The sequence below is a fragment of the Callospermophilus lateralis genome, chromosome 7 (assembly GCF_048772815.1).
Source record: "Callospermophilus lateralis isolate mCalLat2 chromosome 7, mCalLat2.hap1, whole genome shotgun sequence".
Classification (NCBI taxonomy): domain Eukaryota; kingdom Metazoa; phylum Chordata; class Mammalia; order Rodentia; family Sciuridae; genus Callospermophilus; species Callospermophilus lateralis.
The window spans coordinates 119,603,331-120,756,763 of NC_135311.1; the positions used below are offsets into that span (position 1 = coordinate 119,603,331).

At 46.9% G+C, this 1,153,433-nt stretch overlaps 14 protein-coding genes, 2 long non-coding RNA genes, 1 other non-coding gene and 3 pseudogenes across 39 annotated transcripts; 11 read left to right on the forward strand and 9 right to left on the reverse strand.

The window, feature by feature from the left end:
- Positions 1–19,336: 19,336 nt before the first annotated feature.
- On the reverse strand, positions 19,337–55,184 carry C7H1orf94 (chromosome 7 C1orf94 homolog). The gene is made up of 7 exons (XM_076863199.2): positions 54,856–55,184; positions 36,725–37,407; positions 33,273–33,521; positions 32,070–32,245; positions 27,755–27,832; positions 24,167–24,375; positions 19,337–19,412 (listed from the first exon to the last, which is right to left on the reverse strand). Exons 1-7 carry the CDS (start codon positions 55,182–55,184, stop codon positions 19,337–19,339), a joined length of 1,800 nt encoding a protein of 599 aa, XP_076719314.2.
- A 16,468-nt stretch (positions 55,185–71,652) lies between these two features.
- On the forward strand, positions 71,653–606,785 carry Csmd2 (CUB and Sushi multiple domains 2). Its single transcript, XM_076862996.2, has 70 exons — positions 71,653–71,839; positions 131,158–131,374; positions 175,822–175,934; positions 251,366–251,560; positions 262,049–262,256; positions 328,440–328,552; positions 341,793–341,870; positions 347,317–347,404; positions 348,091–348,215; positions 357,445–357,566; positions 373,657–373,760; positions 374,480–374,592; positions 390,649–390,831; positions 416,239–416,565; positions 420,444–420,638; positions 430,940–431,078; positions 431,989–432,176; positions 433,138–433,326; positions 433,512–433,628; positions 439,767–439,982; positions 441,417–441,605; positions 446,987–447,156; positions 456,949–457,105; positions 458,306–458,497; positions 462,931–463,057; positions 480,987–481,189; positions 486,529–486,720; positions 490,503–490,641; positions 493,866–494,053; positions 501,853–502,047; positions 503,229–503,345; positions 505,713–505,826; positions 512,517–512,612; positions 513,822–514,025; positions 514,447–514,571; positions 515,456–515,552; positions 516,653–516,757; positions 520,871–520,989; positions 521,511–521,580; positions 522,258–522,374; positions 525,519–525,728; positions 531,450–531,638; positions 534,438–534,615; positions 535,915–536,060; positions 546,101–546,181; positions 546,698–546,811; positions 553,598–553,786; positions 556,837–556,983; positions 559,679–559,867; positions 562,494–562,679; positions 563,497–563,691; positions 565,803–565,976; positions 567,466–567,639; positions 573,687–573,860; positions 575,214–575,402; positions 583,618–583,791; positions 583,998–584,180; positions 588,260–588,436; positions 589,628–589,807; positions 590,206–590,379; positions 592,724–592,897; positions 593,222–593,295; positions 596,045–596,156; positions 596,703–596,882; positions 599,768–599,830; positions 601,941–602,102; positions 603,507–603,619; positions 604,850–604,937; positions 606,249–606,387; positions 606,626–606,785. Exons 1-70 carry the CDS (start codon positions 71,653–71,655, stop codon positions 606,783–606,785), a joined length of 10,821 nt encoding a protein of 3,606 aa, XP_076719111.2.
- Positions 305,786–306,364, reverse strand: Hmgb4 (high mobility group box 4). Its single transcript, XM_076861511.1, has one exon. The coding sequence runs from the start codon at positions 306,362–306,364 to the stop codon at positions 305,786–305,788; it is 579 nt and encodes a 192-aa protein (XP_076717626.1).
- A 17,577-nt stretch (positions 606,786–624,362) lies between the features above and the next one.
- Zscan20 (zinc finger and SCAN domain containing 20) lies at positions 624,363–644,032 on the reverse strand. Of its 6 annotated transcripts, none has more exons than XM_076860793.2 (9): positions 643,995–644,028; positions 640,464–640,564; positions 636,284–636,807; positions 631,708–631,894; positions 631,178–631,254; positions 630,803–630,884; positions 628,778–629,464; positions 627,213–627,638; positions 624,363–626,493 (listed from the first exon to the last, which is right to left on the reverse strand). In XM_076860793.2, the coding sequence occupies exons 3-9, from the start codon at positions 636,692–636,694 to the stop codon at positions 625,220–625,222; spliced, it is 3,144 nt and encodes a 1,047-aa protein (XP_076716908.1). In that variant the 5' UTR covers positions 636,695–636,807; positions 640,464–640,564; positions 643,995–644,028; the 3' UTR covers positions 624,363–625,219. The 6 variants fall into 6 exon arrangements, with proteins under 6 accessions (XP_076716908.1, XP_076716903.1, XP_076716907.1 ...); XM_076860788.2 differs by having other exon boundaries at positions 627,213–627,641; XM_076860792.2 differs by lacking the exon at positions 640,464–640,564 and having other exon boundaries at positions 627,213–627,641; positions 644,011–644,032.
- A 3,294-nt stretch (positions 644,033–647,326) lies between these two features.
- Positions 647,327–660,894, reverse strand: LOC143404796 (toll-like receptor 12). 2 transcript variants are annotated; one of them, XM_076862997.2, is made up of 4 exons: positions 660,719–660,894; positions 659,570–659,740; positions 650,448–650,541; positions 647,327–650,332 (listed from the first exon to the last, which is right to left on the reverse strand). In XM_076862997.2, exons 3-4 carry the CDS (start codon positions 650,463–650,465, stop codon positions 647,588–647,590), a joined length of 2,763 nt encoding a protein of 920 aa, XP_076719112.2. In that variant the 5' UTR covers positions 650,466–650,541; positions 659,570–659,740; positions 660,719–660,894; the 3' UTR covers positions 647,327–647,587. The 2 variants fall into 2 exon arrangements, with proteins under 2 accessions (XP_076719112.2, XP_076719113.2); XM_076862998.2 differs by lacking the exon at positions 650,448–650,541.
- Positions 660,895–681,392: 20,498 nt separating this feature from the next.
- Phc2 (polyhomeotic homolog 2) lies at positions 681,393–785,935 on the forward strand. Of its 5 annotated transcripts, XM_076860794.1 has the most exons (15): positions 681,393–681,467; positions 733,324–733,551; positions 736,026–736,184; positions 737,383–737,460; positions 737,905–738,069; positions 739,921–740,007; positions 741,106–741,418; positions 754,074–754,477; positions 754,717–754,882; positions 774,957–775,159; positions 776,818–776,947; positions 777,783–777,897; positions 779,641–779,782; positions 780,911–781,187; positions 784,541–785,935. In XM_076860794.1, exons 2-15 carry the CDS (start codon positions 733,378–733,380, stop codon positions 784,693–784,695), a joined length of 2,568 nt encoding a protein of 855 aa, XP_076716909.1. In that variant the 5' UTR covers positions 681,393–681,467; positions 733,324–733,377; the 3' UTR covers positions 784,696–785,935. The 5 variants fall into 5 exon arrangements, with proteins under 5 accessions (XP_076716909.1, XP_076716910.1, XP_076716914.1 ...); XM_076860795.1 differs by lacking the exons at positions 681,393–681,467; positions 733,324–733,551; positions 736,026–736,184; ... (2 more) ...; positions 739,921–740,007; positions 741,106–741,418 and adding an exon at positions 745,889–745,913; XM_076860799.1 differs by lacking the exons at positions 681,393–681,467; positions 733,324–733,551; positions 736,026–736,184; ... (4 more) ...; positions 754,074–754,477; positions 754,717–754,882 and adding an exon at positions 759,662–759,917.
- LOC143403455 (large ribosomal subunit protein eL39-like) lies at positions 773,898–774,065 on the reverse strand (annotated as a pseudogene).
- A 2,080-nt stretch (positions 785,936–788,015) lies between the features above and the next one.
- Positions 788,016–798,497, forward strand: A3galt2 (alpha 1,3-galactosyltransferase 2). Its single transcript, XM_076862999.2, has 5 exons — positions 788,016–788,123; positions 794,731–794,817; positions 795,000–795,089; positions 795,376–795,513; positions 797,321–798,497. Exons 1-5 carry the CDS (start codon positions 788,101–788,103, stop codon positions 798,006–798,008), a joined length of 1,026 nt encoding a protein of 341 aa, XP_076719114.2. The 5' UTR covers positions 788,016–788,100; the 3' UTR covers positions 798,009–798,497.
- A 3,270-nt stretch (positions 798,498–801,767) lies between these two features.
- Positions 801,768–838,103, reverse strand: Znf362 (zinc finger protein 362). Of its 4 annotated transcripts, none has more exons than XM_076860800.2 (9): positions 837,935–838,103; positions 825,996–826,121; positions 820,903–820,966; positions 820,483–820,729; positions 816,637–816,964; positions 815,689–815,913; positions 806,955–807,033; positions 806,674–806,832; positions 801,768–803,517 (listed from the first exon to the last, which is right to left on the reverse strand). In XM_076860800.2, exons 2-9 carry the CDS (start codon positions 826,031–826,033, stop codon positions 803,401–803,403), a joined length of 1,257 nt encoding a protein of 418 aa, XP_076716915.1. In that variant the 5' UTR covers positions 826,034–826,121; positions 837,935–838,103; the 3' UTR covers positions 801,768–803,400. The 4 variants fall into 4 exon arrangements, with proteins under 4 accessions (XP_076716915.1, XP_076716918.1, XP_076716917.1 ...); XM_076860803.2 differs by lacking the exon at positions 837,935–838,103 and adding an exon at positions 837,736–837,821; XM_076860802.2 differs by lacking the exon at positions 837,935–838,103 and adding an exon at positions 826,576–830,269.
- A 62,765-nt stretch (positions 838,104–900,868) lies between these two features.
- Trim62 (tripartite motif containing 62) lies at positions 900,869–931,943 on the forward strand. Its single transcript, XM_076863021.2, has 5 exons — positions 900,869–901,885; positions 914,982–915,077; positions 919,490–919,746; positions 920,474–920,589; positions 929,638–931,943. Exons 1-5 carry the CDS (start codon positions 901,478–901,480, stop codon positions 930,186–930,188), a joined length of 1,428 nt encoding a protein of 475 aa, XP_076719136.2. The 5' UTR covers positions 900,869–901,477; the 3' UTR covers positions 930,189–931,943.
- A 20,657-nt stretch (positions 931,944–952,600) lies between these two features.
- On the forward strand, positions 952,601–972,497 carry LOC143403115 (uncharacterized). Of its 2 annotated transcripts, XR_013091834.2 has the most exons (6): positions 952,601–952,683; positions 952,786–952,972; positions 954,199–954,348; positions 957,395–957,515; positions 967,502–967,647; positions 972,168–972,497. It is a non-coding gene; the product is annotated as an uncharacterized LOC143403115 (long non-coding RNA). The 2 variants fall into 2 exon arrangements; XR_013091833.2 differs by lacking the exon at positions 957,395–957,515.
- Positions 957,278–989,328, reverse strand: Azin2 (antizyme inhibitor 2). 2 transcript variants are annotated; one of them, XM_076860805.2, is made up of 11 exons: positions 989,201–989,328; positions 988,987–989,107; positions 988,179–988,343; positions 986,512–986,685; positions 978,408–978,580; positions 977,321–977,455; positions 976,582–976,747; positions 974,938–975,100; positions 973,565–973,677; positions 960,950–961,161; positions 957,281–957,832 (listed from the first exon to the last, which is right to left on the reverse strand). In XM_076860805.2, exons 3-11 carry the CDS (start codon positions 988,281–988,283, stop codon positions 957,694–957,696), a joined length of 1,380 nt encoding a protein of 459 aa, XP_076716920.2. In that variant the 5' UTR covers positions 988,284–988,343; positions 988,987–989,107; positions 989,201–989,328; the 3' UTR covers positions 957,281–957,693. The 2 variants fall into 2 exon arrangements, with proteins under 2 accessions (XP_076716921.2, XP_076716920.2); XM_076860806.2 differs by lacking the exons at positions 988,179–988,343; positions 988,987–989,107; positions 989,201–989,328 and adding an exon at positions 986,775–986,860 and having other exon boundaries at positions 957,278–957,832.
- A 32,942-nt stretch (positions 989,329–1,022,270) lies between these two features.
- On the forward strand, positions 1,022,271–1,043,319 carry Ak2 (adenylate kinase 2). Of its 2 annotated transcripts, XM_076860808.1 has the most exons (7): positions 1,022,271–1,022,437; positions 1,031,584–1,031,709; positions 1,033,851–1,033,961; positions 1,034,089–1,034,183; positions 1,038,623–1,038,695; positions 1,039,816–1,040,011; positions 1,042,246–1,043,319. In XM_076860808.1, exons 1-7 carry the CDS (start codon positions 1,022,345–1,022,347, stop codon positions 1,042,248–1,042,250), a joined length of 699 nt encoding a protein of 232 aa, XP_076716923.1. In that variant the 5' UTR covers positions 1,022,271–1,022,344; the 3' UTR covers positions 1,042,251–1,043,319. The 2 variants fall into 2 exon arrangements, with proteins under 2 accessions (XP_076716923.1, XP_076716922.1); XM_076860807.2 differs by lacking the exon at positions 1,042,246–1,043,319 and having other exon boundaries at positions 1,039,816–1,042,239.
- A 12,499-nt stretch (positions 1,043,320–1,055,818) lies between these two features.
- LOC143403117 (uncharacterized) lies at positions 1,055,819–1,079,257 on the forward strand. Its single transcript, XR_013091835.2, has 3 exons — positions 1,055,819–1,055,903; positions 1,078,820–1,078,929; positions 1,079,197–1,079,257. It is a non-coding gene; the product is annotated as an uncharacterized LOC143403117 (long non-coding RNA).
- Positions 1,079,258–1,079,547: 290 nt separating this feature from the next.
- Positions 1,079,548–1,101,887, forward strand: Rnf19b (ring finger protein 19B). Of its 3 annotated transcripts, none has more exons than XM_076863022.2 (9): positions 1,079,548–1,080,292; positions 1,090,476–1,090,681; positions 1,092,643–1,092,787; positions 1,094,315–1,094,477; positions 1,094,926–1,095,040; positions 1,096,710–1,096,850; positions 1,097,760–1,097,967; positions 1,100,211–1,100,342; positions 1,101,033–1,101,887. In XM_076863022.2, the coding sequence occupies exons 1-9, from the start codon at positions 1,079,667–1,079,669 to the stop codon at positions 1,101,532–1,101,534; spliced, it is 2,238 nt and encodes a 745-aa protein (XP_076719137.2). In that variant the 5' UTR covers positions 1,079,548–1,079,666; the 3' UTR covers positions 1,101,535–1,101,887. The 3 variants fall into 3 exon arrangements, with proteins under 3 accessions (XP_076719137.2, XP_076719138.2, XP_076719139.2); XM_076863023.2 differs by having other exon boundaries at positions 1,092,646–1,092,787; XM_076863024.2 differs by having other exon boundaries at positions 1,092,646–1,092,787; positions 1,100,983–1,101,066.
- Positions 1,081,049–1,088,856, forward strand: LOC143403456 (large ribosomal subunit protein eL38 pseudogene; annotated as a pseudogene).
- A 10,352-nt stretch (positions 1,101,888–1,112,239) lies between the features above and the next one.
- Positions 1,112,240–1,113,128, forward strand: LOC143404509 (small ribosomal subunit protein eS7 pseudogene; annotated as a pseudogene).
- Positions 1,113,129–1,122,565: 9,437 nt separating this feature from the next.
- On the reverse strand, positions 1,122,566–1,122,633 carry Trnav-cac (transfer RNA valine (anticodon CAC)). The gene has a single exon. It is a non-coding gene; the product is annotated as a tRNA-Val (tRNA).
- Positions 1,122,634–1,129,749: 7,116 nt separating this feature from the next.
- On the forward strand, positions 1,129,750–1,135,180 carry Tmem54 (transmembrane protein 54). Of its 5 annotated transcripts, none has more exons than XM_076863025.1 (6): positions 1,129,750–1,129,765; positions 1,131,945–1,132,138; positions 1,134,114–1,134,173; positions 1,134,295–1,134,483; positions 1,134,584–1,134,718; positions 1,135,106–1,135,180. In XM_076863025.1, exons 1-6 carry the CDS (start codon positions 1,129,750–1,129,752, stop codon positions 1,135,178–1,135,180), a joined length of 669 nt encoding a protein of 222 aa, XP_076719140.1. The 5 variants fall into 5 exon arrangements, with proteins under 5 accessions (XP_076719140.1, XP_076719144.1, XP_076719142.1 ...); XM_076863029.1 differs by having other exon boundaries at positions 1,134,394–1,134,483; XM_076863027.1 differs by lacking the exon at positions 1,135,106–1,135,180 and adding an exon at positions 1,135,052–1,135,078.
- Positions 1,135,181–1,136,181: 1,001 nt separating this feature from the next.
- Hpca (hippocalcin) lies at positions 1,136,182–1,142,702 on the reverse strand. Its single transcript, XM_076863031.2, has 4 exons — positions 1,142,646–1,142,702; positions 1,140,763–1,141,161; positions 1,136,403–1,136,508; positions 1,136,182–1,136,279 (listed from the first exon to the last, which is right to left on the reverse strand). Exons 2-4 carry the CDS (start codon positions 1,141,138–1,141,140, stop codon positions 1,136,182–1,136,184), a joined length of 582 nt encoding a protein of 193 aa, XP_076719146.1. The 5' UTR covers positions 1,141,141–1,141,161; positions 1,142,646–1,142,702.
- Positions 1,142,703–1,153,433: the final 10,731 nt, after the last annotated feature.

Below are 1,153,433 nucleotides of genomic sequence, written 5' to 3' on the forward strand. Positions count from 1 at the left end.
AACAGTAAACTTCTGGACTCATCAGAGGATGTGACATCTGAAATGCGGCTAGAAAAAAAAATAGATGCTCCCAGGGGAGTGGAAGGTTCTGGTGTTCTCTGGTGAAACAAAAGGAGGTCCCCATGGCTGGAGCTTGGATCTATGTGGAAAGATGATGTTCAGAGAGGTTCTTTAAGAGTGCTGGGGGCTGGGGGGGGCAGGGGTGCAGTGGCACACGCCTTTAATCCCAGCGGCTCAGGAGGCTAAGGCAGGAGGATCTCGAGTTCAAAGTCAACCTTAGCAATGGTGAGGTGCTAAGCAACTCAGTGAGACCCTGTCTCTAAATAAAATACAAAATAGGGCTGGGGATGTGGCTCAGCCGTCGAGTGCCCTTGAGTTCAATCCCCAGTACCAAAAATAAAAAAGAGTGCTGGAAGGTACAAGAACTTTAGAGTTGAAGTTCTAGGTCAGTTTTCAGCCTGGGAGTCCCCAAAGAACTTGTCAGGACCACAAAGTCATTTAAAAGGAGTCCTCATATTTTTATGTGCACCAAACATTTCCCATTGAGTGAATAAATATTGCAAATACATATGCTGCTATTTTATCATATAAATAAATGTTGCAATGATTTCTAAAACCCAGAGGCATTTAAAAGTCAGTGCTTGCTGGCATCCTACATTTTCTCAGCTGACAGTTACTAAATGCATGGCTGCTATCATGGGTTCGCATTCAGAGAGGTGTCTAGCAACATTTGTGATAGGCGGGAGGTGGAGGGTGATGATCCTAATTGAAGTCTTTTCTCTGTGGCCATGAGGAAAATGAAACCGTTTTAAGAAGGATCAGGACATTATCATGTTTCTGTTTTGGAAAGGTCACATTGGCCACGAGGGAGCAAGATGGATTACAAAAGGAAAACCCCACCAGAGAAAGAGCCACCAGTCTGGGACTCCTGTGGTGACGGAAAGAGGTGGGTAGCCTGAGTTGGCAGGGGGTGGTGCCCCCTAGAGCAGAGAGAGAGAGGTATATACCCGGGAGGTAAAGTTGGTGGAACTTAGTTGACAGTTGCAGAGGTCTGTCATCGAGGGTTTCTGCACTACTTCCTGTGACCCTCACCCTGGGATCTGCCCCATTCTAGAGATGGCCTGGACCTTGACATTGGGAAATGCTAAGCTCTGCATTGAAAACAAACAGGTCAGGAAACCGGGACCACGTGTTTGAAGCCTAAAGAGGCAAAAGAATGAAGTCACAAAGTGTAGCTACTGATGAATTCTTCAGGGGAGCAGGGGCTGAGCGACAGGTGCCTCCATACTGGTGAGTCCTACTCATCTGGATCACTCGGAGCCTGGAAGTCACAAGCTTGCCTGTCAACGACTCTCATTTGCTCATGGAGTGATACACTGCTGGAGGGTGACAAGGAGGGTAATTTTGAAGCTATGGCTTAGATTAAATCAGTTGCACAAGGTTTAACAGCTGGTAAATGATAGAGGCAAAAATCAAATAATAATAAAACCTAGCATTTACAGAGCACTGGCCGGGTGTCAAAAACGTTCTCGGTTCATAACTCATATGAATTTATTTAATAAACCTCCTAGCTCCACACGGTAATAGAATTATCACTCCCATTTTACAGGTGAGAAAACAGAGGCCCACAAAGATTAAATGATCTATCCAAGAGAGCACAGATGGTACAGTGAAGACACCAGGAATTGGACCCCAGCAACCTGGCACCAAAGTCCGCTCTCTTAACCACCACTCAATACCCCAGGTCCATCTGCCTAACTCTAGAGATTGTGCTTACCTACTGAGCCACACTACCCTGACACAGGTGAGAAGCCAAGTATAAAGGGAGAGGGTAACCAGTTCCAGCCAAGGTAGTGGGGGATGGGGAGCTTCCTTTGTTCAGTGAGGTGGGTCTGGTGGGCCTCTGGGTCCAGGGGTCCTGGGGGTGGGGGGTGGGGAACAGCAGGATTGAGGCTTCCAGCCTGCTCAGAACAGAGGCAGGTGAGGATCAGAAAGACTGCAATATTCCGCTGGGGCCGAAGTCAAGGCACAGCAGTGGGAGGGGCTAGGAGACTGGGGGCACGAAGCTTGTTGGGATTCTACGGGGGCCCTTTACAAGAAGAGCCAGGCTTTTCTGGGTCTTGTGAAATTGATTTTATTTTTATGTCTTAAGTTTGTGCCGGGATGTTATTTCTCAGTTGAATTCCTTTGACTACTTCTATCTTCAAATTACACTCTCATCTTCCTCCTGCAGCCGCGCATTCATTCCCACTTGCAAACAGGAACTGCAAGCAGACCAGCCTTGTTTCCTGTAGGCTGAACACGGTGTCTGCCTGTTGGCCATGACCCAGAAAAGGAGCAGCGTTCTTCCGACTTCAGCAACCTGTGTTAAGTCAGACGTTCCCCTTAACTACTCACCGCCCTGACTTTTTTCTTTAATTTCCATTTGCCTCATTAACTCTTCACTCCAGAGTCCTGACTTTTTTTTTTTTTTTTTTTTAAACCATAGAAATTCAGTGATACCAGAGCATAAAAAGTTCTGGGAGCTTTCCCCTCTGCTCCCGGCCTCCGCCCCCAACCAGCAGGCCCTATCTGAACTTCAGGGCCTGGGGCAAGGCTCCGTCCTACTTAAGCCTACTTTCCCTGAGGCTCTGAGAAGCTGCTTCAGAGGGAAGCAGCCTTGGAACCTGCAGAGGGGAAGGGGGAGGGTGATGCACATTTATTGAGGTCTAATGCTGTATCCGGCAAATACTGGGCATTCGCCAATTTAAGACTCACATTTCCTAGCTGCCAAACTCCATGCCAAGTGATTCATCTACCAAAATGACTTTAAAAAATACTAATCTGGGCATGTCCTAGTAGAAAAATTCAGACTTTGCCCCTGCTCCTAGGATGGGGTTCCAACTGGAGTTCTTGCTGTGTGGTCAGGCCCCTGAGGACATCGGAGCCTCGGGGTAGCACCCTGGCCTCTTCCTTAATTCTCACATTCACCCTTTGGATCACAGTCCAAAGCCACAGTAGAAGGGAGGCGAGCGAGCAGGGGTTTCCTGCAGGGCCTCCAAGCCCCAAATGGGTTCAAACCTCGGCTCTGGACCTGATTGGCCCCCATTTGGATCAGGTGTCCATGCATAAGCCAATCACTGGCCAAAAATAATGGAACATGCTGATTGGTTTAGCCAGAGTCCCAGTGCTGCCCCCTAGAGCTCGGGAAGGAAGTCGACTTTGTGGCGGAGCGCGTTTGGGCAGAGAGAATTCACGAAAGCAAATCAGAAAGTGTTTCCCCAAGAAGGGAGCTCACCTCCGGGCTCCTCCTCCATGATACTCACCCCGTTCATGTACCAGGTGACTGTTATTTAATCAGCATTTGTCAAGTCTCCCTTTTTGTACTTAGATCTTCATTTTTAAATACATTTATTTGTAATACAACCGCAAATGAGAAACCAATATTACTTGCCACAAACAGAAGGTAATCTTAATTGTTTTTTTTTACAGTGAAAACAAAACCCTGTTATTAAATTTGTGCTGGAGAGGGGGGCCTGCTAAAAACATCCTGAGACTGTGGCCTTGTTCTCTCTTTGTTAAAAAGAAACATTATCAAGTGTTCGAGAGGTGTAAAGACATACTAACACCAAACTGAGCCTTTCTCCCCGATGTAATCAGAAGGCCTAAGAAAGAATTGAAAAGGAAATTACTTTCTCACTGTGTGATTCAATGTGATTTGAGGCCATATCCATACAGCATCGAGAAGCCGTTTTCCATGCCACTCCCATGCCACTGGTGCTACCTGCTCAGCGCTCTAAAGAACACAGTCTGACCAAGGCTTTGAACTTGGTCAAAATTGTTGAATGAATGAACAAAGACGGGGCGATGGAGGACCATTTTGGTTATTAGAGAGGATGGGGCAATACAGCCAGTACATTTTATTAATAGGAAATTCCCTCTTTGTCTAATTTCACCCTTTAAGTGAAGGAAAGCGGCTGAACTTATCTGATTTCTCTCCCTGCCTTCCTGCAGAGCTGGCCACCCCTGGGTCGGATACTGTTCTCAGATGGCACCTTCACCGGCTTCCAGGAGAATGAGCCCTCCTTCTACCCATGGAGAAACCCGAACTCTACCCTTGACATTTCCTTTTCATTCATCTCCTTCACCAGAGTGATTTTTTTCTGGCATATTCAGCCATTTCCACTCCTAAATGCTTTCTCTAATCTGTCCATTTCTGTTCCTCTCCCCTGCAATCACCATTACCTCCCTCCAGGGCTACTACAACTGCCTCCTAACTGTCATTCTGCTTCCCCTTTGCCCTAATTTCCCAGTCCACTCTCCACCTATCACCCAGAGTAACCTTTTTAGAAAGTGAGTGGGAGCTCCCTCGCCTCTGCATTAAGACTTCAGTGGTTCCGTGAGATTAGAATAAAGGCAGCAGCAAGGCCTGCCAGCCTGGGTCCTCCAGACCTACCTCGGGCTCACAGCTGAGCCCGTGTCACCCACCTCCTCCATTCCTGAGTAGGAGAAGGAGAAGGTCCTCTCCCAGCTCCAGGGTTCTCTCTGCACACTCTGATCCCCCGCCCCTCATCTGGCCCCTTCCTTCTCATTCTTATTCCAAATGTCACTCCTTCAATAATGTCTTCCCTGTCCCCCGATGCAAAGCATGTCCATTCCTCATGGGAACCCCCACTCTTTGCCTTTGTATATTTTAACTATATATTTGTATGTGTGGTTGTTTAATGCCATTCTTCCACATCAGACAAAAAGCTCCTTGGGAGGAGGAAAAATGTCTTTCTTATTCACTGATATATCCCCAACCGTTAGCCCAGACCTGGCATTCCCATTTGTGTTTGTTAAAAGGCATAAACAAATTCTTTCCATAAAGCAAATAATGTCCTTAATGTCTAAGTTGGATAAAAGGAAATATGTTGCTTTAGAAGAGAATTTGTAGGCTAAACATTAAGTGTATTTTGTAAGAAGTTTGGTAGTGGATAAGGTTTAATCATGTGGCTTAAATATGTTTAGGGATGATTAGTATTTTATGCTTAGTCAGTGGAAATAAAAAATCTTTTAAGTTGGGAAATTCAAGAAAACAAAGAGTTCATTCAGACATTGGAAGGAACAGGTAAAGTAACTCAAGGATGCTTTGTGTTCATCTTCTTGAAACCATAGGATTAAGGTGAACAATGGCCATGGCTGGATTTCAGTACATAAAAGGAGGACGCCATAAAGGCTGAATCACGTGACCACCACTCCACCTGCTTTGCTTCACCTGTTAATTATGCTGGAAATGGCAAACTCACCTACCAATAAAGCTGATGCAAAGTGGACTAAAGCTAGCTCCAACCCAGACAGGGCTGGGTGGACAGAGGAGGGGTTTGGAAAGACATTACACTGTGACATCATATGCAGGGGACACCGAGAGTGACGAATAGAATAAACTGAGACTGTGTGCTCTAGATCTTAAGCAAGTTACCTAACTGCACATCTCTCCTGCAGGCATGTGCAGCCAGTGTTCATCAGTTAAGGGTTCATGGGCCAGGTGTGGTGGCGCACGCCTGTAATCCCAGCAGCTCAGAGGCTGAGGCAGGAAGATTTCGAGTTCAAAGCCATCCTCAGACACAGTGAGGCACTAAGCAAGTCAAGTGAGACCCTGTCTCTAAATAAAATACAAAAAAAAAAAAAAAATAGTGCTGGGGATGTGGCTCAGTGGTGAGTGCCAACGAGTTCAATCCCCAGCATCCCCCTGCCAAAAAAAAAAAAAAAGAGTTTATGAATCCTTATTTCACTCCCTGTTCTGCTTACTATTATGGCTGCCCATGGAAAACCCTCAGGGAATAGGATAAGGAAAATCCCAGGTGGTCTCACCTGAGTTTTATAATTCAGGTATCTTCTCTGCATTACGTTGATACAGCCAATAAGGCCTGGAGATGTGATGGAAGATGAGCTGAGCTCCTGTGGGACCAATACATACACACGATTGTGTGTCTAAGTAAGGTAACTCTTCAACAGTGGATCAGTTAAACGTGTCAGGTGGAGATAAATGTGGGCCATCGGCACAAAGCCCCGACTAGATAAACCCTCAGTAGGCTAGAGCCAGCTTATCATGGCTTGCAAGAGTCCATTCTTAAATTTTCCAGAATTTTGTGAACTGTTTATTAAACACAGACATTGTTAGAAGTTAAATTTTCTAAACCCATAATTAAATAAATGTTATTAAAAACAAAGATAATAAGTACTCAGAACTCATCCTACTTATTTTACAGTTTGCTGCCGTCTAGGCTCTTGAGATTAGTTACACCTATTAGATTTGTGTGGTGAAATTCTGCATCGTGGCACGCTGCTGCCCATCTCCTCCCGACTCAGTGTGCAGTGACAGACATCACCTTGATGGCTTGAAATCAGCCACAGTGGGAGTGCTCACACCACAGAAATCCAAAAACATGCTACGAACCAGCATTTGCTTCATTATTTTGTGGATTGTTAAGAAAGTGATGGAGGAAATATTAATAATGCAGATGAAACTTAAAAGCCTGTCATGTCTGTAAATGTTACATGGTTAATGACACAAAAATTGAGGGAACATTCTTGCATTATTTGGGAAGAATTATCCAGTTCAGCAGAGTAGACACTTGCATCAGTGATGAACCCAATAGAGTCCCAGCTTCCATATCATCTTATTCATTGATGTAACCAGAAGATCTCAGCTGCCAATCATGTCAGAACTGTACTTATTCCCCAAGTGTTCCACAGGTTGAATATAGATATAAGAGTTCAGCAAAAATCAATGGAAGTGTTCTTTGAGAACCAACAAACTGTATAGAATTGACAATAAACAGTGATATTTTATGATTTGTGAATCGTGTGCTACAGGTTCGATCAGTGACATTTTAACAAACTTGGATACGTAGGTGCAGAATATACGTATCTTTTTGAGAGCTAATCTTTTGGAGAGTGCACAACTGGGTGCCTCCCATAACAAAACAGGGGATCTGAAGCGTTGCTGGGTTCTAATCAAAGACATTGGTAGTTTTGCAGGAAAAAAAAAAAATGTCAACGGGGAAACTGTACTTCATAAAGCCCTAGGAGGATCCAGGAAAGGGAAATTGCACTGTTTCTCCAAATGACAGACACACTGAGACAAGCAGTAATAAGAATTTAAGGAGTTGCTTTTTGTTGGGGAGAACGGAGTTTTCATTGAGTTTTGCTGTTGTCTAGATCACGGTTTCTCAGCCTTAGCTCTATTTTGGACCAGACCATTCTTTATTGAGAGGAGATATCCTGTGCATTTCAGGATGTTTGATAACATCCCTGGTCTTCACCCACCAGATGCTGGTAACACCAACCAGTTTTAGCAAGCAAAAATGTCTGAAGATATGGCCCCAGGTGAACAAAATCGCTGCTAGCCCAGATGCCACAGGACTTCACTTATCTCAACAGATATTATCACCTATGTGTGGAGGCACCCTTTCAGGTGATCAGAATGTACCTCAGTAAGCAAAACTGACAGAGGCCTGTTCTCAAGAGCTTCCATCTTGGATTGACCACTGAGTTGATTTTTCTACCAGAATGTGAGCTTCTGGTTTTTTAGTTTTTTGAGTTTTTTGGTCAGGGGCTGGGGGGGTCATGAAGGGAGAAGGTACTGGGGATTGCACTCAGGGCACTCCACCACTGAGCCGCACCCCCAGCCCTATTTTGTATTTTATTTAGAGACAGGGTCTCACTGAGCTGCTTAGTGCCTCGCATTTGCTGAGGCTGGCTTTGAACTCACCATCCTCCTGCTTCAGCCTCCCCAGTTGCTAGGATTACAGTTGTGCGCCACCATGCCCAGCAGAATGTGAGCTTCCTGAGAGCAGAAACTGGGTCTTATTAATCTCTGGGACTCCAGCCTCTCAGGGCACCAGGCCTTACACCAAGGTCCTCAGGGAACCTGTAGCACAGAACAGATCCAAACTCCATGCCCAGGTGAGGACACTGCTCGCCTCTGGCCGCGTCTCCCCTCCTTCTTCTGCTCCTCTCTTTCCCTGTGAGGCCTTTCTTACTGCTGTTCTCTGGGTGTGTCTGCTTTCTTTTGATGCACATCAAAGTAGTGTAAGCATAGCCCCTTAAAAACATAACTTGATCATCTCACGATTCCTCTAGGATCAGAAGTCCAGGCGCCTTCTGCCAGGGGTCTCTGCTCAGTGTTCATGATTCTGAAATCAAGGTGTCAGCTGGCTCCATTGACACCCAGAGCTCAGGGTCTCCTTCCGGACTCGCTCACATGGTTGGTAGGATTTGGTTTCTGGCTGGCTTTCCTGGGGACCACTTCCGCTCCTAGAGTCCACCCTCCTGTCCTTGTCACTTGAACACCGGAGGGCGTCCCATCCACCTCATCACCTTCATGCTTCATATCTCTCTGACTGGGAATCTCATTCTCTAGGAAAGACCTTGCCCATTTTATGGGCTCCTGGGATTAGGCCGTTTAAAGTGCAGTGTTGTCTCTTCCTATCCATAGATTCCTCCCCACTCGAGGTAGAGGGAGTTACTCAAAGGGGTGGGTCCTTGGAGACCATCTTACAATTCTGTCTGCCGCCCTTGGACTCCCCCATCCTCCTTCAGCCTCACTATCCTGGTTCTCCTGCCTTTTAAATCTCAGATGTTCCAACCTAATAAGTATTTAGTAATAGTTTACTTTTAGAGGACTGGGGTTGTGGCTCAGTGGTAGAGCGCTTGCCTGGCATGTGTGGGGCCCTGGGTTCGATCCTCAATACCACAATAAATAAACAAATAAAGTAAAAAATCCATTGACAACTAAAAAAAAAAAAAGATTTAAAAAAATAATGATGATAGTTTACTTTTATTATTTCCAAAAGCCAAGCACCATGCTTTATATATAATAGTGCATTTGCTTTTCTTAATAACCATATAAAGTAGATACAATTTTCTGCCTAGAACTCCCCCCCCCCGCCCCCATTAATCTCACGTGACCTCCCTCACTCTCTTTTGGTCTCCAGTCAAACGTCACCTTCTCAGAAAAGCCTTCCCAGATGACCCTACCTAAAACAAACAAACAAAAAAAAAAAGACTCATAGTAGAATGCCCGCCAATAAATTCAGAAGGGATAAGCATGACATTTAGAAATCACTATTGGGCAACTATTGTATTAGTAACTGATTCACACACCAAAAAAAATCATCAATGGATTCTAGAATGAGTGGGTAAAAGTTTGATAAAAGGGAAAAAAAATAGTGCCTCTGTGCTTAAGAGCTGACGAACACCACCTTAACCCAAAGCTTCAGAGTTCATGTCACCCATCAGGGGAGAAAGCCATCTCATGTGCATCCTGATAGGATGTGTTGAGTGAGAAGAACACATTTCTTCTGAGGTTTTCCTGTCACATAAGATATGACCAAATTGAGAGGTCACTCTGAAAAACAGGTAGACTGTACTTTTCAAAAATTTCAAAGTTATGAAAGGCAAAGAAAAGCTAAGCAACTGTTTCAGATTAAAGAGAGATGACAACAAATGGAACTTGGGTGGTTCCTGGACTAGGAGGGAGAGGGACTTTTTTTTTTTAAGGATTTTATTGGTACAATTGTTAAAATTTTAATGAGGTTTGTAGATTAGGTAATAGCATCAAGGTTAACTTTCTGGTTTTGATGGTTATACTCTGACTATGTAAAGAAAATGTCTTTGCTCTTAGGAAACACATCTTAAAGTCCTGAGGGGTTAAGGAGCATGATATCAGCAACTTACTGTCAAACAGTTCAGAAACTAATAATATTTTTAAAAGAAGGATAAAGCAAATACAGCAAAATGATAAGTTAGGAAACTTTGAGTGAAAGCTATATTGCATCTTTTCTGTGTATTTGAAATTATTTCAGAATGAAATTTACCCCAAGAAAAGAAACTCTCATAAGGAGAGCTCACCATTCTGTCCTTCTCCCTCACTCTGCTCTACTCTTCTGAGGGTCCTTATCACCCCTGGTTATAGGATTTATTTTATTTAACTGTCATAACCACCATGGGAAGTAGGTACTGTTATTATTCCTTGCATTTATAATTCCTGCCTGGAACACGCTTCTCCTCCAGGTACCTGTGATTAATCCACAGGTACCTGGAGGAGAAGGTACCTGTGTATCTTCAGAAAGACACCACTGATAACAGCAGCAATGATACTTTCTTTCTTACTAGATGGCAAACTCCATGAGGGCAGGAACTTGTTCATTGCTGATTCCTCAGCACTTTCCATAGCACCTACCAAATCAATAGTAGGTACTCAACAAATATGTGTTGAATGAAGCACCTCCACTGCAGAGGACAGAAAAACTCTAGGTTGTAGAACCAGGCTTTGAATACAGCCAAAATGATTCCAGAACCACTAACTACTGTGCTCTGCTTTCCCAGGAAGCCTCCGGGCTTGCCATCATTCATAACAAGACAACTATGGCAGACGACTTTTGACATGGCCCCAGTAACCTCCACCTCCTGGAAATCATGTGTTTGGATACTCCCCTCCCCCGAAGGTGGGCTAGACCTTGTAACTCACATCTAACAAATAGAATGTGGCAAAAGTGATGAACACCACTTCATGATTAGGTTCGTTCTGAAATGCCGTAACTTCCCCCTTCTAGAAGATGCTAGATGGCACTTTATCTTGCCTTGTTGTTTGATTGCTGCCAGGTTGTGAGTTGCTCTGTGGAGAGTCCCACATGGCAAGGAACCAAAGGAGGCTACCAGCCAGTGGAGTGTAAGGAATCGAATCTTGCTAACAAACATACCAGTACTCACCTTGGAAGCCCATCTTTCCAAGTCAAACCTTCTGATAAGACCATGACCTTAGCAGACATTGGATTGCAGCCTGCAAGAGAGCCTAATGCAAGAGGACATGTCCAAGTTCCTGATCCACAGAAACTGTGAGATAATAAACATGGTTGATTTAAGCCTCTGCATCTTGAAATCATTTGCTATGCAACACTGGACACCTGATACTAAAACCCTCTGCACCCCTGCAGCCCCTGCACTTCCCTCCATTAGTAGAAACCATATATATATATATACACCTGTGGTTCTCACCCTCCCCATTACCCTGTGGGCATAGACTGTGATTTTCTTACCATTTTATCAGAGCACATTTGCAGTCTCATGCTTGAAACTCAATAAATGCTTGTTGAAACCAATTGAGGAGTCCCTCATTAAAAATAAATTTATACATTAACCTATGAATTTAAGGACCTGGTAAAGTTCTTGAATCTTCAGGGCTTAGAAGCAAAACACGAACTGTGGGCACTTCACCATGGCTCTGTTCAACGTGAAGCCCCATCTGGGTGGCCAGCTGGTCCCCTAGACAATATCTCTATCTCAGCATCTTCAACATCATAATTCTTGAAAATAGTGTTTGTAATGCCAAACCACATGAGAGGACAAAGTGACCTGCCCATCCGCCGGTTCTAATTAATATACTTTTAAACCTTTCAAGGAAAACCATTTCTCCTCCTTCCTTTACACCACACAAAGATTTAGCTGTAAAATTTCAGCTTAGAGTAATCACATCCTGAATCAATGGCTTCTTTTTTTTGGAGTTTTTTTTTTTTTTTTAAATCCCTCTAACATGTTCATTTTAATTTAAAAAATGCTATTTTAAATGGTAGGGAGCCTTTTAATTCTCCACTCTGGGTTATAAAAAAATAATAGATAGGCAGAAATGTGTTATTAAAGCTATTTTTCTTGGCGTTCTGGTAATTTAATAAACTGCTGAAGCTAAGCCTTAAGACTTTATGATGCAGCAAGAAGAAGACTTGTCTGTTGATTAATAGTTTCTGATCGTCCCTCACCCAACAGCCCCCTCCGTTTCCTGGGGTGATTCCTGAAGGACAACAGGCAATTTCTGAAGAAGGAAGATTTGGGAAACGTTGTACAATAATATCACATCCGAGGGAGTTTTGTCTCCTTCTCGAAGACCTGAGGTCTACTGAGCTGGCTGAGGTGAGTTCCAGAAGGTCACATGGAGTGGTCACTCCCACACTGGACCACTCCAGAGCTCTTCACCAGCCTTAAAAGGTCTCTGTGTCCAGGTCACTGAAGGCCTTCTTTGTCTGCTCAGGCTGCCATAATAAAATACTATGGACTCGATCTTAAACAACAGAACTTTATTCCTCACCGTTCCGAAGGCTGAGAAGACCAAAGTCAAGGTGCCAGCGAGCAGATTCAGTCCCTAGCTGATAGGTGTCTACCATCTCATTCCATACCCACGTGAGCTCTTTGGGAAAGAGGGCCAAGCTCTCCAGTGTCTATTCTTATAAAGACATCCATCCCAGAACAAGAGCCACACTTTTAAGACCTCATTCAACCTAAATACCTCCCACTGGTAACTAGGCCCCACCTCCAAATACCTTCATACTTCTCCCTGTTAATTTGGGCAGAATACAAACATCCAATCCATAACAGAGGTTGTTCCAGTGACTAGACCTATTACTCGGCTCCAAATGATCCTGAAACTCTACAGACCATCTCTGCTTTGCCTACTGCATCTCTGTTAGTCTCCACCAATAAAGGGCACTAGAGGGGGAGACCCAGGGCTGGAGGATGAAGAGGAATTCTTTATTCCTGTTCTGTTCTGACTATTCAGGTCAATTTTTCCCCAATTGTTACCCTCATTTGGCCATTTTCCAAACACTTGCAAAACCAGTCTTCCTGCCTCCTTTGAACACCATCACCCCTAAGCAGGCATCTCCTACTCACAGGGATGGGCCCCTACCCCATGGAGCCCTCTGAGTCAAGACACTAAGACCCACCCCCCAAATTACCCTTTCCAAGATCCAGGTGTCTCATTTCCAGCTCTAACGGCTCCTCCTCCAGCCCTCTAGGTTTGTATAGTTCTTTGAGTGATAGATGCTTCCAGCCATTGTTCCTTCTGAGTCATCTTTGGGATTCTTTTTCTAACTTTTCAGTTTTTCAATACTGACTTCACGATTATTTATATTATCCTCTTTTAAAATAGCTGAAGTCACTTCTGTCCCCTGCCTGGGCCCTGACTGATTGTGGGAACCTGGCCGCATTCATTTGAAAGGAAGCCATAATCCCAGGAAATAAAGATAGGCCACCCTCCCATTCTCTAAGGCTGCTTTTCTTTTGGCAAAGTGAAGCAAACAGTAAATACATTTCATTTATGAGACTGACCCCACAAAGCCATTTTTTCTCCTTCTCATTTTGATAATGTCTGGGCAGTATAGTTGTAGTAAATAAAGTATTCCTTGTTGAAAAGTCTTCTTTCAGCTAGTTAGCTCTAGAAGAGCAGAATATATGATTGTCTGCTGTGCAACTGAACACCTAGCACAATGCTGGGTATAAGGGAGGTATTCAATAAATATCTAATAAGTAATTGAATGAGTATATGGAAAGATGGAACGATGGATGGATAGATGGATGGATGGATAGATAGAAAGATGTATGTATCATATATATATATATATATATATATATATATATATATATATATATATATATATGGTTATAACCTGATCTCAAGAACATCAGATAGTGGAAAGAAGAAACCTTTCTTGAAAATTTACATTACTTCATTTTAAATACATCAATTAGGATTGGGATTGGCGACATGTGAAACAAACCCAAATAACAGTGGTTTTAAAAGAGTTCACTGTCCTTTCTGTAAACAAAGCCCAAGGATGAGCACCCAGGGGTTGTCTGGCAACTCCAGAATCATAAAGGTTCTAAAAGGGTCAGCTACTTCCACCTCATTGCTCTGCCAGTTTCCTAATGCAGCTTCTACCTCCACAACTCACACGCCACACTCTTCCTACATCCTATTTGGCTAAAATTAAGTCCTATATTCTGGGTGGTCATGTGTCAGTTTGAAAACAGGATTCCATTACTAAGGAGAAATCGCGAAATGCATAGTTGGTACCAACGGGCAAACCCTATCATTCTGAGGCACAAAAAATACAACAGAGTTTGCCCTCCCAAAGAGGAGGGTCTGAGAGGAGAATATGAAGTTCTGGAGGAAGAGTTCAAAGGTTGAATTGGCTTCCTTCCTCTGGAAAGTGTTCCCTCCAGTCTTCAGCCCTGCCCCCACTCTTAGGGCTTAAAAATGGGGAATGATTTAGAAGTATTAGTTGTCTGAAAACTTAATAGCCATTAACCAGATGATGTACGTTCCAACAAAGATCTGTGCTATGTTACTGGAAAGAGGGAGGCAGGAGGAAAAGCCAGTGAGAATACTGAGTTTGAGTCACCAGGTGATCTTAAATAGGATAACTTAATCACTCTGAACCTTAGTTTCTGCATACACAATGTATATTTCACAGTTTATTACAAACATTAGATAATAAAGGTGATGTATGCAGTACTGGGCCTGCACCACTGTAAGTGCTCCATGATTAGTAGCTGTTCCTATTTAATGAAGAGTTTCTGAGAGTCACAAAAACACACTATTTCTCAGCTTTCTTGCTTGAACCACATAGGGCTAGCATTCGTTTTAAGATTTGCAAATAGAATTGTGTTAAGGAAGGAGACTGTGGAATTATGACTGGAAAACAGACCACAGGAGAGAGAATTAGATGCAGGGATCAGGAATGTTAAAAAAGAGTAGATGTCACTTGTCTGACTCTCTGAACAGGGTTGTTGGCCCTCATAGGTGTTCTCAGAGCTCCCAGGTATGTTCCCTTGAAAACCTCATCATCTTGCATAGTAACTCTAATTTAATGGCCATACTTAGGAAGTCATGGGGACACTGTATCTGTCTTGCCCAGATGTATCCCAGAAAATAAGTATTCAGGAATATATGCTGAATGAATGAGATAGGGGGTCAGGGATGGGTTGGTAGGAACACAGAGGAGCTTGGAGTTTGCGACCTCACCCGAATCTCATGATCCTGAATCAGGGAAAGTGCTCAGGGTGCCTCTTCCCACTACTTCCAGCTCTTTCTGAGATTCCTTGAGAGGTGAACAGAGTTGGAGAGTACAGTGTGTTGGAAAGGTGTTGGGCATTGACACCAGGCCCCCCTCTTAATGATTCCCTTCTAGAATTTTTTAAGAAAAGAAAAATACCATAGCAGTTTTAGAGAATCCAGTTCTCAGCCAGTCTGGGAGAAGGCCTGGGCCCTGGGCTCTGGCTGTGTCGGGGAAGTTCAATACAATTCAACAAGCATTTTTGACACCCACCATGTGCCAAGCATTTTGCTAGATATGTTCCACAGGCAATTTTTCTTTTTAAAATAAATGCTTATTTTTATTAAAGTAACACAGGCACATGGTTTAAAAGCCAAATAGTGGTAGAAGACCCACAAAGGAGGCAGCAAGCCCTGGACCATCATCCCCCCACAAACACATCCTGCTTCTCATAGGCAAACCCTTCAGCCCTCTTAGCTCTCTATTCTGGGGTTCACCTCCAGATTTCTAGATGATTATGCAAATTCCATTGTCTCTTGAATCATTCATTTCAGATTATTGCCTCCTGGCCTCCGGTGATAAATGAGGACATCAGCTCCATTCTCACCCTTCTTTCCACCTCCCTCTTCCCACCACGGTTATATCACCAATCTTGTTTAAGTCCACATTTGAGCTTCTCGTTATTATGGCTTGTAAATATTGTTCACCGCCGAGTTAATAACAATTGTTTCATTTTTTATTTGAATGTATAGCTAAATCTTTCCACTCCCACCAACTGCTGTAAATGGACTCTCAATACAATTTTCCAGAGTCAACTCTACCATTTTCCTTTTCTCCAGCCCCACACCAACATGCCTCTTTTCTAGAGGTGGTGAACTCCCCATTTCAATAAGTACTGAGGGTGGTGCTTGTCCCAAGGAGCTCTGCTTCATACCCCTTAAGCTAAGACCTTCCTTTTTCCTCCTCCTTACCCAGGAGTCTCCTGGTCTTCTCTCTTGCTTTGGATACCTCTTTACTGGACTCCATGTCTTTTTTCTTGGTTTACCCCCTCGTCTTCATAGAGCACACATTTCCTTAGCTTTCTGACAAAGGCACAAGAAGATACTTGTTTTGCGACTTTACATATCTGAAAACATCTTCATTTTGCCTTTATCATTAAGAGTTTGGGTTTAGAATTCTAGGTTGATGCCAAGAGTAGTGGCACCTTCCTGCAATTCCAGTAACTCTGGAGGTTGAGGATTCCAAGTTTGTAGCCACCCTTAACAACCTAGTGAGCCCTTGTCTGAAAATAAAAAGGGCTGTAAATGAGGCTCAGTGGTAGAGCACTCTCAGGTTCAATTCCGAATATTAAAAAACAAACAAACAAAAAAAACATTGAAATCATTTCCACTCAAATTCTTAAAGTTCTGACATGTTCATCCCAGGATCTTCTAGTTTCCAAAGTTACTGTTGATAGATCTGATACCATTCTAACTCTTGGGCATTTGCATGTTCAAGGTCTTTATGAAAATTGTAGAATCATGTCTTTGTCTCTGATATTCTGGAAGTTCTTATGGTCTTCTTCATTAATTTTGTTGAGCACTAGATTGAACCATTCAACTTGGGAACTTTCCTAGAAATTTTAATCAATATCCTCTTCTCTGTTTTCACTCTGCAGCCTAGAACTCCTATTAGATGTTGGATCTTCTTGATTTATTCTCCCTTTTTTGCTATCTTTTAGCTCCTATGATGCATCCTGTGTAATTTTTTATTCTTTTTCACAAGTTTCTTCAATGTCAACTTTCAGCCCATTCCTGAAAAAATTAAATCAATTATCACTGTTTTGATTTCCAAAAACTCTTTATTTTTAAACAATACACATATAGAACATTGTACTTCTATTTTAAACACTCTGTCTTCTATTATGCTTTCCTTAGTTCCTTTCGAGTTTTGCTTTAATCTCTTTCTTTCTTGTTGGAGACTGACCATTCTTGTTAAGCATCAGGTCCTGTAAAAGGTTGTTAGTTGTAGGTTAACTTCTGTTGGTCCCTTCAAGGTCATTGGGGCAACTCAATTTCTCCAGAGGACTCTCCAAACTCCTGCTCTTGATTAGAAAATAGATGTTGCCATTGGAGTATTTATATGCATGTTTCACTTAAACCCCATTTTTCATCTGGGCACTAATCTCCATAATCTTTATGCATAGTCAAAAAGTCTCTCTAGAAAAACTTCCTTCTGCTCTCTATGGAGCTTTCTGTGGCCCTTGACTTTGTGGGGTTAGGAGCTACTTATTAAGCAACCCTTTGCTTTCATTGTCTCCAGCCCCACCTCCCAGTTCCAGCACCTGCAACCTCCAGATCCTGAGACCTTCAGAGCTCTTCAGGGAACCTTGGCTTGCTTCTTGTTGATATTTCCTTTGGCAGACATTTTCACTTTCACTTGACCTTCCTCTGTTCTGCTCAGGCACTTACCATCCCTCCATTCCATTTCTGCCTTAGTATATGGGAAAGGATTGCTGACTTCTTCCGGGTTGAGGATGGAGTTTATACAGGTTGTCTTGTTCTCCTTCTTATTTGGGAGTGAGTTTCAAGAGAGGAAGGACAGAGCCATCTTTCCTTTCTTAAACACAAATCTGAATGAAGTAGACATCCAGTCGACACAGAGTCTGCAGTATCTTTTCGTCCTTGCAACTCTTGCATTGCCATGAACAGAACTGAGGTTCAGAGGGGTTAAGTTCTCTCCAAGGTCAAAATTGGAAAGTGAAACCAGATCTTGCCAAGGGCAAACCCGTGGTCTCACACTCTCCTGCCTCCTGACATGCTGAGATCAAGGGAGGGTGGCAAACTAGAGCCAGCCTGGATCAATACCTGGACATAGAATTTGAGGACACCCTAAGGGGCAGACTGTTAATCAAGGATATATAGAAAGAATTTCTAGAAGTAGTGGCTGGAGGGCTCATGGAGAATCCCAAACCTAGACCATGGAGAAAGGGAGAAGAATGTAGTCCTAGGGAACTTGGGAGAGAAATTGGTTCCCAGGGATCCAGAAAGAAAGGCCAGTGAAGACAATGGTACCACACCATGTGGTCAAGAGAAACACTGGGTGGGCACTGGCTTAGCTCAGCTCAAGAGACTGGCGCCCTCAGTTCCCCAGGCTCTCGCTGGCATTAGGACAAGAGCTCAGAACTGGCTCTCATTGTGGGGCTCGCTATCAGGGTTGTGCATCCTTACATCAACCCCTGTATCATTTCCTCTTGTTAGAGTTTGTGAAAGCACAACACATAGGCTTTATTTCAAGTCTGGTGAGTGATGGCTGCCTGGAACACCATGAGGAGGACAGATCTGTGGCTCTGTCCAGGCTCAGGAGAACAGAATGCCACCCTTGATTAGCGATGCCTGCCACGGGTATAGACTCAAGAGAGTTAAAGAACATGTGCCATCACCGATTCATTTTCCCTCCTCTGCCTGGATTGGTGACCTCCGCCAACATGATCAGGATGCCCTCAATATCATTTTTGAAGTCACGGATATGAGCTGGATAAGGTAAACTCCTTGGAGTGCCGTTAGGTATGGTGTGGAGATTAACCTGGAGGTTGGCACGGAAGTCCAATCATTGGATACAGTTTGTCATTTAGGACTTATTTCGACATTATTTTCCAGGACACATTTTCCCATCTTGTGTCCAAGAGAGACCATGAAGAAAGAGAGAGGCATTAGTTCTAAGGGAACTTGGAAGAGAAATTGGACATATTCCTTTTATGATGTCTGTCTATTCTTTTTGTTTGTTTGTTTGTTGTTTTTTTTTTAAAGAGAGAGAGAGAGAATTTAATATTTATTTTTTAGTTTTCGGCGGACACAACATCTTTGTTTGTATGTGGTGCTGAGGATCGAACCCGGGCCGCACGCATGCCAGGCGAGCGCGCTACCGCTTGAGCCATATCCCCAGCCCTGTCTATTCTTAAGATGCATAAACTGGGTTGTTGGGAAATGAGTGGGTCCCAGAGGAAAAGAGAGAAGCCCTCAAACTTGCCATCCCCGAGAGAGCAGCACTGGGAAGACTCCAGCCCCTGGTCTCTTTTCAGGTCTTGAAGAAATGTTGAGTCTTACGGGGAAAATGAGGGGTGAAGATTATGCAAATTGTCACAAAAATAAAGAGACACATGCCAATTCATGCAGCTTCATAGTTTTATCATAAAATACAAACTTTCTAAAATTAAGTATCTTACTTCTATTTTTTTACCAACAACAACAAAAACAAACAGAAAAAAATCACTCATGTTACCTAAATACGGGTGCATGTGTGGTTGAACAGGTATGAACAAGAGGGTGTGTGCTATGTGTGAGTGCTGGTCAGCAGATGCATCTGGTCTGGCTGTTTTCTGCCTGTGACCTGGTCGGAACCTTGGCTTTCCAAACTTCATACCAAGCGGTTGCAGAATCCAGAATTCCAGAGCCCTTAGCCCTGATCCAAGGGCTAAGCAGGGAAGAAGGAAAAGAGAAGGAAGTCTAAAAATTTATGCCATTCCCACTGGAGGAAAAATAGGGGCTGTTCATCAGGGGCCCACCAGACGTCGAGCCAAACCTGAAAGAGAGGAAGGATGGATTCCATGATGAGATTCCTGATGTTATTGGAGAGATTAGAAAAAAGAAAAGAACATATTAATTTTTTGGCTGTCAAAGACTGTGAAGACCGTGACAGACTTGCAGGCTGAAAGCTTTAGCATAATAATAATTAAAAAAAAAAAAAGTGTTGACTCTGGGGAAATAAAATATTAAAATGACATAATTAGAGGACAATAAAGAGCTTCTCCTGCCACAAACTTGGACCAGGAAGACCCTGGGAGCCTCTGAGGATTACTTCTACGGAGCCTACGCTCGTCCCATGCCAGGACCATGGAGCTGGGAATCCCTCTCTGAGCACCTTACCTGTATGTCTGTGACCACTCCACTGCCTTATGGGGCTAGCTCTGCTTTCAGGAAAAATCAGAAAAGACAGGGCAGGTTCCTAGCATTAGATCTCAGAGTCCAGACAATCCCAGCACAACATCCCTGCTCACTTCGCTGAGTTGGGCTGCTCCATTTCAAGACCAGTCTGAGAAGCAAGCCTTGCCAGGTGCCTGGGTCTTTACTAAGCCCTCAAGGAAGAGCACAGAAGCTGTGAGCCTCACCTGCTAAGAACAGGAACGCACACCCCTCTGCTTTCTCTCCAGACACACTCCTATTCGTACTTCAAAATAGGGCTCTAAAGCCCCCTCCTCTGGGAAGCTAGCTGGCCTCTCCAGATGGGAATGAGGTACTCATGCTTCTGGGATCTGACTGCAGTTTCTTTACCCATCTGCTAGGACACTTTGAATGATGGGAATAATGGGAACAGAGCTCACTGCAAATTGCAGCAGAGCAAATGGCTAGATTTAATCTAATCCAGGGATTCTCAACCACTTTCCAGTTGGGCAGATGCATATTTCAGATGAGATTCACATTCAAGGCACCCCTCCCATGAATTGATGTAACAATCGAAGGGGAGGTTGGGAGGGGAGGGAAGAAGCGATGGAGACAGACCACCGCATTAATTTATAATGCCTCTGCGGGTAAGGGCATCTGTTGCTCACTGTGAGCATCCGTGGGCCAGTCCGGCTTTGCTTCATACCCTTCTCACTCAAACAAGTTCCACGAAGAGGAATCTGGGCTGTTCACCTTGTATCCAGCACCCGGCACAAGGTAGGTGCCTAATGCATAATTAATACCAGTGGTGATCATACCTCTTTTCCTCTCTTTCAAAAATCATACTGGGGCATAATTAATTTAAAATGATATTATTTCAAGAATACCTTGGATTACACTCTGATTGATACAATGAAGGTTGTAACCCATAACGATGATCCGTAACCACAATCCTGACACATGTGGTCTCTGATTGCTACACCCCATGCATTTCACTTCTCCAGGTTCAGAACTTACAATCAGACAAACTGCCAAGGACTTGGGCTGGACAGGATGGATGCATGCTAGAGGGTCAGGAGGAGAGAACTATCAAGTAATGCTTCCTGGAGGAGGAGAAGGAGGAGGAGGAGGAGGAGCAGCAGCAGCAGCAGCAGCAGCAGCTGGCCTGGCTTCTCGAGTGTGGTTGATCCTGTGCCCTGGCTTGCCTGGGACAGCCTCTGCAATGGTGTTCCCACTGTAATAATTACTAATACCCCTTTAACTCTCAAGTTCATTACTGCTTGGAAAACCAACTGTGCGGTCATCCTGTCCTGATAAAAGTAGGCAAACTCTTCCTCCTTCCCTGACAACATGGAGGGCCCTTGCTCCTTCCTCTCCCACTTCCTACACTTTAGTCTCTTGTTTCCTGCGTTCCCTGTCCCCCAGACCCAACTCTCCAGTTAGGCCCTCACATCCTCTCTGCCTGGTGCAGCCCCACCTGGCTCTCCATTCACTCGGTACTGCTTGCTCAGAAGCCCCCAACGCCTCCTCGTGCTCTGCCTCAGGGATCCTGGGTTCCCTGGGATAGTGCCCCGTTTGGCTTTCCACCACCGAGATCCCACACTCTCCTCCAGGAAATGCTTCCTGCTTTCCTCCTACTCTTTCTCCCACCTCACTAGAGGATCCTTCTTAAATCCTCTGCTGGTTCTTCCAATCTCCAGCCTTTCCTCCACCTGCTGCGGGCTCAGTCCTTGGGTCTGAAGAGCTTCTCTACACACATACATTCCCTGGCCATCTCATCCCACCCCCTTTCATTCCATTCCATCCCATTCTTGAAATATCATCAATATGCTAATGACTCCCACATTTATTCCCAGCCCCAACCTGTCCCCTGAGCTCTAGACTCCTATATCCACCTGTTCATCAATTATCTAACAAGCATCTCCATGTTCACATGTCCAAGACCCAAGCTCTGCAGTACTGGGATTGAACCTAGAGTCTCACTCATGCCAGGAAAGTGCCCTACCAATGAGCTACATTCCTAGTACCCCACCACCTACCACCTCACGATTTTCCTTTCTCCCTCTCTTTTTAAAAATTTCAAGACAGGATCTTGCTAAGCTGACTCAGGCTGGACTCAGAATTAAGATCCTCCTGCCTCAGCCTCCCCAGTAGCCGGATCACACATGGGTGTCACAGCTCCCCGCTAAAGACCAAAGAGATCCTTGCTTTAGTCATGTTGGCCTCTGCATCTTGCGGTGGCCACTCATCCATGCACACAAGTCCAGAACCTAGAGATCATGCTGGATTCCTCCTTTCCATAGTCCACATCCAGCCATCAAATCCCATCAACTTTGCCAAGAAGATGAACATCCCAGATCTTTTCATTTGTCCTCTTTTCCTGTGGTCGCCACACACCAGAAAAAGGCTCCTAACCTGATCCCCTGCACCACTTCTCACCCTCAGAGTCCGTACGTTGGCTAATGTGTTCTGTTGTATACAGAAATTTAGAACATGTCCTCACCGTTTAAAAGTCTTCCTGGCTTCCCACTGAACGGCCCATGCCCACCACATCCTGTCCATCTGGCCCTGGCCTGCAGATTCCAATTCTACCCCCCGCCACCCCTTCCAGCTCTCACTGGGACCCAGCCACACGTTTCATCTGGGAGCCTTTGCACTCTATCCTTTCTGCTCCCCATATATATGCATGGCTCACTCATTCTCTCACTTAGATCTCAGCTCAAGAGACCTCCCTTGATTCTCCGTCCCCTCCTCCCCGGCACCTGACTTCACAGGTGTGTTTATCTCCTTGTTGTCTCTCTCCTCCCCTAGAATGTGAGCTCCTTGAGAGAAGAACACCTCGCGTCTTGTTCGCTGCGGTGCCAATTCACTGGGATGTGCACACATCTTCCATGGATCCTCAGGCCAAGCAGCCAAAAGCCTTTAATAATCCAACCCCAATCTCCCTTTTCTAATCCTGTTTTCCACCTTTTTCAGGAACAAATCTAATACTTCCACCAGCAGCAGCCCTTATCCTCAGGCCTTGGGCTTGCTCTGTTCCTTCCTGCCTGGGGTCTCTCTCTTCCAGCCTGGAATGCACCGGAACCTCCCATCCTGCAGGGCTCCTGCCTCTGGCCTCAGGCCACCTTGATGGTCTTCCCCAGTTGCCGGGGCACTGACGTCCTTGTGCTCAGGTCTCTGTTCTCAACTCTCTCAATCTCTCCTATTCCTGTGCAGGTCCCCTGCAGGCTAACTTCAAATTTACTCCAGAAATTAACACAGCACCGCACACGGGAGGTGTGTTGGGTGCAACCCACCAGGAGGTGCTCTACAAAAAGAAGGATGGGAAGTGGGGAGGGAGGGAGGGAGGAAGAGAGAAAGAAAGAGATAAAAGGGGCTGTGGATATCACGTTCAAACCACACTATCGACCACCTTCTTGAACATTTCCCATGCACCCTAGGAAATTAAATGATCTGAGAATTCCAACAGTTAAGAAATCTGTTTATCTTTGTTTCTCACAGCTTTCCCCAAACAGATCTGACTGCAGAAACCTCTTTCTAACATTTATCCCTTTTAAGGAGACATTCAGGGGAAATGCAGATGGAAAGAAGGGGGGTTGGGGAATGTGGAAGGGACACTACAGGGAAGGGTCTGTGAGGATGGGAATCAATGTCAGGTCACAGAGTCGGATTCTAATCCTATTAAGTGAATTTCTCAAACTGGGGCACAGATGCCCCATCGTGTGCCTGGGAGACCACGGGGATGACACGGCGCGGCCTGTCTCTTGGAGCGTCAATATCAGTTGAAGATTTGGTCGGTGCGACGAGTGGCTGGTCATTATTATATTAAAACAAACACAAATGTGTTACTCAACAGCATGTTAAATTTGAATGGAATTGTCAGCTCAAACATGGAGTTAGTGTTGGCTGTTTTCTGCTAAGCCCTCAGATTATCCCAGGAAATGAGTCTCTCTGCTGTTGGGGGCTGTGGTGGAAAAGCGTGATCAGTTCTGATAAGCAGGTGAAGGCCCTTCAGCAGGGCTGCCCGGAAGTCAATGGGATGTTCTGGGGGGATTAGGCTGGTGGGGGCTTAGGGTGTAGCCCAGGGAGGGACAGCCAGAGAATCACCTGGGCACGTCCTGTTTTTAAACTCAGCAAGTGGGTAGGGAATGTGGTCAAGCTCTCCACTTGCCTTCTGTGGGGCAGGGTGCCCACTGCCTTATGCCTGGACAATTGCCACTGGACTGTAGGGCCACACTCCCAAACAGAGGGGCCTCCCAGGATCTAGACTCTGCTCACCTCTCCACACCAGGTCCTCGCATACCAAGAAAGGCTCTGTGGAGCCCACCCCACTCGCCCCCATCCCAGCAGCTCCCTGGATACAAGCCCGACCCCCAGTGTGGGCTGAGGACTCACCCATATCCTTGGGGGAAGAGGTACTGCGGCCCGTCTCCTGCCATGGGGGAAGGGTCTCGGGGGTTGGTGGACAGCTTTTGAGGCGTCCTCTGCGGGTATGGATAGTTGGGCTGGACGAAGGGGATGTAGCTTAACAGGGGGGTGTAGGACGAGCGGAAGATCTGCTGTCCCATCTGCTGTCCCATCTGTGGGGGGTTGTATGGTGTCACCTGCAGGTCAGAGAGGAGAGAGGGGCAGGGTCACCATTTCTCAGCCCTAACCCAAACTCCAGTAAGTCACTGCAGGGTCCACAAAAGACAGTATGGTGGGGTGGGACAAGCCCCGAGCTGGGCAAGTTACCTAAGGTATCTGAGTCTTGGGTCCCGCATCTGTCAGATGGGCAGACACTCTCTACCTTGTGTGGAAATGGAGTCAGTTGATATAAGTAGAGACGGGCACAAAATAAATAGCAGTTAAATTGTATTTCCATTCTTTTCCCTGCCTTCCTACCTCAGTAACCATTCCCAAAGGTTCTTGTTCATTATTTAAGTTTTTATTCAAATCTTGGAATGTACACAATGCTGGCTTCTATCTTAGGATCTCAATAGACACCAAGTCCAAGACCGCCCACCCACTGGACACACTGGTGATGGCAGGCATGTTCCCTCTCTGTGCTGACCACTGTGGCAATCACCAGCCGCATATGGTTACTGAGCATTTGAAATCTGCCTGGTGTGAACAAGGAGGTGAATTTTGAATTTTTAAATTTTAATTCATTTAAGTAAGATTTTTTATTTAAATGTATTTAAGCTTAAAAAGCTACACAAAGCTAGTGGCTACCATATTGGTCAATGTGGGTAGAGGAGATAAGGCAAAAAAACGGGCAATGGGTTCAGGTCAAATCCAAGAGACAGGCAGGAACTCAGTGGGGTTTCTGAGACTACATGGAACAAGATCCCACCATCCCCCAGGGCTCCAGCTTTCCTGCTCCCAATAAGGGATCATCCATCTTACTTGCTGATATTGCTACGACTCCAAGACAGTGCCTGCCACTGTCCCATTTGGGGTGGGTTAGACGGTGGCTTCTCAGTAAATACATGCTGAATGAGCCAGGTGCAATGGCTCACGCCTGTAATCTCAGCTCCTCAAGAGACTGAGGCAGGAGAATCACAAGTTGGAGGCCAGCTTGGGCAACTTAGTAAGACCCCATCTCAAAATAAAAAATAAAAAGAGCTTGGATATAGCCCAGCAGGCGAGACCCTGGGCTCAGGCCCCCAGTATCCTCCCCACAACAAAAATGTTAAATGAATGCAATAAACAGGGGACTGGGGTGGTGGAAAGGGGGACCACTAGGCATCTGCTCACCTGAAGTGGTGGGAACCCACCGCAGCCTGAGCCCTCTGTTCTCTACTCACAGCTTCCAATGGGAGAGAACCTTTTCTCCTCTGACGCTGTGGCTCATCTGACCCCTGTGTGCTAAGGGGACTTTCAGTCAAGACGGGGGGAAGCTTCTTGATTTCCACTTCAACAGGAAGGCCTGGAGTCCCAGTGCCCCGGGACAGCCCTCTCTTGCCCTGCATGCCTTTGTCTGATAAACACCCACCAGGCTCACGCTCTCGGAGTTCCTAGGATGTGTGGGCCCTGCATACAGCCCTGGGAGGCAGCCATGATCATTCCCATTTTGGAGATGAGGAAACTGAGGTTCAGAGGAGTGAAGTGACTTGCTCAGTGAACGTCTCCAGTTCTGAGCTGGGGTCAGAAGCCCAGCAGGGAGAGCCCAGAGCCTGTGCCCTCCTCCAACATTGTTCTGCTATGTTCTCTCCAGAGGCAGAGCTCCTGCCCTGGTCCTTGCCATCACCCTCAGAGAAGAGATTCAGGGTCTGGTACAGACACAGGCACCAGAACCCCAAAGGTCCAGCATGCCAGGAGCTTCCAGAAAGGGCTCAGGAGAGCACCTCCCAGGCAGACCCTGTGGGGCACATGGAAGGAGATACCTCTGGTCCTCATGGCACGGGAAGGCCCTGAGCCTGGAAGAGATGAAGGGATGAAGCTGGTCCCAGGGCACACGCATGCTGTGTGCAGAAATGTACCCAGGATTCCACAGAACCAACCAAAGCCATCAAACAGGCTTTGTATGTTTCTCTGGAACCATCTCTAAATATACCCCTCACTGACAAAAGCAACAGATCAGTGTGCCCTGAATGCCACATTTGTATAAAAATGTTTATATAAATAGATGCCACTGGAAAGACACATAAGCAAGGATTGCCTCTAGGTGTTTAAATTCTTTTTTACCATGTTTTATATTACTTTTCTCAAATATACACATGCATACAATTGTCTACAGGACTGGAACCCCGTGGGAGATGCCACTGTTGCTAGGGTGGAGGTGATGGACCGGGAATTCCTGAAGGGGGTCTCTCTCATCCCCGCTTCATCTCAGGATGCAAAGAGCTCCTACTGCTGATCAAGCAGTCCTGACCCAAGGAATAAAGTGCCCTACACCCATGAATACTTCTCTACCTTCTGGAACATTCTAGCATATTCCAGGTCAGAGGTGCAGTTTGCAGAGAAAGTAGAGGGATCTTTGAGGAGGAAGGAGAGGCAGAAGAATCTGGAGTTGGGTGTGGGGTGCCCATCTGAGTGTGAGGTGCCAGGCCATGTGGCAGGCTGGACTCTGGTACCCTCTACACCCTCATCCTCAGCACCTTTCCTCACACTCCCACCCCTGCCCCAAGACCATCTGTGTGTGCACCTGTATGCACGGTCACTCAGGCAGCCTGGGGGCATATGTACGCCTGTATCTGTAAGTATACGTGCTCGGCGTGTGTGTTTGCATTGCTGTCTCTGTCTCTGTGTATGTGTATACAAGAGGCACTAAGGCAGGTGACTGGGCGCCTGGGACTGCAGAGGTCGAGCCCTAATTCTGCCACTCTGTGATTGTCCGACAGGTATTCATCCCAACCTACCTGTGGAAGTAACCTTGCCAGCTTTAACCAATAAGACTGCACACCCAGTGAAATTTGAATTTCAGGTAAACAATGAATAAGTTTTTAGCATAAGTATAGGATATGACTAAAATGTATTCATTGCTTATCTGAAATTCAAATTTCATTGGGTGTCCTGTATCTTAACGGTCAAGCCTACACGGCAGGGATGGGACTCCCCGCACACTGATGCAGGGCAGACTGTGATTGGCTTTGGTCAGTGGAAGGTGGGTGGCAGTCACCATGCACCAGCTCTGCACCTCCTGTGCTCCTGCCACCTAACACAGGATAAGCAACAACTCCCACAGCTTCAGCCCAGACCCAAAGGACGAACGAATGCAAGGAACAGGGCGGAACCTGATCCACAGCCCAGTTCAGCCAACCTGTCAACTCTGGAATGAGAAATCAACATTCAGAATTGATGTCTGTAGCTCCAATGACTCTGGAGGCTGAGGCAGGAAGGTCGCAAGTTCAAGACCAGCTTGAGCACCTTAGCATGGCCCTAAGCAATTTAGTGAGAAGCTGTCTCAAAATTGAAAAAAGAAGAAAAAAAAAAAAAAAAAGAGGGCTGGGATGTAGCTTAATGGTTAAGTGCCCCGGGCTCATCCATACTCATACTCACCTGTCGGGAGTAACACCCCAGCTGGGGGTGCACAGGCTGCTGATAGGGCGTCCTGGCTGAGCGCTGGGGGTGCAGGCCCTGGGGAGACAGGAAGAGAGGGGCTTGGTGTTTCTGGGCAAGGGCTACAGCCATGCCTGGCTCCCACACCAGCATCTGCAGACAGAAGTGAGCTGGTCCCATCACACTGCACCTGTCGCTGCCTGAGGCCACCTAGATTTAGGCCAAGATGAGCCCAACTCATGCTGCGGGGAAGCTCCACTTAGGCAGTCTTCATAATGTTTAAACTGCCTCCTGAATCCCAGATCTGCCCTGCAGTGGCTCTGTGACTGGGAGCAAGCTGCTTGGCCTCTCTGAGCCTTTTCCCTTGTCTACAGAATTATGTGTGTTCAGGCCTGCAAAGCCCATGAAGAAAGCCACGTTCTCTGTTGCTGTCTGCACACCTTTGCTAAGTGCTTTCCCCAGGTCCCATTCCTGCCCTAACACACGAGACATCCAGGTACATCCATGTAAGTGTGAGAGTGTGTGTGTGTGGGGGGGGATTAGTGTGGGGATAAATGAGTTAATGCATCTAAAGAGCTGAGAACAGTGCCCGGCACACAGTAAGGACTTGGTAAATGTTAGGTCTGTCCATCATCTCCCGCTGACCCCTCCCTTGAACAGGCTCTCTGGCAGCTTATGAAAATTTTATTCACAATTCTGTCAGGGTGTGGGTGCTTTGGGGTGTACATTTGTTCCCACACAGACACAAGATACACACACACACACTGAGCATGCAGCCCATGAGCCCTCCAGCCTCAGGTTCTGTCTGCCCACCTTACCTGCCCCCCCCACTAGGCTCAAAGCCCAGCCAGGACCTCCCCCACTAGCCTCTGCACTCTGAGGTGCTGCCTCCTTTCTGGGCTCAGTTTGTGCCAGTTACCAAAGGGGTGGGGGGCAAAACTCTGCCCTTGACTTTCCCAGGCTCCTCATGAAAAGCTGTGGAACCCCTGACCTGGTTCAGGGGGGAGTCCCTCAGCTCCTGCTGCCCCACCTTCTAGGTACCCAAGAAGACACATGCTCCCGGAGCCCCACCCCACTCTCTGTTCCCCAAGAACAAGACACACATTCCTATGGTGATCTCTTCCACGTCCACAAGCCAGCCCTTCACCACAAACCAGCTCTCCTCCTCTCCCCTGTACTCCAAGCCCTGAAGCTAGCAGCCTCACCTTTATGACCCAATGGGGTCCCTGTGACACCCACCTTGTCACGCAGAGCGAGTGGCCTCGCCCGTTCCCAGCCCTCAGTCTGCTGCTGCAAGGCCACTGAGCAGGTGGCTGAGTGTCCCTCCCCTGCCTCACCCCTCCCCCATGGACCCCTTTAGCACTTAACCCTGCCTTCCACAGCCACCTTGCCCAGCAGAGGACAGGTGGCCACCTCCACCCCACCCACCTCGGCCCCCGGACCTGGGAGGAGAGCAGCTGCCCACCCAGTCCTTGACTTCAGGACCCAAGGGCCACAGTCAACAGGATAAGAACACCATCTGACTTCAAGGACACTGGCGGTTGTTAGGACGGCACGTCTACAGTCGCGATTTTGTCAACTCGGGTAGGGTAACCGTACTTTCACTCTTGTTTGCTTGAGGCTGTGGCCTTCTGCTACCCAGCCTCCCTCTTCATCATCAGGAGCAGAGTTCTTTTATGCTAAGTACCCGGGGGAGCCGCTGGGCCTCCTCTATGCACGGGACTTCCTCCTCCTCACCTCTGGTCCCTCGACCAAGGAGCTCTGAGTAAATTCGATTTATTCCTAATGCCACGTGGGGAAGAAGCCGGAAGAGAGTAGACCCCATTTGTCATCTTCTGCCACTTCAAGGATTGTGGAGACCCCCGACCCCATTTTCTTGGAAGATCAGGGCTAAGTAATGACGACACCAAAATCCACTCCATCTCCCACTTCAGCTTTTACGGCCTGTTCCCATTCCTGGGCTCAATCCTTACCCCAGATCAATCTGTGCTGCTTCTGCTGCTGTTGCTATGATTACGATGAACCCATCTCACAAAGGAAGAAACTGGGACTCAGAGCAGCTAATTAACCTGCCCACGGCCACACAGTTTGGAAGCAGCAGGATCGTTCCATCCAAATCTACCCATTTTGAAATCTGCCTTCTATCATCTCGGACCCCTTGATCAGCTGTTTTGAAGCTACACAGCATTATGAGATCTTGAGAAGCTGCCGGAAGGTAAATTATGCTGTCTGTTGTTACTTCCTGGGAGGGTCAACTCTTTGCGTGGCCCCCTGCAGCTGTGTCCATTCAGTGTGTGAACTGCCTCACGGAACCCAGCAGGTCCTCAGAGCCAGAGAACCCCTTCCACTGCTCCTGCCCAGAAGCTGGGGAACCTTGTCAGAGTAAACCCTGCAATGCAAACCTCTGCCTCTCTGAAGACAGGGGAACGTCATGCTCAGACAATATGTCCATTTCTCGCCCACTCCGAAAGAGTCAAGGCGGAAGAAATCAACACCGCAGAGTGATGCCACCCAGACTTAGCACAGCCAACCATTGCAAATTAGCTTTCCATGGTGCGCTCCCCGGGCGCGTCTGAGAGTGGATGTGTGCGCGCCACCTACAACCCTGCGACTGTTCCTCCCTCGGAGGTGGAGGAGCATCAGCTGGTCTGTGATGTACTTCTTGGTCATCTTTGAGTCCTCTCACCTAGCCCAACACTCTGCTTATAAAAGCGTGGAGCAAAGGTTTTTTAAAATTCCTTAAGTGCATGAGTAAATAGAAATGGGTGAATCACTAAATAGTGAAATAAATAAACCATGAATAAGCAAGCCTCAAATGCAAGGGTAGAAGAACACTGGTGAAGGAATCCGTGAATCAAGGAGCGACACGTTTCTCTCAGGACCTGTGTAAAGACAGCGTGGCTGATGGGAGACGGGCAGGCTTTCATCTCCCCTTAGATCACCCTGCGCTGCAAGCCCTGGCCTCTCCGTGGCCACTTGTTCTCTTTAGCAAACAGACAAGCTTAAAAACAAAACAGAGGAACAGAGAAACAGAACCCTTTGGGATCCAGGAGCTAAGTCTGGTGGGTCAGCTAGGCGGGTCTTACCTAGAGTGGAAGAGACCCGCTTCTGCCCTGGACGTCTAAGCCTCAAGGTTGGTGCTCTCTTGCAAAGAAAGAAATGGCTCAGATGCCAAGGGGGTGGTGAGAGGGGAAGGGACGTGGAGGAAAGTAAACTGAATCCGAGTGTATTTCCTTCTGCTTTTCCTCTTTTCCCTTTCCAGGCTTTGCTGGGCCAGGAGGGTACAGCCGATGGCCAAACTCCTGGACATCCGAACCCCAAGGACCTGCACCTCCCCGCACAACTACGTGCTACTCTGGAGAGGAATGAGGAAGGGGAACCGAAGACAGAAATCTTAAATGCTGAGCATCTTTCCTAGGGGGAAAAACAAAACAACAAAAAAAACAACACCTGAGCACTACCTAGAGGGACTGTTTCAGTTATTGGATTGGACAAAGTCTTAAACTAGAGTGGACATTTATTTGATTCTTCCCTCCTTCTACTGAGTGGGCTGCAGCTCTTAAGGGATATTAAGTTAAATGGACAAAATAAAGAAACTACATTTTCCCTGCATAAATAAGTTCTGTGAGTGAAATTTCAAACCCTGCCACAAGGGCTTCGCCTTTCCTTTCTGTCTGGTCATAATTCCTTCTTAACGAGGAGCCTAAGACCAAGGATACACGTCCAGCCACCTTGGCTGGCACAAGCAAAGGCTGCCCAGATAAAGTTTAGATAAGATGGTCACCGTTTGACCTCCAAACCACAACACTGGGGAGTGAATGGGGATGTCATTAGTAATCATTCTGGGACCAAGTGCCTAAGCTGAGATGGTCCCAAGTCAACCAAGATGAAGGCCATCTAATTTTAAAGGAGTCGCAGGAGGTGGGTGGGAAATAAGGACTATGCCATCCTCCTGCTCTGGGGGACCAAGCACTTAACCAGCCAAGGCTGGCAAAGAGCTCTGGAATAATCAGCACCATGTGAACTGAAATTCAGGTGATAGAAAATTAGAACTATATATGCATACGTGTGTGTGTGTGTGTGTGTGTGTGTGTGTGTGTGGCAAGTGATCTGGTCACAATAAAAGATAGCAACAGATGAGGTAACAAGTTGATAGTGTCCTGTCATTCCCTGGGAGCCTCTGGGGTAAGGAAATGGCATTCACAGGGCGCCCAAGGATTCTTTGTGAAATAGGCTCCCTGCAAGCCACACCCCGTCATGGTGTGGAGCCCAGGTGGGATGACTGCAGGCAGAGTCCAGCCCCCCCCCCACTCACCTGATACTGCGGGAAGGTGGAGTGATTGGTGAACACCGGCGGAGGTGGGCAGTTCAGGTTGAGCCAGAAAGGCTGGTTCACTGTCGTGGAGGTCAGGGCTGTGGCAAAGCGTGGGGTGAAAACGTTCCCTGTGTACTTAAGGTTGTTCTTGTCGGCCATTGTTACTGGAGGGTTAACTGTAAGTCACAGGAGAGGTAAAGCCGTTCAGTGTTTGAGGCAGGGAGAGGCCAGGAGGCCTTCAGTCTCTTCCCCTCCCCAGAGATTCTCAGAGGTCAGGGGCTTTAAAGCTTCAAGAGGGTCCTTCAAAGTCCTGGTGAATTTCCAACCACAGGAAAACATCATCAGTTCACACCTTGCAGATCTGAAAGGGATCCCAGCAGGGTCTGGCTTGGAGCTTCTCTTTCCATCATTGGCTAGTCAAGGGGGCGGTTTAGCAAGGGATACGGCAACCCGCATTGCTATATGTCCCCAACTTAAAAAGCAAATTCTTCCAGGTGCTTTAGAAAAATCTAGCTATGTCATGCAAACAAGTGCTATGTCACTGGAATTCATTCAGATCAAACCCTTCAAACAGCCCCCCACCAGGTCCATGCGCTCAGCAGGGACTGTATCTCGGGTAGGTATTGTGTCTATCTGGGAATGACTTTTAAAATATTTTAAAACGGGATAATTCGTTGTGAAGTGACTCTAAATTAGTCCAGAAGAATGAGTTTTCTGGATATGAATTGCTTCCTGAGAAACATCTGTGTCCTGGGGGGCTTATGGGGTCAGAAATGGGCCCTCGGTTTCCCCTCCATCTGGCATCATTTTTAGAAAGGAGTTTTTGACTGAAATGACTGGAGAGGAGCACAAAGACAGAGCAGGGACTTGAAATATATCCACGTGAAAATGATTGAAAGCAGGGATTTTTTTTCCCCTTGGCTTGGGCATTTTGAGAAGCTAGGGTGTAATTCTGGGTTAGGGCTGTATTCAAAATCAACCACTGAAAATGCCCGTGTGAGCCCTGGAAGCCAACTACCTATCTCTATAATTTTATTTCCCACAAGGAACATATGGAAAAAGTCATTTCCCCGGTTCTACAATTTAAAGATCCTGACATCAAGGAAAGGCAGTGACTGGCCCTGGTTAAGACAGAGTCACACCTGGGTCTAAGAGGTCTCTGGGGTCCCTCCCCCGGGGTCCTTGCTGGCTAGGTCAGCTTACGTTTCAGCTCCAGCCCATCCACCTCCACTTTGCTGCGAAGCCTCAGCTGCCCGCTCGGGTTCTTGGTGGCACCAAAGAACTCATAAAGCAGGTTCTTCTCGGCCGGCCATGCAGGCTTCTTGGTGGACATGGTGCCCACTGGGTCAATGCAACCTTCCTCACTGCAGGTGTCCTTCCGGCTCTGGGGCCACTGGCTGAGGAAGAGGCTCTCTCGACCCTTGGCCAGCTCCTTGCTGCCAGGATTCCGTTCTGGAGCAGGAGAGAAACGGAGTCAATGCTCCCGGGGTACCAAGTGCTAGATGCAGGGAGCATCTTCTTATGTACCAGGTGACAGGTCTTCCATAGTACTCACCCGAGGCTCGGACTGGCCTGCAGACTCTCCCTCAGCCTAATGGAACCACAGTCTCTCTCTCAGGCTTTCCCTGACCACTGCCCCTTCTGGCCTTCCTGTCTCATGATCCAGATGTCTGTCCATCCATCCATTCATCCATCCATCCATCCTCATCTTCCCTCCTTCCTTCCTTCCACAGTGCCAGTCGGGGGATATAAGGATGACTTGGGCTCAGTTTTCGCCTTGAGGGGGGTGCACAGCTTGGGGCGGGGAGACACGCGTCCCTGCAGGACACGCGGTCTGAGCCCCACCGTTTGCTCCCTCACCATGGACTCCACCTCGGCTGTGTTGCTCACAGGCAGCTCGGCTCTCTTGTCAGTGCCAGGCCCTGCCCTGAGTACTGGGGACACAGGGATGAGTCAGAGCCAGACTCTGCCCTGCAGGAGCTCACAACAAGGAAGGAGAGAGAGACATGCCCAGAATAGCTCCAGGACAAGGCAGATGGGCACCACGAGGTGACAGAAGTACACAACGGGAGAAGACGGTGGCTGAGATCACTTCTATCTGAGAGGGTCCTTTTTATTCCCGGAAGGAAGTGGGGTGCAGCTAGGCTTTGCATGCAGGGGTACCTGAGAGGAGGGTGCGACAGGCCTGGGTGACTATGGACAGAGACTGGGAAGCATCAAAGAGATGCAGGAAGGACAACAATCAGAGCCAGACTCAGGACTCGCTCCAAATAGACCAAGCATCCATCCCCCCCGTGCAAGGACTGTCTGCAACACAGTGGGGGGCCCCCCACCGCGCTCTCAACCCCATGTCCTTTTAGCTTTGCAACTCTTTCTTCAAATGAAATTAAATGCATGTGTGTGGAACAGTGATGGAAAATGCTCTAAAAAAAAAATTGTATCTGGGGCTGGGGTTGTAGCTCAGTGGCAGAGCGCTTGCCTCACATACGTGAGGCACTGGGTTCGATCCTCAGCACCACATAAAAATAAATAAATAGATGAAAAAAAGATTGTGTCCATATATAACTAAAAAAAATGTTTAAAAAATTGTATCTGTACTGAACATGGGCAGACTTTTTTTTTTTTTTTTTTTGTCAATGATTCCTAAACAGCACAGTAGAGCAACAGAATAGCTAACATTTACATTCTATTAGGTATCGTAGATCCTCTAAAGATGGTGTGGAGTAGATAGGAGGGTGTGCACGAGTTAGATGCCATTTTAAATGAGGAACTTGAGCATCTGTAGATTTGGGCATCAAAAGAGAGCCCTGAAACCAACATTTGGAGGGACAACTGTATATATATATATATATATATATATATATATATATATATATATATATATATATATATGATCATATGTTTTTTAAAGCACTGCTGTGGTTGAAGCAGGGAAGAGGGTCTTTTCCTGCCAGCCCCTTCTTCCTTCCACCATCTGATGGTATCTGAAGCTCCCCAGAGATTGGCATGGGAACTTCCACCTGCCGACTAGATGGCAATGCTCTGTGCTGGACACACTGCAGGCACCTGGGGACTCTGGTCACAGAGGGATCAGAAGAAGTGGACCTGATCCCACCTGATTCTAGGACCTCCAACCCGGTGGCCTTGAGAGTTGAGCATGCGCCCAACTGGGTCTGCCTTCCCAGAACTGTCCCAGCAGAGGAGAGCTGCTCCAGCCTGGGCCAGTTTGGCAGCCAGTGGTGTTTTTAGTAAAATGCATGCCCAGAGTCTCTTCTAAGAGTTTCTCTTCTTGCTGTTTCGCCGCCAGCTAGTTTGCTGAAATAACACACCCACTAATAATAGCCCTTTCCTCAGAGAAAACACACACCTGCAGCCCCACACACACCTACGAGGGCCCCTCCTCCAAGACCTGGGTACACACAATGCTCACGTTCCTGCCTGTTTCTCCTCTGCCTCTCCCGCATGTACACAATTACACACAGGACAGACACATATGTTGACATGTACACGCAGACACAAACAGATTCACCCCCTCTGCATTTGCTCTAACAAACACACCTACACTGGCAAAGCTCTCTTTGGCACAATTTTGCCCATATATTTGTACATGCATCACAAATGGTCAGGAGGGTGGGTGGGCAGGACCACTTCCAATCCCACAGCCCCATCTGGTAAGAATGCATCCATGGGTGATTCCAGAAGGAGGGGGAGGAAGGCCCTTCCCCCTGCCAAGAGCTCAACCCTTCCCCGCCACAACCCCCAAAGCCCATCATCTCAAAGCTCTCTGGCTCTCCCAGGCCTTCCCAACACTGAATCCAGCTGGTGATCCCTGGCTCCATTGTTCTGGACTCCAGACAGTGCTCAGAATACAGAATGTTCTCAGGGGTGATTGTGTTCTTATTCTCTCAGGGAGATGAATGTGGGCCCTCGTGATACGGGCATCTCTGTTATCCACCCATGCTGACAGACTGGGGGTGATTCTTCTTTGGTTGGCATGAATATGATATATTCCCCTAGTAACTGCTCAATGTGGGCAAATGCCTCTGCCATCAGTCTGACTTCTTGGAACCAACCAGTCTGAATGGCTAGATCAGGACAAAAGACAGAATCTAAGGGGAGAGGGAAATGTGGGAAGTATCTGGGAAGCAGATCCCAGGACCAACAGGCTGAGCCATGAGAACTTATGCATCCACTTTCTGCCCCAGAGAGAGTGAGAACTAGACCTAATGGCCAGAACAAGTGCCTCCATCCCAAGCTAAGTGACCCCAGCTGCCAATCAAATTCCCCTCCAGCCATCTCCATGATGCAGCCTCAGCCTCACCGTGGACCCAGCTAGGGTAAATACTTTCTTCCTGGTGGAGTCAAAACATGGAGCCAGTTACTACATACATGGTACCGATCCCTCTTCCCAAAGTGGTCTGGATCAGGGTCTCTGCATTTGCTCACACAAGCTGTGCCCTGCCCACGGGCATCCAGCAGAGCAGGCCTGCAGGGACTGAGAGCAGCCTGCACCTGGGAGCCTGTGCCCACCCGAGAGGCTGCTTTGTCCTGCTTCACCCAATGATGCTTTATGTGTGTGCTGTGGCCCCGATGGCTTCCTAGGAGGCCGCCTCCACGCAGGCCCACTCTGTACCCCTGATCCCAGCCCCACTCACCCATCGAGTGGTGCCCCTCCAGGGTGGGGTCAGACTCGGCCTTGGAGCAGATCTTAGCAAACACGGGGAGCTGCCTCTTCTGAGCAGGGAGCTCCAAGAGTTTGTCAGGGGGTGCAGGAGGAGGTGGGGGTGGCAGCAGCAGGAATGGGCCCAGCCCTGCAGGCTCCCTGAAGCTCCCAGAGCCACTGAACATGCTGTTCTGCAGGAAGTCCTTGATGACCCGTGCCTCCTCCAGCACCATCTTGTTGTCAGGGGTCTTGGACATCTCCGTGGACTTCAGTGGAAACTGGGCCAGGAGCTTGCTGATCTCCGAGTTGGAGGCACCCAGGCTGCGGCCCCCATCCTCGGTCCCTTTGATCTTGGCAGCACGCAAGATGCCTGTCACCGTCGACAGGGCAGAATCGCAGTCCTGCCGGCTGCCAATCACAGACACGGCCACCTTCTGCTCCCGAAGGTTGTCACCAGCAACGATGGAGGCTCCAGGGCGCTCACTGCTGCCAGCCACCAAAGGAGGTGCGAGAATGCAAGGAACTGGTTCTCTGGTCCCTTGGGGAATGCCTCCGGGTGCTGCCAGGTCCCCTGAGCTCTCTTTGACCAGGATGAGGTGCTCTTTGGTGAGACTCAAGAACTCCTGCTCCACCAACAGGGAGATCTCATCCTTGCCGCTGCTGAGTTCCAGAGCTCTGCAAACAGGTCAGAGAGAGAGAGGCGGTGAGAGTGTCTGCTCACCAAGGGGTGGCTCTACAGCAGGACGCGGGCCCCAGGGAAAGGGGGCGGATGCGGCACTTGATGGAAATGTGTTTCCTGTTGAGGGAAGCCTATTGCTTTCTCAAGCAAAAAAAAAAAAAAAAGACTGACAGTCTGGCTTGGCCCCTAGACCCCAGATCTACACTGTAGCCCCGAGGCTACCTGAGTCCCTCCTTGCTGGCACTGTTCTGGCAAGATCCTGGACCCTGGACTGGCCTCACCTCAGTCATGGCTGGTGCCAGCAGTTGAGTGGTCCCTGCACTGATTCCTAAGATCTCCTGATGCCCAGCCACTGGCCTCCACCTGGAACTCAGACCTGGACACCTGCATAGACATTGCTGGCCAGCAGAAGCCCAATGGCCTCTGGTGGTCCCAGGGACACTAGGTTCCTGATGGCTGCCAGTCCTCAGCCCCACCTTCCTGCCATCATCCCTGGCAAGGGGCACCTTCTTTCCTGGCACTCTCAGGGGCACCAGGGGTACTGAGCTTACCACCATCTGTTCTCCTACTCGGTGGGCTCCTGTGAGGGCCGGGTGAGGTAGCCTACACCTCGAACACCTGAAAAACTGCTCAGCACGCTAGCCCTGGGGATACTGAGGAAAAAGATGATGAAAGGCAGACCCCATGAGAGGAGAGGGCACTGGTGTCCCCAAAACAGTGCCCATGGAGTGCCCCAGCAGGGGTCTTGCCTTCCTGGCAATGCTGTTTGTGTAGGGGTCTGCATGCGAGTACGCGTGCATGCACAGGCACACGTGCACATACACACAATGGACATACACATACTCGTGTGTGTGTTTGACGCACGCACACCTGGACAGGAGCAAAGAGGCACATGATTCATGTGTCAGCACACACAGCATCAGAGCAGTGGTCCCCGCATTGACCACCCACCAGAATGGGCGTCTGGTGTAGTCTAGAGGCTCCCTGCTGTCCCAGCACGAACCCTTTACCCTTTATAGTTACTGGGTCCTGCGGAGGCACAGGGGTCCTGAGGTAGGGAGTGGGGAGTCAGGGTGCTTGTGCCAAAAAATAGGTAGGGAGTGTGTATGAATCTTCTGAGCCCTGAGGCTCCCACCCTTTCAGCACCTCAGTGAGGCTAGGAGCAAGGCCCCTCCAGAAAACCGGACCTGGGTTTGAACCTGGTCACCATTCTTATTTCCTGCCAGACCCGGGAATCTCAGCATCCTCTCTGGTAAAATGACAGTGACGCTCTCCTCCTAGGATGGAGGGGAGGATGTGGAGGGGGAATCCACACTTGAGCTCACTCAGCACATGCAGGTAGAGCTGGACCGGCCACGCCCCCCAGAGGGCCATGAGGCTGCGTGATGGTGATGTGGGGCCAGTCCCTGCTCTGGATTTTCTCCTTCCTCTCCCTCTCCACTACCCCCTCACTTCTCCCCTTTCTTTTGCCTCCTTCTCATGTCTAGACTTAGGGCTATAAATAGGTCCCACTCTCACTGCTGTGCCCCTGGGAACAATCAGAATAAAGAGGTTGCCAATCTGTGGCCCCAAGTTTCAGATCTCCTTCCTCCTCCTCCTCCTCCTCCTCCTCCTCCTCTTCCTCCTCCTCCTCCTCCCAAAGCAAACAAGTGAGTCTCCATCCCCAGGAACGGGGCATTTGAAGGAATAGCATCTGCCTTCCCTCCCTGCCCCCACCCCCAGTACCTTGCAAAGCCAGCCATATGCCAATAGCTTTTCTGGATTTGACAGACTCATTTCAATTATGTTAATTTTTAAAAACTGTGATAATGGCATTGTGGTTCTACTTAAACAACAATAATGAAAAAAAAATGAGTACTTATCTCTCAGAGATACACAGGAAAGTATTTACAGATAAAATCATGTCTGGCATCGCCTTTAGATTAATCCAGCAGAGAAGGAGGGCCTGACAGATCAAACAAGATCGGTCTCACTTTGCATATGCTGATCACCACTAAAGCTGGGGAAGACACATGGGATCGCCACACGCAAGCCACTCTACTTTTGTCTACATTTAGTTTCTGTTGTTTTTATTTTTAATGAAAGTACACACACACACACACACACACACACACACCCCTCACTACTGAATCACAGAGCAGAAAAGCAGCTCCTAAAAGACCCTTGGAGTCCTGAGGTCTTTGTACCAAAACATTCCGGGCATGGTCCCTTTTTAGCACTTAAGTGGACACTCCCAGCCCACCCAACCCAGAAGCCAGGCAGCTAAAGAGGAACCAGGAAGCCTTGGGTGCGAATCCTGGTACTGCCCCTAGATAGCTGCCAGCTAAGCCTTTCTTTTTTTTTTTTTTATTTATTTTTTATTGGTTATTCAAAACATTACAAATATTGCAGAATTTTATTTTTCCTCTGTCAAGTGCCGATAACACCTACCTCTCAAGGTCAGACCATGTGACTGCTTAGAGATGAGTTATGCAAAACACTCAGCATGAGCCTGGTGATAGCAAGCCCTGGGGAAAGGTCTGTGGCGGCATTGCTATAATGCCATTACTCTCAGTGGTCAGTTCCCAGTTACAGTGCGCCAGGTGCACTGCTGCGGGTACCTGGAGCAACGGAGGAGAAGGCACCCTCTCCGTTTCTACTCTGCAGTCCTTGTGGTGTCTGAGAAGATACTCGCGTCCCTCCCAGCATCCAGACCCCACCCCTCCAGGTCATTCTCCTCTGGACACACCACAGGGACTCTTAGAACCTAAGTGGCATTCCTCGAAGGAGCAGCTGTGTGCCAAGAACAGGTGTCCACCCTGGTTGTACCCTGAAAGGCCACCCAAGGGCATCATTTGTCATGAGTTCACCAAAGGCCAGATGGGAAGCCAGGTGCCCACAGGTGGCTCACCAAGAATGTCTGAAAGGCCACAGATCTTGTCACTGGGAGAGGGAGGAGATGGTGTGGGGCGCTGTCTGGTCCAGCTGCCCTGGATCCCTCCTCCCGCCCCAGCCGGGGCTTCCTTTCCAGGGGGAGTTCTGCAGCCAGGTCTCCCCGGCTGGGTTTTTCTCCCAATCTGAATGCAATCAGGGACGTGGCTGCTCTCATCCCATCTCTCCAGCCGCGGGAGGATCATCACGCCGAATCTTGAGCCTGTCATCCGTGGCATTAGCTGTCCCTGACAGCTCCGTGTCAGCTGCATGTCTGATGAGCACATCTTCCGAGTCTTCCGCCAATTTACAGATAGAAATGTTGAACGGCAGAGAGCCCGGGGCCAGGCCGTGGGGACACTGCTGGAGACCCTCCTCCCAGCCTGACGGTAATCCTGGATCAACACTTCGGGGGAATAAATCAGTCCAATACTATCATCCCTGCTCCACTCCTCCATGAGAAGAGCCTTTATCAAGGAGCCCGCTGCAGTCAAGATTTGCCAGAGAGTTAGAAGTCCCTGGTCCCAGGGCCTCCCCAGCCTTGCGCCCTCCACACCCAAGACAATAAGATTCGCTTGTTCCTAGTTGTTCTGGGAAACTGCCTGCCCCACAGAGTGAGGACATTCTCAGAACACAGATCAAACCATTCCCCTGCTCAAAACCCTCTTGTGGGTTCTCATTACACACGGGATAAAATTCACCCTCCTTTCTGATCTCTAGGACACTACTCAGACTGCCCCCATCTCCCCCTTCTTCCAGCCACATGGGTCTTTTATCTCTTCCTTGAAATGCCAAATTCAATCCAGCCCCAGGGACTTTGCACTTCTTTTGGAATGCCCCACCCCCATTCTCCCTGAACTGGCTCCTCCCTCTTCCTTATTCAGGCCTGGGTTCAAGGGTCATGTTCTCAAAGTGGCCTTTCCTACCCATTTTTTGAAAAGCCCCTCCACCACTTACTAGGCACTCACTAGGCATCAACTTGCTTATTTTCTCCACAGTGTCTCTCACTGTCATATAGTATTATTTTTACATCTTCACTCTCCATAATTAAATGCATTCCTCAAAGGCAGGGCCTCTCTCTTGTTCAAGATGGGGGCCTCTGAGCCTAGAACAGAGCCTGACACAAAACTCCAGCTCCATAAGTACTTTTGAGTGATCGAATGAATGAACAGGCTCACTTACATTGACCCTTGCTGGCCCCTCAGAGCTCTTTAATTCCCTGGTGCACATACCTGGTTCCTTTCTCAGGCCAGAGGCCCCCAGCTTTCTCTACTGGTTTAGTTTGGGATTCTTTTTCTGCCCTTCTATCCCCTGTTCCACCTCTGGCCTGGCATCCCATGAGCTGATCAGATGACCCTGCTTGGCCCTCCCAACCTTTGCAAAAGCAGTCCCCTGCGCAACTGGCAGAGACTCAGAGCGATCACTTGGGGGCTCACGGGACCATACTGCACACTGTGCATGACTTTGCTGAGTTTGATGTTAAACCTTCATTTTCTGAAATCTATCTTTAAAAAGATTTTATTTTTTTCCTGAGAAGTTTTGCTGGTCCTGGCACCTCTCCTGTGCTGTTTGCTTTCTCCTTCAGATTGGTTAAAAAAAAAAAAAAAAAAAATCTATCAGACTCTATCCAGTGAATCATTCAGGGAGGGCAATCCAGCTCCTGGGCTCTTGACAAAGGAAGCTAGTTAGAATCTGTGCCGGGGCTCCAGGGCTTCAGCTCCACGCTGCCACCTCTGCTTCGCCCACCTCCAGAAATGATAGGTGTCTGATCGTGGCTCTGTACTCAAATGCTGTGCATTATTCCTGCATTTGCAGTGTGCAGAGTTGTATAAAAATAAAGGCTATTGACTGGCTGGCACCCCTTCCCAGAATAATGACTAAGCAAGCGTGCTGTTAGCTCCCTCAGCAACAGTTCTGTGTACATGATAACACAGAGCAAAGACGAAAACTGCTATTCATCCAAGCCAAACAACAGAAAATGCAAGCAGAAAATTGTCAGTGCTGGAGGAGACACCAAAACAAATATTTTCTTCCAGCTATGGCATTTTAGACTCACGACACATACAGTACCCAGGCCGGATGTCCTGGCCACATGACTGATTAAAGAGTGAAGCAGGTAGAAAGCTCTGGAGTCCCACGCAGACCTGGGCTTGGATTGTAATCTGACTGCAGACTGACCTCACAGCTGGGGGGAAGACTCCCACTTCTGTGTGTCTGTGTGAGTAGAAGAGCATTGCCGGGTGGTGAAGAGGTCAGTCTCCAGAGAGAGGCTGAAGCAGATCCTCTGTTTAAAGGAGGCCTGCCTTGAACAGGTCCTATTCTCATTTCACAAGATAATAGTCAGAGTTAGCCATCATCGTGTACTAACAAGCCACCATGTGTGTCTGAACACTTCACATGCAAAACGCTCTTCATCTTAATCTCCACCGGAGCCCTTCCTGTATCTAACCTCCCTTTGATAGTTGCCTCTGTTCTTGATTCAGTAAGAAGCAGAAGTTTGAAATGTGCCTGGGCACCTTGGCTTCGCCTCATTTCTCTTGGGACTAGGAACCTCTTTGCAGACAGGCCCAAGCTTCCTGCTGCAAGATGACGCGTCCTAGTCAGATGGAAGAAAATTCCAGGGTGCCTTGTCCAGCTGTGGGCCAGAGCTAGCTGATTGCAGATGCATGAATGAGCATGTGCCAGCTTCAGCTGAACTCAGTCCACAGAGACGCTCCCAGCTGAGCCCAGCCCAGTTACTTAACTATATAAATGGGGGCCAAGTGTCTAGTTGTAGTTTTGAGCCACTACATTTCTGAATGGTTTGTTATATCTCGGAAGTTAACTGAGCTGGGTGTTCTGGAGAATGCCTGTAATCCCAGTGACTCAGGAGGCTGAGGCAGGAGGATCACAAGTTCAAAACCAGACTCAGCAACTTAGCGAGGCCCTAAACAAATTAGTGAGAACGTGTCTCTAAATAAAAAATAAAAAGGGCTGGCGATGAACTCAGTGGTAAAGTACCTCTGGGTTCAATTCCCAGTACCAAAAAAAAAAAAAAAAAAGGCAACTGATTCAAATACATAACAATCATCCCAGTTTTTTAAATGAAAAAAATAAAGAAATTATGTAATTTTTCCAAGGTCACGGAATTAGGAAGGGACAATGCAGATGAACGGAGGCCATCTGGCTCAGTAGCCACTCTCCTAACCACTAGACTATCCTGTTCTGAAAACCAAGCGTGAAATGCTGTGTGTGAGATCACCAGTCACACACCTAAGTTAGGAGGGCAAGGAAGGCCTCTGTGAGAAGAGTCATTCAAACTGGGCCTAGAGGTTCCTGAGTACTTAGTTAAAGGACGTGAGGAAGAGGGTTCCAGATGCAGGGAGCAGCTGGGAAGGAGCTTGGCTTGAGTGGTAGGGCACACTGTTGGGACAGAGGGGAGTGGCAGGAGGCGGGTCAGAGAATAAGGCAGGAGTCCGAATCTGCCAGGCCCTGAGACGGTGCCAGGGAGTTTTATTCTAAACAGAAGCCACAGATGAGAGGTAAGCAGCAAGATGCAGGCTGCAGTTTCCATGAAGGCAGGCATCTCTCCCAGAGAGCAATTCAGAGGTGTGATGGCAGCCGAGGACAGAGGCCTGGGCCACTATCTGTGATGACTCAGCTCGGTGCCTGGTATTCCGTTTGTCACAGGCTCCCACCACAACATGAAGGACAGGAAGCATCTTCAATCCCAATTTGGAAGGAGGTAACTGAGGCTCAGGAAGGTGAAAGACTTGCTTGGTTGGCCCAAGAGGATCAGTGTGGAGTAGGGTAGATCCCAGGCCCAGGTGGCCCCAAACCTCCCCACGTGGCCACTTCCCTACAGTCCCTAAAGCAAGAGGGATACTCTGTGGGCAGCAGACCTAGGTTAACACCCCCTCTGTGCTTCCTGACAGAGTGACCTTCTGTGAGTCCCTTCCCTACCCTGAGCCTCGGTTGTAAGGAGGGCAGAGGCCTCTGGGGATCAGGAGGACAAGGTACCAGAAGACAGAACTCAGAGGACAGGCAGGTGTTCAGTGTAGAGACCCGAGGAGCCGCGGCAGTGTAGAGACAGGAGGAGCGCCAAAGGTCCCAGAAAAGAGGAGGCCCTCCTTGTGTTGGCAGAGGCTCTAGCGTCCTGTCTGTGTCTTCCCCAGGGGAGCCCCACCGGGCTCCAGCCCAGGCTGGTGGCTACTGCCAGGTCTTCCTGTCTGCGTGGTATCAGAGGCCCATCTTCCAGTCCCCTGGTGTATATGCCACAGCATTCAGGGTGACCCCTGCCCCATATGGAGGGAAGGGAGGCAGCCACCTCTGCCAAAGCTCCTTGTGTCCTTCTCCCTCTTCCCTCTGCTCCAAATCCAGGACTCACTGAACTGCCAGGGTCCCCTCTCCCCACAGACCCACACACACACGCACACACACACACATACACATGCACACATGCACACATATGCACACATATGCACACATATGCACACACATGGACACACCACAGCTATGCATACACATGTCCACTGCACCCACGTGCGTGCTCACACATGCACACATACCACCATGGCATCCTGCTTGGAAAACCAGCAGGAGGGAAAGAAAGCAGGGTAGGAGGTGGATTCCACCTCTCCAGCCACCTGAGAGGTCTGGACCACTCTCACTTTGGGGGGTGAAGGGGCCGTGGAGAGAAGCTGCAGGTGCGCCCGCTATCCGAGGTCTGTAGCCCGAACCCCAAAGCTACCTTGGATCTCTGGTCGGGGGCAAGGGGTACACAGATCCCCAGAGGTCTCTGCCCTCCCTACAACGGAAAGCTTCAGACACCCCACCCCCAGCCCTCTCCACTCTCGCAGACTCTGAGGATTAAGGGGAATGATGAACGGGAAAGCACTTGGTAAATTGTAAGGCGCGCTATGCAAATGTTAGCGTCTCGGACTGAGGCTGTGGCTCGGGAGAGCAGAGCCTGGCTGCCGGCCTTGGCCTTGGCGCTCCGCTGGCCCAGTTCACAGCCCAGAGTCCCACTTCCTAAAGGTGCAAAGTCGGGCAAGGCACTGAGACCTCGGTCTCTTCATCTGCTAAGCAGGAATGGGATGGTGACACTCACCCCAGGTTATAGGAGACAACACTATGAAATCCCTCGGCTCCCTTGAGGCCAAGCCCGGACTTTGTGTTCATCTAATTTGTTAGCAAAGGTCTTCACACGTAGTAGATTCATTTTTTTTTTTTTTAAATGGCATGCACTTAGAACTCACAAAAGGTCAATCTCCTTCCTTCTTTCCAGGCTTGTCTTTGAAATACTTCCTCCTCAAATTTGTGCCTCACTATTGATTTTGAAGCCTGGGGCTCCTCCTCTTTGGCCCCTAAAGTATCAGAGAAACTTCCCTACATGTACCTAAGAGAGGCCTGTGTGCTTGTTTCAAATGCACGTTCCTGGGCACCCCTGGAGGAAGGGCCATTCGGAGCTCTGGAAAGGGGTCCAGACATCTGCATTTTGAGCAGGTGTCCTTTCTCCACCCGCCCCCCTCCCCCACCTTCCATGGCCCCTCTGAGACTTTGCGGGTGTGACTTTCCCTCTACGCTGCAGCCATTTCTCTGCACGAGGGTCAGGGCGGGTGGGACAGCCTTGGAAGGCACATTGGCACATAGAGGTGAGATACCCCTTCCTGATTCTTCCCCCCGGGGGACAGACATTGAATTGGACCAAAGACTGAGAGTGTTGGGGGTGGTCAATGAGGGACTCAGTGAGCTGGGGAATGAGACAGGAAATACTGGGGAATAAATACAGCAATAAAGGAGCCTGGGCTGGGAACTACAGAGTGATTCTTATTGTTCAAATTATCTTTAAAACTTTTCATTTGAATCTGTTTAATAAGGGAAGGCTTACCCCAAGGAAGAGGTATTTTTTTAATGTGACTTGGGAGCTGAATTGGAAAGAATGTTGCAACAAAGATATTAAAAAGGGGATTAAACCAAACCACTGGTGGCCCATCTCTGCAGGCTCCCACAACCTGCGACACAGCTCCCGAAACCATAAAATTAAATTACAAAGGGGGACATGGGAAGTGGGACGTTAATCATGATTCATCTCCCTTCACTGCTCATGGCTCCTGGTGCTAAGCAGACGGGGAAGGAGATTCTAAAGGGCTCCTGGTGTTCCTTGGAGCGCAGGTCTCCCACAGGACTCTTTGCTCGGCTCCCTCCCAGCTGGGTGACCTTGGTCAAGTTGCCGTACCTTTCTGAGCCTCAACTTCCTTCTCTGTAAGATGGGAGTAATAGTGACTGTCTGCTGGGAAGGTTGCTAAGACAATTGAGAAGACAGAAAATTCAAATGTAGAGCCTGACACCTCCAACCTGCTACTTCTCCTTCTTTGTAGCTTATGGCACAAGGAGGGAAAAACCTGCCGTGTCTGGGCTTATTGATATTCTGTCCCTATGTTCCTGAGTGCCTTCTCTGATGGCCATGACCCTTTGCTTGGATCCTGGCCACCCCTGGGCCTCACCCTCCTTGGGGTGGCATTTTAATGGCTCATCCATCATTCACTTCCTCATTCATTCGTATACACTGCAGAGTCACCGAGTGCCAGGAACTTGGCCGGACACTGGGGAGACAAAGATGAGTAAGACTCAGCCCTTGCCCTTAAGGAGCCCATGGTCAAGTGGAGGAGGAGGGATTTGTTGCCACAAAGCAGGGTACACCATGTGCCAGATGACCACCACCTCATTAGACGTGCCACTCCAGAACCACACGGAGTGGTGTGCCGGGGCGCTGGGTTCCCTCCTCCAGCCAATGGGCAACACGGTGCTGGTTTCAGGCCAACTCTTCTGTTCCCTCGCCCTCATATAAAGACCCACACCATATGGTCCTCAGAGCCAGGGCAATGTTTGTCTCTGATGATGATCTCTTCAGCTTTCTCTCATTAGATAATGAGTTATGAAAAGCAGCTCTTATGTTCTCCCTTTTCGTCCTGGCTTGCCAAGAATCTCAGAGCAAAATGCTGTCCTCACCGAGTAGCTTCCTTTAGCCTAAGTCTTGTGATATGTAGAGTCTCCCCATATCATTTTTGTCTGGTCATTTTATCCTTGATAATAATAATGAAGACAGTGACAACGGTGATCGTGGTGGTGGTGATGATGATGGTGATGGTGGTGGTGGTGGTGATGATGATGATGATGGTGGTGGTGATGATGGTGGTGGTGATGGTGATCATGGTAGTAGTGATGGTGATGATGATGATGGTGATGGTGGTGGTGGTAATGGTGGTGGTGGTGGTAGTGATGGTGGTGGTGGTGATGGTGGTGATGATAATGGTGGTGTTGGTGATGGTGGTGATGGTGATCATGGTGGTGGTAGTGATGGTGGTGGTAGTGATGGTGGTGGTGGTGATAGTGATGGTGGTGATGATGATGGTGATGGTGGTGGTGGTAATGGTGGTGGTGGTGGTAGTGATGGTGGTGGTGGTGATGGTGGTGATGATAATGGTGGTGATGGTGATGGTGGTGATGGTGATCATGGTGGTGGTAGTGATGGTGGTGGTGGTGGTGATGGTGATGGTGGTGGTGATAGTGATGGTGGTAGTGATGATGATGATGGTGATGATGATGGTGGTGTGATGGTGATGGTGGTAGTGATGATGATGATGGTGATGATGATGGTGGTGTGATGGTGATGTTGGTGGTGGTGGTGATGATGATGGTGGTGATGGTGATGGTGGTGGTGATAGTGATGGTGGTAGTGATGATGATGATGGTGATGATGATGGTGGTGTGATGGTGATGGTGGTAGTGATGATGATGATGGTGATGATGATGGTGGTGTGATGGTGATGGTGGTAGTGATGACGATAATGATGGTGGTGGTGATGGTGGTGGTGGTGGTGGTGGTGGTGGTGATGATGATGGTGGTGGTGATGATGGTGGTGTGGTGGTGATGGTGGTAGTGATGATGATGATGGTGATGATGATGGTGATGACAATGGTGATGAACATGGGGTCCTTATCCTAATCCAGGTGCTGTGTAGGGTTTACATGGGTCTCGCTATGTGCTTCAGTTTCGCCCTATCACTTTCTATTTTTCAGATGAGCAAAGAAGGGCACAGACAGTTTGAAGAACTTGGTTACAGCTAGGAAGTTGTGCTGGGATTCTAACCCCCTGTCTCCTTATTTTTTGTTATATGAGATACCTTTAAGACTCTTAGGGAAGAGGTAGAATACTATTTTTTATTTAAATTAAAAAAGAGAAACAAGAAAAAAGAAGAAAAAATGTTGAATGGGATAAGTAGTAAAAAAATTCCCAGGCAGACACACTTACTCTAAGTCTTTAAAGACGGACAATAACTTGGAAGACAGACAGAGAGCAAGGCACTCCTGACAGTGGAGGCACTGAGCAAAGAAAGGCAGGGCCACGTGTGCCTGCTGGGAGCTCATCTTGGTTGACAGGGCATGTGAAGGAGAACAACAGGACTTGAACTTGGAGAAAAAAGCAGGCCCACTACAGAGACCCTAGAAGACCAGACTGAGGGACTGAAGGACAGTGGGGAGCCATGGAAGGAGTGTGGGCAGTGCTGTTGGTGTGCTTCAGGAGGATGGAGCTGGAGAGGTGGGGGACAGGGAGGCAACGGAACCCAGCGCAGCAAGATGAGATGAGGAGTGACAGAGAGGGAGAAGCAAGGAAGGAAAGGGTCAAAGACCTCGCTTAAGATAGACTGATGGGATGTGGAGGGAGCTGGACGAGAGAAGGGCCAGGGGCCTCGAGCCTCTGTCCCCCAGCCAGCACCATGTCACTTGCCAATCAAGGATGGGTGTGCCTAGACAGCAACAAGGCAGAGTGCTGAGTCCCAGTGCTGGGGGGTCAAAGGAGGGGGACACTTGCCTAAGCGCTGGGTCTCAGGGCAACGTGTTCCCCCTGCAACCCAGGGGACCCCCTGCAATCGTTCTCAAAATATTGGAGACTTGTCTCAGGCAGAAGGGCGTCCAGCAACCTTTCGCAGACTCTCAGAGAAGCACTGGACTCCTCAAAGAGAAGAGAGCACTGTCCTGGGGCTTTACACTCTGGAGACTTTCAGTGCTGGCTTCTGCTATGGGACATCAGCCCAAGTGAGGGTCTTGTTCTTTCCATTCCCATCACCAGGTCTCAAGTTTAAAATAATCATAGTGACGATGATGATGATGATAGAGGATATATATTCCCACAAAACAGGATCTATCCATTAGTTTAAATAATAATAGCACCAAGAAACTGATTTGTTGGGAGAGCAATTTGAATAAGGCTGAGACATGGGTTCCCGAGACTCACTGACTGCACCAGCGTGGCGGTCTGGCTGGCGGGAGCTGACACTGATCTAATAAGAAAGTGCCAAACAGCCTCTTCCTTCTTGTGACTATCCAGAAAGCTGCAAGCCAGGAATCATTTATGTTTTTTTTTTAATTGTTAAACAAATTTCTTCTTTCTGCAGATTTGTCTTCTTCCTTGGATCTGGCTCGAAATGATGCTCACCAAAACCTTTTGACTCTGCAAACCAAGTTCTGCCTGATTTGCATAGATGAGAAAATCTTGGGTACTTGTGCCAAAGACCTGGGAGCAACCAGGAAGGCTGACCACACCCAGATGGGCCAGGTGCAGCCCATATTTCCTCTCTCATGGCCCCTCGCACACGCTACATCCTGTCCTGCACCTGCATAAGTTTTCCCTTCTTTCTTATCAAGACCTAGCTCAGGGGAGGCCTTGGGTGAGGGAGACCTCCACAGTTACCAGGATCATGACCTCTTCTGCTCCCAGGAACATCTGTTATTACATTCACAGTTCAGAGATCATGTCTGCGGACCCTTCAGCTTGTTCTCCTCACCTTGTCCAGGAAGACTTCCCCAAGTCTCAAGCCTAAGTCAGTTCAAGTCCCCTTGATGTGCTGCATGGCCCTAGGATGTCTTCATCAGAACACTTATCATAATGCGTTACAAGATGCAGGCAGGAGGTCAGAGGTAACTCCATCTTTTCTGTTCTTGCATGTTTTTCCAACATGGGCAAATAGTAGGTGTACAATAATTGTTTACTGGATGTCACTGGGAGTTCTTTGACAGAGGACTTCTGTCCTACTTATCTCTCTATCCCTGGGATCCAGCCACAGGGCCCTGGCTGGGAAGAATTAACAAATTCCTTTCACAGTCAGAGCATGGAGTCAACAGAAAATCCAAAGGCCTCATTTGGAGGCTGTGAAATTTTGGGGATGAGAGGAATGAAAGAACAAGTAATCCTTGAATGTGAGTCAGGAAGTGGCTTGACACAATTCTCCAAGCTCAAACTTACAACTAATTAAAAAATAACTGAAAAAGATTCTGAAGTTTCATTGACACGAGGAAAAACCATTAATTTCTTGCCATAACTCATTTCTTGCCCTTTCTTCCCCTACAAATGGCACCATGGTCAACCTAGGCCTGAGCCAAAACCCAGGATCAGCCTCAATGCCTGCCGCAGGTCAGCAGCGGGTCCACTGGCTCCTCTGGTATGGGACTCTGAACCCTTACCTCCCAGCCATGTCTCTGCTGTCTTCACTCTGCTCCAGCCACCACCACTGACACCAGCCTCAACACACCCACAAGCTATCTCCACACATAAGCTGGATACATCTTAAAAATATATAATAATAATAATAATAATAATAATAATAATATTAATATTAATAATAATAATGAACCTGTGTTGCTCCCACATCCTGAAAGCCTCCAAACGTGACCCACCATATGCAGAATAAAACCTGAACTCCATCCAGTGATGCTCAGGCCTCTAGAACCTTGTCTGTTATTCTCTGAGATTGCCTACACCATGTCCCCATCCATCACTGCACTAGAAACCAGGCTGTGTCTCTCAGGGTCTTTCCGCTTGTCTTTCTTCTGCCGGAATGTTCTTACCAGAATTGCCACCCGACCCGTTCCTTCTCAGCATCCTGAATTCAGCTCAAGAGACCTGATCCTCCATCTAAAGGGTCTCTGACTATTACTTTATTCTATTTTATTTCTATCATTGCACTCATTGCTCTCTGAAATTATCTCATTTATTTTTATGTGCTGATCATTGGTCTCCTCCAAAGGAGAATACTAGTTCTTCGCACACTCCAACGTGATCACAGTTTTTATTTACTTCCTTTTTGGTTGCAGTATCTATCCCCCTAGCTCTATCCCCCAAGCTCTTAGCCCCCAGTGCCAGGCACGCGATTAATAAATATCTGTTGAAAGAATGAATGAAGTCAAAATGTGTCCACAGAACAGTCAGTGTGGAGGGACAAGAGCATGTGGTATTAATCACCATCATCACGGGGATACACACAGTAGCCAGGACTCCTTCTGCATGCACTGGACCACACCTGGAAGATTGCTGTACAACCAGACCGCCAAGGGTCCAGCCACGTGGATAGGAAACCAACCACACCGGCAGGTTAAGGGAACTTAGAAAACTAGAAGCATTAGCTTGTAGAGACCAGAGAGTCTAGGAGGAATATCGCTGCCATCTTTTATCATCTAAAGAGCTATTGAAGGAAGGGAGGATAGATTCGCCTTGGAGCCCTGAGGGCAGAATCCAGATCACTGGATATTCGTTTGACGGAGACAGATTTCAATTACTGGAAGAAAATGACCTTTCGAAAGAGTTCATAGCAAAGGAAGGGGCTGCCCTAGGAAAGGGCAGCTCCCCACCTAAGAAAGCATCTGAGTGGATAGCCACCTGGCAGGGATGTAGGGGAGGGGATTCAAACAGCACAGGGTCACCTTCAAGATCTCTATCAAACTTGAGACACCTGGGTTTCTATGACTTATAGGACCAGGGTCAAGAAAAAAATTCTGGCTAACAAGAGTTCTAGAATTCACTTACTTAGCTATCCCCAGTGGAAGAAAGTGTCACCCAAACCAAATCTACAAGTTACGCACAATGCAGAGCTGAGAGGTGTCTTGTGGACCTGAAAGCATCCCAGACCTGCCATAGACAGCACCCTGGGTTCCAAATCTATGTGGAATCAACTCAGAATATGCCTCCAAATATGAAGCATCTTTGGATAACCATCTAGGGGGAGACAGCCACCATTATCACATCATGGCTAAGAGGTCCCTGGGTTTCATTTCTGAGACTACCACTTCCTAAGTGTGTAGGATCCCCAGCAAAGAAATCAACCCATCCAAAGTTGGTTTGCCTCATCTGTAACAGAGTTTTATCTAAAAATGGGGCTAAGGGACCAATTAAGCCCAAATGGCACAATTTGATAATTATTGAAACTCAGCATTAGACATGTTACTATTCACTATACTACTTGATGTTTTGTTTTAAAATTACTATAATAAAAGTAAAAACGATAGAGTTTCAAATAATACCTACCTCGTGTAATAGTAATAGAAACATTTTCCATCATGGTTACGGGGACTTTCAGAAATCCTAATTATTATCAGGACAGTGGAAATTATCCTATTTAACCACCCCAACAGCCCTGCAAAATGCACAGTAATCATCTCCCACCTGGCAGATGAGGAGACCAAAGCTCAGATTAATTAAACAGCCTCAAATCCTGCCGCTGGCGTGAGGATAAAATGTGATCTGAAATCAGAGTTGTCCGACTCCAGCGGCACAGCTGCCTTTTATTTCAAGAATAGCTCATTGTGTTCTCCTTGGTTGATATCTACACAATTATGACATCGTTTATTCATCTAAGTCAGTGGCTCCCCGGCTTTTTTCTCAGTAGAACTCTTTTCAAATGTAACCTTCCTCAGAACTCCAGTAAGTAAAACCCATGAAAGCTGAACAGCTCCAGCTGAAGTGGGAATTAGGGCCCAGAAACAGACCACTTGATTCTGGGTGGCTGCAGAAGCACCCTGGGGTCTATGGAGCAGAGTGTGAAAACCCCAGATGGAAGCCGACCATGACAGCAGAAAGCCCCAGACTCTATGAATTACGTATCAAGGGCAGCCTCATTTGTCTAATGCATCTTTCATTTCCTTATCTCCCATCACATTTGATCCTCATTATCAACTCTAAGGTGGACAAGGCAGGCCATATCATCCTCAATTTGCAGATGAGCAAATCAAGGCCAAATGGAGTTAAGGAACTGGCCAAAGGTGCGCCAGTTCAATTTTTCGGCCAAGTGCAGACTGGAAGTCGAGTCTGTCTGCATTAATTCAGTGTGACCTGGCAGAGAGGATGCCATCTACTGGAAATTGCTACTGACCCTGGGTCCACAAAGTGGCCATTCAGCTCCTTGGCCATTGAGAGCTGAGCACAGCCCCAAGGCACCCCCTGCCAAGGCCCTGTCCCAGAGCAGATGGCCATGGGCAAGGGAAAACAGCTCAGTGCTACTGAAAAGCCTGATAGCAGGATTTTGGCTGTGGACAGGCCATTCCTGTCTGAGCCATGTCATGCTGAGCACAGGGCAGGGGAGGAAGGAACAGCCCAAGTGCCTTCCACCTTCATCTGCAGCAAGTATATAAGCCTGCAAAGGGACGGCAGGTAGTGCAGACCTGGGTTTCAGTTATACATCACTTTTGCTCTGAGCTCTTGCTTAGACATCCCTGAAACCAGTAGCAGCTAATAAATGCCTGACCTCCCTCACCCCCCACCCCCTGCCACTCCAGAGCATCGTCTCTGAACTGTGCTGGAGCATGTGTTGAAGCAGACAACACTTAAATTATCACTTAGTCTTTAATTAGCACTTAATTATTAACACTTAATCCATCTGTAAAATGGGGATACTAATACCTGCTTCATAGGGACTCTGGGAAGATTAATTAATGCTTGTGGCCCACTTTGAAGACGCAGAGCACTGAAGAAGTGCTCCACAACGGCATTAATAACCGCGGCAGATTTACTTCCTTTTCCTAATGAGGTTCCCCTTTTCCTCTTTGCCCCTTCCTCCCTTTGTAAATATCCATCCCCCCACAATATCCATCCAACTTTGCCCTGGGGGAGAAACATTTAGCTCTGTGTTTCCCAGACACAGGATTTCCCATCTAGGAAACAGGCTATTTACAGCCATCTTCCCGCACTTTAATTTTCTATTATGTCCTCTGAATATGTCAATGCCTTCCCAGTAAATATTTTGATGCACGCTCTTGCAGTAGCGTATGTGGAGGCTGAATGGGACAGCTGCTCCCCATATTAGGGAATTCCAGATGTGGTTTAAATCCACCAGTCTTATCTGCACGAATGCCCAGACTTAGCATGGGAGAAGGGAGGGATCTTTTAGTTGCCTCTGGGGATGATCAAGAGCTGTCCAACCCTCAACCTGGCTAAAGTGCTTTTCAAGGACTCCAGATCCACCTCGAGGTTGCCTATTTAGAATGAGCAATATCCCCTAAGCTGGCTGGTGACAAGACAGTCTGAAATACAACCTAGGTCAGGCTGTCTGCACAAGTAACTTCAGAACCTAGAACCATAGACATAGGACTATGGGAATGGAGGAAAGATATAGTGTGTTTAAGGTTCAACCAAACTGAACAGTAAGCCAGAACATTCTCCCAGGTCTCACTTCATCTCTTCCCTCCGCCTTTGCTGCCAACCAAATAGAGGGATGGATACTCACTCTTCTTGGAAGCTGAACCCATGGTCTCTTGGAGTTCCAGCCATAGGGGTAGAGAGCTGCTCCATCGAGGTCCTGGGCTGCAGGGCCTCAGGTAAGCCCTGAACTCTCTTCCAGATTTCATGGCAAGTCTTGTCTAGGCTGTCTTGGGGTGTGTCCTGGTGGATCCAGACGTATCTGGGGAATGGGCCCAGGGCAGAGGGGCGCTTGGCCACAAGGGCCGAGGATGAAGAGAGTCCATTCCCACTGGCCATCCTCCTCCTCTCTTTCTGGAAGCCCCTTTGTCCTCCCAGGGCTGGAAGACAGAGAGACCATCCACCACCGCCCCTCATTCACCAAGAAGGGCGCTGAGGGGGGAGCCTGGGAAGCAGGTCAGTCCTGTCCGGCTGTTGCTCCAGCCAGATGGTTATATAGGAAGGCCTTGGGTTTGTGTAGGGATGGTGGGTGGTGGACAGCTTTCTTTGGGGGAGAGGGGGCTTATTTTGACTTGTTTTTACTTGCTCGCTGCTGACTTTTGCCCCCCTCCCCTTCTCCCTTAGAAGAAAATATTTAAAAGTCAACAAAAACCAGTAGCTTAGTAACTGTGGAATCCCCGGGAGCTCAGGAACCAGGCGCCTGGGCGGGCAGAATGACATCTGGGAGCAGCTGTAGGGGGAGGACTGGCTCTCCCCACAGTCCCTGTCACTCCCCCGTTGCGACACCCCTGTGACTCCTTGCGGCACCTGGGGCTCAGCCCATTCTTGCCCGCTGAGCCACAGTGGATGGCTGGGCAAGGTCCGGGCACTGTGCTAGGTTCCTTGGGGGCAGGAGCTTGCCATGAGGTTCTCAGCGCGGGCCTTCCCAGGAACCCCGCGCACACCCAGCGCCAACGGCCCTGGCCCCCCTGGGAGTCGTGGCTGCCGCTGTCCCTGATCCCCGCTTCTGACCCCCTTTCCTGAGGATGCTCTGCTGCCTGGGAAATAAGTCCCCAACGTGCCAATGGGCCGGCAGCCCGCCCGGCCGCGGACCCCCAGCAGACACCTGCCACGCCCCCTGCGCAGGGCTGCGATCAGCACCCGGAAGGTTCCCAACCCTTTAAAAAGGCGCAGTGTCCGCAGGGCCGGCCGGGCCGGGCGGCTGTGGCCAATTTCCTCGCCAGTGGCTCCCACACCCTTGCCGTCGAGCGCTGGAATTCTTTCTGTGGGTTTCAAACGCAACGGCTTGGTGCGCGGGCACCTGCAGGTGGGGTGGGGGTGGGGTGGGGTTCGCAGGACCCCAGGACGCTTTTCCCATTAGACGTCATGGCCAAACCCCTGCCGCGCCACCCCACCACCCCCAGGGAACCTCAGAGCCTGTCTGGGTGTCCCTTTATCCTCCTGATTTGAACCCTAACCGCCCTTCTGGGGGCCTGACTGAGTGCCAGGCTCTGGAGTCTTATGAATCTTATTCAGGCTTATGAAATTAGTACCGTTTTTCACGATCGTTCTACACGGTGTGAGGAAACTGAGTCTCAAAAGTTATAAAGGGTGTGTCCAAGTCCCACGGAGAAATTGGGGAGCTGAGATTCAACCCCAGGATCCTGGGTCCAATCCTGTGCCCTTAGCCGTCAGAAAGACTCCCAGCCTTGGCTCCAGTAGGTCCTGGGGTTGGGGGACAGCGGAATGGAGAAGCAGCGAGAAGGGCTCTTTGCTGATCAGTACCCTCCTAATCTCAGTGAGGAGACTTCCTTAACCAGAACCGGCTCGGCACCTCTCCCCGCAGGCTCTCTGGCCCCCAAAGGCAGTGGTAGCTCGTCCAGCGGTCCCCCTGGGAAGGACCTGCAAGAGGCAGAGAAACAAGGGAGAAGAGAGGGCAGCCTGTAGCAGTAGGGCTGCCTTGGTCCTGTCACTGCCTCTCCTAGCCCTGCCACCCTGACAGTCTTCTTCCTTGGTTCCTCAATATCAGCGGAGCCCTGGCTCTGTGCCAGGTGAGCTGCTGGGCGTTGGAGAAGCAAGAGGGTGGACAAAACTGGCCTAGTCCCTGTGCTCCTGGAGTCCATATTCCAGTGGGGGGAGATAGATCACTAAAGGGCAAGCAAGTGAAGGAGAGGTAATAGAGGGTGAAACAAAGGCTCTGGTGGAAAGTGACCGACAAGATGAGGCAATGGGGAAGGAGGGGAGGCAGGTGGTCCAGCAGGGTCTTTGAGGAGGCAACATTTGAGATGAAATGGGGACGAAGGAAATCCTTTCCTGAAATAGTGCTAAATAATAAAAATAATAAAACTACTTTGAAGATCCCATTTCTGCCACATAGTAGGCCCTCAATAAATACATATTGGATAACCTAAAGGTGTTTATTACTATAAAACGTCTGGCATACCGTAGGTACCCCAAATACAACCTTGCTCCTTACAGAGGGGCTGAGTTCCTAGAAATGTTGACTCTTGAATTTTGAAATCCAAGCTTCGTTCCCTTTTTGATTTTCATTATAAAATTGAAGATGTTCTCCTTTGGGGAAAATTCCAAGGACCTAGACTGAATAAAATTATAGTTAAGAATGTAGAAAACCTTTTAAGATAGTGTATTTAAAGGGAAAGTGATCATTTCTGATGAAATATTAATAGTTCTGAAAATGTCACTCAGTGTTTGTGCTGCTTGCCATTTGATTGGCTAACACCCATGCTTAGCACAGAGCACCAACCACCCTGCGCTGCCCAGGCCACAGGATTCTCGAAAGCCAGCCAGCCGACCCCTTGCTCCCTTTAGCAGGAAACTAGGCAACAGGGGCTGAGGTGGAAAGGGTTGCAAGAAATACAGCAGGCAGAGGGAACAAGGATAGAAGCACGGTTCTCAGAGCACACACAAAAGGCTTCTAGAAGATTCTGCAAACACCTTAAGTTTTATGCCGTGAAACTGTATAAAGCTACATCTATTATGGTAGCCACATGGTTTTTGTTTTACATTTTAATTGTATTTTAATGTAAGTTAAAAAATTTTTTCAGTTTTTTTTTTTTTAATGCTAACCACATTTCAAATGTTCAGTAGCCACATGTGCCTAGTGGCTACCGTGATAAACTGTAGAGAGGACATTTCTATTATTGCAAAACACGTGGACTCTAGAATCAAAGTACTCAGGTTCAGATTCAGAGTTCATTAAATTCTGAGTTCCCTGGCAGTGTATATAGATCGAGGCAAGTTACTATGTACCTCGTTTGCTAGGGCTGCATTAAAACACACACACACACACACACACACACACACACACACACAATATGGATTTAAATAATAGAACTTTATTTCTTCACATTTCTTCCAGATACAAGTTCAAGATCGAAGTGTCAGGAGAGCTGGCTTCATTCTGAGGTCCCTTTCCTTGGTAGGTAGATGGCCATTTTCTCCCTGTCGTTTCCCGTGACCTCTGTGCAGGACACTTGTCTTGAGCACCAGGACTAGGGCTGTAGCTCAGTGGTGGGGCAGCACTTGCGAGCAAGCATGAGGCCCTGGGTATGATCCTCAGCATTGCATAGTTGATTAAGGCTGGCCCTAATGGCTTCATTTTATCTTAACATCCTCTTTAAAGACCTTCGGTCCAAATACTGCCATATTCTGAGAGATCAGAGGTTAGGACTTTAACATATGAATTTCGGAAGGAACAATCCTACCCATAACACTTGCTTTCCTCCTCTGTAAAATAGGACGATAATAAAGAACACTTGCTTTGTAGAATCATGGTAGATGTTCTATTACTAAGCAATTGCTTAACACATAGTAATTGCTAGAACAACACCTGGCACATAAGAGCCACATAAAAGCGCTATACATTGGTTTGCTTGTTGATTACATTGAAATGTATGCCTTTAGAGCTTCTGAACAACAGCTTTTGTGCTGTGCGTAGGGAGGGAGAATTTTAGTTGTGCTGGGGAAATTGTTGGATGGATTTAAATCATCAGATGAGCCTCTCCAGGTTGTTTGATTTTGAACAACTATCACAGGCCATGATTGTGCAAGGCAGAGATGGGCGATGAATAAGTCCTCTTCTGTTTTAATCAGCTGTTTCACGACAGTGACTGAAGGATCCAACAACTGTAGGGGAGGGAAAATTTATTTGGAGGCTTACAGTTTCAGAGGTCTCAGTCCATACAGAGCCAGATCCATTCCTTGGGGTTCAAGGTGAGGTTGAGCATCATGGTGGAAGAGTGTGGTGGAGGGAAACAGCTCACATGGTGATCAGAAAGCAGAAAGAGAGACTCCGTTCTCTAGATACAAATATATACCCCATAGCAACCCCCCTGCCCTCCGCCAATGAACCACTTCCTCCAGCCACACCCCACCTGCCTCCAGCCACACCCAGTTAATCCCATCAGGGATTGAATCACTGATTAGGTTAAAACTGTGACCCAATCATTTCTCCTACAAACCTTCTTGCATTGTCTCACACAGGAGCTTTTGGGGGCCACCACATCTAAACCATAATATCTACTCCAGCCAGAGCCATAGCCTAGCGAAGGGGAAAAATTTTTCCATGAGTTTCTGGTCTAGGGCAGTCATGGTATAAACAGAGCTTATTCCGGTCTCTATACAACAGGTAGTATGTCCCCCAGCACAAATGTTGAGGTGCCTGGCACTGTTGCAGGAGCTAAAGAAAGAGTGGTGGAGAAGACGGGCTTTGTCCTGCCTTGTTTTCGAGCTCAAAGTAAGTCATTTAATGGTCACAGATACCATTTCATCCATGAATTATTTTTAGCTTGGAAAAGTTCTTAAATTCCCCTTTATTACCCTGATAACCCTGGGCAAATTGTCCAGCCTCTTTGTGCTTCTGTTAGCTCCTTTCCAAAATAGACATAATAAAATACTGATCTCAGAGGGTTGTTTTGTGACAATTGAGATAATACACATAAAGAGCTCAGAAGTTAGTCTGGCACATATATAGAATTTCCACATTGAACAATTTCCCCAGCACAACTAAATTTCATTAGGTAGGACTTTGAGATCCTTGCTTTCCTCTTTGGAAGCAGGAAAGCCTCAGGCGGAGGCGATGCTCCCTACCTCTCCTCTAGCCAAGCCTCTACTCATCTCTGTTACATCTCTGACACAAACTTAGCCACACTGGAAAACTCAGCAAGAGGAGCATGCGCTGAGCTTGTTTATCTTCATAGGCCTGCACCACTTACTCTGCAGGCCCTATTCTTCACCTAGCATATTTTATTAAACACACCTTCCTCTCAGAATAAATACAACTTTTCAGCTATAAAAGAAAATTGCAAAGGGTTTTGCCATTTCGCTTTTGAAAGTCTTTGGCCGTGAGTAATTTATTTAATTTACGATTGGCTATGATTTCTCACCAATCTTGGTGACTACTGGGGAAACCGTGCACAGTGAGAAAACTCCAACCTACCAATCGCTATCAGATGTAATGAAATTTTTATGACTCCTAAATTCAACAGTTAATGAAGTTGACATAATGTTACACTTTGCATTTAATTAAATATTTACTGATTTCAATGTTGCAGCTTTCTTCTTTATATGGTGGGGCTAATAAGAAAATTTCCAGGCCTGAAACATTTTTGTAGTCCCCTAAAGATCCCAAAGACTCCTGTTCCCATGCTGGTAATGCCCAATAGGTCAAAATGCTCAGGGACAGGGCCCATGCACAGGGAGATCCCAGGAGAGTTTCTTGAGGAACACATCATCAGAGGTACAGGAAGGGAAAGTCACAGCCACGTTGCATGGAAATAAGTCCCTCTGGGTGTTGTCTCAGCAGCAGAACCGGGCTGCAGAGCAGCCCACCAGGACTTACTTTGAAAAGAAACCTGCAGTGTTCCGGAAGCAAAGCTGTGACTCAGTGGCCTCTCTCTGGGCACCACCATTGGCAATCTCTGTGATTTCCTAGGAGGAGCGTGGTTGTCCCTTGTTTCCCATATGTGAGGAGGTAGTTACGAGTGTGGACGGTGACAGCTGGCCCACTCGAATTAGAACTCTTGCTTGTTAGCGGGTGGCTTAATTTCTCTGGCATTTTTTTCATCTGAAAAGTGGTAAAAATGACAGGTTGGGGTAGGGAGAAGGTTGAAATAGGGAAATGCAAAGTCCTCAGCACTGTGCCTGGCTCATGGTGTATCCTCAAGGAAAGAAACCGATTATTATGGTTGGCTATTAGTATTAACAACCTGGTAATGCAAAAATGATAGCCTATGAGATCTCCACTGAAAGTTGGGGGAAAGGGAAGGCCATAGTTGTCAGAGGAAAAGAAAATGGCATGGCAGAGTTGGCCCTGTAAGGCAGCCACAGAGTTAGAACTCAGCTGCCCCATCACTCCCTGATTGAGTCCTTCTGCCAGACCCCCTTCATGGTGGTCATCCCGAGGTTCGTGCAGAGGCCTTGATGGGATCCCTCTCAACTAGATGCTCTGGGCTTTGCCCTTCCTTCCCCAACTTCCATTCTGGGTCTTTTGTCACCTATACATGTTTGTTGAAGGCTTCTACTGCTGAGGTGATTTGAGGCAGCTTTCCCAGATTAAAAAGTCCAAAATAGGGCATCAAAGAATAAAGCGAGATTTGATTCCACCTAAAGAAGACAGAAAGAGTTGCTACCTTTCGGCCCCTGCATTGGTCAGACGGCATGGAGGTAATCAGGTAATAAAACTGGGTATTCCTGTTTGTCAGCTACCGCAAAAATGGAAACACGTTGGACGGCAGAGTTTTTTATTTTCTGACAGCAGAAAATACACATCTTCATCTGCGGAGACAAAATGTTTCCTGGAAATAACCCCAAGCATGAATTTATCATGAGTCCTTGTATAAAGGACACTGAGTGACACAGTGGGCAATATATTCAATTCTGTTTTCATAAAAGACAGAAATGCTGTTAAGTTGGTCAGTTTCTCACATCAGGGTTCTCTGAAGACAGAAAGCATAACATTAAATCATAACCCAATGAAGGCGTTTCTTTAAGGAACTCAGATAATGAAGTCGAGGAGAGATACCTTTGGGTCCATTACAACTCAAGCCTCCATCAGTTCACCCACCTGCCCACCTATCTATCCACCCGTGCTCTGTCTGTGTACCCCGGTATCCATGCATCCATCCATCCAGGATTCACAGAATGTGCACCGTGTGTCAGGCACTCTGAATGGCACTAGTGAGGATTGTTGATAAGAGCTGACATCTGGGCTGAGTTTAAAGGGCAGAGAAGAAAGCCAGACAAAGGAGGAGGAGAGCATTTCAGGCACAGGAAGCAGCCTGCAAAAGCTTCCCCCACCCCTATGACTCCAGGATACGGGGAGAAGGCATGGGTCCTGGCAGGAGTGTGAGGACCTCAGGATGGCCAGAGCATGGGGGTTCAGGAGTAGGGAAACTGAGAGAGTCAGGCAGGGGCAGATAATAGAGTCTAGTGGGAATCCGAATTGTACTCTGTAAGCCATGGACAAAGTCCAGGAAGGCAAGGAAGCTGTGAAAACAAGTTAGTGTTTTAAAAAGGTCACTGATGGCAACAGGAAGACCTGCTACATGGGGCAAGAGCAGAGGTGAGCTGTTACTGTGCTGTTTGAGATGATGGGGGCTATGTTAGTTAGATTTTCATCACGGTGACCAAAATACCTGAAAGGAACAACTTAGTGGAAGAAACGTTTATTCTGGGCTCACAGTTTCAGAGGCACAGTCCATGGTGAGCTGACTACATCTTCTGAGCCTGAGGTGGGGCAGAACATCACAGCGGAAGGGCACGGAGGAGGACAGCTGCTCAGTTCATGGTAGCCAGAGAGAGTGAGCTCAAGCAGTCAGGGAAAAAAGATATAATCCCCAAGGCATGCCCCCAGTGGTCTAACTTCCTCCAGTCAACATCCAGTTAGTTCATTCAAATTCATCAAGTTGATTAACCCACTGATTCAGTTATAGTTCTCATAATTGAATAATTTTACCTCTTGCATTAATTAACACAGGAGATTTTGAGGGACACTTCATATCCAAACCGTAACACGCAGCCCCTGGTGTCCAAAATCTCCTGCCCATTTCACAATGCAAGACACATTTAAGTCCATTTCCAAGAGTCCCCACAGTCAACAGTTCCAGCATTGCCCAAAAAGCTAAGTCCAAAATCTCATCTCAGATTCAAGGCCATATCTTGGCTCTGAGTGCCTGTAAAAATCAGAATTGCAGATATTCAATGTAGAAAGGCATAGCATAAACATTTTTTTTTTATTCCAAAGGGGAAAGATAGAGGCATAGAAAGAAGGGATGGTGCCAAAAAAGATCAAAATCCACAAGCTCCATGTGTAGCAACTAGGGCACATGGTGGGTGATGTGATCTCCAAAGGGCTTGGGCAGCCCCACCCCATGGCCTTGCTGACTGCAGTCCCCTGGCCTTTCTCATAGGCTGGCTCTCTCTGTACCCAGCAGCTTCCCTTGGCAGACTTTTCATATTACTGGCATCTCTTAATCCTGGGTTCTCCACTGCAGCTGTGGCTTCTGTCCCACAGCTTTACACATCACCCTCTCACGGGCTAACTGCAGGGATTCTTACCCAGATATCCTTGGCCTGGCCACACAGGCCTTCCTTTGAAATCTCAGTGGAAGCTTTCATGACACTTTAATTATAGTATCTTGCATTCTTGCAGAACCATTACCATGTGGACAATGTCAAGGTCTTCCCGCAGCTCAGGCAGTAGTCAGGTCCCCTAGGACCACAGCTGCAGTGGCCTCTGAGTACGTGGGTGGCTGGGCACAGTGATTCTGGAGAAACAACTTCCTAGGTACCCCTGTACAAGCAAAGTGCCCCCAAGGTATTTTGTTTTAAAACCTTTATTTTATTTTTACGTGGTGCTGAGGATCAAACCCAGTACCTCACACATGCCAGGTGAGTGCTATACCTCTGAGCCACAACCCCAGCATGCTCAAGGTCTCCTATTGTAGATTTCACTTCCACAACCTAGAGCTTGCAGTGGGTGTGGTCTTGCTGATTCCTGAAATCCCCTGAAGGCATCTTTCCAATTATCTCTGTGCAAAGTACTTAGCTTCTCTTTAGTGACACTAATCTCCTCAGCAACCCCAACTTCTTGGCTCCAATATTACTTTTGCTTCCTCTCTGGTCAAACTGCATTTTTTCAAATATTTCATCTCTAGTTTTTGCTCCAGATTCTCACAGTAAACACGGCTAAAAACTGCCAGCAACACTTATACCACTGCCTGAATTCTGTGCTGCCTTGAAGTTTCCTCTTGCAAGATCAATTAGTTAATCACCTTTAAATTCAGCCTCACAGAAAAAAAAAAAAATGACATGAAAAAAAATGTAGACAAATTCTTTGCCAGAATATAAAATGGCCTCTAGTCCAGTTTTCAATAGAGTCCTCATTTCCTCTGAAACCTCATGAGCACAGTCTTGACTATCAGCATTCTGGTCTGAGCTCCCACAAGAATGGACCATTAGGCTCTGATTACAACATTCTATGGCCTTTTGAGTCTGCGTCTCCAAAGTTTTCCAAACTTCTCCCACAAACCAGTTCCAAAGATTTGTGAATCATATGGTCAGGTTAGTCACAGCAATGACCTCTTCTCAGTCCCAATTTCTGCATTTGTTAGTTTTCATTACTGTGACCAAAATACCTTACAAGTACAATTTAGAGGAGGAAAAGTTTATTCTGGTCCTCATGGTTTTAGAGATTCAGTCAATGGTTGTCCAACTCCATTGCTCTAGGCCCAAGATGAGGTAGAACATCATGGGGGTGGGGGTTGGGTTATGGCTCAGTGGTAGATCGCTTGCCTAGCATGTGTGAGGCACTGGGTTCGATTCTTAGCACCACATATAAACAAATAAATAAATAAAGTTCCATCAATAACTAATAATTTTTTTTAAAAAAGGCATGGGGGAGGAGTGCAGTTCATGGCAATCAATAAGGACAGGGTGGGGGGAGAGAAAGAGAGAGAGGGAGCATGCTCAGGGAATCAGGAACACAATATATAATCCCCAAAGCACATCCCCAGTGATCTAACTTCCTCTAGCCATGCCCAACCTGCCCACAGTCACCACCCAGTTAATCAATTCAAATTATTAATCCATCAAGTGGATTAATCCACTGATTAGTTTACAGCTCTCATAACCTAGTAATCTCACCTCCTGCATTAACACAGGAGTTTTGGGTGACTACCTCATATCCACATCCTAGCAGGGCCTGAGATCTGAGAGTTGTTAAGGATGCAGAATTTAGAGGACCCGGTGATAGTCTGGATGTGGGGCCCAAACAAGAGGGGAGTCTAGGAGGACTCAACAGCTTTCTGGCTCAGGAACATGAGTGGATGTGGAAACCATTTTCGGAGCCAGGGAACTGAGCAGAGCCTAGAAATGAGTGAGTTCAGTTCTGAGCAGGCTGGGGGCTTGGAACTCCTCTGGGTCATCTGAGGGAAGAGAGAACGGAGCACAATGTAGGCATTGGGGACTTGGGAGGTAAGAGTAGGTTTTTGCCATAAGGAGCTGCCGGTGTCCACTGGAGTGGGGTCAAATGAGAAAGTGGACAGTTACTGATACTAGAAGTCACAGAACAGAGGTCTAATTTCTCCTTGGGCCCTTCCTGGGTCCCTAGACTGCTGGGTGGCTGTGGATCATTCACATTAGGTCCAGCTTCCTCACACTGGCCTGTGTTTTCTTTCTGGAAAGTGCTTCTTTTCACCTACCTCTCTCTCTAGGCTGAACTGGAAACTCTTGTGTCGCTTTCTTTGAACCCTTTATCTCTCCAGGCATAATTAATCATGGTTTGCTATTCAACTCTTCTCAACAAGCTATCCAACCCCTGAAGGATTTCTCTTATTGTTCATACTTGTTTCCTTAGCACCTAGCACAGAGCCGATATGTAGATCAATCGTTGTGGCATGAGCCAATGAATGGAAGAGTGAGGAACAAGCGAATGACTGCCTAGGATACCACAGCAAAAAGGAGGAAGGATGCATAAAAGGGCATTGTTAGCTGCTGCAACAAGCCCCAATATTTCAATGGCTTAGCACCATCAAAGGGCATTTCCTTTTGATGAAGGCCATCTCTATATTGGTCCTTTGCAGGTGTTTCTGTTCAGTAGGTAACTTTCCTCCCATAGTGACTTCTTTCATCTTATGGTGCTGCCATCCCCTAAGATTCCAAATGGTATATTCCCACTCAGTAGATAGGGGAGTAGCCCTGGGAGGACTTTATGGTCTAAGGCTTGGAGTGACAGACACCTTATTTCATAACTACATACCTTATTTCATAACTGCACCCAACTGCAATGATGACTGGGAGGCTTAGTCCTGGCTGGGCATATTTCTTACTGACAGATCAGCGGTATTGACATTTTGGGCCAAATAATTCTTTGGGGGTAGAAGCAGCCTCCCTATGCATTGTAGGATGCTTAGAAGCAACCCTGGTCTATAGCTCCTAGGTGTTGGTAGCATCTGCCAGTTGTGACAACTAAAAAATGTCTGCAGATACTGCTAAGTGTCCCCTGGAGGGAAAAATGGTCTTCAGATGATAACTGCTGCTCTATACTACAGAAGGGGAAGCAAGAATCTGTGATGTCCAGCTAGCTGTCCATGCTGAAAGGGCCATCAAACGCAGCAGGGATGCAAGTGGGAAGGCTTTAGGGAAGGGCACCTGGGGAAGGTGACACTTGAGCTGAGTGGTGATTAGGAGTTAAGGAGAGAGAATGGCATTGCGGGCAGAAGAAACAGGTGAGTGGAGCAGGGAGGAGGTAGGGTGGCTGGCTGGAGGACCTTCAAGGAGGGTTGATAGCTGGAAAGCCCCTTGCCTGTGGGTTCTGGTCTTTGACGAACAGAATAAAGTACTGATCTGTTTGTTGTCACTGGTGTGAGCTCTGTCCCTTCCCTTTCCTCAATTCACAAAAGTATTTTCTAGAAGAATATCAGAACTTGGTGGCCTCAACATTTGGTGGCATTGGAGGAACAGACCCTACTGTGGCTCACCGGCTTGCTTCTCCCTCCCCGTTGTGGCGGTCCAATGGCTCGACCTGATTTGTCCTGGGTTACTCTTAGGAGCCCTTTCTGTTACCTTTCCTTGGGAAGCAGATTGCGGCCATCTCTACAGTGACAGCCTCAATCTTGGGAAATAAGTGCTTGTGTCTGACCACATGAGCATTTGGAGGACACCTCACAGGATTTAGAAATCCTCACCCCAACTCAGATCCCAGGCTTTCCCTCACTTTACCTGGACACACACTCAGTAGCCCTCCTCTGCAGTCCTGCTTGGCCCCCTGACCTCCATTCTCTCCTCAGATTGTTGGAGCATCCATTTTCATATTCTCTCTCTCTCTCTCTCTCTCTCTCTCTCTCTCTCTCTCTGGGCTTCAGAAGGTTCTTTGATTTTCTTCTTGGGTCAGAATGAAAATTTCAGGGCATTGAGTCTACAGTCCTTCCTTGAATCAGGCTGAGTTCTCCAGAGCACTGGGCTTTGTTTTCTTTCTAAAACAAATTCTGATCTTATCTGAATATGAGGCTTATCTTAGCAAGTCACTACATTGCATTTGGCTTTTTTGCAATGTGACTAGACCTTGACCCATGGCTGCTCTTGCTCATCTGGAGAAGGGAAGCGGCAGGCAGGGATCCAGTGTCAGCGGGCTGAGACCCCCACTTTCCTTGGTCCCTATTGCTCTTAGGGGGTTTCCAGGGTCCTCATCCCCGCCTTTGCCCATGTCACTCTGATTATTGCAGTCGCCTCCCAAGTAGTCATCTTTTTTTCTGTCCCTTCCCTTTCTCTCATTCCCCAGAGAGAAGCCAGAGTACATGCCAGGTTGTCAGAGTTGAGAACATATTTCCAAAGTATCTTCTGCTAAATCCGCCGTGGTATCCACAGTCTTCACACACAACTCCTGGCCTGTGTATTCTGTTTGCTTTCCTTCCTCCAACTCTTTTCCTGTTATGGGCTAGATTATGCCCTCCTCCACTTATATTTCCTAGTCCTAATCCCCAGCCTTCAGAATGTGACCCTATTTGGAGATGGGGGTCTTTAAAGAGGTAATTAAATTAAAATGAGATCATTAGGGGAATCCTAATCCAAAATGACTGGTGTTCTCATAAGAGGAAATTAGGGCCCAGACATGTACAGAGGGGAGATCCCAAGGGAGAAGATGGCCATCTATAAGCCAAGGAGAGAGGCCCCAGAAGGAACCAACCTTTGGTCACCTTGATCTTAAACCTCTAACCTCCAGCCATGTATTCCGTGGTGCTTTGCTATGTTAGCCCTAGCAAACCAATACAGGTCCTATTTCCCACTGCCTAGGAGTAAAAGCAAAACTCTTCACCCTCCTGTGTTTTAGTCAGCTTTTTCGCTGCTGTGACTAAAGGATCTGACCAGAACAACCATAGAGAAGGTAAAGGTTATTTGAGCGCTCATGATTTCAGAGGTCTTAGTCCATGGAAGGCCAGCTCCATTTCTCCAGGCTCCAGATAAGGCTGAACATCAATGGTGGGGGGTGTGGCAGAGGGAAGCAGCTCTCCTCACAGTGATCAAGAAGGGGGGGGGGGAATTGGAGAGAGAGAGACACTCCATTTTACAGATACAGATATATACACCAAAGCCACACTCTAATTCCCACCTCCACCAGCCACACCCTATTACTTCAGTTACATCAGTTAATCCCTACAGAGGATTAAATCACTGGTTGGGTTAAGACTCTTCCAACCCAATCATTTTTCCTCCAAACCGTAACACCTTGTGAGACCCTGCCCCACACTCCTTCCCTGGTCCCTTCCCTTGTTTAAGGTCTTGCCTGTGCTCTCTGTATACCCCAAACCCTTTTCCAACATTGCATGACTACCTTGCTTAATTTTAGATCCCACTGGTAAGACTGCCTTTCCCATCCGCCCTTTTATGGTACATCCCTACATTCTTCCTCCTTGCACTATGAACTTTTCCTTCAGAGAATCCTTAATTAGGAACTCTATGCATGTTTGTTTGTTGCCTGCCTTCCTCAAGCCAAGGACTGTTCACAGTGGTGTGTGTTTCTTATCTAACACAGCACCAGGGCACATAATGATGCTTAGTAAATATTTGTTGAGTAAATGAATCTTCACCTGGTTAAAATCTTTATCCAGGCATCAGGGTCCAGCTAGAATCCTACTTCTCTCCTTAAATTAACCTCTGATCTACGAGTCCAAGAAAAGCCTATTGTCATGATCCACCTCTTCTTCAGCCATGGTGAGTATCCCTGTCGGGCTGTGTCAGTTACATGGCGTTCCCACGTCTGCCCTGCCTCCTCCCAAACCAGGACCGCACACTGTGCATCTTCACATGGCTCACAGCACAGCTGCGCTCAAGGCCCGAGCAGGGAGGCGCTGGGTAAAGGTATGCGGACCCAAATAGATCAGAGGGAGCACCCACGGTGGGGAATGTGAGTAACTGGGTCTCCCACAAGGATTAAAAGGGTGCCCCTGCTCTCCACAGGCCCCAGGGAGAAGGAAGACAGATGCTCCTGTTGCGCGGGAGGGTTTAGGGTAAACCTCATTTGCCAGTTGCCGCCACGGAGCAAAGTTCTGGGGTGGGGGAAAGTCCAGTTGGCTTGGTGCCCCAGAATTAGAGAACAGCCCAGGCTCTTCTGCCCAGCTGTGGGGCTGCCTAGGAGGCCTGGACATCACTGCCAGCTCCTTTCTCTGGAGGAGAACTGGGTTCGCAAGAGAGCAGGGAGATCCTAGATGAGGAGCCAGAAGCCCACCCCAGGCAAGACCAGCCAACAGCCCCCAAGACCGCTACCCACTCACGACTGGGCCAGCCCCGCCCCCCTTTCTAGGGCTGGTGGGAAGGCCTGGCAGACCTCCTCTGGCTGAGCGCTCTTTCGGGGGCGAGGGCTGCGGGCTGCGTATGCACAATGGGAAGCGAAAAGCCCCCTCCCTGCTGCCCTGGGGACATAAAGCAGGCCTTTCACTGAGGAGTTCTGGCTGCTTTGGTTGGTTCTTGGCACCCAGCGAGGCGGCGTCGGGAGGGGCTGGAAAGCAGGAGTGTTGGGGGTGGGGATGGGGATGGGGCCGGCGATTCTGAGGAGGCTCGCCGGCCCAGGGCCACCGGGCTGGTTCCCCAGCTGTGAGATGAGCTCATGCAGGGAAACCGGAACAACTTGGGGTAAGGGGGGTTGGGAGGAAGACCGGCATCTAGCAGGCTGAGGAAGTATGGCTCTGGAGAGCAAGTTTTTGGTAGGGAATAAAGACAAGCCTCCACTCCTCCGGTCCTGCCCCCTCCCCTCCAACTTGGGTTCCTAACCAGGGTCGGTGGGTAACCCTCTGCATTCCCTTCCCTCAAAATTCCCAGTCCCATCGACTGCCTGCCTACCTGAGTCGCTACTCCCCACAACCCCACCTGGGTCGCCAACTCCAAAGTCCCTCTCTTCGCCTTTTCGGGGAAATCCGCGCCCGCCGCCCCCCCCCCCCCCCGCCCCAGTCCCCAGCCACTGTCCCCGGGGCCTCGAGAAGATGCCAGATCTCGAGACTGGCCAAATCACGCAGCTCCCTGGCTCCCTAAACAGAGTACAGCCTCTCTGGGTGCTTTTGGCAAATCGGTAGGAGTGCCCATCCGCAGGTGCCTTTCGGCTGCGCGCACCAACCCAGGGCCTCCTTCCCCATCTTTGCCCCTCCAGCCTTCCCCCACCTCCCTAAGCATCTCTTTCCTCTCGCCGAAGAGTTTGGCGTAGACAGCTAAAGAGCCATCGTGACTGGCGGAGGAGCCCAGGGTAGACCAGACAGGCAGCCCAGTCGGGGTGGGGGATGGGGTGGCGACCTAAGCTGAGCCCTTGGGGCTTGGAAACCGTGGCTACTGAGGAGAGGTGGGGAATGGCTCAGGGCTTTGGGAGAAACTCGCCTGCTTTGGGGCCATGGCTGGGAGGGGGAGGAGGAGAGAAAGAAAGGTCCGGTTATTTGAGAATAAATTGTACAAGTAACTTGCACCGTCCTTCCACCAACCTCAGTCCCCACCCCCATCCCCGCGCACACAGGCATCCTTCTTGCATCCTCAGATTTTGTTTTAAACCTAGGGTAGGACCGCGCAGAGTCAAATGAACGGGTAACCCACCCCAACCCCCCCAAACACATCCACCCTGTTCTATCAATTCTCCAATTATCAACCCTTCCTCTGCCTATGGACGCACGCCCTTCTCCTGGGATGGGGTAGGACGCTATTGTGAATGGGGCTCCGAAGCATCATCCCGGCCCAAGATTGCAAGTTGCAAAGCCACCACCCAAGATTAGCTCCAAAGAGCCACGACTTGGGAACCGCGTCCTTATTTGGTTACCTATTCCCAGACAGTATTCCAATTCTTAAACGTGGAAGAGGCGTGTGTGTATGTGCCTGTGTGTGTGAGTGCGTGTATGCCTGTGTCACTGTGTGTATGTGTGTACGTGTATGTATATGGGGGTACATTAACGGTAATCTCATAAATGCAAACCGGAGGACTGAACTTAAAAGAATCTGGTCAATTGTAAAACAAACAGAAATAAACAACCCTTTAGATGTAATTTGTGGTTTATCTGGAGGTGGAGGTGGCGCTGAAGAGGAACCCCCACCCCCCAATATTTTTTCCTTGGCTGCGCCTCCACCCCCAGCATTTGGAGCGGCGGAGAAGCGGCTCCGGAGTGATTAATCCGGGGATAATTCACCCCCCCCCGCCCCCCGGCGCGAACCCTGCGAAGCGGGATTGGAGCGAGTCATTTCCGAGAGCGCAGCGCGCCTCTCCCCGGCCGGGCGGACACTTGGTTCATTCCAGCCGCAGAAGCTCAGGGCTCCCGCGTACCGGGATTTTTTCCGAGCAGAAAAAAGCTCCAGAGCTCTCCTGACCTCCTTTCTCCTCGGCGGCGAGCGGAGCCTCTCCCTCGGCGCTGCCGGCCGCGCCATGCCGCGCTCGCGGGGACGGGAGCAGGGGCGCTGCGGGTGCCCCGCGGGGAGAGCTCGCGGCGAAGCCGGGATTTCGGCTCTGGTGCCGGGCGCCGGGAGCCGCTGGGGCCGCCCTCCGCCACCAACGCCGCCGCCGCTGCTGCTGCTGCTGGGCTGGGGGCTGCTCAGCGCCTCAGCCGCCGCTGGTAAGTCTGGCTGCGCCGGGGAGCCGGCGGCCACTGAACGCCCCACCCGAACCCGAGCCCACCCAGCCTCGACCCGGTCCCAGTGCCTTCCCCCGCCCCCACCCTGGTCTCAACCTCCCCCTCCCAATTGCCCACCTCCTTCTCATCTACGCCTCTGCCAGCCCCTGATCCTCCACCCAACCCTCCACCACATCCTCACCTCCACCCTCACCCTCATTGCTTTCCCCAACCTCAGCCGCAACTTGGCTGGATTCGGCCGGTGTGGGGGCCTGGGAGACAGACATCCCCGCCCGGGGGTTGCGGGGCACCAGGACCGTGGCTTCAGTTTCTCTAGCCTCCCAGCCCCCGAGGTGCCAGGCTTTTCGCGGATAAACTTTCCCGGAGCCCTACTCCCCCTGCTCCGGATTCTGCTTGGCACGCCTGTCCTGGGGGCTGGAGAGGAACGGCGCGCCCCTTCAGCGTATCCGCGTCTGCAGGGTCTGTCCTTCCCTGCCCCCGCCCATTTTTTTCTTCCGACTCAAACCCTTGCCCCCGCCGGAGCCGCCCGGAGACTGCGGCCGCCATCCCCCTCCCCAAGCGTCCCCTCCCTTCGCGCTTCCGATCTAGGAGGGGGGTGCAGGTGGGCGCGCGCCCACGTCGGGGGTCCGGCGCATTATTTGCAAGAGGGCTTAGCTGGGGGCTGGGGGGTGTGAATAACGGGAGGCGGGGGCGGGGGTTGTGCCCAGGGCGGGGGAGGAAGTGTCTCCTCCAGGCTCCGCGTCGCCACATTCCCCTCGGTTCCCACTCCGCGCCAAAGTGCCCTTTCCCGCGCCCTGCTGCAGCCGAGCGCCTGGGCTGCGGCAGCGCCGGCGCGGGCGGCGGGACCCGCTCCCGGCAACCGAGTCCGGGAGGGCGGCAGAGCTGGCGGGTGCGGAGAGTCCCGGAACTTCGCGATGTCTGGCTGCAGCTTGCAGCTCGTCCTAAGAGGCACTCGGACCTTCTAGGGAACCTAGTCCCCAGTGGAGCCTACTGGCCCCAACTGGTCCACTCCCACTTTAACCAAGGCACCTTCGAAGCTCAGCTGTAGCCACAACCTAGAAAGTTCCGTATGTCCTGATGGGGAGCATCCAAAAAGGGACGCCTGGAGCCCCATTTCATTTAGCCCCGAGGCTGACACCCACTGGGGAAGAAAACCCGAAACACCTGCTGCCAGGGGTGGGGGGGGGGGCCTGGATCCAAGGCACCTCCGGCCTAGTGTGTGTGTATTTGTGTGTGTGTGTGTGTGTGTGTGTGTGTGGTTGTTGTTGTTGTTTCAAAGCACTGATTGAATCTCTAAAGGTTTTGGCCTCCACCTTCCCCAAACCCCTGTGCCCCTTCTTAGAAAGTGTGCCCCTCTGCTAGCAGGACAGTGAGTGGTGGCTCCCTGGCCCACTGGCTCCAGCATCTTGTGAACTGTCTCCGCAAATTGTGTCGCCTTACCCTTGGCCGCGTTATATTGGGGTTCCAAGTCAGGAAGGGCGCCCCAAGCCAGTCCTGGATTATCATTTCTACTTGACCGGACTTTCTTAGGTTCTCCTAAGAGTCATAGCCACTGACACCCAGAGAGGGGCGCCCGTGATGCATGCGCTGGGCTGCTCTGGACTCGCGCAAGCACACCCACACCCACAGCAAGGATGCTCACACCGACGCTGCTGGTCGCACAGACTTGCCACAGGGATGGTGGTGGGTACAGCTGTTACGGACCAGTAGGATTCTAGGCTGTTTGTTCAGGCGAGTCCCCTCTATGATTTAGCTTACTGGAGAATTACTCCATATCTGGCTGGATTGTTTTTCTGGTTAGGTTTGTCCCTGCCCCTTGGGCATAGCATGCCCCTGGGGAGAGAATAAGGCCTACTCACCAGAGAGCTTGCCCATTGCCAGCGGCCCTGGAATCTGGCCTTATAGAGATCCATTTGCTTGCAGCTCTGTGGGTAGATAAGTTGGGGTTGTGGAGGGAATGAGGAGGGGTAGTAGCCCCTTCAGGCCCTGCCCTGGCTTCCAGTGCATTCATTTCTTATAAAACCTTTCCTACATTTAAATGCTCCGTCTGGCTTTACAGGCTGCAGAGATTGGAAATGGACTTGGTAACAGGAGATCCGCAGAATGTGGAACACATTCATTTTGTGTTTGCTTCACACTGTTGACTTTAAAAGATGCTTAGGACTCAGCCTGCTCCCTTCCTTGACTTAGGGATCAATGGCTGAAATAAGCATGAGGATTTGGGAAGCCCAGGCTCATTGCCCACCTTTGCCTGCTTCTTTCAACACCTCTGAGCCCTGCCTCCTTGAAACCTCCATCGGTTACCTGTTCTCCCACTCTCCATCAATAGCTCTCTCTCCTTGGAACACCTTTCTCATGGCTTCTAGACAGGTACATTTTAACATAAGACAAGACAGGGAGATTTCTTGGTGCCCCTAATCTCTTTTAACCACTATCCCACCCTTTCTGACTTTTACTGTCCGATCCCCTCAAAGATGTCTTCACTCACTTTCTCTACTACCCAGCACTCTCTATGGTCTGCTTTCTGTCCCCTAGGACTCCACTGGAACATTCTAGAAGAGAACCCTGATAACCACCAATATTGTCAAATCCATTGTACTTTTTCTGTTCTTTTTATGATATTTTAAAAAATTGTCGATGGACCCCTGTTTTCATTTATTTATATGCAGTGCTGAGAATCGAACCCTGTGCCTCACACATGCTAGGCAAGCACTGTACCACTGAGCTACAGCCCCAGCCCCACTTGGTCTGTTCTTATCTTCCTTTTTGTGACTTTAAACCTTTTGGGTCATTCCTTTTAAAATTTCTCTTTCTTGGGCTTCTGGACATTGTTATTTTCCACCTAACTCTTAGGTGTTCACCTCAGTGTCTAGTGCTAACACTATTCCCCTCCCTGAAGTATGGTGTCCTGCAGGATTCAATTCCTTTTCCCTTTTCCCTGGGTGAGCTCATCCATGCCCATTTCTTCCACTACACACTCTGCAGCTTCCAGACAGTTCTCTCCTGCCAAGACATCTCCTAATATATGTCTCTTGGCTTCTTGGTCCATGGAAACTCTGGATCCAGACAGCCCATACATCTAGTTGACTCCTGGACATCTCACCTCCACATTTCCCTTCCAAAACAAGCTCATTAGCCTCTCCACTAAGCCTCCAGAATTTCCCAGTTACCCAGCTCAGAACCTTAGAAATATCCTCAGCTCCTTGCTCACATTAGGTGGCTGCCACTTTCTGCCCATTTTATATCCTCGGTTATTCTCAACTGTAGCCACCTTTCTTTGAATGAAGAAGCTCTGAGCATTGGGAGGACTATGATGCAACCCATCCACTTAGTAAGTAATTAAAAATAGAAGTAATATTAAATTGCAAATATAAAGAGTTCCAACAAGTTCTGATTCCCCCCATGCCACTACCTTCATGGCTTAAGAACAATCGAACATCAAATTTGCATTTTAAACACGTCTCCTGCTTTTCTTGTCAGCTAAGGGTGTGCTTTTAGTCTGCCTCTTGCAAACAGGAGCATCAACTGTCCCAGTGTTCAATTACACTACAAACTGAATGGTTCTAAAATTATTTATATGTCTGCTTTACCTGTTAAACTGTGAGCTTCCTGAAGGCAGCACCTGGCATAGAATTAATGATTGATGGTTGGCTGTTAAATCAGTAACCTGATTTTGCTATTTTTTCCCCCTTCTTTGGACAGTTTTCCAGGGACCATTGAGGCTAAATCAGGAGTTTGGGGGGTCATGGAAATCAGCTGGTTTCTGAAGACAAAGACACTTGGTCCCCAGTTGCCTGATTTCCATGGATTGCTGAAATAGCTCCCTAGATTTTTGAACTGATGCAACAAGTCCTTGGCACCCACACCAGCATGCCAAGGAAAGGTAATTAACTGTAACTGCTCTGTCACCAATGTGTGTATGGAATTTCCATTTGCCATCGAATTGTGGGCTTATGGCTTGGGAAAAAACAAAACAAAACAAAACAAAAACCAAGCTGCCTATCATTCGGCAGACAGTGCTGGCCATATCGAGGGCTGGTGATCACGTGACCTTGTTGAAGGGGAGACTTTGAATCATGGGCAAGAGGACTGGAGAACCAGATTGCAGGGTATGGAATGCGGCAAGGTTTCCGTTGGTCCAGAGGAGTCCAGCAGGTGGCCTCAGCAGCACCACCTTGACTTGTGAGCCTGACCCGCCTGTGTCATCCTCACTGTCACGCCAGCAGGATTCAGGGAATCTGATTGCTCAGCAAAGCCACATGTTCCTTGTTGGAGACCTAGCTGATTGCCGGACGTCTCTAGGGCACAGGTTCTCCACCTGCAAGGGGACAAGTCTTTCCTGTTATGGGAAGGATTCTGAATCAGATGCAGAGGGCCCAGCCCCATACCTGCCTCATCCCATGTACCCATTAAATGGTAGGTGGGGCTCAACAGGACTTCATCCAGGAAGTCTGCGTGCCTTGAGCATGTCTTCCTCATGCCCTCCTTCTGCCTACTGTGCTCAGAAAGCCGTGCTGGGTGCCCAGGGGAGTGACCCTAATAGCTAATGCTTCTGACTGTCTCAAAATCACTTGCATGTATCAACTTAGTCCTCACCGCAACCCCGTGAGGCCAGAGGTATTATTGCCCTAGTTGACAGACGAGGAAACAGGTCCAGAGAGGTCACATGATTCATCCACACAGTAAGTGTCCTGGCCCTGGTTTCGCCCAGGTCTGCCTGACTGCAAATCCCTTACTTGGAACCACATTGCTATTTGACTTCTCAAGGGACTTAGTAGGTGCTGCTCCCTTGAGATCCTTCTGTCCCCGTCTCTTATGCTGGGCTTCTTCTTCTTTTTTTTTTTTTTTTTTCTTTTTGACACTGGAGGCCTGCATCCCAAACTTCCAATCTTTAAGCAGCCGTGGTCCATCCCTCTCTACCTATGCTCCGCCTGCAAGGGGACAAGTCTTTCCTGTTATGGGAAAGATTCTAAATCAGATGTAGAGGGCCCAGCCCCATACCTGCCTCATCCCATGTGCCCACTGGATGGCAGGTGGGGCAGAGCAGGACATCGGAGTCATCCAGGAACTCATCCAGGAAGTCCCTCTCTACCAAAGCTACAAAGTCACAGTTGTTTCTAGTCCCAAACACTCATCTTGGTGGAACTTGGATGTGGGCTCTCATGACTGTCCTCCTCCCTTTATTCACCGTCCTTCTGGGATTCTGCACTTTGGTCAGTCTCTTCCTTCCCTGAAGTATTTAGTATTTAGCCTTTGGTCCCACATGACAGGGGTCCTAAAATGCTGGAGGCTCCTGTCTTCTGCTTAAAGGGAGTCATTCTTCAACGAGAGGCTAGGAGTTCCTGTGTGGCTACCACCAGGAAACCTGTTAGGGACGTATACATTTGGCACCAGCCAGGAGGAGTATTAAGGCAGTTCATGTCAAGTCCAACATCAGAAAAAAGTGCTGTGCCTACCCTAGAGCTGCTGGGTGGCTGTACCCATGGGGAGCAGAGGCCTGGGTGGAGTGGGGTTCATGTCCATGACTCTGCTCTTTTGGAAAGCTTCCACACCAGAAATGGCCTTTTACTTTCTATGTATTTGTTTCTGTATTGTTGGAAAATTTTCAAGTGAATTGGTCTTGTAAGGGGATGTCAGTCCTGTCCTTGAAAGTCATTATAAGGAACTTGGGTGATGCTAAAAATAATGTATGTATAGTTAAATTACTGAGAGCATCAAACACCTCTTAGAAATTTACTTGAGAATCTTCAGTGTGGTCTAGAGCAGAAAAGAAAGGCTCACATTGGAGCACAAAATAAAGGCTCACATTGCAGCACAAATAGACTTTTTCCCTGCTACCGTCTCATTTATACTCAATTAGGTGCAATTATAATCCAGAAACTTCAAAAAAAAAAAAAAGTATGTGTCCATCTTCTAGGTTTTCAGATAGAAACAGAATCTAAGTTCCATTATTAAGTAGCTACATCTATTTATTGATTGAAAGTAAGCGAGTGTGACGGTTGCAACTTTAAAGGGAGGAAGCAGAGACTTTGAAATTTAGACCATTTGAGATACAAGTGTATTATCAGAATGCACCGGCATTTTGTGCAGAATGATTGATGGCTCTTCCTGAGATGAGCAAGTGTGGTAGAGTCGACTCAGTTCTCTGGAGATTCGCCTTCTGGTTGCTGCCTTGACTCCCAGCCCTTCCCCAACCCCAGCCTGAGTCCCACTGACTGCCCTCCAGTTGCACTCTCCATTGCAATTTCAGGAGTGGAGGTCAAGGATGGAGAGAGATTGGTGAAGCTGGGTGATGATGTGTGGGTGTCTGACACATTACTTGCCAATAAGAAGGAGGTGAAAGTTTAATGGTTTATTTTAAATCCATGTTAAAATGTTCTTAGTGTGAAAATAGCCATCTTGACGATAGCAGCCCTACCTCTGAGGGGCCTCCTGTCTCTTGTCATAGTGCAGACCCAGAAGGGTGAGCCCTAGAGTGGTCAGGAGGAAGGCATTTTTTAGCTAGGGAGTCAGCAAGCCAGTCTCCCAGCCTTGCGCATGCCCCTAACAACCTATGTGGCCATGAGCAAATCATTTCATCTTCCTGGGTCTGGGCACTGGGTAAAGGAGGGCTTGCTGAGTTTCCCAGCTCTGATCCATTCTTCTGCTCTGCAACCTGTGTGACTACTCCCCGTAACTCCAAAGGGAGGAAATGAGCCATCTCCTTCCCCAGCTTATAAGACATCCTGGCTGCACCCTCCTCCTGTGCTCCTTCCCAGGAGGCAGCACTGTGAGCTCAGCATGGGAGAAATGACTGCTTGGGCTTCACTTTCATGATCACAGCCATTGGAATGGGGTCGGGGCAAGAATTGACCTGAGACCCTTGAATTCTAACAGGATGAAATTTGCCTACTCTTAGGGACCAGTGGGATTCATATCTCCTATGACATTTTGTTCTAAGAAACATGGAAAGAGGAAAATATCACAGGGATAATCTTTCTGAGTCATGTGGAAGGCACAGTTGCTGTTCCTTGTCTTCTGTAAACCACCCCTCCCTCTCACAGGAGCGTAACACAGAATGACTCCCACCCCTTACTCTCAGTCCGTCACACTCTATGATCATCTGTCTTTGCAATAGCCTTTCTTATCTTATTTAAAAGTTTTCCTCCCTTCATCCCCGATCCTAAGGCTATTGCTTCTCTCCTCCAAAAGGTACTCAGTCTTGAAATATGCATGGATCCTTATAAAATATGTAGGGCTGTTTTTGTATGTATGTATATATGTGTACATATATATGTATAAATATGCCTTTTAAATTTCTATCACTGATATTGAGCTATAACATGTCATCTGGTTTCTTACTTTATTTGCTCAACACCCGATTTTGAAGATCTAGTTATGCTCTTTATGTGTGTCTAGTCTGGGGTTTCTAACTCCTGTGTTGATTGTAAGTTCTGCATCCATTGAATTTTATGTCTCCATTCCTGGGACAGATCCCTGGAAGAACTTGACAGCTCTTTCCCACCTTGCCTGAAGTTCTGAAGAATATCCTTGTATGTGCTCTCTTAGGATCCTGTTTGGAAATAACTTTGAGCTATGCAAATACAGGATTGGGATTCCTTAATTATGTTAATTCTGTATATTTGTTGTATAGTGTTTTCCAGAACTGCCATCGCAGGTTCCAGTTCTATTAAGAGTGAACAAGATGGCTGGAGTGGTAGCTCAGTGGTAGAGCTCTTGCCTAGCATGTGTGAGGTATTGGGTTCGAACCTCAGCACCACATTAAAAATAAATAAATAAATAAAGTAAAGGTATTGTGTCCATCTACAACTAAAAATATTTTTTAAAAAAGAGTGTACGAGAGTTTCTCTGAATTCCCATATCCTCATCAATACCTGATATTGTCCTCCTTTCTAATTTTACCATTTTAACAAGTTTAAAGTGCTGTTTTATTGTTTTAATTTTCATTGCTCTGGTTACTAGTAAGTTTGAATGCCTGCTATATGCTTGTTATCTCTTTGAGTTTCTCTTTGTGTGAACTGCTTATTCGTATTCTTTGCCCATTTTAAAATTGTATTTCCTGTCTTAATTTAAAAAAAATTGTTTTTGGTTAATTTGAAGAAGTTCTATTTATTTTCCAGATATTGTCATCTGTCAGTTTTAGAGGTTACAAAGAACTTCCTCAAATTTTTCATCTGTGTTGTTTGTGGGGTCCTTCTTTAAACAGAAAGACTTCATTTAGATGAAGTCAAATCATCCAGTGTTTTCGGGGAGGCAGAAGTAGAGAAATACATGAACGCTGATGAACTGGGGACAGCTAGGTCCCCAGGCCCAACTGCACCCTCTCTCTTGCAGGACTGGTCTCTGTGTGTGTGCTTTGAGGAACCCAGAGCCTTCCTGTCCCTCCTGGGCTTCCAGATCCTACAGAAGTTCTCTATTCTGGCTCAAGGTCCTGTGCTGTCTAAAGACCCCAATTAAAGTACAAATTAATTAATCATTGGATGCTACATTTAGAGAATGTGAGGAATTACTCAGTCCTTCAAATTTTATGTATATTTTGCCAGAATAAAAAATAAATGAAGAGGGGCTACTATCTAGATTCGGGGACGAGGGGACACATCTAGGAGAGCAATCTGTGGCGGATACACTTGAGAATCAGTAGTAGTGAGCAGATGGCGGGGAGGGGAGCGGGGGATGGGAAGAGCCCTGGGCTGGTGGGCTATCTGTGGAGGTGCTTGGTTGAGTAAGTTCAAGGACTGGGAGAGGTTCCTGCTACCTGAAAGGCAGCGTGAAGTCTGGGAGGTTTTGAGCAGAGCAGGGGACGGGCAGCTTGGGTTGGCTGGGAACTGCAGGTCTCTGAAGGAACAAGCAGACAAGAAGGGCCGGTGCTCTGGGGCAGGCAGGTCTTGGGGTGGGTACTTGGTGCATCATCCCAAGAGGGCAGCAGGCAGGATTGCAGGGAGTCCTGCCATGTACCCTCTGCTCTGTGCCCTGTCCTCTTGGAGCTCCTAGAACTGATAGAGTACGTGAAACCCACTCCATAAATCGTGGATCATTCTGCCTCAGCATGAACATCACAAAACTTTCAAGAAACAAAATAAAAATAGAAAACTTCCCTGCTTGGGGCTGAGGCGGCCTGACATTTCACCATTCTGTCTCCAGGGAGACCTATCGTATTCCACTGTGTTGGGGCCACAGGAGTGTGTGCCTCTCCCCAGCTTGATCTTTCTGCCTGTCTTCTTTTCCTTCCCTTCTCTACCAAACTCCTGTTCCCACTGCCTGCCCCCTCTCCTCCTCGGGTTCTCCTCTTCTCCTGTCTCACCACTTCCCTGGACTCCAAAGCTGTTCTCCTTCTTTGTAAAGTCATCCCGCTTCTCACCTTCAGCCTCACCATCAGTTACAGGCTCTTCCTGAACTTGACCTTCTTGCCTGCACCCCCACCCCACTCAGGACCCTCCCTTCCCCAGCCTGTCCTCATTCAAAAGCTTCTTCAAGTAGGAGCAGGAGTGTGGTTGCAGGAGGATGACGTGGACCAGGATGGCTTAGAGGGAGCAGCCCAGTGAAGGCTGAGAGCAGCAGGCCCTGTTTTTGGGGATTTGGAGTGATGTCAGGGTCCCTGCTCTTTAGCAGATTCTCTCTGCAGCCTGCATTGCCATCTGCAGTATATCTCAGGTTTCAGCTCCCCAGGACTGAAAGAAGCCCCTGCCCACCTGCGCTCCTCTGCTCCCCTACCCCCTTGATGACCCTGCCTAAGGAGGAGCAGAGGAAGGGCTCCAGTGGCTTTGGAGCTGAGGCTGCCTCCACCAACCTGTCAGCCCACACCTGGGCTGCTGGGTGCAGCAACCCTGCTTCCTTCTTCTCCCTCTGCCCCTCTTTGATTACCAGCCCCAGCACTGGTGGTACTGGGGACCTGTCCCCAGAGGCTGTAGCACTCTAGAGGTGGTCACCAGGATGACCAGGTTTGTGTTGATGAGATTAGGCAGCCCCCCAGAGGAGCCTGGAAAGCGTTAGCATTCCTAAACTGCTTAGTGCACTTCACAAAAGGCCAGTGGGTGGGGGAAGGACAGCTGGGAGCTCCTGAATCACTAAGTCCTTCCTCCAGCCCCGGATTTGTTAGGTGAGAAATCAGGACGCTCAGGGGAGTCTTAGCCTTAGCTTCCTCCGTGTGCTGATTCCCATTATTCTAGATTTAATACTCACGGAGGAGCGGACACAAAGCGCCAACATGCCACTTTCCCTGGGCCTGCTGTGAGGGGAGGCAACTGGTGGTTTAGGACTGAGGGGGCAGGCAGGTGGCGGTGGCCAGCCTCAGGGTGACAGGGGTCCAGGAGGAGGCGCTAGAGGAGGGCAGCCAAGAAGCTCAGATTCCAACCCTTGTCTCATCTTGGCGGGAGCAGGACCCAGTCCCGAGGGAGGAAGCTGCCAGGGTCACAGCGCCCTAGTCCAGGGAAGGGGCATTTAGAGAGCCTAGAGTCCCAGAGAGGAGCCAGGGACTCAGCAGGGAAACTGAGGCACATGGCCAGTTATGTAAATAGGAATGCTGCGGCAGGAAGTACAGAGACACTGGGTGGCCTGTGGATGGCACTGGTCCACCCAGCCATTCATTCCTTTATCCTTCCAGGAAGTGAGCTAGGGACTATTCAGTGAGTGCCTGGGGGAAGTGGGTTCCACTACCAGACAAGTTTGGGGAACAGTGGTCTGTGGTTTCCAGTGGTCCCAGGGTCTCTCCAGGAAGTTTCTTGGAAATGCCGTCTCCTAAGCCTTACCTCCTACCTATGGAAGCAGAATCTGTATTCTTAACACAATTCCCATGGATTTTTAACATGATTCGCGTGCGTTCTGTGAGCATGGACTTTGGAGGAAGGCCAACTGGGAGTGAATCGTGGTTCTGGTTCACTCTGGGCCTCAGTTGCCACAGTGTTCAGGTGGGACAAAAATCCTGCCCTTGAGGTCACGCGTGTAAAGGTCCATGCTTGCCAAGTGCCTGGCTCAGAGCTTGCCTCTCTCCTGTCCCTGGGTTCCAAGGTCTCCTTCATGCCCACTGAGGGAGAAGGTTTGACTCTTATTGTTCACTTGGTGTCCCTAGCGCCCAGGACAGGGCCTGCAGCCAGGTAGGCACATTGAGGATTGTGAATGAATGAATGATTGAAGAATGAATGAATGAATGCCCATCAAGCTGTTGTCAGCTCAGACTGAACACCCTGGATGCTGCTTTTGGGAGCCTCAAAGAACAGCGAGTTTCCCTTTCCCGTTCTCTGTTGCTGCACCCAGTCATGGCAGATTTCCTAAGGCGAAGGGTTGCCGAGAGGCTGGGTTAGGGGGTGGTGGAAATTTCTGATACAGAGCAATGAGCCAGCTGCTTTGTGTCAGCCTAGGCATCAGGAAGACTTGATTGCTGAAATCTTTGGTTTGACCATTTTTATAATTAAATATTATGGGGGATGTTAGCCATTAACACCTTAGTAAGCTTGAACTGGTAGGTTTGGAAAGAGTAGGGTTAGGTAGGGTGTTAAGAGGGTAGACCTGTGGGGATTTGGACCCCTCCAATATCCTTGGGCCTCAGATTTTGAAATCAGAAGTTAACCTGCACCTCTCTTTCCTCTTGCCTGGCTCTCATTGGCCCCTTTCACTAAGCTCCATCTCTGGTGTCTCTTGGCCACTCTGGACCCCAGGCTCCATTCTGGCCCTTTCTCATGTGTGGGGCAGCCCCCCACCCCCACTACTGAACAGCCTCCTCTCCTGATTCCCAGAAAGGTTGATGTTAAGGGCAACATCTGGGTGGAACTTGCTGCTGAATTTGTGCAGGGAAGTGGTGAGAATCTTGTACCCCATGTTCTCCGGGAATATCACTACTCTACTTGACATCCCTGCCCCAGCCCCATATCTCTAGCCCCACAATTTCCTTTAGTCCATGAACATACTTTATTTGCATCTTTAAAGTAAAATTAAAAAAAAAAAAACAACCTTCCGTGACTCTGCACCCCCTTTTGGCTCTCACCCTGTCTCTTTCCCATCCCACCACGCCTCCTGCAGGGTGTCTGCCAAGTGGTTTCTCCGTGCCTGTCATCTGGCTTCCACCCTCCCACTCCAGGGGAAGCGCTCCAGCCCAGGGCACCACCTGACTTCCTATTTACCAACTCCGAGAGTCTCTCTTGGCTTCTGGACCTTCACAGTCTGGCCCTCGCTGCCTCTTGACCTTCCCACTGTCCTTCTCCGCCTCCCCTGTTCAGCATCTGATGCTCTCAGCACTCCTTCCCACTTTTGCTTTCCTCTAATGCTGGTGCTGCCTGGCCTTTAGCCTTAGCCCTTTCTTTTTATTCTCTGTTTCATTCCCTCCTGTTGACACTGCTGTCCAAATGCTGATAATCTCCATATTTAGGTCTCCCAGGAAGACCTTGTTCTTGGATTCCAGACCTGCATACCACCAACTGGTCCACCAGCCCACGCTCAGTGTGCCACAAATGGAATTCTTCCTTCCCCTTGTCACCTATTTGACTCACTCCCACCACCAGCATTTTTACCATCCCAGACTCTTGTCACCCACCTCAATCAATTGCTTCAGTAGCCATGCATCTGCCTGAGCTAGGAATGAGGGATCATCCTTGAGTTTCACCCCACCAACCCCCTTTCGCTAGCCAAATCTTGTGAACCTTACCTTCCAAACAGTTCCTCAAGCTTCTCCTGCCTCTTTACTGGTGCTGCTCTGACTTGGAACTCATTCTTCTCCCAGATATGTGCAGCCTGCACTCTTGCAACTGTGACAGCAGATACAGTATGCTCTCCACATCTGTTTTGGGTTCCTCCAGCTGTTGGCCCACACATCCATCAGAGAGATACAGGGGGCAGGGGGGCTTTCCTCTCAGGGATGCAAGACAGAGCTCAAGGAGAAGTTGGGACCCCTTGAAGAAGTGGCAGAGAATCTGAAGCCTGTGGGATAAGGGTGGCCCTGGAAGGTATTTCACTGATAGACCACTGACGCCCCTTCCTTCTGGGGTTTCCAGAGATTGTGGTGGGTGCAAAGAACCTTAGCCAAATGGAAGGTGAAGTATTGATTCTTTCATTAATAGCTGGGCTTTTTTTGGATACCCCTCAAAACACAGGTCTTTGGGAGCATCGTATTGGAGAGCATGGCTCCCTGAGGTCACATGGTGCTTTCTCTTCTTCTCCCACGGGGAGTCTGATTGTAGGAACTGAGCACTCAGAACAGAATTAGGCAGGGTTAGCGCTAGGACTGGGTCTCCACTTGGGCCCACTTTCCCAGGTAGCCCTCAGCATGTAAAGGATGCTCTACCATCGCTCTACCCACCAGTTGCAGATAGGGCGGGGGCATTCGTGGGAGGACAAGAGAAAGAGGTGCACTGTGCACTGCCCAGGAGCCCCCCTGGGCATGGGTGGGGAGGAGGTCCATGGGGATGGGGACAGGGGCAAGACTCCTAGATGTCTCTCCTGTGCTGGACACACCCAACATTTTTATGGCTATGCCTGCTCTGCCGTCCTCTGAGTCCTTTCCAAGAACCCCGTGTTTCAAGGCACTCTGCACAGATGCAGATTCTTTCCCGCATTTTTATTCCCGTTTCCCAGCTCTGTTGGCATAGATCAGCTCTCCCTCCTGATCCCACTCACCCCGCAACAATTGCAGGGAGCCGCTGCCAGGGGGGCGGGGCCAGGGTTCATTAGAGTTCCCAGAGGTTGGTTGGGTTCACTGGAGACTGCACAAGGACACCGGCTGGTCCCAGCAAGGAAGGAACAGCCCGCAGTAGCCATGGGGCCCTTCCATCTGCCTTTCTGCTGTTCGGTTCCCGAGCTCCAGCTCCCTTTCTGGGTCCTCTGCCTTCTTCCATCCCCTGTGTATCGCGTGACTTGAGGCAGTGAATTGTTCCCTTTGCTGACTTGGGTGGTGCTGTTCTTTGGCCCTGGGAAAGGCACCTTCTTGGACCCTCATTCTTCTTCCCTTTATCTAATATTGAGGCACCCTCCATTCATTCCCCCCAACGTGCCTCATTTCCATTTCCCCTTTCAAAGCAGTGGGCAGCTTTGCCAAGGGGCTACAGTTTCTCATGCAGTCAAGCAGAGGGGCTCAGGGAAACCAACATCCCTTAATTGTCAAGCCTCTGGGGTCCCTGGAGGGCCATGGCTTAGACCCACCAATCAGAATGGACAAAGGGCAGTGTGACCTCACTGATTGGGAATTGTTCCAGCCCGAAGCAGACACTTGGCATTTATTTGGCCTGTGCATTTTGATCGCGGATAAATGCAGTTTCTGTTAGGCTCTTTGAAATATTGAAAATAGCTCGCAACTCTCGTTACTGCCTTTGAAGACCCTTAGGGGCCTGGGAACCCCAAGCAGGGAACGTGCACGTGTCCAAGTCCTTCTCTACACCCTCCCACCCCCATGCCTTTCTTTCCCTCCCAAGTTGGGAATCAAGTGAGTGAAAAACACAAGAGGAGTCAAATGGAGAGATCAAAATGCCAGCTTTCTAACCGATAAAGCCAACCGGAGAACGTGGCTTTGGGTATGCGGCCAAAGGAACCTCTTAATACATCACGCTCGAAGGAGAAACTTCTGTACCTATTCCCCAGTGAAGGGGTGGCCTGAGGTTTCCCTCATGGGGCAGGGGCTGCCGGACAGGTGCAGGGAGGTGCCAGGCAGGTCAGGGCTGAGCTAAGCATGCCAAGGTCTTTCCTCCAAGCCCTGTTTGCACAAGCCACTGCACCTTGGATGGGGAGAGAGGGGAGATCACAGAGAGACTGAAGAATGTGTGTGCTCCTAGCCCTTTGCCCTCCCCGACATGCAGTGGCCATCTCTCCCCTCTCTGGAAACAGGCTGGGATGCACATTCTCTCTTGACATTGCATGGTGGATTGGGGCCCATGGAGGTCACAGCACCTGCTGCAGAGGTTGGCCGGGCAGGCAGGCCCTCTCCCATGCGCTGGGGAAGAAACAAGGGCCTTAGGCTCTGCTGTCGATGCCAGCCAGCCCGGGAGGTTTCTCGAAGCCCTCAGGCAGACTAAGAGGAGATGTTGACTAAGATGTTCATCATCTGGCTCGCTTATCTCTGTGACATATTTAAATAAGAAAATAAATTGATCATTTTTCTTTTCCCCTTCATTGTCCCCTGGAAGAGTAAATGGAGAATGTGCTGCGTGCAAGTGAATTGCGAGGAGCGGGACCACTGTCTAGAAGACAGCGCGCTGGAGTCAGACCTGTAGAAACTGATGGTGGATCAGGGCCGGGCACCAGGCATTTGCTTTGCAGATGAAGGGACCAAGTCAGTGGAGTAGCAAGTCCAAGGCAAGAGGAGCCAGCTGGGGAGGACAGAGATTATTAGCACGAGGCTGCAGCCTCGCCAAGACCTTCCCCTTCTTTCTTCTCCCTTCCTTCCATCCCTCCCTCCCTTCTTTCTTTCCTTTCTTCTTCTCTCTTTCTTTCCTTGGATGCAGCCATCCATGTATCCATTTAGCCAAGTCATACTGGGCTCCCACTCGGTGCCGGGCATAGTCCTGGGAGACAGAGCTGATGGAATGCTGTGGCTGACCTCATCATCTACCTCTTCAGCTCTGGTCATTCTAATACACCGCCTCTGGGGTGGACAGACAGTTAAACAGACGATTTAATTTGCTGTGTGATGAGCACTGTGACCAGTCCTTGCATGGGACTAGGAGGGGGTCATGGGAGCAGAGAGGAAGAGCAGGAGTCCAGCTGAAGGATAGCAGAGATGACTTCCACAGGGTGGCCGTGTTTAATTGACACCTGGAGGCCCAGTGGGAGTTGCTCTGGGCAAGACAGAGAAGACCAAACCTCAGTATATTTCACTGGCATCCACTGTATGCCCCGAGAGACTGCTGCTCTAGGGTGACGTGTGCTGGGAACTCTAGGGCACCCGTCGGATTCTGACTGATGACCTTGAGCACATTGCTGTACCCAGCCACTGTGCTAGATGCTTAGGATGTGTTATTACACTCTGTGGTCCCCAGACCCTACTGAGTTAGGTAGTAGAATTGTCCCCATTTTATAGATATAGAAACTGAAGTTTGCACCCACAAAATGATTTGTCCAAAGGTCACATGGCAGGGAAGAGATGGAGCAGGGTCTAACGCTACCACCCAGCAGGGTCTCTCCCTGGTGTTTGCACCACAGTACAGAGCCCAGGATCTCTAGATGGAGTTCAGCACTGGTGCTAATCATATATGATTTCTCTAATAACAGCAGCAATTTTATTCATATATATACATACATATATATATGAAGTTCTTACTGTTAGCTCTGTGCCAAGCATTTCCTGTGCTAATATAAATCTTGTGAGGTCTGTTGGATAGACAGCATTATCATTCCTATTTTGCAAGTGGGAAAACTGAGACTCTGAGACTCAGTGACGTTTGGTATCAGCTCAGGGTCACACATGATGGGTAAATGTGGGAGCTGCCTGACTCCAAAGCCCCAGCTGCCCGGCACAGCCTTATCGACTTCCTCTTCGACAGCTTCACACAAGCACGAGGAGAGAAGGGGCCATTCTCACTCACGCCACCGCCACTGCCATCTCGTATTCTTGCCACTTTCGAGGCGGTTTTCTCGCCCGTGTGAAGGGGACAGGTGTTCTTGCCTGCCTTAAACAGGGGTGGGGGTGGCTCACCAGGGCTTGGCAGACACTGGATGCCACTGGGCTTGTGAGGCACTTGAAGCTGAAGCTGAGAATTGCTGTCTCCCCAGCGGTTTGGCAGCTGCCGTGTAACCGAGTTGTGCAGATCCTTCGTCCCTGGGAGGGACATGCCAGTTGCTCATGATGTGGAAAGATAAGAGCCCTTTTGTAGACTGAGGGAGGCCTTGAGGACAGGATGGCCTGTCTCTTCCCCAAAGGCCACGACAACTAAGGGAGGCTCAGGAAAGGTGCTCAGGGGCACCTCGTTTGCAGCCATCGTGAAGTCTATGGGCCTGGTGACAAAGGCACAGGGTTACCAAGGGATGGACACTGCCTGCCTCCAGGAGACATTCTGGGAAGACACATGTGGAAACGGCCACGTGCAGTGTGGTACCCAGGAGCCAGGCAGTCACCCCGGACACCTCTCTTTCTCTCCTTCCTCTCTCCCCATCGTGAGCAAATCCTGTTGGCTCTACCTTCAAAACATCAGGATCCCACCCACTCCCACCACCCGGCGCCTAAGCTGTCCCCTGCCTTTGCCCAACGCCCCCTGGGAGCCTCTTACTGGTTGCTTTCCTTCCACTTTCACCTCTTGCCATTTTGCCTCCACCCCAGCAGCTGGAGAGCTTTGAGCCACATCAGGGGGTCACGCATTCCTCTCCCTGACAGGGGCTGCCGCACGAGTCAAGGTCTGTCCCATGTTCTCATCACTGGGTTTCTTCCTGACTCCCCCTGTGCCCTACCCCAAGACTTGCCCCAGTTTGCTCTGCTCTGGCCAGGGGGGGCTTTGCCGCCGTTGCGCAGACACACTGGGCACGCTCTAATAGATCTGGGGCTTGCCATCCCGTGGGTAGTCCTTTGCTCCTATCAACCCTTATCTTGGTGGAGGTGACATCTTGTTTTGATGGATGTCACCTCCTCAGAAGCCCTGCTCGCCTCCGTTGTCTCCAGTAATGCCTTCCTTTTCTTCCTCTACCCTTGGTGACTTCATAGTCCTTTTAACCACCCAATAAATTTTCTATGCTTTTTTTTTTTTTCATTTAGTGTCTGTCTCCTCAAGTAAGTTCCATGAGATCAAGGACTTTGGCTGTCTTGCTGTCCATGGTGTGCCCAGCTCCTAGACAGGGCAGGAGCCACATGAATATTCACGGGGTGTTGAATGGAGAGACGGCCAAGGCTCATGGCAGCCCAGACAAGGAGCTTATGGGAATGGGGGGGGGTCATTGTTGGGTGCAGGGACATCAGAGGTGAGATTTAAATGTGCAGCAGGCAATTTTCAGGGGTAAAAAGGAACGAGGCTCCCAAGAGGAGCCTCCAAGGACCTGATATTTACAGGACTAGATGGGGGGGCCCCAGGAGTTGGAGTGGATCTTGTGTGTATGGCGGCTGGGGACAGGACATGAGTTTGAAGAGGGGAGTAGGTGGGAAAAGAGGGGGAGGATGTGGAAGCTCACTGAGAAGTGACTCGGAGCCCAGCCCTGCATGAGAGCTTCGTGAGTCTCCATTGGAAGTGGCTGAAAAATCATTGCCGAGGACCTCAAAGAAGAGTGTTAGACATCTTTTCTGAGGACAGGATGGGAGCATCAGAGGGGCTAGACTCACATCCCGTCCCTGCCTGGACCTGGCCTGCGTAAGAGACTCAATGCCCCCTTAGGCCTCAGTTCCCCATCTCTAAGCCAAGAGCAGCAATCCCTAATCCACAAAGCCTTTGCACGATGCAGAGACGATGTGCAGGGAGCACCTAGTCAGGCCTGGCCTGGTACTCGGTCATGGTTGCCAAGGTGACGGGGCCTGCTGAATTCAATGGAATCAGTGACACTGGGAGGAAACGTGTTTTTGAAGCTCTTGACAAGGCCTCAGTGCTCTTGGTCCTTATCTGCGAGGGGCCGTGCCTTTGCTCAGAGACTGCTCTCTCTACCTGCTGCCTTACTTCAGGCCCTCAGAGGACCACGCTCCCTCTTGCCTGTGCCTGGGCCTTTGCACATGCTGATTCCTCTGTCTGGAGGATTCTTGCCTCTTTTTGCTTCAAGAATCATGACTCAAGTTTGGTGTCCTCCAAGAAGCCCTCCTGGACTCCCCCGTCTAGTTCAACCTCACGGACTGTTCCTTGACCTTGGATGGCTTATCTCACTTGATGATTGGACACTGATCAAAGTCAAAAATAATTTTTTTTTTTCTGGTTCTGGGAATCCCTTGCGCCCCCACTCCCACCCCCAGCCCCAGGATAGGAGCTTGTGTACTGAACCACATCCCCAGTCCTTTCTGTTTTTTATTTGGAGACAGCATCTCACTAAGTTGTCCAGTCTGGCCTTGAACTTGTGATCCTCCTGCCTCAGCCTCCCAAGCAGCTGGGATTACAGGTGTGCGCCACCACACCTGGTGCAGTCATTATTTTATTGTGGACGAGATCTCCTCCACTGGACTGTACACTTCAGAGGGGGGCAGGGACTACGCGTGGCTTTGCTCACTGTCCTGTCTCTGGGACACAGATAATCCCTGACAAACAGTAGTTCCTTCATTTAATGTCAAGAAAGACTCGAGGAAGATAGAAATGACATGTGCAACTGTAGTGACCTTGTCTTGTCCTGTTCCAAACAAGACTGGGAGCCAGCCTAGCTGTGAACCTCACAGGTTTAGGAAGGGTGGCAGTTTTTTTTCTTTTTTTCCCCATAACAACAACAGCAATGATAAATAACACATCTTCAGCACTCCAGTCACTGTGCTAAGCACTCTGTAGACATTACTTCATTTAATTGAAACGTCATTATTATTGAGTGAGAAAAATCAAGATGCTGAGAAGTAAGTGTAATATGATCCAATTTTAAAAAGATAAACACCACCAAATTCTGACTATCTACATAAATGTGTCTATGCAGTAAGTTTATGTTTGCATATGATTTTAAGAACAAGAATAAAAATACAGAAAGATGCAACTAGATTTTAGGATGGGGTGCCTAGGAGTGTGTTAGTAAGTGATATGAGGAGGGGAGGTAGGAGGCGAGGGAGAGAATGCAAAGTGTAAAATAATAAAACAGAATGCAAAATGGCACTAGCATCCCAACACACATTAGAACATCATACTTCTGCATTTATGCAAGATTACCTATGAATGTGTACGTAGAAAGAAGCATAAAAATTTGTTCCAGAAAAAAAGGCTTTAGGCTGGCAAGTGGAGAGTGTGATGGGCACTTCCACTAACTGCCTGTAGGAGTGTAAATTGTTACAAACTTTCTGGAAAGCAAGTTGGCAATAGGCTTTAGAATATTCACATGTTTGGACTCAGTATTCCATTTCAAAGAATTTACCCTAAAGAAATAACCAGAGGAGAAGTCGACCATCTATGTATAAGTTGCATAGCATTCTTTTTTTTTTAAATATTTATTTTTTAGTATTTGGCGGACACAACATCTTTGTCTGTATGTGGTGCTGAGGATTGAACCCGGGCCGCACGCATGCCAGGCGAGCGCCCTACTGCTTGAGCCACATCCCCAGCCCTGCATAGCATTCTTTAGAGTAGAAGGAAACATGGGAATTAAATAGCCAGCCACTAGAGAATGGTTAAGGAAACTGTTATATCAACAAATAAATGGAAGTCTCATGACCATAGACCTGGGCACACTTATTATCTCTGTTTTGCAGATGGAAGAAACAGGCTCATGGAGGTGAAGTCAGTTGGCCATCGAAACACAACAGTTAAATGCAATAAAATTGGAACCTCTATATATTTTCTAAGAATCCCTATCCTACTGTTAAAGCTTGTGATCAGCGTACAGACTGTTGTTCAAGTTCCACCCCCAGGGAAAACTGCAAGCCCCAAAGTATAGGGTAGACGCCCCAAATCCTTGGAACCCTGATCTGGGACCAGCCCAACCATGGTGTGTGGAGGAATCCCCAGGAGGATCATCAGAATGATCTTGCTTCTTTTAAATGAAGTAATTTATAGAAAGCCTTTAGCCGACACTTTACACAGAGTTAACACTTAGTAAATACTATAATTTAGAATTCACATGATCATGATTTCTTGGCTAGAGAATCTGTTAGGAAAAACAGGGGTTTCCTTCTGTATCTTTCTGAGTTCTTCTTCCTGGGTTACCTTGGAAATTGCCCTCTTGCTCGTAGCTTGTTGGAGTGGAAAGAGTCAAATCTTTTGAGTCAGATCTGGGTTTGAATTCCCAGACTCTTTCAACAGCTGTGTGATCCTAAATGAATGACTTGATTTCTCCAAGCCCCAGTTTCTCCTCTGAGCCTCTCTGCCCAAGCCAGAGAGTGCAGTGAAGGAGCATTTGGATGTAGATGGAAAGCACCTAATATGGCTTCTGAGTTGTTGTAGGTGTTTTTTTTTTCCATTCCCAATTGGAAGGCACATTCTTTGGTTGAAGTCTTGTTGATTGGCACTCTGTTGTGAGAGGTTTTAGGCCAGGTTGGACCAGGCTGGACCAGCGTGTAGACTGGGCCAGGGCCACAGACATCTTGGCTAGAACTCCATGCCATGCTAGAGTTCAAGGTTAGCACTGGGGTGAAGGAAGGAAACGAATACCTGGGTCCAGAATGGACAGTGGAGGTTGCAGGCTAGTTCTGAGCCCAGTGTGTTTTCTCTTTTTGGTACCTCGATGTTTCAGCTGGTCAGAGAACAGTGTGAACATCTAGGCATGGAAGGAAGAAGGATGTGAAGTTTGGATAAAGACTTCTTGTTAAGAGTGCTCAGTTACATGTTACTTAAAAAGAGCTTAGTGGGCTTTGGAGAAAATGGCAGGATTTCAATCACTTTTTTCCTTACAAAGGCATTAGATCTTGGTTGCCCAGTTTCGCCACCTTCAGAGGCATAATCAAGTCCAGGTTATGGTATGGGATGAAGACATGCAGCTGTTGAATGGCTGGCTGGCTGGCTGGGTGGGTGGATGGGTGGATGGGTGGATGGATGGATGGGTGGATGGGTGAGTGGATGGATGGATGGGACAGAGAGGTAGTAGTGATGGAAGGAAGGATGGTGCATGAGATGAATAGCTAGGTAGGATTGATGGTTCTTGGGACAGAAGAACAAATGGATGGGCTGAGGGAGAATGAATGAAGTATGGGTGACTAGGATGGAAGGATGTAGTTGGCTGAAGAGCTGATTAAACTGGAAGGATTAATGGGACAAAGTAGGATGGATGAATGGAATTTGTGAATGAATGGGAAGGCAAGTGGAAGGATGAATGAACACATGGAAGAACTGACTCGATAAGAGACTCTAGAGATGAAATGGGATGGCTGGATGAAAAGATTACTGGAGCAGACAGTGAGTAGATTCATGGGATGGGTAGACGTATGGGTGTTTGGACAGACGAGTAGTTAGAAGAAAGGATTCATGAGTGGGTGGGTGGAGGGACAACTGGATAATGGGTAGATCCGTGTTTTCATAATTTTTTGCTCAAACAAGCTAATCTGAGGACTGGCTATCCAAAAGTGGGGTTAAGGCTGAACAGGAGAATAAAGTATATCACCTCCTTAAGGGGACTTCCTGAGATAGGAACCAGGATTTTAATGTATCATTCTCTTGTCAATTCCCACAATGTCCTTAATGAAAACTCTTGGGACACCAGGCCTGGAACACCAACACAGACCATGTTCACGTGACTCTGTGAAAACAGACTGTTTAATGCAGGAGCACAGTCTTAATGACTCAGACATGCAGATAGAGGAGGTGTCTGCACAGGTGTCCACACTCCAGGTTGTAAATCATTGAGACCCGTTTGCTCTCTGCTTGGGACCACATGAGCCTCAATGGCTAACAGCCCGCAGCCCACTCAGATGGGTGGGTACACCATCAGGAAAGAAAATCGGTGACTCCGGGGCTTTTGCCTTGTCTAAAGGATGTGGGTTTTTTTGTTTTTGTTTTTCACTTTGTGAGAAAAGTGATTTATTTTGAAAGTCACCAGTACAGTGAAATGGGTTTCAGTTTTTCTGCAGTAAAGTCACCTGAGTGACAGCAGATAAAATACAGAGGCGTCCGGGCTTCTCACTTGGGGCCTCGAAGCCTGCAGGTTGTGGTTCCCCAAATGACCTAATTTTCCTTCTCTTTGAGCCAGGCTTCTCTCTCTTTCTGGTTCCTTCTCTTTCCTGCAAGTTTAATTAGTTGTAACTACTTTTTAATTACGATGCATGCTCAGGGCAAAAATTCAGAAGAGGATATGGTGAAACAAAAATCCCATCTCCCCCGCAGACCTCCAGTTCCACTTACCAAAAGCTGCTTCTGAGTTACTCCGGAAATTTTCAAAGCCTGTAAGAAAGTAGAAATGTAACCTTTATTCTCTACATTTTACAAAATAGGATCCCTCTAGATATGTCATAATCCTATTTGATAACATGCTTTTTTTCTCTTAGCAGTTTCTCTTAAATACCTTTCTGGGTGGGCATGTATAGATTCATCTCATTCTTTTTAATTGCTGCATAATATTCATAAATTACCACAAATCAGTCAATCAATTCTTCATTATTTAGGTTTTTTCTAGTTTTTGGCTAGAAAACCCCAAACAGTACCATAACAAAATAATGTGTTTGTGTGGGGTGTGTGTGTGTGTGTGTGTGTGTGTGTGTGTGTGTGTGTTTTCAACAAAAACACATGTGCCTATAGAATGGATTTTTACCTCAAAATGAGTATACATTTATGCTGATGAAAAGCCAAATTACATTCATTTCAATACCATCGGTAGTAATCAGAGCTCTTGGTATATCTCTGCTTGAGTGCACAGAATCTCCTGGAAGACTTGTTAAAGTACGAGTTTCTGGGCTCACATGTCTCTGATTCAGTAGACCTGGGATTTAGTAGGTCTGCAGTCCAGTAGATTGGAATGGGATCTGAGAATTTGCATTTCTAATAAGTTCCCGAAGGATTCTGACTTGCTGGTCTAGGAACCACTGCTCTGTATCTTTCTAATAGCTTTTTAAACACTTGCCAATCTGATAGGTTTCAGAAAGCTATCTTATTACCTTGTTTCTTTAATTATATCTGAAATTAAGCATCTTTTCAAGTTTCTTGAGTCTTCTGTATCTTTTTTTGCCATTTTCTATGGCATTGTCCATATTTTTCTTCTTGATTTGTCAGAACTCTTTGCATTTGGAAGACATTAATTCTTTATGTGCAGTGATGTGGCAGATCTGTTTCCCAGTTTGGATGTTTTCTTTTGACTCGGTGGCATCTTTGTTTGTTTTTACACTTGTAGAGGCTCTATGTGTTTATACCATCAGATTTGTCAATATTGTGGCTTTCTGGTTTTGTGTCATGCTTGCAGAAAGATCTTTCTTACTTTAAGATTATATAAAAGTCAACAATGAACATGTCTTAATGCTTCTTTTTTATTTCTCAGCTGAAACAGAGCAGCAAATGTTAGCCTGGAAATACAGTAATTACTTAATTGAAAATGAAAATGTGGAGTTTTTATATTTCTGAGTTGACCTGAAGGGATCTCTGCAGCCTCTTTGTTCCTTGTGCTTCTAAGAGAGAAAAGAAACTCCCATTTGATGATTTCCTCTTCTTCAGGCTATTGCTGTGATGCATTGAGATTTAAAAAAAAAAAAAAAAAAAGTTTGACGTTTGAGGGCAAAGTGTGTAGGCTGTTCTTGGGCAAACAGATGTTCCCAAAGTGACAAAGCACAGAAAGAACCCTGGAAGCCCCAAGCAAGAGGTGGCGTGGGAGACAAAGCTGCCCCTCCCACCATGCGCCACTCACTTTCCGCAGGTCAGGCTGCTGGAGCGGCCTGGGCTTCATCCTCACGTTCCCTGTCCCCTGGCATCTGCTTCTTGATTATGCTGCAAGGCTTACCGTTGGAAAGGAGGCCCGGGCGTGGGAGCTGGGCCACACAGCCTTTTGCACAAGCCATTACGATGGGCGACTGAACTAATGGAACCACCGTGGTTTTGCAAGGCTTGCTTTTCTATGGGGCAGGAACTCTCTCCTACCCGTCATCTGTCTTAGGACCCAGCACAGGGCCCGACACTGGGGTGCTCAACCCACACAGGGTGGCTGAATGAGCGAGTTTCAGAGTCTGAATGAGTCAGGGTTCCCTGGAGAATTAGAACCAACAGGATGCGCAGTGCGTAGGCATGGGCATTGCCTTGGGAGGCTGAGAAGTCCCATGATCTGACCCCTGGCAAGCTGGAGCCCCAGGAAAGTGGGCGACACCATCCAGTCAGTCGGAAGACCTGAGAGTGGGGACATGGAGGCACAGGTGGGGACCACAATCTAAAGGCCCTGAGACTAGGAGCTCTGAGGTCCAAGGGCAGGAGAATGTTCCTGTTCGGGGAAGGAGCGTGAATTTGCCCCTCCTCTCCCTTTCTGTACGTGGGTCCTTGATGGGGGACGTGCGGCCAGCCCAGGTAGGTGAGGGAAGGGCTTCTTCCCTGGGCGTATCCAGTCAGTGCTGCCGTCTTCTGGACACACCCTCATGGCACACACCGCAATAATGCTCTCCTCTCTGGGCCTCCCCTAGCCCAGGCAAGTTGACCCACAAAACAAACCGTTACAGGGCTGAGAAGAGGGAGCAAGTCACTGTGGTGACAGAGCGGAGTGGGGATAAGCCTGGTGGCTGCCACCTGCGGCACATTAGGGCTTGGGGTGAATTCTGCAGTGTCATGTGGCAAGGGAGAAGGTGACAGTTGACACAGTGGGTGGGTGAGACGGGCTGCATGAGGTTCCCGTTCTCTCTCGTCTCCCAGGAGGGGCGGGCTGGGGCTGGGGACTCTGCCTGCCTTTCAGCAAAGGTGTGCATTCCAGATGATTCTCCTGCTCTTCTTCCTTCCCATCAGGCCTGTGAGCCAGCTGGTCACTAATGGGACTGCAAGCTGCTCAGACATGGGCTGTTTTTAGGAATAATCCAGAAGGTCTGCAGCCCTGCACCTGGGGGATTTGGGGTCCATGGGAAGCGGGAGTCCTCTTTCTCTCTTGGAAAGCTGAACTAAGGTGCCCTGGTCCCATCTAGCTCATGGCTCCGGCATCCCTGAGCCAACCTTCAGAGACAGACTTGGAGGACCCCGACCCTTCATCACAGTGGGGAAGGGACCTAGGGGCTGAGAAGGAGCTTATGCAAGGACTGAGAGGGTGTGGCCAAGGGGGAGATGGAACCCTCTAGTCAAGACACTGTGGTCTCGATTCATCTGAAAACCAGAAAGAAATTGTGTTCCTGGAAAGGAGCAAGCCACTGGAGATGGTGCCCAGGGAGCCCCACTCTGGGCCACTTCCCTGGGAGGAGAGCTGGCCCTGGCTGTGGCCTGGCTGTGGGCGGGGCCAGTGGGAGTCTGTGACTTCAGGCTCTCCTCCGCTTCTGCTGTTCATGGTCGGGGCAAGTCTCCTGGAGCTGGGTTCCTGGAGTGAGTGGAGCTGGGGGAGAAGGTGCAAGATGCTGAGACTGATCCGAGGCCAAGTTAGTGGCCTGGTCTGGCCCATGCACTCTCCCAGAGAGCACAGGACAGAGACATGCCCAGGCCAGGCCAGCCTGCATACAGGGCCTGCAAGGTATATTCATCTGCTTTTCTGCTGGGAAAAAAAATTAAGTCATGTCTCCGTCTCATCTTCCTGTGGAGCAGATGGAACTTGGGGGTTCGAGTCAGGGATATTTGGTTCTCATCTGGTTCTTCCAGTGGTAGCTGACTGTGCCACCCTGGGCAGGTTAATGAACCTCTCTGCATCTCACTTTCTCATCTGTAAAGTGGGGTGATAGTAGCCCCTTGTCTCCAAGGATAGTTGAGAAGATAAAAATGAGAACATTTTCTTGAAAGGACCCCGGGGCGTGGCTGGAACTTAGTAATGTCTAACAAAAATGTGGCGCTCACGGGTGAGGGTAAGGGAGATGGGGTGGGGAGAGGTGTGAAACCCGGGGCAGAAAAGGATGGGTGCCATAGGGAACATAAGTATTTATTGAGCACCTAGTGTGTGCTCTGTCTGGTGGATGTCATCTTTGTTCTTAAGCCCTGGGGGGAGGCAATGATTCAAACCAGGAGCCAGGTCCTGTAAACACGCAGAGCTGGGGCCAGGGAGGGTCTTCTGGGGAGGTGGGGAGCGAGTTCTGTGGTCTGAAATCCCCGGATGTTTCCTGGAGAGGAGGAGCCTGAGGATGGTAGCAGCGGGGAGGACACTGGGGTTGGGGCTGGGCAGGGTGAGGTTTAAAGGCCTCTTTGTCCTCCCAGCTGGTCTGCTGCCCTCACCAGCCCCTGCTCTCACCTGCGGTCGCCCTTCACACAGCGGCCAGAGAGGACCTGGAACACGTGGCTGTGACTCAGTCACCTGCGTGTGGACCATCCAGCTCTGATGTGACCTTGGCTGCCCGTCTCCCGCCTCTCCTGGCCTTTCCTCTGTCCCCAGCTGTGCTGGTCTTCTTGCTGTTACCTTGAACACAGAGCTTGTTTCCATTTCCAGCATGGTCTGCTCTCTTCTCTGCCGGGAATGCTCTCTCTCCAGATGGTCACATGGCTCACTCTTACCCTGTAGATCTGCTCAAGGTGGCATCCTCAAGGTCCCCAGGGTTGGTGGAGGAGCACCACACCGCCTTCTTCATAGTTCTGATCACGCTCACTAGAGTACTGCTTATCGCTCACTTGGGTGTGCCCGTCTTCCTCTCACTTCATGGGGCTGAGGATGGGGACTTTGTACACCTACTGCCCTTGGCAGCCTTGGCACCAGTTAGCACCCCATAAATATTTATCAATCATATGAAAGAAAGGCATAGGAGTGGGTGGAAGGGACAGAATGAGTGGTAATTAGTGTTCGTTGAGCTCCCTAGAGCCAGAACTTTCACATCCATAATTTTATTTAATCTTTCCAGCATGCCTGTGAGGGAGGTTTTATTATGCTTCCCTTACAGATGAGGGTGCTGGGGCTCAGAGTGGGTGAGCTGGGTGCCCAAGGTCACACAGCCAGCAAGTGGTGGTGAGGGACCATGAGTTCTGAGGTGGCCCCATCCTGCTGTGCTGGGGGATTCTGGGTGTGTGTGGGGGGACAGTGATCCAGTCGCAGGGGTTGATACCCTGGAATTTGTAGGTGTGTCTGGTAGCGAGGGGGTGGTGCAGGTGGGATCCCAGCTGTCATGGGCTCTTTCTTGCTCTCTCGTACTTGCACGTGTGTGTCGTGTCCTGTGAGCTAAACGTGTAAGCACATGTGGTCCTGCTTCTGTGCACGCCGCGTGTTCACACACACGCCATTCCCGCAGGGGCACGCTGCTGGGCCACTCCAGACACAGCAGCAGGTGGGAGGGATACCCAGAACTTCACCCAAATTCTTCCAGAAGGCTGCTGGGGTCCTGGAGGAGGGAGGGGAGCAGCATCCAGGCCCATCCAGGCTGGGAGCGCGGGGTGTGTGGCTGGAGGGCCGAGGGCGGGAGGGAGCACTGTGTGGGTGTGGGTGGGTCTTGGATGTGCAGTGGGCGCAGACACCTGTCTGTCACTGTCCCTGTGTGCCTGCAAGTGAATTCTGCTCGCTGGCATCAGCATCCAGCCAGCCTGGGTCTCGGCTCCAGCTGTGGCCTGGGGCGGGGGTGGGGTGTCAAGTTTTGACCTTTGGTGTTCCCCTCCCCAGTCCTAAGCTGGGAGTTCTAGGTCCAGGCCCCTCCAGGCCACCTCTAGGCTCTGTTGGGTCCAAGCCAAGGCCCTCCTGGGAACAAAAGCCAGGTCTGCTTATCCCCCCTTGTCCCCCACCCTAGGGCTGCTTTTTCCTGGCTCCTGGCAGCTTTCAGAAGACCCAAGATGCATGTCTGTGCTTGGCCACCACGTCTGGCAACAGCCAGGGCCAGCGAGGGCAGCAGCAGGCCCCGCTTCCTGGGCCCTTTACCCTTAGGAGTGGCAGCCTGGGCCCTGTGCTCAGCCGGCCAGGTCTGTGCCTCTGCTGACCCCGGGCTTTCCTGGACACCCTGGACATCCTGATGGCTCTCTGACAGCATGCCTGCTTGGAGTCCAAGCTGTCCTTGCTCTCTGGGGTAGAGGAGAGGTAGGGTCACACTCTCAGGCCCCAGCTAAGCATTCCTGGTAGGGGTGGGTGCAGTCTCTGAGCAGAGGGGCTTACCCTGAACTCCTGCAAGAGTCCCCAGAGTCGAGCCTCAGGGTCTGCACAGGGTCTTTCCAGGGCTTTGGGGAAGAGCCTTAGAGGTCTCCAGAGCTGGTGTGGGTGGGGCAGGCAGGCAGGGCCAGGCTGCCTGAACTTTGCTTTATTCCCTCTGGGCTGTTGGCTCCCAGTCTAGAGGAGAGGGACCCTCCAACCAGGGGCACACTGAGCTCAGGGTCCAGAGAGAAGGTGGGGACGGACGCCCATGCCCCGGCGTGGGGCCCACATGGAATCAGGGAGCAGTGGGGGCTAATGGCTGTGCAGGTGGAGGGGCTGCCACTTCCCACAAGAAATGGACCATGATTTGCAGCGCAGGGGCCAGCAGAGGTCATCCCCCTGGGCAGGGGATAGCCCGGGCCAGAAGGCACAAGAGCAGAACAGGATGGTCCTTGCGTGGGCCTTGGACCCTTCCTCTTGAGCAGCCCCTCCTGTCCCTGACATTCATTATCATGGCCAATCTCCACTGTCCACCCTTGAACAACTGTCCCGTCCCTCCAAGAAGGGACATTCCACTGCTAGTCCCTTTGCTGCTCCTGCTCTGTGCCCACTGGCCCCAGGTCTGTCCACAGCCAGTTCTTGGCCTACTACCTGGGCTGGAAATCCTGCTGCTGCTAGGCCTCCACTGTCCCCAACCTAAGCTCAGCACGGCTTAGCCATGTTTCTGTTGGCACCTCATTAACTGGCTACCTGTCATTCCAAGACACAAATCCCTGTTTTCGTCACAGAATGACCTCATGGATACCTCACTGAGGACACATGGACGGTCAGGAATGGGCTGCCGGGTGGGAGTGCAGCTCAGGGGCAGAGTGCTTGCCCTGCATGGGGCTTTTCCTCCTCTGGCTCCTGTGGTCCCTGCCTGAGGCTCCTCCTCTTCTTCTCTTCCAGGAAGAGGTGGATCCTTCCTACATCCTCAGTTCCCAGAGCCCCGCCCCCTCATCTCTGTCCCTCCCCTGGGATTTGGCTTTTCTTTGGCCTCTGCCCCTCCCATTTCACTTCCCTTCTCCAGTGTCTCCTGAAATTTAAAAAGTTCAGGGTAAAAAGTGGAGAGCTCTCTTTGGACCTTGAACTACCCGCTGGCCGCTGCCCTGTTCTTCCACTTAAAGGGAAGTGGAAAGTCGGAACTCAGTCTCCATTTCTTCCCAGATAACCCACGGGGGGGGGGGGGGGGGGGGCTCTGGGGTCTCAGGAGCCTTTGTCCCGGGCCTTGGGAAGCCTCCTGTCTTTCTGCCCCCGATGTGGTCTCCCTGCGTGGGGGCCTCTTTACCGTGTCTCTGTCACACTTTTGCCTCTTCTGTCCCCCCTCTCTCTGACAGTCTCTCTCCCTGTCTGCCTTTGTGTCTCGTTTTAAACATCTCTCTCACTGACTGTTCAATTTTTCTTTTGAGTCCCTGGTTTCCTCTGCCTTCAGCTCTTTGTCTCTGCACATCCCTGTCCCCGTGCTCCCCTCTCCTGCCCCTCTGGGTCCCCCTCTCCTGTGGCTTCCCCTCCTGCCCTGGCCAGCGCGTCCTTCCTTCACCTGACTGCCAAGCGGCCTCCTTGCCTTTGCTGATGGGGATGGTGATTCCCAGACAGTGAGAATGAGAGTCCCCGGCTCTTCTCCCTCCCTGCAGTGGACATGGCCTCCTCAGGAGTCCAGCTGCTGTTGCAATGGGTCAGAGCTCAGGACTCTTAGATACCCTACTGGGTGTAAGTGCTGAAGCAAGCACGTGCGTGGCCCCTTCTGTGGAAGGCAGTGGCTGGGCCCCTCCAGTGCCACAGTGTGAACCCCCCTTAACCTTGGCCTTAGAGGGTCATGGGGCTCTGCTCCCAGCCAGGCATCCTGGGGGTCCCCCTTGCCCAGCCAAGGGAGGTGGTTCTGTTCAGTGCTCTGCTGACAGCAGGAAGCCAGGCTGCGGGGCAGAGCTGGGCCTTATCTTCTAGGGAACACAGTGGGGCTCCTGGGGCAGGGGATTGTCGTGGGCTGGGTTTCTCTGTGCAGGGCCTCAGAGGAGGACTCCAGTGGCCTTGAGTGATTTAATTTTGAAGATTGTCCAGAAACCACCAGTTGAGGGACAGGGAAGGAAGGGCCGCTAGAAAAGTTTCTGAGTCACATAAGGACTATGGGCAACGGGAGCAGATGGACTCTTGGCCTTTGCACGTCTACGCCGTCTTTTGGGCTTTGTGAAGAGTTGGAGAAGGGGGCTGGGGCACCTTTCCCCTCTGAATGTCACTGGATGTCCACAGAGGGTGTGACTCAGGAGATCTCCTTGGATCCTGGGGATCCCCTTCGAGTGCCTCCGCTGGGACCTGGACAGAGCAGCATAAGCCTCCGTGTTCCGGGGCTGAGCACTGTGACCCCACCTGAGAAATGCCTTCTGGGCAGGCGGCAGCAGGGCAGGGGGAGAGTCCATCTCTGCGGATCCGCGGAGGTGGAGGTGCCGGAGCCGTGTGGGGCCCGGAGCGCCTCTAGTTAGTGTAATTACATTCCTCCTGCTGACAGTTCCCACCATGCTCTCAATTGGATGTGACATTCTTATTAAATAACTTCACCGGTAACTAGTAATAATAACACAGCCCTTACTTCCTGACCTAAATTGCTCGATGCTATTTTGGTGAGCAACGCGACGCTGTTGCAAGGCCTTCTGCAGAAAGACCCGCCAGATCACCAGTAGCGCGCCGGTGTGCGCATGCGCACACACCAAGCGTGCTGCCCAGACTGGTCTCTCTCCCACACGTGCACACGGGCACCGCTGAGGCTGATGGGAAATGCCCTTGCACTGCGCACAGCCCACCTGTGTGTGCCCTGAAGCACACCTGGGGGCTGCTTCTGCTCTCCAGTGCAGGACGGGTGGCTCAGCAAGCTTCTCCAGCGGCCACCAACCCTCCCAGCCTGGTTGTTGCACACAATGGAGATCTGACTTCCCAAGTCTCTCTTGCTCTGGGTCCCCTTGTCCACCAGCCTTGCTTCTCTGCGTTTGTACCCACTTCCCCTGGCTCTGTAGTTTCTTTCCCTTCCTTTTTTATTAGTGAAATTTTATTCGTCTTCAAGGCCCAGATGTGACCTCTGCCAGGAAGCCCTCCCGGATCCCAGCTGGGCAGGATTGATCACTCTGTGTTGCCTGCTGCTCTGTTGGTTCTGGTCTGGCGCTGTATTCTAATCTTGTTAGCTGGATGTAGGCTGGTTCAGGGCAAGGACCGGGCCATGATCATTTCCCACGATGCATTCTTGAGGGTCACTGTTGGACTCCCTCAGTGTTTACTGCATGGACGTGGACACAGATGTGTGAGGCGTTGGCATCCATAGACACCGAGACTCAGTGGTTGGGGGCTGGGGGATTTTTGAACAGGAATGAAGTACTTGCCAGGACCTTAGTCTCTTTGTTTTTATTTTCCATCTTGACAAAAACAACAACAAAAAAAGGTGAGATGCTCACTCTGGCAGAACAAATAGAACTGTGACTTCAGTTTCACAATTTACGTGGCTGATTTTGTCTGCTTTTGACAGTTTTGTCGTGTTCCTGACAGTCACAATTTGGTTTCTCTCCGGGACCTCAGGATGATGAGTTGGGATGCCAACCCTGCATTGATCCACTGGGGGAGCACAAAGCTCTGTCCTCTTTGTCCCTAAGCTGTGCTTATCAACTTGGATCAATGCAAGGGTATCTGATCCAGGTGTCCACTGAGGACAGAAGCAGTGCCCACCTGGAGTATCCCAGAGTGCCTCTTCACATCTGCTCAGTTTCCTGGAGGATACATGTTAACAGACCCCTATCCTGCTGTGCCCTGTGTCCTTCCCTTCCTCCTTAGTGCCCCCACCAGCCTGCAGTGTGTCCTCGGAGTTGACGTGAGCTCCCTAGCAGAGGGGTCATGGCTTGATTTCTCTCTGGATCTTCGCACCCAGCACAGGCTTGATCTACTAGAAGCTCCAGTGTTTGTTTGCAGCCTGCCATGATCAGTGGATGGGTGGACAGATGGAAGGATGGATGGAGCCATCTTCCAAAGTTTGTAGATTCTTTTCCTGAATTTCAAGTCTGTCTTGGATACGAACTCTGTCTCCACTACTCACTGCTGGAGTGATTTTGGAAGGTTTCTTTGCAGTTTCCTATCTATAAACCCAAGAACAGAATCCAAACCTGTCTGGGTGGTTGTCAATGTGCAATGCACAAGGGAACATGTCATATGATTGGCTCTGGACCCAGACTTCCTGGGTTCACACCTCACTCTACTGCTTATCACCTCTGTGACCTTGGACAGCTTACTTAGTCTCTGTGCCTCGGTCTGCTCACCTGGCTGTGGAGATAACCGCGGTACCTACCTCCCAGGGCTACTGGAAGGATTTTGTGAGAAATCCCTAAAATAGGCCTGGCACATAGCAAGTTCCCAGGATCTGTGTGATAGGGTGTCTTGGCTGAGCTTCGGAACCTCTCTGGTGCAATCTGGCAGTGAGTGGCCACACTCCTGATTTCCATGGGGTTCAGAAATTTCATGAGGAAGAGCTTGAAGCATAGATAGGGTTTGGAAACGTGTAGACATCTACTGGAGTGGCGGCGGAGGTGGTGGGGCGAGGCTCCGTGAAAATTAAAATGCAGAATGAGATCCAGAGAGGGAATTTGCCCACTCTGAATGAGTAGGAGAACTGGCCAGACTGGAAGACACCAGCCCCCTGCCTGAGGGTGGAGACAGGTTCCAGATGGAGCAGGAGGCCCTTCTGCCCCCTGCACCACAGAACCTCGGAGCCTTGAGAAGGGGAGGGAAACTTGGTAAAGGTGAAAAGGTGCCCCTAGCCCCTTTCTGTGGGACTCCCTTATACTACACAGTTTCTCAACCCTGGCCATTTGGGGCTGGACCCTTTGGTTGGACCTTGTGAGTTTACAAAGCCTCCCAGGTGCCCCAGGGTTGAGAATCAGCCACTCTAAGCAAGGTCTGGTAGCAGTGACACCAGGGAGCTGGTTAGAAATGGATTTCAGCCCCCACCCAGGCCTGCTGGATGCCCAGGTGGCTCTCACACACATTCAAGTTCAAGAAGCACTGACCTGGGGTGTAGGAAGTGGGGGATGTGTCTTCCTCATCCTTTGTGCTTCATGAGCTGTTCTGGTGGTCCCCGCAAGCTCATGGAAAGACACCGGCTCCTGCCAGTCCGTTACTTCTCTCCCACCCTCTCCTTGTCTCTATCAAGAAGGTGGAAGAATGCAGGAGAGAAGCCCCAGGCCCCGGGTGCCCCGCCAGCTCTCCTCACCTCCAGGCCAGCGCTTTCATTCATCAGATATTCCTTGTGCACCTACTAATGTCCACACACCCTTCTCGACTCTGGGAGTCAGCCATAAACAAGAAAGAAGTCAAATTCCTGTCCTCAGGAAGTTTGTGTGACTGGTTATTTGTAGTCAATAAGCAGATAAGTGAGTAAATATGTATGTTGGGTGGTGGAAAGTGCTCAGGAAGGCAAAGAAGTAGGGCCGAGTGATTGGAAAGCCCTTTGTGTGCATCTGGAAGGAGGGCAAGTTTTTCTCGAATTGGAAGAGGTGAGGTTAAAATTACCAGCTGATTATTTTTCCATTGTATTCGTTATATTGCTCTCTGTGTAATCTGACCTCGAATCCTAAGCCCCACCCTTTTTTTACTATTGAAGTAAAAAAAAAAAAAAAACCACAACATAAAAATTTACCATCTTCACTAATTAATTTTATAGCACAATGGTGTTAATTACATGCACCTTCTTGTGCTGACAGAACTTTTGCATCTTGCAAAACTGAAGCACTCTACACTGGGAACGAGGACTCTCCTTTGTCCCTTCCTTCATCCCCTGACAACCACCATTCGGCTCTCCATTGCTGAGTCTTGCCTGTGTTAGGTACCTCACGGCAGGGATGCAGTATTGTCTTTTTCTGACGGGTTAATTGCACTTAAGATAATATCCTCAAGGTTCATCCATGCTAACACATACGATAGGATCGCCTTCTTTTCAAAAGACTCGATGACATGCCATTTTATGTATATGCCACATTTTCTTTACCCCTTCATCCAGCGGTGGACATTTATGTTGCTTTCATCTCTGTGCTATTGTGAATAAGACTACAGTGAACCCCGGTGTGCAGGTATCTCTTGGATCTCCTGTTATCAATTCTTTTCCATGTAGAAGTAGGATTGCTGACTCAATTGGTAATCCTACTTCAAAAAAAAAAAAAAAAAAAAAGATTAAGGACTGTCCATGCTTTTTCTACAGCAGTTGCACCATTTTACATTGCCACCAACAGTGCACAAGGGTTCAGTTTCTCAACATCCTTATAAACTGTTGTTATTTTGTTTTCTGAGTGACGGTTCTCCTAACAGATGTGAAGGGAGATCTCACTGTGGCTTTGATTTGCATTTCCCTGATGATTAGAGATATTGAGTGTCTTTTCATATATGTGTGTGGGAGTGTGTGTGTGTGTGTGTGTGTGTGTGTGTATACACACATGTTGGCCATTTGTATTTCGTCTTTGGAGAAATGTCTATTCAAGTCCTTGGCCTCTTTTTAATCAGATCATTATTATTTTTTTTTTTTTGGCACTGAATTGTAGTTTGTTATGTATTGTGGATGTTAACCCTTTATCAGACATATGATTTGCAAATGTTTTTTTTCCACTGGACAGATTGTCCCTTCACCTTGTGAATTCCTTTGCTCAGCAGATTTCTCCCATTTGTTTATGGGAAGCTTAAATATAGTTTCATTTGTCCATGTTTTGCTTCTCTTGCCTATGCTTGCGATTTCCTACCCAGGAAACCATTGCCAAGTCCAATGTCATGTCTTCTTTGAGCAATAGTTTCAGGTCTTACCTCTAGGTCTTTAGTCCCTTTGGTTAATTTTCGAGTATGGGATAGATAAGGTAAAGGTTCAGCTTTTTTCTTTTCCAAATGGATATCCAGTTGTCCCACCATTTGTTGAAGAAACTATCCTTTCCCTATGGGGTCGCCTTGGTGCCTTTGTCCAAGGTCATTTACCCATGTATGTGAGGGTTTATTTGGGGGCTTTCTGTACTCTGTCACTGGTCTGTGTGTCTTTCCTTATTCTGGTATCATATGTTTTGATTATTAGTGTGCAATTAGTTTCAGAGTTGGAAATGTGAGGTCCAAAGTTTTGTTTTTCTTCTTTCAAATCGTTTTGTCTATTCAGGGTCCTTTGAAATTCCATATGAATATTAGGTTTGTTTTTCTATTTCTGAAAAATGTGCCTTTAGGATTTTGGCAGAGATTGCCTTGGATCTATAGATTGCTTTGGGCAATATGGACATTTTTACAACATTGGTGGTCTTCCAATCCATGACTATGGGATGTCTTTCTATTTATTTGTATTTTCTTTAATTTTTTTCCAATAGTGTCTTGTAGTTTTCAGCATATAAATCTTTTGTGTTCTTGGTTAAATTTATTTGTAGGTATTTGATTCTTATTGGTGCTATTGTAAATGGGATCATTTTCCTAATTCTCTTTTCAGATTGTTCATCATTAGTGTATAGAAACACGATTTTTATGTGTTGATTTTTGTATCTAGCAACCTTGTTAATTTAAGCCTAACCATTTTTTTCACCTGTGTATATGTGTGTGTGAGAGAAATCTTTAGGTTTTTTTTACATATAAGATTGTTTTTCCTTCAAACATAAAGAATGTTACATTTCCCCTTGAATTTAGAATACTTTTTTTTTTCCTTTTCTTTGTCCTCTGGCTAACACATCCACTGCTATATTAAATAGAAGTGGTGGGAGAGGACATCCATGCCTGTTCCTGATTTCAGTTTTTTGCCATCAAGTGTAATGTCAGCTGTGGTCTTTTCATGTTTGACCTTTATTTTATATATCAGTACAATATTTCACATGTTGAACTATCTTTGCATTCCAGGAATAAATCCCATTTGGTCATGATATATAATCTTTAAAAAATTTTTTAAAAAATTTGATCTGCTAGTATTTTGTGGAGGAATTTTTGGATCAATATTTACCAGGGACATTGATCTCCTTTTCTTTTAGTGTCTTTGTCTGATTTTGGTATCAAGGTGATGTCGGCTTCATTAAATGATTTTGGAAGGGCTCCATCCTCTTCAGTTTTGGGGAAGAGTTTGAAAAAGATTAGTGTTAATTCTTCTTTAAATGTTTGGTAGAATTCTCCAGTGAAGCCATCTGGCCTGGGATTTTCTTTATTGGGAGGTTTTGGGTTGCTGATTCAGTTTCCTTGGTAGTTATATTGACTGTTCAGATTTTTTTTTTTTATTTCTTCATGATTCATTTTCTGGGGATTTATCTATTTCTTCTAGGTTATTTATTTTGTGGACCTATAAGTGTTCATGGTGTCTCCCACTGTTATGGTTTAGATGTGCTGTTCCCCCAGAAGCTCACGTGTGAGAGAACGCAAGGTGGTTCAGAGGAGAATGACTGGGTTGTCAGAGTCAACCAATCAGTGAATGAATCGCCTGATAGGGCTTGACTGAGTGGTAACTGAAGTGATAGGGTGTGGCTGGAGGAGGTGGGAATTGCAGTGTAGCTTTGGGGCATATATATGTATCTGGCAAGGGGAGACCTCTCTCTCTGCTTCTGATCATCATGTGAACTGCTCTCTTCGCCACACACTTCTGTCATGATGTTCTGCTTCCCCTTGAGCCTGAGGTGTGGAGCCTGCCCTCTATGGATTGAGACCTCTAAAACTGTGAGCCCCCAAATAAACTTTTCCTCCTCTACAGTTGTGCTGGTTGGGTCCTTTAGTCACAGCAGCAAAAAGCTGACTAAAATACCTATGATCCCTTTTTTAAAATTTTTAATGTGCCATCTATTGTAATGTTTTTTCTTTCATTTCTTATTTTTATTTTATTTTATTTTTTAGCTACTCTAGCTAAGGGTTTGTCAATTTTGTTGATCCTTAAAAAAAAAAACTCTTAATTTCACTGTTGTTTTTTTTTCCTATTGTTCTGTATTTCTTTTCTTCTAATCTTGATTCCTTCCTTTGGCTAATTTTGAGTTTAGTTTGTTCTTCTTTTTCTAGTTCTTTGAGGAGTAAAGTTGAGATGTAGATGGTTATATTGAAATTTTTCTTCTTTTTTAATGGGTGTATGATGAACTGCTGTGTTGACTACATTCTATAAATTTTAGTCATGTTGTTTTTCATTTTTATTTGTTTCAATATATTTTATAATTTTCATTATGATTTGTTCTTTGAACCATCAACTCTTCAAGACTGTAGTATTTAATTTCCACATATTTTGAATTCTTCAGTTTCCTTCTGCTATTACTTTTAAGCTCATTGTAGTTGGAAATGATATTTGATATGATTTCAGTTCTTGGGTTTGTTAAGACTTGTTCTGTGGCCTAACCTGGGATCTGGACTGGACAATGTTCTGTATGCACTTGAGAAAAAAATGTATGCACTCTGGTTATGCAACTGACATTTACTTGTTGTCTCGTAGCTCCGTTTGGTCTACAATGTTCAAGTCCTCTGTTTTCTTACTCAGCTTCTGTCTAGTTGATCTTCCTGTTATTTAGAGTCGGCTATTGAAATCTCCTTTTATTATTGTGTAAGCATCTTTTTTCTCCCTTCAAATGTGTCAATATTTGTTTCATACCTTTGGATGCTCCACTGTTAGGAGCACATCTTTTCGTAATTGTTATTACTTCCTGGTTGAATTGACCCTTGTTTCATTATGTAATGTCCTTCTTTGTCTCTGATGACAGTTTCTGACTTAATGTCTATTTCGTCTAATGTACGTAGCCACCCTGTTCTCTTTTGCTGACCACTTAATGAAATATCTTTCCATCCTGTCACTTTTAGCCTGTGTAAGTCCTTATACTGAAAGTGAGTTTTTTTTGGAAATGGCATATCGTTGGGTATTTTTTTTTAAACTCATTTACGCATTCCATGTCTTTTGATTGCTGAGTTTAACCCATTTACAAAATAACACAAATAGAAAAGGATTTACTATTATCATTTTTCTGTTTTTTATGGGTCTTGTGTTATTTTGTTCCTTTTTTTCTTTCTTGCTGCTTTCCTTTGTGTTTTATAGCGACAGGCTTTTGATTCCTTTCTTGTTTTCTTGTAGGCCTCTTCTATAGGTGATTTCTTCATGGTTAAAAATGAAGATTACATAAAATATCTTTTAGTCAGAACGATCTATTTTAAACTGACAACAATTAAATGTCAGTTGCATAAAAATTTTACTCCTTTATATCCCCTACATTTTGTTATTGATGTTTCAAATTACATATCTCACATTTTTTCCTCAATTGACATAGTTTTATAGTTATATTATTTTTATGCTTTTATTTTAAAAATTCAATCTCAGAATTAAAAGTGATTTGTACACCACAATTACAGAATTACAGGATTCTGTATTTGTCTATATATCTGTCTTTTTCAGAGCATTCTAAATTTTCGTAATCTTTCATGTTACTATGTGGTGTGTTTTTTCATTTTAACTTGAAGGATTCTTTTTAGTGATTCTTAAAAGGCAGATATCATGGTGATGAACTGTTTCACTTTTGTTTATTTTGGAAGATCTTTATTTTCAGAATAGTGTAGCCAGATAGAGTATATTATTGGTTGGCAGTTCTTTCAGCATCTTGAATATATCATTCCCCTCTTTTTGGACCTATAATGTTTATGCTAAGAAATCTTATGATAGTCTTATGGGACCTTCCTTGTACAGGATGTTCACTTTTCTCTTGCTACTTTGCAGATTCTCTAGCCTTTGAGTTTTGATTATTGTGCATGTTAGTGTGGACATCCTCCTTGGGTTCATCCTAGTTGGAGTTCTTTAAGCTTCTCAAATTTGAATACACCACAATACTTGGAAGGGTTGCAGCCGTTGTTTCTTCAAATAAGTTCTTTATTCTACCTTTTCTTTCCTCTTCATCTAAGGCTTCCATAAGGCATACATGGGCCTTTTGGATGCTGTTCTTTAAGTGCCTTTATGCTTTACTCACTTTTCTTCATAATTTTTTTTTTCTATTTGTTATCTCTGTCTTTGATTTTAATGATTCTTCTGCTTGATCAAGTTTGCTTTTGAGCCCTTGTAATGATTTTTTTTATACTCAACTATTTTATCTTCCAGCTCCAAACCTTATGTTGATTCTTTTCAAAATATCTTTATTTAAAAATTTTATTTGTTCTTTTTAGTTATATATGAAAGTAGAGTTTATTTTTACATATTTATACAAACAGGGAGTATGTCTTATTCTAATTAGGATTCCAGAGTCTGGATGTATGTGATGCGGAGATTCATTGTGGTGTATTCATATATATATATACACAGGAAAGTCATCTGATATTCATTCCACTGTCTTTCCTTTTCCTATCATTGATATTCTCTTTTTTTGTTCAAGCATCATTTTCCTGATTTTTACTTAGTCATCTCTGAGCATTCTCTTGTAGAACATGCACTTCTTAAGATGGCCATTTTTATTTATTTTTTGTCAAGTAATTCATATATTCCTGTTTATTTAGGATTGATTTCTGGAGACTTATGTACTTTCTTTAATTGGCTCATGTTGCTTTTTTTTTTCCTGTCATTCATGCATTTGATAAAAAAGCAGTGCTGTCTCCCAGTCCTTTTGGGATACTGTTGTACAACAGAAGACTTTCAACTGTGATACTATGACTTCTTGTTCTTGTATTTCTCATGAAGGTTTGTGGACCACATATTATTAAGTCAGTGTCTCTGTGGGATAATGAGGTCTTCAGCTTCTTATTCTGCCACCTTGCTGATGTCATTCCCAGGCCCCTTTGTAATGGAGCCTCTTCCAGGCACCTTCCCCCACCGTCCCTCAGTCAGGCCACTAGACTACAAGAGTTACTCTTGCTACAGCCTCAGTTCCTATCATGGTGTAAATGCTCCCATTTGGGAATGTGATTTCAGCCTGGGGTGAAATGCCCATGAGCCTCTGCTGTTCCTGAAATACAAGGTGACTACAGGTTTGGGGCAATGACTAGAGATTTGCAGGCATCACTCCAGGGGTCTGGTGGTTGAGTGTCCCTGCAAATCTCGAGTGTATCTTAGCTATTTTTATCTCAGTGACTTCAGTCTTGAAGCGGGACAAGATATGTTAGGTAATTTTAGGGCTAATAAACCTGTGTTACACTCCTTAAGTGATTAACATGCCTATGTGCAGAGTTAACAGGAATCTGACCCAAAGTTTAAAGTAATAAAGGAGACAGATACAAAATGAAGGCAGAGATGCCAAGCTTTATTCTTTTAGTGAGCCATTGGACATCTGCAGGCTTAAGGAAAGAGTCACTGCTTTTAGTGAAAGCAGTTTCCAATTCTCTGTGATAGTGTCGTTAGGAGAGAATGAGGGAAATCAGGGCCATAACACATTTCCCAGTGTAAGTTGAGCTGTCTGAGCTATGGGGTGGCTCAGCCAGGAGCAGAACTTATCTTGGAGCATTGGGGAGAAAACTGGGTCCCACAACTCCCCCATGTCCCTCTTTTTCTCTTGTGTATAAATTCCCTGCCCTTCTCCATTATACACCCACTTACCAGCTGCCTCTCAGTCATAAGCATTGCCACGGCAGCGTTAGACAGCCTTATAACAGGCCCTAGGAAGCAGCCACTGACTTGGCTTGAATTCTTTCTTCCCATAGTCTTGTGTGCTCCTCAATCCAACAAGTTTCTTGCCAGAAATCTCCAATGTCGGGATCATCTAGATTTTAGAGGCCCCAGCTCGACTTTCCTTTTATAGATTCTCCTGTTGGAAGGCCCGTTCATCCACTCAACCAGTAAATACTTTTGATTTTTCCCAAGGCCACTCAGTAGATAGCCCTGAGAATTTCTGCCCCAGTCTCTCATAGTGGCTGTGTCAGTCAGATTTTCATCACTGTGACCAAAATACCTGAAAAAGCAGCATGGTGGAGGAAAAGTTTATTCTGACTCTCAGTTCCAGAGGTTTAAGTCCATGGTTGGCGGTGTCCATTACTCTGGGTGCAAGCTGAGGTAGAACCTAATGGCGGCAGGATGTGGTAGAGGAGTGCTACTCCGTTTGTGGCAGCCAGGAAGCAGAGAGAGGAAGAGGGAAGGAGCCATAGGAAGATGCACCCTTCTAGTGCGTGCCCCCAGTGATCCACCTCCTTCAGCTGTGCCCCACCTGCTCACAGTTCCTACCCATTCAAACCAGGATGGACCAATGAGGTTCTAGCTCTCATAATCTCATCATATCACCTCTGACTATTCCTGCATGAACACAAGAGGTTTTGAGGGTCACCTCATGTCTGTAACAGTGACATTAACGTGATATTCCCACAAAAGATGGTGTCTAGCCTTGGAACACCTCCATCCTCTGCAGAGTAGTCTGCTGGGAGCCCCTTGGAGTTACCTTATGGCCAGGACGCCTGTGGACGGACCTCTGTGTTAGAGCATGAAGCTCTGGGACAGCATTGTATAGACAGGGGTTGCAGTTGATGAATTTGGGGACATGCAGGATGCCCAAAGGCCATTGAGGGCAAAACTGGGTGCCAGAGGAGATGGCCATGGAAAGGGATGTCTTTTAGGCACAAGTCTGGGTCACCAACATCAGGTCTGAACCAGATGCTCCCACACACCCAGCCTAATTGTGCATGTCTATGAGGAGGGGGCAAAATGGAGCTGTTAGGGTTTCCTCTAATAGAGATTTTAAGAGGAAATACATTTTTCCACTACTCCTGACACAATTTTTAGATTATCTATCCACCCACTCAGATATATTTTCCCCTCAGTTCATTTTAGTTGTGTGTATGTGTGTGTGTGTGTGTGTGTGTGTGTGTGAGAGAGAGAGAGAGAGAGAGAGAGAAACAGAGACACACTGAGAGACAGTTTAAAGGAATTTACTGAAATAAAGTCACTTCACTTCCAGGCCAAGTACATCATCTCTATTTTCTGGAGGGAAGGGACAGAGGGATGCGGCTAAGATGGGGGCCATCATGTCTGGCCCAGAGGAGAAGCTCCTTAGCTCTGGCCAGCTCCTGAGTGTGTGGTCAGCCCTGCCCTCCCCCCTTTCCCTCCCCCTTGTCACCCCACAGAGGTGGTAGGGTGTATATGTTAAGATTTCAGTCTCAGCAGTTAGACTAATCTGTGTTTGAACCTTGGCTTTGCCAACTGTTATTCTGTGTGTGATCTTGGGTGAGTCATTTACCCTCAACCTCATTTGTTAAAAAGGGCCAAGAAAAATACCTACTTCTCTGGGATATTACAAGTTTTGAAAGAAATAATGCACGTAAGGAGCTCAGTGTTGTGTGGGGCTCAAGGTGTTTGATAAATGCTGCCTGGAATTCCTTCAAACTCCTGCTTACTGACCTGTGCAACCTGTGTTGAGCCCTTGAGGATATGGTGGTGCAAGAGGCAGGCCATGCTCTGTGACCTCAAGGAACTCAATCTGGTGGGGAGATGGGCAGTTGTCCCACAGGTTCCCCTTTCCAGTTCTAGTTCCACTGAGGCTGATTTATCCATTTAAAACTGCTTTCAGGTGGAGCCAAATCAACTGCTTTGGCTTCCTGGGTATTCAGAAAGCTGGGTTCACATGTGTTGTGCTCTTATAAGTGCACCAGATTGTGGTGTGTTCACTCATTTAACAAAGGATTACCTGGTGCCTACTCTGTGCCAGGCACTGTTCTAGGTGCTTGGGATGCATCAGTGAATGAAACAAACACCTTGTTCTTATGAAGTGAATATTCTAGCAGGAGGAATCAAACAATAAACACACTATATAAGTAAATTACATAGTGTACTGTAGGGCAGGACATGCTATCAAAGAAATAAGACAGAGCAGTTAAGGAGGATTGGAGGTGCCAGAGATAGGAATAAGGACGGATTAACGCTTTACAAGGGGATCGTTGGATGGATGGACCTGGTACAGGAGGCTATGCTGAGCAGACCCGATGGAAGAGAGTTTGCCTTATCAGGAGGAAAGATCTTTGTGAGAAGAAAGGAAAACAGGTACAAAGTCCTTGGGGAGAGATGTGGCCCATGTTCTAGAGGAGCAGGAAGGAGGTGAATGTGGCTGGAGAGGAGTGAGCAAGGGAGGGAGGCATGGGAAAGCAGAGCCTGTGTCTGTGCTGTGGTGCCTCGCATGTGTGGAAGCCCAGAGAATGTCCACTGTGTGCAGAATCTTTGCTGGCATCTAGGCTGGTCTGAGCTGAACCAGGCTGGGTCTGACCACACTGCTAATTAGCTTGAGTTTCCCTTTTGATAGGAGCAATTTCCAGATCACCAACAGCTCATATAAAACTCAAATGTGCAGTTGGGGGCATGGAAACACAAAGCCCTTTCCTTTGCACGTAAAAAGAGCAATACATCTGCTGAATGTCACGTTCCTCATGACTAAAACACTCAGGGTCACTCCGGATGAACTGGGCTGCATGAAATAAGCACATAAGAGACAGAGATACCTTTTTCTTTGGGTTCTGTAATGGCTCCTCTGACCTTAGGGGAGAGAGAGAGAGAGGAGAGAGGAGAGAGGAGAGAGAGAGAGAGAGAGAGAGGGGGAATGTGCTGAACCCTTTTATTGAGGAGAAGCCATTCAAATGAGGCAAGGGGTCTTGTTTCAGTGGGTTGAGTCTAGCTTCATGATGTCTGCTGTCAGCAGGTTGACTGACATCTAGGAAGGCCACATCCAAGGGCAGAGCAAGAGAAGGGGACACACAAAGGGCATTTCCATGGAACATTCTATCCCAAACAGGGCAAAGGGGTAGTATTACAAAGGAACAGGTGAGTGTAGCTCCTGAAGACACGCCTTCTACTTCCTGGGCCGGGATAATGCCCAAGTCACCACAAAATGTAGAAATGTAGTGATCAGTCGAGCCTCTTGCTTCAGGGTGGAGGCGTGGGTCATTCAGAGTGGCTCCCCACAGCTGAAGACTGGGAAACACGTGGAATTTCAGAGGACCTTCGAATGGCTTCATGGAAAGAAAAGTCTGGCCTGGGCTTGCCCCGTAGCTGCTATGAATGTCTCCATGAGTAGACCTTTTGTATTTCCAGGTGTTTAGTCTGAAGCTGCTGGGAAATGAGGGGGTTAGGCCACCATGGAGGGAGGAGAAGCTGCACCCAGAAGCTGGTGACCACATGCCGTACCCGTCTTGACTCTGGTCCTCATGTTGTCTGATTTGAGTCTCCTCATCTCTAATTTCCAGAGAGGTAAACCTCCCGCCTGCCCCCGTCCCTGTCATAGTCTTCTGCTGAGAAGTGTCAGGAATAGCACAGAAAAACCTCTGAGGGACCACCCAGACCTCCTTTGGCAAACCATCTGCAGTGTTACCCCTGGTTCCATGTGGCCCAGGGACCAAGGACAGTGTCCCAGGGCCTTGAGTGGAATCCTGAAATCCAGTGCTCTCTGTTCTCACCTGCACTCCATCAGTGTGTATGTGTGTGTGGGGGGGGTGTGTGTGCACGCGTGTGCAAGTCTCTTTAATTTCTCACTTGGTGCAAAATATCCTGGGAAAGGTTGGACAGGCATCCCCAGTGACCTGGGGTCAGGAGAAACAACCACCCTGAATGAAGGCATCGATGGTTCAGCACCATGGACAGCGGTCTCGCTCCAGGTGGCCATGGACGGACTATTCACTTGGGTCAGTTGTCTCAGAGTGTTTATGGAAAGGTGCCATTTTATAGATGGAGGAGCTCTGGGGGACTTGGCCATACCTCTAGCCAGTAAGTACCAAAGCAGAATCAAGAGCCCTGGTTTTCCTATCCTTTCCCTCTGCATGTGTTAGGGTTTCTTGTTATTGCGGTGCTGGTTTGTTTGTTTAATTGATTTCCAAATGCAGGTCACATGAGGGCAGAGGGCTTGAAGTTGTTCATTTGCCTCAGAGATGAGAACGATTCTACTGTCTGTTTTGTCTGTCTGTATCAGACAAAACAGCGGCATGTGTTTTTAATGGATAGAATAACAAATGAAAAGCCAAAATAAATAAATAAAGGCACAGATGACAACCACAGTTTTGATTTATTTATTCAACAAATATTAGCTGAACATTCTGGAAATGCCAAGCCCTCTGCTGGAGAGTCATTAGTGCATTGGGGGTGGTTCTTGTCATCATGAGGTCCTCGGATTGGTGACAGAGACAGAGACGCAGACTTGGTTTAATGCTTTTTTTTTTTTTTTTTTTTGACAATTCACTTTTGTTCCCAAAGTTGTTATTATTACTCCCCCTGGAATGCGCAGGCTTCTCCGCGTGGTGTTGCTGTGTCAACTGATGCAACTGATGCAAGTGAATTGTTGGTGGCTTCCAGGAGCAAGACCGCTGTCCATGGTGCTGAACCATTAATGCCTTCATTCAGGGTGATTGTTTCTCCTGGCCCCAGGTCACCGGGAATGCCTGTTAAACCTCTCCCAGGATGTTTTGCACCAGGTGGGAAATTAAAGAGTCAGACACAGCGCTCTCTCTCTCTCATCATAGTGGATTTATCCCCCAAGTGGTTGGCAATTGGGCAGAAACCTAGGAGTTTGAGCTGAGATGATTGACACTTGAGGAAGGGGGTACCTGAAACAAAGTTGTTTTTACCCCTATGAGAGTACTCTAGAAAGAGGTATGGTTTACTACACTGGCCAAAACAAGCAGCTCTCTACTCTTCCCCTTCTCCATCCATCCACCCATTTATCCATTCATGAGAGTAGTGTGTTAAGAAGACAGAATTTGGCAGATGGTTGCTTGGTTGTTTCCAGTGGACAGAATATGTAGTTTTCTTGGACCCCAGTTTTCTTATCTGTAAAATGAAAAGAATAATAATGCCTATCTAATAAAACCTTGAGGATGGAATGAATTGGTACATGTGAAGTGCCTATGACAGTGGCACTTGGCACAGAAAACGTGTTTAATTTTCTATTTTTATTAGAATGTCAGCTTCATGAGGGCATGGTGTGTGGACAGAGTGGGTGCACAGTAATGTTTTTTAAGTGGGTAAATGAATGAATCAAGCATTTACTAAGCCTTGTCATTCAAGCCCTAAATTTTCAGTGGCTCTGATCAGCCACTGTCCCCTGGAACAAAGCCACAGCTTAGTTATCTTCTCAGGTGGAGAAAACTCAATGATTAGTTCCTGTTTTCATTCTAAAAATCCCCTACAGGAGCAGAACCAGCCTGGCAAAGACAATTGTCCCCAGATATCCTGGCCCCTTCTCTTGGGGCCGATCCAAGGATGTGGCACAACTCAATGAGATGAGAGTCTCTGTCATCAGCAGAGCAGAGATGCCTGTGCAGGTCCAGGATTCCCCATCAACACGGTGAACAACCCCTAGCTGGTGTTGGCTCGAGATGATGAAAAATGAGCTTCATCTGTATTGCCAGGCAAGGAAAATCATATTTGGTCCACAGTGGTGGCTTCTGTGTGCAGCATGCCCAGGAGAATCAGGGAGCCTGGAGGTAGAATTAGGAACCAGAGCAGTATGGGATTATTCCCACAGAGCAATTAGATATGGTGCAGGAGAGGCTTGCTGCACCCCCCTCCCCGCCATGCATTGTTCTGTGCCTTTGTTGCCTGTACCCCCAGCTTGAGAGAATGAAGGAAACCTTGTTTGTTTCCATGTCCCTGAGGCACAGTGACTGTGCTAAGCTCTTTTCAGTAAATCCCAGGCTCTGACCCTGGGCACTAGGTGCGGAGTGGAACCAGGACTGTAGCTTTGGGAGTGTGTCCCCAGATGGCATGTGAAGCCTTTGCAGCCTGGCAGAGGGAGAGGCTGTGGGAATGGAGATCCTGAGCTTTGCCTTCACACAGATCTGGGTCTGAATCCCTGCTCTTCCACGGCTACCTGTTTAACCTTGATGCTGTTTTTAGACATCAAGGTGCTTTGGTGTCTTCACCCATAAAGTGATAAGGGCGTTGTTGTAACAGCTATTTCAAAGGGGAGTATTAGGGAGAGATGTTGGTGAAGTCACTGGATAAATGTTAGTCTCTTTCTTAGACCTACAGAGAAGCGCCAGTTTTCCTAGGTAGTTTGTATGTGCTCCCTTTCATTCCCTTGAGGTCTAACAATGTGGTCTTCCTGAGCCCCTCACCAAGAGGAGACACACTTAGTAAGATGGGCCAGGATCGTGAGTCCCCCACACTTTACAATGAACTCCCTGAGGGCATGGACCTCTCTCGCCCCTGCCCAACATATGTGCAGAGTTTAGACCTAACCCCAACTGCTGAATAAAATTTGTAAAACTGGGCTTGGATCTCCGGGGTTCTTGTTGGAATCCAGGGAGTCCTTAACTTGGATGGGGAAAATTACATGTTTTCTTGAAGTTAGCATTTCTATCAATCGTGAATATAGGCAGCAAAGCACAGTAGTATTAGCAGTACCTGGGAATCTGTCACTGATAAGATCATGGGGTATTACCATAGAACATTACGATTGTTACCGCCATCTCTATTGTAGCATTTATGCTTTGAGCTATAGTATTTATCAGGCCTGCTGCTGCATCTTGGTTATAATGCATTGATAAAGGAGTACCTAGATTACTTTATGATAAAATTTCAAAATATTTTGAAAGCCATATTTCAGTATAATTGGTTTCCTTTGAAATGCTGTGCACTTTGTTGTGCACATTTAAAGACATCGTTTGAAAAAGAGGTCATAGGGCTGTCAAAGGGGGCCATGGCACAAAAAAACGTAGAGCAACTTCAGCCTGAAATGTGCGGAAACTGTGAGAAGTTAGGTTCCTAGGTGCATTATTCTGGAGAGAGAATTTCCAGCTTTCATTAGGAATTCCAAAATGGTTAGTGGTTTTTATCTGGAGGTGACTCCCCTCCACCCAGAGGACATTTGACAATGTCTGGAGAGATTTTTATTTTTATTTTATTTTATTTTTTTTTTAGTTATCACGTCTATGAGTTGCTATTGGCATCCGGTAGATAGAGGCTAGGGAGACTCCTATGCATCCTCTGTGTGCAGGACGGCACCCTACAGCCAAGAACCACCTCTCCTTAACTGTCAGTTGTGTCAGGCTGGGAAAGCTGGCTAGCCTCTTAGCCGTTAATAGAACTCTCTCTGCTCATTAAAGCCTACAGGGTAAAAAGTCAGTGCACAGTTTTATTAGAAACCCCTGTCTCATTCCACACCTACTGCATATCCACAATGCATACCAGGCCATGGACGGGGCACTAGGATTACAGAGAGGTGCCGGATCGTGGGGGAGCCCCAGGTCTGCCATTCAGTGGGCTGTGTGACCTTGCAGAGTTATGTGCAAGGTGCTGCCCTTGACAGCTCTCCCAGGGTGGCCACTGGACTTCAGACCATGTTCTGGGCTCATCATATTTTCCTCTTATTTTGGCCTTGAGGTCTCCAAGGGAGGGTGGCTGTGAACTTAGCCCTTCTCTGGTAGTCAAGGATGGGGTCTGTGTCCCTGTCACAGGGTACCTCTTTATCCTGGCAGACGGAAGAATACCTGCGTGTCCAACCCGTGAGGTTGTTTATCCTGGCACATGCCTTTGTGTCTGCTATCTGAAAGGTGTCTAGTTTATTCCTCCTAAGATAGCCACATGGCAGAGTTGTGACCAGGAGAGCTAGGTTTGGGTGTGGCAGTCAGGGGAGGTACATTGGAGACAACTCAACAGAACACTTGAAATAGCAGCAGCAGTTTTAATTGCTTCAGGTCTCACAAAGAAGAGGGCCACACACCTGCAGGGCTGTTTGGAAGTGGGGAGCCGTCTGGGACATGCTCAACTAGTGGGAAGTAGGACAAAGGGTTGAGGCATTTATGGGGGTCCAGAGATTTATCCAAGTGTTGGAATTGGAGGGTTTAGAACAAGAGGCATACGTTCCAGGAGGTCACATTGTGACTAAGGAGGGTCACCATGGCACATCTACATAGCACACAAGGGATATGGGACAAGTTGGTGGATAAGTCAAATAGGCACTATCTAGCTGTCTTATGGGAGGAGGTCACCTGGAAGCAATTGCATAGAGCAGTTATCTGGATGATCACATTAGAGAATCACAAGGAGATGGTGAACTGGAGACAGTCCAGGGTGACAAATCCCCACTTCTGGTATGAGAAAGGTAAGCCTATATTCCTCCTGGAGGCCAAGCCAATGTGAAATACTAATTTCCTGTATGGGGGATCTGTGTGGGACAGAATGTGGGCTCTACCTGTATGGAATCCACATCTCAGACACTAAACAATGTGGTGACATGTGGTCCATGAGCCAGTGTAGAACACAGAGTGCGGTATGTGATGAAGGAGAGGAATACAGCTTAGGGTAGTAGCCAGAAAGATCTCCTGGGGCCAGTGAAATTTAAGCTGTGACCCTCTGTGACCTAGAGGATGAGTAGAATGGATGAGAGCAGGAGATAAAGGATGCTTCATCAGAGGGAGCAGCAAGACTCAGAGTGGGCGTCAGTACTGAGCTTTAGGGACCCTAGGGAGCCTACTCCGGCTGGAGAGTTCCCTAAGGGAAGGCAGCTCACAGGGAAGGGCCAGCTCACAGCCCCATATTTAGGATTTGGGGCTTTATCCACAGGAGCCATTGAAGGGTTTTAAGCAAGAGTGGCAAACTGTCTTTGTTTTTTTGAAAGACACAGATGAGAGAGAATAGGTCTGGAGTTGGGTGGATGGTCACCCCTGTGGGGTCATGGGGGTGGAGAGAGAGAGAGAGAGAGAGAGAGAGAGAGAGCCAGAGACAGAAACAGAGAGACAGAGATAGAGACAGATCTGCCTGGGAAATGAGGGAGGCCCTCTGAGGAGGTGCTGTGTGAACTGAATCTGAAAGAGTGAGCAAGATTCGCTAGGTAGAGGCAGCAGGGAGGAGCATTCTGGGCAAAGGGCCAAACACGGTGAAGGCCTGAAAGGACCTGGGGTGTTTGCAGCTGATGAGCTATTTGGGATGACCACAGTACACAAGCTGCAGCGGGAGAGGGGCTCAGATGAGGCTGGATGCCAGCACCCCTGACGGCCAGGTACTTGGTCCTCTTCTGTGGGGTCATTGTTGAGGGCCAGTGATACTGCTTGACCCCTGCCTCTCCCATCTGCAGACAAGGTGGTCCTGCCAGGAAGCACACATGCAGGTGGCCCAGAGGCCAACTGTGGTCTTGACGTGTCCAGTGGTGTTCCATGTGGCAGCTGAGTCACCTGCAGGGCAGTGACGACTTGCCCCGCACCAGCAGCTCTCCTCTGTGCTCCTTGGAGGGCAGCTTCATTAGTGGCATGGCCGTGACAGAGCCATATCTCCAGCCCAGATTGCACCCCCAAACACCGGTCTACAGCCTAATTACCTTCTGGCCATCTTTATAGGATGTCCCACTGGCATCTCCAACTGAATCTATCCCAAATTGACCTTATCAGTTAATAAATATTTGCAGAACCCAATTGAATTTTTCTGCCAAACTTCTCAAAAGAGTTATCTCCTTGAAATTATCATTATTTGTAGACAACATGATTGTGTACCTAAAATGCCCACGGGAATCAACTGAGAAATCTTGAGAATGAATAAGAGTTCAAAAACCTGGTTGGATGTGAGATGCATATATAAAAATCAATAAAAATTCCTGTATATCAGTAATAACCAGTTAGGAAAAAATGTCATTTACTAGAGTAACAAAAATGTACATAAAATATACTGGAATAACCTTAACAAGATGTGACTGGGACCTACATCAATAAAATTACAAATCTTTACTAAAAGATTAGCTAGTACTTATTGATCGCTGACAGTGCATACCAGGTACTGTTCTGGGTAGTTAGTAATTTAGCAGGCAGTATCACGTTCATCCATGCAGCCGTTCTAGAAACAAGTTTAATTTTAAAGATGTTGAAACTAGGGTTTAAAGAGTTTCAAGAAATGGCCCACATGGAATTAAGTGACAAACCTGAAATTTGAACCTGAGGCTTTTGCTTCCAAAACCTATACTTCTAAGCTTTTCACGAAGTCACCTCCCAAGCAAGCCATAAAAATAGGGACAAATGAAGTTGGCAGGTGTTGTTTGGAAATTATACACCATTAGTTCAAAAACTACGTACCAAGTGTCTGTTGAGGACAGGTGCTGAGCTAGGTGCTGAAGAAAAATATGTGACTAAAAATTGAGGAATCTACTGATGAAGATGTTCACAGCAGCATGGTGTGACCACTGGCGAGGGCAGTGGTGTGCATTGTGAATGATGGGGAGGGAGTGGGAGGATGCTGGAAAGTTCTGAGAAGGCTTCTGGAAGAGGTAATGAGTCTCGAACTGCTTGGAGTGAGCTGGCTGCCACACAGAGAGCTGGGTGGGCCGTTGATGGGTATGCGTCCACTCAGCCCATCACTCTTCAGTGAGCATCTACTAAGTGCCAGGTGCAGCCCTGGGGGCTGGAGGTAGAGCAGAGGACGGAACCACCGTGCTCCTAGTGTCATGGAGGGGTGCATTCTAGTGGAGGTGACAGTGCAGAAAATAACAAGAAAATACACACCAGAGGTGCTGGTGCTGTGGAGGAAACAAGCAGGGACCCGGAGCACCTGTCTGAGAGGAGAATGGCTTGGGGTTTACTCAGGGTGATCTCTGAGCGTGTGATGGACACCTGAGGGAGCAGGTCACGCAGCTCCTGTGGGAGGAGTTTTCTGGGCTGAAGGACCAGCAAGAGTGAGGGTCCCTAGGAGAGTGTATAGCTCAGGGAACAGCTAGGAGGCAGAGCAGCCAGATCACAGGGACAAAGGACAGGGGACAAGGGACACCTGTAAACTTGGGTCTCTGGGGGCCACAGCAAAGACTTTGACTTTTCTGTTTGGTGAGATGAGAATCCAACCAATCTTCGAGAAAAGACTTTCTCAGTGTAAATGAAGGGACAGTATCACCAAGAAAGAGGGAAAGAGGCTGCCTCTGAGCTGTGAGCGCTGGACGTTTAATCCACGGGAGGCCTCCAAACAACACAGAAAGCACACACCAGGCAGAAATCAATATTGACAACAAACACCACAGAAGACCAGAACCCCGATTCTATACAGAGTTGGCATGAATTGACAAGAAAACTGTCAAGACCTTCTATAGGATCTGAGTACATAAAAGGTAGAGACCTCTCTATATCAAATATAATAAAAATAAATAGCTAATACAACTAAAAAACATACATGTAGCATGTATTTATTCAACAAATATTAATTCAGCAGCCATGTAATGCCACGGATGCATAGAGGATTTACTTCTATTAGATGATATACGGATATGTAGTTCAATAAGAAAAATCAATGCCACGATGATAAATGACCCAAAGGTTTCATCAGTTAGTTCCCAAAGAGAGAAATTAAATTTTTTAACTTGAAAGATGTAGAATCTGAGCCATAAAAAAAATGCTAACTAAAACATCATGCCTTTTTTTTTTTTTTTTTCTTTTTTCCAGGCAAAAACTTCTCAATAAGATAACCCACAGTGTTGGCACAATGCTTGACCTAGGTGTTCCTAGACATGGCTGTTGGGAACGTAAAAAGGTGCATGCTTTCTAGAAAGGCTTTTGGTGACCGAAAGCCAAAGACTCAGAAGTGTTTATGCCCTTTGACCCAGAAGCCTGCACTTTTGGAAACCTGTGCTAGGGAATTTGTCCAAAAAAAAAAAAAAGGAATGAAAACCAGCCCCAAGAATCCAGTTCTCTGAGGTTGTTCTTGAGCCATAGCCTTGGTCTTGGCCTCCTTTAGTAGCTACATTACCAGAGGCTAAGGGCATGGGTGAGAGTGGGCAGGTCACATGATACTGGGAGAGAAATGGAGGCCCCTCTCCATTCAAGTCAGCAGCAGCCCTTCCCTGTGTGGGGCAGAATGTCAGTGAATGGACGTGAAGAGCAAGTTGCTTTTACTTGGAAGAAATTCTTTTTTCATGGACATTAAAAGGACACATGGCCATTTTGCATGGACTCATTCCATCAGCATTTCAGCCTGGAGTCCGGGCACTGGGTCAAACTTTCCCAACTCGGGAACATCCATTTGGATTCAGGAGACTTCCATACAAGTCAGGCTCTATGCCCCTTTGTAGTCATCCCTGACAGCGCCTGCCACAGACGTCAGCCCGCCTCACAAGGACAGAACCCCACCAGAAAGCAAAGCTGGACACAATGACCACACGAAGTGAACATTCATTCTGGGACTCTGGGCATGGAAAATCATTTTCCACTGCACTGGCCAGCATCCTGTCCCCAGACTCGCTGAGGGTCCAGGTCTTATAACAGAATATATATATTAAAAAAAATCCAGAAACAATTTAAATGTTTGACAATAGGAGAATAGTTGAGTAAATTCTAGTATAAACATACATTGGGATGCTGTGGATCCATTTGAAATGCAGTTTTATGAACAGATTCAACTCTTGGGAGAAGACTCACGTTATAATGTTTACTGAATTGTTACAAAAGGAAACCAAGAAATGACCCAAATGGCCAGCAGCAGAGGAGTGGTTGAATAAATTGAGATATACCCATGCCAGGGAATATTGCACATTGATATAAAAAAAAATCAGTTAGATCTGTATCTACTGACCTGGAAGGTGTCCCCAACGTATTGTTAAGTGAGAAAGCATGCTGCAGAGAAATGCACTGAACTGCAATCTCACTTTTAAAGCAATGTAATAAAAATTCTCCCAAAACGTGTCCATATGTTTGCATGAGCAAGGGCGGAGTGGGGAGGGGATCAGGCCTGGCCGCTAACTTCAGTAACTTTAGGTAGGGCGTAAGGGAGGGAGGCTGGAGATGAATTTTTCTTTATACTCGTGTTGCATTCACCCTGTATCTGTGTGTATTACAAGTGCCTTTTGTGATTTAAGATTTAAGAATAATTTACTGTAAAAAGAGCTCCCCAAATTGTATGTGCAATATTATCTCAACAATATGAAATATGCATGGAAAATTATAGAAAAAAAGATGAAAATATTAATAGCAGTTGCCTCTGGAAGGAAAGTGAGATTCCATTTCCTTTTTTACAGTCTGGATGTATTTTTCACATTTTCTACAATGAGCAATGTGTACGTTTTTGTTTAAAATATAATGGCCTTGCAAGGTGCACCAGCCAATCCTGCCTCTGCATCTTACAAACCTGCCTCTATGCACCTCATCCCCTCCCACCTGCCTTTGTTGAAATGGATGTGTCCACTGAGCAGATAATTATTGAATTCTAGGCCCTGAAGACCCGCCAAAGACCAGAACAAAGCTCCCACTTTCCGTGTTCTTATCACCAGAGGGACCATTCAGACGTCAAACCAAGTGACCTCATCCAAGACCCTCATCTTAGTCTCTCAGTGGTGGTCACCACCTGGAGTCACCTTCTCCTAATGGAACTTCTCCCCAGATCTCCTCTTCCTATTGTAACTGTCTCCTGCTTCCTCCTCTTTTTATCTTTTCCATCCCATGGAAAATGTCCTGAGCACCCTTCACCTCTTGCTCTAGATACTTCTCGCAGAGACACCATTCATACCCAGGTTCCGAGTCAGAATCTCTAGACCAGGGCAGGGCTGAGCTGAGGCAGCTGTCCAGGGTGCAGGGGTTGGTGGTGAATGCTGGTATCAACAGCTGTCCGCGAATGAAGGAGGGTGGCCCATAGGAGGCAGCCCTTGTGAGGTCCTCAGAGCCACTCTCGGTGACCCTTAGCACAGTCCGTCCCCATGGATGGATGGATTCACTTGTGTCCACTCTGTGATCTGGGCCCCCTGGCTTTATCCTAGGGTCTAACCTAAAGGAGTGAATGAATGAGTGAATGACACGAAGCAGCAATATACCAAGGAGGTTTTAGGGGCATAGAGATCCGGTGCCTGTGAGGTGTCCCCAGGGCCCCTTTAAAAGTTTTGGAGGAGGAAGTTTTATTTCAGTATCTCATTTGGGTATATTTCTGGTTCCCTGGCCACTCAGGTCTTCTCTTGGAGCCCAATCTTTTTTTAGATATAGGGCTTGCTCTTTTAAAAATTATTATTAGTAATAACTCTTTATTAAGGATGTTACTTTTCTATCATTTTTGTAAGCATTTTGATTTTGTTTCCATTTTGACAGTTTTTAGATAAAACTATCTATCTTGCAGTCTCTTCCACAACTTTTCTGTTCAGAAAACCACAGTCAGATAATTATCTAAATTTTCTTTTAATATATATATTAATATATATATATATATTATATATTAAATATATTAAGTATATATATATATTTAACTTTTAACTCTTTACTCCATCTGGAACTTACTTTGGTCTATGGCATGAGTTGAGGAGACAACTCAATTTTTTCTCTGAACAGTAGTTGTACCTGCAAATATCTTTTTATTTTCTCATGAATTTTTTTGAGGTACTGTGGATAAAACCCAGAGCCTCACAAATACCAAGCAAGTACTCCTCCCCTGAGCACCACCCCAGTCCTTTCTTCTGTTATTTTGAGACAGGGTCTCACTAAGTTGCCCTGGCTGGCCTTGAAATTGTGATCCTCCTGCCTCAGCCTCCTCGGTAGCTGAGATTACAGGTGTGTACCATTGTGCCCTGCCTCCTTGATTTTTAAAATATTTCCTTATATGTATTATTATGTTAAGACTATTCTTATATTACTGTTTCAGATTCTATCCGTCACTCTGGTACTACCCCCACATCATTTTCAGTGGTCATGTGTGACTCCACTTAGTATCTTATAATGTGAAACTACTAAATTTACTACCATTTTTTAAAAAAAATGCACTGTCCATAATAACCTATTTTTCCAGTTAAAAACTTAGGTGTCATTTTACCATATTTAAAACAGGTCATTGGGCTTTTGATCAGAATTGTATTAAGCTTATAAATTAACTTCTCAATAATTTTCCAAGAGGTCAATATTATAAATTAACCTTTCAGTAGTTAGTCCTTCCACTCAAGATTGTATTGTCTCTCCCATTATTTAAAAATATTTAATCCTCTGCACAAAATTATTTTCATGTACTGCTTCTACATTTCCTACTAAGTTTATTTCTATGTATTATATGCACTTTGTAGTTACCATAAGCAAGAACTTTAGTCTGATATTTTCTCTGTTCTCTGGCGTATAGGGTTGTTATTGATTTTTTATGTGTTTTTGCATTTGGCTACTGTACTGAAATTTCTTATTAGAGTTTTAACCACTTTATGATTGATTCTCCTGGACTCTCTAAGTATATTAATATATCATTTGCAAGCCATCTTTTTGCTTCTTCCTAACTCATTTCTTTCTCTTGTGTCGCATGGGTTAGCTCTTCCAATAAGGCATGGAGTCCCCGGGGGGGGGGGGGGGGGAGATGGCATCTCTGTCTTGTTCTTGATCCTAATCAGATGTTTCACCAAAAGTACGATGTAGGGTATTGTTCAAAAATGGATGCTTTATCATGGAAAGGAAATATTCTCTTTCCTAGTTCTGAATACTTATTTTAATCAGTTACATGTCTAATTTTATTAAATGCCTCTTTAGAGTTTATTCAGAAGCCCTTAACTTTTTTTCTCCTTTAATGGGATAGTTTGTATTAAGAGATTTCTTAATATTAAAGTCATTTTAGAGATTAAGTGCCCTTTGTCAGTTAATCCCTAAAGTGGCTTTAAAAAAAAAAAAGTGTTGAGACAATTTATCAGTATCACGGTAAAGAAAGTGGCCGACTTTTGTTTAAATCCCACCTCTGAGTAACAGCGGCTCAGGCCCCCTTCCGTAATTTCTCTCTGCCCTAGTTCTGCATGGGTACAACGGGGACGATGTGAATAGTGCCGATCCCAGGGCTGTGGTAACTGATCAGCAGACCAGTGTAGGTCAAGGATTAGGAGAGCGTCTAGGCAGATACTGAGTAAATGCAAGAGAGCTTTAATGAATTATTGGGAGGTTACCCTGTGCCTGCTGCTGAGCTGGAGGGTGGAGTCGCAGATGGAAGACTCACTCGTGTGGTCTCTGGTCTAACAGACTCACGGCCTGGTGAGACGGTGCTCGTGAAACCATCACACGGAGGCCTGGAGACTTGCTCCTGTGCTGAGTGCGGCCAAGGAGAGGTTGTGACAGAAGATAATGGGGGTGGGGGCTTGACCTAATCAAGGAGGAACACCAGACTGAGGTCTGAAAGACAGGGCAGGAGAGAAGGAAGAGTGTTCTAGGCAGAGGGAACAGCAGGTGCACAGGGCTCATGGCTGTGCCGTCGGAGGGCAGGTGCGCAGGGCTGTGGAGGGCAGGTGTTTGGCTGGAAAGCCGGTAGGTGTGGGGCAAGAGGTCACTAAAACTAAAAAATAATTTTTTTTTTTAAAAGAGGTCACTAAGGGCCAGCCCATGAAGAGACCCTTGTAGACCTTCCGTGTTTTTGTCCTTATTGAAGAGCAATGAGGAGTCACTGAAGGCTTGGGGCAGATGGGTGGGGGATGCCTGATGAGACTTCTATTTTGAAATGATGCTCTCAGTTGCAGGGTAAAGAATGAGGCGTCCAGGGCCAGAGTAAAAGGGACTCACCAGATGGGAGTTATGGGAGGCCAGCAAAGAGCTTGGTGTGGGGTGGGGGAGATGAAATTGACACAGGGTGACCCACTGACCAGAGGGTCATGAAGGAGAGGGAGTGGTTCACCTTCAAGGGTCTCTCTACACCAAGAGTGGAGGTGCTAGTCCATCCCCAGAGAGAGGGAGCGTCAGAAGAGCACAGAGTGGCCGGCGGTGTCAAGAGCCTCCCAAAGGAGACCTCGGCCTTGAAGGGAGTGGCCCGCACCTGGTCTGGACTGGGCCCTTGTGTGTCATCAGGTGCACACACAGGAAGTCCTCCAGGCCTGGGACAGAGGAGGAGAGGCCCTGACATGGAGCCGGAAAAGGACAGAGAGGAGGGCAGTGGAGGGAAGCCCAGGGGGAGGTCGCTCACAGTGTGGCCCCCAAGCCTCTGCTCAGCACACCCCCAGGAAGCAGGAGGAAATGCAGACTCGGCCCCGCCCACCTGCTGTCCATCAGCTGCTCTCCTGAGCCAGATCCAAGGGTGGGGCGCGCACCCCAGGTCACAGATGCTCTGGCCTGGGGAGGGCTGGGAACAGCATTAGCAGCAGCAAGAGGCCAGTGAACCCGGAGGTGAAACACCAGGGGGCCACCGGTGGCCTCCCTAGGTCTGTTGGGGTGGATCCACGGGACCAGAAGGCGGAGCCGACAGGGTTGGAGGCAGTGGACAGGGTCGGAGGGGAAGTGAGGACGTGGAGACCGGATGTGTCTTCTAGAACTCTGGCTGTGGAGGGGGGAGCCAAGGCCGGGGAGGCGTGGAGGGCTGGGATGGGAGTCTTGGGTCGATTCACAACGGGAAGTTTCCAGTGGAGAGAGGATGGAACAGGTTTGAGAGAAGCAGGTTCTCGGACAGTAGGGAAGGATGGAAGGAACTGGCCTGTGGGGAGCGTGACATGGCCATGGAGAGGGGGTCCCTCTGAAGGAGGAGTGAGGACAGCTAGAAGGGCTAACTTTGAGACGAGGGGGAATCCGTTGATGGCTTCTCTTTTCTGTGCAGGGTGGGAGGGCATTAGCTGAGAGTCAGGCCACAGGGAGGAGGTTCGAATGGCCCTGGGGCACTTTAGCCTCCGTGTCCTACCCCACAGACTTGTTCTAAGGCTTGACTAGAGCAATGCACAACCGACCACCTGGTCACAGGCCCCTCTGGTCTCCCATCTTCCGTTCCTCTGGGGCAAGCACACGGTTGGTCCCTAGGAAGCACCTGGAAAAGTGGGTCGGTGATTCTTGAACACATTGCTCCCTTCTTTCTAGAAGCTTCTGTAAGTTCTTCTGGCCACACTGACTGCTTCCTTTATTTCTCCCAGGCCAGAACTGCACGTTCCAACTGCAGGGTCCCAACGGGACGGTGGAGAGCCCAGGGTTCCCGTATGGCTACCCCAATTATGCCAACTGCACGTGGACCATCACCGCCGAGGACCAGCACAGGATCCAACTCGTGTTCCAGTCCTTCGCCCTGGAGGAGGACTTTGATGTCCTGTCAGTATTCGATGGCCCACCCCAGCCAGAGAACCTGCGAACCAGGTACCACCCTCTCTGCCCTCCCCATGGCACCCAGTTGGGTCCTCGGCCAAGCTGCAGGGAGGAGGAGGTCACTGGATAGGGCTGAAAGGCTCATGGTCATCAGCACTGGCTTCTGTTTTTATGGGGCTTTCCTTCCACTCCTCTGCTTTCTTGAGGCTCCTAATTTCCTTCCCCTACTTCAAAGTATCCAATCAGCAAGACTGATGAGTAGGGAAAATCACACGGAAAACATAAAAGGAGTATGGAGAAATGCAGATCTTTCTATTGAAACTGGCTTTGCACGTATGTGTGGGCATCTGTTGGTATCTATTCTTTGCACAGACAGAAGTATTTATTTTTTTCCCCTTTGGACCCCACAGATGTGGGGAATGCAGGCTGTGGGTGATGAGTATCTCTTGCATGGTGCATTCAAAACCACGAACACTTTGCTGAAATTTGCCTTGCATTTGGGTGGCCTTGACTCTGAGTGTAGAATTGGGAGCTTGGCAGAGGAACGGACAAAGAAAATGTGGTATCTATACACCGTGGAGCTTCACTCAGCCACAAAGGAGAATGAGCTGTGGCATGTGCTAGTAACTGGTGGCACTGGAGAACATCCTGGTAAGGGACATAAGCCAGAAATGTTTCTTTCCTAGGGGAAGGTTAGACAATAAGTGAAAAAGTATTAGAGGGGCCCCCATGAAAAGAGTAGGGAGATGGGCAGAGGAGAGGAAGGAAAGTGAGGGGGAAGAAGGAGGGAGAGGAAAAGGGGGACTGCAGAATGAAATCGAGCAAATTATGCTCCGTAGGTATATGAACATACCACAGCGATTCCACTTTCCTGCTTATCTATAAAGCACCAACTATGAAACATAAACCTGTAGAAGGAAGACCAGCAGAGTGGAAGAAGGGGAGCAGGGGCAGGCGGAAGAGGGGGGAGGAGGACGTACTGGGAACCTGCACGTCTGTCGAGATGAACCTGCTGCGGTGGGTAACGGTGATGCGCTAGTAAAGGCACTTTTAGAAATTGGGAGTTTGGGTGAGTTCTCACCCTCTCGATGCCATGCCAGCAGATAAAAGACGTGGAGCAGGTGAGGTGGCTGTCCTGTGCCCCTGAACGGCGTCCCAAGGAGGAAAGCTGACACACCAAGAGGGAGACAGGGTGCCAGGGCTTCCACCCTCTGCAGGAAGGGCAGGCATTTGGGGGTGAAGGCAAAGGCCCCAGAGTGGTAGCTCTGCAAGTGCCATTGAGCTGGGGGCCCGCCTGCTCCACCACAAGCCTTGCCCTGTCCCATAGCCAGGCTTCCCGGCTCCTCAGGAGCCAGGGGGTTAATGACTTTGGAGTCAAGGGAAGCCTAATCGCCTCCAGTGGCTGGTGCGTTAATGAGCTTTCCCAGCCCTGGGTCTCATCTCCAGGCTTTGTTCAAGATGCTTCTGAGCCCGGCCTCTGGGTTTCCAGAGTGGGGTCACATCACATCTTCAGGTGGACCCCACCCTCTTCTCTCCCTCTCCCTGCCCTCTCGGGGCAGTGCACAAGTGAGATGGGAGGGCTGCAGCATCTTCCCTGGAGATGATGGGCAGAGTGAGGCACTCGCTAGGTGTTCAGTGAAACTTCGTTAAAGGGACAAGAGCAGCCCTCGTTTTAGCCAGGTGTTCTGCCACTGTGACTAAAAGACCTGACCAGAACAACTGTACAGGAGGAAGGGTTCATTTAGGGGCGCACAGTTTCAGAGGTCTCAATCCACAGACAGCAGGCTCCAGTCCCCGGGGCTCACGGTGAGGCAGCACATCATGGCGGAACAGTGTGGTGGAGGGAAGCGGCCCCATGATGATCAGAAAGCAGAGAGAGAAAGCCTCCACTCACCAGATACAAAATATATACCCGATAGCCCCTAATGAACCACTTCCTCCAGCCACATCCCACCTGCCTCCCATTACCCTCCAGTTAACCCCATCAGGGATTAAATCACTGATTAGGTTAAGGCTATAACCCAGTCATTTCTCCTCCAAACCTGGCATTGTCTCACACATGAGCTTTTGGGGGATACCTCACATCCAAACCACAACAGTCCTCTTTGCTCATTTGTTCCATAAATGTTTCACAAGCACCTACTATGTCCTGGCACTGTCTGAGCACTATAAACACAGCAGTGAGCAAAACGAAGCCCCTGCCTTCACGGAGTGTATGTGCTAATGGGTAGTTAGGCATGCACACACCCTGCCCATCAGACTAGGGAGACCAAGCATGCACGCGGGGTCTAGGAGCGATGTTGGGGTTCTCTAGGGCACTGGGGGAAGGCCTTTCTCAGGGGAAGACAGCAGAATCATGGAGGTGTCATGCATGGCATCTCTGTCTGGGCATCTGGGGAATGCTTTCACGCTCTGGGTACAGGGAGTATAAAGGCCTTTAGGAGGGTGGTTCTGCCCTGGCACAGCCCAACAGCCTACCCTGGCCAGCCAGCCCAGTTTGAGAAGGAGGATCTGGGGTTCTTTGCCTTCACCCTGCTTAGCTAGATTCCTCACCTGGTCTGCTCATTTCAGTTCATTTCAGTAGTAGCCAAGGGCGTGCAGGGTTTGCCCAGGGGAAGGCCCAGAGGATACTCTGAATAACATTGGAATATGCTGTCCTTGGGTGTTGGAGTGGGGCTTCTCTGGGGGTGTGGACCTTTGGATGGTTGTGGACATTTTTCTTTTTCCTTAGTTATTAGTCTACTTAGGTTTTCTTCTTCCTCATGAATCAGTTCTTGTCTGCATGTTTGTCTAGGGACTCACTCATCCTTACTAAGAACCCGGCACCGTACCTGTCCATCTTTCCAGTGTCTGGGCTGCCTCCCTTCCGCCATCTTCTCCTTGGCCTGGTGTTTCCTTTCTTTTATTCCATTAGTCTTTCCAGGACTTTGCCTATTTTATTGGCCTTTTTAAAGTCCCAGAGCTAGGGCTATCAATTTCATTCCTCCTCTATTATCTCACATATTGATTTCTACTTTTATCTTTATCCATTCTTTTCTCCCACTTACCTTAGGCCGATGTTGCTCTTATGCTGATTTCGTGAATTGAATTAGTTCCATTATTTCTTGTTTGATAATAAAAACATTAAGAGGCATTTTCCCCTAAGTACAACTTTGACCATATCCCATCAATTTTGATGGGTAGTTGTTATTTCAGAAAGAGTTTCTAATTGCAGTTTTGTTCTCTCTTTGACTCTAGGGGTTTTTTTTCCCCCTCAAATTTTCAAGTAATATTTGCTTATACTCAAAAAATATTACCTAGCTTTATTGCATTAAGATCGCATTATGATTTCTACTTTGGAGAATTTGTTGACTTCCCCCTCCTTTGTATAAGATCATTTTTTGGGTAAATGTTCTATGACTATTGGGAAAGGACAGATATTCTGCAGTCATGTTATTCATGACATACAGTTGCTCTAATTTCTTCTTTGTGGCCTAATTGGTATTTGTCAAGACCAATATATTGGTCTCACATTTTAACTGTTTTTTGATTTTTCAATTTCTTCTGTTATTTCTAAGTTTTAATTTATAGATTCGGATGCTATATCTTTGGCCCCTTAATATTTGTAAACATCCTATTTTCACAGTGAGTTTTATATTTTTCCAACATACAAGTCATCTTTATCCTTCAAGTTTTTTTGTTTTTTTTTTTTTAACCTCCAATTCTGCTTGGAATCGAATATTGCCATGTTCCTCTTCCCATTTTCTTTTCCTTTTTGATTTATTGAGTCCATCTTTGCCTGTTCCTCTCTCTTTCATACATCTGTCATTGTCTAGGGATAGAAAAATAGAGTTGGAGTTTTTTTAAAAAAAAAATTCTCACAGAAAATCTTTATTCTTTAACAGGAAAGTTTAGTCCCCTCACCTTTTTTTTGGTGACAACTGATATATGTGCTTCTCTATGATATTTAGTGCTTTCTATTTTTAAGCTTTCTTGCTGTTACTTCCCTTTCCCTGTCTTCAAGTACCAAGTTTTCTGTGATTTCTATACTACAAGTGCTTCAAGTCACTTCTTTAGAACCTATTTTAAGCTGCATTTCTCTGTCAACATCCTGCCTTGCTAACCTTCTTAATGGAATCTCACTGGCTTTGCATCTTGGAGAAGTGCCTTGGCATTCCGTGGCACATTGGTATCTTGTCTCTTTTTCTTAGTTTCCAAGGTGGACGTAGATATGCTGCTGTCTGTACATCTCAGGTCACTTTCTTGAGAATCTTGGGGTCAGGTGGAATGGGAGTTTGACATGGAGTCTTGGCTCTCCATCTTGAGCTAGAAATTCCTCTTATAAAAGCTTTTACTGTTTTGATGCCGCTGTGAGTAGAATACTTTTAAAAATCTGATTTGTGGACTAGTCAGGGCTGATAAATAGAAATGCAGTTGATTTTTGTATATTCACTCACATCCTATGATCATGCTGAATTCATTATTAGTTCAAATAATATTGTTTGTATCTGTGAATAGTAGCAATTTTTGTTCCTCTCTTCTAGTGTGGATGCCTTTTCTTTTTCTTTTTCCTTTTTTTTTTTTTTATGACTGCATTGATTGCATCCTCCTTTGAACTGCATCGAAGCGGTCAGAGCAGAACCTTTGTCTTGTTACTGATTGTAGTGGGGGAAATATTTAGTTTTCCACCGTGAAGTATATGTTATCAGTAGATATTTTGTCAATACCCGTCTAATAAAAGTTTTCAGGCAGAGGGTTTGGGCCTGGTCTGGCTGCAGTGTGGAAGTCACCTCGGGGGTGGGGAAGAACGGCAGCAGTCAGGCCGGGCAGGAGATGGTGGCCGCCTGGGCTAGAGCAATGGAGAAGGAAGACATGTGGATTTGTGCGAAGTTAAGGGAAAGGGTCGTCTTTGGAGTCAGGAGTGGACCTGTGGGGACTGTGAGGAGAGAACAAAGGAAAGGAAGGCATGGGGGACTGTGCCCTCTAGCTGGGCAACAGAAGATAGACCAGACCCAGCCTGTGGTGAACTCCTGTCCCCAGGACAACGTGTCCTTCTGGTCTACCATTTGTCACACTGAGGCTTTTCCTCTCTCGGCTAGCAGAACAGGTGGGCCACTTCTTACCTTACTTTCCTATGGATTGGCAGGGTATAGTAGATGGGGACAGACCTAGACGTGCACCTAGTAAAGCTCGGTATTTACTTATTCACTTTATTTTTTTATTTTTTGCAGTGCTGGGGCTGCCTCCCAGGGCCCCTCCATGCTAGGCAAGCTCCCCACCTTGGAGCTACATCTCCAAGCCCTAAGGCCCTGCATTTATTAAAATTTTGAACTCATGCAAGGTTTGGTCTTCCCCAAGCCTTATCTGTGAAATGGGGGGGACAGTGACCCATCTGCCGGGGTGGTTATAAGGGATCCCTCAGCTGCAGATCCTTAAGTGGTTCTTAAACGTCATTTGCATCTCTTTCTGTCCTGTGTGTAGGATCTAGTACTCAGTCCTTTCTCGGGGCCCTGGGGGCCTGTCTGATTCTCCATCTGTGTCCTCCCTGCAGACTTTTGAGATCGGAGAACTTTGGGCATGATAGAAAGACCGCGAAGAAAGCCCTGGATTCGGGGAGCCATTCATTTTGCATGCAAGGAGCCATGCATATGCATGTAAAGTGTATTATGTATCACATGCATGCATGTAAGGAGTACATGTGCCATGCTTCATGGGTATGCATGTAACATCTGTGTATGCATCATGTGTATGCATATTGTGTTTGTACACCATGTTTATGTAAAATGCACATGCGTGTGTGTGCATGGAGTATGCGTGTGATGTATCGGCGCATTACTGATTCCTCCATAGCCCTCTGCCCGCCATCTCCTCCCAGGCAGATGGTGGGACAGGATCACCAAGAGGCCTGCAGCAGGTTTCTCTCTGCTTGTGTCACCTGGGAGCTTTCTGTACTTATTCTCTGAAACTCAACAGGCACATGGTTAGCAGTTGCTGTTCTCACTGCATTCTTAATGCGTCTCTCTTTTCTCCCCTTCCGCCCAACACTCTTGTCTTCTTACCTTATTTATGGATGTTGAAGAGTCACCTCCCGCCCTTTGAAGCCCACCATTCTCCTGCAGCTTGTTCCTGGGCTGCCTTGTGAGCAGTGAGCTCCCCCTTATAGGAACTAAGCCCGGAGCTGGAGCTGAGCTTCCTGCTGTGTTCTCTGCCCTGTGGAGCCTCAGTGGTGGAGCCTCACTGCTCTTGCCCATGCATTCAGCATCTCCCAGCCGGGAGGGGTCAGCAGGTTGTTTGTGCTCTTACCCTCGGTGCCTCATCTGTAAAGTGGGTGTATCAGGATGTACCTCATTGCTGGTTGGTGAGAATTAAATAAAGTGTGTAAACTACAGTAAGACATAAATAAAAGAACATGCATATGTTCGTAGAAAACAAAACTCGAAAATGTGATTAAGCAAAGACAGAAACCTCCCATAAATTTGAAATTCATAAGGTAGAACAGCCATTCTCCACTGAAGGCAGTCTTGCCTGCCTTGACTGTGTTGAGGGACACTTGGCAGTGTTGGTGGACACTTTGGGTTGCCACAGAACTGTACAAGTGCAAGGGTGCTAATGGCATCTAATAGGCTGAGGCCCAGGGTACTGTTGAACACCCCACATGTACAGGACTGTGGCCCATGGCAAAGACCTAGCTGGTTCCCAACGCAGTGGTGCTGAGCCCGAGGACCCGAGTTTGGTCCATTTGAGGAGTTACACCTTAACTTCAGACGTGCCTGTATTCTAATCCTCTCTCTATGTCAGTGACCTTGGGCAACCCAGTTAACCCACTGAGCCTCAGTTTCCCCCTCTGCAAAGTGGGGCAACCTCAGCGATGCTGTGTCCTGACAGCCTCACCTGGCGTTGCCGATGAAGAGGTGCCAGTAGGCACAGTGCACGCAGCTTGTGCCATATGCAGATGCCATTCATCTCCCAGCGCCTCCCTTTTTCCATCAGGAGTTCAGAGCCATCTCCTTGAAAGCGTCTCACATTTCATCTAGTGCTATTCACAGGCAGCCACATCCCAGGGTGCCAGAAGGCAGCGTCTGGCTGCTTGAAATTAAATTTACAATAGAAGCTGATCAGATCCTTCTCAGAATGGATCAGGGTGGGGAACAGGGGGTAGGAGTGCGTCCTGAAGGGTGGGAAGCCTGTAGGAGTTTGGAAATTAGCAAGAAAAGAACAAAGAGCCTTCTGGATAATGCAGAGTCAGCCCTGCCCGGAGGAATTACTGAAACAATCCCCACGTCTCTGCTTTGGCACAATTAGATGGCCTTTCCGAGCTGGCACACATCCGATTGCATTGCAGTTTAATGTGGGATAAAGTTTTTCTAATGGAACACGAGCAAACAGAATCTATGGAGGCGCTGCTAATAAACCGCATCGCCGTGTATCGGAGGGTTTATAGGGTGCTAGTGATGACGGCGCCCGTTAAGCACAGCTAAGCATCCCTTAATTTAGACGTTTGGGCTCAAGTTATGGGAAACACTATGACTCGTTCCCCTGCTTCCTGGCAATACACATTCTGTCATCAGCCTAAGGTGGAATGCAGTTTCTGTCATTTGGAGCTGGTTGCAGATTTTGCTCAACTGGCGTTAGACACCTGTTTGGAAGTTGTAAAAATTCACAAATTTGCCAGATTTACTGTCAACTTATGAATATGTATCACAGCAGAGGCCCCCAAAGGACCTGCCTGATGGATGCCTTGCACATCAATAGGGTTGTCCTTGGAGGGTCCTCTGCCCAGAGTCCTTCAGGAATGTGCTCTAGTGGACAGGAGGTGACCAAGAGGACCCAGGGAATGAGGGGAACGTCTTTGTTTAGGACTGAAACAGAGCAGAGACGCCCTAGAGGGCGAGGAAGACATGGTGACACTGAACACCCATCATGTGCCTGCCACACATGCGTTGATTCACTCGTCATGGATTTGACATTCATCGAATGCCTACTGGGAGTGCCAGGTGTTGGAGACACAACAGTTAACAAGACAGCTTCTGCCTTCAAGGAACTTGCAGGATCTTGAGGGAGACAGATGCGGGAGCAGGCAGACAGTGGAGCTTGATCAGCTCGGGGACCCAGGAAGCTGAGGCTTGTCTGTAGGTCTGTGATGCCCTCGCTCTGGCTGCCCCCTGTATTTGTTTATCTCTGACTGACCCTTCAGGTCTCAGCTCAGTGGTCACTTCCTCACCCAGGGAATCCTTCTTGGACACACCTTTCCCACCTCCTGGCCTAACCATCCTGGAATACCTGCTCAGATGGCCCCACATCCATCCTTTGTGGTTTCCCGTGTTCATGGTTTTTCAACGCATGTCCATCTCCCATCAAGACAACAAGCTCCATATTTACAGGAACTCCTCTTTTACTTTCCACTGTGACTCCAGGAACTAACACAGTGCCTGGCACATAGTAGATGGCTCAACAAATATTTCTAAAGGGAGTGAATCAATGAATGTTCTCAGAAGGAAGGAATCCCCGATAGGGCATAGAGGGAGGGGTAGAGGTAGAGGAAGTGTTTCAAACCGAGAAAAGAGCATGCATGCACACAGGTCCAGGAAAAAATCCACAGGAAGGTGACCTGCAGATTGACAGGTTAATGAAGGTTGATTCCCTGTGGCAGTAGTGTAGTGGGAAAGTGGGAGAATGGCCAGGCCCAGATGACCAGGGGCCTTGTGGGAGCCTGACACACATCCCAAGAGAGGTGGGGACATGCAGTAAGATTTTAACTTGGCATTATGCATGTCATCTAATCATTCAGCAACATGCTCCTAAAGTAGTGGGTAGTTACTAAACCCGTTAAGTAAGCATCCAAGGTCTCTAATCTGCTAAGTGACTAGAGGAGGTGGGAACTATGGTCTCTTAGAGCCAGAAACCAGGCTTTTGCCCACCCAAGATGCTTTCTTACTCTCTGGTTTCATTGCATGGATTCCATTTCCCAACCCATTTTCCTTTCTCAGCAGTTTCTCTGAAATAGTCAAAGTCATGGGCACTCGCCACTTTGGAAAAGTCAAGCAGCACACAGTGCACAGAGGGAAACATTCCCAGTGCCTCCTCTTCCAGGCCCTAGTCCCAGCCCCATTCCCCAGAGGTAACACCACTGTTAACAGTTTGGTAGGTGTCCAATTTCTTTTTAAATAAAGATTCATTAGACTGCCCATGAGGCTTATTGGGACATCCATCAGCCCTTTAAAAATTGTTCTGATGAATTAAGTGTAAACTAATTAGAAACACGGATTCAATTACCCTCGAAACACACAAGGGTTTAATAATTAATAGGAAGAGGGCTTGAGGCCAAAGACATTATGGATTTTATCAAACCCCTAACATCAGAAAAGTAAATATGTCTGATTCACCCTAAACGCTGGCAAATTTGCATCCAGAGGCAAACCCTGTGGTGGGAGCTGTGTATTTCATCAGGGCAGTTATCTGTGATGAATAAGGAGGCGGCTGAGGTGGGCTTTCAAGGTCAAAGTCAGCTTTACTGCTAGACAGAGCTTCATGGGACAGAGTAGCAGCCCACGGAGCAGGGTCACTACCATCAGCTTTCTTTTGGATCCTTCACCAGGCCAGCCCTGGAGTGGGAGGATACCTGCTAAGGTCCTCAGCAAGGTCACCACCCCCAACCGTGGGCCTGGAGCATCTGGGACATACTACAGGGCCAAGGAGACAAGATGGGGCTTTTAGGGGCAACCCTCAGTTTATCCCTTAAGCTGTGAACTCTGATGATTCAGATGATCTTAGAAGAGGGTCAGGAAGTTGGAGTGAAAATTTACTTACAGCATGCCACGTGCTTTTGATGCTAAATTTCCATCTTCACGATCTTCCTAGAAGTAAAAATTATGACCTCCATTTTAATGACTAAGGAAACGGAGGCCTGGAGAGGCTGGATGCATTGTGGCACCATATTCCAACTCCCAGATCTGCTTCACACCCAAGTTCACACAAGTCAGCTGATGGGGATTTGGAAGAGGAGGGAGTGGGGTCTTCCAGGCTTGGGGTTCTGGAAAGCAATTGCAGTGACCATGGGGTACCATGTGCTCCCTCATCTACTGCCAAAGTGGGGGTCTGGGCGGACGTGGTAGGGGGAGTGGTTGGTAGCAGGTGATTTACAAAGCCAGGTGGGCAGCAGTGTCGGGGTCCTGAGCAATCTTTTCATTCACAGTAGGAACCTGTGGTTCAAGGTCAAAGTCAATTTGTAGCAAAGACTCACCTTGTTCATTTGCCAAGCCTGCTATTCAGTAACAGGCAAGATATAGGGTCCTGTGGAGCCCACGGCTCAGGCCCAAAGCCTGAGCTGCCTGCGCCCCTCCTCAGGAATGCCCTGACCACGGTGCCTTGTTGGTCAGAGATTCAGCATTCCCTCGAATGGAGCTAGCCACCTCCAGGCTCTCACCTGCACTTCTTTGCAAGTGGCTGCCCACTGGGCCATGCTGAGCTAGGACAGCGTCCTCTTCTTGATCCTTAACTCTTATTTCCTGAATGTTTGGGGCAACAGAAATTGCTGTGCCAAGGACCCAGAGAACCCAGGGATGTTGTCCTCAGGGTAGAGGCGGGTTTGGACTTGTAATTAATTATAGCCTTACCTTCGTTTCTGGCAGAAATGGTACCCAAATAAGCAGATGCCCAAGTGTTGATTTCTTTGTCTCTAGGAAAGACAGTTAAACCTAAAGGAAAACCGACTGTTATCCTTTAAGTGAACCAAGGGCCAAATTATTGCACTCTCAGGTGGGTGAGCTGCCTTGTGGTACCAAGAGCCAGGACTGGGCCTGGAGACCAGACCACTGGTTTCTGTATGATTGTCACTCATTCCTGTCCCTTTTCAAGGCCAGCTGTGTCCTTTTGACTTACAAGATGTGGATCAAAGTCCAGAAGAGTGGCACAGCCACCTCCAGTCCTGAAATTGTGTGACCAAGAACACCAGGGATGTGTGAAGGTGGGCTATACGGTGCCCCCATGGTCTGGGGTTGTTTCTGTCCACTCAGGCCCTGCTCTTGACTCCTTTAACAAAGCCACCCTGTGTGTTTGGCATGAGGGCCCATTTTCCCATTCCAAGTTAAGCCGTGTGGCAGGGAGGTGAAGAGCCACCAGCAGTCTTGCTCCTCTTCCATGATGCAGACCCGTCAGGGGAAGCAGATGCCCAGCCAGAGGCAATAGTTCCTAGCCCCACTAGGCGGGGCTACCTGACTTAGTGGTCAGGAGAAAGTAGACAGAAGCAACATGCACCCCTCCAGACCTCACCCCTCCAGAGCCTCAGGAAAGCTCCCTGTAGGCTCTACTCTCTCTCCTCCCCTCCAGTCAGAAGCCAGGAGAATCCTGGATGCTGAATGACTCCATGGAGCAGAACTGACCCCTTCCCACCTGCTGCTGATTGACAGGGTTTTACGCAAGTGAGAAACCAGCTTGCCCATGGATTTAGCCCTCTGGGAGTCCAGGGTTTATCTGTCACTGCAGCTGGAGTTTCCTTAGCCATGGGCAGCTCTGAGTCCTGGCATTTAGAAATGCCATGTAGGTGGGGATTCAGGACAGCAGGTCCATTCGCTTTGCAGAACTGACACGTGGCCATATTTGCTTCCGGGGAGATGAAGCTCTTGGATGGTCTCACCTTTGTGCCTAAGCATTAGGCCATTGAACTGTAAGGTGTGATTTATTTTTAAGCAAATTTTGTGCTCCTGACATGTTCTGGATTCTTCTTGGTATTGATATATGGTTCTGGTGATCCCTAGCCCACATCCTGGAGGGTGGGGGTTATATTTAGAACCAGTCTACCTGGGTTCAAGTCCCTGCTCTGCCTCTCGCTGGCAGCATGACTTTGAGAAAGCCACTTTGTCTCAATTTCTACATCTGCATTTGTGGAGATTCGAACCTCCCAGGTTTTACATACCCAGAAAATTCTGGACAAATGGCAAGCGCTCAGTAAATGATATCATATTATAATTATTGTTCTATTCAGAAGTTTGTCTCTTTCAACTACCTTCTCTTTGCCACCCTGGCCCAGCATCATCTCTTGCCTTGGTGACAGAACAGCCTTGTCTTGGTCTTCCCGATACTGCCTGCATTCCCTCCAGTATGGCCTCATACTGCAGCTCGAGGAGCCTTGCATTTATTTATTTATTACTTTTCTAAAGAATAATCTTTCAATCAAATTAAAAACAAAAATAGCTTTAATTTATGGGAAAGTTATGAAGATAATGCAGGGAAGCCCCATGTCCCCCACCCCAGCTCTTTCCCTTATTGATATCTTATGCTCATATGGTACCTTTGTCACAATAATGACCCAATATTATTAATCGGCACGACACCACCCTATTTTTTTTTCTTTTGGGAGTAATGATTCCCTCTGTATGGTGTTTTAGATACAGTTAACTCCAGTTATCCATAGGTTCAACCAACTGTGGACCAAAAGTATACAGAAAGAAAACCTGTATCGGTAATCAACGTGTACAGATTTTTCTTGTTACTATTCCCTAAACAGTGCAGTATAACGATTATTTACATAGCAATTACATTGTATTAGCTACTATGAGTCATCTACAAGTGATTTAAAGTATATAGGGAGATGACAGTAGATGCAAATACTACTAATCACTTTTTTGGAGGGAGCGGGGATTGAACTCAGGGGCACTTGGCCACTGAGCTACATCCCCAGCCCTATTTTGTATTTTATTTAGAGACAGGGTCTCATTGAGTTGCTTAGTGCCTCACCATGGCTGAGGCTGGCTTTGAACTCTCGATCCTCCTGTCTCAGCCTCCCCAGTCGCTGGGATTATAGGCGTGGGCCATGCGCCCAGCCCTACTCATCACTGATAGGAAGGGCTTGAGCATCTGAGGGTTTGGGCATCTGTGGGGGGTCCTGGAACCAACCTCCTGTGGCTAAGGGAGGATGACTGAATTTAATGTCATCCTGGGGTAGACCTCAGGCTGGTGTCCATACCGTATCCTCAGCAAGAGTCGCACGCCTGGCACATTCTAGGCCTTCGGACACTCACTGTGTTCCTGAGGGGCTTTGGGTGGCGACGTGGTAAAGGGTGAAGGGGGTGAGTGGGACCCACCCCTGCCCGCTCTTCCCAGCCTTTGGACCCCAGTCCCTGGCCTTATCTCACTACTCCTCTCCTCTCATAAGAATTTAACAAAGACTTCATCCCACCAGTATATCTTGAACGTCTGCTGTCATAGAATTCTTTCCTCGGCTCTAATATTATGGAGAGGAACAGGAACCCAAAGCCCACGCCCTCACGGCCCTCACATTCGGATGGGTCAGATAGACCAAAGCAAAACAAAACCTCTGGGTCAGCGCTCTGGTGAGTTCATGCCCAGGAAGAGGGAGTAAGGTTATGAAGGTGCTAGTTAATAGGTGGCCAAGGAAGTTGTCACAGGAGAGGTGACTCTTGAGTTATAACCTGGAGTAAGAGTCAGTGTCCCCACCTATCTCCAGGTGGCTCCAGAGAGACCTGTTGTGTCAGATGGTGGGGCGCATGGGGTTTCCATTCTCAGGAAGGGCCCGGCAAGTTTTATGAAGGAAATTTAAAGGTAACTTCTGGTGGCAGGATGGACACTTGGGCGTACACCATGGCACTGATCCTGCCTGGAGCTGCTTCAGGGGGGGTTCCCGGGGTGACACGGCAAAGGTAATGCAGACAGCAAAGCCTAGTCACGCTGGTGGTCATCAAAGTGACTTCTGACCCCATCAGGATCCTGAGCTTCTTGGAGGCCAGCAATTCGGTGTCTTCGGTTCAGCCCCAAAACAGAAAATGTTCTCCTGCGCTGACAGGGGCCATCCCCTCTGCACCTGGAAGCGTGTGTCACTGTGCCCTCCAGATTCAGTCTCCCCATCACTACTGCCACCTTTATCCCGTGATTAAGCAGTGACAGCCCTGTCAAAGGGCAGAAGGGAGGAAGCTTATACCTTTGGTTCTGCTGTCCCACTGTCATTATTTGGCACCAAAGGGCTTTTAACTAGTGATCTGACCAATTCGTGATGCTCAGGCCAACTGGTGGAAGTATATCCAACCTCCTCCTTGTCCAAAATTCTACAGCCACATATCACACGCAAGGCACATCTCAGACTTAGGTAAACCCTACAAAGCCAAGGAAACAGCCACAGATCCCAGCTCCGATAATCCAGCTGAGCTTCAATCATAACAGGACTTCACCAGTGTCCAGAGATAAAGAAATTCAGAAAGGTAGGAAGCCGTCAAAGCCCAGGGTGGATGGGGGATGGAGACACAAAGACTTTCTGCAGACGGAGACAGGCCTGAAAACATGCACCGACCACAAAGCTCCTCCTTTTAAGTGCCCGGTATTGATTATTGTTCCCCGGTTCTGTTTGATTGTTGAAGTTTCCCAGACACAGTACTTTATTTACTCCTCTCAACAATCCAATAAGCATTGTCTTCATATCATTTTGCAGAGAAAAAATGCTGAGGGTCAGAATGGCTAATAAGCCCTATGCTAATAAGATGGTGAGTTGTCAGCACCTTGCCCCTGCTCTGAGCAGTGCCCTCCAGCCTCTTAGGGGATCCGTCTCGTGGGGGAGAAAGGAGAAAGCTTCAGGAGAGCTGGCAGCCTGAACAAGCTTCCGTCCATGGGGAGCCGGTCAGAGATAGGATTCTTTTTCGCCAGCCCCATCTCCCTCCATATTGAAATGTACTTGAACTTGGGCACAAAGGAAGGGATAAAACAATAGCTGTCTTTCTCTGTTGGGCTCATCCTCCAATGTAAGCTGGGCAGAGGCCTTGACATGGCAAATTATTTGCAGCATCCCAGAGGAGTGGGCTCCTTCTATTTTGGAGTATGTAGAAGAGTAAAGATTTTCCTTAATTAGATAGTGCCGGATAGATTTAATTAAAGCTTCAAACCTGCAATTTTCTTTGTTTGATTGATCAGTTGGTGCTGATTGCCTGGAGTAATTATGAAAGGGGAGGTGGGGTTTTCAACGTCGGATGGTGATAAGGAGCGGATTGAGTTGACTCTTGGGTACGCAGGTTGCCCGAGTGGTACTGAAAAGGTCTAAATTGCACAGATGCATGTTGGCTGGTCAAATGGAAAATAAGCTGTCTAAATTACGCTGTTGTCTAAATCATGTTCCTGGCTGAGGTGTCTCTATAGGAAAGTTCATTTTTCCTTCCTTTCTCTAAATGTGATCATGCCCCTGAGACAAGGCAGTATCTTGTTATTTTTCTTTCTTTTATGAAATAATTGAAGCACATGGTTGGGGGTGCCTCAGGATGGCCTTTTGCAGTTTCTAGAGCGTATTGGGGGGTCAGGAGAGAAACACAGGCTTTCATCATCTCAGTGAGAATTTACGATCGAAAAAGAGATTTGAAGTCAGGCAGTCCTGGATTCAAATTCTGGCAATACTATTGCTGGCTCTTAGACTGTCAGCAAGGACCCTTGAACTTCTCTTTCTCATCTTCGAGATGGGAGAGTTGAAGAAAGGGCTCTGTGAGCTGATGTAGGTGTGTTGATGTGTGGCCTGCGATGGGTTCTCACCAAATGACGTTTATCCCCTCCCTTCCCTGAGCTCTGTCGCCTTGCCAATGTCACCACCACCATGACACTCCATGAGTTCATGAGTCTAATGCCATCTTGGTCACCATTACAAACATCCAACACTTGTGCAGTGAATGAATAAGTGAATGAATGCCCTGTGCATTTACGCGCCTTCCCCCCACACCGCCCTCCAAGCAGGTGACACCTGTACAGGGAGGGATTCCTGGCTCCAAAGAGTTGCCACATTCATGAAGCTCTGAGGGGTAGAGTCTGAAGAGTGTCATGGAGGCCATTTAAAAGCTTGGTGGAGAAACTGTTCCCTTTTTCTTCTGAACTTGTCAACCCTCAGGAGACTGAAGTTAGTTCTCAGTTACACTCAAGGGGCGGGGGGTGGTGGCGGGGGTGGGGTGTGGCGGATTAAGGACAGTTATCAAGACTGGACAGAAAAGAAAAATGTTCAGGTTAAAAAACAACCCCAGGCTGTAGTATGGCCCATGCATGACATATATACATTGCTATGTAAGGACACCGTACACACGTGGACAAGGCAGGCAGGAAATACTGCCATGGGCTAATTATATAGGCATGAGGATGGCTTTTGTTTTTTTATCTTTTGTATTTAATTTTTTTGGTAGCGTTGTTATTGTGTTGTCTTTACAATAGCAATGCATTTCCAGTTGATCCAAAGTTAAATGTAAAAGCATAGAGAAAAGCATACATACATTCCTCCCCACCCAAACCCAAAGACAGCCATGGGCAAACTCAAGTGTGTCTAAGTGAGAATGACCAGAATGAAGAAGAACTTAGTTTATGTTGTAAGATGGACATTGCAGGACTCAGAGCGTTGACTCAGGCAGGAGCCTCTTAGGGGACATGAGGACTGTTGTTGAAGGCCCGGGGAAAGGTCACAAAGTCGGACAGCAAATGTGGCTCAGCGGGCCCAAGGGAGGCTATCAGATGGACATTGCCGAAGAGCAAACCCCAAGCCACTTCTCATGTGTGTCTAGCTAGAATTGGTGCTTCCTGCTTGGGAGGCACTGATCTCCTGTTTCTGGAAGCATCAGTGCAGAGGTTGAAGTTCTGGGGATGCTCCTCTGTGGGCCACAGGTCTCCCATTCCCCCCCTACCCACACAAGGGGGTGGGGGCGAAGCTCTACACCCCTGATGCCCTACCTGGAGATCCCCTCCCTCAGCCCTGACTTCCTGGAGTATCAGACACTGTAGGTGGAAGCCAGGGGGAGGACAAAGTATGTGCAGTTTGGAAAAAAAAAAAATCAATCTTCAGAATGACGGTTGATTTCACTTGTTTTCATTCACTTGATTCTGAAGCTTTAAACCACATTAAAGAAGGGGTGATTCTTCATGTGGATCGTGAGAGGCCCCAGTTTTTCCAAGGTTGAGAGAGCAATCTAGGTGGGAGCTTCTCGGTCTTGTCTCTTGCATGTGGACCATCTGGGATTCTGCCCAGTCAGCTCAGCGGGTCCCAGGGAGGCTACGGCTCTGCATTTCCAATGAGGGTGCAGGTATCCGGATGCTGTCAATTTGTGGGCTACTCAGTGTGTTCTCTGAGACCTTTCCGGCCGTCTCTGGGGGCCCTGGTCTCCCCAGAATGGCAGGGCGTTGGTTGCTTAGGTTCAAGTCTTCACCACATCCTTTACAGAGTCTGTGAAGTGCAGAGGAGCCAGGTCGGGTGGCGGACCCACCGGACCCAGGCAGGGCTGAAAAGCTGCATTTGGGCAGCCCTGGAGCTACGCAGACGTGGTTCAGGTTTAGATCTTCTGATCAGGTTTCTGTTTGTGTCCATATCTGTTTATCCTTTGCAAATAATGCTCTGTTGTCTTAATCCTACTTTTATGGTTAATGATGTGTGTGTTTCACTCCGATCGAGCGTGGGATTGGAGTAAGCATGTATTTCTCAACATTTCCCCCTCTAATCACCACTCAGAGCTGTGAGTCATGGAGAGAGACGATGTGGGAGCCAGCAGGGCTGTTCTCGGAGTCCATCCCCCATGCCGGCCCCCTCTGGCCACCCCGTCCATCGCCATCCTGGTGCGGGTGAGCACGCATCCTCACGTGTGTCAAGCTGGGAGCGGAGGGGGCTGAGGCCACTTTCTCCATGAATCTGCGAGGGCGTGACAGGCCTGCCGATACCATTGATCGCTGCCCGGCTCCGAGCAGAGTTTCAGTCTCATTTCCAGCAATTTGTGATGTTTCTAATTTGATTGTTGAATATCGCTCTCTACCGCCCCTGCTCCGGTTCTGCGGCAGGCAGTGCCTTCTGATCTCCAGTCCTACGCCCATTCTAACTCTCAAGAGGCTCCATCCATACCAGAGGGTGGCCAAGTGCTTAGCCTCCTGGGCCCAGGATCTTGGTACCTAGGACACAATGACCCCTGCTATACCTGACCCGCTAGCTGGTCCATCCCCAGCTTGCCCAGAGCCATGCCCCCCTGGTCCAGGACCAGACCCCATGTGACTCACTAACCTACTTTCCTTGCAGCTGGATTCATTCAGCTTCTGGCTCCTGACTCCAAGTCAGACCTGGCCCCAGGGCCTTTGCATCCACAGGCCTTGGACCTCCAGCTTCCCTGCGTGCCCCACCCCACCAGGCTGGTTGCTGAACCCCCAACTTTACCCCACCTTCCATCCTTTGTTTCTTATCCCTGTTGATTCAGATGAATGTTTCAAGATGCAGAAGAGGGAATGCTGAGAAGTGGAGATTCCAAGGCAGAGAAGGGGGTGCAGGAGGGAATGAGCTAGAAAGAGGTGGGATAAACCCAAAGCAAGGCTATCAGCAGTGGCTCTTGATCATAACGTAATGCTCATGTGTGTGCATGTGTCAGTGTGAGACATCTGTATATATAACATGTAGACTTGCTCAGCACTCTCCTTAGTTTGAAGTGCAGAGTCTTAGTGCTCTCTGCAGCCCCACAAGGTAGGCATGATGATCCCCGTGGTGGTAGAGGTGAAGCCACTTGCCAAGGTCATGCAGTTGGTAAGTTGCAGAGCCAGGATTTGGACCTAAGCAATCAGACATCAAAGTTCACAGTCCCAACCTCTATTCAATAGCATCCCAAGCTCCTAACTGGCACCATCAGGATTATGGACCCCTCTGAACTTCTGAAGATACCCAAGGACTTTCCCCCAATAATATACAATATTTTCACTTAAAATTTTGTATTCAATTTCAGTGGGTGGACTCACAAATTCACCAGGTTCAGAATATTATAGATTTATAGGTTGTGTGTGTGGATGGCAAGAATTGTCCTTCCTGTATACGTCTTAAGTATTGATCGTGTTCTGAGCACAGTATTAAAGACTCAGTGAACTGCCTCATTTATTCTTCACCATTCCATGAGGCAAACGCAGATAAGAAGACTGAGGTTTGGAGAAGCCAAGTCAGGGTCCTAAGCCTAAGTGGCTAGTACACACCAGAGATGGACCTCAGCCCAGGTCCGCTACCAGAGTCGGGGCTCATCATCCTGCCAGCCTGCAGGAGGGGAGGCTGGTTCCCTTGTGCATGGGAGATCCAGGCCTCAGGGAGAGAAGGGGCACTCTGGGGGAGGGTTTCTAATGGAAGCTTCTGGATTCTTTTCTTGCCCAGAGAATTAAACCCAGCCTAGGCCTGATGGAGTCGGCTGTTTGGAATTATGGCTTCTGGGCTTATCTAGCAGTTTACACCATCTTTAAAGCTGGAAGACGGAGCAGAAAAGGGTTGCCAGATCCCGAAGGCAGGACTGGGCACAGGAGGGACAAGGGAGGTTGGACAGGGGAGGGACACCACATGGAAGGAGGGCCTGTGGGGGCCCCTCCTGTGAAGAGGGTCCTGTGTCTTGGCCGCTACAGCCGCCTTTCATGCTCTGCTTCTCTGAAGACCATTAGTTGAGGGTGACACAGAACAGAGCCTTAAAGGCCAGCAGGAGCACCAGAACCTTCCAGTAGGCCAGGCCAGGGGGAGCCAGGTCCAGAGGCAGATGTGGGGGTCTGCCTCGGCTGTCCCCCAGGGGTGGGCCCTCCCGCCAGGATCTCGCGCTCACTGTCCTGCCCCCTGCCCCTCCCCCGGCCCTCTCCATCACCTTCCTTGTTCTCTGTGTCCCCCGTCTGTGGCACTTCCAGCGTATACCCTACACACGGCAACCATGGGACTTCCAGGCCTCGCCATTCTAAAGCATCTGCGATGAAGGTGGGCAGGCTACTGTTCTGTCACCTGTCGCGTATGCCACGGACACCCCTGATGGATGTCATTGAATGTGTGACTTGGTAATAAAAATAGCTGAAGGCGTAAGGGTTTATTTTTAGGTTGGGTCCCAATGTTGCTGCCTCAAAGTGCCACCGCGGAGTCTCAGAGGACCCGACGGGTGCCTGCTCAGTCTTGCTCTGAGCTGTTGCCAGCATCTGGGTTCCTGTGAGGTCACAGGCCGTGGTAGGACGTGGTTGTGTTGGTAGGTGCATCAAGGTCAGGGGGTTGAAGGTGGGAAGTGCTACTTCTCTCCTGCTTGACTTCCCGCCACAGAGGAGGCCAGCAGTTTCCCCGCAGTGGGATCTTGTCCCATCCTGGTGTCCTGCTGTGGGGTGCCTCATGAAGCGAGTCCCCTCACGAAGCTAAGCCAAAAGCTTACACATTTGGAAGGTGAGGATGGTGCTCCCAGCCTCTTGGGCCGTGCATGTGGGTGACGATGGTGGTAACAGGATAGAAAGGCCTTGAAGAGGTCTTGTGGAGCCGGGGCTGAGTGTGTGTCTCCGTGCGTGTTGGTAGAGACGTGTTGCACTTACGGCCAGTCGTGGTGCCCTGTGACCCCCTGCATGCCTCTGGGTAACAATACTAAGGAATACTATTTACTGAGCCCTTACCATCTGCTTGGTACTGTACCTGCATTCAACCTTGTAAGTCCTACACGCACCCTATGAAAGAGGTGTCTCCGTTGTATGGATGAGGAAGCGGAAGGTGGTGGTATCAGGATTTGAACTCAAGCAATTGATCCCCAAGCCCCCCTCCTCTCATTAGGATGGCACAGAAGCAGCGAGCAGTGGCCCTCAGTGCTGAGAAGCCACCAGCCTCGTGGAGTGTCTGGGTGACCCAAGAATGGGCAGCTGTCAGAGCCACAGGTGCCGGACTGTCAGAATGAGATGATGCCCGTGAACAGGCCTGGCCTGGAGCCTGGCCCATTGTCCAGCAGGATTTGTCCACCACAGCATTACTGACATCTAGGACCAGTGACAATGTCTGTGTTGGGGGGTTCTCCTCTACTTGTAGGACATTGAACAACATTGCCACCTGCACCCCTCCCCCCAGTGCAGAAACCAAGCTGTCTTCAGACATTGGCAAATGTCTGCAGGGCACGGAGAAAATAGCCATGGGAATTAGGAGTATGAGATCGCCTCTGCGTCAAGGTCTCTCCCCAACCCACGAGTGATGGTCTCTTATGCAGTTAACAGCACCAGGCCGTCCTCTGTGGTCTCCAGGATGCAGGTGGGTGGAGCCTTTGTGCATCTCAGCTTTGTGGCAGAGGTGGGGCTGGGGGCCATGAAGGTGAGGCTCGGCAGCCTGGACAAGGCCTTTTTATCCTTTTCCATTCCAAAGGTTCATGGCACTTTCGTGACTCCATTTCTGCAAAGAATCAATTGAAAGAGATCAAAAATGTGGCATCTGAAGAGTTTAAAATTAGATTCTTACAAAACACAAAGTAGAAGAGAGAAAAAAATCATAGAAACGGGAGCCCCATGACTTGCACAAATCCCACACTGGTTGCCTGGGAGCTGAGCAACGTGGCCCCAGAGGCCAGGAGTCCCAGGATGCCCAGGGCAGGTCCCCCCGGAGCAGGGAACAGCGCCACCTGCAGGGCTGCCCCAGCTGGTGCTGTGCACCTCCGCCAGCTCGGCCTCCGCCTCCTCCGCCTCCCAGGCTTCCTCCTTCCCTTCCTTTGATACATGTTTCCATTACATAAATATATTCTAATTATAGAAAACTTGGAAAATGCAGACTATAATAATGGAGAATTTTGAGAAATCAGCTGTAATGTTGCCACCCAGAGAGAACCATTGATAACACCCCCAGGCACACTTATCCATCAATTTTGCCCAAAATGGATTATGCTCTGTATCCCTTGGCCCCCTGAAGGCTGGATTCAGAGTTCCCTCGCGGCCACAGCCTCCCCTTGGCTCGTCCTCCTTGCCCTCTGTGGCATCAGACCCTCCCCACCCTTGCCCCACCCCCAGCTCCTGGAACTCTGGGCTCTCCTGGCTGATTCCTTTCCCTCTCTACTAGAACTCAGGTGACGTCCAAGGGGTCAATTCTGGCCATAGCTGTGGCTTCTGGCAGCCCAGAGGTAGTCCATGAAGATGATCTGATGGTCCAGGAGGTGGGGGGACAGAAAGATGAGCATCTGAACAAACACAGATGAGAGGGGACCAGCCAGGTGAGCGCCCAAGGAGAAAATGGCTGGTGAGGATTCAGACCACAGGGGCCTGGAAAAGCAAAAGGTGCCCCAGGACCATGGTGTCTGCCGTAGCCAAAGCGGGAGCTTCTGCTGCTTGTGTTCATTCATTCCCAAAGAGGCCCTGAGCATCCAGCAGAGGCTGGGCTCCGGAGGCGAGCACTGCTAACTATAATGGACCCTTGTCACCTTGCTGGGTGAACTGGGCATCTGGAAAAAAGGGCGAACAAAACCCAAATTTCTGGCTCTCCTGATCCTAGCCTCTAGTTTGAGAGATGAATAAACAGAGAAATAAACAATGGTGGCTTCTGATCAGGTTTTTTGAAGGAAATAAATGTGGTGCTACTGCCAAGCCAACCTGGCGACCTGCTCAGGTGGCCTGAGCATCCCTGGAGGGACTGCAGGGATTGGCGCAGGTCAGGGGCCCGAGGGACGAGGATGCCAGGCAGCGGAACCCCTGGCACAGGCCATGGCCAGGGAGGTGTGGCCTTTGGCTTTGATGACGGCCCCGGGGTGCCTGCCCTCCATCCCAGCCATCAGGCGTAGCCACGCTGGCCACTGGAAACACCTGTCTTCTGGTGACAGTGACACTCTCTCCTTTCCCACGGGTAGCAGTGAGCTTACACCTTGTTTTTGAGCCCTTGAGCCAGGTTGGCCCATGGCTGGGGTCACTGCTGCTGCTGCTGCTGCTGCTGCTGCTAGGCACCCGGCCGTGCCCCAGAGTGCCCGCAAGAGGGATGTAGCGAGTGCCTCAGCCTCTGGATTGGCAGAGGCCTCAGGCACGGGGAGAGGCCCAAGCAGGCGGGGATCAGGGCTGGACTCTGTTTCCTGGGACACTCCTTGACCAGCACCCAGGAGCAGGGGGTCCAAAACCTGATGGACTTCACCCCAGGTTTGAGGCAGGCTGGGACCCAAGAACACAGCGTCCGGGGCAGAGGGCAGACGGAGAGTGCAGGGCAGGTTGGGGGGCCAGGGCAGGGGGCTTCCTAAGGCAGGGCCAGCAGTACTGAGGGCCAGTGTGTGCTCGGGAGCAGAGCCGGCAACCCGGGGGCACATGGGGCCTCAGGCTGAGCCACCCCACACCGCCAGTCCCCGGGAGTGGGCACAGGTGGCAGTTCCACTCTGAGCCCAGCCCACTCGCTGCCCAGCTGCCTCGGTGCAGAGTCCCTGCAGCTGCAGGCTCCTCCGTGTTTCCAACCCAGGGCCACAGCCTCGCTCACTGCGGCCCAAGGGCTTCCCTGTCCTTAGAGTAGGTCAGGGGTTTGGGATTGGTTTTGTTTGTTTGTTTTAACAAATTTTGGTAAGCTATGGAAATAGAAGTGGAGAGGATTTGATTTGATACCATTATCATCACTTCTGCCCTCACTGTGGGCCACACATCACGCCAAGCTCCTTCCTTATATCAGCTCATCGAATCATCACACAGATCTTCTGAGGTCAGTCAGTGCTGGCATTACCTCCATTTCGCAGATAAGGAAATAAGGATCAGAGAGGGGGAGGTACCTGCCCAGGGTCACACAGTATAAAATGGCAGAGCCAAGGGTCTGAATTGCATGAGTGCTGATCAGCTCCTAGGTCTGCAGGAGACTGGGGAGGGGGTTCTGCTCCCCTGCTCAACAGCCATTCTTAGAAAGGAACATCTTGGAGTTTTCTCTGTTTCCACCTCTGCTCTTGACCAGTGACTATGGCTGGTTCTCCTTCCACCCCAGTGCCACCCCGTTCCCCTCTCTGCATTCAGGCCTGGAGAAGCCAAATCTGCCAGGCACTCTGGGTTCCAGGGGGAAGTCAGAAGCAGCCCTGTCCAATGTCATTGCCAACCCAGAGCACAGCTCACCTCTCTGCCCCGCCCCCGCGGGCCTGCCAGCCCTCAGATGTGTGGTGCTATAAAAAGCCAAATAGTAATATGCAAATCGCCCTGATTATTTATGGCCAAGTTAGTAAATAAGCCAGAGACAAGGTGGGTTGTTGTTGTTTTTACGATCTCTGCAGTCCTCGCAGGAAAATCTACGGGAAGCAGAGCCCAGGCAGGCAGAGCCGCATCCCATGGTTTAATAAACACAGCCTAATTGTCAGGCACCAGGGACCAGCCAGTGGGGGGCTATTGGGGGGGAGTAAGGAGAGGCTCCTGGCCAGGAGGAGGGGGGAGGACAGGAGTGGGCAGCTGGATCCTGACTCTACCCACCCCTGGGCCAGCGGGGTGTTGAGGGTCCAGGAGGAGGCCCATCAGTCTGCATTTGGCTGTTACCCAGGTTAGTTTCCAGCCCTGTCATAAGTCTGGGGTGACGGCCCTTAGAGGTTGTCTAGCAGAGACCAGGGCAGGGGACACTAGGGGGACTTGAGAGCCAGATGCCAAACAAGTCAGAAGTGCTGCTGGGCATGTGCCTCCACACTTTCATCTGTTCAGGTATCAATGGGATGCAGGGGGTGCCCAGCAGGTCCTGAGGTTGCCCAGCCATAGCTCACTGTGGACCTACTGTCCTCAGGAGCGTGGAGGGAAGCTGGCCCCACCTCTTCTCCCTGCATTGGGATAACTGAGGTGCATGCGCTGCCTGTCCCAGCCCTTCCCCAGGGCCATCCGGCTCCAGCTCTGCGTACTCATGAGGCACCTAAGGTGACCCAAGACCCTTTATTGGCTGCCTCCTCTTCCTGTGTCACCCCCCTACCCACCCCTCACTGACTTATTGGACTTAAATTCCAAATAAACTCAATGACACCCAAAACCTTGACCCAGGTCCTCTTGGAAACCCAACTCAGGTGACTCTGGCTACCAGGTGCTGACCCTTCTGGCAGAAATCATTATAACCACTGGGCACTTACTGTGGACTAGGTACCGATCGAGGCATTTGACCTGTGTGAAGTCATTGGGTCATCTTAGTACTCCACGGCGGGTGCAGATACCGTTATTGACCCTTCAGTTGACAGAGGAACTGGCCCAAAGTCACCCAGTTGAGCCGGGTGCTCACCCCGAGTGCTTCTAGTTTTCAAGACTGTTTTCCTTCGGATCACACCAAACTTCAGGCCTCTCAAATATTCACCAAGCACACCACCCTGCCGCTTGGGATCCAGAGGTGAAGCCCGCGCGGCCCCAATCTTGGAGCACTGCAGGGTTTGAGCAGAAACTTGAAGGCAATAGAGGAGCCAGTGCCTTCTGGGGAGAGGGGTTCAGAGCAGGGGATTTCAGAGGGGAGCACCTGGGGGGACCAGGGAGGTGTGGCTGAGGAGGTGCCATTCCGGCAAAGTCTTAGAGAAGAAATTAGAGATAGAGGTAGCAGGGGGTGGATGGGGGGTGTCCAGGCACAGCGGTGAGAGGGGTGAAGTGCATACACCGTGGAGATATTTAGGGACTTGCCTGGCATCCTGTATGGCTGAAGAGCTTTTCCCTTGCTAGTTAATTATTTGGGGTAAGAGCCGGTGACCTGTGGGAGAAGCAGCAGAGACCGTACCAGGAGGGGGCTTGTTACCATGCCGAGGGGAGGGAGAGCCACCCAGGGCCCCAGTGGGGCAGCAGTCCCTTGGGGGCGGGGCTTGAGTATCCAGGTGCTTGTGACGGTATTCTCTATCCTTTCTTGTGGGCATTTTTGAAAGATTTTTACTTTAAAAAACAATTGAGAAAAATAAGAACATTTAGAACTTAAACCCACAGGGATAGACCAGAATCATTCCCCGCTTCCTTAGGATACCCTAGTCCTAGAAAAGTTGAGCCCCAAGTCACAGAGTCAACTGTGACCTCCAGGGATGTCTGGCAATGTCCTGGTTGGAAACTAGTTTTCCAGTTTGGGTCTAGAACCCAAGTTTGCTCTTGCCTGACTTCCAGGCCTGTCCTCTAGACGAAGCCCGAGCGGGTCTTTGGAATCTAGGTCTCAGTCCTCCTGGGCAGCCCTCTGGCTTCGTGTCAGGCTGAAGTTGACCAGTGGCACTGTCTCTGTTCCCAGAGAAGAAATTGAAAATCATAACACAGATGTTATGTGGTAGCCTGGATCAGATCTTGCGACAGAAAGAAAAAAAACAGGTGAAATACAGACCAAGTCCATCACTCAGTTAGTGGTAAAATACCAACGTCCATGTCTTAGTTTTTCAGATGCACCGTGATTATGTAAGATGTTAGGAGAAGTTGGATGAAGAGTAATAGGAGTGTTCTGGGCTCCCCTTGCAGCTTCTCTGTAAGTCTACAGTTATTCCAGAATTTGGGGTTCATTTACAAGTTCTGGTACGCAGGGTGGCATGGAGGAGGTAGCTGCGTCTCAGGCCACGGGAGCCTCAGGCCCAGCTGCTGTCTGTACAGGAGTCCAGTCGGCCACAAACGGGTCCTAAGTGATAAGGTGGAGCCCGCCTTCCCCTTTTTGAGTTTCTGAATGCCTTATTGAAGCCAGAGTGTGGCATACCTACCACAGTTCCCTGGTTTTCCCACCTGGTAACTCTTCAAAAAGGTATAAAATATACCACAGTGAATTTCACCTTTATGTATTTCTATAATGCACTCAAAAAAAAAAAAAAACACAACTCTAGCTAAATAGCAGAAAGATCAGTAGAGGAAATGCATGGGGGAGGGGAAGGGGAGGGGAGGTACTGGGCCCTAAATTGAATCAAATCATACTCTGCGCTTGTGTAATCAGGTTGAATGAATCCCGATATTGTGTATAACTATAATGCACTATTTTTTTAAAAAAATATGAAAACAAAACAAAAGACAGGAGTGACTGATCACTCTCTCTCTGAGAGAGCTGTCCCAACTCAGCGTCTCCACTTGCTCCTTTCCCCCACTGTACCCCAGTTTCAGCTGTGTGTTGTGATATCATGCGGCGCCCCATCAGTAGGTCCAATTATTACGGGTCATTTGAAGTAATTTTTTATAAGAATGTTGCCACCCTCCACGCATGTTTGTACAGTTTTAAAAGAGGGACGGAGACGACGGTACAGTTCGTAAGGAGCTCTCGCTTGATCAAAACACTCACCAGAGGTCGCCTCGGAACGGCCCACGTGGCCCCGCTGCAGCTGGCTCTGGCTCATCCACTGAAGCGGTTTCCACTGGTCTTTTCGGGAATCCCTACAGCAAGGCAGAAACCTGTCTCCAAGGAACCAGGACCCGCAGAGGGCTTCCAGGGTGGCAGAGCTCCGTCTTAAGTTGGACCACGTGGAGCCCCCAAGGTCTGTCCCCCCTGGGGACTTGCTTGCCTCCCTGCTTGGAGGGACCTGAGGAGTCAGTCACCCGTGGAAGTGTCCTGTTCCAGCTCAGACACGTGGTGGCCTTTCTTTCTTCCCCCAGACAGGTGACCCAGCAAATTGTCCTCCACTGACATCCTTCTAATTGTCCCTGCTGATTAATGAGGTCACTTAAGGTATCAATTATGTTCCTGCCAAGCGAATGGATATAAGGCTTAGCCAGCGCCCATGAACTTGCTTCTTCTATGAAAAAGTCAAGTAATGAGAGATGATTCATGGAGTGTGTGCTGAGAGAAGCCCCAGGAAGGGATGGACGGGAGGGGCAGGTACAGATGAGCATGTTTCATTTGGGGACAAAACGGCTTTTGTTTCACGGCAGCTTTCCATGGACCCTGTTCTTTTCAGAGTCACTCTGAGAGCTGTCCCAACTCAGTGTCTCCTCTTACTCCTTTCCCCCACTGAACCCCAGTTTCAGTCCCACCACCCACTGATTCTGCCCTGGAACAGTTCACATTCTCCTAATCACCAAATCCACGGCCCATTTGACCCTCTCTCCTCTGTCTCCTCCAAAGCATTTTCTGCCATCTTAATTCTTTTCTAGCTTCTCTGGTATCACCAGCTTCTCATGGATTCATCTGATTTCACATGTATTTATTGAGCATCTAGTGAGTGCCAGGCACTGTGCTGGGCCCTGCACCTGCTAGGGTAACCGGAAGAACAGAGTCTTTGTTCTACATGGAGTTTGCACTTAAGCAGAGGAGGATAGTCAATTAACAAACAAATACATATCAGTAAACTGTATCAGGAAATTTATTATAAGGGATTGGCTCCTATGGCCAGGAGGGCAGAGAAGTCCCAAGATCTGCATGGGGCAAGCCGGAGACCCAGGAGGGCTGATGGTGTCAAGTTCCAGTCTGTCCCTGGACAGCAGGGGGAAGACCCGCGTCCCAGCTGGAAAAGTGAGATGGAGTGAATTCTCCTTTTTGTTTCTTCAGGCCCACCCAATACTGGAAGGGCGACTTACTTTACTCAGTCCACGGATTCAAATGTTAATCTCATCCACACCCACCCTCACAGACACCCCAAAATCGTGCTTAACCAAGCACCTGGGCACCCCAGACCCCATAAAGTTGACACATAAAATTAACCGTCACAAGTCCCCTCCTCTGTCACCTTGGCACCCACACACGTCTCCTTACAATACACTTCACCTGTGAATAAAGACCGTAGCAAACTTACAACTCCACCTAACAGGAAACAGCTGTCCTGCATCCATGCAAAAATGCACTAATCCCTCCCCAGAAGAGGAGGTCAAAAGTCCCCCAGCGAGGTTTACTGTCTCTTAACTAAAATGCCGTGATGCTGAATGACCACTGTTTAAATACTACATTTAGTCACCACACCTCGTGTTCCATGACAAGGGAATGAGAGAGAAGTGAGCCAAGACACTTGCTTACTGTGTGTCTGCGTGTGCACGCATGCCCATACACACGCAGACCCACAGGTTCCCGATAAATACATGTTTCTACACACATACTGCAGACCTATTAGTAACTAAATACTCCCAACAATTATAGCCTTCACTTCTGTGACTAGTTAAATGGCCACAGCATTTATGGCCAACTCCTACACCATCCTCCGTTCCCTTTGCCTGCAGCATGCGCCTCAGTGGATCAAGGTCGACGCAACCTCCATTCCTGAAGGGCCGTGGGACTCCCACCTGGACTGGGCTGCTGCAGTTTTCCATTGATCTGAATCATAGGCTGGGGTGATGCTGAAAGATGCTCCCCGGCATCTCCCCTCTTCTGGACATCGTCTTTCTCACCTCCCTGTGGAGAAGCAGTCCAGTTCCCCTGGTGGCCAGCTGTCCCCAGCACAGCCACTCCCTTCTTTGCTGCTGATTCTCAGGCATAAGAAGAGGCCAGGTGAGGGTCTCCACTTCCAATACGAGGGCACCACGTTGTCTCTCCTGGCAGAAGCCTTCCTCCTGTCCAAGGACGAAGATCTCTCCACCTGGGAGAGCATAAAGTTGTGGGCACAGGAGGGGACATGAGGTAGTGGTGAGGGGAGCTGCTCCTGCTTCCCCCGCACCCATGAACCTGGCCGTGGGAGAAAGTGCACCAGATATGGACATGGATTCAGAGCAGATCAGCCTCCCAGAGGACCTTGTCCAGGGTATTGCCACCTGGCTGGCATTGCACCCTGGTCTTCACAAGGCCATTCCACTGTTTGCCAAGCCCTCTCCTTCAGGGTGGCAGTGACCATGGTAAGACCACTGAACTTTCTGAGTGCGAGCCCCCGGCTGCACTCATTGGGCTGTGAAGTGAGTTCCTGCGTCAGAAGCAGGGAGTGTGAACACGGTCACAGCGGAGGAGGCGTCCTCTAAGTCCAGCGAGGGACTTTTTGATGGAAGCATTTCATGCAGCAAAGGTTAATCCAGACCCAGAGTACATACGGGTTCCAGGAAGGATGAAACACCGCCCCTTCCGCCACGGAGGCCAGCTTGTAAGGGCACTAATCTCATCATGAGAGCCCCACCCTCGTGACCTCATCTGACCCGATTATCCCCCCAAGGCTCCACCTCCCAGTACTATCACATGGTGGGGGGGTTCAACATACGAATTCTGGGGGGTGCAGACTCTCAATCCATAACATATCCCCGCCACGCACCGTTGAGCTCTACAAGGAAAAGTTACAACAGAGTTACTGATGGCAGATAGGGAGGGGTCAAGCTTAGCAGGCGCCATCAATAGAAGGTCCCCTGGAAGGGACACCCCCACCACGTTCATGTCCCTTAAACCTAGCCCGTCTGCAGGGTCTCCTGTCTTCTTGGTGTCGTCTCACTCTTTAAACTTGGGCAGGATGTTGGGAGTGGGGAAAGTTCCTGCTCTGTGGAATGTGGCACTAATAGTGACCCACAGGTTGGCAGGGGGAGCAGGGAGTAAGACCTAGTTCCCGGTTCCAGCCGCCACTTACCTAATCCTCAGGGTCCAGGCTGAATTCAGGGATGGAATCAGAGCCACGTAGGGGCATATGAATGGCATCCCTTGGAATTGTGCAGCCTGGTGGCCCTGAGAAGTCCTAGAAGCCAAAGCAGAGCCACAGGTTCAGAACAGACCTTGGAAGAGGGAGCCCGAGGAAGACCCGAGCCACCTGCACACGCTCAAGGGATCAGCTTCTCACCCTCCTGCGGCTCCTCCCTCGCCCTCTCGCCTGTGCAGGTGCAGCCTCTTTACTGTTAACGGCAATAGAACTTGTTGGAATACCATTCACGTTGACCTTCCACGGTTCCCAACCACTGTCACCTGTCACCTGGCCTTTGAGGGTCATGCTCCTATGTACAGCTGTGGGCTCAGCATGCCCTGGAGACCCAGCCTGGGCAGAACCCCGGGGGCCTCTCCTGCTCCGAGGGGGATCTCCATCGTTTGTGCCCCTTGGTCATGACACTGGAGGCTGCTGTTTACCCCGGATCCCTGGAGTATGGGAAAACAGTGGATATGTGTCCTGGGTGTGCGGGGGCCTGGCTGTGCCCCCCAACTGTGTCCAAGAAGAATTTCTCTCCAGTTCCTAAGGATAAGGCCTGAGCTGCAGGTTCAGCGAGGCTACGTAGCAGGTGACCATGTTCCAATGTTGCCATGAACCTGGCACAGACACTCTTGAGCACGGAGATGCCATATTTCCAGACCAAGAGCATTGCTCAGAAGGGGGTTTGGTGGCCAACAGGAAGAGCATCATGGCACAGGAGCCGGTAAGGGGTGGCCCCCTGCAGCACCCCTCCTTTTGCTGACATTTTAGAAGTCTCAGGGGCTGTGCTTGCTTTCTCCCAGTTGGACCTCAGCCACTGACAGAGGGCCCAGGTGGCCCAGAGCCCTCAGGATGGAGACTCCAGGCGAGACACCGCTGGCCGGTCATTGATATTTGCAGACCTGTTGCTGTTTGTCTTCCTGGTTCATAAGGAACAAAATGTCTACGCTCTTCTGGTTGGTGCCAATCCTAGAATGGCACCACCCAAGGGCCCGGGTGGTTCTCGGGTGCCCCACGGAGCCCCCTGAGTTGGTGTGCACTTCCTTTTCCCATCCAACCCAACCTCCCACCCCGAGGTGATGGATGCTTCCGTCTCCATCGTGTGTGACCACGCTGGGGCCGGGTTTGTCAGGCTTCCGTGGAAGCAAATAATGTGTGCATCTGCTAGAAGGCTGAGTAGCCTCCAAAAAAAATCCCCTCTCTTGGGGAGACTGGTAATTAAGCAGTCATGGCAAACAAGCGGAGGATGAGCATCTGGCTGCATCCATTTGTCCTCCTGTCGTTGATAGGGGAACAATTTCATAAATCACACAGAGAGTTGGGTTTTGTCTTTCCTCCGCTCATATCCTCTCTTTTGCTTGAACGACCTCCCTTCCCTGCCACGGCCCTTCCGCCCTCTGGAGACTGGCTAACAATTTCTCCTTTTGGATCAGCTCGGGCTGGGGATGTCTGACCCCCTGGGCACATGTCTATCGTTGCACTTACTGTACGGCATTCCAGTTGTGTCTTCAGCAATGATCAAATGAATTATTAATTCCTGGGGTGTGCCCAGTACTGCTTTCAATGCTGTGGCTAGATCAAGTGAACCAAATGGATAAGAATCCCTGTCTTTGAGGAATTCATATGCTAGTGGGGGAAGGTGGACTTAATAAAGAGGTGTCAAATATCGTGTCTCAAATGACAGTAAGTGTTGTGGAGAAATTCAGGACAGGTTGGGTCAGGAGCCAGGAAGTGGTACAGGAGTAGGGGGAGGGTTGCAAGATGAAATAGAGTGGCCGTCAACTTGGTGCAAAGGATATGTGAGCAAAGACCTGAAGAAGATGAAGGAACTAGCCACACATACATTTTAGTAAGAGATGAGATTGCTGGAGAAAGATGAAGGAGTGGAAGGTGCAAAGGCCCTGTGGCAGAAACTTGTCAGGTGTGCATGAGGGACAGCAAGAGGCATTTATGGGTAGAGTGAGTGAATAAATGGAGCTGGTTGGTGATAAGGAGAGATAATGGAGTGACGGCAGAGGATTGTCTGGTGATTTTAGATCAAGAGTTTGGCTTTTATCCCAAATCAAGTGGAAGGATTCTGGGAAGAAAAGTAACACAATCCAACTTCAAGTGGTCGTTCAGGCTGCTCTGTTGAAGATGGTCTGCAGGTGGACAAGATGGAGGGTAGAGAGACCAGTTAGGAGACCACTGCGAGAATAAAGGCGAGAGGTGGATAGGGCTTGATCCAGAATGGTAGAAGTGACAGTAATGAAAGTGGCTAGATTTCTGGATGTTTATGTACCCTTGAGTCCATATCTTGTAAACTTCTATCCTGAGACCCAAGCATCGTACGTGACATTTAACAGGGCGCACAGTTAATATTTGTTGCATGAATGATAGATGAGCAAAGTTTTTAAATGTTACCAGCACTAATAAGTCAGCCTCCGGTGTCTTTTTTGAACCTATCAGAGCATAGAGCAAATCATGGATGACATCTATTTAGACTTCCCAGGCTTGTGGAGAAGGTTGATCATGCTGAAGTACCACAGGGCACGCTGGCTCCAAGTGTGTTTATTTGTCTTGCAACGAAACTTCTCAGAGCCTTTAATACACTCCAGCAAGAGTGCCCAAAATCTCGTAGTTCCCGTTGCCATCAGTGTCTCTAATATTGCCTCAGTGTTCAAAGGCTAAAAGAAATAGCCATCAGCTCCAAAATGACTAAGTAGATGGATACCCTTAACAATTTCAAAGCTACTAGAAAAATAACAAACATAAATTGAAAGAAAAAAAAATAGTTCTAGTTCATCCTTAACCACAATCACTCACTAATGGCATGTGAATACCTGGTGGGCACTGCCGCCTCCAATCATGGGGTCACATGGGACAGTACCACCCTCCTACCCTGTTCCATGCTGATTTCCACAGGATGCCTACTGTACATCACACCAACCACCAAACCCCCAGCCTTGCAAAGACATGATATTATCTGACGGGATGTAGCTTGACATTGAAATTAAACTCCCTTGAGCCAACAAACAGTTTTAAATTTCCAAGAGAAGCAGTGATGTACAGTGTCGGCTGGACACACAAATATCCCGGAGCATCCTTGCAAATTCTCTGTAGCACCCAGAGGGAGCATCGTGCCGAGCAGTGGAAACCACGTTATTTCACATGTAGAGTTTCCCCAAATCACCTGTCCATTTTCCCAGGAAAATCTCCTCACGTCACACTGGGTGGTGATCTGGAAACACAGACTGGGGGTTTGCAGGATAGAGCACATGGAGAGGCTGCCCCGGGGCTCCTCGGCAGCAGAGTGGGAAGCTGCAGTCCTGGGAGAACCAGTCCTGGGTCCTGACAGTGAGTGTGCTTAGAGGTTTGGCCTTCTCCACCTGCACCGTTCCTTCCCTGTTTTTAGACCTCAGCCAGGGTTAGCAGGGTGGGGGTGGGGGGGCAGGGGGTGCTGCTCTGTCTCCAGATCTGTCTTCCAAAGCTGGTGTGCATCCTCCCAGTGTATGGAGATTGGGAAGCTAGCATTGCTTGCAGCCAATGTATCCTCCCTCTAAAAACCTGTGCCGCTAAAAGCAGGGGTTTGCCGAGCCAGTGGCTCTGGACAGGTGGGGAAGGTTCTCTGGAGAAGAACAGAAGTTGGTTTTTCCAGCAGGGATCTGATTAATGGCAAATCACCCTCAGAGATGCTGATGTTTCAAGGATCTTCAGACCCTAGGGCAGTACAAGAACCATCTCTTCTGGGATTCCAGGATCAGAGTGTCGATGCTCTCGTGGCCAGTGCAGCAGCAGCCTGACCTCTGTCACCTGCCTTTTCTCTGAGAGGGTTCCATAGCACCCCAGCCCACAGGATGCTCTAAGAATTAAAGGGTCTAGGAGATCCATACAGAAAGGCACTGAAAGCCAAATTTCTTTTCAAGTTTCCCAGTTTTAGAAGCTCTTGATGAAATGCAAATGGGAATTGCCAGAGAGAATATGTGTCTCTAGGGGTGTGTGTGTGTGTATGTCTGTGCATTGTGTGTGATTATGACTAATGTCCATCAATTACCTGCAAATTACTAGATGATGCCCGTAATGATAGTTCTGTTTTTAGCTTAATGGTTTATGTATCTAACTAGTGGCTTCTGTCTGGAGCAGGGCTGCCGGCAAATCAAAACACTATTTGCCAAGCCTGTCAGTGTGACAAATGTTGCTTACATTTGCTCTTTTATTCCCAAGGTCAATTGATGTGTCTTTTTTTATATCACTGTTTGATGTGCTAAGAGCCTTAAATAAGAACCATTCAATAAAGGTCCAATTTGCTATATTACTGTTTATTCCTGGATAATTTTATATTAGTTGGGCTCTTGAAGATTCAAAGTCGCAATAAAGAGTAGATCACCTGCAGAAATGGGGTTTTATTACAGAGACTTCCAGGTCTCCAGTCGGTACAAGAACCATCTGCCTTGGGGACTTTGAAGATGTGGATCTTGAGCAGACTCAGGACCATGGTAGCACCCAAGTGCACCCGATGTGCTAAAAATGAAAGTCTGTGACCAAATGGGTTAAGGAGCTGTTATATATAATCTGCTCCTGCCTCGGAGGTTTACATGGAGTTAGCGTAATACAAGCCCTCACAAGTGCTTTTATTTTGTTTGTTTGCTTTTTGTTGTTTTTATTATTTTTGGGGGGTGGGTACTAGGGATTGAACTCAGGGGCACTCGACCACTGAGCCACGTCCCCAGCCCTATTTTGTATTTGATTTAGAGACAGGGCCTCACTGAGTTTCTTAGCACTTTGCCTTTGCAGAGGCTGGCTTCGAACTCGCTATCCTCCTGCCTCAGCCTCCCGAGCTGCTGGGATTACAGGTGTGCGCCACTGTGCCCCACCTAGTTTGCTTTCTGGAAAGTCCTTAACTGTATTTGACGCAGCATTTTCCAGTCTTCTGTTTAATCAACGGACCCCCGGGGCATGTTGGAGACTGACCCTCTGAGCTTCTGCACCTTCCCGGCCTCCACACCTGGAGCAGGCCCCATTGCTACAATGGCCCCCTGAGCTGGCCCCAGCGCTGGACAGTGTCACCCTCCTACCAGGACGTCCTGCTCCCTCCTACCCTCCAAGTGCTTTCCTCTCTTCCCTTTGAGGTACCCCTCAGCCTTGATACTGGGGATTGAACCCGGGGGGTGCTCTACCACTAAGCTACACCCATCCCTTTTTCTTTTTCTTTTTTTTATTTTTTGAGATAGGGCCTTGCTAGCTTGTCCAGCCTGGCCTCCAACTTGGGATCCTCCTGCCTCTGCCCCCGTCTCCAGATGGGGATGCCTGAGCTTGCACACCCCTCCCCTGACCTTAGACTCCTCCATGCCACACAGGCTTTATGGACCCTGTGAGGGACCCCTCCCTTGACCCTCAGGGCAAGAGGAGCTGCAGGACTCAGAGCCTCAAGCATAGGCAGGTGCTGTCCCACTGAGCTTCATCCCCAGCTCTTTTTCTGATGCTTTGACATCTCGGGATCTTGCAGACTGGGACGGGAAACAGCTGAGCCAGGAGTGTGTCTTTTGCTTGCAAAGCAACCGATTCAGAGCTGAGCTGCTCCTGGTCCACTAACCAGCCCCGGGCTGGGGACCTGTGAGCTGAGGGCATCTTCATCTGGACTCCAGTCTGAGCTCTGCTCATCTGCTGGCCCTGCCCACCTGCTCCTTCACTGGAGCACCACAGTAGAGGCCCCTGCCCACAACTCCCCTGTTCCTCCTGTCTCCAGACAGACCCTGGTGCTTCCTCCTGTAGCCCTCCGTGGCACAGGCCACCCTCTCCTCTTGGAAACTGTAGCAAACTCTCTCTCAATGTGACCCAATCTGTTGGTCTCACCAGGCCTGCGTACTCACAATCCCCACATTGGAAAACACGGCAAACAACCCTCAACTCCCAGTGGCTTAATCACCAAAGTTTATTTCTTATTTATTCTGCATGCACAGAAAGCGTTTGCAGGAGCTCTGCCCAGTGGTGACACTCAGGGATCCTGGCTCCCAGAGGCCAGGGATCACTGTGGCAGGGAAAGAGGAATTCAGTAAAAGGGGCGTAGGCAGCTCAAGGGTCCCGCCCAGAAACAGCACACTTCCCAGCCACCTGAACTCCTTGGCCAAAGCCTGGTCATAGCCAGGCCTGACCTCAGCAGGGACAGGCCCTTCCACCACGTGCCCAGAGGAGAGCTTGGAAATGCATGGATGCTTGGTGACAAATACCAGGGACTTCCACAGGGACCTGCGAGGACAGGATAGACTAGTTTGGGAACTCATCTTTCCAGAAACAGTGTGGAGACATTTACAGTAAGATCTGGATGATGAGGAAGAGTTGACGAGACAATTCCTACGGTCCTGGAGGGGAAGCGCTGCAAACAGAAAGGGCAGGTGCGAGGACCCCAGGATGAGGCAAGGAGGGGGCCGGGGAGAGGCAGGGAAGGGGGTTTTCCCTGATGTCATTTGGGGTGTGGTGGCGCCGTGGTGAGTGGACTTTCAAAGTCAGTGTTGTTTTATTTTTTCCAATTCTGAACAGGAAACGTGCCCTTCAGTTGCCTGCACTCTAGGCTGGCCACTCGGCCCACCCTTGAGCTGCCCCTGACCCAGGAGGCTGGAGGGGCCTGAGCCAGTTGGGGGTGGAGCAGCGCTGACCACGCAGGCTTTACGGACCATGTGAGGGACCCCTCCCTTGACCCTAAAGACAGGGGGAGCTGCCGGTGGACTCTAAGTGGAGTCCTGGACATGACCAGTTGGTCAGACTCTGGATCACTCTGGACAGGAGGGTAAAAGCAAAGAAAAGGAGCCTGAGGAGGTGGGAGGGCAATAAGGCCCAGTCAAGCAGAAGATGAGTGTCACTTGACATGTGTGGCCGTGCCACCTTTTTGTAAAACGCTGCTGCCTGCAGAGTCACGGGGAGGATCACCAACAGCAACAGGGTCTCGTACCATCCTCTCCGTTATCCCCCCACCTCTTCCACCAAGTCTGGCTCCCCCCATTGGAGGGCGCGCTGCTCCTCTTCGGCATGTAGACTTGTCCCGTGAACAGTGGGCGGGTGTCAAAGTGTCCTTGCTCATTTCCTGAAGCCACATGCGAACTCCTCCTGACAGGGGCCGGGGGTGGCTGTTCTAACATCAACCTCCACATACTGAGGGGTGGGGAGGAGGGGAACGAGCTTCCCGTCTCCAGATGGGGATGCCCGGGCCGGCGCGTCCCTCCCCCACCCGAGACTCCTCCATGCCAGAATTATCCACCCACCCGGGAAACGGAGCCGCGGTAAACGTCTGATTAGAGAAAATGCCTAGCAAGCTGCAATTCCATATATCGCAAGTGATAAAACTGTAATTGTTTGTTGACAGTGTACATTAGCTATTCACAGCTTGTGTCAATATAGTACCAAGAAACTAGGGTCTAGGAATCTTTAATGGCAGTGCAAAAATACCGTGGAGCTAACTGGGGGATGGAACCCACTGTTTCCAGTCAGGGGGAGGGGTGCCATTCCCAGAGACGGCTGCGTGGCCGAAGCCCTAATGAAGTCTGAGATTCCTCCATGTCACTGGGCTGCTGGAAGAGAAGGCTGTCCCCAGGCTGTGCCTGGGAAGGACACCCAGGGGCATGATTCTGGTGGGTGTGGGTGAGAGCCGGGTTGTAGCTGCTGTGAACTGGGCCCACGGGGTGGGGGAGACAACCAGGGCCTAGCTCCCTATCAGTCCCAGATAGGTGAGTGGCCTGTCGGGGACAGCATGGTATTTTAATGGTGAAGGTCCAGTGGGGCGCACCGATCTGTCCCTGGCAGACTTGAACATTTAGGTATGAGGGAGGAGTCTCTGCTACCTGGGGACATCCACAGGAAACCAAGGGACCAAGAATGGTACCCTGGGACTTGGGTTGTCATTGTGGTGGGCGGCTATTTCCAGACAGCGCAGGTGGCTGGGGAGGGAGACGTCTGGGGGTTCAAATGAACAGAAGGCAGCTCCAGTGAGGGGTCTGCCAAGGGCCGAGGAGGAGCTCAAGGACCAGTCCAGGGAGATGCTGATCCCGACCCAGACCTGGTGGAGGGCCGGGGCACTGTCCAAGAGAAGTACAGAATGCAGTCAGTCACATTATTTTAATTTTGGAGTAATCCCAGGTGTGCAGGAAGTTTAAAGGTAGTGTGGGAAAGTCCCACGTCCCCTTCCCCCAGTCCCCTCCACTGGTTCCCTCCCACATACCTGTAGCACCGTAGGAAAACCAGGCAGGGACACTGGTGCTACGAGTGGGGATGGACTTCCGTGACATTTTATCCCGGAAGCTTCTTGGGGCTCCTCCTGCCGTCAGGATGCAGAATGATTCCATCGCCCTCACCACCCTCCTCAGGCCGCCCCTTCAGGGGTACAGCCGCTTCCCCTCCTCTCACCATCCCTAACTTCTGCCAGCTGCTAATCTGTTTTCCACCTCATTGAGTCTGTCATTTCAAGAATGCCATATGGGAGGACTCATACCGCATGTGGCCTCTTGAGGTTAGCTTTCTTTTCACTCAGCATAATGCCCTTGAGGGACACCAAGCTGTTACCTGTACCCGTCGTCTATTCCCATTGATTGCTGCATAGTATTCCACGGCATGGATTTGGGGTTTGTTTTATCAGTCACCTATTACAGGACATTTTGGTTGTTTTCCAGATTTTGGCTGTTGGGAGGGAAACTGCTTTGAATCATCAGGCATAGGTTTCTGTGTGGATTTCCAGTTTCAATTTCTCTGGGATAAATGGACAGGAGTCCAGTTGCTATATAATTAGCATGTGATTTTTTAAAGAGAGAAATTGCCAGATTACTTCTGGAGTGCCTGTGGGTTCTTTTACTCCTACTGGAAGTTTGTGAGAGTGCCTTGTTTCATATCATCACAGACATTTGGTAGTGTCGTTATTTTATTTTAGTTGGTCAAATGGCTGTGTGCTAATATTTTATTGAACTCCTAATATCACATTTCCTTCATGCTATAGATGTTGAATATCTTGTTGTGTAATTATTTGTCATCCATATATCCTCTTTGGTAAAATGTCTTTTGTTCTAATTATATAGTTATATTCGTGCCTTTTTTTTTTTTGAGGGGGGTTGGTACCAGGGATTGAACTCAGGGGCACTCGACCACTGAGTCACATCCCCAGCCCTATTTTTGTATTTTATTTAGAGACATGGTCTCACTGAGTGGCTTAGCGTCTCAGTTTTGCTGAGGCTGGCTTTGAACTTGCGATCCTCCTGCCTCAGCCTCCTGAGCTGCTGTGATTATAGGTGTGTGTCACCACGCTCTTGCCTTATTTTTAATCTTAGGGAAAAACGTTCAGTATTTCACCATTAACCGTGATGCTAACTACAGGTTTCTTACAGATTTTATTTTATTTTTTTTTTTACCAAGTTGAGAAAAGTTTCCCTCTGATCTTAGTTTCCTAAAAGTTTGTTTTGGGGTCATAAATAGGTTTTGAATTTTGTCAAATGCTTTTTCTGTATCAGGTAACACAGCATGTGTAATATTTCATCGAGTATATATGCCACATTTTCTTTATCCATTATCTATTGAGGGACACCTAGGTTGGTTTCATAGTCTAGCTATTGTGAGTTGAGCTGCTATAAACATTGATGTGGCTGCGTCACTGTAGTATGCTGATTTTAAGTCCTTTGGGTATAAACCAAGGAGTGGGATAGCTGGGTTGATGGGTAAAGAAAATGTGGTATATATACTCAATGGAATATTACTCAGCTTTAAAGAAGAGTGAAATATGGCATTTGCCAGTAAATGGCTAGAGTTGGAGAATATCATGCTAAGAGAAATAAGCCAATCCCACAAAATCAAAGGCCGAATGTTTTCTCTAATATGCGGATGCTAATTCACAATAAAGTGGGGGGCACTAGGGAAGAATAACATTGCCTTAGATTAGGTAGAGGGAAGTGATGGGAGGGGATGTGGGGATAGGAAAGCCAGTAGAATGAAACTGACATTATTACTGTATGTATATATGTGACTGCATGACCAGTACGATTCTGCAGCATGTGCACGCAGAAAAATGAGAAATTATATCCCATCTATGTGTGATATATCAAAGTGCATAAATGCATTCTACTGTCATGTAGAACTAATTAAAACAAACAAACAAAAAAGGAACCATCACTTGTGGCTGGGTGCAGTGGGGCACACATGCAATCCCAGTGACTGAGGAGGTCAGCCTCAGGGCAGGAGAATCTCAAGTTCCAGGCCAGCCTCGGGAATTTAGTGGGGCGCTCGGCAACTTAGTGAGATTCTGTCTCAAAATTGAAAAAATTAAAAAGGCTGAGGTTATATGTCAGTGGCAAAATGCTCCTGCTTCAATTCCCAGTACAATTTTTTTTTTAATTTTCTAACAGCATATCCATGTGAAGTTTGATATTCTCCCCATGCTTCAACGAAAACATTGTATCTAAGAAATGGAATGCAGAAGCCCAAAGAGGATCCAGCTGTCTGCTACTAAACCAGACTTGAAAGAGATTCGCAGATGTGCAAGACTATATTATTCTCTCATCAAATTTATTTCCCTTTCTAGAGTTATTTTCATAAAAACATTTTTGCATTAATTATTGAATAATCATTATTGTTAAATCAACATTATTTAAAATGATCATTATTGTTAAATTAATAATTATTTCAAAATTTCCTTTTAAAATTTCTAGTAGTAAATATTGATAGACATAATTTACCTAAATAAAAATTTTTGGAGTCTTCAAAAAAAAACAACTGAATTTTTTTTGCTGACATTTTAAGAGTTTTGTGTTTAGATTCACATGGGACATTGGTCTTCGGTTTTGTTTTTTTTATCTGTCCTGCCTTTGGCTTTGGTTATCAGGGTAATACTGGCCTCATAACATGAGTCTGGAAGGGTTCTTGGGTTTTCTGGAAGGCTTTGTGTGGGGTAGATTTGTTGTTTATACTTCTTTATATGTTCGGTAGAATTCTCTGGTGAAAGAAACCATCTGGCCCTGAGGATTTCTTTGTAAGGAGTTTTAAAGTTACTGATTCAATTTCCTTAACAGTTACAAAGCTATTTAAATGACCTGTTTCATTGGTTAAGTGAAGGACAAATGTGCTTTTCAAGGAAGCGGTCATTTTTTGCTTAATTTGTCAAGTGTATGTGAGTCATTTGTGGTATCTCCTTATCCTTTTGATAACTGTAGGACTGTTTTCTTTAACCCTTGCTGGCTGGCTCTTTACCAGTCTGGCAGGTAAAGACTGAGGTTAGGTTTTCCCATTTTAACCTTAATCAGATGGATCCTGTCCTGTTTCTGTGATCCATACCCTCTGCCCTTCTCTCCTCTTGGTTTGTAAGGTCTCTTTCTGGATTATGGAGAGTAACCTTCTTCCTGTCATCTAGATTACATATAATCTTCCAGTTTGCAGATCTCTCTTTATAGTTTTTTGGTTTTTTGTTTTGTTTTGTTTTGTTTTTGCCACACATACCTGTTGTTGTTGTTTTTTTTTTTCATATACTTAAATCAATATTTAAGGCCTCTGGAGTTTTCAAGTTGTATCCATTCATGGTTCATTAATTTTAAGAGAAAGAAAGCAAACTAGTTTGAGAAAAAACAAACAAAAAATCTAAAGAAAACAAAAGGAAGTAATGTTGGCTTATGTAACGGAGCATTGAAGACGTTGAAGAGATAAGATCTCTGCGTGTCTAGATCAAGGATCTCAAGAATCTATCACCAGGCCCCTGTCTCCTGTCCCAAGGCTCAGCTTTTGTTTATATTCATGTAGTAAATATCATGTTTCCTGAGGCAGAGGGGCTCCAGGTGATGATAAAAAAAAAAAAAAAAAAAAAAAAAAAAAAGACTGCTGGCAGTCCCAGGCTTATATTTTAATGATTTAAGATCCAAAAATAAAAGACTTTAGGATCTATATATCATGTTCCACGGGAAGTCTCAAAAGGACCCTGCCTGGGTTGTACGCCCTCTTCTCTCTTATCTACGGTCCATAAAAATGAGGAATGGCGCGCCATGATGGATCCTTCCCCCAGCTCAGTGGCTGATGGGCAGGTGAGATCCTGATCAGAATCCCAAGCTGTGGACAGCTCCCTAGAAAAATGATGGACAGGTAGAAACAAAAGAAGTCTCCTGAACAGGTCAGACATAGAAAAGCCATTGCTGGCCTATGTATAGCCATATTCCTTGGTTTCAAAGTTCAGCCCATGGTGAGCTGGCTCCGTTGCTCTGGGCCCAGGGTGAGGCAGAACATTATGGTGGACAGAGAGCCGCTCAGCTCTTGGCAATCAGGAAGCAGAACCCTTGGTTTTGTTTTTGCAGTGCTGGGAATTGAACCCAGGGCTCCGTATCTACTAGGCAAGTGCTCGACTCCTGGGCTGTACCCTCAGCCCTCCAATCAGGTTCTTGACTTACTCTGCTGAAAAGAACTTCAGAACCCGTTGAAAGCAACGGCACAGACAAAGCTTTATTAGAAGGACAGTGGACAAAAGTATATACACTCCCAAGGCAGGGTGCAGACATCCCTCTGGTGTCAAAGAAGAGGAGACAGGTGTTGTCCTCAGGGTTGAGCCTCCTACTCTGGACGTGATTTTCCTGGGAAGAGAAGTGCAGGTTCCCAGGCAAGCTTTTGTGAAAATCAAATCCCATGTCAATCACTTAATGTTGGGGGTTTAGAATGTTTCTTCTTGGTTAAGCAGTCTAGCCATAAATCAGTTGTGGGCACGTTGTGGAGGTCTTTGAGTCTGGTGACATTTAAATTGATTGTGTTTTTGTTCCGACTGAGCTGGTACAAGCATACGTTGGATCTGATGTTCATGTAACCAAAGAGACAAGCATGGCTTGTCTCACAGATCCGGTCTCTTTTTCCCTCTCCCCGAGAGCCTTTCTATCTCATAGGAACACTGTAGCTATCCCAAGATTTTAAAAATAGGGGAAAAGGCAGACCTTGAATCCCACTCCCCACCAGTTCTGAGAGGGACGGGAGGAGGCAAGGTGAGCCTCAGAGAGAGGGTAAAGGACAGAGGTGCCCAGGAGACTGGCCGTTTCCTACCACCTGTGTGTGCACCGTCAGGTGGGTGCCATCGGGCATAGACCCCCAGTGGTGGACACATTCTTTCAATAAATATGTCCCCTAACATCCAGCTTTTAACCTTAGAGGAATCTTTAAAAGTGACCGTCTTATGCTCAAAGCATATCATCTTAGGTTCAACAATTCCTTTATTTTCACCCATTTATGTTTTTTTTTTCCTCATGTAAATTCCAGAAAGAAACTATAAACATTTTGATTTCAGAAGCACACATGGCAAAATCCCATTTGTATGGAATTATTTCCTTGAATATGATCCCATTATTGATCCTTCCATCTCTTTGCATGTCAGCTCTCAAGAATGACTATTTCTAGGTTATGGGTTTTTTGTTTTTTGTTTTTTTTTTTTTTCTTTTTCACCTAGTAAGCACTTATTTCTGTAAAAAGCCGTAGACATTCCTCTTAAGGAATAAACATAAAGTAGTATCCGCGTTCTGCTACTTAGAGTTGGATGTATTTTCCTAAATATGTGAACAGGTATTATCTACTGGCAGTTATCAATTATAAATTCATGGTGCATTCTACCCAGAGCCTCAAAGGACCTCAACGAGAAAGGAAGGGGACAGGAAAAGGAACCAGAGGAGGAGAAAAAGCAAAGAGAAACAAACCTGTCAGGCAGACCTGTGGCTTGGGGATTATCAGGCCATGGCTTCAGGGAAGTAACCCTTTTACACTTCTCTGTCAGCTGACTGCTGGTTTTCATCACCTCTGCTGAGAATCTCTTTGCCTTTGGATACCCTCTGTGTGCCTGGAGTTAGTCTTCTTTCCTATCCCTGCCTGTTTTAGTCAGCTTTCCGTTGCTATGATGAAATGCCCAAGATCGTCAATTTAAAAAGTGCAAAGGTTTGTTTTGGTTCACAGTGATGGAGGTTTCAGTCCACGGTCAGTCATTCCTGTTGATTTTGGGACTGTGGCGAGGCAGCACACCACGGCAGGGAGCAGGTGGTGGAACAAGCTGCTCTTCTTAGGGCACCTAGGAAGCAACAACAGAGGACCCAGAGGGATAGCTCAGTGCCAGAGCGCTTGCCTAGCCTGTGTGAGGGCCTGGGTTTGAGGCCCAGCACTGCAAAACTAAATATCAGCACCACCGCCCCACTGAGCTAACTCCTCTCCATTAGGTTCCACCTTCTAAAGGTCCCACGTCTCCCAGTGACACCGTAGGCTGACAGCCAAGCCCCCAACACAGGAGCCTTTGGGGGACATTTAGGACCCAAACTATGAGAGTCCCCATCCCTAGATCAGCACTGATATCCAGCAGGCGCCCAATAAGAGCGCCATGGATGTGCACCTTCCCACGGTGGCCCTTCTCTCTAATCGCACCTCTTTGTCTTTCAGGCTGACTGGCTTTCAGCTGCCAGCCACCATCGTCAGCATGGCCACCACCCTGTCCCTGCGTCTCATCAGCGACTATGCAGTCAGCGCCCAGGGCTTTCACGCCAGCTATGAAGGTAGGTGCCTGCTGCCGGGCCGCGGGAGCCGGAGAGGCCAGGTTCTGGCCATAGGGGAGCCACGCTGCGGTCCACGGGGCAGGGCTCTGCAGACTCAGAGCTGGGGCCTGTTCTCAGGAGGCTGGTTCTGCACCAGGAACTGAGTTACTGCCTTGATCCCTCCCCTGGAAACTGAGAATGGAAATCAGAGCTTGGCTGCAGGAGTTTATCCTAGGGGGCAGGGCGGGGGGGGGGGGGGGGGGGGGGCTACGGCCACTTCTTTGTCCCCTTTAACTGCGTTCTGTTGTGTTTTGTATTTTAAATTCTGTTTTCTGCTGGGCTCAATTGCATATGGTACCCCAGGTTGTTTTGGAAAATAAGAGCGAGAGATGCCCCAAGGTGGGGCCTAAAGGAAGGAAGTTAGGTCTTTGGGGGGTGTGTCCTTCCCAAATAACAGAAAGAAAAAAAAGCAGCTGGAAGGTCAATACAGTGATTGCAAAAAGTCAGTTTTACATCATTTCAAGAAAGAACCATCAATTTTTCCTTAATAGCATGGATTAGGGCTGTGGGGTTTGAGCTCTGCAGATGATTTCCACTTCTCTCACTCTGTTTAAATGTGGTGTTAGAATTCAAATTAACACTAATATCTTCAGATTATACACTATTATTATTATTAACTTTATTATGTTAGTTCAGAAGGTGGTACTTCTGGATCTCTGTCATTTCCCCGGGAAATTTACATCTCATTAATAGGTAATTAGGCTGCTCTTGGCTAAGACCCGCACTGCTGTTTTGTGTTGAGATCTTTAATAGGCATATTTTAAGACCGTTAATGATAATTAATAACAGTAATGACATAACACCCTAGTAAAGCATGCCAATTATTCTTTCCCTAGCCTTTGTTTAAAAACTTAAAAGAATAAGTGATGCTTTCTTGAATGAAGCTATAGCAATAAGGAAATACACACTAATTTTTGTCTTGGCCAGGAGTACGGCCCACAAAGACAAGCCTACCTCCTTGGCAAAAAACCTCCCCGAGTATTATGGGTATGGGAGAGGCAGTTTGATGCTTTAACCCGAGCAATTAAGGGCTCCTGAAAAGATCTCAGTTATTTTTAACTTAAGATTCCTGAGAAGGCTCCTAAGAAAGTTCCACATGCCTTTAATTGAGGGCTTCGGACATAACTCCACTCCACTTTAACTGATGGCTCCTGACAAAGACCTACCTGTTTTTAAAGTAAGTATGCCCAAGAATATCTGACCTCTTTTTAAAAAATGACCATTTCTTCCCCGAATCAACTCTGTGATCTTAGTCATCCTGGTTAGAGCTTCACCCTGGATTTAAACTAATTCTTTCCAAGTTTGAGCTACAAGTTCCTTACTAAGAGAGGCCTTTGTAGGAGACATTTGAGTCTTTCTGGCCATAGATCCTTTTTCCGTATGTTGGACCTGGGGACACGGGCTGTGTCTGGGGGTCAGGGAGGGGGACTGAGTCAGTGACACTAAAGGACATGCCTGCAGAGGCTCTGGGAGTGACTGATGTAGGGGTCCTAGCTGGGTCCTGGCTTCTCTTGGTGCCCTCATTTAGCAATCCTTGGGGATCGTTGCCTGAGGCCTTAGGAATCAATAAACTTAAATAAAATTTGAAATCTAGTGTCAGTTTCGCTAGTCTTACGACAAGTGTTTAACAGCCACATGTGGCTTGAGGCTACCCTATTGGCAGCACAGACACAGGACTTTTTCATCAGATTCACAAGGGGGGCCTGTCATGCATAGAGGTCACAGCACATCAGGGAGAGGTTACAGGCCAGCGGGTCCCTCCTCTGTCCTGCCTGGCACAGGTCAGGCAGCCAGCTCTGAGAGTGCTCAGCATTGCACAGGGGACCCTCAGGGCATTAGCACAGGCCTGTCCGACGCAGCCACATGATGGTGTCAGACCTCCAAGCCACTGGCACTGAGAAAGTACGGTGAGGATCGGGGAACCCTGGGCCAGTGTAGGCGGGTTGCTGTAGCTCTGGGTTTCCGTGCAGTCACCCACACGGGATTTCTGCACGCTTGTCAGGATGTGTAGCTGGCTGTCCTTGTGTACCACCTAGTCTGGTGGGTCACCCATAAGCCAAGGCTGTGGCTATCACCGAATCCTGTTGGTTCTGCTCAGGGATGAACCATGAGTCAACTTGTGCATCCAGAGAAAAAGTGATTTACACCTACTTTGGAGACTCCCAGGGTGGAGGAGCAAGGAGGGAGGAGGAGCAGGGCAGGCACCCACGTGACCTATACCCTGGGCTTGTTGGGTCCCGGGCCTTTCAACGAGAGATCTAAACTCCCTTCCTTGCACACGCTCGTTTCCTGGCCCTGTAACTGATTAATGAAGGCATGGTGGGCAGATGCCAACCTCTCTGGGCTTCCTGGGGTTGGGGGAGGGGGAGATCCCAAAGTCAACTGGAGCCAGTGGAGATTTTGCTGTCAGGGAAGGAGGCCGGCCCCTCCCTCCCTGGAGGAGACCACCCTTGACCCGGTGCTGGGTGGCAGGCCGGCAGGTGCCAGAGGAAGCTCCCCCGCCAGCCAGGGCTGCCCCCCAACAGGATGGCTCCCTCAGGTTCCCATTCACCATGTGGCGTGGCCGGCTCCATTTCAAAATGGCATCAGGGTGCGCCTCTCGGTGGCTGCCCTTGGCAGGCGGCCCTGAAGGTGCGCTATCAAAGCGGGTTTGATCCTCCGCCCTCATCTGGAGTGTGAGAGCAGATAAGGGACTGAGCGGCTGCTGGGGATTTGGGAGAAAGGTGAAGTCAGGTGAAGGGTGTCAGTTCCTGGCTGCCAGGGCTTCAAGGGAAAGATCAAAAGGCCAATAGTCAAACCCTGAGATGACAGGGGATGCTCGATTTGTAATCCCCGGGGGCAGGAGCGTGGGCCGCTGGGCGGGAGGGAAGGGGCTGGGCACTCCTGAAGCGCGGCCTGTAGGCCCAGGCACTTTACATACATTATCTCATCTAATCCCCAGACTGCGCCAGGGAGCTGGTCCTATCTCCATCTTACAGATGTCCCTCTGGCTTCAGGGCAGTTGTGTGGCCGCTCAAGGCGACTTGTTGACCAGGAATTTTAAATGTGGCTTTTCTTGTCCTGCTCTTTGATCCCTGCAAAAGTCCTTGAGTAAGGCAGAGGCCAGGGACTCCGTTTCACAGGCAGGTAGACTGGAGCTAAGCCAGAGGCAGGGAGGACGCAGAAACCCTGCAGTGTCCCTAGTAACTTCTAGGGCGACTTGAGAGAAAGAGCAGGACACCCAAAATTGGAATGGTTTTTGGTATAAGTATGTCCCAAACATTTTGTGGGCTGTACTTACACTAAAACATTGAATGTCTGTTTGAAATTCGAATTTAACAGAGCCTCTGTAGTTTTAATTTGTTCAATCTCACAACCTCCTTTTTAGGCCTGAGTCTGAAAATAGGTCTCAGGAACCCTCACACCCTGGGTCTTTCCATGTCCTGCCGTACACCAGCAGGGCTGTCTGCCCTTGAAGGTCGTGTGCATGCAGACATCTCTCGTTGCGCGCACACACAGGCACACTGACACAGGTCCACGGGCAAGTGGGATTATGCCATATGTGCAGCTCTGCAATCTAGTTAACGAGATCCATGTTCACAAAACTGGCCCTGGTTTGACCTTCCTAATGACCTTCCTAATGACGCTCAGTGAGGGAGGCACGGTGGTTTGAACATACCCCAGTTATTTAGCCAGTCCTCCTCTGTAGACATTCAGATGAAGAGCAGCCTTATACATACAACTTAAGCCCTCGTCTAATTATTTTCTTAAAATAAATTCTTGGGAGTGCAATTGCTGGGTCAAAGAGTTTGCAGATTTTACATTCTGATATATGATCCCAGAGTGTCTTTAGAAACGTCATGCCAACGCGGGCTTCCGGCCACCGTGCAGGAGCAGGCCCAGGCCGGCTCCCGCAACCTTGCCTGGGTTGTTTGTTGGTGAGCTTTAAATCAGTTTCATTGATTAAAATAGGTGGAAAAAAATGAAATCTATGTGTGGTTATAATTTGCATTTCTTTGATTATAGGTAAGGTGGAGCACCTGTCACCACTTACAGGCCATTTGTAGATCATTTTGTAAATTGCCTGTCCCAGTTTTTGCTCCCATTTCCATTGGGTGTTAGTGTTTTTCTTATCTTCTTCATAAGTAGTTTTTGTATATTAAGGATATTAAGGCGATGGGCTTCCTTTTGATGTGCAGCCGTTTTAATTTTTACGCCACTAATTTTAAATTCTAATTTTTAAAATTTTTCTCTTATGACATTTCCTTTCGGTGCCCTGCTTGCCAAGGTCTTTTTCTGTGCCAAGATCAGATAACTATTCCTTTAAATGTTCATCTTAGTCCCTTCATTTTGTTTTTTAATTTTTCCCTTTGAAGTCCTTCTGGGGTTCAGTTCCATCTGTCCTGGCCCCTGTGACACCCCTTTTGCTGTGTGTGTCATTTTGCCAGAGTGTGGTGAAGCCTGCGTCTTCCCCAATGGGACCCCCTGGCATCTGTCACCAAAGCCTCTAGACTAGCTGCTACCGGGGCATTGCCATTCCCACCCCAGCCCCCAGACTTCCCATCTGCCCCTCGCCCAGCCCTCAAAGGTCACAGGGAATTGTGTATGTCTGTTTCAGGCTGATCACCATGTAACCAAGAGTTATGAGCATCCCAGGATGTCCATCAGGCAAGGCTCTGGACAGGTTTTCAATGCCTAACCCTGGCTACACCTTTGCGTTTTAGCATCGTAAACCACATGCAGTCGCCCTGAACTCGTGGGAAGGAGAGCCCATCTGCAACTGCCGGGTCTCAGTCTGTTAGATCAGTTAAGTGGTCTAGACCTCAGAACAGGCATTTCTTTGTTTAGTGGAGTCCAACTGTGATCTTGGTAGCTCATCATCAACTGCAGGAGGCTTCCTTAAAATTCCAAACTATTCTTTTATAGAAAATGAGGGACCCTCGTTTTTGCAAACTGCTGAGTGACTGTAAGGGAAGAGGTGGTGAAGATCAAGGATTAAGATGGTGGCTCTGGGTTGAGATGCCTGTGAATCAAACCCCATCTTGTAAGACACTTGCTGTGTGACCCTGGGCCAGCATGTCATTTCTCAGAGCTTCTTTAAATAGGCCACTGTGCCTGTAAAATCAGGGTATGAACCATACAGGTGGAGTATCCCTAATCTGAAATTTGAAATACTCCAAAATCCAAAATTTTTCCAGTATCAATGTGATAGCCGATGAGGAAAATTCGATACCTGACTTCATGGGGTGGGGAGACACCATCAAATCTCAGATGCACCTAAAGTGTTGTATAAAATTACCTCCAGCCCGTGTGTCAAAGGTCCATAAACTTAAGTCAATTTTGTGTTTGGACTTGGGTCCCTTCTCCAAGATATCTCATTACGTATATGCCAATATTATAAAATCTAAAAAGATCCCAAATCGAAACACTTCTGGTGCCAAGCCTTTCCCATAAAAGACACTCGGCCTGTGGTTGGTTACTTCATGGAGCTGTCGTGAGGACTGAGGGAGAAAAGGCACAGATCACAGGACGTGCTCAGCACAGGACCTGGTGAATTGTCAGCACTTGATAAATGTCAGCTCATTAATTAAGTCACTCTCATCCTAACCCGACTTGACTGGGATTCTAACAGGAGATGGAAGAAATATGTCAACTCTACAGGTCACAATCACAGCTCCACCCCAGCTCCCCGGCCCCTGAGTTTGCATAAATGCTCAGTCCTGCTGTTCATGGTGAGTCTCCTCTTGCAGGAGGACCCTGGCTTCTTTGGGGAGGAGCAGAGTTGTCATTTGCAGGAGCTTCTTCCAGCCCCGCCTGGGCCCGTGTCCTCAGATAGGAAGCAGTGAGCGGCCCTGTCACCTGGCACAGGAGCTTAGGAGCTCAGGAACTTGGTGCTACCATGGTCTTGCTTTGTATCGGAGATGTTGGCCTTAGAGCTAAGGGTCTAAGCCCAGCAGTCCCTGTACATTGGGGGTCATGGGCTTGAAAGCTGTGACACCCCCCACCCCCCCCCCCCCCCGCCGCCCACACACACACCACATTTTCTACATAATTAACTCAGGGAGTTCACAGATGCCCTGCAGCACCCCTACCCCAAGATGAACCCCTAACCCATCCAAAAGTGAGCCCAGACTTTTGTCACTCATGCAGAGTTGTTGGAGATCTGTCACTCATGGAGCTACTGTTTATTGAGTGCCTACTGTGTGCACTCCTTGGGTTTCCATCTAAGTCCATTTCTGTAGTCACATGAGTGCCCTCCATCCTTCTCCATGTCCCCTCCCAGAGAGGACCAGGGAGGAAGAAGAGGTGCTCCGGAAAAACACCTCGGTGTGCTCTTCCACCAGAGGGAGGTCAACGGTGCCATTTCTGTATGGGGTGGGGCATGTCCTAGTGGGGTCCGATGCTGCAGTCTGGCTGGGCACAAAATAACTGAGCCGCCACACAGCCTTGTAGGTTCAAAACAGAAACTCCTTTATTCTCCACACTCCCGCCCCCCCATCGTGGGGCCTTCTCCCCGACACACCACACACCAACCGGAAATCCCTCCTCCGGAAATCCCTCCTCCTGCACTTCCCCAACCAATGGGAACTCTCCGGGAATCCCCGGCTGAACTCCAAAGTAGCAGGCGGAGTTGGGCTGCAGGGGTCTAATATACAATTGAATACACAGCTTAACATAACCATTATCATCTCAATGGCTTGCTGGTCACCTCTCAACCACTCCATTCTAGCAAAAATGTCATGCCTCATTCCCACTGGCTATGGCTCTCAGCAGTCCGACAGGTGCATCTGTGAGGGTGGGGCAGACCAACAGCTCCTTGTCTTGCTGAACCAGCAGACAGGCAGGTGAGGAGCAAGCACAGGGGCCCAGTGTGCTTCTGTGGCTCTTAGAGGGGGAGGTTGGGTTGAGGGGATCGTGCCTCTGCACACAGGGAAACCAGGGTCCAGAGATGGAACAGGGCCCAGCCATCGGAGCCATGGGCCATTCCTGAGGGTCCCGCAACCGTCTTTTTGAGTTACACTGGCTGGTTCTCCGCTCCTGTCCTCAGCCTCCTTCTGCAATAGTCCCCCAGTTCTAGGACGTCATGCAGACATCTCAACATGGGCTAATGGAAGCCATTTGATAACAGATGAATATACAGATATAGATACAGATTTCAGAATATACATAGGGATATTCTCAGTATGCAATGTGCACCATCCAGGCCGCCCGGAGCCAGAACAGCGGGGCTGCCGGAGCCTCCTCCGGGGTGGGGGCGCCCGACATCCATTTGCTCTGCCCGAGGACGGCATGTGCTTCTTGAGAGAACCTGCTCCATTTCCGCGGCTGCGCCCTGGGAGTTGGCGAGCATTCGTTTTAATCAGCACTGTGGAGTAGCAAATTAATACACAGAGAGGTGACATTTGAGACAAATTGGGCAGCACTTCTCAATAAGTGGGGAATCAGGATGATTTTCCTATCATGTCCTCAATAATCCCACAAATAGCCCGTCACGCACAGAGATGCTCCCCGCTTTGGGAAGCGGCATCAGCACAGCTCCAAGATGCTGTCATGCCAAGGGCTGGTGTCCGGACCCTCCTCATGCCATGTCAGATGGGTTGGTGGCACCTTCCTGCAGGGAAGGTGTTCCTCTGAATGGTCCTCTGCTCCTGTTCATTCACTCGTTCCTTCAGTGCTCCCTGAGCGCCTGCTGTGGCTGAGGGCAGGTAGGCTTTGGATAAGCAGTGGCCTCTCTGTCAAGGAGCCCTGGACCCAGGAGTGTCGGGGAAGGTGACAGCACTGTCACAGGGCTCAGGAAGATGTGGCTTCCAACCCTGGCTGTGCTTCCTACTAGCTGCGAGGACTCAGGCAAGTCTCTTGACCTCTCTGAACTGATTTTTTTTTTTTTTTTTTTTTTTTTTTGCAAATAATAATAACGCTCGCCCACGTCAGTGTGTTGAGATGAGGGTCGAAGGATTCCTGCATCCGTGGTGCCTGGCAGAGTTGCTATTCAGCCGTCACGCTTGGTCAGGTCTCTGGGGGTCAAGTTTGAGCTCTGCTGGTCCTACTGTGTGACCTTGGGCAAGGCACTGCACCTCTCAGACCCCTTCTATGGAAAACGGGAAAATTCCCTCTTCTTTCAAAGGAGTTGCAAGCACTCGTGGCAAACTACAGAGAGCATCTAGCATGACCTTTGGCACATAGTAGTCACCCAGTAAAAGGGAGCTGTTAGAATAGGGCATAGTGTGTTTTATGGGAGTGAAAAAATATCTCCTTCCCTTGTCAAAGGCTTTGGTCAGTCAAGCCTCCTGGTTCTCCAAGGGCCACACTGTTCCCTTACTTCTTGTTTCCTCTGACACTGTCAAACCTCAGTCAGGAGGGACCCTGCCATACAGCCAGGCTTTTTCCTCCTGCTCTGGATCCTCGTGAGTCTAGGACCTTGTGTGCCAGTTGGCACATGTGACCCCAGGAGGAGGCCCCATGAGTACGTGGCTTGGTGATGGGGTATGGGCTGGGTTTTAGTCCTCATCTCCTCTCTGCCTGGGCACACTTTTAATATACTCAACCTGCACAACTGTACATGGTGAGCTGGCCCCAGACCCTTTTCTCCAGCTATTCATTGTTCACAAAAGATTCATAGAAAATTACAGGCCAGGGTTTGAGGACCTTGAAGAGGTTCCACTGAAAACACTTTGTTTCCAGGATGGAGTCCGAGTTCTTTACCTGGCCATCAGAGCCCTATACGTGAGCCGCAGGTCCACCCCTTCCTCCTCCAGCCAGGTGCGCTTTGTCTGGTGCTTGGATACACCACATTCCGTCTTCTCACTCATCCTGAGCCCCACCCCCGAATTACTCTAATCTCTGCTCAAACTGAATGAGTCCCGGAGTCCCCTGTGCACAGTGGGGCCTGCAGTGTCCTCTCTCCCTGCCCTCCGTGTGACTCTCTCCAACACGTGCGTCCTGTCCCTCGCTTGTCTGCACACAGCCAACGTGCCCCACGGAGCACCCAGGTTAGATGGCGCGCAGGCTCTGGGGGAGAGCCGACGTGCAGCTCAGCCAGCTGGTCGCCAGAGTGGTTTTGAGCAAGTCACGTCACCTCCCCTGGCCTCCCTGTCACAGCAGGATAGTCACGATCATAAACCCTCCTGCAGGGGACTGTCATAGGGAAGAGATGAAGTATCACGTGTGAGGGCATAGAGCAAGCACTCCTGACGCAGAGGTCTGGCCGTTGTGATCACAGTCCACAGTGGTGCCTTGCCCAGGGTCTGGCATATAGTAGGTGCTCAGTGAAGACTGGTGAAAAAAGTGAATGAACACTCGATCATCGAGCCCACCGGAAAAGACCCAAACAAGAAAGGAGATTGGCTCAAGGTTCCAGGTCCCAGGTTCCATTGGCTCTAAGTTGTTTTATCTCAAGTAAGAAAGGAAAAAATACTTTCAATTACAGCATGACGTGCCCCCGCTTATGAGACGCATCCCAATTACAGAGGCATTAGGTACACGGAAGAGCTTGCCCCCTGGATCCCCCTAGAAACAGCAGCCGTGGAATTGCTGTGGGCTCAGTGTTCTGACCTCGCCCGTGGCCTCCTGACGGCTGGACTTGCTCCTTCTCAGCATTCAGGTGGAAGCTCTGGGCTGTGCGGTCACCTCTTAATTTATTCTCCTAGTTCCAAGTCTCATTACTTCTCAATTTTCTACATTGAACTCTATTTAACACCTATTAGCCCAGGTCTTGAGCTGAGAAATGTCCTTTTCATGGGAGACGGCAGGGTGCCCAGGCCGGACCCTCCCTCCCATGTCTCTATCCAGGCAAAAGACCACAGGACCCCAAATGTGGCTCCCTCGGGATGCTGCCAGCCGCCCCATGATGCTTCTCACCCCAGGTGGGGACTCGGGGGTGATCCTCCCTGTAGGAGACAACCAGCCTTCAGCCACTGCTCCTGCAGGGACTGGCCGGGCACATGGTGCACCCGTCTCCCTCCTGTGGACAGGAGTCAGGGGACCCCATCAGAGCTTTTTCCGCTGACCCAACCCTTGGAGGCTCAGGGGACACTTGCCTTTCCACCACTCTTCCTTGGGTGACAGCTGCCAGCCCAGGAGCCCAGCATCCACAGGGAGAGCAGGCGTCCTACAGAAGCACCACAGGGACCATTCGATCCACTCCTCCCACTAAGGGTCACTTGGGGGTGTGAGTCGCGTTTGGGGTCATGCCTCTGGCCCTTCCTTCATTGCTGTGGGTAGTGGAGGGTTGAACCCACCGACGTTTCATGTCATCAGCGGAGGGAGGTGTGCCGGCCGGGCGGGTGGAGAGCCTAGCTGGAGTCTTGTGGGGGACCCTCCGTCTCTGTCCTTCCCTCGCCGTCCCCTTGGTTGCCACTCAGCCCTGTGCCCTCACCCACGCTGCAGCCACCAGGTGCCCCGGGGCTCTGAGATGGAGGAACCCAGGAGCCTGGAGCCGGCCCCTGCCGAGCACCTCTGTCGTGCCCTGTGGTGCCAGGGGCGCAAGACACCCACACTCCAGCTCCGGGGCAAGGCTTCGCCGCCCCCATTTACAGTAAGGACGGGAGGCCCAGAGAGGCTGGTTGGTTACCAGCCATGTGTTAGGACTGGCCCAGACCCGCGAGGGAGGCTTGTGAGGAAGGGGGCCGAGAAATGACCGCTCAGGCCCGTTCCAGTCTCAGGGCCTGCCCCCTGCGGGCCACGTGGCCTGGGGGCCCCAGAGCTCTCCCCCCACCCCCACCCATCTCTGCCTGAACACCCCCCTTCTCCAGAGGCCTTTCCTGCCACACCCTGCCCCGTGGTTCCCTGTCACCCTTGGATGATAGGACGATTTGTCCCTTTGCCTGTCCGCCTCTCCCCGGCCTGGACCTGAGCTTCCTGACTCCATCTTTGGTGCCTTGTTATCTAGGTCCTGCTGCGCCCACAGGTCCTAGAAGAGGTCGGGCACATGCTAGTAGCTCAGTAAATATTTGTTGATTGAGTGAAATCAAAGGCCAGAAGAGGCCTAAGGATTGGAGCAACTGAGAGAAACCCGCAGGGCAGAGAGGGGACAGGGAGGGGACAGAGAGGGGACAGAGCGGAGCTGACTGCTCCAGGCCCAGGCTGGGAGGGGGACCTTGTTCGCAGAGCTGGGCCGTTGCCCAATTTCCTGGTCAGGGAGGTGACACCGTGAGATGTGTGCTTTAGAGACAGCGAGGACGGAGAGGCCCGGCTGGAGGTGAGGGGCTCGGGGACGCCGCCATGCCGGGACTGGGGATGTGAGCCTGGACCCGGCCAGCATGGAGACAGCGCCTTACTCCCCAGTGCTCCGTGCATGCGCCTCTGAGCCGCGGGGGCAGAGGAACGTGTGGGGAGCCCCTCGGCTGTCACAGCTGCTAAATAAAAATGTTGGTGACATTCTTGCCTGTTCTGCACACTTCTGACATGACTGTAACTGAGTCACCAAGCTCATGGTGACAGTCCTGATGAATCGGTGAGTGTTCCGGTGCTGGGGTCTCTGATTAGAGGAGATGGGGCTGAAGTTATGCAGAGCAGGGCAGAAGAGCCAGTGTGCGGGGCGGGATGACTGTACCCATGACAAGAGGGCTGGCATTGCTTCACCTGTCGCCGGGAGCTGGGCGCTCTTCCAAGTGCCTCACATTTTAACATTTGATCCTTACAGCAATCCTGTGAGGTAGACACTGCTATGATTCCCATTGCACAGAGGAGCCCAGAAAGGTTAAGTAACTTGCTTGAAGTCACACAGCTAGTAAGGGGTTGGTAGAACCTGGGTTTGAACCCAAGCAGATTGACTTAAGGCTGTAAAAAGGCATGTAAGAATTGCACATAATCGGGACTACTGGATCAAAATAAAATACCCCTTTATGACAGGGAAACGATGCCAAGCTTTGTATTTTAAAGAACCTAACAAAGGAACAGATGTCATCAGACAATATTCAAATGTGGATGTTTTTACAACAAAACAACAAAAAAATAAAACTGGTGTCAAATAATATTATACCAAATACGGAGGCAAAGGATTAATGTCTGCAGTTTCTAAAGAGCCCATCCAAAATGATAGGAAGCTGCGCACACGGGAGGCCGTTGCTCTCCCTGGCTATGGGAGCCCCTGAGTCCGGGCAGCACGCGGCACTTGAACCGCATTAAATTAGCTCCACGACTTGAGAGGGTGAGACGGGGCTGGAGTGGGCGCCCAGAGACGGACACCTCCACGCATCGCCGCTGGTGAGGTAAACGAGTCCCTGGAGAATCCAAGTTGACAACATCTATCAGGAGTCATAAAATGCTCCTGTCGCTGACCCAGTAATTCCCCTCCTGGGAATGTTTCCTCTAGAAATAATTCAGCAGCCCAAGAAAGTTATATGCATGAAAATGTTGATTTCAGCATTATTTATAATGATGAAAAATTGGAAACTGTAAAAATGTCCAACAATCGGGGAATGGCTAGGAAAATTATGGTAGATCTACCTAATGGATTTATGCAGCCATTTAAAATTATAATAGCATTATTTAGTAATACAGAAAGATGTGTGTGATATTATTTTCAGCAAAAATAAAGCAGAATGCAAAAATTGTTGCTTCCTATTTATTGCACCATGTTAAGTAGGTCTCCTATGGACAGGGACAGGGTGGAAATAAAAAGGGAGACAATTGGCATGGGAGAGCAGTGAGCTTGTGGGTGATTTTTTTTTTTTTTTTTAAGATTTCTTCTTTATGGCTGCTCTAGTGTTGTTTGTGTGACTAATATCAAATGGGAGAAAAGCCAAAATCAGAGTGAACCAAAATGAAAATCAACTGCAATGAACTCCTAATTTGTGCAAAAATGACATAGAGGTTTCAGTTGGCTATGCACAGAACACCAGCCAAATGTCACATGGTTCTATTAATGGAAGTATAGATTCCATATCTTGGAGGGGATGCATTCAGGGGAAGGAAACTTGCATAATAATGCACTGATCGGGAAGCAAGATATTTTTGAGGGTCGTGCACTGCATCTGCAATACAAGACCCAAAGCAGAGTAACTACCTGAGAGGAATGAAAGAGAAAAGTAATGACCACACAAAGAACAGCTCAAGAAAAGATGAGTGACATGAGGGTTTGTCACAGAGATGATGAGTAAGTGTTCACTGTGGGCTGTTCTAGTTAGCAGAACAAGGTCCAGTGCAAAGATAGACAAAATGTAAATAAGAAGAAGTGGTTTTACATAGCTTCAATTACCCTAAATGGGAGCAGGCTGTATTGTGAGATAATGAGTTCCCCATCTCTGGAGGTGATCAAGCAGAGGTCTGATTGACCCAGACCTGCCAGGGATGCAGTGGGCGTATTTCTCCAGCTGGTATACATCCTGAATTTCACTGAAGTCAACACTCTGTTGATTTTAAGATGTATGCCATTATTTTTTGCACCATTAAGAAAGGAAAAACTCTGCCAATTCAATGTAAGACTCCTCCTGACTTGGGAGATGCTTAAATATGGAAAAAAAAATATCAATGAAATATCATGTAGCCATGGAGGGCATGGGGTATGGTGGGAATGCCCAAATCTGCAGGGTAAACATGGTCACCTTCCAATCTTGTCAGAAAACCACACACACACACACACACACAAAAAAAAAAAAAAAAAAAACACAAATGTATGTAATATTTCTTACAGAAATAATTTAATGATTTATTATTTAATTTACATATTCTTTTAAAATATTAAAAATTTAAATTAATTTAAAGTTATTTACATAGAAATTAAATCGGGAGCAAATATATATTTTAACTAAATATAATTTCAGATACAAAATCTACATGGAATTATGTAAATAAATATGTGAGAGAGAGAGATGCAGTGGCACCTGTTAAAATACGGAGGAGAGTGTCGAGCTGCCTCTGCAGGGCTGTGGGTTATGTGCGAGCCCTCGGACCCCGGACCTGGACCCGGGGTGTGCACAGTTCTTCTGCACAGAGCCTGGTGGGGGCCGTGGCTGCGCTGGCTGGGGGGGCCCTGGATGACAAACCTCAGAGTCGCTCCCTGGACGGGCCCGGGACACCGTCACACCGCTCTGAGTCAGCAGCTCCCTCCACCAGCTCCGTGGACTCGGATTCCAAAGCACTTCCTAAGCTCTGGCCGGGACTCAGCAACAAGAAGCCCAGGGTGACCGGCAATGGCCGACCCCCCCTGCTGTCCTGCATCCCAGCAGGCTCTGGAACCTCTGTCCCCCTTACTGATCCAGGAGGCTGCAGGGGCCAGAGGAGGCGTGGGCAGGTGGCCCCCCGCACAAGCAGCCTAGATCCCCTCACCTACCCGGCGCCCGCACCCAGACACCAGGACAGGCTTGCACTGGGGGTTTATGGTGCTGGTGTTCATCCGCCACTCCCGGTGTGTCACCTGGGGAATGCTTGTGATGGCTCAGAGCCTCGTCTCTGGGCCTGGAAGTGGGCACTTGCCACCGCCATGCCCAGTGAGGCTGAGTGTGCCTCCCCCTCCGAGGGCTCTTCGGGCCCTGGGACCCCACGAAGCGCTCCCCGAAAGCTCCCACCTCCATCTCAAATAGAGGGGAGCTGGGCCCGTGCTCCTGCTGGGCAGGGTGTGGAAGGCGGTGACTCCTGCGGCCCACCCTCCAGAGCCCCGGAGGAGCCCCGTCCCCAGGCTGCGCTGCGCCCAGCTGCCTCGGAGCACAGCGCCGACCCACGGAGAGGCGCACGTGGCTGGCTGGCTTCTGGCTGCGGCTTCCCGGGACACAGAGTCTTTCTTGGCTCCTCATTCTGCCCAGTCGAGCACAGGCAGGAGAGGATGTCCCCAACACTGTGAAGGTTGTGACAACCTAGTTTCTTTGTCAATCTACCTGTCGTCCATCCATCCACCCATCATCTGTCACCGGGCCAGCCCAGCCAGCCAGCCCCGAGCCTCCATCACTGACTGTGAGCAAGGCCTGGAAACCCAGGTCAGTGAGAGCCGCCCTTTGCCCTTGAACCCTCAGGGTCTAGTCCGGGAGGGAGATAAGAAGTCAAATAGCTGGACACAGTGGATAACTACTGGAGGGACCAGGGCTTGGGCACCCTGGTCTCTTGGTCACTCACTGGGAGATGGGGACTCCCACACCCCACCTACTGGGAGTCCCGGGGGCTCTGAGTCAGGGCACCCCAACCCCCAAGGGGAGAGATTCTCTGTGTATCGGGGGGACAGAGATGCAGCAGGGGCTGGGGCAGAGGGAGGAGTGAAGGGAGAGTCACTCCCAGAGAGGGGATGTGGCTTTTGCTCTGAGTGTGAGGGGCCCTGTGACTCAGCTGCTGTGTTGAGGATGTGCCCAGGGAGACAGAGGCCAGACGAGGAGGTTGGTGGGTGTGGGAAGCGGACAGATTCCAGGGCGAGTTTGAAGGTGGAGCCGGCAGAACAGCTCACAGATGGAATGGGGTGTCAGAAGTCAGTGGTGGCCCTAAGGGCCTTGTCCCCGGCACTTGGCAGTATGCGGCCTCCATTGACAACAATGGAGCCGTCCACGGGTGGGGCAGCCCCGGGGGCAGAGACAGGTGTGCAGAGTGGACAGTATTAGCACAGGAGGAACTGGCAGGTAGGCATGTTGGAGGGAGGGGACCTGTCCATCACACGAGCCCGGGTGTCCGCAGCAGGTGGGTAGTATTTGTAGCCACAAGGGGGGGGAGGGGGACAGCCTCCGAAAGGCGAAGAGACCGAAGAGAGATTCTCTTTACTCGCAGAGCTGCACTGGCCCCTGGCATCCAGAGGCCCCTCGCCCCTCTCTGCCAGGTGGGCGTCTGGGCATCGGTTCCGTTTCCTGGGTCTCGGGGGGATGCAGCTCAGTTCCTTGCAGAGGTCCAGGAAAGCCAGGGCAGCCTGCAGGAAGGATGGGTCCAGGGTGAGCTGGGCCTCCTGGGACTGTTTCCCGAGGCAGGTGCCCGTCCCCCCCGGGCCTCAGTGAGTGCTGGCTGAGAAGGGGTGCAGGGTCCCTCAGAGGGGGTCCTCTGTGCTCAGAGGCGGCCTGTGTGCGGCGGGGGGCTGGGGAGCCCGTGGCAGCAAAGGCTGGTCTGCACTACTGTGGACGGGGCACCTATTGCCGTGGAACTATGGATTGAAAAATCCATAGCGGGCGTGACAGTGAGTGATAATACTTAAAAGGAAGTTGCGACGTCGGCTTTCAAAGCGGCCTTCCCCAGAATGCCCATCTGGCTTCCCGCTGCTGCGCCTGAGAGAAGGCCCCAGCACTTAGCCAGCTTGCTGGTGGCTAATCAGTGAGTCTGTGGTGTGGGCTTGGCCTGCGGCCTCTTTCTAAGGGCTAAGTGTTGGTGTAAAATGTCAGGCCTGAGGAACACGTTGCAAGAAAGCACTGGCCAGTCCTGGTCATTGCAAATTGCAGACAAACTCTGGGAGAGGCAGATGTGACTCCTTTGTCCCTGTGCCCTGGTAGCTATAATGAGAGGAACCGTCTAGGATTTGGCAGTCTGTCCTTGGCCCTGCATGTGGGACTGTGTTTGGAAGGAGAATCATTCGTTCATTCCACAAGTTTTTAATGAGCACCTACTTTGTACGATGTGCCAGGCAGCTTGAAATTCCAAGCTGAAAGAAGTGAGCAAAACCAAAATTCCTGCCCTAGGGAGCTTCTGTTCTAGTATGTGGGGGAGAAAGTGGGCAAACTAATGCGTTAAATACACTGTGGATCAATGAGCGGGGACCGTGGGGTGGGGATGGGTGGAAAGGAGTCACGTGGGGTGAGAGGCACAGAGCGTAGTGTCTGTTAAATATTCAGGGAGGTGCAGGCAGGAAAACCAGAGAAGTATCCAGAAGGACCCAGGAGGCCTCTCAGCTCCAGGGAGGCGGCTCACAGTGGGCTGTGAGCTGAGCCCCTCTGCCTGCTGGTTCACCCCGGGAGAGGTCATTGCAGTGGGTGGCTCAGGGAGCCCGGAAGGAGCCAGGGCAGCCAGAGAAAGAGGCTCCGGGAGGGTATCACACAGGGCCTGCCGCGGGGAGGAGGCTGTGCGGGGACCAGGGGTCAGAGCCTGAGGAGAAGGCGGTCAGCCTGAGCAGCGCACCGAGGTGTCCAGAGATGGAGGTTGCACGGGGGGCTCTATTCTCGGATGCTGCCACCGGGTGATCCGGGTTCACGTGCAGGGCTCCCCAGTCCAGCGCCGGGCGGAGGAGGTCAGCAGCGGTGAAGGCGTCTGTGCACTTCTGAGACGTCCTAATGGTGAGGGGAGCTGTGGCCTGGGAGCAGCCTGCGTTGCTGCAGGACGAGGCTCAGCTCCTTCACTTCCAAAGGGCCTGGCTGTCCTGGCCCCGCCTGTCCTTCCTGACCCCTTTGGATGCCCTGGTTCCTTCTGGGCATTTGTTAGGCTGCGTTTTTGTGACAGGGGTCGAGGGCGGTTTTAAAACTGAGGAGAAGGAGCTTGCTGGAGAGGAGAGAGGGGTGGCCCGTCCTGGGGGGAGGCAGAGGGGCCCTGAGCAGCCGGAGGAACCCTCAGGCTCTGAAGCTGCTGGGGGTCGTTAGGGGTGCTGTGGGTGCGGAGGAGTTTAAATGCCCTGTGTGTGTGTTGTGTGTAGGGGTGGTGTGTGGGGTGTGTGTGTGTGTGTGTGAGTGGGTGACTTTGCACCATTCATTCATTCATTCATTCAGCAGACAGTTATTGTGCACCACTGTATGCAGGGCGCTCGAGAGGTACTGTGAATACAGTTAACAGCGCAGATCTGTCCCCAGGAAACGTGCAGTCTCGCAGGGAGGAGACATTCCACAAATAGCCACACCAAGAAACGTGGGAACCCGGGCCTGTTACCCAGCGGCTCTCGCAAGACTTCACTTGGATTCTCGGCTGTCAGCTTTGAGAGCCGCCCTCCGTGTGCTTAGAGAAGCCCTTGGGAGCCTGAGCTTGTCTGCTTTGTCCTTCTATTGAGCAGGAGAGGACAATGAGAGCTTCCTGTGGCAGACTGCTAGAGGCTGTCCTCCGTTAGACAAGCGTCCACTCACTTGACGCAAGGTCGTTTTCTTGGTACTCAGGGCCTCGCACCTCTCCATCTCGACTCCCGGAAGTCCCTCCCTCCACGGTGCCTTAGGACCCGCAGGAGACAAGGCACAGGTGCAAGGGCTGGGATGAGTCGGGGACCTGGGTTGAGGTCCCAGTCAGGCCCTCACTAGGGGGACGTCTGGGGGAATGCTGATTCCTGCTGACCCTTCTTCCCATGGCACTTGAGAAGTTTAAATGAGAGGACACGTGGGAAGGTGGGTGGTGAAACCTGAGGAGCCGAGCACACCTGGGGGTTTCCTCTCTCCCCTGTGCCCACCTGGAGTAGGAGCCACTAACGGAGGTGGGCAGCGAACTGGAAATTTCAGAATCCCAGCTGGCTTTGGCGTGCTTTGTAATGCACGATTGTTTGTTGGTTTAAGTGAGATCTCCAGACTTTTTCAAAGAGTCAGACAATTAATACTCAAACCGCAGCTTGACAGGCAGATTTGAATACATGCTCACCTTGTTTCAAGACCACATGTCTTCCTTTTGTATACACTGTATTCCATGTTCCCGGGAGATGGTGGAGGATGCTCACCAAAGCACAAAGGAGAAAATTAAAATCATCTTTTATCTGACCCCCCTATATATAACTGCAACTAATATATTGTTATTTATTCTTCCTGGATTTGTGTACATAAAATTGGAAAAAAAATATATATATATAACCCTTATATGTGTATGTATATATTCTGTTCTATTTATATTGCTGTAATTATTTAACCAATGCCCTGTGTTTGTTCCCACTTTTCCCCTATGATGGATAAGGCTGCAGTGAAAAACCCCTATACATAAATCATTAGGTCGCCTCTGATTATTTTCTTGGAATAAATCCATAAGGGTGTGGCCATTTCAAAGACAGTTAGTATATGATTTCAAATTGCTTTCCAGAAAGATTTTTTGTTCTTACCAGCAATGTACACCCCCAACACTGAAAAATAACATTTTTAATCAAGGATGCACCCAATGGAGGAGTAAAAGCTGGTTCACCGACAGGGGTTCAGAGGAGGCTGGCTCCGGGGCTGTCTGCATCCCTGCATCTCTAGGGATTTCAGAAGCCTGTGGTTCCGAGGCCACAGCCCTGCTCCATACCTCCTTCACTGAGGTCAGACCTGGGGGTGCTCTCTGAAGACTGAGTGAGTGCTCCCGGCCTGCCTCCCCTGGAGTGGGGCACCCCCAGGAGGCTTAGCTCAGACCTGATGCTAAGGGACATCTGCGCCCCAGAGAGGAAGGAGGAGCTTCAGGTGGAGGCAGGCCAGTCCCTTAAACATCATCTTGGATGTAATTCTGGGCTTAGACGCTTTTAGGCTCCAGCAGAATCAGGTTCCGGAATGTTCCAGTTGTTCACACTGCCTTCCTCTTCCTCTGGAGACAGCAGTTGGCATTCCCCTGCTGTAAGTGCCTGAGTGGCCAGGCCAGCGGGCTGTCTGTGGAACGCTGCCCTCTCTCGCTAGCACTTGCTTACTCACTGGGACCTTCCACTCTCCCAGCCCTGGAGCACCTTGGGGTGATCATAACTCTGCCCGGAACATGGCGGGAGGCCCACGGGAAGTGAAGACAGGGAACATGAACTTCCCCCGTCAGTGCTCAAGAGTAAACTGTGGCTCACTCATTTATTTATTCCTGCAATTTGGCATGATGCTGGATGTTAAGAGGAGAATAAAGACGGACAGGACCAGGTCCTTTGGTGCCCTGCAGGAGCTCGCAGGCAAGTAAGATAGACAGGCTCATGAACCAGCAATTGCAAAGCTCGGGGGTGCATGAGACGCCCGAGAACAGTTTCTTCCTGAGACTGGAAGCCCAGGCTGCTCGTCCACCATCATTCATCATTTATACTGTAGGAAAATTTCCTCTGGAAGCCGCATGCATTGGTGAACTGGAGGTGAAGGGGCCAGATAAGGAGATCTGGGGTTTGATGGGCTGAGATTCAGGAAGTTGGTCTTCTGCAGCCATTGGTTGAAGTTCTTGGGGTTGGTGGGGTCTGCAGATCCCAGAATTCTCCAGTACCATCTGCAACACCCCCTTCCTCAGATATAGGGCATCAGCTTCTGAGTGAGGACCACAGGACTCAGGTGAGGCCTGAGAGGAGAGCCCACAGGTACCCCTAGACTGAGATACCTTGGGATGTGACATGGCTGGGAATCAGGATGGGGTTCATGATAAACCGAGGTGGGATGGAGTCCTAAAGGGAAGGAGGCCAGTGTGTGCTGATGGAAGGATCTGGCAAAGAGGGCAATTTCATCTTGGATTGCCACCGTCATTCAGTTGGTTATGGTTGCCAAGAACCATGTACTGAGGCTGCATCTAGATTCACCGAGGAGAGTGCAGAGATGAATTAGTGCTGTCAGCGTGGGTGGATGACGGGAATGGGAGCGCTGTGGTACTTCCGTCTTTCTTGTTCTCCGTCATCAGGGAATTGCTGTAGGGCAGAGGACAGCACCATGGTGGTATGCATGCTTTACGCGTGTCCATGGACCCTGTTATTGCCATCTGAGGTGCCAAAGAAGTAGGAGCCAGGACATCCCCGAGCTCAGCAGAGCATTAGGGTCCCAACCCTGGTGACCAGATTCCAATAATGTTCCACTACCAATGGAGCTATGTTCCCCTAGACACAGCTGGGGTGAGAACCCGGGCATGTGTACTTGGCCCACATGCTGGGGTTGGCCAGGCTTCAGCTCAGGGGACAGAGGCCTCTTGGCTCCTGAAGCCGGACCTGTGGCCACAGAGCTAATGTCGAGTCCACCTTGTAATGATGACCCTGCCCTATTCGGTGCATCATCAGAGCCTGGGCAGGATAGAGTCACACCTGCTCCTGAACATGTCACAGATCAGTCATTATGGGGGACGTAGTTCCTGGGAAGTGATGTAAGAGGAGCATTTTAAAAGTCACCTTCTTTCCTCCGACCCCTGTTCTCTTCTGTAACCCCAGCACTTCAGAGGTCACCCCATAAATAGCTAAGCAAGAGATGAGCCCATGTCACTGTCCAGGAAATTAGTCTCTCACTCCCTGCCCCTTGCCTTTGGCCCAGGCAGAGGAGGGTGCCCTGGCTGGACGTGCCTTGATCTGGGCGTGATGAAAGCGCTCCCTCTCAGCTCTCACTAGCTCCCTGTGGAGAGGTCATTTTCCCTAAACAGGGAGGACACGGTTTACGGTTGGTTGGAAGAGCGGCTCATGGAAGGGGTTGGAGATTGTGCCCCTGCTGTGGCCTTTCAAGTCCCCTGTCTTCAGTGGTAATTGATAGATGACTGATGAATGGCAGCAGCCCCTGCCCTGCCCCGCTCAGCACAGAGATAACTCGGGGCAGGTCACTGCTGAGGAGGAGGAAGAGATGGGATTAATAAATCCGGGCCAGACAAGGAAACTTCTCTGAGAATACAGCAAGTTCCTGGGTGTAGGAGAAAGTTGGAAAGAGCAGATTGGTAGAATTAAGATGGCATTTGAACAGTCCATTGGGATACCTGGAAACCGTACCTTAGACCATCTCTTCCTTAAGGGTACTCTAGGGAAGCCCCATTTCTCTCTGATTCCAAAATGTACTTCCTGCCCCCCCACCTCACCGGGCAGTTTAACCCTTCTGCAGTCAAAGCAGCTCTTACAACCAACAAATGCAGTTTGTGCTGTGTTTTACTATTTCTTTTGATTCCCAAAAGCTCTAATTAAATTGACAGTGCATGTCATTATTGATGGCATGCTTGAATCAAGGAAATATGGTATATATTCAAAGAATGAAGCTGGCAAAGAAACCCTTGATTACTAGATAAAGCTGTGCCTTCAAATACTCTAGTGAGCTGGCTGGGTTCCAATGAAAACGTCTTTAGCCTAGTTCCATGATGTTTTCCGTGGTCCATGGGAGAAAGCCAACTCCCAGGAGCCTGAACACAAAGGGAATCTATGGGCTTAAGTGCCAGGGAAGTTCAGGAACAGCTGGATCCAGTGTCACTAGGACCTTGTTCATCTCTCAGGTCTGCTTTATCTCTTGTATGTGCCAACAAGATGGCGCTTGGGAGCTTTGGGCTTGCATGATCCTAGAGAAGGAGAGAGATGGGAGATGGTATTGCTCTCAACTTCCCATATGTCAGAAGTCATGGAGGAACTCTTCCTGGCTCTGCTTGGGTTATGTGTTGCATCCCCGGAGAAATCACAGTGAGTTTGGGGACTGGGTGCCATCATGGCCAGCCACATGTAGTGAGGAGGAGGGAGGACATTGTGATTTGGTTGATAGAACACACAGGACCACGTGGGATGGGGACAGGGCAATCCTCCAGTAGGAAGACAAGTATTGGGCAAGTAAAAGCAATCACTGCCCACTCTTGAATAGGCCTGGGGGGTCTGGGGCCAGAGAGCTTCCATCCAGAGCTCAGAAATTAACTTACCACTTCTGCTCAAAGAAAGGTACAAACATTTCTTTGGAGTGACAGAATGTGTCACTGCTCCAGGGCCTGAACTGTACCAGTGCAGGAGAGTCCCTGGGGCAGGGGACACATCCCCAGAGGGTGCATCAATGTCTACAGGAAGGAGTAAAATAGCTGGAGAGGCTTAGAGCAGCCTAAGCCACGGTGGGAGGAAGGCAGGGACAGGAGAGATTGCTTCCTCCTGTGAAGATAATACACCCGGATGCTGAGCCCGGTGCCTGGCACCCCGCACCCAATCAATAAATGCTAGCTATTATTATTACCCATTAGGGATCATCCCTCAGCGCCTGCGGTCTGGGCATGATGGATGCAGGCTGTGTTTGTGTAATGGGGATTATTTATTAGTCACCTTGTAAAAAGCAATGACAGAAAGGCACAAAACGAAGTTACCACGGAGGAATCTTATCTCATGGAAATCAAAAGCTTCTGTTTTTCCACTAGGACACAAGAGCACTTGTTCTTAGAGATTAATCCAATTCTGCCGTCGAGACCTCGAGAGGAAGAAGGAAATGTAATTCCCACAGATTTCAGTGTTGCTTTTAGGATAATTCTCCCCCCATCCCTGAGCACCTGGGACTTGGGCACAAGGGAAGGGGGAGAGGATAGAGGAGGAAGGGAGCTGGAGGAGTGGGGTGCTGGTGGGTAGAAGCAGGGGAGTCCCAAGTAGCCCTGACTTCTCTACCTCAGCTCAGGGCAAAGCCTAGAGGTGGCATTTCTGCAGATCCAGTTCTGCTGGCTGGTGGGGGGGGCTGGCCCACTCAGACCCTCCCTCCTCCCATGCTCCCTGCTTCCTCGGTTGGCGCCTGCAAAACACGACATGGTCCCTATTCATTGCCGTCTCCTACATACACTGTTTCAGAACGCTGAGCGTCGCTTTTAAATTTTATTTTATTTTTTTTTCCAGCCAACAGATGTAGCCAGAGTTTCTTTTATTTTTATATATTTTTTATTTTTTTTTCTGTTTCATTTTTGCTACCTGGATTTGAACCCAGAGGCACTTAACCACTGAGTCACATCCCCAACCCTTTTTAATATTTTATTTTGAGATAGGTTCTCACTAAGTTGCTCAGAGCCTTGCCAAGTTGCTGAGGCTGGCCTCAAACTTGCAATCCTCCTGCGTCAGCCTCCCGAGCTGCTGGGATTACAGGTGTGTGCCACTGTGCCCAGCAAGCCAGAGTATCTTTATGTGGCAGTGATTGTGGTGGGGCGATTCCGAATGGCTGCAAAATCCAGATGCATAAGATGAGGTCTTCCATCGATTATGTGTTTAATGACAGCTTTGCCTAATAACAGTTGAAGACCTAAAGACAATAATCAGCAGCTCTTCCCCAAAGAACATGGGGAATGTTAAATTTATGTATCAAATAGAAGGCAGCATACAAATCCCTTCCAATCAGCACGTGATGATACTTTGTGGCCACTCTGAACATTAACATCCACTCAGCACTGGCTGATGTTTGACTGACCCTTCACAGAGATTCTCTGAGGTAGTGCTGTTAACTATTTTGTCCCGATTTGACAGGTGGGGAAATCGAGGCACTGAGCAACTAATAGACTGGGGGAGTGTTGAACCCAGAACTTCAAAGCCAGCGACTGCTGTGACCCCAAGATGAGTCCTTCTGGTAGGGCGCGATCTCATCAACATGTCCAAAGGAAGAGTAATGATTTTAGACTTTAAATTATCTGTCTCTATTATAAATATTCAAGCAATTTGGTAAAATGTAATTACAAAACGCCTTGCAATCACATAAAATTCTAACAGTCCCAATGTGAAGCACTGTCAACCCCTGAGAGCATCACCCCATACGTCCAGTCACCTTTGGGAGATGAGCTCAGGAGAGAAGTGGCAAGAAAGACTTTTAAGGGGGGAAAAAAATTGGGGTGGCTGCATGTTCTTCATTTCATTTTTCCTTTTGAAAATTTTGCTTAATTTTCACAGATGGAGACAAATTTTTTAAAAAATCGAAGGCGTCATTAAGCTTCACATAAATAGACATTAGTTCCTAAAATACACTTCTAAAAATAAGAATAAGGTTTAAAGAACACATTAAGAAGTTGCAGTCATTCTGTTCATTCTTTCTATTATTCATTATTTTTATAACATTTATTAACCCCCTGCATTTAAAGAAAGTACATTTATATTCTCATTTCCCTAACCTCTCTTTCCTGATTTAAAATTTAAAGTCGTCGTATTTGGCAAGATTCATGACATTTATTCTGTTCTGTGTGGTCATTTTCAGTGCTATGCAATCTCAGCTCCATATTTAATAGGATTTGACACTCACCACCAATCTCCTCACCACGTAGTTTGCATTCTAGAGTTCTGTATTTTGATGGATCTCTTCTTTTGCTGAGAAAGTAAAGGTACACCACCAAGTACTTTTTCACAGAAGGGCTCGTGGGTGTTGTAGTCCCCAAGTTCCTACAAGCTCAGGCACGTCCTGCCTATGGTCTAAATACAGAAATGACAACTTCACTGAGTATGCAGTTGGTGAGCCGTCATTCTCAAAGCTTGTATGGGTTGATCTCAGTTGAGGCCAACCAGAATTGGTTTTCTTGGTTTTCCTTTGATTATCTTGGTTTTCCTGCCTGGGTACCCATGTAAGTCACTCTTCTTCCCTTGAAGTTTAGTGACTTCATGAAACTCTGTCTTGAAGGTGATTGCTAGATGTAGAGTGTTTGGAGACCTCGTGTACCCTCTTGATCTTGAGATTCAGCTTTTTCTATTTCAGGGAGGTTTTCATTGATTATATCTTTGTATATTTTCCTCTGTGGATATATCAGATCTCTTGTAACACATCTGTGGTCTTTATCATCATGCTAAGGTAGTTGATCTTCTCCGTTTATTTATTTAATTTTCTCAGGTTTGCCTTCTGAGTTCCTGATTTTTTTATATTTGTTTAATTTATTCCTCCTTTACTTCCCTCCTCCTCCCCGTTCTGCTTCCTCCTCTTCCTCATCTATCTTTTCCTCTTCTTCTCCTTCAATGGTCTTCATCTTTCTCCTGCTCCCATCCCACTCTATCATTTCACCTTTGATTTTTTTTTTGCTTATTTTCCTTTTAGATACTTTACACTCTTCCTTGACTTCCCTTTTCTAAAAAAAATATGTCATTCTTCAAGACCAGAGAGCCATGTTTTTCTGAGTTCACCTTGCTGCTTTTGATAATTCCTTCCAACTTCTATGTTCTCTACGGTCTTTTTCTTTGTTCATTTCTTCTGTCTTATTTTGCTTATGTGGTTTGTCATCCCAACTGATATTTCTCTGGCTGATTTTATCCAATCCTCTCTCTTTTGGGGCAAATATTTACTGAAGAGTAGTGTGCCCAACTCTGGGCCCAGGGGGTCATGAATCGAGTCGTTCCACCTTGCAGTCCAGGTTTTGGGATCCAGATTTGGGTTTCTATCTGCTGTGTGTCAAAGTGCTCTAGGGACAAATGCCTCACCATCCACTGCCTTACTCCGAAGCTTCCCCAGGACAGAGGCAGGGCCAAGACCCTTCAAGGGAAAGGCCTCCTTCTGCCCCTTCACCTTTTGGTAGAGCTAACCAAGTCTCTGCCCGATATTCCAGTTCCCCCATGGTTGGTCCAAATTTCCATTTCTTGACCCTCTTTTCAAAAGTTCGTTGAAGGCTTTGGGGAGGGGCGAGAGGTTTCACTTTAGGGAAATCTGCATTTGCAGACGTCTGAGGTCCATGAAGACTCAACATCTCTCCTTGTTGAGTCTCACCCACATTCTGCATTATTTGGTGTGTGTACCTAATGGTGTGTGGTTGGCACGATTTCCTGGTCTCCCACAAGCTTCAGCCTTTACTTTCCTGTGTGTTTGTTCTGATCGTTGTTGGTTTTGGATATCAAGGGAAACACAAAGTGTAAATGCTTTACTTCACTCTTTAAGATGAAACTTTCATTCTTTGTTGTTTTTCCTAAAGAATTAAGGTCGGCATACAATAGCAACACGAGCATACACTGCTTAACAGCATGATTCACCATAACCAAACTCGCGGAGCCAGCCTAGGTGTCTATCAGTGGATGAATGGATATAGAAAATGTGAGATGTGTGTGTGTGTGTGTGTGTGTGTGTGTGTGTGTGCGCGCGCGTGTGTTTATTATAGAGTTTTATTCAGCCATAAAGAAGAAGGATATGTTATTAGCATGAAAAATGGACGGAACTTGAGAACATTATGTTGAGCAAAATAAACCAAACTCCGGAAGTCAAGGGTCACATGTTTTTTCTCATAAGAGGAGCTAGGGAGGAAGAAAGTAAAGACAGATGGAGTTGGGGGATCTCGAGAAAATCAAAAGGAGATAGTAGAGTAGAGGAAAGGGACCAGGGAGGGGAAAGGGGAAATACTGGAGAATGACGTTGGCCACATTATATCATTACGTTGTGTGCACGAACAAATGTGTGATAAGGAATCCCTCCCTTACATACAACTATCATGCACCAATAAAAATACAGGGAAAGGAGCTGGGGTTGTGGCTCAGGGGTAGAGTGCTCACCTAGCATGCACGAGGCACTGGGTTCGATCCTCAGCACCACATAAATGTAAAATAAAGAGATTGTATCCACTTAAAAAAAAACTAAAAAATAAATATTAAAAAGAATATATAGGGAAAAAGAAACCTTTCCCATATCATCATTGAATGATCACATAGAACCCCACTGTGCAAATGTAGCCACGTTTAATTTGTGAAAATTCTCTCTTGCAGGACACGGTTCTTGTTTCCTTTTTTCTTCCTCTTCCTCTTTTGGTTGGTTTGTCTGTAAACAGTGCTGTAGGAATGCCCTTGGAGATCTGTCCAGTCACCCTCACCGCCCTTTACGAAACAGGGGAGGCCCCAGAGTGCTGAGGGGCTGTGCCCGCGGGGTCAGGAATCTCCTTACTAGCAGACCCGCAGGCCTGGGCTGCAAGCTCAGCCTCAGGAGGCTGGTGTCAAAGCTGTCCTGCTGCCAGCCCTGCTCTGAGTCTCTGCTCATCCCAGGGAGGACCCTTCCTTCCTGTTGTCCATCTTGTCCAATTTGCTTCCTCCTCCTCTGGCTCCACATTCTTGTAGATTTAGCCCCTGTTCTCCAAGGGATTAGCTGTAAGAGGATTTCTGTGCAGCTTTTCTCCTGGATTCACACAAAAGGACTTAGATAAGTCTTGGCTTATGGGGGCCTTAATGGACCATCAGGGGAAACGGGAACATCAGGGGCCAACTGGAGCCAGAGGACAGCATCAGGGAAGCTGGACGTGCCTTGGGAGGCCCCTCAAACCCTCTTCTTCAATGTCCTCATTAAAGCAGACTCCAAGAGTCAGAGCTGTTTGTGCCACCGAGATATTTGGACTTTATTAAGTGGTGGATCAATGCTTTGGTGGCATCCATATGTAAATGGCAAATATGAAGTATCTAATGTGCAGACAGGGCCAGATTCACAGAGCTGTGTGTGTAGAAGGCTCCAAGCTTTGTTGGACACTCTCCTGTTGCCTCTTCATCGTGCTGGAACCAGGGGGCCCTGCGTTTTTATTTTGTCCTAGATGCTGATGAAGTCACTGCTCCTCCAAGATGCTGGACGCAGTCCTGAGCTCTCTCCCCTGGGCCACCTGGGGCTGCCCCAGGAAGAAGCAGGGAACTGGGTCTAGGGCTGCAGGTCCTGGAGTCTACCAACCTGCAGAGAGCTGCCCCCGCAGCCTGGCATGGGAACAGCAGCTAGGCTAAGGTCGCCAGGCAGACAGAGGGGCACCTGGACAAGGTGACCGTCCTCAGGACCTGTAGCCCTAACTCCTCATGCTGCAAACCAGCCATCCTGTATGCAGATGAGCTGAGGGTCTCTGAGCTGTATCTCAGAGGCAGACGAGACGCACCCCTGCATTCTCAGGCTGCGTTAGATTATGGAGACTGCTTGAAAAGAAGGTGTTCATTAGATGCTCGCTCCATTTTCCTTCATCACCAGCCACATCACCAAGGCGGAAGGGTCTCAGCTGAGATAATTGTGCAGACAGATCCTAGCCTTCCTTCCTAACTGTGGCTGAAAGACAGTCTCTGTCCCCTGCAAGTCTTTCTCTGTCTCTCCTTTCTTTTTCCTGTTTTATTAGCTACCCACAAAAAGATTTTTATTACTCAAATGAGCTCTCAGCACGTCTGCTAATACACTCCTAATGGGTTTTAAGACTTAAAAGCAACAGCACGGATCACCATTTGCCTGCTCAGCAAGAATTTGCCTGGTGGGAGGGCGGGACTGAGGGAGGGAGGGAGGCAGGGGACAGGAGCTACCTCTGTTGGCCAGACCCACCATGCAAATGAGCTGGGATGCGGTCCCAACATATTAAATGGATCCGAGCAGCTTCGTGTTCACATGTGCAAATTAGATTAATCAGCCCAGACACCGAAAGAGGAGAATAATAATGCCATTACTAAGGGCACGCAGACACCCGCAGAGATGCATCGGAACCGAATCTAGACTGGGAATGATCTTCGGGTGACGGGTCATGACCTGGCTCCTCTTAAGCAGTCCAGAACTGCCAGATGATCTCTGCCTCTGCGGCCCTCCAGGTGCCCCATGTTGGGCTCAGCCAGCTCGGGCAGGTTCCTGGGCACTGAAAGGAAACTAGCTCTGCTTTCTCCAATGTCTGTTTAGGGCTGAGGACTGAGCTGTGCTCACAGGCCAGGCTTCGGGGACACGCAGGATAGACTGAAGATTCAGAGCTCAGAACCTGGAGTCTGATGCGTTGGCCTGATCACTTACCCACTGCATGACCTTGAGAAAGTGACTTGAACTTCACTTTCTGCAGGTATCAATGATCCAATGATAGTTCCCTCAAAGGGTTGTTCTGTGGAGTAATGAGATAATGGGTGCAGATCACAATGCCGAATGCAATGTTCCCAACCCTTCCCTCCTCCCTCCCCACTCCTCCCATTCCTTCTTTCCTTCCTTCTTTTTTCCTTCCGTTTTGGCTCATGGAGTCATTTCCAGTTGATTCATAGAGTCGATTCCATGACTTCTCTGATTCCATCTTCCAAGAAGGGACACAGCCCTCCTGTCCTCCTCTGGACACTGCTGTGCCTGCCTGGAGGAGCAGCCCCTGGGTGACCAGCCTGTGCCTGCTCCCGGGTCTCCCCGCTGGGTTTGGCTCTGACGGCTCCACTGTCTGCCCAGCTCTCTGTAGCCGTGGGATGATGAGGACCTGCTGCCGCGACATTCTGTTTGTCCTCTGCATGTGGCGTGCCGACAGCTGAGACACACAGGATCCACACACCTGTGCCAGGACCTGTAGGCGAAGAGCCTGTCATGGAGTAGCCTGGGCAGAGCGACTCGGGGCTTCAGCGAATGTGGCTTCTCGCCCTCCAGCACTTCCCCATCCTCTGTGAGTTTTATTTTGTCAGCCAGGGTATGCCCTGGACTGGGGCAGGGTGGCAGAGAGAGCCAGAGGGTGTGGGAATGGCATACCACTCCCATGAGCAGCATTGAGCATCTTTCCATGATCATCAGCCGTTTGTATTTCCTTCCCTGTGAATTTTCTCTCCACATCCTTCCCTTGTCTTCTTGGGCCATTTGAATTCTTTTCCCTTTTTGATAACTTGCAGGAGCTCTGAATAGGGGCGTTCACAGTTTGCTGTGTCTGTTGGACATGTTTTCTTCCAGTTGGCTGCTGGTCTTCACTTTGTCAATCGTGTTTTTCACCATATGGCTCCAGCTGACCTCAGCGAGGTGGCGCCATGTCTATAAAGATGGCTGGGTTCGCCCTAGGGACAGTATCTGTTGGGTGCACATCAACAGAAAGACCCAGATGACTCTCTGCTGCAGGTTACTCCAAATGAACACATCTGGACTTTGGAATTTGCTTTTCCTATTTGCAATCTCTTCTCCCAGGTGAGAAGAGAGCCGAGACGGGGTAAACTTCCACAGTCCCACTGTCCCTGGGAACCGATTATGAGCAAAACTGTTAGCGAATAACCCAGTAGGGGGGCCTGGTGAGACGGCTGCCATGGTTTTCAATTTCCTGAGAGACAAGCTGGACCTAAGAGCTCGGAGGTTCTGCATGATCCCTGAGTCTTGATCAGGAGGCCAATTATAGAGACAAGAATCCCACAGGCAGGAAGCCAGGCTGTGGCTTACGGTCCTAGATTATTGAACTGGAAGGAAATGAAGGCCCAAGAGACTAGGTCTGGTACCCCAGAGCACCGCCCCAAAGCCACCAGACCCTCCCTGATTCAGCCCCTTCGCAGTCTCTGAAGGTGGGCCTGCAGGAGCCCTGCCATTGTGGGTTCAAAAGGGTTGATTCCAACCTCGGGAAAGTGGAACCCTTCCCATGTGTCTACGATTTGGGGCAGGCGGTCTGTGAGAAGCCAAAAGAGAACGAGGAGTCCAGGTGTGGACTTCACGGGCGTCTGGGCTGCCTGCGTCCACTCTTTGGGAATTTACATTCTCGGAGAAGTTTATTTTCCCCTTTCTCTTTGTCACTCATTTACTGGGCAGCTCTTGTGTTCAGGGCTGGGGGGAGATCATGGAAATATTTCTTCGCTCTGTAAACCAGCTGGTCTGTGGATAAGGACAACAAGATTAGATTCCCAGGCCCATCAGTGTTGGAGAAGGGGAAACGACTTTAGGGAAGGTGTTCCAGGGTGACAAGCATTTTAACTAACGACTAACTAGATTGCTTTCTTCTGATGGGTATTTGTGGAATATCTACCATGTGTCGGTTGAGCCCCTGGGTGGGCTGCGGAAATAGAATGAAAACCCAAAACAGGGCCAATCCTTCTCTTTGTGGATCTTCAAGCAGCAGGAAAACATTAATCAAGAACCCACCCGTAAGCACATGTAAAGTTCAACTGTGAAAAGGGTCACCAAGGAGCAGCCTAGGGCCTTGCGTGCATGAGACTGGGAAACTGGCCTCGTGGGAGGCCGTGGTCACTGAGTTGACCCTAGAATTAAAAGGACTCTCCAAGGGAGCCAGGCAGGCCTTCCCCACTCAGCGAATCTCACCCTCCTGCCACTCATTCTCCCTCCTTCCTGCCTCGTGCTTGGCGTCCGTATTCCTTAACCCCATGGCACACCTCCAGGGCCAGGGACCACTGTGTCCCTTCACTAATCCACACGTCCCGGAGTCACAGAAGGCCTCCGCCCATGGGCAAGAGCCTCCGTCACAGAACGTGATCCTTATTCAGCGAGCCACCCCACATGGGAAGAAGGTCATGAGCCAGGCCGAGGAGGCTGTGGGACTTCTGGGGAAGCGGGTAGCGGTTGAGCTATGCGTGGAAGAAGGGATGGAATTCGGATGTCAGCGGTGGGCGGAGGAGGCCATCGTAGACAGGCAGAAGAGTTGGATGTGGTTCCAGGAGCGTGAAGTCTGAGAGACGCCAACGGGACGGGACCGACAGGCAGGGGGATGTCCAGAGAAGTGTTGGCTTAAATCATGGGAGCAGATAAAAGCCGGGTGACATGGAATTATGAGTCATGAGGGTCACGGGCAAGGGGACGCCTTTGTCTTTCAAGATGTTTGTCAGTAAGATGGCAGCTGGAGGAAGTCAAGGAAACACAGGAAAGGAGTGGGGGGAGACAGAGAGAGAGGAGAGAGACTGAATGGACAGAGGCGGCCAAAACGGAGTCGAGGGCCCAAGCCCAAAGGTTCACCTTGGACAGAAGGTGAAAAGACCTTCCTGAGAAAGGAGGCAAGCAGAACTGGGAGATCTGTGGGAGGGAGGCTCAGGAAGGGAGGGAGCCAGTGTGACCCCACCACGGCTCTGTCAACCAAGTCCTTAAATGACAAAGAAAAATGTATGGACAGTGTATTTTGCTGTAAAAATTCTAAACAATACAGATGTCTCCAAAGTTATAACTGAGACTCCCCCTTGACCAGCCCTCGCCCACGTCCGCCTCTCAGATTGTTCAGGGTTCCTGGTCTAACAGGTAACCTTCTGGATCTTTCCTGTACATTTATACAGTCGTATCTAGGTAGAAATACAGACAAAGACACCTGTGTACACACACATGTATACATATACAGACATCATGCTTCTTTACACAAATACGATGATATAAAATGCACCATTCTGAAGCTTGCTCTTGTTATCCGCCTGTTGTAAGTCTTTAGAGTTCTCTGTGTGTTTGCATCTGTTCTTCGTGGCTCCGTAGGTTTCTGTGCCATGAGTTATCACACTATGATACTGATGGACATTGTCGTGACTTCCAGCGATCTCTGCTGAAAGCAGTGCGTCTCATTGTCCATACACGGTTGTGGGCTCACGTGAGAATGTCCTTCGAACGCAAAGTGGGGAGTAGCATTGTTGGGTCAGAAAAGCATGCCGGCCATCATTCTGATATCATGCAGCTCTGCTCCCTTGAAAGCCAGACTCATTTATATTCCCACCCACAGCTTAGGTTGATTCCCCTTCCTTCTCCCAACCCTAGATTTTATCCGTTTTTTTCATTTCTGCCAATCTGATTGTCAAATAATGCTACCTCATTGTTGTTTCAATTTGCATTTTCCTGATTATTAATGAGGTACGTCTTTTCATAAGCTCATCCTCTTTTTTTTTTTCTTCCCAAGTGAATTACTTGCTCATATCTCCTGCCCACTTTTTTCCTGTTTGGTTATTTGCCTTTTCTTTTTTAATTTGGAGCTCTTAATGTATTCTGAGTGGCACTGTTTGGGTTGCTGTACACGTGGTGACTTGTGACTTTCACTCCGAGGCCCAGTGGAGAGGTGAAGATATGGAGTGGACAGAGATCTTCTAAATACTGGCCCGGGGTCCTTTGGCCCAGGCTGTGTTCTGTGCTCAGCACTATTTCCACCAGATCCAGGAATCTTCCGCAGAACAGCAGGGGGGATTTGTACAACTGAATACACTCCTTGGTACGAGCTGGGGTTTTATCAGGCTGCTGAGCTGGCTGAGACGGGAAACCCATGATGGCGGGTCTTGCTTGGTTCCACCCCACCTCCTCCCCTCCTTCGTCTGTCAATATTCCAATGAATGAATCTCAGGGATTGACCAGCTCATAGTTCAGGCTCACTGAGGACGTGCTGCTGTCCACTGAAGGGTTTCAAACTGTGCTCTTTGGAACCCTCGGGTTTCAAGGATAATGGATCAGGGGCCAGATTTTGGAACAGGGTGGCCAAAATTTGCCATTAGAACAGAAGGGCACCTCGCCAAGTTTGACCCGTGGAAAATAATGAATGCATCTTGAGTTGGAAATCTGCCCCATATACATCCTCGTGTAGGTATGTCCCCTGTAGTATCTATTTATACTAAAAAATCACTTGTCGTGTATCTTAAATCAGATATTTCTTTGATGGAGGAGCTGGGAAAAGACGGAGGGATCCCGGGTGGGCTTTGGTAGGTTGACCTCAGGTCTCAATCAAAAGGGAAAACTTTTAAATGTCCCAGATTTTGGAATTTAAGATACAAAGAGATAAGCAACTTGTCAGAGCCGAGGTTTGGATCAAGCTGTGTCCCATGGATGGGCCCAAGTGGTCTGAATGTGGGGTGGCCAGGCCTCCTCTGTAGCCCTTGCCAAGGCTCAGAGGAGAAAGCCCAGGAGTGGCGAAGGACAAGGAGAAGCCTTGTCTTAACGGGGCTTCCCCTGCAGGTAAAGTGAAGGGTGAGGGGATGGATGGAGAGAGAGAGAGAGGGAGAGTAATGTGTGTTTCCCACAAGACGCTCATCACCTTAAATGGAGTGAATCCACATTAATTCAAATTAAATAAAGACTTAATTGACTCTAACTCCATTTGCAGGAGTGAGTTCACAGCTCATGTTTGGATCTTTGGGCCTCTGGCGGCTCTCTCTCCTGTATCAGTACACATCCTGCACTGCCTCGCATACCTATTGTAAACGTTTATCACTTTTATTGAGATATATGGACCCTACCAGAGGTACCTATCTTAGGTGTACAGTTGGAAGAGTTCTGGCAAGTTTATGCACTTGGTGGATGCCAAGTGACCACTACAATCAAAATATGAACATTTCTGTCCACAAAACTTCTTTTGTACCCGTTTTATCCCCCACCCCACCCCCCGCCGTTAGCCCAAGCAACTGATTTGCCTTCTGTTCTTTCAGATTTGGTTTATCGCTCAGAGATCTCACATCGTGGTATCATGTAATGCGTCCTCTTTGGGATCTGGCTTCTTTCTGTAATGATTGTGAGTCACCCATGGAGTTGTGATTGTATCCCTAGTTTATTCACTTCTGCTGAGGGATATTCTATTGTATTAATATGCTCTAGTGTGTTTATCCTTTCACCCGTTCACGGAAATTTGGTGTTTCAAGTTTCGGGCTGTTATAAATAAATACAGCTGCTGAGAAGGAGCATTCCTATACAAGCCTTCGTGCGCTCATACGTTTTCATTTCTCTCGGGTCTTGAAATACCTAGGAGTGAAGTTATCAGGTTATGTGGGAAGTGTGTGTTTAGCTTCATACAACAGATAACAGCTCCAGTGTTTTCCGTATGGTTCTGGCATTTCACATTCCCATCAGCAATGTGTAGCGGACGCCTCCTTTGCTAAAACAGTGTCCTCTGTCTTTTGATGGTTAGACATTCTCACAGGAGCATAATAGTGCCTGGTTGTGGTTTAATTTGCATCTCCCTGATTGATCAATGGTGGTAAACATCTTTTCATGGCCATTTTGGATGATGCAGGATCAAGTTGACTGCCCATTTTTCAATTATTCATCTCCTTATTAGTGAGTCATAAAGCTGTGTATATGTAATGTATGTGAGACAGAGATTTTTGCTTGTGTCAAAGCCATGAGAAATCACTGTTTGTTTCTTCTAGAAGTTCACGCATTTAGGTTTTTGACCCATTGTTAGCTGACATCTGGGCACCAGGTGAAGTGGGGGTGGAGGTTCATCTTCCCACGGGGACACCCAGTCTTTCTAGCACCATTGATTGAAGACTGCTAGATCAGATATTGGCTAAGGAGAAATATGGCTGATTCCCAATCAACTCTTTTCTTTTTACTTCATCTGCTTACCCCTGATCAATAAATATTTGTTGAGTTTTTGCACGTGTCATGTGTTGTTTTAAGGGCTGAGCCTCAGTGGAGAACAAAGTGGAACAAGTCCCTACTCTCCTGAAGGTCATGGTCTAGCTGCAGGAGACAGACAACCAGCAATCTCACAAAAGATATATGTATACACAGTGGAATACTAGTCAGCCTTAAAAAAGAGATTCTGTTTTCTTTCCATTTGCTGCATGGATGAACCTGGAAGGCATTATGTTAAGTGAAATATAAGTCAGGAACAGAAAGAGATGGTCCCGGGAGGGTCCCTGCCAGGCACATTGCCAAATGCACGGTGTGTGGCTAAGGCCCTGGATTCTGATGCCCACGCCTTCCTAGCAGGGACCCTGGGTGAGTCACCTCTTTCTCTATGCCCCTACTTCTTTGTCTATGAACGGTAGTGAGGATGACTCTACCTTGTGGGTGTTATGAGGATTAATTACTCAGCACTTGTATGCCACTTGACCCAGTGTAATACCCTACTAAGTGTGACCAGTGACGATTAGTCATAATATCATTAATTCCCACAGCGCCTCTAATGGATAGGGATTATCATTAGCTGCGTTACAGGCAGGATCTTGCCCACCATCATGGCATTGGGCTGTATGAAACCAGGACCTGAACACAGGTCTGTGTGTCCCCAGAGTCCCCCATATAAGACCACTGTCCCTTGCAGCCCGAGCCTGTGCACCCCTTGACCTCTTGACTCACACCTCTCTGGGCACAGGGGCTCCCAGCTGCTGAGCTGTGGCAGGCTGGGGCCAGAGGACCCCGCCAAGCAGCAGGCCTTGCTCACATTGGCATCCTGTGGCTCTGCCTTTCTTAGCTGCTCCAGATGGCCCTGCCTGGGGCCTGCAGTTCCTTCCTCCTCTCCCAGGAGGCTTTCCCCGGAGCCCCGCGTCCCCAGAGTGCTCCACCCCTGGGTCCCCGTAGGGACGATGCACACACATCGCCTGGACCATCTCATTTTTTTTTTTAAAGTTGTAGATGGACACAGTCTTTTCTTTTAAAATTTATTTTTATGTGGAGCTGAGGATGGAACCCAGGGCCTCACACATGTGAGGGAGGGCTCTTCCGCTGAGCCCCAGCCCCAGCCCTGGACAGTCTTGAGGAGTTCCGCAGCCTGATGTTCTCACCCCCTCTGTGCTGAGTCAGGGTCGGGGGGTGTGTGTCCCCTGCCTTGGTCTCAGGGCAGAGGAAGAAAAAGCCTTCCCGCCTGCGGTGGAAGTTCACCCCCAGGCCTGGGGTGGTGCGCTGCGCTCCAGGTGCCCACTGGACAAGAGAGCTCCCCGGAGCCCTGGCCAAGAGGGCGCGACAGCGTGGGTTTGAAGCCAGGAGAGCCAACGGGGAGATCTGTAAGGTTACTAGCAAATAAAGTGCAGAGAGAGGCCAGAAGTTCTGACAGGCGCCGGTTAAGGAGCCGCTGAGTCATGGCCCAGCGGGCGGCAGAGGGCAGCCAGCGTGGAGAGGACCGGAGGACAGGCAGATCAGATGGGGAAGGAAGGGAGCCCGGGACTCACCTGCTCTGTCCCAAAGTGCTGCCCCTCCCTGCGCCTGTGGGGGTGACACTGGTGCAACCCTCCGAGGGTCCGCGTGAGGACTGGGTACTGAGTCCCCGTGTTAGATGTCGGCTTCCCAGCCCGGCCCCTGCCACCCGGGGAGGGGGGTTCTGCAGGGCAGACCTCACAGCCCTGGAGTCCAGGAAGCACGGGGCCGGGGGCGCAGGGGGAGGGGCGTTCCTGCAGGGCAGGGGGCGCTGGAGCCTGGGGCATCGTGGCGGGCACAGGGCCCAGGATGGAGGGATTAGGGGGCCAAAGTAGGTAAAGAGGGAAGGACCAGTGGTGCCAAGGTGACTGAGGTGTCACCTCTGTCCTTAGGGAACGCGGGTGATAAGGTAGGTGGACTCACACCTGGAGGGACCCAGGTCAGAGGACAGAGCGGTGACTGCTGCCCGGTCCTTCCCCAAGAGCCTCGATTGAGTGCCAGGCCCTCTGCGTCCCTCTGTGGGTGCTGGGTGTTCCGGAGGCTCCAGGCCTCTGCTGTGTGGCCTGGGAGCTTGGAAGGGAGCACAGGTGGGTACCAGCAGGACTACGGTGGGCAGCGCCCTGAGGACCTTGACCTCTAGCGAGTGAAAAACCAAGGAGCAAGGTCTGCTGGGGGCAGGGCTTCCACACAGTCAATTCTTCTGGAAATACAGGGCATCCCCTTTTTATCCGAAGCCCAGAGAGGTCGAACAACTTACCGACAGCCACACAGTGAGCGAGCGGCACCAACAGAATTCACACTCGGGTCTTCAGTTCCACTGGCCAGATCCTTCCCCACCCTGCAGTGCCCACGCTTCCCAGGACACGGCCGGCTACGTCTGCCTCTGCCCAGCTCTGCCTCCCTCCAGATCAGCCTGGGAGCCTCAGGCCCTGGTCTGCCTTGGTCCCTCCTGTCCTCCCCTGCTGCCAAGCCACTAATTAGTGTGCCTGGCACTGTGGACTCCCCGTGTGCGCCAGCAATTGTTCTTCACAGTGTCCCTCTCTCTGTGTCCCCTGGAAAGCCTTGCTTCTGGCTATATTTAGCTGAGGCGACTTCCCAGGGAGGGGCCGGCTGGATGGGGAAGGAGGGAAGTCTTGAGCTTTGAGCTCCAGGTTGGGAGGGAGGCCGCAGCTGCCCAGTCCCTGCTGAATCCGGCCCTCTGTGCCGCCTGACCCACAGCCCCTGCCACACAGCCTGGGACCTGTGGCCACAGCGCTGCGGCAGATCCTCAGTGGTGGACCCTGAGGCCCATGTAAGAGCGTCAGGAACCGTTAATGTCAGACTCCTGACGTCATCAGAGCCGCCTTGATTCCATTGACGTGTTTTGTGATAAGCAGACTCCACATTTCTACGTGCACGATGATGGACGGCATCTGCTCTATGCCTCGGGGGCTCTGTGCAGGATTTCTTTTGAGAGAGGTTTGTTTTCTTTGGGGAAAAAAAAAAAAGTTGGGGACTGAGACCCTCCAACGTCACTGCCGTGCTGCTCCCAGTGTGGCCCAAGGACCCGCAGCCGGGGCGTCGCCTGGCTTAGAAACGCAGAGCTCAGCCAGCGGCAGCCCACACACAGGGAGTCGGATCTGCCCTTTGTGGGACCCCGTGACCCCCACACTGCCAGAGAAGCCCTGCCCCATCTGGATCAGGAACGCAGATTCCCTGGCTCCTCCATGATTCTGACCGGGGCTGGAGCAGCCTGCATTTGTAGCCCCCGGCACCGGCCCCTCCAGCTGCCCTTAGAGAGGCTAACTCCCCTCCGCTTTCTGACAACAGAAACCAATGCACAGGAACAAGCTTCCTGGGAAGCCCCCCCTCGTCTTTCCAGAGACCCGTCCTCTAAGGTGCTGCCCCCATGGGCAGGGCAATGGGTGACTGCCTGCGCGAGGCGCACCCCTGACCACAGCCTAACAGAGTCTCACTCGGCTTTGACCCCAGGTATCCGACCCTGCAGAGACAACCATGGCCTGTGCTCTCTGGGACTTTCCAGATGCTGTCTAAACACCTCAGCAGGACGATGGCCTGCCTCCTCCCCAGGCTGAGACCTTGCTGGTCCCTCTGTGGGCCTTGCGCTCCTCAGGACCACACTAAGCCTTGGGGGACACCGTACCCTGTGGGGCGCTCTGCCTGGGGTCGCTGCTGCCCCACCAGGGATCCCCTTTCATCCACCCTCCGGCGGCCTCCGCGACCCTCCCAGGAGCCACCTCCTTGCTCCATTGAACAGGAATTGAGTCAGTTCCCTTCTCTTCCCATGCTGAGCCTGCAGTCGATACAGGAACTCCTTTGAAGTATCGAGAGCCCGGGAAGCTTCGGGATGGCTCCCCCTCCCCTTGCATTTTGCTAGTGGGGAAACTGAGGCACGGCGGGATTTGATGGCTTGCTCAAGGACTAGCATCCAGAAGGTGGAGGGCCAGGACTTGAATATGGAGTCTGGCTCCAGAGCCCACTGGGCAGCCTGAAGACAAAGCCCCCTGCTCAATGTCATCCAGCTCCCGTGGTCCCCTGCTCCAGCCTCCTCTGGCCCCGGTCCCCCTCCTATGCCCCTAACTCAGAGCGTGGGAGCTGTGCCTGGATCAGAAACCTCAGCCTCCACCTGTCCATCACCCGTGAGTATCTCTCACATCAGCCCAGCTTCCCCACCGTCCCCTGCCACCTCCTCGCCCGAGGTCCCATCGTCTCTCACCGGCTGCATTAACTGCCTTTGCTGCCTTCGCTCTTGTCCCCGACTGTCCAGTTTTCACGGAAACTAGCAGATTCTCAGCCAAGCTGATCAGGTCACCCCACCCTGGCTGTTCTCAGCCCTCCCCACCCAGCCCAGTGGGACCGTGCCTTCCCTGAGCTCCAGGGTCCTCTCTGCAGGCATCCTCCTCTGTCCTGGACCTGTGTGGCTTTATGTCCGCATACTTCACGCTACAGATGCTTGTCCCCTTCATGAGACTGAAAGCTCCAGGAGAGGAGAGACATGTCCAGCTCTGATCCTTCCTGTATCCCCAGCACCTGGCCCAGTGCCTGCCATAGAGCAGACCAGAAATCTCTGGATTGAAGAGGTCACTGTGCAGCTCAAATAAGAGAATGCATGCAGAAAGTACCAGGCAAGGTGCCTCGCATAAAAGGGGCACTCGATGGTAGGGAAGAGTAATTGTTGTTATTGTTCAAAGTAATCTTGAGCAAGCCTTACCTGATGCCCAAAGAGGGGTAGAAATTGCAAATAACCGGAGTGGTGACTGCAGACAGCTGGAGAGGGACTGTCAAGAGCTGAGGGTGGTAGCTGCAAACAGCTGGGAAGATGACTGAACAGCTGGGGTGGTGACTGCAAATATCTGTGGGTGGTGGCTATGAACAGCTGGGGCGGGGGTGGCACACTCCTGAGGATAAGGCCTGCAAATAAGTGGGTAGAGAGTGCAAATAGCTGAGGTGCCGAACTGCAAACAGCCGGGAGTCAGGGCTGCAAATAGCCAGGGAGCAGACAGCCCGCGGACACTCGCGCATGCAGATGGCTGCCGCCTGCTTTCCCCAACCAGCCCCAGATCCACCTGCAGGGCCGGGCCCCTCACTTCTTCCTCTCTCCCAGAAAAGTGTGCCAAGAGACCCCCGAAGTGTCTCTCATGATCCCTCAAGCAAACCTGCTCGTCGGGTCTCCTAGGAGCCTCCTTGCACTCCTCCTGAGCTCCAGCCACCCGGCCACACACTTCCTCGGTGGGCTGTGCTCCCTCCTACCACCCGGCCTTTGCACCTGCAGCCGCTCCCCTATCACCACATCAGAGGGACCAGATCAGATTCTCTTCTTCATCCTCTGTCATTTCTTCATCCTCAAGGAGGACAATGATTATGTTCCTTTGGTTTACATATACTTGTGGGGTTTTCTGATGAAAACCCATCTCCCCCAATAGCCTAGAACTTCTAGAAAGTGGAATCCCTGTGCACATCACCACTGAATGCTTGGTGCCTTGGCCAGAGCCTGGCACACAGTGGGGACTCCTAAGGAGGAGATGGGTGGAGGGATGGGCAGAGGAACGAAGTGAATGTCTGAGTAGGTGGAGAGTCCCACAGAGGCAGAGGCAAAGAAAACAGAAGAACCACCATTGATTGAGCACCCACTGTATGCCAGGCTGTGAGCTCAGTCGTCCCTTCTAGTTGATGCTCTGCATGCCTGTCTGTGAACGGTCCGTCCGTCCAGAGTCTGAAGGCTCCACCCTCTCTGTGCTCACTGTGGGTCCTGGTCTACCTGCAAATGTGCCAGGAAAGAGCAGAGTACCCCTGGTGGTGCCCTGCATGCTCCCCTCCTGCGCCCTGCTGCAGAAACAGCTGGTGGCCCCACGAGCTCAGTGTACTCATCTTAAGGGAGGATCTACCGCTTGGTGATCCCCGAGGACCGACCGCACAAGGGTAATGTGTGAGTCTGCAATGAATCTCTGAAGAAAGTCCCTCTTTTCATTTCAGACCCTGCCATATCCTTCCCGAGTCCCGGTCCCCAAACAGCATCACGGGATCTGGTCACTGCCATTCACCCTCTTAGCCAGGGGAGGATCCACAGTGACGACTCTATAGCCTGGCTCAGGGTCACATGTTTCAACTACTGAGCTGCCAACAAGTATCTCGCAAATCTATAAAGCCCATGCAGAACCCAGACTCACGCAGCACATAAACCAACTAAGAGACTCCAAATAATAATTGTCAATCCTTCGAAAGCTTGGCTAGATTCCAAGCAGCCCTATGAACTGAGGCTCAGAAAGGTTGATAAACTTGCCCTAGGCCACACAGCTGATCAGTGGCAGAACTGGGCTTTGGTTCCAGGCAGGTGGGCTCCAGAGTCCCTGCTCTGAACCCCTGAATCATAGGCTGAGATGCACAGATAGAGCCAGCACCGGACATGCGGGCTCACGAAAGCACCCGCGGGATCAGCACACACAGACTCCCTGGGAAGCCTCCCTGGGGCTCGTCCTTGTCTCCTGAAGTGCATTTAGGCCGTGCCGACCGAGCGCTCTGCACGAAGCCAGGAAGGGTCTGTTGTCGCGATTTCTCTCTCCGAGGGACGGGCATCCTCAGCCCTTCTGCGGGCCAGGCTGGAAGTGAGGATTGGAAGCCAGGAGCCCGCAGTTCCCTTGGATACTGCTGCCAGGGGTGGGGGAGGGAGCAGGGCTATTTCTCAGCAGGCCCCTGGCCTGGCTTGACAGCTGTTTTGGGTGGTGGCCAAAATGCCTCCTTTATCTCTGTCCCATGAATTCAAAGATGCCATAGGAAACCGCTAGGACAAAACCAACACAGCCCCGCAGCCTCGGTAGGGACTGGGCCCCTCCGGCCCCTGCCTTCCACGTGGCAAGGGAGGGAACCCAGGCCTCCGTGAGGACGGGAGGGAGGGTGGGGGAGGCCTTGGAGGGGAGGCTTCCCCGTTCTGCCACCGTAGGTCCTAGTTCCATGGAGTTGGCCGGGTGGAAGGGAAGGGTCAGAGGACAGAGGAGGGCATCTGGGGCAGAGCGGGGACAGAGGATGGAGGCCAAGGGACGCGGCCCTGGGAGCCCATCAGCCCTGGTCCCAGTATAGCTGAATGCTCCCCCAAGGACTTGGTTGGGGGTCCCTGTGACAGCTTTGGAATCTGGCCTGAAGGCAATGGCATGTCATCGAGGTCTTTGAGCAGGGGACAAGAGCCCGCCCTGAGGGAGGCCGGCGGAGGACCAGCTGCTGGGGCTGCACGAGTATCTGGACCTTCTTGAGCTCAAGTTCCCCGTTTCCACAGGGCCCCGGCCTTGCCCCGTCACCTCACCCACAAGGTCACACCAGCTAGGTCCACTTGCTAATCTGCCCCCTCGGCACCCACCCCTAGTCCCCACCGGGGATCCTGGGGGACGGTCATTGCCGGCTGTGTCTGCTCCAGCACCCTGGACAGGGCCCTACCCAGCGGACACTGAAGCCCTCCTCTCCCCCCCCTTCCAACTTCCCAGCCTACTCCCCCAGCTCCTCCCCCATCTCTGCCCTCTCCTGCAGTAGTGTTGGGCTGTGACCCCATTTCTCTCTTCCTTTCCCCTGCTCTCCTCCTTGTCCCATCATATGCCACCTTTCTCCTGGAAAAGCACAGAACTCAGTGACCCTTGAAGAACCCACAGGAAGGAGAAAAGAACCGCTATCAACTGAGCACCTTTAAGATGCCAAGGACCATGCCAGCAACGCTGACCGCGTCGTCTAAGTGTCAACCTACCCCGGAGGGAGGCATTAGTGTCCCCATCTTGTCCATGAGAGGACACTCTGAAGCAGCCCCGGTGGCAGCCAGAGGCCTCACCCCAAACCACGGCTCGTGGTGGGACTTCCGGAGCTGTGATGGCCAGTGGGGGAGGTGTGCAGGAGAAAGGGGCCCTCCCCAGGCCTCTCACCTAGTGTCTGAGCCGTGAGGCTGCCCTCTTTTCTGCCTTGGGTCAGGGCTGCCCAATCCTCAGCCCTGCTCCGAGTCCAGAGTGGACACCCGGAGTCCCCTGGGTCAGATGGTGCTCCAGAGGGGAGGAAGCAGCTCCCTGCTCAGACACAGCTGCCGAAGGCGGTGTTGGAGCCAGAGCAGAAAGGAAGCCAGAGGCCCAGGTCCCAGCCAGGCTCCCCAGGTGGGTCCTGAGATCCTGCTGCACCAGGGTTCTCCTTGAGATCCATCTCCTGCACTCGGCCCCTACTCACGACTCCACACCCAGTCACGCTGCCGGGCCAAGGTGGGCAAGCTTCTGTTCTGGGCCTCCCCAGGGCAAATGGAAACCCTGAGCCACCCGCGTGCCGAACCTCTTCCAGATGCTGACTCAGCATATTCTGCCAGGGTGAGACAGCAACCCTGGCCCTGGGCTCAGCATCAAAGGGCCTACCATTACCAGCAAGTTGCTTTTGAAAGAACAGAGAAATGAAATGTGCGAGGATATAACTTTTAATTTAAAGTACACTGCCCTGTGCATCCGGGCGTCAGGAGGGATCTTGAGTGACATTGGTGGAGCTGCTGGCGTGAGCGTGTGGGGTCAAGCACACTCACTAGCCATGCTTGGCGGAGAGGCAGAGGCGGCGGAGACAGCTCTAGCAGCACCGGCTCACTGTCGGGAGGGAAGCAGGGCTCCCACCCAGCCGCCATCCCAGGGGCTCTGAGAGGCAGCCCACGTGGAGCGCCAGGGAGACCCAGAGAGGCCGTGCTGGCCTCTAAATATCCTTGCCTGCCGCGAGGGAGACCACAGGTAGCTCTTGAGATGGCATCTCTGTGGTGTCATCTCTACGTAGAGCAAACCAGATCTTGCATGGCAGGAACTTTCTCATGGAAGGAATCTGAATGGCCAGACATTGCATGGAATTCCCTAACCTGTGGAACTTGGAAATCTTTGCAGCATTGTGTGTGTGTGTGTGTGTGTGTGTGTGTGTGTATGAGAGAGAGAGAGAGAGAGAGAGAGAGAGAGAGAGACTAGAATCTATTTAATGTCTTCAATTTGTCAAAGAGTTTTATTTGTTTATTTAAAATATGTTTACTGAGCAATTACTATATGCTGGGTGCTTTTTTAGGCACTGGGGTTACAGCAGTGAACTTAGCAAAGTCTGTTTGTACTCTAACCCAGGAGAAAATAAATACACAAACCCATCAGTACTATGCTTGATGGTCATATATACCATGGAAAGCAACGTATAAAAAAGGGTGGGCAGTAGTGTTGTGGGATGCAGGGCCCTAAAAATGAGAGTCTGCGGTATAGACAGTAAGTGGATTCTGGTCCATGGGAAGGGTATCCCTCGGACCCACAGCCTCTTGCACAACAGGTCTGGGTGTGAGCAAGATGCCTTCAGACGCCAGGCCTCTGTGATGGACACGTGCCCTGCCGAGAGGCACAGGGACATGGGTCAGCTGAGCTGGGCAGGGCCAGCCCCTCCTCCTTGGAGGGGTGAACTGGGGACACGTCAAGCACCTGACATCATGTCTGGCTCCCATTGACTGCTCCATCTGCACGGTGCCCTCCTCCGTCACCTTATGAGGGACTTTTTAGGCAAAAGTGGCGCGCAGTGTGGTGGGGGACAGGAAGCTCCAGCCCCGAGCAGGTGGCTTCTTGGAGAAGCTTTTTCTACTCTCTGGATCATGGTGACTTTACTGTGCAGATAGGAGTCAATTCCAAGATGAGCTATACGGTCTCTTCTGTCCCTCAAATTTATGCCCATCAGTATTTTCCTGAATGTTGCTTTGTGTCTGGCGTCTTGATGAGATGAGCCATGTTCAGACCCTGACCTCAGGAGGTCAGGTTCACCGCGCCATGGAAGGACATGCAGGCAAAGTGATGTGGAGCACATTACTTAAATTTCTCAGTTTCCTCATCTGTAGAATGGTACAGTCTCTAGAGGACTTTCTAGAGCTTTGGCAAAGACTCAGTGAGTTCAGCACCCCAGGCACTCAGAACAGCACACATAAAACTCGCTCCTTGGACAAGCAGAGAGCCTGATGTGCTTGTGTCTGTGTCCCAGGGCCCAGCCCTCGGGCCTGGCTTGGAGAAACATTCCCAGGAGAAAGGTGGAATGAACAAAGTGCAGGAGGAATCCCTTCTGCACGCTGGGTTACCACTGTCGGGAGCCACGTGAGGTGGGTGCGAGCCCACGTGACCTGCAGATGGTTCTTGCAGGCTGCTCTCCAGCCACCTCCAACACCTGGCCCTGGGAGCCTCTGCATTGTGAATTTGAGCCTTTGATATACGGGGATGTTTGCCAAGGGAGAAAAATGTTATTGGACATTTTTTGTGGTTGTAAAGATTACTTCTTGATGAAAACACACACAAAGAAAGACTTACAAGCTGCCCTTAAGGTAGGCAAATGAATGATGTGTGTTCACGGCATCCGGGCCATTGCTCAGGGCTGTCGGCTCTGCGCACTCCTGGCGGGGGCTGGGGTGGGGGTGGGGGGACAGCGTGGCCAGGTGCCTGGGCAGAGGGCAGTTCCCAGGGGCCCAGGATTCTGACCCATGCCTCCACTCGCCTTGCCCCTCACGGCGGGTCTGTTTGTTCTACCAAAGACCCAGCTTTGCTCCTGATGTCACTCGTCCCCATCTAGAGGGACAGTGTCCTGAGCAGTCGGCCTGAGGTGCCCAACCCTGCTCAGGCATCATGGGGACTCCGGCCTTCCTGTGTGGGGTCCTGTCTCCCCAGCCACGTCCTGAGTCCTGAAGGGAAGGGTCACAGGTGTTCCTCTGAGTCCCCTCCTGCCCCGAGTGCAGTCGCCTGCCTGTCACAGGCAGAGGACAAGGAGAAGCTGCTGCAGGGAGAGCAGAAGTCGTCTTCAGGCAGCTGCGTGAGCTCTACTTCCACACTGCGCTCATCACACCTGCTGCCTCCTCCACTGACCCATGACCCTGGGGACGGAAGCCTGGTCTCTGTCAGCCCAGGAGCCTGTCGGGGTTTGTGTGTGGGGAGAGTGAATATCTGAGTGAGTGAGCACAGCATCAGCCTCCGCTGAGCCTCCCCCAAGTCATCTCAGATCCCACTGCCCTTGCAGGAAGCCCCCTGGGCCTCCCCCGTGGCCAGCTACACTGCCTCCACCGCTCTCTCCTTCCTGCTGCAGGACATCTTGGGGCCATGCCAGGGTACCTGGCAATAGGCCCAGCACATCCTTAGGCAGATAGTGTGGGCAGAGTAGGGTTCTAGCAGGGCTGGGTTCTGGCTGGGCTGGGCCTGGAATCCGGTTGAGGAGGGGGTTAGAGGCAGCCTGGGATGGGATGGGTGCCCAGGAGCTGACAGCTGAGTTGGACTTAAAGCTGTGCAACCTTGAGTGGATGGCTGACCTTCTCTGAAACTCTGCTTTCTGTAAATCTGTGATGGAGAAGCTTGAATGGAGACCTATTGTCTTTTGACCATGGGATTCATCCTGCTGCTCCAGGCCTTGAGCTGGAACTTGGAGAAACTTGCAGACCTGTCAGCAGCCCTGAGCAGTTCATGTTATGTGTGTTCGTTTTTTCTTGCCACAGTAACACATCTTTCCAAACTTTGTGGCTAAGACAGTAATTTGTCGTCTCATGGTCTGGAGGTCAGAAGTCCTAACTCAGCCTCACTGGACTAAGGTCAAGGTGTGGCAGGGCTGGTCCTCGTGGAGGCCCATGGGGAGGGTCTGCTCCTTCCCTTTTTGGCTTTAGGGGCCACCTGCATTCCTTGGCCTGTGGCCCCTTCCCTGCTTTACTCCACCCTCCTGCCTCCAGGGCCACATCTCCTGCTACCGACTGGCTGCTGCCTGCTTCTTCCAAGGACCTTGGTGCTGTCATTGAGCCAGGCCTGATACTCCATGACAGCTCCCCATCTCAGGGGCCTTAATCACAGCTGCAAGGTCTCTTTTCCCCATAAGCTAAATCGTCCTGTGGGCATCTCGGGGTACGGGGTATTATGAAGTGTGCCGCAGTGTGGTGAAATGGAAAGCTGTCAATCAAATGACCATCAAATAACTGTATCGCATGGACCCTGGACTAGCCCTAGCCATGGTGCAGCGGTGCCCTGTGGGTCCAATGGGGTCCTGCCCTGGCCTGGGGGACAATGAGGGCTGGGAACATTCCCCCTAGGCTTCCCCCCTATTTTTCAAGCCCTGTCAGTTCCCACTGCCCATCTGCAGTCCAGAAGTCCCCAGGGAGTCCCTACCTGTAGCCACCCACTGTCTGTACTCCCAGCTCCTGTCCCCGACCAGGGCAACCTTCAGGAGTCACCAAGCATCAGAGTGGCTGTCAGGAATAGCAACAGTGCTCCCCAGCCCTCCGCAGCGGACCTGGGGGAGCAGCCTCCCCCGGGAGTGTCAGGGTGGACATGTCAATGTCATGAACACTTGTTTCTGGAGAGTGTCTTGTCTCTCCACCCACCCAAATCCTCCTGGGCTCTTGGGAAGGGTTATAGGAAGAGAGCTTGCCATCACCCCTCCAGGATGTCCAAGGCCCTTGGAGGAGCCATCTGGCAAGGGAGGGTCGGGTGGTGTCCTGGCCTCTAGGGACCCTTTCTCTCCCACCTTCCCAAACAGACATCCCCCACCCTCCAGAAGGGACCTGGACGGCCCCACTTGGCCTTCCAAGGTTTCCAGTAAGGCAAAGGAGCTCTCAGCCTCCTAATCCCTGGCTTGCATGGGGACAATGGTAGGTCCCTCCCGTTTCACAGCGATGTGACCCCCAGAGCTGCCCCAAAGCTAGTGGCTCTGCTCTGGCCAGCATGCAATGCTGAAAGGACGCTGGAATGTGTCTAGCTTCATACAAAAGCTGAGCAGGCGATGGGGACCAGGGGGATGTCCCCAGCCGGTGCAGCGCTTCCCCAGGCCCTGCACATCCTCCAATCTGTAAGCCGCCGCGGAGTTGGGCTGGGCGCTGCCTCACCCAGGAGGTGGGAGGCCACCGGCACTGGCTCAACCATGCCACAGGCCACTTCTGCAGGCCCCAGGGACTCCGGAGCTCACTCCATGTGGCCCGGGTGGGGCCCCCAGGGAGGACAGCGGTCAGCGGTCCTCCACCGCCCGTTAGTCATGAGTCCTGCTCTTCTCCCTGGAAGGAGTCCTTGGCAGTGCCAGAAGCCTTGAAGGAGGCCCTCTTAACTGCCAGCGACTTCCCAACTGTCCCTGCAGACACCACGAGGGCCGCCATGATGATAATGATGATGGTCCTGATAATGAGCGCGGCTCTCATCTGCCGAGTGCTTAAGCTGTGCCAGGCACTGTGCTAAGCTCCTTACCAGCATCATCCCAATTAATCCTCCCAGCAGCCTGATCGTTATCATCCGGATTTTACTGACGAGGAAACTGAGGCCGGGGGATTCAGCACTGATGCAGATGGTTGGTTTAGGAGGGATGCAGCGTGGGCTATGGCAAGCAGAGTGAATGCTCTGGAGTTAGATACTCTGTGTTAGAATCTGTTTAAGTGACCCGTCCAGTTTCATATTGGCTCTGTGTCTCAGTAGGAGAGAGCAAGTGGGCACAGACAGGTACATGTGTCCCCTTCCCAGGGGCCAGGCCTGCACCTGCTCACACATAAACCCGGGCAGCACTGAAGGCTGGGAAGTGGCTCAGAGAAAGCCATCTCCCCTCAGGGGAAGCCCAGGCTGGCTGGCTGGGCTGTTCTGTTGAGTGGGCATTTGTTTTTTCTGGCAGGGAGGGGGACTGAGGGCTGGGCACAGCAGTGAGCAGCTCAGGCTTTGGAGTCAGATGGACCTGGCTTTGATTTCTGTCTTTTCATTAATTCTTAGTGTGACCTTGGGAAAGTCACTTACCTCTCAGAATCTCACCTTTCTCATGGAAATAAAAATCCTAAATTAACAGGATTGCAAGGAGGATCAAAGAAGTGTTGTTATAAATCAGCACAGTGTCTGATACCAGCTGATGCTAAAAAAAAAAAAACAACAACTGTCAAATCTCTGTCTACAGCTCTGTCTTGTAGAAATACTGGGTGAACCTCTAATGCAAGCCATACATGTAATTTTAAGCTCTAGTAGCCATATTAAAACAATAAAAAAGAAACAGGTAAACTAAATCTAATAATGCGCTTTGTTTAGCCCAATGTATCCGAATCAGTGAGATGGTCTCCGGTCTTCCTGTTGGTAGCTTACCCATGTGGACTGAGCCTTTGAGATTCGTGCATGTCACACAGAACATCTCAGTTCGGATCAGCCACCTCTACACAGGAGCACCCCGGGACTCCGGCTGTTCTGTGCTCTTCCGTCACTCTGCTCCTTCTCTGTGATCTCACTGACTCCCACGGTGACAGTGATCCCTACTAAGGGAACCATTCTGGGAATGATTTAGAAGACAGACTCCAAGCCAGAGAACGCAAAGGAGGTACATGGAGCAGGTGACCAAGAAGGGGGAGGGGTAAGCCAAGGACCCAAAAACCTTCCCAAAGAGCATCAGATTGGCCAAGTCCCAGAACAGCAGGTGCGTTTATTTCCTACTGTTAGGAAATGATCACAATTACCAATGATCACAATGATCGATTACCATAATTACGGAATTATCACCCACGTCACCTAAAATAACCCAGTGCTGTCGCAGATTCCGTGGGTCAGGAGTCTCTGCCCAGGGGCTCACAGGCTGTGGTGGAGGGGTACAGCTTTGGCTGGCCTGCATTCTCAGCCGGAAGAGGCACATCCATTTCCAGGTTCACTCTGGTTGCTGGCAGCTGGATGTCATCTGGAGCCACCCTCAGGGTCTAGAGGCAGTGTGAGTTGCACAGAGTGACCTCAGTTCCTTGTCACATGAATTCCTCCACACTGGTCACTTACTTCTACAAGCTTTCAAAGAGAGTCTATCTGGTCTACTAAGTCAGAGTCTTATATCATGTGACATTACCATGCATGTCAGCCCACCAGCTTTGCCCTATTCTGTTGGTTGGGAACAGGTCGTAGGTCCCATCCACACTTACAGGGATGGGATTACTCCAAGGCATGAGCACCAGGGTAGAAAATTATTAGTACCGGCTTTGAGGGTCCTTCCCAAGGTCTGAAAAATTGTGAAGATGAATAGCAAAGTCAAGGGGTATAAGGTGCCCCCTGCTTCCCTTTTGAGTTCTTAGACAAGGAAAGAAGAGTCGCAAAGATAACTTACCGAGTCGGAATCAGAGAAGCAGCTTGTTCATTTCTGGTCAAGCCGCAGGACCTGGATAGTGCTGGGTGGAGAACACGGGGCTCCCCATCTTCCTCCCACAGCCAGGCCCATGGGGCAGGGTGGGCCACGCTCACCCCCCTGGAATCAGTGGGCTACAGGGAGAGAACGGTGTGCTGTCCCCCTGGAAGGAGGATTCAATCAGCCAAATGCAAGAGGCAGGCCCTTTTCCCGCCTGGGCAGAGACCTGCTCCTCATAACACACCTGCCTCTAGGACCCGTGGACCTAGGCTCTCAGTAATCTGTCACATGCTCCTCTTTTCTTGAGGAGGGACAAATAAAGATGGGGGGATGGGGAGAGACAGGAGAAATATTCTCTCCTCCGTGGAAGGGAGCTAAGTGGCCTCCTCAACACACATAAAAAGAATTTACAATTCTGTTGGAGCAGGGAGAGGTGTGAGGCCCCCTCTAGTTAATAAATAACCTCGCATACGTGCGGCGCCCCATTTATAGACTCCTGACGGCTTCCGTGCCCCTGACCTGGCAGGTCTTCTTGCCCACAGTGGCCAGGGCAGGGGTTTAGAAATGGGAGGGCTGAAGCTCCGAGGGGCCAGGTGGCCTCTGTGGTAAGGTGAAGGCTGGGCCTTGACTCCAGGTCTCCCGGCTCCCCACTCCTCTCCTTCCTCTTGCCATCATGCCGGCCACAGAATGAAGACCGAGCACAGCAGCCCAACCTCTCTCACTAACCTCTGCTCTTTTTTTATGTCAACCTTGGAGAAAGTTTAGCAAAGACGGTGAATGAATAGCTGGAGAGTATCTAGGGGCCAGATCAGCACAACTACACCAAGAACATGACCCCACAGATCTTCCTTATGGGATCACTGGCCGGGGTTTAAAAAAAAAAAAAAAAAATGACAGATGTGGTGGTTCCCATGCTTGGGCATCTGAGATGTTCCCACAGCGGTGGTCTCTCATCGTTGTTTTCTGACCTCACAGAAAGCTGCCCAAGGAAGACGGGGCGTCCCTCTGAGTTTGGGTGATCCTAGAAGAGGAAGCCCGCCCAGTCAGCCCTCCCTTCTCTGTCTCCAGGTTTATGCTGCTCTTCCTTCCCAGACCAGAGGCCTGAAAGTACATCAGGAAAGATGAAGGTGTAGGTTGGGGTCCTCTCAGAGACCCCCTGCGCCCACGGGGGGACTGGCATTGGGGCCTGGCGAACCCATCAGCCTGACCTCCTGCAGGCATTTCAAGGTCTAAGGCCTGACTTCCCGGTGAGCCCGTGGATGGTTACAGAGAGTGAATGCACTTTCTTAGTGACACCTCTGGACACCCTGGACTTTTGTCCTTGACCTGGGGAGTCAAGAGAGGATAAAGGGAGAAGGAATTCAGTAAGGTTAGCTAGGTAGGCAGAGGGTGGACACACTTGAACCTGAGCTCACCTTTGGGCGCAGGTGTGTGGGTGAGAAAGGAGGAGCGTGCCGCCTGTGGGTTCCACGAGGACATGCGTGCATCTACCTGTGCACAGAACCTGCGATTCCAGCAGGACACACATCCCGGGCCCTTGACATTCTCAAACCCTCAGACGTCTTTCTAGAATATCTCCCCTGTTCCTGGAGGAACACATGTTTGGATGGCCTCTTCAGACCTTCAGGGGTTCCATAAGTAGAGGACCCAAGCCATTTATAAAATATTAAAATCAATTCTCCACTAAGACAAACTCCAGCCTGCCTCGCTCCCGACATTATAACCAAGGAATTTAGGTAAAGCCATGGAGCCCAAATAGGATCCAGAGGAGTAAAAATGCCACACCCCCATTAACTTCCCGGTCGGCGGGGGAGAGCACTTTGCAAAATGTTTAAACCTTTCCTGGTGCTTAAAGGTTAGTCTGGAGACCACAGGGCCCCCTCCACCGCCTGGCGCTTTATGGACGTGTTGATACAGCTCCCAGCGGCACCCCGAGCGCGGCTCCTCCAAGCCAAGGGCTCCTGGGCATGTTCTCACCACGCTCTCAGCCACCTTTTTAGCTGTCACCGAAGTGTTCATTCCCACTCAATGAGCAATTCTTGCCCTGGCTAAAGCACTTGCTGAAATGAGTTCATAAAATCATCTTTTTCTTGTTTTCAAACACTCGCAAATCAGGGCCGCCATCGCATCCGACATCCTCTCCTTAATGCACCCACTACTTCTATTTTCTAGCTGAAAACCATTACTTCCTTCAACTCCCTCGCTTACTTCACTTCCATTACCACCCCGGGCAGTTGGCTCTATTTTGGGAAAATGATTTTTCACAATAAAATAAAAGATTTTCCATCGCTTTACGGGGGTTGCCTCATAAGCTACAGAACAAAACCCCCAAGAACTTGACGTGTGACGGGAGGGGGTCCTCACTGGCCAGATGCCTGCCCCACACACCTGCCTCTTCCACGGGAGACTCAAGCTCAAGCCTCGGCGTAGCTGAGAATCCTGAGCTGGACCAAAGCTTCACTTGATATAGCCCGGGCCTTGGAGGATTGCCATCATCAGGGCAGAAAGTGTCCCAGGTTGCAGCTAGGTATGGATGGGTGGGGCCAGGGGTGGCGGAGAATTGCCCTGGAGAAGCCTTCGCTGCCAGTGGGGTGCCCAGAAGCAGGACTAGCCTGCAGCTGGACTTGGTGGTTCCAGGAACTTCCTAGAAGCTCAAGGAGCTGCATAGGTTTCCAGTCCTGGAAGAATCAGACCTGGCGCCGTCTCTCCCTAGATGTCACCTCTGACCTCCCCGTTGCTTCCCCAGAGCAGGTGAGCCGCTTCCACTAGGTTTAGGCTGATGCTTGTCAGGCGGTGGCCTTGGACTCGCCAGGCTGGGCTTTCCCGTTGACTTCCTGTCTGCATCTCCATTAGACAGTGAACTCCCTGAGGCAGGGCCTGTCCTTCCCGTCCCCCTCATCTGTTCTGTTGCCACTGGTTCCTGGAAAGGATGTCTCCTTCATGCAGCTGCAAGGGTGGATGGCCCAGGCAGTCCTGCAGGGTACCAAGGGCCCCATGCCAGGTTTTATGCCCTCCTTCTGCCATCTTGAAATTTTTAACTATTTTTCTTTGGACAAGGGACTCGGCTCTGCATTCAGCATTGGATCCTGCAGATGGGGTACATTTCTGCCTGCATCTCACAAACTGGTAAACAGAGAAGCCTGACAGGGCTGCTGTGACCCCAACTCTAATGTCAGGAGAGCCCCAGGTGAGAATCCCTAAGGCAGGGGCCACAGGTGCAGCCCACTTTCTGACAGCACCCAGCACCGGCTCAGACTCCAGGGTGACCTTTACCATCACCCGTCCCCTTGACTTTGGCTGGTGTCAGCTGAAAATAAGGAGAGGGCTCCCATGCACCGAGGAGGGCCCCTGAGCAGGAAACTTGGCTGCTCCTGGAGGCCGCCTTTCCGACGCTAAGCATGACGTGCTTTTTTTCCTCTGGCATAATTTCAGAGCCAGACGGAGATAAAGGCAGGAATGTCAGGCTCTGATGAAGCCTCACAAATCAGGGAGGACAGAGCACCATAAGCCCAAGCTCTTTATCAGGCCTCGTCCTAAGAGGCCCTCTGTGGGAACCTGGAAGAAGCCCAAGAGGCAGTGGATGAGGGTGAGACTGCAAGAGGAACTTCCCATCCATCCTGGCAGACTCTGACTCAAGCTCCAGGCACTTTCCCCAGCAGGGGGTGGGGGGAGCTGCTGAACAGAGGCAGACTTGGAGTTAGCTCAGGCGCCTGGGCCAAGAGGCCCTCCACCTCTCTGCTCTCCAGGTGTCAAGAAGGAATAACAGTGAACATTTCCCAAGTGCCTTTCACGTGCCACTTGTCACAGTGCAAAATGTTGAGTGCACAAGTTTCCATCGGATACTCCGCAGCCCTGTGGGGAAATTCCTATGAGAATGTCCATTTTAGAAATGAGGGAATAGAGTACAAGAGGACCAAGGCCTTGGCCTGGGCCATGGCTCCATCCCCAGTTCCACACACACACACACACCCAGTGGCTCGTCCACAGTCACATAGCCAGTTAAAAACAGAGCAAGGACATGGCCCAGTACTCCCGAAACCTGAGAGCAAGGACATGGCCCAGTACTCCCGAAACCTGAGCCCCACGGCTGCAGCTCCCTGCTGCTCACCATCTGGGACCAGGAAGCCCTGCCTCTGGGTCCTGGGGAGGGGTTTCACGTGAGGGGCGTGGGTTAGGCATCCATTCCCCTGCTCAGGCCAGGGAGAGGGGGTCTGGGGTCCTCATCCTCAGGAATAAAATCAGAGGTGCAGATGGCTTGAGCCCTGGCGTCTTCTCAGAGGGTGTCAGGCTCCTGATGGGAGGACCCTGAGGATTCGGGGGGACTTCTGCCACGGCCCCACCCCCGCGGCTCCCTTTTGAATCCGTCAGTTAGAGCAGGAGAGACAGTTACATGCCCAGTGAGGAGCTGGTGCCTGCAAGTGTGGGTTTGGCATCCCGAGCCCTTATCACGACAGCCCCAGAGGGCAGGTGCTGCTCATGAAGTGCAGGTCATCTGCATCGCATGAACCAATAGGGACAGAGAGGGTGACGTCCCACAGAACTGGGACCTGAACTCGGGCGTCACTGCCCAGCACCCCCTCATTCGCAGAGCTTTTGTTACTGAAGCAGTTGCTCTGTACCCAGCCACACGAGAAGCACCGGGGCACTGTCAGAACCACCCGTGCTCACTGACGCGCACTCTCGGTGGAACGCGGGTGCCCTCCCCAACCACCTTGGCAAAAAAAAAAAAAAAAAATGGCAGTTTCTTAAAAATTTAAGCACACATCTACGATACGAACCAGGCATTCCTGTCTCTGGTATGCCCCCAGGAACCATAAACACATGTCAACCCCAAATCGTGTGCCCAAATGCTGATAGCAGCTTTACTGGTAGAATTGTAAGCTGCACATAAAGCAGGTGTCCGTCCACCAGTGAACAAACAGCCAGGCTGGGACGTGTCCACTCTGCGCAATAGAGAAAGGGATGCAGGACGTGCGACACGGTTGGATCCGAAGCGAACCATCTTGAGTGGCAGGAGCCATTCGTAAACCAGCACTGCTGTAGGATTGCACTTAGGTAAAGGTCTCGAAATTGCAAACTCATTGAGAGGAGAGCAGATCAGTGGTTGCCAGGGCAGGGGAAGTGGGTGGAGGGGAATGGAAGGAGGGATTGCAGGGAACCAAGGGGGACTCTCCAAAGTGACAGATATCGTCATTATCCTGATCAAGGTGATGGCTCCAGAGGAGCACACCTATATGAAAACTCACTGGAGTACATTTTAAAGTTTGTGGGTTTTTGTATTCAGTTGTGATCCCAGAGATTGTAAAAAAATAAAATAAGCCGGGTGCGGTGGCACACGCCTGTAATCCCAGCAGCTTGGGAGGCTGAGACAGGAGGATCATGAGTTCAGAGCCAGCCTCAGCAAAAGCGAAGCACTAAGCAACTCATGAGACCCTATCTCTAAATAAAATACAAAATAAAGCTGGGGATGTGGCTCAGTGGTCGAGTGCCCCAGGGTTCAATCTCTAGTACCCAAAAATAAATAAATAAAATACAATAAAATGAAAGTCCCCATGCTCAGGCCTCATCCAAGGCCAGATACATCAGCCACTAGGAGCAGAACACAGACATAGGACGTTGGGGGCTCCCCAGAGAGGCCACTGGGCTGCCAGGCTGAGAACTGCTGGTGGCAGGGAGACCTGGGTGCGTCGATGGCTGGTAGCTATTCACGCTGTCGGGGGGGGGGGGGGGGGGGCTCCGTGGGAGAGTCGTGCCAGGGTTCATTCAGTGGGCCACTCTGAGAGCCGGCGTGAGGAGGCGGGTTCCAGGCTGTCCCCTCTCGACAGCAGAGTCCGGCTCTGGGCCCTGTGGCCCCTGCTCCTCCTTCCCTGGTTCATTGTATCCAGCAGCTCTTTGCCGAGGGCTGGAGAAGGACCACATGCCCTGTCAGCAGAATGAATGAAGCAAACAAACAGAAGCCCTTTTCCTCGCGCAGATTTTGTTCTAGAGAAAATAAACAGCCTACTTGCGTGTCTCCATGTCCCATATGATATGTTAGGTGCTTAGAAGTTTTACGAAGAAGAAAGAAGTCGGGGCAGAGATGGAGAGAGGGGGAACTGTGGGCAGGGCTTGCAATCTGAAGCAAGATGATCAGGGAAGATCTCCAGCATTCACTGTGAGTGAGGGAGAAACAGAGAAGTGGTTCATAAATCCACTCCCACTGGGTGTTTGTAAAGCTGGTGTATGTCAAGTGAATTCCGAATCTCCCCTGAGAGCTCAGGCTGACCCCAGGGTCCTGTATGCAATGACAGGGCTCCCCAGAGCAGGTGCATGTGCACAGATTCTGGACCTTCTTTTCCCACGTTAAGTCTTTCTATGTCTCCTTGAACCCCAAACCCTTCTGAGTTAGAGAGCAAACTTCTCAAATAGCAGCGCTGCCCATAGACAAGCCTGTTTCTCCTCCCCAGGGGTTGCTTCGGGCAAATCCATTCACCCTCATTAAAAGTGGATGAAGCCTGCAAAGATGGGCGGATGCACACCAGGAGGGCAGCAGTGTGGGCCGGGCTGGCCCTGCAGTCACCCTGAACCAAGGAGCCCGAGCCCCTCTCTAGCCGGTGCATTTCCGCCTGGCCTAAACCGCTGCCGTCCCAGCCCTGGCCCTTACCAGGAGCCGCTGTGGAGGTGTTTTCTGCAAGGTCTGTTCATTGAATCTTCTCAGTGTCCCTGAGTCTTAATGACTCCCCACAGGTGAGCCGCCCCAGTACCAGCAGGTGCAGTGCATTTCTCAAAGTCACATAGGCACACCTAAAATAGGTCCCCAGGTCTGTCTGATTGCAGAAGGGTGCCTGGAGCCTCTATATGACATCCTCACACTCTCCAAACTGTCACTGAGACGCTGGGGTCCATTGCCCTCCAAATGGGACAGAGACACCAGAGGCCAGGACACCCATTCATTCCCAGGGAACACAACTCTCCACCCCTCCACGGCATAAGGAGACGACAGGGGCAGGCTGTGGGGAAGGGGTCCCTTGGGGACTGTGCTGGGCTAGGGAGAAGTGGCAGGCTGCAGACCCCCAGGAGGGCACTCTGTGACCTCAGCTAAAACCTCAAACATCCCCCCTGTGTGCCTACAGGGGGTTGGGTACAGGTGAGACCAGGTGGGCAGACTCTCCAAGCCGGGGAGTTCTGGGCACTCTGGCAAGGGAGGGCGCGCAGGGAAGGGGGTGGAGACTCCCTGTCACCTTGATGGACAGTTTCAGGTCCAGCACTGGCTGGGCGCAGGAGAGAAGAGAAGGAAATGCAGTCAGAAACCTGGACCAGGGCCAACACCAGGACCAGGAAAAGAACAGGCGATATGGCCATGTCAGAGCCCACCTGCCCCGGGCATGCTGCCACTGCGCAGTCTCCCAATAACTCCCCAGCATGAGTCGCCTCCAACCCAGCTAGGCCCCCAGTCACTGGGCACTTTCCAAAGGTATCATATGTATCAAAGGTATCAAAGGTATCACTTTCCAAAGGTATCATATTCCTTCCTGCAAAACAGGAAGGAATGCAAAACTCCCGTCCTCCTGAGAGATCCTTCAGCTGGGGAAAGAGGCATTTGATTCTCGAGATCAGACAGGCTGACAAATGAGGACTCCTGTCTCCATGGGAAATGCACGCCACCCCCAGCCTCCCCGCCCCTGGGCCCCACTTCTGCTCCGGCACCCCCTCCTCTTCTCTACCTACTTCCCTCCACATCGGTCTCCACCACCAGTCCGTGAGCCCCTCGAAGGCAGGGCCTGGGTCGGGTCCCCATCCCTCTCTCCGGTGCCTGACTCAGGCTGCCCCGTAGAGTTATAAAATAAATTAATGACTAATTAGGAAGAAACCGCTTCGAGAGCGCTCGCAGGTTCCGAGCCAGCGGTCTGATAATGTCTGTGAGGGAATCCGGCTCCCAAGGACTTGGTGTGTTGAATAATTGAGAGGCGCCAGAGGCAGAGCAGATGTGGGGTTTTCTCAAGCCTCTGACAAATGAAAGGCAGTTTCCAATACAGAGGACCCGAGGCCTGGACCCATCCTGGGGGCTCAGCCTCTGGAGACCCCCCGGGTGGCCGACCTACAGAGGAGGAGGGTGGCCGTGTGCACCAGGGGAAGGGAGAGGCCGGCCATGAGGCTTGGACTTCCCAGCAATCAGCCTGGTCAGAGAGCAGGGTAACTGAGGTCAGAGGGTCACCTAGAGAGGAGCCATGAGGACCAAACATACAGGCCCACCCCTGAGGTCGTGGACTTTGGCTTTTCTTCTGTTGGATGGGCACGGGAAACAACGACTCATTTTTGAGGACGAGCCAGATGAGAGCAAGGGTGCGTGGCACACAGTCCCACCCTCGTGGATGGAGCGCCTGTGTGCTCTCTCACGTTGGCTGTTAAGCCAGAGGTGGCCGCCTGGGTATTTTTCTTTTCAGGAGATCAGTAGGACTTTGTGTCCAGGCATGGTCTCCCTGTGACCACAAGGAAGTGCAGATTATTTGATCTTGGGTAATAACCCAGGTCATCCTGAGAATCGATCCTGGCTCACTTTTACGGGCATGGGCGTTAGAAGGTCACAGAGCAGCAGAGGGACTCAGGATAGGTGGGCAGTTACCGTGCCTCGTGATGGGGCTTCTGGCAGCTGTGTGAGCAGCCAGGTGTGATACCCCAGGAGCAAACATCTGTCCAACACTGACTGCATCAGCTTCCTGCTGCTGTGTAACAAATTGTCACTTAGCTTAAAAAGGCATGTATTATCCTGTAGCTTCCAGGGGTCAGACGTCTCTGCTGGCCTGCCTGGGTTCTCTACTCAAATACCCACGACTCAAGCCATGATTCATAAGACTGAGGCAGGGGTCTTATCAGAGGCTTGGGGTCCCCTCTGCAGCTCACAGGACACTGTGGGTAGGATTCATTCTGTATGGTCATAGTTCCCGGCAGCTTGCTTCTTCTTGGTCAGTAGGAGAAGCTCTGGTGTTCAAGTCTCTGACCCCCAGACCCTCAGGGCTCAGCTGATTAGGTCTCGACCACCCACAATAATTCCCCCTTTGATTAGTCAAAGTCAAAACCGATGGGGGCCCTGAGTTATGTCTGCAAAAGCTCCCTCAGCCTTTGCCGTATAACTTTACTTCATCAGGAGAGTGACGTCCCATCATTTCCATGGCCGCCACCCACACTAATGGGATTGTGGGGGTGGGACCAAAGGCTGGGACTCTTGGGGTCCATCTTAGAATCCGGCTGCTCATCACGTTAGCAGCACCTTCCAAATCATTGAATTCTCGGGCCAATCCTACAGGATACATACCAAGTCCTCCTTAGGTCACAAGCCAGGGTGCTGAGGCAGAGAGAGGGTCAGAGATATGTTCAGGGTCCCCCAGCCGAGATGTCCCGGGTCTTTGTTGAAGCACAGCTTCGCAGAGCAGGGACCCCGTGCCGGGCAGGGAGGAGGAGGGGAGGAGAGTCCGCCAAGTTTCTCACTGCCGGTTCATAAAGCGTTGCCATGGAAACCCTGCACGAAGCATCACTTAAAGAGCTGTTTGATTATTTTTTCGGGGTGCATCTGCAGGCACGCAGCAGCACACACACACACACACACACACACACACCACCACACACACACTCACTGTGGCTGAGTCAAGAGGTCTCGCAGCAGGCGCGCAGTAGGGGCTCTGGAAGGTCTGTTGACAGGCAAATGGACTCACTGGCGGGATCACAGTTCTGGCCGGTGTCCCTGCTGCCGAGAACCCAGACCCAGGAAGCTTCAGGTCCCGATGGGGCCTCGCTGTCAGGCTTCAGTGACTGTGGTCTAGAGCTTGCCCCTTGTCCCAGCTGCCTGCCCCACACCCCCTCCAGCCCTAGGCCACCGTCCCACCCCAGCCCTGTCCTTCCTCCCTGGGCCTCTCACTGCCCAGTGGGGAGTGGAAGTGGGCAGTGCAGGGTGCATGGATGTTCATCCTACAGGACGCCCCGGGAGGCCTCAGAGCTGCTCACTCATGGCCCCTCCGATGAGTCCCCACTACCAGCGAGACACAGAAAATCCAGGACATGTAGTGATCTTGTCCCTAATGTTAATGCTAGAGCTGCCCTTGTGGGTCGGAGAGGCAGGAGGTCCAGGATAATGATTAGAGTGACACAGGATGGTCATGACTGCCCGCTAGTGTGCCACAGGTGGGCCCCACACGAAGCGCTCCATCCACACGATGTCCTACTGCTCATTTGTCACCTCAACAGATATGTTTTAAGCACTGATTCTGTGTCCAGATCTGGGCACCTGCAAAGGAGTGGGTTAGACGGGGTCCCTGCTCCTTGGTGGAGATCAATGGCCTGCAGGAGGGGGAAAGAGCCCACTGTGCAAAGAATTAAAGTAGGACAGCAGAGAGTGAGGACCTGTGGGCTTCCCTGCTGCACGAGGGGAGGCCCCTCTGAGGAGGTGGTAAGCAAGCAGATATCTGGATAAAAGTCTGTACCAAGGAGCAGGGACAGCTTGTGCACAGGCCCTGCAGAAGGGACTGGCTTGGCAATCCTGGGAACAGAAAGAAGGGCCCCTGTGGCTAGAGTATGGTGAGAAGGATGCAGAGTCTGGCTAAGTGGATTCTTAAACTTTAAAAGCAGGGGCAGGGTGGCCCCCACCCACTATAATATGGAAGAACGAGGTAGGAAGCCGCAAGACAGAAGTGTCTCAAAAGACAAGTGCTGTGTGCCTCACTTCAACAGAGTGTTCAGAGCATCAGGTTCAGAGACACAGGAGGACTGGAGGTGTCCATGGCTAGGGGAGGGGAAATGGGCTTGATGTGTCGAGGGCCCAGAGTTCCACACTGTTAAGAGGGGGACCTTCTATGCACGGGCGGGGGCCACGGTAGCACAGCCATGTTAGTGCATTAGTTAGTGCCACTGAGTCGTGCACTTGAAAGTGGTTACAATGCTCAACACCAGGATCTATGTATTTTACCACCATTAAGCAAAACAAGCCCAGGATCCCACAGCGGGAAAGAGTCCCAGCCAGTTTTGAGCTCCCCACAGGGCACCAGCACAGGGAACCCCCAGAGGGGGCAGGTGGGATGCTTGACCGGAGAGAGGAGCAACAGAAAGGAGACTGCATCCCACCACTTGGCTTTGTCTGTAGTGTTGACATATAGAGCAACTCTTTTTTAGTGTGGGACAGGTACTAGGGATTGAACTCAGGGCCATTCAACCACTGAGCCACATCCCCAGCCCTATTTGTATTTTATCTAGAGACAGGGGTCTCTCTGAGTTGCTTAGCGCCTCACTTTTGTTGAGGCTGGCTTTGAACTCACGATCCTCCTGCCTCAGCCTCTGAGCAACCGGGATCACAGGCGTGCACCATGCCCAACCACAGCAACTCTTTAGAAATGATAATGATGATAGAGATGATTACGAGGACGCTGTCTGCTCCCGTGTTGGCACACGTGCACCACCTCCCATACCCATAGCATTTATCTGTTGTCACTGTGACCCCGCCGTGCAGTCTGCCCATCATCCCCAATCTACAGATGAGAAGACTGAGGCCAAGCGGCATGAAGAGGCTTGTGCCAGGCTGCCCCCAGCAAGCAGGCACCACGATGCCAAGCCTGGCCTGTCTGTCAGCAGAGCCTCAGGCCTTTCTAGTAACAACCCGGGTTAAACGAGGAGACTAATTAGGAGGGTACGACTGTGCTTGTTCTATTTTTTGGGCCAGCTTGAAGGGACACCGAGTCATTATTTCCTGGAATGAGCATCCTCGGCATAGGCCCCAGGACGCGCACACTCAGCCTCCCGCGTGGAAGCTGACACGGCACTTGCTCAGCGACAAGTCACAACAAGGCTCTGCACACTCCCTCCCGCCCCACTCCAGCGGCACCTCATGGGGGGAAATAAGATAAAACAAAATCAAGCTGAGCTCCTAATTCCATCTCCGGCAGCTCCTGGATGATAAATAATTCTGGAATTGGAAATGAGGCAGGCAGGGGGCAAGTGGAGACCTGGGCAGTGTGGCTCCGCGGCTGCTTTCATTCGGGATCCTCTACTTCCTGCCTGGGGCCTGGGAGGCAAGGCCCACTCATGGCTGGAGATGGGGCCCATTGCCTCCCTGCCTTCTTTAAATCATTATTATTTTTAATACAACAGAATTTGCCATCTTTTTTTTTTTTTTTTTTTTTTTTTTTGGTGGGGGATGTCAGCGATTAAACTCAGGGGCACTCAACCCCTGAGCCCCATCCCCAGCCCTATTTTGTACTTTATTTAGAAACAGGGTCTCACTGAGTTGCTTAGGGCCTCGCTTTGGCTGAGGCTGTTTGATCTCAGGATCCTCCTGCCTCAGCCTCCCAAGCTGCTGGGATTATAGATGTGCACCACCATGCCTGGCCAGAATTTGCCATCTTAACCACTTCTGAGGTCTGGTGGCACTAAGCACACCCACGTCACTGTGCCATTGCCACCATCATCTCCAGGACTTTTTCATCTTTCCCCAAGTCAAACTCCACCCCACTGAACCCTAATCCCCCTTCTACTCCCTTAGCCCCTGGAAGCCTCCGCAGAGTTCTCCCTGTCTGTGAGCCTAATCTCGACGGGCCTCGTGTGAGTGGAGTCACACAGCGAGACCACACAGCCCTCTGACTTCTTTCACTGAGCAGAATGTCCTTAGGTTTCATCCCTGTTGTGTGACAGGACGTCACTCCTCTTTAAAGGGGAACAGTATTCCGTGGGAAGGACATACAGGTGTCCATCCTTCATCCTGTGATGGACACCTTGGATATTGTGAATACTGTCACGCAGCTCCTTCCCCCCAGCCTGGACGTGACTGAGTACAATTGTATTTGGGTGGCCAGGGTTAATCAGTGTCTCCCCACAGGACAGCCACCTACACTATACACCCACGCACCCTCTCCTGGCCTTAACAGGTCTATCCTGGGCACCTGCAAGTTTCCATAGCAACCCTGCATCCGTCAGTCGTGAAGGGTGGTGGTGTGCAGTGGTTTGAGCTCTGGCTGGGTCCCCTGAGACCTGGGGTGCTTAGTTCATGTCTGTGTTTGCAGTTTCCTCATCTGATGACCTGGCGCATAACCAGGGGGCGTAGTAGTCCTCTAGTCCTGCACCAAGGGGGCGTGCTGAGGATCACCAGCCCTTGGCTTGACTACTTGATCCTTAGAGCTTCTCCAAGAGGTGGTCATGTTATCATCCTCTTTAGAGATGATGACACAGAGGTCCCCCCCTGGGGAGCCAGGACGCTGACATCAGAGCACAGGCTTGTTCTCTTGTATACAGGAAGTGCCCAGCAGGTGGGGGCCAGTCTGGTACATTTTGCACACGGTCCTAGCTGACTCCTGGCTTGATGAAATCAATCCATGTCCTCAGGTAGCAGAGTCAGCGTTCACAGCCAAGGCCCTTATTCAACCTGCACGTTTGGAGCCTGGAGCTGGGCTAGCCCGTCTGCCACGCTGGGCCAAAGCACTAGGGGTCCCTGCCTGACCTTGAGCATCTGTGGGTCCTTCTTCCTGGGAAGTGGGTCCCTGTGCTTTATGATTTCTCAAAAGATCCCTACTTCCGACATGGTAAAGACCTACCTGGATTCTAGCCCATGGGTCCCACAGACCCAGCAGACATCAGGCCAGGACAATGTGCCTCCCAGGAGGAGAACGTGGGTCTGGGCCAGGGGCAGGGTTTGGCTCGGGCCCTGTGCAGCAGAAGACATTGGTAAGACAGCAGTGTGGAGAAGGCAGCAGGACCCGGGGTGGGAGCCGGGGAGGTCTGGCCTGGGACTGAATGCAGACAGGAGTTTAGAAGCCAATCGAACATGTCACAGGTGCTGCTGAGATCCTGGGCCTGTGCCAGCCTCTCTACCTGGAATTCCTTCCCTTCTCTGCCAAGACCGTATCGAATACCTTCTTCCAGGAAGTGGCTCTGAATTTCTGCTTCCCATCATCCCGGATGCTGTGAGCCCCTGGCTGGAGGCTCTGGGGCAGCCCTGGGCAGCTGAGGAGAGGGGCTCACTGATACGAAGGCTCCTCCTGGCCTCTGTGTTGTCCTGCATTAGGGGATGGTAGGACCACTCGTGGCTTATGCTTTTTAAGCCCTTGGGGGGACCTTTCAGACTCAGACCAGCAGCCTCCGCCTGGCTCCAGAGGAGCAGCGTAGGTCCGAGGAGAGCCACTGGAGAGAGAGCAGGGGCCTGCCCATGCTTCAGCCCAGGGGCTACCTCCCGCCCCACCTGCTGCCCAGCTTCTCTTATTTTGGCTCCAGCTCTCCTGCCCAGCTCTGGAATCTTCTCCCAGAGAACACCAGGGACTTAAATGCAATCACAGCCCAAATTTATTAAGGATTTACTATGTGCCAGGCTCGGAGACAAGCACTCTGCCCGGTCTATTTTCCTTAGCCTCTCAGCAGCTCCACCCCCCACCCCAGGTAGGCACATTTTATCGATGGGCGGCGGAGATGCAGGGAGGTGCAGTCTCCTGCTATTATGTAACAGGGTTGGGATTTGAACCTGGGTCATATGTTTCCAGGGTCACTCCTCACCTGCGTGTGTTGCTGCCTGTTCTGCAGCAACTATGAACCAAGCTGGGAAGAGCCCAGATGGATTCAACCCATGTCTGTGGGAGACCAGAGGCATCCTCTATGCAGCTTTGGCCTCCCTGCCCCCCATGGGGCTCACTCCCCTCCTCAGAGATCACAGACAGAGCCCACAGTCGCCTGATGCAGCCCTCAGATCAGAAGTGACCCCTAGCCAAGCCCTGCTGCCCAGCGAGGCTGAGTCTGGCATGACCAGAGCTCATACAGAGGTGCTAGGTGGCTTCATAAGTGTGGGGACAGTGACCCTGGTCTCTAGGAGTATTCTGGTCATGTAAAGAGACTTCTGCCAGAAAGGATTATGAGTCCGCAGAGGCTGCACAGAAACGGATGTGTCTCTTGAGATATAAACAGGTTCTCTCTCTTTTTTAATGTATTTAGTTGTCAATGAATTTTTTATTTAATTTATTTGTATGTGGTGCAGGTTCCCTATTGGAATAGCGGGGGAGAGGGTATGTTGTGTCTGTTCCCAGGTGTGTGACTATAACAGCTGTGCATAGGGCGGGCTCCACAACATCTGTGTGCAGATGTGTTCTGCACTGGAGTGTGTAAAGGGATGCTCTGTGGGTGGAGTTCTGCCCGTGGCTGTGAGAGGCCGTGTGTTTGCATAAGACCTTGGTGGCTCTCACCTCTAGCTCGTGCCTCTGTGACCCTGCAGGACCAGAGCAGACGGTCTCCACCTGCCCTGCTGCTTTGTGGAGCTTTTTAAGAAGTTGCTGGGCCCTGGGAAGGAATAAGAATGAGTGGACAAGCAAGAGGCAGGGCCTGTCCTTCCCCAGGCACCATCTGCTTCCCACAGCTGAGGGACCCTCTGGGATGAGGAACCCTGGGGCAGACTGCTGAGCCAGCAGGAGAGCCCAGAGCCCCCGCTGACCCTTCTCCACCAGGCACAGGAGCCAGAAAAGAGGAGGCCGAGGCCGGCTGGCTGGTCCACACCCCAGCTGCGCGGGCTCTGGTCACACAAGTGTGAGCGGCTCCCATCCCCTCACCTGAGAAAGGGGCAGAGTCTCCACCCAGCACCTTCAGGAGTTTTCAGTGAGCGGGGCTCAGAGCAGAGTTAGTCCATGACAGGGGTCAGGCAGCAGCGGTGTGACCGAGGAGGAACGTGAAGAGAAAGAGCCTCCGCGGGACATTCTGGGGGGTCGCAGATGCACCTGATGTTTAATCATTGTCTTTAATTTTTTTTTTGGTGCATTATAATCATACATACGAGTGGCCCTCCCCTCGCCACTTCTCCTGGTCTCCTTTCTACTTTCAAATCATTGGCTTTTGCATTCGCTGTACCCACCTTCCTTTGCAGAAGGTACCAGGAATGAGTGGCAGAAAGTGCTAGAAGCTTGCTTCTGAGGGCGACCCTCACAGGGCCCTCTGTCCAACTCTCCTTGGACCAGGTGGCCCAGGGTCTATGGAGTATCGTGTGTCCACAACCACCCCTGGAAAGGGGGCGTCGGAGCCTGGTCCAGCACAGGCTCCCACTCTGGGGAGGCTAAGGAGAAAGCTAGGCCAGTTTTGCATCCTGGGCCAGCTCTGGCAAGGGGTGGGATGACCTGCTGAGTGGCTGGCCTTAGGGATAGCGACAAGTCCCAGCCTTGAGCCAGGACCCTCCTTCAGGACCTCCAGCTCTCAGGCTCCTTCACAGGGTCAGTGCAGGGCCGAGGCTGCAAGGGTTGACATCCCACTGCAGCTAGGCAAGGCTGAGGCCATCAGGGCTGGCCCTCCACCTCCAGAAGCCAAGAGTCCTTCTGCCCCAGCCAAACGGAAAACACCCTGCTCTCAAAGTTGTCAGAAAATAAAAGCTAGAGCCTGCCCTTTGCCCTCTGTAGCATACGCTGCCCGCAACTGGAAGTGACACATTCACCGCTTCAGTCAGAATCCATCTTACACCCGGAAGTTACTGACCAAGGGCCCTTGGAAACCTCAGCTCCTCCCTGTATCCAGAAGAACAGAGAATTGGGTCAGGCAGCTTTTTTACATCTGTGACCAAAAGACCTGAAAAGAACAACCCAGAGGAGCAGGTGTTCATTTGGGCCTCAGTCTCAGAGGTCTCAGTCCATGACAGCCAACGCCATGGCTCTGGGCCCAAGGGGAGGCAGCACATGAAGGCAGGAGGGTATGGAGGAGGAAGAATGCTCCGGACAGGGCCACCAGGAAACAGAGAGAGAGCTCCCCGCCCCCCAGCAGACAAATTATGAACCTCAAAGGCACACTCCCAGTGACCCACCTCCTCCAGCCACATCCTCCCTGCCCACATCACCCCAGTTACCCCTAATCAGTGGATCAGTGCACTGAGTGGGCTAAGGCTCTCAGAACCCAGGCATTTCACCTCTAAGCCTTCTTGTATTGTCTCACGTATGAGCTGTGGGGGGACACCTCCTTCCGTAACAGGTACCATATTTGTTTTTTTTAAAAAAAGAGTTTGTTAACCTGGAAAGTCCTATGAGACCATCCACTATCGATGCTGTTTTCACTTTTCTATGATGAAGACTGATAAGGAAAGGGAGGTAACTCGGGCCTTTCTGAATCTAGAACCCTGCACGGCAGAGCCCAAGTGTGCTCCACAGAGAGGTTCAGAGGGTGGTAGTTGCTACTGGGGAAAAGGGAGCGATTCTGTCAATGGGTGTTTACAAATTCCAGATTGATTAAGGCTAAGCAGGTTCTCCCTGCAGAGACCCTCAGAAACACCTGTTGGCATTGGTTTTTTTCAGAAGGAGGGGATTGTGATGCGTCCAGCATTGCCCTGCTACTCAGGATGGCTCTTGCTGTTCTGGGTCTTCTAATAGTCCACATGAACTTCAGGACTGTTTTCCTGGTTATTTTTTGTTTGTTTGGTTTGGTTTGTATTTTTGGTGTGAGAAGGAAAAAAAGGTGGTGGTGGTGGTGGGAGGGTCCTGCCCTATTTTCCAAAATAACCTGGCCCACGGAGTGTTTTGCTCACGGGGTTCTCAGCCAGCGTTATATAAAGCAGGCTTTTGAAACTATTTCTAAGCTCCATTTCTGCAATTAATCAAATTTATCCCCAAATTGTATATTTAGCTACTCTAAGTTTCACTCTAATAGTATTTGTGTCCCCATCGGGTGCCATTGATTCTTCAAGGGTTTTTCTGTCTAGACAGAGCTGATAATCCCTGGGCTGGGGTCTGACGGGGCAGGAGGGCCGAGCTGGGAGATGGGGCAGGCAGCCTTTCAAAGGACCCAGTGCCACCTAAAGCTCTTTATCTGAGGAGCTGGGGCGTGGCACAGGCTCCCGAAGCAGGAGTGGCACGTTTTATGGGTTCAGCAAAAGTGAGCTCCACCTGGGGAGTGACAGGCAGCCCACCACTCCCCTGAGGCTGCTGACCCCAGGCCTCCGGGGCCCTATTGAGGAGGCCCTGCTGCACCCACTTTTCCATGAGAGCTCCCTGGGGGCTGGGGCTAGCTCTCCCCCCCCACCCCCGTTCCCTCCTCATTCCCCAGAGAGATGGTCCCAGCTTTGTAACAGATCCGAGTCTTTGATGCATAGGAGACACCTATTTTCTGGGTCAGGGCTGTCACACAGGTAAATTGAAATACAAAAGGCCCAGTTAAATTTGAATTTCAAAGAACAAATACATTTTTGACATAAGGAGGTCCCCAACATTTTTTGTACTAAAAAAAGTACTTATGTTTATCTGGGATTCTATTGTAACTGGGCAGCCTGTATTTTACTGAGCACCTCTGTTCTGAGGACGGCGAGGTTTCCTTCTTGGTGTTTCTAAGACATCACAGGTGAAAGAGGAAGCCGGGGGCTTCAAATCAGAACCTAAAATAAGTACATAACCAACTGTAGCTGCCTGGTTTTGTTTTGTTTTTGTTTTATTTAGAGACATGGTCTTACCGAGTTCTTAGGGCCTCGCTTAATTGCTGAGGCTGACTTTCAACTAGAGATCTTCTTGCCTCAGCCTCCTGAGCCACTGGGATTACAGGAATGCGCCACCGCACCCAGCTCAGCTGCGTGTTTTTATAAATAAAGTTGGACAGGAGCGTGCGTGACCAGTGGCTGTACTCACAACAGCAGATAGATTGAGTCAGTGTGGTCATAGACTTTATTTACCAGCTGGCCCTGTATAGAAAAAGTTTACCACTCCAGCACTCGTCACTGCTTCAACACCCCCACACACATATAATATAGTTTTATGATTTATAAATTGTATAGTTTTATTTATAGAAATATATATACACATAATTTAATTGGCTCAATACATCCCTATTTCCAGCTGACCCCCTCCTCCTGCCAGGCACTGAATCAAATGCTAGTGTTATAAAGAATGCCACCACAGTTCCTGCCCGCCAGGTGTCCAGGGGTGAAAATAGACACCCAAAGAGCCAACCACACAGGCTCAGCTGCTGCGTGGACTCCAGGGTGTTATGAATGAATGGGTGACTCACCCGGCTACAGGACAAGTGTAGGAATTGAGGTGCCAGTTAAGCCCCAACAGAATGCCACACGAAGAATCCAGAAAGTCTGATTGCTTAAAATGTGGCACTGGGCGATGACCAAATGAATGGAACCACCGGGGCAGGCTCGGCTCACCTTGTGGACCAGGAGGGCCCAGACTCTGGGAGCCACTGTCCAATGGCATTTGAACATCCGATCAAGATGTGGGGCTTTCTGGTTTATACAAGACACAAGGTGTCCAGGAGGGCTTCAGAGAGGAGGTGCCACTTAACTGTGGCCCTGACTGAGGAGAATTTGAAAGAAAAGCAAGGTGTGCAGGGACTGTGCCTTAGACAAGTGATGACGGAGGGGGCTAGACCAAGACAGGGCAGCAGGAGAGAAGCAGACCACATCAGCGGGGTTAGAGCAGGGGAGGATCGGGCTGTGGGGCCTCAGCTTTCCCTCATGCTGACAGCCGTGGAGAGGGTCTTGAAGTTTTCTTTTTATTTCCTTTTTTTTTTTTTAATGAATTTTTCAAATAATTTTTCTTGCACTGGTCATTCAAAAGGCCAGAGGGCCTGGGCCTGCCTGTGCACCCTAGGCAGGGAGCCCACTCTGGCACAGGGGCTGCTGGTGGGGTCCACAGGGAGCTTGCCATTCTAGAACCCTCTCTCTGGCCTCGGTGGGGACCACACACTGCAGACAGGGAAGAGATGACAAGAGTCTTTCAATGAGAAGGGATTACAGGGCGGGTGAGATTTATGGAGGACATAAATCCAGGGAGCGGCCAGCCTTGCTGCTTGCAGAAGACAAAGCCGGCGACATGAAAGGCCCTGGAAACTGAGCTGCTCAGAATCCGAGACCAACCCAGCTGGGTCCGTGGAGCAACTGAGGGGAAAGGTGCCTGCAAGCTCTTCTCCCTCTCAGCGTGGCCTTGCCGTCTCCTGAGCACCCCGGAACCCTGCTCCTTTGTATTTCTTTTTTTGTTGTTTTGTTTTTTGAGACGGGGTCTTGCCAAGTCGCCCGGGCTGGCCTCCAGTGCTCCTTCTCTACCCTCAGCCTCCCCCGTAGTCCACATCACAGGCGTGAATCTAGCTTCAGACCCTGAAATTTCACATCTGAAATTCTGATGCTGCAGGTTGGGGTCGGGGTCTGGGCATCGATATCTTTATAAAATTTCCCACATGAACCTGAGGCTGAAAGTTGCAGAAATCACAAACAAGAGCCACTGATCGGACTTCTGGTGGGTGGATTATGCACGACCACAGGCAGGGGGAGGCCGGAAGGCCTGTTGTGAGTGGCAACTCACGCTGGCACCCCTCCCTTGTTTGATTGACAGGGAACAGGAAATGCCCAGGACTGAGCTCGAGGTCAACTTGCCTGGTTGTCACCCAAATCCTCCTGAGGACACTGAGTGTGAGTCCCTTATCAGGATGTGTCGAGGTACATGGTCACCATGCACTTTCATGGGGAAAGCTCAATGCAGGAATGGCCAACAGCAGGCAGGAAGCATGCAAGCCCAGGGGTCAGGCACGGAGGGGAAACAGCTCTGTTTCCCCTACATTGAGCTGTATGGCCTTGGGTCACTGTCCCCTCCCTCTCTGGCAACCATGTTCAACTCAACAAGGAACAACAGCACCTTTATCAATAGGTCACTGAACGAACTTTTTTCAACATATTATCAGATAGCAGGTACTATTCTGGGAACTAAGTGAACAAAACAGACCAAGTAAGGCTCGTCCTCCTCATGGAGTATGTGTCGCAGGGGGGTGACACAGACAAACCATAATGACTGCGTCCAACATAGAATACCCCATGCCATTTGTTATACATGATATAGGTAAATCATATATGTCATTAAATTTTATATTAAAAATACATATTTTATATCCTATAAATTTACGTGTAAGCATATAATAACATATTGAACATGACAGAGGAGCTGAGGGGAACTGGAGACAGCAAGTGTGGTGGTGGAAATAGATGCAAAGCACTTGACATTGAGTAAAGCACAGAGTGAGTGTGCGATGAATTACGTTTCAAAGGCCAAACCACTAAAAACACAGGCATTAAGATGAAGTAAGAGCACGTGTGGTGTGAAGTGCCTAGACAGGGCCAGGAACCAGAAGACGGTGGCTTTTATGTCTCTCTCTGTGACCCTGCCCACCCCTCCCCAGGGACGCGGGCACCGGCTCACACACGTAGCTCCATCTCTTCTTTGCACGTGGAGGGCGGTGGGAAGATAAGCTCCTTCTCTCCGGATTCTTCTTCCCAGCTCTCCTGCCACTTCAGACCGTCACGTGATCATGAGATGAAACAAGTCACTTGATGGAAGATAAGAAATCAAAACATACGGAGGGTCCTTGTCCAGAGAGCGCAAATGACTCTTCATTGTAATATGTGAACCAAAGTCTCAAATTAAAAATAAAACAAGGCATGGTGTCTTTTTTTTTTTTTTTTTGCTGCAATCCAGCCACTGAGGAGAGTCATTGTCACACAATCACGGAGAATATTATGTTGATTGGCAAGAGCTAGGCTTTGTACAAGGGACAAAATTCCCCACAGCTAATCTACAATGGAATTGTTCAATGTCAGGTACAGCTTTAATAATATCGTTCTGGGCTGCGTTGGATGTAAATATCCCACTTTTCATTTTGTAAGCAATCAAAGGGAAGCTTTCCAGACAGAAGAGCATGAACAGTTATAATATCTGTGCGAGAAACACACGGACAAAACAAAAAAAAAAGAATCAAAGAACACTCCACCTTAGAAAAGCTCCGCTTTGTGGCTTATCTCCAATCTCCTCTGTCTGTCCAGCAAGTTGCTTATTAGACACGCCACAAAAGACCACACTTTTAATGTTGCCCTTGACATTATTAAAAAGAAAAGTACAGGACTGGCAAGTCAGACTGGAAAAATCAGACCATTGAATCTGGACAATCAGGTAACTGCCCTTGATCTCATCCAGGTCTCGGGCATGATGCAAAAGGAAAGAAAACACTCATTTAGTAAGCACCTACTATGTGCTTGGTACACCTTGGCACAGTCCATCTGAGGGTACTGAGTGGTGGAGACACCTAGGTTCAAGCCTAGTGCTGCCACTGTCTAGCTGGGTGGCCTTTGCAAGCGGGTTGGTTCCTTGAGCTCTCTGTGCCAGGGTGTTCACCCATTAGGTGAGCACAATACATTTCCTACGGGGTTCATTTTGGGGATTAGGAAATAACTGTTGAATCGGGACTGAAAACAGCAGACACTCAGCGGTGGGTATTATAAATCTAATCTTAATCCCCACAACAACCCTCTGTGGGTTGAGCTGTTTTCCCTCAAAAGACACATTGGAGACTAGCGGCCACACCCGTGACTGTGACCTTATTTGGAGATGGGTCTTGCGGATGCTCAAGTTGGGATGAGGTCAATAGGATGTGCCCTATCCAATATGACCAGGTCCTTATCCAAAGAGGAAGATGAAGAATCGAAGCCCAGAGAGGCGAACGTCACAGCTCAAGTTTACTCAGCCAGAGGTAGATGAACTGGAATTTGAACTTGGATCTCTTTGAATCCCACGCTCCGCTCACCGTGCAGCCTCTGGGGATCAGAGCTTGGGAGAAAGTGGTGAGGTTTGCCATGGGTGCCATTTGTCACACCTAGGTCACAGTGGGCTGATTATGAACAGCTCATTAAGTAAAGAGCAGTAAGCATTTGAGAGTGACTTTTTAAAAAGAATCGACTTTTATTTATAGGCGACGTTCCAGTCATTAATTTCGAAGGAAGAAAGCCCAAAGCAGAAGCAGGTTCATTAAAAATTTGACATTAGTAATTTAATTAAATCGGGTCTTCGCGTCTTGTTGCAGAAAATGAAACGTTAGTTCTACACCAGTTCTCAGCCCATTTCCCCTGGTGGTCTCCTCCCCTCAACTTAGCTTACTTTCTTCTCCAAATGTTTACTGACCCACTCCTCCTGTCCCCAGGACTCACACATTCCTATCGTTACTGCCTCCGCTGTAAGCGAGCAGCAGGGGATCATGGGAAATGTTGAGTGGGCCCGAAGCAGGGGATCATGGGAAATGTTCAGCCAGGCAAATGGACAAGATGATAGAGGTGAATCCTTCCATCTGCTCCTCTCACTTGTCAGAGGTAGAGAAGAAAGAGATCTCTGGTCCTTAAGATTTTCCAACAAAAAGACAAGCCTCTGAGGACAGATACCTGCTCTGCCCAAGTTCTCTGCTGTTTTCCCAGCACCAAGCACAGGCGGCCACCATACATTTTTATTGCAGAAAGAAAATAATAAATTAATGAGCAACTCTTCAAATAACTAATTAATGAACACACAAATACATCCCTTACCAGTGCCAGGCACCGTGCTAGTCCCCAGGATACACTTGCCCAGGCCCTTGCCCTCAGGGTTCTGTGGCCCTGTGGAATGAGAACATCCGCCATCTTTTGAGAGCTACCGTGTGCCAGGCACTGTGGGAGCCATGGAGTATCTACTGTCATAACCTCAACCACTCCTTTCTCAGCTGAGGAAACTAAGTCTCCAAGAGGTCATGTGACTCGAGGTCACGTGACTCAAGGTCATGCAGAGAAGGTGGTGGTAGCGCCTATTTCCAGACCCAGAGCAGGATGATCCAAAGGCTTCCTTTCCCTCGGTACCAAGCTGCTTCGTCCCAAGATTTTTTCCTCCCAGGGAAGAAGAAGGAGGGCAGGCTGCCTTTTGGAGGGTTCTGAGATCATCGAGGGTAGAGCAGGTCCAGGTTGGCAGCCACCAGTGGCAGCGTCACAGGGAGCCTTTTAGAGCCCAACCTGCCATCTCCACCTGCTCATCATCGCTACTCCACCCTCTCACTCTAGGTCCCTTGATCCCTTAGTTTATCTGTAGCCTCAGGACCTTTGCACAGCTCTGAAACACTCTTTCTGGCCTTGTTAATTCCTACTAATCTCTCAGAGTTCTACATAAATGTCACCTCCTCCAGAAAGTTATCTCTGACTCCTAAACTGGGGGTTGGAAACCTGCCTTGTCCTTATCCTCCCATAACGTTTCACCTGCCTTCAGCCATGCAGACCTCCGACGGGCCTGGGAGCTCAGGGTGCTGGTGTCTACCCACTGTGCACCAGGCTCTAAGTGCTGTGTATTCATGAGCTCACTTAGTTCTCCCAGTGAGCCTTTGAGGAAGGTGCTGCCATGATCCCGTCTCACAAAGGAGAAGCGGAGACAGAGAGGTTAGGAGACTTGCTCAGTGTCCCACAGGTGGTGAGCTGTCAGGTGGGGGAGTGACCTGGGCCCTGCAGGTTGGAGTCGGTACCCTCCCTCCTCTTAGAGATGCCCACGATGAGTCATTATCCAGTGGATTCACTTGAGCCATGGTCTGAGCAGGGCTGAGACCCCTCGTCCTTGCCAGATGGGACTGTCCTGGAGTGGTGAGGGGGTGTATGATCTTTGGGGCACTGGCAGTCCCAGCTCTGGGGACAAAGGCAGAAGGAGCTGGGTCAGGAAACAGGTGCCACCCAGGCACAGAAGAGCTGCATCCTCTCTCCCTCCTAGCTGCCAGGTCACACTGTTGTCGCATCCTTAACAAGACTCTTCCTCTGGTTAACGAGAGTGAACTTGCTGCTGGTGGCGATGGCTTGGGCTCTGGTTGCTGTACACCGTGTTCCCCAGTTCCCAATTTTCTCTTTAAACAGATCAGGCTGATGCAAACTCAGGTTCTTGTCTTCTCCCCTCACTGCTTATTCCAGCATTAACCAAAGCTGGAGCCCCAGACCCACTGGACCACAGGACCCCCTCGGCTGAGGGGAAAGGACGTTGGGTTTAATGAGCAACTACTCTGTGCAACGCTCTGTGCCCCCTCCAGGGAGTCTGAAATCAGGGCAACTGTACCCAAGCAATGACAATGTTTTCCTTGGGATGACATCCCCGGTAATCAGGACGGACACCCCAACACCCAGGGCAGCACATTAGAAAAAGCAGAAAATGTAGATGTCCACGTGGTTCCTCCCGCTAACCCACTGGCTGTCTCCTCTCCTCACAGTTCTCCCCAGCCACACGTGTGGGAACCCAGGGAGGCTGCCCAATGGCATCCAGCAGGGTTCAACCTTCAACCTGGGTGACAAGGTCCGCTACAGCTGCAACCCTGGCTTCTTCCTTGAGGGTCACGCCGTGCTCACCTGCCACGCTGGCTCCGAGAACAGTGCCACGTGGGACTTCCCCTTGCCCTCCTGCAGAGGTAGGTGGTCGCAGAGAGTCTGAGGGCATGAGCGGGGAGGGGGTGCAGGAGCTTCCCATGAGATCCAGTCTCTGGGCGGGTGGCGGGGGGACGTTACCTCACTGCCCTAGCAGGGCATGGCGTACCCACTGTGGCTCGTCCAATCTGAGGAGCATCCAGGGTCCTTGGGGTGGGACTCCAGGTCTCAGGAGCTTCTCAGCCCTTCCTGAGCTCCCAGGATTTCCTTCCCTACATCAGCAAGCTTATTTTTAGCCACTCTGCCCTGCAGAGTTATTTGGGAGTCCTGGATCCATGGAATGATGAGAGTCCTCCTGTCACAGAGGGACATCATTTTCTTTTCCTTCCTGTTGGAGACCATCCCTCCTCTTGCGTTTGCATGGCTTCTCCAGCAGCTTTCAGACAGACCTTGCATGGGCAATTATTCCTTTCTTAGAAATTCAACCTCTCTCCCTATTTAAAGGTTGTTTCCTCCCAGCCTCCAAATAGGTTCAAAACCTGTTAACCTCAACATCTCCCCACAAAGAGCAAAGCCACCCAGCTAGTGTGACCAGCTCACCCCAATTCACCCAGAGTTTTCCTATTTGTAGCTCTGAAACTCCCATCTCCTGGAATCCCCTCAGTCCCAGGCAAGCTGGGACAATGGGCATCCTACGCCCAGCCTATCCCTAATCGTCCCCCTCCACAAACTCATTATAGCCAAGCTTATTTCTAAAACAATTTCCAATTCTTATCTAAAGATGAAAATGATATAAAATTGTTTTGAAAAGTCTTAGACAATGCAAAACATAAAGAAACAAAATTTGTCAATTTTAACCATGAGTTTTGTGTATTTCTTTCATCTTCTTCCTATAATGTTGCACAAGTGCATATTCTGCAATATGTATCTAGATGAGCATCCTACTGCACCGAGGTAACTTTTAATCCACTCTGAAGAACTGCCACACCCACTATGGCAGTCCTCCATGCCACACCCACTATGGCAGTCCTCCATGCCACACCCACTATGGCAGTCCTCCATGGCTCAGCTCTGTGAAGGCACCATCTTGGTTTGTCTCCCTACCTCACCTCCCATCACCCTCTACAGAGTGGCACTTTGCCCCCAGTGTTCTACTCATGCAACCAGGTCAGAGAGGAGTTTTTTGTGTTTTTTTTTTAAATCTTTTGCTCCTTGGCCTCCCAACATCCCTTGGCATTACTGATCCTTCTTTTCTTCTTAAACTCTCACCTTTACATTCATTCCATGGATCCAGAGCCCCCAAATAACGGCCTAGGAGAAATATTTCAGAGAGTTCAGCGATGATTGGAAGGAGAAGCTTTTCCTTTGGTTTGAGTTTTACTTTCCTCTTGGAGGAAGCTCTTATGCAGTTACTCTCAAAAGACTAGCTCCGAGTCTAAGCAGCTTCCTCCGCCGCCATATGCACACGTTTCTTGGTGTTGACACCAGGGATCTGCGGTACTTGGCATGTGTACCTACTCCCCTTCTTCCCCCTCCCATGGCAGACTTAATTAATCGATCACAGAACACCCTTCTTGCTTGAGTTCAGAGACAGCTATGAATTCCCTCCCATCAGGCAGACCACAACCAACCAATTTGATTTGCCACCTCCCTTCAAGTTTGTTTACCCCTCTTCAGCCAGTGGAATTGGCTTCAGCCATGTTGATCCTTCTTGGTGGATCCCAAGGGGACCAGAGTCTCCATTCTTGCCTTCCTAAGTCCCGTCCTCTCAGATCCTACTTCTAACTCCTCTTTTCATGAGATGAAAATCAGGAGTGACCAAACCAACTGGGCAGGACCCTGGCCCTACACACAGGTGTGAGGCCCAGTGGGACCTAACCTCAGCCTGAAGCAGGTGTATGTGCTTCCACAGAGCACCTCGTGCCATGCCCTGCCTTCCCTGAGGACATGACCCTTAACGTTCTGGATAGGTCAGGGTTGTGATATGCCCATAGAACAGGAAATAGGAGAGCAGATGAAATTGTGTATTTATTTTGTGAAATATAAGCCACAGCTTTTTTGTGCCACTAGAAACGTCAGCTTTTTTGCTCAAGCCAGACTAAATATGCAATATGTATCTAGATGAGCATCGTACTGCATCAAAGTAACTTTTAATCCACTCTGAAGAACTGCCACACCCACTATGGCAGTCCTCCATGCCACACCCACTATGGCAGTCCACCACGCAGCCCCTATGGCTCAGCAAATTGTGAAAGCACCATCTTGGTTTGTCTCCTCCCCTCACTTTCCATCACTCTCTGCAGAGTGGCACTTGCAGTCCCAGGTCAGTGGCAGAGAGGCTGTCTTGTTCAGGAGAATTTCCACCCCTAATCCACACTCTCTCCCAATGCCTTCAGGAATCCTCTTCAGATTTAGCCTCCTCTGGACCTTGAACTCATGACCGGCCATACCTCGCTTCCCTGGCTGGGAACTTGGTCCACTTCTCTTGAGTCACCGTCTTCCAAACAACAAAAACAAAACCCAACCAAACCAAAGCACAAAGGTGTTTGCAAGCAGTGCCCCCGTTACTGAAGCATTGTTCACAGCTCGGCCTTGCAAATGACTTAAAAGGAAAGGGCCACCATTGAGTCTGAAAGTCTCCTGGCCCCGGCCCCTGCCAGCTTTTCCCTGGCTTCAGCCTTTCCAGTGTCCCCTCGGTGTGCACTGCACCCTGTGGTCTTCTACCAGCCCCTTCTGCTTTCGTACCTGCCATACTTGACCCTGTTTCAGGACTTCCATCCACTGCTTAGACAGAAGCCCATTTTCCTCTTGGATTTGCCACCTCCTTACATCTTCCTCTTCCCCACCCAAGCTGATTAGGTGTAGGGGGACATTTTCTTGAATAATGAGTGATCTCACCCTGAAAGGAACTCTGGGGCTGGCTGCCAAAATCCTTTCGGTCAACCTCACCAGCCAGAGAGAAGCCAGGAGGGCCACCTTGGCATGCGTACCCCCTCCCCTTCTTCCCACTCCTGTGGCAGACATAATCAATCAATCATAGCACCCTTCTCGCTTGAGTTCAGAGACAGCTTGTGAATGCCCTCCCAGGGAGCTCTTCCCCAGGTCTGATCACATCCCCACACTCCATTGTGTGCCTGTGCATGGCAGTGACTGCTGGTCTTTCAGTGGAAAGACACCCGTCTCCTGCATTCCCTGCACCAGTGATCCGTGGGGGTGGCACGACCATGTCCTAGTCTCTCCATTTTTCTTCCAGCTTCTCAATTGATGATGATCCTGCCCCCACCCTGGCTTTTCTCCCCACCTTCTCCCCTCCCTCAAATGCTGGGAGCCCAGTGAGGCTTCTGCTCTGGGAATTTCCTTCCCTGTCTGGAACCTCTCTTCAGCTCTGATTCTGACTTTCGAAGCTTCAGCCCATGTGGAAGTTGACCACTCCCCAGAGCCCCCTCTGGGATACGCTCCAAGCTTGGCACATCCACACCCTGACTCCATTTCCCCCAGCGTGGTGAGGAGTGTCCCCTCCCGAGGTGGCCAAGCCTGGCACATCCGGGCACCTCAGGCTCCGTCCTTCCTTCCTGCATCACTGGCTGCTGCCCCCTGAGCTGCCTACTCTCACCACCCCTTGGCGCTCCTTGGGAGGCCTCCTCCCCTCCGCCTGCCTCCCTGCCAGCGCCCCTCTGTGGACAGCCGTCCTCAGGCCCACACGCCACCCGGTCCGTCCTCCACAGTGGCAGTGAACTTTCTGACACCATCACCCGTTGCTGAGAATCTCGCCAGGGGCTCTTTGGCACTGACAGGGTCAAGTTCGGATTCCTTCGCGTGGAGCCCAAGACCTATCAGAAAGAGAGAGTCCCACAGATCTCTCTACTCTGTCTTCTCTTAAGTAGCTCCCCGCAGAGCTGCACGGAGAGCACCCCTCCCCAGCACTCCAGGGCGCCAGCAGGAGGAGAGCCTGGCATTCAGAAGGCGTCAGACCCCGGAGGCGCCCTGCCATCCAGGGCGGAGGTGGGGTTCTGCTCAGAGGCTGAGGAAAGACACGATTGCTCCCAGTGCCAGGGCCCCGCCCTCCTCCTGGGGCATCTCTGTGTCCTACTGGGCAGCAAACCGCAGGGGCGCCCTGAGAAGCCCCCTCAGTAGTGCCAGCGCTTTTCTGACAGCGGTTCTCAGGTGTTCTTCCCTAGGAGGCCAAGCCACCTGGAGCGCAGGGTTCGTCCCAGGGCCCACGGTCAGGCCAGAGTTGAGGGGCTCACGCTCCAGAAGGATTGAAAGCCTCTTGGCCTTTCTTCTCCTCTCGGAGGACTCTTGAGGGCTGGTATCCATGTGGATCAACCCGTCCACTGGACAGTGGTCTGTAAATATTTGCAGAGGGAATGGCTGGATGGGCCTAAGTCCCCGCCAGGGTCCCACAGGCAGACATGCCCAAGAGGGAGATCCCCGGCCAAATTACCCCACCGGCCAGCAGCTCTGAGTGACATGATCTCTTTGCCACCAAAGCCACCAGAGTCCATTGGAGAGCTGGTGTGATGCTCTATGTGCCTCGCTGAAAGGTGGGCCCAGGCTGGGGTCAGAGCAGGGACGAGGGGAATAGGAAGCCACAGGACCAGGGGCAGAGCAGGTGTGAGGCCAGCCTCCAGGAGGCCCATCCCAAGGGTCCTGGCCCACTGAGGCTTGGTCCAGCTGGCAGAGGGCAAGAGGCAGGAGCCGTGACTTCCCTTTGTGTGTGTCACACTCTGGGCACATGTGCAAAGTCAGAGGTCCCGGGGAGGTCCTGGGCCTGGTGGCACCTCTTGGACCCCTAGGAAGGGGTGACTGACTGTGTGCTTTCAGCAATCAGCCTCTGGCTTTTGAAGGGTGTTGGCTTAGGATCAAAGAGGGCTTCGTGAGGAAGAAGGGGAATTCAGATATGCCAGGGTCCAAGAGGCAGATGGTCGGAGAAACTGGCCAGAGCAAGACATGCTTGGCATCAGAGACTCACAGCAAGCGCTGCAGGCTCAGCCAGATCTGGGCAAACAGTCAGTTGGTCTGCAGAAGCTGCGGTGACGTGCATTCCAAATGTTCTGGCCCCAGAGGGAGGAATCTACAGAAACAGAGACGGACGAGCGGTGGTGCCCTGGTGGCATGGACCGTGTGTGGAGCCAGACAGCCCAGGTTCTGCTGCAACTCAGCTGTGTGGTCACCTGTCAGCTGCTAAACCTCTCTGAGTTTTAAAGTTGGGACAGAAGGAACAGCCAGATGGATCTGATGGCTCACTCATTCGCTCAGAGATTTGACAACTCTCTCTGGAGTGTCCACCACGTGCCAGACGGTCATCGATCAGTCCGCATTTACTAACAGCTCATGTTGTGCCCGATAGTTCTAGATACAGAGGATTGCAGTACTGATCAAGTCAGATCGAATCCCACGCTCTCGTGGAGTTGACCCTGCAGGCAACCTGGGGCTAGGAACCGGGAAGGAAGTGAAGTAGTGGTGGTGAGGAAGGAGCTCCCGATGGAGCCACCAGCAGGGATGCAGGAGCTGAGTCCTCAAGGACCAGAAGGGTCCTGTTATGTGAAGGCCTGGGGAGGGGCATTCCCAGCCAAAGGAAGAGAAAGTGCAGAGCCCCTGAGGTGGGAAGGAGCCCGACATGTTAGAAGAACAGAAAACAGGCTCCTGCGGCAAAAGCAGAGTGGGGGCCGGGTAGCGAGGGCAGAGCAGCGTGAAGCAGCGAGGAGCTGGTTTGGTTCTAAGGTCAGGAGGCAGCTGGGAGAGAGGGGACTGTCTCTCTGATTCAACTTAACTTTTGAACAAAGATGACTGTGGATGCTAACGGGAGAGGGCTTGTAGAGACACAGGGAGATCGTGAAGAGACGATCGGGAGACGATGCACTCAGTCCCGGGTGGCCTTGGTGGAGGGACATGCATAGATTGGGGCTGTGGTTTGGGGTGCAGCCCACAGGCCTTGCCAGTGGTCAGATATAGATAATAAGGGGGCAGAAGGACAAGACTGACCACAAGGCTCTTCCTGGAGTGCCAGCTGGGTGGGCACAAACAGGACAGGGACAGGTAGCTCAGTCTGTCCAGGTAACATTTGCGATGTCCATGAGACAGACAGGTGGGGGTGTTAATTCTGCAACTCAAGGGAGTCCTGAACTAGAAAGTTCTGGGGGAGGATAAGAGACCCCAGACAGCAAGCACAGAGCAAAGGGACCTGCACGCCGGGCCTGCTGCGCTCATAGATTAAGTCACACAGGGAAGATGCCGGACGCCCTGTTGGCGCAGTAGCACCTGGAGTTATTCTGAGCTTGGACCCCAGCTGGCCCCTGACTGCAGGGTCTTGTGCGAGCAGTGACATGGCTAGTTCTCCTCCCGCCCACCACCCTCACCATTGCTCTTCTACAGAACCACTTCTCCACCGGAATCTGAAGTCACCTGAGTTCACATCCAGCCTTGCCACCTGCCCCTCTGGCTGGGCGGCTTTGGACCAGTTATGCAACCTCTCTGTGCCCCAGTTTTCTCATCTGTCCATGGGAGCAAGAGCCCTGCTGAACTCGGAAGGTGGACCTGGGCTTCCTGTGAATAAATGCACAGAGCAGAGGCCCTCATTCGCAGCAGCCGTTCAGTGAGGGTCAGTTGTCCTTGTGACTGCTACTGCCACGGTCACTGCTGGCCGGTGCGGTAGGCCAGACCCTGGGTTATCTAATTTAAACCTCACAGAAGCCCTAAGAGATGAGGGCATCACCGTCCTCTATTTTGAGAGAGGGACCTGAGGCCTGGAGAGGTGAGGAGCTTTGCTCGGGTGGCAGGGCCAGGATCCAGCCCCCGTGAGTGTCCTCCAGCTATGACCTTGACCACTGCTGTCTGTTGCAGGCCGGGGTGGGGGCCTGTGACCCTCAGCAAGAGACTCACAGCGACATCCACTTCCAGAGTTGCTCCAGCCCTTGGTCCAGGGCTCTGGTGCATGTATCCCCTGCAGGGTCCGCCAGGCCAGGGATTGACTGGTCCCCTTGGCTTTCCTCCTGACTTGCCCTGGGAGCTCTTGGAGGGGAGCCCCAGGGAAAGGGACCAAGGTCTTCGCTCTGCTAGGCGGGGGCTGCTTCAGGGCGGGGGCTGGGCCGAGGCTGGCTCGCCCCGGGGCTCAGCCACCTCTACCTGATCAGGAGCTTCTGGGTCAGCATCCTGGTGACTGAGCCCCGGGAGGCAGAGAAGCAGGTGGGTACTGGGGGAGCTCTGGGGTCCGTGTCCTGGGTTCAAATCCCAGTTCTGACATGTGGTCGCTATGTGACCAGAGGAAGGTTTTTTAATCAATCATGAGCCTCCATTTCCTCGTCTGTAAAATGGGGTGACGTGCCTGTCTGCCCAAGCAGGTGGAGAGTTGAAGGAGAAATGCAGGTGAAGGCTTCCGCCTGATGCCCTGTCCCTGCATATTCGACAGTCAAGGCCTGTCTCTGTCCATCGCCCCAGAAGGACGGTAGTATCTGAGGAAGGAGCCCAGGGGTCATGGCGATGTTCTTATGGATTGGCAATCTCCTAATTGTAAAGAGTATCTTTGATAAATGCCAGGTATAAAGGGGCAGACACCAGAGTCCCCAAGAAGAGGGGACTGAGGAGGCTGAACAGGTTATGGGCCCCCAGTGTGGACAGGGACTTGGTGCCATACAGTTCGAGCAAAGGGGCAGGCCGTGGCTCTGGATCTCTCCTCCCCATCTCCCTCCTTCTTGCCCCTGGGCTTCAAGATGGCGGCCTCTCCCAGGGCCTCCCGGCTGTTTCTCTTCTCTGAGGCTGAGGAGTCCCAGGGGGGAGAATATGGACAGAGCCCAGAGCCAAGGACTCTAGAACCTCCCTGTGTCCAAGACGGAGCCCTGGAGGGGCCTGAGTAACGCCCCGGTTCCTCCGCGGCCACCTGGACCTTGAGGGCCGTGGTGGAGCCAGCAGACAGCAGGGGGTGATTTCTAAAATCATGGCTAACTGGAGAGAGCTCAGTAGAGCCCAGCGCCAATCATAAGTAAAGTCATGAACTTGGAAAGGCAGCTATCAGCAAACTACACCTGCCCCTCGCAATATGCATGACTTCCTGGCGGAGCCCCGGGCCCCCTGCCAGAGGAGGAGAGAGTGCAGATGAATATTTTAGGACTGTGGTGTCGGATGAAGGTTGTACTTTATGACTACGAAGTTGTGACCGTGAAATGCGGTGCCTTGTTTAGAGAAGGAGGAAGTGGCCCGACAGCTGTTACTGCCTCTTGAATCCAAACGGGATGGGGCCAGAGCCAGGGCGTCAGAAGGGCCCAGGAGGCACGGGTGGGCATCTTCACAGTGGAATGGTGGCTCTGGTCCGAGGGACATAAGCGCCCAACACTTGTCCAGAAGTCGTTGGCTAAAATCAGGAAGTTGAAAAATCTCAGGATGACTCACCAAACCCCAGGGAGTCACGGTAGAGGCCACCCTGGAACCCCATCTCCACCCTCTTCCCTGCTGGGGACCCACTCACTCCTCCTGACCTGCCCCCTGCCTACCCCTCGGCCACCACCTGCTCTGATGGCTGGAACCCCCTCATTGTTCTCCCTGTCACCATCCCCACCCCCAAACCTGCCATCTAGCCATCACTCGGGGACCAAAGTCATCCTTCTAGAACAGGTCCTCGTCACCACACCGCAGACCCCAGCCGCCAGCATGACCAAGGCCTCCCTTCCCAGTCCACCCCGACGAAGCTCGGGCACCACTGCGGTGGGTGACAAGTGGCTCCCCAAGCCCCACACCGTCCCGGCCTTGTCGCCTGGGAGCCTCCGGCACGCTCTTGTCCTTTCTCAAGGCTTCGTGGCTGGGACTGTCCCCGACTGACGGAGTGCTGGCCCCCGAAGGCCCAGTGCTCGCGGGAGCGACGCAGGCGAGGCCCCTGTTGGCTGCCTGCCTCCCGAGGCTCAGCCCCCCCCCCCCCCCCAGCTGCTCAGGGTGAACTTTTTCACATCCGCGGGAGACGCACTGCCTCAGAGGCCAGGCTCTGTGGGCTCCTGCAGAGAGGCCAGGGGAGAGTGCCAGGAGGGACAGGATGGGGCCATTGACGGGGGTTAGAGCCCAGCAGGGCCGACCTGTCTGCCTCCCCTCCGGGCCTCCTCCCTGGGCCCTGGGCAGCTGGATGGGGTGGGGGAGGCCAGAGGAGAGAAGGAGCCAGAACCTCGGCCCTGTCTGGACCCTCAAGGGCCCTGGCCGGGCAGCTCTTCTCCTCCTACCCCACCCGCGTCCCACCTCCCTGCCTGCGAGGAGGCCCTGCCAACCCCAGCTGCCTGCTCGTATCCTTCCCTCTGTCCCAGACGCCCTGGCCCTGAGGCCACGAGGCAGGTGGCTCTGGGTGCACTATGTCCTGCCAGCCCCAAAGCCACTGACCGCACGTCATGGCTACCTCCTGGTCCCCAGCCATCCTTCCTCACCTGCGTCCTCCCAGAGGCCTCACCGGGCACCCTGCTCTCTGCCTCCGCCTCAGCCGTCTGCTCTCTGCAGCAGCCCCAGGGATTCCACTAACACTGCCCCACTCAGAACCTTCCACTGGCTTCTCCTCTCATGTGAGTCAAAGCCCATGTCCTCACAGGCACCTCGGAGGCCCTCCTGGTCCAGCCCTCCCTGGCCTTGTCCCCTGCCACTCTCCTCCCTGTTCCTGCTGCTCCATCCTCTCAGGTCTCTTGATGTTCTTCAACAGTGCAGGCCTCTGTACCCCAGGGCCTTTGCATTTGCTGCTCCAACTAAGGGAATGCTCTTCCTGCAGATGATCACATGGTCCTCTCTCCCTCCTTCAGGTCTTGGCTGAAATATCAACTTCTCTGTGACATTTTTCTGACCCACCCCTTCCAAAATGTCTATGCCCCATGGGACACACCTATCCCCTCTGCTCTTGTCACCACCTCCTTTGCCAGAGTTTCTTTATTGGCCATGGAGTGGACTTTATCATGGGGCAGTGGCTCTTGTTTTATTGAACTGAATCCTCAGCACTTCCCATCGTGCGGGAGGTCGGGACGTGCACAAGGCTGGGTCCCAGCCGGTGGGGGCAGGGCAGGAGGAGACGGCAGAGGTGGAGGGGGGCTGTCGGGCTCGAGTGCCCTGGGGTTCTGTTGAATTGTGTTGAATTTCTGTTTTATCAAATATCCCACCTAAGATCTGGTGGGAAGAGACGGTCTATTCCCGCAGTCAAGATCAACACGGTGGCTGATTTCTGCTCCCTCCTGGTCAGGTGGGGCGGTGTGGGATCATGGTTAACAGAGCGCTTGCTAGGAGAGGGTCCAGGTATTAGCTCTGCCGTCCATCAGCTGTGTGACGCTGGGCAGGTTATTCAACGTCTCTGGGCTTTGATTTTCCTTATCTGTTATACAAACAGTCGTATCTAAGATCCTCCCAACAGTGCCCAGCACCCAGGAAGGGATGTGGAAGTGTCCCAAGCCACTTTTCTTCTGCCCCCTCGGGCCAGGATCCCGTGTGAACGGTCTGTGTGCCACGTTCTGGGCCCCTTTCTGCCCGAGTGCCAGGTCCTGGGGACCAGACCTCTCACCTGAACCTCTTGTCTGTGCCCACAGCGGACGATGCGTGTGGCGGGACCCTGCGGGGCCAAAGTGGCATCATCTCCAGCCCCCACTTCCCCTCCGAGTACCACAACAACGCCGACTGCACGTGGACCATCCTGGCCGAGCTGGGGGACACCATCGCCCTGGTCTTCATCGACTTCCAGCTGGAGGACGGGTACGACTTCCTGGAGGTCACAGGGACCGAGGGCTCCTCCCTCTGGTAAGCACCCGCTCCTTCCTGCGCGACCTGCGCTCTGCTTTCTGGCCCTGCGCCAGGACGCGGCCAGTTGGTTGTTCCTTGGACTCCTGCTTGGAGCCTTTCCGTCTCGTCCTGATGAGAAACCCCTCCGTGTTTTTAAAACTCGGGTAAATTTTAACAGCGATTTTCACGTCTGATTCGAAGCGTGTCCTTGATGCAGAGCGATGGGCCTTGGCTCAGTGACTTGCGTTGAGACTAAAGTGTCCTGGTTTCAGGACACGGACGGGGTCTCGGTGACACCACCTGAGCTATTGTTTCATTGAGAGATTGGTCTAAGACTCAGGTCCCACCGTGGGACCAGAACCTTCCGGGGCGATCGCTTTCCCACGCCCAGGGCCCTGGGGCGCGCGGCGCGGTGCTGTGTGTCGGTGTGCGCACAGAGACATCCACCAGCTTTGCCAAGGGTGCCAGCTGCCCTTGGTGTGTCCCACGGACATCCTGGGACGTTGCTGGGTCAGGGAGACGGGTGGCTGAGGACTTAGCGGCCTGGGTTGCCTGGGGTCTCCCAGATGTGGACTCAGACGTGCCCGCGCCCAGGTTGGCCTGAGGAGCTGCCTGTCGGGTGGAGGGCTCCCGGGCTCCTGGGACGGCTGTGGTTGTGTCCCAGGGATGAGACGTGTGAGGCTCTGTCTGCGCGTCAGGAGCCCAGGCAAGGACGTGTCCAGATGTGCTCTAGGAAGGGACTTTGTGGCCTCTCTGCTGCAGAGGGGGTGTCGGAGACGATGCTGGGAGAAGCAGGAGTGGCCGGGGCCAGGGTCAGACAAGGTGGGGTCCCTGGGCATCAGGGCTGTGGTGGATCACAGGACCGGGGACAGGAATCACGCCTGACGACCTAGAGGGACACTGTGGGAATGGACTCTGCCCAAGGACAGACCCTGATTTGGGAACCAGTGTACCCAGGAGAACTCAGGCTTCCTGATGCAGCCCCGAGACCTTGGCCGCTCCTCTCCTCCCCAGGGAGGTGGAGAGAAGCCCCTGGCTCTGCCCTCTGGAGGTCGGGGTTCCCTAAATCCGCCTCGGAGCTGGGAGGGAGTGGGGTCAGAGGTCAGCCGAGCCTCCCGTGCACTAGAGTCCCTGTGAGGGGCCCTGCCCTAGACCCCCGACCCCTGCCTCTTTTGGTAAAATACTTTTTTTTTTTTTTTTTTAAATTGTAAAAGGAAGACCAAACAGAAAACCTACGGAGGTAGAGAGAAATGAATAACAATGATTAAAATTCTGTCATATTCCCCCTTGGTCCTTTTTTGCCTGGCCTAGATCAAGCTAGCTGGCAATGTTAATATTTTATATTTATGTATTTTGATATTACAAAATTATGATCTTAATATATCTGTAGTCATGTATTTTTAACTTGGCATGAGATCATGAAAAATTTTTCCTATTTTGTTACAGATGCCCTCCAAACTATAAAAGGCATGATAAATGTATCATTTATTGAGCATTTACTACCAATAGGTGCCAGGCCAGTTCTAAGCTCTTTCTAGCTAAAATTTCATTTCTTCTCCATAAAAATTCTATGAAATAGGTTGCATAATTTTCCTCCCTTTGCAGATGAGGAAAACAGGGCCCAGAGAGGTTAGGCTACTTGCTTGGGGTCACACAGCTAGTAAGGTACAGACCTGGGATTCCAACCCTCCCCCGGGTTAGGCCTATTCTAACACCTGTCTTCTCAGAACAGCACACAAGGATACACTCCATTGGTGGTGGCTTTCATGGCTGTGTGTCATTCCCTTTTAAGACTGTGGCATAGTTTACTCAGATGTCTTGTTGGATTGTTTTTACTGTATAAAGAGGTGCCCAGGTGGATATTCTCACCGGTCCCCTCTTACCCAGGCTCAAGCCCTGTTTGATTCACTTGTTTATCGGTGGGTCCCACCGTCTCCCACGGCCCCTGCACCCCCAGGGGTGAGTCTACACATTGTCCAAGCTTCTCCACTGAAACAAATCTGAAAGAGTCTTCTTTTTCCTATTAAGTCACTCAGTGGGGAAGGCATTAAGCAGAGGAAATCGTTGGGGGAGTCATTCAGAACTCTTTGCTATAAGATTAAATTATAATTATTTACAGGGTTGGTGTCACCATCCCAGGCAGGATGCATTTGTTGTTCTAATTTATATGCGCAGAGCAATTACGGGAAACCGACATGGAGGCTGGGCCGGGTGGGAGGGACGCGCTGTCCCCAGCCCCTCTCCTTTATGGATCCCTGGCTCCCTGTGAAAACCCGATGCTGCGGGTTTACAAGCAGACTGCTTTTATTTGTGCGCATTAAGACTTCAGGCTGTTCTGAGTTCTGTGCCGAGGCAGAGAGAGACAACAGATCCTGTTGGAGAAGATGGATTCGAACAGAGGGGCATCCCTTTACCTGTCGAGAAATTGGGGACCCCTTTGAGAGAGAAAAAAAAAAAATCTGCATGTCCTGTACCGGGCAGCGGGTAGCGGGTCCAGAAGAGAAGGGGGCGGGCCATGTCCCTGACTCGGTGTCCACACCATGTGCCTCCCTCGAGTGGGGAACCTCGGGAGAGGTTTAATGGGGGCTGCAGGACTAGTAAAAGAGTCGTGGAAACCTAGGACGGATGATTTTTTTTTTTTTTTTTTATTTTGCCAAGTGAGACTCGTAGAAGAAAACCCGTCAACTCTACAAGCACATCATTTTGTAAAACAAAAGACCACCCACAGCCAAAATGTGGCAGGAAATAGTCCCTTGGTCACCTCGTGTTGACATCAAGGATGATGGGCCCCAGAGCCCACATAAACAGCAGTGCCTGCCTGTCACCAGAGCCCTGTGGTGCCCATGTGCCCACTGGTGGTCCATGCCGGCCTGAGGAGTCCAGCCAAGCATGTTTGAGACAGGAAAAGGCTGTTGCTTTGGTGAGAGCTGAGTCTGGCTGCTCTGGCATGTTTGGAGAGTCCCTTGGGGCTTCGAGTCACTCTCCCTATGTGAATTGCACTGTGTGCGTGACATTGACCAGGAGCAAAAGCTGGGTGTGTTCCGGCATTGTGCGCGTGCACACACACACATGCACACGCACGCACACATGCACGCACACACATGCACACACACGCACGCGCACACACACACACCCGAGCGGGCACGCGCGTGCACACACACACACACACACACACACACACACTTTGTCTCTGGTTCACTCAACTCAACTGAGAGGCCAGATTTCTCACCTGACCCTTCTGCAGGTGGCCTGTTCCTTGCTCTGCTCTGACCCACTCGGTTCCCTCTGATGGTTCTGAGCATACTCCTTCCCCCAAATGAGAGGAAACTACCGTCCTATTGCTAACGTCCATCACGAGGCCCTGGACATTTTCGGAGGGCTGGGACTGAGAGATGTGGAGGTCACTTGAATATACAGGGCTCCGGGTCCCTGGGGCCACCTCTGCTTTGGTGGAGTCAGTGGAGCCGCTGGCCCGAACGTCTCCCTCCTCCTCCTGTTGAGTCTCTTCTGAATTCTCCTCTGGGCTAAGAAAAAACACAGACAGACAGACAGACATCCCTTCTAACAACATGGGACATGGGGCCAGTGCGTCCCCCTGGGGTTAGGCATCCAGCGGCAGAGGGCGTCTGTGGAGCGGGGCACAGGCCGGGGGTCATCAGCATGGCCTGGAAACCCAGGTCCGCCCCGTGGCTGTGTCATCCTGGGATATCCACTCACCTCTCTGGGCCTCAGTTTCCACATCTGACAACGGGGCTCGTAACTGCAAGCCACCACGTTGAGAGCCCTAGGCCAGCGAGCCGCTGCCTGGCCCCACACGGGCCGGACAGTCCTGGGACGGGATCAGCGCTCAGGGCTCATCTCTAAGGCAAAAGGGGTAAGGCAGGCATCTCTAGCAAGCTGAGCCTCGTGGGTCCCCTTCTCAGTGGTGTCCTTGAGGCTGTCATCCACACCTGGTGGCATCTCACCAGGCAGAAAGGCACAGCGTGGCTGCCCAGAAGGACCCAGCTCTGAGTGAAGGGTCTGGGAACTGGTGGGGGCGTCCCTGGGTCAGAGTGGAGGACGCCCTTGCAAAGGTCAGAAGGTGGGGTGGGGGGCAGAGCTTTTGCAACTTGCAGGCTCATGGTGGGAAGTGCCACCCCTCTGTCCCGCCCAGTCCCTGCCTGGCCAGTGAGCTGCTCTGCCAGGGAAGCAGAGCCGGTGGCCCTGGCTGCTGGTGCAGGGCTGGGAGCCCGGGCTCTCCCCCTGCCCTGAGGGACCCCAGGGAGCAGAGAGGAGAGACTGAGCCTGTGGACACGGGGTGGGGGGCATCTCCTCCAGGGCCCTCACTGTTTCTGGCCTTGAGGCTGAAGGTCCCCCTGGGCCTTCCCGTCTCCTTGTCCCTCCAGGGGCAATTTCTTCCTAGATCAGGACAGACAGGCGTGAGCCAGGGCCTGCCTTGCACTCAGACCCAAGCCACGCTTGTCCTGGGGACCCGCTGCGTAAGGGTGGGCAAGAGGAGCCCAGAGTCACCCACTGAGGCTGTTCCAGAGTCACAACCAAAGACACGGGGATGGCTCTAGGGCCCGCAAAGACGTCCCACGTGGGGGAAGGAACTTTGGGCTCCCCCACCATGTGCACCCCCCACCATGCAAACCCCCATCACATGATCACATGATCATCCCTTGCCCATTCACTATGTCCCCAGACCTAGACCCCACAGTCCTGTAGGTGACAGACTTGCCTCCTCTGAGCACCTTGAAAGCAGGAAAAGAGCCGATTGCAGGCTTCACAGGAGGACACTATCCCAGGCAGGAGAGCAAGGCCCCTGGGTGGAGGCCGCATCTGAGCCAGTCCTCGGCAAGGGGACCAAGGTGACATTGATGATGACAGGGTAGGAGGAGAGTCTTGCAGAGGTGCTGCCTGGTTCTCTCTGCCAGAGAGTGGGAGCTCCCTGGTCCCTGGGATGCTGGGTGGAGAGGACCCGGTCCCAGGCATTCTCCAGGGAAGATGCACCCACCACACACCCCTCCCAGGGGCCCTGGTGTCCACTTCTGAGCCCAGGCAGCTCCCTGTCCCTGAGAGGAGGAGGAGAGAGCCCATCCTTCCCTCTGCGCTTCCCGGGTCGGCTCCTGGGCCATGGACCCGCAGGCTGCTTTCAGACAGAGCCTTTCCCTGGGAAGCAGCTGGGCCACCCAAATCCAGCAGCCAGCCCGGGGGGCGCATGGCTGACCCTCCTCACCTGGCCCCACCTCTTCACCTCCTGGGAGCCAGGAGGAGTTCTTTCACTTTGTTCTCCTTCGCTTGTTTGATTTCGTATTTGTAGGTGGGGAGGCAAAAGCTGACGTTCAGTTTGAATTTTTTGCTAGTGAGATCCGTTCTCCTTTTGAAAGACCTTGTTTTAATCATGAGGCATTTTACACACTAGGAATTTAAGCCAACTAGAAACATTTGATCTCCGTGACTTTTAACTAGAAATTTCTTACAGAAGCCATTAGATGCAGATAGAGTTAGAGTGCGAATTACGTGCCAACGGGGATCTCTTAATAATAACTATTTGCTTATTTGCTCATTCACGTGCACTTTATCAAACCATCGGCTTAGATTATTTACGTTCATTGTTACTTTCTCCCTATTTATTCTCCATGATCGTTTGTTGAGACCCTTGGATGCAGCAGGCTCGCCTGGGTGCTGGGGAGACAAAAGACACAGTCTGGGTTCCTAAGGAGTCATTGATTCACTCCACTAATGTTTATGTAATAGCCATGCACTGTTTGGGACCCTGGAGCTCACACTCAGAGCCAAGAGGCAGAATATTGTTCAATGTTTTATAATATCATATGTTAGGTACTTTTCTAAGAGGCAGAGAGAAGATCCCCCAGGGAATGAAAAGACAAATGTCACAGCCAGGAGTCTTCCGGTTCAAGAAATAGAAACCCACCTCTAACTGACTTAAGCTATGGAGGGAATGTGTTGCCTTCTGTAACTGAAAAGCCCAGGAATTGGCTTCAGGTACTGCTGGATCAAGGTATACAAATAATGTTGTTCCCCCTCCCAAGGGTTTGCTGTCCTATGTGTCAGCTGCATTCTCAGGCAGGTTTTCCCCACGAGCCGGCAAAGGTGACATCCACGTCCACCAAGTCTCTGTTTCAGCAATCCTAACTGGAAGGGAGCGTCTTTCCAGATGGTTCCTGTAAAAACTCCCAGCTAAACCTTGATGGGACACAACTGGGTCACATGCCCATGCCTCAACACCCTGGAGCCAGAAGGTGACCTCATTGGCCAGACCTGGGTCACATGATAGCACACCCCACCCCGACCTTGAGCTGGGAGTAGGAGTAGGGGCTGTCCCACCCAGGAGAACCCGGCACTAGGAAGGTGGAAACAGATGGTCCTGCAGAATGTGTCCGTCTCCCCAGCGTGACGGAGGCACGGATGCATGAGTCTCCCAGGGGCTGAGCTTTGACTTGAACTGAGGAGCCATCTTGCTGCAGTGTGAGGCAGGACAGAGTCCAGCTATGAATGGGGACTCTGTAAGCTAGGCTAGGGGAGCTGTAAGCTAGGCTCAGGGGACAAGGCCGGAGGGGCAGCACAGGAGGCCTGAAAGGACCGGCAGGTCAGGGAGAACCCAGCCCACGTTCAGAGGCAGAGCGAGTTCCCAGGCTGTGGAAAGCGACCGTGGGTGTTCAGCAGGGAAGTACAATGACCACTCTAAACTTTGATTCAGTCACACCACAAGGGCCAGAAACCAGCTGTAAGTCTCTTTTGTGGCCACCCAGGCTCCGGCTGATCTGACCTTGAGCCAGGGCAGCTGTGAAGGGAGAGGGAGGACAAGGTGCCATCAAAACATCTCGCAGAATCGGCTGCGCCTGGGGGCTCGTGGGGAAGGAGTGGTGAGGACTGGGGAGGGTCCAGGGCGTGTCCCACGGCCCTGGCTGGCGATCTCTGCTGGCCTGCTCGTTGAACAGAGGACCACGTCTCCAACACACACTGGGCATTGATGAGGAAGTCAAGGTCATGGCCAGGAAGGCCCTGAGGCTGGAAGCAGGGCACTGCTGCCCTTGGCCATGATGCACATCCCTTAGGAGAAGATTGGGGAACTCGGTAGCTCTGTCCCCAAGCTTGGTGTTCCAGGTGACCGTGCAGAGTCGTCCTCATCTTCCCCAGCAGTATCTCCACCCTCCCTCAGGGCACTTGGTTATCTCCGTCTTCATGGCCGACATCTGTCCATCAAAGTTCACTCAAACTGCTGGGGCCCTTCTCTCATTGGGGACACGGACAGGGCCCGGCACTGGGAATACAGACATGGCCCGGGCCTTTGTGGGACTCATGATCTACTTTGGCGACACCAAGCTTTGCGCACTAATCACCGAACAAACGTGAAATACCTCCACCGAGCGCGATGAGAGAGATGAGCAGGGTGTGGAATGAGACTAGCGTAGATTCTGCTACAAGATGAAGGGCCAGAGGGACTCACTGAGGGGACAGGATATAGGCCGAGACCTAACTGTTGAGAAGTGTCTTAGGCTGGTCCTCTGCAGTGTCACCCTCTGTGAATGCTAGGAGCAAGGTCGGGCCAGGGCGGGCGGAGACGCTCCCTCACACCTGCATTGTTCAATGACACAGGAGGCTGAGCCCTGAGTGGCTGGGAGCCACTGGCCTGCTCCAGCTGAGATGTGGATGGATCCTGCCACCTCCCTCCCTGGGCTCTGGGATGCCCCGGTCCCTTCCCTGCCACATCAAGACGCTTTAAGCCACACCAAGAAACCGTTCTTGCTGATGGAGCCCATGAAATCGCCTCTGTTCTATCCATCAGGAGCCAGCCCATAAATAACTAGCCTTTAAAATCTCATCTCCCGTATCTCTCCGAGTTGGAAATAGCATTACAAGCTCTGCAGCCGAGCCGCAGGAAAGGATTAGCGCCCCGGCATGCGGCGGGCACGGGCGCATCTGCAGGGCCAGGGCTGGGGCTCCTGTGTCCTCCACGGGGTAGCAGCGGGACTTGCTTGCCTCGGTGGGTGGATGGGAACTGGCTCCCAGGAAGAGAACCTAAGCCAGACCTGGGAGGGGCAGGGAGAGAGCCGGCCTTGTCTGCAACTCTGCCAGAGCTCCGGTCAGGGCCGTTCTGTGCATGGGGAGCCGAGGTGGGCAGCTGGCCTGCCCCCTGTGGGCCCGACCACAGGCAACAGGTTGGTACTAAGTGTGGCATCTGCGTGGAGGCCTGTGCCAGGGCTGTGAAGGGCAGCAGACAGCAAGAGGCCGTCCTCGACCTCTCCCGAGGAGCTGCCAGATGCCTGATGCTGCAGCTGAGGCAGATGGAAGGAGCTGCTCTGGGTCCTTCCAGAGCCCCGGATCCTGGCAAGACCTGCCTTCCGGAGCCATGTTGGTTCATTGAGAATGTTCAAGGTCTCTGTTTTCTCATTTGGCCACAAACCTTCATTCCGCTCGCTCTTGGCTTAACTTAACGCACTATTTGACTTGGGTTTTCCTCTCTCGTGCTCCTGCAGGCTCCTCCCAGATTCCTAAGACCGACCTAACGCCCCGCTTGCTTCTCTCCCCGAGAACAGACTTTTCTTTTCATCCCGGCGATCCCTGTCCAGGGGCTGGGGTCTGACACCCCCAGGCTCACCAGGGGAGCAGGATTCACCCAGGAAAAGAGCATCGGATGATCTGATGCGATGTCAGAGCCATCACGGCTGAATTCAACACCAGGGACGGGGCAGGGCAGGGTTCGGGGTTCATCTGAGCAAAACGAGAGGGTGTTTCTGATCCCAGCTCCTCAAATCGAGGCCCCCCACTGGCGCCCCACATCTTTTCTTCTTGTTCATCCCCCTCCATCTCCACCCCAGCCTTTCCCGAAAGCCATTTCCCATAAGATCATCATCAGAGACCATCCCCGCCCCAAACACTGCCCCTTCCTGTCCCCGACTCCAGAAGACACTTCCTGGGCCCCTCTTACGAGTCTTTCTGCAATACCTCATGCTGACAGTGGTTCTCCTTTGGGAGCCGTCCTTTCTCGGCTTTATCCTCCCCTTACGGATTCTTCCTGTGCCTCCCGGACCCTCCCTTCCTCCTCTCTGTGCCTTGGTGTCTCCGAGGCTCTGTGCCTGCTCAGCCACGTGTCCCCCTGGGTCTTCATTATTGCGTTCATGGTTTCTGATGCCACCTGCCTGTTTGGTCCCCCACGGCTGGCCCCTCACCAAGCCTCCTCTCGGAGCACCAAACAACAGCGCCAACTTCCTGGTGGGCACCCCACCTTGCTGTCCCACCAGTGTCTCCAATTCAGCTTGTCCCCCCTTCACTCACACGGGAACCCTAGGGTAGCTGGAGTTTGCTCTTTCTTGGTTGATGGCCCGGCCCTCTACCCAGCTATCCAGCCCTCTGGGAATCGCGTGCCAGCCAGTTGATTGCTGGATCACCCGGGGTACCTCCTACACCTCGCGTGTCCACCCTTGCTACAGCCCCCTGGACCCCGCATCCTTTTCTCTTTGTGGGTTTCAGTGGCCTCCCAGCATCTTGGTTCTCTCCAAGGCATCTCCCCCACTGCTACCAGAACGGCTTAATTAAAATGCAGCTCTGACACACCAAGCCCCAGGCGGAAACTTTCCATCATCTTCTGTTGTTTAACAGGATAAAATGCAAGCCTTTGATAGGGCACACAAGAGCCTTCTGGAACTAGCCCCTGCCTACCCCCACCCCAGCCTCCTATCCTGCCGCTTCCTTCTTTGAAGTTCATGAACCCTAAAACTCAGCCGGGTCGCAAAGGAAGAGTTCTTGCTGGTCACGTGACTGTCATGGGTCCGTGGGAGTGGCTCTGACCTTCCGTGCTATACAGGTGGGCACCCAGGCACAAAGGGGGCTCTGCCACCCGGGAACTGCACAGTCTAGAGCACGTGGCCTTCCCAGTGCTACGGTCAACCCAGAGCGGGATCATCACTTTCTCCTGCTCCAGATAAAAGGCACCACCTTCTAACTCACAGTTCACTGGGCAGGAACGGCTGCGTGGTCCCGTCTAGCTGCACGGGAGCCAGGAGGTGCGGAGAAGCTGCTAGAAGGCCCCGGCCAGCCCGCCTCCCCCGACACCTTGTGTGTCTGCTGATGAGAGTCCTGCTCCTGTCGGAGGCCAAGCCTCCCCTGTGCTCCAGTCTCAGTTCCCCCAAAACTTCCCCCTAGATTCACCCTCTCCTGCTTGCCTTCCTTGACAGTCCTTCCCTGCCCGTCTGGGTGTCCTTCCCGGGGTCCCTGCTGCCCGGCCCTGGGACCCTCCTCTTCTCCATCTTTCTTCTTTCTCTGGGCGTTTCCGATCCCAGCTCCTCAAAGCGAGGTCCCCACTGTTGCTCCACATCTTTTTTCTTCTTGTTCATCCCCCTCCATCTCCACCCCCAGCCTTTCCCTAAAGCCAACCAAATGCGAGTTGGCTTTTCACGCCAGTAGCTCTCCATTTAAATTTCCAGCCCTGAGGTGTCTTCTGGCTCCCTGGATATTAACAGTTGTCTCAAAATGAGCACGGCCAACGCAATGTGGGGAGACGGCCGTAACATAAGATGGACCATTTTAACCATTTTCAGTGTACAATTGAGTGGTAATAAGCACTTTGGTTATTTGAGGGCCACTCTCGTTTCTTCACCTTTCCAAACAGAAACTCCAGATCCATTAAAGAATCGCTCCCCACCGTGCCCCTTTCTCTGTACAAACCTGACTTCTCTGGCTACCTCCTGTAAGTGGGGTCCCACACGATTGCTCTTCTTGTGTTTGCCTTACTTCTTGTAGCATAATGTTTTCTAGGTTACCCATGTTGTAGCATGTGCCTGAATTTTATTGATTTTTAAGGCTAAGTAATATTCCATTGCATGTGCATACCATATTTACTGTATCCATTCATGCACTGGTGGACGTCCGGGTTAATGGGAAGTGGGCCTCCTCATCCCCTGTCCACCATCGTCTTTTCCTCTCTCCTTGCCTTCCCACATCTACCTACTCCCAAGAGGCACTGCTTCTGCACACTCTATGCCCCCAACATGTTTTCAGTGCCTGACGCCCTGTTTCTACCGCTCCTGTAATCCACCCTCCATCCAGGAAGCGTGACTTGTTAGCCATCCAGTTGGGTCTCTCCCTGTTCGAAGCCCACCAGCAGCTTCCCATCAGTTAGCATAAAATCCTACAAGACCCTGCATTATCCAGCCCCTGTCTGTCTCTCTGACTTCCTTCCTGTCCCTCATTCACACCTGTTCCTCTACCCCAGTAATGTTCTCCTTCAACCTGACCCTTGGCAGGCTAAGCAGTTCCCTCCCTGGGCCTCTGCACTGGCTGAGGAACTCCTGCTACAAGGTCTTCAAGTCTTCTTCCTTAAGGTTTTCTTGTTTATTTGTTTGTTTGTTTGTAAGACCTGGCTCTTTTGGTACAGAACTCAATTTAAATCCCCCCATCCCTGTCCATGAAGTCCAAAGTGACCTTTTATTCTCTATCACACCATCTTGTTTTATTTAGGCATTTGGCACTTAGTAGGTCTCCAGGGTTGGTTTGTCAGGAGGACAGATCTGGCCCCCGCCTGACCAGTAGCAATGTCCTGTGGCTAACTGCAAAGGTGAGCGTGGAGCCCCTCCACCAAGTATTTTAAGTAATAACCTTCCTGGGGGACATTTGCAAATTAGCAGTGACTCTTGCTGATTACTCCTCCTGAACAGTCTGATTAATAATTAATCATCAAACTGCTTGGCCAGAGAAGGCTGATCAGTGCAAGGAAAAAAAAATCTTAAATTATGCAAGTCATTTGGCCAGTCTTTAAAAAAAAAAAAAAAAAGAAAACAAAGAAAATGCTCAGCAGTTGACGGAACTGGAGAGCTTTGATTGCAGCGTGAGCCAGGTGAGGTTTCTTGGTTGTTTGTTTTTCTTTTTTGTCTTTCCCCTGCCCCCCTCCCACCTTTGACTAAGAAATCAATTAGGCTCCAACTTGCAACCTGGGAGAGAGAGATGGTGGAGCCCAGAAATAGAAATGTGCTAAATATCACTTTCTTTTTTATTCATTTCCTTCAAAAGAGTCTTGGTCTGGGAGGCAGAGGTTAAAATTAGCCTGTTTGCTAAGTGAATGCCTGTCTGGCACCTGATGTCGGGCTCTGCAGCCACGCTGGCTTCAGCTCTTCCTGCGCGGGGCCAGGGAGGGACTGACGGGCACTGCGCGAGCCATCCACCCTGGGCTGGGGACAGAACCCACCTGCCAGCAACCTGTTCCCTCAGGAGTCCTGATACGCTCTGTGCCCCCGCCCACAAACCCCAGACAGAGAGGAGGAAAGGCAGTCAGGGAGGTGGACAGACTTCCCATGGGCGGGAGGAGCTTGGTGACCTCTAGGGACCCATGAACCTTCAGACCGCAGCCTCTGTCCTCAAGGCCAGTCCTGCACGCGGCTTCGTCTTCTTCTCTAGATTCCTCTTCTGGGATGGCCGAGGGGCAACTCGGGGAAAGCAGAAGAGCTGGTTGATGTCCACCTCTGGGCCGGAGAGAAGGTGAGGGAGAGAGGATCTAGCAGGATCCGTGCAGCTCTGACCCCAGTCACAACCATCAGGGCGAAAAGGTGGTGCCCAGGACTCCAACCAGGAACCCCCAGGGCAGGCGTCACACAGCCAGTAGGTCCCTGAGCCAGGACTTGAACCCCCAGGGTAGGATCAGGCTTTGCTGTGTTTTAAAGCTTCCCTTGGGATCCCAGTGTGCACCGCAGGGAGAACCAGGAACTGAGGGAGCCTGGAACTTCCTGTCCAGTCCCCACCCTCCACCTTCCTTGGCAACCACTGTTTTATTCTCTCTCTCTCTCTCTCTCTCTCTCTCTCTCTCTGGTACCGGGGATTGAACTCAGGGACACTCAACCACTGAACCCATCCCCAGCCCTATTTTGAATTTTATTTAGAGACAGGGTCTCACTGAGTTGCTTAGCGCCTCACTTTTGCTGAGGTTGGCTGTGAACTCACGATCCTCCTGCCTCAGCCTCCTGGGCCTCTGCTCCCAGCTACTACCTCTGTTTCATCTCTTTCTATATATTCTATATGTAATATGTATCAAACCTTCATTTTAAGATTCTGCATATAATTGAGATCATGCTATAGATTTCTTTCTGGATGTGGCTTACATCTCAGGGAGCAGTGGGTAACTATGAGAGATGACAGACAGGTCACCTGGTTCCACTGTAGTAACTATTTTGAGATATTTGTCTATCTATAGATATTCCCAAATATCTCCAAATAGATGGATCTTAACACATCCTATCGTCCCTCACACATATACCTAGTAAGACTTATTTTTGATAACAAATCAATAAACACACAGGCAAATCTCTGTCCCCTGCCTGGAGGGACTGGAGGCCATCACATAGGTTGAATGACCTCACAGATCTTGCTGCATTGAATCTTCGCTCCATCTTGAGTTAGAGAGCAGCAATACCCACCTCGCAGATGAAGAAATGGAACCTCACCTACGTGCTCTTCTCTGCCGAGCCTTCCTGTCCGGTTCCTTCTGCAGATCCTAGGCCAGCCGTTCCCAGCCTCAGCCCTTGCTATCAGAGCCTCTGATTTCCTGCCTCCCTCCTGCCTTAGTGCTAGGAAGACTGTCACCACACTAAGAAGCTGCCGTGCGCCCAGCGTTGTTCTGGGGCTCATGTGCACGATCTCACTAATCCTTAGGAAACGCTGTGGGAGGAGGTCCTACCATCCCTCTTTCAAGTGGAAGGCTGAGATGGGAATGATGAAGACATCTGCGAGTGTCACCTACAGTAGGCCCCTGAGCCAGGAGTTGGAGCCCCAACCTCTGAGCTCCAAACCCTGACCTGTCCCCCACCTGATTCTGCTACTCTGGGCTCCGGTTCGTCTTCTGTTCTGACACCATGGCAGGCAGCGCGGGGCATGGCTTTCAGAGTCAACCTTGGACTCCGAGACCAGTTCCACTGCCAACTCTTCGTGTGACCCTGGTTAACTCGCCCTCTCTGGGCCTTACATAGAGTTACAAGCAATATTTTGGCGCAGTGGACTTCAATCCTGCTCTTGTCCTTGCTCCGACCTTGTGTGGCTGCGGCACCAGGGCCTCCCTCCCTCCCCGGGCTCCCTGCAGACAGCTGCTCTCAGCTCCCTTCCCAGGTTCAAGGTGCTGTGGGGCCGGCCTCCGCAGCTGAAGGGCAAGGGAGGCTGCTTCCGGCTGGCCCAGGGCACAGGCTCCGGCAGGGGACTGTCATGTCCCTCTGGGCCCGGCAGCTCTGAGGTCCTGGGGCCATTTGGCAGCATCCTAAGGGCTAGCGAGAAGGTCGGGGGAACAGAAGTGACTCTGACTCTTGCTGCCAAGAAGTCACTCCACTTTCTGAACTTCCATTGCCCTGGTTTAACAAAGCAGTGGGGGGGTCCTCTGACTCCCTCCAGCAGGGTCTGCCCCTCCCGGGGTGATTTTTCTGAACCAGGGAGGGTCTGGGGAGGAAGAGGCGAGCGCTGTCTGTAGCGTCCCTGCTACAAGCCAGGCCTGCGCCCCCTCGGTCGCTTAGTCTCTGTAGCAACTGTGGAAACTGAGGTTCAGCCAGGCCATGCGCCCCTGGTCACAGAGGTTCCAAGTTGCAGGCCAGACCCCTCTTTGCTTCTCTGCCTCTGTCCGTCCTGTGGACCTTGGAGGGTGGGGGAGACTGTGGGCTCCTGGAAGAACGCTCCTGGGCCCGCACCTGGGCCTCAGCTCCCCCACCCTGTGCAGCTCTGTCCCCTGGGCTGTGGCTGGGGGACACTGCAGGCGGCTTCCCAGGCAGCCCGGCTCCTTGAGGCCCTGGTGGCCAAGTGCTGTCCCCTTTCCCTTTCCAGCAAAGCCCTGTCACTGCAGACAAATGGCCCGTGTCACTCAGCCACGTCTTCTTCTCGTTGCTGGTCCGTGGCCCGAGCTGTCCTGATAACCTGCTCCACTTAGTGCTGTCTCTGTGGGTCCCCAGGCGATGACAGCCCAGCCTTGGCCTGGACCAAGGAGAGTCCTGGGCAGGCAGCCCTCGCCATCACCCGCATCTGTCAAGCTCCATCCAGGGACAGGGTCCACACAAGTGTCCCGTGGGGCTGCTCGAGCAGGGGGTGACTCCTGGAGGCTGGATAGCGTCCCTGCCCCTGCAGCTGTTCCTTCACGGTGGCCAAAGTCCCAACCCTGGCGGGCTGCGCCCTCCCAATCCCTGGTCCCTCTGCCGTGGTCACCAGCCAGACCGCGCCCCGGCCCCACCTCCCCCTGGCGCCTTAGCAGGTAATTACCCTCACAAGCAGGTTGACCAGTCTCTGGCGACTCCCAGCCCAGCTGGAAAGGATTCATCATTCCGTATCTGGAAATAACCAGCAGCATCGGCCGAGGGGCCGAGATAACACCAGGGTAGAACTTCTCCATTCAGGGGAATTAATTAGGATTCCTTATTAAAGATCCAATTAGGCAAAAGGGCATTTTTATCTGTGATAGTCAGCTGCTCTGGTTTTCTAAAGCTATAACTCCAAGTTGTTGTTTTTTTTTTTTTTTTTTTTTTTTAAAGAAAAGGAGGAAAGCAGGGGGCTGCGTCTTTCTCCAGAACAATCCGCTCCTCCGGTGCCAGTTATGTCTTCATCAGGATGTGAAAATAGATTTTTCTCATTCAATTTGCAATGCTTGATCTCTTCGGGGTCTGGTATCGACTCCACTGTCTCCCTTCGGCAAGAGCTGGAGCCCAGATGGGTTATTTGGGGAGTGGGATGTTGGGTTTGGATGACTACGTGACAAACAGCATTTTTTGAGCCATCTGATTCCGTGGGCTGGCAGGAAATACCAGCTCTGAGCTGTGCTGTGTGACATTCAGAATATTACTTTGCCTCTCTGAGCCTCTGGTCGGGGTAAAGATTAAGAGTAAAGGGTGCACTGTAAGAAAGTGGCTAGGGGCCGAGGGTGTAGCTCAATAGTAGGGAACTGGTTTTTCAGGTGCAAGTCCTCAGACTTGATCTCTAGATCAAACACTAGAAAGGAAAGGGAAAGAAGAAGTGGGGAGGGGGAGGGAAGGAAGGAAGTGGGTGAGAACCCAAGCTCTACGGAGACCACCTCCCACCCACACTTAGAATCACGCAGCCTTAGACAAGCTGACTTCTGAACCTTGGTTTCGTCATCTGTGAAATGGTATGGAAACTCCTCCCTCTTCCTCCAATGAGCCTTTGGGAGGGTCAAGTGAGATATTATGGGACGTCACCTGGCCCATGAAGGGCACATAGCTCCCGTTTGTCAAGCCTGAGTCAGCTCATTTTGTATTTCTCTGGAAGAGGCTTCCCAGGGTTTCCTTGAGAGAACTGTTCCTGCTCTCCACCTGCAGAGAATTGACTCATTTTGTCCCAGGTGGGGGTCCCAGCAATTCTCAAGTCCACCTGGGGCTGACACTTCCCGCACTACATCATCCAGTGGCGTCCTCAGTTGGCTCCCAAAGGAAGCAGTACTGGGGGTGGGGTGGCCTCTGGACCCCTCAGCTGTCCTGCTGTACCCGGGACCTGCGGCCCCAAGGTCTGCTGGCTCTCCTGGGCATACGTGGGACACACCCACAGATTTCTACTGGCATCCCTGAGTAGGGCAGCTGCAACTCACTGATCCCAGAGAAGAGAAGACTCGGGGAAATGACAGATTCCAAAGCTTCCAGAAAATTCTATAGAAAGTGCAGTGTTGTCCAACCGCCTCGTTCCACAGAGGAGGAAACTGAGTCCCGCTGAGCATCACTGAGCGAGCTGCAGCCGGGCTGGAATCCACGCCCTTCCACTCAACTGCTTCCTGGCCACCAGCCTGGCTGCCAGACCTCGTGTGAGGGGCCAGGCTGGCGCCCGCAGAGTCTCTACCATAATCCCTGCTGGACGTGACACCACATTCCTGTCCTGGTTTCCTGTAATGTATTGTCCCTCGGTGCTTCAGCTAACCTCAGGGAGGAGCCACTTTAACCTCTGGTACTTTTTCTCACCTTTTCTCCATATTGCCTTGACCCCAACCCCCTCCTTATAGAGCCTGCACCCTCTGACCCTCCCCTCCCCTGCCACCTCTCTGACCTCACCTCCTCCCATGCTCTCACTTACTGACTCCCACAGCCACACTGGCCTGCTGGCTGCTCCTTAGACACTGGGCATGCTCTTCCCACCCCAGGGCCTTTGCATTTGCCGTTCCCTTCCTCTGGAATGCTCTTCCCCCCAGGTGGCCACAGGACTCACTCTCTCGCCTCTCCCAGCTCCCACCTGCAAAGTCACATTCTCGGCAAGGCTTTCCCGGAGCACCTTCTGAAGGTGCCACAAGCCTCTTTCCTCTCTTTAAAGTGTGTTTCTTAGCTGGACCCCACACCTGATAGTACCTAGGACGAGGGAAACCTAGGACTCAGGAGTTCTAACCCCCTCTCTAGTTCCAGCTCCCAAAGTGCTACTGCTTGACAGCCTTCTCCTCCAGATGAGGACACTGAGGCACAGGGAGGTGGCACAGGCGGGGCCCAAGTCACCCCTGGAGTTAGTGTGACAGGAGCGAGTCCCAGGGTGACCTTCAAGCAGCTCTAGAGGTCGAACACTCCCAGCTCTGGGTGCAGCCTCCCTGGATGATGTCCCCAGGACAGGGCCGTGTGCAGGACCCAGACCTCTGTCCTGGAGACAGATGCACTGCTGAAGAGAGCGCCGTCTGGGCTGAGAACCAAGAAATCCTCTCCCCGGCCGCCCGGCTCGCCCCCTCTCCCACCCTGCCAATTCCCCCATCAAATAATTCCTGATAATGAAGTTAGGATGATTCATTGGTTTTCTGATGAGCGTGAATTCATCATCCAAATCTGCATATTCCAATCCCCTGGCATGTGCTCCCCGACTCCAACCTGATTAATATGGAAAGTGCTTCATCCTGTGACTTGAGCAAGAGAAAGCCCCGCTTAGTTTTAGGGACACAGGGAGCCCGGGCCTCTGGGGTCCTCGGGAGATGCTGCTGGAGTGGGTGGCGTTGGGAGGGGGGTGAGCCCCTCGGGCCTGGGTCCAGGTGCCAGCAGGCCTGGCAGAGAGGGGAGGTGGTGTTCAGGTCGCCCCTGGGACAGAGGGCATGGTGACCCAGAAATCCCCACCCCAGACCTGCAGGGGAGCTCCACCTTCACCACCTGGCCACTGGGGTCTGGGAACCTGGACAGCTGAGCCAGATCCCTGCCACATGTCCCCACGCCGCACCAGAGGCACAGTAAGCATCTTGTTCAGGCCGCTGTGCACTTCAGGTCAGCCCCATGCACAGCGTCTGGCCTTCCGCACGCAGGTGACGCTCCTGCCATAGCCACCGCTGTCCCTCATGGTCACGGTCCTGGCAGTTCACTGATGTGACCTGGGGGTGCGAAGGAGCTGGACGCAGGACGTGGTAAGCGGAGCCAAGCTTCACGTCTTCACAGAACAGCTGGGAGCCTCTGGGGACAAAAGGACTGGGGACTCCATGAAAGATGGGGGTGTCGTTCCCTGGGGAGTCAGTCTTGCCCCGCAGGAGATGAGGACTCAGTCGGTGTCCTGGGTGTCCCAAGACAGAAGTCCCAGAAGAGTTGACAGGGCACGCATCTGACGCTGGAGTCCACCGCGCTCTCGTCCTGGTTCACAGGTCCCCAAAGCAGACCTGAGACAAGGGTTCAAGGGCAGGCGGCATACGGGGAGAGGAGAAGGGTATGACCCCGGGAAGGGGCAGCAGCCAGAGAAGGGTGTGAGACCCTGCCAGCCACCACAGCGGGGGTGGGACGCAGGCTCACAGGAGACTCTGGGAAACCCTGGTCCAAAGAACCCAGCGAGGGACGAGGGTGCAGCAGTGTTTATCCACCAGGTGCTGAAAGCCGAGGAAGGAGGCTGCTCCTGGGGGCGTAGAGAGTGTCCGGAAGGGCAGCAGTGGGAGGTGAAGGGACAGCATCTCTGCCTCAGCCTCGGCAAGCCATGTGACAGCAGTCCACAGAGACCTGCAGAGGGCACAGTGGCTCGGCAGAGCGGGTACCAAGGATAAGAATCCATTCTCAGGGGCCCGTTGCTGCGACTGTAAACCCCTCTGCCATCACACACACACACACACACACACACACGCACACTACACACACGTGCGCACACACGCACATGCACGCACAGGTACACAGAGTCGCTCCCTGGGACGCACGCGTCTGCCATCCACATTCAGATATTTTTGCAAAGCTTGTATCTAGGGCCTGTGCACTGAAGTTGTGCTCATTCCCCAAGTTGTAGGCAGCGGAGGTGAAGTCGCCAGGAGCTCATGCATAGTCGAGCAGGAACGCCCACCTGGGGACTTTATTTAGACATGCCCCGACATTCCCTCCGTGGCTTTCTGGAACCACTGGGAGAAGTCTCAGAACCCAGCCTGGGGAGGGAGGAAAGGTGCGAAGTTGAGACAGTCTTTTCTCCCACGTGTGGGCGAAAGCTCAGTCATGCACCCCAGTGTACTGCCCTGTCGTTTGTCCTCTCTTGGTCTCTGCCTGGGAGGTCGGCGGGAAGCCCTGTACCTGGACTCAGACCAAGTCCCACTAAGCTTCCTTGGACAGTGACAGTCTCCCAGCATTCCCTTCTGCAAAGTGGGCGCCGCAGCGCCCAGAATGGTGCTGACCACACCAGTGTGTCTACTAAGTGCTCCGTAGAAGCCATTCCCCTGCCTCCTTCCTTTCTTAGAAGTGATTTGGGTTCTCTTTCCATCCTGTTCTCTTGCGCAGCCATTCAGTCGGTCCCAGGCATGTGACCCAGATATTCCTACAGATGTGGGGTTGGAGGACGGGAGCGTGAGGATCCATTCACAACCATAACGAGGCGTCATCAATTTATTCACACAGACTATTTTGCCAGGGACAGCCCATTAATCTCTTTTAATGGGGTAACGGGAACCTTTTATCAGCCTGTTTGCTCTGGTTCCCTCTCGCATCTGGTGATTCGCCTCCTGCAAACGGGCTCAGGTCCCTGTGCAGGGCCCGGCAGCACCAGGCCCTGACTTTCTGCTTCCAAGTTACCCGAGCAGCCTCTGCAGAAAAATAGGAAAGAGCAACAATTTTACCAAATTGATTTCCAGCAAAAAAAAAAAAAAAAAAGAAACAGAACTTAAAAAGAATCAAGGGTTTTCTTTTCTTTCCATTATAAACATAAGGCATGGTTATCAAAGAAAATTTAGGAGATAGAGAAACACTGGGTAAACGCCTCCGTGGACATTTTTATCTATTTCTTTCTAGTCGTGGCTTTGTTTTTAATTTAAAGGGCTATAATCATAGACTGCTCAGGCGTGTGTGTGTGTGTGTGTGTGTGTGTGTGCGCGCGCACACACATGCAGGTGTATATCCCTATTTTTATTATTTACAAAAGCAATTCATGCTCATTGTGAAAAATTCAAAACCCAGGGGTACAGAATAAAGTTGTTGAGGTCTTCTGCTTCTCAGCACCTACGCCAACTCCACAGTCCTCTCCATGGGCAGCCATTGTTAGCAAGTGACCATGTATCCGGTGGAGCCGTCTCTTTATGCACCTCACACATACCCAGGGTGGGGGGTATGTGCGCATTACCCTGTGGCTTGTTTTTTAAGGTACATTTAGATATTTCTCTCTCTTTCTCTCTCTCTGTTTACACACACACACACACACACACACACACACACGCACGTCTCGTTGTTTTTAACAACTGCCTCACATTGCATTTCTCACCGTTTCCAACAATGCTCCAGTTAGCACCCGCATGCACTTAACTTAGGTGCACATTGGTGCATTTATGGGATCGCTCCCTTAAAGTGCAATTTCTAGGTCACCGTATACATTATTTTAAAATATACTTTCTGCCAAAGTGTACTCCAAAAAAGCTGTGCCAATTTAAGTTTTCCATCAACTATGTATGAGGCTGGGCTAGCTCCCTACCTCCTCACCAAAGTAAAGTTTTGTTATTTTTATCCATCTCCGTGGGTGAGCAATACCACCTGAGTTATCTGGGGACAGTGGTCCCAGCCCTTGGGAGATGGAGGGGGGGGGATAACTTGAGCACAGGGGTTCAAGACCAGCCTGGATGACACAGAGAGGCCCTGTCTGGAAAATCAGAAACACCCATCTCATTCTTCTTGTGATTTTCATTCCTCCAATTAGTGTAGCTGTTAATCTCTCCATGTGTTTGTGGCTATTTTTTTTTCTCTGAATTGCCCATTCCTATTCTTTGACCATTTTTCTATTAGTTTATATATACTATTGATTTGTAGGTGCTCTTTATATATATATATATATATATTTTTTTTTTTTTTTTACACAGATGGAGCATAACTTTTTCTTTCTCTGGTTGTACATGATGTAGAGTGACACCATCTATGCATTCATACCCATACATAGGGGTAATAATGTTCATCTCATTCTACCATCTTCCTCCCATCCACTCCCCTTTCCATCCCTTCTCTCCCCTCCCTCTCCTCTGCTCTGTCCGAAGTTCCTACTTTCTTTCCTTGCCCCCTGGGTCAGCATCCACTTACCCGAGAAAACATTTTGCCTTTGTTTTCTTGGGGATCGGCTTACTTCACTTAGCATGATATTGTCTAATTCCATCCCTTGACACGTAAATGCCATCATTTCATTCTTCCTACAGGCTGAGTAGTATTCCATTGTGTGCATATACCACAGTTTCTTTATCCATTCATCTATTGAAGGGCATCTAGGCTGTTTCCACAATTTAGCTATTGTGAATTGGGTGCTCTTTATATATTTTGAATGTTAATATATACTGTAAAAAAAGTTTTGTCAATCAATAAATTGTCATATAGTCTTGTTATTTTATTCTCCCTCATAGGAGAGTTTAAAATGTTTATGTGATCAAATCACCTGATCTCCTGATTGGGTCACCAAGAACTCCTGAATTCCATCAGCTAGAAATATCTCCCAACTTGGAAACTATTAAATTTGTTTTCTTCTACTTCTTGTAGAATTTTCAGAGTTTCATATCTCAAGCTGAAATTTTTAATCTGTCCTGTACCAGGTGTGAGCTATAGATCGAGGTTTATTTTAGTTCCATTATTGAATTATCCCCCAACCTGTCCTTTCTGATTTGAAACAGCCCTTCACCAGAAACTAAGGTCACAGCTGGCTGTGGCTCTGTCTGGACATTCTCTTCTGTCTGATTTCTCTATTATTTCAGCTTTACCATAGTTCTATGCTAATTTTTGTTTTCAGTGGTCAAAGACCTTCCTCGTCATTATTACATTTTAAGTATTTTATTGGCAATTATGCGTCTACTTTTCCGGATGAGTTTGAGAGTCAGTATTCTAGACTTCCTCTAAAAGACATTCCACTGTGATCCTGATTGGAATCCCTCTGACTCTGTAGTTTCATTTGGAGAAGCTGACACATTCACAGTAGCGAAGCTTCCTATCCAGGGTCATGGCATACCTCATGTCGTGTTAAGGATTTTTAACGAAACTTTTATAGTTTTGTCATGTGGTCCCATAAATTCCTTCTTAGGTTTATTCTTGGGCTTTTTTATGTTTGTTTGTTTGTTTGTTGAACCCAGGGGCCTTAACCACTGAGCCACATCCCCAGCCCTTTTTTAATATTTTATTTAGATGCAGGCTCTTGCTGAGTTGCTTAGGGCCTCGATTCATTCCTGAGGTGGGCTTTAAACTCACAATCCTCCTGCCTCAGCCTCTGGAGCCGCTGGGATCACAGGTGTGCACCCATCCGCCCAGTCTCCTGGGTATTTGCTATTGAATAGTTTTTCTTGTTATTGTGGATGGAACCGTGCTGTGGTGCATTTTCTAATTGCTGATTGCTTGTGAATAAAAACCAATCGATTTTTGTACATTCTTTTCTTCACCCGCCATCTTGCTGAACTCCCTCATTAGCTCTAATAAGTTTAACGTTGATTATTTTAGATTTTCTGGCTTAGGCAATCATGTTCGCTGTATGTAAAGTCACTTTGCTTCTTTCTCCCCAATTTGCATGCTCTTTTCCTTTGCTTCCCTTTGGTTTGTCCAGCCAGCACCTCCGGAATGACAATAAAAGAGGAGTGGAAGGTTCGTCCACACCAAGATTTCTGCCTAAGAGGGACTGAGCAGAAAACAGCTTTCCCTGGATTCCTTATGATACAGCAATTTTAAAAAGCAACATGTCTAGAGACTTTTTATGCCCATTGGATATTAGAGAAACCACATATTTTCCATGCTATTTTTTTTTTTTTTAATCTGGAGTGATTTGGAAGGGGCCGAAGGGGACTGGATGGGAGACTGCCCCAGAAGGCCCCAGCTCTCCAGCGAGGCTCCCCATGATGATATCCTGGGCCATTTCATACCCCGATCATTTCCACCTTATCTCATGAGCATTTACTATGTTCTTGTAAACCCTTGCCTGCAAATATCCCACTAAGTGGATAGATCACAACTTACGAAACCACTTTCTCCTTCTGTGCACATTAGGATTGTCTCTAGCCATTCGAGGTATAAATGTGGCTGTGGAGGACATTTTTGTATGTGATGATCCTTTTCTCCCCCCACCCCGTCCCCGAATTTATGATTATTTCTTTAGGAGCAATTCCCAGAATGAATGTTTTTTTAAGACTCTTGATTCTCACTGCCAAATTGCTTTCTGAAAGCGCTCCATCACCTCCAAGCGCCACCGTCTGTGTGCACGCACATCTCCAGACGTGGACCTTTGAGAATTAAAGATCATGAAGTAGGCTGCGGAGGAGGAGAGACAGTGGGCTTTGGAGTCGGGGAGTGGGGCTGGACTTTTGGTTCCTCCAGTGAAACACTGGCTCGTGTTTTTAGAAGGTAGCTCTCGGGGCCTCAGTTTCCCTCTCTGTTAAATGGGTGGCTAATTCCTCCTGTGCTCATGATAAAGGCAGAAGGAGAACGCACTGCGGATGGCATTTGGCACAAAGTAGTCATCAACAAGTGGGAGTCACCTCCCCTTTATTTGGACTCTTCCGAGGTTTTATTTTCTAACCAGCTTTGGCCATTTCCCCCTGAAAAATCTGCTGCAATTAGGAATGACTTCTGCCCCTTTGCCGAGGTCCATCTGCCAAGGGGGAAACCCTTTCCCGCGCCTGGCTGCTGGCCCCAGCTGGAAGCGGGGAGGCCTCTTCTGTGCAAACTTTCCCTCGGGCTGCCTGTTGTGACCCACTCTCTGCAGGCGTCCCTGCTGCCAGACCTGTGTCCTGTGCCTGGGAAGAGGAAGGGGCAGCCAGCCAGGCATGCCCCAGGAACTCCATGGTGGGGATCCCCAGAGAGGCCACTGGCTCCTCCCCAGCACACCAGCTGGATCCTCTCTTGTGTGGACCTTGCACAGAGAAGGGCAGATGTCACCAGCTCCCATCTCCTGATTGCCAAGTCCTGCTAGTTCTACCTCCTAAATGTCTTTCCGTTTTCTCCACCTCTGTCCCACGGGGACACTGGCCTGTTCGGGTGTTCTTGCTCCTACAGCACTGAGGCTGCTCCTTCTACTCCCCAGATCTGCTCCCCCACATCCAGCCTCTATTCTGGCCCATTCCCGGCCATGCTCTTTCCCTGCTGAGAACCCTTTGATGGCTCCTGCCACCCCTAGGGGAACTGGCCAAACCCTTATTAGCACCACGGCCTCCAGCTGGCTAACACTCTTTAGCAATGCTCCACTCATGTGGGGTTTGGAGTTTTAATGATGCTCAGTTTCCAAGTCACCGCTTCAGAACAAGAATGGTGTTCGCTAACACACGTGCACTCTTTCTAGGCACCTGGGGCTGTGCTGAGCACAATCTCTCTTGTCCATTTTAGTAATCCTGCGAGGCAGGTATTATTTTCGTTTCCCCTTACAGATGAAGAAACCGACGTTCAGAGAGTTAACACAGCCTGCTCAAGGTGGCTCCGCTGGGAGTTCAGAGCCAAGTCTTTTGTCACTAGATCCCATGCCTCAACCTCTCATCAGTCCTAATTTTTTCACTTGTATTGTGTCTGAGAATATCTATTAAGCTGGTGATATCTTTATATACGTATCCCATAGGAAGTATGGGCATAGAATTCACAGCGGTAATTAGCCACTAATTATAAAACGGACCAGGGACTATCATAAGAGATGGCCAATTTTTCTCCTTCTAAGTCTCCAGGACTGGCCATTAGACTCCTGCCTTGTCCCCTGGCCCTCAGCATCCCACTTCCTGCCTGGGTTCCTCGTGATTTCCCAAGAGGGGCCTCTCGCCTTGCTCTCTGCACTTTTCTCAGCCAACCCCACGCGCAGTGCGTGGTGGGCACTCGATAAGTGCACTGAATTAAATTGGATTGGATTGAACCAAATTGAATTCAGAAGCAGATCTTCTGCAGTAGTGGCTGGGATTTCAGTTCATTGTCGTCCTAATCACCCTGTGGTAGATAACATTGCCTTTCCCTTAAGCCAGGCTGAGCACTTAGGTTTTTGAGGATAGTATATCTTTAGAGGTTTCTGTTCAGGCTGAGTAGCTTTTTCTGCATAGACCATTGCAAATAGATCTGAATCGTGCGTGCTCTTTGATTCCGTTTTCTGATATGTCTTGGAAGCCAGACAATCTGGGCTTAAGAATCATCTGTACTACTTATACTGGTGCATGACCTTGGGCAAGTTACTTAACCTCTCTGAGTCTTTAGTTCTTTGTCTGTCTCTGTCCCGTGAGGATATTGCAAGAATTCAAACAAGAAATTGAATACGAAACTCTTACTATGCGCAATGCATAGTCAGAGTGCCCAGGCGTGGGTGATAATTATCATAACTGCCCCTCTTTTTCTCTTTTTTCGATTTATGCTGAATTGCACAGGCAGAGAATGAGAAGCAGCAACAATAAAGAAAAGACAGAGAGAAATCCGCAAGCAGGGTCTTCAAGGGTTCAGAGCAAGTCTCATTAGGTTGTCCATCTTCCCCAGAGTCATTGCCACCCCACTCCCATCTCCCCCTCAAACTGCCCTGAAGAAGGGGCGCTTCCCAGGTTCTGTGCCTGTAAAATTGGAAAACTGAGAGGCGAGACGATGAGCCCAGAGAAGCAGACGGGGACCAGATTGTTTCTCTTTTATTCTGATGGCAATAGGGAGCCATTGAAAGCTGCGTAGCACTGGAGTGATGTGACCAGCTTTGCATTTATGAAAGGCCTTGCTGGTTACTGTTAGAGAACCTGGTGGACGGGAAGGTGCGGCCAGGCAGGAGCCACTCATGGCTGCAGCCCATGTGAGACGTGGTGGGTCCAGATGAACACAGTTTCCCTGGAGACTGGGGGTTGGGGAAGAGAGGGCCGAGAATCAAAGAGCATGGAAATGACATCACTGGGCTAGTGACCCAAAGCAGAGGAAGAGAAAAGATGGTGGCTACTGGCTCGTGGCTTGAGTGGCTTGTGGACGGACTGGCAGGGGATGATGGCATGGTAGCTTCAGATGCCCACGGGGCACCCAAGTTGGAGAGATGTTAGGATCTGAAGTTTGGAGAAAGGTGTGGATTGTAAAAGATGTTTGGGATCCATCAGCATCAAATTGGGTGTAAGGACCCAGATGACAGCTGGAGGTGACGGGGCACGAAGGTGGGTGTCAGGACACTCAAGGCCATGCTGGGACTTCCGGGAGCCCAGCTCCTGCAGAGCGTGGGCCTGGCATTGACTGTGCTGATGCCCCGTGTGTCAGGGAAAGGCCAGGGCCTTCTGTCACCCACTGAGTCTGGTCATGGAGGCCCCGCAGCTCTCTGCCTGGCCTACCTGGTTCCACACTCAAAGCCCACAATGAGGGAGGAAGGTGTTTGAGAGTAAGACATCCTGAGAATGAGGCCTTACTTTCCAGATCAGGGATCAGAAGGGTCCTTGATTATGGACCCTCCAAGTAGGTTTGAAGAGTCCCCGTAAGTACTAAGGACTTCCGGCTTCTTGGCACCGTGGAAACTGCTCTGAACTAAACAAATGGAAGTCTCTAGGTTCCACTGTCATAGGAGGCGACTTGGTAGATTAGGTGCATGACCCAGTCCACATTTTACATACTCTCCCTAGGTCATCTTGCCGCAATAGGTCAGAGATCACCTTCAAGAAACTTGACTTAGAAAAAACTTGACCCCGATGCCTGCACCCACAGAGCAATGCCAGTCAAGAGAGAAGGAGGGAGATGTGTTTCCTTAAACACTCTAGTGCGGAGTCGCGACTCGGGCAGCATTAAAAACGTATGAAGTTACAGGCTGTGGCATTGACAGCCTGTCCTTTCTCGCTGTCTCATTAGACCGTCCATCTTCCCCAGAGTCAAGGCGAGTCCTGCAGACTCAATTACTTCTGGCCACCCCGCTCCCATCTCCCCACCAAACCTCTGCCACAGACCATGGATGTGTCACCCACACTGGATTCCCAGCCGGCCACTCACAGCTGTTTCATCTTAGGCGAGCCGTTTAACCTTTGGAGCCTGGTGCCCTGTTGGTGGGATCATAAATTGGCACAACCTTTTCCGAAGGTAATTTCACAGTGATGATTAAAACGTAAGATGTGCAAAGCGCTGTTGGGAATGTATATCAAGGGAACAGTTAGGGCTGACGTGGCGCTGTGTGTGCAGGGATGTTCACTGCAGTGTTATTTATTAGAGATGTTTATTGACATTAATGAGTCAATAAACTGTGTTGCATGTGGCTGATAAAATGTGGCCATTAAAAATTATAATTTTGAAGAATATTCAAAGAAATTGGAAAGTGCTTAATGTGTGATATGAAGTTAAAAAAATCAGCATACAAGGCTGAAGATATAGTATCAACTAAAATTTTTATTCATACATTTATATAATAGTCATAAAAAGGAAAAAAAAAGTCAAAATATGTTAAGACTCTTAGCTCCAAATGGGGTATTACTGTTTTTTGTTTTCTGTTTTTACTTTATATTCTTCCGTGTTTTCCATAATTTTTACAACAAGGCTGTTATTTTCTGGGGACAGAAGAAATTAAAGTTAAAAAGTGGTTGTGTGTGTGGTCCAGGGATGGAACCTGGGGACTTGTGGGTGCTCAGCAGACACTCTGCCCCTGAGACACACTCGCGGCTCCTTAAAATGGATTTTGAGAGCTCCCACCACTTGCAGGGGAAGAGGAAACTTCCTAGGGGGTCTTCTTAAGGTGACAGCACCCCAACTCAGCACCTTGGTCTCCTGCCCTTGCTGTAGCTCTGTCCTCCCGCCTCCCCCATCCAGAATGACCTCCTCCACATTTTTCAAGATTCAATTCAAGCACCATCACCTCTTCCCTGACTGCTCATGGCTTCCGGTCCTTTCCCCCTAGGATCACTTTGAGTAAACTTAATCAACTTATTCACTATCTGTCATCTCCACTTTCCGTTTCCCAAGATTTTGTGGGAACCCCAGGGAGGGAGGACCCAGTCTGTCTTAGGGAGTCCAGAAAGGCTTCACAGAGCAGAGTTCTCAAAGCATGAATAGGAGTTTCTCCTGAGGCAAAAGATGATCATCGGCACCCCACCCAGTTCAGGAACGAGTTACCAGACAGAAGGCTCTGGTGCCTATTTCTCTCATCACCTAATCCCACGACAAGGTGTGCCACACATGGGCCTGTGTCTCTCTCCACAGCCAGGGGAGTCCCTGGGGACTTTGCACACACTGGGCATCCTGTCTACCATTCTGTCCCAGAGTATGAAGGTTTGAAAGGACCAGTTTGCAATCCCCTCTCTCCTTGTCTTCATGCAAATGGGGAAGCATTACATTCTTATTGTTGATTATCACTGGTTCCAATGATGACCCCAGAGATGCAGACAATACTTCATAAACAGTCTGTTGATCCAAACCAAACTGAAGAAACTGTTCCCTGCGTGGACATTACAGGAGATTCTGCAACATTTGAGCTTTGCTTGAGTATAAGAATCCCACCAAGAGGAGCTTCTCTTCCCCTTTAAATGACATGCCACACCTCCAGAATGACACCTTGGAAATAAATCCTGTTTGAGTAATGTTTCTCTTGGACTCATAAAATCTTTATGGCCGCCTTTCCTCATCTCCTACACAGTGAGAAGGAGGAGAGAGCCGGACTCCAGAGCAAGGGGTGGAGGATGCAGTCTCTTCTCCTATGTGGGTCACACACTTAATGTAAATAGCTTTAAAATGCAAATCCAATACTGACTACACATTAGCACCAAAAAAAATCCTAGCTCTGTCCAAAGTGCTGAATCTGTGAGTTCAGATCTCTTAATCTCTGATTAGAGAGTAGGTGGTGTGGAAATGTGCTCATTCGGATGGAAGGCTTGAATGTATTAAAAGACCCAGTAATAGCCATCTGAGTGATAAGAATGCAAACTCTGGAAGAAATAAAAACAGCAGCTTGGTGCCTCCCCCCAAATAAAAAGAGAAACCAGAAATTGGTAGACCTCATCTTCAACCCAGTGATGCAAAAAGGCAGTTGGGCCTCCAACATACTTTAAGTACCTAAAAGACATAGACTACCTAAAAGACATTGTACCAGGACATTAGAAATAGAAAATCATAATCTTTGGTCTCCATGGGGTCACGGTCCGTGCTTCTCAACCACTGACCAGCTGTTGACCATGAGCAATATACTTAACTTTTTAAGCCTCAGATTTCTCATTTAAAAATTTGGGATAATGGGATCTCATGGGATAATTGTGCAGATTAAATAAGGTAATGCTCGCAAGGCACTTTGCATAGAATTTAATATATTGAAAGCTCTCAGCGAATGTTACATATTAGCATTAGATGTGATGGATGGTGCTGAGTTTATCTCATTAATTCTCTCATTTATTTTATACCAGGCTTGTTGAGTAGGTCCTAATATCTCTTTCACATGGGCGAGGAAAATGTAGCTCAGAAGAATAGGGTTAAGGAACCTGCCCAAGTTCATATGGTCAATGGGTCTCTACAGAATTCAAAACCACTTCTTTCTTCCTGTAAAACCAGTGTTTGTTAGGCTGGTGCTGGTTAGAGCAGGGACAGGAGACAGACTGACAGCTTCCCTGTCAACCATCCAAGGAAGTAAGGCAAAATATACCCTCACCTGGGCTGGCAGTTTGAGAAGACAAAGTCTAAGGGCCCCAGGTGGGCATAGGAGTCGGGTGCTTGGATGAATTTTAGGTAGGGGATACTTGTGGGTAAATACAAGGAAGATAAATTCCAAACCTCAGGAGAATGGAGCCAAACCTAGTCATCCAGAGTTTCACCTGCCTTCAACCCAAGGAGGAACAAGAACAGGGGCCAGAGATTAGAGCCGATGGGTTAGGAGGAGACAGAGGGGCCACTTTTAGGTGGGGTGTTTAATTAGGCTGCAGGGACCCCCGGGGCTAAATCTCATGCCACCTTAGATGGGTGTGGGGCCCTGGGACACGGCAAGATGACCTGAAAATGGGCTAAGCACAGGCTGGACCAAAGCTGGCCTCCCAGGAGCCAGAGCCCCCCACACTCCGTTTGGAACGCCCAGGTGGGAGAACCAGCGGCTAAGCGAGTCTGTGCCCCGTGGAGCAGGGCCGGTGGGGGTTCCAGTGAGTGACAACACACTGCTACCTTGGTGGTAAGAATGTGCTTTTTCTTTGAGTCCAGAAGCCTGTGATTCAACCCTACAAAGTCATACAAATATATATTCTCTTTTTCCTCCCTGTGGGGAACATGGGGCTACATGGCACTGCTCCCCAGGGCTGTCCCATAAACAATGGCAGCTGCTTGGATTCCCTTGATTGAAATTGGAAAGGTCACATCTCAATAGTGTCTGTGGGGCTTGCTTTTTCCGTTTGTGACAATCCAGTGCTGTCCTGAGGCCTCCCTAAGGTGCCCTTCCAGCTTTGATCTTCCATGGTATCTTTCAAACACAGGGTCCGGGCGGCCATCAAGCAGGTAAATGGATCAATGAGGACCGTTCACAGAGCTGTGCTCCCTGGGCCTCTGTCTGCTGCCTTCAGCCCTTGCTGCCACTGTCAGATCCGTGGGGGGCACAGGTGGCTGTGCTGTGACATAACAATGGCTTCTGTGCGAGGCTTTGCTCAGTCCTTCTCCTCCACGCTGGGGAGGTCAGTGGCAGCCGTGCCCAACACACCAGCAGCTCTAGGGAGGCCCATGTTGCCTTCTGATAATGGTCAGTGGGGTCTCTGGAAGGGCCGGCCCCCGCGCTGAGTTCAGATCTCTCCCCGTTCGCTGGGAAGAGTGGCTGCTCCCATCCCATGTCCATGGAGCCCGTGGGTCACCTCTGCTGTGAGTGAAGGGAAAACATGTGCTGTGTCTGAGGAAACAGAGCAGCGGTTTCAAGTTGTGAAACCATGGCTCACAGGGTGGCTTCTGGCTTCAGAGTCCAGGGCTCGACTGAACAAATGCATGGGATGGAATGTTCTGGAAGCAACTCTCAGGTACCCCATGGGTTATTCCCTTTTCTCTGCTTATTAATCAGTGGTCTGACTAGCCCTTCTAGCTCTGGTGTCTCAGCAGACTGACTCCATTTCTACAGCTCTTATTCAAATTATCAAGCAGGAGAATCAGACCCACTCTGTCTTTAGTCAAGGGTCTGCTCTTTGTCCAGTCAGCTGGTGAGCGGCTCGGCAGGCGCCAGCCTGGCCACCAAGGCCCTTACCCTTGTGATAGGGTAGGTGAGCAGAGCAGTCCCCAGAAGAGGGCAGGCAGCCCAAGCCGTACCTCTAAGTTGGTTTCACCTCTGTCTCTCTTCTCATTGGTCTCCCTCAGGAGGCAATGGGGAAAATTACTCTTTTCAACCAGCTCCTTAAGCTAAACAAAATAACGCAGACCAAAGGCCCTGGCACGCTGTAGAGAGAACTCGAGAGTAATTCCGGTTGTCTTCACCACTCCAGTATTGTCTGTCTGGCTTGCAGTCTGCAAAAAGGGAGCTCAGTAAATACCAGGGATTACTGTGATTATTATGAATCCTTAAGTAGCTAAATTCCCCAAATTCTCAGAGTTGTAATGCCTTGGGATTTGGAGATGTAATTAAGAACAGATGAGCCTCCAAGAGGTTGATGGTGATGATCTGGGATGGCATCAAACGGCACAGAGAATGTTGATGTGCGTTCCGGGCCTTGGGCGCCCCCTGGTGGCGGTGGAGTGAAGCCTGGAGGTGGGGTAGTCAGAGGCCCAGGCGTCCTCCGCCTTCCAGGCTCCAGGGACTTGGGAGGCCACCCAGGAGCCCACTCAGCAGGCTGGCGAGAGGCAAAGCTGTGTGTCAAGGCCACTTGCGACAGCTCTGCGCTGTTTCAGGAGGGAAGGAAACCGGCCAAGTCTGACCCATCTCCTCTTGGCAGCCACCTACCTTCCGCCCACATGTGGGTCCTGCCAGCAGAGGGCTGTGCTGCAGCGTTGGGTCACCCCCTACCTCCCCACCCCCGCCTTCCTTAGTTTCTACTCATTTTCCAATGTTTTCCTCTGACTTTAGAGCTTACTGGAAGGAGCGGAAATACCAACAAGGCAATAGTACGTTTTATTTGATCTATCCACGGCAGCGACCTGAATCTATATGATCTGTCAGGCCAAGAATGTTTTGACCTTCTGAAAGGAAATGAATGCTCTCCGCACCAGAGCCAAGCAAGCGGCTTAGACCCAGCCACAAGCAGGAGTCTGGGGCCTGGGGAGTTCCTGGGCATTAAATCTCCATCAAAATATGACTGGAATCGCGAAGCTCATGATTTAGGGCAGCATGGGAGGGAAGGAGCCCCATAATTACCATGAGAAGCAGTAATGTGAGGGTGCTATAGCCAGAATGCCCAATGTCTGCTACTTGGCTGGCTGTGCGGCCTCAAACGAGTTGCTTAGCCTCTCTGTGCCACCATTGTCTCACCTTTATGCTACAGGTGATAACAGAATCTTTCTCATGGGGTCACTATATTAGATGAATTAGTCATGTAAGGTACTTAGAGCCGTCTGTCATGCTGTAGGTGCTCAGAGTGGTATCTTGTCCCCAGGTATTGCTTAGGTTCTTTATGCTACATCTCCTTATTTTATCCTCACAAAAGCCTGGGAAGTCTTTGTGTTTCTATTGTGCAGAAGATCCTGAGTTTCTGATGTTTACTGCATCGCTCAGGGTCACATGGCTAGAAAGCGGCAGGGACAGATTCCTTAGTGGAGATCTCTGACTGCAAATCCTGTATTTCTTACTTTCCCCTGGGACACTTCCCCTCATGGTCAGCCCTGCTGCCACCATCATGGCCCATCCCTACCTGTCCCCCAAGGGCCCCTGGAGCCCACGGGAGTTTTGGTGGCCCTGGAATCTCAGCACGGCTTCCTATCTGTGACAACCTAGACAAGTTCCTTGATCTCTCTGAGCTTCGATTCCTTTGTTTCTATAAATTGGCCCAAGAAACTAAGAAAGGGAACAGCGACGCTGAGTGTCAGATCCTGGTGGCACGAGCAGGCCGTGTGCCACCAGGGGCTGCCCTGCACCCACACCCAGGCCTTGGGCTTCTCTGGGTGACCATAAATAATTCACAGAATGTCAACGCCAGACGAGGCCACTCTGTGACCATGATGGATTAAGACAAAAACAAGACCACTTCCAAATCATGTCTGAACCCAGACAAAACAAGAACATTATCCCAAACACAAAAATACCCAGCCGCCCCTCCCTTCCCATTCCGACTGACATCACAGAAGGCTGTTCCTTGGCCCGTTGTGACTCTAGTCCTGTTTGATCCCCCACCCCACCTTCTAGATTGAGCACACTAAATTCCCATTTGTAGGATCTGACCTGCCATCCGGGGCCGCCAATCCCCACCAAAGCCCTGCTTCCCTGAACTCATCCCCAAACCACCTGACACGCCCTGGTCCTGACCCACAGTGAGTTCTTCCCGGTGCTCTCCTTAGTGGGACACTTAGGGTTCCCTATGTCCTTGGGACTCCCCCCCCCACTGCCACCAGCCAATAAACCTCAGTTTGTTTGGCTCCAGGTGGGTTCCTGGTGTTCTTTGGCTGGGGAGGGGGGGACATTGACTTTGCCTCCAAAATGAAACGTTATGATGTCTAGAAGGCTCTTCCAAGTGGGGCCTGCTACGTAGCAAGTGCCCAGTGCATTTGAGTAATTAGCATTTATATTTATTTCAAAAACCACCTTCCCCTGTGGGCAGAGCTGAACTGTCCCTGAGCAGCCTGTGACGTCTTTGAAGTCCTCGCAGACGCCCTCTGATGCTCACCCTGGCATCACCTCCCGCTGCCTTCCTCGGATCTTTGCCCTTCCCTGCGGACCTCAAACCTATGAAAGCCCCTTTTACCCAGGACCCACGGGTCTGCCCTGTCCCACGGAGGACATCCTCGAAGGATGCTCCGGCAACACAGAGGAGTGGTGCAGGCTAACAGTGGCCAGATCCTCTCTGCAGTGGTCCCCTTCTGGCTCCCTGGCAGAGTAGGGGGTCTGCAAATGGAAACTCCCTCGCCCCCTGGCCAGCTGCATCGGCGGGGGTCCGTCCCAGGGACCCCAGGGTCCTTCCAAGCCCATGGCTGCTAATTGCAGAGAATGCATTAAAAATACAGATCCGCATCTGTTTGCTTGAACATGGGTGTTGGGGAATTTCTGTGATTTGTAATAACAGGGTTTGAGGAGAGCAAAGTGTTCCTTGTGCCTGGGAGCCAGGCGCTGCTGCCAGCCAGGAACTGGAGGCGTGGTTTGGGGTGAACATCAAACTTCTGGGCTCCAGCCAAGCCTTTCTGCACAGGCACCAAGAGGCGGGTCCAGGCATTTCGCTGGAAACACCTAACTAGGTAACCAGTGGAGCATAGAACATGGTCCAGGTCCAGGGAGGACTCAGGCCCCAGCCTGGTGTTTGCAAAGAGTTCCTGACAGGAAGGGGACCGGCCTTTGCCAGGCAAAGGTCAGGAGGAAAAAGAGTCTCTTGTGGGTCAAGTGTTCATTTCCCAGCAACCATGAGAGTCCAGTTCCTTGTCTGCAAAATAGGGTGTTCAAATTAACTGCTGGCTGGGGTGTAGCTCAATGGTATTTGCCTAGGATGGGCGAGGCCCTGGGTTTGATCCCCAGCACCACACAAACAAAGCAGCAAATAAAAGTACCTACCTCTTAGTTTTTTGTTTTTTTTTTAATTAAGTAAGGTAGTTATATTAAATTGCTTCCAACAGTATGGGGCACAGCATAGTAGGCACTCAAGGAAAGTTTGCTATTGTATAAATTATGATTTTACTCTGTGAAATATCGCATTAGATTCTAGGATACTGAGATGATTGAAGGCGAGGTTCTTGCCCTCCTCCACCAGCTGCAGAGACAGTCGATGGTCACCATGTGCTACACATTGACCTTCTGTGTGGACTTACAGATATTTGGTTTTGCATAACCTGTTGAGAGGGCACAGGCTGGGGTGGGAAGGTCAAAGAGCTTCCTGGACAAAGGGATACTTGAAACCTGAGTATAGACAGGATGATCTTGGCCTGAAATAGCATGTGCAAAGGCCGTGGGGCTCTAGGAGGGAACAGAGAGTGTCTCTGGAGGGAATACAGTATAGCTAGACTTTGGGGTGGGGGTATTAGGCATCTACTTCCATGTCACAAGTTGCCACAAAACTTAGCGGCATGAAACAACATTTCTTATCTCATATTTTCTGTGAGCCAGCCATTAGGTGTGGCTTAATTGGGTTCTCTGGCTTTGAATTTCTCATAAGGCTGCGTTCAAGGTGTCCACCAGGGCTGTGGTCACTTAACAGGTGAAAGGATTGCTTCCAACCTCACCCACACAGTTGTTTGCATGGATTAACCCCTCGGTGCTGTAGATTGGGGACCACCCTCAGTTCCCTTCCATGGGGCAGCTTTTAGCCCAGCCATTTGCTGTATGAGAGCAAGCCAGAGAGAGAGAATGAGACAGAGGTCATAGCCTTTCGTGACCTAATATCAGAGGTGACATCCTTTCCCAGCACATTTGCTGTGTTCTGTGCCCTAGAAACAAGTTGCTATGTCCAGCCCACACAGAGACAGAGGATTGCACGGGGCATGGATACCGGAGAGTGGGGCCCATTTAGTTATTTTTGAATCTACTCACCACCACCTGCACTCTGGTTCTCAATGATTGTGGCCCCTTCCATGTACAACTCACATTCACTCCTTCTCAAGGCCTCTAGAGATCTCATTTCTTGACACCATCAAATGAAAGTCCAGACTTTCAACATCAGAATCAGGTCCAGATGTGCTGAAGCTCTTGGATGTGCCTCGTTAAGTGGGGGCTCCAGAAAACTCTCTCTCTGGGTTTGGTGACTTGGCAACCAGAGATGCATTATCTGTCTTCAGGTACTCAACCTACAATAGTAGGACAGACAGAGGGTAATGGGTATTGACACTCCTGGCCACAAAGGGGAAAATGCGATTCACGAAGTCATTGGTCCATAACAATTTTGAAATCCAGCCAGAAAAGTGTTGCAAGTTTCTTGATGAGGTTTCAAAGCCAGGGACTAATTCTCTGTGACTCTTAATTCCACCTTGTAAGTTCTGGCTCCCTCCCTCTGACTTGCCCTTCCCTTCTCATGAAAGTGTTTGAAGCTGACATGGTTCCTCAGTCGGCTTCCTGCCAGGACTCCTGTGTCCGACGTCCCTTTTCATCTTGTGCTCTCTCCCTCTGTTCCCTTGGATCGCAGCCTGCAGTGTTTCTTCTGCTGATGGTTTTCTCTAAAACATTGTTGGTCTCCTGTAAATCTCATTGAGAGTCCCACTCTGCCCAGGTCACACCCACAAATTTGTTTAGATTACACCTTTCCCTACCTAGGCCTCCTGTCGCGGGGACCAGGAGAGAGCTCTTTTTCTTCCCGGCCTCCCTATGGCTTGATCATGAAGAATTGCTCAGTCCCACCTTGATCTCTTTAGAGTCCTTCGTGTGGCAAACAAAACATGACGGTCCTTTGATCTTCCTGCAAACCTCAACCAAAGGCTACACAGTCACACCTTCGGCTCTGTCTTCGGACCACTTCTTATCAGCACTCAGAGCCATTTCTTCATTTTAGCATCCTTTGCTATCTCGGGGGACTGAGAGCTTTCAAAACTAGCAAATCCTGGCGTCTTTCTGCCGGACAGCGATTCTTGTCTTCTCACATCAACATCCAGAAGAAATCCACTTGCTCGGGTTCTGTCGCTAGATTCCTAAGTGTGTCCGGCCCATGTTCTCCAAGTGCAGACAACATTGTCACTAAGCTTCCTGACCACATAGCAAGGACCCTGTTCCTCCAGTTTCCAATGACATGTTCTTCATTTCCTTCAAGCCTCCACCAGAAGCATCTTCAAAGTTGGGATTTCTGTGAGCAATGCCTTTGAGGAAAGGGGGGATTTCTCAAACCTCAAGGTACCCCCAGCCTCTGCCTGTCACCTCCTCCCAAAGCCATCTCCCATTTTTAGGTGTCTATCATGACGCTATCTTTCTCTTGATACCAAAGTCTACGTGCACCACCTCTTCCAGTTTGTAACAAACCCCACCAAGCCTTAGTGACATGAGACAACATGGCTTGGTTTCCGTGTGTTGGGAATGAGGTGCGTCTTAGCTATGTCTGTGACACGTCTGTGGCCCAGGTGTCCCCTGAGGCTGTGGGAACCTCTAAGGCTCACCTGGGGAGGGATCCGCAGCCAGGCTCCCTTGCGGTATTGGCAGGATCCCGAGCCTCGCACGCTGCAGGACTGTGGGCCGCAGTGCTCACGAGGGTTGGCCAGAAGCCACTCTCGGGTCCTTGTCACACGAGACTCTCCATAGGACAGCTGTCCACATGTCAGTTTGCTGCCAGCAGGTGTGCGAGAAAAGCCACAGGCTTCCGTAGCCTGGGATCCAAAGTGACACCCCCACACGTTTGCCCTGTTCTACTCATTAGAACCCAGTCTCTAGGTCCTTTCAGGGGCAGGAGTGCACGAGGGTGTAACTGCCAGGAGAGGAGGATGCTGGGAACATTCCAGAAGCTTGTGTGTGACTGGTGAGGCCTCGATGGCCTGATTATGCCACTTAGACCCCCAGAGGTAAAGAGCCCCCACTCCGGCGGAGACTCAGAGAAACACACTCAGCCTGGCAGGGTGGGCTGTCGCTCAGCAACCGCGACAGGGGCTGTCTGGGAACAGTGCGCATGTGTCACCGGAACCCAACCCAGAGGTCAGGGTCAGCTCTGACCCGTGTCCATCTCCACTGGGCCTTTAGCCTCGATCTTTCTCCTGCCTGAAACTCCCTTTCTGGATTGTTCTCACCTGCTCTCCACCTTCCTGTGACGCTTTTCCACACCAGATTCCGTTTGTAACTAAGTCCCTGCCGGTTACTTGTTCTGGGCACACCTGAAGGGCAGGCATTGTTTGTGGAGGTCACGTGACAGGGGGTGCCATGCCTTTGTGACCTCATCCTGGTGACCTCACCCTCTACCCAGACCTGACCTCCAGTCTTTGGAGGGAACAGAACCTTTTTGCCCCCGAGCAATTGATGTTTTTTAGCGGAGGCTAAATCCAAGATCCCAAAGTGACCGCGCCACCCAGATGCCACTTGATTGTTTTGCAACTGGGATCAACGTCTCTGTTGGGATTTGAGGGAAACCCAATCAATAAAATACACTTATTTCCCTCTCAAGCACGCAATCAATTGGCAGACGCAGGAGAAAGCCAGGGGAGGATCAGCGTGTCACCTTTATGGCTGATGAACTGATTGGAAGGTAGATCTGCAGCTAGGGACAGAGAGGGAAAGAGCAAGAGAGAGGACAGAGAGAGGGTGCGTGCGGGGAGTGACGGAGCCCTGTCGGCTCCTGCTGAGCTCAGAAGCAGCCTCCTCTGGGAGTGCACAAGGGACTGTGAGAGGGAGAAGGGTCCTCTGGTCCTGGGACCTGCTGCACCAGTGTCACCTGGAAGTATCTGGTCCAGCTCTCAGAAGTGCTGCTGCAAACTTGGGGCAGGGGGGTCCCTCTGAGTTCTAACACACCCTCCGGGGTTAGCTAGTCGTTAGGTCTGGTGGAAGTTGCCCCACGTGGAAATCCGAGGTCCAGAGAGAAGTGCTTTCTGAACCCACCACCACCCACTCCCACCCTGTTCCTTCGGAAAAGGAATCACAGAGAAGCTCTCCAGCACCCCGCACCCCAACATTTGGTTTTTAGCTTACAGTTGCTCCAGGGAGTACGAAGTGGAGGCCCCCTTATGGTCTCTGCTTTAGAAGGGGAAAAGACGCCATAGGTCTGGTGTTTGGTCGTCTCGCCTCTTTCTCTCACAGTCATTGCAGGGAGAGCATCTCCTCACTGGCAGTTGATGGCCTCTGAAGACTAAAATGGCCAGTAACAAGATGGTGAAGATGGACACACAAAGCTCCCCATGGCTGAAACTCCTCTGTGACTCCTGTTGCCCTTAATTTTCCAAATGGATCCTCTGCCAAGGCCTGCACCTGTCCAAGGGCATCTCACCAATGCTCCCACTTCTGTCCCTCTCATATGCCACCCCTCCCCGGGACTCCTATACAAAGCCCCAGGACCTTTGCACTTGCTCCCCTGCTGATGGAAGGGCTCTTCCTCAGACTTCTGGCTCCTTGTCCTGTAAGTCTAAACCCAAACATCATCCCACAGAGAGCCTCTGCCTGCCCATCCCAAGTGCCCTCCAGTCTTCCTCTCATTGATTTTCTTCAGAGTGCTTGAAGAAAGTCCAAAAATTGATCTGATGTGTTTATTCATTGACTTCTTTGTTGTCTCTCCTTCCCTCCCTGGAGTGCGGGGACCAGGGACCTTGCTGTATCCCTAGCACCAAAGCAGTTGCTGGTTTGTTGCTGGCATAAAATTTACATAAATATTTATTGAATGCATACATCAATTCATGACTGCGTGAACACAGGAGAGAAGGATTAGACTGGAGGGATTTGATCATCAAGGTGACGGTGGGCCCAGAGGCTCTCCCTCCTTTTCCAAAAGACAGGGTCCCAGAGCCCAGCTGAGTAGACCTGGAAAGCCAGCCCTGCTCCAGATTCCCTGCCTGATTTCCCTCTTCCCCATGGCTCTCAGGACTTGTGGTCATTAGGGGCTGGCCGACTCCCACCCTCCCCTCTTCTTCTCTATAAAGAACTGTTATGGACTTGATTTCCAGCAGGGGGCGCTACACATGGTCATCAGAATTCTGACTTAGTCCCCCACATTCCCATAATTCATCACACAGGAAACCAGAGAGCAGTGGCCCCAGGGCTCTTTCTAGAGAGGAGTGGTGCAGCCCCAGCTGCTGCCCACCAAGGGCCCACAGTTCAGATGGAAAACAAGACAGCCGGCGGGAACCACTGCATAGTGACAGAGTCTAGTTAGCACTGTGGTGTTGGGGGGAACTTCAAGGAAGGGAAACTAAAGGGGTCGGGTAGAGACTAGGGGGAGAATGGAGGAAGCTGGGTTTATGGAACAATGTATTAGTCACCTATTGCTGTGCAACAAGTTGCCACAAACCTAGTGAGTTAAATGTGGAGAAAAGGCACACTCATACATGCTGGTGGGACTGCAAATTGGTGCAGCCACTCTGAAAGGATTATAGAGATTCCTCAGCAACTTGGAATGGACCATTTGCCCAGCTATCCCACTCCTCAGTCTATACCCAAAATCAGCTTACTACAGTGACACAGTCACATCAATATTTTTAGCAGCTCAACTCACAATAGCCAAACTATGGAATCAACTTAGATACCCTTCAAGATGAATGGATAAAGAAAATATGCTACATATACATAATGAAATATTACTCAGCCTTAAAGAAGAAATTATGGCATGTGCAGGCAAATGGATAGAGCTGGAGAATATCATGCTAAGCAAAATAATTCAATCCCCAAAAGGCAAAGGCTGAATGTTTTCTCTGACAGGCAAATGCTAATTCACAATAAGAGAGGCGGGATGGCTAGGGAAAAATAGAGGAACTTTGGATTAGGCAGAGGGCAGTGAGGGGACAGGAGGGCCTATGGGATTAGGGAGGATAATAGAATGAATTAGACGTTATTACCCTGTGGACATACATGATTACACAACCAGTGTGATTCTACATCATGTACAACCAGAAGAATGAGAAGTTATACTCCATTTATGTATGATGTATCAAAATGCATTCTACTGTCATGTGTAACTCATTAGAATTTTAAAAAATATCTGTTTATATAAACATTTATTATGTAAACATATACAGCTTCTGCAGGTCAGAGGTCCAGGAACAGCTGGATTCAGCTGCAAACAAGGTGTCCGCTAGGACTGGGTTCTCAGCCGGTGGCTCAACTGGGACAGGATCCATGCCCCATTTGTGTGGTTGCTGCAGCATCTAGATCCTGGCAGTTGTAGGGCTGAGAGCTTCTTCCTTTTTTTTTTCTTTTTCTTTTTTTTTTTTTTTTTCTGGACGTAGACCTGAGGCTGCCTTTGGCTGCTAGAGATTCCCTGCAATTTCTTGCTACATGGGTTTCCTAAAGTTAGCTGCTTATTTCACTGAACCACAAGGAGAATCTCTGGGCAGACTGGCTAGTGAGATGGGGTATTACATACCATTACATTACCAGGGAAGTGACATCCCTCTCCTTTGCCAGGCTCTATTGATTAAAAGTTAGGTGACAAGTTCTGCCCACATTTATTGGGAAGGGGTCAAACAATGGTGTAGACACCAGATGGGGGAATCATGGAACTGCCACCCTAGAGGGTGTCAGCCACGGTGCCTATCAGGTGTTCAGGACTGTGCCAAATACGTTTACATATGCACCAAAATGGCCTGCAAGGCAGGTGTCATCCCATTCCACAGATGAGAAGCTAAAGTCTCAGAGCAATGCACATTGGCCCAAGGTCCTGCCAATGTGAAGACTGGAACAAACATCAAGTGAACTTGGGCACAGTTGAGACCAAAGGCTCAGCATCCTTGTAGTGGGGAGCAGAGGCCTGAGAAAGGAAGGGCAGGGAGTAGCTAAAGGAGGGCTAGAATGCCCAGGAGACCTGAGACCACAGAAAACGAAGAGGGTAAAGTGCATTTTGAGAAAGAAAACAGAGCACTTAAGTCTGATGATCTCTATTTTCTCAATGAAGCAGAAAATGAGGGTGTCTCCTGAGAGGGTGGAGGATGGGCTGGAGGGGAAGCAGAACTGAGTTGGCACAGCAGCTGGGGGTGATGGGGAGCGGGAGCTTTGCCAGCCCAGGACACGTTGCCAAGAGAGTAGGCTGCTCCCACGTGGAGACTTAAGGGTGGGGTTGAGGGTGGTCCCCACTCCCTCCCAGCATTCGCTCTCCTTATTGTGCCTTGGAGTGCTGTGATTCAGGCCAAGTCCATCTCTGTCACCAGAAGGAAAGTTTTCGCAGGACAGGGACCTAACAGCAGTCCACGTGGCGCCTCCCCATGCCCAACACGGGACCCGGCACTTAAGAAGCCTCCCTAACCAGCCTGATTCCAGACAATAAATTTCTAAATTTCTTGTTTTACCTCTCATCCCTAATGGCTCACGCAATTCTAAAAGACATTTTGAAACTATGTATTTTTACTTTTATTTTGGAAGTCAATGTTCAAACAGTGCCATGGAGTAGAAAGTGGGGTTAGGCGTGGCATCGGGGAAGTGTGCCCCATACCTAACTCGGGGACAGAAAATCAGCTCAGCATCTGAGGCCAGCCTTTGTGATATCAGGAAGTCAAAAGAACCATTTCACAATGGTTTCTGTTTCAATCTACTTTGATTGGAATGAAACGGTGCCCACAGTGTACTGTGGCCTGGGGAAAAAAAAATCCAGTTACTGTACAGACACTTGTAGTACCATCCTGCTCCCGTCAAATTACCGTCAAGAAGCAGAAAACCTAACTCATGCCATCCTAGGTTCAAAAGAAACAGTCGCATCTTAAGGGTCATGTCCAGGAGGATCGATGCCCAGGGGCTCCACTATTTTGGCCTTGGTCATATTGGGTGGCAATTTGCTGGCAGCTGGCAGCATCTCTGGGAGTGCCATCCTTCCCAGGATCCTATACAAAGCCCTAGATCTGCTCTAATGGGGTCAGCTTGGGTCATATGCCCATGAGTCAGTGTGGCCAGAGTGATTCTGTCCTCTCATCAAGCCTTGGTCCCAGAAGGGAGTTCCAAATAGGAGTTTGGGTGCTGTGTGTGATGGAGAGGAGGAGTGGGTACCAGGGGATTATATATTCAACATGCTCCAAGTCTAAGAGCTGTAGTCAGGGACCTCATTTTATTTACCCAATCAGCGTCTCTTCTCATCCTAACTAGGGACACCCCTGGGGTTTCATCCTGGCCCACTAAGGGAAGCTAAGTCTTGTTGGAGACTTCATATCCAGAAGGACTGGAGGAACCCTGGGTCCCTGCCAGTCCATCTGAAGTCCGGCTGCCTAACCTTTGCTGGACGTGGTGCCACTATGGGGTGCACTCCTGTTGACAGTCTTGTCATGTTTCTCTGATGGGACCTGGAGTGGAACCATGAGCTGTGCTCCAGCCTGTCACCCTCACCACCAGAGCTGGGTCTGGTAGTCTTCCCACACCTGACCCCGACCCAAGGAGGGTCTTCCAACCCAGTAGACCACTTGGAACCTGGGGCTCCTGCCTCATGACTCTGACCTTCACATCTCTGCTCCACGCAATTTACACATTGCTGCCACCTGTTCTCCAAGCCACCGCCCATCCCCCACCCCCAGTCCCAAACCTCTCTCCAAAGCTACTCAATTCCCCAACACAAGTGGGAACAGCTATTCAAACACCACTCATGAGACCAGGGCCAGGAAGTAGAGTTCAATGGCACTTTATATTTTTGGACTGGATGTATCCGTTTTTCCCAACTCAGGTTTGCCTTTCTGCTGGTTCTTAGCCAGGATTTTCTTCATGCCATGGTTTTGCTTCCGATAGACTTCAAGCTCCTCAAAGTACTTCACTCTCAAGAGAGCTGCTTTCTGTTCATATGGCTGCTTTCCCATCTCTGTCGCTGTAGACCACATCTTCCCACTGGCCTTTGCTACCTGCACCACTGACCAGGTGGGGTTCTCCTTCATCAGCTGGGAATAGTGATCTTGGCAGAAGAGCAGGAAGGATGATGGAGGCCGTCTGGGGGCCAGGGGGTCCCGTTTTCTACGTTTTTTCTTCTTGCCAACGAAGTGCAACATTTCTTCCTGATAGCGGGCTTTGTCAAGCTTGGCCAGGGCTTCATATTTGGCCTTTTCATGCTTTGAGATGGATCTCCATTTTTCTGAACACTTTTTAGAGAACTCTTTAAAACCAAGGTAGGTATTTGGCTGCTGTTCCTTGAATTTGTTTCTGTAATTCAACAAAAAGTGGATGTAGGAAGAGACGTTCACCTTGGGCTTCAGCTGGACTTCTTTTCCCATGTTCACAAGATCATGCTTTTTTCTGGTTTCAGTACCTTGGACAGCAGACACTTATGCGGGCACATCCAGGAGCAATCTACAAGGTGCTCCGCTTGTGGTGATTTTTTTCTCTCTGGGAAGAGCTGCAGTCCCAGGTTGGCCTTTTCAGTGGTGGTCCTATTGTTGGGTCAGAGGAAGAGAATTGTGACGTCACTCGCAAGCGGGCCAATCCTGGCCCGCACTTGCGTGCATTTGCATACAGGGGCTCTGATTGGTTGGTTCCACAAGGATCATTTTTCATCTCTCCAGAGCGATTGATGGTTTATCCAAAGCAAGCGATGGAGCTGCAGATTCCTCTGGGAACAATCCTCCTTGGCTTCCTGGAGGCAGAGGGTTTTTCCTCTGCTTTGAGGGCTTTAAATCTCTTGGGTGTAGTAACAAGGGTCTGCCTCCCTCGCTGTTAAGAGTGTCAGGATGCCGCATCATCCCTTCCAAGGACGGGCTGGAAATAATGAACAGGAGGGGGTGGACGGCCCCCGAGCTGTCATGATAAAATGTGAAGTCTTTCTGTTTGCCTTGAACAGTGGCAGCTCCTGCTGTACAAAGGGTTTAGTAGTAACTCTAAAAATAATCGGCTATGACAGGTGTGACTCTGTTCCTGTCAGGACAAAGTTGTCTAATTTAAAACCTGAGCACTCCGGCTATGAGTCTGAACTCTTCATTTCTCTGAAGAAATTTGAGGGGAAAGAGGGAGGAGAAACTCGTGGTTTTATTAATTACCCTCAAGTCCATGAGAATGCAGTAGCATTCTTGACACCTCGGAAGCCTCCCCACGCTCCCAGGCAGGGTCCCCGTTCCTTATCATTAGAGCACAAAGCTCTAACCGCCACACTCAAACTAGTTGGCTTCTGTCTTTTTAAAGAATATTTCAGGAAGCTTCCAGTTGGAAGAAAAAGACAAGAAAAGTGTTGTTTGCTGACCTTCAGACCCTGCTCTGTACTTGCTTACGTGGAATTGGATTTACTACAACTCTGTGGTTGGTGATAGTGTCATATTTATAGGATGAGAAAACTGAGTTTCATTGACATGAGAAATAACAAGTTCAAGGTCAAGACAGCTATTAACAGCTGAGAGTGTGGATTTTGACTGGCACTGTCTATCTCAAGCCTATGCTTCATCCTGCCTGCACAGAGCTGTATCCTGGGGGTCCAGGGTCCAGATGTGTGGTCTCCGCTGCCGAACCTGACAAGGAAACTTGCCTACAACCACATTACAATTTGCATTTTTGCCAAATCCATTCTTAGGACTCTATGATTAATTTCAATTTTTTGGCTTCCATTAAAAAGAAAAAAGATAGAAAATGATTGGAGTCCCCAGTCCTGAATTCTGGCCCCAGTTCTGCTGCAGGTGGTCATGCTGCCTAAGCCATGCCCTTCCTCCCTGTGAGCCCAGGTTTCTCATAAACTAAGCTTTTGAACTCACCAGGGAAGCCCCTCCAGGTGACATGCTACAGTTTTGTCATCTCAGACACCAGTGGAGGAAATCTGCATGTATGTATGTGTGTGTTGGCATCAGGGGTAGAGAGTGGGGATCTGGCCAATAAAGCAGATTTTTCTGGGGGTATTTACCAGCATGGTTAGCTTTTTTCACTCTTCTTCTTTCTCCCAAGGGGCCAGAGACCGGCTCTTCTGTTTGTTGGGCTTGAGCTGGCTGCAGAGATAAATGGGATTCCTCCTGAAATCCAAAGATGGGACGTGAGGAAGAACTTTAGCTAAAGTCGACACAGATTAATCAGACTGCTTAGGCATGTGTACACATATGCACATGCAGGCACACATGTGTGTGTGCGCGCACACACACACACACACACACACACAGAACAGTTTGTCTATGCTTCTGTGCATAACTTCCTACCCCTCTCGTGAGGATACATTCCAGGAAGACTAAGCCCATGATAACTATATGGAGGCTGGAAGATTCAGGAGGAGGCAGTGAGAGTGCAAGGCTATGGCAACCTGTTAGGCCAAACTACCAACTTGCAAGGGAGATGCGAATGTGCCTCTGTCAGGAGGCTGGGGAATCTGATCCCTGGCTTTCTAAGTCAGTGCCAGGGACACGTGTCAGTCTGCCCTTCCATACTCCCTTTCTACCCTTCTCTATTTGGCTCCATCCTGGGAAGCTGACTCACAGGGGCCATACGAAGACTCCATGCCCTGTGGCCTCCCTTGCAGTTTGGCCTATGGGGACCCCATTACATCAGGGATGGAGGAAGGTGAAGTTGGGGTATTTGTGCTGCTGACTCCCTTCCCACAGAGTCACCTGGAGCTGGATGCCTCCCCCAACTGCAGGTCTTTGCTCCTCCTAAGGTGTCCCCTCGAAATGACTCTCCTTTCAGGTTCAGGAATTGCTCCCTTCCCCTGTCCCCTCCTGCCTAGGCTGATCACAGCTAGGCTTCTACTGGCCCTTGAGGACTCTGCCACTTTCATATATCCAGTGACTTTCCTGCACCTAGCCCTCACCCTGTAGATCGTCACTTTATTAAACACTCCTGGAATTATTCTAATTTGAGTCGCCATCTGTTTCCTGCTGACCAAAAGTGCCATGTCACTTGGCCGCCACTGTGCAGGCGTCAGTCCAAACCAGAAGGGTATTGAGCCTCTGGAGACCCAAGTGCCCAAAATCACACAGCCTCGAGTGGCCTGCAGAGGTGGTGCCTGCCACTGTGGGAGAGTGACAAGACACCTGGCCTGGGAAGAGTCGTCTGAAGCCTCTGCATTATGAGATGACCCCCAGGCAGGCACAGTGATCTAGAGGGGCAGACAGTAAATACATTAAGTTTTATGAGCTCTAGAGTTTCTGTTGCAAGTACTCAATCTGCCATGGTGGCTCAAAAGCCACCATAGACAATACAAATGACTGACTATGTGCCAATAAAACTATATTTACATAAACAGACTGTAGGCTGGGGCTCACTGTTGGGAGGTTCCCCCCACCTCCAAAGACTAACTTCCCCATCCCCCAAGAAGAGCCGTCCAATAGTGAGCCCTGCTGGCTCACATGATCCTTACCCACCAATCAGACTAGCCCTGCTGCTCACATGAGCCTTACCCACCAATCAGACTAGCCCTGCTGGCTCACATGATCCTTAACCACCAATCAGAAAGCACCCCATGCCAACTGTCAAACCCTTCAACCGTTAAACTGTCATAACTGTCAAACTACCCCCGGCTCTATAAATATGCAGAGCTATGCCTCAATAACCAGGCATTTTCTCCGACGACGAGCCTTGTTCTATCTTTCATTGGTGCCGGGAGGGGGAATGCCTCACTGCTCGAGGGCCCCCCTCTCTCAAGGCTTGCCGTCCTCGTCCACTCTTTCGAGCACTGCCACTACTCACCCAACACTGGCTCTTCAGTAGGTGAGTTCCCCTGTCAGGTATCCAACTTCAGACGGGCTACACAGGGGCTTTGACCATGATCGTTCGGCAAACCTCTGACGCCCAATCTGGAGGAGAGAACACACCCCACCACGACCTTCACAGTCACAGTGGACTCTCTGGAACCCGGTTCATGAGCGGGAGGTCCTGAGGGGTGGAAGAACAGGCACTCCCCCACCCCCTCTCTCTTAACCACCCTTGTCCCTCTCCTGACCTATGGGGGCCTCTTCTTTCCTCCCTGCAGACTCCCCCTTATTAAATTCTGCACACAAGATTGGCCTTACTATCAATTAGACAATCAAAGTCAGTGGCCCCCAGGAGGATCCCTAGATCCCGCAATTCTCAGAGAGCTGTTTAACTTCTGCGAGCACTCGAAAAAGTGGAAGGAGTTCCCCTATGTTTGAGGCTTTTTCTCTTCATTCTCTCCTGACCTATCTGGCAGATGAACCCCCTCCCTACCGACCTCCCCCATCGGCTCCGTCCAGTCCCTCAGGTGCTCCCCCTGACTCGGCTGACACCTTTAGTTTCCCCCAATCTAGGTCCTGCTCCCTAGTCCCACAAAGCATGGCCCCTTAAGAGAGGTTGCTGGACCTGAGGGCATTATCCTGGTACATGTCCTGTTCTCTATGAATGACCTCACGCAACTCGAGGGAAGGTTGGGCTCATTCACCACAGATCCCACCACTTACAAAAGAGAGTTTCAATGGGTCCTCCAGGCTTATAGCCTCACTTATATGTTATTGGCTAATACTCTCCTTCTTGAGGACGATGTACCAGAGTCTGGGAACTTGCCAGAGCCCATGCGGACGAAGCTCACCGAGTTAATCCCAATCACCCTCCGGGGCCACTTGCTGCCCCAGATCAAACTCCCGAATGGGGTTATACACAAGCTGGCATACAGAGTAGGGACCGATTCTCCGCATGTATTATTGCTGGGCTCAAAAAAGCGGCACGTAAGGCTGATAATTTCCAAAAATTACAAGAGACCCCATCGGAATTTCTGGATCGGCTTACGAAAACCCTTCAGCTGTAACCTAGATGCAGAAACCCCAGATGGCCGTCATGTCCTTATGACATATTTCCTCTTGCAGAGCTACCCCAACATCAGGGCCAAACTAAAAAAGCTCGAACAAGGCCCTGCCACCCCCCAGACTGAGAAATTTCAGATGCTTGTCCAGACCCTGCAGGGTGCTTCCTCAGGTCGCTGCCCATCACCACAGGTCAACCCCCCCCCCCCCCCCCCCCCGGTGCCTGCTTCAAGTGTGGCAAGGAGGGACATTGGGCCAGGGAATGCCCTGCATCACACACTCCATGTACCCCATGCCCTAAATGTCAACAACAAGGTCATTGGGGCTCTGACTGTCCTAGATCCCATAGAAGGCCTATGGCCAGGGAACCCTCCTACCTTCTGGGCATGGCAATCGAAGATTGATGGAGCCTTGGGTCCTTGTCCCTGGCCATAATGATCAATAGACAGGGACCCAGGGTGCGGATTCAGATGGATAGGTGCAAGGTTGACTTTCTCCTTGACGCTGGGGCTACCTTCTCAGTTCTGACAGAATTCTGGGGGCAAATAGTGCCGTCCACCTCTCCTATTGTCAGGGTAGGAGGAAAGACCATTTATCCAAGAAAGACTCCTCCCCTATTACCCTGTTTCATAGACAACTTCCCATTCTCTCAGATGCTCCTAGTTATGTCCCAGCGTTCAGTTCCTTTGCTCAGTTGAGGTATTTTCTCTAAATTCAATACAACAATCAACATCTGGGCTCCTGGCATCAGTCAGGCCCCAGAATTGGCCTGTTCATGTTTTCTGGCCCTTTTGGCAGAAGACTGGCCATTCTGCTCCACTTGTGAGGCTGACATGAAACACCATACTAAAAAAGACCCCTTACCTACGAACCTGGTTGACCTGATTGTATGGGATACCCACACCCCCCTCCACCGTTTCCTGCCCACCAGTAAAGATCCTAATACCTTCTCCAATCAGGCTCAATACCCCCTGTCCACAAAAGCTCTTCTGGGCCTACAACCTATTATTCAGGACCTTCTTAGCAAGGGGTACCTCCGTCCTGCTCATTCCCCTTACAATACTCCCATACTAGTGGTAGAAAAGCCCAACAGGTCCTGTCACTTAGTTCAGGACCTACACCTTCCTTAGGCCCATACATCCTTTGATTCCCAGCCCATACACCCTGCTGTCTCAGATCTCCCACACTGCCACCTACTTCTCGGTCATAGATTTGATTTAAAGGATGCTTTCTTCTCCATTCCCCTTGCCCCCAAATCACAAGATCTTTTTGCCTTTACCTGGACAGATCCCACTACCAGACATTCTCGAACCTGGACTGTTCTTCCTCAGGGCTTTCAAGATAGTCCACACCTCTTTGGACAAACCTTGGCCTCTGACCTCCAATCTTTTCACCCCCAGTGCCCTGAATTCACCCTCTTGCAATATGTTGATTATCGTCAGGCAAATCTCTTTGCCCACCTGCTGGGAGGAAAGCACCCCACCACAGCCTTTAAGGCTACAGTGGCCCTCAGGGACTCCTTCCTTGGGCAGATTCCTAAAGTCCTAGTCCTTTCACATTTAAAACTCGGCTGCTAGAGAGACACTTACCCTCCCCTTCCTCTCTCTTGGCCTGCCTCTCCCCTCTTTCCAGCCCTGGAAGTATCCGGCCTCTCCAGGAGGGGTCCCAAAAAGTCAAGGTCTCCCACGGCTCGGGCTCCATCCAGGACGACAGCTTCGACTGTCAGGATTCAGTGATGACCAATCTCTGCAGCTCGAACCTGCCACTAAGGCACTCCTGATTTTTGGCTCTAGTGGGGACGCCCCTTTTGCCAATAAATCAGTTTCCTCCTTCTCTGCGTCCTCTTCCCTCCTCCTTACATGGCTAATGTGTCCTCTCTGCCGGTTGACTCTCCCCTACAATGCCTCTTGATCAAATATAGCACCCAGGTCTGGCCCATTTATCCCTTAGACAACCAAAGCAGATGGCCCCTTTGTGGGCCCCTGGATCCCTCCATTCCAAGGGATCTCTAGAATTAAATGGGTAGAGATCGCTTATGTCCAGGCTTTCTTCTTGCTCCGATCCAATCCTGCACTCTGCACCTCTTGCAAACCTCACAAGTTCTTCTAGCCAGTCCAAGGGGAGCTCAACAGATGACACAGTTCTCCTACTTTCTTGGCCTTAAAGGGATATCAGGCCTCTCCACAAAAGGCCCAAATAGCATGTAAAGAGGTCATATCTCTCAAGGGGAAAAGGCCATTACAGTTGACAGAAAACAGTTGATTGTGTCTATACCTACACCAAAAGATGATATAGACCAAAGATGATATACTCTCCTTCTTGGTTTGGCTGGGTACTTCAGGGCCTGGAATTTCTCCCTCCTCACCAGGGCGCTATATAATCTGGCCAAGGACCCCCAAGATGAACCCCTACTCTCAGCGGTAGGGAAGCTCTTTAAAAAGGCTCTCCTCTGGGCACCCACCCTGCATCTCCCTGACCTCTCCTGACCCTTCACCCTCTATGTACATGAGAAACAGGGTCAAAGTTTGGGCATTCTGAGTCAGAAATATGGCCCCACATTTGTACCAGTGGCCTACCTATCCAAACAGCTCGACCCCACCGTCAGGGGCTGCCCCCCCATGCCTCAGAGCCCTAGCAGCGGCCCATGACCTCCAGAAAGAAGCACACAAGCTTATCTTTGGCTCCCCACTAACCATCTCATCTCCTCACCATCTAAAGGATTTCCTCACTTACAAGGGGCTACAGTCACTTCCTCCTTCCAGGGTTCTATCCTTGTCTCATTCCTTGACCCTGCCTCCCTCCTCCCATCTTCTCCCTCACAAGATCCTATCCACAGATGCCTGGAGATATTAGAGACGATTTTACCCTGCCCTACTACCATTTCTGAGGGACCCCTGCCCTCTTATACACGAAGGGGTTAAAGTGGCGGGGTATGCTGTCATTTCCCTCTCATCCATCATAGAGGCAAAACCTCTCCCACCCAATACCACCAACCAACAAGCTGAACTCATAGCTGCCACAAGGGCATGCGAGCTAGCGGAGGGAAAAACCCTCTCCCTATATAATACGCCTTCCATATCCTGATCTCTCACACTCCAGGCTGCCTTCCCAACTGGGAATAATCCATTGGTGGCAAACTGACTCCTCCCTTAATACTATGGGGAATTCCAAGGCCAATCAAGTAACTTGATCAGCCGCCCTGCCCTACAGAACTTTACCTCCTCTCCGCTACTCTTCATTACCATTGGGGATGGGCCCAAAGATCCCCAACAACTCTTCCAGTTTCTTCACTCTCTATTCCATTCTAGTCCAGAGTCTCACTACTTTTCTTCACTCCTTTTTCACCCTTTCCCCACACAATAAGACCCTCCTACAACAGATCACTTTCGCTTGTCAGATCTGCCAGAGAACCAATACCAATACTCCATTAAAACCTAAACCTTCTCATCAGGCCTGAGGTCATACCCCGGCTTCAGACTGGCAGATTGATTTCACCAACATGCCCCAGTAAAAAACATTTTTATCTTCCTGTATTGGTAGATACTTTTTCGGGATGGGTTGAAGCCTTTCCCATTTCTAACTAACGGGCCTCAATAGTAGTTGATCTGTTGCTTACTCACATAATCCCCCGTTTCGGGATGCCTACTTCTTCCAATCAGACAATGGCCCAGAATTCACCTGGCAGATAACTCAGGGACTGGCTCACACACTATCACTCCCTTGGCATTTCCATTGCCCTTACCGTCCCCAGGCTTCCAGAAAGGTTGAAAGGACCAATCGGTCCCTTAGACCCTCACCAAGCTCACCATGGAATTAAGCCTGGACTGGGTAAAGGTGCTCCCTTTGGCTTTGTTGCGCTTTAGAGCCTTGCCAAAGAAGCCTTCTAATCTCTCACCTTTCGAAGTCATATATGGCCGTCCCCTTGTTCCTCCTGGATTGCCTACAGAACCCCTACCCATTTCAGAAACCTATGCCCTGCCCCTCCTCTTCCATCTACGCTCTGAACTCTGAAGCTATCAAGACTGGCTCCTTCCTGACCCCAGTCTCTTTCAAAACCCTTTAACACTCCTTAACACCTGGTCAACTTGTTTACTATTGCCCAATGCGGGAAACGCCCCCTCTAAAACCAAAATGGGAGGGTCCTGCTCAGGTGATTATGTGCACTCCCTCGGCGGCCAAACTCAAGCTGTCTAATATCCAACTTACCCCGTGGACTCACATTTCCAGGCTTAAGCCCAGCGCTCCTACACCTTCATCAGAAGAGCCAATGATCATCACCTGTCATTAAGTACTCTTGTCATCCCTCCCCACAAGATCCCCTCAAGCTCCACCAATCCCCTCAAGCTCCGCCGATCCTGTGTCTCCATTTTTAGCCCAATACCTAATGCTCCCCCTCATTTCTGGCCCCTCTTGGGTCCTCTCTTCACCCTATGTCTGGAGATTCAAAGCAAGTGACCCTAAGGGCCCCCTCCAGCCAGACCCCCTTCTCCTCCTTACAGACTCCCTACTTGCTTGGATCTGGCTGGTAGTGGGACCGTTGTGTGTTGTCCTTCTGACAAACCACTTAGGTGTCTGGAGCATGATGACCCCGGAATAAGTGTAAACTACCTTTATCATAAGAGACACTTTACCAGTTGCCTTCTGGGCTTAAGGAGGAACATGTGTGTTTTGAGATGACCCCCAGGCAGGCACAGTGATCTAGAGGGGCAGACAGTAAATACATTAAGTTTTATGAGCTCTAGAGTTTCTGTTGCAAGTACTCAATCTGCCATGGTGGCTCAAAAGCCACCATAGACAATACAAATGACTGTGACTATGTGCCAATAAAACTATATTTACATAAACAGGCTGTAGGCTAAGGGTCACAAATCTGCTGACCCCTGGTCCAGAGATGTGAGTTTAGTATTTCCAAACATTTCAGTTGTAGTCTGATAAGAAATGCATTTTACATCATGATTCATTTATATATATATATGCTTATTATGTATTTAATGCTTACTATGTGATCACGGTATGTGTATCAATTCATTTAATTCTTATAACAACCCTGTGGGCTGCTATTTTTATCCTCAGTGTAAAGATAAAGGCAGCTAAGCACGGAGGTCACACAAACAATAACTTGTACCAAACTCTACTTACTACATGTGTGATAGACTCTCATTTTCTAGTCTATTAGTCTCCGCTACCTTCTTTTGTTATTTGCAATACAATCCACAGACTGATTTCATGACCTACTAATGGAAAAAATTCTGCCTGGGCAAGTCCCCTTGGAGACCGTGAGCGCCCCTTTCCTTGGTGGCAGTTCCACAAAGTGGAACTATCATGGCCCTTGGAGCCAGACAGAGATGAATTCAAAATCTCTAGCTCTGCCCTTACAGCAGATAATGTGGTCAAGACTAATCCTTTTACAACTGTCTCTATAGGAAGTAGTGAGGTGGATGATAAAGTCCAGATTTAAATGATGGGAGTAAAAGCAGCTGGCCTGCCTGTCCCCTGCAGCGTGGGCTGGAAAAGGACAGTGACTTCAGAATGGGGGAAGCTAACAGACACCACCTCAGCCAACTGGTCGAAGGGGAGGGTGGTAGTAACGGGACACCCACACACCCACTTTCTCTGATGTCACAATAGAACATCTCACCACATGGTGTCCTTCCCCCAGATCCATACCCAGTTCTTAATCCTAAAAAAAAACATTGAATAAACTCAATTTCAGGGACAAAACAATCTCTGAGCAACCAAGTCTATACGGTTATTTAGGATATCTTAAAAGAATCAAGTGAGGTATAAACACAAAATTTCTATACTATTTTTGCAACTCTGTTCTTATTTCAAAATAAAGTATTTTTAAAAGAAATCTCCCAGTTGATAGTAATATACACCCAGCATTAAGCCACACTGCGCTTAAGGTCCACCATTTCCAGGAATCTCAGGGTCCGAGTCGACCCTCAGTTGCAGCAGCATATGTCCCCCACACCCTCCTCCTGCACCCCACCCACCACGGTCAAAGGATTTCTCAAATTCAAGGGCACGCAGGCATTGCTTAGCTCTGCAAAGTGCTAGGGCTCAAGTACAACAACCAGAACCAAAGTACCCAGGACAGGCACCTCTTCTTGTCCTCCCTCCTGGAATGGGACTCACTGGTTGAACTTACGCTCTGAGCAAGGTGTCTATGGCTGGTCAGATCATCATTCGCCCATGAGCCACATCCCGGAAACCTGTGAACCTGTTGCCTCCCCTGGTAGAAGGGACTTTGCAGATGAGATTATATCTAGGCTCTTGAGATGGGGAGGTTTGCCTGGCTTCTCCAGATGGGTCTGTAATTGTCACCTGGTCCTCTGAAGAGGAGGGCAAGAGTGTCCATCCTGCAAGACATGATGACAGATGTAGAGGATCAGAGTCAGAGACTTGAAGGTCCTAGACTGGCTTTGAAAATGGAGAAAGAGAAGCTAAGAAATGAAGGTGGTCATTAGAAGCTGGAAGCTTGAACCACCAGAGGGGGATCCCTGCTGACCCCTCTATCTTGGCCCAGGGATAAATCTGTTTGGGACTTCTCACCTCCAGAAGTGTAAGACAGTAAGTTCGAGTTGCTTAAGCCACTACATCGGTGGTAATTCACTCAAGCAGCCGTAGGAAATGAGCACATTATCTTTCGTGTGCAGCTGGTGGTCTGCAATTTTTCCCATGCTATTCCTAACCCCCGCTTACGTTAATAAAGATGAAAAATCTACACCATTGCTTATTGGATTAGATGGGGGGCAGAGAGCAGGATCCACTCAATTTTACACACTCGTCCTCACTCACTTGCTGACTCATTAAGTCACTAATTCCCTCATTCGCTCACCAATTAATTCACTCTTATATTTACTCAGTTCATTCACTCACACGCGCACACACATCTCAATAAATAGTTCTGGAGTTGCTGGGGCGGTGTGGCTGCTTCTTCAATGACCAGTGACAAGCAGTTTGAGAGGTGGCTGCAGCATAGGGATGCTCATGTACACTGAGGGCTCCAGCATAGGGATGCACACGTACACTGAGGGCTCCAGCATAGGGATGCACACATACACTGAAGGCTCCAGCGTAGGGATGCACATGTACACTGAGGGCTCCCTGTCTATGAGAAGCCAGGCGGGGGCAGGGCAAGGCCATGAGCAGTTAGACCCAGACTCCTTGGCATTGACCTCATGGCAGGAACTGATAATCAAGAGAAACTATGGTATTTCCATGAAATGATGATAATGGTTTAGAAGCATCATTTCTGAAAGCTGAGAGAGAGAGAAAGAGAGGTATCTGTCCCACACCACACAGCAATGAGTGGCTTCAAATTTGGGTTTATTTGACTCCTCGGTTCATGTATTTGGCCTCTACTGAGTCTGGAACTTCCTGACACTGAGGCCAAGGGTGGAAGAAACCAGATGGAACAAGGCCAAGTGCTTCAGGAAGTGGACAGGTGGAAGGAGAATAAATGGCCTAAATCTAAACATTTAAAGGGACTCAAGCAAGTCTTGCCTCACACTGGTTGGTTCTCATTCGTGGAAGGTCTAGTCCCTTTGTCTCCTGGTCATGGGATGCTGCAGGTCCAGCAGGTAGACTGACTCATAGAACTTCACCTGCATCTAGAGGTACCTACAGAGCCTGGATCCACTCCAGGGCAGAGGCTGAGCAAAGCTGGGTGTTATGTCACCACCCAGCCCAATGGCCTTGTGCACAGCCAGACAGGAAATGGGACAGATGACCAGGCACAGGAATGGGATCAACATGGAGAGGGGCAGGCAAGCCTGGTTACCTCTAGCAAAATCTAGAATAGGTTTAGGACAAGGCCAAGTCCAGGAGGAATACCCCCACGCTTTACATGAGGACCCAGATCATTCAGCCCATTCCACTGATTCTTCCAACCACGTGGACATCTTGTGACTGGCCTGCATAATATCTCTCCCTTCTTTTGAGAATATTCCTTCTTTTGGAGAACTGTCCCCACGCCAATTGTTATGCTTTGGATAGGAGGTGTCCCCCAGAAGTGAGATATTGCCATAATTTTTTACAGATGAAATGATTAGATTATGAGAGTTGTAGTCTAGTCAGTGGATTAATCCATTGATATGGATTAATAGGGTGGTAACTGTAGACAGGTAGGGTGAGACTGGAGGAGGTAAGTCCCTTAGGGGGACATGGCTTCGGGGTTTATATTTCATCTCTGAACACAGTTCTCTCTCTCTCTCCTTCTCTCCTTCCTTGTTCCATGTTGGGACTGTTTCCCTCCACCTCATCCTTCCACCATGAAATCCTGCTTTACTTTGGCTCCAGAGCTATGGAGTCGGTGTCTAGGGACTGAAGCTCTGAAACCATGAGCCAAAATCTAAACTTTTACTCCTCTGTGTGGCTCTTAGTGAGTCTTTTGGCCACAGTGACAAAAAAGCTAACTGAAACACCAGGCCAGGGCTCCTCCTGAGACCCATGCACTGCCCCAGGGATGGGCACATCGCCCACCTGAACTGATCAGGGGCCTCCACGGGCTTTCTCTAATGAGAACTGAGATCCTTGGGTTCTCTCTGATGGTGGAGGTGAGAGGTGCGTCAGGGACGAGGGTGGCCATGGTCCTGGCCTCACGTAGCTGCCATCTGCCATAGAGAGAATGAGGCCAGCAGAGCATGGCAGGGGTGAGCCCAGAGAGGAACATGTGGCATTGGCACTCCTGGTTCAGAGCATTCATTTCTTATTTGTTCTTTTAAGATATAATGACATTCAAGTGTATTTTGACACATTCATGGAATATATCTTATTCTGATTGGGATCCCAGTCTTGAGGTGGTGCCTGATGGGGAGGTTCATTGTGGTGAGTTCATCCATGTACATAGGAAAGTTTTGCCCAATTTGTTCCTATCCCCTGCCTTTCCCTCCATCCCCCTTTGTCTAATCCCAGGGAGTTAAAATCAGCAAACTACAGTGACACAGCCACATTAATGTTTATAGCAGCTCAATTTACAATAACTAAGCAGTGGAACCAACCTAGATGCCCTTCAACAGATGAATGGATAAAGAAAATGTGGTATATATACACAATGGAATACTACTATGACATTTACTGGTAAATGAATGGAAATAAATAAAATAAGCCAATCCCCCCAAAAACAAAGATGGAATGTTCTCTCTGATATGTGGATGCTAACACCCAGTAAGGGGATGGGGAGGGGATGTGTGCAACTCTGGCACGCCCTGAACCTTACAGCACTAATGTGTGTGTCTGGCCCTTGCTCTGGACAGGTCCTGTGCTGGGAGTGTCTGTGTGCTCCTCCCCCTTCACTCTCTTGACAGGGGGCCCTGTGGTCGGTGCTACTGTGGATCTTATTAAATGGACAGCAAAGCTTGGCCCAAAGCAGGCCTGTTACTTATCCAAAGAGTAAATCCAGAGCTGAGATTGCCGGGCAGGCTCCTCCCAGACCCCAGGGCTAACCTCTACCTTAAACTGCTTTCCACCCTGTGCAGGAGTCCCTTTGCCCAGAGAGGACTGGGAACATGGCGGTGAACAGCCAGGCAAACACTGGCCTGGTGGCCCCTCCAAAGCCATCTGCAAACATTCCCTTCCCTCTGCACGAGATGCGCTACCCAAATGGCACCTCTGGGGGCCTCTGCAGGGCATGCACTGCCACCTCTGTGCCAGGGCAGCCTCCTTCTCCAAGTCACATCTGCCACTAACAGGGGAAGTTGGTTGGCTGGGGAGCGGGAGCTGGGGGAGGGGCTAAGAGAGGGGACTGGTTGCTCGGGGTACCACAGAGCATGCTGTCCTTCCATCCAGCACAGTTCTGTCCCCACTTCTCTGGGGTCTACCCTAGACTTTTCTGGGGTCTGCTTAATCCTTGCCCTCTGGAGGAAGGGTTCAAGGGACTGGTAAGACCCTGGCTCCTCCTCTGAGACCTAAGCAAGGGTGGAATACAGCTCACACCTACCAGGCACCTACTGTGTCAGGCACGATTCTGGACACATGGACAGAAGCACAGTCTTTAGAGGAGTCCCATCACACAGAGAGGAAGCTGAGGCTTAGAGGAGGCCTGTCACATGTCCATGCCCACATAAGCTGATAGACGGTGGAGCCTGGATTCAAATACAGGACTGTCCAGTTCCAGAGGCCTGGCCCTCAGCCCTTATCCTTCCTAAACCTATTGCTTCTGTGTCGGAAGCAGACAGGACATGAACTAGACAAGTCTCCATTTAGGCAGAGAAGTGAGCAAGGGAGGGGGTCAGGGTAGAGTTCAAGGCCCTGTGGTCACCAGGCTGTGAAGGCTGGAGCAGGCCCACAGGACATCACACAAGGGTCAGGGTGAGGAGGCAGCTACCGAAGAGGAAGAAGTGATACTGGGACCCTTTCCCCAGTGCCCCAGGAAGCCAGCCCCACTGGGCCTTTCCTCATCAAACGTGAGTGCTCAGCCCTTGTGTCCACCAAGTAACCCCAAGTCAGGGGCCCTGATTGGCTCAGTTTGTGTCAGGTGACCACCCTGATCCAATCAGCTTCTGCCCAAAGATCACATGACGGCTGCCCCTTCCAGGATCTGTGGATCGAGGAAGAAAGGCTGATCCTCAAAGCCTTCCATTGCTCGGAAAAGAGGGCGAACTGCCCGATTGAAACCTAGAGACACGACAAGGAAGGAGTTGGCAACACTGGCAGGATGCACCATAAACCAGGCGCCACCAATTCCCACCTTCAGACCTGAACCCGTCTGTCACTGCCACACCAGGCTTCCTCCTCTCCTCTGGGCCAGAAGCCCACCGCCCCTCAGTTCTAGGAAAGGAGGGAAAGTGACACAGAGCCACCTCCAGGACTTTCTCCAAACATCAGGAGCAAAGCCCTGGTCCCCAGGGCAGACACAGCCGGAGCCCCGTCCCCCCGGCACTCCCAGGCGCAGACACATGTCCTCCAGAGGGTTAGGCATTGGGAAGGAAGACATCCACCTGCGGACTCCCTGGAGCTCCCCGAGCAGGAATGAGCTCTGAAAACTGGTTGAGTGTATCACATTTCTTCTGGGAGAAGAGGGACATTTGCCCACAGAGCTTCCCAGGCCCTCTGCGGCTGCACTGGGGAGGCGCCCACCTCTGAGGAGTGTCCCTGGAGGGGGCAGCAGCAGCTGGGAGAATGGGGAGCAATCCAGGCCGAGGGACTGAGGAGGGGTGACAGTGATAGGGCTGGTCCTCCTGAAGGAGGAGGAGTAGCCAGAGGAGGCGTGGGGTGGGCACGGGCGGGCAGAGAGAACTGGCAGGGAGATGAGTGCTTGCTGTAGGAGACATGGCAAGGTCCAGACTGCTGGGCTTCATACCCAGCTGGGGACAGGGCCTGGGAGGCGCTGAAGTCTTTCCCAAATCTAAGAGCTGAAGACTCGCTGGTCCTTGTCCTTCTGATTGGGGGGGACCGTGGTGAGATGTTGACAGCACCTCACCGCCTGCATTCATTCCTGCAGTGGACTCACAAGCCTGTATAGGAAGCCGCCTCGGCCCCTCCACCATTGTCGCTCCAGGGACCAGCTGGCGATCCCTCCCGAGGCTCAGCCCATCACCCTGCCCAGTGCCCACGGTGCCCACGGCGCCCCAGCACCCGCCGCCGCAGCCCACAGCGCCTGTGCGCTCCCGCTCCCGCCAGCTGAGGCTTGCCCTTTCCGAGAATCGGTTGGGTTTGTTGCCAGCTCTGTCAGTGCCAGTCATACTTGTTATTGTAATTATGTGATTTAAATTAAACATCACATAACTGATGAAATACGAGTGTGAGAGGAATCTAGTCGCAGCGATGGAAGCTCCATCGGAGGCTTTGGAGTGACTCCACCAGGAGCGTCTCTGCAAAGAATTGCTTCCTCGATACTGTACCCCGCTAGAGGAGCCCCCCAGGGTCAGGGGACTCCGGAACAAGCTTCCCTGGGGACCAGCACCATGCCTGGCACACAGTAGGTGCTCAATACATATTTGCTGCCTGGAAGACCTGGAGCAAAACTGGAAATGGAGAATGTCATTTCGGTTTTGATGGACACAAGGTAGACACTGTGTGGACCATGTCCAGGGTCAGAGGAAAGGTCTCGATCCTGCGTTACACGATTGTCAATTACATGGATGTTGAAGTCATTTTACATTATGATGGAACATTTACGCTGTGTTTGGCACTTTTATGATGCTGTACTTGGAAATGAAATTTTAACTCACTACCCCGATCGTCGGTGAGGCTCCTATGGTGGGGCCAGCAACATTTTTTCCTGCAAATATTTTTAGCTTTGCAAGTCATTGTCTCTGGCACAATGACTCAACTCTGCCATTGTGACACCGAGGCAGCCACAGACACTGTGTAAATGTGCACAAGGCGTGCCTGTGACCCAGGGGAACTATCTACACAGACAGGCAGCAAGCCATGGCCGGCCAATCCCTGTTCTGTGGCGTGGGTCACCAGGCAAGGTGCAGTGTTGCCAGAGATACTGACACCAAGAGCCTCCTCCCCCCGCCCCACAGAGCTCACCTTCTAGCAGGGAGGTGGTCACATCAAAAGATGATTGCAGTTTGGTGTACCCAAAACAGTGGCTGGTGTGCATCCATGGTGCGGAGGGAGCTTACAGGGTGGAGGGGCGAGGTGGGGGAGGGGGCAGTGGGCCAGGTTTATGGACCTGCACTGTTTCGCCAGGTAGTCAGGTGGGGCGATGGGAACGGGCTTCCCAGGGAAAGGGAAGAGCGTGTGCAAAGGCACAGGGGCGTAGAACAGTGTCGTTCCTGTGCCAGAACATATGAGCCCCTTGGTTCGGCTGGAGCCCAGAGCAGGTTTCATCAGGGAGGGAAGGTGATTTTAAGTTTAGACTTTTTCCGAATCCTGTGGTGCACCCTTCACCGCTGGCTTTCCAGCAAGGCAGGGCCTTGACCCATCCCAGAGCATGGAAGGTGGCTGGGAGCAGAGGGCAGGCCAGAGGCTGTCTCTGCAGCCCCTGTGGGAAGCCACGGGGCTGTGAGGTGTGAGGTGGGAGAGCTGGCCACAACTGGCCCTAGGGGCGCAGGGGAGGGTGGGATCTGGGTTGGGTGACCGGGAGGGGTGTTCTAAATGTAGAGCTGGGAAGCTTCAGTGTGTCCAGAGCACAGCAACCCACCCCACATCCACCCCAGGTAGCCTGGAGTTGAGTCTTCATCAGGATCCCAGGCCCCGGGGGCTGCCTGCGTGAAGGTACGGGCAGGTGCCTCTGGGGAAGAGCCTGGGGAGGCCAAGGGGCCATTTTCAAAGGCCAGAGCTGAGGGAGCTGTGGCTCCCACTCCAGGGCTTGGCCTCCTAGAGGTCTGTTAAACCCGTCTAACATCTTGGGTTGTCTTGGGAAAGGGCTCGTCGTCACACGTAGAACCCAGGCCCCTGGCTGTCGGAAGGTGATCTTGGAAATCACTGTGCTGAGACCAGGTGTCAGCACTGAGTTGACAGAGGTTTGCTGCAGGGAGCAGAGGTAGCTTGGCCAGGGGCAAGAGCAAGAACCAGTCTCCTACAAGGACCTTGGTGCTCTTGGCTGACCACTGACCAAGACCCAAGGGCTTCCCTGCTTGCACCCTCCTGTCCAACCCTGGTGGCTGGTGAGAAGGGAAGAGGGCTTGGGAGCACCAAAAGGGCGGCGAGAGCCTCCCTCCCCTGTCTTCCGTCCCCCCAGCATCCTCTGGCACGGAGGGGTGGGTGAGCTCAGCACCAGAATTCAGGAAGCTTCAGCCCTGAGTCAGACGTGGGCTGTGTGCGTGGCTTAGTTGGGGGACGTCTCCTAGGGAGGCTCTCGGGGAGCACAGAAACCAGATGCCAATGACCCAGGAGTGGATGCTGCACGGAGAATGGCGCATCACAGCTGGGATATGAGGTGACAGGATTCTGGGGACTCTGCGTGTCCAGGAAGCTCAGAGCCCTTGCACACCCTGGTTTGGCCAGTTCATGAAGGAACCTTGTCCAGAGGCTGCCTGTTTCCAGGGATACCAGGATCTCCTTTCTCTCCAATTCCTTGAGAGTCCCTGTGGTCATCTTGGGGAGTGTCTCCTAGCACCCCCAAATCCTGACTGCACAAAAAGCTTCTGAGAAGAGATGGATGGCTCCCCACGCAGTCTGCCCTGAGCCTTCCCATTAGCAAGAGAAAGGCTCAGAGCTTTGTGCTGAGGAACTCAGAGCCACGACTTCCCTAATCAGCCACATGCATTAAACAGAGCGACTTTTATTTTGATTCTCCCCTAGCCAGATTCCATTAATGAAGCCCCATTTAACGGAAGTCAATTTACCAAAAAGAAAAAAAAATTGAGTGTAATTGCTTAAATACATTTTATGTTGTACTGCAACAGCAATTTACTGGGCGAACTTGGAATTCCCCAGGCCCCCCATAGTGAAGTTAATGTGGACAGAAAGGTTTGAAGGGGAGAATCTCTCTTTGTGTTTCTCTCCTTTAATTACGATTCTAAGAGGGAGCAAAATTAAAGAGGATCCTGGTGGGGTGGGGAAGAAGGAGGGAAAGAATAGGAACAGAAAGGAATTCAGCCTAAATGCTTCTGCCACCCTCCCTTCATGTTTGCCCGTAGGTGACACTCTAATGCAGTGGCTCGGTACCTGGGTCCTGAGTGGGTTGGCCTGGGTTCGAATCCCACCTCTGCCATTGAATAGCTGTGTGACCCTGAAGAAGTTCCCTTACTTCTCTCTGCAGCCAGAGGGTGCAGCAGGAAAGGGCACACAGAGCAGCAAGGGTAAAGGCAGAGAAGCTCAGAAGAGCAGTGTGTGTTCCAGGACCAAGCTCTTCTGTTTGACTAGAGAACTGTGTGCACGTGTGTGCACACCTGTGTGTTTGTGCACGCTCAAGATGAAAAGATAGACGGGTGTCAGACCAGGCAGGCCCCACTGAGAAGGTGCCATTTGATCAAAGGCCTGGAGGAAGCAAAAGGGTGAGGCAGCTGGAGGTCTGGGAGAAAAGTCAAGAGTAGCAGGCAGCAGGAACAGCATGTGCAAAGGCCCTGAGGCGGGAGCAGGCCTGGCCAGTCTTGAACAGCAAGGAGTCCCACATGGCTGGAGCCTAAAGAATAAAGAGAATAGAAGAGGAAGAGGCAGGAAAATGGAGAGCAACTGGCTTTTTTTAAGGCCTTGTAGGTCAACCTAAGTTACTCTGAGTTATTAGAGCCACTGAAGACTCACTTTGCTTTGTTTTATTTTCAGTTAACTCTATTTAGTTTTAATTTACATAAAATAAAATTGCCATTGCAAACGTACAGTTCTTTGGGGCTTTGACAAAGCTGTGCCTACCATATTTTAGCATTTCATTTAAGACATGGAATCTTTCCAGGGCCCTCTGGAACTCCCTCCCAGCCTACCTGCTCCCCTAACCTCCAGCACCCCAACCTCTCTCTGCCCCACCATGAGTCTTTTCCAGTGTCCCTGTGAACGGAGTCACCCTGTGTACCCCCTCCGTCCTCCCAGTGCTCGGTGTGAGACCTCTCAGTGTCCCCGTGCGTCCCACACACTGGCAGGTTCCCCCTATTGCAGGAATTTGAGCAAAGTCTGACACCATCTGGGTGGCCGAGTTTGCTGAGGGTCCTGCCTATTGATTCTTGGTCAGAGTCAAGAAAACTCTCAAATGCTCAACACAGAAGCCTGCAGAGGTGGGGACAGGACAGAGGAAAGTTGCTCAGGGTCCTGGGAGGTTGACCTTGGAAATGAACACTCTGGAGAATTCCTGAGAGCCAGAAAGGTGTGGGAGAGACTGGAGGTGGGAGACGCTCCCAGAGTTTCTCAAGTTAAAGCGACCTGGTTAAACTCATCACCTGGTCTCAGGAGCTGGGGAAGTCCTGCTGATTCCCAGTTACAATCTCCCTCATTAATCTCACCTTGCGCTTGAGACCCCAGCACCCCCACCCCACCCCACCTCATTCCATTTGGCAGTAAAGAGCCTTTGGTTCTGAATTATTCAGGAAAATTCTCCTATTTCTACTTCCTGTATGCAAATCGCCTCCAAGCTTTGTCATTGAGATAGAATTGAATTTGGCCTGGGGGGAAAAAAGAAGCCCACAATATCATTTGTGGTTCCTTAGAAAACTTAAATGACTCACCCTGTAATAAACTATTTTAAATGGGATCCGGTGAAATACAGTAATTGGTTTCTATAATAGTTCTCACCCTAGCACTGTGGGTTATATTCCTAGAGTTTGGTGTGTGTCAGCGATTTCATTATAGTAACAATTCAGTTTTGCAGGGTGTGAAACTCCTTGGTAAAGTCTTTTGTTTACTACATATTTATGAAGATCCACTTGGCCAGCCCACTTCCTCCTGCTCCTCCAGATCCTCTCCCTTGCTTTCTCTACCCTGCTCCATGCGTGGGAAGATGGGCCTGTGGGAAACCTCAGAATTCCCCCCTTTCCCTCTGGCTTTCTATTAGACTAGATCAACAGGAGCATCAGCAAGAGATTTGAGGAGGAGGAAAAAGTGAGTGAGTTCATTCTTTGCTCCCTCCTGATGGGGTTTTCCTACACCTGTTGTAGCCGCTCTGAAGACCTGGGTGCTGTGCAGAGTTTTGCCGTGCCGCCCTGTGTTGGGGCTATTTCTTCTTCTCTCTATTCCATGAAGAGGAGTCCCCCGGGATATTGTCCCCACCCTGGTGGTTTCTCTACAGCCTGCCCTCATCTTTGAGTCATTCATCAGACCCCTGGAGTCACTTCTGTGACAGTGCCACCTGCTTTCTGCTGGACCCTGAGCTGCCTAGTGTTAGGTTTGACGTGGGGACCAAGACAAAGAATCAAACAGCAGCAGGTGGTACCAGAGTTTGCTCCCACCAGGGCTGCAGCCACTGGATCCTTGAGGATGGTCCTCACTTTATAGACGAGGTCCCTGAGTCTCAGAGGGTTTAGGTGATTTCTCTAAGGTCACACAGCAAATTCCTGCAGGACCTGAGCTGCCTCCCCCTGGGCTCTGTGGACCCCTTTGCGAGATGATCCCAGGGAGACACACACCCGAGGAACTGGATGAGAATTCTGTTAAGTTGCTGTGGCAGCAGAGAGAACTGGGAGGAAAAAAATTAGGGCGTGAGCTCATGTGTGCCAGACTGGGGGCCAGGCGCCTTCCCCTTCACTGTCTCCTCCCATCCTGACGGCTCTGGCGTAGGTGCTGTTCTCATCCTCAGAGAGGTTAAGGAGCAGGTCCCAGGTCACACAGGGGAAGCCTGGATCTGAGCAGACATCTGTGTGCCTTCAAAGCAGGGAGGGGTAGGAAGGCATCCCGGGGGTGCTGCGAAGGGGCCCCTGGGGTCCTCTCAGGTGTGTGGACAATGCAGGAGGAGGGTCCCAGACCTTGGGGGGTTTACTCCAGGCAGAAAAGAGACGGAGACCCAGAAGAAGGAAGGGCATGGAATGTTTAGGGGGTGCGCAGAAGTAGTGCTGACCCTCTGCTCCCGGCCTGAAGGGTCAGCCCCCTGCTTTGTGCATCTCAGGGACCCTTGGGGAAAGGAGTCCTTGGAGAAATGGTAGAAACCCTCAGGCTCCAGGCCGCTGGGGGACCACCTGGGACCATGCAGCACCCTGCCGCTCCTCCCAGGCTGGGCTAAGCCTGGCAGGCTGGAGGAGAGGGCCACTCCTGGACGCCTGCCCTGTCCCACCTGGCTCTATCCCTGACCCACTGTGTCCTGTCCCCACAGGTTCACTGGAGCCAGCCTCCCGGCCCCTGTCATCAGCAGCAAGAACTGGCTGCGGCTTCACTTCACGGCGGACGGCAACCACCGGCAGCGCGGCTTCAGCGCCCAGTATCAAGGTAGGCAGGACCCCGGGTCGCTGGCCTCCTCCCCCTGACAGTCTGTACTGGGCCTCACCCTGCCCCCAAACTGGGTCTATGGACTGTCCCCTCACCTCTGCATCTCACGCCTCTGCCCTTGGGACTTATGCACCAGGGAGCGACACTTTCTGAATAAGGTAGCCCGTGCTGTCCCTCTTCAGGCCAGGCTAATGGGGACTTTCATACGAATGCCACCTAGGAGCCAGAAACAGTGCAGGCCTCCGACAGGCATCTTCTCATTTGATCCTCAGCATTACATGGCCAGGTAGGTACGGTCTCCTGACTCGGGGAAAGGGAGCTGAGAAGCTCAGCCAATTCCCCGAGGCCACCTGAATTGCTGCCTTGGAGCCAGAGGACCCCCCACCTTATCCACCAACCTTTAACCCACCTCCATACAAAGTTGGGGAGTGTCCCACATTTCCATTCTTTCTTTATTTTACTGAGAAAGCTAGTATATTAAAAACACAGGCAAAATCACTTTAGGGAGCATTGTCGCTGACATGCTCAGATCTGGGAAGAGCTGTCAGGTGGCAAGAGATCACACCAGGAGTGGCAGGTGAGATTGCAGGTAAACACATTTCGATGCCAATAATGACGCAGTTCCTAACCCCGGAGCCACCGAGAAAATGGAGCGGGCTAACCCAGAAGCAGGGAGCTCTCTGCAGCTGAAGGTGATCCAGAAACCTAGGGATGCAGGGGGACAGAAGAGGACTTCCTTTCCAACCTGAATACTCAAAATTTACCAACACCAAGGGTGGGTCTCCTCATGTGCTCGTTGACCCTTTAACTGCTACCAGTCACAGGCTGATGGTGGTTTTCGTAGATTTGACAATGCATTTCTATGGGGCATCTATTAATTTAAGGCCTTATATGAGGCCTTGGAGCTCCAAAGCCCAGGGACTTCTGTCCCACCGGGAGGTGGCTTGAGGCAGAGCAGAGCCCCCTCTCCAACGTCCCTGGGGAGCTTCCAGCTCTCTGGCTGGAAACTGGGCTAAAAGGGTCGCTGGAGGCAGAAGTGTCATCTTCAGAACCTGTACCTCTTGTGAGCGTCCTCATTCACTTAGCCTGGAGTAGGGGACACCTTTGAAACATCTAAAAAAATTAAACAAGAACCCCATTTGGTCTGTGGTGCTTAACAAAGCCTGGCCTGAGAGCTTTCATGGAGACGTTTGTCCTCTGCCCGGGCTGGGCTTTTGTGGGAGGGAAGCACCTGTCTGAACCTTTCTGTCGTGTTTTCCAGAAGAGCAAAAAGCTGAACTGAATGTTACAGTTTCTTTCTGCTGAGTGTGGGGAGCACTCGGGGGGTGGCTCCGTTTGTCATTGTAGTAGGTTAAGGCAAAGGGAGGTCAGGCGATGGCAGACCAGGTGGCTTCAGGAATTGCATACCTACTGTGCGCAGGACCCCAGGCCGAGCACCCGTGCTTGCTGGCCCCATACATCCCTCCCATAGCACGGTGGTGTATGAGGTTTTGTTCCCCCCCTTTTTTTTTCCAGTGGAGACCCACAGAGGTTGAATCACTAGCCCGAGATCACACAGCCCCCGAATGGGAAAACCTGCATTCACTCACACACGCACACAAGTTTGTCTGCAGAATCACGGGGCCATCTGCTAGGTTAACCCAGGAGAGGGGCTTCCTTTCCCTGTTTGACTGTTGGCTCTTCAACTGTGTTGAGCTGTCTCACCCCACCACAGCAAATATTTCTATTTACATACATTTAAATGCATGCTTTCCCCACAGTGCAGTTTACACACGTATCCATAGAACTACGGGGAAAATGTCATGAAGGGCAATTAACCCTTACTAATTGTGATGTACCCTGAACATTTCCTTCCCATTTTTTATGCTAAATTCATAACCTCTAAACTCATTTCACATGTCCGCAGCAGGGAACACCCCTCAGGCTGAAGAACCCTGTTTCAGCGCTCATGTCCTCACTGAGGTCAGGCCCCAGCTCCTCCACCCAGGCCCCTCCCACACGCCCCACGGGGGTTTCGTATCAGCTTGTGTTTGAGGGGCTTCAGCCCCATGTTTGAGGGGCTTCCTTGGTTGCGGGCGTCACCATTGATGTCGTTACTCCTGCAGTCAGTGTGTGCCCCATTTAACAGATGAGCAAAGAGAGAGTGCTGGTCTCAGGGTGTCAAAACCCCAGTTTGGCCCCTGGCAGTGTCAGTCTGGACCTGAAGTGCCTCGTGACTCCGAGGTTGACACATGATTAGTACACGGTTAATGCGGTAATTGTGATCCTCCCCTGGAACCTAGTTTTTCTAGTGATTTCCAGATGGCCGGTGCCTAGTGCAAGGAGGTACCGTGAGCATTTAGCAAGCACTGGCGACCGCCCGAGGAGGGGTCTTCGCCCTCAGCGCACGAACTTGGTGGGCTGGGTGGTGCTTCAGGGCTTAGCTGATAAGAGTTTCGGGAAGGGGCAACTTACAGGTGAGGGTGGGGTTCAAGGAACCCATAGGGATGGGAAGGTCCCCACCCAGGACCAAACAGCAGGCTTTTGCCACCACTAGGCTTAGAGGGGACAGGGGACCCAGTGGCAAGAGCTAGAGCCAGGGGAATGTGTGGCCAGCGCAGAAGGAGGGCCACTGGGATCTCTCCCTCCATCTTGCCATGCTCACCTGCCCACCAAACAGGAAGTGAGGACAGGGGGCAGAGGCCGTGCTCCTTGCCCTGGGAGGACGGTGGGGGTGCCAGTGGCTCCTCTGCCCTCTATCAGAGGTCAGAGCCCGATGGAGGAGTGTGCAGGATGGACCTGGAGGGGCGGTGGATGAAGCATCAGCCTGGGGTCAGTTTCACCCAGGCTCAGCTTTAGGCATTAGAGACTCACATGATTTATGGTCCTTCCAAGCTAATAATTACCAATCCCTAATTTGAATTGATGGATTTTTTTTCCCCCTCAGGGAAACAAAAACTAAATTAAAAAAAAAAAAAGATAAATGACCTACAACCGCGCACATCCCATTCTTCTTTCAGTCCAAGCACAGCGCAGGGGACTTTGTGTGCAGACCCAGTGGCACAGAGTCCCAGGGGGTCTGACTTCCAGTTGAGTCTCCCTCCCCTGCTGTCAGCACCTAGGCTATGGGGTTCCACGAGCAACGACGTGACACTCTCTGTGACAGCATAGAATGACGGACACTAGTGGGCCCTCGCTGCTCTCAAGGAGAACAGGTTAAAGAGGCACAGATGCCAATCTGCAGGCTCTGTGCAGAGTGATAAGGGCTGCAATTATGTCGATTAAGAGTTTTAGGACCAGAGATAAAGGGGCAATTAGTGTGACTGTGGGGACTTGTAAAAAGACAAAAAAAAAAAAAAAACAGGAGCAAGAAAAAGTCCAAGACTTAAAGGCGAGTCTCAAAAAGGTGCCAGAGAGACAGAAAAAGGCCAAATCTAAGGAAACACAAAAATTTAGGTATGCACAGACCCCAGCCCCAACACAGCCCTCCACCTGTTTCTGAGATGCCCGCATGCTGAGTGGTCTCCCAGTTTTAAACAGCCAGGAGTCAAAAAGAATCAAAAGAAAGAATAATATTTCATGACAAGTGAAAATTGTACGAAATTCAAATTCAAGTGTCCCTAAAGAAGGTCTCTTAGAACACAGCTCTGCTCGGTCATTTACGCTTTGTCTGTGACTGTGTCAGTGCCACCAGGAAGAATCCCACAGATTATGCGGGGTGGGGGTGGTGGCCTTCCAGCTCATAGCTTCACTGCCCGGCCGTTCACAGAATGGCTCTGCCCAGCTGCAGGCAGCCGGTCACCTGGAGCAAGGGTGAGCGGTGGAAGGTCACTGAGGCCTGAGACTGAAAAGCCAGGTGGGGTCCAGTTGGGGACATCCTGGGGAACCAGGCTTGCCGCCACCGTCCGAGGTGAGGGGTGAGCAGAAGTTCTGAGCAAGAGAGGTGGCATGAGGAGCTTTTCATTAAAGATCTGTGCTTGAAAATGAAAATCATAGGACGGTTAGGAGTCTTTGAGAACCCTGGGTCCAGGGCCAGAGTTTCACCCGAAGGAGGGGAGACGGTGAGGGGGAGACAGACCGGGAGAGCCGTTCCCCGTTCCCCGGTACGCCACGCTGAATTTGGGACTAACTGGATTTGGTGGCAGGAGGGTGGGGGAGGATGAAGGAGAGAAGGGCCTTGGGAAGCCTCTTAGGTGTGTGGCTTGAGTCACTGAATTACAAAGATTATTAATCAAGACAGTCTGGGGCAGGGACAAGGGACAGCGTTTGCTTAGTATAGGGGTGTCAGGGTTGGGGGGCTGTTCTGTGGGTCTGCGGCTCAGGGAAGAAGGGCCTGGTCTCTAGCTGAGACCACAACCCCCTCCCCAAGCGTAAAACACGTTCTTCAAGGAAACCTTAAAGTTCCTTCTTGTTCTGGAAGACACGTGAAGGTCCTGTCATTGATCTCTCTGCCTCCAGGTGAGGAATCTTGCCAGTCCTTCTCAGGGTATTAATTGCTCTTGTGGTTTTTTTTTTCTTTTTTCTTTCTTGAAGCCTACAAGGACTGATGGTGAGGAGAGCCCTTCTTAGATGCACCCAGTGATGACTGATAATCACACCTGCTGAGGGCATTCCCTGGCAGGAGGATAGTCCCATCAATACCCTCCTTATCTGTACACAGGGAGTGTCATTAAGTCACAGAGCTATTGAAAATAAAAGGATATCTTGGCAAAATACCTGGCACATAGTAGGTGCTCAGGAAACAGAACCCTTGACATCATACCCCACCAACTACCTTGACTTCCTCTGTATGGTGAAACCTTATGCAGGGAGAGCGTGAGGGTTAGTGCTGCCACCTCCTCCCCAGACACCTGCCTGTTGCCTCCCACTCGGACCTGATGATCGTCCTCTGGTGCTTCACTTCCCCTGCACCCCAATCCCAGCCCAACCCTGCTCTTCCTCTCTCTGCCTCTCTTGCCAAATCAACTTTGGTAGTGAGACATAGAAGATATTCCTCACTGAAAACCATTGACTCCTTTGCCTTCTGAATGCCTTGGAGCGGACTAGACTTCCCATTTGAAAACAGTTCTCATTGACTGAGATGCATGAGGCTGGTCGTGGACCCATGTTTTCCACCTGAGCGTGTGGCCTTCATGCTCAGGGCTCACCTACAGCCTCCAGCCAGAGACAATTCCTTGGGGCTCCCCTGTCCCAGCTCTGGCTCTCCTGTCCTCTCCGTTGACCTGCTGAGCTGCCAAACTCTTTCCAGCCTACTTTCAAGCTTTCGGGTCTCCAGGGGCCTCACCACAAGTTGAAGGTTGTTGCTACCAGGGCCAGGTTGCCACAAAGCGAAATGCCAGTCCAGAATAAGTCTGTCACCTAGGTAGAGACCCAAAACCCTGCACCGCTCCCCAGATTTCAGGTGTGCTTTCATCCGCCTCTTGTATTGCTGATATCAAAAGACCTGATGAGAACAATCTTAGAGGAGGAAGTTTATTTGGGGCCCCTCAGTTTCAGCATTCTCTGTCCATAGATGGCAGGCTCTGTTGCTCTGAGCTAGAGGGGCGGCAGGACAGCATGGCGGAAGAGTGTGGAGGGGGGAAATGGCCAAGGACATCACACCAGGAAACAGAGAGGGACAGGAAGCTCCACTCTCCAGAGACAAAATATATAACTCAAAGGTGCATGCCCAAGGACACCCCTTCTCCAGCCACACCCTACCTGCCTACAGCTACCCAGTTAATCCCCATCCGAGGATGAATGCACTGATTAGGTCAAGGCTCTGACAACCCTGTCGTCTCACCTCCAAACTTTCTTGCCTTGTCTCACATGTGAGCTTTTGGGGAACTCCTCATATGGAAACCCTATGACCCACCCTTTTGTCAGGAAATGAATTTAAAACACACATCCTTCTAACAGTTGGCCTTTCCGCCTTTCAGTCATCAAACTGATATCAAGAACCTTCTGTGTGCCAGGCTCTGCGTCAGCCCCTGCAGGCAGACATCTGAGCTCCTGGGTCAGGACTAGACAGACAGGACATGGCGTGCAGTGTGATACAAGTTTTGCTCCTGAACAAAGTCTTGGGAGGACAATGACTTCCAGAGAGGGCTGGAGAGATGGCCACAGGGAGGTGGTAATATTTGAGTCATGCCAGACAGAGGACAGGTGAGAGAGAGCGCTGCATTTCAGTCCCTGAAACCAGTAATTGATGGCTGCAGGGATTCCCTTCAATATCTTTCCTCTAGTCCTTTTTTCGAGCCAAATTCTCTAAAGTTGTTAATGAAGGCCACCAATAAGGACAATCCTACTATAGGGACTGGAACAGGCCATTCCCTATCTCATGGCCCCTCTACAATGCAAGAATCCTTTTTGTTAGAAATTCCAGTGGCTTCAAGATCTGCTATGGCTAACCAAGAAGCCACCCCATATGGCATCCTTCAGAACACTTTTTTTTTTTTTTTTGGTACTGGGGATTAAACCCAAGGACACTGAGCCACATCCCAAGCCCTTTTTTTTTTTTTTTTTTGGTTTTTGTATTTTATTTAGAGACAGGGTCTCATGAGTTGCTTAGCACCTCACTAAATTGCTGAGGCTGGCTTGCAACTCACAGTCCTCCTGCCCCAGCCTCCCGATCCTCTGGGATCACAGGTGTGCCTGAACAGGACACTTTTACAACCTTAGTTGCGGACGATAGTTATTCTTTTCTGCCATATTCAAGAAATCTCAAGCATGGTGCATTAGCAACTCATGAGTAACTTTGCATAATTTTCTTAGTTATCAGAGATCCTTCAACACCTGCCTTCTTAGCAATGGTTGCCAGAATTTGGGAGGCTTTTCTAGTGATTTCTGTGCCAATTCTTTGCTCTTTGTTAGCTGGAGCAGTGAATCCACAGAATGAACCCAGGCCCCCAAATGACCTCTGTTTTTCCATAGCAGATCCTGTGGAACCAGCCATCTGTGACTGTAGCCTTTGGTTTTCTTCTCCCCTTGTCCTGTCAATGTTGGGCACAGCTACCACATCTCAAGTTTTGCCAGATGTTCATTATTTTCCCTCCTAGTGGACACAGCGGTGATCTCTAATGGCTCGCTGATTTCTTGCATAGGCTTCTCCATTTGAGTCTTGTCACCTTTACATCTCAAGAACTTGACATCGTTGTTACTCACGATAGCTTCTCCAGCTTTCCTTAAGTCCTTTAGCGTATAGCACCAGATCATCAGTAGCAATAGTTTTGATGATTCTTTCTATGTCACCCAAACTAGGAGCTTGAGCCACTATCACCTACAAGCCAACTTTTATCCTATTCCAAAGCCTCTCCAGCGAATCTGACCAGAGGCATCCTGTGGTCATTGGCCATTTCAAGAGTGAGAACAATGCACTGGGCCTGGAAATCCCAAGCATCCTAGGGTTCTTCTCTCTGAATTCTGGATGTGTCATATGAGTAGCTAGAGTTGTAATGTTGATCCATCTCTGTGCCTTCGATTTCTCATTTAACATTTAATGTTCTTCTGTCCTTGGCTATGACAACATGTCTCCAACCTCTGAGATGACATCAGATATACTGCTGCTAATTCCTGCCTCCATTTGCAGACGTGGCGGCAAGCTGAGAGTCTCCTCAGGGGGTGTCCCAGGTTTAGGCTGCTTCTAAAGTTTGTAATTACAGCATCCACATGTAGCCTCACCCCTGGCCGGGCTTCCATTGAATTGACGCCTTGGCTAATCATCGCTAAGCCTTGCATGGCAATAAGATATGCCAGTACAGTAGCTAGTAGTGCGGCCTCTTCCTGATCAAGTCAGGTGTCCATAGTTTTATATTTATTCCGTGAGTCAGTTGATCTGGCTGCAGACATGCCATCTTTCACATTGAAGCTCCCTACCTCTGCTTAAGGGTCAGTGTTCTTCCAGTTGGCAATGAACAGCTGCAGGAATGGTGGCAGCCCCTACTAGATTCTCACCTTGACACATGGGATTGCAGGCATCTGCATCAATTTTATATCTTTGGCATAAATATGAGTGAAATCAGTAGCCAGTGTTCCCAATGCTGGCCTCATCTGGCAAAGCATTGTGGGTAATCGAAGCACATCCTCAGGGTGGGTGGTGAGGCTGTGGCAGAAGCCAACCTCAGTGGCAACAAGAGGGACTGACGGCAGGACAGGCAGACAACATTTGCAAGTATGAAAAGGAGATAGGATTTCAGGTTTTCAAGGATCACCCTCTGCAACTTTTTAAAATGTGGGCTAGAGGGAGTGACAAAAGAAATTCACGCAAAAGAGGATGAGTTTAGGCAGAATTGGTTTAGGCCCTTGGAAGAAGGATGCATGTTGGAGAAATTTTCTAAGGGTGAACCAATTGGATGTGAGAAATGAGTGGGCAGCAGGGGGAGTAAGGGCTGGCTCAGCAGGCAGGATACCATTTGGCAGACATTGGACGGTGACCAAAGTAGTGGAGGGACTCCTCCTTGGGGAGGGAAATCTGAATCCCTTGGGACAAAGAATCTAACTCCTGTTTCCTAGCACTCTGGGGACAGACAGGTCAGGCCTCCCTGTGCCCTAATGGGTCCTTGTCGCCTGTTAGATCAGCCCAATAACTCATGCTGCAGACTCGAGAGCCATTTGTATTGCCAGATTCTTCTAGCTAAATGTGTACCATGTGTCCCGCTAACCTTTACAACAGCGGGGAAATGTCTTGTAATTAAGCAGAATATAAAGAATGAATGGAGCCGCCTGGCAGTCTCCTGTAGTCATTATCACTCAGAGGAGATGAATGTACCTAGTAAGATTTCCATCAACCAGTTAGAGCCAGCACGCTTCTCCTGGGAGTCCTGACTGGGTTCACCTGTGGGGAAAAAGCACAAATATGTGTGTGACTTGCATTTTGTATATGATTATTTGTAGCCACGTGTTCACGTGTGCATGAATGTGTAGTGTAAGGGGGCTCGTGGACATGAATGCTCAGGAATGCATGGATATGTGTGCAGTGAGGGGTGTAAATTCGAGTGTAGCCAGAAACATAAAGCCAGCTCTGGGCTCCATTTGGTCTCCACTGCCTTGGTCATTAAAGAAAGAACAATTCCTTTTAGAGACCAGTGTTTCAATAGTATCATTGGCATGAAGCTAGTGGCACCCCACAAGTGAATGAATGTACAACCTGAATGAATACGTCCCATCAATTCTCTAGGTTCTTGCTATTTTGTCCATCTACTGGGATGCCCGCCACCTTCCTTTCTGACTGGGTCTGTCAATAGTGCACTCTGGAGTTCTAGAGGGAGATCTGCCCTCTTCTCTGATCCTTCACGCTTTGTCCACTTTGAAATGCCAAGCTAGCTCATCAATGAGCTTACTGTGGGTTCTCCATGATCCCCAATGGCTCACCACCCACCTGGGCAGACTTCAAAAAAAAAAAAAAAAAAGTGCACTAGATACAATCCCAGGTGTGACTGCTTCCCTGGGATTGCTCAAAAAACAAACTGAGGCCCCAACATCTGGAGGCAGTCTCTTAATGCTGATGTCCTTGGTGATGTGAGTCTTGCCTAGATCCACTTTCCTGACCCAGTTGTCCGTTTCCATACAGTGGGCCACACCTCCCCAGAGCCTGGCCTGCCTGGGCCAGCAGGGCCCTGGATGTCTGTCTTTCAGAGATTGTGTTGTTGGAATCAGAAACCTCTACCCCAAGAGCCATGGACCCTACGTTTCCCAGGCTAACAACATGGGAACAAGAATTCTATCCATGGGATGGTAAGGTGCATCTGATGATCATGCGGTAGCCAAAGGCCATGCAAGTGAAGAAAAATCAGTCACAAAGTTTATATGTAAATTAGAGGACCCCAGTAGCTTTTCAGGTTCCTTATTTAATTCTCATCACCTTGACAAGCTCCATCCCATAGTAAGTATAAGGAAGTGAAAGAAGAAAAACAGAATTTAGTTCCAGCTTGGGAGGCGTGATGATATCATCCCCTACTAAAAGCAACCCAATGAGTATTAGGCACCAAGCCGGCAGACTGTCAGGCCTTCCCGGGGAGGGATCAGGGGACAGAATCACACAGAAATCAGGATTCTTTCCTGGGCCTCCAGAGGGGATTAGGACAAGAAGAGTTTCCTCAGTACAACCGTGAGAAGAGAGGAAGAGGGGCTCCCTGCCTACTACATCTCACAGTCCCCATCAACAGCCACCAGGAAATCCTGAGCAGCCAGTGCCACTGGGAATGGCATCTGTGGCACATCCCCCTCCCTCCACTGGACCCTAGAATGGAAGACAGGACACAATGAAAACTCTGACTCTGTCCCTACTTCTTGGTCAGGAGTTCCTGAGCCGTCTTTGCAGACTGACCTCATATGGGCTACATGAGTCCCAGAGACCCCTGACCCATTCCTGTCCCGCCCCCCTCCCACAAGGGGTCCCCAGGGCCAAGAACTTGAACTATTCTCGTGGGGCTGGGCTCCTCCACTGCCCCTGGGGATGGCTGAACCAGGGATGCTTCCCCTGTCACACAGTATTAGCCAGGTTTGAATAATGTGTGTTTCCCTACTTATGCCCTCTGTTTGATAATGGGTCCACGTTAGTGTTCATTGGAAATTTTCCTGCTGGATACACACAGAGAGCAATGCACATTTATAAAAGAGGTTTGAATGCACACCGGGAGGCTAGGACTCTGGTAGTAACTGAATTTTATCAGGCATTCAGCTTAGACAGCGACTTACCAGGAGAACAAACCCTTGGCAAATTTTTTCCTTTAGCCAGAATGGGGGGTCTCCCTGATTGCTGTGGGCTTTGGTTTCAAGATGGGCGTGTGTTTCTTCAAGTCCACTGTGAGCACCTGAGTGTTCAGGGCCTGAGCTGGGGAGGAGCAGATGCTGGGGAAGGTCAAGGGTGCCCCTGGAATCGCTCCAGGGACAGGTCACAGAAAAGAAGCTGGAATTCAGCGTAAGGCACAGCTGCTTCCTCTTGTATGTCCTACAGCCTGTCACCACTGTGGACCCTAATTTTATTTTCTATCAAGTAGATACAATAATTACAGGTCAAAGATTTTGGAAAAAGGACCAAATGAACTGATTATTGAGGCCCCACCGTGTCTGCACCAGGTGCTCTTCTAGGCACTGAGGAGACAGCCGTGGGTAAAAGTTCTAGACTTTGTGGAGCTTACTTTGCAAATGTGGGTGACAAAAAAATGACCCAGTACATAATAGAGTATGTTAGAAAGTTGGGGAGACTAAGTAGGGAGGGGGAAGGGGGTGTGGGAGTTGGAGGTGTCAACTTAATGGAGTGGTCAGGGAGAGCCTCCAGGAGGAAGTGGGTTTTGCACGATTTCTTCAGGGAAAAGGCAGCAGGTCATTCAAATACGCGGGCAGAAGCATTCCAGGGGACTGGCAGGCTGAGGCAATATGCCAGGAGCATTGTGGGAACATCGAGGAGGCTTATGAGGCTGGGGAAGAGTGATCGAGGTCAAGGAAAGGGCCAGAGAGGTCACAGGGAAAGCACATTGGTCCTCACGGGCCATTTTAAAGATGTTGGCTTTCACTCTAGGAAAGAAGGGTCACTGCTGAAGAGCTCCAGGCAGAGATGGAGTGTGGGCTGGCTTATGTGTTGACTGGGTCCCTCGGGCTCCTGTGCTGAGGGTAGACTCTAAGGAGGCCAGGGTGGAAGGTGGGAGGATGGGGCTACAAGGAGAGCACTATCAGAGGGAGGTAGGCAGAAGGCTATGGGCAGTGGTTACATTGGTGATGCATTTGGAAGAATGTGCTGAGGGATTGTGTGTGGGTGTGGAGGGAAGCCAAGGAAGCAGATTTAAGTAAAGAACTTGTAGGGTACCCAGCCCTGGCACATAAGAGGTAGCTGGTCCCAGTTCTTTCACCACAGCTGGGTGTCGGTATTAGCACGGCTGTACCCACCTATTGGCCCAGCTGGAGGGGATCTGGGATTGGGCATATAGCCAGAGATGGGGTGAAGCCCTCTGAGGCCAGGAGAATTCCTTGGGAAACGGGGATAGCCCAGCCAAAGGAGTTTGATGGGTACAGAGGAGTGGCCTCAGGGACTATGGAGAGCTGGCTCTGCTGCCATGTGTGGCACAGTCCAGATGATCTGTGGACTTGACTGAATCACAGGGTCAAAGCCATATTTAATACATTTGGCACCCACCGGAGCCAAGCCCTATCCCTCAGTAACTCCCAGAACTGAGCTTACCCTGCCCGCAAGAGGTCAGCTAATGTGGGCCAGACCCACCTAGGCCAGCTGGCTCTGCCCCATGTGTCTCTCATCCTTCTAGGACTAGTCCTGTCTTCCCACAATGGTGACAGAGATGCAAAAGGGCAAAATCAATCTGCTTCCTAAGCCTTTGGCAGGTCAAGGCCTCCAAAATTCTAACGGTCAAGTCCAAAGTCAGGGGGTGGGAAAAATGTACTCCACCTCGGTAACACGAGGGACCACAGAATCACATCACCGAGTGTGGTCACAAGGAGGGATGGCAGCTTGGCGTCGTAACCCCATCTACTGTCCCCTGCCAGGGCTGGCTCAGAAACTGAGCAGGGCAGAACCTGCAGAGGAGCCGAAGGGCAGAGGGGAGTGGCAACTGGGCAGCTTCCCACTCCTGTGACGCAGTCCCAAGGTGAATCAGTTTCAGAAGAGGGAAGTTTGACTCTGGCTCAAAGGATTTCAAAGGTTTCAGTTCATGACCGATGGGCCCCATTGCTTTGGGGCCTGTGGTGACACAGTACATCCTGGCGGGAACATGTGGCAGAGGAAGCTGCTCACCTTATGGCAGCCACGGAAACAAAAAGATTGGAAGGGACAGGGTCCCCAAATCCCCTTCAAGGGCCCACCTTCAGTGACCTAATGTCCTTCCATTAGGTCTCATATCCAAAAGGTCCAACCACCTCCCAGCAGTGCCACAGGCTGGGGACAGAGCCCTCAACAAAGGGTCCTTGGGGGACATTACAGATTCAAACCTCAGCAGGTTGTGGGGCTTCTCAGTTGGATGCTCACACCTAGTTCACCAGGAGCAGACTGAACTCAGTAGATCCGGTGGTGACATATCACCACCTGTAAGGGCCACCAGGGAGTCCCAGAGCCTACCAAGTGGGAGGGCACCTTTCCTGCTACCCCCAGAGGTAGGCCTTCTTAGCATCTCCTCCTCCATGTCTGAGTCCCTGCTGCCCTCGATATGTCCCCCTTCAGAGGAGCTCCTGCTTAAAAGTCACTTCTATGGAATATTCCAGACCAGAAAACGGGTCGTTCTAGCCCATCCCTGGCCACAGACAACTCAAACTGTCTTTTCCCTTCTCTCCTCTCCAGTCAAGAAGCAAATCGAATTGAAGTCCCGAGGTGTGAAGCTGATGCCCAGCAAGGACAGCAGCCGGAAGACATCTGTATGTAAGTGTCCACTTGCCCCCCGCCGGGCCTCTTGCGTGGGTCAGATCTGCTGATGCTGTGACTGTGGGAACACCAGATGATGCTGGATGGCTTCCCTTCACCCCTGCTTCCCTCCATCCTGGGCTCTGCACATGGACACACTGACCCGGTGGCCAGTGGGAGGCCCGGGGCCTGTCCTCTGCCTTCTCCTCCTCCTCCTGCCCTCCCCTTTCCCCTTCCCCCTCACTTCCCATCTGAACCGCAGTCCAGGGAGTCATTACTACTACATTTCTCTCTTTATTTTTCCTTTTGAATCACTTCCACCTGCTAAGACGGTCCTCTTCTGGCTCCTCTTCTAGGAGTCGATAACCTTGGGTTGGGATCTGGGGGGCTACTGAGCCCCAGCGCGAGCTCCCAAAGCCAGATTGAGAGCGGAGGAAGGGACATGCCTAGGGACCTCCTCCAAGGGGCCTGGTGGGACAGCCAGAGGATGGGGTGGGGGAGCCGTCCTGCCTCTCAGGATGATGGTGAAGGGCTGGGGCTCACAGCGGGGATCACATCTCCGAGAACAAGTTTCTGCCACCGTGTTTGGAAGATTAAAAGGGCTCCAGGGCTGGGAGTGGGGGCATTTGGAATGTCACCCTGGGAAACACCTGATGGGGCTCTGTGCTGAGGGCCTTTTGAACGAGAACAAAGGGCAGGGAGGATTCTGGGCCCCCAGAAGGCTTTTCCAGAAATCTTCCATCTGCCTTCTGGAGGCAAGTGCAGGGAGCCTGCCCTGGTCCCCCGAATGACTGACCCTTGGTATCCCTCCCCCTTCCTCCCCGTTCCTGTCCTTCTGCTTCTCTTTCCTCCCCTTCCCTCCACTCTCTCCTCCGCCTTCCCACTCTCCCCCATCTTTCCCCCCTCCCTGCTTCTCTAATGGTGCCTGCCTGGCTCTCTGCCCTCCCCATTGCCCTCCTTCCATGTCACTTCTGTGTGCTGCCAGAAGGGCCTGTTATGGAGAAATGGGGCCGCCATGGAATTCCCAGCTCTGTGCTGGGGGTGTGGCCCGGAGAAGGTCAAAGGCAGGGGCAGTTGGGGCCTGGTCCCGACGGGCCTGAGCCTTGGTATAGGGACTTGTCTGGATTTTCAAGCCCTGGGAATGGAGATGGCACAGCTGGCATCTAGCATCTCTGGTGGTCCCAGTCTGAGGGGACTGGTTAACAGGGCCGTCGGTAGGCCCTGTTGCTCTGCTTGAATGGGGAAGGGGCAGAGATCCCTGGGCCAGGCCGAGAATCTGAAGAGAAGGCTGGAGCCATGACCTTAACCCTCACAGGTCCTTTCTGTCTGTAGCCACAGAAGACCATATGAGCTGGGGAAGGCATGTTCAATTTCTGACTTTGCCCTGGTGCGGCTCCAGGACAAACTTAGGGAAATGACCTGCATGGGGACCAAATGCTCATCCTAAAGGTGTCCTCAGGTGGCCATGCCACCCGGGACACTCATGTCTCAGCTTCCACATCTGTAGAAAGGAGGATACAAAGCCCTTCCTAGCCTTCCTCTGAAGGATACTGTTGGATCTAATGTGGACCTTCCTGACCTTGGACTTCAGGGGTCCATGAACTAGCTGAGAAGCTGCCTGTGCTCTTGCAGGTGGTTTTCTGGAGCAGGTCTATGTGCTTTTCATGCCCAAAGCTCCCTCTGAAATATGACAAAAACCCTATTCTAATGAAATAATGCAAACCCTCTAAATATATGAGTATCTTTCCATCAACAAGGGATTAATAATCTTCATTCCAAGATTTCCTCAGAAAAGTATGGATGTGACCAGGCTGCTCAGAGGCCAGAAGCCAAATGTCTGTAGGTATCTGGCCCTTTGGGTTCTGCCCCAGTTCCCTGGGAAGAGGTCCTCCACTTGAGGGGAGCAGTGGACCTTGCCTATTCCTTTGACCAGGCAATCTATGAGTACCCCAAAGCCCTGGCCATCATTGCTCCTGGCCACCCATCTGTCAGTGTCTCCCTTCAATCGGGTAGAAGGCATTGCCTTTTGAGCATGTCACAGCTTGTCCTTACTAAGGGGCCTTCTTGGGGCAGGGGAAGACTCACACTCCATCCTGTCCCTTAGTAGCCAATAGTAAATCAACACGGTCAACACCAGCCACTGGGTTTAAATGGACAGCGAAGACTGGCAGGAAGCAATGAAAAGGGCAATGCCTCGTGCCTCCATGATTAGTTAGTAACCTGTTCACTGAGATGAATGTTTGCTTGTTTCCTGGGGAGGTGTGAAGGTCCTCCTGGGACTGCCGTCGCCTGCTGGGTCCTCCTGGTGTCAGCTGCGTCACGGCTGGGTTGGAAACTTCCTGGATGGCGCCTGAACCTCCCATGGGGCTGGCTGACTGAAGGGGAGCAGCGGGGTCTGCTCTGTGGTCAGGAGCTATGGCTGGGCAGGTGGCCTTGGCCATGGTCCAGCTCCACCGTCACCCATCAGTTTTCAACTCTGTCTGCTTCCTGGGTGGTGTCAGTGGTGAATTAGAGGGAAGAGAAGGCGTGGGAACCTCTGAACAGTGTCACCGTGCTGAGAGCGCTCTATGTGGCTTCCCCGTGGTGGGCGGCAGGGCCTCTGTGATGGGTGTGGCCTGTGGCAGGTCAAGTAGGCAGCACCTAAGGGGTACTTAGCTGCAGTGGGGACTGGTCACTGGGGCTGTATGAGTGGCCAACCTACCAACAGGAAAACTAAGTATAGTTCAGGACTGTCTTCTGCACCTCCTCTGGAGAGAGGGTCCATGGTTCCCCTCCCCTCTGGGGTCTTCTTCTTTCCATCACTTGCTAAACACCAAGGCTCCCAGGAAGCAGGAGCTTGCTGTACCTTTGGGGATGGCACTGACATCTTCATGTCCCAGCCCAAGAGTTTCTGGGCTGGTAGGAATGGTGGCTTCGTTTAGGATGTAAAAGCTCTGGAGGTAGAAGCTTGGCAAGGAAGGGGGCATGTTTAGGAGAGAAGCATCCTGGGGAGGAACTTTCCTTAGCCTGGCGGTGTGGGGGTTGGAGAAAGGAGACTACCCAGAAGGCCTTGCACTCATTGTCACACGCTGCAGGTGTGTGGTGTCTGACTGAGCATGCAGTCTGCCTCAGTCCTCAGATCCATGTGCTTGGCCACCTGGATGTTTGAACAGGGTCTTTGTTAGGCCTCTACCTTTAGAAATGAGCTTCAGAGCCAGTGAGTCTAAACTGGGATCCCCCACCCCCCGCACGGTCTCCATCAACTACCACATTCTCACAGGGCCCCGGGCCCAGGAAACCCTGCTCCCTCTCCTGTCCTAGTCCTCCACAAGCTCTGGTGATCCTTTCTTTGCCATGTCCTTTCCCACTGTCTCATTGCCTATCCCCATTATTAGGTTCTTGTTGTCCTTGAATAATCACCAAACTTCCTAACTCATCTCACAGTGAGAGTAATCCAGGTTTCACCATCCCTTCTCCCACTCACAACTCTTCAGGAGCTCCCCGTGGTATTTGAGATCAGACTCAAACCCCTTAAAATTCTGACCTCTGAAATCTCATCTTCAACTTTCCTTATCACCCTTTACACACCCCCTCGTCTGGCCACACGGAGCAACCCCCAGTTGTTTCCACCTTTCTCCTGTTTGTCAGTTAGCTCTTCATTGCTGTGACCAAAATACCTAACAAGAACAATTTAGAGGAGGAAAGTTTATTCCAGCTCATGGTTTCAGAGGTCCAGTCCATGGTTGGAAGGCTTGATTGCTTTAGGCCCAAGATAAGGCAGAACATCATGGCAGAAGGGTCTGGTGAAGGAAAGCTGCTCAACTCAGAGCATCCAGGAAGCAGAAAGAGAATGAGGATCCAGAGCATCCAAGAAGCAGAAAGAGAATGAGGATCCACCCCCAGTGACCCACTTCCTCCAGCCACGCCTCTCCTGCCTCCAGTTACCACCCAGCACGGTCCATTCAGATTATTAATCCATCAATTGTAACTTCATCCTCTGATTAGATTATAGCCCTCATAATCTAATCGTTTCACGTCTGAACATTGCTGCATTATCTCACACATGAGCTGTCTAGGGGACACCTCAGATCCAAACCATAATACCATATCTGTCTGTCTGTTGTCACTCTGTGTTGAAATCGTACCTCTCCAGAAGGTCCATGTTAAATACCTCCTCCTCCAGGCAGCCTTTCGAACTTCTCTCAGCAACATGACACTGGTCCTCCCTCTGAACATCCCTGTAGCGGCATGCTCATCCCCTCCCCACTGTGGTTCTGTAGTTCATTTCCATGTTCCATATCTTTACGCAACTGGAAGCATCTTGAGGATAGTAATCATATCTGACTACACTTGGCATTTCCTATGGTATCTAAAAGAAGGCCTTGTACACATTGGATGCTCAATGATTGCTTGTTGTGTGCTCATGTGCAGGAATGAATGAGTGGGTTATAGAGCTCGTTGCTCACATTATGGGATGTTGAATGGAAGCGGCGGGACATGGGCAAACTCAGGTCCTGATGCTCCAGATGCCCTACAACTTCTCGTGCAGAGGTTGCTGTTGGGATTGTGGGATGGGTGAGTCCTTGAGTGAAACTCCTCTGGCCAGGCAACTCCTGGCCATCCTCAAAGCCAGGAATCCAGAGTTGTGAGTGCTTCTACCCTCATCAGTGAGCACATCCAAGAACAATGGCCAGGTAGGGACTGACAATGACTCACCCTCTGCACCGTGTTTGTACGTGCCGCCCCAGGACCAAGTGTCTACTCTAGTGGAGAAAACTGTGCATACGGTTTCTGTAAACAGGAGTCTGGTGTTGGCAAGTGTCAGGGTTATTACACTACCTGCTGGAACCACAGATCCCATCTCTACTTGGTGGGGTTGGCTGGTGGCATTGGGCAGGGTTGGGGGAATTCTTTGGTTACCACTTACTCTGGCTTGACAAATGGCTGATGGGAAGAGGTTTTACAGAAGAAATATCAATATTTGAGCTCAAGTCACTGCTTTGAACTTCAAACTTCAGCTTTCTCTTACATTCTTTACTATTTCTGATCATGCATCCACCTTTTATTTAACTTCCTTTGAGTCATTTCTCCATTGGGGGCTGAGGTGGGGGGCTCATCTCATCTAGAGTCTCCACCCCTTGGAGCACAGGGTGGGGAGGTCATCAGGGGCTATGAACGGTCCACCTCTGGCCACTGGTGTGGGATGAGGGAATCAGGTGGTTGTTGGTGGAGGGAGCGTGTCATGGAGCCCACAGACTCTTGGTAAATTTCACTTGGATTTTTCTTGCAAAGGAATTTGTCAAAAGCAGATCCCTACCTTACTCACTCAGGAAAGCCCAGCCCAAGAGACCCCAGCCACCCGACAGGGCCCCACAGAGCAGGGCTTCATTCTGTCTCTGCCTTCACCCCCGACCCTGAGACACTGCCCCAGATGGTGCCTTTCTGTGACTATCCACTTTGTATGTACTGTTTTTTTGCCTTGTAGTAACTCAGGTTGGTGTGTCCCAAGGACATAATATGTGTCCAGACCCTGGCATACCTGAAAGGGGCAAAAGACTAGGCTCGGATTTCAGGTAAGATTCACTGGGGAACTTTCTGATTGCAAGAAGGGTGGGGTGGCCTGGTTGGGGGGAGATGAGGCCTGGCCTTCCTGGAGGTGGAATGAAGAGGAAGGCATGGATGAGGGAACTGGCACTTGTGGGAGAAAAAGCCATGGCCTTTGACCTTCTCTCCTGGTCCAGTCTGTAGAAGCCATGTCTTATGGCCAGTGGAGGTTGTCAATGGTCAATGCTGTAGCCAGGGTACAAAAGACCACCATTCTCAGGAATGATAAGCCAGCAGGCAATTTATACCTCCAATCATCTAGGAGACCCCAGGTTCCCGAGATAGTGCATTTTGCAAAATTTCAAACTATCAAGTTATGTTCCCATAGTGCTCCATTTCCATTACAGCGTATGGATATCATCCCCCTACTCTTTGCTGCCCTAATTGGTACTTATCTCAGAGGATTGCTGTTTTGCTCACAAAGTCAGCTTTTAACTCAATCCTAAAACCATTTAATGATCCAAAAAAAGATGAAGAGCGGATATTCCTTCCATTGGAGATTTTAAGTAATAAACAGTAGAGCAGAGATTAAAGGCCAGAAGGAGAAGGAACTTGGGGCCAGAACTTGCTTGGGGGACTTGATTGACAGGAAGGACTTGGGGGCGGGGCTTGGCAGGCCCAGGCACTGAGCTCACAGACACACTTTGTCTCTCAGGTTAGGATCCAGTGTCCAGTTCACCTGCAACGAGGGCTATGACCTGCAAGGGTCCAAGCGGATCACCTGTATGAAAGTGAGCGACATGTTTGCGGCCTGGAGCGACCACAGGCCCGTCTGCCGAGGTGAGGGCGCCCTGGGGAAGGGAGGCCACCCAGAAAGAGGGGCTGGGAACGGAGGACGAGGCCCAGCTTCCAGCTCCTGAGACCCAGGCTCTCATCCTTCTTCTCCTGGGGCTTTCAGTCCTGCGTTGATTTGCCGATGACCACATTTATCCGGCAGCCTCTCTGTATCAAGGCCTACTAGCATCGGGACAAACAAGGACATTACCGTTGAAGGAGGGATGCACTTATGTAGCAGATTGCTAGCTCACTGGACTAAGACATCACAACCACAACTAGCTAGGGAAGAACATCAGTCCTTATCCTGTCCCCTGGAGTCCTCCATTGTAACACATACACACTAGAGCCCTCTGTTCCTGTGACCTTGTTTGTTTACCCACATGGTGGACCTAGAACATCTGAAATGATGTTTTTAGCTCTACTTAAATGGAATGGACCATTGGATCCAAAGGCTTCTCTCTGGGTTTCCTCTAGCCCCATACCTGGACATCTCGTTCTAGAGGGCACTGCCACCCACATGTCCAGGTATCACACAAACCAAAGATAAACTGGCCTGACACCCTTCCCCACCAACAAGTAATCTTAAAACATCAGACCTGAGTGGAGGCCTTTATGGAGCAGGACCACACTGCTGCTTTGGTAAGGAAGCCCCTGACCTCATTCTCCAGGATGCCCTCAAAGGGGGCTCCTGAGCACTGGGCTCTTAGATGGCCTTAAAAAGTCAACAGGGGCTCATTTCGGTGCCCCTTTGGGATAGAAGGTCTTTTGTCTACTGAAAAGTTACATCCTGGATCCTTCTGACCTAAGGAGATTCTTTGCCTCTCTCTAGACACAAGCATCAGGATGAAATTCACATAGGGTAAGAAAGGTCCAGGAGAGAAAGCAGATCCTTCTTACACCAAGGAAGAGGCAAGGTTGCAGCTGAACATCAGTCCCTTTCTGTTTTGTTTTTTTTTTTTAATTTTTTTAAAAATAAATGACAGCAGAATGCATTACAATTCTTATTACACATATACAGCACAATTTTTCATATCTCTGGTTGTATATAAAGTATGTTGACACCAATTCGTGTCTTCATACATGTACTTTGGATAATGATGTCCATCACATTCCACCATCTAAACCCTTTCTTTTTTTTTTTTTTTTTAATGTGATGATAAGAAATCTGGAAGAGGGCCATGAAAATCTTTAAATAAGTCTTAGGTTTATTCTTTTTCACTCTTCTCTGAGATGGCCACGATCCCTGGTTTATTGTGTGTTCTGTGTTTCTATGACTTTCAGGAATATTATTTCAAAGGTATACGTAACTATTATTTTGAAAACTCAAATAACAACAAAAAAATTTAGTATAACTCTAACCTATTCTGTTCCATCATCCCAGATGTGGAACACATATAAAAACTTAAATCAATCAACAAATGTACTGTGTATGACTTGGGAGTTAATGGGCCAACTAACTGGGCAATTACCTATTTCCTGTGGGCCTATGACCATTGTTTGTTTGTTGTTTGTTTTAGTTTAGTGGTGCTGGGGATCAAGCCCAGGGCCTCGCACATGCCAGGCACATGCTCTACCACTGAGCCCTGCCCAGGCCCTTTTTTTTCACCTATAAGCATGGCTAATTATACCGACCTAGAGCTTCTTGTGTTTTGTGTGAAGAGCAAATGGTTTGTAGTTTTGTAAATACTTGATGAATTGGCAGGTGCTAGAGGAAATTAATACCCTCGTGCTAGAGCATGAGCTCTATGGGACAAGGACTTCTGCTTCATGCATCACTTCCGATAGGGCCTGGCACCCAGTAGGTGCTTCATAGCACATGTTGAATGAGTGATGGGATGAACGCGTAACTGCAGAGCACATCCCTCCAACTGCACAGCCAGGGCACCAGCTATGTGGAGAGGCAGAGAATGATCCTGTCTAAGGACCAAGGGACGCATGGCCAATCTGTTCTTCCAAAATCCCTTTTGAGAAGCCAGAACCAGAGTGCCTTCAGGCAGTGCTGGGATCTGATGTCTCACCAAGACCTTTCCCTGGGAGGAACTTTGTTCTTAATGATGGCTATTTACATGAACATGACAAGGGTGGAGAAAGGCTAGTGGTGAGGAAGTTCCTGGTGGGGTAACATGCTCATCTTTTTCTCCAAAAATGTGGCTCATCCAAGCCATCTCCAGTGATTTGGACCCAGCGGGCTGAATTCTCTGCTATGCTTTCACCAAGCGTTGGGCTAACCTTTATCACTTCTGTAATCTCATTCTGTCCCCTGCTGCTGTGAAACAGAGGAGGTGGGAGTTGTGGTTCGAATCCAACTCTCATCGCTTTTTTACTTGGTGTCCTTGAGACAGTTTCTTCACCTCTCTAAATCTGTTTTTTCACCCTGCAAAATGTCAGTGACATTCGAACATTTCTTGAGGGCATTACTTGGGGAATGAGATGAGGCAGTGGTCTTGACAATGCTCTTTGAGAAGCGGTGCCAATGTGCTGCACACTCTGGCTCGTGCACCTTCTGGGCATTGTTGGTATACAGCTTCCTCAAGTCCCAGAGCAAACCTCAGCCATGAGTGGCTGTGCATGTTTTCAAGAGCCGCTGCCTTGTTCAATCTTAATGCAACCACATGGTTTGGAAGTCACACGGACTTTGATCTAGATCACACTCTGCCGATTGAGGGCAACTCTGGCTGGCCCTGGGAGAGTTTGTCCTTTTTAACCATAGGGCCCTTGCTTGTGATTGCAGAAAAGAAAACCTCCCCTGTCTACCAATTCTGAAGTTTAAAAAAGTTACATTGCAGAAAGTGGCAAGCCCCAACTGCCAGGGGGGCCAGGGGGCTCAGGCTCACCCCTTGCTTCTTCTCCCTCTTCTGCTCCTCTTCCATGGGCCATTGTGAGGGAGACAGAGAGAAGGCCAAAGCTCCTCACTTTGTGCTTGACTGATCTGTCCTGGGCTTCCCTGCCAGCTCAGGCCAAGGGCTGAAATGAATATTAAATTCTAAGGTCTCTTTATTTTGGAAGTCTTTAAGGTTTTCTTTTAAAACCACTTTGGTTTTTTTTTATTAATTGGAATTGCTACTCTAATTATGATTTTTAGAAGAGTTTTGGTGAAGCCCACTTTAAGAATAAAAAGGACAATAATCTTTCAATTATAAGAAGCTCTGCTGAGAAGCAGGTTACCAAAAGATCATATTCTAAAAAGCATTGGCCGCCATACATAGTGGTATTATTTTCCCTCTAATGCATTTAAAATATGATTTGGTTTTAAATATTCATTTTTTCCACACAATTAATTCTACTAAAACACAGGGCCTGGCAAATAATAGGTTCTCAATAAATGTTTGAGGGCCACCTGGATGAATCAGAGATTGAAATGAATGAACAATATGGAACTGTGCCCTCATTTTGGAATTTGAAATTAGGTATTCACAGTCCTTTCTTTTCTTTCCCCCCCCATCAGAAGAAATAAACTTCTAATTTTTGACTCCTAGAAATCTTTGATCATGCAAAGGAGATTGAGGGCAACGCAGAGAACCGGTAAACTAATTCCAGGCAGCCCAAGATAGAGGCAGGGTAGTATGGCACAGGGCTTTCATGGGGCGCCAAATACTTCAAAATAAACTTTGCAACAAGTAAAACAGATACAACTAGAGTTTCTCTGATTGAAATAGGGTGGGAAATTTGGAGGGGCTCTTCCCTGGCCACTCTCAGCAGTGTCCAACCCTGAGGCTCTGGGAAACAATGTTTTTAATCCACTGATATAAAGAACAGGATCAAATTAACAACACAGCAACCTGGTTTCTTTCTTTCTTTTTTTCCCCCCAAGTGCTGGGGTTCAAACGCAGCATACTAGGCAAGTGCTCTGCCGCTAAGCCATACCCCAGCCCCTAAGACCTGGTTTCTCTCGACCATAAGTCAATGTTGAGGAAACAGCCCCAGACGAGATACTGATTCACCTGTAAATACTGATTCATAAAATCAATCATTAACAGAAAACCATATATTATTTTTTCTTTATGGCTAAATCTGTGTGTATGTGTGTGTGTGTGTGTGTGCGCGCGCGCGTGCGTGCCTGCACATTTGTTCAAAATACATCCTTTTTGATGGATAGAATACCAGTCTTGGGACTTCAGAGACCAAAGTTCAAGTTCCAGCTTCATTACTGACAAACCATACAGTATAAGGGAAATCACTGACATGCCCAGAATTGTTTCACTCACCCGTAAAATGGGTGAAATGTGGGAAATAGTATGCAGGCCAGGCCGAATCCAATGCCATTGATAATGACAGGTCTGCTCTTCCTTCCTGGTGGCCTTCGCTGGATCAGCCTCCTGAGCCTCCCCTTGAACACTGTTGGTTTTCAGAGTTCTAGTTTCCTCTTTCTTCTCCTTCTCTGCTCTTTTCTCTCCTCTCCTCTTCTGTCCCCTCTCTCTTGCATGTCCCAATGCTCCAGCCCTAAGAATGTCCCCGAATCCCTTACCTATATGTGCTAATGACAAAGCTCCCATTTATTAAGCTATTTATACTTGTCGAAAGCCTGGCACTAGGCATTTTTCATAATTTCTTTATGAGGAAGTAGCAATAACCATATTTCACGTTTAGCTGGTCAGCAACTTACCCAAGGGCACAAAGCCAATCATCAGTTGATCTGAGTTTCAAATCCAGACTCCAGAGGCTCTAGGCTTCTTCCACTTGAAAATTGTTCCTGCCCATCCTTCAGAGTGTTGGTTAGACCATACAGAATAACTGCCCTTCCACCACCACCTCCCCACACTGGGGGTAACTTTTTATTTTAATATAATTGTAAACTTATAGAAAAGTTTCATTTAAGGTGCAAAGAAACTCCCATATACCCATCACCCAGATTTAGGCAACTTCTTTGAAGGAGTTAATGGAGCAGGAACTCAAGGAAGGTGAGTCAGAGAGACAGGAGAAAACCAAAGAGGCATCCTTGAATCAAAGAAGGGTCCATGGGATCAACAGACTCCAGAGAGGTCAAGCATAATAACAGCTGAAAAGTGACCAGATGGGTATCTGGCTTGAGCAGGTGGGGAATGTTTGAAGTTGTCTTTGCAGAGAATTAGACAGGAAACCAAAGGGAGAAGGGAGAAGAGTGATTTGGAGCTTTAATTATGGTGGCAAACCATGAATTTGGGGTAATGCCACAGTTCTCCTGGAGGCTCCCGTGGCCTCTGGAATCAGGAATAGAAAAGTGGATGGTAGAATTGACGCAAGCAGGCATTTCCCCGAGCACACGGGAGAGTGCAGAGGGAACTAAAGGCATTGGTGAGTGGTTTTGAGGTCAGACTGGGCAGTGGAAGAAGGGTCAGAGGGGGTCAAGAGAAGGGGAGAAAGGTGGGGGCAAGAAGGCTACAGCGGCCCAGGATCGAGGACAACAGGTGCATAGAGACCAAAGTCACTGCCAGGAGCTTAGACAATGGAGGAAGGGATGGGCGGTTGAGTTGAAGCGCTGAGAGTGAAACTTACCTGATGGCCTGGGCAGGGGGGCCCTGGTATGACCAGAGAAGGCAGGTTACGAGATGTCATGAAAAGGGATGTCCTCTATAAGAAGGGACCACCCCTCTGTTAGGACAGGAGAAGAAAGAAAATGAACACATCAAGAGATAGAACTGCACACTTGAGGAGTGAGAGCAAGGATATGCCTGCTAAATGCTTCTGTTTCCTTCAAAGGGGAGGAGACAAGACCACCAGCCCAGAGCAAGGGAGGGGAGAGGAAGGGGAGAGGCCCAGGGGCCTGTCAGAGGCATGAAAGGGTCTTTGAGCAGGATGGAAGTGAGCTCAAGAGCTAAATGGCAGGATTGCTGGGTGAGACCTAGTTTTCTTTGCAATGGGAAATCATGAATTTATAATGACATCAATCTTCTTTCTTTTGTGATTTTTTTTTTCCCCAGCAAATCTCAACCACGTAGGGGCAGGTATAGAGAATGCAGGCAGAGAGGCTCCTCCCAACCAATGGCTTCCAGGCAACTGATGAAAGGGAAGAGGGCAAGGGACTTAGGAGGGTGACAAGGAAATGACCATAATGGGGGACCATGGGGTATAAGCTGGGTGCAGCAGAAGGAGGGGGCTGGTGAGCAGAGGGAAGACATTGGTGTCAACATAGCGGAGGTCTTGATGGGTCAAAGTGAACTCTGGGGCTTAGCAATCATTTCCAAAATGAACCGCCAGCAGCTTAGTAGGTGGGAGGGGCGCGACCTCCAGCCCAGAGGGCTGCAGAGAAAACAGTGGCCTGGGGAGAGGGGTGGGATGCAGTCAGGGCCTGAGTTGGGGCAGGAGGTTCTGAAAAATGGTGCAGCCACAACACCCCAAGGGGTTTGTCCACCTTGGGGGTGGTGGGGAGATGGTTCCAGGGGACAGTGGACAAGGAAGGAGGAAGATCAGTGGTAGGAGAAGCAAGGGAAGGCAGACGGTGCCAGGGGGAGCATGATGGGGAGGAAATCTAGGAGGCTAGAGGGACTCCTGCGCCTCTGGGAGCAAGCAGTTCCCTTCTCCAGTGCCAGTGCTGGCGGCGGGTGCAGTGGTCTCTCGCATTATATGGCACAGTGATGACCAGAGGAAGAGGGGGAGGGGCGCAGAGCCCAGAAGTCTCTCCTGAAAGCTACTCAGAGGAGGCTTCAATAGGAAAAGGCAAACAGAGAAGCACAAAGAGACGTTCACTCATTGATTCAGACATTGTCTGAGTACCTACCATTTTGCCAGCCCATCTGGGTCCCGGTAAGGAGCTTTTCCACCTGCTGGTGGGATCCCAGGAGCTGGCTGCTCAGGGGGAAGACTGTCTGCCCGAACAGTGAAGGGAAAAAAGTAGCTAAAGCTCTATTCAGAGCCTATTTTAAGGTGCCTCGTGCTAACTGCAGATTGTAATATTTTAATTAAGCCCCTCCAAGCCCTTAAAGTGGGAAATGCCTTTTTGACCTGTTCTCTCTAATTACCTCCAGCATATTTCAACAGACTGCAAACAGCATCTAATTCTTGGAAACAAGTGCAGGATAAATTGAGTCTTAAGCTGAGGGTTTTGGCAACCAGATCTGATTTTCCAGAAGAGGTGGAAGATGGTGCTGGCGGAGATTTGTAAGGATTCTCTGCAGGGCTAGAGTTCTGAATCCACAGGTCCTCTCTGCAGCCATGGGATGGGATCGTGGTTTGGGTTTTCATTATCTTATTCTAACTGGTTTAATGATCTTGTCAGTCTCAAATGCAGTCAAAGGAAAAAGCCTATATAAAGAAACTTCAGGAGAGGCTGAAAAAAAAGCTCCTTAGCCTTGAGAGAAATCTTAGGCATAGAGAAAGGGATAAACATGGCATTGATCTGGTAGTCCTGGGTCCCCATTGTTGAATACTAACAATGTCCTAGGCTCTGGGCGGAGCCTTCATGTCTATCATCTCATATAATTTCATCTTCGCCTCCTCTCCAGGAGTTGTTATCACTCACAGATGAAGCAAAACCAGAAAGGTTTTCTAATTTACCCAGGCTTAACCAACCAGCAAATGGACTTAGACCCGGGAGGGGACATTGGTAAGCCCCAAAGGCTCACCTCTTCTCCACCATGCCACCCTGCCCTGGGCCCCGGGGACATCAAGTACCATCTGTGCATCTAAGTTTCTCAGCACATGATTAAAGGAGAAATCAGAGACCCGTGACGGAACCTGGGGAGTGGGTGTGGGTCAAAACTCGATTCAGTCAATATCTGAGCTCCTCCCAGGGGAGCAGGGGATCCCCCAGGTGCAGGACAGGTTGAGCCGCTGGAAGGAGGGACTCACAGAGGGACCAGAGGGACTGAGCTACAGAGAGGAGGGAGCGATTCCTACCCAAGCCCCTTGCAGACAACCCTGTTGCAGCTCTTGCTCGGCTCTATCGTAAACGTTCCCATGCCCGCTTCCCACATTTTCTCTGGCCCTTTAGAGAGGAGAAATGGTGTCGGGCATTTTTCTCTCCCCATGTTCTGGCTGGACCGTAATAAGCACTTAATAAATGTTGGAGTGAATGAGTACATGAGACGGGAAGAGATTCATTACGTCTGGGAGCCATGCAGCCTGCTCCCAGACCCTGGGAAGGGTTTCCCGGGAAAGGTTTATCATGGCCCTGTCCCAGCGTGGAGAGGAGCTCCAGGACATTTGGGCTCGTCAGTGGAAACCAGGTTTGACACCACTTTCATTTTATATACTTAGGCCTGTTGAGTTTGCTCACTCTTTCTTTCCTGTTAGGCACTTTGCCCACAATTAGGATAAATTGCCATGTGGGCCGCGACAAAGCAGGTTCCTAGAGCCCTTTATTAAAATAGCTGCACGCTAACGTTGAAGAATGAAGTGGCCGGGACTCAGGCGCACGTTTTTAAAGAAAGCAAACACCCAGATACAATGTCGTACCTTAACTGTGATCAATCACTACTTAATCTAATTAGTTTAGAAGCTATTTTAAAGAGCTTAATTAGATTAAGCTGTGATTGATAACACTTTATATCTACTTGAGGAGAGCACTTCTTCTAATTCACCTTGAATCTTTACACTTCCTGGCAAAAGCGTGTTTCGGGCCTGGGCTGAGTGTGGGGAAGGATTTGGAAACTACTTGGTTGGCACTGAAGTCACTCTGGTGCCCAGCACTGGGCTGAGTCGGGAACCTTGGCAGGGTCCTTGGGCACAGGCCTTCTGAGACCTAGTGGAGTGGCCTTGACAAGGACATCCTGAGATTCTAGTTCAGGAGACCTGCAGTTTTGTAGATGGAAGGATTGAGGGCTGGCAGGACCTGGCATGAGGTCAGACTCCTAGGTAAACAGACTTGGGTCCAGAGTAGCACTAACTGTTTGGAGAACTCTAATGAAAATAGGGAAAAACAGCCAGGTGAACAGAGGCAGGTCCATAGGTGCCCTCACCCAACCAGCTGAGGGCAGCACGTCTGCACCCTCCTGCTGAAGGTGAGCTGCTTGATCTCAGTGGAGTCAAGGATGTGGGCAGGAGCTTCAGGGCACTTAACCTGCCTTGGAAATGCATCTTTGCCTGCAGAGCAGCAGGGCAAGGCTTGTGGGGCCTGCCTGCCCCTACCCCAGTGCTCCAGAGACTGTGGTCCCCTGTTGAGCCTGCTGAGAGCTATCAGGGAAGGATGCAGGAAGCAGGTTATTTCTGGGGTGGGACTGTAGAGATTGGGTCTCTTCTGGGCTGGAAGTGGGAGGCGGGAAGGGGGACTAGACCTAGACTAAACTGAAGAGGCCTGTCTCCCGTCTCCTCTCCGCAGCCCGCATGTGTGATGCCCACCTTCGAGGCCCCTCAGGCATCATCACCTCCCCCAATTTCCCCATTCAATATGACAACAACGCGCACTGCGTGTGGATCATCACAGCCCTCAACCCCGCCAAGGTAAGGCTCTGGGGTGGGGTGCGTGGGGGGTCCTGTGGGCAGCGCCAAGTCAGGGACAGTTGGTCTACGAGGGATTTCAAACACAGAGCCTGGTGGTGGAACTTCTGTGCAAACAATTCCTTTAAACTTTTTTTTTTTTATTACGGATTGAATAAATAAAATCATTCATAAAATATAAACAAGATATAGATAATATCTCACAACAAATGCCTGCATAGCCATCTCCCAGCTTAAGTGGGGGAAAGTCATAGTCACCTTAGTGACACCTGGCTGTCACCAATCCCAGCCCCTTCCCTGCTCCCTTGGAGGTAAGCACTGCCTCATCCATGTGTTGATTATTCCTTTGCTTTTTTTTTCATACTTAGCACTTAAGTGAATGTCCCTAAATGGATTGTTTTGTATGCCAGCATTTGATCCATATAAACATGATCATGTTGTATGTACTGTGTGCTAACCAACTTCACTCAAAATCCATCTATTTTGGGTGTAGTTTATCACTGCTGTATGCATCTTTTCATATGTTTATTTCCCATTTACCTTTTTTTTTTCCCCCTGGGTCTTCTGCTCTCTTTTATAAATGTTTACATCTTACCAAGGTCCACAACAACCTGGGTGAATCTTTCTTTTAATTATATCAAAACTGCAGACCAATGGGAGAAGAATTGCTGTCTTTCGATACTGAGTCCTCTAATACCTGAGTATAGTATATCTGTTTGCTTAGGGTTTATTTAATGGCTTTCAATAAACTTGTGTGCTTTTCTTTTTTTTCCATCATAGATATTATACATTTTTTAACACATTAACTCCTAATTGTCTTCTGTTTGTTAGTATAGAAACTCCTAACTGTATTAAAAGTCATACCTTTTAAATTGCATTTTCTACCTGTTACTTGTTGTTATTAGAAATGCAATTGATTTTTGTACTTTGATTTTTATATAGAGTAATTTGTTGTAATCATTTATCTGGATGTATTCTTGGGGTTTTTCTACATAAATGGTCATCATCTCCAGAGAACGATGACATTATTTCTTCCCTTTGAGTCCTTCTGCCCTTTTTTAATTATTATTTTTCTTGCCTCATTGATCTGACTAGAACCTTCCATATAATAATGAATCATTGTGATGATGGTGGGCAATTTTGTCATTGTTTGATGTTAAATAGAATTTTTTTTTTTATTTCTCTGCCATTAGATATGATGTTTGCTGAAGTTTGTTTTTAATTTCCAGATACTCCTTTTGGAATTGGGGAAGTTCCTTTCTAATCCTAGTTTGCTCAGAGCAAACTGTTATTGAGAAAGGATGTTAAATTTTATCAAGCTATTTTTCTGTATCTATTGACACAATCATTGATTTTTCTTTTTTATTCTCCTAGTGTAAGGAATTACACTGGTAGGCTTTTCTGTTAAACCAACCTGACAGACCTAGAATAAACCTAACTTGGTCATTTCGTACTGGCATTTGTGTAGGTGACAATATTTAATTTGCACATTTTATCTAATAATTTGTTTTTGTTAGTGAGATTGGTAGGGTTTTCTTTGTTTGTTTTCACATTACCATTGTACCAAAATAATATGAGTTCCATAAAATGGCATGGAGAATATTTCTTCTCTTTCTGTCCCTTGGAAAATTGATATGACTGTTGCCTTGAAAGTTTGGCAGGATTATTCAGAAAACTTTCTGGGCCTGATGTTTTCTTCGTTGGAAGACTTTAGACTATAGATTTGATACATATAATTACTAAGGAATTATTTAGGTCATCTGTGTGTTTGTTTCTTGAGGCGATTTTAAATATTAATTTTACATTTAATATTTCAAATTTATTGGCTATAAAGTTGTGTGTCCATCTCATTATATTTCTGATCCCTCTTATTGTGTTTCTGTTTCCTTTTTCATTCCTATTTTGCTTATTTCTTAAATCAATATTCCCAGAAGTTTTATCTTTATTAGTTTTTTCAAAGAAACAAATTTGATTTTATCAATACTCCTTTTAATATATTTATTTTCTATTTTATCAATTTCTGCTCTCAATTATTTCCTTCCTTCAATTGTATTCTGTTGTTCTTTTTCTAGCATTTTAATTTTGATGCATAATTCATTATGTTTTTCACTCTTATTTAAGTATCTAAGGCTATAAATTCCCTTCCCAAACCAAGTTTGGTTACCTTCCTACAAAATTTTCAATGCCTGCAATTCTATAATAGTTTAGTTCTGAGTATTTTCCAATTTCTATTATTGTTTCATCTTTCAATCATTGAGAAGTATTTCTTAATTTCCAAACAAGATTTTTCTAGCTTTTTGTTACTATTTATAAAACTTGTATTTAGAGAAACTTGTCTGTTTTTTGAATCATCTGAAATTTGTTAATATGTGCTTTTTGAATGAGAAATAATTTTTTTCACATTTATTCTATGTGTACTTGAAAAATTAAATGACAGTTTTTGTCTTCTAACATGTTCATTACATCAAGAATGTTAATAATGTTTATGTCTTTTATAGTCTCATTGATATTTTTGTTTGTTTTCTTGATCAATCCACTGCAAAAGAAGGAAAATTAAAATCTTCCCATAGTGGATTGGTCTGTAATTCTTTGAATTTGTCGATTTTTTGCTACATAATTTCAAAACTGTGTCATTAAAGCATACAAGTTAAGAATTATCTTCCTGGAGAATTGAACAGTTTTAAAATAACAATGTAATGACTCTTTATTTGTAGTGATGCCCTTGACCTTAAAGCTTTCCCCACCCTCAGCTCTTAGACATGCCTTCTTTCGGTCTTTGACTAATAAATCTTTTCCATTTTCTTACTGTCAACCTCTACTTACTTAGGCTTTATATGTTTTTCATATAACTGGATTTTTAAAAGTCTAGTCTAATAATTTATCTTTTTAACTAGAGAATTGAGACCATTTAAATTATAGAATTGTTTCTATTCTTTGAGTTACCCTAAAACACCCTAGAGATATTACCACTTCTTCATTCACCATTCTTTCTTGCATATCAGTTCTTCCCTTTGGAATTACTTTCTGCTCAAGGTGCCTGCTTTAGAATTCATTTTTTTCTGTTCATAGTGAACTTTTTTACTTCTTCTTAATTTCCAAAGCCTCTTTCCCCCTATTTTTGAAAGAACACGGGCCCTCCATGTACATTTGATTTTCAGGAGACCGTCACGTGCTCTTGCACATGGAGATATTGTCCCATGCCTTCGAGCTTTCGTTGCTGCTTTCCATTGATTGTTGTTCCTTTGTTTGACATCTTTCTGGCTGCTTTTATAATGTGTTTCTTGTCTTTTGTGTTTTGCAGTTTCACCGTCATGTCTATGTGTGAATATTTTTGTATTTACCCTGCCTGAATTCATAGAATGAATTTGGAAGTGTTCCATCCCTTTCTATTTCATGGAATAATTTTGAGGAACATTAGTGTTAATTCTTCTTTAAAGGTCTGATAGACTTCAGCTGGGAATCCATCTAGTCCTTGGCTTTTCTTTGTTGGAAGGCTTTTTATTACTGCTTCTATCTCATTGCTAATGATGAGGCTGTTTAGGTTTCCTACATCCTCTTGATTCAATTTTGGCAGATCATATCTGTCTAGAAATATATTCATTTCCTCTAGGTTTTCCAATTTGTTGGAGTATAAGTTTTCAGCATCCTGCTTCAATTCATTAAGCTTCTTGAATCCATAGTTTATGTCTTTTATCAGCTCAGGAAAATATTTAGCCATCATCTTTCCAACTGTTGTTTCTCCTTTATGTTTTCTTGTCTTCTTCCAGAAGTCTGACAAGATAAATGCATCATTCTCACTCTATATGTTTTTATTTATTAACTTCTCTCATACTTTCTCCCTCTCATTCCATTTACTTATTCTCTGATCTACTGTATCTAACCTCTGTTAAATTCACCCACTTGAGATTTAGTTTAATTTCAAAATATTAGAATTTCCATTTTATGAAATCCTATTTGGTTGTTTGTTTTTTTCAAATGTTCTTTTTTTAATTTTTTGAAAATCGTTTTATTATATGACGATGGAAGAAATATATAATTAAAAAATAGATCTATATAATCAAAAAAATCCACAGGAAAACATTTAAAATAAGAAAATCGTATTTTACAGTCTTTCAATTCTTACCAATATGTATGGATCCTTCTTCTTTAAATATTTTAAACCTATTTATTTTATATCCTATGTGTGTTAATTCTAATATCTGAGATCTTTGCAAGTTCGATTCTGTGGTCTCTTCTCCCCTTTCATGGTTCTCCCAGAACCCTGTTTCCTTGTTTATTGGGTAATTTTATTGGGTAACTGTGTGACTAGAATCATCAACTAGCTCTTTGGAAATCCTTTGTGACCTGAGTAGAAGGTGGGTTCTTGCAGAAGAGGTCTGCATTTTCTTCTGCCTGGTGCTGAGGTCATCACTAGACAGAAACCCCTGCAGACCAGGTTCTCAGCATGAGGGTTTTAAACCCCTCAAGTAACATAGAGGCTGCCAACCAGGGTCAGTTATGGATTCTCAGCAGAAGTTTTCTGTTTTCTCTCCTCTCCCTGTCAACGGAGAAGGAGCCTCCAGGTCTACCCAGAGAGTGGTAGGGACGTGAGAGAAGGCAGACAGGCTTGTTTCTAGTTCGCCCCCCCCCACCCCCGCACATCCTATGCAGGTGTATCCTAATAGAATCTGTACCCTGAAGGCCCTGGTCTTTGGCTCCTGTCCCTTCTTCTCCATGAATCCAAGAAAACCAAAGTTGTGCTTCATCAGATTTTTATTTTTTAAATTTCACTCTCCTTTTTTATTGATTGATTCTTTTTAGTTGTACATGACAGTAGAATTCATTTTGATAGATGAATTCACCAGCTTTTTATCATGCACTCAAGGCCAAAGCCGACCTCATGCTCCGAGTTCCACCTTGGGTCCCTACCCTCCCTGTGCGGTGGGCTCCCAGAATTCCTCCTGAGGTGAGTCTGCTCAGACTGCTGTAACAGGACACCCCAGCCGGGCAGTCACTTAAACTACATTCATTTTCTCCCATTTCTGAAGGCTGGAAGTCAGGATTGAGGCGCTGGTAGATTTGGTTTCTGCTGAGGCCGCCTCCTCCCATGTCCTCACATGGCCTTTCCTCCATGTGCTGGTGGAGACAGCCCTCTGCCTTCTCCTCCTCCCTGCACAGGATATCAATCCTCTCTCATTAGGACTTGGCCCCTCTGACCTCATTTAACCTCAACTTCCTTCCCAAAGGCCTCATCTCCAAATGCAGTCAGGTGGGGAACTTGGGCTTCAGCATCTCAATTTTGGGAGCGTACAATTCAAACCATAACACTAACTTGTAAAAAGATGTTTTTCTCTTTCTAAATTTTACCTAACACTTCAAAATCCTTTGGTTCAAGTGCCTGAGGCCACAGTACTGAAACACTGGAAGCAGATCTCCTCTGCACAGCATTTTACAAAGGACTCACGTCTTCTTAAACCATTTCATGGTGAACCTAGTCTGGGGGAAGGATGCTTCAGCCACACCGGGTGAGAGTGGAGGCAAGACCAAAAGAAGGACTTTCTACCATGAGGTTATTGGATTGTTGACCAGAGGGCTCTTCCTTGGACATTGTCAAAGACACTTATCTTTGTTTGATATTGATGAGATCTGGGGGAATTCTAGGCAAGGCCTGGGAATTTCCTAAGAAACAATTTGATTCATTCCCATTAGGCCTCTACTAGGCCAGTGTGTGGAGGTCAGTGGCCTTGCTGGTCACTCTCAGACATTCCTGGAGATATCACATCAGCCTGGGCTCCTGAAGCCCATCCCTTTGAAGGATACTCCCTTAGATGCAAAGAGTGTTCCCAGCATCTCCAAGGGTCCTTGGTGGTCTTCGGGAAGTGCTGAGGGAGCCCCATCCTATCCTGGCACCAGGTGGGGGGCAACAGGCCACAATGTAACTAGTAGTGTGTAGAAACTAAGACTAAGGGGTCGGAGAAGCCTTCCTTCATACAATGGGGGAAGCAGGAGCAGTTCCTAACCCTGTGATGTCACTGGTCCACACGCGAGACATGGGCATGTCCTGCCACCCCCACCCCAGGTACCTCTTTCAGCTAGAAAAGAACAGTTGGCAGTATGTTTTCAGAGATGAGCACTCATTCATTCATTCACTGAATACAGGCACAACTTCTGCCTCTGAGGATCTCACATAGAGGACTGAAGATGGCATGTACATAAAAAATAGAATTCAAGCAAGTTCTGATGGCAGTGTATCCAGAGTACTAGGGGAAAACCAGGAAGGAGCCACTAATGGGAAGGTCAGGGAAGTTTTCAGAAAGGTGGTGACATTTGAGCATAGTCCTGAAGGATGAGTGGGCTTGGAAATCAGTGTCTCAAAGTGGACGTGCGGGCAAAGACGTGAGGTTTGGAACGGTGTCTTAGAACTGAAAATAGTCCAACATGCTGGCATCAAGGTAAAGACGGAGGGTCAGCAGGATCCAGATCACAGGAGCCTGCCTGCCTGACAAAGATGTTTGGGTCTTATTTTGAAACAGACGTTTTTAAGCTGGAAGTGTTAGACAGTTGTTAACAACAGTAATAGCTTTTATTGAATAATGTCTACCCTGTGCCAACTACTGAGCTAAGCCCTCTGTGTAAATGATTTTATTTCATTCTCTTAATAGCACAATGAATTTGCTTTTAATAGACCTACTTGAGAGATGAGGAAACTGGATCATGGAGAGGTCAAAGGTCAGGAAACAGCCATAGCTCTCAGCCAGGAATTGGTAAAGCCAGATTGAAACCAACTCTTTCTGGCTCCAGAGCTCAATCACTTAAGTAGCCATGCTATGCTGTTGGATGGAACAAGGTCTCAGAGAAGATGGAAGAACTGGAATTAGGAGCACTGGAATGAGCTAGAAAGCACCAGAGCCATGCCCTCTTCCTCTCTTCTAACTGAGCAATAGTGGGAAAGTCTCAAGTTTTCAGAAGATTACTCTGGCAGCACTGGAGGGAACTAGAGGAGGATACTGGGGAAGGAGGGGAGCAAGACCAGCTACCCAAGGAGAAAAAATAGGGGCATCCACCAAGGTTTTGCAGACACGGAGCAAGAAACAGATGAGAGAGATTGAGGAGATGGAATGCAACTTGGTGTCTGATTGGATGTAGGGGTTGAGGGAGGAGAAGTTGAACTCGACATTGTATCTCAAAGAACCAACACAATGCCTGACGTACAGTAGGCACTCAGTATGTATTTAGTCAGTGAATAAATGAATGATGACTCAGTACTTCTAGCTTGGACTAATGGGAGAGTTTAAAAGGGAATACAAAAGGAAAAACAGGCTTTGCAAGGCCAAAAAGGAAATGAATATGGTCTACCTGAAGTATCTGTGGTTCATCCAATAGCATTTGGATATACTGGGTGGAAACTCTGAATACATCTGGGTTCAAGAGAACGATTTGGGCATTATCTCTTTAGCGCATGGATAGGAATAGTAGCCTAAGAAATGGATAACATTTTTTTGAAAGAATGAAGAGAATAAGAAGATTTAGAATGGATCCAGGAACCATGCTTATAGTGTAAGAAACAGAAGGAGTGGTTGGAGAGATAGGAAGAGAGTACGATGGAGAAACAGGACATTTGCAACTAGGATGTGTTTGATGGAAGAGTACTGAAAGAGACTGTTGGTTTTGGCCTTGGCAGGAGACCCTTCAGAATGGAGCTCTGGGGTTAGCAACAGATAGCTCTGGAGGGAGAGCAGGCTGGTGGGAGGTGAGCATCAGAGGCCATGAGTATAGACAGCCCTTTGGGCATATTTGGGCAATAGCATGTGACAGAAGCAGATGGAGAGAAAGCTTGAGGACAGTCTAAGATGTCAGGTTGTTGATATATTGGAAATAAGATTGTGTGCAGGCTGAGAGCAGAGAGAGCAAGGGGACCGAGATGGTGACAGTGTGGGAGAAAGCGGACAGTAAGTGAAGGAAAGTTCTGGAGGAAGTGAGAAGAAAATGGGGTCCAGGATGCAGGGGTCCCTTTTCAGGGAGAGGTGATGCTGTCATGAGCAGGGCTGAGCACTTTGCCCGCAGGAGTGTGGAGTGGGACGCACGTCCCTGGTCTTCTCGGGATCAAGGAAGGATTATGCACCTCAGGAACTTGAACTTGGGTGGACATGAGAATTCCTCCTGGAACTCCATCTCCCTTGTAGGACCTCCCCCAGCTATGCCTCAAGGGACTGGGGAATGTCCTGGGCCCCAGGAGAAGAAAGCAGAGGCTCTGATGTGACAACGGTCAAGAACCTGGTGCGTGAACCTTGTCTTAGCTGAGCACAACCAGAAACCTGTTCACACTGGGGAGGAAGGCTCGCAGTTTAACTGTACTCAGTAAAATAAAAGCACCCTAGTCAATTCTAGAGGCTTGGTGGATTCAGGAAAGGAAAAAGAAGCCTCAGAGCAATGATGCTGGCCTCCTGCACATGCGGCCTCCCTCCTCTCCCTTGATAGGGATGACCCTGGGCAGTGCTCACCCTCCTCCAGCAGCTGGGCTCCTCTTTGTCCTTGCAATATTTATCTGATGTTAATATTAATATATATCTGCCTGCCAAATTTGACTCATCGGCCAAAATACCTGGGGAGACTTTAAAGGCTAATCCTCTCCCAGAGATGATTCAGGGGGTCTGGGGCTAATGCTTGGTAGCTTTATTTTAGAGAGCATCTGGTGACCCTGACCAGCCAAGCTTACATGAGAAATCACAGTCCCTTCCTTCCAGCAAAACATAGGCCATCCCCCAGGCCCAGCCCCCAACTCCCTTCAGGCAGCCCCAGCTTCAGCCACATGGAACTCTGGTTCATAGACATGCCTGGCCCTTTAAGAGCTCTGCCTGGGCACTGTTGTCCAGCGGGCCTTCCCTTCTCCTCCAGGCAATCCTGTCCCCACTACCCACCCCCGGAAGATACAGTCCTCTTCCCAGAAGCCTTTGGACTCCACCAGCTCTTTCCCCTTGCTCTGTCCTCCAGCCTTTCCTGGGCACCTTTGGTTTGCCTGCCTATCACGTTGTGCTGTGTTTAGCATCTATTTCCCCCACAGCCTGGAGCACCCTGCAGGCAGGGGTGGGGTTTTGTTTATTTTCTCCCCCCATCAGCACCAGGCTCTGCAGAGAGGAGCTCGGGGAAGGAGGAGCAGCCCTGGCACCATCTCCACCCATGTTGGGCTTGAGGTCAGGCCGTGGTCCTGGGGCCTCCTCTTGTGAGGACCTTTCGGCTCAGCCTCGGGGAAGAAGCCAGAAGAACTTCTGACATTTGTGCAGTCAGGACTGAAACCCAGACCTGTGTTGGGGGCCCCCCACCTGCACACATCTGCCTCTATTTTCCAACTTTTCAGTATGAACTGCAGACACGTGATTCAATTTGCATAGGAGCCTCTGAATTGGATCGGGAAAGTCAGTCCACCCTTGCTAGAAAAGAAGGCAAGACAGGCCCGAGAGAGGGGGAGAATGAGGAGGGGAGGGCAGAAGGAGGGACCTCGAAGAAGCAGGGAAAGGAAGTCCATTCCTTGAACTTCAAAGTCAAAGATAACAACATTTTGATTATTCACTCCTGGAGTGAATCCTGCCTCTCTCCACTTTGTAGACTGCAAAGAGCAAGGAAGAGCTCTCTCTCCAGGCAAGTAATCACCATGAGTGTAAATGTCAGCAATGCCTTTGTTGGTCCACTTGTTCTCTCACTTATTCATTCAACAAACATTTACCCACCTCTCTCCTGTGCCAGCCCTGTGTGAGACGCTGGTGATCAGAGAGGTTCCCCTGGATGCTTCTGATGCCTGCTCCTCCTGCCTAGGGAGCTCCAGAGAGACCCTTTAATGGCCTCCCCCAACTCCTAAACCTGATTCCTTTCCTTTACACAGTGATCTCCCTTTACCTCACTTGGCGGTGTTCCTCCAGCCCCAGCCTGGCCGAGGCCCTGGTGCATCCACACACTCTTCCTGTTGCTGGAGCCACAACTACCTGCTCTCCTGGCTAAGATTGTGCCCCTTAGATTTGGCCCCTGCTCGTGCTTTGGAGCCCTTCTCATACCATAGATTTTCCATGTACTTAAGGCCCTCTGTGGCCTCCTCTCCTACATGAGGTCTCTGAGGTCCATGGCCCATTCATCCTGCCTGTCCGTGTCTCCCCCAAAGCCCAGCACCTGCAAATGCGTGTTAACTGTGCAATGACTAGGTGGGTGGATGAACCACTCAATCAGGAGTGAAGGAAACGGGGATGAGACGGTCAACTGCTTTCAGAACCACCGAAACTAACCCAAGGCACTGACGGAAGTTCCAGAACCTCTGGGAGTTCTCAGTCCCTACTCCAGGAGGGAGGCTTTTCTTGGAGTGCCTGAGGTTTCAGTCTTCAGCCTCCACCTTGGCCTCCCTCTGTGCCACCCCCAGGAGCTCCTTCTCCAGCCCTGCTCCGACCCCAGGCAGGAGGCACCCTTCAGGTTGTACCCAGGAAAAGCCAGTCCCCTCCCTGCAGGAGCTGAATCCCATTAACCACAGCATTAGCCTGTGGCCAAGGTCAACCTTCTGGAGCTCAGAGATGAGTTCTGGGGAACTGTGAAGGAGGTAGAATTGGCATGGGATTGGGGGAGGAGCTCTGAAAAGCCAAACTCCTCCCCTGAAGTTTAAACAACACGTATTTTATTTTCTCCACAAACCAAAGATGCAGAGACAGAGAGTCTGGGCTTGTTTGGCAGTTCCCTCAGGCTCCAGGATCTTGTATTTTCCCCTCTATCATTCTTTGTATGTGATTATCCTCCTCATAATCACAAAAAGGCTGTCCCATCTCAGGCCTCACATTTGTATTCCAGGAAAAGCAAAGAGAAAGATAGGAGAATGTCCTGAGGACTCACTAGCTCATGTCTTACTGCTCAGAATTCTGTCAAGGATCCATCCTTAGCTACAAAGTCAGCTGAGTACAATGCCACACTCCCAGAAAGCCAGGGTTCCCCTAGGAAAGAGCAAGTACAGGGGAAAACATTAAGTAAATAACTACATGTCTGTCAAAGAATCCCACAATGTGAACTATCTCAAAAGGGAACCATATTGATGGAAGCAGGGCCTTGCCAGTTCTTGCTTGTTCTCCAACTTGACGTGGTCCCTGAAGCACCTTTATGAAATCCTGGGGTGCCTGGGAACCCAGTATGAAAACCATTGCTGTAGAGCAGAAGAGAGCAAACTTTTCTGTAAAAAGCTATATAATAAATATTTTAGGCTTTGAGGACCATATGAGTTCTTTGTTGCAGGGTGTTGTTTTTTCACTCTTTAAAAATGTAAAAAAAAAAAAAATGTAACTCTAGGGACCGCATGAAAACAGGCTGAGAGCCCAATTTGGCCTGAAAGCCACGGTTTCCAGTCCCTGCTCTAGGGGATAGTGAGGCACTGGGGGTTTGGGGAACAGAGTGAAGGACGGGCCCCAGAGGCAGAGCCCTCGGTTAGAGGCTGTTGTAGAAAAACACTCATGAGACAAAACAGCCTCGGTCCAGGTCCGCGGGGACTCTGGCTTCCCAAACAGCCACCTGAGCTGCGGGCTCCTCAGCAGTCTCACCCAGACCTTGGGAGCAGGACGGCAGGCCTGGAGCCCAGTCCTTTGGCTGCTCTTGGACTGAGCTTAGGAAGGGGGAATGTACCCCAGGGCCCAGGTGCAGTCCCTCAAGGTCCACTCCATCCCAGAGCAGGTGTTGTGAGGGTCTAGACTCCAGCCCTCCATCCCCTCCCCAGTGTTCACCACGAATACAGGCTCACGCTCCTCCTAAACCCTCCCAGCTCCTTCCTGGACCCTCCGCCTCTGCTCCTCCCTTCACGCTAAATGACAGCTTCCCATCAACTTGACCCTGACATCCAGCCTGAATGCTCGGCCGCTGGGTAGAATCCAACTGCAGATCTCGCAGCCCCATGTCCCCTGCCTCTGCTGCCCTGCCTGCTCTCTGCTCACGCTCACAACCTGGCCTGATCTGTGTCCCCGCTCTCCTCCACTCTCCAGGCCCAGTACACCCACCTCCTCTGCACACCCTCTTCCGTCCTCCTCTCCTCTGCAGTCCTCGGGCACTCACCGTCTGCACCGTGTCCTTGGCATTTAGCTTCTGCGCTGAATTGTCAGGCGAGCCAGATAACTTATGGGCAGCAGCTAGCCCACTGCATGGCACATGGCAGGTGCTCAGCGATTACATCCTGGACGATGGGTTTGTTTATTCATTTATCCAATGGCTGTAAGTTGGGTGTCTGAGCTGTATACAAATGTGCCTCTTTGATCATGGCTATTCTATTTCTCCTGCCTCAGATGCGCTTTGTGAGCTTGATTGATCTGCATGTTAGTTAATGAGTCATTACAGGATCCTGTCTTTAAACAATGGCCAAAACAGAGGAGAAGGGGGAAAAAAAGCTCCACTACGTGGTGCACCAGGGCCGTCCTGAGGCTGCAGTGCTGTGTGCTGCGCGGTGTAATTAACTCCTCCATTAGGGTCAGTGCTCTGAAATGTGGTTCACATCCATGGCAGCGCTAACCAGTGATGTGAATCATTTTATGGCTCCGGGTTCTGGCCTTCAAAGCAATATTTTCCCATTACAGGCCTAATAATCATGCACTCCCTTTTTGGAGATGGCCTGGTGAGCAGTGTCCTCTGCCCAGGGTCTGGCTGGAAGAGGCTGACTGGTGACAGAGCACAGCCTTAGTCCCCGCAGAGCCCAGGCCCCTCCTCCTGCAGAAGCCACCATCTCTTTCTTGCATTTTATGTACAGCAAGTATTTGCTGAGCACTTGCTAGGATCCAGAAAGAGCTTAAGGGAGATTTTGCGGACAAGTATGGTCCCTGTCTTCAGACCTGAGACCTTGCTGGTACAGCCAAGTGACAAAGAGCCTGGCCTCTAGCTGCCTGGTGTAAGTCTTACTCTGCCTCTGAGCTGTGTGAGCCTAGGCGAGTTGCCTAAACTCTCTGTGCCTGGGCTTTCCAAATTTGTAAAAGGCAGGTGATCAATGTAGCTATTATGTTTTTTCCAGGACTGGAGACAAAGTAGCCATTGTTGTTGCTAAGTTTTAAATGAGTTCACATAATGTGCTTGGAACAACAGAGTTAGTGTCCGTTCTTACAGTGAAGAAATAAGAAAAGATGATTTGTCTAGGATTAAGGGATTGGCAAACTATATCCTGTGGACCCAATCCAGTTCATCACTTGTTTTGTAAATCAGGTTTTATTGGAACGCAGCCACACCTACTCAAGAACATGTGTATGGCGGTGTTCGTACTATCCCAACAGAGCTGAGCAGGACCAACAGAGAGCCCATGGGGAAAGGTTTACTATCTGGTCATTGACAGGAAATGACTGCCCACCTTTACTCTAAATGGTAACTGCAGTGAGGATCCCAGAGCCTGGCTATCTGTCCATGCTGGAGGATCAGGAAGGGTTTGGAAAATATAGTGCCATCCAATACTCTCTAGGCCCCTGACGTGTGCCTGGCACACAGACATGCAGTAGTGTACAGAGGGCATGTCACCTGTCCCTGCCCTCTGGGAGTCTCTGGTCTAGCGAAAGGGCAGGTGGACAGACAGATCACAGCCCAGTAGGTAAGTCCTGAAACAGAAGAGCAGAAGGTGTGGGCAGGGAGAACCCGTCTTGCAGAGGGTGGTCAGAGAGAGCTCACACCAGTCAGAGCTCACCGAGAGAAATTTGCCAGGGGGCAAGAGGGAGAGGGAAGAGACTGAGTAAATCCTGCTCCTGATTAGGCCATCACGGTGGGGATGCCCAGGAGCTCAGGTGGTCACACAGGCTGTGTGATAGGGAGCAGATGCAGAGGCCCTCACACCTTGTGTAACAGGTAGATAATGAGACTCCAGGAAATGTTCTGCATGATAGGACCACGGGGGTGGGGGGGGAGCTGGGGGGCAGTCGGGGATTCCAGCCCAAGCAGAGGATTCCATGATGAAGCCACTAGCCAACAAAGAACATTCTGGTTGGGAAACTTAAAAGGGCCAAGGAACCTCTCACCCACTATTGATAGTTAAATTCCCTCCCATCCTTACTAACATCGCCTCCTCTGCTGGACCATCGCTACTGCCCAGCAATTGCTGGTTTCCTACATCCCTCAGTGCTGCTACTCCTAAAGAAGAAAGCTCATGTCAGGCCTGGCTTACAACTCTCCATAACTGTCTTTAGGACACAGCCCCAAATCCTTAGCATGGAAAACAGCTTTCATATTCTGGCTCCTCTTCACTACCCTTAGGTTGCCACCCCCTGCTTCCTTCTCCATTAAACAACTCCAGGTTCATTACAGGTCTCTAAAGAGCCATACTGCTGCACACCTCTGCAGCCCCCTCTGCCTGGATTGCTTTCCCCTCCAGATCCATTTGTTGGACTCCTCTGACTCACCTCCCAAACTCAGCCTGGGCTTCACTTCCTCCAGAGAGCTTCCTCCAATGAGATTGCTCCTTCCCCTGTGTCTACCTGTAGACCTGCTCACATACTTAGGTCTCTTCTTAGCCAGAGATTTTCCTCTCTGTGCCCCACATCTATGCCGAGGGCACCAGGTTCATCAATGGGTGCAAGATCAGTTTGCTTCTGAGATGCCTGAAGCATCCAGGGGTGAGGCTCTGCTGGCATCCTGGCAGGATAAGGGTGCTGGGCTGTTGGGTTTGGACAGAGGAAACCTGCAGAAGGCCTCAGTCATAAGAAGGTAAAAAAGATTCACAGGGATTGTGTAGTCCTTGGGTTGTAGAGTAGAAAGCCAAGCTACCTTGTCCTCCCCATTGGGGTAGGGAAGGTCATTGTCAATTGAAGCCAGTTAGAAATGGACAAAAAGAGACTCAGATTGAACATTAGAAGTAAGTGACTCTGTGCATCCCATCTTCATGAATGAGCCAGAAATCTGCACATCAGCCCAGATACCCCCACCCCAGCCCAGCCCCGAAGCCCTGAATGTCCTTAGGCCCTGACCTCTTCTCCACCCACCGCTCTCCATTGCTCACCTGCGCTGACCCCAAAGCCCAGAACCCTCTTCACCACTCGCCTCACTTCTGCCCAGCAGCCAACCTGATGATGTCACCTCCCTCCAGAGCAAGCTACTTTTTTCAGGGGACAGGTATAAGACCTTTGGGACCCAGCTCCAGGCACACTTCTTGCTTTCCGGACCTTCTGGAGTCACCTCCTTGCACTGAAGCCTCAGCTGCATGGTCCCTGGAGCCAGGCAGCTGGCAGCTGTGCCTGTTGGTAGAGCTGTCATTACACCAAACAGATCATTCCGGAATGTTCCATCTCTGCCACAGCACAGGCCCTGGGAACTCCTTCTCACAGTGTCGCCTCCCTCTGCCAGCCACACACTTTGGTCTGACAGTCTTTAGCCTTCAGAGTTCCCTCAGATGCCGCCTTCCTCTACAAAGGGATCCAAGAAGTATGGACCCCTGACACCAGGTCCTCTACAGAGTGGCCTCCTCTCCTGCCCCAGTGGCAGGTTCCTCTCTGCTCCCCAGTCCCCACCGTAGCACCCTGTCACCTATACTGTGCTTCTCAGTCTACTTCTTGGACCCCTTTGTCACTCTAGGCAGGGACAGTGTCTTGCTCACTGTGAAAGCCCCGCCCCCTGGCCTGGCATATGGCTGGTAAATATTTGTGGAAGACAGGACTGAGAGAAGTTAAGAGGCAGGAATCTTGTCAAAATCCCCTTCTGAGAACATTTATTTATTCAACAAACAAAAAGGATGGAGAAAAGCAGGCAGAGAAAGACTAGCGGAGGCATCTCCAGGCCCCTGGGGGCAAGGGAACCGAGATTCCACACGTGGCTTAAAATATTGCCACCGAGCCCCCAGGGATTTCTATGCAGTAGAGCATGAAGACAGAGTCCAATCCCATCTCAGCCGGCCAGATGTGCCTGGTGCTGCTCTGACAGCCCTGGAATGAGGCAGCTGTGCCGCGAACTTCTTCAGACACAGAGGGCCCCAGAGGACATGTGGCCTAGAGAGAAATAGTTCACAGTCCTAAGGGTGGCACAGAAATGGCCCATATGCCTACAGTGACTGTGGACATCAGGACCCAATGAGGAAAGTTCCTGCTGTCCTCCAGGTGTTGGGAGACTCCCCCGCTGCCCCTGCCCCTGCTAACCCTCTGTTCCCCCCTAGGTGATCAAGCTGGCCTTCGAGGAGTTTGATTTGGAGAGGGGCTACGACACCCTGACTGTCGGGGACGGTGGGCAGGATGGGGACCAGAAGACAGTTCTCTACATGTAAGTGAAGTGCTGTGTGTGATCCAGAGGCTGGGACAGCACTGGGACCTTGGCTGAGGGTGGGGCTCACCGAGTCCTCCCTGGCTCCCACACCTCGCTGAGGCAGGGTTGCTTCAGCAGGAATCCGCTGCCTGTGTCTACTCCTGCCAAGTGGGGAGGAGCACTGGGCCAGGTCCTCACTGGGAATTCACATGGGAAGCGCCCAGAGTCTCTTCGAGGCCAGGGCGAGTCTGGGGTTCCTGCATGGTTGCCTGCTTCTATGCGTACGTCTGCTGCCCAGGAGGGTTTACTCCAGAGCTGGCCCCCCAAGGCAGAGCGACCTCCCACGGAGCCAGGGGAAGCATGTTCACAACTATCTGACTCCTGAGATTGGAGGTTCCAGAGAATCGAGATCAGATAGACGTAGTGACCCCGTTTCCTGAGTGGAGGAAGGCCCCTGTGGTGTGGTGTAGTCAAGGGAGAGGACAGTAGCGGGCTGTCCTATGATTCCACTATTTTGGGCCTTTGATCTTGGGGCCAATGAGTTCTCCTCTGCCACCACTTGTAGACCCACCTGAGAGCTGGGGAATGCTGCCCTTTGGTGCATGTGGCCCAGCTTCAGAGGCAACGGGCCTCAGGGCGGGCCTAGCCCCCTGATCTCAAGAAGTTGTCAGTTGGGGAGTCATCTTACTTGGGTGCCATGGTGGGGCGCACCTCTCTGAGTCTCTCTCTCCTGACAGCCTGACAGGTACATCGGTCCCAGATCTCATCGTCAGCACCAATCATCAAATGTGGCTCCTCTTTCAGACCGATGGCAGTGGTAGCTCCCTGGGATTCAAGGCTTCATATGAAGGTAACTGTCCTTGGAGAGCCCAATAAACCTCACTGCAGATGCCAGAGACTTGGGGTCTGGATTTACAGTCACAAATCCTGGGTTCAGATCCCAGTTCCGCCCTGTGCAGCTTCGTCAGGCACATTATTCAGCCTCTCTAAAATCCAGCCTCCTTTATTTGGGGGCTTCCCACATTCTTTTTTTAAATTTATTTTAGTTATAGATGGACACAGTATCTTTTTTATTTTATTTATTTATCTTTATGTGATGCTGGTTTCAAATCCAGGACCTCGCCCGTGCTAGGCAAGTGCTCTACAGCTAAGCCCCAGCCCTAGCTCCTTCCCACATTCTTTTGAGGACTCTCTGAGATAATTCACTTAAAATGTTGAGCCCAAGTGCCAGATTCACACAAAAATCCCATGCCCAATTTATACCTGGCTCATGTGGACTTTTTTAAAGGCTCCATAATCTATCTGAGCCTCTCTTATTTTTAAAATCTTTACATGGGGACATTATCTTCCCAAGCCACCCAATTTGGATATCATGGTGCTGAGTGAGTGACTCTAGCATAGAGCTAAGGATAGACATCACCATTGTTGGTAGCCTGAGGAGGATGCAGGCAAGGGTCTTCACCCAAACAAACTTCATACAAACTCTGGGGCCCAAGTGCTATCCCACCATCGCCCCTCCGTGAGCTTCCAAACCTCCTGTTGGCCAATGTCTGCTAATGCCCATCCCCCACAAAAAAGGAGAAGACATTTCACCAGTAGTTGTTAAGCCCCTGTTAGGTACCAGCCACTAGACCATCCCTAGGGCAACAGGTGTGCCAGATGAAGGCTTGGCCTTGAGTCCTCTGCTGTAGCAGTGAGACTGAGGAAACAAATGAATGTAAAAGCAAGATGGCGGCCCAGACAGCCAGTGGGAGCACAGGGCAGGGATCAGCCACCCTTCACCAAGGAAATGAGCCCTAAGTCCTCAAAACAACTTTGAGTTTGCTAAAGAGACAGAAGGCAGGGAACAGGGGCAAGGAGGCGTGGCTTTAGTGTGTCTTACACACCTGCTCCTCCAAAGGTTCTTCCTATACCAGGGGCTGTACTGTTCCCAAGTCGGGTACACAGGAGGTGCTGGGGCTTCCCCAACCAAACCAGGGAGCTTAGAGCAACAAATATATTTTAGCATGATCTGGAGGCTGGAGGTTGGCTCCAGGTGCCAGCAGGGCGTGCTTCCTCTGAGGCTCTGGGGAGTGTCCCTCCTTGCCTCTTACTGGCTTTGGCTGGTGGCTGACAGTCCTTGGCATCCCTTGGGTTATAGCCGTGTCTCTCCAATCTCTGCCTTTTTCATCACATTTTTAGGTGTCTTTCCTCCACTTCTTATAATGACACTAGCATATTGGATGAAGGGCCACCCTACTCCACCATGACCTTGTCTTAACTTGATTATATCTAAAAGACTATTCTCAAATAAGATCCTACTGACAGGGACCAGGACTTAGAACTTTAACGTCACTTTTTGGGAGATACAAATCAACTGGTAAGAGGCTAGCCCATATTTCCTATGCTAACACTGTCATCCCACTGTGTCCCCCAGGGGAAGATGATGGCTGCAATGTTCCAAGAATAGGGAGCCACGTGTCTAGGTGAAGCAGAACAGCAGGCAGAGGACACCATGGGTCACAAAGTGCAAATCCTGGTTCTGTCCCTTTCCACTCTATGGCAGGTCCTGGAACGTTTCTGGGCTGTTTTCTCATCTGTAAAATGGAGATAACAATACAACCTAGGTCACAGGGATATCTGCAGAGTTCGTTAGATCAAAACTATGAAAATTAAAATGTTGGAAACTGCAAAGCAATGACTATGTAGGTAGTTAAATGAATGAGCTGTTCAGATACATAGTTATACACAAGGAGCTGTGTGGCCATGGAAAGAGCCCCCAGTGAGAAATCAGAAGAATAGATGCAGGTCCTGTGTCATTACTCAGTATTTTGAAAATGGGAACAGATTTGGATCAAAATTTCTAAGTCCCCCCACCCTGTTTCTGCAATTCCATGGATGCTCATCAGAGCATACTCCCAAACGTGGGAGGGATAACCCTGTGTCATCTACATGCCCTTGATCTGCCCAATGGTTTAAATAAAACACAAATAGTTCAAGCTTAAAAGAGATGACAGTATCAGTTGCTTGAGATTGCAAAAAGGTCTGGGTTTCAAGCCACATGCAATGCCACACGCCTGTCATCCCAGCTATTCAGGAGGCTGAAGCAGGAGGATCACAATTTCAAGGCCAGCCTTAGCAACTTAGCAGAGAGACCCTATCTAAAATAAAATTTACATGGTTAAGGACGTAGCTAAATTAGTAGAATACAACGAAGTAGGAGCAATATTTAAAAATTAGCTGCTAGAGCTTTTCCTGAGGAGTTAGTTGTTCTTTATTCTTCCCTGATCAGGAATCAAAGAGTTGAGCTTAGCTGTGGAGATGTCAGCGTGGGATGGCTAAGGAGAGGATTTAAGCCAATCCCTGTGAGAAATGTCTGGGACCCCTGAATGTTTATGGAGGAAAAGGTAGACTTGGGAGAATGGAAAGCTGGGCCCAGATATTGAAGGGCTGTCACACGGGAAAGAGGCATTCGATTTGTTTGGTGTGCCTTCTTTGGAAGAAAAAAGGGACATTGCTTGAGAGCTACCATGTGCTGGAAGCTTTATGTTCATCTTTTCAGGGTTCTCAGTCAATGTCATATGGCAGAACCTTGGGGCAGCCCCAGGGACCACCCAGATGGGGTAGGAGATGCCAGGGGGAGGGCCTCTGTTTTCTCTCCCTTCTTCTCTTTCTCTCCCTGTAAGCCTTCTTTAAAGAGAACATTCATTCTACACATGGTTTGAAAAGCAGTGCTTCATCTCCCACCTTGCTGACAGCTCTCCCAGGGCTGCTATTGTGTAGATGAGGCATCTGAGACTCAGAGGGGTGCAGTAACCCACCTGAGGTCACACAGGAGTCTGGCAAGTGGCAGAGCTGGGAATCCAGCACATATCTCAACCTCAAAGCCCATGTTTTTATCCCCTATTTTGAAAGCCTCCCAAAGTTACAAAACTTAATTCCTTAGAAAAATCTTCATAGAAGCCAAAGCTTTGCCCCAATCAAATGCTCCATGTATCATGAGCTGGGATTTCATTTCACTAGAGGCTGGAATTTTTGTTTATTAGTTCATTTGTCCACTTCGCTCGGCCAGTATTGATTAAACACCTGTCACGTGACCAATACTATGCTGAGTGCTATTAACAGTGAGTCCCAGACAGTCTAAAAAGGTACATGGTGTGAATGCTGGTCACAGACGAGGCATCAGCAAGACTTCTTCTTGGACCCATGACAAATGAGGAAGGGTAGCCTGGGGGTTTAGAGGCCTGACTCAGCCTTATGGATGTGTCAGGTCCTGGGAACAGAGGCAGCAGGTTCAGGGAGGATCAAACACACTCTGGAAATGGATCAGTCTGGTGAATCCCAGCAGGGTCCCAGCTGGGTGACCCAGGGAAAGCCATGTGGTGTCTCTGAGCCTCAGTTTTCCCATTCATAAAATAGAGATGATCATGCCAGCCTAGGAGTGATCTGAGGTCACAGAGAGCTCCTGGCACACTGCCTGTCCCAAGATGGTACCTGCCTCTTGAAAGCCACCAAAGTTCCTCTCCATCCAAACCTTCCAGGCTCCTTGTCCTCCAGGCCTGGATCTGCACCCAGGTGGCCCACGATGGCTCCGACAGGCCCTGGTCTCAGATCACTGCCTCGCACTGGAAGTCCCCACAGGCTGGCTGGGGAATGAGCTGGCTTACGGTGGCGAGTGCAAGGTGTGGGGACAGATGTGGCAGGAGGCGGAAGCCAGATCACGGAAGCCCTCTAGTCTTCATAAAGCATTTGAACTTTGTCCAGTGGGGCGAACCTGGGAAGGGCGAATCCCATTTCCCTTCTTACCCCCTCCACCCTGGATTTTGACATGAGGGGCGAAGCCCATCCATCCACACCTTCATGGTGAGGAGAACCTTCTGCTGTCCAAGGTGGTGGGTGAGTCCTTCCACCTCTCACTCCTCCGCCACCTCTGGCCGGTCCTGCATGCTTGCTGCCTGGCTTCCCACTGCCCCTTCTCTGCCTTAGTCCTCTCATTCTGGCACCTTCTGCAGTCCACCCATCTACTCCCAAGCTTCCACGTCCACCTGCACCCACGTGACCTGCACATTCGTTCCCCACCCGCATGTCTGTCTACCCTTGCATGAGTCTGTGCACATCTAACATCAGCCCATCTGCACTCGTCCGACAGAGCTGCCAGCACAAAATGCCACCCTGGGTAGTTTAAACTATAGTCATTATATTTCCTCGCAGTTCTGCAGGCTAGAAGGCTAAGATCACGGTTCCGGCCACTTTGGTTTCCGGTGAGGGCTTTCTTCCAGCTCTCAGATGGCCACCTCCTCGCCGTGTCCTCACACAGCCTTTCCTGGGAAAAGCACATGAGTTCCTGGTGTTCTTCTTATAAAAATATAAATCCTATCAAATCAGGGCCCTGCCCTCATGACCTCATCCAACCCCAATTACTTCGGTAGAGGCCCCATCTCCAAATACGAAGCTCGACATCTCCCACCCCCACTCCCACGACCTCAGCACGTGTGCCCCACCCTGCACCCCATCACCACGCCACGTCTCACCTGCTTTCTTCTCCCTCCCCCACTCCTGACCCCTCTCCCAGATTCATCAGCTCCCCTGTGGGAGATCATCCCACACTCCCGTTAGTCGCTGTGGTTAAGCTTGTCCCTTGTCACCTCTCACTTTGATAATGGCACAGCCCTCCTACTCAGCAGCCCCTCCCCACCCATCTGCCACTTGGCACACAGTGATCTTCCCGGAATCGAAGTCTGGCACAAGTTCTTTGCCACTTAAAAGAAAGAAACATGAGACTTTAATGACAATTTCTCATTGACTTAAGGGTGAAGCACAAAAACTTTTCATGTGGCATCCCAAGTTCTCTGCAATCATAATTCCAAACCAATTTCAAATTCCAGCTCCTCAGATTCCATTCAAAGCAAAGATCACAGTTGATTAATCTCTCCAGTCCTACAGGGCCGGGGCAGGGCCTGGCACAGAACATATGCTCAGAGAAGCTTTGCAGAGTTAAATTGCAATGACGTTTTACAAGGGCACAATCAGCAGCCTCCTCCCACCCTCGAAGCCTCCCTTCAGTCCCCTTTATCACCTCTGGGTGCTCAGGTGCCAAGAGTGCATGCATTCCCTACATCCCCATAGGCTTGGGAATTGGATAAACCCAATTTGCAACCAGGCTCTCCCAAGGACCCCACGGGCCAGTCCCTCCTCATCCACAAGCCAGAGTTTCCTGGGCTGTGAAGAGGGGCTGGCAACTGGTAAATCCACTCGGGTCTCCTGAGGGCTCTGTTCTGAAGCACCAAGCACAGCGCCTGGCACATAGGAAATGCTGGGTTGTAAGCTCGATCCCTTCCCCAGGCCTGCAGCTCTTTTGACTAACACCATTGCCCAAAGCTTCAGTATTACTTCTGCCTCCATCTTGGCCCTTCATTTATCCCAGGTTCTAGGGAATTCCATTGAACCCGATTGACATCTGGATGGAAGGGTAGCCAGGATGCAGATGTCCCGCAGGGTGATGTGAGGAATTTGAGAGCAGGGACCTCCTACCTCTATCACTTCCGCCCCTCTCCCCAGGCATAGCTGGGCCCGTCATCATCAATGCCCTCCTCTCCCCGATTCAAGCAAAGAAATGAGACCTTGGGCTGGGCAGGGGCCTCTGCAGCATCACATCTCTCCCCCCATTGAAAGCATGAGCCCCAGTGGGAAAACTGGGGCACTGACTTCCCAGAAATTCTTCCAGCTCCACTTGTCACAATCCTAGGTCAGGGTGGAGGAGGAGACTCAGGATCTATCAATATCTGAACATTCTGAGCCCAGACAGTCTCCCTCTGGAGGCGGCCAGCTGTGAGCAATGCATTCATAGTTGCAATTGCTTTGCTTCCCAGTAGAACAAGAAATATTTAAGGAGCAGGCAATTAGCACTTACCAGAAACATTATAAAATTACACACAACTTGCTAACAAGTTTTCACATCAATCTGGAAGTCTCCTGGCTTCCTGGCTGGAGCCTGGAATCTGGCAGCCGGAGGCTCAGTCTGGGAGGCTGGTCAGGGGGAGGCAGGAACAGGGACCCTGCCCCTGGAGCAGGGAAGAGCAAGGCAGTAGAGATAATGCAGAAAGGGACTCAGATTAGAAACCAGATCATCCATCTGTTGATTCAACATTTTTTTAAGGCCTGGGGGAGGAGGTGTTGCAGACACTGTCCTGGACACGGAGGGTCTGAGGACAAGACCAGCTCTGCCTTCACCTAATGCATGGTCTGTTTTCATCAGCATGGAGAAGGTTCTAGAAGGGGAACTAGAGAGGCATGCCTAACCTCACTCATGGGCATCAGGGAAGTCTCGCTGGAGGAGATGATGTCAGACACTGAGACTTACACCTGAAGAATAAAAAGGAGGTTTTCAGACATCTCAGAGAAAAGGGACATGTTGGCTCAGACAGCTGACATGTGGATAGCATGGAGTTTAAAATCTCCATAGGAATAAATTTTGAGAGCAAGTAGTTGGAGAGAGCCAAGATTGCCTCTGCCAACAGTCCCCCTTCCCCCTTCTCTAGAACATACCTCTGACTGTGGGTGCAGATGAGCCTCCTCAGAGAGGTGGAGGTGGCTATTCTGGAAGGAGGCCCAGGGCAGCAGATCAGCACCACGGACTCCACTCCCTTTTGGTCACTGCCCCTCCTCCTGTCAGCTGTCAAGGACATGGCCATTTTCAGCCTTTCCTCTGTTTCAGGGCTCCTCTATTTTTTTGTCTGGTCCCCTATAAGTCAGGAGGCCAGAATGTTCTAGCTCCAGCCAAGAAAGACACCTGGCATGTTCCTAAGACACTCACTGAGTTTGCATAATACCTTTAAGCATTTTCCAGTCAGTGGGAACAAAGGTTTAGCTCCAGAGAAGCAGCAGCTGCCTCCTCAGAGGATCCAGTCTGTTCTGGCCCCTGGGGGCTGGGCTGGAGAGCAGCAGAGGAGGCTGCAGCCTCACAGTTTGGCAGGAGGTCATTTGTCAGGGAGATATATGCTAAATGTATGGGCTTTTAACAATGGGAAGCTCTGGTTTGGAGCTAAAGCAGACAGCTTGGAGGCAATGTCCTTCATGTCCCTATTTACCACTGTTTCCCAACCTCCTTCAGCCAGGGAGAGACTTAAGACAGAGTTGTGGAGGAAGAAGATGGGAAGGAAAGAACGTCACCCATTTCATCCATCTACATCTCTGTCCCATTCGCGAGAATCATGTGCAGAGAGATATATGGCTTTTCACCTCCTGGTTCCTTTCCCAGTATCAAAAGTAGAAAATCAGGGTGGGATGAGACGACAAAGAAATGCAAGAGATCCACGCAGGTCCAGGGTGTGGTCCTGATACCAATTTGTCCTAGTCAATTGCTCGGATGTTGTGCTAATTGAACTTTGGGTCCTGAGCACTTAGTATGCATAAAGCACTGGGCTTGATTCTGGAGGTGGACCCCTGGCTTTGAGGAGCAAAGGCCCCACCCACTCATCACTCATTCAGCCTGACCCTTCTCAGTCTCTGCAGAGTATCTCCCTGGCCTCGTCCCTCTTCACCATCCCTTAAACTTCCTGCCACAGTGAACTTGACTTTTCCAGACCCCACACTCTCATTTTCCATTCCCCTTTCCTGTTTCTTGCCTCCATCCTTTCCCCCTCACCCTCCCTCTGGCACTAACTGGGTGTCCCCTCTGTGCCCTGCAGTCCACCAGAAGCTGGGAGACAGACATTTCAGAAACACAGTCTGGGTTCTCGAGAAATTTCACTGTTGAACAGTGAGAAATGCATGTCCAAATGGACAGCACCATGGCTCTGGCAGAAACCTCCTAGGGGACCAGAGCAGGACAGGAAGACCCCTGAGGCTGCCTGCAAGATTCCAGGGAGGACTTGGGTCGGATGCACTCGCACTGACACCAAAAGATGATTCTTTACCTGACAGATGAGCACAGAGTGTTCTTTTCAGGAAGAGCAGATAGCAGGTGCCCAGTTTTAGCCCTGAGCAAGCCCATGGGGCTCTGTCAACCAGGGTGACAATAACAACGATGAGGAAACACCCTCTAGTTCTGGCTGTGCATGGTGTGCTGGACATTTTGGCAAATCTTCTCATACAAATAAGTTCATTCCATGCTCACAATGACCCTGGAAGGTGGTGTTACTATCGCCATTTCCATTATAGAGACGGCAAAACTAAGGCTTAGAGAGGATAAGTAATGTCCCCAGGACTATTATTTCATGTTGGATCCTGGACTTTGTGACTGCGGGGTCCTTGCTCATCACCGTTGCCCAATTTCACCTCCCTCCAGATCACTGAATTTCAGGTCGTGGTCTCAAGACCCAGGATGGTTGAAAATGAGACTGGGGGCGGGGCAAGGTTTGCTCAGGGGTTAGGGTTTTAAACTGTGGGTTTTAAGAAGCCATGAGAAGATCAATGAGGAGGGAACAATGCAATCGTACTTTTGTTTCTGAGTGATCTTGTGCTGCTCTGTTAAGTGTGGATAAGAGGAGGGGTGGGGTTCCACCAGGTTGCTGCTGTCACCCAGGTGGGCAGTTGTGGGCTGTGTCCAGGCAGAGGAAGAGATGGAGAGCAGAGGGTGCCCTGATGTGAAGGGAGGAGGAGCCAAGGCGAGGAAGGGGAGGGGAGAATGGAATCTGGGCAGACAGCACCCAGAAAGCCTCACCTCTGCTCCCAGCCAGAGGCCAGAGCTTCTACTATCCTCCAGGCTGTGTGGTCAGGTCTGCACCTCATCCTTCCTTCATCATCACAGTGGAATCCTGTCTACACCCACCTGACCCTGAGTCCTCCAGGCACAGGGCCCTGGAGAACAGACAGCTCTCTATCTTGGTGTTTCGTGTGCCCTTTGGCAGTTCCCATACAATCAATGTCCGCTGGACGGACTCACGCATTCAACAGAACAGTCTCTGTGTTCCAGGCAACGTGCTGGGTACAGCGTGATCCAGAGCATGTGATCGATGCCTGCACTCCTAGGGCTTTCCTTGAGAGCATGGGGAGACAAGAAGCAAGGAGTCCCCTGGAAGTGGGGGGTCCAGGGTAGAGGGTCATTGTGTCCTGGCTGCCCACCGAGATGGTAATGCAAGGAAGGCAGATGTTTGCCCTTTATTTCCCACTGCGGTAGCCCCAACATCTGGAACAGTAACCAATAAATACTTGTTGAATGAGGAGAGGATTAGTTGGTTACAAGGGGGCAAATAAGAGCTATGAAGGGAAAGAATGGGGTGCCGAGAGAAAAGAAAATGGGTAGTTATCTCAGATGCATGGTCAAGAAGTAAATCAGAGCTGACAGTTTCAGTAAGGTCTGCTGGTGTGAAGAGTTGGCCACACCAGAGGAGGAGAGGAAGCTCCAGCCGAGGGGACTGTGAAGACACGAAGGGACACATGAAGTCCCACTGTCTGGAGAGACAGCTGAGGCAGCCCTGGCTTGGACTCCCATCTCCCCCCATCGCTGGAGCACATCAGACAGTAGTGGATTTATAGAGACACGGTGCAGTTCCTCCTGTTCAGATGTTGCCATAAAGGAGGATTCCAATTTAGTATTAGAAATTGAAAAACTGGGAGAAGACTGCGAGGTTGATCATAGATGATAGGGTAAAATAGCCGAGGAGAAAGCAAATCTACTACGCCTTGTCTTGAATCCTAGAAGCCCTGGTCTCATGCTTCCCTGCTTGCTTTTGGTATCAAAATCAGAGAGAGAGAGAGAGAGAGAGAAACAGTACTTATAAACTAGAATTATATTAAACCAGAAAGCAGGAAATTGCATGAGTGATTTTTTTTCCAAGCCAAAGTTCCACTTAGCTATTTATAATTCTGGGTCCTGACATCAGCTTAGTTAGCACCTGGCCAGGAGAGCCAAGGCCTAGGGTCCTTTAGGCAGAGCAGCGGAACTCAGGGGGTCCTCTGCAGGAGGGCAGGGACTTGGTTCCTGTGTTCCCACAGGGGTTGGTGTTGGGCTCAGAGGGAAGAACAGGCCAGGACAATGGTGTGGGAGGAACAGGAGCCAAGCTCCAGCCACCTCCACTTTCCTTAAGGACCTCCCCAGCTCTCACCCCCACTGCTCTGTCCTTCCCCTCCCTCCCTACAGGTCCGGGTCCTCTACTGAACACACCCTCCTGGACCCAGACCTCTGTGATTTCCCTTGAGGTCATCGTTACAGGGTAGCCCTCTCTGGCCAGCAGTCGTTTCCCACCCCCAGTGAACTTTGTCTCTGAGAGGTGACCCACGAACTCCCTCTCCACCGCCCTTCCACCTGGGTGACCCTCTCCCTGGACCATTGCTGCCTCTGCTCAGTATCTCCTCCATCATCCCAGCTGCCCCTGGTCTCATCCTCTCCACTCCAAGTCTTGACCTCACCTTGTCCCCCAGGTCTGGACCTTCTCGCTTCCTTTCTCCTTCCATTCTGGTGGCCGCTGGAGCTCGTCATCAGGCCCTCTGAACCCCAAGCTCACACGTCCTGCTCTGGGGCCCTCCCCCTCCCCCTTCCTCATGCTTTCCATGAGTGATGAGTGACATTCCTCCTTGGCCTCCTGCTCTGGTCACTTCCTTCTTCAGCCTCAAGTCCTCATCTGTGACTCAGCCGTGCGCTCACAGTGGCCTCAAGTCTGTGTGAGCCCAGTCACTGCAGGCTCCTCGGGACAAGGACAAGGGGTAGAGCCCTACGAGCTGATGCTTATACAAGAGAGCCATCCCTCACCCCTGGTGGGCACCACAGGTGCATGGCTGACCACCCAGCCTCAGTTTCCTCTTTCCTGAGTGTTGGCTTCAGCCATTCTTGTGGCCATCAAGTCCTTGCCCCCTGACTGCTACCCCGCCTTTCCCCAAGACCCAGCCTCCTGCCCACTTAGCACAGAGCTAAGGCTTTCCTTCAGTCTGCCACCTGCACGAAAACCCACTGCCACCACCGCCTCCTTGCTCGTTCCTGTCAGCAGGGAAGGAGAGTCCCTCCTGGTCTCAGGGCCACCCTCCAGCATGCCCAGGGTCCCCTGCCTCCTGCTTTCCCTGGGGTCTCATGCCACCGTTTCCCATCTGTCCCCCTTATCTTCAACTAACCATTCCACCTCAATCCCCTCCCTCCCCCTGGCTCCCTCCCTCTCTGCCCACCCCTTCCTCTCCCTCTCCCTCCTCCTCTCCCCTCCCCCTCCCTCTCCCTCTCCCTCCTCCCTCCTCCCTTGTTCTTCTCTAGCATTGAAGTCTAGTCAAGTTCCTCCCATCTTAAAAATATTTGTAACCACCCCCCAAGGACATAACCCTCTTGCGCTGCAACCCTCTTTTCCTTCATTGTCCAGAAATTCTTCCTTTGAAGGTCTTCTCTCCCCGTTTCATCCTCCTCTTCTCCCATCTGGCCCTGTCCCGTTGTGACCCTTGGTCCACTCCTCCCAGCACCAGCAGTGACCCCCTCCTGCTGACCTACTTTCTGGGCCTCCCTAAAGTTCCCTGCAGCCTGAGCCTGTCCATCTCCTACTCAGAGACCTCCTTCTCTGAGCTTCGTGACCCCTCCCCCAGGACTAGGCCTCCCATGCTGCTGTTCCCTGCAGCCTGGGCACCTCTGTTCTGTCCTGGGCACCTCTCCCCACCCTCTGTGGGTGGGCTTATCCTTCTCATGGCTACTTTCCCAGCAGAATCTCAAACTCTATCTTTCTAGACCACACTTCTGTGTGTGTGTGTGTGTGTGTGTGTGTGTGTGTTTATGTGTATGAAATACCTTTTATTTATTTTTTATGTTTTATTTCTTCTTTTTAGTTGCACAAGACAGTAGAGTGTATTTTGACATATCATACATACATGGAGTGTAACTTCTCATTGTTGTCACATGATGTGGAGTTACACTGGTCATGTCTTCACATATGAACATAAGAAAGTTATGTCTGATTCCTTCTACTATCCTTCTCATTCTTAACCCCCCTTGTTTCCCCCCATTCTCCCCTGGTCAATTCAGTGAACCTTCACTCCTCCCCTGGCCCCCACCTATTGTGAGTCAGGATCCTCATATCAGAGAGAACATTTGGCCTTTGGTTTTCTGGGATTGGCTTATTTCACTTAGCATGATAGCCTCCAGTTCCATCCATTTACCAGCAAATGCCATAATTTCATTCTTCTTTATGGCTGAGTAATATTCCATTGTGTATGTATGTATATATATATATATATATATATATATATATATATATATATCACATTTTCTTTATCCATTCATCTATTGAAGGGTGCCTAGGTTGGTCTTATAGCTTAGTTATTGTGAACTGAGCTGCTATAGATATTGATGTGGCCGCATCTAGACCAGACTTCGCCCCTCAACTTAAGACCCATGTAGTTACTTTCTACTAGATAATTCCACTTGGAGATTCCACCCATACCACACAACTCGGCATGCCTCCGCACTCACACCAGCAGCTCATCCTGCATTCTCACCTTAGTGCCAGTACAGCCCAGTGCCCTGGCCAGGCCCTCAGCCCAGCACACTCCTGCTCCTCCTTGGTCCCTATCCTCACCCTCAGTATGGCCTATGGCTGTGTCCTGTTTTAAATGTCCCAAATCTTCCTGCCTTTCTCCAGATCCTCTGCCCATGCCCAGCCTAGGATGCCATCAACACATCTGCCAGACTACCATGAGCCTCCCAGTAGCATGAAGCCTCCACAAAGGCTGGGCTTGCATCTGCCTTGGTCTCTGCTGCACCCCCAGCGTCCAGCACAGTGACTTAGACTAAACAGACAGTCTGATGTTTGTGGAGTGATTGAATGTTCTCTCTTCCTCTACCCACTGCCCCAGACAACGGTCAGAGTGACCTTTTTCACATACAAAATATCAAATGCTAAATAGAATGAAATCCCTTATTGATGCACACTGCCTACCATGTGAAGTCCAGTCTCCTTAGCAGATAGCGGGGGCCGGGGGAGGGGGGCATTCATGAGCTGGCCCTGCCCACGGGTGCCTTTGCCAGCTCACCTCTCATCACCCTGCTGAAAGCACTTGAATTTGCAGTGGCCCAGGATTAGGGACCCTGGAGCGTGCACCATTCCTAGTTCTTTGGCCTCAGATAATTACATGATGCCTCTGCATCTCAATTTCCTCACCTTTAAAATGGGAAAATAGTGCCCAGCCCTCGGGGTAACTGTAAGGCTAAAGTAAGTCAATGTACGCAAAGTCTTCACAGCAGCTGCTGACAAACAATCAGTTCTGGAGTTATTCGCTATATAACTGAAAGTTAGTTCTGATCCTAACTATTAGGTGGCTGCTCTCACTGCTGTACTGCAGTCTTACAGTCTGACCTCTGGGATTTGGCCTGGGCTCCTCCCTTCACCTGAAGGGCCCTTCCTCCTTCTCACCTGCTATTCCTGTCACCTTGTTGGCCCTTCATAGCCTCAGGCCTCAGCTCAGACGTGGCCTCCTCCAAGTCCCTAACCCATGGCTGGGACTCAGGTCAGGTGAGGCGCTCACCTTGGGCACAAAAATTAAGGGCGAGGGAAAAAAGCTCAGTAACTAAGATTAATAATAATAATATTAATAATAATATATAATAATAATAATATATTTTAAAATCAAGATCAACGCAAAATATTTGTGATGAAACTTTAAATAAAGAGAGTCTCCAACAGACAGAGGCAGGTCTAGGATAAAGGTGAGTGAGCCAAGTGCAAGGTCAGATTCAGTCCTTGTTTCTTCATTGGATGGGTTGGATTTATGTGCATTTGTTGTGATTTTCTAAGGGAAAAATCAATTGCTTTGAGACTTAGTGTCTTGACTACTGAGTCCTTGGGACCCCTAAAGCTTTGTGAGCCTCACTCCCTGAACCTTCTTTTCAGCCTGGCCCTCCAAATTGGAGTCAGCTGCTTCTCCTGGATGCTCCTGCAGCACCTTCCCCCTGAGTCCTAAATCCCCGTATCCTTGTCCGTTCACGCATTGGTGATGGATCTCCAGGGCTGGACACAGGGGCTGGTACACGTAGGTCCTTATAGTACACCCATGATTGCATTAATGGGAAGAGAAATTAGGTGCATGGGTCTGTGCCCAGACAGTGGTGGAGGGGGCTGGGCAGACTCCTTCCTCCTGCTATGGATGCCTGTCCTCTTGTCCCCATCAGTCTCAGACTAGCTACAGAGCATAGGGACATGGACACGTGTACCCCGTGTGTGTTTTCTACAGTATGCTGGGGGCTCACTAGGAAACCTTAAATCTGGATCCCACCCCCCCATCAGCAGCACCCAGCTCTGTCTTCAGATGCCAGGGAACTTTCACCAGATCTCAAAGGCCTATGGGTACAGTCCTGGCATCCCTGGAGCTTAAATTCCAGGGAGCATGTTTAGAGACACCTGGAAGAAGGATGGCCCCGCAGCTTGCCTCTCCAGGTCAACTTGTAACAGGTGTCCCTACTTCATATCCTCCCTATGCCAGAGCTCTGGGACCTGGAACAAAGGGGCCACCTTCCCTGGGCTTCCTTCAGCAAATCCCCTCCCCCATCCCTGAGTCGCACAAAGCTAACTTCAGATCAGGGCTCAGATAGGACTTCAGCAGAGGTGTGGAAAGTGGGGCCAAGAGAGGCCAGATGAGGGGTGGGTGGGCCGGCTTGGACTTGAGAATCCTTGGCCTGGCACATGGTCATGCAAACCCCCTTCTCTAGGACCCTTGATGTTTGACTTAGCTCACACATGCGTGTATGCATCCCCCCCCCACACACACACACACATGCTCACAGAGTCCCATAGAATGCTTTGTCCTGATCCTCTCAGCCCAGGGCTGAAGGTCCTGGTATTTGATGTAACACGAATGTGACAGTCAAGAACCTGCCCATCTATGGTAGAGTCTGGGACTAGCAGGAGCAATCCTGATCGGCCCACAGAAACCTCACAGCTACGGCAAGAAAGCTTTAACAGAATCATCTTGTCAGGGTCACACACAGTGATTTCCACAACTGGCTTCTGATGGCTCAAATGATGTCTACAGAAAAGGCAGGGTCCTTTGGGCCTGAGAACCCTGGGAAGGTGTCTGAACCACTCCCCTAGTGGCTCCAGGTGCCTCTCTCCCAAATCTCAGAACTTCTGTGGTCTCACCTCACCACCTGGCACCCCTGTCTTTGCTGTAGGGCACCTTCCTCCGCCACACCCTGGGGCAGAGCTCCTCCCCCTCCGTCTCACAGCCCTAAGTATAGCACAGGTGGAGATGGAGTGACTCTGGAGAAACTCCAGGGGTGTGGCAGGGATGGACTCCAGGGGTGTGGCAGGGACGGTCTCCTGCGGGAGCACTTGGCTGGGTCCTAGCCGACTCTTGGGTAGTGACGTGTCACGTCCACAGCGTCCGGGCCCCCAGGACTGTCTCAAGAGCCCCTGCCAAACAGGCTGACTCACCACTGCTGGCTCAAGTGAACTTGAAAAGTAGACTTAACGAGTCATTGGCTTCATTTTACCTGCTGCCCTCTCAAATTGAATTAAAAAAAAAAAAATCTTCATGAAAGCGCTTCTATCTAGGAAGGCTGCCAATACTGAGTCTCACTTAGTCTCCATTTTGAGACAGTGGCAAGCAGCAGGGTGTCCACTGCCTCCTCATCCGTGCTGGTTCTACTGCCCAGAAGTGGACTGCACTTAAGATCCGTTTAGCCACATCTGTCATCAGATGCAGGGTCAAGTTCAACTAGGAAGTCTCCAAAATTTGGGACCCCTAGGATGCATAACCCACAAACAATCATGTCGGTCTACCTTTCCTAAATAAAAATCTGCAGGTCTGGAGTACTTCAGATGGAGCCAGGGTCGCAGGCATGTGCTAGCTGGAAGGCCAGCTGGATGCTATGATCAGACATGAAGCTCGTCCCCCGTAAGAACGCTAAATGTCTGCTTGTGTGACTCCGAGCACTGACTCTTGGCAGGAGGGCAGTGGAACATGAAATGTCCAGGAGAGCTATAAAGTCACCTTTTGTCTGTTTTCTCGTCTTCCTGTCTTTCAGAGATCGAGCAGGGCAGTTGCGGTGACCCTGGCATACCTGCCTACGGCCGGAGGGAAGGCTCTCGGTTCCGCCACGGTGACACACTCAAGTTTGAGTGCCAGCCTGCCTTTGAGCTGGTGGGGCAGAAGGCAATCACGTGTCAAAAGAATAACCAGTGGTCGGCTAAGAAGCCAGGCTGCGTGTGTAAGTGAGCCGGAGGCAGCCGCTGCAGGATCCCCACAGAGAGGCAGGGCCCGTTTCCTAGCTGGTCCCGGGGCCCATCCTTGGCCACATTGCACTGTGTGCCCGCAGCGCCACTTTGGTTGGTTTCTTCTGCTCCTTAGAACATTGCTGGCTGGCCCCTCATGTCTGGCAGTACTGTAGACGGCAGCATTGAGAGCGATTGCTCTCAACCTTGGGGGCCTTCATCACCGTCGTCTTACCCTCCCTGGTGATCCTTAAGAACAAGGCAGAGACCCTCGGGCATGGCCCACAAGGCTCAGATCCAGACATTTCTTCCTCACCCTTGTTACCATGTCTGACACCACTCAATCAGCTGGGGCTGGAGGGACTGGCACCTCTACCAGCCTCCAGGGGCTGCAGGAAAAAAACAACCTGGCATGAAATATACCCTACAGTCGCTGCCTCTTGTATGGAATTTAGGTTCAGATGAGGGCTCTAGCTGTCTTTGGGTTGTTGATCTTTGGGAGAAGGAATGGAGTAAACAAGGAAGGGTCCTCTACCTGCCTTCCACTCCGACGGGCTGGCCATACACTGCGGCGCAAATGATATCAGAAGTCCTCATCCCCAGTGGGACCCCAAGTGTGAGGGGCTCTGGGTAGCAAAACAAGGTAGACATGGTCTCTGTCAGAAATTCCAGGGTTCCAGCTTCTCTGGGCTGTCACCTCTTCTTCTCCGAACCCTGGCCCCCTGACCTCTTCCAGCTCTTTCAATGTGCTTCTTTCAGGGAAAGGCAGAGAGCCTGCCCCTCTGATCCTTCTCCCACCCTAGTGGGCCACTCAGGACCTCAGAGTCCTGCATATCAGAGAATGACAGCCCCTGGTACTGGAGAGGAAGAGACTGGGAGACGGTCAGAGTCTCCGATGATGAGGGTTTGGGCCGTGTGAGTTGACAAATTGGGTCGTAGCATAGTGATTATACTTTACAAACAAAAAAATAATAATTCTATCTGACAAAGCATTTTCTATGACTTGTGAGTTTATCTGCATAAAAATTCTTCAGAGGCTTATAGAGTTTAAACCACTTTCAGATATATATCAAACAAATCATCCTTATTGAAAAAAAAAATTAGATTGCAGGGTCATCTGATCACCTCTGCTCTCCATTGTGGCTGGAAAATAATGTTCACCAGCTCCTTAGCTTCCTGGGAGCCATGGGAACAAGAGGAACATTGCAGAGACCAAGCCCAGGGCAGGAATGAGCAGAACAGGGCTCTGCAGACACTGGCTGGCAATGGGGACAGAGAAGGCAAAGTTACAGCCTATGGGAGCCCCAAATACCATGGGGCTTAATTTCTGAGATCCATCTAGATAAAGCCAGGTGGCAGAACTGGAAGACGGCCAAGTGTCTGGGACTGAGAACTGGAAGGATGGAAGTGGGAAGAAGAGTCAGCCAGGTCCTCAGGACCAGAACAAAACTCCCTGGCCCCACAGGCAGAGAGATGCAGGTAGTACCCAGAATGCCACTGTAGTCTTCCGAGAATTTACTTGACCCTCCGCCTCTTAGGAGTAGTTTCAGAACAGTTTTCTTAAACCTTCGCTAAGGGCAGAAAACCTTGTAGCACAGCTCATCCAGCCCTTCATTTCCAGGAGCAGGGTTGGCAGCCTCCAGCCGGCTGGGCACGGCTTGCAAGCAGCTGAGAAGAAAAGAGGGCAGAGCTGTCCCCACAAGTATGGATTAGTGTTCTCTGTGGTTTCAAGCAAGGATGAGGGACCTGAGCTTGCTGATAAGAATTGCGAAACAGGCACTTGGGTGTGGGCATGGGGGCTGGCATTTCTTCTGCTGGACAGTTCTGGGATAGAGGAGGTGACATCCCTGGGTACAGAGTCCCAGGGATGCTGGCTTCAGTGGAAGAGACCAGTGAGAGCCAAGTGTCCCCATGACTCTGCACCTTTGTCACATCATCAGCTCATGGACTCGAGGCACCGCCATCTGTCTGTTGTCTGCTCAGTACCCAGCCTCTGAGCTGATGCTTCCTGAGGTCCTGGGCTTCGCCTCATAAGCTTGCTGTCTAATTGGTAGTGAGGGACAGTGATAAGGAAGGCCTGGCATGCTGAGATAACTTTGGATTCCAAATCTGGAGCCCTGATTCTTGGTCCTAGCTCAGCTTCTGGACTGTAGCCAGGGTGTCTCATCCTGGATTTTGGTTTCCTGATCTACTCAGCAGGGCAGCTCTTTATTCTGGCTCCAGAAGCTCTAAGCCTCTAGGATCTAAGCCTCTAGGGAAAGATAACTACAACATTTCCACAATGAATTCTTGGAAACTACTCCATAAAGTGGATCATTACAGAGCAGGCCATGCTGTGATGGAGGGAAAGTTCTGCTCCTTGTTCTAGGTCAAATATAAAGTGTGTGGTCAACAGCAAAGGAGCAACATCTATAAATGCCTATAAAATAATAAGGTTTTCTTCTATGCATTGTTGAATGTTTGAAAATGCACACAGGAAAATACCTTCAGCAAAAGTCAGCATAAATGTCCTGAATTTTACCGCTCGTTAGTGACAATAAATATTAATACAATACTTAGTGAACAGCACTGCTGTTTCCTTCTCAGGAGTTAGAAGGGGACTGGGAAAACTATTTTAATGGCTCAGATTTCTTTGAACAATTGTCCAAAGAAGTGCAAAGCAGGGCATTTGTTCTTCTCTTGAAACATTCTCTTCAAAACAGCTCTTGCCAGGGAATCGCCCTGCCGAGACTGCACAAATAACACTCTTCCTTCATGTTCCCCAACATTTTCTGTGGTAGCCAGAGACTTCAGAATCATTCTGTGGGCTTTGAGCTGCCCTCACAGTAGTAGATCCTCAATAGACAGTCTTTTCCACCTTGGGTTTCAGGAAGATGATATATCTCATAGCGAAAAAGCATTTTGAAAGAAAAGATGGAGCTGACTTCTTTCCTCCTGTCCTCTTCAGTTAATGCATGTCTCCAGGGACCACTGCTCAAAATCTACCTGAAGTAGTACCACTTTCCATCCATTCAGGGATATTTATTGTCTACCCTGTGCCATGGGCCCGGTGTTAGATTCCGCGCTGTTCAGCCTCTCCCTGGGAATTGTGCTCCAACTAGCTGTCCTGGGGAGAGAGCTTTGGCCAGGTTGCACACATTCTTTTCCTTCTAGAAGCTCTGCCTGTTTTTACCCATCCTGACTGAAAGATGGAGGGCCATTCCACCACAAGAGCTACGACAGTAAGGAAGATACAAATAACTCTGAGGGTGGTTTACACAGTCCAGGATGCTTTGTTGACAGGCTAGCAGAGCACTTCACACATCATAAGGAAGCCTGGAAACCAATTATCAGTCCATTAGCAGCCACTTTCAAAAGAAGTTTCAAAACAGCCTTCACCCAGAGATGAGCCGGGACAGCACAAAAGCTCACTTTCCTTCGCCATTTTGCAAAGGGCTGTAAGAAGGTGTGAATCCTAATTGCTCAGGTCTTCCTGTATACGGCATATGTGTGAAATAAGAAGCCAGGGCCTCCTGGGGTGTGCACAGTTTAAGTTACAGATCAGCAGCCAAATCTGGAGAGGTCAGAGAAGGAAAATTGGGTCTTTTGGGCGCTCAGAGAAAATGTCACAGGGGACAGAGGGCTTGAACCAGGCTTTGAAGAGTTGGGAGGTAAGAGAGTGTTCTGTGTAGGGAGGCTACAGGAAATGGCCCCTCCTGGCATCCTCTTGTCCTTTTGCCCTGAATTCCTCCCTACCCCCACTGCACATCCATATGCACACATGCCCCACCACCCGACCCACTGCAGAAAGGAATGGATTGTGTCATAGTGTCTTTAGGAAGCTGGTCCCTCCCATGGACCATTACTCAGGTGTAGGATTAATCAATCTCAGCACTATTGATATTGCAGCTCAGTATAATAATATTGAAGATAATCGTCTGTATGGGACAGCTTTGGGCATCAAAGGATACTTTAACAATATCCTATCCTCTACCCACCAAATGCCAGTAGCACCCACCCCATGCACCAGTAGTGAGAATCAAAAGCACCTCTAGGCATTGCTAAATATTCCCTGGTAGAAAACCCTTCCCAGATTAAAAACCACTGGACTAGGGAAACTTTGTCCCATCTAAAATGAAGACCTATGTGGATTTACATTTTAAGTGAGACTGTGATTAAAGTCTATAGCATTATGACAATGAGAAAGTAGGGGGCAGGAGAGGATGCTGGTGCTTATTAAATGCCTTATTTCATTGGGGCACTATCTTGCCCACAATTTAGCAGATTATATATTCTCTTAGCTTATGGATAGATGAAAACAACATTCAAGAAGATAAGGCCACTATTTCAAAGGCTGTGCAACCACTAAATGATGGCCTAAAATTTGGACAATTAATTGACAGAGCAGTAGCCATGTGAACCTCGATTCCCACTCCAAATCCTGCCAAGGCTCATCTACAGAAGCAAGGACAAAATTACTGGGCCTTAGGACAAAATTACTGGGCCAGGGACCTGAAGCACACTGAGCTACCCCCATAAAGTAAAAGAGGTTGTCAGGAGTTAAACAGATCCATGAAGAATCTTATTAGTTCTTATTAGAACTAGCCCAGTGCCATACACCACCATGCCATGTACTGGTGAGAAATCTTTTCCAAATCCTTATTCTTTCTCATCCCTTCTCCCCATCCACTATCTATTCCCCTACCAGGCACACTCAGCAACCTTCTTAGGTTAGGGCTGTTCTTGATCAAATTCTCACCTGGAGGGCATGGGAATGACCCTGCTCAGGCTGAGGGGGCGATTGGTTAGTGCCGTGTCTGGTGTGATGTGTTGTGAGTCTCTATCAAGAAGAACCTACAGTCTCACTGCTGTGATGCACACCTATAATCCCAGCAATTCACGAGGCTGAGGCAGAAGGATCGCAAGTTCCAGGCCAGCCTGGGCAACTTAGTGAAAACCTGTCTCAAAATAAAAAATAAAGAGGACTGAGGATATAGCTCAGTGGTAAAGCACCCCTGAGTTCTATCCCCAATACCTCAGGTGGAAAAAAAAAAAGTATCTTCAACTCAAGAGCCAATATTCCATACAGGCTGTTGGTTCGTTCCGGTATTTTAAAAGCTTAAATGAATTTAATGATTTGAATGAAGAAAGTACTCTTAATCTCCCTCCTATAAATTAAAAAAACAGGTTCAAATTTGTCCATTGCTTTTTGTTTCTTACACATCTGCACATCTTTCACATTGTTCCAATCAAAGCAAACGTACCATTTTGCATTGTTTCCAAGTCCGTATGTGGCGTCTGTCTTACCATGTGGCTCTGTGTCTTCAACAGTTCTCCTTCTAAAGATCAATGGAATATTCTCTAGTGAATGGACCATGACTTATTCAACTGATCATGTTCAATTATTTTACGTAAGGCTATAATGAACATCCTCCTGCCTGTGGCTTTTTCTCCTCCTCTTAAATTATTTCTTTGGGATGAATTACCAGAAGTACAGTTATCAGGCCAGAGTATGAATGTTTTTTTTTAAACTCTGATGCACACAGTTATATTATTCTCCCAAAATGTTGTCAATAGCAAAAGCTGTAAGATTGAGATTCCTGTAGCCTTCGGCCTTGCTATCAACAAACAGCATAGCTCTCTTTTATGTTCATCTACTTTCACTTTCTAGAGATAACAGCTTAGTGGTTTTCTTCCTATAGGTCACATAGATGGCTTATAACCTTTATCTGCTTCACTAAACCTCAAGTATCTATGTGGCCTTTTAAAACTTGCTAATTTAATTCATATGAGTTGAATCTGTACCTATGGCACACCCAGCCCTTGGCAAATGCTATAAAGTGCCCAGTGTTGTGTTACAAGTGCTGGGAATCCAGACTGGAATGCCTGAGCTCCCGGAGCCCTCCCCTTGCAGGGACAGACAAGAAAGGAAATGGTTCCTTGAGCGTTAAAATTTGTTTTCTTCAATGAGAAGTCCTGATGCCATAGATATGTTTAGATTTGGTTTGGTTTGGTTTGGTTTGGTTTGGTTTGGTTTGGTTTGGTTTGGTCCGGTTCAATTGGGTTGCAGTTCTAGAGTTCAAACCCAGGTCTTACACTTGAATTTATTATCCTCCTACCTCAGCCTCCCAAGTCGCTGGGATTACAGGCATGTGCCACCATGCCTAGCTCGTGGGCCCATTCTTTTATTTAACACATATTTATTGAGCTTGCCTGTGGCAATGCTCAATAAATATGTGTTAAATGAACAGGCTGCCATGGCCCCTCTTCTCCTAGGGCACCATCTCTGTTAGAATGGTTGACCAGAAAATGGGAAGACAGTGTTGGGGCCTGTTGGTAAAGGACACATCTAAGTTGCAGTAGTGGGTTCTAAGAGAAGCTGAGAGGTGTGGGCCTGTGCAAGGGATGGAGAGGTGTTCCATGGATGCATTGACACACACACGTGTATACACACACATGCACTACTAGCTGGGTAATTGGGATTGCAGGGGTTCCTACAGGGTAGGTGCTGCCAAGGGAATGTGAGTAAGGAAGGCCAGTGGGGTCCATAGATAAGGGTGTGGGAAAGAGGCTATCACCCCATCCATTGTGCAGAGCATGCCCCTGTTAGGACAAGAGGTATGGAAGACCTGTCAGGAGAGGTACCAGAATTTCCATCCCAGGACACTGGATGGGGACTTCAGTCCTGGCCCATCCACAGCCAGGTCTAAAGACATGATGCCTTTGCCATGGGCAGTGCCATGTGGGGACTGTGGCACACTAAGGTCTTGGTACTTTCCAATCCAATTTGAAGGTACTCTTTTTATCATGGGATAGAAATCCTCTATCTTGTCTTCCCCCCTTTCTAGTTTGCTAATTTGTATTGTATAGTTGTTTTACATTTTTATGTAGACAAATTCCCCAATGTTTATGATTTCTTTTCAAAGCTGACAGAGTTATCATTCTGCTACGGATCTGAGAAATACTCTCTTCTATTTTTAGTTATTTGTCAGTAATTTGATTTGTTAAACTACAATTTGTTAATCCATCTGGAGTTTATTTAGATGAATGTATAATATTGTCCAAACTCTTAGGCAGTTTTCCAACATAATTTATTAAGTAATTCACTTCCCTTGTGATTTGAGAGAAATGGATTGTTTTATCATATACTGAATCCTCAAATGTAGTTAAGTCTATTTCCTGAGTCACCGCTTTGTTCTGTTGCTCCGGCTTTCCTAACCCCCATATTGAATAATTTTAATTGTTGTTTTATAATATGTTCTAATATCTAGCAGAGCTGAAAACAATTTCTTCCTTCCTTAATTATTTTCTCTTTCAGAATATTCATTGTTATTCTCATCTGTTTGTTGTTCAAGATTAATTTTGGAATCATTTTGTCAGAGTGGGAAAAAGCTATCCTGTTGGGACTTTGTGTGTGCACTCCTGTTAAACTGTAAATTAACTCAAAGAAAATGGGCTTTGTTCTAATACGCAAGCTTCCCACCCAGATCCATGACGTGTTTGTCTCTCTTTTGGTACTCCACTTTCATTTTTCTAAATATAGCAGCTCTGTGGTTTTCTTCATATAGGTCACATACATGGCTTGTCACCTTTCTTCTGAAATTGGCAGGTACTTTTCTTTAGTTCCACTCCCACCTCAACCTCCGTGCTCCGTGCACAGGCAAAGCGTGTCCCCATTTTCCCGCCCCTCTGTGACTAAACCTGGTATTCCCTGTAAGTGTATAATCCCAGATTTTCCAGGACAAGTGCAATTTCAATCATCTTCTCCTTCGGCCCAGAAAATATGATCTCAGTAACTGGAGTCCTGGAAAATTGCCTCCTTCAAGTATTCAGAGTCAGAGTTGGGACCAGCTAAGGTCTGAAAGTGTTAGATTCCAAATGGGAAACAGGATTCCTGGGAATGTTTGTGACAGGGCACTGACGGTGATGAGGGCTAAGTGAGCTTCCTCGGCTTTGTGTAATGTTCTCAGGCTCTCGGTTTCCTTCAAGGACCCACTGACCACAGAGGGCCCCAGGAAGTGAGCAGACAACCTGGGGAGTTCCAGAGCACCTTCCCTCTGCCACCCAGGTCTCAGAAACCTAGACACTGAGAACCCATGGTCTCACTTTGCTAGGGATGTGCAGAGCTAGGTGTGGTCGCCTTAGTGGGGTCTGTGCTGGTAGCAGGGGTGCATCTATTCCTGAGAGAGTGGGCAGCTTAGTCACGGCTGGGGATGGGCCTCCTGGTACCACAGGGCAGCCACAGCAGGGTAAGCCAGAGCTGAGGGAGTCCAGGGCTAGGAGAAGGGCTGAAGGGATGGCCACAAAGGCACTGCCCACATTGCCTATCAGGATGTCCAAGGAAGTGGAATCAACCCCTGTCCTCCTGGGCCAGTGTGAGGCCCATACATTACTTATTGCCTTTGTGTTTAAACAGCAAATGCTGGATGGTGGAAAGAGGCCTCTGGATTGAATCATTTCCATACTCAGGAGAACAGGGGGTAATTCTGGCTGGACCCCTACACCAGCCAGGGGCCAGAGCTTCAAAAAGGGCTTTGCTCAGCACAGAGACTAGAGAAGAAACCAGAACCAGCTCTAAAGGTTGGTCTCTGGGCTGAGCACACATGTTAAGAAAGGGTTGGTGGGAAGGGAGGGTCCTAAAGCCTAGAGGGCCCATGAGTATCTGAGCTCCTTCCAAGCCCACCCCCCTGGCTTGTGGGGTCGTAACATCCCAGTGTGCCACCAGGCTTGGCTTGACTTGGCTCAGGACCTGGCTGTAGGATCTGAACTGAGGGAATACAGGTATCCAGTGTCCCTGGCCAGGGTCAGATCAGGCAACGATTGGAGGGAAGGTTGGCTCACAGAAGAGGCTTTCCTATCAGAAGGTCCAGAGGAACACTGTCAGCACTTTTTCTGCCAAACCAGTCTGGGTCTCACATATCATTTGCTGTTTTTATGTTCAAATAGGCAGATACTTTATAGGGGAATGAGATGCCTTCAGTGGTTCTACCCAGTCTAAAAGGAACCCAAACCTGACTAAAAATTAGAATCACTCAATGGTATTTTAAACTGTGGAAGCCCTCGCCTCATTCCTAAAATACCCGGCAGACTTAGGACAGGGCCCAGGAGTTGTTCTAAGACCTTCCTAGGTAACCTAGATGTTGTGCCAGATTTCTGAACCTCCAATATGAAACACCTGTCATGCCAGCTGCTTGGTGGGGTCTTGTGTCCTTCCTGAGGGTTTGGTCCCTTGACAAGATGGCAGCCCTATGAGACCTGGTAATGATGCATGAGATGGTATATTATGGTCATATGCCACTGCTCTGAGGCTGGCTGGGCTGAGACTGCCAGAATTCAGTTATCATGATAGTCATGGTCTTATTATGATGGTCATGGTCTCCTTGGGTCTGTGAAATACCGGCCTCCAGTAAGGAATGAGATGCATGGTCCAGCACTTTGACATCATAGCCTGTTGTTGCTATCACCTGCTTTCATTTAGTTTGAATGCAGCAAAATGTGAGGGAGAGGCTACTGTGTTCTGTGTACTGTGCTCAGCACAGGAAGAGTATTGGAGACGGTTGGCACAGGGTTCTTGCCCTCCAAGGGCTCATAGTCTAGTAAGTGACATAAACACCATATTTCACAATAATAGATGTGGTCACAAAGTATTTTAAGAAAGGAAGACAAAAAATATATTCCAACTGGAAGCTTCTCAGAAGTCTTTTTGGAGAATTGTAACATAGGCAAAATTTAGTCCAGTCCAACCCAGGAATCTATCCAAAAGTGAACTGCAAACATGACTTAATCCAAGGCCCAGTCCAAAGGCCATGTTCCTACAGCCAAGAGTCCTGTCCAAGAAATGCTAGGACTGCAGCCATCTGGGGGGAACTGACCGAGCTGCAGTAATCTAGTCCTGGGTAGTGACCTCTACCTGTGGGGAAATGGGTGTCTCAGTCACTCTCGCTTCAGCTGTGATCAAACCAACAAGCTCTTTTTTTCTCTGTAAAACATTGAGTGCTTTGGGCATCTTCTCAGCTGTGCTCTACTGTGTCTAACTCAGAAAACAATGGAGGCGGACACAGAGCTCCACCAACCAGGGTCTGTGTTCTCACAGCTACTGACTCAGGAGCTAGAGTGTGGAGTTCTACCAGGATCCTTCCCCCTGTTCTCTGGGCCCCTTGGTGAATACATCATCTTATTTGGACAGAAATCCATCACTGTCAGCCCTGGGTGTTGTAGGTGGCCTCGGGTTCTGTGGTTCTTGGAGAAGACACCACTCACCTTTTATAGGGCTTGGCTTTCTAGGAGAACCCTTTTGGCCCTCCCATATATACAAAGACAACCTTATGGGGGGCTCAATGGGAGGGAGTTCAGTAATGGGCCTCTAGCCCCAGGCTTCCCCCCTATGGAATTGAAGGTAGCTGTCTCAGGCTAACAGTCTATGCCCCTGGATTATGGCGGATTCCTCTGGAGGGAAATCCAAATGGACTTCCCGATGATGGTGCTGAGCAGCCATCTCTTCTTTCCCAGTCTTCTGTGGGTGGTGATTTGAGGTGTGACTGGGTATGGATGTTTCTAGTCTCCCTGGGTGAAGGTCTTCTCTCCCAGTCTTCTGTGGGTGGTGATTTGAGGTGTGATTTGGCATGGGTGGTTCTAATCTGCCTGAATAAAGGTCTTCTGCTAAAACCACTGTTGGAAACATGGTGACCTCTAGCAGAACTCAGGAATCATGAGAAGAGGACAGGCCCCAAGAGCCTCCAAGACCCGGTGGCCTGGGCCCACTATCCGGAAGCATTTTTTTTCCCCAGAGTTTTTATTAGTGAATTATAATTTTACATAATAGTAGGTTCTGTTGTTACATATTTATTCAATCACAAAATATAACAATATAATTTGACCAGTATCATCCTCTGGTATTTCCCCTTTCCTTCCCTCCTCCCTCCCCCTGTTCCTTTTGGGCTGTTACAGATGTTGTCCACACTCTTTTTTTAATTGCTCTGGGCTGTGGAATGGCTTGGGCTTTGGGATGGCATAATACCAAGCCAGTTTTCTCCCCAGCTGATCCCTGTGTCTGGCCCATGGGGTAATAAGAAAACTGAAGCTAACCCCAGCAGGGCACAGAGACTGGCTGGGATCTGCCCCTGTGGCAAGGATATCACCCTCTGAGTCACACAGGGGCTCTAGGGACATGGCACCGGTGATTGTGTGACTTCACAAGGGCAAGAAGTACTTGTGAATAGCCTTTGCTTGGGACATGGAAGGACTGGGTCTTCAGGGAAGCTATTGCCATATGTGTCTCAGCTTCTCAGAATCCCCAGTGAAGCTCAAGAATGACCGAATACTGGAGCTGGGGTTGCAGCTCAGTGGCAGAGTGTTTGCCTAGCATGCATGAGGCACTGGGTTCAATCCCCAGCACCACATTAAAAAAATGAACAAATAAAATAAAAGGTATTGTGTCCACCAACAACTAAAAAACAAAATTTTTTTTAAAAAAATAGAATGACAGAATACTCATCTCTCCAGTACAAGCTGTGAGCACCAGGGACCCCATACAGCTGACAGAGCATCTCTTCTGCCCATAGAAGACAGCAGCTCACTTCATAGTTGGCAACCAAGCAGTCAATCATTCCTGCAAACCAGGGGTTCTATTAGAGTTTTCTCAGAATTGTATTGTTTAGTGGATGCCAGGCTAAGGCAGGGGAGGAAGGCAACCCCTTTGCCGCCTCAGTTGGCCAGTTGAGACTCAGAGACACACTGAGCAGAAGCATGAGTTGGGACACTGCCTTCAGCAGCAGAACTGGCACAGAACCTCTTGTTTCAAATCAGGGAATGAACATATACCCCCAAGTATCAGGCACATGCTAGACTCCCTGTCTCCCAAGCTTCATGGCACTGGGTCTTCACAACAGAGCTCTAGTTTAGAAGTTACTAATCCCATCTTCATACATGTGGGAAAAGACTCAGAGAGGTAAAATACCTGCTCCCCCACCACCATCAAAATGTACATTTAGACCAGGCTCAGTGGCTCATGCCTGTAATCCCAGTGGCTCGGGAGGCTGAGGCAGGAGGATCGTGATTTCAAATCTAGCCTCAGCAAAAGCAAGGCGCTAAGCAAATCAATGAGACCCTATCTCTAAATAAAATACAAAATAGGGCTGGGGATGTGGCTCAGTGGTTGAGTGTCTCTGAATTCAATCCTCCTGGTATCAAAAAAAAAAAAAAAAAAGGTGTACATTTAGTAAGTAAAAAATGAGATGCAAACTCAAAATTTTTAGGATTCATATATTTGCTCCACCTTTTGGATGGTGGCTTTCTTTGGCTACATATATGGATTTATGATCATTTTTTAAGGTAAAATCTGAGCCCTCCAGTGTGGACGCAGCTAGTTATAAGGAGGGCAGACTAAGGGACATTCTTCACACTTTGGTCCATAAAGTGTCAGAATCTGTCCTGTGAGCTGGTGACATGAGACCCCTCCAGCCCTAACCAGCAGTGAAGGAGCTCATGAATATCCCAATTCACGTACTGGCCATGAAGAGGGTCTGGAGGCTGAGCAACCCCAGGAAGTTTGGGTGGGCATCATTCTGCAAGTGTGGCCAGAATCAGCCCATGCTGCAGGGTCATTGCAGGCTGTGGGTAATTCTCCGAGGTGAGACTGATAAGCAGACAGGTAATTGAAACCAAGAACCTAGTGAGGTTCTAAGTGGCATGGGGGAAGGCCATAGTGGGCAACCACTCCACAGCTATCAGACCCTCATCAATGAGCTTCTGTGTGGGGTTCCGATTCCAGAAGGGAATGGGCAATAAGGAAGGAACTTGAAGCAGAAGTGACTGCCAGCTCAGAAAGGATGCTTTTATGGTCAGAAATAAAAGGACCATGAGTGGGGTCTCCATATATCCTTATTTGCTTGGGACAATCCCAATATACAACCTTTTGTTCTACTGATTATTAATAGTTTCACTTTTAATTTTCAAAAGAGTCCCAATGTGGGCAATATTTTATATGGCCACCCTAGCTATGGCCCAACAGACCTTCATGCCAAGCAAGGGATTGTGCCTCAGCCGAGTGTTCTGGATGCCAAGGGAGATCCCTGAGCAAAAGGCCTAGGAGGCAGTCCATGGTTAACTCCCTCCTCCCTCTCTCCCTCATCTCATGCCATTCTTCCCCTCAAAACTTTCCTACCTCAGTGCCTTTGCAGCTGGCATTTTGTCATATTTAAATGTCCCTCGCAATGCTGGTTCTTCCTCATCATTCCTCACCTGTCACCCTCCCAGAGGGAACGTCTGTCCTTATCCAGGAGTGTAATCCTTCCTTGTTTATTTTCCTCATATTCTCTTTAATAAATGCATTACTCAACTTTTGCCTTGGCATTGACAGACCCAGAATCTCAGTGACTTGCCACAATATATATTTCTGGCTCACGGTCCATGAAGGCTGCCAGTCATCGTGGCTCTGCATTGCTCTGCTGGGCTCCCTACAGCAACTATCTCATTCTGGGACCCAGGCTAAAGGACCAGGCTCTACCTAGGGTGTGCCTTTCTCAAGGAAGAAAAGAAAAGCTCTGGGAGACAGAGCCAAACCTTGCAAGCTCATCTAAAACTCTGTTGGGAAAGGCTTATGTCACACTCAAATTCTCGAATCACAAGACCAAGCCCAAGGACAATGGTGCTGGTAGGAGGGCTAAAAGAATGTATGGCAAGGATGAGGAGGGGACAAATAATACAGTCTATCTCAATAAGCACACTTACTTTACCTGTTGATTGTCTAACAGCCTCCCTGAAGGCAACAATATCTTGTTCAGTGTTGTATCCCAAATTCCAATCACGCAGCAAAGTCTTAATTTTTTTTTAATAGTATTGGGGATTGAACCCAGGAGTACTTGGTCTGTTTTATTTTTATTTGAAGACAGGGGTTCTTTAAGATGCTAAGATTGGCCTCCAACTTGTGATCCTCCTGCCTTAGGCTCCCAAGTCACAGAATTACAGGCATGCACCACTGTGCCTGGCTCAGAAAATTCTTAGTAAGCATTGGATTCCTGTTTTTGTTATAGTTATTAGTAGTAGTATTGGGATTGGTGTTATTACGGAGACAAGGTAACCTGGTAGGAGTAGGGGAAGATTCCGTTTGGAAGATGCTTGGCCACCAGAGCCTGTTAGAAGCAGGCTTTCTTCTGGGGTCCTCAAGCATGTGGAGTTTAGCCAAAGGTGGTGTAAGTACTCAGAGGGGTGAACCTGAAATGCAGACTCCATGACTACAACTGGAAGGGTTAGTGCAGGGTGGGAGGGTCCCATGTCACTCACCAGAAATGACACTTAACAGAGTTTTCTAGATGAACAAGGGAAGAACACGTGCTAAAAAAAGAAACAGCTTGGGGTTAACCTTGAACGATTGTAGAGCTGCAGGTGGGCCCATCTGACCAGACTGTGGGGTCCCTTAAGCAGGCAGGCAGGATAAAAATAACAGAGCTTGGCAAGGGCCTTAGGCCATGGAGAGTCCCCTGCCCCTTTGAGGAGTCTAGACATTATCCTGCAAGCAGCAGGGAGTCCTTAAAGAGTCCCAGGCAAGGATGCACCAGAACAGACAGTTGTGATCTACAAAATTGGCTCTCCATATTGAGCCACTATGGAGGATGGATTCCAAAGGAGTGAGGTTTAAAGTGGGAGACTGGGGTCTCCACTTAATAGGGCTGTGATGAGGATGTGACAAGTACAAGAGATTACTGAGGAGACAGAACCCACAGGAGTTAGCTCCTGATTGCCTGTGGGAGCGTGGGAGAAGCAGTGGATATATTTCTCTTAGGCAATTGGACATTGTCATTCATGAAGATAAGGAATGAAAGAATCTTTGGAAAATAAATAAAGAGTTCAATTTTGGACACACGTTCAAGGTGCCGGTGGGATTTCCTGTAGAGCTGTACATCAAGCTGTTGTGCATCAAGTCTAGGGTGTGTCTGGGCCATGGGTGTTTGTTTGGGAGCAAGTGGGAGGTGAGAAGAGGGCCTAAGGAAAGCTCACACTGGGTGATGGCAGGGTTGAATCATCTGTAGATGCCAAGGAACATTCTAGAATCTAGGAGAATCAAGTTTGGGGGAGAAAACAAGAGGTTCAGCTTGGAACATACTTAGTTAAACTTGCTGTGATAAAACCCAGACCCCTTTCCATGGGCTCAAAGACCTTTGCCATCCTGTCCGACTCATCTCATGCTTCTTGTTCCATCCACCGCCACGCTTCTGCCACATTGTCCTCCTCTGTCCCCCACAAGTCCCAAGCTCATTCCCCACTTGGTCCTTTGCAATTAGGGTTCTTTCCACCTGGAGTGGTTGTCCTTGGGATGGCTGGCTGTTTGTCATCAAGCCACAGTTCCAAGGCCACTTCCTCAAACCGGCCATCTCTGTTCCCTTTGTTGAAAGTCGCACATGCTCACCTCATTCACTTTTTCCCTTTGCTGAGTCTTGGGTTCTTTGTCATCTGTGAGAAGATAAACAGCACAGGGTCTTGGACGTGCTTCTCCATCCTATGTCTGCTCACCCCATCTGCAGGGCAGAGACTGGCAGGCAGCAGATGCCACATCATGCCATTGAAACACCACCTACGTGAAGACGTTTCAGAGACCACCGCACATCCATGTCTGTAGCTCGGGAGAAGGTCTGTCCTGAGGTCTACAGTTAGAAGGCGTGTGTGGGGTGGGGGCCCTAATGAGAATGTGGAATGTAAAATGAAAAGATGACCCAGAAAGAGTGCCTTTTATGTTCCAAATGTAAAAGTCGGGGAGAAGACAGAGCTTGAGGTCCAAGATGGAATGGGTGTCATGGAAGACAGAAGGGGGAGGGGGGATTCTGTTGAATGTCCTGCCAATTCATCTCAGGACACCACCTGTCCAAATCCTCAAGAGGTGGGAATCAGACAAAAAAATAAATAAATGCAAAAACTTGGGCACAATTCATGGCTTTCAGATCCGATTCTATCAAACATGAATTTAATAATTAATGTGCTCAGGACATATTTAGCCAGGACTGTCTATTTGTGCTTGCTGCTCCTTTTGAAATGTGTGTACATTTCTAGAAGGCGTCTTCAGTATTCTCAGAGAGCACCAAGGCTAGAGTTAATCTCATCTATGATAAGGATGAGGCTGCCAAATGACTAGCTTCACCCCTGATGCATGTCGCCTTAAGAACCTCACACAGCCTCCTTGGGACCAGTGAGGCTAAATGATAACTTTCACCAAGACCCAGTCCCAAAGATGGCATCTAGATAGCTGAGATGGAAATGACGGTGAGCAGAAAGAGGCAAAAGAAATACAGGTGAGCTGCAAGGCCTCCCTTCCAGCCCAGCTCTAGCCTTAATCAACAGGGCTTCCTCAGTTTACTGATCCAGACACACACAGTGAACCAAGAGCCATCTGAGTGGGCCACATCTGTTGGGGTGAGTTGCTGGAGAAAAACCGCCCAACTGGGCAAACTGGCACTGCTACCAATTCATGGTCACCCATCTCAATCAAGCCTGTGAAATTGCCTGGCAATCCATCTGTGTTTTTCAAGTCAGGCTATTCTCCACTTCTCCATGGAAACTACCCCAAGCATTCTCCACCCTCCTCAGACCCATTCCCCACCCGCGTATTGCACTTGAGAATGACCTTGCCTTCCAGCTCACAGGCAACCCATGCAACTTCCAAAGACTAAAAACATCAAGCATGCAGACCCAGACCATCCTCACTCTCCCTCCATCCTTCTCTACTTTTATAAAAGATGATCAATCTTTTCTCCTATTGAAAACCAATCCCACCATAGACTATACATCAGGAAGAAAATTTTAATATAATTACATTTATGCTTAAGGACAGGCATCTCCAGACACCTTTAACATCACATTAAGAAATGCATTTTTACATCACATTCAGTACACACTTGCACATTATTGCAGCCTATCTTTCACAAACAGTGCTTACCTTTACTACCCCTAATGAACTGACATACTTTTCTGTTCTCTTTTATTTTTTTGTTTGTCTTTTTTGTTTCTTAACACCTTGCTCATGATCTACCACATCAGTTTCAAATGGGTCACAGCCCACTGATTCACACATTTTGCTATGGATTCTCCCCCACCTCTCACCTTCTGTGTCAGTCAACTTTCCATCACTATAACAAATAACTTAGATAATCAATTTATAAAGCGAAAAGGTTTATTTTGGCTCAGAGTTTTAGAGGTTCCCATCTGGGATTGATTGGCTCTCTGTTTTGGACCTGTGGCAAGGCAGCTCACCATGGTGGGAGCACAAGGCGGAGCAAAACCACCCACCTCACAGCCAGGAAGCAAAAGAGACAAGAAAGGCCAGAGGTCCATGATCCCCTTCAAGAGCATCTTTTTAATGACCTTCCACAGGGCACCACCTCTCAAAGTCTCTACCACTCCCCATAGTCTTATCCAATAGCACCAAGCCTTTAATACATGGGCCTTTGGGAGACATTTCAGATTCAAATTGTAGCACCTTCTTGGAACTCATCCTCCATTTGCCTCTTCAGCCGCTTCCCTTCTTCCCATTCCCTCTCATCAACATTTAAAATTTTCTTGGACCTCTCTCAAGAAAACAAAAGCATCCTTCTCCACTTCCGGCATCAATTTTGCAGGATCCTGGGTACACTCTCACCTCCGGGCTTCTCTGACAGTATCTCTGCCCTTGCTGTGTGCGTGCCTCACCTCCCAGGCCCCTGTCATCCACCCCATTCTAACTTTGCATCCACAGAGCCTCTAAATCTGCTCTCCCAGACATCATCAGGGAGCCTCTTGTTGCTGAAACCCAGTGAATAGTTTTCAGCCCAGAGGAGACATGCACACAACAGCCTCTCCAAGCAGATGGCCCATCCTCCGCTAAAATCCCTTCTCCTTGTCCATGTGACACCACTCTCCTGTTTTCCTGTCTACCTCTTGACTGCTTGGTCTCCACCTTGCCAACTTCCCTCCTTTTCCTCAAAAAGTTCTGTGCCATTTTTGTCCTTGGCCAAATCAGTAGCTCAATCTTTTTACATTTCTTTTTTTCTAATAATATTGTATATCTTTGCACATCTTCACTGGCCAACTTTACTCCTTTGTTAGTTCCTCTTAAATTTCCTCGGCCAATATCTATTTTGAGTTTCCCTTATTTCTGAATTCCAGTTCTTTGTATCTGAAACATAATAAATATTCAACTGTAATAACTTGAAACTATTTTTCTCTCCAGTTTGTTCTTCACTGACTGTTGAGCCTTTGATTATGATTTATTTTAAATCCAAAATTTTCTATTTCAATTTAAAATATTGTTTCCTTTAAGATTTCTAACTTTGATATAATGCTAAGAAATTCCTCCTCCACCTCTGAAATTATACAAATATTCTTTATATTTTCTTCTGATGTATGGAAACAGCTGTGGTCTAGTTTTTTTGTTTTGTTTTTTAATAAGTGGTTAGCCATTTGTTCTAGTATCTTATATTGATCAAGTAACCTTGTTAATTTGAAATCCCCTTCATCATATATTAAATTCTTACATTCCTATATCTATCTGTGGACTTTCTTTTTCAGTTCCATTGATCTCTCATTCAAAACCAATTCAATACAGATTTCATTGTTACAGCTTTATAGCATGTTTTAATGTACTTAGTATCTGCATTGACAAGCCTTTCGTCCGCTGAGTAGAATCACATGTTGTGGTTGAGAGTGTGGGCTCTGGAACCAGCCTGACAGGGTTCATTATTCTGGTCCCATCACATAAGGCTGTGTGACTGTGAGCAGGTTACTTGAGCCCTTGAACTCAACTTCTGCATCTAAAAAATGGACTTAATGATTAATAGTATCCACCTCAGAGATTGCTGTGATGGTTAATGAGTTAAGACATGATACTCTTGGATGTTTATTAAGACCCCATTTGTTATTTTTCTCATCTATCTCAAGGAGAGTGTGGTTGTTTTGACTTGTTTATTCCAACAAATGGAACTTACAATTGCTGTTAGTTCTAGGGAAAAAAATGGTATGGATCTTCTCTGGAATTGGGTTAAAATGTGTATCATCACTTGAGGATAATTGTCAACTTATGAACTCTTTTCAACAAGGGACATTGTCTCCACTTTTAAATTTACTTTTCTATTAGTAAAGTTTTGCTATTTTGGTTATATAGGCTGTGTTTTTATTGTTTTGTGGCTGAATTTGATTTTTAGCACTTTGCATATAGGATTTGTGCTACACTGTTGATGTGACCATGTGTGAGTAGGTGGATAGAAACACGTACACTATCATGGTGAGAATATTTGTTCAGGATTAATTTAAATAGTTTGGCTATTACAAGTTTGTATAAACTTTTAAAGCACTACCTATGAAACCATCTATCCCCTAAGTAGTTCCCATTTGCCTTAGGATTTTCCCTTCATACTAATTTTGGTAATTCAGATCTGCCTGGGAAATTCTTTATTTTGACAAGATTTTAAATTTATTAGTATATTATATTCACCATTCTTTTATAATTGGATTATTGCCTTAATTTTATTATTATTATTATTGTCATTGCTGTTGTTATTATTTCCTAACTAAAACAATCAGCAATTTCTCTTTTGTCTCTTCAGAAGCTGGCTGTTTTATCTCTTCTGAATTTATTATTCTCCCTTCTCTTCTTAATCCTCTTTAGTTATTCTCTTTGTAACTTTTTGAGTATAAATACTCATTTCATTTATATTTCTTTATTATTATTATTATTATTATTATTATTATTATTATATTTCAATAATGAGTAAGGCTATGAATTTTCTCCTTACTACAGCTTTGGCCTAGTATCATCACCATTATAAGCAGTCTGTATTGAAAGCTCTTCTTTCCTCTTTGAACTCAGGAACTTAGGAATTTTGTGAATTTTCAAGTGATTCTGGATTTTCTTTATTCTTTTTTGTTGATTTCTAGTCTGTCCTGCAAACAGAAAATGTGACCCAGTAGTTTTTGTTTTGTAGTAGAATTTATGGAGTTTTCCTTGTAACATAAAAGAAGATCTGTTTTTGCCATATTCCATGGGCACCTGTAAAGAAGGTTGTGTTCCTTGTTTAAAAGTCACAGAGTTTCAAATAAACCCACATATTATGGTTTGGATCTGAAATGACCCCCAAAGGTTCCTGTGTTGAAGGCTTGGTCCCCCAACACAGCAATGTCTAGAGGTGGGGTTGTTGAATAGTGTTTGGATCCTGAGGGCTCTGACTTCATCAATGGATTAATCCATTGACAGGTTCATTGCCTATGGCATTATTGGGAACTGGCAGAAACTTTAGGAAGCAGGAGCTAGTTGGAGGAAGGTCACAGGGGTATGCCCTAGAAAGATTCTTTTTGTTCTCAGCCCCTTCCTCCCTCTCTCTTGCTTTCCAGCCACAATGAGGTGAGCTTGGCCACACCCTTCCACCATGATATACTGCTCATCCCAGGCTCAGAAGCAATGAAGCCAATCAACAATGAGCTGAAATCTCTGAAACCATGAGCCTAAATAAACCTTTCCTCCTTTAAGTTGTTTTTCTTGGGTATTTTATTATAGTGACAGAAAGCTGACTAACACATCATACCCACTCCCGTATTTTTCAGATCCTCCTTATCTTTATTTACTTTTGACTTCAAATTAGCATATTTTATTATGTCTGTTTCAATGCTTTGGGGCATACAGAATCATAACTGTCATGTCTTCATTTGGGAATGGGCTCATCATGCAGATTTTAACTATCATCTTTGGCTTTTCATTTTGGTTTTTGTAAGGATTGGTGAATTCTCCCTTCTCTTAGTCCAAGTAATTGACTTAGGATTTTGAAAGCAGTGAAGCAACAGAGACCACACCAAAAGGAAAGTGTACTAAAAGAATTCTCCAACAAGCCCCTTTCATTTACTACTCAAGATCATAGTAAATTTATATTATGTACAGTATTTCCACCTCCACCTGTTCATGAGTTTTCCGCCACTATTGTTTTTCAAAAGTCTAAATCTCCTTGAGAACCTTCCAACTTAAAAGCTTTGCCCAGCCAAGGTCAAGAGCGATAGCACCACCTGGTAATCACTTCTGAAATGGAGAATCACCTGATCTCTCCCTTCTAAGTTGATGATTGATAACGCTGAGATCCAGTTACAACTCTTTGTTGTAGTTACTGTCCTCATTTGTGAACTGAGAATCAGGCCCTTCCTATTCCCTATAGAAGCAGACCATGTAAACTGTCTATACAGTTTTCCAGAGTGAGAAAGATGAGGCTATGGTGGGACACTGCATATCCTTTCTCCTGTCCTGGTTGGGGCAGGTCTGGGTTCTCTCTTGAGATGGAAGACAGAGTTTATAAGGCCGTCGTCTCCTTCTAATAGTGTCCGTTTTTCAGCCCCATCTCATTCCAGGTGCAAGAGGAAATGTCTTTTGGTAGCTGTCCAAGACTATTGACTGGAAAAAAGGGCCGTCTAAGAGCCAGCTATAATATAACATCAGAGGGTCTGAAGTTAATGTTGAAACTACTTTTTGTTGCTGTTGTTCACATTTACTTCCACCAGTAGTTCTTAAATGCTGGATGCAATTTAGGATTGCCTGGGGAGCTTTAATATCCTTTATGACTAGGCCTACTACACCAACCAAATAGGAGCCTTTGGGGCCTGGGCATTGGGAAATTGTGACACTCTTATGTTGTGAACCAACTTGGCCCATTCCTTTCCTTTTGACTACCTAGACTTACTTTGTCTTGTCTCAAACTAAGGGTTGTATTTTACTAGAGATTTAAGCTATATATTTTTATTGTCATAAATCAAAATTTGTCTTTTTTTTAAGCACCTTACTTTCCAGTTCTCCTCTATACATTTTTTTCCTTTGAATTCCATTTGTTTTTTCTAAATTGACTGCTTTGCTTTTTCCCCTTTTGCTAATTGTAAAGATAAGCTATTTCTTATTCTATTACTAATTACACTTAACATCTTTAAAAACACACTCTAACCTATTTTTTTCTAATTAGCCGTAGAAACTATAAAACAATTTCTTACAAGATGAGGAAATGAGCAGATCTCCTAGCTCTAACTTTATTCTTTATGTCAGTATAATCTGGAATATTTTACCCTGGGGTTTGGGTGGGAATGATATTTTCTGTGTACTCTTCCAAGAAATATTTGTTATCTTTGCATTCCATTTTATAGCAATTATTTGGATTCATTACAATGTTGGTTTATTCGCTTGTTACTAATCTTTTTTTTTATTAACCACGGCTTTCCCATACTTGAGTTCTTCCTTTTGACTCATCTCTCCATTGAACAGAAAATATCTTCAAGTGATCTTTTATGAATGGTGTGTGGAGACCATATTCTTTGAGGTCTTTGAGGTCTTTGAGAGCAGCTTCTGTTATGTCTGCTATTCAATGACTTGGTTGGGTCACACCCTTTTCTACTGTTATTTAGGGCCACATCTGTACTGTGTCTGAGGGAAATGTATTGACAATCGTGCCACAGTATTTTCTCATTTTCAGGACTAACACAGATGTCCAGCTATTTTTACAGGCTCTGGTCAATTCTGTTGCTTGAGTTTTGGAGTGGGATGAGATTGTAAAGCCCATATGTCCAGGTCACTGTCTTTTCACATCTATCAACCATTGGATACTCACTGGTTCATTCAGCGAGTGCTGGCTGAGCACCTAGAGTGTGCCAGGTACTGTGGGAGCCATTAGAAGTCTAGAGCAATTAGACAGACAGGATTTCTGCTCTCACAGAACATCTGGGTATATGCTGGGGAGAAAGAGGGCCAAGCCGTAAACAACTAAACAAGTGAACAAGACAAATTTAGAGATAAGTGGAGCTACCATATATAGCTACTCAAGATCTAAACTGGTGCCCCTGAAAAAAGGCTATAAATAAAATGAGTGATGGGGTAGCGGGTGGGAGCTCAGATGGTGTTAATTAAATTCTCTGCGACAAATCCGTTTGTTCATCTGGTTACAGTGTTCCTCGTCATCTTCCCTCTGAAATCGTAGCATCTTTCTTCGTCTTTGGCTTATCTTAGACTGGTTTAATAGGCCACATGACAGGCCCCTTCTGTCTTCAAGGTCATTGCCTGTGGGCATCGTTTGTATGGTATCCACAACTGAACTACCACAAAGCTGGGGTCAGGGTGGCCGAGCCTCCATTTTCTGGCCTGATCAGGGCTGAAGCAATGCTTGGGATAAACGGAAGGATCTCCCAGGGACTCCACTGTCAGAATGAGGCCCAGTGGGCAGTATCATTCTCATACTAGGTGACAGTGGAGGGGTGGCTGAGCTTGGTCCCTGGAGTCAAACTGTATGGATATGAATATGGTACTACCATCTACTGGCTATGTGACCCTGGCAAGTTACTTACCCTCTCTGTGCCTCAGTGTTTTCATGTTTCATTGTGGTTAATAATAATACCGACCTCAAGAATATTGTGACCGTTAAATTGAGGAATTGATGGAAGTGCTTAGAATAGTGTCCCATATTTAGTAAACCCTCAGTAATACCCAATAATCTTTGCTCTTAACTTTATCATGCATCGCTTTAAAAGCTTTTCTGTGTTATTTCTCCCCTTGATTCAAATTCTTTCTATACTTAAAAATAGAGGGATTATAAGGATGAGACAGAATGGTCTTAGAGACCAGGCTCACTTTTCTCAGGTTGGTGGGAGAGCTGTCTGTGGCAGATTGGAAGAAAAATTCCTCTTGCACATAAGGAGATGGGTGGGGCAGGGAGAAGCAAGAGGAAATTTGCCACATGAAATCACTACTTCCCTGTGTGTGTGTGTGTGTGTGTGTGTGTGTGTGGTGTTTCCTTGGACAAAAGGAATTTTATTTTATTATTTTTTCTTCTTAGCTTCATTTATAGTTAGTATAACTATAAATCAATATTATTAACATCAAATATAGATATAAACATACAGGAATTTAAGTGATTATGCATATTCCTTTCTCTCTTCTTTGTCATTTTCTGTAATTTAAAAAAAATGTTTAGAAATGCTATAGCATTTTTGCAATTACAAAAATTAAAAGGCATTTAATTTTGGGGGAAAAAAATCACCCTGAAACCTATTACCCTAATACCATTTTTATTTGGGGACTGTGTCCAAACCTCATCCATACATAAACAAGTGTTTAATAGCTATCATCAAAAGTACACGTATAATTTTATGATCTACTGTTTTACTTAAAATGATGTTTAACACTCTTTCTACAAGGTCATATTTATCACTTTAATGATTGCGTTCCGACCGCATCACATTAAAGGCTATAATTTACCTCACTTTATTGGGCTGACTGACAGATAGCTTGTTCCCATTTTTTTTTCCCTCCATAATACAATTATGTCACTATCGTCAGCTTTGTCCAGGTGGCTCTTTTTCTTTTGAATTAATTTCGGGAGATTACTGAGTCAGAGTGTTCAAACAGCTCTGTGGCTCTTAATAAGAATTCCTATGCTCCCTTCCAAAGGGTTCCATCGGCTTTCCTCTGCAACCAGCATTAAATGCATGTGCGAGTTCCCACAAAGCCTCAAAGGTATTGGGTTTTATGTCTCTTTCTTGACTTTTCTCTAGTGATATGGACTGTGTTTTCATGTTCATCCTATTTGCTCTCCTCTGAGTGCTCAGAGCGTACTCTTTGCTCATCTTGGGGATGTTCATCTAGAATTATAAAAGCCTTAATTCAATATTGATATTTCCCTGAATCATAGTTGTTGCAATTATTTGTTCGTCTTTTATTTCCTCCTTCTAATTTTGATTTATTATCTATTGGTCTGTTTTTCCATTTAATGCCGTTTCCTTGCCTTATCCTTGTTTCTGGGTCTGGAACGACCAATTGGCATGAAAATGGTTTTAAATGAGGGCTTTGGAAGAAGATTGGGTTCTCAGGGTACAGGGAGGAAAAGGTAACAGGAAGTGAGCAGGGCATTAAGATAAGACCCTGTGGCCTCTCACCCAGTTCCTTCAAAAGCTTTGGTCTCTAAGAGATGGTGCTCACCTGGTACCTCATTAGCATAGCATTTGTTGTGGCTTGAAGCTGTCAGAATCCCCAGGGCTACCTATCATTTTCCCATCAAAAACATTTAAAAGAGAGAAATGGACTTGGATTCTCTCTGGGAGATTTCCACCACTATGTCAATCTCCATGATCAATGTCCTTTCCTACTGCTGCACACCAAGCCGACAATACCCTCAACACCAGAGACCAAAAGCATGCAGACTGCCTGGGGTGGCCACTGAAATGGGGAGAGGGGCCAAGAGACTACCAACTCCGCCATGTCTGCCCTTTGCCAAAGGGAAACTTCTAGTCTACACTTGGCATGGAACTCAGCAGGCCTTCCACCTAGAGCTCAGAGCCCAGCCAGTCCAGCCCAACCCTGGAGTAGATTAAGAAAATGATCCCTCTGCCAGGCCTCAGTGGCCTGGGCAGAATGTTGAGGACACTTATTGACCTCCCATGCTCTTCTCTTGCAGTTTCCTGCTTCTTCAACTTCACCAGTCCCTCCGGAGTCGTCCTGTCTCCCAACTACCCAGAGGACTATGGCAACCACCTACACTGTGTCTGGCTCATCCTGGCCAGGCCCGAGAGCCGCATCCATCTGGCCTTCAATGACATTGATGTGGAGCCTCAGTTTGATTTTCTGGTCATCAAGGATGGGGCCACTGCCGAGGCCCCGGTCCTGGGCACCTTCTCAGGAAACCAGCTCCCCTCCTCCATCACGAGCAGTGGCCACGTGGCCCGTCTTGAGTTCCAGACTGACCACTCTACGGGGAAGAGGGGCTTCAACATCACCTTTACCAGTGAGTCCTCCTTCTGTCGCTATCTGAGCATCTCTGAGTGTCCACTTCTGAGGATAAGGGGCGGTGCTCCAGGGAGGAGTGCTGATGTGGGTGCACCAATCCCAAGGGCATTGCTGGCTTATAGGCCCTGGTTTGGGAGACCCCAGAATGACCAGAAAAAGCATAAATGTCTTCCTTCTGGGCCAGGGCCTCTTTTCTGTGGTGTCACTTTCCATTGACATTATTTCCCTAGGTGACATGTGATATAAAGGGAGCTCGGAAACCTCCTTTCTCCTCCCAGTCTCCCCCTTCTACAAGGCCCTTCTAGAACCAGGGAGGCCTCTGGCATTCTGGCATTAACTCCCAATTCCCTCTCTGCTGTGCTTCCCTGAGTTCCTGAACACTACTTCCTGTTGACCCCTGGTGTTCCTGGGGGTTACCCACTCTTTGCTTTGCCCAGTCCCGTTCCCATGGTCAAAGTAAAAACAAAGGTTTGGAGCAGCATTTCTGTTTGGCCTGGAGACCACTCTTAGGGCATCTAGTCATAGCCACAATCTCAAAGTTGTCACTTCCAGTTTCCACCCTGGGCTCCTTCTCTAGGAGCAACTTGAAGTTCCATAGTGAGTATTTTTCATTCCTGTATCTTAAGATAAAAGTGGGTAGGAGTGGGATAGAAACCTAGGGACTGGACAAAGCCAAGCTCCAAAGATAACAGCAAGTTGTTATCAGGTCACAGTAAACAATAAACCTAGGGAACTTGGCTCCTGACAGATAGTCAGGTGGGACTGAAGCTTCCAGATCCTTTCTCAGAGGCTGCTTTGGAAATGCAAGTCCCCAGCTGAAGCTCTGCTCCACACCCACAAACACTTACCTCGAGCCATATGAAGAAGCCCATCTCTTCCCAACCCCCATCCCCACCCTTGGCAAAGAGATTGTGTCCCCTTGTCCCACCTATCCCTGGGGCCCAGTTGAGCTGAAGACTTCAATGGCTACTTAGTGGGCCATTTTGGGCCCCAAATTTCAAGGAAGCTCCCAGGCTCAGGCCCATTTCCCTCGCCACCCTTCTTCAGGATAGCAGACTTGCTGGGAACAGCCTTCTCAAGGTGCGACTCCCCTGTTCCCACCATCCAGGGACAGGAAGACGTAGAGCCCAGTCTCACCTTTCCTAAGCATCCTTTTCTAGCCTCAGGGTCCTGCTCTTGAGCATCCCTGTCCTCCTCCCTGCTTTTCCCATAAGATCATGAGCTTCAAGAGGAACAGGTACCTGTTACTTCTCTTCCCATCCCCTCTGCCCAGCACGGGGCATGTGATGAGGCAAGGATCAGTCAAAGCCTGTTGAATGGAAGGAGCTGTGGGTGGCTGTGGCTTTTTCTCACCCCAGTGGCAGTAGCAGGAATGAGGGTAAGAAGAAGCCTGGGAAGCTCATGCCTCGGGGACTGTGAGAGCTGAGAGCTCCCCAGTGACGAACCTGGGCAACAATGGATACTTTCAGTGTCCAAGGAAAATCAAATCCCACTAAGTCCCTGCTTTCCAGGGAAGGAACATCTCCAGAGTCCTGGGGAAAAGGAGGCCCAGGCAGCCCAGGGAACCAGCTCCATTGGGAGGGCAGACCCGGCTGAGGACCCGCTCTCCCTAGCGTTTCCCTCTACCATCATCAGGATGATACATATGCAATATGGCAACACTCAAAATCTGGGACAGGTCAATGCAAAATAATAAGTACCACCCAGAATCCCCCACCCAATAATGGTGCTTGCCAGCACTTGGTGAATTAGAATTAGAGGGAGCAAGTATCTTTCTATACACTAATATATACAGCTGGATGGAGAAAGACAAATCACATTTTACATAACTAAACCCCATCCTAGTCCTACTGAGTCAGAATCTCTAAGGGGACAGAGTCCCAGAATCTACAAAGGTGAAGGATTCAGATGCATCCAATGAACTGGCCCATGGATGAGCATTTGGGAGCTAGCACAGTCTCCCCCAGGAGACATTCATCTCTTCCCCCCGTCTCATGGTGATCATCAGGGCTGAGCCTGACTCGACCCCAGACAGTTCTCTCCACAGCTAGAGAGGTGTCATGCTTTCCCACATGGGACTTAAAATCTGTGCCCCTGTAGCAGGAATGGGAGATCCCCTTTCAACAGCTCCTGGCAATAAACCTGATCCTTCTTCCATCTTCCACATGGGGCATAACTGATAATGACAATACTAGCTGCTGTTTATTGAGCACTTACTGTGTGTCAGACCCTGTGCTGAGCAGTCTACAATCTACCGGTAGCTTCACAACCAAGCCCCATAAGCCAAGATCCTTCTCACATATTAAGAAACCGAGCTTTGAAAAGGTGCACAGGTAGAAATGGTCAGGGCTTAAATCCTTGACTTAGAGATTGTGCTGCTAGATTTTGTGAACAGCTCCATATTCCTTCTGTATGCATGTGTGTTTACATCTGTGTGTGTGTACAGGTATGTGAACATGTACATATGTGTAGGCAACTGCTAAGAGGTTTTAATAGAAAATGTCTGGACTCCTGGACCCCAAGTACCACTTTTCTTCCCTCCCCATATCTCTGATCGTCAGGGCACCCCACAATCGTAGTTGCTAGTGATGAAAGGTTGGGAAACTGATTCTGGGCTGACCCAGACTTTGCAATTCAGAAGGAAGGTTGTGGGGAACTATACAGACGAGGCCCTGTAGAGCCATCCCAATCATCTTCCCGTCAGAGGCTCCTGCAGCTCATCTGAGGTGGGAAGGGTGACAGGTTTGTAGGGCTCTTGCCTCCAGCCAGATTCCACCGCCTCCAGGGTCACTTGTGGTTCCGAGTGCATGTGTGTCCCCATCACCAGGAATGTCAGTGTGCTGTGCATTGGGTTCTTTGAAGTGGCACATGCCCATGCACTCATGGAGCCTGGTCTCCACGGGGAGGTCACCATCCTTAAAACAGTGAGGACACCCATAGGGCCTAACCTCAAAGATATTTCAGGATAGAGCTGTGGCACTCCTGGGGGAGGAGGACTGGAAGTGGGCTTGGTGGAGATGAGATAGCAAAGGGCATCCTTCCATGCAGGGGAGCAGGAGAGGAAGGGAATCATCCTTAACGAGTACCTACTGTCTACCAGGCACCACACCAAACCCTCGCCTCTGTCATATTCCAATCAACTTGCATTTTATTCCTGAATCCGCATGATCCTGCAATTGAATAGGATCTCCAAATTACAGAACAGCAAACTGAGGCTCGGCACCATGACACACGTCACCCAGGACAGTGGAACCAATTAGAGTCAGAGCTCTATTGAATCTGCAGTGCTGCCATCTCTTTGCTCTTCCCCAAACTGCATTAGCAGTCACCTGGGCAGAGGGAGCAGCAGCCCGACAAAAAGCAAGGAAATGAGGGGGACGGCTTCAGACAGGGTTAAGTCCAGGGCACCTGCTTTATGATGTTAGTGTCTATGAGCGTCACAGGATTGAGAGCCGGCTCCCCTGCAGCATGAGTGATCCCATAACCATGTGAAGCTAAGGAAGCAGGGAATGGATTGACATTGAGGAAACAGATTTGCTCCTTGACTACATGGAGCCTCAGTTTCCTGGTCTATAAACTAGGGTAACAGTGTCTGATAGAGGGAATTGTGATAAGTTATAAATGAGCGCATGCCTGATCTATAGGTGCCCATTCGAATGAAGTTGGATTGGGTGCTCAAGCACGTGCTTCACACCCAGTGGGGCCTGTCAGCCATAACCTGGGGGATCCCAGGTTATAGGGGTTATAGCTCTCCTTCCATCATGGCAGGTTCTTGGGGAAGTGGTGGAGGTCTGGTTGACCACCATAATGAACCTTGTTGGCTATGGTCCACACACCAGCTCTGTCTAATCTTGTCCTTGACCCCCATCCATGCAGCCTTCCGACACAATGAGTGCCCAGATCCTGGTGTTCCAGTAAATGGCAAACGGTTTGGGGACAGCCTCCAGCTGGGCAGCTCCATCTCCTTCCTTTGTGATGAAGGCTTCCTCGGAACCCAGGGCTCGGAGACCATCACCTGCATCCTGAAGGAGGGCAGCGTGGTGTGGAACAGTGCCGTCCTGCGCTGCGAAGGTACGTGCCCATGGGCGGGGGCCGTGGCTGTCAGCCAGACAGGTTCCACAGGGGGACTGAGTGACCTGAACCACAGAAGTCCATTTCTGCATCCATCCATCTATCCATCCATCCTTTCCTCCCGTGACCCAGGGCCACTCCTTGCCCTATCCCTGGAGTGATAAGGGTTTTAGAGGAAGGGTCTGCATAGGAACTTGAATTGGGACCAGAGATTACACAGGAGAAAATGCTGGGTCTGGACGGTCAGGCATCAGAAATGCCTCTGGTTTCAGCTGGGAACTCTCCATTTCACAGCCAGTAGCAGCCCTGCCCCAGCGCCTGCCCAGGGGAGCCCAGCAGCGTTGGCAGCGTTGAGCGTCCCAGGCTTCCCGGGTGCTTCTCTCTCCTTCTCCGTGTGCTCGTATTCCCCAGCTCCCTGGGCTCTCTCCCGTTCTGGCCTTTGTGTCCCTGTTAAATGCTGCCTTGATATCTTTGTGGCCACTCTCCCGGCAACTCAGGGTAGACCAGCCAGAAGAAATACGGCTCGCAGCAAGCTCTGGGCCTGTTATGGCATCTCCTCACCCTATCTCAGCCTATAGGGCAGCTTTTGAGTTGATTTCAGGGACAGCCATCTGTTTCACCAAATTGCAGGCACAGATGAAGGGCAGGGACCATGTCAAATGTGTGTACCAAGCACAGTGCCTGGCACAGAATCGGTGCTCAATAAATGTTTGGGAACATGGATGAAGAGTGCACACACCCCAAAGTTCCCTTAATGGCAGAAGTGTCATCTAAGGAGGCAGGGGCTGTGGTTCTATCCTTTGGGGACAGAAAGCTTTTCATTTCCTCTCCTGTGGTGGCCAGAGGATGGTGACCTCAGAGACTTCTTACCCAGTCCTGACTCCCCATCTGAATGGCCCCACCACAAATGGGAGAGCTGCAGGGAGCAGAGAGGGCTTTGCCCCCAGGCTGGTGGGGGTGTGGGGGAGGATAGAGACCACCCCCACCACCACCCCCACCCCCACCCCCACCCCCCCGGCACACTACACATGGCAGGGGGTCCAGGTGGGCTTTCCAATCAGAGGATCCCGAGCTGGATCCAGCAAGTTGCTTTTTCTTTTGAACCTCTGCTCTTTTGGTTGGAAAAAAATAAAAATAAATAACCAGACAGGATGATAATAAGCAGTGTATGTAAAGGGCCAGCCCAGGTATAAAGTTAAGTACTCATAACAGTGAGCTAAGCTTCTACTGGTACCTGAGTGCACAAGGTTAGAGAATCTTCCTTGGCCTCTTATCCCCACACCTGGCCTAGTGCTTGACACTTGGTAGAGGCTCAGCCAATACTGACTGATGAATCACGGAATGAATGAGTGAATGGATGATCTCTTACCTAGAGTCTCACTAATCAGAAGCACATCAATGAAACGCCTTCAGAGCCATCCTTCCTGCTGCCTCTGCCTTGTAACCTACCTGACTGGCACCCTGAGCAAGCAACTTGACCTCTCTGAGCCTCAGTTACCCCATCAAGTGCAGGTTACTCGTGGAACCTCGGTGGGTTGTTCTGAGCACGCACAACTCCTGGAGCAGCACCTGGTGGAGAGGTGGCACTCAATAAGTGTGGCTGCCAGCCTTCTTTTAACCAGATTTTAACCCTGTCTTCACTAGACCCATCAGTACTTGCTCCTCTTGGGGGGAAATGCTGTCTGTTTGGGGGCAGTCGGCACCTGAAATAAGGGGCCGCCTGTTGGAGACACTGACCCGACAGAGGGAGAGCATGCTCAGTTTTCTCCAAGTGACGAGCCTTGTGTGCCAGCCTGGGGTGGGGGATCTGGGGGGCAGCACTTCAGAGAAGCACAGGGAGAGGCAGACGTCACCTGGAGCAGCTGTACCCAGCACAGAAACCTAGGACGGGGAGGGACGGTGCAGCCCTGGGGACCTGCCCTCCTAGGCTGCGTGGCTGCCTTTTGCCTGAGCCTTGAGGGGGTCCCTGCTTTGTGGTCAGTGTCTTTGTCCTGTCCACTCTCTGTAGTTTTGTTTTTGATTAAGTATCCCCACCTTGTGGACAATTAAACGCAGGAGCTAATGTCTTGTAGAAAATCTTTTAATATATGCTAAGAGCCACTTAGGTTTTGAGAGGCTGTGATAGGACATGGGAGAAAATGTCTCCTCCTAAATTTAGAAAGAAGGAGGGTCATCGGAGGATCGTGGGTGCATGGGAAGCAGGGGTGGGCAAAGTTTTTCTTCAAGGGCCAGAAATGAAGTACTTTTGACCTTGTGTGTTATAGGGTGTCTACTCAGTTCCGCCACTGCCATGTGAAAATGGCCTTAGACTGCATGTCCATGTCTGGGCTGGGTTTGGCCTGTGGGCAGTAACTTGATGACTGTGGATCTAGGGTACAGAAGACGTGGGGTCGGGGGTTTCCATATGTTTAATCAACAGCGTCCTAAGAAAGACTTCCAGGGAGTAAATGAAGCCACCTAAGAATGCCCTGTCATCTTCTTCTTCTTCTTTTTTTTTTTTTTTAAAAGGAGAACCCACCTCAGTGTTTTAAAAACATCCCCTTCAGTTACTGTCCCCACTGGGACCTGGGAAGTTCGGCCACCTGCCCAGGGTGCTCTCAGCCTGTAAGTGGCGGAGGCTCCTGGCTAGCTGGTCCTTACCTTTTTCTTGAATTTTATCACTTGAGAGAATATAGTGTCAAACCTGTTTACGAAAGACTTAAAAGCATCCACAAATGGAATGAAAAGTGGGTTTTCTACTTTCCACATCCCAGTAGAAAATTAAGACAAAAGGAAACACTCTGCCTCTCACGAAAGACAAAGCAGGCAGGACACCACATGGAAGCATCAGATATCGACGGCGTAAAGCAAAATGCCAGCAGTGAGAGGGACGTATCAGCTATTTAATTAAGGAGGTAATTAGATTCCTTATTAAAAGACAAAGACTCTCAAACTGAGTTTAGGAAAATATCCTGCTTACAAGAAATACACGAAGAAAAGGGAGATAAATAATGGACAGTGAGTGCATTTTCACGTCTCACATTTTAAGGGAATACGTGGGGTTGTAAAATTTTCACACAATGCACAGGCCAATCATGTTCCAAGTGAAAATCCTCATGCCCCAGCCCCAGCCCCTAGTGCACAATGGTTTAAGATTTCGGTATAAAGGTATCTACATCAAATGCTTTACTACAATAAAAAATGTCCGTTTTTCTCCACTCCCATGAGAAATCTAAGCCATGGGTTTAGCTCATACAGGCATCCAAGGAAGGATCATGAAGGGATTGTTGTGTTCTACCATTATCTCATTAATCTTGTCACTCTTTTGAGAAAGTCATTGTTATACTCTATACATGAGAAGTCTAACAACCAGTGAGGTGAACTGAGTTGCCCCAAGTCACCTGGTTTGTATTAACTGAGCCCTTACTATATGCTGTGTAACATACGTTGTCTTATCGAGTCCTCATGACAACCTTGTAAAGTTGGTCCTATTATCCTCACTTCGCAGAGGAGGAAATGAAAGCAAAGAGTGGTTAAGTCACTTGCCCAAGACACACAGCTGTGTAAATGGGAGGAGAGTCAGTGTTCAAATTCAGGCACCCTGATTCCAGAACATTTTTCACAGCCATGTAAGTCCAAAGTTGGTTCTGCGTTCATTCTACCACAAAAGGGTAAAGTCTGGGTGGTGAGGGGCTCAGGTGGGGAGTGGGGAGGGAGTAGGAGGCCACACTTCTAGCTTCAGGATAAAGAACTCCTGTCATTCTGGTCAGAGGTCACTCACACTGGACAAGTAGTCAGCCAAACCCCTCTGAAGGCAGCCAACGTCTCACCACAGAAACAGTAGGCAGAGGTGGCATTCCCAGGCCTGTCTGTCGAGAAACCAAGGCCCTAGAGCCAGGCCTCCCAGGTTCAAGTCCTGACTCTGACGCTTCCCAGCTATGGGCTTCTCAGCCAGCCACCACTGTGTGTCCTCAACTATGACCTGAGGCAAATGCTTGTGCCCATCCATAGGCTGTGACGCAAAAGCCAGGAGAAGCCCAGACGCACATTCAGAGCAGCGTCTGGCACCATGAGAGGGCTGGGGAGGGCTTGTTCTCGGTGCCATGCTCTTCTGCTGCTTTTCCAAACTCCTCTTTCCCTTGCACAGCTTTAGCATGAGAGGTAGGGAGAAGGTGACCATCCCTCACATGTGTCACATGTGCTGACTTCTCCTGAGGCCTCGCTCGGTGGCTTGCAGGTGGCCGCCTTCTCTCTAGGTCCTCCCAGGGCCTTTTTCCTGTGTGTGCCCACCTCGGGTCTCTTTCTCTTCTAATAAGGGTCCCAGCCCTGCTGGATGGGGGCTCTGCCCTTTTCACCTCATTGAACCTTACTTACCTCCCTGAATGTTCCCTGTCTCCAAATTCAGTCACCTTCAGGGTTCAAGCTTCAATCTGTGACTTTCAGGAGGAGCAGCTCAGCCCACAACACCTAGTACCTCTATCTTGCAGTCATATTTCTATCCTTCAGCAAGTATCTGTTGAGCATCTACTGTGTGCCTGGCACCGGGACAGGCCCAGGCCCTCCCTTCTGTCCTGTGCTGGGCTCTCCTCCCTATTCATGCAGGCCCTCCCTACTTTCTTTTCTTTTCCATGTATGTGTGTGCATCCACACTTGCCTTTTTATGTCTTACCATTTTTTTTTAATGGAAAACTTCAAACTTATACCAAAACAAAGAAGATGGTGTAATGTACCCATGTGTCTGTCCATTCCTCACTCAGCTCCAACTGTAAACCCAGGGCCGACTTTACCCAGGGCCCCACCCACTGCCCCTTGACCCCTCACTCACTCTGGACTAAATGTTTGGCATAATATTGCATCCTCAACATTTTAGTATGCATGTCTAACAGATAAACTCTTTAAAACATACCACCATTCTATTATCCTAAAAATTAAAAATGATTACTTCGCACAATCCATGATTGGCTAACACATTTGTGATATGTTTTTGAAAATTGGAATCCTAGTTAGTTTCATAGGTTAAAAGGAACTAGTTTGTCTCAAGTCTTTCTTAATCTATGGGTATCTATTCTTGCCCTTGTGTTTTCTATTTTTCTTTATCTTCTTTTTTTTTTTTTTTTTTGGTGTGTGTGTTTGCATTGACAAAGGTCAGGGCATCCATTCTGAAGAGTCTCCTACATTCTGGATTTTGCTGATTGCTACCTTGAGAGTTTCTTATATTTCCTTCAATTGACAGTAAGATCTAGAAACTTACTCAGACTCCTTTTCCATTTATCGTCCAGAATATTTTACAAGCTGGGTTTTGTGTATTTATTGCAGGTGAATAACATCTGGTTGCCTCTCTTTTGGGGACAGTAGAAGTCATTGATGATCATAGCCCAGGAATTGCAAAATACTAACATTTTATAGTTCTGCTTTGATAAGCTGAAATATTTAAAGAATAATTGTCCTCATCAGTTATTCACTTACTCTAAGGTATAATTCATGACAGAATATAATATAATTCATGACAGGTATAATTCTCTCCTGTCTAGGAGAGACACTTATTTTCCTTTATTTTCCAGTTTTCATATTAATGAGTTAATTCCCTAACATTTTCGAAAGTTGAACATTTTTATATGTCATTACAGTCCAATGGATGTAATATTTTGTATGTTAAGTCTATTGCAATTATTATTCTAACTGATGCTCAAGTTTTCTCTTTGCAGAGAGAGCCTTTTGAAGATGGCACAACCTCATCTCGTACATGTTCTGCCCCTGACCTAGAATCGGTTATTTCTCCAAGGAGCCCTGGTCCCTTAGAGGAAACTGACATTTAGAAATTGGATTTTTTTTTCAGTGCTTAGGATCAAACCTAGGGCCTCATATATGCTAGGCAAGCACTCTATCACACTGAGCTGCACCTTCTATCCTTTTTAGTCTTTGAGACAGAGTCTCACTGGTTGCCCAGGCTGGCCTCAAACCTGTGATCCTCCTGCTTCAACATCCTAAGTAGCTGGGATCACAAGCTTGCACTACCGTGTCTGGCAATATTTAAAATCTGGACACTGGGGGTGCTTACTACTCTCAAGTTGTTCCTGTTTCGGAGGTTTCTCATTGAAGACAACTAAGAAATGCTTTTTAAAAGAAAATGCACTGTAGGGCTGAGGCCATAGCTCAGTGGTAGGTCACTTGCCTAGCACATATGAGGCACTGGGTTTAATCCTCAGCACCACATAAAAATAAAGGTATTGTGTCCATCTACAACTAAAAAAAAATAAAAGAAAAAAAAAGGAATTGCACTGTTGCTAAAAGGTAAAAAGTCCTAAATACCATTGTCACTTCCCATCATAACACATACCCAAGAATCTCAGAGCGGCCAGGCCAGTACTGCCGACAACCTGACTACTGGAAATAATCTTCTCCTTATTCATCATTTTTAGTTCTTTTGTTCTTTGATATCCTACCAAGGATGAGCTATCAGATTACTGTTTTAAAATCTCCTTTAAGTAGTTTCTTCCTGTGTGATTATGCTACCAACTGATACAGTATCGTGTTCAAATTCTTGGTGCATATCAAATTTAATCTTTCTTTTTATTTATATAAAATAGTTACATAGTTCCAAAGTTCAATCTATAAAAGAGATACATTTGGGGAGAGTGTTGCTTATAACCTACCCTTTCTGCCCTGTTCCCTCCCTTTGTCCATGGATAAACCTTTGGTTTTGGTTTACTTTTTTATTCATTATTAATCTGATTGAACATTAATACTTTAACATTAATTTGACTTTTAATATTAGCTCTTTCTTAGATAAATAGAATCAAATTTTACCCAGTATTCTCTATGTTGCTTGTATTCACTTGGCCATATATTCTGGGGACCACTCCATAACATTGTATGGCATATTCTTTGTTTTTTGTTTTATAGCTACATAAATAGTTTGTTTCATTGATTACCCTAGTTTATTCAGTAGATTCCTATTGCTAAAATTTGAGCTGTTCTCATTCTTTTGCTATTACAAATTGTGCTGTCTTGTATAGCCTTGTGCAAATAAATGTGTATTTTTTTTCTTTTTTTTTACATTTTGCCAGTAGATCTTTGGGATGGAGTTCTAGAAATAGAATTGCTGTGTCAGAGAGTAAATGCATATGAATTTTGCTGTTTATTACCACATTTCTCTCCATAGGGGTCTGCCACTTTTTATTTCCACCAGCAAATCACCAGAATTCCTGGCTTTTGCAGCCTCTATGACCTCAAACTTTGGGTGTTGCCCACCTGATGGATGAGAAGTAATGTCTCATTATAGTTTTAGAATGAATCGTTCTTATTAAAAATGAAGTTGAGCATCTTTTCAAGTGTTTAGGGACATTGCATTTAGAATCCTCCCCTCCAGATCCCAGCCCGGCAACTACCACTCTCTCTGCAGTATCAAGACAAGCAACAGGAAGTGAAGAACTAAGTTAATAGAGAGGTCATTTGGCAATCACAGGAGCAGAAGAAGAGATTAACTAAGAGAACTAATGAAGCAATAGAGCAGACAAAACCAACTGGTTTCCACCAAAGGAAGGGGCTGTGTTTCCCTCCCTGCAGGTTATGAGCGGGTTGTGTTGAGACAGATGCCCTGCATGGAGAGTGCTGGGGAGGCAATAGTGACAGGGTAGTCCCGGGATTCCTGAAGATTAACTACAGAGGTCACAGTTCAGCGACCAGAGATGCTAAGTCTGTGCTGAACTACAGCCGGGAAAGAGCCTCAGCTCACTGCTGAGACCCAGTGCCTGCCTGAGAACCTTGGGACATAGCAACAGGCACAGCTCCCCCACCTTCAAGGTCTAACATGTCCATTGAAGGAGGAGAGAGAAGCATTAGGAGGCTCAGTGAGATGATAGATGGGTTTTGAAAACTGGTGTTCCCCAGAAATGACAATACACATATGTGGTTTATTCCCTCAATGCTGATGTAAGTAATGTGTCATTACTTAGTCGCTATGCCTCCATTCGCCAAAATGTAATGAGGACCATAATGTGTGTGCCTTTTATCATTGCAGTTGTCACTCAGTCGTCCACATCAAGTCCTAGCACTTGGTGAGCTGTCCAAACACTTGCAGAGGGACTTGGAGACAGAGGTCTCAAGGTTAAGTCTCAGCTCCAACTTCAAGAGCTCAGTGTCCTTGATCTAGTGTCTCAACTGGCTTGGCCTTATTTTCTTCCCCTGGAAAGTGGGGATATGACTTCATAAGGCATGTGCATTTAGATGAGATAATACACGTGAAGAGTTGACAGCTCCTATTGTCATCATCATCATCATCATCATCATCATCATCATCATCTTTGTTAAAGTTCCTAATATAATTTTTTATTAAGACTATTGATGACTATTTTAGATAATTCCAGAAGGTTATAGAATTGAGAAAAGAAGAATGGGGTGCATTTGACGGTATTCTTTTTTTAAAAATTTACTGTTCTTTTTAGATATACATGACAGTAGTAATATGTACTTTGACATATTATACATTCAAGGAGTATAGCTTATTCTAATTAGGATCCCATTCTCATAATTGTACATGATGTGGAGTTTCACTGTTCGTGTATTCATATATGAACAGAGGAAAGTTGTATCTGACTCATTCTACTCTCTTACATATTCCCATTCCCCCTCCCTTCCCTTCATTCCCCTTCTCAGCCACAGAGAATGAAATCAGGGCATTTGCTGGTAAATGGATGGAACTGAAGACTATCATGCGAAGTGAGATAAGCCAGTCCCAAAATACCAAAGGCCAAATGTTCTCTGTGATGTGTGAATGCTAACACAAAATAAAGAGAGGAGGGAAGAACAGAAGTTCATTTGGCTGTAATCTATGAAACTGGTTACCTGGAGAAATCTACAAAATTTTGCAAAGAGAGCAGCACCCTGTAGCTCATTTAACTCTTTCTTAGTTCTGCTAAGGAATGTTCTGGCCTCCCGTAGCTCCTCAGTAAGACTGTCCAAAGGAAACCGGGGTTCCTTTAAAACCAGGAGGCTGCTTATACTATGATCCTGGCTCTCTGCTGCCCCAGTCTGAATTCAGACTCTATGACTTGCAAACCCCAGCCAGTTCCTGAACCTCCAGACACCTCAGCTTCCTTAGGAGCTAATAATTGTGCCAGCCTCACAGGAGCATTTGTTTCCTGAAGAGTGAACCTGATTATGTGTGCATCTGAATGTGTGATGTGAAGGGAGCGCTTGATCTGGGACAGTGGTGCTAACAGAGGTGACAGCCTTAGCAGTGGGTGGTGATGCCACCCTCATCATCAGCCCTGAGTGGGTAGACTGTAAACAGATAATCCCCGAAGAACAGGATGGCCAAAGAACAGGATCACATAGCACTTGAGCTCTGTAGTTCAATTCAGGTGAACAGCGGATCTGCTCGTTGGAGTCATTTAAAGGTCCAGGCAGATGGGTCTGCCATCTTGACACCTGCTTCCATTGTGGAGAGACAGGAAACAGGAAAAGTCGTGCCCTGGTTCCTACTGTTTCCTCCTTGGCGTGATGCGCAGCTCTTCTGTCTCATTTTATTGGTCCAAGCAGTCACGTGACCTTGCTTCCACTTCCAAAGGGTGGGCCATGAAATCTACTGTGGGCCCTGGAGGAAGAGTCCTGGAATGGCCCTGATGTCCACCACAGGAGCCAGGATCTAGTTTCAGGGTCAGGCAGGAGTGACGGGAAGATGCAGGTGAGAATGGAGGATCTGAGTGATGGGAGACCAAGGAAAGGAGAGGACAGGCTTTGCAAGACCAGGGACAGCCAGGAAACGTGGCAAGGCCCGTCAGCATCTTGTGGAGTTGCTGCCATGGCTACACTGATCCATCCTTTCATTCATTTATTCGATAGTCATAGACGACTGTGGGCCAGGCACTGTGTTAAATTCTGGGGATACCAAGCTGTGAAAGAGATCAGTATTGGTGCCTGCACCCCAAGCTGAGTGGGGACTGGCCGCTCACTCCCTAGTGTGGATAGGAGGAGGTAGGCCCAACAATGTCTCTGCCTTAGGCCTGACAATTGAGTAAGGAACAGAGAAAAAGCCAGTGTGACCCAGATTTAGCTCCACTTCTGCCCTTCTAGACTGAGTAAAGGGTTTTGTTTAAAGGATTCTTTTCATTTCTCCCCTCTGGCCTTTAATAAACCTCCCAATGACGTTTCTTGGCCCATCATGAAGGTTCTGATAGGCAAAACTCACAGTTTATAGTTTATGTAACTCTCCATAAAAACAGAGACGATCCTTGTTGGCTGGTCTAGTGGATAGAGATGTATTTTGTGTGCTTATTCATTTGTCCCCCAAGAACGCGGCTTCTCTCCCTCTGTCCTCCCAGCTCCCTGCGGTGGCCACCTGACTTCGCCCAGCGGCACCATCCTCTCTCCCGGCTGGCCTGGCTTCTACAAGGATGCGTTGAGCTGTGCCTGGGTGATCGAAGCCCAGCCAGGCTACCCCATCAAAATCACCTTTGACAGGTGCTGGGCACCTCGGCCTGGGGGAGGGGGCGATGGAGTGAGGGGAGGGGCAGACGCCAGTACTGTCAAGGCACCGTCAGAGGACACTGGGGCCAACTGCCCTGCGGGGAGGACCTCCCTGGCTTTGCCCTTGGTCTTGGCTTGTGCTGGGACTGGACAGGGGAAAAGGCTGGGCTGTCACTCAGGATGCCAAAGCCTGCCCTTCTCTTAACCCCCAAGGATGGAGAGTGGCAGATGGACACCCATCAGACGTTGAAGCCAGGCACGGCATCCGAGGACTGTAACTCCCAAACTTCTAATAAGAGGGTGGTCTTTCTGACCTCGGTCCCAAATCCTCCACATGCCCCACGTCTTCTCCCACCCTGCCTCTGCCCCTCAGTGGGAGATCTGGATACAAACTTCTTCTGGACAAAGCATCCATGACCTGAAACAGCAGTCTGCAAATTTTTCTAGGAAGGAACAGATAGTAAATCTGCTAGGTCTGCTAGGATTTTTGGGTTTCTTGCCCACTTTCAGATCTCTAGTGCATATTACTTTTTGCTTCTTTGTTTTCAAATGTCCCTTACCAAATGTAAAAACCATTCTTAGCTTCAGGCTGTATGCCATGTTTGGTCCTGGGGCTTTAGTTTTTTGACCCCTGGCCTAGGAGCTAGGCCTGGTGCCTCCAGGGCTTAAGAACCCAGGCGGTAGAGGAGATTGGAGAGCTGCGTCTGACCAAGGAGGACGAAGGGCGAAGCTCAATAGAGAAGGTCCTTGCCATATCACTAGTAAATGTGTCCAAATTATATTAAAAGAACCCAGCCTGCCAAACTCTGGGTGTCTGAAGCACTGAGTCAGGTAGGGTTTTCATCATTTGCAAATTAATAAGCCTTGGGTTTCTCAAGAGGTCTTCACTTGCGTCATTTGACAGATTTAAAACTGAGGTCAACTATGACACCCTGGAAGTACGAGATGGACGGACATACTCAGCGCCCTTGATCGGGGTTTACCACGGGACGCAGGTCCCCCAGTTTCTCATCAGCACCAGCAACTACCTCTACCTCCTCTTCTCTACGGACAAGAGCCACTCAGACATTGGCTTTCAGCTCCGCTATGAGAGTGAGTCTCATGGGGTAGGAGAGGGAGGCAGATGACAAGGTTGGCGCAGGCGGGTGAAGGGACCTGGGGCTGTGCACCAGTGAGACCAGATCCAGCCATCCCGTGGCACTCCTGGCTAGGCTGTCCCCTTTGGAAGGTACTCCCTTACTCTCAGCATCACTCAGGGATCATAAGAGCTAAGAGTTGCTCATGACCTTCATGCCAGACCCCATGTTCATACTCCATGGCTTCCTCTGTGTGCAGGTGACTGGGTGCCACGGCGCCGGCACTCTGGGGACAGAGTATTTGATGAACCATGAACCTGAAGTGGAATGGCAGCTCTCACTCACACTGCCCTCTCACATCATCTTCTGTACCTCTTCCCTTGATTTAAAGGATCCATGTCACTGCAATTATTTGCAGACCAAAGTAGAAAAGATTGGAAGCACCATGAGGACAGGGTCATTTCTTATTCATGTTTATTTCCCTAAGCCTTAATTAGCACCTGCACCACAGCTGATGCCCAGCTTATGTTTATTAATGAATGAACCAACAAGCAAGAGATCTCCTATTCAAGAGATAGGTCTTCAAGCCAGGCCCCATGGCCCACACCTGCGCTCCCAGCTACTCAGGAGGCTAAGGCTGGAGGATTGCAAGTTGGAGGCCAGCCTCAACAACTTAAAGAGACCCTGTCTCAAAATAAAATCAAAAGGGTTGGGGTTGTAGCTCAGTGGTAGAGAACTTGCCTGGCGTGTGCAAGGCCCTAGATTTAATCCCTAATATCATAATAATATTTTTTTTAAAAAAGGAAGAAAAAGAGATAGGTCTTTAGACATCCTCTCCACAAAAAAATAATGGCCACATTTCATGAGTGCTAATAGCAACTTCAGCCTTTTGTAAATCCCTCCTCTCTGTGGGTCAGCTGGTGTCCCTCAGTGGGGACGGTGCACATTCTATTCCAGCTGTGACCTCTTTCTTCCAGCTATCACACTGCAGTCAGACCACTGTCTGGATCCAGGAATCCCTGTCAATGGACAGCGTCACGGGAATGACTTCTATGTGGGCGCTCTGGTGACATTCAGCTGTGACTCGGGCTACACACTGAGTGACGGGGAGCCCCTGGAGTGTGAGCCCAACTTCCAGTGGAGTCGAGCTCTGCCCAGCTGTGAAGGTGAGGCCCATCAATGGGACAAATGCCTTTCCTGCCAGGAAAACCAGGAGCTGAGACGGCCGCTGATTCCCGGACCCCATAGGGAAGATGGGGGCTTGGGGAAGAGGTGGGGCAGCGGGTACCTAGAGCACGTGGCGTAGCTCCCTGAGCCATTCTGGTCTTCACTGCCCTCTTCACTTCTGTAGCTCTCTGTGGTGGCTTCATTCAAGGCTCCAGTGGGACCATCTTGTCACCAGGGTTCCCTGACTTCTACCCCAACAACCTGAACTGCACTTGGGTTATCGAAACCTCGCATGGCAAGGGTAAGTGTTTGGGCAGATATTGGGAAGTGACCCAAGGTCAGGCCCTAAGCTCCCAGGTCAAGGCAACCTCAATGGGGATTTCCCTAAAGAGTGATGTGTAAGCACAGTCTGAATATTTCTCAGCAGAACCTTCTCATCTCTTTGAATCACAGAACTCATTCAATAAATATTGTTGAGAATCCAAAATTGCCAAAGAGATCATACTGGTAACCAACCATGGAATCCATCCCATCAGGGCCAGGAATTCTCTCTAAAGCACCTCCGGTGGGGATGTCTCCCACCCGTTCCACAGTGGTCACATATTTTTGATAGTTCATTTCCCTCCTTATAGCCTATTAGGTGGCTCTGAAACCCACGTCCCTGTCCTATGTCCTGAAAGAACAGAGGGCACCTCTGCTTCCTCCACCTCGTGTCACCCCTTCAGATTCTGAACACAGGGATTCCCTTCTCCTGTAGCTCAGCTCTTCCCCGAGTGACGTGCATACATGTTCCTCCTGCGCTGTTGCCCCAGCTCCCCTAACCTAAGTGGTCTTTGGGAGTCCAAGTTCAAAGTCAGGGTGCTGGTTATAAATAAGCATTAGTTAATATACTCTTTCATCCAACAAATATGCTTTAAATGCTACCCATGTGGAAGACACTGGGGCTGTGGGAACCCCACAGGTGTGGAAAGTTATTCCAGAGCCTCTGTAGGGTGCTGTCTCCTGCCCCTGTACAGTCTGGCAATGTTAATGCTGAGTTAATGCCAAGGCTCCACCCCGGAGGCATTGATTCTCTACGTTGGGGGTAGAAACCAGGCATGTACATTTTGAGGACATTTTGTCAGTCACTCCGAGGCGTGCCTTTAATTAAGAACCTCTGATCTAGAAGAATTAACCAGGAAAAAGAAGAGCCCCGGGAGAGGGGGAATGAAGTGGAAGAATACCCTTTCCAGATATTCAAATGTTGTTATGGGCTAAGAAAAATGTGAGTAGCATGGCAGGAGTGCAGGAGTGGACATTCAAATCAGTGAGGGGCGATAAAGATCCAGAAACAACCCCCTACACCCTGTGTGTGTGTGTGTGTGTGTGTACACGTGCATGTGCTTGTGGACGAGAGAGAGAGAGACAGACTTCAGCATATGATTAAAGTGTCATTTCATTTGAAGAAAAGAATTTAATAAATGGTGTTAAAACAGTGAGCTTAACCATTGGGGAAAAGATCTTAATGAAATCAACCAAATTATGCTATGTCCATGAACAATGAATCCCACTTTTATGTATAATGTATAATTAAAAGACACAAATTTAAAAAAAAAAAAAAAGTAGAAGGGAGACCAGTAGAGTAGAGGAAGAGGATCAAGGGGAGGGAGGAGGGAAGGGAAAGGGGAGGTACTAGGGAATTAGACTGATCAAATTATGTTATATGCATGTACAAATATGTCACACTGAATATCGCTATTGTGTATAATTACAATGCCCCAATAAAAAAATTTAAAAAGATTTTTTTTTAAAAAAAATCCAATCCATACTTTATACATTTAGCCACATAAATTCCAGCACTAAGAAAACATGGATCTCTAACCTCAGCTGAGAAAGCACCTTCTGGAACACCCAAAGCAGAATCTGCGAAGGCAAAGACTGTTAGATTCAATTAAGTAAAACTTTAATAGGATTTATGTAAAGAAAGCTCCATAAAAAAATGCAAAGTCGAATAGTAAATAGACAAAAATATTTGCAATATATATAATTGACTGAGGATTACCGGCCTGGTGCATACAGAGCTCTTCAGAATTTCTAAGAGAAAGAAGCCTGGCCCACTAGCCTGCAGAAAGAGCAAAACTATAAACAAATGCTTCCTAATTGCAAAAGCACAAATTGAAAAATATCAACCCCATCAATAATGAAAGAAATGCAATTTCAGCCGGTAGCAAAATCCCATCTTCCTTTTCAAGTCATCAAAGAAAAGCTTCACTGTGGGGAAAGGAGGAGAAAAGTAGGCCCTTCCTCCTCACCTGGTGGTTTGGTGATAGGAATCAAAAGTCTTCAAAAGATACATGCCTCTAGACATGCAATTCCACACACTGGTATTTACCTATAAGTAAAACCACACATTTAGATTTAACAGCCAAAGTGTCCCCTAAAACATTTATTCATGATATTGAAAACTTAGGGATGATTCAAATGGGCATCTGTAAGAAAGCATGAAATAAACATACAGTTGTATGTTGGGTGAACAGACTGCTAGGCTGCTGACTTGGATTGTCCCTGAACACTCCAGCTGGGGAATGGTCATGGAATGAAATACTAGGAAAAATGGGAGAAAATATTTGCAGATCTATAGACGTGGTGGCAAAAATTGTTAAGAAACAAAGCTTGCTAAAAGATAGTTTTTGCTAAGGAGGATATTTGCACAGAAAATGGTCTAAAAGATTTACCCAAAGATTTTAACACTAGTTTTCTCTTATTATTCTCATTTTTGCTTTTTTTCCTGATTTTGAGCAATAAATATATATTGCATGTAAAATATGCTATTTGTACAAAAAAAAAAGAAAATTATTTCTAGTTTCATCATGTGTACTTAAGAGCTTCACTTTGGTCTAGATGAGCCCTTCCCTGGCCAGGTCTCAGATGTCCCAGAGCTTCTCCAGGCAAGGCAAGACCCTCCGGGCAGTCCAGGGAAGCCCCCCAAAGTCCTTGGAGGGACAACCTCTGTGGTCATGATTTTCTGTACAGGGGCAACTGAGATCATCAGGGTGAATGTTCCTCTATGTCTTTGCTTAGAAGTCAGTGTAGCTCATCAACTACTTAATAAATGCTTATTGATGCCTGCCCTCAGGAGTTTATGGTTCAGGGCTAGACAGACAGCCTAAACACAGAGCTCAGAGCAGCAGCATCTCTGTGTAGTGGAATACACATCTGCAGCCTGGCCCAGGGGGTTAGGCAGGAGGCCTGGATCTGAGACATAAGCTTGTCTTCCAGAAGGAACAGGAATTAGCTAGGATGAAATGTGCTCACGCAGAGAATCAACAATCATGCCTGAATAAGTGACAGCTTCTTCCTCAGAACCCTGACTTCCCCTAACCCCTAGCACAGGGCCCCAGGGCTTAACACAGTGAGCCAGGCCCTTCAGCCTGCCTTGCCTTTCTGGGCCTCATGCTGAGCCCTCCAGACAGAGTTGGGCCTCCACAGGCCTTTGTTCAGGCTTGGGAGCTTGCCAAGTTCTTTCTTCTCTGGGGCCCTGCACTTTTGTCTGAGTTCTCTCTTCCTCTCTAGGGGGGTATGGAGGTTCCCATTCCCTTTGCTTGACCAGCTCTTCACCTTTCCATGCTCGCTTCCTCTCACCAGCCTCTCCTGACCTCCTCTCTCCAGCATCCAGGTTGAGCTTCCCTCCTGGGAAGCTCCCACAGACCCCCGTTCTTCCCCAGACCTCACCACACTCGAACTTTCACCACCTGCCCACAGACCTGAACTCTCTTGCTTCCTGCAGTTCTGCCTGCCCAGCTCCACACCTGGCACCCAAGGAACCCCAGGGGTATTTGGAGACATGCGTCTGACCCCAGATCCTTCCACTCAATCTCTGCTCCTAATATGTTGGGTGAACAGACCGCTAGGCTGCTGACTTGGATTTTCCCCAAACACTCCAACTGGGGAAATTCTAAACTTTAGGAAACTCAGAATTGCCCAGCTGGCCACTTCCAGGGAGTGGGCAGTTCAGGAGGCTGGAGAACATGCCCTTGCAGAGACCCCAGGACTACAGCTTCTTAACCCACAGGGTCATCTGGGGCTGGGCTGAGCCGAGCAGAAAACACCTGTGGGTGCTCACCTGATGAGGGCCAGGGCTGCGGGCTTTGCATATGCCATCCCAATGTGCCACCTGTGAGGGAGGGATCAGCATCCACACACGCAGCTAAGGACACACACATGCAGTTCTGGATGCAGGCCTTCAGCTGGTAGACGGGCGTTTGATCCCTGCCTTTCCTGCCCTGATGCAGGGTTGATATCACTCCTACTGTTCTGCCCAGTTCACTTCAGTGTGTACATCTGTCACACCAAATCTGGATTCAAACTCTAACACGGGACCTCTCTGTTTCTATGACAATGTCTTCATTTTCTCACAACGGCCAAAACAGCCCCAAGCAATCAGCACAGCTGGGAACCCCAGGGGTTTCATCTCGGTTGTTTGCTCATCCTTAGAATCCCTGCCAAATGTTTACTCCTTCGGAGGGGCTGTATTTGCACGTTAGAAGAACAGTGCAAAGCTTGGTGCTTCATCCTGCTACTGTATCTGACTTGCTCTCTACCCAACCTGATGTTCTAGCAAGGAGGGGGCACATACATTTCCCAAGCTCAGTAGTTATCTGCACACATGTTTGTGTGTCAGGAGAATAGCACACACGGAGCCACACATGTCCACATGTCTCCTCTGCACATGCTCACATCTCTTATCCAAGGATCGTGTCCCTATGTGAAGCCCTCAAAGCAGAGTTCCCCGTCCTTCCTCATGCCCCATGCTGGATTCTCACCATTGATGCATCTGTCTCCTCTACGAAACCAAAAGATGTTTCTCTTCTTAAACACTAGACTTGGTACTTGGTAGGTGCTTAAGACCCATATCCTTGAACAAATAGATACATGATTGCATCTCGATTGCCTGCAAACCAGTAATTTGCAAACCACAACCTATCTCTGCTAGGTTATGTCTCTCCAAACCCTGCTCAGAGAAGCTCCAATACTCCAGGATCACTAGATCTTATCCACAGGGAGGCAAGAATAATAAAACTTTTAAAATGCTCTATTACAGGCTTGGATCCATCATCATTTATTAAAACTTCATCAGTAATTATCCAAGAAAGTATTTCTCAAACTTTTAGGTGCCTATAAATCAAACAAAGGTGATTCTGCATTTCTAGCAAGCTGGTCATGGACCACACTTTGAGTAGCAGCTGGGCCCAGCACTCCCAGTCTAACAGTGCAACTTTCCTGGGACCATCATAACACATGTCCCCATGAACACAGACTTGTTGGAGGCCATGCATTGACATCTGTACCCAAGCAAATACAACTGCTGCCACCTGGACAAGTTTGAGAGCTGCTTTGGGTGTTAAGTTCCTGCTGCTCCATAACCTTACTCACTACCGACCCTCTCACCACCTGCCACCCTCCCACCTGTCTCCTTTTGTGGCCTAAGAGGCGACATCCTGGAGTGGCTCAGCAGTGAGGCCTCAGATGCCCAGCTCTTCCACCTGCCAGCTGAATTACCTGGACAAATGACTTCAGGCCTTTGTGCCTCATTTTCCCCTAGTGTCGACGTAGGACAGATGAGGCTGGACACCCGAGGAATTTTCAGGAAGCAGGTTCATTTAAGCCCCTCCCACAAGCCCCGTCCACACTGGTCTAGTGCACATCAGCCTACATTCCAACTGTTCTTCTGGCCTCCTCTTCTTCCACTTCATCCTCCTCATGGTCACCAACATCTTACTGGAACTGAAATTTGATGTACTCTGGATAGGATGGCTTCTTGTGACCTCCAGAACAGTGACTGACTGGCCCTGCCTACCTTTCCAGCCTCAGTTCCCAGTTATCTCCCACCACAGAGCCCTGGGAGGGACAGCTCCTCTGTCCCTTGACATGGGCTGGTCCTGTATCTAGGATGCTATTTCTTACCTTCCCCAGTTAACTCCTGTGTTTCTGAAGCTGCCCCCCATTCCCCCCTTCCTGCTGTGAAGGGCTGTCCATGCTGCCCCTGGCACACTGAGCTACATTTCCTTATAGTTTTCATCATTCCATTTTGTAGCCACTTGTCTAATGCCTCGTGAATCCCCTTGCACTTCACCCTGGATCCCAGCCATAGGACATATTCAACAAATATGCAAATATTTGCTGGATGAATTAATGACTGGCTATGAAGCATCCTCTCAAACTGAGCCATAAATCCCCCTTTCAAATGCTGACAACCATAAAGAGCTGCCATCTCCCTGCCTGGATCTTTGGGTCATGGCAAGTTCAGGTCCATCCACTGGTATGTTGATCCACAGATGCTTGTAGTTGGACACGCTGACAGGTAGGTGCAAATTGGAAAGGTCTGGGCAGGTCCTGCCTCGAAACTGGGCTGCTTCAGCCCCTCCCCGCAGCCAGCTGGACCCCTCTGGTCTCTCTGCAGGTGTGTTCTTTACCTTCCACACCTTCCACCTGGAGAGCGGCCACGACTACCTCCTTCTCACCGAGAACGGCAGCTTTACCCAGCCCCTGAGGCAGCTGACCGGCTCCCGGCTGCCCGCGCCCATCAGTGCCGGGCTCTATGGCAACTTCACGGCTCAGGTCCGCTTCATTTCCGACTTCTCCATGTCCTACGAAGGATTCAACATCACCTTCTCAGGTACAGGGTGTGGGGGTCCCTGGGGAGAGGAGACCGCTGCACCATTCTCTCTCTCCCTCTGCTGCCAGTCTCTGGTCTTCTAGTAGATGTACAGTAATCACTCCCCTGTCTCTGAGAGAATGACCTCAATGCTACAGCTAAAGATATTTCGGTTAGATCCATGGAAGAACTTCTGTATAATGGTCTTGGAAGGAATTAACAGGTTCCTTGAGGAATCTCCTACTCTGATTCAGGATTTGCTCTGAACATGACCTACCCAGCTGGTGGCTTCAAATAGCTCCTAGAGGATTCACAAATGTCCCTTCCTGCCCTAGTAATTCCAAATTCTTCTCCTGATTCCACTTCCACTATTTTACGACTCCAGTAATTAACAAAGAAGAAGAAAGGGTGTGAAATTAACATACAGGAGTGTTTTAGTCTCATTTGGGTGCTTCTTCATCAATGCTAATTTCGTAGTAATAGATATTTATCTCTGTGTCTAGGAATCCTGAAAAGAAACCTCTTTCATTTGGCATTCAGGGAAACATGTCCCCATGTGAAGCCCTCCTCCCCCCGCCCCCCATGCTTGTCCCAAGGTGCCCCAGGGCCCCCTAACCCACCCCTACCTTCAGCAAGAGCAGGGATGCCAGATGGATTCCTCCCAGGATGGGCAGGAAATGTCAGCCTCTAGGAACAGGGATGTGGCCCAGCTTAGCCCTAACCCCCCACCCCGGCCCTCAGGCAGAAGCCACCTGCCATGTTCCAGGGCAGTCCTGGCTGATGGGACATACCCAACCAGTGTACCTCAACTCAAATGAGAGAGATGCTCCTCCTCCACACAGCCCCAGAGGACTGCATCCCAGAAGGGAGATGCCCTGGAGGACAAGAGACAATCATTTCTATGCTGTCTCTAGAAGGGCCAGGCAGGTCCCTGGCCCATAAATGCCACCCCATCCTGCTTGCCATCTGCCTCAACGCCAGCTTTCTGAGATCAGGCTTAGAGCAAAGCATTTGGAGTCCTTTGCTACTCGGGTCGCCCAAAGGTGTATCATAGACTGACCCTCTGAAAGCCACTGACTGGATTGATCTGGTTCAGTGCCTGGAGGGGAAGAGTGGGAGAGTGGAGGGGGCCAGAGGCATGGGTTTCCATGGAGATGGAGGGATGGAGAAGAGAGAGCCGAGGCCTGAGGCACCTGAGGCCCTGCCAGAAGTTCCTCAGGAAGGAGACACTGTGCCCCAACCCTCTCCTGGGCCTCCCTGCACTTCTCTGGGCCTCTGCTCTTCTGTGGCTCGCCCTCCTTGCCTCCTCACTCTGGACCAGTGTGCACCTGGTCTGTACCTCTGTCTGTCTGTACTCTGGCCCTGTCCCCTGGCATTTGGACCTCCGTGTTCTTATTTTCTTTCTTTGCACCTCCCGAGACGTCTCTGAGCCCAACCTTCCTGCTGCCCTTGCAGAGTATGACTTGGAGCCCTGCGAGGAGCCCGAGGTCCCAGCCTACAGCATCCGGAAGGGCCTGCAGTTTGGCGTGGGCGACACCTTGACCTTCTCCTGCTTCCCCGGGTACCGTCTAGAGGGCACCGCCCGCATCACGTGCCTGGGGGGCAGACGGCGCCTGTGGAGCTCGCCTCTGCCAAGGTGTGTTGGTAGGTGGTCACGTGCTTTCATTTTGCTTCACTTGATGGGGTGGGCCAGATGTAGCTGATCCGTGTGAGGTGGTGGACGCGCACGCCAAGAGGCAGAGGGAGCTGGGTTTGGGGACTAATGTAGCCTAAGCTTACCTGCAGCGAGACCTTGGGCAGGTGACCTCAACTCCTCTCAGCCACCTTGTCTGTAAAATAGGCACAGTAATACCTACTCCATGAGGCAGTTCTTTAACCTAAACTGACCTTTGCCAAGTGAATTGCCCATGGGCTCTGAAATGAGGTTGACTTCAGTACTCTCACCTCCTGCCCCTGGCTGAAGAATGTCTCTTGCAGGGAGATCTGGATGGGGCCCCGGGTGAGCCCTTTGCCTGAGTCTCAATCCAGGGCGTTGGGTGGGTGCTTTGACTAGTCCAATGTAAGGTCTTGCTCTGGAGAATCCCTTGGAAGGCAGTCCATCCAGCCAAGGAAGCCGGGACAGAATTTGGGTTCATTGAGAGAGCGCCCATTACACATCCAATGCATACCTAGGTCCAGAAGATACGAAAGTGAACAAAATAGAGAAAGTCTCTCCATAGTGGCCTCCCATAATGGTGGAGAAACACAGCCATAATACATAGATACGCAATGTGTCCAGCAGTTTTAGGGGCACAGAGAACAATGACAAAGACTCAGGATGTGTGGAGGTGAGGTTGCTTTGTGGCAAAGAGTGGGCAGCAAAGGCCTCTCTGATGAGCTGTGTTTTAGCAGTGGGAACAAAGCGCCAAGATGTAGCTGGTTAGGGGTTGGCAGAAACCCCACCTGCCTCCTTGACGGATCCCTAAAGGCTGATCAGAGCTTTGGGCCCAGAGCATAGAGGGAAGTATGGTGATGGCCCAGGGAGCAGGACAATTGCTGGCTTCTCCTAATTTGTAAAACTCCCGGCTCTGCTTGCCCGAACCCACAGTGCAGGATAGGATAAAATGCAGGCTGAATTAGGGGAGTACTTACATGCTCACTGTTAGCCATGGAACTCACTTAAAGTGAAATATTACGTAAAACCCCATAAAAATATACAGAACTGTTAGATCAAAGCAGCACTGACTGAAAGAGGCATCAGCATCACAAAAGCTTCAGGGGCGGGGAGTGGCCCAGCAGCAGAGCACTTGCCAAACACAGGTGGGGTACTGGGTTCCATTCCCAGCATACCTAAAAGAAAAGGAAAAAAAGATAGGCCTATGACACATGTCACCAAGGAGCCCAGGGCTCTGCAGAGGACAGCTGAACATTGAATAGGCTGGCAAGATGGGCTGATCCGTCACTCAGGCCCCAAGGTCAAGTCTCTGCTCTGCCACTTACCATCCCTTAGAGCCACCAGACTCCTCAGCCTCATAAAGCTTTCTCATTTTTAAAGCAGAGATAAGGACAGCCAACACCCAGGCCCTACTCCAGATGAGATGAAATAGTTGACATAAACAAGAAAGTGCCACATAATGACTATTTTGCCAATAACCTTTTTAGCTGTACTCATGGATACTAACTGTCATTTTGTCAATAACCTTTTACAGTCCCAGAGGGAAACATTAAGATAAAGAGTCACAGAATTCCATCTTTGACCAATTAAATGATCTCAAAGTTCCTCCTTTCTCCTGTCCCCATCCCCCCAAAGCATCGACTGTTGACCAGGACACACTCAGACACTAGAACGCCCCCTGGGAAGGTTTGGTTAATGCCCCCAAGTGCAGCAACTCTTGCCTCTGGGAAAGTGTCCTCAGAGAGGGGGTGTGGGAGATATTTTTCTTGAATGGAGATCTCCAGTCCCCAGATGCTCACACGGCTGAGACTCTTGCCTCATTGATCTCATTACACGAACTCATCCTTTAACTTATTATTTCAATTACTGTTTGTTCATGACACCTCACAATATTTTCATTATTATTATTATACATTTGTCTTCTGTTTCACATGTTATTAATAATGCACAGCAATTACAATCACCTGTAATTACTGCCAGCCCTGTCGCAGAGCCTCATGCTGGAGGTGTCTTGGGAATGCCCACCCGGGGGGTGCACTGCATGCACTGTGGGTGTAACTGGGGTTATTTGGCTCATGTAGCATTACCAGAAACATTCCCACCTGAGAAGGAGATGAACAGCCTGGGCTCCAATTCATGGTGTGACAGGGGTGACATATCCCCTGACCTCTGGGGCCCCTGAATTTGATGTGGAAGAGACAGCCCTGACCCATTAGGACCCCAGTCTGCTGCAGGAGACATGGCCCTGTCCTTGGGAGCCCAGTGTGATGGAGAAGCCCTAACCCTCTGCCTCAGGAGCCCCAGACTGATGGATAAGATGCAGCCCCTGCCCTTAACAAGACCTCGCTTGACAGGGGCGACAGAAGTCACAGATGTCTGAATCAGCAGCAGCATTTTTTCTCTGCACGTGACTGTTTGTTTCTCTGGAACGTTTATTTGTTTCCATTTACACCCGGTTTGGCTTCTCCGTGCATCTGCTCACCTCCCCTGTTCCTTTGGAAACTCTCCCAGAAGCGAGTGCCACATTCCTCAACCACCCATGCCCTCCCTGGTACCCAGGACCAAGGCCCTGGCAGGGAGTCAGGACTTGGTGACTGGCCAGGGCCTGGCTGCATCTGAAGCTGTCAGCCCTGTGTCCTTCCTTAAAAAGGTGTCAGGCAGGTGGGAGAAACAAGAGGGTCATGCTGGGGCAGGGAGGCGACTCAGGAAGCCAGGGCTGCAAAGACAGTTCAAAAATATGCCAAGGCCCATGTTGAAAGGAAGCTGACTGCCAGTAACTGGGCAGAGGACAAGAGGCATCAGGGACCGCCTGAGGGCCCTAGCTGAGGCATAAACTTTCCATAAGCTTCCCAGGCTTTCTGCCAGTCCCATAGGATGGTCAGCTAGGGAATGAGTAGGAAGAGAAAGGAGAAATAGTACGGATTGAGGACCTACTATGTGCTCACCATGACTTCCCATTCATTCACTTTTTTACACAGAAAATCTGGTGCATTTGTTCTCTACAGCCTTAGGAGGGGCCCTTATGATCCAGGCAAAGACAGATGAAGACGAGATGGAGACTCAGAGAGTTGATATAACTTGTCTGTCTTCTCCAAAGTCTGTGCTCATCTCAGTGCACCACATGCCTCAGCCTAGGTGCAGGAGAGTATGTGGGACCCCAGAGACTGTGGGGAGACACCTCAGAGCTGTCTGTGGTATGACCGTGTACTAGTGTGTAACTGCCTAGTCTGAGGGCACCCATGAACTGAGCACTCTCTAGAAACTTGTCTACTGAAATTGTCAGCAGCCACTGTCCCGGGGTGCCTGGCTGCTACTACCATTGCCCCTTCAGTTCAATGCCTCAGCTGGGCACATTCATTAGATACTTGGTTTGCTTGGCAAACCAGCCAAGTTTAAAATCCACCAGGCTACTTTACTCCTGCAAAATAAATAAACAAATGCTTCTGTAAAGCTTCAGGAAACCAAACTGACCTGAAATGCACAGGCCCAGGGAGTAGGGCCAGTTGAAAAGTAGGGACTTGGTCACCATCTTCAAAGGACTAAGAGCAGCCTTGGGGATAAGAGAGCACACAAGCATATGACAAACCCAGCAGGAGGTTCATCTCTGAAGGTGTCTATGTCTCCATCTATGCTGCCCAGCTTAGGACAATTAGTGTCCTAAGAAATTATGGTCAAAGAATTAACAATTATAACCAAAGAAATGGCCTCTCGGTCAACATCGGAGTCCTTCCCCCCAAAAAATTATGCCTAGAATAAGGACAGGAGGGCTGGCTTGGAGAAGGCAGCCTTGCTACCATCAACTGTAAACATTTAAGACATGCTCCAAACTCTCCATATGTCCAGACAAATAATGAGCCTGCCATCTGGTCTTGTATTTACATCCTTCTGGAACCTAATTATTTTTAGGACTGTACCTCTTCTAAGGTCAGTGTATGCCATATTCATCCATTCATGTATTTGGCAAATATTTATTTTGCAGACCATCTGGGTTGAGCCTTGGAAAGTCATAGATTCATCAGGGATGACTCTGGCCCTCAAGTAACTCACAGTTTGAGTGGGGATTACAAGCAAGTAAAAGCAATCAGGGAACAGGGTGTGATAGGTTCTCTGATATAGGGATGCACAGAAAGGGGATTCATAATCAAAAATTCAAACAAAAGGAATGTGGTAGTACATGCCTGAATCCCAGCATCTCAGAAGGCTGAGGCAGGAGAATTTCAAGTTTGAGGGCAGCCTCCACAACTTAGGGAGACCTTATCTGAAAATTAAAAATAGAGAGGGCTGGGGATGTGGCTCAATGATAACCACCTGTGTAGTTCCCTGTGTGATCATGTGACTATCTCCAATAACGCACCCTGTGTGTGTTTACGTATGATCAATCCCAAGTACCAAAAAATAGAGAGCCACTGCAGGGTTCCCCAGATGTGCCCTGCCCCTGAGCTCTCTGCTTGCATCTTCTGAGGGTGTCCTGACCAGGCATTGGTTGGGCATTGGGAAGAGAGAAATATGGCCAAGGCCCACGGGATCACAGTGCAGTGAAGGAGACAGCAGTACTCACAAATAAGTCAAGTAAAATGCGATACCTGCTATAAATAACCGCATAGGAACAACAGGGAAGAGATGACTAATTCTAGAGGAGGAGAAACCAATTTCCAGGAGAGGGTATGATTTCATTAGTTGTTGAATGAAACAGTGTTTCAATAGGGGTGTGCCAAAACTTTCTCCAGAGCCTCAGGGGCCCTAAACTCCAGCCTGAGGGGGTGGCATCCTCTGTGAATTAAGAGACAGTCTAAATTCCTTAGTTCTAGGCTCCCTATTTTTAAACTGAGGATGATAACTATGCCTACTTTGGGGGACTGGTTGCTGTGACAGGTAATGAAATGAGCCTTATTAAGTGTCTATTGTGGTGTTTTGCACATAGAGTTAGCAATTATTGTTCCATCTTGTCCCCTCCTGGTTTCCATCCTTGGACACTGAAAGTCGTCCTTTCTCCTCACTTGGCTACCCACTCCTCTGACGTCCTCCTCCATCATTTCTGTTGCTATGATACCATACCAAGAGATGCAGGGAACGACTGCTTTATAACCCTGTGAAAGGAAAGGGGGTCTGCTGGTTAGTTTTATTTCCACAAAAAAGAGAACCAGCCCGACAGAATGGGAGAGAGGGAGACACCAACAGAACTCTAGGCAGGCAGGTTTTATTTTTTATTTAAACTTCCACAGACAGTCCTGTAGGCAGACAGAGAGGCCACCATGCCACAGGTAGACAGGCTGGTGGCTGGTCACCTCTGTCAGGTTCTCCAGAGCTGTGAGTTGTCTTCTGGATGCGGCTGACAGGGGTTAATCTGTGGTTATTGTGGTTCTCTTTCCAGCTGAGTGTGGGAACTCAGTCACCGGCACTCAGGGTACTCTGCTGTCCCCCAACTTTCCTGTGAACTACAATAACAATCACGAATGCATCTACTCCATCCAGACCCAGCCAGGGAAGGGGATTCAGCTTAAAGCCAGGGCATTCGAACTCTCAGAAGGAGACGTCCTCAAGGTAAAATCGATGGACTGCATAGCGCATGCGTGTGAAGGTGTGCGCTCGTCCCTGTGGGAATGGTCCAAGCTTTCTCCTTCCTCCCTGAGTCCCGAGATGGTATCCTCACACAACTGGGAGGAAGTGAGGATCAGAAAGAGAGTGTATGTGAGCATCTGAGAATGTAGGATTGGAATGTGCTCAGAGGCTGCTGCTGCCATAGGCAAGTGCGGCTCGTGGGAGTTGACTGCATCATAAAAATAACAGTAGTTCAGCTGGAGCAGCCAGTGGGCCAGGTTTTCCATTGTGAGTGCCGACTTTCCACGTGAATCATGAACTGCTCACAGTGTGTGTGTGTGTGTGTGTGTGTATGTGTGTGTGTGTGTGTGTGCACACACACATTTGTGTAGCTACATGTTTGTAGATATAGATACTTTTACATATATATTTTCACATGGGTGTGAGTCTGTGAGAGTGCTTGGCATCTCTGCACTCAGATGTGATTTGAGGAGGCAGTGAGTGTCCATGTACCATGATAAAGGCCCTCATGTGACATTGCCATTAAAGAAAGTGAGCTCAAGGCACATAAATATGTAAGAGAAAGAAAGGACAGGATGGGATGGTAGTGCTACTGAGAGGAAGTCGGTGAGATCCTGACACACACACGTCTTGTAGTTCCCTGTGTGATCATGTGACTATCTCCAATAACGCACCCTGTGTGTGTTTACGTATGATCAAGGGGTTGATGTCGGAGAATCTATCAAAGAGCTGCCCTAATAAAATGGATTCTGAAGACAGCCTCATCCAGAGTAAGTCTATTTTTATCCTAGACCAAGGATCTTTTGTAGTTTATTCCAATACAGTTTTATTCTCTGTAGCCAGAGAAGTCCTGACATTAGAAGAAAAAAAAATAGAAGCAACCAAAGGTCACTACTCTGGAAATTCCATAGAGAAGCCATGAAATGCCCGTCTTTTTTATGTTCAGATGATACTCTTGACCCACCCTGGGGCATGTGTTCTCCACTATGTGGTATGTGTGTGTGTGTGTGTGTGTGTGTGTGTGTGAGAGAGAGAGAGAGAGAGAGAGAGAGAGATTTTTCTCTCTTACTTAATCTCCTTTGAACCCAAGCTGCACTCATGAGATGACAAACTGGGGCTGGGTGTGTATGAAATAGGACAGAACAATCCCAGGGGCTGTCATTGGCTTCTTCAGCTCTGCTTTCAATGCCGCATAGAAACAAGATAAGCGGACACAGGAGAGTTTGATACCCTTGTGATATACCCTATGATACCACACCAGCAGATGCAGGGATACATCTGCTGTATGCACTGTCACAGATCCCCAAGCCAGATACATGCACAGATTCACACACACACACACACACACACACACACACACACACACACACACCATGCCTTCAGGCCTCTCCCTGGATCCTCCCTGGATCCTCACTGGATCCTCCCCATCTGCTTGCTCTTCATCAACGGCATGATTTCAGAGGACCTAACCAGCACAGCAGGGCAGAGAGGCCTCCTCTCTGTCATGGTGCAGATGAAGGGATGTGAGCTGGGCCATGCAGAGGCCTTCCTGGATGAAGGCCCAGCAGGAAAAGGCAGCTTTGAGGCACAGGTCATAATTAGCAGGTGTTGGGGGGTTGGGCCAAGTTCTGTGCACAGGGCTTGATAGGGGTGGATGGGCAGAAATGGCTGCTGGAGGTCACATGGATCATGGCCAGGGCCCTAGCTCCCTTAATAGAGTGGTTCAGATTCAGGCCTTCAGAACCCAAGACTGGCCAATGGTGTGCCTGCACAACTGTCTGGCCTCGGCATCAGGTGATCAGAGTAACAGACAGGCAGAAGAGTGATTTTCCAAGGCAGCCAGGATAACAAATGGGCAGAAGTTGTAGGGCAGAGGTCAGGGAGGCTTCACACAGGCACACCTGCAGAGTTGCAGGGAGGGGAAGAATCCCTGCTTTTCTAAAAGAGGACCACCCCAGACTCAAGACCTGGCCTCTGCAGCCACATGTCCAGCCAGCCCTGCCACCCAGCTTGTAATATGGAGCTCAACCTTCTTGACAAAGAGTGTCCTGTGTCTGCATCTCTTAAACCTGCTCATTAGGTTGCATTATGGTTCTGATGTGGCTGAAAGGCCACAAGCGTCCCTGTGACCACTGGAATTTCTGAAACAAATTCCTAGGGAATTCCTAGGGAAGGAAGAGCAATGGATTCCAGGAGATTAGGATAGCATCTGTGCCCCCTCCTAGGACCCTTATCCTTCCCAGACTCCTTACCTTCCATAGGGAGAACCTGGGTCACCAATGGGTACCAGAACTATTTCTGGTTTCTTTTAATGAAAGAATTAAAAGAAACCACAGTCGTAGTTTCTCAGCAGAATACAAAGTCACTCTGCCACCTCAGGCAGCTGCAGCAGCCGTGCTGCTGAAGCCTGTCATCTGCTCTACTTCCACATGGATATGTGTGGAAGGAACCTAATGCATAACAATCCCCTCCAAGAACATCTGCCATTGCCCTAGTGTGACCGGCCCATCTGCCTGAATGCTGGTATGTTCCTAATCCCAAGGCCTTGCCTGTCCCTACGAAGATTCCTCTGAACTCCAAGGAAATCTATCCACACTTTACTTGTCTCTTGAGATAGGATATCTCCTGCATCTGACTAACCTTCCAAACTTTATTGCATTTCTGACCCATGAAAAATCCGTGTTTCCCTGCATGTGTTCCATGCCCTCAATAACTGTAGATTTCCCAGAATCACCCCGTACTTGTCACTCCAGCTTGTCTCCCATAACCACCTGACTTCTTTTCCTTTGGTCCCTGCCAGGTGATTTTGCTACTACCTTCAGATGAGTAAGACAGGAGAGGCTTTTAAATGCAATAATATTTTTGCAAAATGCAAAAGAAAACACCACTTCCAGCTCATGAGGGCAAGAGAAGCACATGCATGTAACTACATCCTCCACCAGTTCCCAGTAGAATAACCGAAGGGACAAAAGACAGGGGAATGTGGTTTCAGCTCTGGAAATTGGGCAAAAGTGTCTTTTGCATAAAAATTAAAGGAATTTCTGCCAAATGGAATACTCAAGGAAGAATCTGTATTGAGAAAGGGTCTAAGCAAATTACAATTCATGCAAATGAAGCAAAATCCTGCCTTTTGGTTAAGGACCAGAAACCCTAAGGAAAAATCCATGTAAGACCGTGTAGTTCAGAGCAGCAGAGCCTGGGACCAAGAATATAGACCACTGGCAGGAACAAAATCTCCATCCTTCTAGCTCCTCCAGACGGGAGCCTTCATGGATTTCCCCTTGACATGACTTCCTGGACTTCATTTGGCTTTGGGGGGCACATCAGGAAAAGCAAGTAACACCATGCTAGTACATAACCAGGGTGGCAAGTCTCACTAGGGAAGGGGCTACCATCTCTCTACCGCTCTCCCTCTCTCAGTTGGAAATGCCTCAGCTTGCTGTGCCTTGTTTGGGCCTAGCTCTTCTGCTCCCCGTTAGAGACTTGGGGTGTTTACATTCTCCACTGCCATTCTCCCTCCACAATGATATGCCAGCAAGGAAATTAACCAAGGTGTGTAAATATTCAAGGGACCAGAAGAAGGAGGCCTGCCTGAGGAATCAGAGCTAATTGCCCCTCTGTAAGCAACTAAGGACAAAACACACTTTAAAAGTGTGAGATTTATTGTAAAATAAATTTGTATTCTGAATTTGTATTCTTAACAGGATTTGAGAGAGTATTATATTGATGGCACAAAAAAAATAGGCAATAATGAAAACAGAGCCATCTGAGATGAGGAAAGATTGGATGGAGATGAAAAACATGATCACCCAATTAGAAAACGGAATGGAGGCGATGAATGGAAGAGGGTGAGCCACAGAAAAATGAAGTCAGTTCATTATAAGATGTGTTGAAGAACTTCTCCACATCTCATAAGGAAATGAAAAGGAGGGTTCCATTATATTAATAAAGTGTACAATCAATCTGCAGTAAAACTTTATGTGCCAAATAAAAACATAGTTTGAATAAATTAAATAAAAACTGATAGGAATATTAAAAAATTTTTAATAAAGTTACAGTCATCGTGAGAGATTTTAATGTACCTCCCTTAGTCTCTGACATGTCACTCAGATTAAAAGTAAATAATGATTTGGGTCGTTTGGATAATATAACAGAATAAATCCAAAGAAAGTAGGGGAAAGATACTTCTAAAGATGAAAGCAGAAATGACTAAAAAAAGAATAGCAATTATCAACAAAACCAACTGGTTGATAATGAAATAGATACACGTAGCAGGATGAATCAAGGAATTAAAAAGAGACAAATGTGTAATGCTAGGCATGAAAAAGGGAACATAATCCTTAATACAATAGAGATTGTGAAAAGAAGAAAATATTTAGAAACAACTGTTCTTTCAAGAAATCTGCAAGCTCAAATGAAATGGAAATTTTTGTAGATGAAAAGTACTATGATGTACTATGATGTAAATAAATGAAAATCTGAATAAACCAGAAACCATTAACAAATTGGAATTCTCCTAGATCCCTTCTCAAAAGCCCCAGGACCAGACTGTTTTACAGGTAAACTTTAATAAAACTTAAAGAAATAATGAATCCCCACAGTAATCCAAATATTCTAGAAAAGAGATAAAAATGAGGATCCATGTCCCAACTCTTTTTTTTTTTTAATACATCAAATAGAAACCTGGATGACAATGAGGAGAATGGTGTTGACCAAGGCTGGGAGTGCTGGCACCAGACCATGATGGTCAAATGGGATAGTCTCGATTACACAGGAGGAATAGGGATTTTTTTCCTTGAGATTTATTGTAAAATATGATAACAATGATGATAAATAATAATGTACATTATACCACAAAAAGAATAAGTACTTGAGGTGATGAATATGCTAGTTGGCTTGATTTGATTCTCCACATTGTATTCATATATCACAATATCAACTATCATGTGTCAATTTATAATTTAAAAATTAATTTAAAAAAACAAACTATTAGACCAAACAATCTCAAGATCATAAATCTAAAAATCCTGGCTATGATATCAGACTGAATCTAGCTGGATGATAAAGCAAAGATGACCAAGGGCCTCTGAGGCCAGTAGTGTGAGGATGTGTCAACCATGGGAAAAGCTCATAATGTTTATTCTTTAGACAAATCACATGAGATTGCCTTTGTTGTAGTCAAAACTGGCCAAATATTGGCCATTTCCTGTGACTCAACCTAACATCCTATAAACAGACTAGAAGGGAAAAACACACGATCCTGCTGACCCATTCCCCAAACATCAGGTGATCAAGTTCAATATCCATTCACGATTTTTAAAAGTATTCATAAAACTGTGAATAGTGCCTTCTCAATTTGATAAAGTGTTTCTCCCAAACACCTACAGCAAACACTGTACTTAATGGCAACACTTCCTGAGGATTTCTAGTGGCATCAAGCCCAAGAACAGTGACTTTGCCATCACCCGTAGAATCAGCGTTGCACTGATGATCCAAGCCTATACAATTATACCCAGAAATGAAAAGGAAACCATTAAAATTATTTATAGACAAGAGACATAGTCCATGCAAATAAACATCCAGAGAGAAATATATACGAATATGGAAAATTGCCTCTCTTATTTAGAAAATACGAAAGGATCAACAAATAAACCTTGAGAACTGATAAGACAAGTCAGTAAAGCAGCTGGTGTTTCTATAACCAATTATAATATGTAATCAGGGAGGGAAATCTCATTCGTAATAGAATAAAATCTATAAGCCACCTAGGAATAAGTCCTCCAAAATGTGGATAATCTTTACTGAGAAAATTATAAAGCGTTATTTTAAAGGCAATATAACTAAAATAAATGCAGGGAGATGTCCTTCCCCATGGATGAACAACCACTCACAGGAGAGAAGAGGGGAATTGTTGATACTCAATTACCACAGCCTCAGTGAGAATCAAGGAAATACAAATTAGAGTGAGATACCATTTTGCACCCATCAAACTGGAAAAAAAATATGCCTGGAAATACTAGAGGTGAGGATATAAAATGATGAAAAGAGCCATCCACTGCTATGGGATGGTATTGATTGGTATTCCTCTTCTTCAGAGAGCAATCTGGAATTAGCAGGCAAAGCTGAAGATATGTCTTCCCTCAACCAGCTTCTTGTTCTGGAGAAACTCAAGCCAGGCATGTTCATGGACACAATAATGCTTGCATTGTGTTTTAGTCACCTTAGTCGCTGCTGTGACTAAAGGATCTGACCCGAACAACTGTAAGGAGGAAAAGTTTATTTGAGGGCTCATAGTTTTAGACGTCTTAGTCCATAGGAGGCCCACTCCATTCCCTGGGGCTCTAGGTGAGGCTAAACATTATAGTGGAGTGTGTGGCAGAGGGAAGCAGCTCACATGAGATTAGAAAGCAGAAAGAGACTCCACTTGCCAGATACAAATATATACCCAAAGCCACACCCCAATTCCCACCTCCTCCAGCCACACCCTACCAAGTCAGTTACCATCCCCTTAATCCCTATCAGGGGATTAAATCATTGATTGGATTAAGACTCTCACAACCCAATCATTTCTCCTCTGAACCTTCTTGCATTGTCTCACATGTGAGATTTTGGGGGACACCTCACATCCAAACCATAGCACATCGTCACTTAGCATGTTCATTTGGAAACCAGCTGCCTTGCTGACCTGTCTTACTAGATGTCCCGGACATGGGTAGATTCTCCTGGATTTCTGAGGGAGATATTCCCCTCACCCTGTATCTGATGAACTGGATCATCCAGCAAGAGCCTGTGAGGAAATAAATGTGTGCAAAGGCCCAATTCCCTAAAGCAATCGAAAATATAAAAATACCCAGGAATAAGTAGAGAAATTCACTGAGAGACATAAATGACAACTTGATTAAATGGAGTCAGACACCATGAATATGGATCAGAAGAGTTAATATCCCACAGGTGCATTTTTTTTCTCAAATCAATCCATACATTTTAATGTAACTTGGAATGACACAAGTTTTCTTTTTTTGCATGTTTGCTTTATTTTTTTTTTAATTTGGGGAAATTCTTGAGTTTATCTAGAAGAGTAAATATGGGAGATTTTTTTTAGGTGAAATGAAGACTTTCTTCCTACATATTTAAATATGCTATCAACCTACACAAACTAAAAACATGGGTCATGCACAGGAATAGACAAATAGCCAAATGCTGTGGAATAGAAGGTTCACGAACAAACCACATTTATGTAACTATATATGAATTTAAAAGATAGATAAATTTAAAATTGGTATTAGATGGAACATTTACAAATAGGCTTTTGTGAAATGACTAACCAACTAAGGAATAAAGGTAGAATCTTATATGATAGGCCAAAATAAATTCCAGGTGAATTGAAGAATAAAAATGCTAGAAGCCAGGTACTATGGTGCATGCCTATAATCCCAGTGGTTTGGGAGGCTGAGGAAGGAGGACCTTGAGTTCAAAGCCAGCCTCAGCAACTTAGCAAGGCACTAAACAAATTAGCAAGACCTCATCTCAAAATAAAATATATTTTTAAAAAGGGCTTGGGATGTAGTTCAGTGGTTAAATATCCCTGGGTTTAATCCATGATTACCATCCCCCCCCCCCAAATACTGGAGGAAACATTGGTTGGTTTATTTACCATATATTTTCTGAGTGCCAGGATGCATATTCTGTACACTGTTGTGCAAGTAATTGCGTTGTGGATTGGGTTAATGTTATGATGGAAATCCCTGCAGCTATTTAATTGCCACTGTGAAAAAATACTTAATGACTTGAAAAGTACGCATGATATGTTAAGTGAAAGAGTTGAGGGTTGTCCACTGTATTGATAATTTGAGCTTCTTTTTATAGAATAAAAAATATTAATAAACCTAGGTAAGGAAAGTAAGGACAAAGCTTGGAAGGATTATACCAAAATCCAACAAGTACTGAGAGTTGTTTTTCTTTTCTCTGTGCTTTTCTGTTTTAGAAGTTTTTCTGCAATGTACATTTTATTGTAATGCTACAAATAACATTTTTGTGCCTAACAAATGAGAATGAATTATGCTTTAAAATTAAAGAAAATATAATGTACTCATTATACTTTTTATTAATTAGCAATAATTTCTTCATACCATCATCCATCCAGTGAATGCTCAAATTTCCAATGAGCTCATAAATGTCATAGTGGTTTTTTAAATTTACAGTTTATTCAAATCAGTCTCTAAGGTCCATTGGACAACAGTAGATTAGTTATCTCGTGTGTTTGTTAACCTGTAGATTTCTCCCTCCATCTCTTTCTTTTTATACTTGTAATTTATTTGTTAAAAAAAAAAATCTGGTCGTTTGTTCAGTGGAATTTTTCACACTCTGGACTTTGCTGACTTCCAGCGCATAGTATCATTTCTAGTATTCCTCCTTCCTCGGTATGTCCTATAGGATGGGAATTGGATCTAGTGGCTTGATCTGATCAGGTTTGACTCTTTGGCAAGGTGATTCCCTAGATGGTGATCTGTCTCCCATTAAGAAGCTCTTGATGTTTAGTTTTCCTCCTTATGGTGATGTTAGCAACTGGTGAGAATTAACGCCTTGATCCATGAATTCAAATGTATGCCTCAATGGGTAAAAATGTTTTTATAATAATTTGGATACAGTCATGGGCTAAACTTCTGAATTGGTGCCATCTCTGTGTTGGTTGGAATCCAGGATCCTCTCAGTATTTCAATAACGTAACCACCAACACATCAGATCTGGAAACAGACTTAAGGCTCCCAGCAGCCTAAATGAATCTCTGTAATCTACAGCACTGTGAGCTTGAAGGATGGCTTCCTTTACAAAGCGCTGCTTCATAAATAGGAGGATGGAAATATTGTTCCAATTTGCTGGCAGCTGGCTCCACATTGTGCACCATGCACAAATATTCATCTCCCACCCATAGATCCCATCTTTGATATTTACTAAAGCACCAGGGGTTCTTTCACTCAATCACAACTTCTGTTGTTATTTGTACAATTATCTAGGAAGGAGCAGCAACCTCGAAACCTGGGGAGCCAGTTCATTATTCTGATGATTGTTGTCTTTGCTGGTGCTCAGAAGTTCAGGGGACAGATGGGAATCAGGGAGGCCAGATGCCTGCGCCATTCCACCCTTGGCAAGCCCAGCAGGCCCTAGCTGGAGCCCTCATTACAAGGGGAAGGGGCAGAGACTGAGCTTGGAGAAGGGAAAGTCACCATACCCTGCTGGCCATTTTGACTCCATCCTGCCTGTGTTCCAGGGATCCTGTCCAGCAGATGGTTAAGACAGGTCACCCCATGGTGAGATGGGGGTCAGGTCCTCTCCTCTCCTGGAAGGACAGGAGTGGCCGTTTAGCAATGTAGAGATGTCGAATGCTTTCAGCCTGCCTGTCTGCAGAAACAGATGGCTGGGGAATCAGGCAGTCCCAACCTGGCCTCCCTGGGCTGCTGAAGAGGAAGCTGGTGCCATATGAGGGTTGAGGGACCAGCAGCAGGTTTCCCTGGAAAGGTTGGAACGGCAACCAGTTTTCAAAGATTAGATTCACAATGGAGATGGGCTGGGCACAGCACTGACACTGAGAGGAAACAGGATGATTGATTGCTCAGCCGCCAGCTTCGTGCTGCCACCTTCCTTGTTGATGACAATTAACTACCCATCTAGCAGTGGTTGTCAGTGCTGACACCTGGGAAGGTGGGCCATGGGGTGTGACATGTAGTCAATATAAGGCCATGCTGGTGTTACCAGATTGGGATGTCTCCTGCCCAGGTCTACGATGGCAACAACAACTCTGCCCGTTTGCTGGGGGTGTTCAGCCGCTCTGAGATGTTGGGAGTGACTTTGAACAGCACGTCTAGCAGTCTGTGGCTGGATTTCATCACCGATGCCGAAAACACCAGTCAGGGCTTTGAGCTACAGTTTTCCAGTAAGTCTTTCCAGCATCTGAATGGACAATGAAGTTGGGCTTTCTTATTGTACTCATTTGTTTGAGCTCCTGTTTATCTGGTAGACATGCTCTTATAGACTATTTCAGAGTCCAGTAGGTCTCCATCAATTGAGGGATGGATAAATAAAATGAGATATGTCTGTACAATGGAATATTATGTGACCATAAAAACAAATGAAGTAGTGATACATGCTTCAACATAAGAGGGGCTTGGAAAAATTACACAGTCCAAGAAGACAGTTACAAAGACCACATAGTATATGACTTCATTTTTACAAACTGCCCAGAGCAAGTAAATCTATAGAGACAGAAGGCAAATTTGCTGAGAGTGCTGAGAGAAAAACTCATCTAGGCTGCTTTTTGAGGTGATAAAAATGTTCTAGAACCAATAGTGATACCAGTCGCACACCTCTGTGGATAGATAAAAGAAGACACTGAACTCTACACTTTAGATGGATGAATTATGACATGTGAATTGTGTCTCAATAAATATGTTAGGGGTTTAAAAAGTAAACAATGTCTACTCAGGATCCCCCTTGTCTGGATGTCAGGCCACCTGGCAAAGGGATCTTTGCCTATTTCAGAGATGGCTCAGTGCATGAGGATTAAATAGACTCAAATTTGAATTCCATTTCCATTACCTGAAAGTCACATGAGTTTGGAACAATTTATTTAACCTTCCTAAGTCAATGCTCTGGGTTGTAAAACGCAAATGATTAAACCTACCTAAGACTCCTGTGAATTAACAACTGAGAGGCAGCAGATGCCAAGCCCCATAGCAGGAGCTCTGTATAAGTCAGTTTCTTCCTTTTCCAATAGAATATGTTTAAACAGGGCATAATGAGGCTCTTGAATGTACATTTAAAGTGACTTTTCCGTATTATCCTGTCCCATCACAATGTCTCAGAGAGCAAATTGGAAGGAACAGGTCTCTAGCAAAATGCTGTGGGGTCAACAAAAGAAATAGAAAATCCAGCGCCTAGGCTTGAAAACTATTAAAAAGCTGGACTCATTTACATGTAAGCACAGGGGAGAGAATGTTCCCTGGAAATGCAGAGGGAGCCCAAGTGGGGAACGGCGGCGGGACATCTTCCTGAGAACGTGGGCTTGAAGGAGGAGAGGAAGCTGGGTTTCTGCCCCCACAGGTCTCGCTCACTCTGCCTCTCGTCTCATCCTCAGGTTTTGAGCTCATCAAATGCGAAGACCCTGGAACGCCCCAGTTTGGCTACAAGGTTCATGATGGAGGTCACTTTGCAGGCAGCTCTGTGTCCTTCAGTTGTGACCCTGGCTACAGCCTGCGGGGCAGCCAGGAGCTGCAGTGTCTGAGTGGAGAGCGCAGGACCTGGGACCGGCCGCTGCCCACCTGTGTCGGTAGGATGCTCGTGCTGTTCAGGGGCACCTCTGGTCTCCCCTCACCTGAATTCCAGCCTTGGTCTCATTAAGGATGCCCAGGGCTGGGGGCTATCTACCTGGACTGGATCCTCCTGCTAACAGGCCTTGTGGCTTTTCTCTTCCCCATTTCCTCACGTTCACACCTCATTACAGCTGTGCAGCCACACAGTCAGGCACTGGCCGTTCATTATCACACATTTAGCAAGTGGAACCAGAGCCAAGTCCTGCCCTCAGGGTGATGGGAGGGTGGTAGACGAATCCATTAAGAAGGGGGAGGTGAGATTTGCCTGGTTTCCGGGGCTTCCTCCCATACTGACACTCCAACAAGTCTTCCACTCACTACGGGTCTCAGTTTCAATGTAAGCAAAATAAGGCGCATGCTCTCTTTTCTGGAAGAATGTTGAAAGAAAGGGTAAGATAATGAACCCTCGCCAATCTTCACTCTTAAGAACATGATTGTGAGCTTGCATCTTCTTGAGCCCCTGTTCTTCCAGAACATCAGCAAAGGGTCTCTGGAGGCGATGCGCAAGTGTCCTAGGACAAGCCACAGTAGCCTGGTGTGGAAGTACAAAATACACAAAGTCAGACTGTCTGTTTGTCCGGGCTTTTCCCCTCCCTGCTAATCAGGATTTCCAACACACCCTCTGGTCTTGCTTCTCCAGTGGCGGGTCCTACCCTCTGCTCCCTTCACCACGCATCAAGCCAATGCATCAGTGCAGCCCTAGCTGATCTCATAAGAACAAAACATCTGGTGGGCAAGTATGTAAGTGCCCCCAAGCCCCACAACTGGGCAGGTGTAGGCCTGGGTACATGGAGGCAGAGAAAGAATGAAATCTGTTTCCTGCCCTCAGGAAACAAAAGCAGATGGTTAACATACAAGGTCATCACTATGAAAAGGGCTGTGTGCAAAGTGTTGGGGCAGAGGAGGAGTTTGCAGTTCAGAGTTGGAAGGAAGGGTGGGTGAGAATTCACCCACAGGAGAGGCGAGCAGGGATGGGGGACTTTCTAGCCTGAGCACAGGACCTACAGACAACACTGCAGTAAGTGTCAATGGCCCCAGTTGGTCCTTTCCTCCCCCCCCCCCCCAGAAGGTCACATTTCAACAGGATCTGCAATGCGGATACACAGCAGAGAATCAAGGGACAGAATTTTAAGTCTGAAAGTAGGACCAGGGCCCTCACCTGTAAGGAGTCCCCAGGGACTTCCTCTTCCTTCGTCCTCTCGGTGGGCCTGGTCTATAGACATGTCCCTTCTCTTTCTCCCTTCACCTCTCTTTTCATTTCTTTCTTTTATTCTCATGCCAAGCCCTATGCTAGGCCCTAGGAATGCAGAGAAGAGAGCTCCCAGGCCAGCCAGGGGACACATGACTGTACAGCAGTGTGAGGCCTCAGACAGGAGAGCCCAAGCAAGCCGACTCTCAGGGAGGAATGATGACTCACCTTATAAGAAATTTATTTGCTTTGCAGAAAAGATTTACTGTAAGATTCCCTTGACCATCAAATATGCCCACTGGACTAGACTTAGAGGAGCCACTCAAGTCTGGAAAGAATATTTATACTGCGGGCTGTAGAGGCCTTCCCCACGGAGGTCCATCAGGCCCCTCGCTTTTAGCAGGGTGAGGCTGTGTATTGGGGATTATGCGTGCATATTTTCAAATATGTCGCATGTGTTAGACTCCAGCATGCTCTATCAGAGGCAACGACCAGCTTCATCGATGAGTAGACTCAGCAGCCCAACACGCAGCCAGGGCTCTAGGACAGAAAGTAGTGGAAGTTAGGAAGAATAGAATCTTACATCCCATTGGTGAATCTGCGGCAGGCTGGCCTGCTCGGCCCCCTCCTGCCCACCTGCCAGTCCTCAGATAACATGATCCCGTGGGGGAAGAAGAAGCAGTTGTGCTCCATGGAGGAGCCCCCAGGACTGCTGCATTCTGAACATTCACTTACTGGGAAGCAGGAGGTACTTCCCTGGGAATATGGAAGGAAGCTCTGACCAGGGACAGAGATGATATTCTGCCACTATTCCAACCCCATCCTCCATTGGTGGGGCCAGCAGGCTTCCTCCCCACAATTGTAGTCCATCCTCTCCTGGATGCCCTGCCTTGTCCCCTTTCACTCTGGCTCCCACCCCAAGGCACCATGGGAGGAGGGCCCTCAAGTGAGGCTTGAGCAAAGGGCATGGTCTCCTGAGCACACTCACGGGTAGGTGGTCCTTGAGGTCCAGGAGATGCTTGGTGGGTCTTTCATAGCAACAAGTGAAGGTCACTATCCCATCTGGGACTTTGGCTTCTAGAATCTTCTCCTATGGCTTCTAGAATCTCACTTTATCAATTATTTCCTTTCCCAGATAGCACTGCCATGAATCTCTTCCTCTCTGTTTTCACTCATGCATCTTCAACTCAAACACATAGCATAATTTTCCTGGGAAGCAATAGCTTCTTTCCTTTGTTCGATCATCCACCGGTTCATTCAATAAACATTTATTAAGCTTCTATACTGTGCCAAACACCATAGTCGGCACTTGATGTACAAACATGAGTAAGACAAGGTCCCTGCAGCCAAGGAGCTTATAGTCTTGTGCAGGAGATTGACATTACTTTAATAACAAGTTATACCTCTTCTGACAAAAATCCATTCACATTGTAATGGAGATGCAAAGGAATACAGTGTCAGCACTACCGGAGGAAGGGAGGGGTATTGCAAAAGGTTTCAAGGGAGGGTGTTTGTCAGGCTGTCAATCCAAGTAGCAGAATGAGGAGGCCCAGCTGCCTGGGCAAATGGAGCTTGTAACACTCAGCGGGACCAAGGGGTTCGTGGGCTGGGGGTGGGGTAAAGGGAGCCCTGTGGAGGGTTTAGACTAAATTCTGGGAAGGAAGATTGAAAGCATGAGTGCACATTTGCATTTCATAAAGATCCCTTAGCTGGCACTACTGAGGGTGGGCTACTGTGCCAGCCGAGAGATGGCAAAGGCCTAAGCTAGGACTTGAGAAAGAGGAGCTAAGTAGAGTCAAAAGTGAAAAGAGTCACAGAAGTTCAGACTGGATACTGAAAGCAGATCAGACATGGGAGAGGAAGGAGGAGTAGGGGAGCCACAGCTTGCAATTTAGGTGACGCTTCTCACTGGGAATACACATCTCTCTGCAAGACTCCCTGTCTCTAGCTTCGGCCCTCTGTGACCCTCAGAGCTGGAGGACCGTGTCTTGGTGGCCTCTGTTCTCCTGGCAGCTGGCACATGCTCCCTTGCCAGTGAGCAAGTGCAAGTGCTTGTGTTTTCTCTCTAGGGGACTCTGAAGAGTTTGGTCACAGAGTAGCCAGGCAGTTCCACACCCATGGACCTGTTTCTTAGCAGGCTTATTCACCCACTTCAAGTGCACAATTTAATATCTTCACAGGGCTGCAAAGTTCCCTAATGTGTAAAGTGATAATTCACTCACATGCTTGCACGTTGCAGTTCTTCCCTATGGAAGTAAGCATCAAGTGTTTATATCAATACGTTAATTCTGGAACATTTTCCCCATTATAAAGAAACCCTATATCCATTAGCAGGCACTTCCCACTGATTCCCTGGGTCCTTCGATACCATTAATATACCTTCTATCTCTATAGATTTACTTGTTCTGGATATTTCCTATAAGTGGAATCACACGATGTTTTACCTATGGGTCTGGCTCCTTTCACTTAGTGTATGCTTTCAAAATTCATCAACATTGTAACACGTCTCCCAACTTTATTCTTTCTTGTGGCTAATATTCCATTGTATAGATTTATCAACTTTTATATATATTTTCTTCACTTTATGGACATTTGGGTTGTTTTTACTTATTAGCTGCCATGAATGACGAGGCTATCAACATTCATGTCCAAGTGTTTGTGTGTGTATTTTCATTTCTCTGGGGTGCGCACCTGAGCACAGAAGTGCTGGATTGTGTTTGGTAACTTTGTTTAACATCTCGAAGAACCACCAAATTGGTTTCCAAAGCGTCTGCATCATTGTCCGACTCTGTCCTTGATAAGAGGGTTCTCCCCACCCTCGCCCACTCTTGTAGTCTGTCTTTTGTTATATCCATCCCAGGAGCTGTGAAATGGGATCTCATCGTGGTTTTGATTTGCATCCCCCTAATGGCATCATTGCACCTGGATATTGGCCATTCACCTATCCCCTTCAGAGAAATGTCTATTCATTCCACTCCCTTGCCCATGTTTTAATTGGGTTTTGTGTCTTTTAAGTATTGAGAATTTGTCTCAGGTTCTGCATACAGTTCTCATCGCGGGACCTGTCAGTGTGCTGGCCTCAACCTCCTGGAGTGGATGAGAGTGACTTGGGGCCCACGGGCACCCAAGGAACTGCTGACTGACTGACTGCTGACAGCTTGTGTCACTCTGCAGAACTCATGCTTTGGGGATTTCTTTCAGCTGAGTGCGGAGGGACAGTGAAAGGAGAGGTGTCAGGGCAGGTGCTGTCGCCGGGGTATCCAGCTCCCTACGAACACAACCTCAACTGCATCTGGACTGTGGAAGCAGATGCCGGCTGCACCATCGGGTAAGTGTTGGACTTCCAGAGTAACCCTTGCTGTCCTTTGTGGGTCGCCAGGCTGCCCCAGCTTATGCCTGGTCCCTCCTGCCTCTCCTGGAGGCCCTTGGGATCAACGATGGTTGCCATAACCCCTGGCTTGGACTCATTCCCATGGAAAACCTGGACAGGCTGGTGTCAGCCTCCCAGGGCTGCAGTCTAAGTGCAGAAAACAGTTACAGCAGCGGAGGAATAGGCTTGGAGTCATATAGCCCCAGGCTCGGATCCCAGCCTTTCCACTTACTGCCTGTAGGACTTTGAAGAAGTCAAGTCCCTTTACCTCTGGGTGTCTCACTGTCTTCTGCAAAGCATGGGACAGAGCACTTGAATGATACACTGCCTGGAATGCACTCAGCCAGCATTTGGAACACAGTGAAGGCTTGATCCTGGCACCTGTGCCCGTTCCTCTGATAGTCAGTGAAGGTCAGCTCAGAAGTGTATGATCCCGGGCAGGCTGCTTCCATTTCTCAGTGTTTCCTCATCTGTAAAATGAGGACAAGAATGCTTGTATTGCGGGGTTCGGGGGCAGGGAGTAAATAACAGAAGCCCGGTGGTGCCTGGTACTTGGTACCTTCTCCCTCCAAGTATAGCTTCCTTCCCACATTAGCACCTGACTAATAGGAATTCTTTATTGGAATTCCAAGGAACTGGGAAGGAGAGGAGCATCAGCACTTCTCACCTCAGGACCCGTCTTCTCCACCCCTCACCATAGCCCTGTGGATAATAACAATATGCCCTGACATGACACAGACATTATTATGATTCCCATTTTATACATGAGAAACCTGAGATTCCAAAAGAATGCATGTCTAAATTGCACAAGGAGGCAGACAGCTTGGAATAGGAACCCAGATCTTTCTGAATCTTTTCTCCATATCCCACTGTGAGCAAGTCTGGTTCTTGAGCCCAGTGAGTTAGCAGGTACAGAGCAGGTTGGGGTGGCAGCATGCATGAAAGGTGTGATAGGAGAATTGAACAAGTGAATTGTGGGGTCACCAGTCTGGCTGGAGCAGAGGATGCATATAAATAAGGACAAGAGTATGCCTTGGCTATGGAGGGTCTTCAGTGCCAGTAAATAAGGGAGTTGTGGTGGGCTCTTGAGAAGGGTTGGCTCACCAGGATCCTTGGCAGTGCAGAGAGCCCATGAGAAGGCAACGATCAGGAGCCTGTTCCAGCCATTTAGGAATGAAGTACTAAGGATTTGGAAAAATGGTGAGCCAAGAAAAGGAGAAGAGTAGCCAGAAGAAGAACCCTGTTCTTGAGAATTTCAATAAAAACTGGCTCAAGGATTGCCTTGTTGCAAGAGAGGTAGACGTAGATTCACTGGGGGACACACATCCTGAGACTCAATTTAATTAAAGTTAAAGAATGTATTAAGTGTTTGCTGTGTGCAAGTTTTTGAGCTGCACCCTCAAATGAGGCCAGCAGTACTCCTAGGGACTTTGTACCACTAGGAGGATGAATTCAATACACACTGTCATCCTGCACAGCTGGGATGCGCTTCCAGAAGCACAGATGATCCATTCAGCCTCTGACTAGAAGCCTCCATGGCACCCCATGAAGCTTGGGTCACTCCAAGAGCAAAACCTCGACATCTCATCCTGGCTTTGGGGCCACCATGGTCTCAACCCTGTTCCCCACCACATGTCTTCAGCAATATTCTGGTGACACTAGAGTATTGAAGGATGGCCAGGAGGTTTCCAGGTAGCCCAGGAGGAAGGCTAGTGGGAGGGGAAGGGCCATCTCTGCAGAGGAAGCCTGGAGGAGCTAGAAATGGTTCCCGTGACTAGATGGTCACCTGTTCTTGGTGGGTGGCCATAGCCACAGAGGAGATGGAGCTGGTGGAGCAGGTGCAGCCAGAGCTTGAGGGTCATGGGCCTGGATGGCTTCTGGCAGCTTCCGGGTGGCCTGAACCTGGGAGCCTCGTGAGGAGGCCATCTCCAGGTGTGGTGATGTGAGGCAGTGGCAGCAGAGAGGGGGAGGAAGGGGCACATCCAGGGGACATTTAAGCAGCCACACCAGCTGAGCTCACTCCCCTTAGTAAATATGGAGATGGGGGTTTCTTCACTTTCCCCATGTTTTAGTGTGTAATAGACAATAGGTAACATATGCAGAATATCTGGGGGAATGGTGTTCCAAGCACCTGTCCACCTGCCACCAAGGTTCAGCCAGGCTCCTATTTTGTGCCTTCTGTCATTTTTCCTTCTTCCAACCCTTTCCTCCCTCTTTTTGGTTGAATCACTCAAAAGTACAGTGTAGGCATCATGTATTTGTCCAAAGATAAAGATGATCTCCAGGACAAAACCACGTTGGCCTTCCTAACGGGCCCCATGGCTTTCCTCCAGAAATCAAGGCTTAGGACCAGGGTTGGAGGGGAGCAGAGCAGATCTGGGGGCCGTGGACAACAGGGAAAGCACAGAAATAAATCAAGGGAAGTCTGGGCCCAGGGGAGGACATCTTCACTAATGGGAGTGACCAGCTGGGTGGGGGATGGGCGGGAGGCTGGGGTCAAAGCCAACCAGGACATACTGTCTCCAGAGGGAAGCCTGGGGCTTGCTGAGTGTGCATGGGGACCGGAGGTGGGAAACAGGATGTGAACAGAGCACCGGTCCCCACTCAGGAAGGCTCCTGAGAGCAACAGCCACCCCAAGGGAGCTAAGTAAGGCAGGGGTCTGCACTGAGCACCCAGAGTGGAGATGGAGGTGCCAGACCACTTGCCTTCCTCCAGGGGGCACAGCAGCCCATGGGCACTCTTGTGGGTACTCACTCCCTCTCCTCAGCACCTCCCTCTCTCTCCTCTTTCTCCTTCTTCCTCCCTCCCTGTCTCCCCTCATCTGCTCCCCTCCCTTCCCTCCCCTCCCTTTTCTCCCTCTCTCCTTGCCTCCCTCCTCCCTCCTATCCTCTGTCCCTCACTCTCTTCTTCCTCCCTCCCCTCCCCCCACACCCTCACCTCCCTTCAAGGAATAGCAGCAAAGTTAAGGGAACTAATAATCCCACAGACATGAAAAGACACTTTTTGTGTTTGAGTCCTTATTTAGTCTGTTTTTTAAACTGGGAATGTATTTATAGAATTTTCTATATAAAAAAAATAGGCATGCATTTTTAAGACTTCAAAAAGTAAGAGTAAGGAAGGTGATGAAGTATGCATCCACAGTCCCCACGATCTTATCCTGTCATCCTGCTCTCCCACACACCCACGTGAGGAAACCGTTGATATCTGGATGTTCTGCTCTATTCTTTTAGATGTTTTGCTCACCAACAAATACATAAAGTTAATTCAGTAGGCATGGTTCCTAAAACAAGATCATCCCAACACATGACTCAGAGGCTTGCTGCTTGTTTTGCCACTTAATCCTACAGCACCATCTTATTATGTCAATATGTATAGATCTGCCTCATCCTGTCTGATGGCTACGGAGAATTCTATTATGGCCATCATTTATTTAACTACTCCTGTATTGACAAAGTGAGTATTTTCAAGACTTTAACTCCAACAAACATCCTTAACATGAATCTCTGAAGAGCTGTCCAATCATTTCCTTATGGTATATTCTTAGAACGCCAATTTTGGTGCATGACCTCAAATTTCCTTCTAGATACTTCAGCAACTTACAAGTCCACCAAAGGTCTATGGGTTCAGGCTTCCTACACAGCCTGGCTGCATGTTGTCCATCCCTTGTGTCTTCACCAATCTGATGGACAAAAGGCTATTTAATGGATCCACCCAGTCACATCCTTCTTTGGGGTAGCTTGTCTTATTCATTTAGAGTGTTCATTTGGGCTCGTTTCTAAATACTTCATCATTTCAGTTTAGGTTTCCTTTAAACCCAAGAATATCTCAGGATTTTTTTTTAAGTTACTAAGTGGTTATGGTGATTATAACTGCTATAGGATGGTGGTTAAATGGTCTCTTTAATTTTTTTTTTTTAACTTTTACTGCATCGAGGCTTTTTTTATGTTCTGAAACTTTCTGTTGTGTTTATCTTCTGTGGCTGCTTAAGAGCATGAGAGGAGAACACAGTTCTCTATTTCTCTCACATCAAATGTTATTATGATTGCTTTCAAATGAAATGGATTCTGCCTCTTTACGACTTTTAGTTTTGACTCTCTTTGTTGGATGCTGATCTAATTTAATTGGCTTTGTTTTCCGCCTAGTGATTGAAAGTTCTCTATCCTGTCTTTATTCTGCTGGTGGTGGTCTGGTTTTATTTTTGTTTGTTTGCTTGCTTTTTGTTTCAGTACTGGGGATTGATCTCAGGGGCACTCGCCTACTGAGCCACATCCCCAGCCCTATTTTGTATTTTATTTAGAGACAGGGTCTCACTGAGTTTCTTAGCGCCTCGCTTTTGCTGAGGCTGGCTTTGAATTCAAGATCCTCCTGCCTCAGCCTCCTGAGCTGCTGGGATTACAGGTGTGGGCCACCACAGCAGGTGGTCTGGTGTTTTGCTAATTCAGTTCTAGAAGGTGACCATCCTGGCACGTACTTCGCCCTTCATTCTGGAAACCTTGCTTTTGTTTTTATTTCATTTTGTTCACAACCGTCTTGACAATCTTCTTTTTTTTTTATCAAAATCATCGTCTTACTTCTCCCCGAGGATACTGTTTATGTTTGGTTTTACAATGTCACTTATTTGATTATTCAGCTGGGTTCTTTATGTCCCGTGAGTTTTGTTCGTGCAGCCTCATGTCCCAGCTGAGAGCTAGACTCCCTGCCAGCCTGCCTGCATCTCCTTAGCCATGCAGCCACATCTGTGCCTTAGTCCTCCTGTCTGAAAAATGGTGATCAAAACAGTGCCAACTGCCCGGTCACTATGGCAATTAAGTGAGCCCCTTAAAAGAGCAGCCAGCACCGGAAGCTGAGTAGCTAGTTGTTCATTTTATCCACCCATGGGCATCCCGTGTGCCCAGAAGACACAGGTGACAGGTGGTGGCTGCTGTGTTGTGGAGCAGGAGCAGGTGTGCCGGTCGAGGACATGTGGGTTGGCCTTGGGACAGCAACAGGCCAGCCCCTGCGACTGTTCCCAGGGCTACTGACAGGAAAAGGCTTCCAGGAGGCTCTCACCACTCTGTCCCCACCCAGACCAAGCCCTGGGAGTGACCTGAGGAATCCGTGGCCAGGTTCTCCCTGGGCAAGGATAGTGCCTTCCAGGAGTACCCAAGAGGGACAGTGGGTGGCTGCAGGCTTTCCCTGGGCATGGCCCAGGCTGGAATGTTGTCCCTTCCTGGGTGTGTTGGGTAAGAACTGGGGGACAGGCAGACCTTCCATTCAGCCCATGGGGCATCTTTAGGTGTTGGTAGGTGCTCCTGCCTGAGTGCCAGGAACCGGACCAGTGGACCTACTAACTCTGTTCAGGCCTGGCAGCTCGCGGCAGGAGAGCTGAGCAGTGCCCCTGCATGCCTCTGTCACCCGGGCATCAACTCCTAGCACACAGAAGGCTCCACCTGTGGGCCTGGGGCTCTTCTCCATCTCCAGTGAAGGCGGGGTTGGAGTTTTCCTTTCTATATCCATGAACCCGCTCAGGTGAAAATTGGAGAAGAAAGGGGAGGAAAGCCTTCAGCTCCGGATCTTCTCCTCCACCAGCCTTTCTCAGCTATCTACAGCGCACCAGGTTCTTACAGTGGCTGTGCCCCCATTGTATGGGTGAGGTCACCAAGGCCCAGAAACAACTACCTGAGTCTTGAACCTGCTCTGCGTCCCTGACCTTACTCTTTCCAGGCTGCCCTCCAGGCCTGGTCTGGTTTGTAGCAGGCGTCCAAGGCCTCTTCTGTGCTAGGGACTGTGCCATGCTGTGCGGCAGGACCCACAAAGAGAAGATGAGGTGAGGCACTGTCTCCCAGGGGTTCCCGTCCCAGCACAGCAAGCAGGGACCCCCGAGACAGTGCAGTACTTGAAAGCCACACAGAAGTTCAGTAACTGAAGAGAGAGGGCCATCCGGCCTGGAGGCACAAGACAACCCTCCTGGAGGCAGAAGCGAAGGCCTGAACATGGAGGAAACACGGCAATTACCTGCTTGGCTTGCTGGAGCCGCTTGGGGGCAGAGAAGGCTGCCCAGGTGAAGAGGGGTCTCACCGGCACCCTGAGAGCCAACATGAGAACTATGAATAGACTTCCCGGTGTTACAAGGAGCCATGAGAACATTTCTAATACAGTCACAATGTTCAGTTCTAGTTGAAAATTTGGAGTAATTATTCAGCACGGAATGAGGTGATTAAAAATAAGTGAGAAATTATCTTTCTCTTGAAGGTCTCAGTATTACTGAGAGAAATTTTATCATTTAGGAAAGGCAATAGAAAACCTTTTTCTCCTGGAACAAGAGTCTGAAGTTCCCATTGGGACCTCACACAGCTGCTCAGGGCACCGTGACCTTTCCTCTTGTTCCCCCATCCTGTGGCTCTTGTCCTCATGGTTACCCAGATAGCTGCCCCAGCCCCAGACATTATGTCTGTGTTTCCATCTAAAAGAAGAAGGAAAAAATAAAATAATAAAAGATAATGGAAGAGGAAAGGGCACTGAGCTTTCTGCTTTTCAGGGTTTGCATATTTACTTGGATAAAACCACCATCCTCCCAAACATCTTGTTTATCTAATTTGTCAAATCTTGCCACACCTGGCTGAGGAAAAGTGAGAGAAATCAATTTTGCTTTGCTTTTACAGTCTCAATAGTGGAGACAGATGAGAGGTTTGGAAATAAAGTACAGATGAGCCAACCTGCAGATTCTTAACATAATGTGATAAATGCTAGAGTAGAATTACATACCAAACACAATAGAAGAGCATCTGGGAAGACGCTTCATAATTCTAGGTGGCAGTTTGGGGGTGGGGAGGTACAGAGAGGAGGTGCTATTTTAGCTGTGCTTTAAAGAACCGTGCGGAGTAGAGGGAAGGGGTTCCAGGCACATGGAGAGGGGAAGGTGCAGATGCATTCCGCAGCATCTGGAACTCTCCTGGTCTGGGGTGACACAGTGATGTCTCTGCTTCAGGACAATGCATAGTGGCACTGCAGAGGATAAATTGGCTGGGAAATCAGAGACAGGCCTAGCACAACCTTCTAAGGATCCTGGTCACACTCAGAAGAACCACATTCTGTTTCTTGCACACAAATTCAATAGGGACAAAGATCTGGGATGACTGACTGTAGGGAGGAATACTTAGGAATACAGAAGAGAGGTCCTTTGCAGGTGCGTCCTCTCTGCAGAGATCTGAACCTGTGGAGGGTGGAGAACTTCTTGCTCTGGGGTGCTCTGATTTCTACTCCTAACGCCATAAAACTCACATTCCACTAATTGTCCTTATTTGTGGATTTTTAACTTCCTAATGATTAACGCAGAGGGCAAGCTTCATTCTGAGATATTGGCCCCCAGCAGCAGGATTGCCGAGAGGAGGGGCATAGTTTGGATGAACCAGATCCCTGCGCAAAGGAGCTTGTCTTCAAAACAGCTGGCCATGCCTGCAGCCCAGAATCCCCTGCTACAGTTTCCGATCCTTCAAGGGACAGCAATTCCCTGCTGGGTTGTCATTGCCTCCCTCCAGCCAGCAAATGGGCACTGGCCCAGAGGAGGCCAGAAGGCACCGGAAGTGAAGCTTGCATTCACAGCTCTGGCAAGAAGTCCTGGCCACAGGTTCAGCAGCTTCCAGAAGGTTTCTTTTTGAGCAGCCACAGTGAGTTAAAGTTTAAACAGAGAGGAGCTGTGTTCTTGCACTGTGAGAGCTGCCCTCCTGAAGGAGCCCCACAAATGAGCACACACGGCGGGGCTGGTCCTTTGTTAAGAGTTAAGGTTTCAACAAATCAGGAAACAGCCAACAGGAGCTGGGAAGGTGTTTTACAGGAGAGGATGTGGATAGCCTGGTAGGTATAAATATGACTTTGAGAGTGATGGTACTCTCTGGCGATTTCTTTTTTCATGGATCACCTCTAGAAAAAGAGACACAAACTACCTCAAATTATCCAAGAACGATAATCCTGCCGGGCTGCCCTGGGTAATTGGACTGACCACAATACAACCATTTAACTGCCAGTTTACAATCCCAGAAATGAATTTCAACACCTCGTAGTAGGAGAAGGAGCAGTTCAGCCAAAGAAATGGACGTGTCCTGTGGAGTAACACACTGGACCAGGGTAGCTCTTTCCCTTTCAAAAGACAGGTTAAAAAAATAATCAGTGAAACAAACTTAAAGGGTGCCGTACAAAACATGCCATCCAAAGAAAAAGAACCATTTCCCTAAAAAAATAGGAAAACTGTTTCTTTCTGCAGAGATTTTACTACAGTGGACAGAAGAAAATTCCGAGGGCTATCTATGTAATACTCTCATTCAAATATAAGGAATGGAACTGGGCACAGTGGCTGGGCACACCTGTAATCCCAGTGGCTTGGGAAACTGAGGCAGGAGGATTGTGAGTTCAAAGCCAGCCTCAACAACTTAGAGAGACTCTGTCTCAAAACAAACAAAAAAATAGAAAAAGCACTGGGGATGTGACTCAGTAGTTAAGCACCACTGGATTCAATCCCTGCTACCAAAAGCAATAGGAATAGGAATAGGGAAGATGGGTAGAGATGGATGGTGAAATCGGGGAGAGAGCCCCAGAGGTAGAAGGGCGGTGATGGTGACGTGAGGAATCCCAAGAGAGTAAATGTCCAATAACAACTCAAATCCATAATAGCAGCTTGTGCTCTATAAGAAACCAAAGCATTGAAATAGATGACAAGCCAGAGGATCTAAGACTGCAGAGAGAAAGTAAAGGTGCAGAAGTCATGATAAAAAAGTAGCCATGCATGGAAGATAGAGTGACAACACAAGCCAGAGAGAATAAATGAAGAACATATAACAACCATTTCTCCTTACAGTTCTGGAGGTCAGGAAGTCCATGAACAAAGCACAGGCAGATCTGGTATCATTCCTCATAGGTGGGACCTTCTTGCTGTGTCCTCCCATGGTGTAAGGGCCAATAAGCTTCCTGAAGGCTCTTTATAAGGGCACTGATCCTATTTATGAGGGCTCCACCCTCATGATGTAATCACTTCCTAAAGGCCCTGCCTCCTGACACCATCCCCTTGAGAGTTAAGATCTCAACATAGGAATTTGGGGAGGACACAAACATTCAGACAGTAACACAGGCCTTCCTCCCATATCCCAGTGACCAAAATGTATTTCATAGCTGTGCCTCGTTGTAAGGGAGGTCACACCTACGAGGAAGAGGACTCAGGAGTTGAACCCATGGCATAGTCGCTTCCACCAAGAGCACACATGTCATTTCTGCTAATTATAAATCTGCCTCTGTCTGGCCACCCTGATGAGTGAGGTAGAAGGGGATGAAGGGGCAGAAGCAGCCTCTGGAGCAGGCCAAGGTTAGAGGAGCTCAGGATGGATGGGGATCGGGAGGGTCCACAGATACAGGGCTGTGAGCAGAGACGGGCTTCAGACTGGGGCCTGGATGAAGGATCATCAAAGAACCTAAGTGAGAGGAGACAAGAGTTCAAGACTCAGATCCAGAACAGATGATGTGGGGGGCATCCCAGAGAAGGGACCCGGAATGCTGGCACACAGAAGTGGGAAGCCTGTTTTGCTACAAGTTAAACATCCATATTTCGAGGCATAGATAGATTTTAAAAAAATCTGACAAATATTAAAAATGCAAAGCTGTGTCAAAGGAATAGAATGTGAACACAAATAAAAGGCAGGCATTAACAATATTGATTTTCTTTTTTTAAAAAAAAAAAAAAGATAAAATTCAAGGTAAAACCAAGAAGCATTAAAAGGGGCAGAGGGAATTCTTTTCAGAGGGAATTCTTTTCAGAGTCCACCCCAATAACGTAAGGAAAAAGCATAAAGCACAATCTATCAGAGTTTGACCATCATAGTCAAGAGACTTTAGCACATCCCTCCAGTCTAGTGAAATAGTAAATAAATAGAACAAAAGTGGAATTAGTTTCAGGTGGTTTTACCATTTGTGAATGTTACTCATGTTAATCAAATGCTGTACCCATAATTCCATTTATGGAACCCTCCTAAATAATGATACTGTCCTTTTACAAAGGGGAAACTAAGGCTCTGCAAAATTGCTCAATCAGGTCTTTAACTCCACAGCCAGTGGGGGTTTTCTTTTTTTTTTGAGGGGGGATGCATTTCTTCCAAGGACAGAGGCACCTCCCTGTCATCAAATTCCTGACACATAACGGCAAGCTCTAATGACAGGCAACCTCAGAGGCCCCAACCACAGGATGACCATGAAGAGAGGACAGTCAAGTCCAAGGTCACCCAGCACAGTAGAAGAAAGCACAAGGCCACAGCCTAAGTCACCACTCTCAACGGTCACCCACTTTTTTCAGTGATCTGAAGCCTAGTTTTGTTTTTGACTTTCAAAAATAACCCAGGAATCGCTTTCATTTGAGTACCAGCTGGTCCTGGGAGAAAAGCACACTGACACCGCTCTAGACACCAGCTCTGGGCTTTGGGTTGTCTTCTCAGTGCTTGCTCTTTGGATAGCACGATGCCTTAATTATTATTGTCTGTTATTATGATCATGGTTTAATTGTTGGTTTGCACTTGTGTGGCTCAGAGGGGGACATTTTCTCGAACAAATATTATTTTCTTATTGTCATCTCCAGTGTCACTGAGGATAATTTAAACTGCATTCTCATTTGGGGGCAGGAGTGATTTCTGACCCCCTCCCTCCTGCAGCAGCTGTTCATTCACATGCCATTTTCCCCTAACATCAAGATCCGCTGACACAGATCTGTGCTGGGTCTGTTGGGTTCACACCAGTGGTGACAGTTGCCTGGGAGCACCCCAAGCACTTCCATATTCTGGGGCTCCAGTCAAAAGGCAAATGAAATCCACATGTTCAGATGCCATAGGTGTTTTTTTTTTCTTTCTCATTTTTGAATGGCTTTCCAATGTGCAACAGATACAAATGAGATACTAAAATGCAAATCCAAAAAGCCCTATGTGTTCACGTTTCCTTTAGACTGAAAGAACCTAGGAGCTCAATCTGGGAGCAAGCTTTGCCTAGGCGCAGCACTTGAGAGGGGCATGCTCCAGCAGTGAGAACCCAGGACTCTCCTAGCTTCTCAGATTTGGGCTCCTGTACAGCACCTCTCCCTGGTTTTGAACCTCACCAGCCTCACCATCAAGGCATGGTGGAATCTCAGTGGGGGCAGGTAGGAGGAGGCAAGGCATAAGAGCCAGAGGGAGCATTTTCAGCAGGGACCTGCTCTTAGGGGACTGTGGTAGGACATGGGACTCTGGAATTGTCATAAGGAAATCTGCCGTATTCCTGACTGCATCTGCAGTGGCTGCTAAGCTATCTGCACCTGGTCCCTGCCATTTGTTGATTGTGCAAAATCAGTACCTACTGAATAGGCCTGGGGAACCTCATTTAAGGGGTAAGACCACTGTTGCCTAACCCCCAGTTTCTCCTGAGTTTCCTCTCAGCAGTGAGCACTGGCCCAGGTCTGTGGGCTGGATAGAGCCGACCTCTGGGGTAGTGATAGAGCACCAGAGATACCCTTGTAAGACCCAAGGAACTGGACATGGGAGCGCAGAGAGATGCCAGACCCTTCAGAGACTCAGAAAGCACTTTCCTTAGGATGGAGGGGTTGTTCATGCCACTGTCTCTGGCCAAGTGGCACCCAGTTGGCAAGGACAGTGGGTTGAGTTAGGCTGAACTGTGGAATCTCTGACAGCTGTGAGCCATTCATTCATTTGCCAATTCAATCAGACCATATTCACCAAGTGGTTGGTGTGGCCAGGCTCAAGGCTTGGTATCAGAGGCAAGGCGATGAATGAAACACAGGCCCAACAGTGAAGGGAGGCATCAAGACAGGGACGTCAGTAGGTGGCTCTTTTCTCTTACACAGATGATATAAATCCCTAGGTGCAGGCCCACCCTAACCCCGTTGACCTCATGGTCTTAGCTTAATGACATCTATGATCCTCTTTCCAAATAAGGTCAAATTCCCAGGTACATGGGATTGGGACTTGAGTGTATCTTTCTGGAGAAGCACCCCTCAACCTCACTACCTGTGATATGGGATAGGCTGGGGGGTGGGGGGCAGTAGGAGCCTTCCAGACAGGAAGTCCCCAAAGCAAGAAAACCAGGAAACAGAGAAGAGCGAGGGGCAGGAGAAGGCAACAGGGGCCACCATGAGGGACTTCCTAGGTGCCATCTTCCTCTACTCTGTAGGGAAAGAAGAGTGAGTGGATCAGAGGCGTGGAACAGAAGTCACTGTGCCCTGGTTGGCAGGGGTGCGGGAGGCAGCTGTGTCCAGCAGGCCAGCTAGACTGCTCTTTTTATGTCGGGTACGAGCCACACTCTCTCTTGCCATCTTCCCCTCTCTCAATTTCTTTGAATGCTGCTTTCTTGCTTCAAAACTGCTTCAAAGACACCCTCTCCTCCAAGCTTTCTTGCCTTCCTGAATTAGAAGATGTTGTAAAGGCAAAGCCTTCAAACCTGGTGGACGTGGTTGTGGCAGTGGTTCTGGCTCCTTCTTGCTGTCTGATGGCTGGCAGGTGGCCTGTGTCAAGCCCTCAGAACTTCACAGTCCCCTTGGAAAGATGGCACAAACAGACTCTAAATTGCAGGCTTTTCACGAGGACATGAGGCAATACACACAGAGCAGCTGGCGCAGAGGTGGGCCCCCCATTGTCTAGCTCTCTCTTTCCTCCAGTTGTTTTGACAGCACCCTGTGGTATCCCACTCTGCAGCACCTAGGACATAGATTACTGTGTGTTCCGCGTCCCCTTAAAGAAGCGCAGCAGCCTCCAGCTTCACACAACCCAGTGGCTCAATGCGAAACCTGACGCACAATATACGTCATCCATCTTCCCAGGGAAATGACCTGTTTTGTGTTGATGATACACACACACACACACACACACACACACACACACGCAAGTCATCAATAGGAAGGGGTACCTTGTCACCTCTTCTCTCCCCTTCAGTGCTTCCCACTTGGGGACACAGCACAGGCAGGGTCCTCAGACCATCCGCAATATTTCAAAACCCAAAAGAAGGCCCAGGGTTCACTGGCTGGGGAGGTGCTCAGACAGACCCAAATGTCTGCTTGGGCCTGGAATTGCTTCTATTGGTCAGAAACTCTAATTAGTATTTATGCACTTTGATGTCCATAAGATGAGGAAAGTTTTCAATAGGAGTCTGAATAAATGTGGCCAGTGTGGCAAACCCAGTCTTCCCTGGCTGTCATCAAGGGTTTGTAACCAGGCCCCTAGCTAATTCTCCTGCATCTACTTGGGCCCTTCTGTCAATCTAGTCTCGTCCTTGGAGCCAGAGCCATCCTGAAATACAAATCAGACCTCATTAAGCCTTAGCTTAGAATCCTTCAGTGACTCCCCTTAGCCCAGAGAATAAAGTCCAAACTTCTTCCCCAACCCAAGTCCCAGCAGGCCCCGCCTCTGCCTGCTGCTCTTGGCCCCGCTACTGTCCCCATGGCCTGTTTGTTGCTCAGATGCCCTGGGGCTGCTTCCCTTCTGGGACCTTTGCAGTGCTGCCCTTTATACAGGAAGCCTCCTCAAACCTCTGACCCTGCCTGCTCTGCCTAGGGCTGGCTCCCTTTAAGCCTGTCATCTTGCTTAAACCTCACCTCCTTGGAGAGGTCTTCTCAGGCTGCAGTTTCCTAAACGGTTCCTTTGTCTCAGCACCCCTCCATTCCCCTCACCACAGCTGCCACAGCTGTTAATATTTTAATGGATTTGTGCATGCAGGGGTAGCACCCAATTCTAGGAACTTCTGCAATATGGCACCCAGGGTTGGGAACTTGACCCCCAGTCCTTTTAGTTGCCAAGGTATAGTTCTCACAGCTCCCTCCTTTCCCCTCTTCTTGGTCTCATCTATACCAATAAGACTGTGTCTGATTAATAGATTAACTATGCTGAATGCAGTGATCTGGCATTTAAAATTCATGGTCTTGCATCGTTGTATATGATCCACGTGGAAGCAGTTCATTACTGACAGCTCCTTTGCAGCCCATGCTCCACTTTCAACCACTGTATCTTCCTCCAGGGGGTATGAGAAGCCCCAAGTCCAACCTGGATGATCATTAGGTCATGTTCATTCCACTTACTCTTTAACGAGCCCTTGACCTTGGGCAAGTTACTCAGCGTCTCTGAGCCTCAGTATTCTCATTTGTAAAGATGGTACTGATGATACCAACAAAAGATGCTCAGGCAGACTAGATGAGATCATGGAGAAGGACCTTATACACCATGGTTGTTAGAGAAACATACTTTCTTTCATTTCTACTCAGTCTCCATATTCTCGCTTTCCTCTGCTTCCTGTCAGACTGGACCTCCTGGGAGTTCCTGTATTCATTCATCCATTCACTCCTTCGCTGTTCAATTATTCACCCTCAGGGACTCTGGACATCCTCTGGAACGGCTTCTGGCTAACAGAGGATGAAGCCCAAACTCACGTGGCTCTTTCTGAGACTCATTCCCTTCCCCTCTCCACCCAGCCTGTTCCTTCTGACATCCTGAGGCAACTTGGACCCAAGCATAGAGCTGCCTCTTCCCAGGCACCTTGACCTCCTCTCTGCCTCCATTCTTCTCTCGTTTTATTAAATCCCAACACTCTCCCTTTTATGCCACCCAAATTTCAAGTTTTATCTCCTCCTTCCTTCCATGACAAGTGCAGCCCACATCAGCCTCTCCTTTCTGAGAGCAGGTGTGTAGGCCTGCAGCACAGAGTCCATTCTTGTGGTTGGCTGCTGATTCCACAGGGTACTTACTAAGTAACAGGGAGAATGCAGAGAAGGAAGGGGACAGCAGGGCACCGCAGTGAGTGTGTTTCCCCACTTTTCAACCAAGGTGGGGCCTCAGCCTCATGTAGCTCCTGTTATTGAGGAACCTCCATCTACAGCTAAGAAGGGTCCGCCAGGGAAATCCCAGGGATTCCCTTGAATCTTGTTAGGACCAACTGGTGAGTAAAAATAAGACACACACACACACACACACACCAAAAAAAAAAAAAAAAAAAAAACAATAAATAACTAGAAAATGTAACTAAAAATTAAATCTCATTCAATGGAATCCAAAACCATAAACTTGTAGACAGCCAAAGAATGAATTTAACAAAAAATGTGCTAAGAAGACAATTATAACAAAGAAAACCATAAAACTTTGCCAAGGATATTTACAGTGCTCCTGGCTGGGGGAAAATTAGTAACTACAATATCAATTCTTTCCCATATTAATTAATAAATATGTGCAATTCCAATCAAAGTTTCAATAAGATGTTTTTCTCAACTTGCTAAGAGTAAAATTTATCTGATAGAGTAAATTTGGGAAATAAGCTAAGATATTTTCGGGAAAGTAGATAAAGGGGAATTTTCCCTGTAAGCATATCAAAATAACCAGGCATGGTGGTGCGCCCCCATAATCCCAGCAGCTCAGGAGGCTGAGACAGAAGGATCACAAGTTCAAAGCCACCTCAGCCTCAGCTAAGCAATGCAGTGAGATCCCATTCTAAATAAAATACAAAATAGGGCTGGGGGTATGGCTCAGTGATCAAGTGCTCCTGAATTCAATCCCCGGTACCCCCATTCCAAAAAAAGAATGTCAAAATATGAGGATATGAAAAGTACAGTGAGCTACGACCCCAGTACCACCAATGTAGGCTATGTGGTGCACTAGAACTCAGCAGAGACCCAGAACAGACCCATGACCAAAGGGACATTTCAAACCTGGATAGTTGAGTTATGAGTGTCTTCATGCCATAGGTACTCATGAACCCTGTCCCGGTGGTCTGGAATGTCCTAAGTATGAAGCTGCAAACTTAAACAAGACCCACACTGATGAAAATCACTCTCGAGCATAAACTAAATTTACACTGAGTTTCTTCCTAAGGAGGAAGTGAACTGAATGTTTTAATAGACAATATGTGAAGGAGGCTACTTTAGATAGGTGTCCAGATAAGTGAATGTCCAGTTGAGAAAATAATGAAACTATGCAAATTCTGTAAAAACAGTAAGGTTTTGGTTTTTAATCATTTTGGAAGTGAAAGAAGGTTTGCCCAGGTTTAATATAGCCTCCCTGTGTCTTTAAAAGATTAACATATTTTATAATATAAAATAAGTAACGTCTACACAAAATGAATACCATAAACACAACTTAGAGGTAAAAAAGGAACCAGATATAAACTATTTGTATTGAAATACATATCGTATAAAAGAAGAATCAAAATATGTAAAGATAACAAAATTCATAGTGCATAAATAGAATTTTAAAAGACCAATAACATAATTAAGATGGATAAAGGATAGGAAGAGATAAAAATGCCCCAATAAATATGTGCAAAGATTTCCCATGTTAGGTGAGATTCTAAATTATCTAAATTTAAAATACCAGCGAAATACCATTTTGGTTTGGCAGCTGGGAGTATTTTAATATAGAAGATATTTGCAACATATAATATTTGATATTTGAAAAGTGGAGTTTAAAGAGAATATAAAATTAATACTGTTTAGTGGGAATAAAATTGATACAACCACTTGAAAGGATAATTTAGCAATTTAGCAGAATCTATCAAAAAAAGTTAAATAGATACATTTCCACACCCCCCAAAAAAATCTATTTCTAGAACTCAACCAAAACATTAACATAAATGTGCAAAGTTGCATAAAGATGAAAAAGTTCCCTGCAGTTTTATGGGAAATAGTGAAATATAATGTATATATAATATAATATAATGTATATTTTATATATATATATATATATATATATATATATATATATATATATATAAAATAAGTGAAGAAAGAAAATTTTTTAAAAACTATTTAAGATATGGTCCCATGTGGGGGAAACAATATGTATAGAAGCACATTGAGAAACTTCTGGAAGGATATGCATCAAATCTGCTATTATGTGGAAAACTCTGCAAAAGAGATTGGTTGTGTGAGAAAGAGACTTCAGAAATTCAATGCACCTGTGTATTGATTGCTTTTTACTGACTTAGGCATGTCTCATTTTTATCATTTAAAAAGATGTTTTTTTTTAAAAGGGAGCCTTAACTGGGTTGGATCCCAGAACAGGAAAAGAATATTAGAGGAGACACTGGTGACATCCACAGCAACTCTGGAGCTTAGTTCATGGCAGCGTACCTGTGTAGGTTTCTTAGTTGTGGCAAATGTACTATAGAAACGTATGATGTCCCCACTGGAAGAGCTGGGTGAAGGGTCTGTGGGAATTCTCTGTGTAATCTTTGCACTTTTCTGTAAGTCTAAAATTATTCCAGAATTTTAAAGAAATCTACTAACAAAGTCACACAAGCTTGGAGCCAAGGTATCTTTGGCTGCCAGAACAATTTTGTCTGGGAAGAATTCTGGTTCCTACCAAGCTTCATTGCTCTGCAAGTTCTGAGCATGACTTGCAGGACCCCATACCTGGGGGGCCCCTGTCTAGCCCGCTGAGGTTTGCAGGGATTATCTAAACCAAGCCTGTCTGTAGCTGATATCCCTAGAGTTCTGCTCTGAGAAACCTAGACAGAGGCTCACCCCTGCTCCTGCTGCAGGTGGGCCAGCTTCTCAGAGACCCCACAGTGCCCCCTGTCCCCTACCTTCTTTAAAAACCTGTGTCCTTTTCCAACCCAGACCCCTCCCCAATCTAGAATGGTTAGGATATTGACTCAGGTCTGGGGGCTGCGTAGGATAGAAGAGAGAGGTGGGGTCTGACCATAGCAATGTAGAGTTCATAATAAATGAGATGCATAAAGTCTGAACCCCCCTCACTCCTGTCCCCATTGCTAGTGGTTCCAGTGAGAGGATACTGCAGATGCTGCCTCTCCCTTCCTCCAAGTCTTCCTAGGCTTAGGACCTGCCCTGCCCAGAAGTCCCTGGAAAGAAAGAGCCCAGCCCGGCGTGACCACCTGCCTCTTCTCTCCATCCAGGCTCCACTTCCTGGTGTTTGATACAGAGGAGGTCCATGATGTGCTGCGCATCTGGGACGGGCCTGTGGAGAGCGGGGTTCTGTTGAAGGAGCTGAGCGGCTCAGTCCTTCCCAAGGACCTGCACAGCACCTTCAACTCAGTCGTTCTGCAGTTCAGCACGGACTTCTTCACCAGCAAGCAAGGCTTTGCCATTCAGTTCTCAGGTCTGTGCTCACCCTCTCCCAGCCCCTCTCCATGTGTCCAGCCACGCCACACCAACCTCCTCTATCCCTGCTTCCCTCCATCTCTCCTTCTATGAAAAGAGATTTCTTGAGCATCTGCTGTGTCCCTAACTTATAACTTGTTCAGATAGCTTTGCTGAACTTATTCAGGTGGGGAAAGCAGGCAGGTTGATAGATACTTGCATACAGATTGATCAGCTGTGAATGGAGACATGGACCATTGCCGTAACCTTGGAACATCAAGGAAGGTGTTCCAGAAAAGTATCCAAACTCAGACCCCCAAAAGTGGGTAGAAGTAACTCAAGAGAGTATTCAAGGACAGAGTGGTTCTCTATGAAATGGAAGGTGCCGCTAAGTAGGACTCGGAGGACTTGCAGACCCCTATTATGTGAAAAGGAGAAAATAGGGCATCCTTGGTGCAAAGAACCCATGAATGATGCAGGAGCAGGAAGGACCATGGGGTCCAGAAGCAGAGGGTGGTCCCTTGGGGCTGAAAGGCCAGGCACATGGAGGAACGGTACAACATGCCACATGCTCTGGCTCTTCATTTAGGGCAGGTCAGGGTGAGGACTGGAAGCCAAACAAGTAATATAAATTCAATTAATTATGTACCACAGTAGCCAGTTATGGAGGAGCGTGACAAAGCGCTGCCCAAAGCAGGCAATTCTCAAACATCCAAGTCCTGACACTGGATAGCTCCTGTGGCGTGCCTGCCACTCCCCGAACGCACCGTCTCATCTCCTCCCAAGTGCCTCTTCCATCACTCCTCTCCCTGAACAAATGACTCTGCCTCTGCTGTCACTTATGTTTATTATACAGCAGCTGTCCTCATTACCATCTCTTTACTCCACTGTGTGTGTGTGTCGGGTGGGGGGAGGTTTCCATGGTGATTCCAGAGCGAGTCTGTGTGGCACCTGTGCCACGGCTTGCCCCTACATCCCCTCCCAGTTGGTATATCTACGCCTGGCATCGTCAAGGCTGTAACAGGATTGCACACCCTATTTCTAGCTCTTTTCTGCATCTCTGTTGTTATTGTTGCTGTTTTTCTCGGTGGAGATGAGCATTTAGCAGCGTGTGGAGTAGATGTGGGTCTCCAGGATCATGTTCTTTCATATAGTCGGTCCTCTGCGTCTATGAGCTCTGCATCCATCAATTCAACCAACCCTGGAACAAAATAGCTGGAAAAAAAATAGCCTTTGTACTGAGCGTGTATACACTTTTATCTTGTTTTTCCCTATCAATAGAGTATAACCACTATTTACCTAGCATTTGCATTGTATTAGGTATTACAAGGAATCTGGGGATGGTTTGCAGTATAGAGGAAGATGTATATAGGTTATAGGCAAATACTATGCTGTACAATGTAAGAGACTTGAGCATCCCTGGATTTTGGTGTCCTTGGGAGGTCACCTGAAACCAACCCCTGAGGACACTAAGGGACAGCTCTACTTATTAATTTGCCCACTTAACACTTGTGCAGGGTTCCAGCTTAGCATTTCCAGTCTCTCTCAGAGCTCCGTGGAATATTAATCGGTACTGCAAGAAAAAGAAGTTTGCATGGTCAAGTAATATTAGGAAGGTGCTGCATGAGGCAGACTCAGAGAGATTATCCATAATGTGAGGCCTGCGAGCGTGTTTGGTATGCTCATGCACATAAGCTCAAAACATGTCCAGTAGGTCTTAGTGTGCAAACATGTTTGACCATGGGTGGCTTTGCTGGAGGCCATCTCAAGAGACCTGCATTTTATGGAACAAACGTGAACAAAGAGTGCTGGGGTTAGGCGGTGGAAGGCTATCCCGCTGGAAGGCTGTCCCAGCGTAAGGAGGGGAGAGTGCTAGAGAGACTCAGGCACTCTCGGGAACGGAGCATCATGAATAATTAAAGGCAAACATGTATTTTCCCCAGCAATGCCCAAGCTGATGGGTATGGCTTAAAACAAAAGCCAAAACAAAGAAGAAGCCCATTATTATGCTGACAGATTCCCCCAGACACTTGCATTATGTGACCTCCCCTGCGTCCTCAGCGTTGCCATGTGGTGCTGAGTCCCTGGTGCTCTCCAGTGGTCATGCCCTTGCTAGGACTGCTTTCTCACACGTGGCCCTGCTCGCAGAAGCTGATTCATCCTTCAGGGTTCATCTATGATGCCACTGCTGCCCGCCTTCCCCACTCAGAATAAATTGCTGCAGCCACGGCAGCCCCAGCCCTTGGCTTTCATTTCTTGAGCACATTGTCAACACCTGTCATTCTACTTTGACTTGATGCTTCACCTACTTGCCATCCCACTCAATGATCTTAGTTTTAGGGTCATGCCATGCCTCCCAGACTCCCCCACAGTGTGTGTATGCAGCAGGCACTTACTCCCTGCTTCGTGAGCAAGTAGGCACCTGCAGACTTGCCATGTGATGGATGGTTTTCATGGCTGCCCTGAGCATTGCTGAGGCCCACAGGGGGAGGAGTGGTCAAAGCTACTCAGCCTGGGCTACAAGAAGGCCATGACAAACTGGCCCAGTATTCCAGACATAACCAGGGTGTGGGAAAGGTCACCTTCCCTGTTGCTGTCATCACTCAGCAAATACCAGGACTACTCTAGGGAGGAGAGAATGGCTTACCCCATGTTAACTTTATAGTGCGTGTTTGACAGGAGATTGTACAGAAATGCCAGGGACGATTAGCGCAGGCTTGGCTTTATTAAGTAAACATAACTGTGTAACATCTAACATCCTGTCTATACCACATGGATCCAGCCTTTCCCCAGGGATTTTGCCAAGCAGCTCAAATTCAGGAGCATTAAAGAGAAAATGAAAACAAAATGAAAAAAAAAAAATGGTGAGCAGAAAGTGCGATCGCAGTATTGAGTAGGTGCCACACTAACTTCTCCGCTCCATCATCTCTTAAAATTTTTACAAAAACCTTATGATATGAGCACCATGATGTTGCAGATGTGGTTCTGAGGTGGCTCATACAGGGTCATCTATTAAATAAGTAACAGAACCTGGATCAAAACCCTTGAGCCTGATTCCCAGACCTAGGCTCTTAATCTTTGCATTCTATTGCCTCCACGATAAATAATCTTTCTGAGTATGGTCGGAACAGTGAGCTATTTTCTTTCTAGGGAATCATTTACATGTGTACAGTGCACTGTAAAGCCAGAGATGAAAGCTAAGTCTGTTTTTAATTGGGAAGGAAGAAGATTGATTCTTATTTGACTTTATAAATAAATCCAGTAAGTGTCAAATGCTGATGATTTGTTCATTCAGTCATTTATTCAACAAATATTTACTGAGCACTATTATGTGCTGAGTGCTGCTCTAAGCCCTGGGGACACAGTTAGAAGCAGAACAGCCAAGGTCTCCGTTCTCATAGAGATACCCAAGTGATATACAAGAAAGAAGCAAACAAATAAATTAGCAAGATTATTATAGGTTGTGCCGTAAAAAAGAACAAAATGGGATAATATGATAAAATTGATGGAAGGGGATTCCCAGAAGAGCCCAGAAGCGGGTGATCAAGGAGGCCTGTCTAATGAGGTGATGTTGGAGCTGGGAACTGAAGGGCAAGATGGAGCTGGCATAGGAAGATCTGCAGCAAGACTGTGCCAGGCAGAAGCAGAGATGCAAGGGTCCTGCAGGGAGGAAAGAAGGGGACACTGAGCTTGCTCTGTTGGAAGATTCTACAAATGTGGTTGGAGCATAGTGGTAGCACATCATCCATGCTGTTAATGACTGAAACTGGATAAAAGCAAAGGATCAGTTTTAAAATGTGATCTCAAACATAGAGGGCTTAAGATAGGATACCATATACCAGGGATTGGCAAACATTTTCTGCCAAAGACTAGATACTCTTTAGGCTTTGTAAGCCATATGGTCTCTGTTGTAACAATTTGTTTTCTGCCAGCACAGCATGAAAGCAGCCACAGACAACATGTAAACAAATGAGCATGCCTGTGTTCCAATAAAACTTTATTTTTAGAAAGAAGCACAGAGCCAGATTTGGCCATGAGCCATTTGTCCAAGGCTACCATTGGTGTTATTGAATCTAAGGTATAGATACTGCTACTCCAGACTGGCCCACATAATCCCAGATCCTATAATTAGTGACATTTTTGCACAGTTTCTCTAGAATGTCTCTTCTGGGATTTTTCTGCTCAAGGCCTCCTGGTAGCAAAAGAGAATGGGTGCATCTCTGCAGGAGGGCTGGAGGATGTAGAAACACAGAAATCTCTTTGAGGCTTCACGTGTTTGGGTAAAAGCTCATGTGAGTTTTACATTCTGCACCAGAATAAATTCTTCTGCTTTAGTGTAAAAGCAATTTTTCCTGAAAATTTTTAGAAACACTAACCCTCCCAGGAAAATGAGCATGAGTTATTCCTTGACCTCCAGATCCTCTTGCCCCTGGGGTCTGTTCCTGGGGTGTAGGAGGGACAACAAGCTGAAAACCAGGCACTGTTGTCAGCTCTGAGTATGGAGGCACCTGGGGTTGTTGCAACTGTCTCAGAATTCTCTGAACTTTTACACCATTTCCTCTGGTGCATTTTCTCATGATATAATCATTCTTTTATCCTTCATTCATTCCTCCACATTCACTCAGCACTTTGCTTTGAAAAACCTGCTCTATGTTCAACTATGTACCACCCATGTCTCCAAAATTCCCAACTTAAAAAAGTTTTAAGACCTCCCCGCCCCCCATCCATTTGCCTTGGTTTTGAACTTTGCTCTGCCACTTGTTATAAATATCTGATTTATCTTTACCTGTGGTTTGGGTCTGATGGCTCCTTAGTTGTTTGTGCACATGCAGGAGACAGCATGGTTACCAGACCTCAGTAAACTCCCTGCAACTTCACAATGACTGCTCAGACGTGGGCAGGCCACCTCCAGACTCCTTTGCAAACCCTTATGTTTGAATGCATGGCATGTATGTATGGTCTACTTATCTTCTCATTCCCTGGTCCTGATCATGTTAGTTATGTTATACAAAGTTGCAAAGCTTTGTCCATATGCAATTCTTGTGTTCTTAAATGAAGCTGAATTCAATTCCACAATCATAGCAGTACAATCCTGCTTTCCCCATAGAATCGCATGACAGTTTAGTCATGACAATGGCGAAGGTATTGGGAGAACCGTGGTGGTAGTGTCAGTGTGAGTGACAGGTGGATGCTGTGATAATAATGTTGGAGGATGGTGGCCCTGGAGTTGCCGCAGCTGATGACTGTGGTCTTAGCAGTGGCACTGGTGACAGTGGTCAGCATGGGTGATGAGCTGGGAGCTTCATTGACTGGCAGACATGGAGGCAAAATGCTCCCTCTTCTGTTTTCTTGTCCCAGTGTCCACAGCGACATCCTGCAATGACCCTGGGGTCCCACAGAACGGGAGCCGGAGTGGCAACAGTTGGGAAGCTGGGGACTCCACAGTGTTCCAGTGTGACCCCGGCTACGCGCTGCAGGGAAGCGCAGAGATCAGCTGCGTGAAGATAGAAAACAGATTCTTCTGGCAGCCCAGCCCGCCCACGTGCATTGGTATGGAGCAGCTGCGGAGTGCACTCCGCCCTCGGGTCTCACAGTGGCGTGCCCCAGATTCCTCCACACGAGTGGCAGCTGCTTCTTGAGTTCAGGGCCAGGAGAACTGGAACAGCTGAAAACTGCAGAAAATCCAAAGTCTACCCTCCTTTGCACAAGAAGGAGCAGGGGTCATCTTGGGTAGTGGGGTCAGCAGGTCCTAACGAGGCCCTTTAATTAGCTAAAGCACCAGAAGGGGCCTCATAGGCTCAGGTGAAAAGAAAAGGTGCTTGTCCTCTCCAGGGGATTGTTGGTTACCTGGGTTTGGGTTCATGGAATGGGTCCTCAGTCTTAGAACCTCTCCATTTGACAAATGAAGAAATAGAAGTCCTGAGACTTGTAAGGGGTGGGGCCTGAATAACCCTGCCCCCTCCATACTGGAGATGGGTGGAAGAGGGACTTGAAGGAAGAGAGGGACAGGAAAGAAAAAGAGGTAGAAGCAGTCGCCCCAGGTGCTCACTTCCACGTGGCTCTTTTTCTCAGGTGAAATGATAAATGCATTGATCTCCCGCATCCGTGATGGGTGCTCTCAGAGGACAGGTGGTCACTGAACCCTTGCTGTGTGCCCCACGCTGGATGTTTACTTAGATGACCTCATTGAACTCACCTCTGCAGCTCTCAGAAATTAGCACCATTTTCTCATCAATGGTTTTGGAAACTGAATAGACAAATTTGGATGTCTTGCCCCAAATCACAGCTAGGACATGGTACAGCCATCACCTGCATCCACACCAGTCTGAAAACAAAGCCTTTCATTCTCCCACCTTCCGTGCCAGGTCCCCTGCTGGGGATAGACTTGGGGGGCTTCCTGAGACCCCCATCCTGGGGATGCTCTGTGCCTCTTTCCACATGCGCTCTGTGGGAGGCACCATCTGGGCACCTGAGGACTGGCCATAGTCAGTTGTGGCTCAAAGGCTGGAACTTGTAGTGAGATGCCAAGTCCTGTTCTTCAGTGGGAAGAGGGGTCACCTTAATGTATGAGCAGGAGCATGGTGAACACACAGGAGGTGGAGACCTGAGTTCCAGAACCAGCTCCATTCTTAACTGCTCACCGTGATGTGTAGGAAAGAGCATGGGACACGGGGGCAGATGAGTCTGGGTTTAGCATTTGGCTCTGTGGCCTTAGGAAAATCAACTCTCTGAGTCTCCATTTCCTCAAGTGCAAGGGTAATTATGGCATTGTGGGGTGACAATACAGCTAACCTTTATCTCAAGAAATAAGAATGTCCCTCCCTCCATCTCTGCTTCCTTCCCTTTCTTCTGTGTTTCCTATTTCAAATTCCTGGGCTCACTTCCCTTCCCTGAGCCAGAATTTCCCTCTGATCAAGGGAATCTTGGTGAGCCGAAGAGAATCTCAGATGACCTCTTAGGCTCCTTCCACATTCCACTCTGCACAAGGCTGTGGTTCCTGAGACTTATTTTGCAGAGAAGCAAGTCCTGAGTGGAGCCGCCCCGGGAGGGGGAGTTGCACTGTTGGGCCGATGGGGAACCGTAATGGGCAGGAAGCAGGGCCGCGGGGTTAATTCAGCTTTCATTGCTCGTTCCACACACAGCATTAGGAAGTGTTCCTTGGGCAACAGAATAAATGTCTTCGCCTCTTCTCACAAACAGACTGGAAATCCCAGTGACAAGCCCCTAATTTCCAGCTCCTTGGCAGTCTGCCATGCGTGGGTCTAGCTGGCCCTGATGGCCCTTCATTATAAGAGGGAAGCAAAGAAAGAAAACAAATATTTTTCGAGCATCCTTCTGTGATAGGTGCAAAACTAGACATGATCACAGTCAAAGTCGCCATGTGAGCTTAGAGCTCGGGTTCTGGATTCTGACCCCTGGCTTTACTGCAACAAGCTGGGTGGTCTTCTACAAATTGCTTACACTCCCTGTGCCTTAGTTTCCTTGCCTGTAAAAAAGTGAAATAATAGTACCTGTCTCATAGGGTTGTTTTATGGTTAAACAAGATAACACTGTAAAGTCCTCAGAACCATGCTGCCTGGTTCCTAGTAAACTCTGTGTGGGTTAGAATCCATTATTATCATTGTTTTTTTATTTGAGATATGAGGAAATGGAGGCTCAGAGAGGGAGGAGAACTTGCCCAGATTCATACAGCCTGTGAGTGGTGTCAGCATTTGAACCCAGGACTGTGTGGTTTCTAAATAAATGCCCTTTTTGCAACTCTTGTCCCTGAGTACAGCCTTCCCGTTTCTTGGCTATCTGGGATGATTGGCAGCTGGTGCCCTCTCCCAGCTGGGTATCTCCATGGTTTGTTAAATCAGCACACCCCTGTTGGTGACACAGCTCGGGAGTCCACCAGGGCCATGGGGTACCCCTGGCAGAGGGCAGAAAAGCCCATTCAGGGTCCTGAGTGGGAAGTGGGTCCCTGGCTATCAGATGCCTGGAACCCACAACTAGTGCACTTCCCAGACTCACCTCATCTTGAGGGGAGAAACCCTCCAGCTGGCAGAGGGAGGTCCAGTGATGACCTTTGCCTAGAGGTGAGGCCTCACAGAGCCCCCCAGGGATGACTCCATGGTGGCCGATGCTTCTGATGAGAGGCAGGTTTTCTACTCTCCCTGGCTACATCTAACTTTCTGGACTGGCCAGAGCAGTGTGTGACTAGGCCTTGCAGTGCTGCTTTATGGTCCTGACATACTGACCGCAGTGTGCCCCTCTATCCAGCCCTCTGCCCTGAGGCTCAGTGGAGAAGAATGAGAGAGACTCAAGTGCCCGACACCCACTCTCTGCACTCTGTGGGTCACTGTCTACTGACCCCACTGCCTCAGCGGTGCCCTGGGGCCCTCTTCTCCTGCTCTTGACCCCACACAGTTCCCAGCTCTCACTCTCTTCAGCCTCCTGCCACAGACAGCAAGAGCCCCAACCAGTGAGGGGGGACCTGGCTCAGGATCTGGGGGAGGTAGCCCAAGAGGTCCCTGGGTGAGAGCTTGCTGGATGACCTGGCCACCTTGCCCCTCCACACCTGTCTGCAATCTCAGGGAAGGGGACCATCTAGGACTCACTGGGGATCTGCAGTGCCCCCATCCAGCTGAGGGAGGCACCCACTTGCTCTTGGCAAAGGGCTTTTGGAAAGCTGGACCATATCTGCAGCCCCAAGTCAATGCCAGGAGCACTGGCAGCAAGGGAGGCCAGCACTTGGCAGGCAGAGACCACCACATTTCCACTCCTTCTGACACGGAGTGGCTGGAACTGGCAGTGATCACCCACAAATCTCCCCTGGAATCTGGATGTGAGGCTGCAGAAGGGTACTGCACAGTTCATGAGTCAGAAAGAGAGATGGCGCCCTGTTGACCATTGACTCCATGCCAAATGCCACAACAGACCCTCCAAGAACACTTACAGCCTCCCCACAGAGCAGATATGATCTCTTTTTATCATACAGGAAAGACACCAAGGCCAGAAAGGTTAGGTCACACAGCCAGGAAGTGGCAAAGCCAAATATGGTTTTAACATAATTTATAGATGTAAAATGCCATGGCATAAAACGGCCCATTTTAAAGGGAACAATTCAGTGTCGTTTGGTACAGTCACAATGTGGTGCCCCTGCGGTCTTCTTCCAACACATCTCCATCACTTCCAAGTCGAACTGTCATCCCATGGTCCCCTCTGCTCCAGCTACATTTTAACTTGGGCCTTTCGGCCCCACCCCGCTTTCTACCTTGCTTATTGTATACCCACTAGCAGGTGACCAGGGGGAAAGGGACAGCCTCACCATCCACCTCCTCTGTCCTCAGCTCCTTGTGGGGGAGACCTGACGGGACCATCGGGAGTCATCCTATCGCCAAATTATCCCGAGCCCTATCCGCCAGGCAAGGAGTGTGACTGGAAAGTGACCGTCTCGCCAGACTACGTCATCGCCCTGGTATTTAACATGTATGTACCTTTCCCCCGGGTGGGAGACGGAGGGTTCAGAGCACCTAGGGGTTTGAGGACCTGGGTCCCCAGGTGAGTAGACACAGATCTGTGGGACCTTGGGAAGTGAGCCAGTCAACAGGAGAGAAAGGAAAACTAGCTTATATTAAATACTTCCTTCCTGAGCTCAGTGGTCCCACACTGTCCCCTCTAGGATCCTTGTCATCATTTCTGACATGGCCATCATGATTTCTTTTCTGATTCAGAAGGGAGGCCCTTGCTGAGGTCTTTTGCGTAGCTTCCTGCATTTTCCTCCTTTGCTCCTCCCCACTCTCTGACAGGGGAGCAGGCTCAGGTCCCCCGCATCCTCCCCGCCTGGCTGCTGGCCCCGCATCCTTCGTCCCCTTTACCTGCAGGCTTGCAGAAGAATTGCCTCCACTTGTTCTTACTCCTCCCTCCCGGTCACCCAACCCAAGGAGTCTGGCCTTGCAGCCACCATCCCACTGCAGCCTCCATTGAGAAAAGACACCAACCGGCTCGGGTTGTCTCACCCGTGCGAGTCTTGACCATGCCCACCACCCGAGGCTGCTTTCCTTTGGTTTTGTTAAGTTCCTCTCCTCTGCTTCTCGGTCTCTTCTGTGTCTTCCCAGCTGCCTTTCCTTGTCCCTGTTCCTCTGCCTGTCTTTGCCATAGCCCCCTCTTTGCACCCAAACCTCCCTCCAAAACAAGCTCGCCCCAGCCCATGGCAGCAGCCTCCTTGGAAGTGAAGGACTATCCTCCCCTGCTGCTGCCCTGGCCTCCTTACAGCTGACGGCCCCATATCCCGCTTCAGGACTGCTCTGCCTGGTGCCTGCGGGCACCGCAGATGAAGCTTGTACAAAACCAAGTACTTTTCCCAGAGCAGCTCTTCTCATCACGGGCAAGTGGCCCTCGCCCACCCTCACTACCTCTTCCGTGAACAGCCAAGGCATCCATCTCTATGCCTTAACTCCCCCTCTGTTTCCCTCTTTTGCATCCTACCAACTCCTGTCTTGTTTTGACCCCTTATCATTTCCCACCTCAATGATGGCTGCGGTCTCCTGACTGGTTCCTCTGCACCATCTTGCCTCCCAGGCTAATTTCTTCTTAAGCTGACAGAGTGAACTTGTCACTCAAAAATGCTGAAATAACTGCCCATTTTCCACTTAAACATCCTATAATGATAGTGCTCAGCAGTATTTAAAAAAAAAAAAAAGAAAAAAAGATGATCATGTAACAATGTGGATAAGTCCCAGAAATCCTATGCTGAGTGGAAGAAGCCAGACACAAAAAAGTCCAGAATATAAAATTCAACTTTATGTGAAGTTTCAGGGTCAGCAAAACTAATTATGATGAGAAGAGCTCAATGGTGGCGGCTTCTGGTACTGGGGAAGATGAACAGGGAAGGGGCCCTAAGAACCTTCTGGGGTGATGGGAATGTTCTGGGTCATGATATGCATGTCAATTTAAAAAGAAATAGATTCTTTATTTTAAAATCTTTTAATGACCTTCTTGTCATAATAAGTTTGAAGTTTTGGGTTTTGCACCAAATGATCTGGCCCTTGCCCGACTCTCGAGAAAGTCCCTCCACCCCATTCGATGTCCAGAACCCCAGCCAGATTGAACATCTGGAGTCACCAGGGTCTCGTAGATTCTGTCATGACCTTGTGACCTTGCCTCTGCTTCTGCCTTCACAGCCATTTCCTACTCCCTCCTTGTCCACCCACTGAGGGTCTTCTCATGTCCCAGGTCTAGCTCAAGCTAGATCTCCATGAACACGTGATCTCCACCCACTCGGGGACACCGTGTGCTCTTGCTCTGCCTTCTGGGAGTTTTGTACTCTGCTCTGTTGGCTATACTCCATGGCTTGCTATAGCACTATCCCCTCCTGGGAGGCAGGGGTGGTATCTGAATGTCTTCCAGTCCTGGGAACCTGGCACAGTGCCTGGCATATTGAGGGTGCTCTGATAAGAAGTCCAAGATTGAAGGAAGGTCGGGACAGACAGAAGGCAATTAATTAAGTTATGATGCCAGACTTCAAAACCCTTCCCAGGAGACTTTGAAAGAGCAGGTGGGAGGAAGCTGAATTACAGAGGCAGGAAGACCATATTACCAACTGGTGGGGTGACTCTTCATCCAGCAACAGTGTGAGAGGATTGGTGGGGTGACCCTACAGCCTGCACCAGTGTGAGAGTGGGCCATGTAGGAAGTGCATGTCTGCCTCCCAGACCCCCACCCTGTCTCCCTACAAGCCTTGGCCTCTTTGTCCCAGAAATGTGGCGGCCTCTCATCATTTCATTCTCAGTCCAGCCAAGTGGTATGTCTTGAGTTTCCAGCTCATGGCTGGACAAGATTGAATTTACATTGAAAATTTGTTTTCTGCAAACTCATTTACTTTTCTATTATTTTTATCTTTGCACACCTGATTGGCATCAATTGCTCTTGCTAGATAGATACTTCAGAGTGGGCCTACTGCATCCCAGACCAGGCCTGTGTTCAAAGTGAGCAGATCAGCCCAGCTGCATTCCAAAGTGGGCGAACCAGTTCACAGGCTGGCCTGCAGGGTGTGAGGGCCCAGGGACTCTGCTGCTGGGCAACACTTGGCATTTTTTATCATTTTTCACTCTAGCCAATCCAGTGGGATAAATTACATTCAGGAGGTTTAATATCCAATTTGCTAAACTAAGATAGTTTTTCAAGTGGATTCCCCCCACTCAACAGGGTCAAGACAGCTAAGAGAGGCATCCCTGGGTGGGGTCCTAGGAGTAGGATGTTAGCAGATCCCGAAAAGAGCTAGAGAACTGGATTGGGATATAAGAAGAATGTTAGGGTCCTGCAAGGGGGCAGGCCCCTTCCCTCCTGGGAATGGCTACCTGGGCAGTTCTTCCCTCTGATGAAAAGAAATGCGGAATAGCATGATATCAAAAACACGGGTGTCAGGTAAGAGACCTAGGTTCTGGATCTTCCTTGGCTAGTCCCTCGGTGCCTAGAGTTGGTGCCTCACTTCCCTTGTGTGTAAGGAGGACAGTAGGTTTTCAGCTAGCTGCAGATTTGGGGACACTGACTCTGGAATCTGACGTCATCATCTTGCCTGACCCCTGAAATCTGGTCCTGGTGGAAGGGTGGTTGCTCCTGGGGAGACCCCATCCTTGCTGTGAGTCTAAGGCCCCAGCATGAGCCTTTCATTTGACCTTCATGGGTGGGGGTGGGATGTTTTTGTTCCCCAGCTTTAACTTGGAGCCTGGCTATGACTTCCTTCATATCTACGATGGACGGGACTCTCTCAGCCCTCTCATAGGAAGCTTCTATGGCTCCCAGCTCCCAGGCCGCATTGAAAGCAGCGGCAACAGTCTCTTCCTCGCCTTCCGCAGCGACGCATCTGTGAGCAATGCTGGCTTTGTGATTGACTACACAGGTAAGGGCCCTGGTGCCAGGGACACTGAAGGAAGGGCCAGCCAGGCCTGGCGGAAGGCAGCAGTGTAGTGCAGAGGGGAAGCTTGGCTGCCCACAGGAGCCCATGCCCACTCTGGCACTGCTGCCCTGCAGGGGCCCTGCCCTCCCTGCAATTCTCCAGGTGGCTTCACCTTTCACGCTCAAATACCCAGGGCCCAGGAGAAGGGGAACAGCTGTCTGTTTTGCATCCCTCTTCTATTTCCAAATCATGGCTCCTCTTCTCCCCCTCTTCTGTGAGGATAGTTCCTCACTCTACCTCACTCTCCTAACCTCACTCCAGGTAATGCCCTCCTGATCACTCCTCTGCCTTAGTGAGGGTTCTAGTATAAGTCCCAATTGTCCTCTCCATACCAAGTCTCCACCATCCTGGATAACTTCAGTGACTATGTCTGAGTCCATCTTCTGCTGCTATAATGTACTAAGGCTAGTACATTATAAAGAAAAGAGGTTTATTTAGCTCACAGTTTGAAATTCCAAGATCAAGTCAGCCCATCTGTTTGACTTCTGGTGAGGGCCTCACGGTGCATGGCATCAAGATGGCAGGAGCCCAAGCAGAAGAGATGACATGATGAGACAGGAAGTCAAAGAGATCACAGAGCCAGGCTCACTCTTTATAACCACAAGAACGACTCTAAACCCTTCCAGAGGCAGTGCCCCACTCATGACCTGACCACCCTCCACTGGGCCTTACCCCTTAAAAGTTTCACCACCTCAGTGTCGCTGCACTAAAGGCCAAGTCTGCACATCAATCTTTGGGGGACATGCTCAGACCATATCCAAACCACAGCAAACCCTATAGAGAGCCTATCTAATCCTAGGGTCACAGTGCTTGATCCTCTGTCCCAAAGACACTCCTTGATCATTCTCTGGCACTTTGTTGAAAACCAGGCACTTTATGCCCCTTCCTGATCATGGTTTTTTGTTTTTGTTTTTGTTTATTTACCTATTCACTTATTTTTTTTCTTGCAGTGCCAGGGATCAAACTCAGAGCCTTGCACATACCAGGAAGGTGCCTCTATCACCGAGCTGCATCCCCAGGCCCCCCACCCCATGCATGTGCTCTCATCCTACCAGTGCTCCCATTCTTTGACTCCCATTGCACCTTTGTATTAATTGATGCAAACTGAATAGTGGAAGAAGTCAAAAGCAAGAGTCAATAATTTTTCCTTAAGGATAGTAAATATTTTAGATTTGCCTATGACAACCATCGTAGCATGAAGCAAAACATAAAGGAACAGGCATGGCCATGTGTCAATAAAAAATTTCTTGCAGAAACAGGTGGTGGTCCCTGCCTAGCCAAGAGCACAGACTGTCAGATTAACTGACTGAAAATTCATGCTCACTACTCAGCGATGGCGGGACCATATGCAAGTTATTTAACTTCTCAAAACCTCCATGTCTGCAAAATAATGGCAGGAAAATTCCTGCCTCATAGAAATGTTGTAAAGATCAATGAGTGTAGGCACTGAAGTCCCTGGTAACTGCCTGGCACCTATCAAACATTCTGTAATGTTCAAACCATATTATTAATAGTGATAAGTATGTTCCAGGCTCTCGGGCACTCATTTTTTTTTTTCTACTCCATTATTCTCTTTTTGACCTTTCTCTCTTCCTTAATTATCCCAGACCCCATTATCCAAATCCCAGCTCCATTTCTTGCTTGATTTGTGTGCTTGGCAAGTTATTATCTCCTAGAACATCATCTTCGAAATGGGGGTAATGAAAATTATGTTGCAGAAGGTTAGGATTAAAAGATATTTTATACATACATATTATATAGAGATATATAGAGATAGATAAAGAGAAGAGAGATGAGCATAATGCCCAGAATGTACACAACACTTTGAGGCTACTCTAGAGATGATAGATTTTGTTGTTGTTGTTATAATCCAAGTTCACTCGGACCTCATCAGCCTCTGTGTACAAATGGGGTCATATTACCAGTTAAAATTAAAAAGTTTCTGGCTCATGTTTCCCACTTGCATAATGCAGAGTCTCAGCCTCTTCAAATGTCCCTTAATCAAATCTTTCTGGAAACCCCTGGGAAGAGCTCATATGAGTTTGCAAATAATGCTAATCATGATAATAGCTAACTCAGCGTTTATCAACTGCCAGCGCTGTCCCGGGTTCTTTATGTCCATCAGCTCCTGGAACTCCTTATAGCTGTCAGTTGTCTGCAATCTGTCAAGCACAATTCCAGAAGATACTTAGTGCACAGACTGTTGGCCTGAACTCTTCTTGCCTCACGGGGCTGACCGGGGGAGTAGATATTTTGCTGGTATCAATACAGATACAGTCAGATGTTCTGGAATTCTAGCTGAAAGCAGGCCTTAGACTCACCTGGGACCCCCATCGCTCCACTCACCACCAATCCCACTGCTGCATCTTCATGATCATTTTTCTTGCTATTTTTCCCTTTATTCATATTCTCATTAGTACCCTCAACTCGCCTGCTCCTGGGCCTGCTATTACGTAAACCTTGACAAACCGCACCCTTTGGAAACCCACACCCAAATGGCAAGGACATTAAGAAAGTTTCACAAACATGACACCTGCAGCTACTATAAGTGACATCGCTCCACTCAAGCCAAGCATTAGCCACTGCCAGAGCTGCCCTGAGTCCTCTGCAATGAAGCTCACAGGGGACAGCCTCACGTCCAAGTCTTCGTTCCCCCGTGGTTGTGTTCCCCTCCTTGCTTCTTCACTCTCCTAGGACAGGCATGTCCTCTCTCTCGACTTGGAATTGCTTCCCAGTTTACATTCCAGTTCCAAGTCCCCATGGGTCTGTCAAAGGGACCAGACTGAATTCAAGTGTCCACTGAGGAAGCATCATGCCATTCAGCTTGTATATCAGAGACGAGACCAGGTCAGGCATTTTTATTTGTTTGTACTATAGATATTAGCTGAGCACCTACTGTGTGCCAGACACTGATACAGGAGCCAAAAACAGAGCAGGGAACCAAAGCCCCTGCCTCCATGGAGTTCACATCATAGTGACAAACAGACTGACAGACACTTCTCATGCAAACGCAATGTTGAAGGCCCACCTAATTCTAAGGCAAAGAGTTTTAGGTGGGTCTTAGTGGCTATGGACCATCTCTGGACCAACCTGCTAGGAGAGGATTCAGAATGTGGTTATCTGTGGGCATTTATTGAACCAGGCCTCTGGGGCACTTCTCCCTGGAATCCATACTCCTGGGTAGCTTTACCCTTTGCTAGAGGAAGCAAAGGGTCAGCGTGGGGAACGTTGTCTTGTGGGGTCAATCACTAACAGTGAGTTCCAGGGAAGGCTTATTGACCTTCTTCTGGCCAGTAAGTCAGTAGAAAGGGTGGGTGGAAAGACCTTTATTTTTCTCTTTTGTGGTGGCCTCCTGTGAGTCAGGAACAGGCTAGAACATCCAGACATGTGTATGAGACCATTTGTTCATTCAACAAGCACTTACTGGGCTCCTCCTTGGCACCATGCCTTCTGCTGGAGATTGAGGATTTGGCCATGAGCAAAATGTCCCTGGTCCCTATCTCAGTCTAACTTAAAGGTGAGTGACCGAAATGGACAATAAGAAGACAAACAAGAAATAAAGAAGTGTACGAAGTTAGGGAAGAAAAGAAAAGACCTCTCTGAGAAAGAATAATAGGGCACCCAATCAGAATGGTAGGTAGCTGGTGACGGACTTGCTGAGCAGGAGCCATTAAGAAAGGGCTTTGACGGTGGAGGAGATCTCTGTGCAAGAGTGGGGGTGGGGTTCAGAAGGAAGGGCTTGAAGTGAGAGAATCTGCAGCAACTCAGGAAAGGTCAAGATAATTCAACTTTTACCAGAAAAGTGCTAGTATATATCTATTTTCTTTTCCAAACCCTTAAAAGTAACACCGTGGGCCTGAGAGTCATGGCCAGATTTCTAACCCAACCCCACCTCCACCTGCTCCTACCCAACCCTCACCAGACACAGCTGTGGGTCTTCCTTTATAAATTCAAAATGGAAACCTCTTCCTCTTTCTTTGCCTATTGTAAAAGTAAAATGATTTTTGGAAGACTTCAAACCACATGGAAGATGTACTCTAAAAAACTTAACATTCCCCTTACCTTCCCCCATCTCCTAAAGGACCATAGTCAACAGTTCATCACCTCATCACAAAGGTTTTATGTAAGTATAAAATAACATAAATTCTATCCCAAGGGTTGGCCAACATTTTCTGCCAAGGGCTAGATAGTAAATGTCTTATTCCATATGGTCTCTGTTGCCACCACTTGGCTCTGCCGTGGAATCACTGAAGCAGCCATGGACAGAATGTAAAAAATGGGCATGACTGTGTTCCAATAAAACTTTATTTACAAACACAGACAGCCGGCAAACTGTGGGATGTGGTTTGCCAAGCCCTATTCTATATGAATGTGATCACACCATATGTACTAGTATGTCATCTGTTTTATTTTTGCCCACCAATAGATCGTGGATATCTTCCCACATTCATTTTCAAAGACTTGTGCTATCCTCTTAAAAGACTACATGTATTTCAGTGGATGGCTCTAATCCAATCTTTCAAACCAGTTCTGTGCTGATCAGATGTTTGGATTGTTATTTTCAGTTTTTTGATGTGACAAAATTTGGAAGTGGACCTTATCTATTAGGACCTGATTCTTTTTATTTTCCCATTTGGGGGAGGCCTGGGTTTTATTTATTATTATTATCATGATGTTTTAGTCATTCCGTTTTATCATTCACAGCTGAGCTCTGGTTTGGCTGACTGAAGACCTGATTTTGGTCTTAATTCTCTCTCTTAATAGCTGAATGGCTTAGAAAATTCATTTAGCTTCTCTGATCATCACACTCCTCATCTGTATCCTGAACATGAGCCTACCTGGCCCTGCCTTCTGCAGAGGGTATTGTGAAACAGAAATGAGATAACAAATTGCAAAGTGCTTTCAAAATTATAGGTGATATTCCTATGTAAGGGTCTATCATCATTGTCATTATCCTTGTCATTATTATTAATGTGATAATGCTTGGAATGATAAGCCCAACTTCCTCTGAAATGTGAGTAAATATACAATAGAGCCTGTTGTTGGAATCAATGATGTGGTTGTTGATTTTCCAAGCTCCAAAATGTTCAGCCAAACAATCTAGCAGCCGCTTATTAAACCTGTGTTATGTGCCAAACATGGCCACTCCTGGTGCCAAGTTCTGTGCTTATTGCCGGGGTTATGAGAGGACTAGATGATTATCTCTACCCTCTAGGAGGTTAGAACCTGCTAGAAAGAAACACACTTACCCAGCCTACCGAGTCAACGTGATGCTATAATCAGGGAAAGAAAATCAGATTCTGCCAGAGAGAATCTGCTCAGAGATGGTGGCATTGAAATGAATAGGAGTTTGCTACACAGTTTGTTCCAAAAGGTTTTTCTAACATGCATATAGGTCCTGGAGCAGTCCTACACAGCTGGGGACCAATGCAGTTGCTTAAACAGGAAGGAAGTTTATTGTCCTTCCAATGAAAGAAATCTGGAGGTAGGCAGGCAGGACTGGGTTCACTTAGGCACCTTTGGTCTTCCTGCTCCATCTGCTGGTCCATGGATCCCACCCTCAAGGTTATCAGAATCCAAGATGGCAACTAGGGTGCCAGCCGTTATGTCTGAGTTCTAGATTGCAGGAAGGAGAAGAAAAGATAGATGGAAAGGCCAATGAGCATTCCCTCGAGTCATCTTCCCTTAATCAGCCTTTCTAGAAGTTTTCATATTTACCAATTAAGGATATTTATAGAGTGCCTCCCATGGGCCAGGCCCTGCAATACAGCCATGAACAAAATGAAAAGCTGCCCCCTGGAAGGGACTTAGAAATTCTCATGGAAGAAGATAGAAAAAATTATCTGAATATATAGTAGATGAGAAAATACTAATCACAGTGGAGAGAAACACAGCAGAATAGAGTGAAGATGAGCACTAGGGCAAGGAATATTGTGATTTTTAAAATAGCTGCTCAGGAAAAATGTCACCAAGATGGAGATGTTTTGGGTTAAATCCGGAAAGAGGTGAGGGAGGGAGCCAGGCAGATGGAGGGATGGATGTTGTGCATGGAGTAAGGTCAGGCCTGGAAGGATGGTCTCCCACTCTGAATGAGAGGAGAGGCTGGCTGTTGGATTGACTTCAGCAGGCCAGATCTGACGTGTTTGCATCTCTCAGGCCAGATTTAGCTGCCCAGGAGGCTGGGAAATGTAGAACTTAGCTGGCACCTTGAACTCTGGATCAAATCTGGATTCCATTATTCAAGGATGAAGGGCGGGGGGATAGACACTGGGTGTCAGTTAATTCTACTTTGCATGAGCTGAGTGAACTTGGTTCCAAATTACTTAATTTCTCTGAACTCAAATAAGATTTGACCCACTTTGAATTTATGAAGAGAATGCACAAATAAGACACAGTGACATTTTATTACATCCCTTTGACAGGGGGATAGTTTTTCAGTTTTATTCATTATTGTATTCCAGTGTCTGGTACAGGGTATGGGCCACTGGCCATTGTGTTCTGACCTCAGTCACAAGGTTTAGGGAGAGGAGAGAGTTGATGCAGGGGTCAAGTTGGTGCAACCCCACCCCCACCCCCAGGGAATGCAGGGAAACCGCTAAGGGGCCCTTTTCCAGGTGAGTGTTTTCTGGGCTCACTTGAGTTTCAGTGCGATAGTGTCTCTGGGACTGCTCCATGCTCAGATGCTAGCAAAGACTTAAAGAGTAGTGTGCCTAGCGTGGCTCAGATGCAAGAGCGGCTAGATGTGACAGAAATGTCAAGATCCTCTCCCATCAGTCAACAGCTTAAGTGGCAGCTAAATAACAGCCTCAAGCAGCAGCTGCCCACTGTGTAGCTAGTCTATAAGGTACCCAGGTGACCACAGATGGCCCTCAGCAAAATTCCTCCTGAACTATTTGCCTCTGAACTCTGATCCCTTGACTCTTTCCTCCTTAGCTCCAACTCTTTGACTGACAGGGTCCTTCTGCAAGGGCTGTCAGCACCTCTCTGTGAGCCCCATCTCTAGACAGCCACCAGGACTCTCACCAAAGTCTGATACATAGTTGCATGTCCCTAGTATGAACTGGCTTCAGGTATGTCCCTCCAATACCCAGCCCTGCTGGGCCTCTTGCCCATCAATGCATTTGGAACAGAACTAAGGGAAGTCAGTGATGGACAGAAGCTAGCAGCAGCTCCCAAGAGCTCATGGCAAGGGAGTCTGTATAGTCCTCCAGGGACTCAGGACCTGCCTGTAGTCCCATCCTTAGGCAACATCGAATGCAACCTTATGCAGTGCAGAGGGACATCTACAAGAGTAGATGCCTGTCAGACACATCCCCTGTAGGCCTGACTGGGAATACATGTAAGAATCAATGACCAAATAGAAAAATGTGGCTGTTTTAATAAATTGGCAAGCACTCCGTATTGAGTGCAAAGCCCTAGAAAACTCTGTTGGAGAATTTCATTTATCCCAGAAGTTGAAGGAACCCAACCCAGAGGTGGGAGTGGTGTTTCCCGGAGCACTGACATCTACTACCATAGCCCTGCATGGCACCATGATGTGGGGTGGGGACCCTGGTTCCCAGCAGCACCTGGGAGCAGCTTCACTCTTCCATGATTTCCAGGCTCAGGTTTCTAACCAAATGTGGAGATATTTCTAGACCTGAAGGGAATAGAACCAGCAATCCTCAGTCTCTAGGTGTTCCTCATGGAAGCAGGTCATTAATGAGCCCTCTGCATGTGGATATGTTTGTCTTTTTTTCTAGAAAACCCACGAGAGTCATGCTTTGACCCCGGTTCCATCAAGAATGGCACACGAGTGGGGTCCGACCTCAAACTGGGCTCTTCCATCACCTACTACTGCCACGGCGGCTATGAGGTGGAGGGCTCCTCGACCCTGAGCTGCATCCTGGGGCCTGATGGGAAGCCCGTGTGGAACAACCCACGGCCTGTCTGCACAGGTGGTGGGAGCCGGGGACAGGAGGGTCTGAGAAACAGCAGGCATGCTGTTGGCCAGGGGGAGGGGAAGGGGACACAGTGTTCAAGGGTGCCTCCTGCAAGCAGGGCCAGCAAACATGGGGGTACTGTGACTGGGGACAGCTAATAACCCACCAGGCGTAGCAGTCCCTGTCAATGTGTCATCTCCCTTGGATCACATAGTGATCTGTTTATTCAGATGGTTGCTCATGTCCTCAATAGAAGCCTACAGATACGTAGCCCAGAGAGCATACCCCAGGGGAAGGGAGCCTAACATGCCCTGGGCTTGTTCCTGAGATTGGGGGAATCACTAAGGGCTCTACTGTGTGGAGTAAGGCCATGGAGTGGGCCACCTCCAAGCGGGCCTGGGTCAGTTGTGGGGTCCTAACAGGGGTGAGAATGTCAGAACTCAAGAGCACAGGATTACCCAAGTTGAAAAGTACAGCCTCAGGTGGGCATGGTCGTGCACACCTGTAATCCAGTGGCTCAGGAGGCTGAGGCAGGAGAATGGCAAGTTCAAAGCCAGCCTCAGCAACTTACTGAGGCCCTAAGCAACTCAGTGAGACCATATCCATAAATAAAACATTATAAAGGACTGGGGATGTAGCTCAGTGCTTAAGTGCCCCTGAGTTCAATTCCTGGTACCCAAAGAAAGAAAGAAAGAAAAGTACAGGCTCCCTTCTGCCTCCATGAGCGAGAGCAGCCCTTCTCTTGCAGAAATTGGCACCAGAGATGGAAACAGAAGGTGGCCACTCCCAGTGGGTTAGTGTGAGGGAACAAACATCAGCCTCTTACTCATGAGACACCAGTTGCCCAGACACACATCTGCCACTGGAAAGCAGAACAGTCTTTTCTAGGCCCCATGTGTGAGCAGGAGAGGCTCCTGACCTGCACCCTAGAGCTGTGCTTTCAGGGACAATGCCAGTGTTAATAGAGGGCAAGGGTTGATGTGTGTCCAAGAGCCCTGGGGTGGGTTTCAGGTCAGGCCAGGAACGGGTGTCCTTGAGCAGGGAAGGGTAGTGTTCTGGGGGCTCCCCTTCTCCATGCTCAGGGCCACCTTCTCAGGGCAGCCCTACAAGGGGCTCTGCTAGGAGCAAGAAGGAGGCTGGGCAGTTAATTAGAAGCCCACAGGGTCACCTGGCCCCCTACCCGGTTTCTCTTTCAGCTCCTTGTGGGGGACAGTATGTGGGTTCAGATGGTGTGGTCCTATCTCCCAACTACCCCCAGAACTACACCAGCGGACAGATCTGCTTGTATTTTGTCACCGTGCCCAAGGACTATGGTATGTGTTATTTTGTTTTATGTTTCCTGACTCTTCTCCCTTATTCCAAGATGGGCAACTCCTCAGGCCTTTCCCAGTGATCCACTCCCTAGTGGGCACGGGCAGAGCAGCCTCCAGCATCTCAGCAGGACACTGAGTGCTGATGCTCCAAAACACACTGCCGGAGGTGTTCCTGACACTGGAGGGAAGGGCTCAAGTGAGGCTGGCCAGAAGCAAGGGTATGGACTTGATGAGGAGCTACCCAGACAGAGGCCAGGTGTCCTGAAGGATCCCCGCCCAACTGTGACTGAGTGGAGGGGCAGAGGGCCCAGCAGCAAGAAGGTGGGGGAGGATAGGATGGAGCTGGGCTTGAAAGTGCAGGTAAGGGATATAGGAGCCACATCACCCATGTCCCATCTGAAAAACAGCCTGTCCCAGAACTATGGATAGGAGGGACAAGAAAAATGTGGGGAGGAGCCACTGCCTTGAGAAGACAGAGAAACCTCCAGAGCCCAAGAGATCCAGACAGGAGCAGCCAAGCTCATCCATCACCTGCTGGGCAGTGGTGACATCTAGGAGTCCTGCCAGCCCTAAAGCATTGAAGAAGATCCTAAAGGGCAACCAGGTGGCCAGCCTGGTTGCTTTCTTCCTGAACCTCTTTGTAGGAGGATTAGCAACTCTTTTAAAACATGGTTGATATTGAGTACAGTGAAGGATGATAATGTGTCCTGATCAGCTAGGAGAGGGAGGGACAGCCTGCACAGAGCTGGCTGCTTATTCCAAAAGGTAGGATGGAGCGAGTCCAGGACAGGGTCTGATGCTTGAGTCACTCAGCAAACATGCAGTAAGCACCTATTGGGGTCAGGCACTCTGTCGAGTCCTGGGCCACTGCAATGGGAGAGACAGCTCCTGTCCCTTTAAACTCCCAGTCTCATCTTCACCCAGGACTCCAGACACCTGTGCACTTGCTCCTGCCTTAGGACCTTCACTGTCCAGCATGCTTATGTGGCAGGAGCTTTAGACCTGCAGGATCAAGGGAGAGTTGTGACAGGTTGTCCAATCCCATCTGCTACTCAGCAGCATCCTTGATAGGCAGACATGAAGTTCATGCTTACATTCCTCTAATGACAAGGCGCTTACCCCTCTGCACCCAGCCAGCCCTGAGGCTGCTCAGTGTCAGTGAGCTGAAATCTGTCTGCGGGCACTGGCTCTAGAGGGGCAGAGATCTGCTCCAGGCATCTTCTCTTCACCAGTGAGGCCAACCTCTGAGACCAGATAAAGGGTATATTTTCCCTTCTGGGTCTGGATCACTTATCTTCCAGCTCAGCTGTCAGCTCTGACATCATTTCAGAGATCTTCCTGTGGTCTCTTATCTAAAGTGACCTGCCTCACCCTCTCTTTCTGTCCATCACCCCAAAACTTAACACTCTCTGAAATGATCTTGTTTATCTAGTTGCTAAGTGTTGGTGTGGATTGGATGGGGCTGTCCCAGTAGAATGCACACTCTAGGAAAGCAGGAACCCCACCTGTCCTGTCCACCACTGCAGGGAGATGCCCCTGCCACCAGCCCGAACCCAGTGCCCATTCTCAGGATACAGAATATTATCTTCCTCCTGCTCCTTGGCCCATAAGTCCAGAGCTAAAGATCTCACTGCAACTGCTGCTGTATTTAGCATTACAAACACTTGCTTATCATGAATCCCTCCCCCTGCCTCAACACATACAACACACGTATACAACACACTTGCACACACAATGCATGCAACATACACACACACATACAGTCTATGTTGTACATAATTAAGGCTCTGAGCCAAAGTGGAGAAGGGTCTACCCAAGCTCTTGCCATCAGCATACCCGGCCAACTGGGAGTCAGGAGCAGACAGAATGAACCCAGGTCTGGCCAATAGCTAAATGGAATTTTGCCTACACAATTTGAATAATCTCTGGAAAAGTCACAAAGATGGTGCACATAGCAAAGGTGGTGTCTGACATCCAATAGGTGCTTAATAAATGTTATGCTCTCTCTTGGGCAAAATGAGGTAGAGATATTGCCTGCTCCATCGACAGTTGCTCCTTCCCCAGGAGCAGGCAGCTATTCGCCACTCTCATCCCTCTTAACCATGGAACATCGGGTATCCGGTCAGCTTCAAAGAAAAAGTAAGGGAGAATCTAGGGTTCCGAGATCACATGGAAAATGGGGATATTGCTGAAAGCCCTTTCAAGACCTCAATTAACTGCTGTCACTGCTTTCTCAGAAGGAATAAGCTTAGCTCAGGGCCACCTCCAACAGCTAGACCTTGGGTGCTGTCCTCAGGACCCCTCTCTGTGCCCACGCAAGCCTCTCTGTCTTCCCACTGATGTTTCCACACCCTGTCTCCTCCGCAGTGGTGTTTGGCCAGTTCGCCTTCTTCCACACGGCTCTCAACGACGTGGTGGAGGTGCATGATGGTCACAGCCAGCACTCTCGGCTCCTCAGCTCCCTCTCAGGCTCCCACACAGGTACCCAGAGCAGGGCCACCAGGGGATGATGGTGGGCTGGGGGCAGGCACCACAGGCCGGCTGCTAGGAATGAGGCCTTGTAAGCAGCAGGGGCCGTAGGTGGACCCTGGGGCTTTGCATCCACCCGCAGAGGGGAGGTCCCGTGGGCGAGGCCCCTGCCTGTGACTTGAGGGCAGGCCTGGCCCTTTTTTTTTCTGATTTTAGGCTTGTTTCATTTTCATTGTAGAAAATTTAAGGGCAAAATGAAATAATCAGAGAATTTAAATTAAAACCACCCAGAAAGAACCACTGATAAGATGTACTACATTTCTTTCCACTCTTTATATCTCCTTAGACTTCATCTTTTACATATTTTATTGAATAAAAACAATAGACATGTTTTAACTGTGAACTTTTCTCTGACTTTTTTTTCATAACAGGGTATTAAAAGGCTGCTTACTAGTATTTCATGTAGTTATTTAAGTATTCATACGTAAGTATGAATTTCCTGGAGATGACGTTTACATTGTTTCTATATTTTACTCTAATTAAGAGTAATTCGAGGTATTATTAAAAAAGTAATTCAAGGTATTATACGTATATCTTTATGCATATCTCTGACTGGTACCTTAGAAGCAGAATGACCAAGTCAAAAGATATGAGAGATCATTGTGGCTTTTTATACAGATCATCAAACACCCCTGTAGAAAGATCTTTTTTTTGGGGGGGGTGCACTTGGGTTATGGCTCAGCAGTAGAGCACTCACCTAGCACAAGCGAGGCACTGAATTCAATCCTTAGCACCACATACAAATAAATAAAATAAAGTTATTGTGTTCAATTACAACTAAAAAAAAATTTTTTTTAAAGACCTTTCTACCTTTTTCACCAACTGTGAATAAGAGGGTGTTATTCTCATGAAACCAGGCAATTAAGACACCCAAAGCATCATCAGTTTGTAAAGCAAAAACAGTATCTCATTTTCTAATTCACCGTTTTTTTTATTACTGGTTAGGTGGTAACCTTTTTATAGTGTGTTTATTCGCCTATGTATTTTCTGTTTGCAAATTTGTGTCGATTTTTCCATTAACACTTGTTTTTCTTATTTATTGAGTAAGAGCTCCATATAATTATAAGCAATATACATTATATACGATAAAACTTTTTGTCTAGATTATATGCTATAAAATGCCTTCCCCTCCAGTTTGTCATTTGCCATTTAATTTTTTTCAGGGTGTTTTAATGTCAGAAAATGGAAATTTCCCATGATATCAAATCTATCAATGTTTCCCTTTATAGTTTTCTCCTTTGCTTTTATGCTGATCAAATAAATATTCCTCTGTGTTTTCTTTTGCTTCTTTTTAGTTTCATTGTTCTGCCTTAATACCCTTGGAATTTATTTTGATTTATTATTTGATACAGAGGATCTAACCAGTCATAGTTAATCAGTTGTCCTAGTAGAATTTTCAAAATGCCAGATTTACATATATTAAATTTCTATGAAGTGAAGGGTCTGTTCCTAGACTTTTCCTCCAGTGTTTATTCTTATATCACTTTTAGTTATTGTAACACTTTTACCGTTACTATTGTAGTGTTTAATGTTACAACCATTTTAAATACATGCTCTTATCAATCCCCATGGTCATTCTTTGTTTTGAATTCTTTTTATTGACTCTTCTTGCTTACTTCTTTGTTTCTGAATAAAATTTAGAACTATTTTATCAACTTAAAAAATTGCATCAAGAATTTGACTGGAATTTCATAAAACATAGATTAAACCAGAGAGAACCCACATCTTTAGGTGAACACTTCTACCTATCCAGGAACGTGGTCTATCTCGCCATTCGTTTACTTTTGTAATTTGGGGGAAGGTGCAATGATTTTTATTTAAGCAATATTCATTTTTGTTGTTGTTAACTTTATTCCTAGAGACTTCATTGAGATGTTTTGTGGCCCTTTGTGTTGCTGCCACAAATGTATCTTTTTCTCGCCTCATTGTGTTTTCTAACTGGTCTTTGTTACTAAATTCCAAGACAGGCATATTTTTGGTATATTCATCTTGAATCTTCCAAAATAGTGCTACCATTGTCAACTAATTCTTGGCCATTAAGCAAGAAGCAATGTGATTTGCAAATAAATTTACTTCATTTTGCTTCCCTCTTTTCCGTGTTTTTTCTTTTCTTTCTCTGTTTCCTTCCATGATCACTGGTCTATTCAAGCATATTACTTTGATTTCAGCGGTAATTTTTTTTTTTTTACCAAAAAATTTTGTGTCATCATTTCTTTTAAATTTAGCAACATAATTCATATAATATACTAGGATAATGTTTACTATCCTTCGTTTACTTTGTTTGCTGCTTATATCCCCTGACCCTGTATGCTGAATGCTATATTCATAGTTTCCCTTTTTTTCAACTGTAGGCGAGGTTTTGTGTTTTTTGTTGTTGTAGTTGGTTGGTTAGTTGGTTTTTAAATTTTTCTCTTGCTCCAATTTATCAAATTTTCAACACAGTTTATTGTTATTTTCTAATTAACCTCTAATAATTTCATAATTTCTCTCCTCTTTTGCCTCTTCAAATTATTTTGTTCTTCTTGTTCAACTTCTTGAATTGGGTTTCCGCCCCCCCCATGTAAGAAAGAGTACATATACAGCAGAATATTCAGTTTCAGGCCACACATCTTAATATGTGCTACTTTCATTATCATTACTTTCCAAGTAGCCCACAATATTACTTTTGCCCAAGGATTGACTAAGAATGTCTCTTCTTTTCCATGCAAGACTTTGGATCTTGTTATTGTTACACTTTTGTTGTTAATTTCTATTTTTCTTGCCACATGGTTACAGAATGTGGCCTATACCACTTCTACTTTGGAGAATAAATGAGATCTTTCAGTAGCCAAGGACATTTTGATTTTAAACCCCCAAAGGATCTGAGAAGAATGTATTTTCTCTTGTAGAATGGAGAGGCCACACAGTAGCAGGAGCCATCTTGGACTCCGCAGTCACACCAACCGACTCGTCCGAGCTATTGGCCTTGCTTGCTAAGTGCGTGAGCACAGTACCTGACCTCTCTGACTCTCAGTTTCCTCATGTGAAAAAGGCAGATAGCAAAGTCTTACCCCTAGGGTTATTAGCAGGAGTGAAAGGGCCTTGAAACAGCTATTGGATCAATCTTACTCAATTTTGTTTTTCATATCCATTTATCAGAGATTCTGCACCAAATGATTCCTCAATGCCACTATCCCACACTTATGCACTCAGCCAAGAGTATAAATCAGGACCCCTCAGGACTGGATATCTTTTCAGTATGGATCAATTGATTGACTGATATAATTATAGCTGTAGAGATAAAAACCTAAGTATAGGTATGTGGTCCATAGGTAATGAGAGATAGGTAGGTATGTATTTAGAAGCTTTGGATGCAAATATGGATACAGGTACAGGTATAGTCATAGGTGTGTAGGACTAATAGAAATGAAAGGAAGGAAGGAAGGATGGAAGGATTAGACCTATCACTATTGATATACTCAGAGAGTTTTATTCCTCCCTTGGAGAAACACTGATAATGAGTCCCACCGATACTGATGGGAGTGAACTGTCCATAGTGTGTTGGGGCTAAGAAAAAAGCTTATGGAACCTTACTGAACATCTTCACTTTGTTTTCTATTGGATACAGCAATGATGGAGAATCTTGCATTAAAACACCTCCCACAATTGTGATATTTCTTTGTCTGCATATGTCTTTTAACAATTTTCGTACCCTTTGTATCCCTATCTGCCTTATCTCTCTTTCCTCATTTCCCCTGAAAGCTTTTTTTTTTTAATTCTTTTCTAATTAGTTACACATGACAGCAGAATGCATTTTGATTCATTGAACACAAATGGAGCACAACTTTTCATTTCTCTGGTTGTACATGATGTAGAGTCCCACCATATGTGCAGTCATATATGTACCTAGGGTAATAATGTCCATCTCATTCCACCATCTTTCCTGCCCCCATGCACTCTTCCCTCCCTCCCTCCCCACTGCGCAAAGCTCTTCCTCTCCCCACCCCCAGCACACACCCATTATGGATCAGCATCCATTTATCACAACATTCAGCCTTTGGTTTCTTGGGATTAGCTTACTTCGTTTAGCCTGATATTCTCCAACTCCATCCATTAAGCTGCAAATACCATAATTTTATTCCCTTTTAATGCCGAGTAATATTCCATTATGTATATGTGCCACAATTTCTTTATCCATTCATCTGTTGAAGAGCATCTACATTGGTTCCACTGTAGACTTTTTAAGAGGAAGATTATTTACTTACTTGGCAGGTAAAACGTGCGGCCTGGTGTCTGTCAACGGCTTGTCCTTTCTGGTTTTGCTTGTTTTGTGTTGACTTTGCTGTACCTCCTTTCCATTCAGACCTGGCCCATCTCTAATTTCCCATTTTTTTTTTTGTTGGTCTTTTAATTGTTCTTAGCGATTATTTTAAAATCATGAATCTCTTCCCCATGGACAAGTTTTGGCATCTGTGCTCAGTTTTACTGCCTCATGAACAGTGATTATTTGGGGTTGCCCATACTTTCCTGGCAGTATTTATCACTGCTATCCTTCATTTCCCTTTTTAGCTCCTTTTTTTCAGTAGGGCTCCTAACTGCTGTACTTCCTGTCACCTTGCATGTATGAGAATGCCTTTCTTTTGACATATCATATAAATGACAACTCAATTGCAAATCAAATTATGGTTCACACCCTTTATCTTTCAAAACTGCAGCAACTGTTCCACTTTATTCCAACATTTAATATTACAGACAAATTGTGTTCCAACCTGATTCCTTGTCCTTGTAAATAACCGATGCTTTTCTATCCCTATGATTTTTATATATTTTTTTCCTTTTAAAATCACACAGCCCACTGTGTAAAGGGGCATCTCTATTCACTGCTCAGATCTGGCTCTTGGCAAGTTGTTGCAGTCTAAACCTTGAGTCGTAGGAGAGGTATCTTCCTTCGTAAATTATTTTTTCTCCTTTGATTCCTCCACCTTCTCTCCCTGGAACTCCTGACGCACATCTATTGGGTTTTTCACATCCATCATCTGTGTCACTTGTCATTTCTCTTATTGTTCTGAAAACCTTCATCCTTTTTCTGTGGATCCTGGAAGAAATTCCCATGTTTCATCTCCACTGTTTGATTTCTGCAGGGTCCAGAAGCTGTGTATGAGCATTCCTGTCCCTTCATGGCCTTTATCTCAGATCCTTCCTTTGGCACATCCTCCTCCTCTGACTTCACAGATGTGATGTTCGAGTTAAACTTGTGACAACCGTGACCAAGAATCTTCTGAGATTTTTTGCTGTCCTTTGTTGTACTTGACATAAAAATATTGCTTTGACTTCTTAGAGTGGTCTTCTCTCTAAAAACGTTGAAATCTTTTCTTGTATCAGGTGATGTTGCTCTGTAGAGAAGGAGGTCTGCATGCGTTCTGGACTGAAGTCACAGGCTGTGTGAGCCATCCCTGGGGTCCTAACCCACATCTGTCAGACTAAACAGTGGGAGGACAGGAGAGTGTTCTCTGCCCTGTTGTGTTGTTGAGTGTTCTCTACCTCTGTTGCCAGGAGGAGCTAGAGAGGGCCAGCCCTCTGGGCTATGTGTAAATTTAAGTGTGCTGTGCAAAAGGTCATTTGTTCACTGTGACCAGTAGCATCACGTAGGCTTTCTGGAAGCACTGGTGGACCTCCCAGTGGCTCCCAATGTCTTCTTGGCAGGTCTGAATTCCAGCATGATCCTTTCTGATCCCTACTTACCTTCTGCATCCACTTTCAAGGGCCCATAAGATTGCACAGGAGAAGCATGTAGCAGTGGCCATACCACTGCCTGCCACCATGTCTCCCTGGGCAAGTCCTTCCACAGGAAGGTGATGAGAAGCAGGACTGTGCTTCATGGCTGCAGAGCAGTTGGTGCTGTCCTTCCTCTTGTGCATCTGCACCACACCAAACAGGACTAGACCTTTTTCTTCTGCAGCCAAGGCTTCCCACCTTCTCCAGCCTCCCCTGCCCATGTAGATGTCCCCAGTGAGTGTGTTGTGACAATACCTCCTGATTTGCCCGAGATCATTTTAGCTTTCACTTGGATGTCCTGGCATAATTATTAGTAGCATGGCATTTTACTCTCAAAAGTGTCCTAGGATAAGCAATAAGTTACATTATTGCTCTGCTTATCCATAATTTCACAGGAGGTCTGGGAAAGGCCAGCTGCTCTCAGGTGATCATGTCACCCTCCTTCCTAGCCAGTGCCTTGTTTTGTTTTGTCTTTTTGTTTGTTTGTTTGTTTAATCAGATGGATGTCAGTTTTCCAAGTACACTGCCAGTCAGCTTGGTAATGACCATTCTGTCCATCCTTGTGGGTCAACACATCTTCAGCCACTTTCTCTTTTCTGGGAAGAACATGTAATCTTTCTGAACCCCCTTGTCTTGCTCTGTTAAGTCAGGGTCCTGAACTCTGCCATGCCAACCTCCCAATGACCACAGGTCAAGGTAAGTCCATGGGCGAACTTGGAACTATAAGGTACGCTGAACATGTGAGGTTTTATTTCAAGAAGGCCTGGACTGTGGAGCAAACTGCTGTGTGGGATGTGGGCAGCCCCTGCTCCCCGGCTGGGATTTTCTCTGCTGAGCAGGCTGCTAAGCTCACAGTCTTCCTCCCTTCCTCACCCCTTATCTCTGCAGGAGAGTCTCTACCCTTGGCCACCTCCAATCAAGTTCTCATTAAGTTCAGTGCCAAAGGCCAAGTGCCAGCCAGGGGCTTCCACTTTGTTTACCAAGGTAGGTAAGACATGGACGCTGGAGGTTCAGAGGCCATCTCAGCTCCCCCATGACTGTGATCCTAGAAACAGGAACCTTCAAACCCTCATCTGACCTCTTTCTCAGGATATCTGGGGGCAATTATTCTTTTGTGGGGCAATTCCCTGACACTCAGTTGAGATTCATACACTGAACCTTTACCCAAAACACACATTTGGACCAAACTCTGTGGGATGAGGAAGAAAATTAGACCCAGGAGGCTAACTCCTTCCCGATTCCTCACTGCTTCACTCCTGCCCACTATCTGGGACAGTCCAGATGGATGGGGGACACCAGCTCGGCCTCTTTACTTGGACTCTTGTCTCTCATGAGGCTTGGTTTTGTTTGCAAGGCACAGTAAGGAATGGGGTATACAAGCTCTGAGGTGAGGTGGTGTCAGCTACTAGACGCCTTGGAGCCCAAGTTTGCTCGTGTATAGAACAAGGGTAGTACAAGTTCCTCACTGACAGGACAAAAAGAGTTCATGACTTAGCTGGTACCAGGCAATCGATGTCCATTCCCATCTTTGTCCAGAACGGCAATGTCTTAGAGCACCCCAGCTTTTACCTGCGGCCCCAGCCTCCTCTTGTCCAGGAGAACATACACTTTCCTAGGTCCCAGGTTCTAACTTGGCCCTATGTATTTGACTCTGTCCAGGATAAGATGCATTTTCCTGCATAGGGGTAATCCTGCCACACAGGTACCATCTCTAGAGCCTGGGTTAAAGGGTTCCACAATCTGCCATTGTGAACAGGTCTTGGAGAGCAGCCCTAGAGAGGGTCTTAAGGCATCCGAGGAGGAGAAGCCAAAAGCAGGCTGACAGTGAAGGAGGAAGGGCCATTCTCCCTGCTAAGGAATGCAGGACCCTAATCAGCAAGGGGCATTTTGGGGCAGCAAAGAGCAGCTCTTGGCCTGATGTTTGCCTGCAGGGTTCTTTCCCTTGTTCCCCACCCCCACCCCACCTCCATGGTTTCCCAGAAACTGTGCTGCAACATTTTGTGTCCAACTATATTCAGAAAATGCACCTCATCCTAGAGAGAGAACCTACCCTTCCCCTAAGGGAAACTGCCCCTGGCCTCCCAGGGTCCCATCCAGAGTGTCTATCAAAGTCCCATTGTGTGTGCATCCATCACCCGGTTTCTAAAGGAATGAGACCTTCCCCTCAGTGCCCTTGTCCCCTGCCCCTTGCAGCGGTGCCCCGAACCAGTGCCACACAGTGCAGCTCTGTGCCAGAACCCCGCTATGGCAAGAGGCTGGGCAGTGACTTCTCAGTGGGAGCCATCGTCCGCTTCGAATGCAATTCCGGCTATGCCCTGCAGGGGTCCCCAGAAATCGAGTGCCTCCCTGTGCCCGGGGCCTTGGCTCAGTGGAACGTCTCAGCACCAACCTGCGTGGGTGAGTATTTGGGGCAACCAGGATGGGGCTGCCAGGAGACCTCTCTCCCTGGAGAGGCAGTCGGTCCCTACAGATGCCCTAAATCACAAAACAGCCCTTCCCAACATGTACCTTAAGTAGGCAACCCATTCAGGCCACAGCACTCACTGGTCCTGCGGGCCAGGAGTGAAGACAGCGAAGAGGAGCTGGGTGAGGGAGGCTTGTGAAGGGAGGAGCCGGGGTCCAAGACCTGGGGAATAGTCATGGAGGAGGCCAAGAACAGAATAAGAAGGCAGAACTCAGGGTCAAAAGGAGAGGCCAGAAGAGGCTGAGTCAGAAGCTGAGGCTGGGTTCCTAAGGGAGGAGTCTGTCTGGGGAGGCCCCCAAGGAGCCACAAGGACAAGTGCAAGAGGCCCCTGACCAGAGCTGTGTCTCCTTCCAGTGCCGTGTGGAGGCAATCTGACCGAGCGCAAGGGCACCATCCTGTCACCCGGCTTCCCAGAGCCCTACCTCAACAGCCTCAACTGTGTGTGGAAGATCATGGTCCCTGAAGGTGCCGGCATCCAGGTAGGAGCCCTGGGCAGGTTGCTGCCCACAGGTGCTAGATGTGACCAGCCCTGAGCCAGGAGGAGGATCCCCAACTGTGTCCCTGCTCCTTCAGCTAAAGAGGTGCGGTCCAGGTGTGGAGATGTGACCACACATGAAAGGACAAAGCAGCTCACATGGGGTATAAGGAAGGAGTCAGATAACTCAGAAAGGAGGAGAAGTGAGCCTTGGCTCAGGCCAGCAGGGCAGGCTCAGAGAAGGAAGTGGACCTAGAACCAGAATGTAAAGATGGGGGGACTCTTGGGCTTAAGGATGCTTTTCTTAGACTGTGGAGGGTAGAAGGGGAGACCTTGCTGAGGGGATAGAGAAAGTGCCAAGCACAGGTGAAGTGTGGAGAACCACCAGGGAACTGAAATGGGGGTGTCACTGGTGCCCAGGGTGACAGCCAAGTGGAGGGAGGCCCAGAACTAGGGTGGAGGCCTGGAAGAGGATTCAGAGCCCACCAGGCCAAGAGAGAGGCCACAGGCTGGGATTGGAGCTACACGACTGGCTCATTGCTGTAGCATGTCTGATGCCAGGGAGCCAGGAGAGTGGGGAAGCCCAAGGAATATTCCAGAGATGAGAAGGGCCAGTCGGACTCAAGCCTTCCCAATTCCTGGAATCCCTTTTCCCCGTTCTCCACCTTGCAGAGAAGCCCACTGCCTGGTGATCTTTCACTTCACATCTGTCTTCCCCACTGGGCAAGAGCCCAGGGGAGGGGCTGCATCTTGCCTTGGTGGGGAGGGCCTCACAAGTGTCCAGCCCCCAGCAGGCACTCCATAAATCAACTATGGGTGAGGAGGAGAGCAGAGGGAGGGAGGGACTCGGGCTGCCTAATCAACAAGTCAATCCTTCTGTCTTCCCAGATTCAAGTTATCAGTTTTGTCACAGAGCAGAACTGGGACTCCCTAGAAGTATTTGACGGTGCAGATAACACCGTCACCATGCTGGGGAGTTTCTCAGGTAAGCCAGAGCTTCTGAGGCTTCAATTTGGAGATCGTAATAAATATCATCAGCTTTGAAATCTGATGCTGACAAACCATAAATTTCACCATTTCAAAGTATACCGTGCTGTGGTATTTCTATATATTCACAGGGTTCCCCAACTATCTAATTCCAGAATATGCTTATCATCCCAAAAGGAAACCATTTGTGCTCATTCCCTACCCCTCCCCAACACACACACACACACACACACACACACACACACACACACCCAGCCTCTGGAAACCACTAATCTTTCAATCTCTGGATTTTCCTGTTCCAGGCATTTCACATAAACAGAATCACACACTCTGTGGCCTCTGTGTCTGGCTTCTGCCACTTGGCACGGTGTTTCCAAGGTTCACCAAGTAGTGGTACATCAGCACTTCATTGCATGGCTGTCCTCCTGTGCATTTGTTGATGGACACTTGGTTTGTTTCCAATTTGGGGCCACTATGAATAACGCCAGTGAGAACACTTCACACATAAGTCTTTGTGTGAGCATGTATTGTCGGTTCTCTTGGATAGATACCTAGAAATGGAATTGCTGGGCCATATGGAAACTCAATTTAACCTGCTAAGAAACTACCAAATTGTTTTCCAAAGTGGCCACACCAGTCTCCATTCCAGTAATGGACTTCTGCCTGCAGGTGTTGTGTATTTTTAATTGCCCAATGGCCAGAGCAATTAACGGAATCTGCTAGGTCCAGAACGCCATGCTTTTGAGATATGAAAAGGAATCATGTGATCCCAGATAAACTGTCTGCACTGCTGGGTTGCCCAGACAATTTCACATAGCAGAGTCATTTTGAAGATGGCTGGGTGGGGACCTGCTTAGCTGGTGCATGACCACAGCGCTGCTCATCTTGAGGGGAATGGTGTGGAGTCTCCCCTCCCATGGCCATTGAAGACCTGGCACTGTAAGCGATACCCATTGTCATTTAGTGAGCTTGATAACACTGAGGACACTTGGGGACCTTGAGAGCTGCCTGTCAATAGGCAGCAGAATCAAGAGGAACAAGGAGGAGCTGGGGGGCCTGGGAGACTATGCCTAAATGATCCTTGGTTTCCCTACCCAGGGACCACCATGCCTGCCCTTCTGAACAGCACCTCCAACCAACTGTACCTTCACTTCTACTCAGACATCAGTGTGTCTGCTGCCGGCTTCCACTTGGAGTACAAAAGTGAGAAAGCGGAATCTTGGCTGGCTGGGGGGTCAGAGTGGGAACAGATATTACTGGGTTCCCTCCACGAGCAGGGGTTCTATTGGGGCTGTACATTCTCCATCCCACTCAAGCCTTACCAGAGACCTAGGTGAGGATGCTAAGGCTCAGAGAGGGTCTGGAACCTCCCCAAGTCTGCACAGCCATTGAGCATGGGAGAGCCAGGACTCACCAGGAGTGTCCAACCTGTGAGCTTCCTTTGAGTCCAAATCAGGAATTGGAAACAGGGTTGGTCATTGGCCTCAGCCCAAGTATATAAATTGGGATATGAGAATGTGGAGGTGCTCTCCTCCTCCAATCCTTCAAACTGGCCTCTCTGATCCTTGGTTCTATGATCCAGTAGTCTTCAAAGTTTCTTCTCTCATTAGAAACTTCACTCCTCTCGTACAAGATTTTTCCCTCTGGGCTCAAACCCCTATATCTTGACTTTCAGCTTCCTTAAGTGGCCACAATTAAAACTGTAAACAAAAAGAGCTGGGGGGCATAAAGAGTTTGTGGGGAGATTGCATTTATCCTGGGACTGCTCACCTGACTCCTTTCCCCACTGGGTACAGGAAAGACCAGGCAGGTGGCAGCAAATAATCATTGAGCATTTACAATGTGCCAGGTGCTCTGCTGGTTTGTGCTAGGACTGGGTGGGATAAGGATGGGTTAGTCCCTTCCAAGTCAGCCATTCAGAGGCAGATACCTAGAGAAGAACATCACAGCATTACCGGAGCTCACAGGGATGTCTCTAGACAGCAGAGCAGTGGCTCAAAGGAGAGAACCAACACTTCTCCTGGGCAGGTGGGAAGGTGAATGTCATGAATAAACACTGAGTACCAGAAAATGCACCAAGCCCTGGGTTAGGGAACAAAAATAAGAGATGGTTCCTGCCTTCAGAGTGTAGGGGAGAGAGAGACGTGGAAACAGTTATTTTAGTGCAGCCTGATATGCTCAAGAAATACAGAGGAAGGGAGCTAGACTTAGCCAAGTAAGGCCCTGCAGAAGGGGATGCCTGAGCTAGGTGTGGAATGAGAAGCAGGAAATGTGGGAAGGCATGGGCCCCTCAGATGGAAGGCTCTAGTGGCACTAGAGGCCTGGGTCTCCTGGAAAAATGAACTCTATCCAGGTGGTGAAGGAAAGGCCAGGGGGATCCCCGGATGCCCCACCCCTAAAGAACTGAAGTGTGCACCTGATGGGAAAGGCACAGCGTAAGCCAAGACCCCGAAGGATGGAGGACAGGACAGAGACCCCTGAGACCTTCCTCCCCACACACAGGAAAGGCTTCACTCATCCGGGGACTGAAATAGCCTGGGTTGCTGAGTAATTCACATTATTCCCTTTATCCTCTCTTCTCTGGTCCCTCCAATTTTGGTTCTTTATCATCTCTTTTGAGTCCTTAAATGTTCCCTAAAACTATTGGCTGGTTCTTTCTTTTAAAGATTCACTTCCTCCCTAAGTCTGCTTGTCATTCAATTGCCTCATTCTCAGAAAAAAACCTGTCCCTTCTTGGTTTTCTCTGTCTGGAGAACTGGCTGTTCTCTCCAGGTGGCATTTCCCATGCATTGTCCTCTCATGAGGGACATTTGGAGTCTGGAATTCCTGGAAGCCAAGACCCTGTCGTTGTGTTTTGTTGATACTCTATAAAGAGGGTGCAGAAGATGGAGAATGAGCTGCTATTGCAGACGCAAATGGTGAGGGGTGCCGTAGAGTCACATCTCCTCTATGATTCATGTTTAATTTTTATTAAATTGAAATGGAAGTTGGAACAATACACTTTCAAAAGTAATAAATTACATAGGATAAAAAAATAATTTTTCCTTTGTTGTAAGCACAGATTAAAACCAAGCTGCTCAGCGTGAGAGCGAGAGCGTAAGAAGGGACTTTTCCCTCCTCCTGCTTTTCCTCTCTCCAGCCTCGTTTTCTGCCCTGGTGCCCTTCCCCCCACCATGCTCTTTTGTTCTCTCTCCCCTCTGCTCTCTGCCCCCTTCTCCTTCCAGTCACAACTACCTTCCCAGGAATACACCTCAAGTCCCTAAGCTGTGACCACCCCCACTAAATAGTGAGGTGCATTGTTGAGAAAGAGACCTGAACAGCCAAGGTGAAGTCCTTGGGCTCAGCTGGGAGATTGTTTTAATCCTTGTCCTTGGGGTCTTTTGTCTCTTTTGCTGAGTTTTTGGACACAGGCCCAAAGAGGCTTCACATCCGAGAGTCACACTCATGTCTTCAAAGAACAAGTAGGACAGGAGCTGCCTGGGAAGGGTGGGAGGGCCTTCTGGAGGGAGAGCAGCTCTGTAAGTTTGATGGGGGTTGGGTGGTACAGGGGCAGGTATATTTACCACCATGACAATCACACTTGACTATGTACACGTATAGGGCATCATTTCGCTAAATGTAAATTGTCCTCAAAAGAAACAAAATATATTATTAGTGTCACTTCTGAATATAGCATGAGGGCTACAAAAGAAGATGGGGCTGGTGGTTGGTGGCTTTGGCTGACCAGTCCTTCTCTGTTCCTTTTCCATGGACACCTGGCTCCCTGAAGGCACTAGACACCCTGGGAGCCTGTATCTCTCCAGGGAGCCACCAGGAGGGCAGAGGCTGCCCCGCTAGTGCCCCCACCCCCTGTCCTGCCTCCCTGGGTGCAGAAGCATAGCTTAGAGCAAACAGAGCACCCAGCACACAGTCACCCCTTTGCCTCCTAGTTCCTGGAGAAGGGCACTCCATGTTCTGTCCACCAATACACAGGAATTTATTCTGTGCGTCTGAAGTGCCTCTACCTGCAGATGGGCTTCTGTGGGGCACAGGAGAAGCACAAAGCTCCCTGGCAGGAGCCCTGCCCTTCTGGGTACTGTTTCAGCCAGAAAGGGACTCAGCAGGCTGAGGATGAGTTGGAGACCTGGGGGATGGGGATGAGAAAAGGAGGGGTCAGATCAGGCAGTAGGGCAGCTGGCCGGAGCTGGGCCTCCTCTTGGCAGACTGGGCTCTATGTGAGTTCCAGCTCTGTGGCTCCAGGGCACAGGCCCGGCCTCTCTTGGCCAGGGTTCTCCTCTGAGAAATGGGGGCTAAGGCCTGCCTTGAGGGGATTCAGGAGGCATGTGCCTTCCCAGCCTGGCCTCACTCATGGCACATGCTCAGTGAGTGTTGCTCCTAAGGGGACTATGGTTCAGGAGCAGGAGGATGAGGACAGGTGCCCCCGCCAAGCCCCGGGTACAATGCAGGGCTTAAGGTGAGGACTAAATGAGCAGAGGTTGAAGTTGAAAAGCCAAGAGGGAGAGCAAGGGTGATTTAGAGAAAAGACCTACCTGGCCAGGATTGCAAAGGTGCCAGAGGCCTAGGATGAGAAGCCTGGGCTTGGTTTGATAGGCCACAGGGACCCACTTCAGGCCTCTCAGCAAGGAAGGCCCATGATTCAAGGAGAGATCTAAAGCAATGTCAGTTGCCTATGAGGGCAGGTGGACTGGGTCAGCAGCTTGGAGCAGAGGATAAGCCAGCGGCTGTTATGAGGTCAGGCAGTAAGTGAGGGCCAGCACTGACCAGGGAAGGCCAAATGTGAAGAGCCGCCAGTACTTCTCCCAAGAAGAAGCCAGACCGACCTCAAAAACAACTGGAGAAATAAGGCAGAGGAGAGTCTTATCTGCTGGCAAACTTCTCCCAGGACATTCTAAGATCCGGCTATTGGACCATCAGGGATAGCCAGGCATCTGGCCCCCTCCAGCATCTCAGCCCAAAGGAACTGTGTTAGGGCAAGGAGGAGGGAGAGCAGTTGGGAGGTTGGGAGCAGGCAGCAGGGGAGACATGGGAGAGGCTCCCCAGAGAGGCTTGGGGGTCTACAACCAGGACCCAGAGCTCCCTGGCCCACAGTGGGCAGGCAGGGCAGCCCGAGTCTCCAGGATGATAGCCTCCTGCACCTGGGACATTTGGCCTGTGCACTATGAGGTGTAAAGGGTGGGAGACACTGGCCTAAAGCCAAAGAAAGCACAGGTGGGCCCCCGCCTTACCCTCCCTGCTGCCAGGAAAGCCCTGAACCTATTGTCCCCTTGACCTGCTGGCTTGTCCTTTCGCCTCTCTGTCTGCCTCTGTCTCATCCAGCGGTGGGCTTGAGCAGTTGTCCAGAACCTGCTGTGCCCAGTAATGGAGTGAAGACCGGCGAGCGCTACTTGGTGAACGATGTGGTCTCTTTCCAGTGTGAGCCGGGCTATGCCCTCCAGGTACCTCCCCTCGACACCCCAAGGCAGGACAGGTGTCCCCTGAGTTGCGATTGGCCAGTTTTGCCTCAGCAGAGGTGCTTGTCATCAAAGAGCAGGGAGCAGCCCTGATTCCCATGAGGACCTGTTCCCATGAGGACATTATCCTATCCCGGAGCTGTTCATGCAGAAGACAGATTTTACTAACTTTAACAATTCAGCGCAAGCCAGTCTAGAACATGTTCCTGCAAAGCTGGGTGTGATTGGACCTTAACAAAATTTAATTTTCCTTTTAAGGCCATGAGGGAATTTAGTAATTAAAGGAATCTCGCAAGGAAACCTTTAGTAATGAGAATTCTTCGGTAATGGTTGTTAATAATTGGCCTTCCTCCAAAATCACTCTCCCTCTGCTTTACCTGAAATCCCACAGTGGACCTTTGTGTCTTCGTATATCTTGTTCCTTAACACGAGGCCCCTGTTCTGGGTTGTTCATACAGTTGTGCCCCTGGGGACAGTCAGCACATCCCTGTTTCTAATTCCTCCAGGGCCATGCCCACATCTCCTGTATGCCTGGGACGGTGAGGAGATGGAACTACCCACCTCCACTCTGTATTGGTAAGAGAGCCTGGATTTTTACATCCATTCAATTCCATCCTTTAGTGGTATATTGTTGAGTTCAAGTTCAAGTCAGGAAAAAATAATTATTTGATGTTCTGGATTTGTTCCAAGTGCAGTTTTGGACTGATGTAACCTCTCTCATTCAAAGCTGTCATGACTTTTGGAAACCTCTGGCCCGCAAATGAAAAATCCCAGGAGGTTTGCCCCTTGGAAAAAGCCTGGCACAGAGTGGGGACAGTTTGCATATCGATCCCTTCCCTTCCCTTCCTCGTTTTTCTGCAGTCTTGGAAGAGTCGATTGGGCTATGAAATGAGGAGAGGGAGAGTTGGGTGATAGTGTAAGACATGGTCAGACTTCTCATGGAGTGGACCACTGTCATTTTTCCTTCATGCCTTGTTCATAAGGGCACTGATCTGTGATCTTGATCTCAAGGTCAAGAGCCATCACTTGGGTGTGTGGACTCCTACTTACCCTAGAGTGTGCTTTACTTCCTGAATTTACAGACTCAGTTTTGCCCAGGTGTACACTGTTGTGGGGGATTCCTTTGGATTCTCAAAGGGGCTTATGACTCTGGAAAGGTTTGAAGTAGCTGCTGTAAAAGCTGCCAGATATTGGTATGTCACTGCCGTCTCCTTGATGTTGTCCTAATGCCCTGTCTCATGTCCCTGTCACAGCGCAGTGCGGAGGAGCAGTGGAAGAGTTGGAGGGGGTGATCCTGAGCCCCGGCTTTCCAGGCAACTACCCTAGCAACATGGATTGTTCCTGGAAGATAGCGCTGCCTGTGGGCTTTGGTGAGTCTCCACAGCCTCCTAGGGAAGGTGGCGCCTCTGGCCCAGGCCCCTGGGTTAAAACAGTGGTCTGCAGCCATCTCAGCACAACCTCGGCCACATCTGATCAGTGCTATGCTTCTCTAGTCCCCCTCAGTGACCTTTTGCATCAATCCTGAGGATGCATTAAGAATAACAGAGATGAGGACTGGGGATATGGCTCAAGCAGTAGTGCGCTCGCCTGGCATTCGTGGGGCGCTGGGTTCGACCCTCAGCACCACATAAAAATAAAATAAACATATTGTGTCCACCTAAAAATAAAAAATAAAAGAAAAGAAAAGAATGACAGAGATGAAAGTGCAAGGGGGAAGGAATCTTAGGGGTTTCCATCATTATCATTTGAGTAATGAACTAAAATCCAGAGATGTGGAATGAGAAGTTACCCAAGGACAGTTTAAAAAAAAAGAAGAAGAAGAAATCTATTCTACCAAGACTGGGCCTCAAGTTGTGCTTTTAATTCTCCTATCCGATTTATCATCCTAATTAAATTGAGCCAAGGTCAATATGAAATCGAGTTTGCATTCTTCTTAGGCACATTCTAGCTGGCCTGGAGATTGGGAGGGCAGTAGGGGAGGGGATATGGACTATATACCAGGCATAGCAGGTTGCTGGGTGTGGAGGACATTAATCTGGGTATGAAATTTAACTGCTGGCGATTCATGCATCATGCACAGGAATATAATTTGACCCCAAATATCCCCTGTTGAAGGGATAAAGGCTGTGCACTGACAGGAAATTGATGGGCTGTACACAGGGGTCATCTCACCCAAATCATCAATTGCTCTGCTCTTAGGAGAGAATGTCCCAAGGGAATTATTCTGGACAGGCTGGAACCTCCCAGACTAGGAGCCTCAGAAATGAAGATTGCTCACTTTGTCTTTTATTTGGCCAGGAGTGTGTCTTCTGATTAGACAACTAGGTCTCACTGGGCTTCTTTAAAGCCACCTGAAAGGGAAGGAAGAGGTTGATGACCTTCCTAAGTCCGGAGTCTTTTAGGTAGCACCATCTACTGAAGTGATGACACCTTGGCAGCCCTGGAAGACCCCAGTTTTTTGAGGGGTTGAGCAAAGGGGATCTGGGAGCCCCCATAGCTCTACATTCAGGCTTGGAGCAGAGGAACATAGGCTGACAGAGGGCAGGGAGAGGGCCACATGCAGAGGCAAACGAGGTTAAACAGGCGCCTGTTCCCCGTGAGGCCTATGTTCATCCACACAGACGCTCTGTCTCTAAATCCTGGGTGCTTACCTGTAGGAAGCAAAGCTGCTTCGGGCTGGGTCACACAGGCCAAGGTCCCCCCCTCCCCTGCAGGTGGATAAAGAGCCTCTGCATTTATACACTGCTACCACTAGATGGCGAGCACAGCCCAGCTCTTTCCAACAGCTCCTTAAAGAGCCCTTTATGGGCACGCAGGGACAGTGCTCTCCAATATGGAAAGGTGCCCAGTGGGTGGAATGGCAGGCACAGTCTCCACTGGCAATGGGTAGAGATGCTCATCACAAAACTGTAACTTGGAAACAGTCTACAGTTTCATTAGAAGGAGGGTGAGTTGTGTGTTTGGGTAATCATGAGATAGACTTGCTTAATATGTAGTTAAAATGAATGCATTGTATTTTTGTATATTAACACGGATTGACCTTGGAAAGCACAGTATTGAGTAACAAATAAGTTTTTAAAACTGTATGTACAACATAATATCATTTATGTAAATGTTTAAAATACAGTAAACCCACACATATATTTAAGCATCTACAGCTAAACTGGAAGGATATCTTCCAAATTCACACTGGTGACTTCTGTGGAAGAAAGGAGGGGGGATGGGACAGGGCAGGAAGTGAAGGGTCCTCAACATTATATGTCAAATCTTTATTTTATTCTTCACATAATCAGTTGCAAAAGCAATTCAATTACATAAATGTGTTCATTCTAAGAAAATTAGAAAATACAGATGAGCAAATTTGAAAAATCAGAATCAGTCTGTAATCCTATCATGCAGAGATAATCGGTAACAGCTTTAGTCCCCACCATTAAAATATAATGCTCTTGAAGACTCTCTGATCTTGTTCATCCTTTAGAATGCCAAGCACAGTCCTACTGCAGGGCAGATGTTCAGAAAATATTGTGGGAGAATGAATGAATATTCTTCTAGGTTTTTTCACCCAAGAAAATTAGAATTGGATTCTACATGCTAGTTTGAAATCTGACTTTCAAACCACAATGTATTGTGGGTATTTTCCTATGCTCAGTAAAGAGAGTTCTTCAGTAACACTTAAAATATATATATATATTTTAGTTATTGATAGACCTTTCTTTCTTTCTTTCTTTCTTTATATGTGGTGCTGAGAAATGAACCCAGTGCCTCACAAATGCCAGTCAAGTATGCTACGGCTGAGCCAGAGCCTCAGCCCAGTAACATTTTTTTCAAAGTAATCCAATTTTGAAAAATCTTAACAGTAAACAGATATTCATGTTCCTACCTCCCATTCTCCAAAGCACATATAAATATGTAAACTAGGGACTTAATTAGATTCATTTCACCTGTCAGGTTGCTAAGAGATCTTGATTAACCCACTAAGATCCCCAAAAGTGTGAACTTCATTTGGCTTCTTAATGGAACAGACGGGACAATGTAGACTTCTAAGCCTTGTGTTTCTGAGTCATGTGAAAGGTTCTAGAAAATACTAGAAATAGAAAATACCAGTTTTAAAGGTCATGCCTTTTGAGTAAGTATGGGGTTGTTATTTTTAAGTAAAGCGTTTATTTTAGTGAGGCTATCTTTATATTGATATTAGACTTGTCACTCACTTAAATCAGGGATGATCTTGAACTTTGCATTCAGGGAAGTCAGATGGACTCAGAGTGGAGCTCTGAAATGTTCAATGCCTTCACTTTGGAATGAATAACAGGTTTTGGTGGTGGGGGGGTCCAACCTAAAGGCAAGAGAAGGAACTGAACCAGCAACTCAAAAAGCACATCCTGGCTGCCGTGACTGGTGGGAAGTCAGTGGTGGGAACTCCCCTGGTAGGGGCTCAGCTGGGGATGCTTTCCTGGGGGCACACTTGAAGCAGGACTGCGTGGCCGTGGCTTTATCTGCCTCTATTGTGCTCCCAGGAGCTCACATCCAGTTCCTGAACTTCTCCACGGAGCCCAACCATGACTTCATAGAAATCCGGAACGGCCCCTACGAAACCAGCCGCATGATGGGCAGGTTCAGCGGCAGCGAGCTCCCCAGCGCCCTGCTCTCCACCTCCCATGAGACCACCGTGTATTTCCACAGCGATCACTCCCAGAACCGGCCTGGATTCAAGCTGGAGTATCAGGGTAAGGTCAGGAGTGCCCTGTGAGCTCCTGTGTCCACCTTCATCTCCTGCCCCAAGCCACCCATCTTCCCAGCCCTCCATATGGGGGAGAGAGAACCCTAGGAGGGGCGGGGTGGGGTGGGGCAGCAGGCCTGTGCAGAGGCTGTCCTCTAGAGGCACGCCTCCTGGCCCTTAGGATCTCCCCTTTGACAGCTTAAGTACTGCCACTTTCCCAGAGTGGCAGGCCCCACATGCCCTCTGAGGTTCCACAAATGTCTAGACCCATCAGCTTTCCCTGGGCAAATTCCTTTTTGAATCCCTGACCATCCAAACAGCCATTTCCCCTCAGGCCTGAGAAGCTAAACTATAACCTCAGGGTCCTTCCCTGTAAATCAGGCCCCATAACTGCCAACAAAGCTCTTCCTATGTCAGGTTGGAGGATTCTAATAACAACCCAAGTAGCACCCCCTGGCACTATGAGATGGGTTTTCCTGTGTGAGGCCCAACCATGCTCAAGGGGCTCAACTTCCTAAGGCAAAACCCTACAGCAGGCCTCACTGCTGCTGGTACACTTTTCCTGGAAAGGCCCCTTCCCAATCCAATTCAGGTTTCCCCTATGTGATGGGCCATCTGTCACTTATGGCTATGGGGATTGTGCCCAACCTGTGCAGCTGTTGGGCACAATCCCCATAGCCATAAGTGACAGATGGCCCATCACATAGTAGGCCCAACTTCTTGCTTGAATGCTTTCCTACCAAGACTGACTTAATCATTTATTCTAAACTCTTCCCAGATTCTTCCACTGATTTTTTTCATATTTTTAGTATTTTTCCCAATTCAGTACATGCTTTTTAAAAAAATGAAAACATTATAGAGGTTTTTGTGAGCACATTGTGTTAGTCAACACAAGCTGCTATAACAAAATATCACAGACTGGGGGCGCTTACAAATAGAAATTTATTTCTCACAGTTCTGGAGGGTGGAGAGGCCAAGATCAAAGTGCTGGAAAATTCTATGTTTGATGAGGGCCTGATTTCTGGGTGGTAGGCAGTGCCTTCCAGCTGTGATCACTTGGCAGAGGGAGGAAAGGATATCTCCTAGGCCTCCTTTATCAGGGCACTGATCCTATTCACGAGGGAAGACTTTCAAAGACCCCATCTCCAAATACCTTCACACTGGGAATTAAGTTTTATTGTGAATTTGGAGGTGACACAAATATTTATGCTATACCACACATCATAGAGAGTCAGAATTCCCTTCAAATCCCATCCATTACTACCCTATGCGGATATACCAGCTTTTAACAGTATAATTCATGTTTCCCTATTCTCCTGTTGTAGTTCTCTTACTACATCTTTAGTAAGATAGAATCTATTTTAGTAAAATAGAATCATACTATAAATGCTGTTTTGTGAATATCTTTTTTTTCAAGTTAATTTTTAATCACACAAACAATCCACCAACATAGTCACCTGGTTAGAAAAAGAAGAGAGAGAAAGAGGAACATTCTGGCTGAAAGCTAACAGTCTGTCTACAGCCTCTAAACCCAGGTTTATTCTCCAGAAATAACCACTGTTCTTTTGATGTGAACTTCTCAGACGTTTTTCTGAACAGGCCTATGTTATATGTGACCAGGAAGAATCAGGAATGCTCCACAAAGTTTTCAGCCATGTTTTCTGTATAAAGAGCACCATGCTGTTTGTATTTTTCTGAGACAGCTTTTCCCTTGTCAGAGGAGTACTGAACAAGGACTGGGCTTCTCATCCAGGGTTGGCCTTAAAGGGTGTCCCACCAGGTGGCTGCAGCTGGGTTAGTTATACAGGGAATGCTCCTCAGTGTGCATGTCTGGCTGGGGCAGGAACCCTCAGAGAGCATGACTAGGCTTGTCACCTGTGTCAGGGCCCTTGGCGGGAGGGCCTCAGTTAAGAGCAAACAGTGCTGATAGTAATGAGGCTGCTGCCCTCAGGGAAGCAACGTGTGGGCTTGTCACAGAGTGTGCCCATCAAGTGGAGAGGGCAACCTCTTCAGTGGGTTGGGATGCATTAGATGGCCATGGTGTCTCACAGTGGACTGTCACAGGAGAGACCTGGTCCCAAGTACCAGGTCAGTGCACCTTACTGGGATAGACACAGCACCTCCCACCAATGCCTCCCCTGTGACTTATTTTGCTAGGGTGGCCATCACAGAGGACCACAAACCCAGTGGCCTGAGCCACAGCAACTTGTTGTCTGGCAACCCTGGCTCAGGGAGTCCAAGATCATGGTGTTGGCAGGGCTGGTTCCTTCCTGGGCTCTGAGGCAGGAACTGGTCCAGGTGTCTCCCTAGCTCTGGGTGGTTTGCAGCATCTTCATTTTTGGAGTTGCTTGGCTCTCTGGTCTCTGGCTTCATCTGCTCATGGTGTTCTCCAGATGTGTCTATCCCCAAGCCCCTCTCCTTTCTTGATTGACACCTAATAATCATACACATTTAGGAGGTGTGATATGGTGTTTCCATACATGTATGCATTGTGTCTGATCAAATCAGGGCTGTTAGCATGTCCATCACCTTAAACAGTTATCATTTTTTCTGCAGTTGGGGAAGACTTGGAGCAAAAGGAGCCCTTCTGCCTTTAGTGGAAATGTAAATTAGAGCCATTATGGAAAATAGTACAGAGGTTGCTGAAATTTCCCCTTTTTATGAATACATCAGCCGTATCAAGGTCCACCCTAAAGACTAATGTAGGTAAGATAGGTGAAGGTCCTTTCTCCCAATAAATTACATTCTGAGGTGTCGAGGGTTAAGATTTCATATCTGAATATGAAGGAGACACAATCTAACCGTGGAGCTCTCTCCCTGAGGTCTGTCCTCTCTGATAAATAGAACTGTGGAAACACCACCATTGTTACAGGACAGTACTGTGCTCTTCACCCACAGATGGCCACAGTCCTTCTACTGAGTCCATTGTGATAGGACAGTGACTCTTGCTTGGCCCGGTGTGTAAGCCCACTTGTCTTTGTAAAGATTGTCCTTGGATGGCAACCTCAGACTTTCCACTGACTCCTAACCACCCCCCAGGGTCCTAGCCCCTGACTCAGATGATCCCCCAACCCCAGACTTCCCCTTTCCTTGGAGAGAGTCCTGCAGAACCTGCTCTGCACAAGGAGCCCAACTGTCCCTCAGGCTTCAGGACAACAGGACATCACTCTGGGACAGCATTTCCCTCTGTGACATGCCTGCTGCTTCCACTGAGCATCACACATCCAAGAAACCCAGCCCTCCTCAGAGGATCTTCCCTGTGGGGAAGACAGTGGGAGGGAGGGCCGGAGTTTGCACTTGGAGACTCAACACTGCACCAGGAGAGGCCAGTGATGTCCACTGGGGAGCCTCCACCTGGGACAACCCAGATTTCACCTTCAGAATTTGCCCTGAGTTCCCCTGAGTTACAAGTCCACTGCTTCCTCCACACCTGCCCACGTAACATGACACCTGTGGAGCCACACGTGGCCTCAGGTCACCTGCTGCCCTGAGAATGGAGCTCAGCTTCCATTAAGGCTTTTTGTCTGAGAGACCCCACCTCTCAGACTAGGTTGTCTCTGGTGCCAGAAGCCCAGGTACTTCCAGTCTGTGAAGGCCCAGACAATTCTCCCGGCCTGATAAGCTGGCATTCTCGTGTACCCCTCCCTCATCCCTGTGGAGTCATCCTTGTAAACAAGCTCTGGGCATTGCCCCCTCCCCAGGCTTTCCTTTCATGGGAAGACCCAGCTTTATGGAAGAGCCATCTGTCCCCACTGAGGCTAGTTCTGTCAAACAGGCCCAGCTCCCTGTGGTCCTTCGGCTGTCCTTGGAAGAAGTCCAGCTCTTCCCTCTTCCTCCAAATGCCTTAGTTGGACACTCAGGGTTTCCAGGATGGGGCTTCTAACTCACTCCTTTCACACTCCGAGGAGGATCATGTTCATCTAGAACTTTTCATAATGATTAAGACATATATCACGGTTCCAAAATCTTAGGCATCCTCGCTATTAATGTTCTAAATGGTGGCCCTTTGTTTGAGATCACATGTGTTCTCACTGAAGTGTCTCCTTTGGGACAACCCAGCTCCTGTCCCTGAGAGTCCTGCCTTGGGTAATGCAGTGAGTTCTCCTCAGAGGGTTTAGTTCTGTCCCCCAGGTCCCACCTCTGCCTTGGAAGCTCCTTCCAGGGACCAGGCCCTGAGATTTTTGTCTCAGCAGTTTGAAAGGAATCCAGAGAGTCTCACGGAAGTTTTTCTCCTTTTGAAAAGCTCCTTCCACCCGAACACTCCCAGAGCGACGCTGGGCCCCCTCTTCAGGCTCCTCAGAGTCCTTGGGTCCACCGAGCTCCCACCCAGGCTTTCTGAAATGTCCCACCCCATCCCACCCAGTGGCCTCCCTGGGCACCAGGTTCCCTGCCTCCACCAAGACTTTTGTGGCCCTACCACCACCACCCCCCCCCAGTGACAGGGCCTCTTCTCCAGCCCACCCACTCCCACTAAGGACTGCTTTGTTTCTAACACACCCAGTTATCTCAGTGATTTCTCAGGAAACCTGCCCAGCTCTCCCAACTGAGACTTCTCTCTACAGTCTCAAGTGGAAGCACAGACCTCCGCCATGATGGCAGAATGGGTGCACGGGAAACCTCAGCTGAGAGGCCATCATTATTTACATTGTCATTACATGCGATAAACGCATACATTTCAGGAGCATTCTTTCTGGCTCATCTACTCCCCCTGAGAGCTTCCACTGGGGGATCAGGCCTTCTCCTCCTTAAAATGATTTCCTTTGCAGAATGGGCCCAATTACTACCACAGAGAACAGTCTTCGTCCTGTGGACCCAATTAGTGGGAGGCTTTGCTCTGCGGTGCCCGCTGGGCATCTCCCTCAGCACCTCCCCATTTTGGATGGGCCTCAGCCTTGCCCATTAAGGCATCTTCTTTTGAGTTGGGCCCACACATTCTCATGGGGACCGCGTTTCTGCTCTTTGGAGGGACTCGCTTGCATGACAGTCACACATTCCTACCAACCCAGCTCGTCCCTCTGCAAAGTTGGTCTCCTTGCTGCAGGTTGGCTGACTTCCACCAGATTCCTTCTGTCCTTCCTTCTTTGTTGGTTATAATCCTGCAGAGTCGACAGGTCCACTCCTGCCCTCACTGCTGCTTCCTATGTTTGTGATCTCGAACCTTGTTGCATGAGATTCACAACACGAAAGCACCTAGGCCGATGCCTGGCCCCAGATGGGTGCTCAGTGAATAGCAGCTCAACCTAGCAGTGTATCCCTTGAGCCTCCTTTTCCCATGGGGACACTAACAATACATAATACTTTTTCTTAATATATATATATATATATTTTTAGTTGGAGGTAGACATAATACCTTTATTTTATTTTTATGTGATGCTGGGGATCGAACCCAGTGCTAGGTGAGCTAGCTAGGTATGCTAGGTGAGCACTCTACCCCTGAGCTACAGCCCCAGCCCTAGATAACATTTTTTGAGCTCTTACCATGTGCCAGTGCTGTGCAAAGGCTATGCATCTGAGATTCTACTCGGTCCTCACAATAACCATTTTATAAATAGGAAAACTGAGAGAGATGAAAACTGCAGACCCCAAGCCAACATCTAGCAGGTGCCGAAGGTTCATTGGAGTCCAAGTCTCAGTGCTTCACCCTGCGCTAACCCTCTGCTGCTCCTATATTGTGATTGGAAAGAAAAGACCCAGAGAGAATGAGACGACCTCTTCTGATGTTTTCCAGCCTATGAACTTCAAGAGTGCCCAGACCCAGAGCCCTTTGCCAATGGCATCGTGAGGGGAGCTGGCTACAATGTCGGACAATCAGTGACCTTCGAGTGCCTTCCAGGATATCAGCTGACTGGCCACCCTGTCCTCACATGTCAACATGGCACCAACCGGAACTGGGACCACCCCCTGCCCAGGTGTGAAGGTACGTTCCTCCCTTGTCCCTGCTGATCCTTCCTGGGGTGACCATAGAGACGAACCCAGAGCAGCCTCACATTCCTCCTGCCTTCCATGGGTCACCAATACTCAGTAGTCCTGGCAAACTTTATTCACCCTGTTTTCATTGGGTGTGACCCAGTCTAGCCAGGGGGAGATGTGGACCATAGCCAGGGGAAAGACATGCCCAGCCCTTGGGAAGATCCAATGAGACATTCCCAGTTGGAAGGGAAGATGCAGATGAGGGTGTAGGGGCCCAGCAGTGTGCTGAGGGGTAGAGAGATAGAGTTAACCATGGCACCTTCCCAAAGGAAGAAGAAAATGAGACTCTTCCTAAAAACTGGCCTACTCCCTCTCCACTTGTCCCCACACCTGCATTATTCTCTCCTTCCTCCATGTTCCTGGAGATTGATAAATTGGTCACACCAAGGCCTGGAGGTGGCACTTTCTCAGGACTTCTTCCTTGACCAGAACCAGGATGACTGAGAGGTTGTGCAGCCTCTGCTCCCTTCTGAGTTCCATTTTTTTTTTCTTTAACCCATGCATGGTCGGTCATTCTGGACCTGCTGTCTGATCACAAGCTACGTGACCAGCTTTACTGAGGACTTTGTTCCCTTCCTACTCCTAGTTTGTCTTTTATGGCATCTCGGGAGAGAGATGAGCAGTTCTTTCTCAGTCTGCTGTCGGAGCCAGAAGCTCTTCTCCCTCCCCAGAAAGCTGCGTTCCTTGATCTCATCAGCACAGTCTTTTCTTGCTCTTCTAACCACCTTTATGCCTGGACCCACTTTTATGGTCATCTCTTCTTTGTTCCTTAAGTGTTGTTATTCTTTGGAGTTTTGTTTTAGATTGCCTTCTCTTCTTTCTCTCATTCTTTCTCATGTCCCCAAATGCCATCTATGTCTGCACCCTTTATCTCCTTATTGAGCATTATACCTGAATATCTTATTGTTTACTTATTATCTTCACTTGTTATTATAATTATTATTATTATTATCTCCACTTATTTCAGAGACATCTAAATCCCAACATATTGGAAAGGCTTACTGTGTTTCCGCCATGAAGCTGAAATCTCCATCTAGTGACAGGCACACCTGGAGTCCCTAATTTGGGCGCCTTCCCTTCTGCTTGTCTCCCATATGTGCCAAGTCCTGCTTTCTACATGCTAATTTTATTTCACACGCATCCTTCTCTATCCACCACCTCTGTCTTATCCCTGGCCACCATTAGACAGATGCACCTCCTCATTGGTCAGACTTCACGCCTCACTGAGCCAATCCGCACACAGCCTCAGCGCATTCTTCACCAGGCAGGGAGTGAGTCCCCAGGATGCTCCCCTGCTCAGAATCCAGCAAGGCATCCCTTCTTTGGGGGGTAAAGTCCACACCCTAATGTAGCACAGCCTGGCCCCTGTTTCCTTCCCATGCTGCTTCTTCCTAGGTAACCATCCTCTCTCTGATCTGCTTAGCCCCAAGCACCCCTCAGGTCTGAGCCCAAAGGTGAATTCTACTGGGAACACTTCCCTCAGAAGACCAGATGACAGGTTCCCCCAAATATCCCCATGGCATTTCACAATGATGACTTGCCCCATCCTGTGCCATCCATGCTGGTATTCTTGCCTGGGTCCCAGTAGACTGTGGGTACCACAGGACAAAATTCGAGCGTTGTGTTCCCACGGTCTCCCCAGGCCTTGCCTGGCACCAAGTGAATATTGCCCATCTGGAGTAGGGATGGTGTGTCCATGTGCATGCATTTAGGATAAATTCACAGGAACCCTGCCTTCTGCAGGAGAGATTCTTCTTCCTCAGTCTGATCTGCCTCCATCTAGCTATCTGCTTGATGCTCCGTATCAGCCGCAAATACTCTGGACCAATATCTCTGACAATTGAGTCCCAATACCAGGGTGGCCTCAAGCATCTTCATCCCCTGCTTAAAGCCTAGATCAGAGTGAATCTAAAATCGGACCTTACTTTTAGAGAACAGGAAGATAAGGAGAGAGGGTCATATCTATGCAGTTGATCCCTCCTCGGTGGGTAAGATATTGGGCCAAAGGGTTTATTTGCTTATTCATTCATTCTCATGTTTATTCATTCACTTATTTATCATGGTGCCTAGGGGTCAAAGCCAGGGCCTTGCATATTCTAAGCAAGGTCTTTGCCACTGAGCTGAATCAACAGCCCTGGGCTAAATATTAGATAGGCATCATTTCACCCAGTTGCCACAACAGTTCTATGAGTGGTGTTCCTAACCTCACTTTACTGGTGAGGAAACAGACTTGTCTTGGGTTCTCTGGTCAATCAATGGCCTATCCATGACTTGAACCCAACCTCAGCCTCCCCACAAACATCCTCAACTCTAGTCCAGAAAGACCACTATAGAGAGAGAGCAAATCAAACAGAAAGAGAGACATTTTTATAATCTCTTAGCTCTTCCCAGAAAAAGTACTGCAGCTCTCAGCCTAGCACCTGCTCCTCCCCTTTCCTAGGAAAGGAGAGGGGACAGCTTCTGTGCGTCCTTTCTTCTTGGCAGGATACTGTCATGAGAAAGAGAAGGAGGCCAAGGGTAAGACCAGTCCACAGAGGCACCTTCAGTGACAATTGAGGGCTAGCAGGGTGTGAGGCTAGTGGGTAGAATCAGCCACCCTCAGCCCAGTCTCTTCCCCACCATCCACACAATCCTCTGATGGGATCACTGGTGCTGGGAAATGGGATTAGTTAGGAAGCCCCTTGAACTTGCAGATGGGTGGGGATCTCCAAAACTCACCCGTCTGTTTGTGTCCCCTCCTTGGCAGTTCCCTGCGGTGGTAACATCACCTCTTCCAATGGCACTGTATACTCCCCGGGTTACCCCAGTCCATACTCCAGCTCCCAGGACTGTGTCTGGATGATCACTGTGCCCATTGGTCATGGTGTCCGCCTCAACCTCAGCTTGCTACAGATAGAGCCCTCCGGAGACGTCATCACCATCTGGTAGGGCCAGGCGCCATGTTGACAACCAATTAAACGGGAGCATTAGCAGGCTCTATGCTGGGTTGAAGCTTCAGTTAGTCACTCTAATACTTCAAAGGGAGAGCAATGAGAGGAACCCAGCATGAGTTCCTCATAGGGGCCAGTGAAAGTAGCAAAGGGATGTGAATGGCAGTGGGCATGGATAATGAGGCGTTCCTCAATGTTTCCAGAATTCAAACCAACATTCTACATGTACCATAGATAAGCTACCAAGATTAATGGTAGTAGTAGAATTTTATGAAGTCCCTCTGGTCATCTCATGCTGAGCCAGTGCTGCACTAATTGAGTGTTCTATGTCCATGCTATCCAACATGGTAGCCACTAGACATGTGTGCCAATGAGTGCTTGGTCAATGTGGTAGCCACTAGACACATGTGCTACTAAGCATCTGGATGTAACTAGAGTGACTAGGGAGCTTATTTTAAAATTTATTTAATTTTCATGAACTTAAGTATAAATAGCTACACATGGCTAGTGGATATTAAACTGGACAGTTCAGCACTGATTTATGAAGTGATGTATAATATAACAAGTTAATTTTAAAATGAAAATACAGGTTATTTATGAATAAATGAAGTTTCCTAGATGGTATTTTTTTCAAACCACTGAATCTTTGAAGAAAGAGATAGTATAATTTTTAAATTCCTTTGTTTAGAGCTTAGGACCTTTTGGGGAATCATCAGGAGATAGTGGGATTCTTTTCCAAAACTCCAAGTAATTGTAAAATATAATTGTAACCAGTCTGTCCTGAGTTAATTTCTAGCTAAATTTTCAAGCAATTGCTAAGAAAAGAGAGGAGGGACTAGATAGGTTCTGGTGAAAAAATTCTGCATCCAGAAAGGCAATGTGGTTACGTCTCTTTGGGGAAAAGAAAATGGAACTGACCTGGATAACAGTATGAGGTTCTACACCAGTTCCTCAGCCCTGGCCCAGGGCTGCTCAGATTGAGGACTGCAGTTAGACCCTCAGCCCTGCTCTGTGGCACCTATGTTGCCCCTGGAGTCCATTTAAGGGATTGGGCTGGTGAAGAATCAGAAGAATAGGAATCCATGTGAGCTTCACTGATTCTATCAACTCCATTGGGAGATAGAGTTGGGAGGGTTTGAAGAGAGGTGTTTAGGACATTGGAGAAAGAGCAGTGGGTGCAAGAAGAGTCATAGTCACCTACTCCTGGTCTCTCTTAAGGCCACTGATGGCACCAGGGAGAGCAGGCAGCCACCATGACTGGTGACATGATAGGACCTTCTTTCCTACATGCAGGGATGGGCCTCAGCATACGTCTCCACAGCTAGGAGTCTTCACCCGGAGCTTGGCCAAGAAGACAGTGCACAGTTCAACCAACCAGGTCCTGCTCAAGTTCCACCATGATGCAGCCTTGGGTGGGATCTTTGCCATCGCCTTCTCTGGTCAGTACGAATCTTGTCCTGGTGGGAAGGGCAGGCTCTCAAGACTGGACTTGACTCCTGACTCCACCATTTGCTAGCTGTGTGACTTTGAGCGAATGTTACGGTTTCTCTAAGTCTCAGAGTCCCCAGAGTCATGAGAGGGAAGTGGACTAGCCTGTGTGTGAGCTCCCAGCACAGGAATCCGTCAGCTGACCTGTCCATTCACCTGTGCCCAGCTTCTCCTTTAGCACCTTCTAGAAGGTAGTCCCCCTCCATAGGGATCTGAAGCTTCTGCTGACTCTCAAGGGATGCTGTGATTTCATGCACCAAGACAGTGATTTCAAGTAGGATGAGCATGAACAGTTCAGGGGGGTTTGCCCTTGCTGGAGGCTCATTCTCTTCTAGGAAACCAAAGTTAGTTCTGAACCTGGATACTTTTCATGTTGTTATAGCAGATGCTGCTTTAGAAAAAAAATCACAGAAAGTTCTCCATGGGCTTGAGCTGCTCTATGGAATAATGTCCTTGTTCACAATTTACAAAGCATTACATATATTTGAACTGGAAATCAGGAAAAGTGGATTTCATTCCTGGCTCCACTGGGTAGAGGGGGTGTATGTGACTGTGTGACCCTTCTACAGGAGAGATGTTTCTTCACTTATGCCATGCATGGTTTGGACCTTTTGGCCTCTAAGGTTATAGAGACATTTGAGGCAGATATTATCATTTCCATTTTCTAAAGAAAGAAATGAGAGCAAAGGAAGTTTCCAGAACATGCCCAGAATGTGCAGATAGAACTGGCAACAACACCCAGGTCTTTCTATTCTATAGTATCAGCTCTGGTGTGGCTGCTGGGTGTGAGTGCATTCATAGAAACTTGAACACATTCAGCCCTTAACCCATGGAAGAGGCAGCTGTAAAAAACCAGAGACAAACAGAAACAATAATGTAAAGATGAACGGTAGCTCCAGCCACCACCCTAGGAGCTGTAGCCCAGGATAAGTGTGACCCAGAGACAAGACTCTGCCCTCTGGGTTGGTCTCAGTACCCACACCCCTCCTGTTGAACACACCTCTTCCCCCCAAAAATGGGACTCACACTTTCAAGTGATTTCATTTCAACTCTGTCACTGCTCCCTAGAGAAACTGTGGACTCCAGAGTCACAGGCTTGGGTTCAAATGCTGGCCTTGCCACATATAGGCTGTGAGACCTTGGGTCTCTCAGTTTACCTTTCAAGGCCTTAGTTTCATTAGCCTCCAAATGGGAACGATATCAGCACTAACCACACAGGGTTATGTTATATAATGCATAGAAATCCTTAGCTTCAGGCTCCGAGTACAAAAGTACTCAACAAACGGCAATGCCCAATTTCTGTCACCATGACTAGATACCTGAAGTAAACTATTTATTTAAATGAGCAAAAGTTTATTTTCACTCACGGTTTCAAGGGTTCCAGTATGGCTGCTTGGTCCCCTTACTTTGGTCCTGTGATGAGGCAGGGAGTATGCAGAGGAGCAAGGCTGCTCACCTCACAGCAGCTGGGAAGCAGGGGAGGGCAAGAAGAGGGCCTGGGGCCCCAGTGTCCCCACCAAGGGCATGCCTCATGACCTCACTTCCCTCCAGTAGGTTCCACCACTTCCCAGTAACGTCACAGGCTGGTGACCAAGCCTTCAGCACATGGCCTGTGGGAGAGGTTTCAGATCACAATTGTAGCAGCGGTAGCCCTAAGAGTCTCCTTCGTCATGGTTATTATTATGACATTACGGAGGGCAGGGAGGTGTTGCCTTGGTGCTAGGCCAGATCTCTCATTCCTACCTGTGCCAGGACCCAGGGAAGGAGGCCCAGCCCAGCCCCAGGCCATCCTTGTTCCCCACTTCTCCAAGCAAGTCCTCAGGAAGGGCACGTCCTTCAGGGTGAATCCTGGGCACTGTGCCCTTCTGTATCTCAAAAGAGACAAGCAGCCCTTGCAGTGGTCTGAATGCTTATGTCCCCCTAAAATTCATATGTAGAAATCTTAACCTCCAAGGAGGTGGGGTCAAGAGAGCCTTTGGGAATGATTCAGTCACAAGGGCAAAGCCTTCATGAAGGGATTAGTGCCCTTCTGAAGAGGCCCCAGGGGCTCCTTGACCCCTTCCCCCTCGTCAGGACTCAGTGAATTGACCTGGGCCAGTGAGCAAGCCCTCACCTGACACTGAAGTTGCCAAGCCTTGATCTTAGGCTTCCCAGAATCCAGAGCTGTGAGAAGTGGATTCCTATTGTCCATAAGCCACTCGGGCTATGGTAACTTGTTACACCAGCCCAAACAGACTAGATGGCCCTTAAACGCCAGCTTAGACCTCACTTCCCTCCACTAAGTTCCACCAAGGCCTCGTTGACCAGAGGAGCAGGCAAGGGCACCTCAACATACATGTTATTTCCGTTATATAAATGGAAACATTCTACAAATGTCTGTTAGATCTGTTGCTACAACAAAATGCCTTGGATTGGCTAATGCATAAAGAAAAGAGGTTTATTTATCTCACAGTTTTGGAGGCTGAAAGTCCAAGATCAGGTAGCCCCATAGGTTCAGCTTCTGGTGAGGGCCTTGTAGTAGATGGCATCACAAGGGTGGGAATGTGTGCAGAAGAGATCACATGGAGAAACAGGAAGCCAGAAAGATCAAGGAGCCAGGCTCACTGTTTTTGTAACCCACCCTCACAAAGACTAACCAGGATGCTGAGGGAACTACATCCAAGGCAGGACCTCCAATGATACAATTATCTCCCACTAGTTCCTAATTCTTCAAGGTGCCGCTACCTCTCAAAATCACCACACTGGTGACCAAGTTTCTTGCATACCTTTGGAAGGCAAACCACAGCAAATATTCTTCTGTGGCTCGATTTTTTTTCACTTAAAAAGATCAAGTTTATGAAATTCATGCTGATGTGTATGCTTGCTCTTAGTTCATTTTCAATGCCATATAGTATTCCATCACACTAAAATGCAATTGTTCATCTAATTTATTGTTTGGTTTTTTAAAAAAAGAGAGAGAGAGAGAGAGAGAATTTTTTAGTATTTATTTTTCAGTTTTCAGCGGACACAACATCTTTGTTTGTATGTGGTGCGAGGATCGAACCAGGGCTGCACGCATGCCAGGCAAGCGTGCTACCACTTGAGCCACATCCCCAGCCCCTCATCTAATTTATTGTTAATGAACATTTAGGTTCTTTTATTTCAAGCAATATGAACATTGTTGTCCATTTCTTCTTATGAAGGTTGCACACGTTCATCAGAGTTTCTCTAGAGAACAAGCCTTCCCAGTGTCATGACATTGTAAGCATGCACATGTGTGCAGTTTCACTAGGTGACGAAATGTCATATAGAGTGGTCATAACAATTTATTCCTAGCAAGTCAGGAAGTGTTCCCATTTCTCTGCACCCTTGCAGACACTGAGTTTTAACAGACCTTTACATTTTTAGCAATCTGGTAGATTCATGAAATGACATTTCACTTTTACATTAATGATGAGGTTGAGCATCCTTTCATGTCTTCATGGACTTTCTCATTCTGTAAAATGCCTGCTTCCATTGAGCTTCCTTCCTCTATAGAGAGACAGCAATCAAGTAAGTGGACAAATCAAATCTTTTCAATTTGCAATAAGGGCTATAAAAGAAATGCATAAGAGGCTAAGACAGCAAGTAACAGAGCGAAACTCTACTCCGTGTAGAGTAATTGTACAGACTAAGAGGAAGTGTTTGAGACAAGAACTAAAGGAAAAGAAAAAATTAGACCTGCAAAGAGTTGAGAGTGGGAGTTGGGTGGGACAGAGAAAGTCCACCTTCCTACAGGCTAACATCAGCCCTGAGTAACTTTCTTTTTCCATAATGATCAATAAGCAGAAAAAGAAAATACCTTCAAGAAACCTATGAAAAGGAGTCTATGATTGTTTTTAAAAGAAGAAAATAGGGTTTAAATTGCAGAGAAATTTTTCCTTGAAAAGATATATTGTTTAGGAAATAGAAGTAAGTTTTAGAAAGTATCTGCTTCTGCTTTTACATAGGAATCTAGATCCCATGGACTCTAAATAAAAGGTAGGATGTTGAGACAACAGGCAGAGATGAGAAGAGAGTTCTGGCTGAGGGGTCAATATAAGAGGAACTAAGTCCTTTCCCTTCCTGAACAATTTAGTCCTAAGTCCCTGCATGGAACGAAGCAAAATAGATGTCCACTTCTATCAAGCAATGGGAACCTTTGTGACCCAGGCCACAGGAGGGAGAAGGAAGTCCACCCCGCGGGGCTACCTGGCATGGGAAGTTGAAGCCCATGAGGGAGTTAAAGCCCTCTGTACAAGGAGGGAGCTGGCCTGGGGTGTCAGAGCTCAGAGCAAGATGAGCAGCATCCATGTAGGGTTTTAGAGACAAAGCAGACCAGCAAGGGGAGTCAGAGCCCAAGTGGGTGAGGGGCAGAGTGACAGTAAAATGAGACCTTGATTCCAGTTAATATGTTAAGGATAACAGAAGACAGGCTTCTCACTATCAGAAAAGAGACTTTAGAAACACAGGAAGAGCAAAACTTAAGATAAGGGTATATCATCCTATCTTTGAATTGGAGATATCAGTGTGAATTTACAGTGTTCAGAATTCAGAAGGGTGTGTGTGTGTGTGCGCGCGCGCACATTTGTGCCTACATGTATTCCTTAGCTCCTTCCACTGAGAGGGCTTCAGAGCCCTGTCTCCCCAATAACAATGAGCACATCAAGCACCAGATCCTGGTTTCTAAATAGCACTTTTCAGTAAGATGGACCAGGGCTCCTTGAAGACATGGCTCATCCCAAGGCTGAGGCAGAGAAATACAAAATGAGCCAGAAGCATCTAATGGCAGAAAGTAAGGAAATGCCCAAGGAAAGATGGAGACATGTCAAAAGAACATAGACATTGGCTTGAAGGAACTCCTGCTGACCACACCAGGGATAATGTGAACATCAAAGGCATTGGTAATGGTAACAAATGGCCACCTGTTGAATAACACGACACTACATTTAGCCACATAGACATCAGTGAATGCATTCCAAGTTTTATGAGAATGGATCATTTGCACAGTTTCAAGCTTCTTCCTTTAAAATAACTACAATCTGTGTTAGAATCGCTTTTGGGTAGAGAAGCCTAGAAGTGCCACTGTGATCATGCAATCCTGGTTGGCCTCGTCAGTGATGGGACAAGACATCAGACCCTGGTTGAGAAAATGCAATTGAGAAGAACCCGCCATGACTCCCATGATGGTCCAGTCAAAGACGCACAGTCCAAGTCTAATCAAGAGGAAGCATCAGACAAAACTAAACTAGGAGCATGCTATAAATTCACTGTGAATATTCAGCAAACTTGGAAAAGACATGAAGGTCAAGGGAAGACTTCAGAACTGAACTGGACTAACGGAAACCAAAGAGACATGACATCTAGCACAGCACGACTCTGAGCTGGATCCTTCCGCTATTTGAGACTTTATTGGGGCCAGCAGAGAGACTTGCATGAGATGGAAGGATTTGAGGCAGTGATGTATCATATTCATTTCCAGATTTTGATCGTTATTTTGTGTTTATGTGGGAGAACGCGCTTGTTTGTAGGAAATACACACTAAAAAATTCCAGGGTTATGAGGCATCGTGATAATTGCTTTCATTCAAACATTTCATGGAATGAAAGGTTTTTGTAATATGGTTCCAACTTTTCCTATACCTTTGTGACCATTTCAGATTAAAATTTGTTAATTGACAGGGGAGATAGATAACAAGAAATAAGATTGAAAAGAAATGCAATAGCACATTTTAAATTAGCACAGGAATTAGCTAGGAGAAACTACATTGTAGAAAAACATTTCAGAAAAGTGGAGAACAAACTCAAAAATGTCTATAGGAGGAGGGAGGAGGACAGAGACTTGAACTTGATTGGGAAAAGATGGTGAACAGGAGAGCCAGTGAACAAAGATCCCGCATAAGGATGGAAAAAAATATATAAAGGAAAGAGCCAAATGAATGGAATAGAAATAAATAAATAAATAAACTTTCCTGAGCTGAAGGAAGATCTGTATAGGTAGAGTGATCAGGTGGACCTTATAGCAGAAAAAATCAAAAATAGCCAGGCAATATTTTCAAATTCTAAGGATGGAGAGTAGGAGAAATCTACTAGAATCCAGGCTGAGAAAGTTACCATAAGGGAACCAAATCCAGGCAATTCTCAGACCAATATTTGGCATTGGGTTGCAGAAAATAAAAGACACGCTTCTGTAGATGTGTAAGCGGCGGAAACGTTGGGGCTCCATGTGTGAAGGGAGGAAGCAGTCACCTGTTGGGATGTGGGAACTTAATGACAGTACTACCCTAGTCTCAATCTGAACAGTCACTCAAGGACATACTCACCCAAGGGGCGATGAGCCAAGAACTCAAAACAAAGAACACATATTAGCCGGATATGGTGGTGCTCACCTGTAATCCCTGAGGCAGGAGGATTATGAGTTCAAAGCCAGCCTCAGCAAAAGCAAGGTATCAAGCAACTCAGTGAGACCCTGTTTCTAAATAAAATACAAAATAGGGCTGGAGATGTGGCTCAGTGGCCAGTCCAGCATACCCATGAGCCTGAGGAAGGGCAAGCAGAAAAAGACACAAGAAAGAATACGGTGTATACTGGCCTCAATGGCCACTGCTGAGTGGACGGCTGCTCACGTAAAGCAAGGACCCCACCTGCCTTCCAGTGACCATGTTAACAGTACTAGGATCTGACTAGCCCAAATCAGTGCCTCACCACCAAGGAGGATGAGAAGGGTGGGCATAAAACAAAACAAAGGAGTCAGCCTTGCCTGTCCCCCACCATTGATGTAATAGTGTGTATTGGGGGGTTGGGGATGGAGGTGTCTATGAAAGACTGATGGTCGTACACCAAAATGCCAAGAGTATTATACCTAGATGGGGGGACTGGGGGAATTTTTGTTTTGTTTCTTTCTGGCCTTCCATTAACTTCCTGCATGGAACAGAAATTTGTAATTTAAATAATAATAATATTTTTAAAAATGCAATGGGAAATCACTCCCAATCCAAATAATAACCACAGACTGTAACATACCCAGGCTGTGTTTAAGTGGAGATTATTTTTTAGTGATTTTTTTTCTGGAAAAGTGAAGCATACCATAGAAGTTTTAAAGGTAAGTATGAGGCTAAGAATAGAAGATACCAATTTTAAGAAAAAACTATTAAGGAAAATGACAGTTGTCTAAATTTAAAAAAAATGAGACTTCTACAATCAGAAGAGTGCCATAAATAAAATTCAGCAAATGACAAGCTGTGAATATAGAGTTAAGAGGCTAAGATCAATCTTGAATATCCAGAGTTCTTCAAATTTGTAAGAAAAAAGAGGAGCAAAAGACATAAATAGAATGATATTGGCCAAATTACATTGTTACTTTGTGCATTATGTGCATGTACAAATATGTAATCCCATCAGTATGTATGACTATAAGGCACCTTTTAAAAAATGTGAGAAAGCCAGGCACGGTGGTGCACACCTACAATCCCAGTGACTCCAGAGGCTGGGGCAGAAGGATTGCAAGTTCAAAGCCAGCCTCAGCAACTTAGCAAGGCCCTCAGTAACTTAGGGAGACCCTGTCTCAAAAAATAATAGGGGTTGAGGATGTTGCTCAGTGGTTAAGCCCCTCTGGGTTCAATCCCTGGTGCAAAAAAAAAGAAAAAAGGCTGGGGGCGGGGGGTGGATATGAATAGACAGTTTAAAAGAAAAATGCAAATAGCCTATTAGTGTATGAAAAATGTTTAACCTATTAGTTATCAGATGCCAATTAAAAGAAAATAAGTGCTGATTTTTTTGTCACATTGGCAAAGATTGAAATGAATGCTGTCTCCCCCGGTGGGCTCTGAGTCCTGGGTGGGTAGGGACTATTGCTTGTTATCCTTGTATTCTTGGCACAGGACCTGACCCAAGGTGAGCCCTCGATAGGTCACCACCCGGTGAATTGGACAAAAGAAAAACGGCAGCCCTCAGTGTTGGACAGACTGTCATCTCTTGATATGTCAGTTGGAACAATTTTCCTGGAGAGTTAACTGGAAGCACCCCTCAAGAGCAGATGCGGTCCTCCTGGTTTCTGTTAAATCAAGATTATACAGGCTCAGCTACCTCAAGAGTGCCTCTTGAGCTTTAATGCCTACACTCCATAAAGCTCACGTATCTCTCAGTGTGACACTCTTCAGCCAACACAACTGTATAAAAATTTAAAGCGAGGTCCCCCAAACATAATAGGACATTTTAAATTAAACCATACATAGGGAACGTCCCAAATTACTTCCCAGCTGCAGTTGGTAAAATGACAGCATGCCACGTGAGCATCTGGAAAGAAGCTCAGATTCCACAGTGGAGAGCGAGTGAGAAGTGTCACAGGAGCGGTTGGTCACCATGGTCCTCTACCACCGCACACCTGTCCCAAACACATACCCACCGTGGCTTTCATGTTCTAGCCCTTGTTTCTGCTCCAAGTTTTACATCATGAAACTCCTAAAGTCTTAAAGCTCAGCAATTTTTGCAGGATGCACTGAATGTTTATGGTTCAGGACACAAAGTATGTGTGAGGCAGTGCACCAAGCCCTTTATTTAGTACAGCCATTTAATAGTTGGGTGCCCAGAAAGTGATGTTTTAAGTGTTTGGCTTATAACATAATGGCTGTTGGATTTTATGGTATTTTTCTTTCTTTTTGGATTTTGATGTACAGTGCATTATGTTTTTCCATGTAAAATATCTGAAAAAGGAATCCTAGTTAACATCTGATTCCTGGGAATACATTCTTGGCATTCAGCAGGAGATGCTGCACTTTTAAAAGGCCATGCATTTTAATCAGTCCTAGTTTCTAAAAAAATCATTTTTAAAAAAAATTCTTGTGTGCAGGATTTCATCACAGTTTTTTAAAATTGCAAAACTTTGAAAACCTAAATGGTTGACATTAGAAATCTGTGCTACAAATTCCAGTAAATCCATATGATTAAATCTTGTGATATCATTTCCATCATATTTTTGAAGAAATTTCATTATATGGGAAAATTCTTATAATGCAATGGTACTTGGCAAAGATGAGCACAAAGTATATAACATATGCAAATGTGGTAAGAGAAAAATAGCTATAGATGCAGAGCACAAATACTCCAAGTTCTTAGGGTTAAAGGCAACTGATACCTCAGAGAAGAAAATGCATGGGTTTAATTTTCTTCCTACTGTTTTCATAGAAAAATCTCAGCTTTTTAAAAATTCACAATGTATTACATTTATATCATTTTTAAAACACCTATTTTTAAAAAACATAGCAGGGGTGGAGGTAATTTTGGAAATAATAACAGCAGTGGCAGCTGACACTTAGATAGTACTTAACTATGTGCCAGGGGATGAAAGCCAAGTTGGGAGCCCACAGTGGCCTCTGCCTGGGGAACGCCACCCTGCACCTTAGTGCCATCCAGCCTCTGCCCCAAGGGGAAGACTCAGGATGTCCACTGAGGTCAGCCACATTGGGCCAAAGTTCAGCCAGTGCTCACAGCAGCCACCCTCAGGACATAGAGTGGTGGAAAGAATATGGGACTTGGGAGCAGCCACATCTGGATTCCAACCCTGCTAATACCACTTAATACCTTCATGACCTTGGGGAGGGAACTTCACCTTTCTGAATTTCACCTGCTCACAGGTAAAGCAGGAACACCTCCAGGGGATCAGCCACATGAGACTTAGGGGGCTCAGCATACAGAAGTATCAACACAGAGAAGGTGCTCAGCAATACCCCCCTCCCTCAGTGCTGAGGACCATCGCTGGCTGCTGCTTTATTACTAGTTATGAAAGATGGTTCCATATCAAGAAAATAAAAAGCATCACAGAAGATAAGCAAAATAGTAGTTGGCTAAACCTGCCCCGGGTACAGATAAATACTCATTAATAAATATCTACCGTGTGCATGAGCGAGGCCTGGGAAAGTGAGGAATTGAGCAGATGAATGACTGACTGTGTGCCCCGGTGACACTTTTGCCTGACTCAGATTCTTTCCTCTTTTCAGCTTATCCACTCACCAAGTGCCCACCTCCCACCATCCTCCCCAATGCTGAAGTTGTCACTGAGAATGAAGAATTCAACATAGGTAGGTACCTCCTTCCAAATAGCAAGGACCGCAAGCCATGGCTGGAGGGAGGGGCAGGCAGCAGGGCTCAGCTCTTTCTCCTGTCCAGGGAGAGAAAAGCAAGAGCCCTGAGCAAGAGGGTTGACAGTCTATCAACCGAGTTTGCATCCAAAATACCCTCCCTCTTCCTTTTTGCCATGCCCAGGAAGAGGAGCCAGGAAAGTGGTTTTCCTCTGTGATTCAAGTCAGCATTATTTTGAGAAATAAATCCCAGCACTATTTTGAGAAATAAATCCCTGTAAGACAGTGTGGATTTCTTAGAATATGAAGATATCCATGGTCTCCAGCCAGACTGAGCCGTGAAAGGGAAGCAGGGGTTATCTGGGCCCTGGATTAGAGTTGAGCCAGTTGTTGAAGTCTGAACAGCAGTGACCCCCCACGGATTGCTTGCTTGGAAGTGGATTCAAGGTGCTAAGGGGTACTCAACAGCCCTGTCCAACTGCTCCACAGCATCCCCATGTTGGTCTCTCTTGGCAGGTGACATCGTTCGCTACAGGTGTCTTCCTGGCTTTACCTTAGTGGGGAATGAAATCCTGACCTGCAAACTTGGAACCTCCCTGCAGTTTGAGGGCCCGCCCCCAATATGTGAAGGTAATTGCATTGAACCTCATCTATTGGGCCTGGAGTTCCTCCCAAACCAAACCCTGGCTTCACTCCTCTCTTGAGTCCCCATTCTTAGCTCAACTGTCCCTGCCTTGTAAGCTAAAGACCATGTGGTAAATGCTGGTGAGTGAGCGAATGAGGAATGAGTCCCCACCCTGTCTGAGATCTGGGCTGTGAATTGACCATAGTGGCCATGTTTATTTCTGTCTTCCCTTTTCCTTGCCTGAGCATTCCCTGGAATTGCATACTGAGCTTTGGAAGGAGAACATTCTGGGTCCTTGGGGAGAGCAGGGCTCTCCCCAAATCTTGCCCGGCTGGAGTATAAATGTGCTCAAGGTCCTGTGTGCTGACAGGGGACCCCGAGTCCACAGTTGTCCTCATCCAGTGCGGTGCCTTGACAGCAGGTGAATTCCCTCCTCCTCGACCCCAAACAACCCTCCCCTCCCCAGGCATCTGACCCAGGGCAAGGCACCCCCTGTCCTGTGTATAGGGTTCTCTTCCCTGAAATGAGGATGATGACTGCCCTCAGGCCCTGGGGCTGCTGTGAGGAGTGAAATGGGATCATCACGTGAACCACTTCAGAAAAATGCCAGGCATACTTGATGGCTCCATGTCTCTGCTATTATTACAACGCGTGCTACTGCTGCTTCCTGGGCTATTGCTACAACAAACGCTTAGTGCCTGTGGAGAAATAGGCCAGCTTCTCCTCCACCCCATGGGAAGCAAGGCAGAGGAACCTGCAGCGGGGGTTGTTAGTGCATTAGTGTTAGGAGCCATGAGCCACAGAATTGGGCTCCCAGGACATGGAGAAATTCACTGCCTCTTTATTTCAGTTGAGCCAACGCCCCTGCATGCCAAACAGCTCAAACAATCATGCTCAGTCCCGGGCTTTCCTGCGGGACTGTGTCATTCTTGCCTTGTAGACTTTCTTTGAACAACAGCTTCATTGAGATATAATTCACACATGATGCAATTCACTCATTTCACGTGTCCAAGTCAATACTCTAGTTCATTCAGAATTTTGCAGCCATTGCTGTGAGCAATCTTTATCACTCCAACAAGAAAGACCACATGCCCATTTGCAGGCACTATTTCCTTCTAACTCCTCAGTTCTAGACAAACACCAATCTGGTTTCTGTCTCCATGTATTTGCTTAGTCTAGCTATTTTATATTAAAAAAATCATACAATATCTGGTCTTTTGTGACTGGCTTCTTTCACTCAGTGTCGTATTTTCAAGTTTCATTCCTACTATAGTATGTATCACTATTACCTTTTTTGTTGCCAAATAATATTCCATTGAATGGATATACCACATTTTGTTTAGCCATTCATCAGTTAATGAACATTTGGGTTGACTCTACTTTTTGGCAATTGTGAATAATGCTGCTATGACATCCATGAATCTGTTTTTGTATGGAGAATATGTCTTAATTTCAATTAGATATATACCTAGAAATGAAATTACTGGGCCTATAAAAACTCCCTGTCTAGCCTTTTGAGGAGCTACCAGTCTGCTTTCCAAGGTGACTAAACCACTTTACATTCCCAACAACTGTGTTTGAGGCTTCCAACTTCTCCACACCCTTGCCAACACATATTATTATTTCTCTTTTAATTCTTTCCATTCCAGTGAATAGAAACTGTTATCTTATTGTGGTCTTCATTTGCATTTCCCCAAGGGCTAATGATTTTGAGCATCTTCTCATGTGCTTATTATATATCTTCTTTGGAGGAACGTTCATTCAGGTTCTTTACCATTTTCAAAATTAGGTTGTCTTTTTATTATTGAGTGGTCATAGTTTTGTGTATTCTTGATAGAAACCTCCCATATGTTATTTGGGGGAAAAAATTCATGGATTGTCTTCTCACTTTCTTTTTCCTTTTTCTTTTTCTCTTTGGGCACTAGAGATTGAGCCCAGAGGTGCTTTAGCATTGAGCCACATCCTCAGCCCTTTTATGTTTTATTTTAAGAAAGGGTCTTGTTAAGTTGCTGAGTACCTTGCTGAGTTCCTGAGACTGTCCTCAAACTTGCAATCTCCCTGCCTCAGCCTCCCAGACTTCTCGTTTTCTTGATGGCCTTCTTTGAAGCAAAATCATTTTAATTTGATGATATCTGATTTATATATCTTTCTTGGGTTTGTTGTGCTTTTGGTATCATTTTTAAGGAATTATTGCCTAGTCTATGCTTTCTTCTAAGAATTTATAGCTTAAGCCCTTGCATTTAGATCTTGGATCCATTTTTATTTAATTTTTGTATATGGCCAAGGTACAGGTCCAACTTCTCTTTTTTTGCATGTAGAGATCCATCTGTCCTGGTACCGTTTACTAAAAATGGGGTGAGTCCTTCAACTTTGTTCTTCCTTTTCAATATTATTTTGGTTTTTCTGAGTCTTTTCAATGCCTGTGAATTTTAGGATCAGATTGTCAACATTTGCAAAGAACCCAGATTTGATTTTTGGTAGGGATAGACTTGAATCTGCAAATCAGTCTGGGAAGTACTGCCATGTTAAAAACATGGTCTTCCCGCCATTCATAAGGGATGTCTCTTCTTTCCACAACTTCCTCTGCTCTTTGGCTTATTCCACTCACTACTGCATCTAATACCCTTTCCAATAAAGTCTCAGTTCTGTGACTAGGATCAAGCATTTTGTTATAGTCCCAGCACCATGCCTCTGGCTATGGAAACATGAAAGAGTTGGTGAAGACTGTTAATCTAAGAACATCTCAGAGCAATTCCAACATTAAGAATAAAGTCATGGGGCTGGTGTGGTGGCTCAGTGGTAGAGCGCTTGCCTAGCATGTATGAGACACTGGGTTCGATCCTCAGCACAACATAAATAAGTAAATAAATAAATAAATAAATAGATAAAGGTATTGTGCCCATCTACAACTAACAAAATACTTAAAAAAAGAATAAAGTTATAACTAGAGATACATAACAAAAATTCCAAGAAGTACATAGAAAATACTAGCCTCTAGAAGCTAGAACAACAAAATTAATATCAGAAAAATAGAGTTTAAGTCAGAAAGCATTAAAAAGAACAAGAAAGGATATTTCATAACAATAAACATAATCTATTGAGAATATATACTGGTCATAAATAATACCTACCATAGTATATGAAGGAAAAACTGACAGAATTACAGGAGAAATTCACAAGTAAGAGATTTTTAATATATCTCTTTCTCTAACCAAAAGAAAAGTAGCTACATACAATATTTTAAAAATATATTTAGATAAATAGGCTTTTATTGCATAAAAATTATACCAAAATTCAAAGGCTTTAAACAGTGGCCATTTATTTTCTATAAAAGATGTAATTTAAATATAAAAACCTTAGATAGTTTAGAAGAAAAAAAGAAAGATATGACATAAAAATGTTTAACATAGGAAAAAAAATAAATTTACAAAGGATAATACCAAAAATATATCTATTTTTGGTAATATGCCAAAATAATTAATTCCATTTAAAAAGACATGTACGTCTGTATGCAGATATTAAAAGAGCTTCAAAATTCACAAAGAAAAATCCCATGCAACTAAATATGAAAAAAGTAAAAGCAAACTAAAGAACAAGAGAGGTATTCACAACACTTATTTTCTCTTAAAAGACTTGTGTCTACAGGAGTCTGAGGCGGGAGGATTGCAAGTTCAAGGGCAACCTAGGCAGCTTAGTGAGACCCCCATCTCAAACTAAAAAATATAAAGGGATCAGGATGTAGGTCAGTGGTAGAACATCCCTGGATTTAATCCCTAGTGCCAAAAAAGAAAAAAACCTTATAACCAGACCAAATAAGAATTTTTCTAACTCAATCCAGTAATATATAGACAAGAGAACTGAATACATATATTACAAAATAAGATGTATAAATGGCCAATAAGCACATGAAAAATTGTTCAACATAAGTAGTCATCAAGGAAATGAAAATTGAAGCCATCAGTTATACAAATTATACAAATACTTATCCTATTGCATAATTTAAAATTATACAGTTACTTAAACTATTGTTATTTACTCAAGCGAATTAAAACCTAGATCCACCAAAAACTTACATGAGTTATTTAATAACACACAACAGGAAACAACTCAAATGTTCCTCAATAGGAGAATGAATAAACAAATTGCCCTATGATCATACAGGTGAAGGATATTGAACAGTAAAAATTAAAAAGTGTTGATATGCAAAACAGCATGGGCTGAGTCTTATAAATATTATGTTTAGCAAAAGAAGTCAATGCAAAAATAATCATTGTATGATTCCAATTGTGTAAAATTCTAGAACAGGCAAAATAATTTATGACTATAAAAATAACACCAGTGTTTTCCTGGAGAGTGAGGCAGGTCACACTGATTGCAAAGGGATATGAAGGAACTTCATAGGTTAATGGAAATAATATATATTTTGATTGTTGTAGTAGTTACATGGGTGTATATATTTTCTAAGATTCAATGACTAGTATACCTAAAATCTGCATATTTTATTGTGCATAAATTATATCTCAAATTTTTGAATTTTAAAAAGATAGTGAATTATAAAACAGAAAAACTTCCTGACTGATAAATAAGTAAAAAAGATGTACTTGAAATAGAAAGCAGAAAAACTCAAATTATTAGATAACCTAATCAAAAACATATCCAATAAATAAGTAAATACATAAGTAAATAAATAAATAATGAAAAGCAGACTATGATCATTGAAGTAAGAAAACATTTTTTACATCATGAGGCGACTTTTCACAAATCTATGCCAATAAACTTTAAAACCTAGATGACATGAATTATTTTCTAGGAAAGTACAATTTTCTAAATTGACCCCAATGAAGATAGGAAGTTTACAGTTTTCAAATTCTTTAAAAGAAATAGAGAAAATTATCAGAAGAAAGCCCACCAAAGACAACAAAAGTAGCTGTTTCCTTGAATACTACTAAATGTTCAGAGACCGGATAATCTCAAGCATACCTTAGAAACGCTCCTGCATAAATCTGAAAAGTTGACACAAAAAAGAGAACCTGTGGACCAATCTCAGTTGAGAGAATATGTCCATTTGCATTTTTAAGTGGGGATGTAAAAACCCTGGGAAGCAGGACTGGTAGAGGCCAGAGTGGACCAGATCCCCTTAATTTAAATATCACCTCACCTCAGTAGCCAGTGCAGGTCAGGTTAGTAAGGTCAGGAGCTTTGCAAAAGTCAGGTGGGTCTCCATCTAGAAGCCATTTACTTTCCTCTTCCTCTTACCAAATGAAAAAGAATCTCTCCCTGGAAAAGCTAGTGTCTGTCAATGCTACTTGGAAGGAATCCCGAATGAGTCATGTGAAACTCATTTGGGACCACAACAAACCCCTGCATGTGAGCCCATCCCCAGAGCTGATCAGCAAGCCCCTCCTCTGTGAAGGCAGGGGATGAAGGAAATGGTGAGATGGGTAAAGAGCTACAGTCTCCTTCCCAAGGTTACTTCTTGGCCTTCCTTTCCCAGAAGCTCCCTTTTATCTATGTCGCAGAATTCAGCACACTCAGGAAGCCTGGCTAACAGCACATCTACAGCAAAACACCAGTTCTTCCTGATACTTGTACCACTGTCAAGGGCACCAAAGAAATTGATTTAGTCCTTAGAACTTTGCTTTGGAGTCCCCAAACCAAGCAAATGGAACTTGATTCCATGGATCCCATGTAATTTGTTCCTTGCTGTTGTGATACTCCCTGTGCCCCAGGACAGAGCAGCTCCTCATACCTGGGGTGTGCAAGGCCCTTCTGAACCAGCATCTTCCCACCCCTTCATTGTGACATGAGAAAGCCCAATTCTCCTCTAACTCCTCCATTCTTAAGGTCCACACTGAATGTCTTACTTAGGGTGGCATTTTTTTCTTCAGATGTGTTAATACTGCCACTTAGCCAGTCCAAGTGTTGCTGAACCCTTTCTGCTCTTGATGCAATCACACCATCATCATCATCATCTTCGTCGTCATCATCTTTATCACCATCACCATCACTATTGTCACCACCATCACCATCACATTACCACCACCATCATCACCATCACCATCATCACATCACCACCACCATCACCACCACATCACCATCACCATCATCACTCCATCACCATCATCACTACCATCACCATCACCACCACCATTACCACCACCATCACCATCACCATCACATCACCATCACCATCTCTATGATTTGTTGAAGCACTATGTTGTGTACTGTACATATAGTGTCTCATAACAAATAATATTTTATATAATACAATGGTCCTGGGAGGTAAGTCATATCTCTTGAGTGGGAGATGGAGAAGCCATCACACAAAGCAGAAAGAATTTGTTGAAGACCACACAGGTTGCTAGGGCAGAGGTGAGCTATAAATCCAAATACATTTGGCCCAAACTTTCATGGATTTACCTGCACCCTATACTATCTTTGTATAAACTTAACCCACCCTAGAGATCAACTCTTTTGAGTTTGGGGTTCCTTACTGCTGACTCTATGTTTGCACCATCCATACCTACTCCAAAGCCAGGTAGCAGTGCCCACATCTAAGCTAGGAACTGATTCCCAGCAACTGGCAAGGCCCAAGTCCCAGCAATACTGTAGTGTTGACACAGTGTCCAAGGTCTCCTGATGTCATGGAGCAGTTAATGCCAGGTATGGGTCTTGTTTATGCTCAAATACTGATTTTCCAATGGTTGTCTTTTGCACCAGGAAAAAGCAAATGTGTTGGTCCCTGTTCCATCTTCACCCCATTTACCTGGTGTTTCTTTTTTTCCTCGAAGTGCACTGCCCGACAAATGAGCTTCTGACAGACTCCACGGGCGTGATCCTGAGCCAGAGCTACCCTGGAAGCTACCCCCAGTTCCAGACCTGCTCTTGGCTGGTGAGAGTGGAGCCTGAGTACAACATCTCCCTCACGGTGGAATACTTCCTCAGTGAGAAGCAGTATGATGAGTTTGAGATCTTCGATGGTGAGTCAGGCCAAAGCTGTGTCCCTCTCTACTACAGAAGGCTTCAGGTCTCTGAGAGTCTGTGCTGCAGTTTTCCTGGCCCCACGTGCTATCTTGCTCTACACAGAAACCCAAGACTCTGGATCTAATGGGCTGTGTGGCTGCTGGACCTGTTACAGAGCCCCTTCCTACTCTAGTCCCCACTCAAAGCAAGCACACTTGACTGTCAGCCAGTAAATTGGGTCATTCAATACCTTACTCCCAGATAAAGACCTTGCTGCTTCCAAAACACAAAGTCTACACTGAGCTGCTTCTTTGGTCATGGGAGGGGAAAGGTGCAGTCATTTGTCTTTAACCCAGAAGGAATAATATCTCAGCAAGCCCCAAACCACTGCACCCTCAAAATTTCACTGCAGACCTTTTAGGATTTATATCTTACTCTGTGGAGCATGAGTCTTGCAAAGGCATCTGCACTAATTGTCACTAATGCCTCATCAGATCCGATTAATATGATGCCCTCAATATAGTGAACCAATATGCTAAATTCTACAGGATGTCCAGATGGCCCCCAGTCCTTCATACTCTATTTTGACGAAATTCAGGAGAATTAATACTGCTGCCTGCTTCATATGGATACAGGTTGATTCTGATCCTCCTTTCTGATGGGCATGGAAAAGAATGCATTGCCAGATCCATGTAACCAAGACTATGTTAATCTGTTCTGACGAAGATACAACATCTGGCACAGCTGTTTCAACTAGGTTACTCCTTGGTTATGTTTAGACTGTGAGGTAGAACTGGGCCAGGACTCCATTTATTACCAACTTCAATCTAAATAGTACAGTCATGATAGGCTCTGAATCTTCAGGAATCAGCCTCATTCACACCTTGTATCCAAAGACTTTAAGATATTTAGACATTCTCATTTCTACAATATTCAGTTATTGGAGTATATAGTGGTAGGGCTTTGGGGGGGAAGGAATAGAGAAATCACTATTATATACAATTGGCACTATTTTGCAGGATCCTTTTTCATAGGGACCCAGCCTCTCCTTTAGCAGAAATGTTCTGGAATGGGAGAGGCAACCGGGCCTGGTGGTCTGCAAACTGTACAAGGGATTGAGAATGTCCAATGTGGGCAGATTTCCTTGCCCACTGGTTATCTAGTCATCATCTGCTTTGCTCATACATCTCTATCTTTTTTGGCTGCCCATTGTCTTGCCCTTAGGAATCCCATGTTCTATGGGCCATCTCCATAGACCCTCTGATCAGGCCCTCCCAAGGCCATTCTAACCTTGGTACCCATTTTAGTAATTTCTCCAACTTTGCTTCAGGCTGTTCACTGATTCCACTTGGCCTATGTATCCTAGGATTTCTGCACCAGTCACGGTAGAGAGAGGGGGTCTTATAAGTTAGACTACAGAAGCAGTGATGTTAGCTTGCTTAGCTTGCTTTGTTCCCTATATGACCATCCTCAATACTCATCCCCATTACTACCAGGGAGCCTGGTTCCATGACAGCCTCTCCTCCCAAAGCTTCTGCTTATGGAGGACAGCCATTGCTCAGGGCCTCAGTAATGCTGGTGATCCCCTCCCCAGTGCATTCTCCATTACTTTAATTAAACAGAGTGTCCTCCAGACCCTTCCAGGGAATACCGTCAGCTGGTGGGAGTTCTGCTCTCACACCTATTTGAGTCTGCTGCTTGTCTGAGCCTCCGAGCCCCTTCCTCCATGGTGTGCCACAGCAGTTTTGATGGTCCTGCTTTGTTCAATGTGGTCCATTACTTTCCCAATCTTCCTTGAGTGGTCTAACAGTATATCAGAACCTTCACTCAGGGCCTTGTCCAGGGTGATAAATCCTGAGTTATGGATTATCCCACTGTGTGCTGTGCCTCCCTTGAATCAGCACCCCAGGCATTTAAGGTAGGAAATGCAATCCCAGGCATTTAAGGTAGGAAAAGGGAAGAGGGAGGCCTTCCTCAAAGGGCCTTGGAAGAAATGTTGGGGATCTCTGTTACTTATGATGCTGAGACCTCATGTTTTCCTCTAGTTTTGCTGCTCTCTATTCATTCTGTTTTTAGTATGCAGAAGAAGGGTATCCAAATGGAAGAGGTTCCCAGTTTGAAAACCTGCTCTTCCATCAACCAGCTGCTTGACCCTGGCTAAATCTCAAAATGGCAAATAGATATCATCTTACCTGCCAGCTGCTCTAGGCAGGTTCTCCTGAGAGCACTGCTTTAGATCTGGGCTTAGGAGGAAAGAACCCTTGAGCAATACCAGTGGGTGCAGAGAGAGGACGCTGCTGACTCTCAAAGTCACCCAGCACTTTAAGCCCTGGTGTCAGCACCTGTGCTCTGTAGAGCTGGAATAACCTATGTCCCCAGCCCAGTTGTGCTAGACTAGTGGGGTGGGCTGCAGAGACCAAGGAAGGCATCCAGAGATAGCAGGTGAGACATAGGTTTATTGAGAAATGCTCACAGAGAAGGTCCAGTAGTGACAGGCTGGATGGGAGACTTTGCCAGAGAGTCCAGTAGCAACATCTGAAAGAAAGCACCCCCCTCCCTCATGGTGCTTGGCCACATAGTACCTACTGTCCCTCATAGTGCTACCTCAAAAGAGATTGCCTCCAATCCCTTATGGTGTTTTGTCCAGGGGTGGTCAGCAGCATGAGTGACATATAGTCTATCTAGTGCCCTGATTTCTGCACCAGTCACGGTAGAGACAGGGGTCTTATAAGTTAGACTACAGAAGCAGTGATGTTAGCTTGCTTAGCTTGCTTCTTCCCCGTATGACCAGCATCCAAAGAAGCAGCTGTCCTGGGGTACATACAAAAAAAGCAGCTTTCTACACCTAACACTAACTTGTCCCCATTCCCAGCACTTATAAGAGAAATTCTGTGTCCTTCAAGTTGCCACTATCTAGACATCCTGGCCCAGGGCCTGCTCTCTGTGATCCCTTGACTTTGCCAAGTTCGTGGGAAGTTAAAGTGGTGTTCCAGGGACATGGTGTCGTACTGTCCTCCTTTTCCTTAAGGATGTTGCAGCCTGTAATCATGTGTCCTTCTCAACCTAGGTCCCTCAGGACAAAGTCCTCTGTTGAAAGCCCTCAGTGGGAATTACTCTGCTCCTCTGATTGTCACCAGCTCAAGCAACTCTGTGTACCTGCGCTGGTCATCTGACCACGCCTACAATCGAAAGGGCTTTAAGATTCGGTATTCAGGTGAGTAACCCATCAGGGCTCCTGAGAAGGACCAGGGCCTCTGAGCCCCTTCAGTCATTCACCCAAAACACCCAAATAAGCTGGGCTCCAGGTCCTCAGCAAGGTGGTGGGTACCTCATGGGGACTGGGCAGCTTCTCCCTGTCTAAATCTCCCCCACCTGGGAGTGGCAGAGGCAGAATCCTGTTGCCTCTTTCTCTAGTCTTTTCCCCACTTTCAGTCTCTTCCCGTCTTCTCATAGTGCCAGCCTGTATCTCTAGGATAAGTTAGGGCTCAGTTCCTACCAGCTATCATACCAGAGCCCGTGATGCCCAAGGGGGCTCCTGCCCCCCCTTTAAAAGCCTCCCTTTAGAAATTTAGGAAACATTAGTAAAATTCCTCAACCAAAAACCCTACAATGGATCTCTCTCTGGTAAAGGTCACACAAGCAGCAAGAACGGGCTGTATTTTGAGGCCAGGAGCGTCTCCTCTGCTATGCAAGCCCCGTCTTTTTGATTCCTATTGCTTTTTTATTTTTTATTTTTTTAGTTAACACATAAACCTTTACGTATCTATGGGTACAGTGTGACATAGATATATCTGTATAGTATATTACTTTTATGCCACACTGTACCCCTAGATGTGTAAAAGTATATAGTGATCACACTAGGGCAGTTAGCAAGTCTATTTTCAAATGTCTACCACATTTGAAAATAATCAAAAACCTTTATCTCGCTATTTTGAAATACACAATTTATTTTTGACGAGGGTCATCCTACTGTGTTGCTGAGTACTATAGGATTTATTCCTCTTGTCTAACTGTATTTCTGTACCGGAGAACCTTCCTCTTTCTGTCCCCTCTGCCGGTTCTCCTTCCCAGGCTCTGGCAACCCCTATTCTACTCTCTACCTCTGTGAAATCAGCCTTTTTAGCTTGTTCATATGAGTGGGAACATGCAGCACTGTCTCTCTGTACCTGGCTTATTTCACTTAACAGAATGTCCTCCAGTTCCATCCACATGACCCCAGGTGGCAGGGTTTCATTCTCTTTTATGACAAGCCACATCTTATAGGCAGAGTCAGATCAAAGTCCAGGCCACACAAACAGCTGACCCAGGAACCCAGAAATATCCCTGGGCATGTAATCAGATGGAAAACCAAATCTACCCAAACTGCCATTACTGACGTGTTGGAAGAGAACTTGCCAAGCTGCTTGATACCCACTCGGAAGGGTGGTGGGCCCCCTGACTGCTGGCTGGGCCCTGCAAGCTTGGAGGGGGGAGTTGAATTACTTAAGGCCATGGGGAATTCCACCATGCCCAGTGACCCTCAGCATACTCCAAACAAGTGTGGGACACATTTCTGAAGTATATTTTTAGGGAGGGACATCAAATTCTCAAGTTCTGCCTTTGGTATTGCCTGTCTTTCTTGATCCATGTCTTGCTTGGGCCTCCTACTTACAAGACCAGCCCAACTTAGAGGGCCCACTAGAGCAGTTCTAAAGAACCCTGGAGTATGGCCTCCAGGGAGAGCCAACTAGATAAAGCTGCAGGGAGCCTGGGAGGAGATAGATCTTTACTACCTTGGGGTCCAGTTTCCACGTTCTCTCCTTTCCCTGATGTACACCCTAGGGTGGGGAATCATGACCACCCCAGGATCAGCCACCAGTTCTATTACGGTCTAGCTCAGGATTATTTACCAAGGCACTGAACTGCTTCCGGCTCAGTTTCCTCTTGATGAAAAAGAAACCTCTAGGTGCCTCTCTGGGAAGAATGAGACTCAGTTCTCTCCAGGCCTATGACTTGGGACAGTTCAGCTACTCAATCTAAAGGGAAATCAGCATTTCCTACCCTTGTTGATAAATTGGGAACTAAAAACTATTAAGGAGTTGCCTTTCCTTGATGTTCAGAGACTCATCCATTTGGGAGCAATGATCCACTTGTACATACAGCAGATATGCCACCTAGAAAGGGGGCTGATTACATTAGTAACAACAATTAGTACTTAATAATTACAATAAGTAGATATGTATAATTTGCATGTGTCTTTTACTGTGACTAAGTGTATTTTATAACATGTCCCTGAGTGAGGGGGACTCATATATACAATATATGCAGGACAGAAGGGACAAAGAGAGGAGAGACACCCATGAGTGTGGTGTGAAGATATTTAAACCACCAGTTCTGTTCACAGAGGAGTGTGATCTCCAGACAAGAAGATACAAGCTTTATACACATGGTGTTTTTTAAATTGTCCACAGACCTGAGGTGGATACGTGTAGATCCCAACTTCCAGGGGAGGACACTGGAGCTAAACAAGTTTCAGTGGTTTGTCCCAAGTCACAGGCCTGGAGAAGTTAGAAACTGAGGCCCCTGCAGTCTCACCTTTCAGGAGCCAATCTCATCGGGTTGCACTTTCCAAGGATGCCAGGGAGCCTGATCCGGACCATGCATCCAGGGCTGCCCTCAGGCCTCAAAGAGGACCCAGTTCTTCATGGAGCAGTTTTTTAAATTCTCCTTTATTCTGCTTTTGCTTTTAAACTGGCTTTTTTCTTTTTCCCAATATTAACCACTCAGACCTTCCTAAATAGCAGAGGACACAACACGGCAGTTGTCCAGATAAAGAAACGGGAGGAGGGAAGAAGGGTAGGGGGCCAGCATGAGAGACCACCTGTGCTCCTGCTCACACCTGGTTCCCTGAGCCACATCTTGTTGTTCAGCCCCTTACTGCAGCCTGCCCAGGGCTCCACTCCACGGCTTCATTCTGGGCCAGACCAGCACCCAGCCCGGAGGCTCCATCCACTTTGGCTGCAACACAGGATACCGCTTGGTGGGACACAGCATGGCCATTTGTACCCGGCACCCCCAGGGGTACCACCTGTGGAGCGAGGCCATTCCTCTCTGTCAAGGTGAGAAGCAGGTGGGAAACAAGTCACAAAGCGACTGGGATCTAACTCAACTCTTGGCTTCTGTCAAAATGAGTCACTTCTACATGCAGGTTTCCCAGGGGTTTGATAATGAATTCATTAATCTAGCAAATATTTACCAAGCATCCATAATACCTTCAGCCCTGGGATGACATATGCATAGCAGTCTCTGTTTTCAGAGCCATGGGGGAGATGAATATGTGAGCACATAAATGCAGAGTGACAGAGTAAGAACAGATCCACCCACTAGACATGAGGGAGGGCTCCCAGAGGAGGGGAGGGGAGCGAGTGAGTTGATCAGACATTTGAAATGTACAGACTACCCTTTAGCTTGCAGGCAGTATCTTTTAGACTTCACTTTTGACCCCTGGAGGAATATACATTTAGACTAGGAATCTGGAGGTGGGGGTGGAAATAAAACTACAAATAATGCAAAAAAAAAAAAAAAGCAACAATGAACAATAATTCCATCACAGGAGATTGCTACTGCTAACATTTCAGCTCGTTTCCTTTGGTTTTCTATAGATTGATTGCAAAAATAGGATCGTCAGTGTATAAAACTTTTAATATTTTATCAATACCTTTCAAAGAATTGTATATACTTCCTCATTATTATTTTTGGTGATTGCATAGCATTATGGGAAAACTGATGTGTAATCAAGTATAGTTCTACTGTGAGTCATTTGGAGTCCATACTTTTTGCTACCCAAAACTTTTAACTCCATCTTATGAACATCCATGTTTATTTCATCAAAATAAATGCCCAGAAATGAGACTGTTGAATCACAAAATATGCAAAATTAATAGCTTTCGATAAAAGCCTTTTACAAATGTTGTCCTCATTTACACTTCTACCAGCGGCACATGGAGATTGTCTTTTATCCCAAAATCTCAACAATATGTACTGCATTTCAAACAGAAGAGGAAAACTTTGTCCTTTATATAGACAAGAAGAGGAAATTATGCTGCTGTTAGATTTTATTTTTCTTTGCTTCCCAGTGTGGTGAAGTGCTTTTAGTGACATTCATCATCGCTGATCCTCACAACCTACTGATCTGAGCCTGCTCTTTCCCAAAGAGAAGAAACAGTATGCTGTTAATATTCTACTGTAAGCCCTAAGCAAAGGTCACAAAGAACTGACTGTCCACAAATGGCAAATATTATCTGGCTTCAGTTTGTGTCTTTAATCACATCAACATGGACAAGTCTTTTGTCCAGAGCTCCCATTGCAAACTACCCAGCCTCTCATCTGTTACCTTTGTCACTCTCAAAGGAAGCCATCCTGGTGTTGCTCCACGTGCCTTCCTCCCACTCCACTCTAAGCCTCCTTCCGATGTTCCCCCTCTGCGTTCTCTGGAATCCTGGTTCTATACCCCACAAGCACGCACCTCGATGGCTACCCAGGAAGCTCTCCTCACTCCCTCCTCCACGGGGACCAGGGTTCTCCTGAGTGTATGTGTGCTGTGGCCCTTGAAGGGTCAGGAAGGGTCTGACATTCTCTCTCTCAAACCATGAGTTCACTCTACCTGAGAGATTCTGGGTCCCCAAATACCTCTCTGTCCTCCCCAGCCCCGTTCTCTGGCTCCGTGTAGTCTTCCCACAGAGGTTTCATTCCACACATTTCAGATACTTTGTGCTTGTATTTCTCCTCCCTGACCCACAGAAATGTCCCTTTACCTCTAGGTTGGGGGATGTCACTTAGGCATGGAGAACATGAGACTCAACTTACCCTCTCGCTGGCTGAGGAGTCCTCTTGTGTCCTCTCAGCTATCCATGAGAGCAGGGCCATGAGAGGTGATTGCTGTCACTCCTTCACCCGAGGTCCCCAGGTGCCTCAAGACACTATGAATCTAAAGTTTAAAGATTGCACATCTCTGTTTCCTGAATTAGCTCTGTTTCCTAAGGGGATCTTTTCCCCTACTTTTTAATCTTATCTTTGTGTATCACATGGACACCTACTGGTGTTCCTCCTACGTGTAGTGATCTGTGATTATTCATATTTAAAAAGTAAAGGCTAGGTTGATTTTTCCAGGCAGCAAATGTAGATTGCCTTTGTTGTTATTTAATACAAATGTCTTTGCCCATAGGTCTCTCCCATGAATAAGAGGTTGAGTTGAGGTGTAGCCAGGATAATAGAGGGGCATCCCTTAGGTTCAGAGACCTTAAATTCTAGGAAAAGAACTCTTCTGGGATGGCAACTCCCACCATAGCTGCCCTAGTTTGTTGAAGAGAGTTCTTCCCCTGACCTTAAGTAAAAGAGACAAAAATCTCTATTTTGTTTGGAAAATGGATGCTTGAATGCCCCATGCTGTATTTGTGGGAAGGGAGGGAAGTCTCACCCTGAAGCCTTTCCCATATATTTCTGAGCTGCAGATTTTTTGCTTCATTTAATCTATCTAGGCACTTCTGTCTTTACTCCATCTTCCAGATTTTTTTTCCTCAAAATCTCTGCCAATGACACTCCCATTTTCTTTTTTTTTTATTGTGAGTCTTTTCCCTTTTGTTATTTTTTACTATAATATTATTAGGGCCCTAGAGAGAAGAAGAAAGATCAAAATATTTCCCAGAACCCCATCCAGAAACTCATGATGCATCTCTCCTTTTCTAGCTCTTTCCTGCGGTCTTCCTGACGCCCCCAAGAATGGAATGGTGTTTGGCAAGGAGTACACGGTGGGGACCAAGGCTGTGTACAGCTGCAGCGAAGGCTACCACCTTGCGGCTGGCGCGGATGCCACCGCGGAGTGTCTGGAGACAGGCCTGTGGAGCAACCACAACGTCCCCCCTCAGTGTGTCCGTGAGTCCCTGGGCAATGGAGGGGCTGGGCAGGCAGCAGACAAGATGCCTGCAAGGGCTGAGCTTAAGAAGGGAATGTGTACATGACGGTCAAGGGATTCGGGGAGGGGAGGAGTGGCCTCTGCCAGCTTGGGCTGCCATTGAAGTTACTTTCAGAGGATTAATGGACTGTTGTGCCCGGGGACATTTCCATAAACCACCACAGAACTTACAAGTGACCTCATCTAATGGAGAAACCGTCAGAGAGTGTGTATGAATGTCCTTCCATCACAAAAATCTGAAATGATGACTTTTAGGCTAGAATCCAAATTTGGCAGCCTCATTCATGGTCATGCTTAGGTCAAAGATACAGGTTTTTTGGTTTCCTTTGGCCCACACTGTGCTTTGTAAAAAAAAAGCTTCTCAACAGTCTAAAATCAGGAAATTTTCAATAAACATCCAGATTCTTGGCTTCTCCTGGAAAATAAAGGCCTGACCAAATGGAACATGCATTCCCACAACCAACAAAACCAACCATCAACCGTGACTGAGTACCTTCTCCCTCTTCTTTTTTCTCTCCTCCTCCTCCTCTTCTTCCTCCCTCTCTTCCTCCTCCTCCTCCTCCTTCTCCTCCTTCTTCTCCTTCTCCTTCTTCTTCTGATCTGCCCTCCTCAGTTTGCCATATCCCTCTCCCCAGCACTTCACCCATTTTCCAAACCCCCTAAGGACTTAAGGTTCTTGAATTTATCATGACTGCATTGGGTTCTCCAGTCCCCAGCTCTGGGCTCCTGCACTGTCTTCCATAATTGATTAACCTTCCTCCCCCCTTGTTCCCCCAGCTGTGACCTGTCCTGATGTCAGCAGTATCAGTGTGGAGCATGGCAGGTGGAGGCTCATCTTTGAGACCCAGTACCAGTTCCAGGCCCAGCTGATGCTCATCTGTGACCCTGGCTACTACTACACTGGCCAGAGGGTCATCCGCTGTCAGGCCAATGGCAAATGGAGCCTTGGGGATTCCATGCCCACCTGCCAAAGTAAGCCCAGGAAGGGAGGGTGGGCAAGTTTGCACAGGGTCTCCTATGGGAGGTACGTTGGAGAATGGGAGAGGAGGGGTACCTCCAGGGATTGTAGTGTCCTGTTTTTGTACACACACCTAGAATCAGGGGCTGGGAAAATGCCTGATCCACTGACAAAGTACTTCTTAGCATCTTGTCATCATATTAGAAGGTACATTTTTAATAAGCTGTACAGGTGAGCATGCACTAATTCATTTGTTCAACATTCCTTAGACCCCACAGTGGGGTACTCCAGGTGTTATAGGGGTATAAAGAAGTAAGGCTGTGTTTCCTGCCAGCAAGGAGCTTGCAGGACTAGAGCAGTAGACAAAGAAGCAATGATAATGTGGTGTGTGGTGAGACATGGTGTGTGCAGGTGTGAAGCTCGCACAGGGACGAGACACCTGAGTCTGTCTTCCTCTCCTTCTTCACTGTTATTTTTCTTCAGTTCTTTAATGTACTTCAAAGGTCACGGTTCTGAGAAGTAAGTTGGAAACAGAGGTTAATTAGGGAGTGCTCTTGGGATCTCCACTTGTTGGGAGGGGGCAAAATTGCAACGTATGCAGTTGAGGGGAAAAATAAAGAATGTCCACTCATTTCTGCCCCTTTCAATGCTTTATTCACTCAACTTACTCAATATAATTTCACTCTATAGGTTCTTAATCAAAAAAAAAAAAAAAGACAATCCTTAATGCTAGGCACTGCAATAGACATAATCACTTCACAGCAAACAATTCTAGATTAATCCATTCACAGCAAACAATTCTAGATTAATTCTAAGTATTGCAAACACACTTAATCAAGACAGGCTAATGACAGACATTCCCTCTGCGTACTAGGTTAAAAAGTCTCAAGCCTTAGGTTTTATGTCCAGCAGATGCACATTCACTCAGACCGTGGTGACCAGGTCCGGAACCAAGGCAGGCTTTTCCTGGTGTGTGGTGGATGACCAGTTGAGGAGAGTGTTGTAGAGAGAAGTTGCAGCTCTCACCAAGGTCCAGAGAGGCAGTAGAGTTTAAGAGCGGTGAGGATCACGCAGAGGATCAGGAACGATGACAAGTTATGGGATGTCAGGTCCTCATCAGGTTCTCCAGCTCGAGTGCATCCTTGTTTCTGCTGGCTGAATCCCTGTTCATTTGCTCTATTATTTATACTAAATTTTGGGGCTTTTGACTCCCTTTTCAATCCTTATCAGCTACCACTGAATTTCTCCATGACATCATTTACCCTGGGGCCAGAAACATCTGTCTGGTGGTGTCCACCCTGATCTTCTCACCTGTCCCTCTTATCAGGGGAGGATAGCCTGCCAGGGGCTTCACTCTGTTTATCAGGGTGAGGGGAAGTAACTCTCTGAGGCCATACTGGAGGGCTCTGTGGGTGTGTCTGGTGAGACCGCAGGTTTCAAACTGGAGTTTTTAAAATGGAGTTGCATAGTCTCAGGCCTAAGGCCAACCTCACACCACTGTAGAAGGGAAGGGAAGGGTGTGGGCCTTACAGTGTGATATACTCGTATGTGAGTGTGTGTGTGTGTGTGTGTGTGTGTGTGTGTGTGGTGAGAAAGAGAGAGAGAGAGATCCCCAAGGTCACGAGTATAGGACAGCCTCACTGCAGTGCAGCTTGGTGATTAGGCCTCACCTTGATCGTCAGCCACAGGCCATCAGCAGAGCTCTTAGAGAGAGCCTGAGGCCACCCTGGCTTCAGCAGAAGAGGAGAGGTTGACTGGCAGTGCCTGCCCAGGGCACTGGGAAGTACAGAATCGCCACCTCTTCCTAACCACAGCACATGCCTGAACCTCCTGAGGAGTTTTTTGTAAAAAAAAAAAAAAAAATACAGGTGCCTGGGCCTTATTATCTCCAGAGATTGAGGGCATCAGGAGTAGAGTCAAGGAAATAATAGCTCCTCTGGTCCTTCCAGAGACACCTGCAGCTGAGACATCACATCACACAAGTCCATGTCACAACCCACATTCTGGTCTTGAGTTCCTGGGGAGGAAGGCTAAACCGATGTTACTTTTGTCATAATTCATGTTCATCGGAAGCAGCACGTGTCCCTCCTCTTAGAGCTGACTGTGTGTTTTCTGGTCCTTTCAGTCACCTCCTGTGGAGAGCTCCCCACGCCCCCCAGTGGCCACCGCATTGGAACACTGTCTGTCTACGGGGCCACTGCCATCTTCTCCTGCAATTCCGGGTACACGCTGGTGGGCTCCAGGGTGCGGGAATGCTTGGCCAACGGGCTCTGGAGCGGCTCAGAAGTCCGCTGCCTGGGTAAGTGGTCTCCTCCGGACAGACCAGATGTTTCCAAAGCTGGGAGCCCGCTTTTCACCAAGGTCATTTTACCTTCTGTCGGAAAATGTTTACCCCAAGCACCATTCTGCAGCTGCCATGTCTAAAACCCCGAACCAGCTTCTCAAGTCCAATGAGACCAGCGTTTGAGGGGTTCTCATTCTGATCAGAAAAACAACCCCTTGTTATTGGCCCTTGCATAAGGGGTGAAGCCTCAGCCCCCACCTTACAGAGACACATTCCTGTAACATACCTCAAATACCCTTTATATTATATATTAGCAAATTATTTAAAATACATATGTATGTATATATGTGAATTACATCATATTGCTTATATGTGTGTGTTTTCTTACATACATGGTAAGAAAAAGACATACATAAAAGCAACCTGGCTTACAAAATATGAAGTTTTCATTTTTCTCTCCTCTTGCTCCTCTCAATTCCAAAAGAGTGTCTCAGCCACACAAACCTCACAGAATCGGTTGGGCCATCTCTCCTGGGTGGACAGTGCCGCCCTCCCACCCTCTCAAGCCCCTGTTAAGGGTTATTTCCACACAGCGCCAAAGGAAGCCAATAGAGGAGCCAACAGAATGTCAGGAAGACCCACTACTCAAACCCCATTGAATAAAAATAACTCACCCAAGTGTCACTCAAAAAGGAAAGAAATTTAGCCAAACCATGTTTTTATATAGAGTTTTTAATATGACTAAGCTTTGACAGCCTTAATTAGACCATGGCGTCCTCCATGAGGTTGATGGTCAGTAAATGCTGGTTGATGAGAAGGAGAGACACCCCTGTGTTAGCCAGCTTTCCATGCGCTGACAGAATGCCCAAGATAACCAACTTGTAAAGAGGAAAGTTACATGGCTCATGGTGTCAGAGGTCCCAGGCCATGGTCACTCAGCCCTGTTGCTCTGGGCCTGTGGTGAGGCAGAACATCATGGTGAGAACTTGGAACCAAGGAAACTGCTCACCTCATGGTGACCAGGAAGCAAAGAACCTGGACAGGATCAGGGTCCCAATATCCCCTTCAAGAGCACCCATCCCAGTGATCTAACTTCCCCCAGAGGCCCCACCTCTTAAGGCTTCCGCCACCTTCTAACAGTGCTGTGGGCTGGGGACAGAGCCCAGCACAGGGGCCTTCCAGGATCTTATCTAAGCCAAGGCAATCCCTGAGGCAGGTAAGTTCCCACATGTGTGCAGCAACAAAAGCTCAGAAACAGGTGGCTATTTGGGATGCAACCCTGCAATTGGGGATTGCCGTGCCCTCGAGACCATTTATATCATGACTGTGATTCCTGAAGTCACTCCTGTATTGCCACTTTCAGGGGGAGCTGGGAAAAGTGAAGGGTGCTTGGGACTCGGTGCTTTTTTCCCCCCATATCCCTGTCTCTCTCCACATTGGCCAAGCTCTGCCTCATTTTCTGGAAGCACCCCTTTGATTTCCTCTTTCCCACCTCCCACCCAAGCTGGACACTGTGGGACCCCTGAGCCCATCGTCAACGGACACATCAACGGAGAGAATTACAACTACCGGGGCAGCGTGGTGTACCAGTGCAACGCCGGCTTCCGCCTCATCGGCATGTCCGTGCGCATCTGCCAGCAGGACCACCACTGGTCGGGCAAGACCCCTTTCTGTGTGCGTAAGTATGTCACCCGCTCTCCCTAGTCCCCAGCTCAGATTCAACACGGACCCTCTCTTAGGTTAGCTAGAAGATTCGTAGAGTTATCCTTTTTTTATTTTTTTTCTTTCTCAAAGATGTAATCATGACCTCCATTGTTTTCAGTTGTCCACATCATTAATTGTTGCTTTCACTTGGATTGTTTCTTCCCTATGATTTGGTTTGCCTTAATAGTCATGTCCTAGCTTCAGAGTTGGGATTTTAATTAATTTGTTGGGATTTTAATTCATTCTTTCATTTGTATAGATTTTTATTGACATAAGTATTAAACTTTATTTTTGATCACCTGTTTTAATTGTATCCTAGAGAGTCTCATAATGAAGGTTTATCATTTGTGAGAAAGTCTGTAATTTTGGTATTATAGTATCTCTCTGTCCATATATGTGTGTGTGCGTGTGTGTGTGTGTGTGTTGTAGAGAGAGAGAGAGTCATGTAGGTATGTATTTCATAAATCATGTTGCTTATGTCCTCTTCATTCTTGCTAATTTTGGTCTACTTGGCCTTTTTTTCCTAAGATGTATATTTAAAGTTTCCTATTATCAGTGTGTTTCCACTTTTCCTTGCATTCCTTGCAGTATCTTTCTTTCTTTCTCTCTTTCTTTCTTTCTTATCAGGAATTGAACCCAGAGGCGTTTAATTACTGAGCCACATTCCCAGCCCTTTTTTGTGTCTTATTTAGAGAAAGGATCTCTCTGAGATACTTAGAGCCTCACTAAGTTCCTGAGGCTGCCTTTGACTCTGTAGTTTCTGCTAAATAAAGGTAATTGCTGTGTTATTGGGTGCATAGATATTCATAATTATTGGCATGAATGTCAAATTGTGGGTTTTAGCCTTTAAAACTGTCTTCTTCATCACTGATAACATTTATTTAGTTGAAGTTTTACTTTGCTTGATATCAGGCTTAAACCAACTCCTACTTTGATTCTTTTTCCTGATATGGTCTTTGACCATCCATTTAATGATGGATGAATCTCTTAAATCAAGTGTGATTCTCATGCACAGCATTGAATTTAAACTTGCCTCGTGAGTCAACTTGAAAATCTTTCTTTTATGAGTTAAACTCATTCATGTGTATTGCATAGGTCTGATCCATTTGGTCTCAATTCTGTCATCTTTATGTAGTTATTATTGTAAAATAGTATAGTATATCTCTGTAAGATGTGTTTCTTTGCTTTCTTTTTCATTTCTTTAGGTATTTAGGAAAGCTTGAATCTTTGTTCTGTTGCTTACTTCTGTACTTGTAACATTTTAATGCCATTAGCTCTGATTGTCTGACTTAACTTTTTATTATGTAGTTTATCAATTTTTACCTGTTTATACAACAACTGCTTATTCTATGTTCTTTCCCTTTTCCCCTTTCCTTTCACTTTTAGTTGGATTATTCCTACTTTGTCAGGACATAAAATATTTATGACAGTGTTTATATATTCTATCTTTTCCCCCCACCTTTACTCCTAGATCTATAATTAAATATATCAGAAGCTCACCCAATCTATTGAAGTTTTCCCAGTTATCTCTTAGTAGGGTCAAGCTCAGTCTCTAGTAGATTCTTCAACTAAGATTCCTTGCATAATATTCTCCCAAGTTCTTGCATATTTACAACTGTTTTTCTCTACCTTTAAACTTGAAGGACAGCTGGATTGGAAAATCCCTGGCCACCTTATTGCTTTGACTGTCTAAAAAGTGTTCCTCCACTATTATTTTGCTTAACATGTTACTCTTTTTTTTTTCTCACACCTTCCTTTTTATTGTATGTATTCGAACTGAACTACAGAATGTTTGGAGACCCAGTGAAAGGCTTAGTACACTCCGTGTAATTAGCATCTCCATCTTCTCACCTACTTCCCTTTGGGTGTTTATGGGAAGAGCACCCAACGCTGCTTTAGGAAATTTCCACTGCACAGTACAGTCCTGTGAACTGAAGTTGCCATGCTGTGGGTTGGATCTTACTTGTACTACAACCTTGAACCCTTTACACTATCTCCCTGTCTCCCCTGCCACTGCCACTGGTATCCAACCTTCTCCTTGCCATTTCTATGTATCCAACGTTTAGAATTATAAGATTGGCTTGATTCCATTTTATAAGCTATTGAGTGATTTTCTGGGGGTCCTGATTATTTTTTTTTCCTTTATTCTTAAAGTTTAATATTTTAGCCAGGTAATGCCTCTAGAGTTGACTGTTCCAAGATAATTTCCCCAGGTGTTCTGTGCATCTGTGAATGTGTAGATTCAGGTCTTCTTTTATTTTATTACATTCTATTGGGTTATAGTTGTGGAACTAATTCTGGCACACTGTACCTGGGTTTAGTGTTTATTTCTCTACTTCGCATCATTTAAAGTTTGTAGCCTTCTCTGTTTTCTCTGCAGGTGTGGGTTTTCTGTACTTTCATTCGTTCTTGTTAATCTACAGCTTTTGGATTTAGGCAACCACCATTATCCTCCGCTGCCTGGAAGCAATTTGGACAATTTCTCACTTTTTAAAGTTCCCTAAAGTGAGATTTATGTAAAGTGGAGGGTTATGTTCTTCATTTTTATCTTTGTCTTTATTTGGCTTTTCCTATACAGGATAGGGCCATAAAGTTATTTTAGCTTTTTAATCACTGTCACCAAAAGACCTGGCAAGAACAAAATAGAAAAAAGAAAGTTCATTTGGGGCTCACAGTTTCAAAGGTCTCAGTCCACTGACAGCCGATTCCATGGCTCTGAGCCCAGGATGAGGCAAAATATCCTGGTGGAAGGGTATGGAGGAGGAAAGCAGCTCAGAACACGGCCACCAGGAAGCAGAGAGCTCCCCTCACCAGAGACAAAATATAAATCCCAAAGGCATGCCCCAAGTCTGTTTCTTCCAGACAAACCCTGCCTTCCTGCAGTTACCATGTCAGTGGATTAATGAACCAAATAGATTACGGCTCTCATAACCCAATCATTTCATCTCTGGGCTTTCTTACATTGTCTCAATCATGAGCTTTTAGGGGACACCTCATATCTAAACCATAACAAAAATCACAAGACTTGCTGTTTAAGCAATGCATGAACAGTAGTCCTGGTGGTGGCTTAAGAATTATTAATGGACAGAAAGCAAGACCCATTGGTATCCAGTCACACCTTCAGATACAGCTAAACAAACCATGTTCAGCTTCATGAGAAGATGCAAATTCAAATGCCTTCAGGAAATTGGCACCCAGTGTACAGGAAGAGGTTTCTTGTGTGAATAATGGAGGAAGCAGGGGTCTGGATGGAGGATGTCTGCCTGACCTAAAGATACTCGTTTTTAGGCCTGGGTGGTATTACCAGGCGGCACAGTGAGGAGGCAGGCACACAGCGGCGGGCCTCAACCACCCGGCGCACACCCAGCTCCAGCCAGACACCACATGCTATGTGACTGCAGACCAAGCAGCTCATGCACTGGGTGGGTGCTAATTTCATCAGCTCTGAAAAGCCAGTCCCTCAGGCCCTGTCCTGAGGATTAAATATATTAAAACATGTGAATGGTTAGAACAGAACCCTATTGCTGCTGCTGCCAGCCTAGTGATGACAGTGACCAGGGTGGTGATATTGCCACCCTGTCACATCACAGAATCCAAGATCCCTTATGTTGGTCCCTTTCTCTTCTCAAGCACTGAGCCTGGCATGCTACCTAGAGGAGAAAGGCAAGTAAAACAACAAGCCAGACGCAGTGGCGCACACCTGTAATCCCAGCAGCTGCAGAGGCTAAGGCAAGTTCAAAGATAGCCTCAGCAACTTAGCAAGACCCTGCCTCAAAATAAATTTTAAAAGGGTTAGGGATGTGGCTCAGTGGCTGAACACCCCTGAGTTCAATCCCTGGTTAAAAAAAAACAAACAAACAAACTAGTAAAAGAAGAGACTTGTGGGGGTGCTTACTCTGTTGAAGGCCCTGCATTGGCTGCTGTCCATTTAAACTCACTTTCCCCGGCGTCCACCAGTCTCCAGACCTCCCTCCCTCCTGCTCTGCCCTCCTTAGCTCCCCTGCCCTGGGCCCACACAGCTATTTCATGCTTTCGCCAGCCTTCTGAAGACCCACATTCCACACCCCTGCCTGTACTCTGGGGAACTAGCTAAAGTGGCAAAGCTGGCCTGGAATGAGAAGCTAGGCTCAGAACTCAGATAAGCCACTTGGAAATGGAGCCCCCCGAACAAGTGTCTCAACTCCCCTGATAGTCTCTTTCCCATGGGGATAATGACCCTGCCTGTCGAGGATGAAATGAGCTCATGCATATAAACCCCAACCACCGTTAGGTAATCGGATCATCCTGGTCTCTATTTTGCAGAGATGATAGAAGCCATAGACAATAATCCCTTCTACTTCCTGCTTCCCCACCCACCCACTCATCTCATCTGCATCTATCCCTGCCCTTCTCACCCCTAGTAGCAGGAGAATCCCTCTCCCTGTCCAGGGCTGTCCCTTCCCTAGACTCTGGGTCTCTTTCTCTCCTGCCTCCGTGGTGAGCTTAGTCTGTCTTGAACGCTCTCTCTTCCGTTCTCACTGTTCTTTTTTATTGCTTCCCTCAGCCATATTCAACCAACATTCCTTAGCACCCAGGACTGCCAGGCATTGTATTTGGTGTCGTGGAGAATGGAGTGTGTCATAGTCTTGCCCCCAGGAAATTGAGGCCCCTGTTGAGTGCTGATGCCTTAGCAGGACCCTTCCTTTCCCCTGGTGATGCCTTCCCTTTTCCCCTTTGCAGCCTGTGTTAGGTCTCAAGAAAAACAGCCCCAATAGGAAGTGTGTGTGTCTGGAGAGAGAGGGGTTTATTTGAGGAAACTGCTCATGCAGCCATGGAGGCTGGCAAGTGCAGAATCTGCAGCACAGGCTGGAGACTTGGGGGGCCTTGCTGTTCTTGGCTGGGGCAGTCTGCAGACAGAAGCCTCTCGTCTTCCAGGAAAGTCAGGTGTTTTCTATCAAGATCTTCAACTCGTTAGGCAAGGCCCACCCACACTATGGCAGATGATCCACTTTACTCAGAGTCTCCTGATTTAGATGTTACACTCATCTAAAAAAATGCCTTCACGGAAATACTGAGAATAACATTTGAACACGTATCTGGGTACCACAGCCTAGCCACATTAACACATGAAATTAACTGTCGCATGAACTTACTGCTTGACAACGTTGCCTACTCAAATTGCTTCCACCTCTTCCCACATTGGCGGCCAGGGCCACTGAAATCTGAGTTATGCCCCCACCATTTTTCTGCTACAGCCAGAAAGAACCTCCTAGGCAGTAGGAGCTCTGGTCCTGGACCACATCACAGAGTCCTCAGGGCCCTGCTGCCCAGGAGCTGTGGGATGGGAGTCCAAGGCATGGCAGCCGGAGCTCTGAAGCAGACCCAGACAGCTCCAGGCCCTTGTGAGGGGATACAGGATATAGTGCCTGGTGGCAGCAGCTGCTCGGCCCCTGTTGCTCCGTGGACAGGGCCTGGGAATATGTGAGAGGCAGAGAGCAAGAGCCACAAGAGACCAAGAGACACTGCCAGGTCACCAGTGCTCCTTCGGATGCATTGGTGGACACTGTTCTGTCCTTATCTTACTTGACCTACCTGGGGTGCCAGCATGCCTTGCAGCTCTGCCCTTGGCCTCCATGATACTGCCCCTTCCTCCTGAGCCATGCTTGCTCCTTTTCCTACCATTCCTCAGCTCCCTTTGCAGGTTTTGTTGTCTCTGTGCCCTTCAAAGGTGGTGTCCCAGATGGTTGTAAACCTAAGCACCAGGCTCATGGTTTTTAACCTTGAGGAGGGGGCCAAGCCCCTTTGCCCACCTGGTGAAACTGGAGGGTCCTCTCCCAGGCTGACATATCGCAGATCTTCGCAGTGAAGGCACGGGCTCATGGAGCTTCTCCCCAGCTTGACCACTGCCCCATTGATGGCGAAGTCCTGCTTGCCCTGGAGTAGGATGGAGACCCCGTTCGAATGTCATGCCAGGGAGAAGAGGCTGAATCTCGGGGAGTGTGGAACAACAGGGGGCTTACCCGTCTTCCGTTTGGGTTCCAGCGATTACCTGTGGACACCCAGGCAATCCTATCAACGGTCTCACTCATGGCAGCCAGTTTAACCTGAACGATGTGGTCAAGTTTGTCTGCAACCCTGGGTATGTGGCTGAGGGGGCTGCGAGGTCCCAGTGCCTGGCCAGCGGGCAATGGAGTGACATGCTGCCTACCTGCAGAAGTGAGTCTCCCTTCCTGTCCCCTCTACCTCTCACTACCTCTACCTTCTGTGGGTCTGTAGCCCAGGAGCAAAAGCCAGCACCTTCAGTCCTTATGTTATTATGAGACAGAGAAGGGTCATAAGTGGAAATTTTGTCAACCCCTAGATATGGCCATGTAAAATTCCTTCATGGGTTATATATGGAAAGCAAGACTTAGCTTCATTTTTTTAAAATCTTCAGTTGTTGGCAATTTCATAGAACAAATAATCCCATAAAGCTTCACTCTTTTATAAGCAAACAGGTTTACTTTTCCTCATATAAGCAAGAAATCTAAAAGTAGTATTATTTCTGTAGCTGCTCAGTGAGGTCCACAGCAACATCTTGGTCTTTCCTCATGGTTGCAGATTAGCTGCTGCAGCTCCATTGTAACCACATTCAATGGAGCCCTGTTCTTGACGAATTTGTTTAAAGCAGCAGAGTTGGAAAGAAAAATAACAGAGGAATTTAAGGGTTGAGACAAAGGGCTAGGGCTGGTGTGTAAGAGGCACAGAGAGGAAACCAAAGACTCCACAGGCAAACTGGGCAAAGGATATCCTGGCCCTATTTGAACTGTTTAGGAAGTAACTTCTAAAGCTTTTAAAGGCTTTTTGCAGCAGTAAAACATTGAAGTCTTGAGAGTCTCATCAATAAGTACCTTATACTTAAAGGCTTATCAAAGAGGGGAAAAAAAGACTTTGGTTAGATAATGAATGTGAAGGTGTTTTGAAAGCAAAAGCACATATTAGAGGTTATGAATAATACTGTCATTATTCTAAAATCTCACCCTAATTTTAAGTAAAGCTGCTTTGGAAACACTTTAACATTTTAAAGTCAACTGTATCCTCGGGGGATTAGTGTCTCCCTGAAGCACTCACAGAATTGATTAAAACAGTTTCCAGGCCCCACCTGCTGTGGACGAGCTTTGCCGTGGGAGCCACACTGTGTGAGGGACCCGGCACCAAGAGTAAGAGGGCCATGCCCCCAAGGGACATACGTGGGCACCAGTCACAACCCAGGCCGGGAAAGTCAGCAGTACAATTTGTGCAGGGGAGGGCCTCGCTCCATGAGGAGGGGCAGGCTTCTCTGAGGTGCCCGCCAGCTGGACACGAAGGATGGATCCCTTGACCCGGGGACCGAGGTGGGGGACAGGGCAGTAGCCTCAGGTCCAGCCCACCCTTCTAGGGAGGATCAGCTCTGTTGCCTGGCTTCAGCCTGGAGTTCTGCTGCTCTGGGAATGTGTGGCTGGTCTGACTTGCGAATTCTCCTTGCAAAGCTTGGGAAAAAAAATCTTCACATTGAGTTTCCTGCCTCTTAATTGTCCCTCTTGATTACAGTCATCAACTGCACAGATCCTGGGCACCAAGAAAACAGCATCCGTCAAGTCCATGCCAGTGGCCCACACAGGTTCAGCTTTGGCACCTCCGTGTCTTACCAGTGCAACCACGGCTTCTACCTCCTGGGCACCCCAGTGCTCAGCTGCCAGGGGGACGGCACCTGGGACCGTCCCCGTCCCCAGTGCCTCTGTAAGTAGGCGTCATTTGCTCAGAGTGACTGATGGGTGGTCCATGGCAAAGATGGGCCCTGTGCGTGTGTGGGTGTGGGTGTGGGTGTGGGTGTGCGCTCGCACAAGTGTGTGTTCCATCACTGTGACTGCTCCTCGGACAGCAGGGCCCACACTGAGCCCTTGCTGGATTCATTGCCAAACCAACTCATGTGCTTCTCCTCGATGTTCCCTTTCTTCTTAGTATTGCCCCCAACCTCTGCAGGCTTCAAGGGTCCCTTCCTTCAGAAATGAGTGCCTAGTGGGACACCATCTCCTCATTTTAGCTCTCCAGGGATTTCCAGAAAGGCAGCACAGGAACCCCTTTCCTTTGGAGGACTGAAGCAGAACTCCCACAGGCTTTGTGGCAGGGCCTCCCTGGATGTGGAGCTGGCTTTGCCACTGAGCGTGCGGTGTGGCTCAGGAGAAGTTAGCTGCCCTCCCTGAGCCTCGGCTTCTTCATGGCTGGACATCCCACTCATCCCTTTTCAGAGGGTTGTTAGAAGATTCAGTGAGAAAATCCACAGAGAGTGCCCGTTTATGCTGCTCCATCAATAATAACTGCATCCATTCGTCTTAGAAAAAGTTATGGGGACAACACGACAAAAACAGAAACCAAGCCTGGGCGAGGTGCTCAGGCCACCAACCTCTGGTTAAGAGCCTCGGTGTCCTTATGAGAACAGTGCCGTTCTCTCACACTCTCCTCTGGGTCCCCAGGAGAGCCCCGGGGATCACTCTCTCCCATCCCCCCAGGGGTAGAGCTGAAGCTCCCGAGGGACTGGTGGTGCCCTTCAGCGGAGCCCTGTCCTATACACTCTGGAGCCCTCCAGCCCAGGGGCTTCCTCTTCTTACACCCTGCCTTTAGGGATGATAGGAACCTGGTACAGCCACCCTCTGCACATAGTCCTCCTATTTGAGGACCCTGAACTGGCTGTTGAACTTGACCAACAAGTTGTTGGTTTTCAATGCACATCCACCCGTGTACAGTGGTCCAGCAAAGACTTAGAGTCCTTGGTAAAAATAAAGCTTTTATCATGATAAAATGACCTTACCTACATCTCATTCTGCCCCCAAGGCTTCTTTTATCCAATGTTAATACTGATAAATATCAAATTTATAACCCCCCCTCCTTTGCTTAGTACGTATATTTTATCCTTTTTCTTTTAACCATTCTTTATGCAAAAGAAGAAGACATTTTATCGTTACCTTTTAAACCTATGGGACAATCTTTTCCTTCAGTTGGAGGATTTGATCCATTTGCATTTTTTCCTTCAATGAAATATAATTCACTCTTTTAAAGATGATGTCAACTTGAAATCAAAATACAGAGATGAATCTCACAGCCAAGGATTTAGCTGGGAATAATAGGCAAGAAGTAGAATGGCAGTTTGGGACACACAGAGACCATAGCCCCTGATACATCCAGAGGCGGCGTGAGTTGGTCTGAAAGTTCGTTGGTGCTGTCAGTGTCTTGCAAGAGCTCTCGAGTTCTGACTGGGGAGCGCCAGGAGTTGCTAGGAAGGACTGGTCATCTTGGAGTTATGGTTAGGCCCTTGCAGTTTGATATGGGGCTGGTCATACCATTTTTCAAATGGTCCTATGCAAACTGAGTGTCCTCCCCTTGGCCTCTGAACTCCATCTTAGTTGGATATGACATAAATGGCCCCGTTTTGTATAATCAACTTGAACACATACAAATCCAGCAAGTTTTACATTCACAAAGATTTGTGACCATCACCACTAGCTAATTCCAGAACATTTCATCACCCCCAGAGGAAATCCTTTAGCTTCTAACCCCCACCCCCCACCACCATCCTATCCCTGTGTGATCACTAACCTACTTTGGGTCTCTATAAATTTGCCCATTATAGACATTGCAAAAAAATATGATTATCTGTCTGGCTTTTTGTATCTGGAGTATTCCACTTAGCATAATTTTCAAAGTCTATTATGTCTTAGCATATATCAGTATTTCATTCCTGTTTATGACCAAATACTATTCCATTGTATGGATATAGTTTGTTTATGCTTCATCAGGAGATAATATTGCAATTATGGCATTGGCTATTGTGAAGAAAGCTACTATGAGCATTTGTGTACAAGTGTTTTGTGTGAACACATGTTGACAGTTCTCCTGGGTAAATACCTAGGAGTAAAATTGCTGAGTCATATGGTACCTCTATGTTTACTTTTTTGAGGAACTACCAAACTTTTCCAAAGGGGCTGCACCATTTACATTCCTACACGCCACATGTGAGGGTTCCAATTTCTTTACATCCTCACCTGAGCTTGTTATTGTTCATCATTTTTCATCATAGTCATCCAAGTGGGTATGAAGTGATCTCTTCTCATGGTCTTGATCTGCATTTCCCTGAGGACCAATGATGTTGAGTATTTTGTGTGTGTGTACACAATGGCTACTTGTATACCTTCTTTAGAGAAATATCAATTCAAGTCCTTTGTCTATTTTTCATTGGGTTGTTAGTACAGCTGAGTCAATCTGAGTTGAAACTGGTCTTTATTGCTCTGGATACTGTATCCTTATCAGATCTATGATTTGCCAGTATCTTCTCCTGTTCTGTGGGTTGTCTTTTTACTGTCTTGATAATGTCCTCTGATGTATGAAATTATTTAATTTTAATAAAGTCCAGCTTATCTGTTTTTTTCTTTTGATCCCTGATGACACCCCACCCAGTGAAACCCTTTCACTGATGCTTCATGACTATTATGACACTGTTTTGGGGCTAAACACATCTCTCTATCTATATACCTGTGAATACGATTGTGGCAAACTGTAGAGGACTTTAACATCCCCCTACCCCACCCCACATCAAGCTAGTCAGTGAAAATCCTCTGTTCCTTCCAGGTGAAGGAAAACTGCTTTAATGGGTGTGGATGTGCAGGGACCAAAGAAAATGCATGACTGGGTCTATTTCTCAGCTGGAGAGCTGTGGAGACAGTGGAAGGCGGTGTCTGGAGAGTACAGCTCTCATACTCAGGGGACAAGAACAGTGAAGGGTCCTTTATTTTTGCTGTGGGACTTGGCATAGCCCATTCAACCACTAATTCCTAATTTATATTTTTGGGTTTTGCTTAATTATAATGTTATGGGTTTTTTTTTCAATCCCCTGTTAAATATGTACTCTGTGTAATTCAAGAAAGTCTGTTATTATTAGGCTTGTTAAGTACCTATCTTGTCTGTTTTCATATACACATTTTCATTTAATTTGCAGTTATCAGTGAGAGTCAATGACATGACCCAAAAGACCTCATTTGGACACCAGCCTGAATATTTAAAACATTTTTTTCCAGTATAAGAGATTGGATTCAGGGTCTTGTGCCTGCTAAGCAAGTACTCTACTGCTGAGCTACATCCCTGGTCCTTTTTATGTTTTTTGTTTGTTTATTTGTTTGTTTGTTTTGTTTTTGTTTTTGTTTTTGAGACAAAGCCACACTAAATGGCTGAGGCTAGCCTTGAACTTGTGATCCTCCTGATTAAGCTGGGTTACAAGTGTGTGCCACCCTGCCCAGCTTAAAAACATTTTTAAAAAACTTTATTTTGACAAATTGAGAAATGTAGCAGCAGCTATTCACATTTTTTGTTCTCCGCCTACTTGATTTTTATGCAAATATACTCCAAACATAAGTTGTTTCTCTCATTATCATACATCTTTTTCTTCTTTTTTCTTGTCCACAGCAGCCAAATGGTATTGTCATTATTTTATCTATTGTCAAAAATATTATTATTAACTTCTTCATCCTTTCAAATGACAAACTACAGAAAGGGAACCAAACAATAGAATATATTCCTCTGACTTTACAGATACCTGGGTAGCTTAGATCAAGTCAATGCCAAAAAAAATAAAATAAAATAAAAATTCATGTGCTTTCTCAGAGATTATTAGGTATTCCCCCAATACAACACTCTCCTCAAACCTTCCTCAGGAAAATTTTAAAGCCAAATAAGAATATCTTTTTCAAAAAAAGAAAAAAAGAAAGAAAAGCATCCAGGTACTATCCAGAAATCATGAGATCTAGCCAACATAAAGTACGTGCACGTATATGCCAATAAACATGAACAAAAATGTTCTTATTGGTATTATTCATAAAAATCCAAAGGTAAAAGCAATTTAAATGATCATAAGAAATGGATAAATAAAATGTGGCATATTCATGCAAAGATGACCCCAAAGTTCCACGACTCATGCATTCATGTACCCTCTCACACTGTACCAGAGTTGGTCTTGTGACCAACATGGTGGAAGTGGTAGAAGTGGCTTCCAAAGCTACATTGTAAAACACATTGCCACTTCTGCCTTGTCAAGCTTTTCAAGGGCACCTTGCATCCTGGGCACCACCTCATGAGGGATCCTGAGCCAGAACCACCCTCAAATTTCTGACCTTCAAAGCCTGAGCAATAGCAAATATGTATTACTGTCTAACTTTTAGGGCAAAATCCAACCTATGACCTGTTTTTCTATGACCCTGGGCTTATCATGGTTTTCACATTTATAAAGCATTTTTAAAAGGAAGAAAAGAAAGGAAGAAGAAAAATAAGCAACAGAGACCCTATATGGCCCTCCAAGGTTAAAATACTTACTATCTGGCCCCTAGAGAAAGTTTTCCAAGCCCTGCTCCATCGCAATGATAATGAATGAGCTCCTGCATCCACATAGCTGCTTCTCCAAGCAAGATGCCAAGGGGGTAAAGCCAAATGCAAAATGCATACCCAATGATTCCATTTACATAAAATTCAGTCCGTGCACAAAAATTTGTAGAAGCAAGCAAAACTAATGAATGGTGTACAAAGTCAAGATGGTGGTTTACTCTAGGGAGGTGGAGAGGGCAGCGGTAGGTAGAAAGCATGGTGGCTTCTAAGGTGCTAGCAGTGTTCTACTTCTTGATCTGGGTATAATGAGTGTGTTCATTAACGAGTGTAATTATGTGTTCACTTTGTGACAATCCATTAAGCTGTGCACTGGTGATTATTGTATTTTTCTGTACGTATGTTGTATTTCCATTAAGGAGAATATATTTGAAAAACTATTAGAGAGTTTAAATTGGACAATTTAGGGAAGTGCAGAAATCACTAATAAATAATCATAGAAGCATTTAAATGAAAATTGGAGACTCCACTGCTTTCAGAAGAAGAGAATTCGTTGGTTGCATTAAAATAGAATTGCAGAAGGAAGTCTATTAGCATGCATAAGAGTGTGGCCCCTGCAAACTGGTTTCCAGAGCTGATTCTGTCATTGAATAGGTCTGTGACCTTGGGTAACTTACATGTCCTTGCATTTCTTATTCTCTTGATCAGTAAGATGGAGGTAAAAATGGTGCCCACCCTATAGGGTTATCTCAAGAAATAAATAGCAAAATCCTTGAAACTTACTGAATTAATGATCAATTCTGATCTTGAAACTTAGTACCACCTGTTCTTGTTTTCTCACAATTTTATAGGTCACAAGTTTAGGTAAGGCTTAGCTGGTGTATTAGTCTGGGTTCTTCAGTGAAACAGGAAGAAGATAGATAGATAGACCGATAGATAGATGATAGATAGGTAGATAAATAGATAGGTAGATAGATAGGAAGATATTTACCATAAGGAATTCGTTCATATAATTATGGAGGCTCAGCAAGCTGGAGACCCAGGAGAGTCAATGGTATAAGTTCCAGTCCAAGTCTGAAGGTAGGAGAAGATGATATCCCAGCTAGAAAACAACCAGGCAGAGAAAATTTTCTTATTCTTTTTTTTTCTATTTAAGCCTTCAAAGGATTAAATGAAGCTCAATGACATTGGGAAGGGAAACCTGCTTTGTCCAGTCTGCCTATTCTAGTGTTACTATTATCCAGAAACACACTCAGAGATACACCTAGAATAATGTTTGACCAAACATCTGGGCACCCCATAACCTAGTCAAGTTGACACACAAAATCAACCCTCAGAGCACTTGGGACTGGCTGTGGGCTGAGGAGAAGCTGTTCTTCTTGATGTGGCATCTCTCCATGTGGCTGCTCTCTCTACCAGACTGTCATTGTCTTCTTCCACAAGGTTGTTTTTCTAGGACAAAGGAGAATCAGATCTCTGAAGAACAGAGTTCAGAATTCCTCAAACCTCATTCTCCACATTTAGTCAATCAAAGCAACACAAGGCCAGCCCAGATTAAAGGGAAAGGGGAAAAAATAGACTCCACTTCTTGGAGCGGGAAGACTGGCATGCAGGTGCAGGGTTGGAAGAGTTGTTGGTGCCATCTCTGCAGACAGTTAGCCCTCTGTCACCACAGCCCATAGCCTTGATTTGTGCAGTATACAACTCCTCACCCTCAAGACCTCCAACATCATATTTATTGTGTTCAGTTATCTATTGTGTAACAAATCACCCCAAAACATAGCTGCTTAATGCCACTATAATTTTATTGCTATGATTGACAATTTGGCAGGGTTTAGTGGAAACATTCATCTCCACTCCACACATCATTGGCTATTGTGGCTCCACAGAGCCTAGACTTCACTCACATATCAGGGATCCTGGAGCTTGCTGTGATGTGCGACACTATGATTGTTCTCTACCTGGTCCCTCTCTCCACATGATTTCCTCTCATTCAGCAGTCTACACCAGATTCCAAATATGGTAGGACTAATATTCCAAGACATGAAGGTAGAAGTTGCTAGACCACTGAGGCTACCACTGGTCCAAGGTCCCCTTCATGACATTCTATTATTCAAGGCAGATCAAAAACCCAGCTTATAGCCAAAGAGAGGGGAAACAGGCTCCAGCCCTTGATGAGTGGAATTGTTAGTGAGAATCTTTGCAGATAACCTACCACAAGCACTTAGAAGCATTTTGAACACACTTTAAGACCACATTGAGATGTGAAGGTACCTAAGACCTATTCATGTCATCAATGTGCCCTGACACAATTTCATCACCAGGGACAGCATTAGTCCAACCCAGATGTTATCCCTGCATTGTCTGTCCTGGTCAGCATCCCTGTCAAGAACTCTGCCCTTCCTGGAAACCAGTTATGGCCACGAGGATCTCCCACCAGGCTCCAAGATTTAGTTGAAGTCATTATCATCTCTTCTGAAACTACTGCAACAGCCCCTTCTTTCATGCCCCACCCTGGGTTTTTCCCCACACAGCAGCCAGAATGATCAATCATATTAAAATGTAAGATGGATCATATCTTTCCACAGTTTCCTATCATGCTTAAAATAAAACCTAAATTCTGTGCCATGATCTGGCTCCCAGGAGGGACCCCCTCCTCCCGTGTCATCTTCTATTCTTTCCTCACCTGTTCTTTTGCAGCATCTCTGGCTTTCTTGCTGTTCCCCAGCACACCAAGCTCCTCTGTCCTCTGGGCCTTTACACCCCATGTCCCTTCTTTTATAACACTCTTCCCCCTCAGCTTACATGGCTGGTCCTTCACATCATTCAGGTCACCCCACTCAAAAAGAGTACCTGTGCCTCACCCTGAACACCTTTTTCCTTTAGCAACTTTACTTTTCTTCATAACACACCCTGGAATTACCTCTTCATTTTCTTACTTTTAGCGTCTCTTCCCACTAGACTGTAAGATCCATGAGTGCTTGGATTTTGTTCTCCCAAAACACGGAGAACAGCGCCTAGCTCATAACAGATGCTCCATAGATGTGTGGAGTGAATGAAAGGAGCAGCCTGTGACAAGGACAGAGGGAAGGCCAAGCCCAACCACAGTGGTAGTGTGGCCCTGCCCTGTGCACCTCAGTTCTGGTGACCCACTCCTACCACACCTTCACAGTGAGACCTTGGTGTTTCCGGAAAGGGAACTTTCAGGGTAAAAGGAACAATTCAGTGACCATTGATGAGACAACTGTAAGATGCGGTTGGAAAAGGGCTGTCACTGGCCCTCATTCTGGAACCATGGTCAGCAAGAGGGTCCCAAAATGGTGGATCTTTTTATCTTATGTTCCCTTGTGAATCATCTCTCTTCCCAGAGACCCCCTGGATATGTGCTGTGGCTGTGGGGAACAGGGAGAGGTGGGCTCAAGGGTTCATTCTTCCCCGTGCAGACCTGGGCACTGCAGGCAGGTGGGACCCTTTGTCTGCGGGTGTCCAGCAGGTGTGCCTGCAGGAAGCTTGCTCCCATCGACACCAAGGGTTTCTCCTCTTCCCTGCCTCCCACACAAAAAGATGCTGAGCTGTTTGCTCTTCCCCACAGTGGTGTCCTGTGGCCATCCGGGCTCCCCGCCTCATTCCCAAATGTCCGGAGACAGCTATGTCGTGGGGGCAGTCGTGCGCTACAGCTGCACCGGCAAGCGGACTCTGGTGGGAAACGCCACGCGCATGTGCGGGCTGGATGGACACTGGACCGGCTCCCTCCCCCACTGCTCAGGTACGGAGCTTGGCACCGGGAAGGAGTCCTGGGGAACACGGGCTGTTGGGACGTGGACTAGCTTCCACCGTGTGAGCATGCCTGATGAGTGGGAACCCTGTCCCTCCCCTGACAGGTGGAGAGGGCAGCAAGAAGAGGTCCTAACTGGACTTCAGCCCTGGATGGTCATGCAAAACTAGCAGCGTCTGCTTGGTTCTGTTCCACAGGCACCAGCACCGGAGTGTGTGGGGACCCTGGGATCCCGGCCCATGGCATCCGTCTGGGGGACAGCTTTGCTCCAGGCAGTCTGATGCGCTTCAGCTGTGAAGCCGGCCACGTGCTCCGGGGGTCATCAGAGCGAACCTGCCAGGCCAACGGCTCGTGGAGCGGCACGCAGCCTGAGTGTGGAGGTAATGTATGTGACCGTTCTGCTTCTCCCCTTAGCCCAGCCCCAGCACGCCCCTGCTGCTCCCACTCCGGGTCTGGCACCTGCCCTCATAGGGAAACCCGTGGCCCCGCTCCAGCCCTGGGCCTGGCAAACAGGGAGTGGGCATCAACAGAGAGCTCGGTTTGTCCTCATTAGTGATCCAAACACAAACACAGTCCCACCCTCACATACGCCGCAGGAGGAAGGCACGAAAGACTCACCCATTCAGTCCTCATATAGTTTCATTCAACAATTATGTGCAAATGCTGTGGTTCCAGCTAGGGACACAGGGGTGACTAAGACAGACACACTGCTATGGTCTGAACGTTTGCTCCTTCTACTCCCACCTGTGCCAAAATTCATGGTGAGAACTGATCACCATGGGGATGGTATTAGGAGGTGGGGATTGGGGAGGTAATTATGTCATGAAGCCAGAGCCCCCATGAATGGGAGAAGAGCCCTTATAAAAAGGACCTCAGAGAACTCCCTTCCCCTTCTGCCATGTGAGGACAAAGCAAGAATATACCATCCGAAGCCAGAGAGCAGGCTGTCCCCAGACACTGAATCTGCCAGCCCCTCTGTCTTAGAGCAGCCTCCAAATTACTGTGAAAGTAAATTTCTGCTGTTTATGAGCCCCACCAGTCTGTCGCATTATCACAGCAGCTGAACTGACTGCGACACAGCCCGCTCTCTCAGAACTTGAAGTCCAAGGGAAGAGACTGTTAAACAAACAGGCAAAATGCCAAAAGAAATACAAAGAAAAAATTTTAAAACCCTTTAAAAGTCATGTGGTCCCTCAATGATGTCTTGGAAGGTTACACTATTGGGAGAAATTATATTTTTCCACACACTCCTAAATTTCTAGGGGATGGGGAATCAATTCTAAAAGTTCTCTTGGTAGAGTCCCCCTTTTGTGGCTAGTACCCAAACAGTCTGCACAGGACTCCTGTAGGCAGGAGGTGAGTTGAACAGCCAGAGTGAGGTTGAGGAGAGAGGAGTGGTATGAAATGACCATCTAGTACGGCAGTGTGGGGACGGGAAGGGAAGTCATTGCCACAGCACCAAGGCCTTACTTAGGGTCAGTAATTCAAAGTGAGAGCAGTCAGCTCCAGGCTGTTTGCCCAACTGTGTTTTGCCACTTAGGTGAAGGCAGGGTAGAGGGTGCGTTGCGTTTGAGGTTGGAGTTTGACCCAGGAGCTGAGTCACTGGCAGAAAGGGGCAAAGCAAAGGAGGCTGGGTGTATGTGGGCAGTAGTTATGAGGGGCCTTGGCATCTAATGGGCAAGGAAGGAGATTTCTGAGTGGACTAGGAGACAGAGAAAAGTAGGCTTGTCAGTCCCCAGAGGACCAAAAACCTCAGGAAAGAACTAGTCCCAGAGGAAGAGTGGAGAGGCAGCAGGCACAGAGCAGGGAAAGGCCATGGAACAGTCCTGTGGAGCAAGGAGGGGCATCCTGGCCTAAGACCTGGGGACACCTGCCCAGGAAAGGAGACATGGATTCAGGGCCCCTCCCACTCATCCACCCAAAATCCTGCCTTATCTGATATGCTATTTGCAAAGTTAGTTTCTGTAGAATTCTGTAGGCGAGGCAAAAGAGGGATTCTTCAACATCCCCATGACCTATGTCCTATGTCCCGTTTAATGCATTCAGATTCTAAGCAGAGTCAGTTACCAGGTCAGGAGTGTTCAGGGTAAAAAACTGGGCAATTAAGAGTTTGGACCTGACAGTGAATATTTAGAGAGAGGGAAGGGGTGAGGAGCGAGAAAGAGAACATCTACAGTTCCTGTGTCTTCTCTTGAAAAGCTCCTACGTTTCCCTAAGGATTCTTATCTCCAGCCCCTGTTGGCTACTCCCTTCTTAGTGCTCCCTACTCCCATTTAAATATGACACTTATTATGTCATATTTCATGTTTTAATTCATCTGATTATAGGTAGGTTTCTTATTAGACTACGCTCCTCAAGGGCAGAGGACACTATATTGTAGGCTCATGTACTCTGGACATGTAGGCAGCACAGGTATTTGTTGGATGAATGGATGTAAAAGCCTATTGTGCTCATTATACAGGAATCATTTTGTAGATTTTAATTTGGGACTACATAAATGTACATACTTACAAAATTAAATTTCATCAAAGATTAGAGACATGCATTCTCTCAATATCAAAATCTTAATAGGAATAAGAGAACCTAACTATATATCAAGTTGGTGATTAAATAACCCAGAGAATTATTTCAACTAGATTGAAAAAAAGTGAAATTTGTTATGGTATATAGCCCAAGGACAAAGAGAATTGCAAAGAATTCTTCAGCTGTTTTTAGCAATCAGCAATCATACTGTTAATAACCATATTGATATTACTATTTTAAAAATATCACATCTTAAATATTTTAATATATATGGGATAAAGCAAAGACATACTATTTACTGTTACTAAGAACCAAGATTTGGGGCATATAAGAGCTACAATATAAAAATAAAGAAATCAAGGAAAAATCTCATTCTAAATTTGGGTTGGCAATATCAATATAAACTCTTAACATATTTTCAGTTTAAATGGTCATTTTTCCAGCTCTAACCACTGTAAAATCTAGATTCAATGACTGCATCAGTAGTAAGATTAGTTTCAGTGTCCATACTGTGGTCTATAAACCCATTCTCCATTGGAAAGGAACCAGGTTCTTTGGAGAAATATTTGATTCTAGGGCTAAGGCAAGGAATATATAAGATAAACACAGGATATGTTATCACTCCAGCAAAGAATCCACCTAAGATAACTGGGGTCGTGTGAAAGGAACCCAGGAGCCAACTAGAAGACTCCTATTGCCCAAAGATGGGATAACATGAGCATTAATAAGAATAATAATGACAATGGATGACAACATGGTAAATAGATTTAAATCCATAAGTTCAAAATGATTCCTAAATAAACCTATCAGATACCTTTGAAACATGCTAGGGAACAAACTGATGTCTGACAAAAAGAAAAAGAATCAAGTATTATCTGATCTTCCCCTATGAACCATATTTCAGGGTAAGCAAATATTTGATGATGTGAGATTTCTTTATTAAAGAACTCTCATGCAGAATTAGAATATCACCATTTTCTAACCCTTAAGAAATAATGAATCTGGTCAGTGATCAGCAATTGCTGCTAAAAACCATTAAGTGAAAAATTAAGGGGAACTTTTATAAAACCAGATTAGACAAGCAAACCTGCAACCCTTGATTAGCTTCAGCATCATGAAGAAGAAAGCAACTACACAATTCTGCGCCTTCCAATCTAGTGCATCAGGAAAGAGAAAGCCACCTAAGGACCTTTGCCAAAATGTAGAACACAATGTCAGGGAGCTACAGGAGACAGGAACATGTTAAAGGACACCTCACCAATGCAGTTAGCAAAGTCCAGAAAGGGCACAATTCTGCAGACAAGATCCCCCGGTTTCTATAACAAATCCATTATAGGAGGGGGAACCCTAGACTCTGGTTCAAATTCTTTGCCAACCAAATGCCCATGGATGCCTTATCTGGATCCTGATTCAAATAAAACAATTGTTTAAAAAAAAAAAAGAGAGAGGGGCTGGGACTGTAGCTCAGTAGGAGAGCACTTGCCTTGCACGTGTGAGGTACTGGGTTCAATCCTCAGCACCACATAAAAATAAATAAATAAATAAAGATATTGTACCAACTACAACAAAAATAAATTTTTAAAAAAAAGAGGGAGAGAAGGAGAGAGAGAAAGAAATGAGAAAAGTTGTTAAGCACTGATAGAATATTTGGTAATATTAAAGAATACTATAAAATTTTAAGTACGATCATAAAATATATAGTCTTTTTCCTTTTTAAAAAAATACAAAAATTTTTAGAAATAAAAAAACAAACAAACATATCTGTCCCTCCTTCGCTTCCCTTCCAGAGGTGAGATGATCAGATGGGAAAACTGCAGGTGGGGCGTCTCCATCCAAGGGTCCTTAGGTAGCATGGGATTTCTGTGCCAGGCAGTCCTCGGTCCCCTAGGTGGCACCACCATTGTCTGGTGAATAATGTGCTGTTCTGGCTTCCTAGTGATCTCTTGTGGGAACCCTGGGACTCCGAGCAACGCCCGAGTCATGTTCAGTGACGGCCTGGTGTTCTCCAGCTCCATTGTCTACGAGTGTCGGGAAGGCTACTATGCCACGGGCCTGCTCAGCCGGCACTGCTCTGTCAATGGCACCTGGACAGGCAGTGACCCTGAGTGTACAGGTGAGAGCCAGGCAAGCGGTGGCCCATGCAATTGGCCCTTCCTTGCTGAAGAAGCGGGTCCGTGGGAGGCTGGGAAAACTACTTGGAGGGGTGGGATTGGGCTAGAGTAAGTCACATACAAATAGCTTCTGCTTATTGAGCATGTGTGTGTGGCAGCCAGGAGCCATGGGCTTTGTTTGATATGTATATGTCATTTGATTTTCTCCACAACCCCATGAAGTCGCTTCTAGTAGTCCCATTTCTGATATGGGATGACTGAGGCTCAGAGGGGTGAGAATATATACATTTCTATCTAGTTTGTGTAGAAAAGTAAAAGGAAAGAAATCCCACGCTACCTAAGGACCTTTGGATGGAGATGGCCACCTGCTGCTTTCCATCTGATCATCTCCCCCCTGGAAGGGAAGGAGAGACAGAGACTTCAAAACCCTCAGGCTCAGCCCGATTCCCTTTCCGCTTTAAAGCTGCCACCATCCACCAACTTTATTCCTTCCTTCTCCTTGGGCCCATCCCAATGTGGCTTGGCTCCTGAGCATTGGCTTCCCTTCCTCGCTCCCCTCAGGGGTCACCCAGACCCTTTTACCCGGAAAGTCAGACACAGTGGAGCCCAGATGGGAGAGAGAATCTGAAAACACTCTCCCTTCCTAAGTCCAGTCTGATTTCAAGCCCATCTGAAGTCTGTGTCAAGCTCTGAGACCAGCAGCTTATCAGATCCACCCTTGCTTGATACCACAGCAGAGATGTGACCATTGCTTCTAGGCCATTTGGCCTACAGAGGCCTCCTAGGCAGAACAGCAGATGATAAGAGGAACTCGGTGGGCAAACTGTCTTATGTGGTCCACAAACAGATCAGGCTCTTCAACTTAGAAATCCCCTCTCCCTGGGCCCCAGCCCCATTTAGGTGAGAGCCCTCTTCCTCTTTGGCAGGATGGTTGTAAATAAGAGGGGTGATCTTTAAGGCCCAAGTTTCTGGGGTATGTAAAGATGGTGTGGGCAGGGACATCAGGGATGTGGGGAGGCCAGTCAGGGAGATTTGACTCAGTGGACTTTATAATGGGCATTGCCAGGCTGGGAGGCACTGATCTGACACTTTTCCTCCTTGGACTCATGCAGGGAGTGGTAGGCATGGCGTTGGAATGCTGAGAAGTGGGGTCCAGGCTAGGAGTCAACAACACTGTCTCTCTCTTACCCTAGTCATAAACTGTGGTGACCCTGGGATTCCAGCCAATGGCCTCCGACTGGGCAATGACTTCAGGTACAACAAAACTGTGACATACCAGTGTATCCCTGGCTACATGATGGAGTCACACAGGGTGTCTGTGCTGAGCTGCACCAAGGACCGAACATGGAATGGTACCAAGCCAGTCTGCAAAGGTGCGTCTGAGGGCTGAAGATGTGGACAGAGAGCCAAAGGATACACAAGTGAGACGTGGGCCTGGAGTATCTAGAAGGGAGGGAGAGTCCTACCATCCTCTAGGGAAAGTGTCCAAGGTGAGGACTGGTCCTGAATATTGTCAGGTGGGAGATGGAAGATACCAAGGTAAGGCTTGGATTTGAACATCAGTGGGAAGGTTATGCAGAGACAAGACAGGGTGGTCACATTTCAGATGCAAGATCAGAGCTCCTGCAGTAGGAGGGGTCCTTTCTGATTCTTTCTGCTTGGCCCAGACTCCCAGCTGGTGCAGGGGACTCAGTAGAATACATAATGGTGGGCGGGGGACTGATTTCCCCAGGATGGCACCAGAACTCCGCCTGCTCTGGTGTCCCTCCAGCTATCATGTGCAAGCCGCCTCAGCTCATCCCCAACGGGAAAGTGGTGGGATCTGACTTCATGTGGGGCTCCAGTGTGACTTACACCTGCCTGGAAGGGTACCAGCTCTCCTTGCCAGCGGTGCTCACCTGTGAAGGAAACGGATCCTGGACCGGAGAGCTGCCTCAGTGCTTCCGTAAGTGGCTCACAGGGACCTGGGTTGCATCCTGTCTGATGGCTCTTTCCCTTCCCTCCACAGAGCTTCACTGGGGGAAAGCCTAGAGTAAGCAGCCCCTTGCCCCAAACCAGGGAAGAGTTTGTCGCTACTGTCTGGAGTCACAGTGGAAAGGAATTAAATCAGATGAGGAAGGTGTTTCTTCACTTGAAGGGGGCAGTACTCAAAGATTTGGGGACAGCCAGTGCTAGGAACATGCCCATCTTTGTGGAAAATCCCTTGCGTGGAAAAGACTACTGAAGGTCCCTGATTTTCTGGTGAGATGCTACCTTTTATCCACCTGGCCCAGCTTTGTCCTGATGAGCTCCAAGCCCATTCCAGGACTGGTTCCTGACCAGGGTCCCCAGAGAAGTAAACTGTGGGTCTCTTTTTTTGACAACCCCATGAATGGGCTCTGGAAGCTTTTCTTCTTGCCCATGCTTTGGGTAAGCAAACCTATCTTTGCTTTCTAATCAACATTTTTATAATTCTGCAAATTACATGCTCATGACACTGTTTAGATACCTCTAATATTTGTTTCAGTTGGGAATTTCAGCAGGGATTAGGGCCAGCAGCCCAAAAGTAGACATAGGCACTTGGTTCATGGTTAACACCTCTGAACTTCACACAACCATCAGGGGACATTGAAAGTTCACTGAGTCTCAGCACTGAGTGTGGACTCAGCAACCTTGCTTTTCCTATTGAGAAAAATGGAGTTGCCAATATTTCTTTTTAACAATGTATGATGGGGACTGCGGGGGTGGGGGGTGGCAGTATAGCTGAGTGTCAGAGTGCATACTTGGCATGAGTGAGGCCCTGGCCTCAATCCCCAGCACACGCACACACACACACACACAAAGCAAATAATGAATTAAGGCCATTGTAAAAGAAAATTGTACTATATTAGAAAATAATATTTCTCAAAGATAAACCATAGTCAGTCTTGGATTCTGCCTCCACATGGATCACATGTATTTTTCATATATAGTGCTACACACACAAGTCTCTATAAACGGTGTTGGATCATGCTGTACATGTTATTTCATGACTTGTATTCACTGATGGGCCATAAGGACCTTTCCCTCAACACCTCTCTCTATTAGTATATGCAGATCTATGCATCATCATTTTTAATGGCTTTAAAGAATTTCCTACACCACACCACAGTTTGCTTAATCTCCTCCCATTGGTGATGAATTTAGATTGTCTCCAATTTAATCATGTTAGAAGTAGTTAATGCCATAATTTCATTCTTCTTTAATGCCGAGTAACTTTCCATTATGTATATATACCACATTTTCTTTATCATTCATCTATTGAAGGTGCGGCACCTAGGTTGGTTCCTTAGTTTGGCTATTGTGAATTGAGCTTAATGATATTTCTGATGTTAACATGAACTCAGTGGAATGGGCACACTCGTACACACCTGCCACAGTGTAAATGTCAAGTTTTTTGAAAGAAATTTGACACTATCTCTCACTGAGACCATGCTCAAACCTTTGAAGATAAGTGCACTCCTAGAAAATGCTCTTAAAAAGATAATATGTGTAGAAGGAAAGTCATGTATAATTTTATAATAGAAAATGCCTAACATCAGAGTTATGATAAAATGTAATTACAGTTGGGTGCAGTGGCAAATGCTTATCATCCCAGCTACTCAGGAAGTTGCTGAGGTAGGAAGATTATAAGTTCAAACTCAGCTTCAGCGACTTAGCAAGACCCTGTCTCAAAATAAAAAGGGCTAGGGATGTGGTTCAATGGTTAAGTACACCTGGATTCATTCCCCAGTACCTTCCAGAAATGTAATGACAATGTAACTACCCATTGCAAAATTGGGTGGCCAATAAATGATGATAATTTTATAAACATAGAAAACATTTTCAGGATGATATTAAGTGAATGAAACAAGATTGCAGTCATGTGGGTACTGAGTTTGTAGCCAAACACAGATATACATACAACCAAATAAGGAATGGAAGGGGATATGCACAAAAATTGATCTTTTGTTTTTTCCTTTGCCATACGGGGGATTGAACCCACAGCCTTAGCATGCTAAGCACGGGCCCTACCACTGAGCTACACCCACAGCCCTGCCTCCATATTCTGAACTCCCTGAGATGTTACTCCTTTACTTGGACAGTGATTGCCAGACTCTCTGAATGTGCAAAGGACAGGGGATTAGCAGTCGCAGCACAGAGACAGGTGGAAGCAGCTGCGGTCCCAGAGTTCAAGTGGAACCTGGAAGGACACAGAACAAAAGCAGAGCCAGTGGACAACTGGGCTCTAGAAAGTAACTGAGACCCGCTTTTCTCCCCTGTCTTCCCAGCCGTGTTCTGTGGTGATCCTGGGGTCCCGCCCCGTGGGAGGAGAGAGGACCGAGGCTTCTCATACAGGTCATCTGTGTCCTACTCCTGCCACCCTCCTCTGGTGCTGGTGGGCTCTCCACGGAGGTTTTGTCAATCAGATGGGACATGGAGTGGCACCCAGCCCAGCTGCATAGGTGAGGGGGCTGTGGGGCTGAGTGCGGGGCTAGGCAGTTGGGGGGGCAGTCATCTTTGCGACCTGAGAGGCTGTTTTCCCTTTCCCGTCTCATCTGCAATAAGGAACAAGTCGTCCTCCTTCAGGTTTCTTGGAGCAGGATGAGAAATGGCCAGAGTTAATGTCTTGGGGATTCAGCAGTCAGCTGGGGCTCTGGGGCAGGCAGAGCCTCAGAAGGCAGGGGCATCGGGTTGTGGCTTGGTTTTCTACATTCGTCTGTCAGGGTGACTGCCACGGTGAAAGTGTGGGTGACCATGTGGCCTGCTTCTTTGTTTGGGCCATCCAGATCCCACGCTGACCATGTGCTCAGACCCCGGAGTGCCACAGTTTGGGATACAGAACAATTCCCAAGGCTACCAGGTAAGGAGGTCAGCCAAGATGGGGCCTTCCTGCCTCCTGTCCCTTCCTGTCACAGTCAGCACCAGAAGACTCAGGGACCTTCTTGGGGACAGCACCGGGGCAAGACAAGACTTGAAATTGAAGGAAAAAAGTGTTCTGCTTTATTGAACCCTTCGAAACTGGAAGAGCTCTGTCCACCAGGGAGGCAGAGGAGGCAGGCGGCTTGCAGGGCCGTGAATACTCCCCACAACCCCAGAGTTGGGGGGGTGTTTGTGGAAATACTGAAATGCGTGAGGCAGACAGACCTCCTGTCCTCAAGGCACCCGCACCCTGGCCACAGATACAGCTTATTCTGGGTGATGGGAACCAGCAGGGGTCACCCCAGAGGCATGTCTGCCAGCAGGCAGATGAGTGCACTCCTAGAAATTCTCCCAAGAAAATAATACACATGAAAGTCACGTGTACCTTTATAATAGAAAATGCCTAACATCAGATTTATGATAAAATGTAATTACAGTGCAACCGCCCATTGCAAAATTGTGTAGCCAATAAATGATAATGATGTTGTAAACGTAGAAAATGTTTGCAGGATGATATTAAGTGTATGAAGCATCCTGTGAGGATGGAGGCCCCTCACACATTTCAGGAGGAGCTATGGGAGGAGGAGTCTTGGATGGCCTGGGGTGGGGGGGATTGAATGGAGGAAAGGAAGCAGAAAGGCAGGGGGGTGGACAGTTAGCTAGAGCCCAAGACACGCCCAAGAAGGTGTCAGGGACTAACCTGGGAAGGACAGGCTGGGCCCTCACCGGGTGACATCACTTACTCCTTCAATCTGTGCTCAGGCAGCAGATATTCACTGCCATGAGCAGTTCCAGATGAGGAGACTCAGGGTGAGTGGGCAGGCAAGGGGCTTGCCCTGATGGAGCTGCCCAGATGGTGACAATAATCCAACTACCAACATCACTTCCATGAGCACCAAGCATCACATAATGTGGTATAAGGGGGCTTGAACAAGGTGGTCACTATTTTAGGTAGGGTAGTTAGGGAAGAGCCCTCCTAAAGGTGACATTTGAACTGCGGCCTCCACAATGAGAAGGGCAATCCTGTGCAAAGCTGGGTGACACTCCTGTCTGAGCCAGGGCCAGAGCACAGGATCTCTGAGGCTGGGAAGGGCTTATCAGGATGAGGGTGGACAGCAGGCCTCCAGCCAGTCTGCAGCCTAGTGGGCGAGGAGGAGAGGTGAAGTCAGAAGTCTGGGCTAGGCGTGGAAGCTTCGGTGGCTGCTGAGGTTAGACACAATACACCTCACCAGAAGTTTCTGTGTGGTCCAAAAGTTCTACTCCTGGCACTTTTTTATTGCCTAGAGACAGTCTTGCACATGTCACCAGGGAATAAGAAAAACTGTAATATAATCATAGAGTGGATTATTACACAGCAGTGAAAATGAATGCACCACAGTCCTACGTAACACGGATGCATCCTGGAGATGCATCATTAATGACAGCGGTGATGCACAGATGAAAACTAGTAAGACTAATTAAACTGTTTGGAGATGTATTACACATTGATGGGATAGGACTACTATTAACAGGGTAAGGAAAAATTCAGGAGAGTAGTTACCACTGAGAGGGGCTCAAGGGATGGGGCAGAGAAGGAGCAGGGGCTATAACCACCATGCCACAGAGATGAGCCTTCAGTGGCACAGTGGTTCCACTCACGGAGCTCGTTCTGTGATCACACGCCCTGTCCCCATCAATTCCCGGAATCCTTTGTACATCTCAGATAACTCCTAACAATTTTCGCAAGGAGGGGGCCTGGACCAGGTTATGCGGGGCCCTGAAGCCAATGTCATCTCCTGGGTTTTATTTGAAAAGTCACAGGAAGCAACATCATTTGAAAGACCACTTGGGCTGCCGAGTTGAGACAGAAGGACAGAGGGGGGAAGAATAAAGGCACTCAGACAAGCAGGACGCTGTGGAGGTGACTCACGAGAAAAGTAAGGGTGATGTTGTGAGAGCTCAGGGACAGCAGGGAGAGACATGGAGCCTTCGGGGCACAGTGTCCTTCCACAGAGCTAAGAGGACCTGACCATGGGTTGGACTGAGGCATGGAAAGAGTCAAACGTGACTTGAGGTTTCTGATTTGCACAACTGGGTGGATAAAGTTGCCGTTTGCTGAATCAAATGATGAAATCTAAGAGGAAGACAAGTTGGGTGTGGAAGGGAGTGGAAATCACGGAGTTTCACGTTGCACTGGAATTTGCTCCAGGAGGTGACAGGGACACAGGAGCATCTGAGTGGGAAGTGGTACATTCTGAGTTGCCGTGTAGGAAACTGATGTGGTCACACAAGTGGATTGGAGAGGGGGAGGCGGGGCTGGTAGCTGCAGGAGAGTGGAGGGGGACAGTTAGGAGCTATGGAGGTGACAGTGGGGATCGCAGCTGAGCAGGGGAGAAGCGGAGGGAGGGGCTATTCTGTGAGTGAGATGTTCAAGAAGCCCAGAGCCCTGCTGGGGGAGGGACATGGGTAAAGAAAGCAAGTCTCCCATCCTTGGGGAACTCACCGTTTCATAGAAGAAAGGGACACACTCGAGTGGTGATCTGTACACCATGTTTTCCATCCCACCACCGCCTCATTTGAGAGTCATCCAGGCAGAGTCACCCAGGGTTGCAGGCAGAGGTAGCAGCGTGGGCAGGCGCTGGGTCAGGGCAAGAAAGCAGCGGGTGACACTGGCTGGAAAGGGATGACGGGACCCTCTGTCCTTGCCACAGGTTGGCAGCACGGTGCTCTTCCGTTGTCAGAAAGGATACCTGCTTCAGGGCTCCACCACCAGGACCTGCCTGCCCAACCTGACCTGGAGCGGAACTCCGCCCGACTGCGTCCGTGAGTGCAGCCCCCACCTGCGTCCCCCTGCCCGCGGGCACCTGGGAGATGCGCTGAATGCTCTGAGTGCCCTGAAAGGCAGGGGGCTCTCGGCCTCCGTCCCCCCACCCACCAGTGCCGACCCCTTTGTGGTGCTTGCCCGCTGGGGCTTCACAGATGTCTCCACCAAAAGCCTTTCTGGAATTTGAAGGCGATTCCCTGCCTTCGCAAAGCAAAATCTGTCCAGTGGCAGCAGAAACTAAGTTCAAGGCCCGGCCCTGGGGGTCTGGGGATTTCAGGCTCTGACCACAGTGACTCCAGCGTCCCGCAGGCAGTGCTGCAGGCTTGGATTCCTCCAGGGCTGGCCAAGCCATCTGCCACACAATCTCCATCTTGGCCATTCCTAGACACCAAGACTGGGGCTGGGGAGGAGTCTGAGGAGGGGGTGCTGGGCAGGAAAGACCCAGAAGGGAAAGGGAGGGAATGTTCCATCTGGAACAGGAATGGTGGAGGAGGCCCCCGAAGACCCCATCTCCTCAGGTCTAACTAAGTCTCTCCTCCCGCCAGCCCACCACTGCAAGCAGCCGGAGACACCAACCCATGCCAACGTCGGGGCCCTGGACCTGCCCTCCATGGGCTACACACTCATCTACTCCTGCCAGGAGGGCTTCTCCCTCAAGGGTGGCTCTGAGCACCGCACCTGCCGGGCAGACGGCAGCTGGACCGGCAAGCCGCCCATCTGCCTGGGTGAGTGAGCCGGCCCAGAGCCCCCCGGGTGGGAGGCCAGAGGGGACACTGTGCTTGGGCTAAAAAGACGAAAGGAAGGAATAAACGGGATTTCCAGGAGCCAGACCCTGGTTCAGATCCTGCGAGGCACTGTGTCTCCAGGAGACCACCCCAGAGCAGTCTAAGGAGGTGCCTGGCGAACCCCAAGGCTTATCTTGCCACCTCTGCACATTGCAGGGGCAGGCTCATCACCAGGCACAGAAAAGGTCACTCTTCCACCAAATCAGAAGGACACGTGACACAGATTATAAACTTGATGAAACAGTACCCACCCAAGATGTTCAGGACCCCCCCACACACCTTGTTACTTTTTTGAAACTAATACATAAAAATGGTACACATTTCTGAGGTCGCATATGACATTTCGGTACATGGACATTGCATAAAGTTCAAGTCAGCAAACATCTCTCTCCTCAAGTGATCACCAGCCCCTCCCTCTTCTCCATCCACAATGTCTCTATTTCTTGTGCATCATCACTGTGCGGGATTCAGTGCTGGAAGATACAGCCCTGCCCTGAAAGGAGCTCATACTTGACTGCAGAGAGACAGACGTGTTTTCAGGTGTAACAGTACCTTGAGGAACGTAGCGATGCGCTGAACACTGAGGGAACGGGGAGGGAGTCAGGGAAGGCTTCCTGGAGAAGGTGATGTTTGAGTCTGGCCTTAAGTGAAAGGGTCAAATATAGAGCATCAGTTGATGCTGGAATAGAATTGAACTCTCTCTTATAGGAGCTGACCACACCATATTGCACTTTGTGTGAGTTAGCTCATTCAGTCCTCATCATCCTGTCAGTTAGTGCTGGTCCCATCTATGTTTAATATATGAGGAAACTGGGGCACAGAGAGGTTAAGTCATATGCCCAACGTCACCAGCTGGTAAAGGAAAAGATCCAAACTCTGACATTCTAACTTAAGGGTCCATGCTCTTAACTACTTGGCCATCTTGCCTGCCAAAGAGACTTTTGATGATCAGAGTCTTGATCAGAATAACATTGTTTTATTTTCATTGTATGGATTATTGTAAATTTTATTTATAGAAAGCAATATTTGCTTTTTAAAGTTTTTTTAATTATTAAAATTGAAGTGACACATTTGTGCATATGTATGGGGCACATATTTTGGGGTATGGCATATTTAACCTTTCTATGAGTTTTCCACATATGGAGATGATACATGGGTTCTTTTTAAAAATATAATCATTATTCATTTTTTGTTGTGGGAAAATGTATACAACATAAAATTTTAAGTGTACATTGGCATTAGATACAGTCACAGTATCATTCAGCCATCACCACTATCCATTTCCAGAACTTTGTCATCATCCTGAACAGAAATTCTGTGCCTATTAAGCAATAACTCCCATCTTCTTAGCCTGTGGTAACCTCTGTTTTTCCCTCCATCTCTGTGAAATTGCCTGTTCTAATTATCTTGTGTCAGTGACATCATGCAACATTTGTCCTTTTGTTCCCGGTTTATTACACTTGGCATAATGTATTCAGCATTCATCCATGTTTTGGCAGTCTCAGAATCTCATTCCTTTTTAATGGCTGAATAATATTTTATGATATGTTTATATTACATTTTGTTTGTCCATTCATCCACTGATGGACACTTTGGTTGTTTCTACTTGGCTATTTTATGAAAAATGCTGCTGTTAACAAACGTGTATGTTTTGTGTGAATATTTTCAATTCTCTTGGGTAGATATCTACAAGTAGAATGTGGCATGTTGAGAAGCTGCCAAGCTGTTCTCCACAGTGCCTGCACCATTTGCATTCCCAGCAGCATACATACCCAGGTTCCAATTGCTCTACGTACTTGCCAACACTTATTATTGTCCATCTTTTTTAGCACAGCCATCCAAAAAGGATGCCAAGTGGTGCCTCATGATTTTAGTTTTTTCATCCAATTAATGCTTCATTTTTCATTGACAAATAAATATTGGTGTGTGTACAACGTGATGTTCTGATATCTGTCTATGTTGTGGAATGACTGAACCAAGCTCATTAGCACTTAAAAACTACTCTCTTAGCAATTTCATATATACAATACTTTGTTATTGAGCTGTTCATGACCACATACAATAAATCTTGAACTTGTTCCTCATGTCTAACTGAAATTTTGTACCCTTTGACTGACATCTCCCCAACTCCATCTGTTCACTGCCCCAGCCCCTGGGAACTATCATGTTCCTTTCTGCTTCTAGAGTTTAACTTCTTTTTATTTCTGTATGATTATAAAAAAGAAGTGAGCTCATGCAGGAGTTACTTAGCTTATTTCACTTACTGTCCTCATGGTGTCAGGACAACATCTCCTTTTAACAGGCTGAAGAGCATTCATGTGTGTGTGTGTGTGTGTGTGTGTGTGTGTGTGAGTGTAAAAATGGACAAGGGGGTTGATTCCGTATCGTGTCTGCTGTGGATGATGCTGAACAAGCAGAGGAGTGTTGGCATCACTTGGGCATAGTGACATCAGTCCCGCTGGGCAGATACCCAGGAGTGAGACCTCTGTATCATATGGTAATTCTATTTCCACTTTTTCTCCTGACTACTTCAAGATTATGGTAGATACTGTTCCCCTAGTTATTTAACTCAGTAATAAAGAATCACATACATGGTTATCTCCTAAAGCCTCATTTAAAATTTTAATAACTGTCACTGGTGCAATGGATTTCCTTGCAGTTCTTTGTTTTATTATTCTGAGATAGGGACACACTCCTTGTCTAAGAAGCTGAGTCCAAAGCAGGTCTCACTCCAAAGAGGACCCCCTGACCTCGTGTCACATGGTTTCCAACAGAGTGTGGACCAGAGGCTGATGCTGTTTTCTTCCATTCTCTTTCCCCAGCAGAGGTCCGGCCCAGTGGGAGACCCATCAACACTGCCCGAGAGCCGCCACTCACTCAAGCCTCCGGTATGTAAGGGCCAGACCATTGGCTCAAGACACCTGTGTTGTTTCTACTGCCTAGTGAGCCAGAAACACACACACTAGTTTTAGTGGTAGGGCACAGTTTCCCTACCTTCCTCCCCAGCTAGGCAGCCTAGAAGGAAGTGAGACTGAAGGAAGCAGAAACCTCATCAGAAGAGAGAGGTAGGGCCTCCCAGAAACATGTCCAGAGCTCTGAGCTCTGGCACCATGAATTGCTCCCATGGCACAGGCTTAGATCCAGGTCTTGCCCAGGGAGCTTCCTGGAAATCCTTACCTCTTTAAGATTGGTATTGTGTCTTTCAAAGTGTCACATCCAGAACTGATGGAATGACAGGTATGGCCTGACCAATGCAAAATTAATGCAGACTATCACATGCCTTTTTTGAACCTTCTACTTTTTTTAACCACTTGAGTTAGTCAGCTTGCTGTTACTGTAACAAATAAATACTTGAGATAGCTTGTGAACAGAAAAGGTTTATTTTGGCTCATGGCCTTGGAGGTCAGCCCATGAGTGATTGACCTCTTGTTTTGGGGACTATGGAAGGAGCAAGTTCATGTTGAGGTGCAAAAGAGAGGCAAGAAGAGGAAGGGGAAAGGTCCCACAACCCCCTTCAAGAGAATATGCCCAGTGACCTAAACCCTCCCACTAGGCCTCACTTACTGCCAATATTGCCCAACTGGGGACCAGTCCTTTACCACATGGGCCTTTTGAGTGGCACTTCAGACCCAAATAACAGCACCACGTGAGCCTGTGTGTCACTAGGAAACAAGGCCAGATTTGGCGTCATAAACTCAGTTCTAGTGCCATTTTGCTATCTGACTAGCTCTGTCCTTAGGTGGATGTGCGTCTCCACTGAAGCTTCAATTCACCTTTTGGTGAAACAGGGATTGGAATTCTTGCCTGCAAGAATGATTATAAGGATAAATGACAGTTTTAGTAGCCATCGCACATTAGGTGCTGTGAGTGCTCAGCACGGTGTAACATGCAGTTTGCAGCATTCGGTCGATTAGCCTGACAGTGAGATAGAGGGGGTGGCCCCGTTTAGCTGAACTACAGGTGTGGCCTAGACAGTGAGGAAGTCAAGTTCTTGCACATGATCAAGCAACTGATGAGTGACAGCTCAGACTGGAATCCAGAGCCCTCTCACTTCACCAGCTCACGTTCCCCCCGACGAGACTAGACTGGTGGCATTTTCCTCTTCTGCTCCCCTTTCTCTATCTTTTAAACCCCTTCCTTCCTTTTTTCTTTCTTCTCTTTTCTTTCTTCCTTCTCTCACTATCTTCTGATTCCCTTTCTCTCTTCTTTTTTTAATATTTTGCTTTTAATCGACAAATAATAAATGTATATATTTATGGGGTACAATGGGAAGTGTGGTACATGTATATGTTGTTGTATGAATAGAGCTAACACATCCTCCCCTGGTTGTTTTTGTGGTGAGCGCATCTAAAACCTGCTCCTTCAGCAGTTTTGAAATACTCAATACATAATTATTAACTGTGGTCACTGTGCTGTGAAATGGATCACTAGAACGTAATTCCTCCTGTCCAGATGAAACCTTATATCCTTTGACCATCTTGCCTCTCCCTCCCAGCCCCTGGTAACCACCATTCTACTGTCTGCTTTTCTTGAGTTCAGTTTTTAGCACACTCATCTAAATGAAATCATGCAGCATGTGTTCTTTCTGTCCCTGGCTTATTTCACTTAGCTAATATCCTCCAAGTTCATCCATGTTGTCCTAAATGACAGGATTTCCTTCTTTTTCAAGGCTGAATGCGTATGTAAACCACATTTGCTTTAACTGCTGATGCATTAATGAGACACTTTGGTTGTTCCCGTAATTTGATGCATGTGAATAGTGCTTCAATTAACATGGAAGTACAGATATCTCTTTGATGTTTCAACTCCCTCCACCCATCCACTCTGAGACTCAGGATGATCACAAGAGAGCCAGAGCATTCGACCACCTTTCCCATGTGTTAGAGATTGGGGGAAGAAACAGCTTCCTTGAGCGAGCTGGGATCGGTCATCAGCTGGCCCCCACTTTATGCTTCCAACACACAAATCCCTCTCACACCTGTTTCTCAATTCCTCTAGTTCCTGGGGATGTTTTTGCCAAGAATTCCCTATGGAAAGGGGCCTATGAGTACCAGGGGAAGAAGCAGCCAGCCATGCTCAGAGTGACAGGCTTCCAGGCTGCCAACAGCAAGGTCAACGCCACCATGATTGACCACAGTGGTGTGGAGCTGCACTTGGCTGGTAAGGAGGAGACCATGTCCACAAGGCAAGGTGGGTGGGAAGGTGTTGGGCTCCCACCTTCACCAGGAAGCCTACTATCTCACATCTCACAGGAGGCTCATCCATGTGCCTGGTGGTCAGGGAAAGAGGGGATGTCTGTTCATCTTGACCACACACTAATAAAAGGATAGATGACCAACATTAATAACTTCAGTGTATAAAAAGCTCTTAGAAGACAGAGTTCTATCCCTAAAACCAAACGAAAAAATGGGGCTGAGAATTCTCAGAAGCCCAAGTACACAGCAATCAATCAAAGAAAATGTATCTTTCGGCAGTCATGGAAAAAATAAACACAAAGTGTGGTTTTCCACTGACCCCATTAGTTCAGAGCTTTTAAAGTGATAAAGCTCAGCACAGGTCAGGTCTAGCAAGAAGACCCAAGGAAAATATGTAGAGTCTAGAAGTGAGTTGGGAAATTCATGTCAAGGTCCTTGAAGGTGATGGGACTCATTAATTACATTTCTAACAGTTTTTATCATAGAAATTGATATGGACAGAGTCCAACACTTATTAATAAAGGACGTTCTCTTTAGAGGGTTCTTTTCTACAAAAAGCTAAAAATAAAACAATAGGTGTTATAATTATGTCATATCTGCTAGATAAAATACCATGTCAACCTCAGAGGGATTTGCACCCATTATAATGCGTTCAAAATCTGACTCCAGTTTTTGAAATGAAAAAATGTATTTGTAATAAAGAAAATTGGTATCATTTACAATGAAATGTTAACATTGGTTATTGCTTAGTCATGAGATCAGGAGGGAATATTTTTTTTCCTTCATGTACCTCTGCATTTTTTAAAAAAAATCTCCTCAATCTTCAATGTATAACCAGAAAAACTAAAAATCTTAGAAAGCAAGTGTTTCTTCAATAGATGATAGATTGATGAATGCACAAGTAAATGAGCATGCTGATACACGACCCCATGTGTTCATAGTCACACATACACACAGCCACATTCATTGATTTGTTCCAATACAGTCTTAAACACATTCATTTATCCCGCATGCATGCACTCAGGTCTTCCTGCACCCACCGAACTCTTAAGCATATCTAAGTATTAATGGCAGACCAAAATGCAAAAATTTACATTCTCACACGTGCATGTATAAACAGGATCAGTCTCCACCCAGTAGTCTAGTTACTAACACATAGTTGCACACACTTGCACATATTCACACTCAGCCCATACTAACACGTGACAGTATACTCACCTCCTCACAGGTGTGCAGAGAATGTTTCCATCGATGGATACATGTGAAATTCCACTGAAACCTTCACACCCATATACCCACAAATTTAGGTTTTGAGATTTTCATACTTCTTTCAAGTATACCACCCACTCTCCAAACTTTCTTTTCCCAGGATATTACAAGAAAGAAGATTTCCATCTCCTGCTGCAAGTCTACCAGATTACAGGACCTGTGGAGATCTTTGTGAATAAGTTCAAAGATGACCACTGGGCTTTAGATGGGCATGTAAGTTCAGCAAATTGATCTCAGCATACCCCACCCCATTCCCAATTCCCAGGGAGGAGGAGGAGGACAGAGAGTTATGGGAACTCCAGGGATCAACATGGAAACTTGGAGGTTCTCTTTGGGGCCAGGACTGGGAGAGCAAGGGAGACTTAGTCTGCTAATAAAGTGGGAAAAGAGAAAAAATTAAAAGGGCCAAAGGGTCACCATATCGGGGAGAGAGATGAAGAAGTTCTGCTTTTAGAGCAGGGTTAGAGGCCATGGGTATAAGCAAGTTGAAGGTCATAGTTTGGTGCATGAGAACAGGAAGAAGATGGTAAGTGGCAAGTGACCTTGAACATGTACTTGCAAGATGTGGACTGTGATTTTTAGCAGAGCTTGAGAGACCAGCACATGTAGGAAAGGTGAAACTTCCTTGCATTCTCTTTTGGGAGAGCATTACATGCTAGGGACTCCTCCAGGTGGAAGTCAGTCCCTGTGCAAGAGAAGAGAGATTCAGGACCAGGAGCAGCTGGAGCCTAGGCCAGCTAGGGCGTGTTTAAGGGGATAGCAGGGTAGATCAGCCTAGATTGCATTAGACAGAGGGTGTGCCCTGGGGATGGAGCAAGGGTTGGGAGGTACACCGGCAGCTGAGCATCCTCAAAGCCCACTTTAGCTGCTGAAGTCACCGGCCACCTGTTTGAGCATCGTGGAGGCAGAGGGAGAGGGAGCAGAAAGGATTTATGGCCTCTACTACCCACTTAAAACTAACAGCTATTGAAACTATGTTCAACTCTCCAAAGCACATTAATCTGCTAGGGATATTTTAATCATGTTTGTTCCATGATGCTCCAAAAATTGGTTTCCATCACAGTAATAATAGCTCCTATGTATCTAAGACCTATAAATGTCCTGGAGCTTTAATTCCGATTCATTTAATCCTCCCAGTAACCCTATAACATACTGTTATTCCCATTTTACAAATGAGAAACTGAGGCCCAGACCTCAGTGATCTGAACAGTAGAAAACAGAATGTTCTTCCTATATCATACCAAGTACATGCCCCCCCACACACACACGCATCAGTGCCTTGGTGTAGGCAGAGTCATGTATGTGCTTTGAGCAGCAGGTTGGTAGGTGACACCAGCAAGAACCTATGACCATATCTCTGGCCTGAACTGGTGTGGCCAGCAGGAGTTCTAGATCCTTCTAGCATGCCTTGCATCTTGCTCTCTCTGCCCACCACCATTGCAGGTCTCCTCGGAATCTGCAGGAGGTACCTTCATCTACCAAGGCTCCGTCAAGGGTCAAGGCTTTGGCCAGTTTGGCTTTCAAAGACTTGGTAACTAGCAATTGTCCCCTGGAAGTGTGGGCTCGTGGGGTGGGAGGGAAACTGTGTTCTGGGATAGAGGAGAGGACTGGCAAAGTTCAAAATCCGAGACAAGGTTCTTAGCCTCTTTTGGATCCAGGACACCTCTGAGATCCTGACAAAAGCTATGTCACAACTCTCCAAACACCGATGCTTGGCAGTTGACCTCTGCCACACAGTTCCTAGCTCAGCCCTTGAGTTCAGAATCCCGACTGCAGGGCCACCAAGAGCCTCAGGCATCATCACTGCTGCCACAAAAGAGCAAGTCATCCTGGTTGGCATTGTCCTCATTTCAGATGAGAAAGCTGAGCGCAAGGAAGTGGCCCTTTGCTCCTCCCCAGCACCTTGACCCTGTGTGTTTCATGTCATCCTAGTCCAGCCTCCTCACTTCAGGGACGGCCCTAACCCAGAGCCTCAGGGCACCTGGCCTCAGACTGTCGAAGAGAGGGGCCCTGGCTTCTCAGGAGCAGTGGAGGCGGAGTGGGGTGCGGGTCATGGGTGCTCCAGAGTCAGCCCCACTCCCCAGGCACTGGGCCCCAGGGTCCCCTGCCTGCCAGGGCAATCCATTACATTTTCCCATAGCTCTGACTTCCAGAAATTTCTATTATAAGCAGAAATCTGCTTCCCTGTAGTTCCCCTGTTTGCTGCCCCTCTCCAGAGCTGTTTGAGTTTTGCCATCATGGACTGCATGGAATAAGACCACCCTCTTCCATGCAGCAGCCCTCAAACCTTGCAGAGTTCCCCAGCCCCCACAGTTGAGTCCACTGGGAAGACCCCAGAAAACTGGGGCACTTGTTTGGGCTCCACAATGGACTCTCTATCCTTGTACTCTCTTTTAGAGTTCTAGCCTCCTCAGTTAGGTGGGCAAGGACCAGAGTGGCTTGTGGTCATCTGGGCCCTTCCAGCCTGGGGTGGGGAGAGGTGTCCTCCAGAAGAGGGAGCCTCAGCCCCTCCCCACTTCAACCAGAGCTGCTCTACCTCTCCTGTGCTGGTTTTGGCTTCTGATAAAAGGCTTCTAAGGCCAAGAGAAGTATATAGAAACTTTCAAAGGGCTGCATCCTTTTAAGGTCTTATCTGGGAACATGGCTAAGTCCTATGTGGAATGGCTTCCCCTGGATGGACACTGTCCCCAGGACATCATCTGGGCTCTTCTCAGGGGAATCCCGTCTGAGCTGGGGGAGGCAGACGCCTGGACTAGGTGCCACTTCCCGATGGTGTGCAGTGGGACCTTCCACTTCAGGCTGTGTCTCTGTGACTTGAGTGTTATGTTTTGGGACTTTGCAGACCTCCGGCTGTTGGAATCAGATCCCGAATCCATTGGCCGCCACTTTGCTTCCAACAGCAGTTCGGTGGCGGCCGCCATCCTGGTGCCTTTCATCGCCCTCATCATTGCAGGCTTCGTGCTCTATCTCTACAAGCACAGGTACCGGTACCGTGGAGGAAGGGGACAGGAGCGAGAGCAGGGACCAGAGGGTGCCGCCCGTCCCGACCCCACCCCCTCCCCAGCCCTCCAGCCTTCCTGGCCTGGGCTGTAACTTCGGAGAGGAAGAGCGAGCTCTGGCCTCCACTGCCCACCTGTCCCCTTCCCTCCTCCCCTCCGGGCCCCGAGTCTCTCCGCACCTCCCTCCCTCTCGATGTCAAGGTCACTCTCTCATCCCCAGGAGAAGACCCAAAGTGCCGTTCAATGGCTACGCCGGCCACGAGAACACAAATGTTCGGGCCACATTTGAGAACCCCATGTACGACCGCAACATCCAGCCCACAGACATCATGGCCAGCGAGGCGGAGTTCACAGTCAGCACAGTGTGTACCGCGGTATAGCCCCCAGGCCTGGCTGCCGCCGCTGCCGCCACCGAGAGCCCCGCCTCCAGCAACCGGTGAGCTGGGCGGGGGAGGCGGGAGGACTGGGCGGGGCGCAGGCGGGAGGACTGGGCGGGGGAGGCGGGAGGACTGGGCGGGGCGTAGGCAGGAGGACTGGGCGGGGGAGGCGGGAGGACTGGGCGGGGCGCAGGCGGGAGGACTGGGCGGAGCGCAGGCGGGAGGACTGGGCGGGGGAGGCAGGAGGACTGGGCGGGGCGCAGGCGGGAGGACTGGGCGGGGCGCAGGCGGGAGGACTGGGCGGGGGAGGCAGGAGGACTGGGCGGGGCGCAGGCGGGAGGACTGGGCGGGGGAGGCGGGAGGACTGGGCGGGGGAGGCGGGAGGACTGGGCGGGGGAGGCGGGAGGACTGGGCGGAGCGCAGGCGGGAGGACTGGGCGGGGGAGGCGGGAGGACTGGGCGGGGCGCAGGCAGGAGGACTGGGCGGGGGAGGCAGGAGGACTGGGCGGGGCGCAGGCACGCTTCTGCGCAGGCGCGGGCTCGCCCGGCGACCCACAGCATCCGGGAGCCCGGGGAGGAGAGGGCGGCGCCCTGAGCACAGCTGTGCTCCGGGGACTTGGCGGATGTAATTGAATCCCCACACCTCATGTGAGATCGGTGCTATTGGAATCCTCGTTGCAGAGGAGAAAGCTGAAAACAGGTGCTCAAAAATCAACAGACTTGACCTAGCTCATGCAGCTAAGAAGTGATGGGGTCAGAATCCAGTCTCCAGCTCGATACGTAGGCCCACAAGGGGAAAAAGACCAAAGATGCAAAACACTATATTCTGCTGTATCTACCCCCCTGCCTTCACCCCACCCTCAGTTTAGGAAGGTTAAAAAACCAAAGGAAAAGGTGGAGCTGACGAATTGTCTTTCATTCTCTCCCCTGTATTCCTTCCTGACTTTGCCTCTCATGCTTCCACCTGCTGCCACCCCTTCTCCTCTTCTGCCACCTCTGCTGTGGCTTGTTTGTTCCCAGCTCCCCAAGGGGCAGGAAGGAGCGCCCCTGAGCACAGCGCCCGGTGCCCGTCTTCGTCTGTCTCTACGCCTCTCTCTGCCACTGCTGGGACTCGAGCCCACACCCTGCCACCATCTGCGCCTGCCACCCTGGAGAGGACTCCTGCGATGCCCTGGCTTGGGGCAGTAAAGGAAGAGGGGCTTCAGACAGAGGAAGGAAGTTTGTGGATTGAAAATGGCCAATCAACTTGTGGATGTGCATGTGTGTGCACAGGCCTGAGCACACGCACACACACACACCTCCTTCATCTGCAACCCATGGAAGAGACCACAAAGGCTTAAAAAAGAGAAGTGTGTGTGTCAAAGATGCCCCATGCCCCATGTCAAAGATGCTCCCCACAAACAGAAAAGAAATGAATAGGGAGAGGTATAGTCAGCTCTCAAACCAACATGCCTTCCCCCTGTCCGATGTGTGAGGACACAGCGAATGCATTGGTGGGACACATCAAGGAGTCAGTGTGCAGAAAGATACCAGCCATCTGCAGATGGATGATCCCATCTGCACAGTGATAGGATTGCCCCGAGGGCAGGGGGGAAATCTTCAAAAATAGTTTGGTAATCATTTTTTAAAATTTGTTTCAAACATAATTGTACTGAGTTCTAAACCCAGTGAATTTAAAAGTCATTTGGCTCCTGGGTAGCCCCTGAAAAAAATGGCAAGCCAGAGAAAACAGGGCAGGATTCTGGCAGGGAACATCTGGTTGTCAACTGACCAAGAAAAAAGAAAACACATGTATGACCCAGATGGGTGGCAGGTCTGGAGGCAGCAGGGAGGTGCTGTAGATGACAGGAGAGCAAACCTACCCCGGCACCCGGAAAAATGATGGTCACCACACACTGGGTTTCTCTCTGTGCCTAACACTCTTTGTGTGTTATTTCTAGTTTGTACACACCACCAAAAGAGGATATATTACTCCCATTTTATAGATGAGAAAACAGACTCCTGGGAAGGTAAAGAGACATGAGCAACAGATTGAATAAGAGTAGAGTCAGGATGCAAATTAATGAATCTGACCCCAAAGTTCACTATACTTGCTGCCAGAAACCCAGGTTTAAAAGGGACACCAAAGAAAGGAGGTGTAGGTGAATCTCGACAAAAGCACTGTGGCCAGGTCTGGCAGAACAGGCAGGGGGCACCTGTGTCTAATTTTGTTTCTGCTCTCTCTGCCTGGGCAGCATCAGGACAGCGACCTATTATCTCCAGTGTGCTGGAGATGTTGCTGGCCCCAGAAGCCTGACCACAGCAAACAAAGGAACCTAGCAGCTCTGAATCAAAAATAATAATGAAATGAATGAAAGTCACACTCTCCAGCTCCTTTAAGTGGGTTTGACTTATTTTGATAGTTTCATTGTGCTTGGGTCGTTAATGAATTTCTGTGTATTGCTGGGAAGCTCATGAGTTTAGAAAACAAAGTCAGACATTTAGAGCCACTTTCTCTGTCCTTGGGAAGGTCCCCATGGGCTCACTCCCCTGTGCATGTGTGACATGCCAGCCTTGGATATTGGTATAGCATATTGAAATAGCAAATAGAAATGAATGGGAGTAGGGGGAGAGGGCCACCTGGTTTTAAACCAATTCTGAGTTGCAACAATTAAAAGATCTGACCGATTGATGTCAAGATGAACTAAAGTGAGAGGTGTCAATTTCCAGCAGAAAGAATGGAGACCGGCAATGGCAGGAGCCCACTCCTGCCCACACCCACCCTGAGACCTGGATCCTGGGGCTTGGTGGGGAAGGACCCATTCAGACAACACCCTCACACCCTCATTTCTTTCAGTCCCTGAAAACAAGTGCAGGAAGTTCTCGATGCTCCTTCCCCTTCCTATATTCTGCCACCCACTGGACTCCTCCTCGGCGCTGGCTCCATTCCCTCCCCTGTGTCTCCTTGTAAAGTCCTAGGAGATGCCTGAGGAGCACAGGCTGGTGGGCACCCAGCACTCTGCTTTGCACCACCCTGTACCACCTCTGGCATTTTCTCTCCACCTCCAGAGGCCTGGAAGGGAACAGGGCAGATGAGGCCCTGGGCCCACCATTCACAACATACACCCACCACCGCCATCCCATGAGGAAAAAAAAATAAGTAAAACAAAAACAACAAAAAAAATCTTTTGTACAGAGATATATTTTTATTATACAAAGTTTGTACAGTACCAAAAAGACAGAAAAAAAGGTGTAAATTTTTTTTCATTATTGTAGGTAAATGGTAGTGGAAGCCTTTTTTGTAAATGTAATAAAATGTATAAATATGGTTTTCAGAAATCATCAAGTGCTGTAAATATGTAATCTACACACCTTCTTGGCTTGTCTGCGGTATACACATTTAATTTATCTGTCTCTGTATATGAGGCTTCCCCCTGGGGTCCTGCATTATGGTACTTTACTGAATTTGAAAGCAATTTTAAATTTTTTGAATTCAAATAAAATATAAATTTTTGCATTGGTTTTCTTACATTTTTATGGCCTCTTTCATGGCTAGGGGACAAGAATTTGTTGGGGAAGAGGAGGAAAGACATGTTTTAGGCTAAGATCCAAGAGTCGAGATGTGGAAATACCTTCTTAATTGCGTTATTTGGCCACTGCTGTGTTTGGAAACACCCAGCAAAAAATGACATATATAGAATTTTATATGTCCAAATGGATCAAAGATCTAAAATTATAAAACATTTATAAGAAAATGGGGAAGCTTTATGACACCAAAAGTATAGGCAACAAAGAGAAAAAATAAGGGCTGGGGTCAGTGGTAGAGTACTTGCCTCTCATATGGGAGGTACTGAGTTCAATCCTCAGCACCACGTAAAAATAAATAAACAAAAATAAAGCTATTGTGTCCATCTACAACTAATATATATATATATATATATATATATATATATATATATATATATATAAAAGAAGGTGCATTATATCAAAATGTAAAACTTGTGAGCACTAAACAACAAAGTCCATAGAGTAAAAGGCAACCTATAAAATGGGTGAAAACATTTCTAATCATATATATGATAAAGTAATATATATAATATCCAGAAGGTATAAAGATAGAAAGTATGGAGAATATATAAGGAACTCCTACAAAAGTCTTGGTCATGTCTCCAAAGAAAACATAGAAATGGCCAAGAAGGACAGGAAAAGATGCTCAGCATCATTAATCACTGAGAAGTACAAGTCAAAATCATAACCTCACATCCACTCCTGCCAGGATGGTTATTTGAAAAGAAAAAGTAAACAGGTGTGAGCAACAATGTGAGAAAATTGTATCAGTTGTGCTCTGCTGATAGAAACATAAAATGACACAAACACTGTGGAAAACAACATGGTGGCCCCTCAAAAATTAAAAACATAATTACCATATGATCCAGTAATCCCACTTCTAGGTATATGCCCAAAAGAATTAAAGTGAGATCACAAAGAGATACCTGCATGAATGTTCATAGGAGTATTATTCGCAATACATCAAAGACGGAAGCAACCCAGATGTCCATTAGCAGATGGATGGAGAAACAAAATGTGTGTGTGCACATATCAAATAGGATATTACTCAGGCTGAAAAAGAGAGATAACTCTACCAAGTGTGGTGGCACACGCCTGTCATCCCAGTGATTCCAGAGGCTGAGACAGGAGGATGGCAAGTTCAGCAACTTAGTGAGACCCCATTTCAAAATAAAAATATAAAGGGTTGGGGATAGCTCAGTGGTAAAGTGTCTCTCGGTTCAATCCCCAGTAACTCAAAAATTAAATGAATAAATAAAGTAAAAATAAGAAGGAAAAAAAGGGAAGGAATTCTAACATGTGCTGCAACACAGATAAACCCTGAGGACATTGTGCTCAGTAAAATAAAACAGTCACAAAAAACATATACTGAGCTATTCCAGTTATATAAGTCCCCTAGGATAGTGAAATTCATAGAGACGTTTGAATGTGGTTGCCAGGGGCTGGGGGGTGAGAGGACAGGGAGTTACTATTTAATAGGTATAGAATTTCAGTTTTATAAGATGAAAACTTCCAGGGATTGGGTGCATGATAATGCAAATTCACCAGACACTACTGAGCTATACACTTTAAATCATCATCTGGATGTGTATGTTACCACAATGAAAAAAAGAAGTTTTAATTTAATAGTGAAGCCCAGGTCAGCTCAGAACAAGAAACTGGGGACAACGAGTTGAAGGGTTAGGGTTTAGCCAGGACTGTGGAGGTCAGGATAGAAGGATTGCCATCTGCAGAGGCAGAACAATCTATAGTAGAGAAAGACCCACCCAAGGAGGATCTTCCAGGCAAGACGTCATCAAAGGAACAGAGGAGGGAAAGGAGGCCCTGCCCCGGGCGTGTTGAGAGTTGCCATTTTATGTGGAGAGTTCGCGCAGATGATCTTCAGTTTTCTGGCTTCCACTACCTTCTCCTTTGCACATAATTCAGGTCCAAACCCCTGCCCACTTGTCCCCTCAATAACTCAATTTAGACCAACTTTCCCAGTTTCAGTAAAGGCATTTCATCTGAGGAATAATGTCTGGCATTTATCTCCAGCCCTCCCCTGGAGACCTAAGGTAGCTTGTCAGGGTTCAGGGTCAGGAACCAAACTGATATAAAACATGTTCCTTTTGGATTAGAGGTTGGAGAGTCAGGCAGCCGATATCAAGTCTATGTCCAGAATATTAATCACCACAGCCATATAAAGCCTTACCAGAACATTGCTAAACACCTCCAGAAATCAGTCCAGGACAAATTTTCATAAGCAGAAGGCACAGAAAGAGGGGACAAGTTCAAATCACAATGCCTGGGAGACGAGCTACACCATCTGCACAGAACAAATACAAAGAGAAGAGAGTTCTCTTGAACAGTACATCAAAAGAGTATCCAAAAGGCAAAGTGGCACACACCTGTAATCTCAGCAACTTGGGAGGATGAGGCAGGAGGATCACAAGTTTGAGGCCAGCCTTAGTCACTTAGCAAGGCCCTAAGCAACTTAGCAAGATCCTGTCTCAAAATTTAAAATAAAAACGACTAGGGGTGTAGTTCAGTGGGTTTAATCCCCAGTACCAAAAAAAAAAAAAAAAAGCAACCAAAGCCATCCCATCCCTCTAATAGAATCAGCCATTATTGCTGGGCTATGAAAATCCTACACACTTATTTTTTCATGAACTGAGTAGAACATTCACATATCTTCAAAGTTTCTATAAGAATCAGACAGAAAATGAGTAGCTGAACATTTTAACTAATTAAAATATTGTCCCCAAAATAAAGGGAAGGAATACATTTTAAGTTTCCCCAAAATTAATTGAATTCAATTAAATAAGCAATTGTAAATATTAAAGTATAACACAAATCAGAAGTTCAAAAACTCAGAATATAAATTGGCACACAACAAAAAGTGAAGTAAGAGCTTATCAAAGAGGACAAACATGTTTTAGAAATTAAGACCAGAATACAAAGTGTCCAAGAGACAGAAAGAAAGCATACTAAAGAAAGATCAGCTAGGAAGAAAATTAAAACATTAAAGAAAATAAAAATTATTTGAAAAAGTAAAAAGGATGTGGAAAGTGAAATGCAAGAAAGCAGACCAATGTATGCACAAGAGGAACCCCTGAAGAAGGAAGCTTAAAAAGGGGGGGCACAGCATTCATGTTTTAGATGTGCTCCAAGAAAACTTTCTAGAATTAAAAGAAAAGCTTGACCTATAGACCAGAAGACCCCCATGTTGCTGGGGCAATTACCCTGGAATGGTCATATCCCATAAAACTCTGGGCCTCAAGATTTAAAAAGAAGTCACTTGTAAAGGGCAGAAAACCAGGTTGTCATCGGATTTCTTCTTAAATAAAGCAAATGGAAGGAAAGAAAGAACGAGCCAAGGATTTCATGTGCAGTGATTTTTAATCACCAAAACTAAGAAAACACAGCATTAAATATCCAAGAGCTCAGGGCTCTTTTCTTCAGCAGCCCTTCCCAGAGAATCTACTATGGAAAGGACGAGTTTCATCCTACTATGGGATAATTGGGGAATTTCAGCAAGAATTGAATATATTGAAATCTAAAGTGAAGATAAAGGCAGAAAAACAGTATTTTAGTATCATAGGTTCCAACAAAGTAGAAATACCATGATTTTTTAATGGAAAGAGAAGGGAGAGAGAAAGGATAAATAAAGTGAATGTTACCATCAGTTGCCACATAGATAATAGGTAGGAATCAAAAGATATTTACAGGTGTCCCGGACTTGGCATAATTGACATTTTAGGCCAGATGACGTTGTGTTGTAGTTGAGGGCTGGGCTGTCCTGTGCGTCACAGGCTACTAGCAGCATCACTGGCCTTTGCCCACTGAGGACCCCCTCTCTGGATTGTACCAGATGTTTCCAGACATTGCCAAAAGTCCTCTAGGGAACAAAGCCCATGTGCACAGGACTCCCTCCCACCCAACCTCCACGGAGAACATCTAATCTCAAACTAATAACACAGTAAGAAAATAAGCAGGAAAAAAGCAAAGGGCATCATACAAATATATTGACACAAAGGTAGTCAGTAGAATAAAATTACAAGTTTTGATAAATACATGTATTTTTAAGGTACCCCCAAAAAATCATATTTTGGAAAGAACCAGTAAATATGACAAATGAACAAAAGTAAATACAATATAAAATTATGTGACAGATTTAAGAACCAACATAGCCATGGTATTGTTACCTGTAACTAGGTAACTAAAATCTAAAACGATTTTTAGATCAGCTCACAAGGTAAAACTCAACTCTGCTATAACAAGGGGCATCTCTAAAACAAGGGAGTTAAAATGGCTCAAAGCAAAGGAATAAGAGGTGTGTCTCCCACATTGTCTGGATCACTCCTCTGATGATGGACACCGGGTTGTTCTCTCCTGGCTATTTTGAAGAGGGCTGCAATAAGCTTGTAAATGCAGAGGTTTCTTTGACATACTGACCTCATTTCCTTTGGGTGTATACCCAGTAGTAGGATCCTGGATCATGTGGTAGTCCTATTTTTTATTTTTCCATGGAACCACTATACTTTTCCCACAATGGCTCTGCTAAATTATATTCCGACCAACAGGGTACAAGATCCCCCTTCTCCACCTCCTCACCAACACTTTCCTTTTGGATAACAGCCATTTTAACTGGAGCAAGATGATAGATCTCATTGTGGTTTAAGTTGCATTTCCCTGATGATTAGTGATGCTAAGCAATTTTTCATGGACCTGTTCAAGTCTATGCTATTTTCCAGAGGAAGAATATGTAATCCCCACTTTCTATGAATTATTCCAGAGAGGGGAGGGGAAAAAGGAAACCTATTCAAACATATAATAAGTAAATAATAAAAAATAAGAAGATGCAAAGTGATTGGTTGTGCAAAACTTCAACCAAAAACTGCATACAAGAACACAACGATATATAAAATTCGCAAATAATATTTCAAATAAATTTTGACCCAGTACCTTGCCAACAAATTTTTTACTGAGATGTATTCTAAAAACAAAAAGAGAGGAGGTAAACTTCAGAAGCCTGATAAGGACTCTCGATCACCTCTGGTGATCACCTTGCTTTTATTTCATAGAAATGTAAATAACTTTAAATTTTATGATAAATTAATTTTGACCATGATATAAAAGTCACAACAGAATAATAATCTATAACTCTGAAGTAACCATGGTAACATATTGCTATAGATCCTTTCAGAGCATTATGGTGGCCCCACACACTTTTGTAATATTGCTCTTCTCAGCTAACAATTTATAGTGGGCATTTTCACATGCAGTTGTATATATGTGCTTTTTACCATTTTAATTGGCTTCTTAGTTTTCCATTGCCTGCTGGTAATACATTTGAATCACAATCCCCTTCGTTGGACATTTCAGTTATAAAACATTTTGACTTCGTATTGATGCCCCAACAACCTCATAAGAGAATTGTTGGACATTGGGTAGGACCTGATGGACCATGGCTTTATTACAGCACCAGTCTTTCTGATAATGTTTCTTTTTCCTTCCAGAAAAACAGTCAATAGCATAAACATAGGCAATAGAGAGGCGCATCACTGGATTCTTTCATTTGAGATATGCCAAGCAAATGGAATAAAAGCTCTAAGGCAAACAAAGATAATGGTAGGAGTGGTTGTAATTCTGAATTATGGTGCTTAAGCTGGGCAGGAAAGGATATGAAGACAGGAGAGAAGGATAGAGAGGAACAGAAGGGACTAGAGACCAAAGGTCCTTAGTTGTATTTCTTTCAGCTGCAAAGAGGAAACCATCTCAAACTAACTTAAAAAAAAATGTATTTGCTTGCAAAGTCCAGCAACCAAGTGGGCTTTGAAATTAGCTTAGCCAGTATCTCCAGCTCCATTTATTTCATTTGTCTGTTTTATATTACTAGGAAGTTTACAACAGGGATGCTATATCACTGAGCTACATTCCCAGTTCCTTTTTATTTTTTTGAGACAGAGTCTCACTCAGTTGTGCTGGTTGGCCTTGAAATAATTTGCAATGGGGCTGGGGCTATGTGGCTCAGCGGTAGGGCACTTGCCTGGCATGTGTGAGGCACTGGGTTTGATTCTCAGCACCACATATAAATAAAGGTCTAACAACAAGTTTTTTTAAAAAAAAAGAAAGAAAGAATTTGCAATCCTCAGATGGGAAGATCCAGCTCCCTTTGGGGTTCCCTCTATTGGATTGGATGTGTGGCTTTGGCTCCAGGCAGACTTTTCTCAAGGTAGTTAAAGGAGGAAACTGATTCTCTAGCCCTGCCACTCAACGTCACATCTCATTGGCACAAATTGGGCCATCCATTCCTGAATGAATCTACACCATCTTGGGATTGTCACTGATTAGCTTATTGTGTATCTGAATGAAGCCATGGGGAGGGGAAGTGGGATTGTCTTTGGACAAAGAATGGGCACATTGGAACTGGGAATAAGGGAAGTGCTGAGACACAGGAGCTTCATGAGATGAGCAAGTTACCTAAACAAAAATTGCAGTATTTAGGGAGACCAGCAGCATCCAACACAGACACTAAAAACCAAACATGTAATAGCAGCCTGTGGTGAGTGGTATGAGGAAAAACAGTGGGTGGGAAGGTGACATAGGTTAGGGTAGGGATCGGGAAATGCATTTTTGTAACTTAAATTAAGACCTGAGAGGTGAGCAGGAATCAGCCAGGTGATGAATGCAGCAAAGAGCATCTTGAGTAGCAGGAACTACATGTGTAAAGTTTGGGAAGAGGTTTAGACTGTTGGAGGACCTGAAAAGAGACCAACAGGGCTGAAATATGGTCAAGTAGTGGAAATACCATGTGACAGAAGGCAAGTGTGAACTCATGCATCTGTAAGGGGAAGTTGAGTGACATGACTTTATACACATTTCAAGAAAAGAACATGCTACTTTTTGAGCTTGGGTTGAAGACAGCCAAGAGTAGCAGTAGAAGTACTAGCTTGGCAACTGCAGTCCATCAGGTGGGTGATGGCAACCAGGATGAAGGCAGTAGCAATGGGAATGGAGAGAAATGGATGGAGTTAAGAGATCTTTGGGACATTTACTCCACACATGGCATGGGAGAGAGAAGATTCAAGGGTGACTCCTAGATGTCTGGCTTGAGCATCTGGATATATGATGGTACTCTTTGCTGGAATGAAAAAGAAGCAAGTGGACAGTTGGAGAGTGGGCTTAGGAGGAAATTGGTATGGATGTGCTAAGCCCCAGTGAAGATGCCAACTGATTAGATGTGCAAATCTGGAACTCAGGAGAGAGATTAGTGTCTAGATGAGTTGAATGATGATATCAGAAATAGTGGTTTCAAGAACTAGGATGTGGTTAAGAAGTGAGGAGGCAGCAATGAAATCAAAGATGGCCATCCACGTGGCCTTCCTGTGGATGGCCACGTCATCCAGGGTGGAGGCAAGAGTTGGGATGCAGAGGACTGCCATCCAGAGATGAAGTCTTAGATGAATGCAGGAGAATGTTCAGGAGGCGAGAGCCGACTCAAACAGGAAGAGGACACTGGATGATACAGACAACTGGCACTGGCATCACAGAGAGGAACTTTCCAAGGACCTCATTGTGCAGTGGTGGTGAGAGCGCAGCCCTGGGGCCAAACCACTGCAGCTGAGCTGCCCTCTGGGCCTCGTCTATACACTGGGGCTCTTGGGTCTTCTCTAGTTCGAATGCCCGACAACAGTGCTAAGCATGGAAACATGATGCCAGCCACAAAGGCAAGCAGCATGTGCAATTCAAATTTTTCTGGTAGCCACTTTATAAAAATAACAGATGAAATTAATAACATCTTATTGAACCTAATATATCCAAAATATCATCATTTCAAGATGTAACCAATATTAAAAAATTGAGATCTTTTGCCGTTTTTTCAGAGAAGTCTTCAAAGTCTGGGATGTATTTTATACTTACGGCCACATGGAGAGGGCTCCACAGGCACACGCTGTGAGTGGCTGCCATCTTGAATAGCGTACTTTAAGAATTCTTGATCTTGGTCACTATGGAGTCTGAGTCATGGAAGAAGAATGTAGAATACTGAATCAAGCAGCCAGCCTTCCATCTGTCTCCTGGAAACTATGAAGAAGCTGCCTCCTTGTTCTCCTGCTTCACTTGCCCCTCCTCCTATTCCATCCCAGCTCTCCTCACTTCCGACAGCCATCTCCACCTGTTCCACTGGCTTCCTACCTCACTGCCCACACACCAGGCAGGGGCTCCCTATTTCTGCCTCTTGCCTTCCCCTACCTGTCCCCTGCTCCTCTTCTTTCCTTTTCTGTTTCTCTGCACGTCTCATCCACCCAGCTGCATTTTTCAGCTTGTTCCCTTTCTTCTCTCTCTTCCGTCCTTTGACCCTGACTCAGCTCTTCCCTCAAGCTACCTGAGCGCTGTGATGATCAGGTGCCTCCCTCCTCTCCAGACGTCAATCCCAAAGATGCCCTGACCTCACCAAATGAACCCCACTGTCTAAGGATTGGGTACCTCTGCCACTAGGATTCCTGGACACATTGTATTCAGCAGCTTATTGGCTTGAAGGCCAACGTAGCCAGCCTGTCAATGAGGCATCTCTCTCAGGTAGGGTTTTTCCTAAGTGTTACATCCTAAGTCATATACTGACCTTGACCCTTTCAGATAACAGAGTTCTTGTTTTCATTTGGATTGGCTGACAAGCTTTCACAGATCCTGACATTTATAACTGACCTTTATGCTTTGCTGTTTGTCAAACCAAGCTTTATAGTCTGTGGTCAAACCATGGCTACAAGCAAGAGTATGGACAAGAAGGATTCTGCAGCCTCCAGATGACCAGAAAGGTAAGCCCTGTGGGTCTGGTCATTAGTGCAGGAGCAACTGTTAGAAAGAAGTTATATACAAACATGTTAAAAATCCAAGAACAATGAAGTGCCTATGTCCCACTCAACAAGGATAAAAGAGTGAACTTTTTAGGACACTTCAAATGGAGCTACAAAATCTCCTGAATGTTGGCAGAAGGGAAATGGACGGAGGAGGGAAGGGACAGAAGACCATGAAGAACCTCAGCTCCCCCTGCTCCTCAGGTCACTCCATCCCAAACTAGAATTTGACTAGCTTTAGGAGGTGTACATAATGCCTCAGAAAGAAGAAAATAATAAAGGATAGGAAAGGAAAACAAAGCCAGATAGGATGAAGCCAACTGCAAGCCAAAGGGCCTGTATTCAGAATGGAACCTTAAATCCCAGAGTCTCCTAGAGACCAGCATTTAATCCATTTTTATTTCAGTCACCAAGAGAACCAAAATTAGTCACAAATGTCCAGTTTCCCATAAAGTACTTGAGAATCAATCTAACAAAAGAGGTGAAAGACCTCTACAAGGAAAACTATAGAACTCTAAAGAAAGACATTGAAGAAGACCTTAGAAGATGGAAAGATCTCCCACACTCCTGGGTAGACAGAATTAATATTATCAAAATGACCATACTACCAAAAGCATTATATAGATTTAATGCAATTCCTATTGAAATCCCAATGTCATTCTTCATAGAAACAGAAAAAGCAATCATGAAATTCATTTGGAAAAATAAGAGACCCAGAATAGTCCAAGCAATCCTTAGCAAGAAAAGTGAAGTGGGAGGCATCAGAAAACCAGATCTTAAACTATACTACAGGGCTATAGTAACAAAAAAATGGCATGGTATTGGCATCAAAACAGACCTGTAGACCTATGGTACAGAATAGAAGACACAGAGACAAACCCATACTAGTATAGTTCTCATATTAGACAAAGGTGCCAAAACATTCACTGGAGAAAAGATGACCTATTTAACAAGTAGTGCTGGGAGAAGTGGAAAACCACCTTAACAAAGTGAAATTAAACTCTCACCCTGCAAGAAACTCAACTAAAAGTGGACCCAAGACTTAGGCACTAGAACAGAGACCCTTGCACCTACTAGAAGAAAAAGTAGGCCAATCTTCACCACGCTGGCCTTAACAAGACCCCATCTGACTTCATTAACAAGACCCCTAAAGCGTAAGAAGTAAAATCAAGAATCAATAAATGGGATGGATTCAAACTAAAAGGCTTCTTCTCAGCAAAAGAAATAAACAATAATGAAAGAGCCTACAGACTGGGAGAAAATCTTTACCACATGCACCTTAGACAAAGCATTAATCTGTAGGATATATAAAGAACTCAAAAATCTTAACACCAAAAAAATAAATAACCCAATCAATAAATGGGCTAAGGAACTAAACAGAACACTTCATAGAAGAAGAAATACAATCAATCAACAAATATATGAAAAAATGTTCAACATCTCTAGCAATTAGAGAAATGCAAATCAAAACTAAGATTTCATCTCAACTCCAGTCAGAATGGCAATCATCAAGAATACAGGAAACAATAAATGTTGTCAAGGATGTGGGGGAAAAGGTACACTCATATATTGCTAGTGGGACCACAAATTGTGCAACCACTATGGAAAGCAGTATGGAGATTCCTCAGAAAACTCGGAATGCAACCAGCATTTGACCCACCTATCCCATTCCTCGGTTTATACCCAAAGGACTTAAATATCAGCATACTACAGTGATGCAGCCATGTCAATGTTTATAGCAGCTCAATTCAAAATAGCTAAACTATGGAACCAAGCTAAGTGTCCTTCAGCAGATAAATGGATAAAGAAACTATGATATATATTTTTTTCCCAATGGAATATTACTCAGCTTTAAAAAAGAATGAAATTATGAAGTTGGGGAATATCATGCTAAGCAAAATAAGCCAATCTCAAAAAACCAAAGGCCAAATGTTTTCTCTGATATGAAGATGCTAACTCACAATAAGGGGAGGGGGGCACTAGGGAAGAATAGAGTTACCATAGATTAGGTAGAAGGGAGTGAGGGTAGGAGGGATATGGGGATAGAAAGGATAGTAGAATGAAACAGACATTATTACCTTATATAATGCATGACCAATGTGATTCTCCAACATGTATAATCAGAAAAATGAGAAATTATACCCCATCCATATATGGTACATCAAAGCACATAAATGCATCCTACTGTCATGTTTAACTAATTAAAACAAATTTTAAAAATTTTTCAAAAAAGAAATGTCTAATTTCTGTAAGAATTGATCAAGAGATGTCCTTGGAAACAGCACCTGTGTTTCATTTCCCCAGGACACACCAGAGGGGCTTATTGTGACTTCCTGCCTGGAGACCCTCACCTCCTCCACCTATTTCTGGAAAACACCAGGAGCAGGGTTGGACTGGGAACCTCAGATGTAGTCATGAACTAACCCTTTCCTGACTGGTTGCTGCCTACAGAAACATCCTCTCCTGCCTGGGTTTTCCAGCTTCTCATTACCACCTCCAGGGTATGCCCTGAGACCACATCCTGCTGGTCTCTGCTGCCTCTAAATATGCAGAAGCTACTCTGTAGTTTATCAATCAGTTCCCCCAAAGCACTGAGGCCAAGCATTGAAAGAGAGAGAAGCCCCCTTTCCCTCTGTGTCACTTGTCACCAAAGTAGGGCTTCCTGAGCCCCATTGATTTGAGATTTTGGTAACAGTTCTGTCAGCACCAGTCTTGTAGCACCTCTCCTGCTTGAGCTTAGGCAAACACATAATGCCACTCCAGGACCACTCTTAAGAGACAGACTCTTGTTTTCCTAATCTCCCTTCCTATGGATTCCACACTCGAGTTGCACAATTACAGGGTATTTTTCTACTATGAGAATGTGAACAATAAATGTGACTTTAGAAACACATATCAAATAATGGTAGACACCATCAGAATTATTGCTAATGCAAAGAGAATCACTAACGGTGACCTGAGTGGGAAATCAGGGCTGTGAAGCCCTAGTCCACTTGTTCAGTGTATTTAGGCAACATTGTTTAATTGGATTCTTCCCTCCACTGTTCTAAATCTCTTGACTTAACCAAGTGGCTCTTAACCCAAAGATGCTGTCAGTTTTGAGAGTGGAAGAACTGGCATACCCCGAGAAGAACTGAGGACTCTGCCCTCTCTACCTCCTCCAGGCAGATCAGGGTCCTGACAGGGAGCAGCAAAGACCTGCTGGAAGACACATGGGTGTCCCAGCAAGGTAGCAGGGTCAGGACCTGAACACTGACCAACACCCGAAAGACTGCTTCTTCCAGAGGAAAGGTCACATAGGGAGAGAGCGAGACCACCTGGGCTCACTGTTCTCTATTGGCCCATGCTGCCCTTGCCTTCACGGCAGAGCCTACAGTTCCAAGTTGGAAGAAAGGAGCAGATAGATAATCAACGGCAAAACTGTTCACTGGCAACAGGAGACACTGGCACGGTCCCCAGAGAAGTGGAAATTAATAATACTCAAGGAAGGAGAGGGTATCTCACTTTCACATAGAGCTCAGCTTGCTTCCACAGTGAAGTTTCCAGAAAGCTCAGGACTAAGAATTAGGAGCCAGCATCCAAAAGATACAGGATTGAGAGTGCACAGTGATCCACATCTCCTCTGAGGGCACCTTCCTCCCCATTTTGGTGCTTCCCAAGTCCTAACCCCAGCCCAATACTTTTTTGACTTTTGAGCATAATCTCTCATTAACTACCAAATGTACACAGGTATTACTCTAGGTCCCCTCACTTCAGGCCCAGAGATATAATGCACATCCTCACCTGGATGTCCATTAGGCACATGTCAAAATGTCCCAAAGTAAACTTAGGATATCTTCCCTCCTGCGCTACCTGCATCTGCTCCTCATGTCCCTACTGAGTGATAACACACTCTAAGGCATTCCAACTTTCCCCTGCTCTCCTCAAGTTCACCCTGAAGCCCCAAAAGTACATCCCCTCAACTTCAGGGTAACTACTATTGTGGCCCTGATCCTTGCCTTCTGAGATACTGCCATGGCATCCCGCGGTGGCTCTAAGTGCTGCAGACCCAAGTTCTAGTCAGCTGTTGGATTTTGACAATGCATATCTGAACATGTCACCTGGTATCCAAGCTCCACTCATACATGATGTCCTTTGTGACCTTGCCCCACCACTCCCCCACCCACTTTATACCCCAGTAGTACTAATAAGTTTATGGTCACTTACCTGTTCCCTGAATCACTATTACACAACACAGTGATTCCACTTGTATTGGAATAGCAATTCCAGAGCAAGGAATTCCTTTCTCTCCATTGTGACACTTCCTTTCAGCCCCTATTGGTGCTCTTCATATTTTCAACTTATTGCAACTTACATCTACTGGTTTCAATCCAGGGCCCATTCCACAACCCCTCCCCTCAAAGATAATGTGAAGGAAAGGGAACCAGGGAGGGGATGGTTCACATACAGCTTAGCTTGCTTCCACAGTGAAGTTTCCAGAAACTTCAAGGGGATGAATGGTATTTCAATATCACAGGCAGATGTCAGGAGAAGGACTGCCTTTTAAAATCCTATGGAAACCAAAGTCCTTGGTCCACACTTTAAAACCCTTCTAAGAGGAAACTCTTGGGGCCTACATGATAGAAATGAGAAAATCCTGTGTGAACTTCTCATTTAGCCTGTGTGAGACTGACCTGCATGGATAAGCACAGGATAGTGGGGCTCAGGATAAACTGGGGCCATGAACCTAGAACATGGAACTGTGTTAAAGCCCACTCATTACAGAATCAACTTCTTCCACATCAGTCTTGGCAGAGGAATAAAGCTTCCACCACACCAAAAATTAAAGGGCTCTCAGCAGGCAAAACACAGGGGTGAGTGCTGGAGGGAGCTCTCTAGGTCCCAGGAGATTTAACCTATGTAATGAGAAGCAAGACTGACCCCCCAAAAAGGAGACTTAAACTCTACTTCCTCAACCAGTGTGTAACCAAAGTGGTGTCCCTCGTTGGAAGCACTATCTCACTGGAAGAAGCATCACTTTGACTCCATATTTTTCCCCATTTCAACCCACCCACCTCTCTCACCCTGTGACTATAAAGATGGAAACTCCCATCAAGTGCTTTGACAACAGTTCAGCTGTGCTCAAAACACTTTACCATTATGAACATTTAGGTCCACTCATCTTTAGGAATTCTTAGCTTCTTTATTTGTTAAAAGGTAAATTCATTAAGTAATCATCACATTTTGAGATCTGACACCTGTGTTAGCTGCCCTATTGGAAAAGGGAACTCAGTGGAGCACTGGGAGCACTTCAGATTCTGGGGATACATCTGGCTGAATCCTCCCTCTCTCACTTTCAGATGTGTGACCAATGCAAGTTACTAACTTTCCCAGGCCTCTGTTTTCTCTTCTGGGAAATGAGGAGAAAATCAGTTGCTATCTCCTGGAGCTGAAGTGAGGACTAAATGAGATGATGTCCAAAAGTACCTAGCATAGAGCCTGCCACAAAGCAAATGCTCAGTAAATACTGGCTCTTAGTCATACAAAATAAGGATTTTTTAATGATGTTATTGTTGTTCCTACTCCATTGGGTTCACAGTAGACTACTCTAGGTCACTGATTCTCAGTAATGCTCCTCTCTCACCAGTCTCAAGGTTTTCCCCATAAGGATGTGCCCCAAATGCAAACTGCATATGAGAAGCTTCTCTGATGGGGTGTGTACACATGGACAGTGTGAAGGCCTCTGAGCGAATGACAGCGCTGTCAGGGCCACTGATGTAACTCTAATCCCCTAAGTTACCATTCTGGCTCATATACTGATAAAGCTCTTACAAAACAAATATAAGGATAGCCTGAGGATTGTGTAGGTTTTAACAGGAGAAAAACAAATTACTTTGAGAAACAAAGTGCCTTCAATTCTGGATCCTTAGTATTAGTAATTCACCTCTGAATTACCTGGATTTTTACCAAGATTATTCCCTGGGTATACCCCAGGCTTAAAAATTACAAGGTTTCTCTCTAGTGTCCATCTCAGGATCTTGGGATTTGGATATACACGTATCCACCGGGGAGAGGTCTCTTACGATGCTTTCCCTCCGGTGTGTGTTCTCCGGTGGGCGCTGAAGTGGGAGCTATTGTTGAAGTCTTTGCCACACTCCATGCACTTGTAGGGCTTCTCCCCAGTGTGGATTCTCTGGTGAATGATAAGACTGGAGCTCTGGTTGAAGCATTTCCCACACTCTCTGCACTTGTATGGCTTCTCTCCCGTGTGAATCCTCTGGTGAGTGATGAGGTTGGAACGGTCCCGGAAGAACTTTCCACATTCGAGGCATTTGTAAGGCTTCTCTCCGGTGTGCACCCTCTGGTGTGTGATGAGCTTGGAGCGCTCGCTGAAGCACTTCCCACAGTCCGCACACCTGTATGGCTTCTCCCCGGTGTGGGTTCGCTGGTGGTTGGCCAGGGTGGAGCTCTTGCTGAAGCTCTTTCCACAGTCGGCGCACTCGTACGGCTTCTCTCCCGTGTGGATTCTTTGGTGACTAATGAGGGCAGAGCTCTTGGAGAAGCGCCTCCCACATTCAGAGCACTGATACAGTTTCTCCCCAGAGTTGGTAGCCTGCGGCCCAGGAGAGCTCAAGCTGGTACTGAGGCTGTGAGGCTGTTCCGAGGTCTCCTCTGCAGAATCCTTCCAGGTAGCACCCAGAGACGGGCTCTGGCCGAGGCTCTCCCCAGGCTCACTACTCTGGTTAGGACTTCCTCCCAAATCAGGACTTCCTCCCAAGTGGATTCTCTGATGCTTCAAAAGGTTTGAGCTCTGGTTGAAGCTTTTCCAACATTCCCCACATTTATAGGGCTTTTCCCCGGTGTGGATTCTCTGGTGGGTGACGAGATTAGAGTGGTCACTAAAGTTTTTCCCACATTCAAGGCATTTGTAGGGCTTCTCTCCAGTGTGGATTCTCTGATGGGTACTGAGGTTGGAGCGGTCACTAAAGCTTTTTCCACATTCTAGACATTTGTAGGGCTTCTCCCCTGTGTGGGTCCGCTGGTGGGCGATGAAGTGGGAGCTCCTACTGAAGCTTTTCACACATGTATCACACTTGTAGGGTTTCTCCTCGAGGTACAAGCCCTGATGGTCAATGAGTTTTTCCAAGTCCTCCTCAGAGGAACTCTCTTCCCACTGCTCCTGTGGAGGATCTCCCCACACCCCTTCACCTTCGTTTTCATTGTCACTGTCTTCTTCCCAGTCATGAGGGTGGCAAACAGCCTCAGTGCTACACTTTGATAAGGCTCCAGGCAAATGCTCAAAAATGTCCTGCTCTGAAATTTGGTCTTCATCCTCATGCCTCAACTCAAAGCCTGAAAGAATGGACAGAAATGGAGGTTCTGTTAATTCATTAGTTAGCATTTATTTATATATCTGTGTCTTGTGAATTGTGAATGTGGCTACTATGAATTTGTATCTTATGTCTCACCTGGTGGAAATGTGACTAACATGAAATGATCAAGTTTTTGTGCATGCATGTGTTTCTAAAACTTCTCTCTTTTTAAAAAATATTTTTAGTTGCAGACATACACAATACGTTTATTTTATTTATTTATTTTTATGTGGTGCTGAGGATCAAACCTAGGCAAATGCTCTACCACTGAGCTGCAACCCCAGCCCTGCAAGTGTTTTTATCCTGCAAAACTGAAGAACACAGTCTGGGACGTGGTATCCCCACCAAGAGAACCATAAGGCCCAGCCCAGCTGCTGGCCAGTCAGCTTCCCTGCCAGCTCCCCGATCTCAATACTCCACAATGAACACTTGCCTCCTCCTAGTACACTCAGTGGATCCTCATGTCATACAAGATTGAATCAATTCTGTAACTGGCCAGATATACCCTAGTATAAGCAAGACTAACCACCTCCTTTGGGGGTTCACATTAAACCACAGATGATAATCAGAGCAAAGCACAAATTCTTTTCTTATTCAATCCCATTCTTTTTAGCTTAGAAACAAAAAAGATATCAAGCCTGGCCCCCCACTTTCCACATGCCTACAGACTTTGTGGATATCCAGTGCCTCCCAGCTTACCTGTGTCTGGAGTTTTAGGATGTGGGGTTGGTGGTTTGATGACAGCTTCATCTGCTGTCTCATCCCAGTCCTCCTGGTCATCAACCTTAGTACTTCTCTGCCCAGACCTGGGGAGACCTGTGGCCTCCCCGACAGTCTCCATGGCCCTGACTGTAGTCCGAGCCCTCATCAGGGAGTCCAGCTCCTCATAGAAGGGGCACTTCCCTGGTGGGTGGCTACTCTTTGCTTTCCGATAGCTTCTAAGGAGGTTTTTGAATCTGTAGCGACACTGCTCCAGTGTCCGCAGGAAGCCCAGTGCACACAGCCGCTCTGCGATGGCCCGATACACCTGGCTGTTCTGGTGACAGGTGCGAAGCTTTTCAGAGAATGGGGACTCACTGAGAATTGCCAGGAAGGCCTTGGTCTCCTCATAGCCCCAGTGCACACCTGCTGTCAGGAGAGAAGAGTTCAGAGGCATTAGATTTAAGGAGATTGCCTAGGTCTTCAGAGATTGGGGTCCGCCTACCCTCTAACCACCTAGAACACCAGCATCTCAGAAACAGTTCAGGTGCCTAGAAATACACCCGTGCTTCTCAGGATTATTCTGGAAAAGTTGGCCAGAATACCTTACTCCATCACTTCTAGAAGATCCTATTAACACCTTGAGACTTGCAGAAGGGGCACACTTAGGTGGCCGTACTATATCAATTATACTAGGTGACGAACTCCCTTAGCTTCAGCTGACTGGTACCTGGGATTCATGAGATTCTCCCCACATCCAGTCAATACATATCTGCTATTTCCTTTATGAACTCCCCTTTAACAAAGTGTTGATGCTAATAATCCCTGATCATCAGAGGTATCAGTAGATTTCAAATGATCATGCAATAGAGTCCAACTACAGATGCCTTTTCCTCTCTTGTGGAAGAATAAAAAGGAGGCAGCCTAATCTCAGCTCCTCTGCTGGTAAGTGATGTAGCCCAGGGAGGCAGCACAGGAGAAGGAAAACCATATGCAACTAGCAAGCAGGAGTCACAGGCTCTCCTCATACCTCTTCTGTGTGTCTTTAGGTAACATGCTTCATCTCTTAGGCTTCCATGTTTTCACTTTTACAATGACTGGGTGTTTGTCACACAATGACTATTCAAACAGAGCCTGATTTCTGTTATATCTGTTCGATATTTCAACATTTTTCTTTAAAAGCCTAAATTCACTATCTGTGAAATCACAAGTTGATGTACTCACACCTTAAGAGGAATACGTACTATTAGAATTAAAAGTCCACTAACGTGACATCAACGATCATCTCCATATTACCTGTGACACTTTGGAAAATACTGGATTCTCTCTTCAAGGCCAAGCTTTAAAAGTGTTTGCTTCTCTAAGAAAATTCTGAGCAAGAAGACCGTGTCATGGGAGAAGAGAGTGAAAGTCTGAGGGTGATCCAAGGAGCTTATACCCTACTCTAGTGTCAACAATCCAGATTCACAGTCTGAGCCCTGACCTCAGGAGCAGCAGCCTGGCTGGTTGGCTGGTGGCAGGGTTGCAGGGTTGCAATCTACATGGTCAAATCCCCAAGTTCTTACCAATACGACTCTGGAGCAGAGCTCGGCCCCCTGGAATCCTGGGCCTCTGGACAGACCCATCAGTAGCTAGACCAGCACCATTACAATCTTCTGCTGTTTCCTCAGGCTCCCAGCCCCCTTCCTCCGGCTCATCCATCTCTGCGTCACTATCCCCCAGCCTGGGGAGTGCTACTACCTCTCCTGGGCCATTTCTGGCTCTGATGGCTGTCCGAGCCCTCACCAGGGCCTCCAGCTCCTCATAGAAGGGGCATGTTCCTGGAGGGTGGCTGCTCTTGGCTTTCCGATAATTCCGGAGCAAGTTTTTGACTCTGTAGCGACATTGTTCCAGTGTCCGCAGGAAACCGCGTGCCCTTAGCCGCTCTGCAATAGCCCGGTACACCTGGCGGTTCTGATGACAAGTCCGGAGCTTTTCAGAGAAAGGAGACTCACTCAAAATTGCCAGGAATGTCTTGGTTTCCTCATAACCCCAGTGGACACCTGACACCTTCGTGTCCTCCACATCCCACTGGCACTGTTCGTCCCAAGCCCCTGAGTCCCTCCAGGCCGATGCCTGGGCTGGTTTTGCCTGTTCATTATCCAGGCTATAATTAGCAATGTTCCTTTTCCCAGAATTTATAGAACTTAGACCCCCAAATTCTGGTCCTTGCTCTTGCTGGGAAGTGATACTTGCTTTTGAAACAGGAACTCCTACACAAAATGAAAAAGAGAAATGACTGAGTAGAAATGACCTGCTGAACACAGTATTTGTCCAAAATGTCCCTGAAACTTATATCCTTTTCCCCTAAGAGGCTTCTGAGAGATTCCCATGCTAATCCCCTAATATGTCTGAAGGGTTGAGGAGAAGTAACTAGAAATAACAAGACTCTTGCCAAAACAAAAATGCAAGTGACACGATGGCTTTGTTTGTTCCTTTTTTCTTGTTATTGTTTTGAAATATATAAATGAGTGACTACTATAACTGGTCCACAGATGGACACGTGGCCTAAACTGGCCTCATCAGAATGAATTCCATTGTTGGAGAAAGGATTCTATGTGTATGCGTGTGGCGAGTCGCTCTCTTGCTAAGAAACATGTGACTCATTCCACAAAACCTTTTTAATATGAAGCTAATCCTGAGGATGGCAGAAAGGATGCAGGTCCATGAGGGCCATGCTGAACTAGTGTGTCCTGTGGTTGGAACACACTTCCTCCTCTGGACTTGTAATAATGGGATAAAATAAATGTCCTCCTATTTCAGTTGGCTATGTTTAAAGGACTACTATTACAACAGCTCCCAGCCCTGAGAGTCTTTAAATAAAATAAATATTTGAAGAAAACTACATTTAAAAAGAGGCTTGAGGGCAATCTAATTCAGCATTTCCCAAAGTTGGTTCCTTTAACACACTAATTCCACCAGATATCATGTATTTAAAAAGTGGGGCTGGGGGGGCTCCTCTGTGAAGCAAGTAGACAACAAGCTTCTAGTATCTAACTAAAGCAGACCTGTCATGGTCTGTTTCACCCAGTCAGTGTCTAAGTCCCCCCAAGTGATCCTAGGGGAAATGGCTCATTATTATTTGGTTTCTCATGCAGATGAACTTACAGAGAAAGAAGTCTGTGTTGTCACGTGAGCTTCAAGTATTCTAAGGCCTGTAATACTTTTTTCTCACTGTGGTTTAATATGGGTTTCATGGGCTTAGTTCACTTGAGTCTGCCCTAAGAGGCAGATCTCATTTGGTTGGAAAAGATGAGATTTTTCAGGCAGCAGGCTAGACAAAGCTGCCACCCCATGGTGAATGTACTGAGGTGCTGGAGGAAATGAGTGCCAATAGGGAAAGCTCTGAGAAACCGCCCTGCTAGCCTCTCTCCAGGTGTTCTCTCCCTGCTTTACAATGTTGACTGCAAGGACCAAGTCTTCTTCCAACCTCAGAAAAGCCAGAGATCACAAAGCTATGATTCTTAAAGGAATAGCAGACAACTCTTAGGAAACTAGTGTGCCAGAAAACTGGCATCTTACACCCTGGAGCAGGGCATGTTCTTCCTTACCCAGGCACACACTCTTTCCACAGTCGTCTCCCCGGGGGTCCTTGCAGAACTTCTCAGCATGTTTGCCAGGGCCCAGGGCTTCCTGTGAGATGCATGAAGAGAAGGACCTCAAATATCACTGATCCTTTAAAATGGCCTGAGAACCCTGCCAGTCCCCAGGAAAGATCAAGGAAATACAGGGCATCAGGTATGGGACTAGCATCGCACGCAGCAGCAAGACCAAGGAGAGGCCCAGTACAGGGGTGGAAGGCGCAAAGGTTAACACCTTGTGCCTTATCCCCTTAGCTGGGGGGAGGCCATAGACAAAAGAGGAGCAATGAAGGGTAAGAGCACAGCAGTAGCAATGGCAGGAAGGGAGAACAAAAAAGAGCCTACCTGGGACTCAGCGGTCACTTCCCAATCTCCAACACTCCCCATCTTTGGGACAGTAGGGACTCGAGGAGTAAGGACAGCTGAGGAAAAGAAAAAGTCTTGGAAACCTAAGTTCTAGTTCCCTAAAATCCACCTCCCTTCAGATCTAGCTTTCCAAAGGTCAGACAGGGATCAAACTAAGGCTATTCCCATAGCCAGTGCAGAGGTCACCTTTTACTTCCCTCCAGAGCATGTAGCTCCTCAGCTGCCTTGGGTAATGTGGCACAGGTGAGACCTAGCCCTGAGCACCTGTGCTCACCACCCGCCCCAGTCCAGCCTATATATGTAGTAGGCATGCTGGCACCATTCAAACCCTCCTCTGACAGTGCCTTCTTACCTTCCATTATGTGTGTCCCATTAGGCACCATCCTACCCCCTGCCTTTAATTCTCTATGATCGTCCTCCCCGAACACTACTCCCTACTGCCCAACCCAACCCTCTTCCTTGAGAGAAAAGGCTTTATTCCCTGATATTCCCAGATTCTTGGTACTCACCATTCTCTTTCAAAGGTCGTGGTGCCATCTTGGCACTTAGATGCTTGGGAAGGTCTGGGCAAGTGTTTTTCATATACTGCTTCTGGGCCTGTCCCTCAGGCCAAGAATCTGCTGGCTGTAGTTTGAGACTCTGAGATTCTTGAACTGCTTTTGAGGACCTGGTCTCTTCTGCACAAAACTCCAGCTCCTACACACAGATAATTGAAATTCCCAATCACTAGTTCAATAAGACCCACTTTGATAAGGCAGACAATGTGGCTTTGAGTATGACTGTGATCCAGGAGTTAATAGGCTTTTTAAGATTTGAAGAGGGCTTCAAGTATGATGAGATGAAAGCCTTTAGATTGACTTCAATAAAAAGACCAACATTTATACCATCAAATGAGCACTGGCTTGTTCAACACTGGGCTTCCACTATTCAAAGTATTTTTGACTCAGATATAAATTACATATAATGTTTGTGACATTCAAAAATTCATAAGCATGAAAATAGTGTTGTTTGCTTTTAAGTAGTTATAATTATAATGGAATTATGTGACTGAACTCAAGAATAATCCATTTTTTTGGTACAGGGGATTGAACTCAGGGGCACTCAACCACTGAGTCATATCCCCAACCTCATTTTGTATTTTAATTAGAGACATGGTCTCACTGAGTTGCTTAGTGCCTTGCTAAGTTGCTGAGGCTAGCTTTGAACTCGTGATCCTCCTGTCTCAGCCTCCCCAGCTGCTAGGATTACAGGCATGCACCACTGCACCCAGCCTCAAGAACAAGCCCCAGTTCCTCCAATTACTATCCCTAAGCAAAGATTTTGATGCCAGGGATGATCACTGTAGACATAAAAAAGAAGTAGCTTCAAATGACAATGAGGAGGCAAAAACTCAGTCAGACCTCTTGTTTCTAGTCCAGTGATAAGAGCTGAGAAGTTGCCACTTCATCTTAACAACAGCTTATAAGCTGAACAAACTGAAAAATCAATAAGTCTTCTTAGATTCATCAGAGAAGTGAGTCACAAGGCACACCACTGCCCTCAAAATTAGAGAAATTAGACAGGTGGATTCAGAGATCACAACTTACCTGAGCAGAAATCTCTGCTGGAATAGTGCCAGGCAGGAAAAACTAAACTGTAATTGATGAACTGCTGAAGGCTCAGTGTAGACAACTTTGAGAGTAAAAGCCCCAGGGCACCCGTCATGGAGGGGAGAGGACATGTGTACTTTTTATGAGTTTTACTTCCAGGAGCTGCACCAAGTCCTCACAGTGAAAGTAAAGAGAAAAATCGCCTCCAGCTTTTGGTATAGGACAGGGGAAAAGAACCATTCTGACATATGCCAGCACACTCTGTTCTTCTTAACCAGGCCTGCCCTCAGGATAAACTAGTTTACCAGAGTCTAACCTAACTTACAGAAAGGAAATATCCAACTCCAGCTCCCTCTATTGTTCCACAAGCGGATGAGAAACACCCAAATGAAGTCTCCTCAGGGAAAAGAACTTGAGAAGCACTAGTGAAGTTCAGAGTCCAGGGCACAGGCTCACCACAGGACTGAGGCCTAATCATAGAACAACAGCATGCTTCCTGCTCTCCTGGCACTTTATCACATTATGAAAGGCCTATTTACAATGGTTCCTTTTATTCAGTACCCCATGTCCCCCTTGCAACAACAAAAATTACAAAGCATAAAAATCACAGTCTGAAAAGAATATTAAGTATCAGAACCAGTCAGATATGAATTTTTAAAATATTAACCTAACTATATCACTAATCACCTCAAATATTATTATTCTAAATATACCAATTAAAATACAGATTGTTTCAGTGCATCAAAAAACAAGATCCAACTATATGTTGTCTATAGGATACACATAGATAAAAAGTAAAGGGATGGAAAAAATATACCAAGCTAACACTAATCAAATGAAAGTGAGGAAAGCTATATTAATTTCAGACACAGCAGACTTTAGAGCAAGAAAAATTACCAAGGATAAAGAGTGGCATTACAAAATGATACAAAGGTCAGTACCCTAAGAAAAAGTAACAATACTTATTGCACATAAAGATACACATACACTTAGTCCTAAGTGCTCCTAACAAAGCATATGTGAGGCAAAAAAACTGACAGAACTATAGGAGAAATAGATTAATCCACTACTATAGTAGGAGACTTTAAAACCCCTCCATGAAAGGACAGAACCAGCAGGCAGAAAATTAATAAAGACAACATTGAACTAAACAGCACTACAAGGGTAGTAGGACACGTGAATGGAATAAAATAGAAGAGATATAACGGACATCTTATAAAGTACTTCATCCAACAACAGCAGAACACACATTCTCCTCAAGCGCACATGAAACATTTATTCACTAGGATAGACAACAATCTGGGTCTTAAAATGCATCATAATAAGTCTAAAAGAATGGAATCACACAACACTTATTCTCAGACCACAATGTAATTAAACTAGAAATCAGCAACAGAAAGCTGGAAAATCCCAAAATATTTGGAGATCAAACAACATAGATCTAAATAATACACAGGTCAATGAAGAAATAGCAAAGAGAATCTTAAAATATTTTGAACTAAGTGAAAAATGAAAATATAACTTATGAAAATTTGTAGGATACATCAAAAGCAGTGCTTAGAGGGACATTTATAGCACTATATGCATATATCAGGATAAAAGAAAGATCTAACATCAAAAATCTAGATTTCATTTTAGGAAACTAGAAAAAAGAATCTAAAATAAGCAGAAGAAAAGAAATACTAAAAATTAGAGCATAAATCAATGAAATTAAAGACAGGAAGAGAAAAATCCAAAAAAAACAAAAGTTGGTTCTTTGAAAACATTGGTAACACCAGTTAAGTGTTTAATCAGGCTAATAAAATAAAGGCTCAAGGCACAAATTACTAATATCAGAAATGAAAGTGAGGACATCACTACAGGTGTCATGGACATTGAAAGGATAATAAAGGGTAGACAACAATCTGGGTCTTAAAACACATCATAATAAGTCTAAAAGAATGGAATTATACAACCCAATACCTTACTTTTCTCAATCTTAGAAATAGTTCAACCTTTGGTCAGCTCATAGGAGCATTAATCTGAGAACCTTTGATCTAGTCCAACCCTCTGATTTTACAGATGAAGAATCAAAAAAGACCTAGATTTAAAACAATTCTCATCTCTTGATATCAAGTTCTACATATACCAGCTCTGAAGTCCTAAAATTTCTTTTGTTTTTTCACTGCCATTTAAGACAAATAGCTAATTCTTTAAAAGAAATATGAGAAGGAAATATACTAAAACTAAGCACACTCTCATACTTAGTTCTGTAACTTTAAGATTCTCTTTGTATTTTCAATCCATTTCCTGAATTTGCTGTTGGAATCCCAAGTGCAAAGCCACAGACCTTCACTTGTTCTTCCTCTGAACTCACATCTTTCAGTATATTATGGTTTAAATGTGAAGAAAGACCCTGCCATTTACAAGGATATATTCTCAAACCTATAACTTTCCAGTGAAGTGTGGTTAGCACATCACAAGCATTTCTGACTATAACCAGTGGAAAGCAACAGGGTTGTATTTAGGTGAGTGTTCTGGATGGATGACACAGACCCAGCCAGCTCAAGGACCTGTTCTACATATGCCAGCTTCAAAGCAGTATTCAAAGTCCATGTCATAGCAAAATTATATATATATATACACATACACACACACACACACATATATTTGTCATTGTCTATAAATTGTTGAAACATAAAATGTTAGATCCACAATACTTTCACTTTTCTTAGCGTTACCATTTAGCTATATATAGACAAATCACTTACCTCTCTTTCTGTTAACCTATTTGGAAAATGAAACCTATTAGTTCCTACATTATTAGACTGCTGGGTTGATTAGATGAGGGATACATACAAAAAGCTTAGAACAGAGTCTGATACACGATGAGCACCCAAAAAATGTCATTTAATAGTTCATCTGAGCCTCACAACTGAGAGGTATTTTAATTCCTACAGACTGCAGATGAAGCAATCTGTCTGTAGTAGAAAGAAAAATGGAACTCTGGAACCCAAAGATCTGAGTGGAGGCTCTAGTGAGCCATCAGACTTTTGGGGCCTTAGTTCAAACTATAAAGTGAGAACAATAATACTATTTCTGTCTATTTACATCACTGCCCTAAGCATCCAGAGAGGTCACATATGTAAAAAGATAGTGCTAAAACATGAAACAGAACACTGCACCAACTGGGAGGCAGTTTAGAGTAGTCAGGTGTGCAGGCTTTACAGTCAGAATGTCCAAGTTCAAATCTAGAAGCTGTATGATCCAGAATGAATTACCTATCTTTTCTCTGCCTCTGTTTCCTCACTGGTAAAATTAGAATGGTAGCACCTATCTTATTAAACTGTTGACAGGACTAAGTTAGTACATGGAAAGCAATTAGAATAGCACCTGCTATATAGCAGTGATCAATAAATGTCAGTTGCTCAAGAATTATTTTTGGCAATTATTAATCTAGTCTCAGCCCCACTGCCTTGCCCAGCTGGCTTCTCAGAGAACAGACTATTTGCCTCACCTGCTGTCCTGCAGCCCGAGCCTCTCGGTGCCAATCCTCCACCAGGGCCACGGCCTCCTCCCCACTCTGAGGATGGCGTGCCTGCACCCAGGTCTGCACCTCGCTGGGTAAGATAGTCAGGAACTGCTCTAGCACCAGCAGTTCCAGGATTTGCTCTTTGAGGCGAACCTCTGGCCTCAGCCAATGACAGCAGAGAGCCCACAGCTGGCTGAAGGCCTCATGGGGTCCAGCGGCATCGCTGTACTGGAACTGCCTGAAGCGCTGGCGGGAGGCCTCAGGGCCAAGGTCATGGTCCTTCTCCCGATGCTTGGATTCTGATCCCCATGTGTCCTCCTCCAGTTTCACAATAAGGAGGTCTTCAGGCTCTGGACTGGGACAGGCCTGGGCCTCAGATTCCAGGGCCACAGCCATCTTCTGGCCAGGATGCCTCACATCAAATGGGCTGTCCTTGTCTTGTCCAATGACTTCCTGAATCTGGAGTGTATCCTTCAAAGGTCTCCTGAGTGAAGGACTATTCCCCAAGGCTGTGAAGGTAGAAAATACAGAGAAGTGAGTGGGCGAGAGGACTCAGGAGCCTCACTTTGCTCACTTCCCCCACACATTCCACCACCTTTGCAAGGCACCTGGGCACTAAGAGATGCTCCCTTCCCACAGGCAGAAAGCGAGACCATGATCTGGCACCACGCCAGCAGGAGCACTTTGGAGGAAGACAGCACAGTGTTAAGTCCTTTGGGACATGCCTAAATGCCCCAGCCTAGCAACCCAGGCCTCCATGACCTGGCCTACCCTTCTTCCCTTCTACACATGTCCAAATTTTAATGTTCCTTCAAGTTGGGTTCCAAATGTCACCCCCTTCATAAGGCCTTTCATTCTGAGCCTTAAAACTTGGCACTGCTCTAAGGATGCTCTCCTCACAAAATCCCTCTCTACATTCCCCACTGGTCACCCCATCCATTTGTCATTATTCAGCATTTCTAAACTAATGACTCTCAAACTCCAGACAGGACTAGCTCCAGATCTCCAGTCCCCCCACATCCAAATATCTACATGACATTTCCACTTGAGTATTTCTTAGGTACCTAAAACTCAATGGGTCAAAAAAAATTCATTTTCTCCTGCAAATCTGTCCATCTTCTGCAGTTCCTCATGCAGTGAAGGCACCACCTTCCATCAAGTTACCTACACCAGAAACCACCATCCTCTTTCTCCAAGATGCCCCAACCAATTCATCAGCAAGCTGTGTCCACTTGGCATCTACCTCCCCAATACCATCACCTCAGTCCAGAGAATCATCAAGTCTTCCACTTGATCAGCTTCCCAACTAATGGCTCTCCCCCACTCTCTCCACCCCAACCTCTGGTTTGTTCTCTGTACAACTACCAGACTAGATCAAAATATGACATGTCAATTCCCTATTAAACTCCTTTCCATGATCTCCTTTACCTTTAGGAGACCATGTAAACCTTGCCCATGTCTCCAACCTCATCTCTTTCCCAAGCTCCCACCAGTCAGAGTGTTCCAGCTGTGCAACCTGCAGTTCCCACAACCTGCTGCTCTAGGAGCCTGCCTGTGCTGTGGTCTCCTTTGTGAAGTTTCCTCCTCTTCTTCGCCTAGCTAAGTCTCTGCTTAAACTGCACTTTCTCCATGAAGCCTTCCCTCTTCCCTGAAACAAGATTCCATCCTCAGCCACAAACTTCCATAGCACCTTGTTATCTCCTCCATGAACCTGATCATCCTTTACTGCAACTACCTTACTTACTAGATCATAAGTTTCAGAGGCTCTAGTACAGTGCTCAGCACAGAGGACACAATGAAGTCATAAATGCTTAATGACGATGGTATGTCATGAAGCAAGGATTACAACTAATGCCTTTCTGTGCATAATAAATAAAGAACAAATGACCTTCCTCCTCTTTAGTTCCATCCCTCCATGACACTTACCACTTTCTACATTGCATTAGAGGGATGTATGCACATGTGTCTCCAAGGAGATTACAGCCTCCCTCATGACACCCATGCTGGATTGTCTGAGAAAATGAGCTCTTTGTGACAAGTCCAGATGACATAAATCATTCCTCTTCAAAGGAGGCTATTGGCTGCTCCCAAATGGAGTGAAGGGAGGGTGGCATTTTATATTTTAGACCATCTGACTGGGCTGTTCCTACTTATGACAGCCCCATTAGACTGTATTACTAGGACCAATATGATTCTTACTCAATTCTGTATCTACAATGCCCGAAACAGCACGATAAACATGCTAAAAACTAAAGGCTTATCTTAAAGACCTCCACATACTTAGCAAGAAGCTAGAAAAACTCCTCATGGCTACCTGGCAACATCTGAGTCACCCATCAGTACCAGCCCAAACGTCACTTTCCTTGATTAGAGTTCCTTATACATGCCGTTGTCATGCCCCACTCCCATCCCCACTCTCTAAAAATTGCCTCCTTGATCCTCTGTTCCCAAAGTGGCTGGTATATACCTCTACGACATGTTATCCTACATTATTATAGTTACCTGTTCCTACATATGACAGCCCCATTAGACTGTATTACTAGGACCAATATGATTCTTACTCAATTCTGTATCTACAATGCCCCAAACAGCACTTGATAAACAGGGTTCTTCAGTCAGCCTTTCACTGCTATGATTCAGAAGTCCCAACAAGAACAGCTTAGAGGAAAAATAGTTTATTTTGGCTCACAGTTTCAGTCCACAGTCAGCCAATTCTATAGCTCTGGGCCCAAAGTAAGGCAGAACATCTTGGAGGAGAGGTGTGGCAGAAAAAAACCAGCTCAGAAAAGGGCAATCAGGAAGTAGAAAGAGAGCTCTGCTCACTAGGGACAAAATATAAACCCCAAAGGCACACCCCCAGTGACCTACTTCCTCCAGCCACACCCTGCCTGTCTACAGTTACCACCCAGTTAATCCATCAGTGCAGATTAATCCACTGATTAGGTTACAGCTCTCATAATCTAATTGTTTCACCTCTGAACACTCTTTCATTGTCTCAAACATGAGCTTTGGGGGACACCTCATATCCAAACCATAACACGGGGCCATTAAAAAGTTTCACCATTAAAATGGTAAATCTGGTATATCAAAGCCTAATGGCGGCCAGGCACATCTTAGCAATTCAGGAGGCTGAGGCAGGAGGATCCACAAGTTCAAAGCCAGCCTTAGCAATAGTGAGGTGCTAAGTAACTCAGTGAAACCCTGTCTCTAAATAAAATATAAAATAGGGCTGGGCTCAGTGGTTGAGTGCCCCTGAGTTCAATCCCGGTTACCCTCACCCCCCACCCCCACCCCCAAAAAATGGGGACTGGAGATGTAGCTCAGCAGTAAAGTGCTTGCCTAGCACATGTGAAGTCCTGGGTTTCATCTAGCACCACAAGAAGGTGGGGTTGGGGGGCCTAAGGAGCTATGGAGGGTCCCTTATTTATATTAAAAAATTAACCTGAGCTGGCGTTGGGGCTCAGTAGCAGAGTGCTTGCCTCGCAAATGTGAGGCACTGGGTTTATTCCTTAGTACCACATAAAAATAAACAAAATAAAGATATTGTGTCCATGTACAACTAAAAAAAAATTTAAAAAAATAATTAACCTTTCATGATTTTTTTAAAGACCATAGCCTTACTGGTGCACACAAGTCTAAACACATTTCTGTCACTGTCTCACCCAAGAACTAACTCACCAGGCATTCACATAGTACCCAGTGTGTACCCTGCACTGCAACGGGAGCCAGAAGAGATCTGCCAGGAGCTAGGACAGATAGTCCCCACATTCATGAAAGCTGCAGTGTAGTAAGAAACAATGAGTAAGCAAGCAAAGAAATTTGTGCTCCTGCATAAAAAGGCAACACAATAGGCAACTGGTAGTCCTATAGGGCCCAAAGCCCTGAGTCTCAAATAATTGGTACCTTCTTTTGGGAAGACTTGCAATTCCCAAGGTTAGTTTCAAACAGAAATTAGAAAGACATGGTCCACACTCAACCTTTTCCACTCCTTAGACAAATATGGATAGCAGCCTACTGTGGGGAGAGGGAGGTCAACAGTCAACAGTAGGGTGACTCACACAGATAACCAAGAGAAATGGACAAGGTCATTCCTCAGTTCTGAGCTTCCCAGGAATATCCAGGATATGCCCCCCAGGATCAACAACCTTTAAGAGTATACACTTGCCCAGTGCCGAAGTGTTCCACGTTCACATTCTCACTCATTCTTCCAGGGAAGGAAGTGGAGAGTTTGAGCTGCATTCCACGGACCTGTAACTTCTACTTAGACTAGAAAGAGAGCAAGAGCATAATTCAATAGTGCAGCCAGTTCCATCCACCACATCTGTTTCAGAGTGGGCACATGGTGATGATACCCATGACTATGCTACTCCCAGGGCAAATCTTAATTCTCTGAAGCCTCTGTCCACTGAGAGTGAGTCTCCGGAGTATCTTTCATACAGCACCATCCCTATACAAGCCAACTCTTTGGGACATGCCTAAATGCCCCAGCCTAGCATTGGCTTCTGAAATGGCTCCTTGCCAAAGGATTTTCAAGCTGTGATTCAGGGCAAAATGTGATTTTCACCTTCTGTGAAGATTTCAGAATGTAATTCTCTGATATAATAGGATTCCACTATATCCTCAATAACATACAAGAAAACTCTGTCTTTACAAAAAAGATTCATGTAAGATTATGTAACTAGCAAGTAACCAATAGATGTGTCATCTTCTCACAGATCCTGGCACCAGATAGCAGAGCTCAGACCCAGGCCCACATCTGTTCTCACTTTTCTTAACCACATCATATGGCTGCCTATGTCTGCTAGTCATCCAAATTCCTGAGGATATGGCATGGAGAGAAGACCAAGAAGGTAGAAGCAGGTAGACTGGGGTTCTACTTCCATTCCTGCCACTTATCAGCTGTGTCACTTCAAACAAGTCAGGAAGCCCCTGCAGCTGCCCATCCAGGTTGCAGCTTACAGTCTGGCCCTATTCAGTAGTTGTCCCAGGTTTGCTCAATAGTGTGATGGGGGTAGAACAAGGCATAGCAGGGAAATCAGAATCAGTGGGTATGAGTTTAACTGGCTTCAGAGGCCTGGCAACACAAATGAGTAAATGGGTGAAGGGAACTGGGTGGGCCCAGGGGGAATATAGACCCAGGGTGTTCCTACACTTTCCAATTTTTCCAAGAGAAGCTAGAACTCTGGATTTTTAATGTCAAAACTGTTATGATTTAGATATGAGGTATACCCCAAAAGCTCGTGTGAGACAATGCAAGATTGTTCAGGAGTGAAAGGATAAGAGTTGTAACAATCAGTGAATTAAATTGATATGGATTAACAGGTGGTAACCAGGTAGGGTGTGGCTGGCCAAAGTAGGTCACTAGGGACATGACTCTGAGGTTTATATTTTGATCCTGGTGACCAGCTAGCTAGCTCATACACTCTTCACTCGCTCTCCCTGCCTCTCTCCCTCCCATGCTTCCTCCCTCTCTGCTTCCTGGTTGCCACTCCTGAGTTATTTTCCTCTGCCACACCCTTCCACCATGGTGTTCTGCCTCACTCAAGCCCAAAGCAATGGAGTCAGGTGACTGTGAACTGAACCCCTCAAACTGTGAGCCAAAATAAACTTTTTCTCCTTTAAGTTGTTCTTGTCAGATATTCTGGTCATATAAATGCAAATGCTGACTTAAACAACAACTAACTCAAAACTGCTTCAAATACCATGAGAATTAAGTATGATGGCAGACTTCATTCAGAAGGCTGCCACTTTGCCAGCTTTCAACTAGATGATCTGAAAGGTCTCTTCCAATATCCAGGAAGACCTAGAAAGAGCACAGACTCTCCCAACTGATGAGGGAGAAGTGCTGATGGTCATCAAAACCAGGATCCTTTTACAAACACAAGGAAGCTGAGAAGCACCTTGGCTCCAGAGGCAGAGTCTGGATGTTAACATGAGAAGCCCACACAAGGAATGTTAGGATGGGACATTCCAACAGAAAGAAACAAAGGGCTCCCAAGGGCTGTCATGTCCATTAGACTAATGGCCCAAGCTGTGGCTTAACGCAGGCTGACCTCACAGTTAGGGATTTAAACCAGGGATGGCAAATAGGTGTCATTTAAAGCACCAATTTTAATCAACTTAACTGGCTGCCTCAAGTAATGTGCCGAGGAATATGAGATCCACAGGAGTATGTGCTGTGACCAATTAGCCATGACAGGGACACAGGAAGAGGAAGTGATAGCACATAATCCATGTATTTGGCACTCCTAGTTTAAATTTCCACTGCTATTGAATCAGCCTCAGCTTTCAAAAGCCAGACCCAACAGGCAGGAGAAGACTAAATCTCATGTCACTGGAAATCCACTGAAAGTAGCAGTCTTCAAGTCTAGCATAATAAAGCTTACCCCAATGGCCTCTATTCACACATTCACCAAGTATTTACTGATTTACTTGATTTATATCAAGAGTTCACTGCTCTGAGCAAGCAATGGGGAAATGAAATGACTCAGGCATTGTTCTCATCCTGGACATGCTCAGTCTAATGGAAGACCAAAAAAAAAAAAAAAAAAAAGTCACAGATAATTAAATCAAATGAGGTCAATACAGTAAGAGGGGTTATGGGAGCTGGAGGTTGGAGATGACTTAATCTGCTTAAAGGAACTGAACAAAGTAACAGTTGAGTTGGTTCTTGAAGGAAGAGTGGTTCTCTTGGCAGAGAATTGGGTGGAAGGATATATTCTAAGTAGAGAGAACAGCATACATAATGGTGGAAAATCAAATAGCCTGCCAAGGACACGCAGAAAACCTTGATAAACCTGTAGCAAAGGTTACGCTGCCAAAGGGAGTTTATGAAGGGTCCAGAATATCAGACTGTATGGACTTAATTCAACACGTGATGGTTTTTAAAGCAGGAGAAAGTATAATCAGATTTGTGGGTTAAATACATCACACCAGCTGCAATGTATCTGTCCATTCTGGGGAAGTGAAAAGGTGAAGGCTTCTGCAGATACCCTGACAAGAAAGGGGCAGATTCTAGACATTAAAGAAACTGAAAGATTCGTGGACGTGGAAGAACACAAGTGGAATGAACCAGCTGGTGAAGCAAGCAGGTAGGTAAGTAGGCAGGCAGGTAGGTAGGTAGGTAGGTAGGTAGGTAAAGTGGATGATGGTGCCATTCACTCCTATCAGGCCTAAGGAAAGTGCAGGTTTAGGCAGGACACAATAGCCATCCCCCGCCCCCCGCCCCGCCCCTGGGTTCTAGAGGGAACAACCAATCGAGGATATCAAATTGCGTGTGTTTGTCCCAGGCGGGGAGGTGGAGAAGGAAACTATTTTTACTGTCGGGCCCCCAGCTCTGGCCTCTAATCTTCACTTCTTGCCAGGGCCCCAGAACCCTCTATCGTCCCCTCTGTGCTCTCCAGACCCTCAAGTGACTCTCCCACCTCCAAAACCTCCCTCTGCCGCCTACCCTACAGACCTTTCTAACCCCCGCCTCACTCCCAGGGCCCTCCACGTCCCTCCTCATCTCCGACCCCTCTATGACCCGTCCCATCTCCGGACGCTGCATCTTCTGACCGCCCCTCACCCGCCAACCCCACACCTACGCTTCTATCTCCCCGCTCTCCTTCCCCGGCCCCCTGTAACACCACCACCTCCTAAGCTTCCAGCCCAGTGCCTGAGCCTCAGCTGCCCCCGCCCCGCCACCCGGACTCACCCACCAAGACACCCACTTCACAACAGGGCGGAAGTGCTCCAGAACTCGCGCAAGGGATTCTGGGACGCGGAGTCCGGACCGGGCCACCCCAGAAATGGAGCGTCTAGAACTACAACTCCCAGAAGAAACCGCGCGAGAGCGCCAGTGGCTCCCTCTGATTGCAGCCTTTCGGATGATGTCAGCCAATAGATGTGTCATCTTCTCGCGGATCCTGGCACCGGAACAAATCGGAACAGGGCCCATGCCTGGGGGCGTGGCCTGCTTCAATCCTGACCCTTTCCGTTGGCTCCGAGATAGTAGCACCGCCCAGTAGGCGGGCACTGGTGCAGAGAGGGCGGGGTCTGTTGAAAGAACTGAGCGACCTCTGTAGACACCGAGAGATCAAAGCAAGAAACAATATGAAGTAAGCAAAGGGGTGGCTAGAGATGAACAGACCGTTTGTTGGGCAATGGAGAGACAGTTGTAGGTTCCATTTTCACAGCTACGTCGTGAGGCTTTGGATGAATTCTGAACCTGTAAAATGTAGGACAATAATAACATCCATGTCAAAGGATTTATGTGAGGCTTCATGAGACAATACGATTAGCTCAAGGACCGGTGGGCCTAATAACGCGCAGTGAATGTTAGCCATTATTATGCAAATCCGTTTGTACAGAGCTTGACACTTCGTGGGTGTCAGAGCAATGTTAATCATTATTACAGAATAATCTTAATATAATATGTAGTTGCTTTGTACCATTGTGAATAGTTCGAGGTAAGAGCAATCTAATATGGAGCTGAGAATATGAGTTTTATAGTCAGACATGGATCCAAATCCCAGCCCCAACTACTTCCTAGCGATGTAGTCTTGAACAAATTCTGCATCACTTTTGTCTTCAGTTTTTCCATATATAAAATGCAGGTAATATAACAGAACCTACCTCATGGAGTGTTGAACAGATCAAATGAGATGACGTGGGTAAAGAAGGGCCTCTTAAGTCCAGCTGCTTTTGTCCAAACTTGTTATTTTCAAATGTAAGGTGCACATCTTGCTATTTTTTCCTATTTGTGAAACTTTAGGCAAATTATTTAATCTCTTTATGTCTCAGTTTCCTCATCTGGAAAATGGGAATGATAACAATGGTATCTTCTTGATAGGGTTGTCGAGAGTATTAAATTGGAGAAAGGATGTAAAAAATTTGATACTCAAAAAGTTTAATAACCATTAACCATTATTATTTTGTTAATAGCTATAAGGTTTGGGGTAAATTAACAGTACCTAGCATATGACAGAGGCTTACATGTTAGCTAGTGTTAAAACTAGGGGAAATCCATATCTAAGTTTTAATAACCCAGTTCAAATTCCTTTTCCTCTGTAAACCATGAGCCAACTTATTTATAATGATGTCTCTTACGAATTTACTCAGTAAATGTAATAGTAACCTATTAACAGTCCTCATTGCTGAAGTCTCACAACATCCCTATGTGTTTGATAGAGTTGCCCCCAATTTTGGAGTGGGGTCTTAGAGAAATGAAGTAACCTGCTCAAGAATGCAGGGTTGGAATTTGACACCCCCCCCCCCCCCCCCCCCCCGTGTATGTGCCTACAAAGACCTCCTTTCTGACATTTCATGAGGAAGAGACCTCAGACAAAATAAAGGGAAGCCTCATGGGGTAGACAGAGTATGGGGTGCTGGGTGGGCCAGAGACATTTGAGAGAGTGTCAGGATCTGAAGCTGAAAGGTGGTTTTTCAGGGTCAAGTAAAGTCATCTTGGGCACCTGCCTTGAAGAGAAAGAATGGAAGTGAGTATGCAGAAAGTGAAATACACCATTAGGACACAAGAGGGCGCCCCTTGCCCTAAATCCAGGAATTGTTCTATAGCTTCCCTTAGCCTTTAGGTAATAAAAGCCAGGCATTTTACCAAAAAAAAGTAAAGTTCCCAGTTTCCACAGCTTAGTCCCTAAGAAAGTCCCTAAGAGTCCCAAGTGCCCTGCCCAGTGTCATACAGAAATAAGCAACAGAACCTGAATAAGATTTGGGTTCTCTCTAGTTCAGCATCCATCAGAGTTTGGTTTATAAGCATTCTGTACACCGTTGTCTATCAGAACCCTTTCTCAGCTGGGCCAGCAGAGGCTCCAAGAGTGCAGAGATGACTCAAACAGACCTGGTCCCTGTCTCCAGGATCTGATCTCCAAATTTTCCCAATCAAGCTCTCCTATGAGTTTAGGAACGTTAGAGAACACATATTTCCAAGGTATGTATATTTACTTATAAATGATATACATGTAATAATATCTTCTATAGAATATTTGTAATGCATGATTAGGTCCTGGTCTCAGTGTTTCAGACATATTAACTCATTTAATTATCACAAAATCCTTTGATAGAAGGTGAAATGCTATTCTATAATACAGAATTTGAAACTGTGGTACAGAGGGGTTAAGTAACACACCAAAGTCTCCTGGTTGAAAAGCAGGGCATCTAGCTTCAGAATAAAGTGAGAAAAAAAATAAAGATAAATAGTAGTTATAACATTTTCTTTCCAAAGCCCAATAGGTCATCTTGTACACCCCATTTTGGAGACACTGCTCTAGGGGCTCCCAGGTCTGCAGTCTGTCCTTTGAGACAGAGAGGTACAGGAAGTTATGAGAGCCCAGAAGCAACAGCTCACCCAGGTGGGAGGTCTCTGAAGGCTTCCAGAGAAAATAATACCTGAGATGAAACTTAAAGAATGCTTAGGAAAAAGGGCTGGGGTTGTGGCTCAGTGATAGAGCACTTGCCTAGCAGTCATGAGGCACTGGGTTTGATCCTCAGTACCACATTTAAAAAAAATAAAATACAGGTATAAAAAAAATGTGTAATCAAAAACCAAAATGCTTTGGAGGTCCCCAGGGAAAAGGTATTCTTCAGTAAAGGAGCAGTAGGTGCAAAGGCCCAGAGGCAAGAGCACATGTTATTCTGGGAGTCACAGGTGGGTTATCTTAGTTAAAGCACAGTGGTACTCAGATACTCAAAAGGACAGTAGATTTGAACACGACTTCATATTTTCAAGGAGGGAACAGGCAAGCAGACTGTTGCCTCCTGGGCAGTGTCCCAGCTTTTAGTCCTCAGCTACCAATCCCTCTATAATCCCAGATGGCAAAAGAGGCCTTGTGCCCCTTGAAGATCTGGTTGAACTTAGCCTAGTCCCAGATTCCACAGTTTCGGAATGTCCAGAGCCCTCCCTCCTTCCCTGCATACTTCATAAAATCCCAGCCTTATTCTCTTTGTGCTGCAGTCTCTATGACTCAAGTTTCTTTGCCTTCTGCCTCATGTGGGTTTTCATTAAAAAAAAAAAAATCAAGTCAAGTATTTCATGGACTTAGTAAATTTACTGGAGGATTTGGAGATGTTGAAATCACATCACAAACAGAAGGCCACCTGCCATTTTCCAGATATTCTCCTTCGGCCTCCAGAAGCTCCCGAAGTCTGGGTTGCCAACATTCGGTCCTCCTGGTGCCTGCAGAGCCCCATCCCACTGGAAGCTGGGTTCAGATTCAAGGCCCCATATATCATTGTCTCCCTGCAAGGTGGCATGCCTTCCCTACCTCTGCCCTCAAAGGGGCCCCCATTCTACCTGCACCGGGGCTGCCCCAGCCTGCCCCTCAACCAAGCCCAGAAGCTGTCCTTTCCTTCATCTTCTTTGGGCCATACGCAATAGTCTCCTCGGCGGAGCAGCCGGGCCAGTCTATGGTAGCGGGGGAGCTGGTGGCGGGAGACGGGCTCCAGGAAGATCAGCAGCAGCACTGGGGGGTGAGGGGCAGCCAACAGGAGTGAAGTGGCCAGGCGGAGCTCCAGACGGCAGCGGGGTGTATGTAGGGCCCGGTGACTCAGCACACAGAGTGTGATTCGGCTGCTGGCCATGCTGTCTGCCACATTGTCCACCACATCCTTGCCTGGCTCAAAATCTCGCTCCGGGAGGCAAAGACGCAGGCCCTGGCCCGCCAGAGGGCAGCCCTCCAGGGCAGGCAGCAGCTCCTGCACCACCCAGCCCTGATCTTGCCTACAGTGAGACACGAACACATCGTAGAGGAAATTCTTGCCCTCATTCTTCTGACACCTCAGGCCCTGGAACCAAGCCCTGAACAAGGCCTGGAGATAGAGGACCCAGGAGTTCCTGGCTTCCTGTAGAAGGGGCAAGGAGATCAGAAGCAGCAGCAAGGCGAAGCTGCCCCAAAAGAGTTCCAACTCCAAGGCCTCCTGGCAGTGGTTCAAGAGAAAGGGGAAAAGAGGATTCTTGGAGGGGCCCCCTGATTCTGCCGGGCACAGCTGTGGTGGTTGTACCCACACGTATGTTCTGGGGGACCGTTCAAACCAGGGCTCCAGCCATGCATTGGCACACTGGCAGGCCAAGGACGAAGTCAGAATGTACACATATTGGGGCATCTGAGGACTCCGCTCCTGTAGACTACTATCCAGCACAAGGCCTTTCTCCCAGTCTAGCACTAAGACCTGGAGACTGCCTAAGCCCTGGAAAGCGGCAGCAGACAGTGTCTCCAACCCTGTTCTGGCCAGCTGCAGCACACGGAGCCGTGGCAGCTCACCCACCAGCTCCTGGAGCTGCACTGGGCGGGGCCGAGCTCTGTACTTCAAGGCATCCAGCTTCAGCTCCTGGAGGTTGGGCAGCCCTGTAATGCAGCAGGGCCTGGGGCTGTGCCCATCTCCACGTACCTTCAGGGACTGGAGCCCGGGAAGCTGCCAGAGGAAGAAGCTGGAGGTGTCCTGAGAGCAGAGGGCCTCCAGGCTACTGCCAAGAAGGGTGAGTTGACGAAGGGCCGGGAAGATTTCCGAGATGTTCTGGGTCTCCAGGTGCAGTCCCCAGCCATCTAAAGTCAGAGTCTCTAAGATTGGAAAGACATTAGGAAACAGCTTCCGGTGCTTCATGCCTGGGACTGCCTGAAGCTCCAAGCTGGTCAGCCTTTCAGGCAGGGACAGTGCTACCCCAGCAGGGGCAGAGGGGAGCTGCAGTCTCAAGTGGTGCAAACTCTCTGGGCCCCAGAAGCCCCAGGTTGGCCTAAACAATATGTGGGTGTTGAGAAGGTTTAGAGTGGTCAGTGAAGGCAGAGGAGCCAGCCAGCCCCCACCCAGGTTTACCAATGGATTTGTACTCAAGTCCAAGATCTCCAGCCTCCATAGGTTCTGGAATACCTCACCCTCCAAGCTCACCAGCTGGTTTCTCTGAAGCAGCAGCTCCCGCAGGTGGGACAAACAAGAGAAGGTGGCTGGGGACAAGGCGAGCAGCCTATTGTCAGACAGATTCAGGGTCCACAGTCCTGACACAAATCCTGTCTCATTCATGCACAGCCTGACCCTCTGCAGTTGGTTTCCAGCCAGGTTCAATCTCTGAAGCCTGGGCATGGCAGTCAGGAAATTTGGTGGCAGATCAGTTAGGCCACCGTTCTGAAGAACTAAACTCTGCAAGCTGTGGCAGGAAGCCAGGGCTTCCAGAGTTATGTGCCCTATCTGTTTGTTTCCCACCTGCAGTTCCTGCAGCTCAAAGTGAGCCACTGTCTCAGCAGGCAGCTCAGTCGTGACAGTGAATAACACCGACAGACTCTTGAGCTTCTGCAGACCCAGACTCAACACTGCAGCTGCATCCATCTTTGTGTGGTCCAGATGCAAAGTCCCCAGCCGGAGGCCCTGGAGGGCCCCAGGACTGGCCATCTTCAGCTGCCAGTTGAATGATAGATCCAATACATCCAGGGTCCGGGCATCCCCAGAGAAGGGACTATGAGCCAGATCTGGGAAGATGTCATCCAGTTCCCCCACATCCTGAAGGCAGCTGTACCTGACAACCAGCTGACGTAGACTGGTAGGCAATTGGATACTCGAGTTCCTGTCCAGACAGGGGCCCAAGAAATTGAGTTTTTGGAGGGATGTCAGGTCATCAAGGGCATTGGGGTGTAGGAAGAGGTAGTTCTTAGACTGAGGAGCCATAAAAGAGAGCTCCTGCAACTGACCCAGGCCTCGGAGAACTCCTGGCAGGAGTCGGGTAAGACGTAAATTCAACCCCAGAACCTTGAGTCCAGGGTAGTTGGAGAAGGCATCCCGGGGCAGAACAGAAATGGAACCAGCAAGACAGAGCCCCTCCACACTCTGAGGCACAGCTTCCAAGGCCTGTGTCAGGTTGGTCACCTTGGTGCATACAGAAAGGAGGGGCAGTCTGGAATTCAAGGGGCAGTTCAGGAAGAAGCGGGAGACCAGGGGCAGCCAGGAGCCTTCCGTCACTAGGCAATTGGAAGCAGTCCAGCCAGCAATCAGAGGAAGTGACAGGAGTAGACTGTGTAGCAGCAAGTGCCCAGCCATCCCAGCACCAGCCTGATCCACAGAGAAACAGAATCACAGAATCAAAGCCTCTCTCAGCAACCCTCCTTTTTGCAAATAAACCCCATCCCACCCTCTCCTTCTCTACATGCACATGCACAGTACTTACAGCAGTGGCAAGTTGCATATCCTCAAGTGTCTGGGAGGCCTGGGAGCAAGGATAGAGGACCACAGTGCTTCCAGACTATAAAACTGTTGGGGAACTGAATGGGAGGGTGGGAACAGAATAGGAAATGCTTATAGCTGAAACTCCAAGGGCAGGGAAAGGAAGTACACTAGTGCAGAAGTGGGCCCAGGTCTCACTTCTCTGTTGTGAGAAAGCAAGCAGTGCTTTTAAGCATAAGATCTAGAGCCAGAGAGCCAGGATTTCACTCTGCCATTAACCTGAGCAGGGCATTTCATCTCTCTGAGCTTTGGTTTCCTCATCTATAAAATAAACCTACTAACACCTGCTTCATAGGGTTGCTGCGAATAATAAATGGGGGTCAGAAAGGGTTTCTCGCCTCATCACTTCCTTTACTACTTCCTCCTTTGACTCCTAAGAGAAAGGAGTCCTTGAGTAAATTACAAAGCAGATGTTTTGGAAGCAAAATAATATATCAAAATGATGCCACTGTGGACATCTTGCAACATTCCACGTGGAAGATTCCAGAACCTTGAGCTTCACCTGAGAGGACTAAAAGGCCCTTATAGTCTAGGGCAAGGTAGGAAGGTCTTCATGGCCTTGACCTTGACATGCACTCCTAAGATGGAGGCAAGACCCAAGGGAGGACAGAAAGAGAAAAAGGAGTTTTATGGTTATATCAAAGTTGCAGTAAACTGTTTCAATACAAGCCAACATATGTTCATAATTTTAAAAATAATGAACTGACAGAAGATAAATTCCTTGACTTAAAAAAGGTATCTATCCCAGATCTGTAACAACTATAATTCTTAATGGTGAACCAACCATTGCCTTAATTGAAAGCCAGGAATGAGACAATTTTTAGTATTTCTGTTCAACAGTATAATGGAAGTAGGTCTAAGCCAAGGAAATAAGCAATAAAAGAAATTAAAATTTAAAAATTAAAAGTATTTTAAAGGAAGAAACACTAGGTTAAGATGCTGATTGTCTACACAGGAAATCTAAGAATTCTAAAAACAGACTATTAAAACTAAAGAATATTTACCAAAGATGCTGGATACTAGACATATTTTTTAATGTTCTAATGCATTAGTGCCTTAGTTTAGGTCTCTATAGAAAATAGCACATTTAAATTAATATTTTTCTAGCATTTTTTGGGGCAAAAGGATTGATCAAAAAGATGTTAACTGAATTGGGGTATCACAAGATAGTTCAGGAAAGTTGGCCAGATTGACAAGCACAGAAACTTTCTCCTTTCCTAAAATTGAATGGATAAGATTGGGAGGAGTTACTAGGTCCTAGAAGGAAAGGGAGTTTTGTTGTAGGATTAGCTACCTTGACAAGAGCAATGACATTTGGTCAAGTAATGAAACAACCTGAAGGGGACATCATAGGAAGGAAAAAAAGAATCCCAAATGTCCTGATATCTCCTTGCCACACACTCTTTATCTCTCTCTTTCTCTCTCCTCCCTCCCTTTGATCTCTTTCCAGGATGCTCCATTGGCCCCAGAACCAAAGGGAAGAAAAACCTTAACATAATTCATTCAGTTCAGCTTCTCTGAGCATAAAGCCAAATGGAGACAGAAAAGTGGATATAGTCAGAAAAACTAAAGGAACACAGCAGCAATACCACTGACAATTAGAAAATGCACTCTGATAAATAATAATAATAATAATAATAATAATAATAATAATAAACAAGGATTTATAGATAAATGGAGAATATAGTCCAAAAATAGAACTAATCATATCTATTCCCTGATTTATAAAAGACACCTATTTAATTCCATTTATCTTATCCAAAACAACTCAATCATAAAAAAGAAAACAATAGATAGGCATGGTGGCACATGCGTGTAATCCCAGCAATTTAGGAGTTTCATGAGTTCAAAGCCAGCCTCAGTAACTTAGTGAGGCCCTAAGCAACTTAATGAGACCCTGTCTCTAAGTAAAATGTAAAAAGAGGGCTATGGCAGAGTACTTGCCTAGCAGGTATGAGGCACTGGGTTTGATCCTTAGTACCACATAAAAATAAATAAAATAAAGCATACTGGCCATCTTCAATTAAAAAAAAATTTAAATGTAAAAAGAGCTGGGGTGTGCTTCAGAAGTTAAGCACCCCTGGGTTCAATCTCTGGTGCCAAAAAAATAAAACAATAAATGTTCTAGGTGAAAACAGAATATTTTTATGGTCTTGAGATGAGTAAAATTTTCCTAAATAGGCCACAAGAATTACTAGCCACAAACTTTTTCATAATTTAACTTCATTAAAATTTGGAAAATGTGTTCATTTGAAAATGTGACTAAGAAAGTGCAAAGATAAGTCTTGCACAGGAGAAGATATTTTTAATACATATGCTTAACAAAGGACTCAAAGTGTGGGATATATAATAAAAATAAATCAGAATCACACGTGGGCCAAAAAAGAAACCATAATGAAAATTAGCAAGTGCTTTAATTGAATGATAACAAAAATCCACCAAAACAAAATTTGTAGGATAAACCTAAAGCAATGTCTGTGAGGAAAATGTATGACCTTATTTATCTGTATTAGAAAACAAAACAGTGAAAGTCAAAAATTAATGAACCAGGCAAGAGCCTCAAAAATTTAGAAAAGAAATAATTCAAAAATAAGAAGATTCTCACTGCCTCCATTATGCAGCAACATATCAAACTAGCCCCCCTACCACGAACAAATATAAAACTGGACCAAATAATGACATAACTACTCTCAGATACAGGGACATCAGCTCATTGTATTTGTGTAACTGAATAGCACAGACTGGGCATTCTGTAATAATCAGAAATTTATTTTTTACAGTCTGAGGCTGAGAAGTCTGAGATAAAACACTAGTGGGTCTGGTGGTCAGGTGAGGACTGCTCTCTGCTTTGCTTCCAAGATGGTGCCTTATTGCTGGATCCTCCGAAGAGAAGAACACTGTCATCCCATGCACAGCCAGAAAAGCAAGATAGCTAAACACTATGTGAAGCTTTTTTTTTTTTTTTTTAATACAAGGGCTTAATCTTATTCCCAAAGGAGGAGTTTGGGGCCTAAACACCTCCTAAAAGATCCTATTCTTAATACTATTACATTGGCAACGTTTAAATTGTGGAGGAGACACATTGAAACCATAAAGATGAACATCCCTGAGAGAAGGGAAACAAAGGATACCAGCTCTACAGTTGCCCTGACTTTTTACCTGTAGGTATTTACTGATCCCCAGCAGAAAAGGGTAGGGGTAGGGGAGGGAAGGCAACAATGTTTCTGAGCTGAGAGAACACAAGGTCAAGACAACTACATCTGTGAACCAGAGTATAGGAGAGGAGGGAGATACAGAGAGAGCTCCAGAAATTTCTAAAAATCTGCATCAGTCCCCCAGGTGTTTGGACTGAATGCTAAGTTGAATGTGTCTAGGATGAAACACCACAGGACTAGGCAAAGAATAACTGTTGGAGAGCTGTAAGATTAAAATTTTCCAGAGTTCTTACAGGGTTGGGATATGCTCAAGTCTGGCCAGCCAGATATGAGAGACATAGCTGAATATGCAGAGCAACTAGTAGAGAACAATTAGGTTACTCCTTACTAGCCTACAGCAAGGCCTTAAAAGTCTTGAAATTATTAAGATGATCCACAGCTAACTGTCTGCCCAAACTTTAACATAATATTTAAAGGAAAACAACAAAGTCCAGCTTGTCCATAATGTAACACTTACAATGTCCAACACCTAATAAAAATTATAAGATGTTTTAAAAAGGAAAATGAGACTTATAACCAAGAAAAAAAATCAGTACAAACACACCCAGAAACGACAAAGATGATGGTGTTAGCAGACAAAAATACTAACTAGCTAGCATAAATATTTTGGTATGCTCAAAGATTTAAAAGAAAACATGAACACAATAAGAGAAAGGGAAAATGATTCTTAAACTAATGAAACTTCTAGAACTGAAAAATTACATTTCTGAAATTATAATTTCACTGGATAGGGTTGAAAGCAGGTTATACACTATAGAAAAAAATGATTAGTGAACTTGAAGACCTAGAAATAGAAACTATCCTGACAGACTTGGTGGTGCACACCTTTAACCCCAGCTATTTAGGAGGCTGAAGTAGGAGGATTGAAAATTCAAGACCAGCCTGGGCAATTTAGCAAGATTCTGTATGAAAATAAAAAATAAGGGCTGGGATTGTGGCTCAGTGGTAAAGCACTTGCCTAGCACATGTGAGGCACTGGGTTCTATCTCTAGCACCCCATGAAAATAAAACAAAATTTATTTAAATAAATAAAGGTACTGCACCCATTTACAACTAAAAAGATATTTTAAAATAAATAAATTAAAAGAGCTCGGTTTGTGGTTCAGTAATAGAGTATCCTGCTTTTGATCCCCAGTACCAAAAAAAAAGAGGGGGGGGGGGGAGAAGAAGGAGGAGGAGGAGGAGGAGGAGAATTATTTTAGTTACCCTGATGGATAGAAAGAAAAAGCAAACAATCAACAGGAAAAAAAAGAGAGAGAGAGAGAGATACTGAATTAAGTCAAATGGAACATGGATGAGTTATTGGAAAACAGAAGTGAAATAGACCATAAGAAAAAGAAGAACTTCACATATATTTGCACTTTCTTTCTTGATGTGCTATGTGGATTTTATATTAGCTACTGTACTTCATCAATTCTGAGATGCTCATTTGTTCATATTTTAACACCTTTGAAAAAGGGCTGCATCCCACAATTAAAATCACATTGGTATTGCTGGTAACCAGGCAACATTCTTAATTACTGTTGCATGCACATTTGCTTCGTTGACCATAGCTGTTCACCTTATTATCACTTCAGTTGAGCTATGCAGATTATTAGTACTACCCATTTTAGGTTAAATGTCTTTTTAACTGTTCTCAAAAATATCACACTATAATTCCACCTTGAAATAAAAAAGATACTCTATGTGCAAAAGGGCATGGAAAGATAGTAGTGAGGCAGATATTTTTTGTTGGGGAAATAATGTAGGAGGAATTGAAAGTAGGACTATAATATAATTTATGGCACAGAATATATAATTTTGAGACAGGGTAATGGTATTACCAGAGGAATGACCATCACTCACAGACTATGGACTTGCAATGGAATATAATTACTTTTGGAATTTGGGTTGACTTCTTTGGGGATGGATAAACAAGTTAACAGTTTTTCAAAAGATGATTGTTTAGCTGGGCATATTGGCACATGCCTATAATTCCAGCGGCTCAGGAGCCTGAGGCAGGAGGATTGTGATTTCAAAGCCAGGCTCAGAAATTTATTGAGGCCCTAAGCAACTTAATGCTACCTTGTCTCAAAACAAAATATAAAAAAGGGCTGGGGATGTGGCTCAGTGGTTAAGTCTCCCTGGGTTCAATCCTCAGTACAAAAAAAAAAAAAAAAAAAAAAAGATGGTTGGTTGTATTGTACCTGGCAGAAAGTTTAAATTGGATAGTAAGTATTGGAGGAAAGGGATATGTCAATGGACAGGCAAAGGATAGACCATAGTGGGCACTTATTTTGCATCTAGCACTTAGACTCCTCTCCTAGTCCTATTTGGTAACCATGTGCATCTTGCTACATATGGGTGGTTAGGTGCTACTACTTGGAGTCTACCACTCTAGGATCCTGCTGTCTCCATTGAAATAAGGAAGCAAATGCTATTTTTTACTACTACTCCCAGCTTCACAGAGAATAGCTTCAGCAGTGTCTTTAAAAAATGACAGGGTTCCTCTCACTAATATATTTCTCAATTTCTCCACAAAGGGATTGTTTTCCGGGTTCATTCTGGGTGAATAGTTAGTGGGTGTGAAACACATTGCACATGGAAATGTACTAATCTCCCTTCTAGTTTACACAAAGAAGTTAAGGCATCTTAACATTGTTTAGTAGACCACCATTTAGTCTAAGTTCCAGTCAACCAATCAAGAATGATCAGAATCTTCTTGCTACTGAATTTAGCCTGCTGAAATAAGAATCTCTAGTAAATGCATTCATATCCATAAATTCAGTCCAATCTGAAATTGTAGTACTTGATCCTTGGTCTAGCACCCTCAGGGTCTATTTCCACATGTGTTCACAGCCTGACTTTACCCCTATTTGCCTCTCCTCTTGAGTTTGTCTTGGTAATTTGCCCTCTAGGTACACTGGGGTCTGATTCTAGCTCTACATCACTGGACCACAAAGAAAATGCTTCTTTATTTGTAATTTTTAAAAAAATGTTAGTACCAGGGATTGAACCCAGGGGCAAACTCTACCACTGAACCACATCCCTGGCCCTTTTATGTATTTTCTTTAGAGACAGGGTCTCACTGAGTTGCTCAGCACCTCGTCGATGCTAAGCCTGGCTTTGAATTCGAGAGCCTCCTACCACAGCCTTCCAAGCCCCTGGGATTACAGGTATGTGCTCCCACGCCCAGCAAAGAAGATGCTTTTGCTGTGTCCCAGATCCATCTCCTTTCTCTTCTCTGCTCTGTATCACAGATGGGCTGATGCTTTCTAGTCATATTTCCTGACTTGAATGAGAGGTTGGAGTAGAAAGGGAGGTGATGGGACATTTCTCCCCTTCCTTCTCTGCTTTGGTGGCAGCTCGTCAGGGTCTCCACACCCTGAAGGACAGACCTGTCAGAGTTCCAGCTTCCATTAGCTGACTCTAGGCTCTGGGCTTCTAAGTGATACAACCCCTTCTCTTTATTCCTGCCTCTGCAAGAAATGTGAGGCTTTTTTCAATCACAGTCATAAAAGACCCTTAGCTTTTAGGTGGACACTTGGGCTGAAGAGTCAGGATATGAGCTCCTACAGTGTAATTAGAAGCAACCACCCCACTTCGCTCTTGAAGTCTCTGTGCTATGACCCCTCAGCCTTATGGCCTTGCTGTTAGTGGACACTTCATTTTAGTTGACTACAAGTTCTAATTTAATTGACCATTTCACCAATGTGTGCTTGATCTGTCAGAGTCCCATTGCTTAAAGCTGAATTTCTCATTGCCCTTGGTTTCAACAGACACAAATAACGAATTCTCGGCTCACCCTCTGGTCCTAAGGGTCTGTGGTCATCAGTCACTTCCTGTACAAAGTTCTGTATCAGGCAGGTTTTAATTAAAGGCAACAGAATCTGAATCTGGCTAATTAAAGCGGAAAAGAAACTTATAATACAGATTTTGGTTAGCTCAATGGAATCTTCAGGGATATTGAGAACTACCCATAGAACCACACAGCCAAAAACTAGAGCCCAAATCATACTGTAGAATTGATTCAGTGGGAACACCAGTTCTGCTGCTGGTGTTAGCTTGCCCTGTCAGTCTCCCAAAAATTAGACACTGGAGCTGCTGCCGGACTAGAAGCCAGGCATAGCTACCTTCTGCCCCTTCCTACCCATGACCAAAGAGATATTCTGCTTGGTCCCTGCTATTTAAAGTTGTATCTTGGGCTGGGGATGTGGCTCAAGTGGTAACGCGCTCGCCTGGCATGTGTGCGGCCCGGGTTCGATCCTCAGCACCACATACAAACAAAGATGTTGTGTCCACTGAGAACTAAAAAATAAATAAATATTTTTTTAAAAAAAATCTCTCTCTCTCTCTCCCTCTCTCTTCTCCTCCAACCCTTTAAAAAAATAAATAAATAAAGTTGTATCTTCAGATTCACAGTCAAGGTTAGATGTCCCTGATTGAAGAATTCTAGTCCTGGGTTTGCACGACAGAAAGCAAGTCTTTGTCATTTTTTGGTCTTTTCTAATGAGAAGCATGTTCTACCTCCCTGTGGGTAGAACCCTCCTCTCCTAAAAGAAACAGAAAGAAGATGTGGATGATGGACAGCCAAAAAGATTCACTACCCTGCATGAAATGCATTGAGTTCATTGTGGGTGGGAGGATGCTTCTTACTTCCTCCTGATGTTTCCTTCCATGTGAAGGGAACTCCCTCAGTATAATCCCCTAGCCTTCACACCATCACACCTCCTTGGGTATGATGTAATAATGTCCTGGGGGAGACAATGGGAGTATGTTAACTCTCTGCCTTCCTCTTTCCTTTCCCTGTGGGAAGACACATTTTATTTTATAAAATACTTTGTGGATTGTTACTCCTCACATACTGTTGGGGCCCCTCTCCAAAATCTCCATTTCCTCACGTTCAAGGCTCCCTGATTCAACCCAGGCCCTTCTGGCTTCCTGGAAGACAGACTTCTTTCTTTAAAAAATGTTTTTATTAGTGCATTATAGTTATAAATAAGAGTGGAGTTCATTTTTACATCATCGTACATGCATGGAATTTAATTTACTCCATTTCAGTCCTTGGTGCCTCCTGTTCCCCTCCACCTCCCTTTTGTCTACTCTACTGATTGGAAGACGGATTTCTAAGAAATCCACGTAATCGTCCTCACTATCAGCTGTCAACCACCCCTCAAATATAAACTCTACTAGAACAAATGTACAGCCATTCCATGGGTAACCACATTAGAACTCTAAATAAAAAGAAGCAGCGCAGCTCTGCCCACCAATTCCAATGGTTTTCACTTGCCTGAGTTCCCATCAGTTCTTGTCCCAACACTAAACATTTTTTTCTTAAACCTGCCATTTTTTGTGGCTTCCTAAGTGCCAGACATCCTGGTAAGCACTTTAAACCATATCACCAGCAATGTTTTATTACCAGAATCCCCCCCTTTTTTTCACTTCCCCAGAATTCCTTTCTCTTATAAAAAGAACATTTGTTGAGAGCATACTAGGTGCCATATTATGCCCTCTTTTAATCCTCATGACCCAGCTTTTGTATGTATGTGTCCCACCCCTCCCCCAATTCTCCAAAGGAAGTTCTGCTGCCCAAAGAGGTTCAGGGACCTGCCATGGGCCCCAGGGTAGTTGGTTTCCTTCTCCTCAGAAGGAGAAAATATCTTGGTTACCACTTCCCTATTTAGGTTTCCAGGGACCAACTGGGGTTTGACTACCAGATCCTTTATTTTTATTGCCTTTGTGGCTTTGGGGTTTTCGGGAGCAATTGCCAGGTATCCTTGAGCAAAAGATGCCCCTCTTCCCTGATATGTCAAACATCACAAGGAGAGATGGAGGAGTCCAACTAAGAGCCATCCAATGAGGAGATACTCACTGATTCGCAGAACAAATGGGGAAGCAAACAGGGCAGCTGGTCAGAACTTCCAGAGAAGATCTTGCCCCAGAGCTGCAGAGCCAGCAGCCTCAGCCCTCTGGGAAGTGAAAATGCCGGGCCAAAAGTGGGCTCAGTTGAGTTTTCTGAGTGAGTTTCTTTCTGTTTTGTGTCCTGAAATAAAAATAAACTTGGATTGCACAAGTAGAATTTGTGGGAAGGTGGGCGGTATATCTTAAGGAAGCCTAAGTCAGCCAGGTCTAGAGGACCAGAGCCAGAGAGAGGATGCATCAGAGACATACCAATGTCTGTCTGTCTGTCTGCCTCTCTCTCTCTCCCCGCTTTCTCCTGAACGGCCATCTCTGCTTCTACGTGTTATGGCTGGTGATGTCCACACTCCCAAAGAAACACCAGGCTGAATCCAAACCCAAGGACAGCTTTGGGGCAGTGGGGGGAGGGCAGAAATGCCACCCCTTTCTAAACTGGACCACCCACCACCCCCAGCACACTTTCTTGAGGTCCTTCCTCCGCTGGCTGCAGAAGTTGATGTTCACCCTCATGCACATCACCGCAGGGATCCACCATGGGGGCTCAGGGGGGCCGAAGCCAGCACCTTTCTTTCAAAAAGGGGTGTTCTGAGAAATCCCTTTCCACATGATTCCCTGTCTATATTGTGGACCTTCTTGCGGGTGTTGGGGTTCTACTCAGTCCCAGGGAAGGAAGCAAAGATTCTCTCACTCGGGGAAGGGGCAAACCACACCAGTCTTTCCTCCCCCCAAATGGAGTCGCCTGGTCCTACTTTGGCAGGGTCTCCTTTCCTTTTAACTTACAGATTACATTATTCAGCCAGCCTCCAAGGTCTGTAGACATTCACTCTATTCCCTCATTCTATTCAGGCCATACCTACTCTGAACTGGGCACTGGGTACAAAGGCAGAGTCCCTGTCCTCAGGAGGCTCATAAGAGGTGGGGGCAGCTAACCCATTGAAAAGGAGTGACCCAGATGTCCTCCTGATTCTCCAGCCTGCAGGCTGCACTTCCTTTTAATGTGCAAGCAGCAACCATCAACCATCTGAGCCCTCAACCTGCAAGATCTCAGGAAAGTAGGACTCTGACCAGGTTCCCTTTGCCAAAAGTCTCTGAGAAAACTTACAGATTCCACCAACTGTCTGTGGTTGTGGCGTGTCACCCCTCTGCTTCACTGGACCCCAGGAGACCAGACCAGGACTTTCTCTCTCCAGCTGCTGCTTCCCTTCAACTCTTCCCCACTGTGAGCATATTCCCAGAGGACCCTGAACCCCCTTCTCTCCTCTGGGTTCTCTTCACAGGTGACCTTGTCCAGTCTTGCGGCTTTTGAATATCATCGATTTGCCAATCATCAGCACTGACCTTTCTCGGAGCTGACTCGTGTCCAACAGCCTGTCACCTTTACTAGAGGTCAAGATAAGCAGTTTAGACTTAACTTAGCTAAAGCATACTCTGGACTTCTGGCCCTGCCATGTCCAACCCCACCTGCTCCCCCACCCCCCCCATGTCTCCATCTGGGCTGGCTTCAGTATAGGACACAGCACCATCCACTCTGAGAGTCACTCCTGGGTCCTCTTTTTGCTCGTGCCTGGCAGCTAGCTCTCCTGAATTTGCCTTCTTTTTTGCATCTCCATCCAGAGTCCCCTAGACCACGTGGCCATCACCTCTTGCCTAGATGAGAGGGGTGATGTCTCTCTGCTTTCATCCTGGCCCCCTGCAACCTGTTCTCCACACAGAACCCGAGTGAATATTTTAATTGTAAATGCTACTCTCCTGCTTAAGCCCTTTTTGATGGCTCCCCATCACAGAATAAAACTCAATTTCTTACCCTGATTTACAGTGCCCTACCTGAGTTGTCCCCTGACTACCTCTCTTAAGCCATAGTGTTCTCTCTCTCTCTCTCCATCCCTCCCTCCCTTTCTTTCTTCCTCTTTCTCTCTCTCAGCCGCACTTGACCTTCTCTCTGTTCATCAGGAGAATTGGACCCACCTCCACCCATGGGCTTTCCTAATAGTCGTTTCCTTTGTCTGGTAAGCTCTACCATCTGGGAGGGGTTTTGGTTTCTGTTTTTAGGGAGATTGTTTGTTTTGTAGATGTGTCTGCTTATGTGCGTGTGTGTACATGCACGTGTCTGTTTGTGTGTGTGTGGATGCCTATGTGTATGCATGTCTGTCTGTCTGTTTTTACTAACCATGTATTAATGCTATAGAACCAATGGCTTTGCCCATGGGCTACCACATTAGGAACTTTTTGCCTGAGACCAACAATTTTCCTAGACCATTGGGAGGTTCTATTCTCCCAGGCTATTTTCTTAGCAGATAACATGACTTTGAACCTAAAACAAAACAAATCACTTTGAAGTCTTTCCAACAATGAAAGGACCATAGTTTGGTGATCATAATAATATGAAAACAAAATAGAATTTAAGGCTAAATCATGAAATGAGATTAAAGAGGCTCATATTGAAAGAACAGAAGCTATATTGCTAGAACAACACCACACCCAACATAGCTTTCAAAAATATAAGGATAAGTTGATAGCACAATTTTAGTTTTCATTTATTCATCCAACAAATGATAGGCTATTATGTGCTAGGCACTGTCCTAAATGGTGGGGAATAAGCACTGAACAAAACATAAAATCCCTGAGACTTCAGAACTTGTAGGAAACAGCAGCTTTTAAAAAACATGTAATAATATTATAAAAGTAAATATTATAAACCACATATTTGCAATAATAATGAATCCTATGGAGAAAAATAAAGCAATGACAGTGGATGGGAAAAAGCAAGTGTAGGAATAGTTGCAATAACTAATGTAATCCAAAAAGACCTTAAAAAAAAAGAAAGGTAACATCTGAGCAAAAACCTGAAAGACAAAAAGGAAGCCATGCAACTCTCTGACAGAGGAAACTGTAAGTGCAAAGGCCCTGTGGTGGTGTGGGGTGGGATGGGGGGACAGTACCTGGCACTTTTGAAAAAAGTTAGGAGACCAGGGTAACTAAAGTAGAATGAGCCAGAAAGTTGTAGAAGATGAGGTTCAAGAGGTTGGGGATGAGCATAGACAGCTCGGGGTGGAGCCCATAAAGTATTGTGAAGACTTTAGCTTTTATTCTGCATGAGGAGTGATATCATTATAAGGTTTTGAGCAGAGAAGAGACATGATCTTACTTATACTATAAAAGAATTATTCAGATTGCTCTGTGGAGACCAGAAGTGGTGGGTAAGTAAAAACAGAAACCAAGAGATAAGCAGGTAGCAATTGCAATAATTCAGGTGTCAGATAATGCTGGCTTGAACCATGGTGGTAGACTTGAGTTAAGGACTAAAGACATGGTTGGATTCTGGGTGTATTTTGAAGCTAGGACTGACAGCATTGGTTAATGACTTCGATGTGGGATGTGAGGAGAGTCAAGAATGATGGCGAAACTGCAGAACAAGACTAGGAGAATTAGGAATTTGACTTTTGAAGTGTAAACTTAAAATGACCCTCATATACCCAACTACAGGTGTTAGAAAATGTAAATTGCTAGGCAAAGGAAACACTTGATGCGTGCGAATCCATGTGCATGTGCATGCATTGTGTGATGTGTACATGTAGGTGTGTTGACGTTAGGCCCACTTCTGTCTCTTGGTGGTCGTGTGATCTTGGCAAATCACCCAGCTTCTTTGGAACACAGAGATAATCAGGCCTACTTTCCAGGATGTTTTAAATCATGTCTACAATTTTTTGACACTCTGTCTAACCAAAAAAAAAAAAAATGTTTTTAATTTCTCTCTTTTTGCAAATGAGAAGACCTTAGTGGCTGATTGCTGACAGGCCGAATGCAGCAGAAGTGAGGCCACCAGACTGCCAAGGCTAAGCTAGCCAGACTTCTGAGCTCTCACTTAGAGGACACTCACCCTGGGAACCCACTCACTATGTTGTGGAAAGTCCAGGCCACAATAGAGGCCATATAGAGGTTCTAGCTCAGCTCCAGCTAAGGTCACTGCCAGACTTGCAAGTGACAGAGCCTTCAGATGATCCCAGCTGTCCCGGCTAACATGGAAATGGAGCAGAGATGAGCTGTTCCCATCAAGCCATGCCCAAATTGCAAGTCTGTGAGCAAAATGGCAACTCTAAGTACATTATGTGCACCGGATGGAGCCATAGTCCGTAGCATAGTCCTGAGCTACTCATCTAGCAACTCTGGGCAAGTCTTCCAGAGGAGAACATCCAATCAGCCAGGCTCTGAGATTTTCAGCATTAGGAAGCACCACCAGGACGCCTTGCAGCCATCAACTGTCCCTGGCCTCCTCTCAAATACAGTCTTCTATCAGGTCCTCCCATGAGTAACTTAATAGCACCCAGAGAACTTCTTCAGTGTGCTATACTCAGCTACATCTGCTTCCCACCCATTCCCCGCCCCCATTCCCTTTGTCCACACTCCCTTTTCCTCCCCCAGACTCCGGGAACTAGATTGGCAGGTTTCCCAGGACACAGGGGTTGATTTTTCCCAATCCAATCTAAGGCAGGATCCAAAATCTTCCTGCAGTAAGAGCTTCTTCCCACTTCCCTAGAGACATAAAGTCTGGGGCTACTTCCCAGAAATAGGCAGGGCACAGTGACTTGACGCAATGACTTCCTAGAAGATGGGAGAGCATGGTGGAGAGAGGCCACCATCAGCTGCTGACAACCTCAGCTACTGATACAGCAGGAAGAAGGAGTTGGGCCAATACATGTGAGTTAGTGAACAGGATTTTGAATGATCACATCATCTCCAGCCCCCTGTAAAGTGTCCCCACCAAGTTTTATTGGTTCCCAAGACAAGTCTTACTTGTGCTTAAAAAAAACAAGTCCTTTCCCAGAGTGACCCTTCCGGTTCTGCTGATCCCTGTGTCCTCCATACTCCTTCCAAACCCCACTTCCCACAGCTGCTCCTGCTGGGCACAGCTGTTGTTTGCAGCTGCCTCAGCCACACTGCCAGGGAGGGGGTAGTGGGGGCTCCCCTGCTGTACTCCTGGGCACAGAGGACACAGCTGCTGCTTCCTGCTGTTCCACCAAAGGTCCTTCCCACACACCCCAAGTTCATCAGGTCAACGAGCCCTCCAGGAGATGTGCGCTGGACGCAGAGCAGTAGTGGATTTGCTAAGGCGGCTGTGCAAAGTACCACAAATTGTGTGGTTAACAACAGGAAGGTCTCATCTCACAGTTCTGAGGCTGGATGGCTGAGATCCAGGCATCTGCAGCCTCGGTTTCTCAGAGGTCGGTGAGGGAAGGATCAGCTCCAAGCCTCTGTCCTTGGCTGATAGGTGGCCATTTCCTTTCCGTCCCTTCACACTGTCTTCCTTTTATGTGGTCTATCTCTGCCAAATTTCCCCAGCCATATTGGATGGCCAGCTGAAGCCACCCTTAATGCCTTCACTCTAGAAAGGGCCTAACTTTAAAGGTTACATTCCGAGATACTGAAAGTCAGGACTCAAGTTACCTTTCTGTAAGTGACACAAGTTGACCCCAGCAGGTTCCTTCTGTTTGTGTTCCAGGAGTGACCTGGAGGCCATAGACCTCATTCATATGAATGAGGCCAAGGTATCATTTAGACAGTACATTTTGCTAGCTCAGTTCTGCCCCACCCCAGCCTAGGTGACTGCAGGGCTCAGAACCCTCACAAGGCTGCTTTGCCCCCATGTCTTCAGGGTTTCCAGCACTGTCTGGGCCCACCGAAGCTGCTGCTCCCTCTACCTGGGCAGCAGGACAGTGTTCTACATGGACAGGTGCTCACATTGCACTGCCTGCCCTTTGACTTCCTCTTGATGGACTGCAGCCTGCCATCCCTCTTGGATCAGTCCTTGTACCCCTGATCCTGTGCCTTGCACAGATTCCTTCATTTCCTATTCAACCATGTGTCTCTTCTGTGCCAGGAAGCTCCTCCCTTCTGGTTCAGAGACAGGAGCTCTTGGACAAGAATGGTTTGACTCCCCTCCCCACGAACGTAATCACCTCACCTTCCACCCTTACTGCCCTCCTGTCACCTCAGAGGGGACTTTTCTCTCTCTTGGTTCAAGGCTCCTGTCCACATGTTTGTGCTTGGTCCCTTCTTGTCTGCCATGAGAGGTGCCTCTCAGGTACGGGATGCTAACCCACACTTTCTCACATCTTCAAATGCTCCCTCCCTAAAATATTCCTCTTTGCCTATAAATATTCTCAATGTTAAAAACAGAAGAAGAAGGAAATAAAAGAAAGGGTCTGGGGGTATAGCTAGTGGTAGAGTGCCTACTTGGCATGCACAAGACCTGAGGTTCAATCCCTAACACGAGAGAGAGAGAGAGAGAGAGAGAGAGAGAGAGAGAGAGAGAGACCCTTTTTGTACCTTTGACTTGTACCTTTTGTATCTAGGTTTGACACTCTTTCTTCCCTTTCTCCTCCAAGTTACTCAAAAGTGTTGTCTTATACTTCGAGCTCCACATTGACACTTCTCGTCCTTGACTCCTTATGATCTTCAGGGCCATAGAAACTTCATTAATGCCAAGTCCAGTGAGCGTTTTTCCCCCCTTGTCTTATTGGCCTTTCCTACTGCATTCAACTATGCAGGCTCAGTCCTTCATCTTCTCCCCCAAGAGCAGGTACTGGCAGCAGAGTCTTGGAATTGCCCTCAGTGGTTGCCTTTCCCTCTTTCTTTTCCCAGCCTCAGAGTTATAACAGAGAATGTGGAAGCCCAGTGGGATTGTCCGTTCTCCATCTTTCCTGGCAGGTAGGTAGAGCACTCTGATTGCCAATAGGAAGTGAGCACCCTTGGTGCTGTGAACCCAGAGATGAGACCCTCCAGTTAAGGGAAGTAACATCAACTTACAAATCTGTGTTCCAGATAACTCCTTAGGACAGAGCCAGCTCTATTAGCAATAGAGCTCAACCCTGAACTATTCATGTCAGAAAAATAAGCATATATTTCCTCTAAGCCATTGTGTGTGGGAACTTTTTGTTACAGCAGCTTAACCTGTACTCTAGGTAACATAACATTGACTCACTAGCTGGCAAGCCATATTCCTTTTGAAACCTCACCACTCCCATCCAACCTAAGTCTTCCTGTTACACTGTCTTGTAGCATCCTGTATTTCTTCAAAACACTTTTCATAGTCTGAAACTAAATAATTGTGCAACACAGTGGTCACTATTGAATGCTGTTCCAATATCTCTCCATCCTTCCTTCTTTTGACCTCAAGGAATCCTGATTTTATTCAGGTATGCATTGCACCTCATCCAGACTTGGGCTGCATGAAAAGGTGAGGTTTGGCCAACTAGATTCTATCTTGTAGACTTTGAAAAGCAATGAGCCACTTATCAAAAGGATCTATGATTGAAAGGTCATAATGTAGAGAAAGCTGGTGAAACTAGAATAGGCCATGTGCAAGCCCAAGTGAGCCAAAACTAAGAATGAGACGGGCCTGGGAATAGAAAAGAAGCAGGGGTATGTGCGCACACTGTGTCACCAGTGATCCATGCATCCTGTCTTCAGAGGACCTGCTGCCACCTCAGTTCCAGGATTACCTCCCAATTCTAGTTGTTGTTCTTGGCAATAATACAATCTACCTCTGAAGGTTAGTGTGAGATTAAAATTAAGTAATGGGTGTAAATTGCTGACATGTGCCTGGCCTGCACATGTCAAAAGTAGATGTTGTTTCACTACCGTTACTTTTATCCTCCTCACTCAGCTCTCTCCCATTTGCCCTGTCCAAGGTAGAGCTCTGCATCTTGTCACAGACACAGTCTGAGAGCTGCTTCTCCGCAGGGCCTCCTGGAGCCAGGCCTGCATGTGTCTGTGGAAGGAGGCAGAGGAATGGCCTGTAATTGATCCCAGTCAGGGCTGGGCCGGTCCTGTCTTCCTTGGCTGGGGCCTCAGGAAGCAGGGTGCTGTCTGATTTATGTCCATGTTGCACCAGGGATGACCTGGTGCCCTCTCTACGTGTTCTAGCGTCAGACAAGGCCATAAAACGGAATTGGTGCTGCCTGTTTGTTCCTTTAGGGACAACTTGTCCGCGGATGCACCCAGCTCAAGTCAATCCCTTGCAGAATCCTCCCTGGGAAATGTTATTCTGTGTGGCCACCCTGTGCGGTCAAGGTTGCTGGGAGTTCGGGACCCTGATCTTGGCCCAGGGACAATGAACGGAAGGAAAAGTCGCACTCTCATGTGCCTGCATGGCTTCAGTGAGCACCTATTTGCAAATGTCTCCCAACCCACATCTTGAACCTATACTTCCCTTCAGTTTCAGTCCCAGCTGTCCACAGGCCTGCTGCACACCTCCACTCACATGTCCCCAGCTCCAGCCTAAACTCCCGTTGACCTGCATGCCTGCTCATCTTCCTGTTCCTCTTCCCCTGGTGTTTTTAGTCAGTTTTTTTCTTTGCTGCGACCAAGACTTGGAAAGGTTTATCTGGCACTCATAGTTTCAGAGGTCTCAGTCCAGACAGCCAACTCCATTGCTCTGGGTTTGAAGTGAGGCAGAACATCAGGGCAGAAGGGTATGACAGAGGAAAGCAGCTCAGAACATGACAACCAGGAGGCAGAGAGAGCCCCACTCACCAGGGACAAAACAGATCCCAAAGGCACACCCCCAGGGACCTACCTCCTCCGGCCACACCCTACCTGCCTTCAGTTACCTCCAATTAATTCATTCAAATGGATTAGTGCAGTGATTAGGTTAAGGCCCTCATAACCCAAACATTTCCCCTCTAAACTTTCTTAGTATTGTCTCACAAATGAGCCTTGGGGGACACCTCATATTTAAACCATAACATCTGGTTAGCACCACAGTGAGTCTGAGAAAGCTGCTTCTTCTGGTCATGATGAGTATCTTCATACAACCTCCTCTTTGGCCCTGTTTTTTTTTTTTTCTTTTTAGTTATACCTGGACACAATATCTTTATTTTGTTTATTTTTATGTGGTGCTGAGGGTTGAATCCAGTGCCTCACATGTGCAAGGCAAGCACTCTGCCACTGAGCCACAGCCTCAGCCTTGTTTTATAGGTAGGGCACTTGTCATGAATTTACCATCATCCATATCCCTGTATATCTCCTATAGATAAAGACTGTTGACTCCTGGAAATTAAGAACAGGATCTGACTCATCCCTGTACCCCAGTGCCTACAATAGAACCTGGCACAGAGGATTTCTATTTCTAGCTGAATGGTTGAAGGAATAAACATAGGAACAGAGATGGGCCCATTCATCAAGACTATCTATCTATCTATCTATCTATCTATCTATCTATCTATCTATATAGTTAGGCCGGTGGTGGCAACTTGGTGGCTACTTGGTGGTGACTTAGAACAAAGCAGCCCGCTAGGGAAAAGAACATCAATCAGATGCCGGTGGAAATGCCTGTCAATCAGCCCGATCTCCTGAATAACGCCTGTCAATCAGCAGGACCCCCTGGCCAATCCTGGAGTTCAGCCAACTCCCCTGACCAACTCCAAGGGGGCAAGGGACCCTAAAAACACCTTTTCCTGTCCCAAGCCCTTCCCTTCCTGCTGTAAGCCCCATAAAAGTCCCGTCCAGTCGAGCTTCCACGCGGTTTCTCCTCAGACCCTTCTCCTGTCCCCTCTGTGGGTCTGATCTAGTTCCACCGGGGAGTGAGATCTCAATAAAGCCTTGTTCAGCGGCCCTTTTAAATCTGCTTCCTTTGGTCGCTGCCCACCTCACCTGATCTGATATATATATATATATATATATATATATATATATATATATGCACACACACACATACACACACATATATACATATATATACACACACACACATATATGTATAAAATATATATATATATATATATATATATATTTTTTTTTTTTTTAACTCATTTGTTCATTTATGTGGTGCTGAGGATCGGACCCAGTACCTCAAGAGTGCAAGGCAAGCACTCGTCCACTGAGCCACAACCCTAGCCCCTGAGGTAATTCTTAAAAAAAAAAGAACAGGCCATCTGAAGTTCTGCTGGGAATAGTGAAATTAGATATTAGCTTCCTGGAGCCTGCCATGGTTGAAAATTCAGTGAATTGGAATTTTAATCCTCAAGTTCATTTGGTTAACGGTATTTGGAGGTGGAGCTTTTAGAAAGTAATTAGGATTAGATGAAGTCATGAGAGCCGAGCCCCCATTATGTCATTGGTGGCTTTGTACCAAGAGAAAGAGAGATCCGAGCTGGCACACTTTTTCTGTCTTGCCATGTGATGACCTCTGCCGTATTATTATGTAGCAAGAAGGCCCTCGCCAGATGCCAAGCAGATGCTGGTGCCAGCCTCCAGAACTGTGAGCTAAATAAATCTCTATTCTTTATAAAGTATTCCATTATAGCAACAGAAAATGGACTAAGGCAGAGTCAGAAAGACCTTATTAGTTGAATGCCCTTTCATGTAAGACAACTGAGACCCGGAGAAGTTAAACAACTTTCTGAGTTTGAACAAGAATTTGGTGGCATCGTTCCTGAGCCGGTCCCCAAACCACCTAACTTCACAGTCCACAGTGCCCTCCTCTCTTCCTACACGCTGAGCTTAAAGTCAGTTCTTCACAAACTCCTGAGCTTGGCTTCCAAAAATAGGAGGAAGGTAGAGGGTATTCTAGACTATCTACAACATTTTATTAATGGGATTGATCTACCATTAATAAATTAAATTAGATTAAAAAACAAGATAAACTTCTCAGAAATGTCCAGTCCCCAAAGCAAGTATAAGATCATATGACCATGTGGCTCTCTAAACTTTAGTTTTCTCATTTGTGAAATGGTAATAATAGCAGCACCTGCCCTGACATGCCTGTTTTTCCGTTTTAGGCCCTTTCAATAGATGGTAGCATTATTCCCTATGATTTTTCTGGACTCTCAGGAAGAGGATTACCCATCCCTACCCTTGCAACAAAATTTTGCAGAACCTCTGTGTAGGAGGAATATACCTCATTGACCCCTTGGTGCCAGTCTAGGCCATTAGTTTCCCTTGTCTAATGGAACAGAAGTGACATGTGCCGCATCTCAGCAGAAACTTTGAGTCTTTGCAAAATTCACCCATCACATTTTTTCTTGACTTCAGATTGATATAGGCAGATATTTTAGTCTGGAACCTAGAATCTGAAGACATATTGAACAGAAGTTTAAATGATCTGTAGCTATCATTTAACATAAGTAGAAATAAATCCTTTTTTTTTTTTTTTTTTTTTGTCACTCATTGAGATTTTGGGGTGGTTTCTGTAGCACAACCTACCAAAAGCTGACTAATGTTTTTTAGAAATATTTTTTAGTTGTCAATGGACCTTTATTTTATTTATTTATACACAGTGCTGAGAATCTACCCCAGTGCCTCACACATGCTAGGCAAGTGCTCTACCATGGAGCCACCGCCGCAGCCCCACTAATAATTATTTGGCTGTGATTTAAACAGAATCGTCAGGGACAAATTAAAAGAGAAGATGGGATTTGTTGTTGAAGAGATCCATAAAATGCTTCAAATTCCCGGTAGCTCTAGGGGTAAGAATTAGTGTTTAGGGTAAGCTGCCATAATAAAGAAACTCCAAAATACAACTCTTAAATAAGATACATGTTGACTTCTCTCTGATGAAAGGGCCTGGAGGTAAGTGGGTGGCCCCGGGTTGCCAGGCAGCTTTGCTTCAAGAGGTTGCACAAAGATCCAGGTTCTAACTAACTCCCTGCTCCTTCTGGCCCCCATGTTATTAATCCTATTTATACCATGTCTGCAGTCCCGACTACAGGACGGAAGAGAGAAGTACGGGCAACCAGTGATCCTTTAAGGATGTGGCAGAAAAGTTGGCCACATCATTTCTACTCACAACCCATTGACCATATTTTACTTACATGGCCATTTCTAATAGAAGGGGAGAAAAAAAAGCTGGGAAATATAGTTTCTAGCCAGGGGGTCACCTGCTCTGATGAAGTTCAGAGGGGGCCTCCTAATAGTAGAACCCAGGAGGAGCTAATTCAGTGTTGTCCTAGAGTTGGCTCACCCAAACTCATGAGAGTCAGTTGCATGAATTTCCCCAGATGCTGCATTCCTTGACATGGGCCTTGAAATCAGCCCTGAGGAGAATATTTACACCACAGAAATTGGCCAACACTCCAATCTGGGCTCTGCCCCTCCCACACCCTCCACCAAAAGGCAACTCAACATTTGTCAGCACTGAGGATGGTGGGTGCTGGGAGGCGGTTAGCAGCGTCTTCCATAGCTAGGCCATGTCTTCTCGGTGTCTCTGTTGCCTTCTTCTCTCACTCTGACCACCATCTCCACTTTCTGCTCTGCAAGCAGCCCTCCTTTTCTCAAATTCATGAGGGTAGCTCCTCTTTCCTTGGCCTATGGATTGCCTGCCCTGGGCAGGATGTCTACCCACCTTGGGCAACTCAGCTCTGCCCAGGGATGGAGGAGCTCTATCACCACCATGCATAAAACTGACTCCAGAGGATCTGTGGGTAAAACTGGCAATAGAGGTAAGCACTGTATGCATGTGAGGAGGAAAAGCTCTTTCCTCCAACCTACCAAAGGTTTAATTTGTAGCAGACTCTCCTTGTGATGCTTTTCTAGTATTCTTTTGTATCTTTTATGATCATGTGGCTGTCTGGTGAAAAATGTGCTTGTTGGGATGACAAGAAGCCTTTGACTGTGCCCTGTATTACAAGGGTATCGTTTAACCATATAGACAGTGATAGGAGGGATCCCTACCCTAGGAAAAGTGGCAGGGGCAAAATCATTAAGAAGGAAAGAAAAGAACACAGACATCAGAGTCAGACAGATCCCTACCCTAGGAAAAGTGGCAGGGGCAAAATCATTAAGGAGGAAAGAAAAGAACACAGACATCAGAGTCAGACAGATGTAGGCCCACAGCCCAGCCCTGTCCCTTCTCATTGGATGACCTTGGTCAAGTTCATCTAATGCATGCCTTATTCTTCATAACTGCCAGGCCCCTGTACCTGACAGCTCTTCCCTCAAGTCCTTCAAAGGCCTCCCACCTAAAAGCAAGTCTCTGCCTGAACTCCTGTGCATCACCCCCATCTGTAGCACTAATTAGTATTTGGTCATTCAACTTGAGTATTTGATACTTATTTAAAATGCTTGGAACCAAAAATGTTTCAGAAATTGGATTTTTTTCAGGTTTGGGGATACTTTGTATACAGTATCTTGGGGATGGGATACAAATTTAAACCTGAAATTCATTTGTTTCATATATACTTTATTCATATAACCTGGGAAATTATTTTATATAATCTTTTGACTTCAACCTAACACTTGAGATTAAGCATGGAATAGTCTACTCATGGTATAATGTTGGCATTCAAAATTTCAGATTTTGAAGGATTTCAGATTTGAAGTTACAGATTAGGGAAGCTCATCCTGTATATATTTATCTACTTGCCTCTTAATTTTTCATCTGTATTGTACCAATCTGCACTCTCCACATTAGTTTTGTTCAGTACTGTATCCTTAGCACTCAGCCAAAGACTGACATAAAGCTGCTACTCAAAATTTATCCAATGTATGAATGACTGAATTAAAAAGAACAAAGTTAAATTCTCTAACCTTTATCTGTAAACAGGGAGGTTATTTAAAGCTTCTAATGAGTAAGGCAGAGGCAGTAAATATGGCAAACCGGCCAAGTTTCTCAGCCTGAACTTGAGACACAGCCTGAACTTTGGAGGTTCCTGCTGGGCCAGATATCAACCCTTAGTTGCTAGAAGGTACAAAGGTCTAGGGAACCTCAGGGGAGAAACTGGGGGTCCCAGGGAGGTTAAGGACAGTACTTAGAAGGCTTGGAGCAGGCTGGGCACAGTGGCGCACGCTAGTAATCCCAGCAGCTTGGGAGACAGAGGCAGGAAGGTCGCAAGTTCAAAGCCAGCCTCAGCAAAAAGGGGGGCACTAAGCAACTCAGTGAGACCCTGTCTCTAAATAAAATACAAAATAGGGTTGGGGATGTGGCTCAGTGGTCATGTCCCTCTGAGTTCAATCCCCAGTAATCACCACCCTCCCTCATAAAAAAGGCAACTTGGGTCAGTAATCAATAGGAAAGCATTTCACTAAACTAGCAAGCACTTGAGGCTTCTATTGGTACAAAGCAGCTAAATGTCAGCCACATCTGTAAAATGAAGGAACAGAGACCTAACTGAGCACAGGAGGAGCTAGAGGAGATAACGCACATACGCTCTGTGGCATGTAAAAGAGGCAGGCCTACAATAAAGGAAACCCTAGAAATTATCCATAATGCTAGAACACACATAGCTACACTCCAACTTCCTGCTCCTCATCCCACCCCAGGCCCAAGAGAGACAGAGAGTCCTCATTGCCAATTCCAGGTGTGCAGGACGAGTCTGGCTTAAGGTGGAGAGGCCATCAGTGCCTGGGAATGGGGAACATGAAGGAAGAGAACAGTGCTGGACATCACAGTGGCAGAGCAGGCTGTGCCTCCGGAGAGTCCTCGGTTACTCGGGGAAGTTAGAAATAGGAGTCTCTCTCTTGAAAGCCTGGCCAGGCACCCAACTTCTGTTCAAGATTCCTCTGTATTCTTAAAGTTCCCTGACGCTAAAACTTCAGAGGCTCCAGAACTGAGGTAGGGATTTGGGTCTCAAGATTCCAGACCAGGGCCCTTGAATTTGCTTCTGTTTGAGTAATCCTTGGGCACAGACATCTTGAGCTGTTGGGGTCCTTCCCAAGTGGCACCTGCTACATCTGTCTTACATACAAGGAGGGATTACTATAAAGATAAGGAATGAGTCACAGGACCCAAGGCTGGAGATGGTACTGGGCCCCAGGATAGGGAAGCAATCTGCAAACTTAGTTTCCTGGGAAATCTGAGCAACGGCTCTACTTTTCTTCCTCACTACATACTGACTAGCTCTTTCTTTTTGCTGGTATGCATGGTGCCAACAGCTTCTGCCTATATATCATCTGCATACAAGGGAGGAGCTAGAATTAGCAGAAACGCTGTGGGGGCCTGGAGATGGCCTGGAGATGGTATACGATATGCTCAGCTTGGGTCAGATGCCCACTTAAGTCATTATCTGTGATCTGGAGTGAAGGGCAGAAACACAGGTATATTAGGCTACTCTTCTCCCAACCCTGTAGATGCAAGAGGGGCAAGGCCATTTATAAAGATATTGCACAAGCAGTAGACACAGGTACTTTCTTCATGAGATATATCCAGGGTCACTCAGCTAGAAAATGGAACACTGTTCTGAGGTATCCCCCAGAAGCTCATGTGTGAGACAATGCAAGAATGTTCAAAGGTGAAATTATTAGGTTATAAGAGCCATAACCTAACTGTATAGTGCATTAATCCACTGTTATTAATTAACTGGGTGGTAACTACAGCAGGTAGGGTATGGCTGGAAGAGGTGGATGCGGGGGTAACTTTGGGATCTATATTTAGTGAGCAGAGCTCTCTCTGCTTCTCTTCCTAGCTGTCAAGTCCTGAGCCACATTCCTCTGCCACACCCTTCCACCATGATGTTCTGCCTCACCCTAGGCCCAGAACTATGGAGTCAGACAACCATGAACTGAACCTCTGAAACCATGAGCCAAAACAAACTTTTCCTTCTCCATATTGTTCTTATCAAGTCTTTTGGTCTCAGCAAGGAAAAAGCTCACTAACACAAACACCAAGTCTCAGTGACTCCTTTGCTCTTTCCATTTTGTTCCAATTCAAGATTATGAAATGAAGGCCTCTGTGCCTGCAGGACACCAGAAGTAAAGCCCAGAGCCTCAGAATCCAATGAGGGTTCAGGGAACTGAAGGCGGTATTTTTAATATTGGTTTCCCTGCTGGTCTATAACCTGGAGAGGAGCCTGAACTTAACAAGAGGCCTGGTAGGTAGAAATTCTCAGTATTTGAAGAAGAAAAGAACAAATGAACTAATAATGAATGACTGAGTGAACCAAGAACTGTGCTCCCACATCTCTTGTAGAGATGGATTTTAAAAAAGAAAAGAAAAGAAAAAGGATAACAACAGTAACATTTCTTAGTATTCTAAGGGACTTTGCAGGTTTTAAATCATTATTATCAAGCCAATGAGCGGAGTATTATTATTCCCTTTTAAAAGTAAGAGGCTGAGGCCAGAGAGGTTAAGAAAGACACCCAAGCTCACTAGGTTGATGGCAGAATCATTACAAATCTAAGCAGCCTACTCCAGAGTCTCGCCTCAAACACGGCATCACACCATCTCCAGGATGCCAGCAGGTACCCCAGATTTAAGGAATCAGAATCTGGGGGTGAGCTCAGAGAATCTCTATTTTAAAAAGTTCACATGATTCTGATGCACAACCAGAATTATACCTATAAGTGCCAATCTAAAAAACAGCAGTAAGCCCAGGAATGTGTGGCTACAACAAACGAGGCTGTTTTAACTATTTTGAGGTTTATCTGATTCTATGAACATAAAGCCTGCTGAATGATCATATTGTCTTGTGACAAGGGAACTCAAATCCAGATCAATGACAAAGAACCCTCTGGGGAGGGGACCCTTGAGCAGAAGACCTGCCCAGAGGAACTGCCTAGGAGATATTCTCTCAAGCGGTTCCAGCTAGCAGGCCTCTGTCCTCAGTAGAGTCAGGACTGGCCGTACCTGCCCTAGTTCCTGGACTTTGATCTCCCATCTGACCTCCTGTTCACCCCTGCTCTGATCTGGCAACTCCTGCTGGGTTGACACCCTCTCTGACCCCTGGCCTGCCCCAGTTTTCCGCCTCACTGCTCCAGGCTGATACCTTACCTCATGACAGCTCAGGCAGGACAATATTTGTATCAGCCACCAAGATTAAAATCGAAATGCCATCTCTTCTAATGATGTAGCGACAAATGGAATATTTGTTCCACTGTAACTCTGAGAGTGGAATTCAGGTATCTTAAACCAACTCAACACTGTCACTGAGCATGGGATATAGAAACAGAAATAGCCCTTGGCACAAGCTGGCACAACGTGGGCTTTCATTCGTTGAACAAATGTTTTGTAAGGGCCGATTCCATGACAGTTACTGTATTAACACTGGGAGGTGAAAAAGATGAACAAGTCATTGAGTTTGCCCCCAAGGAGTGCCCTTATGCCCAATTTTGCTGCCATATTCAGAGATGAGATCAGGCTGTTAATTGGACCCAAGAGAAGAAAGGTTATCAGATTTCACTTTCAGAGAAGGGGTGTTTGTAGCTTAATCCAAGGCTCCAAAATGCTTCAAGTACTGGATCAGCTGATGGATACATGGGGAGGTTGTTAATGCCCCAGAGCAGTTTAGATCTGTCTGTGAATCAGAGGTTCATGCCTAGAGGTATGGGTAGCCTTCCTAGGAGGCACCAAAAGGGCCCAGGAGTGGGGTTCAGGGTACCTGTTCTGTTCCTGGCTGTACTCTAACTTGATATGTGATCTTAGACAACTCACATTTGCTTTCTGGACCTCAGTTTCCCCAGACCATGTATTTTTTCCACTCAGTACCCAGATCCTCAAAGCGTATCTGGTAAATGGTTATGGAGTGAATGAGCAAATCTCCAAAGTCTTTTCCAGCTCTGGTGTTGTAAGTCTATGTGCTGGAGACCTCTAAAAAAGAATGGAATTGACCAAGAAGAAAAAGGTTGATCCCCTTCCTGAAGGGCCCTAGGTCATACTCTGTCCTGTCAGAGTGATCTGCCCTTCAAGGACCACCTCCCCTTTCTCTTTGTTCCCATCCTTCATTTTCTATCTCCATTCCACTCTACCCCATATTGTTGTGGGTTGAATTGTGTTTTCCCAAAAAAAGATATATTCAAGTTCTAGTCCCCAGTACCTGTGACTTTATTGGGAAACAAGGTCTTTGTCAATTAGGGTGGGCCCTAATCCAGTGATTATGTCTTTATAAGAAAAGGGAAATTTGGACACAAATACACAGGTAGAACTCCATGTGACAACAGAGACAGAGACTGAAGCGATGCATCCACAAACCAAGAACTGCTGCAGCTTGCCAGCCATCACTAGGAGTTCAGAGATGCATGGGACAAATTCTCCCTCTGAGCCCCAAGAAGGAATCCACCCTAGTGATGCCAGATGCCATACTTCTGGCTTCCTGAACTGTGGGAGAATCAATTTGTGTTGTTTTAACACACCCCAGTTTGCGGTACTTTGTCACGAAAGCCCCAGGAAACAAATACAATGCCATTATTTGGAGATTATCCCACTGATTAACAGAGCTCTAGAGAGCTCTGATGGCCCTGACATCTCTACAATTATACGCTGAAAGTGAGTCATCGTGTCTACTGAGGATCTCTAAAACCAAGAAGCCTGACTTCCCTGTGAGGAAAAAGATGGGAGAGGTCTTCCACATGATTATTATCCAGAAGAGGATGCTGGATGGGGAAAGATTGCCAGATGCTTTTTTTTTTTCCCTCCCCACTAGGGACAGGCCAAGAATAAGGAGCTTTCATCACTGTAAGATGATGTCACATTTATTTTCATTCATTCATTAAACATATATGAAGCACTTACTATGCCAGGCACTGGTGGGTGACAGGACAGAGTGTGTAGATGGATGGAGGAGGAATGCTAAAGAAATAGAACACACATTCCCTGGCTTCTAAGAGCCAAGCTGAGTTGGAGGGGCCTCCATGCAGCCTGACTTGGGGATCAGATGGTCCTGGTGGGGATTCTGGCTCTACCACTGACTTCCATTGAGATCTTGGACAAGCTTCTTAATCTCCCTGGCCCTCAAGCTTACTGTGAGGATTAAGTAAAATGATGTACAGAGCAGAGGGCCAGGATCAGTGCTCAATCAATATTTTGGAGAGCAAAGTTATTTCCAGAAACAGTTCACTAAAAGAGCAGGGTGATTTAGATCAAGCAGGACCCCTCATCACCTCTTGCCAGATACCATCTGACTGAATGCTCAGAGCAATTCTGGGAGGAAGTTAATCTCATTTTATAAATAATGAAACCGTAGCTCAGAGATATCAAGCAACCTAGCCAAGTTCATGTAAGAGCGCCTAAGCACACATTCTTCCTATTCCTGAGTGACATTTACATGCAAATCAGAAGGGGCTGGAGGGCAGCACATTGTTTGGGAGAGGGTCTAGGGCACTTCACTGAAGGCTGCAGTGGCCTGCATAGAAAGCACATTTACCAGATTTACATTTTGTTTAATTACCAAATGTATCTCTAGTCCTTACCATAGGGTGTCCTAAGCACTATATCTTAGAGCCTATAAAATGGACACTGTTGTTTGTTCCGTTTTACAGATGTGGATATTAAGACAGAAAGAGGTTAAGCAACTTTCCTAACATAGTACAGATATTGAATCACAGAAGTCAGAGTGTGCACATAGTGGGGTACAGGGAGGATTGACACCCTCCCACCACCACAAACACACACAAGCCACCCTTTGGTGCTATTGCTGCCATAAGACCATAAGTAATTTGACCCTAAAAGGTGAATGGCAGAATGGGGCTGTTTAGTTCTGGGACCTTCTGAGTCAACAGCTTCTCATCCCTGGTCCACTTCCTGAAAGCTTTTTGCGCCTCAGTTTTGGAAGCCCTTTGAGTACAAAGAGCTCATTTCCTGTGGCCAGGAAAGACGAGACAAGTTCCTGATGACAGCTCATCTCCCTCATTAAGGCGCTCATAAAAGTGTTTCAAGGAGGCTGACTTACAGCTCAACTGTTTGTCAAGATCCTCTTCTGCAAGGAGCCACTCCGGTAATTTGGTGCTAGGAGATGTGCAAAAGAAACCAGCTCCTTTGAGTCCAGGAATTATTTATGATCCCAAGAAGAGAGTATGTCATTTGGAGAGATAACAAGACTTCACCAGCACAACAGGCTATTTAATGTGCCCGAGGGATTCGAGGCAGCGTCAAAATTCCAAAACCAGTTAGGAAGGCTTGAGAGATACTGTTGTACATGTGGGTTGTCTGTTTTGAAGAAAACTTTTGGGACCATGACAGAAAAGACAATAGCTAACAATTACAACAGTTAACCCCCTAGGCCAGGATCGGAACTAAATGTTTTTTGTACAGTAATTCATTTAATTCTCACAATCTTCCAATCCTATTTTCCAAATAAGGAAATCTAGGCACTGAGAGGTTATATAATTTTCTTGAGTTCACACAGCCAATGAGTGGCCAAGACAAGATTTTAATTGAAATATATCTAAGTCTATGTTTGTGCTCTTAAGCATCAAATAGTCATAATTTAGAGAGAATTGGGTTTTAAGTCAGTCCAGTAAAGTGGAAAGCATGTGTACACACACACACACACTTTTCAAAATTCTTTACAATGCCTATACAGTTTGGCATATTTCATTTAAGACTTCAGGTCCCATCCAGTCATTCATATATAGTACTTTAAACTTAAGAGAAATACTGAGCTAAAAATGTCTATATGCAGATGTTTGTGCTTTTAAGCTACCCTGCCTCTAGGTGAGCTATGGAATCCACAGGGGTGAAAATAAAGAGACAGAATTCTAGAGTGCACCTACCGACCCAGTGACTTCTCTTTTAATATTTAGCCTCTGTAACCTTAGCACATGTCACTTGTCACAAGATATACTTGCTATAGGTAAGTTTACATCTTGAAAGTTCTATTAGAGAAAGGAGTTCTAATGCCCAATCCTAAATTAAATGACCCTGGTATAATGAAACTCTACAAGGCTATCTTTGGAGCCAGACAAACCTGGATTTGAACCCTAAATCTGCTATTTGCTAGCTGTGTAACCTTGGGCAATTTGTTTAATTTGCAAAAGTTTCTTAATCTGTAAAATGGTTACACCTATAATACTTCATTGAGAAGGCTGAATTTAAAAGTTTCTAAAGAAATCAGTTTGAGAATATATGAATAATAATAATTAAGCTGGGCGAGGAGGCACACGCCTGTAATCCCAGTCACTTAAGAGGCTGAGGCAGGAGGATGGCGGGTTCGAAGTCAAACCTCAGCAAAAGAGAAGCACTAAGCAACTCGGTGAGACTCTGTCTCTAAAATAAAATAGAAAATAGGGCTGGGGATGTGGCTCAGTGGACAAATGCTCCTGGGTTCAATCTCTTGTACCTCCCAAAATAATAATAATAATTAAACCTTAGCTCTTAATAGCTATCTGACCTAAGGGAGGTCACATCCCCTCTCTAGGCCTCATTTTCCCTAATCAGTAATGTGGCTATATCTATTCTGCCTGCTAACCTCAAAAGTCATTGCAAGAAAACAGTAAGGAACTGGGCAGCTCATGTATGAGGATTTTCTCAACTGCTTGGGATACCTGGAATTGTGAAGAGGTGTTGGGAGACCCCTACTGGAGAAAAAAACTCAGGAGAGTCCTGGGCCTGAAGTCAGATCTACACCTTTGCTGTTTGGTGTGGTTGTGTGGCCTTGGATGAGTGACCTAATTTCTCTGGGGCTCCGTTTTTCCTAATATCAAGTGAAGTTAATAGTACAAACTTCTCAGGGTTACCCAGAAAATCATATTCGGCAGAAAAGTATTAAGCACGTGATTAAGTACTCCGTAAGTATTTGCTGAATCTGAATCTCGTTGGCTGATCCAAACTCAGCCCCTCTCCCTACGTGGGATGGGAAAAGTGCTACGCGGTACTGCTAAGCCGAGCTCAGGTAGAGAAGATGCTCCCGGGGGCCAGCGGACTCTCCACTCCCCCGCCCAGTCGTTGCCATGGCCACCGGTTCAGGTCTGGAGCAGCAGGGAGGCGTGTTTAGCCCAATCCCCGCCTTTCCAGAGTGACTATTGGCTAGAGCAGCCACGTGACGGCGCTGGTATGCTAATATATGGTAATAGCCCCCACGCCCCTCCTCCCCGGGCCGCGTCCGAGTAGCCAGCAGGGTGCGCGGCGCCGAGCCGAGGGGGCGGGCTGAGGGGCGGCCCCCGGGAGAGAGCGGCCAGGTGGAGGAGGAGCGCGAAGGCGACCGCAGGTAACGGGCGGGCGCGTGCGCGCTGGGGTCGGCTCGCGGCGGACCGGCAGCTCGCGGGGGACTCCCGGCGCCGCGCTGCTGGCTTAACCCTTTGGGCACCCAGCTGTCACGGAGCAGCGGGGCGCGGCGGCAGGGCCCGGCCGCGCGAGGCGGGGCATTGCCGTGGGCATCGGCGGCAGGCGGCGGACGGTCTGACCCGGGATCCGCAGCGCGGGGCCCGCGCAGGGACTGAGCAGCCCGGGCGGGCGACCTGCTGACCGCGGCACGCCGGGGCCCGGGACCCAGCCGAGAAGAGGGCTGCGGCGAACTCTGCGGCCCGGGCTTGCGGGAAGCTGCGGGGAACCGGCTGAAGTCCTGGCACTCGCGCGCTTAGGGAGCGGGATCCGGTCCGGCGCAGAGGCCCGCCTCAGCAGCCAGTGGGCTTCGCGGCCTGCGTCTCCGCCACTGTCCCGCAGAGTGCGGGGGGAAACCGGGGGTCGGGCCTGATCACGCGCCCCCTCCTCAGCCGCGGCCTGACAGTCCAGCCGCCGGCACTTTTGACCCAGAGTCAAGCCTGGGGTCGGGCACGGGGAGGGAGGAATCCTGAGGGAAGAAGGCGAGATTGGTGCGTGGGGTCACCAGCCAAGGGAACCCGGTTGTTGGTACTGGGAGGAGAGGACAGTCCCCTTAAGAAAACACAGGCCCCAAAGTATGAAAAGGAAATTTACCCAAGAAAGGCACTGGCCCCTTGTTTTCTGTGCTGGGTCAGATGACCTGACACCCATGGAAAAAGGTCACTGCGGGACACCTGGATCGGGTCTGTCATGTACAGAGGAAGCAGCTGTTTTACGTGAGTTTCTAACAAATTTCTTATGAGGAAAGATTTAAATTCATCTTTCTCCCCACCCCCCTCCTAGGACTGCTACAGAAGTGACGTCTTTTAATTATTCCCCCTCCCCCAATTCACTAAGACTGGCGGCAGCTTTAGGCTCACAGTGTAATTTAGCTTTCACTGCAATAGAAATGGTAGGATGGGAGATGTGCCACTAATATTTAGTTTGCCCTGGGAGTTTTCCTGTTAGGGAAAATGTTTTCATCTCCCATGGTGATGAAAAACCTACTAATGTACCAGTCATATCAATAGAGTTTCATTTATGAGTCTAAAGCCTTTTCTTCAAAATCAAGGGAAAATGTGGTTACACATGTAAAGTACCAGGAACCAAATTGATTTTTTGCAAATGAAGTGCAAATTGCACTTCCGTGTTGCTCTTGATGTCTTTTATCACACAATAAACACTTGGTGTATGCTAGGCACTCTGCTATGTCTTGGGGATGCCATGATAAATAAGATAATTAGTCCTTGTCCTCAAAGAAGTAGTGGGAGAGACAAAATTGTTAGCATAATAGAAGAGGGAACAATTAACTGTGTAGAAGATCAGGGAAGAACACACTTAAGCAAGGTGATAAAGGATGAATAGAGTTTGCTTTGCAAGGAAGAGTGAAAGGATTTGAAGATCAACCAAAGCAGAAGGACCAGTGAATGCAGCCACTTAAAGAACGGTTTCTCTGGGGAATGGCTTTATATTGTAACGATGGCATTTTCCCTTTCTCTACAACATGCCTTTACCAATATTACCTAGAATTTCTCAATTCTTATTACATTCCAGTGGTATTTGTTTTTCTCCCTCATATTTTACCCTCATCAGTTTTTCTGAGCCTCATTCCTGGTCTTTGTCATCTATATCTTGGCAAGAAAGTTTCCAACAAGTAGAAGTAGAAACGGGGTAGTTTACAAGACTTCCCAAGGTAGGGGGCCTGAAAACTGGGCACTAGAAGCAGCCTCCTGGGAGGACAGATCTAAGCCACACAAAAAGAGAAATTCAGGTCATAGCCAGGGAAGCAATGCTGGATGTCAAATCTGTGAGACCTAGGGAAATGAGTAATAGGATCAGAAACTAGAAGGATCTGAATCAAAAGAGGATTGGACTATGCTGGGAGTTAGGGCAAGCCCATTGGGGACAGGCCATGAGTCACGCAGATGAGTCAGAACCCACTGTGGTGTAAAACAACTGTAGATCTGACAACTTCAAGCACCTGTGCAGCAAAGGACAGTGTTTTTTCCTTGGGAAACTATTTCCAGTGCTGTCTCCTTTCTGTTCTCTCTTCCTCTTTACTACTTATCCTCTTAATCCCAATTTCTACCCATGATTCACTTTTGTAGGATTTCTTTTACTAAGGTCTTAACTAAGAGAGCAGAGAAAATCCTATTCTTCTGCCTTAGCATGTATCTCCAGACCTATAAATAGTCCTTTTTACCTCATAAGCCATCAACTTGCCAGCCTATTTTTACTTTCTAGTCATTTAGAAGCAGAGCACAAGGGTAGGTGACAAAGTTGTAAGATGGACCTTTTCTCCAGAGCTCATCTAATGTTTGAATCATTAAAGTCCTTTTAGCTTTACATAAACCAAAATTTGTTTTTAGAATGAACTGTGGAGATTTTTTGACACATCTCTTGTGAACTACATTACAGATTAAGCTGTGTAAAGAAGGTAACTCAGGGGTGATGTGCCTAAAGTGCTTTGCTAAGATTGATAGTTGTGTAAGTTCTAGAAAATCATGGGCAGTATTTAAGCAATCTTCTCAATCAGTATATTTACCGAACACCTGCTTGTGTGCAAATACTGTGCTGTATTTGTGCTTTGGAGGAGACAGGAAAATGAGAGAGGTGGTGTGGTATGGGGTTATTCTCAGTTAACTAGGATTTAGATCCCAGTTCTACCAGTTACTTGCTGTATAACTTTGGGCAAGTTGTTTGTTTGACTCCTGTTTCTTCATCTGTAAGAAAACCATTTGCCTCATACTATTTTGAGGAGTAAATGAAATCACAAAGATAAAGCATTAATTCAGCACATTTTGGAGGTTCTAAACGTGTTATTTTAGGAGTTAAGAAAGAAAAAGATCATCATGCTGGTTATAGTGGTGCATACTTATAATCCCAGCTACTTGGGAGGCGGAGGCAGGAGGACTGCAAGTTCAAGGCCAGCTTCAGCTACTTAGCAAGATCCTGTCTTAAAACACAAAAAAAGAGCTGGGAATATAACTCAGTGGTAGAGCACTTGCCTAGCATGTGTGAGACTCTGGGTTCAATCCCTAGTTCCAGTTTAAAAAAAAAAGAAGAAGAAAAAGGAGGAGGAGGAGGAAGAAGAAGAAGAAGAGGAAAGAAGAAATAGTCATGAATTATCTTAGGGCTTCAATTTTAAAAGGAAAGGGAAGAGGGACTGTGGTTGTGGCTCAGAGGTAGTACACTTCCCTGGCATGTGTGAAGCACTGGGTTCGATTCTTAGCACAACATAAAAATAAATAAAATAAAGGTCTATCAACAACTAAAAAAATATATATATTATATATATATATATATATATATATATATATATATATATTTTTTTTTTTTTTAAGGAAAGGGAAGAGAAGGGAAGGGAAGGAAAGGAAAAGATCACGTGAGCTATGGACTATGATTACTAAAGAAAGCTTTTTCAGAGCTATGGTGAATTCTGTTGGAAGGAAAGTGGACAGGATTTCCTGATGGGAAAAATAATGTTAATTAAACATTAGGTGGGGATATAGATGAAAGTTTCAGGCATCAATTAATGAGGTTAGCCAGTCTGGCAAGATCAGAGGATTTAAGTAGAAAAGTGTGAGACTGGAAGAGTTTGTTGAAGACATACTGTCACAAGCACTGAAACGCTGTAGATGACGGAAAGCAGATTTTTGGTTAGGAAAATGTGAGGTCATGGAAATAATATTTTTAAAAGATTCTCAACAGTCATATGGAGAATAGACTTTAGTAAGGAGAGAAAGAAAATTTTACAACCAGTTAGTTGGCTATTTAAAGGATGTTAGTGTGAGGGGATCAGGAATTGAATAAGGGTATTGCAATGACAACAATAAAAAAATGTGTCTAATAAGTATTATAAAGGAGAAATGAACTAGACTTTGTGACTGATTGGATAAGGAGGACAAGAGATAAAGTAGCATCAAATGTAGTCTTGACCCTAGGTGAAGGATCAGCAAAAATAGGACAGAGGAAAGAAAGCCAGGGGAGAAGAGAAGATACTAATATCCTGAGAGAATGCTAGACTTTTCAATGGACATGCCCCACAAGTGTTTGGAATTTGGGGGCTAATGATCAAAAGAGGGAAGATAGGGAATTGTATGTAGAGAAGGTAGTAACTGAAGTCACATGGTTAGCTGGGTTCACCACTGATTATGGCATAAAAATGGAAGTATGGAGAACCAAGAACTGAGGCTCAGAGATTAGCCACACTTAAGGATAAGGAGGGGAAATGGAGCTAGTACGGCAGAAAACAAGAAATATTAGAAAGGCAGAAGGACTCATTTATTCATCTAAGGCGTGCATCCTGTTCACCACTATTTGTGGTGCCCTGGTGGATGCATGGCCATGCTGCTAACCATGAGAGTGCAGCCCCACAGAAGTCACGAGAAAAAGGGTTTCAAGCTGGGAGAGTAGGTCCGCAGTAAGAAACTATGCAGAAAACACGGGAAACATCCATTATATTTAGGAGATAGGAGGTCAGAGTAACTTTTTGAAAGTGATAACTTTAATTTGGTGGGGGCAGAGAAACATGGATATTAAAAGTCAAAAAGGCAGGGGTGGGGAGAATTGTACATGAGACGTAGATAAGAAATGGAGACAGCATGCAGATTACTCTGTGTATGTTTGGCAATAAAAGGAAGAAAAAATAGGAAAATGGTTAGAAAAAGTAGCAGAGTCAAAGAAAAGATTTAGTCTTCCCTATGTGCCTCATTATTTTGTTCTAAACTGGTGTTCTTTTTCTTTTGTGACCTTAATAGCAAGTCAACAATTCATTTCTTCAACTTACTGCTTTAATAACTATCTACCTGTACATTACACTGAACAGTAATAGTACAGTTACCATTTATTAAGTGCTAGGCATTGTGCTAAGCATTTTATATATTCTATTAAATATCCCATTTAATTCTCACAAGCTGGATTCTAATCACACAACCTCTTGGAAATATGGAGAGGTGAAATACATCGCCTACGATCGCATAGCTAATGAGTAGCAGAGATAGGATTTTAATCCAGCTCTGACTCTTCAGCTTTTCTACAGGACCATGCCTTGCTGTCTCTGAAGGCAGGGCCAGCTTCACGGACATGCAACCTATGCAGTCTCCCAGGACCCTGTACTTAGAGGGGCCCTGTGCCTGATTTAGTGCTCTATTGTTGCTGGCTTGCAATTTCAGTGATTTTTAACAAGGGGCACTGCGTTTTCATTTTGCACTGGGCTCCACAAATCTTGTAACCATTCTGGCTGGGGTATCAATCTGCCTTTAGGTGTAAAGCTGGGAAAGTATGCCACGCTGTAGCCTTTATTTTGGTCAAGTGGCCTAGAGTCCTTGCTGTGTCATGATGCACAATCACATTTTCCTGTCTTCTTCTCATTTTGGTTTGGTGGTATGAAGAGGGAAAGAATATAATTTGAATTTTAAGTGGATTCCCAGTCAGTATGAAAAGAATAGAGAATGAATAGACAAGGAATTATTTACTCAAAATGACTTCTGGAAACTCATCCATTATATTTCAAGGGTATTATTTGATAAAGGTATAATCCTGTGTTATTTTACTCCCAGTGTAAATAAAACACGAGTTCATTTCTGTTTCCTTTGTAGTCAGATGTACCCATGTGCCTGTGGAAAGCTAAGGAGACCACTTTTCAAACTACTGAAACAGAAATTAGAGTTGGACAGTTTTTCTGTGACTTATCTGTTTTATTCTGGTGCCTTTTTACCCAGACTGCCACCACCCTTTCACTCCCAAAGCACAGACTGCCCTGTTTACCATAGTGTCTGGAATGCTCATTTTCTGCTTTTGCCTTTATTGCTCATTCTGTTAAAATTTCATGTACTCCCACAGACCATGAAAAACAGAAAAACTTTTTTTTTTACATTTTCTTTCTTTTTTGCCTTTGCTTGAACCTGAAAAATTAAAAAATTAAAATTTTTATGGTTTTAGTGGTTATTATTCTCTTGAAAACAATTTTTACTCACCTTCTCGCTCCTCCTATTCTTGATCTCCCTGAGAAAGTACTAACCAGGTCTTGACACCAACCAACCACTTGACCTAGTCCTATGCCAGCCAACCCAGATGTCCTCATGGAGGAAATCAGACAGGACTGAGTTTGTGTTTCCTCCTTCCCTTACCTATCTCCTTCCTGTTTGGAATGTTTGTTTTCCTTTCCTATTCCCAACATGGATCAAGTAAACCTAAGAAAATGTGAGATTAAAAATATGAAAAGATTTCCGGTGCAGTATAACTTATGGCATACCTTATGAGGCAGTTTAGGTGGCTACGTGTTCTCCATATTCTCTTGTTTGTGCTATGATATTGCTACATAAGAAATTACTCAAAGTTTATCAGCTTAAAACAATCAGCTCCTTTATCTTTTAAGGCTCTATTCAAGCATTACTTCTCGAAAACACATCCATCTTGCTTTTATTGACTTAGTATCTTTCCTCTCTGGTCCTCCTTTGTACTTTAACATCTCATGATAGCATTTACCACATTTTTATAATTTCTAGGGACTGTGTCTTTTTCATACCTATAGCTCCAATTTCTAAAACTATTCCTTGAACATGATAGATGCTTAATAAATGGTTGTTGAACAATCTTAAGAATAACTACTACCTTTCTTATCTTTTACACTACTCTTTAGAAAACTTAGGTATACTGCAAAGTATCCAGCCTTGTGTCATAGGACAAATATATCTTTGTTCATCTTCCCATCTATAGATCTATTGTCACTGAAGGTAAAAATGTAAAGGTTTATGTCAAGGACTACTTGACATGCCAGTTCTCTGGCTCTAGTGAGGACTCAGCCTTCTCTCACTCTGTGAATCCCTGTGCCATCCCTTCTCTAAAACCAGTTCCAGATCTCATATGAAATCATATAGTTTCAAAGTCAACATTGTTTCACTTTTCAAATATTTAACTTGAGACTTTATAAAGGCAGGGTCTGTGTCTGAGTGTTAGTTGCTATATTCCCAATACCTGGCACTAGTAGCTACTTAAATAGTTGGCGAATGAATTAATGGAACTCTTTTCTTGAAAACTTATGCTCATTCCTACTATCCACGTGCTGACTTCTCATATGGCCTAGACTTCTGCCCTGGTCCTTAATTCTTTTCTCCAATGCATAACATAGCTTACTTAGAACTAAGTTACCTTGTTGTCTCTTGGTCTTCCTAACTAATATTGGCCAGATGCCCTTGGGACAATATTCTTTTCTTTACCTCTAACCAGAAACATCTAGCATATGTATTCTGTTTTAAAATATTGAACTAAATAAAATTGCACTCAAATTTCTAAAGTGAATATGTCCTTTTTAAGAATGAGTTTGGGGGGCTGGGATTGTGGCTCAGCAGCAGAGTGCTTGCCTCATATGTATGGGGCACTGGGTTCGATCCTCAGCACCACATAAAAATAAATAAATAAAAATAAAGGTATTGTGTCCATCCACAACTAAAAAATATTTTTTAAAAAAGAATAGTTTTGGGCATAAACCAGGGTCTAAACTTTTTTGTAAGTGTATTGGACTGATTGACTTGTAAGCTTCAGCAGTTCAATGCAAATTAATTTTTATACCAACCAGTGAATCAAAGGAGGGGAGGGAAATGAATGGATGTGTAAATATGGTTGCCAGGGCAACTTTTCATGACAGAAGGGAGACCTCACAGGAATTTATACCATCCCTAAGAAGCAATGTAACCTGATCTTCCTCTGTTCTTTCTGATAGGAGAAGGACATGAAGAAACCATAGGTGCAGATAAATGGGGCTTGAGACTTAGAGACCTAAGGTGTAAGTTCTCCAAGTTAATGGAGTTCTTCAGGGCACCTGACAACTAGCATAAGGCTCCTGTTCCTTTTAAGGAACCATCTGGAAATGCAGAATTTCTGTGAACCCATCTCTGAAATAGTATTTCTTTATTCAACAGTTATTTATTTGGCATTTTCTAAGGTCCATTGCCCAGAAGGGAATAAATATAAGAGGTTAATAACTATTTGGAGGTAATGGATTACACCTAGTGAATGTTCCTTCAATTTTGCTGTAAATTACTTCTTTGAATAGAGGATGACAGAATTAATTAAATATTTAATGTTTTATAAAAATAAAATTGACTTCTGTAGAATAAACATAACACAAGTGTATCTTGTGCTGTATTTGTGTTCTTCAGCCATTGCTCCTGAGAACAGCCTAACTTGCTGATTCGTAAAGCCTTACCCTAAGGTAGAAGTTCATTTAGTGGCAGTGTCATCTTTACTGTGGATTTAGTAACCATGAAAGACAAGTCCATCTTCTTAAAGGCTAAAATCACAAAACTCTCCTTATTTTTGCTATAGGTGGTGGGTAGATTGAGAATTTAAAATCTTGTCTGCAAGATGTGGTTGAAATATCAAACCTTGCCCCATATCTGAAGCCTATTATTTACTGCTGCTTTAATTTTCTTTTCACTTTTATTCTGTGTTCAGTTATAATAAGGCTGGCATTTGTTTGAAGAAAAAAAAACATATAACTTTAAAGCCTTTTAATCCTTTAATGTACTGAGGTTTTGTTTGGTGCCTGCTAGCTTTCATTGACCTGCAGGGAGGCAGGAGGTGAGGGTAGCAGCAGGGACACTGAAGCCAGAATGCTTGGGTTCCAGCCTGCCTCTGCCACTCTTTTAAGTGTGACCTTCATTCTTCAAGTCTCACTCTGTGCTTACTTCTTCTTTTGTATATTGGGGATAATCATGGCTCCTACTTCTAAGAATTATGGAACTATATAGGTTAATACATGTAAGGTGCATAGAAAGTACTTTGTAAATTTTTCTTTTTACTATTTCCTGTGACCTCCAAGATAGCAGAGTTGATTCCCTTTAAAGGAAGAGAAAGTTGAGATGTATAAATGTATAATAACTTCCCCAAAGTTGTTCAGTAAGATTGAGCTCATTATTCTTACACTTAGTGTGGCACTGAAATTTCCTATTCTGCTTTATAAAAGAGAAAGAAATTGAGAATTAGAGTAAAAGGGAAGAACTTTGCTTTTGGAGCATTTTGACATAGAAATTACTTCACAAAAGACACTGAGGCTCATGAAAATGAATTTTCTCTCTCAAAGGCAGAATGAATGTGAGAAATGATTGGAATAAATATAAGAGAATATCATTTTGAGCCAGGATTATAGTATATCCAGCCCTGTTATTGATAACAGGGGACTATTGGATGGCAGTACAACTGTTGCCAATCATGTCAAAATCTTCTAATTACAGAGGTGAACTTACCCATCCCTCACAGTCCTTTAGTATCCCATTCTTTCTTGTTCACCTGAATATATAAGCTTTATTTCTATTTTTGACCTTTAAATCTATTTATTTATCCAAGAAACATCTTTAAAGCTTCTTTACCTCATTTTTATGGATGCCAAGATAGACACAATCCTATCCATAGGTCTCTAGAGACAGACACAGAAATTTTAATTCTGTATTGTGGTTAGTGCCATTACAGGAATACGGGTAAGAGGTCTGACAGCTTACTAGAGGGACCACTTGGCTCTGCAGAGAAATGTTAGGAAAATTTTGATGGCGAAAGTGACTTTTGAGATGATGACTGACCCATAGGAAGGGACTTCCTAGGCCAACAGGAGGCAGTATGTGCCTAAGTGGGGCATCTGCCAGTGAGAGCATATGTGGGAACTCCAAACAACCCCCAGGACGGCAGTGCAGCATGAGCGGGCTAGTCACAGAAACCAGGCCTCAGATCACTAAAGTCTGGGAAATTTAGACTTGATGATGCTACTAAACCACCTCAAGAGTGGCATGATCAGATTTGCCTTTTAGGAAGATCACTCGTGGCATGGTTCGTTTTGAGGTTAAATATTATGAAGACAGGAACCAACTAACATAACACAGATAGTAATTTCAGCAAACACAGATGAAGTACTTACCTTGTGCCTGGTTCTGGTATAAGCAATTGAAAAATATTTATTCATTTTATCCTCTTAACAACTATTATTATCTCCATTTGTAGATGGGAAGGTTAAAGCACAGAGAAATTGGTAACTTGCTAAAAGTCAAGTGACTAGCAAGTAGGAGGGCTGAGACCTGAATCCTGGCAGTCTGGCGCCCACAGTCCATGCTGTTGAGCACTGTGCCACACAGGGCATTACACTTGGGAACTGGTCAACAGAAGACATGTGACAGTGTCTAGTCCTTTCACTCCTCCAGCACCCCTGCTCTTCTTTGTGTTTCTGCTTTTTGCTATGTTTGTCCTCCTTCATTATCTTTTACCATTAATATCTTTTTATCTTTTATTAATATCCTTGTATAGTTTTGGTATCAGGGTAACTCTGAGAAGGCAAGAGTTTCCTTCTTTTTCTGTTTTCTGGAAGAGTTCATATAGTGTTGGCATTATATCTTCCTTTTTTTTTTTTTTTTTTGTTGGTACCAGGAATTGAACCACCTGGCACTGAGCCACATTTCCAGCCCTTTTTATTTTTGCTTTTGAACCTGAAATCCTCTTACCTCAGGCTCCTGAGCCACTGGGATATGGCATGCACCACCATGCCCTGCCCTTTCTTGAATATTTAATAGAATTCACCAGTGAAGTTATCTGGGTTATCTGGACCATGAGTTGTCTTTGTGGAAAGGTTTTAAGCCAAGAATTAAGGTTCTTTAGTAGATTCAGGGATATTCAGGTTTTCTCTGTCTTCTGGAGTGAACTTGGATAGTTTGTGTCTTTCCAGGAGTTTATCCATTTCACCTAAGTTGTTTAATTTATTGGCATAAACTACTTTAAACTAGTGTCTTATTGTCCGTTAGTATCTATAGAATTTCTTTCATTACTACTATTGATAATTTGTGTCTTCTGTTTTGTTTCTGATCCCTCTCACTAGAAGTTTATTGATATCATTGATCTTTTTCAAAGACCCAACTTTTCATTTCATTGATTTTTATCTGTCATTTTTCTGCTATTTCATTAATTCCAATTCTCATTAATATTTCTTTTCTTATGCTTACTTTGTATGTTATTTGTTCTTCTTTTTCTAGCTTCTTAAGTTTTGAGACCTTTCTTCTTTCCTACTATAGGTATTTATTCCTATAAAATCCTTGTATTAGCTATATCCCACAAATTTTTTTTCTGTCATGTTTTTATTTTATTCGGTTCAAAATATTTTCTGATTCTTCTTTGACCCATGAGTTATTTTGAAGCACATTGTTGGTTTCCAAATACTAGGGATTTTCCTACCAGCTTTTTCTTGTCAGTTCTAAGTACACTTCTGTTAGGCTCAGTTAATATATTTTGTATGATTTCAATTCTCCCAAATTTAATGAGACTTACTTTATGGTTCAGAATGTGAATTCCATTGTCATTAAGTAGAGTGTTCTATATATCTATATTAGGTTAGTAGTGTTATTCAATTCTTTTGTATCTTTATTAATTTTAACATCTGCCTGATCTAACAATGACTAAAAGAGGATTTTTGAAACTTCCAACTATAAATGTAAATTTGTCTTTTCCTCCTTTTAGTTCTACGAGTTCTCCCCTTATGTGTTGTGAAACTGTTGCTGGGTGCATGCACATTTGGGATTGTATGCCCTTTTGATGAATTGACCCTTTTATCTTTATAACATTATTTTATTTTTCCCTAGTAATATTCCTTGTTCTGCAGTCTACTTTGTTCAATATTGATAAAGTCATTTTGGTATGTTTTTTGTTTGCATGGTATATGTTCTCCACCATTTTATTTTTAACCTATACGTGTCTTTATATTTAAAATTGGTTTCTTATAGAGTGTGTATATTTGCTTTTTGATCCAATATAACAATTTCTTCCTTTTAATTGGAATGTTTATTTATATTTATATCTGTCATAATTATTGGTATAGTTGGCTTTAAATAGATGATTTTGCTATTTTTTTCTGTTTACCCCATCTATTCTTTTTTTTAATTTTCTCTTATTTTAGATTGAGTTTCTTATTTATAACTCCATTTTATCTTCATTATTGCTTATTGCCTGCTGTAGTTTAGATATGAAATGTCCCCAAAGGCCCTTGTGATGAAGGCTTGTTCCCTAGCATGGTACTATGGGTAGATGGTGAAAACTTTAAGAGGTGGACCCAGTGGGAGAATGTAGATCACTGGTGATGTGCTGCAGCGGGACTGTGGGACTGTGGTCTCTTCCTCTCTCAATCTCTTTCACTCCCCTTCTATGAGATGATCAGGCTTCCTCCCCCACATGCTCCCACCATGATATTCCATGTGACTATAGGCTCAGAGCACTCAGAGCAATGGGACCAATGAGTAATAGACTGAGACCTCCAAAACCATGAGCCAAAAGAAAACATTTCTCTCTATAAGTTGATTATCACAAGTATTAGTTAGAGTAATGGGATGCAAACACATTGCCTTTATGTCTTTATCATTTTTTTAGTGGCTGCTTTTATAATATCTCTTTTATTTATTTACATGTTCAAATAATATTGTATCACTCTGTAAATACTGAAAGTACTTTAAAACTTTACACTGCCATTTTCCCCCTTCTGTCTGCTATTGTCATATATTTCATTTAATATGCTATCATTTTTGCTTTAAATGGTCGATTATTTTTAAAAGATATTTTAAAGTGGGAAAACAAGTAACCCACCTGTGTACTGTTTCAGACATTCTTTATTTCTTTATGTTATTGAATGCCATGACCTTGGTAAATTCACTTTGGTTCCAAAAGGTTTTGAGTATCTTCCTTACAATTTTCTACAAATTCAATCATGTTGTCTGCAAATAAAAAGTTTTTCTTCTTCCTTTCTAATCCTCATGCCTTTTTTTACCCATCATTTTGTACTTTGTATTTGGGGACAAGGGATGCTCAACCTGTACTTTGTTTTTTGTTATCAGTGTCCTTTAGCTTCAAGAACTTCTTTTCATACTTTTAGTAGTGCAAATATGCTAAAATTAATTCTTTCCATGTTCATCTGTCTGAAATGTTCTATTTTATTTTAATTTTGAGAGATAGTTAGCTGGGCAAAGAATTCTAGCTTGGCAGGGTTTTTGTTTGGTTGTTGTTGTTGTTGTTGTTGTTTTGTGGGGGGGGGGTCTTTATTCCAGTACTCTCTTGCCTGCCAAAGCTCATAAGAAATCTGTAATTTTTATCTTTGGTCTTCTGTAATGTGTCTTTTTCCCTGTCAACTTTTAAGATTTTCATTTTATCACCTTAGCAATTTGATTATGATGTTATTGGGATCATTTTCTTTATATTTATTCTTCTTATATTTGGGCTTCTTGGATCAAATATAGAAATGTTTAAATATTTTAAATTTAAAAAATTTTATTCCCTTCCTCTCAGATCTCATTTCCTTCTGGAATATTAGATTTCTTAGTGTTGTCCTACAGGTCGCTGACGCTCTGCCCATTTTTATTGAGCCTTCTAGGCTTTATTCTGGATAATTTCTAATGCTGTATGCCTTCGAGTTCACTGATTTTTTTCCTGAAATTTCTAATCTGTTATCAATCTCATTCAGTCTATTTTTCATTTGAGATGTGTTTTTAGTCACTAGAAGTTTAATTTTAGTCTTTTTTTATGTTTTCCTTTTCTCTTGTTCTCATTTCATGTTTTTGCTACTTCTTGAACATATGGAACATATTTTTCTAAAGATATTTAAATACCTTATGTGCTAGTTCTTTCATCCCTGTGACTTCTGGATCTATTTTTATTTATTTACTTTTTTATCCTGATTAAGGGTCTTTTTTTCTTTCTTTCTTTCTTTCTTTATTTATAGTGCTGGGATTGAACCCAGGGCTTTGTGTGTGCAAGGTAAGCACTCTACCAACTAAGCTATATCCCCAGCCCAAGGGGTCTTGTCTTTTTGTTTTTCTGAATGCCTTATGATTTTTTTATTAGATACCAGGCACTGTGAATTTTATATTTTTCATTGTTAGATTTTGTTATATTCCTTTAATTAGCTTTAGCTTTTGTTTTGGAATACAGTTTAGTTACTTGAACATAAACTATTAACAGCCCTGTGTCAATACTGGAGTTGTTCTGTCTACTCTTTTCAAATAGTCTTCAGTAGTTTTCTCTCATGCATGTGTAGATTAGCACTTAACCAAAAACTAAGGGAGGCCTGTCTGTGGAACTCCAGGGTGCTTCTCTTTCTCTCCATGCTATTCTTCCCTCCCTCCCCAGCCCTTCTCTCTGGTTCTTTGTTCCACAAATTTAAGCCATTTTGCCCTTCTTGATCTCTTTTCTCAGTCTCCTCAACCCAGGGAAACCCCTGGACTGGTTGTGTGTCCCCTTCTGCATTGCATCCTGGAAATGCCTTCAAGCAGCAAATGGGTAATTCATAGGGCTCACTTTGTTTCCTTTTTCCCAGAGACCACAGGCCTGACAGCTACTGCCCGGAAACCATTGCTTCTATACTTTGTCCAATTTTTTAATTGTGTATAGTAGGAGGGTAAATCTGGTCCCTGATTCTCCGTCCTCTAGGTAGAAGTCTCTACCATTTTTTAGGGACCTTACATATTGACAGTAGATTGCTTTCTTTAAAGAGCTCTCACTGTAAGACACGGCTTTTGAACAGTTAAAAAGTAGATCTGTATTTAAAGTAATAAAAATTGTATATCTAAATAAATCAAAATAGGATTTAGGAAATTTAGATCTTCGCCACATGGCTGTCTATCATATGACTGGAGACTAATTCATTGTTATAGAATTGCAGGGGATTGAAAAGTAGTTTCAGAAGAGGGCTAAAGCAGACCAAATTGTGACTTACTGAGGAACTGTGGTTGCTCAGAGCTGTACCCAGTCACTGAATCTTAGCTATAAACCCTTCATTGCCTTACTGTCTATTTAAATCCTTTGTCAGTGTTCTTCAGGGTTTAAATTTTTATTTTGATGTTTCATCCATTATTCAAACAAGGAGTAAAACACTCAGAACCAATGTGATAAAGATCAAAATCATAGTGAGAAAGTCAGACAAATAAAATGCTAACAATGTTTAAACTGTGGTAGTCTCCACTAACTACTATTTAACACCAGAATTAATATTTTTCTCCAGATCCTTGCTGACTGCACTGAAAATAAGTGAGGCTAATTATAATAATCCATCCTTGGGCCAATAGATCAACCTCAACTATTAACCTTTCGTGTATGTGTGGTGTTTGCACATGTATGCAAGAGACAGAAAGTGCATGTGCAAGTACACATGCTACCTGACTTATTTTGCACCTTGTATATGCCGGGCATCTCAACCATCATGACAGCCCTGTAACTTCAGGTTTTTAGGTATACATCTCAGACATTTAATGAAAAAACTGAGATCCAGAGATACTAAATGACAAGTCCAAGTTTTCCCACTACACCACACTATCTCTTACAATGCCATGGAGCATTACCATATGTAGTATCAGAATTCAGCCGACAACAGACCACAAACAACCTTGGGCCATGCATCTTGCAGATGTGTACCCTGAGCTACAAATGGCAAGTAAGACAGTGTTGGATGGATAATCATAGTGTCTTTCATTAGGAAATAATTTGACGTTTATAATTCACATGCAGCAAATCAAAACAACAATGAAGTAGTTAAGGCAGTAGTACATTATTTTCTTTATTTAGGCCAATTTAACTGAAAGAGACTGATGCTTGCCCAACACCATACTACCTGTTGCTAGACAGGCCTTTAAGTTTGAGGTTATAGTCACTATTAACAATGTCTGTGTTTGCACCTTTATCTGTTAAATTGATGGTCTTCATAAAGACCTTCACATTTGAGATTGTACCATGGAATAATTTTTCTGTAGTTGACTTCTAGCTGTGCCATTCTGTATAAGATCCTACATCAACTACAAGTCAAGTATCCCTTATCTGAAATGCTTGAGATATTTGTATTTGGGGGTTTGGATTTTTTTTATTTTTTATTTTTTCAAATTTTGGAATATTTGCACATAAATGATGAGATGTTTTAGGAAAGGGACCCAACTCTAGATATGAAATTAATTTTTGTTTCTTATATATCCTGAAGGTAACTTTATATAATGTATTTAATAATTTTCTACATGAAACTGAATTTTATGGCATGAAATTTTCCACTTAAGTATTATGTCGGTACTCAAAATCTTCAGATTCTGGAGCACTTTGGATTTTAGTATGGTCAAGGTATGCTCCACCTGTATTTTGCTTGCAGTCATCTTGATTTTGCTCGTGATCATAAAGCTGCCTCGGGCTCCTCCTTCAGCTTCTCTCTGCTTGTGTTGGTGTCCATTGTTGGTAGATTGCTGCTATTACAGGAACTCATAATTAGATAGTAGGTTCAATGAATGCTTGTTAATTTATCAATTCTAGGTATCTTATTATTTCTACTACTGTTGGTACAGACAGCCTTGAGTATGGCTACTTAAAAACCCATATATAAAGTCCTTGGTGATGACCTTGAGTTTCTCCTATAAAGATACAAACACTAACAGATTTACTTTGGCTTGTGGCTAATCGGGTATTAGTGCCTTACTTTCAAATCCTACACAATTTTAAAATAGTTTCTGCATTTATCAGTGAGCAGTGCTCTCTTTCATATTTTTTTTTTTGTATTATACATAGGTTGTATTGAACTTGAATTTGCCATTTATTGGGATAGAGAACTGTAAGGGTACATATAGCTGGTACTGTGTTCGTCAGGAGTTTTTCTCAGTGTGAAACATGCTGGCCTATGTAAGGATTATATCTACAACATTGATTTTATTAGATAGTCAGTGGTCATATCATGCTTTTGTACATAGAATGGAGACTCAGGATTCACTTTTTTTTAAATTCCTCATCTCCAAAATTTAGGGTGAAACTAGTGGTAATTTAAATAGAAGGGGAGAAATTATGTGTAGTGTTTACATATATGTGTGTGATACACTTTGATTATTTTTTAATTTTAATTTTATTTTATTATTTTTAAATTTGTACTTTTTATTTTTAATTAACAAATCAATGTACATATTTATGGGGTACAGTGTGATAATTTAATATACTACACTTATACAATGTATAAAGATCAAATCAAGGTGATTAGTTTCTCCATCTTATATATTTTATCATTTCTTTGTGTTTGAAGCATTTAAGCTCCTCACTTTAGTTCTTCATAAAATATATAATGGGTTGCTATAAACTGCAGTCACCCAACCATGCTGCAGAACACTACATTTTATTATACCTATTTATCACCCATAGTCCAACCTCTCTCTATCCACCCACCACACTCTTCCTTGTCTCTCTGTCCTTTCTTCTTGCTTGAGAGAAACTGTCTCAACTTCTATATATGACTGAGAACATACAGCATTTTTCTTTCTGTGTCTGGATTATTTTACTTAACATAATTACCTCTGACTTTGTCCATTTTGCCACAAATGACAAGATTTCATTATTTTTTTGGCTGAATAATATTTCATTGTTTATATTTACCATTGTTTCTTTATCCATTTATCTGCCGATGAACATCTGGGTTGATTCCTTATCTTGACTATTACAAATAGTAAGCCTTGGTTTTTAAGTTACCATATAAATATTAGTTAAGAAGTCCTCTTCAGGACCAGACTGCCTGAATTTGAACCCTAGCTCTTCCAGTCACTAATTGTAAGTGTGACTTTGTTCAAGTTACTTAACCTCTCTGTGTTATTGTACCCTGTGACCTTGGTAAATTCACTAATTCTAATAGTAGTTGTTTAATAGATTCCTTAGGATTTTCTACAAATTCATTCATTTTGCCTACAAGTGAAGACAGCTTTACTACTTGTTTTTTAAACCTTTATGCTTTTCTTACTTACTTTGTTGTGCTGGCTAGCACCTCCAATGTAATATTAAATGAACAACTGAATTCTATTCCCAGTCTTAGGGGAAAAACTTTCACTATATAAACATGATGTCAGTGTAGGCTTTTGTTATGTGATCTTTTTGAAATTGAGGACATTTTCTTCTATTTCTAGTTTGCTTAGAGTTGTTATGATGACTGAGTACTGAATTTTGTCAAATGATTTTCATCTATCTATGGGAATAATCATATGCTCACCTTCTTTGTTAATATGGTGATTTATATTGATTGATTTTTTTCAAATGTTAGAATTTCTCTTAATATAACAAAAGGAAATTGAGATATTCCATTATCTTTTTTTGTGCATTTGTTGGGAACTGGCAGGATTTTAAGATAGTTCAAAATCTCTAGGCTTATTCTCTGTCTCTCAGTTATAAAGACAATATGTTAAAGACATAATAGACAACAATAATATACCCTTTAGGGGAGAAACAAATGATTATATTGAGACTTTCTAACTGGTGATTTAAATTTTGTGATGTAATAAAAACTATAATAATATAGTATTTACACTAGCTTCCTGATCATTTAATTCTCCCATAATTCACAGAAAAGCAATTTTAATTCTTTTGAGATCTTCCTTTTCAAATAAATGAACACACTGGGTAATGAAGCTGACTAGGTAACACATAATTGTTGAGATGTAATTCAGTCCATATTTAGAAATATTTTAGAGTGGCAATTATAATAAGCACAAGTGTGCAAGTGATAAAATGCTCAGTTCTTCATTGCATGATAAACAGAATGGGGACTTCCGTATTTGACACCTTGATTTGTCACATTTGCTGTTCAACTGTGGCCATCATATGATGTTCGTTCTCTTTATAGGAAGGTATTTTGATTGTTTGTTACTAGGTATTACAAGGCGTGTCTTATCATAGGACTGCTATTTTTGTAAAGAAAGTGGTTTAAAATAAGTGTTCAAATATAGAAAGAATGATTCATTCCCCTGTTGCCAGGGCCAGTACTACAAATGGAAATCGCACTGAGGGGGACATCAGCTGATTGAGTCTTCCATTAGGTTTTATTTTCATAGCCTTTGATTCCTAAAGCCATAGCTTGCCCATTGCCTCAACAAATGCATTGTACAAACACAACTGAATCACATAGGTGAGTACGTGGCTGAAGGCAGCTCTGGAATCTTGTGATGCTTCCCCTATGTGAGCTGCATCAGCTCTCTCACAGGATTGGTCTTTTCAGTTTCCAGAAGCAGCATGGCCTGCTCCATTCAGCCGCCATGCCTACCCCATTCTTTAACTCTGTCTCTGGCTCCCTGAGCATCATTCACAAAGACAGTCTGCTCTAAGGAGAGGCACAGCCAGCTGAGGAAGGAGGCGAGGGAATCATGCCAATCAGAGGGGAAGAGTAAGACATTAAAAATGATGCCGGTGCAGTAATCCCGTAGGGACTGAAACAAATTGAGCTGGTAGGTTTTTCCTGGAAATTCCAGCTCTTTCCAGGCATTTGTTTTTCTCTGTAAGAGCAGGGCAGGTTTGAGTCTTTTTATGTGACAGGCCATTCAGCAGAAGCAGTTAAACCTACACAAAACTACTAAATAAATAACAGGCCTTCCAGCATATACTTCATGTATAATGATATGAAGTCATTATAGTTTTTTCCTTATGGTATTCTTTAAAAATCTTTTATTTAACTTGGTGCAAAAGAAATTATAAGATAGGGATAGTTTAAAAGGAAGACTATTTGATAGAAAATGATCACATTTGAAGTATTTGTCATTCTCTTAACATTATGGGGGTAGATTTCTGGTTCTTAGCAATCAGTACAGTTCAATAAATATGTATTATGACCCACCCACTCATGGATGAGTGCCACTCTTTATTTTGTGTAGTCCATCTGAGACAGAGGATGGAATTAGAAGATAAACTTCTTTGCTAATCACTGATTGAGGATGGATTGGACCTGGAAAGCACTGGTCAGAGGTGGCTAATGATAGGCAATAGATATAAAGGAACTCTAGGGTTTTTTTTTTTAATAATCAATGTTGTTTTTTTCTAATTACAAAAGTAATATGTTTCATTATAGAAGATTCAGATAAGCAAAGTCAATTTTAGAAACCTATTATGAAAGCACCCTAAAGTAATGCTGTTACCATTTTGTTTGATATCCTTCTAACTTTTTAAGTTTGTGGATATATAGATATAGCTATAGGTATTTTTGTTTTTACAAAAGCCATGCCTTATACTCTTTTGTAAACTGTTTTTGTTACCTTATTGTGAAACTTTATCCCCGACTGATGGAATTTAAAATTTTTAATTTCCCTCATTTTTATTATTTGTTCTAATTAGTTATACATGACAGCAGAATGCATTTTGGCTCATTGTACACAAATGGAGCACAACTTTTCATTTCTCTGGTTGTACACAATGAAGAGTCACGCCATTCGTGCATTCATACATGTACATAGGGTAATGATGTCTGTCTCATTTCACCATCTTTCCCATCCCCATACTCCCTCCTCTCTCCTCACTCCCCTCTGCCCCATCCAAAGTTCCTTCATTCTTTCCTTGCCCCCACCATTATGGATCAGCATACACGTATCAGTTCCCTCTTTTAATGACCATCCAGGTAGCTAAATCTTTGTGACCATCCACTTTGTTTGTTTGTTTGTTTGATGTGGGATCTCACTGTGCCCTAATCTTGAACTCCTGGGCTCAGGAAATCCTGCTGCCTCAGCCTCTTGAGTAGCTAGCTGGGACTTCATACACACTACCTACCCCCATGATTATGTAAGGCAAATTCCTAAATACGGAATTACTGTGTCAAAGTTATATGAAATACTATGACTCTTAATGTAGTTTTTTAATTTCCCCCAACTTATCAGCAGCAATTGTGTGAGAGAGTATGGACATAATTGAGCATTAGCAAGCTCTTTATTTGTATTTATCTACTTATATATCCTTGCACTTTCAAATCTGTTGTAAAGTAGTTTTCATTGTTCTCAGTCATCAACTAATACTCTACTATAAGTGGGTGGGGGAGGGTGGAAGAGATGAATTCCTGAGAACCTATTTCTCTCTTGGGGCCTCAAGCCCCAGGCTGGTGACAAGAAAGGCAATAAGACTGTTTTGGTCCTAAACAAAGAATAGATACTTATAAAAAAACAGAAAAGATACCTAATCTTTAAGAGCTCACTGTGTAGTCAGGAGAGAGAAAACACATACATTTGAAGCAAACTGGCATAAATATAAATTCACAAGATTAAAACTATTTTCTTTTTTGGTTGATTCTGCCATGCGACCAGTGGTGGCTTCATTAAAGAAGGTTGGATTCGTGAGCTCTGGGATGGCTTCTCCTAGCTCCAGCCTCCAGCCACCTAATGCGGTAGCGAGGTTTACTTGAAGAGGCCAGCGAGATGAGAGAACATGCCAGGGAGTGGATTTTTATTGGGGAACAAAAAATTCCAGGGAAAATCCCATCCAATGAAGGTTAAGGGGGGCAGGATCCCAAGGTCAGGGGTGATGATTTGGTCTTTGGGGCAGTGGCCAGACATGCCTCTGCACTGACAAGCCCTCCGACCTGGAGAAGGTTGGGGAAAGCTCTGACACAGCTGTGTCTAAGCGCCTCTCACCCAGCCAAGGAGGTAACTCAAATCACGTGCGAGGATGGCCTCCCACAACTGATGATTTAAATACATTTTTCCTTTTGCCTATAAACACTCTGACAGAATATAATCAAAACAGGCTGGCTGATTACCTCTCCTCACCCCCCCGTGTTCCCTCACTCTTACTTGAGGAACTTTTATTTCTGTTAATGGGATCTAGGTACTTAGAGCCACTGATGACAACTAGAAAAGCTGAGAACAGCATTCTTTTTAAATTTTCTTACATTTATTAGAGTTAACAAAATAGGAAGGTAGTACTGAGCCAAAATCTTGGGTAAAGCAAGTATGCAGAGAGGTAAACTTAGCACTCAAATCATTTTTCTCTGAATGCATTTATTAGTCTGAAAGAAATGTATGTGAAGTCAAGCTGAGTATTTGCCAATCTCATAGGATAAGGAAGATAGGTATCAAACCTAGAGACTCCCCCAAGTCAGAAATTGGATAAGTCCTTTCCCTCTTTAAGGGGAACTATGAAGAGCTAAATCTAAGAGTGATCTGGAAGTAAACCATTCCTGGAACGGGTCAATTTTGTGTCTCCTAGGTAACCGACTTTTGGCTTAGACCAGGGTGATACTATACTACTAGTGTCTTCTGGCACCTGACAAAAGCAAAGAAAAATCCTTTCTAAAGAATGGTTCCACTATCTAGGACTCAAATTAATCTTTAAATTTTTTCTGGTATAATTACCTGCAGTTACACATAATCATTCCGTAAAATAACAAGATACCTTGAGTAATAACCAACAGAAATAACAGAAGAGCTCACTGTGGAGACAGGAGAGAGAAAACACATACATGTAAAGAGTCATACTCTTGAAAACACAGAGAGTCCCTCAAAACTTCTTTCAGATATTACAATCAGTAGGCAGACCATGCTATGTTTAAAGATATTTTTAAATGACTTTTAAATATCTTTAAGAACATGAATCTATAAAAAGTATTATAATAGATCTGAAAAATAATTACATATAACTTCTAAAATAAAAAAAAACACATCAACCAAATTAAGGACTCCAGTTAACATATTTATTAGAAAATCATTCATAACTGAGGACAAAACTGGAAAATAGATCTGAAGAAATTATCCAGAATTCAGCATGGAAAATAAAATGACAGAATATTTGCAAGAGACAAAGAGGATAGAAGGAGAACATCTACTAACATACCTTTACTTAGAGTTCCAAAAAAGTGAGGAGTTGAGAAGGAGGTGTATTTGAACAAATGATGGCTGAGAGGTTTCCCTAAGTGACATAAAAACTACAATCTACATTTTCAAGAAGCTTAATGAATCTCACTGGTAAATGAAAAGAATTCACACTTAAGCACATGATAGTAAAGCTGAAGATAACCAGAGATAAGTCTTTAAAAGATGATTAATAAGTAAACAATTTACCTTGAAAGAAGCATCAGGTAAAAATATGGCTAACTTCTGGATAGCAATAATGAAAGACAAGATTTCCACAGAAGTCTTTGCAGATCCTTTGCTATATAAGGACCTCCTGCCAAGGGGGTGCATGAAACCAAAATCTAATCCTCATTCCAAGTGTCCAAACCTGGCCCTGGCTCTCAATTGTTTCTTCTCAAATATTACCTTTTCCTAATTTCCACAAAGTATCTTCCATTTGCCAAGCCACGTCTGTAGGGCAACGTCTACTCATTGAAGATACCTTGTTTTAATTTTCATGAAATCACCAAATGAGCTAGCAGCAGCTCTGCAGAAGGGTGGAATAATGTCAAAGTGTCTCAGTTTTGAAGTTATATGTTCTTTCTCTTCTTCCCACAGGTAGATTTAGGCAGAAGGAAAATTAAATGCATTTGAGCCAGACAGATGCAGAGAGTTTGCCATTATTACATTAAATGTAAATGGGCTAAATGTTTCCATGAAAAGACAAAGATTGTCATACTGAATAAAATAATTTAACACTCTGCTATTTACAGAAGACACACTTAAAATATGTTAGTAGTTTATAATCGGGATTGATTTCTATTGTAAACTACAATACACAAGACTGCCCCCAATAACAAAAAATTATCTAGCCCAATTTAATAATACCTGGGTTGAGAAACCTTGATATAAGTAAACAAAAAATTTACAAATAAAAAGATAGGAAAAGAAGATATACCATGAAAATGCACACTAAAAGATAAGCCAATACAGCTATGTTAACAATAGACAGAATAATACTGAGTCAGTACTTCTAGAGATAAAAGGGGCTACTTTTAATCTTAATTTTAATTTAATTAAAATTTCCTCAATGTACTGCTTTTTCCCGTAACTTAAAAACCTCTGGGATTATTAATAAAATAATATGCTAGCCAATTTTATTGGACAAAATATTTTAAAAACTAAAATTTTCATTTAACAGAAAGATTTAGTAATTTTAAAGTTATGCACATCTGTCTAGATGTAGTGGCATTCACCTGTAGTCCTGGCTACTCAGGAAGCTAAGGCAGAAGGATCACTTGAGCCCAGTTGGGGGCCAGCCTGGACAACAAAGCAAGACTCCATCTCTTTAAAAATTAATTAATTAATAATGAACTATATTTATCTAACTAAATAGATAAAGCAAAAATGTCAGAGCCACAAGGAAAAAGACAAGTCCACTCTTAAGGTGTTTTACATACTTCTCTCAGCATTTGATGTAACAAGCAATAAAAAGACAGAACATCCAATTTAATAACACAATGATCAAATTTTATCAATGGACATATTTAGAAAGCTATAACATTTGCAGAGTATATTTTTTCAAGCATACATAGAACACTTATTAAAGATATCCATATACTGGATCATAGAGCTAGTCTCAACAAATTTTATAGGATTAAAGTCACATATAACAATCCTGCCTGGCCACAATGTAATTATGTAATTAATTATTCAATAAGAAAAAGGTGACTAAAAACTCATCACCACACCAAAAATTTGAAAAGTAACTAGTACAGTTCTATATAACATCATCATTCAGTTAAGAATGTTTTCTAACATAAAATCTTTTGGTATATACATAAAACTGAGCTTTGAGGGAACTTTAAGTTCATCCATCTTAAGTGGGGGAAACAGCAAGTTAAATTCAAAAAAAGTGAAAGCAGGCAAATAATGAAGGTGAGAACAGAAATTAATGAAATAGAAAACACTCATAGAAAGGCTCTGCAAAGCTAAAGTCAGTTCTTTTAAAATACTAATAAGATTATTCAACCTTATAAAGACTGGTCAAGGAAAAAAGACACACATAACCAATAACAGGAATGAAGAAGTGTACATCAATGCAGATCCTACAGATATTAAAAAATACATTTCTAAACAATTAAATTCCAATTTCTTATTCTGATATGAAGCCCTGTATGATCTAACTCCTGCATTCACCCCATTTTACACCACTCCTGTCTGCTATGCTGTCATCAAACATGCCAAGCTTGTTTCTCACTTAGATCTTTGTGCTAAGTAGTACAAAGGGATGCAATGTTGGTCTCTTTGTAATTTGATCTCAATTTTAAATATAACCTCCTCAGAAAGGTCTTTCTTGATCACCCAATCTAAAATAGTAACCCAGTTATTCTCCATGATGTCATTCAAGTTCTAATTCCTAATTAGCTCATATTATTGTTTGACTTTTTATTTGCTTCCTGATAGATGTAAAATACACGAGGAACCTTATCTTGTTCATCATTCTATCCCAGAGAGCACAGAGCAGGTTCTCAATAAATATTGATTGAAAATACCATATTTTGTCAGTTGTGGAGAGGTGGACTGGGGGAAAAATGTAGAAACAGAAAATGAATAAAAAAGAAACTATTGTGTGCAAAAATGTAGTGGAAAGAAGAGACATGAAAACATGCAGAAAAGAATTAAAACGAGGAGAGAGGAAAATACTTTAATTATATATTATTACTGTTGTGTTTTGGAAAAACTTAATTAGCGGGAAAGGAACTAACTGTATTGAACACCACCTATGTAGGGAACCTAAATTGCCAGGTGATAGTTTTTGTTTGTTTATTTGAAAGAGTTTATTCTTACTGAGAGTTATCACTAAAATAACTTTTCTCCTTTTCAACTCTTCCTTAGGAAGAAAAGAGAGTGTTTTCGTTCTACAGAAAGAAACGAAAAAACTATTTGTTTTCCTGGAATAGATTGTCAAGGATGACAGGTAGGGCCATTCCCTAAGAAAGAATGGTAGCAAAACTTTTGGAGAGAAATCATAATTTTCATTTTTAATGCATTAAGGTATAGCTGCTTCGAAAAATCCAAATAGAGATGTTGACTAGATGACTGGGTTCATCCACCTGGAGCTCAGAGGCAAGGTCTAAGCTGGAGATCTAAATCTTTGATGTATCAAAGCCATAGGCATGATGTGAATATCTATAAAGAGAGAACAGAAGTCAAAAGAACAAGATTCCAGGGATGAAACTTAAAGAACTCTGCTATGTAGTGCTCTGGATGGTGGGAGACAGCCCCAGGAAGGAGGCTACAGGAGGGCCAGGAGAAAGTGGTTTCGTGAAAGCCAAGGTAAGATGCTGTTGCAAGGCGAAGAATTGTCAGCAGTACCAGATGCTGCTGAGGCAAAAGGAAAATAAGAATTGAAAATGTTTTTTAGCTTTAGTGACATTGAAGTCTTTGAGCTCAGTGAAAGTAATTTTAGCAGAGTGGGGATGGAATCTGAGTCTGGTTTAGGTTAGTGCCCACAGCATCTCTGCATGGGGTAGATGCTTGATTTTGTTTTGTTTTATTTTATCATGAAACATATAATTATGCAGACAAATGTATAATAGCATATATGTAGCATTTGAGGAATAGAATGAACAAAGTTGACCTATAATCCAAGCTAGGAAATAGAATCTTAAATGACATCTATTTGCCCTGCCTGGTTGCATCTACCTTCTTCCTCTGCCCAGGCCACATATGTATTTTTACAATATCCTTGTTCAGTTGCAGCTGATTTTGAACTCTCTTTAAATAGAATCAGACTGTATCCATTCTGAGTCTCCCTTCTTTTGCTCAAAATTATTTTTTTGAGATTTGTTTATATTGATATATGAAACTGGAGGTCCATGTAAATATTGGGGAATCTCTATTTAGTTCTATTAAGTAGTGTTCTAGTAGCGTTTTGCAACCAGCTCTTCCCTCTCCTGTCCTGTACACAAGGTACCCATATGATATTGCTAAGAGATGTCAACAAGTGGAGGTAAAGAATGGTATCTCTCCCAGTCTAATATCAAACTTTCTTAAGAAATAGAGCTGGATATCTGATAGGGCAGTTTTCTTTACACTCTTCTCTTTAAGAGTAATTTGCCCATTCTTGGCCTTTTACATTTTCATATAAATTTTAGAATCAGCCTGTCCTTTTTCTTTTTTAAAAAAAACTAGAGACTAAATCAATCTATTTGATTTGGGAAGAAATGACATATTTATAACATGAAGTTTTATTTATGAAGAAATAACATCTTTATATTATGAAGTTTTCTAAAACATGAACATAGTATATCTTTCCATTTACTTAGATTTTTTAGAATGCTTTTTAAAATTTTTATAATTTACCCCATAAGTGTCTTGTGAATATTTTATTACTCTATTCTATTCTTGATACTTTTTTCTTTTGCTGCTATTAGAAACAATGTAATTTTAAATTTTTCATTTAAACTATTGCTAGTGAATAAAAATACATTTTATTTGTACAAATTGATTTTGTTGCCAGAAATTTGCAACTCTCAATAGTTCTAAATCACTAAACTGAATTAGATTCCATCAGGTTTTCTGTACATATAATCATATAAACTGCAAGTAAGGATAATTTTTGTTTCCTCCTTCCCTATGCTTTTACTTTGTGTATTTGAATTATTTTTCCTGCCCTTCCATGATGGCTAGGACTTCCATTATAATATTTCATGAGTTATAATAGCAAGGGACTGGTCACTTTTCATCACAAGGCATGGTATCTCATTACATATGTGAAAAGAATATTGAAAATATAATTAGGATGTGCAGACTAGAAAAACTAGGTACTTTGGAGAAAACAGGGCTCCTTTGGTTAAGGAAGATTCTTGATTGAAATCCAGACTGGATAGACTGCTTAGTTAAAAAGTGCAGGCCAAGAGAAGAGGCAGGGAAGGGAAATGGCAAGAACAAAGGCAGGAATGAGCTTGGCACGTGGTGGTAGAGTAAGAGGCTGAGTGATTATAGTTCATTTGGATACAATCAGCTAATCCTGTCAGCTTGATCTTCAAAAATACATCACATCTAGAGTCAGACCATTTCTTAATACGTTTTTCATAGCCCCCAAATTCAAACTATTACTTCTTGCCTAGATGGTTGTAAAAGTTTCCTGACAGGTCTCTGCTTCAGCCTTTCCCCTGTACCATTTATTCTCCATTTGGCAACCAGCATGATACCTCTAAAATGTCACCCCTTTACTTAGAATCCTCTAGGATTTTCCCTCTCATATAGAGAAAAGCCAAAGTCCCTGTAATGCCCTGCAAGGCCCCACATCAGGGTTTCTCAACCTTAACACTACTGATATTTGGGGCAGGGTAATTCCGTATTGTAGGGGCTCTCCTGGGCATCAAAGCATTTGCAGCAGTATTCCAGGCTTCGACCTACTGAATCCCGATGGAACCCCCGATCCAGTTCTGACAACCAAAAGTGTTTTCATACATTGCCTAATTTCTTTTTTTTTTTTTTTAAAGAGAGAGAGATGAGAGAGAGAGAGAGAGAGAGAGAATTTTTTTAATATTTATTTTTTAGTTTTCGGCGGACACAACATCTTTGTTTGTATGTGGTGCTGAGGATCGAACCCGGGCCGCACGCATGCCAGGCGAGCGCGCTACCGCTTGAGCCACATCCCCAGCCCCATTGCCTAATTTCTCCTAAGGGTAGAAACTGCCCTCAGTTGAGAACCTCTGCCCACGGATGCAGTCTGCACTATTACTCAAATCTCACTGAGCCACACTGGGACCTTTCTATTTTTAGATACATGCAGGAAGCATGCTCCCACCTCAAGGCTTTTGCCTCTCTCTTTGCTTGGAATACTCTTCCTCCAGAGAACTACATGGCTCACTTGCTCATTTATTTCAGTTTTCTGTTCAAGTGTCCCTTATTGGAGAGTCATTCTGTGGCCACTTACGAATAGCGACCTGTCCATGTACCGTTGACCTTGCTCTGCCTTTGTTAAAGCATTTACCACCACCTGGTATTCATTCTCTGTCTCCCCACAAGGAAGGAACTGTGTCTGTTTTGTTCACCACTGTATCCCTTATATTGAGAGCACTGCCTGCCACGTGTTTGAAGCTGTTGAATGAATACACAGGGGTTAGATGGGTGGGACCAATTAAAGGTCAGTGCCAATCACCCTAAGTGGAGTGAATTCTTTCCTAAAGTGTTGCTGTTAAAAATCTTAAAGGGAGAGGACTGTAAAACCAGTATTATAAAAGATTAAACTATTGCAGCAAGACATGATGAATCAGAGACGTGACATGGGAAAGACTTTTGCAACAACTTAACCACATTATGATGAGGGCCTTGACTAAGGTGGTAGCAATTGGAATGGAAAAGAACGGAGTGAAGATAGACTGGGCAAGTAGCTATCCTTTTCACCAAGAACCACAAAACGGCTTAAATTTCATTCAAACAGATAGACTTTGGCTATGCTGCTTTTCCTAATTCCACCATCCTTCGGCCAGGCCCAGACTTTGATGCCCTTGTGCTCCTATTGCTATTATAAACTCCAACCTATTCTCCCTTTGTTTCTGCAGCTTCTTTCTACCCAATACATGGCCTTGGAACAATCTTCATTTAAAAAAAATGTCATCACATCAATCACTTTTATAAACAAACTCACAATGGCCTGTGTTACACTTTAAATCTAGACCTTATTTGGCCTTGAGGATTCGATACCAATTCTCTTACCATCTTCCCCTCATTCTTTCCACTCCCATTTCCTCATGTGCTAAGGAAATCATTTAGTTTAGGAAAACCCACTTTAAAATTTACATTCACCATCCCTTCTCTCATGCCATCCAAACAAAATGAAAGTCATTTTATGCATATATTTATATATATATATATATTTGGACTGGAGTCTTTTAATATTTAGATCAGTTTCCTAAGACTTTTATTTATTTAATATTTTTAAATATGGAAAATAATGATATGATGATCCATTGATTTATCTTTTTTTTATTGACACCAAGAGAAGACATCTGAAGAAAATCATCCCAACCTAGGTCTTTTCAGTTAATAATGTATCTTAAGAGATTTTTCCCATATCAACACATACTATTCTAACTAATTCTTTTTAACAGAATATTAACAGAATGCAGAATATTCTATTATGTGTGTATGTTTATGTGTGGCTATGTGTGTGTGACATAGTGTTTAAGAGCATGCACTTTTAGAAGCAGACTGCCTAACTCTGGATCCTGCTCTGCCACCCTGCTAAGTGACAGACAAATTTCTTTCCTCTGTGAATCTCATCTTCTTCATTTATAAAATGCACAAAGTAACAATGCCTACATCATAGAATGGTATTAGAACTTATAGGAGACAATTCATGTGAAGCATTAGAGCATGTAGTAAGTGCTCAATAAATGTTAACTGCTATTTTTTCACTCTTACATTACCAGTAATATTTAGCTAATTTCCATGTTTCTGCTATGATAAGCAATGCTGAGATAAACACCCTTGTATATATATCTTAAAATATTTGAGAGGATGTATATCCCTAAAGGTAAATTCCTATAAACAGAGTTGTTAGGTCACAGGGTATGTACCTAAAAATGGTATCTATTGCCAAATTGCCTTGTAAAAAGGGTATTCCAAATTTCAGTTTAAGAAGTATATTATCACCTTATATCAGCCCAACTATTATCAAACTTCTAAGTGTCAATATTAACGTTACCTTTATATATGAGAAAGGTTAAACATACTTGTATGCTTATCATCTATACTTTTTTCAAATAATGATGAATGCTTTTTCATCTTCATTGACTATTTTCTCACTAAGTTATATGTATTGTTGATTTCTGAGTCTTTGGTGCTTTATAAAAAAGAATATGTCAGATCAGGTTTTAGAAACATAGTTACTATGAAAGTTAAATATAAGTGTGAAATATTTACATTCACTTGATTTTATTTTGTAAAGATTTTAAAGCTTCCTCTCCCTTCCTCCCCTTCAATATAGCCTGAGCATTTCCACCTAAATTTTGGGGGGGCGTCAAGGTCTGTGACTTCTATCCCTTATTCCTTCCTATTCCATGTTTCTTTGGTAGCAAAAGCTTCTTTGCCAAATTCAATGATTGGTGCAGGGAACTTGGTATAAAATTTTCAAAAAAAATGAACAGAGTCACAGTCCCAAAATATAAACCACCCATTGGGTGATGTGAAGCCTGAAAACAAGAAAAGTGGACTAGGGGATAAACAGGCTCCTCTAGTATCTTCAAAAGCAAAATGCTTAAGTCGATTATAGCAAATAAAAAGGCTGATCTGTTTGTGTGGCATCTTCCAGAAAGATGCAGAGCCATTAACAGCTTTTGGGTATGCATTCTCCTATAATTGTATGACTCCTTGGAACTTTTCTAAAAATGACAGTGATAATGATAATGTGACGATAATATGGCCCTCATGGTCCTTGTGAGCTCTGTGCCCAAAGAATAATAATGACAGACCCTTTTGTAGAGGGCCTGCTGTATGCGAGTGCTGTTCCAGAGGTTTTACACGCATCCTTTCCATTCCTAAGTGTCTCTTTGAGGGATGCTCTTTCCACTGTAGATGAGAAAATAGCAATTATGTGTGGTTCTGTGCCTTGTCCTGAGTCATGCAGCACTGAAGTCAAAGGCCTGGACTCCCCAATGCTCTACAGTGCTTGGCTGCACTTTGTACATCTCGGGTAGAATTGTTCACATTTTGCCTTGTATATATTTCCATTGTCAAAGTCCGAGAAGGCAGAAACCACATCTCTTTCACCTACCCTCCAAGCAACTATTTGTGATGTTGTCCAGGACAACTGGGTTTGCCCCAAGAAATGGTCAGTGTCTGGGTCATTTGGCCAACTGTATTCTCTCTTAAGAGACAGTCCTAGGAATCTGGTGCCTCCAATCTGTGTTTGCCTTCCAGCTCTGAAAAACACCAAGTATTCCCTGGGTCCACTGGAATATGGACTCAGGAAACCAAGAACACCTTCAGTCTTTGGTGCTGCAGGTGTCTGGACATTGTGGGCCCCTGTGGACAGATCTGTGTCACCAGCTTCTGAGTGATCTGTTGTCTAGATAGAGGAGTGTCCTTTCCAGAGTTTTTATCTTTCACCTGTGTTTTATATAAGAATATGGTGCTAAAGCCAGATATTTTTAAAAATAGAGATAATTTTAAAAATAAAAGCACAAAGAAAATAAAAACCTATGGGGTAACCCTGTCCCTGAAAGTAGCCTTTCTTTTTTTCTTTTTTATTTATTATTTATTTATTTAGCTGTAGATGGACACAATACCTTTATTTATTTATTTTTGTGTGGTGCTGAGTATTGAACACAGGGCCTCACACCTGCTAGGCTGGCACTCTACCACTGAGCTACAACCCCAGCCCCCCATTCTTAACATTAAGCTATATGTTAAATAACATGTACTTAACAAAAATAGCATTACATTGTGCATTCTCTAGGACAAGCTTAGTGCCCTTCCATATTTACTGGTTCTCCTGAGCCTTGTGAAAGCCTACTAGGGGAAAGTCCAGTCCTTCCTTTCACCGTGATTTTGTGGAGTGGAGGTGGAATTTGAATCATCCTTACACTTACTTAATATCATTTAAAACTTTGCAAAGCAAAGCAGGTCACACTCCAATGAGGAAATGACTTGGTCGTGGTCACAGTGCCAAGGCAAGACCAGCATCTGTATCTGCACTCCAGCCACAGACTCTTTCCATGGTGCTTTTAAGTTTCAGGTTTCAGGAGGGGTGAGGGCAGCAGGAGTTGGAAGCTGGAATGACAGGGCCAGATGGGGTATTGTTTTTAGCTGCCATCTATCTGAGACATTCTTGTTCATGTTATTATTGACTAATTATTTAATGTATTTTATAAGCACAGGGAACAAAATGTAAAAGATATAAAAGAGCATACAGTGAAAAGCACCCCTCTCCCACCCTGCCTCCCTGCTGCTGAATCCCTGGGCCACCCAGTTGTCCTCTCTGTGGGCGTCTCTGTCAGTGGTTTCCTGTGTGTCCTTATGAGAAGCATTCTGAGTTCAAAGGGCAGGAGATCATAGAGGTCATCCAGGGTGCACTCCCCTGTCTCATTAGTATCCTCTGCTGAGGTCATCTGAGTAACCCTGCCTCCTACCCCCAGTGGCATCTGAGGGAACCCAGTCACCCTTCAAAGCCCATGGTGGCTGCATCCCAAGGCCAGGTCAAGACCACCACCACTGAGACCACCCCAAAGAAAGGGAGCAGAGCCTCAGGGGGCCACCTCTGACCCTGAACTAGTCTCAGTTGGAAGACCAAAAGCCTCATCCAGCTGTGCTGTGGCCTCACTGTATGCAAGTTGTCTGACCTTTCTGAACCTGGACTTTTCACTAGGTAACCCAGAGTCCCTTCCTTCTCTGACAGTGTCACATTCTAATCAGTAGGTCACTCACAACACTGCTCAAGCTTTCCTGTGCCTGTCAATCCCTGGTGCCACATATCTGGGGTGGGGCCTGAAGTTCTGCATTTTCAATGTGCTCCCAGTGATGCGATCCACTGCTTTAAGGGCCACATCTTTGGTATCAAGACTGTGACCTGTCCCAGGGACTAAGCACCTGGGATTTTGAAATAATGTCTATTTCAAAACCAAGCGGCTGCCACTGGAGAACCCTGGCATTTGTTTTCCTCAGATCCCTATGTGGTCTTTCTGGTCCTCTTGGCTCAGGTTGCCAAGTGGAGACTGAGTGAGCACTGCTGTGTGCCAGGATAGTGCTTAATGCTCCAGATACATTCCCTCTCTCTTGACTCTCAAAGCTACCCAATGAGGTGGATGCTATGATCATCCCCATTGTACAAATGAGGAAACTAAGACCTAGGGAGTTAGCATGCTCAAGACTGCACAGCTGGTAGGACACCTTCCAGTTCCAGACTCCCCTAAACCAAGAGAAGAATGGCTTTTTCCACTGCATTCTTAGAAGTGAACACCACAGGGTTAACTGTCACAGGCCTCTTCTTATGTCTCTGCAGGATGGGGCACTGCCATTGTTCAGCTCCAGTGTCTCCTCCAAGGCAACACATCTCAGCTTGCAGATCTCTCCTCCGCCTCAGAATTTTCTGGATAACTTAAGGGGTTCAGAGTACAGCTGTGTCAATCAGGGGGTAAGAAGGCTTCTTCCATCAGCCTCTCTCTCCCTCAACAAGAGGGTTCTTTGGCTATGAACAGCACTTAGATTGTGTCAGAGGAAGGCCATGGGCCTTCACAGGCCACATCTATTTTCATTTACCTTCTGAAAGAAGATTAAGGGGAAAATTCAATTTTGCCTAATGCCTCCCCCCAAATGGCTAATTTATATGCTAATTATCAAGATAGGGATCAATGAAACTGGTAATCAATATGATATCCAAGGCACCAGTAATGAAATTCATTTGGAGATGCACTGCCAGTGGAAATGAAGCAATTATGTAGAATAAATGGGGCAGGTCAGGGAATAGGGCTCCATATTGCACTTGACTGCATTATTTCCCCTTTACTCCTCCCCTTACCTTTCTCCACCCTATTAAAATAACTATCCATTCAGATTCTTTGAGGTGCCACACACCAGTTTCTTTCTTATCCTGCAATGCCTTATCCTGCAGTGTCCCTGTGGATTTGTAGAAAACAGAACTAAAGAAAATTAGAGTCTGAAGAGACCAGAGGTATGAGCCCCAAAGGAGAATTAGAGGCTAAATAGGGGCTCTTCATGCCATATACTGAGTAGTAATAAGTACTTTACTCTCATGCTGTGAGATTGGTTTAAGATATTTTAGTTTTAGAGAATAATGTAGTTACCATATTCCCCAGAACTGCCTGATTACAAATATTTCATCCCATGAGACCACATATCAAATGATGTGTCCAGTGTGAAGTAATCCGTAGTATCTCGAGAAGATTTAGCCTAACTCTTGGAAGTCTTGTTGCAACCTGGATACTCATTCATACTTCAGATATGGTGGTGGGGGTGGTGACTGCAGTTATTTCTGGACATCTAGGACACAGAGTTATTATACTTTGTTCTTTTCAATTCAGATGATTCATAGCCATTTTATTCATAATAACCCCCAAACTGTGATATACCCATACAAGGAAATACTACTCATCAAAAAACAAAGGAATAAACTATTGAGATATACAACAGTATTAATGAATCTAAAAAAATACTATGCTGAATGAAAGAAGCCTTATGTATATTCAGGGCGATATTAGGGTTGTTTAATAGATACAAAAATACAGTTAGATAAGAGGATTAACTGCTAGTATTCTATAACACAGTAAGATGACTATAGTTAACAATAGTTCCTTGTATATTTTTAAATAGCTACGAGAGAGAATTTTGAATGTTCTAACAAAGAAATGATGAATGTTTAAGATGATGGATTACTATATAGAATTTTATGTTGCATTTATATGATTTTCTAAGAATAGGAAAAATCAATCTATGATAGAAAAAAATGAGAGCAGTGGTTGCCTCTGGAAACTGGAGGAAGGGGCAGGGAGTGGCAGGGAAGAGGCATGAGGGAACTTCTGATGACCGTGACCTAGCGATTTGTTTGGTATCAGTGTATGCAGCTGTCAAAACTTACAGAATGGTATTTTTTAGATTTGTATATTTCACTGTATGTAAGTTTTACCTTAAAAATGAATTTCAAACTCTAGCTAATGATGTACAGATTGAAGCTTTTAGGGGTGAAGGATACTGATGACTGCAACTTTGAAATATATTTTGCAAAAAGATGAACTGATGGATAGCAGGAGGGATAGCTGGATATGTATGTGATAAGCAAGTCTGGTAAAATATCAGTTGTAGAATCTAGATAGAATACACTTGGCATTGTGTAAATGTTACAACTTTATATTTAAGCATTTTCATTAAAATTTTTAGGAAAAATCTCCTCAGGTGACTCTTACAAGCAGATATTAAGGTGATGGATGTGCTAATTACCTTGATTTGATCATTTTGCATTGTATATGTGTATCAAAATATCACCCTGTACTCTATAAATATGTATAATTATTATGTGCCTACTAAAAATTTTAAAAATTAAAAAAAAATTGTTGTGCAGTCATTTTCTGAAGTGGTTGTGCTATTTGTGGGAAGCTTTAAAAATAAAGCTGCCCTTCCCTCAAAAAATGATTAACTAATTAATTAATTGGTGAGGAGCAGGCACAGGTGTTTCTTACACACATCCTGGTGGGTCTAACGTCCATCTGGAGGGAGTCACTGAAGGCTTAACATTCAACCCCAGATGAAATGCCTTCAGTTACTTATAATAAATGTGAAAAGTTGATTTTCTTTTTTTACTTTTGAAAAGTAGACTTTTGTTGCTTTTCCCTTTTTTTTTCCTTTACTTTTACTGTTATAAAGTCTTGGGGTGTTCTGAGATTATTTGGACACCATGCTGCAGAATTTAATCCCGCTTTGCCACTTGGTGACTGTTCAACTTTGGGAAAGTTACCCAATGTAGGGCTTCTCCTGTGTGTTCCAAGGCTATGAGGATAAAAGTGCCTGACTCAGAGAATTTTCAGCAGGGTGGGAGTAGAGTCATCTAACCCCTCCAAACCAGTTGGATCCCTCAACTCTGCCTTTCTGAACAAAGGCAGATTGACAGTTCTTTTCTTTAGTTCCATAAAATGGCTGTGGATGGTGAGGCTGTAAATGTCAGAGGTTGAAGAGCTGTCACTACCTTCTTCTAATGACTGACGCATAATTATCTCTTGTCTTACATATATGTAACTCAATAGAATGGGGATTTTGTATTGGTTTTCCTTTCCTGATAGCGACTTGAGCTGATCTCACTATTCACTGTCCCTGTGTACCCACAATGAACCTTTACAGGACTGCAGGTTAGAGTCAGTATTAAAAGAACAGTGGGGAGTGATCCAATAGCAGAGGTTCTAGTTTATCCATGCCTTCACTGGCTCTGGATTGCTGAGCTTTGAGTCAACAACAGCAAATGAACAGACCTATTCAGATTTGATCCCTACTGTCTGAAGTCACACTCCCCCTGAGGAGACAGACAGGGAAACTCTTCTGAATCCATTTTAGATGGCACCATCCAGATCTGATTGAAGAGGTTCCTGAACCTTACAGAGAGTTGGTGTGTATGGCTCCTGACAGTGTTTTATATCAAATACTCAGTACTTGTTGGAAGAAAAGAAGTCTCTTTAAGGGATCTTGTATGTAATATGGTCTCTCATCCTTCAACTATTTAAATGAGGATTTGCCTATTAGCAGCAGGAAGAATGGAGTTGCAAATAGTGGGTTGTTCATATTAGGTGAGATAGGCCAGCATAGGTGCAGATGAAGTGTCAGGCTTTAGCTTCTTTCTAAACAGGAAGGCTGAAGAGGATTTTCCTTCCTGTCCTCTACAGACAGCTATAGAGTAGGTAACATTCTTTGCCTTCCTGGGAAGGTAGAAGAGCTTTCAGACTATCAGAGGCTGCTCTGGGCTGGGGCTATCAGTACATAGGTCTAAGGTAAAGGTGGCTGCTGGTGAGCTCTCTTCAAGTTTTGGGCCTCTCTAGGTATCTCTGTGGAACCCTCATGATTTTTAAGAGGGTACCAAGCGGAGAGAGAAGGGAATGAGATCAGATGGTCTGTTCTCTTAAGCATGTGTCTGGCTTCAATAGTCCCCTTTTGGGTTGGTTGTGTTCTGTAATGTGTCCCCTGAGAAGACAGACTAAGCAGCCTGTGTTACCCTGCAATTTCTCCAAACTATTTGCATGAAATACTGCAGACAAAAAGCCCAGCCCCTGATTGGCTGTTGCTAGGTAACAACATAATCATCAGGAAATTAGGCTGTCCTCTTTTTTTCCAACCCAGAGTATGTGTGTGATTGCAGCGTTGTGCAGGAAGAGAGAGGGAGTGGAACAAAGAGAGATAAATGGGATGGTCTTGAAGGCGGGGACACCACAGCCACAAACCTGCATCCCACGGTAGGACAATTTGCTTTGGGTTGGGCTCTTTACTCAGTCAAGCCAATATTGGTGCATTTTCCTTTTATTTATTTATTTATTTTTGTACAAATGACAAAGCTGGCAGGGCCCTGCAGACAGCAGGAACAGAAGCTATGGAAGCAACTTTGACATTTGAATTGATTTTTGGAAGCAAAAGGCAGTGTTTGGTATGTGGGGAAGACTGAGTGAAGGCGAATAACTAAAGGTGTGTGAGGAATGTGTATTGGCAGGTAAGAATCCATTCGCATGGCTGCAGAGCGCCAGCAAGGAACAGAACATGAGAAAGTGCATGTGAATGAGGCATGTGGCAGAAAAAGCAAGCATGCTATAAAATGTGGAAGGGAGCCTCTTAAACTGAAGTTTAGAACTGTCTGCTGTAGCTCCTCCTGCATCGAGGCATGTGGTCCTCCAGTCATTCGGCCAGGCTCTTTCATCCTACCCTCTGTCTGGTTACACTTAGCAGGTAGGTGAAAAGACATTAGTATGTGAATGTGTCTCTGTGTGACTGTGCACACATAATCAAAGGCCCTGGTTCATTAAGATTGTGTCCAAGGTTAACAGTGCATAGAGTCCTAGCAAGAGCACAGCACTACCTGGATACTTCCACTGGGTAGTGAATATCCATGATGACCCTGAGCACTGTCCTTTCCCTTCATGCTTGCCCCAGGTGGCTTTCCCACCTCTAACCTCCCTTGTCTTATCCTCCTGTTCAGTTCCCTAGCAATGACCCTGCCCTTAAACTAGACCCTCACTTGCCACACTGCATACTTCATTGGCTTGCTACAACCCCAGGCAAGCTAATTGCCTTTTGCCATTCATTGTCTGCCAGATTAATGACTCCTCGTGTGTCTGGCTGCCCAGAGCCTCCTGAGATTCTGCTGTGTACTTTTTCTGGCTTGTCTTTCCCTTCTTCCTACATCCTCAGCTCAGCCTCTCGAGCGCCACATCTGAGTTTTTAGAAGCCATAAACTAGAAGCACTACCATATTTTGCCTAATCACAGGAGATAGTCCCAGACATAATGCAGAGAGGACCATTTTGTAGGAGTGGTGAAAATGTGCAAATGCATCAGAAGCAAGACAGAATGCATTCCAAAAACCCAGACTCAGAAGAGAAGATCCTCCCAACCACACCCCTGCCCCAGTAAACACTGGCTATTGCCAGTGGGTAAGATTAACAAGACTCAGAGCTCCTGCCCCAGAGGGAAAAAGCCATCACTAACTCACAGGGGCTCATTGCCCCTTTCAGAGTACAGATACTAATGGAATGAACCTGGTACTCTGTGAAGGCTCTTCTGTCTCCAACAGAGACTTTTGTTACCTCTCGGTTCTCAATTCTTCATCCCAGCTTTCTCATACATCAATTCAGAAAACAATCTCTGTTCTACTCTTCTTCCCCAGCATTCTCCAAGACAGAATTTCAAAGTGTAATCACTGGACCAGCAGAATCAGAAGTTTGAGGGTGGAATTCAAGCAACCATTTAACAACCCTCCAAGTAATTCTGGTGTGCGTTAAAGTTTGAGAACCACTGTGAACCTGAAAATAGCATTTTAAATAAATTATCAGGTGATATTGACCACTGTAAAATCTCTGTTCCTTGAAAACAGGGGACAATGTATATTGAGAATGATCCTCTTCCACTTAATACCCCTTCCTAAAGTCCCAATCAAATCCGTCTCACAAGTCCCACCCCAAGTAAAACTTTAACTGATTCATCTGAAGATTGTCACTTTACCCTTTATCACATTTCCATGGTAGGCAAACTAGGATTCACAGGCCAAACCTAACTCACAACTGTTTATGTAAAGCCCTCAGGCTAAAAGCAGTATTACATTTTTAGATTGAGGGGGGGTCAAAGAATATGCAATAGAGACTCTAAGCTGTCTGTAAAGCCTAAATTATATACTGTCTGTACCTTTACAGAAAAAAAGGCTTCCTAACTCTTTTTATAGATGTTATGTACTTATTTCTCCTCTTACACTGTTAACTCCTTAAGGACAGAGTTAATATCTGAATCACTTCTGTATTCCATTCAGTTCTGAGCACATAATAGCTGTTCAATAAATATAGAAAGAATGGATGAGCTAGTGGTGGTTGGGTACACTAACTGGATGGTTGTCAACCACCAAGTGTTCTGGGAACCCAAAAGAGATCAACTTTCCTACTTAGCCACTTTGTAGCTGCCCATCCATGAAATAGGAACAATGACTTAAGCAGATAAAAAAAAAATCAAGAAGTTCAGACTTATGGTATTTACTCTTTTCCTTAGTATCTAAAATGATGAAAGCCAATTAGGAGTTGCATTGCATCTCAAAAAAAAGATTAGCATTTAAAAAAAAAAAAGATTAGTTCATAAATGAAAGTTAAAAATAAGAAATGGAAAATCTTCAAGTGGATTTCTGATGTTCAGTAAAAGGTTTTCATGGAATAATACACTACCAGTGCTAGTAGCCTTGAGGACTACACCTGCCTTGAGGATGCCCAGCTTGGGTGGACATCTCCCCAAACAGAAGCTCATGTCCTCAGGAAGCAGCCCCAGTCCACCTCTTAACAGCCCAATTGGTAGGAAGTTCTTTTTTCTGTTACACTGAAATCTCTCTCCTTATGATTTCTACCCTGTGGTCCTCATTCTGCCTATAGTAATTATCAAAATTAGCTACCTAAGCTTTGTAAGTATGAGGTAGGAAGTAGGGTAGAATTATACCTGAAAGGAAAGGGTAGAGTATTGAAGGGAATCTACCCATTTAGATAGTTTTCCCCTGAAAATAATAAGAGAATAGGTTAGAAATACGAGAAACTAAAGGAAAGATTTATGAAGTTTTTTTAAGACATCATTTTGTGAGCAAAAGGAGTTCATTTGAGCCCGCTGTAGTGGCGCACACCTGTAATCCCAGTGGCTTGGGAGGCTGAGGCAGGAGGATCTCAAGTTCAAAGCCAGCCTCAGCAAGAGTGAGGCACTGAGCAACTCAGTGAGACCCTGTCTCTAAATAAAATACAAAATAGGGCTGGGGATGTGGCTCAGTGGTTGAGTGCCCCTGAATCAATCCCCTGTACAAAAAAAAGAAAAGAAAGAAAAAAATACAAGAACTAAAAGCCAGCATGTATGCTAAGAAGAAAGCAAACTTGTAAGTATGAAATGAAATAGGACATTCTGGTGGCCACGGGAGATCATCATCGGCTGACCACAGGTATGCAGTATGTCCCTGCTAGAAAGGAATGTTAATCACAGTTAGAGGCTATTATTTGGGTCAAATGAGTATGAGGAGGCCCCAGAGCTGAGCCTGAGGGACTCTGCAATTGCTTTGTGATTCCAGAGCTATGCAACAGTGGCCCGGACAGGATGCTACAGCAGAAGCAGAGCAGGAGAAAACCCCTTAGAAGTGGATGAGTTCTCTAAATGGTGGGTTAGGCCAAAATAGAGAGGGCCTTACACAGAGGATGGAAGAAGGGAGTGAAGAAAGGAAGCCTAAACTCCAAGTCATATGCCTGTCAGCAGCATAATGTGCAGCAGTGTTGACATTGATCCAAACACCTGATAAATCAATCACTGCATGAAAAATAGTCCCAAGAAGAATGCTTACTGAGCGTTCACCGACTCTCCAGATTTATAAGAACCTTTACTGCACAGCCAGGAGTCACAGAAGGAATGTTATCTAGTAATAGCTGTCGCTAACCAGCTTCTGGCTTCTTGCTTTTTCCCTTCCCTTCACAACACACATGTGTACATGAGTGCACATGTTGTATGAGCACCTCTTACACACACACACACACACACACACACACACACACACATACCCTGGCTTCTGTCTATTCAGGTTATCACTTCTCCCAGTTTCACTTGGAGGTGAGGTTGTTTTTTTTGTTTTGTTTTGTTTTGTTTTGTTTGTTTTTTCTTTTCTTAGGAAGACAAGAAAATTCCTAGGATTTAAGAACAGAACTTTTTGGCCTCTAGTGGAACACTCACATCCAAGCCAGGACTCAGAGCATATTCAATCACATCAAGGCTTAGGCCCCCATGTTGGGGCCTTCCCTTTGCACTCAAGGCACTCCCTTATTACAATTTGAACATGAGCTCTAGATTCAGGCTGTTTTGGTTTATACTGCTTAGTAGCTTGATGGTCTTGGGCAAGTTACTTTAATTCTCAGAATCTGTTTTCTCATCTGTAATTACTGCTCTAAAGCAAAGCTAAAAGGATGATGCAGACCTGGGGGGCGGTGGGCAGGGATGGTTTTAACCAAACTAGCACATGATGCGAACATGGTACTGAGTGTTTGCCTCTGTTTTCTTTCTTACTTTTCCCAAAACTCTTTTCTAATACACACATACACATACACACACACATATATATATTTTATATTTTATTTATTTTTTTATATGATGCTGAGAATCAAACCCAGTGCCTCACATGTGCTAGGCAAATGCTCTACCACTGAACTACAGCCCCAATAATTCTTGATAATTGATCTGTTAAACACATGAAGAAACTGAGAAACTGTGAGTTCATGGAGGTTAAGTAATCTGTGTAAGGTCCCCCAGCTAGGATGAAGGCAGGAATCAAAACAGTGTTCCCTGCGATGCTTCTCTTCCTCTATCTTATAAGTCATGCTGCCCAGCCCTGTGCCCAGCATTCAGGAAAGACATTCCTCTATCCTTCCTTGCAAAGCACTTTGGGGCAGTTGGTCATCGTTTTGTGTTACTTTACAATTAAATGACCGCAAGTGATTTTGTAAACAGTGTTAACACAACCAGTCTTATGTATAGATAACATATGTGAAAATACTTATGAACAGGAAAGGTCTGTGGATGTTGGACATGCTCCAGTTACTATGCCAGTAGTGATTCTTGGTGGCAGCACCTGTGTGAGCTGTGGTTGACAGATTTGCTTGGACTGACTCTACAGCTTTGGATGACTTGTGAGATAGTCTACTAGACAGAAGGCCCTGAGGCCAGGTTCAGTTCATAAGAATGGATTGACTCCAAGCAGCCTAGACTGGAGTGAGCACAAGCAGTTTGGCCTCTTGTGTATGGATGTGCAACCCTGGTTTTGAGTCCTATGCCTGCTGTTTGCTAGCTCTGTGTCCTCTGATAAGTTACAGGTCCTCTGTGAACTTCATTTTCTTGTGGAAAAAAATGAGGAAATAATCCCTGTATCAGAGATCAATATAGGGATCGTGAGATGAGATCATTTTCCCTAACAAGCCCACAGTAAGTGCCAAGAATTATGATTATTTACCAGTACCAGTTCCAAGGATGCTGGCTTCCTAATGGATAAAAGATCATTTACATACCAAATGAAAGTGTTTATGACAAGAGGTGCCCTACCTGTTCCTGGCAATTTGTCTGTTTAAAATATGTCAAAGTGTTCAAAATCTGTTCCTTTAATCTCCTCAAAGAGGATGTAAAGGGAAACACTAAGGCTATGCCCTTGGAAAAAGCTCTGTGGGGGCCTGTTAGGGCACTCCAACATAGTCCCTGCTTCTCAGAGGCACTTTGGGTGTTTTTTTTTTTTTTTTTTTTTTTGGCGGGGGGTGGGGGGCGTGTTGTTTGTTGGTCTTGTTTTGTTTTGAGGATTTTTTTTTGTTTTTGGAACTGGGAATGGACCCAGGGGTACTGAGCTATATCCTCAGTCCTTTCTACTTACTTATTTTTTAAGTGTGAGGCAGGGTTTTGCTAAGTTGCTGAGGGTCTCACTAAATTGTTGAGACTGGCCTTGAACTTGCAATCCTCCTGCCTTGCCTACCCCCTCACCCAGTCACAGGGATTACATTCATGTGCACTATGTCCAGCTTCAAATGTGCTTTTGATGCTTGCCTCAGTAAGTCAGCAAAATCCTTAGGCTGCAAAAAATTAACCTATGCCTAGAGGGAGGCTATCGCCACAGCTCAGGGGACAGTGCAACAGGAGGAAGTAGAGAGAAAAAGGCTGCTCACTGTTTCCTATAATCCCTGGCCTGCTTGATTAAACTGCTTGTCACTAAGTAGCAGTGATAGAAAGACCAGCCTACCATGGGTTGCACTGACATCAGACTAGTTCAAGGATGAGTTGGGGTGACAGAAAATGGCAAGCTCTAGAAATGGTAGATGTGGTGTGTGTGTGTGTGTGTGTGTGTGTGTGTGTGTAAGAGAGAGACAGACAGACAGAGATCTAGCATGGAGAGACTTTGAAACAGTCTTTTTGTAGCCCTGGCTACTAAGATTTCTGTGTATAAATCTCCCAAAAGGATAGCTCTACTAAGACTAAATAAGAAAGAACTGACTAGATCATATCATAAAGAATTTACTTCATTATTAGAAACAAGAAAGATTTTTTTCTAATTTGAGGCTATTGAAGCAAATTATAGTTTTTCTCTAGGGGAAAAAACATCTTCTACCCTAACCTACCTACCAGTCTATGCCTGAGTTATGCTAGGTGTTTTTAATTCATTGTTTCCCCCATTCTTTAAAACAAACCAATGAAACTATTATTCTTCTGTCTTTTTTGCATAAAAGGAAAATGAGGCATAAAGAACTAAGTAACTTGGCCAGGGTTGCTTTGGTATATTCTAGGCCCTAGTGACGTTTGTTCATTTGTATAGTACTTAATTTCTCTTCCTTTTTTTCTGAACTCTCTCTTGACATTTGCATTTGTGTAATTTTTGTTTCCAAAGTGCTTTCTTGTATGTGTCTATTTTGATTCATTTTTGCAAAAGCTCTGAGAGGCAGGAGTGAGAAGATTGCCGTCTCTGCCTGTGTTAATACATTGAGTGATAGAGCTGGTCTAGAACCCAGAATTCCTGACCAGGATCTCCCACACCTGCCTTTTGCAGTGACAGATTCACATCACTTCAACACCACCTTCCTTTAACTTTCCCTCTTACTCCTTTTCTAAGCCAAAATGTGCTGGGCTCTACTATTCTAAATAGTAGTCCAGACCAACAAATCTGAATAAAAGTGTTAATGGCTATTGAGAGTTTCAAAGGTACCTTCTCAATGTCTCGTGTTCATGAGGTACTTCAATATCTACTTGGGTACTTCCTCATCAGGAGGAAAGATCTATCAGCAGAGTTTCCAGCTTTATTCATTCCTCACTTAACAGCATTCACTGCTGCTGGCCAGACGCTATGTTAAGCATTCGGAATCTAAAAATAATAGTCAAGGCCTGCTGAAGAAAATCAGCCATCCTGACACATTATCAAAGATCAGAAGACGGTACCAAGCCCAGTACAAAGAGAAGCCTCTAGGAGGAGCAGACATTCAAGCTGAATGACACAGGATGACTGGGTTCTGGCCAGGGAAATGGGAAGAGGATACAGGAGTGGCCAAGTAGAGGGAAGGGTCCAGGCAGAGTCATGAGACAAAGTGTGACTGGTTCTGGAACTGCGGCCTGTGGGCAAGCAGTAGGTGCAGTTGGAGGGAAGCACTGCCAGCATCTCCCCTTTCCATGTCAGGTATTTGGGGATCTTCAGCAGTGAGCAAGCTGTTTTTGGTAACTGTCCCCAATTCCACCACTGTCCATTTTCTTCCTCCTCCTTCAGGAACTTTATAATGATCATTTATATCATAAAGGCAACTACTCATTTTTTTAAGTATTTTTTTAGTTGTAGATGGACACAATATCTTTAGTTATTTTTATGTGGTTCTGAGGATTGAACCCAGTGCTTCACAGTGTGAGGCAAGCACTCTACCACTGAGCTATAGCCCCAGCACCTCATCTGTTATCTTATACAAGGTATAACGGTAGACTTTATGTGCATCAGAATTCCTCAAGAGTGTTCATGAAGATACAGGTTGCTGAGTGACATTCCCAGGAGTTCTGATTTGGTAAGTCTAAAATGGGACCCAAAAATTGGCATTTATTTTTGCTTTGCAGTACTGGGCATGGAACTCAAGGCCTGTACATGCTAGGCTAGTGCTTTACTGCTGAGCTACATCTCCAGCCCTTTTTATTTTATTTTGAGACAGAGTCTTGTTAAGCTGCCCAGGCTACCCTCGAACATATAATCCTCCTCAAACTTGCAACCCTCCTGCCTCAGCCTCTCAAGTAGCTTACAGGCATGTATACCACATCTTACCCCAAAAGTGGCATTTTTTGAAGAGTTGCCAAGGACTATATTTTGAGAACTCCTGCCTTGAAGTATGCAGAACTGTTGTGAAGACAAGGATTTTTCATCCTTTATACAAATTTCATTTGTATTATTTTATACCAGTTTCTAAGCTAGTTGGCTTCAATATTAGGCAATATGATTTAGTATTTGCTAGGGTTACCATAACAAAGTACCAAAAACTGGTGGCTTCAAGTAATTGAAATTCATTGTCTCACTGCTTTGGAGACTAGAAGTCTGAAATTAAGGTATCTGCAGGGCCACACTCCTTCTGAAATGCTTTCTTGCTGCCTTCTAGCTTCTGGTGGCTTTAAACATTCCTCAGTTTGTGGCAGCATCATTCCGGTCTGCCTCCAGCTTCACTCAGCCAGATTCTCCCTATGTGTGACGTCTCTTCACATGGCTTCTCTTATAAAGACACCATTCATGCTGGATTAAGAGCCTATAGATGTGTGCTCTGTGCCTTAGAGCAATGAAACTAGAGCTGTCTCAGTCTAGACAAACTCACCCTCCTGCTCAGTCCCCAGACACTCAGCATGTGCAGAGCATGCCTCAAACTATGTATCCCTTCCAAAAAGATCAAATCCTTTTTTCTCATATTCTTCAACCAACCACTACTGACTTGTAATATAAATATTTGGTAAAAAAATCTTCCTTTTATAAATTGTGAAGAAAATAGTAAGGTTTCAGAAAAAGATTATTTGTTTAAATTTATGTTATGTTCCACAGTGAAACCATTCGGTTTGATTTCTATTGCTAGGACTATATGATTGGGTCTAACTTCTCATCTTTCACATCTGTCTTGTTGACCTTCATTTATTTACTCCACTTTCTAGAGACACTAAGGGTGGTAACACAGACAGCTAGGAAGAGTGCATTTGGACTGTGCCAGTATTTCAGTCACTCTAGCCTGCTGTCTGAGGACAGTTCCATGGATGTGAATCAGGGTCCTATGTTCATGCAACAACTTAAAGGTATAAAGAGGTCTCCTCCAGGCCAGTAAGTCTAGAAAATTGAGCCTTCTTCTCTTGTTGCCTTATGCCTCAGAGATATGGGCAATCAAAGAAGGATCCCTTCCCCCTGCTCAGACTCTGCTCATGCAAGCCGAACAGGCATGATAATACCAACAGCAGCCATTATAGAATTGACTAGACCTCTCATTTCCTGTCAAGCTCTGATTCCATTAGGAAAACCTCACCCTGCTTTACCCCAGGGCTTTAGACTAGGTTTGGAGAGCTCCATTTTCAGTATCTTTCTCCTCTTGTCCCTGGAAAGCTGTCACAGCTGTAATCCACAGCAAATGGATTTCCCTGACCCTGGGGATAAAGGCCTAGTGTTTCCTAGACTTGGCGGCTCCTGGGAGGGCAGAACCATCAGCATTTCTCCAGCTGCTGGTCTCAAGCCCTGTGGGCGGCAGAGACCTGTAATAAGATCACCATCTAAGCCAGTTACAGTCAGCACATCATTCAAAGTGGTCCCTTGAGGTTGGGAGGGGAGAATCAACGGAAATAGGAGTCCCGGCTCTAGAGAGCACAGGCTCACACAAAACCACACAGTGAGTTGGAACCTGGAGAAAAATAGACTTCTCATCTGGATGTTAGCCATTAGAGAGATTTGGCTGTGGTTCACACTCGGATTCCACAGGGCTGGGTGGCCTAGGGGAAGAAATAAGGCATTTGTCAGAAGAAATAAGAGTAGAAATTAAAAGGAAATTGAATATGAGTGGGTAAATGTTTAAACAGTAAATGCTAGGAATGTTTAAGGATTCCAGTTTTCTACTGTGGAACACCAGAGCGTGAGACTTAGCAAGATGTCTCCGTAGCCCACGCTCGCCAGCAGCCCAGAGTTTTGAAGCAAAAGGAAGATAGGAGTGGGTAAATGTGACAGCTTTGGTGCCAAGAGTGGAACTACAGAAGAAAAGGCTCAAAAGCCAGTATAGTGACCCACACTTCTTGATTAATTCAAGTTCCCTCCCACTAAGAGACCAATGAAAACCGGATATACGGCAACTTTCTTCCTGGATTCTCTTCAGGGCAAACTTCAGCCTTCTGATCCCACCACCATGAGGCACATTATTTAGATAATTATTTAGATAAATTTCCTACTAACAAAATTTGGGTATTAATAGCTACCCCATAATGGAAGTCATGAGTCTATATAAAGCATCTGCTATGCTTGACAAATGATAAGTGCTCAATGAATAATCACCATTGATGGAAGGTGTGGAAATTAAAAGATAGTTCATGTTTTAAACTAGCTGGAAAGAGTTCTGTAGGTCAGGTGGAAGTTAAACTACACTTTCAAATGAGCAGTAGGTTGGGATGTGGGCTCATCATGTACTGCTAAACAAACATTTATGGACTGAAATCCTAGGTGTGTATGGGAAAACATGACATGAGCCCTATTCTCCAGGAGTTCAGAGTCCAGTGGGGAAGACCCACCCCAATCAAATCACTTTCATGTAATTCTACACTTGTGAGTGCTGTAAGCGAGGTAAGCTCAAGGTATTGTGGAAGCAGCCCTCCACTGGATGGCTTAAAGGAAAAATTCACACCAAAAGCAGAACAGCTAGAGGTTGTTATATTCAGTGCCTATTCCATGGCAGAGACTCAAACTATTGAAGATCTAAGGAGCTGGTTAAATGAAAGGTGGAGGGAAGGCATTTCAGAGGAAGGGAGCAGCATGGGTAGCCCACAGCAGTAAAAGAGGTGGCAAATAGCAAGGTGTACAAGACTTGGAGTCATTTAGAATCATTCTGAGCCCAGCAGGTGTGTGGTATGGAAAAGTGGTGAGAGGTGAGGTGAGAAAGACAGGCAGAGTAGATTTGGGGGCTTCATACACACTGAGCAGCTTACCAGGGGAACCACGTGGACCCCAAAACTTGCAGTGGTAACTCAACAGCTGGAGCAGGGACAACTGGATACTCAAATGTCCAAATACAAAATGTCATATGATCCAGCAATTTCACTGCTACTTATATACCCAAAGAATTGAAGGCAAGGACTCCAATAGAACACTTGTATGCCAATGTTCATTGCAATGTTATTCACAGTAGCAGTAGTCAAAGAGGTAAAAACCAGTGGCCATCAACGATGGATGAATAGACAAAATGTGGTGTGCAGACACACACACACACACACACACACACACACACACACACACACATACACACACACATGAAACAAATGAAATTCTGATATATGCTACAGCATGAATGAACCTTGAAAACATTGTACTAAGTGAATAAGCCAGACATGAAAGGAAGATATGGTGTGGTTCTACTTCCATGAGACAGAGTAAGCAAACTCAGAAAGTAAATTTGAGGTTACCAGAGCCCAGTCAAGGGGGAGGGCAATGTGATCTTATTTATTGCTTAATAGTTATAAAGTTTCTGTTTTGGGTAATGAAAAAGCTCAGGAAATAGATAGAGGTGATGGTCACATGACATTGTGAGTTAATGTTATCAAACAGCATGCTTAAAAATGGTTAATCTCCCAATCTTCCCATCAGAGTCAGTGCCTTCCTTCTTTTTCCCTGTTTGTGAGCGATTGGGAGACAGCTGTAGCTACCAAGAGCATGAGCTAGGACAGAAAGGGCCGAGGGATGAGACACATTGTGAGCATGCACTGTCTAAGGATTAAGGGTATATGTGTGCCTGAAAGGGAGAAACAGGGTGTGTTTGATCAGCGGGTGGCAGAGATCCTCAAGAGGAGAGAGAACTGGAGCTGAGCAACATGGGAGCCCATCACAGAGAGGGACAAAGGCAGGCTGTCAAGGGCAAGGGGCCAAAGAGAGTGAAGAAATGAAGATTAGGAGAGAGAGCTCATCAGTGAATGAAGGGGAAAAGTGACCAGGCCAGACCAATCAGGAGGGCAAGTGGGCAAGGGAAGGAAGGAGAGTGAGGAGGAGAGCAGGCTCCTGGGAGCAAAAGCACAGTGAGGTGAGGCATACCTGGGAGGACCAGCAAGGAGATAGCCACCAAGGCCAAGGGGGAAAGGGAGGGTGTGAAAGGGTAGGGACAGGGGCAGCCCCAGGGGCCAAGGGAGCAAAAACCAGACAAGACTGAGCCAAGAACAAGAGGAGAGAAGAGAAAAGGGAGAGATGTGCTAGCCACAGCAGGAAGGACACGTGGTCAGGGAGTCCAGGAAGTGCTGTGTGCCTGAGGTCCCATGTTGCTAGGTAAGTCTTACCCCACAGGGGAGCAGAGGCTGTGCACTTTTCCTATAAAGGAATGCCTTGCTCTCTGTAGGATGCTGTCTTGTTTTTCAACGAGGATTGAGTACACACTGTCCATGATAGTGTCCCTAACTGCTGCAGAAGAAACAAAAAGGAGCTGCGGCTTGATCCCAGGCCTGGACAGCTTATCATCTTGATTTGCTGTGGCTGTTGCCCTGTTTTCCCATGTATTTCCTACAAGTACTTTAGTTGAGATTTCCTCGGGAGGGATGAGAAGCAGGAACTGAAACCCAATGCAGGTCAACATTTGGGGAAAGGAAGTAAGGCCTTGAACTGAGAAAGGACCTTGGAATTGAAAGGGATATTCCATGTCTGGACAGAACTGTTGTTTACTGATTTCCTGCTCAGTGATCTTAAAATCCCAGTTGAGCCCCCTCTTGACAACTAGTTTTTCAGTTTCTGCAAGGTCATGAATTAACCCTGTTGTCATTTTCCACCCAGCCTAGTCTTCCCTCCCTAGAATGTAGATAAGGTGGATTTCCACAAAGCAGAGGACAGGAAACCCTTGTTGACTTTACTGTGCATTGATTCCCATGTCATCACTATCGTCATAAACATCCTTAACAACTGAGTAGCCAGTGCAGTTCAAGGCAAAAGGGAATTCATGGGCAAGGGCCTTGCCCTCTGCAGTAAGAGTAGACATGGAAATGCTAGGGAAAACCTCTACTGAAAGGCCCAGGTCAGGAGCATGGTTTGCAGACTGGTTTACAACCTTGGAAGCCAAAAGCAACTTGCTGCCTGCCACATAGGGATAAGAGTCCTGCCTTTCAGCCTTCACCCATATTTTTAAAACCCACAGTGAAACCCACCCTAGTCTGAAGAAAGCAGCCTGATGAATGTCAACCCCCAAATTGAGCAGCACTAGGGAGATTCCAACAGGACATTAATGACAATTTTGTTTGTAGAGCTTCATGCATGCTCTACCCCTGAGCTATATCACCAGCCTTTCAGTTTATTTTATTACCTCCTAATTTGCCTCTTTCTCTTATTCTGTTCTCTCCAAATTTTTAATCCTATTTCTTTCACCCTCTGGCTGTGTACATAATAAGCATGCTGATGTTCAGTTTCTCCATCCCAAAAAGAAGAGGTTGACAGAGTGGGAGATGATCCCTAAGATAACTGCCAGGAGAACATGCAGAAATCCACCTCCTCTGCACTAGTTTTACCTCCTCTGGCAGAAGAAACTTGTCATAGACTTTAATATCAGTCTGACCTAATTTCAAATCTCGACTAATGAACCAAGCCTGGCCCTGTGCTTTTGGTGACAAGTGTGCTCAAAACATTGGCTTAAAACATTGGTTTAAAACATTGGCTCCATGGCAGGCTGTTTGGAAAAGTGATGCGCATGTAGTCAAACCTTGGTATCAGCAGCAGATTTGTCCCAGGACCCCTCATAGTCACCAAAATGTGCAGAAACTCAAGCCTCTTATGTAAAATGGCATAGTATTTGTATATATCTTACTCACATCCTCCCAGATACTTTAAGTCATCTCTAGATTATCTGTACTACTTAATACAATGAAAATTCTATGTAAATAATTGTTCTACTATATTATTTAGGGAAAAAAATAACAAGAAAAAAAGGTATTCAAAGCTGGTTGATGGGCTGGGGATGTGGCTCAAGCGGTAGCGCGCTTGCCTGGCATGCGTGCGGCCCGGGTTCGATCCTCAGCACCACATACAAACAAAGATGTTGTGTCTGCTGAGAACTAAACTAAAAAATAAACATTAAAAATTTTCTCTCTCTCTCTCTCTAAAAAAAAAAAAAAGCTGGTTGAACTCAAGGATGCATAACCGTGGAGGGCCAACTGCATGCACATTCTCTGAAAGCATTTGTTAGATATTTTACTACTGCCTCTTCCCTCCTAGCATCTGCCTGCTCTTCTGCTGTCTGTGTGCCCTGACGGTGCCACTCTGTAGGCCATGGAGAATGAGCTGCCAGTCCCGCACACATCTAGCAGTGCCAGTGTCACCAATAGTACCAGCGGGGCCAGTAGCAGCAGTGGCTGCAATAATAGCAGCAGTGGTGGCAGTGGACGCCCCCCGGGACCCCAGATTTCTGTATACAGTGGCATTCCTGACCGACAGACCGTGCAGGTAAGATTCTGACTGATCCAGGAATTGCATTCCTTAACAATCCGCAGGGTTAGCCAGACAGAGGTGTAGGCATGATCTGCTGGAGTAACCTAGATGCCTCCCAGATGGGCAAAAGGGAGTAGGTTAGTAGATCTATATTTGTATATGGTTAGGGGAGTGGGAGAGGCTCAAGGAAATTTGAAAAGGGAGAGTACTTAGCAGATCATAAAAATCTCTTTCTTACCCAATAGTGTAGATCCCAGGGTGATATTTTAGGAGAATAGTGTGTAAAAGGACAGACAGCTAAAACAGCAAAAATGACTTAACTGCTCAGCCCAAATCCAAACCCATTATCCAAATGACCATTGACCTGTCAGGAACAAATAAGTGTCTCAAAGACAGAGGAGCATAAAAGAAGTCCAAAGGAGTCTATTGTTCTTGAGCTTTTTTTCTTTTTTCCCTGAAATTAACAAAATGTCATCCATGAGACCCCCAGATGATTACACAATGTTCCAAAATGCAGTCCTGGCCATGTGTTGCCACCTTCTGTGTGCCCAGCACTGTGGCAGCATTCTGCATGTTTATTTCTCCAGCTATGAGAATGGCTGTTATCAACACAGTCCTATAACTGCTGAAATGGAGGCTCTGAGAAGGCAGTAACTTGTCTAAGGCCATTCAGATAAAGAAAAAAAAAATGAGCCTAAATCTGACCCCAAGCCCATGTTCTTAATCACAACAATATCTGTTTGAGGTTCCTAGATAATATAGGCAGAAGAGAGAGGCCACAGTTGAGAAATGTTTACTCTAAGTAATTTTGCTGTACTAGAGGAGTGACCTCATCCTGTTTTGGCCCCAGGCCCAGATAAGGGAGTGGGGGAGAAGCCACAGCAGACAGTGAGAAGCCTGAGAAATTCTGCTAAAGAAGACACTAGTGGATCATCTGGACTGTCCCTCTCCTAGTTATCTCTGCCTCACACTTAATCTAATCATGTCTCCAGCTCCCACCCTGCTCCCTGCCTCTTCCCCTGCCCCTTCATGCATGAGTATCTGAGCTCTGGTATCCAGCATCTGGCATCAGGGATGTGCCCTCCTCCCACCACTCATCAGAACTCAAGGCAAAAGGGCTCGGGGCTTCTGCTGTGGCAGCCTTGCATTTACACCCAGGCAGAGCCACTGGGAGCTCCTGGCCCCATCCACCGACTCCCTCTGGTGAGGAAGAGTCAGAACCTCAGGTACTGCTGGCTGAACTGCTGGAAAGGTCACTTTCAGGAGGTTAAGGAAAAAGAAGGGCCAATTTAAGGGGAAGAAGAGCAGATAATTCTGGGGACAACAGGGGGTTAAAAAGTAGACTCCAGATGAAGAGGATCTGAGAGAGTAGAGCTTACTAGGGAGAGAGAGTCAGAGAAATATGTGCAAGAGTTGGGGTTGGGGTTTCTAGGGAGACACCAGAGCCCACGGAGGATCTGTGATATCAGCCTGTTCTCAAGAATCCCAAGTCTGAGCCCAGAGCTTTCGCCCTTAGCAGGGCCTGGGGTCAGGAGCAGCCCTATAGCCAAGGATCCCACAGAGTTGAGGGCAGAGAGTAGGCCAGAACCCAGGGAGCACTAGTGCTGGGTACCAGCTGGGAAACAAAGGTAGGAGGGAGAATAAATGTCTCTGGGCCTCCTAGGAAGAAGACAGAGGGCCTGAAGCCTGCTGGGTAGCATCCAGCTCTCTTTGTTCCTGGGGGTGGGGGAGGATCAAACAATAGCCCTTTATCATTTATTTCCTAGAGGCTGCTGTTCAACCAATCAGGAAGGAGGGAGTAAGCAGTAAGGCCACAGAATGGGAGATAGTAGCTAAAAAGAGGGAGCAGAGGAGAAAAGAGGCGAGGGAGGGAAAGAAGAAAAGGGGAATGTGTCATTCCTGTGGCCCAGCTTGCTGCAAGGCCACCTTCTCAGGACTGATAGGATTCTCTGAGCATTGTGGGCCAAACCTGGGGAGTAGCACCCATTCAGCCTTGTAGCCTCTGCAAAAGCAGTTGCCTTTGCATGAGCCTCAGTTTGGCTGCTTCTGCTGAACCTGGCCCCTCTGATTCAGCTCTTCTTCCCAGAACCTCTCTTCATTCTGCCTCATTTGCTTCACCTTCATCTGAGGCTGCAGAGTGCTTGAGGGAGACAGTACCTAGCAAGCCTGGCATGGGAGGCTTCTGACTCTGGGAAAGCCGGTTAGAGCAGTGGCATGCTGCTGTGACTCTCCTCACAGCACTGATGCAGGAGCAGGCCCATCAGGGAGGAGCTGGAGACTAATCAAAATAGCCAAAATAGACAGAAAACTCTCTAACAGATGTCTCTTGAGTCAGAGGCTCTGGAGAGGGCAGTGGGTTGTGGTGATGGTCACAGATCCTGGGGTTCTCCAAGCAGCTGAGGAAAGCTGGGTTGACAAGCCATGGCTGCAGTAAGGGTGTGCCATGCAGCCAGCTGACATCTCCAGCTCCCACTCTCCCTGCCTCCCAGGTGATCCAGCAGGCCCTGCACAGGCAGCCCAGCACTGCGGCTCAGTACCTGCAGCAGATGTACGCCGCCCAGCAGCAGCACCTCATGCTGCAGACAGCCGCCCTGCAGCAGCAGCACCTCAGCAGCGCCCAGCTCCAGAGCCTGGCGGCAGTACAGCAGGTGAGGAGCCTGGCAGCGGGGATGAGGCTCATGGGGTGTCCGACTGTTAGAGCAAGAGGAAGAAGAAGTGGGTACTGCCAATGCTTCCCCTGTCTCCTCTTGCTAGTCCACAGAGTCCTAGTGAGGGCTTGCCATCATTTCTTTTTGGCAGACGAGGAATAGAGAGAGCCCAGCTAGTGAGTGGAGCAGCTGGAATTCTCGCAGGTTGTCCCATAGAGAAGTGTTAGGAGAGCCACTTCCTCAATCACATCACTGTGCTGCTGGGAAAGGGACCATAACTCCAATGAGGCACTCACAGGAGAAGGGTGTGCCAGACTCACTTTCTGTCTGTTTCCCTCTGATCCCAGTAGTTGAGAAGAATACGGTCATCCATTTATTCTTCCACTCATCCATTCATCCATCCACCCATACATACATACATCCACCTATCCATCATCCATCTGTCCATCCACCCACCCGCCCATCTGTCCATCCACCTACCCATCTACCCACCCATCCACCCATCCACCCATCCACCCATCCACCCATCTACCCATCCACCCAGCCACCCACCTACCCATCCATCCATCCATCTGAAAGAATGTTTTATGCAAAGTTCATGTTAGGCACTGGGTACACTGTGGACCCTGTCTTCTTGGAGCTTGGAGTAGGGAGTTAGCAAGTATATAGGAACCAAAATAGATAAGAAAAGAAGCTATTTAAATATCTCAGTTGTGGTATGCACTATGACAGAACAGATACTGTCACTGAAGGACAAGGAAGATGACCCTGCATTGGGTAGTCAGGGAAGGTCTGCCTACTGGAATAACATCAAAACTGATGCTTGAAAGATGACAAAGAGGAGAGGTGGAGGGGAGTGGTTGATGTGCGAGACAGAGTATCGACACTCTCCGCATGGCGCAGCGAGCTGCATGGGTGGGGTGGAGGCCTGGAGAGAGCTGCAGAAACGGGCAGCAGCAATGGCTGACAGAGTGCTTAGTGTCTGTGCTCTCTTGTTCAGTCCTCCCAGCAACCTTTCAGCTGGGTATGGTTATTATCCCCGCCTATGAAAGAGGAGACTGGGCCCTTGCTCAAGGCCCATGATGGGGTTGGGCTCCCAGGGTTGCTGTCCTTACCACTTTCCCTGGAAGATGAGAGCTCAAAAATGACTGGGGGTGGGGTGCTGGGACACTAGTAGCAAGAGTCTGTTCTTTTCCAGGCAAGCCTAGTGGCCAGCAGACAAGGGAGCACTTCTGGCAGCAGTGGGTCTGCACAGGCCCCGGCCCAGTCACCTTCGGTGAGTAGAACTGGGAAGCAGCACACAGCACCCATAGCTCTGGACCAACTCCTTCCTCCTTACCTAAGATGCTCACGAGTTCTTGGACCCAGCGATCCTTAGTGAATCCTTAGCTGTGCAGGATCATATCTGGAGTCTATTGCTCTTGCCAAGGGAAATAAAAAGTGCATACTTCTCTCTAAGCCTTATATCAATGCTTTGTCATCTTTCTGGTGTCAAGGCTCTGTTGCTAGCTCCTCCTTTGAATGCTGAGTCCTCCCTGAACCTCTGTATCTAGGCCAGAGATGGGGAATTCTAGGTGAAACTCCTTGACCCAAGGACCAGAGGTTCCAAAGGAGGCTACATAAACCAAGGAACAGAAGAGAGGGAGAGCAGGAAATGAATGAGGGGACACAGCTCACCTCAGAGCCTCCTGTTCCCTACTGCATGTGTCTCTTTCATCAGATCAATCTGGCAGCCTCCCCAGCAGCAGCCCAGCTCATCAACCGGGCTCAGAGTGTCAATTCAGCCACAGCCTCGGGCCTTGCCCAGCAGGCCGTGCTCCTGGGCAACACATCTTCTCCAGCCCTCACCGCCAGCCAAGCACAGATGTATCTCAGGGCACAGATGGTGAGTACCCCTGGCTTGAGACATAGATTTGGGGCCAGGAAGACACAGGCTGAGAGTTTGGGAGCTGGAAGACCAGAAAAATGAGGAGATAAGAAAAGGGGGAAGAAGTACTGTGGGACAGGGGCAAGAGGAAGGGGGTAGAATGAAAAAGGGTGGGCCTGGAAGGCTGAGTGGGAATGTGGTGTGGACTCCATGACTCAAGGAAGGGTGGGGTTCCAGGCTGAGAAGAAGTTACCCATAATACTTCCCTTCCCTGTCCTACAGCAAATAAAATCATCTCCTTCTTATCAGAAACTGTTCCTGAGAACTAATTAGGGTAGAGTGTGCAGGGGCCCATGCAGGGCCGATCCTCCACACTCAGACTTAAGATGAGCATACACACAGGTACTTTCCCAAAATGGAATCTTCCCCTACTCTGACAGTTCTTGCGTGCACTAACCACCTCTAGCTCAGGGGCCAAAGGTACACAGGAGAGCAGAGAGGTGCAGCTTTAGGGCCTGATGCTTACTGCTGCTGCCCCCACTGCCCTCCCATACCCCCCGTTCTAATCAGGTTCCCATGAACTTGTTTGGGCAGGATACACCCAGGCTATCGCCAGCACACATAAAAGCTCTCCTTGGCACCTGTCCCTAAGGGGTCCAATAGAAACGTGATGGGCTTCTAAAATTCTAGAGAATTCCCTGGGACAATGACAGCATTCTCCCTAGCAGGCAGTAACTAACATACAGCCCGTGTTGAGCTCCCATCTGAGTTATACCTCACATTTCCCATGCTGAAGAGTTTTCTCATCAGCCCCTTGGCACACCATCCTGAGAATAGTGCAGTCCTGCCCCTCCCTTTGCTCTTATGGCCAGAACTTGGCAGTTGGAGTTTTTTAGGTCTTGCTCCCATACGCCTGTCCTGGGCTCTGAGTTCCTCATTTGAGGTTCATCTCCGTTCTCCAGCAAGGCCTCTTAGACACACAACATCAAATTGACTTTCACTTCCCTAGCAAACTGACAGCCACCCATTGATACCTCCCAAACCTGCCCTTGCCTCCACTTCACTCACCCCCATGTCCCACTCAGTGCCCCCACTAGGACCCTGATGCCTACCTGCTGCTCTCCAAAAGCAGGACATACACATATAGAGGAGTGAGCCTGGAAGCGTGGCCATGGAGCTGAGGGGAAAGCCCTGACAGCACCGCAGCCTGTCCACACTGGTGCAGTCTAGACCCACACGGGGCAAGGTGCCTGCTGGGAATGTCAAGTAACCTGTGCCCTTCCAGATGAGATTCAGACACAGTAAGCTCCAGGTTGTCCACTTCCTCTGCGATTGCTGCTCCTAGGCCCCTTCCTCCAAATTTGACTTAAAAATGACCAAAAGCATATGTCTGATTTGGTCCCTTCTGGAGGAGAATTTTGATCTGATTCAGCTGTTGGGTTAGGGTTGAATTAGACCCAGAAAATAGTCCTTGGGCACCTGTCTAAGGTCCCTGTTGGCCAGGATGCTGAGGAGACAGTGAGTTCAGGGTGTCCTCCCCACCCACTCACCTAGAATGAGCCCCTCACAGTGTTCTGAAGTTCCAGAGCAGCTCTCCTGCTCCATCCTGTCACTGCCCAGCATGGGTCAGCACACTATAAGCCTCTTGAAACTTTCAGGTGGTCCTTGGGACCCCTGCCCTTACCTGCTTCCTTATTTCTACTTCCTAGCCAACCCCATCTCTGCTCCCTGGCTACAGTGTTCTGCCCTGTGGCTGAACCCACATGGGGCAGGTAAAAGGCGCCTCGTTTCCTGTGATTCCAGGCCCAGCCAGGTAACCTGGTGCAGGTAGCTAGGAGCCTAGGCGGCACTGTTCCTTTGTCCCCTCAGCTCATCTTCACGCCCACGGCCACCGTCGCTACTGTGCAGCCTGAGCTCGGCACTGGCTCCCCCGCCCGGCCCCCCACCCCCGCCCAGGTGAGGATCCCATGTTTGTGGGAGGGCAGGGGGGGTGGGCAGCACTTTACAGGGGTAGGACACTGGGGATGGGCAGCCCTGGAAGAGCTCCGAGTCTTTGGAAAGGCTGGACTCATCTAGGGAAGCAAGTGGAGACCGGACGGCCCACTGCTCCTAGACCAGCTGGTCTTCAGTTCCTGTCTAGACGGCCTCGGCCCCTCTTGACTGTTTTTCCCTCAAGTACAATTAGGGTTCAGAGGGCAGCATGCTGAGGGTTTAATGCCCCCACAACACTCCTCGGGATAACTTGCTTATTGCTGCTTTGCAAGGGGAAAATCCCACTCTGATTACATGTGCCAACTCTGCCAGGATTCAGGGGAAATGGCACAGAGAGGGAGAAGATGACTCCTGGGTTCCTGCTTTCTGCTGGTAGCACATGGATATTCTATGGCGGTGAAGATTCTAGGAGCTACTGGGGAAGGAGGAGTCCTTCCAGCTCCCATCTCTCTACTCCATCTCCAGAACAGGAATGGGAGCCTAGGATTGGGTAGCAGTTATCAAAGTCTGGCACAGCTTCCATGTATCCAGCAGAGGGCGCCAGGAACCAGGCTGAGTAAACATGCTGCCTGTCTCTGCAAAGGCCTGGAGTTCACCTTATTTTGAGGACAAGATAATGCTTTGTTTAGTGGCTTTCCTGGCCAGTTAACTTTCATTTTTGCCCTGGCCTTTTCCAGCGTGGGAAACCCCATGCTCACTATATCTGGGAATTATTTCCAGTGGTATGCATCCAACCCTGTTAGTTTGGGGAGGAGGGAGGCTAACCAGGGGAAGAGCCTGGCCTCCCTGACCCTGCCTGCCCCAGCCTGGGGAGCAGTCGCTTCTGAGAACTCAGTTACTTTTGCTGGTGGATCCAGTCGGTAGTGATCTTTCTTATTCTTTCTAGAATTTCACTTGCTTCTGGTTCCTCTTTCAGCCCTAACTCATTCTTTTTCTGTCTAATTTTATAACCCACTATCCTGTTCAGCCACTGCAGGATCCATCCCTAAGTCCTCTCTCTTGGTTGTGCTAGCATTTCTCCTGCCCACTTTCTCTGGACTCCCAAAGACCCCTCTTTTCCAGGTACAGAACCTGACCCTCCGAACACAGCAGACACCAGCTGCAGCAGCCTCGGGCCCTAACCCCACTCAGCCTGTCCTGCCCAGCTTGGCCCTGAAACCCACACCTGGCAGTAGCCAGCCTCTGCCTACCCCATCACAGGGCAGGAGCACTGCTCAGGGTTCCCCTGCAGGTGCCAAGCCTGGCGTAACTGACAGTGTGGTGGAGCCACTCAAGAAAGGAGATGGCAATGGCAACCTGCCAGGGAGCATGGAGGGCCGGGCTGGGCTCAGCCGAACTGTTCCTGCTGTGGCTGCCCACCCCCTCATTGCACCAGGTAAGGGCTCCAGGAACAGAATCCAGACCAGGCTGTGAGTCAGGAGGAATCTTTGAAACCTTCATTTTCCTCATGGACCAGCTGTGTGTCTCTCTCCCCTCTTCCAATCTTGAGGTGTTCATCAGCTCCTGATTCTGTTTCAACTTTCTAGTTTGATTTCTGTTTATAACTTTAAGAAAGGAAGCTAGATGTGTAGGAATAAATGAGTTCTTCACAATGGATCTTGGAGTACACTATCATATCTCTTAACCTTGAGTGAGCAGAGGTTGGCAGGTGGACTATTTTCAAATTCCCTGTGACTCAATGAAAAGAATTGGGGCTAGCCAGAAGCGTGGAGGAGCCACGCAGGGAGTGGGGAGTAGAGCATTTGTCTTCTCATCATTCAGCAGATGTTTGTTTACTGATGTTTGCCAGTCACATTTGCCAGTCACATGTGCAGAGATCAATGAGAGCAAGAAGGGCACAGTCTAGGTGGGGAGACTGACAGGTACAGACAGGCTGTAAGCTCCAGCCACTGTAGGAGCAAGAGTGGGCCAGCCTTGTAGAGAGGAGTTGAGAAAGGCTTGCCAGTGATTGAGGAGATTAAAAAAAGAAAGAAAGAAACATAGCAAATTCTGCAAAGGGAATGAATCAGTGTTCCCTGGCTAGACTCCTTTCCCTGCTTGCTAAACGTTCCCAGCACTGCCTATTATAGGCAATCTTTAATGGGAAAAATATGCCAACAGTCCTAGAAGCCAGACTTTATCGGTCTAGGGAAATAAATAGAGTGGCAGGCAATATGGCTTGGTATTAAAGAAAGACTCTGGTCATATACCTGAGAAAACCTCTAACCCTCTGCCCTCATCCAGGCCATTTTACCATTCAATGTAACTTGCATATTTTTTATTGAAAACCTACTATTTGTTTATTCTAAATTAAAACCAAGATCATCTAAGCGCGCGCGCACGTGTGTGTGTGTGTGCACGTACACACACACACACAATTCTGGAGATTGAACTCAGGACCTCACATATGCTAGGCAAGCAGTATACCCCGAAGCCATATCCCAGCCATTTTTATTTTTTGAGACGGGGTCTCACTATGTTGCTGAGAATGGCCTCAATCTTGTGATCCTCCTGCCTCAACCTCCCTGGTATACTGCTACATTACAGCTACTGTGCCCAGCTCACAGTATGACTTCTTACCTAAAGGAGTGTGCAGCCAAAGGGAAGAAACCAGATATATAAACAAATCCATTCAATTTCATTGTCCTATTAGGTTCTGTGGACCACAGATGATCACCTCACTGCCAGGCACAATGGTCAGAGGTGCCATCTCCTGAAAGCATGAGCAGTGACCCAGCAGATGAAGCGAGGAAAGGTATCCCAGACAGACAGAGGGAGCACATAGAGAGCATGACCCTGAGTTGGAAAAAACTGGGCTGAAATAATTTATTCATTTTTTGAGACTCCAGAAACCACCTGGGACAAAGGGCCAGTTGCTACCTCCAAGTGGCCACTGCTGAGTGAGGAAATCACTGCCCTGCTGAAGCGCCGTGGCTCCCAACGTTTCTCAGTGGCTGACATGGCTTTCCCCAGAGACTCCAGCCTCTTCCTTTTATGGGAAAAGAAACTGAGGCTTAGAATGGTGAAACTCAAGGGGATCTTACAATGTGCTGACAGCAGCTTGGATTCCAGCTAGAACTTGGAAGCTGCGTTTCTTCTACATTCTCACTTGACCCACAGACCCTTGAACAATACCAGGACTCAGGACTCCCTGAGAACCCCATTCCTGCCCAGTCCAACATATGGCTTCTCTCTAAACCTAAGCAAGCCCCCCAAAGTCTAACGACTTTTCAAAAGAAAGAGTAGTTCTTGGGTTCTTCCTCCTGCTAGATATCTCTGGGTTCTCAAGGAAATTAGATAGAAAGGGACCAGCACTTAGGGAAAGTCCCTCATCTGTTAATCTGCTAGGCATTTAAATCTTAAAAGAAAAAAAAAAACCTTAAGGTAGGTATTTATCCATTTTATAGATAAGAAAACTGAGGCTCAGAAGAACTTAGTATATACTAAGTTCTTAAGGTCACCTAAGTAGTAAATGGTAGAGTTGAGACCTAACTCCATATCTGTCAGAGTCAGCTTCTGTCCTTAATCAAGCCAGGTTGCCCCTTAGTTCTTACATTGCTTTGGGGCCTTCTTGGCCTTGCCTGATCCTGACCCAAAGCTCAAAGAGTCTAGGCATTCTAGGACTGTCTGAACTTTGCAGAGCTGGTGACAGTCTCTTCTTAAGCCCTGTAAGCATCAGTGAGAAACAAACAGTCTTGTGATCCGGGAGCCTAGGTGTGGCTTGAGACTAACAGTGTGTGCCCGCCTACACAGTACAGAGGCCAGCGGCCCCATGGCACTCTCCGTGGAGCAGCTGTGGGGTGAGTGCTTACTACAAAGACCCTCTCCCCAGAGACGCAGATCAGTGGGCTTTGCCCTCCTCCTGCCTCCCACCGGCCTCTCCTATTCTGGTCACCCCTCCTCTCTTCAAGCCCTTGGTTCCACTCCCCCTCTCTCACCTCCCAAACGGAAGGCAGCTGGGGGAGGCTTAGGAAGCTTGGATCCTCTGAGGGCCTCCAGAACAAAAAGACTAAAAGAATTCTTATGGCCTGCTGGCGACAGCGTGAAGCAGCACCTGTCTTGGGCTTCACAGTTCCCCAGGCAGAGGTGACTTCTGGCCTCCTACCCAGAGGACCCACTGTGAATGAGCCAAGGGAGGGAAAGAGCTGAGGGAGGAGTGTGCTCCTGCATGTGAGGCAGAGAGTGTGCGTGTTTTGTTTGCTATTTGAGCGTTTTGGGGGCAGCTAGCAGGCAGCCCCCAGGGAAAGTAGCCAGTGGAAACCCTGGAGGGGTGCATGGGTTCTCCTGGGGTTTTCCTCCCTGAGAGGCAAACTCTCCATCCCAGCTGGGACTGCTCCCACTGACAGCTGTTTGGGGGCAAAGCTCCTCCCCCATGGCAAGCTCCCTGCTGTTCCTGCTCCTGTCACCTTGGCAACCAGCTTCTTTAGGCTCTGCAAATAGAAAAGGTCCCTTATGCCCTGAAAGGGGGTGGGGTGGGGGAGGGGAGTACAGGGAGGAAGGGAGCCTGAGGTTGCACTTTGGAGGGGAAGGCAATGGTCTGGTCTTGCCCTTCTCAGTGATAGGAGGACTGGACCACAGAGGGCAGAAGAGGAGCAAGCAGCAAGGATCTCATGGGCCTGGCATCCAGGGAGTCCTAAAGGAGTTGGGCCACAGCTCTAGCTTGGTTCTTGGAGTCCTCATTGTAGAGGATAAGCTCCAGGCTTTGGGTGCACACTCAGCCCAAAGGTGAGGAGAAAGTTGCTGACTGGGAGGGGGACGCTGTGATAAAAGGGAGCTGTTGGGTCATTGAAAATCTGGGGTCCTTTTCACCCAGTCCTGCTTCCAGATGCCAGGCCTTTGTTCCATAGCCTCAACCCGCCTCAGGACACTGAAGAGAGAACTCTCTGTGGGGCAGGCCTGCCACATAGCTGCTTTGTTTAATCACAGAGGGTATTCTGTGTCAGGGTGCAGAGATTTCCATCTGTAATAGACTGGACAATGTGATGCTTGCTGATTTTTGGATTCTCGGGTACCACATTTCCCTTCCAAAGCAGCCACCAAAAGATAGGGTAAACACACTTTTACTTACAGAATCCAGCTAACAGCAGTGCATGCAGGTGAGCCTGTTGTCTCTGGAAATCAAAATTCCTACCAATTCTAACACTAAAATTATGGAACTAGCCATGCAGGTCACTTCGACTGTCCACTGTAGAATCACATTTAAATGATGAAGAATCTCTTCTTACTATTCAGGGGGAAAATCCAGAAGATATAGGTCAGCAGTAGAGGAGTTTTATATTTTGCTTAACATCATTCACTGCATATGTACATATGCATATTTGTGTGTGTGTGTGTGTGTGTGTGTGTGTGTGTGTGTGTGTCTGTGTGTCTGAGTGTATGAGAGAGACAGAGGAGAGAGAGCCCACTGTGATACACAAAGGGCCTTGGAATTGTTCAGCTTTCCTTCTTTCCTAAAATTCTTTACCTAAGGCTTCTATTATACTACTTCCCTGGTTGCTACCAGCTAATAATAATAATTTATAGTTAGTGAACAACCATTCTCTAGGTATTGTACTATTTACCTATCTATCTCATTTAATCATAACGGTGATCATTCCATTGCATAAATGAAAGATCTAGCTCAGAAAGAATAATTAACTGCCATTCCCAAATGATTCTACTCTATCTCTTGTTCATTTAGCAACTATTATGTGCCAAACATTATTCTAAGCACTACAGGAGTTACATAACTGAATAAGAGCTGAAATTTTAATAGGGGGTATGAAAATTTGGGTCATGTTTTAAAAATGACTCTGTTTCACGTGAAACAGAAGGAGGATTGTCTCAGCTGGCCCCGAGAAGCACCTGAACCCAAAGTGGCCACATACATACGTGACCATCTATGTGTGGAGGTAGGACCTGTCTTTGCCTTTTCCCTTGCCTGCTGCCATTAGCTGTGGGTCTCCTCAGTCCTGTGCCCCCTGTGTTTATTTTTAACTCTTATAGGAACTTATCTGTTCCCACCCCTCAGATACCTGCCACCCGTCTGCCAATAGCTTCTCAATATGCGTCCATCCCTGCTCTCGTGCCCTCTCCCCAGAGATTTCCAGCTTCTCTAGGGTATTCCTACTTTGGTTTCATCCCACTTTATACCATTTTTTCCCTAAGAATTCATGAACAAAACAAAAACAAAACTCCTGAAGTCTTCCTCTATGGAGAGGTCCCCTTTCCCAGATTCCTGACCACTTTCCACAGCCCCAAGGTCTTCCTAAGCCCACTTCCCTTCACCAGGGAGGCAGAATGTTCTAGCAGGAAGAACAGGAGCTTCAGCCTTAGACCTGGCTTCAGATCCCAGTTTCATCACTTACTGGTTTAATGATCAAGTTACTAAACCTCAGTTTCCTCGTGTATAAAACAAAGGCAGTCACATTTTCCGTAGGCTATATCAATGAATGAGAGGCCTGCGAAAATGACCAACACAGAAAACGCTCTTCTCTTTCCCTTCCTGTTCCTACCCTTACCTTATCACCAGTTGATCACCAGGTTCTGATGATGCATCCTCTGTACTGGCTTCCTGCTTTGCGCCAGGCCAGCTGACTTGATGAGGCTTAACTGATCTCCAGGACATACTTCTAAGCTGCTAGAATTATCTTCCTAAACAGCTGCATTGTTTCTTTCCTGTTTAGAGATCTTCACAGTGTCTGTATTTCCTACCTGGCCAGTTGGAATGTCGAGTCTCTATAAGGGCCCACAGAGCAGTATGTTGATGACTGCTGATGGACGACTCTCTGACCTGGGTGGGACCTTCAGGACCCTTGACACACCACTTGATTGCTATGGCTTCCTCACATAGACCCTCAAGCAAATAGGTCTTGTCTCTTCTCCCACTCCCACCCCTTTGTGACTGACCTGACCAGACATATTCCTTTTGCCTCCTACCTTCTGCCAGAACACATCCTTTTCATTGTCCATCCCTCCAAGACTCCCTCCAAAGTTCTCAGCAGCCACAGCTCATATTCCTGGCTTGCCATATTTGTTTGTGCTTGTTAACAGCCATTCACTCAGTCATAGGCATTTGGGGCTTTTGCTGTAGGCAAGCCACTGGGCCTCATTTGTCAAATGAAGTCAAATTCCCCTCAGCTTTCTGCATTTTGGAAGTCATTTGGAAATCACTCTCAGTCCTTGGTTGTAAAATGGGGACACTGCTCAATTGCTCATAGGCTTCTTATTAGGAGTAAATGAGATTCTAATTATGAAAACAGAATTTCAAAGCAATGGTATTTTTAAAATATCATCATTTACTGAGCATCTTCTGAGTACCAGTCGTTGAGCAAAGGCAGTAAATGTTTTTGTGGTTCAAACATAATATTCTGTTTGATACTAACAATTACCCTAGATGCTATGTATCATCATTTATAGGACAGGAAGTCAAGATGCAGAGAGGCTTAGGCAGTTTCTCTAAGATCATAGGTGGCAGAACCAAACCCAACCCAGATCTACCTGACTCTAAAACCCATGCCTGTACTCACTTCCCTATAGTGCTGTCCCTCTGCCAAGGGAGGGCAGGGGCAGAGATGCAGAAAACAGTTTCTTTTTTAATTCTCCAAGCCACTCAGCAAGGAATTCTGCCCACACAAGAGTATCTGGTGGTTTTCCAGATGCTGCCAAGCAGACCCAAAGACATTAAGGCTGCATAGAATGTGACAGAATGCCCTACACGTCTGTTTTTATGACCTAGTTTCCTCTGACAGGGAAACTCCCCTTAGTTCTCCTTCCCCTCTCAAACCTCTCCTGACCCTAAGCCTGGAGGGAATGCATCACAGAAAATTCATGCAGAATTGTTTTAGTTTTTTCTAAAAAGAGCACCCTTGCCGGATATAGTTGTGCAATCCCAGGGGCTCAAGAGGCTGAGACAGGAGGATTACAAGTTCAAGAGCAGCATCAGCAACTTAGTGAGACCCTAAGCAACTTAATGAGACCCTGTCTCAAAATGAAAAACAAAAAGGGCTAGGGATGTAGCTCAGTGGTAAAGTGCCCCTGGTTAAATCTCCAGAATGAATAAGTAAACAAATAAATAAATTTTTAAAAGTGGCCTCATCTTTTCATGTGTGTGTGGAGCTCTGACCTCTGGTTAGCTTCAGTCTCAGTCACCTCTTGAAGCCTGGTCACATGAGGCTTCTTTGGAGCAGAGCAACCTCTTGAACATGGTGCACAACTTAGACCCAACCTAAAAGTGCCTCCTCATCTGGCTCCCTCCTACAGACACCCTGGGCTGAGACTACTGTACAGAGCACTCTGTGGGTCCCTTAATACACCACAGTACCTGTCCCTCCAGGTCTCCCCATGTGCTGTTCTTTTTATGAAATTTCTAACTCTGAACCATATTAAGCACTTCCTGAGGGAAGCCTTCTCTGCCCTCCTTCCAAAGCCAAATCCTCTTTTCCATGTTCTTATTATTTTGTGCTTATCCTATCACAACATTTACCAAATGATGCCAAAAGTCTCTGTCTACCATCTGTCTCTTTTACTAGACTGTAATCTAATCTAGGGACCATGTTTTATCCAGCATCAAGCATAGTGCTTCCTCTGTAGTAGGTGCTTAGTAAATGCTGACTGACTGAATGGTTGAAAGTATATCTTCACTTAACTATTTAAATCTTGAAAAGTAGTGGTTGGTAAAAAAGATACACCATTTCTCTCCCACAGGCATCCTCCAATGGAAGTCACTTTACTGGACTTTCAGAAAAATAAGGCTGTAGGCAGACCCACCACCCGTAAGCAGGGTGCTCACAGTATTTCTAAGACAGTGATCTGTTTCCTACCTATGTGAAGCCTTAAGATTAATAGAGAACTATTATTGATAAATTTTGGCAGTGGATGCAGTCAAGGGAGTGTGCCAGTGACCCCTCAGTCAGCCCTCCTGCCCGCGAGATCTTAATCCTCTTGTTAGTATCAACACACTAGTTTGGAAGCAGTGAATTGGCCTCTTCAGATTCTAAGGAGGCAATTCAGGTTAGAGCACCAGCCAGGAAGTTGAGCGATGCTTCAAAGCAGTCTCTCCTTTGAGCGAGGTCCTAATTTGCAAAAGCCCTCAGCCTGCCTCTCCCCTGCTCCATAACACAAAGGATTGATCAGGCTTTGCAAAGCTGTGGTTGAGATCCCACAGAAACGACCCATGTTTCTTAGAAGCAATGAGCTTTCTGGCAGCGAGAGAGTGTGTGAGCTGGGGAGAAGGAAGCTATTGGTCTTTAGGAAGAAATAAGAAGAAAGGTCTGGAGAGATTTCTGTACATTAATATTTCACAGACTGATATACCCATCCTAGCTGGAGGGGAGGACATGACTTCTGATATTGTGGCCTCACTGCGCCCAAATTGAACAGGGAGGGAAAGGAAGAAGGAGAAAGTGAATTGATCTTGTCATGATCATCAGAAGACATTTGCTGATCACCTACAAACTTGCCATTATGTTAGACAAAGCAGAGGGTAAAAGAAGCACTGCTTTAATTTTATTAGAGTAAGCTTTTGGATTAAAAGATAAGACTCAAAAACCTTTGACTCAAAAAGCATATAGTCTACTTGGAGCAATAGGACATCTACACACAAAATAATAAAAGTATTCCCATTTCATTTAATCTAAGACATCTCTTAATTATAAGATGTAAGTTATTTCACTAACTCTTAAGAAAGAAACTAGCATCCGCCGTAATACGCAGCAACCCAATTCCAAAAATGCTAAAATGGAGGGGGATAATCAATTTTTTTTAAATCAGTGAAATATGTTTATAGGAGAGTACCTATTACAAATGAATCAAACAAAGCATTCAGGAACTCTAGGGAAATACCTGTAACTGAGGTTAAGGCAAACAGAGAGAAAACAGGAACTGAGGCCCAGCCAAAGTCCCTTAAACCTGAGATCACTGAAGCAGAAGGCAGGCATCCCCACAGGTGGAGGCACTAAGACTGAGGACCAATAGACATGATGGGACAGGAAGTCTTATGGCATAATGAGGGAATCAAGGTGGGTGGGTACAGGAAGGTCAGGATAGGCTGGCTGGGTACAGGGTTCAGCCAGCTAGACTGTTGGTGAGACCGTGTGGCCTGTGGGATGATACCCATCTTACCCGTGGACTGGCTCTAAAGAGAACAAGTCCCAACATACCATCACTCATTCACTCAGTAGTGCTAACTAAGCATCTTCTAAATTCAAGTTACTTTGGAAGAAACCAATGAGTTCCATAAATCTTGCTTATTAAGATTAGTCATTTATTGAAATAACTACAAGACAGATATCATGCTTACCTCCATTTTAAAGATGATGGCAAAAAGGTACAGAGAGGTCAAGTCACTTACCCAGCATCACACAGATGGTAAGCAACAGCGTTGGTATTCAAACCCAAGCCTATTGACTCTAGAACTCACATTTACTGCTGGGCACATTGCATCTCAGAGGGCAGTGTTAATCTGAAAAACCTTAGTGGCAGTTCAAAAAATGGAAGAGTCCCATTGGCTATATGCGTCAAGGAAGAATGACAAAAATTTGGTTTATGAGAAAAGGGACTAACTGTACAGGGGATAGGGCACAGCACAGTGAATGGTAAAGATTGTTTGGGTCAAAGAAATAATAAGAATAAAAAGGTTAGTTTATATTGAAAAGAGATCTTGAATGCCAGGGGCTTGGGACAACTATAGATAGGAGAGTCCTTGGTGGCGTTCAGTCAGGGGTCAGATCTGAGCACCAGGAAAGATTAATTTGCATTCTATTCATAGGATAAATTATAGCAGAAAGAAACTGGAATCAGGAAAAGGGTTATAAAATTATTGCAATACTCTATCAAAAGGATTTTTTTAACCCAGGATAAGTTAAACCATGTGTTTTTTTTTAAAATTAACCTCAAAAATACCTATTCATTCTCTAAAATACCTTAGGATCTTTAATCTATGAACTTATTTAAGTTTTATGAGCTTTATTTCCAGGTTGGGTTATAGGCATTATTTGTCCTGAAACGATTCCCTTTGGTTTTCTATGAGCAGCACAGGTTAGGGGAGAGCAGGGAATAGGGTGGGAAGTGCAGGAATAGAGGGCCAGGAGCTGGTGGTTTCCTCTCTCAGCCTTTGGTGTTAGCTTTCAGTCACTGTAGCAAACACCTAATCAGCTTATAAAGAGAAAAGGTTTATTTGGGCTCACAGGTTTGGAGATTCCAAGCCATGACTAGTTGGCCCCAGTGTTTTGGACCTGAGGTCAGGCAGCACATTGTGTCAAAAGCATATTCATAGTAGTTGAGCAAAACCACTCACCTCCTGGCCAGGAAGCAAAAGGAGGATGAGGGGGCAAAGGTCCCACAGTCCCCTTCAGTGGCAGCACACCCCCAGTGACCTAAAGTCTCCCAGGGCTCCCAGCACATGGACCTTTGTGGGTTGTTTAAGGTCCAAACTACAGCATTTGGCACAACAAATATGTATTATCTCTAAATTTATTCTCTGTCCTCCACAGATTTAGACCTTTTGCCTCTTCAACCTTTCCTTTCTCATCTTGTTAATCCTGAATTTTAATCTTCCTACTATAACCACCCCAATCAAGTTGTAGAGCTAGAGAAAATTTGTGTGAGTACCTAGCCCAGAACTCTTGTTCCACTGGGAAAAGCTGAAGCTCTGACCACATCGCCAGCAGGTGGTGGGACACACCACTGATGCTCTAAGCTCCCCTGACATGGACCACTTCCAGCTCTCACCTCAGATGGGTAGCCCCTGGGATAACTTGTCCATGGGAATGGGTTGCATTTTCAGTGACACAAATGCCCATCACTTGCAGGTCCTTTTGGCCACTGGAGTCTAATAGTCATCTACAGTATCTCTCAGGTGCCTTATCAAGAGTTGTTTTTCAAAATACCTGAGTGTTAGTTTATCTGATGAACAATATTTGCTGATTGGTAACCTCAGAGCTATCTGACATAGCATTAGGAGACAGGACCTAGATTGGGATCAGGGACAATTTATAATCACCAAATGTCTGCTGGCAGTTTCCACCAAGGTCCCACCATCACCTCAAACTCAACACATTCCCCTTAAACCACATCAATGTCAAGTTTCCTAATTCCCCCATCCAGGGCAATTCAGATTAAAATCTATGGGCCATCCAAATTCCCTCTGTCTACAGCAATCACCAGGACCATAGTGACTTTCCTTCGTATTGCTTCTTGTTTCTGTTCTTTCTTTTCCATTCCTGTTGGCATCCTTCTTGGAATTCCAGTTGGGCTGTGATGAGACAGTTGGAAAGTTGCATATAGACAAAAATTTTCAAAAGAAGGCACCTCGCCTAACTCAATTTGAAATCAGTGTACCTGTAGCATCACAGAATTCTTGTTAAAATACTAGCTTGAGACCCGGAAGCTGCCTTTTCTTGGTTGCGAGCCTCTAGTTGTGAAATCCATGTGTAAGCTTCCAGCTGTGACTGCCAGGGCATTCACATGGCACAGGCTCCTCCTGTGGGTCTCCAGCCACAGGAGTCTGTAGAGAGTGGCTTCTACATGGGATAGATCACTGAGCTACCCTGGGTGCCAGTAAACAGAGGGATTTGTGGGAGAAAATCAATCACCTGAGCTGAATTCCCTGAATCCTTAATATATACAGAGCAGCCGCTAGATGCTGAAGGGATTACTAAAAAAATATAAGCTTCCTTAATCTCAAAGAGACGGCCTGGTTAAATAGCAGAAAGAAAAGCTACCAACACATGGAAACAAAGGGATTCCAGATCAGGTCAGGCATGATGGCACACACCTATAATTCCAGCCACTGGGGAGGCTGAGGCAGGAGGATTGCAAGTTCATGGCCAGCCTCAGCACTTACCAAGACCCTGTCTAAAAAGAGAAAGAGAGAGAAATTTAGATCAGGCCAGGTGTGGTGGTTCATGCTTACAATCCAAGCTACTTGAGGGGCTAAGGCTGGAGGATCACAAGTTTGAGGCCAACCTCAGCAATTTAGCAAAACCCTATCTCAACATTAAAAAAAAAAAAAAAAAAAGGTTAGGGATGTAACTCAGTGGTAAAGAGCCCCTGGGTTCAATTCCCAGTACAGGAAGGAAGGGAGGAAATGAAAAGAAAAGAAAGAGAGAAAGAAAGAAATTCCAGATCAAGACATGTTTTATCTTCTTGTAAATAAACCCATGGCTGTCCAGCACTATGTTAGGTTCAGGATAAAGAGATACATTGTAGTTTCAGACCATTGGGAATTCATGGCTTAAAAGGAAGACAGATAAGTAACAATATCACCCACCAAGAATAATATGATTATGACAGAGGTAAACCAGGGATGCTTTGAGAACCTAAACTAAGATGGAAATAATATTTATAATTGTATCTAGAAGTGATTGATCATGGCTGTGTGCCAGGCACTGCTATACACATTTGTCATTTGCTTACATTTTATTTTTAGGTTTTCCCCTCCTTTCATCTTTACAGTGATTTTTCTGGGCAGAAAATATTTCCAATTTTTGGATTAGGATGGTGAGTCTTGGAGAGGTTAGGTAGCAGTAACTAGTTAGTTCCCATGATTTGTTGAAAAAAAAAAAAAAGGAACCAGAAGTTCAGCTCTGGTCTGCTCAATGCCAGTGTTGGAAGACTACTGTGTCCACTGACTCTTCTTCTAGGAAGCTCAACCTGGGCAGAGTCAAAAGGATGGATAAGGATGAACCACGCAGAGCTGGGGGTGGATGGCGAGGAGGTTGCAGATATTGCAGGCATAGAGAACAGCAAGTGCTGGGCTTGGAAGAGAGAAGAAGAGGAAACACTTAGAATCCAGTATTTCTCTGAAATGTGTCAAGGAAGCCTTCTCAAGGGGCATGAGTTTTGAGTCAGGCTTTGACAGGCAGTCTATAGAGCCCAGTGTTTGACATAAGAGAAAAAGCAAGAAGGGAGTATGTGTTGGACTCTGGCATTGACCAGGCCAGGCTCTAGGTGAAACATGAAAGGGTACGTGGCATTGGGGAAGCCCTTTATTTGTGGGTGCGGGAGGGGTGCGTCAAGGGCCACGGCAGACGAGCTTCAGCTGTGCCTCTAACCTGGTGTTTCCCCTTCAGCTTATGCGCAACTACAGCCACATCAGCTCCTCTCGCAGCCATCATCAAAGCACCTGCAGCCCCAGTTTGTGATCCAACAGCAGCCGCAGCCGCAGCAGACCCAGCCGCCACGACCTGCACCCCAAGCCCAGTCCCAGCCCCAGCTCACCTCAGTCCCTCCAAGCCTGGCCCTGCAGCCTGGCTCAGAAGCCCACACCATGCCCCTGGGCCCAGTTACACCCACCCTGCCACTCCAGTGTTCCACTGCCAATCTGCACAAGCCCAGCAGCAGTCAGCAGTGTCACCCTCCCACGCCAGACCCTGGGCCTCAGAATGGACATCCCGAGGGCATGTCCCACACCCCTCATCGGAGGTTCCAACACACCTCAGCTGTCATCTTACAACTACAGCCTGCTTCACCAGTGGTGAGTAAGCTGATCCTAGGGTGCGACTGGGGAGGCCGCAGCTCAGGCAATCCCACAGCCCCATTTGGATGTGTTTTTTGGGTAGGCTGAGTGTTGAAGTCATCTCTGGGTGTTCCAAGGAAGATGACTGAATCCTAAAGTCCTGCCTGCTGCCCCAAGCTCCACAGAAACGGGGGTAGTGTGTGAGAATGCAGAGGCAATTTATGAGAAGACCAATCTCTTTGTCCTGCCCCTAACAGCCCCAGCAGTGCTCCCCTGATGACTGGAAGGAAGTGGGACCTGGGGAGAAGAGTGTGCCTGAGACTCGGTCAGGTCCATCACCACACCAACAAGCCATTGTCACTGCCATGCCTAGTGGCCTGCCTGTAGCCAAGAGCCCTAGCGTCCAGCATTCTCCAGCTCACGGTATGAAGCATAGTGGGGCCCTTAGAGGAGGGGAGAAAGTCGGTCTTCCTAGCCATCCCCTGGCACATTTCACCTGAGCATCTGGAACGTGAGGGTAAACTGTAAACCCAATGAGGCAATGAGAAAGCTAGGCAGTTAGAAATAAGAGGGAAATGAGAAGCTGCATCAGGGATGCAGACAGAGGACCCAGGAGATATAGAAGGAAATTGGTAGAGAAAGAAAAGGAGAGTTGAAAGTTCTAGAGCCAGACTCTGCAGCCTTCATTGTCACTGGTGTCAGATGTATGTGCAGATAGACGCACCAAGTTGAGAGTTGAGGTAAGGCATCCCGTTGTTGATTGTCTGCTTCATTTAGTATGAAAAATTTTCAATTTCTTGAAATTGGAAATATGGCAAGATGGTTGCCATATCTCAAAGATAAGGGGATCAAGAAGGGATTCAGAAAGCACCTTTGAGGGAATTGTGCTCAGCCCTGGAGTCCCCACCTGTCTGAGAGTTACCGCCCAGGATTTAGGAGGCTGGATTCTTTCTCCCTGATGGGAGAGTCTCAGCAGGACCTCCGCCCTCTATAGAGATCCATTTGCTTCCCTTTCCCTCTCTGCCAGTTCGCACAGCAATCTTGGCCCACATCTCAGTGACATTTTGAGCCATGGGCCATCTGCAGCTCAGGGAGGCAGTTCAGTCACGATGCTAAGTGTGTGCTAGGAGTAGGGATGGGAGAAACCAGAGAAAAAGAATCTAGAAATTGAAAAAGGAGAAGGGAGGAAAAAAATACTTTGGAACAAGGTAGAGCTAAAAGTTTATAAGGACCTAAAAGGAATAGGGGATGAGATCAAGGAAATAGAAAGCAAAAGAATATGGAGAAAAGATACTAGAAAAATTAAATATGGGAAGGAAATCATCCATTCTCATTGTACACTTGCAATGATAAGAGGATCATCATTCTGGAAAGCAGCCTGGGGGTTTGGCTCACTGGTCCAGCACTTGCCTGGCATGCATGGGTCCTTGGGTCCCCTGAGTTCAATCCCCAGCACTGAAAAACCACACTCTCACACACACACACCAAAAAAAAAAAAAAAAAAAAAGGAAAAGAAAAAGAAAAGCAGGCCTATTTTTTCATTTATTTATTTATTTATTTGTAATTTTTATTTTTTGTTTTAATTAGTTACACATGACAGTACAGGCCCATTTCTTTTTGGAATTGCTCTAATTATCAGAAAGTTGCTTTTCAAGTAAGCCAAAACCTGCCCTTCTGGAACTTGACCATCACTGATGACGATTCTGTCTTAAAAATTTTAACAAGAATCCATCTCACAGTATCATTGACAGTTATTATGTCTCCACCATCTTCCTCTAACAGAGAGAGAGAGAGAGAGAGAGAGAGAGAGAGAGAGAGAGAAATTGAGGCCATGCATGGTGGCATGTAATTGCAGCAATCCGAGAGGCTGAGGCAGGAGGATCACAAGTTCAAGGCCAGCCTCAGCAACATAGAGAGGCTCTCAGTAACTTAGGGAGATGCTGTCTCAACATTTTAAAAAGAAGAGAGGGCTGGATGGAGCTCAGGGGCAAAGCACCACTGGGTTCTATCCTCAGTTCTAAAAAAAAAGAAGAAGAAGAAGAAGAAGAAGAAGAAGAGGACAACAATGACAAACCCCTCCAGGCTAAAGACCTGAGACTTTTTTCATTTTTCTCTATGACTTGTCAAAGCCTCCATTCCTACCATTCTAGTCTTGCTTATCGATCCATGTTCTTTTACTTGTTTTTCTAAAGTGTGACATCCAAAATTAAACACAGTACTTCCAAATTAAAAAGTCACTAATCTTTATAAGCCTTTTAAGAGACAGGACTATTTCCTAGATCCACATGAAAAGGTAGGAAAGAACTAAAACTTGCTGAGCACCTACTATGTGCTGGATACTCTTCTGTCCTTTACTCACTCATGATACCCGTGAGATAATTATTATTATCCCCATGATTCACAGGGGAAAAACAAAAGCCTAAAGGAACTACAGATCACACAACTGTGAAAGGGCATCAATCTGGCCCTGGCTCCTTGTGTAGTAATTCCCTCACCTTCCTTCATCAATGTACTGTGGTCCCATATTAACTCCTCCCACTCATGGGAATGGTGCTGTGGGTTCACAGAGTACTATGTCAACTGAATTTCAGAGGGTTGGATTTAGTTTTGGTTTTATTTCAGAGGGTTTTTGTTTTGTTTTTTTCCCCATGAATTTGCTATCTTGCCTGGTCTCTCCTCAATCTCAAACTTTCACAATTTATATTTTGAACCAAAATATGATTAATTTTATCTTCTAAATGTTACCTTGTGAATTTAGCCCATAGTTCCATCCTAACAATAATTAGTGATAGTTAATACCTAACATTTATTAAACTCTTTCTAAAAGGCTTTACATACATTTCCTCATTTAATCCTGACAATAACCCTCTGAATAGGAACTATCATTTATCCCTATTTTAAAAGTGAGAAAACCAAGGTACAGAAAGAATAAAATGTGGGAAAGGAATTTTTTATATATGAACCCTTTTTATTCATTATGCTATCTTTTCCACTTAGCTTTGCCACCAGTACGATTTCCTAGTCTTTTACCAATTTGCTGATAGGAATGTAGTATAGGACCTACCTGAGCTACACACCCTGTCTCCAGGCTGTTGCTAATCAACATTCTTTGTTCAAGGACTTGTTATCCAACATCCCCTAAGTGAAATGACATTTGCCTACCTTCTTTCATCTTGTCCACAAAGCTCTCAAAATTATCTTTCTGCAGAGCACAGTGGCGTATGCCTGTAATCCCAGCGGCTCAGGAAACCGAGGCAGGAAGATCACGAGTTCAAAGCCAGTCTCAGCAAAAGCAAGGTGCTAAACAACTCAGTGAGACCCTGTATCTAAATAAAATACAAAAGCGGAGGTGGTGCTGGGGATGTGGCTGAGTGGTTATAATCAACCCATAAAAAGCATCCTGTTCTTGAGGTCTTATCTTATGAAAGAAGTAAGCCTTGCATAGTGGAAATAATTGCCAAGCAACCTGCCTTAAATATCCATGCATTCGTGTATATGTGAATGCCTGCACTGTTGGATGGGAGGCAATACACAGACTGTCCCAACCTTCAAGGAGTTTTAACATCTGCAGGGAAAGATGTAAAGTATACAGGAAGAAAATTACAGTAAAAGCTAAGGTGCCATGTTAAATGCCATAGAAGAATCTTAGGTAAGTGCTTTACAAGTGGCAAGGAAGGAAATAAATCCTGCCAGGTAGAGATTACAAGGATGAATTCCAGGGAGGAAGTGGCATTGGGCTAGATCAGGCATTGGCAACTACAGCCCCAGGGCCACATCCATCATAACCCTAGTATTAACAGTTTGCAAGCTAATAATGATTTTAACAATCAAGAGAATATTATTTTGTGATACAGGAAAACTATGAGATTCAAATTTCAGTGTTCATAGCAAAGTTCTGTGGCATCTCTCATACCCCAATGACAGGGTTGAGTAGCTGGGCAGAGACCATGTGGCCTGTAAATTCCAAGATATCTCCTCTCTCTATCCTTACAGAAAAAGTTGGTCACTGCATTTCTTGAGTCTGGAATATAGAAAGTTGAGGAAAGAGCATTCCCAGAAGGACCAGTGGAAGTTAAAGGGGTGGGGTCAGAAAGTATGGGTATGTTTGGGGAATAGAGAGAAGCTGAGTATTCAATCCCTCATTACCTCAGTTTGTAAAGCAAAATATAATATGTAAGAAATGCGGAGACACAGGGGGAAGGAAATATGAATATTAATTTTAAAAAGGGGACTTGAAAAATAGTAAAGTGGAAAGAAAAGGAATGATGGGAAATGGAGAGAAGTAAAATTCATAGAATGCAAAATAAATATAAAATGTGAAAACAAAATGTATGAGGCCAGAGGGATAAAAGAGACAGAATGATAGAGAATGAATAGGAATACCAAGAAAGGCAAGATGGGGGAATATTGGGAATAGACAGAAATTCGCTGTGGTTTATCCCCAGCTCCTGGGGTGAGAATTGTGTCATGTTGTACATCATTCGAACCCCACAGCTCTTAGCATGTTTTCTGAATGAGGGTGTTTCTCTAGACTGTTCAGGTTTAACTAGTGTGTTCTGGGAAGAAAACTAACATTTATTGGGCTCCCACTGTGCGTCAGGCGCTGCAAGCAATTTGTAAATCAGTTAACCCTCACATTAAACCTAACGGGTAGGGATTACGCCCTTTATGGAGGTATGACTGGGTCACTTTAGTCATTACTTCCCCTCTCTGATCTTCAGTTCCCAGTGGGGAGGATAATGACCACTTGGAGGGTTATTGTGAGCACAGGACAGAGGGCGCGTTCACTTAGGCCCTGACACATACTCAGCCCTCAATTACTAGTGGTCGTTATTACGATGCTTGCCTCTCAGGCCCCACAGACAGTGAACCGTCGAGGCGGGAGTCACAGGCCACTCCGCCCCGGGGCACTTCTGCGGAGGACAGGGGCAACCGTGCTAGGGCGCTCCACTCGCTCGCCCGGCCGCGTTGCCCCGCGGGCCCCGCCGTCCCCACCGTCCCCGCCGGCCGCGCCTTCCGGAGGGCGCGGGCGGGGCTCGGGTGCACAAAGGAAGCGCGCGGCCGGGGCCCACGGCCCCGCCCCGCGCCCGTCCCGTCCCGCCCCGCCCCGCGCGCGGGCCCCGCCTCGCCCTAGCCCCGCCCCCGGCGGAGACGGCCGCGGGAGCCGTCCCGGACGCGCCGCATTGTCTCCGCGGCGCTGCAGCCCTCGAGCGCCCGCCGCGCGCGCGCAACCCCAGCCGCCATCCGCGCCCCCGCCCGGGCCAGCGCCCCCGCCGCCCTTTGTTGAGGCCGGCAGGGCCGGTGCGGTCGGATGCGCCGCGGCAGCCCCGGGCCCCGGCTCGGAGGCTCCCGGCGGAGAGGAGGCGGCCCTCCCGGGCCCGGGACCCCGCGCGCGGCGGCGCCGGGCCGAGGGGCTGCATAGGCCCCGCCCGGCCAGGCCCAGCCGGGCCCTGGACAGGTCAGTGCCGGGGCGGGAGAGGGGTTCTCGCCTGGAGAGGCCGGGGCGGTGCGCCGCGCTGGAAACCCGGCACCGCCCTCCGGGCTGCGCGCGGCGGGCCTACTCGACTGCCAGGCCGTGCCAGCCGCTGCGCTCGCCGCCTCGGCGCCTGGGAGGTGCCCGGCCGCCGCCGCCTCGCCTGGGGACCCTGCTGCCCCGGCCGCGCATCCTTGGAAGTCGCCGCGTCAGCTTCGCGCGCCGCAGGCTTCCGTGTGTCCCTGTCCCCGCACGCCCCCGCCCCGGCTGGTCGCCTCCCCGGGAGCACGATTTCCTGGGTGGACGGTCCGTTAGAGCAGGACTGCTGGCATCTGCTGCTCTTTGCTGGGAGCGGACTACCTATCCCGGAGGCGCCTGCGGCCTCGCTGGAGAGTTTTGTTCTTAATCTAGTTCAGCCTCATGAGGTTTTTTATTGGATGGGAAAGGGACAGGCTGTTCCGTGCCTGTCCTCTCTTCCATTTTTAGAAGAGCGTTTTCTCTCCTTCCTGTGCCAAATGAAGGTATGCTACATTTGTTAGTTCTTTGCGTTAAAAGCGGGATCTGATCGATTCTTTATTTAAATTTGAAGTCCACAGAGAGGGAAATAATTTGCCCAAGGCCAGGTTGCAAACCAGTGGTGAAGCTACATCTGAACCCCTAGCCCCGTGGCACTCGCGTTGGATGCCAGTTTGTGCCAGTGCGACCCCCCTTTGCCAACCTAACCTTGGCCTTGCTGCCTGAATAGATTTCACTAATACACTTTCGGTTCTGATCAACTTTCCTTTCCTTCCTACTCCAAACGTAGAATGTTTACCAGCTTCATGTCTGGTCTACAGAGCACACACTTTTTCTTTTTCCTCCTTTACAAAAATCAATGACAGCTTTCCCCTCACACAACTCCCCTCCCTGAATTCTTAATCCCCGCCTATTAGCATATTGGGCCCCAGACGATCTCTTGTGAAATAAACTACCAACCTAAATCTGTAATATGTCCGCAATTTTTCTAGGACAGCCCCAATTTAAACTATTACGTCCCATTGTCTATCAGCCTGAGTGTGTTGATTTTTGGTTTAGAAAATAATGTTAGTTTCACTGTACCAGACCCTACTGTCTCTGCCTTTTCCAGCCGTTTGGCCCTGGGGCATTACTGGGTAATCCAATTATCACTCACCTGGGATTTTTATTCCCCTCCTGAGTCAACCCAAATGTTGGAATTACCAGGATTTCTAGGTCAGTATGAACATTACAGTCTGATGAAGCAAAGAAATTTCTTCTTGCTCCGTATTCCCCACTTCCAATCCTATCTTATATTCCAGTGCAGTGCAGGGCAGGGCACCTGTGGTGGTGCCTATTGCTTAGGGTTTAGCTTTGGGTCACAGGAGTATAGAGCTTTACATCATTTGGACTCTAGAGCATATCCTGCTTCATTAGCTATAGGGCAAGGAATTTTGTCTTGAATATTAATATACCAGTATAGCTAAGTAGTTTGGGTTTTGTTAGTTAGACTTAACACACATTAAATTTTTAGGTAAAACACTAAAAGGTAAAATACAATGTTTGAGGTAAAACATTGTCCTAGTCCCTGTGGAGAATATAAAAGTGCTTTTCACATATAAGCTTCAGTGTCTGGATTGGGAATATTCCCATTTTTCAAAATCAGCTGATAAGCTATGTTTTCCACTATTCATTTCTACATGTAGGCTCCAGCCCCTGCAAGGCAGGGACCATGGCTTCTGGCTTGGCCCCTTCACAAGGGCAGGCTTGTTTCACAGAGGGCCCGGCAGATGGGGAGTGGTGCTCTTTGGGCACCTGCCCTTTCCAGGCCCTGTTTATCACGTGAGTGCTGCTTTTCTGCCCACCCAGGATATGTTTCCAGGCTTGCCCATACACACTGGGAAGAATAGATGCTTTTTTCATATCCATCCTCTATCTTGAGGAAGTGGGTAGCTTCGTAGTCCATTCTCCTGTTGTTCTCAAGTTGGTGTCTCAGTTACCCAACTGCTTTTCTACAAGTAGTCTTTCCTGTTTTCATCCCCTTATTTTTCCCCCAACTTTTTTTACTGACATGTGGCATGTAAGTACTAATGGATGTTGATGTTCTGTCACGTACCCACCTTGTAGCCCTGTCTGCTTCTCTTCCACATCCCATCTTAATTTCTAATTTACTTCATCAAGTGTACATGGTGTATTTTATTTCCTCCCCTTAGAGTAAAGAGGATATTGCAGCCTTCTTCCTTCTGTCACAGCTATGGTTCTCCTGCCTGTCTTCAGCCATTGCTTCTCTGTACCTTCCCTGGAGGACAGCCTCCTTGGAAATATATTGTTTTGTTCTCCAGACATACTCTGTCACTGACTTTCTCATCCAAGCTGATTGACTCTGAGATTTCTCTTCCTGTCACCCAAACCCCTTCCCCCAGCTCTGACCTATGCCTGTTACTTTTTCTGGCTCAGCCCCAGAATCCACTCTTTTTCAGACCACATCCTTTTTCCTGCATTACTCATTTCCTGTCTCAGATGCTTTGGATCCCTTGGTTCTGATCTTTCAGGGGGAGAGAGAATAAACTAAGTGCAGAGGAATAAATGGAGAGATGATCTTATAAAATTGAGTTGTTATTACCTCTGGCCCTGCACGCTCTTATATAGGTTGCCCTCTCCCTATACTGTCTTATTTAAGGAAATGCAAAGAGAGTAAAGGATTACTGTCTCAAAATTAGGAACTTCTCCCTGTATGCTCAGGAATATCTTATCTCTATTTTTTTTTCCTGTTGTGAATGTGTAAATAGGATGACTGATTGGCTTATACTCTTCCCTCTAGGTCTCTGTCCTACCTTGGGCTGTGGGTCTGATGTGGGCTTTCTGTAACCATTTGCTGAATAAAGTTCACCTGCCTCCTGCCAGAGTCCCTTACTTCTAGACAACATGAGTCAGCAAGCTCAAATGAAATTAAAGTTAAAAACTATGGAATAGTGGTTTTGATCAGAACCACCAAAGGAGTATCAGATACTCCTTTTCCATGTTAATATGAAATTACCAAGGTTTTTTTCCCCTTTTCTTGAGTCAGTCCATGTTTATATTAAAGTTTGTCCAGCTGTTCAATATTTAATCTCCAGACAATAGATCCTACCCACAAAAAAATTCTGTTGTAAAAAGGTGCCTACTAGAGATGGGAATCAACAACGAGAATGAGTCGTCTTTTTGTTTTGTACCATTTTACAATTGAAATATGAAGGTGATGACTTTCTGTGGTCAGGGGGAATCTCAGAAAAGTCACTGGGAAAGGCTTTTGGGTACTCCCTCAGAAGACTGCCCTGAATGAAGTGAGGCTCAGTGTTTGAGCCTGCCACCCACCTTCCACCTCCCCACCCCAGTCCCTTCCACAGGGAAAAGCCATGTGAGGTTGAGACCACCTTATGCAGTCTACTTTGTTAGGGCCTTTGAGCTAACGACAAAAATCTTTCTCTTCAATGATTTAACAACTCCAGACTGGATGACTCTCAAGGTAGAGGTCTGAACATATATAGATTTATGTTTTCAGTGTTTTTATGGCATGGATTAAACTATAACATGAGTTGGCATTTAAAAAGACTGCGTATATTTTTTGTTAAAAAAATGTGCCATTTAAGATCATTTTAATTACTTATTCACAAAATTAAGTAGTTGTAGGTTTCATTTTAAGTGTTAAAGTTTTAACTTTCATTTTTAATTAACTAGCTTCATCAGAGTTATTTGTAAATATATTCAGGGACAAAGTATCTTAAATTATACTTTATTTACAATGTGCATATTTTGGGAATTGTCAGGAAAATAACCATTTGTTTATCCAAGACAACTTTCTTACAAATTCTGGACTTTTTTTCTTCATCAATAACAAAACTAGAATGTAAATGACATGGTCAAGAAATGGACTTTTTATAGTTCACCAAGAATTATGCAATTTTAAATTACTAGTTTTTGAAGATGAGTTTTGTAAGAAACACAGCATGTGATTTAGATAAATTTTTGCCATGGGATTCATTATAAGACCATCTAAGCCATGATAGTAAACTTCATAGCTCTATTTCTCTCTTCCCTTCCAAATTATTTATAATTAGTAGGAAAGGACGTGCTTTCCTAGTCTTCCAAATGATGTCTTAGTTTAGATAAGTCCAAAAGGAAAGACCATTCTTTCTACATCTGCTAAAGAAATGATTACAGCTAAACACAGATTGCCAGTGTTCTGAGATGAGTCCAGATGTTGAAAAAGAGTCCTGGTTTGCTCTTACAACTTTCTTGAAAGTGTAAGAAAATGTCTGTTTCTTGGATAATTTTCTTAGCAGTGATATTATTATCATTTTTAAGAAGAGTTGACTGTTAGATGCCATGTTATAACCTGGTCTTCTGTAGCAGATTAGGAAGACCAGTCCTGATACTGAATATCAAAACTGTTCACAAGAAAATGAAAGTTCATGACTGCTGGGAGTTATTTTTAAAGCTTTTAGTTGCATGGCTATTATGTCTCAAATAGTGCATAATTATTCCTAGTTATTGATATCTTTAGTATATTTGAAACTATCCCTGTGTGGCTTAAAGTTATACAGCTATATTAAGACATTTGAAATTCTTTAAGTGACACTTTAAAACAAAATTAATGGCAAGCAAATGCATTTAAAAAATCTTGGTTAAATCCACATTTCCAGGCTTCCAGTATTCAGTATTAATCTGTTCTGTTAGTTGACTGGTGGCAAACAGGGTAGTTGAAAGCTAAGACAATGACTATGAGAAGAAGGGATAATGTTTTCCAGATGAAATGTTCAGGATTGATTTATAAGATAAGTATCATCTGGACTATTATGCAGGCAAGACAACTGGGGCTGGGTTGCATTCTCTACCCCACCATTTATTTGAGAATGTTAGTGATCCTGTAGTTGGTAACTGAAAATAAATAACATGTCATAGTGGGGAAATGGTTGCTTTTCTACTGCCTGAAAATAATTAGAGCATTTACTAAATATTTCTAGATTCTTTTATAAGCTGGAAGAAATCCATCACCCATGAGTTTATTTTCAGCTTTTTAAACTCATTTCGAATACCAAAACACCTTCTATCATTACAGGTTCCATAAATTTACTAAATAGGTAAAGGGGTTCTTCCCTTTGTCTCAGGGTGAACCTGTTTTCTGGTTTCTGAAGTCCTTCTGCACAGTCTGCTTGATGACTCTGAGTCTCTTGATGGAAGATTCGTATAGAAAGGGAACCCGGCATTGCTTTCTTGCCCTTTGGGTTAATAACTATTGATGGTGAATTGAGACTTGGTTTACCTTGAAGGGTATTTCTGTTTCTTGTTGTCAGTGTCAAAGTGAAGGTAACACTTTTTTTCTGAAACCCAACCCCAAGAGTGCAAGCACTGGACACCCTGAGTAGCTAAGGCATCTGGGGGACACAATGATGCCTTTTGAGGCCCAGGAAAGACTAGCCGCCCTGCAGAGATGAAGAGGCCAGGCTCTGTGAGAGCGAGGTTAGGGTTGCTTCCTAGTTTTCTCTCAGCACTCAGTGATATTGCCACTCATATGGCCAGGACAGGCCTATCCCACTCTATTGTGTTGCATTATCTTATTTATCCTCGCTGTAGCCATGTAGGACAGATACCCCGTGCCATAGATCAGGAAACTGAGACCAAGAGTACTTGCTGGCGTTATAAGCTGGGGTTTGTGCCTAGGGCCTTTCTGATCTCAAAGTCTTACAATGCCATGTAGCACAGCTTCTCTACACGTATTCAATGGCAGGCATTTCACCTATATAAACAAATATTGTAACCGTGCAAGACAGGCAATATGATCCTTCTCCTTAGAGATATAGAAAGCAAGGCTCAGCAGGTACTGAGTGCCTGAAGCTACACAGATCATCACAGATGGAGCCCTGTACATGAGCCCAGATCTGACTCCAGACCCAGTGCTCCTTCCTCCCTGCCATTCTTCCTTCCATTTCCTTTGATCTGGATACCTCTGTGAGGCCTCTCCCCTGGCCCCAGACTTGTGTTGCCTTTTGAAATCATAGCATCTGCCAGAGTACTGTACTGTGAGACCACCTGGGAGCCATGAGCTCCTCATTACATACCATTCTGTGACTGGCCTCCATTGCCAGTGCTAAACAGAACTCTGAAAACTACCTTGACCCCTTGCAACCAGGGCTAGCTATCATTCCTGACGCACTGGCCTGTTGGAAGTCACCCTGTGGTCCTGCTATTGTGTTTGACCTGAGCCCTATTGTGGTCCCAGCCTGTGGCCTGGGAAGCAGTTCAAGCCGCTGCTTGGAAATCCCCCATTGCTCCCAGTTGTCCTGAGCTGCATGGGGGAGGGCAGCTGTTCGCTCCATTGATTCTTTCCCTCCTAGCTGGGGTAGCAGCTTGGAAGACATTCAGCTGTTTACAATTCAGCTTATGTACACGTTAGCTGGGGATTGTGGGTGAGTCAAAAGGGCCCCTCTCTTTGCCTGTGTCCTAAGAGACAGCATGAAAGTCAGCTGTATGGTAATGGCTGTCAGCAAAGGAGGAGCCAGCCTCTTTAAAAGATGTCTCAGCCGAGGTGCTTGAGAAGACTTCTTGCTACCCAGACTCAAGTAGGTCATTCTGCTAGCCAACTTCCTTTCCTGCATGGAACCCTGGTGTGGATTCAGGAACCCCACCCCCACCCCCGTGACTGAAAAGCTCACCATTGTGCTGGGCAGGATGCCCCAAGAGGTCCTCCTGTCATTGCTGTTTTTCCCTTCTGTCAGGTTTTTCAGAGCAAGCTGCTCTTGTTGGCAGAGCTCAGAAGGGTGCTGGGGGCAGGCTTGTGATGGCACCCGTGTGAGAGCCACGGCCTTTGTGTTCTTCAGGCAAGGAGGTCTTGCACTTCTGACAGCTTCATCCTTAGCAGCACTGAAAAGATTACAAACATCTGGCACTGGTTCCTCTGGTTTTTCCTGTCTGTGGTACTCAGTACCCGAGGGTGGGAAGGGGCTTAGAATTTTTTCACTACTAAGAGCTCCTTTGATGTGTGTTTTAGAAGATACTGCCTTCCAAGTGGCACTCATTCATCTTGGTTCTAAAATGCACACTTAGAACATGTATAATCTGCAAAGAAGATGCATGTGTGATCTTGTGTAAATTTGTATAAAAAATTTTGTGAGGGAGATGGGTCATTTTAAAGTTGGGGAACTTCTTTTAAATAGCATGTTTATCCCTGTTGAAGGTAGATGCGCTGTTTCCTTTTAAGTGTCTTGAAATATTGGATCTAACTTGTGGTTTCCCATTAACCTGTTCAGGATCCTGTTCTTATTACCCCAGGAATCTCATTCCAGTTATCACTTACCTAGACCCTTCCCAGCCCAAATGACCAGACCACATGTGATAGATATCTGGCCTCTACTTCAGAATGTCCCAGAATGCATTCTGCATTTTCGCCTACTTTTCCTAGGTCCCTTTCTGCTATCCCATGACTAAACAAAGCCCAGCTCTCCCTCCACTGCTCCACTTGAGCAGTCCATTCAGGGAAATCTAAAGCACTGGATTCTGACCCCTGACTAGCTTTTGTGACTTTGGGTAAGTCACCTCACTCTGAGACCACGTTGCTTTATTAAAATTAAGAGGGTTGAGGTTGCCAGGCGCCATCTTGACTTGTTTACAGACCTTAGCACAGTGCTAGAGCGCTTGCCTAGCATGTGTGAGGTCCTGGATACGATCCTCAGTACCACATAAAAATAAATAAAATAAAGGCATTGTATCCAGCTACAACTAAAACAAAATGGGATTCATGAAATGCACTTAAAAAAATTAAGAAGGTTCAAGATCAATGTAATGTTTTGAGCAACCAATAAATTTCTTATGTTTAAAATAAAAAAAAAATTAAGAAGGTCAACTCAGGGCCCTCAAGCTCTTAATCCTTTGTAAGTTAGTGCCCCATCACCAAAACAATCACTGTCTATAACCCCCCCTCCCCCCCAACATACCCACACCCCTGTCCCTAAGTAGGACTAACTTTTAATCCTCTGAGTGCTCCATTACCAAAACAATCACTATCCCTCCCCCCCCCCAACACACACACACACACACACACACACACACACACACACACACACCTCTGTCCCTAAGTAGGATTCACTTTTAATCCTCACCAAAACAATCACTGTCTCCCCACTCCCATACTTCTGTCCCAAAGTGTGTGGGGGAGAGCACTTATTTGAGTGCAGTGATTCACAGTAAAGTGTAAATGTCTGTAGGTATACACTTGATTTGAAAGAAGATTGTTAACCTGAGAATCTCTAATTGATGGGCTCCCTGGGGGTCCCAGGATAGAGCTCCAGCCTGCCTCCCTGACCCCTGCCCTCTTCTTCACTTTCCTCTCCTGGGAGTCAGGGGGAGGAAGAGTGTCAGTAAATTGGTATTCTTGGAATGCACCTCCTTCACTTTCAGAGTGCCACTGACCTTTTGGGGGGTGGCACATATTTAAACTAGAGATTGTAAAGGGTGGCCCCAGACCTCTCTACAGCTTACCAGTCGGCAAGACGGCAAGCATGTTGCTGGGACCTGAGGGGGTGGTCTGCATCTGTCTGTCTCCTGGGTATGAGTTCAGGGAGTCACTTTGCAGGTGCTCCTCTTACCTCTCTCTAGAGCAGGTGGTTCCTGAGGAACCCTGCTGTTACCCTCCACCACTGCTTTGTCACTTACTGGGCCTGCTAAGCACAGGCACAGAGCACAGAGCTGCCAGCACCCAGCATTTTATTGGCAGTCTTGTCTTGCCATTTGTGGAGCAGAATTTGCCACAAGAAGATGATCCATGTTATTACCTAACTCTGCTTCCTAAGTCCTTGAGTGGCTTCACTAGCTCTGTCTTATTCCTGCTGTCACCAAACATGGGCAGATAGAAGTCTTTTAAATTAAAACAATTTTAAATTGAAATTTTAAATTAAAGCATTCCTTCCTCATGTCTAGAGAATGGGGAAAATGGTTATTGGCCAGGCAGAGGAGGTAGAAGCTCTGCTTGTTCTCCATTTTCTCTGTTGTCAGGTCTTCCCGGCTCATCAGACTTAGGTGTACTCACTTAGAATGAGTGCTAGACCATCTGATACCCCTTGCAGCGTTAGTACTGAGTCATAGTCCAGCATAATGAATGGTTTTGTTTTATCTGTCCATATAAAGAACATTAAAATTGGTCTGAAGTAGCCAGATGTGGGACCAGTTTGACCTTTGTCTTTAGGGGGCTAGAAAGCAGGGCCTCTCTGGACATCCGCCCATGGGTCCTGAGGGCCAGGCCATTTTTCTAGGCGCCTCCTGGCTTTTGCCTCTAGAGGTCACCCTCCCTTGCCAAGTTCCTGGGTCTGGCATAAATGTTTCAGAGAGGACAGGAAATCTGAAATTCTGGATGCCTGGGCTTGGCTCCAGACTCCAGGGCCGTATCTCCCCTCTGCTGAGGAAATCCCCACTGTGACAGGAAGAAGTAGGCCAAAGAATAGCCATTCTTTATAACCAGGTACCCAGAAATGCCACCCCTGAAGATGGATATCAGCCTAGTCTCTCTCAAATCATGATAGCTCCAAAAACCAATTCATAGATCTCAGTTGGTGCAGAGTTGCTTGTTTTAATATTGGGGAGACCTGAACTCTTTATGTTGACAATGAAAACAGAGACTCTGGGTTCCATACATTCCAATGTAACAGACGTTGAGCATTGGTCCTGTCTTGGACATCAGGTTAGCTCCTGAAGGCATAGAGGTGAACAAGTATAGCCCCCTGCTATATTTAGCAGAAATGACCAACCCCAAAGCAGATAATTTCACAAACATAGGATAGAGAAGGGATACTGGATGGTCCTTCCTATCTCATCCTGTGTAAGGACTATGTCTGCCAAAGCCTATAAACGAACTAGAATGGCAAAGCAGCCTAGTTTTGAGCAGACATTTTGCAAGTATCCCCAGCCCATGCTATTTTGTTCATGTTTTGTTCATTCTTACCCATATGCCTAGCCATTTCAAGGCAAGCGCCACCCACCCAGTGGAGCTTGGTTTTACTTCCCTTCCCAGCGACTTCCAGGAGCTCAGGGTGGCCTGCCCTACCACTCCATTTCAGGTGCCAATCTGAATAAAGGCATCTGAGACCTGTGGGAATCCCTGGCAGCACTTTCAGCCCCAGGATTGGCTAAGAGAATAGAGTAAGGAACCGAATTCCATAGACTGTTTCTTTGTCTCTTTCATCTGGCCTCAGGGCCAGCAGGGCAGGTTTTTGCAAGTTTCTCTGTTAAGCTGCTTTCCCCCAAGCAGGCCGAAAAGCAGTCTGGGAAAGCTTGAAGCAGATTAAATTAATCTCAGTGTGCTGAGCTTGGCAGGGGGTGAGATTGTGTTTGGTCATTCCAGAAATAGCCCGTACTCCTTTGTTACTAAAGCAGATGTGGAGTTATTGGCCTAGAAGATGACTGCACAGCAAAACAGCTGTGGACCTTGTTATTTACAAAACATCCTCCCTTCTGTCCCTTGGATTCTCTCTCTCCTGTAATCTTCCCCAGGGCTATAATGGAGAGTGGGAGCTTCCAGTGTTAGGGTGAAATGATTTATTAGTTAGTCTTCTCTTTTAATGAGAGATTCAAAGAGAGATTCAAAGTCTTTGCTTCCCAGAGGCAAGAACTGGTTCTGTAGCCTCTGAGCTGGTAAGTGTATCTGTGTTGGGCTTGAAGAAAGAATCTGACCTCAAGACCAAGCCACCCCACCCCCACCCCCACCCCACCCCACCATCTTACAGGCAAATCAATATGCACAGGCCTGAGAACAGGGAGATTGCAATAGAGCAAGTTCAGAGGGATCCCATAAAAAGGGATAAGATAACAGGAACTGTTTAGTAATGACTATTAATGAAAGGTGAAAGGTGGGAGTGACCCCACAATTCAGAGAGAGTAGATTAATTCCATTGTTAACCCCAGAGGTTAAACTAAAGCAAGGGGTATACTTGCTTCCCCCTACCTTTTATTTAACAGGATGTGCACTGTTAAATTAAAAAAAAAATCTCATCAATGAGATCACTCAGATGATTACATTTGATATGTTATGCTCAGTATTGACTGGGCACCTGATGTTTAAAAGTGTAGACAAAGAAGATCAAGGATGACTATGAACTCGCACTTTTTTTTTTCTTTTTGTATCAGAGATTGAATCCAGGGGTGCTTAATCACTAAGCCATGTCCTCAGCCCTTTTATTTTTATTTTGAGGGCAGGGTTGCTTAGGACCTCGCCAGATTCCTGAGGCTGGCTTTAAACTTGTGATCCTCCTGCCTCAGCCTCCCAAGCCACTGGGATCACATTTGTGTACCACTGCACCCAGCTAAACTTGCACCATTTTTACATAAGGAGTAGTTGAAAAAGCAAACTGGGTTGCCTGGAGGAGAGATTACCCTGGAGTCTGGAACAGCACCCTTCATTTCATGTGGTAAGGTGGCACTGCACTACCGTTCACAGCAACACAGTTAAGCAGATATCAGCATTCTTATTTTATACCCTGGTGTGTTAGTCCACTGTGACAATACCTACGAAAAACAACTTGGAGGAGAGATTTATTTTGACTCATATTTTGGTTTCAGAGCTTTCAGTCCATGGTTGGCTGGTTCCTTTGTTTTGGCCCTGAGGAGAGGCAGAATGTCATGGTGAAGAATGAGGTGAAGGAAAGCAGCTCAACTAGTGGCAGCTGGGAAGGAGACAGAAAGAGAGGAAGGGACCAGGGATAAGATATGGTACCCAAGGGAACATCCCCAGGACCCATTCCCTCCATCCATTTCCCTCCAATCCTCCTACAGTGTCCAACACCTCCCAGTAGTCATTCAGCTCTGGCTTCCTCAGTGAATTAATTCATTGGTGAGGTCATAGCCCTCATGACCTGATCATTTTCTGAAACTCACCTCTGTACATTGCTGCATTGAAGACCAAGTCCTCAACACATGAGCCTTTGGGAGACATTCCAGATCCAAGCCATAATACGTGAAACAGGCTTGGAGAGGGACCATGACCCATCATAACTCGTTCAGTAATAGAGACCAGTCTCTAAGCCAGGTCTAAGCCTATGTTTATGCTCAGTGTACACATCCATCTGGCCTTGGTCTCCTCAGTCTTAAGGAACAGAACCTGGATTAATTGGGCAAAAATTTATAGGACAGATTTGGTGCTCATTATAAGGAAGAACTTTTAAGTTGCATGATGCTCGGTACAAACAAGGTTCATAGGTAGCAGATTTCTTTGTCACTGGAAGCATTCAAACAAATGCTAGGAAATCCCTGGGTGGGGTACTATGGAGAACATTGGTGAGACATGGACACCTACTTTGTCCAGTTTTATGATCTGTGGTTCATGAGATTCCTCAGGGAGTGTTTTACTAGGCTTTAATTAGGAGGAAATCGCCATAATCTAAAAAAACAATTTTAGTTTTTATGTTTTAATATGTATCCATCACTTTAAATAATATATGCATTTGTTTCTTTGTATTTAAAATATTAGAAAGTAAGAACTGAGGAAAATGTAATTGTGTAAACATAGACTTAAATATTTAAAACTTAAAAACAGAGAAACAATATGATAGATTGTCGTTAACTCAGTTCTAGCTATTCATGGATAGTGAATATTTTTCAGTTCCCAGATACCTTTACAAATTAGAAAGATTAATTCTAAAAGGGGAATTTTTTTCATCTCTTCAGAAAGGCAAAACTATTAAATTTTTTTTTCCAAATGAATATAGATACTTAAGGGAATTTTTCTAACTTGTGTGTCAAACAAACATTAATTTTAAAAAACCCTCATCAGTCACTTCTCCTGAATGACTTCTTTGGCTGAGCTCTGAAGTTTATCATATAAATGAATTGTGGAATGACATGTATCATAAACAGTGCTTTTTTCATTAAAAAGATTTATCCTGGTTTATTGAGCCTTAGGACTACTCGTAAGCAAATGAGCCCAAAGGAGGCAAAGGCCTATTGTGACCCAGGTAAAAAACCTTTACTACTAAAAAAAAAAAAAAAAAGCCTTTACTAAATGTGTCTATTTTGATTTCCCCATGCTGCATAATTTCCATTTCATCATGATATTTTGGGTTCTTAACATGAAATAACATCTTCATGTAATGTTTTGTGCAAAAATTACTTACCTAACAAAGGTACTGAAATCATTTTTTAAAATCTATATCATATACCACTGAGTTGTGCTTAATATAATAGGTGGGTTGCAATAAGGAAATGGCTTCTCCCTTTTCCTTTTTAGGAAGTTCCAGGTTAAAGGCAGCTCAGCTCAATGGACAGTTGGTGGTGGTAGAGAATGACCCTGGGTAGAGAAGCTGGTGAGAGCTTAAAAATAATAATAATAATAATAATAATAAGGCCATGAAACCTTACTGTGTAAGCAGTGAGGCAACTCAAGAGTGATGCTGTTGGTAGTAGAGGGAAGGTGATCTGCTGCAGTGGAGTTGCGTAAGGCACCTTGTCACACTTTTTTGGAGTACTTTTAGGTCTTCTATAGGAAAGCTAGGTGGTCCACAGAGAGATGGAGGGATTTGTTGAGTGTTGGAGTGGATATAAAGCTGTTTACTGGGTGGGGGGGGCTTGATAGCCCAGGACCACAGAAGCAAAACAGAAGGTCCTAGACCTGTGTAGCATCTTCTGTGGTGGAGAAAGAAAATTTATGCATTTCTTAATGCAGTAACCTTCAAAATTATCCAGTCTCTGGATAATTCAGATCCATGTGGTAGTGTCTGGTGTTGGTTTGACATGAAATCTCTTGGCATCAGTTGATTCAGTTTGATTCTTTTTCCCCAAAGTTTCACATATTTATTAATGAGCCAACCAAAACCAGTACTATAGCACCTTTGTAACTAAAGAAAGCTCACATTCTCAGTTAAAAATTCTCAACTGTCCAGATAATGGTGACATTTTCAGCTTGATGTGACAAGACGATCATAACCTTGACACAGCATAAATATGTGTACCTTTTCATGTGTAATTCCTTAGGTCCAGTTTGGTTCTCCTCCAATGTCTTCTCTTAGAATTGTACCTGATTTTATTATCAGTTTTCACTCAAATCCATTGGGGAATGAGACCATTTTGCTTTTTTTTCTTGGCCAGAAATTGCTTGATCCTGAAAGTTTTATGAGAAAACATGGATCTCAGGGCTTTGCTATTCCCAGGGCTCTTAAAATCTAGTCCTCTAGCCAGGGATGATAATGACTACCTGTAATCCTAGTGACCTGGGTAACTGAGGCAGGATAGCAAGTTCAAGGCAGGCCTGAGAAACTTAGTGAGGCCCTCAACAATTTAGGGAGACCTTGTCTCAAAATAAAAAATAAAAAAATTAAAGGGCTGGGGGTGTAATTCAGTGGTAGAGTTACCCTGGGTTCAATCTCTAGTAAAAAAAAAAACAAAAAAAACCTCCAAGGAACCTCACAGAAGGTTCATGTAACCTTTGATCATCAAACTCCAATACACCCTAAACCCTATATGTACATAGTTTATACATAGTTTAGCTTTTCTTCCTGGTTTTAAGTGTCATCTTGAATACAACTTAATTTTCTCCCTCAAATTGAATGTTATTTTATTTGTCAGAATCAGTATTGCCCAAGGCTTTACCTCCTTAAAGACACAACTCTTGACTGATTAAACTGTTCTTAGCATAGCTGAATGTTGGAGTGGATATAAAGGTACTAAAATCATTTTTTAAAATCTATATCATACACCACTGAGTTGTGCTTAATATTATAGGTGTGTTGCAATAAGGAAATGGCTTCTCCCTTTTCCTTTTAAGGAAGTTCCAGGTTAAAGGCAGCTCAGCCCAATGGGCAGTTGGTGGTGGTAGAGAAATGCTGCTAGCTGAGATGCTGAGGAACTGATTACACACTTGGTGGTGTGTCCATTGAAACAGTACCACTTTTCAAGTAGGTCCTTGAGGAAGGGGACTGCTTGGGTTGGTGGCACACTTTGAGTTCCTGCTGTCCCTCTTCAGGCCTGACCTCTGTTCTGATCTCTGCTGCTTTGTTTCTCACTCTCCCCATGCAGAGACAGGGCAGGGCATTGTTCATGCGCTGACCGACCTCAGCAGCCCCGGCATGACCTCAGGGAACGGAAACTCTGCCTCCAGCATCGCCGGCACTGCCCCCCAGAATGGTGAGAATAAACCACCACAGGCCATTGTGAAACCCCAAATCCTGACGCATGTTATCGAAGGGTTTGTGATCCAGGAGGGGGCGGAGCCTTTCCCGGTACGGACTACTTCTTTTCCCCTCTTTTTTTTTTTTTTTTAAGTATATTTTGGATGTGTATTAGAATATTTTTACATTTCCATGTACGGTTTCTGAAAATGTGAACAATTTGCTGTCTTGCTAATCCCTCCCTCTCATCCCTCTGAAAGCATGTCAGAACCATTTCTTTCTAGGATTGAGTATCTGTCCAGAGTCCAGAAGGGCTCAGTGATCAGGAATAATTGGCAAGACCCCTCAGTTAGAAGTTTCCACACACAGACCCAACTGTGTCCCAGTCTGGTAATTTGAGACCCTTTGGCTAGAAGGGAGTTAGTTCACCTCGAGGCATTTGGTGAGAGACTGTGGACTTTGGGGAATTAGACCTCATCAAGTTTTGTATGCCTCAACAGCAAAACTTTGGCCAATTAGTGAACAAAAGAACTTGATTAGTACTGAGTTCTTGGAAATGAGGATGAGAAGCAGGGTTGCCACCTGAAGCTTGTTCTGTAGGGACAGAGCCCTGATGGGTGTGAATGAGATTGAGGGGCCCTCAGAAAGGGCACAATCTGGGGTTTCCAACAGAAGCATGAGACTGAAGGGAAGTAGCAAGAATCATGAAGATGGTCTGTTAGAGGAGAGCTCTACTGATTCTGTGCAGCGTGACTCAGGCAGGTGGTGCTGCTCCATAGGTGTGCAGAGCCTGGAGCCAGGTGCACACTGGCCTGTCTCCTGATAAGGATTATCTGGCTATTAGAGACCCAGTCTTCTGGGATGCCATCTGCTTTTTGCTCATTCTTTGGATTCATAGGTGGTTTGATTAGTCAGCAGAAAACTATGAATTTGAAAACCTAGATGGGTGAATAACCTAAAATGTCAAATGGCAAATAGGTCCTTGTCCCCTTTACCCTGGAGGTTTGATTATCCAAGGCCATTGGCAAAGAAACCCACCTGGAGCACCCTAGCCATGAGGGGGCTCTACATTGCTGCAACCCTCCCCTTACTGAACCAGGCCTCCCCTGCCCCTGCAGTAACTCTGGGAAACAGCTATCCTCACAGGGTGGATACAGGTTGACAGCATCACCCTAGAGTTGGACACCAATTGATCTGGCCACCTTGCTGCCTGGACAGACAACAAAGGGAGGACCAAAGGGGCGAATAAGCCAGTCTGCAAACTGGCAACCAAAGGGAATTTGTGCTGTTGCCCAGGGTCTGATTTTCTGCTCTCCCTCTGGCCTCCTGTACTTTTGGCTTGGATAGGGCATTGGTGAGGTGGAGAATGGTAAGAAACCTGAGTCTCATAGGTGCACTCACACAGACTCAGCCCTGCCCCTGCCTGGCAGCTTGTGAGCTCAGGACCTGGCACTTGGCATAGCACTGTGGGAAACCTGATCTTTGCCTCCATCGCTGCCCTTACACATGGAAAAATAGTCTCCTAACCTCCCAAGCCATCTATTGGTCCTACACCAAAACCATCCTCATACTTTGGTGCCTACTGCATCCTGCCTTGGGAGCTAGACAGCAGAATCAGGCCTTGAGCAGGCACCCTTGGATAATGGCGTGGGGGAGGTTTGCAGAGGACTGACATCTGCCTGGATACTTTATACATGTGATTGTGATGAGGCTGGCAAGGGAGCTGCTCCCACCTAACCCTTGCGGCCTCCATGTCACCTGTCCTGTAGGTGGGACGCTCGTCCCTGCTGGTGGGGAATCTCAAGAAGAAGTATGCACAGGGGTTCCTGCCTGAGAAGCTTCCACAGCAGGACCATACCACCACCACTGACTCTGAGATGGAGGAGCCCTACCTGCAAGGTAGGTGCCTCAGACCTGGATCTGAAGGCTTTCTAGGTTGGCAGGAATGGCAGGCCTCACATTCTTCTCTTTCTGAATGTCTATGGAAGAACTTGGAACAGGGACTGATAAATACATTTCCTCTAGTCCTTCCTCACTCTTATTCCCTAGAGAATAGGGATGGCAGAAATTAGGTGCCTTTTGTCCCCTGCTTCTCCAGCCCCACTCCAGCCAACCGTAGGGTTTCAGGAACTGAGCTTTCCATTGGCAAATTCTTCGGGCGAATGCAGCACCAGTCAGGTATTCCTGTCTTTTACTAAGGAGCCTGCACTCGGGACTGGCGCTGGCTCTGAGGCACAGCAGTGGCCAGGCAAAAGACTGAACCCCTAATAACCTGGGGGCTGTACAGAATATGGGAATGTGGGCTCTGGGGTTCTCTGACCCAGGAAGCCGGCTCCATAGGACAAGGTCAAGTGGGATAATTCCAGAGGAACACTCGTGACAGTATCCAGAGTATTTCCTCTGAACCTCCTGCTTCCTTCCATGATCGTGAAGAAGGTTTCTGATGCTGCCCCTCCCAAGATGTGCCCCAGACTTGTAGCAATTGGCAGAAAAAAAATGTTAAGTTTACAAAGGACACCAGACACCTTGAAAACTTCCCAGTGGGGAGATACAGCACTTCCAAAAACAGTGGCAAAAGCACTGGCATTGTCCAAGCTAGACGGCTACTGTATATGATACCCATGGAAACATAAAAAAGAGACAGGATAGAGAAGGGAGGCCCTGGAGTGTGGCTTCCACTGGCCTGTGGGAATTCCTCCTTATCCATATTTATACCCATTTCTGTACTTTTCAGAATCCAAAGAGGAGGGTACTCCCCTCAAACTCAAGTGTGAGCTCTGTGGCCGGGTGGACTTTGCCTACAAGTTCAAGCGATCCAAGCGTTTTTGTTCCATGGCTTGTGCAAAGAGGTGAGTGACCTCAGCCCCACTGCCATGCCAGATCCCTTCCCTATCCTCAGGACTGCACTTTGGAATCTTGTTTTTATGCCACCGCTCATTATCCACCCCAGGAGGCCATAGGTGTGTGGCTTTTATCCAGCATCCTATTTCCTTGACCTGCCTGGATGCACTGTTGCATTCCTAATGCACCAAGCCTGAGAAACCAGACCCCCAGGAGTGGATCAGAGCACAGCAGAGTCTGAGGAGAGGAAGCAATGCTTCAGCTTTCCTGGCTTTGGGATCCCACTGGCACCCTTTTTTGCCTGCCATTGGCAGCTACTACCTTCTTAGTGTAAGCTCTCCACCTGAAGCTGTGCCTGGAACCATAACACTAGTTACAGTGTAAGCTCTCCACCTGAAGCCGTGCCTGGAACCATAACACTAGTTACAGTGTAAGCTCTCCACCTGAAGCCGTGCCTGGAACCATAACACTAGTTACAGTGTTCCTGTGGCAAGTTTTCACCCAGCTTAGAAGACTGGTGATCATAACAAAAACCATTGTCATGTATTGAGAACCTGCCATGTGTTGTTAGGTACTGTGCTAGTCAAGAATATGCATTGTCTTATCTTCAAAATAACTCTGCAAGGTAGCTATTACTATTGTCCTCGTTATACTTACTGTTGTCCTTTTTGTATAGGCCTATTTGTAAGGCCCAAGGAACAGTGTGCTTACAGTGACACAGCTAGTAAGTCATAGGCATGGAGCTTTAGACTTGTCTGACTCTAAAGTCTTAGGTGATATTTGTTCCAAGGTAAGAGACAGCTGATCTTGAAGCCTGGAGCCCCCCAGAAAGAAGAAATATGTAGGTCCCAGGCAAAGGTGCCTTACAAATTAAGCTAGAGTCACTGTCCTCAGCCCTCGTCTTGCTTAGGCTATGCTGGCGGTGGCCAGGGCCCCTGTGTCAAACTTTTCACACCACTGTCCAACAGAACAATACATAGCAGCTTCCTGGCACAAGTAGGATTAAATACAATTGTGTCAGCCATGTCCCAAGTTGTTATGTTAATTAAACATGTCACCAATATTACTTCATGTCATCCATGAGACCAGTTTTAGAAGGTGAGTGGTGTTATCCCAACTCACAGTAAGGCTCGGAGCTTAAGTGATTGCTCGGTGCCATACAGCCAGCAGCAAGTGGTGGAGTCAGGATTTGAACCAACTAAAGGGCTCCCAGGTTGCCAAACAGCCTGGCTGCCTATCACAAGGCAGCTAGCATATTGCCAGGGTAATTTTCCCTGCTCAGAAGGGGATAAGCCACCTGAGAAAAATAGTCTGAAGTAATTAGGGAAGAAATGAGAGACAAAGTCAGAAAAATAGTTTTAAGGGAGTACCTGATAGATTCTTCTAGTCCTGGTAGGAGCTGGAACAGATGGGATACATCAAAGGCAGAGAAGATTTCAGTGGTGGAGTCTTGCTTCAGGGCATCTTGACAAGCCACACCCATCTCTGGGAGGCTGTGTTGCTATGTGGCTGCAGCAGGTCACCCCATCTCCAGAGCTGAATAGAAGCTCGCATGTACCTGGGCAGTCTCACCAGCAGAAGTGCTGCTGCTGGGAGTTAGTTCCCAGATACCAGATTTTCCTATTCAATGGTTACCATGCCGATCTGGTCCATGCACATTTCATGGGTGGCTTCCAACAGCTGCCTTGTTCTGTCTGGTGCCCGTGAGCCCTACGACTGCTCTGACTTCCCTGTTCCTCCATCTTGGACAGGTATAATGTGGGATGCACCAAGCGAGTGGGACTTTTCCACTCAGACCGGAGCAAGCTGCAGAAGACAGGGTCCACCACCCACAACCGCCGTCGGGCCAGCAAGGCCAGTCTGCCGACACTTACCAAGGATACCAAGAAGCAGGTGAGAGGCAGGCATAGCCCAAGGCTCCATTCCGCAGGTGCCCGCCAGTTTCCCTGCTGGCATAGCCCTTACGCCCGCCTTCCCTGCAGTGCTGGCTTCAGCCTGCTTTGTGCTTTCTTATTTCTCTCAGGCCAGTCAGGTCAGGCCTTCCCTGCGTCCCTTCATTTAGACGCAGGGATACTCGTGAGGCATCCTACCCTCTCCAGTGGCCTGACCCTCGCCTTCCTGCTGACCTCTGTTCTTGACTTGTGGGCCCTGGAGGTGGGGTCTCCCTTGCCTGATCCTAGACAGAGATAGGCTGTTGGGTTACAGCCCGTCTTTCTTGGAGGGCTAGTACAGTGGCCTTCACCCTATCCCTGGTATCTTTCTGCCCCTTGAACACTGGAGCTCTGAGCTCTTGAAGATCCCCACCAGGACCCTGAGCAATTCATCTATTAAATATTTTTTAGCACCAGCTCTGTGCCAGGAACTCTGTTAGGCACAGAGACTCCTAAGACATATACCTACGGTAAAAGAATTCACAGCCTAATGTGTTTTTTAATTTGTTGTGTATTTGCTTCTTGTTATTTTCATTTTAAACTTCATTAAGAATTTGATGAAAGCTGTGGTCCAAAAATGTACAGGAAGTGTCATAAGTGATTTCAGGTGGTGCATAGATCGCCTCCTAAAATGAATAGATCCCTGATTTTAAAAGCTACATCTGAAGGAAAAGGTAGACGTAAGATCAGGCTATTGCAATATAGCGTGGCCCAGATGAAAGTGCTAGGAGGGACTGACTACTGAGGGTTGGAGAAGGGACAGCACAGATAATGCTGGGTTTTTTTTGTTGTTGTTGTTTTGTTTTTTAGAGAGACAGAGAGTATTTTAATATTTATTTTTTTTAGTCTTCGGGGGACACAACATCTTTGTTTGTATGTGGTGCTGAGGATCGAACCCGGGCCGCACGCATGGCAGGCGAGCGCGCTACCGCTTGAACCACATCCCCAGCCCCAGATAATGCTGTTTGATCCAGGGTCTCTGAGGTAGTAGTGAACCAGGCTGAAAAGGGAGAAACACCTGCCTTCGCCCATCATTGCTGCTCGAGATGGTTGTTCGCTGTCCTGAAGAAGCTGTTCTCTCTGCTCCCAGCCAACAGGCACTGTACCCCTTTCAGTTACTGCTGCACTGCAGCTGACACACAGCCAGGAAGACTCCAGCCGCTGCTCAGATAACTCCAGCTATGAGGAACCCTTGTCACCCATCTCGGCCAGCTCATCCACCTCCCGCCGGAGACAAGGCCAGAGAGACCTGGAGCTCCCGGACATGCACATGCGGGACCTGGTGGGCATGGGACACCACTTCCTTCCAAGTGAGCCCACCAAATGGAATGTAGAAGATGTCTACGAATTCATCCGCTCTCTGCCAGGTAAGGCCCTTACCTGGAATAGCAAGGAATGAAAGGGAGTGGGAGACCTCACCTCACTCCATCAGGAAGGATTAGGTAGTTCTCTTAATGGCTCGGGTCTAGGACCTGGGGTGCAGAAATGAGTGACATGAGCGCCTGCATGTAAGCTTATTTTTTAGCAAAGAACACATCTTATAAATAATATTCCTCAGCTCTAATTTTAAATACCTACTGGTGTGGTAGGTGGTCTGCATAAAATGCAGAGATGATAATGAAATTTACTCCATCTCTCTTCCTGGGGCAGGCTGGGAGGGGAGATAGGTGACAATGTAGGAAATCTGTCAAGGAGGACGTCAAAATTAAGAAAATTTAAACTGAGCAACAGTGGGCAAGTGCACCTTTGCCAGGTGGAGAGACTGTCCCCTGGAGCAGCTTGCACTGAGGAAGAAGACATGGAAATGCAGGACAGAGTTGGGACCGCACGTAGCCTTTGGGGCAGAGTGTGCACAGCTATGAGGACTGGAACGCAGACTGGCAGACTTGTGTCATTCCCAGATGGTCAGTGGAACCCCAGAGCTGCTTCCTCTGCTCAGCCAGTCTTATTCATCTACTACTCAGTGGCATAGTAGTTGGGAGCACAGACTTCCAAATCACAGAACTGGTTCATACCCTGGCTCTGTCACTTACCCCAGTGAATTTTCATCTATTGCTACATTCCCCAAATCTGTCATAGCACAGTTACATTAGGTAAAGACTTCTGGAGGATTGCATGACTCAGGATGTCTTATGTGTTTGCTGGGGTCAGCTAAGGCCAAGATCTGGAGGCTTTGCTGGGGCCAGAGGATCCTTTCCCAAGGTACCTCAGTCATGCAAATGCACAAGTGGAGGCTGGCTATTGGCAAGAGGCCTGTTCTCCTTACAGGCCTCTCCAGAGGCTGCTTGCTGTTCTCATAACATACATGGCCACAGTTTTTCCCCCACAGGTAGTGAATCCAAGAGAGCAAGGCAGAAGCCAGTGTGCACTTGATGATCTAGTCTCAGAAATCACATACTGTCACTTCTGTATATCTTATTGGTCATACCAATAAGCCCTATCCATTGAGGAACTCACAGGGACATGAGTACAGTAAGTAAGGATTAATTGGGAGCCATTTGGAGGTGGGTTAACCCTTGCTCAATATGGTTCAAGTTCCTTCGTATACAAAATACCCTGCCCCCCTGCCAGAGTCCCCGGGAGTCTCAACCCAAGACAACATTAGTTGAAGTCCAGGGTCTTGTTTTCTAACTCAGGTCTTAGTATGGATGAGGTTCCATGGGTCCAGCTCCTGAAGTGTGGTTCTTTGCAGTCTGCAGACAGTGAGGACTAATCACAGGCTGCCGTCCCCCACCCACCCACACACACCCAGCATGTAATGGATTAGGTGCAGAATAATACGTGCCCAATCGAAAAGGGGAAACAAAGAGCGTACCAGAGCCACTGATCCACACCAGTTCCCAATACAATAAAGCACAGGTTGGCATTTTCTCAGTGAAGACTCAGCCTGGGAGTGATTCTTGCTCACCTCTAGTTCCACCCTCTGAGTCACCCTTCCTTTTTTGTGAAAGGAATTCTGACTGTTTAATGTGGCAGGTTTTTAGCCCACTTCCTACTGCCTTTTTTTTATATTACCTGACCTTCCAGTCCAATATTTCTACCCATATAATTCCTTTTTTTATCTATATATGACAGTGAAATGCATTACAATTCTTATTACACATATAGAGTACAATTTTTTATATCTCTGGTTGTATACAAAGTATATTCACACCAATTCATGTCTTCATACCTGTACTTTGGATAATAGTGATCATCACGTTCCACCATCATTAATAACCCCATGCCCCCTTCTATCCCCTCCAACCCCTCTGCCCTACCTAGAGTTTCTCTAATCCTCCCATGCTCCCGCTCCCTACCCCACTATGAATCAGCCTCCTTATATCAGAGAAAACATTCAGCATTTAAATATATATATATAAATATATATATAAATATCTAAAAATATTTATAGTAGTACATTCCATTAGACAAAAACCACACCCCAAATTGTCTTCCAGATAAACCTTTCACCATGTTGAAATGTGAAAGGAGTCCTGTGTTGAACATTCTGTGAGGCTGCCCAGACTCCTTAGAGAGCCCCTAAGGCATCACGTTAGAGCTTCCTGAAATCTGAACAAAGGATTTGCCATACCCTCCATTTCATGGGTAGAAAATAATTTCTTGATTGTGCCCTGGGTTTGACTTGGGCTAGAACCATTTTATAATTCCAGCATCGTTTGCCATCTGGAGAGGCCAGGAAGTCTTCCCCAGCTCCTTGGCATTGAACACCTTTTTCTTTACCTAACCTTTCCTCCTCCCTTTTTTACTATGAGCAACAAAAAGAAGCCAGGCAACGCCTTTGGCATTCTTCCCGAAATCTCCTTAACTATTCACACTGTTCATTGGGATCTTTAAACTCAGCATGTTATCATACCACCAAACAGCATTAAGAAAGTTTCTGCTATTTCAAAAACAATATGAAATTGAAATTCCCATTTCTTCCAATCTCTCATAGCAGTTTCCTCACTTTTTTAAAACCTCCTCAGCAGCTGCCTCAGAGGCCACTGGACCTTTGCTTACCAGCTCAGCGCACCTTCTATATTAACTGACCCTCCTCAGAGTCATTACAGTTGCTGCCCATGCCTGTTCCAAGGCCCCATCTACATGTTTTTTAATGGCCACACCCCTATTTCAGATACCATAATCTATATTAGTTGCCTATTGCTGTGATACAAAAATCACTATCTGAAGGTCAGGAATTTGCAATGGCTCTACCAAGCCCCTGGCTCACGAGCTTATGCAGGTCTTAGTGAAGATGTCAACCAGGACTGCAGTCACTGAAGGTCTGTGCCAGAGAATCCACTTCCACCATGGCTGCCTCACATGGCAAGTGAGACTGGCTCTTGGCAGGTGGCCTCAGTCGCCCTCACATGGGCCTCTCCAGAGGGCTGCTTGAAGGATCTCCTTACAGGGAGGTTAGCTATCTGAAAGAACAAGGTGAAAGCTGCTGTGTCCTTTGTGACCTAGCCTTGGAAATCATACCCTATCAGTGTGCACCATCTTGTTGGTCATCTAGGTTGGTTTCTCGAGAGGGAGGTATGAGCAAGGTCGTGAATGGGGATGTTTGGATCATGGCTACTGGGGTCAGTCACTTAGCCTCTCTCAAGCCTCAGGATAGCAACACCATCTTCAAGGTATGGCTGTGAGGGTTGAAGGAGAGAAGGTCTCTAAAGTGCAGTGGCTACCACGCGTGGACACTGGCCGCTTAACTGATGTTGTTTTGGTGGTGTCCCCTCAGGCTGCCAGGAGATAGCAGAGGAATTCCGAGCCCAGGAAATCGATGGGCAAGCTCTGCTGCTGCTCAAGGAGGACCATCTGATGAGCGCCATGAACATCAAGCTGGGCCCCGCCCTGAAAATCTACGCCCGCATCAGCATGCTCAAGGACTCCTAGGGCTGGCTGGGCAGCCAGGATCCTGGCCCAGGGGTCCTCCTCCCAACTGAGCAGAGCCAGACAGACATTCCTTGAGGGCCCCAGAAACGGGGCTAGTTGGAGGAAAGGGGCCTCCCTAGGGGCATGGCTGGTGAGGAGGTCTGGGCCCTCCTCAATGGCTCTCAGGGGCCTTTCATTTCTGTGGGAGGGGCAGAGAGGGAGGTGGCACAGAAGATGGGGCTTTATGCTTGTATATATTGATAGCACTGGCTTCTTCCAAAGTCCCAGTACTCTAGCCCCGCTCTCTTCCCCTCTCTCTGTCCCCCGTTTTCCAGGGGGTTTATGGTCAGGGCTTCCCAACCTAAGTTGGGTTCCTTCCAAGGGCAGCCAGCAGGCCTGAGCGAGGCCTGGAGCGCCCTTGCCTTCCTTCCTCCACTTCCTTCTCCAGGCCTGGTGAACCTTCCGTTGCCAGCTTCTCCCCTTCAGCCTGTTTCGGCAGCAGCCAGGGGCTTCCCTACACCAGGTGCAGGTGGAGAGAGAGAAGCTGGGCCCAGGTTGGCCGTGCCTGCTGGCATAGACGCCTTAATGCTGTGTGTGTGACTGTGTGACTGTGGGAGCCTGGACTGACTGACAGTCCACAGCTGCCCTCTGGCATCTCCAGGTGTTTTGTAGCAAATGGCCACTTAGTGCTTTGTCCTGGACTCCACTCCGCCTGAGGATGGGGAATAGAAAAGAAGGGCAGCCTCTAGGGAGAGGCAAGTCCCCCTCCAGAGGAGTCAAGAGGTCTCTAAGCCCCTCCCCACACTGTGACGTCCCCTGACTGCCCTGCTGCCTCACAAACAGCATTAAGGAAACTGCCCGTGGGCTGGGCACATCAGCTGAGCCTCTGGGTCTGCCTGCCTGCCCACCCTGGGAACCCAAGTGGTGGGGGCCCAGAGAATTAAGCAGGGAGAGAGCAGCCAGTCACTGTTGGTGTGAAGAAGGCAGCCTTTGACCTCCCACTCCCACACTTTTTAGCTTATAAAACTTCCTAGCAGCAGTTACAGCTACCTGAGGAGGAGGCAGGGCAGGAAGGGTGAGGACCTTCCTCTGACTTGCCCTGTCCTTGCAGGCTCCTGGGGGAAGAGTTGGACTCTTCACAGGAAGGGGTGGGCACCTTTCTCAGCTTGTTCTATTCCCCACCCACACCCCCAGGCAAGGTTGGAAATGAAGGACTTTTTTTAACCTTTTTGTTTTTTTAAAAATAAATTTGCAAAATCTGCCTCTTCTGTGCCTTTCTCCCCTGGGGATATCAGTCTGAAGCCAAATGGCTACTTTTCACCCATAAGGAAAAGGAATGGACCCTGGTTGAAGGAGAGACATCCACCTCACCTGAACAGTATATCCTTCATGCTTGGCTGGGACTCCAGATCATCTGAGGTTGCTCCTAGCCCCAGTTCACATGGTGTCCCTTAGAGCTGGAGGGTCCAGAAGCCCCTTCAGCTCTGAGTCCCCCTGGGAGATTTGGTGGGCCAGCAGCATCTGGAACACCTGGGCCAGAACCCAGACTTCATTCCCCAGCAGATGGCCTTGGAGAGAGCTGCCCTGTGTCCAGAAGAGCCCTTGGATGCCTCTGGTTCACTCAGTACTTTACAAGCCTATTTTATGATTATACAGAGGAGGTGACACCTAAGCCTTGCCTAAAGTAGGAGGAAGGACATTCCAGACCAGGCAGTGTGGGAGGGCACAGATAATATGACTGGACATGCAGATGAGTTGGTCCATGCTGGCTACGTTGGGTGAGGTGTATGTGGCCAGCAGTGGCTGGGTTGGGCATCTAGAAAGGAATCTGTCCTCAGATATGAATGGGGCAGTAAGGAGACTACTGCCTCACTGCTCCTTCCCCAGGATTGGGGTTTTCCTTAAAGTGTCTGTTAGGAATGTGGGTTTGAAGCTCAGCCCCACCTGTATTGAATCGGATTAGTCACAGTAACTTTTAAGAACCAATACCCTCCCTATCTTGGTGACTCCTCTCTGGAGAGCCTGTTAAAATGTAACTTCCTGCAGGAGGAGGAGGAGAAACAAACTGGTTGGTATCCAGTAGGACCAGGGCCTGGAAAGCTTGGTGTCCCAGAGGCAGGGAACACTGGGAAGCCAGAGGGTTCAGGGAGGCTTGGGTAATTGCCTGAGTGGAGAGTCCTGCGACCAGGATGGGGACCGCAGCAGGAAGCCGCCTGCACCTCTTCCCTCTGCTAAGGCACACAGGGCATGTGCACAGGTGCACTGCAGCCAGCAGCCCTCTGGGTAGGTCTCTCTGCTTCTGGACCTCCTGGGAAAAATGAAAACCAGGCCCCACCCCAGTTTGCTGGTATGTGTGTGATGAAGAGAGTGAATGAAAACCACTACTTTAAGAGAATATGGTGACTGCAGCATGGTCTTTCACAGCTAAACATTTGTTTTCTTCACTATTGTAAGGTTGTTGGAGTTTTGTTTTTTAGGCTCAGAATTAATATTTTATTCTAAAAACATTCTCAGTGAGTAAATAAGGGGGATATGTGTGTATTCATTCCTTTGTTTAATTTTTATTGGTCCCACTCTTAGAGTGGGAATCTATTGCAAGTTTAAAGGGTGCTTCCTTAAAAATACATTTGCTCCTGTTGCTTATACTTTACACAGAAATTGGTTAACTTTCCATCTTGACCTTTAGTTTTAAAAAATATTTCCCAATGGTGCCTACACACTTAAAATAGAACCAAAATTTCATGCAACAACACCTTTCTGTCAGATGCGTACTGTACATTCTGATGCTGTTTTTTCAATCTTATTTCAACATTTTAAAATCTTGATCACAATCCACTAAACTAATTTCCTGTACCTCTGATGGAACACAACTTGCATTTTTGAAAACAGGTAGTGTGAGCTTCACAGAACTGTTCCACAGCCCTGATCTTATCTCACACTGGCCTGAGTGTTGGGCATGTGTATCCCACTTTCTTGAGGAGAAGTGGATTGCTCAAGGTCACAGTGCCCAGTACCCTCAGCTCTAGCTGGGGCTCTGTGGAACAGGGCTCTCCCCCATGGGAACACCTTAGCCCTTTCTCACCCAGTTCCCTGCCAGTCCCAGGAACAAGACTCTGAAGAGGGCTTAGGACCCCTGGGGAGGGAAAAGAAGTCTGTACAAATAGCTCCAAGTCCCTGGCCAACCAGAGCTGGCTGTATCAGATCCACCCTCTAGCAGGTGATTGGCCCCTGGGGGGTTACCCACCCCCCACCCTACCCTGGAACCAGCTTCCTTCATTACGCCCATCTCTGATTGCTTCTGTGGGTGTGGCTCCTGAGGCTAGGGGCAGGAAGGAGCTGGTTTGTCCCTACCACGGGAAAGAGGTCATTTCTTCCCCAGCTCTGAGCTGAGAAAGTTCGTGGCGGCTGCCCCACTGGCTCCTTTCTATGGCTCTCAAGGAAGGACTGAGGTGAGTGGGGAACTGCCAGGGAGTGGGGACAGTGGGACAGCCAACCTGTGAGAGGTGCAGTCTGGTGGTCAGAACAGTCAAAGGAGAGGCACCAATCTTAGCTAGCCGAGAACCATCTGAGCCACAAGCCCTGGGAAAAGGTGGCTCACACAGCCATGTGGGGTATGAGACCTGTGTACCTGGAGAAGAGCTGGGTGCCTCCTCTTCTCTTGGTGAGGTAGAGAGCAAAGGCCAGAGAGGTTCTTAGTCCCCCGGTGGGCCTCACTGTCCAGGACTAGGAACTTGTTCTTCCTGGAGGACTAATGGCTGATCCTGAAAGGGAGGAGGGAGAGCAGGGCATGGGCGGGGCTTGAGGGACCACCTTCTGCTGGTGGAACAGGGCCAGACAGGTCCTTTTGAGGCTATTTGACCAAGGAATGTGGAGGAGTGGGTCAGGCAGGTACCTATAGGGTAAGGGCTCCAGACTGGGGCACAGGAATAGTGGGTGGAGCTGGTGGGTCCCAACCCCAGGCTTGGGCACCAGCACTCACCCTGAGCTGACCATGTGAGCTTGCCTGGTCCACTCAGGACCAGCTCTGCCTGGCTACCCTGACAGACCAGTGCCCAAGAAAAACTTTGGCTTGTCCCACCCTGGTTGGGCGGGGCTGGGGGCTGGTTAAAAGGGTCAAGAAAGTCGATAAGGCAGAGAGTGAGTGGCCAGCTCCTGCCATTTCCTACCCCTGCAGCCCGGCCAAACTTGCCGGCTGCCAGAACCACGGACTCAGGCTTCCGGAAACCAGAAAAGCACAGCTGCGGCCAGTCTTCCAGGAGTCCAGAGGGGGCCAAAGACAAAGTGTGGAAGGGGAGACTTCTTGCAGGAGAGACACTGGCCACTGGCCACAGGTCACTTGGGAGGAGCCAGGCACCCTTGTGATAGGTGCTCGGGTTGCACAGGGGTCCAGTCCCAAGGAGCCCAAATGCCATTAAAGGCCTTGCTTAGAAGTCAGACCCAAACTCAAGACTCATTCCTGCCAGCTTGTGATGCCGAGGAAGTGATTTAACTTTTTCTGAGCTTTGATCTCCTCACTCCCAAGGTGGAAATAATCCTGGTGCCCTCTGCAAGGGACTGTGGTCAGACTTCAACAAGACAGTAGAGTACAGACTGAATTCTGTACATGTCTTAGCAGTGTCTGGGATTATTAATGAGTGCAGACTTAATTCTGGGAAAAATGGAGTTTAAAGCAAATGAGTAATAGTTTGGGAAAGGATGAAGAGAAAGCACCCCAGCCATTTACTGAACAAATTATTCATTATTTAATAACACCAAGTATGAGGCAGGTTCCAGGCTTTGGGGCAGAGTACCAAGGCTGATGAATCAGGGGCACTCAGCCCCACAGGGAAGACTGTGCCCTCACAGGTTGGCAAGGGCCAGAGGAACCTCCTGGGGAGGGGAATGGGAGGTGTTGAGGAAGCCAGCAACCTGACTGGCAGAGGATGGGAAAGCGGTCTGAACAAAGATGGGACTGGACACGAAGTCATCTTCACTCAGAAGGTGAAGGATCGAGACGGGTGCAGGAGGGAGTGCAAAGAGTTGTAGCTGAGTCCCGAGGAACAGGCAGTGGGAACCCAGCCAAGATGTGTTGCGTGGCTGGGCGGCAAGCGTAGGAATGGGGGAGATCCACCCAGAGCTGGGGGAGAGAGGCGGTCCTGGTGTGGATTTTTTTCTAAGAGCAGTGAGATATCATCAGAAGACCTTGGCAAGGGGAGGGGTGGGATCCACTAACATTCTGAAAGATCATTCTGGAGAATGGATTGTAGCGGGGAATCGTCCAGGTGTGGGGCACAATGGCCTGGAGTGCAGTGAGAAGCGGGGGGAAGGCCAGTGACAGACTGAGTGTGTTTTTGGTGGGGCATGGGCTTGCTGGAGAATTAGATGTGGAGAATGGGAAAAAAAGAGGCCTCAGGAGAGACTCCAAGGCATGTGTGCAATAGGGCAGAGGAATGATCATGGTGTCACTTGCCAGGATGGAGAAGATGGAGTGGGTACAGGTTTCTAAAGAAAATCGAGGGTTCCTTTTTGGCCAAATGTATTTGAGATGCTGTGAGACCCTCAAATAGAGAGCTCAGCACCAATGCCCGCAGGTCACTGCACTCACGATGCCCAGATCAGCCCCATCAGGGGCTCCAGGCACGCAGAGCCTGATGGAGGCAACTAGCTGGTACATAGCAGAAGGAGCGATGCTCACTGCACACGGTCAGGGAGGAGGTGGGGGTGTGGCGCCCCTTTCACCCTCCACTGAGTTCACCACCAACAAACAGCTGATGCCTCTCCTCTAAATCCACACTGTCCAACATAGAACTGCCACAAGCCACATGGGCCGACGGGCCCCCACAGTGTGCTGTAAGCCTAACATATATGCTGGGTTGAGTGTTTAGACACAGCACAAAACAAGTCTGGAAAATAGCTCAATAATTTTTATATCAAGTACATGTTGAAAAGATGTTTGGGATATGTTCTGTTCAATAAAAATACTATTTAAATTAATTTCACCTGTTTCTTTTTCACTTTTTTAATGTGGCTACCTTGAAATTTTAAATCACCTATGTGGCTCACATTTTATATCGATGGCCCATGCTGTTCTGTCTAGACTCTCGCTACACATTTATAGAACGTGGATATACATGTGTGAGTTCATGGACATACAGCCTAGGAGCCTTTCCTCACAGAAGTGAGATCTGCCTCCACACGGAGTCCTATTACTCCTTCTCCACTTAGCACATTAGGGTCTCTTATTATCGACCTCATTCTTTTTAGGGGCCACGCTAACTTTCATTAAATAGATATGCATGATTCTTTCATCCAGTTTCCTACTGGTGAACACTGAGGCTATTGATATCCATTTGCTTTTACAAACAATGCCCCAAGAACATCCCTGGACTGTCCACTGTGGAGTGTCCATGCCTAGAGGCAGGAAGAGAGGAAGGGGAACAATGAAATGCAGTAATGGGGGGCTCAGATTTTGAAGGCTCCTTAGGCAGCACTGAGGGACATAGACTTTGTCCTGAAGTCAGAAGGAGGCAATACAATAACTTTTTTCCTTGTAAATTGCTAACCCTGTATTTTTCTTCTTTATAAAAGCAATATAGTTGGGAATAGTGGTGCAGGCCTGTAATCCCAGCAGCTCAGGAGACTGAGGCAGGAGGATCATAAGTTTAAAACTACCTCAGCAACTTACCAAGGCCCTAGGCAACTTAGCAAGACTCTGTCTCTAAATAAAATATAGAAAGGGCTGGGGATGTGGCTCAGTGGTTAAGTGCCCCTGGGTTCAATCCCCAGTACCAAAAAAAAAAAAAAAAAAAAGCAATATAAAAAGAGTTTTCTCCTTTACTCAGACTCTTTTTCATTCTTGCAAAATTGCCATCACTTTCAGATCCTGCTTTTTTTCCTTTCACGCTCCAGGGTACGCATTTTCCTGTGTGACTGCAGGGTCTCCATGACAATGTGTTTAGCCAGTCACTCTGGCCAGATGCTGGGGCCTTTCTCAGGTTTGCCTGAGTGGTACCTGACCAGCTCAGATGGTGAGTGTCCCTGTGACTTCACACGCCTCTCTGTGGATGTTTTCTAGGCAGCAGTCAGCAAGATGGTCTCCCTCTTGTCAAATAAACACTCAGCTCCCTTGACCCCAGCCCTGGCCCCTTCCAGTTTCCATCCTGTGTCCTTCCTGCTTACAGCTCAGCTTCTGAGAAGTCACCCACACAGCACCTTCCACTCCCCACTCAGTCTCCCTCCAAGCCTGGGCCCGGCCTCCTCTCCCTCCATGCTCTTTCCCATGGCACCCCTGCCCTCCTGGAGCGCCCCCCAGAACTCTCTCCCGAGCCCAACTGCCTTCTGGGCTTCTACCACAACCAAAAAAGCAGACAGCCCTGTCCCTCCAGCTGGTGGCCAAGTGCTGCTCATTCCACCTGCCTGACAGCCCTTCACCACCTACTTTCCCCCACCCAGCCCCCCACACCTGCCGTGCTCCCCAGAGCTCCCACAGCGGGCACAGATGTCCTCACCTCCACCTCATTTTCTTGCCTCCCTGCAGCCCCTCCCTCTCTCCCAGCACACCCTGTCCGGGCTCCACAGTTCAGACTAGGTACACATTTTTTATTTTCCAAATAAAACTCTGGCTGTGGCACTCCCTGGAAGAAATACCTTCCCAGGCTCCCCATGGCCCTCAAGATGAAGCCCAAAGCCCTGAGCCTGCAGTGTGGGCCCTGGCGGCCTGGCAGAAGGCCCTGCAACCCCACCCAGCTCTATTCCATCTCCTCACTGTGTTTCCTGCTCATGATCGCCCTTCCCCCTTCACTTCCTCCTTTGCTTGAATAATTTCTAATTTTTCAGGTCCTAGCTGATAGGTCACCCCCTCCAGGAAGCCTCCCGACTTCCTCACTTTCTGTCAGGGCTCGAGGCCACCCTTCTGCTCATCCTCCACACCTCATGCACGCTCTCCTCAACATTCACTGAGCACTGGTTCTTTCATGCTTTCAGTCTGCCACATCACTTGTCCTCTCAGTCCCCACCCCACACTGCATGTTGGCTCCACACCTCTGAGTGCCTAAGGTTGTGCCTGTGCTCCATCTGGACGTGTAGAAAGCATGTCTAGACAGAATCTGATGATTCTCTCCATGTGCACCCTTTGTTCCCCACACTGAAGGCTACCTCCTTTGAACAGATTCCCAGCGACTGGGGTTACTGAATCAAAGGGAATGAGCTTTCGAAGAGTTCAATTCCCACAGCCAGGAAACTTTCCACAAGGCCCAACCATCCACACAGCCACCAGCAAGCATAAGAGAGCCTGCCTCACTGTGTGCTGGAAGCTGGGCTGTTTTCATTATGTCTTTCTTTAAAGTGTTCATTTTATAGGCAAAACCGACCACCTTGCTCTGATTTGTATGTCTTTGATTACTAGTGGGGGTGAACATTTTTCCATATGTTTGCCTACTGAAGGCATCTCTTCGAGGATTTACCTGTTTGTGTGACACAGACACTATGAAAGGAGGTTAATGTTTTACAAGATGGCTCTGGGGGCTGTGCAGGGAGTGACAGGGAGCAACGAGGGAACTCCTGCAATGGTCTTGGTGACAGATGATCAGGCTAGGATCATGATGGAGGCTGCAGTGGGTGGAGGGACGGGAAGGGGCGAGATCAAGAAGGACAAGTCAACCCAACCCAGGGGCTGACAGCAGACAGTGGATGCAGCAGAGGGAGTGGTTGGGGGCCACAGGTTTCAGGTTGACTAGATGAATAGAAGGAGGTGCTGTGTGCTGACAGGGTGTCCAAGTGGACACACACACACACTCCAAGGTTTTCAGAGCCTCTCCTGGGTTCGTCTCTCAAGCATCCCTCAAGTAGAGTAGCAGAAAAGGCAGGGGCGGACGGTCTGAGGCAGGCAGCCTTCTTGAAAGAGAGCAGGGGAGCTGGGGTTTGGAAGGATTCGTAGGGCAGGGGGCAGAGCTAGAGGCTGCCCAGGGCATGATGAGGATCTGTTAGGAAGAGTCGTCATCAACAGTGGAGGGAGCGATTACGGTGTGTAAGCCCCTCATTCTAATCACTCAGAGCTCATGTTATCTCAGAGTCCACGGCAGCCCTCTGCGGGCTTACTACCCCATCTCACAGATAAGAATGATGGGCAGAGTGTCAGGCCTTGCCTGAGCTCAGAGAGTTTAGAGGTGGTGGAGCTGGGGTTCAAACCTGAGGGTCTGGCCCCCGTGTCTGCTCCTTACCATGTGGTTCCAGAAGATTCTCAACATTTGAGACCCTTCCTGGATTTACCATAGACAAATTCCAAATGTACCTCCCCTAAGCCAGCAATTAGGCCACTAAGGTCTGCGGAAGGAACTCTTCCCCCAGCCTGGCTTGGGGCTGCCACAGGCACATGGTCTCTGACCACAGCCAGCCTGACCTCATCTCTAGGTCCCAGACAGCTCTTCACTCCCAGCCACCAACCTATAAGTTAGCCGGTAGCCTTCTCTGGCTTATTCCCTTGTCCAAGGTCATCCTCATTCCTCCCCAGGCTAAGCCCCCCAAGCCTTGATGCTCCTGTCCTCCGTGCCTGCCCAAAGTCATGACCTGCACCACTATTGTCCAGAGGAAAGGATCAGACGAGCCCTGGTTAGGCAGCTGGGGCTATGTCCACTCCATGGCACATCAGGCAGCTGGACAAAAGGGTGAGGGAGTTCTCTAAGTGCTGAGATGATAACTCAGACATACTGGTCAGTGAGGAAGAAAAGGTGCAGGACAGCATGTCCACTGTGCTACCGTTTCTGGGGGACTAAAAGAAAGGAAGTGAGAGTACTTGCCACCAAATTCACCCGTCCCTGTGTATGCACAGACCACTGCTGGAAAGACATGAAACTGGTCACTCTAGCTGTTTCCATGCGGAGGAACAGGAAGGAACTTTTCAGTGTTATCTATCTTTCATCCTTTTGAATGTCTATACCATGTAAACAGTTATTCTTACTCAAAATAAAATGAAGCACTGAAATCACAAAAATGATTTCTACCTTGCATGTGCGTGTGTGTGTGTGTGTGTGTGTGTGTGTGTGTGTGTGTAAATGGGCTGCTGATCCCCCTGCCTTCCAGGCCCAGGAAAAGAACCTTCTGGCGACTGATCCTGCTTGCACTTGGCCTCTTAGGGTTGCTCCTTCTGAACTGGCTCCCTATACTCAGGTAAAAATCCCTTCCCCAGCACCTGAGATGGGACCACCACCAGGGTCGCATTTAAAGTGGCTCTTTCCAAGTGCCTTGTTGAGAGATGGAGGGTGGTGGCTAGCTTGGCCTGGGCAAGTGTCCTTGTGAGCCCTCCCTCCTGAGCAAGTGACATGCCACTTCCTGCTGCCCCCACCCCCTAGGCATGTGGAAGTCTTCATCCCCATGGGTGTCTGCCCTTCAGCCACAATGCTCCTGATGAAAGACAACTTCACAGGTGTCCTGCGTCCCTGGTAAGGAGTTACCCTCCCCCCTTCCCCCCACTCTGAGAATGCCCACAAACCTAGACCTCTGTCCCAGGTCCCTGTCCTACTTTCAAGTGCTATTCCAACAGATCCAGGCACTGCACCCCCAACCCCAGGGGCCCACTGGGTCATACTTCTCCTTTAACTGTCTAGGGGTGGTTCTGACCTAGGGGCAGGGACTGGTCTGATGCATCTTAGGTCCCTAGAAAAGGTGGCAGTAATCATGTATCCATGAGTGGGTGACTAGAGCTCTCTCCATCCTTGTCCTGGCCAGGGCCCGGCCTGAAGTCCTGACCTGTACTTCCTGGGGGGCCCCCATTATTTGGGATGGCACCTTCGACCCAGATATAGCCCAGCGAGAGGCCAGACGGCAGAACCTCACCATTGGGCTGACTGTCTTTGCTGTCGGCAGGTAAGCCTGGGGAGGGGAGCGCCACTGTCCAGTAGGGAGTGGGAGGGATGTGGCCCCGTGGCCCTGGGCCTTGGATCCCAAAGTGCAGCTGGAGGCTGCACCCTTGTACCAGACTCCCAGGGTGAATTCAGGAATATTCTCTCCCTTCCCTTCTTCCCTGGACACCAATATCATGGAGCCCACCCAGCCAGGGGCTCAGAACTATTTGCCAAAAGGAACCTGCTTAGGGGCTAGGGCTGTCCACCAGGAAGTGGCATGTCACTGATGAGGAAATGGTGGAGTCTTCCAGGTGAGAGGGGAGAAGAGGGAAAGAGCAACTGGGCAAACAGAGAGACAGAACTGGCTGCTGGAGGCAGCAGATCAGCCATAGCACACAGTATAGTGGGTCTCGCCAGGAAAGCCAGATGGAGGGAGAGGGGCTGGAGAGCTAGAGGGGTTGCAAGGGAGTGAATCTGAGCGTGTAAAGAAGGTACACAGAGGAAGGAGGTGACAGAGACTAAGAAGTGGGAACACCACCAGATCAGAGGGCTCAGTGAGGCAGGACTGTGAGGGGTGTGAATCAGAGCAAGTGAGCTAGAAGAATGAGGAACCTACACAGTGGCGTGGGTGAGGCTGCGGTTTTGAAGATGGGAGGCTAATGATGTCCAGCCTGAGGGAGTGGCCACAGGAGTGCATGGGTAAATGTGGATAGAGAACAGAATCACAGGAGAGGAGGTCAATCAAAGAACTGATAGGCCAGGCAATGGACAGGCCTCCAGGTATGGAGTCTCAAGGAACAGAAATTCCAGGATCCTGAGGTCTGGAGTTCCAAGACCCTGTAAGTCTAGCACCCTGGAATGTTGAAGTTTCCAAGATCCTTGATTCCTCTTCCCACAGTCCCACCAAGAATAGTGCAAGTGCAAGAAAAGATACAAGCTTCAATGCCAAGTTGGATTCAAATCCTGGCTGTACTACTTACCACCACTTACCAATCAAGTATACTTTTCTAAGTTGTTAGAGCTTTGTTTATAGTACAGTAGATTGAACCCAGGGGACACTCTGCCATTGGGCAACATCCCCCATCCCTTTTTATTTTACTTTGAGAAGGGTCTCACCAAGTTGCTGAAGCTGGCCTCAAATTTCCAATCCTTCTGCCTCAGCCTCCCAAGTAGCTGGGATTTATTAGAGCTCTTTAAATGAGATAATGCACATTGACTTCAAAGTGTCTGCTACAGTGATAGATGTTCAAAATATCAGGCATTATTATTACTTTCATTTTAAAACTCTAGTATCCTAAGAGCTGGTAATAACAACGTTTCCAGTATTTGAAGCACTCTACAAACTCAATGACTTAAAACAATGTATTATTCTTACAGCATGATCTAGTATGCCAGGAATTCAGAGGGCTCAGCCCCAAGGGCTCCTCACTGCTCTCAAATGTCTGGTCTCCATTAGGAGACCAAGGGCTGATGACCAGCCGGAGCCTCTCTATGCCACTAGCCTGGGTTTCCTCAATTCGTGGCAGCACCAAGTTCTGGGACCTCTTGATGGAAGGCCTAGAGCACTAAAGAGGCGATCACTGTCAGTCCTCCAAAGGCCAGCACAGCATAGCTTCCCTGGTACCCTATGGACCCGGGCGGTCAGAGGCAAGTATATTCAGAGAAGACGGTGCAGGCAACTTGCACCATCTTTAACCCGCCTCTCCAAGATTGAAAGAGGCTTGGGGGATCTGGAGTTGCGGAGCCGGTGTGGGCAAGACTGGGAAGCACGAATGCAGGCAGGGGTGGCGAGTGCGGAAGGGCAGCCAGCCAGGCTGACTTTTTTGCAGGTATCTGGAGAAGTACCTGGCGCGCTTTCTGGAGTCCGCGGAGGAGCACTTCATGGTGGGCCAGCGCGTGGTGTACTATGTGTTCACCGAGAGGCCCGCTGCTGTGCCTCGCGTGGCGCTGGGCCCCGGCCGTCAGCTGCGAGTGCAGTACGTGGTGCGCGAACGGCGCTGGCAGGACGTGTCCATGGCACGCATGCGCACGCTGCACGAGGCACTAGGAGGGCGTCTAGGGCGCGAGGCGCACTTCGTTTTCTGCATGGACGTGGACCAGCACTTCAGCAGCGCCTTTGGGCCCGAGGCGCTGGCAGAGTCAGTAGCACAGTTGCACGCCTGGCACTACCGCTGGCCGCGGTGGCTGCTCCCCTTCGAGCGCGACTCGCGCTCAGCCGCCGCAGTGGCCCAGGGCGAGGGCGACTTCTACTACCACGCCGCCTTGTTCGGGGGTAGCGTGGCCGCGGTGCGCAGGTTGACGGCTCACTGCGCGCGCGCCCAGCAGCAGGACCGCGAGCGCGGCCTCGAGGCGCTCTGGCACGACGAGAGCCACCTCAATAAATACTTCTGGCTGCACAAGCCCGCCAAGGTGCTATCGCCCGAGTTCTGTTGGAGCCCGGAAATCGGCCCACGCCCTGAGATTCGTCGGCCCCGTCTGCTCTCTGCGCCCAAGGAGTACGCGATCCTGCGCGACTAGCGCCAGCCGCCGGGCACTTTGACACCAGATGACTGTGGACTAGGAGTTACAGGAGGGAGAGACCCTTCCTTCAGTTGGCTTCTTTCTGGAAGCCACATGATACTTTGGAGGACAGAGAAAGATTGAATGAAAAGAACCAGCTCCGCTCCTGTGCGCCCTTCCCTCACTTTCAATGTGGGCTGAAACACAACCAAAACACCTCTGTGACCGTCCAGAATTCACCTGATGCCTCCTCAAGTGATGTTCTATCCCTACCTCATCTCCCCCCACCCACGCCCCACTCGCTTTTAAACGAGATTGAGACACAAAGAGGGAACATAATCGCCAGAGGCTGAGGATCTGTGTAGTGGCATCAGCAGTTGGGAGAGGCAGGACTCTTGTCTGACCCCACTCCACCCTCAATCCAGTTGACTTTGAGAATGAGCCATAGAGGGACAAACACAGGAGGCATCCTGGTCATTGGCTCTCCCTTTTTACCTCCCTGCCCATAAGCATGGCGTGTACATATGTGAGTATTATTATAATAGATAAGTTTTTCCAAATTTGTCCACATGGGCCTTTTCTACTATAATCAAATCACACACACACACACACACACACACACAATGACATTTGTGGGCTGAGGATGGGACTCAGAGTTAAAAGCACTTGCCTAGCATGTGTGAGGCCCTGAGTTCAGTCCCCAGCAACACCCAAAATAAAAAATTACATTCCTGACCTTGGGCTGGTAAGGCTGTTTGGCCAGAATCTGGGAGGTAATTTTCCTCATCCACACCTGCACTTGACTCTTCAAACTATGGGAACAAACACAGGCTCTGAGTGGGGGCTGGAAGTCATCAGACCTTCCAAAGAAAGTGGCCACTGGAAGCCCTGGAGATTTTGTCAGATAGTTGGAGAAACTGAGGTCCTGAGGGAGTAGGACTTCACTGTGGGTCTCCAGTATTTTCTTTGGAACATTCTCACTGACCTTGAATTTTTAGCAGCCTCCGCTGTTTGCAGGTAGGACAGCAATTCCAGCTATTTACCTGGCCCTGAAGATCTTAGACGCTGAAAATTTTTACAGGCAAGTTCAAGTATTGATGATAAAAGAGGAAATCTCTCCTTTCAAAAGCAGTTCAAAGTTTCCCAGTTCCTTCTACCGAAAATAGATGAGCAAAACTCAGTCCCTGTGGACTCTGGATGAGAGAAAGGGCAAGCCAGGTGTGCCCAAGAAAAGGTCATTCATTGTTGGCTGACCAAGTTGTCACGTGCCTTCCCCTGGTGGGGCAATGTTTATCCTCCACCTTCTGCTGCAGAGTTCACCAACCTTAACACCCTTGGACGGTGGGAGAGCTGACCACAAGCCAGTGAGAGCTGGATGTGAACCCGTTGCTCTTCTGTGTGTGTGATGTAGACAAGTTCCTTACCTGGGCTGAGTCTCAGTTTCCTCACATATAGCCTTCTTAGGGGTTTTGGTGATATTTCAGAGGACAGATATTGTCCTTTTCCTCTCTCTGCCTGCCCTTTCCTAGCAAATTCATGGAGTGCAAGAAATTCACCCAAGAACAGAGTTTTACAGGGGAAAACATGGTAAATTGGGAATTTCCTGATCCCAGGCTCTGGGCAGCCATGTGCTGCTGATGAAGACCTTCCAGAGGAAGGGGAGGGGCTTGAGGCAGGGCAGAGTAGAGCGGTGTTGGCAGCTTCTTGAGAATGGCTCCCTCCTATGGATCCCAGAGGCCTAAGGAGGGAGCAGAGATTATAGAAGGACTTGGGTTGGAGACAGGTTTGACAGGGAGAAAAAAACTCCTCTGTAGCTAATTCTGTGGCCCCCACCACTGTCCTCAGTACCTATCCTGGGGCCCACACAGACAGGGGTGCTCACATATTCCCCAGGCAAGCAGATGAAAATACAACTCTCAGTCCCAAGTATCACTGCTAAATACAGAATCTTCATCTGTCCCAGGTCCCCACCCTCTCATGCCAGCTCAGATATCACCCCCGCAAATACCAGAACATCTTCAAGTCTCTTAGGAATCAATGATCATAAGGAACATAGATCCAATGGAGCTAAGACTAATAATAGCAATAATGACATTTACATTTTGGGGGTACTTTCGTGTACCAGGCACAGCTTTAAGCATTAAACATGTATTGATTCACTTTATCCTCACATCCACACTATAAATTGTTCACCATTATTCATCCCATTTACATAAGAGGAAATCAGATATGAAGAGGTTAAGTCACTTCCCCCATTAGAACCTAAGTTCAGGGTTTCCAGAACAAACAGGAAGGCAACATGGCTAGAGGAACCGAGGTTGTCACTAGCTCTCCATCTCCTCTGTCCATTTCTGCTTTCTCCTACCTTCTTTGTTCTGCTTGTGTCTGGACCCACACAGATACCCCAACTCCTAGCTATAGGGTCTTCCAGTTCAGGTGCCCATCTTCTCCTAATTTGTTCCTGATTCATGGACTGGAGATCTAAAGCAGTTTCATCTAGTGGTGTGCCAGTAAATAGCAACTGGCTCTTCAAGGAAAAAGAAAGCCCTGATTTTTAGCATTTACCATTTTCCATGGTATAAATCCCACCGTGGTCAATTATAAGCTACCAGCATTTACTGAGAATTCCCTTGGGAAGAGATACACAGGATCTGCCCTCCAGAGCCAGGACAGCCCCAGCACACAGTTAGCTATAACCATGGATAGAGTCACTCAGTCAGGTGCCAACCTCTGGCCAATCAGCTGTAGGCTGGAATGGGGTCATATGATACCATATAGCTGCCAGAGCCCATCCCCTCCAGGCGTTGTAGGCTGTGGAAGGTCAATTTCAGAGCAAGAAAAGAGGCCTTGAGATTAATGAAAACATGCTGGTTCTGGGCTCCCCCCATTCATTCCCCCTTCTGTGGCAACGCACTCTTGGTTTCCTTTTGGGAAGACATACTTTGGATGGAGGATTCACTCTCTGCTCCAGCCATAGATTATGGGCCCTAGCCAAACCGGTACATACCATGCCTGGGCCAGAAGGAGGAAGACCCCATGAGACCCCTGCTGGGGCTTCTGACAAAGGGACAGGATGGCTGCTGGCAGCGCAGGACTGTAGGCTGGAGTTGACCCCACAGGAACCTGAGGATGAAGAGCCAGTGGAGAGCCAGCGACACATTCTTTGGATGCTGAAGCTGTCCTAGGAGTTTGGACCTTCTGTCACTTGCCGACAAGCCTTGACCCATGAAGACCGTGAGGACTCAGAAGAGGTCCCAACGATGAGCTCCACAGTGGTTTGTGGCTGAGTTACCCCATGATGCTCCACAGGGCCAGCCTTGATAAACTTGGGGGGATTCGTTCCTTCATTCTCCTCCTATGCAGTCACAACACTGGCTCCCCTGTGGGGGGAAATGTGCATGGAGGGGACCTCTTGAAGAAAGTCTGTTCCCTTCAAACTTGGAACAGCTTCCACAAACCAGGCACTCATGATGGACCCCCCAGAGGGTGCAGTGCTCCTCAGAAAGGAGCACAAGTGAGACCCCTTGGTGGACCCAGAATATGTACAAAGGCTCTAGAACTAGACAGACCTGGTAAACGTATGTCCTTGACACTTAACAGTTCAGTACAGAGCACTAGGGGCTCTGCCCTAGGGTGAGACCAGCCCCTAGTAAGCCACCATCTCCTTGCCCCCAGTTAGGGGAGGGGAGGGGAGAGGAGTCGTGGAAAGGTGCCCCTTCCCGCTGTCACACACAGCACGTCACACACCACTGCCACCCAGGTGCAGGTACAGTTTATTCTTCACAACAGAGAAATACAAAGAGCAGAGGGGTTGTAATTCCCTAGTTTTTTTTTGCCCATTTTAGTGTTTTTCCCCCACATTCGATTTTTACCTTGCTCCCCACCCCCTTTTTAAAATAGGATGCAAACTTCTCTCCTGAAGTGTCTGAGGGACACCTGCCCTCACCTCCCTGCCACCAAGATGCAGACTGAGAAGCCAACAGACTCTTTTCTTTTCTTTTCTTTTTTTTTTTAATAAGGTAACTAGTTCTAAATATGGTGGCCTGGAGGTCCCATAGAAAAAAGCAAAGGGGTGTTAACAGTATGTATGACAGCTTATTTACAGGGCAGTAACATGCGGACAAAAAGCTACAATACTGAGTATCAGACGACGCAAGTCAAACAAAGGGGCGAGGGTGGGGGCAGAGAACCCCATGGGAAAAGAAACCCCAGGAAACGTTAAACTGGTAAATCAATGGCGAGTTAAGGCTTAAAAAGTGTATAAAAATAACACAGTTAATATTCAAAACGGAACTCCAGATACAGAATATATAGATGAGTTTCTGTCTAGTTTTCTTTTTTTTTTTTTTTTTCCCGAGGGGATGTGGAAGGGCTTCTCCGGGCTCTGTACATGGTTCCTATATACATGGACACGCATGGCTTTCAGATTGGGGTGTGTCTGTGGGGGCTGGGGGCAGGGTCTGCTCCTGGGACCCTCCCCAAGGATCCCTTCCCTGCGGAGGGGTGCACCTGGGCTGAGGATTCCCCGACCCTGGGCGCTGACCCCATCTGGAGGAAATTCTGGAAGGAGGTCCCAGGCCCAGGCCCACTCCCTCCCATCCCCCTGCCCACAGTCTGGGATGACAGGAGAGGTAGCCGATAGGTTTCCTGGCCAGCACCGAGGTAGACTGGGGTGGTCTTCAGGGCATCAGGGGAGGGACCGGGTCTTACCCAGCCCACCCCACCCCATTTCCCTGGGCCCGCCGCCCAGCCTGTCACTGCACCCTTTGGTCCTACAGATCTCCCGGCCCCTCGTTTTGCCGCCTCCTGAAGCCTGGACAGCCCTGGTAGCTGCCACACCTTCTGCTCAGTGGTAGGAGCTGGGCACCAGGGCTAAAGGGCTCAACTCCAGCTGCCTCGGCTCCCACCCATCTGGGGACCCCTTTGCAGTCCAGAGCCCCAGACCTGAGCCTTCCCTTAAGACCTGAGGCCATGGCCAGAGAAGGTCCCACGCAGCCCTCTGGTTCTCTGCATCCATCTGCCTGATCCTTTTCATTTCTCGGTCTTAGCAGCACCAATGTCCTGGCCAATAAATAGCTTTTTTTTTTTTTTTTTTTTTTTTGTTATTTCCAAAACAAACTTAAAAAAAAAAAAAAGTGAAGCAAGTGAGGGGTGGGGAACAAAAAGAAAACTCAACAGACAGGTTCAAAGTGCTCTGAGATCGTCTTTGGATGCCACCAAAACAGTCCAGAACCTTGCAACTGGCCTGCCTGACCGGCCCGGGACTGGACCAAGCAGGGCTTCTGCGGCCCAAGCTTCCTGGCAGGTTTGGAAGGTCATGAAGAGATCAGCAGTGCCCGGAGGCCCGGGGGCCTGGTGCTGCCGGTGTCAGCCTGCCAGTGGGCTGGGCGGGCGGCGCCTCAGGTGGGGCTCAGATGAGAGAGATTCGCACTGGGATGCCTGGGGACTCCGTCCTCTGGGGTGAGTGATGGCTCACCAGGTGCTCCACCACCGTGTGTTTGGACATGTGCTTCATCAGGTAGGTCTCCTGTGGGCAGGGTGAGATGCAGAATGGTCACCACTGGAAAGGAGGCAAGGGAGGCTGCAGCTTTCAGAAGTGGCCACTGCAGGGGTCCTTGGCAGGTGGCCACACTGGTGGTCTGCAGCCACAGTCTGGAGGCCCAGCCAGGCCTGAGCACTGGCTCTGGGCTATGGCCCTACTGCCAGCATCAGCACTAGCCGCCCTGTCAGGCTCAGAGCCTGCAAAGCGCTGTCTGGGGGAACTGACCGGCACCAGGCCCGCCCCTCAGTAGTGCCCACCTGTGGCTCCCCAAAGTCAGGTCAGCTGCCTTTACCAACTGGCTCTAGCAGGGAGCACTGCATGAGACATAGCCCTGTCTGCAGGACAGAGCTCGAGTCCCTGCATCTGGCTGGGGCTCACAAGGGTGGGTGGGGGGTGGGCAGTGGACCCAGCATGGAGCCTGGTTCTGCCATTTCTTAGTGGTGAGATCTTAGGCAAGTCATCTCACCTCTGAGCCTCAGTTTCCTCTTCTGTAAGAAGGGAAGGGAAGGGTTGTCATGGTGATATGAATAAAGCCCTCAGCATGTAGCCCGGGCTGAGGACACCACTCTTTTCCCAGTGTCTACTTTTTTCCCAGGTGGTGGTAGGAGTCTTGGCCTCACTGGACCTACCCTGGGGGTGAAGCCAGGCCTGGGACCCTCACAGGCTCTGCTAAGTCTGTCCTGAGGCAGCACCAGTAGGTGAGCAAGGGGACCCAGGCTCACTGTAGACCCCTGACCTCAAGCTACACCATATCACCCGCTGGCCTTGATCAGGAACAAGGTGGCCTTCTGGGTCCCCAGCTGCCACTCCAGGGCCTCATACCTGGACCTGCTCAGATGTGGCAGAGGAAGCCCTCAGATGTGACAGTGTGATAATACCTGGTGACCTAGACAGGCACCCATCAACAGCCACCCTAGGAAACTCTTCTGCGAGTGTATAGCAAAGAAAAGGAGGAACTCTGGATTAAAAGATACATTGACCCAGTACAATATAGGAATCTTATTTGGATACTGATTAAAAAATAACACTGCAAAAATTAATAAAGACTGAAAAAATAACACCACAAATAAATAAAATTATGACATGCAGGAGAAATGAAAATCATCAACACTGACTCTATAGAAGTATTAGATACTGTGGAAATACTCTTTAAAAAAAGGAGTTATTATTAGAGACATAGATTTCATTTACAAATTAAATAATTGATGTCTAGGTTTTGCTTTAAAAACTAGGGGTTCAGATAAGGTGGGACTGAAGATGGTGAAGGGGGCCATTGAGAGTGTGGGACTTGGGAGACACAGGGACAGACTGAAGGTCAGTGGCTGAGGGGGGTTTCCTGGGGGCCCTCGTCCTGCAGGTCTGTCCTCTCAGCTCTCCTCTGCCCCACAGACTCGACTCCAGGGAGGATAAATATCACACACTCAGCACTGGGCAAGAGCAGCCCTGGCTGGCACCTGACAAGTCCTGACTGTGATGACCCCACCCCACCCCCACCCAGAGTGACACTGACATTTCAACAACGTGCTCTCTGACACTCTCAGGGGTAGAACAGCTTCTCATTCTACCTGGAAAAATATCCAAAGTCTCCAAATGGCTCCCAAGGCCCCCCAATCAATTCCTGCAACACACCATTTTTATTCCACCCAGGGCATTGGCACTAATTGTCCTCTACATGGAAGGTTCTTGCCCCTCTTTCTCCTCTTCATTTAATTATCCTTCAAGGCTTCATCAAAATGTCCTACTAGTCTGGGTCTACAATGTCTCCCAAAGACCCACGTATTAAAGGCTTACTAGTCCTCAGTTTATGGGACCTACTGGGAGGAAGTTCGGTTATTGGGGGTAGGCCCTTGAAGGGATATTGGGACCATAGCCTCTTCCTCTTCCTCTCTTTGTTTCCTGGCCATCATGAGGCCAGCAGCTTGTTCTATCTACCACATGCTCCCAGCCATGATGTGCTGTCTTGCCACAGACCCCAAAGCGACAGGAGTAACTATGGACTAAAACCTACAAAACTATGAGCCAAAATTAACTTTTCATTTTTTAAAAGTTGATTATCTCAGGTATTTTGTCAAAGTAACAGAAAGCTGACTAACACATGTTCCTTTCTCAGATAGCCTTATCTGGACCTTTCAACCTTCCCAACTCTATTTTATAGTTTCCCCTGCTACTGTCTCTTAATCCTTAGAGCAGTGATTCTCAATCAAAGACAGTTTTGACCCCCAGGGGACATATAGCAATGTATGGAGACATTTCCAATGATCACAACTTATTGCTCCTGGCACCTACTTGGTAGAGTCCGGACATGGCTTAGCATCCTACTAGATGCAAGACAGCGCCCTATGACTAAAAAGGTATCCTGCTCAACGTCAAAAGGTTGAGAAACTCTATTTTAGAGCAGTAATCACAATTTTCCATTAAATGTTTATGTGGGTGATTACTTGTTTAATATCTATCTCCAACAGTAGTTTTTAACCTTCCTGAGGACAATAAATGTCTGGTATCCAATTCCCAAGAGTCTGGCAGAGTGTTCAGTAAACAACAGGTGAATAAGTCATTGCACTAGATAATGTTTATTTGGCATTACTCTGCCAGCCAGAAACCCCATGAGTTAATCCATTTGACAGATGAGGAACCTGAGGCTCAGTGATCCCTATGTTGGGTATGTGAGAGTCTGTTAACCAGAATATTTAAAGAACCTAAAGCACAAACTCAAGTGACTCACCTGGATGTCCAGAGGCCCCCATTTGGGGAATTTTCCCACCCAGGGACAGAGGGCTGGATGCAATGACCCTTCTGGTGCTATTCAGGCCTTCCCTGAGATGAGAGTGACTAAGCCAAATCACTGTGCCCCCTTGTGTCCATAATGGGGATTACAGCTACAGGAAGCAAGGAGACTCTTCTCCCTGACTCACAGAACAGGGTGCCCGGCCCCACCACTACCTTGAGAATTCTAGGGCCTTAGAAACCCAGGATAAAGGCAGGCAGAAGGTGGCCAGCTCGGTCTGGGGCAGACAGACACTGAAGTGGGAAGCAGAAGCCATTGCCTATGATCGTGGGGAGTCCCTTTCCCTCTCTGGGCCTGTTATTTTGCTTGCAAAGTGGGGACAGTGGGGAGGCAGCTGGGGCCAGGCTGGCACTCACCGAGGTGTAGGCCCGCCCGCACATGCTGCAGCAGTAGGCCTTGGCGTGCTTGATGGCATGGGCCGAGAGGTGGATCTGCAGGGAGGCGGAGTCCGAGTAGGCCCGGTAGCAGTTGGGACACTTGTAGGGCTTGTCCTTGTTGTGCTGGCGCTGGTGAGACTGTGAGGAGCACAGCAGGGGGTGAGGAGGCAGTGGGAACCCCCCCCCGCCCCACCCCTTCTTATGTTCCCTTTGGGGAGGTGGCTGTGTCCCTGGGGCACAGGAGGGAGGCAGGCACTCACCTGGAGGTTGGAGAGCTGAGTGAAAGCCTTTTCGCAGCCAGGATGTGGGCACTTGTAGGGTCTGTCACCTGTGTGGATTCTGCAAGGGGCAGCCTGATGAGGAGGAGGTCCCAGACCAGCTCCAGGGTGCAAGCCCTTGGCTGCCCTGGGCCATACCTCTGCTCCCAAGACCCTAGACTCGGTCCCCTTGACCCACTCTCCTCAGTGGCCAGGAGTGAGCCCACAGAGAGATCTAGGGACTTCAAAGGCCATGTCTCTCCTTCCCTCTCTAGCTTCCACTGCAAGTCGAGTCGGGCTGACGCTTTCCACTCCCCCTAGGTCCCTCTGCACCCAACCTACGAAAAGCACCACTCAGAGACCCAGCCCAGCCTACAGCTAAGCGCAGGGAGCTTGCTTGGACTTCCTTCTGTCCTCTCTGCCATTGTGAAAAGAATGGATTCACAGTGCTATGAGGACCTTCCCTCCCACCCTGCCTCCTTCCCCAGAAGAAGGACATCCCCCTTGAACGGCTCCTGGCCTCTATTTCCTGTCCCTTCTCCATGTCAGACATATGTCCATGATGGTGACATGTTCACCCTCATGTATTAGAAAATTCAGGCCCATGGCCCTGAAGTTCAGTCCCTCTGTGTTCTTAACGATAGCTCCTTGTGCCCCACTCTCCTTCCTAAGTTCTTATCCTGGACCCACCGTCTACTAGTGGGGTGACTCTGGGCAAATCACTGAGCCTTGGTTTCCTCACCTACAAAATGGATATAAAAATACAGTCCCTGCCTCACCGGGCTTTGTGAAAAGTGCACCAGATAATACATGTAAGGCTCTCAGCCGAGAGTTGGCACAGTAGCCCTCAAGAAAGGCCTGCCAGTAATTATTATTCATTCATTCAACATTTATCACACCAGGTTCCTGTGTGCTGGGCACCATGCTAGGCACTGGGGATACATCAGTGAACAAAACAGACAAAAACTACCGCCTGGCAGAAAAGAACGGTAGGCATGAAATAAGGAAATAACTCACACGCAGAACGTAGTCAGTGTTGTGAACAACTGAACAAGGTTGGGGACTGGGAAATGGCGGGGACAGGATAGGACCAGTTGAGAAGGTGATATCCTGATGGCTGACCACAGCTCACTCTTGTCCAACAGCCAGGTGGGGACAGAGTGGTGGATGGTGCTGTGAATGCAGCTGACGCACCTGGCACATGCCAACAGGTGGCCTTCCCTGTGCTGCACACTTCAGCCCCGGGGCCAGTTCCCCAGCTGGCCCAGAGGCACCCATCCTGCCAGACCCTCTGTGCCAAGCCAGTAGGCAATGAAATGGCAGCTGGGCCCAAACCTTGTTCGCCTAAGTTACTAATGAGCATCCTTAAGTGAAGGAAAATGCAGATTGGGCCAAACAGGGCCCTCTCGCCCTCTCACAGCCCAGATCTGCTCCACCTTCAGTCCATTTCAGAGTCCAAGGCCCTGTAGCCAGGACCAGTGCTACACTTAGGGACACAGGGCTCCCTGCTGTCAGAGAGCTTGTAATATTGGTTGCCATTATACCCAGAGCCAGTCGGGATTCTTCAGTGTGTCACTCAGGCCTTTATCGGTGGCCCAGCTTCACCTTCATACTCTGTGCACCGGGTCCTCGTCAGGGAACCACTTCTTACCTGGAGACCATGTCTGAGGATTCTCCCTGCCATGCCCTGCCCTCGCTGCACTTCGTTCTGCCCAGTGTCACCTCATCCTTCCTGAGTGTGCTCCTCCCTACCCGACCCAGGGTTCCCTACCCCCAGAGCTTGGCAGTTCCTCCCCACAGTGCTGACACCTCTGGATTCTCAGTCTACCAGATTCGTACCCACCGTCTACCTGACAGGGAACCCCGAAGACAGAGTAAGGCCTACGGCCCGGCCCACAGACTGCACCTAGATGTGCCAAGTGGAACTGACCTAGTTCTGGACCTGCATGCGATGGGGTGGTCCACATGCTTGGGGACACCAGGCCACTGCTCTGTCTTTACAAGGGAAGGACCCTCTGCTCCAGCTCCACCAGTGGCCAGCACCCCTCCATTTCAACCCTCCTCATTCCCCTCCAGGGCAGGGTGGGTTTGGTCAAGAGCAGTGGCAGGGAGGGCCTGAGGGCCCCCAGAACATGCATCACTTTTTGTTTTCAACCTCAAAGGCTTGTGCCCACCGTCCTCCCTCCCGGCCCCAAGCCCAGCCCCGCTGGCAACTCCGGCATCTAGAGCTTCTCCTCCTCCTCCAGCCCCCTGCCCTGCCACCTCGCCTTCAGCTACTCTGGCTCAAATTCACCCTCCCGTTCTCAAGGCACGTCCAGGACAGCCTTCTCCGAACCCCCAGAAGAGGTCAGACCCCTGCAGCCTACCCCTCAAGCACCATGAAACCCCACTCCCACAAGTGTGTCCACACTTCAGTGTCTGGTCATCGTTCTCGGCTGCCTCCTCTAGAGCAAGGCCTCTGGTCTCATCTACCACCATCTCCCCAGCAGTGGGCATGACCTCGGCGTACAGAGGACACAATAGCTAGCTGCAGACTGAAGGAAAGTGAGTTCTCTCTAAAGTCAGCGGCTGACAACAGAATATACTCCACATAATCAACTTCCATTCCAGAGGTGTATTTTGTGTTTGTTGACTAACTGATAGTTCTCCAGCTTGGGGACCTAGCCAAGCCCTCCTGACCAGAAAATTCTCCCAGTGGCCTCCTCCTACCCAGGTTCACCAACAGCCCAGCCCCTTACCTGGACTCTGGCCTCAGCACCTGCCCCTGACCTCAGCCATGGCAGCAGCCACGGGCATGGTACCTGGTCAAAGCTCTGAGCAGTAACTGCCACCATCTCTCCCTTTTTCCATGACAGAGCCCCAAGGCCTTGCCTCAGCTTTCAAGGCCCTTTACATTCCAGCCTCCTCCCGACACTGCTCTCGCTGGTATCTCACTACCCTGCCACCACCTTCCCCAGCGAGCCTCTGAGCCTTTGCTCAGGCTGTTCCTACTGCCAGCCTGGCTTCTCCCTCTGCTGGGAATGGAGATGGATCCCCCGACACTGGGCCCAGCTGATCCTCCCCAACCTCCACCTCATATTGACCACTGTCACGCATCCATCAGTCTCTAGGTCACAGTGGGAGTTCCTCCAGGACAGGGCCTGTCCCTGACCACTGAGTTGTCCCTGTGTGTGGCACCAGCACTGGGCAGCTCAAAGAAGGCTGCAGGGAGCAGCTGCTGGGTGAATGAAGGACCAGGCTGCTGTTCCCACTGGCCCTGCGGCTCTCACCTCCATCTCTGAACTGCAGGTCAGGCCCCGCCCCCACTGCTCCTGTGGGAATCCTACTCTAGGGCGTCTTCCCACCAGGGAAGCACCCAGGCCTGGCTCCCCCCTGCAGAGGGATGGGGTGCCCACGTTAACCCCAGGGGGCCCCTAGCTTGGGCAGCACTGGTGCTCCTGAACTGCTCCTCCGTCCCCATAACCCCAGGCCCACAGGGAGCCCCAAAGACTGGTCCTGTTTCCTTACCCAGCACCTCCACCCCATGTGCACGCGAGCTTAGTCTGCAGCCTGACAGCCCAGGCTGCTCCTTGTGCACTGAGCCTGAATCCCACTTCTGCCACCTCTTAGCTGTGCCAAGGGCAAGTGACTGGCTCCGTGAGCCCCAGTTTCCTCATCTCTAACATGGGGATAATAATAAGAATTGTGAAGATTGTAGCAATTAAAGGATCGTACATAAAAGGTGCTCATAAAACATTCTGCCGAGTTAGTTTTAATACACTAATCTCTAAGATAAATGATTTGTGTAAAATAAAGGGAAATGATTCGGTGTTTAAGTAAGATTACTAAGGATTCAGAAGACGGAGTAGCTGTCACTGCTGTCTTTACTATTATTAGAATAATAATAATCTTCCACGTTCACTTTTCTCGTATTTCTCAGGTATTTACTCCACTACTAAATGGCTTCAAAGTTGCATCTTGTGCTTTGTAACTGAAACAATGGTAGATATAGTGAAAGTTAATGTTTCTTAAAAATGATTTGCTCTCTGGCATTTTGAAATTCATTATCTCTTACAAAGAAACACAAGTTTCCATAGTACCAGAACTTTATGGATATCTTGTATAATAAAGCACCTTGTGTAGACCAGGCACGGAGGAGCTCTTTGATATGGAAAAGCTGAAGATGTTACTACCATTATTATCGTCAGACTGAGAAATCAAAATGACTCTGTCCCCCCATAGCAGTTATCATTAGGCAAGCTGGTAAAATCAGAGTCAGGAAAAGAAAAACAAACACAAAACACACTTTGCACCCTGAATAAACAAACAAACAACTGCGTCACTATGTCTGGCACTAGGTTCCACAAATAGATAAATCCTTGAGCCCTTTCCTATAATTTACTAACTCTCTCCCCAAACAATTTTATCCCTGACTTTTGCATTGAGACATTTGCGGATGTGGGATGGTTCTTAGTCAGATGCTAACTCCGAGAGACAATTGCTGTTTTTCTGGCATCGATTGACTGTAACGGGAATGTTCTGTTTTCTCCATAAATACACGTGGTATTTATTATTTGCTGGGCTGATCCTCAAATGTGGACTCCAGCTACACTTTACAGGTCACCTCCTTTCTTCTCCTTGTTGTTCCTTCCTTTGTCAACACAGGACATGCCAAATGCCTAGGTTCACCAGTGCCACTAAACTATGTCCCCCAACAGCGTCACCTAGGTACACTGTTCTCTACAACTAGGAACGACTTTCCTCACTCTCTTCAGACTGTTCCTCTCACCAGACCAGGGCTGGTTCTGCTTTGGACATGACCCTCTCCTCTCCCCTTCATTAGTGGCAGTTACACTGGAAAGACGTTTGATTAATGATATGACCTGATAGTCTGACTTCCTGCCGACAAGCAGGAAAACAGGACAGGGTCTCTGTCAAACAGCAGAGAACGGGAAATCTGGAATCTGGTTGCTTCTTTAGGTTTGGCTTTGTTTATCTGTTTGTCCAAAGGACTCTGAGACTTTGGGGCAACTGGGACACCCATCTCTTTACCACTGGGCTAGGACACATTGGCTTAATTATATGTGCCAGTGCCCCGTGACTTATACATTTTTTTCCAAATGTTGATAGAATCCTCTTATGTTGTTTGCTTGGTTTTCTGCCATTATGAACTTAAATCACACAGAAGGAAAAAAGAGACAGAAAAAAAATTTGTGCCCTCAGGAATGGAGAGTAATCCCTGGGTCTGGATGTTTTGGTAAAATACTCTCCTTCAAGGGCCTACTAATTTTTATTTATTTACTTATTTATTTTTGGACATGGTCTTAAATGATATTTTTAAACAAAGTCTACTTCTGGAAAAAAAAAACACCACACAGAATTTTTCATCATTGTTATTACTTGCTACTATGTCTGTTTTCAACTGGACTCTGTCCACTTCATGCTGCAGCCTTTCTCAAATTCAGTCCTCTAGTGCAGAATAATAAAATCGGCAAGGTGTCTTTTACATGCAAATGCTCCTGGAGTTTCCAGATGGCCGCTGGGCAACACCAAAGATTTGATCCCAGGCTTCAGAAAAAGAGGGAAGCTCAGAATGATTGGGGCCTGTTTTGTATTCTCCATATTGTTAATTAGCTGAACGCTGAAGGGACAGCTGTATAAGAAAGTGTGCAGTATTAAGAAAGGTGGAAAAACCAAGAAGAGAGCTCAATGGACTCATTTTACATTTAACTAAATAATATGCATATACATTAAATATATATGTTTTGTGCTGTGTGTGAGTGTGTGCGCATGCGCATGCGCACGTTGGGCATTTTTTAGTGGTGTTTAACCACTAAATCACCCAGTTCATTTTGAGACAGGGTCTTGGTATGTGGCTTAGGACCTCACTAAATTTACGAGGCAGACCTTAAACTTGCAATCCTCCTGCCTCAGCCTCCTGAGTCACTGGGATTACAGGCAAGGGCCACTGCACCTGGCGTTTTGTGTGCTTTTTAAGATAAACCAAAAAAAAAAAAAAAAAAAAAAGACCCACAATTTTTTAAAAGCAAACATAAAAGCATTTTTTTTAAAAAACATTGCCTCAAGCTGGGCAATGTTCAGTGGTAGAGCGCTTGCCTAGCATTCATAACGACATGTGTTTGAACCTCAACACCATTAAAGAAAAATAGGTCTCTAGATTTAAAATACCCTTACCAATTAATAATAACCATAACTCATGCTTTATGAGATAAACTGAAAGACCCTAAAGATTGGCCAATGCCCTTGCTGCATATAATACGTACTTAATCTGAGAAACGGATCATGCCTTGTATCTTCATAGAAGCCTCTGCTCTCGTCCGTTCTGATAGTGTTGATTATTATAATAAATGGACCAGATTTGTTTAGTCTTATCCACAGGTCTCACTTCCCACTTCAAGCCTGCCTTAAGGCCTCTGCTTTGAGTGGCAGGTCAGAAACGGAGTCATCTGAAAGAACTCCTAGGAGAACGCAGCCTCAGGAGGGGCTGGGACACACACGCTAGGCTCTATGTACTTCAGGAAAGAGCCAAATGGGTGCAGGTTTCCAGTGACATCACTGCAGGATCCAGGATCTTCTGGTCCAGAAGTGGACAACTTAGCAAAGTGGACCAGTTAACCCAGGGTCAGAGGAACAGAACTACTATCTAGGACGGGATGAAGCCGATTTCACTGTGGTTAGTGTCTCATATTCCAAAGGGCATCTGAGAAAACCTTTTTCCTCCTTGGGTCCATCTCCAGTCCTCAATTTAGGTGGCTATATTTAACAGAGTGGAGTAAAATTGTTCCTTAAATGGTGCCCTGTTCTAACTAACTCTTCAGAATTCATGCGGAGCTATAAAAATTTTAAAAATCATCAAAGTAATTTAAAAATAATAATCCTACTGAGAAAACATCAGGAATTGGCCTCGTCTACAAAACTACTCAGAATAATTGCTAAAAAATATTCGAAGTGCCTTTAGTGAGACCCCTTTCTTTTCACAATCATTAATTCCATGTATAGTTCAATAAGAATCTGTCCTCTTTCCTAACAGGATATAATTGGGTAAAATCAGATTTGTCACCATGACTATGCCAGAAATGTCACATTTAAAGACAAATCCCATTTAATTAGGCATGACAAGCCTCATAAGACAGTACTTCATATGTGAGAATGAGGCCTCCCCAGGCCTCAGGCAAATGACTGGCACTGCTCCATGGCAGGGGAGTTCCAGCCTCCAAGATGATAAAAAACCATCAGTTCCTGAGCTTCCAACTTGAGGATTCTCCAAAAAAGAGGGCACTCTTACCATTATGCAATCTGGAAGAGTTGAATTGGTGGTTCTAAGTTCCTGATCTCTATTAATATAAGAAAACATTTTTCACACACACACACTTAAAATTCTGGCCCAAGAGCTTTACAATGTCTCCTGACAGAAGTTAGATTCTGTAGCTTATCATATGGGCCATAATCTTAAGAACCATGCAACCAGGAGGGTTTGTTTACTAATCAACACCTTGCTACCTACCTGTGTCCATAACACTGGCCACCTTAGAAATAAAATCAAAGTAATGACAACATCAGAAAATTGCTGAAACAAACTTATGTGGTCAGATCTGTGCCTTAGGAGGCAGGGAAATGAGAAAACAGGCTGACAGCTTGCCCTGTGGCCACTCTGTCATTTGTTCTTACTACTGAACCTACAAACCATACCCCAAAGTCAGAGAAATGAACAAGGTAAAACATTTTGCACCTTGTGATAAAGGATACAAAGACCATGGAGATGAATGAATAACTAACAAAAACAAAACAAAGTATAGAGGTCCCTCTGTATGGTATTAGTCTCCCAGAAGAGAGAAAACCTCCAGTTTTGTCAGTAAGTGACAAACCTCACAGCAAAACAATTTTCTCCCTGCCTTTGACCACGCTGATACTGGCAGACACAGGACCACGCTTCCAGAGATGATAATCATCGTGTGAGCAAACCGTGTTTCTTCCCCTCTGAACAGATGAACTGCAATCTTGGAAACCTTTGATTTGTTTCTTTAAATACCTAGGGTATTTTTATTTGGTGAGACAGCCTTTCTGATGTCTATATTCCCCTGCACCAACTTTTCTTCCCTTAAAGCATTTATCTTTGAGTCTCCCTTTCACACACTCAGCCCCACTGTAAGCCCTGATGGGCAGGGGGTTTTGTCTGTTTTATTCCTGGCCGTGTCCTTGGTACCTAGAACTGTGTCTGGCATGGTGCACAAGCGCTGCAAACACTTGTTAAATGGATGAATCGTATGCTCTACAGGAACTAGTTCTATTTATTCCACACATATTTAACAGATGCCCATATGTACCACACCAGGGAGATATGGAAATGGAGACGACCAAGCCCTTCCCTTCAAGAGCTCAAATATACGGGGAGCAGTGTACGAGCACATGGCGGCCCACCACTGATAAGAGGAGGATGCACGGGCCTGTGGGAACACAGAGACCAGGCTCCTTACCCAGCGTGGGGACCAGGGGGCTTCTGGGAGGAAGGTGGACTGAGAGATGGCCAGGAAAAGGCCAGAAAACAGAAAAAGGACACAGCATGAACAAAGACCTGGAGAGAGGGGTGGTGTGAGGGATGATGTAGCAGCAAGGGCTCCGAGGGCCCAATCAAAGAAGGCCAAGAATGCTCACCAAAGGAACCGGCTCTTGACCCCTGGGGGCCACAGGTGCTGAACTGAATGGGTTGCCGCAGGGCAGCATGAGGCAGGCCACCTACCTGGTGTGCTGCTGGAGGTGGGAGAGCTGTCGGAAGGACTTATCACAGTAGGAGCAGTGGTAGGGCTTGACGCCCAGGTGGATGCGCAGGTGCTGGGCCAGGTAGGAGGCATTGGCAAAGGACTTGGAGCAGTGCGGGCACTTGTGGGGCTTGGCCTCTGTATGTGACTTGGAGTGGATCTGCATCTCAGACTTGGTGAAAAAGGTCAGCGGGCATACCTTACACCTGCAGGGCAAGAGGTAGGGTCACACCTGGGAAGACACCCCAGCCCCTGTAGGATATCTCTGGGGAGATCTTCCATGTTGGAGGACCCTGTGTCTGTGAGGAGTCCAGAGGGCACAGGCCCATCTGGGAAAAATAAGGACAGGCTCCTAGCCTGGGGACCCTCCAGTCTGGGGGAGGAGGGCCTTAAGTCTGGGGGACATTGGCAGCAGCCTGGGGAGCAGGTCTATACTCAGGGAAGACAGGCACCATGATCTAGGGGGAAGAGGTCTTGCCCAGGGTCATGCCCATGGTCCTGGGGAAGGAGATTCTAACAGGCTAAGAGATTCTCAGTCTAAATGTACATTAGAATACTCCAGGGGCTTTTGAGAAATACAGATGCCTGTTTCCTCTGATGCTCCCACTGCCAAAATATTAACTCAGAATTCCTGGAGCTACAGCTTTGCCAATGGCACGTTCTGAAAGTTCAGATGGCTCACACGTGACCAGAGAGGAGAAATGCATTCTTGCCACACTAGACTGTGATGGAATGCCAACCACAGACCTCCTCTGAAGGCTCTATTCTAATTCTCTCCCACAAACGGGCTTGAGACGTGGGCGGGGCTCAACAGGAGACCACAACCTCTGGACCCTAGCCCCACCCTCAGCCCCAGGTCCCCTTTTCCCAGCCCTCAGCATGAGTTCCTGCCCTGAGATCTCTTGGTCCTGTCACACCAAGATCCCCACCTGTATGTCTTGCCTTCCTTGGCAGTCTCGCCGGAGGCCAGGATGGGGTAGGGGACAACAAGGACAGGTGGACCCCCGGGGTTCTCCGCCTTGATCTTTTTGCGGCCACGTTCAGATTTGGGGGGGCCTAGTAGGCCGTGGCCCTGGATTGTCTTGATGGAGTCCAGGAGGGGGGGGCTGGTGATCCCTGAGATGAGGGTGGGGGACGAGGCGATGAGGCGGCTCTGGCTGGTGGTGGTGGGTGTGGACGGGGTGCTGGTACCCGTGCCGGTGCCGGTGCTCGACTCAGATGTGCTCACAGTCGGGGTCCGGGAGGAGAGCCCCAGACCTGCAAAGACACACAGGTTTGGGATAGGGATGAGGGGAGCTGCAGAGGTCCCCTCAGCCCCAACTGTCCAGATGTGTGACTTTGGCAGGTCGCACTGCCTCTGTGAGTTCCCCCTTTCCATTCATAAATTATTACCCAGGGGGAACTAAATGAGAGAGAATGAGAGAGAGAGAGAGAGAGAGAGAGAGAGAGACAGAGAGAGCGCAAATACCTTAGACACCTTAAGTCTAAACTGAGTTAGAGCCTTAGAGGCCAAGGGGTCTATAGCTCAGCGGTAGAATGCTTGCAATGTGTGAAGTGCTGGGTTCAAGATGTTCACTACTGTGTTATTTATAACAGAAACATTTAGAGACAACTGAAATATGCAACATTGTTTAGAAAGTGTTCAGTATACAGTGATTAATCTCATCTACTGAACTTGCCATTATGTTCATTTTTAAAACCTGTATGTGTGTGCACAGAAAAACATAAGTAGAAGGACCAAAATGTGATGTGAATAATAGGAGTGATTAAAATAATTTCTTGGTTAACCTGTACTTTCTAATTCTTCAACAATAAACTTTTTAAGAACTTCTATAATAAAAGTTCTCTTTAAAAAATGAGAGGCCTAGGTCAGGCATGGTGGCTGTCATACATCTGTAATCCCAGTAACTCAGGAGCTGAGGCAGGAGGATCCTGAGTCTGAGGCCAGCCTCAGTAACTTAGTGAGACCCTCAGAACTAAGACCCTGTCTCAAAATAAAAAATGAAAAAGGCCTGGGGATGTAGCAGTGGTAAACTGTCTTTAGGTTCAAGTCCCAGTACCAAAAAAAGAAAAAAAAATATGAGAGGACTAGATGTATAATATCAAGTTTAGTAGACAAAAACATGAAAATGGCATCCATCACGTGGTTCAGAACACAAAAATCTTTGCATTGAGAAAGAAAATATCCAGAGTTGGCAAGAGCTATACCTTGTATCACACACAGTACCCCAGGAGTGCACATTTCTGCAGTCTTCATGGAGGGCAGTTTGGCCACAGCCATGAAAATTGTAAATGTACATAAATTTCAATCAAGTAAATTAACTCGACTTCTGGAAACTTACCATAAAAAATATTTGCACATGAACACAAAGATCTGAGTACAGGGGCCTCTCATACAAAACTGTGATTAAACAAAATTGGGCATAACCCGTTGGTCAGCAGGGGCTGTGTAAACAGATGTGGGGCCTCCTGACGATGGAGAACTTCATGCACATCCACGAAACAGAATAGATGGAATGCAGTGACAGAGAGGTACTGCTAAAAATGTGCTGCCAGGTTAAAAAAAAATGCAAGGCATAGACATTGTGAATGCATCTATTTTAAGACACACCTACTCAAAATACATAGGTACACACGGACAATGTGTGCATGTGTGAACACTCGCAACAGGTCTGAGAAGAGGCACACTAGTGTCCTATCCAGGGAGGGAAGAGAACTTTTTTGTAATAGGAGATTTGCAAGCTTTCCCTATCAGTTTCTGTATTATTTGGTTCTTTTACCTGGTGAATTCATCCACTTTTCACATCTATGATTAAAGGAAATAAAATATAGGGAAAATGTTCAGAAACTCTAACAATTATAGGACTAAGCCTAATTTTTTCTCCTTTCAGTTTGTCTGCAGTTTCTAAATTTTCTATAATGACTGTTACTATCTTTACAATAAAAGTGCAATGAGCATGTTGATGATAGAAGGGCAAGTTAAATCATGGCTCCAGTCCTACCACAAGCTCAGCAAAAAACACACGCATATTAAAAAAAACAAACAAAAAATATGGGAAAGGAAGGAAATGGACCAAAAGGCTCTTTAAGCTGCAGGGTTAGGAGCTGGAGATTATGAGCGACTTTTTTTCTTAGTTTCTCTTTTTTTTCCAAAATTCCCTTAATATGCTTATATTGCTTTTTTAATATTGCTTTTATAATGAAAAAATAAATTTAATAAAATCATAATAACAGGAGATGTGCAGAGTGCAGCTGCAGCCTGGGGAGGCCCACCAGCCCTACAATTTCTGGGCATCTCTGAGGAAGGGAGGGAGGCAGGGAGAGAGGCAGAGGCACCTGGCTGTGGGTAGAGGGGAGCCCGAGGAAGAAGAAAGACCTAGCTAGCGTGGCCTCCTGGAAAAGCCTGTCCAAGCTCTAAGTAGGGTATCAGAGGGCTCCAACCCTTAGACACCTACCCTGAGTGTCCCCTGCCACCTCAGCCACAGGCTAAGACTGAGCTCCGCTCTTTCATAAACCTCTTCCTCTGTGGATTCCATCCCAGCCAGAGAGCAGGAGTCGTCTCCAGCCCGTCCTCCCTGTGCTCACCCCCTACATCCTGGGAAGCACCAGGCCCTGCCCGCTCTTCTTTCTCAATCTCCTCACATCTGCCCACTTCTCTCCATATCCACTACCATTGCCTGGTTCACATCACGGCCCTCCTGAAGGTCTCCCTACTTCCATGTTTGTCCCTAACAACCCAGTCTTTACATCGCAGCACCAGCCAGACTCAGCTTTTAAACCCAAAGCTGAGCAACCCCCTCCCCTACATAAAACCTTTCTGTGGCTCCCCACTGCCAGGGTAAAGTCCAAGCTGCTGAGCCTTCCTTATCCGATGCCTACTTCTTTTGAGAAGACTTGGACCCTGGAACACACTGCCTGCCATGCCTCTTCCTAGCCATGAAAGCTTGGTTTCATGACTTGACCTTTCTCTACCTTGGTTTGCTAAACTGTTGAATGGAGACATTAGGGTGAAGCACATGAAATTACTGTTTTTGTAAATCAAAAACAGTCCATTGTTCAAGCTAATACTAACAGCATGTGTCCACTGCACTGGCTGAGCGGGGTAATAAAATGATTATCAGTAAATGCAGAAGCTATCGGGAGTAAGCTGCCATTGACACCTTCATCATTATCACCATCTTCTGGTCCTCCTCAACCCACACAGACAGCCTTCTCTTGCTTTCTACACACATTGCTTCCGCTCCATTTCCCTCATTTGCTGTCAACCTTGCAATTTGGCTCTACCAAGAAAGTCTCTTGTCCCCCCAATCTGATGGAGTTTCTTCTCTTTAGTCTCAAGGTTCTCTACGTTGATTTGGCTTTCCTGGCAAGCCCCAGCCTTCCTCCTGTCCACTGGAAGAAGGGAGTCCTCCTAGTACAGGGTCAGAGGACATCTGATGGCTATGGCTAGTCTTCCCCCCTCCCACAGCCACTTCAAGCTTCTCTCTCCCTAACCCCTCAGCTACCCAGCCCCCAACCCCCCCCCCCCCCCCCCCCCCGCCATCCTGTTCTCACCTATGCAACCGTCTCCAAGCCGACACAGACCTGCCCCCCTCAGCTGACCAATTATCTGCCCAGGCCTCACCAGCCTCCACCTTATTTCCCAGGATCCGCCTTTTCCCCCGCCCACTCTCCCGGCCAACCAGAGTCTCCACCCATCCAGGCTCCGCCCACTCACCGCCAAGGACCGCCCACCAAAGGCCCGCCCCGTTCCCAGCCCACTCGGGGCTGCCCACCTGTGACCGTGCTGGTGGCTGGCCGCGCGTGCAGCGCCACGTCTGGCTGCGGCACGGCCTGCGGGTGCAGCCCGGGCACCTGCTGCAGCTTGGGCAGCGACATGACAGCTTGGCTGCTTTCAGCGGGCGCGGGTGGCACTAACAGCGGCTGCTGTGACGAGGCCGACGTGGGCGGCAGGTGAGGTGGTCGGATCTTCTCCGCCATCAGCTGCTCCTTGATTTTATTAATCAGGACCAGGTTGTCCAGCTATGAGCGACAGAGGAGACCTGCTGAGGAGGCTTGGGCCGCTCCCTGCCCCTTTCCTGGACCCCATCCCCCTGTGACTCGGGAGCCCCTCTCCCGCAGGGCACAGACCAAACCCGGGCAAAGTGAAACGGCTGCAACGCGGGGTGCAACTGGAGGGGCGATGTCGGTCTTACCTGGCTAGGCATGGTGGGAGGAGGGGGCCAGAAGTAGGGGTTGTTAAATCGAGGTTCGGCCATCCTGCGGGGAGAGAGCGACAGTCACAGGGAGGTTCCCATCAGCTATGCACACTCCAGTGGGGCCAGTGTCTGGAATCCTTCCCTTGGCACCCAGAAGAGCAGGCCTTCCACAGGGCCCAGGGAAACCACATCTTCAGGCTCAGAACACTGGAATTTAGTATCTCCCTCAGTGGACCCCAGAGGGCAAAGGTCATATCCAGACCAGAGCACTCCCAGGACACCCCCCCCAAACCCCAACAAATCTCCATTCCCCAGTAGGTCCCTAAGCTGCAAAACCAACCCCATGGATTCCACACAAAAGCCCCCTGCCCCTATCCAGAGATAAACTGGGGTGTCCCGCAGCAACTTTGTAAATGGCCACAGAGCAGAAGCAATTGTCCATCCCTTATCCCTGCCCTTCTGTCCACTGCTCCTTTGAATAAAGGCCTCCTCTTCAGAATAAGGGGACAAACTGGGGTCATCAGATACAGCTTTTTTGGAGGGCAGTTTGGCAGGATGACTTGGAGACCCAAATGATTACTGTCCTTTGACAAAGAAATGGTACTTCTGGAAAGCTATCTAGAAACAGGAATTGGTAGACACATTTGACCTACAAGATGTGCATCAGGATGCTGTACCTAAGGAGGGGTTGGAGGCCTGAGGCTAGGGGAGTCTGGGGCTCTTTAGGCAAAGTGTGTGACAGTCTGATTCCTGGCCCTCACTCTGGCAAGTTCCATGGCAGGCCTGTGTGGTTAGAAGGCCTTTTCAACCAGGGCTGTAGGAAGGGTGAGCCCTCAGTGTTATCTCAGTCGTCTGGAGGGTCTGAGTCTTTTGTGACCCTAGAGTAAGTCAAGAAGTGTCTTACAGGGACCCTGCTGCACAGACATATCACATTAAGACTTGCTCCCTATCAAGTTTCTCTTAATTTTCTTACAGAAATTATTTAGCTACCTAGTATTGTTGCTTAAATAAAATTGTTTATTTTAAGAGGGAAGGCCAAATTAAAGAGTCTTCAACCTCTTTTCCAGGTCCCATGAGCTTGAGAAGTCCTTACTGGAATTATAAGCATAGAGTTCAGGATAAAACCCTCAATAAGGACATGAACTAATCTGAACATTTTTAAAAATATTTCTTTATAGTTGTGGATGGACACAATACCTTTTATTTTATTTGTTTATTTTTATGTGGTACAGAGGATCGAACCCAGGGCCTCAAGCATGCTAGGCAAGTGCTCTGCCACTGAGCCACAGCCCCCTCCCCTAATCTGAACATTTTAAGAAAGAACTTTCATACAAATTATTTCTTATGATCTTTATTTGAAAAGCAGCACTAGAGTTATAATGCTTTTTTTTTTCCCCCTGAAGTACTGGGGATTAAAACTCAGAGTCTTATAATATGCCAGGCAAGCACTCTACCCCTAAACTACATCCAGCCTTTTTTCTTTCTTTCTTTCTTTTTCTTTTTTTTTTTTTTTTTAATTTTGAGACAGGGTTTTGCTAAGTTGTAGAAACTGGCCTCCAACTTGTGATCCTCTTGCCTCAGCTCAAGTCAGTGGGATTATAGACATGCGACACCGCACCTGACTTATTTCCATTTTATAGTTAAGAAACTTGAGACTTGGAGAAAGGGGAAGGAAGCGACCTGTCCACAACACAGGGCTGGGATGCCAGGGTCAAACTAGAGATCAGATTTGCTCAAGCTGGTTCCTTTGGGGAATTTGTATTGCAAACCCTAGTCCTTGGTAGAGCGAGTACCCACATGTAAATAGCTCAATACCTACATGCAAAAATATTTGCCCCTCACTTCCAGCCTGGAGCTGGTTTGGTCTGAGCCTGGCCAGCCTGGGAGTCTGAGGCAGCTCCTGCCCTCTATCAGCCTCCCGCTCCTGCCACTCACACAATGTCTTTCCCTCTGCCCATCCAAACCCTACCCACTCCTTACGGCCCAACACAAAAAATGCTTCCTGCCTGGAGTTCCAAATCCTGGGGACTGCAAATCCCTGGGACTTCTCCTTTCCCAGAAAAATCTCAAAATAATAGCAGAGAGGAGGCTGCAGGTCCCCAAGAGCCTACCTTATGCAGGCACACTGACAGATACTCATCATCCCAATTTTGCAACAGAGAAGTGACTTTCTCAAAGTCACAAAGCAAGTAAGCACATAAAGCTGAGACTCCCACTCCAATCTACCTGATTCAATGTCCAGTGCCTCTGTCCCTTAGCTGTTTAGGGAAAGGACAAAGCATCCTGACTAGGCTTGTGGATGTACCCTGCCTCAGGATAGCATGGCTGTGACCCTATGGGTGAGCAAAGATAGGGCTAAGGGAGACAGTGAGATGGGGGGACAGGGGAGCCTGGGAACTGTCTGGTTTGTCTGGGTATCTCCAGCATTCAGGCCCAGAGGTTATCAATAATGTGAGGTGCACAGCAGAATGAGTAAATGAAGGAATGTTAATCAGAATCACTGAAGACAATCCCACACAATCCTCTAGCTGTGCACAATTTGTCAAGTCCTTCTGTACCCACTGTCATAACTTCCAGAACCCCAGGAGGATGGAAATCAGGGAAGGGTGTTTGCTCCCTTTCCACAGAGTAACACACAAGGGAATCAGTAGGGAGGTTGCTTGCTCTGAGCCACAGAGAGGGCAACAGTGCTGCAATGTTGGGGGTTGGCCCTCTAAGCCTCAATTTTCCTCATCTGCAAAATGGGGTAAGAGAAGCTGCCCTACCTCATTCCATCCTTGGCCCAGGACACTACCCACTGTACCAGGCTGCTCCTCAGACAGTTCTGGGGGAGCCACCTACCTCTCCTCCCTTCAGTTCAGTGTCAATGTTAGGGAGCTTGCCTAAGGTCCAGAGCTGCTACTCATCAGCTTGTAGTCTACCAGGGACCACTGCTTACCGTACTGGGGATCCAGGCCCACAGAGGGAAGGGGTCTGCCCCAGGTCACTTTGATCTGTGCAGCCCCTACCTGGTTCATCTGCACCCGTCTGGCTGGGGAGCTAGGTACTATAATGATTTAGTCAACGACCCTGGCTCTGGCGTCCACTTCCTATGTGCCAGATGCAGGGAGGCAGGGACAGAGCATTTCCTGAACCACTGCTAGGTGCACAGTGAGTGCCCAACAAGCCTTCGAGGTCCCTATGCCACCCTGGGACCTGGCAAGAGGTGAAGAAGGAGGAAGGTAGACAGAGCCAGGCTAAGCTACTACGGCCTTGTCTTGTTGGGGGTGTGAAGCAGGAGACAGGTGTGGCCAGCTGTGTGCTTGGGGCAGATGGATGAGGCAGAGGGCATTCCTGGCAGAGGCAGCAGCTTGAGCAGAGCATGGAGGTGGCGGCACACAACAGGCTTGGGCAGTGGGCACCAAAGAGCAGGAGAACGAGGAGGTGGGAGGGATGCAGGCCAGCCAGCAGGGTCTCAAAGGCCACGCTGAACACGAGGACGAGCCAGATGTCAGTGGTGCAGAGGCTTCAGGGAGCATCCTGGGCACAGGGGAGAGCCTCGGTGCCTGGCAGGGGTCGGGGTGGGGAAGTAGAGCAGGCAGGCAGCTAGGGTTGAGCAGCCATGCCCAGATGGACAGTGGCCACACGCTGACACTTGGGGAGGACAGGCAAACTGGGAGGGGCCTGAAGCACCAGACAGAAACAGGGACGTCGTCCTGGAAGCCCAGCCGCAGCACGGGCTCGCCAGCCATCATTTTGTTTCTCTTGTTCTAAAAGATGAAAAGTTGGATGGGTGATGAATGGCCTGCCTCGGAGCTGCTCCTGAAAACGGCATCCTGGTGGCTGCTGGCCCTCCAGCCATTGTCCAGCCGCCCATGCCAAATACCAAGCTAAGCCACGGGCCACTGCTGGGGAACCTGAGTGGAGCCCTGCCTGCCTACGCTACATGGAAGAGCACACAGGTGACCAGTGGCTTCAGCAAGGAAGAGCTGCGGCCACCACCATGAGCTCTGCCACCGTGCAGTGCTCCCTCCCTCTGGCCTCAGCAAGCCTGCAGTGTACTTGGCCTTCCTCGGAGACATGCTCCTCTTCTAGTTACCCTACCTTCAGCAGGACATCACCATCTGCCCAGATGCTCCTGGCACGGACGCTCAGTGACCACAGCTCTTGTTCTCCATCCCCCACCCACCCCAGACCACCACCAGGAGTGGTCGGGAGTCCTCAGGAGTTCATTGCCAGGATCTCTTTAAAACCCCTTCCTATGATCCAGTCCCATCGATAGCACCTCCACTGGGACCGGGGAACAGCCAGCTTTGTTTGGAGCCCACATGCCCGATTCAAATCTTGGCTCCAACTCACCAGCTGTGTGATCTGAGGCGAGTCACTTGCCCCTGTCCCCAAGTGAGGGATTAGCAGCCTGGAGCCTGGGGTGACCCTCCCCTGGGGAGGTGAGGCCTGCCTTGGGTCTTAAAGGGTGAGCGGGAGTTAGCCAGGCAAAGACAGCGTGGGGACATTCCAGCAGAAGCGACAGTTCAGCAGAGGCCTTCGGGGAAGGGGTATGGGGAGTGCTCAGTGGGAGATGGACGGGGTGGGGCCAGGCCCAGGAGGCCTGGAGTGGAGACTCCAAGCAGTGGGTGATGGGACAGGAAGACCCCTCGGCCTGCTGCGTGCAGAAGGCACTGAAGGGCCGGAGGCTGGCAGCCAGAGAGTCCGTTAGGAGGCCCTGGAGAAAGGAGGTGAGAGGCAGGGGCAGCACCTGGGCGGAAGAGGCCTGGTTAGAGCTGGAGGCCAAGGAAGCAGGCTGCTCCCCACAGAGTGGCCTGGGAGAGCGCTGGATACCGATTTGGACAAACATGGTCACAGCAACATGCAGACAGACAGCACCAGACCAGACACACAGGACAGACACAGACACAGGGACTCAGCAACTGCCATGAGCAGGAAGCCACAGCCACCAGGACACAGGAGGCTGCTGCTGGGGGGGGGGGGGCACACACCTCCCCCAGGGCAGCCGTGAGGGGGGCTCAGGACACGAGGATGAACACAATGCCTTAATCCCCCAAAGAACAAACCCCTCAATGACAGATGCAGCCTGAAATCAGGCTCCTTACCTAGAGTGTCCTTTCCCACTTGGTGAACTTCTACTCATCCTTCAAGACCCAGCTCAAGTGTTCCCTCTTCTACGGAGCTTTCCCTGAACCCCCAGTCAGTCACTTCCTCTGTGTTCCCAACAGCACCTTGTATATGGGAATAACAATAACAATCATAATAATAAAATGGCAGCTGCTATCGATTTCAATACCTGTGTCCTGAGTATGATTTAGGCCACTGAATCCTCCCAATGACTCTGAGATGTGCACCTTATAGAAAAAGAAACTGCAGCTCTGAGAAGTCAACCAACTTGCCCAAAGTCACACAGCTAATAAAGTGAGGGAGTTAAGATTTCACCCAAATCTGGTCTAGCCCTACAGGGCCCATCCCACCCAAACGTAGTCCTGTTTCCCCACCAGTCTGCGGAGCCTGTCACAGGCGGGGCTGGTGCTCACTCAGCTGTGCCACAACTGGACCCCAGGTGGTCACTTAAAATGGGCTGGGAACTGTGGCGGAATATTGATAGCCATTACTTTACTGTTTCAGTGAACCCATTGGACAGATGAAGAAAGTGAGGTCCAGAGAGGTTCAACAACTTGCCTGAGGTTCCAGAGCTGAGTCTAGATTTGAAAGCAGGTCTGTCTGACACCCTTTCCCAGGAGGGTGGCTTCTGAGGTCAACTCAGGAAACTCCACAAAAGGGCTAGGGAGGGGGTGCTGAGGGAGGGAAACACCAGGTGCCAGGCCCCGCAGTGTGGGAAGGTTCAGACCCAGACAGCAGGACACACAGAGGCCAGCCACCAGGCTGGGTCTGAGGAGCCTCGCCCACGGTGGAGCAGGGGGAGCTGTTGAGCAACGCGTGCCCCCCCACCTCCCCAGCCCCAGACATTAAAAAAATGCAGCTGCCCAGGGCTCCCAGGCCACAGGGGAACTTGCTCCCAACAAAGCAAACGCGAGCGCAGGACCCAAAAGTGTCCGGACACTATGATTACAAGAGGCAAAAATAAAAACCTGCGTCAGAAAAAGCAAGCTGCAGGGAGCCACGCCCAGAGGAGGGGGTAGGCAGGAGGGGAGGCGCCCGCCGCTTTGGGTTTTTGTCTTTGTTTCTCTGGTTTCCAAATTCTCAGTAATGTCATTCAGTTACTTTTATAATGAAAACAATAAATTTATTCTTTAAAAAAAAATGAAAGAAAGTGGTTGGTAGCCTGAGGGGGGCAGCAGATGCAGGGTCTGGAGGCATGAAGGAGGCGGAGCAGGGGAAGTTCAGGGGCGCCAAGCCCCCCACAGCCCCCACCCCCCAAGCATATAGGACCTGCGTGGGGAGTGGGTGACTGGAAGGGCTACCTGAAAGAAGTGACATGCTTTGAACACTGTGAACCTGCTTAGGAGCCTACAGGTCGGAGGAAACAGGAAGTCACCCCTCCCCTGTTCAGGTCCAGGGCCCCTCCAGCTCTGGCCTCAGCTGTTGCTAAGAGACCACTTGCACCCTCAACTTCCATTCCATCTCCCATTGCAGTCATGGGCTGCCCTACTGAGCCTCCCATGGCTCCCTACTTCCCTCCAGTCTAAGGGTTCTTTGGACCTTACATAGCCAGCTCCTGCTGACCTCTATGGCCTCACTGTCATTCCCCTTTGTACACGGCCCAGACAGTCTCCTTGTCCCCTGGAACTCCACTTTTCTTCTTGTTTCCTCAACTCCAAGCAGGCTGTGCCCTCCCCCTGATTCCTCTGCCCTCCCCATTTCCCTGGTTCATCCCAACTTTTCCTGGGAGCTCCAGTTTACAGGCCACTTCCTCCTGGAAGCCGGCAGGGGCTGCTCCACCCCCACCCTGAGGGAGTTAAGATTTCACCCTGTAACCTGAGCTTCCATCACCAGATCCTCACTCACTCCACTTGGTGTGTTTTCTCTGCTTCTGGACTCAAGTGCATCAGAGAAGCATCACGGCTGAGTTGTTGACCTTTTAAACGCCATGTGGTGTCTGGTAAGGGTCTGAAGGCATGCATGCTTGGGTGGAGGGAGCTGGAAGGTCAGAGCCTGGCAAGAAGAAAGCCCCTCCACCTCCTCTGAGTCCCCAATACCCATTATGCCGTCCCCTGCATGGCACTGTTCTCTATTTCCTGTATCTAAGCATCTCTTCCTAATTGATCCGAGGAAGGGCTACATGTCTAGCAGACCTGAAACAGAGGTTAAAGCTCATAAACACAGCAAATGCTTCTGCTTCCCTGGCAGTGAAAATTAAATGAGCTTCACCTGTCAAAAGAGCAAAAGGAAACAAGAAAATGATAATACCCAATACCAGCGAGGGTATGGTGAAATTGGCACTTCCATGTATTACCCGTGAGAGTGTAAACTGGAATAATCATTTCTGAAAACAATCTGGCCATCACGTGTCAAGAGCTCTAAAAAGGTTCAGACTTCTTGGCCTAGTGATCCCATTCTCAGGCATCCATCTTCAGAAAATAACCCAAAGAAAGACAAAGCTGTTTGCTTCTGTGGTTTCACAGCAGCAAAAATCTGGAACAGCCAAACTTTTAGTCAATAGGGGGATGGGTCTGTTAATCGTGTGGCTCAGCATTGTAGTCAACAGTTATTAGCAAGAGCCAGTGCTACTGGCACCCTCCTGACCCCTTCAACATTCTCATGGACCTATCAGGAACTGAGGCACAGAGAGATTAGGTGACTCGCCCAGGGCCCGGCAGAGTGTAGAACTTGAATCCAGGGTTCTGAGCCCAGGATCTCCACCCCAACACTGGATCCATTAACAAGAAGAATTAGAAAATACTGCAGTTATGTTGAAAAACACTAAAAAAGTATTCATGGAGAAGATTGAAAAATTTTATATGTATAAATAAAGCAATGACATCTTTATAAAAACTGAAAGAATTAGGTTATAAAACACCTAAATGCTAATGTGGTAGTTTTTGAATCCTGGAGTGGGGCAGAGACGGGGGTAGGGTTGATTTATTTCATTTCTCTCTATTACAGTTTTTCTACACAGTGGCTATGTGACTTTTTTTTTCCCCCAATACTAGAGTCTGAGCTCAGGGCACTCTACCATTGAGCTACCTCCCTAGACCTTGTTGGTTTTTATTTTGAGATGGTCTCGCTAACTTGTTGAGGATGGTCTCAAACTTGGATCCTCCTGCCTCAGCCTCCCGAGTTGCTGGGATTACAGGAATGCATCACCACGCCCAGCACTATGTGACTTTTTAAAGAAATACTTTTAATACAAGCAAAGCTTCAGCGAACTTTAATAAAACAAAAACTCTGGGGCCAGCCCATGGCCCCAGAAAGGACTCCAGCCCCAAGTCCTGCAAACTGACCCAGCAGGTTGGGGTTCGGAGAGGAGCAGCAACTTGCTTCAAGTCCCACAGTAAGCCCAGGCTTACCTCGACCCCAACAGGTGAGCCGCCAGGAAGGGGCTCCCATCCCATCTCATCCAGAAGCTCAAACGAGGACAGGCCAAGGGACAGCCTAGCCTGCCCAGGTCACTCGTTCTCCCACTGAAAATCCCTCTCGGGGTCCCATGCTTTGGGAGTCCCGTTCTAAAGCTGCAGCCAGACACTCAAGGTTTTTGCCAAGAAGGTCCTGCTGGCCACATTCTCCCTCGAGGTATGCCACTGGCAGGTCCTCCAACAAGCTGCTCTTGTGCATCGTGCCTTGTCCTATACTGACCTGGGGCCAAACTATCCCCCTAGACCTCTGTCACCAATTCTGAGCTCAGATGTCACCCATTCTTATGAATGGCCTGGATGTCTGTCCAGACCCCCGTCAGCTGTGAGCTCTGAGGAGGGGCTTGGGCCTGGGTCTAGGTGGCAAGCACCATACCTCCTCTGGGCCCCACAGCTAGGTGGGGTCTTCCTTCAGGTCTCAACTTAGAGGTCACTTTCTGACCTTCCCCCAACAGGAACTGGGTGGCCCCGATTTACATTCCTGTGCCCCTTGCAATCTCTCTAGCCCAACCTCTCACACCCTAAATATTCCTGTCTCCCCATCAGTGGTGACCCAAGGACAGGGTCACTGCTGCAGCCTAGAGCCAAGCACAGGCCATGAGGGCCATGGGAGTCCACAGTGTGCTCAAGGAGCACCCAAGAGAATCGACGAGAACAGGGATCTTTCCATGGGTCCCTGAAGACTGAGTGAGGAGGGCGTGGTCAAGGGCTTCAAGGGATGGGTCCTGACAGGGCCAGAGGATGGCCTGGAAGGGATGAGCAGGAGGCCATCTAAGAAGGACAAGTTGAGGGGTCCCACTGTCCCGGCTCCTGGAGACCCTTACAGCTCCAAATCCACCTCCCATGGACCCCCTGCCCTCCACCCACCTCCACCCTCTGCAGCCTAGAGCCCCTCTGCTGCACCCCACCCTATCCCCAAGACCCTGGCCAGGCCAGCCTCGGAAACTCGCTCCCGGGAATCCCCTGTGAGGAGCAGGGCTCCTGAGGGTGCTGGATCCAGTTTGGCTGGGTCTCCTCAGTGCCAAGGCTGGGCAGGGCTGTCTTTGTGGCGATGCAGAGCTGATTCTAGTGGGAAGGGGCTGCAGTCTGTGTGGTCCCATCCCTTCACCCTCTGGGACCCCACCTCTAGTCACCCACAGACGCCCCAGGCAGTGGACCTTCTCTGGGAGCCTTGGCGCCCTCACCTAGGGACAAGGCCCACACCTTCTCAGGGCCGAGAGAATGTTCTGCAAACTATGAACACAGGCCTGCTGGGGACCCCGCTCCCATGCCCACAGGCCGAGGAGGATGAGGATAGAAACTAAGCACTCCTTCCATGCTGGGTGCCCTTAGGTGCTTCCAGACCATTTCTCACTGGGGCTCCTGATGACCTCGTGCGGTAGATGCTGTGAACATCTCGAGATACAGCACATATTCCGAAAGAGGTCCAGAACACCCTCAGTGGCGCAGGGACTTAGGTAAAGCATGTACCCGGGACACCCAGGCTGCCTGGGCCTTTCTCACCCCCAGTCCCCACCTAAGGCTCCTCCCTCTTGCCTTCCATGATAATCTCTTCCTTGTTTGGGGTCCAAAATGAGGCCTAGGGTGGTTCTAACCTCCCCAAAGCTATGTGCTGGTGAGGGTCAAGGGAGCAGAGCCCTCCAAGTCCCCCTCCTCATTCCCTATTCCAGGGGCTGAAGGGCCCAACGAAGTCGTACCCTGGGCCCCTGGACGCCCAAAGGGGCAATGTGGCAGCTCAGGGGTTAACAGTATGGATTCTGGGACCCAATAGCAGGGCTTGGCTCCTTGGGATCATTACAAAGGCCCTGAGTCTCAGTGTTCTCATCTGTTAACTGGGATGGCAGTGGCGTCCCCACAGGGTTACTGAGAGGACTATACGCCTCAATAGGTTAAAGCCGTAGAATGGAACCTGGTGTGCAGGAGGGACTCAGGAGATGTGAGCATAAATTGTCCTTGGTAGGTTCCCCAAGGCTTAAGGGAGCCTTTTCCTACCTAGGAAGACCTGCAGGAGATTCCACTACCTGGGACCCCAGGGCTGCTCTGTTGACAGCTGGAGGCCATCCAGCTCTGCGACCAATTCAAAACAAGACTGCAGCTGGGCCTTGTCCCCAGGATCCTTTTAGACAGGTGCCAGGGTTCCTGGGAAGCGAACCCCTGGCAGGTTATCATAAGCCCCTCCCCATACTGTATCTCAGTGCTCCTCAACCCCCTGCCTGGAAGGTAGCCTGTGGGGCAGGTCAAGCAGGGCTCAGGATGGCTGGGGACCAGAGGACACGCCAGGCAACCAAGAAAGAGAGAGAGGGTCCAGGCAGGTACCATGTCACTTTTCTTTCCCTCTACCCCCAGAATCTGCCACAGGCCTGGGATACAGTAAATGCTCAATAAATACTGCTGGATGGATGGCAATGAGCTGCCTGCTCCTTCAAGCAGATCCAGGCAAGAATAGGGCACAGGCATAAGTGCAAGGCCCAGAATGCAGGGCTACATTCTCACTGGTGTAAATGAGCACGTGTGCAAGGTGTGCCTCAGTGTACAACACGTGTGTACAGGCAAGCCTGGGTGAGGAGAGCTCTGTGTAAATGCACAGGCTGAGGACCACAAGTATTCGAACACATATGGCTGAGCAGGCCCTGGCTGCATTCAGTTTCCTGGGAGGGTGTGCATAGTGTACACAGATGTGCAACCCTTCGGGTGGCAGGGTGTATGTACATGTCCCTATATGGTGCGTGCGCCAAGGTACTGTTTCTAAAACGGCAGGGGAGCACCCCAAATTAGCAAAGATGGGGCAGGAGCTAGGGTCAGGAGTGGTGGTGGAAGAGCTAATTGTGTGAATATGTAGGAATGTGTATGTTTGAATGTGTCAGGGGATGTGTCCACTCTAGCCAGGAATCCTAGAACTAGCTAGCTAGACTATCCCCTCAAGGAGGCTGAAGCCCTTTCACAACATTCAGGAAAGGACCTGAATGGTGGGGAGGCCCCAAGGACATCCTGGTGGCCACAGATGGGGCAGAGATAAGATAGGACTTCTTAGGCCCCAGAGCCAATCCCTCACCTGTCACACTTTTTCCACCAAAGACACTAACCAGCCACCTCCCCAAATCCTACCTAGTCTCTAAAACCCAGCTCTGACCCTGAGTTCGAGAGCCATCCCCACCATCCTATCCTTCAACCCATTCCTGTCACTCAAGTGACAGACGCAGCTCTGTGCACCCAGGAATATCGCCCCCAAGGCAGAAGTGAGGAATTTAGTGCCAGAAGGGGAGCAGCTGCCCCACTGAGGGCTTTCTCCTGCCCTTGAACTCCCAGGCAGAGGCTGTGGCAGCCGGGAGTGGGTACCTGGGGAGCAGAAGGCGCCCCCAGGCAGAGCCCCAGGAGGCACACATGGCCTTAGACAAGGCCTGCTCCTCTTCCCACTCAAGATTCCCCAGTGATAAAATGAGGTTTGGTTGGATCATCTGTGAGCTGCGCCTTCCCAACAGTGCTAGACCTGGGATTGCCCATGATTCCCCAAGATGGTATCATCAGGTATTCACTTTACTGGAAAGTGCCTCCTTTCCCCTATCTACATCGAGCCTGTCCAAAAACTCGGGACAAGTGCCAGCCAGTGCTATAGCCAAAGAAGCTCAGGAAATACCAGATGCTAGTGCCATCTCTGTGCACCCATTCATTCATTCAATCCTCCACATGTTCAACAAGGCTACCTGACCCAGGGAACTAACAAGCCCAAGAGAAAGAGGCCATGAAACCACAAGGTCAAAAACACTGGGAAACCAACACTAACATCACCTTGCAGGTGTCAGTCATTAGAGAGGGGCAGCCCTTTACACTTTAAAAAAAGAAAATCTTCCTAGCAAATGAGAACTGTCTGACCACAGGCAGCTGTGGGCCTGGTGAGGAGGGAGCTCGCTGGAGGGGGGTTTCTGGCAGAGATCAGAGGCCCTTTTGTCAAGATGTGAGAAGGGGATTCCTGCTCTGTGCTGGGGTCAGGTGAGGCTGGGCTTCCCCTGGATAGCTGAGGGACCCTAAGAAGTCCCACTGTGCTGGGTTCCAGCCCCCACAACACCATGACAACTGGTTACTTAATCTGTCTGTACCTCAGTTTCCTCATCTACTAAATGGGGGTAATATCAATGAGGATTAAATAAGTTCATATTTATAAAGCTTTGTAGAACATGTTGTGTTACAAATTGAGCTCTGTCACTAAATAAATAAGGTGGTGAGAGTTCACTTTGTAAGATTCTAAATCCAAGATCAGAGCATGCAAAAAATCCAAGTGTCAAAGGTTCTCAGCTGGAAACTGCTCAGATTCTGAGATTGGGAGAGTCTAGGAGTCTTAGATTCTGCAATTGAATCATCTCATTATTTCCTAACAACAACCCAGAGCCTCCCAGGGGGGGAAAAGACAGACCTCATTGTAACTTCATCTCCCAGGCCGCTGGGGCTGCTGCCACACCTGGACTCCGCAGCCTTGCCCCACCTCAGCCACACCATGCTGGAAGCTTACAGGGAGCCTGAGTATGTTCTAGTGGTAAAGAGAGCAAGTGCAAATAAAGAGAGTGGGAAAGAGGGAGAGAGGGAGGCAGGGAAAGAGAAAGAAAGAAAGCGGGGGGAGGTTTCAGATGTGAAAGCTGCAAAAGAAAATAAAAAGAGGCTCATGTGACAAAGAGTGACAGTGGGAAGCTATTTTAGAGCAAATGGTCAGGAAAGCCCCTTTGAGGAGGTGACATTCAGTTGGTGCCAGTCATGCAAAAGGGAAAAGCATTCCTGGCAAAGGGATGTGCAAAGGCCCCACCAACAGGCTTTGTAAATTTGAGGTACAGAAAGAAGGCAGGGTGGCTGGGGTGGTGAGACGGGGGAGCAGGGCAGAGGAGCCCAGGCTGAGACACAGGCAAGGCCTGGACCATGAAGGGCTTTGTTGGTCCAGAAAAGACTACTGTTTCCCCCCTTCCCTTCTAAATGTCCAGGAAATCGCAGAAGAGTTTCAAAAGAGAACGACAAGGCAGAGCAGGGCCTTCAGGTTCTCCAGATCATTTGGCTCATTCTGAAACCATCACCTTAGTTCACAGAGGAAAGGCAGGGCCTTGATGGTCACTGTCACTGAGCTCCTAGGACATGTCTGGCCAGCGATGGGAGACACTGCAGATGCTGTGTTGCTATCACTGCCACCAACCCAGGAGAAACTCACAGACAGTACCATTTTAGAGATGAAGAAACCAAGGCCAGAGAAGGAAACAATGTGCTCAAAGCCCCAAAGCCATGTGACACAAATGGTTCTTAATCCAGAACCCAGTTCCACCACTGTGACCATCTACGGAACTCCTCTGGTGTTTTCCAGGCTCCTGCTCTCCAAGAGGCTTTCCCTGGGGACCCATGGAGGCACCCCGGGAATGCTGCCCTGGGTGGTACCTCATGCACCTGCAGCCTCACCTCTTCTTCCCTGCTGGCTTTAGAACCCTGGAGGACCAAACTTGTACCTCCACCTGTCCAACCGGACTGGGTGAGGCAGGGATTGGGTGGATGGACAGATGGTTAGATGGAAGGACCACTGAGTTGACTAACCAAAAAACTAATGAATGGACATTGAAAAGGTAAACGAACACTCTAATAACGAATGAATGAATAAACTAACCAACGGCAGAAAAACGGATGAATGGAGAGAGGTAGGGCAAAGAGGAGCCCACCCAGGGAAGGGCTGGGGCCAGACTAGCTTCAGACCTAGTCCGTCCCTCACCCACACACACACCACTTCCACTTTCCACCTGGGACCAGCTTGCTTCCATTCACCAAGACCACAGGTGGCCTACTCCCCAGCACCTAGGACAAACACAGGTCACCACTAAGTGCTGGCCATGATGCCCACCAGCAGCTTCACAGCTCCCCTGGGCCCAGGTGGAGCTGGCGGAGCTGGCGGTGGGAAGAGTGGTTCATTGTCCCTAGTGTCTCACAGAGGAAAGGAGACAGGTGGCCAAGGCAGGCCGTGGTCCTAGCTGGGATAAGAACCACTGAGTGACTTTTAGCAGTGGCTTCCCTTCTCTGAGCCCAAAAGACCTCCCCAGGACCTTTCCATCTCTGGCATGCAGTGGAGGAGGGGGTCAGTTTCTGGAGTTTAACATAGTCACTGCGGTCAGCAGAATTTCAGAGACCAAACTAGAAGGTTGGGGAAGAGTCCTGCCCACAAGCACCAAAGTCTGCCTGAAAAGCTCCCCACTGCCACTGTCCAACCTCTCCAAGTCTCAGTTTCCGAAATTCTAGTATGGAGTCAATGACCCCATCTGAAGAACATCTCACCCCAACTGAGTTTCCAGGAGGTGGCAAAAACCGGGTGCCACGCTGTAACTGTAAAGTTTGATTTCTAAAGAAGGATTAAGATGGCAGGGGTCAGTGGGAGGTTATACTGCCCCACTCCAGTCTAGTTCTATCCAAAACGAACCTTCTAGGCACCAGAGCCCTCAATGGACAACAGCAGAAACAGCCCAACAGTGGGAACCTGGACACGTAGGTCCTGGGCTCAGCTCTCCTTCTACCTGGCTGTGTGACTTTGGACAAGTCGTTTTCCCTCTCTGGACCTGTTTTTCCTTCTAAAAAATGCCCGGCTTGGTACCCTCTGACCCAGGCATGCCTCGCTCTGCAGCTCTGAAGCTCTAAACTCCAGCCTTCAACCACAGATTCTGCCCTTAAGGAGCTCACATGGTCCAGGAGATCCAGGACATAGACCAGGGGTGAGACATAAAGGTCTCTCCTCCAGGAAATGGGGGTTGGAGGCAGGGATTAGACAGGCTCAGAGCAGAGTACAGGGTCCTCCCAGGTCAGACTTTCCCAATGGGGAAAAGGTCAGGTCCAACTCTGCGTGGCCCGGTGGACAGCACCAATTACCCCAGACTCTGTGGGCCTGGTCTTCAGACCCCTCTGCAGCTGGCAGAGCAGGCAAGTCCTGACCCGTCCAGCCAGATACTTCAGGAACTAACTGAAGTCTAAGCTGCCTCCAACTCAGAGGTCTCCAGTGTGTCCCACATAAGTGGCAGAAAGGGGTAAGAGTAGACACAGGAGACAGGCCCACACCACAGGGGACTAGCAAACCAGGCACAGTTCATCACCCCACAGGATCCCCGGGGCTGCAGGCCTACACCCAGCCAAAAGCCCACCATCAAGGGCATTCCCCACCATCTCTGGGGGCCAGGAGGACCACCAAGTTGGGGAAGGGGCTCTCCCACTGCAATCAGCTAAGCACACTTGCCCCAAGTGGGGGTGGGAGGGACCACACCGCCCAGAGCACCATTCCCGCCTACCAAGGGGCCTTGGCCACCCATGAAGGAGAAAGGCCCACCCCACACACACCTCCTAAAGGTTCCACACTGAGGGCAGGGTGGTGGGGAGAGAGCAGGATTACCGCCTCATGCCAGGGGTCTTAGCTGGACACCTCGGGCCCACTCCGGGACCTTAGTGCCAGACCTCTCCCCCAGATCTGAAGACATAGTTCCTTACAATGCCATTTTTATAGAGCCCCTTCCAGAAGCCATTCCCAGGCAGTCCCCAAACTCCTAGCCCCAACCCTCCACGTCCCCCCCCACCCCGCGCAGCTCGGAGGAAACCGGCAGTTAACTTTTCTCAAAACCCCTGCAAAGGCGGCTAGCTGGGGGGAGAAATGAGCCCGGGATCCTTTCTCGGCATTTCACTGACTTCCCCCACAAAATAAAGAAAGAAAGAAAAAAAAAAAAAGCTTAAAAAAGAAAAGAAAACTTTCGGAGTTAACTTTAAAATTCCCAGCCCTCCCCCCGAAATCACCCGGCAGCTTCCCTAATTTTTTTTTTCTTTAAAGTGCAATTGCATTGTGTCTCACCTCCCCGAAAGGCTCGCGGCTCTCGCCAAAGAAAAGGAAAAAAGCCAACCCTTCGGGTGCCCCCTCTGCTTCCAGCCGCCTCTCCCACATTCTCAGACAGTTTTATTAAAATTTTCAGACAAAAGAAAAACAAAAATGGCAGCCTGGCTTATTTTTAAAACAGGACAGGGACGCCATATTCTGCAGATCTGCAAAAAAAGGGAGAAATCCGGCACTGGCCGCTCCACCGGGCCGGCTGCAAAGTGCGCGAACCGCGCCGTTTGCAATCCGTTTATTTGCATTAAGCCCCATGAATCATTGTTTACCGGAGAATTGCAGCAGGTTTGAATAGCCCGGCTTAAGAAAACACACACACACACACACACACACACACACGCACGCACACATACACACACACACACACACACACACACACACACACGCACACACTCGGAGACCAACCCCAGACACGCCGCCGGAGACACTTCCTACCCCAAGCGCCGCCGCCGCCGCCGTCACCCCGGACCGGGCCCGAGGCGCAGGCGGCTCCGGGCCCTCGGAGCGCCCCGGCCCGCGCTGACAGCGCCCTCGCCCCGGCCCGGCCCCCACCCGCAACTCGGCGCAACTTTCCCGCTGGCGGCCGCCCGCCGCCGCCGGGCCCGCTCCCCGCGCACCCCGGGCCCGCACGGACCTGGCTGTGCTGGCGGCGCCTCCGGGACGTGGCCGCAGCCCCGCGCCCGGCGGCCCGAGCAGGGCCGGGCTGGGGCTCCGGCTCCGGCTCCGGGCTCGGGCTCCGGCTCGGTGCGGAGCCGCGCGCAAACCTTCCGGGTCGCCTGCTGTTCACTTCTGGGTTCTGCAAGCGCCGAGGCGGCGGCGGCGGCGGCGGCGGGAGGCTGGGTCTGCAGCGCCGCGCGGCCCCCCGTGCGCTCGGCGAGCCCCCGCGCCAGGCGCCGGGCTCTGGGGGGGCCGCGTCGGGCCCCCGCCTCTCTGGCTGCGCAGCCCGTCCGGCCCGGGGCTCCGGCGAGTGGGCAGCGCCCGGCGCTGGCGACGGCGAGGGGAGGGGGCCGGGGCGGGGGCGGGCCGCGCGCTGGGGGCCCCGCTCGGGCCCCGGGGCCTCGTCTCGCGCTCGCCGCCGCCGCCGCCGCCGCCTAGCAAAGTTGCGCGGCGCCCCCCACCCGCGCCGCGCCGGAGGCAGAGCCACAAAGGAACTCCTCGCCCCCCTCCGCCCGCCCGAGCTGCGCAGGGAGGGCACCGGCGCCCGGCCCTAGGACAGCCCCTTCCCCAGCACGGGGGCTCCCGGGGCCCCGGCGGCCGCGGCCATTGTCCCGCCCAGGCCCGGCTACTGCCTCGCCACCCCTCTCCCGGGTGATGGCGGGCAGGGGACCTGGACTTGGCGGGCCGCGGCCCTGACCCCGCTGAGCCCGCGCGGTGCCAGGATGCCCCTGGGGTCTTCTTCGAAGAAGTGGACCCTCACGCCTGATAATGAACAACCGTGCTCAAAATCCAGGCTTTTTTTTTTTTTTTTTTTTTTTTTTTTGAAAGACAAGGACATGGGGTGGGGGCCAGAAGTTTGCACAGGGAAGGCCACCCCTTCCTGGTCCTAGGCCTGAATCCCAACGGACTGGGCGGCCTGAGCCTGGCAGCGGCACTCCTCACAGTCTATCAGAGGTGGCACCGCTGTCCCCCAGCTCCGGACCTCAGAGCCATCTGTGTGACTCCTCCTCCCGCTTCACCCTCCCCAGCCAATCAGTCACCAAGTCCTCCTGATTTGGCCTCCCAGGCTGTGTCAGCTTCCAAACTTCACTTCTACCTGAGGAGGCAGCCCTCTCAGGTCTCTTTAACCGAGTAGATTTCTATGCACACATGGCTACCCAGCCTGTAGGATGAATCCAGGTTGGCCTTGCCCTCAGGAAGCACCCAATCCCCCCGGGAGGGGCACACACATAAACAATCATATATCTTCCAGGAAGCCTTTCCCAGTCCAGTAAACATTTATTGAGGACCTACTAAGTGCCAGATGATGTGCTGGTTGACTGGGAGCACAGCTATGAATGAGTTGGACAAGGTCTCTGTCCTCATGGAGTTTCTAGTCTAGCACAGGATGGCAAAAAAAATGGGGGTAACTGGGGACAGGATCCATAGAGGCCCTTTATTCCCAAGCCCCAATCCCCAAGCACAGGGCAGAGGCACCATACTTACATGTGGCATGAATTAGTTGGCATCACAAGGCACAGTGTGAGAACACAGAGGAGGCCACTCTTCCCTGGAGAGCTGAAGGTGGTTTTCAGAAAGTTCTTCTGGAGTGAACTGGTGGGGAAGAAAGGAAGATCTTCCAGCTTCCAGAAATGAGAGTAAAAGTGCCAGTCCATTGTTGAGACATTTCATGAGTTAATCCACCAATAAATGGGGCAAAGAGACAAATCACCTGTACAGAAGAATTCCAGATAATTTGTGTGGCTACTCCATACTGCTTAGCCATCGTCTACACATAGTGAGTGCCTTCCAAAGAGCACAGTGTAGAAAAGGAGGGAGGAAAGTACTTTATAGTGGAAAAACCTGACAACTACCACCTCAGCCAAGTGACCAAAGCCAACATCAACAGTCATGAACCATGTTGATAGTATGCGAGCTTGATATTATGTGACAAAAATTATACTTGACCTCTTAGGTCTTCTTCCCAAGAACCATAACCCTAGACTTGCTGGGAGAAAGACATCAAGTGTGGAGCATCCAACAAAACACCTGTCTGGTTACTCCTCAAAACTCTCCAGATCATCAAAAACAAGGAGAGTCTGAGAAACTGGAGCAGACCCAAGGAACCGGAAGACGCATGACAGGTATATGTAATGGGGTGTGTTAAATGAGAAACAGGAACGGGGGGGGGGGGGTGATGGCATTAAGGGAAAACTCAGGAAGTCTAAATAAACTACGGGCTTTAGTTAACCATAATATATCAATAAAAGTATCCATCAATAATTAAAACAAATTAAACAGTAACATAAAATGTTGCTGATAGGGAAAACTGGTGAGAATGGGTTCCCAGGAATTCTCTAGAATGCTTTCCTCAATTGTTCTGTAAATCTAAAAGTATGCTAAAAATTTACCTTAAAAAATAAAGTCTAAAAAAGAAAATAATTTGGTGGGGGTGCTGGGGATAGAACCCAGGGGCCCTTAACCATGGATCCACATCCCCAGCCTTTGTTTGTTTGTTTGTTTGTTTTTAGAGACAGGGTCTCTCTAAGTTGCTTTTGAGCTTCATGAAATTGCTGGGGCTGCCTTTGAACTTGTGATCCTCCTGCCTCAGCCTCCCAAGCCGCTGGAATTACAGGTGTCTGCCACCACACCTGGCAAGAAAATAATCTTTTAAAATGTACTAGCCATAGCACTGTTGAGAGTGTCAATGAAATAATGCTCATCATAGTACCTAAGATTCTGAGGGTCCTCAAAGCTATTATGTCATGATCATCAGCAACAGCACTTAAAACTGCACGCACAGAGGCAGAGGGGTGCAGGACGAAAGAGAGGCAGAGAGTCAGAATCCGGAAGACCTTGGCTGCTGAGCTAGGCTTTGGAAGGGACATGTGGGGGGCAGATAACATGACCTGGCCCATCTCAGCCTCACCACCTCCTCTCTTACCACCTGGAAAGCCATGCTCCCGTCATCCCAAGTGAGCTGCCTCTCAGACCTTGCCATCTCTCTTCTGTGTGACCTTTGCACATGCTGTTCCTTCTTCCTGGAACATCCTTCCTTGTTGTTCCCTCCCACCTTTCCTGGCTACCTTCAACTCGTCTTTCAGGTCTTAGTTTAGACATCCTCTTTAAAAGCCTTCTAGGACCTTCCGTGATGCTGTTAACATGGTCTGAATGGAGACAGTGTGGTGTGAGGTGCAGGAAGTCACGGAGACTCACAGCTCTTTGCCACTGGTATTCACACTCCTCTCCTCCCAATCCAGCCATGCTTCATGCTTCTTATCCCTGAACACACTGTGAACTTTCATGTGCCAGTCTCTTCTTGTGCCCATCCGTCTGCCTGGCAGCCTCAGTCCTTTTCTCCCATCTCTTCTCTCTGATGAACACCTACTCATCGAGGCTCAACTCAAATATCACCTCTTCTGTGAAGCCATTCTAGATCCTCTGCATGGAAAGAGATGCTTTCCCCTGGTTCCCCTGATCCCCGTGGTCTTCTGGCCACACTTCTGACAAAGCACTTATCATGGTGCATCAGAATAAATATTTGCTGAATGGATCAACAAATGATGGGACAGACAGCAAACCCAGCTCATTTTTTAAAATTCTGTAAGCATTCCTTACGGTCCTCTTGGAAGCCCTCTGTGGTTGCTCTCCTTCTCATTGCTTTACTTTTACAGTCTGGCCTTTAACTGTTTTCCTTACTGTAGAGCATGTAGTATTTTTCTCTTGCATCAGAGTAAATTCTTTGAGGAAGGAACCATGTCTCATATTTTCTGGGTGTTTTTCCCACTTATTCCACAGTATTTATAAGCATGTGAAGGCTCAGAGACAAGGAAGGCTTGTCACATTAAGGGGACAGGAAGGAGAGTGGAGCTGCAATGGAATGAGGGGGACTGTGAAATGACACTCTGGGATGGATGCCCCAGGTGGGCTCGAGTCGGTGAGGGTATAGGATTTTAGTTTAAGAGAAGTCGGGAGTCATGGAGAAGTAGCAGTTAAATAAAGAAGAAACCCATGGCCCAAGTTCATTCCAAAGGCCTATGTGGCCACTGGGGTGGGGGTGGACTAGAAAGGGGCACAGCCAGGGAGCCAAAGTCTTCCGTGGAAAAGATGGCAATGGCTTGCTTAGACCTCGGTAACACTGGCAAGGACCCAGAGAAGTGGACAGATGAAAAGTATGGGGCACTTTAAGGACTCAGTGTTCCCAGGACTTGGTGACTGGTGGTTGTGGGGAGTGAGAAATCAGGAGGTGTCCAGAGGACTCCAGGGTTCTGCAGCTACCCTTCTGCCAGCATGAGCCTGGCTTCATTTCCTTATCCCCTGAGCATGTTCGCAGTGGGACCGTGATGTCAAGAGAGTCCCATCTCCTCCTCCCTACCCACCAGCCAAGCTAGCCACTACCTCATCCCTCAAAGTGGGGTGTAGCCCCTATCAGAGGTCAAAACAATCTCAACCACCAACACATGCACCTTCTACTTGACCTCCACAGTAGTCCTGAGAAGGAGGCTGGGGAAACTGAGGCCCATAGGTGGGAAGTGGCTGGCTAAACCTCGGGACCAGCCTCTAGCCGGGCTCCTCCAACTCCTGGTCAGAACTTCTTCTGAATATCTACTTCACAGGGTAGCTATTCAAAGAGAATGTGCGGGTCAGGCTGCAGCAATGTGGCCCTCTGTTCTCCAGAGGCCCGCTGCCACCTCATGGTGGATCCACGGGCTCCTCATCTGGCAAATGTTCCCAGAAGACACCAGCCAGACAGCAGGCTGACAGGAGTTCCTCCGGCTCTTTGTGCACACCTCCCAAGCTATGACGTGCAGGGAAATGGCATTTCAGTCCTCAACTGGCTGCTTTGCTTCTTAGACTGTTGACCTAATTCCTACTGGTGAGAGATCAATTCTCTCTGTCCTCTCCTCTCTACTTTTTGGGAGAATGGAACTGGAAAGGAAGAACCCCTACCTCTTTCTCTAGGGAGACTCTGAATATTTGGCTTCTGTTAAGCAGAGATATTCATGGAGCTTTGGATAAACCACAGTTGTCCATGAAGTGAGCAGGGGATGGAGGTCTACTTTATTCTAATGATAGAATGTTGGGGATTGTGGCCTCCAGGTCTCTACACAGTCTGGCCCCTGCCAAACTCTTCATCCTCAACTAGGGTTGTTTTTCTCTTTGGCCTCTGTCTGCAGTCACATAGGTTTCCTGTGAGTTAGTAGAAAGCACGTTGCCACAGGGCCTTTGCATGGTAGTTCTCCTCTTGGGCAAGGCCCTTTCTGTTTAACCACACCACAGTCTCACCTAAGAAACTCATAATCACCTGCCTTGATCTGGCCCCTAGCCACATCCTTCTGCCACCTTTAGGATGCTCTCACAGATTGGTGATCCTCTCCCCTTTTTGCACACCTATCCCAACTATAATTCTATATTCAGATTTCTAATACTTTAACTTGACAGCAGTTTATAAATTCAGTGCATATTTGTTCGTTCGTGTAATAAAAAAAAGTGATGGGGATCAAATTTTTGAAGGCAGAGGGGCTCAGAAAATGAAGAAGCTGAAATGTGTGACTATTGTCTTGAAGTGTGGAGTGATCAATAAAAGAGAAGAACCTGAGAAGAGAGGTGGCTAGGGGCCAGGGCTGGGGGACTTGTAAGGACCGGGATATCCGCTCTTGCTCTTTCTGCCCTTATCTTTGCTACCATGCAACCCTCGCTCTGTCTCCTTGAGCCTTGTAACATGAGCTGTACTCTGAATATTAGATTGGCACCAGGTCACCTGGATTGGCACTGAGCAGAGAGGAATGACAAACAGGGGAGACAAGAGTATGGGTGCATTGGGAGCAGAAAATTAGAGATGGAAGTGACCAGGACTTTGTGAGTTACTGGAATTTGAAGAAGTCTTGGGGACATCATCGGATTTTCCCAAGATATGAAATAGGAAATTCCATTCAACTGTTATCTAAATCTCAAAGGCCTAGGAATCTGGGCTCTAAACACAAAGAATGCTATGACTGATTAGCAGTGTCTATCACGGGCAGTGACAGTTCATAAGCCAGCCTCATTCAGCAGCTCCCAGGTCTGCAATTCGGCTTAGCGTTTTCTTAGCTGGAGGGTAAAGACTGTGTCTTAGTCATCTTTCATATCAGTGCCATCAATAGTGAGCTGGGGGCATGGATGGAGGGAGCTGGCAGGGGTACAGAGAAGAACCAGCAGCAGGTCAGAACCTCAACCAAGCAGCACCCAGCATGTGACTCCACATCTTAAGACTCTGTTCAATCCCCTGTGAGCTGGGGCAAACTGTCTGACTACTCTGGGCGTAAATTTCTTCACCTGAGAAACAGGCCAAGAGTACCAGGGGCAAGTATGAGCTTTGAGGTCAGACACTAAGGGTCTAAATCTTGGTTCCTAGTCCATTTAGCACCTGAAAGGCTCTCAGTGTTCTTTAAAAAAGCGGATGGTAATCTTCACTTCACAGGGCAGTGCTCTGGGATTAGAAATTGTACACACCACCATTGGCCAAGTATTTGCTTTAAGCTGGACACCTATCCGGACTTCTCTTGGGCAGGACTGTTGAGGGCCACAGCCGAGTCGAGATGACGCATGGCATTTTTGCCAGAAGTAGTGGTTGAGAGGTGACGCCAGGGAGTCATTAAGATGATGACTTTTGAGTTCTCGCTGAGTTCCCGTTGAGTTCCGGTTGAGCTCTCGCAGGGATTCCTGAAGAGTTCACTTTGGTTAGTCTCTCTGGAATCCAAATCGGCTGCTATTCTCCCTGTGGAAACACACAAACAGAACTCCGGACCCAGAAAATCACTGGGTCAGGACCTTCCCATTGTCCTGTTAGAATATCCTTCCAATGTACCTTGGGCTTATGTACATTTTTTGGACACATATGACTTTCCACAGCACTGAGCCTTGATGAATCCAAATTTTAAAAATTCAGAATAAAAAGGGTTATTTTAAGTTTATCTTTGGGGGATATATACCCCTTCCCACAGGACCTGGCCCCAAGTAGGCAGGGTGCAGTGTCCAAGGCATGGCCATGCTCAGCAAGTGGTAGTTAACTCCTTTGTCCTGTGGGATCGGAGGAGTTCTTGGGTACAGAAGGGCTGCATCAGCCACAGGTCACCTCTAGAAAGCAAGGCTGATGACAGTAACTATTTACAGCCCTCCCTTCCCAGCTGGGGAAGGTGATGTCCTCCTGGAGTGGCCCTCACCGTAGATCTGTAGATCTGTACCCAGCTCTCTTTTATGGCTGGCCTGGGGGCTGCCAGAGGAAAAGGGCAGATGGGCCATAATGAAAGGGCAGACAATTACTTTCCCTTTTAATTACCATTTGCTGTAATTAAATAATAATAACCTTTTGTAGGCCCTGAGAACTCAAAGCAGCCCATTCATAACATCTGGTTCCCCTCCCTTCTGCCAGGAATGGAATGCCCACAGGAACAGGGAAATTGAGGCAGAGAGGAATAAGGCCAGTTGCCCTCAGTCATATGCAAAGCAGATTGCCAGAGTTCGGGAAAGGTCCTTAAAGAAATGACTCCTAGTGCCCGACAACTGAGGGCCTCGGCTAGCTCCACCGCTCACAGGGATTGGCTTAGTTGGTTCACTCCTCTCTCTAAACCTCAGTTTACCCATATATAAAATAAGATGGAGCCCACTTGACCAGCCATAAGCCTATCATGCTTGGCTCTATTCTGTTCATATGAAATCATGGGCCATCCTTTTTGCACACTTTGGGTTGCAAGAGGTAGTAATCTATCTAAGGCTGGCAAGCAAGCAGAAAAAAGAGGGTTACTCACTCATAGAACCCAACAAGGGTTGACAACATGCTTGAACAATCAAGCTGTTAAAAAAAAAAAACACAGAGGTCTCAGTGCTACAGTTTGAATCTGAATGTCCCCCAAAAGCATATGTGCTAAAGGGTTGGTCCCCAGCCTGGCATTATGGGGAGGTGGTGAAAACTTTAAAAGGGGGTAGGTCTCAGCAGGAGCTCTTCCAGTCATTGGGGATAATGGGGCTCCAGCCTTCCTTCCTCTGTCTGTCTTTTCATATCCCAGCCATGAATCGAACCAGGGACAAGAACACCGCTGCCTCCCTCAGATAGCAAGTATATTCTTCCTCCAGACAGTGAGAAAAATGGACATCAACATCTTCCCCAACCTGCAGTTCAAAGATTCAGCCTCCTAAGGGCATCTGTCCCTATTGTCCCAGCCTGAGTCAGGTGACCACCCTTGGACTAATCAAATGCAACCAGTAGACCAGCATCTATGATGTCCCAAGGCCACCTTTAGGGATGAAGTTAGAGAAAGAGTCAGGCCTAAAGGAAAGGGGGCCACTGAGCAAGCATCATAATTGGTGTTTGGCCTACACAACATTGGAGGGAAAGTGACATTAAACCAGAGTGACAGCACAAATCGCCAGGAATGCAGAAATGCTGGAGGCTCCCCCCAGGGAGGAGAAGAGAGCTGTACCATTCAAGGCAGGCTTGACTTCAGACCCCAGCCCTGGGGTACCCATTCCTATCTGAGCATCCCCTTTGCATGCTACAGCAATGTGGAAAAAACTGTTCCCAGGTTTCTCCACTGCCAGGTGACATGCCTCATCAATGGACTCCAGGGATCACATAATCTAAGCCAGGCCAGTCACAACCCTTCTCTGGTCTTTCCTTGGGGGACATCTAAGGTCATTGCCCCATAAGAAGCCACCTAAGCAAATAGAAATCTATGTCAAAAGGGGCAATGTCCACTGTCTGATCCAAGCCACCCCAGAGTTCAGCCCAACTGCAGGCCCTTTCCCTTGGTTTGGCGACAGTGTGCCAGGTAAATTCCCCTTTGGGCAGGTATATTTGCTTCCTGCAGCTATCATAATGAATTGCCACAATCTTAAAATAACAGGGATTTATTCTCTCACAGCTCTCGAAATCAGAAGTCTAAATTCAAGGTATCCACAGGCTCCTCCTGCTCCTTCTTGGGGTCCTAAGGGAGACTCCTTCCTTTGCCCTATCCAGATGCTGATGGGTACATAACCCTGATCATTGCCTCCATATTCATGTGGCTTTTTCTTTCTCCTTTGACTTTCAGTAACACTTGGCATTGGATTTGAGGCCCACCTGGATAATCCAGATTGATCTCATCTCAAGATCCTTAACTTCATTACATCTGCAAAGATCCTTTTACCAAATAAACTCACATTTACTTATCCCTATTTTTTTACTTAACCCACTCTAGCAAGTCTATGTTCCTCAAAACCAAAATAAATGCAGTGGCTCAGTATCAGTACTACTAAGTCCAGGTATACTCGTCTGTGTTTTTGATTTTGCAAGGTTTTTGTTTTGTTTTGTTGTTTTGTCTTGGGGTGATGTTTCATTTTGAAATAATTGCAAATTAAAAAAAAAAGATGCAAGAATAGCACAAGCAATCTTGAAAAATCTTTTACCCAGATTCATAATGGTTGATATTTTACCTCATTCACGCTGTTATTCTCTCCAGCTCTACCTAGATATATGTTTCTCTCTTTCTCTCTCTCTCTCTCTCTCTCTCTCTCTCTCACACACACACACATATACACATCACTCATGTGAAAGCATCATGCCTCTTTTCCATAAAATATTTCAGAGTGTGTTTCCTAAGAACAATAAATTTTTAAAAAATTTAAAATTTTAAAAAAATGTATTATTTTTTTTAAGTTGTAGGTAGACACAATATGCTTATTTTATTTATTTATATGTGGTGCTGAGGATCAAACCCAGGGCCTCACACATGCTAAGCAAGTGCTCTACCACTGATCCACAACCCCATCTCAGAACAACAGTATTATCTTAAATAAAAATAAAATCACAAAAAACAGGAAATTAATATCGCACAATTCTGTGGTCTAATCCACAGTCCATGTTTGAATATTGTCAATTGTTTCAATAATGTCCTCTATAACTACTTTTCTCAGTCCAGAATCTAAACAAAGACAGCACCTTGCATTTAATTGTGATCTCTCTTTAGTCTCCTGTAATCTGAAACAATTCCGGAGCCTTTCTCTATCTCTCTTCACCTTGACATTTTTGAAGATTCCATGAGCCAGTTATTTTGTAAAATGTCATTCACTTTGGGTTTGTCTGATGTTTCCTTATGATTAGAATCAGATTATACATTTTGAGTAGAAATACCACTGAGGGTTGTACACTTTTTAGTGGATCTTCCAGAACATACAAAACCCAGAACAGAACTTTTTTTTTTATGAACACTCCCTCTCCAAGATGACACAGTTATTTTCAGAAATAATCACAAAGATGATATGAATAATAATAACAGCCATAAAAGAAACACAGATGTGCCAGTAACAATATAAGAAAATTAAAGATTTTTAAGTCTTATAAGACAAAAAGGAAAAAATAATGGGCTAATGATTTTTAATTACATTCGTATAGTTTAAAAGAAGGGTGGAAATGTAGACCTACACATTAGTCCGTCCTAGAGAGACAGAATCACTTTACAGTTACTATTTTTGTGACTTCTAAAAATTTCTCATGACTTCATCAAAATTCATCTTCCTATGTTCATATTTAATAAAAGTGTAGCCAGATTTATAAATCTATCTTCATTCAGTTGATAAAAATACATTTTATTAATTTTAATTTAGAAAAGTTTCTTTCACGTGAATCAACAGATATACAAATAGTTAGGAAAAGTCTTAAACACAGGGGTGAGTCTTTAAGGGACTCACAAAAATCCCTCTTCATACTATTATTACCTTTTTTTCGGTACTGGGGATTAAACCCAGGGTGCTATACCACTGAGCCACATCCCCAGTCATTTTTTATTTTTATTTTTTATCATTTTTTTAATATTTATTTTTTTGGTATAGATGGACACAACACAATGCCTTTATTTTTATGTGGTGCTGAGGATTGAACCCAGGTCCCACCCGTGCTAGGCGAGCACTCTACCGCTGAGCCACAATCCCAGCCCTTATTTTTATTTTTATTATTTTTATTTTTATTTTGAGATAGGGTTTCACTAAATTGCTGAGATTGGCCTCCAACTTGTCATCCTACTGCCTCAGCCTCCCAAGTCACTGGGATTACAGGCATATGCCACCACATCCGGATATTATTATTATTTTGGATGGTGCTGGGGCTTTATACATGCTAAACATGCGTTCTACCAACTGGGTTACATTTCCCACCCTCTTTCATAATAAATGCAAGAATTTGCAGTGATGCGCATGACTTCATTTCTTTGGGGCTGATACCGATTGAAACATTTGCAATCAAAAATTTTCCATTAAAATATATCCACCAGCAAACTCAACTATTTCTGTTGTATTTGGGTTAAAAAATAACATCTAATGGTTTTCCCTTTTTGTAAAAACAGACAAAATGGCTGAACATTAGCATTATTTGGTTGTCTTTGAAGAATATCCAATTCTTGATGAGGATGATTGTGGCATTCAGATTTTTCCCTTTTATGTCTTCTGGCAGCACAAGACTAGCATTTTCCGTTGTTTCTCCAACTCTCTTCTTTGGGGTTTGATTATTTTTCCTAGGTAAATGTTCATTTCCTTACACTTTGCAGTTGCACTGTTACTGAACTTCCTGATTTCTGTATGTCAACCTTCCTTAAAGGAGCAATCTTAAAGCTTGATATTTTCCTGTACAGCAAGCAGGGCTGACTCCGGCTGTTTCCAAATATTTCTGTATCTGATTGACCTCACCTGAAACATCACACTTGAAAAAAAGCAACTCAGTGGGGGAAAAAATTATCGCATACAGCAGAGAGCAAAATCTGAACGGATCTCTCTACTGATCACACAGCACTTCAAACGTTGAGGTTAACTTTGCAAATGCCATCTCTACTGCATGCACAGCTTCGTGTGGAGACAACGTTTCATCTGCAAAAAGAAGTCTTTTCACTCTTACACACCTTTATTCTGCAGCATTTCCCATCAGTGAAGCGAGACTGAAAAGAAGTACATTTTCCCCAAGTTCCAAAAAGTGTCACACGTGGGAGGAAATCTCCAGGTAGCCACACGGAATGTCAGAATTAAACTAACTCAAGTAGAGTGTCTTTGCCATCATTCTGCCACCAGAGCTGATTTTGAGTCTGCTGTTTAAACACAGAGCTATGTAACACAACAGGGTTCCAAAGTCAGCTTAACCCATAAGAACCAAAATGAAATTACTCTCAAAACAGATATGTTTTGCAGATTCCACATGTACCACAGCCAACTGTATACTTGGGTTTCAACATGGATTGTGAGAAGACAGTTCATGGAACCTCTCCCTTGGTTCTGGCTGTGTGACTCTATCTTCATGGCTGTGCTGATTGGTTAAAGAGTAAGCCTGGAACAGAATTTGGCCAATCACAGCACTTCACTGTCCTCAGTTATGGTGATTGGTCCAGCCAAGGGCACAGGACTTGAGTTAGCTTTCCACACTTCTGGAAACTGGAAGTCCAAGATCCAAGTGACAGCAGGGTTGGAGTCTGGTTTTTTTTGTTTGTTTGTTTGTTTTTGTTTTGTTTTGATTAATTAAGGGATTTAAAAGATCAGGAATATATCATTTAAAAAAAAATAGAAGGCTACCATAGCAAAGATTTTTGGTCTTGGGATGCTATGATTTGAAAGCCCTCTCTAAAACTTGTTGTAATTTAATTGCCATCGCAAGAGTGTTAATAGATGGGAAATTTGACAGATGATTAGGCTGTGATGGCTCCACCCTCATGGGAAATACTAGAGCTGTAAGAGTTCAATCCCCTGCCAGGCGTGGTGGTGACCGTCTATAATACCAGTGGCTCAGGAGGATCTCGAGTTCAAAGCCAGCCTCAGCAAAGCCAGGCACTAAGCAACTCAGACAGACCCTTGTCTCTAAATAAAAAATACAAAATACGATTGCGGATGTGGCTCAGTGGTCAAGTGCTATTCTGGTAAGCCCTCCCTGACATAAAAGAGTTCCACCCCTCTCTCCATCTCACCTCTTATCATGTTACAAGAAGGCAAGAAGGCCCTGGCATGTCTTAAGGAGCTGGTACCAGCCCTTTTTAAATAAACAAAATAAAAATCTAAACCAAACTAAACTAAAAGAAAATATCAAAGTATATCACACCTAGTAAGGACATTGTTTTGTGGACTTTCATGTGTACTGGTCATGATAGAAGATATCTTTCTTACTATTGGCTGCAGTCACTGCCCTAATTCCCTGGCTCCTCCCTACAGCCCAAGGAAGAAGGTTTTATTTTAAGCTCCATCCTATAGGGAAGTGGAAGCAGCCAGGGTGACCTCACTGGCAGTGGCCTGCACAGCTAGAAAGTGGCCCAGTCAGCGTTTGCATCTCTACAATCTGTCTTCCCAGTCCCACTCTAAGATCTGTCCTAATGTCTTCTGATGCATCAGACCCTTCCCTTTGGGCTTCAGCTCCTTCAGGTTGCTTTTTGTTGTTGTGCAAACCCAACATTCCTGACAGCAGGGAGGAAAGAGTCTGGACCAGGCTGGCCAAACTTTAGTCAGACTCCTGAATCTCCTCCTGGGCCCATCTGTGCATTTCCTTGTAAATCCAGTTTCACAAGAACCCTGCTAAATCCGTTAAGCAAGAATTCCCTATCCTTGATATTTGATTAGTTCCCCATCCTCCACCCCTCCCCGCCAAGTGTGTCTGATCACTATGGTCTGCCTTCAGCAAGAATCCTATTAGATGGTTTTAGTCAGAATAACTCTACACTTGATGTTTCCACTGGGTAGTTTTCCATTCTCTGATCCCCACCCTGCTCCTTGGCTATAAATTCCCACTTAGCCCTGCTATATTTGGAATTGAGTCCAATCTCTCTCCCCCACTACAAAATCCCATCGCATGGTCCCTATACCTATAGTGATGGTCCTGAATAAAGTCTGCTTTAGCGTTCAGCAGGCACCGTGGAATCATTTTCTTCTTTAACAAGGTGCTGGATATGGAGAGAGGAGGCCAAGTCCTAGTGAGCCTCCTAGAGCCTTCCAGAGATCTTCTGGGAGACATCTCACCTTCCAAATCTTTGTTTTCTCCTCCGAGAAAGTGAAGAAGGCAATAACATCTTTCTCAGAGGCTTTTGCAAGAAAGATGGGAGACAATCTAGGGAAGTAACAGTTCTGTCTCTGGCCCTGAGTACCTGGGAGGTGGGGTGGGGCGGGGTGGGGTGGGACAGAGGCTGCTCTTGCGAAGGTGCGGAGGAAGCACTGGGCAGGGCAAGGAGAAACCAGCCATCCAGGATTGAGGGTGGAAAAACAGACCAGGAATGTGGATGGGGCCCAACAACTATGGAAAGTCACGAGAGGTTCCAGAAGGGTAAAAGGGAAGCTCCTCAGTGTCCTAAGGTATAGACAGTCATTTCCTGTGAATTAAACTTGGAGAACACACACACACACACACACACACACACACACACACACACACACACACATAGTGCCTGCATTCCAGGTGGCTCACAGAGGAGAATGGAGTCAAGTATCTCAAACCTCTGACCCAGGACTGGGGTGAGAGAGTGAAGAAGCCCCATGTCTGACCTTAGCTGAGTCCTCCACGGAGGCCTCAGCTGTTCCCAGGGCCGCACAGCAGGCTCTGTGCAAAGCAGGAAGCGAGGAGCTGCTCAGAGGGCCGCAGCTCAGCTGCGAGGCCTCCTCTGGGAAACCAGCCTTTGATCTCCTTGGCAGCCAAGGGGATCCTGCTTCCTGCATCCCAGAATGCCTGTTCTGCAAGGGACCTCAGAGGTCACGGAGCTCAACTCCACTGGACAGATGGGGCCAGTGGAGCCCTGAGAGGCACAGGGAGCCAGAGAACCAGCTGGGCCCAGCATCTGGGCCACAGTGCTCACTTGCCCTGGACCTTCCCATTCCCCCAGCTTCCTCTCACTCAGTGGGGAGCCAGCGGGAGGGCCAGCTCCTTCCCAGCTCTCTGCTGTAGGGAGTCTGCTTCCTGCCAAAGCTGAGTAAGTTCAAAGGCCCCTGGATGGTGGGGGATTGAGACAGTGCAAGACAGGGAGGGGGGTCTTTAAACCACAAAGACTACTTTATCCTCTGAGATTTTAAGTGGACAGAAGCCAATTTACTAAATTCTTTCGTCCAATGTGGCCCTTGATAAAAATTATGCCGCAAAAGGGTCAGAGATGGGAGGAAAAGTAAGGTATCTGAGCTCCTACTGCATGCTCAGCTCTGTGCAGGTAAATCTTTCATAGACACAACAGCCTTTCCTTGGAAACAATGGCTTCCTCATTTTGCAGACATTCAGGGAGGTGAAGCAACTTGTTCAGGGTCACATAGCTAGGATTTGAGCCCAAGTTTGTTGAATACCAAGGCCTTAACAGTGTTGGATTTGGGGTCACTAATATTAGAGCCCTAGGCATTGTGGTCTAGGAAATCTGAGTTCCACTCCCCTATTCTTTCAATAAACACTTGCCAAACGTCTGGTAGGGGCCAAGTGCTTTGAATACAGAAATGATAAAAATACGCAAGCCTTACTGAGTACTTCTTATGCACCAGTCACTATTCTAAGTGTTTTACATGCATGAACTCATTTAATCCCCACAACAATCACGCAAGGGGAAACTACTAAATATCCCCATCTTAGAGGGAACGAAAGTGAGGCACAGAGAGGCAAGGGAACACGTCACAGTTCCATAGCCAGGAAGCCACAGACCCGCCAGTCAGTCTCAGCGTGACAGCCCATGCTCATGGTATGGTGAGAAGACAGACTTGGCTCTAGGTAATTGTAATAGTGTGAGAAGTGATGGACGTGGCCAGTACGGGACACTGTGGGCATGCAGAGAAAGGGCTGTCAAGGCCAGCTTGGGTGGTCAGGAAGAGACCTTGGAGAGGAGGTGACAGCATAATCAACGCCTGAAGAGTGACCCAGGAGCTGGGCGGTAGCTCAGAGGCAGAGCATGTGCCCTGTGTGTATGAAGCCCTGTGCTGGATTCCCAGCACCGCAAGAAAAAGAAAAGAGTGAATCATATGTGGTCAGGCAGAAAGGAAACTGACTGTGAGGAGGGGTGGGGGGCAGAGGGCATGCTGGGGAACCACAGGAAGTCTGGCTAAGCGGGGAATGAAGTGGGGAGCGCAGAATGGGAAAACTTGAAGCTGGAGAAGGGGAAGAGAGAACCAAGATTCCTAAGAAAACTGAATGCCATGTTCAGAAGTTTGAATTTTACCCTGCAGGTGGTTGACCTGTGACCCCGGAGAAGTCGCTTGACCTGCATGCACTTCAGCTTCCTTCTCTGTGAATTGGGGTTATAAGGACCTATTTTGCATCTCATAGTTATTGAATGGAAGAAATGAGCAATGCAGTTGTAGGGAGAACCCCACAAATGTTAGTTTCCAGCCTTCACCTCCCACCAGCCCTGAAATGAGGAACCAGAAACAAAGAGGTGCAGCTGAATAACCAGATAAGTGCCACACAACCAGAGCTCCCTGTGTGCCAATCAGGAGGCTATAAGCAGCAGGAAGAGGAAAGCCTGATTCAACATTCAGCCATAAGGAATTCATTTTCTCACACAACAAAGGAGAGAAATTCTGGATTTGGAAATTCAGTGGCTCAATGATATCTTCACTGAGGTCAGCCTCCTTCACTTGTTGCCAATACCCTGCCTTATGGCCAAAATATGGCTGCAATAGCACCTGCCATCATCTGCAGACTTGACGCTGTGCAGTGAAGAAGGCATTTCTTCCTCTGCATCTTGAAAGGAAACAAAGGCTCACTAGAAATCATCAGATTTCCTCTCAGTCTCTTTGGCTGGAATTAAATCATACATTCTTTCACTAAAGCAATGTTTAACAAAAGGAATATAGTCACTGTGATTGGCTTAAACCAGTCATGATTGATGTCCAGTACTGAGGAAGGAAAAGAACCAAACAACAACAACAACAAAGAAACCTACCTGGGCTTTCCTGGGAAATTCTCAAGATGGGAATTTAAGTTAATGCAGAACCATCTTGGAAAACAATACGGAGGTTCTTCAAAAAACTAGAAACACAACCACCATTTTGAGCCAGCAATCCTGCTAACTATATGTATATATTGATGGATGTGTAAGGAATTTAAATCAGTATGTTGCAGAGACACCTGCCCTCTGATGTTTATTGCAACACTATTCCTGATAGCCAAGATAGGACATCAAGCTGAGTGTCTATAGAGAGATAAGTGAATAAAGGAAATGTGGTCCATATAGACAATGGAATATTATTCATCCATAAAAAAAAGAATGGGTTTCTGTCCTTTGACACAACATGAATGGCACTGGAAGACGTTATGATAGGTGAAATTAGTCAGGCACAAAAAGACAAATGCCATATATTCCCATCTACGTGTGGAAACTAAAAAGTAGATCTCAAAGAAGTAGAAAATAGTGGATTCCAGAGACTGGAGGGGTGTGGAGGAGAGAAGAAAGGAGAGAAGATGCTTAATCATCATAGGGTTCTATAGCACAGTAGGATAACTGTGGCTTACAAAATTAGTTGACACCTCAAGATATCCAGAAGAGAGGATTTTGAATGTTCCCAACACAAAGAAATGATAAATGTCTGAGGTGATTATATACGGATCTGATCATTACACATTGTACACAAGAATTGAGAGGTCACACTGTACCCCATAATTATGGACAATTACTCTGTGTCAATTAAAAATTATATATATATATTTTTTTTTTCTTAATCTGGCCTTTCTTGCCAAGAAGAAGGTAGGGATGGATGTGGGTAGGACATCAGCATTACATGTGCCTCTAAGGACTTGAGTCCAGGCTGTAGGCAATCAAAGTCATTCCAGGTCCCACCTGGCGGTGGCTCAGACACTAACTTCCTTCTGCAGTCCATGAGGTTGGAACATGCTGACTTCAACATCTGGAACCTTAAAAATCAACTTTGCAGAGCTGAGGGAGCCAGGGTGTACCCCGATGCCCCCGAGTCCAGCTTAGTCTCTGGAGAGCCCATATCTCCCCCACTCACTCCACACATGATAATTGGGCACCTACTTTGTATTGGGGACATAACAATGAGCAAAACTCAGCATGCACCTGACCCTCACAGAGCTCACCCTCTTTTGGAGAGATAGTCAAATAGCCACACAGGTGTGTGTAAAATGATCAGCCTGGATGGACAGACACCTGGTGCTGAGGAGACTTGGCTCAGGCAGAGAGGTGGAGGACTTTGGGTTCACCAGGTGTCATTTGGTGTACAGTTCCAAGAAACTCAGGCCACTGATAATCCAGTAGGATAATGCAGAGTCAGACCAAACTCATGTGTTTGAGACCAGGCTCTACCTCCTTCTAACTGTGTGACATTGAGCAATTGTCTCATCTCCATAGGCCTTAGTTTCCCCATCTGTAAAACAGAGCCGATCACAAAGAGGTTGTTGTAAAGGTTAAATAGATCTTGTAGATAAAGGTCTTAGCACAGAGCCTGCCAGGAAGTAAACTCATTAAATGTTAGCAAACATTATTAGTATGATTATCATTCTTTTGAAATTAATCACAAAAACCAAATGTGAAAATATGGTATGGTTAGATATTTTCAGGCTAGCAACTGCAAAGTCATTTTTCTTATCAATATCTTAATAAAGGTGTTTGTCACAGGAATATGTGTTCAGCTGTGGAAGTGAAACATCCCTGAGCGTTCCTGGGTTTCTATTATATCCAGATTGTCCACCAAGGACCCAGCCTTCCTATCCCCACCATTACTATCCGTAACACACCTGGAGAAGCAACCATTGTTAAGCTAAACAAAGCAAAACCCAGCCAGCAGCCAGCAGCTGCCAGGCTGCTTCCAGCTTGCACAGTGTATAACCAATCACAAGCTGCAAGATGCAAATTGTGTTGTCTAATTAATCCAACAAGCTATGCACAGATTGGGTTCTGAAAACTGGCTCAGTAGTAGGAGGAATGCCTGTACATGCAAACCCTTCGCGCCGGGCCCAAGCAGGCGAAGTGTTTGGGAACACCAGCTATTCTCGGTAGTGATATGTGTCCTCTTTAATGGTGGCAGCATCAACAGCTGTAAGCTGGAGAGAGCCATGAGCAGCATTGCTTTCCCTTCCCTTTGTAAAGTGACTGGAGCCACTTTGGCTACTGTGTAGTTATTTCTGCATCTGCTTTGGAGGGCGATTGGGTGGTTTACCTGAGTTTAAGCGTGGGATAGACTTGGAAAAATAGATATACAGCCTGCTCATGCACTCAGTAAAAAAAAAAAAAAAAACAAGAATAATAACACTTAGAAAGCATTTACCAAGTTCACTTTCCAGATTTAATCCTCAACACCTGCCCGTGAGGTGGGTAATAATACCAACCCCATCTTACAGGTGAGAAACAGGCACATTAAACAGACACATCTTCACCGAGAGAAGACAAGTCACTATATGGCGCGATGGTTGTAAAAGTGTTATAGGGAAAAGGAAAGCTGTTGAGGGGTTTGAGGGGCAGTTCAAAGAAGGGGGAGCTAGGGCCTGCGTTCCCTTAGAAACAGTCTAGTAGAGATGGAAGGAACCGAGGGAGCCCTGTGGGCATCTTGAGTAAAGCCATTCCTTGCAGAGGTAACAGCAGCCTCCAAGGCTTCGAGAGCATCTTCAGGGAGAAATAAAGAGGATCAAAAGGATCACTGAGGCTGCTGTGTAGGAAAAAGACATAGGCAAGGCTGGCAGCAGGGGTTGGGGGGTCAGTTAGAGGTCTTTACGATGATCCTGGGGAGAGATTATGGTACTTTCAGAGCCATAGAGTCACATAGAGCGCTGGATTCTGAAAAGTAGTTTGGACAGACTATTTCCTGACTTACTGGATATGTGGTGCAGAAGAGTCAAGAGTAAGTCCCAAATGTGTGGCTTGGGCATCTGGGAGAATGGAGTTGACATTTCCTGAGAAGAAGAAGATGGCCCAAGAGCTAGGTGTGTGGAGGTAAGCTGGGAGTGGTTGGATATGTTGAGCTTGAGATCCCTTTCAGATGGCCCCCGGGAGAGGTCAAGTAGTTGGTGGATGATCTGGAAAGATGTTGAGAGGAAAAGTCAGGACAGGAGACAAAAATTTAGGGGTTATCAAGGTACAGGTGATACTTAATGCCTTTGCACTGGATAAGGAGGTCTAGGAGTGAGTGTCAAAGGAAAGGGTGACTCTGGGGTTTTAGGCATGGGCTGCTAAGAAGGATTGTTTTTCTTCTTTGAAAAAGAAGGACACAGGGAAATGATCAGGTCGTGGAGGGAAAATGGTGTGTGCGCTGGAGGACACACAGAGGGATGTGGCCTGGCACCTGGACAAGAGACTGCAACAGGGGCTACCCGAGGTACTGGCACATTTATATAGAAGAAATGCAAATCTATACCAACCTGAGCCCTTTTCCCAATTCTCAGAGGCGGGCAAACAGGTGTTCATGCAGGTGTCCCCGGGATTAACAGAAATTTGAACCTGCAGGTGAAGTATTCAACCATATATAATGTCAAGGAAACACCCTCAGAGAAGAACTGAGTGAGGGAAAAGGACCCCTGCCCTCCCCAGTTCTGAGCAGCATCTGCTTCTGCAGGGCACCTGGGAAGGATCAGACGGGACAGAGATAAGAGTTATAAAGTCAGAAGTTTCTGGCAATCTGTTGCTGCTTAACAAACCACTCCCAACTTGTCAATATAAAACATTTTTATTATGTTCCTGGATTTAGGGATCAGGAATTGGGATAGAGCACAGTGGAAATAGCTGGTCTCTCTGCTCCATGATGGCTGAGGCTTTGCCTAGGAAGACTCCAGCGGCTGAAGACTGGGGTCATTGGAGCTCCTTCCATCACATACATGGAATCATATAATATGTGATCTTTTATGACTGGCTTCTTTCATTTAGCATATTTTTAAGGTTCATTCATCTTATAGCACGTAAATCAGTACTTCATTCCTTTTTATGCCAAATAATAGTCCATTGTGTGGACAACCACATTTTGTTTATCCATTCCTCAGTTTCTGTAGTTTGGCTCATGAATGATGCTGGCTGTGAATATTCCTGTAGAGCTTTTGGGGCCAGTTTTTTTAAACCACCTTTGATCCACAGGCAGGACATCCAAAAACATGTTTTAGCTCTGTGATATTTAGCAAGTCACCCAGCATCTCTTGAGTCTTACCTACAAAGTGAAATGATAAAGTATTCCTGGCCAGGTGAGGATTAATATTAAGTGACTTTTTATTTATTTTTTAATAATATTTTTAGTTGTTAATGGACCTTTATTTATTTATTAATTTAAATGTGGTGCTGAGAATCGATCCCAGTGCCTCATACAGGCAAAACAAGCACTCTACCACTGAGCCACAACCTCAGCCTCTAAGTGACTTTTTAAATGATTTTTTTTTAAGAAGACACTTGTGGGTTGCCTACCAATAGCACTCCCTTCCTTGGTCTCAGAATGCTGAGTATATCCAGCAGTTGTCTACTTATAGTTCTAGACCCCCTCCTACCACAGAGGACAAATCGATCAGTCTAAGCCACTCACAATATGCATTGTCTACTCATAGCTGGCTCTGGAATGGCCTAGTGATGCACTATTACTGGTCATCAAGATGGAGGGAAGACGGCTGGAGAATATTGCAGAAAATGAATAGCTTAGCCTTTGGAAGGAGCAGAAGGAAACACAACCCCTCTTTAGTAAGATAATCAGCTTGCTGAGTAAGAAAAAATGTAAAACTGGACAGCTCATTTATGTCATGAGTGAGCTACACTAGAGAAGTTTTGCCTCTGGATGAGTTCTTATGTGATCTAATAGGTGTCCTTATTCTTTAAGTCACTTGTAGTTGAGTTTTCTGAAACCTATAACTGAGAACATCCATTCTTAAACCCAGATCAGTATTATCTATTTGTCCACCTGATCAATTTCTTTAAAAAAAATATTTTTAGTTGTTAAATGGACAAATACCCTTTTATTTATTTATTTATTCATTTATTTTTATGTGGTGCTGAGGATTGAACCCAGTGCCTCACACATGCTAGGCAAGTGCTCTACCACTGAACTATAACCACAGCCCCACCTGATCTATTTCTGGAGAGTAATCTTACCTTACAATAAAAGACACAGGGAAAATCAAAACAGGGCAAACAAGTAATGAAGGGGGGCTTCTGTTTCTGGTATCTTGATCTACTCAATGAGCTTCTTGATTAAAAACAGGTGGAATTATTTAAAATACATATTTTTAAATTAATCAGTTTAAATTTAAGTCAAGGATGACCAACCAAAAGAAGTATAAATGGTAAAGTATATAGTATGTCAGAAAGTAATAATGTGTAAAGAGAACAATAATTCAGGAAAGAGAGATGAGGAGAGTCAGACGAAGTGCATTTCAGTTTTAAATAGGGCAGTCACAGTTGTCCTCATTGAAATGGTGACATTTGAGAAAAGACTTGACAGTAATTAGGTCAATAGCCATTTGAATATCACAGAAGAAAAAAAAAAATCAAATACAGGAAACAGCACAAAAAGCCTGCAGCGTGAACATATCTGGAATGTGTGAGGAACAAAGAAGCCAGTGTGACTGGAACTGAAGGAATGAGGAGGAGAGTAGAAGAAGACAGGTCATAGATATAGAATTATTAGGTCATGGATATAGAATTCTAGATTGGCAGTGTTTTCCTTCAGCAATTTGATGACACTCATTCCATCATCTTCTTGCAACCATGGTATCGGTGGAAAAGTCTGCTGCTAGTCCTACTGTGGATTCCCTGAAGATGTCGTTTTCCCTCTGACTGTATTTAGGATTTTCTCTCTGCCTCTGGTGTTAAGAAATGTTATTATCATGTGCCTGAATATAGCTTTCTTTGTATCCATTCTGTCTAGAGTTCATAGTTCATCATGCATCTTGTAACTCGATGTCTTTCTTCAGATTTGGAAATTCTCAACCATTATCTCCTCAAATATTGTCCTATTTTCCCTTTCCCTCACTTTGAAACTCTAATCACACACAATCTAGACATTTCTACTGTTTGATATATCTTTTACATTGTTTGCTCTATTTTTTTTTTTTTTCATTTTTAGCTTCTCCTTAATTTGGTCAGGGTTTTTGGTCTGAACTTCTCCTTAATTTTGGTCTGGTCTACTTCCAGTTCACTAACTTTTTTCTCCACTTTTGTCCAATCAGTTGTCAAACACATTTATTGAGTTCTTAATTGCAATTTTTACTTTTTTAAATCCTAGAATTAATTTTTAAAATAATTTTCATAGTTTTCTTTTCTCTGTTGAAATTCCTCATCTTTTCATTTAATTTGCTGATCACATTAATCATTATTATTTAGAAGATTGATAATGCCAATATCTGGGTCTCCTGTAGATTTATGTCTATCCCACATTTTTCTCTTGATATTTTGGTCAATTCTTGTCTTTTTGCATGTTTATTAACTTTTGATTAAAAGTTGACATTGTGAATGAAAAACAGAGATAATTTGAAGCTCTGGATTATGTACTGTCCTCAAGAGAGGATAGACTTTTACATTTGATGGGTAGTAGAGGCAGATCACCTTCATGCAATCAGACTGAGCAGATCCAAAGCTGGTTTTCAGTCTACGATTAGTCTATTTCCAATTCACCCAAAGTTTGTAATTTGTGAAAAGTGCTATGAAGAAGGTAAAAGGGGTGATAAAACAGTGTACTTTGGGCTGGGAGTGAGAAGTGGATACTGCTTTAGCTGGAGTACATAAGGAAGGCCTCTATGAGAGGCAAGAAATGGAATGATGAAAAGACAACAGCTGTGGGAAGGTGTAGATTCTTCTAGACAGAGCAAGCAACAAATGTGAGTGCCCTGTGGTGGAATAAGTTTGGCAGCTTTGTAGGATAGAAAGAAGGCAGGATGACATTGCAAGGTAGATAGGAGTTAGCCACTAGAAGCCCTGGAAAAGAGTACATATTTCAGTGAGAAATTATTAAAGAATTTCATGCAAAGCAGTGACATTACCTGGCTTGAGTTTGTTTCTGAAAGATCATTCTGGCTGTGAGGGGAGAAATATCCAGGGGAAAATAAGACTTGAAGCAGAGAGACCAGTGATCCAGGTATTCCAGGTGAGTCAGAGTAGTGACTTGGACGAGGATGCAGGACAAATGAAGATAAATAGATGAATTTGAGATGAATTTTGGAGGTAGAACTTACAGGACTTGTAGTAGATGTAGATTAGATGTAGGGTTGGTGGGGAAAGAAAAGGGCTTGAGCAAATGGGTGGGTGGTAGAACCATACACCAAGATTGGGAAGGATGGGGAAGACATAAATAGGTTTGAGGGATGAAAGTCAAGAGTTTCCTTTTGAACCATTTAAGTGCTACACACATGGCATTAATTTGGTGTCTTTTATTTCAAGTGACAAATTGGCCTAAACAAAAATGAGAAATTGTTGGCTAACATTGTTGGGAGTTAAAGGCTTTGGGGCAGCTAGATTCAGGCACTATAACAATTATCAAAACACACATACACTATCTTGCTCTCTCTTTGTGTCTCCTTCCCCTCCTCCTTCACTTGTTTCCCTCTCTTTGCTTAATCCTGGAGTGACTGCAGCTACACCCCACCCACAGAGGAAACTGTCTACAGCAGAAGAAAAAGTAGCCATCCCACAGTCTACCATTCATGCTGTGTGCTATTCTTTGGATCTGAGATGTCTCCAAAGGCCCATGTGTTAGAGATTTGGTCCCCAGCTTGGCGTTATTGGGAGGTGGTGGAAAGATGAAGAGGTGGAGGTCTTTAGATCATTGGGGTTTGCCATTGAAGAGAATTATAGGATCCTGGCCATCTCTCCCTCCCTACCCCTTTTACCTACCAACCATGAAATGAGTGGTTTTTTTTCTCTGGGATATATCACACATTCCCACCATGATGTGCTGCCTCTTCACAAGTCCAAAGCACAGGAGTCAAGCAATCATGGAATGCAACTTCTAATATTTTTCTCTTTGTAAGTTGATTATCTCAGGTATTTGTTAGAGTATTGGGAAACTGACTAACATACTAGGTGGGATTATCTATCCATCTGCTTATCCTTGTAGGAACAGACAGCACACACCTTAAGGTCAAGGAGTAGGTCTTACTTAACTTTGAACCTCAAACTTAGTGAAATGAGACATGATTCAGCTTTGGAGTCAGCCAGTAAGTACCTGGCTCTGACATTCAGTATCTCCTTGGCTTTGGACAAGTCACTTAACCTCTCTGAGACTTCCTTTTCCTCAGGTATAGATTAATGATTAAAAATATAAATTGGATGAATTTGTGAGGATTAAAAAAGATCTTGACAAGAAATACCTGGTCTAGTAGGCACTCTGTGCTTTGATTAATGAAGATATAGCTGAGGCCGTAGCAGCCCTGTGGGTATGATCTGGAAGCTGGGGTGAGGAAAGGTCAGCTCAGGCAGGGGAAACAGATGTCTGATGCTCCTGTACTGTTTCCTCAGCCAGCTCCACCTCAAACCTGGCCTCAGCCTAGGCCTACCTGATAGGGGCCCTTCCCAGGATCCCCACCCATAGCCAGGACAGGCCCTGGCCTGTACCCCACTCCTCTGCCTGCAGCTGGAGTTTGCTAAAGCCACGTACATTCCTGAGGGATTGATAAGATTCAAGAAGCCACACCCACCACCCATAAGGCCAGACCCTCCCCTCAGTGCTACAGGCAGGTGACTGCCAGCACCTCTTACCATAGGTACACATGCCCCGCCTCTTCGTCACAGGACAGTACAGCTTTAAGGAACTCCAAAGAACCCCTGCCACCTTCCTGTTGACTCTGCCCTCTGTCTGGTGACCCCTCCCGTGTTCTCCACTGAATGCCAACCAGTTTCATTCCTTTCCTCCACATGAAACTTGCACATTAAAATAACTTCCAGCATTACGGAAACCATGGCCAGGGGGGCCCGATGGTGGGGAAGGTACCCAGCACCCTCTGGGCTTCTTCACCTTGATTATGGCTCTATGGATTCTGGGGGCCTGAAATCCCAGAATGGAACCACTAATCTTGCTGGACAGATGGGCAAATGGAGGGCCAGAGAGCAAAAGCAACTTGCCCAAGTTTGTCAGGCCTGAGATGCTGCAAGCCAGAACTTCCAAGACCTGGCCTGTCTCTCACCTGTCCTGGGCCAGCCCTGAGGACCACTCATGCCCACAGAGTCACCTTCTGATGGGCTCAGGACACAGTCCCACCATGACTATAGGGGCCAGGGGATAAGAGAGTTCTTAGTTTCTGGGGACAAATGGAAGACTCTGCCCTGACTCCTCACTGTGATCTAGGACAAGGGACTTGACCTCTCTGAACTTGCATGTCCTCCGTAAAATGGAGTTCAATTATAAGGTAAGTGAGGAGTCGATGAAGTAACACTGAAGGGTTGAGCAGGAGACCTGGCATGTAGGAAGCCATCTATAAAGGGAGCCCTATTGCCATCATTCTTAATGATGGAATAAAATCTATCCTGCCTTAACCCTGGGACCTGTTGGAGATCCACTTTACATTGTGGAGCCCCAGGATCTCACCCCAGGATCTTACCTGTCGGCCCCTCCTTCCCCAGAGCCCACATCCCTGGGGCTGGGCCCAGCCCTCTCCCTCTGCAGACTAGTGACTCATCTTCCCCAGGCCATAACTGTGCCCATCAGAAAGTCACTTTTCCGGTTTCTCCTCCTGAGCCAAGGGCCCCTTGGGCACTGCCTTGCTGCCAGCATGAAGGGAGGGGCGGGGAGCCCTGAGCTGGAATAAGGGGCTTCCTCTTGTCTCCTCCCAGACCTGGGATCTGGGGGAGTTGGGGGACCAAGGCAGAAGATGGAGAGGAAGGAAGCAGGAGGCAGGCCCTCCCTGGCCTGAATTAGTCTGGAGCAGCTGATCCCTGGGCAGGGATGGACCCAGGCTTTGCTGGGGTAGAGGTATGGAGGGAGGCATGGAGGAGGGGAGGTGTCAGGCTAGGGCCATGATTTTTCCTTGCTGGGAGGATCATGAAAGTCCTTATGGCACCTCAAACTCAGCACAGTGCAGGCAGAACTCATCTCCATGACAAAACTAGGCCTCTCTGGCTGACCACCAGGTCCCTCGGATAGAAGCCAAGGAGCCCCCACCCTCTGGCCAGCTTATCAGTCTCAGGTGTTGGCCTTCCTACCTGGACCAGCAGCTGACCTATTGACTCCTCCCACCCCAAGATTTTCCCAGGGCCTGGGTTCAGTCCTCCTAGCTCTTCTCCCAGATCTCCTCCCCTGTGCTCCCTCCCTACACCCCAAGGGGGAATCTTCCTTAGACAAGGAAATGATTGAACCTGGGGCCAGGCTGGGGAAGGAACACACCCAGCTGTGACCACAGGAGCCAGAACTTCTCTCTGGTCAGCCAACAAGTGAGGTGGACAGAGGCTGGGGAGTGGGCTGAGAGGCCCAGCACCCGGCTCCGGCTCGCCGAGCACCTTCCATAGCCCAGGCCACAGCATCCCTCAGTGCCATTCACTTCCACCAGTGAATTAGAGACCACAGGCCCATTTTGCAGATGAGGACAGTAAGAGGCAGGAAGGTCATGAAGGTCATTCCAGCCTACAGCTGGCCAGCAGCAGAGTTGGATTTTGAACTCCATTCTGACTGGAGGACCTGCTTCTCTTTACTGTTCAGACCTGTCTCTAGAGACCATGGGAAAGTTGTCTGTGTTTGGGGCCCTGAAGAGTCAGTGGACCAAGAGAATTCCTGAGAGGCACTCTGGAAGGCTCTTTGGTGTGTGTGTGTGTGTGTATGTGAAGCTCCTGGGCAGCCTTGCATATGATCCGGCTTGGAAGTGAATCTTGCCCACTGCTGCCCTCCACTGACCAGAGGCAGAACTGTTCCAGTCTCTTGGGAATCTGACAACAGGACTCCAGGTTGCTCAACCTCAGCAACCCTGAGAAACCCATTGGTCTCAAGTTAAATCCTTGACATGCAAAGAGCTCTCAAAAAGGAATACAAAGCAACCAAATGTACCCAAAAGAAAAACAATGGGTATAAACTGGCCATGTCACACAAAAACGCCACCAAATATCCAATGAGCAGATGATCAATGTCACTAATAACCAAATAAATTACGATTTAAAAAAAATAAGATGACACATTCACCTCTTAGATTACAAATGGATAATGCCTTCTGTCGAAGGGGTGTTGAGAAATGGGCACTCACATATCATTGGTGGAAGTGAGAATAAATACTGACTTTTGGGAGGATGATGTCAAAAATTTTAATACTCATATTTTTGACCCTGATGGGGGCAAAATTCCACATCTAGAAATGTATCCTAAAAATGGAGAAGGATATATGTTTAAAGATGTTCACTGCAGCATGTTTATGGCCCAACTACTTATGAAGTAACAGGCACCCACCGAACACAAAGAGATGGCTGGAGTCCACTCACAAACCTGCTGATCACATTTGTACTTGTTTGAAAATTGAATAGATGTGAGTATGTGATCAGGAGAACATTTTGGAGATATCGAGTTAGATATATGTTTTACATAGATACTTGTGACATATTATTGAATGGAAAACTTAGATTTCTCCACAGTTAAAACACTCCAATCCTGGGGCTGGGGCTGGGGCTCTGTGGTAGAGCCCAAGCATGTGCTAGGCCCTGGTTTTCATCCTCAGCACCAGAAAAACGAAAAACTACTACTGTCCTGTCGTGTTGTATATAAGGGCGTTGGAAATATGCATGTGTGTGAATATAAGGAATTATCTGGAAGATTATTACCAAAACCTTAATGGTGGTTACCTTTGTACAGTAGGATTTTGGTTGCATTTAACTGTCTCCTTTATACTTCCCTTATGGTTGAAATTTTTAACAGTGAGCCCACAAGAATTTTATAATGAAAACAATAAATTTACTTTTATTTTGAGGAAAGAAATTGAGCAGAGGGCCTTGTTTCCAACCTGGTGGAGCCTGTGGTAAGGCTGACAGGAGTCCCTACAGGAAGGGCATGCCAGTGGGCTGGGTCTTTAAGGCGAGGCACAGAGATCTGGGCCTGGATCTGCTGGCTCAGTGTGAGGTTTTCTGGAGTAAATCCTGAGCAGTCAGATGGAAGGGTCTAGTCTCCCTTTGAGGCAGGAGTATAGACTGAATGGCCCAGAGAGGGCAAGGTTATCCAGAGAGTTAGTAGTGCTATATCAGTCACCACTAGGACCCAGGCTTCAGACCCAAGGCTCTTTCTTTGTGGCTTTTACTCCAGAAGGTGGACTTGAGTCAGAAGTAAGCTCACTGTTAAACAGCATGTTCCACAGACCTAGGGCAGTCCCTGGTTTGCTGTCTTCTGACCACTGGGGATGTGCGCTTGGAGGGGGTATTGGGAACCTCAGCCCTTTTCTCTTCTTCTCTTTTGGTTTCTTCCACCCATAAAGTTAGTAGCTCTGCTCCACCTGGTGCTCCCTCCCATGATAGGCTGCCTTGCCCCAAATCCAAAAACAACAGGCCAACTGACTAGGGACTGAAACCTCTAATACTGGGATCCAGAATAAACCTTTCCTATTTTTTCCCCTCTGGTCTTTGTTACAGTAATGGAAAACTGACCAATACAATCATTATTACTGTCAATTGCCAATACTTATTTAGATTCACCAACAAATTGCCAGTTTCTTTCTTCACCATTACTTCCTACTTCCCTTCTGGTATTTTTTAACAGCTTTATTGAAGTATAATTGATAGATATTTACAGTGCAAATATTTACAGTGAACAATTTTGAAGAGTTTTGACATGTATACACCCATCTAATGTTCACCACAATTAAGATAATGAATATCAACCCCAAAGTTTCCTTGTGACTCTTTCTAATTTCTTCCTCCCTTCACTCTCCACCCCGCCTGTCGGCAGGAAACCACTGATCTGCTTTCTTTCCCTTTAGATCAGATGTCACTTTCAAGAATTTTATATAAATGGGATTATTTTACATATACTTTTTTGTTTACCTTCTTTTGCTTAGCACAATTATTTCAAGATTCAGCCATGTTGTGTATATAAATAATTTATTCTTTTTATGTCCTGTGTAATAAATCATTGTATAGATATGCCACATTTTGTTTACCTACTAACCTGTTGATTTTGGATATTTAGTTTACTTCAAAGTAAATTTTGACTACTCTAAATAAAACAGCAATGAGCTTTTGGGTACAAATCTTTTGTTTTAATACTTTTTAGTTGTCAATGGATTTTTTACCTTATTTATTTATTTATACGTGGGGCTGAGGATTGAACCCAGGGCCTCACACATGGCAGGCAAGCACTCTACCACTGAGCCACAACCCCAGCCCTTGTGTACAAATCTTTATATAGACATATGCTTTCTTTCTTGGGTATCTAGAAGAGGAATGGCTGTGTTATATGGCACATATATATTTAGCTTTTTAAGAGCTTGCCAAAAAAAAAAAAAAAAGAAGCTGCCAAACTATTTTCAAAATGGATGTACGTTGACATTCCCACAAGCAACATAAGAAAAGGTAAATTGTTCCTCATTCTCACCAGAACTTGGCAATGGTCTTAGGCATAGCAACAGGTACATGGTAGTATCTTAAGGTGGTTTTAATTTGTGTTTTATGAGAACTAATGATAGCAAACATCTTTTTATGTGCTAATTTGACATCCACATATATTCTTTGGTGAAATGTCTGTGCAAATCTTTTGCCAATTTGAGGGGGGGAGCGAGGTGTGTTTTCTTATTATAGAGTTTCAGAGTCTTTTAAAGTAGCCCTTCTCTATCTCTGATATTGTTTTCTGTGCATTCATTTATCACACATCATCCATGATTTGAAAATGTTAAGAGGAAAATCCCAGGATTAAATGGTTTATGAGTTTTAGATTATGCACTATTCTGAGTAGCAAGGTGAAATCTTGTACAGTCTCTGTCTGTCCAATCTGGACAGGAATCATCCTTTTGCCCAGGGTATCCACGCTATAAACACTGCTACCTGCCTATGGCTAGAGCCTACAGATTGGGAGAAAATATTTTCAAACTATCTGTCTGACGAGTTAATATCCCCTATATATAAAGAACTCACACAACTCAATAAGCAGAAGAAAACAAACAACCCAATTTAAAAATGGGGAAAGGACTTGCATAGACATTTCTCTAAAAAAAGATATTAAAACAGCCAACAGGTATAAGAAAATGTGCTCAACATCACTAAACAACAGAGGAATGTGAATTGAAACCACAATTTCACTTCACATCAAATAGGATAGCTATTATCAAAAAAGGGAGCCCTGGTATACTGTGGTGGGAGTGTAGGTTATTATAGATTTTATGGAAAACAGTATGGTGGTTCCCCCCAAAATTAAAAGCAGAACTACCATGTGACCCATCAATCCCTCTTCTGGGTATTTACCCAAGAGAAATGAAATTATTGCCTCCTAAATATATCTGCACTGCCACGTTCATTGCAGCATTTTTTGCAATAGCCCATATATGGTAACATCCAAATGAATGAATAAAAAACCTGAAATATACAGCATATAACATGAGGACATCATTCAGACTTTAAAAAGGAGATCTGCTATTGGCCACAACATGGATGAACCCAGAAGACTTTCCGCTAAGTGAAATAAGATTCATACAGAAAGAAAAATACTATATGATGTCACTTACATGTGGATAAAAAGAAAAGTTGAAAACACAGAGATGGAGAATAAATCAGTGGTTGAGGAGGGTGAGGATACCAGGAGATGTAGGCCAAAGGATACAAAGTTGCAGATGTGTAGGATGAACAAATCTAGAGATCTAATGTACAATATCAGGACTATAGTTAATAATTTGGTTGTATTCAGGATTACAACTAACTTCAACAGATAAAATTTAAAAATTAATTAAAAATAATGTGTCCTTTTTAAATTAAAAATAATAAGGGTCCTTTATCTCTATTATCCCTGATGTGTTGAGAGTTATAGTCAGGAATAAATTTTGGCTTTTGTGAAATGTTTTTTTTCTGCATCTATTAAGATGAACATATGACTTTTCCTTCTCAGTAGGTTAATATAGTGAATTATATTGATAGCTTTTGGAATTTTACATAATCTTCCAGTCCTGAGGTGTGTTACCCTTTGGGCTATGATATAGTATTCTTTTTATACATTGTTGAATTCGGTGTACTGGTTTCATAGAATGAATTGAGAATTATTCTTTAATTTTATGGAAGATTTTGTGTAGAATTAGTATTATTTCTTTCTCATATGTTTGGAAGAATTTCTCATTGGAGCCATCTGGCCTCAGAATTTCAAATGCAAATTCAATTTGTATTTGTAAGGCTATTCAGGTTATCTATTTCTTCTTTGAGAAAACTTTGGCAGTTTGTATCTTTCAAGAAATTTCATCTAGGTTATCAAACTTTTTGGAATAAGTTGCTCTTTTTCTCCTTCTGATGTATTTAAAATTTATGTGATGTCATCTCTTATTCCTGGTATCAATAATTTGTATCTTATCTTCTTTTGTTTCCTTGATCATTTTGGATGGAGATTTTCCATTTTATTGATCTTAAAGAACCAGCTTTTGGTGTTATCAATTTTTTGTATTGTTTCTGTTTCCATTTCTTTATTATTTCCTTTATTCTGATTACTTTTTGTTTAATTTTTCTCTTTTTTCCAGTTTTTTGAGGTGAAAGCTGAAAGCTGTAGGCTGATACCTTCCTTCTTTTCTAACATGGGTATTTAATTATATAACTTTCCTTCTGTGTACTACTTTAGCAGCATCCTACAAATTTTAATATGTTGAGTTAGTATTTTAATTCCATTCAAAATACTTTTTGTTGGGGCTGGAGTTGTGTCTCAGTGGTAGAGTGCTTGCCTAGCATGTGTGAGGCACTGAATTCAATTCTCAGCACTGTATATAAATAAATAAACAAACAAACAAATAAATAAATGTCCTCAACAACTAAAAAAATATTTTAAAAAATACTTTCTGGTTTTTTATTTCTTCTCCAGTTCATAGGTTGCTTGGAAGTGTGTTATTTATTATTCTCCATATATTTGGAGATTTTCCAGAGATATTTCTGTTGTTGACTTTTAATTTCATCTTATTGTTGTCAGAAAACAGACTTTATATGAGTTGAATCCAACAAACGTATTGATGTTTTTTTCATGGTCCAGAATATGGTGTGTCTTGGTAAATGTTGTGTATTAACTGAAATGAATGGGTACTCTATTGATGCTGGTGAGTTGATTTGAAAACATCTGGTAGGTCAAGTTTGCTGATAGTATTCTCCATCTCCTCTAGATCTTTGCAGATTTTTGCCTATTTTTCTGTCAACTTTTGGTAGAAAGGTATTGGAATCTCCTGCTATGATAGTGGATTTGTCTCTTTTTCCTTGAAGTTCTATCAATTCATCTTCCTGCATATATTAGTTTGCTAGGACTGCTATGACCAAGTACCACAGACTAGGTGGTTTAAATAACTGAAATTTATTTTTGTATGGTTATGGACCCTTGAAGTCCTAGGTCAAAGTGTCAGCAGGGTTGGTTCTGAGGCCTTTCTCTTTGGACTGTTGATGGCCATTTTATATCTGTCTTTATATGATCTTCCCTCTATAAATTATGTCCAAATTTTCTCTTCTTATAAAGACACCAATCATGGAATATTAGGATCTACTCTAATTTAGCTTACTTGTGTCTTTAGATACTATTTCCAGACACTCAGATTTATGAGGTACTAGGAATTAGGACTTCAACATAATGAATTTGAGAGGTACATAATTATGTATCTCAAGACTATTTCACTTGCAGAAATACTTAAAGTTGCGATGTCCTCATGTTTAATTGACCCCTTGACCAATAACTCATTTTGTCCCTGATAATATTCTTTGCTCTGGAATTTAATTATTTTGATTGGCTGCTAAGTGGTATGCATTTTTACATCACTTTACTTTTTTTTTTTTTGGTACTGGGGATTGAACCCAGGGTCACTCAACCACTGAGCCACATCCGCAGCCCTATTTTGTATTTTATTTAGAGACAGGGACTCATTGAGTTGCTTAGCACCTCACTGTTGCTGAGACTGGCTTTGAACTCGCAAACCTCCTGTCTCAGCCTCCCAAGCCACTGGGATTACAAGCATGCACCACTGTGCCTAGCTATATCACTTTACTTTTAATCTATTTGTGTCTAAATCTATTTAAAGTGAATTTATTTAAAAACATAGAATGTTCTATTTCAATCTGAAAATCTGTTTTTAAATTGAAATATTTAGATCTTTTACATTGAATATAATTTTTGATATGGTTGGGCTTACATCTTGCATTTTGGCTTCTATTTGTTTCATTTGTTCTTTATTCCCTTTTTTTTCTCTTTTTCTGCCTTCTTTAGGTTTTCCATTATTATAGTTTATCTCCTTTGTTAGCTTATTAGCTATAATTTATTGTGTTGTTCTAGTCATGGCTTTAGTATTCACAGTATACAGCTTTAACTTATTGCAGTCTATCTTCAGTCAATATTATATCACTTCACATACTATATAAGAACTTTTGTAACAGTATTCTTCCACTTAGCTCCTCCAGGTTTTCTTGCTATTTTGTCATATATCTTGCTTATGCTTATGCATTGTAATTATTTTTGCTTTAAATAGTTGATTGTTTTTTAAATTTCTATATTTGCACTGGGTATAAAATTCTGGGTTGACAGATTTTTTTCTTTCAATGTCTTAAATATGTTGTCCTTCTGTCTCCTAGCTTGCATTGTTTTATCATAAGAAATCTACTGTCATTCCTTGTTCTGTAAGTGATGTCTCTTCCTATTCTGGATGCTTTTAGGATTTTCTCATTACCACTTGTTTTAAGCAATCTGGTGATGTGCCTTGGTTTTTTGGTTTTGCTTTTGTTTTGGTTATGTTTCTTGTATTTGTGGAGCATTTAGTTTCTTGGATCTGTGAATTTATAGTTTTCAGCAGATTTGGAAATTTTTCAGACATTTCTTCAAATTAGTTTCTGCCTCTCCTTCTCTCCCTCCTTCGGGGGCTTAAATACCACATATTATACTGCTTTAAGTTATCACATGGCTCATTGATGCTCTTTTTATTTCTTTTAGTTTGTTTTCTTTCTTTTTTATTTTGGATAGTATCCATGACGATGTCTTCAAGTTCACAACTCTTTTTCAAGTTCACAACATCAAAACTGCCATTAATTTCAGGACTGTTTTTTAGCTCAAACATTATGAGTTTTCATCTCTAGAAGTTTGATTTTAAAATATCTTCCATTATTCTATTTAATGTGTTTAATCTTTTTTCTAGCTTCTGAACATACAGAATTCAGTTACAATTGGTATATTAATGTTTTTGTCTCCTGATTCTGTTATGTGTTACTTCTGGGTCAGTTTTGATCAATTGGTTTTTCTTTCTTATTTTTATGGTTTTGATCTTAAGTGTTCTGCAAAGCCTCATGTGTTGAAGGATTAGTCCTCAGACGATGGCACTATTGGGAAGTGGTGGAACTTTTAGGAGGTAAGGCCTAGTGAAAGGAAGGAAGTTAGGTCATTGGAGGTGTGTCCTTTGAAGGTCTCTCTCTTCTCCTTCCTGGCTGACAGGAAGTGAGCAGACTCTGTGTCACTCACTCTGGCTGCCCTGATATCTTACCTTGCCACTGGCCCGAAAGCATTGGAAACCAACTGGCCATGGACTGAAAACTCCAAAAGCAAAAGCTAAAATAAATCTTTCTTACTTCAGATTTATTTTCTCAGTTATTGTGTCACAGAGATGGAAGTCTGATTTACACATAAATAGTATTTTTCTGCATCTTTACTTGCCTGGTGATTTTTTTTTTTATTGGATACTAATCATTGTAAATTTAACCTTGTTGAACGTTGGATACTTTTTCTATTTCTATAAAAATCCTTTAGCTTAGGTTAAAATGTTGTTAAGTTACTGGGGAATAATCTCATCCTCTCAGGTCTTGCTTTTAACATGTTTGGCAGGACCAGCATTCAGTCTACAGTTGAGTTTCCCCTTTACTGATGTAAACTGAGTACTCTACCCAGGGCCCCAAGAATTATGACATTTTCCCACTGTGGTTAGGGGAACGGCACTATTCCTGGCTATAGGTGAACTCTGAGAATTGTTCCTCTCATCCTTTGGGACGTTCTTTTCCCAGGCCTGGATCATTTCCTAATATTAATTTATCAGCATTCATCACCATGAAACTTTCCCCTCTCTGGTTCTCTGATCCGCAGACTTTAGCATCTTTGCTCCACTTGGACTCCCACTCCTGTCCCTTCATCTCAGGGAGGCATCCAGGGTCAGCTTGGGCTCCTCTTCTCTGTACCATAGCCTGGAAACTGTCTCTAGGCAACAGCTGGGGCATTTGTGCAGCTCACCTTGCTTGTTTCCCGTCTCTCAGATATCCTGTCCCTGATGGCCAATGTCTCAGGAATTTTTTCATATATTTTGTTCCATTTTGTTGCACCAGATATGAGCATAAATCTAGTCCTTGTTATTCCATCTTCACTACAAGATAATTTCTTTCCTTCAAATTTAATTTCTTCTGGCTGCAGTTCATCCTTTACAAAATCCTTGAGCAAAAGTAAAAAAAAAATAAATGGTCACTTAAGCAAAACTTTTGAGTAAAAAATTAGTAAATTTTTGATCTGTGTATATCTGAAAATTTCTGCTTTTTATGTTAACTTTAAATGCTGGATAGCTGAGTGCAGACAATAATTGTTTTTCTGAGCTCTTTGAAGTTAGTAGAACATTGTCATCATCCACATGTAACAAAATAAAATTAAACCCCTATCTCTCACCACCCACACAACTCAACTCAAAGTGGATCAAGGACCTAGGAATTAAACCAGAACCCCTGTACCTAATAGAAGAAAAAGTAGGCCCAAATCGCCATCATGTCGGATTAGGCCCCAACTTCCTTAATAAGACTCCTATGGTGCAAGAATTAAAACCAAGAATCAATAAATGGGATGGATTCAAACTGAAAAGCTTCTTCTCAGCAAAAGAAATAATCATTGAAGTAAATAGAGAGCCTACAGAATGGGAGCAAATCTTTACCACAAGCACATCAGATGGAACACTAATTTCTAGGGTATAGAAAGAACTCAAAAACCTTAACACCAAAAAAAAAAAAAAAAAAAAAAAAAGCAAATAACCCAATCAATAAATGGGCCAAGGAACTGAAAAGACACTTCTCAGAAGAGGATACACAATCAATCACAAACATATGAAAAAATGTTCAACATCTCTAGCAATTAGAGAAATGCAAATCAAAACTACTCTAAGATTTCATCTCACTCCAGTCAGAATGGCAGCTATCAAGAATACAAACATCTATGAGAATGTAGTTGTTGAAAGAAAACCTAGAATATGGAAATGTTTAATGGATAAATTCACTTAGGAAGAAACTGTACTTAATGAAATGCAAGTCAATGTGCCATAAAATATATAGGCATCTTATTTTCTTGAAATGAGGATAGAGAATATAAATATCTTTCAAAATGACACAATAAAAGATTTTGAACTGTAAAAAAAAAAAAAGAATACAAACAATGGTGAGGATGTGGGGGAAAAGGCACACTCATACATTGCTGGTGGAACTGCAATTTGGTGCAGCCAATCTGGAAAGCAGTATGAAGATTCCTTGAAAAACTTGGAATGGAAGCACCATTTGACCCAGCTATTCCACTCGTTGATTTATACCCAAAGGACTTAAAAACAGCATACTCAGGGATACAGCCACATCAATGTTTATAGCAGCACAATTTACAATAGCTAAACTGTGGAACCAACCCAGATGCCCTTCAGTAGATGAATGGATAGGGAAACTTCGGTTTATATACACAATGGAACATTACTCAGCATTAAAAGAGAATAAAATCATGGCATTTGCAGGTAAATGGATGGAGTTGGAGAATATAATGCTAAGTGAAGTAAGCCAATCCCCAAAAACCAAAGACTGAATATTTTTCTTTGATATGAGGATGCTGACTCATAAGGGCGATGAGAGGGAGTGTGGGAAGAATGGAGGAACTTTAGATATGGCAAAGGGGAGAGAGGGAAGGAGAGCTGGCAAGCGGGTAGGAATGGCAATGACGATGGAATGGAATGAGTTAGATATAATTACCCTAAGTACATGTATGAAGACACGAATGGTGTGAAAATACTTTGTGTACAACCAGTGACTTGGAAAATTGTGCTCTATATGTGTAATATTAAGTAAATTGCATTCTGCCATCATGTACAACAAATTAGAATAAATAAATAATTTAATCAAAGAGAAAAAAAAGAACATTGTCATCTATTGTTGCTGATGAGAGCGGGGCCTGGTGGTGCCTGCTTGTAATCTCAGCGGCTCGGGAGGCTAAGGCAAGAGGATGGAGAGTTCAAAGCCAGCCTCAGCAATGGCGAGGCACTAAGCAACTCAGTAAGACCCTGTCTCTAAATAAAACACAAAATAGGGCTGGGGATGTGCTCAGTGATTGAGTGCCCCTGAGTACAATCCCCAGTACCTGCCCCTCCCATGCCAAAAAAAAAAAATCTATTGTTGCTGATAAGAAATTGGCTTCTGACAGAACATCACTTATTTATGGCTCATGCTTCCTTCCTGGTAGCCTTTTAGATTTTTCTCCTTTGTCTTTATTATTTTTCAATTGCTCTACAACATGACCAGAATTGGAAATTTTTATCCTACTCACAACTCAGTGTGCCTTTTCATTTTAGGGGCCCATTTTCTCCTTCACTTACAGAAAAACCATCACCACTATTTCTTCAAATGCTGCCTCTACCTTATTTTCTCATTCTGCAGCTACTAATCTAACCCACTAACCTAAGGTAAATGTTGGAAATTCTCATTTTCTTTTTTGAGTACTTACTGTGTGCCAAGAACCATAAACCCATTTCAACCTCATAGCAACACCATGAAGTAGTACTAGTATATCTCCATTTTATAGATGAGACACAAAGTGTTTTAAAATGTGCCTAAGGCCTTATTACTAGCAAGTAGCAGAGTTAAGATTTAATTCCAGGTGCAGGGCTTCAAAGCCCATATTCTCCACCAATATTCTATGTTATCTTTTTGCTATGCTTTCTGTATGATATTATTGGTAGTTTCTTCATATGCATTTGAGTTCACTAAATCTATTTCCAGCTGTGTCTAATTTACTCTTTAAAACATCTATTGAGTTTTTAATGATTTTAGTAGTGCATTATAGTTATACATAATAGTGGAGTTCATTTTGACATTCATATATGCATATAAATAGTTTGCTCATCTCCATACTAATTACTTTCTCTTTTTATTCCCTCCTCTCTCCCCTGATCCTCTTTCTTGAGTTTATTAGTTTTCCTTCTGTTTATTTTTTGATTGTTGTGTTATAGTTATGTATAACATTGGAATGCACTGTGATATATTCATACATGTACATATATTCATACATCTATTCATAGCACAATTTGGTCAACTTTATTCTCCAATTCTTCCCCTTTCCTCCCCCTTGAACCTTCCCTCTACTGATTTCCCTTCTATTTTCACAAATCCCTCGCACCTTTTTTATTCCTTTTTTCTCTCTAGCTTCTACATATGGGAAAAAAATTAGACCCTTGACTTTCTGAGTCTGGATTATTTCACTTAGCATGATGTTCTCCAGTTCCATCCATTAGCCAGCAAATAGCATAATTTCATTCTTCTTTATGTGTATATATATACCACATTTTCTTTATCCATTCGTCTCTTGATGATCACCTATGCTGGTTCAGCTTGGCTATTGTGGATTGTGCTGCTATAAACATCGGTATGCATATATCATTATAGTGTACTGATTTTAGTTTTTTTGGATGAATACCAATGGGTTAGATAGTTGAGTCATATGATGGTTCCATTCCTGGGTTTTTTTTTTTTTTTTTGAGCAATCACCATACTGCTTTCCAAAGTGGTTGTACTAATATGCAATCCCATTCACTTATAAGTGTATAAGGTACACTTATACACAATATATGAGTGTACCTTTTCTACCACATCCTCACCAGCAATTTTCATTATTTGTATTCTTGATGATTGCCATTCAAGCAGGGGTGAAATGAAATTTCAGTGTAGTTTTGATTTACATCTCCCTGATTGCTAAGGGTGTTGAACGTTTTTTTCATGCATTTGCTTACCATTTGCATTTGTTGTTTTGAGAAATGTCTATTTAGATCTTTTGCCCATTTATTGAGTGGGTTATGTGTGTGTGTGTGTGTGTGTGTGTGTGTGTGTGTGTTAAGTTTCTTGAGCTTTTTATATATTCTTTATATTTTATGGTTATTAATCATCTATTGAAAGAGTAGCTGGCAAAGATTGCTTCCTAATCTGTAGACTATCTCTTCAAATTCTTAAACATTTATTTTGCTATGCAGAGCTTTTTAATTTAATGCCATCCCCACTTCTTGATTCTCGGTTTTGTGTCTTGAGGTTTAGGAATCTTATTAAGGATGTCAGCGCCTGTACCAATATGTTGGAGTGGATCTACTGCTATGCCAATACCATATCTACTTTATGCCAATATCATGCTGCTTCCGTTACTATAGCTCTAAGTATAAATTTGAAATCAGGTATTGTGGTGCCTTCGACCTTGCCTTTCTGCTCTCGATTGCTTTGGCTATTCTGTTATTTTTCCACGTTTTTTTTCTAGTTCAAACTATTATTAATATTTTGATGGGGATTACATTGCTTTAGGTAATATGGTCATTTTGATGATATTAATTCTACCTATCTACGAACAGGGGAGACCTTTCCATCTTCTAAGGTCTTCTTCACTTTCTTTCTAATACAACTTAATTCATTCTTCAGTGTTTTATAATTTTCACTGTAGAGGTCTGGTTTTTATTTTTTGAGATTTAGGAATCTTATTAAGGATGTCAGTGCCTCCACTAATATGTTTGACTAAACCATCTTCTAGGGACTTCTTCTATGTTTTCTTATTTAGATTTATTCCTAAGTATATTTTTGGAGGCTATTGTAAATGGAGTAGTTTTCTTGATTTCTTTCTCAGAAGATACATTATTGGAATAGAAGAAAGCTATTGTTTTTTGTATGTTGACCTTCTATCCCGCTGCTTTGCTGAATTTGTTTATCAGATCTGTACGTCTTCTGGTGGAGTTTTTTAGATTCTCTGGATATAGAATTATGTTCTTGTCAGAGAGTTTGACTTATTTTTTTCCTATTTGTATTCCTTTAATATTATTTAATATTCTTATTTGGCCTGATTGCTCTGACTAAAGTTTCAAAAACTATGTTGAATAGAAGTGGTAAAAGTCAACATCCTTGCTTTGTTCCTGATTTTAAAGGAAATGCTTTCAGTTTTTCTCCATTTAACATGATGTTAGCTTTGGGTTGTTATATATAGCCTTTAGATGTCAAGGTAAGTTCCTTTTGTCCTTAGTTTCTTCTGTATTTTGAGCATCAACGATGCTGGGTTTTGTCAAGTTTTTTTCCATATCTATTGAGATGACCATGTGATTTTTGTCCATGATTATATTTACGTGATAAATTACATGTACTGATTTTTGTGCATTGAATCAGTCTTGTACCCATGGAATGAATCCAACTTGATTCATTGTGTACAATCTTGCTAATATGTTTATGAATGTGGTTTGGTAATATTTTATTAAGGATTTTTGCATCTGTGTTCATCAGGGATATTGGTCTGTAATTTTTTTTCCCTTGGTGTGTCTTTTTTTAAATAACTTTGAAGCGCTTTATTTATCTATTTATTGTAGTGTTGGGAAATGAACCCAGTGTCTTGTGCATGCTAAACAAATTTTCTACCACTGAGCCATACCCTCTACCCTTCTTTCAAGTGTCTTTATCTGGTTTTGGTATTAGAGTGATCCTGGCTTCATAGAATGAATTTGGGCATGTTCCATCCCGTTCTATTTCATGGAACATTCTGAGGAGGGTTGGTGTTAGTATTGTTTAAAGGTCTGGTAGAAATCATCTGAGAATCCATCTGGGTCCTGGGCTTTTCTTTCTTGGAAGGCTTTTTATTACTGCTTCAATCTCACTGCTTAATACTGATCTGTTTCAGTTTTCTATATCCTCTTGGCCCAATTTGGGTAGGTCACATGTGACTAGAAATTTGTCAATATCTAAATTTTTCTAATTTAGTGGAATGCAAGTTTTCAAAATAGACCATAACTATCTCTGGATTTCAGAAATGTCTATGGTGATATCTCCTTTTTCATCTTTAATTTTGTTGATTAGAGTCTTCTCTCTCTTTCTTTTAGATAGTTTGGCTAAGGGTTTATCAATCTTGTTTATCTTTTCAAAAAAGAACTAAATCTTTGTTGTGTTGATCCTTTCTATTTTTTCATTCTCTATTTCATTCATTTCAGTTCTGATCTTAATAATTTCCTGTCTTTACTGGTTTGGGAATTAATTTGCTCCCACTTTTCTAGGGCCTTGAGACTGTTTATTTGGTATCTTTCTTTTTTTTTTAAATGTAAATACTTGATGCTATAAACTTTCTTCTTAGAACCACCTTCATAGTGTCCCAGAAATTTTGATATGATCTATCATTATTCTCATTTGATTTTAGGAATGTCTTAGTTCTTCTTTCATTTATTCTATGATCCATTTCTCCTTTAATAGTATTGTTCAATCTCCATGTATTTATGTGATTTCTATAATTTTTCTTGCTATTGATTTCTAATTTCATTTCATATGATCTGATGAGATGCATGAGATAATTGCAGTTATTTTTCATTTGCTAAGACTTGCTTCATGGCCTAAAGTATAGTCCATTTTCGAAAACGTTCCATGAGCTGCTGAGAAGAAAGTGTATGCAGCTGTTCTTGAATGAAATATTCTATATGTGTCTATTAGGTCCACTCAATTTATAGCATTATTTAGATTTTAAAAAGTCTTTGTTGATTTTATGTCTTAATCACCTATCTATGGGTAAGAGGGGTGTGTTGAAAAGACCCAGTATTATTGTATTGGGGTCTATCTCGAACTTATTGCCAAGAAATGCTTGTTTTATGTAATTAGGTACATTAACATTTAGGGCATATTTACTATCATTATATCTTCTCATTGGATTGTTCCCTTTAACAGTATGCAGTGACCTTATTTGTCTCTTCTGTTTAATTTTTGCTTGATATCAGCTTTGTCCATATGAGAATAGCTACTCCTGCTTGTTTCTAAACTCTGTTTGCATGGAATATCTTTTTCCAGCCTTTTACTTTCAGTCTGTGGATGTCTTTGCCTACAAGTTGTTTGTTGCAAATAGTATATGATTGGGTCTTATTTTAATCCATTCTGCCAGTCTATGTATTTTAATTGAGAGTTGAGACCATTTATATTCAGAGTTATTATGGAGAGATGTTTGTTACAGACATCTTCAGTTTGTTTCATAGATTTAATTTTCAATTTGCTTAATTGCTGTTCTGCTAAGCCTCATTGGCTTGAGAGCTCTAGGGTTTGTGTTTCTTTGTGTAGTATTTCTTTAAGTATTTTCTGTAGTGATGGTTTAATAGTCATGAATGGTTTCTTTTTAAATTTTATTTTTTAGTTGTAGTTGAACACAATCCTTTATTATTTTTCTGTCATGCTGAGAATGGAACCCGGCCTTGCACATGCTAGGCGAGTGCTCTACCGCGGAGCCACAACCCTAGCCTTCATGAATAGTTTTCATTGGTTTCTCTTCAGAATTTCTCTTTATTGAAATGGTCTTTCACCTCTTATATTTGCTTTCTTAATTCATCCCTAAGCTTCTGTCTGCTCATTAACCATTTTAATTATAATTTGTTTTCCTCTGGAATTTCATCCCCTTCCAAGTTTATGTGTTCCATTGTTGGGTAATTGTAAATTAGGGATGGAGAGATTTGTTTGCCTATTCCCTCATGTTTTCAGAGGTCTTGGATTTGCACCTTTGAGGTGGACGCTCCTTCCTCTTTTGTGAGGATGTCCTTTGATGTGTAGTTATCTCTTTCATAATAAGTCCTGTGCTTTTGGTATCTCTTAGGTTTAACACACAGGCTCAGTGTAATCTAAACATTAGTTTCTATCACCAATGCCTCTCAGTGAGCTACTGCAGATTTGCTGATTTAATTCACTCTTGGAGAGCTGCTTGGAGAGCTGTGTGTTTTCCTAAGCCATTATTTTTTTTTAAAAGAGAGAGAGAGAGAGAGAGAGAGAGAGAGAGAGAATTTAATTTTTTTTTTTTTTTTTTTTTTTTTTTTTTTTTTTAGTTTTTGGCGGACACAACATCTTTATTTGTATGTGGTGCTGAGGATCGAACCCCGCGCCTCGCGCATGCCAGGCAAGCATGCTACCACTTGAGCCACATCCCCAGCCCCCTAACCCATTATTTTGGAATCTTTCTCTGATTTTCCATAGGAGTAGACATATAAGATTGAGATGTGACATCCCCTTCTAGTTATTCTTACTTGGGGCCTAGTCATTGGTTTAGGGCTTTTGTCTTCCCTATTCTATGTGTTAAAGTATTGGTGAAGTTTGAGTGGAGTTAAGTTGTGTGTGAAAGAAGGTGCACTGTTATTTTGCTGAGTTATGAATACAATTCAGCCACAGAGTCTCAATGCTATGAATTTGTTAATCACTTCTCAGTCCCTCTCAGAAAAAGGGGAAACTAGCATCAGCAACAACAATAGTGATCAATACACAGCATCACAATAAAAGGCTGATGCCTCCTATCATGCGTACAACACTAATTATCACAAAATGAGGAATAACAGGGTTAGTGTGTAACAACAGTAACAACAACAAACAACCATAAACTAAATCTGCCTTTTCACTATACTTCAGTGCAACATGAGTGGTGCGGGCAGGAATGACACAAACTAAATAGTTCTATAAGAGAGTCAAATTACATATAACAATGAGGACCAATGTGATTCTGCAACCTGATACTCAGAAAAATGAGAAATTATATCCCATATGATTCAAATGTATGATATGTCAATATCACTGTACTGTCATGTGTAACTAAATAAAACAAATTTAAAAAAGAGAGTCAAATTACAGTTCATTAAGAGAAAAGAAATGGGGTAGGGAGGGGAAAATGGCTTAAAATATTCAAAAAGTAAACAGAGTAAAAGGAGAGAAGCAGAAAGTGATAAAAAAAAGAATAAAAATAACCAAAAGAATTAAAAAAAGAGAGTGGGGTGTGGTGGCACATGCCCACGATTCCAGTATCTTGGGAGGCTGAGACAGGAAGAGTGGGAGTTCAAAGCCAGCCTCAGCAACTTAGTGAAGCCCTAGTTAACTCAGTGAGACCCTGTCTCTAAATAAAATATAAAAAATGGCCGAGGATGTGGCTCAGTGGTTAAGATCCCCTAGGTTCAATTCCCAGTACCAAAACAAGAGTGAGAGAGAGAAAGAACAAGTGAATTTGGCTATTGGAGGAGAAAGAAAGGAGAAAAAGAATAATAAGAGAAGCAAAAACAAACAAAAGTCAAACCAAAACCAATGAGCTAGGAAAAAAATGTATATATATCCATGAGCAACTTAGCAAAGCAAGAATATGTGCACATGCACGTGCACACATACACGCACTGGGCGGTGGGGGGGGGAGCGGAAAATATCTTATTAGAAAATGAAGGGATTGGGCTGGGGTTGTACGTCAGTGGTAGAGCACTCGCCTTGCACGTGTGAGGTCCTGGGTTCGATCCTCAGCACCACATAAAAATAAATAAGATAAAGATATTGTGCCCATCAAAAAAATAAATATTAAAAAAAGAAAGAAAATGAAAGGATTATCTCTGGTGACGTGGTCAAAACTCTGCCATACTGTCCTTTCCATTTCTTTGGCTGTGTACTCCTTAGGGCTTGGAATTGTTAAACCTTGAGTTAATCCTTGAGTTGCTCGCTCACTAAATTGCCGCTAGAGTGGCCTGGAACCAAAGCTGGTTGTAATAGAGCTCAACTTTTCCTCTCACCAGTATAAGGCAGAACAGAATAGGAAGTAGTGATCATTGGAGTTTTGTCTGGGCAAACTACATAGATGTACTCCTAGAGTGGAACTGAGGCACAGTTCTAAATGTGAAATTCTAACAGCTGGTGTTTAGTTCTGGTCGACATTTGGAATTTTGTCAGGTGGTATCTGGCTCAAGAGAGAATAGCCCACCTACCCTATTGGAGGGCATATGCTGATTTCTGCTGGGCATCTGGATCTCCAGGGCCTCTCAAGAACTCCATTGGTAGGGCAAAGAGTCCAAACCTCTGCATGCAGGTCTCAAGTGAACGTGAGCCTCCCAGGATCAGAGCCTGAGTGCAAATGTGCCCACCTGTCCAGTTGAACACAGAGAGTGTTCTCTCTGGCCAATGACACAAACCATCAGATCCAAAGTGAGACATGTTGCACTCCCCTCAGTGTCCCAAGCCTGAGTCCCCCAGGTATAATCTTCCATGCCTGTTTCAGTTGTTCCCCACCAAGTGCACTTTAGATCTCACAGCAGGTGCATGCAAGAACAGTCTGATTATGCATGTTATTAAGTCCTAGGCTCCAGCAGCAGAAAGCTGCCGCTGCAGGGTGCAATGGTGCACACCTATAAGCCCAGTGACAGCTACTGAGTAGGGCCATGCTTTTCTTTCTTTCTTTTTTTTTTTTTTTAAGATAGAGAGGGGAGAGAGAGAGAGAGAGAGAGAGAGAGAGAGAGAGAGAGAGAGAATTTTAATATTTTATTTTTTAGTTATCGGCGGACACAACATCTTTGTTTGTATGTGGTGCTGAGGATCGAACCCGGGCCGCACGCATGCCAGGCGAGCGCGCTACCACTTGAGCCACATCCCCAGCCCCCATGCTTTTCCTTGGAGGTCCCTAAGCAATACCTGAACAGGGCAGAGGCCCTGGAGTCTTGCCATTTCTGGGCTCAACACATTCCTCTAATGGGAGTATTTGTTCTGCAGTTCCTCTTTGGGCTAATCAAGATTCTCATTTATTCGTCACATCTTAGGCTCTCTTTGTCCAAACTGGCTTCCTCCCCACTTTATCTTTTGCAGTCCTTACTCCTCAATAACCCTTCACACTCCTAACTCCAACTAACACATGTGTGAACCATCCAACTTGTTTCATTTTCTGAATTTCTCTCCCAGCAATCCATTCATACATATGTGTTTTTTAAACTCTGAGATTATCTTCAGTAGGAGCTACTTTCTGTAGAAGCCCCATGTGCTCTGCATCGTGGGAGGGTACCATGGGTAGTTTCATGATAAGCTCCATTAGTTTAACTAGTTCCAAGATGAATTTTATGTCAATTTCTTGGCTAGAGTTCCCCTACCACTTACATCATGATATAGTTACTGCAAATGCAATCTCACATTCACACTAATTGAGACCATGATTACAATTGCTCCTGGGTGGCTCTGCTCTACCTAAAACTTTTGAGTTCAGTTTTATATTTTAAAATGTGTCTCTGTGTATTTAGAGTAAGGGATGAAAGTGGCTTTTGTCTTCCATATGGTAACCCTTGTTCACTGAAAGCAAATCCAGGAACCTGTATTAAATAGATTTAGAGAAAATAATAGATATATCTGATTTAAACATTACACAATGTATACATATATCAAAACATCACTGGAACCCCATTGATTTGTACTCTTTTTTTGGTCCCAGGGATTGAACCCAGGGGCTCTTAACTACTGAACCACACTCTCAGTCCTTTTATATTTTATTTAGAGACAGGATCTCACAGAGTTGCTTAGGATCTTGCTAAGTTGCTGAGGCTGGCTTTAACTTATGATCCTTCTGCCTCAGCCTCCCAAGTTGCTGGGATTACAGGAGTACACCACGGTGCCCAGCTACATTTTTTATGTTTTTATGTATAAGCTAAATATACATACATACTGTTTTAGTCAGATTTTAGTTGCTGTGACCAAAAGAATTGACAAGAACAATTAGAGAAGGAAAAGTTTATTTGGGGGTTTATGGTTTCAGAGATCTCAGTCTATAGACCGCCGACTCCATTCCCAGGGCTTGAGGTGAGGCTGAATTTCATGAAGAGTATGGTTGTGGGAAGCAGCTCAAGACATCATATCAGGAAGCAGAGAGAGAGAGAGAGAGAGAGCTCTCCTCACTATGACAAAATATAAACCTCAAAGGCATACCCCCAATGACCCACCTCCTTTAGCCCCATCCTACCTGCCTACAATTACCACAGTTAATGCCTATCAGGGAGTTAATTCACTGACTGGGTTAAGGTTTTCATAACCCAATCATTTCGCCTCTAAACCTTCCTGCATTGTCTCATACATGAGCTTTTGGGAGGATACCATATATCTCAACCATATCACATATGAAATTACACACACGCACATATGATTAAATACATTTATATATGTATATATAATTAAATGTGTTTCCATATAATTTGTTTCCTTGGTCTTCCTATTCATTATTTTTATTTTTATAATTATAGATTCACAGGAAACTGCTGAGAAGGCCCATGTACCCTTCACAGAGTTTCCCCTACTCAGGATCCTGCACTTCAAGATGGTGATCAGATGGCTCAGACATACAGGTGAGTTGTTGCAGATACTGTCCATTTCCTGCTTATATCTGTTAAATCCACCCTTACACCAAGGTCTCTCAGTGGTGGTATTTAAATATCCCAGCTTTCTCATCCCTCAAGTAGGTTGTTCCTGAGTCATGTTTTATGTCTTTTTCCAGAGTTTCCCTACTGGAGTGCGCTTTAATAACCCCTCAGAGCTGGTTCAGTAGTGCACTCTTACTGGCTGCCTTTTATCACTGCAGACTTCTCTACTAGTGTAACTGATACTTACCAAATAAGGTAATTTAATTCAAGATTTTTGTCTTGTGGCATGATTCTATACTTAGAGGATTCAAAAAATTCCACCAGGAAACTTCTAGAATTAATAAGTGAATTCAGCAAAGTAGCAGGATATAAAATCAATATCCATAAATCAAATGCATTTCCATACATCAGTGATGAATCCTGTGAAAGAGAAATTAGGAAAACTATCCCATTCACAGTATCCTCAAAAAAAAAAAGAAAGAAAGAAAGAAAGAAAGAAAGAAAACTTGGGAATCAATCTAACAAGAGAGGTGAAAACAATCAATCTAATGGAAGAGGTGAAAGACCTCTATAATGAAAACTATAGAATGTTAAAGAAGACTTTAGAAGATGGAAAGATCTCCCTTGTTCTTGGATAGGCATGATTAATATTGTAAAAATGACCATACTACTGGGCTGGGGCTGTAGTCAGTAGCAGAGCGCTTGCCTAGCATGTGTGAGGCACTGGGTTCAAACCTTAGCACCACATAAAAATAAATAAATAAAATAAAGGCATTCTGTTCATCTACAACTACAAAAAAAAATTTTTAAATGACCCTACTACCAAAAGCACTATATATATTTAATGTATTTCCAATCAAAATCCCAGTGACATCCCTTATAGAAATAGAAAAAGCAGTCATGAAATTCATCTGGAAAATTAAGAGACCCAGAATAGCTACAGCAATCCTTAACAAGAAGAGTGAAGCAGGTGGCATCACTATAGCAGAACTTAAATTATACTTCAGAGCAATACTAACAAAAATGGAGTGGTATTGGCACAAAATAGACTAGTAGACCAATGGTGCAGAATAGAGGACACAGAGACCAACCCACATAATTACAGTTATCTTATATTAGACAAAGGTGCCAAAAACATACATTGGAGAAAAGATAACCTCTTCAACAAATGGTGCTGGGAAAACTGGAAATCCATATGCAACAAAATAAAACTTAAACCCTATCTTTCACCATGCACACAACTCAACTCAAAGTGGATCAATGACCTAGGAATTAAACCAGAGACACTGTGCCTATTGGAAGAAAATGTAGGCCCAAATCGCCATCATGTTGGATTAGCCCCCAACTTCCTTAATAAGACTCTACAAGATTAAAATCAAGAATCAATAAATGGGATGTATTCAAACTAAAAAGCTTCTTCTCAGCAAAAGAAACAATCAGTGGGGTGAATAGAGAGCCTACATCTTAGGAGCAAATTTTTACCACTCTCACATAAAATAGAGCACTAATTTCTAGGGTATATAAAGAACTCAAAAAGCTAAATACCAAAACAAACAAACAAACAAAAAATAGGGACTTTAGATAGGGCAAAAGTGATGGGGGAGAGAGCAAAGGGGTAGGAAAAATGGTGGAATGAGACAGGCATCATTACCCTAGGTACATATATGATTGCACGAATGGTGTGACTGACTCTACTTCATGCACAACCAGAGAAGTGAAAAATTCTACTCCATTTGTGTACAATGAATCAAAGAGCTTTCTATCAGTTATACAGTCATGTATAACTGATTGAACAAATAAATAAATAAATGATTTTTGTTTTGGATCTGCTTTGGTCTCCTACCCTAAGAGCTTGTACCAGAAGTGGTCTTATAATGGTCTTAGGATGGATTGTAGAATTGGATAATTTTACAGCCAATAACAGTGAGATCCCATTTCTGATAGTCCATAACATTATAAGGATTATTGTAAGAGCTCTCTTATACTGAGTTGGGACTAGGACACATATATAAGGGGAATGAAGTGGCCCATGTAGTCCTTCCAGCATGTGTGAGGTGTGGAAGCAATGATAATTAAAGAACTGGTGAAACCCATTGGTTATTGTTATGCACTGACGTGCCAAAGGAAGAAAATTACAGGGTCAGACTAGCCAACTACCAACACAGGGCATGCCATGAAAGACAGAAAACACCAATGGTGACATTTTTAAAACTCCTTAATGTTTTGCAGCTGTAGGGCAGATAGAGCTGAAAACCACATCCAGGACCTAATGACAAGAGCAGCAGAAGTGTCCCATTCCCCTTTACAAGGGGACAGTAGGCTCCCTCCCCTTGCCTGGAGGACATGCAGAGGCCTCACAGAAGATGCCTTGAAAGATGGTACTTGCCCTCCTCAAAACCTGATTCTACCTCCTCTGTGTCTTTAGGCCAATCACTAGGACCAAGTTTCAGCATGGTACTGAGAAAGTACTATCCCTGATTGGAGAAATAGGATTGTTTTATTTCCTCAGGGCCTGGATAACTAGAACCAAGAGAAAGTTGGAGGACACGCTGGGAATGGATATTAAGGGTGCTAAGTGGGGAAAGGGAAGGGAACACAGGGATGAAGAAGAGTTTCTTGATAAGGAGGTACTCTCCTGGGCAAGGACACTTGGATCTGGGATGGTTACTTGAAAGTTGGAGGGGAAAGATAATCAGAGTCCATCAGAAGACATAAACCACAGCAGTAACTTACATATTTTTCTAATGTAAATTATTGTTATTAGGTATTAGCTTATTATCTAGGAAACTGAAAAGGCAAAAAAAAAAAAAAAAGAGTATTAAGTTGTCACACAGAAGCAGCAACAGGAACAGATACCATACCCAGGGCTGGTGAAAGAAGGTAAGAGAGTAACATTATCAAATTTAGAAACTTAGAAGAGGATTTCCAAGAAACCAAAGCTCAGACTCTGAGGAGGAATGCCAAAGTGTTGGAAACTGGTGCCACAAAGTGTTGGGAAAACTGCAAACTGGGTTCAGCTGCTGCCAAGAGAAGGCAGAGCAGATGCCAGGGTGAAGAAGCGTTGCTAGGGCGACGCTCACAGGAACAGGAAGCCAAGAGGAAGAAGCAAGTCCCTTCTTCCTGCTTCAGCCTTATCAGCTACCTCCTGAAATCATTGGCAAGGCAGAGCAGGGAGCGATTGGCAGGGCCGAAATGGGATTCTCTGAGTCGTAGCTCCCACATCACACAACATGGTGTAGAAGGGTAGGCGTGGCGCTAAGAGGCAATAGCTTAATGAGAGAAGGAACAGTTACACACATGCTTGCAAGGATATGGAGAAAAAGGAGCCCTTATCCACTGTGGGTGTACTAATGTAAATTAGCACAGTCACTATGGAAAACAGTATAGAGGTTCCACACAAAAACTAAAACTACTATATGATACAGCTATACCACTCCTAGGTGTTTATACCAAGGAAAAGAAGTTATCTTACAAAAGAGATACCTGCATATCCATTTATTGCAGCACTATTCAAAGCCAAAATATGGAATCAGCCTAGGTTCCTGTCAGCAAATGAATGGATAAAGAAAATATAATATGTAAACCCAAGGAAGTATTATTCAGCCATAAAGAAGAATAAAATCATGTACTTTGCAGGAAAATGGATGGAACTTGAAGGTACCATGTAAAGTAAAGTAAACCAGACCCAGAAAGACAAGCATCACATTTCCTCTCATATGTAGAAAGTAAAAGAAGGAAAGAACTGACCTGAAAGTAGAAGAAGGATATTAGGAAAGAGGAATAGGAGCCAGGGAAGGGGAGAGAGAGAGGGGAAGCCAAGAGAGAGTAGAAGGGAGGTGGACATGACCAAATCACCATATATGTAAATATTGAAATGTCACAGTGAAACCCATTAATTTGAACAATTAGTGCACACTAATAATTATAATAACAATTTCTAAAGAATAGTTAAAATAAACGACATGTACAAACGTCCAGATAAGAGAAAGTAGTCAAAAGGGTCAGAGGTGGGCTTGTTAGAAGAAATCCATTACTTAAAACCAGAGGACCCACGTGTTTCCCAGTATGCTCCTTCATTGGAGAAGAAAGGAATGTGCTCACAAAGTGGGCATGGGCACCACGGAGCAGCTCAGCAGTGGCTGTCTTTTCTAAGGTAGGGGAACAGTAGGGGAGGTTGCTATGGAACTGGGATCAATGTTTGTTTTTGGTGACAATGGACTCCAGAACAGCAGATACCAGTTGGCAGCACTTAACCACGAGGAACGCAGTGGGTAGAATTACCATATGGGCAGCAAAGCCAGAAAGCCAACCAGGGGTCCTTACCTACACAGGAGTCTGGACTTCCTCGGGGTAAGGTCAATGGGCGATACTCAAGGGTATTTTTGACCTCTGTCACAACAAAGGTCAAGACACAATGGAAAATCACCATCCCATTTTTTGTGCTAGTCCTTAGACCCAGAGCTTATTGTTTGAAGGAAAAATTGGATTCCTTAAAAAAGGGGACCATGATGCAACTCAGAAAGTATCTACATATTTGATTCCCTCAAGTCTTTCACCAAAGGAACCTATGACCATTTAACCTGAGTAACTGCACAGCAGGGAAAGAATAATATCCAGATATCTTCATGCTTTTTGGATACAGGGTCTGAACTGACAGTGAGATAGGGGAATCCAAAATGCCTACTACTCCTGTTAGTAGGAGGTATGGAGGCAAGATGACAAAAAGGAGTCTTTGACAAAGCCCACTGCATAGTGGGTCCAATAGATCAGCAGGCTCTCCTGTGTCCATTTCTTAGTCTCTGAATACTTAATTGGGATGACCAAACTCAGTAGGCAGTAGAAATTTTACAGTGGTTTCTCATTCTGTGAAGTAAGATCCATAATGGAAGGAAGGCCAAGTGGAGGCATCTGGAATTGCGCACACACACACACACCTAGAGACAGAGAGAGAGAGAGAGAGAAGAGAGAAGTTATTCTGTACTCTGATGAATAGCAAAGATTAGAAATATATTCAAGAGATTTAACAAATGCAGGAGTGGCCCCATTTAATTTACTATATTGGCCAGTGCAAAAATTAAAAAATTTTTTAAAATCTTGGTGGTGATAGGTGTGCTACCATAAACTTAACCAAGTAGTAGCCTCAATTGTAGCTTATGCCAGATGCAATAAGTTAACTAAAATAAGTCAAGACAAGTTCTGACATGTGGTATGCAATTCCAATGTGGTATGCAAACCCCAGTCATTTTCAGGAAGGAAGAACAGAAGCAATTTGCATTCACTTGGAACAGATAATTGTGTACACAAACGGTTTTTTCTCAGGGCAATGTTAACTTTCCTACTGTGACATTATAGTACCTGCCATTCCTCGAAGGTCATTCTGGTTCTCTTTGTTGATGATACCATGATAATCAGGCCTGAGAAAAGACTTTGAGATGCCCTCCAAGATACATGAACAAGAGGGTGGGAGATAAACAAATTCAAGGGTCTGACCCAACAGTAAAGATCCGAGGTGTTCTATGACCTATGTCATGCAGAGATATCTCCTCCAAAGTCATGCATAAGTGATTGGGCCTTGCACTTTTTACTACCAAGAGCCACTCAGTAGACCTCTTGGGATTTGAACCCAGCATACATCTCATGTGGGAACTGCTCCAATCCATTTGTTGTGGTTTCGGCGGGGAAGATGGCCAGGGTCTCATTGCAGGGTTCTTCTTCCCAGAGGAATCCAAGCCACCCTAAATCTTAATATCTCAATAATTAACAAACAATAAAATACAAACACTCAGAAATACATTTAGAAAAGCGAAGCCCCTGATCTAATCCACATGGGTTCTTGAACTAGACAAGAATTTACCACATTGGTAAATTCTAGTTCTTGAACTAGACAAGTGTCCAGTCTGTACTGCTCCAATGTACTTAAGGGGGTACATCAAAGGCAGGCATAAGGTTTCAAGGGCGGAGTCTTGCTTTGTGGTGTCTTGCAATCAGCAGGTTGATTGACATCTTGGCAGGTCACACCCTTAGGCAGAGCTTGAGGGGGAAGTTCACCTGCATCAGGCAGTCAATCCCTGTGGGGAGTATTTGGCCAGAGCTTCGCATCATAAGTTGGGTCCTATCAGGTCCACTGAGCCATAAATTTGGACAGGTACAACAGCAATCCATTGCAGGTTGGAAATAAAACATTCAGGATTAGGACCAGAGGTCCCAAATAAAATATATAAGCAGGTCTAGATCCCCATGTGGTCACCTCTGTTTATACTGGAGCCTCTCCCTCCGTTCATGCCTATGAATTCCTTGTGACCAGCTGACAGAAAAGGAAAAAGCTTGGGTTCGGCTTTTGAACAGATTGGGACAATGGGTTGTATAAGACAAAAATATTCTTACTGTGCTACAGCCCCACCCAGAAGCTTCTAAAGCTTGGGGGCAAGGGGATTTTCTCAGGAGGCAGGACTTCAAGCAGTGCCAGATGCAGTAAGTTCAAGCAGTGGGTTGTCATCAACTTGATACAAAAAGAGAAGTTCCCTAGGGTCAGGCCTCCTGGGTAGTGGTGAATGGTTTGGTTGACTGCTTAGGGACTTACAAAGAGTCAGATGGAAATTTTTCATTTAAGGAAGTTTTGGGAAGAAGCATGTGGACCAAGCTATGAAAGAAGATACAAAATGTGTGGATCTCCATCTCATTTTATGATCTGTCGGACGATGTCCCTTACAGAGCAGACACTGAACAACCAGGTAGATGGAATGACTCATCCAGCAGAAATAAGCCTACCTCTTTCCTCTGCCACTCTGGAGCATGCACAACTGGCCCATGACCTAATTGTCATGGTGGCAGGGATGGAGTTCGCATGTGGCCCAACAGCATGGGCTCCCTGTGGCCAAGGCTGACCAGGTATTACTCCTATGAAGTGTCCAGTCTGTCAGAGTCTGAGGATGAGCTTTTTACCTGGTACCATGCCAGGACCATATGGTGCTGGGCTGATTATATTGGACCCAAACATCCTAGAGGGGATGTGGCTCTTCTAAGACTTCACGGAACTGATAGATTGGTCCTTTCTGTCCACAATGTCTTGCCCAGCACCAAAAAGATCTCCCAGAATATGTAATTTATCATCATGGGAACCCCCAGAGGAAGGAGGCATGTGACCATGTTATTCATCTGTCCTACTATATACTATATCAACCAGAAGCTGCATTCTGAGGAAAAAAAATAAAATAACCACTTGAAAGCATTACTAAAGCATCAACTTGAAGCTAGGATTGAGGTGCTGTCCTAATGTATTTACATAACACATATATAGTGCAAGTACAGAACTGTAACAGAACTGCCCTGTCCTTGTCTTGAGCCAATAGCACTATATATGTGCTATGTCCCTAATAGCCAAATACATAGGTCTAGGAACATTTATTCCTGTTGACCTGCTTAATAAAACTCTGTTTCCAGAGGTTTGTTTTTTTGTTTGTTTGTTTGTTTTTTTCACTGTGGGACTAAAGATACTGTTTCCCAGAGCAAGGAGGGAGAGCATGTCTACCAGAGAACCTAGTCATGGTTTTACTAACCCTACAATTCTATCTTCCCCTGGCAATTGTGGGCACCTTGTGCCAATATACCAGCAGACAAAGGGAGGCGTTCCTGCTGCACAGGTGAGAGGTGTCTAGCTTGGATGGCAGAGAAGGAAAATGGTGGCATGGTGAGTTTCAGTCTAAGGACCAACCACAGCAGTGGGAGCTGGAGCTTGTTCCACTCCTCCTACTACTATCACCTGCTCCTTTTCCTCCTCCTCCTCCTTGGAAAATTAGTGACACACCATGAACATATTGTGAGTTGAGTACAAGTTAATCTGAGTAAGTGCAAGTACACAACTGGAACAGATACTGCCCTGTCCTTGTCCTTAAAACCTGACAGTTTTCTCCCAAGACTTCCAGCTGCCAGTATCTGCATCATGGTTAAGGTTTCTTTTCCCCAGAACTCCAGAGAAATGTCTGCACCCATCACTGTTCACAAGTGCCAAGGAACTAAGGAACTAAACACCACTGGGGAGCAGCCTCAGCACTCCAAGATGGCATATCAATATCACAACATCCTTGTCCTCTGGGTGGATTCTTCTGAGGCAGGTGTTTTGTACCATTTCCCAGAGTTCCTTCCAGGATAAATCTTCAGGTGATAAGAATTCCTCCTTCCTTGTATCCTTCCCCTATTACTGTTGTTTTCACTTCCCAAATAAACTATTTCCACTCTAGTCTTTCTCCCAAGATCAGTTCTTGGAAGAACCCACATTAGGATTCATGTGGTTCAGGGACTATGCCTTGAGAAGCACTGGTTGGAGAGTGAACTCATTTCTTTTTAAAAAGAAACTCTCTCTCCCCACTTCCCCGCCCCTCCTCCTTCTATCCCATATGTGTGTGTGTGTGTGTGTGTGTGTGTGTGTGTGTGTCAGTTTTTTGCTGCTGTGACTAAGAGACATGCCAAGAACAATTTTAAAGGAGGTAAAGTTTATTAGAGGGCTCGCCGTTTCAGAGTTCTCAGTCCATAGACAGCCAGCTCCATTCCTTGGGGCTCAAGGTGAGGCTGAACTTTATGGTGGAAGAGTGTGGTGGAGAGAAGCAGCTCACATGATGATTAGTAAGCAGAAAGAGAGAGAGAGAGAGAAACTCCCCTGACCAGATACAAAATATATATCCCAAAGGCACGCCCTGATGAGCCATCTCCTCCAACCACACCCTACCCGCCTTCAGTTTTCACTGGGTTAATCCCATCAGGGGATTAATTCACTGATTGGGTTGAGGCTCTCGTAAACCAATCATTTCTCCTCTGAACCTTCCTGCATTGTCTCACACTTGAGCTTTTGGGGGATGCCTAATTTCTAAACCATAACATTGTACATACATCATATATGACAAAGGTCCATAAGGATATCATCCAGGTGTTCATCCAAGTAATTCTGGATGGTGAAATCATGAATATTCCAAGTTTCCTCTTAGCTTTTTCTTCTATTTTGTTTAACAATTGTATCAAAAGCTTGTTTCAATTGGCAAAAAGGAGATTATTAGTGGGTTCAGTGGAGTGTCGTGTTAATACCCTGGCAAGGAGAATGTACAGAAGGTTCTTTCAAGAAGCCAGGCTAGGGAAGGACAAGGGGTGGGGGATAGCTGAAGTGGGTAAAATAGAGTGTTGTGTTAGGAGATCCTTGAGCATGTTTATGTACCAAGGAAGAGCAAGCCAATGATGAGGAAGGAGACAAAAACAGAGAGTCAGGAGGGGATAATTGAAGGAGTCAAGTCCCAGAGGGGGCCAGAGGGGATTAGACCAGGGCCCTGGTGGAGGAATTAGTTTTGAAGGGAAGGCAAACTTCATCCTCTGAGATCAGAGGAAAGGAGGTAAGGATGGATAGTTAGAATTGCATTTACTTCATCTGTCAGTTTGTTTTACACTGTCTGATTTCACATTGTGGCGTTTCTATAGATACGCCAATAGAGAAGGGGTTGTCAGTAGAGAGGTCCCCGTGGAGGGGCTCTGCTTTCTTTGTGAAGTTAGAGGCAAGGTCTGTCTCACTGAGAACCAGCAGGGATGTCTCCATAGGTTAGAAGAGAGGTCTGGGAGGTGGCTGAGACAGGACCCCGGCTGGACCTTTTTTTTTTGTAATGGCCCAGAATTGGCCCAAGTCCAGGTTGCACAACTGTGGAAATTCCTCCAGCAGCTTGGGGTGAAGACGCCTTGGCTGCTTATTTGCTCTGGCTTTAGACAAGTCATTGCTCTGCTCTGAGTAGCCGTTTCTTCATCTGTAAATGGAGAAGAAATTGTCAAGTCTGGAGCGGTATCATGAGGATTAAATAGAAGACTAGCATGAAGCCCCTACCACAGGCCTGGAGACCAGAGCTGCTAAGACTCTGTTCACCCTCCTGCACCTCCCCCTTCCAGCGGCCCCAGGCAGTGTTATCTGATGGAAATAAAAGGGACATGGGTGTGGGTCCCTTGTACTGGTGGGTATTGTTACACACAACTATTTTAAATACAGCCGAGTCTCATTATTCATGGTAGTTACATTCTATAGTCACTGCAAAACTGAACTAGCGAACTGAGTCATTGCCCCAAGAGTAAAGACAGGGTCAGGTTCCTGCAAGCCTATGGTCACATTTTCAGCAGCCAATTAATACATAACTTTGTTTTAAAGGTGTTCCTGTTTAAAGATGCTTCATTTAACAAATACAGTCATCTCTCAGTATCCTCAGGGACCCTGGTAGACGCCAAAATCCGCAGATGCTCAAATTGCTTACGTAAAATGTCATAGTACTTGCATATAATTTGCAGGATCCTCCCATAGATTTTAAAATCATCTCTAGGTTACTTATAATATCTAATTCAATGTAAATGTTATATACATAGTTATTATACTGTATTATTTAGGGAATAATGACAAGAAAAATGTTTGTTTTATGTTCAGTAGGAAGACAATTTGTTCCAAATATTTTGACCTGAAGTTGGTTGAATTCATATGTGAAGAACCTGTGGATATAGAGCTGATTGTATATTGCTGATTTATTAATATTAAACCCACAGCTAACAGTACTATAGCCATGTCTGAAAAAAAGAAAAGCTTATGAATTACACATATTTCCTCTCTAAGGCATATCACATCCTTATTATGCTCAGGAACACTAGACAGCGTTTTAGCACGAGACTGGGAGCCATTTTAAATAGCTAAATCACCAAGAAAAAAAGCACAAAAATAAGAAAAAAAATGTGGTACTCACTAAATAGGTCACAAAAAGGATACTTGTTTTCACTTTGAGAGCTGAAACAAGAAAGCAGAATGTCTCTTTGTTCTGTCTCCTGGAAAGGGACCTATAGGCAACTCCAAATTTTCACATCTCTGTCCATGTATGTGTCCACAAACAACCACACAAGTGCCTCTAGTGTTGATTTGAGGGTCATGGTGAATTTGCAAATATGAAATCCACAAATCATGAGAATCAACTTATAATCTTTTTCTGATTATAAAATTAGTATAATAAGCAGAGCTACATAAAGTCCCCTTAAAAATCTAACCCATAGATAAACATGGTTAGAATTGCTATAGGGTTTTGTGAGTTTTTGTTATGCAAATAATGTGTAAATTTGTGTGTGTCTATGAATGTGAATTTGAGTCTTCTTCTTTTTTTTTTTTTTATTTCACTCAACAGTTATCTCTTGGAGATCTTTCCAGAAAAAGAAAAAAAAAAAAAAAAGAATTCCAATCTATGAGTAGAAGCAGGTGACCTACCCTACAGTCAGGATCTCTGTCTTAGTTCAGATCCTTCAACCACATCAGTTTGGGGAAGCAGAGCAATGACTATGAGAGCAATGACTTACCAAACTTTAATATGATGCACTAAATTTATTAGTGCTCTTCATCTTAGATGGAGATGGGATTAGATTAGGAAAATAACATTTCAAAGGGCAAAAGGACTAAAAACTATAAAGTATTTTGAAAGATAAGAGAGACTAACTTTTAGCTAGAGAAAACTATGTCCTGTACTCTTTGGGGAAATTGGGACTAGATGTTAAGAGAAATTTATTGATGGAAAAAATTTAAACAACAGTGTACATAGACTAGAGCCTCTTTGAAAAACAATCAAATAGCATGGAGAAAGCCAAGCTCCTGCTACCAAGACACCCAAAATACAATGGCTTATAGCAAATACAAGTTTATTTCTCACTTTCTGACCTTGTGCATGAGTGTATTCCATGCAGTCATTTAGGAACCCAGGTTCCTCCCATATCTTTGCTCTGTCAACCCCTTACAAGCATTATTGAAGCTGGGTCCCTGACACATCTGTGTTCCAATTCAAGGAAAGAGGAAATGAAGTATGAAGAGCAAAAGCCCTTTGCCTTAAGGCTTTTTTTTTTTTTTTTCAGTACTAGGTATTGAAACCAGGGATTGCTTAACCTCTGAGATACATCCCCAGCCCTTTTCATTTTTTATTTTGAGACAGGGTCTCGCTGAGTTACTGAGGCTGACCTTGAATTTGCAATCTCCTGCTTCAGTCTCCCAACTAGGGATTACAGATGTGTGCCACTGTACCCACCAAGGCCTATTTCTATTTATGATCTGTTGGAAAGAGTTTAGTCACAAAGCCATACTCAATTGTAAGAGAAGCCAAGAAGTGTGGTCTCTAGGGGAGCAGGAAGTGTGGTCTCTAGGGGACAAGTCATTCCTCCAACTGCTACTCTATTGCTATAGAATAGCAGGAGGAGGACTCTTGGTACATAACTAGCAATCTCCACCACATTTCCATTGTCTGAGCCTCAATAGCTTCCCTTATAAGATGGGGATCATGTCATATACTAATTAAGATTTCTTTGAGACTCAGATGCAACAATATATGTGGGAACACTCAGTACCTACTGTGCCTGATAAAAATTTCTCATTGTTTTTTCTTCTAAGCTGCAAGCTCCTTGGAGTAAGGAGCATAGTTTATTCCATCTCCTTGCACAAGGCCTGCCCAGAGTCAACCCTGGTAAACACATATTGAATAATAAAGCCACTGTTTATCCACCATCAAACCTTTTTTCATTTCTCTTTGAAAACTTCAATAATTTTCTGCTTGTAGAAAAAAAAATGGAGATGCCAGTCAGTGTACCAACTGAGATTCTTTGGATAGCCAAGTGACAGTCCATCACTATTAAACTTGCTTGAGCAAGTTGGACTTGAGGAAAGTGGACTCCCTCACATATCCAGAAGTCCGAGCTTCGAGTCAATGCAACATCTCTTCTCTAAGATCCCTTTGGTTCACTCATGTATTGGTTACATTCTCATACAGGGAACAACATGGCTCGTGGGACTTCACATATGAAGAGACTGTTTCCAGAAGTCTTCTCTCTGCCATAGTCTTCACCTTGTGTTTTTCAGGCCAGACCTAGCTGAACCATCACTGGCAAGAGAGATGCAACCACCAGGATGAACTTGGACCAAACAGAAATCACTCCTGGAGCTGGGCCGGGGCCAGCTTTCCCTTGGACATATGGGAATTGAAGATACCTGAATAAAATCAGGGCTCTGAGTGCTCTGAGGAATGGCTGGTATATGAGCCACCAAACTGTTTCTAGCAATGATGGAGGCACAGCACCAGATGAGGGTGTGGTGGAGGGCATGCAAACAGCGGGGAATTGAACCTTTTTGTTAAATTGTACCTCAATAAAGTTTAATTTCAGTGAAGACATTTTTGGAAGCGGCACAAGAGGAGGAGCCACTCTCAATGCCTCCTTGGTCTTATTCCCATATGCAATCATCACTATGCTTCCTAGGGTCCAAACTTAATCCTCTGACCTTCTCTCCTGACCCACTATCAGGCTCCCACTCAGGTCTCATCTCCTGCAGGCACTGTGACAAAAGACCAGGCCCAGTCTTTCCTTCCTCCTGCAGTTCCCAGCTTTGCTGCTATTACTCAGCTGCCCATCTGTATTGTGTGCCTAGGTGCCACATAAGGCAGACAGAGCAGAAAGGGTACCTGCCTGCCTTCGCTTTGCTGCAGGCAGAATGAGCATCTCCAACACTTCATGAAACCCAAATTGAGCAAGGTCATTCCCCTGCTAGAAAGCCCTCTGCCTGCAAGCAATTCTTTATGATGACCCTCTATGTGCTCCATTTCCCTAGCCCCTTCCTCACTCAACTCCCAACAGTAAAAAACACTAGCACTTCCTCCAAGTGCCCTCCCCTTTCACACCTCCCTCTGCCTAGAAATTCCTCATCTCCTCTCCATCTGGCACAGAAGACAGGGTCTCCATTACAATTTCTCCCTCTCATTCTCCACATCACCCTCTTACACATGTGCGTACACACACACACACTACACACACAAATGCAGCACTGCAGGTACATTAGCTGAGTGGAGGAAACTCCTTGAGTCAGAAGTTAGCCAGATTTCTCCAAACCTCTCTCCCAAATGAAAGGAGCCCAGCACAGTGTGCATGCCTTCCCAGCAACTCAGAAGACTGAGGCAGGAGGATGGCAAGTTGAGGCCAATCTGAACAATTTAGGGAGACCCTGTCTCGAAATAAAATAAAAAGGGCTGAGGATGTATCTCAGTGAAACAATGTCCCTGGGTTCAATTCCCAGTAGTGGGTAGGGGAAGGTGAAGAGGAATTGGAACCATGAGGACCTTGCTCTTGCTCGAAGCAAATGGCATTTCTCCAGTTTCGTCGTTATAGTCTGTGTAAAAGCTGTATTCTATGCCGAGAACACAACATATTCATGTTTGTTTTAATACAAATATTATTTTTACCAAACTTCAAATTGATGATCCAGAGAGATGCTCGTTGTTTATTCGTCGTCCTCTCAAACCAGCTGTCCTCTTCTTCCCCAGCCGCTGGAACTCTGAGCAAAACCTGATTGCTTTGCCAATCTTAAAAGAACAGCTGGGTTTTGCTTCCCCTGAGCAATAGGACGGTGGGGGCAGGGCGGGGCGGGGGTCGGGAGTCTGGAGTTCCCGCCCCTCCCCCCGCCCGCTGCGGAGGCGGAGTCGCCTGGGTCCCGCCCGCGGGGGCGGGGAGGGAGCCGCGGCCGCCGGCAGCTCGGCTCTGCTGGTTCCGGGTTGAGAGGCTGCGCTGGACCGAAGAGGTGGCCGCTGAGCTGGCGGGGGTAAGGGGCTGCGCCTGGCTGGGGCTTGTGCAGGGATCTGGCAGCTGTGCGAACCCGCACCCCTCCTCTCCCCTGCAGCGCACAGCTGTGGTGCGACTCGGCCTGGCTTCTCCCTACCCCAGAATTTCCCATCCCCAGCTTCTCCCCCTCCCCCAGTTGCCCCAGTCCCGGGATTTCAGCCCCCCCCCCAGGCCTCCGCCCCCTTCCTGGATCTCCTTTTTCCAGCACCCATTCTTCGAACTGTCTAGTCCCTCAAAAACCTCCTTGCCAGGAGCCCCTTCCCTTAGACACCCTCGGCCTCTTCCCTTCAGCACCCATCGCTCTGAGCTACCCACTACCTTGAAATCGCCCTGCCAGACGCTCATCCCGGGCAGTCTCGAATCCCTTCCTCGTGTAATCCACCCGGACAGCACCCCTTCCTCCTCCGGTGTCTGCTCCCCTGTCTCCGCGGGCCTCGAGCCCGCGTCGCCCCCTTGGGTGCTGCCCCAACAGCGTCGCGCTCTCCGCTGCCCCTGCCTCTGAGCCCCCTCCCCGCCCCTGGCGCCATGGCTTGCAGCCTCAAGGACGAGCTGCTCTGCTCCATCTGTCTGAGCATCTACCAGGACCCGGTGAGCCTGGGCTGTGAGCACTACTTCTGCCGCCGCTGCATCACCGAGCACTGGGTGCGGCAGGAGGCGCAGGGCGCCCTCGACTGCCCAGAGTGCCGGCGCACGTTCGCCGAGCCCGCGCTCGCGCCCAGCCTCAAGCTGGCCAACATCGTGGAGCGCTACAGCGCCTTCCCGCTGGACGCCATCCTCAACGCGCGCCGCGCCGCGCGACCCTGTCAGGCGCACGACAAGGTCAAGCTCTTCTGCCTCACGGACCGCGCGCTGCTCTGCTTCTTCTGCGATGAGCCCGCGCTCCACGAGCAGCACCAAGTCACCGGCATCGACGATGCCTTCGAGGAGTTGCAGGTGAGCCACCGGCCGGCCGGGGGCGGGGGCGGGCCCGAGCCGGGGGTGGGGTCCGGGCTGGACTGCGGGCAGGGCCCAGTCGGGATGCTCAAGGGGCGGGCCGCAGGTAGGTTCGGGCCCTATCAGACTTAATATGGAGAGGGGCGGGGCCGTGGAGAGGGGCGGGGCCTTGGGTTGCCTTTACCCTGCGAGGTCTGAAACGTTTCTTGGAGAGGAAGCCTGACACCGGTTGGGGAAAGGTCGAGGGTGGAGTGGGACAGTGGGATGGATGAGGTAAGAGCTGGACCAGGTACTGGGCTTGTTGGGGACGCAGGCAAATCAGAGTTGGGCAAGGGCAGTCCTCCATTAAAGCTAGACCGTGGGCAGGGCTGCGAGGAAGGGATCTGCACCACTTGAGCAGCTGAGCTCTGGCAGGCTGAGGTATGGTGAGGGGGGCCTTGATCTGTTGTACATCGGGGCTGAGGGGCGTAAGGTGCTAGACCTTGTTGCGCAGACGAAGGTTAAGCCTAAGAGAGGGGTGGAAGTTAGGGTCAGCAAACAGCTGAAAGAGTGGGATAATGCTCCACTGATTGGGCTGAGGTGTATGAGGGGTTAAGGCCGGGATCAAGTACAGATATTGTGAGAACACGTTTGGATTTGAATGGGGGCTGACTGAGAATGGGGCCAGGAATTGAAGATTTAAGAAGAAAATAAGTCCCAGAGGTGATTTGAGAAGGTTGGGGAGAGAAGTGGATGGACCCCTAGTAGTCTTCAGGGACTTTTGATGACCTCCATGGCTCTGTCACCCACATCAGGATCTTTGAGGACTGACTGAAGCAAGAGCAGTCAGACTAGGACAATAATTGATCTACCGTAAGCCTTCCCATTTTCCTGATGAACTCCTACTCAACACTCATGGCCCTGCTCACATGTCCTCCCTGCAAAGCCTTCTCTAAGTTTCACTGACCAGGAAATTTGCATGAGAAACATATTTTCCCAAATACCCTCTGTTAATAATATGACTTTTTGAAAAAAGTATTCCAAAATCAGCTCTATTTGGAAAATAAAGTATATTTCAATACCCGCCTTCTCCCAACTTCTTTTGGATGATTCCCAGTGTGAATTTGCATATTAAAGGCTTGGAAAAAGCCTTAAATCTTCTAGCAAAGAAATCCGTTTTACTGTGTTTAATAAAATAATCCCCATACTTATTTAAACCTGGAATCCTTTCTCAAGCTAAACCGTTTTAATCCAGCAGTCCCATGTCCCTGGCCTTGGGATACCAATCTAGCACACAGTTTCCCAAGGACAGAAACTGTCTTTAATTCCTCATATCGATGGTATAGGCTTAGCCTGCAGTACATTCCAGTAAATGTTGAATGAATGAATGAGTTACCAGTCCTGTCCTAAGCCCACCAGACAGTAGAACATTCAGAAGTGGAAGATTTGGGTTCAAACAATTTCTGGAAATGGAGTGGGCAGAAAGTAGAGTTGGGAGGTACTGAGCTCCATGGCCTTCACTACTTAATCAAGAGCTAAATAACTACTTTTCCCTGTATCATAAGGGACCTCCACTCCCCCCCAACTCCATCTCACCCCCGACTCATATGTGAATCTGCAAATTAGCTGACACCTAGCAGATACCAAGGGATGAGGGTTAGCCCAGGAGAAATGGCCCATGTTCCCCATCGCCACCTTTCATACCCCTCCCTGTCTGGCTGCCTGAGGATGAAGGCCCCATCAGAGGGTGAGCAAAGAACATGGGCTCTGGGAACTTGCTCAAGGTCAGTTATGTCCCTCTACCCCTAAAGACCCTGTGCTAGGTGTTGGTGTCCCCATCTCTCCATCTGTGAAGTCACATAAACAGGGAGGAGGGAAAACCTCTACAGGAATGAGAATGAGTGTGAGTTTGAAGGGACACCGTCTGAAACCATCTGTTCAACCTCTTCATTTGACAGATGTGAACACAGATCTGGGGAGGTGCTGTGACTTATCCAAGGCCACACTGCCAGACAGGGAGAGAGCAAGGCTAGAGAGCAAGCCTGCCTGAGCCAGATGCTTCCTCTGTTGCACAGCCCTCCCCTCTCTATCTGACTCCCAGTCTCTGCTTCAGAGCCTGGGTTCTCCCTTTTGCAGAACAGGAAATGCAGACTACTGTGTTTAGGCCTTTTGCACTCTGTACTGTGACCTGGGGATTGCAGGTGAAATTCAATATATATTTCCTCCACATACTAATGAAACTCTTTCATTCGTGGATAAAAAGAATACAAGACTGCCACTCACTCTCCAGGGCCTTGCCTTGGGGTCAGACACACTGGAGTCCTAGACCTGCCTTAGGCACTGTCTGTGTGGCTTGTCTGTTCACATGTCTATGTCATGTGAACCCAGATGCCCTGTCTGTGACATGGGGTCAGGATGATGCCCTCCTACCTGGACTTCCACAAAGCTGACCTAGGACAAACCTACTATTTGAGGCGCCTAGCACATGTCAGGGTCTGGGACAGCACACATTCCCATCCTTTCTCCTTGGAGTCCTGAGAGCTCATGAGAATGCCCAGCCCCACCTCTCCTGCTGAGGAGGAGGCCTACTTTGGTGTCCCCTTTGGGCCTAGCCAGGTGTCAGCAGAGGTCCCACCTGGGATATGCTCAAGGCGGGACTCAAGCTGATTTCCACTCACACCAGGCTCTTTCTTCTCATGAGAAAGCAGGCTTATTAGCTGGGAAGGAGATCAGCCCACCTCCCCACTCCCCCACACACACACATACACACGCACTTGTGCACACCTCCCCCAGCAGCTAGTGGCTGCTGGAGCCTGAGCTTGAGCCCCTCTCCTGGAGAATGACAGACTCAGAGCTGGCAGGGCCTTGGAGATCGTCTGGTGCAATATTCACTTGACAGATGGGGCACTGGTAGAGGGGGAGGGTGGGGACATGCCCAAGGCCTTGAAGCCACAGGAATCTGGGCTTGCACTTAGCTGGTCTCTGGATACCCTCCCTAGCAGTTGTCCTGGAACTTTTACATTTATACTAAGTCCTAGAGACAACAGAGTGGAAAGATGAAGAGTTCTGGCTCTGTACTCAGGCAGCTCCATCCTGCTTTTACTATTTACTGGCTGTGTGATCTTAGGAAAGTTATTTGCTTTCTCTGAGTCTCAGGTTCTGCATTGACAACTTGAAGTGATAGGGTTAAGATTAAAGTAGCAGGCTGGGGGGGGGCCGGCAGGGGGGTGCTGGGGTTGCGGCTCAGCAATAGAGTGCCTGCCTAGCATATGTGAGGCCCTGGGTTCCATCCTCAGCACCACATAAAAGTAAATAAATAAACAAATAAAAGGTTTTGTGTCCAACTACAATTGAAAAATAAATATTAAAAACAGAATAAGATTAAATTAGTTGGGCACAGTGGGGCACACCTGTAATCCCAGCAGTTCCTGAGGCTGAGATAGGAGAACTGCAAGTTCAAAGCCATCCTCAGCAACGATGAGGTGCTAAGCAACTCAGTGAGACCCTGTCTCTAAATAACATATAAAATAGGGCTGGGAATATGGCTCAGTGGCCAAGTGCTCTTGAGTTCAATCCCTCGTACACTCCCCGCCCCACCAAATAAAAGATTAAATAAGATGATGTTTATAAGAATTCAGTACTGAATTGGCACATGGGAGACTCAATAAGTGACAGCTATAAGTACATTACATTGTACCTAAGCCTTTTTGTTATGCAGGGCTACTTGTGCATCTCTCGGGTCCACCCAACAGGCACCAGTACAACATCCTTCCTCCAAGTTATGACAACCAAAAATGTTTCCAGGGCTGGGGTTATGGCTTAGCAGTAGAGCACTCGCCTCACATGTGCAAGGCCCTGGGTTCGATCCTCAGCACCACATAAAAATAAATAAAAATTCTTGTGTACAACTACAAAAAAATAAATATTAAAAAAAAATGCTTCCAGACATTGACCAGAGTCTCCTGGGGTCAGAATCACCCCAGATTGAGAACCCTAGACATCCCACTTAGCCTTCCCGATTCAGCCCAAATATCACCTGCCCTGTGCAGCTTTTTCCCACCTTGACCTGCTAGGCAGAATCGCTGTATACTCCAGAGTCCAGGGCTTAGATCCTGGCATGCTACATGTCCTTAATTAAGTCACTTTGCTTCTCTAAGCCTCCAAGGGTCACCTGTAACATAGGGATAGGGTGGCATTCCTGGAAGGATGTCATGTTAGGGATTCTCTGTGCCCACACTGTGCCTGGCACACTAGGCACAATTTTAAAATATCTTTATTCATTCTGATGACAAATATGCATGGGAATTGGAGCACTATAATTGAAAAGTTAAAATATCTTGCTAATCCTACCAAGGCAGGAAATATGGCTAGAATTACTGTATAGTTGTGCAGAACTTTTACATAACATGAGTGTGTATGTTGGTGTGTTAGCGGATTTTGTTTTTCTTTCCTTTTCTTTTTCCACCACTGCTGAGCACCTGGTCCACAGAGCAAAATAGGGCAAGTGAATCCCCAAAGACTTGGTGCTTAAAAAAAACCCCTATTAACAGTACTTCATTTAATCTTCATAACACCCTGTTGGGTGTGTTCTGTTGTTATTTATTCTTTTTTTTACAGATAAGGAAACAGGGGCTCAAAGAAATCAAGTGACTTGTTTGGTCACCCAGCTGGTAAATGGCAAGGCCAGAATTTGAGAGCAGCCTGACTGAGCCATGTACAGCATCTGGGCTGCTCCGAGAGCCTGGGAATCACCTCCCATCCATCCCGCCTGGCTTTGTATTGAGAGCACTCAGCACAGGACCAGGCTAGGGACTGTCTGTTGGCGCCAGCTTGACACCTCAAGGGCAGGTGGCTAGGATGTCATCCTGGTCAGGCCTGGCATCCGGCTCTCTGGCCGTCTCAGTTTCCTGACCCGCAGAGAGGGAATCCGATTCATCTTAGCCACCCCCTCCAGGCCTCATGTGGCCACTGGAGCCTTTCCCAAGGTCTCCTTTATGCCAGCGAAGGGGACGGGCCCTGGATGGGAGCCTGACAGGCTGGGTGTGGTGATTCAGAGCTGCCAACACAGCCCCATGAGTAGGGAGCAGAGTTGGGGCACAGGGATCCAATCTGGGCTCTGGCTTCTTCCTGTGGCATAGAAGGCACAGCCTCTGTACTCTTTTCCCCAACCTGAGAAATGGAAAGAACAAGGGGACTGTCCACTTCCTATGCGGAGGAGAGAGTTGCTACCTAGCCAAAGAAATGACAGATGGGAAGGCCTTTATGTTGTGGGAGGCAGTTGCGTTGTCTGTATCCAGGGGAAGCAGCTTCTGCCGTCACTTTTCCCAGGACAGGGCAGGATTTATGTGCAAAGTGCAGCCTCTGTGTGGGTGAGGCTGACTGGGGGTCAAATGCAGGGCTGGCTGTTGGCATCTCCACTTCCCACAGGTGTCTGGACAGCCAGGAATGACCAGTTGGCCAGGCTGAGCACAGGCCAGTGTAAAAATTTAGGGTTGAAGTTTGAGTTAGGACCCCAAGATCCTTATTTTATAGAAAGAAAAGGATCTGGTGACAATCGTAAAAACAACTATAAAATAAAGTTTAGTGGGCATGTGCCAGGGGCTGTGTAACAGGCATTTCATCCTAAGGCACATCTTTTTCCTTTCTCTGAGTGGGATGAGGACCCTCTATCCTGAGTGGGATAAGGATCCTCAGATGCAGATACTGAGGTCGAGAGTGGAAATCTCACTGCCATCAGGAGGATGGCTCTGTCAGACTCACAGCTCCCCCTCCTCACCAGCACTCCAACCCTCTCAGGGAGCATTCAAAAGGGGAAGAGCCTCAGAAACCATCTAGCTGACCCTCTTCCCTCTACGTAGATAGAGGTTGCCAAGGCAGGACCAGGGCTTAGCTCCCACCTCACTTACAGCATCGTTTGCCATCCTGCCCTTGCGCTCTGCCTGAACGCTGAGGGTGGACATGGGGGACTCAGAAGTGGATTCCATCTTGGATTCAGAGATTCACTTAATAATTCTTTTGGCCAATACGCTTCTGTGCTGGCTGAGAGCCAGCCCTGTGCCAGGTCCAGGGCAGGGCTGCACGAGACCTGGCCCTGCTGGGGCTCTGGGACAGGCCTGTGAACTGGTAGGTCACTGTAACTGAGCTTGCCCAGTTGATTCTTAGTGGATATGCCAAGTGCTTCAGGCCAGAGTGCAAAGAGGCTATGGGCAGCGGGAATGGCACCATCCACAGCCACCATGGCCTGGGCACAGACTACAGGCCTTCAGTTCCCTGGCAGACAGGCAGGTTTTCTTTCTCCCCCAGCCTCCCTCTCTCACCTCACAGCAAGCCTATGAGGTGTGTATCATTGCCCCATTTCACAAATGAGTAAACTGAGGTTCAAATACTGTGCCGAAGGTCATGTGGTCACTAAATGCCACTGAGGCTGGAAGTTGAACTCAGGTATGAGTCTGACCAGGAACACATTCAGATGGGTCATTGTGGCTCTAGGAGGGGGAGAGGAGTAAGAGTGAGAAAGAGAGGCTGAACCAGCTCAGGAAAGGCCTTGAACTTATGCACATGCATGGTGCGTGCGCGCACACACACACACACACACACACACCCTGAAGAGGCGGGGAAGCCGGGGACAGGTTTGAGTAGGTGCATGGGGCCTGTCAGATCTGCACCCTCGGGCAGTGTGCATGGTGGAGACCCTGGAGCAGGTGTTTCCAGGGACTGTTTAGCTCCAGAGAGCCCAGGGAGGGTTTGGTCTCAAAGAAGCAATAGAAGAACTCACATCTGTCAAGAGGAACAGGACCTCAGGGCCTCAGGTATAGGTGAGAGATGGGGGCCGGGAGAGGAGGAAGACACAAGTCCGCTTTGCCTTGTTAAGGTTTGTGGCACCCTTGGGTGGGGGGAGGGGAAGAGAGAGCAGTGCCCGGGCATGGAGACAGGAGAGTACCAGCACTCGCTGGGCCCTGTCACCACACATCTGGTCCTCTCAGGAGCCCTCATTACAACCCTGCCAGGGCTCTTACCCTCAATTTATAGAGAAGGCCCTTGGAGGCTGGCCCCAGGAAGGGGAGAAGTGATTTGTTCAAGTTCATACAGTCCAGATTCAAATGCAGGTTCTCTAACTCCAGAGTTCGTGCCCTCTCCATTGGGATGAAAAGGGTCCCTGAGGCCAGAGCTGGGCTGGCTTCCAGGCAGTTTTGTCCCCTGGGCAAGAAAAGGAGTTGTCCTTTTGGTGGGGGAGTCCTGATCTTGGCCTTGGGGCCTTTGAGCCCTGGCTTTCTGTCCTCCCTCCTGGTTGCTGCCCCATGCTGGTCTTGCAAACTGATGGAGCTCCAGAAACCTCAAGGCTGATAGGATGTGCACCCACCCGGCCCTCTGGGGTGTGTCCTCCCCAGACCCCTTGACCTCCCCTGCCCTGCCCCAGCTCTGATGGGGCCCTGCCAGTCCCGCTCTCCCTGGCTGACATTCAAGGCCTCCTCCACCCGCTGTCCCATCCCAGCCAGCTCCAGCCGGCCTTTCCAGCTTGTGACTCCACCCACCTGTCGCCTACCTGGCTCTGGCCATCCAGGACTACCCCCACTTCCTGCACACCAGGTGTGCCCCTGCCTGACCAGTCCTCGCCACCTGGAACAGCTTCTCCATGTCCTGGAAACTACCATCGCCTTTCCTGGTCCTTCCATCAGACAAACCCTGAACTTGACACTCCCCAGTTCTGAGGCCCCATTTCACATAATTATGATAATAACAACTTAGATCCATTGAATTCAACCTATGCATCATGTCAGGTTATGAATTAAGTCATTTGATGGTCACAACAACCCTACTGAACAGGTGATACTATAGCTTCACTTTACAGGTTAGGAAACTGAGATGGAGGGACTGTCACAAACACAGCCAGTGGTGACAGTTGCATGAACCCTTGGCAGGCCCCCCATATGCACATCCTGTTCTTCCTTGTGTTCCACCTGTTTAAATTTCTTCCTCCTTGGCTCTTGCAAAGTCTTTAACATCAGGCACCCTGTCTCCAGCCCATGGTAGCCAGTACAAAGCCCAATTCTCAGTGGTGCTCAGAAATTACTTCTGATTTGAGTTGACTGGGAGGCAGAGATGCTGAGCAGTTTTGAACTTGCATTTTTAGAGTCTCTCGGAGCCTTGTCTCTCTCACTAGCTGTGTGGCCTTAAGTAAACTGCCTAACTTCTCTGATCCTCAATTTGTACTTCTATGGGATGGAGGCAGTAAATGCACCAACCTTGTGGATTGTTGTGAGAATTAGATAATGAGATGCCTAGAAAATTCAAACCCAAACCATGAGCCACTCCAACACCTCTGGTCCTGAGTGTCTTCTGTGGTCATGGTCTCAGTGTTCCTCCCCTGGTTGGCTTTGTTATGTGGGAGTTTATCAGCAGGTTCCTATTCCTGTCTGACCTCTCTACTGGGAGGAGACTTTCCGGTTTACTCTCCCACTATAGAACTGTGTGGCTGGGGGCCAGTCAGTCAGTCCCTCTCCCTGGACTTCTGTTTCCTGTTCTGGCAATTGTAGGGGTTGGGCCAGATGGTCCCTCCAGCCCCTTCCTGCTCTTGCCATCTGGGGAGGCAGGGAGGGGCCACTGGACACAGCACAGGGTGAGGACATGAAGGCACGACTGGAGGCCTCATATGGGGCAGTGACCACTCCATCCCCCTCGCGCTGGGCGCTGCCAGGGTCCACACCCTGGAAGGCTGAACGTTGGTTCCTCTTTCCTCATTTCACCCTCCAGCCCTAGAAGGTACCCACATTCCCTGTTTACAGGTGAGAAACGGGGGCACCGAAAGGTTCCATGACATCCCAGGGACACGGCTGGTGAGTGGCATGGTAGAGCCAGCTTTTAACCCAGGTCTGCCTGGAAGGAGATCCACGGGGTGGGGTGAGACAGAGCTCAGACAGCCTCCTGTGTTCTCTCCCCTGGGCTCTAGGGTTTGGTTTTCCTAAGTTGGCGGCTCCCTCAGGCTCCGTACCTGGCCCGCCTGGGGAGAGCTACCTGCCCTAGGCCTCTCTTCCCTCCCACCCTTTCAGGGGGGAGCTCAGACACAGGCTGGCCTCCTTCCTGGGCAGTTCATCCTGCCGAAGCCTGAGGCTGGTCTGTACCTGCCTCTGTCCTAGGTACTGAGAGTGTGACAACCTCTCTGGCAGGATCCCTGCCCTCAGGAGCCCGCAATTTGGTGGGAAAGATGAACAGGTCACCTTGCATTAACATGAATTGTGTGCCACAACTGTGTACCCAGAGGTGTGTCTGACAACAGTGTGTCCCACAGTGGGGAAAAACAAGAGTGCATGAGCATTCTGGACAGCGGGTACAGCGCGTACAAAGATGCTTGGTGCTCTCCAACGGAACTTTCTGGAATACTGGAAAGTTCTGCATCTTCATTGTTCAATGCAGTAGCCGCTCAGCCCATGCAGCTATTGAGCACTCACAGAAATGAGGCTGGTGTGACCAAGGAACTGAACTTTCTTTTGTTTCATTTTAATTAATTGCCATTTAAATAGCCACATGGGGCTCATGGCTACCATATTGGACACCACAGATCTGGACCCAGAGATAAGGCTGGAGAAAAGTGGAGCCCAGGTGAAGGGCCTCGAACGCTGCCCTAAGGCCTTGTTCCCTTCTTTCCTGACAATGTAGACATCCCCTCCCTGGAGGGGAAGCGTGTCTCCTCAGCAAGGAAGAGCAGGTCTCGGATTCGCCACGCTGTCCCACGTTCACTGTGATGTGTCTGTGTCCCTGTCTGTCTCCCTGACTCCTGTATGTCTCTTGGGTTGGGACTTGCCCCTCGTCCCTCTCCCCGTCCCAGACACAGCTGCATGTGAGGCCCCAGGACGTGGAATGGGTGAATGAGGGTCCTCCTGCTCCTGCGGTCCAGGAGGAAAGCCAGCTCTCCTCATTCCCTGACTCCGAAATCAAGGAGCAATCTGTCCACGTCCCTCATCCTGAGCAGTGTGAGGAAGTGGACTCCAGTGTCCCTTCTCAGGAACTCAGAAGAGCTGCCTGGGCGGCTGGGTCTGACCTGGGCCCATGGGGACGCCCCAGCGGAGAACTGTAGCACTCGGTCCATCTCCTCCAACATCTGCCTCTCAGCCAGCCCGTGTCCCAAGCTGGACAAACCCAAGGCCATCAGAGAGGGCTTGGGGAGCCCTCGGCACGCATGCGAGTCCGTGAGGATGCCTTTCAGCTATAGTAATGGAGAGCCAACCCAGGAGCTGAAGCTCCACGGGGTATCCCTTCCCTAAAACACTCCGTAGGAAGGGACTCAGGACAGCGGCATGCTGGCAGTGGCCACACTTGCTCCTGAGAGCTGACTGTGTCATCTCTTCCCAACTCCACGGCCAGTGACCTCAACAGCAATAGTTTGAGATCCACTCTGGTGGGAGCATCTATACCATGGAAGCTGGCAAACCTTATTGGAGTTCTTTTGATCTTTCTTTCTCTCTTTTCTTCCTTCCTAAAAATCACTAGTGATGGTGTGGCTGCCCTCCACCTCTGAAATACATCACCAGGAATTTTTAATTTTTTTAATTTTGAGACAGGGTGTCACTAAGTTGCTAAGATGAGCCCCCCCTTTTGCAGTCCTCCTGGCTTAGCATCCTGAGTTGCTGAGATTCCAGGTATACACCACCATGCCTGTCCTGTCTTTCTTCTACTCTTCTAGTTTCATCTTGTGACTTCTGTCTTTACCTTTGCCTCATGACCTGAGATGGCTGCTAGAGTTCCTGCCATTGTGTCTGTCCAGCCATTAAGCTCTCTTTTGTCACAAAACATGCTGCTCCCATTTTTCTCTCTTACTCCTGTTTTCATGAGTAGACTCTCCTCATCCTTCAATGTCACCTCTCATGTTACCTCCTTTGAAAGCCTTCCCTGACCAACTTTGCTAAATTTTCCTCCCGACCCTACACTTCTTTATTTTCTCTAGCACCCAGACCAAATTAGTAATTATCTTAATTTTTTATTATTTTTCCTGCTTTTTGTCTTCTTCACCACACTGAAAGATCCCTCTGGGCAAGGACTGCCTATGCCTTGTTCTGTCAATAAATAGTTGTTAAATGAATAAGCAATAGTAAGCAAAGATAATTTTATTTTTCACATTCTTCCCTTTACATGTAATGACCTTTCTCCCAGGTTGCTACCCAGTCTGTAAAATTAGTTGAACCAGATGTTTGCTGAGGATCCTCCCTGCTCTGACGACATGACTGAGCGGGAGATGAATATGAACTGGTAGATCAGCCTCCCTGCTACCTCTCAGCCCAAGCTGGTCAGGGACCCTGGGCCTGCTCAGAGGCTGTTTCCATGGAACTTCATTCACACAGCAAACTTTCTTGAGCCCCAGTTCAATGCCAGGCCGCTGGGTACAGGCCACAGGCCACAGGGAAAGGAAGCATCAAGCGCCTGCCCTGGAGGACTCACAGGCTAATATGGGGAGGAAGCTGGGACAGATAGGAAGAAAACTGTCTATGATACAATGGCTAGGGGCTCAAATTAGTGCAGACAGCCAAGTGCAGTGGTGCATGTCTGTAATTCCAGCAACTCAGGAGGCTGAGGCAGGAGGATTGTAAGTTTGAGGCCAGGCCTCATTAACTTCGTGAGATCCTGTCTCAAAAATAAAAAGGACTGAGGATGTAGCTCAGTGGTAAAGCACCCCTGGGTTCAATCCCCAGCACCAAAAATAAATAAATAAGTGCAGACAGCTAGACCCTATGCTGGGGAGCACCTATCATCCCAATCTTTATCTGGCAAATACTGATTGAGGCCCCTACTAGGAATTGTTCTGGGCACTAGGATAGAGCAGCAATCAAGCCAGTTAAGATTCCTGCCCTCATGGAACTCCCATTACATTGAAGGAAACAAGCAGGAAACACGCAGGCAAGTCAACAAGCAAGGTCATTCCAGGCAGTGGGAGGCACGGTGAAGACCCTGGAGCTGGGAATGTGACAGAGGTGTAAGCAGATGCCACTGTCCCTGGGGTGATCCCCCAGAGATGGCAACGAAATTGATAAGTAAATGATACAAAGGAGTCACTGTGAGAAACCCTGATGGTGGAGGGACAGCCAGAGGAAGCAGCAAATGCAGTGTCTTTAAATTGGAAGGAGTGCAAGGTGCTGGAGGAGCAGAGCCAAGCTCACTGTGGCAGGAGGGGAGTCCTAGGGTTGGATGATGGGGACAGCTGGGGCCAGGGTCAGGGGAGGGAGGCACAGGATTGACTCTGGTGCCAAAAAACACAGCAATCCACATGAATAATAGGCAATGCAGTATTGCAGTATTTCTTCAGTCAAAAATTAATGCAAAAATTCATAATGAGCAAAATATCAAAATTTTGAACAAGGCCAACATTCATTAGCCTTTCCTTCCTAAGCTACACTGGAACTTGAGACAAAGGAAATATAAGTAATCCTGATGATGTTTTATTTCAAATGGTGATGTATTGTCTAGCATAGATTTGTTCTTAATTATCAGGGGTGTCACCACTGTTGCAAACATGTCACTTGGCTTCAAGATCATGGTCTTCAGAACCAGATGTCCTAGTTCTCATTCTGACCTTACCCTTACATGCTTGGTATGCTTTGTGGCCAGTTTCTTGACCTCTTTGTGCCTTTTTCTTCATCTAAAAGTAGAATCATAGTGCCTAGCTTAGGGTTACCCAGAAGCTCCAATGAATTAATAATAAGCCAAGTGCCGAAGCAGTGTCTAGCCCAAGCTGAGCGCTCAATGTGGGTAGTTATCCGGTTTCCCACCTTGCTTCCCACCAAAACCTTGCTGCCTCCAAAAGTCTACTCCCAGAAGCAGCAGCTCAGGAGGGGCAGCGTGGGGAAATGTGTGTTTGTGGCTTTTGCAAAACTCCTGGTGAAAGGTGAAAGGTGGGAACAGATTCTGGAGACATTTACGATACAGACCCTACAGGACTTGGTGGTTGAAATGTAACCGGGATTGACTCTGGTGCCAAGACAACACAGCAATCCACATGAATGTTGACCCGAAGCAGGGCACAAAGCCAGGGTAATGCCCTGGCGTCTAGGAGGGCTGGACCGTCCATCACCGCTGAATACCCTGGGCACGTGTCACCCAAGCCCCCAAGCCGGTCCTGTGTGTGTTTCAGAGGGAGCTGAAAGAGCAGCTTCAGGCCCTTCAGGACAGCGAGCGGGAGCACACGGAGGCGCTACAGCTGCTTAAGCGACAGCTGGCGGAGACTAAGGTGAGCCGGCTGGGTGTGGAGGCGGGGCTTAGAGGGGCGGGGTCATCTCAGAGAGGGGGCGGAGCCTCCGTCCACCCTGGGACTTGGAGGAGCTGAACCTGGAATAAAAGGCAGCCTCGCGGAGGAGGGGGAGGTTTCCGTAAAAGTGAATCCATGGGGTCTAGGAGCAAGGAACCCACTCCCAGATGACAAGGGAACTGAGCTTTCCCTTTCCAATGTGGATGGAAGTCAGAGACCTTCGGAAACCTCCAGCACCCTGAAGGGCTGGGAAAATGTACCCAGTCTCCTTTTGTTCCGCCCTTATTAATCATGCCCATGGCCCGAGGAAGCCACCCTGAGCTCAGGATGAGAGGGAATGCGAGGGTCCATTTCTCCCATTCAGCGGTATTCTCCTCTCTTCTCCCCCATTATTGTTTTTCTTCACTGGCCTCTTCCTCCCCTTGCAGCCAGCCCTGGTGTCATTCCCCCTCTTGCACCCAGGCCATAGAGATGTGGACACAAAAAGGTCGTACAAAGCCCTGCAGTCTGGCTACAGCGTTGGGGATGCGGGGAGTTTTCCCTTGACCTGAGAGGAAGGATGTGGGTTCTGGTCCCACCACTGACTTTGGGTAAATTGCACACTTTTCTGGGTCCCCAGCCTTCCTATCCATACAGCGAGGATCTGCTGGGCTCCATTCAGAACTTCAAGATTAGAAGTCCCCCCTCCCTTACAAAATGAAATCTAGGGGCGGAAAGGAGCCTTGGGAATGCCCTGAGCCTCTAGAATTCAGCCCGGGGCTTACAGAGGCCATTAGAAACTCACATCTGGGCCCCAGCATAGCCACCAACCCCCTGTGGGGTCTCAGGAGGGTCATGACACATATTTCTTCAGAAAACATTCCGGAATGCCTCTGGGTATTGCCTCTTAGTGGGAAAGAGATGAAAAACAGTCAGAGAACTATAGTCTCCTTGCTTCTTGCAGCCTCAGTTTCCCCAGCTCTCTGGTAATTCTGTACCCTGTGCTGAGAAGCAACTCAGAGCCTCTCTGGATGAGAGGGAATTCGATGGTCCATTTCTCCCGGCCAGCGGTATTCTCCTCTCTTCTCCCCCATTATTGTTTTTCTTCATTGACCTCTTCCTCCCCTGCTTTCCTGTCCATCTGTATGCCTCTGGGGGGTCCTGTGGGGCCACCTCCCCCTCCAGTTCCCCCAGCCCTGCTTCCTGTCTGGACTGGGGTATTTATACAAGAAATGCCTATGGAGACTTGGAGGTCATATTTCACCTGGTGCCTGACTTTTGCTTTCCTATGGCGCCCGCCCCTCCAGTGACCCAGCCTGGGGCCTGTCTGATCTCCCTCCTCGGGTCCTGTGTTTTCCTTGGTTGACCCTGAGGGTGATGCATTCTTGGAAGGGTGTTTTTCTAAAAGGGCCATAGCGCCCCCAAGCCCCTGTGTGTTCCAAGGGGACATGGCGGACCAGGGATAGGAGCCGCTTTCCCAGCCAAGGACGAAAGCAGGCCCACAAGGCACACCCATTGGGCCGAACATTCCTCAATGCTTAGAACTGTGCTTCTGCTTAAGTGTCTTACCAAAACCCCACAGAATGTCACCTCCATCCCAGCAGGACTTGCCAAAACCTAGCACAGTGTCTGACATACAGACTGTATTTGTAGAAAAAGCAGTGGGAGGGAGGGGGACTTTGGAAGTAGATGTTTTTTAATCCCAATTTTATCAGTGAGGTCACTGAGGCACAGAGAAGTTGAGGGACCAGCCTGAGGCCCCACAAGCTAGTAAGTGGCCAACAGGGCGCCTCCTGCCCAGTTCTGCAGAGCCCAATGCACATTCCAGCCTCTCGGCAGGCCTAGAGCTTTGTGAAAGTCAAGTGGATAGATTGGGAGGACCCTAGGGGACATGCTCAGGGCTCCTGGAGTGGCCGCCAGTCTGATGTGCCACTTCTGAGCTGGTCTTTCCCTGCCTCGACCTCTTTTTCTATGTATTCTCTTTATCCTGGGGACACTGGATCCCCATTCTGGAAAGAAAATGGAGTCTCTGCCCAGCTGTGTGAAGTGTTCATGAGCAAGGCCCTTTCTCCTTCAGCCTCAAGTAGCCCCTGACTGCCAGCCTTGTGCTAGGCCCTGGGGTGGGCAAAGGGCTGAGAAAAATGCCCTGGGGCTGGGGCTGGGGCTCAGTGGTAGAGCGCTTGCTTAGCACGTGTGAGGCACTGGGTTTGATTCTCAGCACCACATATAAATAAATAAAATAAATGCCCATTGACAACTTAAAAAAAAAAAAATTAAAAAAAAAAAAAGAAAAATGCCATTCCTACCCAGGAGGGGTTCACGCACATGTTGGGGAGACAATGTGGAGGACAATGTATTAAGAGAGTTTATTAAAGGCTCTGGGAATATCTAACTCCCTGAAAAGTTTAAAGAAGGTCTCTCGGTGGGTAGCGTTCAAGCTGGGTATTATAGGGTGAGTCAGAATTTGCCAAATGAATAATGGATTGGGAGGGGTCATTCTAGGCATGCGGAAGTGCCGCGCAGCAATGTTAGGGAGGTCAGTTGGGACCAACTTGACAGGAGCTTTTGGATGCCAGGCTAAGATATTTAGCATTTTGCTGTCATCCAAAGCCAGGGAAGGTCCTTAAACCCAGTATGGGCTGTGACCCAGCTTGCACTTGAGAAGGACCACTGGCAGTGAGCTTGTGGGCAAAGGCTGGAGTTGACTGTGGACTGAATGAGTTGGAGGGACGTGTTGGAGAGAGAGTTGGAAAAGTGATCCCGAGCCAGGCCCAGCCCAGCCATCCCTATGGACTTTGGAGCCAGCCTCAAGAACAGTAAGCATTAGGTAAAGATGAGGGAGAGATGGGAAGGAGCTGGCCTGGATGTGTCCTGAGAAACCTGGGTGGCAGAGGAGGAACAGCCAGAGATGGGATGCAAACCAGGACTTCCAACAGCAGAGGGTGGTCAGCAGGCAAACACTGCAGAGTGGTCTGGGAGGAGCCAGACCTAATGGCCATGGGGCCTGGGGGCCTTTAGAGGTTAGCTCCAGAGGGTGGGGGAGGGAGATCCCATCCCCCCAGCAGCAGCAGCCTCAGCCTCCCTGGGTAAGGGGTGAGGGGAGGCCAGCGGCAGCCTGGTTTCCCATCCCCAGGCTCTCCTCCATCCCCTCTTTGTCTGCCTGGCTCGCTGGGTGGGCATGCGCAGGGAGGCTGGCCAGCTGCCAGCAGCTCTTCCTGCAGGCGGGCAGCCACCACGGGAGGGAACAGGCCCTAATTGAGCCTTTGTGGAGCCTCCCACAGAGCCCAGGGCACTGAACACAGTGGGGTCTCTGACTCCAAGAACTGCCAGCCAGAATCCTGCAAAGTGAAATTGCAGAGGCAGGCCCCACATGCTGCCATATCCTGTGTCACCTGACTCTAAGTCTTTCCCCAGGCCGCTCCCTCCACCTCTCCCCTGACCCCCAAATGGTGCCTAGAGCTTCCTCAGGCCACCTGCCCTTGGGGACTCCCAGGACATACCCATTAATGGATCCCTTTTCAATAACCTGGCTGTTTCTCCGCACCTGGGACCCTGGGTGGGTGAACAACCCCTCACGTCGTGTTCACCACAGCCCTGCGATCTCATGACCCCATTCATGGGTTGGAAAACTAAGGCTGATAGTGCTGAAGTTGCCACAGCTGGAGACAGAGCTGGGACTCTTACCCAGGCTGTGGGGCACCAAAGCTGGTGCCCTTCACTGCCCCGTGCCCTCTTGGGCCTTGCAGTACCTGCATGGCATTGAGAACCACCTGTCCACACTCACCTGCCCTGGCAGACACCCTCACTGTAGTTTTTGTTCCTTAGCTGGGGGAGTCTCGGGGGTGTCAGAACAGGGGAGTGACCACCAAGGTCAGCCACACACTTTCATTTATGAAGCTCTCCGACCTCTGGGATCTCCTCTTCTTCCCTTGAGCCCCACAGGTGAGTCATTATAAAGAAAAACTAGGGCTGGGGGTGTAGCTCAGGGGCAGAGTGCTTACCAACAACCCTGAGGCCCTGGGTTCAATCCCCAGGACACAGGAGGGAGAGAGAAAAGGAAGGACAAAGTATCCCAGACTGAAGACATCATTCCACAGTGTCCCCTCTCCCTCCCCCAGCTTCCCTGTCCCTCATGCCTCAGTGCCAGATATCTGGGCAGAGTCCTCTTCCCTCTCTGTCCGCTACAAACTCATTGTTTCACCTGGACCACGGCCTTAGTTTCCTAATGGGCCACACTAACTGCTGTCCCCGCGACGCCAGGGCTTCTGTACCAGCATCCTCGAGTGCCTGCCGTGCCCCCTGCACAGCCTTTTCCCACCCTCCTGCTCTGCAAACGAGGCTCCCGGCTTCCTCTTCTCACCTGGGTTCCCCCCATCTGCGCCTGCTGCCATAACCCCTGACCACTGTCCCTGCAGTCTTCCACCAAGAGCCTGCGGACCACCATCGGCGAGGCCTTTGAACGGCTGCACCGTCTGCTGCGAGAGCGGCAGAAGGCCATGCTGGAGGAGCTGGAGGCGGACACGGCCCGCACGCTGACCGACATCGAGCAGAAGGTCCAGCGCTACAGCCAGCAGCTGCGCAAGGTGCAGGAGGGGGCCCAGATCCTGCAGGAGCGGCTGGCAGAGACCGACCGGCACACCTTCCTGGCTGGGGTGGCCTCCCTCTCTGAGAGGTACGTGCCACCTGTGCGAGGCGGTGGCGGTGGAGACAGATGGGTTGTCAGCAGAGAACTCGATCATGCATGTCTCCATTGATCATTTATGGAAGACCTACTGTGTGCCAGAGCTTGGGCTAAAGGCTGCATGCATCTAGACTATTCTGCGTTTAATATATTCTGCCAATAGTGTACAAGTAATAGCAATATCTGTGATCACATGGTAGGCACCTGTATTATATCTTATGTTCTTTATGTTATATAGCATATCACTGTCGTCCCCATTTCACATTTGTGGCAACTGAGGCGCAAACAAGCCAGATCAATTGGCCAAGACCCGTTGGCTAGGTGATGGAGCCAGGATTCAAGCCCAGGTTTCTCTGGCTTCAAGGCCACCCTTGATAATAATACTTAGTTATTGGGATCAACACTGGTCACAGCCTCATGCCCGTGGCATTGGCCCTGAGCCACACACTGTGCTAAGCATTCTATCCGCTGTGCCATGTAACCCTTGTGACAATCCTAGAAGGCAGGTCCTAGCTAGTGCCCATTTTATAGATGAGAAAACTGAGGGTAATAGCTAGAGAGGTCGGCAGTGGCACAAGCAGGCACCTGCACCTGAGTCCCACAGCCTTCTCACTCATGACCTCACCCTTTGTCAGCTGCCCTGAAGGTGGCCATGGGGCCCCAACACCGGGCAGGAAGCCAGTCCCCCGTGCAGCCTTCTCTTCTGCTGTCCTTCCAGGCTCAAGGGGAAAATCCACGAGACCAACCTGACGTACGAAGACTTCCCGACCTCCAAGTACACGGGCCCCCTGCAGTACACCATCTGGAAGTCCCTGTTCCAGGACATCCACCCAGGTGAGGTTCCCTGTCCCTCCCTGAGAGGCCAGCAGGCGGGCGGGGGGCACAGGTAGGAATGGTCTCTGGTGGGCTGAAGCCAGGCAGCAGGTGGTCCCAGCCCACCGGGCCCCAGGTCCTAAACACAGTCTGGGGGCGGGGCAGGGAGGGAACCCAGGGTGCCTTGCTGAGCTTGCTGTGCCCCAGGACCTGTGCTGGGCCCTGGGCAATCGCTCCTCCTGAGGGATCCTCAGGGGACCCCGTGAGGCCGTTGCATCCCAGGGGGAGCTGCAGGTGCTCCTTCACCAACGACAGGGTCACCTCCCAGTGACCCATCTGGGGTGAAAATGCCTTTAACAGCCACCTGCCGAGCACCCCCTTAGCAATGCACTGAAAGAGGATTATTGGTTGGTTCTCCTCGGGATCATGTGACTAACCGGCCCCCAGTTTGTGCCTCTGCCCAGAAACACCCGAGTGTCATACCACACGTGACCAACCCTGGGAAGAGATCAAAAGTCAAAATGTGAAATACATTTCTCTGAATGCCTATCGTTTTCACACCAACATAGGTTAAAAAAAAACATCAATTGGGGGCCTTCTGTACCAAGGCCCTGGCACTCCAGCAAGTCACTGGATACACGTGGTACTTATCAAGCCCCTTTCTCACACCAGACACTGTTCCAGGTCCTAGAGGTGGAGTAGTGAGCAAAACAGGCAAAAATTCCTGTCCTACAGATCTTACATTCTAGGGTATGAGAAAGTAAACAAAAGTGAATAAGTAAAACAAAAAACAAATACACATAGTGCATTATGGTACATTAGATGCTGATAGGAGAGAGATTTTAGATAAGGGTGAGGGCATGGAAGAAAAGACCTGAAGGAAGGAGGGTGAGTCATGTGGGTATCTGAGGGAAGAGGGCTCCTGGCAGTGAGAACAGCAAGTGCAAAGGCCCTGAGGCAGAAGCATGACTAGCATGTTCAAGGAACAGTAAGGAGCCAAGTGTGGCTGGAGTAGAGTGAATGAGAGGGAGAGTGAGGAAAAGGTCAGGAAGGCAGCAGTAGCCAGACCATAAGGGCCCACAGACCGGCGTTATAACTTTGAATTCTATGTTGAATGAGAAGGGAACCATTGGAGGTTTGGGGCAGTGAAGTGACCTGAGCCTACTTAAGTTTTAAAGAATCCCTGTGGCTATTGGGCTAAGAATCGACAGAAGGTGGTAAAGGGCAGAGGCTGGGAAGTTGTATGGGAGATCATTGCATAACCCAGGTGAGAGATGCTGGTGACTTGGAGCAGGACGGTGGCGCTGGAGGGGTTGAGAAGGAGCCAGATTGTGGATCTATTCTGAAGGGCCATTCAACAGGACTTGCCAAGAAATTTGGCCTCAGGTGTGAGAGGAGGAAGACAGAGAGGACAGGACTTTGGCTGAAGTGTCTGGAAGCGTGGAGCTGTAGCAGGTGAGGTTGGCAGTGCCCACTGAACACCTTGTGCTGATGTTTGAAAGGCATTGAGACCACAGGTCCGTGGTCCAGGAGGAAGTCAGGCCTGGTGTCATCAGCCTGTGGCCAGCATTGAATGGACCGGATGGGGTCACCTGGAAAGTTAGGGTAGGGAGAAAGAGAGAGAGGGCTACTCCAACATCAGAGCCTGAGGGCGTTGCTATGAGTCATGGAGAGGAGGAGACCCAGCCAAGGAGACGGAGAAGGAGCAGTCAGACGGGCAGGAGGGCAGCCTGGGGGTGTCCTGGCAGCCGGGCAGAGGGAGCGTTTCCAGAAGGAGAGTGGTTCACGGTGGCAGAGGCTGCAGAACCAAGCCTGGGAGAACCCCAAACAGACCCTCCTCTAGGTTTAGCAACACCAAGATCATCCATGACCTTGGCGAGAGCTATTTTGGTGGCGCAGTGGGGCAAAGGCCTGATTGGAGCCCATCCAAGAGAGAAGTGGAAACAGCAGGTGGAGACGACGCTTTCAAGGAACTTTACATACAGGAGGGAGAGAGACTGTTGAGTGGCTATTTTTGTAAGGGAGAAGGAATAGCAGCCTATTCATGGGTTGATGGCAAAGAGGCCGTAGAAGGGCAGAATCAAGAGGCAGTGGCCGGATGCAGTGGTGCACACCCATAATCCCCGTGACTCAGGAGGCTGAGGCAGGAGGATTGCAAATTCAAGGCCAGCCTCAGCAACTTAGGGAGACCCTGTCTTAAAATTAAAAAAATTAAAAGGGCTGGGGATGTAGCTGAATAGTTAAAGTGCCCCTGAGTTCAATCCTCAGTACCAAAAATAAATAAATAAATACAAACAAAAAAGAGGGAGAGAGTTGTGGAAGCCATGGCCTTGGATACCATCCCTGGAGTGATCTGCTGCCAGGGGTGGCCTCTGCCAGGAGCCCACACAGTCTATCTCCAGGAGCCTGGAGAGGGTGGAATATGGGCAGCAGAGCAGAGTGGGAGCTTGCAGGAAGCATCTCAGATGGCGTCACCTTCCCAAAGAAGTGGGAAGTGAAGCTGTCAGCTGAGATGGGGAGGAGGTGGTAGGAGGTTTGCAGAGAGAGGAGAAAGCAGGTTTCTAGTGCATTAGCCGACCCTGGGCCTGGGAGGTCAGTGCTTTCCTGCAAACCACACAGCTGCACCACAGGGCAGATTCAAGCCTCAGGCAGTGAGGACCCCTGATTGTGCCTGGGTCAGCACCTGCCCTTGAGAGGTGAGATACAGATAAAGGAGGGAATTCCCCTAAGAGGTAGGTACCTTCACGAAGAAACTAAGGCACCCATGGTCACAACCTATAAAAGGTACAGCCAGCCTTTAGACCCCCAGGTCAGACCCCAGAGCCTGCAACATTACCAACTAAGCTCACTAGCCATTCTCTAGCCTGATACACCAGCTGCACCTGGGAAGACTGAGGTTCAGAGGCTCACTGTCTTTCTAAGGTCAATGGTAGTCAGAGTTCTCCCACCTGTCTGGATTATTTTTTTATTCTACAAACAATAAAAATCCTTCAAGAGATCCTCAGGAGTCAGGAGAGAAAGGCAAGCAACCAGATCTAGAGTCCAGTAGGACAAGGCTATGACCAGGGACTCCCAGGTACCACGGGCACCCAGAAGGGGCAACAGGAGGCTGTGGGTGGAGTTGGCGGGAGGCTGGGGAACAGATGATGTTTGAGCTGAGTGCTGAAGGCTAAGGAGTAGGGGTGGGCAGGGGCATGAACGACCCCAGGGCATTCACAGTTGAGTCCCTGAGGGATGGAGAAGCGCTAGGACAGTCACTGAGAGGGTGCTGGGCCACAGAGCCAGGCTCCCTGCAGGTGACTGAAGGCCTCTCCTGATATGTCCTTACTGACCTCCTCGGAGTGATGCAGGCTCAGGGACGGTTCTCTGCTCTCCTCTGCTCTCCGTGGGAAAGGAGGCAACAGCTGGAGGAAGGGTCCATTTTCTAGCAGCCTGGGTAGGAGTTCTGGGCTGCCCTCCTGGGATAGAGGCCACAGCATGCTCCCACCCCTGGGGAACCCCACACAGGGACCAGAAGATTGAGGGCCACTGGAGGGAGGCAGGAATCCCAGCCGCTGTTCTCTTGAGCCACAGGCCAGGGGAGCCCCTTGTGCAGGAGGCCTGGGAGCCTCAGTGTCCACCTGCTCTATCCCTGTCAGCCCAGAGAGGCAGGCTGGGCACCTCCTCCTGCCATTCAAGAGCCCCCTCATCCTCCCATCCATATCCCACTCAGCTACACTGAACCCCCTTCAGGTCTTAAGTGAGCCCTGTTCTCCCTCCTCACGCTCTTTAGAGCCTCACGCACCATCCTCAGTCCTTATGGCCAACTCCTGCTTTTCCTTTGTGTCTTAAACACCTGTGCTGAGAAGCCTTCCTGGATTTCTCCACAGGGCCCTGCTTAAGCTTTCTTGGTCTCACTGTTTGGCCACCATCTGTGTGGCTGTCTCTCTCTCCAGACTGTGAGCTCCGAAGGCTCAGGGTCCAGGGTTGATTCATCCCCAGCAGCCAGCACAGTCAGTATGTGTTGATGAATGAAGAAGAGAATGAAGCAGAAGTCCACTTCTGCTTCTAGAACGGTGCCAAGCCTATCATAGGTGCTCAGTAAACCGCTGAGAGAAGGAGCTCACTGTACAGTATAAGACAAGTCCCTTCCTCCCCTTAGCCTCAGCTTCCCCCTCTGAATGAGAGGATGCCTGTATTCCTTCTGGGCTTCTTCATAAGTGAGCAGACACATAGGGAATTGCTGACTGCCCAGCGGCAGGGTTTTTCCACCTTCAGTGCCACTGACTTTAGGCCTTGGGGGCACTGTCCTGGGCACAGCAGGATGCTTAGCAGCGTCCCTGGCCTCTAGCTACTAAATGCTGTAGCTCCCCCGCCCCCCCCCCGCCCCCCCCCCGTCTTAACAACCCAAGGTATCTCTGGACGTGACTTAATGTCCCTTGGGAAGCAAAACTGCCCCCGCTGAACAGTGCCTGCAGTCAAGCTGAGGCAGCAGCTGTGTGCCCCAAACATCCCACCGGGAGCAGAGGCCCTGGGACTTCAGAGAGCAGTGATCCTGTTGGCTGGGCCCCTTCCTTTGTCTGTGAGGCCTGTGAAGTCACTCTGGCTCCTCTGCCAGCACCAGAGCCCTTTATGTCCAAATGGAGCGGTGCCCCTAGGGACCTAGCCCACAAGTTCTAGCAGCTTCCTGCCTGCCCCTCCCCTATGGCCCTAGCTTCCTATTGGGTCATTGGAGAATCCATCTACCACCTGTCAGGCCCCTGCTCCGGAGCTCCCCCCACCCCCACCCACCACTGGCCTCACACTAGGAAGCCCTGCCCTCTCTGTCCTCCCCTACCTGGCCTGCTCCCCAGAGGGCCAGGCAACCTATTGTCCCAAGGAAACAGACACTGCTCTTCTCCCTCCTGCCTCCTCCCCACTCCCACCCCACCCCCAGGCAGCCGTCTCCCCACCTCCTACTCATCTAAACCAGTCATTTTGAGTCCCAGTGTGTTGGCTGCCTGACCAGGGGACCCAAGGCAGAGCACCCCCATCTGAGCCTTAGTTCCTCACCTATACAACAGGGAAAGTCACATTCGCTTCCCAGGTTACATATGAGAATTAAATTAAAATTGGGGACCATAATCCTATAACTTAGTAAGTACTTGGCCCTCTGATGGTTCCTCAGTCCTGCTGAACAGGCTTTCTGGAGTCACATGAAGGAAAAAACGTGATGTGAAAAGACGTCAGCTCACGTTCTAACTCTGCTTCATCCCAAGTGGCAACCTCAGCAAATCGCTTAACTCACTCGAAGAGCCTCAGTTTTCTCTTCTGGAAAATGGGGGTAAAGTAATTTGTGCTCCTAGGTATGCAGATGTTTTGTGATGCCCGCCCAGGCAGCTGCAGGCTGAGTAGGTGGGAGGACTCCGGGACCTGAGGCCTGGTTTTAAATGCCTGGCTGCAGAAAAGAGCTGACATATTTCCTGTCCTGTCAGGCCTGTGCAGCTGGCCCCACTGTCCTGGAGAACAAAGAAACAAGCCATGGGGCTCCCAAGCTGCCCAGTGGTGGTGTCAAGCCGTGCCTCGGGAGGGCTTTCTTTGTGGTAGGAGACCAGAGGCCAGGACATATTTCCTGGGGCCTCCATAGTCCCAAATGCCATTTGACTTGGAGGTCTCAGAGAGGCTTCAAGGACCAAGACGCATGCTCAGCTCTCTGTGTTTATAGGTTCAGAGTCCCACGACCTAGAAATGAGCCCCGACCTGTAAGATAGGTCTCTCAGGATCTGTCACCTCTCCCGAGGGTCAAGGATGGATGAAGTTCCACAGGCAGGGACTGACTTCCCAGTGGGGGAGAAGGTGTTGCCATGCCCCCTCTGGCCTTGCCCTTGGGACTGGAAAAGCCTCCCTAAAATCCAAGCACCTCTCCCTAGGAGAACCCAGGCCTCGCCTGAGTCCTACCCAAAGAGTGGCAGGCCCTGCCCGCCTCCACCTGCAGGACTGGAGGTGGGGATCAGGATTTCCTCTGCCCTGCGGGCGCCTCTCTGTTCACCTTCCCAGAACCACCGGGAGCCCTTGGAGCCCTTCCCAGTGGCTCAGAAGTGAGTGGCCCATGTGGCCCTGGAGACTTGAGAGTCTGAAGCTGTTTTCAGGCCTGCCTGCCAGTCCCCCCACACACCCAGGTCTTTCTGCTCCAAGCTCCCGTTTCTACCTGTTGCTGGTCCATAATCCCAAATGCCTCAAATAAGAGGGCCACATTCTCCAGGGCACTCAGAGCTGTGGCCACCGTCATCCCAGGCAGGGACTCGCCCCCCCATTCCTCCCACCCCTCTGCACAGACACATCCCACTGCCCGTAGGGGTGACCCCATCTGTATCTGATTAAGTTCTTGGCTCCCTGGACCCCCTCCACCCACACACTCTTCCACCTCCTCCCTCCCCACCCCTCTGTGGGAATTGCCCACATTCCAAGGGGCAGGAGACTTCTAGCTCTGACCCTGCCCTGGAACCAGTCAGACTGTGGGTAAAGCCTTCATCTGATGACAGCCAGTGCCTTTCACCTCCTGGCTCCTCTTCTTTAGGTCCCGGATGGAGAATTTTTTTTTTTTTTTTTTTGACCCCTCTGTTCACAGAGCTCACTGTTTGCATATAGCCCTCAGGTTCCCAAGAGTAGGAGAGGCAAGGAAAGTACAAAGCTGAGTTTACTCCTGACAGAGATGGTGGCAGAAGCTTGCTCCAGGCCCTGGTCGGCTTGTTAGTGGTTGAATGAACAGGAGCATGGTTCAAGGATGGGCATTACTCCCAACAAGGACAGTCACCATCAGTGAGCCATTTTACTTCTCTGTGTGTGCGCAGCCCACAGAGGCAACAGAATTAGGGGGTAGTGTGCCAGCCATGTCATCCTGTCCCTGCTCCACCAGATAAGGAAGGCAAGAGGGAAGTGGAGGGTGAAGTTCTTCACTCTGCGGAACATGTGGCAGGATCCCCTCCTCCCACGTGTCCTCTCCTCTGTCTTGCTCTGACCTGGAAATGGCCATGGGACCTAAGGGGAGCAGGTCCCAGGTTCCCCTCCCCTTCTGGCTTGTTTATCAGCTACTCTGGGGAGACAGAGTAAACAGAGGTCTTGACAAGGGTTCTTGAGACTTGAGATGAGACCTGCTAAGCCGGTATGGCCAGCCCACGGGCAGGTGACCCAGCCTGCACCACCTGCCCAACAAAAACAGGGTCAACCTGGTTTGGTGAGCATTTCCAGAAGCTTGGCCTGTGCCAGGTCCTGTGCTGAGCCCTGGGCACACAGGGGAGGGCCGAGGTCAGGAGGATCCAGTCCTTACCCTCCTGGGGCAAAGATGCGAGCACAGGGACATGGACATGGCTCAGGGATTTCAGAGGCAGGGGAGCACAACTCCTAGCCACCAGGAAGACCCCAAGGACAGGCCCTTAGAGAAGAGCCCCCTGAACCTGGTCATGCCAATAAAGAGGAGGCAGGGGAGGGAGCTGTGAGGCAAAGGCTTTGGGCCTGAGTGAGGTGGGGCAGGGTGAGAGATGGGCAGCAGGAAGGGCCGGGCCGGACTGGGCTGGCATTACTCAGTCCCAGCTCCACCAGTATCTGCTGACCTGAGGAGAGTCCTGACTCCTCTCTGGTTCTCAGTTTTCCCCTGTCAAATGGAAGAAGTGGCTTAGAACTAGAGATTTTTTACTTTTTCAGACCCATTTTTTACTTTTCATATTAAATAATTTGTAATGTTACAAAGATCATATAATCTCATCACCATTTCAAGTATACATGTATGTGTACACATAAATACACTATACATACACACATTTTTAAACAAACATAATGGAAAATAGAAGGAAATTATTTATAATAAAATATTTTACATGTCAATGTGTAGAAGTTCACTCAGAACCACATTAGAAAACATAAGTATTCCAGTGCTCACATTATAGGTAAAACACCTTCTGCTTCAAATGTAGTCCTATATAGACAGATTTTTATCAGTGGTCTTGCCCTTAGAGATGTATTTTCCAGAAAAGCAAACAATTCTTAGTTAAGTCTCAAACAAACAAACAAAATGTAGCCATGTGCAGTGGCACACACCTGTAATCCCAGCTACTTGGGAGACTGAAGTAGGATCTGAAGTTCAAAGCCACCTTGACAATTTAGTAAGACCCTATCTAAAAATAAAAAATAAAAAGAGCTGTGGGTGTAGCTCAGCAGTACAGCCCCTTGGGTTCAATAAAAAAGAAAAAAAAAATCAGCCAGGCACATGCCTATAGCAGCTCTGGAGGCTAAGGCAAGAGGATTGTGAGTTCAAAGCCAGCCTCAGCAATTTAGTGAGGCCTTGTCTCTAAATAAAATATAAAAAGGTCTGAGGATGTGGCTCAGAGGTTAAAGCACTCCTGGGTTCAATCTGCCTTACAAAAAAAAAAAGAAAGAAAGAAAGAAAAGTCAGCTTTCCCTGAGTTTGGTAATTGTATTCCAAAATATACAGTGTATGTGCAGTATGCAAAATATATATATATATATATATATATATTTATTTATTTATTTCATGTTTATACATGAAATGGAGTTTGTAGTTTCAGATCATTATAAAGAAGACTTCATCCACATGAAGGTGTGGTGGGACATTTGAAAATCCCTGGTGGGGGTTGTGATGGATTGTCCTGGTCATTTCATTCTGTGGTCCCTGGATCCCTCTTATCAGAGACAACCCAAACACCCTCATAAATTCCCACATTACCCTCTAGGGGGCAGTAGCACCTGAAAAATCTTTAACCAATCTCCCTGGCAGCTCTGAAATTCTGGACCTCATTCTCCTTAATTCTACAAATATTTGTGGAGTGCTCACTATCTGCCTTGCCCTGGACATCAGGCAGTGACCAAGCAGCTATGGCCCCTGATCTCTTGCAGCCTATGGAAGGACCTTAGCCATTACCCTTCCTTTTTACAGAGAAGGAAGATGAGGCCCAGAGAAGACAAGCTTATATTCAAAGTCACACAGCAGATCAATGGCCTCCTGGGGACCCCCCAGAATCCTGTATGCAGGGAGACACCTCACAGTGGGTCCACAGCCTTCTCTCTGATGACCTCTCCCTCTTTCATCCCTCACAGTGCCAGCTGCCCTGACCCTAGACCCTGGCACTGCCCACCAGCGCCTGATCCTGTCTGATGACTGCACCATCGTGGCCTATGGGAACCTGCACCCACAGCCCCTGCAGGACTCGCCAAAGCGCTTTGACGTGGAGGTGTCGGTGCTGGGCTCTGAGGCCTTCAGCAGTGGCGTCCACTACTGGGAAGTGGTGGTGGCAGAGAAGACCCAGTGGGTGATCGGGCTGGCGCACGAGGCCGCGAGCCGCAAGGGCAGCATCCAGATCCAGCCGAGCCGCGGTTTCTACTGCATCGTCATGCACGACGGCAACCAGTACAGCGCCTGCACCGAGCCCTGGACGCGGCTCAACGTCCGGGACAAGCTGGACAAGGTGGGCGTCTTCCTGGACTACGACCAGGGCTTGCTCATCTTCTACAATGCCGACGACATGTCCTGGCTCTACACCTTCCGGGAGAAGTTCCCGGGCAAGCTCTGCTCCTACTTCAGTCCCGGCCAGAGCCACGCCAACGGCAAGAACGTGCAGCCCCTGCGCATCAACACCGTGCGCATCTAGTCCAGGCCTCCAGGCCGCTGCAGCCAGCAGGAGCCCGCCTGCACAGCGGAGGTCCGGGCCCAGGCGCCTCTGCCTGGTCACCCGCAGACCTCAGGCCACTTGTTCGCCCTGGGGCCTCCGTTGCCCCGTGTGTGACATGGAAGTCATGCTCCAGGAGTCCTAAGCTCTCTTGAAGCATTAAAATTCTGTAAGCTCTGACCTTGATGAGGATGTGACATGGCTTCTCCTCAAGGCAGCCCCCACCCAGCCCTAATCCCCAGCCCCTCAGGGAAAGGGCACTTCCTCCCTGTGTCTCCTCCTGCCCAGCCGCCTGGCCTTGGGATGTGTCAGATGTGGTCAGTAGTTGGCAGCCTGAAAGACACAGAATCCTCATGTCTCATGGCCTAAGTCTTGCCCCTGACCAAGCTAGTGATGGTCATTTTACCCTTGACCCCAGCCCACCAAGGACACAGGCAGTAGCTGGTCCTAGGGTTGTCACAGAACCCCCCTCTCAACCCCCACCCACCTGTACCAAGAGCTGTAAGGCTCCACTTTCCCCACTGTTGTACAAAGCAGAGACCATGCTGTGGGAAGGCACCGTGTAGTTGAGGCCACATGTTAGTTACCATGCCACCACCTTCCTGCCCCAAATCTAAGGGCAGAATGAGGGCACCCTGGAGACCCAGGTAGAACACAAGCTAATGGAATCTGCAGGACAGCAAGCATCACTGAATGACAAAGGTCCCCAGCAGCTCTGGACTCTGGTCCAGCTACCCCTTGCGGCCAGGCCTCTGTGACCTGCTAGGGTACAGAAAGGCTGCTGGGAGCAGTTATTTTAATCAGGACCTGAGCACTGGGAGGAGCTGTTGGCTCAGACACACACCCCCCCTTCAGACTTGGCATCTATCTCACTTAGGATCCTGCTGCAGAAACAAGAGCCACTTTAGCTGGCTGAATTAGGTAAGGATTCATTACCAGCTCCCTGGGAGTTTGCATCAGAAGGGAGCAGTAGAGTCCTTGCTGAATTTCCAAGAAAAATTCCCAGCTGCCAGACTCATCCTGTCATGACCAGGGAAGCTGTTCCCCCCTGCAGGAAGCCACTGTATCAGAAGCCGCTGACTTAAGCACTGTGCCCCCTCTGCCACCGTCCATGCCAGCAAATGGATGTCCTGAGGCCTGCCTCTTCCACTAACTCAGGTCCCCAATCCATATTTCTACAAGGGATTTTCTACCTTTACTGCAAGGGAGTCTGGGAAATGTAGTTTCCCTCTTTCCAGCCCCAGCCATGCAAAAAGGGCACTAGAAGAAATTTAGCCTGCAAGCTGAGCAAGCCCATTGCATTTTCTGCCACAGCATCCATTGTGAAGCGCTCCTGAAAGAGGACTTCACCTTAAGCATGGGACCATGGGGTCCAGGAGAGTCCCCAGTTCTGCTACGTAGAAAAAGCTCCATCCCACCTTGGCTTCAAAGCAACAGTGCCGGGAGGTGCCCTGCCCTACCTAAAAGCAGCAACCTGAGAATGTGCCTGCAAGATCGCACTGATTTCTCACAAGCCCTGGCCTTTCTTTCTAGTCCTGAGGCCTCAACTCTGTACTTGGGGTCTCAGCACACCCATCAGAAAGGAGCCAGAAGAGCCGAACTTGAGGGGCTCCCACTCCCAACGGCCATGCACTCAGGCCTTCCCTGAGCAAGAGTAAACCTCAGCCCTGCCCAACCCCTCAACTCCAGAGTCTGGGCCTCCCCCAGCAGTATTTTTATTTAAAAATGTTTCCCATTTGTGAGTAATGATAAATTTGTATTAAATTAAAGTTACAGGACTCCAGTGGTCAGTTCCATTTCCCACTTGTCCCATCCCAGGGAGTAAGAGTATGTTAGAATGGCCAATCCACAAAGCAGCCCTGCCAGGTAGATGGCATTCTGCTCATTCTTCAGAGAAGGCAAAGCAAGTTCAAGGTAGAGGGTGTGACTGCCAAGAATCCTAGAGTTCACACTAGAAAGACCTGGGTTCTAGGCCAATACACCATAACTCTGTCACCAGCCAAGGAGGATCAGTCTTTGCCTAGGACAGCAGGGATATCCTTGGGAGCAGGCAGAGAGCTCACAAGACAGTGGCAAGTCTGATCTCTGGAACTACAAAGACTTGGCCTCAAGTTCAGGCTCCATCACTGTGTGACTTTAGAAAAATGACTTAAATTCTCTGGGTCTTACTTACCCCACAGGGAAAATGGGAATCATAACACCGACCTCACATGATTTATTGGTAAGCTATAAAGACAGTGCACTTGGGGAAGAGTCAGTGTCTGGAGCCGTGTGGGTTTCCTGAACCTCTGTACTGGCTCTGACCCTGAGAAGTCCCTCTTCCTCCTTGTGCCCTGTGAGGAGTGTGGGACCATGGGGTCCAGCAGAGTCCCCAGGTCTGCTATGTAGAAAAGGCTCCATCCCACCTCTGATTGATGGGGCCAGGAGCCAGGGTCCCACACATGGGCACAGGTTGTGCATGGTGGCAGCAGCAAGACCCCGGCCCCTCTGCATTTGTAATGCAATGTCCTTGGGACCAGAGTCCTAGGCCCAGCCTTGGCTTGTCACGGTCCATTCCTCCACCTCCTCACCTGCAGGATGAGGGAGGTGAGACCCAATGCTCTGAGGTACTAGGTGGATCTCATCTGTGGCCTAGAGGGAACCACCGCCCCCCCCCGCCAGGTTTCTGTTCTCGTGACTAAAAGGCTCAGGGGTCACTCCAGTAAAACTGGGCTGACTGGGCTGTGCAAAATAACCACACAAGAGACACAAATACCTTTTTCATTGGGGTCACTGTGACAGCTCCTCTGACCTTAAGGGTCCGCAGGAGGAGAGAGCGAGAGCACGCGCTGACCCCTTTTATTGAGGAGAAGCTATTCAAATGAGGCAAAGGGTCAGGTTTCAGGGGGCTGAGTCTATCTTCATGATGTCCACTGTCAGCAGGTTGACTGACACCTGGGTAGGCCACACCCAAGGGCACAGTAAGAGAAGGGGACACACACAAGGCACTTCCATGGAAGATTCTATCCTAAACAGGGCAAGGGGTTATATTACAAAGGAACAGGTGAGCATAGCTTCACTGATGGGGCTGTAGCAAGACACACCCATGCACGAGACACCAACCCTCGAACCCAAGAAGGGTGGGGAAAGCTCTGCCACATTTCTGTGACTGAGCACCTCAGCACCCAGACGGGGAGTGTGACTCACATGCAAGGTTGGTCTCCCACACCCGCCCCCAGATCCTGACTATAGTTTTAGGGAGGGGGTGCAAATGAGGAGCTGTTGGCAGGGTACATGGAGGGCCCCTGATTAGTCCCTGGGGAGCAGCCCAGTTTGCAGCTATATGTGTGTGGGGGGGGTGATTTAAAGACTAGAGTATCCACAAGACACCCCAACCTTTCAGATCCCTGTGGCTCCCCCCCAGACCCTTCCATTATGCCCTTGTCTTTTCCCTCCATGGATGTCTGCTCTGTCTTCTCCCTGGGGGCAGGAACATCCCCTCCAGGGCCATTCCTGCACTTCCCCCTCAGCTCAGCACCAGGTCCAAGAAGTGCTGGCCACTCCCAGCCTTCACTGTTTCCAATAGGGTAACTGTAGGGACTTTGTCTGCATGCCCACCTGGGGACTCCAGGCAATTAAGGTGCCACCAAGAGATAGGTTTGCACTCGTGTCCAGAGAATTACCGAATGAAAAATGGGAGTTAGCAGGCTGATACCAGGAACCTCATCCATGTTGAAGGCAATTAAGAGGACGGCAGAGGCAGCCAAGCCCTGGCTGGAGGAGGATCAGCATGGGTCTCATCCAGGGCAGGAAAGGCTTGACTGATTGGCAGCAACCCCCTCTGAGTCCCCGGTATGTAGTCAGCAAGCAAAGTGCTGGTACATTTTACACTTCAACCATTGAGACAAGCCCATGGGGTTAGTGTCATTATCTGGGGGTTTGAGCAAGGAAGCACTGCTTCTCAGGGGACCCGCAGCTATTACTGAGCAGAGCAGGAAATCAAACCAGGTCCATCCAAAGCTAAAGCCAAACTTCTCCCTGGCCCTCTCCTGAAATGCTCTTCAGTTTTGAGGACTGCTTCAGCAACAGGCAGCGGCCACCAGAACCAGGATCCCCTGAGCTTCAAAGTGAGCTTAAGCCAGCCATCATGGGGTTGTGCAATCATGAGTCAAGTCTCAATGACCAGCAAAGTGTCTTATGACTCCTTGGTTCAGGGGTGGACTCAGGAAGACCCTGTGTGCTGTAAGCAGGACCCTCTCCTGCTGGGCCTCAGTTTCCCCACGCCTACTGAGGACAGGATAGGATCTAGTCGTTGACTGCCGGGGTCCTAGCACTGATGGTCCAGAATCCAGTTTCTTAATGTTGGTTCCTCTAACTTGCCCTGCTCAGTGCCTAATAAGGCCATTATCTCTGAGTCCTCCTCTCTGTGGTGCAGCAGAGACAGAAAACAACAGAGATGAGTCTCTTGGTGGCACAAGTTCTCCTCGAGGGTTCTGGGGACAGGCCTTCCCTCCTGCCAGGGAGCCATTCTCTGAGGCCGACTGCTTGGCAGCACCCCTGGCTTCCTCCCCACCTGTCCAGCTCTCGGTTCTACCCACCACCCCACACTCACCCCAGGAGACCAGCTGGAAGTGCTGGAAAGTGGGGGGTGAGGAGGGAGTGGGAAGGTGGGAGAGGAGGTGGGTACTGACCAAGGTGCTGAACCGCATTGTCACTGTCCGTCAGGTCATGGTTATTTCTCCTTACAGAGGGACAGTGATTCTTTCTAGAATCCTGAGCCACATAAAGGATGGAAAGCAGAGGAGGAAGAGGGCGGGGCGCTGGGGAGGCACCATCAGGAGACTCAGCTTCCAAAAAATAGCAAGGGGGGGGGGGAAATGCTCTTTTTTTTAAGTGTGTTCATTTTTGTTTTTCTTTTCTATCTTTATGAAACTGTGTGTTTTTTACACTAAGCATGGAATAGAACAGTCTTCTATCCATTTTCAAAATTTCAGCAAGTCTATTGTATTTTGATTACAAAATGTTCCTCCCTCACTCTAGGAATTAGATGAAGTGGGGAAAGGCTGGCACTTTGGCTCAGAGGTACAGGGGTTTCCTACCCTGATATCATGACTAGGGGGGACCTGTCAGGAAACTGGAGTCAGGCACAGAGCCCCAGTCCTAGTGAACTCCCCAAAACAGTGCACCTGAATATGATCAAGTGTGAATACTGGAGGAGACTGGGTGACCCTCCAGCCCCACTAAAAGCCCAGAGAGGGTTAGTTTCTGGCTCAAGGTACACAGCATGTGGCAGAGTTGACACCAGAACCCAGGTGTTACTGTTCCCAACCAGCATGCCAGGGAGAATGGCCAGCTGAGAGGGCCCCAGCCTGGTCAATAAAAAGAGGCAGCAAGGGTGGGCCAGAAGGGATGGGGCAGGGCTGAGGAGGGAGGGGCTCGGAGCAGAGCCTTGATTCTTCAGAGGTGGAGGGGCTTAGGGGTGCTTATCAGAATTGGGGGCCGCAGTGCCTCTGAGATGAGAAGAAGGAGACAAAGGGATGACAGAACTGGGAAGTACTCTAAGGTGGGGACAGCCCAGCTGGGCATGCCAGTCAGCACCACAGGTCCCAGGACAGGTTCGGAGAGCCCAGGGCTCTCAAATGCACTGCTGTACACACAGGAAAACTGAGGCCCAGGTGGGAAGACACCAGTCTGTGAGACAGTCCAGCCAAGCCCCGGGCCTCCGCATTCCTAGCCCCAGCTCTGGCCAGGCCATCTCCAGTCTCCCCGTGTGGATTCTGGCACCCCCTTCTCTCTCCTAGAAACCTGGAGTCCCAGCAGAGGGGAGTAGCAGGATGCCCACAGCCCAGACACCAAGAGCTGGGCGTCTTCCTCTGTCCCTCCCCAGGGAGAAGGGAGAGTTGGTCTGGACCCCAACCACCCTCCTCCCGGGCACAGCCAGCTGGTGTCTGCCCACACCAGGTGCCTCCCCTGTGGCAACAGAGCCCAGAACCAGCACCAGCCACAGCAAGGACAGCTCAGCTTGGGCTGCTCCTGGAGCTGCAAGGAGTCCCAGGGAAGTGAGGGAACCAGGCCGCTTGGGTCAGCCCTGGGACCTCAGGTGGCTGGGTGGTTTAGGAGTCTTTTCTCCTCAGAAAATGGGATTTCCCCCTCAGGCTCTGTAGGCTGAGCCACTAGACCTGTTTTCTCTGTCCACTGCTAGTTCAGACCAAGGCGCCCCCCTGACCTATCAACCAGGAGCAAGGCCCTGGGGTCCAGTGGCTGTTCTTGCTGTTGGGGTAGGGAGATGAGGATAAAGGTCCCAAGAGTCCCCAGGAAAAGCAGAGACAGGCTGGAGATATGGGGCTGTGGGTGGAGCCTGGGCAAAGCTTGTGAAATCTGAGGTGGGCCCTGGTTTTGTCCCTAAATCACAAGTGACCGTGGATGGCCCCCTTTATCTCCACCTTAAGAGTCAGCAAGAGGGATGGGTGGCCCTGAGCTTTGGCAGCCCCGGGTTCTAAGGTTCAAGCCTGAATCAACTGTATAGAGTTTGCCTAATAGTTCCCACCCGCTTCCCTTCCCTCTCTGGGGGCCTCCCTCTGTCACACTCCTAAAATGCCCCCTACCCCTTTTATTCCTCCACCCTAACTTGCCCTCCTGTGTCCCCAGGGTTACTGCCTTGCTGACCTGTGCACATTTATAATAGGAGCCATTCCCAGCAGATCATAGCTAATGGTGACAGTTGAGGCACTGTGACAAGCAGGTGGGAGAAAGATTACAGAGGGGGATGGAAAGGGAGAAGGGGCTTCCTATGAGACCATATGGGCAGCACTCCAGCAGCTGCCACTGTGTGGGCACAGACTAGGCTAGAAATGATAGGACTCCTGGTCACCAAGCCGATCTGTCCCACTCTGGGTCTGGCCCCCTGCCCTCACCCTCCCACCAGCACCCAGCACAGCCTAATGGTGACCCCACCATCTTTCTGTTTACAGGTGCTTCCTCGTGGGGAGGAAAAACTACATATAATGTTAAAAGCAGAACATCTAGGCATCTGGCATCCCAAACCGAGAAGAGTCAGCATATTTTGTCCTTTGTCCATCTGATTTTGAAAGCCTCCTCCCGTGCCTAGAAAGCCCCGACTCTGCTTTGCCTTCTTATTAAAATCTTACCCTTTAGGGCTGGGGTCGTAGTTCAGTGTCACTCTGTGTCATTGTCCTGGTCCAGCAGAGTTCATTGCCCGGGGCCCTGAAGCCTTTCGGGTCTCCCCTGCTACTGGACCATGAGTGTATTGAGGCAGGAACCATGGCCTGCACTTCTGCCTCTGAGTACAGACAGGGCCTCAAAAAATGTGAGCTGGTTAAAACTGGAATCCCAAGGACCAGAGACAGCCCCTCCCTAGAGATGGACAGGTGGAAGCTAGTTGCCCAGGGGAGCCTCACTGACCAGCCCCTACCCTACTGTCACACTGTGCGCAGGGAGAACCAGGGGAAATGGCAGAGACTCAGAAAGTGGTTTGGGTGCTTTTTGGCACTTGGCCACTGAGCCACATCCCCAGCCCTATTTTGTATTTTATTTCGAAACAGGGTCTCATGAGTTGCTTAGCACCTTGCTTTTTCTGAAACTGGCTTTGAACTCATGATCCTCCTGTCTCAGCCTCCTGAGTTGCGGGGATTACAGGCATACACCACTGCACCGGGTGGTTTGGCTGCTTTTTAAACAAATTATAAAATAACTTATGTTCATTGTTTTTGAAAAATCAAATAGATGTAAGAGTAGAAAGTAGACAGTTCCCTCATCCTACTCCCAGAAGTCAGCAGCTGCTAACAGTTGGTGTGGGTCCTTCCAGGCAAAATGCTTATACATAAACAAAAATGTCATTTTTTTTTACAAAAACATGATCATTCTTCACATACTATTCTTCATCTTTCTATGCATTTTGTAGTAAATTCCTTCAAATGGGGTTGTGGGTCAAAAGGTTTGCTCATTTAAAATGTACTGCTTTTAGACTGGGAATATAACACAGTGGTAGTGTTTGCTTAGCATGAGCAAGGCCCTGGGTTCAATCCCTAGTACCATAAAAATTAAAACATGTATTGCTTTCCTAAGAAATTTTGTTTCCTAAGACATGCTAGTTGTAGAAAACTTGGAAAATATAGTCAAGACACCCAAAGTAAAAATCACCCTTCAGCCAATGACCAGAGGTAATCACCGCTAGAATCTGATAAAGCTTAAGGTCTTTTGGCCACAGGATTATATTTTACAAAAAAATTGAAACATGTTCTATCTATTGTTCCATAGCCTGGCTTTTTTTCACTTAACAAAAGATCATTCCCATTCATCCATGCTGTGAAATAGACCTTGACAGCGCCAGTTTAATGATGTTTGGCTTCAGAGCACCCTGGAAGCCCACTTGTTGCCGCCACAGGCAGGTGGAGCCCTGTCCTCCAGGTTGCAACCTCTGCCTCCCACTCACTCCCTTTTAGGAATGAAATGCCATGGGAGGGCCTAGCGCTGCTGCCTCCATGCCTCCCCAGTGCCCTGCTGATGGAGATGCCGCCCCCTTGCAACTTCTCTCCTGCATGCCCAGTAAGAAGTGCATGCCCACCCCTTTCCTCCGCCACTTCCCTGGACCCTGGGCTCCTCCAATAACGCTGTCAATCTAAGACCCAGAGTGGGGAAGAGGTGGGAGCCTGGGTGGTCCTGACTGTGAGGTGAGGAGGGCCCCTAGACTCAAGGAGGGCAGTGGGGGGTAGAGCAAAGGTTGGAGGCAGGAAGACCAGAGAGGAGGCTGAGATGCTGGTGGGCTGAAGCCTGCGTGGGGTGAAAGCGGGAAGAGGTGAGCAGGCCCGGGTTTCTTCTGGGAGGGCTGAGGCTGTTTCAAAGCTGGTTGCTCATCCTTGCCTCCCTGTTTCACAGAGCCCCAGAGAGAACAGAGATGGCCTTCCCACCTCCCCGCTGGGTAACCTTGAACAAGACATTTCACCTCACCAGCCTCTTTTCCCATTTGAAAAATACAAATAAAAATATCTGTCCTTGCTGGGAGGACCAAATGCGCCAACATAATAGTAATAGCTAAAGAGAGTTAGAATTTACTCAGGGACTCCCATGTGCCAGGTGTTATCTTCCTGGGATGGGCCACATGCCTGGCTCATGGTAAGTGTTTCATAACTTGCTTACAGGGAAACACTTGGATAGCAAGATGCCTGGCAGTGTGTAGACCTGGGTTCAAATCCTGCCTCTGTCTCTTACCAACTTCCTTTTGATTTATTTTTTATTTTGATATAGGATCTCACTAAGTTGCATAGGGCCTTGCTAAGTTGCTGAGGTTTGCCTCAAACTTGTGGTCCTCCTGTCACAGCCTCCTGAGTTTCTGGGGGTTTTTTGTTTTTGTTTTTGTTTTTGTACCGGGGATTGAACTCAGGGGCGCTCAACCACTGGGCCACATCCCCAGCCCTATTTTGTATTTCATTTAGAGATAGGGTCTCACTGAGTTGCTTAGCGCCTCACTTTTGCTGAGACTGTCTTTGAACTTGCTATCCACATGCCTCAACCTCCTGAGCTGCTGGGATTAAAGGTGTGCACCACTGAGCCTGCTGGCAACAACTTTTTAATCTCAGAGAAGCAGCCTCTGGTAAATGGCAACAGCCCAAATAGCTTGTGAGGTTGGAAGAGGAAAGGCAGGGAATCCCCTGTGTTAGCAGTACCTCTCTCCTTGTAGTCCACAAACATGGACCACCTACTGAGTGTCAAATGCTGGGAGAAAGAACTATTGGCCACATGCCCAAAGCCACTCAATCTTGGCCTCCAAGTTTGTTCTTCTCCTGCACCATGCCTCCTCCATCTGGGTGTGGTCTGGGTCATGACTGCTGAGGGCAGGGGCACAGCCTGCCCTGGGAGTGCTGTCCACCATCCCTGCGCTGATGCCACCACCTCTCTGGCCATATGTGGGTGGTCTGCTCATCTCCCCTTCTGGTTGTCAGCTATATCTTATGGAAGATGTGCCACCAAAGGTCCTATGTCAGCTGTTCCAGCCCAGCATCCCCATGAGGGGTCCAGACAAGCATCTCAAGGACCACAGTGATGGAGAGGATCCATTTCTCTTTGGCTGTTAGTCTCCTTGTGCCAAACACCCAGAAAAAGCCCTGTCACATCTGCATTGCTCAAACATGGAACACTTAGATGTGTCATAAGGGGAGAAAGTCATCTTACTCTCTTGAGGCAATGAAGTATGATGTGCCCCACTGGATAAAGCCCCACAAAGACCACAACCATGGTGCCTGATCTCATTGACTTCCTTGTTCTGTTTCTTCTGGACACAACTCTCTGTCCCCTTGGATCAAGGAAGGTCCATGCTGACATGCCTGCAGCTGTGGCCCTGAGTGACTGTGGGCAAGGCTGCCCCTGGCCACACACTGCCTCCTTACTTCCCTGGGACCCCCTGAGCTTGGTGCCTCCATGGGAAACCTTACCAAGGAGCAGGACATCCTCCTACAGGGACTGGATGGAGGCATCCCTGGTTTCATCCCATCTGGGATATGGCTGGTCACACTGCCCAGGGTTTGTGGCCCTTAGAGTTTTCCACTCCTCATATCTTAAAACGTCCATACCACCTGTGCTTTTCTGAGGAGATGGAGTCCCAAGAGATGGCTCTCACATGGCTCGTTTTAAAAGCCCAGAATTCTCACTACTGCCCAAGATCTCAGCAGGCTGCTCTGGTTGTCTTCTGGCCACAGGGTGGTGGCTTCTTCCAGTCATCGGGTCTCATCTCTCATCTGGATTATTCCAGACCTTTCTCCCCAACTCCTCTCAGCTCTTCTCCTGTTCATTCTTTAAGTAGAAGTTGGAGTAATTCTCTTAAGTGAGATTTTGATCATATTACTTCCTGGCTTGAGTGTCTTCAGGGGATGCCCAATGCTTGGATACCCAAGTGTGTACTGTGTGCCAGGCATGCCAAGTGCTGACCCAGAACCCGGGGTCAGAACAGAGCAGTGACAGCAAGTTAAGAAAAGTGCCTGGGTGAGGCCCAGGGCCTGTGGGAGCCCAAAGCAGCCAGAAGAGGAGGATTAGGAAAGTATTCCAAGAACTGGAGTCTAAGCGGAGGGTGGGAGCTTACTGGAAGGAAAGAGCAAAAGGGTGATCCAGGTAGAAGGAACAGAAAACATAATGAAGGGCTGGCAAACCGCAGGCCATCTCCTGGTTTTATAAATGAAGTTTTACTGGAACAACCACATATTCAGTCATTTAGTCATTTAGGTATTTTCTGGCTGCTTTGCTGTGCACCGCAGAGTGCAATAGTTTCGAGAGGAACCCTGGAGGTTACAAAGCACAAAGATATTTACCTCTGGCCCTTGAAAGAAAAGGTATGCTGACCCCTCAGATTAGAGAGGTTTTTCTGCTCTTAGGGAACAGAGCTGGAGGGCAGGAGCAGGAGCAGGACTTGTGTAGTAGGCAACCCCTGAGTTCTTTTCTCACAGCCATAGTGGATTGATCTGGAGTGGATACACCTGATTTAAGTGGAGCTTATCAAATTCTCTCTTCTCAGGAGTTAACAGGGAATGTCAAGCCCAGAAATGGAACTCAGTCACATTAATGTCTATGAACTTCCACTACTGAGGGCCGCTCAGTTGCCTGTTCCTCCCCCAGACTAGTGAACCAACATTTCCATTGATTCAGAAGGCACTTGCAATCAACTCCCCTAAATTGTAATTTTTATCTTCAGTCAAAGTAGTTTCTGTTACTTTCAAAGAAGAAAACTTTTCACTAGCTAAAATCAAAGAAATAGAACTGAAGTTGGTGGTTCAGTATATATATATATATATATATATATATATATATATATATATATGTAAAGAGAGAGAGAGAGAGAGACATATAATTTTAAATTTTCTTTTAGTCACATTAAAAAGCAAAAGAATGAGTAATAGTAGTTTTGATAATATTTTTTATTTAGCCCAATATGTAAAAATATTATCATTTCAGTTATACCAATATTTAAAGCTTATTAATGAGATATTTTACAATCTTCTTTTAACCTGTCTTTGAAATCTGAGGTGTGTTTTACACTTATTGTACATCTTGATTCAGACTAGCCACATTTCAAATGCTCCACAGGCAAAGGCTGGTAACTAATATAATGAACAATATAGATTTAAGGCCCTCAGGGTCGTGTAGGGCCTGCTACATTTCCAAAGCTTTGGGCATCCCCTGCAGACACTCAAGCCAGGAAGTAATATGATCAAAATCTCATTTAAGAAAATCACTCCAACTTCTACTTAATGAATGAACAGGAAAGGAGCTGAGAAGAGTTGGGGAGAAAGGTCTGGAATAATCCAGACGAGAGATGAGACACAATAATTTGACACGGGCAGTGGTGTCAGGGATGTGGAGGAGCAGCTGGATTCCAGAGATGGTTAGGAGGCCACAGTGACAAACCTCACCGTCCCTGCCTTCCTGCCATGCAATCTCCCACCTTCATAACCCTACTCCCCCTGCCAGATCCCAAATAGCTTCTTTTTTTCCCTATCTTTGGCAACCAAAAAGGCAAATCCTTCCCAGTCTTTGAAGCAATATTCCTTGATAAAGTGATTCACTGTAGAGATCAATAAATAATTGTTTTCCTCCCTCATTCAGCCTTCTGAATGCTCTCACCCACACTTATGCCCTAATCCTGGAGTATAAAAGGCGAGAACAATACGGGTGATCCCCAGGCGAGATTAGAGGGGGGTTGGAGGTTTGTCAGCCACTCTGAGAGGAGCAACACTTTGGTTGCCAGGTGTAGGTAGATAGTTTTATGTAACAAGGGGTGTAGTTTTGTTAAGATTGTTCAACAAATGCCAGAGAGGCAGGGGTGTCGAGGGCGAATGCCAGGGAGTTCTACACAGATTGGCCATGGGATTTAAGCTGCCATGAGAGCCTTTTCCAGTTCTCCAATGTCACCCTTTCACCCCATTTCTGGACACTGTGTAGAAAAGCACTTTCATGTCCACTTGAGGTTAGATAGAACCACGTGCCTCATTCTGCCAATTCAGGGCAGCTCCCAACAGATTCCTCTAAAGACCCATAATGTTTAAATAGCATGAACAAGAAATAAACCTTTATTGTATTAAAATTTACAGTGTAAGACACTGAAATTTGGGGGTTTGTGCCTGCAGCCCTGCTTAGCCTATCCTGATGTATATAACTGAAAGAAAGAACATTAACATGGAGAGACATAATACAAAATTTAGGATTAATAGTTTATAATTCCTGGTGTTGAAGGATCAATGGGATCAGAAGACAAGAGAAAATAACTGGAAGTAATGCAAGCGTTGCTTAGAGACTTAGACTTGTGGCAAGGTTGAGGGAGCATGAGGTGAGGAAGAGCTGAGGTGGATAGAGAATAAGATATTTGAAAAAGGTTGAAAAAACTAAGAAGATATGGCATCAGATCATCTCTGTGTTGATCAAAATCCTCAAAGATTATGAGAATTGAATAACAGTGTTGGAGAAAGTGACATCCCAAAACTAGAAATCTTGTTTCTCTCCCTGTAACCAATTTATGAATTTCACAAAGCCAGGGACTTCTTTTTGTGTCCCTATTGCCTGAAACAGCGTCTGACACAGAGAAGGCACTTAGTAAATATTTGCTGAAATAACTGGATATAGGGGAGAGTGGTACACCATTGAACCAAGAGAGTACTTCCTTCCTCCCTTCTACTTTACTGCAATTTCTTCCTCAGGCCACAGTGACTGTTGTTTTCTCTTTGCCCAACCTTGAGTCTGCTGTTTATCTTGTTGCAAGAAATCTCCAGGAGCAACTTTTGGTTATGAGATTCCTGGGAAGTCCTTTCCTCTGTCTAGCTCTCTTCCTCTCTCTCCTTTGTGGTTGCCAGGGGCCTCTCCTCCAGAGCTAGGGAAATGCAGTCCTCTCCAGCAGCCCCCACCATTCTCCCCAATTCTATCCCCAGGGGACCTTTCAGCTCCATCTTCAAAAATCCCAGTAATGCAGTAGAAATTAAAGTTACCTTAACTATTCTAATCTTATAACAATTTTGCTTCAATCAATGCTAAATGTGACCACATGTGCCCAGACCACCCAGTGGCCTGGCTGGTGGTGGGAGGTGAGCTCTTGGGGAGCTGGAAGGCCGAGAGCTGCTCTCAGTCATGGGCTGGCTCTGGAAGGGCTTCCTGGGGGAGAGGTCTGCTGGTCATTGGGTCCCTTCCTCTGCTTTCTCCTGGCCCACCCACACTGAGCGGCCTTCCTCTCTTCCCCTTCTCCAGGCAGGCCCCATACTCTACCCAAGTTCCTTGGGGGCAAGGGGTGAAGGTTAGAGAGGTTGCACATGTAGGTGGAGGCCCAGGCAGCCTCCATGGAAGTCACACCGTTATGGGCCAGGCTATATGGGCAATGACCAAACAGACTCCATTTTGCCCTGAGATTTCACGTCATGTAAGAAATGCTCCTCCCAGGGAAAGCCCCACCTCTGTACCCATCAACGGTTGCTTAGCATAGCAAGTTTGGCAACCCAAAATGGCAATTCTTATACAATGCAAAAGTGTTCTCTTTTTGGTTCCCATTCTTCTTGGACAATGTACCCTGTCAGAGATTGATTGTCCAGATGTTAGTGACCATTCTTTAACTTGTACTAGGGATATTTTGCCCCACTCCCTTTTCTGCTTATGATTTTAGACCTCATGATGTTTTGTTTTTGAATCATAGCAACAGTCACTTATGCTTTAATATGGTTTTGGACTATAAAAGGTGGACTCAAACCCCAGGAGGGGGTCGAAAGGTGTAGACTTGAAGCCTGCCCCTTGGCCCGCCAGCTGGTGGATCCAGATCACCAACTGGTGAATAAAGTTCCGTCTCCAGCTTTAAGATTGGTGATTTATTGCCATCTTGCCTTAACAACACAGGGATCACAAGAACTTTCTTCAATGCTCTGCTGGATTGTCCTGAAATTCATAACATTTTCTGTAGTAGGGGCTCTGCATTTTAGTTTTTTCACTGAGCCCCCTAAATTATGTAGCTTGTCCTGATGGAGGGTCCCCTGCACACACCTCTCTCTCTCTCTCTGTGGGCCCTCCCCACCCCATACTAACAGTTAACAACCAGTCAATAAATATTTTCTGACCTAAAAGAAAGAAAGAAAGAAAGAAATCTCCAGGAGCTACTTTTTAAACTCTTCCCCAGTGCCCCACATGCTGGCCACTCTAGTGAATGCCACCCATCACCACCAACACCACATTACCAAACCCTGCACCATTCCCTTTTCTGCCTTCTCCTTAGTTACCACATTCAAATCCATTGCCAAATGTCTTCCATTCTTTTTCTAAATATATTTCAAATTCATCCTCCCTTCTTCACCCCACTACCATTGCCTAATTCATGCTCCTATCATCTCTCTCCTGGCCTACAAAAACAGTCTCTCCTAATCTTTCTGCTTTTTCACTTTGCTTCTAATCCCTCTGATTTCATTATCATTGTATAACAAATTGCTCTAAAATTAGGTAAAACTTAAAACCACAAACATATGTCATCTCACCATTTTTTCAGGTCAAGAATCTAGATGTAGCTTAGCTGGTTGTCTCTGGCTCAGGGCCTTTTACAGGGCTGAAGTCATTCCTAGACTTGCCCTGGGGGAGATCCATTACCAAATTATAACTCAGCAGCTGTTATAAGGCTTCAAGGCTGGTCACTGGTCAGAATCATCAATTTCTAGACACCTAAGCCTACCTACAGAACACCTCACAAGACAGTTGATGTCTTTTCTAACAGCAAGAAAGTAAGAGAAGGTGCCTACAACAGATCTTTGTAATGTTTTGAATAACCAATAAAAAAATAAAATTAAAAAAAAAAAGAAGTCAGTTTTTTATAATCTAATCTAATCTAAGAAACGACAACTCCTCACTTTTAATGCTGGGGACTGTAATCCCCAACCCTTTTTTGTTTTTAATTTTGAGACAAGATTTTGCTAAAAGTGTGGAGACTGACCTCTTGCAACCTTCCCGCCTCAGCCTCCCAAGTAGCTGGGATTATAGGTACTCACCACAGAGCTCCGCTAACTCATCACTTCTAAATATTCTATTCATTAAAATTGGATGAATAAACCCAGCTGATACTCAGGGATTGCACCAGGGTATAGATACTGGGGTGTGGGATCACCTGGAACATCTTAGAGACTAACTGCCACACCCTTTTATTGCCTCCTAGTGCATCATTTAAAGTGCAAAGCTGGCCTCTTCTCCCCTCACCACTCAAAAATTCTGTTGATTTGCTGATACAGCACATAACCCTTCATAATATTCCCCCTATCTCCAGTCCATTCTCCTCTTCCATTCTGTACTCCAGTTCCCAGAAAGAACTCTGAAGTATCACACCACTAGTCCTTTTTTTAATTCAATTTTTTTATTTGTTATTTTTAGTTTCACATGACAGTAGAGTATATTTTGGCATATTATGCATACATGGAGTATAACCATTCTTGTTGTTGTACATGATGTAGATATTCACTGTGACATATTCATATATATAAAAATAGGAAAGTTATGTCCAATTCATCCTGTCTTTCCTAATGCCATCCCCGCTCCCTTCCCTTCATTCCCCTTTGTCTTATCCAATGAACTTCTATTCTTCCCTCCCCGACACCTTATTGTGGGTTAGCATCTGTATAACAGAAAGGACATTCAGCCTTTTGGGGGCGGGGCAGGGATTGGCTTATTTCACTTAGATAGTCTCCAGTTCCATCCATTTACTAGCAAATGCCATAATTTTATTCTTCTTTATGCTTGAGTAATATTACATTGTGTGAGGCTGGGGATGTGGTTCAAGCAGTAGTGCGCTCACCTGACATGCGCGGGGTGCTGGGTTCTAACCTCAGTACCACATAAAAATAAAATAAAGATGTGTCCACAGAAAACTAAAAAATAAATATTAAAAAATTCTCTCTCTCTCTCTCCCTCTCTCTCTCTCTCTCTCAAAAAATATTACATTGTGTATATAAACCACATTTTCTTCATACATTTATCTGTTGAAGGGCACCTAGGTCGGTTATGCAGCTTAGCTATTGTGAATTGAGGGGCTATAAACATTCATGTGGCCACACCACTAATGTATGCTGATTTTAAGTCCCTTGGGTATATATGAAGGAGTGGGATAATTGGGTCAAATGGTGGTTCTATTTCAAGTTTTGTGAGGAAATCTCCATACTGCTTTCCAGAGTTGTTGCACCAATTTTGCAGTCCCACCAACAATGTATGGGTGAACCTTGTCCCCACAATCTCACTAACATTTATTATTACTTGTATTCTTGATAATTGCCATTCTGACTGGAGTGAGATGAAATCTCAGTGTAGTTTTAATTTGCATTTCTCTAAATGCTAGAGATGTTAAACATTTTTCATAGATTTGTTGACCAATCAGATTTCTTTTTCTGTGAAGTGTCTGTTCAGTTCCTTTGCCCATTTATTTATTGGTTATTTGGGGTTTGGGTGTTAAGTTTTTGAGTTCTTTATATATCTTGGAGGTTAATGCTCTATCAAAGGTGCAGGTGGCAAAGATTTTCTCCCATTTTGTAGGCTTTCTGTTCATGTTCTTGATTGTTTCCTTTGCTGTGAGCAAGATTTTTAATTTCATACCATCCTATTTATTGATTCTTGATTTTCCTTCTTGCACTTCAGAAGTCTTGTTGAGGAATTTAGTTCCTAAGCTGACATGAATGAGATCTGGGCCAACTTTTTCTTCTAGTAGGCATAAGTTTCTCTAGTCTAATGCGTAGGTCCTTGATCCATTTTGAGTTTTGTGCAGGATAAGTGATAAAGGTTTAATTTCATTTTGCTACATATGGATTTCCAGTTTTCCCAGCACCATTTGTTGAAGAGGATATCTTTTCTCCAATGTATGTTTATGGTGCCTTTGTCTAGTATTAATTAACAGTATTTATGTGGGTTTGTCTCTGTGTCTTCTATTCTATACCATGGCCTACGTGTCTGTTTTGGTGCCAACACTATGCCATTTTTGTTACTAAAGCTCTGTATTATAACAAGTTCTGGTATTGTGATGTCTCCTGCTTCATTTTTCTTGCTGAGGATTGATTTGGCTATTTGGGGCCTCATATTTTTCCAAATGAATTCCATGACTGAATTTTCTATTTCTAGGAAGAATGTCATTGGAATTTTAAAAAATATTTATTTTTTAGTTTAGTTGGACACAATACCTTTACTTACTTATTTTTATATGGTGCTGAGGATTGAACCCAGGGCCTCATGTGCTAGGCAAGTGCTCTACCACTGAGCCACAACCCCAGCCCTCGTTGGAATTTTAATAGGAATTACATCAAACCTGTATAGTGCTTTTGGTAGTATGGCCATTTTGACAATATTTATTCTGCCTATCCAAGAACATGGGAGACCTTTCCATTTTCTAAGATAGTCTTCAATTTCTTTCTTTGGTGTTTCTTTCTTAGGTCATATTTCTTTAGAAATATTTTTTTCAAGGCTATTGTGAATGAGATAGTTTTCCTAATTTCTCTTTCAGATGATTCAGGAATGATACATAAAAATGCAATTGATTTATGGGTATTAATTTTATACCCTGCTACTTTTCTGAATTAATTTATGCATTTTAGAAATTTTCTGGTGGAGTTTTTTGGGTCTTCTAAATGTAGAATCATGTCATCAGCAAATAGGGATAGTTTGAGTTCTAATTACTCTAGCAGGAGTTTCAATTTTGAATAGAAGTGGTGAAAGAGGGCATCCTTGTCTTGTTACAATTTTTAGAGGAAATGCTTTCAATTTTTTTTTTCCATTTAGAATGATATTGGCCTTGGGTTTAACATATATAGTTTTTACAATGTTTAAGTTTGAACCTGCTATTTCTAGTGTTTTGAACATGTATGGATGCTGTATTTTGTCAAATATTACTTCTGCATTATTGAGATAATCATGTGATTCTTGTATTTAAGTCTATTGATGTGATGAATTACATTTATTGGTATTGAACCAACCTTGCATCCCTGGGATGAAGCCCACTTGATCATAGCATACTATCTTTTTAATATGTTTTATATGGGACTTGCCAGTATTTTATTTTTTTTAATTTTTTTTAAAGAGAGAGAGAGGTAGAGAGAGAGAGAGAGAGAGAGAGAGAGAGAGAATTTTAATAATTATTTTTTAGTTATCGGTGGGCAGAACATCTTTGTTTGTATGTGGTGCTGAGGATCGAACCTGGGCTGCACGCATTCCAGGCTAGTGCGCTACTGCTTGAGCCATATCCCCAGCCCCCAGTATTTTATTGATTTATTTATGTTCATCAGGGATATTGGTCTCAAGTTTTCTTTCCTTGATGTGTCTTTGTTGGTTTTTGGTTTCAGGGTGATACTAGCTTCAGAGAATGTGTGTTGAAGGCTTCCTTTCTGTTTTATGGAATATTTGAGGAGGTTTAATGTTAGTATACATAAGGTAGAACTTGAAGGTCTGGTAGAACTTGGTTTAGAATCCTTCTGGTCCTGGGCTTTTCCTTGGTAGGCTTTTGATGGTGTCTTCAATTGCTCTGCTTGAAATTGATCATTTAAATTTTCTTTCTTTTCTTTTCTTTTCTTTTTTTTTTTTTAGTTGTAGGTAAACAGAATGCCTTTATTTTATTTATTTTTATGTGGTGCTGAGGATCACACCCAGTGCCTCATGTGTGCTAGGCAAGCACTCTGCAGCTGAGCTACAGTTCCAGCCCAATCGTTTACATTTTCTGTTCTCCTGATTCAATTTGGGTAGGTCATATGTCTCTAGAAATTTGTTGATATCTTCAAGATTTTCTATTTTATTAGAGTATAAATTTTCAAAAATAGTTTGATTATGGTCTGTATTTCAATAGTGTCTGTCATGATATTTCCTTTTTCAACATGAATTTTAGTGGTTTGAGTTTTCTCTTCATTAGCTTGGCTAAGTGTTTATCAATTTTATTTATTTTTTTAAAGAACCAATTTTTTGTTTCATCATTTTCTTTTGTTTCATTTTCATTGATTTCAGCTCTAATTTTAATTATTTCCTGTCTTCTAATGTTTTGATGTTGCATTGTTCTTCTTTTACTAGGACTTTGAGATGTCATCTTAGGTTATTTATTTGGTGACTTTCTAACTTTTAATGAATAAGCTCAATGAACTTGCTTGTCAGAACTGCCTTCTTAGTGTCCCTTTGATATGTTGTATTACTATTCTCATCTACCTCTAAGTATTTTTTCACTTCATCCCTGATATATCTGCTATCCACTGGTCATTCAATAGCATTTTATTTCATCTCCAGGTATTACAGTAGCTTGCATTTTTATTGTTGATTTCTAATTTCATTCCATTATGATCTGACAGAATGCAAGGCATTTTATCTCTATTTTTTGTATTTGCTAAGAGTTGCTTCGTGGTCTAAGATATGGTTTAATTTAGAGAAAGCTCCGTATGCTGCTGAGTAGAAAGCAAATTCAGTCATTGGTGAATGAAATATTCTATATGTCTGTTAAGTCAAAGTACTTATCTGTATTTTTTAGTTCTATAGCTTTTTAATTAGTTTTTATTTGGAGAATCTATCCAGTGGTGGAAGAGGTGTATTAAAGTCTTGCAGTAGTATTGTGTATAGTCTATTTGATTCTTAAAATTGAGACTCAATTGTGATGTATGTAAATGTTTCATTGTTTGGGGCACAAATATTTACAATTGTTACATCTTGTTGATGTAAGATTCCCATAAACAGTATGAAGTGTCCTTCTTTGTCCTTTCTGATTTACTTTGGCTTGAAGTCCACTTTATCTGATAGAAGGATAGAAACCCCTGCTTATTTATAGGACCCATGTGAGTGATGTTTTCTCCCATTCTTTTACCTTCAGTTTCGAGGGTGTCTTTGTCTATGAGCTGAATCTCTAGGAGACAGCATATTGTTGGGTCTTACTTTTTAATTCAGTCTGCCAGTGTGCCTGTCTGTCTCTCCCTTTTGTGGAGGGGGCAGGCAGTGGGGTACCAAGGATTGAACTCAGGGGCATTCAACCACTGAGCCACATACCCAGCCCTATTTTGTATTTTATTTAGAGACATGGTTTCACTGAGTTGCTTAGTGCCTTACTGTTGCTGAGGCTGGCTTTGAACTCATAATCCTCCTATCTGACCTCAGGAGCCAGTGGGATTACAGGTGAGTGTCACGTCTGTGTCTCTTGATTGATGAGTTTAGGCCATTTATATTCAATGTTATTATTGATAAATGATTTTTATTTCCTGTCAGTTTGATTTAATTTTTAATTTGAATTAGTTTCTCCTTTGATTGATTATTCTTCTAGTATAGTTCCTCCCTTTGCTTTCTTTTTGTTTTTGTTTCTTCTTCATGAAATATTTAATAACACTATTCCTTTGTACACACTATTCCCCTGGTCTGAAAGGCTCCTCTCAGTCTTTCAGCTTTTCTACCTGGCCAACTCCTATTCATCCACCAAGACCCACTGTTTCTGCTAAGTCTACCCTAAACTGAGCTGACAGGCTCCCTGATCAAATCTCATTTGGCACACTGTGTCTTCCTCTATCATAACACTTATGCTATTATCTCATTTGCACATCTCATAGAGGTCAAATTTAATATGTCCCAAAGTTTATTTCTACTGATTTTTCTATGAGTGGGCTTCAGCAGGAAATAAACCTTGAGAGTCATCCATTCTTCCTCCTGAAATCTTGCCCTTGGTCAGGGGCACATGCTATTGAAACTCACCAACTCCATCCGAGTTATTAAAATGCCCAGAGAGCAACCATTTGGTGTTAAAGTGCTATTAAATAAAATACATATGCTGCTATAAAGGAAATTGTGATCATCACATGCTTCCTCCAAGGACAGGAAGAGGGCTGGATGGGAATAGTGACTGCAAAGTCGCTTCCCAACCTGTTCCACTGGTTACTATCGGCAAATTACTACACATCTAAGCCTCAATTTCCTGACTGACAATTTAGGTGGTTACCTACCGATGATCACCATGAGCCAGGTCCTGTTCTTGGTGTTTTCAATGTTAATATATTCAATCTTTACATTACGGTGGAAGGCTGATACTATTGTCCATTTTACACTCGGAAACTGTGGCACTAGGATTTCAACACCTGCACTTATAAGTCAAGAGTTACCATAAAATCCACTCTGCGACGGGCTGGGAAATAATGCGAATCCAGGGCGAGGACGGGGCATGGCAGATAGGCATTCTTGATTGTCTTAAAATGCTGAACATCTCAGCCTGAAATCAAGAAATACGACAAAGCCCCGGGTTTTCCGCGTGGACTCAGCAAGTGTCTTCCCTCCAGCATGAAAGGGGAGGAGATGAGGCCACCAGAGACTCCGCACCGCTTCCGGGTGCCCTTCCTTTAGGAGACCCCTACTCCACGTAGAAGCGGAAGTAGCCGGTGGACCAGAGCCCACTTCCGGAACTATTTCCGGCCTTTCAAACCCGGCAGAGACCAGGACACCCTTTCCCACGCCACCGCAGACCCGGGATGACCTGTTTCCCGTGGGAGCCTCTCCTTGAGTGAAGGTTCGGTTTTCCATTGGTGGAGTTTGCGAATCGGAGCTGCGTTTCCTCCATCTTTCAACCAATAGCTTCCGCTGTTTTTTTTTTTTTTTTTTTTCCTTTCAGTATGGTAAAGTCGGTCCCTCCTCCCGGCCGATAGAGGGCACAAGAGTGCATAGCGTGAAGACTGGGAAACTGTTGGGTACGGAAGTGATGTCATGCACCGGAAATGCACGAGTTTGAAGGACTGGGCTGCTGAGTTCCGACGTCTAGGAGCCTTATAGTCACGGTTCCGCTAGGCTGTAATAAAGAGGTTTGTTTCTTCCCGACAGCCTTAATGTTCAGATGAGAAAGATGAGGGTCCTAGAGGAAGGGGTTTCTCATATTCACTCAGCAAGAAACTCCCGAGACCAGCGCGCTTTCCACATGACTCCTCTGAGCGGAGGGCTATCCCTGAGGTGGGCGTGGGTAGCGTTTCCCCTTGAGTTCCCGAGGCTGATCTCGCAGAAATGTCCCCATTCCACAAATGGGAGAAAGGGAAGCCCGAGAGGGACGTCCGGCATAAGGAACTTTCTAGGGCAAGGTTACCAGATTTAGCAAATAAAATGCAGGACTCCCGGTTAAAATTGAATTTCAAATAAACAACGAGTAATGCCTTATCATAAGAATACCTCAAGTATCACATGGAACATACACATACTTAAAAACCACCCGTCGTATATCTGAATTCAAACTTAGCTGAGTGTTCAGAATTTTAGCCATTGAGGTATCCTGTATGCCTATGTATGTCCCCAGGCTTAGGTCTCACCATGTGTGTCGAGCTGAGTTTTCCCAAGAATTACCCTGAGGTTATTTTCAGCACCCCTCACCCTCTAGCTCCTTCCAATGGGTCACTGCACGTTCTAGGGCCACTCAGGAGCTAAGCAGAAGGGGCAAGATGCCTCTCCTTGGAATTCAGGGGTATCCTCGATCCTCTGAGCTAGTTTAAAAGACTAGTCAAAAACACTAAGGAACTGAGGGCATGAGATGAAGTCAGTGATGTAGACAACGGTCTCCAGCAGTTCAGCTTTTATTGGCATCCCTGTGGGAATCAGCTGAAGGGTTTTCAGAAGAGGACTACCAAGATTGAATTTGTTTTGCACAAAGACCCTTGGACCACCAAGAGATCAGAACAAATCATCTTATAGGGCTTTAGCCGCTCATCCCATAGATGCCAGAAAGGACTTAAAATGCAGCAAAGGGAGGATAAAACCCCCATGCTATTGCCTCTCTTGTGGTCACTTTACAGCTGGAAGGGCTGGCAAGGACAGGGTTTCCAGGAAGTGGGGTGAGGGAAATGGCTCCCATGGAGAGATCAACCTATTTCTGTGTCCCTCCTGAGCAGGGGCAGACAACCTATGTCCCTCTGTTCCCATGGGCTAAGCCTGCCTTTCCCAGGGTGGGGGCAGGGTGCAGGGTAAAGGAGGTTAGTGCTAACACCAGTCCATCATTTTTTCTGTCCCTATACCTTTTGATACTCTTTCATTTATCTTCCCAAAGGTCCTGTCATGCTTATGTTTCAGAAGCATACAAGGCTTCCTACTTCAGAATTGGCTTTCCCTTTCAAGGCCCTCAGTGAGTCTACTGCATTGAGCTCCTTGAAGACTGAGGGACTCAAGTCTGCATCACAGTATCAATCACAAGGCCCCAGTAAGTACTCAATAAATGCCCAAGAAATTACCTTCCAATGCCATTTATTGTGTATCTAAGGATATGGTAGGCCTTAGCATATCCATTTTCTTATTTAATCCTCACAATAACCCTGAGGTCAACATATTCAGCAGTCGTGTTTTACAAATGAGTTAATAGATTCAGACAGGTTAGGACCTGTTGTTGATTTGGTATATATTTTTGAGCATTTGCTCTGTTCTGGGTGATAAGAACAAAGCAATGAAAAAATAAATTTGGTTCCTGCTGCCAAGGAGCTCACATCCTACAGGGGCTGATGATACCCCCACAAACATGCTGTGAAGTATGTCAAGTGGTGATAAATGCTGCAAAGAAAAAGAAAACCAGTTAAGGGGAAAGAGACTGGGAAGTACTGTTTTCTAAAGGGTGATTCTAGAAGGCTTTATATAAAAGGAAACTTTTGAGCAGAACCTGAATGAAGCAAGCAGTTCCCACAGGGAGGATCATTGTAGAGAAAGGAGAGCATAAATGCAGGCCCAGCAGTGGGATATTTGAGAAATGGAGACTGGTGTGATCAGGACCAGTGGGGCAGAAAGGAGTGGGAGTCAGAGGTCGTTGTTGAACTTTAAGTGTTATTGTGGGTGAAATGGAGTAACAGGATTTAGCTGCTGAGTGAGGGTGGCCTGTGCAAGGGAGGAGGGGACTCACCTGAGAGGGAGAGGGTGGGGGTCTATCTGTAGCTGTTGAGTCTGTTGACCTCCCAGAGTGAGTGAACACACAGGAGCTTCAGAGGTGTGATGCAGGCAGGTGTAGGCAGTGTTGGGAGGAGGATGTCCCTCTTGAAGTCCCAAGGCAGATGGGTCTCAGGGCCTCTGCCAACAGACTGCTTAGCAGGGAGCTCCAAGGGGATAAATGCCTATGCAGCCAGGGCTCCGGGAGACCTCTGGTGAAATCATCTGCATACACACACGCACGCGCGCACACGCACACACACACACACACAGGCCTGAAGCCTTTACCATTCTTCACATTTAATATTTTTTTCTTCTTTTGCTTCAGAAAAAGATAGAAGTAAGGGAAAAAATTACTGAAAAGAAATGATGGTTAGCAATTATTCTCAAGTACATCTCATCAAGGTTGTGTCTGTCTCAGAAAGGTAAATCCCATGTTCTCACAGCAAAGAGAATATGAACTATGAGAAAGGCTCCAGCCAAGATATGTGTTCAGGCTCCATGCCAGCTGCTGTCAATTCAAGCGCCCCAGAGAGCCGGCCCCAGTGGACCTGGCTCTGGCGAGGTAATGTGTGATGCCTGGCCCTCAGCACTGCCAGCCACATCTCCCAGAGCCTCTGCCACCTCTGGCAGCAGATGCCAGTTCCAGAAGAAAAACTTGCATTTGTCATCCCCTACCCGAAAAGAGAAGCAGGAGGGGGTCCAGATCTGCCTAGACATCTGAAATAAAAGAAGTCTCAGAAATAGTCTCATAGATGGAGGGTCAATAGTTCCATAGTATGAATGTCTGTAAAGCGTGACTTTGGGTGACCTCCAAAGGGGCAAGGGAGTAACCACTTGAGATTGCCCTCTGAGTCTCTCCATCCAGAGTTCTCAGTCTATTCATTATCCAAGTGCAAAAAGTAGGCCTAGCCTAGAAAAAGGAGATACCTGTGCTTCTGGCAAGCACATAGTTCATTCCAAACACGAGGCACATTTCCTCAGTGGATGACCTTACAGCCATGTGAGGCCCCAAGATTGACTAAGATACTGAGGCAGGATAGCAGCTTACCCCTAAAAGGAGCTCAAGTAAGGATATGAAAACCATCCTAGTGAAACATCCAGAACAGGCAAATCCATAGAGCTGGAAAGTGGATTAGAGTTGCCAAGGGGTGGAGGAAGGGAAGATGGGAGTGACTGCTGATGGGCATGGGGTTTTTATGGGGGAGATGAGTATATTCTAGAGTTGATAGTGTGAGCATTGCAGAACTCTGTAAATGTACTGAACACTGTTCACCTGTATGCTTCAACAGGGTTTTAGCCAGGTGCAGTGGCACACACCTACAATCCCAGTGACTTGGGAGGCTGAGGTAGGAAAATCCTAAGTTCAAGGCCAGCCTTGGCAACTTAGTGAGGCCCTGTCTTAAAATTTAAAAATAAATAAATAAATAAAAAGGGCTAAGGATGTGACTCAGTGGTAGGGCATCCTTGGATTCGATCCTCAGTACTATGAAAGAAAAATCTTTAGGGTTCCCAATAGCAGCTGAGAGAAATCTAAATTTTGAACTCTTTTGCTAAGCAGCTCATATACCTCAGGCTCATAGCTTAGGACCCTGGCAGCATGAAGAACATTTGTCCTGGTAAAAAACTGCCAGTCTGAGGAGCTGTCAGGGATGTTGACATTGGACACAGCAGGACTCTGTAGCCAGCCTTGTCGTAACAGTACTGCCTGAATGAACAAAGCCAACCACACAGCAACCTCACTCTCTCACTGGTTGGCGAGGCAGTGAGAGCAACACAAATATGTTGTAGACCTCTTGAGGGGGAAATGCGGGGCCAGGAATGTAGCTTAGTGGCAAAAATACTTGTCTAGAAAGTGGGAGACCCGGGGTTCAACCCCTGGAACTTCAAAAGCAATAACCTCCTGGACACTCTTCCCTTTACTCTTTATCTTTCCTATGAGTTTCCAATGCTGTATCAAATACTCAGTTGTCGCTTCTCTGGGCCGGGCCTTAGACTAGTTGTCAGGTTCACATAGAGGCCACTGGCCAGTCATGAACTCATGAAGGAAGGCAGTTCTGACCATGCACCTTAAACCTCACAGCACACCCTTCCTCATGGCACCAAGTGTGGCAGCCTCAGAGAACACAGATGAGTTAGAGAGAGTGGATGCTAATGGGTGATGTCCACATTTCAGCCAGGGCTCAAGAGTGTGGTCAGGACTGAAGTGGACATGGGCTCATCAGGGCAGGGAGGTCTCTCCCCAGGCCCAGCCCAATCTTCTTTCTGAATTGAACTGCTAGACTCCACTGGAGTATTAAAAAACCTAAATATTTATTTGTTTCATATTTACAAAGGGAAAGGATACCGAGGGAGACCCCAAGAACACCCCATGCCTGGCTGACCAGGCCGCTTGCGCTGCAGAGGAGGCGGACACAGCTGGAAGGGACAGGATTTATGTTGCATACTTGAACTACAGTGAGTGTAAGACTGGTCCTATTTACAGGGCAGAAACACTACAGGTGGAGTGTGGGGGCAGCAGAGCGAGCACCAGAGTCCTGGCCAGAGGGTGCCCTGCTTGCTGCCTTCCCCACCTCTCCCAGAGGCATCTCTGCGGCCCCGCTAGGGTTCTCCGGAGGGGGGGGACAGGGCCCGCTCACATGATGCTCGCTGGGGTGAAGACAGGGCCCACACACAAGGTGTCTGTGATCTCCCAGCCACAGGACAGAGGCTTGCACATGCCCTCAGCATCTTCGTCTTGTTCCGCAGGCAGCAGCTGCCTTCGCAGCGCTTCCCTGAGGGTGAGAGAGGGGTGCTGGAGGTAGCTAGCAGGTCCCGAAGCCTAGGGGCTCCTGATGGCCCCTGTATCGGATTCTCTGGCCCCTTAGGCATAGAGCTCTCACCTGAACCCTAAGCCGAGCCAAGGGCAGGGGCAAGGGCTCTTCTCCACTGCTGTCCCCACTGCCCAAGAAGAGAAAGGAACCCACAGGATGATCGTTGAGCACTTACTGTGTGTCAGACATGGCACCAGGCAGTTTACTTTCATCATCTAATTTTATCCTCCTCCAAACACTGTGAACAGCCTTTACCACCCTATCTTACTGATGAGGAAACAGACTCTGAGGAGTGGCCTGCCCAAGACCACATCCCTTGTAGGTGGTAGGACTAGGTTGAACCCAGCTCTCTCACTCTAGAGCCCACAGTCTTCATACCGAGGCTTGGGTCTTAAAAGTAACTCATTCCCTGCTCCCCTCACACAGTCCCACAAGCTATTTCTCCTCCTCTGCACCCACGTGACTAAAGTTCCATCACCTAAGCCACTGCTCTGGCTACAGCTGGGAATCGTGTCCCCACACAGTTAAGCTCCACCCAGCCCAGCTCCTAAACCACCCACTGGTCTCCATCCCACTGACAACATCACCTCTCCTAGGACCACGACAGGACCACACATCTCCCTGACCTGTTCACCTGCTCTCACCCACTCCAGACAGTTCAGCACTGGCCTAGGCCCATCTTTCTAAAAGTCAAACCCTCCTCTTGAGCCCCCGGTAACTTCCCTTCACTCTCAGGCCCTGGGTTAGCCCTGCCTGCCTCCCTCTCCATGCTTACAGCCCTGTTTTTCCACACCGCCAGAGGCCATCACATTAGCCACTTCTCAGGCTCTCACATGTCCCTTCCCAGGCCTGTGCCCATGCTTATCATCCTGCCTACATCATCAACCCTCCCCTGACCAATTCCTCCTTGGCCTACATGTCTTGGCTTCAGTGACAGAGCTTCAGAAGAGCAGGACACAGCAGAGTCCTACACACAGGATCTCTCTCCTTGATATCAATAAGGCTTAAATATCTGTGACCCTGACATTTCTCCATTTACAGCAGGACAAGGAAACGTCTGTGTTACTCCCTGCTGGTGCCTCTGCAGCAAGCTAGCAAGTACTCATGGGCAGGAAGGTGTGGAGCTGTCTGGACACTGGTGGGGAAAGAGCACTGGGCTCAGTATCCATGGACCTGGAGGGGCCATGCCAACTTGTCCTTTCTTGTTCTAGGTTCTGCTTCTCCACAAGACCCTCCCTCTTCTGTTCTTTCATACTTTTAGCACATTCTAGTCCCTCACCTGCGGGAAGAGCTCCCTCTGTGCTGAGTCATACAAGTCAATAGCAAATCGGGAGGAGTTGGTGTCTCCAAAGCCCACTGATGCTGGTCCCTTTCTTGAGGAAGGCTCTGGGCTAAGTACCCTCTGACTGAGCCTCTGTCTCCTTATCTTTAAAAATGGGTTGGTCCAGTTTCTTAAAATCTCTCAATAGCTCCCTACTACCTTTAAGACCAAGTCCAGTCTAGACCTCCAAGGTCCTTTTATTTCTCACTTTTTTTTTTATTGTTTCAAGGTCCTTTTAGATCCAGTCTTCCCCACATGTCTCTCCTTGCATGTGGAGAGCTACTTGCAATTTTGTGACCAAATAAGACTCTTTCAGGCCTCTTGGCCATCCCTTTGGCCCGTTTTGGCCTCCTGGACCTGGCTGACATCTCCTAAGAAGCTGTCCTAACCACGCTCCTTCACTATCCCTCCCTCCTCAGTGGCCTTTTCACTCTGTGTCAGCATCTCTGTGTGTAGATCTGCACCCTGGCTTCTCCATTGCTCCTGTACTCCCAGGACCTAGCACAGAGCAGGTGGTAAAGCAAAACATTCTGCTGAGGCCACTCTTCTACAGGGGATTTCTTGGCATGTCCATTCAGTTCGTCAGCATTTTTTGTTCCTGGTAATGAGTTCAGCCAACTCTATGTGACCTCCTTCACCTGTAGCTGCTGATGACAGAGCCAGGGAGGGAATACTAAGTCTGTGGGGTGATTGTTCTTGAAGTTTGTCTTTAGACCTTGTCAGAATGCCCCAGGTGGCAAAATCACCACAAAAGCCTATCCTGTGCCCTCACAGCAAAAACAACAAAGGTTTATAGAATGCATGAATGAAATACCACTCTCCTGATGCCAAATTAGGTCTGGGGTTTGGTGGTTTCCTGGGGGCCTGGGAACATGGGCCACACTCATCTGAAAGCCCAGGGGAAAAAAGCCCCTCCCAACTGCCCTGCCCTCTGTAGCCTCCCCACCCCCCCCACCCATGGCGGGGGGCTTCCCATTGCCCAGCTGTATGACATCAGGCAAGTGACTCTCCCAGTGATAACACTGATCCCCAGAGTTGTGAGTAAAAGGAAATAACAGTAGATGTCCAAGGGAAGCTGTGCCCTCAGGGCTCAGCAGGCCTGACTCTCCATGTCACACACCTCTTGCCTTGCTAGACCCCAGCACTACCTGAGGCAGCAGGTAGGGCTGGTGCTGTGCCTTTTTTCTAAATAAGACTGAGACTCAGTCCAGGTATGACAGCTGCCATCCAGCTAGTCACTTGTTTGCCTCTGCCTCCTTAAGGTAGCTGGGGGGTCTTTACAAAATGCAAATCAGACCATGTCTACCCCTGCTTCAAACAGGTCCTTGCTTCCTGGTACTCTTAAGTGCTTTGGCTCAACCTTCAATGCCTTCCCAGATCTAGCCCTGCCTCCCTCTCCAGTCACAACCAACCTCCATTAGTGCCTTGAGTGGAACCTTGGATGCACCACACTTGTACCACATTCCCTTCCCAGGAACTCCTGCCCACCTCCTTCTGCCTCTTGCCCACTACCTCCCACCCAGCAGTGCCATCTTGAGGACATGTCTATGCCCCTGCATCCTCTGGGGCTGTGAGCTCCTTGGGGAGCTCCTCTGTAGCCACAGCCACATGCCCAACACAGGCCTCAGCTGAGTCAGCCACCAGCAGCCACTTGTCAAACTAGGTTACATGGGAGAGGGTCTCAGATCTCAAGCTTCCCTTATTTCTTCAGCCCAGCTTGCTTCCCACCTCTCCTCTTCACAGCAAGGGCCCCTTACCAGGCTACCCGGGACATGGCGTAGGTGATGCGGCAGGCCTGAGTCCCTCCAAGGAGGGACCCTGTGCCCACTGTGTAGGCTCCCATGTTGTCGAAGACCAGCCAGTCCCCTACATGTAGTTGCGGCAGCCACAGGCCTTCAGCCACACAGTCTCGGACATCAGCTGGGCCCCACAGGCTGCTGCTGTACAAGGGCTGCTCCATGGATGGTTTCTGCAGAAGAGAGAGAGAGCCCTATCAACTCTTCTGGCCATTCAACACCCTTAACACTTCCTCCCTCAAAAGTCTTACATGGCTCCTGTAGTCAACAGGGTGATGACTGGATAAGCCTCCCTAGCCTGGCATTTAAGGCTCTAACCACTTCTCTGTATTGGTTGCCTCTTATACTGGAAGCCACAATACCTGGTCTCAAATCCAGGTTCCAGGGCTTGCTAGCTGTGTGACTTTGGGCAAGGTACTTAATCTCTCTGTGCCTCAGTTTCCTTATTTGTAAAATGAGAATAATAAATAGTACCTACTTTATAGGCTACTCAAAGGTTAAATTAATTAGCATATGTAAAGCATTTAAAACAGTGGTTTGTGCCTGACATAATGGTACACACCCATAACCCTAGCTACTCAGGAGGCTGAGGCAAGGGGATCACAAGTTCAAGACCAGAATTAGCAATTTAGCAAGACCCTGTCTCAAAATAAAAAATAAAAAGGGCTGGGGATATAGCTTAGTGATAAAGCACCCCTTGGTTCAGTTCTCAGTACCAAACAAATAAACCAAAAAAAAAAAACCAGCAGCTGGCACATGGCAAAGGCCCAAGAAGTTAGTGTTATTATTGCTGCTTTTATAGTCATTGTTGTTATCACATCTGTGCTTCAGTCTTCACTGGACACTTTCCAGACCTCAGCTGTGTCCATGCCACCCAGCCCTCTCCCATCCTCAGTTCCAGCCTATCTGCTGGTCCCACCCCCTGAAACTCCATCTTCTATAAAGGTTTCTTGGATCCCCTCATTTCATATCAGATCCAGTGACAGGAACCCAAAATACACAGGTGGATTAGACCATCCTTCCTCAAGTCTGTAAGGAATGCAGGCCTCCCCCAGTCCATCACAGGGTAACCTCACAAAGGACTCCATCGGGCAAACACAATAACTTCCATTTCAGGGAACAGGCTAAGAAGTTAAAGATTTGCTCAAAGGCACAACTTCCAATGTCAATACATTTTAAATTTTTTCTTGAATGACTTCCAAATCCAGAAAAGGAAATTAACACAGACCATTTGCAGGCAACCAAGATATTAGGGCAGTTTGTCACAGTGTAGGTAGGGCTCCTGCCAGGCAGGTCCTACAGGAAGAGTCACAACCGATGGATGGACATATGCAGATCCTAACTGCCCCCCAAGACCCCTTGGCCCTTCTTCTGCTGCACTCCATGTTCTCCAGTTTTTTCTGTTGCTCTGGGCTTCCCTTCCCCTACCCACTGCCTCCAGTCATGTTCCTTGAAGTTCCAAATATGCCAAGTCCTATTTTCCTTTAGATTCTAGAAGAAACAGACTCCAGGGAAGCCTATCCTGAAATTCCATGCTCCCTAAGTTTTGCCTTCATAATGTTTGCCATGATTTGTAACTAAATATTTGTGAAGTGGCTGCTCAAGACTGGCTTCCTGGACAGGTGATAAATTCCCCAAGCCTGAGATAGTGTCAGATCTGTTCTTCCCGCCTCCTGGGTACCTTGCAAACTGGCATACAGTAGGCTTGTTGCAGTATTATTTTGGAATGAATGGATGGGTAACACACATATGAGTGATGAGAGTGGGAAAAAAAAGAAAAAAAGGGACAAGAATAGAAACCATCCACAGGTGATAGGAGGAGGCAGTGAGGACCGACCGGTGGAGAAAACAGAAAAGGCATTTCGATGCCTTAGCCTGGGGCAGGAATGAGCAAAATTAAGAAAGAAAAGTCACAATTTCCACAAGGAGAAATAATGTTTGTGTATTTTCACAAAAAGTTAATAAGTTGCTAGTCCTGTTTATAAAGAATATATGTACAAATTATTAGAAGAATGAGAACTGTCCTATATTCATTAATTCATTCATTCAGCAAACATATTGAACGCCTGCTCTATGCCAGGCTCTGATCTAGGAACTGAGGGGCAACACCAAAACAGATACATTCCTCTATCCATAAAGCTCATGTTCTAGGAAGAGGAAACAAACAGATCTTCATTTACCTTCTTATTTACAAGCTTTTCGTTAATGACTAAAATTAGTACCAATTATTCTGAATGATTTCCCTTAGCCTAAAGAATTAAAAAACATTTAAAGTTTGGCAGGGGATATGCTGTATGAAAGTATCCACAAAAATCTGAGAAAATAGGTTTTGGGTTCTTCCATAATAAAGAGAAAAGGCACTCTTGGGTTGTAAGTTAGCGTTCTTTCACTTCTTATTAGTGAAGCCAAATAAAAAATAGATGGAAAGGGCTGGGGTTGTAGCTCGGTGGTAAAGCACTTGCCTAGCATGTGTGAAGCACTGGGTTCAATCCTCAGCACCACATATAAATAAAAAAAGTTATTGTGTTCATTTATAAATAAAAATATTTTTTAAAAACTGATGGAAAAAATATTTTAAGGCTTTACAGGAAATAATGCAAATCTCCTGTTTAACTATTTAAATCCATTTTTTTAAAAAGGAACCTTCAAAATAAATAATCCAAAAGAATGTAGCAACAAGACTGTAAATCTCAGCCCTTGGTACAAGTCTGATAACTTGAGCAGAAAAAGACAAGCCGCTGTAAAAATCTAAGATGCCAAATCTACTGGCCACTGGGCTCCTCTGAGAAAAGACAGGAAGTTCACTGTTTACAAAGTACGACAATCACAACTTTAAATCTCATCTGGAAGGCAGGTGGCACCATTTTGAGTCCCGGCTAATAGAAGAGAAAACTCAGAGGGAAGTGACCTGTACCAGGTTCTGGAGGGAGTTAATTAGCAGAACTCTGAGCCATCTCAGATCCAGCTGCCTTCCCCAGAGGCCCACTATGGGAACAGTTCCATAGAAGAAACAAGATCAAACACCACAGAAGGTAAATGCCCTGGATGAAGCATGTACTTGTAAAAAGAAAAAAAAAAACAACTTTAAATCAATAACTCCTGTATTATATAAAGTGTACAGAAATATTTTAAAAGAAAAAAATGAAATGAACAAAGGCAACACACAAGTGCCTGAACAAAACATGTATTTAAAATCTCCTTCACGAGCTTATAGGCAAAAATCTGATATGAAACCTTAACTAACCAAATCCAGGCTTATATACAAAGAATCATCTTCAGAAATCAGATGCTTTGCTCTCTGTGGAAGGTGAAGACAACATGGGCAAAGTCAACCACTGTCTTCATCATAATACAAAAAGTACAGATCTATAATGCAAAGATAATTTCTCCAAAACACATCAAGATGGTACCCAATAGCCTATTGCAGTTTCTCTAAAACTACAACCAAAATCCCACAATGAAGAGAAACTATTGTACATAGGGAGCCCACTCCAACTCCATGGAAATACACTAAAATGACCTCATTTCAAAACTAAAAGCAACCTTACTAAACGAAGTTCAGTGCCCTCATTTTCCAACTAAAAAAGGAAGGCTCAGATTCAGTAACTGGCCTGAACTTACTCATCTATGATATGGCAGACCATATCTCATGTCTTCTGACTCCCAATCTGAAGCCTTTTATCATCATTCTTATTTTATACATCTTGAGAAACTCTGGCAATCACTATTAGGGGGGAAAGGTATGTAGAAAATGAAGAAATAAAATATTACATTGCAAATAATATGTTCACTTGAGAAATCAAAGGGAATGGTAGTTCCTAGAGGGTATCAATGAGTCTTAAAAAGTAAGCCAGTGTCTCAGCACAAAAACCACAGGGGAAGTTTGCACTCAATTTAAATTCTTGGATATACCTGGGCCAAGAAAACAATAAGACCTCAATGGGAAAAAAAAAAAAAATACTTGAGCTCTACCTTTTCCTAGCTGGAAAAAAAAAAAAATTAGTATAGCACAAAGGAGAAATCTCGCCAGGCCTAGTGGCACACATCCATAATCCCAGCTACTCAGGATACAAAGGAGGAGGATCCCAAATTCAAGATCAGCCTGAGCCACTCAATGACACCCTGTCTCAAAATAAAAAATTAAAAGGAATGGGGATATAGATCAGTGGTAGAATGCCACTGGGTTCAGTTCCCAGTACTGAAAGGAAAAAATGAAAGAAATCTAATAAATAGGTTAAATAAACTACTACTAATTGAAATCCCCAAGATATTTTTCTTTACCTTAGAAACGATGTGATAAAAGAATAACTGAGACTATCAGAATACTAATAAAGCAATAACTGACTCAATTTTTGTTAGTTAATTCATAAAAAAATAATGTATCATGTATAAAAAATAACTGAAAAATGAATACCTATATCCTTCCCACCCAGCTAAAGAAATACAAAATTTCCAGTATCTTTGAAACCCCCTTTGTGGCCCTCCCTAATGATATCCCCCTTCTCTAATCTCTCTAGAGACAACCATTATCCTCAATTTTATATTAATCATTTTCACATGTTTCTTGATTTCTCAAGACTCTGTACCTAGCCCTAAACAACAGATTTAGTTGTACATACTTTTGAAATTTATATAATTTAAATTATAGCTTGAAATCCCTGCAGCTTGCTTTTTTCTTGTTGGAACTTACATTGCCACGATTCATCCAGTTGATACATACAGCCATAGTTCACAATACATACACTGCATGGAATACACTGTAATTTATTTATCTGTTGCCCTTCCAACAAACTTAAGGTTGCTTCCACTATTGTATAAAGATTGCTCTTGGGGCTGAGAGTGTGGCTTAGTTGTAGATTGCTGACTGACCATGCACAAGGCCTTGGTTTTTGATTCTCGGCGATATAAAAAAAAAAAAAAATGGGATTGCTTCTGTGAATACTTTGATATATGTCCTCAAACATGTATGCCAAGAGTTTCTTTACAAGATTCATCTGGGAACTTAGGGTATATATTTGTTAGCTTTATCTGATGACAATTTATTTCACAAAACAGTATACCAACTCCCACCTAGCAGTGTCTAAGAGATCCACCTATATCATACCCTCACCAGTGCTTTACATTGCCATTCTCTTATTTCCTAATCAAGTTGGTATAAAATGGAATCTCATTTAAATTGTAATTTTCCTGTCCTAGAGTACAAGTGAGCACCTTTCATTTTCTATTTGGTTTCCTCTTCTGAAAACTGTCTGGTAAAGTCTTTTGCCCATATTTCTTTTGCACTGCAACTTAGCAAAACCCTGTCTCAAAGTAAAAATAAAAAGGACTAAGGAAGGGCTAGGGTTGTGGCTCAATGGCAGAGCACTTGCCTAACGTGTATGAGGCACTAGGTTTGATCCTCAGCACCACATAAAAATAAATAAATAAAACAAGGGTATTGTGTTCATCTATAACTAAAAAAAAATTCAGTAACTTATAAAAAACAAAGGTTCATCTACAACTAAAAAGATATTTTTTTTTAAAAAAAAAGGGGAGGGGGCTGAGGATTAGGCTTAGTGGTACCACTGGGTTCAGTCCCCATTGCCACCAAAAAAAAAAAAAAATCATGAAAATAAAACAAATACTGAGATATGCCATTTCAGATAAATTAGACATCAAGAAAAGGTCATATGCAATGCCTGTGAGCTTATTGTGAAATGGGTACAATTAGTAACAGTAGATATTAGTCCAAAATGCTGAAAAAATAATGTGGCAATATGTATCAAGAGGCCTAACAATGCTCTCCTGTTTTTACCTGGTAATCTTATTTCAGTCATTCTTCAAAAGAAAAGAGTTTATATCCTGCTATGTGCACATGTAACAACAAGTTCTACTACTATGAATGATTATAATGCACCAACAAAAAGAAATTTTCTTAATTTTTAAAGAAAATCATTTTCAAATGTGAATACACTTGAAGCACATAAAATGAGCCAGTCATGCAGAGATTACCAAAGAGCAAAATTCATAGAAGCATGAATAACAAAAAATTAGCAATGCTTAAATATCCAGTGATACAGCAATTTTATAGGGAGACAGTAATTTTATAGGAAAGTAGTTAAGAGCTTTTCTTTGGCACCAGACAGATAATCAGAGATGAGTCAGACATAAGCCCTATCCCCCAGAGTCTTGCAGTCTGCAGTTAATAAGTATTACCGCTTATGAAGTATGTGACTTTAAACAAGATACTTTACCTCTCTAAGCCTCAATTTTCTCATTGTAAAGTGGATTGACAATTCCTACTTTAAAGGATTATTGCAAAAATTAAAAGAGAAATGCTTAGTGCAGCTCTGCTGCCGTAAGTGCACAGTGACTAGCCACACCAACATATACGTGAACTATGCAACCGTGCAGCAGCACACATGGGGGCAATGTACAATGAACAGAGTTCCATTAGAGGGATGCAGAGGGTTGATTAAGCCCCTTTAAATTTTAAGTTGCTTATATAATTTTTAAAAATATATTCAATTGTAGAAGCGGTGTTACGAGCCTGTTGTCTCAGTTATGGAAGCTGAGGTAGGAGGATGACTTGAGAACAAGAGTTTGAGACCAACCTGGACAACACAGTGATACCTCATCTCAAAGAAGGAAGAAAGAAAGAATGGAAGGGAAGAAGGAAGGTAAGTTGATGTAGCCAGGTGCAGCTGTACACACTTCTAGTCCCAGCTACTCAGGAGATGGAGGCAGGAGGACTGCTTGAGCCCATGAGTTCAAAACTAGCCTGGGCAATATGGAGAAAACCCATCTCAAAAAATAAAATTAATTCAATTCTAACATATACTAAGTACTTACTGTTTGCCAGGTTCTATACTGGGAAAACAAGTATGAATAGTTTCTGCCTTCAGAGGTCTCACAGTATAATGGATGATTCATTCAATCATAATTCATTCAATAAATGTTACGCACCTACTGTGTGCCAGGTGCTGAAAATTCAGAGGAAACAATTGAACAAGCTAACTATTTTCATAAAGCCTACCTGGTAGTGTAGAAAACAGACCAATGGTAAGTAAACAAAAACAAGATAATTATAGACATTATACAGAAAAGGTGACCAAATTATCTGATGGTTGGAGGCCTGCTTTAGAAAGGGTAATGAGGAAAAGACCTCCTGAAGAGGTGACATCTGAGATGAGACATAAAGGGAGAGAGTAAGACAGTCATCTCAGGAATAAGTAAACATCATTCTAAGCAGAATAAGTGTAAAAGCCCTGAGGTCAGAAAGAGCTCAGATGTTCCAGGTACAGAAAAGAGGTCAGTGGGGTGTATCAGGTGAGTGAGAGGGAAGAGTGGGGAGAGGCATCTAGAAGGATGGGCAGGAGCCTCACTAACTAGGGTGAACAGTCTGAATTTTATTTGGAGAGTAATGGGAAGCCATGGAAGGCTTTAAGCCAAGAAGGAATATGATCTTTGGATGTTTAAAAGATCATTTTGTCTGCATTGTGGAGAATGGTTGGTAAGATGGCAGGAAGAAGGGCCAGAAGAGCAATTAGTGGTTATCTGATGGTCCAGGCAGGTGGAATTAGTGATTTGCATTTAGGATGGTGTCAGAGAAAGAATGAAATGAACTCAAAATGTATTTTGAAACTAGACTGAAGAACTGCAGGTGGATTCTCTGTGGGAAGAGGGAAAGCAAGAAAAATGCCAACTTTTTAAATTTAAACAATTAGCTAGTGGAAGTGCTGTTTACTCAGAGGAGTTTTGGTTTGGAAATCAAGAATTCAGTTCTGATCAGATTAGACCCGAGATGTGGGATATCAGGAGAAACGTCTTGTGGGTAGCTAGATGCCGCAGTCTGGCTGGGCATAAATAACCGAGCAGCCACGAAGCACTTGTAGGTTCAAAACAGCAATTCTTTATTGCCGAACTCCACCAGCACACTCCACGCACACTCCCCGAGAACTCTCCCTCCTCTCCCGGGGCTCTGCGGGCACTCCCTCGGAACCCCAAGAGAACTCCACGGGAACTCCCAAGTAGCGGGCCGGAGGCAGCAAGAGCTGCCCTATTGCCCGACAGTAAAGGTCTAATATACAATTGAATACACAGCTTAACATAACCATCATCATCTCGATGGGATGGCGTCACCTCTCAACCACTCCCTTCTGGCAAAATGCCATGCGTCATCCTGACTTGGCCTTGGCCGTGGCCCTCAATAGCTAGATAGTCAGGTCTGGAGCCCTGGGGTGTGATCCAGATTAGAGATATAAATTTAGAAGTGCAAGAAAAGGAATTATATTGAAAGCCTCCATCTGGACATGTTTGCCTAAGAAGTGCATGTAGACAAGGAAGAGGACCCAAGACTGAGGCCTGAGAGAGTAGGCTGTGGAAGAAGTAAGTACCAGAGAGACAAGGACAGGGCAGAGCCCAGGACTTTGCCACAGAAGCCCAGAGAGAGTCAGGTGTGAAGAGGAGGATGGTCTGCTGAGGACAGAAGGGCCACATGGAAGACCTAGCAATGCAGATGTGACTCTCAAAAGTGTCCTGTGTAGAGTGCTGAACAGACACTAGATGGAAGAAGTTTGGAGGGTGAGTGGGAGCTGAGTGGAGAGGCAGCGAATGCAGGCCATTTAGTAGAGAATATCGGACATGAAGGGCAGCAGCCACCTTACAGAATCCCTGGAAGAAGGGAAACGTATGGCCAATAAATATACAGAGATGTCCGGCTTCCTTAGTGATCGGGGAAATGCAAATTAAGACACAATGTGATACTATTTTATAGAGTTCCACTGGGCAAACATTTGAAATCTGATGATAATAAGATACCAAGTGTTAAGGGAATGTGGATCCATCAGTCTCTCTTACACAGACGATGGGATTGTCCATTAATACAGCCACTTTGGAAAACAGTTCCACACTATCTCATGAAATTAGCATTCACATACCTTATCCCCTGTCTTTTCATTGCTTGATAATGTGACACAGCTAGTGCAAGAATTCATAGCATTCACAGAGGCAAAAACCTAGGAAAAGTTCAAATGCCTCAAGAGAACAGATGAATAATCTGTGGCATTTCCATCATCAGTGAATGCTGTGTAGCAGAGAAATGGATGGACTCCAGATCTGTGCTCAGTGTTGATGACTCCTGAACTGTGATATGAAGGGAGAAAAGGCCCAGGAAGGTTGCATACATCATATTGCCATTTTTATAAAGTAAAAAACAAGTACAATAAATTTTAAATACTTTTCAGGAATAGATTTGTATGTAATGAAACTATACTTAAGAAAGCAGGAGACTGGTAATGCATGAGTCAGATAATGGTTACTTTGCATGGGAGGTGACAAAGGGATAAGGCCGTAAAATGATAAGGATGCTTATTACACTCAAGGAAACAAAGACAAGGCCTTCTATGAAGTATTTTTATTCAAAAAACTTGGAATCTATCTAACCATGAAATGTAAATAGTTACATTTAAATTAAAAAAAAAAAACAAAAAAACACATGTTCAGGAAAACATGTTGAGCAGCACCAAAGGAAAATCCAGAAAATCCACCAATCAGGAAAATCCAGAATGCAGGATGCAGAACACTATAGGGCAAACAGCTCCGTTTCATCAACAAGTAAATTATGAAAAACATTTGAAATGTTAAAAGAGAGGGGGGAAACCAACAGGTTAAAAGAGATGTGGTGGGGCTGGGGGTGTAGCTCAGTGGTAGAGTGTTTGCCTAGCATGTATGAGGCCTTAGGCTCAATCCCCAACACCAAAGAGAGAGAGAGAGAGAGAAACCAAATGTACTATGTGGAGTTTCTTTGGCTCCTGATTCCAGCAAGTCAACTATTTGAAAAAAAAAAAAAAAACACTTATAAGATATTTTGAAAACTGATGAAGGACACTATTAAATTGTTAATTTTTTAATTTGATGATGGAACTGTAATTTTTCTCAAAGTCTCAACTCTTAGAGATGTAACTACATTTTTTTTAAAAAATCTAGTAATATTTGTCCTATACTTTCCTCATGACATTGTAATTTGTGTGCTAATCTCTCTCTCTCTCTCTCTCTCTCTCTCTCTCTCTCTCACACATACAGACACACACACACACACACACAATTCCTATCCAACAGGACTGTATTTCCAAGACACAAAAGATTCTTACCTACTATCATCTGCCGACCTCAGCACAATACTTTGTTGAATTAAAAAAAGAGGAAATGTAAACATCAGAGGGCTAAGCAGAAGTAAATCCTTATTCCCTAGAACTTTTTATACCTGAAGTCTAAAACCAAAGTCCCTGGAAAGGAAGAGTAGGGACACAAAGCTGTCTTAACAGCTCATGAGGAGTGCATTTCTTGGAGAACAATGTGGAGACAACCCTGGCTGGGTTGAGTCCCCCTGATACCCTCCCCACAAGGCTGGATCTAAATTACATATAGCAAGGTCTCCAGCACCAGACTGGGCCATGCCCTGGCTCTCTTCCCACAGGGCCACCCTGGGTAAATGGTTGAAGGAGGAAACCGAGGCATCCTCCAGAGAGGGAAGAGCACAGACCACAAAGAGTAGGTCACATCCTGGTGGCCAAGTCAGAAATGCCAATTAAGGATCTGTCAAAGCAGAGACCCTGGCACATCTACAAGTCAGTGGGCAGGGACCACAGTCCTGTTATTCTGAGGAGCCAATGAAGGGACTGGAGAGTGGGTCAGCGATGAAATGCAACAGGAAAAGGGGGACTGGAAGAAGAGGGCCCTGCCTGACTGCCATTTGGGCTTGGCTGGCCAAGGTTCAGCCTGGTCCCTTCTCCATGCAGAAGGATGTGGGCTACCACAGAAATGCAGGCAATGCTAATGTGAGTAGAAAATTGAATTCCTCAGCACAGTAAGGGGGCTGACTCAGCTGAGCAGACATAGCCATATATAACTACAAAATGAGAACACCCTAAGCCCCACACAGTGCAGGGGCCCCTGGGAGATGGAGGGGGTTCCCTCTGCCTGCAGTGTCATAAGGGTAGGAAGAGCTCCTAGTAGGATCTTTCAAGACTGATCTGAACAGAAGAGGAACCACATGCACGAAGTCCCAGAGACACGAAAATACAATGATGTGTCTGATACCCAGTAAAGCTGCTGGAGCCTGAAGTGTTTTCTATTCTTGTTCCCCTGTTGATATAAAAAAACTCCTCATTACAGATGAACTGTTTCTTTTTACTTCTAGGAGTTTACCCCAGAGCAATAAACAGGGGTGTGTGCCAAGATACATTCACAATGCTCAAAACAAGAAGCCATTTAACCCCCAGTACAAGAAAAAAAAAAAAAAAAATACAGGAAACTACATGGCCACCCATTGGAGTTAGATGTGTTGAAATACTATGTAGTCATCAAAAAACATGTTATCAAAAATTAATTAATGGGGCTGGGGATGTGGCTCAAGCAGTAGCGTGCTCGCCAGGCATGCATGCGGCCCGGGTTCGATCCTCAGCACCACATACAAACAAAGATGTGTCCGCCGATAACTAAAAAATAAATATTAAAATTCTTTCTCTTTCTCTCTCTCCCTCTCTCACTCTCTCTAAAAAAAAAAAAAAATTAATTAATGGGGGGCTAGGGTTATAGCTCAGTGGTAGAGTGCTAGCCTAGCTGGTGTGAGGCCCTGGGTTCAATCCTCAGCACCATATAAAGATAAATAAAATATGAGGCTGGGGATGTAGCTTAGCGTCAGAGTACTTGCCTTGCACATGTGAGGCACTTGGTTCGATCCTCAGCACCACGTAAAAATAAATAAAATAAAGAAAAGATATTGTGTCCATATTTTAAAAAAAGAGAAATAAAATAAAGGTATTGTATCCATCTATAACTATAATAAAAATTAATTAATGGTATGGAAATAGCTATGCCCCATGATAATATGATTTTAACTCAATGAAAACAAAGTACATTAGTTTTTGTTTTTTGTTTTTTGGTTTTTTTTTTTTGGTACTAGAGATTTAATCCAGGGGTGCTTAACCACTGGGATATATCCCCAGCCCTTTTTATTTTGAGACAGGGTCTGACTGTTTGCTTAGATGCTCACTAAATTGCTGAGGCTGGCCTTAAACTTGCAATCTTCCTGCCTCAGCCTCCCTAGTCACTGGGATTACAGATGTGTGCCATTGCTCCAGGCTACAATGCATTTCTTTTTAAATATCTTTTTTAGTTGTAGATAAACACAATACTTTTATTTTGTTTTTATTTTTAAGTGGTGCTGGGGATCAAACCCAGTGCCCCACACATGCTAGGCAAGGGCTCCAGCACTGAGCCACAACTCCCAGCCCCTACAATGCATTTTTTAAAAGAATAGAAATAAATATAATGCACAAGGAGTCTATCTTGGTATAGTGAGGTTATGGGCAATAGTTTTGTCCTTGTATATTTTCTACAATGAATGTGTTTTTCTTTTTAAAAATTAGATAAAGGACTGGGGATATAGCTCAGTGATAGAGCAACTGCCTAGAATGCTCAAGGGTCCTGGGTTCAATCCCCAGCACCACAAAAAATAAAGAAAAATTAGGTAAAAACACAACAGGTTACTGAAACACACACAGGTGAAAATAGGCCCACAAGGGGTAGGCTCACCTTCTGCAGGATGGGGGTGGGGCAGATGTTGTCAAACAGGACTGAGTTGAAGATCCCATACACACCGTCATCAAGATGGTACACGATGGTCTTGGGGGCGGAACCATTTTCCTCTGCAGGGAGGGGAAGGGTCAGGGGCAACACAAGCAGAATGTGAGGGGGCTGGGAGTGGGGAGTTGGTACCATGGTGGGCCCAGCAAGCATGACAGGTCTGTGAAGCCAGAGGACTGCCTTTCCTCAACTATGGGGTGGGTCCTGCAATTGGAGCCACCAACAGCCATCCTTCTGATGACATGGGTTCATGGTTGTGTTGTGAACACCCACCCTTGCAGCATTCCTGCCTGGGACACATTACCAGCCTGCAGCTGAGCCCCTAGGTGTCCTAGCAAAGGCAGAAGAGTAGTCCACCCAAATTCAAGGCCCCAAGAAGTTAAGCCTCTTGCTCAGAGGCACACAACAGGGTGGTGGATGAGCTGGAATGAGAAGCCAGGTCTTCTGACTGAACTAGGTAGGCTAATCCCCCAGATCTGTGACAGAGGCCAGAATGTCATTCCTGCGCGCGCGCGCGCGCGTGCGTGTACACACACACACACACACACACACACACACACACACACGCACGCAACATCTCTACCTGGAACCCACCACCCTGCCATGTGAATCATCTTTGAAGCTCTCCCTAGAGTCCTGGAAGGACAAAGAAACAGGGCAAAGCCCAAGATCAGAGTCTCTGACACCTCTCCCTCAAAGAGCAAAGAGAGGTGCCAAGGAGGCCTGATTTGTTGATCTGGAAGGGCAGAGAAGAATGTTTACACTGGTGGTATGGGCACACAAGCTAAATCAGCCCAGCCTGAACTTGAATTCCAGCACTGCCTCTTGTCAGTTGTGTGACCTTGGGCTGCTAACCCAACCTCTCCTTGCCTTCATTCTTTCATCTGTAAAGGGGACTTTAACAAATATAAGTTGTTGATGATTATTTTATTAAATTATGAGGACGGATGAACAAGAGTATCTTGGAGAGGAGACAGACATGGGTCAAACACAGGCTTTACCTCTTTACAAGCTATTAAGCAATTCACTTGTGTTCCCTTTAACTGTTTCCTCATCAAACAAAAATGGAATCAATAAAGAATCTATTCTAAGTCCATCTTAATCTGCACAAAATATGAACATATTTTGGAAATATGTTGGAAAAAGGATGCTAAACAAGTGTCTTGGGGTGAGTGAACCTGATTGTAGTTTTCCCTACAGCAAGCGCCCATTCTCCAGACTCCCCAACCCCCACCTCTAGGCCTAAATCTAGACGCTGCTCAGCCAGCCACTGTCCCCAGCTTTAAGGAAGAATGGGGCTCTGCTATCCATCTGGCACTTACCCTCCCTGCCAGGCTGGTCCAGAAGAACCTCCTTCTTGGCGATGATGCTGACTGCCACGGTGAAGGCGGAGGTCACATAGTAGCGCCCCAGCTCAGCAAGGATGTCCACACCACAGCCCTCTGGGAAGTACAGGTCCAAGGCTGAGTTGATCACAGAAGCAATCTGGTGAGGGGATGAGGGGACAATTGTGTGTTCAAAATAGACTGGAAGCCTATTCTGGTTTGCAAGGTGAGGTTTATGCTAAAGATCTGCTACAGCTCCAAGTCTGTTTCTTGAAAGCTGCTTTGATTTCAGGAAGAAGGATTTGGCAGCTGCTAAGGCCCCAGCTAGTAATTTGGGGCAGCTAGACAGGTGGGAGGGGGACAGGGCTGAATCACGACCCTCATGCTTATGTAAATCACCCTGTTTAGTGCCCTCATAAAGGGGAGGAGCATCCTTTTGTAATGCTAGGTGCTCAAATCCAGAAGCTCTGATGTGGATGGATCTTTCTTTCATAAATAACCAGTTCATTAAATAATACATTAAATTAGAGAAAAAAATTTTTTAAAACAACCAAGGAGGAAAAAGAAGATAAAAGACATCCTAAATTTATCATGTCAAGGAACCTAATCATTGTGAGCTTTCTAGAGAAACTCCTTTAATTCTTTTTATGCAAACATTTTTTATTATAAACAAGACGGGTCTGTATATATGTTCTGATTGCCTGTTTTACTCAATAGGTTGAGAATGTTCATGTGAGTGAATATTTTTATTGTAAGAATGTTCCATGCCAAGGCATAGTGGTGTATGCCTGTAATCCTAGCAACTCCAGAGGCTGAGGTAAGAGGATCTCACATTTAAGGCCAGCCTCAGCAACTTAGTGAGGCAGGCCCTAAGCAATTTAGTGAATCCTTGTCAGAAAATAAATGGCTATGGATGTCACTCAGTGGTAAAGTGCCCCTGGGTTCAATTCTCAGTGCCAAAAAAAAAAAAAAAAAGATCTATAATCTGACCAATCCCAAGTATTAGATGGTCTAGGTAAATGCACTCAATTTTGATCATATGCAAAGGTGCAACTCTGGTCTATGAGGCTAATTCTTTGGGTCCATTTGGTATTAGCTCCTCTGGGTCAATTCCTAGCTGTGGAGATTCCGGAAAAGGCCTCTTTCTAAGAAAAAGTGACTCCTAGTGGTAAGAGTGAGGATTGCAATGACATTTTCCTGCCTTCGTCTCAGGTGGGAAGGAGACACACAGACTGGGAGTGGATCCAAGGTTTGTTTTCCTTCCCCTGCCTTCCCACCTTATTTTTTGTCAGCTCACCTGAGGGTGGACAGGACATACTCAGACCCTCAAAGAGTCTTATGACATGCAAATAGATTTTGGCTAAGCCTCACACAGGTTTGGTAAGCGGAGTCTGGTACCAGGCTGAGCCTGGTATGCAGCCAGCTCTGCTGCGGACTCAGGAAATGTCAAAACCTGAGTCTTGGTTTGCTCAGCCTTAGCATGAGGTTAACAGTAGTGAGATGATCCAGGGAAAGCAACGAGGACAGCATGTGGCACACAGGACCCACTCACAGTATCCCTGTGATCACTGCACCCCTCCACCGTGTCCCCCTGCTCCCTACCTAGAGGGCCCAGCAAGACACTCCTAGCGCCAGGGTTACCTCTTCAAATCTCACTTTGGCTCCCTCTATGCCAGGGAAGCCTCCACCAAGGTCCAGAATGTGCATTGTGTGGCCCAACTCGGCACCCATTTCAAACACAAGGCGGGCATCTGCGATGGACTGAGCATAGGCCTGAGGGTCAGGACAGCCACTGCCAACATGAAAACTGGGAAAGGAAGGAAGAGACTCAGCTTACATGAAGAGCCCCCCCCCCCAGTCCCAGTCAGGAATAGCCTTGGGCAGACACATGGGACAGTGTACCCATGTTAAAGGTACAATGATTGAAGGCCTGAACCGATAAATGGGTTACAAAGGGCCATGTGGCAAGTGAGGACTAGACAGGAGGCACTTGGTGCTCCTCCCATCCCCCCATGCTGCCCCTAGAGAGGAACATTAAGGAATAAGAACTAGGACCCCAAGAAACCCAGATCCAGACATGCCTGCCCCTCAGCTATGTGGCCTGGACAAGTTATTCAGCCTGCCTTACTTTAATTTCCCCAAGGCCAGGTCCCTAAGAAGAACCTCCTGGAATAGGACTTTCTGGAGATTGTGGAGTTAGGGAAGGGGACATTCCAAACCTTCTTTTCAGAGAGAGGAAATTCTCAACTGGCAAAATTCCAGGCCCAGGGGTAGGCCATGCTTGGAAGCTCTGGGAAAAGTCTCATACAGGATGATTAATTCCTGGGAAACAGGCAGAGGGCTGAGCATGGGTGGGGGTGGTGGGGGTCCTGGTGCACACCTCACACCCACCACCTCCATGTGGCTCTTCTTGGCATTTTCAAGCAGATGTCTGCAGGATTTCAGCGACGCTCCAAACTTCAGGCTTAGGCGGCTCAGGGAGTGGGAGTCGTCGGTGGCAATGCACAGCACCATCCTAAGGAAACAAGCAGTGCACCCTGCTGAGTGAATCCTGCCTGCACGTCCCCAACCAGGTCTCCTCTGAACCCAGAGCTGGGGACTCATGTGGCTCAGAGCCAACTGAGTCCACAGCCTCCCATACCCCTCCTCTCCTGCTTAGCCATCAACCTCTGAGTCTTGGATAATCCACTCTCTAGGTGTCCTAGGACCCATTCCTACATTCCTGGTCTACCTTGTCAGATCTCCCCTGGGCAGCTCCCATCCTTCCAAATCAGCCTCCACATCTGGCAGAGTTTTCAGACATTTCAAGCATGAGGGGAAACATTTTGCTAAAAAAGTCTTATGAAGAACCCTAGTAACACGATAGAAGCCACTTTGGGTAAACCAGAGTGGCCTGCCACTCAACCTGCTCTTCACCAGGGCTCCTTCCTGGGATCCCCAGGGTACCCAGTAACCTGTAAAAGCCACAGCCAGAGCAAAATGTCCAGCCCTGACCCCTTCCAGAATCCACATCTGCATGTCATTCACTGTGTGCTCTGCCCATCACGGTGTATTCCAGCTGCATCACATTGCTGCGGACTCCTTGGATAACCCATACTGTTTCCAACACCAGTCTGCTTGCTCATGTAGTTCACTATGTGCCCTTCCCAAATTTTATTCATTCCTCAGGGCTCAATTCATGTGCCATCTCCTCCTGAAGCTTTCCTGACCACCCCCACCCCCGCCCAGGTTCTCTCAAGCCTGAGACTTGATCTCCATACCATGGGTCTTCTCTGCCTGGCTTGTAACCAGTGCCTTTGATCTAGTCAGACCCTGGCATCCTGGGCCCAGTCAGAGAGCAGCCACCCCAACCTCCTGTAAGTGTGGCCAGGTCCAAGACAGGGTCCTCTCCCAGCTCCCCATACCTCCCACCCTTCCTGCCCACACCCAGCAGCCCAGCCTCCCTGCATGAGTGACTCTTAGCTTACTTGGCACTGGGGTGGCTCTTGACCACCTTTGCCAGCTCCATCTCATTGTCGAAGCTCAGTAGCCGCACCCCATGCTTAGCAGCATACTTGATCTGTGCGATTTGCTTACAGGGGTTGGCATAGATGATCTTACTGGCAGGGACACCAATGCGCTGGACCAACTCCATCTCTGCCTGTGGGGTCCCAAAGGTGGTGGTGAGGAGGCACCAGGGCCTGCTGGCCCATGGGAGCCAAGGAAGCACAGGTGAGGGGCAAAGTCTTAGCTACACATGGGGAGGTCCGTAACAAGTGGGCCATCCCTTTAAGACAACAGATAAACAAAAATCAGGACTTTATGCTGATTCACTCACTCTTCACTGCTGCATACAGCCATCCCGTGGTACGCTGCACAATCCTGAGGAGTCCCATTCACAGCAATTAGAGGGGTTTTTCATACATTTATTATAACTCACTGGTAGTAAATCATCTAATTCTTATAAAATCAGCATATTTATTATAACAATTAAGTCTCTTAAGGGGTACATTTTCTAATTCACATGAAGGCCCTATAGGGACTCATGATGGTCCTAATGACAGGCTTCTGATACATTTTTCTGGCAAATTTAAATGTTAAATGAATATTACTTGGAAAACAGTATGGAAGTTCCTCAAAAAATTAAAAGTAGAGCTATTAGGATCCAGAAATCCCATACTGGGTATATATCCAAAGAAACTGAAATCAGAGCCAGGCACAGTGGCACAAACCTGTAATCCCAGTGACCTGAGAAGCTGAGGCAGGAGGATTGCAAGTTTGAGGCCAGCCTCAGAAACTTAGCGAGGACCTAAGCAATTTAGCAAGACCTGGTCTCTAAATGAAAATAAAAAGGGGTGGTGCATGCCTGTAATCCCAGCAGCTCAGGAGGCTGAGGTAGGACCACCATGAGTTCAAAGCCAGCCTCAGCAAAAGGGAGTAAAATCTAAGCTGTCTCTAAATAAAATATAAAACAGGGCTGGAGATGTGGCTCAGTGATAAAGCACCCCTGAGTTCGATCCCTAGTACCAAAAAAAAAAAAAAAAAGAACGAAATTGAAATCAGTATGTCAAAGACATGTCTTCTACACTTTCATGTTCATTCCAGCATCATTCATAATTAGCCAAGTTATAAAATCAACCTAAACCTTCATTTATGGATGAGCAGATAAAGAAAATGTTGTGTGTGTGTGTGTATGTATGTGTATGTATGTATATATATATACATACATACACACACACACCCACACAATGGAATACTCTTCAGCCTTAAAAAAGGAAAAATATCTTGTCATTTATGCATTTTTTCTCTTGTGATGCTGGTAATTGATCCCAGGGGCTGCATACATACTAGGCAAATATAGTACCACAGAACCACATCCCCAGTGCCTGGAAATTGGTCATTTGTGATGAAATGAATGAACCTGGAGGACATTATGTTAACTGAAATAAACCAGAGACAGAAGGACAAATACCATATGATTCACACTTGTATGTAGAGTCTAAAAAACTCAAATTTAAAAGAAGCAGAGAATAGAATGGTATTGGCCAGCAAGGTAGAGGAGTTGTGGGGAGAAGTTGTCAAAGGATACACAGTGTCAAAGATAAGTCCAAGAGATCTCTTGTATGTCTTGGTGACTGTAACCAATAAAAATGTACTGTATGCCTGGAAATTGCTAAGAGTAGATTAGGTGTTCTCATCACAAAAAAATGAATATGTGCATCAATGTGTATGTCAGTTTGATTTAGCCATCCCACAATGTAAATATCAAAATATTATGTTGCAGCCAGGTGTGGTGGCACATGCCTGTAATCCTAGCAGTTTAGGAGGCTGAGGCAAGAGAATTGCAAGTTTGAAGACAGCTTTGGCAACTGAGTGAGAACCTGTCTCCAAAAAAAAAAAAAAAGAAAAAGTTGCTGATGCAACTCAGCAGTAGAGCACCCCTGGGCTCAATCCCCAGTACCACCCCCCAAAAAATTACGTTGTATCTTATAAATATATATAACTTTATCCACTTGATAAATAAGACCATTACTTTGTGTATTAGAAAGTCTATAAGACTGAGCACCTAGCTGGACACAGTGGTGCACGCCTGTAATCCTAGCAGCTCAGAAGGCTGAGGCAGGAGGATCATGAGTTCAAAGCCAGCCTCAACCAAAGTGAGGTTCTAAGCAACTCAGTGAGACCCTGTTTCTAAGTAAAGTACAAAAAAATAGGACTGAGGATGTGGCTCAGTGGTCGAGTGCCCCTGAGTTCAATCCCTGGTACCTCCCAAAAAAAGACTGAGCAGCTTTCTGGGAGATCACCCAGCCCCAAAGGTCTGTGCTATGCAGGGTACCATGCTGGGTGACTCCAACTCAGCCCCTCTCCCCTAAGGCTTCCTCTTCCTCACCTTTTGTTTATCTGTTTGGTTTTTCTGGTTTTTTTTTTTTTTTTTTTTTTTTTTTTTTTGCAAGGCTGAGGAGGGAACCGAGAGCTTTGAGCATGCTAGGCAAATGCTCTGCCCTGAGCTACACCCTCAGCTCTTCCTCACCTTTATAGAATACAGCACTACTTGATTGCTGTATTAATGGTACAGACAATGGTGCTGGTGGTGGAGGCAGTGGTGGCGGTTGAGAGAGTAGCCATGTTCATTGAGCACCTGCCACAAGCTGCCCTGACAGAGGTGCTTGATATGAAGTGTTGGTAGACCTTTTTTTATAGAAGGTCTGAATCATATTTCAAGCTCTGCACATCATGTGATCTCTGTCACACTATTCAGTTGCCATTGTGGCACCAAAGCAGCTAGAGACAATGCATAAATGAAAGAGTATGGCTGTGATCCAGTAAAACTTGATGCAGTCAGGTAGTAAGCTGGCTTTGGACCACTGTCCATAGTTTGCTGACCCCTGCTTTAAATGCATCAGTTTAATCAGTCCTTACAATAACCTATTCAGGCGGGTATTAGCTCCATTCTACACAGAAGGAAACTGGTGCTCAGAGAGGCTATGGAACCCGTAGATGGCAAAACCAACTTTCAAATTCAAGTCTGACTCTTCATGAATAAGGGAAAGAAGTCAAGAGCGAGCCAGATTTGAAACATGGCAGGAGACATAAGAGTCATTTGTAACCATCTGAGTTTGTAATTAAACTCTCATTTTTGATTTAGCAAATTTTTAGCACTAGGTATTTATATGCATTATTTCATATAGTGCCTATACCTATCCTATGAAGTATTTACTGACCACATTTCACGGAGTACAAAATTGAGTTCAGAGAGGTGCACCTGCCTATGAAGATACTGTCAGTAAGTAGCAGAGTAGGACACAAAGGTCCAGCTCCAGAGCCAGACTCAGTCCCCCCACAGCTTGATTCCCAGAGGTGGATGTGGCCTCCACCATGAGGTCAAGTGCATGTGAAAGTGTGTTTTTGCTCCCTGCCTTGCCACATGAGGTGAGGGGAAGAAACAATAACAACACCTGTGATTTAGCTTCGATTATAAATACTTAAATATTATCATTTATAAAGGCTCGCTATATGCCAGCCATTGCATTTAGTTTGAATTTTAAATGCATTCTCAATTAACCTTCATAATACTCTTATAAGAGGTTAGGTGACTTGTCCAAAGTCACATAGTTTATAATGACACAGCTAGGACTGCAACTGCCATACCTCAACCTGCACTGACAGGAGTCTCTCGTGCATTTATTGAGTTCTAAGGCTCTCTGATGGGTGCTAATGAAAACAAGTCAGACAGCACGTCTGACCCCATGGGGCTTTCAAGCTGCTGGGAAAGACAGGCAATCACAGATGGATACTGAATAATGGTGGAATTATAAATTATTAAAAGTTTGAAGAAAAAGTACAGGATGCTAGAGAATGCGGGACCAAGAGACCTGGGTGTGAGGGATAAAGGACAGACAGCCTTTCTGGGCATCAGGAATTGAAGCAAAGCCTGCTGGGGGCCTCTGCCAGACCAAGAAGAAAGAAAAGAAGGTTTCCAGGAGACAAAGCAACCTGGACAGAGATTCTGGGGCAAGAAGGTGCTCAGGCAAACCAAAGAACAGAGGCTGTTGGCTTGGCTTGGGCAGGGTACATGTAGTGAGAAAGATGAGGTCAGGAGGTGGGCAGAGCTCCCGAGAAAAACCAAGAAACTGCTGGTAGGTTTATAGTTTACCCTGAAGATGATGGGAAGAATTTTAAGAGTTTCAAGAAGGAAAATGACACAGTCAGAACTATATTTTAAACACAAGGTCTAAGTGTTTATTATTTTGTCACCTGAGGAGGGGCCTGAGGGGATTCTGGGGAGAGTGGTCACTGGCTGTCATAATTGCCCTGGGAGAGATGACATAACCAGCTCTGGAAAGACTGGGAGATGTGTTCCAGAGACTGGCTACTAAGCTGAGTGATGGACGGCATGTAGGGATGAGGGGTGAGGATATGCAAGAGGCGCACACACTCCCAGCAGACCTAGGCATCCTCATGAGAGGAAGAGGGGGAGATCAGGGGTGTGTGTGAGCAACCTGGTCCAGGCCTCTGCTGGCCAGTCAGCTAGACAGACAGGTAGGAGCTGAAGGTTAATATGTGGGAGGCTCTGGCACATTGATGGTATTTAAGCATTGAGACGAGATGAAATTGTCTAAGAGGAGGAAGACTTTACAAGAGAGGGGGTCTAAGAACAGGGAGGAATGCTACCATTTAGAAAGCAGTAGATGATGGGAGAAGCCTGGCCCAAGGACTCAGGAGAAGAGAAGAGGGAGACAAATCCACAGATGATAATGCCATTCTCAATGAGCAGCAGTGCCTAGCGAAGGTGGGGCGGCCCTGCAGCACACTCTGTCCTCTTATGTATCTCTGAACTCTCTAGGGCACACATGAATGTTATTTTTAAGAATATGTTGCTGAGTAGAATGCAGTTAAGAGGTCAGATAATGCCTGGCAGGGTGGCACACATCTGTAATCTCAGCAACTCAGGAGGCTGAGGCAGAAGGATCACAAGTTCAAAGCCACCCTCAGCAACTTAGCGAGGCCCTAAGCAACTTGGAAAAAAAGTGTCTCTAATAAACAATAAAAAGGGCTGGAGATGTGGTTCAGTAATTAAGCCCCCCATCCCCCAAGGTTCAATCCCTGATACCAAATAAATAAATAATAAAAGACGTCAGATAAAAAGAGGAGCAAGGAGTATCTTCAGACCAGGTCCAGATGTGTCAACATGGACATATCTCCAATACCTACTGAGTTTAAAGTTGTGTGGAACACTATGTACCATGAGTGCTTTTTATATACTGTTATAAAATTGCAACATATTTTATATACTCTCTGTGACTCGCTGATGTGTTTTGTAGATGCTATATATATCCACCAAACCCATAATGGTCATTATCTATGGAGACATAAAACTGATGCCCTACTTTATCTTTGGGTGAATGAATCAATGTATTATCTGAATAACTCACAATTACTGCTTCAAATAAAGTGCTCATTGGATCTTGAAGGTCCTTGGGTACCTTGATAACAGGAAATTCTTTGCAGCAGTGAGAGTGAAGGCTGGGCAGCAGTGGCCTGAGGAGCGGTATTGGGGGACAAGGCATTGAGTGGGGACAGGCAATCATGCAGACAACCCTGCTGATTTGACTATCATTGGGGAGCAAGGCACTGGACTGGAGGAGGATGTAGTGTCCGAGGAAGGCTTCTAAGGATACAAGGAAGCTGAGGGAGTCAGCTAAGGACAAGGGATGGGTTTGGAACAATGACATAAGGTCCATGGGAAGAAGACCAGATGGACCTGAGCCCTGTGCTAGCCATGGCCTGTGCTCCTGGCTCTTGAACATGTCGAATGGGTGTCTGTCTATACATCCAGCCCTAGCTTATGCTAGGCCCTTCCCTTGGTCAATGTCCACTACGGCATGGTGCCATTAACCATGGCCACCCACTAATATCAACCAGAAGAGGGCAGCCTCTCCCCTTTAAGAAAAAATCTAAGTCAGGCTGAGAATGGAGCTTAAGAGAAAGTGCTTGTCTAACAAGTAGGAGGCCATCTCCAGTGCTGCAAAGAAAAAAAAAAAAAAAAAACTTTTAATTCCCAGGAGCCACCTCTCTATAAATGATGCCCCAAAGGGTCTGAATGATCCAAACCACAGGAGGGAGCTCAGACCTCTATTTGCCCTTATAGGGAAATGAGGGCAGACGACACTAGTCAAGTACCAGCTCAGCCACCTCCTTTTCCAAGGACCTTGAAAAAGACAACAGCAATGGAGTTGGAGACCACATTGCTAGACTCAAGCTGTCACCTCACAATGCATGACCCTGAGCAAATCTCAACCTCTGTGCTTCATTTCCTTATATGTGTAATGTGTCTCCACAAGACTGTTGTCAGAATCCTGATAAAATAATGACCTCAGAGAGCTGTTGCGAGAAAAAAATGAGATCATGTGCAGAAACTTCTTGGCAAAGTGCCTGGCACAGCAGATGCCCTCAGCAAACAGTAGAAGTTTCTACCATCTTCAAGGTCTCCTACACCCTAGCACCTAGCAGTTCTGCCCTTTGGAGGCCAGCCCCAGAGACTAAAAAGCCAGGCACCTCCTCCCTGGGTTTCCAGAAGCACAGCACTTCAGTCAGTGAGGTTTTGTCCTATCCTTCACCTCTAAACTAGGGGAACCAAAGGATCCTGTTCCTTCTCGCCCCAAGTGGAGGCCCAGTGTGCTGCAGGAGGTGGCTGGGAGGACAAAAGTCTTGGCTCTGGATTTCTTCCCACGAGCTTCACAGGGCTTTATGCAAGACACACATAATATGAGATATGCAAAGCAAGAGCAAGAGACTCACCACCAAGAAGAGCAGGAGTATTAACATTCACTCCCCAGCAAAAGACCTTGTTCTGATCGCTCCACCCCCATGTACACCTCTCCCCACCATCCTGCCCAGGCTGGCTCTCTTCCTGTCTATTCCAGCAGTCCTTTCTAGAACTCGCCTCACAACATCCAGCCACCTTGCCCATCAGGGTTTAAAAGGGAGTTCCCTCAAAACAACCATTATTAACCATCTAGAAACTGAGGACAGCAACAATATCCCAAAACAATGCTCAGCAGGACTGTTCCTATCTCAGAGCTTTGCACTTGCTATTCCCTCTGTCTGGAATGCTCTTCCCCTAGCTATCCACCTGGCTTGATCCCCTGCCTCCTTCAGGTCTGCATTCAAATTTCAGCACAGCCTTCCCTGGCCAAAACAATGCAATGCTCTCGCCCAACATTCCCTACTTCCCTTTCCTGCTTCTTCACCCCAGGATTTACAACCTAAAACACTCTGTTTTCACAGTTTCCTTTGTTTATTTTTTTAAAAAGCAAGCTCCATGAAGGAAGGGCTTTTTTGTTTTGTTTGATTCATGGCTAAATACCCACCTAGAATAATATTTGGCCCCACTCTAGCTGCTTAATAAATACTTGCTAAATAAATGAGATATGTTCAAAACCGTACCCTGAGGAAACTTTATAGCTTAAAGGCTTTTTAATCTAGTCAGAACAGAATGAAAATAGATGAAGTAGGCATTCTACTCAAGGACAACAGAGTTTGTCTTGTGCAATGCTATACCTCTAGCTCTACCAAGCAGTCACAATTGTGGTTCAATGACTATTGAGTGACAGTACATAAGCAAAGTTGATCAAAAGCCAGTAGGAGGAATTAAGATAACAGCAGAAATCAAATTAGAAAGCCAGTAAAATTGGCAGCAACAACAAAATTGTAAAAGGATTAGTTAAAGAAAAGCACATTCACACATTAATATTATAAAAGAAAAAATAAAACCAACAATGTAGATGTGTTTTGTTTTGTTTTAATTGGAAGAATACCACATATAGCTCTATGCCAAGACATTTAAAAACCTCCATTAAAAAAGAGACCCATCTACCCAGGGACACACAATGTTCCAGTTTGGAACTTCAAGTCTAACAAATTTCATGCTCATTTCTTCCTCCCTCATCCCTGGAGCCTCCTCCTGAGTGGGTGGCTTTCCCAGAAGGTAGGGGCCAACTGCAGGTCACTCCTTCCCAGGGCCCAACCACCCATCAGGGCCACAATCAGTAGGTATCAAAGATCAGTGCCCAGGTGAGGGCAGGAGCTCACCTTGTTAGCACAGCTGAAGCCCAGCCCCAGCTCAGCCAGGACCTTCAGCACGCCCAGGCTGCTGTTGCACTTGACAGCATAAAAAGGCCGGACTCGAGGCAGGCACTTCAGAAAGCAAAAGTGCTTTCTCACCACGGCACCCAGGTCTGCCACGAAGAAGGCAGCAACCTCGCCCTGCACAACAAGAGGTGGATGCATGTGAGACACTACAATATCCAGCTCCCTCCCGGTGCAAGCCATCCATAATCATTCCAAATACCTACCTCCAGTTCAGTTCTGGCCACAAAGTTATCCTGTTGTGTAGGATGGAAGGCAAACTCCTTAGCCTGGCATTCAAGGCCCTGTGATCCAGCTCTCACCCCTCCCCTCAACGCAGCTAAAATGCCAACTATAGGCTGGATCATTTTTCTACCTCCAAGCCTTTGTTCCCACCGACTCCTCCACTGGATTTAGCAAAATCCCAATCTACCTTCAGGTCTCCTTCCAGATGCCACCTACCCCAAACCTGTGAAGCAACTTAGCCTTGAATGCTGCTGTTGCATTTTGCATGTGCTTCCAAAGTAACAGAACTGCATATACATCAGTCTGCACCAGGAAAGGCAGATGCTGTGGCCTACAGCCCATCACCTTCCATACACAGTTGCTCATGAAGCCTTGAGGTTGTCCCACCGCCACCACAAGCAACACCTATGGACAACTGGTTATCACAAACTGGCTTGAAGGCTGAACATGTATGAGCCTGGGTAAGATACATTATTTAGACCTTTCTTGAGACTCATTTTCCTTTTCCTGCAACACTTTTTTCCTCATGCCCATCTCTCTTATTAGATAGGCTGCTAAGGGACAGAGATGATCAGACAGGTCTCTAGCCCTAAAGGGGCTTTGGTTAGAAAAGACCCCTTCAGTGAGTGCTAGCAGGATGTTTCCACAAAATGTATTGGGGGCCACAGAAAAGGAAATAAAATCTGTGCTTGGGGCAATCAGGAAAAAGCAACACAGATGAAAAGAAAGGAATACTAGAAATGGGTAAAGGGGAGAGGTTGTCTGGATGTTCTCTGTCTGGATGTTCCAGACAGAAAGGACAGCCTGGGTAAAGGCAGGGTAATAGAACATAAGGCATCACTGGGAAATATGAATAGAGTAGTTCAGCTCTGATGGAGCATAATACATACTGTGGGAATATAAAGGCAGAAATGGGGCAATGGAAACAGACTTGATCCTGTAGCAACAGAATTCTGATTTTGAGCAGGGCTATGATATAGTTAGAAAGGAGGGATGAAACAGGGGGTTGCTCAGGAGGCCATTAGAGAGATGAGGACTGAACTACATGATGATGAGGACTGAATCCCTGGAGGGTTATTTAAGGAGGCAGACTTCACAGAGATGGGTGATGTTTACATGTGGGAGGTAAAGGAGGAAAAGTAGAGAACTCCCAGTCTGCTGTACTGAAAGGCTGGGTACATGGCATTGATACTGTTTGTTCATCAAGGCAAGGAACACAGGAGGGGCAGATTTGGGGGCAAGAATGGAAACTGGAGATAAAATGAGCCAGTCTCTGGCAAATATTTAGGACTGAATACAAAATAAGTGGAAGAATAATATGAGGGCCCTAGGAGCCCCTCCAGAGGAGAGGACAGGGGACCCATCCCCCATTCCCAGCCTCTCACCGTGGTGGCCTGTGAGGCCCCCAAAGTGAGTTCCTCCAGCAGGTCTTTGGTACTGAAGCCCTCCTCCACCATCACAAAGTCCGATTCACTCAGGTAGCCAGCCATGCTGAGCAGGAACAGCCGCCGCTGCCGCCGCCGCCTCCGCCTTAGAAAGTATGCAACACACTGCGGGGGGGCGGAGAGAGATGGAGGGCACAGCTAAGAGGCAGGATCCACTGTGCCCCTCGCCTTCCAAATTCCGTCACGCCCCGCCCCCAGGACAAGCTTGGGAGTTTGGGTTCACTGGGAACGTTGGGGACGGTCAGGAATTCTGGATGGGACAAAACATTGTATGCCTAAATGTCATGTCTGTCAGCCTCAGTTGCCCCACTTGTAAAATGGATGGATTGTTTTGGAGACCATTTCCAGTTCCGAAATTCTGGGTTTGGAAAGAGGTAAATAACAAGGGGGCAGGAAATCTAAGACATCTGGGTGGGGAAGTTTCCAAGGCGCCCCCAATCCTGACCACGCCCACCTAGAGAGGATGCCTGCGGTCAAGCCAAAGATTCTAAGCCAGAAAACAGCAGCTTAGGTTCGAGTCCGCTCTCTGCTATGTGACCTTGGGTACTTTCCGACCCCTCTCACAGCTCGGTTTCCCGGTTTGTAAATGGTTGGTCCTGTCATGCTAGAATTCTAAGCAAGCATGAAGGTGCCACATGGTGGGCGGGGTCGCGGGCTCTGGGGCGCGAATCTAAAGCCGGGATTCTGCCCGACTGACCCCTCTCGAGCGCAGGGCTGAGGTTCCGTCCCAACCCCCATACCCCCTTACCAAGCCCCGTCCTCCTTCGCGGGGGCCAGAGCCAGGCGCGCTGCTAGGGGGGGTCGCCGGTGACCTCGAAACTTGTGCAACACCCCGAGAAGGAGTGGCAGTTGCGGAGCCGAGGCCCCTGCTGAGAGGAGGCAAGAGGGGCCAGGAGGCAGGTCAGCACCGAAGCCGAGAGCGCCCGCTCCCCAAGGCTCCCCAAGCCACTCCCTGCACTCGCCTTAAAACGCATTTACACGGCTTCGGCCCATAGGTCTCCCTAGCGAGTGAATCGGATCCTCGGCGCCTCCGCTCGCTCGCTCCCCCCGGCTCCGGCCCCGCGGCCTGCGCCCCGCGCGCCCAGCAGCCACCGACCCCACGCCCCGCCTTCCGCCGGCTGTCCGCTTATATAAGCCCCGCCCAGGCCCCGCCCCTAGGGCCCTAACTCCGCCCCTGCTAGCTCCGTCGCCCTGGCAACCGGGTGCCGCTAGCCCATTGGTCGATTCGGACATAAAGCATTCAGCTCTGCTTGTGGGCTCCGCAAACCTGCGCCGCAGTCCCGCGCGGATCCTTCTCCGAGGTTACCCAAGCTGGGAATTGGGAACGGCAGAGCCACCACCTCGGAATTCACAGCGTCTACACAGGTAGCACCTTTAGATCCTACATCTTGAGTCTTGGAGGGTGGGCAGAAAGCCCACCCTTGAAGTGGCTCCAAGAAGCCTTTTCTGAATCTGGTCGAACTCCATGGTGCCTTTCTCTTCTTTTCCCCCCCTTGTGAAGTGTTCGCTCACCCACTAAAGCCCAGGATAAATGTCATCTCCTTATATTACTTTCAAATAAAATCTTTTTTATTAAATTGCCTCTTCCAGAGATTTTTTCTGACTCCACCAAATCGAAACCCAAGTCAAATGTGTTCAGAAAGCCTTTTTTGTGACATTCCAGGCTCAAGTAATCCCTCCCTCCTTCACCCTCGGAATGTGGCAAACTCGTGGTCCTCAAGTGAAATGTGTCTCCTCCAAGAAGCTTTCTCTGACTTCCTCAAAACAAAGCATTTCTTGACTTCTGTACCAACAAACTCCTGCTTATTCATCAGAGTCCAGTCCAACGTCACCTCCTCTGTTGAGCCTTCCATGACTTACCTAAGGGACAATGGAACTCCCACTACTTCTGTCTACCCCGACTTCCCACTCATTTGACTCTTTTTATGTGTAACTGAAATTCCTGTTGTTACTTTCCATTTGTCTGACAACATTTCTCAGCTAGTTTTTGAACCCCAAGGACAGGGATCCAGAGCTTGGCTTTGCAGAGTGCTCAGCACCTGGCATATGCAGGTGTTCAACAAGATGCTCTGATAGCTCGAAGGCTAATTTCAAAAGTTCATCTGGAACAGTCATTGAAGAATGGTCAACACATTCTTGCAAAAGAAGAGGGAGGATTTTCTCTACTAGATATCAAAAAATATTTTTATTAGGTGACAGTCTTTAAAACAGCCTGATGCTAGAGCAGGAAGAGACAACAGTAGGATAGAACAGAGTCTAGAACAGTTCTGTATACATTGGAGAACTTGATACACAATGAATGCAGCATTTACAATCAGTAGGGAAAAGATCTGGTAATCTACCATGTGTGCTCATGTCCCCATTCAGGCTATAATTTTTTTTTTTTAAAGAGAGAGTGAGAGAGGAGAGAGAGAGAGAGAGAGAGAAACGAACTTTAATATTTATTTTTTAGTTATTGGCGGATACAACATCTTTTGTTTGTATGTGGTGCTGAGGATCGAACCCGGGCCGCACGCATGCCAGACAACGCGCTACCGCTTGAGCCACATCCCCAGCCCCAGGCTATAATTTTGTCCTGCCTCAGTATCTCCCTAGGACATTCTATGAAACCTAATCAGAACATGCTTGGTACACAGATGAGGCAGGGTAGTGACCATGGAGACAGGGAGGGCCATTTTCTGCTCCCTACTCAACCAAGCCACACAGGACAACTGAGTATCCTTGGTGAGTCACTGCCTGGATCTAGGTCACTTCTGCATGGCTAGATTCCCCGCTGTGGATTCAGAGTTCAGACTGATTTCTCTGGGCCTTCCTGCCTGGAAACTTGGTGCTTTCCATGCATAGGAAGAACCTTCTTAGAAGCAAGCATCTTTACCAGAGGCTCAGTTGCAGGTTCCTCCTTCAAGAGATTAATAGTTATTTACTCTATAATATGAGAACAAGCATCTTTTTTTTAAAAAAAAAATATTTTTTAGTTGTAGTTGAACACAAGACCTTTATTTTATTTATTTTTATGTGGTACAGAGGATCAAACCCAGGGTCTCACACGTGCTGGGCAAGCGTTCTACCGCTGAGCCACAATCCCAGCCCCAAGAACATTCAGCATATTTATCCTCTCTCAATAAGAGCAAGTTCTCATGTGCAACCACAAAAATGATATCCTAATTTATATCCCATGTGTGTGTGTTAAAATACACTCTACTGTCATGTATATGTACACACCAAAAAAAATTTCTAAAAAGAAGAGCAAAGTCCTCCTGAGAAGACGCATCTACTGAGACTGAGTAGAACAGGACAGCCATAGCAGAAATCTCAAAATATGATATTGAGAGGAGGGGAAGGGCACCCAAACAACTTTGCCTCTACTTTTTAATCATCCTTTGAGTTGTCTGTGTTTGGATGCTATTGTCAGGTCTGGCTCACCACATTTTCTCATCACCTGTTATGTAGTAGACACATAGTAGGTACATTTAGCATGTTTACTGAATGAGTCCACATAGGTAAGAAGGAACAAACAAACTGGACAGAATCCAGTCTGTCCACTTGTAATCTGTAAGGGTAGGTAATCAGAACAGAAAAATCTACATCCTGGATTAGGTAAAGATAGGATGTGTCTTTATCTTTTTTTCTACTGGACATGTTATGTCATTAAATCACCATGAGAACCCTATGTCATAGGAGCTATAATTGTTCCATTTTATAAATAAGGAATCCGAAGCTCAGAGTAATTCAGTAGCTTGCCCAGGATCACACAGCAAGTAAGGGTGAAGCCCAGATTTAAATGCAAGTCTGGTCTGAGGGGTATGTTGCCCAATGGTAAAGTGCTTGCCTAGTGCTATAGTTCAGATCTAGAATACTCCCCAAGGGCTCATGTGTTGAAGGCTTGGTCTCCAATGCAGCAATGTTCAAAGGAAAGTGATTGGATCATGAAGGCTCTGACCTCATTATGGATTAATCCATTGATGGATTCATAATTTGATGACACTATTGGGAAATAGTGAAAACTTTAGAAGGTGGGGCTAGTGAATCTATCCCTAGCCCTTCCTCTCCCCCCACCTTCTGTACTAGGGATTAAACTCAGGAGGCCTTTACCATCCAGTCAGTCCATTCAATTAAAAAATTGTAGTTATAGATGGACAGAATGCCTTTATTTTATTTGTTTATTTTCTTATGGTCCTAAGAATCAAACCCAGTGCCTCATACATGCTAGGCAAGTACTCTGTCACTGAGCTACAGCCCCAGCCCCCAATTGAGACAGGGTCTGGCAAAGTTGCTTAGAGCTTCACTAAATTTGAGGCTGGCCTTAAATTTGCAATCTTCCTGCCTCAGCCTCCAGAGACAATGAGATTACAGGTGTGTGCCACCTCTCTCTCCTTCTATCCCCACCACTCTTTCCCTCCCTCCCTCCCTCCCTTCCTCTCTCCTTGTAGGCCACAAGGTGAGCTGCTCCTTTGTTTTTCTCAGGTATATTGTCACAGGGGCAAAAAGCTGACTGAGAGACTTAGCATGTGTAAGACCCTGGGTTCAATCCTCAACACAGAAAAAAAAGAAAATTCAAATCTGTCCTGACCTTTAACCTTTATACCTGTGACTGCCAACCAGTAGCTGAGAATTCTGGCCCCCAACTCAATAATAGCTACCCAGTCACCCTGATAGCATTCCTCCCAAAGGTTCCTCTCCTGAAGTCTCTCATATCACTAAAATCTGACCCTCCCTGTTGCTCTGCAGGGCCCTCAAGAACACAGAGCTAAAGCAGAACAAAGAGCCTTTGATCGTCTCATCCAATTTCAACCCATTCCTCTTAAATCAGTCATATATGAACATTGCAGTAATCAAAATGCCTAAAGATGCATTGAATTGCAAAATTCTTTCCTGTTCAGTGTGTTTATTCAGGCTTCCTAAAATTCTACCTGTATTAATGTCCTAGGGCTCCCAGAAAGAAAGTACCAACCACGGGTGGTGTAAACCATGGAAATGTATTGTCGAGCAGTTCTGGAGGCCAGAAGTCTGTAATCAAAGTGTTGGCAGGCTCGTGCTCTCTCTCTGCTGGCTCTAGGGAGAATCCTTCCTTGCTTCTTCCGTCCTCTGGTGTTTGCCAGAGATCTTGCGGGTCATGGTGTGTGGGTACATCACTCCAGTCACATGGCTGTCTTTTCCCCATCTGTATTCATGTCGTCCTCACTGCACATGTCTGTCTCTGAATCCAAATGTCCCCTTTAAAGAAGGATACTAGTTGTATCCTAACCCACCCTAATGATATTATTTTAATTTGCTTACCTCTAGAGAGGGGGAAACCTCATTTCTAAATAAGATTGTATCCTGTGGTATCGGGAGCCGTCCATGGGTTGCATGTGGGTCACTGTGCATAGAAGCCTCATGGATAGAGACATCTGGTGACTGGGAATGAGCAGTGGACATTTCCTCTGGTCAATTACCCAGGGACAATGTGAATCTCTATCCCGCTCTGCCAATGGCCCACACAGCACCTGAGATGGGTGTGACCTGCCCAGATGTCAATCAACCTGAGGACTGCAAGACATCCAGAAGTAAGACTCCATCCTTGAAACCTTATCCCTGCCTTTGATGCACCCCCTTAAATAAACCATCAGAGCCATGTTGTCTTTTGTCTACTTCCAGAACCCATGTGGACTAGATCTAGCATGGGCTTCACTTTCTGTAAACATATTTCTGAGTATTTGTGCCTTGTTATTTACTAATTATTTGAGATTCTAAGTTTTAGGGTGGCTTGGATTATCCTAGGCAGAAAGAAAGACCCTTTAATGAGACCCCCTGGACGTTGTCCCACCCCCCCATATTGTGGTACTGGGGTCAGGACTTTTAACACATCTTTTTGGGGGAGGCACAATTTAGCCCATACCACAGCTAAACACTTCTTATCGAGTTATTGCCATGAAATAGATTCATGATAACATCTGGCTTCAAGGGAAGGGAGGTGGCAAGACCTAGTCTTTAGTTGGGTATATTCCTGTGCCTCCCACATTGCAATAAGGTCAAAATACTAAGAAAGTATTCTTGGGTATTGTGTGGTGACTGGTAGTCTCAGCCACAAGTAGGGAAGATTACATTCCCTTTTAAATATCAATATACCAGCCAGGCACCATGATACATGCCTGCGATGCCAATGGCTTGGGAAACTGAGGCAGGAGGATCATAAGTCCAAAGCCAATCTAGCAATTTGGTGAGGCCCTAAGCCACTTAATGAGACCCTGGCTCAAAACAATTTTTTTAAACAAGGTCTGGAATGTGCCTCAGGGCTGAAGCACATTTGTCAAAAATAACAAACAAATATCAATATACTAACTTCAGATGATGATGGAAGAAGTAGATACAAGAAAATAAGCATTTATTGAGCACCATTTATTGGGCTGAATGTTTACAAACAAATGACTACATATAATCTTTAAGCAACCCTGCAAGATAAGCATTTTACTAGTCCCATTTTACAGATGAGAAAAATCTATTAAATCCTTTGTTAAGGTTACATGGCTACTGAGTAATAGAGCAGGCACTTGACTCTGGTCTGTGTGACTTAATGCCAGTGGGATCTGCCCTGGGAATAAGGCATGAAACCAGACCAAAAATGCTGAGAACATGGGCGGGGGTTGTGGCTCAGCGGTAGAGCGCTCACCTAGCATGTGCGAGGCCGTGGGTCCGATCCTCAGCACCACATAAAAACAAATAAAATGAAAATATTGTGTCCAACTACAACTAAGAAATAAATATTTTTTAAAAAAATCTGAGAACAGATCAAAAGCAAAGAGCAGAAGACCTGAGCGGCGGTTGAAACTCAAAGACACAAAATGAACTGGCAGAAAGAGCACAAACCCAAAGCCAGGACTTGCAAACTCCTTGAAGGCATCAGTGAGCTGGATTCTCTGAAGCATCTAGAAACCGGGAACAACAGCCTCATTACTTTCTGAGGTTGGGGCTTCTGCAAGGTTAAGGATGGAAACCCATATGAGTAGCCACACATTTTGAGCTTTGGCTGTATCCCAGGCACCGTGCTATGTGCATAATAATAGTAGCTAACGTGCGTAGAAATGCTTTTTATTGTACAGAGTCATTTTAAGACTGATGTATATTACAATTTGGACATGAGAGGTCCAAAAACTCCTGTTAATGCAGGAATATCCCAAGGTGAAATGATTAGGTGATGAGAATTGTAACCTACCAGCCCATCCTAGTTTAAATGGACTGACGGGGTAACTGCAGGCAAGTAGGATGTGGCCATAGGAGGTGGGTCACTGCGGGCTGCCCTGGAAGGGTACATTTTTCCTGTGGCCCCACCCGACTCCCCCATCTCTCTGTTCTCACTCCCCCATGAGCTCAGTAGCTTTCCTTCTCTGGGCTTTTCCCCCATGACAGGCTGCCTCACTTGGGGCAGCTACAGGAGAGAATTTTGGAACAATGGAGGCAACTGTCTGTGGATGGGGATCTCTGAAACCAACTGTGAGCCCCAATAAATTCTCCCTCCTCTAAGTGATTTTTGTTAGATATTTTCATCATGTGATGCAAAAACTGATTAAAGCAATATGTGATGCTGGGTGTAGTGGTGCACACCTGTGATTCCAGCAACTCAGGAGGTTGAAGAAGGAGGATGGCAAGTTCAAGGCCAGCCTTAGCAACTTAGCAAGACTCGACCTCAAAATAAAAAATAAAAAGGACTAGATAGGGGGTCAGTGGTAAAACACCCCTGGGTTCAACCCCCAGTACCAAAAATAATAATAATAAAATAAACCTTTAACCCCACGACAATCCCATGAGGTATGTACAGCTGGTTTCAAGAGAGGAAACAAGCCTACAGAGGCCAAGTAACTTGTTCAAGTCACACTGCCAACAAGTGACAACTCTACATTGAGAACAGGAGATAGAAATGTGTTAGGCAGACAGGGTTAAGATCCCCCTCACCTGCCCCCTGCAGGAGTTTACAAACGGAGTAGACAGTGACCAGTGACTCCACTGCAGCCTAGAGGTCTGCGTCAGAGCCCTGAGCCAGTCCCTGAGGAGAAGCAGCACATGATCAACATCCTGATTAGACCGGGCCCGTGAACACCAGTGTTCCAATAAGACTGGGCTCAAAGACCTACTTCTTTTTGGGGGTTGGAGGTGGTACCAGGGATTGAACTCAGGAGCACTTGGGACTGAGCCATCCCCAGTTCTATTTTGAATTTATTTAAAAAGAGGGTCTCACTGAGTTGCTTAGCACCTCACTTTTGCTGAGGCTGGCTTTGAACTCTCCATCCACCTGCCTCAGCCTCCCGAGCCCCTGGGATTACAGGCGTGCGCCACTGTGCTCAGCAAAGACCCACTTCTTTAAAATCTCTAGCCTGTGGTCTTTGAGGCCACCTAATTCCCCTCTAACATTATCATCTGAACCCTAGACAACAGCCACCCAGTGGCAACTCTTCCTGGGACCCCTCCCCCTGCAGGAGCTCTGCTTTCTTTCTATCACTTTAATAAATCCTATTACTTTGCTCTCACCCTGACCATGGATCTCATTCTTCAAATTTGCAAGACAAAGAAACAACACATATCCTTGTGTCTCAATACTACATACATTTTCCCCATCATCACAACAAGCCTGTAAGACAGGAAGTACTATTCTTATTCCACCATGGAGGAACCAGACCCAGAGAGGCTGAGTAATTTTCCCAAGATCACACAGCAGGTAAGTGGCAGAGGTTATACACTGGCGAGAAATTTGAAATGGTGCAGCCTAGAGTTATAGTGTAGAAAAGCCTGAGGCCCCAACTCTTGAAACCCCACATTCTAGTTCTTAGTGAGGTGTCAGTACTCCCTGACACAGGATCAGGCAGACAGCAGTTCTGCGCCTCAGAACCTAGCACGATATTTGATACTGAGAAGGCAAAGTTCAAGTTCATTGACTAAACAAGGGATTGTATTCACAACCCTCCCCTACACAGACACCCACAGTTTGGGTTTCTTTGTTTATTTTCTCTCTCTTTTAGAATACACACAAATGTGAAAAAATAATAATGGTATGTGACAATTAAAGAATTCACACACTTTCCTTCAAGCCAGACCTGAGTCATTTCTAACAAATGTGATGAGAAAACAACAACAATCACACACACAAAGCCACTCAGCGGAAAATTCTCACTTTCCACAGCTGCTGTCTCCAGAGCCACCTGGGCGTGAGATGGGAAAGGCTGTGGAGGGCACTCTCTCCCACATTCCCTGGTAGTTCTCAGACTTGGGCAGGCATCGGGACCACCTGGAGGGTTGGCTAAGGCACAGAGCACTGGGCCCCCCCCAGGTTTCTGATTCAGTAGGGCTGCCTGAGAATGTGCATTTTGGACAAGTTCCCAGGTTTTGCTGATGTTGCTGGTGTGAGAATCAAACTTTGAGATCGCCCCTCGCCAAGTGAACTTGAAGCACAGCAAGCAGAGGCCAGAGATATGCCCCTTTGAAAGAAGGCATCAGGCTCTTTCCCCAAGAAGGGAGGTAGGATGGGGAAAAACAACCTGAGCTGGAGGGATACCCTGTCTCGAGGAACATGAATCTCAGGGAAACATAAATCCATTTAAGGGCAATCCTCACTGGCTGTGTGAACTTGGCAAAGTTACATATCTCTTGAGACCCTCACTTTATTAATCTGTAAAATGAACATAAGAGCACCTACTTCCTAGGGTTGTTTTAAGGGGGACTCTGAGCACGTTGAACCTCTGTGTAGCCAGGCACAGTGGAGCACTCCTGTAATACCAGCGACTCAGGAGACTGAGGCAGAAGGATCCTAGGTTCAAGACCATCCAACGCAATTTAGTGAGATCCTGTCTCAAAATAAAAAAGTGCTGGGGATGTAGCTCAGTGATAGAGCACCCCAGTTCAATCCCTAGTACTTAAAAAATTAAAAAAACAAAACAAAACAAAACAAAAAAACTCCTGCTTAGTTCCTGACAGTGCATTAGCAATTGCATTCCAAGTTGCTATTAGTTTTATTCCCTGTGTGAGAGAATGCAGGGAACCAGAGGAGAGAATCCAGAACCATATCAGCTGGGGCAGGACGTGAGAAGCAGCCCCACAGAGAGGTTTTGGGACGTGGGCTAAGGAACATCCAGTGGGGCTCAGAGGTTAGGAAGTGGGTCAGCACAGTGCGAGGGGTGGGTGGCCACATTCTTTCCCATTCCCCATGGAATTTTACAGGGCAGAGGTCGAGGTGCTGAGCACTGAGTCATGGGGTTCTGACCCAAGCAGGACCTCTTTCTAGTAGACATGTTCCTTCAAAAACCTGTTCACTCACCTTAGGGAAAAGTGGGTTCAGCCAGCCATGTCCGCCATTCAAGATGCTCTGCTCCCCTCCCCCACTGATAATCCGCCCACACTTGGTCCTCATCCTTGTGCTTGCAGGTAACTGATCTGACACAGAGACTATGGTCAGGTGCCTTGATCAGGGCTGGAGTGACTGGAATTCACTCCAGAAGGAGCCAGAGTGCTTGCTTGTCTCTGAGGCTTCCGGCCATGCTGGTGGCCCTAAGAGAACCTGGTCCTTAAGCCCCCTTCACAGAGGGCAGCTTCGCAGAGTCCTCGGTCACAAGGACACAAGGAGTCAGAGTGCCCTGCCTGTGAATCCTGGCTCCCTGTAACAGGGGTCCACTTCATGCTTTAAATATTAACATTGCTACCTGACCACCGGCGGCTTATTTATTTATTTATTTATCTATACCAGGGACTGAACTCAGGGGCACTTTACCACTGAGCCACATCCCAGCCCTTTTTATTTTTTATTTCAAGACAGAGTCTCACTAAGTTTCTTAGGTTTCTTGCTAAATTGCTGAGGCTGGCTTTGAACTCGTGATCCTCCTGCCTCAGCCTCCTGAGTCACTGGAATTACAGGCATGGGCCACCACACCCTGCTGGTGGCTTATTGTAAAACTGAGATTTCCCCTGCCCTCCACCTTTTTCTTCCTCTTCTCCCTCTCTCCATCCCTAACTGCAGGGAAAGCAAGATTGATATTCTTCCTGTCCTAGGCTGAGTTATCAGTCCTTCTGCTCACTGACCCCAGGAATGAAGAAATCCAGACTTGGGAGCTGGTACCAACAGATCTAAGAATGGCTGTCCCTCAGGGCAGCTCTCTGGATATGAATTATGACTCCTGATGGGCACACCTGGAGCACAGCCTTTGTGTTTCCCTTTTTAAAAGTCCTCTGTTCAACCTGGCAATTAGAATCACAGCCTCTGACACTGACTCTGTATTCTCATTTGCTTTGTCCAGTAAAACTCTGGACAAAGACTGAGTTTTGTATCACCACCATTCATCTGTACCTCATTGTCCTCATCTGAAGAATGAGGATAATAAGACTACACATGTCATGGGGTTGATATGGGTGAGTATACATAAGGGACCAGGTGCTATGGTCTTAATGTCAATGTTCCCCAAAATGCCTGTTAGAACCTAATCCTTGCTTTAATAGTATTAAGAAGTGAGGCCTTAGGAAATGGTCCCACATGAATGGGATGAATACCTGTATAAAAGGGACACCAGGGACTCCTTTTACCCTTCCTATCATTTGACACAGCAAGAAAATGCCATCTGCAGCCTGACACGGTGGTGCACACATGCAATCCAAGTGGCTCCAGAGGCTGAGAAAGAGGATCAAGAGTTCAAAGCCAGCCTCAGCCAAAGCCAGGCACTAAGCAACTCAGTGAGAACCTGCCTCTAAATAAAATGCAAAATAGGGCTGCGGATGTGGCTCAGTGGTCAAGTGCCCCTGAGTTCAATTCCCAGTACACACCCTCCCCCCCAAGAAAGATGACATCTGCTGGGTACAGTGGTGGACACTAATACTCCCAGCCACTTGGGAGGCTGAGGCAGAATAATCATATGTTCAAGGCCAGCCTTAGCAATTTAGTGAGACCCTGTCTCAAACTGAAAAAAAAAAAAAAAAAAAAAAAAAGGCCTGGGGAGGCAGCTCTGTGGTAGGGCCCCACTGGGTTCAGTCTTCAATATCATAAAAATAAATGATTTTTAAAAAGCAGATGCCATCTTGTTTCCCTTTTTAACAACATAATGAGTTTATATTTAATATAATACTTGGCACCATGGGATGATGTTACTCAGGTAATTAATGTAAAAGTTTTTATGTAAATCTCCATTTCAAAATAAAAGATTTTGTTTTAGGTTTTTTTTTTCTTTTACATTACATCCTTTCTTCATTTCAATATCAGATATGTTGCATTCATTTTTCCTGAACATTTTTCCCCAGAGATAAAAGTTTCAATTTTTGGATGTTTGATCTCTAAGTACAAAAGTTTTGCTTAAACTTCAGAGATTAAACAAAAATCTAATTAAAAAATGAAGAAAAGTTTCAGTAGTGATTCAGGAGGCAGTGACTATAACAGAACAGTGGCAATTTCCTAGGATTCAGGGCAGGACCTTCCTTTTTGCTATTTCATATGCTTTGAGAATTCTGAAGATGTGAGTTATTACTTACACATATTTCATCCATCTTACCTCTTTGGCTCCCTTTCTAACTAGCAAGTACAAATTATAGGCTGCATTTTTTCATTGCATTATTTGTTTCAAATAAAACATTTTTAACCACTTAACAGATATCAATTTGTTTCCATCTAATAGGAAACAATTTAGATGGTGAAACCACCCTATTTATTGTTTCTTGGAACTTTCAGAGTTTTCAAAGCTCAGTTTTTTAGCCTTAATAAATAGCACAAAGGTTTTCAGGACAAGATTTGATTCAGGAGGCCCTTAAAAATTACATTTGTCCATTTCTCTTTGGTGCACATGTCCCCAAGTAAGAACAAATGCTTTCAATGCTGAGCACCAGATATAATGAGAGAGCAACCATATCTCCAGTTTCTCCTATTCCAACAACAGAGAGCAAAAAAGCAATGGATGAAGATAAAGGGCAATTTGTCTTGGAATGGAAGTCATGCTGTTGAGATCTTGAAAGCTAAAGTTTACAAACAAAGGGTATAAATATAATTCTATAAGACTTCCTGGACTCTGGATCCTTAGACTGTGGTTCAAGGTGACACTGTCTTCCAGGAAGTAGCCATTACTGGAATGGCCAGAAGGTGCCATCTTTGAAGCAGAAAGCAGCCCTCACTAAACAGTGGATTTGCATTGACCTTGGTTTTCCCAGCAATAAATTTCTGTTGTTTACAAATTATCTATTCCAAGAAATTTATTACAGCAATTCAAATGGCCTGACACTCATGCAAATGGATCAAAACAGGGATGCACACACTTAGCACCCAGTATTACCATTGTCAATATCATTTATTTATATTGGCTTGGGTGGACTTTTGCTCCTCATGACCTGTCTTTGCTTGAGATTAGCTCAGGATATAGCCTGTGAAAGTTGCTTCACAAAATTATTGCTATTATATGGATGATCCCAGGCACCTTGAATTCAACGTGTCCAAAATCTCAATCTCCAACTTGCTCCCGTTATCATTTCCCAAATCATAACCAAGCCAGATACTTCTAGTGTCTTTTTAATTCACCCCTTATCCTTCTTTTCACTCCTTAAATAGTCCTCAAGTCTACATCAGTTAGCTAGTGCTATGGAACAAATCATCCCAAATTTCAATCGCTTATAAATTGCTTACAATTTTTATCATAGCTAACAAGTCTTGAATTTTACAGTCTCTTATGGAAAGTTTTTCTGATGATCTCATTTAGAGTCTGCAATAGTTTCAATACTTGTATCCTTCCAAAATTCATATGTTGAAGCTTCAGGCCTAAGGTGATAGTATTAAGAGGTGGGGTGTTGGGAGGAAATTAGGCCATAAGGTTTTGGGAGCCATGGGTAAGCCGTGTGTGAGCTGGGCCATGTTCAAGCCATTAAGACAGGGAAACCAATCTTCCAGGAACTCCAAGGTGAAATTCCCTGATTCAAGAAAGTCCAGATCATGCTGGCACCCTGACCTAGCTCACAGCTCCAAGTCCAAACACAGCCACTGGAGATGGGCGTAACCTGCCAATCACAAACAACCTGTGTATTTCCATTCTTATCATGTTCCCCAGAAGGAGATCCCCATCCATCCCCTTTGGTCTGTACTGATATAAATAAAGCAAGCCCAGGCTTTTTCTTTGTTAGAAATCAGAACCCTCTGGTTGGCCCAACCGGCCACACTCCTTCTTTGAAAATATATATAATTCTTGCCTTTTGCTCTATTTCTTGATATATTACTTTCATAGCTTTTATTTCACAGCCAACCCAACCCTCTAACTGTTACCTACTTCCTTGCTCCTGAGGGACTGGTCGGAATAATGGCTGCATGTTCATGGATAGAATTAATGCCCACATAGAGCAATTAGTGCCCATATAGAGCACTGCCCTGCCCTGTCTGTCAAGAACACCTAAATGGCACCATCGATGAGGAATGGGGTTTCAACAGACACCAAATCTGCTGGTATCTTGATCTTGGACTTTCCACCCTCCAGAACTGTGAGAAATACATTTCCAATGCTTACAAATTACTCAATCTCAGGTATTTTGTTATAGTACATAACCAGACTAGGACAGGGTCTCTTGTGTAATTGTAATCAAATGTCAGGTGGGACTAGAGTCATCTAGAGGCTCAATTGGGACACAGGAATAGGGCTCTCTGTCATTCCATGTATGTTGGGCCCTCCCTATGGGGCTTCCAGATGGCCCCACATTCAGGGAGCTGGCCTTCTTCCCTGGTGGAGCAGGGCTCTTGAGAGCTCTAAGGCAGAGCTTCTTGGGTCTTCTTAAGGCTTAGGTTCAGCCTGGCATGGTGGTGCACAACAAGACCCCATAGACTCGGGTGGCTGAGGCAGGAGACTTGTAAGTTTGAGGACAGCCTGGGCAACTTAGCGAGACCCTGACTCAGAAATATTGGATATAGCTCAGTGGTAGAGTTCAATCTGAGTTCAATCCCTAATACCACGAAAGAAAAATAAAAAACAAACAAACAGGTTCAGTGCTGGCACGGTAACACTTCCTCTGCATTCTCTGGTTAACATGGGTCACAGGACAGGGTTCCCCCAGATTCCCTGTGGGACAGAAACGCATCTGACAAAGCATGAATATTAGGAGGCATGACTTATTGGGGACCATCTTTGGAGACTGGCTGCCATGAAATCCACCCTTTCTCATCCGTCTCCTCTCTACTTGTTCACTGCTCCCACTTTAAATCATTTTCATCTGTAGCTGGGAGGTCTGCAATTATTTTCTAAATAATTCTCCTGCACTGCTCTGACCTCTGCCAGTCTAGTCTCCACATTGTCAAAATGCAAATTAAGTTGAAGTTTTACCTGTTTAAACCCCTACAATGAATGATTTTGCTCTTGTACAACATCTCAGATCCTTAAAGCCTCTAAGCCCTCCATCCAGAACTTCTCTCTAGCCTCATCTTTGCCATCTCCTTAGCCTCTCTGCAACCATTTTTCCAACCTTCCTTGAGCTCCCTGAACCTGCCACATTCAATTCTCTCCTGGGGCCCTTGCACTTGCTGTTCTGTCTAGAACATTTTTCTTCATTTCTTCACCTGACCAACTGCCGCTCTCCTTTTAGGCCTGAGGCTACCCTTGACACTTTGGATCAGCTAAAACATTATCTATGGCAAAAACAGCTCAAACTGACTCAAGCAAAATGCCATTTATTACCTCATGTAACTAAGCCATTGAGGGATAAAAGTTCAGATGCCAACTAGATCCGAGTGCTTAAAACTGTCATTGGGAATCTGTTTTGCTTCAAGCCTCAGCAATGCCTTCCTCAGACTTGGCTGCTTCTTCAGACTGGCTTCTCCAACCCTGGCCCTGCCTTCTTGGCCCCGTTCCTTGATGAGAACATTCTGACAGGCTAGGCCAGGTCTTAAGCCTCCTCCAGATGGCAGATGGGACCAGCCCCACACTTACCATGGGATGAGACTGGGGAAAGGATGTTTCCCCAAAGAAAGAATAGGGCTGGTACCTGAAGAAAGGGAAATCATTCTAGGCAGGCAAAAACACCGATGAATTCCCTTTAAATATTTGCTGGTATCCAGGCACTCTTTTGCCTTAAGATCAATGTATAGCTACTTCCTCTGCCTGTAATGCTTTAAATAATAATAATAGTAATAATAATAATAACTGGGCTTAGTGGTGCACACCTGTAATCCCAGTGACCTGAGAAGCTAACGCAGGAGGATCGCAAGTTCTAGCACAGCCTGGGTAACTTAGCAAGACTTTGTCTCAAAATAAAAAATAAAGAGGGCTGGGGATACAGCTTAGTGGTAAAGCACACTTAGGCTCAAGCCTCATACTGCCCCCCCCAAAGAAAAAAAAGAAGGGGGAGGGGGGAAGGGAGGAGAAGAGGAAGAGAAGGAGAAGAAGGTTGATAGAACTGAAGAGCACTTGGAAAAATCACTTCCCTCTCTGGGTCTCCATTCCCTCCTCTCTGACTCATGATCTCTGAGGCTCGTGAGCTTTGAAATCATCTGCCAGTCTCTCTATATATTGCCCTGTGGAATTAGGGGTGATATTTGTGATCTTTCATCAGAAAGCAGAATATGTGGCTGTTCTCCTTGTTCTTGCAAGCATAGTTTTCAAGTCTGGGGTTACTGCCTCCCTGCCTCTTAGTTTGGGAACTAGAAAAATGCGGATTTCTGTCTAAAGTTGCCACAACCTAGAAGTTCTATGACTTTGGCAATTTGCTTCAGCTTTCTGAGTCTTCACTGTCAACTAGGATCTGTTAGGTCTTCTTCAGGGGATTATTGAGAAGAGTGTTCTAAAACAACCCAGTCGTAGTGTATGAAGACCAGACCCCAAGTGCCATGACACTGAAGAAAGAGAGGCAGACAGCTCCAGGATTGCACAGAGTGCCATTTATCAGGGGACTTCCTACAAAAGCATGGTCCTGGGAGGCAGCAAGACCAGTTGGATCCCTGAAATTTGGGTTGAAAAGTGGGGCACATTTATGGGTTAGGACAAAAATGACTTCACCTAGCTGGAATATACCTGGTTTATCTTAAGTTAATATCAAAGAGACAGGACACATCCCTAGAGCTGGGATCTAGATGCAAAGCTCCATAAACCACTTAGATGGTTTCATCTACTTGTACTGTACTGAAAACTATACACAAAAAACCATTTAGGGTTATTCTAGGGCAATCTTGGCAGTTCCAACTCAGATGGCTACAGTTATGTCAAGAAGAATCCATACAAAGAGAAAATAAAAACACACATGCTAAGCACTTTGCATATTACCTGGCAATATAAAGTATCCAAAAATAGCAGAATGTTACTAGCTTCTAAACCCTGGGTAGATTCCTGCTACAGCTGAGGACATATGGGCAGGGGCCAGGAGCATTTCTGAAGTCCTCTCTGCCCAGCCAGTGTGTGCCCAGGCCTCATGTGCAGCTATTGTGGGGCTGTTGAGTAGGCGAGGTCTGTGTCTATTTTGGAGGCACTAGTTCCTGATGTCTAGACAGAGCTCTCAGCCCCTTGTCTCTCCATCTCAGAAACTGAGCCCAGAAGTCTGAGTCACCAAAAGCACTTGAAAAACCCTGGGAAAACCATCTGAGCAAATAGCGCTTTAAATATATTTTCCCCATATGTTTAGTCTATTAAAATATTATATTATCATTTTTTGCTACATAACATAAAACCCCAAAACTTATGACTTAAAAAAACCAAACATTTTTAAAGTCATCATACTATAGTGATACATGCATATCCATATTTATAGCAGCACAATTCACAATAGCAGAACTATGGAACTAGGCTAGGTGTTCAATGGATGGATGATAAAGAACGTGTGGTATATATACATGATGGAGTTTTACTCAGCCATAAAGAAAAAATGAAATTATGTCATTTGCAGGAAAATGGATGGGACTAGAGATCATGATGTTAAGTAAAATAAGTCAAACTCAGAAGGTCAAGAAACCTCTGTTTTCTCTCACATGCAAAAGCCAGAGAGGAAAAAGCAAAATAAAGGTGGGGGCAGATCTCATGATAATCAAAGGGCGATCAGGAGAAACAGGAGGCAGGAGGGAGGGGAGAAGTGCTGGGGAGTGATATTGGCCAAATTATATTGTTATATCATGTACATGTATGAATACTTAACAACAAAGCCCATCATTATTTACAAAAATAATGCACCAATTAAAAATGTGGGAAACACATTTATTATCTTCCATGGTCAGGAATCTCATGAGTTTGTGTTCAAGCAGTCAGATAGGATTGCAGACATCTGAAGTCTTCACTGAGTCCAAAGGATCCACTTACAGGCTGTTGGCAAGAGGCTTCATGGCCTCTTGGACCTTTCTATAGGAATGTTCAACATATGGCCTTCTCCACAGTAAGTGGAGAGACAGAGAGGTGAAGAAAGGACTGTAGTTATCTTCTACAACCAAATCTCAGATGCGACACCCCATTACTTCTGCCATATCCTACAGGCCAGAGACCAACCTGATAGATTATGTCGGGAAAATGATTGATGTGGTGGGGTTTTACACAAGAGCATACAGACCAGGAGGTGGGGGCCATTGTGGGGTATTTTGAAAGCTGCCTGACACATATAATTTACATATGATGAAATTCATCTTAGGTATACAGTTTGATCAGTTTTAACTGAATATTCTGACATAACCCACACTTGTATTGAGGCTCAGACAAACTTAATGCCCCTCCCCAGTCAATCCCCTTTTATTCCAAGAAACTACTTACTTTGTTTCTATCCAATATATCCCATAGATTTACCTGGTCTAGAATGCAATGAAACTGGAGTCATCCACTGTGTCTTCCTTCTTTCATATTCTGTAGGACGACTTGAGATTCATCCATGTGATAGCAGTTTCAATGGTTCATTCCTTTTTATTGTTGAATTTTGCACTCCCACATTTGTGTAATCTTAACCCTTATTAAATGTACCTTATAACATGACACCTGTAAGTTAACTCCTCATGTTTCTCCTCCTATCAGACTGAGATCAACTCAAGGACAGAAGTTGTTTTGCTTTTATTCTGGGTCCCTAACATGAGATAGTACCGGGCAGAATGTAGGTGCTAGGAATGCTCATTCTGTCCTGGGACTTGGGAAAGCAGCATGTACGAAAGAGTGGTCAGCAGGCAGTCAGGGGCAGGCTGAGCACCAGCAGGAGCTGAGCAGCAACAGGCCCCACGAGCTCAGGGGGATCTTCAGAAGTTCTAGGACAACAAACAGAGTAGGTGGTGAGTCCAGGGCCTTCATCTTGGGATCAGCCTTCTGACCACTGGAAAGCTCACTGACTGAGGACAAGTCTGAAAATAAAATAAAAATCTATTCTCCTCCTCTTGTTTCTCCTCCCCTTTCACCCAAAGTGTGCATCTGAAACTAGCCCCAACTCTTAGGCAGGGTTTTTATTTGTTTCAGTTTTTTAAAATTTTTTTCACATTTTTAATTGGTGCATTATAGTTGTACGTAATGGTGAATCTGTTGCTATATATTCATACATGCACACAATATAACAATCTAAACTGGCCAACATAATTTGGCCAATATCACTCCCAAGTACTTCCCCTCTCCCTCCCCTTGATCCCTTTCCTATACTGATCTCCCTTTGATTACCATGAGATCCATCCTCACCTTTTTTTTCCCCTTTCCTCTCTGGCTTCTGCATATGAGAGATAACATATGTCTCTTGACCTTCTGAGTTTAACTTATTTTGCTTAACATAATGATCTCTAGTTTCATCCATTTTCCTACAAATGACAGAGTTTCATTTTTCTTTATGGCTGAATAAAACTCCATTGTGTATATATACCACATTTTCTTTTTTTAATTAAGTAACTTATTTATTTTACAGTAGAATGCATTTTGACATATAGCACTCAAATGGAGTACAACTTCTCATTCCTCCGGCTGTACATGGTGCAGTCACTCCAGGAGTGTAATTATATATTTATATTATGATAATAATGTCTGTCACATTGTATTGTCCTTCCCATCCCCACAACCCCAACCCTACCCCTCTCCTCATTCCCATCTACACAAACCAAAGTTCCTTCATTCTTCCCCTATCCCTCCACACAACTATGGATCAGCATTGCTTATCAAAGAAAACATTCAGCTTTTGGGTTTTGGGGATTGGCTTATGTCACTTAGCATAATATTCTCTAGTTCCATCCATTTACCTGCAAATGCCATAATTTTATTTTCTTTAAGGCTGAGTAATATTCCACTGTGTATATGTACCACATTTTCTTTATCCCTTCATCTGTTGAAGGGCATCTAGGTTGGTTTCATAGTTTAGTTATTGTGAATTAAACTGCTATAAACATCCGTGTGGCTGTGTCACTGTGCATGTTGATTTTAAGTCCTTTGGGTATAAACCAAGGAATGGGATAGCTGGGTCAAATGGTGGATCCATTGCAAGTTTTCTGAGGTATCTCCATACTGTTTTCCAGAATGGTTGCACCCATTTGCAGTCCCATCAGCAATTATACCACATTTTCTTTATCCATTCCTCCACTGGTAGACTCCTAGGTTGGTTCCATAGTTTGGCTATTGTGAATTATGCTGCTATAATCATGGGTGTGCATGTATCCTATAGTATGATAACTTTAATTCTTTAGGATAAATACCTAAAGAAGTGGCATAGCTGGGTCATATGGTGGTTCCATGCCTAGTTTATTGAGGAGTCTCTGTACCGATTTCTATAGTGTTGTACTAATTTATGATCCCACCAACTGTGTAATAGTGTTTCTTATTCTTCACATCCTCTCTATCATTTATTGATATTTTATTCTCAATGACTGCCAGACAGGGTTTTAAGGTCCTACCTCCAGTAAGTAGCTCCCTCCTCCCCTCTCACACTGTTCACTCTGGCCTCACCCTTGGAATGACCTGAGGAAACCAGGGCTGAAGCTCCTATACTTGCAGGCTTTCTGAAATCCCAGAAAACCTAGAAGATTGAAAAAGAGGTCAGAACTAGCATCGATTCCCTCCTCCACCACCCGGCAGCTATGGACCTTGGTCCTCTAGATCCCCTCTGTGAAATGGACTTATAATTCCTAACTAGAAAGGTAGGTGCAGGACTCCTAGAGGTGAAGGGCTAAGTACAGTGACTGGCAGAGAAAGAGTGAGGTGACTTGGTGGGGTGAGATGCCAAATGGGATCTTCTCTGTTTTTCTAGAAAGGTAGGATTTGTACTAGAGTCAATAACTGAGAACAAAAGGCAAGAAGTACCCATCTTCCAAGCCCAAAGCACTGCTGACTCTCCTCAGGGCTCGACAGGAAGAGCCACTTCAGCAGAATGAGCCTTACTCCCAGTTCTGTAAGTGTGTAGGGCTTATGAAAAGAAGCCATCTGTCCCTCTGTTCCTGAGGGGCAATGCAGACAGCAATGCATTGGGTTTTCTACTTATCAGAGAAAACATTCAGGGCCGGGCAGGTATGGCTGTATTGTGCAAAGATGGCTCTGAAATCTTTTCCATTCCATTTATTCTTCTGCAACTTGACCTTCTCATTCCTGCATCAAGAGAACAAGCCACATTCTTCTCCCTTGGGTATGGGCTGACCTAAGTGACTCACTCCTGACCAAAAGCATGCTGCAGAAGTTACTCTGTTTTACTTCCAAGCCTAGTTCAAAAGAAACCTTGCTACTCCTTTGAAGCTCAGTCTTTTGGAAGGTCATTTTATGGAAGCTCCCTCTTGGAACCCAACTGCCATGACTTAAAAAAAAAAAAAAAAAAATCCCAGTTACGTATTCCCACCAGGTGACAGTCCCAGCTCAGGCATCATGCATGTGTGTGAAGTAACCTTCAGGTGATTTCAGCCCTCAGCCATCTGAGTGTTTCCAACTAAGCCCCACACACAAGGAGCAGTGGATCCTTATCTATTGCTACACAATAAATCACTTTAAAATGCAACTACTGAGCTGGGTACCGTGGCACATGCCTGTAATCCAGCAGCTCAGGAGATTGAGACAGGAGGACGAGTTCGAAGCCAGCCTCAACAAAAGCAAGGAGCTAAGTAACTCAGTGAGACCGAGTCTCTAAATAAAATACAAAATAGGGCTAGGATGTGGCTCAGTGTTCGAGTTCCCCTGAGTTCAATCCCCAGTACCCGCCCCCGACACACAAAATGCAACTGCTTAAAACAAACAAACAAACAAAAAACATGTATCAACTCACACAGTTTCTGACAGTCAGGAATCCAAGAGTGGCATATCTGGGTGATTCTGACTTCAGGGTCTCTCACAAAGTTTTAGTCAAGCTGTCGGCCAAGACTACAGTCATCCAAGTTTTCTCCAGGGCAGAGAATCCATTTCAAGCCTATTCACATGGATTGGCAAGACACCTCAGTTCCTCTCCAGATGGGCCTCTCTACATGTGACCATCCTCAAATGTGACAGCTGGCCTCTCCCAGAGTGAGTGATCCAAGGGGCAGAGAGTCAGAAGCCACAATATTTTTTATAATCTAGTTTCAAAAGCAACATATAGAATAATAGAAGTTTTCTATTGTTTTAATAAAATACTTGAGGCTGGATACATTTTAAAGAAAAGAGGTTATTTAGCTCATAGTCTTAAGACTGAAAGTCCCAAATAAGGCAGCCCCATCTGTTTGACTTCTGGTGAGGGTCTTAGCAGGGTTTGAAAGAGATCACATGGTGAGACCTGAAACCGAAAGGATTGAGGGTCCAGGCTTATTCTCTATAACAACTCCTTCTTGGTAGAACTCACTCAGTCCATAAGACCAGCACTAAACCCTTCTCAGGGCAATGTCCCTGTGACCTAATTACCTTCCACCAGATCCCACCTCTTAAAGGTTCCAACACCTCCACACAGGGGCCCAAGTTTCTGGCACATGAACTTTTAGGGGATACACTCAAATCATATCCAAACCATAGCACATAATATTACCTCCTCCATATTCTATTGGTCACACAGACCAATACAATGTGGGAGGGGACTTCATAAGGGCATGACTATCAGGAGGCAGGAGTCCTGGGAGCTATTTTGGAAGCCACCTATTGACAGCAGAGACCAGCCATCCATCCCTCCTATGCCTAGCTAAATTCCTGACTCAGACTCTACAAGCATGGTGAAATAGAGGTTGTGTTATGCCACAAAGTTTGGGGTATCTGCTATACATCTAGATAACTGGAAGTCAGACGAATTATTTATTGGGTTTGAGGAGCCACCAGAGGGCGTCTGGCTTCTCATTCCTTGCCAATGTCAGTTGAGCAACTGACTTCACCTGCCAACCTGCCTTGGTGCTACTGAAACAGAGGAAAGGTCATTGGAGAGAATGTCAAGGATGTGACCAGGTGGCAAAGAGAGCAAAGAAAATAGAAAGATGGATTTCACCAGGTCCACAGGCCCCAGGGCTGGGGCTGCAGAGTAGATGCAATAGGGGTGACTGGGCCTGCTGGGGGCAGAGGTGAGCTGTGAAGGGAGAACCAGAGGAGGCTTGCCCACCGAGGACTGCTTAGCACCACTCCCTTTTTCAGCTTGGTCTGTGGGGATATCCCACCCACACCCCGCTACACACACACACACATACATGCTGTGTCTATAGACAATGATCCGGCAGCTGTGATGACTCAGGTCCAGCGAAAGCTGTGAGGAGGAAGGGGTCGGCCAAGGGCCAGCCAAGGACACCTAGAGAAACAAGTCCCCTTTATTTCCTTCTAGTCCCTACCCACCAGAGGGCAGGACAGAAAGAGCAGACCACACCTACTTCCTCTCCAGCCACAAGCCCTGCCTGTTGGACTTCGAACTAAAGAGAGACTGACCTTCGAAAAATGCAAAAGTGGTAGAAAAGTTGTCAGGCACACAGGAGGCCCTTGGTTTGATCTCCAGGGAGGAAGGAAAATGGAAAAATGAAATAATAAGCTCCATTAGTAACTAAAACTCACTGCAAAGCTTTAGAACCCATTGGAGATATCATCAGGGAGCCCAATGTCCAGAAAGGGGGTCTGACAGATTATAGTGGATAGAAATCTTTCAAAAAACTCTTTGATGTTTAGTTGAAGATGTTGATATTCCTTAAACTAGTTCCAAGAATCGTCACTATCATTGTCCTTAGCTCCTCCTCTTCCACCTCATTCGTTCATTCACTCATAAGCATTTATTATATGCTGGGCATTGTGTGTGGCACTGTCCCCAGGATTATGTGGTGAGCAATACAGACTTAATCCCTGTCCTCATGGAATTTATGATCTACTTGGGAAGGGAGATGTTAAACAGCCAGTCACATAAGCACAGAGTTTCTGTCCATGATAAACACAGTTAATTAGAAGTATAGTCAAATGGTAGCCATGTCCTGTCCAATGAATGTCCAAATATCTCCTAAGCCTTTGCCACTTCTCATTCCAGATGTCTCTGCCTTTGTGTCAGCCTTGATGTCTCTCATTTGGGTTGTTTCCTTGGCTCTGATTTCTAACCATCCAGCCCTCTCTCCATTTTCCCCCAGAGACAGAGTACCAAAAGGCAGCTAGAATCGTCACTCCCTGAAGCATCTCAACTCAAAACCTTTCCAATGGCACCTATATCTTCAGTTTAAATCCAAGCACCTAAACCCAACCCAGCACCTAAAGTCCTTCAAGATGTAGACCCTGTCAGTCTAGTTTCTCGCCTCATCTCTTGCCCCTCTTTGGTTTACACCCTATGCTTTTGGACTACAGCATTAATCTCTTCTCAGGGATTAATGACACACTCTGACCCCCACCCCAGGGTTGCTTTCCCCTGATAAATACTCCCTTGGCTTTTTGTGCTGACTTTTCTCGTGTCTGTTATAATCTAAGTTTCATGAGGACAAAGATATTCCCCCGTCTCATTTATACTAACTGTCCAGTCCCTAGCATAAGAGAAGAGCTCAAAAAATAAGCAACAGATGGAATGAATGAATGAATGAATGATGAATTAGCCAACAGGCCTCACTTATTGCAATGTCTTAGCACCCTGTGCTCACTTGCTTTCCTGTCCCCACCCTTTGACTGAATTCTCTGACACAGGGACCACAGAGTTCTGACTGCCAGGCAGAGTAGGCGCTCAATAAATGTTTTTCTAGGAGTGCTTCCAACCCAATGCCCTCTGCTCTGCATTGTCATTTTCCAATAGAACTTCTGGTTCCTTCTGCAAGCGTTTTTTCACAGGCCATGCCTAATTGCAACATTTCCCAACTGAATGTGTACTTGTTGTGGCAAAGAGTCTTTGCTTGGCCACATTAGTCAGGCTTCTGAATCTCATGATGCCCACCTGTGCACTTCCCTGTAAAATCCAGTTTTAGTAAAGAACCTGGCTATCAGCTTATCAAAAACTCACCAGTCCTCAGTATCTGATATGATCAGTCCCTCATCCTCCACTGTCCCCAGTGCTGTTTGATCACTCTGGCCCATCTTCAGCAACAACCCTGTTAGGAGGGTTTAGCCAGAATCCCCCTAACTGTTGTCTCCTCTTGATAGTTTTCTGTCCCCTGACCCTGACACTGATCCCTATAAATTCCCACTGGTCTCTGCTGTGTTTGGTGTGGAACTCAGTCTCTCTCCCCCACTGTACGACCTCATTGCAGGAGTCCCTACACCTGTCACAGAGGCCCTGAATAGTCTGCCTTACTGTGCTTTAACAAGTATCACTGAATAATTTTTCATTTAATAAGAACATATTATAATAATGTCATAAGTCTTTCTCTGGAAGGCTGGCAACTTTTTATGGAAGTGAGCATTTGGCCACAATGACCTCAAAACGAAAGCGGAAAGACTTAGCTGTTTCAGGTGACTTGACTTAGTCGGTTCCTTAGAAAACCACATCATTTTGCTGTGGTTTGGATGGCAGATGGACAATAATCATGTTACAAAGACTGGAAAGGGGTACCAAGTCAGGTGAATTTGTGAATCCCTAAAAGGGGACAGAAGGAGGCGAGCTGTCTTCCAGGTGGTAGTGAGTTGGTAGTAGTGTGGGTAACTGGAACTCCAAGTCTGCAAAGCCACTGGAACTCAAAGCCTGTATCTCCACTCATCAAAGTAAGCAGATCTTGGTCCACTTGGTGGGAGGCCTTTGTCTAGTCTCTAATCTGACCCTAATGAGGGATAGATAGGATGGGACAGGTTTGGTTGCTGTAAGAAACAACTATGAAAATCTCAGTAGCTTCAAGCCACAAATTAGAGTCTTTGACTATACTATATGCTCATTGGAACTGACTCTGGGGCTCTGTTCAGTGAAGTTTCTCAGAGACGTAGGCTGACAGAGATTCCATCTCAACACAGGTTTCCATGACTGCAAAGGGTAGGAAAAGAAAACACATGGATCCTCCCCAGGCTCTCTAAAGCTTCTGTCCTGAAGGGGCATGCATGTCACTTCTGCTCATGTCCCATTGACCAAAGCAAGCCATAAACCCTCACCTAAGTTCAACAGGACAGGAAATATAATATCCTCTCAACCAGAAAGATAGCAAACATTAGTAGAAAGCAGCACAGTCCACCAGAAAAGAAACTGCTATGTGGTGGGAGGTTTCACTAGCTGTGTGATTTTAAGCAAGCCAATTGGTCCTACAGAGCCTCAGTTTCCCCATGTATAAAGCAGGAAAAACAGTATTTCTGACATAGCAAGAGCATTGGGACGACTTGGTAAAACTGTATAGGGGCTGAACACAGGTCTGGTAAATAAAATTACAGATGAGTTGCCACAAGGCAAGAGTACATGGGAGCCCTGGAGCCACTCCTTCAACTGAAATCGCTCCCTTGATGCCAACTTCAAGGGGCTTTTCTCATTCCTCACCTTTGACTCCTCCACGAAGGCAGATTGTTTTTATTCTTCAATATTCACTGCTTCTCCAGCAGAGCCCCTCCCTGTGAGTGAACTATTTTATTAGCCCCCATTGACATCAGTTTGGCCATGAGACTTGCTTTGGCAAATAAAATGTGAGTACGTGTGGCCTGTGCCGTGTCTATGACCTGTGCCTCTTCTGGGCAGAAGCTTTAAGAACCAATGCACAATCTAATCATTATCCTTTTCGAGTGCTGTGCTGGTAAAGGTTCAACAACCAGCTTTCTAAAGGAAAAAGTATTTGCTGATATCCATAGAATAAATACTCTCACTATGACTGATTTCAAGTTGCTAATGTGACATCATTGAGCATGGAGTTGGGAAGATACTACCAAGTATCTTTTCCTTTCTCCTGAGAACAGCATTGTTTTAGATAATAGGAAGCTGCTTCTTTGGCCTGCATCCCTGATATACAGCAGAGCCATCACTGAACAGCTGCTGATATCTATCCCTTTCTGTAAACTGAGATTTGGGGATTATTTGTCACTGCAGCATAACTTTGCTGAAACTGACTAACATACTCCTTGAAACTCTTTCTTTGGCTTTGATGACACTTCTTCTCCATCATTTCAATTACAAATATCTATTAGCACCCACTACATAGGAAAAACAACATTAGCAGAGTGGGTACCATCCAGGACAAAGAGACATACCACTAAACCTGTAGTTTGGCTCTGGCACTTATTGGTATAATATTGGACAAGTTACTTAAGCTCTCAGTTCTTAAATTTATTCATCTATAAAATGGGACTAATAATAGACCAACCTTATCAAGTTGTCATGAGGATTGTATGATTTAATATATATAAAGTTGGGGCTGGGGATGTGGCTCAAGTGGTAGCGCGCTCGCCTGGCATGCGTGCGGCCCGGGTTCGATCCTCAGCACCACATACAGACAGGGATGTTGTGTCTGCCAAATACTAAAAAATAAATATTAGAATTCTTTCTCCCTCTCTCTCCTCTCTCTCACTCTTTAAAAAAAAAAAATATATATATATATATATAAAGCACTTAACACAATACCTGGCATCAAATAATACTTTCATCATTATTACTAGCTGTCAGGTCCCAAGCTAGGGGCAGGAGATCCAGTCAGGACACCTCTGCTCTCGGGAGTTCATTTATATTCTGAGACTACACACAGATATAGAGAGCAGAAAACCACAACAAATCATGACAAATGCAAGAAAAGAAGGGTAAACTTTGAGTTCCAGAGTATTAGGACAACTAACTTGGAACATGAGGCTGTGGGCCTGGTGCCCAGGAAGGTTTCACAGAGATGGGATATTTTTAAAAGACTTTAAGAAATGAATAAGAGTTTTCCAAATGAAAAAGGGAGTGGTGGGTAAAATGAAGTTGTAGGTTTTTCCTCATGACTTTCTAATCTTTCCCTGACTCCTGTGCCAGCTACCTCTTTCCACTCAAGGTTTTAATCTTCATTCTTCTCTTGTTTTTGCTTTTCATTTTGTTTCATTTTTTGTAGGACTGGGGATTGAACCCAGGGGTACTCTATCACTGAGCTACATCCTCAGGCCTTTTATTTATTTATTTTATTTTGTGATCCTAAAGATTGAACCCAGGGGAGCTCTGCCATTGAACCACATGCCACATTTTCTTTTTTTAAATTTTAAGACATGGATTTGCTAAGTTACCCAGGCTGGTCTGGAACTTGGGATTCTCCTGCCTCAGCCTCTCAAGAGGGTAGAATTATAGGTGTGTGCCACTGTACCAGGCTACTTCATGGTTTTGATGCAGGTAGCAATGTTAACATGTATTGAGTGCTTACCATAAGTAGGGCACTATGCTAAATACTTTATATTCACTATCTAATTCTACATTTACTATGATATTCTGAGGTAAGTACCACCAACATGACTTTGCTAAGAAATATTGAGGCCCAGCAACATTAGATGACTTGCAGTGTCACATAGGTGTTTTTAACAGCGGGTATCCAAATATTCAAATAAATGTGGTTTGAATATTAGGGATTTATCTCTCATTACAGGAAGTCTGGAAGAAAGTGATACCTAGGTTAATTGAACAGTTCAGTAATATCAGATCCTGAGTCTGTCTCTCTTTGAGTCTCTGGCTCTCCCTTCATGGTCCCAAGATAGCTGTTGAATTCCAGACATTGCATTCTCTCTCAGCATCCAAAAGCAGGCAAGCAGGGAGTTTTTCCTCCACAGCATTTCTCTTTTTACTGGAAAGCAAAACCTTCCCCAAATCCCATAGGAAAAATTCCCGTGGACTCTGCCTACCCTCCCTTTTTTTTTTTCCCCCTATCCCCTCAGGTTTTAACTCCAATTAGACTGAACCTCTCCTAGCTGTATACCAATCAGGTTCTAGGAGGCTAACCTAGGCAGTGAATGGATTTCTTGAACAATATGTGGTTTTCATGAATTCCAAACCTGAGTAGGAACCAAGAGCAATTAGGCTGAGAACATAGCCAGAGACATGGCACAGTCAGAGTCTGGCTGAACAGCCAAGACTGGCCATTGGCCACCCACAGCTGCTGGACTCTCATTTCCAGGAGAATAGGCCCCACCCCTACACCTTTCTCCTTCAAGGGTCAAAGTCCTGGGCAGGAACATTCTGCTGGCAAGCCTGGGCCTATGTTTCCAGAGAGGCAGGCAGATTCTGCCCTTTCCACTTCTGCAGGGGGAAAGGTGACTCTGTTTTCTACCAGGGCCCTAGGAGTAGAGGATTTCCACAACATAAGACCCACGCTCCTCTGCCAAGTACCACACAGTTCCCTTGGCTTTCCACAGTCTCTCTTATTTCTAGGCCTTGGCACATGCTGACGTTTTTGGAATATGCTTCTTTCTCTCCTCTAGGCAAATCCTCCTTATCTTTAAGATGCCATCTCACTTACATGAAATTTCCCTCAAATCTGAGTTAGAGGCCCCTCCACCGTGTTCTCTCTGAAACCTGTTCTTTCCCCAGTATTGCATCCAACAATGTTTTATTTGTATTTTTCCCCACTTGAGTGCAAGTTCTCTAAGAATGGATGCCCTCCCTTTTACTAACCACTGGATCCTTGGCACCAAGCACAATACTGAACACATAATAAATGTTCCTTAGAAGTATTTTGAATTAATCAATTAATGAATGAAGAAAATGAATATCAATGGCACCATCATCCCACCAGTCACCTAGCTCCAAATTCAGACATTCTTATCACCATCTGGTCTGTCCCATTCATTGTATGTCCATAGGCTAGGCCCTCATTATCTTTCTCCTAGACCTTTGCAATAGCTCCCTGTAGAGGACATCTGTTATTTCTGCCTACCCAAGAGTCCTTTCTTCTGATTTTGGAAACTACCACCATTTACTTTGGGGGAACTACTTCTCCCATTCCCTGCAGTCTTGAGGGAAGTGTCAGTCAAGGTCCCTTTTGGCTTTCACCAAGGAATAAACAACTCTAAAACGAATTTGATTTTGTTTTGTTTGGGTACCCAGGATTGAACGCAGGGCCTGGCCTGATAGGCAATTGCTCTATTGTTCAGCTACATTCCCAACTCCAGAAATTTGACTCTTGAATGGAATATACAAATATAGAAAATGAGAAATGACTCACAAGAAATTCTTCATTGCATTTTGGGGGTGACTTCATCAAGTTTAGAACCAAATGAAGGGGTAGTCACAGAAGTGAGGCAGAGAGAGATCAGAATATTATCTTTATTTCTGACTAAGCTGTTTTGAGATGTGTCTTTACCAGTAGACAAGTGGGCTAATAGTGGACACAAAAATTAAACTTCCCCACCCAGTCCCAGGTAGTGCTAGAAAACCATAGACTTAGGCAGTCTTAGTGATGTGCATCTATAGTCTCAGCTACTGAGGAGGCTGAGGCAGGAAGATCCCTCAAGCCCCAGAGTTCAAGGCTAGCCTGGGCAACAGAGTGAGACCCTGTCTCATTTAAAAAAAGGAAAAAAAAATTCATATTCTTTTGTGTAAGGTCTAGGCCCTGAGAAATTTTGAACATGCAGGAGAGCAAAAACCCTGTAGTTATTGTGGGAAGATCTAAAAGGGAAAAAGAAAAAACTGAGTTGAGCTCAAGTCATTCTTCCAAAACTCACTAATCAGATATTATATATCATTCCTCCTCCTCTGGGAAATAACAGGTAGATGAAGGGAAGAGGCTAAAGTGTTACTCTAAAGGAGGTCCCAGCTGGGTAGGTGGTGCTGCCAATCATCCCAGTGTCTCAGGAAGCTAAGGCAGGAGAGTCACAAGTTCAAGGCAGTCACAAGTTCAAGTGCAGGCAACTTATTGAGACCTTATCTAAAAATTAATTAATGTATGTCAGTGGTAGAACACTCCTGGGTTCCATCTCCAGTATTGCAGGAAGAAAAAAGGGAGGAAGGAAGGGAGGGAGGGAGGGAGGGAGGGCCGGAAGAAGATTGATCTACTCTCACATGGAAAAAGCTGGGGTTGGGACTGCATGTTTCTTCAGTGCTGCTCACTTTTATTCCTGATATCTAGATTACCCAAAGTAGCCCTGGTAATTATCATTCCTGAGGCTTACAGTTGTACAGCTGTATCTTCCCAATGAATTCCCTTTTTTGCTGAATGTAGTCAGAATCTGTTTTCTATTACTTATACCCAAAGAACTTACATTAGTTTCCTACTGCTGCTCAAGTGAAACATCACAAATTTAGTGGCTTTTAGAAGACAAATTTTTCATGATATTACAGTTTTGGAGATCAGAAGTCCCCAATGGGTCTTATGGGAAGTCAGGTGTGAGCAGGGTCACATTTCCTCAGGTGTCTAGTGGAGAATCCACTTCTTTTCTTCTCTAGTTTAATTCCTTCACTTGTGACTGCCCATTCCACAGCCAGCAATCATATCACTCTGAGCTCTGCTTGTGTCATCACCGACCCTTCTCTGACTCTCCTGCCTCCCTCCTTCCCTTATGAGGACCTTCGTGATTATATTGGGCCCACTCAGATAATCCAGGATAATCTCTCCATCTCAAAATCCTTAACTTAATCACATCTGCAAAGTCCCTTTTGCCATGTAAGGTAACATGGTCATAGGTTCCGGCGATTAGGTTGTGGAATTCTTTGAAGGGCTGTTATTTCTGCCTGCCATAAAATATTAACAGAAATACCTTTTAAATTGCCCTGTAGTCACCTCTTTTCTCTCAAGTCCGTCCTGTAACTAATCTTTAAATAATGTGAATCTGGTCTTTATTGTCCTACCCAAGAAACCTTCCCATTCCCCATAGCCAATTGAATAAAATCCAAGCACACCTGCTCTATCCTGTTTGTGAGGGTTTGCTCTGAGAGTTCTCTCAGTCAGAGAAGTCCCCCACCCCAAAGTCAAAACCTCTTCATCCATCAAGTGCTTTCTGTTTCACAAAGACTTTCATTATCATCACTCTAGCTGGAATCCAGCTGGACTGTGAGCTCCACGTCTGTTACCTGGCAGTGCTGGATCTCTGAGCTCAAATCTTTGCTCAGCCACAGGTTAGTCATTGACCCTGAGCAAGGTACAATACTTAACGTCTCTGTGGCTTAGTTTCCTCTACTTAAAAAAAATGCTGATATAAAGCAGCTACCCTATACACAGGCGGCTGTGAGAATTAAATGAGATGATGCATATAAATTGCTCAGCCCACTACTTGGCACATAGAACACAATGATAGGTAGATAGTAGCAGTTATTAGTTAAAATTAAATGTACTAAATGAATGAGCTACTCCCTTCTCCTGGAATGTCAATATCTTTACTATGCCTCAAAGCCTAGAACATTATTTAATTGAATGAATAAATCTTACATTTTGTGTATTTATGTGTAGTTTCAGTTGCTTTCCCTCATGGGGGTCCATCCCTGGTCAGAATCATTGTTGGTGGAAAGGGAAATCTGTTCCTAAACACCTTGCCTAGTGCCCTGCTCACCACACACCTTAGTTTGTCTTATTGAAGTGAATTTTTGCCACATAGAAACTTCCACCAGAGAAAATGGGCTGGTTCCCCTTAGGCACTGTGCTCCTAGGAGGGGCACCAGATTGTCAAAGTCTTTATTGTAAGAATGCTACTATGAAACTCTGAACTGGTTACTGCATATCTCTAGATGTAGGTTTCCTTTCTGAAAAATGGACATAACAATTCCTACTTTCAAGGTCACTGGGAAGATTCAACAAGATCAAGTAGGAACCCTGTGCCTCCAGTGTGGAAATGAGAAATGAACCTTAACTTCTGTGAGGTAAAGTAGAAAAGACCATAGCTGAAAGGAGAGCAAATTCACCACTAAGATGTAGTAAACATTTGCTCTAAATCCGTGGTGGAACATAATAGTTTCCTAATCACACTGTCAATAAAGATCTCAAGGGCCCTTGGGGCTGGATCAAACTTTCACACACCAAAAAACTGTAGAAATCATTTCTGTCCAAGAGAGGGTTGTCTCTCTTGAAAAGACAAACAAACAAAAAAAAAAAAGGAAACTATCTTTTTCCTGACTTTAAAGTTTTTTTTTCTTATAAAATTAATACCTGTTTAAATAAAATTCATTATAGAATTTTTGGGAATACAATAATGCGCAAAGAAGGGGAGACGCTCCTCTAAATGATACTGAAGGTCCCCCCTTGCAACTGTTAAATAAAATTGGGATTACTGTAATCACAATTTTGTATCATTTGGGTGAATGTTTATTTTCCCCATGTAATTAAATACGATGGGAGAGATTCCAGTACGCAAATTTGTTGCAATTTATTTAACCAATCTCGAATTGTTGGACATTTGAATTGCTGCCTTATTTATTTATTTATTTATTTATTAGGGCTATTGTTAAGTGAGGCAGCATCTGTTACACAAATTTTACCCATATCCTTGATACTATCCTTTTAATTCCTGGAAGTGGAATTGCCGGACCAAAGAGTGCGTGATGCATACTGTCGATTTACTTTCTTAGAATGATTTTACCCATTTATACACCCACCGACAAGTTCATAGGACTAAAATGGAGTAGCGGATGTCATCAACTGTCAAATACCGAACTAGAACCCTTAGCCTCGGCTCTGGTCTTCTTTCACGTTTTCCCGCCCACTCCGTACACCAGCCTCGAGCGCCACGAGCGCCCCGCCCAACTTAGTACAAGATGGCCCGCCTCTTCCCAACTCCCCCAGCGATTATGCCCAATAAGAAGCAGCAGTTATTAGTGTCGCCACACGATTGGTAAACTGAAGGGTCAGTCGTCCTCAGGGGCGGGCTAGAGAGGTCTGACGGACGTGGCGACCGGCCAGTGTGAGCGCGAGCGGGGCGTGCGTGGCGTGCGTGGCTCACTGGCCTGGTAGTACTGGACCTGTGAGGTGTGCGGGCGGGTGGCTGCGTGAGGTTTTGGCGGACATGGCTCCCAACGCGCCGGCAGCCGAACCCGAGTGTCCTAAAGGCATCCGGGCTGTGCTGCTGGGGCCACCTGGGGCTGGCAAGGGTACGCAGGTGAGCGTTCGGACCTGGCTGGGCAGCGGAGCCCGCCAAACTCCAAGGTCAGGGCGGCCGGAGACCCGGAAGCCCTTTTCTCCCCCAGCAGCCGGCGGTGGGCTGAGGCCTGAGGGGACCCTGGCCAGGATCTCCGGTTTTGGTGGCGTGTTTAGGGGGAGGGTCCACATAGGAGATCGAGGAGTTTGGGTTACGGTTAGCGTGCTTGAAGGGTCCAGAATTGGCGTAACGTGTTGGGGGGAAAGGATCTCGGGGTAGTTGGATGCCTTGTGGATTAGAGTACAGCTTTGAGGGTTGGGGTGAGCCTGGGACTCTGAATTATAGACTCAACGGAGACAAGATTCCTTGCGAGTTGGAAGTGAATTGTCCAGTTACGGTCACGTTCCAGGCACTACGGGTAGGAGAACTTTTTTGATAATGATTAACGACTGCTGGTAGAGGAGCATCTCCAACACGTGAGGCAGAATGGGAGCTGGTGTGGGATTAGGAGTGCAGCTAAGAGAATGAAGTATGATAGGTGTGAGCCACGAGTTGGGGGAGGGGTGAACACCGAACAGCTGAAGGCTGAGCAGCTCAGGATAACTTAAATGATTTTAGATGAGAGAGAACTTAAAAATTTAGCTTCATGAATCAACAGATAGGAAAACAGGCCCAGAAAAGTCAAATGACTTTCCCAAGTTAGTGAACTTGGTTTTATGGAAATTTGGGCCTCCAAAGGATTGGAGTCTGAAGTTGGCTTTTTGGCCTAGCAGACTACAGGGCCTCACTTGGCCTCTGAGCCCCCTCTAGATCTGGGAAATAAAGGGGCGATTGATCAGAGTTGGGATTTATGATCTCATTTAGGTTTTGGAAGCCCGTAAGTTGATTATTGATGTCCCCTTCCTGCCCAGGGTTTAGCATTGCCCCACAGCACAGACCCTGGGCCTTGGATTTCAGCCCATCATTAGGCACTAAAGAGGGAATTTCTGAAAGTCTGGGCTTCTAGGTGAATGGGGACTGTTTTATGCCCACTCTTCATAGCACAGACCAAGTTTAAAAGTTTTGGCAAGCCTGGCCTGGTGGCCATGCCTATAGTCCCAGCTACTTGGGAAGCTCAGGCAAGAGGATCATTTTGGCCATTAGTTTGAAAACAATCAGGGACACTTTACCAAAAAACAAAACAAAACAAAAACTCATTCTTGGGACCCCTGTGGCACTCAGCACATTACTTGACATTTATTATGATTACTGAAAATGGATGAATGACACAGATTAATGTGGGTGATGAGGAAAAGGGAGGTCTAGAAGGCTCAAAACATTCCTGTGACTTTGCTTTCCACCTGGGTCAGGAAGAACCAAGACCACTTTCCCTTTTCTCCCCATAAACTGAGCTGATTTTTCTTGGGGCCCCACCCAGTACCTAATCCCCTTGTACTCAATGATGTTGACATCTCCTTCCTGTTACCACCTCAATTATTAGGTAACCTGTAGCCTAGAGATGTTTAATCTTAGGCTTTGCAGATTTTTGCTGTGAGTGATTCAGTATAAACAGTAGCTTAAATGCATCTTTGGCTCTTTTCCTTAACTTACATTGAAATTGGTAGGTTCAATAGTTGTGAAGTGCACAACCATCCTAGTGCTGAAACAAGAGCTTTATAGTCTAGCAAGCTGTGTAACTTCAGAGTCTTAGTTTTCTCACCTGAAAAATGAAAAATTCACCAGGATGCTGAACAATTATGCTTGATATATTTATAATGTGTCCAGATGTAGCTAGTGGACAGCCTAGCACACTGTAGGTGTTGCATGAATGTTGACTCCCTTATCTCAGTAACATATCTCCTCTCCCCCTGACTCTAATGTCAGGAAAATACTACATTTGAGGAAAATACTACAGTTGATTAATGTAGGTGATGAATGGCAGAAGTTGACCATGGTAGTTGATGAATGGTAGAAGGGAAGGCTTTGTGGAGAATATTAGAACTGGGACTTGAGGAAGGATTAAGATTTACACAAGTCACAATCTCTGTACAGCTGCCTTTGCATTGTGGGAACCATAGGAATACTGGTGGTTGTAGTTTCATGGAATTAAAAAAGAGTTGAGCAGGGTGTGGTGACACACACCTGTAATCCCAGTTTACTCAGGAGGCTGAGCTAGGAGATTTGCAAGTTCAGGGCCAGCCTGGGCAACTAAATGAGACCCTGTTCAAAAATAAAAAGGGCTTGGTATATAGCTTAATGGTAAAGCACCCTGGGTTCAATGCCCAGTACTGGGAAATTTAAAAAGGTAATAAACCAAAGAAAGGTAGCAAGTGGCAGTCTGTAGCAAGATTTCACCTGCAGACATACTCTACACCCATACTTTTTTATTATGTTGAGTTTTGAATACGTCAAAAAAGACAGGATGGTGTAATGGGTCCCCGTAACCATTAGCTGGTGGTCATTGCTTCCCCATCCACTCTCCCTTCCCAAAGTATCTCCCAGGTATCATAATTTATCATTTGTAAATATTTCAATGTACATCTCTAAAAGATCAATTCTTTTTTGAAAAAATATGAATACAATATCCCCTTAAAAAATTAACAATTTTAATAGTAGTTAATGTTCAAATTTCCATTTGTCTCACAAATATGATAGTCTCTTTTAATTTTTTGCTCTTTATTTTTTTTTAATCCTACATTTTTGTATGGAAAACTAGTTTGTCCTGGGAGTATTATTGCTCATTTTTGAAATTTTTGATTGTGTTCCTATGGTGTATTTAACATTTTCTTCTGTCCTATTTCCTATAAATGTTTAGTTTAACCCATATACTTAATCAAATTTAGGATCAATTTATTGGCCCAGCTACTACAGGTGATGCTCTGCTCTCCATTAGCAGGCACCTACTTGATACTTTTTTGTCTCTGGGGTATTCATATCCATAGCTGTTCAGTGCCTAGGTCCATTAATTCCTTATGGGTAGCAAAGTGGTGATGTTCTAATTATATCACTCCTTTTTCATTTCTTAGCTGAACTATCTCTGCCCTCCTTTATTTGTACCCATTAATATGATTCATATTGAAAAAGTAAGATAATGCTTAATTTGTTCTCTTTAATTGTCAGCTTTCAAAATAATACATACTATGGAATATTTCAGTTGGGAAATTTCTCTTTAAATTCAATTTCTCTTTAAACTCAGAGCTCCAGTTTATCTGGGCTGGGGATGTGGCTCAAGCGGTAGCGCGCTCGCCTGGCATGCGTGCGGCCCGGGTTCGATCCTCAGCACCGCATACAAATAAAGATGTTGTGTCCGCCGAAAACTAAAAAATAAATATTAAAAAAAAAATTAGAGAGCTGGGGTAGTGGCTCAGTGGTAGAGTGCTTGTCTCACATGTGTGAAATACTAGATTCGAGCCTCAGCACCACATTAAAAATAATAATAAGGGCTGGGGATGTGGCTCAAGTAGTAGCGCGCTCACCTGGCATGCGTGAGGCACTGGGTTTGAGTCTCAGCACCACATAAAAATTTTTAAAAAAATAAAGATATTTAAATAATAATAATAAATAAATAAACAAAATAAAGTTATTTTTAAAAGGGGGGGTGCTGCAGCTGTGGCTCAATGGTAGAGTGCTTGCCTGGCACATGTGAGGTGCTGGGTTCGATTCTCAGCAACCTATATGAATAAAATAAAGGTCCATCAACAACTAAAAACATTTTTAAAAATTAAAAAAATATATATTAGAATGTCTGGCAGCCATGGGCCTCCCTTCCAGCACAGCAGTAGTCTGTTGCAACTGAGTAATATTGTTACTTTGGATGGTCAGTGTACTCTCCTGTCCCCTGCACAGTCCCCTTTGCTGCCTATTGCTTACATTAGAATCATTTCACTCATTTACATTGCCTGACTGGCCCCCATTGACAAATATTTGCCACCTTTAGTGTAAAATCCCTAACCTGGAATTAGTGCCCAGTGCCTTCTCAGAAGTTTTCTTCCTATTACTACTTCCTGCTATATCTATTATTTTAGGTATTTTATGTTGGCATGACTTAAATCTTTTTTTTAATTCCTCAATTTAAAATGGTTAACCATTTAAAAACTGTTTTTGTGTCAGTGAAAGGTTTTAAAACATCTAGAATACTTGGGTTTGTTATTTTATTTAAATAACTTTATTTCTGTCTCCCTTCTAGAGTTGGATGTTCCTCCAGTGTGGCCAAAAATAAGTGTGTTTCTTTTCTTTTCCTCTGCCAGTCCCTCCTTGTTTTTCCAAAGTGTCCAGCTTTTGCCAGTTATTGGAGGCCAACTACACTTAGGCAATCACTTGCCATCTCCCAGTTCAAGTTTATTCAATTACTCTAGTGAATTTAAATTCACAGCAACTCTAAGACCCACACTCACATCCCCTCTGCTACAATTGGAGAAATAGAGTCCAATGACTTGTTCTCTTGGCTCTGGAGCAAGTAATTGGTAGAGATTATGCCTGAATGATTCCAGAGCTCTTTCTGCTGCTCTCTGCTTCCCCAAGTTAGACTTTCTCCTATGCTGTGTGACTCAGTAGAATGTAATAATTATAGCATAGTTGTAACCCTTTACTCATTATGTGACAGACCCCAAGCTAAAGATTTTGCATGCTTCATCTGATTTAATTTTTATAACCCTAGAAGATATGTTCTGTTGTTATTCATACCTTTTTACAGAAATTGAGGCCCTAAGGCTATATCTTGCTGCAGGATACAAACACAGTAAGTAGCAAAGGCAGGATTTGAACTCATGTCTGCCTGATTCTTCATCAGTCATCATTTTGGATATGCATACAAGAAGTACACACTAGTTGTCTATAAAGCACCAATTTAAAATATATAAATGAGGACTGGGGCTGTAGATCAGTGGCATACCGCCTACCTAGCATAAGTGAGTTACTGGGTTCAATCCTCAGCACCACATAAAAATAAACAAATATAGGCATTCTGTCCATCTACAACTACAAAAAAAATTTTAAAATAAAAAAAATTAAAATGTATAAATGAGTGGAAGGTAGAACAATAAGAGTAGAAGGAGAAAAGTGGGGAGGGGAGAGGAGGGAAGGTCACCAGGGACTGAAATGGAGTAAATTAAATTCCATGCTTGTATTTTTGTCAAAATGAACACAACTATAATGTCTGAATAAAAGAAAAAAAAAAATAAGTAAATAGAATTTAAAAAATACGTGCTAGTAGAAGTTGCCCTGTGGGAAGCATCAGATAAGTAACACTGACAAATGCCAAGTTAGTTCAGGAATAGAACAAGAACTGTAATTTGTCACAGGCCTCCTGTATATCCTCCTACCCAATCAGTGAGGTTGGTGATGATAGCCCCAGTAAGTTAAGAGGCAGAGCTGAAATCTAAACACAGTTTCTATAATTTAAAAAAAAAAAAAGTATAATATATATATAGGGAAAGATGCAAATACTTTTTAAAATGATGAATTTTACAGTGTTAACACAGTTTTGTATAGCTTACACCCATTATCAAGACAGAACATTGCCAGCACTGTGAATTCTTGTGGTTGCACACACACACGCCCCTCTCATATGGACAGCTTTGCTACACTAACACTCAGTTGTTTTAAGGCCATTTAGTTTCGTGGATAAGAGCTAGGCCTTTACAGTCATGGGGCCAGCTGCCAGCTCTGCTTTTACTAGTTTTATGATCCTAGACAACTAGCCTCTGAATTTCTTCTGTAGAGAGCAGATAGAAATAGCTCATACCTCTTGGGTTTATTATGTATTATGCATACTAAATATTGTAAATTAATGCTTGGAAAATTGCTTGGCATTTTCTTCAGAGGAAGAAGAGGTCATTGGTAAGGTTTTTTGTTGGGAGAAATGGATGCAAAATTTTACTGTAGAGAAGGATATGGCTGAGAGTAGTAGAGGAAAGGAAGAGGGCATTCCTTTGTAGAGAAGAGCCTATTTTATGTGTGGGAACCATACATAACAGCGACTTGCCTGAGTGGTGCCAGGCAGGACATACATGTAGAGTACTTTCAGAAGGAAGTTTGAAGAGCTTGCCAAATGTAGGATTGATTGTGGAGGGCATTGAGTGTCAGACTAAGATATTTGTCTCAGTACTAATGTCTTAGCACTGAGATATAGAAAACTTCTAAATGTGTGTGTTTGTGTGGTAGGGAGAGGGTGGTATATCCAGCAGTATTGCAGGATATGATTTTTTTGTTTTGTACTGGAGATTGAACCCAGGGGTGTTTTAGCACCGAGCTACCTCCCCAGTCCTTTTTACTTTTTTATTTTGAGACACGATTCCACTAAGTTGCTTAGGGCCTTGCTAAGTTGCTGAGGCTGCCCTTGAACCTGCTGTCTTCCTGCCTGAGTCTCCTAAGTCACTGGGATTACAGTTGTGCACCACCTTGCCCAGCTATGCTTAATGATTTTGCACACATACTCTCATTAAATCTCCATGATAGTTTTGAGTGAATTATAGAACCTGGTTTCCAATCCAGATGTGTACCAATACAAAACTCAGTCTCTTGTCACTACCCCAGAGTGTCACAAACTGTGTGTGCATCAGAATCCCAAGGCTCTACATGAGAACCCCTCAATCGTAACTGTAAGAGTGGATCTAGCATTTATATTTTAAGCAAGTGCCTCGCATGATTGCAATGATATAGTGCTCTACTTAGCATAGGGTTACTTCCAGATAAGATCCATTGTATGTTGAAAATGCATTTAGTACATATAATCTACCAAACATAGCTTAGCAACACAGTATATTGTACATTATCAGCTGTTTCCACTCATGATCTTATGACCAACTGGGAACTGGAGTCTGAAACCCAGTGACTATTGCCTTTGCCCAGCATCACAGAAGAATGTCATTCCACGTTTTGCTAGCCTATGAAAGTTCAAAGCTTCAACTGAATGTATATCTCTTTAAAACCATATAAAAGCCAGGCATTGTAGCACACTCCTGTAATCCCAGTCTCTTGGTAGACTGAGGCAGGAAGATTACAAGTTCAAGGCCAGCTGAGGAAACTTAGCTCAAAATAAAAAGGACTGGGATATAGCTTAGTGGAAAAGTGCCCCAAGCTCAATCTCCAGTATCAAAAAGAAAACTATGATAAAACCAAAATATCCTAAGTTGAACTGGGAGAAGTCAGGATCCTTCTATACTGATGTTTGAGAACTACTATGCCCCAGCATGCTGCCTCTAGTAGTTTTAGCCATTCCCATCCACTCCTCGCAAAAAAGTTCTCCACCACCCACAAGATCCTCAAAGAGGTAATGAGTATGGTACTTGGATTCAGAAATAGTCTGGCCAGCTGCAGAGTGTGATTGTGTGAACTCTAGGCTCCTCCTCTTCACAGTGTGGCCCAGTGGCCAGCCGCCCATCCAGGCCTAGAAGCTGGTTTAAAATTAAGCACTTGCTAAGCACTTGCTCAGCGCTGGACTTTTGGAATCATAATCTGCATGTAAATAGTACCCCTCCAGGCAGTTTGTAGTCTGAAAAACTACTCAAAAGCATAAATTTGAAGTATGATGGGACTACAATAGTTACTTCATTAGGCTTCAAGCCCATCCACGTTCTTTGCATGAACTCCCATGCAGCCAACAAGAAGTAGTCTTTCACCATGCCTCATCTTCCTATTAGTGTGTGTTCTTCATGCAGCTGTAGAATCCAATTACCTAGAACAGTGTAGAAGAGCCTCGCAGTTTGGGAAGGATGATAGAACAATTAGGTTCTGGGCTAACAGCTTTTCTCTGTAGTGTTTTGGTAACCTTTTTCCCATGAGCAAGCCTGACCTCCAAATGATTCACCCAAGTTAATTTCAACAACCAAGGAGAGATTGAATGTATGACCACAGTGCCAGCTTGGTTTTCCACTGCCAGCTGGTTCTCACTTTCACTATTTTCCCAAAGTGCAAAGTTTTTAATGCTTTCTCATATGGGTTCCATTTCGTTATAATTGAATCAGTCCATGAATCAAAAACCAGAATTTCCTGCATTGAGCCCCATTTACTTTGGTTGTGTGCACCTAAGAAAACTCAGAGAACAAACTGGTTTTGAACAAGTTTCCAAACTACTTAACTTCCTAAAACAACTGAACCAGAAAGCTAAGTATTAAGTTCTTTGATCCAATTCAGTTCTGTGTGAATTCTGAATTCTTTTTTGCCACTACAAAGAGCTTAGTGGAAAAATGCCCCCTGTCTGAGATCTTTTCATGTTCTAATTCTGTTCCAATTTATAGTCCACCAAACTATTAAATCTTTGAAGACAGAGTCTAAGAGTGAATATAGATCTAAGGCAGGGGTTATGCTCACTGAGGACTTACTATGTGCCAGACTTGTATATACAGAATTCTACAGAATCTTCTCATCAACTCAGTGATAAGTAATATTACCATCTCCATTTTACTTAGATGAAATTTGAAACCTAGAAAGGTGAAGTAACTTCTCAAGTCACATGAATGTAGTGATTGGTGGACCTGGAGTCTAAAACCCAGGCAGATTGACTTTCAAGCCCATGTTTTTAACCACAGGGCTGTACTGCATCCAGAGCTACCATGTGGGTGCTATTTGCCATATGCTCTGCTTCTATATCAATATAAGCTTCACAGATATCTTCTGACATGGAGCTTTTTTCTTTCTTTCTTTTCTTTTTGCCTTCATGTTAAACAGATAAGGAAGCCAAGTCTATGAGAAGTTAAGTGATTTGACCAAGGTGATGCAGCTACCTCATGACAGGAGGGGAGGAACCCCTGCCGGGAAGCAAACGTGTTCTTCACCCTGCCCTTAGCTTCCAGGCCCAGTTGTTACAGTACATGACAATAACACGTTCATTCTTGGGCAGATACTCGGCACATTATGTGCCCAGTACTATGCCACATGCTTTATATGCATGATCTTATTTAAGCTTCACAGCAGGTATGTGAAGTATTAATAATTTTGTTCTTCCCATTTGTAATAGTAAAAGTAGTGATAATAGTAGTTTACATGTTTGTCATGTATAATTGTTATCATAATCCTATAATTTACATTAGAATACGATATATGGTGCTTTTATCTCTTTATAAGTAAGAAAGCAGGAACTTGACTGAATTTACACAGCCAGTAAGTGGTAGGATCAGGTTTATGCCCAGGCAGTCTGATACCAGGCCTGCAGGGTTAACTGTATCTTGTTTTTTGTCTTTCTTTCACAGGCCCCCAAATTGGCAGAAAACTTCTGTGTCTGCCATTTGGCCACTGGAGATATGCTGAGGGCCATGGTAGCTTCTGGCTCAGAACTGGGGAAAAAGTTGAAAGCAACTATGGATGCTGGGAAACTGGTAGGTTTGGTCGCATTAGTGAGTTGATATTCCTGAGTCTAGATCCACACTATCCAAATATAATAGCCACCAAACACATGTGGCTCTTTATATGAATTTAAAATTCAGTTGTGTATGGCCTGGGGATATAGCTCAGTTGGTAGAATACTTGCCTTGCATGCCCAAAGGCCTGGGTTCAAACCCCAGCACCACAATCAATCAATCAGTCAATAAATAAATAAATGAAATTCAACTGTGCTAGCTATGTTTTGGGTATTCACCAGGCAACAAAGACAGAACATTTCCATCATCACTGAAAGTTCTTTAGGGCAGCCCTGTACTCTATTATATTATATTATATTATATAAATTTTTAGAATAGCAAATTACTTGGTATGTTCTGAATTTGTGACTCTGAATTTATTTACAATGTTCTTTGTTTTTTTATTTTTTTTTGGTGATGCTGAGGATTGAACCCAGGGCTTTGCCCACAGTAGGCAAATGCTTTGCCAAATGAGCTACATCCCTTATTCACAGTATTCTTGAGGTTCCTTTATGCCTAATGCTTTATTGTAATATATTAAAATTTTAGGGCCAATACTGAAACTGCTATCCCTAAGCCAGAACTCAGGGGTATTCAAAAGAAGACTCAGAAAGTCACAGATATATTTTTTAACCTCTTGCATGGCCGTGTTCTCTGTCTCTAACAAGGGAGTTAGCAATTGGAACAAAAATAATTCTACTTGGGGAATATAATGGAATTTTCTCTTGAGTTTAGACCAGTTGGCCTGATTGGACAAATACAATGTATTAGATACTAAATCTCTAATTAATGCCAGAGCTTAATTATAACTGAGTTATTCTAGAACTTGACCTATAGAAATCACCTTCAGAAGTCATTTTGTGCTTGGTTCTCTGGTATTTTTGTGTCTGATTTTGTTGGCTGGGGAAGATACTGAGTTTTGCTTTCACCCCCAACTTCCTTTTAGGCTTGGAGTTACCCCATAGTATGTCTGCCCACCTAATCATTTCTTTTCTAGCTTTTCATTTATGTTAATGAGGCTTTCAGTCAAGTCAGCAGCTAGATATTTTATTTTGGACATTAGGTCTTGGCAGAAAATTCTGTACTGAGAAAATTGGGATGTGACCATAGGATTGCTTCTCTCCAACCTTCTCTTAGTCATAGAGCTGATACTTTGCCCCCGAGTTCCTAGCGAGTCCTGACAAAAGACCATTAGCTACCATAATGGGCAAAAACCTTCACTGCAACACACAGTAGGAACTTTTGTTTCTATAAAGGCTCAGCAGAAGAACCAGATTTTGAAAGTTGAGAGGGGTCCTTATTGGGGTTTCAGAGAGGTTCATAAATGTACAGGTCCTTCAGTTCCATATTTGTTTTTTTTTTTTTTTTTTTTTTTTAGAGAGAGAGAGAGAGAGAGAATTTTAATATTTATTTTTTAGTATTTGGCGGACACACCATCTTTGTTTGTATGTGGTGCTGAGGATTGAACCCGGGCCGCATGCATGCCAGTCGAGCGCGCTACCGCTTGAGCCACATCCCAGCCCCCAGTTCCATATTTCTGATCCAGTCTTACCAATTCAGTGAAGTTCTCTGTTGTCTTATAAATTCAGGATTGCCCAGATGTGTGACCAAGCATATATCTCAGTCATTATACTGTTAGCCCAATCAAAATTGTGAATCAGGAATAGTTGGTGTCTGCCTGCATTCTAATCAATCCCTTTTCTATCCTAGTTTTCTTGGATGATATCTTAGCCATGGACCCACACTTGTGCTTTGAAGTCAGCTGATTGTTGATAAGCTGTTATCTGATGGTTAGGACTCTAGTAGCAAGAGAGGCCTTCAGGACCTACCACATGGAGTTCTGGTGATCTGACAGACTGTAAAATCCCCTTCCCTCACCCATATTTTTGGAACACAAGAGAATTTCAAGGGAAAAGAATATGTATGGCAACTACAGGAATAATGACAAAACCAGGTCTTGCAAATGGAGCCACTTGCTCTCATTTTTGCTTCTTTGGGGTCAAGAGAACTTGCCATTTAGTAATTAAGTGAAACAAATAAAAACTTTTGACCCTAGAGTTAGACTAATGTCACCTAGTTAACAAATTTAAACCCAAGGCTGTTTTGTTCTTTACTTCCAGGTGAGTGATGAAATGGTAGTAGAGCTTATTGAGAAGAATTTGGAGACCCCGTCATGCAAAAATGGCTTTCTTCTGGACGGCTTCCCTCGGACTGTGAGACAGGCAGAAATGGTGAGTTGTTTATTATTTCTGTTACCATTTCCTGAGAGCAAACTCTGGCCCTTTATCTCTTAATCCCATTGAAGGAGATGGGTCTGACCAAGCTCTGACAACTTAGGTGGGTCACACTCTTTTACAGCTTGATGACCTCATGGAGAAGAGGAAAGAGAAGCTTGATTCTGTGATTGAATTCCGCATTCCAGACTCCCTGCTAATCCGGAGAATCACTGGAAGGTATTTCTCCCTTATAGGTCCCTTCTTTTCATGTTTCCTCAAATCTGTCACACTATGAGAATTGCTCTTACCTAATCCCACCCATGAAGCTTAGTGCCAGTTCAACAAGGATTGATCTTACTTGGTCACATCCACTGAAGTGGTGACATGAGTTGACAATATAGAAAAAAGAGCAAGGGATTTAAAGTCAGCATCTCAGTCCTATCTTTTTATCTTTTACCCTAGGCACTTTTTTTAACCTCTCTCTAAGGCTGTTACCTTTTCTGTGGTATAGGGTTGATAGTACCTGCTTCAGGTCCTATTCAGATGCATGTTAGATAACAAAGTACATAGTTCAGAGCTTTGCTTATAGTAGGTGCTTAAGAAATTCCTTACAGGTGTATCTCTATTTTAGTGCTTTCATTTAGTTTCTTTCATTGCAGGTACTTTTTTGTTTCTTTGGATCCCTGAGATTAAAATAGTGTAGTATCACATTCTGATTTCAGTGGAGTTTCATTGTTTGCTGTGGGCTTTTTATTAATTATAAAAAATAATATGACCATCTACACAAAATTTAGAAAATAGAGGAAATATTTGTTCATAGTGCAAAAATATGTTAGAAGTTCTCAATCATGAATGGACCCTCCAGCTGGGCGCTGTGGCACACATCTGTAATCCCAGTGGCTCAGTAGGCTGAGGCAGGAGGATCGCAAGTTTAAAGCCAGCCTCAGCAGCTTAGCAAGGCCCTAAATAGCTCAATGAGGCACTAAGCAACCTAGTGAGACATTATCTCTAAATAAAATATAAAATAGGGCTGGAGATGTGGCTCAGTATTCAAGTGTCCCTGAGTTCAATCCCTACTACCAAAAAAAAAAAAAAAAAAAAAAAGGACCCTCTGTTCTTCTCTTGAATATGGGCTATACCTTTTTTTATCTTTGTCAGTTTAAATTGTCACTTGAAATTTCATGTAGTAGGTAGAACATTCCTTACTTAAGTATTCCCTTATTGCTGTACATTTGTGGTCCTTTTGATTAGCCACTGTTAAATTGTTAAGTGTGATCATTATATGACATGTAAATTTTTAATTAGGAAGAAAATGTGTTCTTGTTTTAGACTATTTTGATTTTCTGAACGTATTTTATCTATCTATAGTCCATACCTTCAAAGAGAAAGACAGACATATAAATAGATGGCAAAATGATAGGAGAAATGTTTTCCTAGAAGGCTGTAGGAATTAGTCAGATCTAATATTAATTTTCTTTTCAAATGTCCAAGTTTCATGTTTTCAGCTGTTCCATAGCCTCCTTCATTGCAGGGACTTTTTTGTTTCTTTGGATCCCTGTTGGGTACCGAGTAGACAAAGTTCATGCAGGCCAACAAGCAATAGGATTGACAGTTAGAAACATCACTAGGCCTAGAGTCCCTGAGGTGCAAAGCAGATGTAAACAGAACCAGGTGACACTGGGGACCTTTGACTCAATGGGTTCAGCTTCCTGAGTACCTGCTTTCTACATAGCATAGTTATTAACCCTGCTGGTGGAGGACCAGGAGAGGCTCTACAGGAGGAACAGTGTAGTGATGCCCATCTCTGACGTCAAAGAGTCATATATTTGAAATCTGGGCTGTTCAGTAATTTAGTACAGTAGGAGGTTCAAGAACAGAGTCTGGAGACAGGGAGAGAAGCTGCCTAGGAGAGGTAAGATATCAATTCAGCCTTTCTGGATGAAGAGAATTCAGTGAGTCAGACTTCTAAGAAGGGAGTAGAAGCAGGATTGAGTATGCATTGGAGAGGAATTCTACCTAGGACTAGTAGCAGACTTGTCTGCTCCATAGTTGGAGGAGTACTCTGGAAATGGGGGGCAAAATAAGTGCTTTTGGAAAAAGAAGATGGGAGTTTGATGGGAGGTCTACCAGACTGAACAGGGTGGACTTGACAAAGAGTTCAGGAGTCATGGGATGTTCTCAAGCCACTTGATGTTGGGGCAAAAAGTGCATTCAAAGAATATTACCTTGGTGTTAGCATACAAGGTAAATTGAAGAAGAAGAGCAACAAGATAAATACCCCATCTGGGAGCTTGCACATAAGCCACGTGAAATGACGAAACCTGCAGCTAGGTGGGTGGGGATGGAGGGAGCAGAGATTCTAAAGAACTAGCTGCAGTATTACAATAAAGGGTGGAAGGGGAAGACTCGGCCCCTCTGTTTGGAAATGAGTGGTTTAGTGTGACTTCCTCACTCAAAGAAGAGGACCCATTCCCTCACAGGGCATGCCAGACTAGTAAAGATGTTTTGATGAGTGGCAGAACCAGCACCAGAAACCTGCTTTCTGCTTCCTAGAATACTGCACTGATGGAAGGAAGGGAGACAGATAGTAGACCATTCAATGTAGCTCCTGTTTAAGTCTGAGGCGATAAGGACCTCATTATAATAGATTTCTGAATTAGTTACAGCCTCACTTATGATAATTTAGTATCTTGAATGTGATAAATAGTTTTTATTTTTCACCTACTCAGTATTGGTTTTCTGGTATCCTAATTATCGTACCAGTTGGCTCTCTGGTGTCATTATCCTAATGTCTAATGCTAATAAAAAGAGCTGATGCCAAATGGGGTGGTGCACACCTGTAATCCCAGCAAATTAGGAGATGAGGCAGGAGGATGCAAGTTCGAGGCCAACCTCAGTAACTTGGGCCCTAAGTAACTTAGTAATACACTGTCTCAAAATAAAAAGGGACCCAGATATAGCTCAGTGATAAAGTACTCCTGGGTTCAATCCCCAGTACCAAAAGTAAATAAATAAAAATAAACAGTGTCTGTAGAATTCCAGCCTTGGTTGCTTCTCATTTTTGCCTCTATATTCAGGCCAGCCCAGTGACTCGTGGGGCTGTTTTTGTTGGTACTTGAAACTAATCCCATTTTGAGAACCTGGAGACTGGGCTTGCTTTCTTTCATTTACCTTCTGGAAAACAAGCCTTGAATTTCTCTTTAAAATCAAGTTTGTGGTAGAGCGCTTGCTGACTATGCAAAAAAGAAAAAAATGTTTGTGGATGGGGAAAGAGCATGTTGTGTGTGAGGGAATCTGGGAATTCAGAAATGGTAGTATAGAGATGAGGAAAGGAGAGAGTTGTATTTGTTGCAACATGACTTCTATGTGCCGTGTGTCTTACAGGTGAAGAATACCACTGGGCCACATCTCGTGCCCCCAGCCTTTCCCATAGACGTGGTAGCTGAGCCCAGCAGCCTGTGCTCTCCCTCTCCCTCTCCCTGGGCCTCCCAACAGATGCCATTTCTGAATAGATGAATCAAAGGACCTCTTCTAGGGACTCAAATAATGGAGAGGCCAATCTCACCATACATGTTGCAGTCACAGTTCTCTCCTGTCCCCTTTTCTCCTTCCCATTGACCTACTATCACCTTATGCCATAAATGAATCATCTCTCCCTACCCCCTCAGATATGCTGAGATTAAAATAGTGTAGTATCACATTCTGTTAATATATGATTTCAGTAATATAAACAGAATTAGTAGAATTTCCCAACTGATGTGCTAAGATATTAATCCCCTCAGCCATCAGAGCAACTGGGTAGGCTTGGGGTGCCCATTGCTCCCAAGGAGCAAGCCCCCTGAGTGTTGTACAAATATTATTTCTGTGTATGCCAAGATGTGGAAAGTGTTGTTTTGTTTTGTCTGATCATAGACAGGACTCAAACCTCTGGGCTCAAGTTACCTTTCTCCTTTAGCCTCTGAAGTAGCTGGTATTATAGGAACAAACCACTGTACCACTTGGTGACTTTTTAAATATATTATTTGTCCTGAATATTGCTCTGTATAGGTTAGGCTGTGCTTTATCGATGTGATTGTAAAGGTGTGCTGCATTATCTCGTGGTGTTCTTGTGCATGGAATTCTTTTTTTTTTTTTTCCTGTCAGCAGCTGTTTGGTTTTGTAACCAAACTGGTTTGGAAAATGGCATTAATCCAGGTGTAGTGGCTGTTCCTCCTGTTGAGGCAGGAGGATCGTGAGTTTTATGTTCCACAGACCTTTCCCTGACTAAGCACTGCTTATGAACAGAAATCTCAACTCATTGCTTCCAACTAGTCTGAGGCTTCAACTTAAGGCCTGAATTGGACGAGGCACTATTAATGTTCATTGAATGAACTAGTGAATAGAATAGATGACTATGTGAGATCAACACCAGAACTCCTTCTTTCAAGTCCTGAATTAAGTAGTTATATTAGCAGCTTGCCTCTTTAAACACTCATTGTGTTTGGTCAAAATAGAAAATACACCCACTGTGCCTTTGCATAAGTCGTTATTTTCCAAATCAATAGTTTAACTGGGTTTTCTGTTGGGTTAAAGGCTTTACATCCAGCTTTTTTGTCTTTCTTGCTCACTCAGGAGACTTTTGGGGTGCAGAGGCTACTTTCTGGCAACCTGATTCATGTACATTTGCTGTCTTTCAGGCTGATTCACCCCAGAAGTGGCCGGTCCTACCATGAGGAGTTCAATCCCCCAAAGCAACCCATGAAAGATGATGTACGTAAACTCAGGACAGGAAATGTTCTTTCTTTTTCTTTCTCCCTTCATTTTTTGCTCCCTCTGTGTGTGTGTCTCTCTCTCTCTGTCTGTCTGTATCTCTCTCTCTCTCCTTTGTTCTTTCCATCTTCCATTTTATCAATATTACTAACTTAACCATGAAAAATAGCACTGTTAATAAATCAGATGGCTTGTGACAAATCTGTATAGTGTCTCTCTGGGTAGTTTATTGCTTGACCTCAAAGCAGCTGCTAGTGCCAGCTGTTTCCCAGTGCCTTATAATATCTTCTGTCCCAAGTAACCCTGTTCTGATATGATATGACCATAAGTGGTCCGCTAATCAGAAAAAGGTTTCAAAGAAGCCCAGAACTAGGGGGTGGAGGGGTAATACTGAAGAGAAGTATACTGATCAGTTCTGCTTCATAATATCCTAGTGACTGCTCTGCTATACCCTGGAGTTTCATACATGGTCATATATGGTCACTAGACCATTTGCAATAAGGAGTGCATGTGATCTGTTGCATGCAGGCAACAGTGAGAATTTCCTGGGTTTATCTTTGTTACATGAGATAAGTTCATCAGGTCATCCAAGTTCTATAAATACAAATTCAAAGCCATCATAATTTAGGCACATTTTGAAAAACTGGTAATTCTACCATTCAGAGTTCTTTCTCACTTCACTTTACACTATTAGAATGTTGATGGGTGATACTCTGGTACTTATGCTAAATACTAAAGCAACTAGGATTATAATTACTAATGCATCCCTAATTTCAATGTATTCTTCTTGTCTCGGGGGCCTCTATCTTTCTTGCTTCTCACCCTAGAAGTGTTCATCTTGAAAAATGAATAGCCTAAGCACAGACCTGTGAGAAAAAGGATCTCTCTTGGGGGCCTTTTCTCATGTTTCTGACGGGTTCTCTGACTTCTCTGGACCTGCTAGTCTGCTATTGGGAGTGGGAAAATTCTTTACCAGAGAGGGTCTAGATTGTCTGTCTTTGTTTCTGATGAACTATGGGATCAGACAACATCCTAGACAGAATAGTCTCATCTCACATCTGACATGGATAAAGAAACCTTGCAAATAGTCCCATCCTTTCATTCCCCTTCTTATTCTCAGATCACTGGGGAACCCTTGATCCGCCGATCAGATGATAATGAGAAGGCCTTGAAAATACGCCTGGAAGCCTACCACTCCCAGACCACCCCACTTGTGGAGTACTACAAGAAGCGGGGGATCCACTCTGCCATCAATGCATCCCAGACCCCTGATGTCGTATTTGCAAGCATCCTAGCAGCTTTCTCCAAAGCCACATGTAAAGACTTGGTTATGTTTATCTAATGTTGGGTTCAGAAAGAAATTTCTTCTTCCTAACCCTGTTAAGGGCATGGGTAGGAATGGCAGGGCAGGCAAAGGGAAGCGTCCTTCCTCAGGCTAGAAGAATCTCTCTTGATTTACTGATTAAAAAGCACTTGCTTGATGTACCTGGTGTGTAGGCAACTCTCATCTCATCTGTGTGTCTGTGTGTGTTATCAGTATGTGGTCACTCCTACTTTCTATGTTTGGGTCTCAGTTGCTTTACCAACTATTTATTTCTTTAGCCTTATTCTTGTGGGGGTTTTTTTTTGGCAGTGGTGAGGTACTGGGGATTGAATTCAGGGGCACTTGACCACTGAGCCACATTTCCAGCCCTATTTTGTATTTTATTTAGAGACAGGGTTTCAATGAGTTGCTTAGCACCTTGCTTTTGCTGAGGCTGGCTTTGAACTCACAGTCCTCCTGCCTCAGTCTCCCGAGCTGCTGGGATGACAAGCTTTCTTTAGCCATACTCTTGATTTTATTTTTTAACCAAAATAAACCATACCAGGTATCTGCCAGGTACCCAGTTCCAAAACCTCATAGTATTTTTCCCAGCTGATAAGAAGTCCAAGGTCACATGAAGTCAGACAGTTCCTAATATAGAGAGTTGGCAGGGAATTCCAACTTTTCAGTCTACAATGAAAAGCTACAAAAGTCAGCAGCTGAATAGGGATTATTAATTTCCCCCCAAATTGGGAAAATAAAAGGCACTTATATTGCAAATTCCAGAATTTACTGGGAGAAGTTATCACTAAACAAAGAGCCAAGCCAGGTTGAAATATTTTTGTGATCAGTATCATGGTGCTGCTATAAGGTATGGATCCTTTGTTTCAAAGAATTAAACCAGGTAAAAGGTCCTTTGGAATTCAGATTGTCTTCTGAACATCCAGACTGGACAACTGAGAGCAGCCAAATCTACTTCCCCAAAGAGAGACCAGGGTAGGTTTTTTTGCTTTGTTTTTAATGTTTGCCTTTGTTTCCAAGTATTAACAAAATAGTGATTTGGGGGATGATCTGTTCTTTTATTCATTTTGGTCAGAATTTATTCAAACCCAGTCCCTCTCTAGGATATAAAACCCAAATCAAATGTGTCCTTTTTAAACCCAAACCTCTCCCTCCCATCCAGTCTTTCACCCTTTATTTCATGATGGTAATAACTACGGAACCCAAGAAAAAAAATCACCCCAAAATAAGATCACCTGTGACAGTCACAAAGTTTTTATTTATAACATTGGCTTCCCTGCTATTAAGCATTTCCTAGGGTCCATGCTGTGCCTATTGGTCTCTGGTTTGATTGTGGCAAACAGATGAATTAATGGGTTCCTGTGAAGAGACCACAAAACCTGCAGCCTCTGGAAAAACCATTAGAAAGTCAGTGGTACATTCAGTAAGTAATTCTGCCTGCCTCAGCATAATCTGCTGCTGATTCGTTGCAATGGACTATAAAGTGCCCAGTCCCTATCTGACCTGAGCTGTCCTACTGTCTGTGAGACTCCTGGAGGGCTTGATCTCTGCCCACGTGGAAACTGGGCATGGATGTGTGGCCACCTTGTTTTCCTTTTCACCTAGCCAAGTCAGTGAGTGCTGCCTCTGCCCTACCTTTGCTCCCCTGCTTCTAATCTAACTCTGCCCTCTTAACGGAAACCCAGTCTGGTTTTGGGTGTTTCTGGGAAGCACATGGCTTCTGGGAATGGACAAGAAAGAAGAATGAAACTAAAACTATCAGCTATGCCTGCCAAGAGTCTGACATCCTTCTCTGAATGAGGGTGAACTCACGAATCTTGGAATTGACTCATGTTTGACCAAGGATAGTTTCAGACACTTGGTCTCAGAGTCAGGGTTCTTGAATGTTTGCTAACTAAATGTGTGTGTTCCTTTCTTAAATATTTGACATTTGTCCACAACATTTACATGTGCACACATGCACACATGTGTGCAAGTGACATTTAAATTGCAGGTGAAAACTAAATGATCACAGGAGATAATATACCTTTCTGAGGTGGTTATGATTATATTTTCGTTTCATTTAATTACAAAATCTTAACCTCAGCAGGCATGAGAGCTTTCATGGCAGAGAAATGTCCAGTGTTTAATGCATTTGGTTGCTGGGGCGTGCATGCCAACCTTTTCTGACATTTACTTGGTTTTTAAAAATCCATTTTGTTCTCTCTTGTTTCCTTTCTATTTCAGCCTAGTAAAGAAGGCCAGGCGAGACTGCACCACTGCTCATCACCCCGCGGCGTGATCCCTGCTCTTTGGTGCTGGGCAGAGGGGAAGGGTGTCAGGGGAAGCATGGAGAGGGAAGGACTATTTGGAAGACCAGCAGTGTTGTAGTGAGTGGGGGTTTTTTTACATGTAGGTGGGAGTTTTAAAAATATAAACAATTAATTTAAAAAAAAAATACTGTGATTGAGGGTGTGGATACAAATAGGGTGATACAGTATTATTTCTAAGCAATCGGGTTTTCATTTACTCTGAACTGGTGACAATATATTTTAAAGCCAGTGTTCTTAGACCTCAGCTTTTATCTCAGAACCTCATGGGGTGCCAGGCCAAGAATACAGGAAATCAAACTGTGGTCCTGTGTGTTCTGTAGCTTAGAAGAGAGGGTGTTTGATTGTTAACGCTGGTGCCCCACACCATAAGATCAAAAAATCATCTCTATAGGCTAGGGATGTACCTCAGCAATAGAGCACTTGCCTAGCATGTGCAAGGACCTGGTTCAATCCCCAGCATCAATTAAAAAAAAAAAAAAAATCATCTCCACACCTAAAAGAGATAAGGGGTGTATCGTTGGAGGTGGGGCTCCACAAATCAAGTTTTCTAGTGTTGGGGAAAAAAGGGGAGGTGGGTCTCTTTCCCTTCCCCTGATTCACCACTCTCATGGCTAAGCTCACGGTCTCAGCAACCACCCAGCACGTGCCACAATCTTATGCCTTCTTTCATCTGTGGTGTGTGAAAGGACCCTTTTTAATAAATGAGCAAGGGCTGGGGATGTAGCTCAGTCGTATAATGCTTGCCTGGCATGCACAAGGCCCTGAGTTTAGTCCCCAGCACCATGAAAAATAAGTAAATAAAAATAATAAAATGAACAAGTGTCCTAAGCTATATCATCCAAAGATTATTACCCTTTCCATCCTCATATCCTGTGAGTGGGACACTCGACAGCACTGTGATGTATTATCTTTAATGAGGTGCCTTTCTTAATTGACCAAATGCTGCCTTGTTTGACCCTAAGTCAATAAAGTATGTTAAAAATTTGTATCCCCTGTTGTGGCTTTTTTCCCCTCCCCTAAGGGAACCTGGGCTAGAAAAATGATGTTGAATTCTGTACCTGGCCTGGAAACTTTCTCATGGTCACTAGCAGCCTTGTAGCAGGAATGTCTAAGTATGTGGTCCTAAGATGCACCTGCAGACCCTCTTAACTATCAACTCTTAGGCCTTTTCTTGATCCCTGAGACTAGGCAGCTTGATCTAGTAGAGATATCACTGTGCTTGGAGTACAGGAAACCAAGAACAGATCCCAATGTTGGTTTCCTCTCTTTTCTTGCTTCCTCATCTGAAAAAGGCCAGTAATGCATTTTCTGAGGCACTGGTATTAAATGAAGTTTGTAAGGAGAAGCTTTGGCTGGGTGCCTGACATATAACAGACGTTGGAAAAATTGTTAGTTGGATCAGAACATACACAGAAAAATACCTGCTTCCTGCCAGGCTGTGTAATTATTGAATGGACAGCTGTCCACAGCCTAGAAAGCCGCTGCTTCTAATCCTAAGCCAGTTCTTTGTCTACCTTTAAGGCTGCTTTTTTTTTTTTTTTTAATATATTTTTTAGTTGTAGATGAACACAATATCTTTACTTATTTATTCATTTTTATGTGGTGCTGAGGATTGAACCCAGGGCCTTGCATGTGAGAGGCAAGCGTTTTACCACTGAGCCACAACTCCAGCCCCAAGGCTGCTGCTTTTAACACCCTTGGTTGCTTCTTTGTGTGTCCTACTTTAAAATCCATTTACTCCTCAACAAAAGTGAGCTTAAATGGTTTGTCCAAACTGAAGTTCTCATGCTTTTGGAAGGCTGCCTTCGCCAGTGAAATTTCCGAGAAATTACTACTGTTCCCAGAACCAGAGGGAGCTGGTCTAGAAGCACCGCCATTCTTCAGGCATCTTGTTACTGAGAAGCAGAGTCCTCACCAGCATACTAAATCCTGCTTCCTGAGCAGCCCCTCCCTTGTCTGCTCTTCCACTTCCTCACCTTAGCAGTCATTTTCAGGTGTCAGAATGACTGATTTGCTCTGATCGTTTCATTCCCCAAGCTATTTAAACACCCTGTGAAAACCTTTCCTTGGGCATCATGTATCCAATTGGAAGGGAATGTTTGTCAAAGCAGCCTGCAAAGCAGTGTAGATTGGTTGAAAAGAATAAGATGAAGATGGCTGAGCAAGCTGTTCTTCATTTACTCCTTTGGGCCTTGGTGTCCTTGTTGTAAATCAAGATTTAATGATATGAGAATTGCCACCACTCCTGGAGGACTGACATCACACCAGGTACTCTCCATACTTGACTGCACATCACTCTCCCAAAACACCCTGTGCAGTTGGAACTGTCCTATTCTACAGGTGAGGAAGGCAAGGAGTCAAGTGATGTTCCTTAAGTCACATCAAAGAGGCAGAGTTAGGGCTGGGGTTGTGGCTCAGCAGTAGAGCGCTTGCCTAGCATGCACCGAAGCCCTGGGTTCGATCCTTAGCACCACATAAAAATAAATAAATAAAATGAAGATATTTTGTCTAACCAAAAAAAATAAATAAAAGAGGGCCCATTTTAACAGCAGCTCCTCCACCATGAGGCCTTGGGTAACTTATCTCCCCTCATCAGTGGAATGGGAATGATCCTTACACTCAGGTGTGTTAACAACTGGTCACCAAGATGCTCATATGGGTCAGAACAGCCGATACACAGCAGGTACTCAGTAAATGCTAATGGAGTTCAGAGAGAAAATGTGGATATTGGTGAGAGCTATTGTCTTCCTGACCAGGAGAACAGGCTAAGGATTCTTAACCCTAGGATATCCTAGAAATCATGAACCTTCAAAAATATTTGCAAAATTTTTCTTTTTATATTTTCATAATTAATAATATATTGGATGCTTACTGTGTAGGAGGTTCTGCATTCATTAATCTCAGTAAACCCATGGAGGTAAGTACTGTTGTAATCTGTGTGTTATGTGTGTGCATTTTGAGTCATACATGTGTGGCTCCACATCCCAGCCTCATACCATTGGGCTGGGTGATTTGACACTTTCTAGCGGAGAGGGGAAATATGCTCAGAGGCACTTATGTTACAGAAAAGGCCACAAGTCGTGGATCAAATGAAAGGAGAAATTTACCCAGTTATGCTCTCTCACAGTGAAGGATCTGAATGGGGAACACTGTCACAGGTAAGGTCATCTTTGATTTTATCATCTCCATGACGTCCTTGCCATTAGAAGGAAGCTCCAGGAACTACCTTATTCCAGGATGATTTGCAAAGCTTCTGGAACTACCTTATTCCAGGATGACCAGGGGGCAGGAGAGGAGCCAGTTTCCCCCACCTCTGGTTCTAGAAAGGGTGGCAGCAGGAGGGGGTGTATATGGACTGTACTTCATAGTCATCCCTCAGACTGCAGCTCTGTGTAGCTGTGGTCTTGAATTATTCATAACTCCAGAGGGAGCACCGTGCTTCTGAGGCCTCCAGGATGTGGCAGCTCTGTTTACAGTTGTCTGGGGCAGTGCGATGATGAACGTATCTCACAGATGGCCCTTTTCAGATGCTCAGACCTGGTTGAGTTGCCCCAGCTAAGTAGGTAGGAGTGGAAAGAAAAGGTATAGTAAACAAAACCAGACTTTGATCTTGTGCAGATGACCCTCAGGCCCATAGTCCAAACATACCTGCACTTTTAGGGGTAAAGTTGCGGTGGTTCAAATCATCCCCTTGTACAGTGGCCCTTAAAGAAAGACTTTTAGGACAGATTCCTCTGGGCTTGGATCTAGGAGACAGGTACGCTGTCGGTTTAGGTGGTCTTCATTCTTCTAGGTGAAAGGTGCTTCATTTTCTTGTGTTTTCCTTTTGGCCCTGACTATGAGGAGACTCAGAATTAATCTTATGCTCAACCTCTGTCCTTTCCTCTGCCAGGTTTCTTAATAAAATTTCTACCCCACCTCAATCTCGGTTGTTTTATGTTTAGCATTTTGGTGTTGAATGTTTGTTTTTTAAACTGCCTATAGTGTCTATTTTGGACCTTGAGAGCTTGTTTGGAGGTTCTAGCAGGGAAGCGCAGCTACTTGTATACCCTTGACCAAAAAACGTTTCTCTATTAGGGAAGGTCATCCTCTTTGACCGAGCATGCAGCTTCAGGAGGGACACACATAGAGCAGTGAGAGAAGAAGGGGACACCCTCCTAGCCAGCCAGATTAATCGCATCAACCCTGGCAGTCAGTGGGGTGACAGATGTCCCAGCCAGATAGCCCTCACATCCTAGAGTCTGTTTTGGAAGAGAAGCAGGGTGTACAGGCAAAGTTAATGAGGCAGGGTCTATAGGTCAGGGGTCCTGTGCAGAGGGAGGACACAGGCCAGCGGAGACCACTGTATTAGGGCTGTTCTAACCTAGTGACCCACCCCATAGAAGTCTTGGGAAATCCACATCTTGTTGGAAATAGTACTTTTCAAACAAAGTACAGGAACAATAGAAGGGAAATTTTTCAGCTCATGAATAATGTCAAGATCCCAGAACAGCAAAAGACAAGGATACATACACAGAATTGATAGCCCACTTTAAGTTCCACTCAGGTGCCATTTTTTCTCCTTCCTCCCAGATACATCATAGCCTGAGTTTTGACAATGCATCAGGCCATCCTTTGCTGTGGGACTGAAAAGGGAAGGAATACTTCAATTTTGTGTTCATCTTTTGTGTTTTCAGTCATGTCCCCACTGGTGTGAGCATGGGTTCTGGGAGTGACAGAGATCATATGTGGTCAGATCTGGGCACTGACTAGTTCACTATGTGCCCTGGGGAAGATGTTTAACCTCTATGCCTCAACAAACTCATTGTAAAATGAAGATCATAGCACCCCTGTAGAAGAAAGGGTGGCAGAGTTTATATAATTGAAAAATAGCAACTGCCTAATATCAGAATGGGTGTCTTTACCCGTTCCTATTCTCTAGTGTCTCCTTCATCCCCTTTGGCAAATGGTACCAAACTAGAACAAGTTATTTTTCATTTTTCATTGGTGTTTTTCCTGGGCTGCCAGCTGTGCCCCTGGATGGAGATGGGAATCAGTTCTCTTCCCCAGAGATGGTGATTTTCCTCCAGGTTGGCAGGAGGAATATGGTCCTGACATGGCAGCCAGATAGTGATAGTCATTTTTTGTTTGTTTGGTTTTGGTGGTGCTGGGAATTGAACTCAGGGCCTTGTGTACGAGGAAAGCACTCTACCAACTGAGCTATATTGCCAGCTCAGATAGTGTTAGTCACTGAAAGTAAGACAGTCTGTAGTTGAAGATGAGAACCGGAGCCACTGCTGAAACCACACCTGGGGCTGGCAGGACCCGCTCAGATCCCACAGACCTGCTGCAATGGCTGCCTGCAGGAACTGTCATCCTTGAGGCCAGAATGGAAGGGAACAGACATGCATGATGAGATAGATCTGTATGCTTCAAAGGCACATGACACCAAGGAGGTGCTGGAGTGGGTAGAAGTCTAGTGAGAATTTGTTGGCTTCTGTTTTGAGAACCTTAGAAAACTGCCCTGAAACAAGGGAATGAGAGCAGCACCTTCCTGCTGGAGAGCAGGGCAGGATGAGTTGGCGTTTATCAGGTGCTTTTGAACAGAGGCTGCTCAGCGCTCTGGAAGCCCTCTCCAGCTGGCAGCTCCAGCTCAGCCATTCCAGTTTGTCTGTGTATCCTAAGGAAATGACTGTGCAGAAAGCATTTTTTTATAGCAGGATAAGAATTGGAAACAACCTAAATTTCCAGCAATGGGGGAGATTGGCTGTGATTCATTCATAGTATGTGATCCTGAAATAATGATTTCAAGACAGAAAAAATGTCATGATAAACTATTGGGTAGATAAACAGATTCTAAAACAATACAAAATGGGTTTATTTTTTAAAGTAAACTTTTTATTTTTAAATAATTCAAAGTTTATAGAAAAGTTCCAAAGATAATATATAGAGTTTCTGCCTATACTTAACCTAGTTTCCCCTATTATTAACATCTTACATAACTATAGTACATTTATCACAACTAAGAGATTAACACTTGCACATTATTAGAGTCTTACTATATTTGATTTTTCACCAATTTTTCCACTAATGTCCTTTTGTTGTTGTTTGTTCAGAGATCCAATGTGTATGCCACATTGCATTTAGTATTTTGAGTTCTTAAAAGTTAACTTAGAAAAACATCTGGAAGGTATAAATGAAAATATTAACTGAAATCATAGCTTAGTGGTAGAACTAAGATGTTTACTTTTAAAATGTTACTATGTCTTCTAATTTTTCTGTTTATTGGGTCACATAGTTAAAAAACATTTAAAAATGAACGTCTTTAGGCTGAGTGGGGGCCCTCTGATTACTCCTAGTCTGAATATACTATATTGTGATTATTTATGCCTTCTCTTTAGACTGAGCTCAAGAAGAAGGACCTAGTCTGCTTCGTTCCTCTTTCTCATCACAGCACCAGGCAAGGCACCAGAGGAAGCACTGATAATGTCTGGTTGAATTAATGGGTGAAGTCAGGCAAGTTTATTGCTATCAGTTCTCAGAAGTTAACTAGTATAACACTTTTTCAGCTTAAGGAAACTCCAGGTTTATGTTTCCTGTTCAGTATCCCCAGCAGAAGGACAGAACCTGTTTTTGAAGTTTGCAGTCTCAGGGTTAACTTGCATGCTTGTCACTGAATGAATCACTATAGCCAGGTGCACAGAATGTGCCAACTGACCCGGTTTAGGTGAGCTGACCAGGCCTTTAGATTGCTTCCCAAAGAAAAGTTAGCATTCTACTATCCAAGGGAAGAGGGATAGATGTTGAGCAGGTGAAACACAACATCAGAGGTAGCTCCCCAAAGTAGGCATCTTATCTCAATTTCTTTTCACCAGACTATAAGCTCCCTGATGAGAATATGACCATATCAATGTTGTTCATAAAGTCCCTAGCACCTGGCATAGTGCTTGACATGTAACAGGGCCTAATTATAAGTGAATAAATTCATCTCTTGATAAAATAAAAGTATTTAGATGGTGCTTGAATTAAGATACTTTGAGTTACAAATAACAACAGTAAAAAAAAAAAAACCTCACTTACCAATAAAGCACATTTGTTGGCTTATGTAACTGAAGGATCGAGTGGAGCCTGCCAATGAGTCAGGCATGATTCGATCAGAACTTCCATTTCTCTCCTAGTCTCCTAATTGTCTCCTCAGTATCTTCCTCAAGCTGACTTCTGACGTGGTAGCAAAATGGCCACATCAATTGCAGACATCATATCTGCACTTCACACATCCAGACAAGAGAGAAAATGGAGAGAATATATTCCAGAATTCCCAGCAAAAGTCCTGAGATTCACTGTGGACTGAATAAGGAAGGTTACATGTCCACATTTCAAACAGCCATTAGAGGTAGTGTTTATTGGTTTAACCTAGGTCATATGGTTTATCCTTGAACTGGGGGACAGGGGAGGTGGGGAATAGCATCAACTTCCCTGAAACTATGAATATCTATTGGGAATTGAGAATTTGAGGAAGGGGAAGCAATTTGGGACCTGGGAAGGTGACTAACAGGAATTCAGCACAGTTGAATATGCTGAATTGTGCAGCATAGACGAGGACTATAGGAATCAAGAGCAAGGGTTGAACCATTCAGAGAAGGGAAGCTTCATGGAGGAGGATGAGAGACTACATCGAACCTGGAGGAGGAAAAAGATATGGCCAGTGAGAGAAAGATAGATCCCTCAAAGAGTTTTTGAGCATTTCCCACATGCCAGACATGCTGGACAACCTGTACATTCTCCCAATTAATGCATACAGTCTCCATAAGTTTGGTGTCATTTCCATTTCACAGGTGAGAAACTGAAACCCAGAGCTCATGCAATAAATGTTGAAGTTGAGATTTGGACCCAGCTTGTCTGGTTCTAAAGCCTGTACCGGGAACCATTGTCACCAAGAAGTTTGTGCACTAATAAAGTGAATTCCCTGATTTCAGAAGTCATCTTAGAGGTGAAGAGTAAATGATTCATTCTCCTGCCACCTATGAGATAAGGATCACTGTTATGCCTATCTTCAAGACAAATGAAGGCATAACAGTTAAGTAATTTGTAAGACCTGTAAATTTTGGTGCCTAACTTATCACCCTGGCTTCACTCTTCAGGGCCTATACTTCTAATTACCAATCCATGTGGGCTGTTTTCGTCGTCTTAGTAATTATGCAGCACTAACCAGTTTTGGTTGAGAACATGCTCCAAGCTGGATTCTGCTCTATGCTCTTCAGAAACAAGTTTAATCAGATTCTAATCAGGTTGATGAGAAGGACTCTGTCCCAGAGCCCATAGTCCTTTAAATACTGTTCCAAGTCTTGTGTCTGAGCTGCCTATGGGGAAGTGGCCTGGCTGCTTCCCCAAATCACTGACAGCACAACCTTTGGCAGGGGCAGCCAAAGCCCCGTGCTGCTGTTGGCTGAGAGCCTGGCCAGAGGGACTGAGCCAGTATGGATTGAGCAGCTGCAGGGCTTGGGCCTCTGGGGCCTCCAGACACCCTGGCTTAATGCCTGGACACTGTTCAAGGCTATTGCAGCCAGAGCTGGGGACTAAGCATCAGGACCCCTGGGTTCCAAACTCAGCTTGTTGGCCAATATTACTGTGGAAGCTTGGAAAGATCCCTTTCCTTGCCTGGGCCTCAGTTTCCTAGAAAGTAAATGAATAAGATCACCCCTTTTAGAAGTGACCTTTCTCCTAAATATGACCTCTGACAGGCTGGACATTTGGGGTACCACAAAGTAATTGTCCCTGCCTAAAAACCTGGATCCCAGGTTATTCAGAATCTTTCCTGCTGGGCACTGGGGTCACAGAGGGAAGTTAAGCTTATCCCTACCTTTAAGTGGCTCCTAGTTGGTTGGGGGCCAGGGGAACAGATGGGAAAGCCAGCAATCAGCCCAGTATGGTAAGTACCTTGCTGCACAGAGAGAAGGGTGATGGGCTATGGGGCTCCAAGAGGGAGCAACCTGCTGCCTGTAGCAGCCTGGAGGGTTTCCCAGCAGGAAAAACATGGAGCCAAATTATATCTTGCATTTTCCAGGTAGAGAAGGAGTATATCCTGTTGAGGGAACAACCTGTGCAAAGGCCTAGGGGCAGAAGGGTCTGTCTCCTGAGGAAAGGGTGAACACCACGTGGCACAGTTGGGAGAGGAGAGTGTGTATATGTGTATATGAAGATAGGGCGACAGGGACAACAGCAGGGCTGACTTGAGCACCAAGTTCCTGAGCCACAACCTGAGGCTCTAAGACTGGAAAAAGCAGCGCACAGGCCTCAGGAGTCCCAACTTGGCCCACATCACTTGCTCCCTTCCCTGGAGGCCAAAGGCTGTATTAAGCCTTCCTGTTCAGGGCACTGTGCCCTCCAATCTCAGATAAAGCTCTTCACAGAGCAACCCATTCATCCCAAACTCTTCACATTCAAGGCCACACCTTCTGTCTTCTGGGTTTCTCCAGCAGTTTAGCTAGGCAGATAAGATACAGAGAACCCAACAGTGGTTCAGAAATTGTTATGGAGCTCCAATAGGCAAGGTCCCATGTTGGCCTCTACAGAGCAGGCCAGAAATGACTGGGAGCCCACAGTCTGGCAGGGAATACAAATGCTAAACACATGATCACGCCAATAATTATCATTATTTGGTTTTTAGAAAAATTAAGACTTTAGCCAGACTTCATGTACACCACCGTGTACACTTGTAATTCCAGAGACTTGGGAGGCTGAGGCAGGAGGATTACAAGTTCAAGGCCAGTCTCAACAACTTAGCAAAACCTTGTCTCAAAAAGGGAGCTGGGGATATAGGGATGCAGCTCAATGGTAAAGTACCCCTGAGTTCAAGTCCCTGTACCTAAATAAATAGACTTTATAATGGGGAACAGAGAGCTAACTTCCCTGGGCAGACAGGGAAAGTGTCCCTAAGGAAGTGATGTTGCAGTTTGAACCTGAGGATGCTGGACCCAGCTTACTGAAGCATCAGGAAGAAGTGTCACCAAATGCACAATGACTCTTGAGGTCATCTGGTCAATGATGGGGAGATCTGGGGCCAAAACTGGTCTGTCCTGTCTTGCTCCAGGCCTGCTGCCTCACAGACTTCCCATTGATGTTTTTCTCCCATTATTCAAGTGTCCACAGTAGGTGAGCACTGTGATAGAGCCCTTGCCTAGCCTGCATGAGGCCCTGGGTTCCTAAAACTGCCCCCAAAAAGTCAATGGTGAAGAATTTTCATCTCTTTGCTCTTGCTGCATCTTCTCAGGGGCAAACTGAAACTTAGGAAGTCAGTGTCCACACAGTCAAGACAGGAACCCACATCTCTGGGCTCTGAGATAACCTGGTGAAATCACAGAAGAAAATCACTACTTTTCCCAGTTTTGCCTTGGGCCAGGACATCCTTGGGATGAGAGACACAGTGGAACTTCACTGAGCGGGGTGGGGGAACCTTCCTGGAGAATAGAGCAGCTATCTCCAGAGACATTTAACTTGAGGACAGCCCCATTCTGAGCCTGAGAGTACCCCAGGATGCCAACCAGCTATTTTCCCAGCCTGCTGTATAGCCCAAAGCAGACCCTTGGGAATGTGGTTCTTCCTGTTCCTGAGGCAAACAGGGCTGCTTTTAAATGAAAGGGAGCATAAGCCCCACTATGAGCAGGCAGTGTGGGCCTCTCCTTTTATCTCTGATGACACCACCATCAGAGACACTGCAGGCTGTAGGAAGGTCCAAGCCCTTGAGCACTGACCCTTGAGCCTTGGAATGGAAGGAGCTGTCTTTGGGCCCTAACAGTTTCCACTTCACTCAGGGACCTCTAGGCCCCAGTGGAAGTGTATTTAGGCCCTTAGAAAGAGGAGCTTTGTATTCTGACAAAGGATCGGGGATGCTTAGGACCCTAAGGAGATGGTTTCCAACAATAATATAACTTTTCAGCAAGATGAAACAGTTGAAGTTTTTGAGTATATCTAGGGACACACATTTGCTATGTTCATAGTTTTTTCAGTCCCTTTTATTCCCAGAGCACTTGCCCCTTGATCATCCCCAATGTTCCACACTGACTCTCAGAGCAGCCTTTTATGCAGTTAAGGAAATTGAAGATGATAGAGAAAAATATAGAGTTGCCCAAGGTCCCGCAGAGAGGGATTCATCTATAATCAGATCCAGCCCCTTCCTGCCTCCTCAGACCTGATCCTTTCTGTAGCCCCAGCTTCCCCTAACTCCTGCTGAGCCAGAGACTTGAGGTCAAAGAACCAAGCCCACTCCCCATTAGAGCTCTTTCTGAAAAAGTCCTCTCCAGGGAGGTGGGATGAACTGGATAGAGGCTTTAAACCTGGCCCTGCCTCCTTCCCTGACTGCCTATAAGTTTGAGTCCATGAACCTGAATGTGCTTCATAAACTAAAAGATGTTGAACCAGCACAGATAGGGAAACTACCACTCTGTTGTGTATAAAGACATGGGTGATTTGGAGCCAGGCCTTCAAAGGGCTCACAGTCTTGGGGAGGTAGACACAGACCTACAACCCCAACATGGCACGAATAATGCAACAGCCAAGGAGCGCTGGGCATTGTGAGAGTAAGAAAATTCCCCAGGCAGTCAGGGAAGGCCCTGTGAAGAGTGCATATTGGAGATGGGCCCTGAGGGATTGCAAGAGCTCAGGGAGAAAGAGAAGAGGTGCATTTCAAAGAAGGGAAGAGCTTATGCAAAGCCAAGGGAACTGGAAAGGGAATGGTGTCCAGCCATAGCATCCAGTCAATGAGGGAATGAGTCTCAGAAAGATTGGTTAGGGCAGGGCAGAGAAGAGCCTTGAAATGCTTACAAAGAAGACTGGGAATCCATTTAGGCAAATAGTGCAAATACTAACGCAAGGAAATGGCACTTGTACTAGGAATTGTTATTTCCATTTTTTACAGGTTTCAAAATAGAGGCTGAGTGAGCAGGCAAATTGCCCAAGGTCTCTATATTAGGGAAACAGAACCAACAAGATCTATGTATAATCATATGATTATAGTGGCCTAGCAAGTCCCAAGATCTGCAGGGTGAGTCAGCAAACTGGAGCCTCCGGAGAGCCAATATTTTAATTCCAGTCTGAGTCTGAAGTTATCTGGGCACCCCACTGCATAAAATTGACACCATTGAATTGTACAATGGCTAAAATTAACCCTCACAGCCTCTTAACTACCAAGTGACAGAGCCGGGGTTTGAACCCAGGTCTGTCTGATTCAAGAGCCCTTTGCTACTGCAGCATTGGGCAGAGAGCCAGGGCTCTCCTTTTCCAGCCTGGACTCCAGGGCTGAGCCAGTTGGAGAGAAACAGCCTGTCACCAGCCAGGTTGGGCTATGTGCCAGGCAGATGACCCAGCAGGGCTGGGACAGGGAGCTAACAGCAGCCTCTCGTTTTAGGAGACTCCACAAAAAGCTTTACACTCTCTGGGGAGGAGAGGTGAGGACAAGGAGGTGGGGCTTCAAAGGAAGTGCCTTGGCAGGAGCAGGACCTCCTCCTCAACCAGGCATCCAGACCTCTGTAATCCCATCTCCTTCTCCACCAGCTTCCCTGCCTGGGGAGCCACTGCTTTCAAGATGGTTAGAACTGGAAAATCCCCCAACCTTCCCTTCTTCAGTTTCACACCATTGGGCAGGAGGCAAAACCAGGCCAGATGCCAGAGAGGGAGAGGGCCTCCCTGTGGTCATTCAGCTGCTCTAGTTCTCCAGCTATGTTTATAGGCCCTACTTTAAAGACCTACAGGTTCTACCGTGCAGGGACTTACCACATAAAGGGAGTGAAGAGGTAAGTGAGGGTCGTAGTTAGGTTACCTTGTCCCTGCCAGCCTGGGCTCCTGAGGAAAAAGACTGACCCACCTGTGTGCCTCCAGTGTCAGCATAGGGAGGAGGTAGGTGGCCATTCAACAGTGTTCCCGCATGTTCCTCAAGGCCTAGGGTATACACAGTGGAAAAGCAGATCTGAGAGGGAAGATGACAAGTATAGTCATATATAGAGTACAGTCTATAGGAACCTTGAACTCGAGTAAAGTTCTGGAAGTGGAAAAGTACAAGACTGTTTGAGGAAGGTTTTTGGCACATCTTGGAGAGCAGAAGGAATAAAGTAAGTGGTAGAGGGTTTTGAACAAAAGCTGAAGTTGGTCCTTGATCTTTGGGGGCATTTTAAACTCCCCCAAAGGGCTACGAATGTTTATACATGGTTTCTCAGGTACAATTCCAAAGTTTAATTCCAGCGGGCACTATAGGTGCAGTGAACCCCAGATTCCTCAGGGAGTGAGGTGATGAGCTTGGGTCGTATCCACATTAGTGTCCGCTTTGTTTCCTGTTCAGAAAATGACTATCACCCATTTGAGCTCAGAACCCTGAGAGTGGGGAGGAGTAGAAAATCCTTCGGACAAATGGAGAAACTATAACACAGAACTGAAGTGGCTTGCACACAGTCACAGCTGGGAAGCACATCACAGGGCACAAGACCATTGACCCTCACCCCCCTCTGTTTTACAGAGAAGGAAGAAGGGCCCAAAGGAGAATGTCCCCATTTTGCCGATGAGGAAGTGGAAACACAGAAGGATGGGTCTTCTCTATGCCACTCGGTAAGCAATGACCAAGCCCTCCAGCTGCCCTAGATGTTTTTTTTCATCTCTCCACAGAACGGGGCCTCTCTACTGTCCAACAGCCCAGAGTTTACAAAATAACTTGGTATGGGCATAGTATCTTGGACTCGAGATCATGCCACTGCAGAGCCAAATACAACTTCACTGTCACCCCTCCCCAAAGAGGAGAAAGGACCTCCCATGTCACCCAACATATCAGGAACTAACTCCAAAGGCTATTTCTCTGGCCCTGAGTTTGGAGTACCAGGATAGAGGCCCAGCTGGTGGGACCAGACTCTGAATGAGTAAATACTCGGGAAGAGGGAGGTTCTGAGGCCAGAGATGGCAAATGGCTGGTCTGAGGCTCCACAAGCTCTATCTCAGCTCCCTACTAGGAACTTCCTGGTGATAATGGGGCGGGACTCAGTGTCTGACCCACATCCCACTGTGAGAACAGACCAGGAGCAGGGGCTTTCCATCCAGATCTCCGGGAAGTTGCTCCATCATGCTGTCTCAACCACAACCATTTCCTTCTCTAAAAACTCCTCCCTGAGGGCCTGAGTCCAGCCAGGCTCTCAGCAGAGAATATCCAGGCTGGCTCGCTAGTTGAGACCCTGCCAGGCTCAGGAATGTCCAAGCTGAGGGGGTATGTGGTGGGGGGGAGGGGTTGGCACCAGGAAAGGCTGAGCCTAAAGCTATTCCTCTCTGAGAGTAAGTAAAGTGCTCCCAACCCCTGCAAAGCAGTCCAGGCACAGCAGCTCCCTTAATCTTCACAGCTATTCCTGGGGTGAAAATAGTTGTTATCCATGGCCATTTTACAGGTAAGGACACTGAAAGGGGGCTGAGCTCAAAAGAACCTCACTTTTCTGAGCTCTCCGCTCCTCCTACTGAACTACTTATATAGGTGGACTAAAAAAAAAAAAAAAAAAAAAAAATTATTATCAGGTTTTTGTTTTTGCTTTGCCTTCAGAGTTTTTCTTTCTTTTTTCTTTTTCTTTTCTTTTCTTTTTCTTTTTTTTTTTTTTGTGTGTGTGTGTGTGTGTGTGTGTTTGTGGGTTTTTTGGAGGTTGCCTGGAAGAGAGTATAAGATGATTAATCGCAGCGGGGCCTGGTGATGCACACCTGTAATCCCAGTGAGGGAGGCTAAGGGAGGTCTGCAAGTTAGCAAGACCCTGTCTCAAAATAAAAAATAAAAATAACTGGGGATGTGGCTTAGTGGTTAAACGCCTCCTGGGTTCAATCCCCCATACCACCCTCCTCCCAAAAAGTTCTAATAGTGCCAAAGTCGGAAGAGCTCCGGCGCATGGGGAAACTGAGGCCAGGGAGCAGATGTATCTTAGGTGCATTAACTCATTGGCTGGGGTCAGACCCAGTAACAAGAAGCTCCTGCCAGAATTGGACCTTGACTTTCAGTCACTCGGGCTGCTGCCTCCCGTCCCTGAGGCCTCAGTTTCTTTGTGTGGCTGCAGACTGAGCTTGAGCAGCCGCGGTCAGAAACTGGTTGGCTGTGTCTGTGCACGGATCCTGGCCCCAGCGAAGGCTCTTCTACACAGCTGCAAGTCTCGCTGACTCTCGGACCCGGCCATGCTCCTTCCACACCCTTCGCCTACTCACCTTTAAGGGCTCCGCCTCCCGACGCGCCCCGGTGACGGGCGGGGCCTCTCCCCAGGGCGCCGCCAGAACTCCGCCCACCACCTGGTACGGCCCGAGGGGGAGGCATTCTCTCCCGGTTTAGGAAAATGAGGATTGGTCTAGCGGGTGACACCTGGTGATACTCACTCACTCATCCATTCACGTAATCTCCCTGAAATTCCTTCCTTCCTTCAACGAATTCTTATCCAAACCTTTCTCCACAATTCTTGACACCCGCACTAGGTCACGCCCTCTGTTGGACCAGTGAAGGTTGGTACAGCAGCTTTGTCTGGCACTATAACACAAAGACAGATGCAGGACAAGCAGCAGGACAGAGGGAGCGAGTAGTTTGGGAGGAGCCAAGCAGGGGAGGCTACGAAGGAGTGGCATCTGACCCGGATCGGGAAGAGTAGCAGTTAGCCAGGTGAGGAGTTCCTAACAGTAACAACCCCAAAATAAACTCCTTGCAGGCATTCGCTGTATGCCAGCTTTATTTCCATTAATTTTCATCTTTGCCACAATTTTAAGAAATAAGTATCGTCACCCTCATTTTACAGATGAAGAAACTGAGTCTCCAAGAGGAAATTAATTGTCCAACGTGATCTAACAATTAGTAAGGAAGCCAGAATTTGAACCAGTTCTGACTGTCTTCAAATCCAGGGCTGAGTTTAGACCTAGATTTAAGTTTTAAAAAACACAATGTTAGCTATAAAGACCCAGAGCTATACCCAAACACTAGCAATTGTAGTCTCTTGGGAATGGAATTTCATTGTATATTGATGTATGTTTGAATTATAAGATAAGAGAGATCTATTTATGTTAGTATTCACAATTTTCCCTCTGGTATTTTCATCTTCTTTTTTCCAATTCTTTTTCTTCTGCCTGAAATGGAAATTGCACAAGTGTGGTTTTTCCCCCCCTTTAGTACAATGCAATATCCTTTTTGAAAGTCAATTTTAGAATGAAAATTACCAGTGAGTTTTTTTTCTTTGCATTTTCCCAACTTACTGTATCAAGCATGTATTAGGTTTATAATTCAAAAGTAGTGTTATTTTTAAAGAAATGAACTGCACACTTCAAGGACTGGTGTGTCCTGATCAATCAGAGCGTGGGCAGTTCCTGAGAAAAAGGCTGGGGGATTTTGGTTGACCTCAGACTAGAGTGAGTCAGCAGGGTGAAAAGGCTGCCAAAACACCAGGCAAACAGAATCACAGTCCAAATTCGAGAAGGAACCCTCCTCTGTGCCTCAGGGCTAGTCAGCCCTATTTGAGGTTCAGCAAATAGAGAAGCTGCCTTGAAACTGGAGAGAGACCTCAGCACAGCTGAGGAACCTCAGAGAAGAGAGAAAGGTCTGCACAGTGTATGCAGTTGGCATGCAGGTGTGGGCAGGGCTTGACCAGGGGCTTAACCTGCCCAGATGAATAGTGAGCTCTCTGGTACTAGAAATGTGCAGGGAGAGGCTGGAAGATGACCTCATTAAAGGGCAGTTGTGTGGGTGATGGATTACATCATCAGGCCACCCTAAATGTACAATGTTTGTAGGATATAAAGACAGAAAGATACCCAACGCAACATCACAGGGCATGTGTTGAAACCATTATACTAAACAACAGGGTTAGCGATGAGAGACATTTGTAGAGTTTTTATTGTGTGGCAGCCTCTTTAATCTTATCCCATGACACATAAATCAATGGTTTTCAAACCTGAGCTACAGCAGAATTCTCTGGAAGATGTGTTGTAACAGATGGCTAAGCTTCATGCCCAGAGTCTCTGATTCAGTATGTCAGGGGTGGAGCTAATTCATAGGTGACCTTAATGTTGTTGATCTGGAGACCACAATTGAGAACCACAGTATACATTATCTTACTTATTTGTTACAATCACCTTATAATAGAGATTCTGTTATCATCCTGTTTCACAGATTAACAAACAAAACTATCACCTGAAACTCTTCAAAGAGGTAAAATTACTATTCACAGCACAAAGCACCAGAGTGAGGTTTGAATGCAGGCCTTTCTTTACTCTAAAGTTTAAGCTTAAGCAAAACAATTCTTTTTCTCATTTCAATTAAATGATGAATAAAATCAAGATTCTAGTTGTTTGGTAGCAATAAACCTTGCAAATTGTTTTTTCAAGAAATAAACCAAGGACAAAAAATATTTCAGTGGCTCAGACTGTCATCCCAGCTACTCAGGAGGTTGAAGCAAGAGGATTCAAATCCCAGGACAGCCTGGGCAACTTAGCCAGACCTGGGCAATTTATCTCTCAAAATAAAATAACATGGGCTGAGGAGGAGCCCTTACCTAGCATGCATGAGATCCTGGGTTCAATCCCCAGGGCCTCAAAGGAAAAAATGAAAGAAGAAAAATTTTGATTCCTGGAAGAGGCTAGAGAGGTTAGAGAGTCACCAGTGTTGCAGGAAGGGCAGAGAGACAGCAATACCTTGGAGATGTCAGCTGACCCCCATGTTGAGAAGGGCTCTGGTTATATGGTACTATGTCCACGATTTCACCACTCTTACAGTTCCAAAGTCCTCAGGTTGTAGGCTCTCTACTAGGGCAGTAGTTTTTCCCTTTGTTATGATGCAATTCATCAAACATGTATTGAACACCTTGCTCTATGGAACATGGTGTGATATGCTGCAGGAAGCTGATTAATGGCCACACCAAGATAGCAAGTCCTAGCTGGGAGCCATTAGGCACACCTATAATCCCACCTACTCTGGAGGCAGGGGCAGGAGGATCACAGGTGAGTTGGAGACCAGCTTGGGTAACTTATCGAGATCCTGTCTCTAATAAAATTTTTAAAGTGCTGGGCATGTGGCTCAGGTAGAGTACTTGCCTAACATGCACAAGGCTCTGGGTTCAACCCCCAGTGGTCCCCCTCCCCCACAGTAAACATCAGGTCCTAATTCTCAAAGCCTGTGAGAGTCACTTTAGATGGCAAATTAAGGATTAAATTAAGGATCTTAAAATATGATCATCTGGATTATTATCCAAGTGAACCTGATGTCATCACAAGGGTTCTTACAGAAGATTTAAAGATGTCGTGCTGCTATCTCTGAAGATGGAAAAGGGGACCACTAGCCAAGGAGTGCAGTTCTAGAAGCTGGAAAGGTCCAACAATGGGGTTCTCCCCTAGAGCCTCCAAAATAAATGACCCTGCCACACCTTGGTTTTAGCCCCTAAAAGGCCCATTTCAGATTTCTGAACTCCAGAACTATAATAAACTGTCTCGTTTTTCACACAGTGTGTGAGCAAATAAATACACACACGTCCTCATTCCTCTTCATGCTGTTTCTCACCTTGCACATGCAGGGAATCAGGTGCACAGACGTGAGTATGTGCCTGGGGTCTTGAGGAGTGAGCACCTGTAGCCACCCATGTACCACTTCTGATGTTATTTTCACAAGTAGGCACATGTGATTCATTCCTTCAATAAATATGAACTGAATATCCGCTCTGTGCCTGGCATAGTGCTGGCTGTGAGAACAAAGAGATGAGCCTAACAGATTCTCGTGGCATTTCTATTCTGGCAAGGGGGCAGGGGTAGGAAGGTGTACAGAAATCCAGTACTCTTTCATGCTTTTAATCACAGTGAACCCAGGGCTGGGGATGTGGCTCAGTAGTAGAATGCTTGCCTAGCATGTACCTGGCCCTGGGTTCTATCCCCAGCACCACAAAAAGCAAAACAAAATAATCATAATCATAATCACAGTGAACCCCCTCTCTGAATAAGATTGAGTTTTAGAGGCAATAGTTAGGTAAGAAGAGCATTATCATTCAAAGTTACATTTAAAAACCTTAAATTAGATATACAGAAACTAGGGGTGTAGTTCAGTAGTAGAGCACATGTTTAGCATGCACAAAGCCCTATTTTTTTTTACAAAGCCCTAAATTTAATCCCTATCACCAAAAAGAAAAAGAAAGAAAGAAAATATACTATATATACTGCACTATAATTCTTTTTTTTTTTTAATTGGGGATTAAACCCAGAGGTGCTTTTTCCACTGAGCCACTCCCCATCCCTTTTGAGAGAGGTCCTTAAATTACTTGTTAAGTTACTGAGGCTGGCCTCCAACTTGTGATCCTCCTGCCTCAGCTTCCCAAATCACCAGGATTACAGGTGTGCATCTCCACACCCAGCACAATAACTCTTTTGTATGTTCACGTTTGAGAAGCAGTGATCTGGGCTGAAAGAACTAACTCCAGATAAGGCTATCTCTAGATACCTGGACACTGCAACCACTCTGCCTTTAAGAAAGCAACCCCATCTCTAGGGACAAATTGAGATTGGGCAGAGAATGGGAGTGTTCCTGGAGTCTGTAGGTCTGACTCTAATCTAGTTTTATATTAAGCATTCATCATCTTAGTGTGTGTTAAAAGATTAGTTCGGTTTTATGAGGATAATACCAAATTCTGAAGTGGCATCTTTGGAGGTCAGTGGGTGGAGGATAAATTTTAAAGCTTGTATTAGTTCAACATGCCTCCGATGTGAGTCCATAAAGCAAACTGGGCCAGTGTGTTGTCCATAGAGCAAACTGGGCCAGAGCTGGTGGGGGAACTTGGAACCTCAGAAGAGGGCTTCCCAGAGAAAGTGACATTGAACTTCAATGAGGACAGCTGGGCGTTAGCCAGGTAAAACAATTGAGGGGGAGAATATTCTGAGCATACCTGTCTTCTCAGCAAGTGCCTGAAGTCAAGACCTCATCTATGCCAAAGAGTGACACCCACATTCCCCTTGCTGTCCAGAGTTATGCTAGCTAGGACTCTCTGCTTTAACCCCAAGGACCTCTGGAAGACCTACTTGACTTCCTAAGAAAGGCTGGGGATTTCTTCAGACTCAGGATTTCTTGTTCATCCACTGCTTTTGCCTCGGGCACTTTTTGTGTTCTGGAATGGTGTGGTGAGGCTGTGGGGAGACCAGTCCTTTTGGGGAGACCAATCTGCTCTGGGTTGAACTTGCTGTTTGTGGACCAGGCACCTCTCTCTGGGACTTGACTTGTCCATCTGTAAATTAGGAGTCGAGCCCTTGCAGCTTGCTTTGACATGCTCTGCCAGGACTGTGCAGCATCCTGTAGTGGTTAAACCCCTGGTCCTGGGTTCGAACCTTGATTCCACCATTTATGGGATCTTGGGCAAATCATTTCTCCTCCCTGAGGTTCCATTTCCACATCTATACACTAGTGGCCTTTGCTCCCCTCCCTCTGGATTGTATGAGGATTAAATGAGATCATGGATATGAAGCATCTGATGCTGTGCCAGGCCCAGTTAATGACAGATGCTGTCATTAAATTTTGTAATGGATGTGAAATGGAACATGTTAGCTCTGCTGATTGCCACGAAACACACCACCACCCTCAGGGCTTACCATCAGCACAATCTCCACAAACAGCATCAGAAGGTTTTCTGACGGGTAGCCAGGGAAACACCCAGAGCTGCGTGGCTTCGCTTTGGCAGCAACTGAGGAAACTCCCCATAGGGAAACATCTGCCGGGTAGGCGGTAACTGTGTTAACTTGTGGGTATGAGGACGATTCCCAGACTCCGGCCTGCAGGGGTAGCCTGGGATAGAGACTGGGTGGCCAGATTCCAGGGGAGAAGTGGAACTGTCTCTTGCCTTTAACTGGCAACCAGATCCGAAACAGCCTGGGGCAGGATGGACAGAACTGAGTCTTCTCTCATTGGTCAGCTGCCCGGGAGCCTCTGGCTGTGCCCCCTGTCATTCTGACCACCTAATGTCAACTCATCTTGCAACTAATACAGTCTGATTGTTCTTCCCCTCCCCCACCCCATGCTGGGGACTGAACCTAGGGCCTCACACATACTGGGCAAGTGCTGTACATCCCCAGCCTAGTCTGACTGCCCTTTATCCAACTGAATCCCAGAGAGAGGCAGGGATGTGTGCATGATCACACGACAAATCAGAGCCAGAATCTAGGTCTTTAGGCCTCAGATCCACCTATCTGTCAGCACCAGGCAGCCTCTTTGATTCTGTTAAGTGAGTGGTTGGTTGTTGCCTAGCAACCAGTCACCCCAGATGTTTTCTATCTCCACATTTCCTTGGGAATCAGACCACCCAGTGACAGTTGGACTCAGATGACAGAGAGAAAATGTCTCTGGTCTAAGGGGCAGTATAGAAGAGGGCTGCTTGTGTTAAGTAGTGACCCAGGCAAGACACAGTCCATTCCTCTGGGTCCTGAGCTCTCCCAGGCAGCCCAGAACCATTTATCTTTCTGGCTTAGAGACCAGATTCACATGATCCCTCTCTCCAAGCAGAGCTATGACCTGTCATCACAGATAGCAGCAAGTGCTGGAGGAGGAAACCCTCTCTGGGCCTTTTAGTCATCACAGGAGGCACTTTGGGAGAATAATTTGAAGTCACACCCATGGCTGAACTCTGGCTCTGTCACTCATTGGCTATGTGACTTTGGTCAAGCCACCCTGACTCTGAATTGGCTCCCACATCTGTAGAATGCAATTAATATCTACAGTATGCACAGAATTATTGAGATAATGATATAAAGTACCAGACAGAAAAAAAGAAGTTACTTTATTAATATCTGTATCAGATATTTCCATTGCAAGAGACAGACTCCACTCTAGGTTGGTTACCGAAAAGAGCCAGAGAAGACTGGAAAGCTACACAGCCAGGAACCATATTTCCAAAAGGCCATCCCAGTGCCGGTCCTAGAGCCCTCACCTTCCAGCACACAGCACAGATATGGCGGCCTGCAGGCTCACTTCCACCATGATAGCCCTTGTCCTCCTCTTCTCCTTTTTGGAATCTGGCTCCCATGGCTGGGCTGCACAGGGAAAGTGCATGTACACACGGTACTGCTTGGAGTGCTTACGACCCTTGGAGAACAATATGATTATTATGCCAATGTACAGATTTGGAAACTGAGGCACAGAGTCGTTTTTTTTTTCTTCCTAATTTGTCTAAGATCACACAGCTAGTAAGTAGAATCAGAACCAGAACCCATGCAGTCTGGCTCTGTAACCTGTACTCCTAACTACTATCTCTATTTCTAATGTCCTGGACTGGAACTCCAAATGCATCCCCCTGAGAAATAGTGTTTAACATGATGGGCAGGTTCTATCATAAATATGACTAAATGGACAGACAAATATGCTTAATTCATTAATTCAACTTCAAGTGCCTTCTATGGCCCAGGCTCTGTGATCAACATCGAACAAGACTACCATGATCTTAAAGAGCACAGGACTAGAAGAGAAAACAAATAAGAAATAAGCAAACACCCAAATAAATAAAATACTTAAAAATTACAATATGGACAGAAACCATGACAGAAACACAAAGCGCGGTATGAGAAGGATGGCTGTGATATCCCTGGGGGTCCAGGGGACTCTCCCCAGCTCATTCTGTCCAGCCACACTGGCCTTCTTGCTACTCTTTGAAACCACCAACCATGCTTAAAGCTGTTCCTTCTGCTTAAAAAAAAGTTTCCCCACTTACCTGTATGGCTAATCCCCTCAAATATCCCCTACTTAGGGAGACCTTCCCTGATACCACTGTTTGTTTTTTGTAGTGCTTGGGCTCAAACCAGGGCCTTGGGCATTCTCAGCAAGCAGCTCTCCCAGTGAGCAGCACCCAGCCCCCAATACTGCTACTGGAACTGCAGCCTCCTCTTCTCCTTTCTGCATGAGCCCTCCTATCTGATCACCCTGCTTTATGTTTATTTTTTTCTATAGCCTTATCACTTTCTAACATTATTCATCTATTTATTATGTTTACGATTTGCCTGCTTCACCTTGCAGAATAGAAGTAAATATCAAGAGAGCAGAGATCCTTGATCTATTCACTGAATGGTGAATGTAGTGAATAGTAGGTGCTCAGAAAAACTTATTTAAATGAATCCCAATTGTGTGATCCCTTCCCTGGGATCACACAATTGGGAAGTGGCACGGCGATGATTTGAATCCGGTGTAATCTGGCTCCAAAGATACACAATTTTCTTTCTAGGGCTACTGTGGAGCTCAAAAAGGTTCCCTTCAGCCACTTAGCACAGTGCCTGGTACAAACATTAAATACTGAGATGTGGTTATTAATATTGGGGGGGAGGAGCTTCTCTCCTCCTGGGTTTTTTTTCCCCTAAATTCCTTAGTTTAGTCAGCAGTCAGCTCTTTGCTGTGGGACCTCAAACCTGACTTGGCAGAAACAGCGACATGACCCTCTGAAAGGAAAACTGTTGGTGGGACAGCAAGGTAGCAGGCAGTCCTGCCCACCCATCGCACCCTCCTCACGCCCTGCCCGCTTATAACTGACCTGAGTCGCTCACCCACAGGGATTGCAAACACAGACTTCCTGTGTCTTGAGAAAGGGGAAATCCAGCCAGCGATTTACGGTGAGTCATTTGTTTCGTGAAGGAAGCCTCAGCAGTTGGCAGAAGGTAGCAGCAAGGGAGAGCTGCCCAAGAAGAGAAAGGAGACCGGAAGCTGTGACTTCGGCTTACTACACTGAGCAGATCGCCCTCCTGGCCTTAATTTTCTCATCTGGAAAATGGGACAAGGATCTTCACCTCATAGTCTTCTCTAGACTGTTCTACTAATACTGATGAGCACCTGTGTGTGTGTGGCCACTTGAGAATAAGCATTGTTCAACTGGAGTGGCTTGCAATGGCCGCCAAGTCCAGGTGTTAAAAGTATAAACTATGCCTGGCATGATGGTGCACACCTGTAATGCCAGCTACTCAGGAGGCTGAGGCAGGAGGACGGCGATTTTGAGTGCACTTAGTGAGATCCTGACTCAAAAAATTGAAAGGGCTGGGGATGTGACAGAGCACCTCTGGTTTCAATCCCCAGAGCTGGCAAACATAAAAGAAAAGTACACAGACTATGAAGTCACTCAGATCTGGATTCAAATCTTGCCTAATCACTTTCTAGCTGTGTGTCCCTGGGCAGGTAATGAAACCTCTCTGTATCTTGCTTTCTTACCTATAAAATACGTCATTGGTTACTTCTGTGAAATAATAGCTTATCATCGCTGGGATCAGACGTTCTCTCAGGAATGGTGGCTTTTCTTCAATCTTTGATGACCTCGCTTGCTCACCGCCCTATGTATTGTCTTGTTCAGTCCTGGCCCTGCGCAGGAGAGAGCCCCTCCTGAGAGTGCTTCTAACAGACCTACCCCCACATCTATGGTGCCACAAATAATTATTAAAATCGAGAATGACTTTACTCACTTATTTTCACTGATGACACAAGTAATAAGTTTATGTAGAAAAAAAAATTAAGCAAATATAAGTAATAAGAAAAGAAAACAAAGATTACACATCACTTCACCACCTAAAGATAACCTCTACTGACAGCTGCACTGGCCTTCCGAGAAGGCATTTCTTTTTAAATGCATATGTAACAGGGTGTAAAATGCAAGTTTCCTCTCTTTTTGGCTTGGGGGCAGAGGCTAGAAGTGCCAAGGACTTCCACATCCCAAATTAAGGTGCTAGACCACCCCGGGCATGCTGAAGGATGAAGAAAGTAGAAACCAGTTCTCAAGCATTGAAATGCACCCGTGTGTGTGTGTGTGTGTGTGTGTGTGTTTGTGTGTGTGTGTGTGTGTGTGTGAGAGAGAGAGAGAGAGAGAGAGAGAGAGAGAGAGAGAGAGAGAGAGAGAGAGAGAAAGCACTAGCATAAGAGTGAGCAGTTGAGAGGGATTTCTTTTGGAGAGAACTGCTGATTGCAGCAGTGTCTCACTGTAACACCCCTTACACCCCACACAGTGTGAGGGTATTTCAGCCTCACTTTAGGGGACTGGGACTTGGAAGGATCTGTGGACCACGGAGATAGTTGAGTCTAAAGCAATGGCCCAGGGCTGGGGAATACTCATGGTAGAGCGTTTGCCCAGCATGTTCAAGGCCCTAGGTTCCATCCCAGCACTGCAAAAACAAAAAAATAAGTATGTATAAAATAAATTAGTTCAGTAAAGCGATGACCCACTCTTCTAACACCTGCACTTCCCCAGCAGAGAGCTTGTCATGCTGAAATGTCAAAGTCCACTGAGTTGACTGCCTCCCTGACTAAAGGAGAAGCATCTTGCTGACAAGAGTCTTGGCCATGTCTCCCCTGCCCCTTGCAGAAGGCCTGTTCCAGTGAATGAAGGGAAGACTGAAGAAGTTGTGGAGTGCAAAGCAGAAAGACCAAGGATTTCAGAACCACACAGATCTTAGTTCAATGCCGCCTTTGCCATTTTCTAGCTGGGCTCCCCTTGGGGAGGGAAGTCGCATCATGTCTCTAACCTCATTTTTTGCACTTGGAAAATGAGGACAATCTGAGCATCTGATTTGCAGAGTTGTAAATGAAAGGAGATCAAGCCAGGCATGGGGGCCCTTGCCTGTAATCCCATTTGCTCAGGAGGCTGAGGCAGGAAGATTAAAACCCAGCCTCAGCAAAAGCAAGGTGCTAAGCAACTCAGTGAGACCCCGTCTCAAAATAAATACAAAACAGGTTTTGGGGTATGGCTCAGTGGTCGAGTGCCCCTGAGTTCAATCCCCTATACCCGCCCCCCAAAAAAGGAGATCAAGCAGTACATAGTAAGTGTTCCATCAGTGAAGACTGAATTATGGGCTGGGGATGTGGCTCAGAGGAAGAGCTCCTGTCTAGTATGCATAAGGCCCTGGGTTCCAACCCCAGTATGGTGGGGGGAGCCAGGTGTGATTACCTACACCTATAAAATCACAGTGACTTGGGAGGTTGAGGCAGGAGGATTTCAATTTTGAGGCCAGCCCTGTCTCAAAATAAAAACTAAAAAAGATTGGAGATGCACTTGGTGGCAAAGAGTCTCTGATTTCCACCCAGTACCAAAAAAAAAAAAAAAAAAAAAGAATGAAGAGATGACACAGTGGTCTTAGAAACTGCAGGCTGGTTGGGCCTCCTAATTCCTGTCTGAGCTGATTCGGTTCTGGCATTTCTAGATCCTAGTTTCCTTCTTTGCCCTCTCCTTAGTCCCCATCATTATCTTTATAGCAACAAAAACAGCTGATAGTTGAATTGCAGTGTACATAAATTTGATAGCCCAATCTATTAAAATTTCTCAATAATCCTATGAGATCTAAATTACAATCTACATTTCACAGATAAAGGAACTGAGACCCAAAGAAGCTGAGTGACTTGCTCAAGGGTACAAAGATCTGAGAGTTGAGGGTACCTCTTTTGGCCTTCCTGACAGAATTCATTTAACATGTACTTGAATCACTGGGAGAGGCCCAAGGAGTTCCCAGAGAGGAGGAACCTCAACTCGGGACAAGTGGGGTCCTTGATGTAATTATGTGATGAGAACGAATTCAACACACTGTCAGTCAGAGGCACAGAGATTTGTTTAGGAAAACAGAAATACATTCCAGGGAGAATGTAGGAAACTGGTAAGAGTTAGACATGGGAATATATGTGGGAATGCCATAGGTCTGGTGATCACAAGACAGTTCATGTGGTCTACTCATTTTCAGAGTCCTTAAGCTGATGTGATCTCCACTATCCATCAGTAGACAATATTGGAAAGTCCCGTAAATTAAAGTTTTCTTAAAATATGGTATCTCCCTTTGCTTAATCTAGTCATTGGTGGGATAATTAACAGTGCACAAGGTAATTTTCTTAACTGGGTGAATTTATGGTAACCCTAGGACTTTTGGATTTCCTAGAAATCTGGAAGTGACCAACCTGGGAGAAGTGTACCCTGGGGATCTTTGCACCCTTGGGGAATGAAAGGCCTAGGAAAGCATGCAGAACTTCAGATTGAAATTATATTCCCTTGTCTTTCCTTTTGTCTCCTATTTTTTTTATTCCTTCTATTCTACCTCATTTGCATACCTGCTATGAGCTGGGCACTGGCAATTAGTTCCTGCCCTCCAATAAGTACAGTAGCAGGGAGGGCAGACATGCAAATCAAAACTTTCTCTCTGTATGGCAAGTGCTGTCTTTGAGTAGGCAAAAAATACAATGACAACCCCAAACAAGGTGACAGTTTCTTCTGCTAAGGGCACTCCACTAGAAAGTTGATCTAATCCATTGTTTGCTAGCTCTGTGGCCTTGAGCAAGCCTCATCTCTTTGGGCCTTAATTTCTTCATCTGCAAAATGGGGGTTATGATAATAGTATTTCCTCATATGATCACTGTGGGGATAATAGAGATAATGCATATAAGACATGTGGCACAGTGTCTTGCACAAACCAAGCAATAACTCAAAAAGTTGTAACTGATCCTTTATAGTAGCTGGGTCTTCTAATCCCTTGAGACTTTGGGATGAGCCAAAACACCCAGTCCAAAACCTCTTTCCAAGATTACTACAAATTTCTGGCAGGCATTATTTCTCCAGGTCCAGCTCCTGCTTCAGCCTGCACCATCTTCAATCATCACTACACCAAAACAGATGGCCCTATAGCTATCTCCACAAACTGCAGTCAGGACAGCCTCTCCAAGCATAAAAGACTTTTCTGGAGACTTCAAAGGATGGGAGACAGAGGAGATCATATCCTAGCTAATCTCAGAGTGAAACAAAACAACAACAACAACCAAATAAACCTGGTTCCCAAGACAGCTTAGCTGGCTTTTGTTTCCCTTCACATTGTCCCCAGTGCCTTAGCCACGGGCCAGCTCCAGGTTACCAACATCTACATTGTTTGGCTGTTCACCTCCTCTCTTTGATAGATCTCCAATTCCCCTTGCAGGCACTAACCAAGTGTGTGAAGCCTTCAGGGCAGAGGTTGTTTCCCCTCCCATCTTCCCACTACCATCAGCAAGTGAAAGCACAAAGGTCCCTTTATGACCTTCATGTGGCCCGCACTAGGATGAGAGAAAACATTTGCTGTCATTCCTGACAGTTGACAGGATGGGCAGATAGATAGCCCTAGCTGGCTTCTTGCTACCTCCCACTCCCTAGTACCCTCTGCTCCTGCCAATTTCCCAAATCCATTCCTCCAAATTCAGGCCAATCATCTTAACTTCTCAATATGGAGCCTCTTATTTAAAAGATCCATTTAGTTTGGAACCAAGTATGGTGACACGTTTCTGTAATCCCAGCTACTTGGAAGGCTAAGGCAGGAGGACTGCAAAGTTCGAGGCCAGCCTGGGCAACTTAGTAAGACCCTGTCTCAAAATAAAATTAAAAAATTAGAAAGAAAAGAAAAAGGCTAGGTAGCTTAGTGGTGGAATGCCCCTGAGTTTAATGCCCAGTACTACAAAACAAAACAAAAAGAAAGAGAAATGAAATCCAGTCATTTTGGGAAGCAAATTCAAATCCAAGTCCTCGTAGTTGCCTCCACAATTGTTGCCAGCTGCCTCTCAGAGATGGAAGGCCATTCAAGGCCACACCTTCACCCTAAATAGTTTTTCCAAAGTATTTTCCTAGTGAAAACTCCTCTTCCCTAAAGAGTAGAGGTCATGCACTGAAGATCTATGAGCTGCCTGGGGCCCACAGAGGTGAACAAACATTTAGAAATTGAGAATACCCATAAAGGGCTGGGGATGTAGCTCAGTGGGAGGGTGCTTGCTTTGCATGCATGAAGCCCTGGGTTGATCCCCAGCACACACTCCCCCACCCCCACCCCCACCCCAAAAAAAGAGATTACACACAAAAATCTGAATTTGTGGCTTTTTCTTATAAACTTTGGAAATCTGGCAATATAAGACCCACAATTTCTCCAAGAAGCTCACTGGCCTGAATGGAGAGTAGGCTCCCTGCTGTTGAGACAGGTGTTTCTTAGGCCTTTGTCCCCTGGTCTTATTTATCTGTCCTCCTGGAACCCTGTGAGCTTTCAAGTTTATAGCCTTTGCGAAAAGGCATTTTAGTGCCAGTTTCCACCCTTTGCATTATTATTATTATTATTATTATTATTATTATTATCATTATTATTATTAAATTGGGTCTGGGGATTTGCCAGACTCACAAAAGGGAAAATGGCACCACAGGCAGAAGTACAGCAAGAGCAGTCACTGAAGTCTGCAGGTAACGGCTATTCCTGCAAAGGCAAGGTCCAGAGGGCTGGGGTCTCCAGCGCAAGCAGAGAGGGGCTGGAAAGGGTTTGGCTGGGGTTTGATTATGAAGGACCTAAATGTCACTAATACAGTATTGGGAGCCAGTGTGGGGTTCAGATGCTATCTATATATTTATTTAGTTTTGCAGTCCTGGGGTCTTGCTAGTATGCTGGTGCTACACTCTCAGCCCCAGCAAGGGATTTAAACCTAGAGCTGTATATGAGAAAGGTGGCTAGGGAACTCGAGAGGAAGGATAAATTGAAACCCTCCTGTTGCCCCACCTCCCACCCCGCCTGGCCCTCGCCAGAAGCCTAGGAGAAGGTGGTGCCGCGGTCCAGGGGTACCGGAGAAGCTGCAACCCTACGCGTGGCAGAAGACGGTGGAAACCTCTGGGAGGACTGTAAGGGAGGGATTTCAGAGGCAGCAGTGCCAACGAGTGTTATGCTCGACCTTGACAGAAAACACTGGGGCGCTGCGGCTACAACCCGCTGCCTCCCTCCCCCTCCCCGCGCTGCAGCGGACTGCGGCGGAATCCCAGCCAGCCCTGGCGGCTGCGGCGCGCTGGGGACGGGGGCGGGATGGCGGGGATACCGGTCTTCCCTGGAAGGCCAGGGAGGGAGAAAAGGGGAGGCTGATCACATGGCACCGCCACCAGGCACAGCCCGATTGGCGGGTCTCGCAGCCCAGGCAGCCAGTGTGGCTCGGGTTTCCCGGCCCTGAGCAGCCCCCTCCCCGCGCTGCGGCGCCGCGGGACCTGCCAGGCGGGGTAGAGCGCGACTCCGCGCCGGAACACATCCCTTTCCCTCCCCTTCGCTTCTGCTTCTCCCCTGCCTCCCCGCACCCGCCCCTCTTTCCACCGAACCTACCCGGAGGCCAGTTCTTTTGGGGCTGCTTGAAGCAGGTTTCGGTGATTTGCCATATTTTTCCAGTTTAGGGCAACTCAATTTAACTTGGCTGGAGGGGGGCGATTAGAAGGGAAGTCCCCCCAGACACCTCAAATCCCACACCTTCGAACTGGACCTCATGACTTCCCCAGTTGGCGCCTCTGTTCTGCCCCTATCAAGTCTGTGACCACAATCTGTTAAATTTCTCTTTAAGATATTTCTTAAACTTCATATCCAGTGTTCTCCTTCTTAGCACTAATTCTGATTTGTAACTCTGTTTACTTGTGTGATTGTGTTTATATGGGGCTTCCCCATTTGATTGTAAGACCCTGGAGAGCCTGGACTGTTTTGCTCACCGTTGTAGCACCAACGCGTACTTGATGTAAGGAAATGCTGATTTTTCTTTTCCCTTTGAAGGCTCCATAACTTTAGTCTAGGAAATGAACTGAAAGACAGTAGATAGATTAAAAGGAGAAAAGCCAAACAAAACTTATGTTCATGAAACTCTGGGTTTGATCCCCAGCATGGCCAAAAGGAAAAAGGGGGGTTGGAAATCTGCACATAGGCACAAAGAGCACAAAGTGTAAGACTTAAGGAAAGGGCCAGATGGTTGGAGTTTATGAAATATCTTGCTTTACACAAAAGGAATAGGGGTTTGGGGCTCCTGAAGGAGGGGAAGTAGTGACTGACCCAAGCCCCGGGAGCTCAGGAGAGCTGCAGGTGACCAAAGGCTGTCTCCTCCTGCCCAGACCTGGAAATTGAACCCAGGGGTGCTGTACCATTGAGCTACATCCCTAGCCCTTTTTGTTTTATTTTAAGACAGGATGTTTGTTGCTAAATTGCCCAGGCTGGCCTCAAATTTGTAATTTTCCTTCCTTAACCTCCCCAAGTAGCTGGGATTACATACATGACCACAGTCAAAGTCTGTCTTTTTTATGCAGTAAGTCTTCCTGGTAGCAGCTCTCAGACCACCTGTGGTAATCTGTCTGGGCCAGGTGTCAGACTTCTAATCTCTTCTTTCTGTGAAAAGATCTTTCCTAGGCAGATATGGGGATCTCAAAGAGAAATCCTCTTTGCATCTGTTGCTTTCTTTACTAATGTAGATAGATATAAATTTCTTTTACTCAAGAACAGATTTTCAGAGCTATTTCTGTCTGCGGTTTCTTTGAATAACCATCTCCAAATATGCCAAAGAAATATATTTAGTAGAGACATAATCTGGGGTCCCACACAGGTACACAGTAGGTGCTTAATAAAGGCTAATTGAATGCATGAATGATATAGCAAGTAATGTGCTAGGGGAGAAGAAGAAGCACACAGATTTTAAGATAAAACACAGTTTCTATACTCAAGAAGTCATCTATAAAACAAGCATGCATTGAGGCCTTCTTTATTAGTAAGATTCCATTTCTACCCTTCCACTTCACCCCAGGGAACCAAAAGTCATTAACCTAGACAACAGGCTTCTGGTATTGGAGGAACAGGTATGGAGTCAGAAGAGTCCAGGATTTAGATATTTGACTTCCCAATCTGGTTTTGCTGCCTTCTGGCTTTGGAATCACAGGTCTCCTCTCTCTGAGACTCCATCTTTTCATTTTAAAAATGGAGATAGCAAAACCATTCTCACAGGCCTGCTGAAAGACATGAATGAGACTAACACCCAGGTTTTCAATGATGTTGGTTGTAGAAAGGTGACCATACCTTCCAGTTCTTCCAGCAGAAGAGTAGACACCTATTGAACCAGAGCAATTAACAGCATTCCTTTCATTCTTAAAAGTATCCAGATTTAGACAGTAAATTATGTGGTCATCACAGTAATAGACATGACATGAGTCATCTACATTATGCTCTGGGATACAACAGAGGGAAGGAGGTAAATCTTTAGGAAAGAGGGTGGTAATCATGAAAATGAGTCTGGAATTGTGCACCAGATTACATCAAGAGGAAGAAGAATAGGAAGGATTTAACTAGGAAAGGGACTAGCATTTGCAAAGAAGTAAAGAAGGCTTGCAAAAAAGGCTCGACAATTCTGGACATATGTAGGTAACATTAAGAAGGCCAAATAGCTTGAACTCAGGAGGCATGGAAGGAGATGAGGCTTCCTACAGTGCTGGCTGTAGAATGTGTTTGAGTAGGGGTAGACAGGTCTGTGGCTTTCCAGAAGAGCCCAATGAGGAGCTGGGCATAAAGTCTAGGAGGAAACATAATGAAACCTGAGCCAGAGTAGGGCCTGAGGCCCAGGGAAGTAGGAGAAGGTTCCATAAGCACTTGGGAGGTAAAATGGATTGGATAGGACTTCCGTGTGGGGGTCCAATGACAGGGGGAGGATTTCCAGGTGAATGGGGAGGCCATTAATTGCAACATGTCAGAAGACCCAGGAGATAGGAGATGAGCCAGATTAGGCTGACTAAGCATTCATCACTCCTGACCCAGAAGGAAAAGACGGGACTCTCAACAGGTAGAGTTCATTCCTGAGGCCAAAGGAAGAAGCTAGGACTCAGTCAATATTCAGATAACATCTAATTAAAATTAGCTTCTGTAGCACCTTTGAAAGGCAAGAGAAAGCTCAAAAGTAGACTCTCAAGTATACATTGTATGTATGGCTCTCCTTGATCAAGATGCTGCCACAATGCCCCACTCCCTCGAAAAATAAAATTCAAAAGGCTCCTGGTGACCTGACTCTAATTGATCTTTGGTGATCATTTCTTATTTCATCTGCTTAGTGTTCCCTCTCTCTCTCTCTGTCTCTCTCTGTCTCTCTCTCTCTCTCTCAGTACCGAGGACTGCACTCAGGGCACTTAACCACTGAGGCACATCCCCAGCCCAGCCTTTTTCTTTTTTTGGCATTTTATTTAGAGACAGAGTCTCACGAGTTGCTTAGCGCCTCACTTTTGCTGAGGCTGGCCTTGAACTGGTGATCTCGTGATCTTTCTGCCATAGTCCCGAGTAGCTGGGATTACAGGCATGTGCCACAACACCTGACCCCTCTCTTCTTTTGAGAGCACAGCTCAGTTCCAGTTAGGAGAGAAAAGTGGTCTACAAATAGGAAGTGGGGAGAAGAGAGTTCTTAATAAGAGAGTTCCAGTTTGGGAAGATGAAAAAGTTCTGGAACTGGTTGCAGAACAATATTAAATGTGCTAAATGTCATTTAATGAACTGCGCTTTTAAAATTGGTTAAAAAGGTGGCTGGGACTGCAGCTCTGTGGTAGGGAGCTTGCCTAGCATGCATAAGGTCTTGGGTTTGATCCCTACCACTGAAAAAAACTTGGTTAAAATGGTGGATTTTATGTCATATATAGTTTTACCACCACCACCACAATGATAATAACACTGACGATGATGATTTTTTTTTTTAAAAGAAGCTGACTTGCAAAAGAAGCAAAGATGAATGACAAGGTACAAGAACTGGTTGGTTTCTGGGATGCAGCTGGTCCATGGGCCCAGTTGCTGTAGTACCACCAGTTCATGAGTCAAAAGTCATTCTTTGGGACTAGGCTTGTTCATGCCTGGCTTCTCTTCCTTGCATCCAAGGGAGCAGTAATACAGAGACTTGATTCTCACTTGACTCTGTTACATCCTTTCAGACATTCTGACCTCCTGTCTCACCCTGCTGCTCACACTTCCTCAGACTGATCCTACCTTTGCCTTCCCTCTAAACCTTTCCTCCTGGCTTCCTGTTTTAAATATCTTTTTCAATTTTTACAATCCAGACATTGGTCACTGGGAATGGTGACCAATTGACAACTCTTACTCGTCCTTTCAGACCCAACTCAGCGGTCTTTTCTGCAGGATAGCCATCCCTAACCACCCTGAGCAGTGCTTGCCGTGTCCTCCATTGGTCTGTTGGGTTTTTGTACATGTCCTTCTAAGTATCCTAGCAATCTGCTTTTTTGTCCGTAACCTCCATAAAACCACATGTCTCCTACTGCCTGACAGAGGACTTTGTATGCAGTAAGTGTAATGTATGTTTACTAGATTAGTAAGAATTCTTTTCTCCCTAGTGTCATCTCTCTGAGCCACTCAATTCCTATCAAGGAAAGACTGGGAAAAAAAAGTGGGAGGGATTACTTTTGTTTCTTTCTATGATTCAGGAAGGAAGAAATCCAGTAGAACTGGAGCTATTACAAAGACCACTGGCATTTATGAGAGGTCAGTTCTCTCCCACCCCCTCTCTCTTTTATTTCCCCCCTATAGGGGATCAAACCCAAATGCTTTACCACTGAACCACATCCCCAGCCCCCCAGGTCAACTTTCTGCCAGAACATGGTTAGTAACAGCTTTGAACTGAGGTAGACTTTGGGAGCCAATGTCAAGTCAAGCAAATATTGGGGGTGCTGAGCTTTTCAGCAAGTTGAGTTTCGGACAGCTATTTGTCAGCTGCACAGGGAGAAGTATGAAAATGCATCTGGGTCTGGCTGGAATAGGAGGTCCCCATCTCCTTCAGCAAAATCTGACAGAGAAACAAGACAGCCCTCTCTCCCACTAAGGGGCTTTGCAACCAACCCGGACATTGGTCACTGGGAATGGTCAAAGATGACTCTGGTGATCTGGGCATGGTGGCACATACCTGTAATCCCAGCAACTCGGGAGCCTGAGGCAGAAGGATTTAAAGTTTAAGGCCAACTTAATGAGACCCTGTCTCAAACCATCAAAAGGACTGAGATTGTAACCCAGTGGAAAAGCACTCCTGTACTAGGAAGAAAAGATGACTCTAGTGAACTGTGGCAGAGATAAACTGCTTACTAAATAGCCTATGCGTTCCCCCTATATGTCCCAGTCCCAACCCCTACAGTTAGATTAGATCCATGTGACAAGTTCTGGTTAATGGTCTGTGAGCTAAAGTAATGTATATCTTGAAGTTGAAGTATTTCATTGCTGGTGCACAACCCTCCAGCTCTCTTTGTGTTATTGAGGCAATCCTAAAAGTCCTGTGTTGATATGGTAGAGCCAGGACAGAGGTGGCCTCACTTTCTGAATGTACCAGTGGAATGAAGGAGAACTACTGTAAAGAGTGCCCTGACCCTAGCAGGCTTTACAAGAGAGGAAAAATAAATGCTTGTTGGTTAAGCCATTAAGATATTTGGGTTGTTTGTAACTACAGCAGACTCTAACCTATTCTGACCAAATATAGACATTAATTGTTTTAATCATCTAGCATCAAACTTGCTTCCTACTTAAGGATACCCACCCATCCCTATATAGGACTCTTTGGTATTGCCAAATCCAATGGTCACTTCTCTATTCTTATCTTTTCTTGACTTCTCAGCAGCATTTGTCACAATTGACCACTCCCTCCTGGAAACAATTTATCTTAGCATCTGTGACATCATCCTTGCTTGGTTTTCCTCTTAGGTCACTGGCCCCTGATTTTCAGGTTTTTTTTTTTTTTTTCTTCTTCTTCTTTTCTTGTTGTTACCTCAAAAGTTTGGAGATCTGGGGACCTGGTTTTAAATACTGTCCTTGAAAAAGACAGCTAGATATGTTCTAGTATTCATTATGCCTTGTGTGTGTGTAAGTGCTCCTGCTGAGGCTCAAACCCAGGCTGCACTAGGCAAGCACTTAACCACAGAGTTCTACTTCCAGCTCTTATTCTACATTGTTTATTAATAACAGAGCACTAGCCCAGCATAGTGGCACAAACCGGTAATCCCAAAAACTTGGGAGGCTGAGCAGAAGGATAGCAAATCAGAGGTTATTCTCAGCAACTGGTGAGACCCTAGCAACCTAGCAAAATCCTGTCTCAAAATAAAACATAAGGGCTGAGTTTATAGCTCAGTGGTAGAGCATTTACCCCACACATGTGAAGCACTTGGTTTGGTCCTCAGCACCCCATAAAAATAAATTAATTAATTAAAGTTATGGTGTTCATATACAACTAAAATTTTTTAAAAGTCCATAAATATAAATAATTAAATACAATAAAATATGAAAAGGGTTGGGGAGGTAGTTCAGTGATAGAGCACCCCTGGGTTTCATCCTCAGTGTCAAAGAAAGAAAGAAACAAACAAAAGAACACAGCACTATTTTTAGCTGGACACATTGTACCCAATTAAAAAAGCCCCTACATTTTCCAGTCCCCTGGCAGCTAAGCATGGCCGTGTAATTATGTTTTGGCCAATGAGATTTAAGCAAAAATGTGCAGGATTTGCTAGGCAGTCTTCTTAAAAGGAAAAAGACACACCTGTCTGCTCATTTTCCTTCCCTCTGTTTGGGATGTGGACCATAATGAGGTTATCTTAAAATTGTTCACCAAATGATCAGGATGGCTAAGCAACCTTCGACTGGCTAACTCTGGACTTATTTTTCATAAAAAGAGAAAGAAATTTCTATAAGTCATTTTTTTTTCTTCTGTTATTTGCAACTAAATCTAATCCTGATGCATTTTTATCACGGTTGACATTGTTTTCCATTAGGAAGCCTAAGGGTCCCGTCAGAGGAGTTGGGGTAGGCACTTCCACACAAGAAATTGTTGGACCTCCTTCCACAAATGGCAAAGTAACCAAGCTATCAGGAAGACAGAAAGGTAGGTGGGTCAAGGAATATAGTTCATCAGTTCACAGACAGCACTGAACCATGCTAGATTAAGAAATTCTGACTTTATTCGGCAGATCCCTTGCAGATAGTGGACCCTATCTTATCTAGTAATGTCTTGCACTTTGTACATGCTCAATGAATGCATACATTTTCTGGTAATTAATGCTGCTTGCTTAATATGGAGTATCAACAGAAATGTTGAAAGGTGGACCAGTTGGGACTCACCATCTCATCAATTCCTGTCTATTTTTAACAGATGAGTTAAGTGGAGTCTCATTTTAGTGGGAGGGGCAATCAGGATATCTGTAAGTAACGGCGCGCCGCCAAGTCCCCCTTGGGGTGATGGGGGTACGGGTGATGGAACTCCGGGTGGAGGCGGGAACAGCAGTTAACTGGTCTCACCCCGAACCTCTACAATATGGCTGCGCTGGAACCACCTGACCCGCAGGAGGCGGGGCTCTGCCCGGGTCCCGCGGTCCCGCCCGCTCGGCCCCGCCCAGCGCCCCTAGCCAGGGCTACGCGGGTTGTGAGGTGTCGGAGACAGGCGTCTGCGCAGTGTGTCGCGGCGCGCGGGGCGGAGGCTTTATAACCACTTCGTAGCCGCTGCTCGGTTTCTATCTCCGGGAGGGCGGCCGAGGCGGCGGCGGCCGGGGCGCCGGCTGGGGGGCCCTGAGGCGGGAGCTGTGGCGGCGCTGGGCGCCCCTGGCTCCTCGACCTCTGTGGGCCATGGGCTCCGAGAAGGACTCCGAATCGCCGCGCTCCACATCCCTACACGCGGCTGCGCCCGACCCCAAGTGCCGCAGCGGCGGCCGGCGCCGGCGCCTCACCTTCCATAGCGTCTTCTCCGCCTCGGCCCGCGGCCGCCGCGCCCGGGCCAAACCGCAGGCCGAGCCGCCGCCCCCGGCTGCGCCGCCGCCCGCCCCGGCCCCAGCCGCGGCCCAGGCCCCGCCGCCCGAGGCGTTGCCCGCCGAGCCGGTCGCAGAGGCCGAGGAGGCCGCCGCGGCCGCGGGGGCCAGACTCAACGATGAAGAGGCGGCGGAGGGCGGCGGCCCGGGCGCGGAGGAGGTGGAGTGCCCACTGTGTCTAGTGCGGCTGCCGCCGGAGCGGGCCCCGCGCCTACTCAGCTGCCCGCACCGCTCGTGCCGGGATTGCCTCCGCCACTACCTGCGCCTGGAGATCAGCGAGAGCCGGGTGCCCATCAGCTGCCCCGAGTGCAGTGAGCGACTCAACCCGCACGACATCCGCCTGCTGCTCGCCGACCCACCGCTCATGCACAAGTACGAGGAGTTCATGCTGCGCCGATACCTGGCCTCGGACCCGGACTGCCGCTGGTGCCCGGCCCCAGACTGCGGGTGAGCGCGGGGGCGTGGCCGCCAGGGGCACTGGGCTGCAGCTGAGGGGCGTGGCGGGGGCTGCGGGGCCTCGCGTGTGGCCAGCAGAGAGGGGCTGCCCTGAGAGTGTATCCCTAAGCGAGGAGGAGGGTAGGGGTGACCAGCGGTAGGGAAAGAAGGGAAGCGAGTGCGGCGGGGTGGTAACCGGTAACTAACCATCTGACAAGCCCCGACAAGTGTGTTGAAGGCACCCAGCGCCCCACCCCTGCCCAGGGGCTCGAGGTGCGGACTAAGCTGTCGGTCAGGGGAAGGGAACTGTCCATTAAGTCAGCAGACAGGAGGGTTTTATTGGGGCGGGGGCAGGTGAAGGCCCCTCTGCAGAAGTGGAGATATCTTTTGGTGAGAAGGGAGGGGATATTTGGCAAAAGAGGCAGTGAGAATGTCATTCTGCAGGGGCAGCGCTTTGGAGGGGTGTGTCCATTTGGCTAGGGGCACGCTTAGCAGCATTGCAGGAGAAGGCGTGTTTTTCCTGACAATCGCTGTTGAAAGTTGGAATGAAGGTGATAGGAATGGCACTTAGGGCAGAGGACAGTTCACTAGCAGAGCTCTGGGAGCACCCTGGCACTGTGTGTTCTGTGCCAAGCTTTTGGGAGGCACCCTGTGGTTCTTACCCTGCTGCCGTGGGTGGGGTGAGGGGTGGACAAACCCTTTCTTTGTCCAGAGTGTCAGTGGGGCAGTGAGTGGAAGAATACCCAGAGGTTGATAAGGTAGAAAAAAATGTTTGTCAACCGATTTGATCTTGAGATCGTGGTGACAGTCTTCAATGCACTAAGAATGCTTGATTTCAAAGGTCAGTGAGTTAAAATGTTATATTTGCAGAGCTGAAATACCACTAGATTTCCCTGTCTGAAGCATTCAGTGGAGATTCTCCATCCCACACCCCTTCTTTAAAAAAAAAAAAATCTGATTATTATTTTTCAGTTCATCTCATGAACGTTAGCATTCAGCCAAGAGGGGCTCATCTAAGGGGTTGGGAGGCAGACTTCCTTTACCTGCTCTGGACCTTGGACAGATAATTTTATTCTCCTGTGTTATGTTTGGAGGCAAAAGGATTCTAGGGTGCAGGGCATAAATGTAATGCTAGTAAAAAGCTGTGTGATCCTTTGCTTCAAAGCACTTAAGGGCTTTTAATTGTAGTCTCTGTATATAGGCTGTTTGAGATTTTCATGATGCTGCCATTTGTTTCCTTTCAAAAGGAGCTGTTTTTGATATCTAGGAGAATTAAAATAGTTAACTTCTATTTTTTATTCTGCCAAACTTATTTATTTTGTTTAAGTTTGTTTTTTTTTTTTTTAGTTGTAGTTGGACACAATACCTTTATTTATTTTTATGTGGTGCCAAGGATCGAACCCAGGGCCTTGCACTTCTTTAGAAGTGGGTGTGTTATTTAACCTCATCAAGATGGGAGTTGCCAAATTACTTTGAAGTGTGTGGTCAAAGGTACCCTGTTTATGATAAATCACTTTCACTTTTGGTTAATAAGTATCAGGAAGGATTTTGTAGGCTCTTTAAAGGGTCTGCTTGCCTCAGCATCTTAGCAAGACCCTGTCTCAAAACAAAAAGGGCTGGGGATGTGGCTTAGTGGTAAGCACCCCCTGCTTAGTGGTAAGCACTCCCCTGCCGACAAAACTAAACAAAAGGGTCTGCTTATGGTCTGGTGGTCTTACTGGCTCTATGAAGTTAATTATTTCCCCCCTAGTACTAGGGATTGAATGTAGGCCCTTGCACATGCTAGATAAGTGCTCTACCACTGAACCATATGTCCAGCCTTTATTTTTATTTTTTTAATATTTATTTTTTAGAAGTAGTTGGACACAATACCTTTATTTATTTATTTATTTATTTATATGTGGTGCTGATGATTGAACCCAGGGCCTTGAACGTGCTAGGCGGGCACTCTACCACTGAGCCACAATCCCAGCCCCAATTTTTTTATTTTATTTTGAGACAGGGTCTCACTAAGTTGCCCAGGCTGGCTTAGAACTTGTAATCCTTCTTCCTTAGCCTGGCAAGCAGCTGGAATTACAGATATGAATCATTGCACCCAGCTCTTGTGAGGTTAATTTATAAAGTATTAAAGTTTTGCAGATACTGTTGATCTATTTTCTGAACCCAAAGAATATTAAGAGAATACCGTATGGTTAATTTTGGAATAGTATATTAATTCCTTTTTTTTTTTTTTAATGTGAGTTTCCTTGAATTTAAGAAATGTGGCACCCCTGGTCATCTTTCTGGAAAATATGTCAAAGCATAATTAAAGAAAGGGAAGAATCAAACCTCCTATGACTAGTTTCAATCCAGCCCCATTTTACATTTTTTGTTTATCTGAAGTCAATTTCTGTCTTTGCTTATATCAATAAAAATGGATAGAAATTAATTTGAAAACTTGGTGGCAACTCTAAACCACTACTGATTTGAAAGGTATTAAAGAATTGTTAAAGGTCTTTGTGTGTGTGTTTGTGTGTGTATGTGTGTTGTGTGTATTATTGGGGATTGAACCCAGGGTCTTGTGCTCTTCTGTTGCGCTACAACTACAGTCCTAGGGTTTTTCTTTTCATATCTCCACTCCCTGCCCCCCCCACATACCTCTCTACACACACACACACACACACACACACACACCTACCTATCTATCTATCTATCTATCTATCTTCCCTTTTCTTTCCAAATACTGAAGATTGAACTCAGGACACTTTACTACTGAGCTACATCCCTAATCCTTTTTATTTTTTTTATTGAGACAGGCTTTCACTAAGATAATCACTAAGTAAGTTACCAATATTGCAAGTTCTAAGCCAGCCTGGGCAACTTAGTGAGATCCTGTCTCAAAATAAAATTGAAAAATTGGGGCTGGGATTGTGGCCTCAAACTTATTATCCTTCTGCCTCAGCCTCCCCAGTCATTCGGAGTCAGTGTGCCACTGTGCCTAGGCCATTTCTTAATTTAGCCAAGAATTGGATTGACAGCATCCAGGTTTTTTAAATTAGCAAAAACAATTATAGCAATCATATATTTATTTTTTTCTATGTATCTGTTCACTTAAAGGTAAAGGAAAACAAGCAAGCTGGCATCTGAGGACCTACATGACTGGCATACATAATTTGATCCTTACAACATTGTGAGATGGATTTGATACAGTTTTACAGATGAGGAAACTGATGTTTAAAGAAATTGATTGATTTGTTCAGGGTTATATAACTAATAGTGGTGAACTAGGCTTGGAATGCTTGTCTTAACGCCAATGAAGGTCACTCAACCTCTGTTCTAACTACTTTTTGCACTTAGCCTCTGTTATAAAAAAGCATTGGCTTGTAAGCCTAACTCCCATTTTGGGGAATATTATTTGGACATTTTCCTTAAGGACAACATTGAGAGAGCCAGGTATTGTAGAATCTAGTTTCTTTTCTAATTCCTTTTAACAATCCCTTACTTTATTTCTCTTATCTGAAATAGGCCTAATTCTTTCCTTATAGTTGAGAGTCTTAGATAATGTTTGCAAAGAATTTTGAGATATTCAGCTAAAGGTGGTTATAAAAACAGGGATTAAGTTTAAAATTCTGTCACCTCCCAAAGGAGTGTCCTGATTTCCTTAGGGATATGGTGGCAGTTTTAGTACCCATGGGTTTTTGTTTTGTTTTGTGGTATTAGGGATTTAACTTAGGAGTGCTGTACCACTGAACTACACCCCCAGTCCTTTTTAATTTTTATTTTGAAATAGGGTCTCACTAAATTGCATAGGTTGGCCTTGAATTTACAATCCTGACTCAGCCTCCCAAATTGCTGGGATTACAGGGGTGCATCCAGCTGCTGCCTATTTTTAATGCCAGGAAGAAAATAGCTTCTATGTTCTTACTGGATATTGTGGATCTTGGTTGTTAGGGTATTTTTTTAAACTTTTTTTTAAAGATATGTATTTTTTTAGTTGTAGGTGGAACACATATCTTTATTTTATTTTATGTGGTGCTGAGGATTGAAGTCAGTGCCTCACATGTGCCAGGCGAGCACTCTACCAGTGAGCCACAGCCACAGCCCCTCCGTTTTTGTTTAAGTCAAACTGTTTTATTCTTCTGGGCCTGGGGAAAATCATGGATAATACTAGAAAAGAAGCCCTAAGCTCCAGTTATCTCTTCCCATACCTGACCATGTTTGTAACACACTGATCAAGTTCTAGAAAGCAAAATTTATCAAATCCTCGCTTGGGTTTAATATATGAGTGTGCTTACACATGGGAACATGTATATATATACTTCTCAGGGTGGGGGAACATGTGAGTGAATTTACCAAGTTCTGATCATTAGTTTTATTATGATTACTCCTTATAGAACACTATATATTAAGAGATTTCATTATTTTATAGAATATTTGTAGAACAGAAAAAGAGTTTGCATAGTCTTTAATCATTTGAATGCAATATTTTATTCATAAGTAAGGGAACATTCATATTGTTATTTGATATACTGAGTACTATATTAACAAGTGTGTGTGGGGGGGGTATGTGTGTATTGGGGGGTGGTACCAGAGTTTCAGCCAAGGGGCATTTAACCACTGAGCCACATCCCCAGCCCTTTTTTATCTTTTATTTTGAGACAGGGTCTCATTAAGTTGCTTAGGGCCTCACTAAGTTACTGAAGCTGGCTTTGAACTTGTTATCCTCCTGCCTCAGCCTGAGCTGCTGGAATTACAGGTGTGCAACACAATATACTTTCACAGGCTTGGTGACACAAGTTGTGAGCCTTGGCAATTTAGCAAAATTTTAAAAAGGCAAGAGATAAAGCTTGGGAGAGCTTCCCTGATTTTGATCCCCAGTGCTACAAACATAAATAAACTTTCAAATGAGATAAAATTAGCTCAAAATACAAATAACTGACATTTATGGTTATTTATAGCATAGTATTTAAGTATAATCTTATTTACATATAATTTCATTTTAGTCTCATACAAGTAGATGGTGATAAATGGATTTTGTAAAGGAGAAACCATCTCAGAGAAGAATTTGTAATCCCAGCAACTCTAGAGGTTGAGGCCAGGGGACATACATTCAAAGCCAGCCTCAGCAACTTTGTGAGGCCCTGAGCAACTTAATGAGACCCTGTCTCAAAATAAAAAGGACTAGGGATATGACTCAGTGGTTAAGCACTCCTGGGTTCAATCCCTGGTACTAAAAAAACATAAATATAAATGTGGGATCTAATGTTTTGTAGCTAATAAGTGGTGCAGTTGCTCTATTATCCTTTTGAATCTCTGCCTATGTGTGTCTTCAAAAATCCCCAAATAATGAAACTTTTATGTTTTCCTCTCAGATGCTCCATTGCCAATTTTTTTTTTATGTTCAGAACATTTTTAAAATTAATTATTTAATTTTAATTAGGTATATATGACAGCAGAATGCATTTTGATTCATTACAGCACAACTTTTCATTTCTCTGGTTGTACACGATGTAGTATGGCACCATATGTGCATTCATACATGTAATGATATCCTGTTACTCAGCATTAAAAGAGAATAAAATTATGGTGTTTGCAGGTAAATGATCAGAGTTGGATAATATCATGCTAAATTAAGTAAGCAAAGCCCCAAAAAACCAAAGGCCAAATGTTCTCTCTGATAAGTGGATGCTGATCCATGGGGGGTGGGGCGGGGGAGGGAATGGAGGAACTTTGGGCAAAGGCGAGACAGGGGGAGGAATGGGGGCAGGAAAGATGATGAAATGAGATGGACATCATTACTCCATTGCCAATTTTAAATCCTTTCAGAATCTCTGGGAGACTGAGGGTGAGCAAAGTAGGTAATAAAATATCCTGGTATACAAGGGCAGAACTTTTATACAGTTAAATAGGAAATAAGGTTGTCCTGACCTAAATTCTTTATGCAGGTCCCCCACTCCAGCCTCTCATTGTTGCCTCTGTATCTTGCAGAGTTCCACCTCCCACCTTACACTAGGAGATAGTATCAGTATTGGTCTTCCCAGACAACTGGATAGGACCATTCCCATAAACAGGAAGCTTCTGTTCATTCCCAGCACATTTATGAGGGAAGAACAAGTTCCCTGAGTGAGACAAATTTCACAGTCAATAAAGGAGAATATTAGCCATGCACAGTGGTATGCGTCTGTAATCCCAGTGGCTCAGGAGGCTGGGACAATTTAGCAAAACCCTGTCTCAAAATAAAATGTGGATCATTAGGGAGCATGTTTTTATTTTTTCTGTTGCACCTTTAAGATTAACTATTTGTTGTTTTCCCTGTTTGCAGTTTTTGAGACTTCTTTAATAGTTATCACCCTGGCCTGCCTTGAGTGGGTGTCTATATTTATCAGTACATCTTGTGCACTCAGAGTAGATTAAGAATTGCTTCCTCTAGGGGCTGTGCTTGTGGCACAATGATAGAGCACTTGCCTAGCATGTGTGAGGCATTGGGTTCAATCCTCAGCACCACATAAAAATAAATAAATAGGGGCTGGGGATGTGGCTCAAGTGGTAGCGCGCTCGCCTGGCATGCGTGCATCCCGGGTTCCATTCTCAGCACCACGTCAAGAAAGATGTTGTGTCCGCCAATAACTAAAAAATAAATATTAAAAAATTCTCTCTCTCCTCTCTCACTCTCTCTTTAAAAAAATAAATAAATAAATAAATAAATAAATAAATAAATAAAGGTATTGTGTCTATATGTAACTTTTAAAAAAAATACTTCCTCTAGAGTATTTCTACTGTTTCTACAACTTCCATGTACAAACCCTTTCATTTAGGTCCTAAAAACGTGAGATCAATAGGTGAATCTTGATGAGAAAGGTCCAGAGTATGAAAGCATACCTGGTTCATAAATAAGGAACTCTGAGATAGGAAGTGGGAAAGAATAGGATAGGTAATCATTCAGCAAACACTTTTGAAAATGATGCAGTGTTTGTTGAACACTAGTTGAGGACAGGGTATAGCAGAAAGGACTTAGACGTAGTCCTCTTGATAAGAAGGTTGACCTAATAGAGAAGACAGGATGATTGATAGATAAGAAATTATAAACATAATGTGATAAGTACTAAGGAAAATACAAGTATTCTTAGATGAAAGAATAATAGGTTTTGCATGATAATATCAAAGAAAGATCTCATGGAGAAGATGGCATTTGATGTGGGCCTTCAAGAATATGAGTAGAAATTCATTCAAGATGAGGATAGAGGAAAAAAAGCCTCTTAAACCTGAGTGTTAGGAGCAAATGCATGGAGATATAAAACGCCAAGATACCATCCTAAGTCCGGAGTTGGATTGGTTAGCCTCTGGAGGCATATTGTAGGGAGCATGATCTGGGAAGTGACTAAATATCAATCTGAAAATGTAGACTGGATTCAAGTTGATCAATGTATTTAAGCCATGTAAATAGGTTTAGGGTTGAAGGATTTTTTTTCCTTTCTCTCTCCTTCTCCCTGTCAGTATTTCTCTCCTTCCCCCCTTCCTTCTCTCTCTATTATTGTTGGAGAGGCAAGATAATTACAATATAATGTATATAATGTGTTATGATTGTGCACTGGCACAAAATAGGCAACCAGCTGCCTGAAGAGGTTAGGTAGATTTTACAGAGAATATGACATTTGAGCTGATTTTTAAATGGGTAGTATTTACCAGGGCAAGAAGAAAGGAAGAGACTTCTAGGCAAAAGAAAGAATATGCAAAGGCCAAGAAGGTGTAGGGCAAAGAATGCTATGTTTTTCTTCTCTCTCTCTTTCTGTTTCTAGCTCTCTCTCTCTTTTTTTCTTTTTTTTTTTTTTCTTTTGGTATAGCACTGGGGATTGAACTGGAATTGAAGGATTGAACACAAGGGCATGTTACCACTGAGCTACACCTCTAACCCTTTCTAAAATTTGAATTTTGAGGGAAGGAAGTTACCAAATTGCCCAGACTAGCCTGAAACTTATGATTTTCCTTCCTCAGCCTCTTAGTACCTGGGATTGCAGGTGTATACCATCATGCCCTACTTGTGCTATTCTCATGCCATACTTTTCAGGGCAAGTTTGCAAATACAGTTTTAGAATATGTTCAGCTACACTTGAAGGTGGGAATTATCTCCCTATACCTTGATTTGAGGGATAGAAGCTAAGGTTTGGAGATTTTAAGTAGCTTAGTGTCATGTATAATGAATCAGAGCCCAGACCAGGCACCCCAAAACAAGAATATCAAGTCTCATGCCATGAGTAATTCTGTGTCATAATAATAGATTGGGGAGTTTGGGGTTATTTTACTTCATTAGAACCAAATTATACACCTGAAATTGGTTTTTCATGTTTGCTGTGTTAGTCCATGTCTTCTCCCTAGTATGCCTCATTGCTGTGCCTTGAAAAATTGAGGAAATCAAGGATTTTCCACTCACAGGCAAAAGGATGCCAAGTCTGTCAAAATTAAGAAAAACAAGGATAATGTAAAGTTTAAGGTTCAAAGCAGCAGATACCTTTATACCTTGGTCATCATAGACAAAGGAAGCCAGAGAAAACTGAAGCAGTCCCTGCCCCCCAGGTTTAATAGTGAAGGAACTGAAATGAACCACACATACTGATTTGAACTTGTTTATTTATTTTTTTTTAATAAAAAAAGGAATCTTATTTGGAGGTGTAGTTCAGTGGTAGAGTGTGTGATTAATATACAGGAGGCCCGGAGTTCAGTCCCTAGCACCAAAAACAAACAGAATTTTAATAAGTATTTTCTCCTCCTCTGCAAAATGGTATCGGATTATGAAGTGTTTAAGTGTTCCTGACTGGTAGTCAATTTAATGTGTATCTTCAGAACTTGGCTTATTACTCTTCTGAGGTCATCTACTGCTTTTCCCATTTAACACAAAATAGCAAGCAAGTCACTTTCTTTAGGAGGTATATTGTTTATCTTTAGTAGCTATTTTGCAGCTAGGTGGGGTAAATTTGCTCAGAGCTCCTACAGGATATGAATCATTTGCATTCACACATTGACCTATTCTCACTTTGTTCTTTCTGAGAAAAGTTTTAATGCAGCCTGTATCATATGACATAGGAGATACTGGTCATTTATAGTTTTAGTGTCATTTGCAGGATCTATGATGAACCATAGAACTTGAGTTGGTATTATGAACATCTAATGTACATTCAAATAAATGAGAAAACTGGAATAAATCCAAGAAAACCTTATTAGCCATTCACATAAGTTATTTGAGGGCTTTGGAAATTGGGAAGAGGATGGAATAGGGGACAACAAAGCACAGATGGCAACAGCCAAGCATGCAATTATTTATCTGTTTGAAAACTGTGTGGTAAACTTTTGCAGCTTTCCATTTGTTTCTCTAAATTACTTTTTTAAAGAAAAGTCTCTGATTGTTAGGGTAGTCTGAAAATTTAGTTGACATATTTAGAATTAATCAGAAAGGCTAGTAGTTGTAAATATAAGTGGATTATTTATGGGAGACTAATTCTTGGCAAATGAGCATGGATTACATGAAACGATTGATACTAGTGCTGATAATTTCTGAATTACATTTTTAAGCATATATGTCAAAAGAGAGGAGGGAAGATATGGTCTTATGTAAGAGAGGTGGTAGTATTCTTGGGTTTTGGAAGCTATCAAGAAAGAAGACATTAAAAAGTATAGAATGGAATTGAAAAAAACAAAGGTGTAAGATAAAATGAGCTTTCAGTAGAACTTCACCATCTAGGGCCATTGTCTCTCAAGCTGTTGTCAGATCAACTCCATTGTAAAACTTAAAATGAAAAAGTATACTTGCTTTAGTTTTTGCTGTAGTTCTTTATTTTGTAAGTATTGTCTTTTCTTGTAAACAAACTCTAATCTCTCTAAATATAATAAACCATGGAAAGGAAATTGTTTTGTACTCTTTATTTATGAAACTGGGTGGCAAACCACTACTGAAGCATTTTAAACTATGATTAAACAAAGGCTAGGAATTCAGGCTAAATATGATATATACCCCCATTTTTTTCAGGAAATTATTTTTGGAATATCAAGAAATCTACTTTCTCATATGGGATTAGTTATATAGTTGGTCAGGCTCATGTATGCATGTTTTCTTTGCATCTTATGTGGCTGTGGGGTAGTGGCAAACAATGTTAGCCTTGATGAATAATGTCTGTCTTGTTAGATCAATTTTAATCTTACTGGTATCTTCCTGTTTCCTTACCAGTTATGCTGTTATTGCCTATGGCTGTGCCAGCTGCCCAAAGCTAACCTGTGAGAGGGAAGGCTGCCAGACTGAGTTCTGCTACCACTGCAAGCAGATATGGCATCCAAATCAGACCTGCGATATGGCCCGGCAGCAGAGAGCACAGACTTTGAGAGTTCGGACCAAGCATACTTCAGGTCTCAGTTATGGGCAAGAATCTGGACCAGGTATAAGTTGGCATTATCTCATTGTCTCTTTATTTGATACCTCATAAAGTGAGCCCAAATATTGAAAAGTTATCTTACTAATATAAAACTCAAGAATTCCTTGGAATCTGAGAACAGAAACTATTATTTGACTATACTTTTTTTGTGTGTGTGTGTGTGCGTGTGTGTGCGTGTGTGTGTGTGTGTGTGTGTGTGTGTGTGTGTGTGTGTGATGCTGGGGATTGAACCCAGGGCCTTATGCATTGCGAGGCAAGCACTCTACCAACTGAGCTAGATCCCCATCCCTGATTATACTTTTTTTGGTGGTGCTGGGGATCAAACCCAGGGCCTCAAGCATGTTTGGTAAGTACTCTACCTATCCCTAAGCTCCATCTCCAGCACACACACCCCCACACACACCTTTTTTATTTTGAGCTGGGATCTCCAGGGCTGATTTTGAACTCTCATGCTTACATCATGTTAGCTTCCAAAGTTGCTGGGACTACATATGCACCCTACCAAGCCTGGCATGGTATGATAGTATAATGGTTATACTTTAATTAATATGTTTGATATGTACCTTTTCTTCTGACCATTTATAGGTTATCTAGGCACATAAAATTGAAATACAACAAAATTAAAATTGTATGTGTTTATGTGTGTATGTAGGTTGAACCCAGGACCTCATATCTGCTAGGCAAGTGCTGAATCATGAACTACTTTCCAAGCCCTTTTTAAATTTTTTAATTTTTTTAAAATATTTATTTTTTTGTTTTAGGTGGACACAATATCTTTGTTTTTATGTGGTGCTGAGGATTGAACCCAGTGCTTCATGCATGCCAGGGCAGCATGCTACCACTTGAGCCACATCCCCAGCCCCTTAATTTTTTTTATTTTGAAGCAGGGTCTCACTAAATTGCCCAAGCTGGCACCTAACTTGTGATCTTCCTGCTTCAGCCTCCCCAGTAACTGGAATTAGAACACCAGGCCCAGCCACAAAATTGAATTCTTAAGCCTCTACCTTCTTAGCGATATTTCTCACATTGGAGAACAATTAGGTACTTTTTCTAGGGTTCTGCCTCATTCTTCATTTCTTTGTGAGCAGAAAGACACTTGATTAGTGTTAAACCTGTACTTGTTTGCTTTCTAGCTTCAAGCATATCACTGCTTTTAGATAAAGATTTAAGGAAAGGAAATGATACTAATATGAATTAATCATTAACCTTAAAAGGAGGAAGATTTTCAATCTCCAGAACCTTTTAAAAAAATGTCACATTCAGTTCCAACCTTGACAAGTCAGAATAAACCTATTTTAAAATGTCAGTGGATTATGTCTCCTAAATGATGTCATTTGGGAGAGGCTAATAAGAAAGATTTTGCCATTCATTTTTCTGGCATAGCACAATCTCCTGAATTGTCATATTTATAGGATAGCTCCTAACTTGCTGTAAATATTAGCAGGTGTATGTTATATAGCATATCCAATTATTTTTAGATTTTGAACTTGAAAGTATCACAGGAAGAAACTATGGGTTATGTTGACCACAAATCTCAATAATACTTGTTGAATCTTAAAAATTAGTTTTCTGAATTAACAGTTATCCAAATTTAAAGTCAATTTTAGACTGCTGACTATCTTTGAAATAGGATTCTGCCTATTGGCAAGTGGAAATTCCGTTTTACTTGGAACCATTGTTCTTTCTCTAGGGAAGTCTCCTTGTTCAGACTGTGACTCAAGTTCTATATAAGATGCCAATTACTGGGATAGGCAGCTCAGTATGAAACATAATTCATTTTCTGAAAATTCTTGAGGTCTAGACATAGCCAACCTTCCAGTAAAGTGTGTTGCACAATCTGGAATCCTCAGTCAGGAGTTCTTGACTGCCCTTTCATTTCTATGTGCACTGTTAGGAATGATGAAGTCAACTAGGTTTAACAATGGGTATTTTTCTACCCATCCTTCCTTCCTACTCCCACTCCAGCAGATGACATCAAGCCATGCCCACGATGCAGTGCTTACATTATCAAGATGAATGATGGAAGCTGTAATCACATGACCTGTGCAGTGTGTGGCTGTGAATTCTGCTGGCTTTGTATGAAAGAGATCTCAGACTTGCATTACCTCAGGTGAGATGGGAAATATGTCCATTGCTTTTGTAGTCTTATTCCCTTACTTATTTAGAGAAAAGGATGTCAAAGAGACATAGTTGTCTTCTCACTACAGAGTGAGGAATCTGTAAAAAGTATCTCTGATCATATTTTTCTCCAGTTCAGCAACCTCTGGGCAACCTTCTAATCATGTCTTACCCCCCTAACAGCTTTCCATAGCCTGGCCCTAATCTACTCCTCTAGTTATGCTATATCCCAGATAATCTGGGTTTGTTGTTCCTTGTGTCTCTTCTGGGGATCCTGTCCCTGTACTTGTTGTTTTCTTTGCCTGACATGCTTTCCAACCACATCAGCCTCCCAGTATTCCCCTTTTGTCTCAGTTTGCTCAGTTCTTATTCATTCTTTAAGAGCCACTTAAATGCCATTTCATTGATCATACCTTCCCATTTTCTGCCTCATTCTTTGTTTGTGGTAATGGGGATTGAACCCAGGGCCTCATGCATACTAGATAAGCACTCTACCACTGAGCAACTTCCCCAGCCCTTTTTATTTATTCATTTATTTTTATTTTGAGACAGGGTCTCACTAAGTTGCCCAGGCTGGCCTTGAACTTGTGACCCTTCTGCCTCAGCCTCCTGAGTAATTGGGTTCTGCCTCTTTCTTCATGACATTCCTTTATCACTTTCAGTATATTTTCACTATTTTGCACTTCATGGACATGTCTAATCTTACAAAACTATGATCTCTTTACAGCTTCTTGCATATAATGAGTTCCCAAAGCATTGAGTGAATCTTAAAATAATTGTCCTAGAGGAGCTAATATTTACAGACTTCATTGTGTAGATGAAAATACCTAATTTTCAATTTAGTGAACATTTGAATACTTGCTCTGTAACAGTCACTGGGGACACAGGGTGATTAAGACATGATTTCTACTTTCACAATTGCTTATTATATCAAGAAGAGAAGGTACCACAAAGGGAATGAAGAAGAAGGACCAGGTATAGAAGGACTGAGCATAAAAGTAGCCAAAGTTATCAAACTGACATTAACGATGAACATAGTTTACAGTATCTATTAGGCGTGGTAGGACACGTGCTAAGAAACTACACAAAATGTTAATTAACTGCAGAACACAATGCATCTGGGTGAGTTATCAAATGCACAGGCTATGCAGGATCCCAAGTAGTGTCAAGAAGCTGGATCAGTTATATAAATAAATAATTAATTAAATTTAAAAGAAGAAGAAGAAGCTGGATCAGTGTTGATGGGTCTGGGAAGAGAGTTCAACAGAGAGAAGAAAAGGCCTTTTGTTTCTGGAGTTCTGCCTTTACAAAGTAAATGAATTAATAAATAATTGAAAGAGCTCACAGCTCTACTAGTCTAGCCATGTCCTCTTTCTCTCTCTTGTATAATATGTTGGTTTCCTGAATTCTCCTTTAACTAAATCATACCTATTGAAAAGAAAGCTATTGTTCTTATCAAGCCTTCTTGATAAGAAGCTGTGTTTGTGATATTGACATTAACTCCGTGTTTCTTCTGTAGCCCCTCTGGCTGTACATTCTGGGGCAAGAAGCCATGGAGTCGGAAGAAGAAAATTCTTTGGCAGCTGGGCACATTAATTGGTGCTCCAGTGGGGATTTCTCTCATTGCTGGTATTGCTATTCCTGCCATGGTCATTGGCATTCCTGTTTACGTTGGAAGGAAGGTAAGACATGCTGGGTTCTGTGCCTGTTCCAGCTTTAGTTTTGTTGGCAAAGGTTTGAGGGAAATGGAAAGCAGCTTATATTTCAGAGCTGCCTGGAAACCAGCTGGTTCTTAGATAAAAATAACTTTAATTTCTTAAATGGATTTTTATAAACCCCCATGGGATCTCAAAGTTCTTATTAACATCCTGGCTTGGCTTGTCTCAGAGACTTAAAGGTGAATTGCTTACTTTATTCCCCTGAGTTATTTTGTCTCCTCTTGGATTAACTTTTTCTATATTAGTTTATATTTTCCAACTCTTAAATTAGGTTAAAATTTGAGAAAGATTTTTTGGGGTAAAGGATATATTTTAATATAGATAACTTGTAAATGAATATTCACTTATTCTTTTTTCCCCCTGGCAAAATATTGGTGTCCTAACCTGCTGACCTGAATTTTCTCTTTTATAGATTCACAGCAGGTATGAGGGAAGGAAAACCTCCAAACACAAGAGGAATTTAGCCATCACAGGAGGAGTGACTTTGTCAGTCATTGCATCCCCAGTGATTGCAGCAGTTAGTGTTGGTAAGCTAATCAGGTCCACAACTCCTCTGTTAGCTATACTGTTTACCACTAAGGAGATGAGTTATACCTCTTGCCCTTTTTATTTTTTATCTTGAGACACGGTCTTGCTCAATTGCTGGCCTTGAACTTGCAATCCTCCTGCCTCAGCCTTCCCATTCGCTGGAATTACAGGCACCTGCCACCACACCCACTCCTCTGTTAGCTTTCCGACCTCAGCAGTTTAGTCAGCTGGCCAAACATTTTATCCTGGAGACACCACATTTTATGACAAACCTGCGTTCATAGTTAACTCTATTAGGCAATGTTGTTATGATTATTTTTCAGCTACACTAAACTATCAGAATGTGTCTTAAGTCAGTGCCTAGAACTCAGTGTGGCATACAGAAAAGTTGAATTAAAGTATATTATTTTAAACCTAGTTTTTCACCTTTCATCTTCTTCTTCCATTACTTGTCATGAGATTCACAAAGTAAATCAGTTTTATTTTTGACTAATGTCTCACAATATTTTTGGAGATATTTAGAAAAATAATCTATAACTTATATTTCATGAGTTATAATAATTAAAGCTCTACATATTCTCAACACAAATTTATAGGCTAGGACAGATATAAAGGGCCACAGAACTGGTAGCCATAAGATACAATATAAATGCTGTTCAGCTGAAAGTCAAAGGAGAGCACAGCCTCAGAAATTCAATGAAAATGCTGCTCTTCCATTAGGCAGGAAGCCCAATGTGGTTAGTAGAGGAAGGATATGAAGTCAAAAGACTATTCTACATATGGAAGCAGCTGTCATGCGGTGTAAGGAACTCTGAACTTCGTTAGAAGCAGAAATGGATTCTATTTTTTAATAGAACAGTTCTACTAATTGTTCTCTAACTCCAAGTATGCTGGTGGTAAAGCATAATTCTGAGTGCTTCACACACATTGTTTCATTTAATCCTACAGCCTCAGAAAAGCACCACAATTGTGACAGAAAGGTGCAGTAATTTTGCCAAAGTCACTTTGCAGATGTATGAATCAAGGCAGTCTTACTTCAGATCCTGTGCTCTTAATAATTAAACTATTCTACTTCACAGAGCAGTGTGACTTTGTAATTTACACTGCTGGGATACCCTAAACCCTAGTAGTCACTTATTTAATGTTTGATTCTTGGGTTAGCCCTTAAACAGTGAATAGGAGGGAAATGAAAGTAATACATATTTACTCTGCTAGGCACTGCACATATGTTCTCTTCTCCCTGAGAGGACAAGTCCACAGTATGATAGCCAGTGAATTGGAGTCAAGATTGTAATCCAGACCTTTTTATTCTCTTTTGGTGGTACTGGGGATTGAACCCAGTAGCCCTCTACCAATGTGCTATATCCCTAGTTCTTTTTTTTTTTTGGAGACAGGGTCTTGTTTGATGGCTGACCTTGAATTTGGATATTCCTGCCTCAACCTCCAGAGTAACAGAGATTGCAGGCAATACATCACCATACCCAGCTAATCCAGACCTTTCTGTTTGCAAGTCTGGTCATCATTCCATTATACCAGGCTTCCACTTTGGGACTGTGCACTCTTTCTTTGGCCCTTTATAAGTGGTTTGTCCATGTCAAGACTGGGAAAGAGAATTTAGGACAATTGCAACCTAATGGCCTGCTGACATGTTTTCATTTCTTCCCCTAGGTTTTGGTGTCCCCATTATGCTGGCATATGTCTATGGGGTTGTGCCCATTTCTCTCTGTCGTGGTGGTGGCTGTGGAGTTAGCACAGCCAATGGAAAGGGAGTAAAAATTGAGTTTGATGAAGATGATGGTCCAATTACAGGTAAAGGAAAGATTTTTATTTTCATTTAAATTTATGGGACATAATATAAAAATCAATAAAATTCAGCACATTCTACAGAGATTGTCATTGGATTACTTTGGATAATGAGGTTTGTAGGGGGTAATGTATTTTTAGCTTTTCATTTCTTTGTTCCAAAATTATTAGGTTAATTCCTCTGGTGCTTGCCTCTGTGTGGCAGGTACAAACTAGTAGGCTTCTAAGTAACTCCAAGTATGCTGGTGGTTGAGTGATTATAATAAAGCCTTATGTCTGCACAGTACTTTACAATTTTCAGAGGACATTACATAGTTATTATCTTCCTTTTTACAACAGCTCTCTGAAGAAGAAGGGCAGGGGCTATTATTATCCCCTTTTAAATGGGAACATATTTAAGCTTTTACTTCAGTATCTGTTAAGAGTTTTTGCAGAGCTGGGACTAAGCAAGTTTCTGACTTCTTGAACATTGTTCCCACTTCACCATCTTAACTAACCTGGGGCACAGAGTTCACCAATGGTAAATTCAGTCTTTCTATTGAAATCCACACTGATCTAAACATACTTTGAAATCTTCAGTTTAATTAAGGCAGCTACAGAGTTGTGGAAATAATTTTGAACTTAGAATTGTAGTTTGGTGTGACTGTGATCTTGGATAAGTTATTTAGTTTTAAATTCTAATTTCTTCAACTAAAGTCAGAGCTGTCAATGCCTGACTATTGGGGGGATTAAATATGAACATATGTTAAAATAGATGATGTACAATGGCTGCACATAGTAGCTTTTCATTAACTGAATACCATAGTACTTTTCTACATAAAATCCTCCACTCTGAAAAGTCATTTTAGGAATATGCCTATTAGACTGTTTTGATGCTTTGCTGTCCTGAATTGAGATGTTTTGTTCCACCCACAGTGGCAGATGCCTGGCGAGCCCTCAAGAATCCCAGCATTGGGGAAAGCAGCATCGAAGGCCTGACTAGTGTGTTGAGCACCAGTGGAAGCCCTACAGATGGACTCAGTGTTATGCAAGGCCCTTACAGTGAAACAGCAAGCTTTGCAGCCCTCTCAGGGGGCACGCTGAGTGGTGGCATTCTCTCCAGTGGCAAGGGAAAGTACAGCAGGTAAGCAAATAGATAATTTCTAACAGTTAGAATTATAAGAAGTGATACATTAAGCCATTTCTCTGTACTATGCATTTTTCATATATCATGTCACTTTGATTTAATTGTCAGTAGTATTTTTTTCAACTTTTAGCAAACTTCAGAGTTCTTTATGCTGCACAGTAGCTGCTTCCATATTCAGAATATTCTCCCTCTACTAACCACATTGGGCTTCCTGCTTAATGGAAGAATGGGCATTTTCATTGAATTCCTGAGGTTGTGCTCTCCCTTGGCTCATTTTACTGGCTTTGGGTTGAATGGCATTTATGTTGTACCGTGTACAACATAAACTGGTACTATGACCCTTATATCTGTCCTATCTATGAATTTGTGTTGAGAATGCGTAAAGCTTTATGACTTTTAAAAAGATTGTGACTTGCTTGATCATTTCACATTCAGATAACCCAGAATATATACAGAGGCACTTTACAGATATTAGATTAGAAGCAGTTTATTGATTCTCTGAAGAGTGGCCTGGGGAGGAGCACAGGTAGAGCACAGCAGGGTAAGGAGGTAGGGAAGCTAATCGCTTTCAGATGTCTGAAAGCCTTCAGCTGGGGAAGGGATTAGACTTCTGTGACTCACGCCAAGAGGAAGATTAAAATGACTAGGCAGAAGCTAGAGGGAAACTAATTTGAATGCAATGCATAGAATACATTGTATAAAAACCCAAAGAAGGAAAGGACTACCTTTGCAGATACTATGCTACTTATTTCTAAAGTGTTTAAAGTGGAACCAAAGGGCCTGTTGGCTATTAAAAGGATTCAAGCAACAGATGGCAGGTAGGTCAATCACCTGGGAACCTCTTAAAAAAAGATTTTAGGGCCCATTTCCATGAATAATAACTAAAGTCTCCTGGAATGAGACCTAGGGATGGACTGAGTTTAAAAACAAAACTTCCAAGTTGATTTTAGCATAGCCTCTAAGTAAGTAAATGGCCTTTGAGAAAGCTACTGCCCACAGAGAGCGAGCCGGTGGCAGAGCTGAAGCTGGAACCCATGTCTCTGACGAGTGCACTTCCCTTGTACTCTCCTCATTTTGCCAGACCGCTTCACATCCTTGAAGGGTATTTGAGGCGGAGCAGCAGAGCCAAGGTGCAGGTGGTAGGGTGGAGGCTGCTGCTGATCCCGCTGTGTCTTGTGACTATGGTGTCTCTTGTTAGGGGATCCTGCCCCCAAATGCTGGAACATTCACTGCTGTACTCTTAAAGCCAGCTCCCCTATAAATGAGCAGACAGATGTAATTGGAGAGTGACTTGCTGAAACTGCAGCTTAGCCAGTCCAGCTGTTCCAGTTCTGTGAAAGCCTTTCTTTTATAGGAAGTGAATGAGTCAGATGGGCTTGACGGTGAAACTCTTTATGAGGAAATACTCAAGAGTGCAACAAAATGGTATTTGAGCCAAGAAAGCAAATAGTTATGGGTTCCTATCTCTGAGACATCATTGGGAAAATGCTGCTCTATCAGGAGGGAGGAGGTTGGCTCCTGTGTGTCCTTCAGTGTTATAGCCCAGGGGTGATTTGATTGCTAAGTGTTTTGAGATGTGGTCTCTTCTTTTATGAAACTCCCAGAGGAGTGAGAGAGAGAGAGATAAATTGATAACTAGGTAGTTGCTGTGGGAGCACTTAGTTGGAAGTGACTGGTTTTCTGGGAGAAAACTGGGAAATGGTATTTCCTTTATTAAGGACCAAATATGTTTGTTGCAGAGGAAAGGAAACTTCCAGAGAGAGAGAATAGCAGGTGCAGAGTTATGGAGGTATAAAAATCTGAACTCAAAGTGATTTTGATTTTGAGCCTCTAGTGAGATGGGACTGGCTTCCTGACAGATCAGGAAGACCATAAATGCCTGTTCAGCAGGAGGCAGCCAAGAGTTAAGGAATTTTAGAGGATCAGGTCTTCATCCACTGGCACTGGTCTTGAGGTTGTCTGACTTGGACTTAGGTGCTCCTGGAGAGAGAGCCCAGGGGTAAATCCCCAAGCAGGAGATGCTGGGGGTGTGAAAGTAGTAGTAGTGGGGATAGAAAGGAGGGGACGATATCAGTAGATATTTAAGAGGGAAAATGGGCGGGCACATATTTGATCTATTTGACAATTTGGAGATGATCAGACAGTTTGCAAGAGTATAATGGAAGAGATGTGTGCCAGGAAGTAGACTGTCTCAGAATACCCAGGTCTCGTATTAACTTGAACGTCCCCTCTTTACACAGGTTAGAAGTCCAAGCCGATGTCCAAAAGGAAATTTTCCCCAAAGACACAGCCAGTCTTGGTGCAATTAGTGACAACGCAAGCACTCGTGCTATGGCCGGTTCCATAATCAGTTCCTACAACCCACAGGACAGGTATGTGAACAGTCAGATGCCCAGGAGAGGTTGCATTTTTTTTGCCCAGTACTAGGTCTTCCGAGAAGTGCAATGCCTCATGTTAGGGTTCCTTTGTACCATCTAGTGGGATGTAGAGTATGCCCTGTGAATTCATTGACCAAGTTCTTGGTCCTAGGGTGTTGGCATCTCTTGATTCTTCTTGTTGGGGCTTGATGTTTAAAGATTCCTTCTCTCATTTCCCTTCTCCTCCCCTCCCCTTGGCTACTGAAACAGTGTGTAATTACTCACATGGAACTGAAAGAGCTAGACTGGTGTTCATTGATGTCTGTGAATCTAGGGTTTCTGCTCACTTTTTGCTTGATGTGGTTCCCATATGCTTTCATTTTGAGTAGTGTATCTGGCTTGGTGTGATTGCAGTACGCCTTACTGTTGGGATTCTGGGCTTCTTCTAATTACAGCACAGTAGCAAAGAGTTATAAATCTTTCACATTCATGTTTTGAGAAAGATAGTGTGAAGCTCTGACCCTTAGTAGAATTTTGGAAGCTTTTTCAAATGTTTAAAAGAGTGTTTGTGTAGCAAAAAGTAAGCTCAAGTCCACTGTTTACTCATCCTTTTAAACTTCCTAATCCTAAATCCACAAACTGCTTTTATCAACAGGTATAGCATGACCCATGCATGACTCAGCACAGTGGATTTTGTCTCCACAGAGAATGCAACAATATGGAAATCCAAGTGGATATTGAGGCCAAACCAAGCCAGTATCAGCTGGTGAGTGGAAGCAGCACAGAGGATTCACTCCATGTCCATGCTCAGATGGCAGAAAATGAAGAAGAAGGTGGTGGCGGTGGTGGTGGCGGTGGCAGTGGCAGTGATGGTGGCGGTGACGGTGGCGGTGGCGGCATTGAAGAGGATCCCCCCTGCAAACACCAAAGCTGTGAACAGAAAGACTGCCTGGCCAGTAAAGCTTGGGACATCAGCCTGGCCCAGCCAGAGAGCATCCGCAGTGATCTGGAGAGCTCTGACACACAGTCAGATGACGTGCCAGACATCACCTCAGATGAGTGCGGCTCTCCCCGCTCCCATACTGCAGCCTGCCCCTCAACCCCCAGAGCCCAAGGTGCACCAAGCCCAAGTGCCCATATGAACCTCTGTGCCCCAGCCGAGGGACAGACTGTCTTGAAGTCAGAAGGTGCAGAAGCCAGAGTATGAAGTGAAATGAATGCTCCTGTTCTGAGAAGCACATTTGTTGTAACTGCATCTTTTGGATTTTTTTGGTGGGGGGGTTGGGGGGGATTTATGTATTTTATTTCAAAGATTTTCTGGTCAGGTTTTCCCCAGGGAAATTCTGAGAAATTTGCAATTTCTTACCAGATAATACACGAAAATTTTGCCCTTAGTACCCCTCCCTTCCCCCTCTTTTTTAGTTTTAATTTATTGGTTAAACTGATGTTGGCGATCCGTGAGGTGTGTCAAAGAGTGTACATATGTATGTGTGTATATTGTATGTATGCTAACGTATTACTGAAGGACACATTTTAATAAAGATTTCTGTGGTAATTCAACTCATCTCATTTTCCTTGGCTTGGCTAGTCCTACAGAGCCAATTGTTTGATTGAAACAAAACTCTAAATCTTTGACAATCTCTAGACCTGAGTTTTTCTTACCCCAGGGAAGGATTCTATTCAAATCCAACTACAATGGAGTCAAGTATAAACCACTGTCTCTTTAAGCGTGACAGGGAGCAAAGCCAGGCTCAGTTTGGACTGTATAGTCAGACTGAAGAGTTATTTAGCTGAGTCAGCTGGACAGGAAAGCCATAGTTTAGAATGAACTTTGTTTGCCATCTAGAGGCAACTGCAGTTTTCCTGTTAAAGCTTTACTTACCCTTTTCTGCATTATAGTCATGGTTAGTCCTATGTTTCAGAGGAGGACAGGGTGGCAGTTCCAGTTGCTCTCAAGAGGTCTCCATGAACGTTGCAGAGTCACAAGTTGGGAACAGTATTTCTATTGGAGGAGGAAATGTACTGATTTGCGCAATCACCGGCAGTGATGGAGGCATTGGCTGTGTACTCAGGTGCGTGCCCCTGTTCCAAAGGGCTTTCTCAGTTTTGCCAATGTGGTTTAAGTGGGACAAAGAAATCTGAGATTTGTAATGAAAGAGAGGATACATGCCATCAAAATCTCTGAACATATTTAACTTTTCCTGACCCTACAAATTCATCAGAATTAAACTAAGTTAATACTACTTTGAATTTTTACACTGTCTAGAATAATGTCCTTAGAAATGAAAGCTCTTACAGAGAGTAGCAAGAAAATTGAATGAAAGACTCATGAGACCCAATGCAAGATTCCAGATCTGGCTTAATTCAGTGATGGTATGAGAAAGTTACTCCCTCGTACCCCCAGATTCCCCAATTCTCAGACTGTGTTTAAGGTGACTTCTGTCACCTTAATCTTGGGCCCAGAGGAAGAATCAAATGCATCTTTCCCTAGAGACCAGATGGCTTTCTGTTTTCCTTTGCAGATGCACCTGCTCTTTGTCTGAGGATGAGAAGTCTGGACAACAGCCAGCATCTTACCTCTTGGGCACTACATTCCAACTTGGCACATTTTCTTACCCCTGAAATAAGATGCCATTAGTGGACTTCAGGTCTCTGGAAGAAAGCACCCTAAAGGGTGTCCCTGTGTGATAAAAGGAACCTATTGGAAGAAGAGGCAGGCAATCTGGAGACCTGAAATGCAGATTTTCCATTCAAGACTTGGAATTCTCTTGAAGCTGCATCAAGAGAACAGTTAACTTGGATAAAATCAAAGAAGTTTGTTGGAGGGGTGTAGTTTACAGCCAAACCTGTGTTCCCTATCTGGGCTCTGCTTAATGCTGTGAGACTTGAGCAGTCTACTCTCGAGTCTGCTTTCACTTAACTAAAATGGGATAATAAGCCTGATTTATGGGGTTGTAAAGATTAAGTGAGATGGTTTACTGAAAACACTTTTTGGTAAAGGCCAATGTTTTTTCCTCCTGTAGAGATACATAGAAATAAGTTAAAGGAGATTCTGGATATCATTTAAGAAAGGAAGCCCAGAACTCCAGACCAGGGGTAGGAAAAACTATTTGAATCCTTTGTAACACTCCAGTCTCATCTCCCAGAAAGGCTCATCAGTACCACCTGGAGGACAACATAAGTAATGCATTGGGAAAGTTCTCTGCTGAGAAAACGGAATCAGCTTGATTCATATTCATTTTCTCTCTCTCCCTCTCCTCCCCTTTCTTCTTTCTCTCTCTCTTCTCCTCTTCTCTCTCTCTCTCTCTCTCTCTCTCTCTCTCTCTCTCTCTCTCTCTCTCTCTCTCTCTCCCCCCCCTCTGTCTCATACTGGGGATTAAAGCCAGGGGTGTTTAATCATTGAGCTACATCCTCAGCCCCTTTTAGTTTAGCCCTTTTTAGTTTTAGCCCTTTTTAGTGAGATATGGTCTCACTAAGTTGCATATGGCCTTGCTAAATTGCTGAGCCTGGATTTGAACTTTCAATCCTTCTACTTCAGCCTCCTAAATCACTGGGATTACAGGCATAACCATAGCTCCTGGCTAATTTTTTCTTCATATGGCCTTCATTCATTCTGAAATAACTATGCAGGATATGGGATGCAGAAATGAAGAAAACAAAATTCCTATCTCCATGGAATTTATACTCTAGAGGGGGAAGTCAACTGTATATAATAAGGACAGGTATGCTGAGGTGAAGACAGTGGTAGGTGATGTTTTAGGTGGGCAGTATGAGACCTCTTTGATCAGAGATCTTGAGATCTGAACGGAATGAGGAAATGAACTAAATAGGGGAAGAGTACAATTGTCATGAGAAATAAAGTACAAAGGCCTTTGGTGGAGCATCATTGGTTTGCTTTTTTAAAAGACACAGTATAGTGACCTATGTGACTGGAACAAAGTAGGTTAAGGCAGGGAGAGAAGCAGATTAGCTGGGGGTAATTTTGTGTAGATTAGCAAAACGACATAGAAGACAAGAAAACTAAAGGGGTCTCTGAGGCCAAGAAGGTAAATAATACGCAAAGCTAGACAGAGCGCTGCAGTCAGCTTTCAAAGGGGCTGAAACTAGGAGAGGATGTGTCTGTTCACAAGTCCTACTTAGGTCAATGGAAAGAAGCTTTGCCATAGCAAATGGGTTCTCATTCGGACCTAACACACCCTCTTGTACTGCAGGCTGCTAGCAAGCTAAGAATTTCAGGTCTTAGACTCCCTTGAAGCCAACACTCTGAAAGTAACTTAAATTTTGCCCATTGGATGCACAAATGAGATGTGGAAGGGAGGAGCATCTGGGGGTTGTCTTTAGCTACTTGGGCTTCAAGGTGTACAGACCTAGTGTCTCGTCAGAGGTATTCTACTACCCATCAATGGCTCTCATCAGTGTTGAAGGGCATCCTGATTCACAGGTAACAGCTTGTGATATGTGTTTTTGTAGTCAACCTGTGATGGCCTCCTGATTCCTCATCTCCCTGGTGTGGCAGAGGTAGCAGTCCCCTCTCAGCATTGTCCAATTCTACGAATCTCCTGGAAGCCCACCTACAGCCCTCTTGCCAAGGCTTCCCAACTCTTCAGTAAATACCTAATTTGCCTATATTGAATCCTTTTCTACTTAAAATTGGTAGACATTTGTCTGCAACTATTTTTTATTTCAAAAATGGCTATAGGCAACAGACCTACTTAGATTAGTTATGATTAAGTTGGGTTTGTAGGGAATGATGAGGATCTTGTTGCCTTTGAATACAATGAAATTATAAGCAAATGTTTATCTCTGGTCACCCAAAGAAAAATGTCTCTTAATGGAAAAGTCTATCAGATCAAGTGGCTGCTATGACAGACTATCACATGAGAACTGAGGGTTTAGGGGACTACACCAGAGACATTAAAGGAAGAAAATGTAAGCCTCAGGGGCTTTTTGAGACATGGTCTTGCTAAGTTTCTTAGGGCCTTGATAAGTGGCTGAGGCTTGCTTTGAACTTTCAATCCTCCTACATCAGCCTCCCAAGTCACTGGCATTACAGGCATGTACCACAGGAGAGCCCCAAGAGAATTTTATCTTGTGTCTCTGAGGCTGAAGTATGTGGAAATCAGGTGGAGATTTACCAGGTCTTTTCTGTGAAAGTTAGGGCATCATTAGGGAAAGTGGGACCCTGAAATGAGAAATGGGGACATTTGAGCTCTGAACCACTAATTCCACATACACAGAGCTTCTCTTGACCAACAAAAGCAGCTCTTCTTCCCCTCACTGATGTGACTGGTTCTGTTGCTTGGAGACCCTGAGGTAGTTGCCTTGAAAGAAAATACCAGTACTTCTCATGTCCAACCCACTACCTGTCATTACTACCAGATTTGTAGCTAGAGTCAGATTTCTGGGTTTTGATTGTTTGTTTGTTTGTTTGTTTGAGGGGAGGGTGTTACAGGGCATTGAACTTAGAGACACTCAACCACTGAGCCACATCCCCAGCCCTATTGTGTATTTTATTTAGAGACAGTTGCTTAGAGCCTCAGTAAGTTTCTGAGGCTGGCTTTGAACTCACAATGCTCCTGCCACAGCCTCCTGAGCTGCTAGAATTACAGGCATGCGCTCTGGTAGCGCCTGGCAGATTTCTGGTTTTTCTAGAAGGCAAGACAGTTTGATGTAAGAAAAGACTTACAAAAGAATTACAATATTTTGCCAATTTGTATCAGCAGGAAACTGGGGAGTATGTCCTGAACTGATTCTAAAGTTGGTAGCTAGGGAAGAAAGGAAGATAAGTTGATTTTCATTTTGGTTGATTTATCAATGTAGTGTAAGAGATCTTTGGATTTAGTATGTTTTCTTTTCTTTTTTTTTTTAAAGAGAGAGAGAGAGAGAAAGAGAGAATTTTTTAATATTTAGTTTTCGGCTGACACAACATCTTTGTTTGTATGTGGTGCTGAGGATCAAACCCGGGCCGCACGCATGCCACGCGAGCGCGTTACTGCTTGAGCCACATTCCCAGACCTGGATTTAGTATGTTTATATTTATTGGGGTTATCCACCAAAAAATGGCTTTTTTGGGGGAAGCACTAGGGATTTAGCCCAGGGGCACTCTACTCTGAGCTACACCCCCTTCCTTTTTATTTTTTGAGAGGGCCTCACTAAGGTGCTGGGGTTGGCTTCAAACTTGTGATCTTCCTGCCTCAGCTTCCCAAGTCACTGGGGACTACAAGCATGTGCCACAGTGCTCCGCTCTGAGAATGACTCCTAGCTAGTTGGTTAGATGAGACCTGGACTTAAAAGTAGCCTATGCTCAAGAAATTGTGTAAATTCCTTAGTATAACTAGAAGAACCAAAAATGATGATAGAGATGTTGATTGTAGATTTATTATGTGTATGATCTACTTATCTCCTAATTTTGTCCCCCAATTTTTAAAATTTTTTTATCTTTTGCCATGCTTGGAACCCAGGACCTTACAGATGCTGGGCAAGCACTTTACCACTGAACTACAGCCCCAAACCCCTTATTTTGAATAAAAGTGCTATAGAATATATCCTCCCTAGTCTGGTAATAAGGCTAAGAGATGTTACCATTGAATCAAAATCCTTAATATCAGAGGATGGTCAGAGTGACAGGAGGGGTCAAGGTATTATACCAGGGCAACAAAACTGGAGTGATGAAACATGTTGAGAACCTACTAATGTCCTACTTTGTTTATACATCAAACAAAACCTAAGGTCTGGTAAATAGAGAATTCCTTTGAGGTCCAAAATGGAGACTTTCTGGGTACAGTGGCACATGCCTATAATCCCAGAGGGTTCAGAGGCTGAGACAGAAGGATATCAAGTTCAAAACCAGCCTCAGCAATTTAGTGAGGCACCCTGAGCCACAGTGAGACCCTATTTCAAAAAATAAAAAACTGAGGATGTGACTCAATGGGTAAGCACCCCTGGGTTCAATCCCTGGTACCAAAAAAAAAAAAAAAAAAAAGTGGACATTCAATTCTTAGAACTAAGGTCCATAAATAAAGGGATGCTGGGTATCCTGGAGGAAGTAAGTACCCAGCAATACCACATAACTACATTCTAGTTTTCCCCAGCGGAATCTTAAGCCATTTACCTATGCTCCTGTGCTCAGTGAGATGAGTATACCAAGACCTTTAAGACTACTTGGAGACTGGTTCTATTCTAACACAAATCTCAAGAGATCTAAAAGGTTTTTGTGGTCCACTAGTTAGAATAGGAACTTTTGGTGTATTATGGATTAAATTGTGTTCACAATTTTAGAGGGACAATATGTCCTAACTCCAAGTACCTCAAAATGTGACCTTTTTAGAAACAGAGTCATTGCTGATATAATTAAAACAAAATGAGATCGTACCGGAGCAGAGTGGCCCCCTAATCCAATATGATAGGTGTCTGTATAAAAAGGAGGAATTTGAACGCAGTTACACATGTAGGCTGAACACCGTGTGAAGTTGAAAGCAGAGACTGGGGTGAGCAGTGCAGCAGAAGCCAAAGGAAGCAAAATGTTGCCAGAAAACTAATTCCTCTAGGAACTAGGAGGGTCTAGAACAGATTCTCCCTCACATTACTTCAAAGGAACCAGCCCTACCAATATCTTAAACTAGAACTCCCAGACTCCAACCTGTGAGATGATAAATTTCTATCATTTAAGCAATCCAGCTTGTAATACTTTTTTTTTTCACTTGACCCCCTTACATGGGGGTCAAGTGATAAAAAGGAGTTTGGGCCTGAGTCTATCACACATGATTATTCTGTGGCTATTTCCCAGTTTCTGTAGGCACGTTGTCATAGACATGTTTGGCAACTGGTAGAAGCTTTACCTTGTCCCACAAAATAACAGCTATTGTGATGAACAGCAAAGGAAACCCTGGAATCACCATTTTCCACCAAAATCATAAGCCAAAAGTAACAGTATATCCCTGAGGGAATGAGATATTAATGCCACCATCAAAAATGAGATTCAGGAGTGATGATCCCTATTGTTCCTGTTTGGCTTATGCAGGACTCAACTCATAGCTGTAATTGCAGTTGTGATCTTGTATGGCATCTTTCTTCCCCTGGAACCTGAGACATGCATCTGAATGTGAATGTTGACCTGGAATATGCAGTTTTCTCTTGTCAGAAGAGCAGAAAATAAGCCAATTTTACCTGTTGGGTCAACAGTCCCTCTCACTGCCCAACATCTGGATTATATCACCTCCCCATGCTGTTGAACTCTAAGCCATTGACACTTATCTCGTCTCCCAGAACACCACTGAACATGTTTCTGGACCTAGTAAGCACGAAGTAGTAGATATCAAAATGCCTCCTAAAACATGCTGTGGAGAATAGGAGAAAGCCTCTGAGAGAATTTTGGGGTGTCCAGAGCAATAGTCCAGTGCATGACAGTACTCCCTTCTAAAATGAAAGGAGGCTCTTCACTGTACACCCCACTGAGGAAAATCCTGAGCCTCCTCTGGGTCTCATGATGTTTGGTTATGTAGTACTGACTTGTTTACCAAGTAATTGGGAAGCTACCAGCTCTGAAGGCCCAGAGAAAGAATATCCACCAATTGCTACAGGCTGCAGTGGATGCAGTTTGGGGGTTTATGATCTAGCAGATCCAGTAGTGCGTGAAGGTCCCCTGGCAAATGAGGATGCTGTACACATGCTGTGCAAGCTCTCGTATAGAGCCACAGCACAGAGCCTTAAGAATTTGGAGTCAAGCCATGCTATTTCTGGCAATGGCTATTCTCCTTTAGAAGCTGCTATTGGCTTGCTACTGAGCCCTGTTCTGTGCTCTGGGAGACCAGCTGGGCACTCGGCAGCAGTTGGATTACATCAGATCCCTTTCATCACAAAGAAGGAAAGGATTTGTCCCCACTGGAAAAGACATTCAAGATATGGATTGTTTCCAAGGTAGGGATTATTTTAAGCCTACAAAACATAAAATATTCACAGAATATATTTTAAATAACAAAAATTCCAATTATTACAAAACAAAAGATATGCACCCCCTAGTTATTCTAAATTTGATTATATGTTCACTTTGAGAAGGATGGTGGTTAAGAGGATATTTTCCAGAGCCAGAATGCCTGGGCTGGAATTCCAGCTCTACTATTTAAGTAACTTGGACAAATCATTTAACCTCTCTGTCTCAGGTTCTTCATTTGGGGTTGTGAGGATTAAGTGAATACAGATAACAGTGCCTGGCCTAGCATTATTGTCTACTATCATGATCATCATGATCCTTGTCTTTATCCATGAACTTATTAAATGCCTTTTATTCATTCTGTGGTATTTCATCAACATAGTCTCTCAGCAAGTAAGGCACTTGACTAAGATCCAGGGGATTGTCCCAAAGCAGCTGGCCTGTTCTATAGAATAGTCAAATGGCTTAATAAAGATTTATTTATGGTTCCAGCTTGGAGACATCTTGAGAAGTTCAAGTTTTGTTCTTTAGAATGAAAAAAAAAAAAAAAAGAGAGAGAGAGAGAGAGAGAGGAAGGCCAGGGGAAGGTTTTTGTTTTGTTTTGTTTTGTTTTGTTTCTGTACTGGGATTGAAACTCAGGGGCTCTCTACCACTGAGCTACATCCCCAGTCCTTTTTAAATTTTGTTTTGAGGCAGAGTCTCACTAGGTTTCCCAGAGTAGCCTCAAACTTGTGATCCTCCTGCTTTAGCCTCCCCAGTCTCTGGGATTATGTGACATGGCATGTTTTAAGGAATATAATAGAGCAAGAAAGAACATGAAATGCTCACATTGCCCTCATTTCTCAGCATTTTATGAGTTACTTATATTCATAGTCTTCTTTCTCCATGCTTCATTCTTTTCCCCCAGGCAGAACCTCAGCTGCTTGAAGTTTTTATTCCTAAAGGAACTGAGCCCTTAGTGATCTAGACTTTTAGTACTTTTACTTTGAGTTTGGAAGTACTAGAAGTAGCCCCAGTCACTCCTTCAGGTATGTCCTTCCAGCATCCCCTACCTCCCCCCACTGAGCAACAGGAACCCTATGTTCCTTGATAGAACCATTCACTCCACCTAGGATACTGGTTCAGTGGAAGAGGAGACCAAAGTGGCCAGAGAACTTCCAGTTCAATGGATTTACTCTTTGCTTTGGGGGAAGTATTTCTCCTGTAAGTAGTGAGATTTCTAACAAAAGACCAAAGGTACAGGCATAAGGAGCAAAAGTTTAACCATGAGGCCCTAAATTTAATCCCCAGCGCTGCCCCCTGAAAAAAGAAAAAAAAATCATTTTTTTCTTTGTTCCACACCACCACCCTCCACTTGGTGCTAGGGGTCAAACCCAGAGCTAAGCACATGCTCTACCATGAACCCCTAACCAATCTTTTTTGTTTTGTTTAATTGAGTATAATTATATAACATGAAATTCACCATTTTAAACTATACAATGCAGTAGATGTCAGTATCTTCATGAAGTTTTACAAGTATCACATCTATCTACTTCCAGAACATTTCCATAACTCTACAGAGAAAACTGTTAGTAATCTGTCCCAATAACCTCTTCCCCATGGTAACTACTAATCTACTTTCTGTCTCTAGGAATTTGCCTGTTCTGGATACTTTGGGTAAATGGAATCATAGCTTTGTTGTCGTTTGTGTCTGATTTCTTTCACTTACCATGTTTTGGTCTTTTTTGTTTTGTTTTCTGGTACTGGGGATTGAACTCAGGTACACTCTACCATTGAACTACAATCCACTCCCTTTTTTAAATTTTTATTTTGAAACAGGGTCTCACTAAATTGCCCAGGCTGGCCTTGAACTTGGAATTCTCCTGTGTCAGCTTCCAATCTCTAGGATGATAGGCATGCATCACCACTCCCAGCTGTAGCCTGGCTTTCAAGGCTTACCTATGTTGTAGTATGTATCAGTACTGCATTTCTTTTTATGGCTGAATAATATTTCACTGGATATTGTATAGATATTTTTTGAATATACCATATTGTCTTTATCCACTGGCAGACATTGACATTGTTTCCACTTTGGCACTACTGTGAAAAATGTTGCTACTATGAATATTGGTGTACAAATATCCATTTGAATCCCTGCTTTCAATTCTTTGGGGAATATGAAATGGAATTGCTGGATCCTGCTGTAATTCTATGTTTAGTGTTTGAAGAATTGCTGTACTGTCTTCCCCAGCAGCTGTAGCACTTTACCCACCAGCAATGCACAGGGTTCCGAATTCTCCACATTTTCATCAACACTTACTAGTCTTTTTAATTATAGTCATCCTAGTGGGTATGACATAGTTTTGATTATATCCCCCTAATGATGAATGTTGTTGAGCATCTTTCATGTACATTGACCATTTGGTTTTTTGGAGAAATATTTGAATCATTTGCCCATATTTAAATTGGTTTTTTGTTCTTGTTGAATTATAAGAATTCTGTGTCTATTCTGGCTCTCTCTCTCTCTCTCTCTCTCTCTCTCTCTCTCCCCCTCTCTCCTCCTCTCCCTCTCTCCCTCTCCCTCTCCTTCTCCCTCTCTCCCTCCCTCCCTCCCTTCCTCCCTTCCTCCCTTCCTCTTTTGTGGTGATGGGAATTGAACCAAGGGCTTTGTGCATATGAGGCAAGCACTCTACCAACTGAGCTAGATCCCCAGCCCCTGGGTGTAAGTCTTTTAATAGATAGAAAATCGATATCTCTTATCCAAAATGCTTGGGGCCAGAACTATTTTGGATTTCAGATTTTTTTTCAGGTTTTAGAGCATTTATATAAACATAATGAGATTTCCTGGAGATGGGATCCAAGTCTGAACATGAAATTATTTTTTTATTTTACATATCCTTATACACATAGACTGAAGGAAATTTTATACAATATTTTTAATGGGCCTGCATTTTGACTGACCCATCCCACAAGACCAGCTGTGGAATTTTTCACTTGTGGTATCATGGCAGTACTCAAAAAGTTTCGGATTTTAGACAATTTTGAATTTCAAAATTTTAGATTGGGGATGTTCAACCTGTATATGATTTGCAAATATTTTTTTCCATTCTGTGGCTTTTCACTTGGTCTACTTTCAAAGTAACAATTATAATTAGTAGTGGCTCTTTGCCTACTAACTCATCTAACTCGTCACCTTCCTGATTGTGCCAGAGTTTGTAGCCTTTCTGGGAATTATTTCTGGAGGCTTACTTAGAGCTCACTCCAACAGCTCTTGTAACTATTATTTTAAGCATCTACTTTCTCCTTTTCCTAAGCTAGCTTTCAACAAGGAGAAGGCCACGTTCAGCTCAAGTGCCATGATAGAGAGGTCCAATAAGCCTGATGAGTTGAGCACATCAAGGTGTTGCTGTTGCTAGACATGAACTTGACCTTGAGGCTCAGCCACGGGAGCTGAATAGCACAACAGTCAAGGAAATTGAAGTTGGTGGTGGTTGGGAAGTGAACATAATCTTTGTTTCCATTCCTCAGCTGAAATCTTTCCGGACATCCAAGTCCAGCTAGTACAAGAAGCAGAGAAAAAGTTCAGCAGGAAGTATGTGGTCTCAGTTGCTCAGAGGAGAATTTTGCTTAAGCCAGTTAAAAGAAAATCCATATGAAAAATAAGCAGAAGCATCCACAGACTGACAGCTGTGCACACCACACTCCTTAAGGACTTGGTCTTCCCAAGTAAAACTGTGGGCAAGGGCATCCAAGTGAAGTTGGAAGGCAGCTGGCTTATAAAGGTTCATGTGGACACAACCCAGAAGAACAGTGTGCAATACAAGGGGGGAATTTTTACTAGTGTCTTTAAGAAGCTTGTGGGTAAGGATGTTAATTTTGAATTCCCTTTCTGAGGCCTGGGGATATAGCTCAGTGGAGGAGCATTTGCCTAGCTCGTGCAAGGCCCTGGGTTCCACCCCCAGGAGCCCCACATTAAAAAAAAAAAAATCCCTTTCTGATTAAAATAACTAGAGGTGATTTGTTTCCCAGGACTGATCCCTGATAAGCAGAATGATTTGAATCCTTAGACTGAATTGACAGCACATCACTTTGCCAGAGCTGAAGTACAGCCAAACTATAACAACAAATTCCTAGAAAGCCAGAACTGAAAAGCCTTTAGATCAACTGATCCAACCCCTGCATTGGACAAAGAAATAAATTAAAGAAGACACAGAAACCATGAAGCGGAGTGTCTGCAGCTCCCTCAGCCTCCTCCCGAGGCCAGTGCACCTTCACTGATCCAGCATCATGAATCATAGTGATCTAGGTCATGTAAATGTAGTGGGGCCGCCCTGTCAACTCTGCTGGAGCCGCCTGGGTGCAGGATTGGGCCCCAGCCAAGTGCTGTCATGAATAATCCAGACGTGATGGAGGCCGACCTCTGACGGTGGGAGACTGTTTGGCGAGAGAGACACACATGCTGGGGGCACACCCAGAGAGCACAGTGCTAGAGCACAAGCCTGTCATTGTTCCTCTGCTCCAGGCACCTGCTTGGGTTTGCTGACAGCTTCCCCTGATCATCTCACTTTGTTTGTGTCCTTACCATGGTCCCCATTACTGAAAGTCATCTGAGCCTGGATCTTGCACACCTGAAGGAGCTCATGAACATTCTCAAAGGTGGCCAGAAATTGTCTGGAGATGACACCTAGTCAGATGGAAAAACAAGCATGCCACAGACCCAACTCTAAATTCCAGACACCTTGCTCTCTGCACTCTGACATGCTGTCTCCTGCACTGAGACAGCAGGCTCCGTGGGTGAACCGTGTCAACACAAGAAGACAGCTGACACTGGGAGGTTGAGTTCTGAGGCCTCAGTTGTCATCTGAGGGAGAACAAGGCAGGGGAGCTGGCCCTCATCCCAGCCTGAGCTGGAAATGCAGCTGAAGTTTGATTTGGGGGTCTGTCTGTATGCATGGATTGGAGAAAGTTCTAGATCTGGATATGGTTCCCAATGTGCCACCCCTCAGGCACCTGCCTTTGAAGAAATTCACTTATTACTCACTGGATGCAAGCAGCTGCTCTTTTCCAGGCTTCATCTCTTTGGTGTTACTATAACAGAATACTTGAGACTGGATAATTTATATAGAACAGAGATTCACTTCTTACAGTTCGGAGGCGGGAAAGTCCAAGGTCGAGGGGCCAACATCTGGCAAGAGCTTTCTTTCTGCATCATTCCATGGCAGAAGGGAGAAGGACAAAAGAACATTATCATGTACTTGCATGGGGTGGGGCAGAGAAAGAGAGATAAACTTGCACCTCCAACCCATTTATTATTAGAGGCCTAGGCCAGAGACCTGACTTGGGGGGTTCCAACAAAGATCTGGCCATTCACCATCCCAAAACGAGCAGCAATTATAATGGTGAAAAGCAGGAAAGGAAACTTTAATCCATATGGCCACATTGGGAAAGCAAAGTGAAATCCAGCATCTTAGCCCTATCTACGGGTTGCTGACAGGACCTTTAGGTTTAAATAGAAGAAATGGGGCAGGGGGTAAGAGGTATGCATAACTAAACAGTCTTGATCTAACTATGGTCTGGTTGATCATCCTCTCCATTCTGGTTCTGCAAGGTAGCTCTGGTTGATCACTTGAAGGGGCAATTTCCACTTGCTACTCAGGATGTTTATCCATCAGGCCTGTGGTCCTGCAGGGGACAATTCAGTCCCCCTGACATGATTGCTCCTGTTGGAGGAAGCAGTCTCAACAGAAGACTTCTAGGCACCGCTCCAGGGGTCCGAAACAGGCTGCTGCAAGTCTGTGCAAATCTGACCTCAGTCTGAAAGGATGATGAGAGGGATCAGGTAAATTTAGGGCTAATAAACTTGTATTACCAGTTTGGAGATGAGCATGCCTCAAGTGATTAACGTGCCTATCTGCAGAGCTGAGCAGGAACCTGACCCAAAGTTTAATAAAGGAGACAAATGCAAAATGAAAGCAGAGATACTAAGCTTTATCCTGTTTTGCAGTCACTCATGTGGCATCTGCATGTCTAGGTAAAGACTCACTGCCTAGAGAAAGGCAGCCTAAGTCTCAGTTACACTTAAAAAAAATGCAGCCCAGTTACATTTTTTAAATTGACATAATTATTCCATTCACAAGGGTGGCACCCAGGGCTGGGGTTTTAGCTCAGTGTAGACCATTTGCCTAGCACATGTGAGGCACTGGTTTCAATTCTCAGCACCACATAAAAAATAAACAAAGGTATTGTGTCCATCTATAACTAAAAAAAATATTTTTTTAAAAAGATGGTGCCCACATGCACTAACTACCTCCCACTGCTCCCCCAACACTGCTGCATGGGAGATTAAGTTCCCAACACATGCTTTTGGGGGGACACACTTGAGCTAGGGCACAAAAATTGACACCCATAGACAGGGACCCAGATGGAGGAGCTGGAGAAATCACCCATGAAAATATGGCACTTGAAAGCATAGGGGTGAATGTGAGAAGAATTGACTTTCTCTTCTCATCAGCCTCTAACTAGCAGCCAGGGAAAGGGAGAAGGAGAACCCGGAAGGACCAGAATAATGGAAGCTGAGGGGGTGAGGGCTCTGGCAGGGAGGCAGGGTCATCACGGTCAGCAGACAGGTCAGGCCACTGAGGGCTGCGTTTGTCATGTGGAAAGTCAACTTTAGAGAAGCAATCTCAGGAGATGACAGCATAGTAAATTGATTTCCTTTGGCTGAGAAGCAAGTAGGAGGTGATGAGTGGAGACAGTGGCCAACTCTACCAGGAAGTGAGTTTTGCCTTTTAGTTGAAGAGACTTCAACATGTTCAGAGATGCAGGAAAAGATAGGAAGGGGAGGGAGAGAGTGACAGGATAAGAGGGAGAGGAAAGCATTTGGTGGGTCTTTGTCCCTAAAATGGAGGGATGATCCAGGGCACTGCAGAGGGGTTGGCCATGGTCATAAGAAGGAGCCTGTCCCCTGTCAGCTTGGAAGGAAGGTAGGGTGGCTGTTAGTGAGTTGAAAATGAGAAAATATGAAATGCCTAACACAGAACAGACTGTAGGTAAACACCAATCCCTTCCTCCCCTCCCCTGCTGTGCAGTTTCAGTCCTCTGAGGCCACATGTGACATCACTTTGGGACAAGGCTGAAGAACATGATGGGCTGGAAAAATTAAGATCAAACCTGAATTTTGCTTTTCTGGACTTGCAGGGGAATCGAGGCTGCTTTCTCCTGGGGTTCCTAAGCTGAGAAGATGGAGGCATGGATCTTTCAGAGACCACTAGTGGACAGAGACTGCCTGACATTAGAACAGGCACAGAGCAAAGCGGAGCTGACAGGGAGGCAAGAGGCAGCTATACTCTTGGACTACACCAGGTGATTTTTTTTTTTTTTTGGTAGTTGTAGATGGACAGATGCCTTTATTTGTTTATTTTTATGTGGTGCTAAGGATTGAATCCAATGCCTCCCACATGCTAGACAAACACTCTGCCACTGAGATGCAGCCTGAGCCCCAGGTGATGTCGTTTTAATACTCTGATCTAATCATGCCTGAAGCCCCTAAATTTTCAGTTTATTAATCCAACAGTTTTCTTCCCCCCACCCAAAGTCCATTTCAGTTAGGACTCTGTCCTCTCTAACTGAAGAAGTTCTGACTAACACAATGAGTAGAGTGTTGCTTGTTATATATTGTCACTATAACTAAATACCTAAGGCAATTTGTATATAAAGAGAAAAGATCTTGTTTTTGCTCATGGTTCTAGAGGTTTTGGTCCAAGATCAGGCTTCCCAATCATTCTGGGCCTCTGACCAGAGTGGTACATTGTGGAGTACATGACAACAAACTCACTTACATCATGAGCCAGAAGCAGAGAGAGAGGTCAGCCTGGGGTCTCATAGTCCCCTCCAAGGGCCCAGCTCCAGTGAGCTGAGAACCTCCCACTAGGCCTCACCTTGCAAAGGTACCACCACCTCCCAATAGCACCCCTATGGGGCCCAATGTCCTTTGACACATGGACCTTTGGGGAACACTCCTCTAAATTGTGACACTAGTGATGGTTCCTAATTCTCAGACTTGGCTGCATGGAGGTGGATTGAAGATCAGTGAGGAATCCCTGGTCCTGGGCCAGGAAGATAGTGGCCCTTGAGGAGCAGCTGCATAGCCAAAGTCGCCTGAAGCTCAGATCATGTCCTAACATGAATAGAAACATTAGAAGACTTGGTAGAACTAAGTCAGGAGTTAATAGTATACTGGCCATTTTCCCAAATCTTCAGTTTAGTGTCCAGAAAATGACAAATTTTACAGAGGGAACAATAAAAGCTAACATTTATGAGATATTATATGCCAGGCACTAGTCTAAGTGCTTCATACATGTTAATTCATAATAACACAAAGAAGACAACAATTAACCTTCATAAAAACATCATTTATTGATATATGTTCTTTTTTTTTTTTTTTTTTTTTTTAGGGGATGGGGTCCTGGGCATTGAACTCAGGGACACTCAACCACTGAGCCACATCCCCAGCCCTATTTTGTATTTTATTTAGAGACAGGGTCTCACTGAGTTGCTTAGCACCTTGATTTTGCTGAGGTTGGCTTTGAATTCATGATCCTCCTGTCTCAATTCCTGAGCTACCGGGATTACAGGCGTGTGCCACCACTAACACATTTGTGTGTGTGTGTGTGTGTGTGTGTGTGTGTGTGGTGCTGGAGATTGAACCCAGGGCCTTGTGCATGTGAGGCAAGCATTCTACTAACTAAGCTATATCCCCAGCCCACTAACACATTTTTAAATGAAAAATACCTTTTTCCAAATTGTAAAAATTAATAAGAATGGCTTTGTTTTTACATTTTTGCCAATCTTAATGTCTATCTTAGAGAAAGGCAGCTAGATTCTCATTATCTGATTGATCATTCATTTTGTAGAGACATGGTATTTTGCCTCAAGCACATGAAGAAAATTCTCTCTCACACAGATACGCAACTAGGAAAGAGAAGAGTATTTTATTATTATCATTGTATCGGAGATTGAACCCAGGGGCACTCTACCACTGAGCTATTTCCCCAGCCTTTTTAATTTTTTTATTTTGAGACAAGGTCTTGCTGACTTGTCCTAGCCAGTCTCAAACTTCCAATCCTCCTGCCTCAGTCTACCCTATTTTGCACTTTGAATGCATCTTTTATCCATGCATAACTTTGTAGCATCATAGGTCACTTGGCATATATGGTTTTATGGAGTTATGCAAATTTTTACAAGTGCTGACACATTTCATAATGCAACAGAAAAAAATCACATTTATTAAATCTGATACCGTTGGAATGTTTTTAAGTAGCGGGAAACTTTCAAAGTCATGGTGATGGATACAAATTCTCCAAAATTTTAATTTTCATTCAATAGCTTTTAGCAGAAAATATTGACATTTTTCCTCTTGAAGTAATAGACTTACTTTGTTCATGTCATCAAAAATGTTTGCACCGAGCACAATGGCACACACCTGTAATCCCAGTGGCTTAGGAAGCTGAGGCAGGAGAATTGAGAGTTCAAAATCAGCCATAGGAAAAGTAAGGCACTAAGTAGCTCAATAAGACCCTGTCTCTAAATAAAATACAAAATAGGGCTGGGAATGTGGCTTAGTGGTCAAGTGTCCCTGAATTCAACCCCCTTTACCCCCCCCCACAAAAAAATGTGTACAAAATATCTGCATTTGTACAACCATAGTATGTTTTTCCATCCTTCTTTCAACTAGAAATTATGTTCCATGAGCAAAGTGTCTAATTTAGCTTGAAACTCTAACAGCTGCCCAGGGACTTTTCCTTGAGACAACTATGGCACATAGGTATGCAGAAGAACCCTTTCTACTCTGTCAAAATATTTGAAAGACAGGACTGGGGTTGTGGCTCAGTGATAGAGGCACTGAGTTCGATTCCTGGCACCACATAAAAATGAAAAAATAAAATAAAAGTATTGTGTCCATCTTCAACTAAAAAAAATATTTAAAAAAATATTTAAAAGAGCTGGGTGTGGAGTGCATGACTGCAATTCCAGCTCCTTGGGAAGATGAGGCAGGAGGGTTGCAAGTTTGAGGCCATCATAGGCAACTTAATAAGACCCTTTTTCAAAAGAAAAAATAAAAAGGGCTGGAGATGTGGCTCAGTGGTAGAGTGCCTCTGGGTTTAATCCCCAGTACTGAAACAAAAAAAAAAATAAATAAATAAAAGTATGTTGGCACAGTGGCACAGACTGTAGTCCTAGCTACTTGGGAGGCTAATGGAGAAGGATCACCTGAGTCCAGGAGTTTGAGGCCAGCTTGGGAAAAATGGCTAGACTGTCTCAAAAAAAAAAAAAAAAATGGAAGGAGACCCTCATCGTTATACAAAATTACATATAAGAGGAGCTGAAGGGAAACGGGGGGGGGGGGAACAAGGGAGAAAAATGAAGTACAGTAGATGGGGTAGAGAGAGAAGATGAGAGGGGAGGGGAGGGGAGGGGAGGGGGGATAGTAGAGGATAGGAAAGACAGCAGAATACGACAGACACTAGTATGTAAAAACGTGGATGTGTAACCGATGTGATTCTGCAATCTGTATATGGGGGGAAAATGGGAGATCATAACCCACTTGAATCAAATGTATGAAATATGATATGTCAAGAGCTATGTAATGTTTTGAACAACTAATAAAGAAAAGAAAGAAAAGAAAAATAAATAAATAAATAAAAGAAAAGAGGGAAAAGAAAAAGAAATATATATAGAAAGTATACTTTGGGCTGGGGATATAGCTCATCCTTGCCTAAGATATGAGGCCCTGGAATTAACCCAACCACTGAAACAAAAGAAAAAAGAAAGGGGCTGGGGATGTGGCTCAAGTGGTAGCGTGCTCACCTGGCATGCATGCGGCCCGGGTTCGATTCTCAGTACCACATACAAACAAAGATGTTGTGTCCGCCAATAACTAAAAAAATAAATATTAAAAAAAAATTCTCTCTCCCTCTCTTATTAAAAAAAAAGAAAGAAGAAAGAGAGGAAAGAAAGGAAAAAAGATAAAACAGGTATACTTAAGGTTAGAGATTTAATGAAGTTAAAAATCTTTGCTGTTTCATAGAATTTTTTTTTCTTTTTTCTTTCTTTCTTCTTTTTTTTTTTTTTTTTTTACTGGAGATTGAACTCGGGGAGACCCTACCACTGAGCCACATCCCCAGCCCTATTTTGTATTTTCTTTACAGGCAGGGTCTCACTGAGTTACTTAGCGCCTCACTTTTGCTGAGGCTGGCTTTGAACTCTTGATCCTCCTGCCTCAGCCTCCCACGCTGCCTGGAATCATTCTTAAATGGAACTAATATCATTCTCTCTTTTGCCATGAGCACATGGCAGAGAAGAATACAACTACCAGCATGGCTTAGGGTGCTGCTTTGTTCTTTGTTAAGTGACCAACACTTATATTCACCATTTCTTTTTCAACATCAAAAAGACAAGATAAGGGACTGGGTTGTGACTCAGTGGTAGAGCACTTGCCTAGCATGTGTGAGGCACTGGGTTCAAGTCTCAGCACCACAGATAAGTAAATGAATAAAATAAAGGTTCATCAACAACTAAAATAAATTATATATGTATATAAACACACACACACACACACACACACATATATATATATATATATGACATGATCTTAGTAAGTATTATGCAAATAATTTGGGGAAATAAAAAGCATAATTTTGACTTCACAGACCCTCTGAAAAGGTCCGGAGGACCAGCAAGCATTCAGAGATCACATGCTGAGAAACACTCATGAAATGCTTTATTCATCAGTTAGTATTTATTAAGTGCCTACTGTTTCCCTGATGCTCTTCTAGGCACTGAGTATTGAGTGATGAACTAAAAACACGTTTCTTAAGGTTTCTGTTTTCATAGAACCAAAATTCTTACAGTTAGAAGCAGAAAATTAATAAATGAATATGATTATTTCACCTAAAGAAAATGCCTTGGAGAAAATAAAACAGGGTAACTTAATAGAGATTGGGAGTAATTTACCTCCACTGTTCAGTATGGTATCTACTCTCCCTATAACTATTTAATATTTATTATTATTATTTTTCCGGTATGAGGGATTAAACCCAGGAGCACTTAGGCACTGAGCCACATCCCAGCCCTTTTTAATATTTTATTTAGAGACAGGGCCTTGCTAAGTTGCTAAGGCTGGCTTTGAACTCATGTTCCTCCTGCCTCAGCATCCTGAGCCACTGGGATTACAAATGTGTGCCATGGCATTTGGCTATTTAATTTTGATTAATTAAATAAGTCCATTTCTGAGTCACACTAGGCACATTTCAAATGCTCACTAACCTGATTATACATATATATGTACATGTTTATATATACATACATATATGTGTATGTGTGTATATATATATATGATATGTATATGATACAGATAGAGAGATAGTTCCTGATGCATTGGCAGTACAAAGCCAAGGGGCTGATTGAAATCCCTGAGAAAGAGGTTACAAACGAAAAAGAGAGGGCTTTGTCCGTTGACCAAATTCTCAAGTATGCCACCATGAATGGTTAATAAAATGGAGCTCTCAAAAAGTCGAATTGTTGAGATGGTATTAAAGAGAGCTGGAAAGACAGGAGCTGGGGCTGGGGTGTAGCTCAGTGGCAGAGTTTGTGCTTAGCACTCACAAGCCTCTCCCTCCACGCCATTCAATCCCTCCCATTGCAAAAAGATAGGAGATGGGTGTCAGGGAGCAGGGTACTGAAGTGCAAGGTCTCAGAAGTAATCCAGTTATTGATGATAATAACTGGACCAAGGCTGGTCTCAATAAAGGTCAATAAAAGTCAAAGTATTAACCTTAAAAATGGGTCATTGAGACTTAACTTAGGTATCTCAAGTCCATTTCTTAAGAAACCATCTGAAGAGATCAAGAAATAATGGTTACAGAAATAGGAGGAAAATCTGAAGTGCATGGGGTCACAGAAGCAAGAGCTACTCCCCCCACCGCAATGCACAGCACAGACAGGGTCTTGCTGGGCTGCTCAGGCTGGTCTGAACTCCTGGGCTGCCAGCCCCCAGCCTCAGCCAACCAAACAGCTGGGACTACAGGCGAGCACCACCCAATCTGCTCTGTCTGGTTTTAGTTGGTTTGTTTATTTTTTTGTTGTTGAGTTGGAGTGTTCTGGACACTAGATCCTTGCTAGATACTGGATTTGCAAACATCTCCTCCCATCCTATAGGGTGTCTTTTCACTTTCTTTCTTTTGTTTCAGTACTGGGGATTTAACCAGGGGTGCGCTACCACTAAACTCCATCCCCAGCCCTTTTTATTTTATCTATCTATTTATTTATTTATTTGTGCTTCCGGGGATTGAACCCAGGGCCTTTTGCATGTGAGGCAAGCACTCTACCAACTGAGCTATATCCCCAGCCCAGCCCTTTTTATTTTTTAAGACAGGATCTCACTAAGCTGCCCAGGCAGGAGGATCACAAGTTTGAGATCAGCCCTAGTAATTTAGTGAGAACCTGTCAAATAAAAATAAAAGGACTGGGAGTCTAGTTCAATGGAAGAGCACCCTGGATTCAATTTTTATTACCGAAACAAAAACCAACCAGTTTTCTCATCCTCAAAGTGAGTCATCACCTTCCCAAGTCACTGCAAGGATTGATGGTGTATGGACAAGACACCAGCACGTCTCACTCCTTCCAAGATGGAGGGGGGGGGACCGCCTTCTGTCCCCAGGGGCTCCATTCCTCTCCTTACTCATGCAGGCCCCGCCCTGCCAGCAGCAAGCCTTCTCAGAAGAGGACGTGGTTCACTGGCGAGCTTGGCATGGAAACACAATTGTTCATGCTCCACTTGTTGAAAGACTATTCCCTTGAGTCATCTTGGCACCTTTGTTGAAATTTATGTGTGTGTGTGTGTATATACACACATACACATACACGCACGCACACACACACACACTTATTTCTTGTTTATTCTGGACTCTCAATTCTACTCTGTTCATGTCTATGGCTACCCTTATTCCACTACCATATTGTCTTGATTACCTTGTACAATTTACTTTGGAGTAAATTGAAATTGGGACGTGTGAATCCTCCAATTTGGTTTTCTATCCCCAAGATTGTTTTGGCTATTTTGAATCTTTTGCATTCCATATATATTTTAGGATAAGTTTATCAATTTCTGCAAAAAAAAAAAAAAAAGGCAGGTTGGATTTATTTATTTATTTGGTGCTGGGACTGAACTCAGGGCCTTGCATATGCTAGGCAAGTGCTCTACCACTGAACTAGCCACTCTCAGCCCCAGGTTGGATTTTGATAGGGATTATATTGAACCTGTAGATAAATTTGGGGAGAATGGCCATCCTAATCATATTTAGTCTTCTAATCCATGAGCTTTGGATGTCTTTTCATTTATTTAAGTCTTCTTTAATTTCTTTGATGTTACTGGTTTTAAGCAAAAGAATGACATGATCTGATTTATGCTCTAGAAAGATTGCTCAGGGGGCTGGGGATATGGCTCAAGTGGTAGCGCGCTCACCTGGCATGCGTGCGGCCCAGGTTCGATTCTCAGCACCACGTACAAATGAAGATGTTGTGTCCGCCGATAACTAAAAAATAAATATTAAAAAATTCTCTCCCTCTCTCACTCTCTCTTAAAAAAAAAAAAAAAAGAAATGAGTCTGGGCTAGATAGCAGCATTCTGAACTTCCGTGCTTTCCATTTAAAAAAAAAAAAAAAAAGATTGCTCAGTAGTTTGGAAAAATGTTTAGGGGCCAACAGATGCCATGTGAACAGGGCAATAGTAACAGAGGAAAAGAGGAAGGACCTTGTTAGAGGAGTATTTATGATATAAACTGGCAGGACTTGGTGATTGCCTTCGTGCAGAAAGAGAAAAGAATGCCTCCCAGGCTTTTGGCTTGTTTGTATGGTGACGCCACCAACTGAGGCAGTACTGTTTGGGGAAAAAGATAGATGGATCAGTTGATACATACTGAGCTCGAGGTGACTGCGAGATGCTGTGTGGAGTGACCCACCTGCGTGGGGCAACAAGGTGATTGGCTATTTGGGTTCAGATGCTTGGGGGAGCTGCCTAGTATGGGTTCAGTGATTGGAAAGTCATATACAAAGGAAACCCATGAACCAACCAATGGGAATAATAAAGAAAGCAGAAAGGACGCAAAGAAAAACCAATATTCAAAGGTTGAGCTGCTACTGAAATGGCGACCAAGAAGGTTCCTCCAAGGAAGAGAATGGGACCTCACCTCTGCCTGTATGGCTTCTCAACTTTCACCACTGAAAAGTATTCCAGGACATGTCAAAAGCAAGACACAAGCAAAGATTTACTAAAGGACAGAAAAGGTACACACACTCCAAAGGCAGAGTTGCAGGCACCTCTCGCCACTCAGAGAAGACAGTTGAGCTCTCTAATTATGTATATGATTTTCCTGGAAAGAAACGTGCATGTTCCCAGGCAAGCTCTTTTGAAAACCAAATTCCATGATAATCGTTTGATGTTTGGGGTTCAGAATGTTTCTCTTTGGTTAAGCAGTCTACCCATAAATCATTTGTAGGCACATTGTGTAAGTCTGGTGACATTTAAATTAATTATGTTTTTGTTCTAGTTGATCTGTTACAAGCATATGCTGGAGGTTTTGTTCATCTAACTAAAGGGACAAGCATGACTGGTCATCCTTGTAGATTTGGGTCTCTATCAACTTAGGGTCTCTTTTTCTCTCTCTCCCCCAGGGCCGACTTCTCTCAGGGCTGATGACAAAAATTCACAAAGGAGACTGAGAAGGAAGCCCCCAGGGATGCAGGAGCAAACCCTGGAAAGATGGCAGGAGGCACAGGGGGTGGCTAATAATAATGAGTTAGGGACCCAGGGCCTGCACTGGATTCAGCAAGGTTAGAAGTCCACTGTGACCACAGCAAGGGCTCTTCCCCAGAGGACTGAGGCCACTTTCTGTGGACGAAGGAGGAAGTAGGAGCAAGTAGGAGCTGGGAAAGTGGAGGCAGCAAGTAAGGCTAACTCATTCCAGAAGTTCCGAGGGGTCAGGGAGAGGAGATGACAAAGCAGTAACTAGAAATGCAAAGAGGGCCAAGGGCGGTTGTACTTTTTAGGATAGAGAGACTCGAGACTGTTATAGGCTGATGGAGGGACTCCAAAGAAAGGTAGAGGAGGAGGGACAGAGAGGGGCCTTGTGGAGCTGGGGGAGCCACTGAGAAGAGTAAGGAGGTGAGGGTTGGAGCAGCGCTTTTCAGATTTTGACATGAAATCACATTTCAAATTTCCCCTCCTCTATCTCCCCCGCCACCATCCTGGCCCAAGACATCTCATTAGGCCACCTGACTGGCCTTCAGACACTCCACTTTTGGTTTAGGCTTGATGCTACAGAGGCCAGGAGGGCACTAAACTGACTTGAAGAAGACAGAAATGGCCAGTGGCCTCTGGAAGTTGGGGATGAGGCAGTGGGAGTCAGAACGTGGGCAGCCTGCCAGAGGCCTCTGTGCCTTGACTGAAGTTGGAACCTCAGGGAGGTGTTCAAGGTGTGGCCCTGGAGAGGACAGCTGCAGTCACGAGGAAGGCCACTGGGGAGGTCAAGCAGGATACTAAAGGGTCATTCACACGGATGAGCAGGACATTAGGACAAAAATCCAAATCCTGAATGGACGAAGGAAGGCCACAAAGATGAAGATAATGAAGAGGGTGAGAGTAGAACCAGGTGGCAGGAATCTTGGAGGAGGAAAAAGTGATAAATGATATATACACATAGGAAAAACCAAACCAAACCAAAACACCCTCCAAAAAGTGAGTGGTGGGGGCTGGGGATGTGGCTCTCAAGCAGTAGTGTGCTCACCTGGCATGCGCAGGGCGCTGGGTTCAATCCTCAGCACCACATAAAAATAAAATAAAGATGTTGTGTCCACCGAAAACTAAAAAATAAATATTTTTTTAAAAAGTGAGTGGGGGTTATCCATGGTGGGACAAAGGATTATGGGTAGCTCTGATTTCTTCTTTACACTTTCCTGAGTTTTGCCACCAAGTTTTCTATAGTGAGTCTTTCTTGTTTGTTTTTTAGAAATGTAAAAGAAAGAAAACCAACATAACAAATGCCCCAATTCACACTGTCCACAACTTGTGAATGTAAACATATTAGTTTAAAAAATTAGTTTAAGGGCTGGGGGTGTGACTCAGCGGTAGAGCACTTGCCTAGCATGTGTGAGGCCCTGGGTTCGATCCTCAGCACCACATAAAAATAAATAAACAAAATAAAAGTATTGTGTCCAATACAACTAAAAAATAAATATTTTTAAAAATTAATTTAACCCAGGCACAATGGCACACACCTGTAATCCCAGCAGCTCAGGAAGCTGAGGCAAGAGGATCATGAGTTCAACACCAGCCTCAGCAACTTAGTGAGGCCTTAAGCAACTCAGCAAGACCCTCTCTGTATATTAAAAGGGGCTAGGGATGTGGCTCAGTGGTAAGTGCCCTGGGGTTTAGTCCCTGCCACCAATAATAAATAAATAATTAGTTTAGAGAGATAACCACCCCCTCTTATCTTGGACAAGCATGGTTAGTTGGTTTTAGTTTCATGTACATGTACATACATGCATGAAATAGAACATGGTGTGGTTATGAGATGATTTTACTTACATGGGGAAAGGGTTCTTAAAATGAGGTGGGGAACTTTTTCAAAGTGAGGAGGGGTTGTACACGGACAGCCTGAAGCCACCTCTCCAGCACAGCTCCACTGGGAAGGCCACACCTGGAAAGACCCAGCCTCCAATTTAAGTACACTGGGCCACACCTGGTCGTTAAATGTTCCAGGAAGAGAAAGGAGTGCTACTTGTGTTTCTCTGGCTGGGTTTCAACCCACTTTCACATCGCTCAAGTTATTAATGCCCCTGAAACCCAGAAAGCCTGAAAAGCAAATCATTATCCCCAATGGACAGTTAGGAGAACTGAGGTGGGGAATAGCAGAGAATGACCAGAATGCCACAGTAAGTTGGTGGAGAACAAGGAACTAGAGCTCTGGGCCAGGCCAGTGCATGGACAGGTGGGGCAGAGGTAAGGGCCACGGGTGGCAGGGACTGATGGACTTTGGCCACCTGGCAATAAGGAAAAGAAATGGCAATAACTTCAGCCTCTGAGGTTGGCTGATGGCCAGGAAATGATGTTTTGGAGAGAATCAGGTGAAACAGTTCTTCCTCTTTAGAGGCCCCAGAGAATAGGCACAGTTTTGGAGGCTGTGGCTCTCTGCATTTCCAACATACCCTCAGAAGTTAGGACCTGCTTCAAGATCAGGCCTGGATTCAAGTCTCAGCTCTATCATTGATATATGTCATATTATCCTGGAAAAGTTATTCATTTTTCTGGGTCTCCATTTTCTCATGGATAAAATGGGGGTGTTTTGTTGTTGTTGTTGTTTTGTTTTGTTTTTAACACTCCAGGTATACAAAGAGAGAACCATTATCTGTGCTTCTGGAGGCAAAAGCACTCAATGTGTCCAGATGGGCTCAACGTCAAGGGGATTGTCCAACACTGATAGAGAAGCCACCTGCATGTGTATACCTGAGATGTGACACCAGCTTTGCAGTGACCCTGGGGAGGTGGAGTTTGCCATCAGAAAACTGTTGGTCCAGTGGTGGCAGGATGGTGATAGTAAAGGGCCTATTTTTTTTTAAGAGAGAGAGAGAATTTTTTAAATATTTATTTTTTAGTTTTCAGCGGACACAACATCTTTGTTTGTATGTGGTGCTAAGGATCGAACCCGGGCTGCACGCATGTCAGTCCAGCACGCTACCACTTGAGCCACATCCCCAGCCCATAAAGGGCCCATTTTTTAAAAATAAATAGATAAATAGATATTTAAATATATATATATTTAAATATTTATTTATTTATTTATTAGTTGTAGGTGGACACATACCTTTATTTTATTTTTATGGGATGCTGAGGCTCAAACCCAGTGCCTCATGCATGCCAGGCGAGCACTCTACCTCTAAGCCACAATCCCAGCCCAAGGGCCCATTTTCTTAAAAAAACAAAAGCAGGATATGAAAGATTATTCATTGTAAGATTCCAACACCACCAAGTGTGAAATAAAAAAGCAAAATCCTCCCCTTTCCCCCTCCCTTGGTTGTCACTTTGGTACCAGTTCCTTGCTGTTAGGAACAGCTGCACTGTTCATAACATTGTTCCAGACAGATGACCTGGAAGCCCACACACTGAGGGGCTCCTAGCCTGGCCTGATGGTGGCAGTGATCTGGTGATTCTCAAGGGGGTTTCCCAGGAGAAATGGCTCCCCTCCCTCCTTTGCTGTTCATGTGTTTCCCAAACTCCAGAAGCTCCCTGCACTGACCCAGGTGACACAACAGGTGTACAGAAAAGGAACATCTAAGACATCAGGTTAGCCCCTGCCATCAAGGCCACTGACCAGTGGGTGGGGTCACAGGCAGGGAACAGATGCCATCAGGTGTCAGCAAGTGCCTCCAGAGGTCTGCCTCAAAGACCTAGGGAGTCCACATAGGCAGCCACAGTACTGCCACTTTGGAGAACTTGGGCTCAGAGACCTGGATGGGAATCCTGGCCAGGTGGCCTAGGGTGAGTGATTAGCCCTCTGAACCCAAAGGAAGGGAATCACCTGACTAACAGGGAGACTGAGAATGACACAAGGACACCTCCATCCATGCTGGCATATTAAAGGGGCTCAGTAACCCACAACCAGGATTAGTAAAGCTTCTAATATGTGTCCTGCCAGATCTATGCTTTGTCCATAAAGCCACTCTAGGGAGTTTCTAAGGCATTTTCTTAATTTTGTATCTCATTTTGTTTCAGACAACCTCAAGGGACAGGAATTATCATCCCTGACTTTTGAAGGAGGGAACAGGAACCTGAAGACAGATGAGGAAAGCACCTTGCTCAGCGGGAAAGACTAGACTCAAAGAACAGGGCTGTTCTTCATCTGGTCAAAGTAGGTCCCAGGGAGGAAAAGTCATTTGCCTGAGGTCACACAGCAGGCCAGGGACGGACCCCGGTCCCCTAGGCTGCTCTCTTTCACCACCCTCCCCATTCCCAGCCTCCCCCCGGGCGCTCTTCCCTCAGGTGCCCATCGGGGCACCATAACCATAGCTGACACCACACAGCCCGGGTCTCACGCCCTGGCAGGGGCTATAGCTGCCCCTCTGAGTCTCAGTGTCCCTCCGTCAAGGGGGCATCACCGCGGAGGCTCCAGCTGAGCGCAGGGGCGTCGGGGTCGCCGCAGGGCGGGGCGGGGCGGCGACTCAGCCGCGCGGTCGAGGCTGCGGAGCCGGTCGGACCGGCTGCTGCGAGCGCGCCCAGGCGGCTGGGGGTGCAGGGAAGGGAGGCCGCCCGGGGACAGAGCGCGGCTCGGGCGGGAAGTGGGCGCGGCGCGGCTCCGCAGCGCGCACAGGCGGCGGCGGAGAGGATGGGAGCCGAGCGCCCCGGCTGCCGGCAGCTTCTGGATCCCCGCTGACGCCGGCCGCGGCGACCCGCGCGGGAGCGACATGTGTCTGCGCCTGGGTGAGCGGCGCGGGGTGGGCGCGAGAGGCCCAGACCCTGCCGCGGGGTGGGGCTCTGTAGGGAGAGCCGCACCGGGCCAGGCCCACCGCTCCGCCTCTAACTCACTTGGCGGCCTGGGCACGTCACTTTTCTTTCAGGGCTTCAGTTTCAGGGAGATGGAGGAAGGAGGGCTGCCGGGTATGTCTTAATGTGGCCCGAAGCACCTCCGGCCCCTTGACACCACTTTCCTTTCTGAGTGGCGTGAATGCTCACCGGACACCCTGGTGGCAGAAAATACGCTGGAGAGACCAGAGAGAGGGAAAGCAGGGCCCTGGGCTCTCACTTCCATACCCTTCTGTCCCCCACCACGCTTGGAGGGAACAGTGTGACAAAGGATCATCACAGAGGAGAGGACTGTGTGCCCCTCCCCCCGCTCCCTGGGCGCTGCGATGCTGCTCTTCGGCAGTCCTGGGGAGTCCCCACAGACACCTTGTGAGCCTCTGTTTTGCCTCATCTGTAAAATAGGCCAGTAGCACCCACCTCCTAGTCTTCTATGAAGATAAACTTAGCTCCGAGAGTGAAGTGCTTAGCACTGTGGACTAACACATTGCTAAATGCTCCCAGAATGGTAACTTGGAACAGGAACTGCCCTGAGACTCCCAATCCAGGGTTCCAGGCGCAGGCCCGGGTTGGCACTGTGCCTCTTGCTTAACCAAAGTCTTGGTCCTGGGATGCTGTTGTTATTGAGTGCAGCCCTGAGCTGGGTGGTGTCTGGGCTTCCAGGTAGGCAGGTGGGTGGATGGGGTGAGGTGGAGCAGGCCCCCACAGTGAAGCTGCCATGCCCCTTTCTGTTTGGCTGGCCATTCTTCTTCACCAGGTCATTCCAGTTCCACGGTGCCCAGCCAGTCCATCATGGGTTCTTTACTTCCTAGACCTGGTCCAGCCCCAAAGGACTCTATAGTCTCCAGGGGTCTCAGAGGCCAGCTAGACCACCCCTCTTTGTCTTATACTTGGGAAATCTGGAGCCAACAGAGGGGAGGGGCCCATGCTCTGTCACAGGGAGTCTGTGACTGAATGGCCCCTGCCTCCCTGTTCCCTGGTGGGGATTGCCTCTTTGCACAGGATCCCAAGCACAGCCAGCCTAGTGGTTGTTTTTTCCTTTCTTCTTTTTCTCTCTTTTTAAATCTAGCTGCAGAACTCCCATATGTGAAATATGATCAACCCTCTTTGTCACAGATGGGGAGACTGAGGTTTAGGAAGGGGCTCAAAGTCAGATCCTATTAGGAGCAGCTAAGGGAAGGGGCTGTTTAGTTCTGGGAACTGATCATAGTCTTCCAGTTTCACATAGGAGACTGGCAGGACCAGGGAACCAGCTTTATGTGTGTCCTTTAGGACAGGGTCAGGAGCCAAGGAGGACATTGCAGAGAGCACCTTTAGAATAGCCTAAGCTGTCTGAGGAGTGGGCTTCCTGTTCCTGGGATGTGATGATAGGAGCAGCAGCCACATGGCCAAAAGGAATTTACATTTGGTCCTACCTCCCCCACAGCCCTGCCTAGTGCTACCCCGCCCCAAGAGCTTGCTTTTCCCAGAGCCCCAGAGCTTGACCCACTTTCCATCTATCTCATGTATCTTCTGCACTGAGAGACCAGGGTTCTTCTTCCCATTTTACAGATGGGGAAATGGAAATTCAGGGGCTTTAGTTAGTTGCCCCAGTCACTTGACTCTAGGCAGTTCAGTTCAACAATTGTGTTGAGTACCTACTATCTACCAAGCTGAATACCGAGCAGGGCCTAATCCCTGCCGATGGCCCATGGGCTCCATGGAACCTGGACAATGACTGTCGAGCTCACTGTGGTAGCCCAGGGCCTGGCACAGTGGATGGGATGTCAATGGAAGGGTCAGGGAGCTGGAGTTAGAGATGTGAGCTCGAGCCCTGCTGCTCATGACCTTGAGTGCTAACAAGGATGACTCTCTTTCACTAAGTATCCCCCCTGGGTGCTTTTCCAGCCTTACAGTCCCATGACTCACAAATGAATCATGAACCCCTATTACAGAGGGGGAAACTGAGGCTCAAAAATGACAAGCTACTGCCTCCAAGTCATCCAGAAATAGACTTAGGACCCAGTGTCCATCACTCCAGGGTTAGGTTTACTCCTCTGCCTAGCAGAGTAAGCCTCACCCATGTCTCTGTCCCCCACAGGTGGCCTGAGCGTGGATGACTTCCGGAAGGTGCTAATGAAGACAGGCCTGGTGCTGGTGGTGCTGGGCCACATCAGCTTCATCATCGCCGCTGTGCTGCACGGCACGGTGCTGCGCTATGTCGCTGCCCCCCGGGATGCTGTGGCTCTTCAGTACTGCGTGGTCAACATCCTCTCAGTCACCTCTGCCATTGTGGTACGGCCAGGCCGGGAGGGTGACTGGTGGGAGGGAGGGGCTTGCAAGGTCTTTGACAAGTCCCCACCACAGCTTGGGAGGATAAGCAGGTAGCCCCAGCATAGTATGCCATTTACCAAGTCACTCAAACTCTCTTTGCCTCAGATTTCTCATCTATAAAATGGGGGTGGTAAAAGTGTCCTCCTCACAGGGTCCTGGTGAGTTTTGAATAAGATCATTCCCAGAAAGTGCTTCGTATAATGAGCTCAGCACATGGTAAGTGTGCACTAGTGTGAACTAGGATTGTTATTACCACCAAGAAATATTCAAATTACCCTTGGACAGAATAAAATAACATCAAAGCAGTTTGGGAGGATCCAGGAGGATTTCACAGAGGGGTTTTGATGGATGTGTAGGAGTTCACAGATGAATTTCAATAAATAACCCGGGTATGTGGCCTGCATGGGGCTGGCAGGTAGGAAAGGAAGCAGGATGACATTTCCTGTACAAAATGGAAAGACAGATGCAAAGACGTGGAGGTGGCCATGGCTACGATCTGTTCTGGAGACCCTGAGAAACCAGGCTGGCAGGAGTTTATCATTAAACCTGGTTTATAGCAACTGCTCAATAAAGGGTAGCCCTGTTATGACTCAGTGACAGCCCCTGTTTGATGAATATACAAATGAAGTGGCCTGGTATTCTCAGATTTATAGAGCTCTTCCTGCCTGTCAGCAGAGGCACCTGCGACCTTGGAGGAACATTTACACATCTGTGTGGGAGCTCATCCCTGCCACTCCTGGCAGAGACCTCACTAAGCCTGTCTCTGTCTGAAAATAAAGCTCAGGCAGCCTGCTGGCCTCCACACCTGGTGGACAAGGCCCAAGCAAATCAGAAGGACTCCATCAAGTGGAACAGGCTGGGCTATGCAAATGTGGCCAGTGTCCTTGGGATTACAGTTATTGTGAGGAAGGCAGAGTTGGGAGGTAATGGGCCCAGGAATGGGCTCTGGGCTGGACCACTTCTCCTTTGCCCTCATTTCCTCAGTTAATCCTCACCAATCTGGCAACATGGACCATTATCATCTCCATTTTATAGAGGAGGAGACCAAGACTCGGGGATTCACCCCTCCTGCTGATACAAAGATGCCAAACTGAATTTGAACCTTGGTGGTTCTGATACCAAAGCCAGTGTCCTTTCTGTGAGCTCATCCTGCAGAGTGGGGCTTAGCACAGAGAGGTTGAGGCACTTAGTTCTGGTTGCACAATGAATGAAAGCCATTGCTGGATACCCATGGTACTCTGCCCATTACACTGAGTGAACAGGAGGAAGATTGACTGAATGGAGCTCCAAAGATCTAGAGGGCAGCTGTTGGGGTGGACAGTGCATAGGGTGGTTGGCAAGCCTGCACAGGGAAGGATCTGCACAGTACGGGGAGCAGGGAGGGTGTTTTGTGAGCATCAGGAGCCTTCATGCGGGTGTCCACATCCTGGGCAATGAGGGAGGATAGTGGCTCAGGGTGGGGCTGAGGAGCTGAGAGCTGGGGCCAGGTCACTGAGACCCTGAAATAATTTCAAATACTATTAGGGATTTTGAATTTTACGCCATAAAGTGTCCTGGTTTGTTTCAATATATAATTTTGGTTTTAATTCCTTGCCAGTTGAGTTACTTAGTTTCTTCCAAATCTGTTCCATTTCAGGGAATTATGTCACAGGTATCCTGTGGCGTGCATACTCCTGGACATGCCTTCTCACATGTGAGGCAGTGGGGAGTCATGGAAGGCTACAGGCAGGGTGTGATCACTCCAGGGCTAGACAAGGAGGAAATGGCTCTGCAGATGGAGGCAGTGAGGGCAAAGCTAAGCACAAGACAAGGAGGTGGAGGTTTGGAGAGCATCTTTGGTGATATTGGTGGCATCTTTATCCAAGAACAGTCCTGACTCCCCCTGCTGTCCTCCAGCACAGGGTCAGAACTGACTTGAACCCACCCCCACCACCAGGTCATCACCTCGGGCATTGCAGCCATCGTGTTGTCACGCTACCTCCCCAGCACCCCCCTGGTATGTGGCGCCTCCTGGGATGGGGCTGTAGGGTAGGGGGTGTGCCTGACCATCATGGAGGCCAGAGCTGCCCAGGGAGGCCAAGCCTGATGTCCACTGACCAGTGGCCTCCCCCATCCAGCGCTGGACAATGTTTAGCTCGAGTGTGGCCTGTGCTCTTCTCTCTTTGATCTGTGCCCTTGGCCTCTTGGCCTCGATCGCCGTGACCTTTGCTACCCAGGGACGGGCACTGCTGGCTGCCTGCACTTTTGGGAGCCCTGAACTACTGGCACTCACACCCGACTGTCCCTTCGACCCCACCCGCATTTACGTGAGTGCCTGAGCCTGGGATGGGGGCACCCAGGCCCTTGACAGGGGTGGGAATGGGTCTTGGCACACACGCGGCCATCTCTGTCCCCTGTACCCTGCAGAGTTCTAGCCTGTGCCTCTGGGGCATCTCACTGGTGTTCTGTGTAGCGGAAAGTGTGTTTGCTGTGCGCTGCACCCAGCTGGCCCACCAGTTGCTGGAACTGAGGCCCTGGTGGGGGAAAAGCAGCCACCACATGGTAAGTCCCCCCCATACTCCTGACTTCCCATATTTTCCTGGAGTTCCTGCTGGGAAGTCCAGGCTGGTGTGTCCCACTCCTCTGTATGGGGTCACTCCAAAGAGAGGGGTTTAAAGGCTCAGAGAGGCCAGATCTCCTAGCTAAGTCACACAACTGATGACATCTGGCTCTCCCAGGGCTCAGGTCAAATGTTGAAGCAGGCTAAGGGGCATTTGGGCTTCAGTAGGGGATGCTCCAGGGGTCTATCCTTGCTCTTGCATGGGATGATGATGCTCCTTTGCCCTCCAGAGATCCTCCCCACCCTCTCTCCTCCATTCCTGGGGTGTCCTAGAGGAGGGAACCCCAGCCTTGACCCAGTAGGCCCACCAGTGACCAGTGTCTCCACAGATGCAGGAGAGTCCAGAGTCCATGGAGGGCCATGACCTGTTGAGTTGCACCAGCTCTGTGCCCCTGACCCTCTGAGACCAGAAGCCTCGATGGAGTCCCAGTCACTGGGGGCCTGCAACCAAGCCTGAACGTGGCCAGTGCCCAGATGACCATCAAGGCCCAGATGGCTCCAGGATTCCCAGAGCCCACCCAAGAGGGCTCAGTGGACCCTTGGGGACCTGGGAGGGGGTTTTCACCTCCTGCCCCGGCCACCCAGCCCATTGCACTGAAACAAGACTTTATTCTGAAGTTATTAAAAAGAACAGAGATGCTCCATGTGGCTGCATGCAGGAGGGGATAGGGGCTCAGCCAGGGGGCCTGCGCTTCTTTCCCACGCAGAACACGGTGCAAGGACTCTGCCCATTGCTGGGGGGGGGATACTGAGGGGCAGATCTGTGATCTGTGTGTCTAGCTGTGTCCATCCAAGAGCTCAAAGGTAGCCAGGGTTTATGGGACCACAGCTGCTGCTGGAATCCTGGGAGGTGTTGTGTCCCTATCACGGCCTCCAAGAACTGGGCAGGAAGGGTTGGGGCCCTCCTGCAGGGCAGAGCAACTTAAAGAATCTTCTTCCTCAAACCCCCACAACCCTGAACCCTCAGCAACCCTGGAATCCTTCTCTTCCCTCCAAACAAATAGACTCCTCACCTGGACTTGACCCCCAACTCTACCCAGTCTGAGACCTACCAGAGGGGGAGCACTTCCCAGGTCTGGAGGTGCCTGGCCTCAGAGACATGGAGGGTGGGAGATGGTGGGGCTGTCTGGCTAAGGGCGGGCTGACTCGGAGGAGCAGACCAAGCCGGAGAAGGTATCTCTGTCATCACCAAAGGGAGCTATTTCTTGGACGGTGGAATGCTAACGGCTTGCTTACTTGGGCCCTTACTTGCAGGCTTCCCTTTTCCAGCCCCCCCCCCCCACAGTGCAGACTCGGTGGGAGTCCCCAGTCTGGCCCCCAGCCTGGATAGACACAAAGGAGAGGAAGCTGAGAGCCGGGATGGGGCCGGTGAAGGCAGGGAGGAGAGGGGCCTGGCTCCTGTCGCTCAGAACTGGGAGGCGCTGCTGGGGTCGCACTGCAGCAGGCGCACGATGGACGGGTCGCTTTTGGCCCCGCGGATGAACTCCTCCAGGGACAGCTTGCCTGCGGGGCGAGGGGAGCTGTGAGGGGGAGAAGGCTGCGGCAAGCGAGGGGAGGTGGCGCGAGGGAGGGAAGCAGGGAGCGCCGCCCGCCCGCCCCGTCCACCCGCCCCGCTCCGCCCCTCACCGTCGTTGTTTGTGTCCATTTGGCGGAAGATTTTCTCAGTCCTCTTTTCCGGGGTCGATTCGTCCTCCGGCATCTTCATCACGGACGAAACCATTTTATAGATGGCCTGGGGGCGGGGGAGAGGCGGGGAGTGAGAAGAGCTGCGGGGCCGCCACCGCAGACACAGCCCCCGCGCGCTCCCACCGGCCGCGCGGGCTGGAGAGGGGTCACCGAGGCTGGGGCGCTCGGGATTTTGGGAAGGAGGATCTAGGAATCTTCCGGAAGACAGGGCTATGGGAGCGGGCACTGCCGAGCTCCCTTGGAGGGCTAGGTGGGAAAGGAATTGCTGGTACCGGGAGCTGCACGAACAAAGACACCGCAGCCCGAAAGCTCCGAGAGAGCACCGAGAATTGAGGGGTGCAAGGAGTCAGGAGAGATGTTAGAGAACCTGAAGGCCCAGAGGGCGAGGGGGCTAGAGGGCTTAGGCAGCAGTGCCTGAGCGCAGGTTTGGGGGTAAGTACAAGGTTAGCGGGGCCGCTCAGGAACCACCAGCACCCAGCGGCAGGAAGCGGACCCGGGACCCTGGGGGTGGCAGTGGGCTGCGGTGCAGTCTATGGCCCGCAGGGGGCGCAGGACTGCGTTGAGGCAGCTGGGGCCCAGAGGGGCGGAGAAGGTTATGCAAATGAATGCAAATGAGCATCTGCCAACGGGCAGGGACAGCCTGAGCTCTGCTGGGCCGAGGGCGGCAGCTGCCACGTGCAGGAGCTCCCGAGGCGAAGCGAAGGAGGGTTTTTGTGCTCAATGTACAGAGCACAGAGTGCGCAGCCTGTGGCATGGGCTGGGTTCCTGCGACCCAGAGCTCAAACACCCGCTGGTCGCCTCAATCTTCTAGATTGACACCTCTTCCCAGAAGCCTCCCTTCTTCTCCCATCCCATAAACTTCCCCTGCCTCAGGTTCAGCTTCTACCTCCACGCTGCTTTTCTGGCCTCTTTCCTTGGTGTCTGACCCCACACTGCCTCTGAAAGCTCTTTCCAAACACAAATTTACACTACCATGTCCTCATTCCCCAGGCCACCCCCTCCGTTCCCTCACACACAGGCCTCTCTCCAAGACCACGGTGCACCCTGCTCCTAGTTGCTGCCCTGCCCTCCTTCTGCTGCCTCCCACTCCTTAGGGCTCAGACTATACGATGCTTTCTTATCGAGTCCTTCTCTGACCCAGGCTGAGTTGGGGCATATGCGTCCCAGAGCCTCCTGGGCTTTTTCCTTTGAGGACCACTTCTCAGGAAGTAACTGTGCCTTTGTTGGGTTGTTCCTAATTCCCTCCGTACAGATAAGGACCACCAGCATCTAGTTAGTACCCAGATCCTCTGGACCTAATGCAGTGCCTGACACCTGGCTGGCACTCCCCTGTTTAGAGACCATCAACACCTCCCACTGCCTTTTTTCCAAGTCCAAACCATTTGGCCTTTGGCATTCAAGACACTTCACAGCCTGCCTGCTGCCGACCTCTCTAGAAGGGTAACTCCACCACAACTCACAGCTGAACATCCTTGGGCCTCGGAGATTCCCCAGCATATTCGGACTCTGCCTAGAGTAACGATACTAGCTACCATTTATTAGGCAACCACTACATGCCAGGTCTCTTACATGCATATTCCTAGACTTCACAATAGCCCTGAAAGACAGGAATCATCATCTCCCTTTTCCAGATAAGAAACCAGGGCTCGAGAAGGGAATGGATGGCAGAGACCAATTGACTTGAGCCTGCCACCTCTTAGCTGCTGGGTGGATACTTGGACAGTCTGGGATGGTGACCAGCAGCAGGGCTTTGAAGTAATATCAACTCGGAAGTGGCTACTTATTTGCCGTGTAGCCTTGGACAAGGGCTTAACCTCTGTGACCCTCAGTTTCCATTTGTAAAATGAGATTAATTTTATCTCCCTCATTAGGATTGCCTAGTGGATTAAATGAGATAGAACAATCAGAAGAGTGGCTGGCTAGAATAAGTGGTCACTAAATAGCAGCTTGCATGATAGTCATCATTCATCCACTGTGTTGCCAGGTTTTCCCCTGTCCCTCAGTCCCCTGGGATCCTAAATGTCACTTTTATACTCCTGTCACTACGCTGATCCGGGTGATGTACACATTGATCTCTCCCACCAGAGGCGGATCCCTCAAGAGGAACAGTCTCTTCCCTCCCATCATGCCCAACATCTGGCACCAGGCTGAATCCTGAGGAGGACTAAGCAGTGTCTTAGAGAGTAACCACTCCCTTTGTGACGGCCCTCCTCCTGGGTCTCCTAATGAATTGGAGTTGCTGCTCATAGTTTCACTGGAGCCTATTTGTCATTAATCAGGCACCAGGGTTTTCCAGATCTCTGTCTGCACCCCTGTCTGGGGCCTCTGAGCCGCTATAAAGGAAGCCAGGGCCTAGAAAGCAGAGGCCAGCCAGAAAGTTCTAATGCACAAGTGGCATTAGCTCCAGCAAGACTCAGATTTACCAGCACAGGCTTGCGTGACCACATTAAGCAGAACACGAATCCCTCTGGATTGGCTGGTTTCCAGCTGATCCCTGAGTGATTCTCCACTGCCCTGTCTACTGTGATCCTTCCATCAGGAACTCCACCATACAGAAACTGGCCCACAGGAGCTGGGGACATGGAAGAACTAGGTCTCCACTGGACAGCAACACCTCCCGAGGCAGCCACTCTGCTCCAGCTAGAGAGCACAGAGCCAGACCCATAGCAAGAGAAGCCAATGAGCGGGCAGATGAGTTGGGAGGGGGAAAGGTTCACAGAGCTGAGGGACCCAAAGGGAGAATGTTCAGAGATGCAGAAGGGAAGGGGACAATGGCTTGTGCAAGTCTGCGCCACAGCATTACTCCAGGTATCTCAGAGATGTTAAAAAGGCCATTTTGACTAGAGAAGAAGATATGCAGATCCAAAAAAACCAAAAATGATCGACAGTCACTAACATTTACTGAGTACTGAATATATGCAGCACCCTGTGCTAAAACCACCATCCCCAATTTATCCCTGCCAGAGCCTGGGAAGCGGGGGCTTAATACCCCCCAACACACCCTTTACAGATGGAGAAAGCTGGGGGAAGTGAGCAAGGAACCGGATAGGTAAAATAGAACAGGGCCCTGACCACCTTCAGTGCTGGGCTAAGGGAGTGGGTGCCAACATGGATGAGCTAACACATATCACACTTAAATTTGTACTCAGAAAGGCTCTCATATCAGACCCCTAAATCTTCTGAGGTCAGCATCACCATGCCCATTTTACAAATGAGCAACCTAAGAGTTAAGGCCGACTCCAGAACCGGAAGCCAGATCTCCTGGCTAGGAGCCCAGATCCCACACAAAAGGCAGCTCTGAGTAGTGGCCAGCTGAGCTTGACTTCACTTATGTACTGTGGGACTTCAGGCAAAGCACTCTACCTCTCCGAGCCTCATGGGAGTATAGTGAGGATGCACTCAGCATATGGTTATAAGCACGTCACAGTACCACCGAGGACACAGTACAGGCACACCTGTAGAAGACAGCAGAGGGCCATGATTGGGCTACAGGTGTATTTTTTGGTGGGAAGTCATGTGGGAGGCAAAAAGGGGGCAGAAGCTAGGAGGAAGGAAAAGAGGTCCAAGTACTGCGCCCTTGGTGGTCCCTCTATCAATTAGTTGGAAAATGGCCAAGTATCCAGTTAGAATGTGACTGTTGGAGTCAGTTGCCCCCTCAGGCTGTGTGGCCTCCAGAAAGTGCCTTGACCTCTCTAAGCATGTTTCCTCCCTGAGTAAATGAGGATCAATAAAATAAAACTGGCCTGTACTCTACAGAAATGTCAAGTCATGAAACACAAAGGCTGAGGAACTATTCCAGACAATAGGCGACTAAAGAGACAACCAAATGCAAGGCATCTTCCTAGACCAGGGCAAAAAAAAAAAAAAAAAAAATGCTATAGAGAACATTATGAAGACAGTTGGCAAAATTGGAATATGGTCTGTCAATTAGATAATAGCATCGTTTCTATATTAAATGTCCTGACTTGGATAATCATATTATGGGTTATGTAAGAGAATGTCCTTATTCTTAGGAAATACATCCTTTACCTAGGGGTAAGGGTCAGCATTCAAAACAAGAAAATACTGCATTCATATAAAAATGAAGCAAAATATTAATTGGTGAATCTGGGCCCAGTGGACTTGGGAGTTCTCTCAGTGTTTTTTTAAATCAGCAATTCATTATTTCCTACGAGAGAATTCCATCAATGGGGTAGTAAGAATAGCACCTGTCACCACTTGCCTACCAGCTCTGTTGAGAAGCTAGGAAGGGGTGGCCAGGGCATGCCGCCTGGCCTGGCATTCTCGGGCCCGGGCCCACCTGCACGATCTCCAGCATCTCCTCCCGACTGATGTAGCCGTTGCCATCCAGGTCGTACATGCTGAAGGCCCACATGAGCTTCTGCTCCAGGCGGCCCCTCGAGGTCACGCTCAGCGCAATGATGAACTCCCGGAAGTCGATGGTGCCGTCGCTGTTGGTGTCGAAGGTGCGGAAGACGTGCTCCGCGAACTTGGAGGCGTCGCCATAGGGAAAGAAGTTGGCATAGATCTTCTTGAACTCGTCCACGTTGAGGATGCCTGTGGGGCAGTCCTTGAGGAAGCCCTTGTACCACTCCTGCAGCTCCAGCTCTGAGAACTCCGTGTTCTCCCGCAGGTCCTGCAGCATCTCCGGCCGCAGCTTGCTGTTCTGCTTGCCCATGGCCGAAGAGCCAAGTCCCACCTGGGTCCCCAAGGGGGTCAAGGGGCAGAGAGGAGTGTCAGGACCTCCTAGTCACCTGTAACCATTCCAGAAGGGCCCCCAGACACCAGCCACCTCAACCCCTCCTTTGACCCAACAAGAGAGAGGAACTGGCCCAAGGTCACACAGCCTGCATCCAGGCATGTGGCCTCTGTGACATGCTCCACACCGTTTCCCTAGACCTTACACTTCTCTAGGAACAGATCTGGAGAGGGAGGAAGGAAAGGGGGCTCATATTTACACAGACCCTTCTTGGTGCCTTCCAGAGTGCACATCTTTTCACCCTCCTGAAGCGAAGTCAGAATTTGCCCCATTTTTCAGCTGAGAAGGCAGGTTCATTGAAGGGAGGTCACCTGTTTCATGTCACACAGTCATGACACGATAGGTCCAACTCTTAGAGTTGCCCAGGGAGGTGCAGAAGGAGTCTGGTCCTTCCTCCTAGCCTCTGCCCGCTCTTTGCCTCCCACATGACTTCCCATCAAAAAAAAAAAAAAAAAAAAAAATACACCTGTAGCCCAATCACAGCCCTCTGCTCTCTTCTACAGGTGTGCCTGTAAGAGGCAGCACAGGATAGGTGTTCATCTGGTCTCCAACTCAGATCACCTGGGCTTGAATCCCAACTCTGCCTCTTACCAGCTATGTGACTGGGTCAATTCCTTAAACTCTCTGCCTCAAGTAAAGTGGGGGTAAGCACTTACCTCCTGGGATTGTTGGAGGGGATTAAATTAGTTAATGCACGGGAAACACTTAAAACCATGCCTGCATAGACAGGTGCTACATAAGTGTTAGATAAATAAAAATGATTTGTATTACCTAGATGCCACCAAAGTGTGCACAATAATATGCAAGTAAATGTGCACTGGCACATCTTATGCTACACAGCTCACCACCCCCTGGGGCCCATGCCACTCACATACCAGCCCACACCACCCATGGTCATCATGCCTTCTCACACAGCATTCCCTCTGCTCCACACTCGCACGCACTGACACCCAGCACCACGCACAACTCCTATGCCCTGTGCATCAACACACCAGCCCACGACCCCACATGTCTCACACATGCCATCACATGTCAACTCGAATGCCAGCACCTCTCACATGGCCGGCTGCACGTGGGACCTTCAGGTACCCTTGTTATTTTTCTTTATTTTCCCAGGGATGCTGCCAGGTCCCAGGAGAGGGAGCTGCAGCCTTTCCCAGGGGGGCTACTTTCCTGGGAAACCCCTGGCCCATCCAACCTCCCCCAGCATTCACCTTTCATCTCCTTGGGGCAGGGGCTTGAGGGTGAGGCTGAGGAGAAGGCAATGGAGAGGAGACAGCCAGACAGTTCAGGACAGGGATGTGTGCAGGTGACCCCCCTCCCTCTGAGCTTGGGGATGAGAGTGAGACAGGGTAAGGGAGGTTCCTTGTGTGTTCCTTTGCACATGTGGGCGGGTGCATGTGTGGGAATACATGTGCTCATGCATGATGTGTGCCCTGGGTTCTGCATGCATTTATCTCCCGGTGTGTTTCCGTCCATGTCTGTACATGTGCATAATATGTGCATGTGACCAGGTATGCACCTGTCACAATGTGAAGCGAATGTGCCTGTGTGGCCATTTAGGGAGACCTGTGTGTGTCTTCAGCAGCGTGTCACATGTATGTTTCTGTAAGTTGGTAGCCCCTCCTTTCTATATCAGTCTCCTCTGCCCCAAGCTGAGGACCCCCAAAACAAGTGTGTGGGAAGGGACTGAGGAAAAGCGCAGGGCTGAGCAGGGGAATGTGTCCCTTACTCCCCTCCTGAAGGTCCAAGGAACTGGGTCACCCAGGCGGGGGCATAAAGATGCGCTGGGCAGGAGAGCTCCTTTAGTGCCCCCTCCTCCCTGACACCCTCAAACCTGCCTCTCCCAGTTGGAAGAAGATTCCGTTGTCCCCGCAAACACCCCCAATTCCCCAAATGGGAAGAACCTTGCAGCTCGACCTGAGAAACCCACCCTGGGTCCCCTCTACAAACCTCCCCGCCGCTCTGGCCCTCGGACCACGTCTCAATCCTTCCAGCACACGCGCTCGTGACCCCTCCTGGAGGGGGCGCTCCGGGGCGACCGAAACCCTACTCCTCGGGGCTGGCCGCTCGGCGGTCAGGACCCTGGAGAGCGCCGCGTGTTTCCCGGGGATCCCCGCTTTCCGCGCTCCAGGTGGGAAGAATCCCAGGAGGCACGGAGAGTCGCGGGGTTGGGGAGCCCTGGACGTGGCCCCTAGCTCGGGGGATCCCTCCCCGCATCCCCGGGGCCCGGCCGGAGCGCCCCCACTCACCCAGCGACGCCGAGACACCGACTGCGCAGGGAAGGCGGCGCTGCTGCGGCGCGCGGCGGCAGAGGCGGCCGGAGGGGCGGGCGGGACTGCGAGGGAGACGCCCCGCAGCGCTCGCCCCGAGCCCCTCCCCTGGGGGGGTCCCCTCCAGCCCCGGGTAGGGGAGCGGTGCACTAGGCTCCGCCCCCGCCCCCGCCCCGAGAGGGAGGGGGACGCCCCCACCGCCCTGCTCCAGCTCTCGAGGGAGCACCCCTCCAGGGGAGGAGAACCAGGGTCCCCATCTCAGCATCTCGACTCAGGGAGCCTGAATGGAGGAGCGGGTCAGTGCCGAGAGCCCTCTTTCCTAAGCAGGGGACAATCCTTGGCCACGCCACCACCTTCTTCCCTCATCCCTACCTGGGCGCTGGGCTGCACGTCGCTCCGAGGGCGGAATCCGGATCCTGGGCGGTTCGCTAGGCACCCTCCCTGCCTCCTCGCCTCAACTCCAGATCCAACCGAACTAGGGGCTCTTCGGGGAGCCGGGAGCACCCATTCCTTCAGTCCCGAGGTCTTAGGAGGGTTAGACACACCCCCTGCCCACCTCCACTTTACAGAGCCCGCCCCCACTCCTGCCTACTACTCTCGATCTCATCCCCCACCCCCTCTCGGAATTAATCCCACCTCCCAACAGCGATGCCGCGAACTCTCCAGCCTCTCTGCCGGTGCAGGCTCGTGACCTGTGAGAACAGGAGAACAGTCTCCAGCTCCCAGGTTCTGAGATGCACAGGCCTCTGACTGCACGGTGGACAGTTCCTCTCCGCAGTTGTTGACCACCTTACAGCTCCTCCTGCCGGTATGGGGGCTGCATCTTCCTTCCTCTGATCTTGGCAACAATTCCCACATGCTGGGAATTGTTAAATTTTGTCCTTTTCCATCTCTAGAATATGATCCTTGTTCTCCACTTTACAGATCAGGGCACTGATGCTTGGTGGGGGTTAAATAGGTCAAATTTTCCAATGTCTCAGCTAGTGAGCGAGGGCTTGGGCTTGAATCCACATGCCCTCTTTCATTCATTCTACAAATATTAATCAAGCCCTAGTTCTGCATCCAGCACTATCCTAGGCGGTGAGGTTACAGGTGTGGAAAAGAGGTGATGTGTGTTATAACATACAAGTCACGTCTACAGTGTATTAGATAAGTTATTTGGGACAAGGTTGGGAGGGTGGCAGATCAAGAGCTGTGGGGTCCATGTTGAAGCCTTAAGATTGATTGCATTACAGATGAAATGGGAAGTCCTTGGGACTTTGAGCAGAGTAGAGGGTCTGACCTTCATGTCCACAGCTCACCTGGGCCATTATGTCAAGAATGGATGTTAAGGAGTGGGAGGCAAGGGAAGGAGCAGGGGGGACATTTCAGGGTGAGAGATGACCAGGGTGGCAGTGGTGAGTCTTGTTTCTGGACCTCCTTAGGAGGTGGAGCTGACAGCCCTTACCAGGTACCCAGACGGCTCCTCCTAGCCATATTCTCTCAGTATCTGCAGCTTAGACCCTCCCAGCTCCCCAGAGCTCAGACCAGAGTTCCCCATCTAGGCTGCCAGACTAAGCCTCACAGGTCATTGGATTGTAGCCTTAGTCCCTCCTGCTTGGGGGTGAGCTCTTCTCCACCAGAAGAGCTAGGGAATCAGACTGGGGTGGAGGGACAGCTGGGCCCTCGGGAACACTGGCTCTACTGTGTGCCTTGGCTCTGGTGTTGGGACCCCCAGTGGAGGCGTGAGAGACGCCAGACGTATGTGGGTGGTTCCCAGCTGCCTCCTGTATGAGGACCTGGGTGGGGGGAGCAAAGAACTGCTCAGTCCCCACCCTAAGCCACTCCAGTGACAACCTCACCTCTCCTCGGTGGGCCAGTGGGCCTGTCATGCCTGGGACAGGGAGGGGGGCCTAATCTGCAGTCACCCTCTCAGCCTTTCCTTCCCCCAAGGCTCCCTCCTCTCTCTCTCCTGCCTGGCTGGAGTCTTCTCAGCCTGGTCTGAATCCTCCTCTCCATCCTGGGGGTGGGGGGATTCAGTTTACTCTAATTTCCTGCTTCCTCTAGGTTTTCTTCTTTGTGAGAGTGACTGGAGCCTGCCCTCAGACCTTCAGTCTGTATCCTGTCTCCCTACTAGATGGGGGCTTCTGAAAATGGGACCATGTCTTCTCTTCACCCTGGGTACCCCACTTCCTTTGACTGTTCCTGCATCTAGAATGAGTAGGGTCCCTGAGGAGGCAGGGCTCGGGCCCTAGTGGGCTCTGCTGTCTGGATCTGTCAGCCACCTCTACCCTCCCAGGGGCCTAGGAAGCACTGGGAGGCCCCCCTGAGCCAAAGGAGAAGCTGGGGTGTTCCCACATTGTGCTTTTGCCCTTGAGCCAAGACTACTGTCTTCAGGCAAAACTCAGAAAAGCAGGGCAGAGGGCTGCAAATCAGGAGGCCTGGGTCCCTCACTTCTGGATGGAGCAAGTCTTTCCCCTTTCTAAGCAGAGAGGCTAAACAGATGATGTGAACAGAGATGGCTGACGCAACAGTGACACTGGAGGCCGCAGGTTTGCTTCTTTGAAGGCCAGCATGGTGGGGGAGTGTCCTTGTTTGTGATGCCCAGTCCCCTCCCACCTAAGATTGAAGCACCCAGGAGGGAGGGAGAGGTCCAGCTGAGAGCAGAAATGCAGGTGGATGAGCCAGAGGACAGAGCAGCAGGAGGGTCCCCTGGAGAGCGAGCAAGTCCCAGGATCTGAGAAGGGAGGCCAGTGGTTGAGAAAGCAGGGGCAGCTGCCCTCTCTCCCACCAAAGAGGCAGGCCAGCTTCCGGGACGCCAAGAAGCACGTGGGGACAAAGGGAAAGGGGACCACAGGGCTCTACAGTTTGCAGAGTGCTCTACATGGGCCGCCTCATTTCATCCTCCGTGATTCTGACAGTTTACAGATGTGGCCCAGAGAACTGAAGTCCCCACCTGAGGTGCTATAGCAAGAAAGTGGCAGTGTCAGAAATTCAAACCCAGCTCTGTGTGACTCAGAAGCCCAGACCCTTCCTGGAAGCCTCTCAGTGAAGTAGGTGGAGCTGGCCCCTCCCCAGCCCCCTCAGAGGCCCAGCCCACCCCCACTCGGGTGCCTCTTGGGTCCCAAACGGTTTGGAAAATCCTGATGGGAGCAGATGGTGGGGACAGATGGAGGGAAAAGCATCTCGAGGCTGAATTACACAAACAAACATTGATAAAGTGATTAAAACCTCCAGCCACCCCTTTCCCAAAGCCCTGCCCACCCAGCTTGGAGCACACAGAGCTGAGAAGCGGGGGCCTGGGGGTCTCCGAAGGCCCTCCTCTCCCTGCACCCAGCCCAGCTTCTGCTTGCCTCCCTCTCCGCCAGGGACCACCCCCGGACCAGAGCCCAGGGTGGCAGAGCTGCCAGGAGCACAGCCCGGGAGGGGGCGGGGCAGGCCTGGCTGTTCCCAGGGGAGGTGGCCAGGAGGAGCAGAATGGCTGGGGAGGGAAGAAAATGTCCTGAGAGCTAGAATTGCAGACCTGAAGCCAGGGCAGTGGGGTAGCGGGGTTCGGGGGTCTCTGGAGAGGCCTCACTTTCCATGTGGGGGCTCAGAGAGCTGTCGTTCCTGTCCAGGTCACACAGCCCCATCGCTGCCCCGGAGCAAGGCTGAACCTGCAATGGAGGGGGCAGGCCCTGCCCCTGTGTTCCCAAGTGTTAAGTGGAAACAATGGCACTGTCCTGGGAGGCATTCTGTGGGGACTGGGGAAGAGGGCGCCCATGAAGAGTCTGGCACTGGGTGCCCACAGTCAGCACCCAGGCAGTGTGGGCTGGCAGGACGCCTGCGGCTCTGGGATGCGGATGGGGAAGCCCTGGTGTTGTGAGACCAGGGCTGGTTGGAAAGTGTCCCTTAGGGAGCAGAGACATGGGCTTGAAGAACCTGCTGGCCATGCCCTGTGCTGCTGGGCTCTGCAGCAGGTGAGTGGAGGACATGGCCGCAGTACCCCTACTCCCGGGAAAGGCGGCTGAGCCCAAAGTCAGGACTCCAACCAACAAAGTGCTGCTCCCTAGCTGGCTCCTGGGACTTGAGTTCAAGTCCTCACATGGCCTTTTCCAGCTTTGGCAAAGTTGGCAAAAACAACCTCTCTGACCTTCTGGTTCCTTCTCTGTAAAACTCCCATTTCCAGCTGCTTCCTGGACACCCCCAACTCAAGCCAGCCAATAGCCAGCTCATCGCCTTCCACCCCCAGCCTGCCTTGCCCCTGGGTCCTCCTTCAACCACAGAACAAGCTAGAGGTGCCACCTCATCCAGGACCCACTCCTCCGCCTCACCTCTGCACCTGCCCCTTCCCAGTCCAGTCCAGGCCACCAGAGGAGGCCTCAGCCCACCCTCGCCTCCCGGCCCCTCCCCCAAGAACCGAGGTCAGATCTGCCTTCTATTTCTGCTCTGGCCTTCTCACAGGCCCCCCTGCTGGGATCAGTTTCTCTAAATCTGATTATCTTCCTCTCTGCTTAATAATCTTCCATGACTCCCCACTGCCTACCAGAGTAAATAGAAACCTGAGGCTCTCTAATAACATCCCCACCCTCGCCTCCCACCTTTTTCTGCTTTTTTTTTTGGGGGGGGGGGCGGTACTGGCCATTGAACCCATGGGTGCTTAACCACTGAGCCACATCCCCACATCCCCAGCCTTTTTCGCATTTTATTTAGAGACAGGATCTTGCTGAGTTGCTAGGACCTTGCTACTCAGTTGCTGAGGCTGACTTTGAACTCGCAATCCTCCTGCCTAAGCCTCCTGAACCACTGGGATTATAGGCATGTGCCACCGCGCCCGGCTTCACCTCTCCACCTTCTGCACCCACCAGTCCGGCACCTTCTGAACCAGATGACCATGGTCCCAGACCCAACTTCTCCACATGGGACTGGACCTAGACAGGGGGGAGGGGTGTGTGCCAGAGAAATGACTCTGTCAGCTAGGGTCACATCCCAGCCAATACTTGCTCTTTCCTCTACTGGGGGAAGTGACTTTTAGCTGGAAGGGTCCCAACAGTGGGCCAGAGAGGGATAGTCACTTGCCTTAGGTAACCCAGCTAGGCCCGCCCTTTTGCCTCATACTTATGAACATTCATGGCTGGGGAGTTCCATCTCTCAGATCCTCTTGATTTTTCTCACCTACCTCAAACTTTGGAGTCGCTGCAAAGGCAAAGGTCACCTCTTAAGTGGAGTGTGTCAGGAGGCTGAATTAGCACTTGTAACTTGATATACAGTTCTGTCCAAGTGCATCACAATCTGCACAAAGGACATTTGAGACTTGAATCAAAGTCTAAAGTGCCAAGATTTTAAAGAGAAAATCCTTCCTGAACTGGGTGAGCCTGGATGGCCAGGCTGACTCCCTTCTTGGCCTGTTCTTCACAATCCCAAAATGTGCTTGAAATCTCCAACTGCCTCGGAGGCGTGGCCATGGGCTGAGGGACTGCACTTGTGGGACAGGGCAGGGCCCAGGGTTTGAGGGTGTAGACATGGCCCCACAACTGGCCAGCGGTGCCTCCCAGAGTCTGAGTTCCTTGTGAATTGCCTCCTTTCCAGACCTGCAAGGAGCCCATGGACACTGCTGGGTGACACTTCAGGGCCCAGGGATACATATTCAGATAGCCCTAGAGGACAGTGCCCCCAGAGAGAGGAAGGTCACACTCCATCCAGTTCTAAGCATCTGAAGTCAACTGCTATTTCCTCCATTACATAGAAGAAGAAACTGAGACCCAAAAGGACCACAATTCCATTTGGATTTGTACTTGGAATTAGACCAGAGCTGAGGTGGGATGAGCTCCATCTCTGAGCTCTTTGCAGTGTGTCAGGCTGCTGTGGAGAAGTGAGGGCTTCCTAGAGGGCCCAGGGTACCCAGAGCTCCGGAATCCACTCCCAGAGGCCGAGGTTGCTCTATCCCAGGGGACTCCCAATCTGTCTCTCTTCCTGGGAAGATCGGGCCAGCTCTCATTCCTGGCACCTCAGGTTCTCCCGAGACTGGGGATTGCCTCAGTGTTTCCATAGTAACAGTGAACACAGGGGCCTCCTGAATCGGTGCAGGGATACTGCAGCAATACCTGCAAGTATGCATGTGCCCGGAGAACCCTTGGGTACATGCACACATGCACATGCATATCCTTGCACACACATGCACATCCAATGCTTGTGTGTGCATACCCTTGCCCCTTATGAACAACATGCATACCATTGCACGTGCAGGCACATGCACAATGCTCCAGGCCCTGGCCCACTAATCCACAAGTGTGTCGAGACATCTCCCTGCCTGACCTGACCCACTCCTAGAGCCACCCTGGTCCATTTAGATGCAGAGAAGGTCTTGGGGAAAGGAGGAACTTCAACTTTATAATAACACCCACTGCTGTTAACATTTATAGATATTTACCATGTTCCAGGGACTGCCTTTTCCTATTCACATGTGGCATCTCCTGCCGTCCTTGCAATGCCACTCTGCAATGTGCCAGATGAGGAAACAGGCTCAGAGAGGTGGAGTGATTTGCCTGAGGCTACACAGTAGACATGGGCCATGTCAAGGTTTGAGTCCAGGATTATTTGGCTCCAAGCCTTAGGCTCTTGCCCTCATCACTGGACCCCTGGATACCAGACCCAGGGGCACTCCCTTGGCACACATAGGTGGATGTGTCTTATAGACGTGGGACCAGAGCTGAGGACTCACAACCAGAAGAGCAGGGTTTCTGGGCTTTAGCTTGGGGTCATCAGATTCCCTATCAGGTACCCAGCCATTCCCAGGGTGGAAGAGTAAGGAGGGGGCCAGGGGATCACAGGGACTTTCCTTCCACTGAATTCTTCCTAGTAGTCTTAAAAGGAACTTTGAACAACAAAAGCAAGATCCACTGAGAATCCGTGAGCGAGGTCGCTGGGTGCACCTATCAGCTCTCTTCCGCAGTAAAGGCAGAAATCCAGCTGTGAGGGTCTGACTTGTGCACAGAGCCAAGGCAGCAAGACTCAGGCTCTGCCTGACTGCTGAGTCTGTGGTCTGTTCCTCTCCGAGCAGAGCAGGAGGCAGGGCAGCTCTCCCAGCTGCGACTCCAGCTCCCTGGGGTCTTCCTGCTCTGGCCAACTCTGGCTTCCTCCAGCCCAGGAGGACGCCCTCTACTGGCAGCATCCTGTCTCTGCAAAGCCGTGTTCTGCCAGGGGGAGAGGCCCTGAGTACCTGCCTCACAGGAAGTGGGGGACCCTGGAGCCTCAGACATTCACTTGGGATCACCTCCACTTTGCCAATGAAAACAAGGCCTAAAGTCAACCAGCCAGTAAGGGACTGAGCCAAGAAGTGAGGCTAAAGGCTTTTTTCCTCTCCCTGTTAGGAAAGGGGTCTTATCCCAGGTGCCCCCAACTCAGAGCCCCAGAAAATAGCTCTACCACTCTTGAGAGATCTGTGGTGTGCAGCTGATGATCTATTTTCAAAGGCAAAGCCAGGGTCAGGAATCTGAGTATGGAGCTGCCACAGGCTGGCTTTGTGATATTGAGCAAGATTCTCAACCTCTCTGAGTGTTCTCAGCTGGGAACCTTCCTTTGTAGACCAAAGAGCTGAAGATGTTGAGGAGGTCTCCTTTCCCTAATTAAGGCCCCAACCTTCCACCTCCTCCTTCCTTTCCTTCTTATTCCTCTCCACCCACCCACCATCACCTCCACCACTCGGTGGTGTGGATACTATTATTATCTTTTCAAAAGGAGGCATTAAAGGATCAGAGAGGTGGAGTTACTGACCCAGCATCACTCAGCCAGGTGTTTCTGGCCTCAGAAGCTGGACTTTGGAAAGCTGACCCTGCCCTGATTCTCCCACTCTTCTCTTCTCACTCTTGTGAATCCTGTGAATCTCATCCAGATCTTCCCTCAACTTCTCTCCCTGTCTCTTGCGAGCACCTAAGTCAAGATCCCATCATTTCTGACCCTGCAGCACTAGCAGCCTCCTTGCCTCCTCCCAGGTCGCCCTCCACCCCCGGCTCTCTGCAGTCTGGTTGGCACACACACAGTCAAGTGAGCCTTTTAACGCGTAGTGCTTCACACAAGGTCCTGCTTCTTGAGGCTTCCCTTGCCTGTGGAATCACTCGAGCCTCTCTCCCACAGCCCTGCAACCTGCGCTGCCCGGCTCCAGCTGCTCTCCTTCCCGTCTTGCTCACCAAGCTCCAGCCTCTCTGGCTTTTTTCAGTTTCCCAAACACAACAGCTTGCTGCTGCCTGGCACTTGCTTTGCGCTTGGCTGCCCCTGCCTTCTGGGAAGTTCTACCTGCTGCCTCTTTCTTCTTCAGGCCTTGGTTCAGATGGCCTTCCTCACACCACCCCACTGACCATCGTCCCACCCAGCCGTCTCCTCCATTTTTTCTCATTTTTCTCTCAGTCTGAAGACACTCTGTCATGTCATGAGTTGACCTGCTGAGGTTTGTCTCTCCACTGGAATGGGAGGCCCTCAGGGAAACTCATCTTATTATCTGTGTCCCCAGGACCAAACACAGGGCCTGGCACTTAGGATGTGCTCACATTTGTTCAATAAAAATAAGACCTTCCTAGCCCTAAGTTCTCTTGTAAACTCAGAAAGGTCTTTTAATTATCATATTCCAAAGCAAACTCCTAACTCCTGATTTCCCTGTGATTTGGAGCAGGGTGTGTATCAGGGGTACCCTGGACATAGATCATGGCCATTCCAGGTTTGTAAGAGGAGCCTTTTGCCAGGATGGTGGAGCAGACCCACAATCCTAGCTATCCGGGAGGCTGAGGCAGGGGAGGCGGGTCACAAGTTTGAGGTCAGCCTCATCAACTAAGCAATACCCTATATTAAAATAAAATGGCCTGGTGTGGTGGCGCCTACCTGTAATCCCAGAGGCTCATGAGGCTGAGACAGGAGGATCGCAAGTTCAAACCCAGCCTCAGCAAAAGGCACTAAGCAACTCAAGGAGACCCTGTCTCTAAATAAAACACAAAATAGGGCTGGGGATGCAGCTCAGTGGCTGAGTGCCCCTGAGTTCAATCCCTGGTACAAAAAAAAAAAAAAAAAAAAGCAAGAAAGACTGGGGATGGGGATGGACTTGTGACTCAGTGGTTCAGTGCTTGCCTGGCATGTGTGAGGCCCTGGGTTTGACTCTCAACACTGAATATAAATAAATAAAAATAAAATTCCCTCAACAACTAAAAGAAATTATATATATATATATATATATATATATATATATATATATATATATATAATAAATATATATATGTATGTATATAAAGACTGGGGATGTAGCTCAGTGGTAGGGAGTCTGGGTTCCCCAGAACTGCAAAACACAAAACAAAGCAAAAAGAGGGGCCTGCCTATTCTACATGGTTTCCTGGGATCTGGCTGCAGTCTGAATTAGGTGCTAAGACTTCAGATAGCTCTTAATACCTAGAAGGTTCCAAATGCTAGTGGCCCCATCAGGTGCCAATGTGTAAGTGACCAGCCAACCCCCAGAATTCACAGATATCTGTGAAGTTTTCCAATCCAAACGGAGGTCAGTGAGTGTACCTTAGGAGGACAGAACCCCCCAGATTCCCACTCATGTGTTCATTCATTCTTTAACTGCTGTATTTACAGACTGTTGCCCAGAACCTGGCACATAATAGGTGCTCAGTAGATGTATGTTACAAGAATTAATTTATTCTATACAAGCAACATTTACTTAGCACCTACTGCATGTTAGGTCCTGTGTTAAGAGATGGAGGACAGATGGTGTACACAAAGCAACTGGTGCTGTAAGCCCCCTTCCAGGATCACTAGGACGCCTCTAAACCCTCCCAACTCAGCTCCCACTGGCTGCCAGGCTCCAGGCCCAGGGCTTCTCTCAGAATTGAGGTGTGGCCCAAGAACCCCATGCCCCATAAGACAGTAGATGGCTGCATCCCACAGCTTCAACTCCCCAGATCCTACCAGTCCTACACACCCGCTCCTTCAGCCTCC

Excerpts from the sequence above, each read along its gene's own strand:
- C7H1orf94 (XM_076863199.2), bottom strand. The coding sequence starts at position 55,184 with ATGAGGGGCGGTGGTGGATGGTCTCTCTGTCTTCCAGCCCTGGGAGGA. Across the intron at positions 32,246-33,272 it reads GGATGGGCTGGAGCTGAAAC|TTAACCCTCCAGTAACAATG; the intron begins GTAAGCTGACCT and ends TGTGACTTACAG. Across the intron at positions 24,376-27,754 it reads TGGGGTGTTACTCCCGACAG|GTGACACCATACAACCCCCC; the intron begins GTGAGTATGAGT and ends TCTGACCTGCAG.
- Csmd2 (XM_076862996.2), top strand. The coding sequence starts at position 71,653 with ATGCCGCGCTCGCGGGGACGGGAGCAGGGGCGCTGCGGGTGCCCCGCG. Across the intron at positions 514,026-514,446 it reads CTCAGCACCAACCTGCGTGG|TGCCGTGTGGAGGCAATCTG; the intron begins GTGAGTATTTGG and ends GTCTCCTTCCAG. Across the intron at positions 515,553-516,652 it reads CATGCTGGGGAGTTTCTCAG|GGACCACCATGCCTGCCCTT; the intron begins GTAAGCCAGAGC and ends TTCCCTACCCAG.
- Hmgb4 (XM_076861511.1), bottom strand. The coding sequence starts at position 306,364 with ATGGGAAAAGAAGTCCAGCTGAAGCCCAAGGTGAACGTCTCTTCCTAC.
- Zscan20 (XM_076860792.2), bottom strand. The coding sequence starts at position 636,694 with ATGGCTGTGGCCCTGGAATCTGAGGCCCAGGCCTGTCCCAGTCCAGAG. Across the intron at positions 631,895-636,283 it reads CTCGGGCTGCAGGACAGCAG|GAGCTGGAGTTTTGTGCAGA; the intron begins GTGAGGCAAATA and ends ATCTGTGTGTAG. Across the intron at positions 626,494-627,212 it reads TCCTAAAACTCCAGACACAG|GCTTTGAGTTGAGGCATGAG; the intron begins GTAAGCTGGGAG and ends CCATTCTTTCAG.
- Phc2 (XM_076860794.1), top strand. The coding sequence starts at position 733,378 with ATGGAGAATGAGCTGCCAGTCCCGCACACATCTAGCAGTGCCAGTGTC. Across the intron at positions 738,070-739,920 it reads TGTATCTCAGGGCACAGATG|CTCATCTTCACGCCCACGGC; the intron begins GTGAGTACCCCT and ends TTGTCCCCTCAG. Across the intron at positions 754,478-754,716 it reads TACAGCCTGCTTCACCAGTG|CCCCAGCAGTGCTCCCCTGA; the intron begins GTGAGTAAGCTG and ends TGCCCCTAACAG.
- A3galt2 (XM_076862999.2), top strand. The coding sequence starts at position 788,101 with ATGGCTCTCAAGGAAGGACTGAG. Across the intron at positions 788,124-794,730 it reads GCTCTCAAGGAAGGACTGAG|GCCCAGGAAAAGAACCTTCT; the intron begins GTGAGTGGGGAA and ends CCTGCCTTCCAG. Across the intron at positions 795,514-797,320 it reads ACTGTCTTTGCTGTCGGCAG|GTATCTGGAGAAGTACCTGG; the intron begins GTAAGCCTGGGG and ends ACTTTTTTGCAG.
- Znf362 (XM_076860800.2), bottom strand. The coding sequence starts at position 826,033 with ATGAGTAGAAGTTCACCAAGTGGGAAAGGACACTCTAG. Across the intron at positions 816,965-820,482 it reads AGCCACCAGCACGGTCACAG|GTCTGGGGCTCTCCTCCCGG; the intron begins GTGGGCAGCCCC and ends GTGTCTTTGCAG. Across the intron at positions 807,034-815,688 it reads CACCTCCAGCAGCACACCAG|AATCCACACAGGTGACAGAC; the intron begins GTAGGTGGCCTG and ends TGCCCCTTGCAG.
- Trim62 (XM_076863021.2), top strand. The coding sequence starts at position 901,478 with ATGGCTTGCAGCCTCAAGGACGAGCTGCTCTGCTCCATCTGTCTGAGC. Across the intron at positions 915,078-919,489 it reads GACAGCTGGCGGAGACTAAG|TCTTCCACCAAGAGCCTGCG; the intron begins GTGAGCCGGCTG and ends CTGTCCCTGCAG. Across the intron at positions 920,590-929,637 it reads GTTCCAGGACATCCACCCAG|TGCCAGCTGCCCTGACCCTA; the intron begins GTGAGGTTCCCT and ends CATCCCTCACAG.
- Azin2 (XM_076860805.2), bottom strand. The coding sequence starts at position 988,283 with ATGGCTGGCTACCTGAGTGAATCGGACTTTGTGATGGTGGAGGAGGGC. Across the intron at positions 986,686-988,178 it reads GGGCCTCACAGGCCACCACG|GGCGAGGTTGCTGCCTTCTT; the intron begins GTGAGAGGCTGG and ends CTTGTTGTGCAG. Across the intron at positions 975,101-976,581 it reads CCAAAGTGAGATTTGAAGAG|ATTGCTTCTGTGATCAACTC; the intron begins GTAACCCTGGCG and ends TCCCCTCACCAG.
- Ak2 (XM_076860807.2), top strand. The coding sequence starts at position 1,022,345 with ATGGCTCCCAACGCGCCGGCAGCCGAACCCGAGTGTCCTAAAGGCATC. Across the intron at positions 1,033,962-1,034,088 it reads CTGTGAGACAGGCAGAAATG|CTTGATGACCTCATGGAGAA; the intron begins GTGAGTTGTTTA and ends ACTCTTTTACAG. Across the intron at positions 1,034,184-1,038,622 it reads ATCCGGAGAATCACTGGAAG|GCTGATTCACCCCAGAAGTG; the intron begins GTATTTCTCCCT and ends GCTGTCTTTCAG.
- Rnf19b (XM_076863022.2), top strand. The coding sequence starts at position 1,079,667 with ATGGGCTCCGAGAAGGACTCCGAATCGCCGCGCTCCACATCCCTACAC. Across the intron at positions 1,080,293-1,090,475 it reads TGCCCGGCCCCAGACTGCGG|TTATGCTGTTATTGCCTATG; the intron begins GTGAGCGCGGGG and ends TTTCCTTACCAG. Across the intron at positions 1,092,788-1,094,314 it reads TCAGACTTGCATTACCTCAG|CCCCTCTGGCTGTACATTCT; the intron begins GTGAGATGGGAA and ends TTTCTTCTGTAG.
- Tmem54 (XM_076863025.1), top strand. Across the intron at positions 1,134,174-1,134,294 it reads ACCTCCCCAGCACCCCCCTG|CGCTGGACAATGTTTAGCTC; the intron begins GTATGTGGCGCC and ends TCCCCCATCCAG. Across the intron at positions 1,134,484-1,134,583 it reads TCGACCCCACCCGCATTTAC|AGTTCTAGCCTGTGCCTCTG; the intron begins GTGAGTGCCTGA and ends TGTACCCTGCAG.
- Hpca (XM_076863031.2), bottom strand. The coding sequence starts at position 1,141,140 with ATGGGCAAGCAGAACAGCAAGCTGCGGCCGGAGATGCTGCAGGACCTG. Across the intron at positions 1,136,509-1,140,762 it reads AGATGCTGGAGATCGTGCAG|GCCATCTATAAAATGGTTTC; the intron begins GTGGGCCCGGGC and ends CCCCGCCCCCAG. Across the intron at positions 1,136,280-1,136,402 it reads AATGGACACAAACAACGACG|GCAAGCTGTCCCTGGAGGAG; the intron begins GTGAGGGGCGGA and ends CTCGCCCCGCAG.